Consider the following 1,153,433-nt stretch of genomic DNA (forward strand, 5'->3'; position numbering starts at 1 on the left):
CAACACACGATAGTTATGTACCCGGAGTGCAAACTTTATCTTTAACTTTGATGAAAAGTACTTCTATATTTTTTAATGGATTAGATAATTTCCCAAAGTATCCTCCATACTCACCCAGTTCCTCCAGTGTATCATTGTATTTTAAGGCCATAGCCAGCTCTCCTACACCCTGGTGGTTGATCTGGTTATTGCGTAGGTCTAGATGTTTAAGGAATTTGTTGGTTCGCATTCCCTCACAGAATACGCAAAATCCTTCTTCCCACATTCCAAGAGCATTCCATTCCAATATCAAACTAGAAGGAATGACCATACTACATGAAGGGATTCTTAAATAATAGTGACTAGACTTCAAAAGACCTTACATCTGACACATATCAATTAATTATCTAGCCTTTCCAAGTATAGTATTAGGCAGTACCTCATATTGAGGATGACCTGCTTCCAGACCAAAAAGGTATAAGTTCACAGGTGTTTCAATGAGGGACCTGATATTCTACATACTGAAGGGTGGAAGATGCTTGTGCGTGGATTCTTTTAACGTAGCGTGGCCGTTGCACACCAGCCACCACACATAGAAACATAGACAATAGGTGCAGGAGTAGGCCATTCGGCCCTTCGAGCCTGCACCACCATTCAATAAGATCATGGTTGATCATTCCCTCAGTACCCCTTTCCTGCTTTCTCTCCATACTCCTTGGTCCCTTTAGCTGTAAGGGCCATAGCTAACTTCCTCTTGAATATATCCAATGAGAATGAGAATGGAATCAAGTAGGCTCACAAACTACTTCAAATTACAATTTCTGTCCTGACAAATGTTCAGGATCTCGAGCAAGAACCGGCAGCTCACACAGGAAGAGGGGATAGGACAGGGGCTGAGTAGAAAGAAGGAAGTGAATGACCATCTAGGAAGGGCACCACAGTCACAGGTGGAGGGAGCCCCTGAATACTGGAACTGTCCAATAGATACCTGGCATTGGGGAGTGGAAGGTGGATAGAGACAGTGACTCAGAGGATGGTCTTCCTGAGTAACAGTGTGGCATCAGGTAGCAGGAGGCCACCCCGGGTGAGAGGCAGGTGGGGCACAGGATTAGGAGAGCGATAGTGGTGGGAGATTCTATAGTCAGGGGAATAGACAGACCCTTCTGCAGCCCTGAGCCAGGCCCGAATGGTAAGTTGCCTCCCCGGTGCCAGAGGGAAGAACATCCTGGAACAGGTGAGCCCATCTCGGGGAAGGAATGCAGAGCAGAAAATACCCATGGTCTGAACCAATAACATGGAGACAAATACATTTGTAGAGGACATATTAAGAGTGAAGCACTAAACTAAAAAACAATTCATCGAGCTGGAGGTCTCCAGATGGTTTTGCACTGGGCTGTTTATGGAGGAAAATATGAGGCAGGTCAATGTGGGGCTGCAGGGCTGGAGAAGGAGGGAAGAGTTCATGTTCTTGGGGCACTAGAGTGAGTTCAGGGGGGGGGTGAAGGGAAGGGAACGCCACAATCTGACCCGACCACCAATGGTTTTACTCGAAGGGCCAAATGGTCTACCGCTCCTATTTGTTTTGTTCTTATGATGGCGCAGGAACATCAAGCGCAAACAAACTTGCATTTATATAGCGCCTTTCACGTAATAAAACGTAGCAAGGCGCTTCACAGGAGCGTTATAAATCAAAAGGCAACATCATGCCACATGAGATATTAGGACAGATGAACAAGAGCTTGCTCAAAACAGTAGGGTTTAAGGAGCTGCTGAAAGGAGAGAGAGAGGCAGAGAGATTTAGAACAAAAGGGTTTTCCAGAGAGCTATGATAATAGAGAAGCAAGGTGTACGCAGTTCAGAAATAGGAAGGGAAACAGCAGAATTATGGATGGAATTTGCAGGCCAGCAAGCTCTGGAGGTGAGATAGAGGGGGAGCTGGGAGAAGCGGGTTGTAGAGGATGCAATTCTGGGGAGATACAAAATATTTCCTTTAGTTTCTAAAAATGATGGTGGAAGTGAAAATGTTGGTGTACTAAAGGAAGATGTGGGTCCATATTTTGAAATTCCGATAGAGAAGGAGTTGGATCTGGGTAAAATAGGATACGTTGATCATAAGTGACTGGACTCGTATATAGTGCACACGTACTGTTAAAGCAAATCTTAGTGGGGCCCTGAAGGACTGTGTCCAGGCTGAAATTCTGTTTTCCCTGTAAGATCCTCCCCCCAGTTTTGCCTTTCTCAGCTCCAGCCAGGTGATGCTAAACACTCAGGTGGGAAAGACAAAAATGTACAGCAATGTGTTGAAAGCAACACTAATTTGTGTGTCGATATCCCAAATATTAACTCCTGTAACTGGACTGGAGTTTATTAACATCAGCATTACAGGATTTATAAACCCCAATTGTCAGAATGAAGATAATTCAGCCCGGGATGTGATTAACAGCAGCAATAACAGCAGAATCCAATCCCTGCAGTTACTTATGAACTCGCTGGTGTCTCAGCAGGTGGGATGATCGACTGAATCCCTTCCCACACTTGGAGCAGGTGAATGGCCTCTCCCCAGTGTGACTGCGCTGATGTCTTGACAGAGCTAGGTCTTGATCTAGTGGCAAGGGTTAACCAAGACGACTGGAGACCAAGCTCTGCTACACGGACCTATTGCGCACGCATGCTCCTACTATCCACAGATCGCAGTGTGGGCTGGCCTGTGCTGCCCCTGGGCCCTCGCCTCTCCTGGGCCAATTAAATATAAAGGGACCACCTTAAAGAAAGCAGTCTCTGCTTAGCTGAAGTTACATTAAACCTGGTGACCCTTTAAGCCCACAAAGTTTAAATGGATCAGAGCAGAAATTTTATTTTCCAACTGCTCCTTCCAAGGAAAATGCTGTAAATAGGTACATTCTCAGGTCAACTTCTGTTATGAGGGAAGTTAGTTTAGAAAAAAACTTTTTAAAAAAAAGTTACCTGGTCAATTGTGATTTCTTAAATATGATATTTGGATCAATTATATTCAAACATGACAATACACTTAACACATTCAACATTGAGAAATGGTCTGTGTATGTAGTTATCGATATTCTGCTGGGGATCATTTAATTCAGCTTGGATCCATAGTTTACGAATGGTAGCGATATGCTGAATACCAACAGCCAGTGCACACCATATCATTAAATGCAGAATGAAAGTTGCATTGAAGGATTGCAATATAATTAATGCAAGTTTATCAAATTATAGTCAATAGTTCATTAATAGAAATGAACGTATTGTAGTACAATTAGAGGATATGTGATGAGAAGCCATTGAATATAATTTAAATCAAATGGGAGGGTTGACTTCATCCGTAAGTAATTCAAATTAGTTAGCTGAAAAAGTGATTTTTAGAAGCAAACTACATAGTTATGGTTCTGGCGATATCACAAGACACCTTGCTTTCTCAGTACAATGAATTTTCATTGTGACAGGGTCTGAAAAGTATGTACATTAGCAAGCATCATATGTTACACAATGAAAGGGAAAGCCTGATCCATACAGCTCCTAACTAGCATTTCATGAAACAAAACCTGGGCCTAGCTAGGTCAGATAATTCACACTGTACTTGCACTGGGGGAGGGAAAGGACTTCATCAAAACCAGATTGGACTTACCAGACGACACTGATTTGCACTCTATCTTTCACACAAGCACGTACAATTTGAAAGCCACCTGTTTAGCTGCTGATCTGAAGGAGCTATTCTTACCTCTTGAGAGACTTGTTGTATCGCAGCAGTTTCCCCAGTGCTTCAGCCGCAGCTGCTCGCAAGTTATTACCCTTAGACACAAAATTGCAGAGTAAAGCTCCTAAGTGAATATTGGGCAACAAGATTACTATTATGTTATGCAAAAAATAACTGCAGTAGTATACAGGCATATTATGCAGTGTTACAGAAGTGAAGGTTAATAATGCATGCACCATTAAAGCAGCAGTATCACTAAATTTGATTCTCAAAACTCATACTGTGGAATAGCTCACGTATGCTGCTTACAATAACATGTCAAATCATGTTTTCACCCATATACCATTAAACATATTTTGAAGTGTTCATCAAGGATCTGAGTAAAGTACAAGTTTAATAAATGTTACAAATAAAAGTGGCAAGCAGACTTAGAATTTTTGAAGAATTTTGTACGAGATGCGCTGAGCCAATTAACAAATTACCAAAGAACCAATCGGTAAAGTGTGATGCACTATATGCAAAGCTTTGTATATTCTAGATTCAACATAAACCGTTGTTCATTGTGGTGATTAAATTTTAAGTTCAACTAGAATGGTACAGAAAATGCTATTAACTTGGATGTAAATGAATTATAGCATGGAAAATTGCATGATGAAAAAGTAAAACAATGTTAATTGAAAGGAAAACTAAAGATATTTATTTCACAAAACAAAGGATATCTACAGTGGGTTTGCATAGATTTGTCCCATTCATGAGGAAGACTATGCAAATAGGCAAGAAGTAGAGAGATATTGAAGTTTTCCCATCACAAAAACTTTTATAACTCACTAAAATTACAGATCATAGAATAACTACCCTACTCTATTCTTCTCCATTGTGTTCTATTTAGTTGTACACCTCAACTTTGCATCTTAAAAATGTTTTCTTTTTTGTTAATGTGGTATAAAAAGAATATAAATTTGAGAAGCTGGGATAAGATACTGAAATGATCTTGCTGATGACCGTCACAGTATATTACTCAACAGCTTCTATTTTGGGAATGAAAAAGAGTATTCATCCTCTGCCCCAAAGTGTGTTGCCACAATTCACTTTCTATTATTTTATCTCCCGAGACTGGGGCCACTTACACTTACCTTTATGTCTAAAGATTGGATTGTGGTGTTTGCACACAGTCCGTACAACAGCAGCTTGGCACCTAAGAAAACAAAAACACATTTAAGATTTTGTATAAAGATACTTAGTCTACAAAGGGCAAACATTCGACAAATCTTTTAGATTATAAATCATCTATTCATTAATTATTGCCCATTTACTGTATATATCACAAATAATTTAGCAAAGCTATACAATAAAAAATAGAAACAATGTGTTCCCTTTTCTCCTCGCCTTTTTTCCTAGTCTTTTTATGGGCCATGTACCTCCTGCAGCTAAGAGGGCAGGTAGGCAAGCTACCCACAGGCCAAAGCCATTGGCTACGTAATGCAAGGACTGTGCACAGATACCTTGGGGCCAAAACTCTCTTCTGTTTTCCTTTCAGTATGAGGTACCTATTTTCCATTGGGCACTTCACATACATCATAACGGATCTGTATCTCAACTCCATTGAAAAGTGAATGTTGGAGTAGGCCCAGTTTAAAAATCATTTTCTGATATTGGTCTACTTTTTTGGCATATTTAGTTGATCAATCATCAATTTCCTCATAATTTTGAAACATGGATTAGAAATGGCCAATAACGAGAGTTAGCGTTATTCAGTTGGTAGCACCTCAAGATCAGATGGTTGTGGGTTCAAACCCTTCTCCAGGATTTGAGCTCAATCCCAGCTGGTATTTTATTGCAATACTGAGGGAGTGCGTCAGTGTCAATGTTGTCATTCTTAAATTGAGACATTAAACAGACGCCTGTTCGGGTGGATGATAATTTTCAGTGCTCACCATTTAATTTGGCTTTGAAAAATTACATATCCCATGACACTTTTTGAAAAAGACTGGTAAATTCTCCCAATGTCCTGACCAGTACTTTTCCCTCAATGAACACCATGTAAAAAGATTACTTGGTCGTCCATTTTATTATTGTTTGAGGGGTCTTGCTGTGCACAAATTGACTGACATTTTTGCATACATAGCAGTCATCTCACTTCAGAAAAGTACTGTGTAAAGCACTGAGATGTTGCTCACAGGTGTGATAAGGAGCTATGCAAGTCTTCCTTTTTCATTCTAATAACTAGTGCTCGTGCTAAGTAATAAAAGTACAGAAAGAAATAAAGACTTGCATTTATATAGCGCCTTTCATGACAACCAGATGTCTCAAACTACTTTACAGCCAATTAAGTACTTTTGGAGTGTAGTCACTGTTGTAATGTATGAAACGCAGCAACCAATTTACACACAGCAAGCTCCCACAAACAGCAATGTGATAATAAACAGATATTCTGTTTTTGTTATGTTGATTGAGGGATAAACATTGGCCAGGACACCAGGGATAACTCCCCTGCTATTCTTCGAAATAGTGTCGTGGGACCTTTTACCGGGATCGGGACCTGAAAGAGCAGATGGGGTCTCGGTTTAACGTCTCATCCCAAAGAAGGCACCTCTGACAATGCAGCACTCCCTCAGTATAGCACTGAAGTGTCAGCCTAGATTTTTGTGCTTAAGTCCCTGGAATGAGACTTGAACCCACAACCTTCTGACTCAGAGGTGAGTGTGCTACCCACTAAGCTACAGCTGACACTGAACGAATATAAGCCCATTTGTGGCTAAATTAAATGAAGAGCACAGAAGATTACACAATCAACTGAGATATTTCTCATTATTAAATCACATCATCTTGAACTTAACATGCTTAGTGTCTATGGACTGTATCTCAATATTTCCAGATTAGAAGGTTCATTTAATCTTGTCACAGGTGTTCTGCCCTCCCTGATCACATTATTTACAGATCATTACTATACCTTCGTCATTTAGCATGCAGTCACAAAGCATTATCTCTGTGAACACTACGTCATTCATTAAAACCTTTCCCAGGACAGCACATGTGTCAACAGAGAGCGACTGTGTGGAGAGATCCAGCTTTTTCCTCAAGTTCCCATCACAATCATCATGCAACTGATTCAGAACACAATCTTGTGGCTCAATACAAGTTTCTTTACAAAGACGAAGGTAAGTTCTCTTGAAATCATCCATCATTAAAATCTCCGTCAGTTAAACTTGCTCCAGTTATTCAATGCAACATTTTTCTGTGAAAAGAGCAACAAGCATGACTATATTACCAGTAGGGTAGTCTGACATTACTATAATTAATTTCCCTCTACTGCAGACCCTGTACCAACCCATGACTAAAGATAGACATTAACACAGTTCTCATATTAGAGGGTAGAAACAAAAATGCAACTTGCCTGGGCAAGATAATATTCACGTGCATTGCATGCTTCAACTGTTTTCAAGAAGGCAAAGATCCAACATAAGACTGCCTTCACTACCCAACTTTAATTGCATATATATCTAAATATTTATTTAAATCTATATATAGTCATGACTGCCAGTGCTGTGGAATTTGTCCCACCTTTATTGTAGGGCAGATTGTATATGTGCAGTTGTTTAAAATGTGCAGAATGTAACTGTCATTTCTAACCACTGGGTCTTACCCAATGGCTGAAGGTGGTCCATAGAGCCTGGCAATTTCCAAACTTCAGTGCTGGCCTGTATAGATAGAATGAACATTCAACTTACATTTATACAATGCATTTAACATAGAAAAATCTCCCCAGGTGATCACAAAAAAAGATGCCAAGCTAAAGGAGGAGAACTTAGCAGGAGTGGCCAAGTGCTTACTCAAAGAGGTGAGTTTTTAGCAGGCTCTTAAAGAAGAGGGAGATGGAGGGTTTAGGGAAGACATTTCAGAACGTGGGGTCTACGTGGCTGAGAAGGCTAAACCATGTTTGTGCCAGATACGAGGAGAAATAAATGGCAATTTACATTACTGTTGTGGCACTTTTGCCCCACAAAAATCTCAAGCTCTTCCACGGGTTGTATTACTGCAGTTGAAATGGGTTACCAACTAGTGATGTAGGTTAAATTCAGCATTACCTTTCACCTGTTAAAGCAGAGTGTATGGTACCTGACCTTAGTTTATGGCAAAACTACTAATATATAAGTTCGACTAATGTATAACATTTTAAAATTTATTAAAAACAAAAATGTACCACCCACAATTTTGTGGAACAATGTAACACATTACACAAAATTTAGTTTGGCACAAGTTTATTTCCATAAATTTCTCATGTACTGATTTGATATCCTTATCCCTTGTAGTCAATAAATAGCACTAACGAGCGGTTGAACACTTCAGCGAGCCAAATTGAATTCAAGTCAGTAGGTCAATTATTACACACTACTCCTGCCCATCTTTTGGGTTGCTGCTTACAGAGCGACATTAGTAGAGACCTGGGAACACAAAATCTTTGTCCCAGTGTCAAGGAGTGGTGCATACCATCGTGAAATATAAAGAACACATGTTCGTTACCGCTCCCCAATGCCAGTTTTTAACTCTGCAACCAAATTACATTTTCATATTTCCACTTTATACATAGGTACAATCAAAATAGTAATCGTTAACTTATCTAACTGATCCTGGGTAAACATGCACTACGCTAAAATATGAAATAAAACACATTTTCCAAAACAACGATACACACATTCATTCTAAGGTTACCTCCTCTGTGTATTTCACATACACTGGACCAACTCATATTACAAAGTAAATACCGCGGGACTCAATGGGTTAAATTGTGTCGGTTGCACAAGGAGCTGAGAACAGCGGCCTGACCGGCGCCAAAAATGAAGTCTCAGATAACTTTTAAATCGCGTAACGGGCAGGGGAAAAGGGAAGAAAAACTAAATACAGCGGGTGCTGGAAATCTGAAATAAACGCAGAAAATGCTGGAAACACTCAGCAGGTCAGCCAGCTTCTGTGGAGAGAGGAACAGAGTTAACATTTCAGGTCGACGACCTTACAGCAGATCAGAGAAAAAGGAAGAACTGTCAACAGGAAGCTCTCGAGTAGTTGGTAGAAAGTCGATCTGTCAGAAGCAGCTGAGACACACACACAAACCGCTAGCACAAAGCAGCGCAACTTCACAACAGCCCCTCAACCAAAGAATCACCAGTAAAAACTACAACTTTAGAACAGTGTCAATGGCACATGAACCAAAGAATTAATAGCAAGTCCCAACAGCGACACAACCCGGCAAAAGCTCTCCAGTGACAGGCGCGGTGAACAAAATTGATCCCGAGACCCAACGCATTGCAGTCCGTTTTACCTTTAAACAAATGGTTCTAAACAACCAGAATGCGGAGAGCGAGAGGAACGGATGAAGTTTCAGGAAGGCGGTACCGGACAGGCAGATTCAGCCCTGCTCGGTGTCGGGATAGAGGGCAGCCCTTCACTCTGGTCCATTGCCGCTCGGTTACCTGACATCAATTCACTAGTTACCGAGTTGTGTGTGTGTGTGTGTGAGTGGCTTTTAAAAAACAAATTGAGCTGGTGGGGGGAGGTGTGGTTAAACTGTCCACCCGCCCCCAGCTGACATGAGCAAAGCTGAGTGTTTGTGATCAGGATAAAGTACACCAGCTATGCTAACTCAATTGTTGTCACTTACACACGCACTCTCTCCCTCCCGCCGGTCAGCCACTGGCGACTCCCGCGGGCCCCGGCGCTCGAGCGGCCCCGTCTCCATGTAGCGGCGCATTGTGGGACGCGCCGAACCCGGCCAATCGGCGGGGGCGGGGGGGGGGAACTTATGTCGCGCGCCACGCATTCTGGGAGCTGTAGTGTCACTGCTCAGTGCCGGGGCCGCGCGTGGATTGGCCGGCGGACTACATTGACCGGCAGGCACCGCGCCGCCGGGCAGGTCACGCGGGGGTCACAACCGAAAACTGGACTCAAAACAGAAAGAGGCAGAGCGCCATCCTCCGCGCGAGGAAGTGCAGCCGCATCCACGGAAGGGGCTGACATTGCTCTTTCGAACGAAATATGAGAAAAACGAGCGAAATATGAATAAATTGCAACGAAGTTGTGAGGAAAAATACAGTTTAAAAAAAAAAATTGATATCGTACCAACGCACAAGCTTTTCAAGATGCAAATTGTGAGAATGCGATCTGGTTAGCGGCAACGAGAAATATCAGCCAGCCATGCTGCACTAGCACTGATTGTTTCGCTTGTTTTTTAAATTTTCACTGAAGCAGTTAACCCCCCGCCCCCGGTAAAGTTTTCCAAAAAAACTTTTAATTTTTGGAGAAGCACGAAAATGGCAGACAGGAGAATCCGCAAGGCTCGTTTCAGCAGCCGCGACCTGTGTGTCCTGGTGGACGCGGTCATGGAGAGACGGGAGGATATCTTCGGGAGGGGAGGCGAGCCTCCCGACATGCAGAGGAGGCGTGATGCCTGGCAGGACGTTACAGAGAGAGTCAATGCCGTTTCCGGGACTCACAGGACCTGGGAGGAAGTCCGCAAGAAGGTCCACGACTTAAAAAAAAGCACAAAGGTAAGGGTACGCAATGGACATCACTTGTCAGATAAAGAGCAAAGTGTGCAAGGCAAAGTTGCAACAATTAGAAATGCAAAAAAAAAAGCTCTGCACTGATTTAGAGGTTTATGCAAATGTCATTATACATTGCTGTGATAGGAGCTTGAATGTGCTGCAGGAAGGCAGTTTCTCGGGTCAATTTACTGTCTTAGATCTCAATACTTTTACTTTTTAAAGGAAAAACTCGCTTATAATAGAAGATCATGGCAGGCAGCGGGTGCTGGCCCCCCAGACGTCAAAACGTTGACGGAATTTGAAAATGATATGATCGTTGTGTTTGGAAAGGAAAGTCTTGAAGGGCTTAGACCTGTGGATATTGGTACAATGCCAAGACATATTCGTAAGTAGTAATATTCAGGTATTCTGTGATTTGCACAAACTGTTAAATGAATACGTCCATTCAAGCGGGTTATTTTGTATAAATGACAGTGCAGCACGTAAATGGATGTGTGCTTTTGCACTCCTAATGTATCTTTCCCTCTTCAAAGCACAAAGAGAACACACTGGACTGCATGTTGTATTAGGAGAGGAGCAACATACACCTGAATGCCAGTTGTCACCGGTCCCACTTGAAGCAGGCACCAGCACAGAAATACCTCTAGTTAGAGGTATAAAGGATGAGAATCAGGAAACACCAAGTGAGTCATTGAGCACTAGTGAAGAATGGGAGGAAGTGGTGGTGGGTGATGAAGGGACAACTGTCGAATCATGGAGACCCAGCATGGTAGGTGCCCCTCCAGGACTGGATGCAGTTACAGACCTTAACGGCCCAGCTTTCAAACGGAGGCTGTTAGAACACGGGGTCCGTGTTGAGCAGTCACTTGCCTTCATGCACACCACTTTGGAAGATGGGATGGTTAGGTTGGACCAGCGGTTGTCCTCATTGCACTCTGCCATTGAGCAGATGGCAACACCAGTGGCATCTGCAGTAGAAACCTCACTTATGCAAGCTGTAGGTACAGCAGGAGAATCTCTTATGAATGCTCACTGTGTTGCGATGGAAGCTTTGGGGTCAAAACTTAAAGAAGCAGTTATGGCTGGTTTTGATTCACTAGGAGAACGGTTACATGTAACCATGACAGAGGGATTCAAAAATCTCATTGAAGCACAATGTTCTACACTTACACAGATGATTGCGTATTGTGAGGAGATGCCCTCCACCAGTGGCATAAGTCAAGTTCAGGCAGTTGACACTCATGTCAGTACCAGTTCTGTGCCACCACACATCTCTGCACAAGTAACAGGGAGGGTAATAATTTGACAATGAAAATATGCCACATTATGGTTATGTATTCTTGAACTAATGTAAAAAAAAAAATCTACTGTACTTAAGTTTAAAATAGCTCCAGAAATCACCGTTTCCTCGGCAGTCATATTCTATTTCAGAGGGGACCTTTTGAGAGGAGTGTTGCTTCAAACCTAATTAACACCATTGTGCATTTAAAAAGATGTCCCAGTAACAGGGTGATATTGTTGTGTGATGTAACATCCATATTAAGGTTGTACTTAAAATATTCATACTGTTAGGCTGTAGATCAGTTAACATTTGGGAGTAGCATCCACAAACTTGTCTATATACCATTTAACTCAGGACAATTCTACATTACCGTTCTATAATGTTGTTTATAACATTGTATTGCAGCAGTCTAGTTAAAATTGTGCCATTGCCAATTGTTGGCTGGAATTGCTCCAGGCAATTATTCACCCTCATTGTCAAATGCAATTTCATCATGGTTGCCTACAAAAATATACTTTATGCATTAAAAGAAAAAAATATAGCTTAAAACTCAAGATCTGAGACCCGGCTAAAACCTGAAAGAGGCATTTCTGGAGTTAGTGCTGGAAAAGTATTTAGTCGGTTTTAAAACAGTAAAAAGACTATTTCCAAATGCTGCAGGAACAAGATCCTTTTTACCTCTCATCAGCTGCTCCAAGAACACTTATGTTTGATTTTAAGGCTGTGTAGTATTAACCTAATAATGTTCGCGTGTGTGTAATTTTATAAATAAATATTGGTCATTTTCACCTGTACAATTCGGGCCTTGTGTTTGATGTTTTTCGAGGAGATGGAAGCTGTAGAACACATTTCTATACACTCCAATGTGCACTTTACTGCATTTAGGGCAATTTTTAACCCAAGGCTACATAATCTCTGCAAAGGCAGAATACTTAAAGTATATGCTAACAGATCATAGGAAACTCGGTCTATTCATAGGAACTGTAGTGAAGCTGTTGGAGAAAATGTTAAAAAGCCGAATGGCATCACAAAAACGTACTCATAGTTCAGTTTACATATTATATTCCATGGGGCTGTGTAATTCATTTTTCTGTAGATGGCTCAGCCAACAGTGAAGTTAGATTCAGTTAAATGAAAAGAACTTTCTTTAAAACAAAAATTATGTTGTACACACACAATTACAAGCACAGCCATGTCAATAAACCTTAAGGTATCAATGTATTCATCTTGTATGCACTGTGTAATCAAAATGTACAGTGGCTTCATTTCACACGTGGTGGTCCGACGTCTCGAATGGGAGCAGAAACACTCCAAAGTAGTGTTGGAACCAATGACACAGGGAAGAGCAATGCAGAGGTCTCAAAAGGAGTTTGAGGAGTTGGATGTTAGATTAAAAAGCAGGGCTTCAAGGGTAGTAATTGCCAAATTGCTTCTGGAGCCACACTAGGCCAGTTAGGGAGGAGCAGGTTAGACACAGTAACTTGTGGCTTGACAGTGTAGAAGGGAGGATTTCAGATTTCTGGGACATTGGGAGAAGCTCCACACCCAGGATGGGGACTTTATCTAACCCAACCAGAGATGTTAATGCAGTCCTAAATAGTAAGCTCAAGGAGGGCAATGGAGAGAAATAACTTGAGATAGAGGTAAAAATAACTTGTATTTATATAGTGCCTTTCGCAGCCTTAAGCTGTCCTAAAGGGATGTAGTCACTGTTGCTTTGTAGCAAATGTAGCAGCCAATTTGCATGCAGCAATTAAATCAATAGCCAGGTAATCCATTTTTGATGTTGGTTGAGGGATAAATATTGTCCAGGACACTGGAACAACTCATCTTCCAATAATGCCTTGGAATCTCTTGTATCGATTTGGGACCTTGGTTTAAAATTTCACTATCAGTACAGCACTAAAGTATCAGCCTGGATTACATCCTCAAATGCCTTAAGTGGTTAAACTGCAAGCATGGAGTAAAAAATCTGACATTTAAGGGTAAGGAAAGGATGCTAAAGGGTCACAGTGGTAAAGTGTATATGTGAACATAAAATATTAAAAATAAAGTCAAGGAACGAGAAACACTAATTGGAATAAAGGGTCATGATATAACCTTAACAAAAACTTAGTTGCCATTATCATCTAAGTGAAAGCTAACATATTTGCACTTAAACTTAGAGAAGGGAAAAAGGGGGTGAACTAATTGAAGGATTAGAGCCATGAAAAGGAAATATTTTGTTGGTAATTAGGCAGTCTGATAGTTAAATAGTAAGGGATTTATTAATGTGGGAATACATCATTATAGATCGCCAAAGCGTGAGAAGGAGATAGATTTGTGGGTGATTTAGAGGTTACCAACAGTAACCAGAGTTCTAATAATGATTCGAAGGCAAAAGTTTGTGGTCAAAATGAGGATAGGGTTAGGGAGGTTCCCTCATCTGTATCGCAATGGCAAGCACCTATGCACTAGAAAAGTATCTAGGGTATCCGATAGGATGGAAAATTAGCTAGTCGCTGCTGGGGTGCTGGTACCCCTCAAAAAATGCTAAAGTGCCATCAGTTACATTGGTGGGATTTAAAAAATTTTTAAATGCTAACTTTCTTTGGGCTACAAGGGCTTACATTCACCATTTGGCAGTCTCTCCTATCACAACCCCTTCACAATTTTAAAAACTTTTATTAATGGAGATAGGCTTGCAGTTAGGGGAGGGACTTGGGTCTGTCTAGCTTGCTGGACAAGGGAAAGGAGGGGAAACAGCTGAACAATTGGTCTCAACCATGGCAATGAATATTCTCACTTGTTAGCCACGAGGGGGCAGAGGAGAGGTGTTTAAGTAGTCAGTTGATAATGGAGGAAAGGGACCTGTACTTATCTTTGCCCTTCAGGATGAGCCCACAGTTATGGCAGAAGAGGTAAACCAGGATTTGGAGCCAGATGGCTAAATCATTTGTGCACCAGGTATGCTCAAGTTTGCAAATCTGAGATGTAAGGGGATGAAGATGGGGGCAATACAAGGATAGGAGATAAGTGTTTGAAGAAATCGGACAGAAAGTTAGGTATATCTATGCATGGTTAAAGAATGGTGCAGAAATTAACAAGGTGCACCCAAACCAGTTATAGTAACATTGTCCTTGAAAATATATATATAAGGCAGGAAGAGCGGCAGGTAAAACTAGCAAGGCAGAGGGAGGGATAAACAAAAATGGCAATTAATAAAGACCAAATCAGAAATGCATATTAAAATGCATATTATATGATTGCCAGAAGCAACAAGATGACTGCACTTGAGCCTGTTATGACAGTTGCAAACTATAATGAAGGGGTGCACGTGCAACTGAGGTCTAAGAACATCAGGAAATGGTGTGGAGAGGGGAGAGAAAATTTATGAATGAATGAACAAACCCAGGAATGGATGGAAATTTCGAGGAGGGCATGCTAACCGATACAGAGCCCCAGTGGTGGCAGGACAAAGCACAAGCCCCGTTAGAAATAATTGTAAACAAAACATTTTAAGATTCTAGTAATCCGAGCTGGTCACCTCAGTGCAATCTACGGTGGAGCCAGGCATGGGTGGTCTCAGAAGTAAGTCATTAATAGTACTATCTTTGTTAACCCAAGTTATGCTTGTGCAACTTGGAGTAGCATGAATACTCATTCTGGCCCCACAGAAATAAATCTTACTTTTGAGTTCCTCTTTCATTGGACCATCTGCTGAAACAGGGCAGAGCATGCACTGTGTCCTCTCTGCTCCATTCTGTCCAAAATTGGCAATTGGGGCCCTATGTACGTCATAGGAACTCGATTTACATATTGAAAGGGCTTCAGCCGCCATACAGTAGGCCCTTTTGAAGGTGGCGGCGACTGGCACACCAGTGCAAATATGATGCTATACCACTGTTGGTCAGCTACCATCATCAACCTATCGATGACAGGTGGCCCAAGTGAGAATCTAGCACAAATTGTGGAGAACTCAGGCAAGTTATAGCAACAGAAAATTGTGACACCAGCATGACTGACAAAAAAAACGTTGTAGGCAGTAAGTGTTGCATCTACACACACTTTCTTTAGAATAAGACTTTAGATATATAATAGAAAGATTATTAAGTGATAAGTATGCTAATGCTAAGTCACGTCTCCAAGCTTTTCCAAGCACTCGGTACTTGATGAGCATATTACATTTTCTTTGATATTTGTCTTTGAATGATTAAATTGTTTAAATGGTAAAAAATAATTTGCTGACGCCAGAGTAATCAGCTGTTGACCGATTCAATGATGCAAAAGCAATCTTTTAATAGCAAGCCATGATACTGCTAATTAAGGGCACGTAATTATTTTCAAATGTTTGTGCTTCAAAGCTGGCCGTTTTCTGCACTTGCAAACACTCTTTCAAGAATCCTTACACAGACCAGCCCACTGATTATCTTGGCAACAATGAAGTTAATGAACAGTTAAAGGGCTGTGTGGTTGGAATCTTCAATGACCCTGCTATCATTTTGTTGCTGATTGCATCAATGCCCAGGTGATCAAAAAATATTAATGTCCCATCCTCCTTCAAGTGCAACACTTCTTCGCAAAGAGTCCACATTCAACAGATCATCCTCTGCCATCTCCCACCACCACCAGACACATCGTCCCCTCCTTTCAGCATTATGAATGGACACCTTGGTCTACTTCTCTATTACCCCTAATGCCCACTCCCCTTCCCACAGCACTTTCCCATGCAAGTGCAAGAGATGCAACACCTGCCCACCCTTTTACCGTATCCCACTATCCAGGACCCAAACACTCCTTCCAGGTGAAACAGCAATTATTGCGTGTTCAATTTAGTATGCTGTATTCCTGGCCCATGATGTGGTCTCCTCTGCATTCGGGAGACCAAATGCAGATTGGGTGACCACTTTGCAGAACACCTGTGTTCAGTCTGCAAGCGTGATCCTGAGCATCCGATCACCTGTCATTTTAATTCTCTGGACCACTCTGACCTCCGCCTCCTACACCATTCCAATGAAGCTCAACAGAAGCTCGAGGAACAGCACCTCATCTTTCTCTTAAGACACTTTACAGCCTTCCGGACTCAATATTGAGTTTAACAATTTCAGATCATAACCTCTTCCCCCATTTTTTCGAATGACAGTTGTTGCTGATGATTCTGATATGCCCATTTACACCTTTCACCCTGCATCATCATCCGTTTTGTCATTTAATCTCTCCTGACTTCCACACGATTACTGACCTTCCCTTTTGTTCTTTCCTCACATCTCTTCCCCCTATCCTGTAACCTCTTCCAATTTCCCCAATTTTAATAGCTCCACCATTGGAAGCAAGGCCCTAAACTCTGGAATTCCCTTCCTAAACCTCTCTGCCTCCCCTTAAGATACTTCTTTGACCAAGCTTTTAGTCATCTGCCCCGATATGTGGTACGGTGTCAAGTTTTGTTTGGTAACACTCCTATGAAGTGCCTTGGGATGCCTTGCTATGTTAAAGGCACTACACAAATACAAGTTGTTATTGTTGATGTACCTTTTTCATTAGATAATCTGGTATAGTCCCTCATCCAGTCAAAGCACGGATTCTCCACATTTCTCCCTTTCCCTGTATGGCCCTTAATCCAATTTTATAATGTATCCTCTTGTAACCTCCCACTTTCATAGCATTCTTTTGTGATGTCCCAGTTTATAACACAAATCTTGTAATGCCTCCACCTGGAATATTTCATAACCCACTCTTGTAATATCTGCCCTGTAACAATTTGTGATAACCATGACAAAAATAAGTGTCTATCTTTAATTCATTTTATATAGTTTAAACAGTTAAGAGTTTAAGTGGAGGTTGCTCCTTTGCTAACTACAAAATGGTGTAGGAAAAACATTCCAACTGCAAGAACCAAACTATTGATCAGTAATCATCAAATAAAGAATTCCCTTCAATGGAAGCAATCTGATTAAAATAACATATGCAGCTTAGACACGATTAATGTGTCATTTTTCATTATTGGCATGTATTAACAAAATCTGGAATGTAAATATAATTATTACAGCACATGATCCCATTGTGTACCCGGATGTGAAGACTTAATAGTTTGATATTTTGAAGTAAAGCAATTGCTTTGAAGAGATCAGAGGGATAAATGTTCCACCGTCGGTTGCTAGTTCTTTAATTCTGGCTTTACATGCACTTAACTATGTGGGTGTATAAGGCTCACATACACCATGATTAATATTGCATGCAAAACTCTCTATTTTGAGATTCCATTATACTTAAGAAGAAAATGAATGGATACATCCATAGACGCTGCAATAAAAGCTGAAAGCAATGTGCTGAAAAGGAAAAATTAACACTAGATTGTGAATCAAATCAATTTGCAATTAAATCATTCCAAACAAAACCCCATTATGTTAAGTTTTGGTGTAATTTTTACTTAATTTATCATATTCTACACTAAATTTAATACTTGATATGGTATACATGTTCTTAAAATAAGATTGACTTATCAGTAGAGCTGTATGTTTTTCACAGCTGGCAAGAGCTACGTAAGACTCATAAAATTGGGACCACCCAAAGAACCAACCTCCCAAAAAAATTACTACAAATAGTGGTAACTCTGCTATAGTGGCACCAGAGGTATGATGAAGGAGGGGCTAAAGTAAACAAAAAGTAGAAAAAGCCCAAAACCACACTGACAAATAAAACAGTGAGAGAGCATTTACTATTAGTAACTAGAACAAAGCCATCCACTCCCATGTGAAGACAAAACTCACAAGCCCATTCTGCTGCACCTACTGGGACACTACTTCACAACTATTCAAATAGGTGCAAACTGTCTCGAGGAAAGCAACACAGAAGGAAAAAAAAAAATCACACCAATAACCCCAATCTGCTACACCTTTCATGATGGCCATGTATTATGGTGAAATCACAGCCTTTCTGAATATGAAACTCAACCAAATAGCCTATGAAAAATGTTCAGTGTTACTTATCAAATACATTGAATTATTTGAGAAGGCAAACACCACAAAATCCACAGCTATGTAAATGCCAAAATGATTTTTTTGTGGAACTTATCAAAATAAATTCAGCTCCAGCTTTTAGGTACACGTGTCTAAAATACTCATCAAACTAGCTTTGAGACTCAGAATTGGTCTGGTCCAATTATTTTAACGTGCATAAAATTAATTAATTAGCTTACAGCAGTTTAGAAGAATATAACTCCTCCCATTATATTACCATCTTTCAAGAATGGACAGTTGTGGTACACAATGTTCCTAAGAAGCAATAACTTTAATCACGTTGTTCACAACCATTTTGTGGTACTTGGGCTCCAATCCATCTTTGCTTGTTCCCGTTGGTACATTTTTCATATCTTTACCAGCAGCTTTAGGCAAGAAAACAATAGCTGCACACTGAATTATAAAATTAAAAACAAAGTTACACAATACACTGCTCATTTACACTAAATACTCAAAAGTTAAAATTCTAAACTAATTACAAAAGGCGTAAAACACCTAAAAACAAATAAGGTGTACAAGTTGCACAGTGCAAAGTGATTATAAAATCTCATTTAGTGGTCTGTAATGTACCAGTTGGTCTTTATTAACAAAGTACAGCCAAGTACTCCAAACTCATATGATTGCTGTTGTTAATAAAGGTTATTTCAGGATGATTTTTGTTCCAATGAGATCCCCAATTTACAAATGGTGGCAATAATTTATATTGTGCCTTAAGCAAATGTTCGGCTAATTGCTTAAACCCGACAGGAAATGGGGATATTAACGTACCCGTTTTGGCAGACTGTGACAGTTGACCATTTCACCGTCTTGCTGTCAGTACTGTGCAGTTGCTCGTGCTTCTTACAGAAAAGAAAGATGAGACAGAGTATTGGCCCGATGTTTTACAGCCCATAGATTGGTCAACTAGATGTTGTGTACTGCTATCCATTATACAGCTCAACATTATTATGCACCTATATTGCACTGCAGAGCAGATTCTGGTGGATAGATTGATGCGACTAAGAAGCCGTAAACGCAATAACCACCACAAAGCAGGATTTTTTTCTTTCACTTTGGGTTGAACATCTACATATAAAGCAGAACAATACATAGAAATTATAATTTATGAAAACACAATTTAAAAGTTGGGGGGGGGGCTGAGTGATTCGCTTTGTATAATTACATGGTGTAGAATAAATCTAATGTACTTGTAGCAGTAATTGTGTTACAAATTTGACCTGTTAAAACTTGAATTTATGTCTCATATAGGCCAACATCCATTCCTTTGTAAACCTTGAAAATATTTTGTGTGTTGAAGCCAATACTCTTTGGAAGGTATTATGTACACAAAGGTAATAAATCATAATATATAATATAAATAATCACAATATTGTTATCTGTGATCAATGTTATTACTCTGGAAACAAATCTGCTCATGCCAAGTAAAAAGCTTATGACTTTTACCACTTTTCCTTTTTTGTTTGTGGTGTGCTATGTTAGAAATGTGTCAACTGTAGCCCGAGCAAAGCAGCAAAAAAAAAACGAATTCCTCATTGCTGTCTGAGCTGGTTTTAAAATGTGCTATAAGCAGCCAGTGGCAATTCTGAGAAAAGCCGAGAACCTAGTGTGCAATGCACCCCTTTGGGAGCCACTGCTGCAGTAACGGGTACAAATAGCATGGATTTGTATATTAAAATACATTGCAATACCAAATTAAAGAGACATCTCTGGCACAATACACATGCATGTTTGTTACTGTCAGTTACACCTGTGTATAAATTTCTTAACTACACTTGAAAGAACAAATGAAAATAAATAAATAAAAGCACTTTCAGTAACATCCACCAGGCACTGTCAGGTACACAGTTTCTAAATGTGGCTGTGTCTTTTTATTTTGCACTCCTCTTCCAGCTTGTCTGTGCCACTGTTGGTGTGGATAAATACCAGTTCTGGAACATTGAAATCCTCATCCAAATGTTACAGGCAGTGCTTCAGCAATCAGGAAATCCGATTTAATAAAGATCAACTGAATATTGTACTGAGGTTTCCCTGTTATAAGGCAGTAGAACAACTCTGAACCTTTTTAACATTCATTCTGTTGAAGCTGCTGCCATCGAAAGCTTGTATCCAAGGTTTTATAATCCTCTTCACTATTTTCTTGTTCTTTAGCAAACTGCATGAAAACCTGAAGCCATATAAAGGATAGTTATTATTACACATGATATATAAAAGGATTATTTATAGATCTAGTAGACATTTAATACAAGCTAGGATTTAAATGCAATGTAATTTCTACTTCACAAAGTTTTTTTCAGGTCTCACAACCCAGATTGTCATTCAAATGATGTTTTCAATAGTGACCGTCAGCAGCAGAGCAAATGGTCAGCCTTGTTGACCCTGAATGCCTCAGGGGAGAAGGAATCAAACACTACATAGGAGTTGTGAATGTTGCAAGAGTTGACTAAAGGCATAAGCAACAAGGTAAATTTTCACGAGTTTTCAGGACCCTATTTTAACCTCAGTTAGAATGGAACATTGCATAATTACTCTAGTACTTGTGAAAATAGGAATTAAAAAGATAATGGATCTCAAATTGTGAGTATATATACAATAAGGGACAAATTTACTATACCTGTTCCAGTGTTGACTGTGAGAAACTGTATTCTTCTATGTCAAAACTGTGTTTAACTGTAAACAAAGGAATATTCATTATTGTTGGGCACATGAATTCGCCTATTTCACTGCACTGAATACTAAAAACCTGTCAGGGGTTAGAATGTCCACACTGGATCATTACTAACCTCAGTCATTCAATTATTCTAGCTCCATTGGAGTCCGTCTACAGTGTTGCAGATTAATGAGACAACAAGTAGCATCCTTTCATTACATTACCAGATCAGATCACTTTTCAGTTTAAGATATTTCAAGTTTACTGATAGTTATTCATAAAAGTCCAAACTCTGAAGAGAATTTTTGTCTTGTAAACAATGTTCTCTTTAGAAAAATGGAGAATGTCTGGATCAGCATTCCTATTATTCTAAGTATCGCTGAAAACATAGCAAACAAAACTATTGCTTCACACAAGTGAAAATATAAACAAATTGCATATGAAATAAAAGTTTTTTGGTTACAGTGGCGCTCAACTGAATACTATGAGTTATAAACTAAATAAACCTCATCTCATCTAAAATCACTCAAAACAGTGGTTACTTCAGCTGATGAACAATGCTGACACTAGCCTGGAACATTTGGAAGTTACCTTTTTTTTAAAAATACTGATCATAAATTGTAGCTATTGAGCTATCCTCTATCATACAATGTATTTCGTCTAATGGACCACTTGTATAACCTATTTCATGTTAAAAATGGTGGATACTGCACCTAAAGCTGGTGTTAAGAGCATGACATTATGTAACAGGGCTATCCAAATAAAAGTTTAAAAAATATTCTTCAAACAACCCAAGGAAAAAATGTATATACAATTTTAAAATATCTGTTCAGACTAGCACTGTTCAGACTAAAAATAAGTCGCTTGACCTCAAAAATGAAAGAAACGGTTAGTTGGCGAGCGAGTTGAATGGCATGAGGCCTGCAAAAGCACAGCCCTCCAAAGCTTTTCTCTGTTGACGGAACCACCGGCTGCACTTGACGGCAACAGGACCTGGCAAGTAAAATCCCTATACACAACAAAGTCATTAATCTGAAAATGTTGTTAAAGATGACTGGTCATCTGGACTCTGCAAATATGAAAGGAAGCAGGAAGCAAGGAGCTGACCCTTATTTTGTTATCCACTGTATCTCTCCTTAACAGCGAATACCCAGAAGCCACAAGAATAAGCAATCTCCAACGACTGAAGAAGAATCACTGTTAGAGAAACTTCACACTAAATCATTGTTGGGGTAAAAAGACTTCTCTTCCTCAAGGTGGACTCCCTGATATAAGGAATCGACACCTGCCCGTATTATATAGCGACCATGGAATCACGTAGACGAAACCTTGGTTTACCGGTTTTATTTTGAACATGCTCGGGAAATGTTCCGATGAATACTCGATCAGAGGTTTTACAATTATTCAGTTTTTCGAGGTTGTGACCCTCCTACAAAACCACCGATTGGCCGACTGCTCAGACTGGCTCGGAGTGGTTCTCCCCACCTGTCCATTTCCCATGGTGTCACCCTTCTGGAACGTGTTCAACTTTGCCTCAGTTTCTCATGACTTGTTGATTGACCTTGTTTCCCAACATATGCTATCTTTCTAGGATGTTGATTCTCCACTGCCCTTGTTATTCAGTACTGAGTGTATGTTTTCATCTTCTATTTTCTGTGCTAAGGGTCAGTGCAGTGTTGGCTACTTAAGATGGTTCATTAGCCATCAGGCATTGCTGCCTCCCTCTTCTAACCCAATGTAAGCGAGTGTATAAACGTGCTTTACATACATAAGCGTGTTTTACATAATCGGTCAATATTACAATCCATACCTTAAGACAGATGAACTCCCGATTCCTCAGAACCTCCTAATTCCCTATTGCTTCTTACTCAAGTGTACCTTTTACCCCCTTACAATCATACACAAAGATAAGTCCAAATTTGTTTCCCATAACCATTCCCACCCATCCCAGAGGCAACAATCCATCTTTGGAACAATCCCCACTGCCCACAGGGATAAAAATCATTATCCACTTGCAACTCCACCTCAAAACAGAAAAAATACAGGTCTCAACCCATCGTGAGCTGATGAGCTGAGGTAAAAATCCCTCTTCAACCCCTACCAACTGAGAGAAAAAATGTTCTGCAACCCACCCACTCCTCATCCAAGCCAAAGTACAAATAGTTCTCTGAGCAGAGGCAAAAATCCCTAATCAGCACCCCTGAACTACAAACCAAGTCCAGCCCTTCTGAAGCAAATGTTGCCACCCATATGTACCTCTACCCACTGCAGTATTAGCTTCCTTATGCCTTACCCCATGTTCTTCCCTTCTCATCTTAACTCCTTTTTATCTCTTTCCCCCTCCACATTACTTCTCCCTCTCCCATCCCGTTCGCTCTTCCTCTGCACCTTTCCCACCTTTTCTGGTACTTTTGACAGCCCTTTATGCAGTTTTGAACAGCAGGATACAAGTAACACTGAGCATTCTTGGTATTTGAACTACATCACACTGGCCACACGGGTCATCAGTACTCAAGGTATCAATTTCATATATTCGCTTCACTGTTATCCTTCATATAACAGCGCATTTGTGGCAGCTACTCAAGGACAAGTGATAAGGCTTTTACCTTCCTCAAGCTGGGTAAATGCCTTTGACAGAGACTTCACGTCATCCTTAGGAATTTTGTACGCCATCATTGCAACAAAACTAAAAAGCAAAGTATTCAGAAGGAAACACAGATTAATTCTAAAGAACAATTGTAACTTCAATACGATAGTTGGAAATTTACCATTTCATGGATAAAAGTTTTCAGTGAGAATTTTAGCAAAATCATGTTGAATATAGTTTCCACTATGGCAAGTTTATCATATAATTGTGCATGGATGCATATGCCATTTTACATCATCACTCTTCATCCCTGCTGTTCCTTTCTTTACTCTCCCACATAACTTATCTCTACAAAACTTTCTAAATAAGGAAATAATTGAACATATAGATTTCCCCATGGCCAATGTAATCTGCATTATTCCATAACCAATTCTGTTTCATAAAAACAGATTATATTTTTGTATTTAACAGAGATGTGATGCTCCACAAATACAAACACTGCATTGTTTACAAACTACAAGCATTGTCAGATGATGTATGACATCCTACATCACAGGCCATTTGTCTAATTAAAAGCTTTGTGTATCTGGGACATCACACCAAATGTGACACAGCTGGGAATCTTATATATTTTGTATTGAATAAATAACCACCACCTGGTCAGTTAATCGTTCCGATTTGCTTAATATGACAGGCAGAATAAAAACTAACAGTTGTGAAGGAGGATCCCACATAAACCCACCCAATATTTTTTTTCCTGAGCTACCAAACCAGTAACTGCCACAAAATGAACCCATCAAATCTCTCAAGACAAGTGTATCCGTGTGGGAAAGGATGAACAAAGTTGTTTACATCTTAAGCAAGTTTAGTGAAGTGGTAAATAAATAGTTCTAAAAATAAATCTCTGAAGCCTACATCTTTCACTATCAGTAAGATGAGTCCTAGTACCTTGTGATATACTCTTTCAGTAAATTTTCTGCATTAGTGATAGCAAGCGACTGTCACATTTAGTGCACAGCCGACAGTAGTAAACATCAGTAAATGCCCGTAAGCAATGCCACAGGAGAATCGGTTAATATTTATGAATAATTCTAGATCTTGTGACGTAACATTTCAACCTGATGTGACCTTTTGGGAGGGCTTACCTTGTAATAATTTAGATAAATTAAAAGTCTGGCATCTTTGGAGCTCAGACAGGTAACTTGGCCGTGCACTACCACCTGCTCAAATGGTGCAGTTTTTAAATTATCCACAATTTACATAGGTTGCAATCCACATCACTGCACTTAAATTTTTTTTAAATTACAGAAATAATTGAATTTGAGCCAGACTTGAAACCAGGTGACGGGGAAGGCAGGTAACACTTTAAGCAAGCACTTAGCTACTTATATATTGTTCCTTACCTTTCCTGGCGAGAAGCATGTGGAAAGATTTGCATTATTTTATCATGAATGTCAGAAATTCGTTGCATTTCTGTCACCTCACCCCTCAGTTTCATTTCAAGTGTATATCCGCCACCATACTTGCTCTTCAGGTGCTGTATGGAGCCAATGCACCTGTTCATGACAAAGATTACCTACATTTTAGTCTAGTATTAAGTCCCGAATAAGTTTTAGCACAAGTAGCACTGAATTTAAATCAGTTTTTATACTACGAAGCCACATAATCCACATCCTGATTCATTTCAATTCCAGGACAAGTAACAACTGGTAAGAGTTCAGTCTGTCTCAGCTGCAATTAAACTCATCACAAACAGGCAATAACCTAATAACGGCAGCAATAAAATAGCTATTCAAATATTTTCTTTTTCAACCAATTCTAGCCCAGTTAATTGACCCCACACATCATATACAACATTTATGTAGAGCCATCTATATTCCTTTTGGCACAAAACATTGAACTACAGTAATCCACCCACACAGATACTAGTATTATCTTGTACATTACTGCTGTCTTTGTGATTTAGCAATTAACTGCAAGAAAACCAAAGCACATAAACTGTCTATTATAAAGGAATAATATCAGGTTGGCAATAAAATTGCATTAAAAACAACATAAGCCTACAAGTGTCTTGTTTATGGTGAGATTTTTAAATCTGTGAAAACAATTAACGGGATGTCAGTTATCTGCATAGGAATAGGAGTGGGCCATATACCCGCCTTTGCCCGTATCCTTTAATACCGTTGGTTAACCAAAATCTATCAATCTCAGATTTAAAATGAATTGACCCAGCATCAACTGCCGTTTGCAGAAGAGAGTTCCAAACTTTGACCACCCTTTGCATGTAGAATGGTGGGCGAAGTTTGGAACTCTCTTCTGCAAAGGCCTGGCTCTAATTTTTAGGCTATGTCTCCTAGCCCTAGATTCCCCAACCAGCGGAAATAGTTTCTCTCTATCCACCCTATCATTCCATTAGCCTTTATGATGGACCTAGAAATTGCGGTCGGAGGCATACCTCCGGAGTACGCCTCTGATCCGCAGAAACAATTACAAAAGTACCTCCTGGCACCCAGGCTGCAAAAACCTGCTGTCTCGGACCTTGAGATGGAGGGCAGCGTAAAGTCCCATGGACCCCAGGGACATAGGCGGTTCGGAAGCGTACCTGTGCTCATGTGGGCCTTCCAATGACAAAGGAGAATTCCATTTCAATCATTTATGAAAGGAATCCCCTAATGATATGCAATGGAATTCTGAAATCTATAATTATACAATGTACAGAAATTTAATTTTATTCCCAAGTATCTTTATTGCACCAACCTCAATAAAAATGTAATTTTTTTGATAATTTTAAACATCAAGACTGTAATCCGGGACAATAGTTGCATAAACTCATTTAATAAAGTGCATAATTTAGGATATAAAAATGTTTAATTTAAGCCATATATATCCCCTTATGCATCAACCGCAAGACTTGTGGGCAATTTCTGGCCAGCCGCTGGGCAAATAGCCCGACACTGAACCAGCGATTGCTTTGTCAGACCCCCGCGGATCCGGAAATCCGGAACTTGCAGGGAATTTCAATGGAAATACAATGGCGTACTCAAGAGTACGCAGTCACAGACACCGTATTTTTTGGACCTGTGACATTTTAATGATCTATGTACATGGACCCCCTAAGTCTCTTTGGACCTCCACTGCTTCTAGCTTCTCACCATTTAGAAAGTATTCTGATCTATCCTTTTTTGCATATATTGGAATTCATTTACCATAGTTTTTCCCAGTCACTTAAATATCTTTTAATATCTCTAATTTTATGCTTCCATTTACACTACTGACAACGGCACACATCTTCGTGTCATCGGCAAACTTGGATGTGTGACTATCTCATCATCTAAGTCATTAATAAATACAGTTGAGGCCTCAACACAGATCCCTGTGAGATACCTCTCGTCACAACCTGCTCATTATCCCTGCACTCGGCTCAGCAGCAGGAGACAATCTCCTAACCAGGTCAATATTTGCCTTCAATTCCATGAGCTTCAACTTTAGCTAACAGTCGCTTATGAGGGACGTTATTGAATGCCTTCTGGAAGTCCATATAAATAACATCCAGAGACATTCCCCTGTACACTTCTTTAGTCACCTCTTCAAAAATTTCAATCAGGTTCGTCAGGCATGACTTACCCTTTACAATTCATGTTGACTCTCTCTGATCAGCTGACAATTTTCAAGGAGTCCCAGTCACTCCATCCTTAATTATAAACTCTAGTAATTTCCTGGCAGATGTTAGGCTAGTTCCCTGGTTTCATTAACATGGACCACAATAATAGTCCATCAGTTTTCACTTTTAAAACTTTTGGCAGGTTTAATGTGCAACACTAGTTGTGAGAAAACACCTCTCCGGGTCATCTCTGTTGGGTGCAAATGACTGCACCAATGCACATTTGCTCATTTTATACTGCACTTTTGGAATCAGATTGGCACCAACACCAAAATTATAGTAAAAGGAGCACAAGACTGATGTGATTTTTTTTACAGCGATCATCTAGTGATTCCAAATACCTTTCTTAATGAATATTCTACACCCATCTAGATTTGCAAGATTATTTCATAATATTCAAAAGGAAATACCGCAACTGTCCCGACACCATAATAGCAACTCGATCACAAAGTGCTTCAGCTTCTTCCATATAGTGTGTGGTCAGGATGGCACCACGTTGTCTGTCCTTAAATGCAGCACGAATTGCTCTCCTGAAACCAAATTACAAAAGTTGATTTTATTTTGCCATATTCAAGGCCATTTAAAAATTCAATGTTCAGCAGAGCACATTGCGCAAGGATGGAAAATTGTCAGCATGAGATTTCGGACAAGGGATTTCTAGTTACAAAATAATGGAAATTTTCCTTTAAGAATCCAACACACCAGTAAAACAAACCACCACTGTTGTACAAGTACATTTCATTCAGACAGCAGTCAAGGCTTTTTTACAGAAATAAATCCTACCAGCTTTAACTTGACCTTATGACTCCACCAGTATAACACTAGAGTATGCTTTACCAGACAGCTCAAGTTCAAATCCTCGTCCCAACAAATATCTGAACTGTCAAGCTTTGCCAATTGTTCACTAAATGGTCAGATGTAGCACTCTCTCAGGGCAGAAAGAAACTTGACAAATGTTTTATTAATAAAAGAAGGTATGAGGTTCCTAAGCTCGGACACTACAGCCCATAAAGTGACATATTGCAATGTACAAACCCATTCACAATTTGCTTTTTACACCTAGTTTTTGATTTGAGTGTAACTTGAGAATAACTAAGTCCTTTAGACATAATGTAACTCAAGGGTATGTAGGAGCTCTAAAATCTATTGTCATCACTCAAATCCTTTTAATCCTCTGAAGAGCTTCAATATTTATGAACAAATTAAATATTAAAACTTTATTTCAACAATTTTAATCATGCTTTACAAACGAGTACAGTATTACCATCATGGCTTTGAATTCATGAATCTGCTTATACACCCATATACTATGTTAATCCTCGTGATTACAACTATATATTGGGACAAGACATTTTTGCTGCACGTTATAACATAACCTTCATTGTGCTATCTCATGTGTTATTTTTTGTACCAACACAGCCTCATATTTCTTATTTGCTGTTTAATCACCCAGTTACCAAGGACTTGTAGATTTCTGAATTATACACACATATCCAGAACATCCCATTTCACTTGACAAGTTTGCCTCATCTATAAGCTTAGAGTTTCTACTTATAATATCTTAGTTGATGTTTTAACAACCACCAGTTTCTGTATTCATATATTGTCCTTCATGTAGAACATCGGAGTGCTTTTTAATGGAAAGAGGAAGACACGGAACAGGAGATGGACAAGTTTAACAGGACTAAAGGCAGTCAAAAAGATAGACTTTAAAACAAAAGGCCTTTGAAGGTTAAAAAGGCCTTTGAAGGTTTAACAAAAGGTCTTTGAAGGTTTAAAAAAATCAGAACTGATTCGGACAGGATTTCACAGTTCACAAATTTCCAATTAGAATAAATCCAGCAATAGCTTAGTCCAGCCAGCAATAAAATGTTTCATAACAAGCATCAAATAATGATATTCAGACCAAACTTTATTATGGTTAATGCCTACTTCTGACTAAGTATACTGTATTCTTATTTGAAGTTGAATAAATATGCCACTTACCACATAAACTGTTTGGCTTTAGGATCCATACCTGTCGATGGCTCATCCATTAATACAATCCGAGGATTTCCCAACATGCACAATGCAAAACAAAGCTTCAAATTAAAAAAAAAAAATGGGAGAGTTAATTTACCGCTCACATTGCTTAACTAACAATTCAGTTACGTCTAGGACTACTGATAAAACCATCAGTATTCACACAGCTGGGATCTCAAACAGATATAGCAGCTATCTAAATAGCATACCATTTCACATGCTTATCTGAAGAACACATTGTAAGGAGAGGAAAAGGTTGGGAGAGACCTACATAGGTTTTTTTTGGTAAATCTTTGCGTTCATAGAAAATGAAATGTTTTTCACTTGAGCATACTTGAAGGCTGCCAGCAGTATGTGTACAATACTCCAGGACCCAATCCTGTTTAATGCAAGGTGGCAAATATAAGCAAGAATTTTAAAGTATATTTTGGTATGTGTTTGGACAAGACAATACTCTTCTCATTCCTGAATCCAACCGTGAATGACTGAATGAAAAGTCTCCTTTTGCTGCCAGCTGCAAGGTTCCTGCGTGTTATGAGCTTGGACAGTCTCAATGCAGTTCCTCGTGAGTAAAACCAACAACATACAGATGCCCAAAATTCCACACAAATTGGTAATTTAATCCAGAACTCCTAAGAGGATAGCTGAAATGGGACTGTTGCAGCATGGGTTGGTCTTCTGAGCCAGGGGCTATGGTATCATATTGGAGGGAGAGTAGAAAGTACTCTATACTGCAGATTGCTGGCAGTATACCAAGACTGGTCGATATTGGGATCTTAAAGTGGAAAGGTTTCATTTCCCAGAACTGATGATATTCGTCACCTTAATGAGAATTTAAAAACAAATAATCAGACAAATAGCACTCAATAATGGAACACCAGTCGGAAACCATTGAGTGGTGCAATTTCATCATTCTAGGCGGTCCCTCGAAATGAGGATGATTTGCTTCCATGCCAAAAAATGATGAGTTCACAGGTGTTTCAATGAAGGACCTAATATTCCAGGTCCTGAACTACATAGTGCAGGGTGGAAGATGCCTGTGCGTGGATTTTAAAAAAAAAACGCGTGGTGGCCATTGCACACCAGCCTCCACACGGGCTTGACAGAGCAAGGTCTTGGTCCAGTGGCAAGGATTAACCAAGACGACTGGAAACCTGCTCTGCTGCACGGACCTAGTGCGCGCACATATTGCAGTGTGGGCTGGCCCGTGCTGCCCCTGGGTCCTCGTCTCCCCTGGGCCCCGATCACATCGCTCCACGATCTCTCGCCACTCCTTCGCCCCAACACGCTCCTGCTGTACCTGCCCACGCTCCAATCACCGACCTATACCTTAGTCACGTCCCTCGTCGCTGCCGCCACCCTCCTGCACCGGCTTGCACTGTAGTAGCTTGAAGTGGTCATAGCCGCCACACTGCCCCCCGGGGGCTGGCCCACGCTGCCCCAAGGGCCAATTGCCGCTCCTTTTATGGCCCCGACCTGCCGCTGGTGGGCTCTCGTAGGTCGCGGCCGCCACAAGTCCCCACGCCCCAGAAAGTGCTCCGGCCGCCGCGCTGAGTTGTGGCTGACACCGTGTATGTGCCCCCTGGCCCCACCCTCTCAATTTATGTGGACATTCAGAACAGGTGTTTTGCTTTTTCACCCTGATTTTAGTTGACAATCTCATTTAATACATACAATGATTTATTGCAGTTGTGACTATTTCAAAAAGCAGATGAATGGACAATCTGCCAAACCCAGATGCCTCAATCCCCGCACATCGCCACTGTACACATGCACAATACATGGTTCATGAATGCAGATTCACTGGTACGTACTTTTCTCTTTATTCCGGTGGAGACTTTCTTTGTTGGTTTCTGGAGATATTCCTTCAGTTCAAGTGCTTTTACAATGCTGCCAAAAATAAAGATTCAGATCAAATTATTCCTGATTTCAAACATGTTGAATAACAACTTTAAAATGAAACACATTTTATAATCGTTTAATTTCCTTCACAGCTTTTCTTGTAACTCATATGCAACTTAGTATAGCAGCTGAGATGTTCCAAAACTTCTTTGAAAAACTATTCTTGATTATTGATTATTTTTTGTTGAAATTAGTCATAGATCCACCTTGAACTTCAGATATTTTCTTACCGTTTAATAGCATCTGCTGCATCCTCTTTACTCAGTCCCTTGATAGCAGCGTATATCTCAAGGTGTTCCTGTACAGTAAGCTTAGGCCAGAGTGGGTTCACTTGTGCACAATAACCTATTGTCTCCACAGAGCTATCTCTCTGCAAATATTCAGTTGAGTAATCTCCCATCAATACCTACAAAACAACCATTTTAAAATTACGAGTGGCTTCAGCATATCCTTACACAGGTCTGATGAGTTAGAGCAGTGAAAGACCAGCGAGGTGCAAGGATCCATTGACTGAGGAGATCACAATCAGAAGTTCTGCCTTGAGGTGTAACTGGCCTAAAATTGTATTTGATACGTTAAATCACAAAGTTGTTGTGTTCCATTTTTATTGAACCTTTAAAAGAAAACATGTTAGTTTAGTATGTTTTTTTTTGGGGGGGGGGCGGGGGGGGGGAAGACAGCTTAAGCGATGATTTGCTGTACCTGCGGGATGCAGGAGGTCCCAGGTGATTTGTCTATCTGGAATTATATCCATCTGCTTATCCTCAAGCTCAAAGTTTCTGAGCTTGTGGAGTAATTGGAGACATTCCGTCACATACAGTAAGCTGAAGGGCTCCTGGAAGGCACTGTTGAACAGGTGGTCACCCCACAGACAGAACAAATTAATGAGGAAGGGAAGATTCCTGGGGACTGGGACCAGTTTTGGGAAAGTAGTGGCTGGTGTGTGAGGGACAGGCTTCATCTTAACAAGGCTGGGATTAAGGTCAACACTCGGATAGCAACCAGTGCTGTGAGGGGAAGGGGAGGGGGGAGGGCTGAACTAATATATGGCTGAGGAAGAAGGAAAAGCAGGATGAAGCAGAAAGGAAAGCACAAGGGACATGGATGGAGGAAAAAGAAGAAGAGAAAAACAGTAAAGTAATAAAGATCAGACCAGGAGGAGGAGTAAAATTGCTAAACAGACAGAGGCAGACATGAGTTATAAGTCTTAATGCATTAAGTATTCTGAATAAAATTGGTAAGCTCGAGGGACAAATTGCAATGGTCGGATGTAAAAGGATTAACAAAGACTTGTTTTAGGCTAGAGCAGGACTGGGAACTAAACCTTCCTGGTTACAACATCTTCAGGAGGGATGAAGTAGAGAAAAGAAAGGATTACAGTATTTATCAACAATTCCATTACAGCACTGGAATACAAGGATGAAATAGGGATTGTGAAAAAGCTGAATTTATTTGGTTAACCGTAAGGCATACCAAGGGAACTGTTACTCTATTGGGAGTTTATTACAGACTACAGTCAAAAGTAGGTCACTGGCTGTGAAAGATGCTATATAAATGCAAGTCTTTTCTTTTCACTGAACATAGAGATATATAGACAAATTAGTATTTGAGACAAATTAAACATGAGCTGATTATAATAATGGCCGACTGATCATCCAAAGATAGATTGAGGTAAACATGGTGTAAGTGGCAAAGAGGAGGGGTTTTCTACATTGGGTCGTGAATTGTTCTCCAGATCAGTATGTTTTAAGCCCAATAAGGAAAGAGGCAGTGCTGGATCTAGTTCCAAGAAATGAAACTGGGCAAGCAGATAATGGAAAGCGACTATAACATAATTAGGTTCATGATAAAAATTATAAAGGAGAGGGAACAGTCAAAGATGAAGACACAACTGGAAAAAAAAAACAAATTTTATGAAATTGGATTCAGCCCAGATAAATTAGATAGAAAAACTGGCAGAGAAGACTGCCATATATTAGAACATTTCAAACAGAAATCAGGATATAGATTAGACATATTCCCACAAGTACAAGGTTTACAGCAAAAGATTAAATTGAGACTTGAAAAAGAATATAAGATAAATTGGGGGCTACGAATACAAAAGGAAATGAAGCAAAATATCAAAAATGGAGAGGAATCAACAAAGGAGACTAGAAAGTCTCAGGAGGAAGACTGGCAGGTAAACAAGGGTAAATGGTAAAGCATTTTATAAACACCAAAGTAAAAATATGGGCAGGTCCAATTAGAGATAAAAGGTAAATCTCAAGGAAGGATCAAGAATGCAGAAACATGGGCTCAATTTTCCCCAGTGATTTGCGTCGTTGTTTTGGAACAGGCTGCTTTTTTTGGCCAAAGTTAAAAATCCAGTTTCCCCAATCAATTTGCACCAGTGTAACTCAGTTACCATTTTTTTTTGGGAAGTTTTTTTTTCAGCCAAAGGATGCATAACCTGCCACCCGTGCTAATTCTGGCCATTTAGGCAAGTTTGGCCAGCTGAGAGTTATTCCATAGAAAATAGGTGCAGGAGTAGGCCATTCGGCCCTTTGAGCCTGCACCGCCATTCAGAGTTCATGGCTGAACATGCAACTTCAGTACCCCATTCCTGCTTTCTCGCCATACCCCTTGATCCCCCTAGTAATAAGGACTACATCTAACTCCTTTTTGAATATATTTCGTGAATTGGCCTCAACAACTTTCTGTGGTAGAGAATTCCACAGGTTCACCACTCTCTGGGTGAAGAAGTTTCTCCTCATCTCGGTCCTAAATGGCTTACCCCTTATCCTTAGACTGTGACCCCTGGTTCTGGACTTCCCCAACATTGGGAACATTCTTCCTGCATCTAACCTGTCTAAACCCGTCAGAATTTTAAACGTTTCTATGAGATACCCTCTCATTCTTCTGAACTTCAGTGAATACAAGCCCAGTTGATCCAGTCTTTCTTGATAGGTCAGTCCCACCATCCCGGGAATCAGTCTGGTGAACCTTCGCTGCAATCCCTCAATAGCAAGAATGTCCTTCCTCAAATTAGGAGACCAAAACTGTACACAATACTCCAGGTGTGGCCTCACCAAGGCCCTGTACAACTGTAGTAACACCTCCCTGCCCCTGTACTCAACTCCCCTCGCTATGAAGGCCAACATGCCATTTGCTTTCTTAACCGCCTGCTGTACCTGCATGCCAACCTTCAATGACTGATGTACCATGGAACCCAGGTCTCGGTGCACCTCCCCTTTTCCTAATCTGTCACCATTCAGATAATAGTCTGTCTCTCTGTTTTTACCACCAAAGTGGATAACCTCACATTTATCCACATTCTACTTCATCTGCCATGCATTTGCCCACTCACCTAACCTATCCAAGTCACTCTGCAGCCTCATTGCATCCTCCTCGCAGCTCACACTGCCACCCAACTTAGTATCATCTGCAAATTTGGAGATACTACATTTAATCCCCTCGTCTAAATCATTAATGTACAATGTAAACAGCTGGAGCCCCAGCACAGAACCTTGCGGTATCCCACTAGTCACTGCCTGCCATTCTGAAAAGTACCCATTAACTCCTACTCTTGGCTTCCTGTCTGCCAACCAATTCTCAATTCACGTCAGCACACTACTCCCAATCCCATGTGCCTTAACTTTGCACATTAATCTCTTGTGTGGGACCTTGTCGAAAAGCCTTCTGAAAGTCCAAATACACCACATCAACTGGTTCTCCCCTGTCCACTCTACTGGAAACATCCTCAAAAAATTCCAGAAGATTTGTCAAGCATGATTTCCCTTTCACAAATCCATGCTGACTTGGACCTATCATGTCACCTCTTTCCAAATTCTGCTTAGGCCAGCGTATGTGGCCTCTGCAGAAAAACCTTCCAGAGAGTTAAAGAAATCAGCGCAGGTAAGGAAATTGACGCAGGTAATTGCAGCAGATGCCCGGACAGCAGCAGCAGGAAAGGTAAGAGAGAGAGGTGGGGGGTTGGAGAGAGGTGGGGGGTGGAAGGGGGTTTGGGGGGTAAGAGAGGGGGTGGGGGGGAAGCCTTGAGTATAGTTAGGTGTGAGGACTGGAAGGGAGGAGGCCATTCGGCCTGGGATAGGGGCAGTGATCGGACCAGCAAGCCATTTCGGCCTGGGCTAGGAGCGGGACCTTGAGGGCTCTCGGGGCCAGGGTTGGGCGGGGGAGCGGATTGGCAAGCCTTTTGGCCTGGGCTAAGGGACCAGGACCAATAAGGCACTCTGGGGAGGGGGGGGGGGTGGAGGAGCTGGAGCTGGACTGGCACAGGCAAGGGGTTCGGCTACAAAACAAACCGTGGGAGGGGAAAAGAGGAGAGGAGGGAGAGAGAACCGATCAGAAAGCTTGGTGCCCGGGGAGGGGGGGGGGAATGACAGCCAATCAGAAGGCTTGATGCCCGGGGGAGGGACAGCCAGCCAATCAGAAGGCTTGGTGTCCAGGGAGGGGGGGGGGGGAATGACAGCCAATCAGAAGGCTTGATGCCCGGGGGAGGGACAGCCAGCCAATCAGAAGGCTTGGTGTCCAGGGAGGGGGAGGGACAGACAGCCCGGTTGTCAAATCCCAGCTGTTCTGAACATGTGCGTCCATTGGAGCGATGTCAAAAATGTAAAAAAAATTCCGGCGCATGTGCAGAAGGTGCGGCTTCATTTTTCGGCACAGACAGCAGGCTCCACCCCCCGAGGCGACTGGACACACTGCGCGGCTCCAAATTCGATTTATAGATCGGGGAAACTTTGAAAAAATATTTATGGTGCATTTCTGGCCTAGAAAACCCGGCGTAACTCTGGCAATACGCTAGAAAACGGGCTTGGGGAAAATTGAGCCCATTAAGTTGTGTTGAATTTCATAAAAGAGTGTTGGTGGGAATGAAATGATACAAGGGAAGGAGGTGCAACACTTAGGATAAAAATAGATAAATAATTAGTAAAACCAAGTTGGTAGAACTCAAAGTGGAAAAGGCTCTGATAAGATAGCATCGAAGCATACTGAATAGAGAGAAAATAGCAGACACTATTTCAAACAGCCTTGGATATGGAAGTTGTGCCAAAGGACTGGAGGGTTGCCAATGTAACATCTCTGTTCAAAAAGGGGAGAATGGGATAAACTGGGTAGCTATAGCCCAGTACAGGGTAACAGTGTGCAAGATTCTAGAAGGTATACTATGGGGAAATTACTCACTTAGAAAGGGTTAATTAAGGACAGCCTGCACAGACATGCATGAGGATTCCTTGACCATTTCTCCACAAAAAATACTTGGGCATAAGCAATTTAAAATATGTTCTGACAAAAGCTGCCTAAAGGGGTTAGCTTTTGGGGGCAACCCCATGCTGGTTTGCATTCCTATGACAAGTATTAATTTTCTTAATTGGTCGTAAGAAATAGAAGCAGAAGTAGGCCATACGGCCCCTTAAGCCTATTCCACCACTCAACAAGATCACAGTTAATCTTCGACCTCAACTCCATTCTCCCGCCCGATCCCCATATCCCTAGATTCCCCGAGAGCCCAAAAATCTCTCTCAGGCTTGAATATATTCAGAGACTCAGCATCCACAGCCATCTGGGGTAGAGAATTCCAAAGATTCACCACCCTCTGTGAAGAAATCCCTCCTCATCTCAGTCCTAAATGGACGACCCTCTTATCCTGAGACTATGCTCCCTAGTTCTAGACTCACCAGCTAGGGAAAACAGCTTCTCAGCAGCTACCCTGTCAAGCCCTCTCAGAACCTAATGTTTCACTGAGATCATCTCTCATTCTTCTAAAGTCCAGAGAGTATAGAACCATTCCACTCAATCTCTCCTCATAGGACAGCCCTCTTATCCCAGGAATCAATCAGGAATTGTCATTGGTTAGTCCTGCAAAAGTGGGGCCCTTGCTCCAATGTTGATCCATTTTAATATGGAGGATTAAAGACCACAAAAAATAGGAATCTCTGCAGCAATTGCAACATATTTTAATTGCTCCATTATTCAGTCATAAACATACCTGACCAGCTGATGGTTCCAAGTCTCCCGTGATCACAGAAATAGTAGTGCTTTTCCCAGCACCATTTGGACCCAGTAATCCCAGAACTTCACCTGAAAAAAATATTTACAAAACGCAACCTTTTGTGCAATGTCAACTTCTACTGCAGTAATTCTCATCTCATTTTGCATACAACAGCTCGAGTCAGTGGAGTATTAAAGAGGAAATGCAAAAAAAAAACATTGAATAGGTCATCTGCAGCTCCCAGTGTTTAAGACTGTCAGAATATGTTTCGAGTGATCCTTGTGCACTTTCAAACAAGCATAGGTAGCAGAAATAGACTCTGCTCTTCATTCTGGCACAATCAGAAAAAACCATGGCTGCTTTAAGCAAATGGAGCATGTTCGTTCTGAAGTTTTGGTTTGCAGCCCATAACCACTTCTATGTTACAAAAAGATACATAAACGAGTTGTTTGATTGAGTGACGACCATGCGAGATACACAGAATGAAAACTGGAGAAAATTGGCCTGGATGAAGGCTACCCGAGACATGCACAACACCCAGGCCAATTTTTATTCTTTGATTTCTGCCATCTATGCTTGAATGTTTTATCTATCACACCCAATGAAGTATATTTACCTTTTCTTACACAAAAGGAGACATTTTTGGTTGCCACTGTATTTTTATTTTTTTTCTTTGAAAAGCACTTGCACACCTGTGGCTTTCCTGTATAAACTTTACGCATGTTACTGACCACAATCGCTGGTTTCTACAAAAGTAAAAGCAAAGAAAATTAGTTCATATTTCTCTTCAGTCAAATGTACTATTATAATTGCAAATAAGGCATCCCCCACCACAAAAATTCCATCCAAAAAACAAAATGTTCTAAAACACTGTCCGGTTGAATTGGTTTATGGCAGATTTTACGTTCGGCGATATGCAGATAAGTTTGAGCAGAAACACAAGGTTAAAAAAAAAAACACTTCTCAAAAGTGCAATTTGCACTGGAATTGCTGATTGTGCCCAAAGCGGAAACCCTAGGCCTAGTTATCAAGTTTATGATACAAAACTTAATAACTCATGTCCTGTACCAAACAAATCTGATTGTCAATTAGTTTCCACAATTTGTCAACATTAAGCAAATATAGCAAGATATTTTTTGTAAGCGCATCTTGAACCATGACGTTAAAATTATCCAGTTCTCAAAATCCACAAACAAATTTTGCAGTCTGAGCAATTAAAAATATTTGCTATTCCATCACAAAATCCAGTAAACTGATGGATATATACAGCTCATTACCTCCTCACAGCTCTGACAGGTCAATGCCTCCCGAACCCTTGCCCTTTCTGCTTTGACATCATCATCCTCATTCTCAGGTTCTTCTGTATTTAGTTTGAACTTACTCTTTGAGGGAAGAATTCTGTAATAAAAGAAAAAAAGTTCATTTGTATCCAGGAATGATGATGCTTCTGTATTAATTTTACCTGTCAAAAAAGTGAGTAGATTCCAAGTTGGACTGTGTTGATCACATGTAGATTTTCACGAGACTGATGGCTCTGGTTTTTCCAGAAACCAAAACAATTATTTCAATACTGGCAGAAATCTATTAGAAACTTACTAGTCCCTGCTTCTAGACTGTCCATCCTATATCTTCAGACCCTCGCCCTTTTATTCTCTTATTACTGACGTAAAGTAGGAATAACCTTTTAACCAAACTGCATTCCAACCTCTCCAGTTCTGCTAAATTCTAGGTCCCCACTCCAAAATGCTGCCAAACTACAGGGGATTCCCATTCAACTGCTGCCAAATTCCTCAATCATTCTTCCAGTACTACCAAAGCTCAGGATCACCCATCCTCCAATACTGTTAAACATCAGGCAGTTACCTCTAACCTAGTATATCACTCATAAACAAGAAACCATGCAGCCATAATTTTTTTTTTTTTAAATGATCACTATAAGAAGTCTACTGAACTGACAAACCTGCAGCATGTATCTGCTCGAATTGCTTTTCCTCCGTGAAACTGTTCCAGTTGGCGCAGTATAAATAGCAGAACTATGCATTGAATATAGGGCTAAAACACAAAACAAAATTGTTTTTCTTAAGCATATCTTACATAATGAGTGGAACCACCATTTCTTTTCTTTTTGAATTATTTTATTGATTTTATAAAAAGCTGTAAAAACACAGCACACAGAAAAATAGCTAGATATACAAGTAGATATACATTAATGCATGCTTATGTAAAGGTGACTTGGATCAATCAGGTTAGTTCAAGGTTAAAAACCATTGTCCAGATCTGCCTTTATCTCATCACTCAACCAAACTTTTTATGAAGGACTTCAATCTCCACAGTCCCCTGCATTTATGAAGGGGAGTGTATAAATGTAGGAGATACATTTGCTCCAATCACATTGTACCTCTCCCTTTCTCTCCTGCTTTTCACAGGTAACCCAGCCAAAAACAGATGAAATAAATAACTTCTATATATATATATATAGCTGTCACACTTAAGTGTCAACATTTCTCAAAATTAGAACTCCCATTTTTCTTTCTTATACTCTTACTATATTTACAGCTTATTTAATTTTTAAAGAGGCACATTTGTATTTGGCCAATTTCAGTTCAATAGTTAAAAAGTAAAACTTACTGAGATGATAGTTATCAGGATGTTCTTTTTCCAGTCCAGATATGTTCCCACTGTTAGGCTGGGCTCATCCTTGTGATCCAGAAAAACCTGGGTATTCAATTTACAAACACTGAATTTTGAGGCTGCCATGTTTTTTTTTTAAATTGAAGAACTGAAATCAAAATAATTTACCCATTTATCAGTACCTTAAAATACAAACTTTCAAACAAGTGACCATTAAATACAGCTCTCAGATACCGCACAATATAGACAGACAGAAGGGCAGAAAGTGATGATTTTGGCGAATCACAATTTTTTGCCCTACGGTTGGTTGCACAATACCTTTGTGGCGAGATTACAGACACATGCGATATGAAGTAAATAATCATATTATACATTGAGAGAGGCCAATAGTTTTTTTTTTAAGTTTCTTACCTTGGCTGTGTAATACAAGCATCCTGTAATCACATATGGTGGAATAAAGAGTGACAGAGCACAGTGCAGCATGGAGGCAGCGGTTTCCTTTTGTATTATCCGGACTAAGAATATTAGACTGATCGAAGCTATATTGATCTGGAAGAAAACACAAATGTAAAGTCATAGAGCTACTTTGTGAAAATATGACTGAAATACAAAATCGTTAATAGTTAAAATTCTTTCAATGTCCAATTTGCCAAAGGTCAACACAGAACTCATTTTTAAATCTGTCAAAATAGGATTTACAAGTCTTGCTTTATTAAAACAAACTGGCAAAATAAACATCATTGCTGATTACTGGTCTTGTTTTAATTCTTATGCTTTAACTTACCATAACTGAACAGATCAGAAAAAAGTCTCGAGAAGACTGCATTCGATCAAACCTGAAGGAATAAGCATAGGAGAAGAGTGTCATCGCTGGGGCCCAGCCAATCAGACACAGCATCTGTAAAACAAGAGAGAAATTAGAGAAGCAGAGATAGCCTCTTAGTGTGCCCTAGCATCATTAACCTATGTATCAGTCCTTCCATCTCTCCAAGCCCAATTCTTTCAGACTGTATTCAATCTGCTCCAGAGTGAGCTATACACAATATATTTAATATCCTTAAAAAGCCTAACCAGGAGATAAAACTTTCAAAATCGAATTATGGAATTTCTTTGCGACACCCTCACAAAATTCCAGGATACTATCAACATTACAATTTTAAAAAATTGTAATCAGAATATAGGGAACACAATTCCCCGAGAAACTGGTGATGGGCCTTCGAGTACTATATTGATTATGTGTACCATTGAGTGACTTGGGCTAATCCACTTTCGAGGACATTAAGATTCAACCATATAAGGGCCAATTTAAAATCCACTCCTGCTCTGGAATGTTGCGGATGGGTGTTAAGATGGCTAGGGGCAGGGGGATTCCTACCCCCAACATTCTGACATTTCTCAACTCGGACACAGGAAGGCTGCCCACCCCAGAGGAACAGGGGTCTAAGTTAAATGGAAAAGCCGTGACCCAATGAGGTTATTGGGACCCATGCCATTTTAACCATGCTGGAGACCCAGGTAAATGATTAAGAACAGTTTTTTTTTAAAATAAACAAAGAAAGGTTCCTCGTGGGCCAGCATGAGCAGGAGTACTCCTCCTGGATCCACCAGGATAGTGAGCCTCCTCTGCCACGGGCTCCCTTGCCCCCCTCCCCCGATTGCAGACTTGCCTCCCCTCTCCTCAAATCCTTATTTACCTTGCTGGGGACCATTTCCATGGGTCTCTGATGGCAGCCCGATGCCCCCCATCAATTTTGATTCCTGCCAGTTGGCTTTGGGAGGGGAGAAGTCAATGTCGTAGCATGTAAATGAGGCCTTGGAGTTAAAATCCCCCGACCATAACACTCTGGAGGGCTGGACAGTTTGCCGCCGCTTCGGCCTCTGCAATATCTCTCTCTCTCTCTCTTCTCCTCCCTCCTCCCTACCCCCCACTCCCGCCAGTTGCGGAGGTCGAACAACTGTGCTGAACGATTTGATTCACTATCAACGCAAATCATTATAGGATCCATAGTTGTACAAATGGTGTTCTGTCTCATCGACTTTCCCCGCTGCAAATTTTCAACTCATCTTTCTGTTACGCATCATTTTACGTACTCATTATTTACTGGAGTCTAGGCTAGTCAGTGTAAGTTGCTTAATTTAAGTTAATTCGCTGTCATAAATGATCACACTGAACCTATACAGCATTTAAATGCCTTTCACTGAAGTGCATTTTAGAACTCATTTTAAGTGTATACCCCATAAACAGTATACAAAGAAAACAGTGTGTTACATTTGATAAGACTATTACATCAGCACAATTTAGTGGATATTTGATAAAATTATTAGTGAGCATATTGATGATTTTACTTACCATTGAAATTATAGCACCTATATGAAGCAAAGATGTGGAATTAAATGCAATCACACAGCCAAGCATGATTACAACTATGATGAAATAAACTGGGATATCCACCAATGCGTAACCACACCAGTATGCAGAAGGAAAGAGACCAGAAAGTCGGAGCTGAGAGCGAGATTTAATCTGCAAATAGAGAAAAGTTACAGAGCTTTACAATTTTACCTGTCTGCATAAATTAAATTCAAGGTGGCAGTCATCAACCTGGTGCTGAAAACAGGTCGCTAACAATATTAAGCTGGGAACAATGACTTGAGTATTGTCATTTTTTTTTATATAAAAGGTTGCTGTCCCTTCTTTTCCCCTTAGCGATTCCGATTGTACTCATCCCCCACATATACCTTCCCTTCGCCAACATTTCTTTCAATTGTGTCTCTTGTTTCCTTTCATTAACAATTCTTAAATTATTTATTTTAATCAGACCTGCTGAGTATATACCTCTACTGAAGTCTTGGAACTTTTCTGTGAATGATAAGACCAAGATGCTGTTCAATGTCATCAAGAACTGCATTAATAGGTGCAGCAAAATTCTAACATCAACCCTTTTTATTTACATAGATTGAGCTTGCTTGTCAGGTGGTCAAGCACAATCCAACAGAGAACAATGCAGCCAGATTTCTGTCAGAATACAGACATTTTCAACATCAAATCATACTCTTTTGAACCTTATTAATGAAACTGCTTCAGCCAGGCTGCAATCACTACACTGGGAGCAAAGTATACGCATCAAAGTCTTGTTATTGAATCGACAATAAAAGTGCACTTGTTGCAGCATCTGGCTTCTCATATCAGTGCTCATGATCAAAGAAAAGTTTGCCCCCTTCCTCTCACACTTGAATAACTCAATGTTGTAGTGTACAAATACTTGAGCATGGTCAGATAGAAAGCTATCTTTGGATAAGTAATCATTGAGAAATTCAAATTCGCACAAGCTTACCAGCAGCTTCAAAGATCCCACAATTTTCCTGTTCTCCAACAGCATTTAACAGTATTTTATCAGAGACTGTAACTAAAACCGATCCCTCATTAGGCCAAACTAATATATTTTGTCACTAATGAAATCAGATCTTTACCTCACGATCTCGTGAATTATCCATGGTATAGCATCCTGGCAATGCAGCTGCTAGCAATCCCAATACTGCCAAAGCCATATAAACCTTCTCCTTAAAGTCAGCATCAGTGATCGTCTAAAGCATAGGTGTGAAAAATATTTGCATTTAGTTCAAATTGTATTCGTACTACACAATTGTTAATCTGAAATAAAAACAAAATCTTCAATCTGTATTATAAAAAATGTTTTATATCTGTAAGAATGCAGAAATAAGTGATTGTAGTATCTCTTTAACCAATCACAACTCAAAAATCACTGTCCTTTCAACCCAGAATCAGAAATCAACTCATTTCTTAGGAGAGACCAGATCATTTCTATGAATATTAGCTGAATTGAAAGACCACGTTGAGCCCCAGGTCTCTATGGGAGGCAAGAAAAGGAAACAAAAGGAGGAAAGGGAAACAGAAACATACAGGGAGAAAAATTCCTATGCGTGAGAGAGAATATAAAAATTAGGAGCAGACACAGGCCACGCGGCCCCTCGAGCCTGCTCCGCCATTCAATATCATAGCTGATCTGATCTTGACCTCAACTCAACTTTCCTGCTTGTTCCTCATAACCCTTGAAAAAGCGAGAAAAAAGAGAAACTTAGAGGGGAAAAAAGAAAGAGAAACAGAGTGAGTTTAAGAAAAAGGAGAGGAGAGAAGAGGCCAGAAAGAATCAGACACGTTTTTGGTCGACAAGTCACATGACAGAAAATCACCACATAACATTTTGAGTGTTGATTAATGTTAAGTTTTTAAAAAGCAAAATCACTAATTATTGTGCTAGATCAGGTCTTAGGTAGCGTTCACTATAATGGTGAGTTTGCATTTTTTGCATATTTTTAAACTGACTGTTTCATAGGCTGTTTGCAGCCCACACAATGTAAGAAAACTATATCAAATTTAAAGAGTGGTTTCTAAATTATGAAAACAATTCAGTTTCTTTTGCAACTACAATTCAATGGTGTGCAAAGCATAGGTACACTTAAAAAAAATTTGTAACTTATGTTTTAAATAGACAACAGGCAGCCGACAGCAGCGAACTGAAACCGCATGATTAGCAACCAGTCATAATTAGTCAGAAAGACAACATGTAAAACAAACCAAAGTAAAATCAAATACTTCTCCAATCAGCCTCACACTAGATCTATTCAGCATTTAACTTACTAAGTGGAATGGTTTGCTCCAGGCTTGAATCCCTCCAGATCCATTTACGCTAATGAGGAGGGCGTTACTGATTAAGTTGATCAGTACTGGCAGCGAGTGAATCATTGTGCTATTGAACACTGCTGTGAACATATACTGTTTCTGAACAAGGGCACAGGAGACAGAAAGAGATGGTAATGAAAACGTTATTCTGTAAAAGTTTCTCTGTCACATTCTTCATGCAATTTTAACTTTACATTAGTAGGATAAATTCTTCAAGAAAAATATTTACAATGCAAACATTACCCCATCTCCCCCATTGAAAAAAAAACAGGTTGCATACAAGCTTGTTTGGAAGATGGAAGTAACTTGTCAATGCATTACACCCATTTGAAAATAGAATTAGGTCCTCGGTTCAAAACCAGACAAGAGCATAACTTTTTAAAAAAAAAATATAGGTTGCCCACATCCATGAAACCAGACTGCTCACACATTTTTAAATACAACAAGTGAAAACTGTACATCTCAATTTTTACCAGACAGCCACCCCAATATTGGACTGTCCAGTTCAAAAACAGACTGGTGCTCCCTCTATTTCCCTTCCCTTCCTCTTGCTGGAGAAGCACTTTACCAAATAGCTTAGCTAAAATCACAATCAGAATCAGCTATGAGCGGATAAGAGGGTGAACCCAGGTCCCACCCAAATTGCTGCACTGTGGCACACCAATAGATCATCTAGTAAATCATCTCAACAGAGTTAGACAAAAAAAATACGCAACGCCTCTGAATCGATCAATCATACAACCAGAAAATATCAGAAGCAGATGCACTCTCCAAAGGAATCATGTTGGTCTATGTAACATCATGTTTAGCAGCTGAATTGGAGGTGAAACATGCCATCATGGAGAAGCAGTTCTGGTCATAAAATAAAATAAATACATGGGACTCATCTAGGGACAAATACTAACCTACACTGAAAATTCACTTTTAATATGATAGGAAAATGGAAACAAGTAAAAAGGATATATATAATTCAGGTAACTGGAGATTGGCATCATGTTGCCAATATGTTTAGTCCATACAAGAACAAAACAGCTATTGAATTTGCTCTTCGATATTCACACTCAGTAAGTCTCATTTGTAATACTTATCATCTTACTAGTTAGATGTAACATTTTGCAGACAAAGTTGTAAATATAAAATTTACTTTTAAAAGCAAAATTTGTGCTAGGACGAAATGCTGGTTTTGATCTTTTTTTAAATCTTGTACACAATGTCCACAGGCCAAATAAAAGTACAACTGATAATTAAGAGACAAGCAATTGAGTGCTTTATTTCCAGAATGCCCTAAACTCAAATCCTTGGGGAGCTCATCCCTAACATTCACTTGCCTCAATCAGGCACACTTCATAAATAATATCACTAGGTGGCGTGTCATGGAATTGAGTGATCTTTCCAGATTGGAAGGAGAGTAGGGAGATTCTTTTTTTATTTTAAAATGACCGATATCAGCTGTGTTTCACTTCAAAACAAATGCCGTGCATAATTAACTGTGGCCCTTTCTGGTTGAACAATACGTAGTGATAAAAAAAAACCTGCAGAAAATGGGGAGGCACAAGTATCAAAATGAACAAGCATAAAATATCTTCCAGCAACATTTATTTTAAATACAAGTAAATGATGATACAAATACATCCAGAATCATTCACAAAGGTTATGTTCAAGTCTAGTACCTCTTCTGACAGCGATACATTTAGTGCTGCATTGTGTGGAGCGACATCCGTGAACTCGCTTTCATTGAACAATTCCACTTTCACTTTCTGAGCTTCCAAAGCATGGATAAGTTTATCAATACTACCACCTGATATGAAATAAAAACAAAGCACATGAACAATAGTTTCTTCTCAATCATGCTCAAATACACGGACACATATTTAGAGGTGACACGTCAATATGAAATCTTAAATAAGTTTCACATGATTGTTTCTTTGGTGTTGCATATTGATCAAATGTATACCTGTTACTTCAGAGTTCACTTTTTAAAGTTAAAATCTAGCATTTTTGCCAGAATTTTCTCTATTATATCTGGAGCTTGTTGGGATTTCCATCTGGGAACTTCTATTGTTTCTTTTGACTCTTGCTTTTTAAAGACATAGCTATTAATGTATATAAATTCAAAGCACGAGATGCCAGAACGGTCTCTACGATAGAAGAAAAGTGGAACTAAACAGCATAGGAACAAGTTAAGCAAAGAAATCTGGATATAATGGTCTTGAAATAAATTGTAGTTCTGCTGCATTACTAGGCCAGTTAATAATACATGGAACTAACAAATGAAGAAAAAGTCTACTTACAATGACGTGAAAGGGCAAGCTATGAATAGTTCAGACATTTTTTGTTTGAGGATCAGTTCAATTAATTATTTGGTTACTGGAGGCTTTCCGCAATGGATTTTATTTCCACTTATGTCTCACCTGTAGAGTTTTTCAGAAGGAGACTTGTGGTATATTTGTGTTGCTTTTGGTCTTGGTGGAGTAGAATTAATTCAGGGGATAGTTTCACTGCAGTATCCTTTCTACTAAGTGTACCATTTAATAAAGCCATCATGACCACGATGGATATCAAAATGCCGATAATGTAAATGCTGCAAAAGTTTTGAAAAATGTTATTCCAGTGCTTCCATAACAAGTAAATAAGGTCAAATCTAAAACAGTTTCATTGAAACGTTTCAGAAATTATTCTAAAAGGCAAATTTCCATTCAACAATAAGCTTGAGAAATAAAGTCACATATTTTTCTAAAACCTAGAAAGTTTAGGACAGTGAAGAATACAATACAGTTTTAACTCTACGCAAACCGCAATAGCCAGACTGGAGACAGGACATTCAAAGCTAAAAACTAGAGATTAGAATGAGGCGCTGGGGAAGTTTTATTTGCAAGACCACAGTTGCTGATATTAGTACAGTATCAGTGAATGTGAACAAATCAATATAGGTAAAAAGAAAACAGGGTCAGTCAATGTGTGGAAACAACTCTCCCTCCCTCTCTCCCCAAAGGATAGAACAGATACAAGAAAAAGTGATCGCAAGAGATCAGATAAAATTGGATTGATGAATTTGAACAGACCCCAATTAATCATACAGAACAAAGACAGCATGGGGATGCAGACTCCAGGTCGTTAATTATGTGCATATCTAGCTATGTTGGAAGCAAGTCAAATTTACATTCAACTGAAGTGTTTGTGCACAGACCTCATCAGAATGTGTAGAAACAGATGAAGTGAAGGCCACACCTAAAAAACTGAACTATAGACATAGCAGGAGGTAGGAATAGTACAACAATCTTCAAATCTTCTAGCATAGCCTGTTATTTAGATCTATGTACAGACCTACTGACACTAATTTTATTTTCCAATTTCTTTAGTGTTAAGCTACTATGCCTCTACCCCTAATAAATTAGAATGCTGCCTATATCTTGACGGAATGTTTCAAGTCAATCACAGAGCGAAAAGGCTACTGGACAATTTAGCTCAGTGTCTAGTTATTCATTCAGTTCCGTTTAGTTGAAAACCTCAACTTTGGATATGGGCCATATACCTCAATTCTTTGTTCCCGTTTCAACATGTAGAACTTTCCACATTCGATCCAATTGCCCATCACGATTTAAAAGCTCAGATTATGTTTTCCTGAGTTTTCTCCCACCTTTACTAAAATATTTAGTTCCCTTAAATTGATATGCATTGAAGAGAAGTTAAGAACTAATATTACACTAGTTGTTGTTCTTCAATCCTATTCCAATGCTAACATTCAGCAACATACATGGACCCAACAGCCCATATAAATTGATGCAAATGTAAATACTCCCATGTGGTTGAAGTGTAGGTTGGATGCAAAAAAGAGACACAAGATGACGATGATGAGAACAACAATGACCAACAGCTTTTTGTTGCCTTGATTATCCCATTATACTTGCATATAAAGAAGTGTACTGCGTTCTCGACTGAAATTCATAAAGCGCAACCACACTATGGTGCGGAACTGCTGTTGCCACAGAGCACTGCCAGTCAGCACTGCGGAGTTAGTGTCTGGAAAAGTCAGGAGTTGGTGATCAATGCAGTCAATGCAAACATCTTCTTCATTTGCGATCACATCTGGTGCTGGGTCCCTGGTAAAAACACTGTAATCTGAAAGAACACAGAAAAATTCAAATAATAAGGTAACAAATAGTCTCTTGCATTTACTAGTTGCTTAATGTCAGCTGAAGTAGAATGAATGGAAGAAATGTCTACGTGTTGGCACAGAGCGTTGAAAAGAAGATCTTTGCAAATGAAACTATGGTCAGACAGCGCTCCTTTAATCTATTGCAAGGTATTACTTGCCTGCTTGATCTATTTCTGATTCTGCCTCCAATTTCAGGAAAACCTCTTCCAAAGATGTCATGGAAACCCCATAGCTGTCAATCTTGAGATTGGTACGGCTGTCCAAATCTTCAAAGAGACCTTCAAAAGGGAGAATGTTAACAATGAGCGGTTTTGCCATAAACAACAGTACAAAATCATAGGCAGGAAGGTTCAGAGTGAGAAGAGGTATCAACCCACTGTTGGAAGAATTCCATTTTTCTCAGCAACAGCAGCACCTACATGCTCTTTGTGCTACTATAACTAATAAAACTACTTGCTAAGATACCAGATTTAAGAAATTGAATACCTGCAAATTTGTTAACATCCTGAAGAGGTAAAGTATATGCCAGCTCCAGATCATGCAGCTGCAAAAACTCAGCATTTGGTATGTGGGACTTGACCAATGATGTCACTTTGTCAGAATAGCAGGACTCATTCACAGACATTCTGTTCAAAATCAAAAATAAATGATGATATAACCCTGTACAGCATGCAGATGGAGATACATTGACTAAATGGCCTAGAATGTCCTAAAACCGCATGATTGACGATGTACGCCATAAATGACATTATTTCGTTCCTCAATCTTCATGTTGTAAACTCATGCCAAAATTTCCTATAAAAATAATTTGAACATGCTGCAGTGAGCAAAATGCCGAATCAAGGACCCCCAAAACGTTCACATGCCACTTGTTGGAATAAAAGTTTTTCGTTATAATCTACCAAAATTCTCTGGACTCTGGGGAGGTACCAGCGGATTGGAAAGCAGCTAATGTAACGCCTCTGTTTAAAAAAGGGGGCAGACAAAAGGCAGGTAACTATAGGCCGGTTAGTTTAACATCTGTAGTGGGGAAAATGCTTGAAACTATTAAGGAAGAAATAGCGGGACATCTAGATAGGAATAATGCAATCAAGCAGACGCAGCATGGATTCATGAAGGGGAAATCATGTTTAACTACTTTACTGGAATTCTTTGAGGATATAACGAGCATGGTGGATAGAGGTGTACCGATGGATGTGGTGTATTTTAGATTTTCAAAAGGCATTCGATAAGGTGCCACACAAAAGGTTACTGCAGAAGATAAAGGTACGCGGAGTCAGAGGAAATGTATTAGCATGGATAGAGAATTGGCTGGCTAACAGAAAGCAGAGAGTCGGGATAAATGGGTCCTTTTTGGGTTGGAAATCGGTGGTTAGTGGTGTGTCACAGGGATCGGTGCTGGGACCACAACTGTTTACAATATACATAGATGACCTGGAAGAGGGGACAGAGTGTAGTGTAACAAAATTTTCAGATGACACAAAGATTAGTGGGAAAGCAGGTTGTGTAGAGGACAGAGAGAGGCTGCAAAGAGATTTAGATAGGTTAAGCGAATGGGCTAAGGTTTGGCAGATGGAATACAATGTCGGAAAATGTGAGGTCATCCACCTTGGGTAAAAAAAAAACAGTAAAAGGGAATATTATTTGAATGGGGAGAAATTACAACACGCTGCGGTGCAGAGGGACCTGGGGGTCTTTGTGCATGAATCCCAAAAAGTTAGTTTGCAGGTGCAGCAGGTAATCAGGAAGGCGAATGGAATGTTGGCCTTCATTGCGAGAGAGATGGAGTACAAAAGCAGGGAGGTCCTTCTGCAATTGTATAGGGTATTGGTAAGGCCGCACCTGGAGTACTGCGTGCAGTTTTGGTCACCTTACTTAAGGAAGGATATACTAGCTTCGGAGGGGGTACAGAGACGATTCACTAGGCTGATTCAGGAGATGAGGGGATTACCTTATGATGATAGATTGAGTAGACTGGGTCTTTACTCGTTGGAGTTCAGAAGGATGAGGGGTGATCTTATAGAAACATTTAAAATAATGAAGGGGATAGACAAGATTGAGGCAGAGAGGTTGTTTCCATTGGTCGGGGAGACTAGAACTAGGGGGCACAGCCTCAAAATACGGAGGAGCCAATTTAAAACCGAGTTGAGAAGGAATTTCTTCTCCCAGAGGGTTGTGAATCTGTGGAATTCTCTGCCCAAGGAAGCAGTTGAGGCTAGCTCATTGAATGTATTCAAGTCACAGATAGATAGATTTTTAACCAATAAGGGAATTAAGGGTTACAGGGAGCGGGCGGGTAAGTGGAGCCGAGTCCACGGGCAGATCAGCCATGATCTTCTTGAATGGCGGAGCAGGCTCGAGGGGCTAGATGGCCTACTCCTGTTCTTAATTCTTATGTTCTTATGTTCTGATGTTATTTGTTGGATGAAAGCTTAATAACGCTGTTTAATTGGGCACAATTTTCATTGATGAACTTTATAAATCATTCGTTAGGTCTCAGCTGAAGTATTGTGGACAATTCAAGGCAGGGCACCACACTTCAGGAAAGATATAAAGGTCTTAGAAAGGGTACAGAGGTGGTTTACCAGGATGTTACCAGGGATGAGGGACTTCAGTTATGAGAGGAGAGGTTGGAAAAATTAGGACTGTTCTGCTTCGAATTTCGCAGCCACATAGTTTTAACTCTCTAAGATCTCACCCAAAATGCATATGTAATACTTTACCGGAGGTTGTAACCAACACCAAATTTTGCTTTCAGGAACAGTGAGGAGCCAACGCATTTGAGCTGCCCTTGTGAGATGACAGCTTTACGATCTACTCCAAGACAAACAAATACACACAATAAATCAATTCCATCAATTAGACAGTACAAGTAAGTCTCATGTCAATCGTAATGCCCAAAAATCAGGACTTGTTTGCTGTTTTTCAAATCTTTGCATTTATATGATGGAACATGAAATCAAATTGAGTCATCCTAGAGTTAGCAGTAAATGAGTATTTAAACAAAAACCAGCAGTGAGCTATATTGCTGAGTTTTATCAATGCACACATTATTTTGGCACGAGATAAAGCAAAATGCTACAGTTTATGATTGCATTGCATTACTAAGCCGTTTCTCAATAATTTGTATATTTATTTAAAGTAAAAAAGAATTTGAAACTGAATGGCTCTGAAATTGCGGCCTCTCCGATTACGATGTGCACATGGCCCAAAGAGGCCCAGCAAGTTCCGGGTTGGGGCGCTTGAAGCGAATGCGTCTACACCCGGCACTTGCGATCCGTCAAAATGTCTTTTGACAGATCGCACCATCCCCTGGTGAAGGGCCTTCGCGGGCGGAGATTTGGGCTGTTTGCCCAACTCTAGCGCAGCGAATGTCCTTCAAACCCTTACACGCCTAGTAAAAACGCACGGCCTGCTTTTACCAGCATGAGTTTTGATAGAAAAAAATAAATGTTATTTCTTATTTTTATATTAAAAACCCTGTCTTATGAAGCCAAGTTTTTTTTTTAAAAACACTATTAAAAACATTTTTTTAAATTAAAAGTGAAGTGTTTTTTTTAAATTTATGGTGTGTGTTTTATTTGATTTTAGGGGTATTCTCAATCTCATTACAACAGTGACTCTCCAAGAGTACTTCATTGGCTGTAAAGTGCTTTGAGAAATCCGGTGGTCATGAAAGACACTGTATAGATGCAAGTCTTTTGTATTTTGCTCGAAGCTCCCATTATGATGAATGAGAATACTACATTGTGATTGGTGGTCCAGGCCCACTTGATCCCAGGACGCGCATGTATTCCTGGAATACTTGGACCTCTGCGCTGGGCTGCGCATCTCGGCCTGGGAGCACAAGTGTTCGTTCCTCCGGGACCACAGAGTACTTTCATTTAAAAAAATTTTGGTCAGAGGCATCCGCCCGTGGGAAGTCTCCGACCCCAATTTTTGGCTCATTTGGTCTCTTTCATCAGCGCCACAAACAGATGTGGAGAGAAAATTCAATTTTGAATAACCAGGGTTTTCTTTTTGCAAAACAGGCAAACTCAAGCATATTATCATTTAACGAATGAGCTAGTCTTCAACCAAATCCCATGATCAGCACTAACCTGCCAGAATATCAGCTTCATCTATAAAGTGAGTGGTCAGTAGTATCACCCTTCCTGCTTTCCTCTTTTTCAACAAAGTCCACACTTGCTGCCGAGAACAAGGGTCCATCCCAGCAGTTGGTTCGTCGAGGAGCAAAACCTTTGAGAGAGTGAGCGTGCGAGAGATATTACAGATTACATTCAACTAAATTAAAATCATTAAGGGCTTTCCAGCAGAGATAAAGTTGCATGGCATGTTTCCAAACCTTTTGTTGTTCTTGGGTTTAAATTCCAGATGTAAGCAATGCTTGAATCCTCTAGACATAGGCGAGGTACATCAATAGTTTAAACTAATCTGTGAGTAACTGGCAGCAACAAGTCTCACTTTGTAATGTCCGACACTTTCTTTTAAAATAAAAGAACTCAACCAGTAAAAAAGTTGTTAAATATAAAAGACCATTGATGTTAATATTTCAGTGGCAAACAAAATGTGGAGAAAATTAGCCAAGAAAATAAAAGGAATATAGGATAGGGCTACTGTTCTATTTCTGTAGCCAATATCCCCAAACCAAAACGACAGTGTAAATTTCTCTCTCGGCAGTTACCAGCAGTTGTATACCATCAGGTAAAAGAAACTGCTGCTTAGATAATTGCTCACATTTTCTACAATTTGGGATATCTATCAATCAGAGATATTTATCTAGATAGATACAAGAGTTAGTATTTTGTACTATTGGGGGAATACAAGTAACTGCATCAAAAGGATAAAAAACCTTCATGTGAACAGCACTTCCTGCAGGTCTTAATTAGTCTTATTTTAGGTCAGTGTGAGTTGATGCTTCTTTTTTCTAATTTAAAATATAGAAGTTATAACTGATCATGTATTCCTAAAATTCTACAGTAAAGAGCTGAAATTTGTTGAAACAGAATGACGACTAAATGAAGCTAAGTACTTCATGTTTATAAATGTTTTATCCACTGAGCTGAGGTGAATAGGGAACTTCAATACTTTAAACTTTTCAATAACATGAAATGTTTCCCACATTACAACAGTGACTACACTCCAAAAGTACTTCATTGGCTGTAAAGTACTTGAGATGTCTGGTGATGGTGAAAGGCGCTATATAAATTCAACTCTTTCTTTCTTTCAACATATGGGCCCGGAGTTCACCATAATAATAATAAGAGAGAGGCTATCAGCACTCGCCGTTATTACAGGGTAAATCTGACAGCAACTTCTGGGGTCTGCACATGTGGAAATTCGGAAGTTGCTGTCAGAGATACCTTGCTCCTCTACAGGGTGCATTGTTGCAGTCCTCGCCGATAGACTCGGCACTGAAATCACTGTCTTGGTGTGAATATAGGGTACTTACCCACCAGTTCCATATTAATGATGGCTGAAAAGATCAAGGCCTATGCATTTAGGAGTGAGTGAGTTTTTAATGGTGTGATTACTGAACAACCTCTCTGGGCCTGAAAATATAATTTTACAATTGTGGAGATTCATTCCCGAAGAAATTTAACATTGCAGATCTTTTTTTAAATTAAAAAAACATTTTAAAAACTTTTTCTGTTTGTCTCTTATCTCTCTCCCTTAATCCCATCTGCATTTCCCAATCTTTATTTCACTTCCTCTACCTTGTTTAAATCTAATTTATATTTCCTGCTTTATACTTCCTGGGTTGGAGTCTGCATGTCTCAGTGAGGAATCTTCAATATGAATGGATGAAGAGCCTCACTGTCGCTTGTTCTGTTAACAGACATCACAGATCTGTCGAGGACGCTACCCTGGAAAAGACGCCGCATTAGTGGAAATCTCCACTGACAAGCCCATGAAAAGTCTGTGGGCGAGGTGAATGGTGAAAGCCGGTCCTTTGCGCTGAAAGCAAAATCCGGGCCCATTTTCGACTTGTGTCAGAAGATGATAGTAACAAGAAATAACAAGATTAATACGAGGGCTGACTTGAGCTCAATGTTGCGACATAGTATAATTCTGTGAACCTGACGTACACATTTAATGAGAACATTATATTCTTTCCTGTTTTTTTGCAATTTGTACGCGGAGATAAAATACTAACAAGGCAGAAGTAAATGTCATTTTTTGCAGCAGTTTCGCACAGTACTTGCCGCTTCACTAACTGCAGTACTACTGGGTAAAGGTTTACATCACTTATTAATCAAAACAAAAGTCTCCATTGTGCCTACAGATACCACTTCTAATCTCTCACCTTAGGATCCCCCAAAATAGCCATTCCCATTGAAAGTTTCCTTTTTTGTCCACCACTGAGCTTTTCTGCACGGACATCCATAATTGCTTCCATATCCAGTTCTTTTATGACATTCAACACCTTAAGGAAGCGGGGGGAAGATTACGTTTCAACAAAAACTAATTTAGTTTTCAAAATCATTTTGAAGAAATGTATTCAAAAATACCAAACAAAAATCACTTTTACACAGACCAGTACATGACGACAATCACTGCCTAAATGTTTTTTGTTTTACATCCACAACATTGATAATACCAGTATGGCCTGTAACACTTTCATCTATGCTAAGTTCACCAAACCTAATTTCTTTTAAAAACTAACTTTTATATTATTGAAAAAAGTTTTTTGTTGCAGAAACGACGTCAATGATCCACTGGATATATGACTTATCCAACAGGCAAATCCGATTTCATAAAGCACTCGTTACTTTGTTTGCGATTTGTGTCCAGTATCCAATGGGTCCCTGACATATTCTCTTTCTTTATAAAGACAAGAACTTGAATGAAACAGACACATATTTGGCACAAGAAGTTACAATACAGACAGTTCTTCTGTACACAAAGGATTCCATATCAAGGTCTGAACAATTAGGTATCAAAAACACACATTTGTACTGCATACAAAAACCGAGTACAATTACTAACACTGCAAGATCCCTCCCATAAAACTGAAGTATACTGCACATCACCATTCATTCAACTGACAAACTATATTAAGACAGAGGATAGTAATCAACAGTAGCTTGTCAATCTTCCTCCAATACGGTCACTAAATGTTGTGGAAAGTAGAACACTCCAATAGTTATCTGCACTCCTCTGAAGTAGTGTTTTAGATACCATCATAATTGCATCTAATGAAAGCTACATTTGTGCAAGCACCCGGCCATGCTTACGATAATCATCGGGTACAAATACAAAACTATTTTATTTACTAGTTTAATTTCTTACATTCATGGCCTCACTAATAAAAACTAAAGTTTAAAAAGGCAGTCTACAAAGGAGCCATCATCAAAACTGAATTATGAAGTGGTGTTAAAAATGGCATACAAGCTCTTCAGGAGATTTACCTCGTTATTAATTTCTTGTGGTAGGATTCCTTTTATCATAGCAAGTATTTTTAAATGCTCCTTTACTGTAAGACTGTAGAATAGGACATCAAATTGTGGACAAACCCCAATCATCTTTCTGATCTCAATTATTTCATCTAATTCAGAAACTCGGTATCCATAAACTGTTGCACATCCTATGGGGTAGGAAGAAAAACTCACGTTAAATCCTATTGTACATAATCCTCAAACAAGCAAATTCCACAAATTAACAATTTATGTAAGTATTTCATCTTAGAGCCATGGTGTAGTCCATGTTATTCAGAGATTATCTGATCATACTTACAGGACATAACATAGGCGAGCTAGGTACAATACTCACTCATTGAGCTGGCCTGACACAAGGAAAACATAGGGAATAGAAAAGGACTCAGAGTCTAAACTAATAATCTTAAGGTCAAACAATCTCAAAAATGAAGAAATCTTAGCCCGATTAGGAGGGAAAGACGTCCCTCACTGCTCAGGAGAAAATAACCACATCCGCTCCCTTCTCTCTGAACAAAGGGCAAAATGGAGGTCCACTAAAACGATTATGGATGAAATGGTATCAAAATTGTTTACTATATATTGCAGTACAGCTTGATAACCTGTGAAGTGGACATGTGTAATGTTTCTGGATTTAAAAATGTGTTGAACATTAAATATTTGATTTTTCTGGAATTTAAGTTATTGATCGATGAATCAACACAGGAAAAAAAAATGCCTGCTGCTCCACCCCTGTGAAAAAGAATCTCAGCTCCACCTCCCCTCCCCATCCTGCTGAAAAGAATATTGACCACTGGAGGTGAACAAAGACTAATGCCACCCACAATGAAGTAAACAGAGGCTCCATCCCTTCCCACTGATCGGAAGCTTATCCAATGCCTTCCACGGTCTTGTCCCATTTGTCCCTCCTCACTTTCTTTCTCATGTTCCACTGCTCCTCTTCCCTCATACTTCACTTTCCTCCTTTCCCATCTCGTATGAAAGTCCAATTACCCCCCACCCCCTAACTCTACTTGATCGGAAAAGAGCCATTGGCCTCGACTCCCCTTGCGCAACCATCTCCGGCACAGAGATCGGGCCTCGGGGGAGGTGGCAGAGATTATGTGCCTATGGGAGGAGGTACAAAATCGAGGACCTCAGCGGGTGGGTGACGGGGGGAAAGAGAAGAGCGGGGTGGTCACAAAAATATAACATTTTCTTTGCAGAAAAGGATCTTTCGAGTGAATAAATCTTGTGCCTCAAGTCCTTATTGGAAATACCTGCAGTTCAAGTTACAAGATATCCTTGTCCCATTCTACTTTCAACCATATCAGCATTCCTAAAATAATTGGTCAGCTTTTGTTAGTTTTCACATGTCTGCAGACTCATGAAGGTGGGAAATTAATTTTGATTTTGTTCTTTATGGTACAATGATCCTTTCTTTCTTACCATCCGACAGAGGACACAGTCCTGAGAGAATGTTAATTAATGTCGTTTTTCCAGTTCCACTGTGGCCCAGTAGTGCTGTGATCTGATCTTGATAAACATCAAATGACAAACCTGAAGATAAAGTGTAGTATGCACATAAAAATCATGAAGTCTAAATACAATCATTTTTCTTCCTTGTCCCCTTAAAAGAAAATCCACATTCAAATTTCCTTTATTTCAGTCCTCTTGCATCAGTCACCAGCCAAGAGGCCAGGAAGGTCTAATCCACCCTGAAAATAGGGCAAACAAGAAGCACATAAGTAGCAACTTTTTGATTTCAGAGAATCATATAGCACAGAAGGAGGCCAATCAGCCCATCGTGCCTACTCTTTGTAAGAGCTATCCAATTAGTCCCACTCCCCTGCTCTTTACCCATAGCCCTGCAATTTTTTCATTTCCAAGTGTTTTTACCAATTCCATTTTGAAAGTTACTATTGAATCTGCATCATTCATCCCTTCAGGCTGTGCATTCCAGATCATAACAATTCGATGCATTAAAAAAATTATCTTCGTCTCCCCTCTGATCTCTATTTCCCCCCATTTACTGAGGAGAGCATCATCACAGGGAGAGTCACCATGTGCTGCTAAAAGGAGATATCATAGCAACATTAGTGTAGGCTGAGAGCAGGTCACCCATTGTTGCCCTTCTGGAGCACAGATGACACAAGGAGCCAAGCAGGATATAACAGGGGAGAAAATATAAAATATTTCAAAGGAGAAACCTCAACTTCAAAAAGTAAAATTATGCTTATATTCTTCAAACGAGCTGTTTTGGAATAATTACAAGGCTTACAAAGTAATCTTGAATTACTATGAATAGCTCATGTCATGTCCTCCGAGGGATGGAAGCAGTTGCTAATAAAATCAACTTAGACAGAAGATCTATAGTGGAATGGTATTTTATATGCTAAAATTAGACTTACCTACTAAATGTCAAAAATTATTATCATTCATACACAATAAATGAATACTTTACAAGCACATGAATAAACATAGCCATACACATTGATATTCATAGACTAGGTACATTAGTTTACATCATCTTTATATCAAGCAGAATTACCAGGCATTACACTGGTACAAAAATTAATAATGAAACAATCAATACAGCAGAGCCATCAGACACACAAACCTTTCAACGCTTCCGTCGTCTTATCCTTCCCTTTATATAACTTGTGAACACCATGTAACCTGAAAAAGTACCAATCATAGTCACTGAGGTTTGCACGAGTTACTGAATATTGTTTTCTTATTGGCCTATGTATTGCTTATTCATGAAGAACCCTGTGAGCTCTGGATTCAATGCCAGGACTACCTGGTTGAACAGCATGTATTTATACCATTATTGTGATGGGCCTAACTTTATTAGATGGTACTTTTGAATAATAATAAATAGAACAGTAAGCTCATGTTACAATAATTATTTGCTAAGCCATTAGCCTCCTCCAGCCCCATTAAAAACTATACAAAAACTGATTTGGAATGAGTGATTTAATTAATTGTTGCTGACCATTTCAACAATGGGATTCGATCAGAAATAAGCAAGTCTACATAAATGGAATACAGTGAAGTCAGAGCTTTCACCTGCATCAAACAAGGAAACTTTCTGGATGTTTTTAATGATTTGATATAGACCAATTCAAAAAATTGGCTTCACCTAGGTGTAGCTGTCAGGATCGTGGCCAATTAATTAAACTTACATACAGTCGACCCAACTAGTCCATTCTGGAGTTTATGCCCCATGAGAGCCTCCTCCCACCCTTCTTCATCTAACCCCATCAGAAAAACCTTCTACTCCCTTATGTGTTTATCTAGCTTACCCTTAAATGCATCAAAGCTCTCCGCCTCAACTGCTCCTTCTAACCACTCTGGGTAAAAAAGTTTCTCCTGAAACTGAAGAAGGAAGTTCACTTCCCTTGCCTCATCAAGATGCAGGCCTGATGATAAACTGGCTACAGGAGCAGGTCTTTGTTGTTTGATTTATTAGTTAGCCAGGGTAAAGAAGCTTTATCCTAAATGATCAAGTTATACATGGGGAAAGCATTAATAGATGCACGGGGCAGGACAAAGTGCAAACGTCGCCTCATCAATGATTCTATACACAGGGTACTCTATTGTGTCTTTGAAATTAAGTGATTGACAATTCTTTATTCAGAGGCATTTGGATTGAGATAAACAATGGTGATTTATCCTGTGTCTTAATTTAGTTTAGTCTGCTTGACAGTTGTGTCTGAAGTACTGCCCCAGAATTTTCCATTATTCTTGTACAACCATCACATCGTGAAGGTCTTTAACTGCAGTAAGACCTCACTGCTCCAATACTCAAATCCCCTAGCTATGAAGGCCAACATACCATTTGCCTTCTTCACCACCTGCTGTACCTGCATGCCAACTTTCAATGACTGATGTACCATGAAACCCAGGTCTCGTTGCACTTCCCCTTTTCCTAATCTGCCGCCATTTAGATAATATTCTGCTTTCGTGTTTTTGCCCCCAAAGTGGATAACCTCACATTTATCCACATTATACTGCACCTGCCATGCATTTGCCCACTCACCTAATCTGTCCAAGTCACCCTGCAGCCTCTTAGCGTCCTCCTCACAGCTCACGCCGCCACCCAGTTTAGTGTCATCTGCAAACTTGGAGATAAACTTGGTGAGGCTTCACCTGGAATATTGTGTTCAGTTTTGGTCTCCCAATCTGAGGAAGGACATTCTTGCTATTGAGGGAGTGCAGTGAAGGTTCACCAGACTGATTCCAGGGATGGTTGGACTGACATATGAGGAGTGACTGGATCGACTGGGCCCGTATTCACTGGAGTTTAGAAGGATGAGAGGGGATCTCATAGAAACATAAAATTCTGACAGGACTGGACAGGTTAGATGCAGAAAGAATGTTTTCGATGTTGGGGAAGTCCAGAATCAGGGGACACATTCTAAGGATAAGGACGGAGATGAGGAGAAACTTCTTCACTGAGTTGTTAACCTGTGGAATTCCCGACCGCAGAGAGTTGTTGATGCCAGTTCATTGAATATATTCAAAGAGGGAGTTAGATATGGCCCTTACAGCTAAAGAGATCAAGGGGTATGGAGGGAAAGCAGGAAAGGGGTACGGAAGTGAAGGATCAGCCATGATCTTATTGAATGGTGGTGCAGGCTCCAAGGGCCGAATGGCCTACTCCTGCGCCTATTTTCTATGTTTCTAATCCAAAAGTCTTGTCTTATAACAAATCATGTTTGAAATGCTTTCCAGAAAAGGACATTTCAATCCCTTGTAGGCTGATTCTTTGTTTTCTAAGTACTTGTATGATCAGAAACTTGTTGTGCACCACCTTTGTGTATTACCTTACTTGTAAATACATCTACATCTACAGGTCGAACCTCCCTTATCCGGAACCCTCGGGACCTGGCCTGTTGTGGATAAGGGAATTTTCCGGACGAGGGGTGGTCACGTTAAATTGGATGGTACAGGTACTGAACAAGGGGGTATCGGGGCTGGCTGGCTTGCAGCTGGGAGTGCGGCAGAGAGATCACGGGGGGGGGGGGGGGGGGGGGATGGTGGATCGCGGGGTCAAGTCAGCGATTGCGGGAGTGGGCTGCGAGGAAGGACTTCAATTTGTTCATGTCGGAGTTCTGCACATGAGTTCTGGATGAGGGGTGGTTCAACCTGTATTACTTTTAGCCTGAACATAATGGTATCTTATTGCCTTCCAAATCAGACAGGAGAATGTTTTGGACATCTCACGTGATGTCTCCAAGTTATGGGGCAATTGTTAGTTGCATGGCTTGCTATTCTACTCACAGCATGCATAAACATTCATGGCAAACTCTTATCTGCTCACTAATGCATAAGGACCTTTCAGTCATATAATTTTTGGCATGCAGTGTGTGTTGCTCTGCCCAGTCAATAGACCTCCCTGAATAATAATGTAATTTATAAGCCAAAGAACATCGATTTCAATGTCTACTAGAAACCAGAAACACCACCGTGCATACTCAGCCATCAGTCTGCCACAGTTCAGTTTGAATCCAGAAAGCTCATAGGTTAAAAAGACATCGGGCTAGAAATTCATTTGTATACCGTCCGGCGTGAGGGTCGGAACAGGGGTGCTAAAAGGTTTACAGAGCATAGCTCCGGTGCGCAATGCCCCTGGTATCAACAAGGATGCAACATTTGGTTTGCGTTGCACTCGTTGTGCCCTGTAGTGACACCGCCAGAGAAAGCTGCATGCAGAGCTGTCCCGGGGCGCTAAGGGAAGGAATGACAGCATGAGGGCAGTGTGATTGATTTATTTTTTTGCTTTATTTGGGGTGAGTGGTGTATAGGGAATGTGTGTGTTTTTTGCTCCAATTCTTTTTCTTTTTTGCAGGGAGGCCTCCCTTAGGGTGCTACGAAGCCAGCTCTTTACCACAGGATATTAAGTTGAGCATCCCAAGATAGGTGTGAAACACTTCCCTTAGTGCATCGCTCCACTGTCAGGACACAAATACTGAATTTTTTGGCTGCCGTCGCAAACCATTTTCCGGCATTAAATTTAGCAACTGCCCGACATTAGCGCCTTAAAAAACCTTCAACCGAATTGCCAGCCCAAGATCTTTGACACCAGGTCAGACTCAAAATAACCTCTTCTTTTGGGATACTGTTCATACCTGATTGCTTCTTTTCCCTTAAGCTCTGAAGGTACTGCTTCCACCACCTCACTAAACCCAGATCCAAGGCCAAGTTCATTGTCGCTAATTGCATCAATTTGATCATAATGTTTCTGCTTATGGAACCAATAAGAGGGTTGAAGGAAGTAGAAGAAAGGTTGACGTTGCCCAAATTCACCTAAATGGCAAAGGAAGGAGACTTGTTAATGATAAAACCTGCTGACTGCAATACAATAAATGCTCAAACATTGAGATATCTTAATGGCTGAAACAAACATCGAACCACCACATTTATTAAAAACACTAACCATACATTAAACATGTTGAGCATTGCAACACTGACACTTGGAACAACAGGAAGAAAAGGAAGGTTAAGACACATCGACCTGGAATTTGCGGGGGTTACTACAGGTCCGAGGTCGTTCCGGATTCCGCGTTTTTCCGGACTTTGGAATGTCTTTCTGATGTCACGAATCCGGAAACACCGGAGCCCAGGTTCGGGTATTTCTGGATTTCGGAACATCAGAAGGGGGGGGGCCCTTGCCGAGAAGCTGATCGGGCGGGACACCGCCGAGGCCGAAGTGCTTGGGTGGGGCCCCTCCAAAGTGGAGCTGGTCGGGCGGCCCCGTCGCAGAGGTGGTGTTTGGGCGGGCCGGCGGCGAGGCCCCGAGTTAAGGGCAGTGGCTGCGAGTTGAGGCCCGAGGTCGAGCAGCGGCGTGGTGAGGGGCACTGAGGCGAGCCCTAAGGTCGGGCAGTGGCGGGACCTCGGTTGGCAGCGTCGGCGGGTCTGGATTCCGGACAACCCTGCCACCAATCGGTCCGGAGTTCGGAACTCCGGATTTTGGATGCTGCACCTGTAACAGCAAACGCTGTTATTACCCCTTTGAAACTGACTGCAACTTCAGGATTTAGTGCATGCGCAGTTCAATGCTGAAATTCTGAAGTACCAGTCTGTCATTCACTGCTCTGACACTGGCTGCGCTATGGACCCCGCAACCCCGACAGAAACATTGGCTTTTCCAGGGTAATACCGCTGTTAAATACCCCATTAAAAGTTAGACCCTTTTGGATTAGGTGTAACTGGGGTTTTAACAGCATATTGATTGCTAAACAAACGTTAGCCGCTGATTTTAATTTTGTGGAGTGTCACATTTATCCATTTTAATAAAAATATAATTAAGAAACGGAAGAAAAAGTTATTTTAAAAAAGTGTGTCAATCTTTATTTCAGGTTTGCCTTTTCACCGTGCGAGAGCCCCAATCTTTCTTTTGCTCTCTAACATTTTTTTAAATTTTGAATCAAAGTAGCTTATCGACTTCCTTGTTGGTCTGTGAGAATTTAGCATTGTGATTGGCTGCTTAGACAGATTGTTGATGTCCTGTATGTAACCATCATGCAACGGTAATCTTCATGCAACTCCTGTACACTGTACTTATACCCTAGAAATGCACACCCTGACCACAAGGGCTGAACTTGTGGGAGATACTCCTCACCTGGGTTTCCAGGTATAAAAGGGGAGGTCCCACCCAGGGTCAGCAGTCCTTGGTCCTGGGAATAAAGGTTAAGGTCACGTAGTGTCTGTGTCTGCAGTACATGTCTCGTGTGAGTTTGTAGTACGGTGCAGGGACACCACATTTGGCGACGACAAACAGGAATCACTGAACCACGAGGATGGCCACCGGTAGCACAGAGGAACGTTACTGTGTGGGTGAGGACTGGGATGACTTAGTGGAAAGACTCCAGCAGAGTTTTGTCACGAAGGACTGGCTGGGAGCGACAGCGGCTGACAAGCGGAGGGCGCATCTACTGACCAGCTGCGGACCACAGACGTATGTGCTGATGAAAGACCTGCTCGCACCCCAAAAGCCAGCGGACAAGTCCTTTAAAGAGCTCAGCCAGCTGATCAGTGAGCATCTCAAGCCGGCGAGTAGTGTACACATGGCCCGACACCGGTTCTACACACACCGGCGTCGGGAGGGACAATATATCTCGGATTTCGTTGTGGACCTGCGGCACTTGGCCAGTCTCTAAGTTCAGAGACACCTGCAGGGGGGGGATGTTAAGGGACTTTTTCATTGAGGGCATTAATCATGCCGGGATTTTCAGGAAGCTCATAGAGGCCAAGGACTTGACTTTAGAAGGGGCGGCATTGCTAGCTCAGACCTTCATGGCAGGGGAAGAGGAGACCAAGCTAGTCCCAACGTGGCGACGGACCAGGGAGTTAACATTGTGAACGCGGCTAGGGACCCTGCAGGCAGGCAAGGGCATTTCGAAACCGCCCAGGCAGCAACAGACCCTAGGGTGGGCCCGCAACAGGGACAATGGAAAGGGGATTGGCAATTCACGCCATCACGAGAAACAATGCGTCCCGCGATGGGACCATTAACACCCACCATCAGAGTGCTTAGAAACAACCAAATGGGCAATCAGAGAGGAATGCCTGGTAACAGTCCCTTTGTTAACAATCTCAGCTCATGCTGGAGATGCGGGGGAGGACATACTGCGAAAAGCTGCAGGTTCCAGCAATATACCTGTAGGATTTGTAACGTCAGTGGACACTTGGCCAGGATGTGCAAAAAGGCTGTGGCGAGGCTAATCTGCGAGACAGAGGAACCAGACGAGGGGTCTGCAATGCAGGATGATGCCTGGGGAAAAGCCATGGATGCTGAAGTTCAGCGGGTTCACGTGGCTGACGTCCACAGCTCATACTCTAAAACGCCACCCATGATGATGAAAGTCTTATTGAATGGCATCCCAGTGCGCATGGAGCTGGATACGGGAGCTAGTCAGTCACTTATGAGCGCCCAGCAATTTGAGAGACTATGGCCACTCAGAGCTAGCAGGCCCAAACTGGAACGTATTGACACGCAGCTACGGATGTACACCAAAGAGATCATCCCAATGTTAGGCAGTGCAAACTCGGTGTTAACACATAATGGATCACAGAACCGGCTGCCACTCTGGATCGTCCCGGGAAATGGCCCCGCACTCTTGGGGAGGAGTTGGCTAGCCGAGATGAATTGGAAATGCACGCCATTTCATCTGTGGAGCGAAGTTCATGCTCACAGGTCCTACAAAAATTCGGGTCACTGTTTCAACCCGGTGTCGGAACGTTCAAGGGCACTCAAGTAGTGATACGCATCACTCCGGACGCCAGAACAGTACACCACAAAGCCAGAGCGGTGCCATATGTGATGTGTGAGAAAATTGAAAGTGAATTGGGCAGGCTGCTCAGAGAGGGCATAATTTCGGCCGTTGAATTCAGCGACTGGGCAAGTCCCATCGTTCCTGTCCTTAAAGCAGATGGCTCGGTCAGGATTTGTGGCGACTACAAAGCCACCATCAACCAAGTGTTGCTGCAAGACCAATACCCGCTCCCGAGAGTGGAGGACCTTTTTGCCACGCTGGCAGATGGCAAGCTGTTCACAAAGCTGGACTTCACTTCGGCCTACATGACTCAGGAACTGGCTGAAGAATCCAAGCTTCTGACCACCATCACGGCGCACAAGGAATTATTGATCTACAACAGGTGTCCGTTTGGCATTCGTTCGGCGGTAGCTATCTTTCAGCGGAACATGGAAAGCTTGCTCAAATCCATTCCTGGAACAATCGTATTCCAAGACGACATCCTTATAAACTGGTCGAGACACCGAGGAACACCTCCACAACCTGGAGGAGGTGCTATGCCGACTGGACCGGGTAAGCTTGCGGCTGAAAAAGGCTAAGTGTGTGTTTTTGGCCCCAGAGGTCGAGTTTTTGGGCAGGAGGGTTGCCGCAGACTGGATCCGGCCCACTGAATCAAAAACGGAGGCGATCCGCCGGGCGCCCAGGTCCGGCAACACGTCGGAGTTGCGATGATTCCAGGGGCTTTTGAACTATTTCAGGAACTTTCTGCCAACCTTAAGCACATTGTTGGAGCCGTTACACATGCTGTTGTGTAAAGGTTGTGAATGGCTTTGGGGGGGACTGTCAAGAACGGGCTTTCAATAAGGCAAGGAACCTGCTGTGTTCTAAAACTGTTGACTTTGTATGACCCCTGTAAAAAACTGGTTTTAACATGCGATGCATCGTCCTATGGGGTTGGGTGTGTGTTGCAGCAGGGTAATGACGAGGGCCGACTCCAACCGGTGGCTTATGTCTCCAAGTCACTCTCCCAGGCAGAGCGTGGATATGGCATGGTCGAAAAGGAAGCACTCGCTTGCGTTTACAGTGTGAAAAAGATGCACCAGTACCTTTTCGGTAGACGGTTCGAGCTAGAGACAGACGACAGGCCGTTAACATCCCTGTTGTCCAACAGCAAGGCTGTCAATGCCAATGCGTCAGCTCACATACAGCGATGGGTCTTCACACTGGCTGCGTATGACTACACCATACGGCACCGAGAATTGCGCTGACGCGCTCAGCAGGCTCCCACTGGCCACCACCGAGGGGGCAGCGGAGCAAAGCGCTGAGATGGTCATGGCCGGTGAGGCTTTTGACACCGCAGGCTCCCCCATCACAGCCCGCCAGATCAAACTCTGGACTAACAGAGACCCACTCCTATCCATGATAAAGAAATGTGTCCTGACTGGGGATTGGGTGCCCGCACACAGGGCATGCCCCGAGGAGGTCAGACCGTTTCAGAGACGGATGGGTGAGCTCTCCATCCAAGCCGATTGCCTGCTATGGGGCAGCCGGGTAGTCATGCCCCAGAAAGGCAGGGAAGCGTTCATCAGGGAACTCCACAGCGAGCACCCTGGCATTGTGTTAATGAAGGCCATTGCCCGGTCACATGTATGATGGCTGGGGATTGACTGAGACCTGGAACACTGGGTTCGCAGGTGCACGACGTGTGCCCAGCTGGACAATGCCCCCAGGGAGGCTCCACTCAGCCAGTGGCCCTGGCCCACCAGGCCATGGTCACGTATTCACGTAGACTATGCAGGCCCGTTCATGGGGAAAATGTTCCTGATCGTTGTCGATGCATACTCGAAATGGATCGAGTGCATCATATTAAACTCGTGCACGACATCCATCACCACAGATAGTCTGCGTACGGTTTTCGCGACTCACGGCTTGCCGGACATCCTGGTCAGCGACAATGGCCCGTGTTTCACCAGCCATGAATTCCAGGAGTTTATGTCGGGCAATGGTATCAAACACGTCCGGACAGTGCCGTTCAAGCCAGCTTCCAATGGCCAGGCGGAACGTGCGGTCCAAGACATAAAACAGGGCATGCTACGCATCCAAGGACCCTCCCTTCAGTGCCGCCTATCGCGCCTCCTGCTGGCCTACAGGTCCCGCCCGCACTCGCTCACGGGAGTCCCGCCAGCGGAACTCCTCATGAAACGCACGCTAAAAACACGGCTGTCCCTCATTCATCCAGCCCTGGCAGACATTGTTGAGGGCAAGCGCCAGTCCCAAACCGAGTTCCATGATCGAAACTCAAAGGGGAGGTGTATAGAAATGGATGACCCGGTATTTGTTCTTAACCATGCTTTGGGACCCAAGTGGCTTGAGGGCACAGTAATTGGCAAAGAAGGGAATAGGGTCATAGTGGTCAGACTAAACAATGGGCAGATATGCCACAACACTTGGACCAAGTAAAGAAAAGATTCAGCATAGACACGGAGGAACCTGAAGAAGAGCATGAGATGTCACCCACACCACTGCTAGTGGACGAGCAATGAAGACAATCCACAGCATGCACAGTCCCTGCGGCCAGCCCGGACAGGCCGGAATCACCTCAGGTGACAGAGACGCGTGCTGAGGCTCAGCCACCAGAGCCATAATTGCGGCGCTCCATGAGAGCGCGTCAACCACCTGAAAGACTTGACCTTTGACACAAAAAGACGTAAGGGGGGGGGAGATGATGTCATGTAAGTAACCATCATGCAACGGTAATCTTCATGTAACTGTAACCTTCATGCAACTCCTGTACACTGTACTTATACCCTAGAAATGCACACCCTGACCACAGGGGGTGAATTTGTGGGAGACACTCCTCACCTGGGTTTCCAGGTATTAAAGGGGAGGTCCCACCCAGGGTCAGCACTCCTTGGTCCTGGGAATAAAGGTTAAGGTCACGTTCTGACTGTGTCTGCAGTAAATGACTCATGTGAGTTTGTAGTACGGTGCAGGGACACCACAGTTGACATCACGACAGCTATGGGATTCTCACTAAACTACGCTGATTTCAACTGCATGTCAGAAAGGCTGAACTTAGCGAAAGATCTTTGTGGGAAGCTTACTTTGGGGCCAGCAGTGAACGCCTTCGCTTCACCGCTGATCGCAAATTACGGGCTATCGACTTCCGTTGTAACAGAGGAATTTAAAGAAGATTACAGATTTTGAAATATGAACTACTTTACCATTTGCAAACTACCCTCTGCACAATACTGTTACTGAGTGTTTCTCAATAAATGAAAGCTACAAACATTCAGCAAAACAGCAAACATACAAGTAAAACCTTAATTTACTACATCCTTTAGATATAAACAGTATTATTCTCTCCTATTTAACAGAGACACACATAAAATGCTATCTGTGCAACACAATTCTGGCTGTAAGTCTCTGTGACGGTCTCAAACACAGTCTTTATAAAGAGTGTATAGAGTACAATAAAACATGAACCAGCCACATGTTATTTTAGAACAAAAGTCAATATAAATTTAATGTACAACATAATAATCTAACCTGTGCCATCTTATATTTCTGCAGTATTCAATGTCTGTCACTAGATATTATCAGTTCCCTTTGTACCCAGTACACACAGCTGTAGTTACTTTAGTGCTTTCCAAATATGGTACTGCAGTACATATGCAAATATAGTTATGCTGTTCAAATATAGTTATCCTGAAGTTTAAAATATAAATAATATAAACTTAGGGTAGCCCAATCAAGATAACTAAAAGAGACTTCACTGCAAATAAACAGCTTCTCACATCTGAACAATCATTTTCTTTTAAAGTTAAAATTGCTAAAGTTGCTGAAGATGTTAATCTTGCGACTGAAGAATGCTAGCTAAACATTGTGGCAACCGTTTCAGATAAAAAGGTTTAAGAGGATAGTCTTATGGGATATGGTTCTTCTGAAAAATTAATTAGGATAATTATTACTGCTCCTTTTTAAAATGGGCAATGGTCATTTAAGCAAATGTAACATACGAGAACTATTAAAAACACAGCAAATAAATGTCCTTTCAGCCTTCAAGACAAGCATGTTTTCATTTGTAATATGGTATATAATGTAGAATTTAAAACATTTACATGGCATGGCTTATTTTACAGTACTGAAGTTGACTACAACCCTACTCCAACAAACAGGAAGCATCCTTCTTTCTAATCAACGAAAAGCTGATTGAAGACTTCTGGCAATACTGACAACATCCAATCATTTCTTTTAAATTCTCTCACTTTAAACAGTGACCAATCGATTACTCTTTAACAGGGTGCAGCACACTTCTGCAATCGACTAAGATCTCTGAAAACTTTTGCTTCAAGCACCAATTTACCAACCTGTGAATTATTCAGATGCTGACCTGCACCCAGCAATTCCTACAGGCAACAAGAGCAAACAAAATATTTTTCCTATCAGATGTGTCTGAAGGATACAATCTCTGTCTTACTTGCATTTGTACATACCTGGGAGGACTTGGTCAAGGTATACAGCAACAAGTAAATACAGGAAACTGTCTAGGACGAGCATGAAAAGAGGGATATACAAGGGGAATGGGCTTGCTGACAGGTTTGAGGGCTGAGCACCATCACTAATAGCTTCAAGAAGCACAACCTAGCAAACAAAAAGGAGCTGCAATTAAAATCCAATCCAGCAAGAAACAAAGCCATGTATGCAAGAGATATCAATCACAGTTGAGAGAATAACTGAGTTTACATCAATTTTTAAAAAGATTTCAGGGTAGGGGGGGGGGGGGGGGGGGAGGCGTAGGAGAAAAAGAGGGACATTTCCATTGACAGCAACAAACAATGCACTAATCCAAGTGCTATCATTATAGTTGGCATTCTGTCCAGAAAATATTTGGAGCACATTGATTGGCCACTTTGGCCAAAAATAACTTCACTAAAGTTCTAAATGTCAGAAATCATTTAGGCAAGATTTACAAGTGCTAGTAGATTGAGAACTTAAAAATGACAGACCATTGCAATTCCAGACTTAAGATAAACCAATAGGACTAACGCCAGAATGCAATTATGAGTGGGCACTTATAATGTACACAGATTCAACTATTGTCTCGACTATCCTTGTTTGCCAGCTGAATGAGGAAGCATTACAATAGTTTCCATGGACTGGGGAGATTGCCTCGAAATATTGCTTCATTACACACCGCAGCTGTGTAGTGCATTAGCACAGTGATATGTGGGTTCATAGAAACAATTCCCAAAATCTCCAATCTCAGCTCTGCCATGCAGGAGATTGGAAGAAGTCATCAATGGTTTCTCCTGATATAGGATGAGGCAGTTTTGGCCTCCATACAGTTAGAGCCAGGTAAGAGGGTAGGACCAATTAAAGTGAAAAACAGAAGGACAAATTCCATCCTCTTTCTGTCCCCAGTTCCCTGTGGCCAGAGTGACACGGACAATACTGGAATAGGCCACCTGCCAGTCCAAGCAAAGAATGAAAAACAAAAGTTCTATTTAAGAGAGAAATTTAGTTCAGTTCAGTCAAAATACCATAACTGCTCGAGGTGTATTAACCAGTAAAATACAGCCCGTACTGATGTCGACATTCTATAATACATATTATATGATATACTGGTTTTCAAATTGGAGTATGCAAATCATCAGTTTTGTTTGTCAACGGATTGTTAGCCTCACCGTTATTTCTACAGCAAAATCCGGTCCAATATTATTTTTAAAAAGCAGGAAAATAGCTGAAACTGAAAAGAACTGATTGCGTGCTCAATTTAAGAACTGAAACAGAACATATGACAATACCCTTCAGTATAGCAATAAATGTAGAAAGAACAAGGAATGTTAGTTTTAAGCCCCGCTTTTAACTGGTCTCCTGTATAGTGAGGTGGAAGCCAACATGAGGGAGAAGCTCTGATGGCTGCACCATCACGAAGCTGAGACCATTTAACTCGCAAGCCTTATTTTAAATGTTCACATCCGATTCCTGCTCGAAGCCAACAGGAATGACGCAATCACCAGCGGGCAGGAGTGGGACATTGTGGACAATGCACGCAGTAATAAATCAGATCTGCCCAACAAAATCATTTCTATTTCTGAATACCTGTGCAATCCCAATGGCTAAGGCACTAGGAGAGCACAAACAAAGCCCCCACACGGCAGACACTGGAAAATCTCTGACCAGCACAGTAGGAAGGCTAAACAATCCAAAACCCATCAGCATTAGTGATCCAACCAAGCCGGCAATCTTCTGATTCTTAAAAAGTGGAGTCAAAAGAAACGAAAAGGGAATCTGTGGAAGAAAAGATTCACATTTTAAAATTATGGCCATTTTGACTGGAGTCCCTCGGTTACCTTCTTTGTACATTTTTGATTTTAACAACTTCCATTTAAATACAAAGAAACCATTTATATACAAAGAATTTGGCCTATCAAATCCATTCCTTTCAATGTATTTCTCGCTGAACCACACAACCTTGGTCCAGATGGATTACATCCGTGCATACTAAAATAAGCTAAGGAAGAGACAGTAGAGGCATTATTATATATTTATAAAAATTCATTAGAAAACATAATAGTGCCAGAGGACAGCTAATGTTATTCCTATATTTAAAAAGTGAGATAGAACAAATCCAGGGAAGTATAGACCAGTTAGCTTAACATCGGTGCTAGGAAAGATAATGGAATCTTTACTCAAAGATGCAATGGAAAAACATCTAGAAACTGAAAATATAAGAAAGAATAGTCAACAGGATTTCAGAGGGAAGGTCATGCTTGACCAACTTATTGAATTGTTTGAACAAGTAACAGAAAGAGTAATGTAGTAATGTAATATACTTGGATTTTCAAAAGGCTTTGGAGAAGGTATCGCATAGTAGACCAAGATGTGGAGTCAGGGTACAACTATAGTAGAATTGATAGCAAGCGAACTACAAAACTGGAAATGAGAGAGCAGGGGTTGAAAGTAGTTACTCAGAATGGTGGAAGATGGGAAGTGGTGTTTCAGAAGGATCAGTGCTGGGACCACTACTGTTCACCATTGATATCAATAACTTGGACGAGGAATGGGAAGTACAATTTCAATATTTGCGATGACATCAAATTGGGGGGGGTGGGGTGGTTCGGCAAGAGGGTGTATAATTAATATTGAGGAAGACTGCAACAAAATACAAGACAGGTTAATAAACGTGGGCAAATAATATAGAAGTGTGAAGTGGTTCATTTTTGGAGGAGGAATAAGGAGGCCACATACTCCTTAGAAAATAAGTCTAAATGGGGGACAGCAAAAGGATCTCAAGATGCACATTCACAAATTAAATGTAGCAATGCAAGTTAACAAGGCCATTAAAAATACAAAAATTAAGTGTCATGAATATAGGATGGTAATAAATCCAATTAAAGACATTCAAGAGAAATTTATTTACCCAAAAAATGAACATGTTGCCACATGGAGTGGTTGAGGCGAATATCTTGGATGCATTTAAGGGGAAGCTAGTTAAGTACATGAGGGAGAAAGTAATAGAAGGTTATGCTGACAGGGTTCGCTGACGTAGGGTGGAAGGAGGCTTGTGTGGAGCATAAACACCAGCACAGACCAGTTAGGTCGAATGCTGCAAATTCTATGCAATTGTGTGTCAATTCCCCATCTTGTATTAAGACATACAACAACACCCTGTAGGCATTTAACTAGTTGCAGATAACTAATATCAGGCTCCATCAATATTTTAAAAGCTAAAAAGCCATCACTTGGTGGGTGTTAAGACATTTTTATTCTACTACAGTTGTACTGTGTATATTACATGGACAAATTCCTACTGAATTTGAGCCTTGTAAACACTCAGCACAAAAAAATCTATTTATAGTATTCAACACAGCTCTTCTGATCTCTTCAAGGGTCTGGACCAATCGGGTCATAAACAGATACAAAAGCAAAATACTGCAGAGAGAAGGTACCAATGCAAAGAGGTTCTGAGAAACAGCTACAAAGAGCAGGAGTAGAAAGGGTGAAGGATCAGCCATCACAGCGAGGGAGAGTAGCATGTGAAATAATCCAGCGTCCTAAGGGAAAATAGAAACATAGAAAATAGGTGCAGGAGTAGGCCATTCAGCCCTTCTAGCCTGCACCGCCATTCAATGAGTTCATGGCTGAACATGCACTTCAGTACCCCCTTCCTGCTTTCTCGCCATACCCCTTGATCCCCCTAGTAGTAAGGACTTCATGTCACTCCCTTTTGAATATATTTAGTGAATTGGCCTCAACTACTTTCTGTGGTAGAGAATTCCACAGGTTCACCACTCTCTGGGTGAAGAAGTTTCTCCTCATCTCGGTCCTAAATGGCTTACCCCCTATCCTTAGACTGTGACCCCTGGTTCTGGACTTCCCCAACATTGGGAACATTCTTCCTGCATCTAACCTGTCCAAACCCGTCAGAATTTTAAACGTTTCTATGAGGTCCCCTCTCATTCTTCTGAACTCCAGTGAAAACAAGCCCAGTTGATCCAGTCTTTCTTGATAGGTCAGTCCCACCATCCCAGGAATCAGTCTGGTGAACCTTCGCTGCACTCCCTCAATAGCAAGAATTTCCTTTCTCAAGTTAGGAGACCAAAACTGTACACAATACTCCAGGTGTGGCCTCACCAAGGTCCTGTACAACTGTAGCAACACCTCCCTGCCCCTGTATTCAAATCCCCTCGCTATGAAGGCCAACATGCCATTTGCTTTCTTAACCGCCTGCTGTACCTGCATGCCAACCTTCAATGACTGATGTACCATGACACCCAGGTCTCGTTGCACCTCCCCTTTTCCTAATCTGTCACCATTCAGATAATAGTCTGTCTCTCTGTTTTTACCACCAAAGTGGATAACCTCACATTTATCCACATTATACTTCATCTGCCATGCATTTGCCCACTCACCTAACCTATCCAAGTCACTCTGCAGCCTCATAGCATCCTCCTCGCAGCTCACGCTGCCACCCAACTTAGTGTCATCCGCAAATTTGGAGATACTACATTTAATCCCCTCGTCTAAATCATTAATGTACAATGTAAACAGCTGGGGCCCCAGCACAGAACCTTGCGGTACCCCACTAGTCACTGCCTGCCAATCTGAAAAGTACCCATTTACTCCTACTCTTTGCTTCCTGTCTGACAACCAGTTCTCAATCCACGTCAGCACACTACCCCCAATCCCATGTGCTTTAACTTTGCACATTAATCTCTTGTGTGGGACCTTGTCGAAAGCCTTCTGAAAGTCCAAATATATCACGTCAACTGGTTCTCCCTTGTCCACTTTACTGGAAACATCCTCAAAAAATTCCAGAAGGTTTGTCAAGCATGATTTCTCTTTCACAAATCCATGCTGACTTGGACCTATCATGTCACCATTTTCCAAATGCACTGCTATGACATCCTTAATAATTGATTCCATCATTTTACCCACTACTGAGGTCAGGCTGACCGGTCTATAATTCCCTGTTTTCTCTCTCCCTTCTTTTTTAAGGGCTACCCTCCACTTGATCGGAACTGAACCAGAGTCAATGGAATGTTGGAAAATGACTGTCAATGCATCCACTATTTCCAAGGCCACCTCCTTAAGTACTCTGGGATGCAGTCCATCAGGCCCTGGGGATTTATCGGCCTTCAATCCCATCAATTTCCCCAACACAATTTCCCGACTAATAAAGATTTCCCTCAGTTCCTCCTCCTTACTAGACCCTCTGACCCCTTTTATATCCAGAAGGTTGTTGGTGTCCTCCTTAGTGAATACCGAACCAAAGTACTTGTTCAATTGGTCTGCCATTTCTTTGTTCCCAGTTATGACTTCCCCTGATTCTGACTGCAGGGGACCTACGTTTGTCTTTACTAACCTTTTTCTCTTTACATACCTATAGAAACTTTTGCAATCCGCCTTAATGTTCCCTGCAAGCTTCTTCTCGTACTCCATTTTCCCTGCCCTAATCAAACCCTTTGTCCTCCTCTGCTGAGTTCTAAATTTCTCCCAGTCCCCGGGTTCAATGCTATTTCTGGCCAATTTGTATGCCACTTCCTTGGCTTTAATACTATCCCTGATTTCCCTTGATAGCCACAGTTGAGCCACCTTCCCTTTTTTATTTTTACGCCAGACAGGAATGTACAATTGTTGTAGTTCATCCATGCGGTCTCTAAATGTCTGCCATTGCCCATCCACAGTCAACCCCTTAAGTATCATTCACCAATCTAAAGTATCATTCACCAATCTATCCTAGCCAATTCACGCCTCATACCTTCAAAGTTACCCTTCTTTAAGTTCTGGACCATGGTCTCTGAATTAACTGTTTCATTCTCCATCCTAATGCAGAATTCCACCATATTATGGTCACTCTTCCCCAAGGGGCCTCGCACAATGAGATTGCTAATTAATCCTCTCTCATTACACAACACCCAGTCTAAGATGGCCTCCCCCCTAGTTGGTTCCTCGACATATTGGTCTAGAAAACCATCCCTTATGCACTCCAGGAAATCCTCCTCCACCGTATTGCTTCCAGTTTGGCTCGCCCAATCTATGTGCATATTAAAGTCACCCATTATAACTGCTGCACCTTTATTGCAGACCAATGGTGCAGACCAAAACATATGGCTGCAATAATCCACTCCAAGAGTTGGGCAAGAGGGATTGGGAAATGAGGGTGAGGCCTCATGAAACTGATGCATTGAGGTTGAGGGAACCAGTGGAGCTTGGCAAAGACAGGGGTGGCAAGAGCGTGGGACTTTGTGCAAGAGGATTTAAGTTACAGAATGTTGAAGTGCCATGAGTTCGTGCAGGGTAGAGGAGGAAAATGGATGCACATGAAATCAAAGACACACAATACTTGAAAGGAAGAATTTGCAAGGTTTATGGGGAAAAAGCAGGAGAATGAGACTGACTGAATGGCACAGGCACGGTGGGCCGCAATGGCCTCCTTGTGTGCTGTCTGAGTCTATGTGTCACAAAGACCAAACATAATTTCTCTTCCCAAATTTGATGCAGCAATATTTTAGTCAAGAGTTCAAACACAATGAAAAATGGTCCATTAGTCAATTAGGCAAATCTCAATGGAACAAGACACTTGTGAAAAACAGTGCAGGAATATTTTCAGAGCTGAAAGAATGAGATCAGATGAAAAAGGCTCTCTTTTACACCCATTAAAAGCAGCATCTGTCAAAACAAATCAAATTAAGAGCTAATGATTTTCCAGCAATGGAGGCAATTAAAGAGTAATCCTTATACAGCACATGATAACCATCTATATGCCTCATAACTGTGCAATGGCTATTGTCACAATCCAAATATACAAAACTTACGCTAACAAAACCTACGCCTTTCCTGCAACAATTCCTTGTTAAATAGGATTAGTTTTATCATAAATGGAAAAGAAGATTTCTGCACTAAATATCTCGTTAGTCAGTCTCAATTTATCTGACCTAGTGAATGACAGAGCACATAGAATCTTGTGACTTTCAAAAATACTCCAAACACTTATCATAAGTTATAGTATTGAAATTCAGGATGTGCATTGAACTGAATGCATTTATTTCAAACCTGCTATACTTTTAAATTTCAGAAACAACTAAAATACTTGGGAGTATGACTTACTATGGATATCCCAAACAAGAACAGCAATGGAAAGATGATCAATATGCTGCTTCTTGGAAACAACGATGTCTGAGTAGCAATGACTGCCATCACCAAGGATAGGATGAAAATTAAAACCATGTACAGTAAGCCCCAGGAAAGCCTGAAAAATAAAAGGATCATGCATGATTAACATTGTACAAACCAGCAAATAATGAACACCTCCTGGCATTCTAACCACATGGGTGCTTTGTTCTCAGAAATATTGTTTATCTGCACTCTATTGATCTCTCTTTTCAAAAACAATACTTACTCGGGTAACTTTACTCATTCGAGCTATACTAAACCCAATTTATAGCATACAGACCGTTTGTTGTCACTCAACCACATCAACTCACACGTAGTTGTTTAAGTTGTGCACACAAGCAAACGTTGTAAGATTTTTACCATGAAAAATATTGGCTAAATAATTGGCATAGCCACATTCATCATGCGATCATTTCCCAACATTCTAAGATGCATCTCCTTTCCTTTATCCCAGAAGCCTACCTTGAAATTTATTTATATATATGCTCTATCCAAGCTATCAACTCAGGGACTTGCTTTTCTCAAAATCCTTAAAGGTTCAATTTGAGATCAAAGCTTCCAATGAATTTTGTTTTGCATATCTTTGCTTCTTTACCTCTGCTGAAAACAAAACCAAACATGCTTATGAAGGTCAAATGACTCGCATGTTAAAGCAACTGATTTTTTTAGTAAGCAGGTTAATTTATTTTTGCAAAATAGACTTTCTATCACAATCCTCAAATTGTTTAATTTCCAAATTTGCAAGGAACTAGTCTCCATTTTGGGATTGCTCTCTGTTCTTTGTGCGCAAATGCTACAGGCACTTCAGGCGAGGGCAGATGCGTGGTTAAAAGTGGAAATCCAAACGTTGATGTCAGAGGTGCGCCATTCCGTCACTAGCTTTGAAAAAACGACATCGAATTGACTGTCCCACTAATGAAATGCATTGAGTGGTGTGAAGTTGCTGCATTTGCGCAGTGGATACGAATTAAACTTGCCACAGAAAGTGAAGGCTTATCCATTTCAGCCAAGTACCCTATTAATGACACGGTAAGTATAAATTAGCACCAGTCAACTTCTTCGGCACTAAAAATTAACTTCCAAGTGTGGAGTCTCATTCCTTCAGGTTTTCTTTGTTAAGAGATTTTAAAAATGTAAAATACAATTTTTTTTTTAAACTTTTTCTTTTTGTCTCTTTTCTCTCTCAATTCAATGTTTCTTTCCATCTCTTTCTGAATTTACATTTCCTTCTCAGTCCTTGCACTGTTAATGTCACAATCTTTCAAACCAAATGGTTAAGGAGATACACAGTTGCTTTCCCTGTTCACTCAGGTCCCAGATGCCCGGTTTCCCTTGCTGCGACGTTATTGGCTCACACTTTCAGCAACTTGCCACGCAAAAAAATTTAAAATCCTAAATGTGCAAGAACGTATAGCTGAAACTGTTCTATGACCATTTCCCCATTGCCTATCATTTGTGGTTTTAATATACAAGTAGTTTTAAAGTTGCGTTTTACTGCATCATCAAAAATAATCAATTAGAAGACAAATGACTTAAGTTTGCAAAACTTTTTCTTTAACTGGCCCGCAAAGTAATGCACTGTTTTGGCTCACCAGAAAGCAGAATCATATAGTCCCATCACCTTCATCACCTCTTTCACTTCCTTTTTCTCTGTTACGAGATTAATCAACAGAAAATTGACAACAGGCACAAAAGCAATAACAAAGTAGAGAGAAGTGACAAGATGTGAAAAGATGTCTGCGCCAACATGACTTGGTAACCCCATCATCTGTACGTGCAGAGGCACAATATCCTTCCAGACAGAATAGTTGGTTTGTGTCTGAAAAGAGAAATTGCAGATTAAAAATTTACCAATAAGTCTTCTACAAATCATTTTAAATACATATTTTAACTCAGTAAGTTACAATGATTTTATAGTAAATGTTTTACTGTATTATTTTCCGTGGAGATCAGAACTATATCTGATAAAGCCACATAATGGTCAAAATTTGATCCATCTATTGGCTCAGTTGAACAGCACAATTGACAATGGTGAAGAACAGACTGCATGACATGTGAAAAACCGAGGGGTGGGCGGGAGGCCGAGTTTCCCGCAAGCCCTGCTGTTATTAAATGGCATGCGAGGCCTCGGCTTCCCGTCCATAGTCAGCCAAATTGAGGGGCTGGCTGGCTGCGGGCGGGTAGGCCTACAGATGCAAGGGATCGAAATTGGGGGATGGGGGAAAGAGAGAGATGATTGTGGCCAGCCTCAGCATCATTGTTCAGGTGGGGGGGGGGGGGGGGGCGGCGGAGGAAAAGAGGAGGGGAGAGGCCTCATGGTGGTGATCGTAGGCCTCGTAAGGGAGTCTCGGATCGCAGGGGTGGATTAAACAGGGATCCTGGATCTAGGAAGTAAGTAAAAAGCGAATTACTTCCTGGATGCAGCAGTCCTCGCCTCGGTTTAACTGCCGGGTTTGACGAATTGTGTGAAACCCGTCCACAGGCAGTTAAATTCAAAATGGGATGGAGGAAATAAAGGCTTCCAGCCTCATTAGAATATTTAAATTAAGTAGTGCCCCCTGGCAGCAGATTGGATGCCCACCCCCCGACATGCCTCCGGCAAAACTGGTTGGAGGTGGAATCCCATTTTTAATAATTTAACTGTCCCACGCTCCAAACCCACCTTTGGGAAAATTCCGTCACTAGAGTTTGTTTGTGAGAGATGCAATATTTTTACTTCACCTATCTTACTAAACACAGTTTAATAAAGAGCAAAATGTTATTGTCCTCATTGGCACAAAGTTATGCTATTTTTCATTACTAATTTTAAAAATCCTTTTGGAACTTGGTAGTAAAATTTATTATACCAGTATGGCTAACATTGTATATTACACCATGTGCATTTGAAGACTGTTTAAAATTGCAAGTAAGAACTAGCATTAGAACTCTTATTTATTTATCTATATAATGAATTTTACTCTGACAATCTTTTTGAAATTAAATCTTGAATTGTCGGTACAAGAACACAGGCAAAATAAGTCACAAAACTAATTGATAGACTTGTCTACTTGTTCACAAGCAAAGCTTTTCCATTCAACTCAAAATCTGTAAGTCTATCATTAAGACGCTAACAGTATAAATAAGGGCCATTATTGTCAATATTGAACAGGTAGCCATTTTTTGACAATGGCAAAGATTTCCATGAATGAATGCTATAGCTCTGGTCGATTCAAAGTAACACCTCAGATAACCTAATGTGTTGGTCTTAAAAACTTGCATCTTATGGAGCCCTTGCAGCCAACCTCTCTGGGCTTCCCTAATGGCTGCCTTGACTTCGTATGATCTGAGATGTAAACTTCTTGCATACTTCCAGTAACAAACTACAAGTTTAAAATTTGAAAACAGACAAAAAGTACATTTTTGTTTGTCACATTGAATTAATTTTAAGGAAGATACATAAATTTGTTTTAAAATGTGGTTTATATAAGTCGTAGTTTATTAAACTATCCTTTTACAAAGTTTGCATTATTCAAGTTCCATTAATGACAGTCACATGTATAATATAAGCAGTGGATCAGGTTTCATCTAGTAGTCTATTGTACCCTCTGTGACATCTTTGGAACATTATAGATAGTAGCAACCATTACGTATTTCAGCCAAGGGTATTACGAGGATTTTATTTTCACTGCTGTGAAAAATTAATATGGGACTGAGAAAAGAATATTTCTTTCTATAAGATTCAAAACACATTACATAATGTAACAGCTTTCTGCAGATCTGCCAGACATTAGAATGTTCTTACTATGCGTTACCTAAGCCAAATCTCTGACATGACCCACTTGAGACTAACCTTGATGATGGCGAGATCAATATATTTTTGTACTGTTGCAAATCCTGACAATAAGTACATGGCACCAGGGCAGTCTGTCAGTCGACCTAAGGAGGCAGAATCCAAACGGCAACTTGCTGGGATAAACATATTGAAAAAATATAATTTTAGATGGTCAAGTATCACAATAACATTTTTATAATCAAAATTACAAAAAGCATTTATGTGTACTACCAGTCTATATGCCCCTAATAATAGCAACTCTGTTGGTCGGAGCATAAACCAGGAAATAGTGGGGGCTTGTAAAAATGGAATAGCAATAATCATGGGTGATTTTAATCTCATATTGATTGGACAAATCAAATTGGTCAAGGTATCCTTGAGGAGTTCATAGAGTGCGTAAGTGAAGGGTTACTTGAGCAGTACGTAACAGAACCAACCAAGGGGCAGACTATACTACATATAGTCCTGTGTAATGAGACAGGATTAATAAACAATCTCCTTGTAAAGGATCCCCTCGGAATCAGTGATCATAGCATGATTGAATTTCAAATTCAGATGGAGGATGAGAAAGTTGGATCTCTAACCAGCATACTAAGCTTAAATAAAAGGAGACTATGAAGGTATGAGGGCAGAGTTAGGTAAAGTGGACTGGGAAAATAGATTAAAGTGTAGGATGAACAGTGGTGTACATTTAAGGTGATATTTCACAACTCTCAAGAAAAATATATTCCAGTGAGGAGGAAACGGTGTAAGAGAAAAGATAGCCATCCGTGGCTAACTAAAGAAATAAAGGACGGTATCCAATTAAAAACAAGGCATATAAAGTGGCCAAAACTAGTGGGAGGACAGAAGACTGGGAAGCTTTTAAAAGCCAGCAAAGAATGACTAAAAAAATGATTAAGAAAAGGAAGATAGATTATGAAAGTAAACTAGCATAAAATTTAAAAACAGATAGCAAGAGTTTCTATCGGTATATAAAAAGAAAAAGGGTGGCTAAAGTAAATGTTGGTCCCTTAGAGGACTTGTTGTACCTGCAGACTATCCTTTTGTGTTTCATGCAAAGTACCCCCAGGTCCCACTGTACTGCAGTACTTTGCAATCTTTCTCCATTTAAATAATAACTTGCTCTTTGATTTTTTTCTGCCAAGTGCATGACCTCACACTTTCCAACATTATACTCCATCTGCCAAATTTTTGCCCACTCACTTAGCCTTTCTATAGCCTTTTGCAGATTTTGTGTGTCCTCGTCACACATTGCTTTTCCTCCCATCTTTGTATCGTCAGCAAACTTGGCTATGTTACACTCAGTCCCTTCTTCCAAGTCGTTAATATAGATTGTAAATAGTTGGGGTCCCAGCACTGATATTCCGACAGTGGATAGTCTAGGGGCTATGGGGGGGGGGGAGGAACTTAACACAATCACTAAGGAGGTGGTACTCAGTAAGATAATGGGACTAAAGGCAGATAAATCCCCTGGACCTGATGGCTTGCATCCTAGGGTCTTGAGAAAGAGCGGCAGGGATTGTGGATGCATTGGTTGTAATTTACCAAAATTTCCTGGATTCTGGGGAAGTCCCAGCAGATTAGAAAACTGCAAATGTAATGTCCCTATTTAAAAAAGGAGGCAGACAAAAAGCAGGAAACTATAGATCAGTTAGCCTAACATCTGTGGTTGGGAAAATGTTGGGAGTCCATTATTAAAGAAGCAGTAGCAGGACATTTGGAAAGGCAAAATTCGGTCAGGTAGAGTCAGCATGGATTTATGAAGGGGAAGTCATTTTTATCAAATTTGCTGGAGTTCTTTGAGGATGTAACAAGCAGGGTGGATAAAGGGGAATCAGTGGATGTGGTGTATTTGGACTTCCAGAAGGATTTGACAAGGTGCCACATAAAAGGCTACTGAACAAGATAAAAGTTCACGGGGTTGGGGGTAATATATTAGCATGGATAGAGGACTGGCTAACTAACAGAGAACAGTGAGTGGGGATAAATGGTTCATTCTCTGGTTGGCAACCAGTAACTAGTGGGGTGCCGCAGTGATCAGGAAGGCCAATGGTATCTTGGCCTTTATTGCAAAGGGGATGGAGTATAAAAGCAGGAAAGTCTTACACGGCTATATAAGGTATTGGTGACGCCACACCTGGAATACTGCGTGCAGTTTTGGTTTCCATATTTACGAAAGGATATACTTGCTTTGGAGGCAGTTCAGAGAAGGTTCACTAGGTTGATTCCAGGGATGAGGGGTTTGACTTATGAGGAACGGTGGAGTAGGTTGGGCCTCTACTCATTGGAATTCGGAAGAATGAGAGGTTATCTTATTGAAACATGTAAGATTATGAGGGGCCTTGACAAGGTGGATGCAGAGAGGATGTTTCCACCGAGGGGGAGACTAGAACTAGAGGGCATGATCTTAGAATAAGGGGCCGCCCATTTAAAACAGAGATGAGAAGGAATTTCTTCTCTCAGAGGGTTGTAAATCTGTGGAATTCGCTGCCTCAGAGAGCTGTGGAAGCTGGGAAATTGAATAAATTTAAGACAGAAATAGACAGTTTATTAAACGATAAGGGAATAAGGGGTTATGGAGAGGGGCGGGGAAGTGGAGCCGAGTCCATGATCAGATCAGCCATGATCTTATTAAATGACAGATCAGGCTCGAGGGGCCGTATGGCCTACTCCTGTTCCTATTTCTTATGTATTCGTGTCAGGGGTAGTTGCCAACGAGTGTACATTTGGAATCCAAATATATAGATTTAAGTCTAAATGTACAATTTATGAACCATTAAAAGTAAAGCAGAAATGAAGAATTTACAATATAGACTGGGATAATAGAGTAAAGGGCAGAGAAGGGGAAGAATTTTGGAAGTGTGTTCAGGAGAAATTTCTTGATCAGTATGTTTCCAACCCAACAAGGGAGGAGGCATTTCTGGATCTGGCTCTGGGGAATGAGATCGATCAAGTGGAGCAAGTGTCAGTAGGTGAACATTTAGGGAAAGTGATCATAGTATCATAAGGTTTAGATTAGCTATGGAAAAGGACAGGGAGCAATCTACAGTAAAAATGGGGGAAGGCCAAGGTCAGTAGGATGAGAACCAGTCTGACCCAGGTAAACTGGAATCAAAGATTGGCAGGCAAAACTGTAGAGGAACAATGGGCTGCCTTTAAAGAGGAAATAGTTTGGGTACAGTTGAGGTACATTCCCACTAAGGGGGAAAGGCAGGGCAACTAAAGTCAGGGCTCCCTGGGTGACGAAACGGAGAGAGAGAATATGATGAAGCAAAAAAAATAGCACATATGACAGCTATCAGCCACCACACGGGTTTGACAGAGCTAGGCCTTTATCCTGTGGCAAGGGTAAACCAGGACGACTGGAGACCTGCTCTGCTGCATGGATCTAGTGCCCATATATAGCACCAACATCCCCCCACCCTGCCCCAACAGCAGAGCTAGATCTGGAACTAGCCACAAAAGGTCATTGCAAGGAAGAACTGACACGAAGCATTGAAATATGAATTTGCTGCTCTATCTGGAAGCTGAATACATGTGGAAACTGCAATGTATCTTTACACACTGCTACCAGTCATGCTAGCAACATTTTTGTTAATGTGAATACAACAGTTTTAATGTATATAATCAAAATGAGAAAAATGTCAGATAGAACAATACTAATGCACAGGAAACAAGGCAAGGATAAAAGCATTTGCTAGTCAATGTGACATATAGGATAAGGGGTTACTTCATAAAACCAGAAATAAAACTGAAATAAGTCAATTGAAATGGGTCCGACATCTATTGGAGACTTAGACTACAGTTGGATCTAGTGTTAATGGCCCCAAGTTTCCACATGCGGCGAAAAAGGCGCACCTCAGAGCTGGGCGCCTGTTTTTCACGCCGAAAATGGCGCTGGAAAAAAAGTGCGGTATTCTCGAGCTCCTTGGAGCTCGATGTCTGCTTGGCGCGGCGCACAGGGGGCAGAGCCTACCACTCGTGCCGATTTTGTAAGGAGGAGGGGGCGGGTACAATTGAAATGAGGCTTCTTGGTGCCGGCAACCCTGCGCGTGTGCGTTGGAGCGTTCGCGCACGCACAGTCTGAAGTAAACATTGGCACTCGGCCATTTTTAAAAGTACTGCAGAAAAAGTGAAGATTTGTTTCTTGGACCCCTGCAAAGGCTTGTATTTTAATTTTCTTGATATTTCTGTGTGTGAGGGAGTGCTTTTAGCAGCACTGCTGAATAATCACCTGCTGAAATCAGTGAGTTCAGCTTTTCACTGCTAAACTTGCAGAACCGGTGCTGCATTGGTGCATGCAAATTAAGGACCTTGTGTTTGGAGAAATAAGAGTGCCAATTCAACTTTGCAATGGATCAACGTTCTTGCATGAGGAAGTGGAGATATGAGTCAACGTAATTGAGCAGAGATGGCAGGAGCTAGATACCTGCAACAGAGGTCGCATAAAAGTGCCACCAAAAGAAATGAAGAAACGCTGAACCAAGTTGCAGAAGATTACTGCGCAGTGGTGCATACCAGGAGATCTGGAAGTCAGTGTAAAAAGAAATGGCACGACCTTGGTCAAGTAGTTAGTGTAAGTAATATTTCCCATTTTTAATTTAATCGTAATTGTAACCTGGCTATCTGTATGTCCCACCTTGCAGACTGACACACTCTAAAAAGTTATATTTTACTCTTTGCAGAAGAAATTGGCCCACAACAAAAGGGAGGCAACTCGGACAGGAGGAGACATGCCCAATCTGCATCCACTGACACCCTTGGAATAAAGGTTAGCTGCTATGATGAGTCGGACATGGAGTAAAGCAATCGGTACAGCACAAGCTGGGCCCGCACGCGAGGAAGAGGGCAAGTCCTTAAAATGCATCATGGCCCTTTAAATCAACCTGCTGCCTGGCCTGCTATGTGTGAGAGTACTCATGCCACCCACCCGGCCCCCTCCCTTGCTGTTAAGCATTTGACTGTTCTGATGTATTTTGCAGAACATGATGATGATGATGATGACGATGACGATGCTGCTGCTGCCAACCCTGAGGATCCTGAGGGTACAGAACAAGAACCAGTACAACCAGCTGCGGACGATCCAGACTGGATGATGGCAGCGATGACTGAAATGTCTGCAGGGGAGAGCTTCCAATTTAATGTTTATGAGCCCCCATCAAGGGACATCAGAGTTTCAACCCCTAGCATAGGTCTTGGTTCCACCTTCCATGGTTTCGCTTCCGATGTTGCGGGTCCCAGTGGTGCTGCTGGTATAATGCAGCATTCTACAGTCAGTGCACTACCATCCCAGCCTGCGCCTCCCTCTCGCATAGGTGCTGGTTCCACCTACTATGGTTTTGATTCCGACGCTTCGGGTCCCAGTGTTGCTGCTGATATCATGGAGCAGTTTACACCCATTTGTCCAACATCCCAGCCCACGGCTCGCACTCGAGTGCTGTCGTCTGGAACACCGAGCGTCCTACCGTTCCAGCCTGAGCCTCTCCCTCTAGTTCTGCCGTCTGCAACACAGAGCGTCCCACAGTCCCAGCCTGCGCCTCCCTGTGTAGTGGTGCCGCTTGCAACACCGAGCATCCCACTGTCCGTGCTCGCGCCTCCCAGTGTAGTGGTGCCACGAGGCAGACCCAGGCAGAGGAGAAGGAGATTGGGGCAATGCTCTCCTGAGATGCAGCGTGCAACAGATGCGGCTCAGGTTGTGGCATTGGGTATGGAGACCAATGAGCTTACCCGATCACTCATCGGTGGCGTCAATGCAGTAGGTGAAGAGTTGGCGGTCCTGACGGGAGAAATAGCAGTAATGACACGGGAACTTAGGGAGGGAATGTCCGAGGGAGTGCAATTGACGGCACAGGCTATCAGGGAGGGCATGCAAATTACGGCACAGGCCGTCAGGGAGGGCATGCAAGTGTCGGCACAGACCGTCAGGGAGGGCCTGGTTGAGGTAGCTGCTGCAATAAGGGCACACAGCCCAGCCAATCAAATGACACCCCCATGAGGAAGTGAACATTCACCGAGATATGGATGAGACATGGTTGCAGCCTTTCTTTGCTGCTTTTGTTCTTGTTCTTGATGTAGCTGTAGTAGCGTTTTTCAAATTGAAATTGTTTTGTAAGTTTTGTAACTTTACAACTTATAAGGGATCTTATGGTTTTTAAGTGATCTTATAGTGTAAATGCTCACATTTTTTTGTATCTTATTTAATTTTGCACCTAAAAAGTGATCCTTAAGTTTAAGTGATCTTAGAGTGTAAAATTTTTCACATAGAAAAAGTGTTTTGTAACTTTACAAGTTTATATGTGAACTTAAAGTTTTTAAGTGATCTTCAAGAGTCATATTAAAAAGTATAGTTGACAACAAATATATTAGAGTGACGTTAACTTTTCAATAAAATATTTTTTCATTAAAACTGTTTCCAGTTCCATTAACACAACACAACGTAGGAACAACTGCAAAGAATAAACATGTCCATATGCAAAAGTGGTCGCAGAGCCCTCAGGCATCAGTAGTTGAAACGTTCACAGATGAGCTGCTGGCGCAAGGCTCGAGCAATCGTTAAAGGGGCACGATGGACGGCCCTCCTCCGACCTCGTGCTCCGGCATCAGACACTTGCATGCTTTCCTGATTGTCGTTATCATCCACATCCTGGTTTTCCGTAATACTATCATCATGCACTGGACCCTCACGTCGGTCTTCGGTTCCACTACCAGCTCCTGCTGCCTCATGATGGCTAAGTTATGAAGCATGCAGCACACAACAGTGAAGTGACCGACAATCTGAGTTATTGCAACTGTCCTCCGGAATAGTCCAGGCATCGGAATCGCTGTTTCAATATGCCAATGGTCCGCTCAATGATGCTGCGCGTCGCAATGTGCGCCATGTTGTATTGACGGTCAGCTTCTGTCCGTGTTACGCGTATGGGCGTCATGAGCCAGGTGGTCAGGCCGTACCCTTTGTCTCCCAGTAGCCAGCTCTGCCCTTCTGGCTGCTGCTCAAACATGTCAGATAGAACGCTGTCGCGTAGGATGAACGCATCGTGGGTGCTGTCAGGGTATCTCGCATCGACTGACATGATGCGCTGCTTGTCGTCACACACGAGCTGCACATTGATAGAGTGGAAACCTTTCCTATTTCGGTACTGCTCAGATTCCTCTACAGGTGCTCGCAAGGCTATGTGGGTACAATCAATGCAGCCCTGTACCTTTGGGAAGCCGGCAATCCTGAAGAAGCCCACAGCCCTCTCATGGATCGCTTGTGCGGTCATTGGGAAATTGATGAAGTCATTCCTTCGCGCATAAAGTGCAGCCGTGACCTGGTAAATGCAGGCATGTATTGCACGTTGAGAGATGGCACACACATCTCCAGTTGTAGCATGAAACGATCCCGAGGCATAGAAAGAAAGTGCAGCTGTTACCTTCACTTCAACAGACAAGTTGTCCTTCTGCTTCTGAGCTGCAAATCTGCTCTCACCATATCACAGATCTCAGTGACAACTTCTCTGCGAAAACGCAGCCTTTTCACACAATCAGCCTCGCTCGTGTCCAGGTACGAGCGCCTGGTTCGATATTGTCGACGTGGGTAAGGTTTCCTGCCCATCAACCTACGGGCTACGACGTTCCTGGTGCGGTGAGCTCTAATCAATTCTCTCCTATGTAGTGAATTGATGGCAAACCATTGCATAATATGTGGTGTTGACAATGCAGCACCCATTCTGCAAATTTAAATATAAAACTGTCTATGTGGCTGCCTCTCCCTGTCCAAATGGCCTCAGTCCCCCTCACAGCTCGAAGGCTGCTGCTGTATCTTTGGCTGCCGGCCAGCCACTGACGCCGCTGATATCTCATGGCCGAATAGCCTCGGGTCCGTCCGGTGCTGCTTCTTCGCGGCCAGCCACGAAGAGAATGAAGGCCTGCCTCAAGCACCGCAGCTCAGCTCGAAGCTTGCTGCCGCTGCCGTTGAGACACTGACGCCACACCGCTGCCTGTCTCCAACATGAAAGGCCTGCCTCAAGCACTGCAGCTCAGCTCGAAGGCTGCTTTCTGCCGCTGCCGTCGAGACACTGACGCCACACCGCTGCCTGAAAGGCCTGCCTGAAGCACTTTCACACAGGTAGGAACATGGTTTATTTAATCTTTTCTTTGCTTATAAATTTTTATTCAGGTTGGATTTATTTGTATAATATTTGTATAAGTATAACTAAGGATTGATTGTAGAATTTAATGACTTCCATTCCCCCCCCTCCCCCCACCTCGTTCCCTGCACCTAATTTGTAACCTGCGCCTGATTTTTTTTTTAAGTGTAGACAAGGTTTTTTCAAGCGTACAAAAATCTTCACTTACTCCATTCTAAGTTAGTTTGGAGTACGTTTTCATTCATGAAACTTTGAAATCAGGCGTCAATGGCCGGACACGCCCCCTTTTGAAAAAGAAATTCAGTTTCAAAGTGAAACTGTTCTACCTGACTAGAACTGCAGGAAATTAAATGTGGAGAACTCCAATTTCTAAGATACTCCGTTCTACACCAGTTGCTCCTAAAAATCAGGAGCAAATCATGTGGAAACTTGGGGCCAGATATAACAACAGAAGTCAAAAGAACTATGGTCATTGCTACAAAACAAACAAACTTTATCTCAAGGCTTTCAGGTCTCAGGAGTACCATATCAAAACTGGGTTCCAGCTACACCTCCTGAGACAGAGTGGTAATCAGGGTCAGTCTCAGGATAAAATTAGGAAAATTAGGTACTTTGGGAGTTAACATCCGCACCTGTTAATATCTAACAGTAGTCAAGAAAGCATGCACATAATTCACAGCAGACTGAATACACTGCTGTCAGGAACACACACTGGTGACCTTCCCGCTCTTCTACAGATTCAAATGATCACCATGGTAATTTTCTCCTCTTGATTTTATTTCACCTCGCCAGTATCAGCTTTCCAAATGTATCCTTTTGTAGCTAAAGGTGGCTCACTTCAGCCCCTTCCCTGGACAATGCTAGCAACAGTACAAGGTTCTTTGCCAAGGTGCAATTGAACAGAAGAAAATGGATCCTTCACATTTCCAACAACAACAAGCATTTATATAGCACCTTTACCGTAGTAAAATGTCCAAGGGCTTCACAGAAGTGTAATCAGACAAAAATTGACTGAGCAAAAGAAGGATATATTAGGAGGTGTGACGAAAAGCTTAGTCAAAGAGGTAATAACAACTTTATTTATATAGCACCTTTAACGTAGTAAAACATCCCAAGGCACTTCACAGCAGTGTTACAAGACAAAACAGATAAATGTGACAACAAGCCACAAAAGAGAAATTAAGGCAGATGACCAAAAGCTTGGTTAAAGAGGTAGATTTTAAGGAGCGTCTTAAAGGAGGAAAGAGAGGTAGAGAGGCAGAGAGGTTTAGGGAGGGAGTTCCAGAGCTTAGGGCCCAAACAGCTGAAGGCACGGCCACCGATGGTTGAGCAGTTGTAATGAGGGATGTTCAAGAGGGAAGAAGTTGAGGAGCACAGACAGTTGAGGAGGGTCTTAAAGGAAGCGAGATGGAGAGACAGAAATATTTAGGAATACCCACCACTACTAGAAAATTGGACCCATAAATATGTTTAAATTAATGTGAAACATCCTAACCGAGTATTCTGGGATCCTGGTTTTAAAAAGTTTAAATCATGTCACCTTTCTCATCAATGTAGTCAATCCTTTCAGTGGTACGTGGAATTTTATTGTAGGGATAACGAAGTTGATATGACAAAGAATTGATGAAAAAAACTCCCACCAACGGTCGAGAAGCATATGAACAGCAAGCCTGTTCCATTGCTTGTTCATCTCGGAATCCATGAGGTAATATTTCTGTAATGAGAAGATTTTTTTAAAAATCTCTCTCGAATATCATTTCTTGATAATGAAACAGTAAACATTCAATTATGGAAGAATTTTCAATATGGCTCTGAAATTACGAAAGTATCCTCTAATGGCAAAATTGCTGCATTCCTTCCAAGATAGTTATGACAAAGAATCAACGGCCATGCCAACTATTCATATCACTGCTTGAAAAGAATTTCAAACATTCGATCTGTTCATGTTAATTGTGACTATAATGGAGAGCAAAGAACAAGGCACAGATATAACAAGCTACTTGGATTAAATCTGCTTGACCATTGAAAGATTTTTTCTTTTAAATGCAAAGCTACTACATCACTGCCCACAGCATCTTAAGCCAAGGCAGCAACATATAGGCTTCCCTGCAATTTGCAATACACCAACTTGACAATAGTATAGTTTAAACACAAGCTGGACATGCCCACTTTAACAAATGTTAAAATAGACACCAAGTGAACCCCTTTACCCATTAGGAAAGGATTATTTTTAAACAAACATCCCTACTTTGTTGCATAATTATAAATTGGATGCACTGGAAAGCCAATTCTCCTATTTCTTAACCATTACAGTAACACTGGTGATGCAACTTGTTTTGGCAATGTAGTTATCAGCACCACAGACAAAATAACTCATTTTGCAGTTATAGCACTCGACAGCGGCCAGCATAAAAAGGTATACTCAGTTGCTCCAATAATAAACAGGCTGAACTTCAATCTTCCAGTAATCAATTGGCTGAGAAGTAGCCTTTGGAGCCATCTTTAAGATAATCAGCAACTTGTTTTTTTATTTGAAAGCGTGGATCCAAGCTCCAGAATGTAGTGAGATACTGAAACCATCTTCAAGTATTAAAAATCAAAATAAAAGTTGAAGTATAGAATATTAAGGGAGAATGTAAAAGTTAAAACAGTAAAAAAGAAAAAGGGAATACAGGGTTAAAAAGTAGTTTAAAAACATCAGGAATTTTTAATATTTATATATTTAATATTCTAATAATAAATAACAACCTCAGAGCAATATTATTGTAATATTAGGGCATCTTTCAGTATCACAGCATGAACTGCAGTATTTAAAATTAACTCTCAGCCTACGGAGCACAGAATTCCCTGGAGTTGCCAGCAGTCTAAGAGCTCCCTGTTTATCTTCGAGCTCTTTTTTGCACTTATCTGCCTGAATTCCATTAAGAGATTCAGAAATGGCATCCCACCTCAGAAATAAAACTTACTTTTATTTAAAAGTCAAAAATGTCGATTAAATGTTTGATGAGAAGGATTTTATTTTCACAAGTATCCAACAGAGCCGTGTTCACTAATTGGGAGGACAAAAAATTTCCAATATATTGTAAGTAATCCTTGGCCCGTAATTTGCAGTCAGCGGCAAAGACGGGGATTGCCACTGAACTTGAAGAAAGCTTCCCACAGAGATCTTGTGATCTCTGGAGAAAACTTTAGGTTTCTCGATGTGTAATTGATTGTAATGTTGTCAATAGAGGAACTCCAGCGAGCAGCAGTGATGTCATCCAGCTGTCTCAGCAGCTAAGAATTTCGCACAAGACAGCAAATCAGGAAATGAAAAGCACTGATTATCTGCATTTTAAAAAAATGTTCGTGTGAAAAAGATTGGGACGTACACATGGGGTTAAGGTAGAAGCTGAAATATCACACACAATTTTTTTTAAATTGTAATTTTTATCATAATGGAGAAATTTGACATTCCACAAATATAAAATTAGTTTTTCAGGGACAGAACAGTTGTTTAGCAGTCAATATGCAGTTAAAAACCACAGTTACACCTATTCCAACAGGGCTCAACAGCGAATGTGGTATTTAATAACGATATTGGTGTGGAAAAGCTCATGGGGGAGAAATTCGGTTGGATAGCGACCAAGGGTTTGCAGCCACGAGTGCCAGCATTAATGGCGCTCAGCAAATTCAGTGCGTCGGTATCGGTGGTGCTGAGGAGTATCGCCCGGGAGCGTAGCGCCGGTGTGCAACATCCCCGGTATCGACACGGATGCAAAATTTGGTTTGCGCTGCACCCGTAGCGACACCGCCAGAGAAAGCTGGCTTGCAGAGCTGTCCCAGAGCATTAAGGGAAGGAACGATTGCACGAGGGAAATGTGATGGATTTTTTTTTGCACTTTAACTTTATTTGGGGCGAGTTAATGTATAGGGAATGTTTTTTGTTCCGATTCTTTTTTTTGCTACGAAGCTGGTTCTTTAGCAACGGATATTCAGTTGCTCACCCGACCCAACACCCTAACAGAAGTGTGGAACGCCTTCCTTCGCACTCCACTCCACTGTCAAGGCGCAAGAACTGAATTTTGTGGCTCCCGTTGCGAACCACTTTCCACCACTAAATTTAGCGACCGCCCGACATTATTGCCTAAGAACCCTCCAACCAAATTTCTAGCTCCAAGTTTTTGTCAGTTCCACTGATTTCAATGATTTCACTGATTGCTGGCTATGGGGGCGGGGGCGGGGGCGGTCCACAGCACAGCTGTGAATGACTGACGTTTAAGATGCACATTATCCATCGTAACATCCTGGCCCTTATTTCAATGAGCATGATGAAATTTAGCTTTAAAGGAGAATAAAGAGCCTCTGCAGATCAATCCATAAACAGCCGTATCATGGGCCTCTTCCCAAGTCGGACCTACAAATACTACTGCGACTGGACAGTAGACTTCAAGAAAACACACCTACCAAAAGACCATAGATAAAACTAGCTCTCCTTAAACCTGTTTGTAACTAACTGAAGGTTCTCATTCTACAGTATATACTGTTAAGCCACAGCTTAGTTGGTCACAAGGCGAATATAGAAACATAGAAATTTACAGTGCAGAAGGAGGCCATTTCGGCCCATCGTGTCCGCGCCGGCCGTCAAAGAGCCTTCGGCCAGCAGCCCTGAAGGTTACATATAAACCGATGAACAATGAATAATGGCGGAAAGGTAAAGAGCACCCAGTCCGCCCCACACAACTGCGACACTCCTTATAATCAAACATTCTACACTCCACCCCAACCGGAGCCAAGTGATCTCCTGACAATTTGGCCTCCATGTGTTTAGTATATTTAGCACAATGTGCCTCTTATTTGGTTATATTTAATACTCACCTAACAGTGACCCGACTTCCTCCATGATTTCCTTGGTGTGATTGTTCACTGGTGTATATCCGAGTCTGTAGTTCTGCGGTACAAAATACTCCAACTCCTGTGGCTCACTGGTGAGCGTCTTAGAATACAATTGTGGAGGGACAACAACACTTAAACAAACCAGGGCAAAAACTAAAAAGAGTGGCAACAGTAACTCCTGCAAGAGAAAACGTTAAAAAATTACCACTTCAACATTTACAAACTTTAAAGAGAATTACGCATATTCCAAACAGTCTATGTTCATGCAACAACAAACTAGTAGAGGATGACACAATTTTAACTCCCAGCAACTTTTGGATGGGTAAGGCAAGTGCAAAAATGCACCCGCAGGCCCAGGTTTGAGGCCTGGAGTATTTTAACTCCTAAACCTTTTTCATTGGTCAGCTGCTTGCCCGAAAGGGAGCACACATTCGGGTTGCCTAGAGGCCACTAGCTGGCACCAAAGGAAGACTTGCTGGAGAGAAGATAAGTTGAGTGGAGGGGATTTCGGGAGGATCTCGCTAGAGGGAAGGGGCGAATAATCCGGGCCAGGAGAAGCCGTGACTTTCTTTGTGGTGTCCACTCCTGCTTTCCTCAGCCCCACAAAGGAAAGATTTCTGCTTACCTTTTAGGGCCTTTATGTCCTTCTGTCAGCTGCCTTCACGTGGCAGGAAAGTCGTGGTGCCTTCCCCACTCAGGCCTTGATTAAAATTCAACTTGGAACTCCATTTGCATAAATTTATGAGGCTCCGATCTGCTTACGGCAGGCTCCTCAACCACCGAACTGCAAAAAGCAGTTAAAATGGTGGCCGTCAGCATTCCGGTGGGAATGAGCAGGGGTATGGCTGAAGGCTCCATTTTAGAGGTTCTAACTTTTTTGCTGCTTTGGACTGATCCAAAGTTTATCATTCTAAGGAAAATAAAACCTTCAACTGCAAATGTACTTTACAGCTTCCTAAATATGATGCAGAATGACAGAAAACGTATGTTATAACTGTTGTGTATGGAGAAAGAGTCAGACTGAACAGTGAGCGCAAAGTAGTGTGACAGTCTTTTATTGCAGGTCTCCAGAGTGCCTCTCCAACCTGTGAAGCCTTCTTAAATACCTGTGCTCCCAAGGGATTATGGGATCCCTTGGGACTCCAGGGAATGAGCCCTCTGGTAGCTGTACAGAGTAAATACAAGTCCACATATATAATAACAACATTCCCCTCCAAAGCCAATACTGTAACTATTTACAATGTGAGTCAATCTGGAGCCCTTCTTGATCGTCTCGGTGTGAAAGCTGATGTTGTTGAATCATTTATTGGGCCCCTCGCTGGGTTGCTGTACAGCTGGCCTTGCTGGGCTGCCTGGTGTGTTGGGCCCTGCAGGGCTGCTATGGATGATGGGTTCTGCTTCGTGGTCAACCATGGTGTCGGTTGCCACTGGGTGTGTGTTGGGGGATCAAAAAAGGTAGGGTCCAAGGTGGGTTGCTCAGCATAGTCCATGAATCGGAGTTTGATTTGGTCCAAGTGTTTCCGGTGAATTAGTCCATTTGAAAGTTTGACCCGAAACACCCTGCTCCCCCTCTTTGGCCACGACAGTGCCGGGAAGCCACTTGGGACCTGGTCCATAATTTAATACAAATACAGGATCATTGACTTCAATCTCGCGTGACACATTTGCGCTATCATGGTATGCACTTTGCTGAAGCCGCCTGCTCTCTACCTGTTCATGTAGATCAGGGTGAACTAACGAGAGCCTTGTCTTAAGTGCTCTTTTCATGAGCAGTTCAGCAGGTGGGATCCCAGTGAGCGAGTGTGGTCTCGTGCGGTAGTTAAACAGGACTCGGGATAGGCGAGTCTGCAGTGAGCCTTCAGTTGCCCTCTTCAAGCCTTGCTCTCTCTGCCTGACCATTGGACGCTGGTTTAAACAGGGCAGATGTGACATGTTTGATCCCGTGACGGGTCATGAATTCTTTGAACTCAGCACTGGTAAAACATGTCCTGGTGAGCGACAACGGGCCATCGGATAAGCCGTGTGTGGCAAACATGGCCTGCAGGCTTTCAGTGGTGGCAGCAGATATGCTAGCCGACATTATCTCACATTCAATCCACTTGGAGTACGTGTCTACAACCATAAGGAACATTTTACCCAAGAACGGGCCTGCATTGTCGACGTGTACCCTAGATCATGGTTTGGGGGACCAAGACCATAAACTTGGCGGCGCCTCCCTGGGTATATTGCTTAACTGCGAGCAGGTATTACATCTGTGAACGCAGGACTCCAAGTCCGCATCGATACCGGGCTACCACATGTGGGATCTGGCTATCGCTTTCATCATTACGATGCCTGGGTGGGTACTGTGGAGGTCATTGATGAAGTTGTCTCTGCCCTTCTTGGGGAGTACTACTCGATTGCCCCAGAGAAGGCAGTCTGCCTGAATACACATTTCATCTTTGCGCCGCTGGAACGGCTTTATCTCTTCCTGCATTTCCACTAGGACACTGGACCAGCTCCCGTGAAGCACATAGCTTTTGACTTGAGATAATAAGGGGTCCTGGCTTATCCAGGTTTTGATCTGCTGGGCAGTAACAGGTGATTGCTCACTCTTAAATACTTCCATAACCTTGGCTAGATCTGCGGGCTGCTCCATTTCCTCCCCCAGCCTACTGAGAGCATCGGCGCAGTTTTCTATGCCTGGCCGGTGGCGGATGGCGTAGTTGTATGCGGACAACGTGAGCGTCCATCTCTGGATGCGGGCCGACGCGTTGGTATTTATCCCTTTACTCTCGGAAAACAGGAATGTGTGGCTTATGGTCAGTTTCCAATTTGAATTTTAGCCCAAACAGGTATTGATGCATTTTCTTTACCCAATAGACACACGCTAACGCTTCTTTTTCAATCATGCTGTAGGCTCTCTCGACCTTAGACAGACTTCTGGACGCATAAGCAACCGGTTGCAGTTCCCCGAAATCATTAGCTTGTTGCAACACACACCCGACACCATATAACAACGCATCACATGCTGGTACCAAACGCTTACATGAATCATACAACACAAGCAATGTGTTTGAGCATAACAATTTTCTCGCTTTTACAAAGGCATTTTCTTGGCTTTTGCCCCAAACCCATTCGCTCCCTTTTCATAGCAAGACATGTAGTGGTTCTAGCAGGGTGCCGAGACCCGGTAAGAAGTTACCAAAGTAGTTCAAGAGTCCCAGAAACGATCGCAGCTCCGTCACATTCTGTGGCCTCGGTGCGTTCTCGATTGCCTCCGTCTTCGCGTTGGTGGGCCTGATGCCGTCCGCCGCAATCCTCCTTCCCAGGAACTCCACTTCAGGCGCCAGGAAAACGCACTTCGAGCGTTTTAACCTGAGGCCCACGCGGTTGAGTCGACTAAGAACCCCCTCCAGGTTCTGCAGGTGCTCGACTGCGTTCCGACCCGTAACCAAGATGTCGTACTGGAAGACCACGGTGTGCGGGACCGACTTCAGTAAACTTTCCATGTTTCTCTGGAATATTGCTGATCGGATTCCAAACGGGCATCTGTTATAAACAAAAAGACCTTTGTGCGTGCTGATGCAGGTGAGGGTCTTCGATGATTCCTCCAGTTCCTGCATCATGTAGGCTGAAGTCAGATCCAGCTTTGTGAACGTCTTTCCTCCCGCCAGCGTTGCAGAGAGGTCGTCGGCTTTTGGTAGTGAGTATTGGTCCACCAGGGAGAAACGTCTGATAGTTACTTTGGAATTGCCAGATTCTGACGGTGCCGTCTCCCTTGAGGACTGGGATAATATGACTGGCCCACTCGCTGAACTCGATCAGTAAAATGATGCCCTTTCGTTGCAGCCGGTCTAGCTCGATCTCTACCCTTTCTCTCATCATGTACAGTACTGCTCTTGCCTTGTGATGGATGGGTCGCGCCCCTGGAATTAGGTGTATCTGCACTTTCGCTCCTTGGAATTTCCCGACGCCTGGTTCGAACAGCGAAGGAAATTTGTTTAAGACCTGGGCACACGAAGTGTCATCAGCGGGCGATAGCGCTCAGACGTCGTCCCAGTTCCTGAGTATCTTTCCCTGCCAGCTCCTGCCGAGCAGCATGGGACCATCGCCTGGTACCACGACCATCGCCTGGTACCACCCAGAGTGGTAGCTTGTGCACCGCTCCATCGTAGGAGACCTTTACAGTAGCACTGCCGATTACAGGAATCAGTTCTTTAATGTAAGTTCTTAGTCTCATGTGAACTGGGGTCAAGACTGGCCTTGAGGCTTTGTTGCACCACAACCTTTCGAGTCTTTTTGCCCATGATGGACTGGCTCGTGCCCGTGTCCAGTTCCATTGACACCGGGAGTCCATTTAGTTCAACATTCAGCATTATTGGGGGACAATTCGTGGTGAATGTGTGCACCCTATGTACCTCTGCCTCCTCTATCTGAGGCTCTGGTTCGTAGTGATCCTCCATGAATCTGTCCTCCTCTGCAACGTGGTGGTTTGCAGGTTTAACAGGCTTAGCAGCTCGCCTGCACACTCGTTGGAGGTATCCCATTGTTCCACAGCCCTTGCAAACGTATCCTTTGAATCGGCATGAATGGAAACGATGATCGTTCCCGCAGCGTCAACAAGGTGTTAGTGGCCTTGCATTCATCACCCTTGATGGTGGACTCAGACATCTGCGGACGTGTAGCTGCAGGTATGTGTGACCTGCCCTGTACGTTCCGATTCGAAAACAACATCACTTTGTTCACAGTACTTGTAGCGGCATTTGTGTGCTGAGAGATTTGCTTAGTATTGTCACTGGCGGCAATGAATGCCTGGGCTATCGCTATGGTCGTACTCGAGGTTGGGGTCTCTACAGTCAAAAGTTTGCGAAGTATGGTTTCGTGGCCAATGCCAAGTACGAAAAAGTCTCTGAGCACGTGCTCCAAATGTCCTTCAAATTCGCAATGTATTGCAAGGCGTCTCAGCTCGGCGACATAACTCGCCACTTCCTGGCCTTCAGAACTTTTGTAGGTGTAGAACCGGTACCTCGCCATCAGAACGCTTTCCTTCGGGTTCAAATGCTCTCGGACCAGTGTGCACAAATCGTCGTACGATTTCTCCGTGGATTTTGCTGGAGTGAGCAGATTCTTCGAGGCCATATGTTGGCGCTCCGCAGGCGGTGAGGAGGATCGCTCTACGTTTGGCAACGCTCTCTTCCCCATCTAGCTCATTGGCCACGAAGTATTGGGTGAGTCACTCCACAAAAGTTTCCCAATCATCTCCCTCCAAAAATTTCTCCAGGGTGCCCACTGTTCTCTATCTGTATCTCGTTGCCAGTTGTTGTGTATGGAGAAAGAGTCAGATTGAACACTGTGAGCTCAAAGTAAAGTGTGACCGTAGTCTTTTATTACAGGTCTCCAGAGTGCCTCTCCAACCTGTGAAGCACTCCTAAATACCTGTGTTCCCAAGGGATTATGGGATCCCTTGGGACTCCGGGGAACGAGCCCTCTGGTGCCTGTACGGAGTAAATACAGATCCACATATATAACAATAACAGTTTCAAAAATGATAGTCCATTTTCAAATGTGATGTAGCAGGATTAATTGGAACCCAAGTGAGCAACCCCACCCTCACCAACACACACTGACAGTGGATCCCAGACAATGCAACCAACAGAGAATGAAAAAGATCTTTTTACTAATGTTCAAAAGGTTTCTACAGGAAGCTACTATATTATTTACAAAGTGTGCCTACCTACTGTTGAAGAAAATGCTGGGCATCTGTCAGTATCAGTCAAATCCTGCCTGCTTCTGCATATTTCTTAATATGAAGCATATGCAGTAATATTCCCTTTTATGTTGTGTGAACTGCCCTGGTACTTAAACATATTTTACTCTCAATAATGCAGATAAAAAAATGAAACATAATTTTTTTTAAATCCCAGTGCCGACAGAGGTCCACATCTGTCAATTAACCACTGAGCTGCAATGAAAATGGCACAGATCATCATCCTGCACCATTCACAAGTTTAGAACACTGATCTGAAGAGGACACGTTTGGGACAGATAGGACTCTCACAAAGGATACATGCATTTTAGCACAAACAGCTTTTAAAAAGGTTTAAAGCATTTTAAAAAGTTACATTTTTTGGCCAGTTTTCTTTTTCTGGGCATTAGTTTTAACCGAGCTAAAATTAAAACAAATTGGGATTTACAAGTATAACAGTTTGGGTCTGGAAAGAATAAAGTTGCATGTTTAAGTATAATGGGGAGTTCACAGGACGAGAGAGCATTACTCCATATGTTCGCCGAGGAGACCTAAATAGAAAACCATTTCTTCTCTCCTTAATTTTCCTGCAAAAATACTAGGAAGTAGCTATGCAAGAATTTGTTGACAAATCTTGTTGGATAACGCTCCCGAAAAGCGCCTTAGGACATTTTTCTACATGAAAGGCGCTATATAAATGCAAGTTGCTGTTGTAGGAGGAAATGTAAAGGATCCAGTTTCTTATATATCAAGTTGTTGCTGTTGTTGCATTTAAATAATACTTGATCATACCCTTAACGTGTCCCAAAGTGGGTTACAACCAATATACTTTTTTTGTAATGTAAGCAAGTGTGGCAGCCAATTTGTTTTATTTGCATTCAGAATGTGGTTGACATAACAAGAACAAATTTGCTGCCCATTCCTAGTTTCGCTTTCCAGATCTAAACTGTTAAACTTGTAAACATCAACTTATTTTAATTTTAGCTCCGATAAAGCTAATGCCTAAAGAGAGACAGCTAGCCAAAAAATGTAACTTTTAAATGCTTTCATTTAAAAAAAAAAGCTGTAGCTTGCCAGTTCACTTCAGAAGGCATTAAGAGTCAACCACTTAACAATGGCTTGCATTTATATATAGTGCTTTTAATGTCGAAAGACATCTCAAGCTGCTAGACAAAAGCACAGTGAGACAAAAATGGACGTCCAGCCAAAGGAGGAAATATTAGATGGGCTAACAGCTTGGTCAAAGAGTGGCTTTTAAAGGAGGGTCATGGAGGAAGGGTTTAAGGAGAGAATTCAAAGGTGCAGTGTGTAGATGACTGAAAGGGAATCATAGAAATTTACAGCGCGGAAGGAGGCCATTTTGGCCCATCGTGTCCGCGCCAGCTGATAGAGCTATCCAGCCTAATCCCATTTTCCAGCTCTTGGTCCGTAGTCCTGTAGGTTACGGCACTTCAAGTGCACATCCAAGTACTTTTTAAATGTGGTGAGGGTTGTGCAGCTGAAGTTGATAGAGGCTGGCCAGGAGCACACTGGAGGTGATAACGGCTGGGATGAGGGATTCAGTAGCAGAGGTTGAGGCAGGGTCAGAGGCAGGCAATGTCACGGAGGTGGAGGTAGGTGGCGTTTGTAACGGAGAGGACATGGGGTTCAAAGCTGTTTGGGGTCAAATAGGATACCCACATTACGCAAATGGATCTGGTAGTGTAGTGATGGTGGTACTGGACACTTAACCCAGTGATCAGGAGTTCAAATTGAACCACAGAACCAATAGCTGTGAAATTCAATTAATGGGCTAGCACCAGAAAAAATGAAGGTGAAAGCTGTCAACATTGCAATAAAGATGTAATTGTTTTATTAATATTCTTCAGAGAATGAAACCTGCCACCCTATCCTACACATCGCTCTAGTCTACACTACGGACGTGTCTTCATTCGAAGGCATGGGGTCAGGACCCACATATATGCTGAGGTCACCCAGTTCTACCTCTCTATCACCACTCTCATCCCCTCCTCTGCCTCTATGTTGTCACACTGCTTGGATGAGCCACAATCTCCACCAGTTAAATGCCAGAAAGACAGAAGCCATCATCTTTGGTGCCCACCACAAACACCATCATCATCATAGGCAGTCCCTCAGAATCGAGGAAGACTCACTTCCACTCTTAACATGAGTTCTTAGGTGGCTGTACAGTCCAATACGAGAACCACAGTCTCCGTCACAGGTGGGACACATAGTCGTTGAGGGAAGGGGTGGGGTGGGTGGGACTAGTTTGCCGCACGCTCTTTCCGCTGCCTGCGTTTGATTTCTGCGTGCTCTCGGCGACGAGACTCGAGGTGCTCAGCGCCCTCCCAGATGCACTTCCTCCACTTAGGTCGGTCTTTGGCCAGGGATTCCCAGGTGACAGTGGGGATGTTGCACTTTATCAGGGAGGCTTTGAGGGGCAAGATCCACGGCGCGGCCCTGGACAACGTGGACCACTTCTCATATCTCGGGAGCCTCCTATCAACAAGAGCAGGCATTGACGACGAGATCCAACACCGCTTCCAGTGCGCCAGTGCAGCCTTCGGCCGCCTGAGGAAAAGAGTGTTTGAAGACCAGGCCCTCAAAACTGCCACCAAGCTCATGGTCTACAGGGCTGTAGTAATACCAACCCTACTGTATGGCTCGGAAATCACAAACACCATACATCATCATCGATTCCCTTCCCCTCCACGGCCACGATCTCAGATTGAACCAGACCGTTCGCAAATATAGGAATCTTTTACAAGTTTCATCACGAGCAGATTCAAAATGAATTGCCTCAAGATTGTGTGATTAGAATAAATATAAATTCATTCAGGTCGACTAATAATTGTTACAGGGGGCACAACCAGATATGGTGGGAAAAGGGAAGACTGAAAGATAGTTTTGAAGAAAATAGCAGTCCCAAAAAGGTAAAAGTTGGTGTAAAATATCAGATGAGAGTCGATAAAAAACCTCTTTACTGGTCTGCCTATGATGATGAATAAATTAACAGTGCCATTATGTCAACATTATATATTCAAATTCTGCAATTTTTTTTAGGTTAAACTAAATGTTGTGTCTGCGCACTGAAAATGCTGGAGGTTGTTAATTAGATTGATTAAAATTACATTATACGATGCTGTTTTATTTTAGAAAGAGTTAAAAATTCTACCAGAGAGTTCCAACTCTTGACAGTAGAATCAAGCAGCTAAATTGAAGAACAAGTTCTATATACAAACCAGATGTAATATCTGCACTTAGACAGATTCAACAATATCTTTGTGTTATCCAAACAAAGGTCTTAAGTATTATGTAATATTAGGACTATGTTAAACCTTTATAATACACTGGTTACGCCCTAACTGGAGTGGTGTGTCCAATTCTAGGCACTATACTCAAGGATGTCAAGGCCTTAGAGAGGTTCAGGGGAGATTTACTAGAATGGTACCAGGGATGAAAGACTTCAGTTACATGCAGAGACTGGAGAAATTGGAGTTATTCTCCTCAGAGCAGAGGTGCTCAAAGTCATGAAGGGCTTGATGGACAAACGGTTTCCAGTAGCAGAAAGGTCGATAACCAGAGGATACAGGTTTAAAGGTAAGTAGTAAAAGAATCAGAGGTGACATGAGGGAGGAAAAAAACTATGCAGCGAGTTATGATGATCTGGAATGCACTGCCTGAAAGGGTGGTGGAACTAGATTGAATAATAACTTTCAAAAGGCAATTGGAAATGGGGCACAAGCAGTAATCCACAAGCAGGGAGGGTAGGCTGGAACATAGGCTGGAGACAACCACTCAGGCAGGGTTAAACAAGATAATACAGTATAACATACTCAAAAATTGTCAGATAACAATCCACTTGCCTACTGAAACTCAATCACCTCCAACTATGGTTTTCTTCAATAATTTGATGATTTTTTCCATTTATTACTACATCTTGTCTTCAGAATTTTCCTTTACCTGCATAATAACTCATTTGGTGCTTGATTGTCTTTCGCCCCCAAATCTTTTTTGGCTGGTGCGCTTGTGACAATTTATCCTGGTAGTTGCTAATTTATCCGAGTAATTGCCATGCTAAAATATGATTACTTGAAAAAGAGGTAAAGCGGGGGTGCATCTGATTCAATATTTTGAGACATTACTGGAGCACCAGCCAAGGTACAGGTTGCAGCCAGTAACCCGTCAACATTATAACCGCAAGTCAAGTCTGCAAAGCAGTAAGACTTCTGGTTGAAAATAGTGTCACATAATTCACAGTCACCTTCAAGGGCCAGCATTGTATCTACAGTCAGTTTCACGCAACTTCAACACATTCTGATGCCGGGCAGAAAACTACTCTGAGGCGACCGGTCAACTACACGGGTAACACATCCAAATACAGGTGGATTTAAAAAGTCATGACATTTACCTGTAAAGTCTGATCCTTGTTCCGTCGTTTGATCAGGAAATTTCTGTAGATAAGCGCTTTGGTTTGCTGCCAAATTGCCGCATCTTTTCTCTGCAACCCACCCATTATTTTAAATTATACAAAAAACAAAAACCTTTCCTAAACCGTGTGGTCTTTTATTCCTTGACTCCACTATTGTAAATATCACAGGGTCACATTTCACTAAATTTGTAATTTGCGGGGGAAGAAACCGAAGTGGAGAGCACAGCAACTCTGTCGGGGGAAAAAAAGCCAAATCAGCAGTTTTAACACAAAACCCTCCCTCACATCCACATCAATTTGTAAATTGCTCTTTTTAAAGGTCGCTTTCCTGCACTTAAAAAAAAAAGCAGCAAACCCAAGGAGAGCAAAGGCCACTTAGATTGTGGAGCAAACTGACAGTCTGAAGCTAATGCTCTTCAATTTAATATACATAAGGCCCTAAAATCCAGTAACATTAATTTAAAAAAAAAAGCTTGGGTACAATAATACGTGGAAGGGAAAATTCAGAAATGACTTTCGTTACTGAAATATCAGCAAAAAAAATACACACACACACAGACAGACTGGCGGAGGATGGGGGTAAATTTGAGGGGGACAAGCCTTTAGTGTAACTCGGACCGCCGAGTGTTTAATGGTAAAACAGTGAGGCGCCCACCTTCGGCATCGCCAGGCAACCCACCGGCTCGGCCTTGGAGAAAGCGCCAATCAATCCACCGCCTCGGGCTGGCAAGGGCTTAAAACACCACAGGAAGACTCCCCCAAAAACCACACACACACACACACAAGGGTTGACAGGTGCTCGGTCTCTGGCTCTGCCTCATTTCCTCCCGCCCCCCGCAGATCTCACTCACTCCTCCTGCTCCTGTCGCTTGCCGACAGCCATAACGACACCGCGCCAAGCCAGCGCCGCCTCGCACAAGAGGAGCCGCCTCCTCCAGCCCCCGCCCGCCTCCTGCAATGAAGGGCGTCCCCTAGCGGTACCTCAACCCGCCTGCCTTCACTCTCGTCCCAGCCCCGTCGACAACACTACGAAGAATAAACCATTAAAAAAAAAGACAAATCTGCCCTTAGATGGAAATTATCTCAAGGAGGCGTGTTTTTTGCATTGTCCAGCTGCAGAGGACCGTGAGAACTAAATATCACTTGCTATTCTCTCACACATCCTCCTCATATAAAAGGGGTCAGAGGGTCTAGTAAGAAGGAGGAACTGAGGGAAATCCTTATTAGTCGGGAAATTGTGTTGGGGAAATTGATGGGATTGAAGGCCGATAAATCCCCAGGGCCTGCTAGTCTACATCCCAGAGTACTTAAGGAAGTGGCCTTGGAAATAGCAGATGCATTGACAGTCATTTTCCAACATTCCACAGACTCTGGATCAGTTCCTATCGAATGGAGGGTAGCCAATGTAACCCCACTTTTTAAAAAAGCAAAGAGAAAACAGGGAATTATAGACCGGTCAGCCTGACATCGGTAGTGGGTAAAATGATGGAATCAATTATTAAGGATGTCATAGCAGTGCATTTGGAAAGAGGTGACATGATAGGTCCAAGTCAGCATGGATTTGTGAAAGGGAAATCATGCTTGACAAATCTTCTGGAATTTTTTGAGGATGTTTCCAGTAGAGTGGACAAGGGAGTTGATGTGGTGCATTTGGACTTTCAGAATGCTTTCGACAAGGTCCCACACAAGAGATTAATGTGCAAAGTTAAAGCACATGGGATTGGGGATAATGTGCTGACGTGGGTTGAAAACTGGTTGGCAGACAGGAAGCAAAGAGTAGAAGTAAATGGGTACTTTTCAGAATGGCAGGCAGTGACTGGTGGAGTACCGCAAGGTTCTGTGCTGGTGCCCTAGCTGTTTACATTGTACATTAATGATTTAGACAAGGGGATTAAATGTAATATCTTCAAATTTGCAGATGACACTAAGTTGGGTGGCAGTGTGAGCGGCGAGGAGGATGCTATGAGGCTGCAGAGTGACTTGGATAGGTTAGGTGAGTGGGCAAATGCATGGCAGATGAAGTATAATGTGGATAAATGTGAGGTTATCCACTTTGGGGGTAAAAACAGAGAGACAGACTATTATCTGAATGGTGACAGATTAGGAAAAGGGGAGGTGCAACAAGACCTGGGTGTCATGGTACATCAGTCATTGAAGGTTGGCATGCAGGTACAGCAGGCGGTTAAGAAAGCAAATGGCATGTTGGCCTTCATAGCGAGGGGATTTGAGTACAGGGGCAGGGAGGTGTTACTACAGTTGTACAGGGCCTTGGTGAGGCCACACCTGGAGTAGTGTGTACAGTTTTGGTCTCCTAACTTGAGGAAGGACATTCTTGCTATTGAGGGAGTGCAGCGAAGGTTCACCAGACTGATTCCCGGGATGGCGGGACTGACATATCAAGAAAAACTGGATCAACTGGGCTTGTATTCACTGGAGTTCAGAAGAATGAGAGGGGATCTCATAGAAACATTTAAAATTCTGACGGGTTTAGACAGGTTAGATGTAGGAAGAATGTTCCCAATGTTGGGGAAATCCAGAACCAGGGGTCACAGTCTAAGGATAAGGGGTAAGCCATTTCGGACCGAGATGAGGAGAAACTTCTTCACCCAGAGAGTGGTGAACCTGTGGAATTCTCTACCACAGAAAGTTGTTGAGGCCAATTCACTAAATATATTCAAAAAGGAGTTAGATGTAGTCCTTACTACTAGGGGGATCAAGGGGTATGGCGAGAAAGCAAGAATGGGGTACTGAAGTTGCATTATCAGCCATGAACTCATTGAATGGCGGTACAGGCTCGAAGGGCCGAATAGCCTACTCCTGCACCTATTTTCTATGTTTCTATGTTACATCATCCTAGGCAGTCCACACAATAAAATGCTAGTGTCACCTGAAATTGCAGGAACAAAACGTGAGATTGAAGCATGTAATTTTATTAATCAGACGTTAATTGCGAGAAATATTGTACACTTTTCATTAAAAGGTGAATTTCACGCTCTATGTTCCACGGAATTCTAAACATCGAGTCAAAACAGTACTGAATTAGGTACAATCTTTGGTCTCCTCCTCTCCAGATTGAAAGTTGGAATTCTCCACAACATGGGAAAATAGTTCGGTACACTTAGCAATTAGACTTTCAAAATTAACAATACTTTATTCATTTTGAATTATTTTCAAAAAATACAAATAAAATTGTGTAAATTCTATACTGTATCAGATACAGAAAATAAATACACTAAAGTAAAAAAAAAAAGACAACACTTAAATATATACTTAGTTAATCATTGGAAAGTGTTTTTCCTGTGTATTCACAGTGGGTAGGGCTGAAACATACATTTTTTCTCAGATTATAGATCTGGCTCTAGTCTATTATTCTGTAACTGGTTGGTCAGAGATAGTTTAACCAGTATGAGCTTATTCCCACAGATATTGTAAAGTAATTCATCTACTCAAGCTAATTTCTGAGCAAATAACGATTAGTATACAGAACTGTGGACTATAGATACAAGAACCTTTATTTAGAGTGTGTATCCTATCAGGGAATTGACACAAAATGTAGATGGTGTACAATAATACAGGCATGAGATCAGGAGATCAACAAGGTTATCAGTTTTCACCTTCGTAAGATGCTCTCAGTAAGTGATCTGACAAAATACAAATCAAAATGATTGAAACGTTAACATTGATGGCATTCAAACCTAAAACATAAGGATGAAAAATGTAAAATTGTCATTAGTTTTAAAGCTATGCTGAGGAGGAGAGACACTGGTAAAGTTGTAGATTCCTAAATGTGTTTTTGCCCCTTTGTTTTTAAACTAGAGGTTATTAGAAAGGACCAATTCAGGAACTGGTTCGAAAATAACCCCATAAAATATAAAATGGAAGTAAGAGACTGCATTCCTGAAGATCATATACCACATCTTTTCCTTGAATAATTACTATTACTATACTTCTATACATCAGGAATAGACCATTTTATTAAATTAGTTTTGTAACATTTATTTTTAAGATGAATTCTCAGAGTTGCGTGTTAATCTGTGTCACACCAGCTAGGAAAAAGATGAAGGAATGGTTTTTTAGTGGGAAAGACTCTCAATGATTTCTAAAGTGTTTCAGTCAAATTTATGCCATTTGCTCATCCAACTGCATGACTTCACTGAATTCAGAAAACTGCTTCCTATTCTGACAATTCAAGGACTGAACAGCCCAATAATTGTCAGCCATTCCTGCAGAAATGGGTACAAGAGAGTGTTTCTAACAGTTTTCTCAATAATTAATCTTTCTTAACTAACATCACTATATTAATCATAGAATGTTACAGCACATAAATGAACATTTGGTCCAACAAGTAAGTGAATGTTCTCCTCATGAACCACATAGTCCTATCCCATTCTTCTGATCACTCCCCATATCCTTTAATATTCCTCTTTTTCAAGCAACTATCTAACTCAAACTTAGTCTTAAGCTAAGTCTGGTTAGTGAAGACTTTTGACTTGTGCCCATTGTGAAACAAAGTTCTCAATGTTTACAGAATGTGATATATTATTTATTAATTATTTTTTTAATTGTATTATTTTGGATAAAAGTGAACCCTTTTTTTACTCAAATCGAAAAAGCTATTTACATGGTGGTGGGAGGAAACAAAGGGTTATTTAAACCCAGTAATAAATAATTCAAATACCTGAGGACTTCAAATTTTAACAGGGCTCCTATTACTCCAGAAAAAAAAATGAGAATGCTTCAAATTAACTGGATCTGCAAGTCAGATATTATGTTGTGAAATTAAAGTTTTTAATAAAACTGTAAATGGTAGAAATCAAAAATAGAAAATGTTGGAAATATATAGCAGACCTATTAATCAAGGTTTCCTATTTACAGACTATAAACCCATTTACTGGTAGGAAAAATAGAAAAGCAAAATATTATTTAAATGGAGAGAGACGACAGAATTCTGCGGTACAGAAGGAAAAGTTAGTATGCAGGTATAGCAAGTAATTAGAAAGGCAAATTGAATGTTGGCCTTTATTGCAAGGGGGATGGAGTATAAAAGCTACAACTGTACAGGGTGTTGGTGAGACTACACCTAGCGTACTGTGTATAGTTTTGGTCTCCGTATTTAAGAAGGGATATACTTGCATTAGAGGCAGTTCAGAGAAGGTTCACTAGGTTGATTCCTGAGATGAAGCGGTTGTCTTATGAAAAAAGGTTGAACAGGTTGGGCCCGTACTCATTAGAAGAATGAGAGCTGATCTTATTGAGATATATAAGATTCTGAGGGGTCTTGACAGGGTGGATGCTGAGAGGATGTTTCCCCTCATGGGGGAATCTAGAACTAGAGGTCATAGTTTCAGAATAAGGGGTCGCCCATTTAAGACGGAGATGAGAAGGAATTTCTTCTCTCAGAGGATCGTGAATCTTTGGAATTCTCTACCCCAGAGAGCTCTGGAGGCTGAGTCATTGAATATATTCAAGGCTGAGATAAACAGATTCTTGAACTATAGGGGAGTCAAGGGTTCTGAGGAGCAGGCAACAAAGTGGAGTTGAGGCCAAGATCAGATCAGCCAGGATCTTATAGAATGGCGGAGCAGGCTCGAGGGGCCGTATGGCCTACTCCTGCTCCTATTTCTTATTTTCTTACTGCTTCTTTGTAATAGGAATTAGTAGGTTTGTGTTTGACTTTCTGACCCCCTCTCTCTCTCCCTTTTTGTTTCATTCAGTCCTGTAAGCAAGCTAACATATTTTAGAATTTCCAGTTTGGATAAAGTGTCTACACCTGTGTATTTCCAGTATATTCAGATATATCTGTGTCTAACTCGGGGAATTACACTACTGTATCTGATATCCTTGATCCAACAGTGATTCCACAGGAAACTCATCCACCATAAAAGTACAGGTACTTCTACATCAGAAAATATGAATTTCATTGTACAAAATTTTCAAAAGATAATCTTAGAAAAAAGGACTCCATCCATAACATAAATAACAAAATTCACTGACATCATTTTCATTAACTGAACCACATCAAATAATGTTTAAGCACTTTATATTAATTAAGGACATGCCTCTAAGGCAAATATATAGAACAATCAACAGAGTAATAAACAGAAGTAGTTCTTTACCATACACATTGCAAGGAGTGACATGTCCACAGGTACTTAGACCATCCCAAGACAGCGTAATGTATCCTCTATATAGCCAATTGTGTTAGCTCATGATGGGGATTAGATATTGTGAAATACGTAAACTTGACCAATTGTGGACAATACATTTATTAAATTGTTCCAATATTTATGTGAACGAGGATTAATTGTCAGAAAATCACTCTGGCTAGTGTACTGTTAACTCAACCATGATGGATTGATTGGACACTTCCTTCAGAGTGCTGGTAATTTGTCATCAAGAATCAATAAAAAGAAATATTAAAGCTAGTTGGCATTACCCATGCCATCAGAAAAAATTAAACACAGATGTGAATAAAAAGTATAATTAAGCTAATAATCATATTTATTAAACACAGGGATCTGTAAATGAACTTGAAGCATGCACCCATTTAATAAGCTAAGCGTTCCAGGGTGATGCATTCCATCCCATAATGCAAATATGTCACATTACAGATGTAACCCCTTTTACTCGCCCAGAAGTTTTTCTCGCGGAGTGTTCATTGCTCTCGTGCACTCATTTTGTTCTCAATGAGAATAAGATTTGAGTTTTAGTGGATACACCTTTATTTTTCAAATCGGAAAAATCATTAAAATTATGGTAAGTATCTTGAGAAACTAAAAAGAGGAACAAGCTGGGTTAGGCACAGTTCGTGCTGGAGTCTGGGAGCTCATACAGATTGAGGTTCTCAGCTCTGTCGCCTGTCTTCTGATGGTGGTCCAAAACTAGCATAGAGCAGTGTTGTCCAATATGTCAGACACTAGCCACATGTGTCGAAATGGAACTCCAGATGTGGCAAGCTGCATTTCCGATTAGTAAATTAAAAAATGATGGGCACCATCATGGGCATGTGATCTCAATCCTTATATGTGGTGTCTGAATGTGCATTTTAATCTTTTTGTTTGTTAGTTGGCAAAATACCAAGACAAAAACCAGAGTATGCAAGTGTTTTTTGATCATTGAGTGCTTTATATCCGTGGTTATTAAATGGTGATGGATGCTTGTTAATAAATATACACCTGTGAAGTACATGTACCTGTATTGTGTGTGCATGTACGGTGTTTTCTACAAAAATTAGTGCATGTGACTAAAACGGTGTCGCCGCAGACACACCAGTGGCTAGTCAGCAAAGTTTATTGGACAACACTGCCATAAAGCCCGATTAGGTAATAATTAGTATATTCACGATTATACAACATCCAAATCTGCAATTTTAATACACACAGGAGCACAGTGGCTTTGACTCCATGAGTATTTTTCACAGAGAATTGTTTTGTGCTAACATTCATAACAATTCAATTTTGACTATTTGAAATACAGCCTGAGGAGGTCTTGTGTAATGAGCTGAAGTACTTTCTAATGGAAGCGAGGATGGAGGTCTTATGAGCTCGTGTAGCAAGGTCCAAAAAAAGTATAATTGTTTCATAAGATAGTTTTGACTTGTTAAATAGAGATTATTATTTTTATTAAACATAAAAAGGGTGCATTATAAAAACAATAATTTTTCTTGCATATTGACTTGGATGCAGAGAGTATTCCTCTGGTATTTTGTTGTTGTCTTTTGCTCAGTGGGAAGCAAAGGAAAACATAGAAAGTGCAGTTGTCCAGGTAGCTCGAATGGATCAACAGCACGGTCCCAACATAAAGATTACGATGCCGGGGGCTTTTGCTCTCACTTTCTTGCCTCATTGGGTAGGTCAGTTGTCCGCCAGGCCACTGATCGGACAGAATGCAGATATACAAAAATGACAGTACAATTCACTCCATTTGACTGTTCTTCCCATCAGCCTCTCACTGAGCAATATTGACAAGGTCTTGCCTAATTCTGTGACCCAGACCATCTCACCTCCCAGGAAATTGATGCCTTGTGATAATAGTCTACAAGGGGTGTATAATGTTAATAGCAGGGAGAATGATCATGTATTTTTAAAACAGGACTTCAATTTCCAGCCCTCTCATGCTGGGTTATATCCTTTCAGTGTTTAAAACCCTTTGTCCTGAACAGCTTATTTATTGTCAGTAAAATTTAGAGAAACCCATTAAGGAGAGGAACAATGTTTATTTAGATTTTCTTTAAATGATGATAACTTTATTTTTCCTCTATCAAACGGGAGAATATTTGAATATAAAATGTCTCCTTACTCATTCTTTTCCCTTTCATTAAAAGAGAAAAAAATAAACATTGGTGTTAAGTTGACAAATTGCTAACAGGTGTAGTGAAATGAGAACTTTTCCTGCACAGTGTGTCACTTATTTGCAGAGCCCACCAAATTTCCCTTGATTAGCTCCAAAGTTGTCACCAAATCATAGCTGTCTCAGGTTTGAGGTTCATTCAGATTTGGATTAATCAATGTGCTTTTGCTGGTAAATGTTAGGAAGACCGATGTGGCTTAAAAGCCACATGATTTACTTTAGCAAGGCAAAGGAGCCCTCCCATTGTTGGCAGTTGCACCAATATAAAATCAAAGAATAGAAATCTGTGTGCATGCTACAATTAGGGCTTTCAATTCAAATACAGTATTTCTATGTGGGCCCAGATTTGTTGGATCTCAAAAATGGAAAACTATAGATACTGATGTTCAGGTCAATATGAGTACATTAAAGTTTATTTTATGAATGTAAGATTTAAATTTTTAAATATTACAGTTTCAATGTGGAATGATCTTTACTGTTCACATTTTTAATGTTCTTTTCTATTTAGCTTTAGAGTTACTTGGGTTCCATTGCTTAGTGAAAAACAAAGTAAAACACAACATGTGCAGGTATCCAGGTAGCTCAAGTAGACCAACAACTTAGTCCCAATCTAACGGTGATCAGTTTGAGCCTTTTACTCCTACTTTCTTACCTTAGTTGGGTAGATCAATTGCCCATCCACCTCTGCAAGCTGTTCATTAGGCCGAAAACAGATATATAAAAATGACATCGTCCAACTCACTCCACTTGACGGTACTTCCCCATTAGCCTATCACTGAGCAATATTGCCAATAATTTGCATAACTTTATGATAAAGGCTATCTGACCCACTCAGCCAATTGATGTTTCATGATAATAACCTACAGGGGGAGAATAATGGGTGGGCAAAATAAATTAAAATAAATGCCAATTAAAAGACATGTCAAATTCCATCCTTTCACAAGATGATGGTTTGAAATAGATTGATATACTTAGCCAAAAAAAGGTGCCTATAAGATAAATACTCATCTATTGACAATCAACACTTACTGCATCTGATGTACAAGTGACATGTACCTGCCACTAAGCTGAACAAACTCATTTGTTTATGGTTTTCGTCCAAGACACAAATAATATTCTTGAACCTATTTGCTGTCTGATCTGAGTGCTAGTCCTCTACCAAAATGGAACAAGAATTCGGCATCAACTGCACTTGTTTAAAAAAAGAACATTCATAACCTCACAGAGTCTGGTTAAAAAAAAAATGGAACATTTACTTCACTTCTGTACATTAAGCTTTATAACGTCATTGCGTTTCTTGACTACACTTTAAACAATGATTTTATCAAAGAATAAAGAATATTTTTGTAGTTTGATTCCTTTGATTGAGGGTGCAATCTAAAATAGTGGACAATGTTGCATTAATGCTCATGGAGAAATATTTGAGTCCATTAATAGTAGCAATTGGCAGCAGAATATTTTTCTCTAGATAAATCTTAATAAAGGATAAATATTGCAAAGCTTGGGATTCCTTTACTTATTTTGAATAAAAACAAAACACAGAACAATCCCTTTTCTTAAAATATATCTATAACAAAAACAAGTCTATCCACTGATTTCGATAATTAAAGATACAGTAACAGAAAATATGTGATCTCATATATTTGCAGCACCACCTATGCCTTTGCATTGTTTTCCATTCTATTTTATATATAGTCTATCTTATCCAACCGAAGACTTCATTTATTTCATTTTCCCCAAATGAAACCAAAAATGAACTGTGGGTTTTCATCACAGGTTACATAAAAAGTTCCATCTGTCACTGAATTAGTGTTTCCTGGCTCTGACATCATTCTTTCCATTTGTCACTATGTAGTTGAAATGTGGCTGAGGGTTACGGTTTAGAGGCTTCTTGAAGTTCCCAGGCTGGTTGAGCATAGAGGTTGAGCTAGCTGCGTCTGATGCTGTAGTTGTTGGACCTGTTAAAAAAAAAATGGTTTGTAGGTATTTACTTCGACTGCAGATAATCATAAAATATTATTATTGTCCCCTTCCCCTCTCCAACACACACCCTCCCACCATCAAGAAGCGGACACATTCCAAGCTACAAGCATGTTTTTTAATCCTCAGCTTGCTCAGTTACTAGCACTCTTGTATATGAGTCAGAAGATTGTGGGTTCAAACTGCACCTCGGGACTTGAGAACTGTCATGCATGTAACTTTTATGTAACAACACTGCAATACTGTCTATACGTAAGAAATGCACACCTTGACCACAGTGGGTGAACTTGTGGGAGACACTTCTCACCTGGTCACCCAGGTATATAAAGGGAGGTCCCACACAGGGTCATCACTTCTGGGTCCTGTGAATAAAGGTTCAGGTCATGGAGTGACCTTGTCCATAGAATGTGCCTCGTGTGGATTTGTGGTATTGTGTAAGGACTTTACATTGGCGACGAGAAACGGGAATCAACGACCTACGAGAATGGCCACCGGCAGCACAGATGAACGGTACTGTGTTGGTGAGGATTGGGACGATTTCATTGAGAGGCTCCAGCAGAGTTTTGTCATGAAGGACTGGCTGGGAGACGCAGCGGCCGACAAGCGAAGGGCTCATCTGCTGACCAGCTGTGGACCTAAGACTTACGCGCTCATGAAAGACCTGCTAGCACCCGAGAAGCCGGCGGACAAAACCTTCGAAGAGCTCAGCAAACTAATTGGTGAGCACCTCAAACCGGCGAGCACCATACACATGGCCCGACACAGATTCTATATATAACGACGTCGGGAAGGACAGAGCATACCGGATTTCGTTGCGGACCTCCGGCGCTTGGCCAGCCTCTGTAAGTTCACAGACGCCTGCAGTGGGGAGATGCTAAGGGATTTCTTTATTGAGGGCATCGGTCATGCTGGGATTTTCAGAAAGCTAATTGAGACCAAGGACTTGACCTTGGAAGCGGTGGCGTTGATGGCTCAGACTTTTATGGCGGGGGAGGAGGAAACCAAGATAATATTACACGCGCAATTCTGCCTCCAACGTGGCGATGGATCAGGGAGTCAATATCATAAACGCGACACAGAGCCCCGCAAGGGCAGTTCGAGACACCCCAGGTAGCAATAGACCCAAGAGTAAGTCTCCAACACAGACAATGGCAGGCTGAACGGACATTTACGCCCCCCCAGTGGACAATGCGGCCCGGGATGGGGCCATTGACACCCACTAACAGGGTGCTCAAGAGCAGTCAAAGGGACAATCAGCGAGGAATGCCTCGCAACAGCTCTTTTGTTCACAACAATGGGAATCTCAGTTCATGCTGGAGGTGTGGGGGCAGACATGCTGCCAGGACTTGCAGGTTTCAACAGTTCGTCTGCAGAAATTGTAACCTCAGTGGTCATTGAGCCAGAATGTACAGAAAGCCTGTAACCAGGCTAATATATGAGGCGGATGAACCAGATGAGGGGTCTGCGCGGCAGGATGACGCTTGGGGCAAATCAATGGATGCTGAAGTTCAGCGGGTTCATGTGGCAAACATTCACAGCTCATATACCAAAACGCCACCTATGATGATGAAAGTCATATTAAACGACATCCCTGTACGCATGGAGCTGGACACAGGGACCAGCCAGTCACTCATGAGTGTTCAACAATTCGAAAAGCTGTGGCCACTCAAAGCCAGCAGACCAAAACTAGAACGCTTTGAGACGCAATTACGGACGTACATCAAAGAAATCATTCCAGTGCTAGGCAGTGCAATGTTGACGGTCACACACAATGGATCGGTGAACCGGCTGCCGCTCTGGATTGTCCCGGGCAATGGTCCCGCACTGTTGGGGAAGAGCTGGTTAGCTGAGATGAACTGGAAATGGGGGGATGTGCACGCCATGTCATCTGTGGAGCGAAGTTCATGCTCACAGGTCCTACAGCAATTTGAGTCACGAATTCAACCTGGCGTCGGGACGTTCAAAGGTACCAAAGTAATGATAAGCATCACCCCGAACGCCAGACCAGTGCACCACAAAGCCAGAGCTGTGCCGCATGTGATGCGGGAAAAAATTGAGAGCGAGTTGGACCGGTTGCTGAGAGAGGGCATCATCTCACCCATTGAATTCAGCGACTGGGCAAGCCCCATCGTTCCCGTCCTAAAAGCGGATGGCTCGGTCAGGATCTGTGGCAACTACAAGGCCATTATCAACCGGGTGTCCCTACAAGACCAATACTCCTCCCGAGAGCGAAAGACCTTTTAGCCATGCTGGCAGGCGGCAAGCTGTTCACCAAGTTGGATCTCACTTCAGCCTACATGACCCAAGAACTGGCCGACGAATCTAAACTACTGACCACCATCACCATGCACAAGGGACAGATTGTTTACAACAGGTGTTCGTTTGGCATTCGATCAGCGGCTGCAATTTTTCAAAGAAACATGGAAAGCCTGCTCAAATCCATTCCTGGGACAATCGTATTTCAGGACGATATCCTCATCACGGATCGTGACACCGAGGAACACCTCCACAACCTGGAGGAGGTGCTACGCCGACTGGACCGGGTAAGCCTGCGACTCAAGAAGTCTGAGTGTGTGTTTTTGGCTCCCGAGGTTGAGTTTCTGGGCAGGAGGGTTGCTGCAGATGGGATTCGGCCTACCGAATCCAAAATGGAGGTGACTCGACGAGCGCCCAGGCCCTGCAACACATCGGAGTTGCGTCCATTTCTGGGACTCTTGAACTATTTCGGGAACTTTCTGCCGAAATTAAGCACATGGTTGGAGCTGCTACACGTGCTCCTGCGTAAGGCTTGTGATTGGTTTTGGGAGGACTGTCAGGAACGGGATTTCATTCGGGCGCGGAACCTACTTTGTTCAAATAAGTTGTTGATCCTGTACGACCCCCATAAGAAATTGGTTCTGACATGTGATGCATCGTCTATGGGGTTGGATGCGTGTTGTGGCAGAGTAATGCTGAGGGCCAATTACAACCTGTGGCTTATGCCTCCAGGTCGCTCTCTCAAGCTGAACGGGGATATGGGATGGTTGAGAAGGAAGCACTCGCATGTGTCTATGGGGTGAAAAAGATGCATCAGTACCTTTTTGGCAGGAGGTTCGAATTAGAAACGAACCACAAGCCGTTAACATCCCTGCTGTCAGACAGCAAAGCCGTCAATGCCAAGGCGTCAGCTCGCATACAGCGATGGGTCCTCACGCTGGCTGCGTATGACTACACCATCCGGCACCGGCCGGGCACTGAAAATTGCGCTGACATGCTCAGCAGGCTTCCACTGGCCACCACCGAGGGGGCAGCGGAGCAAAGTGCTGAGATGGTCATGGCTGTTGATGCCTTTGACAGCGCAGGCTCCCCCATCACAGTCCACCAGATCAAAATCTGGACCAACAGAGATCCCCTCCTATAAGAAATGTGTCCTGACTGGAGATTGGGCGCCCGCACATGGAGCATGCCCTGAGGAGGTCAGACCGTTTCACAGATGGATGGATGAGCTCTCCATCCAAGCTGACTGCCTACTATGGGGCAGCCGGGTAGTCATGCCCCAGAGGGGCAGGGAAGCATTCATCAGGGAACTCCACAGCAAGCACCCAGGCATCGCGCTGATGAAGGCCATTGCCCGGTCACATGTGTGGTGGCCGGGAATTGATTCAGACTTGGAACACTGTGTTCACAGGTGCACGACGTGTGCCCAGCTAGGTAATGTCCCCAGGGAGGCCCCGCTCAGCCCGTGGCCCTGGCCCACCAGGCCATGGTTACGTATTCACGTAGACTACACGGGCCCGTTCATGGGAAAAATGTTTCTCATTGTGGTTGATGCGTACTCGAAATGGATCGAGTGCATCATTTTGAATTCGTGCATGACATCCATCGCCGTGGAGAGTCTGCGTGCGGTCTTTGCGACCCACGGCTTGCCGACATCCTTGTTAGTGATAATGGCCCATGTTTCACACGCTACGAATTCCGGGAGTTCATGTTGGGTAATGGCAGTAACCATGTCAGGACAGCATCGTTCAAGCCGGCCTCCAATGGCCAGGCGGAACGTGCGGTCCAAATCATAAAGCAAGGCATGCTTCGGATTCAAGGACCCTCCCTTCAATGCCGCCTATCGCGCCTCCTGCTGCCTATAGGTCCCGACCGCACTTGCTCACGGGGGTCCCGCCCGCGGAGCTACTCATGAAACGAACATTCAAAACTCAGCTGTCTCTCATTCATCCAGTCCTGTCCAACATTGTTGAGGGCAAGCGCCAGTCCCAAAACGAGTACCATGACCGAAATTCAAGGGGGAGATGTATAGAAATTGATGACCCCGTATTTGTTCTCAATCACGCTTTGGGGCCCAAATGGCTTGAGGGTACTGTAATCGACAAAGAGGGGAATAGGGTCATAGTGGTTAAACTTAACAATGGGCAGATATGCCGCAAGCATCTGGACCAAGTTTTTAAAAACAAGGTTCAGCATGGACACTGAGGAACCTGAGGAAGATCATGAGATGGTATTCACACCACCGCCAGTGAATGAGCAACAAGAACATTCAGCAGCATGCACAGTCCCTGCAGTCAGCCCGGACAGGCCGGAATCACCACAGGTGACAGACACGCATACCAAGCCTCAACAACCAGAGCCCCAACTGCAGCGCTCCACGAGAGACCGCAGACCACCCGAAAGACTTAACCTATGATCCCAATAAGATGTTGAGGGGGAGGTGATGTGATGTGATGTATGTAACCTTTATGTAACAACACTGCAATACTGTATATACGTAAGAAATGCACACCTTGACCACAGGGGGTGAACTTGTGGGAGACACTCCTAACCTGGTCACCCAGGTATATAAAGGGAGGTCCCACGCAGGGTCATCACTTCTGGGTCCTGTGAATAAAGGTTCAGGTCATGGAGTGAACTTGTCCATATAATGTGCCTCGTGTGGATTTGTGGTATTGTGTAAAGACTTTACAAGAACGTAATCCAGGCTGACAGTTTAGTGCAGTAATGAGGGACTGTTGTATTTTTAGCGGTAGTGTCTTTTGGATGAGAAGTGAACTTAAGGCCCTTTCTGCCCGTTCAGATTCCACTCCAATATTTGAAGGAAAACAGGAAGTTCCATCATCATAGGCAGTCCCTCGAACCGAGGATGACTTGCTTCCACATCAAAAAGTTCACAGGTGTTTCAATGATGGACCTAAAATTCCAGGTCCGAGCTAAATTTTGAAGGATGGAAGATGCCTGTGCGTGGATTTTTTAATGTGTGGTAATCGTTGCACACCAGCCATCACACGGGTTTGACAGAGCTAGGTCTTGGTCCGGTAGCAAGGATTAACCAAGATGACTGGGAACCTGCTCTGCTGCACAGACCTAGTTTGCACGCATATCGCAGTGTGGGCTGGCCCGTGCTGCCCCTGGGCCCTTGCCTCTTCTGGGCCCCAAACTCGCGCCTCTCCTGGGCCCCAGTCTCTCGCCGCTCCTTCGCCCGATCTTGCCGCTCCTTCGTCCCGACCTCGCCGCTCCTGATGTATCTGCCCACGCTCCAATCACCAACCTGAAACTTGGTGACGTCCCTTTTCACCGCCGTTGCTCTCCTGCTCCCCGAAGTGGTATGCTGCCACGCTGCTCCTTCCACTCTCCGGCCGGCTCCGATAGTGCTTGCAGACCGGGGGCCACTCAGCCTGCTGGGCTAGGCCGCCACGCTGCTCCTTCCGCTCTCTGGCCTACTCCGGCCTGCTCCCACAAACAGCAGTGTGATAAATATCCAGATAATCTGTTTTTGTTATGTTGGTTGAGAGATAAATATTGGCTCAGTCACCAGGGTAACTCCCCACTGCTCTTGTAAAGCAGAATCCCCACCAAAGTAAGGGAGAGTGCAGAAGTTCCACTGGTGTCCTGATCAACAGCCATCCCTCATTAATACCACCAAACAGATTAACTGGTCACTCATATCACTGTGGTTTGTGGGACCTTATGTGTGCATGGCTGCTGTGTTTGCCAACATAACAATGACCGAGTAAAAAAAGTAATTAATTGGCTGTGACATGTTTTAGGATATCCTGAGAATGTGAAAGGCTCTTTATAAATGCAAATCTTTCTGACTGGCAGTGCAACTCTATGTGAATTACCATCAGCCACTATGGTTGCAAGTAGAGAAAGATACACGTCAGTTTTTCCTAGAATTAAAGCAGAATGCTTTAATTTCTTTACACGTGCCTTGCAGAGAACTAAAAATAACTCACTCAAGCTCTGTCATTTATTGTTCAGCAGCAGGGAGCCTTGAGGCTTGACTCTGTAATGATTAATTTGGGACAGTAGTGCTCTACTATCTGTACGGAGAGTGTCTCCAGTGTAGTCATCTCTCACCGCTGCCAAATTTTGCCAAAATTTAAAAGAAAAATAGTTTTATCATATGAGTGTATTGTGGTTAGGTAATTACATAAGAATTTTGAGTAGGTAAATGTCTTTAGGGCCTACAAGCGTATCCCTTTAGAGATCAATCTCACCGACCTCTCTTTTTGTCATAAGCATGGATTTTTTTAACATGTGGTGGCCGTTGCACACCAGCCACATAACTGGCTTGACAGGGCTTGGCCTTAGTCCAGTGACAAGGGTTAACCAAGACGACTGGAAACCAGCTCTGCTGCATGGACCTAGTGCGCACACATGTCGTAGTGTGGGCTGGCCACAGAGTTACAGTATTGAACATTCAATATATAACTTGGGCTCATTTGTGAATTGTCCTCAGCTAAGCTAACAAAATGATAATTTAAAAAAAAGGTGCAAATATGTTGCTGCATTTCTGTAACCAGCTATGTCACATAAAGGCATTGTATTTCTATTGGCCACTTAGTTTAGTAAGCCCATTAAGCTTTGTGTTCTCACCTCTGACCTTCTTCTGTACAACCAGCCCTCTCCCATTGGCATTTCTCTGGTAGATGGTGCTGGGTGGTGTACTGACTACCTCCAACATCTGAAGGTCACTCTCACCTACACAAAGCAGTACAGACAGCTTATTGTTATCAATTGTATGCACAAAGTATATGTACATTAAAAATGAAGTAACAATTAACAAAAAATATCACCACACTGATAGCTGCTGGAAGAACAACTGCAATATATTATTTGGTTTAAGTCAAATTTCTTTTCTTAATTTCTATAAAACAACATATTGCAGGAGATAGTGTTGGTGTTTCATAACAGAAAGTGTTGGTGTTTGTGTCTATAGGCTAGAATTTTCAAAAAATCCACCATCGCTGGATTGCTGCCCAAAATATCGCTAAGATTCTCAAATTATCGCTGGCCAAAAATTCCAATACAAACATTTTTTAAATCTGCCCAGCGAAAAAAAATGACCTTAATAAATTCTCAGCGGAAAATGGAATATTGGGCAAATTGGGCAGTTCTTAAAAAAAAAAATGGGTGATAATTATTAAAATTTACACCGAGGGAGTAGTTACTATTTAGGGCAAGGATAGTAGGGATGGGTGTGTTGAATAGTTGAGAGGACTACTCAAGGACATCTGAGGGGGAGTGAATAGTTTGCATAGTGGGGTTGTGGATATTGGGAAATGCCTCATACTTTGCAAAATGGAAGTTAAGTTTCACTGTAAACAAGTTTGTCGATACGGCGGCCCCAATTATATACTGATGCTCATTGTTTTTAGTTAACATAAACTATTCAGCTGAAGGAGGAGTGTAAGTGGGGAGCTGTTGTGGTGGAATTGCTCTTTTACATAAGAAAATAAGAAATAAGAGCTGGAGTAGGCCATTTGGTCCTTCAAGTCTGCTCCGCCATTCAACAAGATCATGGCTGATCTACCTCAACCCTATCCTCCCGCACAATGCTCACATGCCTTAATTCCCTTCGTTGCTAAAAATATATCAACTTCTCTCTTGAATATACTCAACGCCTGAGTATCTACAGCTCTCTGGGGTAGAGAATTCCAAAGGTTGACAACCCTTTGAGTGAAGAAATTTCTCTTCATCTCAGTTCTAAATGGCCTACCTTATTCTGAGGCTATGACCCTGTGTTCTAGATTTCCCAGCCAGGGGAAACATCCTCCCAGCATTCCCTCATCCTGTCAAGCCCCTTAAGAATTTTATATGTTTCAATTAGATCTCCCTTCATTCTTTGAAGCTCTAGGAAATATAAATCTAGTCTACTCACTCTCTCCTCATCGGGCAATCCTCTCATCCCAGGAACCAGTCCAGTGAACCTTTGTTGCACTCGCTCTAAGGCCAGTATGTCTTTCTTTAGATAATGAGACCAGAACTGTACACAGTACTCCAGGTGTAGCCTCACCAATGCATTATATAATTGTAGTAAGACTTTATTACTTTTATGGCATTTACTTGGAGGATGGTAGTGGGGAGTACGGGCAGGCTGAATTGAGGTGAGTGCAAGAATGGATCTAAAAAGATGCAGCATTTATCTGAGCTGCAAAGAACCATAGAATTTACATACCTTCAGATTTGCAGTTTTTAGAGTTCGGAAACAGGTTGAGAATCACAGCAATACCATGGACAGAGTTACATAGAAATATAGAAAATAGGTGCAGGAGTAGGCCATTCGGCCCTTCGAGCCTGCACCACCATTCAATAAGATCATGGCTGATCATTCACCTCAGTACCCCTTTCCTGCTTTCTCTCCATATCCCTTGATCCCTTTAGCTGTAAGGGCCATACCTAACTCCCTCTTGAATATATCCAATGAACTGGCATCAACAACTCTCTGTGGTAGGGAATGCCTGAGTGAAGAAGTTTCTCCTCATCTCAGTCCTAAATGGCTTACCCCTTATCCTTAGACTATGTCCCCTGGTTCTGGACTTCCCCAACATCGGGAACATTCTTCCTGCATCTAACCTGTCCAGTCCCGTCAGAATTTTATATGTTTCTATGAGGTCCCCTCTCATCCTTCTAAACTCCAGTGAATACAGGCCCAGTCGATCCAGTCTCTCCTCATATGTCAGTCCTGCCATCCCGGGAATCAGTCTGGTGAACCTTGGCTGCACTCCCTCAATAGCAAGAACGTCTTTCCTCAGATTAGGAGACCAAAACTGAACATAATATTCCAGGTAAGGCCTCACTGCAGGTATGACTGTGTGATCTCACTGTGTGATTAATGTTGGGGTACAGGAGACATTGAAGTGTGATCATTCTCAAGGATTTTAACAGAGAGGGTTAGGAAACCTAGATGAACATTTATTTACAGTCATTAAATTATAGGTATGCATATATTATAACAAACTTTTTTTTTTAACACAATGGCACTTTCAAGATAGCTAGTATTGTAGTTCAGCATTGCACAAAGAGTCAGAGTGAATAACAACTAGGCGTTCTGAATTGATTTTGTCCAAGATATTTATGAATTGTGAACCTAAAATCAATGTTGCTGTGTGATTCATCCCTAACTATCCATTATTTTTTGTTGGATAAGCAAAAAATACAAAAAAAACACAAGCGAGAACCTAGCTGCCAGTAATAAGAATAAGAAAACAGCTACAGGGATGCAAATGAGTGTGAGCAATACAGGAGGAACAAGATTCAGGTTACAAGAATATGTTTCAAATCATATAGAAATATTCAGCAACAATATAATAATGAATTTCAAAACTGAAACTATGCATCTGTAGAAAAATGTTTATATAGTTTCCTCAAATAACTCTTGACTTTGCTGCAAGTTTTTGCTGTTGGTGAGTCCAATGATATTTAAAGTCTTTAGGGGCGGATTTTTGGCTCCTCTCCGCTCCGTTTCTCACCCCGGAGCAGCGGCAATGGCAGCGGCGAGGTGTTCTGGCCGGGTGGTCAGCCTCCATCGCCCCGCAGTGATCCTCATGTCCGGTTTTGCGGTGGGGCGAAGCCGCACTGCTTGGAAGAGCTGCGCCGGTGTGCAACGCCCCTGTTTGCAGCACCAGCGCGAGCTTTGACTCTTGCCCGACCTGTATGCCCCGCAGTGAACGCCTGGGAAATCAGGCGGTCCAACGATACTGACAGCGGAGAGGTAAGTAATGGACTCCTAAGGTAAGTGTGATTGCTTTTTCTTTTAATTTGTTTTGCGATTTGTGTTGTGGTGGCATGGGCAATGTTTTGGGAATGTTTTTGTGGCTTTATTTTTAGTTTTCCCCCCCGCCCCACAGGTGTCTCTCGGAGCGTTCCCGGCCCAGCTCTTTAAGCTTGGGAGTTTCCCATGCCAGCGCCCAAGAGAGGTGTACAAAACCTCACTTAGCGCTGCACCTCCTGACTCGGCTCAGCTGCCCAATGTTACTTACTGAGGCACAAACTGTTTCCAGGCACAAACTTTACCGCCCCACCGCCACACCCCAGAAACATCAAAGCCGAAAATCTGTCCCTTAAAAAACTATGGATACTTGTGTTAAATTACATAGAATTTACAGCTCAGAAACAGGCCATTCAGCCCAACTGGTCCATGCCGGTTTTTATGCTCCACTCGAGTCTCCTTCCACCTTACTTCATCCAACCCTATAACATAGACTTCAAAGGGACATAGACAGGCTGGTGGAATAGGCAGACACATTGCAGATGAAATTTAATATGGAAAAGTGTGAAGTGATACATTTTGGTAGTAAGAATGAGAAGAGGAAATATAAACTAAAGGGTACAGTCCTAAAGTGGGTGCATGAACAGAAAGACCTGGGGGTATATGTGCATAAATCATTGAAGGTGACATGGCAGGTTGAGAAAGCAGTTAAAAAATCTTACGGGATCCTGAGGTTCATGAATAGAGGTATAGAGTACAAAAGCGTGGAAATTATGATGAACCTGCATAAAACTCTAGCTCGGCCTCAACTGGAGTATTGTGCCCAATACTTTCGGAAGTTTGTGAAGGCCTTTGATAGGGTGCAGAAAAGTTTTACAGCACTATGTATAAACTATCATGTCAAGGCTGCTGTTATTTCTATCCTAACAGTGAATATCCCACATACCTGCATAATGGCTGATTGGGAATTTTACTTTCCCAGGTGCATGTGCTGCTTTCCCATGTGTCCGTAACTGAGATTGGCCATTCACGTTAAATCTATTATCTGAAATACTCTCCAACGGTTGGAATCGGGATGAAATATTCTTAGGATGGGGTAACTGAGAAGATAAGAAGATTTTTTCAAATGAGGAAAACAATGAAACGACTTCATTAAAGCAGGATAGAAAATACGGATTAAGACAGTCGTAGGAAAATATGATTCAGGCGATGAGATTTAGTCTGTCGGAAACCCAATGATTACATAAATTCACTGTCCTCAGTATGACCAAAGCTATATTCTGAAATCTCAATGTTAAGTTACTGGTTTACAAGGAACAATTAACAAAAAAGGAATGAATTCACTGACATCTCTGTGTTCTATTGAGAGACTGACAAGCCCCAGGTATCGTTGCAGAGTTTGCTAGAAATAACCTCAATTTTAAAAGCACCGATATATGCAAAATCCATAGTTTTAATATTTGTGCAGCAATCACAAAGGTTAATGGGCATTGTTGCTATCGAAACGCATCTTACAGCACAGTTTTGTATGTCTACATTTAGAGTGTTAAATGATGATTTTGAAATGTTGATGGCACAGAGTTTACAACAAAATTAAAGCAAAATCCCAATCTCACAAAACATTCAAACTTTTCTATGTGGTCAACAAGGAAACATACAAAACAGAGATTTTGGTGCAGATTGTTCCAGAACACATTCTCTAATATGTTGGCAACATCCATTTAACAAGATTAAATAGCCCCAGTTAAAGGGCATATTTCTGTACCAGACACTGATCTACTGATGACATGTCATTTCAACCAGGATTTTTGAAACTTTCACTGAGAAAATCAGAATAAAGAATACATTTTACTTCACTGCTGTATAAACAAAATACCAACCCCTTGACCGTTGACCTCAAATGACCTTGACCTTCTTTTCTTCCGTTTGGCTTCTAATGTCTCCTCTCTTCTACTTGTCTTTTTGTTTTCCTTTTTGTAGGATTGAGACCACCCATTGGGGGATTCTTCCTGGTTATGCTCTACATGGTTGACCATCTCACCGGTACTGGTGGATAGATTGTCCTCACTAGCTGCATGCTTTATAATCTGACCCTGCTGGTGTCTGTACAGTGTCAATGATGGCCCAGGAATGCCTCTATAAAATGACTGTTCATTTTCACTCATTGAGTGTAGCGAAATACTTGTTTTCTCCTTCATGGGTTCCAGAATGTGTAGCCTGTTGTCACTTTCCAGAGCTTTTGAACGTCGCCTTGCTGCTTTGACTGCAATGTTCTTGGTGCCCGTCAACATCTGCTTACGTTCTATTAAAATGGAACATTTAATTAAATCATCACAGTCATGGCAGTACTTGCAATTACTTTAGGGATACATTGCATTTGTAATACAAGGGATGGCAATATTTGGAGACATAATGGACTGGACGTTCCTTCAGGACGGTTCCAGCTGGGGATGGTTCAGACCGAGAGTTTTTATATAGGCATGGTGGGTTCCAGGTAACAACTTGCCCTATGGAGGGAGCCAGCTTCTGCCATAAGAACATAAGAATTAGGAGTGGAGTAGGCCATATGGCTCTTGCGCCTGCTCTGCCATTCAATATCACCATATGGCTGATCTTCAATCTCACCATATGGCTGAGAGTGACCATAATATGGTAAAATTCTTTATTAAGATAGAGAGTGACACAGTTAATTCGGAAACTAGGGTCCTGAACTTAAGGAAAGGTAACTTCGACGGTATGAGGCGTGAATTGGCAAGAATAGACTGGCAAATGATACTTAAAGGGTTGACGGTGGATAAGCAATGGCAAACATTTAAAGATCACATGGATGAACTTCAACAATTGTACATCCCTGTCTGGAGTAAAAATAAAACGGGGAAGGTGGCTCAACCATGGCTAACAAGGGAAATTAAGGATAGTGTTAAAACCAAGGAAGAGGCATATAATTGGCGAGAAAAAGCAACAAACCTGAGGACTGGGAGAAATTTAGAATTCAACAAAGGAAGACTAAGGGTTTAATTAAGAGGGGGGAAATAGAGTACGAGAGGAAGCTTGCAGGGAACATTAAAAACTGACTGCAACAGCTTCTATAAATATGTGAAGAGAAAAAGATTAGTGAAGACAAACGTAGGTCCCTTGCAGTCGGATTCAGGTGAATTTATAATGGAGAACAAAGAAATGGCAGACCAATTTAACAAATACTTCGATTCTGTCTTCACGAAGGAAGACACAAATAACCTTCTGATTGTACTAGGGGACAGTAGGTCTAGTAAGAAGGAGGAACTGAAGGATATCCTTATTAGGCGGGAAATTGTGTGAGGGAGATTGATGGGATTGAAGGCCGATAAATCCCCGGGGCCTGATAGTCTGCATCCCAGAGTACTTAAGGAAGTGACCCTGAAAATAGTGGATGCATTGGTGATCAATTTCCAACAGTCTATCGACTCTGGATCAGTTCCTATGGACTGGAGGGTAGCTAATGTAACACCACTTTTTAAAAAAGGAGCGAGAGAGAAAACGGGCAATTATAGACCGGTTAGCCTGACATCAGTAGTGGGGAAAATGTTGGAATCAATCATTAAGGATGAAATAGCAGCGCATTTGGAAAGCAGTGACAGGATCGGACCAAGTCAGAATGGATTTATGAAAGGGAAATCATGCTTGACGAATCTTCTGGAATCTTTTGAGCATGTAACTAGCAGAGTGGACAAGGGAGAACCAGTGGATGTGGTGTATTTGGACTTTCAAAAGGTCCCGCACAAGAGATTGGTGTGCAAAATCAAAGCGCATGGTGTTGGGGGTAATGTACTGACGTGGATCGAGAACTGGATGGCAGACAGGAAGCAGAGAGTCGGGATAAACGGGTCCTTTTCAGAATGGCAGGCAGTGACTAGTGGAGTGCCGCAGGGCTCAGTGCTGGGACCCCAGCTCTTTACAATATACATCAACAATTTAGATGAAGGAATTGAGTGTAATATCTCCAAGTTTGCGGATGACACTAAACTGGGTGGTGGTGTGAGCTGTGAGGAGGACGCTAAGAGGCTGCAGGGTGACTTGGACAGGTTAAGTGAGTGGGCAAATGCATGGCAGATGCAGTATAATGTGGATAAATGTGAGGTTATCCATTTTGGGGGCAAAAACACGAAGGCAGAATATTATCTGGATGGTGTCAGATTAGGAAAAGGGGAGATGCAACGAGACCTGGGTGTCATGGTACATCGGTCACTGAAAGTGGGCATGCAGGTACAGCAGGCTGTGAAGAAGGCAGATGGTATGTTGGCCTTCATAGCTAGGGGATTTGAATATAGGAGCAGGGAGGTCTTACTGCAGTTGTACAGGGCCTTAGTGAGGCCTCACCTGGAATATTGTGTACAGTTTTGGTCTCCTAATCTGAGGAAGGACGTTCTTGCTATTGAGGGAGTGCAGCGAAGGTTCACCAGACTGATTCCAGGAATGGCTGGACTGTCATATGAGGAGAGACTGGATCAACTGGGCCTTTATTCATTGGAGTTTAGAAGCATAAGAGGGGATCTCATAGAGTCGTATAAGATTCTGATGGGACTGGACAGGTTAGATGCGGGAAGAATGTTCCCGATGTTGGGGAAGTCCAGAACCAGGGGACATAGTCTTAGGATATGTGGTAGGCCATTTAGGATTGAGATGAGGAGAAACTTCTTCACTCAGAGAGTTGTTAACCTGTGTAATTCCCTGCCGCAGAGAGGTGTTGATGCCAGTTCATTGGATATATTCAAGAGGGAGTTAGATATGGCCCTTACGGTTAAGGGGATCAAGGGGTATGGAGAGAAAGCAGGAAAGGGGTACTGAGGGAATGATCAGCCATGATCTTATTGAATGGCGGTGCAGGCTCGAAGGCCGAATGGCCGACTCCTGCACCTAGTTTCTATGTTTCTACCTCAACTCCACTTTCCTGCGCTATTCCCATATCCCTTGAATCCTTTAATATTCAAAAATCTATCGATGTCTGTCTTGAATATACTCAACGACTGAGCATCCACAGCCCTCTGGGGATAATTAAACTGTGTTGGAGTGGGGACACTCACTGCAGCACCAGAAAGGAGTGGAGCCAAAATGAAAGGGGACAGAAACCTTCTGAATATTAAATAAATAATTGGGAAGAGCCAATATTGAGAGACTCATCATGATGAACATATAGGAGAAAGAGGGTTTACAAGAGGCCAATCCGCTCCCTCATTCTCCTTCTTTGGCCATCTTATAATATTGCCCAGCAGATACCGTCATCCCTCTTCTGATCTGAACTGAGGTCAGTGACACTGCAGCAGGAAGGCAGAGAAATCAGTCAGTTTTCCAAGCCTCACAACCTGTCATTGTTTAACTGAGGTGGGGCAGTCAAAGGGCAGGAGGCTGAGATCCCTGCTGGTGAGGGGACAGAAAACATCCAATGGCATTTTCAGGGGGTGTGTATCTCACAGTCGCCCTCCCTACAAATTTTCCCACCTCCACTGCTGATTTCTGGTGTTTGAGCGGAGGAAAATTCTGCATAATGTTTTTCATTTTTGAACTGAATTAGGGCTTCTGGAACTCACAAGGCTAGGAAAGAGCACCATCGACGCGCTTCAGCACCAACCACAAAAGAGCAATCCAAAACACTTCAATGCAACTCTTGAATGGCCACAAAATTCAACATCAAGTCTCCATACCTTTGAGGAACTCTGTTTGGGTGTGCCGATTGTCTGCAAAATTCTCACTGCTGTCAGGTGATGAGTTTAAATGGCTGCTGGCACTGCTCATCCCACTAAAGCTCACCAGACTGTCCTGCTGATGTGTCTGAAGAAAGATGTGTTATGGAACAGTTAAAGCATATTCAAAAAGCCTCTTGTTTGTGTCACTTCAGTATATTAGTAGGACCAATAATAAAAGTAGCAATTTAGAGAAGCTTGCTCAGCTAAGTGCTCACAAAGGGAGAAAGGCAGGGACCTGGGATAAAAAAAAGATAGAGCTGCCAAGGATAACAAAATAGTGGAGCAGGCTCAATGGGCCAATTGGTCTACACCTGATACTATGTTCCTCTGTAATATACAGGGGTATTTTCCCATCTGCTAATTTTAGTGAGAAAGTAGATGTGAGTATGAACTGGTGAATACCATGGTCACTATAGTCCTGCCATGACAACCACTTCATACTGATATCTACTTTGGCATTAAAATTAGTGGACAGGGCAAAATATAGCCCCTGATGCGTAAAAGTGACACTGCAGCAGAACATTGCAACAGTGACTGCACTCCAAAAGTACTTAATTGGCTGTCGTGAAAGGTGCTATACAAGTCCAAGGACTAGAAATTCCATTTTTGGTCACAGCGGTATTTTTCCACCAAAATTACCGCTATGACTCCGCTATGATTCCAAGGTCTAACATTTGGTAAAAAATGCGCCAGTGGTAAAAATCGGCACGAGGATTCGTGGCGCAAACTGTGATTTTTCTGCAACTTTTCTCTGAGGCCGATACCGCTGAGAGTTGGGCCTAGGGAGGGGGGAAAACACCAAAATAAAAATTCCAAAAAACAAAAATAAAAAAAAAAATCACAAAACAGTCACAAGACCCTTTTCTATCGAATCGCTGCAAAAGAATAAAAAATAAAAACTTTAATTTACCTTTTTTGCAGGTCTTCATACCTACTGCTGTTCCAAGGGCTGCAACACAGGTTTTTCCTGGGTGTTTTTTCCGTCCTATCTATGGGTGCGCTGCGAGCCAAATATCTGGCAAAAGTGCTTTTTCCAGTCTTGCACGCCAGTGGTCTGCTACCCAGTGGTATTTAAAAACTGCTGGTGCTAGACTTCAGTGAATTTCCCGCTGACAAAAACGGCGAAATATCGGCAAAAAACCCAGCACAAGGTTAGGGAATTTCCAGACCCAAGTCTTTCTTTTAAAAGGAATAGTCTTATATTTTTGGAGAACATACAGATGAATTCCTGGAATGCCCAAATAACTTCTGGGATCCCAAACTTGAAGTCGTGATTGCTTGTATAGTTTTCTGGCAACGTGGTTTTGAGATTGACATGTTTTGAGCTTGTAGTATTCCAGATTCTGATGTTCACTCATGCATCAACTCACCTCTTGGTTTCGCATTCCATTCACATGGATTGGAGGAGGGGTCATCACAGTCGAACTCTTTCTCCGCTGAGCATGTGGGCTGGTTTTAAACACCCGGTTATTGTCACTGGTAATTCAAAAGAACAACATTATAATGAGTAAAGGACAATACTGAGGAGTGTTCACTGGTCATACAGATAATGTAAGTGAGTCTCTACAAGAATAAATACAGATGCATTGGGCCTTTCATGCTATCATATAAGATGGGGGGAAAATGGGATGAAAATGTAACCATAAAATCTACCACGCCCAGTTCAAATTAATAGCGCCTCTACCTGCAGACATTATCCACTGTTAGAAATATGACAGAAAGCACATCCTAATATTCTATATGGTTTGGAATGCATAGCAAAGGAATTCTAATACTGACAGGGACAGCGTGAAGGATTGCACTCAGCAGTAATAGTGTAGATAAATATAATGATAATGCACTAGTGCACTCTAACATTGGGGTGGCCTCTGCACAAAACATATTGTACAGTGATTGTGGCTAGGCAGTCAATAATTTTGGCCAACAAAATTGGAATCTCTCGCTGCAAATCGTCCCACAACCTTTCATTCGACCTATTTTTGCTGATAGTGAGATCACACTCTTGCCCATGGGATTGAATAAAGTTTCATTAAGAAAACTGGTCTGAGCTTCAGCTATTACCTTCCGGAGCTATTTCTTCACTCAAAGTTGAATTCTAGATGGCGTCTCCTAATTAGCTATTAACAAGGCCTACTTTACATTTGCCTGGAAGAAAGTTTTTTTAAATCACCAGGCCTTTCAGATCTATTTTTGATCTAAGCAGCACAAAAAAAATAACACTACAGACTTGCTTTTCCACTTATTGAATATGTTGGGACCGACAATGTATATATATATTCACTTGGGTCTTGCTCTACAAATACGGAATGTTCTCTCATTGCTCAGTTTAACACCAAGGTGACCCTGCCCTCTCTGTCGTTCCATTTCACCAGTATCTCTCATTTTTACAATTTAAATTATTTGCACATTGTTTCTTTAAACTATTATTGATTCAAACTTTTCTGTAGTTTTTTTTATTAATCTTTTTCTCCTTCATCTTTATTATTAATGTTCAGCTCAACTTGATACAAGGTATCAAATAATTAATAAGAGTCTCTGCTTTCTGAGATACAAAATCGTGTAATGGAGTAAGCGGCACAGCAAATGGTGGCCAGTGAAGAAACCCAAAGAATAAACTCACCAACAATGCAAATGACTGCCATTTTAGACAACTTATGTTGTGGGGGAGAAAGAAACTCTGCTTTGCCAATCTGGCAACAAAGTCTTACATTAAACGTAATGGGGATGAAATTGGGTTCCTTTGCACCTCCCGTTAGCGCCTCCGGAGGGCATTAACGGGGCGTAAATGGTTTTGCGACCGGGTACAGTGAGATCAGTGACTCTCGCCAAATTCAGCGGGAGTTTTGCAGCGGTGGCATGGCGTTGAACCCCGATCTCCTTTGCCCGGAGATTGTGATGACATCACCATGTGCATAATCCCGGTAGTGCCCCGGACCCGAAATTGCGTTCCGCCCCCTGCAACATCGCCGGCCGAAAACACCGACAGCTGCAGGAGGTGTGCATCAGACAGCTGGCCAGTACTGGGGGTGATGCTTAAAGACGAGGTGGCTGAGGTAAGTGAAAAAAAAACTTACCTTCTCTCTCGCAGGTTTTTTTGCGGGTTCCTGCTCTCGATCGATCAGCCTGGCACTCTGCTCGAGTGCCGGGATTGTGGCTGGTGTTGTTGAGAAGCTAAGTTTGTTTTCCTTTGCAGAGCCTGCAGTGATGGCCCTGCCATTAAGGGAGGGAAGGAGCCCGTCACCACGGCAGTGCTGCATGGCCCAATGTGCATCAGCTTCACTCGCTTCCCCAACTGCTGCCGATCTCATTCCAAGACTTCCTTTCTGGAACGCAATCAGCAGCAGGTGTGGTGGGAGTGTTGCAATGCTTTAGCGCTCCACTTCCTTCTTGGAACGCAAATGCTAATTTTTTTTTAAAAGATTGAAATAATTAGCGCCTGGCGCTAATTTTTCAAACTTTTGAAAGTTAGCGCCCTAAACGGGGCGATACCCAATTTCATCCCCAATATCTAAAGTTAAAGACATGCAGCTTATTTGACTCCTGTACTCTGCGAGTGCCTGTACCTCTCTGGCTCTGGTACCAGTGGTGGTAGTGCATCTCTGTAATTTCTTCGCCAAGGATACGGCTTTTCAGACCCAATTGTTCTCACACTCTCCTGATCAGAGTCGATATCCTGGACCAGCTCTCCCACCTTTAGCCTCTGGGCCACATTAGTAACTGAACCATCCTGGAGGGTCAAACCAACAATGTGAGTGGTAACCAAACTGAGCCCTTACCTTATTCACAAACTTGGCCAAAAGAAGTAGGAATACATTACTGATTTGTGCTCCACAATCTTATGGTTAAGACACTAGACCATTGGATTATTTTACACTTTATGTAGAAACAACTACTACATTATAAATGAGATAAAATATTTATTTCTTGTGATCTTTCATTCTGATCTTACATTAAAAAAAAAGTTTGCCCCAATAGTGTTAGTTTGTATATTCAATTAAGAATTGTAAAGTAAACCAGTTTGCTGATTTGCATAGGGCCTCGTTTCGCTAAAGTGTACATCAGTCCGCCTTTAGGAAGATTGGAGAACTGCATGTCGAGGCATGTGCGAGATTGCAGTATCCAGTTCACACAACAAGAAATTTTAATCATTATGGCCCTGGGGCACACTATCATATGACCAGATATCGGTCAATAAAAGGTAAATACCTGATCATTAGACACACAGGATCTGCTTACAGGAGAGACATTCAACCCAAGAGAATATGTAGGGCAGACCTGAATTTTGTAACACGTTTCATTGTCTACTCCTTTGTGCTGCAAACTGTACAATCATGTGGATAACAGAATAATATCTGACAAGACAGTGCTGGTGATAAAGGAGCCAGTTTTCTTCTTTTCAACATACAAGTACAGAATCTATATCAATGTCATAGCTCTGGTACAAATGGGTCGTGTCTGCTATAGAAATGATCTCCAGCTCCTGCATAACACACATGGAAGGAATAAGTACCTAGGTTTATTATCATATCACTTCCTAGGAATTCTTAACGCTTGAATTATTGATAGTCCGACGCGATGAATGTTATCAGCTCTTTGCTTTGGTACTGGGTGCTTTGCGAGAGGGTCTTCCCTCTCAGGACATCCTGATAGTCCAGCACATCTATAATGAAGCAAGCTACTGAAAACAATGGAAGTATGAGGGGCAGGAATCCAAGCACTGCCCAAGCAGCAGTAGGTTTGCCGTGCAAGAGTGCAGCTTTGGCATTTACCAGAAGAAAAATAAGCACCAGGAGCTTCCTCATTGGTGGCTAAAACAATCAGCGGTCTTGCTTTTTATTCTATTGTTTGCATTTTCTACCAGTCCAGATTCCTCGACAGTCTAGCAAAAACATCAATTTCTCAGCAATGCAGTGAGATGCGTATGTTTGATCTCCATGGGATCACAGTGGGAATTTGTGCATCTAATTTTTGTTTTTGTTTTTGTCTTTTCACAAAGGGGTTATTGTGGTTAATTCACCTTACAATCACACTTAGAATTTCTGGAACTGTTTCTTGGCTCTGGCAGCCTTGGTGACTTTGAGGACATTGAGGCTCACGGTCTTGCTGAGGGGCCGACACTCCTCCACAGTCACACTGTCTCCATTCTGCACATCCCTGAAGCAGGGGACAGATGCACAGACATGTTCTTGTGTCGCTTCTCGAAGCGGTTGTATTTCCTGATGCAATGCAGGTAGTCCCTGCGGATCACAATGGTCCGCTGCATCTTCATCTTGGTCACAGCACCTGACAGGATCCGTCCTCGGATCGGCACGTTCCCGGTGAACGGACACTTGTCAACGTAGGTTCCAGCAATGGCCTCTCGCGGAGTCTTGAAACCCAGGCTCATGTTGCGATAGTAGCGGGGAAGCTTCTCCTTGCTGCCCTCACCCACCAGGGCCTGGCTTCTTGTTCTGGAAGATGGTGGGCTGCTCCTGGTAAGCTCGCTTGGTCTGGGTGTTGGCCATGTCACCGCTGCCGCTCCAGGAGAAAGAGCGAGGCTGGGCCACACTTCCAGCAGGGGGTACACACGTGTATCTAATCACCCCAGTGATTTAGCGGGATGCGCATCATCTTTAATAATGTTAAAAAGATATTGTTGTGTGTTGGTGTAAACTGTAATTGTACAGCGAGGCCCCGACCTGCGAGGAACCATCAGTAGCAGGTTGGGGTCTTAAAATGAGGAGCAGCGTGGCAGCATACCACTGCAAGGTACAGCGCGAGCAGGTCGGGGAGGGCGATGACTGTGAAGAGGATGACTGGATTAGACATCACCATAATCCAGGTCGCTGATTGGAGCGTGGGCAGGTACAGCAGGAGCGACGAGGACGGGACGAAGGATTGCAGAATGACATGATTGGGGCCCAGGAGAGGCGTGATTTCAGGGCCCAGAAGAGGCGAGGGCCCTGGGGCAGCACGGGCCAGCCCACACTGCGATATGTGTGCGCACAAGGTCCGTGCAGCAGAGCTGGTCTCCAGTCGTCTTGGTTAATCCTTGCCACTGGACCAAGACCTAGCTCTGTCAAGCCCGTGTAATGGCTGGTGTGCAATGGCCACCACATGTTAAAAAATTCCACGCACAGGCATCTTCCACCCTTTAATATGTAGCTCGGGGCCTGGAATATCAGGTCCTTCATTGGAACATCTGTGAACTCATCCCTTTTTGGTCCAAGCAAGTCATCCTCGATACGAGAGACCACCTAAGAAGAATTATTGTACTCTTCAGAATTCCTGGCCTAGAAATTCAGGCGTGCTCATTTTTGGACAGGGTGCAGCGAATATTCCTTGTGCCTGACTGGTGAGGCCTGACGTGCACCCGATGTTGGCCCTCGGGCCTCATTATCATCGAGCCCATGAGCTGCGGACACTAACTAGGAGCTCATCGCCATAGTGGAAAAGAAGAATGGGACAGGTTAGGGGGAAGAGGGGTGGGGTGATCAGGTCTGGAAGTAGCATGGCTGGGGCCGGTGTAGCGGCGGCAATTGGGGGGAGGGGGGAGAGGGGACAGGGGATGGGTGGGAGTGAGTAAGGAAGCCTAAAGTGTGATCCCTTTCAGGACCGCCTGTTAGGCCGCATGTAGGCATGGTTTTCCTGAGTGCAGCCGGCGTTAGCTGCCACAAAGCAAACCAATTTTGCAGAGAGGACCTCAAATAAGTGCTAGGTCCATTGCATATGCAAATAGGTTCAGGCGTGGGCACTGCACGCCGATTTATTTGCCTTCACCAATATGACAGGTAACGCACTTCCGGCTGGTAATTAGCATGTGCTTCCTGCCTGCTATATTGGAGGATTAGGAGGTGTTTAGTACCCAAAAAACAGGTGCTGTGTAACTGGATTTCTAGACCTCTTTCTATTAAGTACTGCACTTCATTTGATCTTCAGTATTATCTCTGAACCATTTAAGGTATTGTGTTGCATTCAACTATTACACCCTGTGTCCTGTCTCGTCTAGTACGGTCTAGTCCATTTCAGAATGATGAGGGAGCTGTCCAGGTGATATAAAGCATCCTAGTTCCAAGATAACGTAAGGAGATGAACCCCCATCCCATGTGAATTTTAATGTTGCCCTCCAGCAAACCTGTTCCTTGGTCTGCAATTTCCACGGATTTTCCTGATACATGAATCATTGTGAACTATTTTCAATAGTATTTTATGAACTTTAAATTCTGAATCTAAAGTAAAAAATAAATTGGGTAAAATCTCAAAACAATGCACTTACGTGAAAATTAGCTTCAATGTTATATGTCGAATAGAACAGGTGTCAACAGAAACAAAGAACCTTTCTAACTTTTAAAGATCTACATGACGTGGGAAATAAATAAGTCTCTTTAGATCAATAACTGATGCAGGACATCTCTGAAAGGGGCTGCTATAACTTTGCTTGAGCGTTTAATTAAATACGATCTCTATGCTTACGAGTTACACTGTACCTTCAGGGTTCTTGTTGTGACAGTGTGGATGGCTACGATCCGATCCAAATTGCCTTCTTCCAGCTCTCTCAGGTAAATTTCATACAACTCATCCAACTGTGGAGGAACCAGCAGGTTGTGATCTGTCAAGATATCACATGATTCTTATTTCAAAGAGGCAATATCTGTACCAGTTTTTTTGAAACTTGAAACAAAAGATGCTTGTTATCATTCTGACAGGTTGATCCGAACTGAATAAATAAGAACTTCACTGTTAGCATAACATAGTGGGTGTAGATTTCAAAATCAGTGCAACATTATCAGGAATTCCTGACATGAAAAAGAATACATTTTCCTTTATGCACTGCATATACATAGACGCACACATACACGCATACATATACACACACACAAACAGAGACTTGTAAAAACAGATTGTGAAGTGATTTTTTTAATTCATTCATGGAATGTGGGCATCGCTGGCAAGGCCAGCATTTATTGTCCACCCCTAATTGCCTTTGAGAAGGTGGTGGGGAGCCGTCTTCTTGAACTGCTGCTGTCCATGTGGTGAAGGTACTCCCAGAGTACTGTTAGAGAGGGAGTTCCAGGATTTTGACCCAGAGATAATGAAGGAGTAGTGATAAATTTCCAAGTCAGGATGATGTGTGACTTGGAGTGGAACTTGCAGGTGATGGTGTTCCCATGCACCTACTGCCCTTGTCCTTCTCGGCGGTAGAGGGCACGGGTTTGGGAGGTGCTGTTGTAGAAGCCTTGGCGAGCTGCTGCAGTGCATCTTGTCGATGGTACACTGCAGCCATGGTGCGCTGGTGATGGAGGGATTGAATGTTTAAGGTGGTGCATGGGGCGCCAATCAAGTGGGCTGCCTCATCCTGGATGGTGTCGAGCTTTTTGAGTGTTGTTGGAGCTGCACTTATCCAGGCAAGTGGAGAGTATTCCATCACATTCCTGACTTGTGCCTTGTAGATGGCGGAAAGGCTTTGGGGAGTCAGGAGCAATGTTCCCTGTAAACTGCGCAGCCTGCGACCGGCTTTTCAAATGTGAAATTTCCCACATATGTGAAATTTTGAAAAGGCCGCGCAGTCCATTAGAGGGACTGTACATCCAAAAACAATTAGTGGGAACATTGGTCAACAGGTGAGTCACTAGCCGCAGAATACCCAGCCTACTCTTATAGCCCCAGTATTTATGTGGCTGGTCCAGTTAAGTTTCTGGTCAATGGTGCCCCCCAGAATGTTGACGATGGGGGTTTGGCAATGGTAATACCGTTGAATGTCAAGGGGTGGTGGTTAGACTCTCATTTGTTGGAGATAGTCATTGTCTGGCACTTGTGTGGCGCGAATGTTACTTGCCACTTATCAGCCCAAGCCTGAATATAGAAAAACTGTTAAGCAGATCACCCGTCATTAACTGCAGAAATGAAATGTATAAAGTGTAGGAATTAAGTGCTTCCATACCATCTATGATCTGCCGCTGCTGTTGTATAATTTCAGCACACAGCTGCCGATGCTGCTCAAAGCGTTGAACAACGTAATCTGTCTGCCGTATGACATTGTCCTTGAGTAACGCATTGGACTGCATCTCTGTGTTCTCAATTTCCAGTTCATGCACCTTACAGAGCAGGCTCAAAACCTCTCGCTGTTGCTCACTGCTGATCCGTTTGGGAAGGAGCTCCTCCAATCTATGAGCACGGGAACGAATATCGGTGAATTGTTTCTCCAACTCAACCTAAAGTGGGGAGGGGAAACTGGTTAGAGGTTGGAAGGTAAGCGAACCTGCACTGAAACACATAACATGCAGTAAGAACTTCTCCATGGGATTAAAACAACCAACTTTTAGGAACTCGTTGGCACTTAATACATCCACTTTATGCTGGGTTATCTTGCTGCAAATCTAAAGTGGATTCTACAAGGATCACATGCCTTCCACACGCAAGCTGAATGTCTGTACAGAGAAAAAAATATGGAAATTAAGCTTTAAGACATCAATATAAGAAATGAAAGCAGGGCTTAGAAAAGTGAGTCTCTAACAATAAAATGCCCTTAATATATGTACCTGCGAGTGTTTTATAATTTGTAACCTAAGATAGTGTAGAAGGGTGAATGAGAGCTCTGGTCCCCATGCAAGTGAATGGCCTCTTTAAGAACATCCTCTTAAAGATAATTACACCTGGAGTGGGAGGATACTTTCCCCAACCAGGTGAGCATAAAAGGGGAGGTTGAGGGGAAGTAAGGGTTGTTGAGGGGCTGGGCATTTTGTGTAATCTTGCTTTGTGTTTAGGCGCAATACAATGTGTTTGGAAATTGGATTGGTCGAGGACTACTGTTGGTGAAAGAAAGCAGGCACCACAACAGTAGAGCCCTCTAACAATACATTTTATTCCTCACCTTGACCCGAGAATGTGAAGTTTTTATATCAGATGAAAATAAATTTAGCAAACTAATATTTTTTTTTATATATAAGGTGGAAAAAGACAGTGCTCATCAAAGATCTGGTTACCACAACCAGCAAATGTGTAAATTTGTAAAATGATTTGTAAGTGTTTGTGAGTATAATTGACCTTGTGAAAGTTACCCTGGAAATGAGCCAATGCCTTTAAAGGAGGAGAGGGAAGAAAAATGGTAAGAAAAATTATGCACGAGAAAAAAACAAAACCAATCAGAACTTTTTTAACCAGAGCATAACAGACTTTGAAATCAGTTGCCAAGGAAAGTCACTGAAACAGGTTTGGGTTCAAGACAATAAGATGTGTTTCTGGAGAGAGGAGGGATTGAGCCATTTACTACGTTATAATTGAGAAATTATCTGCAGTTCATTGCATGATATACTTCACCAAAATGATGTTGACAAAACAATATTGAAATCTATTTTATAGACTCCAGAACAGCTAAAATATGCTTATATTTTTGCTGGCAAACAATGAAGTGCAAAAACTGTTTCTAATTCAAACTGCTGTTCGATGACTCATAATTAAGTACAGTTTTGTGGTTATTCACTGAACAAGAATTCAATTAACAAAAACATAAATATTTTGGTGATTGGACAGAATAAAGTTATTTGTGCAGAAATCCCATTAAATAAAGCTAGCGCATGAAAACCTTTCTTTAATAACCATGTTACTTCCAAGAAGTTCAGAATTTTTAATAATAAACAGCGATATCTATTGGAGTGTTCAGGCCATGCAGTTACCTTCTGCCATTTTAATTTCTTCTGCTCAGCCACAAGTGCAGCGATATTCTCCCGGGCCACAGCTACCTCTGTTGGTTCCATGACATCGGATTGGTCATCCCCAGTGTCTGAATCTTTCTCGCTATCTTCCTTGTTGTAGACCTCCTTTCGATATTCTTCCCTCCATTTCCTGGCGCGCCGAGCCTTTTCCTGCACCCAGCTACAGGAACAAGCAGACATTTACATCGCACTTGGATCAGTTCACCATCAAATAACCAGCTGTGGCCAACATAGTTCAAGCAATGTTGGCTTGTGTTTCATTGGCATCACTGAAGAAGAAGGCAGCTGCAGAGATTATTTTTTAAGTTATTATTGGATTTCTCCCTTCCCCCCACCCCATGCCCCTTTTAGTTTCCACATACCAGTTATTTGTAAGGAAGATTAGCAGACTACCTGTTTTTCTCCCTCCTGAAGGTGTTATCATAGAATCATAGAAATTTACAGCACAGAAGGAGGCCATTTTGGCCCATTGTGTCCGCGCTGGCCAACAAAGAGCTATCCAGCCGAATCCCACTTTCCAGCTCTTGGTGCATAGCCCTGTAGGTTATGGTACTTCAAGTGCACATCCAAGTACTTTTTAAATGTGGTGGGGGTTTCTGCCTCCATCACACTTTCAGGCAGTGAGTTCCAGACCCTCATCACCCTCTGGGTGAAGACATTTCCCCTCAAATCCCCTTTAAATCTTCTATCAGTTACTTTGCTAAGAGAAATAGGTCCTTCCTAGGGGGGAATCGGACGGGTGCGAGTCGTCCTCTGGTACTTTGGCCGACGAGCCATTCTTTGTGTATGAGTTGAGACCGTGACCATCAACAGACTATTAACCATGGCAGGCATCAAAACAGTCACCCAACATTCACATATGTGTGCTTCCAGCAGGAGACACCAGATAGAGAACGCTCAGTGCAGAGGGGATGTATTTCAATGTAAGTTGCAAATTGTTTGATGTGCTTTGCTTGCTGGTACGTTGCAGCCATGAATAACAGTATAATTTGAAAGATTCAGTGTATAATTATCTCCATTAGTCATGAAGTTGCAATGTAATTGACGGCAGCCCAAGATTTATTTCAGTTCCATTGTCATCAATGTAAGTTATTAATTTGCCATACAGGATTAGTCGTAGAATAACAAGGAGCGACTGCTGGCATCAAAGGTTTTAGAAATAATTAATGTTGCAATTACGGTTATTGTTTTCTTCAAGGTCCTTAATGTATTACAATTAATTTCCTTGTTTCTATGACCAGAACTAAAGTATGCACCAAACAAAAATAGAAAAACTTTATTGATTTATCATCTTCTCTCCAGTTATTTGTCAAGCTGGCAGGAGCCAATACTGTCAGTGAGCACCGGGGAAATAAAGGGCTCAATTTTGGCCAGGAGTTGCTCCGTTTTTTTTGGAGTAACTTGGTTTTTCTAGCGTCACTTAAAAATCCCCATTTTCCCCTATCAATTTGCACTAGTGCAACTGAGTTAGTAACGATATTTTTAGTTTAGTTTTTTTTCTCAAAAGGGGGCGTTACCAGCCACCTACGCCAGTTCTGCCCATTTAGGCAACTTTGGTCAGCTAATAGTTATTCCAAATCTATTAGAAACATAGAAACATAGAAAATAGGTGCAGGAGTAGGCCATTCGGCCCTTCTAGCCTGCACTGCCATTCAATGAGTTCATGGCTAAATATGCAACTTCAGTACCCCATTCCTGCTTTCTCACCATACCCCTTGATTCCCCTAGTAGTAAGGACTTCATCTAACTCCTTTTTGAATATATTTAGTGAATTGGCCTCAACAACTTTCTGTGGTAGAGAATTCCACAGGTTCACCACTCTCTGGGTGAAGAAATTCCTCCTCATCTCGGTCCTAAATGGCTTCCCCCTTATCCTTAGACTGTGTCCCCTGGTTCTGGACTTCCCCAACATTGGGAACATTCTTCCTGCATCTAACCTGTCTAACCCAGTCAGAATTTTAAACGTTTCTATGAGGTCCCCTCTCATTCTTCTGAACTCCAGTGAATACAAGCCCAGTTGATCCAGTCTTTCTTGATAGGTCAGTCCCGCCATCCCGGGAATCAGTCTGGTGAACCTTCGCTGCACTCCCTCAATAGCAAGAATGTCCTTCCTCAGGTTAGGAGACCAAAACTGTACACAATACTCCAGGTGTGGCCTCACCACGGCCCTGTACAATTGTAGCAACACCTCCCTGCCCCTGTACTCAAATCCCCGCCCCTGTACTCAAATCCCCTCGCTATGAAGGCCAACATGCCATTTGCTTTCTTAACTGCCTGCTGTACCTGCATGCCAACCTTCAATGACTGATGTACCATGACACCCAGGTCTCGCTGCACCTCCCCTTTTCCTAATCTGTCACCATTCAGATAATAGTCTGTCTCTCTGTTTTTACCACCAAAGTGGATAACCTCACATTTATCCACATTATACTTCATCTGCCATGCATTTGCCCACTCACCTAACCTATCCAAGTCGCTCTGCAGCCTCATAGCTCACACTGCCACCCAACTTAGTGTCATCCGCAAATTTGGAGATACTACATTTAATCCTCTTGTCTAAATCATTAATGTACAGTGTAAACAGCTGGGGCCCCAGCACAGAACCTTGCGGTACCCCACTAGTCACTGCCTGCCATTCTGAAAAGTCCCCATTTACTCCTACTCTTTGCTTCCTGTCTGACAACCAGTTCTCAATCCATGTCAGCACACTACCCCCAATCCCATGTGCTTTAACTTTGCACATTAATCTCTTGTGTGGGACCTTGTCGAAAGCCTAGTCCAAATATACCACATCAACTGGTTCTCCCTTGTCCACTCTACTGGAAACATCCTCAAAAAATTCCAGAAGATTTGTCAAGCATGATTTCCCTTTCACAAATCCATGCTGACTTGGACCTATCATATTACCTCTTTCCAAATGCACTGCTATGACATCCTTAATAATTGATTCCATCATTTTACCCACTACCGATGTCAGGCTGACCAGTCTATAATTCCCTGTTTTCTCTCTCCCTCCTTTTTTAAAAAGTGGAGTTACATTGGCTACCCTCCACTCCATAGGAACTGATCCAGAGTCAATGGAATGTTGGAAAATGACTGTCAATGCATCCACTGTTTCCAAGGCCACCTCCTTAAGTACTCTGGGATGCAGTCCATCAGGCCCTGGGGATTTATCGGCCTTCAATCCCATCAATTTCCCCAACACAATTTCCCGACTAATAAGGATTTCCCTCAGTTCCTCCTCCTTACTAGACCCTCCGACCCCTTTTATATCCGGAAGGTTGTTTGTGTCCTCCTCAGTGAATACCGAACCAAAGTACTTGTTCAATTGGTCCGCCATTTCTTTGTTCCCCGTTATGACTTCCCCTGATTCTGACTGCAGGGGACCTACGTTTGTCTTTACTAACCTTTTTCTCTTTACATATCTATAGAAACTTTTGCAATCCTTCTTAATGTTCCCTGCAAGCTTCTTCTCGTACTCCATTTTCCCTGCCCTAATCAAACCCTTTGTCCTCCTCTGCTGAGTTCTAAATTTCTCCCAGTCCCCGGGTTCGCTGCTATTTCTGGCCAATTTGTATGCCACTTCCTTGGCTTTAATGCTATCCCTGATTTCGCTTGATAGCCACGGTTGAGCCACCTTCCCTTTTTTATTTTTATGCCAGACAGGAATGTACAATTGTTGTAGTTCATTCATGCGGTCTCTAAATGTTTGCCATTGCCCATCCACAGTCAACCCCTTTAGTATCATTCGCCAATCTATCCTAGCCAATTCACTCCTCATACCTTCAAAGTTAGCCTTCTTTAAGTTCTGGACCATGGTCTCTGAATTAACTGTTTCATTCTCCATCCTAATGCAGAATTCCACCATATTATGGTCACTCTTCCCCAAGGGGCCTCGCACAACGAGATTGCTAATTAATCCTCTCTCAGGCCAGCGTATGTTCAGAAAACCCTTGCGGAGAGTTAAAGAAATCAGCACAGGTAGGTACATCGGAGACCATTCGGCCTGGGATAGGCGCGGGAAGTGGAGAGGACCTGCCTGCACCTAAACCACCAAGCCTTACAAACCACCAAACCTTGTAAACAAAAAGTAATAAGAATTCAATAAGAAATAAAAAATTGAAGTAAGTCCTACCTTCATCTTCAAACTCGGCCTGGGAAGGTAGCGGCCAGGGCTAGTGGCCAGGGCTAGGGGCGAGCAGGAGAACTGATAGAAATCATCGGCAGGCAGGAGCACCATCAGTTCTCCTGCCTGCCCGCCCCTAGCCCTGGTCGAGTGGCCTCCCGGTGCGATTTCTAAGATTAAAGTGATTAAAGCTTCAAATCGATGCATTTACCAAAGTAAGGTTATGGCTTTTCAACATGGATATCTAAAGAAACATGCTACTTAAACTGACTGTATCACCTGTTAATGCACACACAGCTCCCCAATAAGCAATGTATTTTCCAATTTAAGTCCATAAATAGGCATTTTCCAACCAAATTATTAAAACTTCACAATGTTTCTCCTCTACCCTTTTTCCCCATACATTCACATATTATCAAACACACTGCTACCGCCAACCTCTTCAGCGAGCAATTTGACACCGTCTGGCTCATATGCTTCAGGCAGCACTGTTTCACATAGATCAATGGAACTAAGCAGTCTGTGCAATTGCCATTCCATACCCCTACTCACAACATTTGGCCAGCATCGGGTCCCACATAGCGGCTGCAGCAAGCACAGGGAGAGGCTGGGGGGGGAGGAGCTACTGCGCATGCGCGGACACTCCACTGCGCATGTGCAGACATCCTGGCTCAGTTTTCGGCGCAGGACGCTGATTCCACCCCCGACTCGACTGGCCACGCTGCGCGACCACAGGGAGGAGGCCGGACAGCAGCCAAAGTGGGAAGGAAATTTTTCGGTGCACTTCTGAACGGAGAAAAGTGCCGTGTCTCCGGTACGTGTGCCGAAAAATGGGCTGGGCCAAAATTGAGCCCAAGAAGGGTACTTACTCTGCGATAGTTAGTAAGTGCCTGGATGTGTCAACTTGAATTTGCATGTTACTGCTGTCTAACTCCAGCAAATTGCGTCGGATATCCATCTGTTCCCGAAAGGTGGAGATCAGATGCTCACGAAGCCTCTCCATCTCCCGTCTATCATACCGAGAGGAATGTAACTGCACCTCAGCTAAAAGAACAGAAACAAAAAATATGTAATTGGTTCTTTACAAGATTCAGTGCAGAAAATAACATAGGAATAGTGCAATCAAGCAGACGCAGCATGGATTCATGAAGGGGAAATCATGTTTAACTAATTTACTGGAATTCTTTGAGGATATAACGAGCATGGTGGATAGAGGTGTACCGATGGATGTGGTGTATTTAGATTTCCAAAAGGCATTCGATCAGGTGCCACACAAAAGGTTACTGCAGAAGATAAAGGTACGCGGAGTCAAAGGAAATGTATTAGCATGGATAGAGAATTGGCTAGCTCACAGAAAGCAGAGAGTCGGGATAAATGGGTCCTTTTTGGGTTGGAAATCGGTGGTTAGTGGTGTGCCACAGGGATCGGTGCTGGGACCACAAATGTTTACAATATACATAGATGACCTGGAAGAGGGGACAGGAGTTTGCAGGTGCAGCAGGTAATCAGGAAGGCGAATGGAATGTTGGTCTTCATTGCGAGAGGGATGGAGTACAAAAGCAGGGAGGTCCTGCTGCAACTTTATAGGGTATTGGTGAGGCCGCACCTGGAGTACTGTGTGCATTTTGGTCACCTTTCTTAAGGAAGGATATACTAGCTTTGGAGTGGGTACAGAGACGATTCACTAGGCTGATTCCAGAGATGAGGGGGTTACCTTATGATGATAGATTGAGTAGACTGGGTCTTTACTCGTTGGAGTTCAGAAGGATGAGGGGTGACCTTATAGAAACATTTAAAATAATGAAAGGGATAGACAAGATAGAGGCAGAGAGGTTGTTTCCACTGGTCGGGGAGACTAGAACTAGGGGGCACAGCCTCAAAATACGGGGGAGCCAATTTAAAACCGAGTTGAGAAGGAATTTCTTCTCCCAGAGGGTTGTGAATCTGTGGAATTCTCTGCCCAAGGAAGCAGTTGAGGCTAGCTCATTGAATGTATTCAAATCACAGATAGATAAGATTTTTAACCAATCAGGGAATTAAGAGTTATGGGGAGCGGGCGGGTAAGTGGAGCTGAGTCCACGGCCAGATCAGCCATGATCTTGTTGAATGGCGGAGCAGGCTCGAGGGGCTAGATGGCCTACTCCTGTTCCTAATTCTTATGTTCTTATGTTCTTATGCTACATATACTTAAAGAAGTGACCCTAGAAATAGTGGATGCATGGGTGATCATTTTCCAACAGTCTATCGACTCTGGATCAGTGTCTATGGACTGGAGGGTTGCTAATGTAACACTACTTTTTAAAAAAGGAGGGAGAGAAAACGGGTAATTATAGACCAGTTAGCCTGACATCAGTAGTGGGGAAAATGTTGGAATCAATCATTCAGGATGAAATAGCAGCGCTTTGGAAAACAGGATCGGACCAAGTCAGAATGGATTTATGAAAGGGAAATCATGCTTGACAAATTTTCTGGAACTTTGAGGATGTAACTAGTAGAGTGGACAAGGGAGAACCAGTGGATGTGGTGTATTTGGACTTTCAAAAGGCTTTTGACAAGGTCCCACACAAGAGATTGGTGTGCAAAATCAAAGCACATGGTATTGGGGGTAATGTACTGACGTGGATAGAGAACTGGTTGGCAGACAGGAAACAGAGAGTCGGGATAAACGGGTCCTTTTCAGAATGGCAGGCAGTGACTAGTGGAATGCCGCAGGGCTCAGTGTTGGGACCCTAGCTCTTTACAATATATATTAATGATTTAAATGATGGAATTGAGTGTAATATCTCCAAGTTTGCAGATGACACGAAACTGGTTGGCGGTGTGAATTGTGAGGAGGACGCTAAGAGGCTGCAGGGTGACTTGGACAGGTTAGGCGAGTGGGCAAATACATGGCAGATGCAGTATAATGTGGATAAATGTGAGGTTATCCACTTTGGGGGTAAAAACATGAAGGCAGATTATCTGAATGGCGGCAGATTAGGAAAAGGGGAGGTGCAGTGAGACGTGGGTGCCATGGTTCATCAGTCATTGAAAGTTGGCATGCAGGTACAGCAGGCGGTGAAGAAGGCAAATGGTATGTTGGCCTTCATAGCTAGGGGATTTGAGTATAGGAGCAGGGAAGTCTTACTGCAGTTGTACAGGGCCTTGGTGAGGCCTCACCTGGAATATTGTGTTCAGTTTTGGTCTCCTAATCTGAGGAAGGACATTGTTGCTATTGAGGGAGTGCAGCGAAGGTTCACCAGACTGATTCCCGGGATGGCTGGACTTACATATGAGGAGAGACTGGATCAACTGGACCTTTATACACTGGAGTTTAGAAGGATGAGAGGGGATCTCATAGAAACATAAAAGATTCTGACGGGACTGGACAGGTTAGATGCGGGAAGAATGTTCCCGATGTTGGGGAAGTCCAGAACCAGGGAACACAGTCTTAGGATAAGGGGCAGGCCATTGAGATGAGGAGAAACTTATTCACTCAGAGAGTTGTTAACCTGTGGAATTCCCTGTCGCAGAGAGTTGTTGATACCAGTTTATTGGATATATTCAAGAGGGAATTGGATATGGCCCTTACGGCTAAGGGGATCAAGGGGTATGGAGAGAAAGCAGGAAAGGGGTACTGAGGGAAGGATCAGCCATGATCTTATTGAATGGCGGTGCAGGCTTGAAGGGCCGAATGGCCTACTCCTGCACCTATTTTCTATGTTTCTCTGTTTCTAAATCAATGACTAAATGGTGTCTAGTCATCATTTTAACCAAACTCTTATAAACCGTACCGTAGAAGTTTATATCGTCAGATTCTATGTCGGCTTCCCTGTTCCTAATGCACAGTCCCGCTGACTAAGTTGAACATGAGCCACACCTTCTTAGAATGGAACAATTTAATTGACAAAAGAAAAATAACATTTGTGACAGGAAACTTTACGGCGAAGATAAAGGATTTTGGAGCCTCTGAACAACACGTTGCAATAAGCCTCACATACTTTATCAGAACTTTAAAGATATGCCATTAAGTTGAACCTCATTCAGACCATTCAATTTGTTTCCATGGGGGTGATTTTAACCCAACCCACAGGCAGGAAACTGGCCGGATGTGCAGTTCAAATCCCCCCAGGTTAGGTACCGATCCTGGAACCGCCAGATGCTAATCTGCTGGGATTTTCACTGCAGGTGGCAAGAACACCTGCCCACAGTCTATGGCATCCATTTTAGATGCATGTCAGGTGATTATGTTGGGAGGTGAATGCAATCTTATATTAGTAGGCCTGAGCGGGAAATGGAAGTGACTTTCAAGTTCCAAGCGAGGAACCACATCGGGCCAGAAGAGACCCAATAACGCAATAAAAATTTTAAAAAAAAATTCCTTGTGGGGCCAGCCGCGTGTGCTCCTCTGGGCCCCACAAGGAAATCTTAGGCATCTTCTGCTGCGATCGCGTGCCCCCCCCCTCCCCCACAATGGTGAAGGCCCCCATGAGATGGCCCAACAGCCAATCCCTGCTTTTGGTGGGTGGCCTCTGGGGCTGCACAAACAGGTGCAAAGGTCATCCAAAGGCATTCAATAAGATCCACAGAAATGTAAATACCTCGGTTTCTTTTATCCCCCAAAGCTCAAACATAACCTGCCAAAACTGGCACACAGTTAAAATCATGGGCCCATGTTTTAACTCACCAAAAAATGCATTCAGAATTACTGCTCATGATGGCTGAGAACTGATGAAATTTATTATATCGGAAAGCATCACTATTTAATCTCTTTTCTTGGCCCAAAGTTACACAGTGGTTTGAACAAAAGAACATCAAGGTAGCATTAGCTTTCATCTATTTTCTCCCAATTGCATGACACAATTGTGTCTTCCTTTTGGAATAGTTGGGATTTTAAAAACCAAATGGCCTGATGCTACCAAACAAGTTATTTTTAATCCTGAAACAGCCAGAATGTTGCTGCAAAGATATTTCACAGGTATGAGATTTCTAAATGTGTTCAAAATTGAAGGATTGAAATGAGACGGATATTTGACACGACAGCAGTATTCTCAAGTGAGCGCAGATGGTGAGTTGACAGATTGCAGGGGAATGGGCACAATGTCGGTTTTCAATGCCACAGATGGTGCTGTCCACTATTCAGACCAGCCACTCACCTTGCACATTGCGTATGTCAGCTTTATCATTTTTTGTTTGTTGTATTCGTTGTGCATCTATCTTCTTCTTCAGACGATGGATTTCGCTGCGCAGATCGGAGATGATATTGGTGTACTGAGCAATGTGGTAGGATACATTCATCAAATTGCGTTTTACCTGGTGCATGAAATAAGGATCAGATTAGACACAGGATACGTCGAGACCACCCTCACTCAATAATGGGGAATGACAAACCAGACTAGAATTCCAACTATTGCTGGTACAGCAGATTCTTTCATTCCCAATGCTGTGCTCAAATTCAAATTGTTGCTCTTTGTGGTGAATTAACACACACACATTTTAACACTTTATTCTGAATTTATATTTCTTTACACAAGGTTGTCCTTTATGACGATAAAAATGTAATGAAAAGAACATAATGTGTTGCTGTGTTTGTGAAATGGCAGTTACTTTGAATTTAGCAAAATCACAAGATTTCAGCAAAGCCATGTCAAAAAGACACCCCCTTAACGTCCTGTGTCTGTTCCGAAAGATTATTAGTCCTTCCAGAGATAAATTAATTCCTTTTCTCTACAGCCAAGGCTACAACCCTGCAAATGGATTGATTTTCTTTGTTTTAAACACCCAGGGCTGGGTTTTCGTTGGGCTTGTGCCTGAGGGGCGGTAGTGGGTATGCAAATGATTTCCGGCCAGCCGGCCAGCTTCCAGTGCCTCGCTGGGACATTCGGTGCCTGTTTTGTGGAGGCGCTGAGCAACACCCCCAGTTGCAACACCATGATGACATTTGTTTTGAGCGGGACACGTAGTACTCCGTAGCGCGCCACAGCGAGACCGCTTGGGAAAACGGATGGTCCGAGCTGTTCCGGCGGCAGTGAGGGAAGGATTGACTACATGAGGCAAGTGTGATTTTTTTTTGTTTGTTTTATTTTGGCGATTTATTTTTACGTGGGGTGAGAAAAGTATTGGGAATGCTTTTTCTGGCAAATTTTTTTTCCACAGGGAAGCCTTTTTTAGGGCGCACTGAGGCCGACTCTCTAGCAACGGATTTTCAGTTGCTCAGCCGGCCTAGCGCCCTGAGAGAGGTGTGGAACGCCTCCCTTAGCGCTCCGCCCCACTCTCAGGGCCCAGCTGCTGAACCTTGTGGCTGCAGACGCAAACCATTTCCCGGACAAACTTGACTGTCCCACCGCCATTATCGCCTGAAAAAGCCTCCAACCGAAAATCCAGCCTCCAGTCTCTGACATTTTTAATTTGTTAGAGGCCACTCAACAGTCTGTACGCTCTCCTGATTGGCAGTGCCTGTGGCCTGAATCTGCACAACCATTCTTCAGTGTTGTTACTAAAACTGTCAACAGGGACAGACTTCAACTAGGGAAGAGTGTTACCTTTGCCTCAGATACAATGAAATGTTCGAAAGGTTGCTTTTTCATACAGACAGATTATAAACTGAACCGATCAATAGCTCCTAATCTTGAATTTATGACCTGCTTGCGACTTGCAAGCTTAATGTCTTGTACAACAAGGCTGCACTTGACAGTGTAAATATTTACCGGATGGTAAAAAGAATTGGAGAGAAACTGGATGTGACTTGCATCTTTTAGAAAATCAGCATCTAATTATTGGAAAGAAGGAAGGAAAGAAAGAAAGCAAAGAAGGAAAGAATGAAGCAAGGAAGAAATTACATTTATCTCACCCCATTCACAACTTCAGGAAATCCTAGACAATTCATTACTTTTGAAGGGTAGGTACCATTGTAATGTAGGGAAACACAGCAGCCCATTTCCCACCAAGATCCCACAAACAATAATGAGGTCAATGAGCAGATCATTTGTTTTAGTGATGTTTGTTGCAGGATAAATGCTGGTCAAGACACTGGGAGAACTTCCCTGCTCTTCTTCAAGTTTGTCGACCTGGGAGGACAGATCGGGGCCTTGATACAATGGCTTATCAAAATGATGTCATCTCTGACAGTGCAGCACTCCCTCAACTGTCCACTGAAGTGTCTCTCCCCAGTGTGAACTCGCTGGTGTGTCAGCAGTTGGGATGACCGAATGAATCCCTTCCCACACTCAGAGCAGGTGAACCGTCTCTCCCCAGTGTGACGTCGCTGCTCTACCCGTTCTACCTGTTCTAACTGTTTACCTGCTCTACGTGTGGGAAGGGATTAATTTACTCATCCAGCCCGCTGACACACCAGCGAGTTCACACTGGGGAGAGACCGTTCACCTGCTCCGTGTGTGGGAAGGGATTCACAGAGTCATCCAACCTGCTGACTCACCAGTGAGTTCACACTGGGGAGACCGTTCACCTGCTCGAGGTGTGGGAATGGATTCAGTCGTTCATCTGATCTGCTGAAACACCAGCGAGTTCACACTGGGGAGAGACCATTCACCTGCTCAGTGTGTGGGAAGGGATTCACTCAGTCATCCGCCCTGCTGACACACCAGTGAGTTCACAAGTAACTGCAGGGGTTGGATTCTGCTGTTATTGCTGCTGTTATTCACATCCTACTGAATCGTGTTCATTCTGTTAGTTGTTTCTGCTGATGTTAATAACCCTTCAACTAGGTTGGAGTTTAGTATTTTGATATTTCAAGTAACAGTGTGTCGATATTTGATGTCTCCAAGATAAGAGGAGACTAACTGATGCCCTGTTACTGGCTGCTCCATTTTTGATCGGGGTGGAGGAGCGGTAAGAGATTGGGGCCCAGAAGAGGCGAGGGCCCAGGGACAGCACGGGCCAGCCCACACTGCAATCTATGGATAATAGGATAGTGTGTGCGCACTCGGTCCGTGCAGCAGAGCTTGGTCTCCAGCCATCTTGGTTAACCCTTGCCACTGGATCAAGACCTAGCTCTGTCAAGCCCATGTGGTGGCTGGTGTGCAACGGCCACCCCACGTTAAAAGAATCCATGCACAGGCATCTTCCACCCTTCAATCTGTAGTTCGGGACCTAGAATGTCAGGTTCCTCATTGAAACACCTGTGAACTCATGCCTTTTTGATGTGGAAGCAAGTCATCCTCGATATGAGGAACTGCCAAATACTATACTATACTGAAGTGCAAAGCCTAGATTATGTGCTCAAGTCTCTGGAGTGGGGCTTGAACCCATGACCATACAATTCAGACGCCAAAATACTGGGCTCAATTTTCCCCAGTGATTTGCACCATTTGTTTGGCGCGTGCCACTAGTTTTGGCCTAAATTTAAAAATCTAAGTTTCCCCAATGATTGTGCGCCACCGTAACTCAGTTAGTTGCGATTTTTTTAGGTTAGATTTTTTTTTGCGTCATAGGGGACTTAACTGATGTCTGCACCAGTTTTTCCACAATTATGCAAGTTTGGACAACTTACAATTCTCCTAGGACAGCGTATGTGACCATTCCCAAAAAACCTTCTGGGCACTTAAGAAAAATCTGCACACATCAAAAAATCAGCGCAGAAAGATACCATTGTTTTTAGGTGAAGTTTTGGAGGGAGTCAAGAACACATTAAATATGCTTCATCAAGCTTAAACTTTTTGAACTGAAAACGCAGAAAATGGAAGTTTCATGCAATTCTTTAAGTTTTAATTTTTTTTAAAGTGCCACGCCACCACCGAATGTCTCCAAACTGGACTCGAGGGTCGGAGCATCGGCCAGCATAATCAGTCCCTCGCCCGGACCCAGGGGCTCAGGACTCGGCTTGAAAAGCAGCTCGGGGTGGGGGTGAGGTGGGGGGGGTGGAAGCCGAACTGAAGGCATGAGAAGCCTGACACTATTCAGCAAGCAGCATCAAATGAAGCCCGGAGGTGGGCGGTATTTCCAGATCTAAGCAAGCCCATTGCACATGCTTAGACCTGGGTGTGGTCCATACTAGGGCGTCGACCTTGCGGAGAGAGACAATAAAGAAGCTTGTCCTGCCTGCCGTTTTGAGCTTCTTGCAAAGGCACAATTTAATCATGGGGGCAATAAAGACAATGCCATACCTCATGCAAGCCTTTTGCATGATGGTGCTGCGGAGGAAACAATTGATTCAAGATCATCGCATGAGGAACCTTAGAGCGCATAGGATGATGGGCAGGAGGCCTTACCCATGTCAGGTACATCAAGACAGGCATTCATACCTGCACCTGAGTGATGCAGACTGCGTCAGAAGGCTGCATTTCCACAAAGAAGTTGTAACTGAGATCTGTGAGTTAGTAAAAGCAGACCTGCAACCTAGAAGCGTCAGGAGGACTGCTTTGTCAGTTGAAGTAAAGGTTACAGCTGCACTTTCATTCTATGCATCTGGATCATTCCAGGCCACAACTGGGGACGTGTGCGCCATTTCTCAACATGCAACACATATCTGCATTCGGCAGGTGACTGCTGCACTATATGCCCGGAGGAATGACTACATAAAGTTCCCCATGACCGCTCAGGCAAGGCGTGAAAGGGCTGCGGGCTTTTCCAGGATTGCTGACTTCCCAAAAGTACAGGGTTGCATTAATTATACCCACATTGCCTTGCGAGCACCTTTGGAGGATTCCGAAATGTACAGGAGCAGAAAAGGCTTCCACTCCGTTAATGTGCAACTTGTGTGAGATGATATGCATCACATCTTGTCAGTTGATGCAAGAAACCCTGGGAGCACCGATGATGCATTCATCCTACGAGAGAGCGTTATATCTGCCATGTTTCCGCAGTAGCCAGAAGGGCAGAGCCTTGCTGCTGGGCGACAAAGGGTACGGCCTCGCCACCTGACTCATGACACCCCTACGTGTAACCCGGACGGAAGCTGACCGGGAATACAACATGTCGCACATTGCGACGCGCAGCATCATGAGAGGACCATTGGCATCTTGAAACAGCGTTTCCGATGCCTGGACCATTCCGGAGGCTACTTGCAATATTCCCCTGAGATTGTCGGTCAGTTCACTGTTGTGTGCTGCATGTTGCATAACTTACCCATCATGAGGCAGCAGCAGCTGGTAGTAGAAGACCCACCTGAGGTGAGAGTGGCTGATGATGATGAGGATGCAGATGACGAGGATGAGGAGGAGGAGGATGAGGATGCCATGCATCTACCTGAACCCAGAACATGACGGTGGAGGAGGACGGGCCGTTGTGCCCCTTTAACGATTACTCGAGCCTTGCACCAGCAGCTCATCCATGAACACTTTGCTGCCTGAAGGCTCAGCGGCAACTATTCCAAGTGGACCATGTTTACTGTTTGGACCTTTTCCCTAATGTTATGTTAATGGAACAAAAAATGGAACCGATTCTTCTTTACTTCAAAAAGTTGTGTTAATAATGGAACAAATAATGGAAATGATTCAGTTATAATTTAAAATATATTTTATTCAAAAGTTTAACAAACATTGGTTTGTACTTAACTTAACTTTAATTAAAATATTCTTGTATCAAACTTTAAAGTTTTCAGTTACGATCACTTAAAAACTTTAAGATCACTTACAAACGTTTAAACTTGTAAAACTTATATAACTTAAACGTTTTTTGTAAGTTGAGAACAGTTACAACAGTAACAACAATAATAATAATAGAAACAACAACAGCAAAGAAAGGCTGCATCCACCTCTCCTCCATCTTATTCTAAGACCACTCGCTGCACTTGGTCTAGGTGACTCCACCCCTGCCCACAGGCGGTGGCGCAGCGTATCTCGGGTTGGTACCAAGCTTATTCTTTTGAACATCTCGGGTAATGCGCACTTGTTGATCGGGTGGGGGGGGCGGCGGTGAGACAGCCTGTAATATGGAAGGCCCGGCTTGGGCCTCTTCAGAGGCTGGTCTGGGGACTGGAGTGGGAGTGGCAGTTGATTCTGTCAATGGGCGCGGGGTCTGGGCGTGTTCCCTTATTGCAGCAGCTCACTCCGACATTCCCTCCCTCTTGTGTCCTGACAGTGTGTCAACTACCTGCAACATTCCCTCCCTCATGTGCACCGACATTGTATCAGCTGCCTGCAACATTCCCTCCCTCATGTTCCCGGACAGTGTTCCCATTTCTCGTGAGAGTGTTGTTAATTCTCCCGACAGTCCCGATACCTCATCACCCACCCCACTGATGGTGTCCAGGAGTGATCGGGTAAGATCAATGCTCTCCACACTCATTGCCATCATCTGAACCACATCTGTTAGATCCTGTATTTCAGGAGAGTGCTGTTGAGCTCTCGGACGGTGGGGCCCTGGGTGTGCCTCGCTGCATCCCACTGGGACCTGCACCCTCGGCGGTAGGCCCCTGGGTGTGCCTCGCTGCATCTCACTGGGACCCGCAGCCTTGGACGGTGGGGCCCTGGGTGTGCCTCGCTGTGCCCCACTGGAATCCCCAGCCTCGGACTGTGGGAAATCATGGAATGTCCCAGCAACACTCGTACCATTCAGTAAAGGGGCTGGTACCTCAATGGGTGGCACCTGCAACTCCTCCAAAGTGAGTATAACAGCTGGGCTTCATCCATCCCCTCCCCCTCACCCCATGGTCTTGGTCTGTAAGGTGGGATTGGAAGATGTTCTCTTCAGGCTTGTCCGCATCGGAATCTTCTTCTGCATCGTCAGGGTTGGCCTCAAGTTCTGCAAAATATAACAGAACAGACAAATGGTTAGCAGCAGAGGAGGGGGCAGGGTGACATGAGTAGGCTCACACAGCACAGGCTGCAGGCTGATTTGAAGGACCATAATGAATGATAGCACACTGCATCAATCAAAGCATAGCTGATGGAGACATCCCCATGAACTGAAGCATGTCTAGCCTGCGCAGTATTTAACATTTAGCAAAGCCAGACTGTGGAATTTGCAGGACTTACCCCCTCCCTCGAGTGTGGGCCCAGCTTGTGCAGTGGTGGTTGCTTTTCTCCAGGCAGGACCCATCAAAGGAGCGACCCTCTCTTCCAAGTGTGTCAGTGGGTGCAGATTTGCCGGCCCTCCTCCTGTTCGAGTTCTTTCCCTTTTATTATGTGCCACTTTCCTCTGCAAAGACGAAAATGCAACTTTTTGGAGAGGGTGTCTTTCTGCTGGGTGGGACATATACAGCTGGTCACATTTACAATTGCAATTCAATTGAATAAATGAAAATATTACTCACACCAACTGCTTGACCAAGGTCCTGCCACTTCTTTTTGCACTGGCCTCCAGACCTCGGGGTGGTCACCTTTTCACGGTAATCTTCTGCAAGTTGGTTCCAGCGTTTCTTCATTTCTTTTGGTGAAACGTATATGTGACCTCTGCTGGTGTCCAGCTCGTGCCATCTGGCCTCAATTACAGGAACCAGGGCCTCCACTTCATCATTTAAGAAATTCTTGTTCCTTGAGCCACGTTGCAGCTCCGATTTTTCAAATGAGAATTAAAGTTCTCGCACACAACTGGCTCTTTAAACATGGCCGAATGCAGACCGGGAGCTGTACTGGGCATGTGCGCTCATAGCAGTCACATCAAAATCATCCTTTTTGTTTTGTGCATGCGCAGAAGGTGGGGGCACTGTTTTTTCGCCGCAGACATTAGGCTCCAACCCCCGAAGCTACAGGACAGGCTGCGCAGCACCTATTTCAAAAAAATAGAGCGGGGAAACTTGGTACGTATTTTTTTTGGAGCAGTTGGGACTAGAAAAAACTAGCGTAACTCGGGCAATTCGCCATAAAATGGCATTGGGGAAAATTGAGCCCACTGCACTGCCAACTGAGCTGAGGCTGACATCGAGTATTGCCCTCTCTGGCTCATTTCACAAACTATTTGTGCTATGTCTGTCGCAAATATCTGTCCCTTTTTGGACATGACGATGCCATCACAGTCACCGTCACAGTCATTATAGATTCGGGTACATTTGCGGTTGTTGAATTAATGAATATTAATTGAATTAATGAATATTAATTGACAGTACAATTCATCACAACAGTTGTGATTGAGTTAAGGGATAAGTCTTCGGATGTAAGCATGTTATTCATTTTATAAGTGTGTAATCGGGAACAACAAAGCACAATATTTGTTCCTCCCTCGTCTCTCAACTTTTTTTTTATATATGTAATGTAGCTTTAAGACATGTAAATAATTGAAATCCATATATTGATGGAAGTTTCCTGGCTCTTACCCTGGTTTTGATGTTTTTGGCACGGTCTGCATAAGTGAGAGTATTCCGCGATTCCTCAAAGGAGAGGCTGGCTGGACTGATGTGAGCGATCATCACGGTCCTGCTGTTTCCACCCAAAGAATCCTGTCACGGAAAAGAAGGAAACATGCTGAGAAACTGAAATCCAGTGTTTGCCTGTTAATGGTAGCTGACTGAAGGGAAGAAGTGTTAAAAGCCTGATTAATTCCTATTATAATGTGCACATTAAAAATAAAATTGCAGTTTTATACAAAACTTATGTTATTTGATTAAGGAATGTTTGTATTATAAACAAAATCAATAGTTTAATTTTCATACAGTAATCCTACAACAGTGTCAGGCCTATCCAGGTAAAGTTGAATGTAATCCCCGAGCACAAATGGAAAATGTTCCATTGACCAACGTGATAATCCTGACCTTCACACTCACAGACACAGACATGCACACACGCACACACGCACACACAGAGACACATGCACACACAGATACACGCACACACAGACACACCCTCATACCTTCAGCAATCGCGTCAGCTTGCTGTCTCGGTAATTGACGTATTTATTTCCTCCCTTCTCACTCAGAGCATTGATACAGTTTCCAAGTGCCAGCAATGATCGGTTGATGTGCGCTCCTTCCTTCATTCGTTTTCCACGGTTCTGTGTCTGGGAAATTGGAGAGAAATTAAAAAGTAAAGTGAATTTACTTTCAAGGAATTTGGCCAGGAGTTGCTCCGTTTTTTTTGGAGCAACTTGATTTTTCTGGAGTATCTTAAAAATCCCCATTTTGCACATTCAATTTGCGCCAGTGTAAGTGAGTTAGGATTTTTTTAGTTTTGTTTTTTTTCAAAAGGAGGCGTTACCTGTCATGTATCTCACACTACTGTACATAACTGTACCTTACCATGCTAGACATGACTGTAACCAGAGATGACCTGTAACCACAAGCTTATCTTACCACCAGGGGTGCACTTGCAGGAGACAATGGATACCTGTCCCAAACAGGTATATAAGGACAGGTCTCAGGCAAGTGCAGCATTCCAGAGCTGTGTAATAAAGGTGCAGGTCCTGAGTGACCTTGACTTCACTATGTGCCTCGTGTGAATCTGTACTGAGGGGACAGGACTTTACAGTGGCGACAAGTTACGGAATTACAGAATCCACAGAATGGCGAACAATGGCTCGGATGAAAAATACAATGCTGAAGACAATTGGGAGGACTTTATAGAAAGGCTCCAGCAAAGCTTTGTAACCAAAGACTGGTTAGGCGACAACAAGGCAGACAAGAGCAGAGCCCATCTCTTGACCAGCTGTGGCTCGAAAACATACGCTTTAATGAAGGACCTGCTGGCACACGAGAAACCAGCAAGCAAGTTGTTTGAAGAGTTGAGCACACTGGTAAGAGACCACCTGAAGCCAGTGAGCAGCCTACACATGGCCAGACACAGGTTCTACAACTACAGACGCTGTGTGAGCCAGAGCATACCCAACTTCGTGGTGGAACTTTGGAGGTTGGCTAGCTTATGTGAGTTCTCCGATGAACTAAGGAGAGAAGTACCGAAATACTTTTTTATTGAAGGAATATGCCACGCAGGCATATTCCGAAAGCTCATATAAACCAAGAACTTGACCCTAGAGGCAGCAGCACTGGTCGCACAGACATTCTTGGCAGGAGAAGAAACGAGGTTGATCTACACTGCGGGTACGACAACTAACGAAACATTGGAACAAGGGGTTCACAGTGTGAATCAAGCTGCTACCCCCACACACAGACAAAGGCAGGAGAGCAGGCCCTCAACAGTAGGCAGTGGTGCCAGAAGCCATCAAGGGCCACATGAACGGCCATTCACACCTCATCAACCCACAATGCGAGCAATCAACTACAAACTGAGAGAAGCTCAAGAGAGATCAGCCAGACGCAACTCATTCTTTGGAAACAATGGAAGCGGTCTGTGCTGGAGATGTGGGGGAAGGCACTCATCAAGGGGGTGTCGATTTCAGCATGCTGTTTGCAGAAACTGCGACTATACAGGGCATCTGACCCGCATGTGCAGAAAAACGGCAGCTCGGCTGGTATACGAATCGGAAGGGTCGGAAAGCGGACCAGAACTCGGTGGGGACAGTACCCGGGACACCGATGTACAGCGGGTCAACACGATCAATGGCTACTGCTCCTACAACAAGATGCCTCCAATAATGATGAGGGTCCCACTCAACGGGATACCCGTCAACATGGAGCTGGATACAGGAGTGAGTCAATCTCTCATGAGCATCCAACAATTGGAACAGCTGTGGCCACACAAAAGAAACAGACCAAAACTCTCAAGGGTCGACACCAAACTAAGGACCTGTACCAAAGAAATCGTCCCAGTCCTCGGCAGCGCCATGCTCTCCGTCACACACAAAGGGACAGTGAACCGACTTCCCCTGTGGATTGTCCCTGGAGATCTCCCAGCACTGCTGGGGAGAAGCTGGCTGGCAAAACTAAACTGGAAATGGGATGATGTTCATGCCATGTCGTCAGAGGAACGGACCTCCTGCTCAACAGTTCTAAGTCGATTTGAACATCTCTTTCAACCAGGTGTGGGCACCTTCAAAGGGGTAAAGTCAAAATCTACATCACACAGGATGCTAGACTGGTCCATCACAAGGCTAGAGCAGTGCCCTATGTGATGAGGGAAAAGATTGAACATGAACTGGACAGGCTTCTGCGGGAAGGCATTATCTCACCCATGGAATTTAGCGACTGGGCAAGTCCCATCGTCCCAGTCATGAAGCCTGATGGATCCGTACGAATCTGTGGGGACTACAAATCTACCATAAACAGAGTCTCCCTACAGGACCAATACCCGCTGCCCAGAGCGGAGGACTTATTTGCCACATTGGCTGGAGGAAAACTTTTCTCAAAACTAGATCTCACATCTGCGTATATGACGCAAGAATTGACCGAAGAATCCAAGCAGCTCACCACCATCAACACACATCGAGGCCTTTTCATGTCCAATCGATGCCCATTCGGCATCAGGTCGGCAGCTGCCATATTCCAGCGCAACATGGAAAGTCTGCTCAAATCCATCCGGGGGACGGTTGTATTTCAAGACAACATACTTATCACGGGCAGGAACACCGACTCCCATCTCCGCAGCTTGGAGGAAGTACTGAAGCGGTTGGATCGGGTAGGCCTAAGAATTAAGAAATCCAAGTGCTTGTTTCTTGTGCCCGAGGTTGAATTTTTGGGCAGAAGGATTGCCGCTGAACGAATCCGCCCAACAGAGTCCAAAACAGAAGCAATTTGCCTGGCACCCAGGCCCCGGAATGTCTCAGAACTGCGCGCCTTTCTCAGGCTACTCAATTACTTTGGGAACTTCATACAGAACTTAAAGCATGCTGCTGGAGCCTCTCCACGTGCTACTCAGAAAGAGGTGTGATTGGTTTTGAGGGGACGCCCAGGAACGTGCCTTCAATAAGGCACGCAACCTTCTGTGTTCCAACAGTGTTTTGGCTTTCTTTGATTCAGGTAAAAAGCTAGTTCTTACATGTGATGTCAGTGTACGGGGTCGGGTGCGTTTTACAACATGTCAATAGTGCGGGTAAATTACAACCCATAGTTTATGCCTCCAGGTCATTTTCGTGGGCGGAGCGCGGGTACAGAATGGTGGAGAAGGAGGCGCTCGCGTGCGTGTATGGTGTCAAAAACCTTTTTGGGGCCAAGTTCGCGTTAGAAACTGACCACAAGCCCCTCACGTCCCTACTATCTGAAAGCAAGGCAATATACGGCAACGCCTCGGCGCACATTCAACGGTGGGCACTCATGCTGGCGTCCTACGACTACACAATAAGGCACAGACCAGGCACAGACAACTGTGCCGACGCGCTTAGCAGGCTACCCCTGGCGACCACGGAAGGGTCTGACGAACAGGACTGTGAGATACTCATGGCAATCAATGCCTTTGAGCCCATGACAGCTCGCCAAATCAGAGCCTGGATGACCAGCGACCCCACGTTATCCCTAGTAAAAAGATGTGTCCTAACCGGTGACTGGGCAGAGGCTCGCGATGCCTGCCCCGAGGAAATCAAACCTTTCCATAGGCGCATGCATGAGCTGTCACTTCAAGCAGACTGCCTGATGTGGGTCAGCCGAGTAGTTATGCCTCTGCGAGGCAGAGAGGTATTTGTCCGGGAGCTCCACCGCGAGCACCCGGGGATTGTTCTCATGAAGGCCATAGCCAGATCCCACACCTGGTGGCCTGGCATTGACACAGACTTGGAGCTCTGCGTCCGACGGTGCACCATTTGTGCCCAACTCAGTAATGCCCCAGGGAGGCTCCACTGAGCCCCTGGCCCTGGCCCACCAAATCGTGGTTGTGGGTGCACGTAGACTATGCGGGCCCATTCATGGGCAAAATGTTCCTCGTAGTTGTAGATGCATTTTCTTAAGTGGATCGAATGCACCATTTTAAACTCGAGCACCACCTCCACCACTGTGGAGAGCCTTGGAACCATGTTCGCAACGCACGGAATTCCTGACATATTGTTCAGTGACAATGGTCCGTGCTTCACCAGCGCAGAATTCCAAGATTTTATAAGTGGCCACAGCATAAATCATGTTAAGACGGCACCGTTCAAGCCGGCCTCCAACGGCCAGGCGGACGAGCAGTGCAGATCATTAAACAAGGCATGCTCAAAATTCAAGGTCCCACGCTGCAGGGTCGCCTGTCGCGACTGCTGCTGGCATACAGATCTCGTCCGCACTCATTGACTGGAGTTCCCCCCGCGCAACTATTAATCAAACGGACCTTAAAGACAAGGCTCTCATTAATCCTCCCAGTCATGCTTTACGAGGCAAAGCGCCGTAAGCTAACCAAGTACCATGACTGAAATTCGAGGGGGAGGTGGAATGAGTTAGGGGATAAAGTGTTTGTGCTAAACTATGGCAGGGGTCCCAAATGGCTTGCAGGGACAGTAACAGGCAAGGAAGGAAACAAGCTACTGGTGGTACAAATGAACAATGGCCAAACCTGCCGGAGGCATGTAGACCAAGTCAAAAGTAGATTTACCAACAACACTGTTGAACCAGAGGCAGACTACAATGTGGAACTCACACCACACCTGGTGGACAGACAGTGGGAACAACCTGAGGAAAGGGCAATCCCAACAGACAGCCCAGGCGAGACACCAACAACCACACTGAACGAAACAGACAGCCCAGGCGAGATACCAACAATCACCCTGAAAGAACAACAGGCACCAAGGCAAACAACTGAACCACAACTAAGACGCTCCATGCAAGAGCGTAGACCACCTGAGAGACTGAACCTATAAAGACAATAAGACCTTGGGGGAGGGTGATGTCATGTATCTCACACTACTGTACATAACTGTATCTTACCATGCTATACATGACTGTAACCAGAGATGACCTGTAACCACAAGCTTATCTTACCACCAGGGGTGCACTTGCAGGAAACACTGGATACCTGTCCCAGACAGGTATATAAGGACAGGTCTCAGGCAAGTGTGGCATTCGAGAGCTGTGTAAGAAAGGTGCAGGTCCTGCGTGACCTTGACTCGTGTGAATCTGTACTGAGGGGACAGGACTTTACATTACCAACCACCTATGCCTGTTTTGGCCATTTAAGCCAGTTTGGACAGCTAATAGTTGCTCCAAACTAACTTAGGCCGCAAAGAAAACCCTTGCGGAGAGTTAAGAAATCAGCGCAGGTAAGTACATTCTAAAGCACCAAGCACTAAACAAAGCACAAAAATAAGCATTCAATAATAGAAAATACAAGGAAGCTGAGAGGGCCTGCGCCTAGCACCAAGACTTACAAGGCACGAAACAAAGCCCAAAAAGTAAGAAGCAATTAATCGATAATAAATAAAAAAGTAGAAGCCCTACCAAAACACGGCCCGGGAAGGCAGTGGGCCGCCGGTGAGGGAGCCCATTCGGCCAGGGATAGAGGCAGCGCACTTCGGCTCCTCCCACACTGCCTGCAGCACAGTCACACAGATTCTGGAGGCGAGGAGCTACTGCACATGCGCGCACACTCTGTGCAGAGGTCCCGGCACCGTTTTCAGCGCCAGGACCTGGCTCCGCCCCCGAATCCAGTTGCCACATTATGCCACCAAGCAGCCGAACTCAGCCCGAAGATTTTTGGCGCCCTTGGAGTTCTACAAAAGTGCCGCACCTCTGGTGAATGTGCCAGAAATCTGTACTGGTCAAATTTGGGCCCTATAATAGTGGGGCCTCCAAAGGCAACACAACGGATCAGGCCTTTCACCTGTATAATAAGCCAACATACTCGTGAATCCATAATTATTAATTGCATCAGTAGTTTTCAAAATGTAGTTTTCCATTCTTTAAAATCTTTACAGAAATCTATCAGTTACACATTCTGTAGATGTAGTGTGGAAAAACGGAAATTCTATTTGGTATCAGCGATTTAAACTTTGAGGAAAAGTTAAGCAACTTTGGGTTGCTTTTTTTATAAAAGAGAATGAGTTGATCGGATTGAAGTTTTCAAGATAATGAAAGGAACTGCCAAAATTGATCCATTATGGTGAAAAGTTCAAATTTAAGTTTACAGAAATTAAAAATGAGGAAGTTAAGAGTAAGAATAGACAGCATGAAGTACTTTTCATCCAAAGGGCAAAATAATTTTGGAATAAATTCCAGAGAAGATTATTGCGATTGACAGTGTGAACATAAGAATATAGGAACATAAGAAATAAGAGCAGGAGTAGACCTTTCAGTCCCTCGAGCCTGCTCCACCATTCAATAAGATCATGGCTGATCTTCTACCTCAGCTCCACTTTCCTGCACTGTCCCCATATACCTTGATATCCAACATCTATTGATCGCTGTCTTGACTATACTCAATGACTGAGCCTCCACAGCCCTCTGGGATAGAGAATTCCAAAAGTTTACCACCCTCTGAGTGAAGAAATTTCTCTTCATCTCTGTCCTAAATGGCCGACCCCTTATTCTGAGACTGCGACCCCCCTGGTTCTAGACTCCCCAGGCAGGGGAAACATCCTCCCTACATCTACCCTGTCAAGCCCTGTAAGAAGTTTGTATGTTTCAATGAGATCACCTCTCATTCTTCTAAACGCTAAAGAATATAGGCCTCGGAGGAGAGAATGAGTCAAGGTGGCAGTTAGATTGTTTACTAAAAAGAGAATGAATTGAGAGATAGAAAAGGAATCACTTGTTGTGCCTAATGCTCTTCTCCTGTTCCTAGTTATCTTTATGTTGTTATGGAGTAAATTTATGACTGTCCCACCACCGCTGCATGTGCATCATGAGACAATTACATGAAATTTCAGTCCAGCAACAGTTATCAAATTGCTCACTGTATTATGGGACCAGGGATTCGTTCTAGTGCCAACTGACTGAGACGTGCTGAAATGCATAAAAGAGGAAAATCCCATCCTCTTCATTGAGAGTGACTGAATTTGATTGTAGAACCAAAGGCAACTGAATGACTGAGGACACATTTATTGAGAATATCCACATGGCATCACACTGAATGTTTAGGGATGCATGATTTGCAAAAACGTATCATTCAATTAAACCACACAAAATAGACTCCTTGGATGGGCATCCAAACCGACCAGCTCACAGGCAGCCAGCCAACCATCACTAGCCAGTCAGCCCCCGTCAATAGGCCATTCTGAGTAGCCTACCAGCAACAACAAGCCATCAGAAACCAACCATCTACTGAGCTTGCAACTAACTAACCATTATGACAAAACAGACACGAGAAGCCAGCCAGTTACACCAGAAACCACCTATTCACAATTAGCAGCCAGCCACTAGAAGCCAGCATGCCACTATGAGGAGCCAGGTAGACTGCAGCCATCACCGCTATAATTGCAGGTTTCCCAGGCTACGGAAGCAGGAACGGTGGAACTGTCTTTGAGTTATCCAATTAGTCCCACTCCCCTGCTCTTTCCCCACAGACCTATACATTTTCGCCCTTCACGTATTTATCCAGTTCTCTCTTGAATGTTAATTTTGTCTCGGATTATTTTCTCAAAGTTCCCCCCACCACCAACGTTTGGCAGGCTGGCTGGCCTGTAATTGTTGGGTTTATCCCTCTCCCCTTTTTTGAACAAGGGTGTAACATTTGCAATCCTCCAGTCCTCTGGCACCATCCCATTTCTCAGGAGGATTTGAAGATTGTAGCCAGAGCTTCTGCAATTTCCACCCTTACTTCCCTCAGTAACGTAGGATGCAGCCCATCCGGACCAGGTGACGTTACTACTTTGAATACTGCCAACCTTTTAAGTATGTCCTCTTCATCTATTTGTATCCTATCCAATGCCACTACTACCTCCTCCTTTATTGCTACATTGGCAACATTCTCTTCTCTAATGAAGACAGATGCCTCTAATTTAGTGCCTCAGCCATGTCCTCTGCCTCCACAAGACGATCTCCTTTTTGGTTCTTAGTTAGCCCTACCCTTTCTTTGATTATCCATTTACTATTTATATGTTCATAAAAAGTCATTTTGGCTCCTTTTTATTTTACCCGCTATTCTTATTCTCTTTCTTTGCATCACATTCTTTTTTTTTTTAAGATCTCTGTACTTTCTTTATTAAGTTTGGTTCTCTACTGTATTGTGAACCTTACATTTGTCATAAGCCTCCTTTTTCAGTTTCATTTTAACCTCTATATCTTTAGTCATCCAGGGAGCTCTAGCTTTGGAAGTCCTTCCTTTCCCTCTCATGGGAATATGTCTACTCTGATCCGAATCACCTCCTCTTTGAAGCTCTCCCATTGTTCAATGACTGTTTTGCCTATCAATGTTTGATTGGTAGAATCATAGAATGGCTACAGCCCAGAAGGCGGCCATTTGACCCATCGAGCCCATGCCAGCTCTCTGCAAGAACACCTCAGCTAGATCCACCTGAGCCAGATCACTAAAATAAGCCCTCCTTCAGTTAAATACTTTTACATGTCATTGTTCCTTGTCCTTTTCCATATCTATTCTAAACCTGATGATATTATGATCACTGTTCCCCAAATGCTCCCCCATTGAAACATGCTCCATTTGCCCCACTTCATCTCCAGAACTAGATCCAGCACTGCTTCCTTCCTCATTGGGCTGGAAACACACTGATCAAGCACGTTCTCCTGTACATATTTTAGGAATCCTTCCCCCTCCTTGCCCTTTACACTGGTGCATAAGGTGCAGTCAGTTTTTATTGTATAGTTTTGAATTAATAGTGAAGTCTGGAAACAGTAAAAGTTGGCTGTACCTCACACATCTCTCGGGTTACTCATTTTGCCATCTCCCCAGCTGTCGCTGGCTCTCTAGCAACAGTGCCATCTTGCCGCTCCCTCTCTTCAACATGGGGAGGAGATGCCAGCATTTACAGCAGTCCAGAAGTAAGCACACTTTTCCATCCAAAAGTGGGCACATGTCATGTACTCCTGTATTCCTTCAAATGCATTCCACAATCATTGTGATGCCATGTGGATATTCTCAATAAATGTGTCCTTAATTATTCAGCTTTCAAAATATTCACTAAATAAAGAAGATACCATCTCTTCCCCAGTAAGAACAAAACTACAATTATTTGTTCGTTTAAAAAAATGTCTGAGAAGATCAATGGAGCCATGTCACTGGAGGATGAAGTCATGTTAATCTCCACCCAGATATTCTGTACTGTGAAGGAAAAATGCACAAGATGGTTCGAAAAGGCAAACTCCACTGTAGATCACTGGCCAGTTTCAATCCAAACCTTAACCGTTCCGCAGAAAATAACAGGTAAAAATCAGCAGTTTTACATTCTGAAACATTTGACCCAGATATTTTGAAGTTTGTTTTAAATAACATTCGCTGTCAATAAAAATTTCTGCAAAGGTTACCTGAGTGGGGCCGAGACTGTCTTTAAAAAAAAATGACAACACATTAACAGCCAAACATCCTCAAAGAAATGACTGACAGCTGAAATATGCGTTCATTGTTCGTTACAGATACAACGTAGCCATGTTCCAGGCTACCCATCATTGCTTTACCAGCCTGTCCTCACTACGTGAGTTATGCTAGTTCTTGGCAGAGCCACAAGCTTTTGAGAGAAGATCAGTAGCGTAATCGATCTCAGGGAGCAAAACTGGTGCAACCAGTCAGTCCTGCCCTGCAGAACACCAGCCCTAAAAGGGAAATTCATCAAATGAAAACATTCTCAGTTCTGATGCAAAGGTCATCGAGTGGAAACGCGAACTCCGTTTCCCTCTCAGTTCTGAAGGAAAGGTCAACGAGCAGAAACTTTAACTCTTGTTGCTCTCCCCGCAGAAGCTGTCTGACCTGCCAAGTGTTTCCAACATTTTTGGCTTTTATTTTAAAATAAAACCATATTCCTTTCCACAGCCACTAGATGGCGGTGTGAACCAGCTTGAGTGCCAACCAATTAGCCACTTTCTTTCTGCTACTCAATGGCAATTGGGCCAGTTAGAGTACAATGATAGAGCTTAGTACTGCACCTGCAAGATTTCATATCACAACAACATTTAGGAGCATTACTATTTCTATAATCGTGTTTAAAAAAAATATTTGAAACAATGCTACAATCTGTACATATATATTTTAAACACTGGAGGGGATGGGTTCTTAACGTGGGCAGTAGGCAACCACTGTACTTTTACCCAGCACTACAGCTAATAATTGGTGGCTTTTGTGCTACAGTGAGCTAAAGGTGCATTATATCCTCATTTAAATGTTAAAATGGTGTTGCACAATAGCACGATGGAAAATGATATAAAATGCCAGCTCTGCACTCCAGTGCAAGGAGATCATTTCAGCAAATTATAGTAATTATAAAATAATGGCCCTTGACATCACGTCACAGTGAATAGTTTCCTCACCAACTTCACGATCCAATAATGATGTGAACAGGACGCTAATGAGCAGATATTAAATCTAACTCACCTATCAAAACAATTGTATTTTCTTCTGCTGACATTAATTAATTGAAAGTGCCAAAGCCATGAGTTGGAGCACCGATGACCCTGGTTACACAGTCATTTGTTTTAAAAATTAGCGCAGCCAGGGAAGCAGGAAAAACAAATTTGATCTAAAATTACCACGGATTACAATCTCAGTCACAAGCAATGTTCGCTCTAAGCTGTGCGGCTGTATAGCTTTCTGCTGGTCCTGCACAGCCCGGGACTGAGCTGTGAATGGGCCGCGCAGCCTCTTGAATGGGCCGCGCACGCAAAAAAAAATGAAGTGGAAACATTAGTCACAAGTACAGATTTTCTTTTGTTGAAAAGGTTCATATTTTTTCCCCTAAATACTTTTTCCCCTCCCCTCCTCAGGGGTGTACAGTTTCACCCGCTCCAGGCAACCTCAGGTACCTTGGTTCAATTTATTGACACATGGGCCGGAATCTGCCCAGCCCTGTGAGTGTGGGTTTGGAGGCGGGCCCACTGTTAAAATGGCCGAGAGTGACAGCGGGATGGGATCCCGCTTTAAACCTGGCTCTGGGTGAGTTTCTGACCTGTCACAATGGTGGACTAGTTAATTAAGATTGTTTGGAGGTAGCTGAATGTACTTAAAAGGATTAAAAGTGGCCACTTACAAATTTAGCAACCATTTGACAGGTTTGCCGTCACTCAGGGAACACGCCAGGTAAGTGGAGTCGGGTTCTCAGTGGCTCTCCGTTACTTTGGCTAGTTGACAGCTGCAGAAGTGGTATAAAAGCTTCCATTTCACACCTGTTCAGTTTCCAATGTCAGAAGCTGAAGCCTTCATGATTTGGAAGATACTTCTGATCTATATGCAGTTTGGAGTAAACTCTCTCTCCACTGTTACCTCCCTGGAGCAACCTCTCTCACCACTGACAGGTCGCTTCTGTCATCTCAACCTCACCTGCCATCTATTCCAGCAGCATCGATGGACTTGAAAAAAATCTCACCTTGGTCCTCAGAATCCCAACATGATCAGCCCCAACACAATCACTATTAAACACAGCAGCATCACCAACAACACCACCAACCTTCTTCGCAATCAAGTGATGCTGCACAGGATACAGGGCATCAGCACCCAACCCACATTGCTGCCTGGGAGGCCAGTGATGGCCTCATCATGGCCACATTTACTTCACTTGGCGCTGTACACCTTGACTGCCACATGATGCGCCAGGTTGGCACCACCCTACACCAGCTCCATTAGGTATCCCTGCAATGCCGAAGCCATTCCTTTCACACTCATCACCATTTGCGGGGCATGGGGGTACTCTTATGTCTCACCATTCACTACAATGCACTAAGCCACTTCCAAAGTTGCCCATAAATCTGTCCAAGAACGGAAAGTGCTGAAAAATAAAGATTTCAATATTTGACAATACATCAACATAACTTTTACATGAACATTGGCTAAAGGACCCAAGTGCCTACTCTTGTGTGTTGTTAGTTGGTATGATTGGACAAGGATGAGGATGAGTGCGAGGGGTGGGTCGTGAGATAGGGAAGTGATAATGTAAATGGAGAGAGAGGGATGGGAGGAGGTGCAAGGTACGTTGGTGTGAGTAAGGATTTGCAGGAGTAGAGTAGGGCAGAGTGATGGGAAAGTGATGAGTGGCACAGCAGGATGAGGTTGAGTGTGGCTTTGCAGTAAAATTATGAGATCTGAGATCATTGAAAGGTTTGCGCCACTGCAGCTTGGTCCTCCTGATGACATCCCTGCTTGTGCTCTCCTATGTGCAACCAGGCTGCATTGGTTTCCTGGGGAGGTCTCTTCCACCGATTGGAAGGGAAGAGGACCTCCCTGCATGCTGTGAAACCTTCCAGAAGCATCTGGAGGTAGTGATGGGAGAGCCTGGGTGCAGCCGTGCACCTCTGAGCTATGCTTGTCAGTGTTTTCAGCAACTCAATGCTGCAGAACACTGACAGAAGAACTGTCAAAAGCAATGTGCGCATGGTCCCTTTAAGGAAACTGGCTGATGACATGTCATCAGGTGACCTCATCAGACTTCCTGGTAATTGGCTGGGAACCTCGCAGGGCGGGCTTAACAAGCCCACTCAACCAAAGATTGGGTACAGAGGGAGGGATGGAGTCGAGTGCGGCTTTCCCATACGCCACCAATGTTGGCTGCACACAACCCGCCACGGGTGGTGAATTTGCAGCCACGAGTCTTGACAGTGAGTGTTGGCAGGCTATTCAATCACAAGGGGCATCACAGCTGCCCTCGCTTACTAGCCGCGCACACACACACACACACACACACACACACACACACACACATACAAACACACACATACAAACACACACATACACACTCACACACTCAGTGGATAGGTCACAATCAGGAGCAGGAACCCTGACAAAACTCTCCCCTTCATAATACAGCGACACTGAGGCCTACTGTAATGTGCTCACCACTGCCACACTGTGAAGTTAATTCACCACAGCTCATGCTCAAGAATAGATTTTAAACAAGATTTGATATTTTCAATTCATCTTAAAATAGTAATTCATAAAAAAATACTATTTTATTTGGACAAATTAAAAGCAAAATACTGCAGATGCTGGAAATCTGAAATAAAAACATCCCCCATTTTCCACACTATTCAGCTTTTATTCTTTACAGCAGCTTCTTCACATGTAGTTAAATTAGCTATCCTAAAATGTTAACACTGCTCCAACTGTCTGATTCAGATTCACCAACAATTGATGCCAGAGTTCTGAGAAAATATCCCTTTCCAAACTCGGGTCCTGACTCCTCACTTTGAAAGCAGTGACATTGTAATGAACTCGCCAGTGTGCTTCGAGTGCTACAACAAAAACTCGGATTTATATACTGTCTTTAATGTAGAAAAACAGCAGTTTCAGATTCTGTTATGGTCTTTCCAAAGGTGCCAAGATACCTGACGGATTGATTCCAGATGCTATTGATTACCTTGCAGAGAAAACCCGATATGTCCTTAGAGAACTGGAGACCCGAGCAGCTCTTTTCCGTTAGGCTCTTCCCAGGCTTCGTCAATATGAAATTCCAGGCCCTTGTCCATTGAGGTACCCGCACCAAAGATGCTAATGACCTCATCCACTAAATGTAGGACTGGGGCCGGGGTTATCAGACTGAGGGCTCACTCTGCCACAACTCCATCAGTGGAGCGGGACCATTGGGAATTCAACCCGCATATCTATTATGGCTAAATTTTAAGAAACAGCCACCAAACCAAAACTAGAGAAAAATATTTCATTTTTGTCACAGAATTCCTTTATTTTCATAATGAAAGCATGTCATTTGTGCCTGAGTTCACAATTTATCTCTGCTTTGACTTTAGCTCATTTTACAGTGTCAAGTTGACAGATTACCTTTAGCAGAGAAATGCTGTGTTTGTTGGTTGAGCTCAAGGAGAAATGCTTTGTTGCTTCTCAAACTTGAAAAACTCTTTCCCCACCACATAATCGATCTTAAAAACTCAGCATTGAAAGTTAAATATCAAAGTACCTGTACATGGAAATTCTTTTTTTCCATTTCAGCATAGTTTAACCTTTACCGAACTCTGTTTGAGTCCTGTACTCCAACCATTCTGGATAGATTATTAGAATTCCAGAATACTCAAAGCATTCTGTTAAGCAACACCCTATAGCCATCAACTGCAGGAATCCATTGAGAACTTTTGTACCATTTTTGTACCAAAATAAAAACTAAAGTAAGTTTATAATAGTTGAAAGAAAGAAAGACTTGCATTTATATAGCGCCTTTCATGACCACCAGGCACCTCAAACGCTTTACAGCCAATTAAGTACTTTTGGAGTGTAGTCACTATTGCAATGTGGGAAACGCGGCAGCCAACTTGCCACAAGCTCACACAAACAGCAATGTGATAATGGCCAGATAATCTGTTTTTTTGTTATGTTGATTGAGGGATAAATATTGGCCAGGACATCGTGGCCTTCTTCTTCGAAATAATGCTGTGGGATCTTTTACATCCACCTGAGAGGGCAGTCGGGGCCTCAGTTTAACATCTCATCCGAAAGACGGCACCTCTGACAGTGCAGCGCTCCCTCAGCACTGCACTGGGGCATCAGCCTAGATTTGTGCGCTTAAATTCCTGGAGTGGGACTTGAACCCACAACCTTCTAACTCAGAGTTAAGTGTGCTACCCACTGAGCCACAGTTGATATTCCTTATGTTATGCCCAATAATATCTCCATTCAATATCATATTTCTTGTCCTCTTAGAGAGGACTCAGTGATGTCTTTACTAAGGTGGGGGGGGGGTCAGTGAATACCTCTTCCAAGAAAATCTGCCAGGAGAACATCAGAAATGTTCTATTTAGCAAAATCTCTGATTTGTTCCAATCAGCCTCATGTGAATTTATCATACGGCAACAGCAAGCTTATACTCGAGGCTTGTTTCTCAGACTATTACTGTGACATACCTGCGAAGCTCTCTCGGATCCCGCAAGGTCGATCATGAACAGACGTCCAACTCGTACCTCCTGCAAAATGTTCTTGATGCGACTCTTCTGCCTGACAGTGACTTGCAGGACAGCGTGAGATCGAGAGGAGGTTTTGTTGGCTGCTGTGGGTTCCTGCGTTCTCTGCTTGTTGCCTTTCACCAACAGCTGCATTATCTGAGCAGAAAGAAAGGTTTGAGCTTGGATTACGTGGAATTTACAGCACAGAAACAGACATTCGGCCCAACTGGTCCATGTTGGTGTTTATGTTCCACCCGAGCTTCCTTCAACCCCTTTATATCGAGCCCCATCAGCGTAACCTACCATTCCTTTCTCCCTCATGAGTTTATCTAGCTTTCCCTCAAATGCATCTATATTACTCCTTGTGGTAGTGAGTTCCACTTTCTCCGGGTAAGAGATTCCTCCTGAATTCCCTGTTGGATTTATTGGTGGTTATCTTATATTTATTGCCCCTAGTTTTGGACTTCCCACAAGTGGAAACATCTTCTCTACGGACTGGAGAATTTTGGTGTTGCGGAAAGATTGGAGATGCTGGGTCTGTTTTTTTTTAAACAGAGGAGCTTGAGGGGAGACCGATTGTGGTGTATAAAATTATGAGGAGCCTGCTTAGAGTGGACCTGTTTCCCTTAGCAGAGGGGTCAACAACCAGGGAGCATAGATTTAAAGTAATTGGGGAGAGGTACAGAGGAGATATGAGGGGACATTTCTTTACCCAGAAGGTTGTGCGGGTCTGGAACTCACTGCTTGAAAGGGTGGTAGAGACAGAAAGCCTCACCACATTAAAAAAAATACTTGGATGTGCAATTAAAGTGCCGTAACCTTTAGGGCTACAGACCAAGAGCTGGAAAGTGGGATTAGGCGGGATAGCTCTTGGTCGGCCGGTGCGGACACACTGGGCCGAAATGGCCTCCTTCCGTGCTGTAAATTTCCACGATTCTATGATTCTAACAAGTGGAGTTAACCTTACAAATAGAGCTAGGCCATTCAGGGGTGATGTCAGGAAGCACTTCTTCACACAAAGAGTAGTCGAAATCTGGAACTCTCTCTCCTCAAAAAGCTGTTGAGGCTGGGTCAATTGAAAATTTCAAAACTAATATTGATAGATTTTTGTTAGATGAGGGTATGAAGCGATATGGAGTCAAGGCAGGTAAATGGAGTTCAGATACAGATCAGTCATGATCTAATTCAATGGTGGAACAGGCTTGGCAAGCTGAATGGCCTACTCCTGTTCCTATGAAGTACTTTGGGTCATTACTCTATGTTTAATGCACTACATAAAAGTAAAAGAGTGTTAATAATGTCTGCCTAAATGTGACCTCCAACTTCCAATGTCAATTCTATACTAGACCATCTCCACATGAAGTAAACCTGCCTCTGCGTGGGTTTCATGTTGTTCAAACCTGGGGGGTTTGATTTATGCACTGCAGATGTGCAAATCTGGGAGTGTGACTTTTGCACTAATGGTAGTGAATTTATAGTTCAATGACAGACAATATGGCTCACTAATAGTTAACAGGATAGCTCCTCTCAAACCAACATAATGTAATTAATTCTTTCAATTTAATGTACTGTATTCGCTGCTCACGATGTGATCTCCTCTACATTGGGGAGACCAAACACAGATTGGATGGTCGCTTTGCTGAACACCGTTCAGTCCGCAATCGCGACCCTGTGTTTTGGGTCACTTGCCATTTTAATTCTCTGCCCCACTCTGATTTTCACTGTTCCAATGAAGCTCAATGCATGCTTGAGGAACAGCACCTCATCTTTCTGGACTTCCAGAAGGCATTTGACAAGCTGCCACATAAAAGGTTACTGCACAAGATAAAAATTCATGGGGTTGGGGGTAATATATTAGCATGGCAAGAGGATTGGCTAACTAACAGAAAACAGAGAGTCGGGATAAATGGTTCATTCTCTGGTTGGCAACCAGTAACTAGGGGGTGCCGCAGGGATCAGTGCTGGGACCCCAACTATTTACAATCTAAATTAATGACTTGGAAGAAGGGACTGAGTGTAACGTAGCCAAGTTTGCTGACGATACAAAGATGGGAGGAAAAGCAACTTATGAGGAGGACACAAAAAATCTGCAAAAGGACACAGACAGGCGAAGTGAGTGAGCAAAAATTTGGCAGATGTAGTATAATGTTGGAAAGTGCGAGGTCATGCACTTTGGCAGAAAAAAAATTGAAGAGCAAGTTTTTATTTAAATGGAGAAGGATTGCAAAATGCCTCAGAACAGCGGGACCTACGCGTACTTGTGCATGAAACACAAAAGGTTAGTATGCAGGTACAGCAAGTGATCAGGAAGGCCAATTGTATCTTGCCCTTTATTGCAAAGGGGATGGAGTATAAAAGCAGGGAAGTCTTGCTACAAGCTATATAAGGTATTGGTGAGGCCACACCTGGAATACTGTGTGCAGTTTTGGTTTCCATATTTACGAAAGGATATACTTGCTTTGGAGGCAGTTCAGAGAAGGTTCACTAGATTGATTCCAGGGATGAGGGGGTTGACTTATGAGGAAAGGTTGAGTAGGTTGGGCCTCTACTCATTGGCATTCAGAAGAATGAGAGGTGATCTTATCGAAACGTATAAGATTATAAGGGGGCTTGACAAGGTGGATGCAGAGAGGATGTTTCCACTGATGGGGGAGACTAGAACTAGAGGGCTTGAAGGTTGGCATGCAGGTACAGCAGGCGGTTAAGAAAGCAAATGGCATGTTGGCCTTCATAGCGAGGGGATTTGAGTACAGGGGCAGGGAGGTGTTGCTACAGTTGTACAGGGCCTTGGTGAGGCCACACCTGGAGTATTGTGTACAGTTTTGGTCTCCTAACTTGAGGAAGGACATTCTTGCTATTGAGGGAGTGCAGCGAAGATTCACCACACTGATTCCCGGGATGGTGGGACTGACCTATCAAGAAAGACTGGATCAACTGGGCTTGTATTCACTGGAGTTCAGAAGAGTGAGAGGGGACCTCATAGAAACGTTTAAAATTCTGACGGGTTTAGACAGGTTAGATGCAGGAAGAATGTTCCCAATGTTGGGGAAGTCCAGAACCAGGGGTCACAGTCTAAGGATAAGGGGTAAGCCATTTAGGACCGAGATGAGGAGAAACTTCTTCACCCAGAGAGTGGTGAACCTGTGGAATTCTCTACCACAGAAAGTAGTTGAGGCCAATTCACTAAATATATTCAAAAGGGAGTTAGATGAAGTCCTTACTACTAGGGGGATCAAGGGGTATGGCGAGAAAGCAGGAAGGGGGTACTGAAGTTGCATGTTCAGCCATGAACTCATTGAATGGTGGTGCAGGCTAGAAGGGCTGAATGGCCTACTCCTGCACCTATTTTCTATGTTTCTATGTTTCTATGATCTTAGAATAAGGGGCCGCCCATTTAAAACGGAGAGGAGGAGAAATTTCTTCTCTCAGAGGGTTATAAATCTGTGGAATTCGCTGCCTCAGAGAGCTGTGGAAGCTGGGACATTGAATAAGTTTAAGACAGAAATAGACAGTTTCTTAAACGATAAGGGATTAAGGGGTTATGGGGAGGTGCGGGGAAGTGGAGCTGAGTCCATGATCAGACCAGCCATGATCTTATTAAATGACGGATCAGGCTCGAGGGGCCGTATGGCCTACTCCTGTTCCTATCACTTATGTTCTTATGTTCTTTCGATTAGGCACTTTACAACCTCCGGACACAACATCACGCTCAACAATTTCTGATCAGAACCAATGTTCCCATTTTTTTCGGACAGCAGGTGGTGGTAATAATTCCTGCCATTTACAGCTCCTCTAAACCCATCTTTTGTTTCTTCCACTTGTCCCAGTACCACTCCCTTTTGCCTTGCACCATCACTCCTTTTGTCATTTAATCACTCCTGCCTTCCACCTATCATAGACCTTCCCTTTTGTTCTTTCCTCCCCTCCCCCACTTTCCCTGCCTCTGTACTTGCTTAAAACCTGTTACGTCTCCAACATTTTCCAGTTCTGATGAAAGTTCACTGCCCCGAAATGTTAACTCTGTTTCTCTCTCCACAGATGCTGCCTAACCTGCTGAGGTTTTTCAGCTATTTTCTGTTTTTATTTCAGATTTCTAGCATCAGCAGTATTTTGGCTTTGCAATGTAATTAATTGTGGAGCCCAGATCAAGGCATCAAAATCAGTCTAAACAAGGCATTAGTCATACTTCAGGAGATGAGTTCCATTACCAGTGCTGGTTAATCCGTTTGTTTGTCCTTACTGTATTACGCGCTTCATCTGCTTCTTATGCAAAATGATAGCAAGTCCTGTCCTCACAGATAAAACACTATCATTATAAGCGTTAACATGACAAGAGATGCTTGAGTGGAAGTAATAATCACTTTGAATAATATGGGGGTTTTCTGACTAATTAAAGTGATCTTGATGCACATCTGCTGGAAAGCAGGGCATAACCTTACTGATTTTTAACAGTTTGATATAAAATATTTGAAAGTTAACAGGGGGGTTATTGATGTAAAATAGTTGTGTATGGTAGATAAGGGAAGGATGGAATTATTCACTGCCATTGGATGTTCCTAATTAAAGGAACATAGGGGCAGAAATTTGGGGCATTTGCGCCCCCGGGGGGGTGCTAATGGGGCACAAACGACTTTGCGACCGGGCGCAGTGCCACTAACGACTGAGATAGAGGAAGTGGTCCACGTTGTCCAGGGCCACGCCGTGGATCTTGATGTTTGGGGGGCAGTGCTGTGCGGCGAGGACAGGCTGGTGTAGGACCTTTGTCTTACTAATGTTTAGCGTAAGGCCCATGCTTTCGGTAAATATGTCAACTAAGTCCTGGAATTCAGCCTCTGTGTGTGCACAGACGCAGGCGACGTCCGCATACTGTAGCTCGACGACAGAGGTTGGAGTGGTTTTGGCCCTGGACTGGAGACGGCGAAGGTTTAACAGCTTCCCACTGGTTCTGTAGTTTATCTCGGGAGCCTCCTATCAACAAGAGCAGGCATTGATGATGAGATCCAACACCACCTCCAGTGCGCCAGTACAGCCTTCGACTGTCTGAGGAAAAGAGTGTTTGAAGATCAGTCCCTCAAAACTGTCACCAAGCTCATGGTCTACAGGGCCGTAGTAATACCCGCCCTCCTGTTTGGCTCAGAGACATGGACCATGTACAGTAGACACCTCAAGTCGCTGGAGAAATACCACCAGCGATGTCTCCGCAAGATCCTGCAAATCCCCTGGAAGGACAGACGCACAAACAGTAGCGTCCTCGTCCAGGCCAACATCCCTAGCATTGAAGCACTGACCACACTTGATTAGCTCCGCTGGGCAGGCCACATAGTTCGCATGCCAGACACGAGACTCCAAAGCAAGCGCTCTACTCGGAACTCATCCATGGCAAACGAGCCAAAGGCGGGCAGAGGAAACGTTACCAGGACACCCTCAAAGCCTCCCTGATAAAGTGTGACATCCCCACTGACACCTGGGAGTCCTTGGCCATAGACCACCCTAAGTGGAGGAAGTGCATTCGGGAGGGCGCTGAGCACCTTGAGTCTTATCGCCGAGAACTTGCAGAAATCAAGCGCAGGCAGTGGAAGGAGCGTGCGGCAAATCAGGCTCCCTGCCCACCCTTTCCCTCAACGACTATCTGTCCCACCTGTGACAGAAACTGTGGTTCTCGTATTGGACTGTACAGCCACCTAAGAACTCATGCTAAGAGTGGAAGCAAGTCTTCCTCGATCCCGAGGGACTGTCTATGATGATGACTAACGACTCCTGCTAAATTCGGCGGGAGTATACCGGCGACGGTAACCCGTAGCGCCTCGCTCTGCTGCACCGGCGATGCTGATGCCATCGCCATCACTGTGTCCGGCGCCCTGCACCCTAAATTGGGTCTCGCCCCCTGAAGCTGCGCCGGGGCGATGAGAGCCACAGCTTCAGGGGACACATACCAGGCGGCTGGCTGCTAGCGGGGCAAAAGTTAAAGGAGAGGCGGGCTGCTGTTGGTAAAAAAATAGGCTGGTTTTCTTATGTGCCCCATTGCCACTTTGGGCATGGGGTCCGTGTCGCGATCAGTCAGCCCGGCGCTCTGCTCGATTGCCGGGTTGATCGCGCGGCACCTGCGCTCCCCGGTGGTCCAAGTAGGGCCCTTTCATTAATGCAAAGTGTGCAGCTTGGGCCCTTCCCTTGAATTCAGGGAAGAGCTCCTTGTACGCGGCAGCACTGTGCGGCCAGTGCAGAGCGCTCCCGAGCCCCGCTCCCAAGGTATGCGTCCCGCTACCGCCCCAGAAAGGAAGTGGAGCGTTAACCCCAATTTCTCACGAGAGGCGAGACTTCTGCACCTGACGCAAGGTCTCGCACCCCGTGAGTATTAGAAACATAGAAACATAGAAAATAGGTGCAGGAGTAGGCCATTCGGCCCTTCGAGCCTGCACCGCCATTCAATAAGATCATGGCTGATCATTCCCTCAGTACCCCTTTCATGTGTTCTCGCCATACCCCTTGATCCCTTTAGCCGAAAGGGCCATATCTAACTCCCTCTTGAATATATCCAATGAACTGGCATCAACAGCTGTCTGCGGCAGGGAATTCCACAGGTTAACAACTCTCAGAGTGAAGAAGTTTCTCCTCATCTCAGTCCTAAATGACCTACCCCTTATCCTAAGACTGTGTCCCCTGGTTCTGGACTTCCCCAATATCGGGAACATTCTTCCCGAATCTAACCTGTCCAGTCCTGTCAGAATCTTATACGTTTCTATGAGATCCCCTTTCATCCTTCTAAACTCCAGTGAATAAAGGCCCAGTTGATCCAGTCTCTCCTCATATGTCAGTCCTACCACCGCTGGAATCAGTCTGGTGAACCTTCGCTGCACACCCTCAATAGCAAGAACATTCTTCCTCAGATTAGGAGACCAAAACTGAACACAATATTCCAGGTAAGGCCTCACTAAGGCCCTGTACAACTGCAGTAAGACCTCCCTGCTCCTGTATTCAAATCCCCTAGCTATGAAGGCCAACATACCATTTGCTTTCTTCACCGCCTGCTGTACCTGCATGCCCACTTTCAGTGACTGATGAACCATGACCCCCAGGTCTCGTTGCACCTCCCCTTTTCCTAATCTGCCGCCATTCAGATAATATTCTGCCTTCGTGTTTTTGCCCCCAAAGTGCATAACCTCACATTTATCCACATTGTACTGCATCTGCCATGTATTGGCCCACTCGCCGAACCTGTCCAAGTCACCCTGCAGCCTCTTAGCATCCTCCTCACAGCTCACACCGCCCCCCAGTTTAGTGTCATCTGCAAACTTGTTACCGTCCCCAAACGGGGCGCACCTGAATTATTAGCCCAGAGTCCTGGATTTTCAGGCACATTTAGTCCCTGTACTGATCTTCACCAAGTAATCTGCTCCAGAGCTCAGTACTGTGTAACCTTTAATCTGCAGCACATGCTGTCTCTACTGCAGCATGGTTTATTGAGATAGGCATATACTGGGCTATAATCTTTAGACAAATTTTCAGTTAGGTAGAATATTTTTGATACCAAATACAATTGATGATCAAAAAATAAGTACATTAACAATTACAGCAACAATTTGTTTGTGAAACTGGTAAAATGGCACACAAGACAGCATGACCCTTTAAACGGGTGTTCATTGATTTAGCCGCTGATCCCATAACAATCTAATCTTAACCCAGTTTTGAATGGCAATTGTTGCTCTGTCATTGCAGCCGTTGGCACTTGCTTTCTAACTAATGATTTGCATTTAATGCCTGATACAGGATACAGGACTGCCAGCTGTGGTGTATAATATTTATAGCATAATTGAACCTAATCACAGAAACAAAATCTGGGGTTGAGGGTAGACGGGGTCCCAATTTAAATTTATGTGTGAACAGTAATGGCCTGCTTCTGTGGCGAAAATGTCTATGATCAATTTATTTGATCCTAATAGCTCATGACCATTGCTTTGGAGCCTCATGTGGCATTGCGAACACTATTTTTCAATGTTATCCAACATATCCCAAACCTTCCAGTGTCAGCTGTGGCTTGGTGGCAGCACACCCCCCTCTAAGTCAGAAGGTGGTGGGTTCAAGTCCCACTTCAGGGACTTGAACACATAAATCTATGCAGACATTCCAGTGCAGTGCTGAGGGAGCACTGCACTGTCGGAGGTGTGTCTTTCGGATGAGACGTTAAACCGAGGCCCCATCTGCTCTCACAGGTGGATGTAAAAGATCCCATGGCACTATTTCGAAGAAGGGGAATTATCCCTGGTGCCCTGACCAATATTTATCCCACAATCAACATAACAAAAAAATAGATTATCTGGTCATTATCACATTGCTGTTTGTGGGAACTTGTGTGCAAATTGGCTGCCGTGTTTCCTACATTACAACAGTGACTACACTCCAAAAGTACTTCATTAGCTGTAAAGGACTTTGAGACGTTCAGTGGTTGCGAAAGGCGCTATATAAATAGTGCCATGGGATCTTTTTCCTCAACAGAGGATTCCATCCACTACCGTGGTTGACATGGCCCTCCACCGTGTCTGTTCTGTTTCCCGCACTTGTTCCCCTCCCTCCCAGAGCTACGATAGGGTTCCCCTTGTTCTCAGCTTTCACACCATCAGTCTCCATGTTCAACGGATCATCCCTCACCATTTCTGCCACTTCCAGCGTGATCGTGATCCCACAACCAAACACATCTTCCCCTCTCCTCAGCTTTCAGCATTCCGAAGGGACTGCTCCCTCCATGACACCCTGATCCACTCCTCAATCACCTCAGCACCCCCTCACCTTCCCACAGCACTTCCCCGATGCAACACCTGTCATTTTATCCTCCTCCTTTCCCACTGTCCAGGGCCCCAAACACTGCTTCCAGGTGAAACAGTGATTTACTTGAACCTCTTGCAATTTAGTATACTGTACTCACTGCTCACGATGCGGTCTCTACATTGGGGAGTCCAAACACAGATTGGGTGACCGCTTTGCAGAGCACCTCTGTTCAGTCCATAAGCATGACCCTGAGCTTCCGGTCGCCTGTCACTTTAATTCTCTGCTCCACTCCCACTCTGATCTCTCAGTCCTCGGCCACTTACACTGTTCCAATGAAGCTCAACGCAAGCTCGAGGAACAGCACCTCATCTTTCGTTTAGGCACTTTACAGCCTTCTGTTCTCAACATCGAGTTCAACAATTTCAGATCATAACCTCTGCCCCTATTTTTCCCCCCCATGGCAGCTGTTGATGATTCTGCCATTTCCATTCACACCCCATCAAGACTCTTCTTTTGTTTCTTAACTTGTCCCATCACCATCTCCTTTTGGCCTGCACTATCAGCCCTTTTGTCGCTTAACCACTTCTGCCTTCCACCCTATCACAGACCTTCCCTTTTGTTCTTTCCCCCCCGCCTTCCCCTTTCCCTGCCCCTACACTTGCTTAAAAATCTGTTACATCTCTAACTTTTTTCCAGTTCTGAAATGTTAACTCTGTTTCTCTCTCCAAAGATGCTGCCTGACCTGCTGAATATTTGCAGCATTTTCTGTTTTTATTTCCGATTTCCAGCATCCGCAGTATTTTGCTATTGTACAAATGAATTATACATGTGCACTGTATGTATATAATACACTGAGGGTATGCTGCTGATTTAATTCACACACTGGAAAGAACAATAACTGATGAGCATTGCGTTTATGAGTGAATTATTGTACTTTTTCTAGACAAGTGCAATATCACATAGTCCATCCTCAGTGTAAAATTCTATTCCTACCACCATCTTTGATGCAAACTACATGCAGTTCAGGTTTAAAGTCCTTTTGGAATGCAGTGTGCAGTAGGTATGGCACGTGATAACTCACTGCAGTAAAATCAGATCGAATACAATAGAAATGTCTTCAAACACAGAATAAAATTAATTTATACAGTGCCATTCATGTCAAGGTATAACAATCAACACTAACCAGCTGGAGGGGAGATTTCTTTTCGAATACTAGCTGATCTCCGATGGCACAGTTGTGATGTTTCGCTGTTGAAGGCCACTAAGTTACTCCCTGTCCACTGAGGTCCTGAGCTCAGTCGGAGTTTAATTGTTGTTTGTTAATTGCCAGGTGTTTGTAAGTTTCCAGCTCCAGATCAGAAAAATAGCGAAATACTGCGGACGCTCCTCATCTTTCTTCTGTTTATACATTTGACATTTCAAAGTGTGGCAACTAGAGTAAGGCAAATGTTCTCAAAGCCTTTAGATGCATAGATTGATGCAAAAGGATCTTAACCTCATGCATCTGACAAAAATAAAGAAGTTGGAAAGACAACATTATTCTACACGAGTTGCTCATGCTCCCATTGTTACCATCTCCAACTCCAACCTCCCTTTCCTCTCCAAAGTCCTTGAACGTGTTGTCGCCTCCCAAATCCATGTCCATCTTTCCCGGAACTCCATGTTTGAATCCCCCCAATCAAGTTTCCACCCCTGCCACAGTACTCAAACGGCCCTTATCAAAGTCACAATGTACATCCTATGTGACTGTGAGCATGGTAAACTATCCCTCCTCGTCCTTCTCAATCTGTCTGCAGCCTTTGACACGGTTGACCACTCCATCCTCCTCCAATTCCTTGCCTCCGTCGTCCCGCTGGATGGGACTGCACTCACCTGGGGAGGGGGTTCCATTCTTATCTACCCAGTCATAGCCAGAGAATCATCTGCTGCCGCACTGTTACCTCTGGTGTCCCCCAAGGATCTATTCTTGACCCCCTCCTATTTCTCATCTACATGCTGCCCCTCGGCAACATCATCCGAAAACACAACAAAAGGACAACACCCTGCTCTACCTCACCACCACCTCTCTCAACGCCTGCACTGTCTCTAATTTGTCGCACTGCTTGTCGATATCCAGTACTGGATGAGCAGAAATTTTTTCCAACTAAATATTGGGAAGACAGAAGCCATTGTCTTCTGTCCCCGCCACAAATTCTGTTCCCTAACCACCAACTCCTTCCCTCTCCCTCGCAACCTTGGTGTTGTATTTGACCTTGAGATGAGTTTCCGACCACATATCTGAGTCACCACCAAGACTGCCTACTTCCACCTCCAAAACATCGGCCGACTCCGCCCTGCCTCAGCTCATGTGCTGCTGAAACCCATTCGACCCAACCTGTCTATGCTGGCATTTATGCTCCGCTCGAGCTCCTCCCATCTTTCCTCATCTAAATCTACCAGCATAATCCTCTATTCCTTTCTTCTTCCTATGCTTGGCTAGCCTCCCCTTAAATGCATCTATACTCTTTGCTTCAACCACTCCCTGTGGTAGCGAGGTCCACATTCTCTACATTCTTTGGGTAAAGAATTTTCTTCTGAATTCCGTATTGGATTTCTTGGTGACTATCTTATATTGATGGCCTCTTGTTATGCTCTTCCCCACAAGTGGAAACATTTTTTCTCTCCATCCACTCTATCAAAACCCTTCATAATTTTAAAGACCTCCAATAAGTCAACCCTCAGCCTTCTTTCAAGAGAAAAGAGACCCAGCCTATTCATCCTTTCCTCATAGGTATACCCTCGCATTTCTGGTATCATCCCTGTAAATCTTCTCTGCACCCTCTTCAGTGCCTCTATATCCTTTTTATAATGTGACGACCAGAACTGTGCACAGTATTCTAAGTGTGGTCTAACCAAGGTTCAATACAGGTTTAGCATAACTTCCCTACTTTTCAATTCTATACCTCTAGAAATAAACTGTTGTTTAAATGATTTGTGTATTTGTACTTCGAGATCCCTTTTTTCCTCTATCCCACCTAGACTCGTACATTCCAAGTAATAAGTGACTTCCCTATTCTTCCTACCAAAATGTAGTACCTCACATTTATCTGTGTTGAAACTTCATTTGCCAATTATTTGGCCATTCAAAACATTCAAAACGTTGGTATAATAGCTAACATTAACCTTATGTGCAAGCGATTCCTTCCATATTATGTTTCCATTTGCAGCTACTGATCTTTATTAGTACAAGCAGGAGGCTATTGTTTTTTATATTATGCATGGTGACATTAAAACAAAAGAGCTTGAAATGCATCATTCCAGTTTTCCAAGAAATAGTTCAGCAACTGGGATAACCTTTGATGCCATAGAGCCTGGGTTCTCATCAGTTTTATTGGATAATGATTTGCCGTTATCCAGTGACTCAGGTGAACTATTGGTTGGGCTAGGTCCCACTGTTTAGAGTATAGATTGTCGGTTGTGCGTTTGTCGAGATCTTTCTGCTTCAATGCACAATATTTTTATAATGTATAATCTTTCTTTGCCTTCTCTGATGGATGTAAATTCAATACAGTATCACTTCGCTGTGATGAGAACTTTTCCCCCAACCACAGTATAAAATCATGATACACTCAAACACAAACATAAATGCACACTTAAATTCTCCTAAGTATATTTAATTGAAGTCATTTAAATTAAAAAAAGGTGTGTTAAAACTTTCCAAGTATGTGGTACACATGAAATGGTTGAACGGGTAGAAATTCAGGCTCATTTCATTGGTTAATTGACTTAGATCTTTCGTTTAATTCTAGTTTTTTGCTCACAGCTATAAAATTCGACTCGACTGGAATAGGATGCAAATTATACTATCAAGTGGGACCTATGCAAATCTAAGCCCAATATTAGAGTAAATCTGAATTTGGATGGTTCAGTAGAGCCAAACCAGATTCTGGCGAGCTCGAATTGTTCTTCAATTGCTGAAACAGTGAAATAGAGCAGAAATATATCATGCACCATTGAAATCAATGGAAAGGAAAAATTGAGCAGGATGTTTGACGGGCAGCCGGTGTGCTACAATCTATTTTGCACCCATGTCAAAGTTGTATTGTATCCCCAGAAACGTGGGGCGGAGGAATTCATTTATCTTTCAATCCAGTTGGAAGAGTAAATAAAAAACTGTGCTTATACAAGTGTGGCTGTAATTTACTGAGATTCAATCAGAGACTTCCTGTTCGTTTATAGTTACCACTGAAGGTCCTTCAATTTGCTTTATTTCACATTTTTATTCAGGCTGTAAAATTCCTCTTACCAATTAGCCACGGGTACTTTCAAGCTCTAGTGAGGTAAAAAAAACAAAGGGACTGACCAGCTCACAAATAAAATCAGTGTGTTTCTCCCTCAATCTTTAACCCTTTACCATCCTTCAGTATTTTCCTACTCTGTCCTAATGCCAGAGGCCTGTTCCGCTGTTGCCTTCCTCAGAGATGTACCACTTGTATAAACCATGTGCGTATTCTATTGCTATTTTGAGGATTCATTTTCTCCAGTTGGCTTTTGATTATGAAAATGAATTTTAAGTGCTAATCCCCAAACAATGAGTAACTTGCAATAGTTTTCCGTCTCTACCTGATATTGTGGAAGGAAAGTGTTTTATTTAATAGCAAGATAGTAAAGGGAAACCTTTGTACTTTACCTCTTTGGCATTAATAGTTGACACTTCAGTAATTCCTGCAATTTGGATCCCACCCTTGGAGTCTTCTCGGAGATCTAGGAAGCCAGATGACGGATTAAGTAAATCCCGAATCATCTCATTATAAATCTGTGAAGGTAAAGAAAGCAGTGAGAATAGAAGAAAATCTCCAACAGTTCAGATTTTCTTCAAACTTGGCTTTAAGAGGAAACTAGGGGAAGTTTTGTGGTAGCAAAATTAGCAAAGCTTGGCTCTTTCTGCATTCTCCACCATCTGCCCGTCCACTGCATCAGATCCCACAAATGATCCTGCACCCATTCTAAGGCCAGTGAATATGCACAGGAAATGGCAAAGTCAATACATAATGCACAAAATCCTCAGCTGGTAAATATTACTCCTTGCAATTGGAAAGTGCCTAAACATGCCAAATGAAAAAAGGATGAATGTGACTTCTGAAGTGAATGAATGGGATTTGTATGGTGGAGCACTCTGCAGACACTGAAGCTTTGTTCATTTGAGTGCACAGGTATTGGATTTAGAAATAGCTTTCATCTGGGCAGCCAAGGTTGATTTAGCACACAGAGCAGCTTGATGCACTTCCTGTGATTGCAGTCAAGTTTAAAGGATCTGCAGAAATGCAAGTGCACAACTGAGGCATAATGAATGATTGCATGACATTGTGTTTTTTGTTAAAGTGCATGACTTTGGGCGTCTGTTCTTTTGGACAATACATTACAAAAGATGGGAAGAAGGCAACAGTGATTTATGTGGCTGACGGGGTCATTTACAATACGTGAGCTCTTATATAGGCTTTGCCATGCTGAAAATGTAGGCTTCTCCAGGTTTGTGCGTTGGAGGATCACCTGCATCGCAGTGAAAGTAAGCATTTTGCTCCAGATAGTATAGCTTGCTGAGACCCGGGGTACATTTCTCTCTGTGCAAACAAAGAAAGACAGGATCGGTTCAAGTCAGCATGGATTTATGAAAGGGAAATCATGCTTGACAAATTTTCTGGAACTTTTTGAGGATGTAACTAGTAGAGTGGACAAGGGAGAACCAGTGGATGTAGTGTATTTGGACTTTGAAAAGGCTTTCGACAAGGTCCCACACAAGAGATTGGTATGCAAAATCAAAGCACATGGTATTGGGAGTAATAAACTGACATCGATAGAGAACTGGTTGGCAGACAGGAAGCAGAGAGTCGGGATAAATGGGTCCTTTTCAGAATGGCAGGCAGTGACTAGTGGAGTGCCGCAGGGCTCAGTGCTGGGATCCCAGCTCTTTACAATATACATCAATGATCTGGATGAAGGAATTGAGTGTAATATCCCCAAGTTTGCAGATGACACTAAACTGGGTGGCGGTGTGAGCTGTGAGGGGGATGCTAGGAGGCTGCAGAGTGACTTGGACAGGTTAGGTGAGTGGGCAAATGCATGGCAGATGCAGTATAATGTGGATAAATGTGAGGTTATCCACTTTGGGGGAAAAAACGTGAAGACAGATTATTATCTGAATGGCGGAAGATTAGGAAAAGGGGAGGTGCAACGAGACCTGGGTGTCATGGTTCATCAGTCATTGAAAGTTGGCATACAGGTACAGCAGGCAGTGAAGAAGGCAAATGGTATGTTGGCCTTCATTGCTAAGGGATTTGAGTGTAGGAGCAGGGAGGTCTTACTGCAGTTGTGCAGGGCCTTGGTGAGGCGTCACCTGGAATATGGTGTTCAGTTTTGATCTCCTAATCTGAGGAAGGACGTTCTTGCTGTTGAGGGAGTTCAGCGAAGGTTCACCAGACTGATTCCCGGGATGGCAGGACTGACATATGAGGAGAGACTGGATCAACTGGGCTTTTATACATTGGAGTTTAGAAGGATGAGAGGGGATCTCATAAGAATATATAAGATTCTGACGGGACGGGACAGGTTAGATGCGGGTAGAATGTTCCTGATGTTGGGGATGTCCAGAACCAGGAGACACAGTCTTAGGATAAGGGGTAGGTCATTTAGGACTGAGATGAGGAGAAACTTCTTCACTCAGAGAGTTGTTAACCTGTGGAATTCCCTGCCACAGAGAGTTGTTGATGCTAGTTCATTGGATATATTCAAGAGGGAGTTAGATATGGCCCTTACGCATTTAGCTAGGAGCTAAATTAGCTAGGCCCTTTAGCTAGGAGCTAAATTAAAAAGTAGGACCTCAAAAGTAGTAATCTCGGGATTGCTACCAGTGCCACGTGCTAGTCAGAGTAGGAATCGCAGGATAGCTCAGATGAATACGTGGCTTGAGCAATGGTGCAGCAGGGAGGGATTCAAATTCCTGGGGCATTGGAACCGGTTCTGGGGGAGGTGGGACCAGTACAATCCGGACGGTCTGCACCTGGGCAGAATCGGAACCAATGTCCTCGGGGGAGTGTTTGCTAGTGCTGTTGGGGAGGAGTTAAACTAATATGGCAGGGGGATGGGAACCAATGCAGGGAGATAGAGGGAAACAAAAAGGAGGCAAAAACAAAAGACAGAAAGGAGATGAGGAAAAGTGGAGGGCAGAGAAACCCAAGGCAAAGAACAAAAAGGGCCATTGTACAGCAAAATTCTAAAAGGACAGAGGGTGTTAAAAAAACAAGCCTAAAGGCTTTGTGTCTTAATGCAAGGAGTATCCGCAATAAGGTGGATGAATTAACTGTGCAAATAGATGTTAACAAATATGATGTGATTGGGATTACGGAGACGTGGCTCCAGGATGAGCAGGGCTGGGAACTCAACATGCAGGGGTATTCAACATTCAGGAAGGATAGAATAAAAGGAAAAGGAGGTGGGGTAGCATTGCTGGTTAAGGAGGAGATTAAGGCAATAGTTAGGAAGGACATTAGCTTGGATGATGTGGAATCTATATGGGTAGAGCTGCAGAACACCAAAGGGCAAAAAACGTTAGTGGGAGTTGTGTACAGACCTCCAAACAGTAGTAGTGATGTTGGGGAGGGCATCAAACAGGAAATTAGGGGTGCGTGCAATAAAGGTGCAGCAGTTATAATGGGTGACTTTAATATGCACATAGATTGGGCTAACCAAACTGGAAGCAATACGGTGGAGGAGGATTTTCTGGAGTGCATAAGGGATGGTTTTTTAGACCAATATGTCGAGGAACCAACTAGGGGGGAGGCCATCTTAGACTGGGTGTTATGTAATGAGAAAGGATTAATTAGCAATCTCGTTGTGCGAGGCCCCTTGGGGAAGAGTGACCATAATATGGTGGAATTCTGCATTAGGATGGAGAATGAAACAGTTAATTCAGAGACCATGGTCCAGAACTTAAAGAAGGCTAACTTTGAAGGTATGAGGCGTGAATTGGCTGAGATGGATTGGCGAATGATACTTAAGGGGTTGACTGTGGATGGGAAATGGCAGACATTTAGAGACCGCATGGATGAACTACAACAATTGTACATTCCTGTCTGGCATAGAAATAAAAAAGGGAAGGTGGCTCAACCGTGGCTATCAAGGGAAATCAGGGATAGTATTAAAGCCAAGGAAGTGGCATACAAATTGGCCAGAAATAGCAGCGAACCTGGGGACTGGGAGAAATTTAGAACTCAGCAGAGGAGGACAAAGGGTTTGATTAGGGCAGGGAAAATGGAGTATGAGAAGAAGCTTGCAGGGAACATTAAGACGGATTGCAAAAGTTTCTATAGATATGTAAAGAGAAAAAGGTTAGTAAAGACAAATGTAGGTCCCCTGCAGTCAGAATCAGGGGAAGTCATAACGGGGAACAAAGAAATGGCGGACCAATTGAACAAGTACTTTGGTTCGGTATTCACGAAGGAGGACACGAACAACCTTCCGGTTATAAAAGGGGTCGGGGGGTCTAGTAAGGAGGAGGAACTGAGGGAAATCCTTATTAGCCGGGAAATTGTGTTGGGGAAATTGATGGGATTGAAGGCCGATAAATCCCCAGGGCCTGATGGACTGCATCCCAGAGTACTTAAGGAGGTGGCCTTGGAAATAGTGGATGCGTTGACAGTCATTTTCCAATATTCCATTGACTCTGGATCAGTTCCTATGGAGTGGAGGGTAGCCAATGTAACCCCACTTTTTAAAAAAGGAGGGAGAGAGAAAACAGGGAATTATAGACCGGTCAGCCTGACATCGGTAGTGGGTAAAATGATGGAATCAATTATTAAGGATGTCATAGCAGTGCATTTGGAAAGAGGTGACATGATAGGTCCAAGTCAGCATGGATTTGTGAAAGGGAAATCATGCTTGACAAATCTTCTGGAATTTTTTGAGGATGTTTCCAGTAGAGTGGATAAGGGAGAACCAGTTGATGTGGTATATTTGGACTTTCAGAAGGCGTTCGACAAGGTCCCACACAAGAGATTGATGTGCAAAGTTAGAGCACATGGGATTGGGGGTAGTGTACTGACATGGATTGAGAACTGGTTGTCAGACAGGAAGCAAAGAGTAGGAGTAAATGGGTACTTTTCAGAATGGCAGGCAGTGACTAGTGGGGTACCGCAAGGTTCTGTGCTGGGGCCCCAGCTGTTTACACTGTACATTAATGATTTAGATGAGGGGATTAAATGTAGTATCTCCAAATTTGCGGATGACACTAAGTTGGGTGGCAGTGTGAGCTGCGAGGAGGATGCTGTGAGGCTGCAGAGCGACTTGGATAGGTTAGGTGAGTGGGCAAATGCATGGCAGATGAAGTATAATGTGGATAAATGTGAGGTTATCCACTTTGGTGGTAAAAACAGAGAGACAGACTATTATCTGAATGGTGACAGATTAGGAAAAGGGGAGGTGCAAAGAGACCTGGGTGTCATGGTACATCAGTCATTGAAGGTTGGCATGCAGGTGCAGCAGGCGGTTAAGAAAGCAAATGGCATGTTGGCCTTCATAGCGAGGGGATTTGAGTACAGGGGCAGGGAGGTGTTGCTACAGTTGTACAGGGCATTGGTGAGGCCACACCTGGAGTATTGTGTACAGTTTTGGTCTCCTAACCTGAGGAAGGACATTCTTGCTATTGAGGGAGTGCAGCGAAGGTTCACCAGACTGATTCCCGGGATGGCGGGACTGACCTATCAAGAAAGACTGGATCAACTGGGCTTGTATTCACTGGAGTTCAGAAGAATGAGAGGGGACCTCATAGAAACATATAAAATTCTGACAGGGTTAGACAGGTTAGATGCAGGAAAAATGTTCCCAATGTTGGGGAAGTCCAGAACCAGGGGTCACAGTCTAAGGATAAGGGGTAAGCCATTTAGGACCGAGATGCGGAGGAACTTCTTCACCCAGAGAGTGGTGAACCTGTGGAATTCTCTACCACAGAAAGTTGTTGAGGCCAATTCACTAAATATATTCAAAAAGGAGTTAGATGAGGTCCTTACTGCTAGGGGGATCAAGGGGTATGGCGAGAAAGCAGGAATGGGGTACTGAAGTTGAATGTTCAGCCATGAACTCATTGAATGGCGGTGCAGGCTAGAAGGGCCGAATGGCCTACTCCTGCACCTATTTTCTATGTTTCTATGTTTCTATAAAGATATCAAGGGGTATAGAGAGAAAGCAGGAAAGGGGTACTGAGGGAATGATCAGCCATGATCTTATTGAATGGTGGTGCAGGCTCGAAGGGCCTACTCCTGCACCTATTTTCTGTGGCCCCAAGTTTCGGGCCGTGCCTAAAACGGCGCAGCCCTGACCTGACCCGTTTTTCGCGCTCGAAAGTGTGCTGAAAAAAAACTCCGATATTCTCTGGCTCTTCGCAGGTCTTCAGCAGCTTGGCGCGGTGCGCACAGAACAGTGGGGGGCGGAGCCAGACACTCGCGACGATTCTACAAGCAGTGGGGGGTGGGCCTAATTTAAATAAGGCAACGTCGTGCCGGCAACCCTGCGCGTGCGCGTTGGAGCGTGCACGCACGTGCAGTGGGAAATAAACATTGGCACTCGGCCATTTTTAAAGGGACTGGAGAAAAAGTGAAGATTTGTCTCTTGGACCCCTGAAAAGGCATGTGATTTAATTTTAGTGATTTTTTTTGTGTGTGAAGGAGTGCTTTTAGCAGCACTGTTGAATAAATCACCTGCTGAAATCAGTGACTGCAGCTTTTCACTGCTAAACTTGCAGAACAGGTGCTGCATTGGTGCATGCAAATTAAGGACTGTGTGTTTGGAGAAATAAGAGTGTCAATTCAACTTTGCAATGGATCAACGCCCACCAAGAACAAAGAATTTCTTACATGAGGAAGTGGAGATATGAGTCAAGGTAATTGAGCAGAGAAGGCAGGAGCTAGATACCAGCAACAGAGGTCGCATAAAAGTGCCACCAAAAGAAATGAAGAAACGCTGGAACCAAGTTGCAGAAGATTACTGCGCAGTGGTGCATACCAGGAGATCTGGAAGTCAGTGTAAAAAGAAATGGCACGACCTTGGTCAAGTAGTTAGTGTAAGTAATATTTCCCATTTTTAATTTAATCGGAATTGTAACCTGGCTATCTGTATGTCCCACCTTGCAGAAAGACACACTCTGTAAAAAGTTATATTTTACTCCTTGCAGAAGAAATTGGCCCACAACAAAAGGGAAGCAAGTCGGACAGGAGGAGACATGCCCAATCTGCATCCACTGACACCCTTGGAACAAAGGGTAGCTGCTATGATGAGTCGTACATGGAGAAAAGCAATCGGTACAGCACAAGCTGGGCCCGCACGCGAGGAAGAGGGTAAGTCCTGAAAATGCATCGTGGCCCTTTAAATCAACCTGCTGCCTGGCCTGCTATGTGTGAGAGTACTCATGCCACCCACCCGGCCCCCTCCCTTGCTGTTAAGCATTTGACTGTTCTGATGTATTTTGCAGAACATGATGATGATGATGATGATGACGATGCTGCTGCTGCCAACCCTGAGGATCCTGAGGATACAGAACAAGAACCAGTACAACCAGCTGCAGACGAACCAGACTGGATGATGGCAGCGATGACTGAAATGTCTGCAGGGGAGAGCTTCCAAATTAATGTTTATGAGCCCCCATCAAGGGGCATCAGAGCTTCAACCCCTAGCATAGGTTTTGGTTCCACCTTCCATGGTTTTGATTCCGATGTTGCTGGTCTCAGTGGTGCTGCTGGTATAATACAGCATTCTACAGTCAGTGCACTACCGTCCCAGCCTGCGCCTCCCTCTCGCATAGGTTCTGGTTGCACCTTCTATGGTTTTGATTCCGACGTTGCAGGTCCCAGTGCTGCTGGTGATATCATGGAGCAGTTTACACCCATTCGTCCAACATCCCAGCCCACGCCGGTCTCTCTAGTACTGTCGTCTGCAACACAGAGCGTCCCACAGTCCCAGCCCGCGCCTCCCTGTGTAGTGGTGCCGTTTGGAACACCGAACGTCCCACCGTCCGTGCCCGCGCCTCCCAGTGCAGTGGTGCCACGAGGCAGACCCAGGCAGAGGAGAAGGAGATTGGAGACACGCTCTCCTGAGATGCAGCGTGCAACAGATGCGGCTCAGGTTGTGGCATTGGGCATGGAGACCAATGAGCTTACCCGATCACTCATCGGTGGCGTCAATGCAGTGGGTGAAGAGTTGACGGTCCTGACGGGAGAAATAGCAGTAATGACACGGGAACTTAGGGAGGGAATGTCCGAGGGAGTGCAATAGACGGCACAGGCCGTCAGGGAGGGCATGCAAGTGTCGGCACAGGCCGTCAGGGAGGGCCTGGTTGAGGTAGCTGCTGCAATAATAAGGGCACACAGCCCAGCCAATCAAATGACACTCCCATGAAGAAGTGAACATTCACTGAGATATGGATGAGAGATGGTTGCAGCCTTTCTTTGCTGCTTTTGTTCTTGTTCTTGATGTAGCTGTAGTAGCGTTTTTCAAATTGAAATTGTTTTGTAACTTTACAACTTATAAGTGATCTTAGGGTTTTTAAGTGATCTTATAGTGTAAATGCTCTCATGTTTTGTATCTTATTTAATTTTGCACCTAAAAAGTGATCCTGAAGTTTAAGTGATCTTAAGAGTGTAAGATTTTTCACATTGAGATTGTTTTGTAACTTTTGTAACTTTACAAGTTTATAAGTGATCTTAAATTCTTTAAATGATCTTCAAGAGTCATATTAAAAAGTATAGTTTGATACAACAAATATTTTATTACAGTGACGTTAACTTTTCAATAAAATATTTTTTCATTAAAACTGTTTCATGTTCCATTAACACAACACAACGTAGGAACAACTGCAAAGAATAAACATGTCCATATGCAAAAGTGGTCGCAGAGCCCTCAGGCATCAGTAGTTGAAGCGTTCACGGATGAGCTGCTGGCGCAAGGCTCGAGCAATCGTTAAAGGGGCACGATGGACAGCCCTCCTCCGACCTCGTGCTCCGGCATCAGGCACTTGCATGCTTTCCAGATCGTCGTTATCTTCCACATCCTGCTGTTCCGTAATATTATCATCATGCACTGGACACTCACGTAGGTCTTCTCGTTCCACTACCAGCTCCTACTTCCTCATGATGGCTAAGTTATGGAGCATGCAGCACACAACAGTGAAGTGACCGACAATCTGAGGAGAGTATAGCAAGTGTCTTCCAGAATGGTCCAGGCATCGGAATCGCTGTTTCAATGTGCCAATGGTCCTCTCAATGATGCTGCGCGTCGCAATGTGCGCCATGTTGTATTGATGGTCAGCTTCTGTCCGTGTCACGCGTAGGGGCGTCATGAGCCAGGTGGTCAGGCCGTACCCTTTGTCTCCCAGTAGCCAGCTCTGCCCTTCTGGCTGCTGCTCAAACATGTCAGATAGAACGCTGTCACGTAGGGTGAATGCATCGTGGGTGCTGCCAGGGTATCTCGCATCGACTGACATGATGCGCTGTTTGTCGTCACACACGAGCTGCACATTGATAGAGTGGAAACCTTTCCTATTTCGGTACTGCTCAGAATCCTCCACAGGTGCTCGCAAGGCTATGTGGGTACAATCAATGCAGCCCTGTACCTTTGGGAAGCTGGCAATCCTGAAGAAGCCCACAGCCCTCTCATGGATTGCTTGTGCGATCATTGGGAAATTGATGAAGTCATTCCTTCGTGCATACAGTGCAGCCGTGACCTGGTAAATGCAGCCATGTATTGCACGTTGAGAGATGGCACACACATCTTCAGTTGTCGCCTGAAACGATCCCGAGGCATAGAAAGAAAGTGCAGCTATTACCTTCACTGCAACAGACAGGGCAGTTGGCGTTCTGCTTCTGGGCTGCAAATCTGCTCTCAGCACATCACAGATCTCAGCGACAACTTCTCCACGGAAATGCAGCCTTTTGACACAATCACCCTTGCTCATGTCCAGGTACGAGCGCCTGGCTCAATATTGTCGATGTGGGTAAGGTCTCCTGCCCATCAACCTACGGGCTATGACGTTCCTGGTGCGGTGAGCTCTAATCAATTCTCTCCTATGCATTGTATAATTCGTGGTGTTGACAATGCAACACCCATTCTGCAAATTTAAGTTTAAAAGTCTCTATGTGGCTGCCTCTCCCTGTCCTTGGCCTAAGGGCCTCAGTCTCCCTTGCAGCTCGAAGGCTGCTTGATTGCTGTGTCTTTGGCTGCCGTCCAGTCACTGACGATGCCCCTATCCCGTGGTCAAATGGCCTCAGACCCCCTCACAGCTCGAAGGCTGCTTGATTGCTGTATCTTCGGCTGCCGTCCAGCCACTGACGCCGCCCGTATCGCGTGGCCGAATGGCCTTAGTCCCCTTCGCAGCACGAAGGCTGCTTGCTGTATCTTCGGCTGCCGACCAGCCACTGACGCGCCCCTATTCCGTGGCCGAATGGCCTCAGTCCCCTTCGCAGCTCGAAAGCTACTTGCTGTATCTTCGGCTGCCGTCCAGCCACTGATGGAAGGAAGGCCTGCCTGAAGCACCGCAGCTCGAAGGCTGCTTGCTGCCGCTGTTTGGGCTGCCGTCGAGACACTGACGCCGCCCCTGTCTCCAACATAGAAGGGCTGCCTGAAGCACCGCAACTCGAAGGCTGCTGCTGCTTCACACAGGTAGGAACATTGAATATTTAATCTTTGCTTTGTTGAGACATTTTTATTCAGGTTGGATCTTTATTTGTATAAGTATGACTGTTGAATGATTGTAGAATTTAATTACTTCCCTTCCCCCCCCCCCCCCCCCCCACCCCTCGTTCCCTACGCCTGATTTGTAAAGTGTAGACAAGGTTTTTTCGAGCAGACAAAAATCTTCACTTACTCCATTCTAAGTTAGTTTGGAGTAAGCTTTCACTGCCTAAACTTTGAAAACAAGCGTAAGTGGTCAGACACGCCCCCTTTTGAAAAAAAATTCTGTTCCAAAGTGAAACTGTTCTAACTGACTAGAACTGGAGCAAACTAAATGCCGAGAATTGCAATTTCTAAGATACTCCATTCTAAACCAGTTGCTCCAAAAAAAACAGGAGCAACTCAGGCCGAAACTTGGGCCCTATGTTTCTATGTTTAACTAAACTGTGATTGGCTACAGTGACAGTTCAGTAAAACCTTGGAGAGCTTCACCACTGGGAGTAAGTTGTCAGTCTGTTTAAAGAAAAATATCACCCTCTTTGAATTGTTTCTAAGTTGAGGAAAGCTGTTTCAGAGCAATAAGCTTCAACAGGCACATTGCTAACATTAACAAGCAATGAACAGATTTTTTAGACAATGGAGCAAAAGCAGATTTCTTCACTAATTTATGCACTGCACCTTTTCTGCTTATACCATGATGAAAATGTAGGTGAGAGCATTTACATCAAAATACTTATTTCAGAATGGAGAGACCAATTCTTATCGCATGCAGCAAAAGAATCATGCATCAAATATACCTCACCCCACTAATTCCATCCTTCCCCAGAATATGGGTGCTGGAGGGCATGGGGACTGGTTATGCTGCTACACACATTCTTATTATGGTCCAGTAACCAGCCTGTCTGGTCCTTAACACTTCGAGGGATAAACAACTGCCTTTGACGACATTCTGTTTAAGTGCACGACAGGAATTACAAAGGTCACACAAATAATTTCGGAAATCACTGCCACATTTGATTGGAGCAGCCAGGCAAATCTGAAATTGGGAGAAAGAAATCTGGGCCAATTTGAAAGTTAAGGATACACACTATGATCTGGGTTATAAACGATTTGCACCACTCGATGTTACGGGAGTAACTTTCTGAACCCACGCTCCTGGCACAGAGCTCCGCTGTCGAGAGTCACACTGGGAATTTAGGGGCGTGCTCCTCCTCACAGTTTTAAGTGTCAGCTGTAGCTCAGTGGGTAGCGCACTCGCCTCTGAGTCAGAAGGTTGTGGGTTCAAGTTCCACTCCAGGACTTAAGCACAAACATCTAGGCTGACACCCCCAGTGTAGTGCTGAGAGAGTGCTGCACTGTCGGAGGTGCCGTCTTTCGGCTAAACGAGGTCCCGTCTGCTCTCTCAGGTGGACGTAAAAGATTCCATGGCACTATGTCAAAGAAGAGCAGAGAAGTTATCCCTGGTGTCCTGGTCAATATTTATCCCTCAACCAAAATTACAAAAAGCAGTTTATCTGCTCAGTATCACATTGCTGTTTGTGGGAGCTTGCTGTGTGCAAATTGGCTGCCGTGTTTCCCACATTACAACAGTGACTACACTCCAAAAGTACTTCATTGGCTGTAAAGTACTTTGACACGTCTGGTGGCCATGACAGGCATTATGTAAATGCAAGTCTTTCTTTCTTTAAATCAATTAAAATTAATGGCAGTGTGCGCCGCACACTCTTTCCCCTGGGGATGGTCATGTATTCATAAAATGACCCCTTATTGCAACTATCCAAAAGTGTCATCCATAACAAAGTTTTGGACAATGAGAGGAATCATCGAACAACAATGATTAAAATGTGCAAGCTATCAATGTATATTCAGAATTAACTCGATCAGGCAACTGGAATGGGATTTTAAAATGTCAACAAACTTAATTAAGATTTTTAAAGCTGCCAAGTCGCTCGTTTTGTTTTAAAAGCCAACAGGGATGATTTTCATTGGGAGTGCGAGTCAGATGGTGGGCGGGGCACACGCAGAGGAGTCAGCAGGGACCCAATCCATTGTGTCAGAGTCCCCATTCTAATGTCGTTGCTGTACTCCCAGCGTGCAACACTCTCCCCAGCATGCAGCCCACTGATCTGGGGCCGGCCAATCAGACGGGGTGGCCAGATGTGAAGGGCCTACAATAAGCACTTTAAAAGGATCGGGAGTTCTTTTTTAAAAAATCCGGCAGCAAGTACATTAACTTTGGAAACCTTTAAAGCTCAAAACCCACAAGCGACTGCCACAACAATGTGTCTCAAGCTTCCATCCAGCATTAACCGACCACAGCCGGAGATCTTTTTAATGCATGTTGACAATGACTTCCTCTGAACTTGTACTGCCCACATTTCATGGATAGGAGCAGGAACTGGCAGAGAAAATGGTGTTGACAAAACGAGCGACTTGGCAGCTTTAAAAATCTTAATTAAGTTTGTTGACATTTTAAAATCCCATTCCAGTTGCCTGATCGAGTTAATTCTGAATATACATTGATAGCTTGCACATTTTAATCATTGTTGTTCGATGATTCCTCTCATTGTCCCAAACTTTGTTATGGATGACACTTTTGGATAGTTGCAATAAGGGGTCATTTTATGAATTCATGACCATCCCCAGGGGAAAGAGTGTGCGGCCCACACTGCCATTAATTTTAATTGATTAGGTCATCAGACTCCGATCAGCATACATTGATTTGGCTCCCACTTGTTTCCAGCGGGAACTTTGACCGTCTGGATCGCGGTCCTCCTGAAAATGGGGCCAAACAGGAATTCAGCAGTAAGTTAGTGCCTCATTCTATGCACTATTTTGGTCCAGCTTCTGCCATGTTTCTAAGCACAAATGGGGCTGTAGGGACGTGAAAATCACCCCCAAACAGCCAGTATGCCAACCTTCAGAATAAACACAGCTCCATATGTTTCAACAATTTGGCCCTCTTGCCAATCACGAATGTCACTCAACTTCTTGACCATCTATATTGTTTCTAAGAAAATTAACCCAACTCTCCGTTAACCTAGTATAGTATTTAGCTAATATTAGATACACAGTAGAGCGATCATGAATAATATCACAGTACTACAACATAATACCAGCCACGAATTAACATTATCTTATCCTGTGCCTGTGGCTCTGCTTTCCAGGGTATGCACAAGTGAGGATATTAAATACAAGGAAGAAAGAACATTATTTTGTAGAATAGTTTGATGATATGAAGATGTACCATTCTGTTGAAATAAATATGGGTATTGGATTTCCTTTTTTTTTGTAAACCGGTAAGAAAAACTTGTAATATTACTGATCAGTTCATGGATTTAGACAACAATTATCCTATTCATCCATCTATAACTAAACAGTAGCAGTCAAGGACACAGGGCCAGGAATTTATAGCAATCTGGTGACAGAAATGTGCTGGAATACACTGCATTCAAAGCTGTTGTTCTTTTCTGGTCATTGGTTGTATAAATACAATGAACAATGAGACCCTGGGACAAGGAATACATTCTACGATAAGTAGATCTTTAAAGTCCACTTTTGACCTCTTCAATCATGGCCTGCCTGTTAAGTAAAATTGTCTTTTTTTACATTCCTAGGAAAATTACTCAACATTTATTGTTATCCGACTCTCACATCAGTTACTTGCTCCCCTTCATTTCCCGCAATATATCAAGAAATGCTTCTTTGCTTGTGGGACTAGAAATGTACTGATTTAGCAAACGGTCCTAGATGAATTCTAAAATCATGCCCCACAGACATTAGTTTTATTCCAGCCCACCTTGGGATTATTTAAATCACCCAATATTATTGCCCTGTTGTTCTTGCATATCTCTCAGAACTGTCTGCGGATCATTGCCACTCTTTAGTGGCCTGTAATGTATTTCAAGAATTGTACCATTTCCCTTCCTAGTTCTTAAACAAACTATATGGATTTTAATTGGTGCAATCCCTAGTACATCCTTAAATTCTAGCATTGTGATTGAATCCTAACACTGCCACCCCACCCACCTTTTCCTTCGCCAAATCCTGAAAATGTTAGAACTGGGAATATTAAATTGCTAGTTCTGTCCAAGCTTATGCCACACCTCTATCATAGCAACAGTATCATCTTACTTCATAGTGTCAGCTGTGGCTCAGTGGGTAGCACCCTCGCCTCTGAATCAGAAGGTTGTCGGTTCAAGTCCCACTCCAGAGACTCAAAAATCTAGGCTGATGCTCCAGTGCAGTGCTGAGGGAGTGTGACACTGTCAGAGGTGCTGTCTTTCAGATGAGATGTTAAACTGAGGTCCCGACTGCCCTCTCAGCTGGATGTAAAAGATCTTATGGCACTATTTCGAAGAAGAGCAGGGGAGTTATCCCCAGTGTCCTGGCCAATATTTGTCCCACAATCAACATCACTAAAACAGATTATCTGGTCATTATTGCATTGCTGTTTGTGGGATCTTGCTAGGCGCAAATTGCCTGTTGCATTTCTGACATTGCAACAGTGACTATACTTCAAAAAATCCTTCATTGGCTGTAAAGCATTTTGAGACATCTGGTGGGCGTGAAATGTCCTATATACATGCAAGTTTTTTTTTCTTTAATTATTAATGATTCTATCTACCCAATTTTATTTTGACTACTTTGTGCATGCACATACATACCTTGCAATCCTGACTCCAATTTGTTTGAAAAACGGACCCTTACTCTTTTTCCTGGCTTTCTCATTTTTTATATCCCTTGCCCCTTCAACAACAATGTTTTTATAGAAAACATAGAAACATAGAAAATAGGTACAGGAGTCGGCCATTCGGCCCTTCGAGCCAACTCCGCCATTCAATGAATTCATGGCTGAACATGCAACTTCAGTACCCCATTCCTGCTTTCTTGCCATACCCCTTGATGCCCCTAGTAGTAAGGACTTCATCTAACTTCTTTTTGAATATATTTAGTGAATTGGCCTCAACAACTTTCTGTGGTAGAGAATTCCACAGGTTCACCACTCTCTGGGTGAAGAAGTTTCTCCTCATCTCGGTCCTAAATGGCTTACCCCTTATTCTTAGACTGTGACCCCTGGTTCTGGACTTCCCCCAACATTGGGAACATTCTTCCTGCATCTAACCTGTCTAAACCCGTCAGAATTTTAAACATTTCTATTAGATCCCCTCTCATTCTTCTGAACTCCAGTGAATACAAGCCCAGTTGATCCAGTCTTTCTTGATCTGTCAGTTCCATCATCCCGGGAATCAGTCTGGTGAACCTTCGCTGCACTCCCTCAATAGCAAGAATATCCTTCCTCAAGTTTGGAGACCAAAACTGTACACAATACTCCAGGTGTGGCCCTGTACAACTGTAGTAACACCTCCCTGCCCCTGTACTCAAATCCCCTCGCTATGAAGGCCAACATGCCATTTGCTTTCTTAACTGCCTGCTGTACCTGCATGCCAACCTTCAATGACTGATGTACCATGACATCCAGGTCTCGTTGCACCTCCCCTTTTCCTAATCTGTCTCTCACTTTCTCATAGCCTGTTTCTTTCTCTTTCTTCTCTGTTAATATTTTCTCACAACTTATTCTATCGAAGGCTTGTGTGTCATCTCCAAGACCTTTATCAATCCTGCTGCCCCAGTGCAGGCCAAATCCTGGAACTTCTCCACACCCCATTATATAAGTTTAAATCCCTCCTCCCCCGTGCTCTATTTCTCCTCTCTGCAATATTGGTGTTGCTGCAGTTCTGTCCCTTCGGATAGCTTTCCCCATTCCCAAACTTGCTCCGATGCACAAAGGATATGAGCCCTACCTCCCTGCATCTGCACTGCATTCCTAATTTTCCCCTCCGTAATCAGTCTGGTGCATGTCAGTCGAGAGATTACCACCCTGTGGGTCATACTTTTCTATCTAGTGTCCCTAACTCTCTAAATGTCCTCTGTAAGACCTCAAACTACTATCTATGCCATTGGTTCGAATGTAGACCATGACATTTGGCTGCTTTGTCTCTCTTTTCAGAAGGGAGGGAGAGGGAGACCAAACTGCAGATGTCACCCACTTCTCTCGTTCCATATTATCCTGATGATTGACACTGTCCAGCAGGGTGATAACATGCCTCTTGGGTGATAACATGCTGGAGCCATGCCTTCTGTTGCCTAGGCCCTAAGCTCTGGAATTCCCCGCCTCAAACTCTCTCTTTCTCAATCTCTCTTTCCTCCTTCAAGATGCTTCTAAAGACCTACCTCTGACCAAGCTTTTGGTCACCTGCCCTAATTTCTCCTTATGTGGTTCGGTGTCAAATCTTTTGTCTCATAATACTCCTGCGAAGCGCCATAGGACGTTTCACTATGTTAAAGGCGCTATATAAATACAAGTTGTTATTGGTGTTGTGGAGAGTGCAATCGAGAAACCCCTCATCCTCTCTGATGCTGTGCAGTGTTACCCGACAGCTACTCGAGCACAGAGATCCTGTGCTCCAGATTGACTCTCACAATCATAACACTTAGTACGAATTTGCACTCCTGGATACAGTGAGGAACACACTCGACACACATCACCAGGGTTCCCTGCACTCTCATCCCTTTGTGCCGGACTTTAAAAAACGTTAATGATGTTAACCTGAACTGATTCCGGAGATGAGGGGGCTGACTTATGAGGAAAGGTTGAGTAGGTTGGGCCTCTACTCATTGGAATTCAGAAGAATGAGAGGTGATCTTATCGAAACGTATAAGATTATAAGGGGGCTTAACAAGGTGGATGCAGAGAGGATGTTTCCACTGATAGGGGAGACTAGAACTAGAGGGCATGATCTTAGAATAAGGAGCCGCCCATTTAAAACAGAAATGTGGAGGAATTTGTTCTCTCAGAGGGTTGTAAATCTGTGGAATTTGCTGCCTCAGAGAGCTGTGGAAGCTGGGTCATTGAATAAATTTAAGACAGAGATAGACAGTTTCTTAACTGATAAGGGAATAAGGGGTTATGGGGAGTGGGCAGGGAAGTGGACCTGAGTCCCTGATCGGATCAGCCACGATCGTATTAAATGGTGGAGCTGGCTCGAGGGGCCGTATGGCCTACTCCTGCTTCTATTTCTCATGTTCTTATGTTCTTATGTACAGGTGTAGTGTGCATAACATCCAAATATTTGACCAAGAATATTCTCTTGAGTCAAACATTCAATTAAACTTATCTACAATGTGACTTGACTCTGATTTCTTCACTTTCTGTGCAGCTGCTGCTGTCCACTGTGGGGACAGGATGTGTCATGGTTATCACTAAAACCTGACTTATCACAAAGGAAAGAATTTTTACAACTGCAATTGGGTGCAGATTATCTGTACATTGCAGCCTGCAACACGCACATTTGTTAAAAATAGTCGTACCCAAAATGTAATGGCCAGATATAAGAAAAGGGGTTGTTTATATAGAAAACATAAATCTGAGTAAGTTTTGATATCCTGGTGATTGCGATTTATACAACGATGTGAGTCATCAGTTATAACTAGCTGTCCATAATTCTTTGGACAAAAAATGTTCATGACGATGCAAATGGTGTAAATAAATGAGTACAGAGTTGGCTAATCAGAGGAGTGAGAAACAGTTGATAAACATTTACAAGAATAAAAATGAGAGAAAAGTGAGTAATAGAAAAAAAGAATATCTACCATTTGAATTTAGTTCACTCTTAATTATTTGCCATTTGATAAGTTTGCAACAGAGTTTCTGTGTAACTTTGAATATAGCAGGAATTCAGCTCATCTGAATATCAGAGAAATACAAACTCCCACATCGTATTAATAACTGCGACAAGGCTGTACTTGGCGATGATGTATTTATTTGTTGTACAAGTGTATGTGATTATTGAAAGCACCAATATATATTTTGGGAATCATTGAGTGTCTATTTTAAGAGGGGGAAGCGATTAATATAAGTTGTTTTATGTCTTGAAATGTGATTTTTCCTCAAGGTCTCTATGGTTCACACCCACTCTCCCACCCTAAAGTCTCCAATGTGGCCTCACAGAGTCGAAATGACGTTGTAAGCATCGTGAATCTCCGAAAACTTGGTCATTGCAATCCATCATCAATTATGAAGCACAGTTGCAGACAATGAGATAAAATGGCCATTTTAAACAGTCAGGTCAAGAACCAATGAAACATCTCTCAACTGCAGCAGCTGGATTTGCGCTACAGGCATCCCTGAACTCTGAACCCATAATCACTTAGGACGTGATTAGGAAGACAACACTGTAATTTAGAGGCTACTAGGATATTACAGAGCTATTTTTCTTTAATAATTATTACATCATGGTGGTATTTACGGTAATTTCCATCTTTCAAGTATCTATCTCCTTTGCAATATCTTGGAAAGAGGATTTTAAAAAAAAATCTTCAAAAAGCTTCTGGTCAAGCTGCCAGATACAATACCAGGCATCCTAGTGGAAGCAGCAATCAAGTGCAGCTGCTGTCATTAGCAAGGAAACTCCTCCGCCACCAAGCATGTATTCAAGCCAAGGCAATGCCATGGTAAAACGATAAATGATTGAGTGCAACAAGAGTGCACCGCAATTTCGCTCCACAAAGAAGGTCCGCTATGAAATCTTTTACGGTTTTGAAAGATGCTTGTGCGCTGTGATTTCTCAAAAGGAGGCTTGGGGTTCACATCAATGTCAAGAGAAAGGAGGACAAGTTCAGTCTGTGCAGCAATGAGGACAATTGCAAAGGAGGATTCATTTGTCTGAACTGGTAGATACCATTAGAGCTATTACAAAGTTAAATAGGCTTCATTATATTATTTATATAGAATTGTAATTTAGCATGGTTGTTCATTTTGGTCTCTGGTGAAGTAAATAATTACTCTCATTATTTTTTGAGGAACCAGAATAATAATTTCTTGCTCAGAAGTTTTAAATTGTCAATAATTTGCAGTCTTAATTTGTGAACAATTTGGGGGGAAATGGATTAAATTATACCGTAAGCATAAAAATGGGATTAATTTTTCCTCAGCAGCAATTGGTGCAACTGTTGTATAGCACGTCTGTATGTAATCGTTTAGCTGCATGGAGATCTCAATCAGAGGGGAAGACAGCAGGATTTTAAAAAAACCTTCAAATCTGAAGCTTTCCCAGGCCCAGGTAGCACGTTGCACTCACTTTGCATTCACCCAGGAACCTGGGGTAATTTCCCGGGACACAGACTGAAGCGCTGTCTCTGACGGAGGGCACAGGGGAGAAGTGGGGTCAAGGATGATTTTTCCATCATTGGAACTTGGATTCCGTTCCAACTTAGGCAGGAAGGATGAAGCTCTCTATAAAGTAGGGTGCGGTGGGCAGGTTTTGGAACACTACTTTTTCTTCTTGAGAAGCTAGGCCCAAATCCAGATGGGAGAGTGCCAGGCAGTATATGTCAGACCAGAGCTATTCACCTTTAAAGCTATCTCTGCACAATGAATTCAGTTCTCAAACTGTCTTAAAATATATTTAATTATCATCGTTGGAAACAACAACAGTTTATTTCAGTGTTTAAAGAATGAAGGTAAGAAACCCAGTTGCAATATACTGCATTAAAATGCAACCTTCATTTGGACAAGAGAGCCTTAATAGCCGACATTGCCCTGCGCTGAGTTTGGGGTGGTCAACTCGAATGAACTGATATTTTAGCGCCGGCGTGGAAAATGCCGCTACTGGCCTGGAATTCGCCTCTTTGAATAAAAAAATTGTTGGTTGCGGTAACAGGGCGTTCGCAAGGTACGACGCTCATCACTCCGCTCAGCACATCAGTGCCACACTGATGACATCAGCGCGACAGTGGACATGTCACGTTATGCTGACATGTCACAATGTTCCTCCCCTTCTTTTGAAGGGGAGGGCCGCTGCGAACTCTGCAGCCTTTTTAGTGGCACCCACTGGGCCACCAGGGAGGGTGTCAGCCGGGCCAGCGGCCCGGCACCCATGAGGGGGTGCCAGTCTGCATGTTGGCGGACTGGCAACACCAGCGGCAGCCATTGTCAGGCCGACTGTAAAGTCGGCCGACGGAAAAAGTATGCCGTCTGCCGTGCTACCACTTCCCCTTTAACCACAGCCTCTCACCCCGAGAAGCTGATGGTGGCATCACCCCACACTGACCTCGCATCTCGTGAGGCAATTTCCCCTCGAGGAGCGCAAAGGGGTTGGCGTGGGGCGATAAAGGGGTCGGCACGCACCGTGATTAATTCACCCTGGGGGGGGCGGAGGCATAGTCAGTTTTGTTGGCGGGAACAACTTCTAGTGGATGTTTTTTAAACTAGCTTAAATTGCGTTTAAAATTTCGCAATCTTTTGAGCTGGTTATGCAAATTTTGGGCGAATTACGGTGACAAAACCAGCACAAACGAGTAGAAACTCTACCCCCAATATGCTTGGTACCCTTCCCTGTTAGATTTGCCCTTTTCAGCAGCACTAATGCTTATAGCGGGCGCATTGGTGCTAATGCGATTTGCCTGCTGGACGGTTTATATTATTCTATCTTGTTTGTTTATAATCCTGGCGAGAACATTTTTTCTTTAAAGAGTATTTCAAAGAGTTCTGTTTATAACCCATTAATCTCCTCCGTCGCTGACTGTACCTGAACTCTCCTGTGCTAATCAGGTACATGGAGGTGCTGCTGGAACTCAGCGCTCGCTAATTCTGACCCGCTCCTACATGTCTCTCACTGAACATCCATTTCTGCACACAACAGTTTAACACACTGTAACTGATGACTTTGGCACTGACTATAATGGTGGCGGCAAATGGCTTGTGCTATTTGACCGATTTAAACGATTGCCCGATTTAAACGTGGACAGTTTAAACGCTGGGGACACTACCTGCATTTAATCGTCTAACCTGGATGGGAAGGAGATAAAGTACCATGCCTTTTATGCTGTTTTTCCAGGATTTCCATGCCTTTTATGCTGTTTTTCCAGGATTTCCATGGCTTTTCTGTCAAAGTTACAGTGGAAAATCAGGAATCCTCCGCAAGGAAATGAACCCACTTAGTATTGAAAACAGAATGTTTACCCTGTATTGATTGCTTTTCCTGTACTCGTAAAAAGTTCAATCAAAGCACCCGAGGAATCATGCATCTTATGTTTGAAATCCTCCTGTCACTTATATTTAAGTAATAGTTTTGTTAGTGTTTCCTAGCTTCCTGTTACAACTGCTATTAGTACGTGCGCCTATACAATCTGCTAGGAGTGCTATTATGCTGTATCCAATGGATCACGTCACCATGGCAATAATCTCAAAGACAACAAGCTGCAGTTTAGCAACCTGTGACTAAACCAATAGCAAGGAGGTTCAGTTGGGTGCGAGAGGATCTTATGTCAATGTTTACAGAAAAAGTGAAATTATAAACCTCTAAAATACATCTGATTTTTCTTTCTCCTACTTTTCAATTAAACTTAAACATAGGCTACCCCATCTCGACAGCCACACGTTCTCATGAGCCTCAAATTCACTTGAAACCAAGTTTAACCTAAACTCAAATCAATGGCACTCCATTCAATTTTTTGGCATCAATAGCCCATTTATAGTAGCAAATGGGTATTGAATAAGTACATGGCCAGCAGCTATAAATAGCCTGATTCACAGAAACGCAGCAGCTTTTCTTAAAAAAAGTACTCTGCAGTTATCAGCTGCTGTGTATGCATGCTGCACATACATATACGTGACATGCTGGCTTCCTTACAGCTTTAAAATGTGTTTCTCAATACTTTTTGCTCTCGGTACTTTGAATATTTACGATAGCGATACCATGTGCAGTAAGTGAAGGTAATTTTTTTTTAATTCATTCACAGGATGTAGCTGTCACTGGCAAGGCCAGCATTTGTTGCCAATCCCTAATTGCCCTCGAGAAGGTGATGGTGAGCCCACTTCTTGAACTGCTGTAGTCCGTGAGGAGAAGGTACTCCCACAGTGCTGTTAGGGAGGGAGTTCCCGGATTTTAACCCAGCAACCATGAAGTAATGGCGATATATTTCCAAGTCAGGATAGTGTGCGACTTGGAGGCGAGCTTGGAGGTGGTGGTGTTTCCATAAGCCTGCTGCCCCTATCCTTCTAGGTGGTAGACGTCATGGGTTTGGGAGGTGCTGTCGAAGAAGCCTTGGCGTGTTGCTGCACTGCATCTTGTAGATGGTACACACTGCAGCCATGGTGCACCCGTGGTGGAGGGAGTGAATGTTTAAGGTGGTGGATGGGGTGCCAATCAAGTGGGCTGCTTTGTCCTGGATGGTATCGAGCTATTTGAGTGTTGTTGGAGCTGCACTCATCCAGACAAGTGGAGAGAGTTCCATCACAATCCTGACTTGTTCCCTGTCGATGGTAGGAAGGCTTTGGGGAGTCTGGAGGCAAGTTATTTGCTGCAGAATACCCAGTCTTTGACCTGCTCTTATAAACATAATATTTATGTGGCTGGTCCAGTTATGTTTCTGGTCCATGGTGACCCCCAGGATGTTGATGCTGGGGGAGTCGGTGATGGTAATGTCATCGAATGTCATGGGGAGGTGGCTAGACTTTCTCTTGTTGGAGATGGCCATTGCCTGGCACTTGTGTGGCGCGAATGTTATTTGCCAGTTATCAGCCCAAGCCTGAATGTTGTCTGGGTCTTGCTGCATGCAGGCTGCTTCATTATCTGAGGATGTGCAAATGGAACTATGACAGTGCTGCTTTGGAAGAGCGAGGCCTTGGAGCAATTGATAGGTGATAGTCCTATATTCTGCGAGTGCCCAGTGAAATTACAAGTCTTGACATGTACATACAAACAAAGCAGAACGCTGTCTGAACCTGCTGATTGTCAATGAGTCTTCCCTAGTTGCCAGAGCATGTAGTGTGCTCAATGTATACATATAATGGCCCTGAATTTGCGCCCAAAGGGGCCCCACAAGTTCCGGGTTTAGGTATGCGAAGCGCAGGCGCCTAAACCCGGAACTTTGTCGCACACATCCAGAAGTAAAGGGCCTCTGCAGGTGGAGAATATTTGCCCAACTCCTGCCCAGCGAATGCCCTTGAAATTCTTATGATTGATAAAAGCAAAATTACATTTTTGTTTTAACTAATTAATTAAATTCTATTTTGATTAATTTTAAATATGTGATGTTTTTTCAAATTTATTTTAAGTGCTTTTGTGCTTTGGGGGTATTCCCATTCATACTTATAGTGAGTTCCTTATATACGGAACTCACCATAAGTATGAATGGAGACCCCCTACTTTGATTGGTTGGGCCGGCCCACGTGATCCCAGGAACGCGTTCAAAGGGCTTACATGCCTGGGATTCGTGGGCCTTCGCGTGGAGGCCCAGGACCACAAGTCTCCATATCTCCGGGACCACCAGGTAAATTCGTAGACATTTTTCAAGTCGGAGGCATCCGCCCACGGAAAGCCTCCGACCACAATTTCTGGGCCATTTGTAACTAAATTACAATGCGTTAACCAAAAAAGAACTGGTGCCATTACAGGTGGTTGTACGCAGTGCACCATGAATGCAGGGTCACATCTACAAATTGCAACACATTTATTTTCTGATCTCAGTTGAGCCTCTGGAGAAATGCTGAGCTGATGGCAGACACCATAATGGTTTGATGGCTGTAGTGATACCCGCCCTCCTGTATGGCTCAGAGACTCATGGACTATGTACCGCAGACACCTCAGGTCACTGGAGAGATACCACCAACGATGTCTCTGCAAGATCCTACAAATCCCCTGGGAGGACAGACGCACCAACATCAGCGTCCTCGGCCAGGCTAACATCCCCAGCATTGAAGCACTGACCACACTTCATCAGCTCCGTCCGCTGGGCAGGCCACATTGTTCGCATCCCTGACACAAGACTCCCAAAGCAAGCGATCTATTCGGAACTCCTTCACGGCAAACGAGTCAAAGATGGGCAGAGGAAATGTTACAAGGACACCATCAAAGCCGCCCTGATAAAGTGCAACATTCCCAACTGACACCTGGGAGTCCCTGGCCAGAGACCGCCCTAAGTGGAGGAAGTGCATCCAGGAGGGCGCTGAGCACCTCGAGTCTCATTGCCGAGAGCGTGCAGAAATCAAGCACAGGCAGCGGAAAGAGCGTGCGGCAAACCAGTCCCACCCACCCCTTCCCCCAACGACTATCTGCCCCACCTGTGACAGAGTCTGTGGTTCTTGTATTGGACTGTTCAGCCACCTAAGAACTTATGTTAAGAGTGGAAGCAAGTTCTCCTCGATTCTGAGGGACAACCTATGATGATGATGATTGAGCATTCTCCCAACACTTTAAACTAGCGCTCATAGAATTAGAAGCAAACCCAGATCTTCTACAAACTAACATTTGCACCCTATCACGTTGAAAAATGGCTCAAATATTATGCAGTCACCAATGTTGATTCCTGCTGTAAAATAAATAGAGATCACATCTGAAATACAACTTCTTTAGGGTGGTATGGTTTCTGTAGTTACGAAGCTTCCTCTGTGCTCTGCAAACGGCAATGGAGAGGCTGTTCCTGCCTGTTAATAACGTAGTACCTACCTCGAGGTATGACATGGAAACAGTGTACTCCATATCATCACTTGTTTCTTCAATACACTTGAACAAGTCGTTGAGCGTCCGGACGTAAATACCAGGTTCATAATCTGTTCCCAACATTGTGTATGTTTTCCCAGCACCTAGACAATGTAAATAAATAAGATAATCTGTTAAATATGTTTTTTAAAATGGATAAACCAAGCTATAATGGGGCATCATGTGCAGTAGCCCTTGCACGTTTAGGTTTTTAAATTTTACGCGTGATAAGTTGCTGAAAGTGCGAGCTAATAATGTTGCAGCGAGGGGAGTTGAGCATCTAGGATCTGAGTGAACAGGGAAAGCAACTGTGTCTCTCCTTAACCAATCAGATTGAAGGAGTCTGAAATTAACAGCGCCAGGACGGAGAAGGAAGTGTAATTCAAAGTGGGTGAATTCAATGTCAAATCAGGTACGGAAAGAGAAATAAATCAAAGGGAAAGAAAGATTGGATTAAGAGAGAGAGAAAGAAGAGGTGCAGAAAGGCAAAGTAAAAAAATAAATACTTAAATTTTAAAAATCTCCAACAACAACTAAAACCTGAAAGAATGAGACTTCATCGTTAATTTTCAATGTCAGAGAGATTGATCAGCAGTAATTAACACGTATCACGTGATCATTAGGATACTTAGACTGAAATGGGCAAGACTTGACTTTCTGTGGCGAGTTTAGTTCCTATCAACTGCACAAATTCATGCGAAGCTAACGGTGGAGCAGCGCAGCTCGGACAGCAACTTTTGGGTGTTTGAGTTTAACCGTGCATCTGCCCCTCACCTGAAGTTACTATACCATTTGCGCATCAATAACACCGAGCGCATTAGCCTCACTGTTATTTTGACAGAAAATTATTGCTCTATGTTATCAACCAAAGATCTGTTGTAACAGAAAAGTGAGCAAGAATTTAATGTTTTCTATTGATCAAAATTCAACAATTATGTACCAGAAAAACTTCCTTTCCCCCCCTTTCGAATGCCAATGATGAAGTCTATATACTGCACAATACTTATGAAAGTCATTTGAGTTAAGTTTGCAACTTGTAAATCATATTCTGCATTTTTAGTTCGTAGCCTCACCCCTCCCTATCACAAACTGCCAAGATGTCTGCGCTGCTCTAATTCTGCCCTCTTGAGCATCCCTGATTATAATCGCTCAACCATTGGTAGCTGTGCCTTCTGTTGCCTTGCGCCCCAAGCTCTGGAACTCCCTGCCTAAACCTCTCCGCCTCTCTTTCCTCCTTCAAGACGCTCCTTAAAACAAACCTCTTTGACTGAGCTTTTGGTCACCTGCGCTAAATTCTACTTATGCAGCTCGGTGTAAAATTTTTTAACTCATAATACTCCTGTGAAGCGCCTTGGGACATTTCACTATGTTAAAGGTGCTATATAAATACAAGTTGTTGTCTCTCTAACTGTTGCCGTATATCTAACCTTGCCTTTCTCTCTTAGGTCACCAAATGTGTCATTGCCAACCTTCTCCACACCCATGTCTCAAGCAGTTCTGTTCGAATCCTTTCAGTCTGCTTTTCATTCCTTGCACAGTACATGTCATGTCCTTTCATGTCAAAACCAATTATATCATGTATGACTGCAACTGTGACATGTTATACCTCCTCCTTATCCTCAATGTCTCTGCGGTCTTCAATATAGTCAACCACTCTATTCTCCGCCATGCCTGCCTTCCGTTTCATCTCAGTGGCAGAACCTTTTTCCAAGGTTCCACTCCTACCAGTCCCATCTTATCCGCACACTGTTGAGTTAGCTGCATCGTTAAGACTTGCCATCTTTTCAATGCGAAGTTAAACCAAGATATGCCCTGCCTGTTCAGACAAGTTTAAAAAAAACCTTAAGGTCAACATTCATCCCTCTACCAACACCTCCAACAAACAGATTAATGGCTATCCATTTCATTTGGTGTTTGTGATCCCTTGCTGAACTAATTGATTGCTGTTTGCGCCGATAAAAAAAAGTAGTTAATTGGTTTTGAGGCTCTTTGAGACATTGTGAGGATGTGAAGTGCCTCTTTCTTTCTTGCAGTGGCAGAAACGTTAGTCATTGTGCCTCTGAACTCTCTTCTTAAGCTCTTCCACCATGCTATATCTCTGCACACCTTCAAAATCGCTCACTAAGAGTACACTTTCAGTCACCTCTGCCAACTCCTCCTAATTTCCTGCTTGGTGTCCAATTCTCTTGTGATGTGTCCATATAATCACAAGTTGTTGTTACTGAGAGTCGCGTGCTCTTCTCTCAGTTCTGCATGTCCAAAAAACAAGTCCTCTTTCTAATTAAATAATGTCCAAACAATTCAATTTAAAAGTAGGAGGATGGTGGAAGTCAGATATAAGAACATAAGAAAGAGCAGCAGGAGTAGGCCACACGGCCCCTCGAGCCTGCTCCGCCATTTAATAAGATCATGGCTGATCTGATTTTGGCCTCAATTCCACTTTCCTGCCTGTTCCACATAACCCTTGACTCCCCTATAGTACAAGAATCTGTCGATCTCAGCCTTGAATATATTCAATGACTCAGCCTCCACAGCTCTCTGAGGTAGAGAAATCCAAAGATTCACGACTCTCAGAGAGAAGAAATTCCTTCTCATCTCCATCTTAAATGGGCGACCCCTTATTCTGAAACTATGCCTCCTAGTTGTAGATTCTTCCATGAAGGGACATCCTCTCTGCATCTACCCTGTCAAGTCCCCTCAGAATCTTATATGTTTCAATAAGATCACCTCTCATTCTTCTGAACGCCAATGAGTACAGGCCCAACATGCTCAACCTTTCCTCATAAGACAACCACTTCATCCCAGGAAACAACCTAGTGAACCTTCTCTGAACTGCCTCCAATGCAAGTATATCACTCTTTAAATAAGGAGACCAAAACTGTACACAATGCTCTAGGTGTGGTCTCACCAAAGCCTTGTACAGTTACAGCAAGACTTCCCTACTTTTATACTCCATCCCCCTTGCAGTAAAGGCCAACATTCCATTTGCCTTCCTGATTATTGCTGTACCTGCATACTGACTTTGTGTTTCATGTACGAGGACACCCAGATCTCTCTGTATCACAGCATTCTGTAGTTTCTCTCCATTTAAATAATATTTTGATTTTCTATTCTTCTTACCAAAGTGGATAGCCTCACATTTTCCCACTTATACTCCATCTGCCAAATTTTTCCCACTCACTTAACCTAGCTATCTCCCTTTGCAGACAGATCTGTGGAGGACAAACTACTGCCAAAGACCACCAACACTCTTGTTAATGCAGCATTCAATTAAACCATTGTAAAATTGCCAAATTCCAGTCCAAGTTCAGATCCGCTTATTTGTGTGGACCTAATCATTTGCAACATCCTGCTACAGCTCTATGAGAAGATCTTAATGTAATAGGTTTCTGGTTTATCATTATTACCACTTCAACAATCTTAATTAAATCCTTTATGCACACTAAGGGCTAGAGTTTCCACAATGAAGAATATCACAATTTTTTGGTGTTATTTGTCAAAATATCGCCAAAATTCACCAAAATAACACAAAAAAACCCGCTTAAATTTCCCCAACTGGTTTGTAACTTTTGGTGAAGCGTTAAAAAAGCATCGCTTTTAAAAAAAGATTTTTGCGATAAAAAAAATGGCCGCTCTGTGCATGCAGGAAAAACAAAATAAAAAATTCGCCCACTTTTCATGTGATGCGCATGCGCAGTACACTTCCTGGTCTGGAGCAACCATTTTTGCAGGGAATTGAAAGTTGCAGGAGAGTTCTCCATACTTAAACACAGGTGCTGCAGGATCAAAAATGGAGCTTGATTCGGGAAGGAAGAGGGCTAGAAAGTTTAGCCAGGATGCAAATGAAGCCCTAGTCGGTGCAGTAGAGGGAGGATGGGGACAGATTGGGAAGAAGGGTGCTGGTAAACTGCACCCATCTGCAATGGCTGAAGCTTGGTGACGCATTGTGGAGCAGGTTTCCTCGGTGGACTCCATCAGGAGGACCTTTCCGCAGGCAGGATGAGGTGGCATGACCTTTGCGGGACAGTTAGAGCAAGTAATATTTTTATTTATGCACTACAATTACTTGAATTGTAAATGTGACCCATCTCACTGATATCTGTAAGTAATTACCTGTTTGCTTAAAAGCATCATTAAAACACTCTTTTCATGCAGCACTTTCACATTATGAGTATTGTACAGTATCATAATTTAGATGGGGTCCATGATTACTAATCCATTTGAAAAGGTTTCCTACAACCAAAAAGGGTTTGAGAACCACTGAATTAGGTTACACATGCTACAGTCACCCTCCCCCCCAAATCTTCAGGACTCTAAACAAAAACAACATGTTGTTCAAATTGCAATCCATGTGCAGTATTCCTGTTGTGTCTCACACTGAACACTGTTCAGCAGGATGATCCTAACGGCTGCCAATTCTGAACAGAGTTCATGCTGTTGTGGTGATTCACTTGAACAAGCTGCTTCCCATGAATTGGAACAACTGCAGGTTGTTTAGTTTCGAGAAACACATTTGCACAAACACCCCAAGCTCATTCAGTTGCACTTTTTGGGGTCTTCCATGGGAAATTGCTCAACTTTTTTCAAGTTCTGGTTCCAATACAGGGTCTGAAATAGGAACAGGAGTAGGCCATTCAGTCCTTCGAGCCTGTTCCACCATTCAATTAGATCATGACTGATCTGCATCAAAACTGCATCTACCCGCCTTGGTTCATTCTTAACCCTTAATACCCTTGCTTAACAAAAATCTATCAAGCTCAGTTTTGCAATTTTCTATTGATCTAGACTCAACAGCTTTTTGGGGGGAGAGAGTTCCAGATTTCCACTCATCATCATAGGCAGTCCTTCAAAATCGAGGAAGACTTGCTTCCACTCTAAAAGTGAGTTCTTAGGTGACTGAACAGTCCAATACGGGAATTACATTTTCTGTCACAGGTGGGACAGACAGTCGTTGAGGGAAAGGGTGGGTGGGGAGTCTGGTTTGCCACAGGCTCCTTCCGTTGCCTGCGCTTGCTTTCTGCACGCTCTTGGCGACGAGACTCGAGGTGCTCAGCGCCCTCCCGGATGCTCTTCCTCCAATTAGGGCAGTCTTTGGCCCGGGACTCCCAGGTGTCGGTGCGGATGTTGCATTTTATCAAGGAGGCTTTGAGGTTGTCCTTGAAACATTTCTTTGTGTGAAGAAGTGTTTCCTGACATCACCCCAGAACCCTTTTTAAAGTTATGTCCCCCAACAGAGGAAATTGTTTCTGCGGACCCTACAACTCCTTTGATTAATGAACCAGTGATCTACACATCCATGCTCCCTGGAGGAATAGGAGTTTCGAATAACATTGTTTTCTTGTTTCAGAGCTGTTAGCTGATAACTGTTTTGTCAACTGTTCAGTTCTTTGTGACACAACTAGAGTAAACTAATGAGATTGGAGATGGCTGAATGTACTGCTCGTTATGTGGTAAAGCTGAATAAATATAAGTTAAAAAATAATCAACATCAAAAGAAATAACCTCCAACGAGTTACCTCTTAAAAGAGCAATTCAAATCTGAATTCTGCTCGTCTTTCCTCAATAAGAATAAACCAATCATCACTGTTGACTGTGACACAAAAAAGCTATTACAGTTGAAAATATTCATTCGAAATGACGCATTTGGAAAGCAAGATTAGTCTATGCGGTATTTTCAAACAGTGACAGTGTTACCTAATAACAAATGTTCAGCCATTTTCTTTAGTTACCAAACTATGGTATTGGAATGGCGCCAAGAGGTTAAAAAATAAAATCAATTGTTAGGTCCTGTGGTGAAATGGTTCCATTTTGCATGTAATCAGCATGAGGTGCGAATGAGTTTAAAGCCATGAATAAAACCCAGAAAAGCCCGAATACTTATTCAACACCATTGAATTCTTTGACTGTCAGAAAAGAGTAATTTATGGGAAATATGCAATATTTTCATTTATTCAGATGATCACAGTTAAAAATCCTGAGCCATGCAGAATTCTGAGGGTAGATTTGACCTTACCTGTACACATTAAATCAATGATACACATATGAGACAATTACAACAACTTGCATTTATATAGCACCTTTTATGTAGTAAAATGTCCCAGGGTGCTTTACAGGTGCATTAAATAGCAAAATTTGACTCTGTGCCACATAAGGAGATATTAGGACAGGGAACGAGGTAGGCTTTAAGGAGTGTTTTAAAGGAGGAGGAGAGAGGCGGAGAGGTTTAGGCCTAGGCAGCTGAAAGCATGGCCATCGATAGTGGAGAGATGAAAACTGGGGATACGCAGGAGGCCAGAATTGGAGTAGCGCAGAGATCTCAGAGGGTTGTAGGGTTGGAGGAGGTTACAGAGACAGCCTAATACTAAAGTTAACAGTCATAAAACACGGATTACAGTTTTATGCAATAATGATCTAAAATCCAGACATGATTAGCAAACGATATATTATCAACAACAACTTGTATTTATATAGCGCCTTTAACGTAATGAAACGTCCCAAGGTGCTTTACAGGAGTGGATACAGGGTGGATGAAGGGGAACCAGTAGATGTGGTGCACTAGGACTTCCAGAAGGCATTTGACAAGGTGCCACATAAAAGGTTACTGCACAAGATAAAAGTTCACGGGGTTGGGGGTAATATATTAGCATGGCTAGAGGATTGGCTAACAAACAGAAAACAGAAAGTAGTGATAATTGGTTCATTCTCGGGTGGCAATCAGTAACCAGTGGGGTGCCGCAGGGATCAGTGCTGGGACCCCAACTATTTACAATCTACATTAACGACTTGGAGGAAGGGACCGAGTGTAACGTAGCCAAGTTTGCCGATGATACAAAGATGGAAGAAAAAGCAATGTGTGAGGAGGACACAAAAAATCTGAAAAAGGACATAGGCAGGCTAAGTGAGTGGGCAAAAATTTGGCAGATAGAGTATAATGCTGGAAAGTGTGAGGTCATGCACTTTGGCAGAAAAAATCAAAGAGCAAGTTATTATTTAAATGGAGAAAGATTGCAAAGCACTGCAGCACAGCGGGACTTGGGGGTACTTGTGCATGAAACATAAAAGGTTAGTATGTAGTTACAGCAAGTGATCAGGAAGACCAATGGAATCTTGGCCTTTATTGCAAAGAGGATGGAGTATAAAAGCAGGGACGTCTTGCTACAGTTATACAGGATATTGGTGAAGCCACACCTGGAATACTGTGTGCAGTTTTGGTTTCCATATTTACGAAAGGATATACTTGTTTTGGAAGCAGTTCAGGAGAAGGTTTACAAGGTTAATTCCAGAGATGAGGGGGTTGACTTATGAGGAAAGGTTGAGTAGGTTGGGCCTCTACTCATTGGAATTCAGAAGAATGAGAGGTGATCTTATCGAAACATATAAGATTATGAGGGGGCTTGACAAGGTGGATGCAGAGAAGATATTTCCACTGATAGGGGAGTAGGGGAGACTAGAACTAGAGGGCATAACCTTAGACTAAGGGACCGCCCATTTAAAACTGAGATGAGGAGAAATGTCTTCTCTCAGAGGGTTGTGGATCTGTGGAATTCACTACCTCAGAGAACTGTGGAAGCTGGGACATTGAATAAATTTAAGACAGAAATAGACAGTTTCTTAAACGATAAGAGGTTATGGAGAGCAAGCAGGGAAGTGGACCTGAGTCCATGATCGGATCAGCCATGATCGTATTAAATGGCGGAGCAGGCTCGAGGGGCCGTATGGCCTACTCCTGCTCCTATTTCTTATGTTCTTATGTAATAAACTAATGACATACTGAGAACCAATAACTGGGAGTCATAAATATTTATTTACATTCCAACAATTGAGCTGTTGATTCACTTATAAAGATCAAGATATTTTTATAATAGCTGCAATAATATACACACTTTTTCAGAACCAAAAAGTCTCCCTTGTAGCTCTAGTGTGCACTACTAATGTTTGTACACAAATATAATGTGACTAGTATTCCTTGGACAGATACAGCATAAGCCAAAAGCAATGCAAAGATCCTATTCAATAGCTGATCCCATTCTAAGAGCCGAAGTACACATCTTGGCCTGTCTAACCTCTCGGCCTCCCCAGTGAGCAGCATTAACACTTGTATGCTGGGAAATAACGTTTGCTATATTTCTGAAGATGAATAGATGAATAGATGAATGGACTCAGATTGTGCTCAGTGTGTGCCTGGACAGGAATGACAATGAGGTCTAACAACTGACAAATGTGAAAAGTGCTCCCCAGTCTGGGCGAGCTGCACTATTCACCACACAGACCCGAGGAGCTCCTGATACCTGCTGTCTGCCTAGCAATGGCACAAACTTGTAAGTTATCTCATGGCCAACTAGTGACTATTTTCATTTGCGGGGGATTGTGGGGGTGGGGGGGGCGATGAGGAGAGCGTGCACTCATTTGGATCGAGTTGGCGCTAAGGTGACATGCCTGGCAATGGGAGTTAGCAACACAAGTCAACCCAATGTGGCAGGCGCAGTTACCAGCTACCTGAGTCAGGTAGGCCCACTGCGCCCCAGGTTACTGTTGACCATTGACTCGCCAACCTGGCTCACTAATGAAATCTGGAGGAATAGATCTATCATTGGCGGCGGAGATTCTTCGAATTTGGCTCCAAAAAGCCCTGCAAATCAACGCTCTGCTAGACAAGCAACAGGAAGTGGACCAATGGGGTTCAGTTGGTTAAGAACATAAGAAATAGGAGCAGGAGTAGGCCACTGGCTTCTCGAGCCTGCTCCGCCATTCAATAAGATCATGGCTGATCTGATCCTGGCCTCAACTCCATTTCCCTACCCACTCCCCATAACCCTTGACTCCCTTATCATTCAAAAATCTGTCTATCTCCGCCTTAAATATATTCAAAGACCCAGCCCCCACAGCTCTCTGGGGTAGAGAATTCCAAAGATTCACGACCCCCTGAGGGAAGAAATTTCTCCTCATTTCTGTCTTAAATGGTGACCCCTTATTCTGAAACTATGCCCCCTAGTTCTAGAATCCCTCATGAGGGGAAAACATCCTCTCTGCATCTACCCTGTCAAGACCCCTCAGAATCTGAAACGTTTCAATAAGATCACCTCTCATTCTTCTAAACTCCAATGAGTATAGGCCCAATCTGCTCAATCTTTTTTCATATGACAACCCCTTCATCTCAGGAATCAACCTCGTGAACCTTCTCTGAACTGCCTCCAGTGCAATTATATCTTTCCTCAAATAAACTCCAACAGTTCCCCTATGCACACTTGGGGATCCCTAGCCCTTCCTTTGTCAGTCTGGACCGAAGCTCCCTGGACTTGGGGAAGTAGGGTGTGCATTCCATGCCAGAATAACAGAATCTGCACTGATGCAGATTTCCCAGTAGCTTGGCTTGCTGAGGCTTAACATGTTGACTGGTTTCTGAACGCCAGATACCCAACTGACCCAAAAAATAGTGCAAGAGGATTTCCTTTAGACTAGTGTCACCTTTTAGGCATTTTATGGTCCTGAAATTCCAGCCTCGCCGGGTCCGTATGGAATATGTATGGACCTGGCGAGGCCTCGCAAAAGCCGTTTTTTGGTGCACAATGTGCATGTGTCGAAAAGTGGCTTTTCCGATCTGTCAAGATATCTCTTGACAGATCTTCCGCATCCCCACAGCAAGGACATTCGTGCGGGTAAGATTGGGCTATTTGCCCATCTCTTGCCCAGCAAATGCCCTTCAAACTCTTACCCCTGGTAAAAGCAGGCGCATATCTTACTTTCATCAGTGTAACAGTTTGAAAACATATAAAAATAAAATGTAAATACATATTTTTATAGTTAAAAACCCTGCCCACTAAGGTAAGTTTATTTTAAACCCTATTAAAACACATTAAAGAAAATCCCAAAAATATATATTTTTTCTAAAACATTTAATTAACTTTAATGTCAAATAATTTTAAATATGTGTGGTGTTTTTTTAATTTATTATGTTGTGTGTGGGCGTTTTAGCGAGTTATTCTCATTGATAGTAATGGGAACTCCTAAAATCGGAGTTCCCATTACGACCAATGAGAATACTGAACCGTGATTGTGGCCCAGGCCCACATAAGTCCAGCTTCTCCGTCCGTATCTAGAAGACGCGCACGCTGCGAAACACGTGGAAAGGCGGCCTCCGACCGGAATCCAAGGAGCCTCCGGGACCACCAGGTACATTCGTAGAGAAATTTTGGGTCGGAGGCCTTCGTCCGACGGAAGCTTCCCACCAGAATTTCAGGGCCATTGTGCTTGTGCAATATAAATTTACAAGTGAGGTAAACATTAGGATGAAAATGTTCAAGTTAACAGTTTAATTTTGTAGTAATATCGACAAATGTCAAGAACAGCATTCCTTTTTCATCACCTGAATAATTGAAAGCCTTTGCTTCTGAAGATAAGTACGTTGCCATTGGACAAAAATGTCATTGAACGACTGGTGCATGCAAGATAAGAATAAAAGGAACTGCATCTTTACACGTGTGCTGAATTAATATAATTTTTCATGAAGAATTATCAAATTCTATTTCAAATCAGGAGTAACCAGTTCCATTATTTGATTTGTTACTACGAACACTAATGATTTAAACAGTGCGGTCAGTAAATAACGCTTCTGAAAAGAACCTGCTTACCTGTTGGTCCATAGGCAAAAACCGTGGCATTGTACCCTGAAATAATGCCCTCAATCAGACCCTTGGTGGTAGCACGGTACACATCATCCTAGAAAAGACAAAAATGTGAGTTAATTAAAAAGTGAACAATTTCACCTTTCTGTCTTTGATCATCAGCAACAAATGAAATACTTTTTATATACTTCATCACATTCCCTCAAAAAAACCACTGAAATGTTTTTCTACTTATTAAGAGCCAGAGGTAGGTGTACAGTTGATAAGTACAAGTCATCTATACGAGTACATATTTAACATGCAATACTTTATACTTGCTAGCTATTTGCCAGATAGCCTTTATGCTTATGGAATGATAGAATTTTTTTTAATGACTTGCAAGTTCTATTCAACACTTTTAAACACAACAGATATTTGTTGTTTTTTGTGTGTTGGAGTCTATAGGATAATGGCCGAGAATTTGCGGTCAGTGGCGAAGCAACAGGCCCCGAAGAGAGCTGCCCACAAAGATCTCGCGATCTCTGTGGTGAGATGTTTGCCTTTCTTGAAACACAAGTGATTTCAGTGCAGTATAATGGGGAATCCCAAGTGCGAGCTGCTGTGACATCATAACAAGCTCTCTAAGCAGCCAATCACAATGCAGAATTTTCACAGACCAGGAAGAAGTTGCCATTATTCTGACTTTTTAAAAATGTTACAGAGAGCAAAACAAAGATTGGGGCTCATCACATGGGAATAAATATCATGAACAAACATAATTCTTTTTAAGATTTTAATTTTTTTTAAAGTTTTTATCATAACAGAGAAATTTGACACTCCACAAATATAAAAATGAGTTTTCCAGGGCCAGAACATTTGTTTAACAGCCGGTGTCAGAGCAGTGAATGACTGACCGCAACGTCAGGATTCCTGTGTTTCGATGCACTTGAGCTACATCCTGAAGTTGCAGTCAGTTTCAAACGGATAATAGCAGTGAGCGCTGTTTGTTCGCCATTATTACCCGCAGCAAATTCTGGCCCATTATTTAGAATGAAGTTTGCTGTTTTCATTAAAGCGGTGTTGAACCAAAACAGAAAAAATGTATCGTCAATTTAAGAAAAAACTTCAGATGATTGAATGCAGAAGTGTTCAAGTATTCTTCACTTTTCATGGCTCGCATTTTGGAATACAATTTTTGAGATAGAAATTTTCCAGGTAGTTTTTTGGCTGGTAATTCAAACAAAGCTTGACAAATACAAATCAGTGCTCAAAGGGTTAAAAAAATCTTCAAATAAGTAGCATTTCCTGTAATATGGACTGGGAGAAGAACCAGTGAATAGCACATCCCTGGGTTCTATAACTATGATATATGATTGGAGCTAAAAATATTTGCTTACTGATTGAGCTTGCACAAACCATTTATTCGCACTCTGCTGAAGCACACAACTAACTGGATGGCTTCAATTTCCTAGGGAACCCAAAGGAGTTATGATTTAAGGATCAGAGTTCAGTTGAAATGTGCAGCTTACAGCTTTACTATTCAGTTGAACTGTTACAAATGTTTGTTGGCAGCAAACAATATACATGAACAGCGGCTCAACATAGAATTACCTCTTTTGTGTTCAGCGGTCTTACACCGTCAGGAACATTGTCAAAATTTAAATATTGTGCTATTCTGCACAATGGCTCAACACTTTTTAAAGAGCTCAGAAGCATACATTTTACACTGCAGTATGTTTTCGTGATGGTTTGTTTGCAGGCTAAATGTGTTGGGAAAATGCAGTGGTTGAGCAGTTTCCATTCTGTGGCAGCATGAAGCTTCCTCGGAGGAGGCAAACAGCATGCATTAGACACAACAGAGAATTCCCCTCATTGTTTCCGGACCTAAGCAATGAACAAAAAATGTGTATTTTTTTTGCAGGGATGATATGCGCAGTCTCTGAAAATTCCCATCCAAAAGCTAGTTTCAAAAGGTGTGCATGCAGTGAAAGGACTAGTAGCTTGAAGTAGAAGTCAGTGATATACATGAGCAAAGGTTGGGCAACATCATCTACCAGACAAATTGTCACTTTTAATTTATTCACCTTTAAACATAACTGAAATAAATAAATATAGAGCAAAACAGCTTTAAAGAAACGATAGATGTCAACCTTGGGGAGCCTAATCTTCCAGCATTTATTGATAAACATAGAAAATAGGTGCAGTGCAGCCTGTTAAAGGGGTCTGTACTGGGGCACCTTTCTCCAGCCAGTAGACATTCAATAACACAGCGTTACATGTGCAATGTACCTGCTGAGTACAAACATACTCACCAAGGACTTGACCAGTACAGGTAGTACCAACTACCAGTAACAAAATGTCAAAAAAACACTCACTTGCTAAAATGATGATGAATGTTTTTAGACTTCCTTCCCTAACTATTATATAAAAAAATATATATTTCTCTTTAAGTAGAGAACACTGATGGTATTAACATATATTGAGGGGTTAATCAGCCAAACGAAAAAACATTTACTGCAAGCTAAAATTACTGTTTGCGACACTAGCAAACAGATGGTTAACGGTTTGCATGATATTCCTTTGCTATTTCTAAAAGTCACTTATTTTGAAGCATCCTCCAGCTAATATCACCAACAGTAATTTCTATGATTCCCCATAAGTGCAATACAATTCTTTAAAAGGCAGCTCATTAATCACGTAATTCACTGGTTGCAGAAAGCTGAGGGCTGTCGCAGCAATTTTTCTCCGCCCCCAAAATGGTTCAACTTCCGAGCCGAGACCAGAGAGCCTCCTGTATGCAAATGGCCCTGCTGTTGGAAAAATGGTTTGGGTCAGCAAGGTATCTTTGGGGCAGGCAGTAGTCCCCTTTCGCCAGAGACATGCCTCAATTAATGGGGGAGCACAGAAAGTCTAGGCCTTCATCTTTAAAGTGTCACATTTGTTTTGTTGAATGTAGAGTAATCATTGTACAGAGTGTTCTTTTTAAAGTACAATATCACAGCCTAAAATTGTACAATACTGATATTGCCTCACTTGGGCTGGAATGATATGTTGCGTTAGGTGATTATATCGTCACCTCTTTACAAAAATTCTATTTCAAGGTTTTTACAACCAAAAATGATACTGTTTTCACAAAAAATTCTTTTTCCAAAATGTTTGTTTCAAATAAAAGACAAGCCAACATAACGGTTACATTTTTGGATCTGTCCTACTCTTCTTGACACTTGTATCTCAGATCGGAGTCAGAGGTGAGACCCACCTCCCTAAGTCATTCAGAGTGTTTCATCTAGGTAAAACATTCGGTGATGCACCCAGGGCAATGAACAGAAAATCCTGCTCTCAAATGTTTAAGCTATTTGATTTATTTTTACATCTCTACAGAATCTATCTCCAGTCCTCAACAAACAATAAAATATCACATTAGTTTTAAACTAATAAGCAACTTTATTACATAAACAATGAACATGTGAATATGCAAGATAAAAATATATATATAGAAATGTCATCTGTCTCCTTTAAAGGAAAACAATAAACGGCTGCAAATCTATATGCTAATTGGTTTTCTATAAATAACATATACAGACAGCTCCCCTTATTCTTTTCTCCTTATGAGTTATGGAAGACAACAAAGATCGGCCTGCCTTTCTACAAAGATTCTGCTTTGATCAATTTAACTCCACTCAGGAGGACAGTTTCGTTTTATTCCTTTTGTATCTGTTGTGAAGGTTTGATGGAAATTCCCAACTGCCAGCCTCATTAGCCCTATCATGGTCTGTATATATTTAAAAATTGTGTATTAGATTCTATCTGGAGCCCGATAACAGAGAGACAATAATGTCAAACTTCAGAACACATGTAACTATATCTGCTGTGCAGATGTTTTCCTAAACTCTCATGCTGTGCCTGATTTAAAGCAACAGCGACCAAACCAAAACCAGACATATTTTTCACAGCAACTACATGCTGCTACCATGCATCTTCCATTGGACATTTCTCGCTAATGTGTCGTTATAGCTTCCTTTACTTTGTTCCACCTTTTGGTCTTTCTTGAAATCACTGTCCTTCTGGGATGCATTTTTTTTAAACGTTTTGTGAATGTGGGCACTCCATTTTCATCACACATACTTTTCAATATACAGGTTATACCTCTCCAGTCCGGGACTCTTTAGTCTGGAAACATCCCTGGTCTGGCATCATTCCCGGCGGTGGTGGCAACCCGCGCTGTTCATGGAGGTAAGTGGGCCAGACAAGGAAAGGGAAGGGAAGGGCAGGTGGCTGACTGAGGTGTCAAGGATTGAAAAAAATGGAGATTCTGAACAACAAGATGCTGCGCAGAAGGCGTTTGTCAGCAGTTGCCTCCAGAAAAAAATGCCAAACCAGCACCGCGAGAGAGGGAGGCCTGAAATTTCAGCGTGGAAATTGCAGCTAGAGTCCAAAAATCGATCTCAGCCTTGAATATACTTAAAGACTCAGCATCCATAACCCTTTGGGGTTGAGAATTCCAAAGATTCACATTCCTCTGAGTGAAGAAATTCCTCCTCATCTCAGTCTTAAATGGCCTACCCCTTATCCTGATACTGTGCCCCCTAGTTCTAGAATCTCCAGCCAGGGGAAACCACCTCTCAGCATTTACCCTGTCAATCCCCTTCAGAATCTTATACGTTTCAATGAGATCACCTCTCATTCTTCTAAACTCCAGAGAGTATAGGTCCAATCTACTTAATCTCTCCTCATAGAACAACCCACTTATCCCAGGAATCTAAAAAAACCAAAAAAATGATAGAGAGAGATGATAGCTTATGAGAGTAAACTAGCAAGAAATATAAAAACAGACAAGAAGAGCTTCTACAGGTATATAAAAAGGAAGAGAGTAGCTAAAGTAAACATTGGTCCCTTAGAGGATGGGATTGAGGAATTAATAATGGGAAACAGGGAAATGGCGGAGACTTTGAACAAGTATTTTGTATCGGTCTTCACGTAGAAGACACTAAAAGCATCCCAATAATTGATAATCAAGGGGTTATTGGGGGAGTGGGGGTGGGGGGGGGGGGAATTAAAACAATTACTATCACTAGAGAAAAAATACTAGACAAACTAACGGGTCTAAAAGTAGATAAGTCTCCTGGACCTGATGGCCTACATCCTGGGGTCTTAAAAGAGGTGGCTGCAGAGATAGTGGATGCATTGGTTGTAATCTACCAAAATTCCCTAGATTCTGGAGAGGTCCCAGCGGACTGGAAAACGGCAAATATAAAACGCCCCTATTTAAGAAAGGAGGGAGACAGAAAGCAGGAAACTATAGACCAGTTAGCCTAACATCTGTCATTGGGAAAATGCTGGAGTCCATCACGAAGGAAGGAGTAGCAACAGGTCATTTAGAAAATGATAATGCAGTCAAGCAGAGTCAGCATGGTTTTAAGAAAGGGAAATCATGTTTCACAACTTTGCTGGAGTTCTTTGAGGACATAATGAGCAGGGTGGATATAGGGGAACCAGTAGATGTCGTGTATTTGGATTTCCAGAAAGTATTTGATAAGGGGCCACATAAAAGATTACTGCACAAGATACGGGTTTGGGGTAATATATTAGCATGGATAGAGGATTGGCTAACTAACAGAAAACAGAGAGTTGGGATAAATGGGTCAATTTCAGGTTGGCAAACTGTAACTAGTGGGATGCCAAATGAATCAGTACTGAGACCTCAACTATTTACAATCTATATTAATGACTTGGATGAAGGGACCGAGTGTAATGTAATGTAGCCAAATTTGCTGATGATACAAAGATAAGTGGGAAAGCAAGTTGTGAGGAGGACACAAATAATCTGCAACGAGATAGAGATAGACTAAGTGAGTGGGCAAAAATGTTGCAGATGGAGTATAATGTGGGAAAATGTGAGGTTATCCACTTTGGTAGGAAAAATAAAAAAGCAAATTATTATTTAAATGGGGAGAGAATACAAAATGTTGTGGTACAGAGGGATCAGGAGGTTCTTGTACATGAAACACAAAAAGTTAGCATGCAGGTACAGCAAGTAATTAGGAAGGCAAATGGAATGTTGGCCTTTATTGCAAGGGGGATTGAGTATAAAAGTAGGGAATTCCTGCTACAACTGTACAAGGCGTTGGTAAGACCACACCTGGAGTACTTCATACAGTTTGGTCTCCTTATTTAAGGAGGAATATACTTGCATTGGAGGCAGTTCAGAGAAGGTTCATTAGGTTGATTCCTGAGATGAAGGGATTGTCATATGAAGAAAGGTTGAGCAAGTTGGGCCTATTCCCATTTGAGTTTAGAAGACTGAGAGGTGATCTTATTGAAATGTATAAGATTCTGGCTAGATGCAGAGAGGATGTTTCCCCTCTTGGGGGAATCTAGAACTAGGGGGCAAAGTTTCAGAATAAGAGGTCGCCCATTTAAAACGGAAATGAGGAGGAATTTCTTCTCTCAGAGTTGTGAATCTTTGGAATTCTCTGCCCCAGAGAGCTGTGGAGGCTGGGTCATTGAATGTATTTAAGGTGGAAATAGACAGATTTTTGAACAATAAGGGAGTCAGGGGTTATGGGAAGCAGTGGGGAAGTGGAGATTCGGACAAGATCAGCCATGATCTTATTTGAATGGCTCAAGGGGCCAAATGGCTTACTCCTGCTTCTATTTCTTATGTTCTTATGAATCAATCTAGTTCCTCTCATCCCAGAAATCAATCCGATAGTCAACTAAGTAGCCAATAATATACAGTACTGAGCATTTAATATTATAGTACAGTGTAGGATATCATTCCATGTGATACAGAATAATATTGGATCTCTAACTAACTAAGATGACTGTATCTTTAAACAACCTCTTATTTGCTTATTTATCTCAAATGTTCCTCTTAATCATTTCGTTCCTCACATGAATCATTTAGCATCTCAGCAGGATGAGGAGGGAACCCTCAGTTGCTGATTTACTAGCGCTGTCAATTCTGCTCTCCATGGAAGATCTGCTTATGGCAGTATGAAACAGCCAAGTCTGCTTTTCCTATACCTAGGTGAAATATCCAGTCATAGAATGGCTTAATCACCTGAATACTGACAAAACATAGCCTCCAGCAACTGCCAGGCAGCAGTGGGTTCTGCACCACCCATGATACAACATTTATTTTAGGGAATTCTGCCTTGTTCGTCATTTTTAAATCAGAGCCCTGGAATTGTTAAAAACTCTTTCCCTTGCCATTGGCAGCTGTGCCTTCAGCTGCCTCGGCCCGAAGCTCTGGAACTCCCTCCTTAAACCTCTTCGCCTCTCCACCTCTCCATCCTCCTTTAAGATGCTTCTTAAAACTTACCAGCTGCCCAAATATCTCATGTGGCTCGGTGTCAGATTTTCTATTATAATGCTCCTGTGAAGCGCCTAGGGATATTTTACTACGTTAAAAGTGCGATATAAGTACAAGTTGGTGTTGATTTTTCCTTTTATAAAATTCAACTAATTTTTACTGGCAACTGCTAATTCCTTCTGAACATCATTAACCATAAAATTCACAGCTAAAAGTTTCCAGCAACCAATCTATATTGGATCTGGAGGGAGAAAGAGTAGAAACCCTGAATATACTAAAATGGAAGCTACAACCACAAAAGCATTACCCAGTCAGACACGACTGAAATTACTCTCCAAACCTTCAGCGTTTATACTAATGAAATGGTGTCAAACTTTATTCTCAGTGAGATATTATCGATAAGAAATACTGAGAATCCAACTTCCTGCCTCATCCTTCAACATTCCCAAGAAAGGTACCTTGCACTTATTTCAAGGGTTGGTCAACTATAATTGTATTTTCTGACACACAGTGTCCTGTCATACATGTGGATGAGAAAGGTAAGAATTTATGGAGAACAGACTTTACTGCTGAAGCGATTATCAAAATATGCACGAGAAAAAAATCATAAGTCAAAGTTACACAGTATGTATCTATGTGAAAAAAGCAACCACTGATAAGTGGAAGAGATGATGTGTAGAACAATATTACTACGTTCTTGATTTAATTATACAACGATTTCAGATTGAAAATGACCTAGCACCCTGACCATTGCAGAGCAGTTTTCATGGATTGAGTTGAGGTAATTCCAATGCATTTTTATGCATGAGCTGGAGGACTTTCTCTTATCACAATCAAGGAGACACAAAATGGTATTTGGACTACTGTTGGAAGAGGCAGTGTCAAGGAGGGAATATGATGCTGGTTCAAGCTAAAGGCCATGGGTTCTGCTCAGTTTGTGTGCGGAGCTAAATTGTACATGCATCATCTGGTGTAAGGGGAATAGGTGGCATACAGGAGGGATAAACATTCAATGTAAAGTAGGAATTCATATTTGCTTTAGTTCAGATTTGTTCAAGGTTTGGTCCAATTTGGACACTTCCTATTTGCAGAGATGCACCTACACAATTTTAATCAATTTCACAACAGGAATTTAACTTTGCAATCTTAATAGGGGGAAGTAAGGGTCTGTAATGGGGTCTTGGTAGCCAGAAATGTGTTAAAGTGGTGCTCAGTTCAGATGGAGTTGAAGCAAATCAGACAAATTAATTCTGATCTCAACTTTGCTCCCAGAAATTGCTAAGCAGAGTCCCTTAAGGGAGTCTGTGAAAACTGATTAATACTAGACTCCTTATCAGAGGGTCACATGTTCAAATCTTACTCAATACGGTGATCAATCTAAAGCTACATGTTCATCAAGCTCAAATATTCTAATGTAAATTTAAGAACTGTAATTGTTCAGGGATATTTTAGTGTCAGAATCCTCCTTTAGGACTGTCTAAGTATTTTGGACCATCTCTAGGTTTGTACCACTGAAATGGCTAATTTGATTGTTTGTCCTTGTTTGGCCTGTATTTATTAATTGTTCATGCTTGAACTTGGTGTAATGTAATCTAGTACCTCCAACTGTGGCATCGACTTCACATTGCTATGGTTTTGTATGCTGTACCACACTCTCTTACTTTCAAAGCCATTATTATGGTATAATTTTTTTTCTATGCTCTCAGTTATTCCTTGGGCATGGTGGTTACCCTTTCCAGAGCTTCAATATCACCCACCATGTGAGGAGACCAAACTGGACACAGCATTCTAACTGGGGCCTAACCAAGGTTTGTACAATAATAACCATCTCACCTGCGTTGCAGTGTAATTGAAGGTCACGTCAAACATGTATGATTTCTCTCGAGAGCGATTGGCTCGCAGAATGTCATCGGGGTCCTCCATTGGATCCATTAGCACCACCATCTATAAAAGGGGCAGTAATACATAATATTATAAGTAAACGACAGGAAATTTCTATTGCGATTCTCCAATAACAGAAGTTTCAAACAACGGCATTAATCATATCATAAAAGACATGTTAGAGTGTGAATCTCTGGCCAGATAATTGGAGGATATTGCCATATCATCACGGAAAAATCCTCTCAATGGGAGCACCACTGTGTTGAGAGAAATGCTCCACTTTATCACTTGGATCCAAAGATTCTAGACTTGATCAGTAAAGAATCAGTGTGTTAAAACTGTATTCTACAATTAAGGATTTCCATTAGCAGAGTACAGACTAACCATTGTGTACTGCATAGACAAGTGAATAGCTTCATATCTCAATGGTCAAAAAAGAAAGTTACAATGTATCAATCACATTAGATTGTGTTTTGCATTTGCTTACATTACAAATCTTGTAATGTTCACTCAAGTCCTCAGCCATTACTTTATCAGTAGAGCCAACTTTAGCTTTGCAACACTCAATGAGATATTTGTTACACCTTTTGTAGTGTAGTCGAGCTCTACATGCCACCCCCTATTCATATTGATGCTTTTATTTTGTCCATGAATGTATAGTGCTGCACTGTTGTCATATCACTACTCACCAATAAACCCATCTCCGTTTCTCCTCCCTACCTTTAAATCAGCGCAAACTTACAACTTCTGAACAACAGTGGCAGAATTTGCACACTATCAAATAAAACATACACTTACATATTATTACAGACTTGTCATTGACAAATCCATCTAGTCAGCGATTTAACTAGAAACATAGGAACGGGAGTAGGCCATTCAGTCGCTCGAGCCTGTTCCACCAGTCAGTTAGATCATGGCTGATCTGTACCTCAATTCCATTTATCTGCCTTTGATCCATATCTCTTAATGCACTTACCTAACAAAAATCTGTCAATCTTCATCTTGAAAATTTCAATTAACCCAGCATCTACAGCCTTTTGGGGAATGAGTTGCAAATTTCCACTACCGTTTTTATGGAAAAAGTGCTTCCTGATTTCACTCCTAAATGGTCTAGCATTAATTTTAGAATTATACCCTGTTGTTCTGGATTCCCCCACCAGTGGATATCATTTTTCTCTATCGACCCTACAGAATCCCTTTATCATTATAAACACCTCAATTCAATCACCCCTTAATCTTCTATAGGCGAGAGAATACAAAAATGTTTATGCAACCTGTCCTCACAATTTAGCACTTCAAGCATTGATATCATTCTGCTGAATCTGCGCTGTAACCCCTCCAAGGCCAATATGACTTTCCTGAGGTTCATCCAAGTCATGATATATATAGTGAAAAGCTGAGGCCCCAGTACAGACCCCTTTAACAGGCTGCACTGCCCATTCAAAAGTCTGCGCATGCGCATTTTTTTCAATTAAAAAACTGGCGCACCGGCTGCAAGGGATCCCTGGAGCACTGCGCGGCCACGCAGCTTAAAGGGAGCATTGCTGCTCATTCTGTCTTTGTTAATAAATTCCAGTAACTTCCCCATAACCCAATCTATAATGGAACCTCAGGGGAAAAGATTGGTCTGATGGGAATTCTGTATCCCAGAATTATGTTCCAGATCTGAACCCAACAGCTCTCTAAAATAGAGACAGTCAGTCCCTACAAGCTCATGGGGAGCAGCAACTTTGTCTCGCAAAGGTTGTGGAATAAGTTACTTACAGATAATGCAAAAGAATTTTATGGAATAAAGTTAAAATAATGGGTTAACCGCCTCTGTTAAAATAATGTATAGAGGAATGTTAAACATTTAAGTGTTCATCTGCTTTCAATGACAGCAGTAATCCACATTGTTCTTTTGACCCTGTCAAAAAGGTTTATTTCCTTTCACAGGAAATTAAAAGTATTACACGCTGAAATCATTGTTAAAAAATGCAAAAATCGTGGTTTGCAGGAACACTCCCTGGGAGCTGAATGTTGTGCTTTCAAGTATCTCTGACTGACTGCCTCCCTCTTGGGCTTTGCAATCTCTTATTGATTATTAATGTCACTCCTCATATTCCCCTGTGGATGTTGACCACTCTTATATAGCAAGTATGGGCTTTCTTTCCAGGTACTGCACAGAAAGTAAGGGACCTCAGCCATGTGCACACAAACTAAAAACAGCAAAATTACAGAAATTACAGGGCACTGTGACGAAGAGAAAAACCCACCACACATCCGCATCACACCTCACTGTGCTACACTGCAACAGAATCCCAACAAATTTAACCTCAGTGGCATTTGTTTAATTTAAGTAAAACACATCACCATTTCTACCGCACTCTGTGTTTCCAAACCCCCTCAATTCCACAAAGGCAGTGGCAGGAATGCTCAAAAAAGTCTGTTGATGTATCTTTATCTCAAAAAAGCAGCTGCAGCTAGTTGTGAAGAAAATAAATAAAGATGATAGCTGGGCATGTCCCAGAAATTCCCCTTACGAAAAAAGAAAATCTGCACTTTAGCAACTTATTTGTTTTATACAACATCTTTAGGGACAAACACAAAATAGAAACATCTGTAACTGCAATTCTCAGAAAATATCAGCTCATCTTAAACCTTTGCTTCCCCATGTTTGTGCACAATTAACAGTGGGGGAGGGGGGGGGGCGGGACATTAGTTCTAATAGCTGACACTGGCTGCCTCAGAGTAAACCAATCTTCCAAAAGGAGGCTGCAAGCAGGCCCCTTCTTTGCATATGCAAAGGGCCCAAGGCCTGTTTCAGGCAAAGGTAAATGTGATATTTCCAGAGAGCACATGGCACACACAGCTTTTAAGATGGCAGAAGCTTCCAGAAGTCTCTTATTATAAACAGCACTGGCTGCAGTAACACAGGACTCCACAGTGTGGAGCTACAGACATTACACTTCTCCCTCCTTAATGAAGAAGTTATTATAACAAACAATCGTCATACATTACTTGCATGGTTATACAAAGCAAAAGATATGGACTTATTTTGCCATATTTACAAATCAAGCTTAACCACTTATTTTCTGTTTCGAAGAGGATACCTTCACTCTCAAACAGAACCTTCCAAACATGGTGTCAAATTTAAACTCATTTGAGGCTGATCCTGAGGAAAGTTTTCCTCCAAGGGATGCCTTTGATTTCCATTTGAATTCTCTCTAACTTCTGACGGTTTGTCTGCCTGACTTGGACTCAGACTTAAATTCTGACTTTCTCTTGGATTTGTTTCCAGTAGATTGGATGTAGGAAATGCTACTGGTGTATCAAAACTATCTGATGAGTCAGAAATAATTGAATCAGTCCCACCTTCAACTCCTAAAATATGATCAATGTGAACAAACCTACCCCGTCCATGATCAAACATCTTGACCAAATATGTGTAAGGACCACATATCTTCACCACTCTTCCTAGTAACCACTTTAACCATTTATGGTGATGGTTCTTCACTCTCACCTTCTGGTTTAATTTCACACTTCTCTCTTTTACTCTACCTCTATCATGATTCTCTTTCTGCCTTAATTGTGTCTCTTCTACGGACTGTGCCAAGTTTGGTTTTAACCATGAGAATCTGATTCATGGCTGTCGTTTGAGAAACAGCTCTGCTGGTGTTCTACCAGTAGTTGTATGAGGAGTATTACGATACGTAATTAGGAAATTAGCCAATTTGTGGTCCAATGACAACTGTTATTTCTTTGGATTTGGATCCAACATCTGTTTGATGAGGGCACGTTTTACAATTTGTAGTGTGCTCTGCTGCACCATTCGAAGCAGGATGGTCCGGTGGAACCTTGGTATGTTTCACACCATTTTTGATCGTGAATTGTGAAAATTCTTCTGAACGAAATTGTGGTCATTTATCCGAAACAATTTCTTCTGGGAGTCCAAATGAAGAAAATAAACTTTGTAAAATGTCTAATGTTTTACTTGTTGTTATTTCCCACATTGGAACCACCTCGACCCACTTCGAATGGCTATCAATCACAATGAACAATTGTTGTCCTTCTAACTCTGCAAAATTGATATATAGCCTTTTCCGCACGCTGGGAGGCCATTTCCATGGCTGTAATGGTACTGGTGGTAGTTGCTTGCTTACCAATTGATATGTCGTACACTGACTGATGATGTACTCTATATCTTTATCAAGACGTGGCCACCATAAGTAACTGCATGCAAAACTCTTGGTCAAGCACATTCCCAGGTGCTGGTCATGGAGGTCTCCTAAAATTTGGACCTGAATTTATTTGGTATAACCAATCTTGCACTCCACATGATACAATCTTGATCGACTGATAATTCATTCCTACGAATGAAGATTGGATAAATGTCTTTGTCTATTACCTGGTTTGGCCAGCCATTTACAATATAATCATACACCTTGACATAACTGGGTCACGTTTGGTTGCTCTATCAATCTCTTCAACTATGACTGGCAGTTCAACCATGTATGAAAAATAGAACATTTCTTCCCTACTGTGTGTAACTTGTGATGGAGAAGGCAATCTAGACATAGCATCAGCATTACTGTGATCAGCTGATCATCTGTATTCAATATCATATGTATATGCTGACAAAATCAAAGCCCATCTCTGCATTCGGGCTGCAGCTAATATTGGAACTGGAGACTTTGGATGGAGGATTGCTGTCAGGGGCTCATGTTCCGTAACGATGGTAAACTTACGACCATACAAGTTTTTGTGGAACATCTTGACCCCAAAAATTAATGCCAAAGCTTCCCTTTCAATTTGCGCATAATTACTCTCACTGGCACTGAGAGTGCGTGAAGCAAAAGCAATTGGTCTCTCCTCCCCACTATGTGATACATGAGAGATTACTGCCCCAACTCCATACGGAGAGGCATCACATGCTAGCTTGATCTCCTTAGATACGTCATAGTGAACTAACATGTTGTTCTCGACCAATTTGCTTTTACACTCCCTGAATGCTGTATCGCATTTTTCTGACCACTTCCAATGGACCTGTTTTTTCAATAGTTCATTCAGTGGATGTAATACTGTAGCCAAATTTGGTGGGAACTTCCCATAATAGTTCAAAAGACCCAAAATTGATAGAAGTTCAGTGACATTCTTGGGAGTGGGTGCATTTCTGATTGCATCCAGCTTTCCCTTGGTTGGATGTAAACCATCTTTGTCTACTCTGTATCCTAAGTACTCCACTGAGTTTTGAAATAAATCACACTTGCGAGCAGACACTCGCACTCTGTGCTTCTCTAGCCATTTAAGGATTTCATTCAATATGTTATTATGAATTTGCCTATTTGGTGCTGAAATTAGTATGTCATCTAAATAACATACTACCCCTTCAATACCTTGCAAAATCTGGTTCATCACCCCTTGGAATATGGCAGGGGCAGAAGACACCCCAAATGGTAGCCTATTAAATTGATATAGGCCGAGATGAATATTTATAGTCAAGCATGACTTGGACTCCTCATCTAGTTCAACCTGTAAGTAGGCATTCGTAAGATCCAACTTTGAGAAGATCTGATCACCTGTTAGTGTTGTGAACAAATCTTCTACATTTGGCAATGTATTGGGGACATTACCCTCTCGAACCTGGTTTACGGTTACTTTATAATCACCACACAATCTTACCTTAGCATTGGACAACAACAATGGGTGTAGCCCAATTACATCGATCTATCTTAGAAATAATGTTCTCAGTCTCTAGTCTTTTGAGTTCTTGCTCAACTTTCTACTTAAGTGCATATGATACGGAATGTGGCTTGCAGTTAATCGATCTAGCGTCCTTCTGTACCCTGACACTCGCCTTGAAGCCTTGGATCGGACTGCCTGTTTCGCAGAACACCTTTGGATAATTCTTGATGACATCATTCTTTGATGCAAATCTTGTTTCAACACGAAAAATCTCACTCCAATCCAGCTTCAGCGATCCCAACCAATTTCTTCCTAGTAAGGCAGGCTTGTCTCCTGCCACTACTATTAGAGGCAAGCTCTGAAACTGATCCTTGTATTTCACCGGTACGGTGATACGACCTACCACAGGCATGTTCTCTCCCGAGTAGCCTCGCAGCTCTATCTTGGATTTCTCCAATGGGAAATCATGCAATTTGTAGAGGTATAGCAACTCCGGTACTACACTCATGGATGCACCAGGGTCGATTTCCATGCAACATCTATGTGGATTATGATCTTTTTCGAATCACTGTCCATTAACCTTGTGCTCCTGATGACATTTAACTCCAACATCTCCTCGTCTTGTTGTTTTTCTTCCATGCTATGGAGTCTCTGGGGATTTCTACTCATAGCTTTGAAAGTGGTTTGCCCTTCAGTCGGCATGCCTTTGCAAGAAGTCCAGTTTTCCTGCAGAAGAAATACTCTGCCTTCACATATGGACAACTTTGAGCAATGTGTTGTCCCAGGCACCAATAGCAGGACTTCAATGCTCTGTTACCATTGTCAGTTTCTAAGACTTTGGGGCCCAACCGCCTTTTACTGTTAACCTGCAGTTGATTCACCTCAGTTGTCTGATGACTGAAAATAGTATGAAATTCTCAGAAATATTGGTTGGCTATGCTCATTGACATAGCTGTCTGACAAACTAAATCAAAAGTCAAGTTAGGCGTTGTCAATAACTTTCTTCTGATCGCATCATTTTTCATCACACAAACAAAGCGGTCTCGCAATGCTCGGTCTTGAAAGTTTCTGAAATTACAGTGCATAGATAGCTTTTTTAATGCTACAATGTACTCACTGATATTTTCTTCAGCCTTCTGATTTCGTATTCCGAAACAATAACTTTCAGCAATTTCCAAGGGCACGGAGGTGCAGTGCTCTTCTAAGAATCTGCTTAAGAGTTGTGTCCTTTGGCTTGTCAGGCACAAGCAAATTTATCAGGGTTTCATACACCTCAGGCCCTGCTCCAGTTAAGAAAATAGCCATTTTTTGTTCCAACACCACACGGTTCTGGTTTTCATTCTCGGGGACTTCGATTATATTATTTGTGATGAAAAATATTTCTAGCCGATCCACATGCGCTCTGAAACTTTCACACGTTGAAACTCCCCCAAACGCCCTATTACCCCCATAAGCGCAGCCATCTGGACTCTGGCAGTTCAAACAAGTTTGCTTGTAATTTACCTCGGATTTGTAGCTGTTAATCAAAACAGTGAAGCTCTCTAAGTCTCTCTGTCGGCTGGCTAAATCCTTCACCAACAAAATTTATCCGCTTAATCCCATCATCATCGCCATTGTGATATTTCCAAAGAGCACACAGCACACACAGCTTTTAAGATGGCAGAAGCTTCCAGAAGTCTCTTTATTATAAACAGCACTGGCTGCAGTAACACAGGAGTCCACAGTGTGGGGCCACAGACATTACAGTAAAGGATGCCTTGTTTGTCCTTCCCCAATATTGCGGGTGGCATACTTCCGGCTGGAAATGTGCTCAAGCTTCCTGCTCGTTATATTGGGGCCTGAGGAGTCTGAGCAGTGTCCGAAAAAGGGGTGCTGTGCGGACCAATTTTTAGGTCATTGTACTTAAATGATCCAGCTTGTTTTGAAAAACAAAAACAGATTGCTCTTTTAGTGCAATAAACATTCTGGAAACAATAAATCAGTGCTGTATGTAGTGTTAAGACATAAAAATAATTCATCCTCCCCACCTAGATTATCTGAGCTTTCTTGCCTTACTGAGAACTGATGAATATCAGACGCTGACCTGGGTTTTACTGTTGATGGTAACTGGGAGCAGAGTTACCATCAAGATTTAAAAAAAATTATGGTGTTGGCATCAACCAGCAGTTTTCTGAATTTCCTCCCCTCTCTAGTGGCAGTGATAAGAAACTGTTGCCACAGTGCAAGGAAGGGTAAAGATTGTGTAAAATGGCCACTGCTTGATAGTACAGGTACTACCATCCACCAACTAATATTTCCTCTACATGTGGAGATGCAGATAAAGGCTGAAATAAGACCAACTAGAGTCTGCTGTGTGTTCCATGAGCTTCAGTGAGCCTTCCCATATTCTACAGTGTCGTCAGCAGAATGGGACACCAGCCATGTACTCCTATTGGTAAGTAACAAAACTCCCCCAAAATGTTATTCCTACTTCTGCTTCAGTACCACTGTCCTTTGGGAAAGTCATGCTGGATACTTGGAGAAGTTAAGATAAGGAAGCCTGTCGATGAGGACAAGTAGAGTTATCATGGACATCCAGAGCAGAAAAGCAGCTGACAGGAAGGATTAAATTTGTACTGTAACGCATTGATTGGCACATCCTGTTTCTTCAGAAATCACCGTACCATTTGAAGGGTGCTGTCATCTGATTCAGTGTTATCAGGAACAACTCAAACATGTCACACTATTGATTGAGCACTCTAAGCTGGTTCATCGGCAGCATTTGGAAAACAGTTTTGACTACTGTGAATCTCCCGAGGCAGAGAAAATTTGAGCACAAAGATATCAATTCAAGACATCAATTCATGTTATAGATTAATGTATTACCGGTAGATTGTCTGATACAATAAATGAAGGAGAGGACCATTACCCTGTATCTGGCTCTACACACTATTTAAATAAATTTTACTTGAAAGACAAAATTTGTCTTTATGAAATCTATCACTTTTTCTGTTTATAAAATAGCCTCTGAAATACATTCCTCTTTGTTCAGTGCCCAGCAAAAGATTCCACCCTGTACTGATATTTCTGCTCCTACTCAATACTAACAGCCCAAGAGAATGATGCTGCCAGATACTCAAATGCCTGTCCTCCAAACGAGACTGACAGAGATTTGATGCAGACTATCTCTGCCCTAGTTGTCTTTGGAATGGGATGTCAATTGAAAATTTCAAAACTCAGATTAATTATTTTTTTTATTTTGTAAGGGTGTTAAGGACTACGGAGCCAAGGCAGGTAGATGGAGTTAAGATACAGATCAGCCATGCTCTAATCAAATGGCAGAACAGGCTCGAGGGGCTGAATAGCTTATTCCTGGTCCTATGTTCCGACACTTTACCTAACCTAGTAATAAGTTGCCAAACATACAACAATTAGCCCTCCTCCACTTAGGTCACCAGAACCTTCAACATACTCGAGTAGACTATTAGGGAGTCCTCTCTCCTCTCTTCCCCCTCCCCAAATCACGGAACACAATGAAAAACATTCATATGGCTGAGGAAAAACATAATTTAAAAAATGGACAGCACCGACTAAAGCACCTTACAGGAAAGAAACCAAGAAAAAGCAAAACAACACTGTCCTAGGGAGTCATTCAGAGTTGCTGCTTTTCAGGGCGTCACATGCATGATAAACAGAAATTTGTCAGCAGAAACTATTGGTTATTCACCTGTGTAACAGAGCAGCAGAGCAGCAGAATTGATCTAAATGGAGTTATTTAAGGCTAGTTCAAACAATCCCTCTGAAATAGATGTTATTCCCTGTCCTTGTGCAACCAAATTGTGATACAAATTGCAAAGAGCAGCAGGATAAACTCAGCCTCCTGGCCCATGATTCCTTGCAGTATTCATTTTCCCAACAGGGTACCAGAATAAAGATGAACTGTTGGATCACTGCTCTAACCTGGTTTAATACTATTACTATATGAACATATATAAATATTTCTATTTAATTGACTTAATTTCCATTTCAAATATCATAAAGAAGTGGGAATGAACAATGTCTTAAAGGAAGCATAACACATTTACAATGCATTAAGTTCACTGCAAGATTAATTTTCTATTAACATATTAGAATGTAAAGTATTTCATTGATATGTTCAACCCCTCCCCCACTGGGTAACAGAATTACCCAGTGGATAATGTATTCATCTGTGATTTAACACAGATTCCATCTCCCACAGCTTGACAGATGACTGTCATTAAAATCCAATCAGTTTAATGAAAGTATTCTCCGCAGTTCTAAACACATGCCAAAGGGCTGGATGAAAAACAAGGAAAGAGAAGGCAGGATTGATGGAATCGGCTATGGGAGGTCATGCTCGAACAAACCTACTGAAACAAGATAAAATTGGGCCAGCAGTTCGGAGTGCAAAACTGTGCTCAATTATGTTACTAACTGTGTCCAGGCAACCTGTCTCAGAAAGGTTGGAGTCGAGGTACATTTTCAATGTAACACAGGGGGCCATTTTTCTTCAGGAATAGGTAAGCTCCCAATATTTGTGCCCAGAGATTTGTAGCAGTTTTCCCATTGTTAGGAGCTGGGACTATGGGTTCTTGGGTGTGTGGACATTGGACTTGTATTTCAGCCTGCAGCCCAACAGTCTTTTAACATAGAACACTGACATTCCAGCATTTCCCAAGATTAGCTCTGCTTTCAATATTACATGTCAACAAAATTTCTTGTAACCAGCTCCCCCAGAGCTCAGCTAACTGTGCTAATTTTCTTACTTTTGTAAACATGCCATTTTCCCCATGTTAAACTATTGCACTTCCACAACAATAAAGAACAGCTTGCATGTAAGTTGCATTTCCGATGTCTCTCACAGTGTTAGAAATTACTGAGAACAATCTGAATTATGATGGCATAAAGCGATTATTTAATGTCATAGTCATAATTCAACTAGGATTTCCCAAAAGCCTTGATAAATTTATGGAGCAGTTTCATTTTTCTTACTAATGGTGTGAATGACATTTATGATGTACAATTACAATACATTTGAATTTATCATCAACGCAAATATTCTGAGTTTTCTAGAAATGCATCATAAGCAGGCAGCGAAATGGAGCTGAGTCAGATCAGCTATGATCTTATTAAATGGCGGAGCAGGCTCGAGGGGCCAAATGGCCTACTCCTCCTATTTCTTATGTTCTTACGTAAGTGACTCTTGTACAGAGTTATGCAAACAATATGTCATAAAGCGGAGAGCTACACTCTTCAAAACTGTGTGACATTTTTATTTTCTCAAGAGTCTTTTTTCATGATGTTCATTACCTGCAGGTGAAGAGAGTTGCAGCAGATCTGACTGGAACTTTACATCTCAGTTATAATCCTAGAAGTGTCCAAGCTGAAAAGACTGATGGAAAGTCCGAGTGTTTTTACAGGTTGTGATGAACAGGAAAAAGCATGGTGTTGTCGAACATTATTACTTTAATTTTGCAAGTATGAGTTGGTGGGTTTCATATTATTGACAGCGTTTGCAAACAATATGGAGAGGGGTGCTTCTTGTATTGCCATTTGATTAATGAATAAAAAGATAGATTTCAGAAAGGATATGGACAAATTGCAAACAATAGCAACTGTGGTAACAGGGAAAATGTTATCTGTTGCAGGCTGGATGATTTCAAACACACAGTCTCTGGATTTCTTTCACTCCATTTCTTACAGACCGAACGTTTACAGAGCAGTTTGTGACACCATGTTAACATATCCTTTGAGCTTCTGTTTTAGCACAACCACAGCAGTTTGGAGATGTATTCAGGCACAGTGCTGAGCAATGAGTGAGCAGTTTGGCTCTCAATGACAGTCACTTTTAGAGTCAGCCAGCCAAGTATATTGCTGGGCATTAAATTATATTGAGAGAGATATGAAGAGCCACAACATTGTGCACACAAACAGCGGGAACCAGTCTGCTTCTCATTTAGCTTCCTTCCCAATGCAGAGCACCACTCCATGTTCAACAGTACAGCGGGACCTGGGGGTCCTGGTGCATGAAACACAAAAGGTTAGCACAGGTTCGACCTCCAAAATCCGGAGTTCCGGAATCCGGACATTGGGCCGATCCATGACGGGGTCATCCGGAAACTGGAAAATGTTCCGATATCCAGACTCTCCCCCCCCGCCTCGGGCAAACCGACTTCGCGCGACCTGACCTCTCGACCTGGCCACCCCCCAATCCCTCCCCTTTACCTAGGCTGCCCGACCCCACCTACCTCGGTCCAGACAAGGAACTCCTTCACGGCGGTGAGGCCCCGCCCGATCAGGTCCTCGGCGGTGGGGCCCGGCCCGGTCAGGTCCTCGGCAGTGGGGCCCCGCACTAACAACATCTCTTCGGCGGGGCCCCGCCCGAACACATCCATGGCGGCGGGGGCCCCACCCAGCGACCCGAACAGCTCATCGATGAGCACCCCCACCCCCCGCCCCCTTTCTCACGTTCTGAAATCCGGAAATACCCGAACCTGGACTCGGGTGTTTCCGGATTCGTGACGTCAGAAAGACGTTCTAAAATCTGGCAAAAAGCAAAATCCGGAACGGCCTCGGTCCCGAGGGTTCCGGATTCGGGACGCTACGCCTGCATGCAGATACAGCAAGTGATCAGAAAGGCCAATGGAATTTTGACCTTTAGTGCAAAGGGGATGGTGTATAAAAGCAGGGAAGTCTTGCTACAGTTATACAGGGTATTGGTGAGGCCACACCTGGAATACTGCGAACAGTTTTGGTTTCCATATTTAAGAAAGGATATAGTTGCTTTGGAGGCAGTTCAGAGAAGGTTCACCAGGTTGATTCCGGAGATGAGGGGGTTGACTTATGAGGAAAGATTGAGTAGGTTGGAATTCAGAAGAATGAGAGGTGATCTTATCGAAATGTATAAGATTATGAGGGAGCTTGACAAGGTGGATGCAGAGAGGATGTTTCCATTGATAGGGGAGATTAGAACGAGGGGGATAGTCTTAGAATAAGGGGCCACCCATTTAAAACTGAGGAGGAATTTCTTCTCTCAGATGGTTGTAAATCTGTGAAATTTGCTGCCTCAGAGAGCTGTGGAAGCTGGGACATTGAATAAATTTAAGACAGAAATAGACAGTTTCTTACAGGGAATAAGTGGTTATGGGGAGCAGGCAGGGAGGTGGACCCGAGTCCATGATCGGATCAGCCACGATCGTATTGAATGGCGGAGCAGGCTTGAGGGGTCATATGGTCTGCTCTTATTTATTATGTTCTTACAATAGACTTAGGGCTAGAAATTCCCCAGCCTGTCGTTATTTGATAAATAATGCCATATTAGTGAATAAGAATAAAAATGTTGCCAATTTTTAAGGGGGTAAATTTGGCCACAAAATACGCCTGTCCTTAAAAAAAAACAGTGTTGCACGACGATTTGCATTAAAAGCCGCGACCTCGCCAACTTTAGCCCGAGGCCCATCAACGCCAAAAATACAGGCCCTAGGAGGGGAGAAAACAAAAAAAAGTTCCAAAAAACAAAAATTACCGCCGACAAAAAAAACGCCCAAAAATTCCATTTTCCACCGAGAATCGGGGTGTAAGGTCCATTTTTTTTTCGCCATGTGTAATTTTTTCCTTTTTTTTGAGGAATTTTTCACTAATTTTTAAATCTTGGCGGTATTTTGGGCAGCAATCTGGCGCTGACAGATTTTTTGGAAATTCTAGCCCAAAAACTTTACCTTACCTTTTTTGCAGGTTTTCCTACTTACCGACGTTTCTGGGGCTGCAACGCCTGCTTTTCTTGTGCGTTTTTTTTCATCCCAAAACGGATTCGCCGAATGGCCAAACTTAGGCGGTGTGTTTTTTTTCTGCGTTGCACCAGGGCGATCTGCTTTTTGTCGATATTTTCAAAACACCATTCTTAAGGTTTGGGGAATTTTGTGCACTTCATTTTAAGAACAAAAAGGCACTAACAAAGCGAAAAAATCATGTTAAAACGTGCAGTAGGCTGGGGAAATTCTAGCCCTTAGCTCCCAACTCCAGTATACAGAAGCAATTGTGGCCATTAGTGCTAGAAGCATGTGAAGAGGAAGAATAGGACCTATCCGGTACTCCGAGAAACAAACTGGATTGCAGAATGTGATAAAACAATGAAATGCTATATAATAAGGAATACAGCTTCCTCTGTTGCCTCAAAGCAGTGGCCTTGAACACAAGGCTTTATTCCGGGCTGTTTTTCAGTGGTACCATGTTTTTTGAGTTGTCAGTTTTTTTGAAGTTTTGTAGCTTGGTTTGTGTGTAGCTGGTCCCCTCTACCTCTTCAATCTGCAGGCAAAGCAGAGTCCCGATAAAAATAATGGACTTAGAATATCTGCCATTGTACCAATTGATGCCTGAGAAACGAAGTTATGATACAAGTGAGTGGGACAATATAGCTGCATTTCAATCTAGATACATTGAACATAATGGTCCTAGCAGAGTTGTAGGCGCACTCATCTGCTCTGGGTAAAACACTTTGTAAGGCTTCTATTTAAATTATTACAGATACAAGAACTTAATCTGACTTTGCATCAGAATAACACTACTGGGGATTTGACAAAGATCTAATAAGGCTCATCTCCATACTAGTATTTTTATTTGTTCATGGGATATGGGCATCGCTGGAAAAGCCGGCATTTATTGCCCATCCCTAATTTACTTGAGAAGGTGATGGTGAGCCGCCGCCTTAAAGTGCTGCAGTCCATGTGGTGAAGGTACTTCCACAGTGCTGTTAGGGAAAGTGTTCCAGGATTTTGACCCAGTGAGGATGAAGGAATGGCGATATACTTCCAAGTCAGGATGGTGTGTGACTTGGAGGGGAACTTGGAGGTGGTGGTGTTCCCATGCGCCCGCTGCCCTCATCTTCCAAGGTGGTAGAGGTCGCGGGTTTGGGAGGTGCAGCCGAAGATGCCTTGGCAAGTTGCTGCAGTGCATCTTGTAGATGGTACACACTGCAGCCATGGTGTGCCAGTGGTGGAGAGAGTGAATGTTTAAGGTGGTGGATGGGGTGCCAATCTAGCGGGCTGCTTTGTCCTGGATGGTGTCGAGCTTCTTGAGTGTTGTTGGACCTGCACTCATCCAGCCAAGTGTAAAGTATTGCATCACACTCCTGACTTGTGCTTTGTAGATGGTGGAAGAGCTTTGGGGAGACAAGAGATGAGACATTCACTGCAGAATACCCAGCCTCTGACCGGCTCTTGTTGCCACAGTATTTATGTGGCTGGTCCAGTTAAGTTTTTGGTCAATGGTGACCCTCTAGGGTTGATCCAGCAATGGTAATGCCGTTGAATGTCAAGGGGCGGTGGTTAGACTCTCGCTTCTTGGAGATAGTCATTGTGAGGAGGTGCGTCGCTGAGTCGGGAGCAGCGTACGGAGGTGCGTGGAGAGGCGTGATTTCCGGGGTTGGCGAGAGGCCGATAAAGGCCCAACGCGGCGGCAGTCGGGAGCAGCATCGGAGGTGCGTGGAGAGGCGTGCCGGTGCAGCTACAGGGAAAAGGCAAAAAAGAAGTAGAAAGAAACAGAAAGGTGACGTCACAGCCAAGGGGGTAAGTGATTGGCGAGTAGTTTTTCTTTTTTCTCTTCTATATCAGTGAGTAAACTTTAGCATTGTTGTTGCCAATTTAAGTGTATCTAAGGTTTAAGTCACGGCAGGAGAGCTCGGTCACGTGTTATGCTCCTCCTGTACCATGTGGGAACTCAGGGACACTTCCGGTGTCCCTGACGACTACATGTGCGGGAAGTGTATCCGCCTCCAGCTCCTGACAGACCCCGTTGCGGAACTGGAGCTGAGAGTGGATTCACTCTGGAGCATCCACGATGCTGAGAATGACGTGAGTAGCACGTTTAGTGAGTTGGTCTTACCGCAGGTAAAGGATCCACAGCCAGATAGGGAATGGAAGACCAGCAGGAAGAGCAGTGCAAGGAAGGTAGTGCAGGGGTCCCCTGCAGTCATCCCCCTGCAAAACAGATACACCGTTTTGAGTACTGTTGAGGGGGATGACTCATCAGGGGAGGGCAGCAGCAGCCAAGTTCATGGCACCATGGCTGGCTCTGCTGCACAGGAGGGCAGGAAAAAGAATGGGAGAGCGATAGTGATAGGGGATTCGATTGTAAGGGGAATAGATAGGCGTTTCTGCGGCTGCAACCGAGCATCCAGGATGGTATGTTACCTCCCTGGTGCAAGGGTCAAGAATGTCTCGGAGCGGGAGCAGGACATTCTGAAAAGGGAGGGTGAACAGCCAATTGTCGTGGTGCACATTGGTACCGATATAGGTAAAAAAAGGGATGAGGTCCTGTGAGACGTATTTAAGGAGCTAGGAGCTAAATTAAAACATAGGACCTCAAAAGTAGTAATCTCAGGATTGCTACCAGTGCCACGTGCTAGTCAGAGTAGGAATCGCAAGATAGCTCAGATGAATACGTGGCTTGAGCAGTGGTGCAGCAGGGAGGGATTCAAATTCCTGGGGCATTGGAACCGGTTCTGGGGGAGGTGGGACCAGTACAAACCGGATGGTCTGCACCTAGGCAGGACCGGAACCAATGTCCTAGGGGGAGTGTTTGCTGTTGGGGAGGAATTAAACTAATATGGCAGGGGGATGGGAACCAATGCAGGGAGACAGAGGGAAACAAAAAGGAGACAAAAGCAAAAGACAGAAAGGAGATGAGTAAAAGTGGAGGGCAGAGAAACCCAAGGCAAAAAACAAAAAGGGCTACTGAATGTAAAGGGGCTGCAGGAGGGGTCAAAACTAAAAATCATGCTTTAAAAACTAATATTAAAACACTCTGCCTAAATGCACGCAGCATTTGAAATAAAGTAAATGAGTTGACGGCATAAATCATTACAAATGGGTATGATTTGGTGGCCATTACAGAAACGTGATTGCAGGGTGGCCAAGACTGGGAATTAAGCATACAGGGGTATCTGACGATTCGGAAAGATAGACAAGAAGGGAAAGGAGGTGGGGTAGCTCTATTGGTAAAGGATGATATCAGGGCAGTTGTGAGAGACAATATTGGCTCTAATGAACAAAATGTTGAATCATTGTGGGTGGAGATTAGAGATAGTAAGGGGAAAAAGTCACTGGTGGGCGTAGTTTATAGGCCCCCAAATAATAACTTCACGGTGGGGCGGGCAATAATCAAGGGAATAATGGAGGCATGTGAAAAAGGAATGGCAGTAATCATGGGGGATTTTAACCTACATATCGATTGGTCAAATCAAATCGCACGGGGTAGCCTGGAGGAGGAATTCATAGAATGTATATGGGATTGTTTCTTAGAACAGTATGTTACAGAACCTACAAGGGAACAAGCTATCTTAGATCTGGTCCTGTCTAATGAGACAGGAATAATAAACGATCTCCTAGTAAAAGATCCTCTCGGAATGAGTGATCACAGTATGGTTGAATTTGTAATACAGATTGAGGGTGAGGAAATAGTGTCTCAAACGAGCATACTATGCTTAAACAAAGGGGACTACAGTGGGATGAGGGCAGAGTTGGCTAAAGTAGACTGGGAACACAGACTAAACGGTGGCACAATTGAGGAACAGTGGAGGACTTTTAAGGAGCTCTTTCATAGTGCTCAACAAAAATATATTCCAGTGAAAAAGAAGGGCGGTAAGAGAAGGGATAACCAGCCTTGGATAACCAAGGAAATAAAGGAGAGTATCAAAGGTGGCCAAGGTTAGTGGGAAAATAGAAAATTGGGAATATTTTAAACGACAGCAAAGAATGACTAAGAAAGCAATAAAGAAAGGAAAGATAGATTACGAAGGTAAACTTGCGCAAAATATAAAAACGGATAGTAAAAGCTTTTACAGATATATAAAATGGAAAAGAGTGACTAAAGTAAATGTTGGTCCCTTCGAAGATGAGAAGGGGGAATTAATAATGGGAAATGTGGAAATGGCTGAGACCTTAAACAATTATTTTGCTTCGGTCTTCACAGTGGAAGACACAGAAACCATGCCAAAAATTGCTGGTCACGGGAATGTGGGAAGGGAGGACCTTGAGACAATCACTATCACTAGGGGGGTAGTGCTGGACAGGCTAATGGGACTCAAGGTAGACAAGTCCCCTGGTCCTGATGAAATGCATCCCAGGGTATTAAAAGAGATGGCGGAAGTTATAGCAAATGCATTTGTTATAATCTACCAAAATTCTCTGGACTCTGGGGAGGTACCAGCGGATTGGAAAGCAGCTAATGTAACGCCTCTGTTTAAAAAAGGGGGCAGACAAAAGGCAGGTAACTATAGGCCGGTTAGTTTAACATCTGTAGTGGGGAAAATGCTTGAAACTATCATTAAGGAAGAAATTGCGGGACATAGGGAATAATGCAATCAAGCAGAAGCAGCATGGATTCATGAAGGGGAAATCATGTTTAACTAATTTACTGGAATTCTTTGAGGATACAACGAGAATGGTGGATAGAGGTGTACCGATGGATGTGGTGTATTTAGATTTCCAAAAGGCATTCGATAAGGTGCCACACAAAAGGTTACTGCAGAAGATAGAGGTACGCGGAGTCAGAGGAAATGTATTAGCATGGATAGAGAATTGCTGGCGAACAGAAAGCAGAGAGTTGGGATAAATGGGTCCTTTTCAGGTTGGAAATTGGTGGTTAGTGGTGTGCCACAGGGATCGGTGCTGGGACCACAATTGTTTACAATATACATAGATGACCTGGAAGAGGGGACAGAGTGTAGTGTAACAAAATTTGCAGATGACACAAAGATTAGTGGGAAAGCAGGTTGTGTAGAGGACACAGAGAGGCTGCAAAGAGATTTAGATAGGTTAAGCGAATGGGCTAATGTCTGGCAGATGGAATACAATGTCGGAAAGTGTGAGGTCATCCACCTTGGGGAAAAAAAACAGTAAAAGGGAATATTATTTGAATGGGGAGAAATTAAAACATGCTGCGGTGCAGAGGGACCTGGGGGTCCTTTTGCATGAATCCCAAAAGGTTAGTTTGCAGGTGCAGCAGGTAATCAGGAAGGCGAATGGAATGTTGGCCTTCATTGCGTGAGGGATGGAGTACAAAAGCAGGGAGGTCCTGCTGCAACTGTACAGGGTATTGGTGAGGCCGCACCTGGAGTACTGCGTGCAGTTTTGATCACCTTACTTAAGGAAGGATATACTAGCTTTGGAGGGGGTACAGAGACGATTCACTAGGCTGATTCCGGAGATGAGGGGGTTACCTTATGATGATAGATTGAGTAGACTGGGTCTTTACTCGTTGGAGTTCAGAAGGATGAGGGGTGATCTTATAGAAACATTTAAAATAATGAAAGGGATAGACAAGATAGAGGCAGAGAGGTTGTTTCCACTGGTCAGGGAGACTAGAACTAGGGGGCACAGCCTCAAAATACGGGGGAGCCAATTTAAAACCGAGTTGAGAAGGAATTTCTTCTCCCAGAGGGTTGTGAATCTGTGGAATTCTCTGTCCAAGGAAGCAGTTGAGGCTAGCTCATTGAATGTATTCAAGTCACAGATAGATAGATTTTTAACCAATAAGGGAATTAAGGGTTATGGGGAGCGGGCGGGTAAGTGGAGCTGAGTCCATGGCCAGATCAGCCATGATCTTATTGAATGGTGGAGCAGGCTCGAGGGGCTAGATGGCCTACTCCTGTTCCTAATCCTTATGTTCTTATGTTCTTATTGTCTGGCACTTGTGTGGCACGAATGTTACTTGCCACTTATGAGTCCAAGCCTGAATGTCATCTGGGTCTTGCTACATGCAGGCATGGAATGCTTCATTATCTGAGGAGTTGCAAATGGCCTCACTTCTGACCTTATGATGGAGGGAAGTGTTGTAGGCATTAGGCACCTGCTGAATATATCTAAACACTAAGCATTAGGCACCTGCTGAATACACGTATATGTTTAAAGTGGCCAAATATAAAATGGCTGCCAGGAGGGCTCCTCCAAGCATGATGGGAAATCAGGTAGTCAAGCTGTGAACTATTGACTGAGGCTGACCGAGCAATAACCCTGTGAGGCCCACTGCCAGGAATGCCTTGGATACAAGATAACTATAACAAACCATTATAACTCCACACAGCAGAGCCCCGAGAAATAGAGATAAGAGGAGCCTACATCACATAATGAGGGCATGAATCAGCCCGAGCTGACAAGAACCGAATATGTAACTCTAATAAGGAGGCTACCCAAAGACAGCACCCAAGGACAGTAAGATAAAGGGGGCCTGGACCATGTTACAAGATACATGAGTAATTCCGAGCAACGCACCCCTTAGCAACACATCTCTTGGCAACACATGTGCCACTTTACGTTTAGAGACTAACTCTATCTATTGGTCTAATTGAATCTATAATCAGTATGATTAGATAGTATCCAGCCGAAATGGGCTGATGTAACTGTAGTAAACTGTTGTCAAACATATAAAAATCCATGAAACCCTTTGTTCGGTGGAGAGTGGAATACCTGGAGTTAACCAGAGGCTCTCTCCCCACCGGTGAAATAAAGACCGCTTTGGTGTTGAAACCGATTCTGAGTGTCGGGTGATTCTTCCGAGAAAACACTAACACTAACAGAAGGTAATTGATGAAGTAGCTGATGATGGTTGGGCCTAGAACACTGCCCTGAGGAACTCCTGCAGTGATGTCCTTAGGCTGTGATGATTGCCCTCCAACCACCATAACCATCTTCCTTTGTGCGTATGACTCCTGATTCCCATTGACTTCAGTTTTACAAAGGCTCCTTGATGCCACACTCGGTCAAATGCTGCCTTGATATCAAGGGCAGTCACTCTCACCTCTCCTCTGGAATTCAGCTCTTTTGTCCATGTTTGGACCAAGGCTATAATGAGGTCTGGAGCCAAGTGGTCCTGGCAGAACCCAAACTGGGCATCGGTGAGCAGATAATTCGTGAGGAAGTGATGCTTGATAGCACTGTTGATGACACCTTTCATCATTTTGCTAATGATTGAGAGTAGACTGATTGGCTGGATTGGATTTGTCCTGGTTTTTGTGGATAGGACATACCTGGGCAGTTTTCCACATTGTCAGATAGATGCCAGTGTTGTAGCTGTACGGGAACAGCTTGGCTAGATGCGCGGCTAGTTCTGGAGCACAAGTCTTCAGCACGACAGCCAGGATATTGTCGGGGCCCATAGCCTTTGCTAGATCCAGTGCGCATTGCTGTTTTTTATATCATATGGAGTGAATTAAATTGGATGAAGACTGGCTTCTGTGATGGTGAGGACCCCAGGAGGAGGCCGATATGGATCGTCCATTTGGCATTTCTGGCTGAAGATGGTTGCAAACACGTCAGCCTTGTCTTTTGCACTTATGTGCTGGGCTCCGCCATCATTGAGGATGGGAAATTCATGGAGCCTCCTCTTCCCGTTAGTTGTTTAATGGTCCACCACCATTCACGACTGGATGTGGCAGCACTGCAGAACTTTGATCTGATCCATTGATTGTGAGATCGCGTAGCTCTATCTATAGCATGCTGCTTCTGCTGTTTAGCACGCTGCTTCTGCTGTTTAGCACGCATGTAGTCCTGTGTTGCAGCTTCCCCAGGTTGGTACCTGATTTTTAGATATGCCTGGTGCTACTCCTGGCATGCTCTTCTACACTCCTCATTGAACCAGGGTTAGTCCCCTGGCTTGATGGTAATGGTAGAGTGAGGGATATGCCGGGCCATGAGGTTACAGATTGTGGTGGAATACAATTCTGCTGCTGATGGCCCACAGCACCTCATGGATGCCCAGTTTTGATCTGTTCTGAATCGATCCCATTTAGCACGGTGTTAATGCCACACAACATGATGGAGGATGTCCTCAGTGTGATGATGGGATTTTGTCTCCACAATGACTGTGCGATTGTCACTGCTACCGATGCTGTCATGTTAACAATATATGGTTTGAATTTTTTAATTTCAATTTAAAGGGGAAAAAAAGTCTTTGAGAGTTTAGGAAAGGGCAATCTCATGTAAACTGAAAATACTATTTCTCTACAGGCTCTTTCTCCTGCATATATTATCTCATTAGGTACAATAATGAAAGAGTCATGGTTGATCAGCTGGCAGATTTATGCCTCTATGAAACTAGGCCACTTCTACAATACTAAAACTAATCAGCAAGAATTGTCATCTGGGAAATTAATGGCCATGGAGGTCTCAATGTGAATGGCTGTGAATCAAAACTCAAATGAACCTTTTAAAGCCTACAGGGCATTTTTTATTGTACCGCTAACTTTTATCCTTTGAACAATGAAATATTGGGGTTGGGCAAAGTCAGCTGGATCCAAATCAGGCATCCTGAGGTTATTATGGATCAGAAGCTAAGAGCTGGTGTAAATGCTGGAACAGCTTGCATCGTTACCATAGTGATGAAATGTAGAAACCATGCATTGATTAATATCAGACTGTACAACTGCTCTGCCTTTCATATCAAGAATATTTATGACAAAAGGGAAGACGGGATCTTAAAAGGGCCAGTGTTGTCTTATTTGGACATCGTTGGGTCAGGGTCAATTCCAACGTGCTCCAAACACTCTCCAGTATTATTGGCTGAAGATAGTTGATGCTGCAATAAAAGGATGTATCTGTAGCATGGTGAGAATATGCACTACTGTTTAAGCTTTAGTATTACTGTTTACAAATGAAGGTGTGGTCGGTGATGTGCCAACACTACTGCATCAGTAATCATGTTACTGTGTGCCAACAAATATATTTTTTATTCATTCATGGGATGTAGACGTCACTGGCAAGGCCACGATTTATTGCCCATCCCTAATTGCCCTTGAGGAGGTGGTGGTGAGCCGCCTTCTTGAACTTCTACAATCCGTGTGGTGAAGGTACTCCCAGAGTGCTGTTAGGGAGGGTGTTCCAGGATTTTGACCCAGCGACGATGAAAGAATGACGATATATTTCCAAGTTAGGATGGCATGTAACTTGGAGGGGAACTTACAGGTGGTGGTATTCCCAGGCACCTGTTGCTCTTGTCCTTCTAGGTGGTAGAGGCTGTGTGTTTGGGAGATGCTGTCGAAGAAGCCTTGGCAAGTTTCTGCACTGCACCTTCTAGATGGTGCACACTGCAGCCACGGTGCACCGGTGGTGGAGGGAGTGAAAGTTTAATGTGGTGGATGGGTTGCCAATCAAGCGGGCTGCTTTGTTCTGGATGGTATTGAGCTTCTTGCGTGTTGTTGGAGCTGTACGCAACCAGGTAAGTGGAGAGTATTCCATCACACTCCTGACTTGTGCCTTGTAGATGGTAGAAAGGCTTTGGGAATCAGGAAGTGAGTCACTTGCTGCAGAATACCGTGCCTCTGACCTGCTCTTGTAGCCACAGTATTTATATGGTGACTGGTCCTGTTAAGTTTCTGGTCAATGGTGACCCCCCAGGATGTTGATCGTGGGTGATTCAACAATGGTAATGTCATTGAATGTCAAGGGAAGGTGGTTCGACTCTCTCTTGTTGGTGATGGTCACTGCCTGACACTTGGTGGTGCGAATGTTACTTGCCACTTATGAGCCTGACCCTGAATCTTGTTCAGGTCTTGCTGCATGTGGGCATGGACTGCTTCATTATCTGAGGAGTTGAGAATAGAACTGAACACTGTGCAACCATCAGCGAACATTCCCACTTCTGACCTTATGATAGAGGGAAGGTCATTGATGAAACAGCTGAAGATGTTGGGCCTAGGATACTGCCCTGAAGAACTCCTGCAGTAATGTCCTGGGGCTAAGATGATTGGCCTCCAACAGTCACAACCATCTTCCTTTGTGCTCGGTAGTAGAAAGTTTTCCCCCTGATTTCCATTGACTTCAATTTTACTAGGGCTCCTTGATACCACACTCGGTCAAATGTGATATGTCCTTACTATACAGTATAAATGCACACAAGGCCCATACTTGAGAGAAGGTCACTCTGTGACCAGTTACCTTTATTAACAAGACCTCAAGCGACTGAAGGTGGATGGAGCTTCCCCTTTTATACCGGAAAGTCCTGGTTAGGAGTGTCTCCCACAAGTTCGCCTCCCTGTGGTCAGTGTTCTCAAGGTGTACAACTTAGGTCAGCTTATACATGGGTTACAATGATAGTTGAATACATGACAAAATGCTGCCTTGATGTCAAGGGCAGTCACTCTCACCTCATCTGCCAACTCAAGCTTAGTATTAGAGATTTAATAATGTATATGAAAAGGCCTAATTCAGCCCCTTTTTGTGCAGAATTAAATTCACCATAGACTATCATTGGTTTGTTTCTCAGAAAGCTTCCCACTCACACCTTAACTTGGCTGGTTCAGTACTTCTCTAAGAAATAACTCGCCTTCTTCACCTGAACGAACTCCATCTCTATCAAGGAAAAATCCTGATCTTGTCAACCGTTGATATTGAGTGCGCAGGAAATGAACAGAATGAAGTTAAAACCTCGCTATTTGATATATCAAAACTCCAAAGGGCATGTAAACTTTGCTGAATTAAAAAAACTTTTGTAAGAAAAAATACACCTGAATTTACAAGGGAAAAAAGGCATCTGGCTGCTCATTTATTGTGCACTTTGCATCACATAGAATCAAAGAGATAAGATGCGATGCAGATTACAGCAGTGATTATGCAGCAACCTGCAAGTCCTCTTTGCAGTCAATTACAAGGAAAATGAGAGAGAGGAAGGGGAAAAAATATTGTTCATGAAAAAAATGTGGAACATCATTCAATAAATACTTCACGGTGAGCTCACTCACATCCCAACATGCCCTTACCCTGAGTACCCTTATAAATGCCATAAAAAATATTCTCAATGGAGAGAGACATTTTTTAAAAATTGGACTCACCACCAGCCAGATGCCGGCTGTTGCCGTCTTGCTATTTCTAACTTGGGTGCTGAAACATGAATTTAATTGTTTTTAGTCTGATTACCAGCATCCTTCACTCATTAAAACAAAAGTCCAGCAAGGAATTCTGGGAGTGAGGAACCATGTGAAAAAATGTCTTGTTTCAATGCCACAGAACTACTGCAAACATTGCAGTTGTGAGCAGGAGCCCAGCCATTGTATTGCAAAGTATTGTTTTAAATCTACACAGGTTTTATCCTTGAACATTCCTCCAAGTATTGAATTGGTTTAAATGAATCAAGGAATAAATCTTGTATATTTCAGTGACCTTGCTATTTTTTTGAACAACTTGCATTTATCGAACACCTTTAAGGTACAACAATATCCCAGGGCGCTTCACAAAGGCGCAGGGGAAAAAAATCATGTCTCTTTCCTCAACAAACAGTTTGCAGAAGCAAATGTGGAGACTGATTAGCAAGCTTACCCACTCAGTGGCAAAATGGAGCATTATACGACGTACTACTGACATGATGGAGGGAATTTAAAAATCTCTCCCTCGTTCCTCCTAAGCTTCAAATACACCACCTTCCTCTTCTCTGTATTTTAAATGAAGATTCATCTAATCTTTTCCTGCTCTCACTCTTTCCCAGAACTTCGAAACGGTGGAAATTCTTATCTTTCCCAAGTGATTGGTGGTGCCAAACGACTACATTTTTTTTTTGCGCACTCTTATTTCCAGTTCCCTTCTTTTTTACAGCAATCCTTCATTTTGGATCTTAGCCCTTCATGTGGGGGGTGATGAATTTAAAAGAAGACTTAAACAGGATTTATTTTTCAATAAACCACTAAGTCCCAAATCATGTACTCAGTGCACAGTATCCATATAATTAAAAATCTTACATATAACATAGGCCTATCACATCACACCTTTCAAAGATGTCACACTTTAGAGTGGCGTCCCTCAAAGCTTCACACATCTACAGGGGAACTGTAACAATTGGCTGAAATATCCCCTTCTCTGTTAATTTAACAATCAAATCGCCAATTGAGTAAATGTGAATGAATATAAAAGTAGAACAAGTACCAACAGTAATAACCAGCAGAACAACAAACAATCACATTCGTCAACTTTTTTCCAAGCTACAATCCAATAAACTTAACAAGGACACAAACGCAACCATCCAATCACTCAAATATTTCCCCACATAATTTCCAGCTGACATTTCCTTCTTCACTCAGGAAAGAAGAAAGCAAATCTGGAAATAATAAACAGATCAAAATTACAAAATTCTGCAAAAGATTATCGCTAATCTGACCCATAAAATTGGGTATTTAGTATTATTTAGTATTAGAAATATCTACAGGAAAATTTCCCCAATAAGGAGGTGGAAATTTTACCTGTGCCTGGCTACTACTAATTGTAAGCTCGTATGGAGAATTCTGCATGTGTGAGAGATATTGCGATGGGAGTTCAGTTTTCACACAGTTCCTGTGGAATTACAACAGCCAAATGTACATCGACAACTAGACAGAAAATTTACAAACAATCATGAGGCATAAATTACGGAAAATTCATCAAAAATAAAAAAGATCCCGAGCATTGCTACACCATTGACAATCTTCAGTAATAACTACAAATCCAATGTGAGAAGGAAAGCAAAAAAAAGAGATTTTATAATGTAAGTAGTCATAAATAAGAGGTTTGGGAGAGTGAATGGAACAAAGTTACTTGCATCTTAAGCAAATCTTGTAAATAGTAGGTAAATAGTATTACAAAATTATCAGTGAAGCCCTTATCTTTCAGTTTCAATAAGTTTTTAAATATTTCTACCTTGCATTGGTCATTTGATATATTACTTCAGTCAATGTATTATATTGCAGTAATAGGCCACGACAATCGTGGAAAAACATCAGAAACTGCACTTCATGTCTCGGACGAATTATTACCACAATGGCAAGATCTGCTAGTGTTGAATAATTTTACAAATTTACTAAAACTTTATTTGAAAAGAAAAATAGAATGAAGGCAGTATAATCACTATGGGGTACATTTAGCAAACCATTCTGATACTGAGGAGCCATATTTAATGGAAGCACAGGTCAGAGAATTGAGGCCACAATGTACACCTAACTCTGAATCGCAGTTCTTTCGAGCACAGATTCCACTGGGAGTTACAGGATCGCTGAATTTACCCTTATATTCTGTCGGGGTTAACTATTACAGAAGGCCACTCCATAATATGGAGTGCTGTGCTGTCATGTGCTTGCATGGTATTTGATGAGTTCAGTGTGGAGGCAAGGTGGCTAAGGTAACAAAAGAACTTGCATTTATTAATGCCTTATCATGACATCCTAATATTCTTCACATAATCACAAATTACTTTGAAGTACAGTCACTTCCATGTCAGAAAATAGGGCAACCAATGCTATGCACAGAAAGACCTCCAAAACAACAAATTAGTGGAATGGTCAGTTAATCTGTTTACTTTTATTTTTGGCAGTGTTTGTTGAGGGTAGAACGCCGATAAGGATAATGGGTGAACCTGCTCTAATTTGGATGTTAGCATGGAGTATTTTACATCCAATCAGACAGATGGTGCCTTGGTTTAATATCTCATCCAAAAGCCACAGGGCTAGAATTTCTACAGAACATCAGCAGAAACCCTGGAGAAATAATGGAAACAACTCTTAACGCCATTGTTCTGGGGCTTTGTGCCAATCCTCCGCCAAAATTACAGCAGAAGATCTGGAAATTCTACCCCCGCATCTCCGGCAATGCATCACTTTCTCGGTATGAGAACATAAGCAATAGGAGCAGGAGCAGGCCATACGGCCCTTCGAGCCAGCTCCGCTGTTCAATAAGATCTTCTCCCTCCACTCCACTTTCCAGCACTATCCCCAGATCCAGTACAGTGAAGCAGCCAAAAGCAACAATCAAAATGTTCAATATTTGTTTTAAAAACAAAGCCTTCAAGAGATGGATGTTGTAGCAACAGTTAAATGACTAACTAACATTATGCCTGCACCTATTCTCTATGTTTCTATGTAAACACTGGGTCTTGCAACGTGTGCATCAGACATGTGTATTTTTGGCAGACAAAGAAACTGCTACAGAAATAATCCACCAGAAATAAATTAGCAATGTTCAGTGCTTGGAATCATTTATAATGAGATTAAAAAAAGAATGCGATGATTGAAGACACTGTACGACGGGAGAGGTTAATCTGCTAATAGGGGAAATGCAGTACACAAAGAGCTCAGAGTTCACAGGAGTTCCTTCCACCTGCCACCTGGAACCAGAAAGAAGAGCTGCGAATAATGCACCCGCTTCTATTGTCCTGAGTCTGCCATATGGCTCGGCACTTAAATACAACACATTAACCTCATCTGTAAGAATAGCTATCAGCCGTGCCAGGCAGACAGCCGACAGTTTAAAACTCACTAATCTGTGAAAAACAATTCCATTAAAGGGATTGGAGTTAGCTTCCAGATTATCGGAGACACCCTGTAATGCAATAAGCAATTTCCCATCCCCGCCATGCTCGGTTTAGTAGAAAGCTCTAAGCAAATTAAAGCTTAATTTATGCAACCATAACATAGTTATACCAGGCACGAAACTGAGGCGAATTAGTAATAATAAAGATAACTGCTTGCATTTCTATATTGTATTTAACATAGAAAAGCAACCCAAGGCACTTCACAAGGGCATAATCAGACAAAAATAGACAATTAGACAAAATTATAGGTCATCCTAGAATGGTTGTTGGACAAACGGCCCAACATCATGGAGGCAATGGGAGGGTTGAGAGATGGTGGATAGATGTTGTCAGGCGGTTTGGCTCGGTGGAAATGGGGGTGAGGTGGGGAAGTGGAAGAGGCAGCTGAACTGATGGTCTCAACCTTAGTTGCAAAGTTTATGAGCTCCTTGCAGTTGTTCTTTGAGGCGAGGGTAGATTTAAGGAGACAGTTGGTAGAGGAGAAAAGAGCTCTTCGCTTATCTTTGTTCTCCAGGGTGATCCTAGAGTAGCGAGTGGTTTTGGTGAGCAGAGTGTATTCTGATAGCGCTTGATGTGGTCTAGCCAGATCTAGTAATGGACGACTAAACTGGTTGTGGGCCAGATACATTCAACTCTGTGCCCCTTGGACTTGAAGAAACAAAGATGGTTGTCATACCAAGAGGAACAACCAGGATGGATGAGATAAAAGCTTTTACTGGGAACAAGAGCATCTAAGCTGGAATTGAGGGAGTGATTGATCAAATTGACAGACGCAGAAGTTTTGTGGTGAATAGAAGGCCAAAGATTAGATAGTTAGCAGCTTGAAAATGCAATTATAAGTGACTTAGGGACAGTACTTTTTCCGGGGGCAGGAGGGGGACACAGAAGCAAGTGGAGTTGGAAGGGGGTCGAGGATGGTGGTAAAGGATGCAAGGAAGTGGTTGGAGATGGTCTCAATCTATGATCAAAATCAAAGGAGCAGAGAGCAAGTGAGACAGTATGGTTGAAGGGGTAGGCTGAACAGCTAAAGAGAAAAGTACCAGTATTTACACACCTCTCTTTACACTTAGAATATTATCGGCCAAATCAATACTGTGCAACAGTTTGGCAGTTTACAGAAGCTGTATGCATCTGTATAAAACATGTGACATAGAGGGTTCTGTGGAAGTGAATTAGGTCAATTGTCAGAGCCCAGCAATGAGTAAACAACCAGCAGACAGACACAATGGTCCCATACAGAGAAGGATTTGAGCGAGAAATGCCGCTGTCCTATTATACGGAGTGTTATTATGTTTTTGGAAATATCAAAAGGTAAAATCTGAATTAAAAAGGTCCGTCTCTCTCCCTCCATCCTCTCCACCGTAAAGTATACACTGAAGTTGGAGTCCGTCACATGGAATATCCTGCGCATTATACCATTCCAGGGTGCATCATACTGCACTCAATGTTCCCGCTAAGCTATGGCCGCGCAGTCATCTGCAAGGTACCTGGCCTTTACATTGTAGATACTGCGCAAGCGCAAAGATTTGAATGGGCCGCGCGTCGGGGGACAGTAGATTATTTTAAGTTTTACTCATTAATAGCTAAAATTTGCCTTTGTATTTATTCAATTTTCTCCACCTGCACAAATATAATTGGTGATTTCCACCAGTCACAAAAAAAAACCAAAAAAAAAGAAAAAGAAAAAAACCACAAAAAAAGGAAAAAAAAAAGGGGCCTTGAAAATGTCTGCTGTGTCACCCAGGCGGGTGGCACGGTTTAATGTTTATGTTTTTTTTCAGGTAAACTCAAAAGAGTTTCCACCAGTCATCTAAATGGCTAAAGCCTAGAAATTACTTTTAACAGACGGATGAGTAATCCAAGCGGTGGACTTACCGCCTCATTATTCTCCCCAGTATTTTCATGGGCAGCCAAGGCGCCTGCCTAAGTCAGGTGGGAGCCTCTTCGATTTATGCAAATCGCAGTTCGATGATGTATGAAGGACGCCAAAGCCATTTTAACAACCTAGCGAGGTCAGTAAAACCTGGCCATTCGTCAGAAGAGTCCCAAAAAGCTAAGTATTGGAATAGTTTTGTAGAGACAGAAGGAGCAGGAGAACAATATGGGCTGCTGCTGCCAAGGACCACCCCTCCTCCCCATAACTTATTTTTCTCCTGGCCAGGTTGACCTCTTAGCCAGTGAGCTACCTGTTCAGGTGGTACCTGTTCAGGGTATGCAGCTTGCTGCATGCATGTAAATAAGGCCCAGCTCTCAAAGCAGACCAGGCCCCCCACCACAGTTCCGGTGCGCTCCATTGTCCAGTCACCCAGAAAATTAAAGTCCGCCCTTCAGCATTTCTGCACTAATTATACAAGCAGGAATTTGTGGGGTTACGGAACCATTTGCCTCTAAATGGATAGAGGATTTAACACCATTTGCTCCAGTTTAATTTGCAAGTAATCATATTTCTGCTGACTCTGAAAATGTATTCTTGGGCAGCTATTGGAAATGGGAAACAAGTGGGATGGAATAAAATCGCCTGGTCACTAAACAAGTGCTGGTGTACAGACCATGGCCACCAGGTTGGTATGGCTACAAAATCTGAAAAAGGTTGGAGACAAAGGGCCCAAGTTTCCACAAGAAAAAAAACCCTCGGTAGTCTGCACCTACTTACAGGTCCTCTGGCCCTTGGCGCAGTCAGCACGAGCTGTGAGGGGGGCGGAGCCAGGTCCCTGCGCTGAAAACAGTGCCGGGACCTCTGCACGTGCGCGCTACAGTCGGCACGCAAGTGCAGTAGCTCCAGGCGCCGAACTGTGTGGGAGGGGCCCGAAGCACGCAGCCCCTAGCCCTGGCCCAATGGCCTCACTGGGGCTCCTCCCACGGCCAGCTCCTGCTCCCTGCCTGACCAGACCCGACACTCGCTCTCCCCCCACCCCCCCGCCGACCCGACCCGACACCCGCTCCCCCCCCCCCGCCCCGACCCGAGACCCGATCCCCCCCCCCGCCCCGAGACCAGCCCCCCCCCGCCGCACCGACCCAACACCCGCTCCTCCCCCCCCCCCCGACTGACCCGACCCGCGCTCCTGTTCCCCGACCCGACGCCCCCCCCTCTCTCACTCCCCTCCCTCTCCTCTCTCTCTCCCTCTCCTCCCTCTCCTCTCTCTCCTCTCTCTCCTCTCTCTCCCTCCCTCCCCTCTCTCTCCCTCCCTCCCTCCCCTCTCTCTCCCTCCCTCCCCTCTCTCTCTCCCTCCCTCCCCTCTCTCTCCCTCCCTCCCTCCCTCCCCTCTCTCTCTCCCTCCCTCCCTCTCTCTCCCCCCCTCCCGCTCAGCGGCACGAACGGCTGCAGAATTCTCCCTGGCTGAAGCACTTTCACACAGGTAGGAAGATGGTTTATTTAATCTTTTCGTGGCTTATAAATGTTTATTCAGGTTGGATTTATTTGTATAATATTTGTAGAAGTATAAATAAGGATTTATTGTCGAATTTAATGAGTTCCCTTCCTCCCCCCCTCCCCCTCCCCTTCCCCCCCACCTCGTTCTGGACGCCTAATTTGTAACCTGCGCCTGATTTTTTAATGTGTAGAACAGGTTTTTTCAGTTCTACAAAAATCTTCACTGGCTCCATTCTACTTTAGTTTGGAGTACGTTTTCACTGTGGAAACTTTCAAATCAGGCGTCAGTGGCCGGACACGCCCCCTTTTGAAGAAAAAATTCTGTTCTAAACTAGAACTGTTCTACCTGACTAGAACTGCAGAAAAAAAAATGTGGAGAATTGCGATTTCTAAAATAGTCCGTTCTCCACCAGTTGCTCCTAAAAATCAGGCGCGAATCATGTGGAAACTTGGGCCCTATATATACAAAAAAACCTCAGGTTTTTAAAAGAAACACATGTTCCAGATTTCTTTTCAAGACAGTTCCTGCGCAATGAGTACATTAAGAGCTGATTAACTTTTCCTTCCATCAATTTAACACAATCTCTTCCCTTTGATATTGTAATTAATTGGAAAATGGCAGCCACAATTCTCACAAACCAGTCTCCACAGAAACACATCCGTCGAAAGCTGAATTATAAATTAACACCAGGCAGCTGTGTGACCGCCACCTTCTCATTTACAACAGATAAAAATAAGCAACAGGATATGTTTGCACCTGCACCATCCCCAAAAGGAAAGACTACTAGTATGTGTGGTGAAGCTTAAATCTTCCGAATTAATTTCACTCATATCACTAATTAACTAAGAAAATCTGCATTGGATAATCAAGAATAACTTGCATTCATGGAGGAGACAAAGATAACCATCATGCTGGAGATCAATCTAGTCCAAGGATGTACAAAGAATTCAAACTTTTATTAATAAAGATGTTTGGTGAAAATGAAGATTTGAAGTTTTTCAGGAGATAGCTCAGAAGATGCTAAATTCAGATGTTTGTGAAACCAAAGCTGAATACCTGACACTGGCTTGCTGGCTGGGTAGTTACCAGATGAATACATAAAATATACTCAGAACAATGTCCTCTTATTTTCCTGGGGGCATCAACCCATTTATTTAAACTGGTTAATGCTTCTATTAAAAAAAAGAGTGATTTAACACAACTGCATTAAATATTTGTACAATTTCACTGCTGACTGTAATGTCTAACCTTATAACACTAGCATCAAGATATCAACAACAACAACTTGTATTTATGTAGCGCCTTTAATGTAGTGAAACGTCCCAAGGAGTATTATGAGATTAAAAATTCGACACCGAGCCGCATAAGTAGAAATTAGGGCAGGGCTTGGTCAAAGGGGTATGTTTTAAGGTGCATCTTGAAGGAGGAAAGAGAGGTAGAGAGCACGGAGTGGTTTAGGCAGGGATTCAGAGCTTGGGGCCTAGGCAGCAGAAGGCATGGCCACCAATGGTTGTGCGATTATAATCAGGGATGCTCAAGGTGGCAGAATTAGAGGAGCGCAGATATCTCGGGAGGTTGTGGGACTGGAGGAGATTACAGAAAAAGGGAGGGCGAGTCCATGGAAGAATTTGAAAATAAGGATGAAAATTTTGAAATCGAGGCATTGCTTAACCAGATGCAAAGACTCACCCAGAGAATGATAGGACATACACTCTGATTAGATTTTCCATGTTACGACCCTGTTCCATGTTTCCCGGAGAAACAGCCACATGCTCGCAATTAAACCTCAAGGGAATGGATCAATTCACCCCCAACTAGACCAGTAGGATTATGATTTAAAACATATATATATATATATATATATATATAGGTGGCAATATGCATTGCAGCACCAATTCATGAAAGAAGCAACTTATGGAACGTGGGTCTGTGTTCACAAGTGCAAGTGCACGCAAGCCAACCTAGAAAACTAGCAAAACCTAACGATCAGCTTCAAAAAAAGAGGTTATAACTCAAGAACAGCCAGGAACTTAGGCCCACAATATGTTGTTACGCTGCACGTGTAGCGCGGGACGAGCTTAGCGCTTGCCGCTCGCTGACTACATTCAAACAAGAACTGAACCTGAAAATTGTTTGGGCCTCCTGGTATTGGCGCATTCGCTGACCTCACCGGGTAAAAGCGTGGGTAGTGCCCTATCCAAGAAAACACGTCAAAAAACAAAACTAATTGTGTTGCTACTAAAACAGTGGCATCACAAAGTAAAGAATCCAATACTTTGTCCCATTTTTAAAGGGAGCGACCACTCCACAGTCATCTAAACTTGCGCAAAATTCTAATCAAATTACTAGAAATTGCACAAACATTACTCGTAGTGCTTAGAAAAGCCTACATTTTGGTATGAGTAATGTATTTGCTTCATGGGTTCTTTGCTTAAGCATTCATAGCAACACATTGCTATTCAGAACTAGTTGGTTTATTAACAAAGGTTTAACAATCACAGTACACATAACCAGTTCATCCATCAGGCTCACAACTGCATACCTCATCATGGATGACCTAAACCCAACTGACTATTGAGTCTTGTGAACATCACGTGGCTGGCGAAGTCACTCACAATGCAACAGCTCTAGAAACCTGTGTGCATACTTACAGGTTCATCCATTACAGTATGGTCCTGCAGAAAGTACTCCTGGTCACTGGTCATCAACTGACATTGATGACTCTGTGGAGGAACTTTTGACCGAGACTATCCCACCGCCCTTACTGGAGGAAGTAATATAGTGATGGGTGGCTGAAGTGAGAGCCAAACAAGTTGCCGGGGAGGAGGGGGGAGAGGAAGAGACACAATGAAGTCACAAATATACTGCTTTTCTTTAAACATCAACAATAAAACATTCATAAACTTTAACGAAAAAAGATAACTCTTGTGTTTTTTGTAAAGATTGTTCTTTCTTCCATCAATGCTACTGAATATATTTCTGTGCTAAATGCCGTTAATTTCCTTTTAAGAAAGAAATAATTTGCATTTCTATAGTATATTTCACATCCTCAGGACATCTCAAAGCACCGCAAAGCCAATGAATTACTTTTGAGGTGCAGTTACTGTGGCTGGGTAGGCTAACATGGTGAACTCACTTCTAATGTACACATCTATTCAAGGAAAATGTCACATTTGTATCACTGTTTCAAACGGATTCAGGCATTATAAAATCTCTCATTTTGTGTCTGATCCAAAATTCTGTTAATATGCATCTTTCAGAATTATTAGAATGTTCCAGAATCACAATAATGATAGTCGTTAAGCAGGCCTGTCACAGGCAAATGTAAACTGCAGACACCGAGTAGCAGCTGGTTAGAGACCAAACACCGATTATTTTAGTAATTTATTAAAATCCTCTTAACGGATTTAAGTAAAGCAGCATCGGGTCATTAGGATTTTGAAGTGTAAATGCTGTTCAATAATTAAAATATCCCAACTACTGCGTATTTGTCTGCTGCTCGATTTCTTTTACAGCACTGACAAGACCACCTTAAACAGCTCTTATCTTTTTTCGAAAGATAATATTTTTTTCTATCAATGCTAATGAACATATTTTCATGCTGTATACCTTGGAGTTTTTTTTAAAAAAAGAAAGAACTTGCATTTATATAGCACCTTTCACATTCTTGGGGCATCCCTCAATATTTCAAAGTCAATGTGATGCGGACGTCGCCGGCAAGGCCAGCATTTATTGCCCATCCCTAATTATTCTTGTGAAGGTGGTGGTGAGCCACCTTCTTGAGTAAGTGGGCAGTTAAGTGTCAACCACATTGCTGTGGGTCTGGAGTCACATATAGGCCAGACCAGTTTAGGGCGGCAGATTTCCTTCCCTAAAGGACACAAGTGACCCAGATTGTTTTTTTACGACAATCTGATAGCTTCATGGTCATCATTACTGATACCAGCTTTTCAGTCCATATTTATTTAATGAATTGAATTTAAATTCCCCAGCTGCCGTGGTGGGATTTGAACTCATGTCATTAGTCCAGGTCTCTGGATTACTAGTCCAGTATATGTGTAATATATGGATAGGCTATCTACAAATTTTGAATCTTATATGAAGCCAATCTGAAGCAAAGCTTAGTTTCAATCGCCTGACACATGAATTTTAAATTAAAAGCTTTTGATTTGCAAGAGACCAGAGGAGTAAGAAGTTCGTGGGGTATTGTTTGGCCTGAACTGGAGTGAGTGGCTAAATACTAAACTATAATGTTTGATAAGTTAGCTTTTTTGCAAATATTGACTGGGCTAGTGTGATGAACAAGCTAGTTATAAATTAAATGTAAAAGTGCTGATGACTGGGTAATATTTCATTGATTGCCTGCTTTGAAAGTGGTACCTGTGTTTGAATTGGCTGTTGGTTTGTACGGACTGCTATTCTGAATGGATTTCAGCAAATCCTACAGAGGCACTTGTGTTGCAAAAGACCAGCAGAGTAAGAGAGCAGATGGAAGATCCGTTCCTCCCTCCCAACAGTAAAAATTGGACTACTGAATATAAAAACTCAGAACTGCATCACAGCTTGCAAAAAGACGACAGGAAAGGGTTAATTCTTACAGTGCAGGCAAACCATCCGACATCATGAGGGACATTCACCAGAAGAAAGACATTCACACCTTCAATGATTTCCAAAGCAAGCGCTCTACTCGGAACTCGGAACAAGCGAGCCCAAGGTGGGCAGACAAAACGTTTCAAGGACACCCTCAAAGCCTCCTTGATAAAGTGCAACATCCCCACCGACACCTGGGCGTCCCTGGCCAAAGACCGCCCTAAATGGAGGAAGAGCATCTGGGAGGGCGCTGAGCACCTCGAGTCTCGTCGCCGAGAGCATACAGAAAACAAGCGCAGGCAGCGGAACGTGCGGCAAACCAGTCCCACCCACCCACCCTTTCCTTCAACCACTGTCAATCACCTACGACAGACTGTAATTCCCGTAATGGACTGTTCAGTCATCTGAGAACTCACTTTTAGAGTGGAAGCAAGTCTTCCTTGATTTCGAGGGACTGCCGATGATGATGATGCAATGATTTCCTGTCTGAAAAGATAAAGGGACATTCACACCTTCAATGGTTTTCTGTCGGAAAAGATACAGGAACATTCATATATTCATTTACCTTAAGGGGTTACATTGTTTCTGGACTGTGGCTCCAGAAAAGCTGGTGTCCGGATAGGCCTAGAAAGTGGACCGGACCCGGAACCATTTGGATATGAATGCTACCAGAAAATCAACCATTAAGTCACCTTGGGAAGGTAATCATGAACAACGAAGAACAATTAGCCATCAAGAGTTCACATTTGATGCAGCCATCATGTTAAATCTGTTCCAAGATTGCAAGTTGGTTTTTGGTATAAAGACAACCCATTTTCGAAGGCAAGACACGAAGGCAGCAGAACACAGCAGTACAGAAACAAATACCAGCTAGTCTTCGGGACACAAGCTGCAATCAAGGAAAGGGCCTACAGTCGACCACAGAAGACAACCAAGGAATTGGTGATTGTTGTGTATGAAAGATACAATGAACTCCGTACTGTGAGCCAGTGACCAGGTGTAACCTGGTCCGTCCTTAATGGCTTCCAGAAGTGAGGATACAAAGGTGAAGTTCAGGTTATATACCGGGCCCAGCACGAGTGCACCTATGACCCTAGGACCTCCAACGGTAGTGTCCCCTGGTTGTGGGCAGACCTTATGTACATACATTACATCATTCTCCACCCCCAGTTCTTGGCACAAGCCCATATTACAAGTTCAGACGGCCCGGAGCCCTTCGCTTCCTGGTTGACTGTCTCAGTACAATCCCAGTGCTTTCCGAGTCTCTCACGACTTGGGGCTGGGCGTTGACCACAGTGGATTCTTCTGATGGCTGGACGTGAGTTGGTTGGTTGTCTAAGCTCGCGGTGTCTTCTTCCAACTGTTCCGGTTCGTCAGTGTGTCTTAGCTTGATTTGATCAATGTGTTTCCTGCACATCTGCTCATTCTTGAGCTTAACCAGATACACCCAGTTACTCTCCTTATCCGTAACATTGCCCGGGAGCCACTTGGGCCCTTGACCATGGTTAAGTACATACACTGGGTCATTTACAGATATGTCATGTGACACTGCGGCGTGGTCATAAGTACCACTGCTGGCGTTGATGTCGGGTTTCAACATGATCGTTAATGTCAGGATGAACTAGAGAAAGCCTGGTTTTGAGGCCTCTCTTCATCAATAGTTCTGCAGGCGGGACCCCGGTGAGCATGTGTGGCCTTGTCCTGTAACTGAGCAGTATGCGTGACAGGCGTGCCTGCAAGGAACTGAGAGTTACTCGTTTCAGGCTCCGCTTGATGGTTTGAACTGCCCGCTCCGCTTGACCATTGGACGCGGGTTTGAACGGGGCTGACCTCACGTGTTTTACGCCGTTGCGTTTCATGAACTCTTCAAACTCCAGGCTCGTGAAACATGTTCCGTTGTCACTGACAACAATGTCTGGCAGACCATGTGTGGCAAACATGGCTCTCGGGTTCTCAGTGGTGGCAGTGGAAGTGCTGGATGACATGATCACACATTCTATCCATTTGGAGTATGCATCCACCACCACAAAAAGCATTTTACCGAGGAAGGGACCCGCAAAGGCGATGTGGATTCTAGACCACAGTTTGGATTGCCATGACCACAGACAGCGGAGCTTGCTTTGGGGCATTGCTTAACTGCATGCAAGTGCTGCACTGATGCACGCATGATTCTCAGTCCGAGTCAATGCTAGGCCACCAAACATGAGACCTGGCAATGGCCTTCATCATCACAATAGCAGGATGCGTACTATGTAACTCCCATACAAATCTCGCCCTGCCTTTCTTGGGTATTACAACACGATTACCCCAAAGTAAACAGTTGGACTGGATGGAAAGCTCATCTTTGCGACGGCTGTACGGTTTGGTTTCATCACCCATTTCCTTGAGGATGGTCGATCAGTCCCCGTTAAGAACACAACGTCTTACAATCAATAGGGTCGGATCCTGGTTGGTCCAGGTCTTACCTTGTTGAGCAGTGACAGGCGACCCTTCACTCTCAAAGGCATCCATGACCATGTGTGGACAACGGTAACCGGCTCAATGCATCAGCGCAGTTGACGGTGCCTGATCTATGGCGAATGACATAATCATAGGCAGATAATGTCAGCGCCCACCTCTGGATGCGGGACGATGCGTTGGTATTGATACCTTTATGTTCCGAGAACAATGACATAAGCGGCTTGTGATCGGTTTCCAGCTCAAAGCGAAGCCCAAACAGGTACTGGTGCATTTTTTTTTACCCCATAAACACATGCTAAAGCCTCTTTCTCTACCATGCTATAGGCTCTTTCCGCCTTGGACAGGCTTCAAGATGCATATGCAACTGGTTGTAGTTTGCCTGACTCATTGGCTTGCTGGATTACGCAGCTGACCCCATAGGACGACGCATCACAGGTCAAAACGAGACGCTTGCATGGGTCATACAGTACCAATAGTTTGTGGGAACACAACAGATTTCTAGCCTTCTCAAAGACTCTGTCTTGAAGTTCACCCCACACCCAGTCATCTCCTTTCCTGAGCAGTTTGTGCAAAGGCTCCAATACTATGCTCAATTTGGGTAAGAAGTTACCGAAGTAGTTGAGAAGACCCAGGAACAAATGCAGCTCCGTCACATTCTGGGGGCTGGGCGCATTTTTGATGGCCTCTGTTTTGACGTCTGTAGGCCTGATTCCGTCTGCAGCAATCTTTCGTCCAAGGAATTCGAACTCTGGTGCCATGAAAACGCACTTTGAACGTTTCAGCCTGAGTCCCACTTTGTCCAGATGAGGCAGAACCTCTTCCAGATTGTGCAGGTGCTCGGCAGTGTTATGACCTGTGACTAGGATGTCGTCTTGGAATATCCGGTCCTGGGGACGGATTTCAATAGGCTCTCCATGTTTCTCTGAAATATGGTTGCCACTGAACGAATGCCAAAAGGGCACTTGTTGTAAATAAACAGTCCTTTGTGCGTGTTGATGCACGTAAGTTTCTTTGAAGGTTCAACCTGTTCCTGTGTCATTTAGGCTGACGTTAGATCCAATTTGGTGAACGGTTTTCCCCAGGCTAGCATTGCAAACAGGTCATCAGCTTTCGGTAGCGGATACTGACCTTATTTCGAAACTTGGTTGATCGTGACCTTGTAGTCTCCACAAATCCTGACTGTGCCGTCGCTCTTTAACACTGGAACAATGAGACTGGCCCATTCATTAAATTCGACCGGTGAGATGACCTCCTCGTGTTGTAGCCTGTCCAATTCAAGCTTGACCTTTTCTCTCATCATGTGCGGGACCGCCCTGGCTTTGTGATGGATGGGCCTTGCATCTGGGTCTAGGTGAATCTGCACCTTGGCTCCCTTGAAGCTGCCAATTCCCCGTTCAAACAGTGAGGGAAATTTGCTCAGCACTTGAGCACACAAACCATCATCCGCTGATGACAAAGCTTTGGTATCATACCATTTCCATTTTATTTTCTCGAGCCAACTCCTGCCGAGTAACGATGGGCCGTTACCCGGGACAATCCATAAAGGTAGATCATGAACCGCTCCCTCGTATGACACTCTTACTGCTGCACGACCGATCACTGGTATGAGCTCTTTTGGTGTAGGTATGCAATTTCGCATTTATCGGACTCAGCTTGGGTCTCTCTGCCTGGGTCTCCCACAGCTTATCGAAAGTCCTCTGGCTCATTATCGATTGACTCGACCCATGTCTAATTCCATGGGTACCAGCACGCCGTTTAATTTTACCTCCATCATTATCGATTGGCTCTTTGTTAGGAACGCACATACGCTATAGACTTCCTCCTCGGAGCTCTCAAATGTCTAGGACTGCATCGCCAGATCCACGCTGAATTGATCATCATCCACGTGTTGTGTCGCAGCTCACTTGCTCCGCTGCGGACACGTCCGCTGAAGATACCCCGTCTTCACACACCCTCTGCATACATATTGCCTGAAGCGGCACTGATGGGTCGGTGATTGCCCCCGCAACACCAACACATTGAGCTTGGATTTGCGCCCGATGGCGGGCTTTGAGCGGCTTCCGTTCTCGCATACGCAATCGAGTAGGCACTCGATGGCGAACTTTGAGCGGCTCCCGGTCTTGCAGACGCAGTTGAATAGGCCCTCGATGGCGAACTTTGAATGGCTCCCGTTCGCACATACGCAGTTGAGTAGGCCCTCGATGGCAAACTTTGAGCGGCTCCCGGTCTTGCAGACGCAGTTGAATAGGCCCTGCCATGTGCAGCTCTGCCGGCCGTTGATACAATTTTGTACACAGTACTTGCCGTGGAGTTCCTATTTTGTCACGATAGCTGCTTCGTGCTTTTCTGCGTGGACATGCAAGCCTGGGCGATGGTGATGACCTTGTTGAGGTCCGGCGTCTCCGCAGCCAACAGCTTACTTAAGATCGCCTCGTGGTTGACCCCGATTAAGAAAAAGTCATGCAGCATGTCTTCCAATGCAGGCCCAAATTTGCAAGGTCCTGCAAGACGTCTCAGGTCGGCAACAAATGCCGCTACATCCTGGCCTTCTGGACGAACGTGCGTATAGAAGCGATATCTGGATATGAGGATTCCTTCCGTGGGTTTAAGGTGTTCCCGAACTAGAGCACACAGTTCTTTGTAATCATTTTCTGTAGGAAGAGCGGGTGAGAGCAGATTCTTGATGAATGCATAGATCGTGGGGCCACAGACGATGAGAAGAACTGCCCTGCGCTTCTCTGCATCCTCGACTGTGTTTAAGTCATTTGCCACGAAGTACTGGTCAAGACAATCCGTGAAATCTCCCCAATCCTCTCCCTCATTGAATCTCTTGAGAATTCCAACAGTACTCGATCATGCTGTGCGCGCCATACTTTTGCGTGGGTTTGTATTTTCCTCGTCGCCAGTTGTGGTGTATGAAATGATACAATGAACTCCGTTCTGTGAACCAGTGACTGGGTGTAATCTAGTCAGTCTTTAATGGCTTCCATTGTGAAGATACAAAGGCGAAGTTCAGGTTATAAAGCGGGCCCAGCACAAGTGTACCAATGACCCGAGGACCTCCGATGTTAGTGCCCCCTGGTGGTGGGCAGACCTTATGTACATACATTACATAAAACACATTATATTTGAACTATTATTCCAAGCCTTCTCATCAAATCATTTTTTTTTTGAGTTGTGATCAAATACACATCTCATTATTTATATTATTCATAATTTGATCTTCTGTGGCATTGCTTACTGGCAGCTTGGGATCTCAGCAGAGTTGCGACGTTTAGTATGGTCCCATTCTAAGTTGGAGAGTGAATCATAATGGGGGCTAGGGAATGGAACACAACAGTGGAAGAGAGAGGCAGAGCTCTGGATCTTGAGAAAACTCTGGGCTTTCAAGGCTAACAGTGCTGGGAAAACCACAAATGATGGCAGCAGCTGTTGACAATTATTTTCTTCCTGGATCTGAATTCCAACCAGAAGGCTGTGTGATGGTGCCACAGTTTTTGGGTCAACTAGATACTCACGGGTTCAGTATGACTGGCCACTGCCATAAGCAGATTTCATATCCCCCTATGATCTGGAATGCACCCGGTTCTGCCCAATATCTAATTAAATAGCACAACCAGGGAGAGGGAATTGGAGTATTCTTGCACAACGTTGTGTGAACTGCCCCTTCACTCGTCTGTGAGGTGGGGCTCTGCCTACTAATACAGCCGCACCTTTTGAAATGGGGCCCAGCGGCTCCCAGGTGTCTGCCCAGCTGGACCCTATTTTATGTGAATGGAACAGAATAACATCATGGGCCATTGGGTACTGCAAGTAACCATCTCCTCACAATTGCATGATGCACTCCCTGTGGAAGACTGAGTAAGACTTCAAATCACGATTGCAAGCCTAAATGAAGTTTAGGCTGCTGGCTTGCTGCTTCAAAGGATACTTTGTGGAGTTAACCCATTACATACTGAATATAGCAGTGCAGAAATACAAGCTAAAACAATGCACACAAACACAGGCAAACAATCCATTTTTGTCACCTTTTTGCCACAATGAGATCAAATGTTTTTGTTTGTCCAATGAGGTAATTGGGATGCATTTTAAAACATCAGAATTGTTATTATAGTTGACAGAAAGGCTGAACATTCATGTTTTTAAGCATTGCCCCATCTATTCTATACTGTATTAGATGGAGGAGGAAGAGGCTTAGGGCACAGTTCTGAGAGTCCATATGTCTGCGGCTGCAAGACCTGTGATGACTCAGAGTCCGCCATCGGGGGTGAATGTGAATCCATTAGCACTGTGTTGGCGCCACGAGGGTAATCATCGGGCCCATCAATATCGATTCAAGCACTACGTGTGCAAAGGCTACGCAACAATGGGGCACCTCCAGCGAATGTGCAAACGTGCTGTGACACACCACGTGGCAGAGGATGATCGATCCGGCGTGGATCATGCAGCACAGGCAACTTAACCCGAGGAAGAAGTGTATGGGGTACATACCTTCACCACCAAGAGCCCTCCTATAATGCTGAAAGTCAAATTAAATGGAGTTCCAGTATCCATGGAGTTGGACACGGGTGCGAATCAGTCAATAATGAGCCAGAAGGCTTTCGAGAAACTGTGGGGCAAAAAGGCCCAAATTGAGCCCGATTAATGCAAAGCTGTGAACCTACACCAAAGAGCTCAGGCCAGTCATTGGAAGTGCGGCAGTGAAGGTATCGTATGATGGAGCTGTGCATGACCTATCATTGTGGATTGTTCCAGGCAATTGCCCAACGCTGTTTGGCAGAAGTTGGCTAGAAAAGATTAGATGGAATTGGAACACTATCTTCAGTGGATGACGCCTCGTGTGCTCAAGTGCTGAGCAAGTTTCCTCACTATTCGAACCAGGCATCGGCAACTTCACAGACGCCAAGCTGCAGATCCATCTAGGCCCCAATGCACGGCCCGTCCATCACAAGGCTCGGGCGGTTCTGTACATGATGAGGGAGAAAGTCGAGATCGAACTGGACAGACTCCAATGCAAAGGAAACATATCGCCAGTTGAGTTCAACGGGTGGGCCAGTCCAATTGTCTCCGGTGTTGAAAAGCGATGGCACGGTCAGAATCTGCAGAGACTACAAGGTAACGATTAACCAAGTCTCACTAGGGACCAGAATCCGCTGCCCAAGGCGGACAACCTGTTTGCAACGTTAGCCGAGGGGGGGGGAAGTCGTTCACCAAGTTGGACCTAACCTTCACCTACATGACAGAGGAGCTGGCTGAATCTTCGAAAAGACTGACATGCATCAACACACACAAAGAGCTGTTTATATACCGCAGGTGCCCTTTCGGGATTCGCTTGGCTGCAGCCATTTTCCAGAGAAACATGGAGAGCTTGCTGAAATCTGTTCCACACACTGTTGTGTTTCAAGACAACATCCTGATCACCGGTCGTGACACCATAGAACATCTACACAACTTGGAAGAGGTTCTAAGTCACCTAGACAGGGTGGGACTCAGGCTGAAACGCTCCAAGTGTGTTTTCTTGGCGCCAGAAGTTGAATTTTTGGGGAGAAAGTTTGCAGCAGACGGCATCAGGCCCACGGACTCAAAGACAGAGGCCAGTAAGAATGGACCCAGACCACAAAATGTGACGGAGCTGCGTTCGTTCCTGGGACTCCTCAACTATTTCAGTAACTTTCTACCCGGGTTGAGCACATTGTTAGAGCTTTTGCACATGCACAAGGGTGACGACTGGGTTTGGGGCAAATCTCAAGACACAGCCTTTGAGAAGGCCAGGAACCTGCTATATTCAAATAAGTTACTTGTACACTATAACCCATGTAACCGTTTAGTGCTAGCTTGTGACACCTCATCGTACGGGGTCGGCTGTGTGTTACAGCAAGCCAATGTATCGGGCAACCTCCAACTGGTTGCATACGCGTCTAGAAGTCTGTCTAAAGCTGAGAGAGCCTGTAGTATGGTCGAGAAAGAGGTGTTGGCATGTGTATATGGGGTTAAGAAAAAGCACCAATACCTATTTGGACTTCGATTTGAACTTGAAACTGACCACAAGCCGCTCATTTCGCTGTTTTCAGAAAGCAAGGGTATAAACACCAATGCTTCGTCCCGCATCTAAAGATGGGCACTACCATTATTTGCTTATGACTATGTTATCCGCCACAGACCAGGCACTGAAAACTGTGCCAATGCTCAGCCGGCTACCATTACCCACCACTGGGGTTGAAATGGCGCAGCCCGTAGACATGTTACTGGTCATGGATGCTTTTGAGAGTGAGGGATCACCCATCACTGGTGCTGGTGCTCTCCACTCTCTGCTGGTGCTCTCCACTCTCTGCTGGTGCTCTCCACTCTCTGCTGGTGCTCTCCACTCTCTCGTCCTGTGACAGTTGGAGCTGGTGCTCTCCACTCTCTCTCCTGTGACAGTTGGAACTGGTGCTCTCCATTCTGTCGTCCTGCGACAGTGGGAGCTGGTGCTCTCCACTCTGTCGTCCTGTGACAGTTGGAACTGGTGCTCTCCACTCTGTCGTCCTGTGACAGTTGGAACTGGTGCTCTCCATTCTGTCGTCCTGTGACAGTTGGAACTGGTGCTCTCCACTCTCTCGTCCTGTGACAGTTGGAACTGGTGCTCTCCACTCTCTCGTCCTGTGACAGTTGGAACTGGTGCTCTCCACTCTCTCTCCTGCGACAGTTGGAGCTGGTGCTCTCCACTCTGTCGTCCTGTGACAGTTGGAACTGGTGCTCTCCACTCTCTCTCCTGTGACAGTTGGAACTGGTGCTCTCCACTCTCCCGTCCTGTGACAGTTGGAACTGGTGCTCTCCACTCTCTCTCCTGTGACAGTTGGAACTGGTGCTCTCCATTCTCTCTCCTGTGACAGTTGGAGCTGGTGCTCTCCACTCTCTCTCCTGCGACAGTTTGAACTGGTGCTCTCCACTCTCCCGTCCTGTGACAGTTGGAACTGGTGCTCTCCACTCTCTCTCCTGCGACAGTTGGAACTGGTGCTCTCCACTCTCCCGTCCTGTGACAGTTGGAGCTGGTGCTCTCCACTCTCTCTCCTGCGACAGTTGGAGCTGGTGCTCTCCACTCTCTCTCCTGCGACAGTTGGAGCTGGTGCTCTCCACTCTCTCTCCTGCGACAGTTGGAACTGGTGCTCTCCACTCTCTCTCCTGCGACAGTTGGAACTGGTGCTCTCCACTCTCTCTCCTGCGACAGTTGGAGCTGGTGCTCTCCACTCTCTCTCCTGCGACAGTTGGAACTGGTGCTCTCCACTCTCTCTCCTGTGACAGTTGGAACTGGTGCTCTCCACTCTCTCTCCTGTGACAGTTGGAGCTGGTGCTCTCCACTCTCACGTCCGGTGACAGTTGGAGCTGGTGCTCTCCACTCTCCCGTCCTGTGACAGTTGGAACTGGTGCTCTCCACTCTCTCTCCTGTGACAGTTGGAACTGGTGCTCTCCACTCTGTCGTCCTGTGACAGTTGGAGCTGGTGCTCTCCACTCTCTCTCCTGTGACAGTTGGAACTGGTGCTCTCCACTCTCTCTCCTGCGACAGTTGGAACTGGTGCTCTCCACTCTCTCTCCTGCGACAGTTGGAACTGGTGCTCTCCACTCTCTCTCCTGCGACAGTTTGAACTGGTGCTCTCCACTCTCTCTCCTGCGACAGTTTGAACTGGTGCTCTCCACTCTCTCTCCTGTGACAGTTGGAACTGGTGCTCTCCACTCTCTCTCCTGCGACAGTTGGAACTGGTGCTCTCCACTCTCTGTCCTGTGACAGTTGGAGCTGGTGCTCTCCACTCTCTCTCCTGTGACAGTTGGAGCTGGTGCTCTCCACTCTCTCTCCTGCGATGGTTGGAGCTGGTGCTCTCCACTCTCTCTCCTGCGACAGTTTGAACTGGTGCTCTCTACTCTCTCTCCTGTGACAGTTGGAGCTGGTGCTCTCCACTCTCTCTCCTGCGACGGTTGGAGCTGGTGCTCTCCACTCTCTCTCCTGCGACAGTTTGAACTGGTGCTCTCTACTCTCTCTCCTGCGACAGTTGGAGCTGGTGCTCTCTACTCTCTCTCCTGCGACAGTTGGAACTGGTGCTCTCCACTCTCCCATCCTGTGACAGTTGGAACTGGTGCTCTCCACTCTCTCTCCTGCGACAGTTGGAACTGGTGCTCTCCACTCTCTCGTCCTGTGACAGTTGGAACTGGTGCTCTCCACTCTCTCTCCTGCGACAGTTGGAGCTGGTGCTCTCCACTCTCTCTCCTACGACAGTTGGAGCTGGTGCTCTCCACTCTCTCTCCTGCGACAGTTGGAACTGGTGCTCTCCACTCTCTCTCCTGCGACAGTTGGAGCTGGTGCTCTCCACTCTCTTGTCCTGTGACAGTTGGAACTGGTGCTCTCCACTCTCTCTCCTGTGACAGTTGGAACTGGTGCTCTCCACTCTCTCTCCTGCGACAGTTGGAGCTGGTGCTCTCCACTCTGTCGTCCTGTGACAGTTGGAACTGGTGCTCTCCACTCTCTCTCCTGCGACAGTTGGAGCTGGTGCTCTCCACTCTGTCGTCCTGCGACAGTTGGAACTGGTGCTCTCCACTCTCCCGTCCTGTGACAGTTGGAACTGGTGCTCTCCACTCTCTCTCCTGCGACAGTTGGAGCTGGTGCTCTCCACTCTGTCGTCCTGCGACAGTTGGAACTGGTGCTCTCCACTCTCTCTCCTGTGACAGTTGGAACTGGTGCTCTCCACTCTCTCTCCTGCGACAGTTGGAACTGGTGCTCTCCACTCTCTCTCCTGTGACAGTTGGAACTGGTGCTCTCCACTCTCTCTCCTGCGACAGTTGGAGCTGGTGCTCTCCACTCTCTCTCCTGTGACAGTTGGAACTGGTGCTCTCCACTCTCCCGTCCTGTGACAGTTGGAGCTGGTGCTCTCCACTCTCCCGTCCTGCGACAGTTTGAACTGGTGCTCTCTACTCTCTCTCCTGCGACAGTTGGAGCTGGTGCTCTCTACTCTCTCTCCTGCGACGGTTGGAGCTGGTGCTCTCCACTCTCTCTCCTGCGACAGTTTGAACTGGTGCTCTCCACTCTCTCTCCTGTGACAGTGGGAACTGGTGCTCTCCACTCTCTTTCCTGTGGCAGTGGGAACTGGTGCTCTCCACTCTCTCTCCTGCGATGGTTGGAGCTGGTGCTCTCCACTCTCTCTCCTGCGACAGTTTGAACTGGTGCTCTCCACTCTCTGTCCTGTGACAATGGGAACTGGTGCTCTCCACTCTCTCTCCTGTGACAGTTTGAACTGGTGCTCTCCACTCTCTGTCCTGTGACAGTGGGAACTGGTGCTCTCCACTCTCTCTCTCCTGTGACAGTTTGAACTGGTGCTCTCCACTCTCTGTCCTGTGACAATGGGAACTGGTGCTCTCCACTCTCTGTCCTGTGACAATGGGAACTGGTGCTCTCCACTCTCTCTCCTGCGACGGTTGGAGCTGGTGCTCTCCACTCTCTCTCCTGCGACAGTTTGAACTGGTGCTCTCCACTCTCTCTCCTGTGACAGTTGGAACTGGTGCTCTCCATTCTGTCGTCCTGTGACAGTTGGAATTGGTGCTCTCCACTCTCTCTCCTGCGACAGTTGGAGCTGGTGCTCTCCACTCTGTCGTCCTGCGACAGTTGGAGCTGGTGCTCTCCACTCTGTCGTCCTGTGACAGTTGGAACTGGTGCTCTCCATTCTGTCGTCCTGTGACAGTTGGAACTGGTGCTCTCCATTCTGTCATCCTGTGACAGTTGGAACTGGTGCTCTCCACTCTCTCTCCTGTGACAGTTTGAACTGGTGCTCTCCACTCTCTGTCCTGTGACAGTTGGAGCTGGTGCTCTCCACTCTCTGTCCTGCGACAGTTGGAACTGGTGCTCTCCACTCTCCCGTCCTGTGACAGTGGGAACTGGTATTCTCCACTCTGTCCTGTGACAGTTGGAGCTGGTGCTCTCCACTCTCCCGTCCTGTGACAGTTGGAACTGGTGCTCTCCACTCTGTCCTGTGACAGTTGGAGCTGGTGCTCTCCACTCTCTCTCCTGTGACAGTTGGAACTGGTGCTCTCCATTCTCTCTCCTGCGACAGTTGGAGCTGGTGCTCTCCACTCTCTCTCCTGTGACAGTTTGAATTGGTGCTCTCCACTCTGTCCTGTGACAGTTGGAGCTGGTGCTCTCCACTCTCTCTCCTGTGACAGTTGGAACTGGTGCTCTCCATTCTCTCTCCTGTGACAGTTGGAGCTGGTGCTCTCCATTCTCTCTCCTGTGACAGTTGGAGCTGGTGCTCTCCATTCTCTCTCCTGCGACAGTTGGAGCTGGTGCTCTCCACTCTCTCTCCTGTGACAGTTGGAACTGGTGCTCTCCATTCTCTCTCCTGTGACAGTTGGAGCTGGTGCTCTCCATTCTCTCTCCTGCGACAGTTGGAACTGGTGCTCTCCACTCTCTCCTGTGACAGTTGGAGCTGGTGCTCTCCACTCTCCCGTTGATGTAGGAGGGAGGGCTTTAGTTTCCTGAACAATTGGGACCGCTTCTGGGGAAGGTGGGACCTGTACAAGTCGGACAGGTTACACCTCAACAGAAACGGGACCAATGTTCTCGCGGGTGGTTTTGATAGTACGGTTGGGAGGGCTTTAAACTAGCTTGGCAGGGGGATGGGAACCCACAAAGGGCTCTGAGCTAGTTAGAGTGGGTGAGAGCTCAGATGAACAGAACCCCAAGAAAGAATGCAAAAGGCAGGAGGCAACAGAGCAGAGTAGCACTGGGGTAAGTGTAAATCACAAGGTGATAGGAAGGGACGATATGTGTGAATATAAAGGGGCTGCAGGAGAGGTCAAAACTAAAAATCATGGTTTAAAAACTAATATTAAAACACTCTACCGAAACGAACGCAGCATTCGAAATAAAGCAAATGAGCTGACAGCACAAATCATTACAAATGGGTATGATTTGGTGGCCATTACAGAAACGTGGTTGCAGGGTGGCCAAGACTGGGAATTAAACATACAGGGGTATCTGACAATTCGGAAAATTAGACAAGAAGGGAAAGGAGGTGGGGTAGCTCTGTTAATAAAGGATGATATCAGGGCAATTGTGAAAGACAATATTGGCTCCAATGAACAAAATGTTGAATCATTGTGGGTGGAGATTAGAGATAGTAAGGAGAAAAAGTCACTGGTGGGCGTAGTTTATAAGCCCCCAAATAATAACTTCATGGTGGGCAGACAATAATCAAGGGAATAATGCAGGCATGGGAAAAAGGAACGGCAGTAATCATGGGGGATTTTAACCTACATATCGATTGGTCAAATCAAATCGCACGGGGTAGCCTGGAGGAGGAATTCATATAATGCATACGGGATTGTTTCTTAGAACAGTATGTTACAGAACCTACAAGGGAGCAAGCTATCTTAGATCTGGTCCTGTGTAATGAGACAGGAATAATAAACGATCTCCTCGTAAAAGATCCTCTCGGAATGAGTGATCACAGTATGGTTGAATTTGTAATACAGATTGAGGGTGAGGAAGTAGTGTCTCAAACGAGCGAATTATGCTTAAACAAAGGGGACTACAGTGGGATGAGGGCAGAGTTGGCTAAAGTAGACTGGGAACACAGACTAAACGGTGGCACAACTGAGGAGCAGTGGAGGACTTTTAAGGAGCTCTTTCATAGTGCTCAACAAAAATGTATTCCAGTGAAAAAGAAGGGCGGTAAGAGAAGGGATAACCAGCCGTGGATAACCAAGGAAATAAAGGAGAATATCAAATTAAAAACCAATGCGTATAAGGTGGCCAAGGTTAGTGGGAAACTAGAAGATTGGGAAAATTTTAAACGACAGCAAAGAATAACTAAGAAAGCAATAAAGAAAGGAAAGATAGATTACGAAAGTAAAATTGCAAAACATAAAAACAGATAGTAAAAGCTTTTACCGATATATAAAACGGGGGAGAGCGACTAAAGTAAATGTTGGTCCCTTAGAAGATGAGAAGGGGGATTTAATAATGGGAAATGTGGAAATGGCTGAGACCTTAAACAATTATTTTGCTTCGGTCTTCACAGTGGAAGACACAAAAACCATGCCAAAAATTGCTGGTCATGGGAATGTGGGAAGGGAGGACCTTGAGATAATCACTATCACTGGGGAGGTACCAGCGGATTGGAAAGCAGCTAATGTAACGCCTTTGTTTTTAAAAAAAGGGGGCAGACAAAAGGCAGGTAACTATAGGCCGGTTAGTTTAACATCTGCAGTGGGGAAAATGCTTGAAGCTATCATTAAGGAAGAAATAGCGGGACATCTAGATAGGAATAGTGCAATCAAGCAGACGCAACATGGATTCATGAAGGGGGAATCATGTTTAACTAATTTACTGGAATTCTTTGAGGATATAACGAGCATGGTGGATAGAGGTGTACCGATGGATGCGGTGTATTTAGATTTCCAAAAGGCATTCGATAAGGTGCCACACAAAAGGTTACTGCAGAAGATAAAGGTACGCGGAGTCAGAGGAAATGTATTAGCATGGATCGAGAATTGGCTGGCTAACAGAAAGCAGAGAGTCGGGATAAATGGATCCTTTTCGGGTTGGAAATCGGTGGTTAGTGGTGTGCCACAGGGATCGGTGCTGGGACCACAACTGTTTACAATATACATAGATGACCTGGAAGAGGGGACAGAGTGTAGTGTAACAAAATTTGCAGATGACACAAAGATTAGTGGGAAAGCAGGTTGTGTAGAGGACACAGAGAGGCTGCAAAGAGATTTAGATAGCTTAAGCGAATGGGCTAAGGTTTGGCAGATGAAATACAATGTCGGAAAATGTGAGATCATCCACCTTGGGAAAAAAAAAAACAGTAAAAGGGAATATTATTTGAATGGGGAGAAATTACAACATGCTGCAGTGCAGAGGGACCTGGGGGTCCTTGTGCATGAATCCCAAAAAATTAGTTTGCAGGTGCAGCAGGTAATCAGGAAGGCGAATGGAATGTTGGCCTTCATTGCGAGAGGGATGGAGTACAAAAGCAGGGAGGTCCTGCTGCAACTGTACAGGGTATTGGTGAGGCTGCACCTGGAGTACTGTGTGCAGTTTTGGTCACCTTACTTAAGGAAGGATATACTAGCTTTGGAAGGGGTACAGAGACGATTTACTAGGCTGATTCTGGAGATGAGGGGGTTACCTTATGATGATAGATTGAGTAGACTGGGTCTTTACTCGTTGGAGTTCAGAAGGATGAGGGGTGATCTTAAAGAAACATTTAAAATAATGATGGCGATAGACAGGATAGAGGCAGAGAGGTTGTTTCCACTGGTTAGGGAGACTAGAACTAGGGGACACAGCCTCAAAATACGGAGGAGCCAATTTAAAACCGAGTTGAGAAGGAATTTCTTCTCCCACAGAGGGTTGTGAATCTGTGGAATTCTCTGCCCAAGGAAGCAGTTGAGGCTAGCTCATTGAATGTATTCAAATCACAGATGGATAGATTTTTAACCAATAAGGGAATTAAGGGTTATGGGGAGCGGGCGGGTAAGTGGAGCTGAGTCCACGGCCAGATCAGCCATGATCTTGTTGAACGGCGGAGCAGGCTCGAGGGGCTAGATGGTCTACTCCTGTTCCTAATTCTTATGTTCTTATGTTCTTATTAATGTTGGGGAAGTCCAGAACCAGGGGTCACAGTGTAAGGATAAGGGTTAAGTCATTTAGGACCGAGATGAGGAGAAACTTCTTCACCCAGAGAGTGGTGAACCTGTGGAATTCTCTACCACAGAAAGTTGTTGAGGCCAATTCACTAAATATATTCAAAAAGGAGTTAGATGAAGTCCTTACTACTGGGGGGATCAAGGGGTATGGCGAGAAAGCAGGAATGGGGTACTGAAGTTGCATGTTCAGCCATGAACTCATTGAATGGCGGTGCAGGTTCGAAGGGCCGAATGGCCTACTCTTGCACCTATTTTCTATGTTTCTATGTTTCATCACGGCTCGCCAGATCAGGACCTGGACCAGCCTGGATCCTGTGCCATCATTAGTCAAGAGTTGCATCCTAAATGGGAACTGGTCGGCCGTTCCAGGGAAATGCAAGATGAAACTAAGCCGTTTCACCAACGCAAAGCTGAAATGTTCATCCAGTCGGATTGTCTCTTATGGGGTAATTGCGTGGTTTTGCCAAAAAAAGGCATGGAAACGTTTATACGCGACCTACACAGTACTCACCCAGGCATTGTCATGATGTAGGCAATTGCCAGGTCGCATGTTTAGTGACTCGGCATTGAGTCGGACTTGGAGTCATGCATACATCAGTGCAACACTTGCTCGCAACTGAGCAATGCACCAAGGGAGACGCCACTCAGTCTGTGGTCATGGCCCTCCAAACCGTGGCTCAGGATCCATGTAGACTTTGCCGGCCCCTTTCTGGGAAAGATGTTTTTAGTAGTAGTGGACGCTTACTCCAAATGGATTGAATGCATAAATCATGTCATCCAGCACGTCCACAGCTACCATTGAAAGCCTCTGGGCCATGATCGCCACCCATGGCTTGCCCGACATCCTTGTCAGCAACAATGGACCATGTTTCACAAGCTTGGAATTCAACGAGTTTATGACTCGCAATGGTCTCAAGCATGTCAGGTCTGCTCCGTTTGAGCCCACGTCTAATGGTCAAGTGGAGCGGGCAGTCCAAACAATCAAGCAGAGCATGAAACGCGTGACGGACGGTGCCCTGCAGACCCGCTTGTCTCAGTTACCGGACACGACCCCACTCGTTCACAGGGGTTCCCCCGACAGAATTGTTAATGAAGAGAGCCCTCAAAATCAGGCTCTCCCTAGTCCACCCGAATCTTAATGATCACATAGAAACCCGGCGACACCGGCAGAACATGTACCACGATCGCGCGGCTGTTTCACGTGACATTGATGTTAACGACCCTATGTTTGTCATGAATTATGGTCATGGTCCCACAAATGGGTTGCTGGCACTGTTTTGGCCAAGGAAGAGAATAGGGTGTTTATAATCAAACTGTTAAATGGCCAAACGTGCAGAAAGCATTTAGTTCAGACCAAATTGTAATTTACTGACAATCAGGAACGACTTGAAGAGGACATCACCATCGACGATCCACCAACACACACCCAACCAGCAATCAACCTCGCTGTCAATCACGAGGATGAACCCACCATTCCTGACAGTCCGGTCAGACCAGCCGCGGTGCAGTGCAGCAATGGTCCGGCCAATCACACACGCCAGGGTTTGAACTTAGACGATCAACCAGGGAGCGAAGGGCTCCGGATCATCACAACTTGTAAATAACTTGTACCGAAGACTTGCGGGGGAGGTGGGGGGGGGGCGGAGTGATGTTATGTATGTAACTATATAATACTTGCCACCAGAGGGCGCGACTGTTGTAGTCCTAATGGTCACCTGCACACACGTGCCGGGCCAGTATAAAAGGTTGGTTGCCATGTTGTTTAGGCACTCTGGAGTTGTAATAAAGAAGACTAAAGTCACACTAAGTTTAGCTCACAGTACTCAGGCTTGTAGAGTTCTTGTATACATAACATTTCCGAACTAGAGCACACAGTTCTTTGTAATCCTTTTCTGTAGGAAGAGTGAGTGAGAGCAGATTCTTGATGAGTGCTTGGATCACGGGGCCACAGACAGTGAGAAGAACTGCCCTGCGCTTCTCTGCATCCTCGTCTGTGTTTAGGTCGTTTGCCATGAAGTACTGGTCAAGACGATCCGTGAAATCGCCCCAATCCTCTCCCTCACTGAATCTCTTGAGAATTCCAATAGTACTCGATCGTGCTGTGCTCGCCATACTTTTGCGTGGGTTTGTATTTTCCTCATCGCCAGTTGTGGTGTATGAAATGATACTGTGAGCCAGTGACTAGTTGTAACCTGGTCAGTCTTTAATGGCTTCCAGAAGTGAGGATACAAAGGTGAAGTTCAGGTTATATATTGGGCCAAGCACGAGTGTACCTATGACTCTAGGACCTCTGATGGTAGTGGGCAGACCTTATGTACATACATTACAGTGATTTTATGTTTTGTTCCAGCCAAATCATAGAAGGGTTTTGTGATTAGGTCTGGGTAATTTATGTGTAACAGTCAAATCGCAAATGGGTTTAACTTTGTCAAGTTGTGCCAATGTAAATGAACTTTTTGTAGGGGATTGTATTGTGGGATTGTTAGTCCCCCGCAGATTGTAGTGTTTTATACTCGGGAGGTAGTTGTGTGAGTTTGTGTGAGTGTGTGTGTGTGTGTGTGTGTGTGTGTGTGTGTGTGTGTGTGTGTGTGTGTGTTCAATAAAACGTACGAATCTTGGTTGAGCCAAAACCCTGTGCCATTTGTAATTTTGTTCTTATAAAACCTGACGTCAAGAACTGTGTAACGGGAGACTCAGCATTTAGTAACATTACACAGATGAATGAGCACAATGAGCTCTAACCTGGAGTTCAGCACTGAGGAGGATGACTGCGGTAAAGGCATTGCAGGGACCCCTTGGGGTCCAAAGTTGTATGATACAGTCTGGATGAGCAGAATTTTCTCCAATTGAGTATTGGGAAGACCGAAGCCATTGTTTTTGGTCCCCTCCACAAACTTTGTTCCCTAACCACTGACTCCATCCCTCTCCCCAACTTCTGTCTGAGGCTGAACCAGACTGTCTGCAACCTTGGTGTCATATTTGACCCTGAAGTGAGCTTTCGACCACAGATCCACAGCATAACTAAGACCTCCTATTTCTACCTCCATAACATCGCCCGTCTGCGCCCTTGCCTCACCTCATCCACTGCTGAAGCCCTCATCCATGCCTTTGTTACCTCTAGACTTGACTATTCAAATGCACTCCCGGCTGGCCCCCCAAATTCCACCCCACGTAAACTAGAGGTGATCCAAAACTCAGCTGCCCCGTGTCCTAACTCGCACCAAGTCCAGCTCACCCATCACCCCTGTGCTCACTGATCTACATTGGTTTCCGGTTAAGCAACACCTCGATTTCAAAATTCTCATCCTTATTTTCAAATCCCTCCATGGCCAAGCCCTTCCCTATCTCTGTAATCTCCTCCAGCCCCACAACAGCGCCCCCCCTCCCCCCCCCCCCCCCCCAAGATGTCTGTGCTCCTCTAATTCTGCCTTCCTGAGCATCCCTGATTGTAATCGCTCAACCATTGGTGGCCGTCCCTTCTGTTGCCTAGGCCCCAAGCTCTGGAACTCCCTGCCTAAAACCTCTCCACCTCTTTTTCCTCCTTCCAGATGCTCCTTAAAACATACCTCTTTGTCCAAGCTTTTGGTCACCTGCCCTAATTTCTACTAGTGTCAAATTTTTATTTCATAATACTCCTGTGAAGCACTTTGGGACATTTCACTACGTTAAAAGTGCTATATAAATACAAGTTGTTGTTGTTGGATACTTAAGATGCTGATGAGGGCGGCAAGTCAATGGAGGGAAATCATGAGCAATGCCATGACACTGTAGAGCAAGTAGTTACCAAAGAAAGGTGGAGAGAGGCAGAAGAAATGGTAATATTGAGAAGAGTTAAGCAGTAGCTACAGGTGATTCCTTTTCTGGAGGTATAGATCGCTGAGACAGGGAATCCCAAATGGCCTACTCTATCCCAGGCAACAAGGTAAGTGACATAACAATGCGACTGAAAGTGTTTCACACTGAAAAACTGAGGGAAGAACAAGATGGAGGTCTTGCAAAGGGAGTTTGAGCAATTAGGAGTGAGATTAAAAAGCAGGACCTCCGGGTGGTATTCACTGGATTAGATCCAGTGCGATGTGCTGGACCAATTAGGGAAGAACAGATTAGACACATCACTGAATGGCTTGACAGATGGTATTGAAGGCAGAATTCTGGCTCTCACGGGATCAGAATGAGTTCTGGGTTGGAGGATGTTCTACAGACAGGATGAGTTTTACCTAAAATTACGAGGTCTATAATTACTAGGTAATAATGTCTGTTCTGATGAAAGGTCATCGAACTGAAATGTTCTGCTCCTCTCTCCACAGATGCTGCCTGACCTGCAGAGCCTTTCCTGCATTTTCTGTTTTTCTTTCAGATTTCCAGCATCCGCAGCTTTTGTTGCTATGGTAATAATGTCCATGTTTTGGGGGGTGGGTAAATAGAGCCTTGGGAGAGAACGTAAACTAGTAAGATGGGAGAGTGGCAAATATTAGAGCTTACAGTCAAAATTAGCTAGTTTAATGGGGTATGGAAAGATGTATCTTACATCAAATATGAGAGACGTTAAGTAAAAAGATTATGATGCAAAGAATAAGAGGAAAGGAAAGGAGTACTTTGGAGCATCAATGTGTCAGGGTTAGAGTATTTATATACAAATGTGCAAAGCACTAGAAATAAAGTTAGGAAACGAGAGGCACTAATTAAAATAGAGAAACATGATATCATAGCCCTGACATAAACTTGGCTTCAGTGGGAGCAAAACTGCAAACCAAATATTCCTGACTATAAAGCTTTCAAAAAAAAGAGAATGGGCGACCTTAATAATTAACAACACAATTACAGCCATAGAAAGGGAAGCTATTATTAATGGTGATGCTCAAAGTCTGTCTGGACAAAAAAATAATCAGGGATCAGTTAAGACCTGGCAGTCGGCCGACAATAAAAAATAATATGGAGTCGCCGGCAGCGTGACCTCCCCATGAAGTGCAGATGCAACACCCAGCCTCCCGCAGGGGAAAGCTGTCAGTAGCACCGACCAGTAGCAGCGCTGCTACCGCGGGGCAATTCGGCACAGGGCAATTTCCCCCGTGGGGGTCGGAAAGGGGGTGGCCGCCGGTCAGAAAAGGGTCGGCGCGTGCCTGACGTGGCGGGAAAACGGGTGGTGCGGAAACCCGTTCCTACTGCTTCTGGCCCGGGAGCAATTTCGGAAGAGTCGACCCATCCATCTGCCCCTGGTCGGTAAGGCGGTAATGGACTTTATAGAGGAGGGCAATTTTGGCCCCTGGGAGTACTACCAAATATTGGGAAAGAAATAAAGGATAAGATTTGTAAGAAATTTAGGGGGATTTGTAGTGGTAACATCGAGCTGTAATTATGGGGGGCTTGATTCTAAAGTAGATTGGGAAAAAACGGAAGATTGTCAAAATGAAAAGGGATTCTTAGAAGGCATCCAGGATTATTTCCTTTTTCACTATGTTGCATGTCCAACAATGAAGGATGTAGGGCTGGATTTGATTCAGGGCAACAAAAAAGAATAAGTGACCTGAAGGTAGGAGAACACTAGGGAAATAGTGACTGTAACTAAATTATATCCATGTTGAAAATATTTAAAGAAACAAATGGGGGAGAAATTCGATTGTGCCTCAGTTGGGGCGGTGTACTGGGCGGAGCAGTAAATTTTGCAGGTGTTCCCACCAGGGCGTGCTATGGAGCGCTACGGGTCGGGCGGCAACCAAAAATCGAGCCAGTGTCACAACCAGGGGCGTTGCACACTGGCTCGCTTTCCTTCCAGGCGGTAATGCTCCACGCCCTGTCGATACCGGCACCGAATGCCCTGGCGGGGCCCGGACGCAAGTGCTTTCCGCTGTCATTGCCGCCCCTCTGGGGTGCTAAGAGGGACGGCTGAAGACCAAAAATCCAACCCAGAGAGTCTAAAATTAAGTTGATGGACTGGAAATTAGCAGGGGCATGAAAGGGGCATATTAATTGGTTCAGAAATTCCAGATCAAACAGCAGACCACAAATAGGAGCTTAAATACATTTTGACTGGTAGTAGTAAGTCGTAGAAGTATCAAAGATAAGGGTTCCACAGAGAAAGAAAGTAGTTAGCCCATAAGTGAGGCATGTAGGGGGATATATCAGTAAAACGAGGAATTATAAAATGAATAGAAAGGAAATTAATGGGATTGAAGGCCAATAAATCCCCGGGGCCTGATAGTCTGCATCCCAAAGTACTTAAGGAAGTGACCCTAGAAATAGTGGATGCATTGGTGATCATTTTCCAACAGTCTATCAACTCTGGAACAATTCCTATGGACTGGAGGGTAGCTAATGTAACACCATTTTTTTAAAAAGGAGGGAGAGAGAAAACAGGTAGTTATAGGCCGGTTAGCCTGACATCAATAGTGGGAAAAATGTTGGAATCAATCATCAAGGATGAAATAGCAGCGCATTTGGACAGCAGTGACAGGATCGGACCAAGTCAGCATGGATTTATGAAAAGGAAATCATGCTTGATGAATCTTCTGGAATTTTTTGAGGATGTAACTAGCAGAGTGGACAAGGGACAACCAGTGGATGTGGTGTATTTGGACTTTCAAAAGGCTTTTGACAAGGTCCCGCACAAGAGATTGGTGTTCAAAATCAAAGCGCATGGTATTGGGGGTAATGTACTGACGTGGATCAAGAACTGGTTGGCAGACAGGAAGCAGAGAGTCGGGATAAATGGGTCCTTTTCAGAATGGCAGGCAGTGCCGCAGGGCTCAGTGCTGGGATCCCAGCTCTTTACAATATACATTAACAATTTAGATGAAGGAATTGAGTGCAATATCTCCAAGTTTGCGGATGTCACTAAACTGGGTGGTGGTGTGAGTTGTGAGGAGGATGCTAAGAGACTGCAGGGTGACTTGGACAGGTTAGGTGAGTGGGCAAATGCATGGCAGATGCAGTATAATGTAGATAAATGTGAGGTTATCCATTTTGGGGGCAAAAACACGAAGGCAGAATATTATCTGAATGGCGGCAGGTTAGGAAAAGGGGAGGTGCAATGAGACCTGGGTGTCATGGTTCATCAGTCACTGAAAGTGGGCATGCAGGTACAGCAGGCGGTGAAGAAAGCAAATGGTATGTTGGCCTTCATAACTAGGGGATTTGAGTATAGGAGCAGGGAGGTCTTACTGCAGTTGTACAGGGCCTTAGTGAGGCCTCACCTGGAATATTGTGTTCAGTTTTGGTCTCCTAATCTGAGGAAGGACGTTCTTGCTATTGAGGGAGTGCAGCGAAGGTTCACCAGACTGATTCCAGGGATGGCTGGACTGTCATATGAGGAGAGACTGGATCAGCTGGGCCTTTATTCACTGAAGTTTAGAAGGATGAGAGGGGATCTCATAGAAACGTATAAGATTCTGATGGGACTGGAGAGGTTAGATGCGGGAAGAATGTTCCCGATGTTGGGGAAGTTCAGAACCAGGGGACATAGTCTTAGGATAAGGGGTAGGCCATTTAGGACTGAGATGAGGAGAAACTTCTTCACTCAGAGAATTGTTAACCTATGGAATTCCCTGCCGCAGAGAGCTGTTGATGCCAGTTCATTGGATATATTCAAGAGGGAGTTAGATTTGGCCCTTCCAGCTAAGGGGATCAAGGAGTATGGAGAGAAAGCAGGAAAGGGGTACTGAGGGAATGATCAGCCATGATCTTATTGAATGGCGGTGCAGGCTCGAAGGGCTGAATGGCCTACTCCTGCACCTATTTTCTATGTTTCTCTGAAACAAAAATGGGATTAAGGCGGCTAAGAGGATGTATGAAAAACCTCTGGCAGTCAACATAGGGAAAGGGGAAGTCCTTTTATAAGCACATATGAAGAAAACAAATAGTGGTATAACTTATAAATAAAGGGGTCATCCTGTACATGAGAGGAAAGGTAATGGTAGAGATTGGAGATTTCATCAGTTTTTTTACAGAGAAAGTTGAAAATTGGACTGTGAAAGTACCCGAGAAGGATGCTGAGCAACCCCGACTGGAGAAAAGCATTCAAAAGTAAACTGTGTGAATAAAACTCATGGAACTAAAAATAGAAAAGTCCGCAGGCATCCCAGAATGGGTGAAGATATTGGAGGCGTTAACCATAGTTTTCATAAATAACATGAATTGTGTCAAAGGACAGAGGTTGGCAAGTGTTTATCCATTTAAAAAAAGGAAAAGGATAAAACAGGAAATAATGAGCCAATTAGTCTTACCTCAGTTATCGGTAAACATTGAGGGGAGAGAATTAGTGAATGTTTAGAAAGGCATGAACTAATCGGGGACAGTCGGCATGGAATTGTACAGGGCAGATCATGCTTGGCTAATGTTTGAGAAAATCACAGTGTATAAATTAAGAGAATGCGATGGATCTTGTATTTATGAATTTTCAGAAGATCCTTGATAAGCTGCCACAGAAGGGACTGATGAGAATTTATGTAAATGAGTTAATGTAGCACTTGGATATGAGGATGGCTAGAAAACAGCAAAGAGCAAAAGTAAATGGACAGTTTTCAGATTGGTTGGCTGTTGTTGGTGCTGTATCCGTAGCATCAGAGCTGAAATCTTTTGTTTCCCATTTTGTATGGATGAGCAGGAATGTTCTCCAATTGAATATTGGGAACACTGAAGCCATTGTTTTCGGTCCCCGCCACAAACTCCGTTCCCTAGCCACTGACTCCATCCCGCTCCTCAACTTCTGTCTAAGGCCGAACCAGACTGTTCGCAACCTTGGTGTCATACTTTACCCTGAACTGAGCTTTCAACCACATATCTGCAGCATAACTTAGACCGCCTTTTCCCACCTCCGTAATCGCCCGTCTCCGCCCTTGCCTCAGCTTATCCGCTGCTGAAGACCTCATCCATACCTTTGTTAACTCCAGACTTGACTATTTCAACACACTCCTGGATGACCTCCCACATTCTACCCGACGTAAACTAATGATCCAAAACTCGGCTGCCCATGTCCTAACTTGCACCAAGTCCCGCTCACCCATCACCCCTGTGCTCGCCGACCTACATTGGCTTCCGGTTAACCAAAGCCTTGATTTCAAAATTCTCATCCTTATTTTCAAATCCCTCCATGGCCTTGCCCCTCCCTATCTCTGTAATCTCCTCCAGCCCCACAATCCCCTCAAGAAGAATGTGCTCCTCTAATTCTGCCCTTCTGAGCATCCCTGATTATAAATCGCTCAACCATTGATGGTCGTGCCATCTGTTGCCTACGTCCCAAGCTCTGGCATTCCCTGCCTAAACCTCTCTATCCTCCTTTAAGACATTCATTAAAACATACCTCTTTGAACAAGCTTTTGGTCACTTGCGCTAACTTATACGGCTCAGTGTCAAATTTTTATTATATAATGCTCCTGTAAAGTGCCTTGGAACGTTTCACTATGTTAAAGGGGCTATATAAATACAAGTTGTTGTTGTTATATAAATAATTTGGAAACAGCAACGAAAAAAGAAGCAAGAATGGTATTGAAGTATGCTGATGATACCAAATTAGAAGCAATGGAACTATAAGGAAGAATGTAGGAGAACATAGGTTAGTTGCGTGAATAGCTAGATACCAAATGTAATTCAATGCTGAGGATTTGCAAAGTTTCACATTTTTGGATAAACAGTGAAAGGAAATGTCCACCAAGCCGCAAGACCCACGATGAAATGGCGGGGCGGGGGGCGGGTGCAGATATATAAAACTTTAAATCTAGAAGTGAGGGTAATAGTGCAATGAGATTCTAAGTTTTGTGTGAGGGGCATTGAATCTAAAAGCAAAGAAATGATGATGACATTGTATAAGGCATTGAATAGGCCACAGCTGTAGTATTCTGGAAAAAAAGAAGACTTGCATTTATGTAGCGCCTTTCACAACCACCGAACATCTCAAAGTGTTTTACAGTCAATGAAGTACATTTGGAGTGTAGTCACTGTTGTAATGTGGGAAACACGGCAGCCAATTTGTGCACAGCAAGCTCCCACAAACAGCAATGTGATAATGACTGTATAATCTGTCTTGGTGATGTTGATTGAGGGATAAATATTGGCCAGGACACTGGGGATAAATCCCCTACTCTTCTTCGAAATTGTGCTATAGGATCTTTTACGTCTTTGGAAATCTGAGAGAGCAGACGAGACCTCAGTTTAATGTCTCATCCCAAAGACGGCACCTCCGACAGTGCAGCACACCACCAGCACTGCACTGGAGTGTCAGCCTAGATTTTTGTGCTATATTCCCTGGAGTGAACCCACAACCTTCCGACTCAGAGGCGAGTGTGCTACCCACTGAGCCACAGCTGTAGTATTCTATGCAGTTTTGGGAACAGGAAGAATATTAGCGCTATGGAAAGGATGCAGTGAAAATTCACGAGAATGATACTAGAAATGGGAGATTATAGTTATAAAGGAAGACTCGAATAATGCCTCTCTTCACTGAACTGAAAAGAGTAAGATCTGATCTAATAGAGATTTTCAAAATTCAGAAAAGTTTTCAGAGTGCAATCGATTCTTTCCACTGGTTGCCAAATCGATAACAAGACGACGTAGACTGAGGATTATCATAACAAGAACAAAGGTGGAAGGGGGAGGAAATCACAAGGTTATTGGAACATGGAATGCTTTACCACAAGTGGCTGCTGTGGTTAAATGGGAATTATATTAGTAATTGGAAAGAAAGAATGTAAGTATTTTAAAAGGAAGAATATGAAAGTGGAAGGGAATCAGAGCAGATAGCTCCATTTGAAGAGTTAGCAACACAGAGACACAATAGACTGAATGACCTTCTTCTGTGCTACCCTATGGCAAAACAAATCACTTCATTTCAGGCACAACAGGAATCTCATTTTAGATACATTGCACAGAACGTCTCATTTAAATTTATTTGGCTATATATAGAATGCAATCTGGGGTGGTTACATATCTTTCACTGGGCAACAGAGAACAAATGAATATTCACTACATGCAGGAAATCCATGTTTCAAATTAGCTGTCCATAACCTTTTCTTTTTCTATTACTGTCAAACGTACAGCATGTTACCCAGAAGCCCCAACATAGTGGGTGATTTGTGAGAAAGAGGTCACTTTCGCAAAGAATTTGCCATTTTTAACATTCGACTTATTACCATAAGTGACTTATGGATCCTCGTGAGTTCACTTATAGAAATCAGTTGAAATCAGCTGAACCTGTAACAAGTAATTAGCAGCTTTCAAAGATTCAAACAAGCCTGTACTAGTCTTTGAATAAAACTAAAACAGCTGACTACACACTGAATCAATAAAGGAGAAGTTGCAGTTAAACATTCTGGATGAGATCAACATGGTCTTTTCATCTAGAGTCAGTTGGTACACAAATGGGACACAACCTTTAACCCTGTGGAACTTTCTTAATTAAAACTGCTCTTCTCCTGTAAATCACATTTTTCAAATAATTGGCCCTGTCAGGGTAATGGTCAACACCAAAACATAAACTGTCATAAAGTGACTAACAAGTTCTCAACAATATATATTGCAATCCTTGAACATTTTGTACCAAATTTATACGCTTCATGGGCAACTTTTCTCAGAAGGCATTTGATAAAATTCCACATGTGAGACTTTCAAAGAGGTTAAGGCTTATGATATTAACTAGCAAATTAGCTAGTTGGATGGAAAACTCGCGGGGCAATTGAAAGCAGATGATAATTCTCCATGCGTGGCAATAACAATGGAGTTCTGCAAAGTTATGACTCTCCTTCAGACTTACTATTTATTACTTAGTACTCTCTTCAGACCATTCGTTAATAATTTACAGGGGACTACTTCTCAAAATATCCTGACATTTATTTATATGTGGCTAGGTGGCAAATATAAGTGAGATTACCAGTATTCAAGAGATTTGGGCCAGTTAAGCAGATGGACGAAGAAACAGCAGATGGATTTTAATCTAGTTACATACAGAACCATGTATAATAGAACAGAGAACATGAAATATGCACACACAATGTACGAGTGCGTAGCAAGTCTTTTCAGCAATGCTTCAGATTAGGGCTCCTGTGTCTCCAATGAATGAGGGCATGGAACCAGGAGGTAAGTAGAAGAATATATATTTTTAAATGGCCAGAGGTTTATGAATTGGAAACTCCAAATTGAGTTCCAAACTTCTACCACCCTTTGCATATGTGGAACACAATTTGATTTATTAAATTACCATAAATTAATGTCTTCATAATTTATTATGCACATAAAACAGTGGATTCTCTGTCTTACCACAAGAAATGCCATGGGAGATCTACTACTATATGTAAAAAGTTTGGCGATGTATCCGTCATCCTGAATGTGTCATACTGTCACACATGAAACATTCTCTTTAACATTTAAAGAATTAGAAAAGAGACACTCAACTAATAAAAAAATCTTCTATTTGATTTAAGGAGCCAAATCATTTAAAAAAAGTTATGAAAAAAGAAGTCTGTCTCATTTCCAATTGACCTGAAAAATTGCCTATAAACAAATAACCTCCAATTGACCCAGGAAAGAAAGAAAAAAAACTTGCATTTATATAGCGTCTTTCATGATCTCAGGATGTCCCAAAACGCTTTACAGCAAATTAAATACTTTTGGAGTGTAGTTACTGTTGTAATGTAGGAAACGCAGCAGCCAATTTGCGCACGGCAAGCTCCCAGAAACAGCAATGAGATAATGACCAGGTAATCTGTTTCAGTGATGTTGGTTGGCCAGGACTTCCCTGCTCTTCTTCAGATATTGCCATAAGATCTTTTATGTCCATCTGAGATAGATCCTGGGGCTTGAACCCACAATCTTCCTACTCAGTACCACTGAGTCAAGGCGGACACTTACCCGCTGCTATTATTTTCAGTCAAAGTTACACACACAGAATAATGTAGAGTTTGAAGAGGTGCATATCATTCAATCCATATATTCTGTTTATTTAAGTGTATTTAATGCTGGCAATCTGAACTGAATGCAGAAAATTCTGGAAAGGAACAGGGTGATCAGCAGCTGAAGGAAGGTGTGAGCCTCCATCAAGAAAAGAGCTTATTCCATCAACATGATGCACTTTCACCTTATGAAAACCAGCCCCAGGTGCTTATTGAGAAACTACAACATGAAGTTGTGGGAATGCCAGTCCAGATAAAGAATGGTATAATACATAGGCCAAGTCCTGTGGAATGTGCTGGAGGGCCCTAGTTTAACAACGTTGGGCTGAAATTTGCGATCGGAGGCGTACCTCCGGAGTACGCCTCAAACTCGGAAAAAAATACAAAAGTACCTGGTGTCTCCAGAGCTTCGGGTCCTGGGTTTCAGGGCATACGCCTGCGTAAAGGCCCATGGATACAAGGGATCATATTGGCCAGGTCAACCAATTAGAAAGGGCGATTCCTCATAAGCTTATGGGGATTCCATTTACCAATGGAGAAGACATTTAAAATTAAGCTGTTTTTTCTTTAGGTGCAAGGGCACTAGTAGACACCTTTTAAAAGTTGTTAAACATTTAAAAATACTTAATTTACTAAGAAACTGACTAGCTTACACCATTGAAACTAGTAAGTGGTTCTTTATAGCTTTTTAAACTCAGTTTCAGTTATTTAAAATTGGGTCTCCCAAAGGTGGTGAACTCTTAATAAAAATGCTTATTTTTTGTGATATACCCATTTTCAGCTGTATTAGTAAACCTGCATCAAGTTACCACTCAAATATATAAAGGAATATATTTTAATGCAAGGAAAAAAAAAACAATTACTTTCTAAAACGTTGCCTTATTGCGCTGGTTCATGGAAGATTTTACATTTGATTAATGCAAATGAGTTTGAGTGGAAACTTGAACCATAACTTTAACTTTGAAAAAGTAGTGCTATTCTGAGCACAGTTTGCGGCCGGATTGCCGATTGTGGCCAAAGCGAGAACTCTAATCCACTATTTTCCTACCTCCTATAAGTGCACCCAAATCTCTTGGAATAAGCCTCAAACATAGGTGAAAAATGTTGGATGGGTCAATTTAATACTGAGTGCATTAAGCTGGCTGTTGAGCTCATTTTTTTTAATTGCATAGTTTGATTTCACTGTTTAATATCAACTAGTAAGCAATCAACATTAAGTTAATTTTGTAAAATAAAATTGTCAGAGTTAGTAACAAAGTCACCTGGCATAAAATATTCACTTTACTCTGTGTTATGTTTCCTAACATTTTACAGTGACATGTTCTGGAGTCATTGGATCTTTCCACGTGTATTGAGCAGCTGTGTGCAAACTGCTGTAGTATTGACTCTGTGTATACAAGTCCACCTGTTACAGTAACTGTAAACTCACTGAAATAGATACTCTCACAAGAGACAGAAATGGCCCTTTGTTCATTTCCATGGAATCTGGTCCTGTTTGCTACATATTTGTAATTTAATGGAAACTGTTTATCTGATCACCACTCTCATGATGTGAATGCTTGTCTGAATTGGCTGAACCTCTCAACATGTTATTTTGTGTAAATACTATAATCATACTTTGCATTACTTTCTGTGCCGAATTAATATTGTTTGAGGCATTACAACAATAGAATTTTGTGTATAAGGTGCAGTGTCGAAAACCTGGAGTTCCGGAATCCAGAATGTTCCAGAATCCGGACTCTGGGACGATCTGTGGCAGGGTCGTCCAGAATCTGCAAAATATTCCGGAATCCGGGCACCCTGGCAAACCGTTACCGCCACCAGCCCAGGAAAAAGTCTAAAAATGAAATCCAACTACTGTAGAGTGACAAAAATTGCAAGCTTAAAAACAAAAAATCCTACCTGTTCCAGGCCAGGCCTCCACAGTCACCACACCCCTGCTCCTGGGTCTGCACAAACTCTGTATAGCACATAAGTCCCTGGCCAGAATCAACCAAGCTCCCCGCGTGCAAGTCCCCCAGCCAAAATCAAACTCTGCACAGCACACAAGTCCCTTCGGCCAGAACCAACTCTGCACAGCACACAAGTCCCAGGCAGAATCAACTCTGTAAAGCACGCAAGTCTCCGGCCAGAACTAACCTAGCTCCCGTGCAAGTCCGGAAATATCGGAACTTGGACCCAGACATTTCTGGACTCAGGATGCGCTTCTGGCATTCCGAAATCCAGAAATACCAGAACCGAGGCTCGGGCATTTCCGGACATCACAAACATGTTCGAAAGTCTGGAAAAACACTAAGTCCAGAATGGCCTTGGTCCCAAGGGTTCTGGATTTCAGGCGCTGCACCTGTAATCAGTTATCCAAACCATTCACCTTTTGAACAGGTGTGTCAAACTTGTTTGGACAACTACAGTCGTGTGTAGCGCTTTTTAATATGTATTTAGTTTTGCAGTTAAGACACACACTATGGGCTCTATTTTCATCTTTGCCGATTTTTGCCGCCCAGCAGGTCAAAAATAAATGGCAGGACCTTGGCCAAGCAGTTACTGTGAGCAATATTTTTATTTATGCACTGCAATTACATTTGTAAATGTGACTAACGTGTGTGTGTGTGTGTGTGTGTGTGGCCACCACAGCAGAAGGACCCTCTCTTAAAAAGTTCTATTTTCATCTTTGCAGAGGAAGATGTCACAGATCAACCAAGAAAGGTCAAAAACTGGAGGAGTTGTGCCAAGTAGGCTGCAACTAACAGCCGTGGAACAGAGGATTGCTGGTATGATTAAATCTTGTAAGAGATCAACCACCAACGTGGACGCTGGGCCCAGGTTATCAAGAGAGCGTAAGCCATGATGCGTACTCATGTCACACTGCCCCATCCCCTGCTGCTAACCAAACATCTGCTCTGTTACATTTTGCAGATGTTGCGCAGAAGAGACAGAAGCTGGAGCAGAAGATCAGGAAGCTGTCAGGCCAGATATTCTTCATCAACATCAGGCGTGGATGAGCTGGATATGAAAGGCAGCAGGAAGACCCCAATACTGAGATGGTCACATTGCAATTGGAGCCGGTGAACTCCCCGAGGGCGCCAAGCCCTTTGCTGAGCAACACAACCGACGCGACATTTCATGGTGTACAGTCTGAGGCTGCTGGTCCCAGTGGGTTGCAGCAAGTCACACCTGGGAGACGGCCGAGGAGGGTGGGAAGGAGAGCTCAACCTGAAATGCAGGATACAGGGGACATAGGACACATGGGAATGAGTAGGGAGAGCATTGAGCTAACGAGATCGCTCCTGGACACCATGGGTGGGGTGAGGGTTGAATTAGCGGGACTGTCAGTAGAAGTAGCAACACTGTCTGGAGGAATGGGAGCAGTGTCGGGACAGATGAGGGAAGAGATGTCGGAGATTAAGGAGGGAATGTCGGAGGCAGCTGGTGCAGTATCGGTACAGATTAGGGAGGGAATGTCGGAGATAGCTGCTGCAATAAGTGGACACTCCCAGGCTGTCATTGCCCAACAGCAATTGCCAGCATCAACTGCTGACACTCACTTTCCAATCCCCAGACCAGCCTCAGGTAGTGTGCCACGGGTTGATCCACAGGCTGAAGACGACTCTGACGTTGAACCCAGGCCTTCCACAGTGCTGTCTGCTAGGTCTGTCCCTGTCCAACCCCTCTCGTCCCCTCCCCCAGGCTTCTTTACAGGCCGAGTCCTGCGGGGGTGGGGGGTGGAATCCAAGCGCCGAGCTCCTGTGCTTGTGTCCAGCCGAGGGAGCAATCCTGCCGCCGGCCGGCACTCCTCGGACCCGTGCCTGGAACCCCGTCAGCAGAGGTTCTGTGGTGGGGTGGAGTCGCAATTTGCCTTCTCACATAACATGGAAAAAATTACATTTCTAACATTCTGTGGGAAAAATTAACTTTCCGAGTTATTTTCCGAGTGCCCTCTGCAAAAATCATCATGAATTTGTGTTTTAAATTGTCTTCTTCCCTTGCTCCAAAAACTCAGAAATATACTCACCGCCGATTTATTTAAGTTAAGGTAGGGTTTTTCTGATCGGTACTTAAGGCCACTGTGCACCGCCCTGAAAAAAAATCGGTGTTGGCAAAATTCAGTTAAACGGCCAAAAAGGCACGGAAATTAGCTTTCAACCAGACCTGCGCCAAAAAATCTGCCACTGACAGTCGCCGCAGCTGTACAAACTTTGAGGAAAGTTGCAAAATCAAGATTGCCCAAAAAAAATCGGCGGACGCCCAAAAAAAAACAAATGCCCAATGGTGGCAAAAATAAGGCCCAATGGTTGATATTGTGAGGTTCTGCTAAGCCTCACAGGGCATGGGTTGAAAAATCAGGTGCAGCAGTCTGCAAACCTAAGTCACAGTACTTTTACAAACTCCGTTTCCTACAACAGCCTTGCTTCCAGCTGCTATCTCACTTGTAGCACAGAAAGTGGGCAGGATGGGAATTCATTTCGGGGTGCGAGATTTGGAGGAGGAAAAGCAGTTCATAATAGGACAAGAACGGAGAATGGAACCATACCTCAACTGTTATGTACACGACCACCTTTGCCCCAAGATTCCCATTTCTGACATAGGAAGATCTCCTGCCCATGGAGACCTGGTTTCAGTACTGTCACTTGACGAGAGACAATCTCTTTGCATCACATCTCTTCAGAAGCATTAGTGATAGCACCTACCATCTCCTTCTCCCCCACTCACCATCCCCTCCCTGTGTCTGCTGAAAGGGTGCTAATACTGAGTGACGATTAAAACAATTTACAGGCTAAATGAGTGGGCAAAAATTTGGCAGATGTAATATAATTTTGGAAAGTGTGAGGTCATGCACTTTGGCAGAAAAAAACATCAAAGAGCAAGTTATTATTGAAATGGAGAAAGATTGCGAAGTGCTGCAGTACAGCGGGACCTGGGGGTACTTGTGCATGAAACAAAAGATTAGCATGCAGGTACAGCAAGTGATCAGGAAGGCCAATGGAATCTTGGCCTTTATTGCAAAGGGGATGGAGTATAAAAGCAGGGAAGTCTTGTTACAGTTGTACAGGGTATTAGTGAGGCCACACCTGGAATACTGTGTGCAGTTTTGGTTTCCATATTTACGAAAGGATATACTCGCTTTGGAGGCAGTTCAGAGAAGGTTCACAAGGTTGATTCCGGAAATGAGGAGGTTGACTTATGAGGAAAGGTTGAGTAGGTTGGGCCTCTACTCATTGGAATTCAGAAGAATGAGAGGTGATCTTATAGAAATGTATAAGCTTATGAGGGGGCTTGAAAAGGTGGATGCAGAGAGGATGTTTCCACTGATAGGGGAGACTAGAACTAGAGAGCATAATCTTAGAATAAGGGCCGCCCATTTAAAACTGAGATGAGGAGAAATTTCTTCTGTCAGAGGGTTGTGGATCTGTGGCATTCGCTGCCTCAGAGAGTTGTGGAAGCTGGAACATTTAATAAATTTAAGACAGAAATAGACAGATATGTCCTTACTATACAGTACAAATGCACACGAGGCCCATACTTGAGAGAAGGTCACTCTGTGACCAGTAACCTTTATTCCAGCACTGAAGTGATGAAGGTGGGTGGAGCTTCCCCTTTTATACCTGAAAGTCCAGGTTAGGAGTGTATACCACAAGTTCACCACCTAGTGGTTAGTGTTCTCACGGTGTACAACTTAGGTCAGTTTATACATGGATTACAATGACAGTTGAATACATGACATCACCTCCCTCCCCACCCAAAGTCTTATTGGGATCACAGGTTGAGTCTCTCTGGTGGTTTACGCTCCCTTGTAGAGGGCCTGAGTTGGGGCTCCGGTTGTTGGGCGCTGGCCTGAGTGTCTGCTGTTTGCGGTGCATCAGGCCTGTCCGGACTGCCCACAGTGACTGGGCTCTCCTCCACTTGGTTCCGGTGTTCGGTCACCTGTGGTGGAGTGAACTCTACATTGTGTTCTTCCTCTGCTTCTTCTATGGGGTTCCTGAACCTCCTTTTTGTTTGATCCACATGTTTGCGGCAGATTTGTCCATTGGTAAGTTTAACTACCAGAATCCTATTCCCCTCATTGGCTGTCACAGCCTGCGAGCCATTTGGGCCCTGCGGCATAGTTGAGGACAAATACAGGGTCATTGACATTAATACATCGCGCCCTCGCATTCCCGTCATGGTAGTCACATTGTGACCGGCGCCTGCTCTCAACAATTTCTTTCATGGTGGGGTGTATGAGGGATAACCTGGTTTTGAGTGTCCTTTTCATTAGCAGCTCTGCGGGTGGAACCCCTGTGAGCAAGTGTGGTCGGGATCTATTGGCCAACAGGAGGCGTGATAAGTGGCTTTGTAGGGAACCCCCTTGGATTCTGAGCATCCCGCTTGGTTATCTGCACTGCTCGTTCCTCTTGGCCGTTTGATGCCGGCTTGAACGGTGCCGTTCTTACATGCTTGATACCATTTCCTGCCATGAAGTCCTGGAACTCAATGCTTGTAAAGCACGGGCCATTGCCGCTGACCAAGACATCCGGTAGACCATGGGCGGTGAACATTGCCCGTAGACTTTCTACCGTGGCAGAGGATGTGCTTGAATTGAGAATGTCACACTCGATCCATTTGGAGTAGGCGTCTACTACAACCAAAAACATTTTTCCCATGAAAGGACCTGCGTAGTCCAAATGATGCGTGACCATGGCTTGGCGGGCCAGGACTGGGGCAAAGGGGGGCTTCCGTGGGCGCATTGCCCAGCTGGGCACACGTGTTGCACCTGCAAACACAAAGTTCCAGGTCTGCATCTATCCTGGCCACCAAACGTGTAACCTGGCAATTGCCTTCATCATGACACTGCTCGGGTGCTCATTGTGGAGTTCTCGGCTGAACGCCTCTCTGCCCATCTGGGGCATGACTACTCGGTTCCCCCATAGTAGGCAATCGGCCTGAATCGAGAGTTCATCCTCGCGCCTGTGAAATGGTTTAAATTCCTCAGGGCATGCCCCGTACATGGCTGCCCAGTCCCCAATCAGGACACATTTCTTGACTAAAGGCAGTACCGGGTCTCTATTAGTCCAGACTTTGATCTGATGGGCTGTCACGGGTGAGCCTTCGCTTTTGAAAGCTTCAACAGCCATGACCATCTCAGCAGCATGCTCGGTTGCCCCCTCGGTGGTGGCTAGTGGGAGCCTGCTGAGTGCATCTGCACAGTTTTCAGTACCCGGTCTGTGCCGAATTGTGTAGTCATAGGTGGCTAACGTCAGTGCCCACCTCTGTATGCAGGCCGACGCATTTGCATTTATGGCCTTGTTGTCGGCCAAAAGGGACGTTAGGGGTTTGTGATCTGTCTCCAGCTCAAATTTCCTGCCAAACAGGTACTGGTCCATTTTTTTTTACTGCATATACACATGCAAGCACTTCCTTTTCTACCATCCCGTAGCCCCTTTCTGCCTGGGACAAACTTTTGGAGGCATAAGCTACCGGCTGTAACTGACCCTTGGCATTAACATGCTGCAGCACACACCCGACACCATAGGATGACGCATCGCACGTTAAAACAAGTTTCTTACACGGGTCTTATAACGTTAACAGTTTGTTGGAGCATAACAAATTGTGTGCTCTATCAAAAGCCCTTTCCTGGCTGTCCCCCCAGATTCATTCGCGACCTTTGCGTAGGAGTACGTGTAGCGGCTCTAACAGCATGCCCAATTTGGGAAGAAAGTTACCAAAATAGTTCCGGAGCCCCAGGAACGAACGCAGCTCCGTCGTGTTACGGGGTCTGGGTGCTCTCTGGATCGCTTCCGTTTTGGACGCAGTAGTCTGATCCCGCCTTCTGCTACCCTCATCCCCAGGAATTCTACCTCTGGAGCTCGGAAGACGCACTTCGCCTTTTTCAGTCGCAGCCCTACCCGGTCCAGTCTGCGTAGCACCTCCTCCAGGTTGTGGAGGTGTTCTTCAATATCGCAACCCGTGATGAGGATGTTGTCTTGAAAAATCACTGTCCTTGGAATCGACTTGAGGAGACTTTCCATGTTTCGTTGAAAGATTGCGGCAGCTGAGCGAATCCCGAACGGACATCTGTTATACTCAAACAACCCCTTGTGTGTCGTGATGGTGGTCAGCTTCTTCAACTCACTCGCCAGCTCCTGGGTCATGTAAGCTGAGGTCAGGTCCAGTTTTGAAAAATGTTTGCCACCGGATAGCGTCGCAAACAGGTCCTCCGCTCTCGGTAGCGGGTACTAGTCTTGGAGTGACACCTGATTGATGGTGGTCTTGTAATCACCACATACCCTGACCGACCCATCCGCCTTGAGCACCGGCACAATTGGGCTCGCCCAGTCACTGAATTCGACTGGCGAGATGATGCCTTCCCTCAGCAGGCAGTCCAATTTGCCTTCTATCTTTTCCCGCATCACGTACGGCACCGCTCTGGCCTTGTGGCGTCCGGGTTTATATCAATCACTACTTTGGTCCCCATGAAAATGCCAATGCCGGGTTGAAATAGGGAGTCAAATTTGTCCAGGACCTGTGAGCATGTTATTCGCTCCACAGAAGAAATTGCATTGACATTGCCCCATTTCCAGTTCATGACAGCAAGCCAACTCTTCCCCAGCAGTGTGGGACCGTCCCCTGGGACAATCCAGAGTGGCAACTTGTTCTCCGAATCTTTTTGGGTCACGACTACCGTGGCTCTGCCTAGCACTGGAATGATCTCCTTTGTATATGTCCGTAGCTGTGCGTCAATCGGCAATAATTTTGGCCTCCTGGCCTTGCACACCCACAACTTGTCGAACTGTTTGATACTCATCAGGGACTGGCTGGCCCCCGTGTCTAGCTCCATTGATACTGGGATGCCATTGAGGATCACTTTCATCATTATCGGTGGCGTCCTGGTGTATGAACTGTATATGTGCTCCACATGAACTCGCTGAACTTCAGCTTCCAGCGATTTCCCCCAGTGTCCATTTGGCCTCGTAGGGCTTACATCGGGCCCGTCCTCCTCGTACATCAACCTGGCTGCAGGCTTCCTGCACATACACGCCAAGTGACTGCTGACATTGCAATTTCTGCAGGTATATTGCTGATACCTGCAAGCTCTGGCTGTGTGTTTGCCACCACACCTCCAACATGAGCCGTTGTTGGAAACAAAAGGTCCATTACCAGTCGATCGTCTCTGACTGTCTCTGTAACTGTCCTTAAACGTACCATTGACAGATGTTGATGGCCCCATTACTGGCCGCATTGTCCCTTGCCATGGCATGAATCGTCGTTCAGCTAGCCATTGTCTCTGTTGAATTCCCCCTTTGGGTTCGACTACATGCTCGGGCATGTCCGATTGCCCTTGTCTGCCTGGACAACTGTTTTCCGCGTGAACAATGTTGACTCCCTGTCCATTTGCTGCATTTAAACCAAGATTTTTGTCAAACATTATTGTGGTCTCTTCCTTCCCTGAGATGAATGTCTGGGCCATCAAAACCGCCGTTTCCAGGGTCAAGTCTTTGGTCTCAATCAGTTTCCTGAAAACCCCAGCGTGCCCGATGCCCTCAATAAAAAAAGTCTCGCAGCATCTCCGCTCTGCATGCATCTGGGAACTTACATAGGCTCGCCAGTCGCCGGAGGTCTGCCACGAAGTCTGGAACGCTTTGCCCTTCTCGCCGCCGGTGCGTGTAAAACCGGTGTCTCGCCATGTGCATGCTGCTTGCCGGTTTAAAGTGTTCCCCGATCAACTTACTGAGCTCTTCAAAAGTCTTGTCCGCCGGCTTCTCTGGCGCTAGAAGGTCCTTCATCAGGGAGTACGTACTGGATCCACAAACCGTCAGGAGATGAGCCCTGCATTTGTCGGCCGAATCCTGTCCCAACCATTCCTTAGTGACGAAACTTTGCTGTAGTCTCTCAATAAAATCGACCCAATCATCACCAACACAGTACCTCTCGTTTGTGCTGCTAGTGGCCATGCTCGCGTGGTTTAAATCCCAGTTTCTCGTCGCCAATCATATGTCCTTACTATACAGTACAAATGCACATGAGGCCCATACTTGAGAGAAGGTTACTCTGTGACCTGTCCTTTATTCCAGCACTGAAGTGATGAAGGTGGGTGGAACTTCCCCTTTTATACCTGAAAGTCCAGGTTAGGAGTGTCTCCCACAAGTTCACCACCTAGTGGTCAATGTTCTCACGGTGTACAACTTAGGTCAGTTTATACATGGATTACAATGACAGTTGAATACATGAGACAGTTTCTTAAACGATAAGGGGATAAGGGGTTATGGAGAGTGGGCAGGGAAGTGGAGCTGAGTCCATGATCAGATCAGCCATGATCGTATTAAATGATGGAGCAGGCTCGAGGGGCCATATGGCCTACTCTTGCTCCTATTTCTTATGTTCTTATGTAATTTTCAAACTGGGAAAAGATTAATTGTTTTAGAAGTGTTGAAGTAATCTATTTAATAATGCAAACAAGAAAACAAACAAGCAACAACCAAAGCCAAGTTGTGCAGCTTTGACAGGCTCACAGAATGAGTTCACTCATCAAGCTACATAATCTAAATTGGATGCATTTTATCCATTAGCCAGGTTAATTTTATTTTGACCGTTGTACAAAACAATTGAGTGTACACCAACTCAGCTTTCGCACACACAGACACACACAAGACAAATACAAGAACAAAGGATAAACCATGGGCATTCCCACCAAGCAACCTAAACCACAATGCCTGAAATCTCATTCTGAATGCTGTTATTTACCTATTACACCCGACATGGGTCGGCACGGCGGCCCCGACCTGCATGGACCATCAGCAGGTCAGGGTGTTCAAAGGAGCATACCACTTCAAGGTACGGCGCGTGCTGGAGAGCGGCGGCTGTGAAGAGGGTGACTGGATTGGACGTCACCAAGGTCCATGTCGATGATTGGAGCGTGGGCAGGTACAGCAGGAGCAGTGAGGTTGGGGCGCAGGAGCGGTGAGTGATCATGGAGCGACGTGATCGGGGCCCAGGAGAGGCGCGAGTTCTGGGCCCAGGCGAGGGCCCAGGGGCAGCACGAGCCAGCTCACACTGCGACATGTGTGTGCACTAGGTCCGTGCAGCAGAGCTGGTCTCCGGTTGTCTTGGTTAATCCTTGCCACTGGACCAAGACTTAGCTCTGTGAAGCCCGTGTGGTAGCTGGTGTGCAACGGGTAAGTGTGTGTGTGCGCTGATTGGCTGGACCGACAGTCAATCAGTGTGCAGGGGGCCTCGAAGAGCTCGTGGGCGCAGATGAGTTGGCGGGCCCCGAAGAGTCGGCCTGACCCCCAGAGGGAGTGCTGTGGGGAGGAGCGGCTGGCCCGAGAACTGTGGCTGCAGGAGTTCCAGCAGGGCGACGAGGAGGCAGCAGCCGATTGAGGAGAAAGATTATATTGGGGAGTCGGATTTTGACGGTTGCGTTTTGCGCATGTGCTGCCCGGCGGCCGGGAATGGTGCCAGACAAGGGGTGGTGCCGAATAAGGGAGTCCCGGATGACAGAGGGTTCAACCTGTACTAACTAATCATGCATAAACAATATCCAAATGTTTTGTCAGCAAATACCACAGTGCAGTTCGCCACCTGTTTCTTTTTAAAATCTGGTCTGCAGTGTGTTGGGAGCATTATTGAAATCTGGTTAATATTTAACTTCTACATGATGGGGAGCTGACAGATATTGCACTGGGAAGACATGTTTCCATAACGACACGTAAACAATCATTCATATAGATCTTGTTGCCTGCCCAACACTGTAAATCTGAAAAATGACTGGCACTCCGAATGCTAGAGTGATAGAAATACAAAGCTCCCGCTCAGTCGGCTGGGAGCTCAAATGCCACACAATGTAATCAAAAGACTCGCAACTTAAATCCTGGGACCACAAAGTTGGAAAGTCCAACCCCCTACCTTCACTTTCTTAACTTTCAAAGTACAATTTGGTAATTTTCTTAAATATAACTTCATTTTATCGATCTATTTTCTATTACAGAACTGAATTGGCATTAACGCAGAAGTTCGGAAACTCTAATCCTGGAGTCATAAGGCATGTTTGTGCTAGAAATTCGATTGGTTTACGCCACCCGAACGGGGCGCTAAGCATCTCTCACCTGAGCCCCGCGCTGTCAGTACTTGCTGCAAACTTCAGTGAAGGTTTAGTGGCGGCACGGACTGTGTGTGCTGCGCTTGCTAAGCTGGTCCACTCAGTGATGTCACCGCGTAGGCAACATCCCCGTAGCGCAAAATTGAGTCTTTTGCCTGTCATAGCGCCTGGCGCTGAGACCGGCAAGGGATAGCAGTCGGTCCAGCGACGATCCCGAGGCGATATGCAAGGTAAGTGCTGAAATTTCACTTTTTCTTCTATTTATTTGTTGCAGTAGTGGGGAAGTGTGGGTGAGGTTTATTGAATTTTTCAACAGGCATCCTCGCGCCAAAAATTCAGTATGCCTCCTGCGTTTATCGCTCCGTTAGTGCCCAAGGACGAGTGTGGAACGCTTCTCTTAGTGCTCCACTCTCCTCTTGGGGCAATACAACTGAATATCACACTTTGAGGCAGTTGACATTGCTCGCCGCTAAAGGTGGCATCACCGCCTCAAAGCGGGTGATACCAAATTTCTAGCCCCTAGTTTCTTATTTAAACCATTAAAAGAAGGCACCAATCCCAGGCTGCCAGTCACTGATTCGTCCAGAAAATTGGGAGTTGCAATCCCAGGGTCACAGGGCACATTGACACTGATTCAAAACATTTGGGCCGATAAATTCAGCCATTTTTAGGCGCTAACTGGCCTACAAAGCTTCCAATATGGCGGGTAGGGAGTGCGCGCACATTTCCAGCCAGAGGTGCACCGCCCACCATATTGGTGAAGGATAGGCGTCCTCACCCGAGACAGGCACTAGGTCCTTTGCATATGCAAAGAAGGGGCCTAATGCTTGTTTGACGCCCCCAGTTGAAGACTCCCCTGTTGTCACACACTGAAGTGAAATCTTGTGGAGGTACAAGATAGCCTAGTATATAATAACAGTTATCAATCAGGATTTGCAGTTAGCTTATCCATGTGCATTACTCAACCTTAGAAAAATCTCGAGTCAAGGTTTGGGGTGTTGGGACTAACACACGAGAGTGATCCAAGATATACAAACTGAAATAATCTAGGCGAGAGAGTTAGAAAAAAACCAAAATGGAACACGTGTTTAAAGATTTCAGTGGAAATCTTCCCTGTAGCAAAATATAAAATATGCTGAAAATAAATCACCTTTGTAGCAGCTGTCAAATATACTTTTTTTATATAGCTGTGTTTACTGTATATTAACAAATTTCTCGAAACTTTATTCTAGATTCCACTTTTTCCATAACAAACACTTGTTGAGATGTACAAGATAGGGTTCAGTCATTCTGTGATCAGCCAGGAGGGTGGCAAGGTAAATACCAATGGTCACCATCCACTGCTTCCTCCAGAGGATCTTCAAAATTAAAATATTAAGCAACCTGGGTTTCAACCTGTAGACATATGGTTAGGAAGTCAAATCTCCAAGCTACCAGGTTACTTTAACCAAGAGCAGCATAAATCATTTAATGCTTATAGTTCTTCACACAACAAACAGTTTGTGCTCAAATGTCTGGTTCAATAGCTACAAACAACATCATGCATCATAGTGCGATGCTGTTCTTGCTGCACTGTGTTGCTATGCTGGTCCTGATTGCAACAATGGCATTGCATTGTGAATGCACAGAAAACCTGGAACAAGATCTATTCAGCCCAGCGACCTTGATGAATTGGCATTCTCAATGCATGCGGTTGAATGAAAAATCTCAAATGTAAACTCACTTATTGAGAACATGATGGCCATGAAAGCAGACATAAAACTCCATGCATTTATTATAAGACTAATAGTTTAATAAACTGCAGTTCTTCAAATTGAAAAGACTGAGGGTTAGAAATTGCTCTCTTCCGGGGCCAGGACTTCCTGCGCCCGGCCTAAAAATCCCGCCCCCGATGCGGAATTGGGCCGTTTACCCCTCAAAGGAAACGGTGTGCTGTCTCCGGCGCTCCACTTTCTTTGAGGGGTGCTCCTGGGGCGGTAACATGGCCATGAAAGGAGAGGGCCGCTGCACACGCGGCAGGCCTTTTGGTGGCCGCCACTGGAGCAGTGGCAGCCCAGTCGATGCAAGGGCTGCCATTGTCAGGCTGACCCAAGAGTCGGCCGACAAATAAAGGCGGCAGCCCGGGGCGCTAAAGGCCTCCCTTTAAGGGGCACCCCTGTGGCAGATGTCTGCCAGCTTCACGGGGCACAAAGCTGCCGTTGACGTCCACCCGCGCCAATCTCGCGGCCCGCGGAGCAATTTTCCCCACGGGACGGTGAGGGGTTGGCGCACACGGCGATGACGTTATCGCTGGTTGCGCGCCAGCCCAGGATGCTAATCACAGGGCATTCACTGCCTGGACAGCACCCCCCCACCCCCCAAACCTCCGCCGTTTCCCGGGAGATGGTAGCGCCCCTCCCCCCCCTCCCCTGGGCAAAAACGCCTTTTCCCCCTGGAGGCGCTAACGGGGTTATACAAAGGGGCAATTTCACACTCTGAATAATTGAAGTTCTTCAGATTGACCATGCGAATGCTCTATTGAGCCATAGGCATTGCTTCAACTTCAGGTGGAGTGCATTCTTTCCCTCAGAAGTCTCATCGCCTCGGTCATTGTGATGCACTGAAATAATCTATGTGCTGCACTCATTACACGTTGGAGCTCAGAGCACCGATTCCTGTTCCCTACAATTTGAAGATTGTCATGTTCAAACTACAAAAACAATTCAAATGACTAAGTGGGAATTGGACCGTCCAATTAAATGAATAAAGAAAGTACCATTATCTGCGATCTCACCTGAGCTTATCTGGAAAACTACCTGAAATGTCCTTGCTATACAGTATAAATGCACACGAGGCCCATATTTGAGAAAAGGTCACTCTGTGACCAGTTACCTTTATTACCAAGACCTCAAATGATGAAGGTGGGTGGAGCTTTCCATTTTATATCTGAAAATCCAGATTAGGAGTGTCTCCCACAAGTTCGCCCCCTGTGGTCAATGTTCTCAAGGTGTACAACTTAGGTCAGCTTATACATGGGTTACAATGACAGTTGAATACATGACATCACCTCCCTGCCAAAATCTTATTGGGATCACAGGTTAAGTCTCTCTGGTGGTTTACGCTCCCTTGTTGAGTGCCTGAGTTGGGGCTCCGGTTGTTGGGCGCTGGCCTGAGTGTCTGCTGTGTGTGGTGCCTCAGGCCTGTCCGGACTGCCCACAGTGACTGGGCTCTCCTCCACTTGATTCCGGTGTTCGGTCACCTGTGGTGGAGTAAACTCTACGTCGTGTTCTTCCTCTGCTTCTTCTATGGGGTTGCTGAACCTCCTTTTAGTTTGATCCACATGTTTGCGGCAGATTTGTCCATTGGTAAGTTTAACTACCAAAACCCTATTCCCCTCTTTGGCAATCACAGTGCCTGCAAACCATTTGGGCCCTGCAGCGTAATTAAGGACAAATACAGGGTCATTGACATCAACACATCGCGCCCTCGCATTCCTGTCATGGTAGTCACATTGTGACTAAAGCCTGCTCTCAACAATTTCTTTCATGGTAGAGTGTATAAGTGATGACCTGATTTTGAGCGTCCTTTTCATTAGCAACTCTGCGGGTGGAACCCCTGTGAGCGAGTGTGGTCGGGATCTATTGGCCAACAGGAGGCATGATAAGTGGCTTTGTAGGGAACCCCATTGGATTCTGAGCATCCCCTGTTTGATTATCTGCACTGCTCGTTCCGCCTGGCCGTTTGAGGCCGGCTTGAACGGTGCCGTTCTGACATGGTTGATTCCATTGCCTGCCATGAAATCCTGGAATTCAGTGCTTGTGAAGCACGGGCCATTGTCGCTGACCAAGACGTCCGGTAGAGCATGGGCGGCGAACATTGCCCGTAGACTTTCTACCGTGGCAGAGGATGTGCTTGAATTTAAAATGGCACACTCAACCCATTTGGAGTAGGCGTCTACTACAACCAAAAACATTTTTCCCATGAAAGGACCTGCATAGTCCACATGGATGCGTGACCATGGCTTGGCGGGCCAGGACCAGGGGCTAAGGTGGGCTTCCCTGGGTGCATTGCCCAACTGAGCACACGTGTTGCACCTGCGAACACAAAGTTCCAGGTCTGCATCTATCCCTGGCCACCAAACGTGCGACCTGGCAATTGTCTTCATCATGACAATGCCGGGTGCTCATTGTGAAGTTCTCTGATAAACACTCTCTGCCCATCTGGGGCATGACTACTCGGTTACCCCACAGTAGGCAATCGGCCTGAATCGAGAGTTCATCCTTGCGCCTATGAAACGGTTTAAATTCCTCAGGGCATGCCACGTATGTGGCTGCCCAGTTCCCATTCAGGACACATTTCTTAACTAAAGACAGTAGCGGGTCTTTATTTGTCCAGACTTTAATCTGATGGGCTGTCACAGGTGAGCCTTCGCTTTCGAAAGCTTCAACAGCCATAACTATCTCAGCATCATGCTCAATTGCCCCCTCAGTGGTGGCTAGTGAGAGCTTGCTGAGTGCATCGGCGCAGTTTTCAGTGCCCGGTCTGTGCCGAATTGTGTAGTCATAGGCGGCTAACGTGAGTGCCCACTTCTGTATGCGGGCCGATGCATTTGCATTTATGGCCTTTTTGTCAGCCAAAAGGGCCGTTAAGGGTTTGTGATCTGTCTCCAGCTCAAATTTCCTGCCAAACAGGTACTGGTCCATTTTTTTTTAACTGCATATACACATGCTAGTGCTTCCTTTTCTACCATTCCCTAGCCCCTTTCTGCCTGGGACAGACTTCTCAAGGCTTAAGCTACCGGCTGTAACTGACCCTTGGCATTAACATGCTGCAACACACACCCGACCCCATAGGACGACGCATCGCACGTTAAAACAAGTTTCTTACACGGGTCATATAACGTTAACAGTTTGTTGGAGCATAACAAATTGCGTGCTCTATCAAAAGCCCTTTCCTGGCTGTCCCCCCAGACCCAATCACGACCTTTACGTAGGAGCATGTGTAGCGGCTCTAACAGCGTGCTCAATTTGGGAAGAAAGTTACCAAAATAGTTCCGGAGCCCCAGGAACGAACACAGCTCCATCGTGTTACAGGGTCTGGGTGCTCTCTGGATCGCTTCCATTTTGGACGCAGGAGGTCTGATCCCTTCTCCCCAGGAATTCTACCTCTGGAGCTAAGATGACGCACTTCGCCTTTTTCAGTCGCAGCCCTACCCGGTCCAGTCTGTGTAGCACCTCCTCCAGGTTGTGGAGGTGTTCTTCAGTCTCGCGACCTGTGATGAGGATGTCGTCTTGAAAGACCAACATTCTTGGATTTGACTTGAGGAGGCTTTCCATATTTCGCTGAAAGATCGCGGCGGCCGAACGAATCCCGAATGGACATCTGTTATATCAAACAACCCCTTGAGTGTCGTGATGGTGGTCAGCTTCTTCGACTCACTCGCCAGCTCCTGGGTCATGTAAACTGAGGTCAGGTCCAATTTTGAAAAAAGTTTGCCACCGGATAGCGTCGCAAACAGGTCCTCCTCTCTCGGTAGCGGGTACTGGTCTTCGAGTGACACCCGACTGATGGTGGCCTTGTAATTGCCACATATCCTGACCGACCCATCCGCCTTGAGCACCAGCACAATCGGGCTCGCCCAGTCACTGAATTCGACTGGCAAGATGATGCCTTCCCTCAGCAGGCGGTCCAATTCGCATTCTATCTTTTCCCGCATCACGTATGGCACCGCTCTGGCCTTGTGGTGTATGTAAAGTCCTGACCCTGCAGTGCAGACTGACATGAGGCATATGCTGAAGTCAAGGTCACTCAGGACCTGCACCTTTATTTCACAGCTCTGTAATGCCACACTTGCCTGAGACCTGCCTTTATATACCTGTGTGGAATAGGTATGCAGTGTCTCCTACAACTGCAACCCTGGTGGCAAGGTATGCTTGTGGTTACAGGTCATATCTAGTTACAGTCATGTATAGTATGGTAAGATACAGTTATGTACAGTAGTGTGAGATACATGACAGTGTACTGGCCTGGCATCTGGGTTTATGTGAATCACTACCTTGGCCTCCATGAAAGTGCCTATGCCGAGTTGAAATAATGAGTCAAATTTGTCCAGGACCTGTGAGCATGATACTCGCTCCACAGAAGAAATTGCATTGACATCTTCCCATTTCCAGTTCATGACAGCAAGTCAACTCCCTCCCCAGTAGTGCGGGACCGACCCCGGGACAATCCAGAGTGGCAACCGGTTATCCGAATCTTTTTGGGTCATGACTACCGTGGCACTGCCTAGCACCAGAATGATCTCCTTTGTATATGTCCGTAGCTGTGCGTCAATGGGCAATAATTTTGGCCTCCTGGCCTTGGATACCAACAACATTTCGAACTGTTTGATACTCATCAGGGACTGGGCTGGCCCCGTGTCTAGCTCCATTAATACTGGGGTTCCATTGAGGTACACTTTCATAATTATCAGTGGCATCCTGGTATATGAACTGTATATGTGCTCCACATGAACTCGCTGAACTTCAGCTTCCAGCGATTTCCCCCAGTATTCATTTGGCCTCATAGGGCTTACATCGGGCCTGTCTTCCTTGTACATCAATCTGGCTGCAGGTTTCCTGCACATACGCTGACGTTGCAGTTTCTGCAGGTATATTGCTGATACGTCAAGCTTTGGCTGGGTGTTTGCCTCCACACCTCCAGCATGAGCTGGAGGCCCCGTTGTTGGAAACAAAAGGTCCATTACCAGTCAATCGTCTCTGACTGTCTCTGTAACTGTCCTTAAGCGCACCATTAACAGGTTTTGATGGCCCCATTACTGGCCGCATTGTCCATTGCGATGGCATGAATCGCCATTCAGCTAGCCATTGTCTCTGTTGAATTCCCCCTTTGGGTTCGACTACATGCTGGGGCATGTCCGATTGCCCTTGTCTGTCTAGAGAACTGTGTGCCGCGTTAACAGTGTTGACTCCCTGGTTGTTTGCCACATTTGAGCCAAGACTTTTGTCATACATCATTGTGGTCTCTTCCTCTCCTGAGATAAATGTCTGGGCTATCAGTGCCGCCGCTTTCAAGGTCAAGTCTTTGGTCTCAATCAGTTTCCTGGAAACCCCAGCGTGCCCGATGCCCTCAGCAAAAAGGTCTCGCAGCATCTCCGCTCTGCATGCATCTGGGAACTTACATAAGCTCGCCAGTCGCCAGCGATCTGCCACGAAGTCTGGAACGCTTTTCTCTTCTCACTGCCAATGCGTGTAAAACTGCTATCTCGCCATGTGCATGCTGCTCGCCGGTTTAAGGTGTTCCCCGATCAACTTACTGAGCTCTTCGAACATCTTGTCCGCCGGCTTCTCCGGCGCTAGAAGGTCCTTCATCAGGGAGTACTTTCTGGATCCACAAACTGTCAGGAGATGAGCCCTGCATTTGTTGGCCGAATCCTGTCCCAACCATTCCTTAGTGACAAAACTTTGCTGTAGTCTCTCAATAATGTCGTCCCAATCATCACCAACACAGTACCTCTCTTCTGTGCTGCTAGTGGCCATGCTCACGTGGTTTAAATCCCAGTTTCTCGTCACCAATGATATGTCCTTGCTATACAGTATAAATGCACACGAGGCCCATACTTGAGAGAAGATCACTCTGTGACCAGTTACCTTTATTACCAAGACCTCAAGTGATGAAGGTGGGTGGAGCTTCCCCTTTTATACCTGAAAGTCCAGGTTAGGAGTGTCTCCCACAAGTTCGCCCCTTGTGGTCAATGTTCTCAAGGTGTACAACTTAGGTCAGCTTATACATAGGTTACAATGATAGTTGAATACATGACACTACCGAATGAGGCATCCACTATAGGAAGAATACGGATGGGGTGAACGCCACTCTCACATATCTCCCAGTCGTCACATCAACAGTTTGGCTTGTCCACCCTCACAGCAGGATAATGGCTCGTTGCACAGGAGGGAGGGGATTGGTTTGAATTTAAAAGATTAAAAGATCCACATAAATGCTTTCAGAGGAGTTACAAAACAACCATTTTTGAATTTAGTGTTGTTTCATTATATCACTCAAAATAAAGATAGTTGTTTATTAACAAGAAGCAGCACAGGTCCATTTAATTTTAGTGGCTAATAAGGCAGCTGAACCACATTTGGTCCCCCGATTGGGCACAAAGCTGTCAGAATCCGTCAGTTGCTCAGACAGTTCAATTAAAAGGTCCCATTATATCGGTTATGAGCAGGATAGATCTATGTTCACAAAGTAAGATAGTCTAATTCCCGCTATCTCCTGCAGGCATGTCCTTACATAACAAACCCCTCCCCATAGCAAGAAAGCAGGAACCCCAACACTTCCAAGATCAATGACGTGGGTCAGGTCCAGAAGCAGCACACTATCTTAACCTACTGTTGTATAACGGATATATTGTAAATGACTGTTTGGGAAGATTATGAAGACTGTGTCTCCCACCTCTTGCTTTTCCAATATTCATTTATTGTAAAAGATTCCCATTGCGCTTTTAAACACAGGTGTGTAATGGGTAAGAATTTTTGAAGTTTCATGAAAAACAATCAGAAACCTTGGGAGAGAAATTCGTGTAGTTTGCGTCTCCCGTTAGAGCCATCGGGGGGGGGCGCTAACGGGACGCAAATGACTTCTCGCCCAGGGCGTAGGGCCGCTACCATCTCCTGTGAAATTCCACGGGAGTTAGCGGAGGCACAAACAGGTAACACCCTGGACTGCTGCGCCAGCAATGACGACGTCGCCACCGTGTGCAATGACCCGTTTTCGCCCCAGAGCGAAAATCTGGCAGCGCCCCATGAGGCCACCGCAAGGCAATGCCCGGGACAGCTTCGCGGGTCGCGAACTGAGCTTCAGTCTGCGCGCGGGTGACAATTAAACGGGAGGTGCGACACGCACTTTTAAAGAAATATCCGACTTACCGGTCGCGGCCATACCTTGTCCAATTCTCGGGGTCCATGCCGCGATGTTGCAGCCCGACACTCCGCTCCTGTGCCAGGAAGTGGCCATGGCACCTCGCACCCCGGTGGTGATGTGGCACCCCTTCTCCCCGATGTAGAGTCGGCAGTGTGCCTTCCCCTTTAATGGAAGGGGAGGGCCCTGTGCTCCCACCAGCGCTGTGCGGCACTCCACACTGCTGGAAAATTCCCACCGTTAGTCCCCCTGTCCCACTCCCGAGAGGAAGTGGAGGGCGCCACGTTGCGCTCCACTTCCTCTCGGGGCGGTAACCCCAATTTCGCGGCCAGGACGGGACTTCTGTGCCGGGTGCAGGAAGTCCTGCCTCGCAGTCGTTACCAAATTTCAGCCCCCTTGTTTTTATTGTTACCTTGAAGTGGAAATAATTGTAATGGCAAGTAGTGCTCTTGCTCCGACCCACAACAAAATCCCAGCCCCAATTCCAACAACAACTTGCATTTATATTGCGCCTTTACCCGAGTAAAGAATGCCAAGGTGCTTAATGGGTATTTACCAGAGTATCTGATGAGTTCACTGCCCTGCAAGTCAAGGGGAGGAACTTACAGAATTTAAAAGTAAAAAAAGGAGGTAATGGAGAAAATTATAGGAGTTAAGATAGACAAATCTCTGCTGGTTTCTACCCTAGGAATGAAGAAACAAATGAGGAAACTGGGTAAGTATCAGTCATAATTTAAAAGCTCTCTAGATTTGGGAGCTGTGCCTTTGTATTGTAAAATTGCAAATGTCATTCGATTATTTGAGAACGATGGAGGGAGGGAGGGAGAAAACAGGAAAATATAGACTTGTCAGTTTAACACCAAAAGTGGCAGTTACTGGGATCTATTATCAGAGACGAAATACTGAGCACTTGAACAAGTATGTTGTTCAAAAGGAGTCAGCATGGATTAGTGAAGGGTAGGTCATGTCTGACTAAATGAGTTAAATATTTTTTTGAGGACATCGCCAACATGGTGGACAGGGGAGTGAATGTTGTCAATCAGGATTTTTAGAAGGCATTTGATAAGGTTCTGCACCTGATTTTCCCCATTCCTGATAATTTTATAACTAGTATGTAAAAGTGTTCAAAGAAAAATTTAAAAACCACTTTTTAATGCCCCTATGATGTTTCTCTAGGGTTGCTTGCAGCAGTGTTCTGGAGATTTATCTTTCATTCCTGGAGACCCCAAGGCAATCCTGGAGGATTGGCATTCCTCGATTCAATAGGGCTGATGGAGACGCTATTTCCTCTGGTGGGGGAATCCAGAATAAATGGGCACAATCAGAACAAGGCTATTCAGGAGTAAAATCAGGAAGCGCTTGCTCACACAAAGGGAAGTGGAAATCTGTAACTTGCTCCCAGAAAAGGCTGTGGATGCTGAGTCAGTTGAAATTTTCAAGATTGGAGATCGACAGATTTTCATTCAGCTAAGGCCACCAAGGGATACAGGTCAATGGTGGGTAAATGGAGTCGAGGTACGGATCAACCAAGATCCAATAGAATACAGACAAAAAGATGAGAAGAAACAATTGTTTGGGCTAGACTTTCCACTAGGTGACTAAGGCCCCAAAAAATGGGAACTTATTCCAGCAATGTGTGATGTATCGCCCATGCTGATCGCCGGCATACGGCCCATTTCTTTTGCGATTTTCCACTCGGCCTTACCCCAGCGATGTCAAATGGGCGATCTGATTTCTCAGCGATCTCACGATCGCCCAAAAAAAGTGGAAGTGAAACGGAAGTCCAAAAAAAAAAGCTTCCCTAGCAACGATATTGTGCGCATGTGTGGGATTTTTTTGGGGGTCGATTTTTTTTGCCGCGTTTGGAGAGTTCATGGGTCATCGCACATGCTCAGAAGGACAGGGAGGGTCGGAGAGAGAGAAGGAGAGAATCATCGAGGAAGAAGTTTGTATTTTGCTAATTTGATTTAAAATTCAAGAATGGAAACACCAAATAGAAGGGAGATGGAGAGGCAAAGGGCAAAAGTCTTTAGTGAGGAGGTGAACCAGGCCCTTGTAAATGTTGTTTCCACAAGGTGGGAGGACTTGACATGGGGTGGCCTTGGGAAACCTCCACCCCGTGCCTATTGACGGATCTGGCTGGAGATTGCCGATGTGGTGCGGACGGGTGACCAGTGCTGTAAGAGATGAAACAGCCTGCTGGCAGCTGCCAGAGTAAGTTGGATTTTAGATATGTCTTTAAAACATATTTAAAAGTTATATTTAAAATAATACACTTTTGTATTATTTACTTCATGTTTATAAATTATGTATTATTTACTTGATGTTTATAAATTGCAAACAAAATCCTCAATGTTATTTATTTATAATGTGAAGTAATAACATTAATTTAAAAACTATATTTATTTATTTTTTTAAATTACATTGCCAATTACATTTATTCACCCTAATACTAAGTTGCATGTATTTAAAATTATTCACATGCAGCTACCAGAGTAAGTTGCATTTTAATATTTAAAAGATATTTAAAAGTCATATTTAAAATCATACATATTATTTATTTGCTGTTTATAATTAGAATATTAAAATTTATTCATATGCACTACGATGTTATGTAATAATTGAACATTTAAATCAGTCTTCAATGTTTATTGTCAAGTACAGTAGCTTATGCCGTGCAATGTTAAATTATCATTTACAGAAAAAGATCAGTAGCAACCTCGCGGAGCAAAGGAGAACGGGTGGCGGCTCCGCAACGATGCACACACTGAATGTATACGAGTAGCTTGCGGTGGCCTTGGTGGGGCCTGAAAGCCGTTCGGTCACAACTCGTGGCGTGGCTGAGCCTACCCTCGAGTCTGGTGAGTAATGGGAAATGTGCAATGTGTCAAACATTACTAAATACATACGAGAAATATCGTAGTTACGCATTTGTTATGCAATTATAATTCATTAATTTAGATGTAGTCTGATCTATGAATGAGACCATGTTAACCCTGATGAACCCTTGTGCATATGTGGTTTTGCAAAATATTGCAATGTTTTGGGTTATATTGAAATATTGATATTGATATTGAAATATTGAAATATATTGGTATGTATTGTTATGAGTTGTTTAGAAATTTCATTCATCTTTCTAAGGTCAAGTGTCCGTTGAGCAGTGCTCAGTAGCAGAGAATGTGATAGGCCCCTCAAGCAGCTCGCAGGAGGTTGAGATGGCGGAGGACGAGAAGCAGGAGGAGATGAAGAGATTTTTTTTGTGGGGGGGGGGGGGGGGGGGGGAAACAACCTGCGGCCATCTCGATTGAGATGGAAGAAGCACTGGGACCAAGCGATGTGCAGGTGGCGACACCAAGGCGCGTCATTTTGCAAACGCCGACCCCACGGAGGTCCGGTCAGCGTGGCGAGCAATCGCCTACCATGGAGGGCCAGACAGAGAACTTGATTTCCCTGTGCAGGGAGATGGTCACGATTGGCCGCGACCTTATCCAGGGGTTCGCGGGATTCTCTGCGAACTGGAGCCAGTTTCCAGCATCTTGGAGTGAGTTCTGCACGAACTTCTCCAATTGGTCTTCCGAGCAGGCACAGACTGCCATTCGGCAGCAGACAGCCGCAACCAATGCCCTACGGCATGCGTTGCTGGCTGGACACAACGCTGCACCCCAAGATGTCGTGTCTGCTCGCAGTGAGACCCCGAGCACACAGGCGAGTACGGAGGACACATTTCCTCATGCTTCCGCTTCTGCTCTGTCACCTCCACCACGGCAGGAAGTCTTGCCGTCCCACTCTACATGACGACTTGGTGTCGGTCTGCGTGGAACAAAACGGGCGGGTGGGGTTCGAACACGGGGTGGGACTGGACCTGGAGGGAAACGTGGCTGCAGGTAGGGAGGGGGGCGTTTTTTCACAAAGTTTGTTCACTTGTTCTTGTTTTGTTAGTTTTGTTAGTTGTTATTGGTTAATTGTTAATTGTTAATTGTTAAGATTTTGTATTTGAGGGAAAGGTGGGTTGGTACGGGGGGGTGGGCGGTGGGGGATTGGAGGGATAGTTTTTCAATTTTTATTTGCGTTTTTGTTAATAACATTTTTTTTTATTTAATTCAATAAATTGTGTGTGTCTTCTCTCTTAGTTAGTTATCAACTATACAGATGTTATTCCATATCTGAGCATTCTATTAATATACGAGTACTTTAGTAACACCTTCTAATAAATTCTATTATATAAAACTTATTCACTAAAAACCTATATAAAACTTATTCACTAAAAACAACGTAATAATACCTATATGAAAAATTACAGCTCTCACCCTCATTAAATTCTATTATATAAAACCTAATTATATAAAACCAAACATAATGATAACTATATGAAAACTTACAGCTCTCAGTAAATTATACAATATAAAACCTATTTAATAAAAATAACGTAATAATACCTATTTATATTCCCTGTCTCAATATTCTGAGTACAACTAGCTCTCTAATTAAATCACAACTAATCCTCTACCCTTCCATTGAAGTCAAAATGGCGCCTGTAGTGCCCATTTTCCTTCTCTTAGGCCCAGAAAACACAACTATTTCTCAGCACTGTTTTGGGCCTTACATCGGTCCAGCGAAGTGCATGCTAGGTGCTGAAACTTGGGATGGGCCTTGTGTGGGCTATAATTTCGGTGATCTTCTCAGCGTTCAAAATGGAAACTTAGGCACCTGTTTTTCGGGCAATATTTTGGGCCCACTTTCCACTTTTTGCTCAAAATGGGTGATAGAGGTCCGTTTTGGGCCATAAATGGGTGATGTGGTGGAAAATCTAGCCCAAGGGCTAGAAATGCAGATATATCGGACAGAAATATACTGTAAATTTAAATAATATAAACTGAATAAACAGGGAAATGGGGAAAAAAAGCTTTGGGACAAATAATCATGAAAATTTAAAATGAAAGCGGGCAGATGTTGTCGAGAAGCCAAGGAAGACAAAACAGTGAGATGAGAAAAACAATTAAATATTATTTGATGGAGCAGAAAACTATAAAGGAGGGAGATACAAAACAAATCAACAAAAGCAGAAACAAGGGGCTCAAATTTGGCCCACCCCTTTTTTCGGCGCACTCACCAGAGATGCGCCAACTCTGTGAGCTGAAAATGGTGCCGAAAAAATCTCCCCCGATTCTGGCTGCTGTGTTGCCTCTCCCGGGGCTAGGGGCCGCATGGCCAGTCAATTGGGGGGGGCGGGGAGCTAGGGCCCAGCGCCAGAAACCGTGCTGGCAGCTCTGCACATGCACGTTGGAGTATGCGCGCATGCGCAGTAGCTCCTGCCCTCAGCCTGTGTGTGCATGCTGCGGCATGGAACCCAATAAGTCCCGCCTCTATGTTGGGCTGAGTGGCCTCCTGCACAGGCCGGCTCGCTGTCTTCCTGGCCTAGAAGGTCACAACAAGCAGGTTGGTGCGGTGCCCAAGCCGGGGGGGGGGGGGGGGCGGAGTTTTGATCCCAGGGAGGGGGGAGAGTTTTGGTTCCGGTGGGGAGTTTTTGATCCGGGGGGGGCGGGGAGGGGGTTGTTTTGATCCTGCGGGGGTGGGGGGTAGTTTTGAACTAGCGGGGGGGGGGGGTAGTTTTGATCCGTTGGGGGTGGGGAGTTTTGATCCTGGGGGGGTGGGGGGGGGGGCGTGATAACTGTGTAGCCAGTCTTTTTTAATGAGCTTACTCAAGCCTTTCTTTAACCCTGTTGATGAAAATACTTTCTTAACCAACTTAATAGAAAATACTTTCAAATACATTATGATCAATTCTTGAACATTAGATTTGGTGGAATAATGTTGCTTGAATTTTCAAAATATTTAAAAGCATAAAACAAACTGTAAATTTCCTGGCTATATGGTATAAAATATTTCTATGATGATGGGTGAGCTTAGGTGACTGGGAGAACACAAGAATTACGAGCAGGAGGTACTTCTATTTTTTATTTGGATAGTTTGAAAAATTTATGTAAATATGTATTGTCTCTTTACTTCTTTTATTTTTGTAGTTTAAGCTTCCATGAATGCTTCAGTTGTATAGTAAATTAACTTTGCGAAGTTTGTCATATGATGTCCTGTATAGCTGTTTGATCCTATTCACATTCTTTAGTCAAGTCATTAAGTTCTGCTGGCCTCCGATGTGACCACCTACCTGCGCTGATTTCTTAACTCTCCGCAAAGGTTTTCTGTGCGGCCACTAATGGCCACATACGCTGGCCTAAGTTAGTTTGGAGTAACTATTAGCTGTCCAAAGTGGCCTAAATGGCCAAAAGGGGCGTAGATGGCGGATAATGCCCCCTTTTGAAAAAAAACTAAATACTAAAAAAATCCTAACTAACTGCCGCAAATTGAATGTGCAAAATGGGAATTTTTAAGATACTCCAGAAAAATCAAGTTGCTCCAAAAAAAACGGAGCAACTCCTGGGCAAATTTGGGCCCAAGAGGAGCAAAAAGAAAAAAAAGTAATTTGTAATTGAAAGGCAAAATCCAAGGTGAATGTGCCCTTTAAATCCAACATGTGATACAGTCATTTAATTTAGACTATATTCATTAAAATATATTTAATTCTGTGCCAAGACATGAACAATAGGTATATAATTGCCGTTTACTACAGCTTTGCACTTCTGATTTTCAATGACAAATATTTACTTGTGTCTGAATGAAGCTCAAATATATTGCTCTTTCTGCCCTATAATAGACAAAATTGTGGCTATCTAAATGATGCAGTGTTGCTGTCAGGGATTTTGAACACCACATGTAATTGGATGGGGCATTATCAGTCCCAGTGTCCATGATAACACCAGTACAGTAACAACCCCGACAATGCATTGGTGCCATCTGCACATTGTGGACTTGGTGACTAGAGGAAAAATAGCACCTGTAATAATCTTCGCTCGCATCAGTAAATATTTAAAATCAAACATTTGAAAAATATATAACAGTTGCAGAAAATCAAAGCTTGAATAGATTGCATCAAGATATATCAAATAATGAAGTGATTCTCAGCAATGAAGTACGTCTGTATTTTATTAAAAATTAAAAGAATTAGACATTGAGCAGCTCTGAACCGCACCTGTGTATAGAATCATACAATGACACAGTACAGTAGGAGGCAATTTGGCCCATCGTGCCTGTGACGGCTCTTTCAAATGGCTGTTCAATTAATCCCACTCACCTGCTCTTTCCCCAAACCCCTGCAAACTTTTACTTTTCAAATATTAACCCAATTCCCTTTTGAATGTTACTACTGAATCTGCTTCCACCAGCCTTTCAGGAAATGCATTCTGATCATAATAACTCACTGCGCAAAAAATGTTTCCCTCCTGTCGCCTCTGGTTCTTTTGACAATTACCTTCAATTTGTGTCCTCTGGTTACTGATCCTTCTGCGATTGGAATCAGTTTCTCCTTATTTACTCTTTCAAAACCCTTCAAGATTTTCAACACCTCGATCAAATCTCCCTTTAACTGTGTCTGTGCCAAGGAGAACAACCTCAGTTTCTCTAGTCTCTCCACGTAACTGAAGTCTTTCATCCCTGCTATCATTCTAGTAAATCTCCCCTGCACCCTCGCCAAGGCCTTAACATCCTTCCTAAAGTGTGGTGCCCAGAATTGGACACAATATAATCCCTGCATCTCTACTACTGACAAATCAGTGACTCTACAAAGTGAATTTCTAAGAATGCTTTTTTAGTTTTCAAATGAAATATTAAACTGAGGACCTATCTGCCTGTTCTGGTGGTTCATAAAAGATCCATAGTACAATTCAAAGCAAAACAGAGCAATGTTTCAATCTCCCTCAATTAACATCTCTAAAAATATAACTGAGCTTTCATCTCATTTTTTTTTTCTGACGGGACTAGACAGGTTAGATGCAGGAAGAATGTTGCCGATGTTGGGGAAGTTCAGAACCAGGGGACACAGTCTAAGGATAAGGGGTAGGCCATTTAGGACTGAGATGAGGAGAAACTTCTTACTCAGAGAGTTGTTAACCTGTGGAATTCCCTGTCGCAGTGAGTTGTCGATGCCAGTTCATTGGATATATTCAAGAGGGAGTTAGATATGGCCCTTATGGCGAAAGGGATCAAGGGGTGTGGAGAGAAAGCAGGAAAGAGGTACTGAGGGAATGATCAGCCGTGATCTTATTGAATGGTGGTGCAGGATCAAAGGGCCGAATGGCCTACTCCTGCACCTATTTTCTATGTTTCTATGTTCTTTTTTTCTCTTTCCCATAGTAGCTGTTGACGATTTTTCCATTTACACCCTATCTAGACTCATCTTTTGTTTCTTAACTTGTCCCATTACCATCTCCTTTTGCCTCGCACCATCATCCCTTTTGTCTTTTAATCACTTCTGCCTTCCGCCCTATCACAGACCTTCCCTTTTGTTCTTTCCTGCCCCGCACTTGCTTAAAAATCTGTTACATCTCTAACTTTTTCCAGTTCTGACTAGGGATCATCGACTCTGTTTCTCTCTCCACAGATCCTGCCTGACTTGCTGAGTATTTCCATCATGTTCAGTTTTTGTTTCATCTCATTTGCTGTTTATGGGACCTAGCTGTGCACAAAATAGCTCCCATGTTTACCCACATGACAAGTGACTGCACCTCAAGAGCTGAAAAATAATTTCTGTAAAAAAATTTGGGACGATAATGGCGGCGGGACAGGAAAGTTAGCGGCCGGGAATAGTTTGCGCTTTAGTAGTTAAGTTTGGGCAGCTGGGCCCTGCGTCAGGGGGCACAGCGCTAAGTGAGGCATTATGCACACCTCTTGGTCCTAGGGTGGGAAACTCCCGAGTTAAAGAGCTGGGCTGGGAGTGCTCTGAGAGACGAGGGGGGCGGAGGACCCCCAAAAACACTCGCAAAACATTGCCCACGCCACCACATCACAAATCACTAACAAAAATTAAAAGAAAAAACTATCATACTTTCCTTAGGAGTCCATTACCTACCTCTCCACCGATGGGATGGTTGGACCGCCCTGATTTCCCAGGTGGTCACTGCGGGGTGCACTTCCAGGCAGACGCTCAAACTCGCGTCGGTGTCCCAACCAGGAGCGTTTCACACCGCGCAGCTCTTCCGGGCGGTGTTGCTCAGTGCCGCCGTAAAACTGGACCCGAGGATCGCTGCGGGGCATTGGAGGCTGACCGCCCAGCCAGGAGCCCTCACCGGCGCCATTACAGCCGCTCCGGGGCGAAATCCGGAGCACAGAAGACCGGAAAATCCAGCCCTTACTGCCTGCCCGACTCTATTTTGACCCGGCCTTGAAATGGGCGGCCAGTGCTCCTGCTCAAAACAGACAATTCAAATATTTAAATAGCGGTTGTACGCCGTCTGTAGGAGACCCACAAATTTTGGAGTTGCACTGGGTGGTGTGTGTGAACCACCCAGTGGAACGGAACATTGAGTGGCTTAAACAGTGGTCCTTAAAGGAACTGCTCAGAGAAACCAGAAAATAAAACTATCGCATTGATCTGTGTGGTGCCACTCCCCAGCCAACCTGCAACACCCTGTTAAAAACTGGTTTGGGGTTAAAATCAACTGATATATATATATAAGTATAAAGAGGGAAAATGAGAGAGTGAACACATCTCAATAGGGTATAGGAATAATATTTATACCATAGCTGTACACATCAGTCTAGTTCAGATAATGCGGACCATACAACACAAGTGCTATTAAAAGATATATATTCAGGTGCCATTCAAACAAACAATATCCAAGACTACTTTTTTCAAACTTGGGAAGTACAGCTACAGTTAAATGCATTATTGCTGGAACACTGCAGTGAACGTGGATTTTGCAAAGTCATTCAGATTATGTCTTTCAGAACATACACAACTAAATGGTCCTTTGGTCTCAATGCGGGCTTTGTTCACACATCACGCCCCTATCGTCAGAAGATTCAGTTCTTATCTCCAGGACTCGGATTTTATTACATTCCACAGTGAAACAAATGGTCATCTTCATAATCAGCCAAGTGCATTTCATCGTGTCACCTGGAGCATGCAATGCCCTTCCTTCACTGCACAGATTTTTCCGATAATACTGTGGGATATTTTCTGTAATTTGTCAGATAAAAAACAGAACTGACATAAAGTATAGAGAATTAAACATCATTCTTTGATTAAACAAAATATCTACACATATTTTTAATAAACTCGGAGGTTAGAGATAGGGAAGGCTATCCAGCCCACTTTAGTCCACGCATTATACGGATCCCCTATTTCTGCATGTAGTTGGATGCAGGATTTTTGTCTCCACAACTCGGTTCGGTCGTCCATTCCAAGTGGTGATCACTCTCTGCATGAAAGAAAAACTCCTGAAATCAGTCCTCAAGTTACTTTTTTCTACTTTGAACCTATATCCCCTTATCCTGCCCCACAATTTAATTTAAAGTAATATTCCTGATATACCTTTTACATAGCATTTACTGTCTTGTACCGCTCTACAAGATCACCTCTCTGACATCTTCTTTCCAGCCTGAAAAGCCTAAGGGGGCGAAATTCCCCCTTTTTCAGAGGCCCATTAGTGCCTCCAGGGGGCACTAACAAGTCACTTTTCACCCGAGGGAAGGGCGGGGGGGGGGGGGGGGCATTACTGGCTCCCGGGAAATTACCTGGGCCATCGCGCAATCGGCGATTACGTTATCGTGGTGACCCCACAGCACTGCGCGGGGACCCCTCTCCGCCCCGCGACCTGCGAGGCTGGCGCGATCGGATGTCAACGCCAACTTTGCAGGTCGCGAAGCGGGCCGACATCCGCTCGCAGGGCAGAGGTTAAAGGGGAGGTCGCCAGTGTCCGTGCCCCCATCTTGCTTTTTGTGCCGACTCTCGGGTCGGCTTCCCTACATTCTTTTTCGCGTGGTCCGGGCCTCCATCGTGCAGCCCGGCACTCCACTGCCCTGGTGGTGGAGTGAAGGCCACCAGAGGTTTTGCACAGTGCGCAGCGAGCGGCCCTCCCCTTTAATCTCCGTGTCACGCTGCACAAACTCATCCCAGCATTGCCCAGGGACTCGCCCCTAAAGGAAATGTAGCGCGCGACATTGCACTCCACTTCCTTTGAGGGGCGGTAAGCCCAATTCAGCGGCCGGAATGGGACTTCTGCGCCGGTCTCAGGAAGGCCCAGACCCAACAGATAACCGCCCCCATTCGGGACGCAGGGCAATTTGCCCTCCCGCCACCGCGCCCCCTCCAACCTACCCCAGCCAAAGTCTCTCCTTATATAAGAACATAAGAAATAGGAGCAGGAGTAGGCCATACGGCCCCTCGAGCCTGCTCCGCCATTTAATAAGATCATGGCTAATCTGATCATGGACTCAGCTCCACTTCCCCGCCCGCTCCCGAATCCCCAGGGCTTTAAGTTTGATTCATAGGGGACGATTTTCAGTAGCCCACCGCACGCTGGCGCCCACATTCCTCCTGCAGATCTGCCCAGTGCCATTTTGGAGGTGGCCTGGAGTGGGCGGGAGGGGAGAGTCCCTGGGAAGCGCCCGCTGACATCAGCGGACGGCTGAGTCGCGCAACTGAGCTCCTGCCCGCCAAGCTCCCAGATTCCTGTGGGCGGGAGTCGGCGGCAGAATGGGGGTGGACTGCGAGGAGGCTGGTCTGTCCCCGATGGCAAGTCTGAAGAATCTGAAAAAGAAATTTCAACAGCGACTTACCTGCATGGGGGTCCCCTGAAGGTCTTCGGATAATTTTTGTATTTTTCATGTGTGATTTTTATGTTTAGGTCTTCGACCCTCCGTGGGCCCGACGCCATCCTTGGCGGCACTTGGGCGGCAAGCGCTTTTGCCGCCGAGAATGCGACCTCCCGCCCGTTGCCGCCCAGATTGGCGGCGTACACCTTCCATTTGCCGCCCGCCGACCTTCGAGGAACCTTCTTCACGAATATCCCGCCCAAAGTACCACCCGGTACCTCGGCAGCCATTGGCGGCACTTTGAGCGACCACTTGGGCGGGCGGAGGCCTTGCTGAAAATCGGCCCCAGAGACTTTCACGGGGGACTTTGTCAAAGTTTTCTGGAAGTCGAGGTATGCTATGTGGGAGGGCTTTCCTCAGTCCAGTTGTAAGAATGTGCAGCTTCAATATTTTGAAAAAGATAACTGGCTACAACTCGGCTCCAATCTCCACCCCTCAAAAAACAAAGAAACTGCAGATAAAGTTGCCAGCCATGAGAAAACAACCTAAATCCAGATTCACCTGAACAGATGAACTACTAATCCATATTGGAATTGTAACTGTAAAAAACAAAATGTTAAACATTATTCTGCTGGTCTATGTGATGTCGTTGCTCACTTATGGAACAAGCTTTTCGTTCAGGTACCCCTATTCGCTTTGTGTTTAAATGATGGGGCATGAGGCAAGATCAGCTCCAAGGGTCTTGCTCACAATTGGGTCACTAATGCCACCCTGAGGATGAAGGGTACTCCAGACACCATTGGGTTTGCACCATTAGTTTTGTGTTATTGAAAAATATTAACACGTGGCATAATGTGAATGATATAGATCAAGTTTAACATGAAATTATTTTGAAAAATAAAATTAAAAACTATTATCAATGAATAGCCGAAGGCAATATTGAACTAAATTTCATTCTGAAATCATCTGCAAAAACCAGGTCACAAAATGTCCGAGTATTTAGTTCAGCATTCACTTTGGCTGCAACTTTCCATTTTATTTCTGTTCTATAAAGCCCGTTTTCAGTGGGACACTTTTCAATTGGAGGGGGGGGGGGGGGCAGGGAAAGGAAACAAAGGGCGTGTCTGCTTCTCAACATTTTAGGGTTTTGTTTGATGTTACGGCGTGGACAGTAGTACAATTCTTCTAAAGACTTTCATAAAAGCAATCAGCAACGGTCTACATGGGAACATGGTAAATTATATCTGGATGAATTTTGCAATTAATAGCATTGCACAATATGGATCAATGCACAGTGGATGCTCATTACATACTTCTCATTAAAAGAAATGATTTTACTGGTCTCAGTGGAAGTTTCATAATGATCACTGGAGGAGCTCAACTCTCCAAGACGACTCCCTGATGTTAAATTTTTAATGATAAGGGCTGACTGAACCGAGATAGAGTTATAAATGATAGTTTTATCTGCAATATAGAAACAGATTATGCACTGTATCAATACTTCCAATGGGAAACAAAAGTAGAGAAGAAGGTTTCTTTCAAAATCAATGATGCCCCTACTTTTGTGCAAATTTTTTTGTACAGCAGATCCATGAAATGTGTCCCTCACTGGTCCTGCTGTTTAATGCAAGAACATAATGGCTGACTTCACTGAACAAGGTTCCAATTACAGCTCATTTTCTGAAAATACAGGTCAGGTAGTCTATTTGTGTTCCCATTACCGTTAATAGGGATAACCAGTAGAGTGCGTAAACGCCAAGAAACATCACAAGAGATCAGCTTTAATAGTCGCTCATCTGGTGCGGTCAATAATTAAGCAATGCCTTGAAATATAATTAACCGGTGGAATAGGAGAACAGCCCCAGACACACTGCGTTCAGAGTCACAAGGGTCGATGGTTTCTATTCTGGGACAGCCTCATCAATTCTTCGGTTAACTCACTAGTTAGAAATTTCACAATGAAACCGATTTATTTAAGCTTTAAGATTCACTGAGAATTAAATTGGTTAAATCGATAGCTGTCTAGTCGATTTTAAAATTCATGGAGATGAGCCCATCATTCAAATTAAAAAGTTATTTAGAAACTGAACTTGTTTTTGGTGAAGTTTCCGAAATATAACACCTCCGCCAGTGTATCTGAGGGGGTTGGGGAGGTGCGGGGGGGGGTGGGGGGGGGCAGAGGGTAGAGGGTGTTGGGGTCTGAGTGATTTTAGTCACATGACAGCAACTTTAGGTTAGAAAAAGACACGGGCATGTTGTTAGGGTGATGACTTCACAGATGATCGAATTTATTTGTGATTCTGTTTTAAAATGTCATCTAATCAAGACTCTAACAATAATTTAGGAACCACATTTGAAATGGGCGAGTTTTGTCAGCAAGTACCAACAAGCTGCAATTGTCCATTCTGCACAACCCCTGCATGACTGCAAAATTGCTGGTTTATATCTAATTAACTACTAGTGTAGTGGGGGAAGGGGGGGGGGAGATTTATATTCTACTTTCTTAGCTTCCAATGGCAGTGGACTGTAAATCAACTGTTCTGATAGCCCAAGGGGGGAGGAGGCGGTGTCCTGTTTCCCTGAACACAAAAGCGTATATAAATTGCATAATAGACCAGCTGCTGGGCATATTATAGTGAATGTGTGGAGATCTAGTGATTGCTAGACATTTACAAAGACAACAAGGTGGATAGATTACAAACACAGCGCTCCACTAGTTGACTTCCTATTCCCCATCAGCGCTTTCTGCGGACACGTCCTCCAAACATCTGCGGCTACTGGTGAAACAAGTTACACTGCACACTTCCTGCCAGGGGTTCACTGCTCCTAAAAGAACAGCCCCTGACCTTTGAGCTTTGCTTCTATGGTTACAGTGAGCTGGGATAAAACATCTGCATGCTAGTGACTTACTGAATTGTCTTGAGTGAAGTTCATGGATACAGCACATAAAGGCAGCCCTTGGCTTACGATACGCTGTTTTTATTGTTAGTCAACAAGGCGTGACATTCCCAATAGTAGGTCCATTGCTTTTTTTTACTAGCTGAAGCTGTGAAATGCCTGAATAGGCATAAAACCTGATGTGTGGGCTGAATAAAAGACTTCAATTGACATCTCCTCACAAACAGCATCTAGTTTTGTTTGTATTTTTTTTTAAAAGGTTCCTGCAGATTTACACCAGGGTTCAAACAGAATTTGAGTTTTAAGAGTCAACATGAAAATGTGGAAGTTAAATTTTATGAATGAAAATTACAGCAGAAATTAGAGCCTTGCCCCCCCCCCAACCCCGCCCCCCTTCTGCTCCAAAAAAAATCCAATGTTCCAGAGATGTTGCAGATATTCAGAAACTCAGTTGAACTAGCCCTGTCAATGCTGCGGCTATTAGAGCAGGTCAGAGGCCAGGTATTTTGTGGCGAGTGCCTCACCTCCTGACTGTCCAAAGCCTCTTCACCACCTCCATGACAATGCAATGCTCTCCATTTGCCTGGACGGTTGCAACAGCGCATTTGGAAAGCAGTGACAGGATCGGTCCAAGTCAGCATGGATTTATGAAATGGAAATGATGCTTGACAAATCTTCTGGAATTTTTTGAGGATGTAACTAGTAGAGTAGACAGGGGAGAACCAGTGGATATGGTGTATTTGGACTTTCAAAAGGCTTTTGACAAGGTCACACACAAGAGATTGATATGCAAAATTAAAGCACATGGTATTGGGGCTAATGTACTGACATGGCCTACAGGAAGCAGAGAGTAGGGATAAATGGGTCCTTTTCAGAATGGCGGGCAGTGACTAGTGTGGTGTCGCAGGGCTCAGTGCTGGGACCCCAGCTATTTACAATATACATCAATGATTTAGATGAAGGAATTGAGTGTAATATCTCCAAGTTTGCAGATCACACTAAGCTGGGTGGCAGTGTGAGCTGCAAGAAGGATGCTAAGAGGCTGCAGGGTGACTTGGACAGGTTAGGTGAGTGGGCAAATGCATGGCAGATGCAGTATAATGTGGATAAATGTGAGGTTATCCACTTTGGTGGCAAAAACACGAAGAATATTATCTGAATGGTGACAGATTAGGAAAAGGGGAGATGCAACGAGACCTGGGTGCCATGGTACATCAGTCGTTGAAAGTTGACATGCAGGTATAGCAAGCGGTGAAGGCGGCAAATGGTATGTTGGCCTTCATAGCTAGGGGATTTGAGTATAGGAGCAGGGAGGTCGTACTGCAGTTGTACAGGGCCTTGGCGAGGCCTCACCTGGAATAGTGTGTTCAGTTTTGGTCTTCTAATCTGAGGAAGGACGTTCTTGCTATTGAGGGAGTGCACCCAAGTTTCACCAGACTGATTCCCATGATGGCAGGACTGACATATGAGGAGAGATTGGATCGACTGGGCCTGTATTCACTGGCGTTTAGAAGAATGAGAAGGGATCTCATAGAAACATATAAAATACTGACGGGACTGGACAGGTTAGATGCAGGAAGAATGTTCCCGATGTTGGGGAAGTCCAGAACCAGGGGACATAGTCTTAGGATAAGGGGTAGGCCATGAGGAGAAACTTCTTCACTCAGAGAGTTGTTAACCTATGGAATTCCCTGCCGCAGAGCGTTGTTGATGCCAGTTCATTGGATATATTCAAGAGGGAGTTAGATATGGCCCTTATGGCTAAGGGGATCAAGAGGTATGGAGGGAAAGCAGGAAAGGGGTACTGAGGGAATGATCAGCCATGATCTTATTGAATGGCAGTGCAGGCTCGAAGGGCCGAATGGCCTACTCCTGCACCTATTTTCTATGTTTCTATGTTTAAGTCACATATTATCCTGACTTGGACATATATTGCCATTCCTTCATCAAAATCCTGAAACTCCCTCCCTAACAGCACTATGGGAGTACCTTCACCACACGGACTGCAGCGCTTCAAGAAGGCAGCTCACCACCACCTTCTCTAGGGCAATTCGGGATGGGCAATAAAAGCTTTGCCAGCGACGCCCACATCCCAAGAATGAATTAAGACATTCAGCTCCTTATGTTTCAAAATAAACATTCCCCGTTGTTCTGACCCTAAAAAGAAAATCTACAAATGTTAAACAAAATTACAAAAAAAAAATGTGGTCCAGTACTAAAATGTACTGAAAAAAAAAATTCTTAAAATGTTCAGCTTAAGAACTCCATTAGGAACATAGGAATAGGAGTAGGACATTCAGCCCCTCGAGCCTGTTCCAATTCAATAAGATCATGGCTGATCTGCGAACTAACTCCATGTACTTTGGCCCATATCCCTTAATACCTTTGGTTAACAAAAGTCTATCAACCTCAGATTTAAAATTAAGAATTGATCCAGCATCAATTGCCGTTTGCGGAAGAAAGTTCCAAACTCTACCACCCTGTGTGTGTAGAAGTGTTTCCTAATTTCAGTCCTGAAAGGTCTGGCTCTAATTTATAGACTATGCCCCCGAATCCTAGACTCTCCAACCAGCGGAAATAGTTTTCTCTATCTAACCCGTCTGTTCCCCTTAATATCTTGAAAACTTCGATCAAATCACCCCTTAACCTTCGAAATTCTGGGGGATATAACCCTAATTTGTGAAATCTCTCCTCGTAATTTAACCCTTGGAGTCCGGGTATTATTCTGGTTGCATGTTGAACTTCCCTTTTGCCCGCAGCAGATGGACAAACAGCACACTGCACGAGCCCAGGCTGAATGGATTGGAAATCGCATTGTGATCAACTTAACTTAGACACAGCTCAATACATTTTAGTATTTTAAAAAATTAAGCTCTGGCACATTTTGTTCAAAATCACATCAGGCCAGCCTACAAGGCAGCTTATGCATTCCGCATTGGTGTGGCCTGCCCTAGCGCCTGCTGAATGTACTCTTGTATTTCTATGAAACTGTCGAGTATTTCATGCTCGATTAGATGAAATCCTGTGTACATTTTAAGATTAATTCTTGATTGGACCTGAGCCAGCAAAGACATAATGAACAGAAAAGGATCTTCTCTGACTCATGTCAGACAGACAATCAGACCAGGATACTGACTAATCTTCTTACTCTGTCTCACCACAAGCTGAGCAGTGGGCAAGATTATGCAAATAACAGAAAATGGCACACTGTTTTCTGTGCCATTGCTAAATTATTAAATATGGGGAACAACTGAAAAATCTTTTCATTTAATCCTTTCCTACCTTTTACTGATAGTGTTTCCTTTGGTCTTCGACTATGAAGTGAATTGCATGCAGCCACAGATCGCAGCCTACATAATGTTCATGCCAGAAAAGCCAGCATTTAAATCACAGTGTGATTCGGGTTCTTGCAAACTGTGGGTGTGACCTATATTTGGTTTATCTTCTGCCAAATGGGCACTGTTGACAGTTACAACCTTTACAACTAACATGTCAGAATTTATGATGATTCCCATCAGCTTTCATCTTAAACTGCAGTTTCAAAACGTTACTAAGCATAAGACGAGGAAATACAACTGCTTCAAATGTTACAATGAATATTGAAGCACCTCAGAAGTAAAATCTTGAGCAGACTCTAGAACAGGGTCTGTCCAACGTGACCCTTGCATCAAAACTATGCTCTACGTTTGCTCTTTACAGTCTAAAGGCTCTTTACTGTCTAAACTCCATTAGCTGCTCAGGTCCGAGGGACAGCAGAGTTTTGAAACTGGCAACAAGTCATAAAACTCATTAAGTTTCTGCAGGACAGTAACCGTGTCCCACTGCTTGACTCCTGTCCAAGAGGAACCAAGTAAACCTGATTAACACAGCAATCATCTAACAGCTCAATTCAAACAAACACACAACATGAGCAATTCCACTGCTTCAAGTTTACTCTCAGCATTAGTTTAGTTGCTCTGTTGAAAGCCGGGGGTGTTGAAGCACGTGCATTCATAGACCACAAAGCCACAGAGGCCACATGTAAAGTTTAAATCCATGTTCCCATTCATTTAAATATTTCTCAAAATACTGCCACAAACTGATCTTGGTATTTTGATTCACTCAAAGCTTTTCTTTTAAACAAAAAGAACTGAATCCATCATTGGACCTTTCACATATTCATTTGTCTGCTCTATTTGCAATTAAGATCACGTTAATCCGGTAACACTAACTACCAAAAACAAAGAAAAGAAAGCATCCAGGTTATTAAACTAGAGCAGTATTTGAAGTACTCTATCTGCAGAGTTACCCAGATTTTGGAGAAATTGCATGTACTGTACTTTGAAACAATTAAAATGAAAGAGGCCCTTATAAAATGACCCCGATGTAACACAACAAAGGAATAACCTCAGGGGGAAATGCATGCAAGTCACCAAATGGACCCGGTGTGCCAATTCGAAAGGCGAGATGGTGTGCAGAGGCATTTATTCAGTGCATGTAGAGTACTTTTGTTTACTAAGATACATACACACTGAATTTATCCTTAATATATTGAAGGATTTTTTCAAAAAAACCATTGGACTTTGTAAAAAGAGATTTAGTTTTTGTTAACATATGCATATTTCATGTGATTGCAATGTTTAACATTACAAACACACACAATAATGAAAGGTTACACATTGACAAGGTTGAACAGTTAACGGTTTACTCATGCGGTACACGCAGTTGTTAGCTGAATAGCTACAACACTAGTATTTTATCCAACCTTAAAAATCTTCTATTGAGCTTATTACTTGACAGCTAAGAAATGAAAAAAAGATTTAAAACAAAATAACACTTAGGCTACTGCAAGTCCCCCTGATAATTTACGTAGGATTACAGATGATTACACAGGACATATGGTACAGAAACAGGCCATTCGGCTCAACCAGTCCATGCCGGCGTTTATGCTCCACTCGAGCCTCCTCCCGTCTTTCCTCATCTAAATCTATCAGCATAACCCTCTATTCCCCTCTCCCTCATATGCTTGTCTAGCCTTCCCTTAAATGCATCTATACTATTCACTTCAACCACTCCCTGTGGTCGCGAGTTCCTCATTCTCACCATTCTTTGGGCAAAGATGTTTCTTCTGAATTCCCTATTGGATTTCTTGGTGATTATCTTGTATTGATGGTCTCTAGTTATGCTCTTCCCCACAAGTGGAAACATTCTCTCTGTATCCACTCTATCAAAACATTTAATAATTTTAAAGACCTCTATTTTCAAGGGAAAACTCAGCCTGTTCATCCTCTCCTGATATGTATACCCTCGCATTTCTGGTCCCATCCTTGTAAATCTTCCCTGCACCCTCTCCAGTGCCTCTATATCCTTTTTATAATATGATGCACCGGCCCCCACCCCCCCACCCCCATCACGTGCCATTTATTCCCGAGAGCAGGAATCACCTTATCGCAAGGCCACACATGTGCAAAGGGTCCGCGCTTGCACAGGACAGATTTATCCTGCAAAAGCCTAGAGATAAGCAGAAAATTTAAATCCTGCGCTGATTATTGTCAGCGATTGTGACAAGCAGACACTGCCGAGGGAAGACTGATGTTAGCAGGAAATACTGTTGTTTGGTCTGTAATACTTATTTTTGTTGAATGAAGACCAAGATTATATGAGCCAGAGCTTTTCAAGCTTACTATCAACAATGTTGAGTGTCCCTTTAAGACCGGCGTTCGATTGTCCTGTTTTAGTAATGTATGAGTCAATGAGAACCAAGAGGTCAATGTGAACATTGGATGATGAACACAGGTGCCAATCACATCTGTTACCCTGTCTCAGCTTACACTGGGACAACAATACAAAAAGCTATGGAGTTGAGGCCAAGTTCATTTGTATTAGATTTACCATACAAGCATAACATGAATACCTCACAGCCGTCACTGATGCTTGGCTCAGTCAGCTTGCTGTTTATGGATACACACCTCATAGCCATGATTTAGCCCTAATGTCTCTCTGAAGCCTCATTTAGCAATTACATTTCCAACTGAATTCAGTAGAATTCAAAAACAGTTTACATTTGACTTGCGCCTTTAACAATCAAGTCCTCTGATTTTTGTGACTTTTGAAGATGCCATTTTTCTTTTAATTTTAAACCAGTTCTCTTAACGTGCAATTTCATGGCACTTTCATCCTTTAAAAATATTTTAAAATTACATAATGGGAAAACTAAAGACATGGGGGGAGAGGAAGATGAGAATAATGAATAAAAAAGGCCAAAACTGACACAAAGTAGCCACTTTAATTTTAAGAACATAAGAAATAGGAGCAGGAGTCGGTCATATGGCCCCTCAAGCCTGCTCCGCCATTCAATATTATGGCTCTACATCAACTCCACTTTCCCACCCTATCCCCATATCCCTCGATTCCCTTACTGCCCAAAAATTTATCGATCTCAGTCTTGAATATACTCATCAACTGAGCATCCACAGCCCTCTGGGGTAGAGAAGTCCAAAGATATTGAACCCTCTAAGTGAAGAAACTTCTCCTCATCTCAGTCCTAAATGGCCGACCCCTTATCCTGAATTGTGACCCCTGGTTCTAGACTCTCGGGCCGTGATCTCGCCAACTGTGGCGAGATTGGGACGGCTGGGGTAAGTGGCGGGCGGAGAAGCCACTCCTCGCTCCAGCCCACACTGTATGAACAATCTATCATTGATAGGGCTTATTAAGCCTGCCATACGAGGTTCCCAGCCAATTAAAAGGAAGCCAGTCTGATGACATCATCTGATGATGCATCATCATCCGGTCTCCTTAAAGGGGCCATGTCTATATTAATTTTGACAGTTGTGCTGTCAGTGTTCTACAGCATTGAGTTGCTGCAAACACTCACAAAGGGGCACGGCTGCACCCAGCCTCTCCCATGACTCACAGCACATAGAGAGGTTCTCTTACCTTCCAATGGGCGGATGAGACCTCCCCAGGAGATTAACAGTTTGGTTGCACATGACACAGGAGGGCACAAGCAGGGATGTGGTCAGGAGGAATTGGCTGTCGTGACGCAAACCTTTCGATGATTACAGTAGATCACAAAATGTTACTACAAAGCCAAACTGCAACTCATCCTGCTGTGCCTCTCATCATATCCCCACCACTCTGCCTTCCCGATCCTACTCCTGCACATCCTTACTCACACCAACTTACCTTACACCTTCATCCATCCCTCTCTCTCTATGTTATCACTTCCCCATCTCACTAGCCAACCCTCACCCTCACCCTCATCCTTGTCCCGTCATTCAAACTAACAATACACAACGTTCAACATTTGGATGCTTTAGCGAATGTTCGTGCATAGTTTCTGTTAATGTGTTGTCAAGCAACAAAATCTTTAATTTCACCACTTTGCCTTCTTGGACACATTTGTAAGTACCTTTGAAAGTGTCTTAGTGAGTTCCAGTGAATGGTAAGACACAATGTTCTCCGCCCCCGCCCCCACCCCCACCCCCTTCCAATTCATCCTCCACTATGGTGATAAGTGTGAAAAGAATGGCTTAAACATTGTAGGGATGCTTTATGGTGCTGGTATGTGGTGGTACCAACCTGGCACATCATGTGGCAGCCAGGGTGCACAGCGTCAAGTGAAGTAAATGTGGCCCTGGTGAGGTCATCCCTGGCATCTCGGGCAGCAATGTGGTCAGGTGCTGATGTCCTGTGCAACATCAGTTGATTGCGGAGAAGATTGGTGTGGATGTTGGTGCTGCTGGTGTGCCCAATGGTGCTGGTGTTGGGGATGATCATGTTGGAAATCTGAGGCTCAAAGGTGAGATTTTTGTCAAGGGCACCCGATGCTGATGGAATAGATGGCAGGTGAGGTTGAGATGACAGAAGCGATCTGTCAATGGTGAGAGAGGTTGTTCCAATGAGGTGACACTGGATAGAGAGTTTGCTCCAAACACTTGCTAGCTTCATAAAGGTCAACCTGTCTTCTAAATGCAGTAAGCAACTGCTTCTAACCTTGGAAAGTGAAGACCTATGAAATGGGAGCTTTCATAGACCATTTGCAGCTTGTCAAGTTAGTGAATCATTCAAAGCTGACATAAAACCCAACCTACTTACCTGACATGATAACCCCGCTCCGGAAATCTCATTAAAAACCTGGTAATATGGTAAGTACATGGTAAAATCCTGCTCAACTATCTTTTAACAAACTTTTAACGATCTAAATTGGCTGGCCTGCCACTTGGTGTCGGGTCTGTGAACCGCAGCCAGACCCGATACTTTGGAAATTGACAAGGAGACGGGTTCAGAACGGGAACCCACCCCGCTGTCAATCACGGCCATTCTGACAGCAGGCCCGCCTCCAAACCGCACTCGCAGGGCTGGGAAAATTCTGGTCTCAACATCTACCTCGTCAAGCTCTCCAAGATTTTTTACACATTTCAATGAGATCACCTCTCATTCTTCTAAACTCCAAAGAATGTAGGCCCATTCTACTCAATCTCTCCTCCCAGGACAGATCGCACAGGAATCCATCCAGTGAACTTTCATTGCACCCACTCTAAGGCAAGTACAACCTTCAATATCCTAATTTAATGCACAAGTTATCATTCCCCCCAGTCTCCAAGGAGAGACTAAAATGAGAGAAGGGAACTGGGTGGGACAAATTGTCCTTTCACTTCTGGGACATAGGTTCAAATCCAGCCCAAACTGTGGGGAAAATAATCTTCTGTGTCTGCTAGCTGGGGTCCTATGCAAAATGAGCTTGGGCATTCTCAGTCCAGCTCCCAATGGGCATGGACCTACAGCATACATTGCCTCTAATTTGCCATTAATTGTCAATCTCACTCAGACAGTCCACAGGGCGACTGTTATGGGAGAAGAAACAATGCTGCACTGGTATAATAGGGAGTGCTACTTTGAGGTACACAGTTGGTGCAGAGTTCTTTATTTTGTATCTCACTATGCTATACCTGACTTAGAAATGCTTGATGCTAAGTGGATGCCTGCAAAGGAAAGAGTTTAAATTTAATTCCTCAACATTAACATGAGCGTAAAAATTATTGAAAAATATATCAAAGTAAACAGATCAGAAAGAATCACAACTATAGCACAAACCCTAGGCTGAAATTGTTTTCGTGTGAGATTTCAGATTCAGTTTAGCGCAGAACACCACATCATCCAACCATTTTATCTCAGATTGAATATAGAACTTTACTCCGCAATGGTGTAGTGGGCAAGAAAGGTCTAGATCTGGTGTGTGAAGGGTGCTACAATTAACCTTCTGACCCGAGGCTGGGGAGGAGAAAAAAATCAGCCAGAGTTTCTGCTCTTGATAATCATCAGCTTCACGGCGCCATCTTGTTCTTAAAATCGACAACAGACCTACGTATCTACGCAAAGACGTTTACAATAATTAAAATATTGCCAAATCAAAAGTTCTCCGGGCTGCTGGAAAGTGAGAATGTCCTCCTGTCATCAGCACATAAAAACATACGAAATAGGAGTATGAGTAGGCCATTCGGCCCCTCAAGTCTGCTCCGCCATTCAATAAGATCATGGCTGATCTTCTACGTCAACTCTACTTTCTTGCAGATATCCCCATATCCCTTGATTCCCTTAATATTCAAAAGTCTATTGATCCTTGTCTTGAATATACACAATGACTGAGCCTCCACAGCCCTCTGGGAATAGAGAATTCCAAAGATTCACCATCCTCTGAGTGAAGAAGTTTCTTCTCATCTCAGTCCTAAATGGCCGACCCCTTATTCTGAGACTGTGACCCCTGGTTCTAGACTCATGGCGTGAAGCCAGGATCCAGCTCCACTGTGCTGCCGCCTGGCTAAATAGTCACTCACTGCGGAGCCTCACACATGAAGAGCAATTACTTAGGCAAGGTACCAGAGGGCTGCTGACACCAATGGAACTGTGTCCCAGCAAGTCAGCACCTGCCTGGAGGACAGGAGAAATGGGGAAAAAAGAAAAAGAACACAGCTGCTGGAATTCCAGAGTCAGCTATTGAAATCCTTGGATTAGAGCCATTTCACAGGAGGAAAATTACAGGACCCAATATCACTCCAACAGCCCATCATTATCTGTACTGGATGCCAACTCAATATAATGCTTATGATTTTTATATTAATTATCCCTACAGTTTTCATCTTCAACATTTTTTCGGGTAGTCGCAAGATAAAAATATGAATAAACTACAGATATTACCATAACACCCCACCTTCCCCACTAATATAGGATATAAAGTCTTATTTAGTTTTGAGTTTAAAGTTTTATCTATTTGCTGCTATCTATATTGTTACATAACCGACTGCTTGAATAATATCCAAATCATTGTGCAGAGAGATTTTATAAACATAAATTCCAGGCTCTTAATGTTCCACTTAAATTATGGAAAAATTAGTCACCAAGAAATTCCCTCAGGCAACTAAGCAGCCATAGCGTACTCATTTTTATGATCCATTGCACTATGACTTTAGGGTAGTTTCAACGGGCCCAAGTTTCGGGCCGTGCCTAAAACGCGCAGCCCCGACCTGGACGCCCGTTTTTCGCGCCACAAAGTGCGCCTGAAAAAAAGATTCTCCGGCTCCCTGCTGGTCCTCTGGCCCTCAGCGCGGCGCAGCATAAGCTGTAGGAGGCGGAGCTAGGTCCCTGCACTGAAAACAGTGCCGGGACCTCTGCACATGCGCGCTACAGTGGCCGCGCAAGTGCAGTAAGCTCCAGGCGCCCAAAACTGTGTGGGAGGGGCCTGAAGCACGCAGCCCCTAGCCCTGGCCAAATGGCCTCACTGGGGCTGTGTGCATATGGCTGCCTCCCACACCCAGCTCCTGCTTCCTCCTGAACGAACCCGACCCGACTTGACTCCCGCTCCCACCACCCCCACCGGACCGCCCCCCCGCGCCCCCCCTCCCGACCTTCCCCCCCCACCCCGACCGACCGATCTCCTCCCCCCCCAGACCGATCTCCCCCCCCCCCACCCCGGCCGATCTGCCCCCCCACCGACCGATCTCCGCCCCCCCCCCCCTCCCCTCCCCTCCGCCCCGACCCGCGCTCCCGACCCCGGACCCGACGCCACCTACCTGTCAATCCGGTAAGTCTAAGCCCGAAGTCTTGGGCCCGGCCCGTTCAGCCTCCCTCTCCTTTCTTTCTCTCTCTCTCTCTCTCTCTCTCTCTCCCCCCTTCCCCTCCCTCCCTTCTCTTCCCCCCTTCCCTCCCTCCCTCCCTTCTCTCACCCCCCTCCTCCCTCCCTCACTTCTCTTCCCCCCCTCTCCTCCCTCCTTTCTCACCCCCCCTCCCCTCCCTGCCTTCTCACCCCCCCTGCCTTCTCACCCCCCCTCCCCTCCCTCCCTCCCCTCCCTCCCTCCCTAACCCCCTCCCCTCCCTCACTTGTCACCCCCCTCCCTGCCCACCCCCTCTTCCCCACTCCACCACCCCTCATCCCCCTCCCCATCCTCCCCCTCCCCTCCACCCCTCGCTGTCAGAAACACAGACACTGACAGACAGAGAGTAAGAGACACACACAGACAGATAGACAGAGAGATAGCGTCACTGACAGAGACACACTGGGGGGGGGGGGGGGGCATCCCAGCACGCTGTTGGAGGGCTCCCGGTGCTGCAGTCGGTAAGTAGAAAATGTTTTATTTATAGATTTAAAAAAAAAAAATTATTTCTTATTAATTTTTTTTGATTGGTTTATTGGTTGACTTATTGATGTTTTTATCATTTATTATTGATGATGGCTCTTTATTTGTAAAACTGAAGTGTTTAATGTTTGTAAACTTCCCTTTAAACCCCCCTCCCACCATTCCCTACGCCTGATTTGTAACCTACGCCTGATTTTTTAAAGTGCAGACAAGGTTTTTTCGAGCGTACAAAAATCTTCACTTACTCCATTCTAAGTTAGTTTGGAGTAAGTTTTCACTGCCGAAACTTTGAAAACAGGCGTAAGTGGCCGGACACGCCCCCTTTTGAAAAAAAAATTCTGTTCCAAAGTGAAACTGTTCTAACTGACTAGAACTGGAGCAAACTAAATGCCGAGAATTTGAATTTCTAAGATACTCTGTTCTACACCAGTTGCTCCAAAAAATCAGGAGCAACTGAGGCCGAAACTTGGGCCCAACAAACCTTCACTCATTGCAAAAAGCCATATGGGAGTATGGGTCAAAGAATTGGTGCTACTGGTTACAACCCGATCGCTAATCCTACGGTCTCTGCCGGGAACTTACCTTTATATTTGAATTTTACCTGGTTGTGGAGTATGGATTTGGGAAGGGGATGTGTGTTTATTCACACAATATTGGCAGTGAGCCCTCTTGTATTTCTATTTCCACCTCCGTAACGTCGCCCGTCTCCGCCCTTGCCTCAGCTCATCCGCTGCCGAAACATTCATCCATGACTTTATTACCTCTAGACTTGACTATTCCAATGCACTCCTGGCTAGCGTTCTACCTTACGTAAATTTGAGGTCATCCAAAACTCGGCAGCCCGTTGTCCTAACTTGCACCAAGTCCCATTCACCCATCACCACTGTGCTCGCTGACCTACATTGGCTTTCGGTTAAGCAACGCCTCGATTTTAAAATTCTCATCCTTATTTTCAAATCTCTCATCGGCCTCGCCCCTCCCAATCTCTGTAATCTCTTTCAGTCCCACAACCCCCCCGAGATGTCTGCGTTCCTCTAATGCTGCCCTCTTGAGCATCCCTGATTATAATCGCTCAACCATTGGTGGCCGTGTCTTCTGTTGCCTAGGCCCCAAGCTCTGGAACTCTGCCTAAACCTCTCTGCCTCTCTTTCCTCCTTCAAGACACTCCTTAAAACCTACCTCTTTGACCAAGATCTACCCTAATTTCACATTATGTGGTTCGGTGTCAAATTTTTTGTCTTATAATACTCCTGTGAAACGCTTTGGATGTTTTATTACATTAAAGGCACTATAAAAATATACGTTGTTGTTGTTGTTGTTTGAACCATGGACCCCACATTGGAGCCTCACCAGACTGACAAGAGTCTTTAAAAAATCATTGAGGAAGGATCGTGTTTGGCTGTGTAGGCCCCTACAATCAATCTGCCTATTAACAGTCACAGTCAAGGCTCACACATGAATATTGGCTAATTGGGCGAGCTATCAGTGGGCACCTGTCGCTCATGAAATTGTAGCCCAACACATTTTCAAAGAGGGAAGGAGAGAAAGTTGCCAAGAAAAAAATTAAATAAATAAGTACATACACAGGAAGATGTACAATAAATGACTGAGCCTTTACTTTTCTACCAACAATCTAATTAAAAACATTGCTGACAATGCAACCATAAAGCATTTATTGTTGGGATTGTGCCCTTGTGCAATGTAATCTGATGAGCAAATTCAATTCTAACCCACAGATGATGGATTTTTGCCATCAATGCTGCGACAGATTGATCTCACCTCTTCCATCTAAGGTGTGCGTCACACTAATCCCACTGGCGACGCTGTGCTCAGGTGTTCAGATTTGGCAGCCATGATAGATAACGCAACACAATTAATTAGTAATCCTAACGTTTGCTGAAATAAATCCCTGATCCTCCCTTGCAGTCCAACATTCAGGTCCTGCATTTTAAAATCAGTAAAAAAAAGACTTGCATTTATCTAGCGCCTTTCTCAACCACCGGACTTCTCAAAGCGCTTTACAGCCAATGAAGTACTTTTGAAATGTAGTCAATGTTGTAATGTGGGAAACGTGGCAGCCAATTTGTGCACAGCAAGCTACCACAAACATCAATGCAATACTGAGCAGATAATCTGTTTTTGTTATGTTGATTGAAGGATAAATATTGGCCAGGACACCGGGGATAACTCCCCCTGCTCTTCTTCAAAATAGTGCCATAGGATCTTTTACGTCCACGTGAGAGGGCAGACGGGGTGTCACCCGAAGACGGCACCTCTGACAGTGCAGCACTCCCTCAGCACTGCACTGGAGTAGCAGCCTAGATTTTTTTACGTGCTCAAGTTCCTGCAGTGGGACTTCAATCCACAACCTTCTGGCTCAGAGGTGAGTGTGCTGCCCACTGAGGTACAGCTGACACAAGAGAGTAACCTTTTAGTGAACTGCTTTGTTGCTACAAAATAGAACCGTATTAATTTTGTACTGCTCTTGCAAAAAGTATGATTTGGTATTCTCAACCCTTCATTATCCTTTCAACTCTTCGAACCACAATGCATTTCTTATTGTGATAGGCAAAGTAACAAAAAACTGCTTATTGAGCCTTATTGTGATTTCAACCCTCAAAACAACATGTGGTTTGGTAATCCAATTACATGCAATAGCTTATAATTTACCAAAATTCCCTGGATTCTGGGGAGGTCCCAGCAGATTGGAAAACTGCAAATGTGACACCCCTGTTTAAAAAAGGAGGCAGACAAAAAGCAGGAAACTATAGACCAGTTAGCCGAGCATCTGTGGTTGAGAAAATGTTGGAGTCCATTATTAAAGAAGCAGTAGCAGGACATTTGGAAAAGTAAAATTCAGTCAGGCAGAGTCAGCATGGATTTATGAAGGGGAAGTCATGTTTGACAAATTTGCTGGAATTCTTTGAGGATGTAACGAACAGGGTGGATAAAGGGGAACGAGTGGATGTGGTGTATTTGGACTTCTAGAAGGCATTTGACCCATAAAAGGTTACTGCACAAGATAACAGTTCATGGGGTTGGGGGTAATATATTAGCATGGATAGAGGATTGGCTAACTAACAGAAAACAGAGAGTCGGGATAAATGGTTCATTCTCTGGTTGGCAACCAGTAACTAGTGGGGTGCCGCAGGGATCAGTGCTGGGACCCCAACTGTTTCCAATTTATATTAACGACTTGAAAGAAGGGACTGAGTGTAATGTAGCCAAGTTTGCTGACGATACAAAGATGGGAGGAAAAGCAATGTGTGAGAACACAAAAAATCTGCAAAAGGACATAGACAGGCTAAGTGAGTGGGCAAAAATTTGGCAGATGGAGTATAATGTTGGAAAGTGTAAGGTCATGCACTTTGGCAGAAAAAAATCAAAAAGCAAGTTATTATTTAAATGGAGAAGGATTGCAAAGTGCTGCAGTACAGCGGGACCTGGGGGTACCTGTGCATGAAACACAAAAGGATAGCATGCAGGTACAGCAAGTGATCAGGAAGGCCAATGGAATCTTGGCCTTTATTGCAAAGGGGATGGAGTATAAAAGCAGGGAAGTCTTGCTACAGTTGTACAGGGTATTGGTGAGGCCACACCTGGAATACTACGTGCAGTTTTGGTTTCCATATTTATGAAAGGATATACTTGCTTTGGAGGCAGTTTGGAGAAGGTTCACAAGGTTGATTTCGGAGATGAGGGGTTTGACTTATGAGGAAAGGTTGAGTAGGTTGGGCCTCTACTCATTGGAATTCAGAAGAATAAGAGGTGATCTTATCGAAACGTGTAAGATTATGAGGGAGCTTGACAAGGTGGATGCAGAGAGGATGTTTCCAATGACGGGGGAGACTAGAACTAGAGAGCATAATCTTAGAATAAGGGGCCGCCCATTTAAAACTGAAATGAGGAGAAATTACTTCTCTCAGAGGGTTGCAAATCTGTGGAATTCGCTGCCTCAGAGAGGTGTGGAAGCTGGGACATTGAATAAATTTGAGAGAGAAATAGACTGTTTCTTAAATGATAAGGGAATAAGGGGTTATGGGGAGTGGGCAGGGAAGTGGAGCTGAGTCCATGATCAGATCAGCCATGATCTTATTGAATAGCGGAGCAGGCTCGAGGGGTTGTATGTCCTACTCCTGTTCCTAGTTCTTATGTTCTTATGTTCTTAAGCAATGGTCAGAGAAATGTTTCTAATGGGGGATTGTTATTTCTGTCTGGATAGATTGGGAAGCTGAGCAAACGCAACAAGATTTTCTCAGCAATACCAGGACCATAGTAGCTACTACTACAGTGTATCGGAGTTCTTGATTTCAAACATTCACAGTGAAAGTTCAAAGTGTTATCTTCAGACAGGTACTTCAGTATAAAGATGGCAATGTTTAAACATAGCAAATCATAGAATCAAAGAATAGTACAGCACAGAAGGAGGCCATTTGGCCCATCGAGTCTACGCCGGCTCTTTCAAAGAGCGATCCAGTTAGTCACACTCCCCTGCTCTTTCCCCATAATCCCTGCAATTTTTTTCTCCTTCACATACTAATCCATTTCCTTTTGAAGTTTCTCTCTATTTACTCTATCCAAACCTTTCCTGATTCTAAACAACTCTATCAAATCTCCTCTTATCCTTCTCTACTCCAAGGAGAACAACCCAGTTTCTCCAGTCTGTCCACGTAACTGTGATCCCTCAGCCCTGGAACCATTCTAGTAAATCTCTATTGTACCCGCTCCAAAGCCACCCTAAAGTGTCGTTCCCAGAATTTGACACAATACTCTAGCTGGAGGCGAACTAGTGTTTTATGAAGGTTTAGCACAGCTTCCTGGGTTTTGTACTCTATGCTTCTATTTATAAACTCCAGGAGCCCATATTCTTATTAACTGCTTTGTTAACCTGTCCTGCCACCTTCAAAGATATGTGCACAAACACCTCCAGCCCACACTGTGTTGAATTTCATCTGCCATGTGTCCACCTAGTCCACCAGCCTGTCTATCTCATCTTGAAGTCTATTACTATCTTCCTCACTGTTTACTTTCAAGTTTCGTGTCATCCGCAAATGTTGAATATGTGCCTTGTACCCCCAAGTCCAAATCATTAATGTATATCAAAAACAGCAGTGGTCCTAATATTGAAGCTTGGGGAACACCACTGTATGCCTCCCTTCAGTCCAATAAACAGCCATTCACCCCAACTCTCTGTTCTCTATCCCTCAGCCAATATTGTACCCATGCTTTCATCCCACGGGCTTCAATTTTGCTAACAAACCGAATGTATGGTACTTTATCAAGTAGATCGCTGCTGAAGAGATCACAAGATGGTTGTTGACTAGCACCTGTTGGATTGTTGTTTACACTCAGAAATCTCTGAGTAGGCATAAATAAAAGCGCAATGATGGCAGCATACCCTGTAAAAGAAACCACCTCCCCTCAATCCCGGCAAGAAATTAAACTTCCTTCTTTTTATTCGTTCCAGGATGTGGGCGTCGCAGACAAGGCCAGCATTTATTGCCCATCCCTAATTGCCCTTGAGAAGGTGGTGGTGAGCTACTTCCTTGAACCGCTGCAGTCCGCGTGATGAAGGGGCTCCCGCAGTGCTGTTCGGGAGGGAGTTCCAGGATTTTAATCCAGTGACGGTGAAGGAACGACGATATATTTCCAAGTCAGGATGGTGTGTGTCATGTATGTACATGCTGTTTGTAGCCACTAGATGGTGTCATTGTTGGAGGCCACTGAGCAGAACGCATTTGTTGCTGCTCTGGTATAAAAGGCCAGCCATTTTGTGTGTCAGGCACTTTGGGCCATAATAAAGCAGAAACAAGGTTGTACCTTGCTTAGTTAAACAGTACTCAGTTTGTATCTTTATTGCATATATAACAGTGTGTATAATCTTGCCGGGATTGAGGGGAGGTAGTGTCTTGTACAGGGGATACTATCACCATTGCCCTTTTATTTATGCCTAATAAGAGAGATTTCTGAGTGTAAACTTGCAGGGGAACTTGCAGGTGGTCCCATGCGTCTGCTGCCCTAGTTGAGGGAGTGAATGTTTAAGGTGGTGAATGGAGTGCCGATCAAGTGGGCCACTTCGTCCTGAATGGTGTTGAACTTATTGAGTGTTGTTGGAGCTGCACTCATTCAGTCAAGTGGAGAGTATTCCCTCATGATCCTGACTCGGACATACTTCGATTTATATTTGCTTTGATTTAAGACACTTGTTAAAGTGCATGGTCACTGGTGGCAGACTCTGTGGCCACCTACAAACTGGAATTTCACTTTTTCAAGATTTGTTTGCAAAGTGATGGTTTACTTAAAAAGAAACATTGAGATTGTACAGTAAATATCAACTTGCAGCAAGAAATCCTGCATCAGCAGCCACTAATCTTTCAGGCAAATGAGAAGAGTTATCGCACATCGCTGTAAAGACAGGAATAACCTCCTGTGGTTTATTTAGAAAGTTATATTGTGCTCCTCATTGTAGTTATAATAAATCATATTGTACATGCGGGGGAAATCTGATAGAGAAGTGTTGGGTCACTATGAAGAATTATTGCAGAACTGCTTTCCTATAATTAATTGCACCGAGTTATTTTACTCCGCGTGACTTAATGAGTGATTTATGCGCGTATTATTCATTGCACATGAGGTAAGGATTTTCCATGTAAGCCCAATTATTTATGCTGTCTGCATTTTCTCTCTAATTTCAGCCACAGAGACTCTCCATCTCGAGCCTTATTCTCCCAAGTATTTTTCTTGCATTTAATCTGGTCCAGTCATCTTGGAGTGTGAAGCTCTATAATTTATTTATTCAATCTCTATATTCTCCAATATTTCAGATGTTCCTGATCTCCCCACTCAGTTCTGGAAAAGATACCAGCACGTATACATTGAAAATAATTGTAAAAATGACTTCTGAAAGTCCTACTGTATTGTCTCCCTTCCCACTACCTCACCTCTTAACTTTAAAAAGTCCCATTTGCCCTTTAATACTTTGCCTACTTCAGATACCCACAAAAACTTTTCCTTTACTCCCTTTTCATCCATTTACAATTGATTTTTCCAAGTTTCTCATTTAATTCCAATTCACTCAAAACCACATTCACCTCCTATCCAAGCATGACATTTTGCTTTAAAAATGCAGCCTAATTTGATTCATTTTACTCAAGAGAAATGAACACAACTCATATATTTAAGTGGTTTGCAACCATTCTTTGTAACAATAAGTCTTAATTTGAGCATCTCCCAGATTTTGAAAGTTCTGCGCACAGCTTTTCTAAAAATGTTAAAAAGCACAATGTGAATTGATCTGCTCTGAGGGTATTTCAGAACAACAACAGCTACCTCCTGACACCAGTTGTAATTTGCTGTAAAGTCCATTGAAATCAGACTGATATAAAATAATTCGGTAACATCTGACCTGCTCATCAACTTTGTGAGCAATGATCGTGGCTCCTTCCTCCACTTCTGATTCATTGATGGGCCGAATCCGAAGGGCCACCTGTTCAAAGAAAAAGGAAAGTCTGTTGTTGAGGGTACATTTAAGATATCCCATCACTCTGTACATGCAATGTGATTTCACAAGTAAGAGACAGACTAACAACCTGAGAATTATTATGGAGCCCTAAATGCTGGTGATGAAGACATCTTGGCTGAAACGAGACAACTATATAAGTAGTTTAAATAACAGCTCTATTTATTCCCCAGGACCAGCAGTAGTGCATTTACCATCAGTAGTCCTAGCAATTAATCTGCTGCTACCTTATGTCCTTATTTCCCCCATATCTACTCCTTGTTGAATGTGCTGTACCCACTACAGTGGAGCGGGCATTTTCTTTGGGTGCTACCAGGAACAGGAATCATGTATATTAATGAGTAGATAGATCAGTTTTAATTTTTCTGGCTGCACCCAATAGCTCCTTACCCACAGACATGGACAACACAGGAGTGGCTCGAATACATTCTGAAATAGGTTCTGTCACAGGTGAGCTGCATTCATAACCCTCTCCAAAAAGATTATATGATAGCCCCCGGAGAGCCTGCACAGCGTGAAATTTTCCATGGATGTGTGAATGCTATCATGGCAGCCTATTTCTTCTTGGAAGGGACCCCAATGCTTTTGTCTGGGAAGACAACCAACAAAAAACTAGCTCGGCATATATACCAAGTTGACCAAACTCCCTGACTCGGGTAGCCCTCTACATCTCTCAGGCTAGACCAAGTGTCAAGAATTGCTTTTAACTAAAAGTATGGCGTTGTTTATCTAGCCAAACTACGTGAATTTAAAATCAGCCCTGTTGAAGAGCAAGACTACCAGAGATACACAAATGTCAACACAACAGTACTGAAACTTTCTGCATCACATTACATAAACTTTCTGCATTATATATTTTTCATATGAAACAGATATATGAGACATTAGTTTGAAAGGGAGGTGGCCCATCATTGTTAGTGAAACTGGCAGATCAAGTTTGCTTAACTCCTACTTCTGGTTTTTGAAATGATTATATATTTGTGATTGTTGGAGCCATCAAACGAGTATCATGTCAGATGAAATTCCAATAGGCTTCTTTTCAGGCCACGGACATATAAATTACTCAAGATCGCCTTGAGGCTGCTGTTCTCATCTTATCCAGGTGAATAGCAAAAATAATTAATACTCTGATTACCAGTCTGCTGGGAAAAAGTCTGGTTGTTCTTCAAAAGAAACCTGTCTCCACTTCACAGAACACCAACATCATAGGGATAATTCTGGCAGGTTCTGCTGCTGGTGCAGAGAATTGTAGGATGCCAGTGCAGATCAGAGATAGGGTGATAAAACTAGTCTCAGTTCTTTGAACCGCGCTTGCTGCCAGCAAGGCTCCTCACCAATAGCAGAGCCTCACAATATTATCCCAACTGTTCCCCAAGACATTCAGTTCTTGGTTTGCCTGCCAGTTTGCACATTGCAGTAATGGGTCTGAAGCACGCACAGCACTTACATCACATACTCAGTTACACGGTTCTGAAGCAGACCTAAAAGTTTTGGACATTATTTTTGGGACAGTTTAATGTGTAAGGCAAGAACTGCACTGCAGTTTATTTGTTGTATTCCTTTCCCTCCGAGTAATTGTAATTCCTATAAATAAATTGGACTTAGAGAGGGTGCAGAAAATAAATTACAAGAATGGTTCCAGGGATGAGGGGCTTCAGCTACATGGATAGACTGGAGAAGCTGGGATTGTTCTCCTTAGAGCAGAGAAGGTCGAGAGGAGATTTGATGGAGGTGTTAAAATCATGAGGGGTCTAGACAGAGAGAAACTGTTCCCATTGGCAGAAGGGTCGAGAACTAGAGGACACAGAATTAAGGTGATTGACAGAAGAACTAAAGGCGACATGAGGAAAAACTTTTTTACGCAGCAGGTGGTTGGGATCTGGAATGCACTGCCTGAAAGGGTGGTGGAGGCAGACTCAATCTTATCTTTCAAAAGGGAGTTGGATAAGTATCTGAAGGAAAACATTTTGCAGGGTTATGGGGAAAGTGTGAGGGAGTGGGACTCGCTGAAGTGCTCTTGCAGAGAGCCGGCATGGGTTCGACAGACCGAATGTCCTCCTTCTGTGCTGTAACCATTCTAAGATTCTGTTCTATGAATTTTAGCCTTAGTGACATATCTAGTAATGTGGGTCCTGAAATTCCGTGGGCTGTGATCCTGGCAGTTGTGCTGATGTTACCCTCCAGGACTGACTCCCATCAGAGTTTGTGAGGTCAACTGGAGGAAAAAAGGGTGGAATTCCAGATGTGAGGTGAGAGTGACTGCCCTTAACATCAATGCAGCATTTGACTGAGTGTGGCATCAAGGAGTCCTAGCAAAACTGAAGTCCATGGGGATCAGGGGGAAAACTCTCCACTGGCTGGAGTCATACTTTACACAAAGGAAGATGGTTCTAGTTGTTAGAGGTCAATCATTTCAGCCGCAGGACATCACTGCAGGAGTTCCTCAGGGCAGTGTCCTAGGCCCAACCATCTTCAGCTTCATCAATGATCTTCCCTCCATCGCTCATAATTGCACAGTGTTCAGTTCCATTTTCAATTCCTCAAATATTGCAGCAGTCCGTGCCCACATGCAGCAAGACCTGGACAACAACCGGGCTTTGGCTGATAAGTGGCAAGTAACATTCGTGCCAGGCAATGACCATCCCCAACAAGAGAGTCTAACCACCTTCCCTTGACATTCAATGGCATTACCATCATTGAATCCCCCAGCATCAACATCCTGGGGGTCACCATTGACCAGAAACTTAACTTTACCAGAGCAGGTCAGAGGCTGAGTATTCTGTGATAAGTGACTCACCTCCTGACTCCCCAAAGCCTTTCCACCATCTATAAAGGCACAAGTCAGGAGTGTGATGGAATACTCTCCACTTGCCTGGTTGGGTGCAGCTCCAACAACACTCAAGCAGCTCAACACCATTCAGAACAAAGCACCACCTTAAACATTCACTCCCTCCACCACCGGTGTACCCTGGCTGCAGTGTGTACCATCTACAAGATGCACTGCAGCAACTCGCCAAAGCGTCTTCGGCAGCACCTCCTAAACCCGCGAGCTCTACCACCTAGAATAACGAGGGCAGCAAGCATATGGGAACACCACCAGCTCCAAGTTCCCCTCCAAGTCACACATCATCCTGACTTGGAAATATATCGCCAGTCCTTCATCGTCGCTGGGTCAAAATCCTGGAAATTCCTTCCTAACTGCACTGTGGGAATACCTTCACCACACGGACTGCAGCGGTTCAAGAAGGCGGCTCACCACTACCTTCTCAAGGCCAATTAAGGATTGGCAATAAGTGTCGGCCTTGCCAGCGACGTCCGTATCCCATGTAAAGTAAAGATGAAATGATGAATTCATAAAAAAACATTTGTTATGCCACAGTTACACTGGGAGCAGTTTGGGTGCCCCATTATAGGAAGGACATTAAAGCCAGAGAGAGCATATGGCATAGATTCACCTTGATGATACCACGGATGGGAAACTATATGAGGAGAGACTTCAGATACTGGGAATATTTCTACTGGAGCAGAGAAGGCTAAGAGAAGCTTTAATAGAGGCTTTTAAAATTATGATGAGTTTTGACAGATTGAGTAGGGAATGCTGTACATAGTAAGAGTTTCAGGAAGGGGAAGATCTTTGGTCCATTGAGCCCCCCATATCCACAATATTCCCTTGCTGCATTTCTAATAACCCTGAATCCCATTTGCTGACAGGAACCTATCGAGTACCTTCTTGAAATCCATTAAGCTTTCTCTGTTGCTGTGATTGTTAAGGTTTCTCGTTCTACCTCTTGTGCTGGTAATCTGACCCACATACTTACCACCCTTGTAGTAAAAAAGTCCCTCCTATTTTGTTTTGTTGTCCTTAATTTGTAAATATGACCCCTTATGCTTAAATCCTTTACATCGCCAAAAAGCTTATTTTGATCCAATCTGCCCAATCCTTTCATAATTTTAAACATTTCTATCATAAAATCAGTTAAGATCAGGGCAGCAATACGATGGCTTCAGTGCTCAGGGGTTACATAGGTACAGGAATATGCCATTCAGCCCCTCGAGCCTGTTCTGCTATTTCCTTAGATCATGGATAAACTGTACCTCAATTCCATTCACCTGCCTTTGTTCTATACCCCTTGATACTCTCACCCAACAAGAATCTATCGATCTCAGTCTTCAAAATTGCAATTGACCCAGCATCCACAGTCTTTTCTGAGAGCAAGTTCGAGATTTCCATGACCACGTGTGTGAACCAATGCTCACTGATTTCACTCCTTAAAGACCTGGCTCTAATTTTAAGATTATGCCCTCTTGTTCTGGATTCCTCCCACCAGAGGAAATACCCTATCAAATCCCCAGGCCCAGATGAAATGTATTCCAGGCTGTTAAGAGAAGCAAAAGAGGAAATAGCAACACCTTTAATTTGGAGGAAGTGAGTGGAGTTAAAGGAGAAGTTGTTCAATGTGAGAACAAGTTCAGCCAGGCGGAGGAGGGGGGTGGATGGGGACTGGTTGGATCTCTGCTCGAGGAAGAAGCGGACCATCATTTTCCAGTCCTCTCTGGCTACAGGTGTGGTTGATGGGTATTTTTGCGACTGGAAGGATGTTTCAGTGGGGTTCCGCAGGGCTCAGTACTAGATCCCTTGCTTTTTGTGATATACATCAATGATCTAGACTTGAATATAGGGAGTATGATTAAGAAGTTTGCCGATGATACTAAAATCGGCTGAGTGGTTGATAATGAAGAAGAAAGCTGCAGACTGCAGGAAGATATCAATGTACTGGTCAGGTGGGCAGAACAGTGGCAAATAGAATTTAATCCAGAGAGGTGTGAGTTAATGTATTTGGGGAGGGTTAACAAGGAAAGGGGATACACATTAAATGGTAGGATACTGAGAAGTGTAGAGGAACAAAGAGACTTGGGAGTGCATGTCCACAGATCCCTGAAAGTAGTAGGCCAATAGATAAGGTGGTTAAGAAGGCATACAGAAGGAATGCTTGCCTTTATTAGCTGAGGCATAGAATACAAGAGCAGGGGGGTTATGCTTGAACTGTATAAAACACTGGTTAGGTCACAGCTGGAGTACTGCGTGCAGTTCTGGTCACCGCATTACAGGAAGGACGTGATTGCACTGGAGAGTGTACAGAGGAGATTTACGAGGAAGTTGCCGGGAATGGAGAATCTAAGCTATGAGGACAGATTAGATAGGCTGGATTTGTTTTTATTGGAACAGAGGAGGCTGAGGGGAGACCTCACTGAGGTGTATAAAATTATGAGGGGCCCAGATATAATGGATAGAAAGGGCTTATTTCCCTTAGCAGAGGGGTCAACAACCAGGAGGCATAAATTTAAAGTAATTGGTAGAAGGTTTAGAGGAGATTTGAGGGGAAATTTCTTCACGCAGAGGGTTGTGGGGGCCTGGAACTCACTGCCTGAAAGGATGGTAGAGGCAGAAACCCTCACCACATTTAAAAAGTGCTTGGATGTGCACCTGTAGTGCCGTAACCTGCAGGGTTAGGGACCTAGAGCTGGAAAGTGGGATTATGCTGGATAGCCTCTTGCTGGCCGGCATGGACACGATGGGCCGAAATGGCCACCTTCCGTGCTGTAAATTTCTATGATTCTAAATGGGAAGAAGTTAAGGATTATCGCTGTGCTGAACTTTAAGCAATGACTTGGAGCAAGATTACACTCTAAAGTTGTTCAAGTTAATGCCCATTGTGAAAATACAGACTTAACTATATTCAATAGCTCTGCGTTTAGATGCAAGAATTTCTGGCTTGCAATCCAAAAGCTCCTGATGTCAGCCTTCAGACAAATACAGTTGAAATTATTTCCTGCGCACAGGAGCAGTTGCAGTTTTCTGTGTGGATGGCTATGGAATATGAACTAAAATATGAGTATTTTATCTAATCTTCCAACAGGAAGCCTATAATCACAACTCCAGACAAACATGTTTTTAACAAATTTACCTTTTTGTGGTGTTAACGTTGAACAGAATTAAAATTAAACCAACAAGCTACCTTTAAACCAACGCCTGCATGTAAATCCCATGAAACTGTAGTGTGTATACAGCACTCAGCACACTTTAGGGGCCATATGCAGATATACAATTGTACTGTCAAAGCTGCAGTCACTTTCTGCGCTATATCCTGCAGAACTGATGTGCATTCATGTCAATGTTTTTAAATGCAAATGCCGAAAGCGAAATCGAAGTTATACAATAGGTGTACATAGTTTGCAATGTATTTCCTGATGGCGCGGATCTTTAAACGTCAGTTAAATGAATGGTGTTAAACAGGCTAGTCACTTTCCAAAAATGTCATTTTTTGTGGGAAAGGGGCGAGAAAGGAACTTACAGTCAGTTGTTGGTCTTTGGATTCCCCTCCGTCCTTCATGATTCTTGGCAGTGGGTCGGATTGTACAGTGCCTGCTGCATGGCGCTGGGTCCCAGAGACAGAGTCAAGATCACAAGCGGTCTCTTTAAACCTCACATCCTGGGTTCACCTTCCCTCTCGCACAGCCCTCAACACACTGGAGAATTCACATCCACAACTTTATCTTAAATTACCCAGTCCTGATTCGGACTAGTGGGTGATCTTGTAGCTTTCTAATTTATTTAAAATAAAAAGAAAAACAACATATTTGTTGATCTTCTTTTGGAGGCTGTTCTGCCCTCTAAGTTTTGTTTTTGAAGCTTCCCGATTGGAAGCGGATGCTATTTCCAGCCGCTGGACCAGCGAGGTGCGTTCTCTCTGCCGATCCTTTGCCCGTGTGTGAATCTGATCTGTATCCTGGAACCCGAAGGACTTTCAAGCTGGATCCTGTGTACAAGAAACCCAAGCTGACACACAATCGGCCAGGGACCTGCTCACAGAGGCCGCCTGCCGGCCACTCGTAGTCTGAGCACTCGGGTCCCTCTGAGCAAACAGTCCTCACGCCTCACCAGTCAACACCAGAGGACATTATTTTCTGTATTAAATATGGAATTAAAATGCATGACCATCAATCAGCTCTTTGTTACTGAAAATTCTTACTGAAAGGAAACATTATCAAGAGAATGGATATCTGCTTTCCAGCAATCATTTAAGAATGAGGCTGCGGTTTTAAACTCCGGCTGCCATCGACTATCTAGATTAGCAGATAATAAATTAAGTAAATTTGTTTCGGTCAATTCTGCAATTATTTTTTTTTGCTCACAGACCCATTAAAGGGCCTGGGACGATTTTTACAGCTTCCAATCTAATGTCAACCAGTTGCTAAGGGTGGGCTAGTGCTTTAGGTTAGAAGAACCGATTGGGAACAGTGAAGGTAAACAATACACAATTCATGTTAACTTAATTGGAATCTTAAAAATAGAATGCTGTGTTTGCCACATACTTACCCAATTAGCAGGTGTTTGCAACAATAGATACCCAGGAGGCAGTTGCAAGGCTGTAATTCAATCAAGTCGTACTAATAATGTCATATGCAGCAAGATGAAAGCTTTAGCAATGATCAGTGTCATCAGAACCCCTTGACTGAGTTATATCTTGCATTATGCAGTTACAACAGATTGAAAACCGGAATGAACTAATTTTAGCTATAATAGAATCATAGAAAATAGGTGCAGGAGTAGGCCATTCAGCCCTTCGAGCCTGCACCACCATTCAATAAGATCATGGCTGATCATACAACTTCAGTGCCCCATTCCTGCTTTCTCTCCATACCCCTTGATCCATTTAGCCATAAGGGCTACATCTAACTCCCTTTTGAATATATCTAACGAACTGGCCTCAACAACTTTGTGGTAGAGAATTCCACAGATTCACAATTCTCTGAGTGAAGTTTCTCCTCATCTCAGTCCTAAATAGCTTATCCCTTATCCTTAGACTGTGACCCCTGGTTCTAGACTTCCCCAACATCGGGAACATTTTTCCTGCATCTAACCTGTCCAATCCTGTCAGAATTTTATATGTTTCTATGAAATCCCCTCTCATTCTTCCAAATTCCAGTGAATATAAGCCTAGTCAATCCAGTCTTTCTTCATATGTCAGTCTTGCCATCCCGGGAATCAGTCTGGTGAACCTTCGCTGCACTCCCTCAATAGCAAGAATGTCCTTCCTCAGATTAGGAGACCAAAACTGTACACAATATTCAAGGTGTCGCCTCACCAAGGCCCTGTACAACTGCTGTAAGACCTCCCTGCTCCTATACTCAAAATCCCTAGCTAGGAAAGCCAACATGCCATTTGCCTTCTTCACTGCCTGCTGTACCTGCATGACAACTTTCAATGACTGATGTACCATGACACCCAGGTCTCGTTGCACCTCCCCTTTTCCTAATCTGTCACCATTCAGATAATATGCTGCCTTCCTGTTTTTGCCAAAGTGGATAACCTCACATTTATTTACATTATACTGCATCTGCCATAGAAATTGATGTCATTCTTGGGTTCAAATCCAATCCAAAGGCCGAGGAATGTTTCTTTCCTGTGATGGCTGTCAAGGTAATATGTGGAATGAGTTTGAGGAATCTTGATTTAATTAATAGGTAAAAGTCTACTGCACAAAACTATGGATAGTGTGGCAATCTCAGTCAGATATGTTAATAACAGCTTGCATTTTTCTAACCCCTTTCATGTTGCTGTGTCAGCTGTGGCTCAATGGGCAGCACTCTCGTTTCTGAGTCACAAGTTTGTGGGTTCAAGTCCCACTCCAGTGATTTTAGCACAAAAATCGAGGCTGACACTCCAGTGCAATGCTGAGGGAGTGCTGCACTGTCAGAGGGGTCATCTTTCAAATGAACTGTTAAACTGAGGCCCCGTCTGCTCTCTCAGGTGGACATAAAAAATCCGATGGCACTATTTCGAAGAAGTGCAGGGGAGGAGTTATCCCCTGTATCCTGGCCAATATTTATCCCTCAATCCACATCACTAAAAAGTACAGATTATCTGGTCATTATCACATTAATGTTTGTAGGCATTGAGCACCTCGAGTCTCGTTGCTGAGAGCATGCAGAAATCAAGCAGACAGCGGAAGGAGCACGCGGCAAACCAAACTTCCCACCCACCCTTTCCCTCAACCTCATCATCATAGGCAGTCCCTCGGTATCAAAGACGACTGATTTGCCGCACACTTTTTCCGCTACCTGCGCCTGACCTTTTCACGTTCGCGCCGTTGAGATTCGAAGAGCTCAACGCCCTCCCAGATGCATTTTCTCCACCGAGGGCGGTCTTCGGCCAGGGACTCCCAGATGTCAGTGGTGATATCGCACTTTACCAGGGAGGCTTTGAGGGTGTCCTTGTAATGTTTCTGCTGCCCACCTTTGGCTCGCTTGCTGTGAAGGAGCTCCGCATAGAGCACTTGCTTAGGGAGCCTCGTGTCTGGCATGCGAACTATGTGGCCTGCCCAGCGAAACTGATCGAATGTGGTCAGTGCTTCAGTGTTAGGGATGTTAGCCTGGACGAGGACATTGATGTTGTTGCGCCTGTCCTCCCAGGGGATTTTCAGGATCTTGCGGAGACATGATTGGTGATATAGCTCCAACAACTTGAGGTGTCTTCTGTACATCGTCCATGCCTCTGATCCATACAGGAGGGCGGGTATCAACCACTGTCCCACCTGTGACAGAGACTGTAATTCCCATATTGGACTGTACAGTCACCTGAGAACTCACTTTTAAAGTGGAAGTAAGTCTTCGAGGGCCTGCCTATGATGATGATGACTGTTTCTGGGCTTGCTGTGGACAAATTGGCTGCCACAGTTCCTACATTACAACAGTGAATATATTTCAAAAGTACTTCATTGGCTGCAAAGTGCTTTGGGATGCCCTGAGGTTGTGAAAGGCGCTACGTAAATGCAAGTCTTTGTTTAGTAAATATCCCAAGGAGCTTCACTAAGATGGAAGTAGATACTCAACAGTGGTTCATGACTACGGGTCGTTCCAAAGCGCTTTACAGCTAATGAAGTTTTCGGTGCGTTTGCGTCTCCCGTTGGCACTAATGGGGAGTAAATGACTTTTTGCCGGGGGGTGGCACTGCTAACGAACTCCGTGGGAGTTTAGCAGCGGCGGTAGATGGTAGCGCCCTGTTCCAACTGGTAGCGTCCCGCTCCACTGCGCCGATGATGACAACATCGTCACCATGCGCAGCTACCTGTTTTTGCCCCAGAGCGAAAACTCGGTTGCGCCCACTAAACCGATGCCAGCAACAACTTCAGGGGCGCATACCAGGCTGGAGGCTGCCAACGGAGAGAAAATTAAAGGGGAGGTGGGAAATTGAAAAAAAAAAATGGTCGACTTACCGGTCACAGCCTTCTTCCTGCATGATCGCGGGGTGCGTGCCGCGGTCTTGCAGCCTGGCCCTCTGCTTGCGTGTCGGGTAGCTGCCATGGCATACCGCTCCCTGATAAACCCGTTTCCCGCCCGCAGAGTCGGCACCTGGCCCTCGCCTTTAATGAAGTGGGGGAGGCCTTGTCTATGTGGCCTTCGCAGAGTCTTTCCATCCCGCTCGCGCCCCACAGAGCAAGTGGAGAGCAATATTTTGTGCTCCACTTGCTCTCGGGGGCGGTGACCCGAATATAGGTTGCGGGTTGGGACTTCCGCGCCTGGTGGTGGAACTCCCGCCTCGGGCCGTTACTGCCCCCAAATGGGGCGGTACACAATTTCGCCCCGCTGGAATAAAAAGCTAGTATCAATAATGGTGACCATGAAACTATCAGATTGTCGTAAAAGCCCATCTAGTTCACTCATGTCCTTTAGGGAAGGAAATCTGTCACCCTGACCCAGTCTGGTCGATGTGTGACTCCAGTCTCAAACCAACATGGTTGACTCTTAACTGCCATCTACAATGGCCAAGTAAGCCACTCAAGGGCAATTAGGAATGGACAATAAATGCGGGCCTTGCTAGTGATGCCCACATCCCGTGAATGAATATTTAAAAAAAAACATAGGGTTGCAGAGATAGGGCAGGCAAGGTCACAAAGGGTTTTAAATTCAATACTTTGGGGGACAGGGAGCCAGTGGAAATTGGCAAGGACAGGATTGGATATGGGTAGTGGAGTTTTGGCCAAGTTGGAGTTAATAAATGGTGGAATATACAACGTAAGTGAAGAAACCATTGGAGAAGGCAAGCCCGGGGTAACAGATATGGATGAAGATTTCAGTGGTGGTGGAAGTAGATTATGTAATGGAGGTGGGAATAGGCTTTCTTGGTGATGGATAGTATATTCGCTTTGAGTTTTAGCTCAGGCTCACACTGAATGCTGAGGATGTGTGCCATCGGGTTCAGACGAATTGAGCACCCACGAGTTGGGGGCTCGGATATAAAGTGTTTGTGAGGACCCAAACAGTATGGCTTTGGTTTTGCTGAAGGTAATTTGGATGTGATTCTGGTTTATCCAGATCTTGATGTCTGACAGTCAGATGCCACAGTGGTGGTTGGAATTCATGGTGGTGATAGAGAGGTGGGGGTGCATACTTCAGCATACATATGGAGGCTACAGATAATGTCACCAATGGGCAGAACATAGATAAGGAATAAGAGGGAGCCTAGGATGTAACCTTGGGACAGTCCTGAGGTGCCAGTACATGGATGGTTTAAAAAAAAGTCCATTGCAGGAGAGATATTGGGACAGTTCGGAGTGGGACAAAGTGGGAACAATGCCACTGCAAGTGGATCATATGTGGAGGAGAGTGCAGAGGTCAATTGTATTGAACTTTGCAGAGAGGTTGAGAAGATAATGTTGTTGGTGTCTTTGACCTGTGTGGTCTTGATAATATAGGTAGAGTGAAAACAGGAAGGGAGGGATATGTATAGGGAATAATGGAAGGCGTGTACAGAGCTGAGTAGCGATGATGCACTGAGGACAAAGTTTAAGGATGGCTGGGGTGGGAAATGGAAAATAAATCATAAAGACACAGTAAGATGTTCTCTCAGGTAGGGATTAAGTTATAATGTTTGCAAAAAGGAACGAGAGCTTCACATCCAGCATTGTACTGAATGCTGGCATTGGATGCCAAAAGTGGGAAAAAAAGATCAGTGTAAGCCAAAAATTCACCAAATAAAAAATGTCTAAAATGTTATTTGAAGTTATACTTTTAGCAATGTTTTACGATGGCACAGACACATTTGTTGGTGTATCAATATATCACGGCTCAGATGTGGTACAGATATGTACAGCACGGATTTACATTTAAAGTTTCAATCTATTCTGCTAGGAGGAGACAGAGACTAGTTCTTTCCCCACAAGATGGAAGGAAAAAAACAACATGCGAGTCACTTTGGGCCATTTTGCACAACTTCCAGTGGCTGGAGCAAGGTTGATGACGTTAAAAGGAAATCTTGATGGAAAACTAATTCAATTCATTATGCAAAGCATATTCATTGTTTTCAATTAAAGGGCTGAATAGCGGCCGACTCAGTTCTCAGAATTAACAAGTGCCAGTTTTGAAGGGAACCGGAAATTGATTCAGGTAACCATCTGCAAATGTGAGTTCAGGCTCTGACAAAAACAACAGTTTCTAAATGCAAGTTGCATGACTTCTTTAAACAGGCGACCTGCTAATGAGAATATTGTTCAACACCATTAATATCCTATATAAATAAAATTATTATCCTATATAAATAAAACCTACATCTGCAATAAAACAGTTTTTGATTACACAGGTTTCTCGGTGCCAAATACTATTCACTCACCAGGAAGGTGGGCAGGTAACCTACAGCCAGTCCTGTGCAAACACTGCTCAAGAGTGGCCATTTTGACATAAAATTTACCAATGATTCCAATTTTTTTAATTAGATTTATTTTCTTTGCCCGTCACCGGTACAGTTAAGCCTTTGAATATTGCAGTAGGATTCTAACCAAGATTAGAAAGAAAGACTTGCATTTATAGAGCGCCTTTCATAACCACTGGACATCTCAAAACGCTTTACAGCCAATGAAGTACTTTTGGAGCGGTCACAGTTGTAATGTGGAAAACATGGCAGCCAATTTGCACACAGCAAGCTGCCACAAACAGCCATGTGATAATGACCAGATAATCTGTTTGTGTTATGTTGGTTGAGGAATAAATATTGATCAGGACACTGAGAATAACTTCCCTGCTCTTCTTCAAAATAGTGCCATGGGATTTTTTACATCCACCTGAGACCAGGCAGGGCCTCAGTTTAAAGTCTCATCCGAAAGACGGCACTTCCAACAGTGCAGCACTCCCTCAACACTGCATTGGAGTGTCAGCCCAGATTTATGTGCTCAAGTCCCGAGAATGGGACTCGAGCCCACAACCTTCTGACTCAGAGGCAAGTGTGCTACCCACTGAGCCACAGCTGACACTTAGGTTAATTTTATTTCTAAAAATACTGTTACTTGAATGCTTCAATTTATTACTGTAATTCTTTTTGATTTTCAGTGATGTAAATCATTTGTATCGATCCTGTAGGTCACAAAGATACATGCGGATCTTGAAAGATGATAAGCTATTCAGAACTCAGCAGATTAATTTGCACTCGCAAGACATAAAATTGATTCAAATTTGAATAACCAAGCAGCTCACATAGATGATTAAAAAGACAACTTTGAACTGAGTTGCCTTGAATAAAGTCCGTTGAAAACTATTGGGGAAAAAAATGAAATTCATGAGAATAAACTGGTAAATGCTGGAAGCAAATTCTAGAGACCTTTAAAGAAAGTGATGTTATTTCTGCTCCTCACTTCGCTAGCTCAGATATTGTATTTCTGTTGGTATGGGCAACCTATCAAATGTCACTATGACCTTTCAATTAATATAAGACTGCTGCTAGAGTGATGATTTGCATGAGTGAGTATTTCAATTTCCATTTTGTTGAATTATCACTCCTTGGAGCAATGGCAATATGGCTGACGGAAGAAAAAATCAGAACCTACAGAGCGAGCAGAATAATGGCGTGGCTGGAGGAACATAGACCTTCAGTTGAGTGCCTCTTATGTGGGTTCATGAACAAAGATATTCTGATTACTGTACAATAATAATTTAATCAATTGCTTATAATTCAAGTTTCTTTTTGCACTAACAGTTTTTGAATTATCCAGTCATTCCAATGAAGGAATTTGAATAAAACAGCAACTCAGGATTTTTGTCACTGAAAATTGAAATTTCTCTGGCATTAAATTGACAGCAAGACCAATTCTTTCAAACAATTTGGATTAAGTTTATTAAACACACACACCTGCACATAGCCGATCGAACACAACAGCAGTCTATGAGTATTCTATGAACTCTACTTAATTGCAACAGGTAAGGTATTGGTGCTGGAATTCCGATGTCCCAGGTCCGTACGAAGTTTCGACGGATCCGGGAAGACATTGGGAAAGCCTGTTTTCAGCACGCAATGCGCATGCGCTGAAAACCAGCTTTTCCGATCTATCAAGTTTTTAACTTGGTAGATCATCCACAGATCGGGAGCGAGGACATTTGTAGGGCAAGATTTCTGATATTTAAGGATATCTTGCCCAGTAAATGTCCTCAAAAGTCTTGCGCCTGAAAAAGCAGGCGTATAGCCTACTTTTACAGGCGCAAGTGTTTAAAAATACACAAAAACATCTTAAAATAAAGTTATAAAAACACATTATTCTTAAAAATCCTCCCCACAACAGTAAGTTTATTTTTAACCATAATTAAAAAAACATTTTTAAAAATTGGGAAAATATTTTATTTTTATAGGACATAATAACTTTAATTTCAATTAATTTTAAATGTGTGGTCTGTTTTTTATTTTATTATTTTATGTGATTGCTTTTGTTCCCATAAATAGCACTGAGAACTCGTAGGTACGCGAGTCTCAGTGCTATTAATGGGAACCTGTGAAATACTTACCCGATTGGCTAAGCAGTCACATGTGACTGCATCTTCTGCATCGGGATCCTCTGCACGGGAATCAGGGCGCCTCCTAGACCACCAGGTAAATTCGTTAAAAATATCCAGCGAAGAGGCAATTGCGCGCGGGAAGACCCCCAGAGGAATTTCTGGGCCAATGAGTTACAGACTTATACAAATATATACTTCCCTCTGAGTCAAGCAAAGCACGCGGCCTTCTTCCTTGCTTCTTGTCTGATCCTGTGGAGAGGGAGATTTCCTGCTTTGCTGCGTGGTCATCCAAAAAGAGAGAGAACAGGCTTTGCGCTTGTCTTTTTATATCTCTTAAGATCCATTGTCCCTCAACATAAGTTGTAAAGCCCCAGGATTGGGCCTTCGTTTCAGGGCAGTTCTTTATTGGATGCATCTATTTATACGAACTGAAATGCAGCCGTTTCTCTGATTGGTCCCCTTGGAGGATAAGCCACACCCTGAAGTTCCTCTGGAATGTGTAACTGGAACCACCCAGCCCAAGTTCTGAGTGAATTTCCAATTTGTAATTCAATCCATTTTGACTTCAGAAGCCACAGAGGATAGATCTCCCCAAAACCACCAAGTTCCTGCCGAAGTCCATTACCCCAGCATAAGTGCATTCCCCCCCCTCCCCACCCCCCACCCCATAGATGGGGCATTGTGTGAGGATTGTTAACATGTTTATTGGGTATGAAGTGAATAGTGACAGTGTCGTGACTTCTGGATCATCCACCCCAACGATGTCCCTTGTCACACACACACCGAGTTTGCACGCACCAGGGGTAGGAATAACGTGATCCATCTTCTCTGAGTTCCCTCTCTCCTCTCCGACAACCCCCCCACCTGTGACTTTTCCCCACCCTCCCAAGCTCTATCTCGCCGCCCTCCCCCCACCGCCCCCAAGCTCTCTCCCCACTTTTTGCTCTCCCTGCCTGTCACCCACTCTCCCCCCAGGCCGCTCTCCCTAGCGCTGTGGGAGGCGCGGGGCCTGGCACTGTGGGACGCTCGGCGGATGTGTTTGGTTGCTCAGTGGAGGCAACATGGTGTTGGATGCATGTGCAGAAAAGGGTTAGTAGGAATTGTGCTGGTGGGGGGGGGGGGGGGGGGGCGGTGCGGAGTCGGTGATATTTGTTCTAACTCTCGCTTCTGCGCATTCGTCGGGAGACACATGCGCAGAAGGGAGACTTAGTACAAATAGTTACTCTGTTCTTTATTGGCTTTCCTGACACGTGACTGTCTGCAGGAACTGGAGCCATTCCTTGATTAGGTTAATCGTTTTCCTATTAACATCTTTTATAGTTTGGTGAGCTTCGATGGGCCTGCCCACCCCGAAAGTCATGTTCCTTTTGTTCCTTAAGCTCCGCCCAGAAGTGAAGACTTGAACTTGGATGTACCGATTTTGTCCCTCGAGTTCAAACCGCAGCCTGTCTGTGTAATCTGCACTTTCGACATTTATACACACACTAAATTCACCTTTACTACATACATCCCATATCAATTCTATCATTATTATACACTTTTATTCTTACAATGTAGGAATGTAGGAAGAGGAGAAGGCCATTTAGCTCCTTGAGTTTGTTCTGCCATTCAATGCAATCATGGATCTATGACCTAACTCGATATACTTGCCTTTGTCCCATTATTCCTCAATACCTTTGGTTAATAGAGGACATCAGCGGGCGGTTCCCGGTGGTACTCCCCTCCCGCCCGCTCCAGCCCAAGTGGAAACTGGGAGAGAGGAAACCGGAGGCAAAACTCGGAGGCAGTCAGCGCTAAGGCCACCAATATTGGGCCCTTAGACTTGGGTGTACAGGGCACAATTTCAAAATTTGCAGATGGCACAAAACTTGGATGTATAGTGAACAGTGAGGAGAATAGTGATAGACTTCAAGAAGACATAGACAGGCTGATGGAATGGGCGTACACATGGCAGATGAAATTTAACGCAGAAAAGTGTGAAGTGATGCATTTTGGTAGGAAGAACAAGAGACAATATAAACTAAGGAGTACAATTCTAAAGGTTTAGCTAGTCTAAAACTTATGATACTGTGATCACTGTTTCCGATCACTATTCTGTATCCCCAGGACAGAAAGACCTGGGGGTATATGTGCACATATCGTTGAAGGTGGCAGGACAGGTTGAGAAAGCAGTTAAAAGAGCATACAGGATCTTGAGCTTTATAAATAGAGCACAAAAGCAAGGAAGTTAGAATGAACCTTTGGCCTCAACTGGAGTATTGTGTCCAATTCTAGGCACCGCACTTTAGGAAGGATATGAAGGCCTTAGAGAGGGTACTTAAAAGATTTACAAGAATGGTTCCAGGGATGAGGGACTTCAGTTATGGGGATGGACTGGAGAAGCTTGGGTTGTTCTCCTTCGAGCAGAAAAGGTTGAGAGGAGATTTGATGGAGGTGTTAAAAAGTCGATAGAGAAAAACTGTTCCCATTGGTAGAAGGGTTGAGAACCAGAGGACACAGATTTAAGGTGATTGGCAGAAGAACCAAAGGCGACGTCAGGAAAAATGTTTCTAGGCAACGAGTGGTTAGGGTCGAGAATTCACTGCCTGAAAGGGTGATGGAGGCAGATTCAATTGTGGCTAGCAAAAGGGAATTAGATAAGTACCTGAAGGGAAAAAAATTGCAAGGCTATGGGGAACAGGCGGGGGAGTGGGACTAGCTGAAGTGCTCTTGCAGAGAGCCGGCACAGGCTCGAAGGACTGAATGGCCTCCGATACTGTAACCATTCTATGACCTTGCTCAGCATGCCTGCATGATGGGCAGCCCTGGAACTCAAAATGGTGACTATCTGCTTTGGCGGCTGCAGCTGGTTCCTCCGACTATTTAGTTCACTGAATTAGACGGTTAGTCCCACAATACTGTTGGTTCTAGTTGTAAAGTTGAGCAGGTTAAAGACTTCATGGAAATTCAAGACCATTATATGTTTTCCATCAGCTGCCAGCCTTTCTTAAATATGGCCTTGAAAAGCTTTTCTTTCAGCTGAGGTTCATAGTCTGGAGCAGCTTTCCTCAGATTGACAATGAACGGTTCCCTCTGGTAGGAAAAAGCTTTGAAAAAATATAAACAGTAGCAGTTTCTCTTGCTTTGGCAGGCAGTTTCTTCTTCTTCAACACAGGGAAGCTTGTTTTAGCAACAAATTCGACAAATCTTTTATAATGTGATACAGGTATATATATATATATTCTATATATATTTTTTTTTATATATTATATATATATTATATACACACACAATGTAGACAAAAGCCACTTCAATTAGAATCTAGAACATTTATTTAAAATTTCAAAGAAAACCATGTTTTGAATAAATTCAGTGTAATATGAAAATAGGTGCATTTAATGTCCAAATTACAATACCCAGTTTTAAGATATTGATCTTCTGGATGCTGACTGTTCCAATAATAATGAAGAAAGTTGAATTAATTTACTCAGTTGGCACTGCAGGCTAAAGTTGCATTGTCAGATTAAAAGTCGTCCACCTAAAAAAAAGACAATAGTTCTTGTTAGAAATGTACAGTAATCATAAAACAAGATCTCTAGACTGAAATAAAATTATATTTGGGAATACAAACTGAAGAAGTGATTTATAAATCCACCCATTTTTGAAATGCAGCTTTTATCTTCAGCATTAGTGACTTATAAACATTTGTTCTTCTAATAGACAGAAAACAATGAACAATTATTGGGAATACAGCCAGAGGTATGGGAAGACTTGAGAATTTAGCTTTGGCCTCACAGCTGGTCTGAAACTGAATCTAAACTCTGAGCTTCACAATTGGATTCTAACCATGCGAGCAAAATTTCAGCAGCTCAAGAAATTGTTTAACTTTTACATTAACTAACTCAGTCAATGTGGAATATAACCAAAGCTTTAGGATACTTGTTAAATGCAAGAAGCTGTTCTCACCTCATCATCCTCCTCTGACATTGTGTCCTAGAAAAAAAGAAAACAACACAATTTTGTGAGCAATTTGATTTGATTTCCTGTGCACCATCTAATCTAATTCTTAGGCTTCTGTAACAAGTCTATTACATAGAAACATAGAAAATAGGTGCAGGAGTAGGCCATTCAGCCCTTCGAGCCTGCATCACCATTCAATAAGATCATGGCTGATCATTCACCTCAGTACCCCTTTCGTACTTTCTCTCCATACCCCTTGATCCCTTGAGCAGTCAGGGCCGTATCTAACTCCCTCTTTAATATATCTAACAAACTGGCATCAACAACTCTCTGCGGTAGTGAATTCCACAGGTTAACAACTCTCTGGGTGAAGAAGTTTCTCCTCATTTCGGTCCTAAATGGCCTACCCCTTTATCCTTAGACTGTGACCCCTGGTTCTGGACTTCCCCAACATCGGGAACATTCTTCCTGCATCTAACCTGTCTAGTCCCATCAGAATTTTATATGTCTCTATGAGATCCCCTCTCATTCTTCTAAACTCCAGTGAATACAGGCCCAGTCGATTCAGTCTCTCCTCATATGTCAGTCCTGCCATCCCGGGAATCAGTCTGGTGAACCTTCGCTGCATTCCCTCAATTGCAAGAACATCCTTCCTCAGATTAGGAGACTAAAACTGAACATAATATTCCAGGTGAGGCCTCACCAAGGCCCTGTACAACTGCATTAAGACCTCCTTGCTCCTAGACTCAAATCGCCTAGCTATGAAGGCCAACATGCCATTTGCCTTCTTCACCGCCTGCTGTACCTGCATGCCAACTTTCAATGACTGATGTACCACAACACCCAGGTCTCGTTGCACCTCCCCTTTTCCAAATTATTTGGTGTGGAAGTATAAAGACATGGAGGAGGGAATTTTGGCTGAGACAGTTTCACTACCCATTCTAACTTCAGATGACTATTGCCTGGCCTTGTCACAGTAAACAATTTTCAGACATGTGCCACACATGCAGGAATAACTTACTGCTCCTGTGGGCATTTTAAATAGATTAGACTGAAAAAGCCTCCCATCATTTTTGTGATCTGGAACAAGAAGTATTAAGTTATAGATGTTTGCAAGACTGCTCCAGCATTTCTTTGTAATACACCCATCTCCTTTATCTCCTCACCCACCATAAATGGTTAAGGATTATGTTCTGTTTGAATTCTTGACTCCTCAAAAGCTTCTGCCACCAGACTCTTTATCCAACATCAAATCCTGAGTGACTGTATATGTGTGAGATGTCTCTCCTCCACATCATATGTTGGATTGTATTAATACCAGCTCACATCAGGAAGATCAAAGCCATCGTATCTGACCCCCACCACAAACTTCATCCCCTTGCCACAAACGTCCCTGCCTGCCTGGGAACACCTCCCTGACCACTCCCTCAGGCCAGATCAGATCATTATGCTGTCCTGTTTGACGCAGAATTGAGCTTTGAACCCCACATCCTCTCCATCACCTAGAACACTCACTTTCACCTCTATTCGACGCAGAATTGAGCTTTGAACCCCACATCCTCTCCATCACCTAGAACACTCACTTTCACCTCTGCAACAGTACCTGTCTCTGCCCCTGCCTCAATTCCTCTGCCGCTGATTCCTTTTATGTACCTTTGTCACCTTCAGACTTGACGACTCTAATGTCTCTTTGCTGATCTCCCATCCTCCACAAATCCCAATTTGTCCAAAACATTGCCACGCACATCCTGCCCAGCACCAAGTCCTGCTCACCCATCAGCGCTGTTCTTACTGATCTATTTTGATTTCTTTATTTCCCAGTGCATTCAATTCAAAATGTTTGCATTCATCCACAAAACCCTCTGTGGCCTTGCCCATACTGTTTCTGCAATATCATACAATCCAATATCCTCGACTGTTCGTCATACTCCAGCCTTTGTGCATGATCCTTTAACCCACCATTGGTGCAACAGCCTTCAGCCACTTCAATCCTACTCTTTAGAAACCCTTTTGTAATTCTCTCAAACTTTGAATCTCTGGCGGGGAGGAAGTGGGGATGGTTGTATTGTGGTCTGAAAACCCGGAAGAACAGGTTTCTCTCAGGCTCTGTCGAATTTAACGACAGGGCCTGATTTAACATTTTTTGTCTCCTTGGCTACCTCTAGACATGACTATTCCAACGTACTTCTGGCTGACCTCCCACATTCTACCCTAGGTAAACTTGATATCCAAAATTTGTCTGCCCGTGTCCTAACTTGCACCAAGTCCAGTTCACCCATCACCCCTGTGCTCGCTGACTTCCATTGGCTCCCGGTTAAGCAACGCCTTGTTTTCAAAATTCTCATCTTTGTTTTCAAATCCCTCCATGGCCTTGCCCCTCCCTATCTCGGTAATCTTCTTTAGCCCTACAAGGTGCCCCCCCACCCCCCGCGAGATGTCTGCGGTCCTATAATCCTGCCCTCCCGAGCATCCCTGATTGTAATATCATCATCCTAGGCAGTCTCTCGGAATCGAAGAGGACTTGTTTCCACTCTTAACATGAGTTCTTAGATGGCTGAATACTCCAATACGAGAGCCACAGACTCTATCACAGGTGGGACAGACAGTCGTTGAGGGAAGGGGTGAGTGGGACTGGTTTGCCGCACGCTTTTTCAGCTGCCTGCGCTTGTTTTCTGCATGCTCTCAGCGATGAGACTCGAGGTGCTCAGCGGCCTCCCGGATGCACTTCCTCCACTTAGGGCGGTCTCTGGCCAGCGACTTGCAGGTATCAGTGGGGATGTTGCACTTTGACAGGGAGGCTTTGAGAGTGTACTTGTAACGTTTCCTCTGCCCACTTTTGGTTCGTTTGCTGTGAAGGAGTTCAGAGTAGAGTGCTTGCTTTGGGAGTCTTGTGTCAGGCATGTGAAACAATGTGATTTGCCCAGCGGAGCTGATCAAGTGTGGTCAGTGCTTCAATGCTGGGGATATTGGCCTGGCCGAGGACGCTGCTGTTGGTGCGTCTGTCCTCCCAGGGGATTTGTAGGATCTTGCGGAGACATCATTGGTGGTATCTCTCCGGCGACTTGTGAGGTCTGCTGTACATAGTCCATGTCATGTCCAGGACATAGTCGTCGTATTTACTGAGGCGTACGAAAGCATGGGCCTTACGCTAAACATCCGTAAGACAAAGATACTCCACCAGCCTGTCCTCGCCCTGCCGTCATCAAGATCCACGGCACAGCCTTGGACAATGTGGTCCATTTCCCATACCTCAGGAGCCTCTTATCAACAAGAGCAGGCATTGACGACGAGATTCAACACCGCCTCCACTGCGCCAGTGCAGCCTTCGGCCGCCTGAGGAAAAAAGAGTGTTTGAAGACCAGACCCTCAAAACTGCCACCAAGCTCATGGTCTACAGGGCTGTAGTAATACCTGCCCTCCTGTATGGCTGATTGTAATAGCTCAATCATTGGTGGCAGTGCCTTCTGTTGCCTCGGCCTCAAGCTCTGGAACTCCCTGCCTGAACCTCTCCGCCTCTCTACCTCTCTTTCCCCTTCAAGACGCTCCTTAAAATGTACCTCTTTGACCAAACCCTGCGCTAATTTCTACTTATGCGGCTCGGTGTCAAATTTCTATCGCATAATACTCCTGTGAAGTGCCTTGGGATGTTTCACTACATTAAAGGCGCTATATAAATACAAGTTGTTGTTGCTGTAGTTGCTGAATGATCCTCTTCCATATTTTGCCACTGGGCTAATAGCCCTCCATGAAAATGATAACCATGGTATGTTACGCCGACAATTTATTAAAAGCATATTTATTTACATAGAATCAGAAACTTACGGCACAGATGGAGTCTGTGCCAGCCAAAAAAAGAGCTATCCAGCCGAGGGAGTGCAGCGAAGGTTCACCAGACTGATTCCCGGGATGGCGGGACTGACATATCAAGAAAGACTGGATCAACTGGGCTTGTATTCACTGGAGTTCAGAAGAATGAGAGGGGATCTCATAGAAACGTTTAAAATTCTGACGGGTTTAGACAGGTTAGATGCAGGAAGAATGTTCCCAATGTTGGGGAAGTCCAGAACCAGGGGTCACAGTCTAAGGATAAGGGGTAAGCCATTTAGGACCGAGATGAGGAGAAACTTCTTCATCCAGAGAGTGGTGAACCTGTGGAATTCTCTACCACAGAAAGTAGTTGAGGCCAATTCACTAAATATATTCAAAAAGGAGTTAGATGTAGTCCTTACTACTAGGGGGTCAAGGGGTATGGCGAGAAAGCAGGAATGGGGTACTGAAGTTGCATGTTAAGCCATCAACTCATTGAATGGTGGTGCAGGCTCGAAGGGCCGAATGGCCTACTCCTGCACCTATTTTCTATGTTATCGCACTTTCCAGTTCTTGGTCCACAGCCTTGAAGGTTACAGCACTTCAAATGCATATCCAAGTACTTTTTAAATGTGATGAGCGTTTCTGCCTCTACCACCCTTTCAGGCAGTGAGTTCCAAACCCCCACCACCCTCTAGCTGAAAATAGTTCTCCTCAACTCCCCTCTCAACCTTCTACCAATTACTTTAAATCTATGCCCCCTGGTTATTGTCCTCTCTGCTAAAGGAAATATGTCCTTCCTATCAACTCTATCTCGGCCCCCATAATTTTATACACCTCAATCAAGTCTCCTTTCGGCCTCCTCTGTTCCAAAGAAATCAACCCCAGCCAATCTAATCTTTCCTCATAGCTAAAACTCTCCAGTCCTGGCAACATTCTCGTAAATCTCCTCTGAACTCTCTCTAGTGCAATCACATCTTTATTGTAATGTGATGGTCAGAACAATGCGCAGTACTCCAGCTGTGGTCTAACATCCTCAGACGATAAATTAGGTAACTGGTAAATCATGTTGTCATCATGCAAACTGGTATGGCCACATATTTAACAAACATATTTAAAATTGTTGATATCATTTCAATACTATAAAATAACTAACACAATCTCTCCCTCTTGGGTCACCCACTGCTACATCCCTCCTCCATACTTCTGCCTCCAGCTGGGAGGATGGGATAGTCCAGGCTAGCAACTTTCTAATGGCTACCAAAAATATTGATCCATAAGGTGCATTTCCATATGTTGGGCTTGGCCATGACATTTTTGACTCCTACTCCATCTGTTAGCTCAGACAGAACCTCAAATATGGGACATAGCTCTACAGTACAACGTTAACTGTGTGCTATATTGGCCTCCAGTAGAGGTTCTGGTACAGACAGAAGAAACCCATCTAAGACTCACTGATTTAGTTTTAACCTTTAACGTTTGGCAAAACTCAAACTGAATATGAGGCTGCGTTTAAAATACACTGCTGGAAACCAAATTTAAAATGTACAAATAAGGTTGGAGCAGTGAGGTTGGACTAAAACCTAAACATAGAAACATAGAAAATAGGTGCAGGAGTAGGCCATTCTGCCCTTCGAGCCTGCACCACCATTCAATAAGATCATGGCTGATCGTTCACCTCAGTACCCCTTTCCTGCTTTCTCTCCATACCCCTTGAAGCCTTTAGCCATAATGGCCATATCTAACTCTCTCTTGAATATATCCAATGAACTGGCATCAACAACTCTCTGCAGTAGGGAATTCCACAGGTTAACAACTCTGAGTGAAGAAGTTTCTCCTCATCTCAGTCCTAAATGGCTTACCCCTTATCCTTAGACTATGTCCCCTGGTTCTGGACTTTCCCAACATCGGGAACATTCTTCCTGCATCTAACCTGTCCAGTCCCGTCAGAATTTTATATGTTTCTATGAGATCCCCTAAACTCCGGTGAATACAGGCCCAGTCGATCCAGTTCCTTCTCATATGTCAGTCCTGCCATCCCTGGAATCAGTCTGGTGAACCTTCGCTGCACTCCCTCAATAGCAAGAACGTCCTTCCTCAGATTAGGAGACCACAACTGAACACAATATTCCAGGTGAAGCCTCACCAAGGCCCTGTACAACTGCAGTAAGACCTCCCTACTCCTATACTCAAATCCCCTAGCTATGAAGGCCAACATACCATTTGCGTTCTTTATCGCCTGCTGTACCTGCATGCCAACTTTCAATGACTGATGTACCATGACACCCAGGTCTCATTGCACCTCCCCTTTTCCTAATCTACCGCCATTCAAATAATATTCTGCCTTTGTGTTTTTGCCACCAAAGTGGATAACCTCACATTTATCCACATTGTACTGCATCTGCCATGCGTTTGCCCACTCACCTAACCTGTCCAAGTCACCCTGCAGTCTCTTAGCGTCTTCCTCACAGCTCACATTGCCACCCAGCTTAGTGTCATCTGCAAACTTGGAGATATTGCACTCAATTCCTTCAACTAAATCATTAATGTATATTGTAAATAGCTGTGGTCCCAGCACTGAGCCCTACAGCACCCCACGAGTCACTGCCTGCCATTCTGAAAAAGACTCGTTTATCCCGACTCTCTGCTTCCTGTCTGCCAATCAGTTCTCTAGGCACATCATTTTGTAAAACTTGTAATAGACTTACTGGGTCTTCAATCCCAACATTCCAACTACCAGAGATGAGCCCATGAATCCTAACTTTTTATTTACTATCCACTTTACTTACAGCATTGGAGAAGTGAAGCAGAGCAACAACAACTCCGGTTGAGGTGGAGTGTAGAATGTTTCAGTGTAAGGGGTGTCGCAGTTGTGTGGGGCAGACTGGTTGGGCTGGGTGCTTTTTATCTTTCCGCCATTGTTCATTGGTTTATATGTAACCTTCAGGGCTGCAGACCAAGGGTCGTGTGGCTCTTTGTCGGCCGGCACGGACACGATGGACTGAAATGGCCTCCTTCTGCGCTGTAAATTTCTATGTTTCTATAACTGGTAGGAAAGTGCTTGGTTCCTCTTGCGCTGTGATATTTAAATAGAAACCCTGCTTCTCAAGTTTGATTCCTGTCTAACTATAGCTACACACATTAGCCAAATGCAGAAGGTTAACACCACTAACTGTAGTTAGACAGAAATTTAAAGTGTTTCATCATCAACAACAAGGACACCATATAATGGCCCCAAGTTTCCACACGCGGCAAATCAGGCGCCCCTCCGAGCTGGGCGCCCGTTTTTCGCCCCGAAAACGGCGCCTGAAAAAAAACGCGCTATTCTCGAGCGCTTTGCAGTTCGATGGCTGCTTGGTGCGGCGCACAGGGGGCGGAGCCTACCACTCGCGCCAATTTTGTAAGTAGGAGGGGGCGGGTACAATTTAAATGAGTTTTTTTCATGCCGGCAACCCTGCGCGTGCGCGTTGGAGCGTTCGCGCACGCGCAGTCTGAAGGAAACATTGGCACTTGGCCATTTTAAAAGGTGCTGCAGAAAAAGTGAAAATTTGTTTATTGAATCCTTGCAAAGGCTTGCATTTTAATTTTCTTGATATTTCTGTGTGTGAGGGTGAGGGAGTGCATTCTGTAATTAAAGATAGACTGTGATAAATGGGACACATGCACTTGTTTGAGACTATTCAAATTCTTTGTAGCTGTTCAATTTTTAACATTTTTTAATAAAACCACATTGCCCTTCCATGATCAGCACTGAGACTTCTTCCAGCTTTCACCCCCTGCCGTCGGTCGAGCCTGACGGCAAACCGCTGCCTCAAGCACTGAGGCTTCCTGCAGCCTTCTCCCTCCCTCCCCCCCCCCCTGCCGTTGGTCGGTCCCAATGGCAAACCGCTGCCTAAAAGGCCTGCCTGAAGCACTTTCACACAGGTAGGAACATGGTTTATTTAATCTTTTCTTTGCTTATAAATTTTTATTCAGGTTGGATTTATTTGTATAATATTTGTATAAGTATAACTAAGGATTTATTGTAGAATTTAATGACTTCCCTTCCCCCCCCCCCGCCACCTCGTTCCCGACGCCTAATTTGTAACCTGCGCCTGATTTTTTAATGTGCAGACAAGGTTTTTTCAAGCCTACAAAAATCTTCACTTGCTCCATTCTAAGTTAGTTTGGAGTACGTTTTCACTGTGGAAACTTTCAAATCAGGCGTCAGTGGCCGGACACGCCCCGTTTTGAAAAAAAAATTCTGTTCAAAAGTGAAACTGTTCTACCTGACTAGAACTGCAGAAAACTTAAATGTGGAGAATTCCGATTTCTAAGATATTCCGTTCTCCACCAGTTGCTCCTAAAAATCAGGAGCAAATCATGTGGAAACTTAGGGCCAATAATTTGTTTAGGATTTAATAGGGTGTTTAAAGTGGATGACAGTAATGCACGATACAGGAACAGCCGATAGAGGTAAGCGTGGGCTGAGAAGAACTTGCCATGTTCTTCCATTAGTTGATGAATGTTCAAATGCAGCTGCACCAAAATCTGTTTAAACAAATACCGATATAACAAATTCACCACTCGGCTTAATTTCCTATAATTCCATCTCTCCACAGTTACTTGGCATTTAATTGCTATTTCACCACTTAAAGGGCCCAAGTTTCCACACGTGCCTAGAACGGCACAGTCCCGACCTGGACGCCCGTTTTTCGCGCCACAAAGTGCGCCTAAAAAAATCTTCGGTATTCTCCACCTACTTGCAGGTCCTCTGGCCCTCGGCGCAGCCAGCACGAGCTGTGGGGGGGCGGAGCCAGGTACCTGCGCTGAAAACAGTGCCAGGACCTCTGCACATGCGCGCTACAGTGGGCATGCAAGTGCAGTAGCTCCAGGCGCCGAACTGTGTGGGAGGGGCTCGAAGCACGCAGCCCCTAGCCCTGGCTGAATGGCCTCACTGGGGCTGCGTGAATAAGGCTCCTCCCACGGCCAGCTCCTGCTTCCCCCCCCCCCCCCCCCCGACCAGACCCGACACTCGCTCCCCGCCACCCCCCTGCCTCCGGACCAGACCCGACACCCGCGCCCCCCCCCCCACCCGACTGACCCGACCCGCGCTCCTGTTCCCGCTCCCCGCCTCTGTTCCCGCTCCCCCCCCCCCCCGACTGGACCCGACCTGACCCGCGCTCCTGTTCCCGCTCCCCGCCCCCCCGACTGGACCCGACCCGACCCGCGCTCCTGTGCCCGCTCCCCGACTCGACTCGACCCGACCCGCGCTCCTGTTCCCGCTCCCCGCCCCCCCGACTGGACCCAACCCGACCCGCGCTCCCGCCCCCCGACCCGACCCCCCCCCACTGGACCCGACCCGACTCCTGCTCCTGGACTGGATCCGACCTCCCCCCCTCTCTCTTCTCCCCCTCTCTCTCTCTCCCCCACCCCCCCCGACCCGACCCAACCCAACGCCACCTACCTGTAAATCTGGTGCTGGGGACGGGCCCTGCCCAAAATCTCGGGCCGGTCCGTTCAGCCTTCGGTCCCGAAAGGCCTGCCTGAAGCACTTTCACAGAGGTAGGAAGATGGTTTATTTAATCTTTTCTTTGCTTATAAATGTTTATTCAGGTTGGATTTATTTGTATAATATTTGTATAAGTATAAATAAGAATTTATTGTCGAATTTAATGACTTCCCTTCCCACCCCCCCCACCTCGTTCTGGACGCCTAATTTGTAACCTGCGCCTGATTTTTTAATGTGTAGAACAGGTTTTTTCAGTTCTACAAAAATCTTCACTTGCTCCATTCTACTTTAGTTTGGAGTACGTTTTCACTGTGGAAACTTTCAAATCAGGCGTCAATGGCCGGACACGCCCCCTTTTGAAGAAAAAATTCTGTTCCAAAGTAGAACTGTTCTACCTGACTAGAACTGCAGAAAAAAAAATGTGGAGAATTGCGATTTCTAAGATAGTCTGTTCTCCACCAGTTGCTCCTAAAAATCAGGCGCAAATCATGTGGAAACTTGGGCCCAAAAGGTGCAAAAGGAGCGCTATTAGAGGTGACCCTGATTAGCCAGCTTTTAATACTCAGGAAAACAAAATCGTACTGGAGGCACTGTTCAAGCAGAAAATAAAAAGTTTTTGTTGTTAAAATTATGAACAGATTAACACTATAAGTTCCAAAAGTAAAAAAAAAATCCCTCATTATCCTTCCACTTACCCTGTAATCTACAGGCTCCTCCAACTTAAATCTGTCTTTTTCTTGTTCAATAGTTTCAAAGAATGCTCTCTCAGCTTGTGCAATTTTGTATTCAACAGTGTCCTCCTCATCTTCAACTTTTTGATCCACCACTTTTCCTTGTTCAGATTTAGCTCGCTCTTTTACCCGCATCTCACGTTGGCGCGCTTCCAGAATCTTCTCCCGTTTTGTCTCCCTCTCAAACATCTAAACATAACAAAATAATGTCATATTTGCATGTAGAAATTTCTGTCCAACTTTGCCATGGACTAAATTACACGACTTTCACGTAAACTATTATAAACCAAAAGATTTGTTTGTAAATTTTGGGTGATTTCGATGAAAAGATTTTGGCTGTGAAATTTAACGCCTTCGTGCTGGCTGATGAGGCTGGTTTTGGAGAAAAGATGGCGGCCGCTTTGCTTCTGCGCATTTCCTGCGGGCCCTGTGGCGGCTGCTATTTTGGGCAGGTCAGCAGCGCAGCTGTTGCCTGCGCTCGCTAGAAAAATGGTAATGAGGCAGATCGTGATGTCAACCAGTGTGCAACGCAGATTTGACACATGACCTGCCATTTTTGACCTTGCAGCTCCATTCATCGTACTCTCCAAATCACGAACAGTTGAACATGTGCTCAGCAGTGGGAAGGACTCCTCTGCAGCGCTATTTAAACAACAACTTGCAGGTGAGTTGCTTTTTGATTTATACAGGCTCTATGTAAAATTGCAACCGTTTGGAGTTTTCTACAGTTATTTAGAGTGGAGCACGCCTTGTTTCTGATTTCAAGGGTTCTACTCAGACCTCTTGCACCCTGTCATGGGAGCTCTATTTGCAGTCCCCCTCATGCTGGAGTATGACAGAGAGATGGGCAGCAAAAAAGAGGATAAACTATTCTCAGAGGGAGGAGGAGGAGGGGCAAGGCGGCTCTCAGCAGGAGGCCTTACCCACTTAGGATCTTCCAAGAGCACTTCTCCTACCTGCACTTAAGTGGTAATACTTGCTTTGGAGGCAGTTCAAAGAAGGTTCACTAGGTTAATTCCGGAGATGAGGGGGTTGACTTATGAGGAAAGGTTGAGAAGATTGGGCCTCTACTCATTGGAATTCAGAAGAATGAGAGGTGATCTTATCGAAACGTATAAGATTATGAAGGGGCTTGACAAGGTGGATGCAGAGACGATGTTTCCACTGATAAGGGAGACTAGAACTAGAGGGCATAATCTTAGAATAAGGGGCCGCCCATTTAAAACTGAAATGAGGAGAAATTTCTTCTCTCAGAGGGTTGCAAATCTGTGGAATTTGCTACCTCAGAGAGCTGTGGAAGCTGGGTCATTGAATAAATTTAAGACAGAAATAGAGTGTTTCTTAACCGATAAGGGAATAAGGGGTTATGGTGAACGGGCAGGGAAGTGGACACGAGTCCATGATCGGATCAGCCATGAGCTTATTGAATGGCAGAGCAGGCTCGAGGGGCCATATGGCCTCCTACTGTTCCTAATTTTGATGTTCTTATGAGCAGTGTATTCGGAGGCTCCACTTCAACAAGGAGGTGGCCACAGAACTCTGCCACCTCCTGCAACCAGACCTGCAGCCTCAGAGCAGGGTGCAGACGCTGCCAGTGGCCCTCAGGGTCACCATGGCTGTGAATTCTTTTACCACTGGATCCTTCCAGTCTGGAACAGGAGATATAGCTAACATCTCCCAGTTTGCCGTCCATTGTTGCATCCTGGAGGTCACAGAGGCGCTGTACTCCAGGAGAAGGAACTTAATTATCTTCTCTCTGAACGGAGGGAAGCATGATGAGTGTGTATGTGGCTTTGCCAGGATATCAGGTTTCCCCATGTTGCAGGGTGCCATCCACAGCACATACGTGGATTTTCTGGTACCGCATATCAATCCTGAGATGTACCATGATCACAAATGCAAAGGCTACCACTTGAGGTGCAGTTGGTGTGCAACCACACCCAGCACATCATGATGCTAAAATCCGGTATCCTGGCAGCAGTCGTGATGCCATCATCCTACGCCAGTCCGTTGTGTCAGCAATTTGCCAGCCACCACATCAAACCCGAGGGTGGCTGTTCGGAGACAAAGGCTAACTGCTTTACACCTGGCCGATGACTCCACTCTGCAACCCCACCACTCGTGGCCAGCACTCATATAATGAGAGCCATACTGGCACGAGGAACCTCATTGAGCAGACCATCGGGGTTCTGAAGCAACGGTTCTGGTGCCTTGACTGCTTGGGAGGAGCCCTCCACTAAATGCCGGAACGGGCGTCCCATTTCGTGGTGGCCTGCTGCATCCTCCACAAGTTGGCCATCATGAGGGTGCAGCCCTTATCACCATGAGTTCCACGACCACCTCAGAAAAGGAGGAGGAAGGCAGCAGATCCCAGTTCCGGATGCGCTGTCTGTGAATGCCTCACCAGAATCCAGTTCCCATCAATGAAACCCCAGATCTCCATTGTTCACCACTTCCCCACCTTACCATCCACTCTGTCATGGAAAATTACAGCGAACTCTTGGTTACAAAGTTGAAATGAGAGCCACCGCAAAACAAGACATTCTTAACATAATTTATAAATTAATCAATGCAAATCTACACAACAATGTCAAATAATCACTCTTGTGCATTCCCTTAGTGTCTATGTTTTGTGTTTCTTTGCCTACTCTAGTGCAGTGCTATCCTAACAGCTGCAGCACGACTGGTGGAAGGCTGCTGATTTTCTGTGGGGAGACTGCAGATTGCCTTGCAGGATGACCTCGAGCAGCTCTGGGTCTAGAAGGCCCGGCTATAGACTGCACAACCTCGGCATGAGCGATTTAAATCTGGGCTGGCTGACAGGCTGCAGCAAGGGCACTGGCAGAGTGGGAGTAGGAATGTTGTCATCCTGGGAGAGAACTGAGCCACTGCCACTCCCCCGGGGCGGCGCCTCAGCATTCCTCGGTATCTGTTGGAGCACAGATTGCTGGACTGCTGTGATACACTGCAAGTCCCTTTCCATACTCATAAAGCCAGTCATGATGGCATCAATCTGAGCTTGCATGGCAGCAAGCTGAGACTGTATGAGAGCAGTCTGAGCTTCCACTGCAGCACTAGGACTTTGGGTCACTTCCGCTTGGAAGCTGCGACATCGCCCATCATGGTTGAGTCCACAAATGTCCTAATGTAGTTGCCCATCATTTCCATCCTGGACATGATGGGCTCCAAGCTCCGCACAAAGCCTGGTGCAATGTAGAAGTCAGACTCTTCCATGCACCGTGACACTGACAAGAGGCTCTCTGGCAGGTTTGCCACTGCACCAAACCTTTTTGTGTGCATGCCCATCCTTCTTCTGAAGGCTGCCCCATTGAAATCATTATCAGCTGCCCCATTGAAATCATTATCAGAGTCCTGTGCAGCAGAACTTGCACACAAACTCGCCCTTCAGAGAGCTAGCACCCAGGCTACCCTTTCTCCCGAGCCTGGAGCAGCCTACTTGTGCCCGGTGACTCACCACATGCGGATCCCGCCTCTATACTATCTTCTAAAGTATGTGCAGTGCCATTTTCTGAGTTGGAGCCTGGAAGTATCAGATTGAGTGACTGTGCCTCTTGACCTTCACTCTGCTCCTTCACAACGTTGGGGACAAGCTGGATGGTGGTCGTTCTCAGGTGCCTGAAAGGAGAAAGGCACAAGTTGTGGTGAGCGGTTAGGGGGAAAGCAAGATGTGCATAAGAGATGGGGGAGGAGGGGGAAGTGGGATGCGAGAACAAGGATTAGGTATGAGCATGTCATCAGCAGCAATGCTTTCAATCTCACCGCTCACCGTGGCCTCGAATGGCACCTCCAGTAATCTCCAGCACAGTCGCCTCCATGGGGGATAGGTTGTGCAGACGTGCTTGCCCCCTGTCTGTTTGTTGCTGCTCTCTCTGATTGTGAGCAACCTTTGCCTACAAGAGAAAGGGAAGTGTGTCAGTGAGTGTGGTGCAAAGTGTTTGGGTGATGTGTCTGCCAGGACTGAACAGCTGGCATTATGTGCAAGGTGTGAGATGTGGGTGTGAGTCTTGCAGCAGTGGTAAGTGTGTGAGGATGAGGTGAAGCTATGATTGGGAGGTATGAGTCATGATTGCTAGAAATTGTTGGTAGGTGAGTGATGAGCGTATGGTGCATTGAGCAGTGTGTGAGGCTAGTGGTGCAGTTGGTGGGATATGGCATTTGAAGATGCATTCACTCATCTTGACCACCCGTGTGAGGTCATTAAACTTTTGTGGCACTAGATCCAGGGCCTGGGGCAACGCACATGGCAGTGATGGCTTGTGTATCTCCTCCCACTGCCTTCTGCCATGCTGCCTAGAAAGCCTCCTGCCCCCTCCCCCCCCCCCTTGTAGGTAGAGGACCTGACATCATCTGTACACCTCCAGGACCAAGGCTTCCAGTGCTGCATCTGAGAACCATCTTGTCCCCTCTCTCATCCCTGTTGAGCCATGGCTTCAGAGTGACAATGAGGTGCTTCTGCAAAAAAGCATGCCCCTTTAAGTAGTGCAGAGGGCCTAGGCAAAATTCATTGGCCAGTAGACTGCACCCGATATTGGGCCTCTGTTGAGCGCTAAGCCAACCAGCAGTGTGTTTAGCACTGAGATCAGCGTTCCAATCATTATAATGACTTTTGCATGCTACCTGCACCACTTTGAATAGGCGAGAGCAGATCGTGCTTCATGCTCCTCACACCCGTTTTTCAGCTTAATCAAATTTCATTCCCACAAATAGAACATGTCCAGGGAATTATAGACCAGTCAGCTTAACATCGGTGGGAGGAAAAATAATGGAATAAAGGAGAAAATAGAAAAGCTAGAAACCAAAAATATAATGATGAATAGTCAGCATGGATTTCAAAAGAAGTCTTGCTTGACCAACCTCATTGAATTTTTTGAAGAGTAACCAAGAGCAGGCAATAGTAATGCAGTCGATGTAATTTATCTAGATTTTCAAAAGGTCTTCGATAAGGTACCCCATAATAGACTGCTGAACAATGTCAGAGAATGCGGAATCAGAGGACAATTAGCAGAATGGATAGCTAGCGGGCCTCAAGACAGAAAGCAGAGAGCAGGGGTAAAGGGTAGCTATTCACAGTAGAAGGTGGGTCGTGGTGTTCCACATGGATCAGTGCTGGGGCCACTGTTGTTCACAATTTATATTAATAATTTAGATTTTGGAATCAAAAACACAATTTCTAAATTTGCGGATGACACCAAATTGGATCGTCAATACTAAGGAGGACTGCAACAACTTAAAGGAGGACATTAATAAACTTGCATAATTGGCATATAATTGGCAAATTAAGTTCAACACAGATAAATGTGAGATATTCATTTTGGTAGGAAGAATAGGGAAGTCACTTATTACTGGAGGGTGTGAGTCTAGGTGGGATAGACAAAGAAAGGGATCTTGGAGTACAAATACACAAATCAGAAAGTAACGACACAGATTAGCAAGGCCATTAAAAAAAGCAAATCAAGCAGTAGGGTTTAGTTCTAGAGGTATAGAATTGAAAAGTAGGGAAATTATGCTAAACCTGTATTGAACCTTGGTTGGACCACACCTGGAATACTGTGTACAATTCTGGTCGCCATATTAGAAAAAGGATATAGAGGCATTAGAGAGTGTGTAGAGATGATTTACATGGATAATACCAAAAATGTGAGGGTATACATATCAGGAAAGGATGAACAGGCTGGGTCTCTTTCCTCTTGTAAAAACACTGAAGGGTGACCTAATAGAGGTCTTTAAAATGGAAAGGTTTTGATAGAGAGGATACAGAGAGAATGTTTCCACTTGTGTAGAAGAGCATAACTCGAGACTATCAATATAAGAAAGTCACCAAGAAATCCAAAAAGGAATTCAGAAGAAACTTTTTTATCCAAAGAGTGGTGAGAATGTGGAACTCGCTACCACAGGATTGGTTGAAGCGAATGGTATAGATGCATTTAAGGGGAGGCTAGACAAGCATTTGAAGGAGAAGGGAATAGAGGGCTATGCTGATAGATTTAAATGAGGAAAGGCGGAAGAAGGCTCGAGTGGAGCAGAAACACCTGCATGGACTGGTTGGGCCGAATGGCCTGTTTCTGTGCCGTATATCCTGTGTAATCTTATGTAAATTTGTAGATTAAGCTGCATTATTGGTAGACTAAAATGAGATTGATAAAATAAAATGACACCTCATAAAACAGCAGTTGTTGATACAAAATCAGGCTCAGTTTACAAAGGCCAAATTATCAGAATTACAGCATCCTTTCTTTTTTACTTAGCATTAAAAGCCTGTGACTTTTGGACATAGGGCAGATGGAAATGATGACATGCTATCCCATGGGGAAATGAGATTGTCATTAAAACATCCCAGAGCAATTCGCACTTAAGGGTTAAAATGGGTTTTCATTCCTCCAAATGCCCAGCTCGGGGGAAGGGCTTAGATGTCAAGGCCTACTGCTGCTGCCAGTTTCATGCCGAAGAGGTTGTTCGTTCAAAGTGATAACTTCTAGGCAGTGAGAGAGGCTATGGGACTTTAGACTGAGGCATCAGTATATATGGGCTGCAAGAAAAAAAGGTTAGTACGATTTACTTCAGTGACTATTAACCTGTAAAGTGTGTTTAGGCCATAACAGGGACAGCATAGCATATTTGTTATTTTTATGATAAGGGAAACAATAGGAAACAGAGGCATTTAATTCAAAATTGGAATTCTGTTCCTTCAGATATTTCATGTAAAATAAACCAGTTTGTTTTTACACAATTGGCCTTGTCTCAGTAGAGTGCTTTTCAGTGCACCTTCCAAAAAGATAGGAGAATTAACTTGCCATGAAATCATAGTATTCACTACACACAATGAGGTCTGTTGTTACAATCTCCAGGTCACACTATCATTTAAGTAGACATTGGGCAGTAAGGGTGTTCTCCTGATTGTAAGGGGATGTGAGGTCCTTATGGGAGTGCCTAGTGACACAGCATCCGAGAGAATAAATTTGAACACAGGCATACACACACACACACACACACACACACACACAGAGGAAAATACAGATAAACACATGAAGACAGAGAGAGAAAGCTGCATGAGCAAGAGATATATATTGCCCATACATGTTAGTTTTAAAGACATTAGGCCGGATTTTGCAGTCAGCAATGAATGAATGGCGCCATTCATTACACTTACACACAGACTTTCTATGCGGTTTTGCACTGGAGCTTGCTGTGATTAGAAAGCCATTTTAGCGCAGCACACTCTACAAGGGATCTGAGACCTGTGTGAACAAGACAAGCAACTGTGTATCTGCTCAACCAATCAGATTGAAGAAAAGTTAATGAGGCACACAGAGTTTGAATCAGGAAATGTCAGTTACAATAGTTTATTCAATGCCAAATCGTGCACAGAAAGTGAAATAAAGAGAGGGAAAGAAAGACGGGATTGAGGGAGATAAAAAAGAAAGTTAAAAAAAAATACATCTTTTAAATGAAAACGAAATCTCTAGCAATAATTAAAATCTGGAGGAACAAGACTTCACACTTGTAAAAGTTAATTTTCCGTGCTGGAGAGGGTGTTTGCTAGTAATTATCACGCATCATGCCGTTAAGGATCTACTTACACAGGAATGGACAAGTCCTAACTTTTTCTGGTGAGCTTAGTGGGTATCTATCACATAAATATAGCAAACTCACACCGTTCCACGTGTTTCAATGCTGCGTCCCTTGGCAAGATCCTGGTATAGCGAAGCCTCTAGAGAAGCAGGGAAACTCGGACAGCAACTTCCTGATTTACTTCCTGTGTTTAACTGCGTTTGCGTGGTCGCCGGGACTTGCTGTCTGATTTACACTTTAATAATGGTGAGTGCTGATAGCCTCACTGTTACCTTTACTGCAAAATCCACGGCAATGCACCTTTCAGCAATAAACTTCCACATTCTTTGCATAAGTCTTGAGGTTAATAATTATTTTCCAACAATATAATTTCTACAGTACTGGAGAAAAAGAAAACCATGTGGATCTTGAAAAATGTGAACCTTTAGGAACAGTATTCCATGCTTTCCCTCTGCATGATGGAGTACCCCCTATCGGATGTGAAAAATAAATGAAGAACTTACCTTTTTGTTTACTGACATTACGAGATTGTGAAGTTTTGAGGAAGATTGATAATAACTCCACTCTCACAATATTCTTACTGTGGTAAGGTGTGTTGGAAGTAAATATAGATTGTAATATGGAATCAGTCATCACAGGTAGGACCATGAATTGATTAATTTCAGTTCGATTGGAACACTCAGACAAGCCAAAATGGATTTGAAAAACTACAATTCAATAAGTGTCCACAAAGCTACCATGCAAGTAAGCCATTTTAGCATTTCATCTTGGTATCTTTTTATCTAATCGGCCTTGTTTCACTATCAAATATACAGTGAATTTTGTTAAGAATTATGTAATTTGACAACATTAACTGCATTTTCATTTATCTTTCGGTCTGAAGCACACTCTTCAGCGTTGTAGTTTTACTTAAAATCATTTTTAATGCAATGAATTCCAACAATTTTACACATAAACTTGCAGCTCAGCAGAAACAAGCTGACTGCAGAAATGGAGAACAAACCATCTAGCTCAGAACACTTACTGCATTTGCAAGTGACTTTTCATTTTTCTGATAAGTGTAGAAACCCGATGAAAACTCGAGCAGAGTTGTTTTACCCAGGTGAGAACCACAGACAAGAAATCGTCCATTGTCTTGGATACGCAAACTGTACAGAGCTTCGTCACACACCTAATTTGGGATGGGGGGGGGGTGGGGGTGGGTGTGTGAAGGAAAGAGAATGTGTTTAGGAAAAAGTAATGCATTTAGCAATTTAACAATGACATACATTACAATAAGATGGGGAAAATTGATTCTCCCTTTTTACCGAGCAACGTATCTAAACCCAACTTTCCTTCAGTATCAATATGACATGCCAATCTGTACTACACCAGTGAAGAAAAGAAAAATACTTTATTCAGAACTTTTCATTACCATCATTGCAGTTTTAAGAAAAGAAAAATTCCACCACCAACATGCGATACCAAACACAAATTGAAACAAGAGCACTAGAGTCACAACTTGAAAGATTGCCATCATGACAGCTGATTGTATCCTCATATTAAGTTTGTTCAACTAAAACAATTTCACAGTAATTGAAATAAAACAAAAAGCTAACAGAGGGGGCAGCAACGGAGTTGTTAAAATGTAAATACATTTGAGAGTTTCATGAAGAATTATTTCCATTTAGGTATAGAAATGATTAGGTAAAATAAATCAGAATATTATTGCAAGTTACACCATTAGGACAAGAAAATAGCAATTTAAATTTAGAACACATCTTTGAAAAAAGTCTTCATTCCATATGTTTATTACTCAGCAATCTGCCAGGTAAGGCAGTGGAGTCAAAGACCCAAGGCGAGTTTAATGAAGTTGGATGCTACGCTGGGTGACTTGAAGTACTAGAAAGACAAGCACAAACAGCTGAATGTCCTTTACTCATTTTTGACTTTTTTTTCAATTAATTTTCTTTTAAAATTACAATCGATCATCTTTTAATCCTGTAACGGTAATTGAGTGGTAGGATTCATTCATGCCTATTATCTCCCATATGCCGAGTTCCTGATCTGAATTATACCACTATGATAAGCACCGAGCAGATGCCAGGTGCTTCCCCAGAGGGAGCAAAATAATAGATAAAGTCACCTCAGGATACTCTTACACTCCAATGAGGCAATTCCAGGGAATAGTTTGCAGAGGTCTGATGACTTGAGATGCAAGAATAGCTAAAAATATATATATTTTTTAATAATTAAAAAGTCCTATTCTCAAGAATTAAAAAAAATCCTGCTGTATGCTTGAAGCGAGCAGCAAATTTCCCATCAGATCCATTAGCAAGATTCCTTAGCTGACGACTGTGGTGAGAGAGAGACGTGGAGCATTTATTTGGCTTCTGTTATTAAAGTAACCTTCTGTCACCTGTCCGAAGTGCCTCAGCTGGAATCTCCGAGTCTTGTTGGCAAAGTTTACTTGTTAAAAATAACCAAAAATGATGGGGTAGAAATTGCAACAGAAAAGCTCAATTCAAGTATGGATAATATTGCCATATTGAAAAGAAAGTCTTGCGTTTATATAGCGCATTTCACGACCTCAGGACATCCTAAAGCGCTTTACAGCAGTGGTGGGCAAAATACGGCATGTCCGGCCCACCAAGGCATTCTATCTGGCCTGCTGGGCAGGACAGAAATAGAATGCGAGCCAGATCCCGAGCTGCGCATTAGTCTGCCACTTTCACTTCTCATGGGTCAGAGACAGACCTGAACTGGAAACAGGGAATACACATTAATACTTAATTCAACTTATCAATTTGCAAAAGCGTTTCTCCCTGGCCTGATCTTAAAAGGATCGGTTCCACGATTCTGGGCCCCAATGAAGGACGTCCATACCCAGAATGCACTGCATACTCCAATATGCCCTCTCCATTTTAGAGTCGAGTCATGGCTGCTCATCTCAATGACCCCTTTACCGAAGAAAAAGCCTGGGGACTGCGTCTTTCCTCTCCCGGTACCTAGAGTATGACGGCGGAGTGGGGGGGGGCGGGGTGTGGTTCTCATCGCTGTCTTGGACATGGGAGTGGATCCTGGAGCACAAGGACTCCAGGTAATGACACGAGATTGTAGTTCAGGCCTTGCAAAACCTCAGGCTCCCGTACTCAGCGTATTAAAAAGAGGGCATCTCTCACATCGGAGGCCCCGCAGACTCGAGTTGCTCTGCCAAACAGCCACGTGGACTTTCAACTTATAATCGATTGATCAATCATTGCATTCATTTAGTAACGGAAGATTTTACTATTTTACACTACATTTTGTGTATTTAAGATAGTATCTGAATTTATGTTTACAAATTATTGGGAGGGTAGAAGTGGGAGTGATGATCAATTCAACAGTATGAGTTGGCCGGTTTCAAATTTACCAATTTAATACTTTGCTCTCAGCAATGACTGTTAGTGGGGTTATTAATTCTTGCACAATTATTCACTCATTTTAATATTATCCCACAATTAGCATAGTGGAGGTATAATTTTTTTGAGTACAAAAGCAAGGAAGTTATGATGAACCTTTATAAAACACTGGTTCGGCCTCAAGTGGAGTATTGTGCCCAATTCTGGGCACTGCACTTTAGGAAGGACGTGAAGGCCTTAGAGAGGGTGCAGAAAAGAATTTCGAGAATGATTCCAGGGATGAAGGACTTCAGTTATGTGGATAGACTGGAGAAGCTGGGGTTGTTCTCCTCAGAGTGGTGAAGGTTGAGAGGAGATTTGATAGAGGTGTTCAAAATCATGAGAGGTCTGGACAGAGTAGATAGAGAGAAACTGTTCCCATTGGCGGAAGGGTCACGAATCACAGATTTAAGGTGATTGACAGAAGAACCAAAGGCGACATGAGGAAAAACTTTTTTTTAACGCAGCAAGTGGTTAGGATCTGTAATGCACTGCCTGAAAGGGTGGTAAAGGCAGACTCAATCGTGGATTTCAAAAGGGAATTGGATAAGTACCTGAAGGAAAAATAATTGCAGGGCTTCGGGGAAAGGGCGGGGGGGTGGGACTAGCTGAAGTGCTCTTGCAGAGAGCCGGCATCGGCTTGAAGGGCCGAATGGCCTCCTTCCGTGCTGTGACTATTCTATGATTACTAAATGGATCTGGGTATAAGCCTTTTTTCCCATAACATGAACAATTTAAGTTTATTGTCATGACTTGAAGAGGGTTGTAGAGATTTATGTCATTGGTCAGTCCCAGTAATAAATAGCACTGTAATAAACAGAAATGTTTATTATACTGGTGCATTACTTGTGCCAATTCTCAAGCGAAAGTCTGCAAACTCTATGGGCGTCTTGATTTTTTTCAGGAGTGATAGTATGTTGCCAATAAACAAGCTCAATTTGATGGCTGACCTGGAGCGCAAGTTGTGGTATAAATCATTTTCTGAGTCACCTAATTATTACTTAGTGAGATTTCAAAAGCATCATGGAGCACTTTCACGTGCAATTTTTAAAAAGGATTTTATCCTTGCTAGTGCCTTATACCTTGTTTATAATTGCCAGTGGAAGCAGAATCGATGTCTCATTTTCCACTACAAGAATGAATTTTAGACTATTTGGAATAAACAGACCATGCATTTTTCAAAGTGATCATAAACCTGTATCATGTGCATTAGTATGTTAATAAGTGTTGCTTTTTTTATTAAGTGTGGAAATGACATGAAGGGTTCTTTATACATTACATGCCACAACAAATTTTAATGGTAGCTGTTGTTAACACAATTCATTTTGTGCGCGCGCGCAATGTTCCCTCTTCTTTTTTGTGCACAGTCCCTTTGTGCAGTATCTCTTCCAGCGGCAGGAGCTGGTGAGCGGACTGTGTGGGATCTCGTGATTGGTGCATGACTGAACACCTTAGGGGAAACACTGGTGTACGGCCCTCAACAGCTCACCAAAACTTGTTAAGTGGCCCTCCAGCCCAAATAATTGCCCACCCCTGCTTTATAGCCAATGAGTATTGTTTGAAATGTAGTCACTGTTGTAATGTAGGAAATGTGGCAGCCAATTTGCGCATAGCAAAGTCCCACAAACAGCAAAGTGATAATGACCAGATATGTTTTTATTGATGTTGAGTTGGAAATACAGCTTCATTACAGCAGGTAATGAAGTCCGGAGCCCCAAGTTCAAATCCCACCACGGCAGCTGGGGAATTTAAATGCAGGAGTAGGAAAGGGGGTAAATCAGTGTGTAAATCCAAAGATTGAAGTTGGTTCAGTGACACAATGTACAAGTGCTCCATCTCACTGTATACACAGTGACAGGAACGGGTTTGCAGTGTACAATTCCTCATATAATGAACATTCTTGATCAAGCTGTGTCAGGAGGGTGCAGAACAGTGAGATGCTACTTTCAGTCAGAGACAGAGGGGAAAATGTAAGAAAGTGTGCCATATTGGGCCACTTTGAAGCATCTTCGAGCAGTATATTATCAAGAGGCATTTTCAGAATCCCTGCTAGCCCACCTTGTCAACCAGTAAATGGTCAAGATGCAGAGTGTCAGAGGAAAAAAAGAAAATATCTTCAAAATTGGGCTACTAAAAAAAAGTAAAGTGAGATCACATAATACACTGCTAATTAAAAGAATCCCTATGAGAACTCATTAAAAGATGACTTGTACATGGGGCCTGGAATTGCTGCGTTATTAGATTAAACTGCAAAATAAGATAATCCCTGTGATCTCACTACAGTAGTAGATTAGCATGAGGGGTTACAGTAACATAGTGATTATGTTACTGGACTAGTAATCCAAAGGCTTGGACTAATGATCCAGAGCCCCGAGTTCAAATCCCACCACGGCAACTGGGGAATTTAAATGCAGGAGTCGGAAAGGGGGTCGCCGCTGGTCAGTGTGGGGTCGGCGCGTGCCCGACAGGCGACAGCACGGGCGGCGCAGAATCTTGTTCTTGCCGCTCCCGGCCCGGGGGCAATTTAGGACAGGTCGGTCCATCCGTTTGCCCCCGGTCGGTGAGGCCTATCCGCTCCATTGCCGCCTCTAAGAGCTTAAGGATGGGGGCAATATTGCTTGTGAGGGAATCCAAAACTAAGGGTCATAAATATAAGGTGGTCAATAATAAATCCAGTAAGAAATTCAGGAGAAACATCTTTACCCAAAGAGTGGTTAGAATGTGGAACGTCGAGTAGTTGAGGCAAATAGCTTGGATGTATTTGAGGGGAAGTTCGATAAACACATGAGGAAGAAAGGAATAGAAAGATATGCTAATAGGGTTAGATGAAGTAGGGTGGGAGGAGGCTCTTGTGAGCATAAACACTGGCATAGACCAGTTGGGGCTAATGGTCTGTTTCTGTGCTGAAAACTCTATTGCTGCCTGTCATCACAGCTGTACAGCAATAACAGTCTGCAACTGCTTGAATACCACATAGTCCTGACAGTTACCTCATTTTAAATTTGACGTTGGCCTTAATAGCTAGAGGATTTGGGTATAGGAACAAGGAGGTCTTACTACAGTTGTACAGAGCCTTGGTGAGGCCACACCTGGAATATTGTGTTCATTTTGGTCTCCTAATCTGAGGAAGGATGTTCTTGCTATTGAGGGAGTACAGCGTAGGTTCACCAGACTGATTCCCGGGATGGCAGGACTGACATACGAGGAGAGACTGGATCAACTGGGCCTTTATTCACTGGAGTTTAGAAGAATGAGAGAGGATCTCATAGAAACATATAACATTCTGACGGGATTGGACAGGTTAGAGGCAGGAAGAATGTTCCCGTTGCTGGGGAATTCCAGAACCAGGGGTCACAGTCTAAGAATAAGGGGTAAACCATTTAGGACCGAGATGAGGAGAAACTTCTTCACTCAGAGTGGTTAACCTGTGGAATTCCCTACCACAGAGAGTTGTTGAGGCCAGTTCGTTAGATATATTCAAAAGGGAGTTAGATATGGCCCTTACGGCCAAAGGGATCAAGGGGTATGAAGAGAAAGCAGGAAAGAGGTACTGAGGTTGAATGATCAGCCATGATCTTATTGAATGGCGGTGTAGGCTCAAAGGGCCGAATGGCCTGCTCCTGCACCTATTTTCTATGTTTCTATTGCAAGATTTGGCATGCACGATTAAATATTTTCATTTCTTCTGTTTATAACAGATGTGAATGCAGTTAGTGTTTCTAAATATTTAACGGTTGAATGATTGCAAAAGACATCAATGAATCAGTAATGCAGTAACATCTGTATAGTCTATGAATAACACCTGTGTAGTCACGTAGGCAGGTTTGACAGCAATTGAGTATGTCAGTTCGTAACTATATTCCGAGAGATCACCACACCTCAGTACAGTGCTGTCTTAAGGTCTCATTTAGAATGCATCAACTCAGTTTGAGTTAAGGGGGCCGAAATTCAGCCTCCTGATAAGGCCGGTTATTGCCGGAAAGTGGCAGCCACGCGGCAGTATCGAATGATAGCCGCTCGCGAAATTCTCCTCGGTGTTTTTTCCGACAGTCCCCACTTCCGCCCCGCTGCTGCCGAACCCTCCTCAGTATGTCATCAAAGTGCGCACCGCCAACCTCCCGCCCCGCAAGCAAAATTCACCGTAAAAAATCTCACAGCCTCTTGGGTGCCAGGCTGCTGGCCTGGCCGAAACCCTCCCTGGTGGCCCAGTGGACCTAACTAAAATAATTGCAGAGCTCGCAGTGGCTCTCCCCTTTAAGTGAAGGGGAGAGACATGGTGACGCGCCAGCGCGATGAGGTCATCAGCGCTACACTGATGACTGACAGTGCTGGACACTCCGCCAGCCCCAACTTCCGCCCCTCTTATGACAGGCACTCTGCTCCCGCCCCAACTTCCACCCGTATTATGACCGACTTCCTCCCCGTTCGAAAAAGAAAGACAATGAACTGAATTTCACGCAAGAGGCCACCGCATCCACCACGGCGGTGAAAACACAGGAAAAACGGTAGGTGCAACCAGTTTCTGAAGGGGGTGAATTTTAGCCCCAAGCAGTCATAGCACTCAAATCCATAATGTAGCTAAAAGTTGAGCACTCTACTGCTTATATGACCAGATGGCTTCTCGGAATATTTTTAAACCTATCACAAAAGCTCCAATGCAGAAAAATTATTTTACTGTTTTGGAAACTTAACATTTCTTTCCAGTCACACCTTTCCTGGGAAAACCTTTCTAAACACAAATCTGATTAAATAGTATTGTCCCAGTGACTCAGAAGTAGTCTTAAATCTTAGCTGAAGCAGCAAATGGTCACAAGGGATAAATTAGCCATAGTCCCTGCTCCTGATCAATTTGCAGTGAACCTGACTGGAAAGAACTCAAGGTCAGTGCTCACACATGAGTAATGTACGTGCAAAAGGACTGCCTATGAAAATATATTGCAATGGATTTCAGGGGAGGATGGGAGAGGAGAGGAGAAAATTAAAAGGCGAAAAAAAAAGGGTGGATATCATCAATATCATTGCCTCAATATTCCCAGGCTAGGAAGGGGAGGCAAAGAGAAAAATTAATTGAGGTTCCCGATGTTGATTGGTATCTGGAGATATCTGCCAGAAACTACATCGTGTAATCGTGTAAAACAGTGATAGCGAGTTGGCAGCCTGTTTTACATCTCTCCCGATTTTTTATTTTCATTTGCAGATATGCAAATTATGACAACAATCAATCACAGTACCTTAATGCTGAGTGTTGCATCACTGTGTTTAAATGACAAGTCCCAGATATCAACTGTTCCATCCATTTTGGTTGTGAAGAAGACAAATGGCCTTATCGGGCTCCAACAGCCATCTGTCAGATTGGACATGTGGTATCTAAAACAAGAAATAGCAGATGAAGTTTGAACAATTTACTTTAAAGAATATTCTTTTCAATTATGAGATCACATATATGCAACTCTTCTGCTGGACTCCCGCCAGAATGGCTGCAAATTAAACCAAGACCCAAATACTCTGGGTCGTGGCCTTATCTGGCAGTTTCTACAGAGCCTTGTTTGGGTTGGACCCTCTGCCCACTCTAAACAAGATCACTATCCTCAGAAGAGATGCAACCAGGGGATTGTGGATTCCCTGGTCAGCAGTTTTCTCATTTCCAGCCTGGCAGAAGAGCAGTGCGCTGGTTTGCTAAAGGGGACCAGGTGTCCTGGCCTACCGTTCAGTGAAAGTGGGGCCCACCTGTGGTTCTCGGCCCGTGTCATGTCCAAGCTCCCTGAAGATTTTAATAAAATTTTTCACTCCATTATAAAAGCACACATTAGAGTTCTTTTGTCCTCCCCGAACTCTGCCGATTTGGTGACTTTCTCGGGCAGGTGGGCACTTTACAGGCATTGGCTCCTACCACTGTAAATTACCTTCCCCATACCCTGAAAACTTCGGCAGGGTCAGTGCTGGCAGGTGGATCCTGGAATTTATGTTAGGATCAAAGGTTCACAGATTAGCAGACAAGGAGCTGGATTTTCGGCTTTGCTCATTTCGGGGCGGTAAAGTTTAAGCCCGGGAAAGGTTTGGTCCCCGGTCAGCAAAATTGGACAGCTGGGCCCCGAGTGTGGAGCGGAGCGCTAAGGGAGGCATTGCACACCCATCTTGGGGCGCTAGGCCAGCTGAGCATGTGAAAATCCCGAGCTAAACAGCCAGCCATGGAGCACTGAGAGGGGCCTGGGGAGAAAAAAAATACTGGAAAAACCCACCAAAAACATTCCCAATAAATAACTCACGCCACCACAACATGAATCGCAAAACAATCACACTTACCGGAGGTCGACATTACTTACCTCACTGCAGCCGCTATAGAGTGCTAAGGGTCGGGCGGAAGCCAAAAATCAAGCTGGTGTCACGACCAAGGGCGTTGCACACCGGCTCGTCTCTTCTGGGCAGTAATGCTTTGTACCCCGCCGAACTGGCCCCGAAAACCCCGGTGGGGCGCTGGAAACTGGCTGGCCGCCTGCCAGGAAGAACTTATCGCCGTCATTGCCACCCCTCTGGGGCGGAAACAGAGGCGGCAACAAGCCGAAAATCCAGCCCAAGGTTTTTTTTCAACCCCGATTCCCTTCAACCTTCCTACAACTGACTAGATTGTATCTCAGAGGCAGAAGACATATCTAGGTAAACAGATATCTCAGAGGACTAATCGTGGTCATGTTTATCATAAATGGTTATGACCTGTACCAAGTGAATTGGCTGATATTATTCCACAGGGGATACTTGTACTAAATCTGGATATTAGTGAAGTGATAACATCTTCTTCAGAGTGGAACAAACCTGGTTTTCAAGTGGAAACACTAGCTGCTCATTATGCATCCTTCAGCTCCATATTTGCACAAAAAATCTTCAAGGCAAAACACCGTAACCGTGTTACAGTTTAGCAGGTACTAATTTAGCATGAGGAAGATCCTCCTGCAGCAGGACAGCTGGCAGATCTAAAAACTAATGCTCCCTAGTAGCAGCAGATCATTGTCATCCAGCTTCAAAAATTTTTAATTGAGATTGAGATTAATTTTTGCTCCTGTTCAAGGTTGCTGAGTAGCACCTTGGGCTGGATATTCTGCTGCTCTCCGCCTTTGTTTTTGCCCCGGAGGAGCGGCAATGGCAGCAGTGAGCTCTTCCAGGTGGGCGGTCAACTTCCAGCGCCCCGCCAGGGTTTTCGGGGCCGGTTTTGCGAGGACGTGGAGCAGTACGCTCAGAAGAGGCGAGCCAGTGTGCAACGCCGGCAAGCTTTTTGACTCCTGCCCGACCCTGCTGGGACTGCCTGTGAAAACGGGTGGTCCGGCCTATACTGGCTGCAGAGAGGTACGTACTGTCCACCTCAGGTAAGTGTGATTGTTTTTTATTTTTTTTTGCGATTTATGTTGTGGTGGCATGGGCTATGTATTGGATATGTTTTTTTTCAAAGTTTTTTTTCCCCGAGGCGCCTCTCAGAGAGTTTAGCTCGGGATTTTCGTAAAGCTCAGCCGGCCTAGATAGGTGTACAACGCCACCCTTAGCGCTCCGCCCCACACTCAGGGCCCATCTGCCCAATGTTGCTGACTGAGGCACAAACTGTTCCCGGGCGCAAAGTTTAACGCCCCACCGCCATTACCGCCCTGAAATCAGCCAATTCGAAAATCCAGCCTCTTATACAAATTCTCCTTTAGGGAGAGGGAATAAACAGTTCACAACTATTCCAATATCATCTGCATATAAACCGAACTGGAGTCTGGACTGAAATAAAAAATATTACTTTTGGAACATAACATTCTTTCAATTCTGAAATAATCCATTTAAAATTAAGGTAGGGATAAATAAAACACGCTGGTTCAGCAGCTTCAAACATTGTCATCCATCTCTAAAATCGAGTTTAAAATCCTGTCTGACAGGCAGGACATTTTATGAGTGCTCTACTGGATTTAATTGGGTTATTTCAACCAATTTCTTACTTAGCTGTGCAGTATGGGAAATAAACGGCACAGCAGACCAATACAGGGTTCTCTCTGAGGCTGTTGATTCAGTATAGAAATATTTTTAAATGATGTCCAACTCCTTCAGAGCTTTAGAGCTATCAATGATTCTGAAAAATAAATTGTCGCACTCCCCAACTTGGCCACTCTCATCTCCATCAACACAAAATCTATAGGTGGTTATTGTTAGAAAAATGAATAACTATAGTTAAACAATAGATACTTTACAGTAGCAAGTGTTAATTATCCTCCCTGTACCTGTATTTTAATCCCTTTCTCATCTCAAGCAACCTAAAAGTAGCCTCATAGCTATGCAATCAATTGTGTAAAAGCAACATGATAGTCCTTGTTGTTGCAGTAACAGAATATCAGTGGGATTCAGGTCAAAATGACCAAGCACACACCAGCAGTAGCTCCATATAACATTACCATGTCCTTTTCTTCTTAGTATCTGTGCTCTCATTTCATGCAAATTTATCCAGAACACAATGCCAGCTATGCAAAGAAAGTGTGTAATTTAGACCTGACAGGACCAACCAATTTTCATTCAATGGATAGAAATGTTCACTGTGCCACAATACAGTTGCTGACATTTGTTTTCAATGTGGAGAAAGTCAAATGTAATCAAAGCAACAGCAAATTTGAATGTCAGTGTACTGAAGCCTAATTCAATCCCTGTACTGCCATGCTGGTTGTCATAAAGCTCTTACTATTGCATGAGCTTCTCACAATTTTAAAGGTTGTTGAGTTGGCATTCCACATGTATGTTATCTTAGAGTGTCAGAGCGCATTTATTCCAAATTTCACAGACCCAAGTGTTTAACTAAGGTTTGGCTAAAGGGTGCTTAAAAGTGACTGTAGTTATCTGATGGCGATGGTGCATATTATGCTCTCACAATGCACTTGAACATAGGTAGTTGGGCCATGTTTGGTAATAATTGGTAAAGAGAGGGTAATGCCAGGCGGAGTACATTCATTATGGTTCTGGAAATGGAATTTAAGAATGTAACATCGGGGGAGTCTTACAGAAAATGCCGGTTCTCAGCAGAACCTTAGCAGCAGTTGTAAACCACGAAACAAACAAGAGGCGACTCAGTGACAACAATAAAGAGAGAACTTGCACTTATATAGTGCTTTTCACAACCTCAGAACATCTCAAAGCATTTCACAGCCAATGAAGACCTTTTGAAGTATAGTTACTGTTGTAACATAGGGAGATGTGGCAGCCAATCTGTGCTCAGCAAGGTCCCACAAACAGCAATGAGATAAATGTCCAGTAAATCTGTTCTTATTGTTCTGTAAGTGTGACCCTGAGCTTCCAGTTGCTTGGCACTTTAATTTTCCACTCCACTCCCTCTCTGATATCTCTGTCCTTGGACTCCTCCACTGTTCCAATGAAACTCAACGCAAGCTCGGCAAACAATGCCTCATCTTTCGTTTAGACACTTTACAGCCTTCTGGACTCAACATCGAGTTCCACAACTGCATAGCATAACCTCTGGCCATCTTTGGCCCCCTTTCCCTCCCCACATCTTTTCTTTCTTCTCTTTTTTTTCTCTTTGTCTATAATGGCAGCTGCCCATTACTACACCATTCACACACTATCCAGATTAACCTTTTTCTAACCTCTATCATTACCATTTCAATTCGGCCCATCATCCCTTTTGTCGCTCTAATCTCTCCTGCCTTCCACCCTATCACAGACCTTCCCTTTTGTTCTTTCTCCCCCTCCCCCTTTCAGTGCTTAAGAATGTGTTCTTTTCGAACATTCAGCAGTTCTGACGAAGGGTCATCGACTTGAAACGTTAACTCTGTTTCTCTCCACAGATGCTGCCTGACCCGCTGAGATTTCCAGCAATCTCTGTTTTTATTTCAGATTCCAGCATCTGCAGTATTTTGCTTTTGTTCTTATTCTTGTTGTTTCAGGGATAAACGCTGTCCAGGACATTGGGAGAACTGGCTTTCTCTTCTTTGAAAAGTGCCATGGGATCTTTTATGCCCACCTGAGAGGGCAGACAGGTCCTTGGTTTTACATCTCATCTGAAAGGTGACACACTTCCTCAGTAGTGAAGTGTCAGTCTGTGTAAATGGTAAACAACAGTGGTCCCAGCACAGATCCCTGTGGAACACCACTTCCACTTTATATCAGTCTGATAAAATATCTTTAACCCTGTCATATATGTAAGCTTGTATATACTTTGTACAGCCACCAGAGGGCTTATTCCCTGGAGTCCCAAGGGATCCCATAATCCCTTGGGAGCACAGGTACTTAAGGAGGCCTCACAGGCTGGAGAGGCACTCTGGAGACCTGCAATAAAAGACTTAGGTCACACTTCACTTTGAGCTCACAGTATCCAGTCAGACTCTTTATTCATACATAACAAACCCCTACTCTCTATTTTCTGTTTTGTAGCCAGCTTGCTATCCATTCAGCAACTTGCCCCCTGACTTCACATGCACTGACCTTAGTCATGAGTATCCCATGTGGTACATTATTTGAAGGTCTTTTGAAAATCCAAGAATACATCTACTGCATTACCCTTCTTCAAAATAGTCAGTAAGGTTGGTCAAGCACGACCTTCCCTTTTGAAATCTGTGCTGACTGTTCTTTATTATTAATCTTTAAATAAAGATTCCATTATCTTTCCATCACTGACATAAAGCTAACTGGTCTATAGTTCCCTGCACTTGTTCTATCTCCCTTTTTACGTTTCCGATAAGCTGCATGGCCGCGTGACTCTCTGCCGGTCCCGGCTTTTTCAACGTTAATGGGACGCGCAGCCCCTTAAAGGGGCCGTGCACTCAAAAAAAATACGTGAAACATTGTCCTCCAGTCCTCTAGCACAATACTGTTTCTAATCAACTTTTATCTATATAATAGTGCCTCTGCTATATCTTTCCTTGTTTCTCTTATTTGGAGAGGTTTTATCCTCTCCAATACTGAAAAATAGACAATATGAATAAATTTGCGAATAGATTCAGACAAAATCCTTACGAAAACCTATGTTACAATATTAAGATTCCATTTCAGATTTAAATTTTAAAATTCATGTCATTTATTTTGAAGGTTACAACAAATCTGTCACATCGTCTGCATGCCCGACACGAGACTCTCTAAGCAAGTGCTCCAGTCGGAACTCCTACTCGGCAAGCTGGGCAGAGGAAACACTTCAAGGACACCCTCAAAGCCTCCTTGATAAAATGTAACATCCCCACTGGCACATGGGAATTCCTGGCCCAAGACCGCTCAAAGTGGAGGAAGAGCATCCGGGAGGGCGCTGAGCACCGAGAGTCTCTTCGCCGAGAGCATGCAGAAACCAAGCGCAGACAGTGGAAGGAGCGTGCGGCAAACCAGGCTCCCCACTCACCCTTTCCTTCAACCACTGTCTGCCCCACCTGTTACAGTGACTGTAATTCCCACATTGGACTGTGCAGCCACCTGAGAACTCACTTTGAGAGTGGAATCAAGTCTTCCTCAATTTCAAGGAACTGCCTATGATGATGATGATGAGGGAGGGAGGGAGGGGTGGCAATGATAGCAGTAAGCTCTTCCTGATGGGCGGCCAGCAAGTTTCCAGCGCCCCGCTGGGGTTTTCGGGGGTCAGTTTCGGCGGGGCACAAAAGCATTACTGCCCAGAAGAGGCGAGCCGGTGTGTAACGACCCTGGGAGGGCGGATCGTAGGGCTGGGAAGAGATGGGGCTTGTATGGCTAGGGAGGGAGTGAGGGGGGGGTCATAGGGTTAGGGAGGGAGGGATCATAGGGCTGGGGAGGGAGGGGAGTAGGGCTGGAGGAGGTTACAGAGAAATGGAAGGGTAGGGCTATGGAGGGATTAAAACACAAGGATGAGATTTTTTAAATGCGAGACATTGGGGACCACAAGTCAATGTAGGTCTGCAAAGACAGGGGTGATGGGTGAGTGGGACTAGGTATGGTATGGAATACAGGCAGTCGAGTTTTGGATGTGCTGAGGTTTATGGAGGGTGGGAGACTAGCCGAGAGAGCAATGGAGTAATCAAGTCAGGAGGTGACAAAGACACGATTTTAGTAGTAGTTGGTCTGAGGTGGGGAAGAGGCGAGCAACGTTACGGAGATGGAAATAAGCAATTTTTGTGATGGAGAATAAATGGGGTCAAAAACTCAGCTTAGTATCAAGCAGGATGCTGAGATTGTGAACAGTCTGGTTCAGCCTGTGATAGTGGTCAGCAAGGGGGATGGAGTTAGTGGAAAGTTTGTAGTGGGAGCCAAAGAAAATGGCTTTGCACTTCCCAACATTTGGCAAGTGGAAATTGTGGTTCATCCAAAAGAGATGTAGAGGTGGAGCTATGTGTCATCAGCATACATGTGGACATGTATGCAGATTAGTTGCCCATGTAGATGAGAAAGAGGAAGGGGCCAAAGATAGACCCTTCACAGCCTCTCAAGATAATCAATCGTGCAGGGGTGGAAAGAGAAACCATCGCTAAAGATAATCGGATAGGTAAGAGGGCAACCAAGCAAGGGCAGTCTCACTGAGCTGGACAACGTAACAGAGGAATTGAGGTGTGGCCGACCAGGTTGAAGACTGCAGAAAGGTTGAGGAGGATGAGGAGGCACAATGCACCACGGTCACAATCACAGAGAATGCCATTCATGACCTTCGTTGGGACTGCTTTGGTGCTTTGGGAGGGACGGAAACTGAATTGGAGATTTAAAAATAGTGATTTGCAGGACGGATGGCCATAGAACTAGGAGGTGATAACACATTCAAGGACCCTGGAGAAGAAAAAGATGAAAAGATGTTGGAAACGGCATGGCAGTTAATAAGGACTGTAGAGAATAAACTGACCCAGAATAGATCAGACACAATTTTTCTAGTCTATTCAGTATCAAAGTGTAACACATGTACAATGCCATTTAACACATTTCAAACTTGCATGTATCAATCGAATTAGGATCATTTTTAGATATTGCATCATTTGGTGCACTGAATTTTCGCTGCAGGCACAGAATGGGGGAGCGGGGGGGGGGATAATTTTCAGTTTAGGTGCGGGCAGAAAATTGGTGATTGCAGCTCGGCTGTTTGTTTTCAATGAAGAAAGTGATAGTTGCTCTTGATTCCTGGAATATATTAGTTCCATTTGGGAGATCTGCATATTGACATTTTACAGCACAGTGAGCGACCTGAACATGCAATTCAAAACTATGGTAACTTATTAGGAGAGACCAGCTACATTGTTCTACAAATGGCAGGGTTTGAAAAGCGTAAACTAACACCATGGGAATGGTAGTAAATAGCAGAGGTGTAGCAATTAACCCTTTCAGGGATGAATGCATTCTGCAGCTTTCTAAAGATCTACCTTCTCTATTCTGTGATATGAAGTGACATTAATTTTGTGACATTATAGTGCTGACAACGCTCATCAGGTGTGACACAGCTGCCCCATTTTCACTCCACATATATAGGAAATTAAGACTTTAATGTAAATATTAATTGTTAGAATTTAAAACTATTTATAATTCACCTTGAGCTGCAGAGAACACACTACTACACAAATGTTTCCATGACAACTATCATGTTATAAAAACAGCGACACAAGTTCTCCCCTGCATGGAGGCCCCAACCTGTGAGGAAACACCAGCAGTAGGTTGGGGCCATAAAGGGCGAGCGGCCTGGGAGCAGCGTGGCAGCCCCTGGACCAGTCCAGGGAGCAACGCGAGCGAGTGCAAGACGGCGACGGCAGTAAAGAGGGCGACTTGATTGGACGTCATCAAGGTCCAGGTCAGTGATTGGAGCATGGGCAGATACAGCAGGAGTGCCGAGGTCGGAGCAAAAGAGCGGTGAGTGATCATGGAGCGACGTGATTGGGGCCCAGAAGAGGAGAGGGCCCAGGGGCAACACGTGCCAGCCCACACTGCGATATATGTGCGCACTAGGTCCGTGCTGCAGAGCTGGTCTCCAGTCATCTTGGTTAATCCTTGCACTGGACCAAGACCTAGCTCTGTCTAGCCCGTGTGGTGGCTGGTGTGCAACGGCCATCTCACGTTAAAAAAAAATCCACGCACAGGCATCTTCTGCCCTTCAGGATGTAGTTCAGGACCTGGAATATTAGGTCCTTCATTGAAATACCTGTGAACTCATCCCTTTTTGGCGTGGAAGCAAGTCATCCTCGATACGAGGGACCGCCTATGATGATGATACGGAAAGGCACTGCTGAATTCTATTGAATTCTAACAACATTGCCACTTGGGCAAGGTGTAGTGACTATGGAATCATACCCCCCCCCACCCAACTTTTCTTCCCACTGAAGTCAATGGAAAGAACATTTGCGTGTGGTGTATAATAGGAGTCTGATCCGCTACCATCTGTTTTGCACATCTGCCGAAATTGAATTTCCCCCCCCACATATAATGGGTGCCCATCATTTATCTGATATTTATTACACATGGTATCATCTCTAAATATTTTGCCACACTGAAGTAAAAATATGGGCATGATCTTCACCGCGCGGCTGATACAAGAGAAATGCAGGGAACAGCACCAACCCTTGTACATGGCCTTCTTCAATTTCACAAAAGCCTTCAACACTGTCAACCATGAGGGATTATGGAGTGTCCTCCTCAAATTCGGCTGCCCTCAAAGGTTTCTCCGTCTGCTCCATGGCCAAGCTGTGATCCTGACTAACGGATCCACCACAGACCCATTCCATGTTCAGACCGGGGTCAAGCAAGACTGTGTCATCGCACCAACATCTTCTCGATCGTCGTTGCTGCAATGCTCCATCTCACCCTCAGCAAGCTCCCCGCTGGAGTGGAGCTAAATTATAGGGAATCTGTTCAACCTCCGCCACCCCCAGGCCAGATCCAAGGTACTCCCATACTCCATCATCGAACTGCGTGGCCCCCGGCCTGCGAGCACCATCGGAGCAGGCCGGGGAGCGGAAGGAGCAGCGTGGCGGCATACCATTCCAGGGAGCAGCACGTGCTGGCGCAGGAGAGCAACGACAGTGAAGAGGGATGTCACCAAGATCCAGGTCAGTGATTGGAACGTTGGCAGGTACAGCAGGAGTGGTGAGGTCGGGGCAAAGGGGCGGCGAGAGATTGTAGAGGGACGTGATCGGGGCCCAGGAGAGGCGAGGGCCCAGGGGAAGCACGGGCCAGCTCACACTGTGACATGTGTGCGCACTAGGCCCATGCAGCAGAGCTGGTCTCCAGTTGTCTTGGTTAATTCTTGCCACTGGACCAAGACCTAGCGCTGTCAAGTCCATGTGGTGGCTGGTGTGCAATGGCCACCACACGTTAAAAAATCCACGCACTGGCATCTTCCACCCTTCAACATGTAGTTCGGGATCTGGAATATCAGGTCCTTCATTGAAATACCTGTGAACTTTTTTGACATGGAAGCAAGTCATCCTCGATTCGAGGGACTGCCTATGATGATGACAGTACGTAGACGATGCCTGCATCTGCGCACACTCGGAGGCTGAACTCCAAGCCATCGTCAACACCTTCACCGAGGCATACAAGAGCATGGGTCTTACACTAAACATCCGTAAGACAAAGGTCCTCTACCAACCTGCCCCCGCCACACAGCACTGCCCTCCGGTTATCAAAATCTCCGACGAGGCCTTGGACAATGTGGACCATTTTCCATACCTTGGGAGCCTACTGTCAACAAGGGCAGACATCGATGACGAAGTCCAACACTGCCTTCAGCGTGCCAGTGCAGCCTTCGGTCGCCTGAGGAAGAGTGTGTTTGAAGACCAGGACCTCAAACCCGGCACCATGCTCATGGTCTACAGAGCAGTAGTGATACCCACCCTCCTACATGGCTCAGAGACATGGACTATGTACAGCAGGCACCTCAAAACTGGAGAAGTACCAGCAACGCTGCCTCCGCAAGATCCTGCAAATCCAATAGCAGGATAGGCGCACAAACGAAAGTGTCCTTGTTCAGGCCAATATCCCCAGCATCGAAACACTGACCACGCTCGATCAGCTCCGCTGGACGGGCCACATCATCCGCATGCCTGACACGAGACTCCCAAAACAAGCGCTCTACTCGGAGCTCCGACACGGCAAGCGAGCCCCAGGTGGGCAGAGGAAACGTTTCAAGGACACCCTCAAAGCCTCCTTGAAAAAATGTAATATCCCCACCGATACCTGGGAATCCTTGGCCCAAGACCGCACAAAGTGGAGGAAAAGCATCCAGGAAGGCGCTGAACACCTCGAGTCTCTTCGCCGAGAGCAAGCTGAAGCCAAGTGTCGACACGGTAGGAGTGCGTGGCAACCCAGGCACCCCCACCCACCTGTTCCTTCAACCATCGTCTGCCCCACCTGTGACAGAGACTGTAGGTCCCACATTGGACTCTTCAGTCACCTGAACTAATTTTTAGTGTGGAAGCAAGGCATCCTCGACTCCAAGGGACTGCCTATGATGATGACACATGGTATCATCTCTAAATATTTTACAACACTGAATTAAAAATGAAGTAAAAATATCGTATGAAGTATAGACGAGGAGAAAGTATGAAAGAAAAAACAATCAAGCCCAACTGCCTGTGTACAACAGGTATCGTCATGGGCTCCTCCAAACGTGTTTAAGATAGATGAATAATTGCAGCTAAAACTTACAACAGAAACTCCAAACAATCACCCAATCTAATATTACAATCTACATTCTATTAATGACCAGTATGTGTATGAAAATCTAAAAGAAATAAATAACATTAATATGGTGAGAAACAGATTAGTCTACAGGCGGGTGAAATATGAAAATATTCATAAGTAGTCCACTGAATATATAGTTTATTTCACAATCATCCCTCCAAGCTACTTTATATCATTGTTTATTCATTATTGATCTCTGGCAGATAAACAATATGCTCCCAGACTACGGACAATGCCAAAATAAAATCAGATAATTTAGTCGCTGATTTATGTATCCATCTTTACTGAAAAGGGCATGCTTAAGCCAGCCACTTGGAGGAGGATGAGAAAGGACTGGGATGTCTTACCCACCAATAATTCATCACTCCATGTCAGGATCACCAAACCTATGTTTTGCACCTACAAAATTACAAAGCTGAAATCAAGAAATAACCATGTGGGGCATTGTGTATGTGGGACCAGAACCTAGCATGCAGTGATGCAGCTCTGATGCACTACATCTCACATGGTTTATGCTTTAGTAACTTCTATTTATATACAACAAATAAAAAAAATCTACCTTCAATACTAAAAGAATAAAAATAAGCCAAGCACTGCAACATGGTTGGTGCAAACAAATAAAACATTCCTTTGTCACAAGTCTGTGCAATGCAGCCATCACCACACCAAATAGGACTCAATAGTGCTGAGGTCTAGGCTCTGTATTAAATGAGCAGTTATGCAGAAGTTCATTTGAAAGAAAGTTACTTGGGGCTTATAATGCAGCTTGTAAACCGAGAAATCAGATGTGATGGCACAAATTTATTTTATGTCTGCCATCATAGTGCAGGTATTACATTAGATCACCTACTCTGTCCCCATGAGCATTAAGCTTACCAGAGTGTTCTCTATTTTATTTCCCACACCAGCTATGCAACCTCCAGCATTAGTACTAAATTAGGAGCAGTTCGGTGCGATGGAGAAGTGGGTGGAGACTGGCTAATATTATTTCACATAGAATCCTTTCAGCCAAACCGAAATAACTTTTATCGAACAGTCTGGGCTGGATTTGAATCCTGTTCCAGAGGTGAATAGGCACACTGCATCACCCAGTTTCTATTGATACTCTTTTCTTGGAGTATGAGCTTCCTTATTTTGTGATTCATCTTGCTTTTTATTAAAAGCTATGAGCATTTTCTCAACTGTTGCATTTTCTACCAATAACTTTTATTCACCATCAGTCCACCATGGTTCAATCTTTCTGTCCTTCCCACTCTACTTGAACGCAGCACACAAATTCTAGAACTGAGAAGAGGACTGAAATAACAATACATACCAACTGCCAATACATAAGAACATAAGAATTAGGAGCAGGAGAAGGCCATTCGGTCCCTCGAACCTGCTCCGTCATTCATTAAAATCATGGCTGATCTTCTACCTCACACTTTCTTGCACTATCCACATATTCCTTGATTCCCTTAATATCCAGAACTCTATCGATCTCTGTCTTGAATATACTTAAAGACTAAGCCTCCACAGCCTTCCGGGGTAGAGAATTCCAAAGATTCACCGCCCTCTGAATGAAAAAGTTTCTCCTCATCTCAGTGCTAAATGACCAACCCCTTATTCTGAGACTATGAACCCCTGGTTCTAAACTCTCCAGCCAAAGGAAACATCCTCCCTGCATCTACCCGGTCAAGCTCTGTAAACATTTTGTATTTTTCAATGAGATCACTTCTCATTCTTCTAAACTCGAGAGAATATAGACTTAGTCTACTCAATCTCTCATCGGACAATCCTCCCATCCCAGGAATCGGTCTGGTGAACCTTTGTTACACTCCCTCTATGGCAAGTATATCCTTCCTTAGGCAAGGTGACCAAAACTGTTCAAAATAGTCCAGGTGCGGTCTCACCAGGGCCTTATATGATTGCAGTAAGACGTCCTTACTCATACTCAAATCCTCTTGTAATAAAGGCCAACATACTATTTGCTTCCTTAATTGTTTGCTGTACTTGCATGTTAACATTCAGTGATTCGTGTACAAGGACATTCAGGTCCTTCTGAACACCAACTTTTCCCAATCTCTCACCATTTAAAAAATACTCTGCTTTTCTATTTTTCCTACCAAAGTGGATAACTTCACATTTCTCCACATTATAGTCCATTTGTCAAGTTCTTGTCTACTCACTTAGCCTATCTACATCGTCTTAAAACCTCTTTGCATCATAGAAACTTAGAAAATAGGTGAAGTAGGCCATTCGGCCCTTCGAGCCTGCACCACCATTCAATATGATCATGGCTGATAACGCAACTTAAATACCCCATTCCTGCTTTCTCTGCATATCCCTTGATCCATTTAGCCGTAAGGGCCACATCTAATTCCCTTTTGAATATATCTAACGAACTGGCCTCAACAACTTTCTGTGGTAGAGAATTCCACAGGTTCACAATTCTCTGAGTGAAGAAGTTTCTCCTCATCTCAGTCCTAAATGGCTTACCCCTTATCCTTACTCTGTGACCCCTGGTTCTGGACTCCCCAACATCGGGAACATTCTTCCTGCATCTAACCTGTCCAATCGCGTCAGAATTTTATATGTTTCTATGAGATCCCCATTCATTCTTCTAAATTCCATTGGATATAAGCCTAGTCGATCCAGTCTTTCTTCATATGTCAGTCCTGCCGTCCTGGGAATCAGTCTGGTGAACCTTCGCTGCACTCCCTCAATAGCAAGAATGTCCTTCCTCAGATTAGGAGACCAAAACTGTACACACTATTCAAGGTGTGGCCTCACCAAGGCCCTGTACAACTGTAGTAAGACCTCCCTGCTCCTATACTCAAATCCTCTCGCTCTGAAGGCCAGCATGCCATTTGCTTTCTTTACTGCCTGCTGTACCTGCATGCCTACTTTCAATGACTGATGTCACCCAGGTCTCATTGCACCTTGCCTTTTACCTCCTCACAACTTACATTCCCACCTAACTTTGCATCATCAGCAAATTTGGATACAATGGACAAACATTCAATTCGCTGCAGAGTATGTTCCACAGATGTTGTACCTGGTTACTGTTTATCGTACACATATTGTTATGATCCAGAATGCACTGCCTGAAAGAGTGGTGGAGACAAATCCAATAGCAACTTTCAAAAGGGAATTGGATAGATACTTAAAGGAGAAATTTGCAGGACTATGGGGAAAGAGCAGGAGGAGTGGGACTAATTGGATGGTTCTTTCAAAGAGCCGGCACAGACACAATGGGCCGAATGTCCTCCTTCGGTTGCTGTATGATTCCATAATTCTATGAAATCAAAATCACAGTTTTAATGATTATACACATTCACCAATAATTACACAATTTAAAAAGAGAAAGCAAAGGGATTTCTAAAACAGCAATGACTGTTCAGACTCATTTAGAAAATGTTCTCTAGTTTCAAGATGGCTGTGTTAATCTGCAAATCGTAGGTCAATTCTGCACACATTTTTTCTGTGATTAAGTTTTTGATACATGACATTAATTAATAGCCTAGTTTAAAATAAACAATAATAATTTGAAGAAATTAAATAATTATGTTGAGAGTGACAGGAAATAAAAAAATCATCCTAAATTCTGACAGACCTGCCTCTATACAATAGGGAGCTGCAGTGCTGAAGAAAAAAAGTCCTGCTCCAAGAGACGGCTGGAGTGGTTACACAGTTCACTACTACCATCTAGTGGGCAATATCGAAGCACTGTGATTGTGCAACACTAGGTTCATATTAGGTAAAATAGAAAATCCCAAACCATTTTCTGTCTCCATCACTTCTATTCACCTCTGCCAGTGAGTCTCTTTTTGGTAGGTTTAATGTTAGTTTTAACATTTATTTACAAATTTACAAATTTATTTACAGTATGCCCACCTTCTACACAACACACTGCAGGACTTAAATTTCTTCCACAACCTACCAAAACTGCAACAAATTTAAGTAATTAAAAAATACATTGCATAAAATTTTCATACTTTAGAAACTCTTCCTTTGAATTTCCAGAAATAGAAATTCTTACCAAATTGGTTTAAATTCCACAAATAATCCTTGAAGATAATAAACTAATATAATTTTATGCCAAGTGGGTTAATTGCTCAACATGGATTAACTTAAATGTTATCCTAAAATGTTACAATAGACACAAGAAACAAACAAAATATATAAATAAAGGTTCAAGTTAAGCTCAAGTATCTCCCCATGTCCATCCCCCTTCTCAGTACTGGACTGAAATGTGAGGCGACAGCTGATTATTTATTTATTGCTCAGGAAGGTTTACCAGTCATTTTGAACATTGTACATACAACAGGCCCTTTTTAATGTTAGATCTCCTGTGGCATTGCTCACAGAAAAGTCATGTAAAGCTACATATAGAAGTAGATATATAAAATCTCTATTTCATATATATTACATATATCTCCCGATCACACTGTAACTTTGTTGGAAGATTTGCGGAAACTCTGAAGAATTGGCTTAACAGCTGCTTACGCTATTCCTCTGGGGTTTCTGCCAATCTTCTGCTGAAGTTACGCAGGATCTGGATAATGTTGCTCATGGGGAGTTGGACAAGGTATTTGATAACGGGAGAAGGATTACACGTCGTCATGGAGAATGCATCATTGTGGCGATATATTTTAGATGTTTTTAGGAATTTTCACTTTGGACGCGAACGGAAAACTGGCGGTTGCGGATTGACCTCCCGTCAATAGAAAGGAACATCGGGTGGGGTGTATAACGGGTAGTGGATTCACTTCCACCAGTATCCTGCCCTGCTAAAAGTGAAAATGACCACAATTGGTATAAAGAAAATAAATTAATATGAAATAAATTAAATGGCAGAGAGAAATTTTATAGAAATTAAAATAATTAATTGAAAAACTGCATGAAACTGTATGTTGGAAGGTTTTATATCATGAGGTTTCTAAATAAAAGGAATCAGAGTTAATATAATTAATTTGAGATCTATGAAATAGGCTATTAAAATGTATTGATTATACATAATTTGTGTATAGTAAATATTTATGTAACATGTATTGGGTTTAATTTTACAATGTACTTTTTATACAGATATGTAATAATCACATAAATATAAAACTCCAGAAATGTTTTATCAGTTTCTGTGATGGGCAGAAGGGTGTGCTTATTTTGCTGAAAGCACGAAAGTAGCTGCATCATGAGACAGGGGCTTGGGGCAGAATGGAAGACTTGTTTTCAAAGGCGTCAGACGTGTAAAGTTGGATATGTGATGGATGGAGATAGGTTGGGAAGTAGTGGGGAGTTATGAATTGTCGAAGGAGGAAACAATGGGGCTGTGGAGAAGTTGGTGATGATGGTAGAGGTCGAGTGGCTGAGAATGGTGAAAGGGAGAAGGTTTGGGGAGGAAAGAGGAGACAGAATGTTAGGGGCTGCAGAGAGTTTGATGGTGCGAGCAGTGTACATGGAAAAGATTGGTAGGATAAGGTCTGAGTGGGAAAGCGGGCGTTAATGAAATAATGAAGACGAGGGAATGGGTATGGAGGAAATACATTTATAAAACACTGGGGAGGAGAGCCTTGGGCTCAGGAGTTTTAAGATGCCTCGATTTAAAAAAAAATAAACACTGAGAACAGGACTAAAAAACACAAATATTGGGAATACGTGTAAAAAAAAACAGCCCAGTGGTCATGAGTTGAAAAGAAACACAAGCAACAGCAGCAGGATAAAAAAAATACAAAGCGCTGGGGGCTCTGCCCCAATGACGATTGTTTGCCTTGTAAGCGACAGATGAAGGTTCCGTTCTTTACAAGTCAACCAAAAAACTCCCAGACACAATGGTGACCTGAATCAACCAAGCCTCTGCTGGCCCCCATCAAGGAAAATGGTGGAACCGCTAATGGTATTTCAGCCTAATGATCTTTTACACGAGTTAGCATTTCTATTGAAATTCAGTTAGAAGTGCCATTAAAAGGCACCAATGGACTTTGCTTCCATTTTGCATAGTTTCTGAAGACAAGCAGCTTAAAAATGTAGATTACATATATACATATATAATAAGATCTTATTGTATTTATTCTGTTAACTTGCCAATCTTGTGGTGGGCGAGACTTGGCACTGCGGTAGGCAAAAACATTGCTCTGGGAGCTAGGTTTGAATTAGCACAGACTACAGGGAAGAGCTTCCTCTTGCTGTACAGTTGAAAGAGTCCCATAGGATATAAATTAAAGTCGTCTTAACAGTTTCTGGAGGGCAGAAGTCCACATTAATAATAATTTAGCACTAATTGGCAATCTCATTCACAGATCGAAATGGTGGCTCTTAGAGCAGAGGTAGCAAGGCTCTTCTTCTAAGGCTGGGGTTAAGGCAGTGAAGCAGGAAGTGTATGCTGCATAACCCGACTAGGAAGTGCTTAAAGATGACAACAGCCAAAAAGGGAATAAATTGTGCATTTCCTAGCAGTTACATCCCTCACTGTGAATTGCACAAAAGATTCAAATGATGCACACGTTTCAAAGTTACCAATGTTGAAAGCTCCATTAGTACAGAAGAGAGTTTAATGGTATACAAAAATAAATTCTAACAGACCTTAACTCTATAGACTTCATCTCATTTCACACCTTGTAACAACCTGGGTAAAACAAGGGTAACCAGTGGATGTGGTGTACTTGGACTTCCAGAAGGCATTTGACAAGGCGCCACATAAAAGGTTACTGCACAAGATAAAAGTTCACGGGGTTGGGTAATATATTAGCATGGATAGAGGATTGGCTAACAAATAGAAAACAGAGTTGGGATAAATGGTTCATTCTCGGGTTGGCAATCAGTAACTAGTGGTGTGCTGCAGGAACCACAACTATATTAATGACTTGGAAGAAGGGACCAAGTGTAACGTAGCCAAGTTTGCTGATGATCCAAAGATGGGAGGAAAAGCAATGTGTGAGGAGGACACATAAAATCTGCAAAAGGACATAGACAGGCTAAGTGAGTGGGCAAAAATTTGGCAGATGGAGTATAATGTTGGAAAGTGTGAGGTCATGCACTTTGGCAGAAAAATCAAAGAGCAAGTTATTATTTAAATGGAGAGAGATTGCAAAGTGCTGCAGTACAGCGGGACCTGGGGGTACTTGTGCAAGAAACACAAAAGGTTAGTATGCAGGTACTGCAAGTGATCAGGAAGGCCAATGGAATCTTGGCCTTTATCGCAAAGGGGATGGAGTATAAAAGCAGGGAACTCTTGCTATAAGTTGTACAGGGTATTGGTGAGGCCACACCTGGAATACTGCATGCAGTTTTGGTTTCCATATTTACGAAAGGATATACTTGCTTTGGAGGCAGTTCAGAGAAGGTTCACTGGGTTGATCCCGGGGATGAGGGGGTTGACTTACGAGGAAAGGTTGAGTAGGTTGGGCCTCTACTCATTGGAATTCAGAAGAATGTGAGGTGATCTTATCGAAACGTATAAGATTATGAGGGGGCTTGACAAGGTGGATGCAGAGAGGATGCTTCCACTGATATAGGAGACTAGAACTGGAGGGCATGATCTTAGAATAAGGGGCCGCCCATTTAAAACTGAGATGAGGAGAAATTTCTTCTCTCAGAGGGTTGTGGATCTGTGGAACTCACTGCCTCAGAGAGCTGTGGGGGCTGGGACATTGAATAAATTTAAGACAGAAATAGACAGTTTCTTACAAGGATAAGGGACAGGCCATTTAGGACTGAGGTGAGGAGAAACTTCTTCACTCAGAGTTTTTAACCTGTGGAATTCCCTACCGTAGAGAGTTGTTGATGCCAGTTCATTGGGTATATTCAAGAGGGAGTTGGATATGGCCCTTACGGCTAAAGGGATCAAGGGGTATGGAGAGAAAGCAGGAAAGGGGTACCGAGGGAATGATCAGCCATGATCTTATTGAATGGCGGTGCAGGCTCGAAGGGCCGAATGGCCTACTCCTGCACCTATTTTCTATGTTTCTATGTTACAGGGAATAATGGATTATGGGGAGCGGGCAGGGGGGTGGACCTGAGTCCATGATCGGAATCAGCCATGATCGTAATGAATGGCGGAGCAGGCTCGAGGGACCGTATGGCCTACTCCTGCTCCTATTTCTTATGTTCTTTCTAGCCATTATTACTCTGAAATTATATTAGGAAGATATCAGTGTATTTGTAATATCTGCAGTACAAATACAATTGTCAGAGTTTACATTTTTGTTTTCTTTTCTCTATTATTCCATAATATGCATTTTACTCACTTAGTCCAGATGATGGATGTGTCCCTGAGGTCCTCAGACCAAATTCTGGCCGTCCAGTCCCCAACTGTTAGAAAGTTCTTTGGGTAAAAAGGGTTTCTCTGCAGAGCGTAGACTGGGCCGTGATGGCCAGTGAAGGTGGATACAATCTTCTCAGCTGGTAATTTTCCTTTTCGATTCCCCAGTATTATGGCACCTTGTTCTGTCCCTACCATAAATTTGGTTGGCTATAGAGACAAAACACAATTACAAAACCCAATAACAATTCATGAATACTTCAATTTCATTAAACTTAAATTGAATTTTTCTAATCTTCAAATTTAACCAAATAAAATCCAGTGATAAAGTAGAAGAATGATCGTGAGATAGGATTTTGAATATTTGCCATCTTCCTATACAGATTACTCCTGATAATGTGAAATTGTTTTTTGTGTTTAAAAAAAAAAATTAAGCAACTTAAGTAGCACAGCAAAATGGAAATTTAGTGCTACCAGATAATTTGAATTAGACTTTTAATTTAGAGCTGTAGACCTTAGTACTTTTTTCATTAGCTGACTTTGCACACTATTGTAGCTTATGCTGTAACATTTTAGCACTAAAAATATGTAAATGACTTTCCAAATGCAAACTGTACTTAAAGTTAGCAGGCAGAAGGACTCCTAATTGTCAAACCAATCCAAACCCAGAAAACTGGAGGGGATAATTCATTTGCAGCACTTGCCTGCATAATGCAACAAGGGAGTGGGACTAATTGTTTCAACTATAAAAAAGAGCCTTGTAATTCTACTAGTCATATTTGAAAAATGTGTACTTGCTTATGCCTATATGCTAGTAGAATCCATACATTTTTGACAGTACCCTTTCTCACAGCTGAAGAACCTGGACAAACTATATGAATGAGTGACTAGAGATTGTAGAAGTTAAAGAAAATGTGCATTCCATTGCTGCCCATCTCCTATTTGCAAAACTCTGATGGTTTTGATTTTCCAGATTTCCTGTTTATTTCTCACATACAAAAACTCCTGGCCACACATTTATCAGCAGCTTAAAACGAGGGTAATTGGGCTGCAGACTTCTATGTGATTTTCATTCGTGGAAAGAAAGAATGGAACATACTTACAAGTAAGCAAAATATTAAAATTTGACTTGTCTATTGGGTTGCATTGGTACAGGGATAATATTACCCCAATTTATTTTTGGTAGTTATTAGCTTTTCTTAGCTTTCCTATGCCACACACCATTCCCCAGGTAGGCTGCTGCCAGGCTTCTGTTAACGTTGAATGAAAGCATTTCACGTGAGATATGTGAAAACAGCTCCAGTAACCCAACTGCTTCCCCTCCTCCATCTCTCTTCACAAACCACTCGTTTCAACTTTAATATTCCAATTTTCCCCCCCAAAAGTGAAATGCTACTTTAAAGAAGCACATTTCCTTCATTGCTGGTGAAATTTGTGACACTGAAACCTGGTTTTAAGACAAAGTACCTATATAGCAAGTAATTAATTACCATGGTGGGTTCAAACTCCAGTGAAACGCCTCCATATGCAATATCCGGATTGTCTTTCTTTGTGATGTCCAGGATGAGTCTCTCTACAGGTTCACTCATTTTCCGGATATCCCACCACAGCACCTACAGACATTAGACCACACTGTAACATTCTTGTTCTAACCATTGGATGACATATTTACCCATGAATAAACTATGATTTTGATTTATGTTAGAAATTAAGAGTTACCTAAATACATATGATTATGCGAATGAAACTGTGACACGAATAATGCTATGTTTACATGGTTGTGTTAGAACTGGAGACAAGAAGTCTCCTCAGGCTGGTATTAGAATGGCTCGATAGATGCTTGGAATGTGCAAATGTTTTGGTTTTCTGCGGATGTTGTAGCATTCTGCAATGTAACAGCAATATACAATCTTCTTGTTGTCAAGTGATTATCGGTTGTTTTTAAGTTAAGATTTGAACCTTGTTTATGTATCTTATGTATTCTGCTAAGGTAGGAATTGAAGTTAGCTTAACAGAACTGCTTGCGAAGATAAGTAAAAGTTAATTAGTATAGAAAAATTTAGAATGGAAGGAATTTGAGGAGGTTAAGGTAAACACAATCTCAGAATGGAGCAGATTGCTAGGTCGTAAAAGAGATAACGACCGGTTGAAGTGAGACAGCTGGGGTTTGGGCCAGGCCTTGTACTAATTGTACCCGAGAGGATAGGAACCAGGGAGATGAGACACAAATTTCAACGGAAGAACCTTCAGAAAGTATAAACAGGAAAGACACGTGAACAAGATCATGAGACATCTTTAGGGAGGGCTTTGTTTCAAGAATTGAGACAAAGAACTCGACCCCGCATTGGGAACTGGGTTTTTAGAGGAACCTCTATTGGTCAAAGGTCTTGTCAATATCCCATTTCAGGCGTACTCCTAAAAAGAGAATAAAAGTCACCTCCTGAGGGCTTGTCCCCACAGCAGGTGGAGGGGAGAACTATACAGAAGTTGGGCTGGTCAAAAGCTTTTTTGAGTGGTAGAAGGCTCTAAACGAAATGAAGAGAGGCCGCTCAGAGAACTGCTCATGTATGCCAGCCGTCTGTCCCGCTATTTGTCACGGTCGCATATTTTTGCTGCATAACTAATGTGTTATATTCCATCTTAAACTCTGATTAAACACAATATGCCCACCATATTGGTTTGCAGTCGATCCAGATTATTTAAAGTGACCAGGGATAGCCATAAGCTGGTTATTTCTAACATTTAGTAGCAATATTTTGTTCCCCAAAAATCTTAAATATATGAAGAATAAAGATTTTGATGGTATTATAGAACAAAGAATTGATTTATGTATCACTTTTCACAACATTAGGTCATCCCAAAGTGCTTCACAGCCAATAAAGTACTTTTGAAGTGTACTCACTGTTGTAATGAAGGGAAACATGGCTGCCAGTTTACGCTAAGAATGTTTCACAGACAGCAATGAAATAATGACCTTATAATCGCATTTTGGTCACGTTGGTTGAGGGACAAATGTTGGCCAGGACATCAGATACTTTCTTGCTTTTTTTTGTTGAGCAGTGCCATGGAATCTTTTGCATCACCTGAGAAATCTGGTTATTTTTCCTCTCATGAAGTGCTTACCATGTGATCAAATGATAATGAAGAGAGTTTTCTAGTAAATTCCTGTAAGGGTTGCGCATTTGCAATAGAAACATAGAAATTTACAGCGCAGAAGGAGGCCATCTCGGTCCATGCCGGCTGACAAAGAGTCGCACGGCCCTTGGTCAGCAGCCCTAAAGGCTACATACAAACCTATGAACAATGACAGAAAGGCAAAGAGCATCCAAACCAGACTGCCTCACACAACTGTGACACCCCTAATACTTAAACATTCTACACTCCACCCCAACCAGAGCCATGTGATTTCCTGGGAGAGGCAAAAACCAGGTAAAAACCCAGGCCAATTTAGGGAGACAAAATCTGGGAAAATTCCTCTCCGACCCATCCAGGCGATCAAAACCAGTCCAGATCACCCTGGCCGTATTCTATTCCCTGCAGTACTTACCATTATATCTGCTGCGTCCAACAAAAGGTCATCCAGTCTAATCCCAATTACCAGCTCCAGGTCCGTAACCCTGCAGGTTACTGCACTTAGAGTGCCCATCCAACCATCTCTTAAACGTGGTGAGGGTTTCTGCATCCACCACTCTTCCAGGCAGCGAATTCCAGATCCCCACAACCCTCTGCGTAAAGAAGCCCCCCCTCAAATCCCCTCTAAATCTTCCACCAACCACCTTAAAATTATGTCCCCTCGTAATAGATCCCTCCACCAATGGAAATAGACCCTTACTATTCACTATGTCCAGGCCCCTCAATATTTTGCACACCTCAATAAGGTCTCCACTCAACCTCCCTATTCCAATGAGAACAAACCCAGCCTATCCAATCTGTCCTCATAACTAAGATTCTCGATTCCAGGCAGCATCCTAGTAAATCTCCTCTGCACCCTCTCTAGTGCAATCACGTTCTTCCGAGAATATGGCGCAGTACTCCAGCTGTGGCCTAACCAAAGTATTATACAATTTAAGCATAAGCTCCCTGCTCTTATATTCTATGCCTCAGCCAATAAAGGCAAGTATTCTGTATGCCTTCTTAACCACCTTATCCACTTGGCCTGCTACTTTCAGGGATCTGTGGACAAGCACTCCAAGGTCCCTTTGTTCATCTACACTATTAAGTGGCCTACCGCTTAATGTGTATGCCTTTTCCTTATTAGCCCTCCCAAAGTGCATCACCTCACACTTCTCTGAATTAAATTCCATTTACCACTGTTCTGCCCACCTGACCAGTAGATTGATATCCTCCTGCAGCCCACGACTTTCCTCTTCATTATCAACCACACAGCCAATTTTAGTGTCGTCTGCAAACTTCTTAATCATACTCCCTATATTCAAATCTAAATTGTTGATATATATCACAAAAAGCAAGGGACCCAGTACTGAGCCCTGCGGAACCTCACTGGAAACATCCTTCCAGTCACAAAAACATCCATCAATCATTACCCTTTGCTTCCTACCTCCAAGCCAATTTTGGATCCAACTTGCCACTTTGCCTGTATCCCATGGGCTTTAACCTTCATGACCAGTCTATCATGTGGGACCTTATCAAAAGCCTTGCTAAAGTCCATAGCATAGCATAGACTCCCAAAACAAGTGCTCTACTCAGAGTTCCTTCACGGCAAATGAGCCAAAGGTGGGCAGCGGAAACGCTACAAGGACACCCTCAAAGCCTCCCTGATAAAGTGCGGCATCCCCACTGACACCTGGGAGTCCCTGGCCCAGGACCGCCTTAAGTGGAGGAGGTGCATCCGAGAGGGCGCTGAGCACCTCGAGTCTCAACACCGAGAGTATGCAGAAATCAAGCGCAGGCAGCGGAAAGAGCGTGCGGCAAACCAGTCCTACCCACCCGTTTCCTCAACGACTATCTGTTCCACCTGTGACAGTCTGTGGCTCTAGTATTGGACTGTTCAGCCATCAAAGAACTCATTTCAGGAGTGGAAGCAAGTCTTCCTCGATTCTGAGGGACTGCCTAGGATGATGATATACTACATTGTACGCACTACCCTCATCGACCCTCTTGGTTACCTCCTCAAAAAATTCAATCAGATTAGTCAAACACGATCTTCCCTTAATAAATCCATGCTGACTGTCCCTCATTAATTCTTGCCTTTCCAAATGTAGATTTATCTTGTCTTTCAGGATTTTTCCAATAATTTTCCCACCACTGAAGTTCGGCTTTCAGGCCTGTAATTACTTGGCCTATCCCTTTCTCCCTTCTTAAACAAGGGTACAACATTAGCAGTCCTCCAATCCTCCGGCACCATGCCCAGATCCAAAGAGGACTGGAAAATGATGGTCGAGGCCTCTGCTATTTCCTCTTTTACTTCACTCAATGGCCTGAGATGCATTTCAAAACTGCTAAACCTCTTAATACTTACTTTTCACTATATTTATTTCATCCAAAATATCACACCCCTCCTCGATAGCAGTATCTACATTGCCCCTTTCCTTTGTGAAAACAGATACAAAGTATTCATTAAGAACCGTACCAACATCTTTTGCCCTCACACAAAGATTACCCTCATGGTCTCTAATAGGCCCCACCCTTTCTTTAGTTACCCTCTTACTCTTAATGGGCTGAAATTTGACCCCTGACGATTTTTGGCGCCCTCATCCGAGGTGCACTGCTTTTGTCTGCCCCCAAGCATGCCGAAAATCTTCCTCCCGATTCTGGCCATTCCCCAGCCTCTCCTCGGTGGTGGCATAGCGTAGCCCAGTGGATTGGGGGTGGAGCCAGGTCCCGGCACTGGAAACAGTGCCGGGACCTCTGCACATGCGCACGAGAGTCTGCGCGCATGTGCAGTAGCTCCTGGCCAGGCCGAATCTGTGAGTGCGCGCTGCAGGCTGTGTGGGAGGGGCCGAAGCATGCCGTCACTAGCCCTGGCCGAATGGGCTCCCTCATCGGCAGCCCGCTGCGTTCCCTAAGATAGGACTTCTATTTTTTATTTATTATTTAACAATTGATTGATTGCTTATTACTTTGGTCTTGGTGCTTTAGGTGCAGGGTTCCTTCTATTCTTTAATTTGTTAATTAATTGCTTATTACTTTTTGTGCTTTGTTTAGTGCTTGGTGCAAATGTACTGCTTTGTTTAGTGCTTTATATGTATTTATGCTTCTTTAATGTTGTTGTGAAGGTGTTTAGTGCTTTGCAAGGTCCCCTTCCCCCCCCCATCTCTGGCTGCCTGCGCTGATTTCTTAAGTCACCGCAAGGTTTTTCTGAACATACAAGAGTGCCCACTTACACTGGCCTAAGTTAGTTTGGAGTAACTTTTAGCTGGCTAAACTTGCTTAAATGGCCAAAACAGGGGTAAGTGGCTGGTAACGCCCCCTTTTGGAAAAAAAAACTAAACTAAAAAAAACCTAACTAACTCACTTACACTGGCGCAAATTAAATGGCCAGAATTGCAACTAAAAAGATACTCCAGAAAAATCAAGTTGCTCCAAAAAAAAAAGAGCAACTCCTGGGGAAATTTGGGCCCTATATATTTATAGAACATCTTCGGGTTTTCCTTAATTTTACTGGCCAAGAATTTCTCGTGCTCTCTCTTAGCATTCCTAATATCCTTTTTAATTTTGCCTCTTAACTTTCTATATTCCTCTAAAAATTCTAGCGTTTTTAGCCATTGGTATATGACATAAGCGTCCCTTTTTTTCTTAACCCTCCCCTGTAAGTCCCTAGACATCCAGGGGGCTCTAGAATTATTTTTCCCAGTCTTTTTCTTTAAGGGCACAGGTTTGGCCTGAGCCTTCTGGATCGCCTCTTTGAATGCCTCCCATTGTTCCGACAATGATTTACCCACAAGTAGCTGTTTCCAGTCCACTATGGCCAAATCACTCCTTAACTTAGCAAAATTAGCTTTTCCCCAATTCGGAACTTTTAGTCAAGGCCTATCCTTGTCCTTATCCACAACCAACTTGAATCTGACTGAATTATGTCACTGGCACCCAAATGCTCTCCCACTAATACCCCTTCAACCTGTTCAGCTTCATTCCCCAAAACTAAATCCAAGACCGCCCCTTTCATGTTGGGCTTGCTACATACTGACTAAGTACAATATCATGAGAAAAAGTACATTCAAGTTGGGAATGTATTTCAAGATTGTCAGTTGATCAAGGCTACTCAACACCGTAATTGGGATGTCTGTTTGTGATAGAAACATGCATTCAATAATGTAAAGTATGCCAGGGCTCAGAAATTGAACATTTTCCATTCTGGCTACCTAGGTTCTGCATTAAGAACATAAGAACATAAGAAATAGGAGCAGGAGTAGGCCATTTGGCCCCTCGAGCCTGCTCTGCCATTCATTATCATGGCTGATCTGATCATGGACTCAGCTCCATTTCCCTGCCCGCTCCCAATAACCCTTCACTCCCTAATCGCTCAAAATTCTGTCGATCTCCGCCTTAAATATATTCAATGACCCAGCCTCCACAGCTCTCTGGGGCAGAGAATTACATAGACTTACAACCCTCGGAGAGAAGAAATTTCTCCTCATCTCAGTTTTAAATGGGCGGCCCCTTATTCTAAGACTATGTCCCCTAGTTTTACTTTCCCCTATGAGTGGAAATATCCTCTCTGTATCCCCCTTGTCGAGCCTCCTCATTATCTTATAAGTTTCAATAAGATCACCTCTCATTCGTCAGAACTCCAATGTGTATAGGCCGAATCTACTCAACCTATCCTCATAAGTCAATCCCCTCATCTCCGGAATCAACCTAGTGAACCTTCTCTGAAAAGCCTCCAATGCAAGTATAGCCTTCCTTAAATTCAGAGACCAAAACTGTATGCAGTACTCCAGGTGTGGCCTCACCAATACCCTGTACAGTTGTAGCAGGACTTCTCTGCTTTTATACTCTATCCCTCTTGCAATAAAGGCCAACATTCCATTTGCCTTCCTGATAACTTGCTGTACCTGCATACTAACTTTTTGTGTTTCATGCACAAGGACCCCCAGGTCCCGCTGTACTGCAGGACTTGGCAATTTTTCTCCATTTAAATTATAATTTGCTTTTCTATTATTTCTGTCAAAGTGGATAACCTCACATTTTCCCACATTATACACCATCTACCAAATTTTTGCCCACTCACTTAGCCTGTTGATATCCCTTTGCAGATTTTTCATGTCCTCCTCACAATTTGCTTTCCCACCCATCTTTGTATCATCAGCAAACTTGGCTACATTACACTCGGTCCTTCATCCAAGTCATTAATATAGATTGTAAATAGTTGAGGACCCAGCACTGATCCCAGCGGCACCCCACGAGTCACTGTTAAGCTCTTCCAGGTCAGGTACAGCTTAACATAAGAACATAAGAATTAGGAACAGGAGAAGGCCATCTAGCCCCCTCGAGCCTGCTCCGCCATTCAACAAGATTATGGCTGATCTGGCCGTGGACTCAGCTCCACTTACCCGCCCGCTCCCCATAACCCTTAATTCCCTTATTGGTTAAAAATCTATCTATCTGTGATTTGAATACATTCAATGAGCTAGCCTCAACTGCTTCCTTGGGCAGGGAATTCCACAGATTCACAACCCTCTGGGAGAAGAAATTCCTTCTCAACTTGGTTTTAAATTGGCTCCCCCGTATTTTGAGGCTGTGCCCCCTAGTTCTAGTCTCCCCGACTAGTGGAAACAACCTCTCTGCCTCTATCTTGTCTATCCCTTTCATTATTTTAAATGTTTCGATAAATCACCCCTCATCCTTCTGAACTCCAACGAGTAAAGACTCAGTCTACTCAATCTATCATAAGGTAACCCCCTCATCTCCGGAATCAGCCTAGTGAATCGTCTCTGTACCCCCTCCAAAGCTAGTATATCCTTCCTTAAGTAAGGTGACCAAAACTGCACACAGTACTCCAGGTGCGGACTCACCATTACCCTGTACAGCTGCAGCATGACCTCCCTGCTTTTGTACTCCATCCCTCTCGCAATGAAGGCCAACATTCCATTCGCCTTTCTGATTACCTGCTGCACCTGCAAACTAACTTTTTGGGATTCATGCACAAGGACCCCCAGATCCCTCTGCACCGCAACATGTTGTAATTTCTCCCCATTCAAATAATATTCCCTTTTACTGTTTTTTTCCCCCCCCCCAAGGTGGATGACCTCACATTTTCCGACATTGTATTCCATCTGCCAAACCTTAGCCCATTCGCTTAATCTATCTAAATCTCTTTGCAGCCTCTCTGTGTCCTCTACACAACCCGCTTTCCCACTAATCTTTTGTCATCTGCAAATTTTGTTACACTACACTCTGTCCCCTCTTCCAGGTCATCTATGTATATTGTAAACAGTTGTGGTCCCAGCACAGATCCCTGTGACACACCACTAACCACCGATTTCCAACCCGAAAAGGACTCATTTATCTCGACTCTCTGCTTTCTGTTAGCCAGCCAATTCTCGATTAATGCTAATACATTTCCTCTGACTCCGCGTACCTTTATCTTCTGCAGTAACCTTTTGTGTGGCACCTTATCGAATGCCTTTTGGAAATCTAAATACACCACATCCATCGGTACACCTCTATCCACCATGCTCGTTATATCCTCAAAGAATTCCAGTAAATTAATTAAACATGATTTCCCCTTCATGAATCCATGTTGCGTCTGCTTGATTGCACTATTCCTATCGAGATGTCCCTCTATTTCTTCCTTAATGATAGCTTCAAGCATTTTCCCCACTACAGATGTTAAACGAACCGGCCTATAGTTACCTGCCTTTTGTCTGCCCCCTTTTTTAAACAGAGGCGTTACATTAGCTGCTTTCCAATCTGCTGGTACCTCCCCAGAGTCCAGAGAATTTTGGTAGATTATAACGAATGCATCTGCTATAACTTCCGCCATCTCTTTTAATATTCTGGGATGCATTTCATCAGGACCAGGGGACTTGTCTACCTTGAGTCCCATTAGCCTGTCCAGCACTACCCCCCTAGTGATAGTGATTGTCTCAAGGTCCTCCCTTCCCACATTCCTGTGACCAGCAATTTTTGGCATGGTTTTTGTGTCTTCCACTGTGAAGACCGAAGCAAAATAATTGTTTAAGGTCTCAGCCATTTCCACATTTCCCATTATTAAATCCCCCTTCTCATCTTCTGAGGGACCAACATTTACTTTAGTCATTCTCCTCCGTTTTATATATCGGTAAAAGTTTTTACTATCTGTTTTTATGTTTTGCGCAATTTTACTTTCGTAATCTATCTTTCCTTTCTTTATCGCTTTCTTAGTCATTCTTTTGCTGTCGTTTAAAATTTTCCCAATCTTCTAGTTTGCCACTAACCTTGGCCACCTTATACGCATTGGTTTTTAATTCGATACTCTCCTTTATTTCCTTGGTTATCCACGGCTGGTTATCCCTTCGCTTACCGCTCTTCTTTTTCACTGGAATATATTTTTGTTGAGCACTATGAAAGAGCAGTTTAAAAGTCCTCCACTGGTCCTCAATTGTGCCACCGTTTGGTCTGTGTTCCCAGTCTACTTTAGCCAACTCTGCCCTCATCTCACTGTAGTCCCCTTTGTTTAAGCATAGTACGCTCGTTTGAGACACTACTTCCTCACCCTCAATCTGTATTACAAATTCAACCATACTGTGATCACTCATACCGAGAGGATCTTTTACTAGGAGATTGTTTATTATTCCTGTCTCATTACACAGGACCAGATCTAAGATAGCTTGCTCCCTTGTAGGTTCTGTAACATACTGTTCTAAGAAACAATCCCGTATGCATTCTATGAATTCCTCCTCAAGACTACCCCGTGCGATTTGATTTGACCAATCGATATGTAGGTTAAAATCCCCCATGATTACTGCCGTTCCTTTTACGCATGCCTCCATTATTCCCTTGATTATTGCCCGCCCCAACGTGAAGTTATTTATTGGGGGCCTATAAACTACGCCCACCAATGACTTTTTCCCCTTACTATCTCTAATCTCCACCCACAATGATTCAACATTTTGTTCATTAGAGCCAATATCGTCTCTCACACCTGCCCTGATATCATCCTTTATTAACAGAGCTACCCCACCTCCTTTCCCTTCTTGTCTATCTTTCCGAATTGTCAGATACCCCTGTATGTTTAATTCCCAGTCTTGGCCACTCTGCAACCACGTTTATGTAATGGCCACTAAATCATACCCATTTGTAATGATTTGTGCCATCAACTCATTTACTTTATTTCGAATGCTGCGCGCGTTTAGGTAGAGTGTTTTAATACTAGTTTTTAAACCATGATTTTTAGTTTTGACCTCTCCTGCAGCCCCTTTATATTCATACATATTGTCCCTTCCTATCACCCTGTGGTTTACACTTACCCCAGTGCTACTCTGCTTTGTTGCCTCCTGCCTTTTGCATTCTTTCTTGGGGTCCTCTGAGCTCTCACCCACTCTAACTAGCTCAGAGCCCTCTCCTGTGTTCCAAATACTCCTCGCATTGAGGCACTGAGCTTTCAGGCTTGCCTTTCTATTACACTTTGACCCTTTAGAATTTTGCTGTACAGTGGCCCTTTTTGTTTTTTGTCTTGGGTTTCTCTGCCCTTCACTTTTACTCATCTCCTTTCGATCTTTTGGTTCTGTCTCCATTTTGTTTCCCTCTGTCTCCCTGCATTGGTTCCCATCCCCCTGCCATATTAGTTTAACTCCTCCCCAACAGCACTAGCAAACACTCCTCCTAGGACATTAGTTCCGGTCCTGCCCAGATGCAGACCGTCCGGTTTGTACTGGTCCCACCTCCCCCAGAATCAGTTCCATTGCCCCAGGAATTTGAATCCCTCCCTGCTGCACCACTGCTCAAGCCACATTTTCATCTGAGCTATCCTGTGATTCCTATTCTGACTAGCACGTGGCACTGGTAGCAATCCAGAGATTACTACTTTTGAGGACCTATATTTATAATTTAGCTCCTAGTTCCTTAAATTCATCTCGTAGCACCTCATCCCTTTTTTACCTATATCGTTGGTACCAATGTACACCACGACAACTGGCTGTTCACCCTCCCTTTTCAGAATGTTCTGCACCCACTCCGAGACATCCTTGACCCTTGCACCAGGGAGGCAACATACCATCCTGGAGTCTCGGTTGCGGCCGCAGAAACGCCTATCTATTCCCCTTACAATTGAATCCCCTATCACTATCGCTCTCCCACTCTTTTTCCTGCCCTCCTGTGCAGCAGAGCCAGCCACGGTGCCATGAACTTGGCTGCTGTTACCCTCCCCTGATTAGTCATCCCCCTCAACAGTACTCAAAGCGGTGTATCTGTTTTGCAGGGGGATGACCGCAGGGGACCCCTGCACTACCTTCCTTGCACTGCTCTTCCTGCTGGCCTTCCATTCCCTATCTGGCTGTGGACCATTTACCTGCAGTAAGACCAACTCGCTACACGTGCTACTCACGTCATTCTCAGCATCGTGGATGCTCCAGAGTGAATCCACCCTCAGCTCCAATTCCGCAACGCGAACGGTCAGAAGCTGGAGGTGGATACACTTCCCGCACACGTAGTCGTCAGGGACACCGGAAGTGTCCCTGAGTTCCCACGTGGTACAGGAGGAGCATATCATGTGACCGAGCTCTTCTGCCATGACTTAACCTTTAGATACACTTAAATTGGCAACAACAATGCTAAAGTTTACTCACTGTTATAGAAGAGAAAAAAGAAAAACTACTCCCCAATCACTTACCCCCTTGGCAGTGACGTCACCTTTCTATTTCTTTCCACTTTTTTGCCTTCCACCTGTAGCTGCAAAAGCTGGCCTCTCGCCGAACTCGCGTTGCTCCCGGTCTCACTGGCCTTTTGTAGGTCTCTCCGATCCCCGGAAGTCCCGCCTCTCGCCGAACTCGCATTGCTCCCGGTCTCACTGGCCTTTTGTAGGCCTCTCCGATCGCCGGAACTCCCGCCTCTCGCCGAACTCGCGCTGCTCCTGGTCTTACTGGCCTTTTGTAGGCCTCTCCGATCCCCGGAACTCCCGCCTCTCGCCGAACTCTCGCTGCTCCCGGTCTCACTGGCCTTTTGTAGGCCTCTCCGATCGCCGGAACTCCCGCCTCTCGCCGAACTCGCGCTGCTCCCGGTCTCACTGGCCTTTTGTAGGCCTCTCCGATCCCCGGAACTCCCGCCTCTCACCGAACTCCAAGCTGAGGAAAACTCGCTCTGCTCCAGAGTGGCCAGCCAGTGGTTCATGTGCTGTATGGTGCTCTTTTCTTGCTGATGTGTGGCTCTTTGAATGTTTTGTTTAACTGCCCCGCCATTCCAGTTTTGTTGCAATGTGAGAGATGTAGAACAACAAAGAAGGGAATCATCCACAACAAAACATCAGGTCTCCTTCCATTTTGACCTGCTTTACCTGTATATTTTGAATAATACAAGACTAGAAATTACTGTTGGTGATAATAAAGAGGTTACTATCTCTGTTAAAATAGTGGACAGGGGAATATCATATAAATGTGTTAAGCATTCATATGTTATCTGCAACAGTAATTTCTCATCTATACTAACTTTTTGCTACTGTCTATGCAACAATAACCTTTGTTATCCTTGACTTTATCTACTGAAAGTAAGACCCTAAACTTGGGTTTCATCTTTCTGAAACATGAAGCCTTTCTTTTTTATGTTGACAGTTTTTTCAGGAAGCAGAGTTTGTGCCTTGTAATCACCCTTCCCTCTTCAACGAGTGTCAACGTTGAATTAGGTCGAAAGTTTTTAAAAAAAAGTGAATTTCACGTGTTAATTGCAGTATTTTTGATCTCAGACGCACTGGTGATCATCCTTCTGATTTCTGCCAGGTTGTATGAACTGCTCATAGTGTAGAAAGGTAAACTCTGTACAAAATGATTCTTGTAAGTTCATTGTTTTCAATTTTTTTAAATAATATTATTTATAGCTATTGAACTTTAATATCCATCATCATCATCATCATCATCATAGGCAGTCCCTCAGAATCGAGGAAGACTTGCTTCCACTTTAAAAATGAGTCCTTAGGTGGCTGAACAGTCCAATACGAGAACTACAGTCCCCGTCACAAGTGGGACAGATAATCATTGAGGGAAAGTGTGAGTGGGACTGGTTTGCCGCACACTCTTTCCGCTGCCTGCGCTTGATTTCTGCGTGCTCTTGGCGATGAGACTCGAGGTGCCCAGTGCCCTCCCAGATGCATTTCCCCCACTTAGGGCGGTCTTTGGCAGGGACTCCCAGGTGTCAGTGGGGATGTTGCACTTTATCAGGGAGGTTTTAATGTACAGCAATGAGTTTGCCATTATGTCCTGCTATCTAGATTGTGATGCAAAACACCCAAAGTTCTCTATTTTGTTGCTATTGACGCTTCTGTTTTCTCTCCATTTTTTTGTTGCATATCGAACCTCCCCTTCTTCTCCCAGCAAATGCCCTTGAAACATATTTATGTGTGTAGCACAACAACACAATGTATGTCAGTCTGGAATCCTAAACCATTTGAGTCTCTCGAGAATGAAGCAGTTGTGATTAAAAAACATGGGGGTGAATTTCCTTGCTGTTTTCAGCATATTTCCAGTGCATAATTAGAGCAAGTACCTTTTTGTGGCAGGAAAATTTGGCAGAAGCAGTTTCCGCTACAAAATCGCTGCACCGCTAAGTCCCGAGTGCCCTCATTTACAGATATTGTAATGAGGACCAGCGAAGCTGTAGCTCCAAGTTTCCTTCGTTTGCGCTTGCAATAACTTAGAATGAGAATTATATGGCGGTGCTGCTGCCAGCAACAGCTGAGACAGGCGGAGGTGAGGAGTTTGTGAGCCTAAAAGTGTGGAGGGTTTCATTACTGATTTCTACAGCTGGGAAATATTGTTTGCCATTTTGCCCGATGCATCTGGACTTTTTGCTCTCAACTTTCGACAGAGCCAGACCACCCACAGATTTTCAACCCACCTACCTCCTACTCATAGTGAGGGCTTCTCAGGAGCAGGTATGGCATACCCTGTGGGTATACCCATGTATGCCATTACCATGGAGGAACAGCAGCACAGAATGGAGCCAATGAGAGTGAGGCAACAGTTAAGGAAGATGTTGCTCACCAGATATCACCCGCCCTTCTCCCCACTGATTATATACAGGCAGCAAAGATCATGAGGACTTTCAGCACAATTGGAGGTTGTAGGAAAAATTGTGACTTTACAATCAATGTCTATTCTCATAACAAATATCATAATTGGGAAGGAGATAACATTAGCACATTTCTAATCTAATGGCACAATTCCCAAATCAAGAGAGATTTACAAACAACAACTTGCATTTATATAACCTTTAACGTAGTAAAAAGGTCCAAAGCGCTTCACAGGAGCGTTATCAGACAAAATTTTATAAAACTGGTATTTTATCCCCCTCTTCCACTGTGAGAATGAATACAAGTATTTGTTCAATAAATCTGTTATTACCTTGTTGTTTATTGCAGTATCACCTGTGTCTGGCTTTAATGGGCCCATATCTTCCTCAGCCATTCTCTTACTCTTAATATATTTATAAAATCTTTTACTATTAGTCTTTATATTACTTACTAGTTTTTTTTCAAATTCCCTTTTTGCAGCTCTTCTATTTTCTTTGTGCCCCATTGTTGCTTTCTATCTTTCTGCTTGTCTGTTGGATTACCACTTTGCTTGGCATTTATATAAGCCATTTATTTTAGTTTTATACTCATTGGTTGACCATTGTTGCCTGACTATACAAGAGGAACTTTTACTTTTATCGGGTATGTATTTGCCTTGGAATGTACTAAATACTTCTTTATACTGTTTTACTATAGGTTTACCTGTTAACAGCACAGCCCAGTTTAATGTGTTCAGTTTACGTCTCATTTCTTTGAAGTCAGCCTTATCTTAAAGTTTAAAACCTTGGTTTGTGTGCGATCTTTCTCCTTCTCGAACTTAATGTCAATCATGTTGTGGTCACTGTTTGCAAGATGCTCCCTTACTGTCAAATTATTAATTCTGGCTCGTTACTCATTATTAAATCTAGTATGGCCTGTCCCCTTGTCGGTTCCAAATCATACTATTTCAGAAAACTGTCCCGGATACACTAAAAATTAATTGCCCTTCTGACTTGAGCTGCTTTGCGTCTCCCAGTCTATATAAAAATTAAAATCTCCCATTATAACTGCTTTTCCCTTACTACATGCTTCTCTGATCTGCATCCTGCTACTACTCCTGTATATCACTGTTGTCAGGAGGTCTATAGATAACCTCCACAAGAGTCTTGTCTCCTTCACTGTTTTTTAATTCCAGCCAGTGTTTCCGCTGCCTGGACACCCTGCTGTTATCCTTTCTTTCAACTACTGTAATATTGTCCTTCAGCATTATTGCTGCTACTCCACCTCCTTTCCCGATTTCACTTTCCTTTCTAAAGACCTTATAGTCTACAATATTAAGCTCCCATTCATGCCCAGCTTGTAGCCAGGTCTCTATAATGACTTGACCTGAATTTGTTCTTCTAATTCACTGATTTTATTCTTCATGCGATGTGCATTTGTGTAAAGACACTGATTTAGTTAATGTGTCCATGCATGCTGATGTGCAATTTTTAAACTTATCACATTTCTTATTTTTCAACATTCCGGCTTTATTTATATATATAGTATACAGGTAATATTAATTCCTGCACTATTATCTGAAGTTGGATTATTTACACCTCTTTTTGCACACTGAGCTTTGCTCTCATCCCTTCTTTAGCTCGCTTTTAGGTTATCAGTTTTACCATTATTTCTAGCCGAACTTTCCCCCCTCCCCTCTTACCCACCTGCCTCCCACCCTCTTCCCCCTGCCCCTTTACTGGTATAAAGTCTATAGCTCTATTTATCCTTTCAGCTAGGACCTTGATCCCAGCCCAGTTCAGGTGCAGCCCATCCCACCAGTACAGCTCCTTCCTGTCCCTACACTTGTGCCAGTCTCCAAAAGAAATGGTACCCCTCATTCCCATACCAATCTTCCAGCCACGTATTTACCTTCCTGATCGACTTGTCTCTATGCTAATTCCCTGATAATAATCCTGAGATTACTACCCTTGAGGTCCTACTTTTTAATTTAGCTCCTAGATCCGAATACTCTCTTAGTAGGACCTCCTTCCTGCTCTTTCCTATCCCTCGCTTTCCAGAACTAGTTTCAGAACCAATCCAGTTGTAATCTGAATTGCGTGTCACTATGAACAATGAAATACTTAAAGTACATTTTTTTCTTTTCATTCTGCATTTACCTGTCCATCAGTAGAAGTAGAAAAACAATCCGTTCCTGTTTTAGATTGTAACCAAATGATCTTATACACAGGATCCCGATGACCAACTTCAATTGCTGGCATTTCGACTGCCTGACCTCCTTTCCGTGTATCCCAGTATCCTATATCGCAGAAATAAAATGTCAGTCTTTGGCAATACTGCTAATGCTTTTATGATGGGGAACTCCCATTGATGTTATTTCTGTAATAGCTGTGTGAAGAAACTTTCCATGTGTTTACTTATTGTTCTGTGTTTTTTTTTTAAATCATACAGTCCCTCAATATTTATTCTCACCGACTCTGCCTTTAGAGAAAATGATTTGGTCTTTCCTGCGACAGCAAGGCACATACACAATACCAATATTTTAAAACCCAAATCTGAACATAGATTTGGAAAGTTGTTTAATACAATTTCAATTCCTTGTGACAGCTCCAAATGACTCACAAGGCAGCATTTCTGTTAATTGACAGTGTTGCTGGAAATATAAAAATTTAGAAAGAAAACTATTCTTACATAAGGTTGTTGTTGTTCCATACGTGAAGTTACCACCCAATAGAGTTATTATTCAGTTCTGCAATGAAACATGTTCCTCATAGTGCTGTAAGCCAGCCCTTGTGCAATCTCTGCATTCTTAAATGGAGTGAGATCAAGTTATTTATTTATGTATGTGAAAGATACATCATGACAAATGTCGCATTAAATATAATCTCCAGCCTCCCAACTCAATACGTAAATACTATTTAAGAGAATGACTTTGGCTCAGATCATTTACTTCATTACAAATCAGTTGAAACTCCTTTTATAAAATCTGGACACACTTATTGGAGGAGCTCCTGTTTTATATAAGAACATAAGAAAGAGGAGCAGGAGGAGGCCATATGGCCATTCGAGTCTGCTTTGCCATTCAATAAGATCATGGCTGAACTTCTACATCAACTCCTCTTTCCTATCCTATTCCCATATCCCTTGATTTGCTTAGTTCCCAAAAATCTATTGATCCCAGTCTTGAACATACTCAACGACTGAGCATCCACAGCCCTCTGGGGTAGAGAATTCCAAAGATTCACAATTTCTCATCTCAGCTCTAAATGGCCAACCTTTTATCCTGAGACTATGACACCTAGTTCTCGACTCTCCAGCCAGGGGAAACAGCCTCTCAGCATCTTCCCGATCAAGCCCACAAAGAATTGTATCCATTTCAATGTGATCAACTCTCATTTTTCTAAACTCCAGAGAAGATAATCTTAAACGTTAAGGATTCCTTCTGTATCTTGGACTAATTTTTCCCTTCAGTTTCTAGCATCTATGTGTGTTTATAGTTACTTTTGCCTAATTCTTCACACTACTTATACTGCTTGACAGTATGAGAATTATTAGTTAATTTGACCAACTTTTTCATGGCTTCTTTTCCATGCTTGTTATTCTATTTTGTTTAAGAAAAATAAATTCATTTTTTGAAGACAAACTGTTTTCAGCACATGAAATGCTACACAGGTTTATATTACAGATGACGTCCTACACAATGACAACCGGTCCGTCTTTCTCACCAAATTATTAAAATATTCCGTTTCCAAGCACAGTTAATACAAATTTGCTGAAAATACTTTTTTTTGACTTACCAGACAGGAACTGAAATTCTTGTTTCAATCTCTGAGTTATGTGCTTTCTACTAACTGTGGAATGACTAAAATGTCAACACTGTTGATATTTCAACATTGCGAGGTTTGACACATTTATACCGCAGTATTCACTCACTGACCTATCTGTCCATTGTAGCAGCCTCCAGCCAGAATGTGTGAATCTTTGGGGTTGTACTCCAGGCACATAAGAGGAGATACCGGCTTTATCACCATTTCGTGTGTAGTCAGATTTTCTATGAAAATAAAATGGGATTAAGTACAGATTCCTGCAACATTAGAACTGGATCACAGAACTCTTTTTGGAATCACCTCTGTTTTGCAGCAGTGTAAGGGGTCATATAACACACATTTCTTGCGTACATTACAGTATTATTTAAAAGTGATCATTTTCATTCAGAATTATTTCATGGCTAAATGATCTGGTACTTGTACACAGGAAGGAGAAAACAAAGACTGTCATCCCAGGCCACACTTGCATACCTATTAAGAGGCAAATTAGAGAACAGCAAAGACAGGACCCCTGGGAGAAGGTCCCCTGCTCACCATGGATGACATGTAATACAGAGACTAAAATAGACAAAGAGAAAGAAGAAAAGATACCAAAACAACACAACTGGCTTGACATCATTTAAACCCGATATAGGTGTGTTACCCTCACACAGATTTTATGATCAATGTGCCTGGGGTGAAGAGTTATGGGTTAGTTATTTGACACCTTGCTGTTCATTCTAGAAGTTATAGATGCAACTTTTATACCAATGCAACCTACACACGGGTTTCATGGCGGTGATCTCACATGGTTATAAATATTCCCTAATTTTCCATCTGAAGTTAATCAATACAGAAGACAGCCCAGTAATTGAGACAAGAGACAGAAAACAACATAAATTAAAGTATGTAACAAAAGTCAAGTTACAAGTTTGCAAAATAATACCGTCTGACTTTACAGGCAAGAACCATTAAGCAGTCAGTAGCAACAGGATTATTCAGAACATGGTGTCTTGTGTATTGTCTACAGCCAATAGAAAATTCTGTAAATTTACTGTAATACTCATCATCATCATAGGCAATCCCTTGGAACCGAAGAAGACTTGCTTCCACTCTAAAAATGAGTTCTTAGATGACTGAACAGTCCAATACGAGAAACACAGTCCCTGTCACAGGTGGGACAGATAGTTGTTGAGGGAAGGGGTGGGTGGGACAGGTTTGCCGCACGCTCTTTCCGCTGCCTGCGCTTGATTTCTGCATGCTCTCGGTAATGAAACTCGAGGTGCTCAGCGCCCTCCTGGATGCACTTCCTCCACTGAGGGCCATCTTTGGTCAGGGACTCCCAGGTGTGGTGGGGATGTTGCACTTTATCAGGGAGGCTTTGAGGGTGTCCTTAAAACGTTTACTCTGCCCACCTTTGGCTCGTTTTCCATGAAGGAGTTCCGAATAGAGCGCTTGCTTTGGGAGTCTCGTGTCAGGCATGCCCAGCGGAGCTGATCAAGTGCTTCAATGCTGGGGATGTTGGCCTGGTCGAGGATGCTAATGTTGGTGCGTCTGTCCTCCCAGAGGATTTGCAGGATTTTGCGGAGACATCGTTGGTGGTATTTCTCCAGCGACTTGAGGTGTCTACTGTACATGGTCCATGTCTCTGAGCCATACAGGAGGGTGGGTATTACTACAGCCCTGTAGACCATCAGTATCATAGGCAATAGTACTTCAATTATATTGCACTAAGCATTTCGAAAGGAAGAGAAGCTACTAATCATATGGATGATTGGAGATTGATTTCCCACAGATTTGGGTACCAACTGATCTCTGAATTCCAGTATTAGCAGGCCTTAAAGGCAGTACAGCTGACACTAGTCACTCAAACTTCATTTTGCATGACCCACTGATAATGCCTTAAAAAAATTCCTTCTGCTCTCAGCTCTTCTTAATGGGTGTCTTTTGCATCTTTTCACAGGAGGCTTTTTAGATTGGAATTGCAGGCAATGCCACTCGCTCAAAGTCAGAAACTTCCACTGGTAGGAGCTTTTCCTAAACTGACCACAGATTTATTTTCTTTTCCCCCCCTTCCACAGAGACTGTGTAGTTAGGGGGTGGGTTATTAGTGTGCAAGGTTGCACTGTGGCTGGATACAATGGGCCCAAGTTTCGAGCCGCGCCTAGAATGGCGCAGTCCCGACCTGGACGCCCGTTTTTCGCGCGACAAAGTGCGCCTAAAAAAAACCTCTGTGTTCTCCACCTCCCTGCAGGTCCTCTGGCCCTCGGCGCAGCGCAGCACGAGCTGTAGGGGGCGGAGCCAGGTCCCTGCGCTGAAAACAGTTCCGGGACCTCTGCACATGCGCGCTACAGTGGGCACGCAAGTGCAGTAGCTCCAGGTGCCCGAAACTATGTGGGAGGGGCCCGAAGCACTCAGCCCCTAGCCCTGGCCGAATGGCCTCACTGGGGCTGCGTGAATAAGACTCCTCCCACGGCCAGCTCCTGCTTCCTCCCGACCCGACTCGACTCCCGCTTCCCGCCCCCGGACCGGACCCGACCCGACATCCGCTCCCCGCCCCCCCGCCCGGACCCGACACCCGCTCCCCCCCCCAGCCCCCGGACCGGACGTGACACCCGCTCCCCCCCCACCCCGCCCCCGGACCGGACCCCCGCTCCCCGCCCCCCCCCAGACCGGACCCGACACCCGCACCCCCCCCCCCCCGGACCCGACACCCGCTCCCCCCCACACCGGACCTGACACCCGCTACCCCCCGTCCCCGGACAAGACACCCGTTTCCCCCCGCCCCCCAGACCGGACCCAACACCCGTTCCGTTCCCCCCCCCGCCTCCGGACTGGATCCGACCTGACCTCCCTCCCCCCGACCTGACCTCCCTCCTTCCCCCCGACCCGAAGCGACCTCCCTCCCACCACCCCCCCGACCCGACCCAACGCCACCCTACCTGTAAATCTGGTGAGTGAAAACTTACTCCATTCTAAGTTAGTTTGGAGTAAGTTTTCACTCACGAAACTTTGAAATCAGGCGTAATTGGCCGGACACGCCCCCTTTTGAAAAAAAAATTCTGTTCCAAAGTGAAACTGTTCGAACTGACTAGAACTGGAGCAAACTAAATGACGAGAATTCCGATTTCTAAGATACTCCGTTCTACACCAGTTGCTCCTAAAAATCAGGAGCAAATCATGTGGAAACTTGGAGCCCAAGGGCCTGATTTTCTTTTCCCATCCTTTTCATCAATTCATCTGAACTTTCCATTGAGTGCACACCTTGGCTGACATCTCACAAAATCCAGGTCAGATGTGGCTTCTTGATTCAAGTAACAAGCACAACTGAGACTCAAACTTTTAACCATCTGGTGAGATTTGCTTGAATTGGAATGCCAGTGAGATATACGGTTGTTTAAAGATTACCCATTTACTTGTCAAAATCTTTAACACTTGCTCCCTCCTTTTTCTGTATGGTTTATTGGATAATAATAACGTGTTATAAAGTTCCAAGTAAGTTTTTTAAAATGAGGTTACAATTCTAAAAAAGTAATTAGATCAATGACAGTTCTACAGCACAGGGATATGATAATTGAGTTACCCATGTCCCAGATGTATGACTCATTCTTCATTTGCGCAGCTTTTTGAAACTCCTGACAACAGTAAGAAATTGCCAGCTTTCTCCCTTGATCTGGATGCCATGAGAGATGAGATACTGTCCGTGCAATTACATTCGGGTCTCTAACAAATGAAACAAAAAAGATAATGTAATGGGTTTTCTTCATTTCACAAATTCCTAGACGTTTTTCTGAAACAAAATATATTCGCCATACCTATTTATTTCTGCAGCAGTCAGTTCTCAGACTAATTTACATTAAAGTGCATAACTGTACTAATTTAATGCAACAAAAATGAAAAACCCATTGATCAGAGACCTGGTTATTTGATGATTTTGCAAACATGAATATACCTAACACTGACCACAATGGTTAGCTGTTCCCACTGCCTCTTCTGCATTTGTCCAGAGTTCCTCCTGGCCTCCAGTGTAAACCAGACCTCTCTCCTCCTGTCCTCATGCACCAAGGATTCCAGTGCTGCATCTGAGAACTTTGGAGCACGCTCGCTCCCCTGTCGTAACATTAGTAGTACTTTTTCCTGCTCAGACTCTGTTCCTCAGCCAACTGAATCACCTACTGCAGGCAGAATGGACCTCCCCTTTAGGAGGTGCAGACTGCCTGTAAGAAGTGCAGGTTATCTTTAATTAGTGCTAACCTCATACCATTCTGGGGAGGAAAGAGGGTGAACAGCCAGAGGTCATGGTCCATATCGGTACCAAAGGCAGAGGTAGATGGAGGGATGAGGTCCAACAGGCAGTTTAGGGAGCCAGGAGAGAGATTAAAAAGCAGGACCTCAAAAGGTAGAAATCTCCAGGTTACTGTCGGTGCCACGTGCTAGTGAGTACAGAAATAGGAGGATAGAGAAGATGAATGTGTGGCTGGAGAGATGGTGCAGGCAGGAGGGCTTTAGAATCCTGAGGCATTGAGACCATTTGTGGGGGAGGTGGGACCTGTACAAGCCGGAGGGGTCGTACCTCAACAGAGCTGGGACCAGTATCCTCGCGGGAGGGTTTGCTGGTGCTGTTGGGGAGGGTTTAAACTGCCTTGGCAGGGGGATGGGAACCGGAGAATAGATTCAGTGGGGAGAGAAGCAAAGCAGAAATTGGGCAGCATAAAAGTCGAACGTGAATTCGGAAGACAGAGGAAACAAGGGCTGGAAAATAGACAACAAGCGAGTTTGGCACCACTAAATGGTATATACTTCAATGCAAGGAGTATAGGGAATAAGGCAGATGAGCTGAGAGCACAGATAGACACTTGGGAGTATGATATTTTAGCTATTTCTGAGACATGGCTGAAAGAAGGGCAGGTATGGCAGCTCAACATTCCTGGTTACAGAGTACAGAGTTTTCAGACGGGATAGAGAGGGAGGTAAAAAAGGGGGTGGGGGGTCGCAGTATTAATTAAAGAAACAATTACAGCTGTGAGAAGGGATGATACGTTAGAGGGATCATCAAACGAGGCCATATGGGTTGAATTGAAGAACAAAAAAGGGGCGATCACACTACTGGAAGTGTACTATAGACCCCCAAACAGCCAGAGGGGGATAGAAGAACAAATATGTGGATAAATTGCTGCAAAGTGCAAAAACTGTAGAGCTGTAATAGTGGAAGATTTCAACTATCCTAATATTAACTGGGAAAAAAGTACTGGGAATGGTACAGAGGGTGCGGAATTCCTAAAATGCATTCAGAAGAACTTCTTTAGCCAGTATGTAACAAGACCAACAAGGGAGGGGGCTGTTCTGGACTTGGTTTTGGGGAATGAAGAGGGGCAGGTGAAATGGGGTATCAGTGGGAGAGCATTTTGGTGCTAATGATTATAATTCAGTAAGATTTAGGGTAGTTATGGAAAAGGATAAGGTGGACCAGGAAAAAAAAAATTCTCAATTGGGGTAAAGCCAATTTTGCTGAGCTGAGATGGGATTTGGCCAAAGTGGACTGGAAATGGCTACTTTATGATAAATCAGTGTCAGAGCAGTGGGAGGCATTTAAGGAGGAGGTCCTGGGGGTATAGAGCAAGTATGTTCCCTTAAAGAAAAAGGGTGGGGCTAACAAACCTAGAGTCCCCTGGATGTCAAGGGTCCTATAGGGTAAGATAAAGAAAAAAAGGGAAGCTTAAGACAAAACCGAGAACTCAATACTGCAGAAACTCAAGAGTATAAAAAGTGCAGGGGTGCAATCAAAAAAGATATCAGGAAAGTAAAGAGAGAGCATGAAAGAATGTTGGCAAGTAAAGTCAGGGAAAACCCAAAGATGTTTTATAAATACATTAAGAGCATTAAAGGAAATCTGTGTGTGGAGGCAGAAGATGATTCTTAATGAATACTTTGCATTTGTTTTCATAAAAGAGAAGGTCGATGCAGACTTTGCAATGAGGGAGGAGGAGTGTGAAATATTAGACGAGATAAACATAGTGAGAGAGGAAGTATTAAGGGGCTTAGCAAGTTTGAAAGTGGATAAATCCCCAGGCCCAAATGAAATGTATTCCAGGCTGTTAAGAGAAGCAAAAGAGCAAATAGCACAGGCTCTGACCATCATTTTCCAGTCTTCTCTGGCTTCAGGTGTGGTGCCAGAGAACTGGAGGACTGCTAATGTTGCACCTTTGTTTAAAAAGGGAGAAAGGGATAGTCTGAGTAATTACAGGCCAGTCAGCCTAACCTCAGTGGTGGGAAAATTATTGGAAAAAAATCCCGAGGGACAGGATAAATTTTTATTTGGAAAGACATGGATTAATCAAGGACAGTCAGCATGGATTTGTTAAGGGAAGGTCATATCTGACTAACTTGATTAAATTTTTCGAGGAGGTAACCAGGAGGGTTGATGAGGGCAGTGTGTATGATGTAGTGTATATGGATTTTAGCAAAAGTTTTTGATAAGGTCCCACATAGCAGACTGGTCACGAAAGTAAAAACCCATGGGATCCAAGGCAAAGAGGCAAGTTGGATCCAAAATTGGCTCAGAGACAGGAAGCACAAGTTAATGGTTGATGGGTGTTTTTGTGACTGGGAGGCTGTACCCAGTGGGGTTCCGCATGGCTCAGTGCTGGGTCTCTTGCTTTTTGTGGTATATATCAGTAATTTAGACTTGAATGTTGGGGGTATGATTAAGAAGTTTGAAGATTACACTAAAATAGGCTGTGTGGTTGATAATGAGGAAGAAAGCTGTAGACTGCAGGAAGATATCAATGTATTGGTCAGGTGGGCAGAACAGTGACAAATGGAATCCAATCCAGCTAAGTGTGAGGTAATGTATTTGGGGAGGTCCAACAAAGCAAGGGAATACACATTAAATGGTACGACACAGAAAAATGTAGAGGAACAAAGGGACCTTGAAGTGCAGGACCAGAGATCCCTGAAGGTAGCAGGCCAGGTAGATAAGGTAGTTAAGAAGGCAGATGGAATACATGCCTTTATTCGTCAAGGCATGGAATACAAGAGCAAGGAGGTTATGCTTGAACCGTATAAAACACTGGTTAGGCCGCAGCTGGAGTACTATGTGCAGTTCTGGTCATCACATTACAGGAAAGATATGATTGCACTGGAAAGGGTGCAGAGAAGATTTACCAAGAATTTTGTCTGGATTGGAGAATTTTGCCTATGAGGAAAGATTGGAGATGCTGGGTCTGTTTTCTTTGGAACAGAGGAGACTTAGGGGAGACCTGATTGAGGTGTATAAAATTCTGAGGGGCCTGGACAGAAGGGATAGGAAGGACCCGTTTCCCTTGGAAGAGGGATCAACAACCAGATTTAAAGTAATTGCGGGGAGGTATAGAGAAGATATGAGGGGAGATTTCTTTACCCAGAGGGTGGTGTGGGTCTGGAACTCACTGCCTGAAAGGGTGGTAGAGGCAGAAAGCCTCACCACATTTAAAAAGTACTTGGATGTGCACTTAAAGTGCCGTAACCTACAGAGCTACAGACCAAGAACTGGAAAGTGGGATTAGGCTGGATAGCTCTTGATCAGCTGGCGCGGACACAATGGGCCGAAATGGCCTCCTTCCATGCTGTAAATTTCTATGATTCTATGAATTTGGGCCCCCACCTCAATGTGCAGCCATTCAGCAGTGCGTTCAATGCTGGGCTGCACGCCAAAATCATGATAATCAGCAGGCAGCACAAAGTTTGTAGGCTGCCTGCATTACTTCGAACAGACGCGGGTTGATTCCGCATTGGGATCCCCATGTCCATTTTCAGGGGCAACCGAATTTTTAGCTGATTATTTTTCAACAAAATAATGCCACAAAAATCAGTGGATTCTTGTCAAGATTAATTGTTTTTACCAGACAAAAACTGATGTTACATGACATTCAACCTTAGGTTAAAATGCTATTTCTTAATCAAATCACTCTGTGAATAACGTTGATGACTGGACATTCCAAATACAATTTTCAAAGAACTGATGATGCACGAATAAACCAGTTATTTTTTACTTCCAGCCCAAGATTGAAAGTAAACAAGTGGCGAGGTTCCTTTCTAAACCATGAACCCTAAACTCAATTAACTTCAACAACAACTTAAATATAGAACCTTTAATGTCGTAAAATGTCCCAAGGTGCTTCACAAGAGCATTATCAAACAAAATTTGACATCAAGCAACACAAGAAAATATGTGGGCAGATGACCAAAAGTTTGGAGAAAGAGGTCTTCAAGGAGGAAAGAAGGTGAAGAAGGTAAATGGTATGTTGGCCTTCATAGCAAGGGGATTTGAGTTTAGGAGCAGGGAGGTCTTACTGCAGTTGTACAGGGCCTTGGTGAGGCCTCACCTGGAATAGTGTGTTCAGTTTTGGTCTCCTAATCTGAGGAAGGACGTTCTTGCTATTGAGGGAGTGCAGCGAAGGTTCACCAGACTGATTCCCGGGATGGCAGGACTGACATATGAGGAGAGACTGGATCGACTGGGCCTGTATTCACTGGAATTTAGAAGAATGAGAGGGGATCTCATAGAAACATGTAAAATTCTGATGGGATTGGACAGGTTAGATGCAGGAAGAATGTTCCCGATGTTGGGGAAGTCCAGAACCAGGGGTCACAGTCTAAGGATAAGGGGTAAGCCATTTAGGACTGAGATGAGAAACTTCTTCACTCAGGGAGTTGTTAACCTGTGGAATTCTCTACCGCAGTGAGTTGTTGATGCCAGTCTGTTAGATATATTCAAGAGGGAGTTAGATATGGCCCTTACAGCTAAAGGGATCAAGGGGTATGGAGAGAAAGCAGGAAAGGGGTACTGAGGTGAATGATCAGCCATGATCTTATTGAATGGCGGTGCAGGCTCAAAGGGCAGAATGGCCTACTCCTGCACCTATTTCCTATGTTTCTATGAAAGAGAGGTAGAGAGGCGGAGAGGTAATGGGCTCAATTTTCCCCAAAGCATTTTGACGTACTTGAAGAGTTATGCACGATTTTTTGTGGCCCAAGTACGCCAAAAAAAGTGTTGTAAAGTTTCCCCGTTGGATCTCTTCATTTTGGCATGGCCTAACCCGACCTTTAGTTTTGGGGCTGGAGCCTTGATCTGTGCCAAAAAGATCGGGCTGCCATGGTAACCAGGGACACAATGCGCATACAGCCACCTCCCAACATGTTAAAAGAATTGAAAAACACATAGCACCATCTTACCTCCAACCCCGCCCGAAGGCTGTCCGGTCCGGTTGCATTCTCGGTCACCGGTTCGTCTTCCTCTCCCCTCCCCTCCCCTCCCCCTCCCCTCTCTCTCTCTCTCTCCCTCTACCAGACTGTGTGCGAGAACCGGGGACTCAGAATGGAACCGGACAGCCTTCCTGTGTGTGTGTGAACTGAGGACCGAGAATGGAACCGGACAGCCTTCCTGTGTGTGTGGGGACCGGACAGCCTTCGGGCGGGGTTGGAGGCAAGTTGCTGCTATGTGTTTTTCAATTCTTTCAGTGTGTCCGGGCGTCTGCTGCACCACTTTCCTTACCTACGCCGATTTCCTTAATTCTAGGGAAGGTTTTTCAGGACAGGTCACATACGCTGGCCGAATCAGAACTGGAGTAATTCTCAGCTGGCCAAATTTCCCTAAATGGCCAGAAGTGGTATAGGTGGCTGGTTACGCACACTTTGGCTGAAAAAAAACAGACTTAAAAAATTTGTAACTAACTCAGTTACGCTGCTGCAAATCGACTGGGGAAACTGGGGATTTTTAAGTTCGGCCAGAAAAAGTAGCCTGCTCCAAAAACAACGGTGCAAATACGCGGGAAAATTGAGCCCAGTGGGAGGGAATTCCAGAGCTTAAGGCCTTGGCAACTGAAGGCGTGGTTGTCAATGGTGGGGCGATTAAAACCAGGGATATTCATGAGGCCAGATTTAGAAGAGTGCAGATATCTCGGAAGGTTGTAGGGCTGGAGGAGATTACAGAGATAGGGAGGGGGCGAGGCCATGGCGGTATTTGTAAACAAGGATGAGGATTTTAAAATCGAGGCGTTGCTTAACTGGGAGCCAATGCAGGTCAGCGAGCACAGGGGTGATGGGTGAACGGGACTTGGTGCGAGTTAGGACATGGGCAGCAGAGCTTTGGGTGCCCTCAAGTTTAGAGGGTATAATGTGACAGATCGGCCAGGAGTGCTTCAAAAGTACTGATGATTTTTAAAAACAGAAATTATGGGGGGGGAAATTAGGTTAAATGGCAAATCTGAAGAAGAATAAAATAAAATAGTGGAATGTTGTTCGGGAAAGAGAAGATATTTCCTAATATTCAAAGTAAGAGTGTGACATGAAGGAGCTGACATGTTGCTTTTAATATGTACATATGCATGTGTAGGGAGAGAGGGAAGATATTCCTGTTATTGCTAATAACATTAATTACTTGCAAAAGGCTGCTTTCAAGACAAAGTGAAGGATTAACTGTAGGATGAAATAAGTTTTTTTTTTAAACTTAAAAACATTATTAAATTTTCCTTTACACTCGGAATAGCAAAGAATTACATGTCAGCTTTAATAAACTGCCTTTTGGACTCTTACCTTGAATTTCCATGTATGTTTACTCATAATTAGAAACTGCATGGAGTTGAAAATCTTACTACTCCTTTATATACAAGTATTTTTTTCATCTATTGAGGAATCCACAGGATTCCCAAGGATGCACCCGTTACCTGAAAACATTTATGGTTTTTGCAGATGGAGGTTCCTCACTTCTTTCCATAGTTTCCTCCTGATCTTCAAAGTACTCCTCATAAATATTGATAGCATTGTTCTGTTTAATACAGTGCTCCATTAACTGCAAAACATGTAGAATTGAGCAATATTTAATGCAAGTGTAAAATTTGAGGATAAGTACAGTGACTGATAGTCAAATCCACCTGTCCTTTCTTCAGTTCTTCAATAGCTGAGGGAGCAGGCAGATTTTTGCCAGTGTCTATAACCTACCTTTTCTATCGATTCTATTTATATTGCATGGTGAAAGCTTCAAAAACAAGCCACTGCAGTGCTGGTTAAAGCTATCAATCGGCAGCCACCAGCAATTTCAAAAACCTGATTGGGCAGGTGCAAAATCTAATTATGTCCAGCCTTTTACCTCTTTAGTGGTGAGGCAACGATCAGAAGATCTGCTTATGGATATTACGGTGCAATCTGCATTCTATCATTCCAGGCACAACACATGGGGCCAGATTTTGCCGAAAAAATAATAGCGTGTGAACGAGGCATGCCATCATTATTGCACAAATCGGCCACCAACCGATAGCGAATAAGAGGTATCCCGTGAATTGCAAATCACCACATGCTGCTGGCCAATTTTAGCAGCTCCGCCATTAACTCACAAAAAAAAGCATCTTGCGCTTAACTGCTCCCTGACTTTACATAAGAACATAAGAATTAGGAACAGGAGTAGGCCATCTAGCCCCCCGAGCCTGCTCCGCCATTCAAAAAGGAGTTAGATGAGGTCCTTACTACTAGGGGGATCAAGGGGTATGGCGAGAAAGCAGGAATGGGGTACTGAAGTTGAATGTTCAGCCATGAACTCATTGAATGGCGGTGCAGGCTAGAAGGGCCGAATGGCCTACTCCTGCACCTATTTTCTATGTTTCTATGTTTCAACAAGATCATGGCTGATCTGGCCGTGGACTCAGCTCCACTTACCCGCCCGCTCCACATAACCTTTAATTACCTTACTGGTTAAAAATCTATCTATCTGTGATTTGAATACATTCAATGAGCTAGCCTCAACTGCTTCCTTGGGCAGAGAATTCCACAGATTCACAACCCTCTGGGAGAAGAAATTCCTTCTCAACTCGGTTTTAAATTGGCTCCCCCGTATTTTGAGGCTGTGCCCCCTAGTTCTAGTCTCCCCGACCAGTGGAAACAACCTCTCTGCCTCTATCTTGTCTATCCCTTTCATTATTTTAAATGTTTCTATAAGATCACCCCTCATCCTTCTGAACTCCAACGAGTAAAGACCCAGTCTACTCAATCTATCATCATACGGTAACCCCCTCATCTCCAGAATCAGCCCAGTGAATCATCTCTGTACCCCCTCCAAAGCTAGTATATCCTTCCTTAAGTAAGGTGACTAAAACTGCACACAGTACTCCAGGTGCGGCCTCACCAATACCCTGTACAGTTGCAGCAGGACCTCCCTGCTTTTGTACTCCATCCCTCTCGCAATGAAGGCCAACATTCCATTCGCCTTCCGGATTACCTGCTGCACTTGCAAACTAACTTTTTTGGGATTTGTGCACAAGGACCCCCCAGGTCCCTCTGCACCGCAGCATATTGTAATTTCTCCCCATTCAAATAATATTCCCTTTTACTGTTTTTTTTTCCCAAGGTGGATGACCTCACATTTTCCAACATTGTATTCCATCTGCCAAACCATAGCCCATTCGCTTAACCTATCCAAATCTCTTTGCAGCCTCTGTGTCCTCTACACAACCCACTTTCCCACTAATCTTTGTGTCATCTGCAAATTTTGTTACACTACACTCTGTCCCCTCTTCCAGGTCATCTATTGTAAACAGTTGTGGTCCCAGCACCGATCCCTGAGGCACACCACTAACCACCGATTTCCAACCCGAAAAGGACCCATTTATCCCGACTCTCTGCTTTCTGTTAGCCAGCCAATTCTCGATCCGTGTTAATACATTTCCTCTGACTCCGCGTACCTTTATCTTCTGCAGTAACCTTTTGTGTGGCACCTTATCGAATGCCTTTTGGAAATCTAAATACACCACATCCATCGGTACACCTCTATCTACCAAGCTCGTTATATCCTCAAAGAATTCCAGTAAATTAGTTAAACATGATTTCCCCTTCATGAATCCATGTTGCGTCTGCTTGATTGCACTATTCCTATCGAGATGTCCCGCTATTTCTTCCTTAATGATAGCTTCAAGCATTTTCCCCACTAACATGTTAAACTAACAGGCCTATAGTTACCTGCCTTTTGTCTGCCCCCTTTTTTAAAAAGAGGTGTTACATTAGCTGCTTTCCAATCCGCTGGTACCTCCCCAGAGTCCAGAGAATTTTGGTAGATTATAACGAATGCATCTGCTATAACTTCTGCCATCTCTTTTAATACCCTGGAATGCATTTCATCAGGACCAGGGGACTTGTCTACCTTGAGTCCCATTAGCCTGTCCAGCACTACCCCCCTAGTGATAGTGATTGTCTCAAGGTCCTCCCTTCCCACATTCCTGTGACCAGCAATTTTTGGCATGGTTTTTGTGTCTTCCACTGTGAAGACCAAAGCAAAATAATTGTTTAAGGTCTCAGCCATTTCCACATTTCCCATTATTAAATTCCCCCTTCTCATCTTCTAAGAGACCAACATTTACTTTAGTCACTCTCCTCCGTTTTATATATCGGTAAAAGCTTTTACTATGTTTTTATGTTTTGCGCAATTTTACTTTCATAATCTATCTTTCCTTTCTTTATTGCTTTCTTAGTCATTCTTTGCTGTCGTTTAATATTTTCCCAATCTTCCAGTTTCCCACTAACCTTGGCCACCTTATACGCATTGGTTTTTAATTTGATACTCTCCTTTATTTCCTTGGTTATCCACGGCTGGTTATCCCTTCTCTTACCGCTCTTCTTTTTCACTGGAATATATTTTTGTTGAGCACTATGAAAGAGCTCCTTAAAAGTCCTCCACTGGTCCTCAATTGTGCCACCATTTGGTCTGTGTTCCCAGTCTAGTTTAGCCAACTCTGCCCGCATCCCACTGTAGTCCCCTTTGTTTAAGCATAGTACGCTCGTTTGAGACACTACTTCCTCACCCTCAATCTGTATTACAAATTCAACCATACTGTGATCACTCATTCCGAGAGGATCTTTTACCAGGAGATTGTTTATTATTCCTGTCTCATTACACAGGACAAGATCTAAGATAGCTTGCTCCCTTGTAGGTTCTGTAACATACTGTTCTAAGAAACAATCCCGTATGCATTCTATGAATTCCTCCTCAAGACTACCCCGTGCGATTTGATTTGACCAATCGATATGTAGGTTAAAATCCCCCATGATTACTGCCATTCCTTTTACACATGCCTCCATTATTCCCTTGATTATTGCCCGCCCCACCGTGAAGTTATTATTTGGGGGCCTATAAGCTACTCTGCTCTGTTGCCTCCTGCCTTTTGCATTCTTTCTTGGGGTCCTGTTCATCTGAGCTCTCATCCACTCTAACTAGCTCAGAGCCCTCTCCTGGGTTCCGAATACTCCTCGCATTGAGGCACCGAACTTTCAGGCTTGCCTTTTTATTACACTTTGACCCTTTAGAATTTTGCTGTACAGTGGCCCTTTTTGTTTTTTGCCTTGGGTTTCTCTGCACTCCACTTTTACTCATCTCCTTTCTGCCTTTTGCTTCTGTCTCTATTTTGTTTCCCTCTGTCTCCCTGACTTTCATGAAGTTGCTACATTTCCATGTTAATTGCTCATTAAACTCCCCACAGAAAGTTAACTTTAGTCATTAACAGCATAAGTATTCTTAACGATGTGCCCATAAAGTGAACAATTAAAAATGCAGAGTCTCAATCCTTAAATCTCTTTGGTTAAGGAGATGCGCTATTTGTTCCGTTGTTTACCAAGGTCCAAGATGCCATGTTGCCCTCACTGCGCCGTTATCAGCTGGCACTTCAAGCAACTGTATGGGAATTTTTTTTTAAAACCTAAACGTGTACGCACAAGCATAACTAATGGGGCTCGCCAAAAGATACCCCGCTCCAGCAAAATCTGGCCCATTAATGCACCAATTTATTAATCCACAGAATATATAAGACACAGAAACAGGCCATTCGGCTCAACGAGTCTGTACTGGTTCTATTGTATTCTATTAATATTGCATGTTGAATGCTTCATGATTATATCCATTGGACTTGTAGTCTTATCACATCTGTCACTTTTGTTGTACTTGGTCAAGAGGTACATGAAGGTGGGATCAATTGAATTAGGACAATGGTTCCCGAATTTAAAATATCCCATGAGTTAAGGTTAGCCACAGCACATCAAATATTTTCTAGAGGTTACAAATATTAGTAAGGCAAGTGAAAGTCAACTTATTAACTTTGCAAAATGTATTCGTATTAATATCTGGGTTTTTGGCATTGAAAGCACTGTTTTGAATTAATATCTCCTTTCTATGCCACTTACACCACCCAGCTGCATGAGCGTGTAGACATAATTCTCATCCTTTTCCACTTTTTTTCGATAACGAATGGTATGTTCTAGATCATTTGGGTTTATATCTCTCGGCCAGCCACCCTCCACATGGTTAATCCCTCGAGTCTCTGTCTCAAAACGTTCTGTGTTTATCTTAAAATGGAGATAAAAGAAAAGACTATGAGAATATTAGTGAAAAGCATGAAATTACTTAATTCAGAAGGACATAATTTAAGGAACAAAAATAACTAGATAGATTTCTTGTTCTTTCACAAAGATGTCTATCATACCTTGTACCTAAAATCATTGTTTGTTTGTAGAGGAGGACGTAATCTCACAAAGCTCTAAGGTGGATAAGTTACTGCTCTTTGGCTTCGACATTTTCCCTACATTATATGAAGAGATTACAAAGATGATATTGGACTACACCATGGATGTTGCCACAAAATTCAATGTCTGAGTCATGTTCCCAATAAAAATTGTAAAAATTCAGTAGCACTGAGGGACTTCTACATGACTGGAAAGTAAATCACTGAAGATGCACCCACTAGTGGTATGAGAGAGATAAGAAATTATTGTTATGAGGAAAGGTGAGATACTGGGCCTAGTTCCACTGGAATAGAGAAGACTAAGAGGAGATACAGTAGTGTTTAAAATAGTAAGTTTCAATAGAACAAAGAAAGAATGACTATTTGCTCTAGTTTGGGAGTCAGTGACGAGAGATCATACAGTTCAAGCTGTCAGAGAGTAAATAGAGAGGTGAAGACAAATGTATTTACGCAAAGAGTTGTTGGAGCATGGAACTCTTTGCCACAGGGAGTACTTGATGGGAGTACTACAGCCTCCCATCCTCCATCTTCCATAAACTTCAGCTCGTCCAAAACTCTGCTACCTATATCCTATCCCACATCAAGGAATGCTTTCCCAAAGCAACCATCGTATTGTCTACTGGACCCGCAAGGCCTCAAATTAAAAATTCTCATCCTTGTGTATAAATCTCTTCATATCCTTTCCCCTCCTAATTCTGCAACTTCTTCCTTCCCTCCCTTCCCGCCGATACAACCCTCCCTTCCCGCCGATCACTGCATTCTTTTGACCATGGTCTTTTGTGCATTCAATGCTCCCTTCGTCCCACCAATGGCAGACGTGTCATCAGCCACATAGGTGGAGCTCTCGAGAATTCCCTTTCAAACCCTGCTACATCTCCACCTCCATCTCCCCTTTTAAGACCCTCCATAAAGCCATTTCTGACAAAGCCTTTGGGCACCCCTGTACCAATCTCTCCTTCTTTAGGTCAGCATTTAGTTTCTTTCCTCACACTCCTCTAAAGCACCTCAAGATGTTTTTCTTGTTAAAGATGTAATATAAATGCAAATTGTTGTTGCATGGTTCAAAATATGAAAGAGACTGAAGACTGCCTGTAAATCAGACATATGATCGAAAAGACTACCAATTAGGTGGTAGCTGTCTTCATAATATCCTCACTTAACATCCCCAACACTGCTGAAATCAAGTTCAACCAGTTCTTAGATTGGTGCACAAGAATAATAATACTGAAGCATAATACTCTTCCGCAAAAGGTGAAAAACCTGATATGGTTTGCTTACTCTGCTGCTAGCATATTTGGTTAGTATAGTGACACTCATGAAGGGGTGAGCAAAGATAATCCCACTATCACCCTTCTTTAAGGAGTACCACAACTTATTTAATTTTTGGCCTAAATTTATTAAGATTTCTTTAGACAATACCAATTTAAATCATTTTTGAATAGCTCAGTACATAAACATATGTGCAATGTCCAGTCACAGGCTCGACTGGGCCCTTAAACATAGGAAATATTTGATGAATGGCACTCATGGAGAAATCTGTGATTCAGCTCATCCTTCCCTTAGTAGGTGAAGAACACAGAAAGCAGTTCCTATGATTAAGTACTAGGAATTTCAAAAAGACAAGAATTTAAGCTTTCAATTTTTGTTATCCCACCTCATGTTCAGACATGTCATTTGACACTTGTACAACGATATCAACTGGATTTTTCTCGATGAATTGTTCTGCTAATATCGGATCTGGAATAATGTCAACATGTAGCTCTGCTGGCCGATCTGAAAAGTTGCACTGCCGGCCAAATTCACTTCGTATTTTGGTATAAACATATACAATCTCCATGATGCCTGCAAGAAACCAAGAAGATGTGCTTACTCCAACAAATTCTTAATTTAACCTTACCTTGTATTGTAATCGTCTTTTAAAATAAAGGTCATCAATGGGTGAAAAGTAGAATACTTTGAAGTTTTTATTTTGTAAAATTAAAAATCCTGCAAGTGTTTCCTCCAACTCCCAGTAGTATACTTTTCTTGCGATTATTATACAATAGAAAAAACAAAACACAGATTATATTTGAATTATTATTCCAAGCCTTCTCATCAAATTATGTTTTTTGAGTTGTGATCAAATAGACATCTCATTATTTATATTATTCATAATTTGATCTCCTGTGGCATTGTTTACTGGCAGCTTGGGGTCTGCAGCACCGTTGTGATGTTTAGCATAGTCCCATTCTGAGTTGGAGAGTGAATCATAGTGGGGGCTAGGGAGTGGAACACGACAGTGGAAGAGAGAGGCAGAGCTCTGGATCTTGAGAGAACTCGGGGCTTTCAAGGCTAACAGTGCTGGGAAAACCACAAATGATGGTAGCAGCTGTTGACAATTATTTTCTTCCTGGATCTGAATTCCAACCAGAAGACTGTGTGATGGTGTCACAGTTTTTGGGTCGGCTAGATACTCACGGGTTCAGTATCACTGGCCACTGCCATAAGCAGATTTCATATCCCCCTATGATCGGGAATGCACCCGGTTCTGCCCAATATCTAATTAAATAGCACAACCAGGGAGAGGGAATTGGAGTATTCTTGCACAACGTTGTGTGAACTGCCCCTTCACTCGTCTGTGAGGTGGGGCTTTGCCTACTAAGCATACAGCAGCACCTTTTGAAATGGAGCCCGGTGGCCCAGCTGGACCCTATTTTATGTGAATGGAATAGAACATCATGGACTATTGGGAACTGCAAGTAGCCATCTCCTCACAATTGCATGGTGTTCTCCCTGTGGATGACTGAGTAAGATTTCAAATCACGATTGCAAGCCTAAATGAAGTTTAGGCTGCTGGTTTGCTGTTTCAAAGGATACTTTGTGGAGTTAAACCCATTACATACTGAATGTAGCAGTGCAGAAATACAAGTTGAAACAATGCACACAAACACAAGCAAACAATCCATTTTTGTCACCTTTTTGCCACAATGAGATCAAATGTTTTTGTTTGTCCAATGAGGTAATTGGGATGCATTTTAAAACATCAGAATTGCTTTTATAATTGACAGAGTGAACATTCATGTTTTTAAGCATTGCCCCATCTATTCTATACTGTATTAGATGGAGGAGGAAAAGGCCTAGGGAACAGTTCTGAGAGTTAGAAATTGGTCTGCTTAACACCTCCTGTTACTGCCTCCGGGGCTGGGGGCGGGGGATGGTGCTAACCACTTACTGACTGGGCACGACGAGATGATCGACCCCTGCTAAATTCAATAGGATTGCTGCGGCGGTAGGCCGTCGCGCCCCAATCTCCTTTGCATGGAGATCGTGACGTCATCACTGTGCACATCGCCTCGGTCCCAAACTTTATTTCCGCTCCCTGCAGCATTGCCGGGCGAAAACACCGGCAGCTGCAGGAGGTGTTCATCGAGAAGTCGGGCGCTTCGGGGGCCGAGGTAAGTGAACAAATTTCGAAAATGCCAATTTTTTCCAATCCTCTTCGCCCGTGATTGATCAGCCCGGCACTCTGCTGCAGTGCATCGGGCTGGATCGTGGCTACCATCGGGGAGCACAGCCTGCAGCGTTAGCCCTTCTTCTTTACACATACCGGCCCGCCTGCTGCCTCTTGCACTCCAGGAAGGAAGTGGAACGCATGATTTACCGCTCCACTTCCTTCCTGGAGCGCAAACCCCAAATTTTTTTTAAAGTTGAAAAGCATTAGTACCTGGTGCTAATATTTTCAACTTTTAAAACTTAGCGCCCCAAACAGGGCGCTGCTAAATTTTTCCCCTGTAGTCTGTCTAGTCACCACTCATTACTGGTGCAATCTATAAATGGTAGGCCACCATCATGTGTGATATAGAACAATAGTGGTGTATTCTGGGAATATACATGGCGATATATATTCAGCATTTACATTTCAGGGTATGCCTGAGGTAACCATGAACATGCAGCATGACAGATCATTGCAAGTGTGCTGCATACCATGAGACAGAAAAGAATTGGATGGCGAAAGGTGGTTTCGGATGGGGTGGAATGTATGGCCCCAAGTTTCCACATGATTTGCTCCTGATTTTTTAGGAGCAACTGGTGGAGAACGGAGTATCTTAGAAATCGGAATTCTCCACATTTAAGTTTTCTGCAGTTCTCGTCAGGTAGAACAGTTTCACTTTTGAACAGAATTTTTTTTTCCAAAAGGGGGCGTGTCCGGCCACTGACGCCTGATTTGAAAGTTTCCACAGTGAAAACGTACTCCAAATTAACTTAGAATGGAGCAAGTGAAGATTTTTGTAGGCTTGAAAAAACCTTGTCTACACATTAAAAAATCAGGCGCAGGTTACAAATTAGGCGTCGGGAACGAGGTGGGGGGGAGGGGGGGGAAGGGAAGTCATTACATTCTACAATAAATCCTTATTTATACTTATACAAATATTATACAAATAAATCCAACCTGAATAAAAATTTATAAGCAAAGAAAAGATTAAATAAACCATGTTCCTACCTGTGTGAAAGTGTTTCAGGCAGGCCTTTCAGGCAGCGGTTTCCCGACGGCGGGGGGGGGGGGGGGGGCGGGAGGCAGTGAGAAGGCTGCAGGAAGCCTCAGAACTTGAGGCAGCCGTTCCCGACGGCGGGGGGGAGGCAGTGAGAAGGCTGCAGGAAGCCTCAGAACTTGAGGCAGCCGTTCCCGACGGCAAGCGGGGGGGAGGCAGTGAGAAGGCTGCAGGAAGCCTCAGTGCTGATCATGGAAGGGCAATGTGGTTTTATTAAAAAATGTTAAAAATTGAACAGCTACAAAGAATTTGAATAGTCTCAAACAAGTGCATGTGTCCCGTTTATCACAATCTATCTTTAATTACAGAATGCACTCCCTCACCCTCACACACAGAAATATCAAGAAAATTAAAATACAAGCCTTTGCAAGGGTTCAATAAACAAATTTTCACTTTTTCTGCAGCACTTTTTCAAATGGCCGAGTGCCAATGTTTCCTTCACACTGCGCATGCGCGAACGCTCCAACGCGCATGCGCAGGGTTGCCGACACGAAAAAAACTCATTTAAATGGTACCCGCCCCCTCCTGCTTACAAAATCGGCGCGAGTGGTAGGCTCCGCCCCCCTGGGCGCCGCGCCAAGCAGACATCGAGCTGCAAAGCGCTCGAGAATAGCGTGTTTTTTTTCAGGCGCCGTTTTCGGCGCGAAAAACGGGCGCCCAGCTCGGAGGGGCGCCCGTTTTGCCGCGTGTGGAAACTTGGGGCCTATGTGTTGTGAAACACAAGGTATCGCAATTGTGTGGGATAGGCTCGATGGACCAAATGGTCTTTACCTGTCCGTCATTGTACATATGTTCATAAATAGAACTTGGAGAAAAGGCAGTGGTTGACCATAATCAAAAGCTGTGGAAAGGTTGAAGAGAAAAAGAAAGGATAATCCAGCCAAAGTCAAAAAGGAAGTTGCTGTGACTTTCACCAGGACAGCTTTGGTGGTGTAGATAGGACAGAAACCAGACCCCATTAACCAATCCTTTTTGTTGCTTGTGAATGGCCATGGATTGAAAAGTTCCATTTATCAAATTACCTCTTCAGTTCTCCAATGCATGTTTTAGCTTTACTTTCTATAGGTCAGAAATGGGCCATATTCTAGTTTCTGTAATTCTGAGTAACTTTCATTTGTTTCATCACATTGAATCTAATATTCTTGTGGTCCTGTTATCTGGCTGCTCTGCCACGGAGGCCTGATACTGCATCAGGATCACAACTAAAAACTAAATCAATTATCTCTAGTTTCCTCACTAACACGCTGTGTTACAAAATTATGTCAACAATTCTTTTAGCTGTCTTTCCATCAATAACTCGATGGCTCACCACTGGGTCACTAAATATGAGAAATTAAAATCCACTTAAAATTAAAATGACCCATTAGAAAGACAGTTCTGCCCATTGTGCCCCGTCATATTGGACATCCCAAAGTTCAAAAACTTGGAAATATACTATAAAAGTCTATTTTAACTCCATCAAAAAATAATCAAATTTTACAAAAGACTTGCACTTATTTAAAGTCTGTTTATTATATTTCAACGTCTACCTTAATCCTAAGTGCATGTTCATACCTTTATTTCACTTTCTGTAAAATTATAAAAAGTGAATGATAAAATCTGCTTGTTATTTCTGGGTTTGCTGTCTGTGAGAATTCTTCAATGTGATTGGCTTCTTGATGACATCACTGTTGCTGGATGCCAAAGATCCCCTACAGATGGTGCCAGAATGAAAAACGTCAGCAAAGGTGAAATCCATGCCAGAGAACCCACTAAAGGTTTGTGGGCAGCTTTCTTCGAGGTCAGCGGCAAGCAGCATCACTTCGCATCCAACAATAAATGTAATTATAATTGAATTAATTCAAAATTCTAGTCGATCATCATGGGGAATCAGGACTGTGTAGTCAACAAGTGAAGTGGGGTTAGATGGATCAATATGTGCAGACATAATTCAGCCCTCATCTTAAAGTTATACATTCTGTCCTTATTTTTATTTAATATTTGATTTGATATTATTTATCATTAAATAGAAAAACCTACAGCAATTTGGAAAGCAGAGTTGATTGGAACATAAGGAAATTCTCTGTGGTGCAGGTTGAGGAGCTAAAAGATGTGCCACTATACCAAATGACCAGAGGGCTTAATGGCAGCTGAATAAGATTACTTTAGCATATCCAATTATGAACGTGGACATGGAATTTAGAATGGAAAAATTGACACACAAATGTGATTTAAAAACATGACCACAGGAAGTAAGGTTTTCTGGATAAGTACGCAGCATAAAATAAATTCAAGAAAAAATTAGAGAGGGTGGTGACTAGTAGGGCAGAATTTTCGCTCTTGGCACAATCGGCAATCCAGGCACAAATTGCACTCAAAATGGCGCACGTTTTCTGAAGTGAAGTTATGGTTCAAGTTTCCGCTCAAACTCCTTTGCATAAACGCAAATGTAAAATCGTCCATGAACAAGTGCAATTGGGCAGCGTTTTAAAGCGTTACTGAGTACTTTTTCCCCTTGCTTTAAAAAAAAATTCCTTGATATATTTAAGAGTGGCACAGCTTTATTAACACAGCTGAAAGTGAGCTTGTCACAAAAAATAAGCATTTTTACTAAAAGTGCTTAATCGACCACTGGTGAGTAACTTGATTTTAAATAACTGAAAATGATTTTCAAAATCTATACAGAACCATTTACTAGTTTCATTGGTGTACAGTAATTAGTTTCTCAGTAAATAATATTTAAAAACTTAAAAAATTTGCCTATTAGTGTCCTTGCGCCTAACAAGAAGCAACATTTTAAGAGCTTCCTCGAAGGGCCACAGACAGGTGCAATTAGCAGAAACTCGGCATGGTGATTAATTTGATCTGCGGGCATGGACAGTTTTGTTGGCGGGGCTGGTTTCCAGCACAATGTTTTCTTAAACCAGTGCAAAAGACTGCAGAAACTTGATTCGCACTGGACGTAACTTGCGCTTGAAATTCCTTGATCTTTTGCGCTGGTTTGGCTGAATAGCGCAACTTTGCGGAAACTCTGCCCCTAGAAGCACATGTTAGCCAACTCAAAATGGAAAGGCTGTGTCTGATGCTACACATTATTCTGTACGCCCTCTAATAGGACTGTGTGGGCAGAGAAGCTAAACACATGGAGAGCTGCACTTTAGAGCAACGAAACTCATTTCATGAGAGTGTTCCAAATTACATTAATCTTTTCTTATCCAGTAAGCTGTATTAGCCACTAGGTTGCCAAGGACTAAAGAAATATCAGCCACTGAATGAAGAAGAACAGCTGCTAAGAAAACACGTATTACTACAATGGATTGCCATAACCCAAACGATGGCGAGATCACTTCTTTTAGCTCATTGTGGCACCGGATCCTAGATATCCACTGATATGGAAGATTTCTTAAAACGTGAAATGAACAGTTGCAGAGGCTCACCTAGCCTTCACAGCTGCGAATTTTGGCACCTGACCAACCCTACCATTGGCTGGGTCAGCACTTCGAAATATTTAAGTTTTGAATATGGAATTTTGAGTTTTGCAGGATCATTTTTGCAGCGAGATTTACCCAGGTTGATCAAAGCTGGTTTCTGCACAACCCACAAAACATTTTAAATAAACAATGAGGAAGATTAAAAAATAAATGTAAATGAAATGTAAGGTAGTTAAAAAAAAACAATAAATAAATATAAATGAGGAAGATTTTAAAAAGCAATAAATAAATATAAATAACCGAAGAGGATGATTTTAAAGAGCAATACATAAATATAAATAAATGAGAAAGATTTTTAATAAACAATAAATACATATAAATAAATAGAGGAATATTTTTTTAAATAATAAATGAAGAGGAAGATTTAAAAAGCAATAAATATAAGTAAACGAGGAACATTTTTAAAAATGTAACTAAACGAGGAGAGAACTGGGTTGTTTTGGCTGTGAGCGGGTGATGAATCTCAATGTGAGGCGACCCGGGATAATTCTCAAACATGCCCCAAAGCCCCGGGCTGTCCAGTGAAGCTGCTCCCGGCTTCGGGGGTGCTAAGATCGGGCCTCCCAGCTCGGTCTGCCCCCTCCCACCGTTATCATGCACCAGGTAACCCCGCCCCCCAGCCCCGGGGATCGCACCTACCTCGGTCCCGGGCCCAGCAGCTCCGACTCTCCGAGTTTGCGGTATCCTAGCAACAGGCTCCACGGGCAACCAGTGGCACGCACGCACGCGCAGTGAGGCCTGGAGCCACCTGTCGGCACAGGGACAACCTGGCCGATGCCACCTGTCGGCACAGGGACAACCTGGCCGGCGCCACCGGGCCAACAGAAAGAAAGACTTGCATTTTATACAACGCTTTTCACGCTCACCGGACACCCCAAAGCGCTTTACAATGACCCCAAATCAATTCTATGATTCACAGCTACTGAAGTACTTTCAAAGTGCAGGAAAAGCGGCACTCAATTTGCACACAGCAAGCTCTTACCAACAGCAATGTTAGATAACCTGTTTTTTAAAAAAAAGTGATGTCGATTGTGATATAAATATTGGCCAGGACACCGGGGAGAACAAAATAAAAACAGAAAATGCTGGAAATACTCAGCGGGTCAGGCAGTATCTGTGGAAAGAGAAACAGAGTTAACGTTTCAGGTCGATGACCTTACGTCAGAACAGGAAAAAGTTAAGAAATGAAACAGGTTTTAAGCAAGTGCAGAGGCAGGGAAAGGGGGTAGTGGAGGAAAGAACAAAGGGAAGGTCAGTGATAGGGTTGAAGGCAGGAGTGATTAAATGACAAAAGGTACGATTGTGCAAAAGGAGATGGTAATGGGACAAGTAAAGAAACAAAAGATGAGTTTAGAAGGGGTGTAGATCGGAATGGCAGAATCATCAACAGCTGCCATGTGAAAATGGGGGCAGAGGTTATGGTCTGAAATTGTTGAACTCGATGTTGAGTCAGAAGGCTGTAAAAGTGCCAAATCGAAAGATGAGGTGCTGTTCCTTGAGCTTACGTTGAGCTTCGTTGGAACAGTGTAAGAGGGCAAGGACAGAGAGGTCAGAGTGGAGTAGAGAATTAAAGTGATAGACTACCAGAAGCTCAAGGTCATGCTTACAGTGTGAACAGAGGTGTTCCGCAAGCGATCACCCAATCTGCAGTTGTTCTCCACAATGTAGAGGAAAGCACATTGTGAGCAGCAAATACAATATACTAAATTGCAAGAGGTACAAGTAAACTGCTGTGTTACCTGGAAGGAGTGTTTGAGGCCCTGGAAGGTGGAAAGGGAAAAGGTAAAAAGGCAGGCATTACACCTCCTGCACTTGCATGGGAAGGTGCTGTGGGAAGTACAGTGGATGTTGGGGGTGATTGAGGAGTGGACCAGGGTGTCGTGGAGGGAGAGGTCCCTTCAGAATGCTGAAAGGGGAGGGCAAGATGTGTTTGGTGGTGGGATCATGCTGGAGGTGGTGGAAATGGCAGAGGATATTCTGCTAAATGTGGAGGCTGATGGGGTGCAAGATGAGGACAAGGGAAACCCTATTGTGGTTCTGGGGAGGGGAAGGGATGAAAGCAAAAGTGCGGGAAATAGAATGGACATGGCCAAGGGCCATGTCAACCACAGTAGGAGGGAATCCTCAGTTGAGGAAAAAGGAAGACATATCGGAAGCAGTAGTATGGAAGGTGGCATCGTCAGAGCAGATACTACGGAGTTGCAGAAACTGAGAGAATGGAAGAGAGTCCTTACAGGGGCTCAAATTTGGCCTACCCCTTTTTTTGGCTCACTCACCTAAATGCGCCGACTTTGTGGGCTGAAAATGGCGCCTAAAAAAATCTCCTCCGATTCTGGCCGCTGTGTTGCCTCTCCTGGGGCTTGGCGCGGCGTGGCCAGTTGATTGGGGGGGGCGGAGCTAGGGCCCTGCGCCAGAAACAGTGCCGGCAGCTCTGCACATGCACGTTGGAGTGTGCGCGCATGCACAGTAGCTCCTGCCCTCAACCTGTGTGCGCGTGTTGCAGCGTGGGACCCGATGCGTCCTGCCCCTATCCTGGGCTGAGTGGCCTGCCGCACAGTTACGAGACTTTGATAGAGAAGCCTGCCTTCTTCCAAAGCACTTGGTTCTTTTGTTGGCTGCCTGCATTATTGCCACTTTATGTCAATATTCTACACACAATTTGAAGACTTGAGGACATTGCCATGCAAAGGTTCAAGTAGAATTGTCTACTTTGAAATCCATCTCAAAAGTTATATCCAGGTATTTTTGTAGAAAAACGATTATAAACGGCATTAGGTTGCCAGTTTAATTTTCCACACACACAATTACATTTTTCCTCGGGCCGGGGTGGGGGCCGGCAGGGGAGAGTTTTGATCCCCGGGGGTGGGGGTGTTTTGATCCCAGGGGGGTGAAGGGTGATAACTGTGTAGCAGGTAATTTTAATGAGCTTACTCAAGACTTTCCTTAATTCTGTTGATGAAAATACTTTCAAATACATCATAATCAATTCTTGAACATTAGATTTGGTGGAATAATTTTGAATTTTCAAAATATTTAAAAGCATGAAACAAAGTAAATCTCCTGGCTATATGGTATAAAATATTTTTATGATGGTGGGTGAGCTTAGGCGACTTGGATAACATAAGAATTACGAGCAGGAGGTACTTCTAGTTTTTATTTGGATATTTTGAAAAAATTATGTAAATATGTTTTGTCTCTTTGCATCTTTTATTTTTGTAGTTTAAGCTTCCATGAGTGCTTCTGTTGTATAGTAAATTAACTTTGCGAAGTTTGTCATATGATGTCCTGTATAGCGGTTTGATCCTATTCACATTCTTTAGTCAAGTCATTAAGTTCTGCTGGCCTCCGCTGCACCTACCTGCGCTGATTTAACTCTCTGCAAGGGTTTTCTATGCGGCCACAAGTGGCCACATACGCTGGCCTAAGTTAGTTTGGAGTAACTATTAGCTGTCCAAAGTGGCCTAAATGGGCGTAGGTGGCTGGCAACGCTCCCCGTTGAAAAAAACTAAACTAAAAAAATCTTAACTAACTCACTTACATAGGCGCAAATTGAATGTGCAAAATGGGGATTTTTAGGATATTCCAGAAAAATCAAGTTGCTCAAAAAAAAACAGAGCAACTCCTGGGCAATTTTGAGCCCAGGAAGAGGGGTGGAAGTGTAGTTTGGGGATAACTCCCTTGCTCTTCTCAAAATAGACCCGAGAGGGCAGTTGAGGCCTTGGTTTAACATCACATCCGAAAGACAGCACCTCCGACAGTACAGCACTCCCTCAGTACTGCTCTGGAGTGTCAGCCTACAGGGTTGCCAGCCCTCCAGGACTGGCAGAGTGTCTCCAGGAAGTGAAGGTTAATCACTGCTGCGAGTAACCCGAGAAAAATCAGAGGGGCATTAAATAAGTGTATTTTTTCCATTTTTTTCTGTTTATTAGTTATAAAAATGAGATAGGGATTAAAGGCTGTTTGACTGACAGTCGAGAATCATTCAATAGGGTAATGAAGAGTCTTTTCGCTTTCTAATTGGTTTGGGAAGGAGTTGCACTGCAAGGATGGATGTATTGGGATGATCAATAGTGGGGACGGGGTAGAAGATCATGTGGTGAAACCCCCAGAAATATCGTCAACCAGAGTTGGCAACTCTTCCTGAAGGTTCCAGGAATTAAAAGTTTAATCTCTTGGACACTGTTGCAAGCAAACCCAGGACAAAAAAATAATTTCAAAAATGGTTTGCCTTGTATTCGTTAAAAAAATATTGGAGATGGGGGGTTGGGGAGGGAAGAGAAAAGCTGTTTGACTGTGGGGAGGTTGAAGGCGGGAGGTCATGTGATAAAACCTCTGGGTGAAAAGGGAAGAGAGACTGCGTGGAGGCTAGAATTGAGAGAAGAATCCTTGATCAGCTGAAGGAATATTTATTCAGAGTTGACCAGGAGTTTGACAGATGGTGTAAGTATTCAAATGACCTATCCTCTTTTTCTCCTAAGCTGCATCTATGTTGATAACAAAACACTCACTACCTTCTCCTATTTTTCTTTCTCAGGCACTCAAACACATCGACCTCTCTCCCAGTCAGCTCCAGGTTCCATTCCAAGTTGTTCACCATCCTGACTTGGACCGACATCGTCATCCCTTCATTGTTGCTGGGTCAAAATCCTGGCATTCCCTACCTAGCAGCATTGTGGGTAAACCTTCATCACACAAAGTGCAGTGATTCAAGGTAGCCCATCACCACCTTCTTAGGGCAACTTGGGCAGAGGCAATGACACCCACATCCTGAAAATGAATAATAAAGTTATTCTATAGAGGGTAGTGAAAAAAGTAAAGAGAAAATCATTTTTGATGATATTTATTGAGTCAATGGATAGAGTCAAATAAACTTCTCCAAGGTCCTGTGGATCAGGTTAGTAACAGTATTTTACCAAACAAATATCAAAGAAAGAAAAATAACTTGCATTTATATATCACCTTTCACTGCATTAAAGCACTTTGGCATTCTAATGCTATGAAATTCTTTTTGAAATATAGTCATTGTTGTAATGAAGGAAATCCAGCAGCTAATTTGCACACAGCAAGAGCCCACAAAATAGCAATGAAATAATGACCACATAATCTATTTTAGTGATGTTGATCGAGGGATTTATATTGGCCAGGACACAGGAGACAACTTCCCTTCTTGTCTTCGAATAGCGCATGGGATCTTTTACATCCATCCAAAAGGGCAGACAGGGCCTTGGTTTAACGAACATCTCATCTGAAAGACAGTATCCCCGACACTGCAGCATTCCCTCAGTACGGCACTGAAGTCTCAGCTTGGGTTATGTTCTCAAATCTCTGAAGTGAGCCCACAATCTTCTGACTCAGGTGAGAATGCTATCACTGAACCAAGGTGGACACCAATAATTATCAACTACCGTCTCTGAACTAATTCTCAGAGTTAGTGCTTCCTAATAAAAGTTCACGGCCAATTCACATTAAACTTGTTTTCAGAGTTGGGGAAGGGGAAAGAGAATGAATGCATCATGTAATTATCTTGGTCATCTCTATATTAAAATTCTTACATATGACACACTTCCTGTACCACAATTTTACATGCTATATTGTAATGTGAAACTAAGTATTTCACCATCACATTTTGTTGATGAACCAATCGAATGACTCAAAATGTTTTTTGAAAAAAGTCATTGACAATTTTCCTCAAGTAACTGAAATTTCCAATATCTGGAGTAAGGTTTTAAACAAAATAAAACAATATTTTTAACATAACATGGACATTTATCCATTGGATTGTCTTTACATCTTCCTTAAAGTTTTACTTCAAGGCTTCAGCCAATCTCTCAGGATATTTTTCCCGAGGATTCCAACCACAACTGTGCTTTTGGAGAGGAAAAGTTTGCAGGATTTCTCCAATGTGCACTCTGAGCACCTGCAGTTTGTAAAATGTCTCAACATGCAATCTATGCATCAGCAGGAGTTAAAGGATGGAGCATATGTCCCTTCAGCCTGTTAGGATTTCAGAGGTTTTTTTTCTCCAAAAGAAACTGGAGACTGAACTCAGCAAATTTTATTTCAGGCAAGCGTGGCATTTAAATTAGCCAATGTTACTTTTCTATTTTGAAATGCACAGACATGTGAATAGAGCAGGTGATTTTTTTGGTCACTCCCCACTTTATTTTCATTGAAAATTCAATTTAAAAAAATCTAAACTATGAGATTTATGGAAACTTTTGAAACTATATGAACAATGAACTTCAGAGCATTTTATGAGCTAATTTTTGTTTGCTTACAGAAATGTGTTCATTAAGACTGTTTAAGTCAGCAAACTCACTAATAGTGGATTTAAGTTTAAGTATTCCACTTCCCATGATTTTCTGTTCAGTAATTTGTCCTGGATCAGGAGCACTGAAACAGAAAATGTAGCCATCAGTGCTTTAAGACAGGAACTTAAACACAGGACAATGGAAAAAGTGATGGAGGGGTTACCTCATAGTTGTGGGACGAGGCTGATGGTTGGGAACGTGATAGTGAGGGGTAGTGCCTGATGATGCAAAGGAACAACTGGCACCTTGAGTCCCATTCTGGACCTCCTTCCCTCACAAGGTGCAAAACATGTAAAAAAAAGCTTCAAGGTTGCACATCACAGTCCTTTCATTTGTATATAAATGCTAGTTATGGGGAAAGAAACACAAAGATGAGAAAAATAATTCTTTTATTTTTGACTAGCTAGAAAATCCTAACAATGTGCTCACTTATCACTGCCTATATGACCAAGTATGAAATTTGATAGTTACATAAAATGACAAGTCTACAGGACAGAAACAGGACATTCAGCCCAACTAATCTATGCCGACATCTATGTTCCACACGAGGCTCCTCTCTCCCCTCTTCATCTAACCCCATCATGGCTAGTGCTCTGTAGCACAAAGGATATGATCTGTCCCAGGTTGCAATACATTAAGAGTTATGTGGCTCAAAAGTGCCAAATCCTTTTGTTAAGGCTTAAGTTAAGTCTATACGAACAAATCATTTCAATAATGCTGCACATTTAAAACAATAGCTCATCAACTTACTGTTTGAAACTTAGAAAATAATGAAGATGAAGAACTCTTTATTGAAAATCAATAATTTATTCTGTATATATTTGTGTTTTTCATTGAGAAATGATTACTTCTTTGCAGAGAAGATTAAAAAAAGATTCCTAATGCAATACCTTGGGAACAGTGTTGACACAATTCAATACATTTACAAAAATTGTGCTATTAAAAAATCCTAAATTGAAATTAACTACACAGTATAAAATGAGAATATCACATCAGGGTTAAGTATTGCTGATATCTCATAAGTGCCAATGGCCATTATAATTCATTAACAACTTTTGCAGTCTAACACTGAAACAACAGCTGTACGGTTGTAACTTGGTTCTACCCAGTCGCTGCTGAACAGACTGGATGCAGCTCAATTCAATTCCTGTATAATCCTTAATAGCTCTCACCGATAAGCAAAGTTCCTGAGCCGGATATAGTCCACAAATGAAGAGTAGTCTTGTTAAATGAACCTTATCGAAGTCTGACAACTTGGCCACTGTTTTGCTTCAGGATCAATTTCCAGTGTTAAATCACAAACATATAGTTATTTTATGACAGAGATGATCTGCATTTTGCACGTTTTCTTTGTTTCACCCATTTCACTGGGAATGGCAGAGCAGGAAAAAAGTGGCATCTCACAGCAAAGATTTATCTTAGTTTTAGCACACATTTTTCAGTCTATGTAGTAGAAATTAATGCCTCAAAACATGTTAAAGTGTTATTCTGCAAGAACTCATTTCTCGTTGAAATTAATGAGCAATTGTTAAAAAATAAATGTACTTACAACATGGTAACTTTTTCATGCAGTCAAACACTACAAAAATCAAAATGGGTATCTTGCATTCATTGTTTTGCCCACAGCAGGTCACATGGTTTCATCAGTGGAGAAAATCATACAATAGTTGAGCTTTGCACGATCATTCTATTAGTTAAACAGTGGTTCACAATATATCGAGAACAAATCTTTTGTCTCTATTTCAGATGTAAAGTACAAAATATCTCGATATCATTAGAAGAGATTCCATTAATGATGTGTGCTTGGTCGATAACACAAGATCTCATTGGATCACAATATCATGGAATGTATAGACAGTGCCAAAAGCAAAGATCACATTTTCCTCCCCAATCTTTATAGCATTTTAGTGCTAACATACCATTTGAAGGGAAAAGGAAGCATGTTTGACAAGTCACAAATTCATTTTGAGTTGTGCTTTACCATCCTAGAACTTTTAAGACAAAAATAATCCACTCCGCAGTGAAGTAATTAACAGATCTTTTAAATCTTGACAATATTTGATATTCATTAGTATGCAAAGAAAGGAACTGATGTCAATTCGCCATTCAATGTATACTAACTAATTTTAGCCTCAAAGTTCTTCATTTTACCCAGTTAGTCTATCTATCATTAGGGGCTAACTGGCTAAACATTGAACCAATAGACTTGTAATAAGTATTTTTTTTTAACTCTCTTTGCACTGCAGTAACACTGTATGTTAGAATCATATAGTCACCCAACTAGTATTGTTGGCACAGTAACAAAACCTCATGCATCTAAATTAACTGTTACTAACACTACAACTATATAACAAAACCAAAAATACATTACAATTCATACAACAGGCTACTCACATGTGGCAAACTTACACATTATGGTTAAGCAGAGTCCAGTCTGAACCTAATGTTACAGATAACCATTATTGTTGAACAAACTGGTTTGAGTTCAGGGAGCTTTCTCAGGCAGTGTGCTATTTTGAGGTCCTCATTTTAATTTTAAATTGACTCACCTCACCATTACCAGTAGCATGGTTATTTCCTCTGAATAATATTTTGTGGTAATTTCCTTTATGAAGATTTTATGACTATTATCTTGAGAAATTTAGAACTATTTCTGACATAAATAAAAAAGTATTACGTGAGTAGCTGCTTGAAGAAAGTCAAAACAGCATCAGTTCCCTAATTCTGATTAGAAACGTCGATAAACTGGAACACAACATACTTTTAGTTTCACCATATTGGTTTGGTTCAAGATCCACATCATTATAAGTTGCAATATAGAAGTTATTTGCTACAATTGATTGTGTGGTTTTGTGAGAATCATAATCTAGAATTTAGAATTTCAAAATGTAAGCTATCTGAAAGCATTATACAAACTTTCTACAATTACAACTTGCCAATCTTAAATTCACCAATCATTTGCTTTTTGTATATAATCCTTTGTAAAATAACCTAGTTAATGTGTTGTGAAATACATACTTTCTGGACCAATGGATTTACAATAAGATTTATAATACAGCATCAAACATGCTCAAAGTAGACCAAAAATGGCTACTTTGTTCCACAGACAGAATGTTAAAGGACATGCCTTTTGTTGGCTCAACCCAAAATAGGCTGGATTACAATCAGATTACATAACAGTCACTCAGAAAAGTATCTGCTACTTGCATGTAAATCACTGCAATACAGGCACACAACTAGTGAGAAGAACTGTTCACGAGACACTTCCTTAGGAATGTGGATGAGGATTCAATAAACAAGTTGATTTCTTAATTTACCGCAAGCAAATTACATTCAAAACCACTTCAGTGGAACACATGTAACATTTTAAACCACAGCTACTCCATGTAAACTATACATGCAATGTGATAGTTTAACATTAGGTTTGCTCCAAGTACGATACAAGTCAGTAGACCTCATTTTTTTGTTGAGTAAAAGATAATATTCAGGGGAAGCACCTGCAGCTCCAGAATGGAGATCAGACCTGGAAGAAGGGATCTAAAAACGGTTATCATTCCATAACACATACATCAGAAAATTCAAGTTGGTGAAATGTCATCAAGTTATTTTATAGAACATTTTACAACTTGACTATATATCTGACAATGACTTTTGCTGCTGCATCAGAAAAAAGCCATTCTGATGTTGTTGTGAGCGCAAATTGGCAACATGATGATAGTTCAATCACACGTGTAGGTTACATCCATCATTCGTGACTTGGGCAGGAATTTGGAAGTAGCCATCTCTGGTAAGAAATGGGATTAAGCACTTCAATTACTCCGAACAAAATTCAGAGCAGAGTCAATTCTAAAAGAAACCATGTGCTGAGAGCATTTTGTGTTGAAAAAAAAACTAGTTCGGATTTGTCTGTCTCTCCCCCCCCCCCCCCACACCCTCAAACACACAATTTACTGCAAGAGCCACTTGTCAATCGAATCTCCTTTGGTTGGAAAGATGTAACAGCCCTAGTCATAGATTGCTCCATGATTAGTCAACCCTACTCTGCAATTAGCCAACAAAAAACCCCACACTAGCTTGAACTGACCAGGTGAGATTAGTTTTGCTTTTTTTTTTCCCCGAGATGCAACCTTTGAACATATCTGAATTCCACTATATACCCTGGTCAAGAATGAAATGAACTGGAGTCCCAAAAGTTATACGTAGGTTACTAGTAGCCCTAGAATCAAACCCACCATCCAATTGTGACAGAGGCACCTTGGATGTTAAGTTCAAATTTGCACCAATTTTTTTTTTAATCTGTCCACTTTACAAGGCACTCTTGATATTAGATTCTAATTAGAATTCAATTGAAATTCACCACCTGAGCACATACCAGTTGTACATCAAGTCTCCAATAATAATGGTACTTAAAACCAATGCAAAGATGTAACCTCAAGCATTCAGCATAACAGTCATTTTGAACACCAAGATGCAGAAAAGCCAGTTGATAGCTTGCCAGCATCAATCTTCAACAATTCTATATTGCTCCCATATGGTGATCATCACATCAAACTTTAAGGAATGCAAAAGAGTTTAAGCCAGAGCATTTTTTTTTTTTAAAGTACAGTAAGACTTTTGGCTGCCGTTAAGGAATCTTGAACTCAGTTATGAAGGAGAGTTGAATAGTTAAACAGGAAATATATTTCCATAAATTCTTGTAGGTTCTTCACTCACTGCAAGGTAGGTGGCCCTCATACTGGGGGAGTACTAGAAGGAAGACAAAAAAAAAATCAGTAAGGAAACCTTTCAGTTCAACAAATTCAAACTCAGAAAAATATACAGACAAAGAAATAGTACTGCAATCTCATAAGCATCTTTTGCTATGAGTCTAGAGGTGCAGTGACATAAGCAGTATAGAATAATAGCGAGCATGTTTTTGAATTCAGAGATCACAGAATGAAGTCACAAGATTGCTCAACAATCAGATTATAAACCATTCTGGGTTAGTGGGTGGAACCCGTCACAAGAGCAAAGCATTTCACGAGTGAGGGTTGAAGGAAGGGGCAGGAAAGAACCATCTTCTGCAGCAACTATTGTATTACTGGTTGACTGATTATGGGACGGTACTGATGGTTGGCTGCGGAGTCACAATGAAAAGAAAATGAGGTAGGACAGAAGAAAAATAAATGTCATTAGGGCTCTAGTCTTCACTCCAATAAATAAATTAACTGCGTTCTGTATTGATTATTTAATCTCAACTTCACACCATAAATGTCAGGTATGGTATGGATCATTTTGAAGCAATTTGGATGCTTGAGCCACTTTATTAATGTACGCAAGTACAGGTTAGCTATTAATGGCTACGGATATTAGAAGTGCATAAAAATATAGTTGATTCGTTTCTTATCTTGGACATTCAACTGCACTTGATAGAGGTCTTCAGATTAAATTAGGAAATTGTGCATTTTCATGCAGGAAATCTGCAATTCTCCTTTAGTCTATGGCGTGAATACTCATCTGGCAGAATTGGTTTAATTGCTTAATTTTAAAATCTGTCAGCAAGAAATGATCTGCTGCCCAAAAGAACGTAGGCACAAACAGTTTTCAATTATGATGGGTGATTCTAGACTCCGTGAGCACAGCATCACAGCATTAATAAACTGAAAAAAGGATCACTGGGGAAGTTAAGTGTAGATGGAGAGGGCCAAGTAGACCAATTCAGTAGTTCAGAGGCTGATTTTCTACTTTATACAGACTTAGCAGTGGCACAATCAACAACAACTTGTATTTATATAGCACCTTTAACGTAGTAAAAAAAATCCCAATGTGCTTCACAGGTGCGTTATAAAACAAAATTTAACACTGGACCACATAAGATATTAGGGCAGACGACAGGTCATAGAGGTAGGTTTTAAGGAGCATCTTCATGGAGGAAAGAGAGGTAGAGAGGCTTAGGGAGGGAATTCCAGGGCTTAGGGCCTTGGTAGCTGAAGACATGGCCACCAATGGTGGAGCAATTAAAATCAGGATACTCAAGAGGCCAGAATTAGAGGAACGCTGATATCTCGGAGTATTGCAGGGCTGGAGAAGATTACAGAGTTAGGGAGGGGCGAGGCCATGGAGGGATTTGAAAACAAGCAGCAAAATGAGATAATATCAAGACTAGTCACAAAGAGAATGTTTTCAGTCTGAGTTGGGATACGTAAAAGTTGGAAAAAAGGAGCATTTTCCTATCAAGGATGTAAAAAAAAAAAAGGCCACATTTTGTAGATAAAGTGAGAACAAGAGAAGAACAAATTGAACAAGTCATGAAGGAGCCTGATAAAGGTGATTTAGGAATGGTGACAAGAGCAATAAACATGGAAAAAAATAATTTTCTTGAGGTTGTTCACCACCTTGTAATTTCCTCCTATCACAGAATGGTTGACTGGAAAAACAGATTAATATACAATTACTGCCAATGCTACTCCACTCCAGGTGGCAGATCACAGAATACAATCAGGTAAATACCCAGTTGTTCCTTCCGACACCCCATCTAGGCAACTACCTAGATTCCTACCAAGGCAACGGAAAGCAAGCGCGTTTGACAAACCTTTGGAAGTATTTATGACATATTTGGTCATCATTCCAGAAAGCCAATGATGTATAAAAGTGTGCAGTCTTCAATGGGGATATGTTTAAAACAGTCAACACGTTTGTTCAAAATATAAAATGGGACACAATAATTATACAAACATCAATAAAGAGAAGCAAACTGTTCCAATTGGACATGCAATGCTATTTTAAGGTGTAATGTTGGGCCATAGGTGGTTCACTTTTTCAGTTGCAATTTTTTTCAAAACCAGCAGTGAATGTTTACTGCTACATACTATTTCGTGTTTTTCTTTAAAATCTTTTTAGATTGTTTTTAGATGGACAAGGGGGAACAGATAGGGGAGATAGAGAGAACCTATTTCCGGTGGTTGGGGATTCTAGCACTTGGGGGCATAGACTAAAAATTAAAGCCAGACCTTTCAAGAGTGAAATTAGGAAATACTTCTACACACAAAGGGTAAAGTTTGGAACCCTCTGATTTATAGCAACCCTCATAGTTCATAGTAATTTGACCAATCTTAGTTCAGGAGAATCAGCTGTTTTTTTCTCTCAAAGTAATTGGGACCTGCCCCACACAACCTTTTACTCCAGTGCTGAATAAAGGCCCAGAACCTGCATAACTCAGTTCTTTTTGATCTACACTAACTTATAAATAACCTTTGTTTCAGAATTCCAATCCACAAGGGCATAGCACAAATGGAGAAGGAAAGAAAGTAGAAGGAAAGCAAGACAAAGAAACAAAGGAAAAGAAATGACATTTATATGGTGCTCAAAGCGCTTCAAAGCCAATTTGCACACAGCAAGTTTCCACAAATAGTAATTAAATAAATGGCCAAATGTTCTTTTTAGTGATGTTGGTTGAGGGATAAATATTGGCCATGACACCAGGAGAACTCCCCTGTTCCTCTTTTAATAATGCCTTTGGATCTTTTATATCCACGAGAAGGCACGTGGGGCCTTAGTTTTATGTCTCATCCGAACAGCAGCAGCTGACAGTGCAGCACTCCATCAATGCTGCATTGAAGTATCAACTGAGATTATGTGCTCAAGTTTCTGGTGTGGTGTTTGCACCCATGATCTTCTGATTCAAGGGCAGGACCGCTGTCAGTGAGCCAAGGTTGACACGTAAAAGTAGATCTAAAACAGTGGACCACCTCTCCAAAACAGGCAATTTTACTAGTTAAAAAATGGTAGTATTCTGGAGTTACAACGAGATCCATAATTGGCCCTCGCTGAGTTTGCACATAAGGAATTAATTAGAAGAGAAATAGAAAAGACAACTAAAAGCCCAAAACATACTTATCTCTCTTAAAACTCATGAAACAACAGCAGGACTTGACTGAAGGGCTGGGAGTTTATAGAAAGTTGGGAAAAAGAGGAGAATTAATTGTTGCACAATCTTTATACAACATCAGCAGATAAGGTAATATACATTTAAATGAAAAAAAGACATGATTCCTAGAACCAAAACAAGATTGGAGGAGATCCTATGATGTATGAGGGGTGTCTGAATAAGGAATTGAAATAACTTTTAATAATCCTCGCTGAATCCAAACCTTTTGCTTCTCCCTACGACATGGCCTAGAAAACAATGAATCCAACAAATAACAAAAAATGGAGTAAAAACAGCACGGAACATTGGTTTAAAGAATACCACATGACAACTGGATGGAAATGAAACAAAATGTGATACAACATAATCAAAGTCACAAATGTTGAAAACTTACTGTTTTTAAATCACTCATATTTCAGCTCCAAAACTCAGTCAAAAAAAATGAAATATTGGTTTTACAACCCAGTATTAGTACATCACAGCCAATAACAGAATGCAACTTTAATTTGAGAGCAGGGAGTCATTAAATTAGGGGAGGAAATATGACTTCAAAGCATCCTTAACTTACCGTTAGGAAAATTATGTTGGTCAAACCAAAATCATGTTCCAATTATAAAAACATTTTTCTCAAATATACAAGAAGTCTGGCACAGAAAAGAATGACTGGGAAACAGTGTATAAGCAACTGCATAACAGGTTCACTGTATGGAAGAAATCTAGAGCTGACAATGATCGAATTCAGGGACACAATGGAGAACTGGATTCAAATCCACGCTTGTAATACTTTCCCCTCCTCCCTGGGGTTCAAGAAGGTGTTTGACGAACTCGAGGCTGATGTGACTTTATTGCAATGGGAAATAGGCAGATTCTCAGTGTGGTGGATCCTACCAAAATGTAATTATGCACCCTAATCTAGTCCAGAACCTTTACATTGGTGTTCCGAAAGAACTCATATGGGCTGTAAAGATGTATTTTCTCCCTCCAATGCATATTATTTGAGAAAAGAGAGGAAAGTCCAGCATTCAACCAGTTTCCAGACCTGTGACAATGTTATTCTACAGCTAGCCGTTAAATGAAATGCATGCCACAAAGTGCACGCATTGCAATTTATCCTTCTTTCATCCGTGCAAGCATCGAGTTTTCATTTGCACCTTCCCGAGCTAAGAACAGGAATTCATCCGCAGACTAACAGTGTATTATCGAAGCATGCAGCACAAAGGAGGCCTATGCTGGATCGCCAAAAGAGCTGCCAGTTAGTCCCACTACATATATTTGGACTGCTCTAGAACTACCCATTAGTGTGGTCATGTGTGATGGTTGGGCATTCACTTATTTTCTTCGATCTTTCTTCCTCGTTCCTCCTATCCTCACCCCTTCTAAAGATTAAAATGCTGAATAATTACCTTAAAAAGACTGGGTAAACACAACCAGGATGGGTAAAACTGGCCAACACATTTGACTTGTGATTTGGAAGTAATTTAGCAATACAAACATTTAGATCAATTTATTGTAACCTTTTTGAGCAAGTCTTGAAATTAAACTGAAACTCTGCAAAGTTATTGGCTCGATAACTGAAAGAAGCACCAATGACATGTCACTATACATCAACACAACAGCGCCATTTACTGGCAGACACGTTGTACTACATGGATTAAAAATTCCTCTGTTGCTGTAACATTGATGAACTTCTCACTGAAATGTTTTTTTGCTGTGGAATGTGTTGCTGAACAAATCTACAAAGCCAAATAAATGTAATTAAAAAGTACTGTCAAGCATTTAGCATGTAGTCCAATTTTATATTTGAAAGATGATTCAAAAGTAAATGTGTCATTACAAGAAATACTAATTTAATGGTCATTCATGCAATTCTGTTTTTTTTTAAAAAAGCAAAAACCTTTATGCAGATTAGATGTGCTTTGCCATAAAATATATTTTAAAAATGCGTATCGCCTTCTCTACCCACGTGTCTGTTTCTCTCTCCTTACAATGGGAATCAACAGATATATAAAAGGAACGTCATCATTATTTTTGCTAAAAATGCCCAATATTTACGAAGTCTTGCCATTATAAACACTGTCATAATGGTATAATGCTAAAGCTGCAAGACAGCAAATACAAGAAATGCAGAAGCATCTCTTTCCGGAAAACTGAGAGGTATTTTCCCTCATTACTCCTATATTGAAATCAGCAATTTACCCTGGGGTTATAGTGCCATGAGGCTTCTGGCACCCCGTCTAAGTGGCCTACCTTTATGCTTGAGCCTGGACAGCACTGCATTATTCAACCATCCACAGACAATTCCGATATCTACATATGTCCACTTTCAAGAAGGGAAATTAGAAAACATGGCCCTCGCCAGTCAAGGATGCGGAGATCAATTATAGTTACACCCCACCCCTCCACCCCCATAACTACCCTTGGAGAGACTGACTGATTGGTAATCAAATCTGGGAACTTTGAGATCAGTATTCTTCATTATTGAATTAGAGGGCTTAGTCAGAGAGGGGCTGAGTGCCTTTATGTCATTATCTTTCAAATCTACTTGGAAAGACATCTATGGTTACTTTCACGACTGAAATTATGTACTGTACAAAAATGTTATATTGCTGCAAGGTATCAGTTTGCTGGAGATTATACCAAGGAGCCTGTTATCTGGACCAAGGAGGAAAAAGAGTGAGAGAAAGGAAATTGCAAAAATCATCATAAAAATGACAATGCCTCAGATGTCCAACGTACCGAAGGTGGAGGTGAATTTCTTCCAATCAGCGGAACATTTTCGTAGCGAGGATTCCCGCCGAATAACACAGTGTTATTCCTGTGTGAGAGAATGGAAGTTAATAGTGCTTCCTGCCAATTTGCACAATAAACATAAAATAGTAAGAGTCACACTTTCAAGGGGGCTTGGTTCTTGGAATAACCACTCTTTCACGGACTACCGCATTGTTACATGTGCATCATATCTGCTGCAATGCACACAAGCTAGGTGGAAAATGCAACCGTACAAACGTTGGTGATTGCAGTTGTCATGAGGCTAATTAATTCTTTTTAGATGTTTATTTTTTTATTTCCAGTATAAGATCAGTGACAGCATCACACAGCAGCACTGCATTTGTTTATAATGACCATATAAATCAGATCTCTTGTTTTGCTGGAGCAAGATCCATTTAATTGAACAATCCATGCACAAGCATCTGAAAACAAGTTTTGCTTCAGTACACAGCAACTTTGATTTGGGTTGACAGCTGTTTTCTGTCCAGGTCAGTCTTTTTGTATATTGTGCCAGGCACTAGCTTTGAAATAAACTTGATACTAAAATAGCAACCTGTATACTTTATAACCTGACTAAGGTGGTTAGATAATCTGCTCATGTATGACAGAACACTGCACCTTGCAATAATAAGCAGAAAGTCTGAAGGGGTATTTAAACCAGGTAAGAAAATTGGAGCCTAGGATAAGAGATGCAGCCAGATTTTGTTCTGTCACTGTACTTACATATATTCAGGTGCAGGTGCTGTGGTGGCTGGTTGAGTGGTGTTTGTGGTTGCATTTGTCGGTGGCTGGAGGCTGGTCTGACTGCCCAAACTACTGTTGAAACTACAGAAACTGCGTAGCTGGCCTCGGGTCGGGTTATGGGCTGCTATGCGACGAGCCTGAGGATTAAAAGGATCTGCCTCATCGATGTCATCATAATCCCGATCTCTGGAACACAAAGGAGCTTATTTAGGAAAGCAGCAGTCACACAAGGAAATGCCAAGCCTGTGCAGTCTTTGGTCATCTCAAAACACAGATTACCATAGCTGTTCGGTCTTAAAAATACATTTACATGGGTCAGACAAACTGTATTTAGATTGATGTAAATATTTTTCCAACAACTGAAAGTAGGGTGTTTTGCATCTTAATTTTCATTCCTTGCATGAAATGAATTAAAATTCAGGCACTCTTGTCACTTTCTCTTTCTTAATATACCATAGGAAGGTTTCAACAGCTTTTCCTAACTCACAAAACTACACAGATTACATGTATTATAAACAACAATATGATGATTGGAGATACTTGTCACATAGACTGACCAAAATCCACTCAATATTGAGTTCATGGGATGGGTGGAGATATTTATCAGGCAAGGTTGGCTGTAAACTGCTCATGACTTAATTTGTGGGTTATCCGGTCAGCCAACCTCAGACTGCTCACCATGGTCTTATATAAAACCTTAGTAAGAGCTCAGTTAGAGTAGTGTGCGTGTATTGGGTTCCACGTTATAGGGAAGGATACTGAGGTTTTACCGAAAGTACAATATAGATTCACTAGAATGCTGAAAAAAATACAAATATGGAGAATGAATTGAAAAGTTGGATTTTTTTCCAATAGAACAACACAAATCATGAGGTGATATGAGAGAAGTGTTTAAAATGGGGATGGGTCAGGGTGGACAGAAGCAAACCGTTTCCAGTAGTTCAGGAGTCAGGGATGAGGGCTATAATCACAAGAGATTTAGAACAGAAAGCAAGTGAATCTTTTTTGTACAAAGAGTTTTGAGGCTGTGGAATTCACTTCTACGGTTAGTGATTGAGGCAGAAATGATGTCATCATTGAAGATTAGATTGGATAGGTGGATGAAGGAAGGAGAGGTTGAAGAGAATAGGGACAAGGGTAGGTAAACGGGATTAGAACTATTTGCTTGTGTTGAGGGTGAACATCAACACAGATTGCTTGGTCCAAATGGCATGTTTCCCTTTTGTAATTTGTATTTCTATGCCTATCTAAGTACTTCCTGATCAAGCCTGCTTGCGCTATAAAAGTAAATAAGGAAGGAGTTGTGCCAGTAAAAGCCATATTAAGTAAATTATTTGAACTTCACTGTTGTAGCTTAAGCCACGACTTAAATCCCCTCACCAGATTTTACTTTCTGAAATACTTCCTGTCTATTTACAAACCCAGCACAGCTGAATGATCAAACGATTTAGACAATGCCATTAAACATAGTGGTGAAGCTCAAGTGGTTAATAGCACTTTAATCCCAATGCTATATTACAGCTTGTAACACTCCCAGAAAATTGGTCCATTTGGTGTTATATATAATGTATACTTTTTAGTGTACACTACTGGCACGTTTTCTTCACTTGTGTACTGAATCCTCTATTGTAATACTTAAATCATCCAACTGGAATGTTGCAACTATATTTTGTATGGAGGGGTACCAGGCTGTCCTTTATAAATTAGAAAATATTCCACATGACTCAAGATTTAGAACTGTCCTCAGTCACTCAGCATTCTATTATTCGCTAGCTGTCAAGTGCTGTACTATCCATTTTACCTTAATAAATCCCTGCTCAGTGAACAGTCATGATAATATTAACCCAAATTTGTTATTTGAAGGTTAGACAATCAAACATATGATTGCCATAGTGCTTAAGACTATTCCATCATAAATCAAATTGATTATTTGTGGAGAAGCCTTTTAATAGGATCAGCCTTTGCAACAAAATACTTTGTCAAATCATATTAATGTGAACATTGCAGAATGTATTGTGAACTTGAGGTCCTGAATAAAGTGCTTTCTTCAAGTAGACTGCATATTAATAGATTTTATGCCATGTAATACCTCAATCAGCAGATCCCTCTATAAAGCACTGGTATCTACCAAAGTCTCTAAATATACACAATTGTGGTTTTCTCACTATTGCAGAACCACACAATACATTTCTTTTATATGGAATTACACAGAAATTACAAGAAAACAGGCAATTTGGCCCACATTTGGATGTTTTTCCTCCAAGCAAGCCGTCGCCTTAATTCCATGTGCCTACTCTGTTCCCGCATCCCTTCATACTCTTCTCCTTCAACCAATTATCTAACCTATTGTTAAATGTTGACATGGTTTCTGCTTTAATCATGGAGTGAGGTAGCCCATTCCACAGCCTCACAATCCTCTGCATAAAAAGGTTTTCTCCAGCTCTTTACCCTAAAACTTTTACATGCAATCTTACACCCAGGTTCCCTTGTTCTAGCCCCCTCGATCACTTGAAACAGTCTGTTTCTAATGACTCTATCCCATTCCTTCTCAATTTCAAATACCTCTATCAACTCACCCTTTAATCTCCTCTCTTGTTTATAATACATTTCTCTGCATTGTGACAACAATCTCCAAATCAGTACATGACATAAAATGTTATGGCACTTGCCTGATTGCAAAGTGTTTACAGGCACGAGATATTGCACATATCAGGGCACAAAATGCAACCGCAGCAAGGATAGAAAACAGCGAAAGGTAGAGTAACCCCTCCACACCATCATAACACACACCAATCAGGGCATCCAGATAGTCCTACATAAGAACAAAGAGAAAAGTAAACAACACTGTGTGGATGTTTTATACATCAACTTATGACAACTTAGTAGTGCTATGTCATTGGACCAGTGATATATAAACTCCTAACCCTAGTTATGGTGTTACCTATATCAAAAAACACACAAAGGTCGATCTTGACTGAAGTCAATGGAAAGGAAACAAGTCGGGCCGAGTGTAAAATAAGCAACCGACCCATTGCTGCCCATTTCCTACCAGGCGGGAACAATTAAAATCGGATCCTCAAAGTATTATTATGCTGTTAAAATGTAGCTGTGTATAATTGGAATCTCCCTTTAAAGCTACAAGGTGCAATTGCTATAAGGCAACAATGGGGGGAGCTGGTGTAAGGGAGTCGGAAAGCACCACAGTCGGTATCCAACAGGCAGACTCCAATATGGCATTGCTCAGGGCCACACAAGAGGCCAGCACGCAACTGCATCAGAAACAGACAGTGGCTTCAAAGTCAAAGTTAAAGCCCAGGCTGATCAGAGGTTAGACATTGGTGGTGTTGGGGGGGGGTGGAAGTGGTGGGAAGGAAGGTTTCAAAACTTTGAAGGTGCACTTCTATCGTGGGATTTTTATATGAGCTCAGCATCATGACCATTGGAGTACAAACAACTTTAATATAATACATTTTCCAAAAGTAAGAATACATTTTTCACATTTATATCTCCAAGTAAGATGTGTTCTTTGCAAATCTTTACCAGTTAGGAGGAAGTACTTTCTCAGCATTTCTGCTTGAAGGTACAACCCATGCTCATCTCGCATTAGCCATGGGCTCAGTCAATAAGCTCATTTGTTAACAAAATGGGCAATCAATATAATTTCCATTCCTGGCAGCCAATCAGGAGCCGACATTCATTAACCAAATAAGGATACAGCAGATTTCCCATAGGTAAAAGGTAGCAGAGTAAAGAAAATGGAAAGGAAAATAAACTGGCAGTAGTGTTGCTTTGCTTCACTCAGAGTTACCTTGTGGAGTCCTCGGCAGTCAAGCATTGCTGTGAGTTGGTGCAAATTGGATTCAGTTCTATTTAGCAGCTGCTGGATTCCAAGAAGTTCTTTCTGTGAAGAAAGAATAGGTACATTCTTTTTTAAAAAACATGTTCAGTCACACAAGTAATGTGTTAAGCCCTTCTCTAAATATCAGAAACAACATGGACTCACCCAATTGCTCAGTGGCTTTATCCAGTGAATAGACAATCTATGCAGTAAATCAGGAGGGCCATGTTTCACTCCACAATCAATGCAGTGAGCTTATTTCAGCGGAGGAGCACTAAGGGTTGTAACACTGAGGTGTGGGAGGTATATCTTAGGTGGACTCCAGAGGCAATGGTGCCGGGGCGGGAAGAGAAGCCACTGTTGGAGTTGCTCTGGCTAAGATTGGACAGTTAAGAGTCGAACCAAGCGAAGGGAATCCACGGAGGTGGACAAAATAAGGAGAGGCACTCAAGCAGGATGGTGTAGCTGACCGTGTCAAAAACTGCAGGAGGTGGAGGAGGGATAATGTACCATGGTCACGGTCACAGAGGATGTCATTTGAGACACTGGTAAGGGCTGTTGTATTGCTGTGGCAGGAGGGAAAACCTCATTGGATAGGTTGGAACAGGGAGTTGTGGTGAAGATGGACATGGATTTGGGAGAGGATAACACGTTCAAGGACACATTCACAGCAATGAGACTGAGAAACAAACTGAAGACTTTGCAAAGAGACATTTTAACTCCTACCAGTGCCGTTGGGAATATTGGTACTGCAAGATGCATCATTCCTTGGATCTGCAGCTGCATGGTAGTCAGCGATCGCTGGAAAACGGAGAGAGTCTATAGAAGGGGAAAGAAACATTGTTGTCTGATCCAAGCATTATGTTGCAGTGAAAATTCAAAAATCGATCATTTTCTGATTTCCTTTTCCATGTGAATGACCTAGCTGAGAATAATAAAAAATTCCCTCCTTGCCTAAAAAAAAACATCAAGCTTCAATTTGAACAACAGGAAAAGACTCTCCAGTCCATCCAGCCTGTCCCACACAATTGTGATGGCTTGTGTATCACAACATATGCACTTCTCACCCCCACTTGGTAAGTACTCCTTCACCTCACCAATTCGAATCCATTACAAATGAAACTGGCATCACAGAATTTTACAACATGGAAGGAGGCCATTCAGCCCATCACAACTATGCCAGCTTCCTGAAAGACTTATCTACATAGTCCGAATTACCCTCTGCCTTTTTTTCTTTTTCAAATATATCAATGTATAATATTAAGAGCTCAGACTGCAATTGTTGGGTTGGAATAGAGAACTCAACCACTTAATTTCACATTATACCTTACTGCCATTTAAAAAAAAATTCAATCCATCTACTTCCTAAACAATGTACCCATTATCAAATATTGCGTACCTGTTGGAATGGGTTAGTCATGCTGTGGCTGCAATACAGGTAGTAATGTACCACATCTGTAACAGAAGCAAACAACCATTAGTTAGTAGAGCTCCCATAGCCCAGCTGCAATACAATATTTATTATATGGTGAAACTGTGATTGTGTGTGTACATTTTACACAAAGGTCAGCTGTTTTGAAGTCAGTGTCTTGATACGAGATAGATTTATATGACAATTATAGTTTCAGCTGCCAGCATGCAATTTTTGGATTCCATTTTTTTTGGCAAAAATGAGGCAGGAGAATGCGCTCAATGATCTGTGTCAACATCACTGTTCAGTTTTAGTCTTGTTTCTTTTTTTAATCTATCTCGAACACGCGAGATGATCAGGTGCCAGTACTTCGCCGTGTGATTCATTTGAATTGTGACAGATATGGGTTGTACACAAGATTTTGTGATATTTGATAATACCTGAAGCTTTGCAGAAACTTCATTAGAACGTTCCGGCTGCAGCTCCCCGACACTTCGACAAGTAAATTTTCTTGGAGTGTGGTACTGAATCATGGGCTGGGCTGTGAGCTAGAATCAGTTGGATGGCAGTAAAGGTGCCACAATTAATGAGACAAAAGGAACCGTACAGCCAGGGTTCTCATTGCAGAGATCCAGTGGTTCAGTGGTGAGTGACCAAGGCATATGATAAATCTAGGGCTAATATTAATAAAAGAAAGACTTGCATTTATATAGCGCCTTTCAAGACCACTGGACGTCTCAAAGCGCTTTACAGTCAAAGTAGTACTTTTGGAGTGTAGACATTGTTGAAAGGTGGGAAACACGGCAGCCAATTTGCAGACAGCAAGCTCTCACAAACAGCAATGTGATAATGACCAGAAATCTGTTTTTGTTATGTTAATTGAGGGAAAAATATTGGCCAGGGCACCGAGGATCACTCCCCTGTTCTTCGAAATAGTGCCAGGTGATCTTTTACGTCCACCTGAGAGCGCAGACGGGGCCTCGGTTGAACATCTCATCCGAAAGATGGCAGCTCTGACAGTGCAGCATTCCCTCAGCACTGCACTGGAGTGTCAGCCTAGATTTACGTGCTCAAGTCCCTGGAGTAGGACTTGAATCCACAACCTTCTGACTCAGAGGTGAGTGTGCTACCCACTGAGCCACAGCGAAAGAAAAAAATCAAGCCAAAATAGAAGGGAGTCAAAACAGGAGATGAGAAAGGCTAAGATTGGGCATGAAGAAAGACTGGCAGGTAACAGTGGAAAAGAGTAAAGAATTTTACGCATAAAAGGTATAAGAATAAAGTAAGAGTAGCACTGATGGGAAATAAAAAATCTTCTTTGGAAGGACAAAGGAATGTCAGAAATACTAAATCAGCTCATTGCCTTGATTTTCTCAGAAGAGTGAGGTAGTGGTAATAAAAAGGTACAAGAGCAGAAACAGGAGAATTAGATAGGATAATTATTGAGAAGGACTAAAATAATTGGTACAGGTACAACGTCTGAAATCTGGAATCCTCGGGACCGAGTCCATGACGGTTTTTTGGTTTTGCCGGATTTCAGCCAAGAAAATCAATAGTCTGAAATCTGTAATCCTCGGGACCGAATCCATGCCGGACTTTAGGTCTTGATGGATTTCAGACCTCACCACCCACCGATCCTCTGTTCCTCGCTACTCGCCGAAATGTCCGGTTTTCGGACAATTCCGGTTTTCAGAATTTCGGATTTGGGACGTTGCACCTGTAGCACTATAATTGGGTCTTTAAAATGCGTAGGAAAGTCAAAGAGGAAATAGTAGGGACCTGACCAGTCTTTGAAACATTCTTAGATATGGAAGCTGTGGTAGAAGATTGTAGAACTACTTCAAGGAGGACACAGACAGATTTGTCCATTAGGCAGATAAATACCAGATGAAATTTGACATGGGGAGAGAATAAGGAGAGACACATTCACTAAAAACAATAACTTTAAAAGAACAGAGGAGCAAAAAAACCTGGGGAGTCAGGTACACAAATCTGGAAAAGTGGGAAGACAAGTTGATAAAGCTGTCGAAAAGCATACGGAATCCGAGGTTTTATACACAGTGGTATAGAGTACAAAAGCAAAGAGGTATTAAGCTTACACAAATCAGTGGATCAAATAAAACAATGTCCAATTTTGGGCACCTTATTTTGGGAAAGATGGTGTGGAAACAATTCACTGAGATCATATCGGGGGTGAGAGGCTTTAGTTTTGAAGAGAAACTGAGGCTCGTTTTACTAGAAAAGAAAAAGTTAAGATCTAATCAATGTTATCAAAATTATGAGGGCTTTTCATAAGGTGAGTCAGTTACCAATAACATATATGAAAGTTGTCAGTAAATGGAATGTCCTAGTAAAAACAGTGATGAAAGCATAATCTATAAAAGCTTTTACAAGGGAGGTAGATAAATATTTGAAAAAAAAAATAAAAGGTTGCAGGACTGGGACTAAGTGTATAACTCTTTCAAAGATCTGGAAAAGGAACAATGGGCCAAATGGGCCACTTCTGTGCTGTAAATCTCTATTACTCTGTGTGCATGCATGGGTCGAGTGATGACAGAATCAGCTCTGACAGTGCCCACAGATGAAAAAATATCACTTACTGTCCAGGGTCACATATATAAAGATTTTCCACTCAAGCAAAGGGGTTGGGAGGACATTGGTCCATAGAACTGTGTTAGATGGCAACTTTGGGGGGGGAAGGCAGGAGAAAAGAGGAAGAATGCATTGTTCTTTATAAAAAAAAACTAACATTCGAAAAGAAAGTGCAACTTTACCTGAGCCAATTTTATGCTGGGTCATGTTCATGATGAATTTGTCTGGAGCCACACAGAAATCACTGATCCCCTGAAATATATGAAAGTTACACCATTTGTAATGTTGACAAAAAATGTTCCAATAAATTTACGTCAGAAAGAAATCAATGAAAATGAAAAAGAAATAAGATTGAAGTATATTGGAGGGATATAAAACCAATATTGATGGTTTTAAAATGTATGGTTTGTGCAGTAAACTTGCTTCTACCATTCTGCAGCTTAACGCAACACTGAAGCAAAAATTTCTGCATCAAAATGTAGACAAAATCATGGTCCTTGGTGCATTTTATTTACAATTTACAGGAGCCAAAAGGTTATCGGGTATCAGCACTAAAAAGAACATTTGATATGTTTTAGCTCTTTGCCTTCAGTCTGCCCTCTTTCCTATACCAGCCCTTTCCCAATATCAGCATTGCTTTTAAACAACTCATAAGCTTCTGCCCAGATTGATCTTGAATCTGCTACTTCACAGCTTCACAACCAATTCATTATTTTGAAGTGCAGCTGCTGCTATGTCAGCAAACATGAGCCTTTTCTGTCCCACAAACAGCAAATGAGATGAATACGTGGCTTGAGGAGTGGTGCAGCAGGGAGGGATTCAAATTCATGGGACATTGGAACTGGTTCTGGAGGAGGTGGGACCAGTACAAACCAGACGGTCTGCACCCAGAGCAGGATCGGAACTAATGACCTCGCGGAATTATTTGCGAGTGCTGTTGGGGAGGGTTTAAACTAATATGGCAGGGGGATGGGAATCTATGCAGGGAGACAGATAGAAGCAAAATGGGGGCAGAAGCAAAAGGTAGAAAGGAGATAAGGAAAGGTGGAGAGCAGAGAAATCAAAGGCAAAAATCAAAAAGAGCTACATTACATCATAATTCTAAAAGGACAAAGAGTGTTAAAAAAATAAGCCTGAGGGCTCTGTGACTCAATGCGAGGAGTATTCGTAATAAGGTGGACGAATTAACTGCGCAGGCAGCAATTAACGGATATGATGTAATTGGCATTACGGAGACATGGCTCCAGAGTGACCAAGGCTGGGAACTCAACATCCAGGGGTATTCAATATTCAGGAAGGATAGACAGAATGGAAAAGGAGGTGGGGTAGCATTGCTGGTTAAAGAGGAGATTAACGCAATAGTATGGAAGGACATTAGCTTGGATGATGTGTAATCTGTATGGGTAGAAATGCAGAAAACCAAAGGGCAGAAAACGCTGGTGGGAGTTGTGTACAGACCACCAAACAGTAATAGTGGGGTTGGGGATGGCATCAAACAAGAAATTAGGGATGCGTGCAATAAAGGTACAGCAGTTATCATGGGTGACTTTAATCTACATATAGATTGGGCTAACCAAACTGGTAGCAATACTGTGGAGGAGAATTTCCTGGAGTGTATTAGGGATGGTTTTCTAGACCAATATGTCGAGGAACCAACTAGAGAGCAGGCCATCCTAGATTGGGTCTTGTGTAATGAGAGAGGATTAATTGGCAATCTTGTTATGCGAGGCCCCTTGGGGAAGAGTGACCATAATATGGTAGAATTTTTCATTAAGGCGGAGAGTGACAGTTAATTCAGAGACTAGGGTCCTGAGCTTAAAAAAAGGTAACTTGAATGGTATGAGATGTGAATTGGCTAGGATAGACTGGCAAATGACACTAAAAGGGTTGACGATGGATAGGCAATGGCAAACATTTAAAGATCACATGGATGAACAACAACAATTTCACAACCCTGTCTGGCGTAAAAATAAAACGGGAAGGTGGCTCAACCGTGGCTAACAAGGGAAATTAGGGATAGTGTTAAATCCAAGGAAGAAGCATATAAATTGACCAGAAAAAGCCACAAACCTGAGCACTGGGAGAAATTTAGAACTCAGCAGAGGAGGACATTAGAAGGGGAAAAATAGAGTATGAGAGTAAGCTTGCCGGGAACATAAATACTGATTGCCAAAGCTTCTATAGGTATGTGAAGAGAAAACGATTAGTGAAGACAAATGTAGGTCCCTTGCAGTCAGAATCAGGTAAATTTATAATGGGGAACAAAGAAATGGCAGACCAATTGCACAAATAACCTTCTGGAAATACTAAGGGACCGAGGATCGAGCGAGGAGGAGGAACTGAAGGAAATCCTGATTAGTCAGGAAATTGTGTTAGGGAAATTGATGGGATTGAAGGCCAATGAATCCCCAGGGCCTGATTGTCTGCATTCCAGAGTACTTAAGGAAGTAGCCCTAGAAATAGTGGATGCATTGGTGGTCATATTCCAACCTTCGATAGACTCTGGATCAGTTCCTATGGATTGGAGGATAGCTAATGTAACCCCACTTTTTAAAAAAGGAGGGAGAGAGAAAATAGGGAATTATTGGCCAGTTAGTCTGACATCGGTAGTGGGGAAAATGTTGGAATCAATTATTAAAGACGTAATAGCAGCGCATTTGGAAAGCAGTGACAGGATCGGTCCAAGTCAGCATGGCTTTATGAAAGGGAAATCACGCTTGACAAATCTTTGAGGTTTTTGAGGATGTAACTAGTAGAGTGGATAAGGGAAAACCAGTGGATGTGGTGTATTTGGACTTTCAAAAGGCTTTTGACAAGGTCCCACACAAGAGATTAGTGTGCAAAATTAAAGCACATGTATTGACATGGATATAGAACTGGCTGGCAGACAGGAAGCAAAGAGTAGGAATAAACAGGTCCTTTTCAGAATGGCAGGCAGTGACTAGTGGACTATCGCAAGGTTCAGTGCTGGGCCCCAGCTATTTACAATATACATTAATGATTTGGACGAAGGAATTGAATGTAATATCTCCAAGTTTGCAGATGACACTAAGCTGTGAGCTGTGAGAAGGATGCGAAGAGGCTGCAGGATGACTGAGACAGGTTAGGTGAGTGGGCAGATGCAGTAAAATGTAGCTAAATGTGAGGTTATCCACTTTGGTGGCAAAAACAGGGAGGCAGAATATTATCTGAATGGTGACAGATTAGGAAAAGGGCAGGTGCAACGAGACCTGGGTGTCATGGTACATCAGTCATTGAAAGTTGGCATGCAGGTACAGCAGGCGGTGAAGAAGGCAAATGGCATGTTGGCCTTCATAGCGAGAGGATTTGAGTATAGGAGCAGGGAGGTCTTACTGCCGTTGTACAGGGCCTTGGTGAGGCCTCACCTGGAATATTGTGTTCAGTTTTGGTCTCCTAATCTGAGGAAGGACATTCTTGCTATTGAGGGAATGCAGCGACGGATCACCAGACTGATTCCCGGGATGGCAGGATGACATATGAAGAAAGACTGGATCGACGAGGCTTATATTCACTGGAATTAAGATGAATGAGAGGGGATCTCATAGAAACATATAAAATTCTGACGGGATTGGACAGGTTAGATGCAGGATGAATGTTCCCGTTGTTGGGGAAGTCCAGAATCATAGAAACATAGAAAATAGGTGCAGGAGCAGGCTATTCAGCCCTTCTAGCCTGCACCGCCATTCAATGAGTTCATGGCTGAACATGAAACTTCAGTACCCCCTTCCTGCTTTCACGCCATACCCCTTGATCCCCCGAGTAGTAAGGACTTCATCTAACTCCCTTTTGAATATATTTAGTGAATTGGCCTCAACTACTTCCTGTGGTAGAGAATTCCACAGGTTCACCACTCACTGGGTGAAGAAGTTTCTCCTTATCTCGGTCCTAAATGGCTTACCCCTTATCCTTAGACTGTGACCCCTGGTTCTGGACTTCCCCAACATTGGGAACATTCTTCCTGCATCTAACCTGTCTAACCCCGTCAGAATTTTAAACGTTTCTATGAGGTCCCCTCTCACTCTTCTAGACTCCAGTGAATACAAGCCCAGTTGATCCAGTCTTTCTTGATAGGTCAGTCCCACCATCCCGGGAATCAGTCTGGTGAATCTTCGCTGCACTCCCTCAATAGCAAGAATGTCCTTCCTCAAGTTAGGAGACCAAAACTGTACACAATACTCCAGGTGTGGCCTCACCAAGGCCCTGTACAACTGTAGCAACACCTCCCTGCCCCTGTACTCAAATCCCCTCGCTATGAAGGCCAACATGCCATTTGCTTTCTTAACCGCCTGCTGTACCTGCATGCCAACCTTCAATGACTGATGTACCATGACACCCAGGTCTCGTTGCACCTTCCCTTTTCCTAATCTGTCACCATTCAGATAATAGTCTGTCTCTCTGTTTTTACCACCAAAGTGGATAACCTTACATTTATCCACATTATACTTCATCTGCCACGCATTTGCCCACTCACCTAACCTATCCAAGTCACTCTGCAGCCTCATAGCATCCTCCTCGCAGCTCACACTGCCACCCAACTTAGTGTCATCCGCAAATTTGGAGATACTACATTTAATCCCCTCGTCTAAATCATTAATGTACAATGTAAACAGCTGGGGCCCCAGCACAGAACCCTGCGGTACCCCACTAGTCACTGCCTGCCATTCCGAAAAGTACCCATTTACTCCTACTCTTTGCTTCCTGTCTGACAACCAGTTCTCAATCCACGTCAGCACACTACCCCCAATCCCATGTGCTTTAACTTTGCACATTAATCTCCTGTGTGGGACCTTGTCGAATGCTTTCTGAAAGTCCAAATATACCACATCAACTGGTACTCCTTTGTCCACTTTATTGGAAACATCCTCAAAAAATTCCAGAAGATTTGTCAAGCATGATTTCCCTTTCACAAATCCATGCTGACTTGGACCTATCATGTCACCATTTTCCAAATGCGCTGCTATGACATCCTTAATAATTGATTCCATCATTTTACCCACTACTGAGGTCAGGCTGACCGGTCTATAATTCCCTGCTTTCTCTCTCCCTCCTTTTTTAAAAAGTGGGGTTACATTGGCTACCCTCCACTCGATAGGAACTGATCCAGAGTCAATGGAATGTTGGAAAATGACTGTCAATGCATCCGCTATTTCCAAGGCCACCTCCTTAAGTACTCTGGGATGCAGTCCATCAGGCCCTGGGGATTTATCGGCCTTCAATCCCATCAATTTCCCCAACACAATTTCCCGACCAATAAAGATTTCTCTCAGTTCCTCCTCCTTACTAGACCCTCTGACCACTTTTATATCCGGAAGGTTGTTTGTGTCCTCCTTAGTGAACACTGAACCAAAGTACTTGTTCAATTGGTCTGCCATTTCTTTGTTCACCGTTATGACTTCCCCTGATTCTGACTGCAGGGGACCTACGTTTGTCTTTACTAACCTTTTTCTCTTTACATACCTATAGAAACTTTTGCAATCCGCCTTAATGTTCCCTGCAAGCTTCTTCTCGTACTCCATTTTCCCTGCCCTAATCAAACCCTTTGTCCTTCTCTGCTGAGTTCTAAATTTCTCCCAGTCCCCAGGTTCGCTGCTATTTCTGGCCAATGTGTATGCCATTTCCTTGGCTTTAATACTATCCCTGATTTCCCTTGATAGCCACAGTTGAGCCACCTTCCCTTTTTTATTTTTACGCCAGACAGGAATGTACAATTGTTGTAATTCATCCATGCGGTCTCTAAATGTCTGCCATTGCCCATCCACAGTCAACCCCTTAAGTATCATTAGCCAATCTATCTTAGCCAATTCATGCCTCATACCTTCAAAGTTATGAGGCATGAATTGGCTCATAATGACCCTCATATCAGGGGTCACAGTCTAAGGATAAGGGGTAAGCCATTTCGGACCGAGATGAGGAAACACTTCTTCACTCAGAGAATTGTGAACCTGTGGAATTTTCTAACACAGAAAGTTGTTGAGGCTAGTTCGTTAGATATATTCAAAAGAGAGTTAGATGTGGCCCTTACGGCTAAAGGGATTAAAGGGTATGGAGAGAAAGCAGGAATGGGGTACTGAAGTTGCATGATCAACCATGATCATATTGAATGGTGGTGCAGGCTCGAAGGGCCAAATGGCCTACTCCTGCATCTATTCTCTATGTTTCTATAACCAGTTAATTTGTTCTTAGTGGTGCTGGCTGAGGAACAATGTTTGCCAGGGTAGTGGGTGAACTTAGTGATCTTTTCTAAATAGTCCAGTGGGACCTTTAAGATCCACCTGAAAAAGAGGAGTAGGCCATTTGGCCCCTCGTGCCTGCTCCGCCATTTAATAAGTTCATGGATGACCTGATCATGGACTCAGCTCCACTTCCCTGCCATTCCCCATCACCCTTTATTCCCTTATCGCTCAAAAATCTGTCTATCTCTGCCTTAAATATATTCAATGACCCAGCCTCCACAGCTCTCGAGGGCAGAGAATTCCATAGATATACAACCCGAAGAGAAGAAATTCCTACTCATCAGTTTAAAATGGGCGACCACTTATTCGGAAATTGATATCCCCGAGTTTTAGTTTCCCCTATGAGTGCAAATATCCTCTCTGCATCCACCTTGTCGAGCCCCCTTATTATCTTATACATTTCGCTAAGATCACCTCTCATTCTTCTGAACTCCAATGAGTATAGGCCCAACCTGCTCAACCTATCTTCATAAGTCAACCCCCTCATCTCCAAAATCAGCCTAGTGAACTTTCCCTGAACAGCCTCCAATGCAAGTCATCATCATAGGCAGTCCCTCGGAATCGAGGAAGACTTGCTTCCACTCCCAAAGTGAGTTCTTTGATGGCTCAGCAGTCCAATACAAGAGCCACAGACCCTGTTACAGGTGGGACAGATATTCGTCGAAGGACGGTGTCGGTGGGGCTGGTTTGTCGCGCGCTCCTTCCGCTGCCTGTGCTTGGCCTCTTCCTGCTCTTTGCGTTGAGACTCGAAGAGCTCAACACCCTCCCGGATGTACTTTCTCCATCTCAGGCGGTCTTTGGTCAGGGTCTCCCAGGTGTCAGTGGTGATGTCGCACTTTACCAGGGAGGCTTTGAGGGTGTCCTTATAACGTTTCCGCTGTCCTCCTTTGGCTCGTTTACCATGAAGGAGCTCCGCATAGAGCATTTGCTTAGGGAGTCTCGTATCTGGCATGCATACTATGCGGCCTGCCCAGCGAAGCTGATCGAGTGTGGTCAGTGCTTCAATACTGGGGATGTTAGCCTGGTCGAGGACACTGATGTTGGTGCGCCTGTCCTCCCAGGAGATTTGCAGGATCTTGCGGAGACATTGTTGGTGATATATCTCCAGCGACTTGAGGTGCCTTCTATACATCGCCATGCCTCAGATCCATACAGGAGGGCGGCTATTACTACAGCCCTGTAGACCATGAGCTTGGTGATAGATTTGAGGGCCTGGTCATCAAACACTCTTTTCGTCAGACGGTCGAAGGCTGCACTGGCGCACTGGAGGCGATGTTGAATCTCTGCATCAATGTCTGCCTTTGTTGATAAGAGGCTCCCGAGATATGGGAAATGGTCCACGTTGTCCAGGGCCGCACCGTGGATCTTGATGATTGGAGGGCAGTGCTGTGCGGTGGAGCAGGAGAGTGGCCTCTCCCCAGTGTATGTCCGAAGATCCCTAGTGCTTATAAAGCTCTTTTCACAGTCAGAGGACCTTTGTCTTATGGATGGTAAGCGTAAGGTCCATGCTTTCATATGCCTCAGTGAATACACTGACTATATCCTGGAGTTCAGCCTCTGAATGTGCGCAGACGAAGGCGTCGTCTGCATACTGCAGCTCAACGACAGAGGTTGGGTTAATCTTGGACCTGGCCTGGAGGCGGCGTAGGTTAAACAGCTTCCCACTGGTTCTGTAGTTTAGTTCCACTCCAGCGGGGAGTTTGTTGATTGTGAGGTTGTGAGGTGGAGCATGGCGGCAAGGAAGATTGAGAAGAGGGTTGGAGCGATGACGCAGCCCTGTTTGACCCCGGACCGGACATGGATTGGGTCTGTAATGGATCCGTTGGTAAGGATCACAGCCTGCATGTCATCGTGAAGCAGGCGAAGGATGTTCACAAACTTTTGGGGGCATCCGAAACGGAGGAGGACACTCCATAGACCCTCACGGTTGACAGTGTCAAAGGCCTTTGTCGGATCGAAAAAGGCCATGTAAAAGGACTGACGCTGCTCCCTGCATTTTTCCTGCAACTGTTGTGCTGCAAAGATCATGTCTGTTGTGCCCCGTAGGGGACGAAATCCGCACTGTGACTCCGGGAGGAACTCCTCGGCCACAGGGAGAAGACGATTGAGGAGAACTCGAGCGACAACTTTCCCAGTGACTGATAGCAGGGAGATTCCCCTGTAGTTGCCGCAGTCGAACTTGTCCCCTTTTTTTTTTTTAAATGGTCACAATTACTGCATCTCAGATCTCCCGGCATGCTCTCCTCCCTCCAGATGAGAGAGATGAGGTCATGTATTCGCGCCAACAGCGCCTCTCCGCCATACTTTAGCGCCTCAGCAGAGATTCCATCTGCACCCGCAGCCTCGTTATTCTTGAGCTGTTTTATGGCTTTGCCTACCTCGTGCAACATTGGGGTTTCACTGAGTTGGTGGCGGGTCGCATGCTGCGGGATGGAGTCGAGAACACTTGAGTCAAATGCAGAGTCTTGATTGAGGAGATCGTCAAAGTGCTCCTTCCATCGGGCCCTGACAGCCTCGGTGTCCTTGATGAGTGTTTCCCCGTTCTTGGCCAGGAGTGGGGTGGGGCCTTGGGAGTTTGGACCGTAGGTGGCCTCGACTGCAGCGAAGAATCCTCGCATATCGTGGCTGTCGGCCAGTTGTTGTATCTCCTGTGCTTTTTCCATCCACCACCTGTTCTTTCGGTCCCGGATTTTTTGTTGGACCAGAGCCTTGAGCTGTCTGTAATGTTGTTTTGCAGCTCCAGAGTTGGGTTGTTGCTTGAGGCTCAGAAATGCTTTGCGCTTGCGATCTATTAGTTCTTCGATCTCCTGATCATTTTCATCAAACCAGTCCTGATGTTTTCTGGTTGAGTGACCAAACATCTCTTCACAGGCACTGATTATAGAGGCCTAGAGGGCAGACCAATGCAAGTATATCCTTCCTTACATACGGAGACCAAAACTGTACGCAGTACTCCAGGTGTGGCCTCTCCAATACCCTGTACAGTTGTAGCAGGACTTCTCTGCTTTTATACTCCAACTCCCTTGCAATAAAGGCCAACATTCCATTTGCCTTCCTGATTACCTGCTGTACCTGTATACTAACTTTTTGTGTTTCATGCATAAGGACCCCCAAGTCCCTCTGTACTGCAGCACTTTGCAATTTTTCTCCATTTAAATTATAATTTGTTTTTCTATTTTTTCTGACAAAGTGGATAACTTCACATTTTCCCACATTATACTCTATCTGCCAAATTTTGGCCCACTCACTTAGCCTGTCTATATCTCATTGCAGATTTTGTGTGTCCTCCTCACTATTTGCTTTCCCACCCATCTTGGCTACATTATATTCGGTCCTTCATCCAAGTCACTAATATAGATTGTAAATAGTTGAGGCCCCAGCACCGATCTCTGCAGCACCTCACTAGTTACAGTTTGCCAACCGGAAAATGACCCATTTATCCCGACTCTGTTTTCTGTTAGTTAGCCAATCCTCTATCCATGCTAATATATTACCCCCTACCCCGTGAGCACTTATCTTGTGCAGTAAGCTTATGTGGCACCTTATCGTATGTCTTCTGGAAATCCAAATATACCACATCCACTGTTTTCCCCCTTATCCACCCGGCTTGTTACATCCTCAAAAGAACTCCAGCAAAGTTGTCAAACATGATTTCCCTTTCAGAAAACCATGCTGACTCTGCTTGATTGAACTGGTCAACAAACCCCACCTTGGCTTTGGCCCTTTCTGCAAACCCTACACCTTTGACACCAATTACATCACTCTCCCCAGCTACTCTCAGACTGAACCAGACAGGTCAAATCAATCTCCTGTTCAACCCTGAGCCGAGTTTTCGACCTAACGTTCTCTCGCTCAGAAAGACTGCCTACTTCCACTTTTATAACAATGCCTGCCTCTGCCCATCTGCCAACTAAACCATCATCTGCACCTCTGCCACCTTCAAACTCAAACATTCCAATGTTCTCCTGGCCAGCCTCCCATTTCGTAAACTTTAAGTCATCCAAAATTCTGCTGTGCTTATCCCATCTTACACCGTCCTGGTTACCCTTCATCCGCCTCATTCTGGCCTACAATGGTTTCTGGCCTTCCATCAAAAATTTTTAATTCTCATCCTGACATGACATGCAAGTTACTGTTTAAATCTGCTTATCGTTGAATTATTCTACTAAAGATATCAATAGTAATATTGCAGGTTACAACTTTAGATAGCACTACTATTTGTTTAAGTTTCGCATTTCAGCCAATAAAAAGTCGTTGAAATGAACTGAAATTCATGTCTGGACTAATCAGCATCTCACGTTCATTTGTGGGCGATTAGAACAAAGTAATAGGATCTGGCTTGCAGCTATAAAGAAGATTTTGAAGGTCTAATCCTTTCACAAGTGAAATCAAAGCCCAGTGATCATACATCTATCACTTATCTTTCTATAGAACGTGGGTGTTCATGACCGAGTTACATCCCAACAAAGTCATCAACAATAATATTGGTGGAATTTATGTACAATTAAACCCCGCCTGCAGAAATCAACTGGCTAGTTTCATTTGTTCATGATATAGTAAGGTGGAAAGTCCAAACCACAGAATTTGAAGCACTGTAATATTTAATATTCATGGTCCAACTAAAGTAATATTTATAAATGCACATTGTGGGTCAAAGTTAGCATCCTAAAAGACAATTCTCAGCACAAAATATCTTTGGGATTTCTATTGGGGTTAATGCTGCAGAAATAAACCATTTTCAACAATGCCCCTGTGGTCCAATCATCCAAGGTAAAGCTGGCATGACCCAAAACCTTTCTGGAGCAGAGTGTGGATCAAGAGTGTGGAGTGTGAACCTCCAAGACCAGCAGACCCTGCACCCACAGTTGTATTCTGAGCAAGATGCCCAAGAAATCATCGGAATCCATGTTTGCCAAGTACTCTGGCAACACATGGTATCACAATCTTTTTGGCATCTAGCAATGCCAAGGTTTACTGTAAAAGACTAAGCTGGAAAAGCATAATGTTTCCATCAGTCATTTTGGTTCAGAAATAACAACTTGCATTTACATAGTATCTTTAATATAGCAAAACATTTCAAGGCGCTTTGCAGGAGCGTTATAAGACAAAAATTGACACTGAGACATTAGGACAGTTGGTCAAAGAGGTAGGTTTGAAGCAGTGAATTAAAGGAGGAGAGGGGTGGAGAGCATTCCAGAGCTTAGGCCCGAGATGACTGAAAGCATGGCTGCCAAAGGTGGGGTGAAGGGTGGGGCGAAGAAACCAGAGTTAAGAAACCTGTAACACAACTAAACAGCAGTAAAACACGAGTTATTAAGAATGCCATGCACTTGTATTTTCAGAAGGCAGTAGATAAAGTTCCATATGTCATACTTTTGAAGGCAGTTAAGATTCAAAAAATTAAGTTAGCCAGCTGGACTGAAAACCAGCTTGGAAATAGGAAGTGGCAGTCTATGACATATGGAAAACTAAACTGGTTAAATTGATGCAAAATTTCAGAGGGTTCAAATTTGGCTAACAATTTCATTATTTTTGCCTGGTACATTTAACATTCATTGCAAGGGAAGTCTTTGAAAAGATTGTGCAGGTGAGCAAGTCTGTGGAAGGCAGCAGTTGACTGAATATTAGCGATATGAGAACGGATGAACATGTTGAGTTTAGCTCATTCCTTTGTGTAGTTATGCAGAACTTATTGTCAGGAGATTAAATACCTTTTATGGCCTCAGAAAGCTTGCACTTTGCTCATTCAGCCTTCAGCTTGAATCAGTAAGGAGAAACATCTGTAGACCTAATCTTAAACACTGACAACTGTCTGACTAGATATTCCCAAAACCAGACAGTTCATATTTTATGGATCATGTTCTAATTAGGTTGAAAAACCCGGGCATTTCTCTTTCCATTTTTACCATGTAGAATATATTTTCAATAATCATCCTTGGTTCTGTGTGTTATGAAGCTCGTCCTGCTCTTGAAAGGCAGCTGCAGGTACCAGTTGTAAACATCAATTTAATATTTAACTTATTTAAAATTATTCTCCCACATCTTTTTAAGCACACAGGAAATCTCTCTCTCTCCCATATATATATATAAATAAATCTTGTGTATTTCATGCACTTCCTGTCCATAAACATTAACTCTTCTGTCACAATTTTGAGTCACACATCTAATATTGAAACTGCCTATGTAAACATTTATAATGGGAATCTGCACATCAAGGCGACGAGGGGTGGGGAGGGGACGAAGGATGGGGAGGGGAGGAAAGGGAAGGAAAGGAGGCTAGGAAAGGAAAAGGAGGGAAAAAAAGAATGGAAGGGAAGTAAAGGGAAGCATGGAAAGATCCGGATCTATGAAGAGCAGCAGAAGCAACACCAATCTACACATCATTCGCAAAGTCTTCTTTGTGGATTACAAAAAGAGTTTCTTTGTAAGATACGTAGCAGAAAACATGCACATTTCCGAAAGCTGCAGAGGGTCAATCAGTATTCAGGTTGAGCCAAATCAGCTGTTTAAAACCACACTGGGGAGAATTCATGTGAACGGACCACTAAAGGGAATGAAAGTAGAGACAGGGAGAAAATGGATTACTTAAAAAACCTAGCTTAAGGAAGTACTGAAGTGAAGTGCTTCAACCAACATTTAATGAACAGGCCTGCCACAGCTGTGCATTTTGAAACATTAATACCATCACATATTAATCCAGTTAGAAGGTATAGGGGGCCCCACAGAGTGAGGGGACAGCTGAAATGTCAATCAAATCAGAAGATTTGAGCTAAACACAACATGGTTTCAATCAGTTGACTTCAGCTACTGGCAGTAATCTGCTTACCAGGTTTAGCAGAGGCATATCAGCTGACAGGGCTGTAGATGGGAGATGGAACAAGTAAAGGAAATAATTTCATTCTATGTATCAATACAGAAGATCGCAACAAATAGTTGCTAGACAAATCGACTGTTAACCCAACTAAACATGTCCATGTTATTCACCTGCTACCGACTGAAATATTCTCTCAGTGCTCAGCGTTAATGAATGAAGTGCTCAAGAACTCCAACATTTGTTATGAACAAAAGGATCTGGAATAAATCCCCAATTTAACAAGCACTGCTTCACTACAATGGAACCTTGGATTAGATCTGCTGTCTGCAGTGTTGTGCTGAATGCCCACTTATGTAATAGAAAAATGCTTACACCTAATTAAGTGAACTGGGAATATAAAATGAACAAAATTCTTCACCTTCAGCCAGAATTTAGGTTGTTTTTCTGGTTGCCGTACAGGTACAACGTCCTGAATCCGGCAACCTCGGGGCCAAGGCCATGCCGATTTTTGTATTTTTCTGGATTTCGGGTCAGACATTAAAACAACGCATGAGTCAGGACGGGCTGGGTCGGGTCGAGGGGAGCACGTGAGTCAGGTCGGGTCACACGTGGGTCGAGGTCGAGGGTCATTCGGCAAGGCTCGAATCGATTGCACGTCGTACAACTCCATCTGCAATGCGCTTTAAAAAAAAAAAAAAATCTGTTTTCGGACAATTACGGTTTCTGGAATTCCAGATTTGGAACGTTGTACCTGTATTTATGTAGTTGTGTAACATATAGTGCATCTCAATTATCCCTTTAATCTTCTACAAATTTCTAATCTTAGCTATAAATCTGTCCCTGAATGTCATCTGGGACTACATGATAAAAAATACACTCCAGAAACAAACCCTGAAAACTAGTGAATGCTGCTGAAAGACAGAACTGCATTCACTGTTGAATGATAAATTGTGGGCAAGTTCTAACTTGCAAGTTTTGGAAAAATATTACCAGATAAATGAGACGATCACCAGGGAAATGTGAAGGGAATTTCATGCACACTGCTGCTTATACATCATCTTGGCTTTGTCATGTCAAGCTGTTGAAACAAAGACTGCTGATTTTTTTCAGGTGTCAGAGGCTACAAATGGTTTCAAAATAAAAGGGAAACTTGGCATCTGTCTGACCTGAAATTGCAAATCCTGTCCTATTTGAATACATCATGCTTCAGATAGAAATACTGTACATTTACAAGAAAATTGGTAGTTGCAAGTGGCCTTTCAACACCACAAATACTAACTCTTCTAAACTTTGAGAAAAAAAACCCCATAAGGAACAAAGTTTCCACTGCAGAGTCCATACCCACAGAGTTCACCACTTTGTCTCTCTGGTTTCAATTGTCTCGCGATCTCTGTGGCAAGGACTTTCTTTAGCTTCCTCGCCGTGAAATTGATTGTACTGCTGTCAAAAGGGGAAGGCCAATCAACAACAGCAGTGATGTCATCAAGCTGCCGAAACAGCCAATCACATTAAAGAATTTTCACAGGCAGCAAACCAGGAAATAAAAAGCACAGATTATCTTCACTTTTTTTTTTAAATGTTAGAGCGCAAAATAGGGATATACACATGGGGTTAAGGTAGAAGCTGAAATATCGTAAACACATTTTTTAAAAATCTAGTAATTGTTATCATAATGGAGAAATGTGATATTCCACAAATATAAAATTAGTTTTTCAGGACCAGAACTATTGTTTCGCAGTCAATGCGCTGTTAAAACCCCAGTTACCCCTATTCCAACAAGGCTTAACATTTTATGGGGTGCTTAACAGTGATATTGGAATGTAAAAACCTTGGTTTTCGCCAGTTCCACTGATTGCCGGCTATGAGTGGGGAATCCACAGCGCAGCCTGTGGCAGAGCATGGCATCTTCAGGAGTCCGCATTTGTCTGCGCATGCACTACTATGTAAATCCTGGATTTACGGAGCGTTAATGACGACAAACACCAACAGTTTCACCATCATTACCACTGCAAAATCCAGGCCAATGTCTCTCTGCATTCAATCAATCTCCCTCCTCCTTCTACCTGCCTCGTCTCTCTCTCTCTCTCTCTCTCCCCTGCTCCTCTGCTTTTCTTTATCCCTTCTTATTTTTCCATATTTACATCTCCCTCTTCATCTTCATCTTGGTGCAGCAGGCAGCAAGAGACAGCAGCATGGAGGCTTGGGTGCTTGGCCACGCTACAGCCAACTGCAGGTCGCAACTCAGGCAGCAGACAAAAGCAACATCTGGAACCAGGGGCATGGGCAGACGAGACACAACTATTGAGCCTGGAGCATGGTGTGAAAGGATGCCACTGATGCTACTATATCTTTGGGGCCGGGTCCGCAAGTCTCTTGATTGGTAGCCGACTGTAGGGGGTCCCATCTTCTGACTCAGCCTTTCAGAACCCAGTTAGTGGCTCCAAAATGGGCTATTCATTCCACTCCCACAACTAATACAAAGCCAGAGATAAGTAAGGTCATGAAGAAGAACACACCAATGATGAAAAACCAAAAATATATATACATACATAAAAATAAAATCGCAGGTAGAACAATCAGATTTGAAATGCAGCTCCTACACCCAGCAGTTGCATAACAGTTATAGCACAGAAACAGGACATTCGGCCCAACAGGTCTATGCTGGTGATTATGCTCCACACGAGGCTCCTCCCACTTTACTTCATCTCACCCAATCAAATCCTCCTATTCCGTTCTCCCTCATGTACATATTTGGCTTCCCCTTAAATGCATCTATGCTATTTGCCTCAATTACACCATGTGGTAGTGAGTTCCACATTTTCACTACTCTGAGTAAATAAATTTCACTTGAGTTCCTTATTGGATTTATTAACTTTTAGTCTAAATCAGGTGTTTTTTTTTTTAAAACCACAAATTATTTTGGCTGCAGTGTGTCTGCTCTCTCAAGTCAGGACCTGCAGTATTGCAAAACTCTGCGGCCCGTATGCACTCGCACCAAGTCCCGTTCACCTATCACCCCTGTGCTCACTGACCTACATTGGCTCTCGGGTTAAGCAACACCTTGATTTAAAATGCTCATCTGTTTTCAAATCGGTCCATGGCCTCGTCCTTCCCTATCTCTGTAACCGCCTCCAGCCCTCCGAGATATCTGCGTTCCTCCATTTCTGGCCTCTTGCGCACCTATGATTTTCATCACTCCACCTTTGGCAGCCATGCCTTCAGCTGGCCAGGCCCTAAGCTCTGCAATTCCCTCCATAAATCTCTCTGCCTCTTAAACTCCCTTTCCTCCTTTAAAACGCTTCTAAAAACCTACCATTTTGATTTGGCCACCTGCCCATATATTTCCTTCGATGGCCCGGTGTCAAATTTTGTTTGATAATGCTCCTGTGAAGTACCTTGGGAAGTTTTGCTATGCTATAGAGGCTATATAAATACAAGGTGTTGTTGTCGTAGTATTGTCGATTCCTGAAATAGATCCCATTAAAACTCAAAGTACTGAACGGGGTACATCTCGTCATCAAATAAATGGTGACTGCTTCTCCACTCCTCTCCTCCAGGCACGGAGTACAGTTCCAAAGGCACAGTCGTATTTCACCCAGTTGTCTTTCTCCATTTGCGGCGAGACAGTGGGTGCCAGTAAGTTGTTTGACTGCAAAGAGCATCGCAGTCAAATTAAATCCTCATCAGCCGTGCACAAGCATGAAATTTCAGCAGAGGTTACTGGATCGTGACCAGGAGTCTGCAACGTGGTCAGTTTTTCCCCTCTCGAGCCTGGGGACATTGATGCCACCTTTGATAACTTACTGCTTGTTTTTTTTCAAATAAAGAAGCCTGGAGCAGTAAAATTGTGCCATAAAACTAATCAACCTGAACCATGCAAGCCCAGGAAAGCCCTGAATTTGATCTGTGGCCCGTGTTTAGCCTGGTAATTTCAGCATTTAAGTATCATTTCCACCCACCCCATTCCACTTGGCAGGGTACTAAAATCTCTGCTACTTAAAACCTTCGCCACAGACACACTTAAATCAGAATAAAGCATCGCCTGAAAGGGACTGAATTAGATTTATCTAAAGTGCATTTTATTTTGAGGATTAAAATTTCACATCTGTGTTACTCTGCAAAAGAAATGCAGGTCGACTGGATGCAATTCAGTTGGAAATGTTTGTCAAATTCATTTCTAAAGCAATAATTAGAGCAACAGAAAGAAATAAAATAACCAGCCATTTTCAGTGCCATAGTGAGAGCTTCTGCATATTGAGTTCACTGCTGATTCAGTCATTTTGCGGAAGCTTGGGAACAAGGAGGATAGTAAATGCTCTTTGATTTGCCACGTAATGCTTGCCCGAAGTGTGATTGCACTATTTTGAAGGTGCAGAGGAGACAAGGCAGTTGAATACAGGTTGGGGCGGAAAGTCAAAAATTAGAAAGCAATCACAGTCAGTTTTTGTGCAGCCGCTGGTGGTCTGCTCCAGAGCAAGGGCCTGGAAGAGCCTGCACTCTCCGCAGGGAAATGAGTAATTAAAAATGTGCGTGCGTGTGTGCATGTCACTTTTTTAAAAATTGTCCCGCCTTCCCCAAAGGAATGCTGCATTGTTGGAGGTGCCGTCTTTTGCATGAGGTGTTAAACCAAGGACTGTCTGTTTCGATGGGCAGGAAAGATCCCTTGGCACTAACAGGAGGACGACGACCTCCCACTGTGCTGGCCAACATTGCTCCCACCACCTACACCATCATAAATAGATTAACTGACCCTTCTCATTTATTGTTTTTGGGACCTTATTCGGTGCCAATTGACAGCTGCGATTGGCTACATAATAACAGTGACTGCACTTTCAAGGCAGTTCGTTTGTTGTGAATGGTTTTAAATGTTCTGCGAATGTGGTAACAGTGCTATACAAATTCAAGTCCTTCCTCGTCCACAGGACTCCCAAGCTTAAAACCCTACATCATGGCAAGCGGCTTCAAAAACTTTATCAAAATAACCCACACAATGCACTAATACTTGGGGGGGGATAAATTCGGGAGGCAAGCTACAATTTGCCCGGGCGCAGCTACCGTTAGCGGTGCGCAGCGACCCTTTTTCACTCGGGAGAGAAAGTTCGGCAGCGCACCCTGAAACTGTCAGTGGCATTGCTGCAGGCTGCTTGCGGGGGGAAATTTAAAGGAGAGGTGGCACTTCGAAAAAAAGAAAATCAGCTGACGTAGCCTGCTGGATGTTGGAGCATGGAGTCCGTGCCGCAATCTTACAGCCCGACACTCCGCTTGTGTGCCTGGCTGTTTCATCCAAAATCCTGTTTAAAAAGCCATGGCACCCTGCACCCCGGTGGTCCAAGTCGGGACCTACAGTCGGCAGCTTGGCCCTCCCCTTTAATGAAGGGGCGGGCACAGTCTACGCGGCAGCGCTACGCGTCCTACCGCATAGTGCTGCGCCCCTCACAGATTCTTTCAGCCCCGTTTGTGCCCCACAGACCAAGTGAAGCGCGTTATTTTACACTCCATTTGCTCTCGGGGGCGGTAACCCGAATTTAGGTCGCGGGGGCGGGACTTCCGCGCCTGCCACCTCGCGGCTGTTACCGCCTCCAAACGGGGCACTACAGAATTTTCCTCCCTTAAACTTTCAGTTTCTAAGTGTACTGGTGATGCTTTACAATTTTCTAATGAATCAGTTTTCACTTAATGGAAATTGATTGCACATACAGCAGAACATGTTATAAATAGGATCATTCTGTCACTTACCACAGCTACTGAGGTATCCAAAGCCAGGGACCCCCAGCTAAGGATTAGAGTCAGGACCCCACTGACAATCATTCTGGAAAAAATAAACAAATATAATGAATAATAATGGCATTGGTAAGGAGTTGACTTCAGATTTAGCTCTCAGATGCTATAAGGACAGGTTAATAATTAATTGTCAGTTTCCATATATTTAATGTTGTAATATAATTGGAGAATGTAAAAAAAAAGTTTTATACAGCACAAATTTGTGCATTCTGCCTTAATTGACAACAGAATTTACCATTCACTCCTGTGCTAGCTCTCTGAAAGAGCTAATCATTTGCTCTCCTTCTCATGACCTTTCCCCATACACTTATCCATTTATTGCAGTTCAATAGTTGATCTGTACGTTGCAGAGCACAAGAGTGTTTCCAGATTATAGAAAATATTCCACAGGTGATCTGCTGAATCTTTCCCCACATCGCTCAGTGAGTGTGTAAGTGAGAAGCTGTACCTCACACCGGGCAGGAACATCACAGCTTCGAACTTCCTGATCTCAGCAGAGTTGGCAGGAAGGACATTACAATTGGCTTCGGGGTGGGGGGGGGGCGGGGAAACAAATCTGTGAGGGCTCCCCTCCCCGATCGCCATACAGCTATACCTGCTGGAGGCACACCTTACCATTTGGGTTTTCTGAAACTATTGCCCAGTTCTGACAGCACAGCAGCTGTTTCCATAAACAAGTGTCCGATAAACTAAATTCCATTGTTTTATGGATGCCATGAGTCACAGGACTAATAAGTAACTTAAACCAGAATATATTGCACCAAAGACCACATGGGATGCCCAAAAAGTGGTAAATACCACAATATGCCAAAAGGTGGTAAATCAGCACGGCTAAAACTAGTTAGATGTGTTTACAAATGAGATTATACATGGAAACAAAAATGCCCAGCAAGTTATCCAAAACATAAATTATTGAAAAAAAACCAACAGAATCAGGACATATGGGAAACAAAGTATCCTCTTTAGTATGTATTCCTTAAACAGGCTTTTGGATGAAACACACATTCAGTGACTTCCCAATGTGACGGCTGTACGCGGGTACTGCCCACCGCACAAAGCCCAGCTGATCATTAGACTGAACTGAAATGGAAATAAAGTTCAGCAGCTGGGTTATTTATGGTAACCAAAGCCTGGACCTGTACCCAGGGAACTAAATTATCTGATTTCCATTCATTTGGATTTATTGTAGTTCAATTACTGGATTTAACGTAGTCTCGAACTATGCTTCTAAACTCTTCAATGTGACAATTGGCACAGGCCAGAGGTTTACAGAATAATATCTTAATAAAGCACAAACATGGGAAAATAATGTAGATAAACAACAATGTCCAAAACTGACCAATTACCCAAGATTTATTTGAATAGAACACAAGAGCTGAAGTTTCAGCCTGTTGCTGCCTCTGTTTTCGCCTTGGAGGGGCAGCAATAAGCTCTTCCGGGCGGGTGGCCAGTTTCCAGCGCCCCGTCGGTTTCAACGGGGCACGGGACATTACCGGCCGGAAAAGGCGAGCCAGTGTGCAACGCCCCTGGTTGGCTCCCGCCCAATCCGTAGCGCTCCATTGAGCGCCGTGCTGGGACCGCCTGTGAAAGTGGGCGGTCCGAGCTATAGTGGCTGCAGTGAGGTAAGGAATGTCCACCTCAGGTCAGTGTGATTGTTTTTTATATTATTTTTTTTTGCCGATTTATGTTGTGGTGGTGAGAATTATTTATTGGGAATGTTTCTGGTGGGTTTTATTTTCAGGTTTTCCTTTTTCTCCCCAGGCCTCCCTCAGAGGGCTCCGAGGCCGGCTGTTTAGCTCGGGATTTTCGCATGCTCAGCTGGCCGAGCGCCCCAAGAGGTGTACAAAGCCTCCCTTAGCGCTCCGCCCCACATTCGGGGCCCAGCTGCCGAACTTTGCTGACTGAGGCACAAACTGTTCCCGGGCACAAACCTTACCGCCCCGCCACCAATACCGTCCCAAAATAACCAGAGCCAAAAAACCAGCCCCAAGAGTCTTAATTTGATGACCATCGTTCTGACTCTTAACCGAAAATTCAGCCACCTTCATCCAATCCTACTCAAATCTTAATTTTCCCTCGAACAGGGCCCATTTCAGCGATACCTTGTACAATTCAAACAGTTTCTCAAAAAAAAGACCTCTAGTACAATATCAAACACCTGCTTTTTAACCCCATGTCGTAGGAATTGCCAGTATCTCAAGGGCAATTAGGGATGGGCAATAATTGCTTGCTTTGCCAGTGACGTCCACATCACATGAACAATTTTTTAAAAAATCAATAAAGGCCACTGCAGTCCAACTGGCTGCTCCCTGTGTTAAACCACTCTGTGGCTTATTCTGACGAAAGGTCATCGACCTCAAACCTTAGATGATGCCTGCGCTGCTGAGTATTTCCAGCACTTTGTGTTTATTTCAGATTTCCAGCAGCCAGTGTTTTCCTTGTGTCGGAGGCTTCCTTTGATGAAATCAGATCGGACAGCTGTTTGAAATGGCAATAAAATCAACTGTATCCAAAGTCAATGATCCAAATATAAATGTTGTAAACTAATTGATTCAAATTCCAATTACTTTTCCAGCGATGGATAAAACCAGAATATCGTGAACACATATGAAAGGTAGTTTAGGTCATATTGCTCAGATATTGCGAAGGACACGATTCTTCCTCTTGCCCACACAACAAAAATCATGCCATAGGAGAATCAAAAATATTATTTAGTGAACAAGTCAGTTTTGTTAGGAACGTAAAGAACAATGTTTTTCAGACAGGTCAAGAAGAGGCAGAGTTTTAAAAAGCCAGATATCAGAAGAGAGCTTCTGTTGGTGATGGTCGTCAGCTTTAATTTTGCAGATAGTCCTGATTCACTTAAAATAAGCAGCACAACCAGTTTAACATATTCTGATAAAACCTCTCGTGCCCTGTTCTCCATTTTCATCTTAAGGCATTATTAACAAACAACACGCTCTTGTGACTTGTATTTTCTGAAATGAGTATTGGAAAAGCAAATTCTCGGATTTTTTTTTTTTAAGGATGCTACAACGAAACCTCTGCAATTCTCACACTCGAGTACAGGTTGAACTCTCTTATCCGGAACCCTCGGAACCTGGCCTGTGCCGGATAAGGGATTTTGCTGGACGTTAAATTGGATGGTATAGCTACTGAGCAAGGGGATATCGGGGCTGGCTGGCTTGGGGCTGGGAGTGCGGCAGAGAGGAAGGACTTCAATTTGTTCATGTTCGAGCAGCCGGGAATGGTTCCAGATGAGGGGTGGTGCCGGATAAGGGAGTCCTGGATTAGGGAGATTCAACCTGTACTTGTAAATAAGACAACATCTCAATGGGGAATTGCAACTGAACTTCACTTGGGCACATAAGAAAAACCCTATTGTGGAAATACTTGCACAGCATTGGTTAGTGAAATTGTGTTCCAAGGCACAGCACTATCATCATCATCATCATCATAAGCAGTCCCTCGAAATTGAGGAAGTCTTGCTTCCACTTTAAAAGTGAGTTCTCAGGTAACTGAATAGTCCAATACGGGAATTATAGTCTCCATCACAGGTGGGGCAGACAGTTGTTGAAGGAAAGGGTGGGTGGGACTGTTTTGCCGCATGCTCCTTCCGCTTTCTGCGTTTGGTTTCTGCATGCTCTCGGCGACGAGACGCGAGGTGCTCAACGCCCTCCCGAATGCTCTTCCACCACTTACGCCGGTCTTGGGCCAGGGATTCCCAGGTGTCAGTGGGGATGTTGCACTTTATCAAGGCGGCTTTGAGGGTGTCCTTCAAATGTTTCCTCTGCTCACTCTGGGCTCGCTTGCCATGTGGGAGTTCAGAGTAGAGCTTAGGGAGTCTCATGTCGGGCAAGCGGGCGATGTGGCCCGCCCAACGAAGCTGGTCGAGTGTGGTCAGTGCTTCGATGCTGGGGTGCTGGCCTGAGCGAGAACACTGATGTTGGTGCGTCTATCCTCCTAGTGGATTTGCAGGATCTTGCGGAGGCAGCGCTGGTGGTATTTCTCCAGGACCACAGCAGCAGGGGATAGAAGCTCAGTTCCCCAGTGCCCGCCTCTCTACGCCACTAAGCTCTGCACCACTACGCAAAAGAAGAAAATCAAAGGCAAAGCCAGCTGGCCTGTTGCTAAGCACTGAAGGAGCTTTTTGTAATAAACTCATACTCGGCGAGAGCAGCACGATACCAACCTCCTGGTGACACTGCCTCCTTCCATTTATTTTTTCACCAAGCATCACTCATCATAAGATGCTGATTGACAACATGGAGATGCATTTCCTGCACACACTCTCAGCGTAATTACAATGCAGGTCTCAGTTCTCATTGCAGTAACAACAACAACTTGTATTTATACAACGCCTTCAACATAGTAAAATATCCCCAGGCGCTTCACAGAAGTATTATAAAACAAAACATTTGACACCAAGCCGCATAAGGAGAAACTAGGGCAGGTGATCAAAAGCTTGGTTAAAGAGTAGGTTTTAGGAGTGTTTTAATGGAGGAAAGAGAGCTAGACAGGTGGAGAGGTTCAGGCAGGGAGTTCCAGAGCTTAGGGCCGAGGCAGCTGAAGGCACGGCCACCAATGGTTGAGCGATTACAATCAGGAATGCTCAATAGGGTAGAATTAGAGGAGCGCAGATATCTTGGGGGTTGTGTGACTGAAGGAGATTACAGAGATAGGGAGGGGCAAGGCCCAGGAGGGATTAGAAAATGAGAATTCTGAAATCGAGGGATTGCTTAACCAGGAGTCAATGTAGGTCAGCGAGCACAGGGGTAATGGATGAACGGGACTTGGTGTGAGTTAGGACATGAGCAGCCGAGTTTTGGGTGACCTCAAGTTTATGTAGGGCAGAATGTGGAAGGCCAGCCAGGAGTGCATTGGAATAGTCAAGTCTAGAGGTAACAAAGGCACGGAAGAGGGTTTCAACAGCGGATGAGCTGAGGCAAAGGCGGAGTTGGGCGATGTTACGGAGGTGGCATTAGGCGGTCTTAGTTATGCTACAGATATGTGGGCAGACGCTCATTTCAGGGTCAAATATGACACCATATTTGTGGCCAGGGAACGAAGTTTGTGGTGGGGTCCAAAAACAGTGGCTTCGGTCTTCCCAATATTCAATTGGAGAAAATTTCTGCACATATGTCGAACAAGCAGTCTGACAATTTAGAGACCGTGGAGGGGTTGAGAGAAGTGGTGAGGTAGAGCTGGGTGTCATCAGCACACATGTGGAAACTGACGCCGTGTTTTCGGATAATGTTGCCAAGGGGCAGCATGTAGATGAGAAATAGGAGGGGCCAAGGATAGATCCTTGGGGGACACCAGAGGTAATGATGCGGGAGCGGGGAGAGAAGCCATTGCAGGAGATTCTCTGGCTATGATCAGATAGATAAGAATGGAACCAGGCGAGTGCAGTCCCACCCAGCTGGATGACAGTGGCGAGGTGGTGGTGAACGATGGAGTGGTCAACCATATCAAAGGCTGCAGACAAGACAAGGATGAGGAGGGATAGTTTACCTTTGTCACAATCACAAAGGATGTCATTTGTGACTTTGTGATGAGCCGTTTCGGTACTGAGGCAGGGGTGGAAACCTGATTGGAGAGATTCAAACATGGAGTTGCGGGAAAGATGGGCATGGATTTGGGAGACGACAACAAAGACTTTGGAGAGGAAAAGGGGGTTGGAGATGGGGCGGTAGTTTGCAAGGATGGAGGGGTCAAGTGTTGTTTTTTTTGAGGAAAGAGGTGATGACAGCAGGAGAGGGGGACAGTACCCGAGGAGAGAGAACCGTTAGCAATGTCAACTAACATTGGAGCCAGAAAAGGAAGTTGGGTGTTCAGCAATTTGATAGTAATAGGGTCAAGAAAATAGGAAGTGGGTCACATGATGAGTGCAGAAAAGTCATGAGAAGAGTCAAAGATACTGGAGAAGGATGAGAGTTCAGGGCTAGGGCATGGGGAACCTTAAAGCAAGTTTGGCCCAGTGGGCTAGTGTAAGGAAGGGAAGTAACAGAGGCAGCCGAACGGATGGTCTCAAACTTAGAGACAAAGCAATCCACGAGCTCCTCAAACTTGTTGTCAGAGACAAGGGAGGAGACAGGGGAGAGGGGTTTAAGACGACAGTTAACAGTGGAGAATAGAAGCCAGGATTTATCTTTGCATTCCAGAATGACTCTGGAATAGTGAGCAATTTTGGCAGATGAGAGCAGGACATCATAATGTGATCTAGCCAGATCTGGCAGTGAATGGAGTACAGCTTGGACCTCTGTGCACCCTCAGGTCCTGACCGGTGTCGAACCAGAGAATTTTCCGAACCAGGAAGGTGGCAGCAAAGCACTCTCTGGTGAGTTTGTAGAGTTCACTATGCGAGTTAATAGCAGCTCCTTGTACCCGTTATCTGGCTCTGGGGTTCTCAACCAGAGGGCTGCAGCCACCTTGGGGTTCGCCCTAAATAACCACCAGGATTTTTTGCTTTTAAAAAGGAGAAACACATGGTAGGATCGAGCTGAAAAGACTGGTGGCTCCGGCCCAGACCAGTTTCCCCCCTCCCGACCGTCTGCAGCTGCCGCTGACCCCAGGTCCTCATTCGCCGAGAAGGGAGAGATGGTGGTCGCTGAGCGCAGATTCCCCGGCTCAAGCTCTCCGTCCTCCGCTCTCCTCTCGCCAGGATCCGCCGTATGTACAGGCAGAGTGGCCTGCTGGCCGAACAGTTGCAGTACAACCGGCAGGATTCCTCCACAATCACCGACCTGTCCAACCGATTTGAGATCTAGAGTTACGACCAAAAGCATCCGACTGCACCTTTAACTTATTCTGCACAATATCGTAAACTCCTGCTTCGCAGATAGGTTTGAGCTTGGACACTGCTGTGAGCAATTTGGGAGAAAAATCATATGAATCTTAAAATTGTGGGGGGGTTTTCCCGCAAACTAATGCCGAACCACGGATGTTTCCGGAACAGTGTGTGTCCTGGACCAAAGAGGTTCAACCTGTATTTGCATTTATCAAATTACACACGAGTGGCAATACGACACTATTAATGTTGTGCTGCAAGATGTACTGAACCAGCTCCATGCATTTAGAAGACCAGACGCAGGGAGCAGGTCTGGTGATAGCTCACAAGATCCCTCAAAAAGGGATCAGGAGGAGGTCAGGCTCTTTACATCTCCAAGCATAGATGGTGAGAAAAGAATCCATTTGCCATTAGCTGCATCATAGTAATGTGAAAGGGTCTTTTGTGGTCTGTCAGAAGCAGCAATAAAGTGTTAGTCCGTGATTCTCACATGCCCTGAAGGCTGCAGAGTGCGTAAGGCCCAGTGACACAGAACGAGAGAAATAGAAGGATAAAAATCATGCTTTCCAATAAATAGAGTTTTCTTTTAAAAAGATGAATAATATACTCCAGATCTAAAAACTTTACACAAATAACATTTTAAAATGTGTTGAAAAGCATTAGGCTGCTGTCATGATCAAAGGCTCCTTCCCAGGTGAAAATGGTGAACCAGCTGAACCTCTTCACACATGGATGCACCTCTAACTATGTCGATGCTCTGCACGGGCAGTAATGGGATACCATTTAACACTCGAGCTGTTTAGCAGCAGCTCTAACTTATAACCAATCTGTTTGATGTACACATAACTACCCAACTTCAATTTCCTTTCCTAATGATTCCTTTGATTCTTAATTTAAACCGCAGTTAACAATATTTTGCGACACATCAGTTCTGCCCATCATTTTTAGCCTGAAAAACAATTTAGTCAACTTCAGATTTTTATATTGTGTTGAAATTGATTCATTTTGACGCTAAACTATATATTTTTTAAAAAAAATCCAAAATGAAGTGGATTTTAAATTCCAAAAATTCCTGAAGTTATTTATTTGAATCGTCATCTTGTGGTAAAGGATGATCTGTAAAGGTCGCATCTAACCTGTTACAACTGACCTGGAACACTAATTTTAAAGATTGAGACACGAGAGGAGGGCGAGGGCACGAGGAGAAAGGGGAGAAATTCCAATCAGCACAACAATTGGAACCACCTTCAATAAGTACAGAGTTTGGTCATTTTTAAGCTAATTAGTACATTTGAATGACTTTATGCTATTCTCTTTCCTTGCTTTAAGAGGCAGGGATGTGAAACCTGAAGCCGACGAATTGCAGAAGTCTGTCAGGCAAACAAACTGCAGAGGAATATAGGGTTGTTGCCAAGAAAACAATCACAAGACAACTAGTTTCAGCGTAGTGCACAATTTTAGCTAGCTTCTTGTGTTTCTATTATTTTCAAAAGGAGAAAATCTAGTATATTACAAATATAAATTAAAATGAAATAAACACTGAAATGCTTTAAACTGATTATGAGCGTGTACTGCAGCACGCTCCCAATCTTTCCTACTTTATCAATTATTAACTAAAACACTGGCACATAGATTTTATAACGGCTGCAATTGGTCAGAGGTCAGGACAGAAAATCTATAGCTATTACTGAGTGGGAAGTGGTCGTGGTAGATACCTACAAATGCAACTAACGTTTAACCATAACCCTTATACTGGAACATAGTGTAAAGAGGAGAGGCTCCTCTGAATGCATTAAAACTTTATTTCTGAATTAGACAAACGTGAGGTCATTTGCAATCAAATATTTCAGTTTCTTTCCAGGGTGGGTGGGAGGGAAAGAGAGCCAACTCACTGATTGACACAAGTCTCCCAGAATCTGAACTAAAGCTGCACCAATATAAAGGGGAGGCTCGATAAGCATACGAGGGAGAAGGGAACAGAGGGTTATGCTGCTAGAGTTTGATGATGAGGAGGCTCGAGTGGAGCATAAACGCCAGCGAGGACTGGTTGGGCCGAAAGGCCTCTTTCTGTGTTGTGTATCCAATGTAAAATGCGAAAAAAAAAGTTGTCTGGCAGACGATTGTAACCTATGCTACAATTATCATTGTTATCTTCACTGTAGACAAATAGATAAGATCGGCTTTTATCTAGCACGATCACCAAGCAAAATTATGCTGATTCTGAAATAATTTATTTTAAAGAGGACACTCCCAAAACATTATAACCTGTGTGTTTTTCCATTTATTAATGCTGACTTACCAGCTTTATATTTCCACCATTTTCTGTTTTTATTTCAGATTTCCAGCAACCCTCTTTGCATTTATGCTAAGCTGATCCTGGCAAGGGACAGTGTCCCACATAAAAACAAGTTCCCCATTTGCATCGCATTCGTCACAGCATCAGGCTACTCAAAAAAGTTGCATTTACAGGAAAACATGCGACTTACAGTTTCCAAACAAACCCAGCACTGCCAATTTAAAAAGTAAATAGATACAGTACTTCAAAATAGAACTTCGCACCCAATTTTTGTTCTGCATACAACACTGAAGTTAATGATTACTTGTATAAGCTTGTAAAGGAGACTGAAGAGGTAATTTTATAAAATGGTGCTTCCGGCATGTAGCCTCACTCATTGGAAGTGTAGACTGGGCTCCCCGTGATTTCACTCCCATTGTTTCTAGCATTCCGACAATAGTTCACTTTTCATCTCTCATGGCAACAAATATTGGCCCAGAAATGCCGGTTTCTCCTTCCTGCGGGCAATCGAATAGATGTTAGAAAAAAGATGCCCACCTACCTGAAGCTGCTGCAGCCACGCGAGATCCCGATCCTGAAGCCTCCACTGACTGCGCATCACAGCGTGTGCACGTAAGGACGTGCACAGGCCTGGAGCTGGAGTCACATGGCTCTGGGCAGCCAATCAGGTGCAATATATTCTCATTCACAATAATGGGAACTCCGTAAGTTGGAGTTCCCATTATTATGAATGAGAACCCCCCCCCCCAAAATACTAATAACCAATAATAAAAGATAGAAAAAATGCACAACATATTTTTATTAATTTAAACTAAAGTTATTAATGTATTTAAAATATAAATATTTTCCCGATTTTTAAAAAAGTTTTTTAAATTATGCTTTAAAATAAACTTACCATAGTGAGGAGGGTTTTTAAACAATAAAATGTGTTTTTATAACTTTATTTTAAAATGTTTTTGTGTATTTTAAAACTCTTACGCCTGTAAAAGTAGGCCAAGTGCCTGCTTTCATCAGGCCCAAGAGTTTTGAGGACATTTGCTGGGCAAGATATGGGTAAATTCCGCAATCTTGCCCTTGCAAATGTCCTCGCTCCAGAGATACGGAGGATCAGTCAAGCCAGAAACTTGACAGATTGGAAACACCGGTTTTCAGCACATGTGCATTTGTGCGCTGAAAACGGATTTTCCGATGCCTTGAATAGTGTGTACGGTCTCCTAATCTGAGGAAGGACATTCTTGCTATTGAGGGAGTGCAGCGAAGGTTCGCCAGACTGATTCCCGGGATGGCAGGATTGACATATGAAGAAAAACTGGATCGGCTCAGCTTATATTCATTGGAATTTAGAAGAATGAGAGGGGATCTCATAGAAACATATAAAATTCTGACAGGATTGGACAGGTTAGATGCAGGAAGAATGTTTCCGATGTTGGGGAAGTCCAGAACCAGGGGACACAGTCTAAGGATAAGGGGTAAGCCATTTAGGACCGAGATGAGGAGAAACTTCTTCACTCAGAGAGTTGTGAACCTGTGGAATTCTCTACCACAGAAAGTTGTTGAAGGGGATTAGATGTGGCCCTTATGACTAACGGGATCAAAGGGTATGGAGAGAAAGCAGGAATGGGGTACTGAAGTTGCATGATCAGCCATGATCATATTGAATGGTGGTGCAGGCTCGAAGGGCTGAATGGCCTACCCTTGCACCTATTTTCTATGTTTTTATATTTCCCGGGTCCAGAGAAACTTCGTACAGACCCAGGGAGGCTGCGATTTCTGGGCCATTTGGGAAAATGCTAAACTACTTGCTGTAATTATGTCATAGCATTTCATGGGTTAATTAAAGAACAAAGTTCCAACACAAACTACTTTATACAACTTTTTGCCTTGCCGAAATAGATTCCATTTAATAATATTTTTTCAAGATTAAGAAAAGCCTACCAGCTCGTGACAACTAAGAGTTGTGGTCCCTTTTGTCTAATCCTGGCAACTTAAGGGATTTCTTCATTCTGCACTTTCATAAACAATTAGTTCTCAATGATAATAGTCATTTGATAACCCTATACTACTTTTTACCAGGTGTAAGTGCCCATGAAACTGGTATTTAACTCAATGGTCAATTATAGCGCCCCACTGCCCCAATAGGCTAATGCAGCAGAGTCGAGGACTCAAACCCAGCACCTTGCTCGAGTGTGTGGCTGAGCGTCATTTTTTGAAGATGTAGCCATCTAAAGTCTTTCAGCTAGAAAACAAAACTGTTTGAGGTGCTGCAACCTATCTGCCTTAGCTCATCCCCACTGCTGAAGTCAAGAGGTCATCGAGACTTCACCACCACTGTCCCACAGGCACCCTGTAAAACTGGGCGAGACTGCAGGTGGGTGAAAAGAGACGCTGTAACTTCTTCATCAGGGGAGGCCCTGACAAGAAAGCATCAGTGATAGCCTGCTTCGAAGCTGAAGTGTTGCTTTTTTTTTTAAATAAAAGTTACCTTTCATCAAAAACCTACTTCAAGTTCCTTCATATGCATCGATCTATAACAGATTGCACACCCTATAACCTCTAATAATTATGATACTCACGTCATGAGAAGCCACCTGGATCGCTTGGCCAGACCCAGGAATGCCAGCAGACAAATAACCAAGTCAATAATAAGAAGCAGAAGATAGGACAGCCACCTGGAAGGATAGTTAGTGAGAAAGTCAAATATATGAAGGTAAAATGCTTCAAATGAAACTTTTAAAAAGGTGAGACGGTAACAATCTTATCAAATTCTTAAAAATTATTGAGGGCCTGGTTAAATCTGTGTAAGATACCTGTTCAAGCTTTACCAGTTAATCTGTTTTGGTGTTGCTGACGGACACGGGAAGAATTCCTTGCCCTTAGGATTTTTTCTGATAACCTGAACAGACAGATGGGGCTTTGACTTAATGTCTCATCCAAAAGGCAGTATTCTCCAATAATGCAGAACTCCTTCTAAAGTGTTCGCCTCGATTATTTAAGGCTTAAACCACAAACGTTTGCATCAGAGGGAAAAGTGCTACAACTGAGCCAAGCTGACACTTCAATTGTATTACACTGATAGCAATGGACTACATGACTGCAGAGATGCCGCAGACCTTCAGATTCAGCCTTCTGGGGAGATTTCATCAAGAATACTTAAGATAATGCAGCCCTTGAATATTTCAATAGAAGAGTCACATCTTAAATACTTTAGAGGTGCTTTTCATAAAAATTATCCTGCCTCAGTGTACTGATCCTTGTGAAGTTGACAATATTTCCTCCATCCATCTCAATCAGGCTCCTTCCATATCATCTTTTCACCTAACCTGTCATAAACAAAAGGCATCCAGGCAGTCTAAAATAAGTTCACAGTGGATCTGAACCAGGCATTAAACGCAACTATAATTCAGGACCAACCGGGCACTGTCACTCAACCTGCGATTTTTTGAGATTATGGGATCATGACCAGTGACCAAGTTACCTTGCAAACTATGCTACAAAGCTGCTGTACCACCATTTCCTCATACCCAAAATACTCAAATAATGCCACAAACTCTTACTTCCCCTTCTGAGAACGGAATCCCAGTTGCACCTTTGTCGTACCTTTCCACATTAAGGGAAGATAGCAAGGGCTTGTTGGAGAAATGTGTCAACAGGAAATGACTAGCACGGATTCCACCACCACAGACAAAGCCCCAGGGGACAGAACAAGGTACGTTTGCGTAGTAATCCAGAGAATACAAGTTCAAATCCCACTATGGAAGTTGGAGAATTTCAATTCAGTTTTAAAATTCTGGAATAAAAAAAGTTGGTTTCAGTAAAAAGTGACCCCGAAGTTGTTGCATTGTCATAAAATCCAACTGGTTCACTAATGTCCTTCAGGGAAAGAAAGCTGCCATCCTTACCCGGTCTGGCCTCTATGGCACTCCCACCCCAAACCAACGTGCTTATTTTTAACTGCCCTCGGAAGCCACTCGGTTGTCTTAAAATGGTACTAAGAACGACAGCGTTTCAACAAGGCGGCCCTCTGCCACCTTCTCCAGGGCAATGAGGAATGGGCAAAAAATGCCAGCCTTGCCAGAGACACCCACACCCCGATAAGAAGAAAAAACTCATGCTCGAGACCCAGCAGCCCACTGGAATGTATGGAAGGTGGCCTTTGGAATAGCTCCACTGTGCCCGCAATGTCAAAACCATCACAGAATCTGCGCCATTAAATCCAGACCAGAGTGGGGGCAAACTTACAAACAGCATTAGAATTTGGTGCTACTTCAAGGCACTTTATAAACTGATGCTGAACAAAATAAGAACTGAAGCTCATCTTGTGCTAACGTGTACCATTGTTTAAAAATGGAGTAGGGGAAAGACCGAGTAATTACAGGCCCATCAGCCTAACTTCAGTGGTGGTCAAATTATTGGGAAAAAAATTCTGAGCATTAATCGTCATTTAGAAATGCATGGATTAATCAAGGACAGTCAGCATGGACTTTTTAAGGGACAGTCATGTCTGACTAACTTGATTGAATTTTTTTGAGAGTAGTCGATGCGGGTAGAGCATTTACAGAGAAACATAGAAAATTGTTGCAGGAGTAGGCCATTCGGCCCTTCGAGCCTGCACCACCATTCAATATGATCATGGCTGATCATGCAACTTCAGCACCCCATTCCTGCTTTCTCTCCATACACTTTGATCCCTTCAGCTGTAAGGGCCCCATCTAACTCCCTTTTGAATATATCTAACGAACTAGCCTCAACAACTTTCTGTGGTAGAGAATTCCACAGGTTCACAACTCTGAATGAAGAAGTTTCTCCTCATCTCGGTCCTAAATGGCTTACCCCTTATCCTTAGATTGTGACCCCTGGTTCTGAACTTCCCCAACATCGGAAACATTCTTCCTGCATCTAACCTGTCCAATCCCATCAGAATTTTATATGTTTCTATGAGATCCCCCCTCATTCTTCTAAATTCCAGTGAATATAAGCCGAGTCGACCCAGTCTTTCTTTGTATGTCAGTCCTGCCATCCCGGGAATCTGTCTGGTGAATCTTCGCTGCACTCCCTCAATAGCAAGAATGTTCTTCCTCAGATTAGGAGACCAAAACTGTACACGTTATTTCAGGTGAGGCCTCACCAAGGCCCTGTACAACTGCAGTAAGACCTCCCTGCTCCTATACTCAAATCCTCTCGCTATGAAGGCCAACATGCCATTTGCCTTCTTCACCGCCTGCTGTACCTGCATGCCAACTTCCAATGACTGATGTACCATGACACCCAGGTCTCGTTGCACCTGCCCTTTTCCTAATCTGTCACCATTCAGATAATATTCTGCCTCCCTGTTTTTGCCCCCAAAGTGGATAACCTCACATTTATCGACATTATACTGCATTTGCCATGCATTTGCCCACTCGCCTAACCTGTCCAAGTCACCCTGCAGCCTATTAGCATCCTCCTCACAGCTCACACTGCCACCCAGCTTAGTATCATCTGCAAACTTGGAGATATTACATTCAATTCCTTCGTCCAAATCATTAATGTATATTGTAAATAGCTGGGGGCCCAGCACTGAACCTTGCGGTACCCCACGAGACACTGCCTGCCATTCTGAAAAGGACCCATTTATTCCTACTCTTTGCTTCCTGTCTGCCAACCAGTTCTCTATCCACGTCAATACATTATCCCCAATACCATGTGCTTTAATTTTGCACACTAATCTCTTGTGTGGGACCTTGTCAAAAACCCTTTGAAAGTCCAAATACACCACATCCACTGGTTCTCCCTTGTCCACTCTACTAGTTACATCCTCAAAAACTCTAGATTTGTCAAGCATGATTTTCCTTTCATAAAGCCATGCTGACTTGGACCGATCCTGTCACTGCTTTCCAAATGCACTGCTATTATGTCTTTAATAATTGATTCCAACATTTTCCCCACTACCGATGTCAGGCTAACCGGTCTATAATTCCGTGTTTTCCCTCTCCCTCCTTTTTTAAAAAGTGGAGTTACATTAGCTACCCTCCAATCCATAGGAACTGATCCAGAGTCTATAGAATGTTGGAAAATGACCACCAATGCGTCCACTATTTCTAGGGCCACTTCCTTAAGTACTCTGGGATGCAGACTATCAGGCCCTGGGGATTTATCGGCCTTCAATCCCATCAATTTCCCTAACACAATTTCCTGACTAATAAGGATTTCCCTCAGTTCCTCCTTCTTGCTGGACCCTCGGTCCCCTATTTCCAGAAGGTTATTTGCGTCTTCCTTAGTGAAAACAGAACCAAAGTATTTGTTCAATTGGTCTGCCATTTCTTTGTTCCCCATTATAAATTCACCTGATTCTGATTGCAAGGGACATACATTTTGTCTTCACATATCTATAGAAGCTTTTGCAGTCAGTTTTTGTGTTCCCTGCAAGCTTACTCATACTCTATTTTCTGCCTCCTAATTAAAATCTTTGTCTTCCTCTGGTGAATTCTAAATTTTAAAATCAGTCCTCAGGTTTGCTGCTTTTTCTGGCCACTTTATATGCCTCTTCATTGGATTTAACACTATCCCTAATTTCCCTTGTTAGCCCTGGTTGAGACACCTTCCCCATTTTATTTTTTACACCAGACAGGGATGTACAATTGTTGAAGTTCATCCATGTGATCTTTAAATGTTTGCCATTGCCTATCCACCGTCAACCCTTTAAGTGTCATTTGCCAGTCTATCCTAGCCAATTCACATCTCATACCATTCAAGTTACCTTTCTTTAAGTTCAGGACCCTAGTCTCTGAATGAACTGTGTCACTCTCCATCTTAATGAAGAATTCTACCATATTATGGTCACACTTCCCCAAGGGGCCTCACACAACAAGATTGCTAATTAATCCTCTCTCATTACACAACACCCAGTCAAGGATGGGCAGCTCTCGAGTTGGTTCCTCGACCTGTTGGTTTAGAAAACCATCCCTAATACACTCCAGGAAATTCTCCTCCACAGTATTGCTACCAGTTTGGTTAGCCCAATGTATATGTAGATTAAAGTCACCCATGATAACTGCTGATGTAGTCTACATGGATTTTAGCAATGCCTTTTTGACAGGGTCTCAAATGGCAGACTGGTCAGAAAAGTAAAAGCCCATAGGATCAAGGTAAATTGGCAAGTTGGATCTCAAATTGGCTCAGTGGCAGGATGCAAAGGGTAATGATCGACGGGTGTTTTTGAGACAGGAAGGCTATTTCCAGTGGGGTTCCACAGGGCTCAGTACTAATGTGTGTGTGTGCATATATATATATATATATAAAATATAATATATGATTAAGAAGTTTGCAGATGATACAAAAATTGACCATATATTTGATAGTGAGGAAGAAAGCAGTCGACTGCAGGAGGACTGGTCAGGTGGGCAGAAAAGTAGCAAATAGAATTCAATCCAGAGAAATGTGAGTTAATGCATTCGGGAGGGCAAGCAAGGCAAGTGAATACACAATAAATGGTAGGATATTGAGAAGTGTAGAGGAACAGAGAGACCTTGAAGATCCCTGAAGGTATCAGGACAGGTAGATAAGGTAGTTAAGGCGGCATGCAGGATACTTTCCTTTAATCGCCGAGACATAGAATATAAGAGCAGGGAGGTTCTGCTAGAACTGTATAAAACACTAGTTAGGCCACAGCTAGAGTACTGCGTACAGTTCAGGTCGCCACAGTTAAAGAAAAATGTGATTGCACTAGAGAGAGTACAGAGGAGAATTTGAGGATTTTGCCAGGACTGGAGAATTTTAGTGATGAGGAAAGATTGGGTAGGCTGGGGTGTTTTCTTTGGAACAGAGGAGGCGGAGGGGAGATTTAATTAAGGTGTATAACATTATGAGGGGCCTAGACAGTGTGGATAGGAAGAACCGATTTCCCGTAGTAAGAGGTCAATAGCCAGGGGGCATAGATTTAAAGTAATTGGTAGAAGGATTAGAGTAGAGGGGAGTTGAGGAGAATTTTTTTTACCCAGAGGGTAATGGGAGTCGAGAACTCACTGCCTGTAAGGGTGGTAGAGGCAGAAACCCTCACTGCATTTGGTACTTGGATATCCATTTTAAGTGTCGTAATCTACAGGGCTCTGGACCAAGAGTTGGAAAGTGGGATTAGGCTGGCTGTCTCTTTTTTGGCTGGCACAGATACGATGGGTCGAATGGCCTCCTTCTGTGCTGTAAATCTTATGACTCTATGATAAGTGTCTAGGATACAATGGGTTACATTTTCAACTTGCCGTTTGGGCATATAACTGGCATTGCGGGTCAGTCAGCCGTTACAGAAACCATCCGATATTCGGATATACTGATATAATTGTATCCAGTTGTATACATCGATATGGTGCTGGCTATACACTGCACACGTCTGATGTCCTTGAATCAGCAGAATGCATCAACATGCTGATAGACCATTTGGTTCAGGATAAAACATTCGATTTTATTGAGAGACAGAGATAATGCAGGAGCAAAATCAATCAATGGCCCGAATGAATACAGTAATAGAATACTTGATATATACGCATTTGTAATACAGTATTTTAAAACAGTTCCAAAAGACTAAAGGCCCTGAAGCTCCAGCTGCACCCTGCATTGACCACATAACTGGATACATACTTGAAAAAGAAAAATTTGCAGGGCTATGGAAAAAGAGCAGGGGGGTGGGACTAATTGGATAGCTCTTTCAAAGAGCCGGAACAAGTATGATGGGCTGAATAGTCTCCTCCTTCTGTGTTGTAAGAGTCTATGATTCTATTCTGTAAGAAAGAAGCTTCACAAAATCCCTACAACCTCTGGCCCATATAGTAGAACAGTGAGAAGGGAACTGAAAAACATATGCTGCTTCTCTCTCTCTCTCTCTCTCTCTCTTTTTCCCTTTGATCCCGGCTTGTACCAGGGAATGTAGCCAGATTTTGTGCATAATTGATCCAAGTACTCAATCAAAATAGATGTCAATGCCACAAACTGCAGGAATAGGCTGTTAAAATCCAACTGTTGGTGCTTTGCGATAACGTTGTACTGTACAAAAAGATCACAAACAACTGGTTGTTTGTTCTCTGTGCTTTTATCTGACTAATTGCCAGATCAGCTGATGCAGACATTCATCGGGTGTAGTAAGAAACCCTCAGTTCTACATCCTGGTCCACAGCAATATATACATCCCCAAAAGTAATGAGACACACCAGAGAAGAAAGGAAGTCCATAGACACAGCTTCATGGACGCAGTAATTCCCAAGCCAAACAGGATGTTTGCTTCACGCCTTCTCCCAAGCGGAATAATACAAGTCCTCTCTCCCAGAAGGACATTTAAAAATTGTTACAATATTGGGAAGCTCGAAACTCCTAATAGAATATAATGCAGCGATTTATTACAGCGTATCTTTCAATTCCTGTCACAACAAACTCGGTCGTTCAAAAAGTAACATGATTTCACTTCACTGCGGGCCATCAGGATCATATACCAATGATCCATAAGTTCCACATAATGCTGAGCAGACCATTGTTCAGAACATGAACAACTCTACATCTGCATTCCTGAATGGGGATGGGGGAGGGAAGATAGCCAGAGAAGAAAGAAGAGCTTTCAATCATAAAGCAACAGGAAAGCGTTCTGCAGTAGTTCCAACATCTTGATTATCCTAATTTTGCCCTCGTTGTTGCTCGTTAAGCTTGTTGCTCAGACTGTGGTGTTGCAGCCAAATATCTGACATTACACCATAAGGAATTGGTTGTTTGAAAAATTCTGATTTTCCTCAGCTGTGCCTTTCTGCAAAAGCATTTCAGCAACTCTTTGATGCGTATGATCAAGTACATACTAAGAAATTTTCCCGAGTATAGTAGAAGCCTTTTTAATGTGAACACACCAGGATTAGCAAGAAAAAAAAATCCTTCTCGATGCACAAACAGATCAGAACATACAGAAAACCACATCACCATTTCAGCTAATCTTCTCTTCAAATACTTCTCTTTTCCCCGCAGACATTATCATCCCCATGACTTCCGTCTTGATCAGATGGTCTGGCCACAGATTGCTGCAAACTGCCATCAATTGTTCCATGATCAGTCAGCAAGAAATCAACTGCAATCAGCTCCTCACATTCTGTGATTTTCTCCCCCCACCCCACCCCTCCCAAATGGACCATTTCACAACTCTATGATACAGGTACTAGCTAATGATAGACTTCAATCACACCAATGAAATTGAATACGGTGACTGACAACCCAAGAAAAATCAGACTTGCAATCCTGAATAGGAGTCAAACTCTAACCATGTACTTAATTTACTCAACACTATTGTTCAGGCAATTATAAAAGAATGCAGTGGGAGAAAAAGCAGCTTAATTGCATGCACACATTTTCATTTAAATTCCATCTCGGTGTCAGGTCTTTTGCTCCCCCAGCCTGCTCTGATTGGCTAAAATGCATCACTTATCACTCTAGTAACTCTATTGAAATTTGAACAAAACTAAAGGTCGTCTAAAACAAAAGTACTTGGAACTGATGATGCTAGCTTAGCACAACTGCTCATGCTAATCATTTAGCTACAGCTAGGATACCAATTTGTTGGATTTCTACTCAAACACAAGGAAGGTAATGCACTATGTTTGGAGAGTGTTGCAGCACTTTATAGAAGAATAGATATTTTTAAACTGAAAAGATCTGATACACAAATAATTTGCTGAATGATGGCCCCAGTACCCACATTTCTCCTCCTTGGCAGCAAATCTACCACAGAAACTTTTAAAATACAAAAGCCTGCATAAAATCTTCAAAACATTCTCTGCAAGCAATCTTCCAACAACACAACTAGAACATCTTTCAGGTCACGTCGTTTAACATTGCATCCGAAAGACGTCACCTGACAGTGCAGCACTCCCACAGGACAGCACTGGAGAGTAAGCCTAGATTTTTGTGCACAAATCTCTGGAATGGGCCTTGAAGCCACAACTTTCTGATTCAAAGGTGAGGGTGCTAGCAAATGAGCCACAGCTGACTCTGCTTTGATGAGAATGAGGTAAAGGAATGTTGCTTCAATGGTGTAATGGTGAGCACTTTGGACTTTGAATCTAGCGATCCGAGTTCAAATCTTGGTATAAAAAAGCTGAGGTAAAGGAATGCAGGAACAGGATGGGTAAGTGTGATTCGGATTATTTGCTCGCATAGCACGTAAACACTAACACTGACTGGTTGGGCCGAATGGCCTGTTTTTGCGTTGTAACTTATGTAGTTTGGGGAGACGGCTACACCTCAACTCAAGAGATCCGAAGGCATGTCTGCACCCCCACACTGTTACAGAACAGGCACTTGCTACACAAACACAAAAGCAAAATACTGCAGATGCTGGAATCTGAAATAAACACAGAAAATGCTGGAAATCTTAGCGGGTCAGGCAGCATCTGGGGGAGAGAGAAACAGGGTCATTGACCTGAAACGTTAACTCTGTTTTTCTCTCCACAGATGCTGCCTGACCCACTGAGATTTCCAGCATTTTCTGTTTTCATTATAGGCACTTGCTACAAGTGGATTCAAGGCTAGACATCGAAGTCGCATTAGGAAAACTGGCAGATTGTTTCATAATGCTAAAATCATGACCATTTTTAACCAAAAAGTTCCACTGACATATCCCAAACGGACTACCTAATACACCCAGAACCCCACTATATCTATCCAATCCAGTACAAACATCTAACTACAGGTTTTACCTCTCCAGAGAATATTCTGGATCACGGAAGTTCAACTGGTGATAATGCTGCTGACAACTACCCGGACGTGTTCGGTGCAGCATTTAGTCGTCCAGAAGACGAGAGAAGCACCGGAGAGAAAAGTGGCGGGGCGGGGTGAGAGAGAAAGTGAGCTGAGCCGCAAGCCACCAAGCCCCTGACCGGACCCTGAGCCTCTCACCGAGCTGTGGCAATGGCGCAGGGGGGGAGAAAGAGATAGAGCCTGGGGCCAGGCCCAGCTTTGGCCCCTCACTTAGCCACCTGCCCTTCCCTTCCCTTCCCCGGCCCACTTAGCTCAACGAACAGAGCGGGACCACCACCCATGCCGGGAGTGATGCCAGAATCTGGAAACATTCTGGATTGGAGAGGTACAACCTGTAGAGAAATGATCCTTTGGAGCCAGGAACAGCTCCAAGTGCACATCTCTCTACTCCACATTCATCTCCACGACAGCAAACAACAATGATAATTTGCTTCTCCCCCACACCCTCCGAGGGCTGGGGGGGGGGGTAGTGGGGCACATGGAGACGAGTTATCTTGCCTCCAGCTTTTCAGAAAATAAACAAGTTCTACACATACATCTCACTCCTATCTCAGAATTCAATTATGCTCCTCCTATCTAAACAGTTAAACATTCTAAACAAGCCATATCGCTTCCTTTTTTATGAAACAAATATTGCACAAATGACCGAGTGCAGGAATACTACGGCATCCAGATAGCATTGTTTGTCTGTATTAACCTATTAATCTGTATGTCATGCCTATAGAGCAGTTGTGATACCCGCCCTCCTCGATGCTTCAGAGACATGGACTATATACAGCAGGCACCTCAAAGCACTGGAGAAGTACCACCAACGCTGCCTCCACAAAATCCTGCAAATTCATTGGCAGGATAGGCACAAAGTCAGCAACCTCTCTCAGGCCAACATCCCCAGCATTGAGGCATTGACCACGCTCCGATGGATGGGCCACATTGTCCGCATGCCGATACTAGACTCCCGAAACATGCACTGTACTGTGAACTACATCACAGCAGACAGACTCCAGGAGGGCAGAAAAAAATGCTTCAAGGACACCCTCAAAGACTTCTTGAAAAAATGTAACATCCCCACCGACTCTTGGGAATCCCTGGCCCTAGACCGCTCAAAGGGGAGAAGCATCTCAGAAGGCATTGAACACTTCGAGTCTCTTTGCTGTAAGCACGAGGAAGCCAAATACAAACAGCGACAAATCAAACACCCCACCCATCCGCCCCTCCAACCACCACCTACCCCACCTGTGACAGAGACTGTAGATCCCGGTTTGGTCTCATGAGTCACCTGAGAATACATTTTAGTGTGGAAACAAGTCATCCTCGACTCCAGGGGACTGCCTAAAAAGATGATGATGATTCATCTATATATCATGTCTACAAAAATACTTAACTCGTAAATGCCTCATTTATGGGAGACATATCTCCATGAGTGGAGTTTACTTAAAGATCACAGAGCTGTACTATTGCACCACAGATGGCCAGTTTTAATGGCAAGATGAACAGTGCTGGTGCTATAAAACTGTCACTATTCAAACTACAAGAAACTTGAACAATTTTCTTTCATAGCCATGGAATACATGATAACCGTTACCCAATACATTAAACCATTAGTTTTTATTCATTTAATCTGTAGCTTCCATATATGAAGTGTCTTCCATCTAATACTATCACTTAATCAGAAATATCTGTGGTTCATAAAAAAATCTTGATCGTGAGCAAGATTAATATTCTTGCTGGTCCTTACCTGTAATATTCAAAGTAGCTGATATTATCAGCAATTTCTGCAATATTCAAATTTATATCATGCCACTTTGGGAGGCCAGAAAGCTGCGAAATGATTGCATCTGCCATCTGCTGCATGAACTTCAGTGTCTGAATAAACTCCCTTCTTTGTGCAAAGATCTCATCGAGCCTTGCTATATGCTGCTTCAGATCAACGTTCATATTACTCGTCGTCCCAGAGACCTAAAAGATAAAATCAGATGTAGTTGTAAGACATTTTTTAAATAAATTACCCCGGCAATTCAGCTAAAATAAATTGCTGCAATTACATTTGCAGCCTAATTTCCTGCAATGGATGATTCTTTAGCAGGTGGGGGGCTACTATTGGGCTATGACCTTTCACCTTGGGGAACCAACCTAACAGATGGGATGAGGATCTTCTCACAGACAGACGTTTAGTCCCAATCAAAATTAGAGCAGACTCACCTCAAGTCTCACTGGGTATGGATGACTGTAAGATTGCTCTACTAAGAGACTAAATCAATCAGTAGATGGATGCAGAAGGTTGAAAGTAGCAGCCAAGATGAATTCAGTTATAATTTTGCCTCAGAAATTCAAATGACTTTTCAAAAGTGACCTAATTAAAATTTATTTGATAAAATACACAATCCAGATCTATAAAGGCAAGTTTTCACTAACTGCAGAGATACGACTTTTGACCCACTGATGTCAATTTCAGCATTTTTTGCACCAACTGGTAAAATACACAATTTAAATAAGTAAAAGGTCCATCTGACAGATTTTTCAATGTGTTACGTTTTAGGGTTTGGTCAGACATTTATTTCACTTATCGATTGGGAGAGAACGGAAGTTAATAAAGAATCGGAAAAGGAATTCCTAAAGTATGTAGGGGATTCCTTCCTCAAATAATTTGTTAGCAGGCCTACAAGGGCAGGGGTGTTGCTCGGTCTGATTATGAGTCATGAAATAGATGAGGTGGAGGAGCTAAAGGTAGGTGAGCACCTAGGGACTAGTGGCCACAATATAAGAAGGTTTCTGATACAACTAGAAAGGGGAAAAGTCAGTACAAAAACTGCAATACCAAACTGCAGAGGGAGTAATGTCAACATTTGATGATACCAAAATAGGAAGTATAGCGACTTCTTTAGAAGGCCAAACGGTAGCATTGATAAGATGGGAAAATGTATTACAAGTGGCAGATGAAATTCAATGCCACGAAGCTTGAAGTGATGCATTTTGGTATAAAAAAAGTAATAGCCTTGTCCATTTCTTATCCAATGGTCATACCTGTAAACATCCAGCAGGATCACCAAGTAGAACAGGAATCCCGGCTATTGTTCCCCTGCCTAATCCAAGGATGCGGAGGTCAATTGCTGTGTCTCCATCATCACTCGAGCTAAAATGAGCTAATCCAGCACACATCAGGACTCAAACTCAGGACCATTATGTTCTGTATGTCTCATCTATTCACTGGATAAACTAGGGAATTGAGCAATCAGGGAAGCATTTCACACAATAGCTGAAAATAAATCAGGGTGTCAGAATGTGGATGGTGGTACATTCTGTTCAGGAATGAAGTTTTTAAATCAATTACATTATATCCCATTTAGGTAACAAAGATATTAAATTCATTATTTCTTTCAGGCAGATGGGGCGTGAACTGCTCCCCCTTCCTCATCTGCTTGATTACCAGATCAATAGCTCCAGCTTGGTTCCCCATAGACAAGCCCCACTCGTGTATTGAACAGCTTGGGCATTTTCAAACACTGGTACAACTGAAAGACTATAATCATGCCTTCATTTAATATTTGAGACACCTAAAATAATTTCAGATGCAACTGACTGCATTTGACAGCCTATTGGGAGACTGGCAGGTTTTTTTCTTGTTAATTCATTCGCAGAACATTGCTGTTGCTGGCAAGCCCGGCAATTATTGCCCCTCCTCAGTTTTCCTGAGTAGTGGTGGGTCTTCTACTTGAACCGTCGACAGTGATTTGATGCAAGTGAGTGGCTTGCTAGGCCACTTCAGAGGCCACTTACGAGTTAACGGTGTTGGTGGGGGACTGGAGGTAATGGCCGCAAATTACAGGCCATTGTTTTTGCATACCTTCAATAGTCTAAGTATTTTTATTGAAGCTGGGATCACACCTTATTTTTCGAAGGAACTTATTTTGGTCGCAAACACATTCCCAAACATCACGCAGTTGTAGATGAGACTTTTATACATGAACGAGGAACATTTCCAGATTTGACCTTTCTGCAATTCTAACTTAACAAATTTGATAATCATAACATCTAAAAATGATTCAAAGATTTTTTTCCATGGATTGCAAAGAGTTTCTGTGTTTATAGTTTTGGAGAAACCACGTTAAAAATCATCCCCTTCAAAGCTTGCGACTAACAATTATTGACGGCATTTCATTACTTCATTTCAAAATAATTTCTGATCTCTTTTAGCTATAAACTGTTAAAAATTTAGCATTTGTTCTATTTTGAGTTTTTCTGACCTTGTGTGGTTTTACTTCCTCAATGCACCCAACTCAGCCTGATCTGCCCGCAAGTATTTATCATTAAAGCCCTCTTGCACACTCATTCAGCAACTAATTTTTATAAAAGTATAAATCCAGGTACAGCAGCAAAATGCATTATTTCTCAAAAAAGTATTTACAGTTGAGGTACAGGACCAGTTCTCTTAATTCAAAATTACTTATTTGAAATTATCTGAATTTAAATGAATATCATGTGACAAAAATGTGCTGGTTATGGAAGTTAATTAATGTGAACTACTGAATATGATTTTTCTGAGCAAGAAACAACTTTGAATTAAAAGGAGCGGACTTAATGCATTCAGAAAGCTTGTCAACATCATGGCCCCAAGTTTCATCCCGCGACGAAAACGGCGCACCTCCGAGCTGGGCGCCTGTTTTTCGCGCCGAAAACTGCGTTTTTAAAAAAGTCCGAAATTCTCGAGCTCCTTGGAGCTCGATGTCTGCTTGGTGCGGCGCGCTCTTCGCAGCAGGGGGCGGAGCCTAACACTCACGCCAATTTTCTAAATAGCAGGGGGCGAGTACAGTTTAAATTAGCCTTCGTGGTGCCGGCAACCCTGCGCGTGCGCGTTGGAGCGTGCGCACATGCGCAGTCTCAAACAAACATTGGCACTCGGCCATTTTTAAAAGGACTGCAGAAAAAGTGAAGATTTGCTTCTTGGACCCACTGACGCCGCCCCATAAGCGTGGCCGAACGGCCTAAACAATCTTAAATCAGCTGCGTGTGTCCTGTGTTCATTCTTCGGCTCCCGGCCAGCCACTGACGCCGCTGCAATCCCATGGCCGAATGGCCTCAAGTCCGTCCGGGTGCTGCATCTTCGCGGGGAATGAAGGCCTGCCTCAAGCACCGCAGCTCAGCTCGAAGGCTGCTTCCCGCCTACCGCTGCCGTCGAGACACTGACGCCACACCCCTGCCTGTCTCCAACATGAAAGGCCTGCCTGACGCACAGCAGCTCGAATGCTGCTGCTGTTTCACACAGGTAGGAAGATGGTTTATTTAATATTTTCTTTGCTTATACATTTTTATTCAGGTTTGATTTATTTGTATAATATTTGTATAAGTATAACTAAGGATTGATTGTAGAATTTAATGACTTCCCTTTCCCCCCCTCGTTCCCTACGCCTAATTTGTAACCTACGCCTGATTTTCTAAAGTGTAGACAAGGTTTTTTCGAGCGTACAAAAATCTTCACTTACTCCATTCTAAGTTAGTTTGGAGTAAGTTTTCACTGACGAATCTTTGAAAACAGGCGTAAGTGGCCGGACACGCCCCCTTTTGAAAAAAGAATTCTGTTCCAAAGTGAAACTGTTCTAACTGACTAGAACTGGAGCAAACTAAATGGCGAGAATTCCGATTTCTAAGATACTCCGTTCTACACCAGTTGCTCCTAAAAATCAGGAGCAAATCATGTCAAAATTTGGGGCCCATGAGTGCAGCCTTCTGTATTTTGGTGGGGAGAAACTAATAGTTTGAGCCAGGTTCCCACCTCAAAAGGAAGCGACTATCTACTTTACCATTCATTATGGCCAATAAGGTTCCTGAGCAGTCCAGTCTATTCCACGGACCCATGTACAGTCACATTTTTGAGACCAGGAATTAATTTTATCACACTTCTAAAGGCAACTTTGTGACATCTATTCGGACAGAATAGTCTTTAAAATTGAACCTTTTCTTCCGAGTGCCCATCTCTCCCCAAAGAGTTGATCCCAGTATTTTATAAAAACGTAAACTCTATCTAATAAGCCCGTATGACCCACTTCAAATTGTTGTTTGGACATTTAAAGTAGATATACATTACAACCGTGACTAGACTCCAAAACTACTTATTTGTAGATAAAGTGCTTTGAGACATCCCGTGGTTGTGAATGACGCTATATAAATCCAAGTCTTTCTTTCCTTCTATAAATAGACACTCAAGAAAGTATAAGCTCATCTGCTGTTGAAACTCTCATCCATGCCTTTTGTAAGAATAAAAGTGTTTAGTGATAAAATTAATGATAATTCTGTATAAATGTTAAGTGTAGATTATATGGAAAGGCTGCAGTGTTAAAAGAACAAAATGGATGACGCCCCCAAGTTCATGACAGCATGGCTTTGAAACTCACTAAACTAGAAAACATGAGTATTGGAAAGCCATTAACCTAATCAAGAAATAGCACCAGCCCTCCAGACAGATACATGTCTGAGGAGAAGCCAATCAGGAGCGGCCCTGGAAATAATACCCAATCCCGAGGCTCTCTGAGAAACAATGGCCTTAAGGGGTATAATAATCCAAGTAAAGATCGCAGGGTCTCTCTTCTCCTTAGTACACAGCAAAAGCAGGAACCACCCTCCGCAGCAGAGGCGAGGACAAATGCCATGTGCTTGTGCTTTGCCAGAGGGAAGTAAAGTATACCATTTTATAAATTATTGTAACATCATTGTATCTATTGTAACGAAGTCGATCCGTAGGATAGCTGACGACTGCTGATAGACCAGCATGTATTTGTTTAATAAATTATACCAAATTGTTCTAAAAGAATCGACCTTGCTGTCAATTTAATGCCAGAGATTTCGAAAGCTTACAAAACTGGGGGCTCGTCCGGGATCTGGCGAGACAGCTTTCGATCATTCTTTTGAACAATTGGAAATCTCAGGAGTTGCAATTCTAACCTGGGTTGCAAAGTGTAAACTATAAACTTTTATTTAGAATTTAAAGAAAATTTTATTTAGAAACTTTACACTTTGTTACCTCTCGACTTGACTATTCCAACGCACTCCTGGCCGGTCTTCCATGTTCCATCCTCTGTAAACTTGAGGTCTTCCAAAACTCTGCTGCCCGTGTCCGAACTCGCACCAAGTCCCGTTCACCCATCACCCCTGTGCTCGCTAACCTACATTAGCTCCCGGTTAAGCATGCCTCGATTAAAAAATTCTAATCCTCGTTTTCAAATCCCGATATGGCCTTGCTCCTCCCTATCTCTGCAATCTCTCCAGCCCTACAATTCTCCACTCTGCGCTCCTCCAATTCAGGTCGATTGAGCATCCTCGATTTTAAATCGCTCCACCATTGACGGCCGTGCCTTCAGCTTCCAAGGCCCTAATTTCCTCCCTAAACCTCTCCACTGCTCTATCTTTCTTTCCTCCTTTGAGACGCTTCTTAAAACCTCTCATCTGCCCCAATATCTCTTTATGTGGCTTGGTGTCAAATTTTGTTTGGTAACGCTCCTGTGAAGCGCCTTGGAATGTTTTACTATGTTAAAGGGGCTGTATAACTACAATGTTGTTGTTGAAAATGTAGTAAACTGTCTCCTGTCCCACCATCAGATTCATTTCCTTGCCAACCACCACCCAACCTTCCAAGCAAATAAACACAGCAAAAAAACCTCACTGAAATTAGAATATTTTATTTACGGAAACGTCAAACTCTGCACATGACAAATCCAGAGGAAAAATCCCATCAGTCAATATTAATGTGAAACACAAATTCACATCTAACAAAAGATTCTTTGTGGCGCCAGAATACTGGGCACCAACAAGTTGCACAATCATAAGATTAAGTTCCAAACTCTGCAGGGGATTTTGTGCTGGTGATGGGAGTGTAAGAAAGGAAGTTGTAACTGGTCCTGCAGGCTATTTACTATCATTCTGACTCATATCCCAAGTGATTTATTGTCCTCCAGAAGCTGATTGCAGTTGTTTGACTTGAGGCTTAAGATACATAAAGTGCATGACAGCAATTTAAAATGCAAATTAAATTGGTTATCGCACAATTATTTCCTCCTCAAAATCAATTAGTCCTGTTCATTGGTGTTGATTTCAGTTTTATCTCTGAGAATGCAGTACCAATTTAAAAAAAAAACTATAGTCCACCAAAGCCCAAACTGTTGTGCATAATCCACTTCCGATGGGAGCTGCCCAGAGGCAGTCTGACCATTAAGCGGTGAGGTGCCAGATCTGCTACAACAGCAGAGGCTACCACAGAATCACAAAAACTATCATGGTACATAGAAAACACCATTTATGTAATCCCTGCTGCTAGGTCAACCCTTTCCAGGCTAATAGTTTTACACCAGATTTTCGATTTAAGCACTTGTGACTGGGCGAAATGCATTGCACATACTGCACAAGCAGTTTTGGTCTGAAAACAACCCCAGGGCACAGGGTTGTTCCTGACTGACCATCACTGGGAACAGGAATAACTCTGCCAGGAGTGAGGTGGCAAGGTTTCATGTGCCTCACCCCTGTCCGCACCTATAGTACAACAGGAGACTGCCGTTTATATGGATATTAAATCTGTAGCATTTGACTATCCGGCATTATACTGAGATAAACCAAAATTTCCTTCAGCTTAAAAAGTTGTCAAAATCAAAGCCATCATCTTCATGTTCCGACAAACATCTACCGGTCTCCAACCTCGACTCACTCACTCACACTCTCTCTCTCTCTCTCTCTCTCTCTCTCCATCTGCCATCCCAGACTCACTGTATTGCTCAAACACATAATTTAGCTTCTTCTCTCAAACCTAATCTCGCACCAAGACTTCTTTCTTTCACCTCCACAACATAACTCACGTCTGCCCCTACCTTTCCCGTTGAAATCGCAATCCACCCGTTTATCATCTCACTGATAGATTTCAATACTCTCCTTGCAAGCATCCCTACTTCTATCATTAATAAACTCCAAGTCATTCAAAATGCCACAGGCCATGTCCAGACCTACATTAAGGTCCATGTCCAATCACTTCTACCATTGGCTTTCCGAATCCCATATAATCAACTAAGATTCTTTATCTGAATCTTGAAAGCTTTCCACAAGCTTTACCACTCCAAACCTTGGAGGCTCAGACTTTGAGTATATTCAAGACAGAGATCGATAGATTTTTGGATATTAAGGCAATCAAGGGATATGGGATCCCTTAAGAATGTGGAGTTGAGGGAGAAGATCAGCCTTGATCTTACTGAATGGCATCGCAGGCTTGAAGGGCCGAATGGCCTACTCCTGCGCCTAATTCTTATGTTCTTATGTTAACCTCTGTGATCTTCTCCAGCCCTATGGTTGTGTGTGCACCCTCTGATCCTGCAACACAGTCTACTTCTCATTAGATGGAATTGGTTCAGACCATTAACACTTTTGTGTTAAGATGCAAAATAGTATGGTACAAGCATGAGATATATGGATCCAACTCTTGTAACAATTGCCGCTGGGTTTTAGTGCATCTCTGGTAGAGAGGGAGCAGGAGGATGGACCATGGATAGGACCAAATAAATGTGAGTTATAATTTCTGTTGTAGCGTATTATCCTCATGGGTGTTGCAATCAAGATAATCCTGAAAGCAAAGTGATACTGTCAATACAGGTTTCATTTTTTTTTTAAATCACTGAGGGGTGTTCCGGATAGAAAACAGTTGGTACACACAGTGCCCGTTCACTGCATGCAATTGCGTCATAAGGTAGTGTTCCCAATCAACCTCTGAATCAGTCTTTGGCAGGGCTACACAAGAGAGCGGAACAAAGCCATGGCATAGAATGGGGGGGCGGGAAGGGGAGAGCTGAGGTTGCTCCAAAAGCACCTTTTGTACTGTATTATAGGTCAAATACAGATTCTGAATACATTTACAACTGAATTCACGTAAACACTTACCACAATTTCCTCAGTAGCTATCCAAATTCATGTGAACTTTACCTTGTTCAACAATTGCCAGGAAATTATTTTTGTTTTGATTTTTATCAGCTCGCTTTGGACTAGCTCTGTCAAAATAGTTTAAAAAAAAACCTGGACCTTAAATGTTATCCGTTTAATGAATTTACTATTTTACAAAGACTGCGAAGGGAACACGGGACTGTGAAGAATAGAGCACAGATCAAAACCAAGCTAAAGAACATTTACTTTGTGCTTCAAACTTGAATCTCAACTGAAAAATTAAATCTATATAAATTTGAAGTGATTTTTGGAGTAAAGATTATGACACATAAAACTATGTGTATTGAGCTGGCAACAATGCAGAACACCAGTTCCTTTGGCAACATGGCACGAAAGTTATAATTACCCACTGTCCATCATTCTTGAAACAAAAAAGTTAAATGTCTCACTGACAGATTAAATACTCGAGTATTTTTAGGCAGCATGAAATAAAAACATCACTGCAAGACATATAGTGGCTCCATCACTAGTGAGGCACAATTAAGTCCCATTTGCCAGAACCCATTTACACTGAAGAACCACAACTTCCTGGTGACTCCACCCATGTTATACTGCAGATTTACAAAGAGATAACTTTGTATATGCAACATTTGAACACATCAGGTTACAATGCTTAGTAAACTTTCATGGTTCATGACTTTGAAGAAAAGTCAGTCTGATCCACAATGTTAGAAAAGGTGCACACAGGCTAGCAATATCAAAAGCACATTGCTGCACAAGCAATACTGTTCATTTATTGCCAGCGTACCCAATGGTTCAAGAATCCTGAAAAATCCCAGCTCAGATAGACTATTCGTGCCTCTGACAACTGTCAATGCTAGCTTTGCGATATAGAAGGGACGTCCAACCTTTTGGAGTTGTGGGCCAGATACATACCTGTGAATCACTGAGTGGGTGGCATGATTATACAGAAATATGAGAAAATCCACATACTCCCAGAAACAAAAATTCAAACACCAATACAGGAAAAGAAAGCAAGATCGTCCATGCACACAAAAACCATCATCATCATCATAGGCAGCCCCTCAGAATCGAGGAAGACTTGCTTCCATTCTTAGAATGAGTCCTTAGGTGGCTGAACAGTCCAATACGAGAGCTACAGTCCCTGCCACAGGTGGGACAGACAGTCATTGAGGGTAAGGGTGGGTCGGACAGGTCTGCCGCGAGTTCCTTCCGTTGCCTGCGCTTGTTTTCTGCATGCACTTGGTGATGAGACGCGAGATGCTCAGCGACCTCCGGATGCATTTCCTCCACTCAGGGCGGTCTTTGGCCAGGGACTCCCAGGTGTCGGTGGGGATGCCGCACTTTATCGGAGGTTTTGAGGGTGTCCTTGTAACGTTTCCTCTGTCCACCCTTGGCTCATTTGCCATGAATGAGTTCGGAGTAGAGCGCTTGCTTTGGGAGTCTCGTGTCTGGCATGTGGACAATGTGGTTTGCCCAGCGGAGCTGATCAAGTGTGGTCAGTGCTTCAATGCTGGAGATGTTGGCCTAGTCGAGGACGCTAATGTTGGTGCGTCTGTCGCATCGTTGATGGTATTTCTCCAATGACTTGAGGTGTCTACTGTACATGATCCATGCCTCAGCCATACAGGAGGGCAAGTATTACGACAGCCATAAACACAAAAGAAAGTGAGATCACAAACTCAAGCCCGCCCCTCATTCTCACCCAGATTTCATCCCCCTCGCTCAAAACTTGAAATCTGGAATGCTTTAGCCTCAGCTCTAAACTTGCCAGGTCAGAAGACTGATTCACGCAGAAACACCGACGTAAATGTCCCAATCTGGGAGCCGTCATTTATAGGGCTTAAGCTGAATCGTAGTTAAAATGCTTTATGCGCTGGTGAGAAAAACAAAGTGAGTTTGGGGTCCTGGTAAATAGGAACTAGCAGGTTTGTTTTGGGCAGTAGGCCATATGTTCAACATCCATCTTTAGAAGAATACTTCTAATTGCCCTGTCCCTATTAGAAACAATCCTGTAAAGTTTGCATCAATGGTAGGATAGTTAAAGAAACAGTCATGCATCTTTTGTAGGATCGGTATCAACCTAACGAGGTGGTCTTTCCAGCAGCTCCAGAGGCAGCTTAGTCCTTTGTAGGAATATAATTGCTGCTGCTCAGTATCTTAGGCTACTCATATAGGCCAGTGAGGTAGTTAGCCCTCGCTGCAATGTACATCAACTCCTCTGGTCATTGGGAAAGCGCCACCACCAAACTAAAGTCACAAATCCCAACTATAAAACAACTACCGGTATATATATAGAAGCACAATTGTTTCAGAGCTTTAGAATCCATCCCATAATATAAAAAGGACTGGTACCATAGCGCCAGTACCATCAGCAGTTGTTGGAGGTTTTGCAAAACAGACCAGGATTCTCAAATCTATTTTTACAGCATGCTAGTACGGATGCAGTTAGCAATATTGGGGCAACAGTAACTGCCAAGAAAAAGACATTGAGATTGTGCACAAGAACGCACACGAGAAAGTCTCCGCACAAGAGTGTGGGTGTGCTGGTATGTGCACACAAAAACGCAGAAAGAGCATGAGTGCATAACAATATGAGAGAGTTCATGTGTACAAGAGTGAGACAGCAGGAGAGAGAAAAAGCGCACACAAGCAAAGGAAGAGAATGTGCGCACTCAGAGGGGAGAGTGAGAAAAGAACCATTATTCAATAATCATCTGGTGGCCATTTTCAGTGTGGCAAAACAATAGGAAGATAGCTTTATTTGAGATAAATTAGGAGTCACATTCTCATGTAATTGTTTTCTCCCATTTTATTGTACATTTGAAGGCTTTTAAAATGTTCTCTACTTAACATTGTTATATTTATACATCTTATTTTGTCAAGGACGCACCATTATTTTACCGATGTACAAGAACAATGAAGATTCAGGAGCGCATATTGTCCAGAAATACAGTATTCTTCAAGAAGGTACATGCTGTACGGTTATGTTCTGGTTAGTAATAAAAACAGCACAAGAAACCCATACATGTTGAGCTTGGGGCTAGGAAAATTGCACTCAGAACTGTAGATATAAATAAAAACTCATTATTCATTGTGCAAGATAATGGCCCATAATTTGCGGTCCCTATGACTGCGTACGAGGTGTGCACGCGCCCATCAGGACCGCACAAGTTCCGGGTTTAGGCACGTGCTGCGCAAGCCGCTAAAACCCGGAACTTGCGATCTATCAAGAATTCTCTGAACAGATCCAACGCATCCCTGAGGAAAGGGCATCCGCGGACAGAGAGTTGGGTTATTTATCCAGCGAATGCCTGTGAAATTCTTAAACCTTGTAAAAGCAGGCGTAAGGTCTATTTTTACCAGCCTAATAGCTTTAAAAACAGAAAAATAAAATGTTATCAATAATTAATGCATTTAAAAACCTGTGAAATAAGGCACGTTTATTTTTAGCTCCTTTAAAACATGTAAAGGTACTTTTCAAAAAATTAAATTTTTGTTTTAAATATTTAATTAAATGGCATTTTATTTTAAATATGAGATGGTTTTTTTTTTAATTTGAAGTGTAGAGGTATTTATTTGGGTATTCCTATTGGTACTTATGGCAATTGCGTCAATACGGAATCCTCGTAAGCATGAATGGGGATCCCCTTCTGTCATTTGTTGGGCCGGCCTACGTGATCTCAGGGGCGCTTGTGCACCCTGGGATACAGCTTTTGCCCACGTATACCCGGAGAGGCCCAGGACCGCAAATCTCCGTACCTCCCGGACCACCAGGTAGGCGGGCATTTTATTTACGGATCGGAAGCTTTTCCCCGCGGGCAGCCTCCAACCTCAAATCCTGGGCCAAAAAGCACTCAAAAAAGTAAATCTATTACAATACATTAAGTTATTTTTTTTTAAGGTTAAACTTCCCATGAAGGAACATTGACACTAAATAATTATCAGATAGATGTGGAAATGAGTTGTCTTACCAAGTTATCAACTCCAGCAAGTGTGTGATTAGCATTGTAGATGGAGTAGGTCAGCTGGTAGACACCATCATTCGATTCACTGTTTCCATAGAAGCCAACTCCAACAGCAGCACTGTAAAAGAAAAATATACTTACTTGAAAAGAAAGCAATACCATGGATCATTGAAACGTTACTCAACAATCGTGACAAATAGTACCAGATGGAAGGGAAGGCAGTAATGCAATAAGGGGTTCAGATGGCATCAAACCATGAGCGACACTTCAGCAGGTCATGGAACTCCCATGGGCATTAGCAACTGTAATCCTTTACCAACTGTGTAGCATTTTCCAATACATTACAAATTTTATTTCCCTTAAAACCTCTATCACTGCCATATGATAGAATCTCTACAGAATACAGAGTTCGTTCAGATTGCGAATTGTCAAGGTGTTTACCATTCTCGAGGCAATACTAGCAGATCCCTTGAGGTGCTCCTCCTTCGAAGTGACATATGCTCTTTCAAAAGGAAAGAAATTATACATCATGTGCACAAGGTATTATATACTGTTACAGTGCATCGACGTGCCTTCTCGGACACAAAGTCTAATTGTTGCTAAACAGAGGCTGGGATCATTCAGAATGTAATTGTTCTTTGGTCAGGGATGTCTGCAGGTTGTAATGTGCTCGTCAATTGCAGAGCAAAAGAACCCTGTGAAATCTGTGAATACTGTTGTAGCATCATTTATATATCCACTCACACAAATGGACTTTCCCTGACGCTGCTTATCGTAACAGAGGATAAAGGGCAGGAACATTATATCATGCGAAGTATTATTATTCTGCTGCAAAAGCATGTGTGTGTGCCCCTTAAGGATGCCAAGACCACCTGTTATCAAGTGAACAATGAGTCTGTTTATATACTGGTAAATTATGAGGTTAGAGAAAAGACAGACTTGCATTTAGATAGCGCCTTTCATGACCACCGGACGTCTCAAAGCGCTTTACAGCAATGAAGTATTTTTGGAGTGTAGTCACTTTTGTAATATGAGAAACGCGGCAGCCAAGAGGAGCAGGGAAGTGATCCCGGTGTCCTGGACAATATTTATCCCTCAATCAACATCACAAAAAAAAGAGATTATCTGGTCATTACCATATTGCTGTTTGTGGGAGCTTGCTGTGCGCAAATTGGCTGCCGCGTTTCTCATATTACAACAGTGACTACACTTCAAAAGAACTTCACTGGCTATAAAGTGCTTTGAGACGTCTGGTGGTCATGAAAGGTGCAATATAAATGCAAGACTTTCAATCTTCTAACTCAGAGGCAAGTCACTACTGAACCAAGGCCGACACCGAGATTTGCATGGAAACTGTCACAGTAGCTTTTACTATTAAAACCTAATTTAACTATGTAGCTAATTTTATCTGTTACCTTTAAAAAAAACAATTTCAATGTGCAAATTGTCAGTCACTTTTGGTGGAAGGGGAAGGGAGAGAAATCACTGAAAAAAAAAAATCACAGGACACTGATGTCGATCACTTGCTAGACAATAAGAAAAAGATGACAGACAATGCAAATAAATACTTCATGGCCTCACACATTTTCTTTTCTAACTTCATTGTCAATGCTTTCATGTATCTCCAGAAAATTTTGAACAGATATACTTGGAAAAGATACCAACAGACATGTTACCTACAATCAAACCACTTGAATAGTTGACACTGATCAATGTTCACCCTACACGCTTCACCAGTGAACTTTGGAAATGCAACTCATCTGTAGCGTTTGTCCAGATTGGCCAACGTTAGCCAGTCATTGAGCAACAGGTGCAATATCTTGAAGTGGTCCGACCTGCTGGTGGTCCTTGCAGGTACAGCGCTTCCTGGAGAGCGACCGGATTGGAGGTCACCTAGGTCCAGGTCGCTGATTGGAGCATGGCAGGTACAGCAGGAGCAGCAAGGTTGGGGCGTAGGAGCGGCGAGTGATCGGGGCCCAGGAGAGGCATGGGCCCAGGGGCAACACGGGCCAGCCCACACAATATGTGTCCATGCAGCAGAGCTGGTTTCCAGTCGTCTTGGTTAATCCTTGCCACTGGACCAAGACCTAGCTCTGTCAAGCCCGTATGGTGGCTAGTGCGCAACGACCACCACACGTTAAAATAAATCCACGCACAGGCATCATCCACCCTTTGACATGTAGATTGGGACCTGGCATATAAGGTCCTTCATTGAAACACCTGTGAACTCATCCCTTTTTGGCGTGGAAGCGGGTCATCCTCGATACAAGGGACTAGAAACATAGAAACATAGAAAATAGGTGCAGGAGTAGGCCATTCGGCCCTTCTAGCCTGCACCGCCATTCAATGAGTTCATGGCTGAACATTCAACTTCAGTACCCCATTCCTGCTTTCTCGCCATACCCCTTGATCCCCCTAGCAGTAAGGACCTCATCTAACTCCTTTTTGAATATATTTAGTGAATTGGCCTCAACAACTTTCTGTGGTAGAGAATTCCACAGGTTCACCACTCTCTGGGTGAAGAAGTTCCTCCGCATCTCGGTCCTAAATGGCTTACCCCTTATCCTTAGACTGTGACCCCTGGTTCTGGACTTCCCCAACATTGGGAACATTCTTCCTGCATCTAACCTGTCTAACCCCGTCAGAATTTTATATGTTTCTATGAGGTCCCCTCTCATTCTTCTGAACTCCAGTGAATACAAGCCCAGTTGATCCAGTCTTTCTTGATAGGTCAGTGCCTATGATATAATGACGATGCAATACCTAAAAAGACTGTTTGAGGAACATAAGTACGGGCTGGCCCTGGCAAGGAAGGCAATTGAAAGGTTGGACAAGATTTGGAAGGCTTTTTGGAATGTATGTGCAGATCATCTAAAGAGTGTGACTTGCCTGTTTTCTTAGCTAATTCAGCCCACAAAAGAGAATACAAACAAAAATAAAACAAACTGATTGTGAAAGTTATCAGAACATTTGGATTCATTTTTTTAAAATCTGCTATTGTAATTCGAATGCTGCAATTTTCTAAAATGAAATTTAGCCAGTTGTTTGGAAATATGAAATAAGCAATGTGGTATACACTGCCATTTTATAAAATTTCAAAATGTAGAAATAATAAAAATACACCCTCCAAGTGAACAGATTTGGCATAATGAGGATAATAGTGGGGACTGAAGCTCCTAAGCTTCCCTTAAAGCTGCAAGACCCGGCAATAGTAGGGATAGCTTATGAGCAATGATTTATTAGATTGCTACAATTTCAATTTTAATCAGAGAAATATTATTGTATTAATCAAAAAAGTAACTGTAAAACCTCAATGGAAATTATAAAATTGCCTGGATTTTAAAAATATATTCCCTGGGATAACAGCATACTTTATGACAACTGTAAAATGTGCATATTTGGGTCCACACAGAAAGCTCCTAATCTCAGATTGCGTCACCAAGGGTAAACACACTTGCAAACACGGTGAGGGAGGTGAGGAGTGAGGGTGCAGGGGAATAGATCACTCAAGTTCCCCTCCTCGCAGCTAAGTCAACAATGGCATTGGCAAAGATCCAGAACAAATCCTACCAACCCTGTTGTCAAAGATATGAAAAACATTTAGCTCTCCCATTTTTTTGAAAAATTTGATTCTTTAGACCTTGTTCTATTTCATAACACACAAAAGCTTTGCCCTAGAAATCAATATATTGAAAAGCAATGCCTAAGACTGACAATATTTGCATCAAGTTGGAATTCCCCAACAGAATATTTACATATAAACAGAAAATGCTGGAAATAGTCAGCACGCCAGGCTGCATCTGTGGAGAGAAACAGTTAATGTTTCAGGCCGGTGAGGTCATGGGCAATGTTCCCTGTAGCATCATCATAGGCAGTCCCTCGGAAATCGAGGACGAGTTCCACTCTTAACATGAGTCCTTAGGTGTTTGAACAGTCAAATAGGAGAGCCACAGTCTCCCCGTCACAGGTGGGACAGATAATTGTTGAGGGAAGGGGTGGGCGGGACTGGTTTGCCGTACACTCTTTCCGCTGCCCGCGCTTGATTTTTGCATGCTCTCGGCAATGAGACTCGAGGTGCTTAGTGCCCTCCCGGATGCACTTCCTCCACTTAGGGCCCGTAGCACCAAGTTCTGCGTGGCAGTGTTCCTTTAAATTTCTGAGCATGCGCGGTATTTCCAGTGTAAAAGCTTGCGAGCACTCTGCGCGGGACCCTGTAGATTACTGTGCACGCGCGCAGCTTAGAGGGAACATTGGTTGCGGCCTGAAACTTTAACTCTGTTTCTCTCTCCACAGATGCTGCCTGACCTGCTGAGTATTTCCAGCATTTTCTGTTTATATTTTCAGATTTCCAGCATCCGCAGTATTTTACCTTTGCATTACAACAACAACTTGTATTTATATTGCAACTTTTATGTAGTAAAACGTCCCAAGGCGCTCAAATCCCATCAATTTCCCGCACAACATTTCCTGACTAATGAGGATTTCCCTCAGTTCCCCCTTCTCGCTAGACCCTCGGTCCCCTAGTATTTGCGGGAGGTTATTTGCGTCTTCTTTCGTGAAGACAGAACAGGGACGGGGGGGGGGGGGCGGGTTGAAGCTGAAGGAGATTACAGAGGTAGGGAGGGGTGAGGCCGTGGAGGGATTTGTAAACAAGGATGAGAATTTTGAAATCGATTTGAATTAGATAATATTTACATATGTGCAGCAACATATTGAAAATTAATTGAAATACAAGAATATACAGGACAAGAGATCATTTTGATTCATCTGGCCGATCCCGAGAATGCACACATTTCACTGAGTGCATTCCCCGCAATTGATTTTCTGACCAAATGCCTGTCAAACTCCCCCTTACAATTACGAATATCATCAGCCTTGATCGTTATCTACTCTGTGAAACAATTATACCTGTTCATTCACCTAGCCTCTTCTGAGCTTCATCCCATGCCTCCTCCATCATGTTCTCAGAACCACGGTAAACAGTTTCCCAGGGTTCAGCTAGTCAAAACCTCATAGATCTCCACTCAAACTCAATTTCTGTCGTCTCTCCTGTAGCTCAGATGTCCGATGCAAAGTATAAAAAGGTAGCCAGCCATCTGAAGCACCCATCTCTGTCTCATGGTGTCCTTGTAACACAGTGACCAGATGACTCTCAATACTCCAGATGGGGACATTCGTCTGTTGTGACAATGTGCAAGAAAGAAAATGGTATGTTGGCCTTCATTACAAAAGGATTGGAGTATAAGAGTAAAGAAGTCTGACTGCAATTTTTTGAGCCTTGGTGAGACCCTACCTGGAGTACTGTGTACAGTTTTGGTCTCCTTACCCAAGAAAGGATATACATGCCATTGAGGGAGTGCAACAAAGGTTCACCAGATTGATTCCTGGTATGGGAGGGGATTGTCGATGAGGAGCAATTGAGAAGGCTAAGCCTATGTTCCCTAGAATTTGGAAGAATGAGGTGTGATCTCTTCGGGGCTTGACTGGGTAGATGCAGAGAGGATGTTTTTTTTCTGGCTGGGGAGTCTAGAACTAGGGGTCACAGACTCAGAATTATGGGTCGGACATTTAGGACTGAGATGAGGAGAAATTTCTTCAATCAAAGGGTTGTGAATCTTTGGTATTCTCTAATCCCCGAGGGCTGTGGATGCTCGGTGAATATATTCAAGTTAGAGATTGATAGACTTTTGGATACTAAGCGAACCAAGGGATATTGGGTTAATGCAGGAAGCTGGAGTTGAATGCCCTACTCCTGCTATTTCTTATGTTCTTAAAATAAACTTAACTTGTTTCAGTGCAATGGGCACAAAGTTGCAGCTCTCGAAAAGCAGCACATGTGCCATCCCTGAATTGTACCAGAGAAGTTTCTGTTGCAGTACAGGAGGCGAGTGCACAGAAGATCCCGGACACCGTGCAAGGTCAGAAGGTCGCAGAGGTTCATGGGCAGAGGCCATGGAGGGATTTGAATGAGGATTTTAAGTTCAATGCATTGGGGTCATGGATGTCAATAATAACTAGAATAATTATAGGAACACCAACATAAATTTTTATAAAACAAAATTAAATTGTACTTACAAAATTGCCACAATGAACAAAAATTAACAATTTAAAAAAAAACGTTGGTCACGCAACATGTCGGATTTGAGCAGCAGTGTCTGCTGCTCGTGCTCTTTTGCTCACTTATGCTTAACTCCAAAACAAAAGTGAAGCAGTAAAAATGGATTGGAATGAACTCAAAATGTTGGAGGTTCTGATAATGAACTGATTCCGATATTTAAACATGCAGCACGGAGGGAACCAGTCAGCAAATTTCTCCTGGTACAGGTCAGTGACTTCTAATGTAGCAGGGATTAGTGTTGCAGAATTGTAATCAAAAAGGAATCTTTCATCAAAAGCTCTTAATCTCCTTTAATAAATCAACCTTGAGGCCACACAAATCAATCCACCCCATTCCAACATGGAATTAAGTTGTCAAGACTACTGTACACTTGCAAGATATATTTGATAAGTCATTTGTCAACAAACTGTTTTTCTAATGAACTAGTTCACTTGCCCATAAGTTTCTAATTCCAGGTCCCTGCATGCATACCCACCCCCATTTTTATCCCATCCAGTACCTTGCTCAAGTTTTCAATGATTCTGCAGAATGTGTCCACAGCTTATTCAATCATGACCGATAGCTCGGCTGATTCTATCCTCACCCAAGATTCCCACTTTCTTTAGGATAGTGAAGAGTGGAACTGTGACCCACTTTCTCTCTCACTAGCCCAGTGTTGCTGATGCCATGATATCTTTAGCTGAGATTGGCCGTTTCAGATAGGGGATCAAATCTTGGCCCTGCCTGGTTCCCTCTGGCTCAAAACCATGATATGTAATGGATCTGCCCACTGAGCCATCATCAGATTTTAGAGGGAGACTTCAAATTTTGATCCAATGAACTGCCAGATACCTGGGTTAAACATAAAAATACTTTATAAAAAATGTTTTTAAAAACACACTTGCCTATATTATTCCTTTAAATGAATCATAAACTTTTAGGGGCTGAAATTAACCCTTTTCTTAAGGTCTGATAACACCGCTAAGCGGCGGCCACGCTACGGAGTGCAATGGCCGCCGACTTTTCGTGTAATGGCCGCCATTATCAAAGTTCCTCTCCTGCGGTATCCCGGCCGTGACCCGCTCCGCTGCTGCCGATCCGTCCTAATTTCGTCATCACAGTGTGCACTGCCGTTTCCCCCCACCCTCCTCCGACGGCAAAATTCTGCCGTGAAAATCTTCGGCCCACCAGGCGGTGCCAAAACAAGCTTTTTCGCGTTGGTGGATTGAGGCTGAGGCCTTCTGCAATGGCGGTGCTGCTCCTATTAAAGAGGAGGACCTACTGCCGGTGCCACCATGTTTTTTTTTTTAGTCAGCCGACTGCCATGTAGGGCTGACAATTATGCCCCCGGGGTTTGGCCGGGCAGTCAACAGGCAGCCTGGCATCCACTCTTGGGTGCCAGGTTGCTGGCCCAGCTGAAACCCTCCCTGGTGGCCCAGTGGACTGAAGTTAAAACAGCGCAGCAGCTCTCCCCTTAAAGTGAAGGGGAGCGCTGTGGTGATGCGGTGCCAGGATGACCTCATCGCTGTGGTCACTGCACTCCTCCCCCCCCCCCCCCCACCCCCCCACCCACCCCCGACCTTCCGCCCCTCTGGTGGACTCATCGCTCGAACTCCCTCCCCCATATGAGCGACTTTCGGTCCACCTGAAAAAAAAAGAGCGGAATTTTGCTCAAGAAGCCACCTCAACCACCACGACGGTAAAAACCATGGAAAGAGGGTGCGTGTGCCCCATTTCGGGCGAGGTGGGGGGCAATTTCGGCCCTTTAGAGTATCAAAGGTAGGCACAAAAAGTAATTCAATAAATCCTCTCCTCCGTCCACCCACCACACCCCAGGCCTTAACCCATCTGAGTATTTACAGAGTTGAATTATAAACCATCTCTCAACAATCATGAGGTACATAACTTGGTGTATAAATGAAAGTGTATCTCAATCTCAAAAAGCGTAATAAATGATCACGGTCATTGCATGGAAAAATGAATTGAACTGAATGTTCTGATTTGACACGTTATACCAAGACATTTTTCCCTCCTTAAAAAGTGTAGAATCATTTCTTATAAAATCTAACCAGCCTTTAACCAGTGCCATGTGTGGTACAAGAACTGAACACTGAGCCGATGTTTGTTTCCTGTATAACACACAATGCAGTTCATCATCGTCATAGGCGGTCCCTCGAACGAGGATGACTTGCTTCCACATGAGTTCACAGATGTTTCAATGAAGGACCAGATATTCTAGTCCTGAACTCCAATTGAAGGGGTGGAAGATGCCTGTGCGTGGATTATTTTAACGTGTGGTGACCATTGCACATCAGCCACCACACGGGCTTGACAAAGCTAGGCCCTTATACAGTGGCAAGGGTTAACCAGGACGGCTGGAGACCTGCTCTGCGAAACAGACCTGGTACACACACATATCGCAGTGTGGACTGGCCCGTGCTACCCCTGGGCTCTTCTGGGCCCCGTACCTTCTTTTGCCGCTCCTCCGCTACAAACAATCAGCGCACCTCCGCCATGATCTCTCACCGCTCCTCCGCCACGATCTCTCGACGCTCATCCACCCCGACCTTCCCGCTCCTCCGCTGTACCTGGGCCCCGCCGATGTTCCTGCCCATGCTCCAAGCCAGGTCGGGCTATAAAAAGAGCTGGTGCGGCGGGCTTGGAACATTGTGGCCTCCCGATCTGCGAGAGAACACCTCCGCGGGTCAGGCTATAGAAAAAGCTGGAGCAGCGTACCACTACAACTTCCAGCGCGAGCTGCTCCAAGTGTGCGACGATTTCGAGATGGGTGACTGGGTGACGTCATCAAAACCCAGTCTGACAACGCACAGGCAGTGGAGGGGTCGAGACAGGTAGTGGTGAGGTAGAACTGGATGTCGCCAGCATACCTGTGGAACCTGCAGTTAGACAGCGGGTGGACAACATGTTGCCAGTATCCTCAGTCTACTCTCAACAGTTGGCCTCTTAAATACAGTCGCACACTGGCTGCTCATTTTTTTCCCAAAAGATTTTCTGTGGCATTAGTCACAATGAGTCGAAGGATATGTTATTCCATGTAACAAGCAACATTGTATCAGGATGACTGGTCCTGGGTAATTGAAGTTAAATTGTACTTTTATTACACTGTATTGTGGGAGGATTAATGGTACTTTCCTGCTCAAATTCCATGATTAACCGCATATTTGTATGTCGTGTGAATCAGTGGCCTGGTTAATTGTACATTAATTTAAATAATTAGTTTTACCCCCTCAATATTGGGGAAGAGGAATAACCTTTTACAAATCCTCAACTATGGATTACGGTAGCATCGTGTTTGTGTTACTGGACAAGTAATCCAGAGGATTTATGATCCAGAGACACAAGTTCAAATCCCACCATGGCAGCTGTGTAGTTTAAATTGAGTTAATTAAATTAATCTGAAATTAAAAAGCTAGTATGAGTAATGGTGACCATTACCATTGTCGTAAAAACCCATCTGGTTCAATAATGTTCCTTAGGGAAGGAAATCTGCCGTCCTTACCCGGTCTGGCCTCGATGTGACTCCAGACACACAGCAATGTGATTAACTCTTAACTACCCTCTGAACTCAGTTGTACCAAACCGCTACAAAGTAGTATCATGGACTGCAATGGTCCAAGGCGTCGGCTCACCACCATCTTCTCAAGGGCAATGTGGTTTGGGCAATAAATGCTGGCCTTGCCAGCGATATCTACATCCCGTGAACAAATTTTTTTTAAACTGCCTCTCTGTTGTAAAGATTGTTTGTCCGACATCCAGTCTTGGGTGAGCCACACTTCCCTCCAGTTAAATAATGGGGAGGCTGAAGGGAGGCTCCAACACAAACTCTATCATTGCCATGGATTCTATGTCACCCGCAGGCTGAATCAGTTTGTTTGCAACCTCAGCGTTCAATTAGACCCCAGGCCGAGTCTCCAATCACAAAGAACACCTAATTTCACCTCCCTGCCATTGCCCACCTCCATCCCTGACAATTCATTTGCAGTTGAAACCCTCATGCCTGCCTTACAATCTCTAGACTCGACCAATCCCATGCTCTCCTGACTAGCCTTCCACCCTCCACAAGCTTTACCTCATCCAAAACATTGCAGTCCATATCCTACTCCGTATCACATTTCGCTCACCAATCATCCTTGTGCTTGCTGACCTACGGTGGCTCAGAGTTCCCCAATATCTCCAAAACAATTTCTTATCCTCGTGTCTAAATTCCTTCATAGCCTTCCCCCACCCCCTCCGGCCCCCACCAAATTCTTCACTCCTCTGACTATTGCCTTGCCGATCCCCTCCTTCCCAGTCACACTAGTGCCAGCTGTGCCTTCAGCTGCCTTGGCCACTCACTTATTGCTGCATCTCCTCCTTTAAAACCCACCTCTTCGACCAAGCATTTGGTCACTGCTCGAAATATCTCCTCCTTTGGATCGGCATTCATTTTTTCCCCTTATATCTCAAAAAAGCACCTGGGGATATTTTATTTCACATTAAAAGGAGCTATATAAATGCAAGTTCTTGCTGCTGGTACTCTTGATTGCAAATTTAAAGACCGCTCTGCAGATCACAATGAAATTCATTTAAAATGAAATGGTAAAAGTTTGTTGAAATCATTAATTCATGTAATCCCATTTGCTTCATAGACTTGTCACTGTTGCAGGAAAGACTGCAACATAAATGAGGCTGTGCTGCTGCATCTAAAGAGAAAGAGGTGGTTTCTGGCCATCGGCACACAGGGCAACATCGGTTTCTACTCACTGCCTTGTACTGAGCTTATTTTACCCATTGGGGTAGGGCAAGAGTTGGAATGCACAGCTTAAGAATAACCTGAAAATGTAAACAAGGGAAATTCCACTGCAGAAGAACTTCCAGAACAAGTTCTATATAAATAATCTATCAATACCACAAGAGAAATACATTGTTATTTAAAAGCATGAGTGAATGCGAGAGCAAGGAAAAAGAAAGAAAAAATATTTTTCTCAGGGCATTCACAGACATATTCCAGCTACTTGGTGACTGCTATCAACTGCTTCACTCATCAACTGTGGAATATGTTCAGCAACATATTACTGAAGGACGAGCAAAACAGTATGCATAAGTACAGCCTAGTAATTCCATCACAAGCCTTAGGCCATCAATTCAGGGCAGTAGAATTGTTCTATAATATATTGATTTCATTGCACATCTGCCGTACGAATAGTACACCATCAATAATAATATAATAATAATAATAATAATAATAATATGACCTATATGCAACTTGGAATCCTACTACTCAGTTCCCCACCCCCAAAGTAAGTCCGTTGGTAATGCTCTATCCTTGCTTCCTGACAATTATTCTCCAAGCTAAATACACGTCCGTATGTTCATTCCAGCTGGTCCACTTACAAAAAATCTCTTTCACTTCAGTGCTGAGGGAGAGCTACACAGTCCAAGGGGACCGAGGGTCGAGTGAGAAGGAGGAACTGAAGGATATCCTTATTAGGTGAGAAATTGTGTGAAGGAAATTGATGGGATTGAAGGCCGATAAATCCCCGGGGCCAGATAGTCTGCATCCAAGAGCACTTAAGGTAGTGGCTCTAGAAATAGTGGATGCATTGATGATCATTTTCCAACAGTCTATCGACTCTGGATCAGTTCCTATGGACTTGAGGGTAGCTAATGTAACACCACTTTTTAAAAAGGGAGGGAAAGAGAAAGCAGGTAATTATAGACCAGTTAACCTGACATCAGTGGTGGGGAAAATGTTGGAATCAATTATTAAGGATGAAATAGCAGCGCATTTGGAAAGCAGTGACAGGATCGGTCCAAGTCAGCATGGATTTATGAAGGGGAAATCATGCTTGACAAATCTTCTGGAATTTTGAGGATGTAACTAGTAGAGTGGACAAGGGAGAACCAGTGGATGTGGTGTATTTGGACTTTCAAAAAGCTTTTGACAATGTCCCACACAAGAGATTGGTATGCAAAATCAAAGCACATGGTATTGGGGGTAATATACTGACGTGGATAAAGAACTGGTTGGCAGACAGGAAGCAGAGAGTCGGGATAAACGGGTCCTTTTCAGAATTGCAGGCAGTGACTAGTGGAGTGCCGCAGGGCTCAGTGCTGGGACCCCAGCTCTTTACAATATACATCAATGATTTGGATGAAGGAATTGAGTGCAATATCTCCAAGCTTGCAGATGACACTAAACTGGGTGGTGGTGTGAGCTGTGAGGAGGATGCTAAAAGGCTGCAGGGGGACTTGGACAGGTTAGATGAGTGGGCAAATGCATGGCAGATGCAGTATAATGTGGATAAATGTGAGGTTATCCACTTTGGGGGCAAAAACGCGAAGACAGATTATTATCTGAATGGTGGCAGATTAGGAAAAGGGGAGGTGCAACGAGACCTGGGTGTCATGGTTCATCAGTCATTGAAAGTTGGCATACAGGTACAGCAGGTGGTAAAGAAGGCAAATGATATGTTGGCCTTCATAGCTAGGGGATTTGAGTATAGGAGCAGGGAGGTCTTACTGCAGCTGTACAGGGCCTTGGTGAGGCCTCACCTGGAATATTGTGTTCAGTTTTGGTCTCCTAATCTGAGGAAGGACATTCTTGCTATTGAGAGAGTGCAGCGAAGGTTCACCAGACTGATTCCCGGGGTGGCTGGACTGACGTATAAGGAGAGACTGGATCAACTGGGCCTTTATACATTGGAGTTTAGAAGGATGAGAGGGGATCTCATAGAAATATACAAGATTCTGACAGGACGGAACAGGTTAGATGCGGGTAGATATTCCCGCTGTTGGGGAAGTCCAGAACCAGGGGACACAGTCTTAGGATAAGGGGTAAGCTATTTAGGACTGAGATGAGGAGAAACGTCTTCACTCAGAGTTGTTAACCTGTGGAATTCCCTGCCGCAGAGAGCTGTTGATGCCAGTTCATTGGATATATTCAAGACGGAGTTAGATATGGCCCTTACAGCTAAGGGGACCAAGGGGTATGGAGAGAAAGCAGGAAAGGGGTACTGAGGGAATGATCAGCCATGGTCTTATTGAATGGTGGTGAAGGCTCGAAGGGCCGAATGGCCGACTCCTGCACCTATTTTCTATGTTTCCAAGATACCATCTTTCAAATAAGACATTAAACCAAGTCCCCATGTGCTCTCCTTGGCGGGCATCAAAGATTCCATGGCACTATTCAAAAAGGAGCTGGGGAGTTCTATGTCTGGGATAATGTTTATCCCCCAACTATCTCTATCTGGTCATTTATCTCACTGTTTTTTGTGGGATCTTGCTGTGCACAAATTGGCTGCCATATTTCCCTACATGACAAGAATGACTACAATTGCAAAGTACTTTGTTGGCCATGAAGTGCTTTGGGACATCCCACGGTCATAAAAGGTGCTTTACACATAATTATCCCTTTCTTGAATCAGGAAACAAAAGTTAATTATTTTGTGACATCGCTACACTAGCTATTTTAAGCCCTGGAAAGATAGGCATGGAATTTTGTAATGGGTGGAATTAAACCACTTTCAGGGAACATTTCTGTGCTCCCATATAGATGTAATTTCATGGATAACCTTTCCTCTCACGATCGATTGCCAGGCAGTGGAGCACAGCTAACATCTGGCTGTTAAATCCTTCTTTTTTTGCTCAAGATGTTTTGAATGTTTAGTAATAGCAGCTCCACTCAACGCAAAGCCAGTTTTTATTCTCACTGTGGGGAATAGGCTACATCACAAGACAAGGCTCCTCCCAACAGTATTCAGATTCCCATAAGAAAATGCAGCGATATTTAAAATGGAGCCACGAGAGCATTTGTGACACGGGCGAAGAAGCAGTAGAGATATATTGAGGGAGAGGAGATCAGAAGCAGAAACATATGGAGGGAGGAAACAGAGCACGGAACAAAAAGCATGCAGTATCAAATGTGGCCTCCAGATACTCAAATTGTTATGTACACCACATGTCGCAACAGGCGTGTCTGAAACCGAGGCTTTCATCTGTAAAAAATATATATATTTTAAGTATTTTATTTTATATATCCAGATCAAGGCGAGGGATGGCGGTGCATTCCCCCTTCTCCAGTATAATCTAAAAGCAGTCCGTTAAGCCAAATGCAGACTAAAACTGCGCCATTGTCTTGCCCTTAATCAGTCTCAATGCACCAGTGTGTCATTCCTTATGGACTCTGCATGAACAATAAGAAAAACTTATGGCATAGACTTCACTCATTAGGCCTGCCACAAATTATCTTTTGCCCCCACCCATTAGCATTAACTTTCAATGTTCGACATTATCTTCATTAACCAGCTTCAACCCCTGATCCAAACCAAGATCCTTCTTCCCCGTACCCATACATTAGTGGTTTTAGAGTTAAAACCCGAACACGACATTCAATTGCAGGGATATGGTGAAAGAGCCAGGGAGTGGGACTCATTGGAATGCTCTTCAAAAGAGCCAGTGCAGCCTCCTTCTGCGCTGTACTATTCCATGATTCTGAAACAAGCTGTAGAAAGCCTGCTTACTTTTTTGCTGTCAATTTCACTCAGTGCCATCACTTGCAAAACAGCAAAATACAGTGGCGTTTTATTTGCACATTCATTCCAGAATGAGGCTGGACAGCATGCATTATAAAGAACGTGTGTCTAATACAGGAAATTTGCAAAAAAAGGCAAGCAGTACACATATTGGTCTCAAGTGAGTATCAAGTAGCATTTCTTAAACCCTCCGTCACTTCATTTCATTAATTCCTTTACCCTTTTCCTAAAAGTAACTGCTCTCCAAGAAGAGGCATTTAAAGCAACATTTAAAAACTCAAAAGTACAATAATACACTGGCGCTGTAACATGCTAGGCATACAATGGTGGGACAAGTTCATGGCTCTAATGCCTCATGGAGTTACTGATCTAAGCAACATCCGAGGAAAATTAAGATGGAAACAGGGAGAGTCGCCACAGGCTGCTTTCATGCATCTAATTGCCAACCTGCTCTCTGGAGTGTAAGGAAACCATGGACCCCAAAATGTATTTAGGAGTCAAATAGTTGTTTCACAGCGCAGTGGTCATGGGCTTCAGTTCAAGCCGAAATTCCCAAGTCTTGTCTAAAGTGCCTCAATTCTCTCTGCTACCTAACAGGTGAACCCAGTGAAAATTTCAGTCAGTATTCTCAGTTTTGTTACCTGTCAACAAGAAGGTAAGCAATGCCTTGTATGTCACTGAACAGCAGCAACAAAAGACGGTGTTACCCATTTTTGTACAATTCACTGCAACATCTTCAGATGATTCCACCAGTTAGTCCCACCAATCCTCAGATTGTACAGTGCAATCAAAGCGAAACACTCTAGTTGTGGAATTCTGGCAGGAAGCATTTTCTTTCCAAAAGTGCATCTTGTCTTTTTGCACAAACGTTTACATTTTTATGGCAGTTTCACTAACTTTTCTACTAAAGACTACGGGCTCAATTTTCCTGGGTCATCTGCGCTGTTTTTTTTTCAAAGTTTCCCCCTGCAATCTGCACTGACGTAACGAATTTAGTTACGGTTTTTCAAGGCCAGTTTTTTTTTTTTTTTTAAAAACGTCATGTCTGCGCCGGTTTTTTCAATTGTTCGCAGTTTGGCCAACATTTTTTCATCTTAGGTCGGCGTATCGGACCACTCCCGAAAAACCTTTTGGTGAGTTAAGAAAACCAGCGCACATTCACAAATCTGCACTGAAACACATCATTGTTTTTAAATTGAAGATTTTGGAGGGAGTCAAGAACATTGTAAAAATCAATAATAAAGTTCAACTTTTTTTTACCGGTCAATGTAGAAATGTAAATCTGTTGGATTTCAGAAGTTCTCATTTTATTTTTAACTCACTCATACGCTACCACCGGACGTCTTGAAGCAGGGCTGGAGGGTCGTAGCAATGGGCGGCAGAATCGGCCCCGCGCACCTGGACATAGCGGCTCCGGGCTCGGCTACAAAACAAGCCGTGGGGGGCGGGGAAAGAGAGTGAGGTGCCAATCGGAAGGCTTGGAGCCCAGGAAGCGAGGTGCTTCCTGTACTGAAGACTGCAATGAGTGGGGGGGGGGGGGAGGGAGAGAGAGAAGGGAAGTTAAGGGGAGGGGAGGGGAAAAGAGAAGTCACAAGACCTTTGGATGTGGTCCATCCACACAGACCTGGAGAGAGAACCACGAACCTGTCCTGCCTGCTTTCCTGCCGTCTTGACCTTCTTTCAATGGTTAAATTTAAGTATGGGGGTAAGACTGATAATGCTATACCTTGTGCGAGCCTTCTCCATCGAGGTGCTACGGAGGAGACAACTGATTCGACTTCATCGGATCAGGAACATCAGAGCCCGTAGGGTGCTGGGCAGGAGGCCTTACCCACCTCGGATATATTGAGACAGGTGTTCGTACCTCCACCTGAGCGATGCAGACTGTGTCAGAAGGCTGCGTTTCCGCAAAGAAGTTGTAAGTGAGATCTGAGAGTTGGTCAAAGCAGACCTGCAACCTAGAAGCATTGGAGGATTGCGAGATGTACAGGAACAGAAAAGGCTTCCACTCAATTAATGTGCAACTTGCGTGTGACGACATGCATCATATCATGTCAGTCGATGCAAGATACCCTGGCAGCATCCATGATGCGTTCATCCTACGCAACAGCGTTATATCTGCCATGTTTCACCAGTAGCAGCCAGAAGGGCAGAGCTGGCTACTGGGAGACAAAGGGTACGACCTCGCCACCTAGCTTATGACGCCCCTACGTGTAGCCTGGACAGAAGCTGACCGTCAATACGACATGTCGCACATTGCGACGCGCAGCATCAGAGAGAACCATTGGCATATATAAACAGCGTTTCCAATACCTGGACCATTCCGGAGGCTACTTGCAATGCTCCCCAAGATTGTCGGTCAGTTCACTGTTGTGTGCTGCATAACTTAGCCATCATGAGGCAGCAGCCCCTGGTAGTGGAAGACCCACCTGCGGTGAGAGTGACTGATGATAATGATGTGGAAGATGCAGGTGACAAACAGGAAGAGGATGAGGAAGCCATGCAAATACCTGAACCGGGAGCATGACAGCGGAGGAGGATGGGCCATCATGCCCCATAACGATTCCTCGAGCCTTGCGCCAGCAGCTCATCTGTGAATGCTTTACTAATGCGACTAGTCCACATGGACACGTTTACTGTTTGGAGCTGTTCCATAATGCTGTGTTGTGTTAATGGAACATGATTCAGTTTTAATGTAAAACATATTTTATTCAAAAGGTTACAATGTACTTAACCTTAATAAAATTATTCTAGTATCAAACTTTGCTTTAAGATCACTCTAAAACTTTAAGATCACTTATAAACTTGTAAATTTACATAACTTACAAAAAACTTTTAATTTGAGAACAGTTACAACAGTAACAATAACAGCAGCAGCAGCAGCAGCAAAGAAAGGCTGCAGCCATCTCTCATCCCCCTTTTTTTTTTTAAAAAAGACCGCCCGCTGCGCTTGGTCTTGGACACACCAGCAGCCCTGCCCGCAGGCGGTGGCACAGTGTTTCTGGGGTTGGTACCAGGCTTATTCTTTCTAACATCACGGGTACGACGCATCTCTTCAGAGGGGGGCATCAGGCGGCAAGTTGGAGGGTCCAGGCGGCAATGTGGAGGGCCAGCTTGGGGCTCTTCAGAGGCAGGTGTGGGGATTGGAGTGGGGGTGACAGCTGATTCTGTCAATGGCCGCGAGGTCCATTATTGCAGCAGCTAACTCCAACATGTCGTCCCTCATGCACAGTGTCTCAACAACCTGCAACATTCCCTCCCTCATGATCAGTGACGTGGTTTGTACTACTTCTGACATTCCCTCCCTCATGGCCACTATTCTCTCATTGATGGTCCTGGGATATCATTCCCATTTCTCCTGTCATTGCTGTTACTTCTCACGACAGTCCCACTACCTTATCACCCACCCCATTGATGGAGTCCAGGAGTGATCATAAAAGCATAGAAAATAGGTGCAGGAGTAGGCCATTCGGCCCTTCGAGCCTGCACAACCATTCAATAAGATCATGGCTGATCATTCCCTCAGTACCCTTATCCTGCTTTCTCTCCATACCCCTTGATCCCCTTAGCCCAAAGGGCCATATCTAACTCCCTCTTGAATATATCCAATGAACTGGCATCAACAACTCTCTGCGGCAGGGAATTCCACAGGTTAACAACTCTCTGAGTGAAGAAGTTTCTCCTCATCTCAGTCCTAAATGGCCTACCACTTATCCTAAGACTACGTCCACTGGTTCTGTACTTCCCCAACATCAGGAACATTCTTCCCGCATCTAACCTGTCCAGTCCCGTCAGAATCTTATACGTTTCTATGAGATCCTCTCTCATCCTTCTAAACTCCAGTGAATTCAGCCCCAGTTGATTCAGTCCCTCCTCATATGACAGTCCAGCCATCCCTGGAACCAGTCTGGTGAACCTTCGCTGCACTCCCTCAATGGCAAGAACGTTCTTCCTCAGATTAGGAGACCAAAACTGAACACAATATTCCAGGTGAGGCCTCACTAAGGCCCTGTACAAGTGCAGTAAGACCTCCCTGCTCCTATACTCAAATCCCCTAGCTTTGAAGGGCAACATACCATTTGCCACCTTCACCGCCTGCTGTACCTGCATGCCAACTTTCAATGACTGATGAACCATGACACCCAGGTGTCACTGCACCTCCCCTTTTCCGAATCTGCCGCCATTCAGATAATATTCTGCCTTCATGTTTTGCCCCCAAAATGGATAACCTCACATTTATCCACATTATACTGCAGCTGCCATGCATTTGCCCACTCACCTAATCTGTCCAAGTCACTCTTAGCGTCTTCCTCACAGCTCACACCGCCACCCAATTTAGTGTCATCTGCAAACTTGGAGATATTACACTCAATTCCTTCATCTAAATCGTTAATGTATATTGTAATAAGCTGGGGTCCCAGCACTGAGCCCTGCGGCACCCTGCTCGTCACTGCCTGCCATTCTGAAAAGGACCCGTTTAATCCCGACTCTCTGCTTCCTGTCTGCCAACCAGTTCTCTATCCACATCAGTACATTACCCCTAGTACCATGCGCTTCGATTTTGCACACCAATTTCTTGTGCGGGACCTTGTCAAAAAACCTTTTGAAAGTCCAAATACACCACATCCACTGGTTCTCCCTTGTCTACTCTGTTAGTTACATCCTCAAAAAATTCCAGAAGATTCGTCAAGCATGATTTCCCTTTCATAAACCCATGGTGACTTGGACCGATCCTGTCACTGCTTTCCAAATGTGCTGCTATTTCATCTTTAATGATTGATTCCAACATTTTCCCCACTACTGATGTCAGGCTAACCGATCTATAATTATCCGTTTTCTCTCTCCCTCCCTTTTTAAAAGGTGGTGTTAAATTTGCTATCCCCAGTCCATAGGAACTGATCCACTATTTCTAGGGCCACTTCCTTAAGTACTCTGGGATGCAGACTATTAGGCCCCGGGGATTTATCGGCCTTCAAACCCATCAATTTTCCCAACACAATTTCCCGCCTAATAAGGATTTCCTTCAGTTCCTCCTTCTCACTAGACCTACTGTCCCCTAGTACATTGAGAAGGTTATTTATGTCTTCCTTCGTGAAGACGGAACCGAAGTATTTGCTCAATTGGTCTGCCATTTCTTTGTTCCCCATTATAAATTCACCTGAATCCGACTGAAGGGACCTACGTTTGTCTTCACTAATCTTTTTCTCTTCACATATTTATAGAAGCTTTTGCAGTCAGTTTTTATGTTCCCTGCAAGCTTCCTCTCATACTCTATTTTCCCCCTCTTAATTAAACCCCTTATCCTCCTCTGTTGAATTCTAAATTTCTCCCAGTCCTCAGGTTTGTTGCTTTTTCTGGCCAATGTATATGCCTCTTCCTTGGTTTTAACACTATCCTTAATTTCCCTTGTTAGCCACGGTTGAGCCACCTTCCCCGTTTTATTTTTACTCCAGACAGGGATGTACAATTGCTGAAGTTCATCCATGTGGTCTTTAAATGTTTGCCATTGCTTATCCACCGTCAACCCTTTAAGTATCATTTGCCAGTCTATTCTAGCCAATTCACGCCTCATACCGTCGAAGTTACCTGTCCTTAAGTTCAGGACCCTAGTTTCTGAATTAACTGTCACTCTCCATATTAATAAAGAATTCTACCATATTATGGTCACTCTTCCCCAAGGGGCCTCGCACAACAAGATTGCTAATTAGTCCCTTCTCATTACACATCACCCAGTCTATGATGGCCAACTCTCTAGTTGGTTCCTCGACATTTTGGTCTAGAAAACCATCTCTAATACACTCCAGGAAATCCTCCTCCACCGCATTGCTACCAGTTTGGTTAGCCCAATCAATATGTAGATTAAAGTCACCCATAATAACTGCTGCACCTTTATTGCACACATCCCTTATTTCTTGTTTAATGCTGTCCCCGATCTCACTACTACTGTTTGGTGGTCTGTACACAACCCTCACTAGCGTTTCTGCCCTTTGGTATTCCGCAGCTCCACCCATACTAATTCTACAGGCTAATGTCCCTCCTTCCTAATGCATTAATTTCCTCTTTAACCAACAACGCCACCCCACCTCCTTTTCCTCTCTGAATGTTGAATAGCCCTGGATGTCGAGATCCCAGCCTTGGTCACCCTGGAGCCATGTCTCCGTAATCCCAATTATATCATATTCGGTAATAGCTGCCTGCGCAGTTAATTCGTCCACCTTATTCCGAATACTCCTCACATTGAGGCACAGAGCCTTCAGGCTTGTCTTTTTAGAATTTTGCTGTAATGTGGCCCTTTTTGTTTTTTGCCTTGGATTTCTCTGCCCTCCACTTTTACTATTCTCCTTTCTATCCCTTGCTTCTGCCTCCACGTTATTTCCCTCTGTCTCCCTGCATAAGTTCCCATCCCCCTGCCATGTTAGTTTAACTCCTCCCCAACAGCACTATCAAACACTCCCCCATGGACATTGGTTCTGGTCGGGTAAGGTCAATGCTCTCTGCACTCAATTACATCATCTAAACCACATCGGTTAGATCCTGCTCCTCAGGAGAGCACGGTCGAGCTCTCCTGCCCCTCCTCCCCACAGGTGTGGCTCGCACCCCACTATTGGAACCCGTAGCCTGGGATGGTGGGGCCCTGGCTGTGCCTCGTTGCACCACACCACTGGAATCCGCAGCCTCGGAAGGTGTGAAACCATGGAATGTCCCACCAACACTGGTTGTCACCTCCATGAGTGGCACCTTCTCCAAAGTCAGTACAACATTGGGAGCTTCATCCAGCTCCATCCCCTCCCCCTCACCCCCATGTTCTTGGTCTGGAGGGTTGGATTGGTAGATGTTCTCCTCTTCAGGCTCGTCCGCATCTGAATCTTCTTCTGCATCGAGTTCTCAAGTTCTACAAAAGATAACAGAACAGTCAAATGGTTAGCAGCAGAGGACGGGGCAGGGTGGGTGGCATGAGTAGGCTCACACATCGCAAGCCAGGCAGCAGGCTGATTTGAAGGACCATGATGAATTTGCAGGACTTACCCTCTCCCTCGAGTGTGGGCCCAGCTTGTGCAGTGGTGGTTGCTTTTTTTCCAGGCAGGACCCATCAAAACAGCGACCCTGTCTTCCAAGGGTGTCAGTGGGTGCAGATTTGCCGGGCCTCATCCTGTTCGAGTTCTTTCCCTTTTACTATGTGCCACCCTCCTCTGCAAAGATGAAAATGCAACTTTTTGGAGAGGGTGTATTTCTGCTGGGTGGGACATACAGATGGTCATATTTACAATTGCAATTCCATTGAATAAATTAAAATATTACTTACACTAACTACTTGGCTCAGGTCCTGCCACTTCTTTTTACACTGGCCTCCAGATCTCGTGGTGGTCACCATTGCGCAGTAATCTTCTGCAACTTGGTTCCAGCGTTTCTTCGTTCCTTTGGGTGTAACTTTTATGTGACCTCTGCTGGTGTCCATCTCCTACCATCTGTTCTCAATCACAGTAACTAGTGCCTCTGCTTCTTTTCCGCGCATGTGCAGAAGGTGCGACTTCGTTTTTCGGCACAGGCAGCAGGCTCCACCCCCCGAGGCGACTGGACACACTGCACGACGCCAAATTCAAATGATACATCAGGGAAACTTAGGTAAAATGTTTCTGGCACATTTTTGGCCTAGAAAAACAGGCATAACTCTGGCAATATGCCAGAAAATGGGCTTGGGGAAAATTGAGTCCTACGTCCTACAGCAATTCACATTTTGTTTCATAAATTGTAAAAAAAAAACCTCTGGAACTAACCAACCTCAAATACAACAGAAGTACTTCTGATCATTGATTAGTCTATTTATAAGCAATAGAACGGTTGGGGAATACTATGTGAATGATGTATTTTCACTTGCCCAATATAGTTTACGGAGACGACCCATGTGCATCACAGAGGTGCTCAACTCACTTATACGGGAGCGTGTGCTTCAAGCTAGGCCAAGAGCCAATTCAGGGAAAAAATAAAATCAGAGCCAGTAAAATACACAGCATGACCCAGATTACCCAGCAGGCAGGCTTGAAGTGTCAACGCTCGCAATGCACACAGATAGCTCCAATAAACCGTGTAATTGTTAGTTACTCCAGGTGTTAGTGGGGACCGGAAATGTCAGGTCTCCACTAGTGAATCACAGGAAAAATCACGTCTGCGGCAGTACTCGACACAGAAAGCGCTCCCCTAAATTTACTTCCTCAACAGTAAATAAGTTTGTTGTTTTGATCAGGAGAGTATTTGGTTTATTGTGCTTGCTATCAAATCGAACAACTAGAGGAGCGATGCACAGGGTTTGTAGTATCTGATGTAGTTTGAGATGATCATAACTAATCCAACCTGTTTAAGACATGGATTTGTCAACAACAACAACTTTTACTTATATAGCGCCTTTAACGTAGCAAAACGTCCCAAGGCACTTCACAGCAGTGACATAAACATGATGATAGATCTAGGACAACAAGTCACTCAATGCCAGCAGTTAGTTTATTACTGTAGACTTCAGGCCTAATCTTTATTTCATCCACTGTCAACAGATATTTATATCAACAGCACAACTTAATCACATCTAAATGATGAAATCCGACTTCATCGGAGACTTTTACAGATTATAGCAATTGGAAGTCTTTTCCATATACAGTTGATTTACATTGCAGGTTGCAACATAAAAAGCTCTGAAGAGAAAACAATGAGATAGAAGTTGAGAGTATTTTTATCTTCAACTATTAAGTGGTTACAGCGCCGTGAAAACAACTTGTATTTATATAGCGCCTTTAATGTCGTAAAACATCCCAAGACGCTTCAGAGGAGTGTTAGAAGACAAAAAAATAATAATTTGACACCGAGCCACATAACAAATTACGGCAGATGACCAAAAGCTTAGTCCAAGAGGAGCATCTTAAAGGAGGAAAGAGAGGCGGAGAGGTTTAGGTAGGGAGTTCCAGAGCTCGGGGCCCAGGCAACAGAAGGCACAGCCACCGATGGTTAAATTTGAAGGGCGCAGACATCTTGGGGGTTTGTGAGGCTGAAGGAGATTACAGAGATAGGGAGGGGCAAGGCCATCAAGGAATTTATAAACAAGGATGAGAATTTTGAAATCAAGGCGTTGCTTAACCCGGAGCCAATATAGGTCAGCGAGCACAGGGGCAATGTGTGAACGGGACTGGTGCGAATTAGGACATGGGCTGCCGAGTTTTGGATCACCTTTAGTTTACGTAGGGTAGAATGTGGGAGGCCAGCCAGGAGTACGTTGGAATAGTCAAGTCTAGAGGTTACAAATGCATGAGTGAGGATTTCAGCAGCAGATGAGCTGAGGCAAGGGTGGAAACGGGCAACGTTACAGAGGTGGAAATAGCTGATTTTAGTTACGCCGTGGATATGTGGCCAGAAGCTCATTGCAGGGTCAAACATGACACCTCGGTCTGCTAAAGTGATCAATTCTGCCATGGTCCACAATAGTTTTCCAATGATGTTTCCTGGGTACATACGGATGTTAAGTAACAGAAGAAGATGAACAGTACATCATTGAACAATAAACAAGTGGTCGGAAGAGCTAACGATATTATGCCACTCAGATTGGTGAAAATAAAAGCCACTGTATATTCTATTTTAACAAAATAGGAGAAATGTAACTGAAAATTACAGTCATCTCTCCTGAAAAAATAGACCACACATAGCTTTTTCCCACCAAGAATGAAAATTCCTTAAATTCTTCAGACTAAAAAAAATGTAATTTTCTGATATTTAAACTGTTCCATCAAGAAGGGTTTCTGACTGTTTCTTCCAGTGAAGTTAAGAGCAGAGTAGCTCAGTACCAGTAGAGAGCTGTTAAAAGCCATACTGTAGAGGTATATTATTAAACTGTCGTAGAGCTTGATGGACTGGAGAGTAATTGCAACTCCATTAGCCTCTTAAAAGCAGGCAAGATATATCCTACATTCACAAGAGCAGTCACAAGAGAGATTATAATGCTAAAAATAGATGACATTAATAGAATACTTTCAACTTTTTGTAGCTGGATAATCTAAGACAATAATATAGGTCTTCACCATTCCAGGCAATTTAAAGTTACTTTGCAGGATGTAGAATAAAGCAAATACAAAGCACATCATAAGATTTATATCCTTCCTTCCCAAGTGCAATTACCCCACAACATTACAGTCTGCTATCTGAATGTAGTAAAGCCAAGTTCCACAGAGGGATGTATTTCCATTCATTCTGAATTCAGATCTGCCCTAATTCTATTTGCACATCTCATTACGAGCAGATCTCCTGGAGAATTGCTCAGTGCATCAGAAGAAGCACCATTTTAAAACAAATGGGGGGTCTTTATGCAAGGCGTGACTTAGTGAGCTGTAATTTGTGGCCCGTACGGGTGCGCACACACCCCTAAGGGCCACGCAAGTTCTGGAGTTTTTTTGCGCGCTATAAATCCCCGGGAAAAAGGCATCCGCTGGTGAAGAGTTGGGTTATTTGCCCAACTTCTGCCCAGTGAATGCCTGTGAAATTCTTACAACCTGCTTTTACCAGAGTTTAACAAAAAACAGAAAAACAACATTTTAGCAATAATTTATACCGGCCCTTTAAACCATGTAAATTTATTTTTCAAAAATTAAATTTTTGTTTTAAATATTTAATTAAATGCCATTTTAATTCATTTTAAATATGCAATGTTTTTTTTTTTATTTATTTGAAGTGTAGAGCTATTTTTGGGGGTATTCCGATTCATGCTTACATGCGAAATCCCCATAAGTATGAATGGGGATTCCCTTCTTTTATTGGTTCAGCTGGCCCACGTGATCCCAGGGGCGCTTGCAAACCGCCTGCACCCCGGGGATACGTGGACCTCTACCCCGCGGGTGCCCGGAGAGGCCCAGGACCGCGAAACTCCTTACCTCCTGGACCACCGGGTATGTGGGCATTTTGTTTGCGGAGCGGAGGTTTTTTCCCATGGAAAGCCTCCGACCGCAAATTCAGGGCCATTAAGACCTGACTAAATGTGTCAAATTCCATTTTTATTAAGTGCTGTCTTGTGATTTTTGTTAAACCAGTACGTTGGGAATTGAATTTGATCAATCTGCCCATTTCTCAGAAAAACATAGATGAGTGGTCATATATATTTATTCCTTCACTATATTCAATTTTTAAAGCAGAGAATATGTAGCAAGATGGAAATCGATATCTGGTATTTAGCAATACTGGGGAGAGGGAGTGGTGTTTCCTTCCTCAGAGGTTTGTGCATCTAACCCTACAGAGTCTAAGTGGATTGATGGGCCGAAATGGCCTTTTTCTGAGCTGGGGATTTCTTTCTATGGGCCCAAGTTTCAGCTGCAGTTGCTCCTATTTTTTTTGGAGCAACTAGTTTAGTTTGGAATATCTTAGAAATTGCAATTCTCGGCATTTCGTTTGCTCCAGTTCGAGTGAGTTAGTTTAGTTTCATTTTAGTTCTGTTTTTTTTCCAAAAGGGGGCATTACCAGCCACTCTCGCCTGTTTTGCAAGTTTCGGCAGCGAAAAGCTACTCCAAACTAATTTAGAATGGAGTAAGTGTCGACTTTTGTACGCTCAGAAACACCTTGCGTACACTTTAGAATTAGGCACAGGTAGCCAGAGATTTTTTTTGGGGGGGGGGGGGCGTGGGGAACGGAAGCTAGGGGATTTTCCAAAGCATTAAACACTTCACTTTTACCAATAAAGAGCCATCATCAATAATAAATAATAAATAAATCAATAAATCAACCAATCAAAAATAAAAAAAACGATCAATAAATAAAAAATTTAAAGTTTCTACTCACCTACTGCAGCACCTATCCGTTTGGGAGCACCGGGAGCCCTCCAACAGCCTGCCGCAGAGCTGGTCGGGCGGGCCCCGCCGCCGAGGAGGAGTTCGGGCGGGCAATGAGGCGAGGCGAGGCGAGGCGAGGGGAGGGACGGTGAGGCAGGCAAGCCATTCGGCCAGGGATAGGGATGGCAAACATCGCGACGTCCCTTCGGTCAGGGATAGGGTCGCCCAGAGACAGGACATGCTAGGAGGGCCAGGTGCTACTGCGCACACGTGCAGCCGCCGGCACTCTTCGGCGCAGGGCTGTAGCCCCGCCCACTCTCTGTTGTGCTGCGTCGCGCTGACTGCTGAACAGGCCTGTTGCACTCGGAGCATCGCGAGGCAAGTTATTGGCGCACTTTTCATTTTACAAAACACGCGGGCCTCTCGGAGGTGCGCCGTTTGAGCAGATATCGGAAACTTGGGCCCGATGTTTCTGAATAACCTACGGAAAACATCTCCATCCAGGGTCAGCCAAACCAGCCACATGAGATTGGCACAATGCTAAGAACCAATTCATTCAGATCTTTGCTGCAGGTATTAGCCAAACCAAGCAACATTTTCATTAAAATGCTCCAGTATAGAGAATACTGTCAGATCCGATTCAACTAATTAGTTGAGGAGATGCCAAAAAAGTGAGATAAACTGAAAATTGACATCAGATTGCAAATTTCCCCTCAATAGAAATTCAGGAGATTTCAATACCGATTCTATTGGGAAAAATCCTAATTTATGACACCACATGGGCAAAAACTTCTTAAAGTAACAATGTCCTTTTATATTTTTTAAATTAAAGAATGAACCTAAATCCTGACTTATGTGAAGCATCAATCTTCTCATCAAACTAAAATAGTCAATACATCAGGAAAGGGTGGGAAAGATTTGGTTCATTATGAACAAGATTTTGTAACTGCTGTACTGTCGAATCTAAAAATGAAAACTTGCAACTAAACATTATAGTTTGATGGTCACAAGATAAAATTAAGTTTGGCTGAGAGGACGCAGTCACAAGAATCAGAAATTCCAAGCAGATTCAATTTATTAATATTGTTAATGTCTGACACTATGCAGAATGCTCTTATTAACCCTGAAACTATTCCGATCAGAGTTTGGAGACAATGTCTCTTTTGTTGGACAACAAGAAGCCTTTTACAACCAAATTATTCAATTTTAAGCAATACCAGTTGGCTCTAAACAAAATCTTGTGCTTGCTAAATAGTTATTGCTGACTTGACTGAACCGCCACCCAGGCAGATAAACCTAATTTATGCATCAGAACCATACTGGAAAGTACTTCACGCGACAATTCAGTGGCTAAAAGGTTTCACATGCTGCCAGAATACATAAGTACAGAAGGTATCAGGTGCCACCCCATGTTTAGTTAGTTCTCCGTCAGTGCAACAAGTTTGATCTCAGCAGCCCTCTGCACTGTTTAGTATCTTGTAAGGAAATGTAAATATATCCGTGCACTGCTTTCACCTGCATAGTGCTACATGTAACGTGATTCGTGATCAGTATTGAAATGTATCCTGGAATGTAATGTAAACCTGTTCTTATGTGCTCCATGGAACACCCTTATTTGTACAGTGCTACATGTAACATGATTTGCGGATTGTACTAAACTGCACCTTGATATGAAATGTACACAAGTGTATTGTATGGAACTGCTGTCAGCATCCAAATGAATTATATGGAATTGCTGACCGCATCCAAATGTACTGAACTATTTTCCAATGTGTTGTGAAAATTTTTATACAAATAAAAGTATATTTTTTGGGAAAAAAAACTCTAGGCTGGGGGAGGCCAAAGCTCAGGAATCCCACCCCCTCCCCGTCCCCCTCACACCTGATTAGTGATCCCTTCATGGAAGCGAACATCTGGATGTGGTCAAATTGGATTTTGATGTGATGACCCTAGGATTATGCTGCCTATTGATCGTAGGATCATATAATAAAATGGTAATTGAGGCAAGGGAATGAGAGTGGACATCATCTGTGTAATTTTACCTCCATTAAACATCACCATCAAGTCAGGAGTGAGGAAAAGAATGTGGTTGAATGAGGCACTTGGGGAATTAACAAGCAGCACTCACATCACCATAACTATTTCCCATGGAAATATTTTCCAATATAGTTCAAGCAGCTGTCCATCCACAGGAGATGCAACGAGTCTTTGTGTCACTACCATAATAAAGTAACACTAATTTAGGATGCACCCTATGGGCTCAAAATTGGCCCACCCCTTTTTTCGGCGCACTCATCAGAGATGCGCCGACTTTGTGGACTGAAAAGGGCTCCGATAAAATGTCCCCCAATTCTGGCTGCTGTGTTGCCTCTCCCGGGGTTTTGCGTGGCGTGGCCAGTCGATTGGGGGGCGGAGCTAGGCCCCTGCACCAGAAACAGTGATGGCAGCTCTCCACATGCGCTTCGGAGTGTGCGCGCATGCACAGTAGCTCCTGCCCCCAGCCTCTGTGTGCGTGCTGCAGCATGGGACCCGATGCGTCCCGCCCCTATCCTAGGCCAAGTGGCCTCCCACACAGGCCGGCCCGCTGCTTTCCCGGGCTAGAAGGCCACAACAAGCAGGTTGGTGCGGGGCCCAAGCCGGGGTGGCGGGGATGGGTGATGTGGAGGGGGGGGGTGGAATTCTGAACTGCAGGGTGGGTTCGATGATCGACCCCATGGGGTAGGGGGTTCCAATCCCATGGGCAGTCCGATCCCCGACCTCGAGGGAAGATCTGATCCCCAGACGTGTCCGATCTCTGACCCCAGAGGGTCTGATCCCCGACCCCGTGAGGTAGGATTGTTTGTAAGGGACGGGCTGATGGTGGGTGAGCTTAGGCGGCTGGGAGAACATAAGAACATAAGAATTACGAGGAGGTACTTCTATTTTATTCGCTATTTTGAACAAATTATGCAAATGTTTTGTCTCTTTACTTCTTTTATTTTTGTAGTTTAAGCTTCCATGAATGCTTCTGTTGTATAGTAAATTAACTTTGCGAAGTTTGTCATATGATGTCCTCTATAGCTGTTTGATCTATTCACATTCTTTAGTCATGTCATTAAGTTCTGCTGGCCTCCGATGTACTTACCTGCGCTGATTTCTTAACTCTTCGCAAGGGTTTTCTGTGCGGTCACAAGTGGCCACATACACTGGCCGAAGTTAGTTTGGAGCAACTATTAGCTGTGCAAAGTGGCTTAAATGGTCAAAACTAGTGTAGGTGGCTGGTAACGCCCCCTTTTGAAAAAAAAACTAAACAAAACTAAAAAAAATCCTAACTAACTCACTTACACTGCCGCAAATTGAATGTGCAAAATGGGGATTTTTAAGATACACCAGAAAAATCAAGTTGCTCCAAAAAAAAAAAACAGAGCAACTCCTGGCCAATTTTGAGCCCATAATTACTTAAATTGGAAGTGGCTATAAAACAGATCCAGAAACATACAGTACTCAGAACCAAATGTATGGATGATCTGAAATTCAAATGGTTACTCAATTATGGTGTTTAAGATTTGTTAGGGACATTCAAAATCAAGAAGGGTTTTAATAGAGTAAATCAGGAGAAACTGTTTCTATTGGCAGAAGGTTGGTAACCAGAGTTCACAGATTTTAAGTAATTGACAAAAAAAACAGAGGAAACACGAGGAAACATTTTTCACACACGAGTTGTTATGAGTTGGAATGCACTGCCTGAAAGGGTGGAGGAAGCAAATTCAATAATAACTTTCAGAAGGGAATTGGATAAATACTTGAAGTGGAAACATTTTAAGGGTTATGGGGAAAGAGCAGAGGGAGTGGGAATAATTGGATGGCACAGGCATGATGGGCCAAATCACCTCCTTCTGTGCTGGATCATTCTGTGACTAGTAAAAGTCAGAAAAATAACTGCTGAAAGCCTTCTGTGCAGGGAATTCTGGAAATAGTTACGTCCAATTATGTTGAGTGAGATGGTATTTGTCTTCAAGCTAGTACTTAATGCACTCTGGTACTGAAGGAATTAATTATTCTTCTGCTGTCAAGACAGCCAATTATTACAGTTCCATCTGCCCTGATAAGAAAAAGCACTCATTATTTAAACTTGTGGCCAAACTTAATCTAGTGAAAGCAATCCACAGGTCGTATTAACAATCTTGATTTCCTCACACAAAAATGTCAGGAAATTTTAATGACCATCCCTAAATCTGATCAAATCCAAGAGGGAACATTACAACAGGCAAATAGCACATATCTGTTTTCACTCCAAAGGCAGTATTTGTTACATTAATTCAAACAAAAAAATTCTGTGGATGGGAGGGAGAAAGAAGATTGAAATTGTAGAATTGGCTGTGATGCAGTTTGTGACATCAGAAAAGACATGAAAGGTACTATATAAATGTAAATTATTTCTATTTTTCTACCTACACCGTGTCATGCCCATGAAAATTGAGTAAATCTTTCACTGAATACTTATTCTACTGGCATCCATTATTTTCATCTCCTCCAGACAAGGCTAAATAATCCTTTTCTCTAATGGGAGTATCTTCTGGTATGCCCCCCCCACAACACATGCCACTGGCTCTCGTCCATCAGCTCCCAATGTTACTTCATCCCCGAGAGCTTACCACTTATGTTACTCTATCTCGAGACCAAACTTCAGTGCATAATCCCTCCCCATTGAGTCTGCTCCACACCCTTTCCTTCCCCCTCCTCAGACTCTCCAGCTGCTACCCTTCTTCATCACCAAAGTATCTCTTCCCTTGTAAGAAAGGCTCTCTCCATATGTAACCTTGGACATTGAGATGTTTGGTCTTCCCAAAACTTAGATACCAATAGTGACTTCTTCCCACTCACCAAAGCTACTCCACCCAGCTCTGCATTGCATCACTCTTCCCAAACTGCCACAGGGCAGTATGACAGTCAACCCCCCGTCACACATTTGCCTGTTCACTTTTCTTCACATTCAAAAATCTAATTGTTTATTAACCGCAGTGAAATCTCCTCCATGTTCTCAATGTTTGCACTGAATGATTCAGACTACAAAGCTCCAGCTAACATCCCTGCCTCACCTCCTCAGATTTCTCTGTCCTCACCTCCCTCAACGTAATCCTTACCTCATGGGGATGGGAGACTGTGCAGAATCCTTTGGGGAAAGATCGAAATGAAAATAGAGGCATGGACTAGATGGATGAAGGTATTCATGCCTGCATGGGTGATGGAAGAAAGCAGAAGGAACTACACACATACACACACAAGTCACCCCCTCCTCATCATCAAATGATAATTTACCTTTCCAAAGGTCTGTCAGCAAAAGGCATTTCAGATTACTTCATCTTTTCTCCAAGATATGCCCCTCCCCAATCCCTACACCTTCGCATTTTCTTCTAACCTTTGGGGGGGGCAGGGGAAACTACCTTGCATGTTCCTCATGTGCCCTCTAACTCCAAATTCCTTCTGCTTTCTTCCATCACCCATGCAGGCATGAATACCTTCATCCATCTCGTCCACAGCAACCATGCCTCTATTTTCACTTCCCTCTTGCCCCAAAGGATTCTGCACAATCTCCCATCCCCATGATCCTCTGCCACCTTCAGACATAAATTCACACAAAGTCACACAAGCCACATGACCAGCTGGCAGTCCACTCCCAGATCTGGCTTGACCACCTGAAGCAGGACTGATATCCCCTCTGTAGAGCCAAATCCTCTCATTGCTCCAGGAAAATCCCAGAAAGCAAGAACACTTCACAACAAGTTACCTTCTCTGGCATCACCTGCCCCACAACTTCACTATTAATTGTACTTCATTTCCACAATTAAAGCAATTTTCCAGATAGCTTCAACGCAGGCCCCTCCTCCAACTCTTTGTGCTTTACACTGAGGGAGATATGTGGAGGATTGAATACAGTTGTTAAAGAGAATTCAACTGATCAGGGAGAAATTGGGAGAATTATAATAGGAGTAACAGGAGAAAAACATTTCTGGGCACAATAATTGACTATTACATAACGCAGTAATTAAAGAACTTACAAAGGAGGATGTTGCGGCATGAAGCCACGATACGACTTAATTTTGTCTAAAGCCAGGTAATGATGCCGCAGATAACAGAGTATATTGGAATTTGTGTCCACAACTTGGTTGTTAAGCTTAAGCTATTAAATGAGAGAACTACACAACCTCAAATTTTGGAAAGCAGTTTGAGAGGGAATGAGGAGTGAGCTGAGGGATGGGGTAGTCTGGAACAGACTTTCAGAATGAAGGAGTGTAGAGGGAAACACAAAGAAACACACTATTGTCAATGCGAAGTAACGATATACCACTTGTTAAGCATTGCCGGCAAGAAAACTCGTGTGAGCAGCAAAGGGTAAAAGACACAAAAGAGATTCCCAAGTATAAAGCCACCAGAGGATAGAGGTGAAGTCAAGAATCAGGTTAGGTATACAGAGAAACTGGTACAAAGAGCCAAAATAAGACAAGATCAGGTCTGCCAGGAATGTAAAACACGATGTGAAAGGCTTTTATACATAAGAATTTATTTTGTGACACTGCAAATTCTGAGTCAAGGCATATGCAGTGTTGAAAAAGTCTCATCTTGATGTGGCAACAGTATACTCGAAAACACTGGACAACAGAAGCTACAGTAGCAGAATAAACTGGAGAATTTAAATTTGAAAATGTCATAGTATATTTATATTTAACACTCCCACCCCCTGTAGGCTCCATAATTATTGAGTTATGTAATGGTCAATTATTGTGTCCAGAAATATTTTTCTCTTGCTCTATCAATTACTATTCCCCTGCTGTTTGGAATTTTCTTCCAAAATTACTACACCGTTTTACCACTCTGCCATCAAAAAAAAAACATTTATTTGACTGTGCTTTGACACTCTACCCATCAAATTCCCTCCTTTTTAGGCTTGGCATCCACTGCTCTACCTTATCAAATGCTTTGTTTTTAACATGACAGGCACAGTAGAAGCGATTCAAATTCCTCCACTATTGCCAACTCAACAATGTCAGTCAGGAATTTCGAGGGATTACTGCTGACATGGCAGCCACGGTGTTACTGAATGAAGTAAACCTCCTGCTGTTCTCAGAGGAAGGGATGCGCGGGGAGCCAACGCTAAGCAGCGTAATCTAATGTAATGTATTTGCTTTATGGGTTCTTTGCTTAAGGATTCATAGCAACTCATTGCTATTAAGAACTAGTTGGTTTATTAGCAAAGGTTTAGCAATCACACTACACATTACCAGTTCATCCACCAGGCTCACAACCACCTGCCTCATCGTGATCCCCTTAACCTAACTGGCTGGGGTTTTATTGAGTCTTGTGAACATCACGTGACTGGCTAAGCCACTCCCAACTCAACAGCTCTCCAACTATTTCGGTAGAACCTTAAACAAGTGCCCCCTTTTGGCACTAGAATCCACAAATGAACAAGTTAAAACTGTAACGAAAAACCTTTAATCAAATTAAAATTTGGTTGCTGGGGGTGATGATGCACTCCAGTCCCTCCTCTCGCGGAAGGCCGCGAGCGTACCGGTGGACATCGCGTGCTCCATCTCCAGGGACACCCTGGCTCGAATGTACCCGCGGAAGAGAGGCAGGCAGTCGGGCTGAACGACCCCCTCGACCGCCCGCTGCCTGGATCGGTTAATGGCCACCTTAGTCATGGTCATGCACAGGAGCAGTCCTACGAAGAGGCCTTCTGACCTGCCCGCTCCCCTCCGCAAAGGGTGTCCAAAGATCAGGAGCGTGGGACTGAAGTATAACCAGAATTTGAGGAGCAGCCCCTTCAAATAATGGAATAGGGGCTGCAACCTCACATACTTTACATAGACATAGAACATGGACTCCTCCAGACCACAGAAATTACAGGCGGCCTGGGAGTCCGTGAACCGACTTAAAAACTTATTGCATGGGACTGCTCCGTGCAACACCCTCCAGGCCAAGTCCTCAATAAATAAGAGGACGACCCCCCGCAGAGATTGCACTCCATTAGGGACCCTCGCCTCCTCAGGATGGCAAGATGGTGTGCCATAACGTGTCCGGACGGCAGACGAGGATAGCAACGTGGAAGTGCGCAGGAGCAGCCCGTACAGGAAACCCCTTCGCGCAGAACTGAAAGGCACGGAGGGGATTTCCCCGAGGAGGCTCAAGTTGTGAGGCGCCGGCTCCCGAGGGAGGTTTCGGGCCTTGGCGCTGATGAGGAATTCCGTCCGGACGGGGGTCAGTTCGGACGGGATCTCCAGACGTGCTTGAGCCTCCTCGATACACCTAACGGAGTCAGGGCCCAGAGCTGTTTTTAATCGACTCGATGGCATTGGCCGCATGGCGGACGTCGGCCCAGCTTAGGTTCCGTGCCAGCACGTCTGGCGCCATTCAGCCCGCTCCTCCGCCATCGAGCAGGTCCCTGACCCTCGTCACCTTGCCAGCCACAGCCCCCTCGTTCACCTGCCACCTAAAACCGCGGTCGTGGAGGTACGGATTCCTGAGCAGCGGCTCCTGCAGGACAGCCGTCACTCCAGACGGTGGAGGGCTGCACTTGGTGGCGACTGTGTTCCAGACCCTGATGAGTTCCTGGTAAAAGTCAGGCAGCCCCCGCATGGCGTGCAGCAGCTCAACAAACCTGTGCGCATACCCACTGGTGCAGCATATATTACACCTACCAATTAAAAAAAAATGGTGGCTGCCCCATTAGCTGCAGTACAGCAAGATTTTGTTGAAAATTCATATAATTTTGCCGATTAAAAAAAATATATATAATGGATGTAACTATTGTGTGGGGTATGCTGGGCCAGTCCTTTAGTATAATTGGATATATATATAGTATCATTTGAACACATCAGGCCATTCTGCAAGCTGAAAAATCAATGCAGAAATTTAGAAATATGGAAAATCATCCAATCAACGAAAGAAAGATAAATAAAGCAAAAACACAGAGAATTTGGACAACTCTGATCAACATGTTTTAATGTAATAGTATTTAAAATCGGAAACTTTTAGTTGAAAATGCCATTCCATACACCATTAATAAGGTCATCGACCTGAAATGTTAACTTGTTTTCTCTCTCCACAGATGCTGCCTGACGTGTTGAGCATTTCCAGCATTTTCTGTTTCTATTTCAGATTTTCAGCATATTGTGCTTTTGTACAAGCGTTAACTGAAGTCTGACTGAATACAGACAACTTTGAACAACCAGTTTCAATGTGACCAAGTTTAGCTTTACGCGGACAAAACTCAATGCTAGCTCACTGAGTGCTCAGCTAAAACGCTGAGCTAAATTTTAATGAGTGGATTTAAACTGGCAGCCGTTTTGTCACTGCAAAGATTTGTTGATAAGAGTTCGACAGGAAATCACATCTCATATAATGGCTCACAGGACAATTTCCTCCATTCTTTTCAACTCCGATATCTTCTACTTACCAGCAGATAAGACCAGCAGTCACAGCCGTCCACGTGACGCAGCACGAATGTGGCCTCTTGGTTTCCTCATCGTCAGTTCGTTTGCAGCAGCAGACGCATAACAAGTAAATGGAAATGAAAATCAAATTGAGGCCCAAGCAGACGGCAGCAATTGCGGCAAAAAATATCAGTGCCTGCGGAAATTAACAAAAAAAGAGACAATATTAAAAAATTGCTACAGAGATTTGCTTACCATTTGTATCTCAGCTACTAATATAACTTCTGTGTCTGCATTTATTAATGAATAAATGCAAAGGCCGAAACCCTCCCTGTTGGCCCAGTGGCCAAAGTTAAAAAATGATTGAATCTCTCCCCTTTAACGGAGAGGGGAGGGCGTGGTGATGCACACGCGCTGTGACGTCACCACAAGTTGATTGACGACAGCGGACGGCCCAACCGACCCATTTTCAGCCAGTCAGCCTGGCTTTGAGTCTAAGGCCTGCCCCCATTATAATCCATTTCCCGTAGGACTTTGAAAAAAATTTAAAAGTCCTGAAAATGGATCTACTCACCGCACCAAGAGTTCCAGCGGTAACAGTTTAAAAAAAAAAAATCATAGATGCGCCAGCTTTCTGGTACATCTGAATTATTCCAATGCACTCCTGGCCAGCTTCGTAAGTTCTGCCCTCCATAAACTTGAGGTCATCCAAATCTCTGCCGCCCGTCCCAGGTCCCGCTTACCCAACTCCCCTGTGCTCGCTGGCCTACATTGGCTCCCAGTTAAGTGACGCCTTGATTTTAAAATTCTCATCCTTGTTTTCAAATTCCTCCATGGCCTTACCCCTCCCGAACTCTGTAATCCCCTGCAGCCCTGCAATTCCTCCCAGACCTCCGCATTCCACCGATTCTGTACTTTTGAACATGCCAATTTTAAATGCCCCACTATTGATGGTCGTGCCTTCAGCTGCCTAGGCCCTAAGCTCTGGAATTCCCTCCCTAAATCTCTCTGCCTCTCTACTTCTCTTTCCTCCTTTAAGACTCTCCTTAAAACCTACCTCTTCGACCAAGCTTTTGGTCACCTGCCCCAACATCTGATATGGCTTGGTATCAAACTTTTTTTTGGGATAACATTACTGTGAAGCACCTTGGGACATGTTAAAGACGTTTATGTAAATAGAACATCATTGTTGTAATGAAGCCCAACTCCTTATTCGCCTTTTTGACCAGAATTTATTGACTTATGTACCTGAATCCCTAAATCACCATTAACCTACATCATCATCATCATCATAAGCAGTCCCTCGAAATGAGGATGACTTGTTTCCACACCGAAAAGAGATGAGTTCACAGGTGTTTCAATGAAGGACCTAATATTCCAGATCTCGAACTACATGTTGAAGGGTGAAAGATGCCTGTGCCTGTATTAATCTACACCCTCCTTGTGGGTCACCATTTTTTAAATATGCCTACCTGCCATTTTAATGTCCAAAACGTGGGTGTGATTTCGGGCCTGCATCAGAGTCACTGAGTACCACAAAGCTCACCTTGCCCATAAAAATGACCAGGGGACTAAACCAGTGGTTTGGACTGCTAAGGTTAGATTCTTAAAAGCTATTTAGCATAATATAATGAATACATTTTTTTTTGAAGAAGCAATGATATTTACTTGTATTTATCTCCCTGCACTGGTTTATTTTGCTGCTAACAGTGCACTTGGCATCTTAACATTGTTGGTTACCACAATTGCGTGCAGTATTGCTGACTGCTACTACAAAAGGAACATGCAACAAATATGCTGCTGATGATAGAAATTCCTATGGCACTTCATGATTTAGGGAGCAACATGAATTCATGAGGTGACTGAAAATGCAGGTGCAACAAAACTGGAGGCATGCATGTCCACTGCCAAAGAACCAACATTTACAGATCATGGCAAATGTACCTTGATATATCAGAGATCATCACTTTTCACCACCTCTGCTTCACATAAGAGGCTGTCACCCAGATATAACAACCTCTAGAAAAGGGGCAGCTCTTCCTCATAGATGTGAGTTTTACCACAACATTAAGCTTTTATAAAAACAGAGGTGCAGCGAGAGATCGTGATCGAGCTACGGCAAATGACACAGAGGAATGGAGAGAGATTGGGGCAAACGAGCGATGTGATTAGGGCCCAGGAGAGTCGAGAGTTCAGGGGCCAGAAGAGGCGTGGGCCCAGGGGCAGCATGGGCCAGCCCACACTACGATGTGTGCGCGCATTCGGTCCGTGCAGCAGAGCTGATCTCCAGTCGTCTTGCCACTGAACCAAGACCTAGCTCTGTCAAGCCGTGTAGTGGTTGGTGTGCAACGGCCACCACAAGTTAAAAAAAATTGATGCACAGTCATCTTGCACCCCTTCAATATGTATTTAGTCACCTGGAATATCAGGTCCTCATCGAAACACCTGTGACTTCATCCCTTTTTGGTGTGAAAGCGCGTCATCCTTCATACAAGGGGCTGCCTAAGAAGCAGCAGCTTTTATGCCACTGACACCTACCAGACCAACCAAAATACAGTCCATAGATATAGCACATGGTGTGTGTGCCGGGGAAACATATTTATCACTTTGCCTGTGGAAAACATCGGCTGAATGGGGCTCAGCTAGTTCCAATCACCTATAACTTGGTACAGCTACAACATCTGAAATCCAGAATCCTCGGGACTGAATCCGTGCCGGTTTTGGGGTTTTTGGGGATTTTGGACCTCACCGCCCACCGATCCTCTATTCCTCGGCGCTTGCCGAAATGTCCAGTTTTCGAACAATTCCGTTTTTCGGAATTCCCGATTCGGGATGTTGCACCTGTATAGCCAATGGTTCCAGTCCATCAGTCCATAAACGGTGAGATGATTGTCCCTGAGATTTCACACCCCTAAAAATATTTTACCATGTACAAGACCTGCACCTGTTAAAAAGACTAAAAGTGAGGATTTATAACACAGAAACAGAGTATTCTGGAAACATTCAGCTGAGTTGTACACCCAAAATATTAACTTATCTGCTCTCCTTGCGGACTATTCGTTTCCAGCATTTTCTGTTATTCTGCATTCAACAGTTTTTAAAATTAAAATCTCTACTCAATGTTTCCAACAGCATACCCATTTCAAAATTACATTAACCACTGCTGGGCTATCTGATTGTTCGGAGAGGGGCCTGGTCTCAGAAAAATAATGAAAGAGGCAGAAACAGTTGTGGTGTTGTGAAGGGTGCTCAACAATCTTGATTAATGGACAATAATGATTCACTCCCCAGCCCCCGCCCCACCCCACCCCAGACAAGAACACGCAATCACAACCCCCGCTACAGTCAGTGCATCTCGCAGGTCTCTGGGTAGATCCTGCAGAGTAACACAAACATATGCCTGGAAACCACCCAATTAGCCAAGTTGATAATTGAAGCTTCCAGCTTAGGTACCAATTAGCACAATTCCCACAGGTGCACCCCTCCCAAACAAATTACAGAAGATCATTCATTACGAAATGTTCATTCTACATAACAGAGTTCAATTTGTAAAAATATCAGTTATGAATTGAATTTATTTGCACTCTCGATTCCTTTCTTAAATCGCATTTATTTAATGGCTCCACACTTACTCGAACTGACAATGTTGCAGGCTTCGAACAAGGTTTCCGATAGCAGTTCTGAAGACATACTTAAAGAAAATGTCAGAAGCTACACCCTGCACTAGGGACTTTCATCACCAGGCTTACTGGTGAAAAAGCCTCAGGTTCGGAGGCTGTGACTAATCCACTGGTTTGACCACAGACACTACACTGACAATTAATACTTCAAAAAATTTGTTCCAGTCACTGTCTGTATATAGGGTATAGAAGCACTACCTAGCCACCCTAGTATTATTTTCCAAGATAGGAAAAGAGAAATACAGTCTGTACTGAACTAACTAGGATTCCAGTTTAACCAGATTATGAGAACTTCTTATGCTGGTTCACAGTACTGTCTCCAGATCACGGTTGTTTCAACACACCATGGAATGGAGCTTCGTAGAAGTAGCATGTGGCAAAATGGAAACTCAGTATTCATAGCACATTGTCCCTATATTTTAAGGATTTATAAGAGAACTGTCATTGTCCCTTATATAACATTAATTGTGGCCTTGCCTCCACCTTTCAAATTACTAGTTAGTTTACTATCTCATCAAGCCCTTTACTTTCTCTTTAATCTCTGCGATATAACATCTATACTACTAGCGATAATAAGTTATTCTCATTCGATTACTTAAAGCCAAAAATATATCTGGAGACTGAGTATCTTGAGACAATCTGAAGGGCTTGTGAGGCCATAATTAATCCCATTTGAAGAAACTTTTTGTACATTATGAACACTTCACAATTTGCAAATAAATCATGACAGTACTGCCATGCTTTGTGCCGTTCTCACTTGTACACGATATCAATTTGGTGTACAGAACTTCCCATGGCATAATGAAAGAATATTGATCCATCACAACGGCAAAAAGAAAGAGTTTTCACCTCGATTTGTGAATAATTATGCCAGTGACCTTAGACCAGAGCATTGAGTGCCACGTACACTTGAGATTCAGGTCAGTCTTAAAGCAGTGCAAATCAAATTTGACTTGAAGGCAAAAATTGGCCCAAACACAGTTCCAGGCTAAATGCTGAGAAAAATAAAACAGGTTTGTGCACCATCAGCAACACTGTCACTCGAGCCGCACAACAGAACAGGATGACACTTTGTTATCTACCACGGGAGAATTATAAAACCAAAACTCAAAAACAATTCTCCCCACCCAGTCTCAAAACCCAGCAGTGACATATACCGCACCACTGCATCCTTTGACACATCATCAATCCAGGGTGGCATTTGCACTTTTTAAGAAAAGGACTGTAGCACGACTTCACAATCTGTCACCTTTACAAGGCCAAAGCTTGACTACTATTTAAAAAAATATAAACTTGAATGCACGCACCATATAAAACCGAATGTTACACAAGCTGTTGCACCTGAGATAAATTAACTAGAAATGACGACCATATGCAGATTCCATGCAGTTATTAAAATATTCAAGAGAGATAGTGAAGATTTATGCATAATAGGCCCACAAAATATCGATGGATGCAAAAAGGATCACTTCCTTTCAGTTGCTGCCCACACCACCTGGCACCAGAATTACAACCACAACGGCGGAGTTAAATTTCCCTCTTCCATTTCTTACTGCAGCCAGATATTTCCCATTTTTGCTTTTTTTTTTTTTAAGGGGGGTGGCGTGGCTGAGGGGAGAGAGAGAGAGATAGAGAGAGAGAGAGAGAGAGATAGAGAGAGAGAGAGAGAGAAAGAGAGAGAGAGAGAGCACGCAAGGAGCCATTTTGGAGCCCTCTGATTTGAGGGAGCCAAGCAAGATGGTTTACAAATCAATAACTTTTGATTTTAACATAGAAACATAGAAAATAGGTGCAGGAGCAGGCCATTCAGCCCTTCGAGCCTGCACCACCATTCAATAAGATCATGGCTGAACATTCACCTCAGTACCCCTTTCCTGCTTTCTCTCCATATCCCTTGATCCCTTTAGCCATAAGGGCCATATCTAACTCCCTCTTGAATATATCCAATGAACTGGCATAAGTTAGACTTATACCCATCCTTGAAGGCAAAAAACCTGTCCAACAATTTTAGCCCCTTTGGGTATCAAGCTGTGTTTTACCAGAATGTCACGATTTCCTGTTTAACTCGCTGTGTGGAGTGACACACAGGGTGAAGTGAGCAAAGAAAACATGTACGGGTTTTTATATGGAGCTCCAATTCAATTCTTGATGGTCTGAACTCCATTGCTGTACTTATTTACTTGCTACATAACACAAAAGAAAGCGAGAATGAAACAAAGCCATTCAGCTCATTGAAATTCATTCCTCAACACATGGACCACAATTACTTCTTGATTCAAAACCTTTTAAACACATCACTTGTGCACAAGGATCATTAAGAAGTCTGTTTGTTTGGGGAATTTAAAAAAAATTTGGATTTAATTTTAGCATTAATAACGAGAGAAAAGTCAGCGGGAAAAATATTGGATCCCAAAAAGCAGGAAAATTCAGATAAAAATCAATAAAAAGCATTTTTTGTTTTTATCTTCAACATTGCGAACACTCAAGAAAACAAGCAAGCGATCTAAAAATGGTACAGTTAAGTTAAATGACAACCAACAATTATTTACACAGTTCATGGACATTGGGTTTATAGGGCTCACTATCAGATACTTATTTAAGGCAACATAGGGTCTTTACGTTTAATTTATTTTTTAAAACTACCTTTGCTGTTGTGTCTCTAGCCACTCACCTGCCACTTTGACAGTGGTACTGTATAATAAAAAAACTGTTGGAGATAATGCATAGAGGAACATTTGTGATCTTGCTTTGAGTCAGAATGCCTTGGTCTGTGATTTGAGACAGCGTTTGATTGATGACCTCAGTCTTCAGCAGACTGTCTCTGTGTAACACATTGCACTGCCATCCTTGCTCCAAACATAGACTGGAATTAAAGATCGTTGTTTGGTGGAGGATAAAGAAATAATCCTCAGAGCCTTATCGAAAGATGATCCGGGTCCTCTTGGAAAAAAAAAATAGAAAATCCCAATGCCTTTCACTTCTTTCTCAGGTCCCGAGGTGTATGCACATCACAACCACGATGTTAAAATGGTACATACAGCATTAAATGTGATGTGCACACGTCTGGATCAGATTTGATACATTTCAGAAGTCTTTTCTCTCAAATTCAGGGAGAAATCTTTGCCACATTTAAAGAATCCAGGAATGTCAACTGGTTGGAGGCTGGGGTGGAAATTAAACTGATTTTACTGATCCCTGCATATACTGGTTAATTGCATCTCACTTAAAAGAGAGTATATTTTGTCACAACTTCTCTGCGATAATTCATTCTTATGCATTTGCCTTCATGGATTATAAACAAATAATGCACCAAAGGTGAAACTTTATGCCCCAACATAAATCATTCATAATTTATTCTCCAGCTGCCTTCAACCCATCCCAATTAATGGGCCGATTGCGAAACTGGATAAAGGTCACTTTGCCAGATTAACGTTTTCAGGTTACTTCTCCCCATGGGTTTTTGCACCTATCAGCTGGATAACCAGATTTCAATCATTATGGGCTCTATGGGTCAAGCACAATTTGTACAATCAATTGCAGTACAACAAATTTAGTTGCAGCTCGTAAAAGGTCAACAAACTGTGGAAGTACATGAGTACCAAATCCCAACTACCTTCCTCCTCTGTAGAAGTTTTCAGTTTCTTTGATAATGACCCATGTACTACTGTAAGGCTCCAACCAGTTGCAGGAAGAGCCCATATTTAAAGGTTATTATATAAGCAATTCCAACTCCTCAAAACGTTCTTCAGCAGAAACATCCTGCATATGGGGCAGGGGAAGGAGGGTGATTTCCCATACAAAAATCGGGACACGCGGAATAGGTTAAAATTAAAGGCAATTACTTGATCCACATCCAGGATATATCTGATGCCCAGGTCATCTTTTTCCCTTTATAGCCTCAGATATGCAGATGGGTTAAGCTCATCCCACTGGAAGATTTAGATTTATGGCAATTACCCTGTAATCAAACACCTTTCCAAAAGAAGGTATTTTAGGAACTCTGCTCAAACAAAACAGATTATTGGCGCAGAAGAATTTTTGTATGCCAAAACTGCGCTGCCTCAAGAAAAAGATTAGAGAAACTGGTCCGTTAGAGAAACAAATGGTATATTGGTTAGTCAACACAAGTATTTATATTTGGTGGGTGATCGTGACGGAGGTTCGGCGAATGTTTGGTGCGGAAGTGCGGCGGGAGATCGTGGCGGAGGTGCGGCGAATGTTTTTGTGGCGGAGGAGCAATCAGGGATCGTGGCGGAGGTGCGGTGAATGTTTGTGGCGGAGGAGCAGCGAGAGATCGTGGCGGAGGTGCGGTGAATGAGGGCACGGGGCCCAGAAGAGGCGAGAGCCCAGGGGCAGCACGGGCCAGCCCACACTGCGATATGTGTGCGCACTCGGTCCGTGCAGCAGAGCGGGTCTCCAGTCGTCCTGGTTAACCCTTGCCACTGGATAAAGGCCTAGCTCTGTCAAGCCCGTGCGGTGGCTGGTGTGCAACAGTCACCACAGGTTAAAAAAATTCACGCACAGGCATCTTCCACCCCCTTAATTGGAGTTCAGGACTGGAGCGTCGCGTTCTTCATTGAAACATCTGTGAACTCACGTGGAAGCAAGTCATCCTTGTTCGAGGGACCACCTATGATGATGATTATGCTATCTGAATTTAAACTGTTCGCATCAATAGCTTGAAGATAGTTCTTTCCGTGGCGAGTTATGGCTGCCCTATTTCCTCCTCACCCACAGCCTGTCCCATTGCTCCCCTCTACAGTATGTCACACTTCTCTTCCATCTTGGTGCTTCACATTTCATCTTCCAAGCCAGGCCAGTTTCCTCGGCTGGTTTGTAGTGTTAACTTAACATGAAGATTTTAAAATGAAGATTCCTGTATAACAACATGAATAAATTATTTCCACATTCATGAATGCTCCCTTCTAGTGTAGTCTAGTAAATATGGGTCAATTATACCCAAATTGCCATTTGAATATGCTTTTCAATTTAATAGAGATGGAATAAAGTTCTGCAACAGCTTTTGATGCACACTTCAGCACCAAAGCGATTCAGCCTGTGTGGTGTTATGACACATGGAAGTCAGTATTCAAAGCCCCAAGTGTCCTGAACAATAGTCAAGTCCTAAATGGGAACTGTGTGATGGGATGTGCTCATCCTAGAGTGTCTCCCAGGAATAGAGCAATCTTTTAAAGCATCTCTTCTGTAAATGAGCACTTTGCAAAGTAAACGTCCTTAGGTCAGGCAAGCAGAGTGAAACACAAGAGCCTTTTATTATAGATTTATGCTGGTCAAGCAATCGCAGTAAACTACGGCACCACCATTTGGTGTGGTACTGAGCCATACAGCTCAGGAAGATCGATGCTTCAATAGCTGGTCTGAGTAAGCGGAGATCAGCGTGGGTAGCAATAAGTGCACTACAAATAATCTCTGTGTCCCAGGGTCCGGAATCAAGAAACTCTCAACTGCTATGTAGCTGGAAAGGGTGTGTATGTGAACTCGGCCAATAACAGTATAGAGTTAGGCTGTAATGGCCCCCATGTTGGAATGGAACTACTCCCATAACTGCAACAAATGCAAGACAGATTTAGACCACGAGCTCCAAGATTAATTGGAATTTATTGCAGTCTGGTTAGCCTTGTACAAGTATCCATTACAGTTGATTCATAAAATAATTACTTATGCTTACACCCATGTTAGATTGCCCAACATGCACCCAAAGAGGGCTCCCAGAACTCTAACAAAGTCACACAAGCCAGCTGCTGAAGTAGACTTGCCTTCAGATTTCCTTCTTTCGAAGGGAGTATCCTCTACCACCAGTTGTCCACCAGCCATTGGGAACTCATGTGGGGAGTTTGCTGGATGCAAACTTGTGTGTCTCACTCAAAGACCTCTTAATTCTACTCCACTTTAAAACTATCTCCCTTTCTCACCTCAAGGCATTGATTCAAACTGGGATACAATTCCAGTCCGAAGGCCATTCTTCCTACATACGCATGGAAAGTGAGGCTATTTTATCAAGGATTGCATCACAGCCCAGCCTGATCATGTGTATGTATTCATAGATGCACTCCAGAAGAGCATCAGCGCATTACCATAAAGAGCAGAAAACCCGGCTGATTTATGTTTCCCCTTCTGTTGCCTAGGGTACCAATGCCAACTGTCACATCCAAGACAAGGTCTACTAAAATTGTGCATCTAATTCAGCCAAAAGGACCGGCTAGTTACCTTCAGGGAAACAAGAAATAGCCTTGCAACCAGTTAAGGAAAAGACTGATGTTGTCATCAATGCTCCAAAGCCGCAGAATGAGTTTGGGTTCAGATCTTTCTTTGGAATGGTCCAGTACAATGCATGTTTCTTACCTAAGTTAGCGACCATGTTAGCTCACTGCACGAACTCCTCAAGAAGGATGTCCAGTGGAAGTGGACGAAAGCACAATAGGAAGCTTACAACATTTGGAAGAGAAGTCTCTCTAGCGATGCTCTATGTTATGTATGAAGAAAGAGTCAGACTTAATACTGTGAGCTCAAAGTAAATTGTGACCGTAGTCTTTTATTGCAGGTCTCCAGAGTGCTTCTCCAACCTGTGAGGCCTCCTGAAATACCTGTGCTCCCAAGGGATTATGGGATCCCTTAAGACTCTAAGGGATGGTCCCTCTGATGGCAGTACAGAGTATATACAGGTTAACATATATAACACTCGACTTATGCACTACGACAGAGTGTGAGCTTAAGTTAGCGTGTGATGCTTCGAGCTACTGTGTGGGAGTGGCCATTAGCCACGCAATGGACGATGGCCAAGAGAAACCAATTGCGTTCGCATCGCGAACCCTCAAAGAGCAAAAGACACTACGCGCAAATTGAAAAGGAAGCACTCGCCATAGTGTTTGGAATCAAGAAATTCCAACAGTTCATAAGAACATAAGAACATAACAATTAGGAACAGGAGTAGGCCATCTAGCCCCTCGAGCCTGCTCCGCCATTCAACAAAATCATGGCTGATCTGGCCGTGGACTCAGCTCCACTTACCCGCCCGTTCCCCATAACCCTTAATTCCCTTATTGGTTAAAAACCTATCTATGTGACTTGAATACATTCAATGAGCTAGTCTCAACTGCTTCCTTGGGCAGAGAATTCCACCGATTCACAACCCTCTGGGAGAAGAAATTCCTTCTCAACTCGGTTTTAAATTGGCTCCCCCGTATTTTGAGGCTGTGCCCCCCTAGTTCTAGTCTCCCCGACCAGTGGAAACAACCTCTCTGCCTCTATCCTGTCTATCCCTTTCATTATTTTAAATGTTTCTATGAGATCACCCCTCATTCTACTGAACTCCAACGAGTAAAGACCCAGTCTACTCAATCTATCATAATAAGGTAACCCCCTCATCTCCGGAATCAGTCAAGTGAATCGTCTCTGTACCCCCTCCAAAGCTAGTATATCCTTCCTTCAGTAAGGTGACCAAAACTGCAAGCAGTACTCCAGGTGCGGCCTCACCAATACCCTGTACAGTTGCAGCAGGACCTCCCTGCTTTTGTACTCCATCCCTCTCGCAATGAAGGCCAACATTCCATTCACCTTCCTGATTACCTGCTGCACATGCAAACTAACTTTTTGTTCATGCACAAGGACCCCCAGGTCCCTCTGCACCGCAGCATGTTGTAATTTCTCCCCATTCAAATAATATTCCCTTTTACTGTTTTTTTCCCCCAAGATGGATGACCTCACACTTTCCGAAATTGTATTCCATCTGCCAAACCTTAGCCCATTCGCTTAACCTATCTAAATCTCTTTGCAGCCTCTCTGTGTCCTCTACACAACCTGCTTTCCCACTAATCTTTGTGTCATCTGCAAATTTTGTTACACTACACTCTGTCCCCTCTTCCAGGTCATCTATGTATATTGTAAACAGTTGTGGTCCCAGCACCAATCCCTGTGGCACACCACTAACCACCGATTTCCAACCCAAAAAGGACCCATTTATCCCGACTCTCTGCTTTCTGTTAGCCAGCAAATTCTCTATCCATGCTAATACATTTCCTCTGACTCCGCATACCTTTATCTTCTACAGTAACCTTTTGTGTGGCACCTTATCGAATGCTTTTTGAAAATCTAAATACACCACATCCATCGGTACACCTCTATCCACCATGCTCGTTATATCCTCAAAGAATTCCAGCAAATTAGTTAAACATGATTTCCCCTTCATGAATCCATGCTGCGTCTGCTTGATTGCACTATTCCTATCTAGATGTCCCGCTATTTCTTCCTTAATGATAGTTTCAAGCATTTTCTCCACTACAGATGTTAAACTAACCGGCCTATAGTTACCTGCCTTTTGTCTGCCCCCTTTTTTAAACAGAGGCGTTACATTAGCTGCTTTCCAATCCGCTGGTACTTCCCCAGAATCCAGAGAATTTTGGTAGATTATAACGAATGCATCTGCTATAACTTCTGCCATCTCTTTTAATACCCTGGGATGCATTTCATCAGGACCAGGAGACTTGTCTACCTTGAGTCCCATTAGCCTGTCTAGCACTACCCCCCTAGTGATAGTGATTGTCTCAAGGTCCTCCCTTCCCACATTCCTGTGACCAGCAATTTTTGGCATGTTTTTTGTGTCTTCCACTGTGAAGACCGAAGCAAAATAATTGTTTAAGGTCTCAGCCATTTCCACATTTCCCATTATTAAATCCCCCTTCTCATCTTCTAAGGGACCAACATTTACTTTGGTCACTCTTTTCCGTTTTATATATCTGTAAAAGCTTTTACTATCCGTTTTTGTTTTGCGCAAGTTTACCTTCGTAATCTATCTTTCCTTTCTTTATTGCTTTTTAGTCATTCTTTGCTGTCGTTTAAAATTTTCCCAATCTTCTAGTTTCCCACTAACCTTGGCCACCTTATACGCATTGGTTTTTAATTTGATACTCTCCTTTATTTCCTTGGTTATCCACGGCTGGTTATCCCTTCTCTTACCGCCCTTCTTTTTCACTGGAATATATTTTTGTTGAGCACTATGAAAGAGCTCCTTAAAAGTCCTCCACTGTTCCTCAATTGTGCCACCGTTTAGTCTGTGTTTCCAGACTACCTTAGCCAACTCTGCCCTCATCCCACTGTAGTCCCCTTTGTTTAAGCATAGTACGCTCGTTTGAGACACTACTTCCTCACCCTCAATCTGTATTACAAATTCAACCATACTGTGATCACTCATTCCGAGAGGATCTTTTACGAGGAGATCGTTTATTATTCCTGTCTCATTACACAGGACCAGATCTAAGACAGCTTGCTCCCTTGTAGGTTCTGTAACATACTGTTCTAAGAAACAATCCCATATGTATTCTATGAATTCCTCCTCCAGGCTACACCATGCGATTTGAGTTGACCAATAGATATGTAGGTTAAAATCCCCCATGATTACTGCCGTTCCTTTTTCACATGCCTCCATTATTCCCTTGATTATTGCCCGTCCCACCATGCAGTTATTATTTGGGGGCCTATAAACTACGCCCACCAGTGACTTTTTCTCCTTACTATTTCTAATCTCCACCCACAATGATTCAACATTTTGTTAATTAGAGCCAATATCGTCTCTCACAACTGCCCTGATATCATCCTTTATTAACAGATTTACCCCACCTCCTTTCCCTTCTTGTCTATCTTTCCGAATCGTCAGATACCCCTGTATGTTTAATTTCCAGTCTTGGTCACCCTGCAACCACATTTCTGTTAAGGCCACCAAATCATATCCATTTGTAATGATTTGTGCCGTCAACTCATTTACTTTATTTCGAATGCTGCGTGCGTTTAGGTAGAGTGTTTTAATACTAGTTTTTAAACCATGATTTTTAGTTTTGACCCCCCCTTGCAGCCCCTTTATATTCAGTGGCCCTTTTTGTTTTTTGCCTTGGGTTTCTCTGCCCTCCACTTTTACTCATTTCCTTTCTGTCTTTAGCTTTTGACTCCTTTTTGTTTCCCTGTCTCCCTGCATTGGTTCCCATCCCCCTGCCATATTAGTTTAACTCCTTCCCAACAGCACTAGCAAACACTCCCCCTCGGACATTGGTTCCGGTCCTGCCTAGGTGCAGGCCGTCCACAGTTTGTACTGGTCCCACCTCCCCCAGAACCGGTTCCAATGCCCCAGGAATTTGAATCCCTCCCTGCTGCACCACTGCTCAAGCCACATATTCATCTGAGCTATCCTGCGATTCCTACTCTGACTAGCAATCCTGAGATTACTATTTTTGAGGTCCTATGTTTTAATTTAGCTCCTCGCTCCTTAAATTCGTCTCGTAGGACCTCATCCCTTTTTTTAAACCTATATCGTTGGTTCCTGATCAGCAGAAAGTTTACCCCGATTTCTGATCACAAACCGTTCCTAGCAATATTAGGGCCCAAATCTGCCATCGCTGCAATGGCCAAGAATGCAATGCTGGGCAGTGTTGTTGTCACAATATGATTACACAATTGAATATCGCACTTCAAAGCAGAACACAATCACCAATGCCATGTCCAGGTTGCCACATGAGGACTCGTGCGTTGGGAGTGAAGGTGCTATTTTCACAGTAGGTACAGTTGACAAAGGCTTTCCCGTGAATGCAACGGAGACTGCAAATGAGACTCAAAAAGCCTGAAAAGAGAGTATGAAAACACCTTGAATAGATGGTCTGATTAGTGTATGGACACAGAATTGAAACGATTCCATAACTGTCTTACTGAATTGTCTTGTGAGCAAGGTTGTATCAACTGGGCAAACAGAGTGGTCGTACCTACTTATTTGAGAGATAAAATTCTGGCTGAACTTTATACTGAATATCCATGGATCATCAGCATGAAATCAATTCCAAGAAGCTTTGTTTACTGGCCTCGATTGGACAGTGATCATGAACCACTTGATCATGAACACGTACATGAGTTTGACACAATTCAGACTTTCGTAACTGAAGTACCAGATCCAAACAAGTCAGAAATACAAACAGGATCATCTTTAAGTTCGGAACCAAAACGCAACAGCCCTAAAATTGGTTCAACACCAAAACCTTCGGTAAGGAGATCAGGAAGGCTCTGCAAACCTGTTATGAAACTGGATTTGTAGTTCATTTAAAAGAAAAAAAGCCAGGAGTTCTTGTTATGTGGTAGGTGGTAATTCTGACAACGGTGGGACCATAGTTTTGCTGTATTTGAGACAGAAATACATACAATTTTTAAAGGGGGAAAGCAATACAATGCATTATCACATGGTTTATCACAAGCTTCGGTATGAGCATGCTCAGTTCACTCTGGCTGAATAAAGCAAGCACATGGACGAGCAACTCATCGTGTCTCTGTCCCTCATTTGTTCTACCCAGGTATATTACAGGAATCATTCCATGTTTTACTAGAATATCATGATTTCCTGGGCAACTCACTGTGTGGGATGACACGCAGAGTGAAGTAAGCAAGAAAAACATGTATTGGTTTTTATATGGAGCTCCAATTTGGGGTCTACGATGACTACTTATGATTTCCAAATGCTTGGCCTCAGCTCATGAAAAATAGTTGAAATCTGCAATCATCATCATGTGGAAACATCATGCTGTACCACATGTGGTATGATGTGGATTTAAGTTCCCGTGCATTATACCACCAAGTAATGATTTGCTCAATGCTTTCATTAAAACCTCAGCAGGAGACTTCACATTAATATTTCTTCTGATTAATGCTTTTCCCAAAAACATTTTTTAGGTTTTGTTTCATAAATAATGTGGTTTCTAAATAGGAATGAAAGCAGTCACAGGCGACTGTAGAAAGAGCAATTAAGCTTTTATACAATATGCTAGCTCAGTTTGCGATTCTTGAATCCTGAAGAATATTTTTTTAAAAAACAGTGACTTGGAAGACAATCTAAGCCAGACACAGAGCACGCAGCACTTTGACAGCATGCTGCTTGCATTTCTGTAACAGTGAACGAATAGGCTAGCCAGTGATAAAAGTTTAAAATCCCAACAAATTAAAAAAATCCATCTTAAATCTTAAGAAATGCACAACTTGACAACAATTTGCATCATGATGGATCGCTGAGGATGGCCTAAGTGAGACAAAATCAAACTACTTGCATCCGCAACTTGACAGGAAGTCAAAATCTATTGTCAGGTTCCTTCAATATCCCCTTTAACTTGCCAAAAGCTTTTTGTTTGTTTAAGAGAAACAAAAAAAGCAGCTAGATCCCTTTTTCCTCCTCCCCCCCGCCCAAACCCCCACATCCACCCAACCAGGGAAAGGCAGCCAGCCATTCACACCACCACACATTCATAATTAGAAGTCAAGATGTGTACGGTTTTTCAATCAGTCTGTAGAGGCACCATTCACAACGTGTGAACTGGAGAAAGGCAGATTCCTTTAGAGACCGAACACCTCACTAAGGGGACTTCACAGCAACCCACTGACCTTTCACGACTATCTGAGAGTCACAACCTTACAATTGAAGATTCAAGCATTTAGCTGCTTCGTTACTGGGCCACTTGACAGATATCATCGCTGAGATTTAAGATTGCTGTAAATCAAATATCTTAAAGGTGTAACTTTTAAGGTAACTGGCAAAAGAACCAGAGGCAATATGAGGAAAAAACATTTACACAGCGAGTTATGATGATCTGGAATGCACTGCCTGAAAGGGTGGTAAGAAACAGATTCAGTAATAACTTTCAAAAAGGAATTGCATAAATACTTGAAAATAAAAAAATTGTAGGGATATCGGGAAAGAGCAGGGGGAGTGGGACTAATTGAATCACTCTTTCAAAGAGCCGGCACAGGCATGATGGGCCGAATGGCCTCCTTTTGTGCAGTATCATTCCATGATTTTAACTATACCCTACAGGCACAAGGAAAACTCATTCTGTAGCAAAACCTCATTTCCTTTCAATTGCGAAATGCAAGTGTCACATGCATACTTATTTCAAAAGTTTAAACTGTGTAACAGCAATTTAATGCTTGCACTAATGCTAAAAGATGCTGAAACAAGAGCTCCTGACCTCAAGAGAACTCCTGTTTACACAACATTATGAAGTTTGTGATCGACATTAACATTCTTCCCCCTTCTGTCCTGAGGAGGAAAAAAATCAAGTTCCTCCAGAATGCCAGAGCTAAATATTGCCAAATGTCATCAGTACACTGCCAATTCAGAGATCGACACAAAAAGACACATTTAAATAAAGTTTTAATGGACTTTGTTTGATGCTTTATATAATCTGCACAATATAGCTTCACTGAATGAATGTGAGCTGACACATTGGACTGCTATGCTCACGCTTTTCAATTCCACTATAGCACTCATGTAGAAACACTATTCAAAGCTCCCTTGATGGCTTAGTAGATAAATTTACCACAGAATGTGAAATTAAGCCATGAAAACTAGAAAGCTCGTGGGTTAACCGCTGAGCTGTACCTTCTACCTACACCTCAACTCCTGAACCTCGGTTCCTCTGATGTCCTATTCTCACTCACTCTCACCCGTCACTTAAATTCCCCCACCCATACACGTGGCTACCTCCTTAACCTCACCGTCTCTTGCTTCCTTTTTGTTCAAACTCTCAGTCGTCAAGAACATCTCTGATCGCTTCCTTGTATCTCTTACCGCCCACATCTCTCACGCCCCCCACCGCCCCACCTTCACTATCTACTCATGGGAAAAAACTCCCTGCCCCTACTTCCCTCACTAATTCGCAATCTGCCAACTCCCTCTCCTCTTCCTTTCCATGACATCTCTGATGCAGACCTTCTAAAATAGTCACTCGCAGGTTTGACACGGTCAATGGTTCCATCTCCTCCATTGTCCAGGTCCACGGGATTAATCTCGCCTGGTTCCATGCCAACCTATTCAAATACAGACAATGCATCTCGAACAATTTCTTCTCTTCCCATCCTACAAAGTCACCTCTCTAGTCCCGCAAGGATTTATCCTTGGTCCCCTCCTCTTGCTCACCTACATGCTGCCAAAAGGAAATACCTCAGGCGTCAAATGGTTGCCTCCTAGAATGTCTTCACTTTAATCATCTCTCCCACAATTTTCTCGCCACTCCCTCTGGCAGTCAGATAAGTAGTAATGGCAGTAGGACTACTGCAAGATGATTAGGAAAAGCAAGTCTATTGCCTTCACCAAATATGAAAATGACAGCCAACAATATACCTGGTCACTGAAAGCAAGGCAATACCCATAGGGATTGGCAGCATGAGACATGAAGAGATAGTTCAGGAGATGCTGCTAACGAGGGGAACACAATGAAAGAGAAGTGAACGGCTTTGATAGTAAATCACTAAAAAAAAATGTCAGCTTCTCTTTTGAACAGCCGACATGTTTTTTTTCCAAAAAGTGTAGACAGGTTCAAAAAAATGCAACATAAATAAACATGCACCAGAGATTTCCCTACTCTGTGTCTATATGGATGCACAGGAACAGAATTTGGCAGAAGATCAGTCCATACAAGTATTCTTTCTTGAAATTGGAGACCATTGTGGTATATAGGTCTCAAGACTATTTAAAATTGCTGAACACTATTGCAGAAACTGCCACAATAGGTTGCAAAATGAATTCTTAAGGAGATCAGTAACTGAGTCACTGTATTTGAACTATATTTCACACACATTAGGTGACACATTTCCCATCGAAAACAATAGTCTCCACAGCTGTGCAGTAACTCCACAAGGTTACTTCCTCACAACCTCCAGAGGGGCCTTTTTAACTGTAGTAAGTGGTTCTGCAACTGGAGTAATGCAAGTATTTATTACCCACATTTGAGTCCAATTATTTTAATGATAACGAGTGGTCTAAAGTGTGGTTGCCGGTGACCCATCTAATCAGGTATTATCTGGCATATACAGAATCTTAACTTCGAATGGCATTAATTTGGAATTTTTTTTTCCATTAGAAAAAGAACACTCAGAAGCAATCACTGCTACACAATTTAGGTAAGGCAGAATGCATTGTGAATACAAATCAGAGACCACTGATTTATGCAAAGCAAATCAAAGCTTTTTGCACAACTTACTAACATTATTGGTTATAAGAACATAAGAAATAGGAGCAGGAGAAGGCCATTTGGCCCCTCGAGCCTGCTCCGCCATTCAATAAGATCATGGCTGATCTGATCATGGACTCTGCTCCACTTCCCTGCCCGCTCCCCATAACCCCTTCACTCCCTTATCACTCAAAAATCTGTCGAGCTCCACCTTAAATATATTCAATGACCCAGCCTCCACAGCTCTCTGGGCAGAGAATTCCACAGATTTACAACCCTCAGAGAAGAAATTCCTCCTCATCTTAGTTTTAAATGGGCGACCTCTTATTCTAAAACGATGCCCCCAGTTCCAGATTCCCCTATGAGTGGAAACATCCTCTCTGCATCCACCTTGTCGAGCCCCCTCATTATCTTATGTGTATCAATAAGATCATCTCTCATTCTTCTTAACTCCAGCGAGTACAAGCCCAACCTGCTCAACCTTTCTTCATAAATTCATAAGCCAACCTCTTCATCTCAGGAATCAACCGAGTGAACCTTCTCTGAACTGCCTCCAATGCAAGTATATCCCTCCTTAAATAAGGGGACCAAAACTGTACGCAGTACTCTAGGTGTGGCCTCACCAATACCATGTACAGTTGTAGCAGGACTTCTTTGCTTTTATACCCCATCCCCCTTACAATAAAGGCCAACATTCCATTTGGCTTCCTGATTACTCGCTGGACCTGCATACTAACTTTTTGTGTTTTATGCACAAGGACCCCCAGGTCCCTCTGTACTGCAGCATTTTATAATTTTTCTCCATTTAAATAATAATTTGCTTTTTTATTTTTTCTGCCAAAGTGGATAACCTCACACTTTTCCACATTATACTCCATCTGCCAATTTTTTGCCCACTCACTTAGCCTGTCTATGACCCCAATTTTCCCCAAAGAAGAAAAATGGCCTTAACTTACTTGGACACCCATTTTTTTTTTTTTTTTTTTTTTTTTAAGGCCCCTCAGCACTGAAAATAAAAATGCGTAATTTTCTGCCATATGCGCACCCTCTGGCGCCGGCGCTAACCAATCCAACTCTCCTGGGCGGAGCCTCCAACGTGCGCTGAAACGTCACAGCGCATGCGAGGAAAAAAAAAATTTTTTAAACCCACTGCGCATGTGCAACGCACACAATTTTTTTCCCTCCGTAATCCCACTGTGCATGCGCTCAAAAAAAAAGACCCATTTGCACATGCGCAGTAGAAAGTATAGAAAAAACAGCACGTGTGGGGACAGTGTGGATCACCATTGAGAATCCAATGGTGGCAGAGATAGTTTTGCAGGTAGGAAATATAGCTTCGTTCACGAGATGGCTGCAATGGAAGGGCGCAGAGAAGATGAAAGGGATAGGGACGGAGAAGGGGAAACCGTAAGGGCGAAGAGATTTCGTGGGGATAAAATTGAGCGCCTGATAGAGACTCAATCGAGAGTAGATAGAGAGTCTGCACTCGCATAAGTTTGGGACCAGGTCGCAGTCGAGTTTAATGGAATGTCCATGACCCCGAGAACCGGTACGCAGCTGAAAAAGAAGTGGCAGGACCTTGGACAAGCAGTGACTGTAAGTAATACATTAAACTTACATTTATTTGAGGTTTAAAATATATGTATATTTATGCACTGCAATAACATCTGTAAATGTGATCCGTGTGCGTGTGTGTTCAGAAGGACCCTTTCTTAAAAAGTTCCACTTGCATCTTTGCAGAAGACGGTGTCACAGATCAATGGAGAACGGTCACAAACTGGAGGAGGTCCGCCAAGTAGGCTACAACTAACAGTCCTGGAGCAGAGGATAGCATCGATGATTAAATGCCACAGGAGAAGACCAACAATCAATGCGGAAGCTGGGCCCAGTTTTCCATTAGAGGCTAAGCCCTGCAAATTGCAGAGCCTGGGTTGGCTAAATGTTACGTCATGCATGTGCTTCCTCAATGCTGCTCACCAAGCATCTATCTTTTGTTTTGCAGAGGTTGAGCACCAGGAGGAGATGGAAGGTGCAGCTGAAGTTGAAGGCGAGAATGTTCAAGAAAACGGCATGCCAGATATTCCAACTCGGGACAATGATGGGCAGCAAGAAGTCATAGACAACGAGATGGTTGCCCTGGATTTGGAGATGCTGAACCCCTCGAGGATTCCAAGTCCTTTCATGAGCGAATCAAGCGAGAGGACTTTTCTAAGTGTGACATCTGAGACTACGGGTACAAGTATGTCACAGCAAGCCATACCTGCGAGACGTTGTAGGAGGGCGAACTCCAGACGTGATCCAAAAACACTGGACTCTGAGAACATAGGACATCTTGTGGGGATGAACGGGGAGAACATTAAACAATCTTGACTGCTCCTGGAAGCTGTTGGTGGGGTGAGAGCACAGTTGGGGGGGACTGTCATTACAGGTTGAATGAGGTAGTATCGGCAATAGTGGGGCTCACCCAGACTGTCCTTAATGCAAGGAACGCTTTCCACTCGACACCAAATTCAAGGGTTGAGCCTGAGGATGAGGTTGACTACGAAGAGGTACCCAGGCATTTCGCCATGACACATTTTGCCGCTGTCCCTGTTGTAGCCCAGCATCAAGAAACGCCATGCCGGAAAAGGAACAGACTACACCTGGGGGTGTGGGGGGGGGGGGGGGGGGGGGTGGTAAGGAAGCAGAAGTCTTCAACTACGGGCACGCACAGAGGTAGCAGCATCTACTGGGACAGGATTGGCCCACAGCGTTAACTAATGAAGAAGATAGATGTCTTGTTTGTTTTTTGGTTGATTTAGTTGATTTCGTTCTTTGGAAAGTTTGCCACGGCTCTGAATGAAGTTTTTAAAGGTTTAAACATAAGTACGGTCAAGCTAATTACAACTGTGCTGTACAAATGTTTAATAAACATTTTAATTTTGGATTTTTAATCTGACTCCTGCACTTCATTTTTTAATGCTGCACTAATAACTATTACAGCAGATCCGGACTTAAAATGTAAAATGGCATCACCCCTTGCAACCTATTGGTTTAAATGATACAGGGGAAGGTTCCAGTACGAAGGTGTTCATGGATGCTGCCTTGTTCTGGGTCACTGATGCATGCAATGAAGTACCATGGTGCATATGTCAGTGACGCTCACCCAGTCTGTATCCATGAATAACTTCAAGTTATTGTCCACCTAAGCACTGCAACACTCCCAAAATCCATTAAAACATACAAGATTTGCAGTGGGAATATTTAATAGCCATTATGTGATGTTGACCTAAGCACTCCAACACTCCTTTAAAACATAAAAAAAATTGTGGTGGTAACATTTAATATAAATTATATATTTTCCACTTAAGCACTCCCAACACTCCATAAAAACCAAAAAGATCTGTGGTGGGGTTAATTTTTTTTCAATTTAAAATTCCACCTTTAATAGAGATCACTGCTGCTTGCCTTTGAGCCTGGAGTGTCTTGCACTGTCCTTTGTGTGCAGACCTTCGGCCTGGGCTAGCAGCAGGCCGCCCGGAAGGAGTACCTTCGGCCTGGGCTAGCAGCAGACCGCGTGGAAGGAGTACCTTCGGCCTGGGCTTGCAGCGGCTCCATTCGGCGTCCAGGAGAATGGGGAGAAGGCTGCACTGCATCGCAGAAGAGGAGAATTGGTATGCTGATTCGACATTTTTGGAATTTTTTAATGTTTTCCAGACAACTATTTGGATTATTTTGGGCCGTGAGGACATCGATGGAAAAAGGTAAGGATTTAAACATTTTTTTTGCTATTATCCTTTTTTCATCGCAGGAGCATCAGTATGCGTAAGTTTTTATTTATTTTATACCCTTCGGCCAGGGATAGCAGCAAGCCAGCGCAGATTCTCTAACTGCAGGTAAGGGTTTTTCCTACAGGTGTTTCTAGGGTCTCTGCGCCGGTTTTAAAAATTTATTTGGTGGGGAAAGTTTCCCCTGTGAAGAAATGGCACAGAACCTTCTTTTACAAGTACACCAGCGGCAGGACATATGGTACCAAACGTGCTGCCGCTGATAGTCGTCTTTGGACTGAGCTTTGGCACCTAAAAATTCACTGGGCGCCGAAAAAAGGGCAACCAGTGATGGGCAAAATTGGGACCTATATCCCTTTACAGATTTTTTGTGTCCTCACAACTTGCTTTTCCACCCATCTTTGTATCATCAGCAAACTTGGCTACATTACACTCGGTCCCTTCATCCAAATCATTAATATAGATTGTAAATAGTTGAGGCCCCGACACCGATCCCTGCGGCACCCCACTAGTTACTGTTTGCCAACCGGAAAATGACCCCTTTATGCCGACTCTCTGTTTTCTGTTAGTTAGCCAATCCTCTATCCATGCTAATATATTACCCCCCAACTCTGAACTTTCATCTTGTGCAGTAGCCTTTTATGTGGCACCTTATCGAATGCCTTCTGGAAATCCAAATACACCACATCCACTGGATCCCCAGCGTGCGGCGGCCCGGCACGGTCCCGGCCTACATGACCATCAGCAGGCCGGGGCCATTGGAGGGAGCAGTGTGCGGCGGCAGGAGGGAAATGGCTACGAAGCCAGGTCGCTGATTGCAGTGTGGGCAGGCACAGCAGGAGGGGCGTAGGAGCAGCAAGAGTCCGCAGAGGGAAGTGACCTAGGTCCAGGAGGTGTGTGGAATCTGGGGCCCAGAAGAGGCGAGGGCCCAGGGTTAGCACGGGCCAGCCCACACTGTGATATATGTGTGCGCTCAGCCTGTGCAGTAGAGCTGGTCTACAGTTAGTCTTGGGTAATCCTTGCCACTGGACCAAGACCGAGCTCTGTCAAGCCCGTGTGGTGGCTGGTGTGCAACGGCCACCACACGTTAAAAAAATCCAAGCACAGGCATCTTCCACCCTTCACTATGTAGTTCGGGATCTGGAATATTTGGTCCTTCATTGAAACACCCGGGAACTCATCTTTTTGGCATGGCAGCAAGTCATCCTTGCTTCGAGGGACTGCATATGATGATGATGATCCATCGTGCTCGTTACATCCTCAAAGAACTCCAGCAAATTTGCCAAACATGATTTCCCTTTCATAAAACCATGCTGACTCTGCTTGACTGTATCATGCTTTTCCAAATGTCTTGCTACTACTTCCTTAATAATGGACTCCAGCATTTTCCCCATGACAAATGTTAGACTAACTGGTCTATAGTTTCCTGCTTTCTGTCTGCCTCCTTTTTTTAAATAGGGGCGTTACATTTGCGGTTTTCCAATCTGCTGGGACCTCCCCAGAATCCAGGGAATTTTGGTAGATTACAACCAATGCATCCACTATCTCTGCAGCCACTTCTTTTAAGACCCTAGGATGCAGGCCATTAGGTCAAGGGAACTTTTCAATCTTTAGTCCCAATGTGTAATGCATTTAAATATGTACATGTTTTTTTGCCTTCAGGCACATTTATCACTACTGCTGACAGACATGAACTATCAGGACTATAACATGGAGAAATGTGAAGTTATCCACTTTGGTAGAAAAAATAGAAAAGCAGAATATTTTTTAAATGGAGAGAGATTGGGAAATGTTGGTTTCAAAGGGACCTGTGTGTACAAATCACAGAATTCAGGTACAACAAGCAATTAAGGAAGCAAATTGTATGTTAGCCTGTATTCCAAAGGGATTGGAGTACAAGAATAAAGAAATTTAACTGCAATTATATAAGGTATTGGTGAGACCACACCTGGAGTACTATGTACTGTTTTGATCTCCTTATCAAATGACATGTTGGCCTTTATTGCAAGGGGATTGACGTACAAGAATAAGGAAATCTTGCGACAATTGTACAGGTGAGACCACACCTGGAGTACTGTGCACAGCTTTGGTCTCCTTATCCTAGTAAGGATAAAATTGCCTTAGAGGCAGAGCAAAGGTGGCTCACTAGATTGATTCTTGGGATGAGAGGTCTGTTTTATGATGAGAGATTGTGCAGAATGGCCCTATACTCTCTGGAGTTTAGAAGAATGAGAGGTGATCTCATTGAAACATAAAAGATTCTGAGCGCGATTGACTGGGTAGATGCTGAGAGATTGTTTCCCCTTGGTCGAGAACTTGGGAGCATAGTCTCAGAATAAGGAGTCGAACAGTTAGCCCTGAGATGAGGAGAAATTTCTTCACCCAAAAGGTTGTGAATCTTTCAAATTCCCTACCCTAGACAGCTGTGGATGCTCAGTTGTCGAGTATATTCAAGTTAGATCAATAGATTTTTGGATACTAAGAGAATCAAGGGCTATGGGGATACTGTGGGAAAGTGTAGTTGAGATAGAAGATCAGCCATGATCTTACTGAATGGATGAGAAGGCGCGAAGGACTGGATGATCTACTCCTGCTTCTATTTCTTATGTTCTTATGAAATATAATTTGATTGGAATTATGCTTCTTGAAAGTTTAGTGAAAGAATATGCCTGTTGCACCTTGCAATACTACATATTTTGCACCACTCCCAAACACTTCCAAGACTTATTTGATGCTGCTTCAGAAGACAACTGAAATCTACTGCATGGGAATTCCTGCTAACGCAAATCAAACCCGAAATAAGGGATTCCCACCCACATCAGAAATTGATTCCCTGTAACAGCAGGTAATAGCTGGGGTCAAAAGGAAGATTACAGCAGGACAATTTTCACATACTCAGTAAAAATGTAGCTGTGATTTTCCTATGGCCTCGTTTCTAAGTGTTCTCCAGGGTTAGAGTTTTAGACATTTTTGCAAGATAGGATGTGCATTGAACTAGTGTTTCAGGCTCATCACAAGAGTTGTGCATACCACTCCCCATATTTCAAACCTGTTCCAAACGGTTTCACTTTGATTGCACTTGTTTTCTTGCTAATTTGCACACAGCAAAGTCTCACAAACAGCAATGTGATAATGAGCAGATAATCTAGTAATTGAGGGATAAATATTGAGGGATAAACATTGGCCAGGACACTGGGGATAACTCCCCTGCCCTTTTTTGAAATAATGCCATGGGATCTTTTACGTCCAACTGGGAGGGCAGACGGGGCCTCGGTTTAACGTCTCATCTGTCAGCACTGCACTGGAGTGTCAGCCTAGATTTTCGTGCTCAATTCTCTGGAGTGGGACTTGAACCCACAAATGTCTGACTCAGGCGAGATTGCTACCCACTGAGGCACAGCTGACACCTCTGGTCATGCTGTTTTAATGCTTGTGGATCACAGTTGTCCCATTTAAGTTTGTCTATTATTTAATCTACAAAAGACAACCAAATATTATTGAAGCTATTTTAAGTGGATTATTATCCTATAATCTTCTCGTTTCCTCCTCAATTGTGGTCTCCTTAGCCATGCACATAACTAGCTCTCACAGAACCAGGAATGTTGCTGGAGCTGGCTGTGAGAAGCCCTGTTTGGACTGATGTGCAAATGTTTCCTTCCTCTAAGGGGATAAGTGGTCTTTGCATAAACCTTCCCCCAAAACAGCTGAGATCACCATCACATGCTGCAGTAGTGGTGGATCGAATTTGTATTGCAGCATGCCATGCTGCTCTAATGTGCTGCTATAAATTGGTATTGATTTTATCTAGTTGAGGATTTGTGCCTCGGGCACACTGCTGGAGGAGTATGTTGATATTTGAAAAAAAGCAAGGTAGACTAAAATCCAGTTCAGTGTTTCTTTCGAATGGACGAGGCATAGAGTACAAAAGCAAAAAAGTTATCCTGAACCTTTATGAAACATTGGTTCGGCCTCGACTGACGTAGTGTGTCCAATTCTGGGCACCGCAATTTAGGAAATATGTGAAGGCCTTAGAGAAGGTGAAGAAAAGATTTACAAGCATGATTCCAGGGATGAGGGATTAGAGAATGTGGATAGATTAGAGAAGCGTGGGTGGTTCTTCTTAAAGCAGGGAAGTTTGAGAAGAGATTTGATAAAGGTGTTCAAAATCATGAGGGGTCGAGACAGAGTAGGTAGAGAGAAATTGTTCCCATTGGCGGAAAGGTCGAGCCAGAGGACACAGATTCAAGGTGATTGGCAGGAGAACCAAAGGCGACATGAGGAAAAACTTTTTTTAACGCAGCGAGTGGTTAGGATCTGGAATGCCCTGCCTGAAAGGGTGGTGGAGGCAGACTCAATCGTGGCTTTCAGAAGGGAATTGGATAAGTACCTGAAAGAAAAAAAAGTGCGTGGAAAGGGCGGGGAGTGGGACTAGCTGAAGTGCTCTGGCAGAGAGCTGGCACAGGCTCGATGGGCCGAATGGCCCCCTTCTGTGCTGTAACCGTTCCATGATTCTACACGAGTTGATCTGTAGCTATTAGGTGTTCGGGTCTACATTTGCCTCTCAAGGTCCATGTGATTTGATTTTAAATTTTTTTTTGTTCAAGTCACACTAAAAATGTGTTTATGAGCGGCCACTAAAATAAATCTTCAGTCTTAAGGGTTGTGGATCTGTTCTTATGGGATCAGATACAACAGTTCTGTTTATTTTAAGTAAAATGTTCTCAGTCACTATCTATAAATATTATGCCTCATCGTGTAACTTTGTGTTTATTTTTGCTCAAAAGCACCCTATTGCTTTCCCTGGGGCTTGAGTTCAGTCTCAAAATATTTCAATATGAGAGGCGAATTAATTTATTATAAGCTTTAGAATACAATAGTGTCAGCTGTGGCTCAGTGGGTAGCACACTCGCCTCGGAGTCAGAAAGTTGTGGGTTCAAGTCCCACTCCAGTGACTTGAGCATAAAGTTAGGCTGACACTCCAGTGCAGTGCTGAGGGAGTGTTGCATTGTCGGAGGTGCCATCTTTTAGATGAGACGTTAAACCGAGGCCCTGCCTGCTCTCTCAGGTGGACGCATGATCTTTTATGTCCATCTGTGAAGAGGGATGAGGCCTCAGTTTAACGTCTCATCCGAACGACAGCAGTCCAACAGTACAACACTGTACTAGAGTGTCGGCCTAGGTTACGTGTTCAAATCTCTAGAGTGGGGCTTGAACCCACAACTTTCTGGCTCAGAGGTGAGAGCGCACTGTTTTGAAGAAGAGTAAGGAAGTTACCCCCGGTATCCTGGCCAATATTTATCCCACAGCCAACATAACAAAAACAGATATTCTGGTTATCATATTGCTATTTGTGGGAGCTCGCTGTGCGCAAATTGGCTGCCGCGTTTCCCACATTACAACAGTGACTGCACTCCAAAATGTACTTGATTGGGTCGTCTGGTGGTAGTGAAAGGCGCTATATAATACCAAGTCTTTCTTTCTTTTGCATACTCAAATCACCCTGACATAACTAATGGTTACGCCAGTTATTCTTTGATACTGATAAATCTCCCATAACAGCTTGTTGACCATATTACACAATGACCATTCAGTGCATGAACCCTATCCAGCCTCGAGCCACACTGCACTGATCTTGATGGCTGAACACATGACATGATCTAATAAACCCCATACTAATAGTGGTGTACAACTAATATTCTGATCCTTTTCCCTTCCTTTCTATGGTGAAGTAACTAAATCCTCTCTACCATGACGTCCACGTCTGTATCTTGTTGTGTGGTAAAGGCTAAAGAACTACAACAAAACACCAGCTCAGTGCCTACAAATCCTCCGAGTCTCATGATACAGGATTAGTTACACCTCAAATCCAGTATAGTGATAAGATGCATTCAAGTCATCTTCTGATGCAGCAATTTCAATTGGCATCTTCGATAGTTGGCATCAGCTTGGTATTTCATTTTTGATAGGCCTGCGCACGAGGGAACAAAAACAGTTCAATAAAAGCTAGAAAATTCAGCTATTTTGCTCATCTTCTCTTCTCCTCTGCTCAGCCAAAAAAAAAACAGCTTGTATTATGCACTCCAAAAAATGACAAGCCTTTCAGTCAGTCTTAGTGTCAGGGCACTGGCTCAGTGGGTAACGCTCTCACCTCTGTCAGAAAGTCGTGGGTTCAAGCCCCCCTCCAGGGACTTGAGCACATAATTTCAGCTGACACTCCAGTGCAGTACTGAGGGAGTGCTGCACTGTCGGAGGTGCTATCTTTTGGATGAGACGTTAAACCGATGGACGTAAAAGACCCCACAGCGCTATTCGAAGAGCAGAGGAGTTCTCCCGGTGTCCTGGCCAACATTTATCCCTCAACTAACATATAAAACAGATATAAAACATCATGGGCCACCCTGACCTGCGAGAGACCGCCACCGCAGGTCGGGAGTATGAGAGCTGGAGCACGCCATTGCAGCTTCCAGCGCGAGCCGCTCCAAGTGAGCGACGGCTTCGAGGTGGGTGACGTCATCAGGACCCAGGTCGCTGTTTGGAGCGTGAGCAGGACCCTGGTAAAGCAGAGGAGTGGGAAGGTCGTGGTGGACTTGCGACAAATGATCGAGGCGGAGGAGTGACGAGGGATCGTGGCTGAGATTTGATGGGTGAGCATGACGGAGGTTCGGCGAATGTTTGGTGCGGAGGTACGGCGGGAGATTGTGGCAGAGGTGGGGCAAATGTTTGTGGCGGAGGAGCACCGAGAGGTCATGGCGGGTGGCGGGGGTGCGGCGAATGAGGGTACGGGGCCCAGAAGAGCCGAGGGCCCGGGGCAGTACGGGCCTGCCCACACTGCGATGTGCGCACTAGGTCCGTGCAGCAGAGCAGGTCTCCAGTCAGCCTGGTTAACCCTTGCCACTGGATAAAGGGCTAGCTCTGTCAACCCGTGTGGTGGCTGATGTGCAGCGGTCACCACACGTTAAAAAAATCCACGCACAGGCATCTTCCACCCCCTCAAATGGAGTTGAGGACTGGAACATCGGGTCCGTCATTGAAACATCTGTGAACTCATGTGGAAGCAAGTCATCCTCGGTCAAGGGACCGCCTATAATGATGAAAACAGATTATCTGGTCACTTACTTCACTGCTGTTTGTGGGAGCTTGCTGTGCACAAATTGGCTGCTGCGTTTCCTACATTACAACAGTGACAACGCTTCAAAAGTACTTATACAAAAGCAAAATACTGCGGATGCTGGAATCTGAAATAAAACTAGAAAATGCTGTAAATCTCAGCGGGTCAGGCAGCATCTGTGGGAAGAAACAGAGTTCACGTTTCAGGTCGATGATCCTTTGTCAGAACTCTGATGAAGGGTCACAGACCTGAAACGTTAACTCTGCTTCTCTCTCCACAGATGCTGCCTGACCTGCTGCTATTTCCAGAATTTTCTGTTTTTACTTCAAAAGTACTTAATTGGCCGTAAAGTGCTTTGGGATGTCCTGAGGTTGTGAAAGGCGCTATATAAATGCAAGCCTCTTTCCTTTAGTACTGGCCATTTGAGGCAACTTCCTCGGTGTACCAGATATTAATATTTGAATGCACTTCAAAAACATGATCAACTAGGAATAGATTTGGTCCAAAAATCTTCACAGATACCCTGGTCAAGAAGGTCGCTTCTAATTTCTGTAAACAAACATTAAAGGAACAAGGGGACTGGGAGAAATTTAGAACTCAGCAGAGGAGGACAAAGGGTTTGATTAGGGCAGGGAAAATAGAGTACGAGAGGAAGCTTGCAGGGAACATTAAGACGGAATGCAAAAGTTTCTATAGGTATGTAAAGAGAAAAAGGTTAGTAAAGACAAACGTAGGTCCCTTGCAGTCAGAATCAGGGGAAGTCATAATGGGAACAAAGAAATGGCAGACCAATTGAACAAGTACTTTGGTTCGGTATTCACTAAGGAGGACACAAACAACCTTCCGGATATAAAAGGGGTCAGAGGGTCTAGTAAGAAGGAGGAACTGAGGGAAATCCTTATTAGTCAGGAAATTGTGTTGGGGAAATTGATGGGATTGAAGGCCGAAAAATTCCCAGGGCCTGATGGACTGCATCCCCGAGTACTTAAGGAGGTGGCCTTGGAAATAGCGGATGCATTGACAGTCATTTTCCAACATTCCATTGACTCTGAATCAGTTCCTATGGAGTGGAGGGTAGCCAATGTAACCCCACTTTTTAAAAAAAGAGGGGGAGAGAAAATAGAGAATTATAGACCGGTCAGCCTGACATCAGTAGTGGGTAAAATGATGGAATCAATTATTAAGGATGTCATAGCAGCGCATTTGGAAAGAGGTGACATGATAGGTCCAAGTCAGCATGGATTTGTGAAAGGGAAATCATGCTTGACAAATCTTCTGGAATTTTTTGAGTAGAGTGGACAAGGGAGAACCAGTTGATGTGGTGTATTTGGACTTTCAGAAGGCTTTCGACAAGGTCCCACACAAGAGATTAATTAATGTGCAAAGTTAAAGCACATGGGATTGGGGGTAGTGTGCTGACGTGGATTGAGAACTGGTTGGCAGACAGGAAGCAAAGAGTAGGAGTAAATGGGTACTTTTCAGAATGGCAGGCAGTGACTAGTGGGGTACTGGAAGGTTCTGTGCTGGGGCCCCAGCTGTTTACATTGTAAATTAATGATTTAGACGAGGGGATTAAATGTAGTATCTCCAAATTTGCGGATGACACTAAGTTGGGTGGCAGTGTGAGCTGCGAGGAGGATGCTATGAGGCTGCAGAGTGACTTGAATAGGTTAGGTGAGTGGGCAAATGCATGGCAGATGAAGTATAATGTGGATAAATGTGAGGTTATCCACTTTGGTGGTAAAAACAGAGAGACAGACTATTATCTGAATGGTGACAGATTAGGAAAAGGGGAGGTGCAACGAGACCTAGGTGTCATGGTACATCAATCATTGAAGGCTGGCATGCAGGTACAGCAGGCGGTTAAGAAAGCAAATGGCACGTTGACCTTCAGAGCGAGGGGACTTGAATACAGGGGCGGGGAGGTGTTACTACAGTTGTACAGGGCCTTGGTGAGGCCACACCTGGAGTATTGTGTACAGTTTTGGTCTCCTAACTTGCGGAAGGATATTCTTGCTATTGAGGGAGTGCAGCGAAGGCTCACCAGACTGATTCCCGGGATGGCAGGACTGACATATCAAGAAAGACTGGATCAACTGGGCTTGTATTCACTGGAGTTCAGAAGAATGAGAGGGGATCTCATAGAATTTTAAACATTTCTGATGGGTTTAGAGAGGTTAGATACAGGAAGAATGTTCCCAATGTTGGGGAAGTCCAGAACCAGGGGTCACAGTCTAAGGATAAGGGGTAAGCCATTTCGGACCGAGATGAGGAGAAACTTCTTCACCCAGAGAGTGGTGAACCTGTGGAATTCTCTACCACAGAAAGTTGTTGAGGCCAATTCACTAAATATATTCAAAAAGGAGTTAGATGTAGTCCTTACTACTAGGGGGATCAAGGGGTATGGCGAGAAAGCAGGAATGGGGTACTGAAGTTGCATGTTCAGCCATGAACTCATTGAATGGCAGTGCAGGCACGAACAGCCTACTCCTGCACCTATTTTCTATGTTTCTAAGATGCATTAGACTCTTGGCTAACCTATATTTTGGTCCATTAGGCTACTTTGCCAGGTAGTTCCCCAGCTCCTATTTATACCATGACATATTGGGCAGCAAGAATATTTGTTTAAAAATAAAAATCCACTGCTGCTGTTCTTAATAAAACTACATTGGGAAAATAATACAATTAGAATGTCAGTCATTCAATCATTTCTCACAAATTTAGTTTCAAATCTATTTACCGTCTACAGCTGCACACCCACTACCTCATCTTGCAACAGAGGAAATTCTCATACAGGAAAAAAACTAATGAAATTGATATAATTGAGGTTTTTGTGAGTACAAAAAAAATTGTGCAAGAATGTGTGTGTTTTATGTCCTTAAGCAAAAACAGTTCAGGTTTGTACCATTCCGGCCACTCTATGTACTAGACCAAAGTTGATCAAGCCATGAAAGAGACCACCACTTACAAATGACGGAGTCATTAACTGGCAGAGAGCAAATGGTAAGTCACAAGATCCTCAACTCATACAAAGGGCAATAATTTAAACAATAAATCAAGGAGGAGCCTATCTTAAAAGGCTTATAACTTAGTGAAGCAAAGCAGCAAATTTACCGTACCCTGCACCTGTACTTCATTATTTGGAACTCCTGCATTGAAAAACATTATCCTGCCCCAGAAAGAACTTGGATTCATACAGCCTTATGTCCTCACAATGTCCGAAAGCACTTCACGAATTATTTTGAAGTGCAGTCACCCATGTATAAGCAAACACAGCAGTGAACTGTATACACATCAAGGTCCCACAAACTCCTCACAAGATTAATGACCAGTTAATCTGTTTTCGGTGGTGCTGGTTGCAACAGTAAACTCCACAGTTTGCCTCAATTAGTACCATGGGATCTTTTACACCACGTGAAGCACTGGAGCAATCAGTTTAAACACTTTACTTTAACAGCTCATCTGAAGGACAGTGTCTCAGACAATGCAGCCCTCATTCATTACTGCCCTGAAGTGTCTGCTTTTTTTTTTTATAAACAGTTAAAAACACTCAGTAGGTTGAAAGGTAACTAGAATGCACACTCAAAGTAATGGCTTGAGTCAGGATTTCGTTCTAGAATTTAAAAAAAATCTTCAGCACATTACATAATGGATAAACATAAGGGTCCCGAGTTTGCGGTCAGAGGCTTCCCGCGGGGAAATGCCTCCGATCCACAATGAAGATCCGCGCCGACCTGGGGCCTCAGGATACACGCCTACTTGCGCTCCTGGGCCTCTCTGAGTATGCGCTGGTAGACGCCCACGTGTCCCACATGTCCCAGGGGCGCATGCGATTCGCACGGTCACGTGGGCCAGCCCAACAAGTGAAAGAAGGGGATTCCCATTCATGCCTACGGGAACTCCGTGAATCCCCATCGGTGTGAATGGAAATTCCCTTCTTTCATTCTTCGCATGTACGGAATCCCCAAAAGCATGAATGGGAATACCCCAAAAAGTACATGTACACATCAAATAAATAATTTAAAAATTACATATTTACAATTAATTAAATGAAATATTTAAAACAAAAATGTAATGTTTTGAAAAATAAATTTAAATATTTTAAAGGAGCTAAAAATAACCTTACCTTATTGCACAGATTTTTTTTTAATGTTTAAATGATTGAAACATTTTTTTTTAATGTTCATTTAAACTCTTAAACTGGCAAAAGCAGGCGTGCGCAAACCCGGAACTTGCCTTATGGGCGTGTACACCCCTCGTAAAATTCGGGACATTATGGCTTATTGCATTGATAGATGTTCCAGGATTCCCTTCTGCAAGCGAGGAGGGAATCCTGCTCGTTTAGCCCATTAATAAAGTCTTGGTAAATGACTGGATTATTTCTCTCAACACGGTACAAGCAGTTGCTGTGTGGCATGTCAGTTAATGCAGCCTAACAGCTGGCACACACCATCATATACAGAAAAATCTGAGAGCCTCATTTCCCATGCCTAATTATGAATCACAATAAATACGTCACCATCAAAGTTGACATATCGCCTGTCATATATCTATTGCCATTACTGTGACACGGTTTTAAAACTTCAGCATCAAATAGTGCCACACAACACTTTATAAAACAAAGACCAAGTTACTGAATAGTTAACTGATGATGTTTAGTCTTCATCATTCTTGGAAAATTCATGTCTCCTTGGGCTCACTGATTTTAAGTCTTTAGATCACACATTGCAATGCTTAAAAAGTTACAGTAATATTAGGAACAGCTATTCACAATCTATAGCAATGATTTGGATGAGGGGCCCAAATGTAATATATCCAAGTTTGTTGATGATACAAAGCTAGGTGGGAATGTAAGTTGTGAGGAGAATGCAAAGAGACTTCAAGAGGATATAGACAAGCTAAGTGAGTGGTAGGAAAAATAGAAAAGCAGAGTACTTTATAAATGGTGAGAGATTGGGAAGTGTTGGTGTTCAGAGGGACCCGGGTGTCCTTGTACACGAATCACAAAGTTAATATGCAGGTACTGCAAGCAATTAAGAAAGAATATAGGCCTAGTCGACTCAATTTCTTCTCATTGGACAATCCCCCAGTCTGGTGAACTTTTGTTGCACTTCCTCAATGGCAAGTAAATCCTTCCTTGGATAAGGAGACCAAAACTGTACACAGTACTCCAGGTGCAGTCTCACCAGGCCCTATATAATTGCAGTAAGACGTCTTTTACTCTTACACTCAAATCCTCTTGTAATAAAGACCAACATACGATTCACCCACATGGCCGGTTAAAAAGCCTGATAGCAGCTGGTGACTGACTATTGATTACAGAAAGTTAAATTCTCTAACACCAGCCAGCTCACCGGTAGTAAAAGAAACTCCCATCATATTATCTCAAATTCCTGTTGGTTCCACATATATCTCGACCCTTGACATCGCCAATGGATTCTGGAGTACCCGTGTGTAAGTTAAAGACCAGTACAAATTCGTGTTCACATACCTGGACATGCCTGTCTCAGGGGTTCCACAATACCCCGATGATTTTCCACAAATGAATGGCTGCAATTTTAAAAGACTTTTCCCGCCTGACCTACTTGCTGCAGTACGTAGACGACCTACTGCTGGCAACCGACAGCTTGGAGGAGCATCTGTCCCTTTTACACAAACTTTTGACATTGTTGGCTCAGGCGGGGCTAAAGGTGAATCCCCGTAAGGCTCAATTAGTAAAAGAACGGGTCACCTTTCTTGGAGTGTCCATTTCTCCAGCGGGACCGTCCCCCGATTCTCACAAGGTAGAGATAATACAGCGACTGCCATTACCCACTTCCAAAACAGCCCTATGATCATTCTTGGGTCTGGTGGGGTACTAAAGGAACTTTATCCCAGGCTTTGCAGAGTGCGCAAAGACCCTATGTGATTTGATAAAACTGCAGGGTGATGACATACGCCCGGCATGGACTGATGTTCAGATCCAGTCTGTGGCTAAATTAAAAACTGCAGTGATACAGGCCACATATCTGATCCCTCCTGATCCCACGCAGCCCTTTCATTTAGAGGTCGGGGCCACAGAACAAAGCCTCACTGCAGTTCTGTGCCAAACACGAGCTGATCGACTACAGCCAATTGCATATGCGTCTTGAATCCTGCAGGGGGCAGAAAAAACATATACCGCATGCAAGCACCACGTACTGGTCGTCTTCTGGGCGGTACATCACTTTACTTTTATTACTGGGGGAAGTAAAGCATACCATTTTATAAATCATTATTGTAACATCATTGTATCTGTTGTGACTAAGTAGATCCATAGGATAGCTGACAACTGCTGATAGATCTGCACGTGTGTGTGTTTAATAAACTACTCCAAATTGTTCTAAAAGAATCGTTCTTGCTGTCAATTTAATGCCAGAGATTTAGAAATCTTTCAGATGAATGAGAGGTGATCTCATTAAAACAAATAAAATTCTTGCAGGGCTTGACAGGGCAGATGCAGGGAGGATATTTCCTCTGACTCAGGAATCTAGAACCAAGGGTCACAATCTCAGGATAAACGGCACCCATTTAGGACTGAAATGAGGAGAAACTTCTTCACTCAAAAGATGGTAAATCTCTGGAAATCTCTACCCGAGAGAGCTGTGGAGGCTCAGGCTCAGTCGTTGAGTATATTCAAGACCGAGATCTATAGATTTTTGGATATTAAGGGAATCCAGGGATATGGGGATAGAGCAGGAAAGTGGAGTTGTGGTAGATCTGTCATGATCTCATTGAATGACAGAGCAGGCTTGAGGGGCCCAATGGCCTACTCCTGCTCCTAATTCTTATCTTCTTTATTATAATGAAACACAAAAACAATTTGTCCCTTCCCCTATTCTGTCCATTCTCCAACTTTAAATTTTACTCTTTTTCTAACTTAAAATAATGAATTTAAAAACTCGACTAAACATCTTACTCTTTTCTCTGCCGCCATGCTCACATTGTCCACTTTTTGAACTAAGAAAAAAATCAAATGTTACTTGATTGCCTAAAGACCATTTTCCACACACCACCCAGTTACATAGCATCCCACATAAAGCAACCAATCAAATGGTAAAGGTGTCCAGATTGACCTGCTCATGTCATAGATGCAAACAGATCGATGTGATACACTTTGACGCATTTAGTCAGGAATGACCTACTGAGCGACTCACCCAAACCTTGCTGAGGCTCAATAATATTACAATAGTCAGTAAAAAAATTAAAATGTATACACTCATGAACCAAACAGTTAGAAGTCACTTGAAAACTTGATAGATTTTCCACAGGTGATTGGCATTTAACCCTTACCCAAACAAAAAAACATCTACAAGGCTGTGGTGATACCCGCTCTCCTGTATGGTTCAGAGGCGTGGACCATATACAGTAGACACTTCAAATCGCTGGAGAAATACCACCAACGATGTCTCCGCAAGATCCTGCAAATTCCCTGGGAGGACAGCGTTAGCATTCTCAACCAGGTCAATATCCCCAGCTCCGCTGGGCAGGCCACATTGTTCACATGCCTGACACAAGACTCCCAAAGCAAGCGCTCTACTTGGAACTCCCACACGGAAAGCGAGCCCAAGGTGGGCAGAGGAAACATTTGAAGGACACCCTCAAAGCCTCCTTGATAAAATGCAACTTCCCCACCGACACCTGGGAATCCTTGGCCAAAGACCTCCCTAAGTGGAGGAAGTGCACCCGGGAGGGCGCTGAGCACCTCGAGTCTCGTCGCTGAGAGCATGCGGAAACCAAGCGCAAGCAGCGGAAGGAGCGTGCGGTAAACCAGTCCCACCCACCCTTTACCTCAACGACTGTCTGTCCCACCTAAAGACAGTAATTCCCGTATTGGACTGTTCAATCACCTAAGAACTCATTTTTAGATTGGAAGCAAGTCTTCCTTGATTTCGAGGGACCACCTATGATGATGATGAAACCAAAAAAAAGTAGAAATGCTAAATAAGTTTGAATTGCCGAGTTCACTGTCCACTGAGATCCCTGGAGAATGTCCACTGACTACGCCAGCAGTCTGCTGAAGCTTATCCAGAAAATCAATACATATTTAACCAAGAACTTGTGTGACCAACTGTTTTAGAACAGAGTTCAAAGTTAAGTTGAAGCAGAGATTTGAATTGGCACATCTGTATAGGAGTAAAAGTACACAAAGGTGTTCACTAAAAATGGTTTTATTATTCATTTAAAATCTTCAGAAGGTTATAGCACAGGGGGCTTCGGTGCTGATTTTGGACTTTACAGCCAAAGTCAACAACAACATGCATTTATATAGCGCCTTTAACATAATAAAATGTCCCAAAGCACTTCACAGGAGCATTATAACACAACATTTGACACTGAACCACATAAGGAGATATTCGGGCAGATGAATAAATGCTTGGTCAAAGAGGTAGGTTTTAAGGAATGTCATAAAGGAGGAAAGAGAGGTAGAGGTTTAGGGAAGGGAATTCCAGAGCTTAGGGCCTTGGCAGTTGAAGGCACGCCTGTCAATGGTGGAGCGATTTAAAAACAGGGCTGCTCAAAAGGCCAGAATTGGAGGAGTGTAGATATCTCTGAGGTCTGGAGGAGATTACAGAGATTGCCGGGAGAGTGAGGCCATGGAGGGATTTCAAAACAAGGACAAGAATTTTGTAATCATTGTGTTGCTACTGGGTGCCAATATAGGTCAGCGAGCACAGGGACGATAGGTGAACAGGACTTGGTGCGAGTTAGGACACAGGCAGCAGAGTTTTGGATGACAGAGTTGGTGCCAGAGCATGTTATTAATGCAACACCTCAATGGAGACTCAGCAGTGGGACAAATCTCCTTGGTGGATCTCTCCACCACTGAAAACTTCGGCAAGAACTACAAATCAACCAGCGGAAAAAAATTAGGAAGATTTCGGGGAGGCAGGTGGGAAAAACAAATAAAATAAAATACTTGCATCTTAAGTAAATAAGGTTGACCTGTGGTAAATAAAGCAAACAAAGTAATAACTGAGAATAAGTTTTGGGGAGAAGAATAAAATTACTTTAATATTAAACACATTTTGTAAATATTACAAATATATGAATGAGGCCCTGGGTGTTTCAATATTATTATGTATGTAATATTTTTAAATGTCATGTTTTTTTTGCTTCAGTAAATTTGCTGTATTACAGTAATGGGGAAACTGCAATTGTTCTGTTGTAGCAGGATCATGGTAAATATCAGAGTTCACATTCGGGATCCTGGAATGCCGGTGAACAATGGGGGATCTTCCAGTGCTTTTAGTCATTTACGTCCGCTTTCTCACTTCCTATACTGTAAGTACAAACTTCTGTTGGGATATGGTTTCACAAGCATTAACAATATGAGGCTTCTGATCAATACAAAAATCATCGTGTTTTCTTATTTGCAGGTTACAGAAATGTCCATTGCCTCAAAAGCTAACTTGAATATTAAATAGGCATGCAAATAAGATGACATCTGCTGCTCGACATTCTTTCCTTTAACTCAAACATTTAAACCTCCCCAGATATTTGCACTTTATTGTAGAAAAAAAAATTTCCTGAAGGATACTTTCCTTCACCCATCCAATAAAAACTCACTCTTGTAATATCTTTCAAGCTTTTACATCAAGGCCCCTTTTAAACTTTAAAATCACATTTTAAATGCCTACCTCAAATTGTTTTGGTTACAAATATCACAAAGCATTTCCTTTTATGAATCAAATATTCTTTTGAAAATGATTTGAAGGTTGGTTCAGATAAAGATATAGTCTTACTGCAAGGTTATTAGACTGGGAACCCTGGCTGACTTTTCTCCTCAGTCTGATGACACAGATATGTTAGCTCTGCACTGTGGATTGAGTCTGGGATTTCCTTGTCTGCCTGGCTTGGTATCAACTATTTAATACATTTGCTCACACAAGCCGACATTCGCAAAGGTCTAATTTTTCAGGGGAAAGCATCTTCCATGTAACCATTGTAAGGGGGCTAACTCCTTCACATATTTCTATTCATCATCATTTTTCAACTCAATTGATAACCTGGTTTAAATTTACTTGCAAAGGGTTAAACATGGTGCCATTATGATTATATTTTGTTAAATATATGATACAACTAGGCACTAAAACTGTTTAGTTGAAGCTTTGTGGCATTAAAGCGAAAGTTCACAGCATGATCCACAAAGGAACACGATATGTTGCACATAATCACATCTGCACAGAACAAGTGCTATGAAACCATCAGGGGCCAGGCAAGGGATAAGAGAGGCCTGGTCAAGATTTTGGGGTGGAAGTACATGCTTTATACCATTGTTGGTTGATCTGATCGTTTAGTAAAATACACCTTTTGAGAAGGGCTTCGCAATAGTGAGCGGCTGATCAAATCTTTACTGTCCAAAAGCTTGCACTTCACCGACTGCACTGCACGGTGTGGTACGGAACAGACTGGGAACACAGACCGGGACCGAGAACACACAGATTGGGACTGGCATTGGGAACACCCAGACTGGGACCAGGAACAGAAGAACATAAGAAATAGGAGCAAGAGTAGGCAATTTGGCCCCTCGAGCCTGCTCCGCCATTCAATAAGATCATGACTGATCTGATCCTGGCCTCAGCTCCACTTCCCCGCCTGCTCCCCATAACCCTTGACTCCCCTATCGCTCAAAAATCTGTCTATCTCCACCTTAAATATATTCAGTGACCCAGCCTCCACAGCTCCCTAAGGTAGAGAATTCCAAAGATTCACGACCCTCAGAGAAAACATTTCTCCTCATTTCTATTTTAAATGGGGAAGCCCTTTTTCTGAGTCTATGCCCCCTAGTTCCAGATTCCCCCACAAGGGGGAACATCCTCTCTGCATCTAACCTGTCAAGCCCCCTCAGAATCTTATACATTTCAATAAAATTACCTCTCATTCTTCTAAACTCCAATGAATATAGGCCCAACCTGTTCAACCTTTCTTCATAAGACAACCCCTTCATCTCAGGAATCAACCTAGTGAACCTTCTCTGAACTGTCTCCAATGCAAGTATATTCCTCCTTAAATAAGGAAACTAAAACTGGATGCAGTACTCTAGGTGTGGCCTTGTATCGTTGTAGCAGGACTTCCCTGCTTTTGTACTCCATTCCACTTGCAATAAAGACCAACATTCCATTTGTCTTCTTAACTACTTGCTGTACATGCATACTAACTTTTTGTGTTTCATGTACAAGGACCCCCAGATCCCACTGTACTGCAGCATTATATAATCTCTCCCCATTTAAATAATAATTTGCTTTTTTATTTTTCCAACCAAAGTGGATAACCTCACAATTTTCCACATTATACTCCATCTGCCAAATTTTTTCCCATTCCCTTAGCCTGTCTCTATTCCTTTGTAGATTATTTGCATCCTCCACCAACTTGCTTTCCCACCCATCTTTGTATCATCAGCAAACTTGGCTACATTATACTTGGTCCCTTCATCCATGTCAATAATATAGATTGTAAATAATTGAGGTCGCAGCACTGACCCCTGCGGCACCCCACTAGTTAGTTTGCCAACCTGAAAATGACACATTTATCCCAACTCTCTGATTTTTGTTAGTTAGCCAATCCTCTATCTACGCTAATATAATACCCACAACCCAGTGAGCTCTATCTTGTGCAGTCACCTTTTACGTGGCACCTTATCGAATGCCTTCTGGAAATCCAAATACACCACATCTACTGGTTCCCCCTTATTCACCCTGCTTGAACATGCAGACCAGGAACACGCAGACAGGGACCTGGAATACACAGACCTGGAAACACACAAACTGGGAAAACAGACTGGGAACACAGAGACTGGGAAAACAGAGACTGGGAACACACAGGCGGACTCGCTCACCTGCTGGTAGTTCTCATCCTGCGGGTTGAAAGTGTTGTCCACTGGCTGGAAGCGGAGGTTGAGATGCGGGAAGTTGTGCAGCCAGTAAGTCCACCACGGAGCGATATAATCCACCCGGGAAGCCATGCCTGGAGCCGGTGGGAGAGCGGGCAGACCGGGATGAACCCCCGCCCTGCAGTGCGGAGAACCGGCGCTACACACCGCCACCCAGCCAGCGAGCACCGAGTGTCCGGCCGCAGCTCACATACAGCAGCCCGAAGCCGACTGGAGCCTCCCGTCACCCAGCCGCTATTCACGCGCGCCAGCGAGAGCCTGGCGGGGGCGCGCTCCCGCGGGACCCCGCCTCGGTGACGCGACATTCCTCGCGTGTCCGCGCACCCACTACAATGGCAAGGAACGTGTTCCTCGAGGTGTTCACCGCATGAGCTCCAGCCAGCCTTTTCTCCACATTTTCTTTATAACTATGAAAGTGCTCTAAAACAAAGTTAATAAAGAAAAAAAAGGAAAGGCTTGCATTTACATAGCACCTTTCACGACCACCGGATGCCCCAAAGCGCTTTGCAGCCAATGACGTACTTTTGGAGTGTAGTCACTTGTAATGTAGGAAAGTGGCTGCCAATTTGTGCACAGCAAGCTCCCACAAACATCCATCAATGTGATAATGAGCAGATAATCTGTCTTTTTTAGTGATGTTGCTTGAGGGATAAATATTGGCCAGGACACCGGAGCAAACTCCCATACACTTCTGCAAAATTGTGCCCTGGGATCTTCTGCCTTCACCTGAGAGGGCAGACGGGAACTCGGTTTAATGGCTTATCTGAAAGACCGCACCTCCGACAGCGCAGCATTCCCTCAGCGCTGCACTGGAGTGTCAGCCTAGATTTTTGTGCTCAAGTCTCTGAAGTGGGACTTGAACCCACAACCTTCTGACTCAGAGGTGAGTATGCTACCCACTGAAACACACAATCAATAAAACATAACTTTAAAAAAAATGCCCCTCTGATTTCTCAACCCAGTTGCCCGCAGTAGTGATTAATCGTTAATTCCTGGATACTCCAGGACAATCCAAACGCCCAACTCGCATGACCCACGGGAGCCATGACTGACTCCACTAGTAGGGGAGACCAGAACTAGGGGGCACAGCCTCAAAATACGGGGGAGCCAACTTAAAACTGAGTTGAGAAGGAATTTCTTCTCCCAGAAGGTTGTGAATCTGTGGAATTCTCTGCCCAAGGAAGCAGTTGAAGCTAGCTCATTGAATGTATTCAAGTCACAGATAGATAGATAGATTTTTAACCGATAAGGGAATTAAGGGTTACAGGGAGAGGGCGGGTAAGTGGAACTGAGTCCACGGCCAGATCAGCCATGATCTTATTGAATGGCGGAGCAGGCTAGATGGCCTAACTCCTGTTCTAATTCTTATGTTTTTATGAAAACTCAAGGGTGGCAGCTGCGTTAGGTTCACACATGTCTGATTTCTTGATGAGAATGTTAACCTCCGGGCGGAGAAGTCTACCTAATCCGCAGCTGGCCCCTTCTGATTTAACGGCCAGGCCTCATCAACATGCCGACTTCCTTCCCGAAACGGGAGGGAAGTTAGCAGGAAGTGCCGCAAAGTCAGATTGATTCCCTGTATTTACATTTTCCTCCCTTCTCCATGCCACCCATGTAAATGCAGGAAAAGGGTTTCAGGGTAGTCAGCGGTTGGAAATAGACAGCTGGTAGGTCAGCATGATTTCAACAAAAGCAGCAGACCTTATAGCTGGCAACTAGATAATGAGTGAGCCCTTTAATTGAATTGAACCACAAAGGAAGAAGAGGAAATGGATTGAATGCAATGCTCCCATTAAGCTGCACGGCGGTCTGGAGATCCCATGCAGGCAGCTTGCCGGCTTTCAAATGGAAAAACCGCACATGTAGGGAGATTTGAATGGATCACACACCCAAAAAAATTACTGGGAACATTGAATGTCCACTTTTTTTGAAATGCTGGAAACAGGTGAAAATTAGATGTAAATTAAATGAGATCCTGTAACGAGTCCATCCCAATTGGATAGATGGCTGGCCCTTTGTTCCTTCAGCCAAGTCATTAATATATTGCAAAAAGCAGAGGTTCCAGTACATATCCTTGGGGAACATCATTTGTCACATCCCACTAATCAGAGAATGTTCCCTAATCAGTCTCCCACCTCCCAACCAATTACCAACTTCTGTCACAAGCTTACTTCCATTATTGCTTTCATTATTGCTAATAATCTCTCATGTGGTACCTCATCAAAGGCCTTCTGAAAGTCCAGATTAGTCAATGTTGTCCAATACATTAGCCACTGGCCACTTTCTTTATCTTAATATATTTGTAAAAACTTTTGCTGTTATCTTTGATATCTCTTGCAAGTTCTTTTCCATATTCCTTTTGGCACCTCATTAACTTCTTGTATCCTTTTGTTACTTTTTATAGTTATCCCACTTTTACTTGCATATCTGTTTATGATTTCCATCCAGTGACTGCTGTTGGAAAAGGGTGGGTGGAAATTGGCTTGGTATGATGCACTTCCCACCATCCTACTGACACAGTCAGAGGCATACATGAAGAATGATCATGAGAGCAAGCTATTGGATAAATGACAAATGATAAATAAAAACATAGTATAATGGAGTTCTGAAGAAGGGAATACACCTGAAAACATTAACTTGTCTTACAGAATAATCGGCAGCTTTAGGAGAGAACATGAAGGGATTCTCAGCCACCAAAATAAATTGCAAATCTAATATAATTTGGTTATTTACAGGTTCTCTTTCGTTTAAGTTTCTTCGTAATTTACTTTCTAGCTTTCATATTTTTCCATAAAGTTCAGGCATACCTATAGTAGAAAAACTATCTTGTACAACTTCCATGCTGATTCAAGATCGGTGAAAAACTTCAACCAATACTACAGGACTTTATTGTTCACAATTTAATACTGATGCCAAGTGCAAACAGGCCTCCAGGCAATGCTTCCTTAAAGCAATATGGCCAAGTATAGGAAGTCAGTAGAGGTGGGAGAATCATATGCACAAACCCACATGGAAGCACTCTATGCCAGCATTTAGTGCCTTACTGATGCATTGTAGCTTTGTTTGAGAAAGAAAAATTCTCAAAAAAGAATGCAGATTTAATACTTATGCCTGCCATCTGCCTGTGACATTGTGAGTTGCAGGGTAAAGGACAACTATAAACTCTCAAAAGCTTTCATGACCACCGGACGTCTCAAAGCTCTTTACAGCCAATGAAGTATTTTTGGAATGTAGTCACTATTGTAATGTGGGAAACGCGGCAGCCAATTTTCACACAGCAAGCTCCCACAAACAGCAAGGTGATAATGACATTAGAGGGAACAGCATGCGGCAGAATACCACTGCAGGGAGCAGCACGTGCTGGTGCAGGAGGTCGACGGCTGACCTCAGTGCAGGCAGGTGCAGCAGGAGTGGTTAGGTCGGGGCGAAGAATGTGATCGGGGCCCAGGACAAGCGAGAGTTCGAGGCCCAGACGCGGCGAGGGCCCAGGGGCAGTCCACACTGCAATATATGTGCGCACTAGGTCTGTGCAGCAGAGCTGGTCTCCAGTTGTCTTGATTAATTCTTGCCACTGGACCAAGACCTAGCTGTCAAGCCCGTGCGTTGACGGGGGTGCAATGGCCACCACACGTTAACAAAAATCCACGCACAGGCATCTTCCACCCTTCAAAATGTAGTTCGGGATCTGGAATATTAGGGCCTTCATTGTAACATCTGTGAACTCATCCCTTTTTGGCGTGGAAGCAAGTCATCCTCATTTCGAGGGACTATCTATAAGATGAGAATGACCAGATAATTTGTTTTTTTAATGTTACGTTAAGGGATAAATATTGGCCACGACACTGGGGATAACTCCCCTGCTCTTCTTCGAAATAGTGCCATGGGACCTTTTACGTCCACCTGAGAGCCGACAGGGCCTCCGTTTAACATCTCATCCGAAAGACAGCACCTCTCAAGTGTTCCCTCAGCACTGCACTGGATTGCAAGCCTAGATTTATGTGCTCAATGCCCTGGAGTGGGACTTGAACCCACAACCTTCTGACTCAGAGGCAAGTGGGCTACCCACTGAAACACATGCAACTATTTCCCATGAAAATAGTGTGAACATGTAATTTTTATTTATTTATAACCATGTAGATTTTAGAAATTCAGTAACACTTCATAACTTTCCTCATTAAAAAAATGTATTCTTTGCATTCACCAGCAGAACCCCAAGTAAAATGATCAAAAGCCAAGTAACTGCAGCAATTAAGTTTCAACAAAACATCCAATGGTGCTGGATCTAGTTTGATCATCAAGGCACTTGTTTTCCCAAAAAGCTAGCATGCAGGTACAGCAAGTAATCAGGAAGGCAAATGGAATGTTGCCCATTATTACATGTGGGATAGAGTATAAAAGCAGGGACATCCTACTATAACTGTACAGGGTATTGGTGAGACCACATCTAGAGCACTGCAAACAGTTTTGGTCTCCTTATTTAAGGATTGCATTGGAGGCAGTTCAGAGAAGGTTCACTAGGTTGATTCCTGAGATGAAGGGGTTGACTTACGAAGAAAGCTTGAGGCGGTTGGGGTTTAGAAGAATGAGAGGTGATTTTACTGAAACATAAAAGATAGAGAGGGCTCGCCAAGGTAGATGCAGAGGATATTTCCACTCGTGGGGGAAATCTAGAATTCCTAGATTTTTTTTTAAATCCTCAAATTGAGTGTTATTTGATTCTAATGTATTTTTTAGTCTATTTTAGGATCAGTTTATTAAGCCACCGAACAAACTTATTCTAATGCACACTACATGTTGAGCTTTGAATGCTTTCAGGGGGAGGGGGAAGAGTAGTTAAGGTCAGAGAGCATTGCATGTTTGAAGGAAATGTGCATAAATCTTTAAAGGGGGAAGATATATGGTGACAGGACGAGAGCAGGCCTTGCCATGTTCTAGCCAAGAGCCCACACTGACACTGGGCTGATCGGCCGCTGTGTAGTGCCAACCTCTAAACTTTGATACAAAGAATGGTAATCTATTATACTCTGGCTCCCCCTTATGGACAGATCAAGTTATGATCATACATCATACTGGAGGTGTTGAAAGGACTGATTTATAGCTGACAAATTTTCAACCACGCAAGTAAATCTATAAGGATTTTTCTTTCGAAGTTATACAAATAATGACAGGTAGAGTTCAGGGAGCAAGTAGAGTTTAACAAGATGCATATGTGCAGGAGTTTATTCACAAGAGACTGGCTTTTGAATTCTGGATTGTGAACGATGTGAAGGATGTCAGTGGGGGGGGGGGGGGGGGGGGCGAGGGAGAGCAGAGCAGTTGAGGTTAGTTGTCCAGGTGATGGAGCCATAACATTTTAGCAGCAGGAGGAACAGGTTGTGCATCATACATTTTGTTTTGCTTTTGCATGCTTCTCCAATCTTTTCAAAGGCAGACCAAGACGACACTGACAAGCCAGATACGAATTATTAAATCAGTTTTAATTCTCAACAGTAAGTGAACAATGTTAGGATCAGGTTCACTAAATTTAAATACAACTGGTCTTCACATTATACAAAATAACACTATGCTTCCCAGAGAATTTTAATTGCCCCCTTGCATTTTAACCTTCTAATTCCTTGCCCTTGCTGTGTTTAAAGACCTGATTGACAGGGTGCATCACAGTTCCTATTGTTTTTAAATCTTCCCAAGTAGGATAGAGCCTATGCCAAGCAACCGTTACTGAGCGTACACGACCAGAAGCCTCCCAGCACAATGGAGGAAAGGCATTTATCAATTACCAAGACCAATACATTGTTGGTTTTGTGAAACAACTTTAAAAGCCTAGCTCATTAGTATTTTAACCATCTTTTGTCAGTGCCTCTCTTTTTAAAACTTTCTAAAATACACCATTATTAAAACACCCCTTCAATATAACTTACTCCAAATTCTTTAGTGTAGCAACATTTTTTTTTAAATGCGAAGCATGAAAGTTGGAAGGAGGCCATTCAGCCCACGGTGGCTATACTGGTTCTTCACTAGAACAATCCGAAACGAATCCCACTGCCGCATAGCACTGTACCTCCCCATTAACACTATCTTGCTCGGATTCAAAGATTTATTTATTGAATTTTGTTTAAAATACAATGGTCTCTGCCTCAACTGTGGCAAAGAATTCCTTGCTTAAACCTCTATGTAAAGAAATTTTCCCATGCTGTCTCATTTTTAGTGCCAATTCTGAATTGGTGATGCTTGTCATTTACTCCACAACCAAACGGAAACAGAATGAATACCATCAAATGTCTTAATTTAACAAATCGGACTCCATTTTGATATTCACGTCAATTTATAATGAGACGTTGAAAGGAAGAACAATTCAGCTTATGATCTCAAAAATGTTGATATCTCAAAGTACCAGTTATTGAGGTCTTGCACAACTGACTTGCAGCTAAAGTGAAAGGTGACAATTTGGCAGGGAACTGTAAATTGGATTAATTGACAGATAATAGGAAACTGGTCAACAATGACAATGTACCAATTGGACCACAGCAATCAAGTTCTCCTCCCCCAAAAAATTTGCTTGTGATCTGCTTGTATAACCAGAGGTTGCAAATACATTGAAATTGTTTGATAATGTACAATATTCAGAGAAAGGAGGTATCTTTAGTCATATAATGCAAATGTGAACTAAAAAAACAGCGTCCACGATAGGAATATATAACCAAATGCAGTGCAGCAAAATGAACTTATGCCCCCACTAAGCAAACGTATGAGAGCAATTGAGGCAAAAAGAATATTGATAATGTACCAGATCAATTTAATAAAAAAACAAAAATGCTGGCAACGCACAGAATGTCAGTACAGATATCCAGAAGATGTAGATAGGCCTCCTGTGAATTGCCAACCTGGTTTCAGATTTGATCATTCCTAAATTTGCTTACTTTCAATAAAAATCCAGATTAAAATACCATTCTTTCGAATTGGTTTTGGTCATCATATTTAAAGACACACAATCAGAAAGGGTTTGAGTGTAAACAAGTTTAAAATCAATTAGCTGTTTTACATCTAAAGGATCTGCATCTTATAACAAAAAAGCAAAAAAAAAAGGCACACTTATTTCTCTTTCTATTGCACTGGAATACAGATTAATATTGGTAGAATCTTGGAAGCAAGTATTCTGCTATTTGGATGTGTAGAAATATCAAATACCACAAAAGCAATTTTTGTACTTTTTTTATTTCAATAAAATCCAAATAACATCCATAGATTTCAGCTCCTTACTTCAGCTCTTTCACAGCCAGACCTGGAAAAAATAAAAAACACAACAGTTAGAGAGAATGTAAAGACAGTAATAAACATGCAAGCACCCCTTAATGCGTTCTCTGAAAAAGGTTAGAAGAAATACTTTATAGTTTGGTGAGGGAAATTTGAATTTTTAAATCTAAAACTCAGCTATGGTCACCAGAAAGACTTGCATTTATATAGCGCCTTTCAAGACCTCGGGATATCCCAAAGCACTTTACAGCCAATTTGCACACAGCAAGCTCCCACCAACAGCAATGTGATAATGACCAGTTTTTTTTAAAAAAGTGATGTTAAGGGATAAATATTTGCTGGGACACTGGGGAGAACTCTCCTGGTCTTTTTCGAAAGTCATGAAATGTTTTACGTCCACCAGAGAGGGCAGATGGGTCTCGGTTTAACATCTCATCCGAAAGATTGTGTTCAAGTACCGGAATGGAGCTAGAAACTCAGAACCTTCTTACTCGAGACCAGTTTAAACCCACTGAGCCGCACGGCCCGACCAACTCCAAATTGACAGGTTACAAAAGTTAGATCAGGGTCTCAAATCAGTGGCTTGGACTTCACACAAGTAAGGGGATCTTCAAGTTGCCAACTGCACAAAAATGTAATAGAATCAACAAAAAGTGATCTCCACTTTCCCACCATTGGCCATGCAAATGCAAATAGATTTCTATCAGGACTATTCTAATGCCAGGTATTACTTGTGGGACCTGTGCATTTAGCTCCCACTAACTTGACCAAGTCATAACGGGGAACAAAGAAATGGCGGACCAATTGAACAAGTACTTTGGTTCGGTATTCACTGAGGAGGACACAAACAACCTTCCGGATATAAAAGGGGTCGGAGGGTCTAGTAAGGAGGAGGAACTGAGGGAAATCCTTATTAGTCGGGAAATTGTGTTGGGGAAATTGATGGGATTGAAGGCTGATAATTCCCCAGGGCCTGATGGACTGCATCCCAGAGTACTTAAGGAGGTGGCCTTGGAAATAGTGGATGCATTGACAGTCATTTTCCAACATTCCATTGACTCTGGATCAGTTCCTATGGAGTGGAGGGTAGCCAATGTAACCCCACTTTTTAAAAAAGGAGGGAGAGAGAAAACAGGGAATCAGCCTGACATCGGTAGTGGGTAAAATGATGGAATCAATTATTAAGGATGTCATAGCAGTGCATTTGGAAAGAGGGAATATGATAGGTCCAAGTCAGCATGGATTTGTGAAAGGGAAATCATGCTTGACAAATCTTCTGGAATTTTTTGAGGATGTTTCCAGTAGAGTGGACAAGGGAGAACCAGTTGATGTGGTATATTTGGACTTTCAGAAGGCTTTCGACAAAGTCCCACACAAGAGATTAATGTGCAAAGTTAAAGCACATGGGATTGGGGGTAGTGTGCTGACATGGATTGAGAACTGGTTGTCAGACAGGAAGCAAAGAGTAGGAGTAAATGGGGACTTTTCAGAATGGCAGGCAGTGACTAGTGGGGTACCGCAAGGTTCTGTGCTGGGGCCCCAGCTGTTTACACTGTACATTAATGATTTAGACGAGGGGATTAAATGTAGTATCTCCAAATTTGCGGATGACACTAAGTTGGGTGGCAATGTGAGCTGCGAGGAGGATGCTATGAGGCTGCAGAGCGACTTGGATAGGTTAGGTGAGTGGGTAAATGCATGGCAGATGAAGTATAATGTGGATAAATGTGAGGTTATCCACTTTGGTGGTAAAAACAGAGAGACAGACTATTATCTGAATGGTGACAGATTAGGAAAAGGGGAGGTGCAAAGAGACCTGGGTGTCATGGTACATCAGTCATTGAAGGTTGGCATGCAGTTACAGCAGGCGGTTAAGAAAGCAAATGGCATGTTGGCCTTCATATCGAGGGGATTTGAGTACAGGGGCAGGGAGATGTTGCTACAATTGTACAGGGCCTTGGTGAGGCCACACCTGGAGTATTGTGTACAGTTTTGGTCTCCTAACCTGAGGAAGGACATTCTTGCTATTGAGGGAGTGCAACGAAGGTTCACCAGACTGATTCCCGGGATGGCGGGACTGACCTATCAAGAAAGACTGGATCAACTGGGCTTGTATTCACTGGAGTTCAGAAGAATGAGAGGGGACCTCATAGAAACGTTTAAAATTCTGACGGGGTTAGACAGGTTAGATGCAGGAAGAATGTTCCCAATGTTGGGGAAGTCCAGAACCAGGGGGCACAGTCTAAGGATAAGGGGAAAGCCATTTAGAACCGAGATGAGGAGAAATTTCTTCACCCAGAGAGTGGTGAACCTGTGGAATTCTCTACCACAGAAAGTTGTTGAGGCCAATTCACTAAATATATTCAAAAAGGAGTTAGATGAAGTCCTTACTACTAGGGGAATCAAGGGGTATGGTGAGAAAGCAGGAATGGGGTACTGAAGTTGCATGTTCAGCCATGAACTCATTGAATGGCGGTGCAGGCTAGAAGGGCCGAATGTCCTACTCCTGCACCTATTTTCTATGTTTCTATGTAAGGTTATCCAATCCATTAAATAGAACTAGGTCAATAAGGCATCAATTTTACACTGCCAAACATAAATGTATTTCCACTCCTTCAAAATATTTCTAACCTTGCATGGATCACTGGTTTAAACCCACATCCCATTGACTCTTTCAGCTCTAACTGCTGAAATATTGCCATTTGTAAAACACAATTTTGACCCAGCACAATGGTGACCTGTCCACCCAAATTCTGGTCAGCCAATCTGTCCATTTCTTACCTGGAGGCAGGGACTGTTTGAGTTTTTCAGCCTTTTCTTTGTCTGTGATGACTAATGTGTACAGGTACCTGCTGCACCGCACTTTGAATTTTACATTGTCCTTGTTCTTCTTAATTTTCACAGCTACATAAAACAAAGAGATTATCTTAATATAGCAGAAACATCCCACATCACATAACTGCACAAATCAGGCTTCTTACAATGCCATTTCCAGACAGATGATTGACAACTCTGAGAGTCGGTGATGCCCAGGGAAAGTGAATTTCATCCTTACCAAGGCCAGTACACAAACCGATTCAAGTGGGACAATGCTCCATCACAGCAAGCATGTAACCAAAAACTTGTTTCTGCCTTCACATCAAAGATATCCAGAAAAAACAGATCCAGGTAATTCAGAATCATGTGTAGATCACTGTGAGATGGGACGACCTGCTTCACTGGCAGTTCATGTATTCAAAACTTACAGAATTACATTTATTCAAATTATTTCCCAGAACATCTACATTGGTTCAATTACACAGAAACTCTGGTCTTCATTCCCTTTCACGGTTAGCTGGTTTACAAAATATGGCTTCATGTGGCCCCATGAATTATTGAGAGACACAATTTCCCACTGCTTCTCCACCCAACCTATTCAAAGCGTTGGCTTGCAAGTTTATCTGGAGCCAACTGGAAATCCTTCCAGTCAATGACAGGATTATTCTGTAACGATGATCTTTACCTGCTTGCTGGTATTGCCCCACCTTCATAAGAAGGCAAGTTTCATAAAGAGTGAAAAAGTCAATGCAAACAAGTGATGCTCATCATCCACTTTTTCCCAACACGAGACAACAAATAAGAGGCTCACGTCCAGGAGCAGTTCCTTACATGCTGCCCAGGTCTTGGAATGGAATCCCCACAGTTGTAGATGAGATGTTTTTTTTTTTTAAATGGTTCTTCTATAACTGTTCATAATTTCTATCCAGTGACTGCTGTTTGGAAAAGGGAGGGTGGAAATTGGGGTTGGTATGATGCTCTTCCCACTATCCTAATGACACTTAGTCAAGAGGATCTTTTGATCCAGAGGAATCTCTTCCAACAGGAGCCACTGACACTTGGCCTACTTGGCTGTGTCTCGATCGCTGCACAGCCCTCATGCAGAAGAGAGGATACAGCCAAACTGATGCCTCTCCAGTCAGTCACTCGGTAGTGTCTAAAACAATGGAGCATCTCTCTTCACCACCAGAGCCATGCAGACCAAAGATCTGAGGGACTTCCATGCAGGCTCTGGCTTGAGAGTTGAACAGTGGCAAGGAAAGGTGTGGGGACAGGACAGGACAGGTCAGGTTTATCCCAATCCATGAGCTAGGTTGACTGGTCCATTAAATGCACTCCACTACTGCAGACCTGTTTGACTCCTATCAAATTGCAAGAGTCTGCCAGTTCCAATTTACCATTCCCAACTCCCCACATAAAAAGGCTCTGGAAAAGAGACATGCCTGCCAAGAGGGAGAGTCCCCCTCGAGGTTATGGAGCAGTCTCAAAATGCTTTACAGCCAATGAAGTATTTTTGAAGTCACTGTTGTAATGTGAGAAACGTGGCAGCCAATTTACGCACAGCAAACTCCCACAAACAGCAATGACCAGATAATCTGTTTTTTATTATGTTGATTGAGGGATAAACATTGGCCAGGACACTGGGGAGAATTCCCCTGATCTTCAAAATAGTGCCATATGGTGTTTTATGTCCACTTGAGAGCAGACGAGGCCTTGGTTTAATATTTCATCCAAAAAGACAGCATCTCTGACCAGTGCAGCACTCAGTACTGCACTGGAGCGGCAGCCTAGATTATGTGCTCAAGTCCCTGGAGTGGGACTTGAACCCACAACCTTCTGACTCAGGCAAGCGTGCTAGCCACTGAGCTACAGCTGACACATGCATGTTGCGTGTTCTGTAACCTTTGCTCCATGTTCTTTGCCACAAAGCCACCTGACAGAACAAATGTAACTTGCATTGAAGAGCAGAGCACTACTACCCAAATTCAGTGTTACAAAGAATTGAAAACAGGCAAAAGCGGTCATTAAATATAAAGAATTAACAATTGCGACAGATGGCCCTTGTATTTGCTAACCAATACCTTCAAAGTCCTCCTTTGAAATACCAGACTTGTAATTACCCAGCAACATAATCTATTGATTAGCCCATCGGTGGAAAAAACAATTTCTTCAAAACAAATGCCTACAAGAGTGAGACCATCCCACACAATTAATGAAGACAGTAAAAAAAAAATAAAGCCACCCTCTAAGAATGCATGACTGCTTCTCCAGTTACGAGTATATAGCTAGAGTACAAATCCTGGATACAATCCTTGACTTGGCATCAACGATCCCACAAAGCTGCACACTGGCTATTCAATGGAAATAACCACGCACGTGAAAAATTGAATGGGACATGCAGCCAGTTAAAAGGCATGTGCACCAAAAAAAGTTACATGAAACATTGCTTGGTCTAACGGTGGACAAGTCCTCTGGACCTGATGGCCTGCATCCTAGGGTCTTAAAGAAGTGTCTGCCGAGGTAGTGGATGCATTGGTTGTAATCGACTAAAATTCTTGATTCTGAAGAGGTCCCAGCAGATTGGAAAACTGAAAATGTAACGCCACTATTTTTAAAAAAAAGGAGGGAGACAGAAAGCATGAAACTATAGACCAGTTAGCCTAACATCTGTCGTTGGGAAAATGCTGGAGTCCATTATCAAAAGGAAGCAGTAGCAGGACATTTGGAAAAGCATAATACAGTCAAGCAGAGTCATCATGGTTTTATGAAAGGGAAATCATGTCTGATAGATTTGCTGGAGTTCTTTGAGGATGTAAGGAGCAGGGTGGATAAGGGGGAAGCCAGTGGATGTGGTGTATTTGGATTTCCAGAAGACTGCGATAAGGTGCAACATAAAAGGTTACCGCACAAGATAAGAGCTCACAGGGTTGGGGGTAATATATTAGTTAGCCAATCCTCTATCCATGCTAACAGAAAAGAGAGAGTCAGGATAAATGGATCATTTTCCAGTTGGCAAATGGTAACGAGTGGGGTGCAACAGGGATCAGTGCTGGGCCTCAATTATTAAATGACTTGGATGAAGGGACCGAGTGTAATGTAGCCAAGTTTGCTGATGACACCAAGATGGGTGGGACAGCAAGTTGTGAGGAGGACACAAAAAATCTGCAGAGATATAGACAGGCTAAGTGAGTGGACAAACATTTGGCAGATGGAGTATAAATGTGGGAAAGTGTGAAGTTATCCACTTTGGTAGAAAAAATAAAAAAGCATATTATTAAAATGGAGAGATTACAAAAACCTGGGGGACCTTGTGCAGGAAACACAAAAAGTTAGTATGCAGGTACAACAAGTAATTAGGAAGAGAAATTGAAGTTGGCCTTTATTGCAAGGGGGATGGAGTATAAAAGCAGGGAAGTCCTGCTACAACTGCACAGGGTATTGGTGAGGCCACACCTAGAGTACGGTGTACAGCTTTGGTCTCCATATTTAAAAGGAGAGATATATACTTGCATCAGAGGCAGTTCAGAGAAGGTTCACTCGGCTGATTCCTAAGATGAAGGGGTTGACTTATGAAGAAAGGTTGAGTAGGTTGGGCCTATACTCATTTGAGTTCAGAAGAATGAGGTGACCTTATTGAAATATACAAAATACTGAGAGGGCTCGACAAGGTAGATGCAGAGAGGAGGTTTCCACTTGTGGGGGAATCGTTCAAGAATAAAGGGGTCGCTCATTTAGAACTGAGATTAGGAGGAATTTCTTCTCAGAAGGTTGTAAATGTGTGGAATTCTCTGCCCCAGAGAGCTGTGGAGGCAGGGGTCATTGAATATATTTAAAGGTGGAGATGGACAGATTTATGAACGGTAAGGGACTCGAAGGTTATGGGGAGCGAGCAGGGAAGTGGAGCTGAGCCCAAGATCAGAATCAGCCATGATATTACTAAATGGCGGAGCAGGCTCAAGCGACCAAATGGCCTACTCCTGCTCCTATTGCTTATGTAAGGCTACACAAGTCACTAGGATAAAAACTTCATTTTTAAAAGACTAAAGCCCTCACAATCTACCTCTCAGAAGTCCAACATGTTCAATACACAGGGCACAGGCTGATTCCTCAGTAGTTTAGAATCTCTACTAAATGCCTTTATTTTGGAAAGAAACCATATCCGCACTCTAGGGCAAGGGTATGCATGCCTCAATGGGCAAATCTAAATCCTGTCATTCACGCTGATCTCCAAAAGGTCATTATGACCCCCTTCCCAGCATAGCAGATTTTATGCATGCTGTCGGAACATCCAGGTTGCAAGTTTCAACCCAAGTCCAACAATGTTGCTTTCAATTTGCACTCATAAGAACATAAGAATTAAGAACAGGAGTAGGCCATCTAGCCCCTCGAGCCTGCTCCGCCATTCAACAAGATCATGGCTGATCTGGCCGTGGACTCAGCTCCACTTACCTGCCCGCTCCCCATAACCCTTAATGGTTAAAAATCTATCTGTGATTTGAATACATTCAATGAGCTAGCCTCAACTGCTTCCTTGGGCAGAGAATTCCACAGATTCACAACCCTCTGGGAGAAGTAATTCCTTCTCAACTCGGTTTTAAATTGGCTCCCCCGTATTTTGAGGCTGTGCCCCCTAGTTCTAGTCTCCCCGATCAGTGGAAGCAACCTCTCTGCCTCTATCTTGTCTATCCCTTTCATTATTTTAAATGTTTCTATAAGATCACCCCTCATCCTTCTGAACTCCAACGAGTAAAGACCCATTCGATTCAATCAATCATCATAAAGTAACCCCCTCATCTCCGGAATCAGCCTAGTGAATCGTCTCTGTACCCCCTCCAAAGCCAGTATATCCTTCCTTAAGTAAGGTGACCAAAACTGCACGCAGTACTCCAGGTGCAGCCTCACCAATACTCTGTACAATTGCAGCAGGACCTCCCTGCTTTTGTACTCCATCCCTCTCGCAATGAAGGCCAACATTCCATTCGCCTTCCTGATTACCTGCTGCACCTGCAAACTAACTTTTTGGGATTTAATGTTTATGTTTTGCAGGTAGACTCTAAAAGAGTTTCATACACAAGGACCCCCAGGTCCCTCTGCACCGCAGCATCTGGTAATTTCTCCCCATTTCCCCCGCCCCCCCATTTTCCGACATTGTATTCCATCTGCCAAACCTTAGCCCATTCGCTTAACCTATCTAAAATCTCATTGCAGCCTCTGTGTCCTCTACACAACCCGCTTCCCCACTAATCTTTGTGTCGTCTGCAAATTTTGTTACACTCAGGATGTTAAAGATTGGAATAACTGCCAAATCAGCAAAGAACTTCTACTCTGCACCTTAAGCCAAAATCTCAATCACCTTTCACCAGAACTGGAGAAAGTTACAGATATAACAGTAAGTACAGGTGCGGGGGGGGGGGGGGGAGGAAGGAAAGGTCTGTGATCGGGTGGAAATCAAGAGTGCTTCAATGACAAAAGGGATGATGGTGTAAGGCGAAAGGAGGTAGTAATGGGACAAGTAAAGAAACAAAAAGATGGGTCCAGGGGAGCTGTAAATGCCAACAGAACCACCATCAGTACCTGCTGTCCCAAAAAATGGGACCAGTGGTTATGACTTTCCCAGCCCCTGCACTGGCTTTAAAACCTGTTACATCTCTAACTTTTTCCAGTTTGGGTGAACGGTCGATCAATCTGAAACACGGCCAGAATTTGAAATGGACAGAAAATTCAGCATTTCCGTGTGCACTAAATCCCAAACTTGCGGTCTGTCAAGTTCAGAGTGCACACATCCGCAGACATTGCAAACCTAATTACTGGTATAGTTGGGCTAACTGCCCACCAACTACGTATGAACATTTTAGGACTGGCAGAAACAGGTGCAGGGATGGTTTCCACAGTGCAAGGGGATACCCGAAATCTTCATCTGATGCTTTATTACTGTATTGGAATTTTAAAAAAATGCTCTTCTCTCCCGCCTCAATTAGGCGACATCAAGGAACAGATAAAGTTGTAGAACTGGAGTGCCTCATTTGGGACAGCACCCAGAGAAAATGTGGAATATTAGCACAAATTGACAGGCATACACAGAATCATCTAATAACTTAGTGGATGTTGTAACATTTGTGTTTCTTTAAAACAAATGGGAATGTAGCAGACGTTAAATTAACTAAATTTCATCCCAATTGCTATTAAACTACTAGAATCTGCCTCCTCTTTTCCTTAGATTTCTTTTTCCTGTTTTTATTTCTTTTAATTTTCTGAGAAAGTTTCAAAAGATCAATTCTTCAAATACATGTTGCTTCTGTATCCTGATTAGAGCACCGGCCCACTTGATCCCAGGCACACTTCTGCACACGCTGTGTCCCTGGGATCTGTATGCAGCATCGAATAGCAAGTTCGCAAAGTAGGGAGCCCCATCAGGAAAGTGCGCATTCTATTCAAGTATACAAAGTGAATATTCTACTCTGTTGGTACGCCGCCAACTGCAAAATCCAGGCCACTTTCCACAGATACAGCCTGACCTGCTGAGCAATTCCAGAAGTATGTGTTTTTATTTCAGATTTCCAGCATCTGCAGTATTTTGCTTTTGTATTCAATTATCATACACTGGTCATCAACACTATATTGGTGTCTGGCATAACAACCAAAATAAACAAAAGTTGACATTCCTACTGAATCTAAATTTACAGCAGAGATTATTGCCCTTTAGGTCAGTCACCATCTTAAATTTAGTCTAGTTATAAAATGCCTTTCAATTCACTTACATTTTGCATCCTTTCTTCTTGCCGTTAGCAAAAAGTCTTTGATTTCTGCAATCATTCGAGGCTGTTTGAATACAAATAGTAAAAAGTGAGTATTTGAGGTTTTGTCGCAATGCGCAAAAACATCACTACTAGTTAGTTACAAAAAGATAAAGTATGTTGACACCTTACAGCAAGCAGTACAGAAACAGTTAAGTCTCAACGGTTCTCAATCCGTTTCCTGGGAGGAGGGAGTCGCACTCCACTAGTCAATTCAGGACTTGACCATCTGATTTACACTCAATTAGTATCAGTGTTATGCTGCTTTGTCTTCAGGCATTGAACTTGGAGTGAATGGACAGTCAGACACACAAAGTTTAAAAGGAATACCAATAATTACAATATACTTTGTAAAAGAACCATTACACATGACAAACCTATTTCTAGTTTTTATATTCTTGCCAAATCCATCAATGATGATCTATGACATATTGTGCCCCATTTGCCACAAACTACAATTTGCAACTATATTGCACTTTTAAAGTAGTAAACATCTCAAGGCACTTTACAGGAACATATTCAGACAAAAATTGACACTGAGCCAAAGTAGGCACTATTAGAGCAGGTTGACTAAAAGCTTGGTTAGTCTTAAGTGAGAGAGAGAGAGAGAGAGAGAGAGAGAGAGAGAGAGAGAGAGAGAGAGAGAGAGAGAGAGAGAGAGAGAGAGAGAGAGAGGTTATGGAGGGAATTCTGGAGCCTTGGGCCGCCAATGGTGGGGCGCAGGCGTCCACAAGAGGCCAGAGTTGGAGGGGGGGAAAAAAGTTCTTGGAGAGTTGTAGGGCTGAAGGTTAGAGATAGGGAGAGGTGAGGCCATGAGGGGATTTGAGCACGAGGCTGAGAATTTTAAAATTGGTGGACTGGAAGCCAGTGTAGGTCAGCGAGTACAGGACTTGGTGCAGGCTACGATACTAATGCTGAGTTTTGGATGACATCAAGTTTATAGAGGGTGGAAGATAGAAGGCAGACCAGCAGAATAGTCGATTCTGGAGAGGACAATAGCATGGATGAGGGTGACAGCAGATGAACCGAGGCAGAAGCTGAGACAGGCGATGATACCAAGATGGAAGTAGGCAGTATTTGTGATGGAGATATTGGGTTGGAAGTAGGACAAAAAGATTGCAAACAGTCTGGTTTAAGCCCTATACAGTGGCCAGGGAGGTGTATGTTGATGATGATGGCTTTGGCTTCCCAATCTTTAATTGGAGGAGATTACGCTCATCCAGGACTGACTATTGGACAAACAGTCTGACAACATAGCAGAGAGGTCAAGAGGTAGTGGGGAAATAGAGCTGGGAGGGTCATCAGCGGACATCATGTCTTTGGATGATGTCCGGGGGGGGGGGGGGGGGAAAGAGAGAGAGAGAGAGAGAGAGAGAAAGAAAGAGCGAGCATGTAGATGCAAAATAAGGAGGGGGCCAAGCACAGATCCATGGGAACGCAAGAGACAACTTCAGCATCGTTTCTGGAGCATTAAATCCACTTCAGATGGTGAATGTAGATCAACTGGAAGAAATTGGGCAATATGGGTTACTAACATCGGCCAAGGGATAAGGAATTCGAAGAGTTTGAAATTCATAAAGTAGACCGTCATGCATCAACTTAAAAAGGCAGCCCATCAATTACTGAGTTCGCAAAAATGTTGTAATTTCAAATTATTTAAAGCAGGTGCGAGTGTTGACTTGACGAGAATATCAAACCAGTTTTATTTAATACTCGATCTCCAGAGCTGCTGCTTGAGCTGCTAAGATTTCCAGCACTTTCTGTTTTTATTTCAGATTCCAGCATCAACAGTATTTTACTCGTGTTTATTTAGTGGTCATTCGGTTAACAAAAGTGAAATAGATTAGCAATACTGGAGAGATTAAAATCTCTGCTGCTGTGACACCAACATTGAAGATCACTCAACTCCAGAGCTGTCGCGATTGGGGGAAGAAGACCCCAGCTCGGTGTCACGGATTTTAGACAGTATTTCAACTGGTCTCAATCTAATTTAAAAGCGCATCCTTCCCCCACCAACACTTACCATGGTTGCGATGAATCTAGCGGCGGGGATACGAACCGCGTTCTGTAACACAAAATAAAAATGGAAAAGAAACGGGTTAGTAAGGGAATCGCTTCAAATCTAAACTTTCTGCAGTCGGGATCTGCTCGATACCGGCACAGATCGGCTGCTCGACGCGTTGCTTCTCGCCGGAGGTCGGTTAGACCCGGCTTCGCGACGTTTTGAGCGCGGATGGCGAGAGATTCAATTGCTGGGAAAACCAACTTCCATACCTGAAGCTCAGCCGCCGATGAGAAAGAGAATAGGCCCAGCCAACATCCGGGAATTAAACCAGTGCCCCGACGGATTCCGCGCAGGGACAAAACACACACTCGTCGACTCACAGAACGAAAACGTCGATACGAGGAGCAGCGCCCCCTGATGTTATGAACAAACAATTTACATTTATTCTTACCTTACAATCGAGAAAACAAACAAAAGCTAACCAACAGATTCAAAAATAGTTGACATAGCCCCAAAAAGCTGATAATACAAAACCATTCCTGGTTACATGTGAAAACAACAACTTGTATGTTTTTATAAAACACCTTTAATGTAGTGAAACGTCTGAAGGCACTTCACAGGAGCATTATACGATAAAAATTTGACACTGAGCCGCGTAAGTAAGTAGAAATTAGTGTAGGTGACCAAAAGCTTAGTCAAAGAGATATGCTTTAAGGAGCGTCTTGTCTTGAAGGAGGAAAGAGAGGCGGAGAGGTTTAGGCAGGGAGTTCCGGAACTTAGGGCCTAGGCAACAGAAGGCATAGCCACCAATGGTTGAGCGATTATAATAAGGGATGCTCAAGAAAGCAGAATTAGAGGAGCGCAGACATCTCGGGGGATTGTGGGGCTGGAGGAGATTACAGAGATAGGGAGGGGTGAGGCCATGGAGGGATTTGAAAATAGGGATGAGAATTTTGAAATCGAGGTGTGGCTTCACCAGAAGCCAATGTAGGTCAGCGAGCACAGGGGTGATGGGTGAGTGGGACTTGGTGAGAGTTAGGACACAGGAAGCCGAGTTTTGGATCACCTCCAGTTCACGAAGGGTAGAATCTGGAAGGCCAGCCAGGAATGTGTCGGAAAAGTCAAGTCTGGAGGTAACAAAGGCAGGGATGAGGGCTTCAGCAGCAGTTGAGCTGAGGCATGTGGAGATGGGCAATGTTATGGAGGTGGGGAGCATAAGATCATAAGAATTAGGAGCAGGAGCATCCGCAAATAGTACAGCAACTTCAGGCAAGGGCCAGATGCATGTTTAAATGCCAATATCCAAAAGTTGCTGTCCGAGATGCGCTGTTCCACCTTTAACTTTGCGAAAACAGCATCTCGCTGTCTGCCTCACCATTGAAATGCACTGAGCGGCGTGAAGTTGCTGTGTTTGCACGGCTGATATGAAGTAAACTTGCCGCGCAAAGTTAAGTCTTGTCATTTCAGTCTAAGTACCCTTTTAATGATGTGATAAGTGTTAATTATTGCTAATCAACCTCTCTGGTAGTGCAAAATGCCTGTTACAAGTGTGGAGTCTCATTTCTTCAGGCCTTAATTATTGTTGGAGATTTTTAAAATGTCAAATTTAAAATGCATATTTTTTTTAAAAACCTTCCCTTTCCATCTCTTTCTTTTCTCCCTCTCTTCATCCAATCTTTCTTTCCCTCTCTTTATTTCTTTCTATGCCTGATTTGACATCGAATTCACCCACTCTAATTTGCACTTCCATCTCAGTCCTTGCACTGTTTATTTCCCAATCTGAGTAGTTAAGGAGATACCCTGTTGGCTACCCAGGTTTACTCAGGTCCCAGATGCCCTGTTTCCTTTGCTGCAATGTCATCAACTCGCACTTTCTGCAACTTGAACCGGAAAACATTAAAAAACCTAAACATGCAATTGCAAGTCTAACTAACGGCATTAAATGCCCTGCTCCAGCAAATGCTGGCCCAGACTATTCCCTACCTTTTCAGAGATACTCTCCCATTCTCCAACCTTTCCAGTTTGTATTGCACGAGTGGGAACTCCAGGATGTTACTTATATCATAGATGATGAGGACAAGATAAAGACTTTCATTTATCTAGTGCTTTCACCACCTCAGGCCATCCCAAAGTGCTTTACAGCCAATGAAGATTATAATTTTGAGCACCTTTCAGTTGGGATGGACCTCTCATAATGTTATGAGAGGTGCCCTCTTCTTGTGATGTTGTTGTTTAGATGGCACTGAAAACCTATTGGTCTGTTTCAAAATAGTCCAATTCATATTGGGACACTTCTCCATCTCTTTCTCAATTCAAACTACACTCACCTTCCACCCGCTATTCATTCTGGCACACTGTTCCCTCTCTCCCTGAATTCAACCTGGTACCCTTCTTCCCTGCAATCAAGGCGATGATACTCTTCTTCCATCCCCATTCAAGCCATCAATACTCTTCCTCCACCCTACTTCAATTTGGTACTCTTTTCCCAATCCAAACCCATCAGTTTAAGGAGGCACTCTTATTATTGTGGTCTACATTATTTTTAATGATTTCTGCAGAGACAAACGAAACAGGACAAATGAGGTCAAAGTGGATTGCACTTTTTATCACATGGAAGTGTTTTCAGCAAACCATTTTGGAAATGCTAATATTCTTTGCATGAATTAACTTTTAAATGGGTACCAGCACTGAAAAGCATTCGAGCCATAATTGTTAGAGTGGTGTTTGTGTAAATTGCTCTGTTTTCTCCCCCTGCACATGCATCGCCAGAGCTAAATGGGCAGATAGGTGGCCCAGGCTTCCTCCAGTAATGTACCATGAGCCAGGTATGTGGAAGCATTTGACAACAGCCTAGCAATAACTCGCCCTACAACTTCCCCACTCTTGTATGGAGAGGTGTTGGACTTCCATTCAGCATCCCAGCAGAGCAGTTGAGCTAAGATCAAGCTCTTGGTAGTGCAGAAAATCCAGTCGAAGCAGGTTTTTTTTAATAACGGAGTTAACTTTGAAAAATACAGGCTGCTATCATTGTAATCACAAAATGTGTTATTCTGCTCAATATCTTCTAACGAGTGAGAAAAATGATATTTGACTCAGCAGCATGAATCTTTCAAAACATTTAGTTCTGATATCAAATCACACATCCACTGCTGACAAACAGTGCTTTTGTAATTGGTAACTGATGGACCAATTTCCAAAGAAATCAAGGCAGCATCCCGGTTTACTGACATGATTTAACAATCTTACAGTCAAAAGCTGATAATAGCCTTCAAACCCTCAGGTTGCAGTTCTCCTGGTGGTTCAGTAAATTTATCCAGTGAGTAGTTCATTACTTCCCTCAGTCTTTTCCTTCTACAAACGATAGCTTTTTCAAACCCAAGCCTGGACTCGCCTAATTACTCCTTCCTGATTTGTCTCACCATTATCCATTTCAAACGTAGTGTCTTGCATTATTGGCATCAATTAGCTCTTCACTTTGTGACATATTAAAAAAAACACAACGCTGAAAGTCTTAAAAGCTTCAGGTCAAGACTCCAGCATTGTTCGTCGCTAATTTATCCAATGAATAGTAAAACCATGCAAACTCGGAAGGATCCCGATTTGATCCTGTATGTGCCGAAACTGATCTCAGTAGGGGTGCTGATAAGAACACTGCAATTGGGCTCAGCATATGGTGGGGGGCGGGGAGAGTGTGGAGGGCAGAAAGAGAGGGAAATTGGACAGAGTTCCTGCTCTTCAGTGCTGGCCAGTGACTCCTGCTGGAAATGCACATGAGAACGTCTGGTCAGAAGAATCTTCTTTCACTATCTGTTTCTGAGGAATATGCCAGATTGTAATCGTTCTTCGTTCTGATGAAAGATCATCAACCTGAAATGTTAACTCTGTTCCTCTCTCCACAGATGCTGTCTGACCTGCTGAGTATTTCCAACATTTTCTGTTTTTATTTCAGATTTCCAACATCCGCAGTATTTTGCTTTTGTAAACATTCTAAGTTTAGCACCCCCTAGTGGCTATAGGTTTTATTGGCCCTGTTGTTTTTCACATATTTGTTTTGATTTTCTTTTTAAAACAACTTGTGCTTTATTTTTTTACTTACATTGCATCATTGACTCATTGCTTTCAGTGTTCTCACCCAACAGTTTCTCATCTGCTATGTATGTTCATCTTTAAGGTTGGTTAAATCATCTGAAGTTTACATTAAAATCTTCCAGGGATTAATTTCCATGCCATGTTTGGCAATCAACTGCACTATATCGAAGGCAATGTTTACCTAACAAAGTACTTGAAGATTGTTCTTGTTAATATAAATAATCTCCCAGTGTTTTGTTAGCAGCAAAAGGAACTGTGCCATGAACATAATTTTTTTTAAATTAGCCACTGTTCCCTGCCTCTTGAAGGCAGGGATATGATTTTACAACACTGGTGTGCAAGTCAGACAAGTGGCTATTGTTCATGTGGGAGCCTAACAGTAAAAGGGTTAGAAATTGGCCAAATAGCACTAGTGCTGTTTTTTGGGCACTAATCGCGTATAACGTTGTTTTTTTTTAAATCGCACAAATAGCGTCAAAAATAATCGCACAACATTGGCCAACCGCTTTTTGACGATCGCTATAGCAGTAAAAGTGCACCGTAACTCAATTTCTCAGTGGCAAAAAAAACACCTGTTCTGCGCAGACGCAAAAAAAAAAAAAATCCCCGTTTTTTTCTCCCGATCCTTCTGGCATCATCCAGGTCATATGCCTGCGCATGCGCAGTACACCCAGGGCTAAATCAGCCATTTTTGAGAGCGGATGTAAAGACTTCAGCACAGCTCAGAAACAGTTAATCAAAAATCAAAAATGCCAGGTGACTCAACAACGAAGAGAGCCAGGAAATTCACTCAGGATGCTAATAAGGCATTAATCACTGCTATAGGAGGCAAATGTGGGGAGATCTCGAGGAAGGGTCGTGGAAAACTACACCCATGTGCTATGATGCGTGTGTGGAGAAGTGTGGCTGAGCAGGTTTCCTCAGTGGACGCTATCCGGAGGGACCATGTCCAGTGCAGGAAGAGGTGGAATGACTATTGCAGGGCCGTCTGAGTAAGTAATATTTTTATTTATGCACTTCAATTACTTAAATTGTAAATGTAACACATGTTGGTAGCGCTCGGCTTAGTGTTCCACCTTATTTGCCATGAATGATCGTCACACATTATAAAGATTGCTTTTTGACATCTGAAAAGATGTTTCTGCACTTTGATGTTTTCCTGATGAAGCACATGGAGCTACCAGGGCCATTAAACAGAGCACTGTATTAAATGCACACAGTATGTTACAAGTACTTTAATGACTATCTGTGTGTGCCACAAGAGAACAGCCCTCTGTTAAAAATTTGTATCGTCATCGTTGCAGGGAAAGTTGTCCCACAACTGCCGAGAACAGCAGAAAACAGGCGACGGTCCGGCAAGACTGGTTCCACTCACCCACCTTCAAAGTCGCGTAGCAGGTCTGATGGGTGCCTCGCAGAGATTGACTACTCGTGGAGAGTGAGGGTAAGTGCTGCAAAATTCACAGTCTGGGTCGGCTCAATGTTATGCAGTGTCTATGAGCTAGGCTTCGGTTTATGCGATGTACTGATCTGCAGGCTAGGGTTCAATTAATGCAATGTACTGTCAGTCATCGACATGCAATGCAGTAGTGGTGGTCCTTCAAATGAGCCTGCGCTATGTGAGCCTACCGATGTCACCCTGCCCCCTCCCCTGCTGCCAACCAGGCGTCTTCTGTTTTCTATTTTGCAGATCTGGATTCCGAATCAGCCAATGCACCAGATGAAGCCCCCAGCTCGACGGATGCCATGGTCGAGGACACCGAGCTCAGCCCTGCTGAGGTGCTAATGAACCGCCACAGGAGGAAGCGCAGGAGGAGGAACAAAGTAATTTGTGTATGTGGAGGGGGGGGGGGGGGGGCGGGGCGGGGGAAGAGGAGGAACTAAGTAATTTGTGGGGGGGGGGGGGGCGGGGGCGGGGGAAGAGGAGGAACTAAGTAATTTGTGGGGGGGAAGCCCATGCAGGCACTAACCACTTCAGCTGCAGCCACCAGTGCGTCGGAGGACACCACATTCCGTGGTTATCCTGCAGCCAAGACCCCGGGTACCAGTGGGTTACAGCAAAGCACATCCAGGGCAGAAACCCGTATGCCTTCTGTGCGGAGACCGAGTAGCCAAAGCCGCTCTACCGAAGGGCAGGTCGATAAGCAAATGGATTTGGTGGGACTGTCTGGGGAGAGCATCCAGCTCATCCAACAACTCCTCGCTGACATGGCTGGGATCTCCGCAAACATTGCATGACTATCTGCGGACATTAGGGAGGGTTTTTCGCAGCTTGTAGCTGCAATGCGCGAGAACGCCGCGGCTGTCAATGCCCAGCGACAATTGACGGTCTCGAATCAGCGCACTCCAGTCCCCAGTGTCATGCCACCCAGACTGACAGCACCAGTGAGTGGTGAGGCTGAGGAACAGGCTTGCCACTCAGAAGCCGGGCCTTCCACAGATCCAGCTTTTCCAGGGCTTCGAATGACATCTCCTACGTTTGTTTCCCAACAACAGCAGCGCTGCTAGTAAACATCTTGGGACCACCGGGGGTAGGGGCAGGGATTAAAATTAGGCTGATAAAGGTGGCTGCAGCTAAATGATGTTAGGAGCAGGGTTGTACCTTTGTTGTTTTGCTGTTGTTATTTAAGTAAAGTTTACATTTCAAAAGTTTTAACATTCAAAAATGTTATTGAAGTTACTAAATTAGCTTTTACACAGTTTCATTAATGTACAACTTTATAAATGTTTAATAATTTCAAGTTATTGTCACCTACACCAAACTTGTGCAGTATCTCATTTGAAGATTAACAGGGGTAAACAGTCAACATGGTGGGATAGAGTGGGCAGTCAATGCTGAAACGTGCCATTCAGCCTTCATGTTGAATTATCAGCTGCTGACGTAAGGCTTTTTCAGTGGGGAAAGCTGCACGAGGTTTCCTCCCCTATTGTCGTGGGCGTGGTGGTGGTATGGGTTCCTCGAACTCCTGCCCCCCCCGCCCCCCGCCCCCACTTCTCTCCAGAGGTGGTTTTGCAATCCCCAGTGGCAAATCCTGTCCACTCATGATGGCTAAGTTGTGTAGCATGCAGCACACCACAATGAACTCAACGACCTGCTCAGGGTAGTTTTGCAGGCAGCCTCCAGAGTGGTCTAGGCATCGGAAGTGCTGCTTCAGCACGCCAATTGTCTTCTCGATGATGTGTGGGGCTTGCCTTCTGTCTGAGGGTTGCGGAGGGGAGTAATGAGCCAGATGGCGAGCCTGTAACCTTTGTCCCCTAACATCCAGCTCTGGCCTTCTGACTGACCCTCAAATAGCTGTGAGACAGTGCTCTCATGCACGATGAAAGCATCGTGGATGCTCCCTGGAAATTGTGCATTTACTGCCGTGATGCACTGAGTATGGTCGCACACGATCTGTATGTTCAGCGAGTGGAATCCCTTTCGGTTTTGGTAAATCTCTGCATCCTCAAAAAGGTGCTCGCAGGACATTGTGCGTAGTGAATGGCAGCTTGTACCTTCAGGAAGGCAGCAAATCATGCAAAGCCTAGAGCCCTCGCATTCTGTGCTGCTATTGCCATGGTCATTGGTAAGTTTATGAAGTCCTGCCTGCATGCATACACTGCAGTAGTCACCTGGTGAATGCAGCAATGTGTAGCGAACTGCGAGATGGAGCATATATCCCCTGCTGATGCCCGAAAGGAGCTGGAGGCACGGAAGGTAAGTGCCACAGTCACCTTCACCTCAACGGGCAGGCAGTGCAGTCTTCCTCATGCTTCTAGGCTGTGTGTCTGCCTTTATCTCTGTGACCACCTCTTTTCGAAAGTGCAGCCTTCTAACGCACTGTGCCTCAGACAGGTGCAAGTAGGAGTGCTGTTCCCTCAAAACTCATGGGCCGGGGGGAGGGGGGGGGGGGGGGGTAAAAGTGTGCGAGCTTGATAATGCTGAACAACCTTCTTCCAGGTCTCTGCTCCATAGAAAAAGCAGCTAGCAATAATGGCAGAGTTAGAATAGGCCCCATTCTTTTTAATGTCCGTAAAAATGAAGTATAAACTCACAAAACTCTAAAGTTTAAAACGCAGCCCTCCCTCCAAAAGCTTTCATTCACTGAACTGTAGCTCCGTTTTTCCAAGTTGGTGCCATTAGCGCTGGTTTCATTTGAATCCGACCTGGTAAGACTTGCATTTTTTGGCCGTTTTTTTTGTTAAAGTATTTAAAAATGATGGCATGCGCCAATTTTGCAAAAACGCTGGTATCAGACCATTTCACAGCCAGTAATGTCTCAAAAATGGTCCAAAAAAAAAAGGTGAATGGTATTTTCTTTTACTGCCCGTGTTAAACTGCTGGCCAATTTTGAAGAAATGGCAGTAAATTTTTTTAGTGCCAAAAACACAGTTGCACCGCAAAAAAAAGGCATTAAAACGAGCCTAAGGCTGACCAGTTTCTCGCCCTAAGTGTTGCACCGTATTCAAAATAGGGGGGAGCATTTCACAAGTAAAGCTGTCCTTATTCAGGTCCATACACACTTTTCCAATAGCCGTATAGCAATAAATAATAGGAACACTGTCTGATTTTCTCATCACCATTTGGCACTGAGACTAATTGTTGCACCCAACAGAAAACCCAGCTGAGATCAGTCACCTCAACAGAGAATGTCATCAGGAAAGCTGAGCATATTAGTTTGTTTGGAGAGGTAGCAAAATATTAAATGAAACCTGTTGGAAGTCCTACAGAGAGACATCCCACAATTCAATATTTCTTTTAGATTCAGGCATGGAAGTTGCTTCAAAAAGATGGAATAGTTTTTTGGCATAAATAAATTGCACCTTTATTATAGAATTCGTCCAACACATTGCTGAATTGGATATGGAAACTTGTAATCTAAAGAACGTTAGAAAATATCCTACATGTATGTACCAAAAAGGAGTCCACAGCCATAGTTTAGCTATCCGACATTGTTGTGATGTCTTTTACTGGGAAATACGGTCTATTCTCTGCAGCTGCTGACGTTTTATACAATGTTGACAAAAGAGCAGCACAAATGGAAAACACAAACACACATGAAAGAAGAAATGATCTGTAAAGTACTTGAGTGGAAAATAGATAGTTAAATGGCAGAAATGATATTAGCATGAATATTGGGAAAACCAAAGCCATTGTCTTTGGTCAACACCACAAACTCTGTTCCCTAGCCACCGACTCCATTCCGCCCTCTGGCAACTGTCGGAGGCTGAACCAGACTGTTTGCAACCTTGCCGTCACATTTGACCCCAAGATGAGGTACCGATCACACATCCTCACCATCACCAGGACCAGCTACTTCCACCTCCATAATGTCACCTGACTCCATCCCTACCTCAGCTCACCTGCTACTGAAACACTCATCCATGCCTTTGTTACCTCTACAGTTGACTATTCCAATGTTCTCCTGGTCAACTTCCCATCTTCCACCCTCCATAAACTGGAGCTCATCTCAAACTCTGCTGCCCGTATCCTAACTCGCACCAAGTCCTGTAATCGCTCACCTATATTGGCTCCCAGTCCGGCGAGGCCTCAAATTTAAAATTCTCATCATTGTTTCCAAGTCCCCCCTCGCCCGCGGCCCATGTCCTCACCTCTCCCCATCTCTGTAACCTTCTCCAGCCCTACAACCAACCCCCCACCCCCCAATCCCCCATCTTTGTAACCTTCTCGAGCCCTACAACCCTCCCTAGCTCTATAACCTTCTCCAGTCCGACAACGCTCAGAGATTCTTGCCCTCCTCCAATTCTGGCCTCTTGCACATCCCCTATTTTAATTGCTCCACTATTGGCGGCCGTGCTTTCAGCTGCCTAGACCCTAAACACACTCTGCTTCTCTCTCCTGCTGAAAGATGCTCCTTAACTCTGGAGCATCCACGATGCTGAGAATGACGTGAATAGCACGTTTAGTGAGTTGGTCTTACCCCAGGTAAAGAGTCCACAGCCAGATAGGGAATGGAAGACCAACAGGAAGAGCAGTGCAAGGAAGGTAGTGCAGGGGTCCCCTGTCGTCATCCCCCTGCAAAACAGATACACCGCTTTGAGTACTGTTGGTGTGGGGGTGGGGGGGGGGGGAAGACTCATCAGGGGGGAGCAGCAGCAGCCAAGTTCATGGCACTGTGGCTGGCTCTGCTGCACCGGAGGGCAGGAAAAAGAGTGGGAGCGCGATAGTGATAGGAGATTCAATTGTAAGGGGAATAGATAGGCGTTTCTACGGTCGCAACCGAGACTCGAGGATGGTATGTTGCCTCCCTGGTGCAAGGGTCAAGGATGTCTCGGAGGGGGTGCAGGACATTCTGAAAAGGGAGGGTGAACAGCCAGTTGTCGTGGTGCACATTGGTACCAATGATATAGGTAAAAAACGGGATGATGTCCTACGAGATGAATTTAAAGGAGCTAGGAGCTAAATTAAAAAGTAGGACCTCAAAAGTAGTAATCTCAGGATTGCTACCAGTGCCATGTGCTAGTCAGAGTAGGAATCGCAGGACAGCTCAGATGAATACGTGGCTTGAGCAGTGGTGCAGCAGGGAGGGATTCAAATTCCAGGGGTATTGGAACTGGTTCTGGGGGAGATGGGACCAGTACAAACCGGACGGTCTGCACCTAGGCAGGACTGGAACCAATGTCCTCGGGGGAGTGTTTGCTCGTGCTGTTGGGGAGGAGTTAAACTAATATGGCAAGGGGATGGGAACCAATGCAGGGAGAAAGAGGGAAACAAAAAGGAGACAAAAGCAAAAGACAGAAAGGAGATGAGTAAAAGTGGAGGGCAGAGAAACCCAAGGCAAAAAACAAAAAGGGCCACTTTGCAGCAAAATTCTAAAGGGTCAAAGTGTGTTAAAAAGGCAAGCCTGAAGGCTCGGTGCCTCAATGCGAGGAGTATTAGGAATAAGGTGGACGAATCAACAGTGCAGAGAGCAGTTAACGGATACGATGTGATTGGCAGCACGGAGACATGGCTCCAGGGTGACCAAGGCTGGGAACTCAACATCCAAGGGTATTCAACATTTAGGAAGGATAGACAGAAAGGAAAAGGAGGCGAGGTGACGTTGCTGGTTAAAGAGAAAATTAATGCAATTGTAAGGAAAGACATTAGCTTGGATGATGTGGAATCGGTATGGGTGGAGCTACAGAATACCAAAGGGCAGAAAATGCAAGTGGGAGTTGTGTACAGACTTCCAAACAGTAGTAGTGATGTTGGGGAGGGCATCAAACAGGAAATTAGGGGTACATGCAATAAAGGTGCAGCAGTTATAATGGGTGACTTTAATATGCATATAGATTGGGCTAACCAAACTGGAAGCAATACGGTGGAGGAGGATTTCCTGGAGTGCATAAGGGATGGTTTTCTCGACCAATATGTCGAGGAACCAACTAGGGGGGATGCCATCTTAGCATGTTGTGTAATGAGAGAGGATTAATTAGCAATCTCGTTGTGCGAGACCCCTTGGGGAAGAGTGACCATAATATGGTGGAATTCTACATTAGGATGGAGAATTAAACAGTTAAGTCAGAGACCATGGTCCAAAACTTAAAGAAGGGTAACTTTGAAGGTATGAGGCGTGAATTGGCTAGGATAGATTGGCGAATGATACTTAAGGGGTTGACAGTGGATGGGCAATAGCAGACATTTAGAGACCGCATGGATGAACTACAACAATTGCACATCCCTGTCTGGCGTAAAAATAAAAAAAGGTGGCTCAACCGTGGCTATCAAGGGAAATCAGGGATAGTATTAAAGCCAAGGAAGTGGCATACAAATTGGCCAGAAATAGCAGCGAACCCAGGGACTGGGAGAAATTTAGAACTCAGCAGAGGAGGACAAAGGGTTTGATTAGGGCAGGGAAAATGGAGTACGAGAGGAAGCTTGCAGGGAACATTACATATCTATAGAAGCTTTTGCAGTCCATTTTAAAGAGAAAAAGGTTAGTAAAGACAAACGTAGGTCCCCTGCAGTCAGAATCAGGGGAAGTCATAACTGGGAACAAAGAAATGGCAGACTTTGGTTCGGTATTCACGAAGGAGGACACAAACAACCTTCCGGATATAAAAGGGGTCAGAGGGTCGAGTTAGGAGGAGGAACTGAGAGAAATCCTTATTAGTCGGGAAAATTGATGCGATTGAAGGCCGATAAATCCCCAGGGCCTTATGGTCTGCATCCCAGAGTACTTAAGGAGGTGGCCTTGGAAATAGCGGATGCATTGACAGTCATTTTCCAACATTCCATTGACTCTGGATCAGTTCCTATGGAGTGGAGGGTAGCCAAAGTAACCCCACTTTTTAAAAAAAGGAGGGAGAGAGAAAACAGTGAATTATAGACTGGTCAGCCTGACATCGGTAGTGGGGAAAATGATGGAATCAATTATTAAGGATGTCATAGCCTTATGGAAAGAGGTGACATTATAGGTCCAAGTCAGCATGGATTTGTGAAAGGGAAATCATGCTTGATAAATCTTCTGGAATTTTTTGAGGCAGTTTCCAGTAAAGTGGACATGGGAGAACCAGTTGATTTGGTGTATTTGGACTTTCAGAAGGCTTTCGAGAAGATCGCACACAAGAGATTAATGTGCAAAGTTAAAGCACATGGGATTGGGGGTAGTGTGCTGATGTGGATTGAGAACTGGTTGGCAGACAGGAAGCAAAGAGGAGGAGTAAATGGGTACTTTTCAGAATGGTAGGCAGTGACTAGCGGGGTACCGCAAGGTTCTGTGCTGGGGCCCCAGCTGTTTACATTAATGTACAATGATTTAGACGAGGGGATTAAATGTAGTATCTCCAAATTTGCGGATGACACTAAGTTGGATGGCAGTGTGAGCTGCGAGGAGGATGCTATGAGGCTGCAGAATGACTTGGATAGGTTAGGTGAGTGGGCAAATGCATGGCAGATGAAGTATAATGTGGATAAATGTGAGGTTATCCACTTTGGTGGTAGAAACAGAGAGACAGACTATTATCTAAATGGTGACAGATTAGGAAAAGAGGAGGTGCAACGAGACCTGGGTGTCATGGTACATCAGTCATTGAAGGTTGGCATGCAGGTACAGCAGGCGGTTAAGAAAGCAAATGGCATGTTGGCCTTCATAGCGAGGAGATTTGAGTACAGGGGCAGGGAGGTGTTACTACAGTTGTACAGGGCCTTGGTGAGGCCACATCTGGAGTATTGTGTACAGTTTTGGTCTCCTAACTTGAGGAAGGACATTCTTGCTATTGAGGGAATGCAGCGAAGGTTCACCAGACTGATTCCCGGGATGGCGGGACTGACATATCAAGAAAGACTGGATCAACTGGGCTTGTATTCACTAGAGTTCAGAAGAATGAGAGGGGATCTCATAGAAACGTTTAAAATTCTGACGGGTTTAGACAGATTAGATGCAGAAAGAATGTTCCCAATGTTGGGGAAGTCCAGAACCAGGGGTCACAGTCTAAGGATAAGGGGTAAGCCATTTCGGACAGAGATGAGGAGAAACTTCTTCACCCAGAGAGTGGTGAACCTGTGGAATTCTCTACCGCAGAAAGTGGTTGAGGCCAATTCACTCAATATATTCAAAAAGGAGTTAGATGTAGTCCTTACTACTAGGGGGATCAAGGAGTATGGCGAGAAAGCAGGAATGGGGTACTGAAGTTGCATGTTCAGCCATGAACTCATTGAATGGCGGTGCAGGCTTGAAGGGCCGAATGGCCTACTCCTGCACCGATTTTCTATGTTTCTATGTTAAAACCCACTCTTTGGCCAAGCTTTTGGTCATCTGTCCTTATGTGATTTGGTGTCAAACTTTATTTGATAACACTCCTGTGAAGCATTTTGGGACATTTTGCCAAGTCAAAAGGCACTCCATAAATACAAGTTGTTGAATAGCTGAAAGAGGTGGGGGGTTGCAGCAGTTAGAAAGAAAAACATCTAAAACCAGAAAAGCAAAGCATGCTCCAGTATCCCAGGAGGCTGGGAGAAGAACAAGGCAGGTCGCTGCCATGGCTTCAGCTCTCCACACCAGCTGTCATTAATGTCAGATGACTGCAAAGTTTCAAGTAGAAAGATAAAAGTATTGTTGCTGAAGCTTGCATTGCACTTTATTAAAACAATAGAAGACCAGGGACAGAGGCCAGAGTGGGAGTGAGAATGGGAATTCAAGTGGCAAGTGCCGGGTGCTCAAGCTCACATTTGGACAGAATTGAGCCGCTTGGCAAAGTGATAACATAATTTGTGTTTGGTCTACCTGATGTAGAGGAGACAGCACTGAGAGAAACAAATATATATTATATTCAAAAAAGACTTCTGTTGAACAACCTCAGAATGCCTCTCGAAAGCACTTTACAGCTAATGAAGTACTTTCTTTTTGGAAGTGTAGTCATTGTTGTGATATAGGAAACACGGCAATTTGCACATTGCAAGGTCCCACGAACAGCAATGTGACAATGACCAGATAATCTGTTTTGATGTTGGTTGAGGGATAAATATTGGGCAGGACACCAGGGATAACGCCCCTGCTTGTCTTTGAAATAAAGCAGTCATGTATCCTACATGGTTACTGCTTGTACTATTACAAGGTGCGCCACCAGAGGGCGACTTGTAGATTACCTGTACAGTTGTGCCAGGCCCAGTATAAAAGGCAGGTCACCATGAGTGATCCTCACTTGAGTTACATTAAATGGACTAGGTCACTACAGTTCAAGCACAACACATTGTCTAGTGGAGTCATTGTTAAAGCATCTGAAGACATAACAACTGGCGACAAGATTACGGATCTTCATGTGGAAATGGCTAACTTTGGTATGTTGCAGCAGTTCGCCAATGGTGATGATTGGGAAGCCTTTGTGGAGAAGCTTGATCATTTCTTCACAGCAAACGACTTGGCAGGCGACAATTCAGCCACACTGGTTGATAAGCACAGAGCTATCCTGATCATCAGTTGTGGGCCCACCGTCTATGGCCTGGTCAGGGACTTGCTGGCACTAGCGAAGACACGACCAAGATGTATGAGGAGTTTGTAACGCTGATCCAAGAACAAGCAGCTCAAAGAGAGCATCCTAACAGCCAGACACCGGTTTTATACATACAGACAACCCGAAGGCCAGGAAATTGCAAAATATGCTGCAGACCTCAGGATGCTGGCGGCACCGTGTGATTTCGGCGACCACCTCACCAAAGCGCTGTGGGATATTGGTCATCAGAATCGGCCATGAGGGCCTTCTTCATAAGCTACTATCTGTGGATACCACATTCACACTGCAGAAGGCCATCTCCGTGAGCCAAGCATTCATGACCTCGACCTGTGGCTCTAGGCGGGTGACTCATCCTCAGGACTCAAACCCGGCAAGTACTGTGCAGAGTGGCGCCTTTTAGAGACTGGACTGTAAAACGTGAATCTTCTCAGGGCAGAGAGAACAGCCCCCCCACCCACCCAGTCCCTTAACCCAGAGTCCACCGAGGGGGGCTAATCAAGTAGCACCATGCTGGCATTGCGGAGGTAATCACAGGGCTCACCCGTGCCGTTTTAATGACTGTGTAAAGGCTGCAGCACAAAGGGCCACCTCCAATGAATGTGTAAAAGAAATATGACTCACTGTGTTGAAGAGTCTGCAGATGGCTATGAATCTAGCACGGATTATGAAGCGATAGAGAGGCAGCTCAACCCCTCACGCTGAGGTATATAGCATGTTTACCTGCACCACCGAATGTTCTTCGTTGAGGATGGAAGTCGAGATAAATGGTGTTCCAGTCTTCATGGAAATGGACACGGGGGCGAGCCAGTCAGTAATGAATCAAGAAGCCATTGAGAGGCTATGGGACAATCAGGCTGAATGACCCAAGTTTGTCCCAGTTCAGGCAAAGCTGCGCACCTACACCAATGAACTTATCCCACTCGTTGGTAGTGCAGATGTAAAGGTACTCCATGATGGCGCAGTGCACAAGTTACCCCTGTGGATTGTTGCAGGTGATGGACCAACGCTACTCGGAAGAAGGTGGATGGAGAAGTTCCATTGGAGCTCAGAAGATTTCATCCCTCCAGCGATCGACATCCCTAGTGCTCAGAGGCAAAACAAGCCCCCACCTGAAGTTGGATCCGGCACCAGAGAGCAGATCAGCACAGCACCCGAGGCACAGACCACTCAGCACGACTGTGTGGAGATAATCCAGCTGAGACGACTCGAACGCACCTTCCAGGCTCCAGTGGCAGGACTCCATAGGAAGAAAATCGGACCCAGAGGCGACTTGCCAGTTTCGGTGGTGGAACTGGGGAGAAGAGAATCACAGCAGTTGACATCATGGATTGAAGAAAGATGGCACCCAAACCACGAGGTGAGGCACTGAAGAAAAAGATGGCGGCAGCCGGATCACGAAGTGCAGTGCTGATGGAGTAACATGTGGCATCAAGTGAATGAAGGAGGAGGAGGATTGGGGTAAAGATAGCAAGGCTCTCTTAAAGGAGGCCCACAACTCACCATACTTAAATAGGGACAGTTCCCCACACTCAAAGTAATAGCAACTGTGAGTTAGATGTAAAATGCGTAATTCATGATCACAGTTGTGTACATGCAATAAGCAAGGTAAAGTCGCACGATTGCGATCAGAGCTACAGGTTATTTACAAGTAGTAATGAAACGTTGTGCAATGTCGGATTTCAACTGCATAGTCAATGCAGTGGGCAAACACCCATCGGGAGCACACAGGTCCAGCAAACTACCCAATGCTGCAGCCTGCGTCCCTGGGACCAGAGTTATGCACCATGGAGTGTGGCCACAAGCAGCGAATACACACGAGCTGCAGAGCAAGCGATCTCAGGAGAGCAAAAGCAACGGTATCGATATCCTGACCCTGATCGGCTACACCTCTCAGGCACTCGATGGCACCAACCGCCACAAGCCTAAAAGAGCAAACTGCGCTAAGATGCAACCTCCAGACCCTATCGCCACCAAGGAATGAAAGGTCACCCACAACAGTTCTCCCAATTGGGACTGGGACCAGCCAGGATCCCAAACCAAATTACGCCCAGGCAAGCGAGTCAGCAGTTCCTTGTGCACTGCTAGACGGCTGCTCCTCAGGGAGCAGCAGCAACCCAGGGCACAAGGAGAGGACAGGGAGGTCACAGGCATCTGTGAACCTGCCTGACGCTAGAAGCAATGGCAAAAGCCCAGAGAGCAGGCAACTTGAGCCAACCGGGCTCCCACTGCCAGCACTGGGCAGCGCGCCGCCACCAGACTTTCTGGACATCATCCAGCAGTTCTGGCACTAGTTTGTCCTTACACGCCGGTGCTGACCCCAGCACTGACTCCAAGAATATTCCGAGTATGTACCTTACCATTCAAATGTACTTACCTCACCATGGTACCATGAATGCAACACTGTAAATGCAAATTTTTTGGGGACTTGAATGTATATGAATATAATGAGTCAACGGCACCATCTCTATGTTGGGGGGGGGGGGGGGGTGGTGGGGGAAAGGAGGAGGAGAGAGAATGGAGTGGTTATGGACGCACAAACAGAAATCACCAGCAACTCTACAGCCAACGAAACACCACCTACTCACCCAAGATGGAAACAACCCTCCAAGGGTCAACCAGATAGAGCTGAGCCCAGAGCAGAGTCAATGCAAAGGCAATTTGCACTAAAGACTTGGTGGGGGGCGGGGGGAAGCGTTGTGCGAGGCCCCTTGGGGAAGAGTGACCATAATATGGTGGAATTCTGCATTAGGATGGAGAATGAAACAGTTAATTCAGAGACCATGGTCCAGAACTTAAAGAAGGGTAACTTTGAAGGTATGAGGCGTGAATTGGCTAGGATAGATTGGCGAATGATACTGAAGGGGTTGACTGTGGATGGGCAATGGCAGACATTTAGAGACCGCATGGATGAACTACAACAATTGTACATTCCTGTCTGTCGTAAAAATAAAAAAGGGAAGGTGGCTCAACCGTGGCTATCAAGGGAAATCAGGGATAGCATTAAAGCCAAGGAAGTGGCATACAAATTGGCCAGAAATAGCAGCGAACCCGGGGACTGGGAGAAATTTAGAACTCAGCAGAGGAGGACAAAGGGTTTGATTAGGGCAGGGAAAATGGAGTACGAGAAGAAGCTTGCAGGGAACATTAGGCGGATTGCAAAAGTTTCTATAGGTATGTAAAGAGAAAAAGGTTAGTAAAGACAAACGTAGGTCCCCTGCAGTCAGAATCAGGGGAAGTCATAACGGGGAACAAAGAAATGGCAGACCAATTGAACAAGTACTTTGGTTCGGTATTCACTGAGGAGGACACAAACAACCTTCTGGATATAAAAGGGGTCGGAGGGTCTAGTAAGGAGGAGGAACTGAGGGAAATCCTTATTAGTCGGGAAATTGTGTTGGGGAAATTGATGGGATTGAAGGCCGATAAATCCCCAGGGCCTGATGGACTGCATCCCAGAGTACTTAAGGAGGTGGCCTTGGAAATAGTGGATGCATTGACAGTCATTTTCCAACATTCCATTGACTCTGGATCAGTTCCTATGGAGTGGAGGGTAGCCAATGTAACCCCACTTTTTAAAAAAGGAGGGAGAGAGAAAACAGGGAATTACAGACCGGTCAGCCTGACATCGGTAGTGGGTAAAATGATGGAATCAATTATTAAAGGATGTCATAGCAGTGCATTTGAAAAGAGGTAATATGATAGGTCCAAGTCAGCATGGATTTGTGAAAGGGAAATCATGCTTGACAAATCTTCTGGAATTTTTTGAGGATGTTTCCAGTCGAGTAGACAAGGGAGAACCAGTTGATGTGGTATATTTGGACTTTCAGAAGGCTTTCGACAAGGTCCCACACAAGAGATTAATGTGCAAAGTTAAAGCACATGGGATTGGAGGTAGTGTGCTGACATGGATTGAGAACTGGTTGTCAGACAGGAAGCAAAGAGTAGGAGTGAATGGGGACTTTTCAGAATGGCAGGCAGTGACTAGTGGGGTACCGCAAGGTTCAGTGCTGGGGCCCCAGCTGTTTACACTGTACATTAATGATTTAGACGAGGGGATTAAATGTAGTATCTCCAAATTTGCGGATGACACTAAGTTGGGTGGCAGTGTGAGCTGCGAGGAGGATGCTATGAGGCTGCAGAGCGACTTGGATAGGTTAGGTGAGTGGGCAAATGCATGGCAGATGAAGTATAATGTGGATAAATGTGAGGTTATCCACTTTGGTGGTAAAAACAGAGAGACAGACTATTATCTGAATGGTGACAGATTAGGAAAAGGGGAGGTGCAAAGAGACCTGGGTGTCATGGTACATCAGTCATTGAAGGTTGGCATGCAGTTACAGCAGGCGGTTAAGAAAGCAAATGGCATGTTGGCCTTCATAGCGAGGGGATTTGAGTACAGGGGCAGGGAGGTGTTGCTACAATTGTACAGGGCCTTGGTGAGGCCACACCTGGAGTATTGTGTACAGTTTTGGTCTCCTAACCTGAGGAAGGACATTCTTGCTATTGAGGGAATGCAGCGAAGGTTCACCAGACTGATTCCCGGGATGGCGGGACTGACCTATCAAGAAAGACTGGATCAACTGGGCTTGTATTCACTGGAGTTCAGAAGAATGAGAGGGGACCTCATAGAAACGTTTAAAATTCTGACGGGGTTAGACAGATTAGATGCAGGAAGAATGTTCCCAATGTTGGGGAAGTCCAGAACCAGGGGACACAGTCTAAGGATAAGGGGGAAGCCATTTAGGACCGAGATGAGGAGGAATTTCTTCACCCAGAGAGTGGTGAACCTGTGGAATTCTCTACCACAGAAAGTTGTTGAGGCCAATTCACTAAATATATTCAAAAAGGAGTTAGATGAAGTCCTTATTACTAGGGGGATCAAGGGGTATGGTGAGAAAGCAGGAATGGGGTACTGAAGTTGCATGTTCAGCCATGAACTCATTGAATGGCGGTGCAGGCTAGAAGGGCCGAATGGCCTACTCCTGCACCTATTTTCTATGTCATATATCCTACATGGTTACTGCTTGTACTATTACAAGATGTGCCACCAGAGGGCACTGCAGTGAGAGACTTGTCGGTTACCTGGACAGGTGTGCCAGGCCCAGTATAAAAAGCAGGCCACCATGTGTGATCCTCACTCGAGTTACATTAAATTGATTAAGGTCACTACAGTTCAAGCACAACACATTGTCTCGTGGAGCATTATTAGAGCATCTGAAGATATGGGATCTTTCCTGTCCACGAGGGGGCAGACAGGGCCTCGGTTAAACGTCGTCGAAAAAATGGCAGCTCTGACAGTGCAGCAGTCCCACATTACTATACTTGAGTGTGAGTCTCGATTTTGTGCTTAAGACTCTGGACTGGGACATAACCCATCTTCCTTTTGACTCAAGAGGCAAGTGCACTACCACGGAGCCATATCTGACATTTGTACAGTTTGAAGGATGTGCACATAAATTGCTGTCTCATCCAAAAGGAGTTATTTAAAGCCCTGAATAGTTGCTTTGGGTGGAGGTGAATGGGCAAGTGTTGCATCTTTGCTAGCATGGAAAGGTGCAAGGGGCAGTGAAAAAGTGAACAAGAGGGACAGATGTGTTTGGTAGTGGAATTGTGTTTGAGGTGGCAAAAATGACCAGTCGAATGCAGGGTGGAAAATAAAGGACAAGGGGGGCCCGACTGTGGGTTTTTTTTTTTGGGGGTGGGGCGGAAAGAGAAGGAAGCACAAGAAATGGGATGAACTCAGTCGCAGGCCCTGTCTGCCACGATGGGGGAGGAAACCTTCGCTGCGGGAAAAAGGACATTTCGGAAGCTCTGATGCAGAAGTTGGTATCATCAGAGCAGATGTGATGGAGACGGGGGAAGGGAATGGATTACTTACAGGATGCGGCGTAGGAATAATTATAATTACTGTAGGAGCCAGTGAATTATAATGGATGGCAGTAGAAAGCCATTCCCACAAGGAGCGCAAAAATAGTCTAGGAAGGTAAGAGTTAGATCAACCACATAAAAAGGTACGAGTTTATTTTGTTTCAGATTGCCAGTGTCCAACCTTTTGCTTTTTGTTAACTTTAAAAGGTCATTATTCGAATATCCACACTGCCATAATTCATTCTTGTAATTGTCTATTAACAGCCTCAATTATAAATACACAAAAGGCAGGACTGTGTTTGCTGAATCTTTTCAAACCAACACAGCTCGGCCATCTTAGACAGCAACTTCCAAATCGGCATCGTCTATCGCCGAGGACCAGGGCAGCAGGCTCATTACAGCGCTGTGCACATCCCGAGAATGAATTAAAACAAATTGTTGGCATGAATTATTGTTCAACAGATGGTCAATAATGGCGCAGAAAAATGGTAGAAGTCAAATAATTCCATAATGTGAAGAGAAATAAAACATTTAGTCCGGGATTTAAAAAAAAACATGTTTGTTAGGTCAATTGTGAATATTTAACCGAAGCACTTTTCTTATACGAGCTAATCGCGGATGTAGATTTGTATGCAGGGGATAACAAGCTCCTGTTACCATATCCAAGGACGCATTCTTCATGTACACAAAGTAGGCTAGTTGACCGTGAGAGACATCACAATGTAGCCTAATCCATTCTCACATGATGGCCATCTACACGAGTCCCTGGACAGTGGTCAGAACTGTTGATGTTTCCTCACCCTACTCTGGGAACACAGATCAATTGCCCTGACCAATGCTCCAGCTAAGATCAGCGAATTCAGGACACACCATGGATCCAACTTTATACGTTTCAGGTCAATTTTGCTCAAAGCCACACCACATTTACTCACAGCCAATTGGGAAGTTTAAAATTCAGTTTTTAAAATGTGACCTCCCCCAGAGAAGAGTGACCGCTCTTCATAGAGAGTCAACCAAGGCTGCTCGTGCACATCTAGCGAGAAGTGTTAGAAATGAGGGAAACCTAAATAGGTAGAAAGTTAAATATCAGTTCTTTACACGATTGCGGGTGTAGATTTTCCTCTGTATAAAGGACACCATTTTAAAACGCAAACCAATAAACCTTCATAGCAGAGTTTAATAATGTTAATTTTACGCAACGATCAAACGCATACCGCCCATGATTCTGCAAGTGCAGATAATCTGTCTGATTGCCCACTCAAGAAAATTACAGAAAAATCACATCGAACACCAAGGTTCTGGAAGTCAACAATTTTAAGAAATCTTTATGTTGAGCCATTTGAATCTTGCCTCCAAGTCACCTCAACGAATTGAAACACTATTTTTTGTTCTATTCTTAATTGCAACGTACTGGGCACAGGAAAGCAGCAGATAACGCTGAGAGGCGAGTGTGCAATATGACACATCCAGTGACTTAGCAAGCAGATTTAAAATTAGCCATCAAACAAAAACATTTTTAGACTGAAATCCTTCCGAGACACGATGTTATACCACCATGAAACGAAACGCTGCTTCTAGCCACATCCTGAATTCATTAAACTGATTGTGGGATTAATAAGGCAACTTAATTTTGGTATACAACAAAGTCTCTAAAGGATTATTAAATTAGCCTACCATGAAAGAGTACAACCAAGAAATTACATAAAACTTTTTTATTGTATGAAAATGTTATTATTCCTCCAGTTATGCAGCATGTAATGAACAACTATTTTTCTCTTCTCCCTCATTGGACAGCTGCAATAGCTTTGTACATCTACAAAAGGCTTGTGTAATCCAATTACAGTGCCGTGTGTAAACGCTGGCAAGTAAACATGTTTTGTATTTCATTTGCTTTAAAGACCAGTATGAATAAGCACTTTCTAACAAGTCTACCACAGGCATTTTAGAAATCTTGTTTTCACAAAACTTCTAACACTGAATACAAAATATGAACAGATTATGGCCCTTCTAATACTGAAGTATTCCTGCATTTGAAGAGCACATTATCCCCAAGCCTTAAAATTCCACACATCGGATTGGAGCCAATCCATAACCGTGACATTTGATTCAATTTTAATAGATTAAAAAAAATTAAGTAGCCTTTTAGAATGCAGTCTCCATTCAGTATCTCCTCCACAGACCCAGCCAAGATCAGTAACTGATTTAGTGAAAGCACAAAATGATTTTAGTAAACTTTAAAATCAATTGCATGACTGAATTAATTCAGATATCCCAGTTTGATTAGGAGACCAGTCTAAGTTACATAAGAGTGGTTTAAATCTCCGCCCAAGGCAGAGGATTTAGACTCAAATTCCATTACTTTGTGGATGTTTTAAAGACAGTATCAGGAACAGCAGCTTCAATTCTGGTGGTCCTGCATTTAAAAAAAAACTGTTGGAGCATATTAGCATAAGCACTCTTTCTCCACCATCACCTCCCCCCCCCCTTTTTATTTGTTTCCCCTCTTCTGAAGCACTGGCTCTTCCTCGGGTATAGTTCCTTTATGTGCTAGCAGCCTCTCCAAACCTCCGCCAAGTGCCCATCCTTCATATGCGAGACTAGACAAGGAACATTACTGTTCAACCGAAGAGGTCATCACACCCAAATCTAATTCTATACTCAACAGAAATCCATACATGAAAGTGTAGGAAGGAAAAAGTTAAAAACCTGCATTACATAGTGTCTTTCATGCTGTAGGACATTCCAATGTGTTGTACAGCCAACGTAAGTGTAGTCAGTTTTGTAGACAAACACAGCTAATTTGTGCATAGCAAGGTCCCACACACCACAGCAAGACAAATGACCAGTTAAATGTTTGGTGGTGGTTGTGGAGGTATATATTTTGGCCAGTATATCAGGAAACCTCCCCTGCTCTTGCTCAAGTAGTGCTTGGTTTAATGTCTCATGTGTAGAGGGTGAATAATAGCACCTCCAACAGTGCAACACTCCTTCACTACTGCATGAAATGCCAGTCTAGATCAAGGCCGTACAAAGTCCTTTGACACTCTCAACCGCGAGGGTCTATGGAGCGTCCTCATCCGTTTCAGATGCCCCCAAAAGTTCATCACCATCCTCCGCTTGCTCCACGTCGACATGCAGGCCGTGATTCTTACTAACGGATCCATCACAGACCCAATCCACGACCAGACCAGGGTCAAACAGGGCTGCGTCATCGCCCCAACCCTCAATCTTTCTCGCTGCCATGCTCCACCTCACAAATCAACAAGCTCCCCGCTGGAGTGGAACTAAACTACAGAACCAGTGGGAACCTGTTCAACATGCTCCGTCGCCAGGCCAGATCCAAGAACACCCCAACCTGTCGTCAAGCTACAGTATGCGGATGACGCCTGCATCTGCGCACATACAGAGGCTGCACTCCAGGACATAGTCGACGTATTTACTAAGGCGTACGAAAGAATGGGTCTTATGCTAAACATCCGTAAGACAAAGATCCTCCACCAGCCTGTCCTCGGCGTGGCTCTGGACACCTTGGACCACTTCCCATGTCTCCGAGCAACAACAGCAGGCATCGATGACGAGATCCAACACCACCGCCTTTGGCTGCCTGAGAAAAAGTGTTTGAAGACCAGGCCCTCAAAACTGCCACCAAGCTCATGGTCTTCAGGGCTGTAGTAATACCTGCCCTCCTGTATGGCTCAGAGACATGGACCACGTACAGCAGACATCTCAAGTTGCTGGAGAAATATTACCAATGACGTCTCAACAATATCCTACAAATCCTCTGGGAGTCCAGGCGTACCAACATCAGCGTCCTCATTCAGGCCAACATCCCCAGCATTGAAGCACTGACCACATTCGATCAGCTCCGCTGGGTAGGCCACATAGTGCCCATGCCAGACCCAAAATTCCCGAAGCAAGTGCTCTACTCGGAGCTCCCTCACGGCAAACGAGCCAAAGGTGGGCAGCGGAAATGCTACAAGGACACCCTTAAAGCCTCCCTGATAAAGTGCGACATCCCCACTGACGCCTGGGAGTCCCTGGCCCAAGACCGCCCTAAGTGAGGAAATGCATCTGAGAGGGCGCTGAGCACCTCGAGTCTCAATGCCGAGAGCATGCAGAAATCAAGTGCAGACAGCGGAAAGAGCGTGCGGTGAACCAGTCCCACCCACCCCTTCCCTCAACAACTATCTGTCCCACCTGTGACAGAATCTGTGGTTCTTGTATTGGACTGTTCAGCCACCAAAGAACTCACTTCAGGAGTGGAAGCAAGTCTTCCTCGATTCCGAGGGACTGCCTATGATGATGAGATCAAGTGCTCAATCCAGGAATTAGAATTGAACCCCAACCTGCTGACTTGAGGTGAGAGCATTACCAATTAAGCTAAGGCTGGAGTTGGAGACTGCAAATAGTTATCAGGAGTGAGGACCCTGGCTGATTTTTAAATCTTGTATATGGGTGCAAAATTACGACCCCAATTAGTCCCACTGCTAAAACAACTGAACACAGACTAAAAACTGAACCTAGGATTGGAGAGTTTGTCTGATGTAGTCCTTTCTGTTCCTGATTACTATCCATTGACCTGCTGGACAATGCGTCCCTCTGCACAAGCCAACCCCATAATAGATATTTTGTTGTGGTGTTATCTTTCACTGAGCCTTGCTTTGATCAGCAATAGCTATATGACTGGAGGTCAAATAATGGCAAAAACAATTCACAACACAGAGTCCACTTTGCATACAGTTTATTAACCAAAAAAAAAAATCCCCAAATGCATCAAACTATTGAAGAAGATTACTACTCTGATATGACAAAGCAATTTTAAAATATTAGTTTGTGTTCTGTTGTCAGGGATAGTACCGCTTCGGTTTTAGTACTGCTGATGCATTTCAAAAATAAAACCTTTAAAATAAGACTTGTCAGTTTATTTACATTCATTTTCATAAAGAAAAAAAATACACAATAAAAAAGTGAACTGTCAATATGTACACACATACAATGTAGTACCTCTGTGGTTAAATATGGTTGCGGGAGCATAGAAGAGAGCACTTCACAGCTGCAGTATAGTTTAGCAACGAAGTTGTCTTTAAATATTTGGCACACAATTGGATTTATTAAAAGAATACTAGCAAAATAGATCATGTGCAAACTAAAAAAAATCACTTTAGTGGTAACTTTCACATCAGTTTTTTTGTGCATGACATTCAAGTCCCACTTCATCAACAATAGGGAACCTGTATTGTATTCTGAACATTTATGTTTCCGCTCAATTTTCCAGACTCCAGATTATCCAAATCAAGTTAGTTTATTTACAGAAAAATATCAAAAATATTCTAACTATGCTCCTTCCATCCCACCTATTCTGCAGTTTTCTGCATCAGCAGCAACTGTACCTGCAAGCTCTGCACAATTAGATAGCGTGAAAGAACATAACACAAATCAAGCAAGCGTGGGATGCTAATGTCCTTTATCCATGCACTCGTATGTTCAGAACAGTGCACACCCAAAACGTCATAACCTATCACAGATCACTTGCCGAGTGTTTCCAGCATTTTAGGTTTTATTTCAGATCTCTAGCATTTTGCAGTGTTTACTTTATGATTTAAAGATGCACGTGACTTAAATTAGATCAGACACAAGCCTATACAAGAAAAAACACAAACACTTTGCTACTACTTTCTGCTGGGATGCTCTGGTCACCATTTCCACCCCCCCCAAAACAAACCACTCCAACAAGCCAATTTTGAAGGTGATCAAATAGTATATTACAGGGTACACTTTTTTTTTTTTTTAAATGAAAAAGAGAAAGGACTGAAATAAAACTTTAATTTCATGTACTGCATCATGGGATAGAAATACTCAACTTATGTACACAATTTCTCTTTCTAAAAAACACAAGGAAACGCATTTAGTGTTGAAGCTAGATTACACACAAAACATACAGTACATATAGCACTGCATCAACTAATCTGACCTCAAGTCTTGTCTAGAAACATATTAAGGCCAATATCTGGATTGCTCCCCAAAAGAAGAAAGTGTTAACCTTCACGTTTCCTGTTAAACATGCAGTGAGCACAGCTGTCTTCTTGAAAATGAGCAGCGTTTATCATGCTGACTAAACAAAACACGCGATTAGACCAACATTTTACACTGTACCATTTAAAAACATGTAAATGGCTAGATGTACATTTTTACAATGTTAAAGAAAACTGCAGTCCTGCACAAAGTAACAGTTTTGTGGCAACTTTGCATTCCAGCATTCATGACAGAAGTAACTCCATAACATGCTCCTTTACCAACACTTTGTGGGATTCTCAACAATGAGCAATGCCATGTAGTTTTGCATATAAAGTAATAATCCTCCAGTAGCTTATATCACGTGTGTTATCTACTTAAAGTTAAAAAGGCCAATTGGCCTTGTAGACGGGTGTTAGGCATTCACTAGTAATCGGCCCAAACCAATTCCAGCAATTGGTCCATGGAGCTGCATCAGCAAGGACACGGGAAAATGCAAACAGACCTGCAGCAAGATCGGGAGAGAGAATTTCTGTAGGCCAGGAGCATTTATGCATGTTCCTCCTGACCCCACAAAAATTGCTGAAGTAACGTACCTGCAACGTTTTTGGAGCATCGCCAAGCAGTGACTATAAATTCCACCAGTTGGGCCGCTCAAGGTACAGTTCCACTCCAGGCCCAGTGGAAGCCAAAAATTGCACACCACAAGACTCCAATTTGTACAATCAGCTCCTGCATGTTTCAGGTAGGAGCATGGCTTGCGTAACGAGCTGGATACTGGTAGAAACAGGATGGCAAGTGCTGTGCACAGATTCTCAAATGCTACCACTCCTGGAAGGAATGAAATGGGCCCCAGTATATTCCCCCAAAAATTGGTGCAAAATGTGACTAATTTATTGGTTAAAATAGATATTGAAGTCAAAGGTTTAAATTATTTATGAACTACTGGATAATGGTTTCCTTTTCTGTAGAAACAGTTTGCTTCAATGTCAGTCTTTTAATGGTCAGTCAGTGGAGTAAAATGCTCCAGTTTGGGGGGGGTGGGAGAAAGAGAACCTGCATTTTCTTTTGAATTGCTGGGTTACATTTTTGTGCAGCCACTACCATTTTGCATCAGAGGCTCTGCCGCCGCCCCCCCCCCGCCCAGACATACATGTCTGAACTTAATACAATGGCTGCATTACTAATTATTTTATCTGTGTTTCATATTTTCCATTTACCATGCAATTAGACTTTTCAGCTGTATAATTTGTATATTAATGCTAAAAATTATAAATAGAATTACATATGTAATTCTATTTAAGAATTTTATCTATAATACACTACACTTTAATTGAAAACCAGAACTGAATTTGCAAATACAATCTGCAGAATGCATTAAGAATGCACAATAAATAGTGGCATCATTCAGATACAAACTTTGAAGGTTGTCCACACAAGATTGGTTTTATTCTATGTACATAGAGTGGAATATTCACCCTTCAGCTCAAAGTTCTTGAAACAAGATGCTTCTTGTTTATGATATACCGAAGCAAGCAGCTGGCATGTCCACAGTGTTCTAATTGGCTTGCACTCATCCTAAAAAGTACATATTTGTGTCTTGGCAAATGGAGGATTAAGAAAGTCCTTCTCTAGATTTCCATAAACCTTAGATGTTAAGTTTAGGAACCAGCTGGTGTGGTTGATCTGTTCCTTGGATGTAAACCCCAAAATCTATTACACCTGTGGAATACATTAAATGTACCTTGAAAGAGTAATTTGGGAGTGAGGGGGGGGGGGGGGGGGTGAGTGGATGATGGAAAAAGACGACAACAATACAGAGTGACAAGTGCAAACATTATTCTATGAATTATTATACACATTTAACAAAAAATTGATGTGGAAAGCAGTTAACCGTAGAAAGGTTCAGTGATGGTTTAGTGTGGGTGGATAATGTTCCAGAACCTTATCATTATGATGAATGAGCTTTCATTTATATAGCTCCTTTCATGATCTCAAGAGGTCATTGCAGGCAATGAAGTACTTCTGAAATATCCTCACTTGGATGTTGGACCCACAGGAATGCTTAATCCTGCAAATATGCAGCAGGTGCAATATTGGGATGATTTCAAAGTCAGTCCCCATTTAAATTACATGCTAATCCACTTTAATTTAATTAACTAACTTGGCAGCAAGTGGTCAGAAGTCATCACACCTCTGGATGGCAGGTTTCAGTGACAGACTCAAACCCATCACCTCTAGTCTGTAGATCAAAGACTATTATACTATGTCATAACTGCTTTTCATTGGAACAGAGATAATTGAACACTTCGGAAGCATTAGGAGTAATAGTATTCCATAGTGAACAATGTATATGGTCTATTTTAATGTTTAGAACTGTTTATTATAATATTGAAAAATTGGGATATTCTGAGATTCTATATGCTTCACAATATTTAACAGCTGAAATGTTATTACTGAAGAAGTGATGAGAAAATAAACAGAAGTGCAAAATCTTAAAATCTGTGAAAATAACTTCGCACTCAAAAGAGTTGGCGATATCCAGCCATCTCTAGGCAAAGGTTCCAATTGAGATGCATCACAGCAGATTGTGTGCACATACAGAAAAGTTCTATTCTAAACCTGCCAAATGAACATATAGAAAACAGCCAGAGGGAGGAAGAGGAAGGTAATGTCAAAGTTGGGAGTGCACCATCTTAAACCAGAGTTTCTAAATACAGGGCAGAGTATTGAAACAGGAAGTAGACAAGCCACATCTGAAGAAAGTCCTTTTGATGTCACGGTATAGTCAAAAATTAAAATGCAAGATCAATAACAGCATGTTCTTTTTAGAAAGACTGCACACTGTACTTGTATCATTTAGGAATGTGCATAATACATAGTTAATTCTGGTTGACCAAAACAAGCAGTGAGCCACCATGTGTATCTCAGATGTTGCTGGTCTATGTGGATTGGAGAATTTTGGTTACAGCCTTTATTACAGAATTTATTTTGAGTTTGTGGTGCAAGAGTCTAGTGCAATCCCGCCATAATTCATTAATGCTGTAAATTCTAGGACAGACAAATTCATCTTGCTCTCCAAATCCTTAAAAAAAGTAAATATTCCCCAAAGGCCAATTCTACACACGGATTTCATCCTCTTCATCCATGAAGGTAAAATCCTTATCTTCTTCATTCCCTTCCTCTCTGAAGGAGTCTCTGGATTCTTCAATATTTTTTATACTGTCTACATCTCCATGACTAACTCCCTCATAAACCGACCGCCTCTCCTCTGTAGTCCCAGATGCCAAACTTGACACAGAGCCACTACCTTGTGATAAGTGACTCCCAGAACCTGGGCTGTATACAACACTTTTAACATTATTTTGCAAGGTTGTTGTTGCTACAGAGGGTCCTTCTACAAACTTTTCTGTGGCTACCTTTTGTGAATTAGAATAGTCAGCTTGCTTGTCATCTCCAAAACCAAGATCAATATCATTTTCCCAAGTATCTTTCTCCATAACACTTAAAATATCACCAAGCATCGAAGGACCAAGATCAACATGAAAGGACATGATGGATTCAGCATGCTTTAGTGGAAAGCCACCACTCGAGAGAGATGTAGGAAGGTCTGTGATATCGCCAAAATCTCTCTCATCTTGATATTCTGTAGATTTACTTTCAACTACGCTGGCAGCCCCATTGGCAGGTTTATCTTCCATGTTTTCACCTGTAAGCTTCTTGAGGGGACTTGATGAAAGGCTCTTTGCCAATTGATTAGTTGGCTCCACAGTCTTATCATTGAGCTGAGGCAGAGACACTGCATTTTTCACAAAGATAGCTGAATCGCTTTGCGTCAGTGTGTCTTGCTTATCGACACGTGTTACTGACTGAGACCGTTTGCTGCTGCTTCTGAATTTCCGAGAGAGCAGACCTGGTTTGGGGGTTGCTTCAGCAGGAGCAGGAGCAGCAGCTCCAGCCTTACTAGAAAGGAATGATGTGTCTCCAAAGACATCACCCCCACGACCCACGTGCATAGTGTGGCGGAAATCACCAAGAGGAGCACTGATCATATCTGCAGTCAAGTCTACGCGGGAGCGACGTTTGGACTGATTGGAGCTGGCCACAAGCTGTTTCAGGATCGGCATCTTCCAAATTTAAGTGATAACAATAATATAAATTGGAATTCTGGGACTAAAACCAGAGATGATCAAAAGATTCTGGTCTTCAGATATATTCCATAAAAGCTGAATAAATTCTTGATGCAGATAAAAGCCAAGGCTCAGCCTTTGATCCAACCACAATGACGATTCACCAAAACCAATTTCTGTGACAAAATTATTAGAGTTCTTGAAGTGTTACATTATCTTCCATTGTAGCCATTCTTTACCAGTGCTTGCTTCAGTATTCCAATCTACTTGATGTACCTAAACAGAAATGAACAGCAAATTAGAAAAGAATTACACTTTAAGAAACCATTTACAAATCACAATTTAGCTTTAGACAGGACATAGTAGGAAAGTAGTTTGGTGGTCAACTAAACCAAGGTCACATTTGCTCATTAAAAAGAAATAACCTCAAACTAAACAACTAAAAGTTATTGTTAAAATTTTGAATTCTTCTTGAATTTGCCATCATATGCTTCAGAAATGTCAAGCAATATTAGTAAAATACATGGCATAAACAAAGTTAGGCTAATGAAGCTGGCAGCACAAGTTGAAAAGGCAGTTTAAAAAAAAAAGCATACAAGATCCTTGGCTTTATAAATAAAAATGCATAAAGTGCAAAAGCAAGGATGTTATGCTAAACAGTTATAAATCACTGATTAGCTAGCCCTCAGTGAGAGCATTATGTCCAATTCTGGGCACTGCACTTTTGGGAGGATGTCAAGGCCTCGGAGAGGGTGCAGGGAAATTTACTGTAAGGATACGATGGATGAAGGAATTCAGTTTTATGGAGAGATTAGAGAAGCCGGGATTGTTCTCCTTAGAGCAGAAGGTTAAAGGGGAGATTTAATAGAGGTATTCAAAAAGATGAGGTTTTGATAGAGTAAATAGGGAGAAAATGTTTCCACTCGATTCTCAGACTACCAGAACAGACCAATGATGCTAAACCTATATAGATCTTCCCCTACCAGACTCAGACAGATCTGCAGCCAGAGACACAAGTCATTGTTTTAAGCAACTGTAAATGCACAATGGTGGAGCCTCTGAATTCCACTCTGCAGTGAAAATGAGGGAGGATCTGGAACACCAACAATGTCAGTACATCACAAATAGTATCGTTAGACCATAGGTAATTCATGGACCACACAGGTAATTGATCACCCGATATTCCTTCCCACTGATTTCAAATGCTAGTTTTACACTCCAGTAGTAAGTATGTTCATACTTTGACCCAATATAGAAGTTGTGTACCTCTGGCATTATAAGCTTCATTCTTGAAATAATGGTTACAGGACAGCAATGAGAATCTGCATAAATTAATTTAATGGGTTTCAAGACTTTGATAGTAAAAGGAACAAAAGATCAATTATATAGCACCTTTCGGGCAGTGCAAAACTGCTTCACAATCAATTAATTGCTTTTTAAGCGTAGTCAGTTTGCAGGCAAATACAGGAGGCAGTTGGTGCACAGCAAGATCCCACAAACAACAAAGAGACAAATGACTAGATAGTGTATTTTGATGCTATTGTTTGAGATGAATGTTGGGCAGGACACAAGGAAAGCTCCCAACTCTGAATAGTGCCATGGGATCTTTTACATCCACCTGAGCATAGATCGGGTTTAGGTTTCATAATTTTGCTGCACTGCATTGAAATGTCAGCCTAGAGATTTTGTGATCAAATCCTGGAGTGGGGCTTGAACCCACAACTTTTCTGACTAAGAGGCGAGGGTGCTAGCAGAGAGTCAAACCAATACATAAATGTAAGGAGGTAGAATGGTTTAGCACATTGCTCTCTCACCTTAGAGAACTCAATTAGAATTCAATACAAGTGAGATGGAGGACACATCACTCAGCTGCTGAGGAGGGTTGTATCTTAAATGAAGCGGACAATGTCACTCAGAACAAAACGAGAGAGAGAAGTAGAGACATATAAAAATGGACACGGATATAGTAAAAGGTGTGGTTTAGGGATTTGGAGCCAAGTAACGTTAGAATACTCTAATGGGAACTATTATTATGCAAGGTGCTTACTGTCAACAATTAATGACAGAAGTGTTGAAAAAAAGTATCCGTTCAAAAGGCTTAGCAATGTGCAGGCTGGAAAAATATGCTGGGAAATTAGATTAAAGAGGCTGATCCTCCACAGATATTAGGTAATACATTAGGCCTCAACCAAAATGGATTTTTCTCCTCCCTAGGCTAGGGGCACTGCGCAGGCAATTCCAATACTGTACTCCAGTTACAGTCCTAGCTGAGATGTGAGGCTATTGAACATGGATATTTTGTCGGTATGTCTAGAAATTTATGCACCAAGCCTTTGCTGACATTTTAATGGACTAAAGCAAGACTACATTATTATCCTTGGGATCTGGAAACAGTTGCACTTATGACTCTTGCTCCCAAGTTTGTTTATTTGTGCAATATTTTCACATAATGCAGAAAATCATGTTCAGTAACTTCGGTAATGTGAGAGGATCATGTACGCCAACTAAAAGCTACAGCAAAAAAGCTAACTTGGGGTTCAGATGCTATAGAGTTTCAGAAATGCAAAAAAACAAGTCTTTATTGCATCTTCAGAGGGCAATATTTTATCATATACTTCAGAAAAATACTGTGGAGAAAAACCAAGAGGAACTAAAATTATGTACTCCCAGACTCAACAAAAAAGTATGGAAAGCATTCCAAAACTGAAATACAATAATTTGAGGAAGATAGCTCATATTCAACTTTGAACAACTCTGATCAACTTTAAGCTGAGTACAGCCTGCTAATTTTAATGAATGGGAAATAAAATTGCTCTTCAATTAGCCACAATTATGGATTCAGTCTAAAGTCATAGTAGGCTTCACTCAAAGATGAGAGACAGGCTGCTTTATAATCTAGAAGAGAATCCAGTTATACTTACAAATTCACAAGTACAGAACCAAGAATTGCACCATTACTTTAAACTCACAAACACTTTTGCTCCTCCAGAGTTACAATTGTGTCATTGTCAATGTTCTCTGAATTATATAAAATATTTATAACAAATGACTGTAGTGTAAGATTAGATAGGCTTAGGCTTCTCTGAACACATATCTCCCTGGAAAATGATACTTTAGATGGCAGATTGGGCTGGTCAAGTTTATGTAATCCTTACTATGTCTTCATTCAAATCTCCATCAAAAAAAACATGAAATGTAGTCACTAAATTTCTCATTTGTAAAAAAAGGTCTGCAAGAAACTGGTACACCCTGAGCATCGAGGACATAAGAATTTTGGTGAAGGAACACACACTTTGAAATGTTATTAAAAAAAATGATTGATAAGTGTATTTACTTTTTCCCTTTCTTGTATTTCCCCATATAACACACTGCGCACATGGAGTGCGCTGCTTCGAAATGGACTGGTTAGGGGTGCATGAAAGTAAGCCAAGCAATTTTCCCTCCAATTGTGTGTGTGAAGAAATGCCTGGTGTCTGTGGGACACCGTTCCAGTCATGGGCACAAACCGTGGTCTACCATTTCATCATTCTTGGATAGATGCTGGTTTACAATTTTTCAGATGTGATACCATAGGAGAACAGGTGAACTACTGTGCCGATATTGATGTGCAACAGGAAAGCTAATGCGTGCCACTGAGTCCCCCCCACCAGCACTACAAATCAGAAGGTAATTTAATATTAAGTCCTACACATGGTGGAGAGAGAGACCTTCAGTCCTCTGGTGAAGTTTGAACTCACATCCACAAATGAAAGGTACTTACTCACTGTGCCACCCAATACCCTTCCTCCAGATCATCGGGAAACTTGAGGAACTACAAGAACCCAACTTGGATCACTATTTGCACTTTTCCTTTTCATGAATCCTCAAAAACATCCCAATAGCACAACAGCATTATCAGATATATGAAGTGCAATTGAGAAATCTTGAACGCTGGCAATTTAAAATGTGTCTCTCTTCTTCCACTGTTTTAGTACCTGTATTAGATACACACTTGGAGCAGCTTGTGCTGGAAGTTGTATTAGTATGCTGCCCTTGGTAGCCCCGACCTGCGGAGGTGTTCTCACACAGGTTGGGGTGGCTCCAAGCGTGCAGTGGCTTTGAGGTGGACGACGTCATCAGGACCCAGATTGCTGTTTGGAGCGTGGGCAGGAGCATCGGCGGGGCCCTGGTAAAACAGAGAAGCGGGATGGACGTGGCGGAGATGCGACGAGCGATTGAGGTGGAGGAGCGATGAGGGTCCGTGGCTGAGATTCAGTGGGTGATCGTGGCAGTGGTCCGGCAAATGTTTGGTACGGAGGCACGGCAGGAGATCACGGCGAAGGTGCGGCGAGAGTTTTGTGGCAGAGGAGCAGCGAGAGATCGTGGCGGAAGAGCGGCGAATGAGGGTACGCGGCCCAGAAGAGCAGAGGGCCCAGGGGCAGCATGGGCCAGCCCACACTGCATGCGTGTGCATACTAGGTCCGTGCAGCAGAGCAGATCTCCGGTCGTCCTGGTTAACCCTTGACACTGCATAAAAGGCCTAGCTTGGTCAAACCCATGTGGTGGCTGATGTGCAGTCACCACACATTTTAAAAAAAATTCATGCACAGACATCTTCCATCCCTTCAATTGGAGTTCAGGACTGGAACATGGGGTCCTTCATTGAAACATCTGTGAACTCGTGGAAGCAAGTCATCCTCATTTGAGGAATTGTCTACAATGATTATTATTAGATTGTCATTTTGGTACAATATTTACTGTAAGCACATTTCAAAAGGTAGACTGTAGATTATAAAATAATGATCGAAAAATGGTCAGTGGATCAAAAATCAAATTTAAATACTAAACATTTTGTTTTAAATTGTGAAACAATTTTCACAAGCATGTGTCAAGTAGGTTTTTTGAGGGGAAAATGCCTACTTTAGGAAATGGCTTGCAGTGCCTTATTTATAAGCATACACAGCAACTTCATTACAATGTTGAGGCACTGAAAATTGGTACAGTATTATTTGAACCAAACAATCCAGTTCAAATCAGGAATAAAACATCTTTCAGCAAAAGTTTAAGAAAACACGAGAGTGTAGAATTAAGTTCTGATTCAATTAGAAGAATTAGACTGATCCCGGATAGCAAGAACTAAGGATCATTTCGCAATCTAGCCAATAACATTATTGCGACATATTATTCTCATGTTCCAACTACTGGAATGAGTCTTCCCCTTCCTTCCTAAAGACAGGGGCAAGTAAGAATTAGTATCAAGAATTTCCCTATTACAAATACTGGATCAACCTCAGGTCTTTACCTGCTAAAGCTCAAGTCAAAATTCCCCACTTGTACAAAAGGCTATTTTGAAATGTTTAATTGTATGATTGCAAATGTTATGATGATCTCACAGAAAGATCATTACATTATACAATCACATTCATAAATTCCACAGTGAAGAGTAATCTCTCAATTTATAAGTACAATGGGAAGGGAAGTTTGGGATCCTCAAAGTGGAGTGGAGGATCATGATAATCATTATAATCTCACATCCCTAGTTTCCTTAGGATAATAAATTCAGATCCTGCCCAGAGAGTTCAAAGCAGTAAAAGACCAGTCTACTTTCCATCATACTTTCTGCAAAAGCTCCCTCAAATGTTCTCATTTTAAAAACAAAAAATACATACAAGCTGTCCTGTGCTAGTCCCCAACTAATGGGCCAAACAGATAACCTGCTTCCTGAGGCCTTTGCCAGCAGTGTTAAAGGCAACACAGATCGAGACTGCCTGACAGCAGCTGAAATTGAATTTATCTTTTTGAAAGGGCACAGAAGAGAAAATAAGCACCTCTATTCCACGCAGTATTCACCCTACCCCAGAGGAGTTCAATTAATGTTTGGAAAGTCGGGGGGGGGGGGGGGGGGGAGAAAAAAAAAGAAAAAAAAAAAAGAGGGAAGAAAGAGAAAGAAAATCATTTATGATCCTGCATGCTGTAACTGTGTACTGCTGCACTGCACTTCATAATGCACGTGTATGACGATGAGAAAACACACACCAGGTTTGCAACTTAATGACAGAATGCAAATTGAATTTACCAAGTTAAATTTAGATCACAAAGATCTGAATTGAACACAATTCTACACTGCAAACTTATCAAATTAATAGTGCAGATAATGCACAGGAAGGACCACTCTAATTCGACACCACTTTTTAAAAACAGACTCAGTTCCCTCTACAGCAAACATACATGTTTGTTTCAATCAACCATAAAATATTTGAAAAAAACATGTCTGCAGGAGTGTTGTGCATGACAAGGGAGCACTTAATGTGAAGCACAGTTCCTTGAAGGATACACTCTCTGTTTGTAAGGCACTAATTTTAGCGTGAAAGACTTCCTGGAGCCATTGTAGTTACAATATAGACTGTCCACAGGTATGATCCAAAAGCTCAGAAGCCGATTTTATTTTGTTACTTAAACATCTGAATAAGAAATCCTGTTTCGGAAGAGTGACTTTCATATGTTGCTCTCCTGGTTTTATACTTGTTGAACGTTGGTCCCTGTAGGTAGGCTTGGCTTCTCAATAGAACAGAAACCACCAAAGCAAAGCCACCGGATCCAGACATTCACTTTACCGAAACAGATGGCCTGAAGCAGAGGGCACATTGATGGTTAGTCTTTAATGCAACCAAAAGGAAGGAGAAATCAGTGCCTGACCATGGCTGCACCATTCTATTGTAAATGTGACGATACTGGACCAATTTCAGTACATCGCTACAGGTTGCCTTTATGTTATTGCAGACCACAGGTATTGGGTAGCAGGGCAATTTCAAAGTGTTAGTTTGAAACTTGGGGGAAGAGATCATTCAAAGCCTTGTGACAGGTCATTACGAAAACTACTTAGCACCACTAAATTTGACAAGAATATTGGACAACCCAAGCACAAACCTACTGTTAACATGGATCTTTGTTTGAGTGTAAACACAACAAACTGCAAGCTGCTGCACTGCAGGATATACCCTCTTGCAGTGTTTGCATGCATTTTCTTGCACTCGTTTCCCCTTCTCCCAAAGCTGCATTGCCAGAGGTGCCATCTTTCAGATGAGGTGTCAAACCAAAGCCTTGTCTGCAGCAGGCGGTGAAGGCGGCAAATGGCATGTTGGCCTTCATAGAAACAGAAACAGAAACATAGAAACATAGAAAATAGGTGCAGGAGTAGGCCATTTGGCCCTTCGAGCCTGCACCACCATTCAATATCATGGCTGATCATTCCCTCAGTACCCCGTTTCTGCTTTCTCTCCATACCCCTTGATCCCTTTAGCCATAAGGGCCATATCTAACTCCGTCTTGAATATTTCCAATGAACTGGAATCAACAACTCCCTGCGGGAGACAATTCCACAGGTTAACAACTCTCTGAGTGAAGAAGTTTCTCCTTATCTCAGTCCTAAATGGCCTACCCCTTATCCTAAGACTATATCCCCTGGTTCTGGACTTCCCCAACATCGGGAACATTCTTCCTGCATCTAATCTGTCCAGTCCCGTCAGAATTTTATATGTTTCTATGAGATCCTCTCTCATCCTTCTAAACTCCAGTGAATACAGGCCCAGTTGATCCAGTCTCTTCTCATATGTCAGTCCTGCCATCCTGGGAATTAGTCTGGTGAACCTTCGCTGCACTCCCTCAATAGCAAGAACGTCCTTCCTCAGATTAGGAGACCAAAATTGAACACAATATTCCAGGTGAGGCCTCACCAAGGCCCTGTACAACTACAGTAAAACCTCCCTGCTCCTATACTCAAATCCCCTAGCTATGAAGGCCAACATACCATTTGCCTTCTTTACCGCCTGCTGTACCTGCATGCCAACTTTCAATGACTGATGTACCATGACACCCAGGTCTCGTTGCACCTCCCCTTTTCCTAATCTGCCACCATTGAGATAATATTCTGCCTTCGTGTTTTTGCCCCCAAAGTGGATAACCTCAGTTATCCACATTATACTGCATCTGCCATGCATTTGCCCACTCACCTAACCTGTCCAAGTCACCCTGTAGCCTCTTAGCATCCTCCTCACAGCTCACACCGCCACCCAGCTTAGTGTCATCTGCAAACTTGGAGATATTACACTCGATTCCTTCCTCTAAATCATTGATGTATATTGTAAATAGCTGAGGTCCCAGCACTGAGCCCTGCGGCACCCCACTAGTCACTGCCTGCCATTCTGAAAAGGACCCGTTTATCACGACTCTCTGCTTCCTGTCTGCCAACCAGTTCTTTATCCACTTCAGTACATTACCCCCAATACCATGTGCTTTAATTTTGCACACCAATCTCTTGCGTGGGACCTTGTCAAAAGCCTTTTGAAAGTCCAAATACACCACATCCACTGGTTCTCCCTTGTTCACTCTACTAGTTACATCCTCAAAAAATTTCTGAAGATTTGTCAAGCATGATTTCCCTTTCATAAATCCATGCTGACTTGGACCGATCCGGTCACTGCTTTCCAAATGCGCTGCTATTTCATCTTTAATAATTGATTCCAACATTTTCCCCACTACTGATGTCAGGCTAACCGGTCTATAATTACCCGTTTTCTCTCTCCCTCTTTTTTAAAAAGTGGCGTTACATTAGTTACCCTTCAGTCCATAGGAACCGATCCAGAGTCGATAGGCTGTTGGAAAATGATCACCAATGCATCCACTATTTCTGGGCCACTTCCTTAAGTACTCTGGGATGCAGACTATCAGGCCCTGGGGATTTATCGGCCTTTAATCCCATCAATTTCCCCAACACAATTTCCCGCCTAATAAGGATTTCCTTCAGTACCTCCTTCTCACTCGACCCTCAGTCTTCTAGCATTTCCGGAAGGTTATTTGTGTCTTCCTTCGTGAAGACAGAACCAAATTATTTGTTCAACTGGTCTGCCATTTCTTTGTTTCCCAATATAAATTCACCTAATTCTGACCCAGCCAAGGGTTTAAATACATAATTTCCAGAACGTGCAAGTGCAGGCAAGGTGCAGCAATAACAAAAAGGCAGGAGGATTTGAGTAGAGGAGCAGAAGGTCTTACTACAATTATACAGGGCCTTGATAAGGCCACACCTTGAATATGGTGCACAATTTTGGTCTCCAAATCGGAGGAAGGACATTCTTGCTATTGAAGGCGTCATGTATGTAACCACAATGCAACACCACTGTATTATTATATACACTCAACTTAGATGCACACCTTGACTACAAGGGGTGAACTTGTGGGAGACACTCCTTAACTGATCACATAGGTATAAAAAGGGAGGTCCCACACAGGGTCATCGCTTTTGGAGTCCTGTGAATAAAGAGTTAAGGTCACAGAGTGACCTTGTCCCCAGAATGTGCCTAGTGTGGTTTCATACTGTAGAGTAAGGACTTTACATTGGCGATGGGAAATGGGAATTCACGACCCATGAGAATGGCCACCGGTAGCAGAGAGGAACGGTACTGTGTTGGGGAAGACTGGGACGATTTTGTCGAGAGGCTTCAGCAAAGTTTAGTTATGAAAGAATGGCTGGGAGATGCAGCAGCCGACAAGCGAAGGGTTCATCTTTTGACCAGCTGCGGACCAAAGACTTACACGTTCATGAAGGACTTACTAACACCTGAAAAGCCGGCGGACAAAACCTTTGAAGAACTTAGCAAATTGATCGGGGAGCACCTCAAACCGGTGAGTAGCATACACATGGCCCGATACAGATTCTACACCCACCGACGTCGTGAAGGACAGAGCATACCGGACTTCGTAGCTGACCGTCGGCATTTGGCCAATCTCTAAGTTCACAGGGGGGAGATGCTAAGGGACTTCTTTATCGAGGGCATCGGTCATGCGGGAATTTCCCGCAAATTAATTGAGACCAAGGATTTGACCTTGGAAGCGGCGGCGTTGATAGCTCAAGCTTTCATGGCGGCGGAGGAAGAGACAAAAATAATATACGCGCGCAATTCTGCCTTTAACGCGTCGATGGATCAGGGAGTCAACATCATCAATGCGACTCAGAGCCCCGCAGGCAGGCAGGGGCAGTCCGACACTCCCCAGGCAGCAATCCGACACTCCCCAGGCAGCAATAGACCCCAGAGTAGGACTTCAACAGAGACAATGGTAGGCTGAACGGACATTCACGCCATCACAGTGGACAATGCGGCCCAAGATGGGGCCATTGACACCCACTAATAGGGTACTTAAGAGCAATCAAAGGGACAATCAGCGCAGAATGCCTGGCCATAGTCCCTTTGTTCCCAACAATGGAAACTTTAACTCATGCTGGAGGTGTGGGGGAAAAACATTCAGCTAGATCTTGCAGATTTCAACAGTTTGTCTGCAGGAACTGCAATCTCAGTGGCCACTTAGCTCGAATGTGCAGAAAGACTGCAACCAGACTAATATATGGGCGGATGGACCAGAAGAGGGTTCTTTGAGGCAGGATGACTTTTGGGGCAAATCGATGGACACAGAGGTCCAGCGGGTCCATGTGGCGAATATTCACAGTTCATACACCAAAACGTCACCAATGATGAAGAGGGTTTTATTAAACGGTATCCCAGTACACATGGAGCTGGACACTGGGGCCAGCCAGTCACTCATGGGCGTTCAGCAATTTGAGAAGCTATGGCCACTTAAAGCCAGTAGACCCAAATTAGCACGTATTGAGACACAATTACGGACTTACACTAAAGAAATCATTCTGGTGCTAGGCAGTGCAATGTTGGCTGTCACACACAATGGGTTAGTGAATCGGCTGCCGCTTTGGATTGTCCCAGGCAATGGTCCCGCACTGTTGGGGAGGAGCTGGTTAGCCGAGATGAACTGGAAATGGGGGGGGGGGGCGGTGTTCACGCAATGTCATCTGTGGAGCGAAGCTCGTGCTCACAAGTCCTACAACAATTCGATTCACTATTCCAACCTGGCGTCGGGACTTTCAAAGGCACTAAAGTAGTGATACACATCACCCCAGACACCAGGCCAGTGCACCACAAAGCCAGAGCGGTGCTGTATGTGATGCGGGAAAAGATCGGGAGCGAATTGGATCGGCTGTTGAGAGAGGGCAACATCTCGCCTGCTGAATTCAGCGACTGGGCGAGCCCCATCGTTCCCGTCCTAAAAGCGTATGGCTCTGTCAGGATCTGTGGCGACTACAAGGCCACCATCAATCGGCTGTCTCTACCAGATCAATACCCGCTCCCGAGAGCGGAGGACCTCTTCGCCATGCAGCAAGCTGTTCACCAAGTTGGACTTCACTTCAGCCTGTATGACCCAGGAACTGGCCGATGAATCTTAGCTACTGACCACCATCACCACACACAAGGGACTGTTCGTTTATAACAGGTGCCCGTTTGGCATTCGATCAGCGGCCGCAATTTTTCAATGAAACATGGAAAGCCTGCTTAAATCCATTCCTGGAACGATTGTATTCCAGGACGACATCCTCATCACAGGTCGAGACACCAAGGAACACCTGCACAACCTGGAGGAGGTGCTACGCCGACTGGACCGGGTAGGCCTGCGCCTCGAAGTCTAAATGTGTGTTTTTAGCTCCTGAGGTTGAGTTTCTGGGCAGGAGGGTTGCTGCAGATGGGATTCGGCCCACCAAATCCAAAACAGAGGTGATTCGACGAGCACCCAGGCCCTGCAACACATCGGAGTTGTGTTCATTCCTTGGACTGTTGAACCATTTCGGGAACTTTCTGCCGAACTTGAGCACGTTGTTGGAGCCGCTACACGTGCTCCTGCGTAAGGGTTGCGATTGGTTTTGGGGAGACAGTCAGGAATGGGCTTTTGATCGGGCGCGAAACCTTTGTTCAAACAAATTGTTGACCCTGTACAACCCCTGTAAAAAAAAAAAAAAATTGGTTCGGACATGTGATGCATCATCCTATGGGGTTGGGTGCGTGTTGCAGCAGGGCAATGCTGAGGGTCAACTACAACCTGTGGCTTATGCCTCCAGGTCGCGCTCTCAAGCAGAATGGGGATTATGGGATGGTCGAGAAGGATGTGTCTACGGTGTAAAAAAAATGCATCAGTACCTCTTTGGTAGGAAGTTTGAATTAGAGACAGACCACAAGCCATTAACATCCCTGTTGTCAGACATCAAGGCTATCAATGCCAACGCATCAGCTCGCATACAGCAATAGGCTCTCACACTGGCTGCTTATGACTACGCCATCCAGCACCGGCCTGGCACTGAGAATTGTGCTGACGCGCTCAGCAGGCTTCCACTGGTCACCACTGAGGGGGAAGCGGAGCAAAGCGCTGAGATGGTCATGGCTGTCGATGCCTTTGCCAACGCAGGCTCCCCCATCACAGCACGCCAGATCAAAATCTGGACAGAGATCCCCTCCTATCCCTGATTAAGAAATGTGTCCTGACTGGGAATTGGCCACCCGCACACAGAGCATGCCCTGAGGAGGTCAGACCGTTCCACAGACGGATGGATGAGCTCTCCATCCAAGACGACTGCCAACTATGGGGCAGCCGGGTAGTTATGCCCCATTAGGGCAGGGAGGCATTTATCAGGCAGCTCCACAGCGAGCACCTAGGCATTGTGCTGATGAAGGCCATTGTCTGGTGACACGTTTGGTGGCCTGGAATTGATTCAGACCTCGAACACTGTGTTCGCAGGTGCACGACGTGTACCCAGCTGGGTAATGCCCCCATGGAGGCCCTGCTCAGCCCGTGGTCCTGGCCCAGCAGGCCATGGTCACGCATTCATGTTGACTACGCGGGCCCGTTCATGGGGAAGATGTTCCTTATTGTGGTAGATGCGTATTCGAAATGGATCGAGTGCATCATTCTGAATTCATGCACGTCATCCACCACAGTGGAAAGCCTACGAGCGATCTTTGCAACTCATGGCTTGCTGGACATGCTGATGAGTGATAATGGCCCATGTTTCACAAGCTACAAATTCCAAGAGTTTATGTCGGGCAATGGCATCAACCACATCAGGACTACGCCATTCAAGCCAGCCTCCAATGGCCAGGTTGAACGTGCGGTCCAAATCATTAAGCAAGCTATGCTCAGGATTCAAGGACCCTCCCTACAATGCCGCCTATCGCATCTCCTGCTGGCCTATAGATCCCGACCGCACTCGCTCACGGGGGTCCCGCCCGCAGAGCTACTAATGAAACGGACACTCAAAACTCGGTTGTCCCTCATTCACCCAGTCCTGACCGACATAGTTGAGGGCAAATGCAAGTCACAAAACGAGTACCATGACTGTAATTCGAGGGGGAGATGTATAGAAATAAATGATCCTGTATTCGTCCTCAATCACACCATGTGGCCCAAATGGCTTAAGGGCACTGTAATTGACAAAGAGGGGAATAGGGTCATCGTGGTAAAACTCAACCATGGTCAGATATGCCATAAGCATCTGGACCAAGTAAAAAAAAAAGGTTCAGCATCGACACGGAGGAACCTGAAGAAGACCATGAGATGGAGCTCACAACACCGCCAGTGAACGAGCAACAAGAGCAATCAGAAGAATGCACAGTCCCTGCGGTCAGCCCGGAATCACCACAGGCGACAGGCACTCACGTCAGTGTCCAACAACCAGAGTCCCAACTGCGGCATTCCACGAGGGAGCGTAGACCACCTGAAAGACTAAACCTATGATCCCAATAAGACTTTTGGGAGGGGGGGGGGGGAAAGAGGAGCAAGGTGATGTCATGTATGTAACCACAATGTAACACCACTGTATTACTGTATACACTCAACTTAGATGCACACCTTGACAACAAGGGGTGAACTTGTGGGAGACACTCCTGACCTGATCACACAGGTATAAAAGGGGAGGTCCCACGCAGGGTCATCGTCTTTGGAGTCCTGTGAATAAAGAGTTAAGGTCAGAGTGACCTTGTCCCCAGAATGTGCCTCGTGTGGTTTCATACTGTAGAGTAAGGACTTTACAGAGGGAGTGCAGTGAAGGTTCAACAAACTGATTCCTGGGATGACAGGACTGACATATGAAGAAAGACTGTATCGATTAGGCTTGTATTCACTGGAATTTAGCAGAATGAGAGGGGATCTCATAGAAACTTATAAAATTCTGATGGGATTGGACAGGTTAGATGCAGGAAGAATGTTCCGATGTTGGTGAAGTCCAGAACCCGGGGTCACAGTCTAAGGATAAGGGGTAAGCCATTTAGGACCGAGACGAGGAGAAACTTCTTCACTCAGAGTGGTGGGCATGTGGAACTCTCTACCACAGAATGTTGTTGGGGCCAGTCCGTTAGATATATTCAAAAGGGAGTTAGATGTGGCCCTCACGGCTAAAGGGATCAAGAAGTATGGAGAGAAAGCAGGAATGGGGTACTGAAGTGCATGATCAACCATGATCATATTGAATGGTGGTGCAGGCTCAAAGGGCCTACTCCTACATCTATTTTCTAAGTTTCTATGGGCCCCAAGTTTTGGCATCTGGTGAAAACGGCGCATCTCCGAGACTTACGTGACCTGCCTGGGCTCGAAGGTGCGCCGGAATAGTCTGCAGCAATTCTCCGGTCCTCCTGGATCATGGCATGGAGTGGCATGGCGCAGCATAGTCTCCCTGGGGAGGACACTGCCTGAAGGGGGGACGGGGCTAGGGATCATGCCTTCTTCTCAGAGCCGGCAGCTTTGCGCAGGCGCGCTGGAGCATGCGCGCCTGCGCAATGGCTCGGGAGAGCGTGGATACCAGGAAGGGAGGAGGCGCGCGAAAAAAGACGTGGATACCGGGAGGGGAGGGACATGGATACTGAGGTGGGGAGGGGGAGCGTGGCAACCGGGATGGATGGGGGAGCGTGGGTTGGGGGGCACTCATGATCGAAGGGCCGGAGGAGAGAGCAGGGGTGCCTCCTTCCAGCCTCTCCCCCACACACACTCACCTCCCCACATACACACCCCTCCCATCCCACCACAACCACACACACCCTCCCACCACAACCACACACAGATAACCCCTCCCAACAACCCCCCCCCCCCGCCACCGCCGCAACCCTGACTGTCAGATACAAAGAGAGAGAGAGAGAGAGAGAGAGAGAGAGAGAGAGAGAGAGAGAGAGAGAGAGAGAGACACTGACAGAGACACCTTCCCTTCAAATAAAGATAGGACTTCTATTTTTTTTATTGATTGATTACTTATTAATTTGGTCTTGGTGCTTTAGGTGCAGGGTCCCTTCTATTTCTTATTAATTAATTGCTTATTACTTTTTGTGCTTCGTTTAGTGCTTGGTGCTTTAAATGTGCTGCTTTGTTTAGTGCTTAGTGCTTTAAATGTACTTTGCTTCTTTAATGTTGTTGTGAAGGTGTTTATGGAAAATCCTCTAACTTCCCTTACCCCCCGCTGTTGTGATGTTGATGTGTCCTTTGTGTTTAATGCTTCCCACCCACCGTCTCTGGCTGTGCCTGCACTAAACTTAACTCCAGGTAATGTTTTTCAGAACTTACAAAAGTGGACACTTACTCCATCCTAAGTTAGTTTGCACTAAGTTTTCACTGCCAAAACTTGCAAAACAGGCCTGAGTGGCTGGACACACCCCCTTTTGAAAAAAAAAAAGTACCTTACCTAAAACCAACCTAAACTAACTCACTGGAACTGGAGCAAACTAATATCCGAGAATTGCAATTTCTCACATACTCCAAAAAACCAGGAGCAACTCCACTCGAAACTTGGGCCCTATGTTACTGATTCACAAGAAATTAATTGGCTGTGAAGTGCTTTGGAAATCCAGAGTTTGTGAAAGGCTCTACATAAATGTAAGTTATTTCTTTTTCTGGTTAGTTTATGATGAATACCTTTCATCAGTTATAAACACTCTCATTTTCTCTGATCAGCCTGTGCCCTGCAGCAACTGTGCCTGACCAGCTTCCAGTCATTCAAGGGCGTTTTGAACTGCTACAGGTCAGTGCCAATTTTCTTGTCCGACATAAAGAACCTCAAACCACCTCTTTTGTTCTTTCCTCCCCCCCCCCCCCCCGCCCCGCCTCTGCACTTGATTAAATCCTATTACATCTCCAACTTTTTGCAGATCTGACAAAAGGTCATTGATCTGAAACATTTAACTCGGTTTCTCGCTCACAGATGCTGCCTGACCTGCTGACTATTTCCAGCATTTAATATTTTTATTTTAGAAAGAACCGCATGGCTGAACACCGCCTTTCACAATGGCGCCGCCAAAATAGCAATATATGTGAGTTGTCACAAAGTGATACAAGTGTTGCTATGTTCTATTTTGTTTCTAAGAAAAAACACCTTGATACAGCAATAGATGTCAACTGTAGTAGGTCAACAGGGTGACAGGGGAGCCATCTATGCAATGGAATCAATAGTGACCGTGCGCATATGGGTCCTTGCAACAGTCTGCCTCACATCCCATTCTCAAGCAGTGCTCCTGAGTTAATGGCTTATTTGAAGTATGAATTGTATACTATATTCAGACTAATTTTAATACGAATTAATTAAGCACAAAACAAAAATTGTTCTCAATGAGATGGATATAAACATATCAACCAACACACACACACAAACAAACACTCTCCCGAAACTCTTCAGGTTTGCAACTTCTCTAGTCGCCTTCAAAAGCCTCGTCAAAGACTTTGGTCACTTCCCCCAACTCATTGCCAGCTACTGCTCGGCATCAGTTTCTCCGTAAGCACATTTGGGCGTTTTACTAAAAAGCGCGATATAATTGCAAGCCGCATTAAAACACTTAATTTGGAATAGTTGAGAGATGCTCTCTGATGATCGGTTTTGTGTCTACACAATGCATCCTCAAAACGAATATTTACTGGTCATTTCAATCTGAATGCACACTGAAAAATACTCAATTACGTAGTTCCATGCTGTACATGGCTTTGAGCGATTTAATTAAAATACTGTTTCAGCTTGCTCTCAAAACGTTTCCATATTTAAGCTCTTTCCTCCCCTTGCCCTGCCCCTACACTTACATAAAATCGGTTATATCTCCAACCTTTTCCAATTCTGATGAAAGGTCATCGACTTGAAACGTTAGCCCTGTCTCTCTCTCCACAGATGTTGCCTGACCCGCTGAGTATTTCCAGCATTTTCTGTTTTGATTCCATATTTACGTTGTTGTGGCGGTAACATAGGGACACAAATAAGTGGTTAATCGAAACTACTTCAAGCAGTCGTTAACAGGAGGCAACTATCGCTCAGTTTCAACCGTCCCTATTAAAATTCTGACGGTTAACTCGGATTCCTTCTCTTTCGACCCCTTTGCAGTTTTGGCTCAGATTGCAACACTGCAGCAGTTGCCTCTCCGGGTCGCCACGGCGAGGCCAAGCCGAGGCCAAAATTCAGCAAAACAGTCTATCGAACACACACTGTCCCAACTCTTATCAGAAAGGAAGAAAAAAAGACATCTGGCCGTTAAAAATATCGTCCTTGGAAAAATAAAGGAATGAAATGCAGCTGAGCACTGCGGAGAATCGGCTCCTACCTCTATATCTGGACAGGGGGCGGCAAACCACTGAGTGTCCATAACTCCTCCAGCACACGCCTTAACTAACATGAGCAAACAGTGACATCATGCTCAAAGTGCATCGATCGCAATGCCCGGACTAAACTACCAAAAAGGTTAAAAGTATGGTACAGAACTGAAATAAAAGTTTGCTAAGACGATCAAACTCACCCGGTTAATAAGGTCGATAACCCTCAATCTGTAATCCCAACACTTAAAATGGCAAGAACTGCAATAAAATCCCTATCGATCGCGGTTCCGATATTTTAGTGTGGAACACTCCGACCCGTTTCGATTTTTTTTTGAAGGGTAGAGAAGCTGACACCAAGTCTTCGTGAAGCTGGAATCCTGACTTCTTAAAGCTTATGAACTTTCCGTGCCCAGAGAGGGGATTCTCAAGATTTCTCTGCCGTCTTACTGGAGCAGATAAGAGTCGTGGACTCTGACTCGATCTGGAAGAGTACACAACTCAGACTGGGATAGGTGGCGCAGTTTGAACCAGTTCACATCTCCTCCCCTTTAACTCTCACATACACAGATCCACGTGGAAAGCTGCACTCAGGACACTTCATTCATGTAATTACCGAGCAAGACGTACAACGAGAACTTATTCAACAGAATGCTATAAATGTGTTATATTGCACACAGAATTAAACGATAATAGATTTCCACATGTACAATTGGCAATGCAGAAGCGAACCATACTGATCGGGTCGATCTAAGGTTAGATAGAGGACCTTCTGAGCTTGCTAGGGCACTAAACTTGCTATCTCCAAGATGGTTGTGGATCAGTCCATCCATCCCCTAAAACTCTAACATCTGGTCTCCTCTCTTTCCATCGTATCCAAATCACAGTACCAGTGACTGCCCTTGAAACCAAGGCATAATTCAACTGGCACCAAGACGCCCTAGTAAAACTGAAGTCATTGGGAATCAGGGGCAGAACTCGCCAATGGCTGGAGTCATACCAAGCACAAAGTAAGATGGTTGTGTTTGTTGGAAGCCAATCATTTCATCCCCAGGTCATTATTGCAAGAGTTCCTGAGGACAGCATCCAATGCTCAACTATCGTCAGCTGCTTCATCAATGACCTTCCATCATAAGGTCATAAGTGTGGCAGTTCACTAATCATTGCAGAGCGTTCAGCTCCATTAGTAATTCCTCAGGATAATGAAACAGTCCATACCTGCATGCAGCAAGATCTGGACAACATCCAGGCTTTGTCTGATGAGTGGTAAATAACATCTCCAAGAAGTGAGCCTAACCATCATCATCATAGGCAGTTGCTCAGAATCGAAGAAGACTTGCTTCCACTCCTGAAGTGAGTTCTTTGGTGGCTGAACAGTCCAATACGAGAGCCACAGACTCTGTCACAGGTGGGACAGATAGTCGTTGAGGGAAGGGTTGGGTGGAACTGGTTTGCCGCACGCTCTTGCCGCTGTCTGCGCTTCATTTCTGCATGCTCTCGGCGTTGAGACTCTAGGTGCTCAGCGCCCTCTTGGATGCACTTCCTCCACTAAGGGCGGTCTTGGGCCAGGGACTCCCAGGTGTCAGTGGGGATGTTGCACTTTACCGGGGAGGCTTTGGGGGTGTCCTTGTAGCATTTCCGCTGCCCACCTTTGGCATGAAGGAGATCAGAGTAGAGCGCTTGCTTTGGGAGTCTCGTGTCTGGCATGCGGACGATGTGGTCTGCCCAGCGGAGCTGATCGAGTGTGGTCAGTGCTTCAATGCTGGGGATGTTAGTCTGAATGAGGACGCTGATGTTGGTGCGCCTGTCCTCCCAGGGGATTTGTAAGATCTTGGAGACATCGTTGGTGATATTTCTCCAGCAACTTGAGGTGTCTACTATACATGGTCCATGTCTCAGCCATACAGGAGGGCAGGTATTACTACAGCCTTGTAGACCATGAGCAAGGTGGCAGTTTTGAGGGCCTGGTCCTCAAACACTTTCTTTTCCTCAGGCGGCCGAAGGCTGCACTAGCGCACTGGAGGCGATGTTGGATCTCGTCGTTGATGCCTGCTCTTGTTGATAGGAGGCTCCCGAGATATGGAAAGTGGTCCACGGTGTCCAGGGCCGTGCCATGGATCTTGATGACTGGGGGGGGTGGGAGTGCTGTGCGGTGAGGACAGGCTGGTGGAGGACCTTTGTCTTACGGATGTTTAGCGTAAGGCCTATGCTTTCGTACACCTCAGTAAATATGTCAGTAAATAAGTACTCCAGGACATACCCTACTTTGACATTAAATGGTATTACTATCACCACATCCAGCACAATCAACATTCGGGGGGGCAGCTAGAAGCTGAACTGGACGAGTCACATAAATGCCATGCTTATCTGAGCAGGTTAAAGGCTGGCTATTCTGTGGTGGGTGGCCCACCTCCCGTAAACCTCTCCGTCACCTACAAAGCAAATCAGGAGTGTGATGGAATACTCTCCACTTGCCTTGATGGGTGCAGCTGCGATAATATTCAAGAAGCTTGACACCATCCAGGACTTGGTAGTCCGCTTGCTCGGCACTCCATTCACAAAATTAAACATCCACTCCCTCCACCACTGGCATTCCGTGGCCACAGTGTGTACAGGATGCATGCAGCAACTCGCCAAAGCTTCTTAGGCAGCACCTCTCAAACTGCCAATCTCCACCACCCGAAGGACAAAGAGCAGCGGGAGTATACGAACACCATCAACTTCAAGTTGCCCGCACCCAAGCCACATACCACCCTGACTTGAACATGCATTGTCATTCCTTCATGGTTGCAGAGTCAAAATTCTAGAGTGCCCCAACAGCATTGTGGTAGCACCTTCAGCACACAGACTTCTGTGTTTCAAGGTGGCAGCATGACCACTTTCTCAAAGGCTACCAGGGTTGGGCAATAAATGCCAGCTTTGCCAGCAATGTTCACATCCCGAAGAATGATTGAAAGTGATTTTGCCTCCATTAATCTATCTGGATATCGATTCCATGTGTTCATTACTCTTTGAACAAAAAGTGATAAATTTGCTTGTTTAAACGTGCCCTTTTGTCCTACTGCCACAGTTTAGCTTGAAATAGTGTTCTGACTGTATCTTGTCTAAACCATTTACTGCAGGAATGTTCAACCGGTGGCCATAGGGCCAGATAAGGCCTCAGAGCCCCGACAATCCATTTCTTAAAACCTTGACAAGTGAGGCCTATTTGTGGAAATTTAGCACTCGAAGCCAAGGCAACGACAAAATGCATGGAAGCAACTCGCCAAGGCTTCATCGACAGCACCTCCCAAACCCGTGACCTCTACCACCTAGAAGGACAAGGGCAGCAGGCACCTGGGAACACTATTACCTGCAAGCTCCACTCCAAGTTACACACATTGCTGGGTCAAAATCCTGGAACACTCTTCCTAACAGCACTGTAGAAGTACCTTCACCATACGAACTGCAGTGGTTCAAGAAGGCAACTCACCACCACCTTTGAGGGCAATAAATGCAGGCCTCACCAGGAACGCCCACATCCCAGGAACGAATAAAAAAAAACTCAATCCTGTTTGAGCTGATATGGCTGACTTATCCTCTAAATTTTGTGGGTCTGGAAGGATGGAAAAAAAAGGCAAAAAAGAAGTAGAAAGAAATCAAAAGGTGACGTCACAGCCAACGTGGTAAGCGATTGGCTGCTGATTGGTGAGTAGTTTTTCTTTTTCTTTATTACTCAGTAACTTTTAACATTGTTGTCGCCAATTTAAGCGTATCTAAGGGTTAAGTCATGGCAGGACAGTTCGGTCACGTGATATGCTCCTCCTGTACCATGTGGGAACTAGGGGACAACACCAGTGTCCCTGACGACTACATGTGCGGGAAGTGTATCCACCTCCGGCTCCTGACGGTCCGCATGGCGGAGTTGGAGCTGAGGGTGGATTCACTCTGGAGCATCCACGATGCTGAGAATGACGTGAGTAGCACGTGGAGCGAGTTGGTCTTACCGCAGGAAAAGGGTTCACAGCCAGCGAGGGAATGGAAGACCAGCAGGAAGAGTAGTGCAAGGAAGGTAGTGCAGGGGTCCCCTGTGGTCATCCCACTGCAAAACAGATACATTGCTTTGAGTGCTGGTGAGGGGGATGACTCATCAGGAGAGGGCAGCAGCAGCCAAGTTCATGGCACCGTGGCTGGCTCTGTTGCACAGGAGGGCAGGAAAAAGAGTGGGCGAGTGATAGTGATAGGGGATTCAATTGTAAGGGGAATAGATAGGCGTTTCTGCGGCCGCAACCGAGGCTCCAGGATGGTATGTTGCCTCCCTGGTGCAAGGGTCAAGGATGTCTCGGAGCGGGTGCAGGACATTCTAAAAAGGGAGGGAGAACAGCCAGTTGTCGTGGTGCACGTTGGTACCAACGACATAGGTAAAAAAAGGGATGAGGTCCTACGAAATGAATTTAAGGAGCTAGGAGCTAAATTAAAAAGTAGGACCTCAAAAGTAGTAATATTGGGATTGCTACCAGTGCCACGTGCTAGTCAGAGTAGGAATCGCAGGATAGCTCAGATGAATAAGTGGCTTGAGCAATGGTGCAGCAGGGAGGGATTCAAATTCCTGGGGCATTGGAACCGGTTCTGGGGGAGGTGGGACCAGTACAATCCGGACGGTCTGCACCTGGGCAGAATCGGAACCAATGTCCTCGGGGGAGTGTTTGCTAGTGCTGTTGGGGAGGAGTTAAACTAATATGGCAGGGGGATGGGAACCAATGCAGGGAGACAGAGGGAAACAAAAAGGAGGCAAAAGCAAAAGACAGAAAGATGAGGAAAAGTGGAGGGCAGAGAAACCCAAGGCAAAGAACAAAAAGGGCCATTGTACAGCAAAATTCTAAAAGGACAGAGGGTGTTAAAAAAACAAGCCTAAAGGCTTTGTGTCTTAATGCAAGGAGTATCCGCAATAAGGTGGATGAATTAACTGTGCAAATAGATGTTAACAAATATGATGTGATTGGGATTACGGAGACGTGGCTCCAGGATGATCAGGGCTGGGAACTCAACATCCAGGGGTATTCAACATTCAGGAAGGATAGAATAAAAGGAAAAGGAGGTGGGGTAGCATTGCTGGTTAAGGAGGAGATTAAGGCAATAGTTAGGAAGGACATTAGCTTGGATGATGTGGAATCTATATGGGTAGAGCTGCAGAACACCAAAGGGCAAAAAACGTTAGTGGGAGTTGTGTACAGACCTCCAAACAGTAGTAGTGATGTTGGGGAGGGCATCAAACAGGAAATTAGGGGTGCGTGCAATAAAGGTGCAGCAGTTATAATGGGCGACTTTAATATGCACATAGATTGGGCTAACCAAACTGGAAGCAATACGGTGGAGGAGGATTTCCTGGAGTGCATAAGGGATGGTTTTTTAGACCAATATGTCGAGGAACCAACTAGGGGGGAGGTCATCTTAGACTGGGTGTTATGTAATGAGAGAGGATTAATTAGCAATCTCGTTGTGCGAGGCCCCTTGGGGAAGAGTGACCATAATATGGTGGAATTCTGCAATGGGATGGAGAATGAAACAGTTAATTCAGAGACCATGGTCCAGAACTTAAAGAAGGCTAACTTTGAAGGTATGAGGCGTGAATTGGCTGGGATGGATTGGCGAATGATACTTAAGGGGTTGACTGTGGATGGGCAATCGCAGACATTTAGAGACCGCATGGATGAACTACAACAATTGTACATTCCTGTCTGGCATACAAATAAAAAAGGGAAGGTGGCTCAACCGTGGCTATCAAGGGAAATCAGGGATAGTATTAAAGCCAAGGAAGTGGCATACAAATTGGCCAGAAATAGCAGCGAACCCGGGGACTGGGAGAAATTTAGAACTCAGCAGAGGAGGACAAAGGGTTTGATTAGGGCAGGGAAAATGGAGTATGAGAAGAAGCTTGCAGGGAACATTAAGACGGATTGCAAAAGTTTCTATAGATATGTAAAGAGAAAAAGGTTAGTAAAGACAAACGTAGGTCCCCTGCAGTCAGAATCAGGGGAAGTCATAACGGGGAACAAAGAAATGGCGGACCAATTGAACAAGTACTTTGGTTCGGTATTCACGAAGGAGGACACAAACAACCTTCCGGTTATAAAAGGGGTCGGGGGGTCTAGTAAGGAGGAGGAACTGAGGGAAATCCTTATTAGCCGGGAAATTGTGTTGGGGAAATTGATGGGATTGAAGGCCGATAAATCCCCAGGGCCTGATGGACTGCATCCCAGAGTACTTAAGGAGGTGGCCTTGGAAATAGTGGATGCATTGACAGTCATTTTCCAACATTCCATTGACTCTGGATCAGTTCCGAAAGAGTGGAGGGTAGCCAATGTAACCCCACTTTTTAAAAAAGGAGGGAGAGAGAAAACAGGGAATTATAGACCGGTCAGCCGGACATCGGTAGTGGGTAAAATGATGGAATCAATTATTAAGGATGTCATAGCAGTGCATTTGGAAAGAGGTGACATGATAGGTCCAAGTCAGCATGGATTTGTGAAAGGGAAATCATGCTTGACAAATCTTCTGGAATTTTTTTGAGGATGTTTCCAGTAGAGTGGACAAGGGAGAACCAGTTGATGTGGTATATTTGGACTTTCAGAAGGCGTTCGACAAGGTCCCACACAAGAGATTGATGTGCAAAGTTAGAGCACATGGGATTGGGGGTAGTGTACTGACATGGATTGAGAACTGGTTGTCAGACAGGAAGCAAAGAGTAGGAGTAAATGGGTACTTTTCAGAATGGCAGGCAGTGACTAGTGGGGTACTGCAAGGTTCTGTGCTGGGGCCCCAGCTGTTTACACTGTACATTAATGATTTAGATGAGGGGATTAAATGTAGTATCTCCAAATTTGCAGATGACACTAAGTTGGGTGGCAGTGTGAGCTGCGAGGAGGATGCTGTGAGGTTGCAGAGCGACTTGGATAGGTTAGGTGAGTGGGCAAATGCATGGCAGATGAAGTATAATGTGGATAAATGTGAGGTTATCCACTTTGGTGGTAAAAACAGAGAGACAGACTATTATCTGAATGGTGACAGATTAGGAAAAGGGGAGGTGCAAAGAGACCTGGGTGTCATGGTACATCAGTCATTGAAGGTTGGCATGCAGGTGCAGCAGGCGGTTAAGAAAGCAAATGGCATGTTGGCCTTCATAGCAAGGAGATTTGAGTACAGGGGCAGGGAGGTGTTGCTACAGTTGTACAGGGCATTGGTGAGGCCACACCTGGAGTATTGTGTACAGTTTTGGTCTCCTAACTTGAGGAAGGACATTCTTGCTATTGAGGGAGTGCAGCGAAGGTTCACCAGACTGATTCCCGGGATGGCGGGACTGACCTATCAAGAAAGACTGGATCAACTGGGCTTGTATTCACTGGAGTTCAGAAGAATGAGAGGGGACCACATAGAAAGATTTAAAATTCTGACGGGGTTAGATAGGTTAGATGCAGGAAGAATGTTCCCAATGTTGGGGAAGTCCAGAACCAGGGGTCACAGTCTAAGGATAAGGGGTAAGCCATTTAGGACCGAGATGCAAAGGAACTTCTTCACCCAGAGAGTGGTGAACCTGTGGAATTCTCTACCACAGAAAGTTGTTGAGGCCAATTCACTAAATATATTCAAAAAGGAGTTAGATGAGGTCCTTACTACTAGGGGGATCAAGGGGTATGGCGAGAAAGCAGGAATGGGGTACTGAAGTTGAATGTTCAGCCATGAACTCATTGAATGGCGGTGCAGGCTAGAAGGGCCGAATGGCCTACTCCTGCACCTATTTTCTATGTTTCTATGTTTTCTATGAAAAGACGCGTAGCATTATTAATCCTAAATCAAAAAAACAAGAACGGTCAGCATCAGCAAATTTAAGATATTTACAAACTTATTGAAGCATTGATTTAAACTTTGGGTGTGGCTCCTGAGCCTCCACTTATGCGGCCCACAAAGAAAGAGATTGCACCCCCCTGTGGCTGGTGTGCACTGGCCACCACAAGTTAAAAAAATCCACGCACAGGCATCTTCCACCCTTCAAGATTTCGTTCGGGACCTGGAATTTTAGATCTTTCATTGAAACACCGGTGAACTTTTTGATGTGGAAGCAAGTCATCCTCGATTTGAGTGACTGCCTATGATGATGATGAACAACAACAGAACTCTACATGGTCTCCTCTCTACCTAATTTCAAGGCCAAAATTAGCTGCTCTACCTTCAGAATGCCATCCTTTAATGCTAGGGGCCAGTCTTTTCTAAATCTAGGGCTTCAATGTTAGCCATATGTCCCAATAACCAGAACTTGACAGTATTTAAAGTGTGATTCAATCAGAGCACTAAGTGGAGGAAGTGCATCCGAGAGGGCGCTGAACACCCTCGAGTCTCATTGCCGAGAGCATGCAGAAATCAAGCGCAGGCAGCAGAAAGAGCATGGGGCAAACCTGTCGCACCCACCCCTTTCCTCAACGGCTATCTGTCCCACTTGTGCCAGGGACTGTTCATCCACCTAACGACTCATTTTAAAGAGTGGAAACAAGTCTTGCTCGATTCCGAGGGACTGCCTATGATGATGACAGTTTACGCACACAAGTTCATCTGATGCACATCTTCATCGAATGAGACACCACAGAAGAAGGAGATCATTCGGCCCATCGTGCCTGTGACGGCTTTTTGAAAGAGCTATCCAATTACTCCCATTCTCCTGCCCTACAAAATTTTCCACCTCCAAGCACTTATTCAATTCCCTTTTGCAAGTTATTAATACATCTGCTCCCACCACCCTTTCAGGCAGTGCATTTCAGATCATCATAACTCGGTGTGTAAAAGGAATTCCCCTCAGTTTACTTTTGCCAATTACCTTAAATCGAGTTACAGACCCTTCTGCAACTGGAAACAGTTTCTATTTATTTTGGTTGTACTTGGCTTTGACCATAGATCATCATTCTATTTGATTTGCTGATTGCTGCTCAGCAGTGATTTGACACATTAAGTACCGAGTATACGAATACCCAAGACTTTAGACTTCATTCTCATTTCAGCATTATTCATGAAGTTTGTCGGTCGCTCAGTTTTCTTCCTATATGTAATACGTAAACTTGTCTCTATTTAGTTTCATTTACCACTGTTCTGCTCACTTACATGTTAATCTAACTCATTTTGTAAGCCCCTAAGCTGTCTCCTCACAGTTTGCTATTATCTGCAATCATGGGATACAGTTTCACAGATTCTGCAACCTTCCTAAGTGGTCTTTTATGCACAAGCCTAGACAACAAGTTTTGGCAAGCTGTTTCATTCTTGATGGCATTACAGCTGAGTGAGATTCTTCTTCATACTCACCATTTATTGTTGCAGCTCATCACATCTTAAAAGTGCTTAACAATGAATCCCGTTCTCAAAACACTTCCCAGCAGGGATCACAGGATAGTGAACTCGAATGGAAATCTTGGCTGCTTCCCCCACTCCACCAGTCCTGGGGCAGAGGCATCAATTGCAACTACAGGCACTAATACCCTGACTAGGAGCAGCAAAATCAATTTGGCATCTTCTTGTCTGCAAAGATTAGTGCTACACCAAACAGGAGGCTGCCATTTCTTGAAACTACTCCCATGAACAACTAATTGGAGGTCCGACATCTAAAACAACAATGGACGTTCTTGACCTCTCGAATACACTAAATGTCCAAGACCTCTGGCCACATGCGCATTTTCCAGCATTGTTACATGGAACAGGAACCTTGGTTGATATTTAACTTTGTATTCAGTGGGAAAAACCGAGTTGATGTTACAAAACCTCACTTGTGAATTGGTCATTAAGTTAGACATCAGCTGTCATTGTGGTTAGTTTCATTTAAACAACAGAGTTTTGTTATCTATTGTGTATGAAAAGTATTTAAAAATCATTTTACAGCTATTTGAATAATGGCAAACACTAGTAATCAACTGGTTTTGTAGTTCATTAGGTTTCTATTACTTTGAATTTATTCTAACCTTAATATTGACAGCCATCATGCTCAAAAATACTCCACACAACTCTCTACTTAAATGACACACAAGGCTATAGACTTCAGTGAATGAAAAAGTATGGGCTTTCAATTGCAGGCTGTCACACACACACACACACACACACACACACACACATACACACACAATCTGAAATTGAAAAAAATGCTGCAAATAATCTGACCAGAAAGCATCTGGAAACAGAGTTAACATTTCGTCAGAATTCTCAACCACTTCTGCAACACACAAGACAACAGATGACCACGACAATCCCAAGTAGTAATTATGCAAATATCAAATGCATATTCATCTGCATAATTAAAGGTCTTGCACATGTCTGCAGCAAACACCTTATAAACAGAATAGATTTCTACAAGGTTCTGGCTCATCCATCACTTGGCATCAGATAAACAGTTGGATAGCACAATAGCAGTTGTGAAGTAGAAGGTGATGGCAAAATGGTACACCCGATTAGCCATAGCAAAGGTCACAAAGATGCTATAGATGAGGAATAATGCACCGTCTCAAAAGGATGTTGTTGGCAGCAAGGACGAGGGCAGTCTCAATGCTGTGGGCAAGGTGGAAATCCAATTGAAAAGGATTCAGGTGAGAAATAAAACAAAAGAGGTTATCAAAGTGATCTAGGTGATGGAAGACAAAACCAGTGCGCACTCAAACAGAAGAACATAACATAACTAGGAGTAGGCCATTTGGCCCCTCAAGCCTGCTCTGCCATTTAATAAGATCATGGCTGATCTGATCATGGACTCAGCTCCACTTGCCTGCCCACTCCCCATAACCCTTTATTCCCTGATCGCTCAAAAATCTGTGTATCTCCGTCTTAAATATATTCAATGACCCAGCCTCCACAGTTCTCTGGGGCAGAGAATCCCACAGATTTACAACCCTCAGGAGAAGAAATTCCTCCTCATCTCAATTTTAAATGGGCGGCCCCTTATTCTGAGTCTATGTCCCCTAGTTTTAGTTTCCCCTGCGAGTGGAAATATTTTCTCTGCATCCACCTTGTCAAGCCCCCTCATTATAGAAACATAGAAACATAGAAAATAGGTGCAGGAGCAGGCCATTCAGCCCTTCTAGCCTGCACCGCCATTCAACGAGTCCATGGCTGAACATGAAACTTCAGTACCCACTTCCTGCTTTCACGCCATACCCCTTGATCCCCCGAGTAGTAAGGACTTCATCTAACTCCCTTTTGAATATATTTAGTGAATTGGCCTCAACTACTTCCTGTGGTAGAGAATTCCACAGGTTCACCACTCTCTGGGTGAAGAAGTTTCTCCTTATCTCGGTCCTAAATGGCTTACCCCTTATCCTTAGACTGTGACCCCTGGTTCTGGACTTCCCCAACATTGGGAACATTCTTCCTGCATCCAACCTGTCCAAACCCGTCAGAATTTTAAACGTTTCTATGAGGTCCCCTCTCACTCTTCTGAACTCCAGTGAATACAAGCCCAGTTGATTCAGTCTTTCTTGATAGGTCAGTCCCACCATCCCGGGAATCAGTCTGGTGAATCTTCGCTGCACTCCCTCAACAGCAAGTATGTCCTTCCTCAAGTTAGGAGACCAAAACTGTACACAATACTCCAGGTGTGGCCTCACCAAGGCCCTGTACAACTGTAGCAACACCTCCCTGCCCCTGTACTCAAATCCCCTCGCTATGAAGGCCAACATGCCATTTGCTTTCTTAACCGCCTGCTGTACCTGCATGCCAACCTTCAATGACTGATGTACCATGACACCCAGGTCTCGTTGCACCTTCCCTTTTCCTAATCTGTCACCATTCAGATAATAGTCTGTCTCTCTGTTTTTACCACCAAAGTGGATAACCTCACATTTATCCACATTATACTTCATCTGCCACGCATTTGCCCACTCACCTAACCTATCCAAGTCACTCTGTAGCCTCATAGCATCCTCCTCGCAGCTCACACTGCCACCCAACTTAGTGTCATCCGCAAATTTGGAGATACTACATTTAATCCCTTCGTCTAAATCATTAATGTATAATGTAAACAGCTGGGGCCCCAGCACAGAACCCTGTGGTACCCCACTAGTCACTGCCTGCCATTCCGAAAAGTACCCATTTACTCCTACTCTTTGCTTCCTGTCTGACAACCAGTTCTCAATCCACGTCAGCACACTACCCCCAATCCCATGTGCTTTAACTTTGCACATTAATCTCCTGTGTGGGACCTTGTCGAAAGCCTTCTGAAAGTCCAAATATACCACATCAACTGGTACTCCTTTGTCCACTTTATTGGAAACATCCTCAAAAAATTCCAGAAGATTTGTCAAGCATGATCTCCCTTTTACAAATCCATGCTGACTTGGACCTATCATGTCACCATTTTCCAAATGCGCTGCTATGACATCCTTAATAATTGATTCCATCATTTTACCCACTACTGAGGTCAGGCTGACCGGTCTATAATTCCCTGCTTTCTCTCTCCCTCCTTTTTTAAAAAGTGGGGTTACATTGGCTACCCTCCACTCGATAGGAACTGATCCAGAGTCAATGGAATGTTGGAAAATGACTGTCAATGCATCCGCTATTTCCAAGGCCACCTCCTTAAGTACTCTGGGATGCAGTCCATCAGGCCCTGGGGATTTATCGGCCTTCAATCCCGTCAATTTCCCCAACACAATTTCCCGACTAATAAAGATTTCCCTCAGTTCCTCCTCCTTAATAGACCCTCTGACCACTTTTATATCCGGAAGGTTGTTTGTGTCCTCCTTAGTGAATACTGAACCAAAGTACTTGTTCAATTGGTCTGCCATTTCTTTGTTCCCCGTTATGACTTCCCCTGATTCTGACTGCAGGGGACCTACGTTTGTCTTTACTAACCTCTTTCTCTTTACATACCTATAGAAACTTTTGCAATCCGCCTTAATGTTCCCTGCAAGCTTCTTCTCGTACTCCATTTTCCCTACCCTAATCAAACCCTTTGTCCTCCTCTGCTGAGTTCTAAATTTCTCCCAGTCCCCAGGTTCGCTGCTATTTCTGGCCAATTTGTATGCCACTTCCTTGGCTTTAATACTATCCCTGATTTCCCTAGATAGCCACGGTTGAGCCACCTTCCCTTTTTTATTTTTACGCCAGACAGGAATGTACAATTGTTGTAATTCATCCATGCGTTCTCTAAATGTCTGCCATTGCCCATCCACAGTCAACCCCTTAAGTATCATTAGCCAATCTATATATGTTGTGATAAAATCACCTCTCATTCTTCTGAACTCCAATGAGTATAGGCCTAACCTACCTTCATAAGTCAACCCCCTCATCTCCGGAATCAACCTAGTGACCTTCTCTGAATAGCCTCCAATGCAAGTATATCCTTCCTTAAATAGGGAAACCAAAACTGTACACAGTACTCCAGGTGTGGCCTCACCAATACCCTGTACAGTTGTAGCAGGAATTCTCTGCTTTTGTACTCTTATGCTCCTTTGCAATAAAGGACAACATATCATTTGCCTTCCTGATTATTGTTGTACCTGCATTCTCACGAATGTGTTTCATGCACAAGGACTTCCGGGTCCCTCTGTACTGCAGCACTTTGCAATTTTTCTCCATTTAAAATTATAATTTGCTTTTCTATTTTTTCTGCCAAAGTGGATAACTTCACAATTTCCCACATTATACTCCATCCGCCAAATTTTTGGCCACTCGCTTAGCCTGTCTATATCCCTTTACAGATTTTTCATGTTCTCCTCACAATATGCTTTCCCATCCATCTTTGTATCATCAGCAAACTTGGCTACATTACACTCGATTCTTCATCCTCACATTTTCCCACAATGTAATCCATCTGCCAATCCTCCATCCATGCTAATATATCACTCTCAATCCTGTGAACCTTTATCTTGTGCAGTAACCTTTTATGAGGCACCTTATCGAATGCCTCCTGGAAATCCAAATACACCACATTCACTAGTTCCCCCTTATCCACCCTGCTCCTTGCATCCTCAAAGAACTCCATAGAAACATAGAAAATAGGTGGAGTAGGCCATTCTGCCCTTCGAGCCTGCACCACCATTCAATAAGATCATGGCTGATCATTCCTTCAGTAGCCGTTTCCTGCTTTCTCTCCATACCCCTTGATCCCCTTAGCCGTAAGGGCCATATCCAACTCCCTCTTGAATATATCCAATGAACTGGCATCAACAACTCTCTACCACACGGAATTCCATCGGTTAACAACTCTGAGTGAAGAAGTTTCTCCTCATCTCAGTCCGAAATGGCCTACCCCTTATCCTAAGACTATGTCCCCTGGTTCTGGACTTCCCCAACATCGGAAACATTCTTCCCACATCTAACCTGTCCAGTCCCGTCAGAATCTTATACGTTTCTATGAGATCCCCTCTCATCCTTCTAAACTCCAGTGAATAAAGGCCCAGTTGATCCAGTCTCTCCTCATATGACAGTCCAGCCATCACTGGAATCAGTCTGGTGAACCTTCGCTGCACTCCTTCAATAGCAAGAATGTCCTTCCTCAGATTAGGAGGCAAAAACTGAACACAATATTCCAGGCGAGGCCTCAACGAAGGCCTTGTACAACTGCAGTAAGACCTCCCTGCTCCTATACTCAAATCCCCTCGCTATGAAGGCCAACATACCATTTGCCTTCTTCACCGCCTGCTGTACCTGCATGCCCACTTTCAGTGACTGATGAACCATGACACCGAGGTCTCGTTGCGCCTCCCCTTTTCCTGATCTGCCGCCATCCAGATAATATTCTGCCTTCGTGTTTTTGCCTCCAAAATGGATAACTTCACAATTATCCACATTATACTGCATCTGCCCACTCACCTAACTTGTCCAAGTTACCCTACAGCCTCTTAGCTTCCTCCTCACAGCTCACACTGCCACCCAGTTTAATGTTATCCACAAACTTGGAGATATTACACTCAATTCCTTCATCTAAATTGTTAATGTATATTGTAAAGAACTGGGGTCCCAGCACTGAGCCCTGCGGCACTCCACTAGTCATTGCCTGCCATTCTGAAAAGGACCTTCATGGCAGATGAAGTATAATGTGGATAAATGTGAGGTTATCCTCTTTAAAACAGAGAGACAGACTATTATCTGAATGGTGACAGATTAGGAAAAGGGGAGGTGCAACGAGACCTGGGTGTCATGGTACATCAGTCATTGAAGGTTGGCATGCAGGTACAGCAGGCGGTTAAGAAAGCAAATGGCATGTTGGCCTTCATAGCAAGGGGATTTGAGTACTGGGGCAGGGAGGTGTTACTACAGTTGTACAGGGCCTTGGTGAGGCCACACCTGGAGTATTGTGTACAGTTTTGGTCTCCAAACTTGAGGAAGGACATTCTTGCTATTGAGGGAGTGCAGCGAAGTTTCACCAGACTGATTCCTGGGATGGCAGGACTGACATATCAAGAAAGACTGGATCAACTGGGCTTGTATTCACTGGAGTTCAGAAGAATGAGAGGGGATCTCATAGAAATGTTTAAAATTCTGACGGGTTTAGACAGGTTAGATGCAGGAAGAATGTTCCCAATGTTGGGGAAGTCCAGAACCAGGGGTCACAGTCTAAGGATAAGGGGTAAGTCATTTACGTCCGAGATGAGGAGAAACTTCTTCACCCAGAGAGTGGTGAACCTGTGGAATTCTCTAACACAGAAAGTTGTTGAGGCCAATTCACTAAATATATTCAAAAAGGAGTTAGATGAAGTCCTTACTACTCGGGGGATCAAGAGGTATGGTGAGAAAGCAGGAATGGGGTACTGAAGTTGCATGTTCAGCCATGAACTTATTGAATGGCGGTGCAGGCTCGAAGAGCCTTATGGCCGACTCCTGCACCTATTTTCTATGTTTCTTTGACCCGTTCATCCAGATTCTCTGCTTCCTGTCTGACAACCAGTTCTCTATCCACATCAGTACATTACCCCCAATACCGTGCGCTTTGATTTTGCACACCAATCTCTTGTGCGGGACCTTGACAAAAGCCTTTTGAAAGTCCAAATACACCACATCCACTGGTTCTCCCTTGTCCACTCTGCTAGTTAAATCCTCAAAAAATTCCAGAAGATTCGTCAAGCATGATTTCCCTTTCATAAGTCCATTCTGACTTGGTCCAATCCAGTCACTGCTTTCCAAATGCGCTGATATTTCATCCTTAAATGATTGATTCCAACATTTTCCCCACTACTGATGTCAGGCTAACCGGTCTATAATTACCCATTTTCTCTCTCCCTCCTTTTTTTTTAAAAAAGTGTTACATTAGCTACCCTCCAGTCCATAGGAACAGATCCAGAGTCAATAGACTGTTGGAAAATGATCACCAATGCATCCACTATTTTTAGGGCCACTTCCTTAAGTACTCTGGGATGCAGACTATCAGGCCCCGGGGATTTATCGGCCTTCAATCCCATCAATTTCCCGCACACAATTTCCCGCCGAATAAGGATATCATTCAGTTCCTCCTTCTCACTAGACCTACTGTCCGTTAGTACAATCGGATGGTTATTTGTGTCTTTCTTCGTGAAGACTGAACAAATACTTCGGTTCTATTGGTCTGCCATTTCTTTGTTCCCCATTATAACTTCACCTGAATCAGACTGCAAGGGACCTACATTTGTCTTCACTAATCTTTTTCTCTTCACATATTTATAGAAACTTTTGCAGTCAGTTTTTATGTTTAAACCCTTGGTCCTCCTCTGTTGAATTCTAAATTTCTCCCAGTCCTCAGGTTTGTTGCTTTTTCTAGCCAAATTATATGCCTCTTCCTTGGCTTTAAACACTATCCTTAATTTCCCTTGTTAGCCATGGTTGAACCACCTTCCCCGTTTTATTTTGACTCTAGACAGGGATGTACAATTGCTGAAGTTCATCCATGTGATCTTTAAATGTTTGCCATTGCTTATCCACCGTCAACCCTTTAAGTATCATTTGCCAGTCTATTCTAGCCAATTCACGCCTCATACCGTCGAAGTTACCTTTCCTTAAGTTCAGGACCTGAGTTTCTGAATTAACTGTGTCACTCTCCATATTAATAAAGAATTCTACCATATTATGGTCACTCTTCCCCAAGAGGCCTCGCACAACAAAATTGCTAATTAGTCCCTTCTCATTACACATCACCCAGTGCTGCTGCTGCCAAGTAAATTTGTCCAGCAAATTTGTCAAACATGATTTCCCTTTCATAAAACTATGCTGACTCTGCTTAATTGAATTATGATTTTCCAAATGTCCCGCTACTGCTTCCTTAATAATAGACTCCAGTATTTTCCCATAGACAGTTGTTAGGCTAACTGGTCTATAGTTTCCTGCTTTTTGTCTGCATCTTTTTTTTTTTTTAAATCAGGGAGTTACATTTACAGTTTTCCAATCCATGGAACTGCCCCAGAAACCAGGGAACCAATGCATCCACTATCTCTGCAACCACTTATTTTAAGACCCTAGGATGTAAGCCATCAGGTCCAGGAGACTTGTCTGCCTTTAGTCCCATTATTTTACCGTGTACTACTTCATTAGTGATAGTGATTGTATTAAGTTACTCCTTCCCGATAGCCCCTTAATTATTCACTATTGGGATGTTTTGAGTGTCTTCTACCGTGAAGACCAATACAAAACATTTGTTCAAAGTCTCTGCCATATCCCTGTTCTTCATTATTAATTCCCCAGTCTCATCCTCTGGGGGACCAACATTTACTTTAGTCACTCTTTTCCTTTTTATGTATCTGTAGAAACTCTTGCTATCTCTTTTTATATTGTGTGCTAGTTTACTTTCATAATCTATCTTCCCTCTATCATTTTTTTTTAGTCACTCTTTGTTGGCTTTTAAAAGTTTCCCAATCCTCTGGCCTCCCACTAGTCTTGGCCACATTGTATGCCCTGGTTTTCAATTAGACACCATCCCTTATTTCCCTAGTTAGCCACAGATGGTTATCCCTTCTCTTAGTCTTACCTTCTCAGTGGGCTATATTTTTGTTGCGAGTTATGAAATATCTCCTTAAATGTCTGCCACTACTCATCAACCATCCCATACTTTAATCGATTTTCCCAGTCCACTTTAGCCAACTCTGCCCTCATACCTTTGTAGTCTCCTTTATTTAAGCTTAGTACGCTGGTTTGAGATCCAACTTTCTTGTCCTCCAACTGAATTTGAAATTCAACCATGTTATGGTCACTCGTTCCTAGAGGATCCTTTACTCAGATCATTTATTAATCCTGCCTCATTACACAATACCAGATCTAAGATAGCCTGCTCCCTGGTTGGTTCTGCAACATACTGCTCAAGGAAATTTTCCTGGATACACTATGAACTCTTCCTCAAGGCTATCCTGGCCAATTTGCTTTGTCCAATCAATATGAAGGTTAAAATCGCCCATGATTATTGCTGTTCTTTTTTACAAGACTCCATTATTTCTTGATTTATACTCCGTCCAACAGTGTAGCTACTGTTAGGGGGTCAATAGACCACACTCACCAGCAACTTTTCCCCCTTATTATTCCTTATCTCCAACCAAACTGATTCAAAACCTTGATCTTCTGAGCCAATATCGTTTCTCACTAACGCATATCCTTTATTAACAGTTCTACCCCACCTCCTTTTACTTCCTATCCGTCCTTCCGAATTGTCAAATACGCCTGAATATTTAGTTCCCAGTCCAGGTCACTTTGCAACCACGTCTCTGTAATGGCTATCAGATCATACCCATTTGTATCTATTTGTGCCGTCAACTCATCTACTTTGTTACGAATGCTACGTGCATTCAGATAAAGAGCTTTTAAATTAGCTTCTCGGCCTTTTGGCTAAGATCATGCGTAACTGACCTGACAGGGGAGTAACCATGACCCCAACGTGGTTCTCCCTGGATCAGGAAGGTGATTCTCCTATACTTTTTGGAAACAGAAGGTGGGTGGGGTGGCTTGACCCATCCACCTCCACGGAGGGGTGTGGGGGGCCTGACCCATCCACCTCCATGGCACGAACCTGGTATTGCAGTACTTCTAGGAACGGTGCAGTGGCTCTAGGCCTTTTGGCTAAGAGCATTGGCGCAGAGTGATCCTTGATGTGTGCAAGGTGACCTCTGGCGTTTGTGATTTGACAAAGAATTGGAAAGATTGGCAACGAAAAAAAAAGAGCTTTTAAATTAGTTTTTTTTTTTAAAAACAATTTTCCCTGCTTTGACCCCACTTTCTGATTCACCGTTATGTTTATACATTCTGTCCCTCCCTGTCACGCTCTGGTTTTCATTTCCCCCCAATACTACCCTGATCGATTGCCTTCTCCTTATTCTTTGACTTTTTAAATTTTCACTCACCTGAATCCTCCCCCCCCACTAATTATTTTAAAGCCCCCTCTACAGCCCTAGTTATTTGATCTGCCAGGACACTAGTCCCAACACAGTCCAAGTGGTGCCCGTCTGAACGGAACAGCCCCTCTTACCCCAGTACTGGTGCCAGTGTCCACAAACCAAAACCCATTTCTCCCACACCAGTCTTTGAGCCACGTATTTAACTCACTGATCTTAATTTACCCTATGTAAATTTGCTCGTGGCTCAGGTAGTAATCCAAAGATTATTACCTTTGTGGTTCTGCTTTTTAATTTCGTCCCTAGCTGCTCATACTCCCTCAGCAGAACCTCTTTCTTTGTCCTATCAATGTCATTGGTACCCATGTGGACTGTGACAACTGGATCTTCCCCCTCCCATTCCAAGTTCCTCTCCAGCCCTGAGGAGATGTCCTTAACCTTGGGAGTAGAAGCTGAAGCTTAAAGTCCTTGGTTAGCTTGCATGCTTCATTCTTTCAGTGATCGGGAAGTTGGCCATTTAACAATTTTAAAAATTCATTCACAGGATGTGGATGTCACCGGTAAAGCCAACATTTATGTCCCATCCCCAATTGCCCTCGAGAAAGTGGTGGTGAGCCTCCTTCATCAATACAAGCAAATGGCTTGCTAGGCCATTTCAGAGGACAGTTAAGAGTCAACCACCTTGGTGTGGGTCTGGAGTCACATATAGGCCAGAAAAAGTAAGGGTGGCAGATTTCCTTTCCGAAAAGGACATTAGTGAACCAGATGGGTTTTTATGACAATCTGGTAGTTTCACCTTTTTATTCGAGATTTATTTTTATTCCAGATTTATTTAATTGAACTGTACAAAGAAATGGCGATTTTGTACAATTTTGAATACAAACTGAAAATGTACTTTGAGAAGAAGGGACAACAATTGAAAAAATAAAGACCACCTGAGATGGCAAGTAGGCTGAAAACTTCAAAAGTACAAAATCTCTCATGGAGGAGTTTATGCAGAGCTTACACAGAACTTAGCTACGTTATTCTTCCCAAGCTCAAAATACAACATCCTACATACTCCACTTAGTGACGAAATCAAGACACATTGCACCACATCCTAAGATTTTATTCCCCAGGACCTAAATACCATAGAACTCTATCACTTTCATTCCTCCCACAATCTACATACTTTTCAAACCACGGTATCACCTAGTCACCACTTTGAATTCTCATTTACTCTCCTATCATTGGCTTTGGCCCCTCACAAAGGCTTTCTCAAAAGATGGGACTGTAGTGTTGAGAATTTTATGCATCACAATTTATATGCCACAATACTCAAGACAAGAAAAGCCTCCGATTGCCAGGGTTGAAGATGGTATAATTTGCAAATGTCCTCTTATGAAAGTGGTAATAACTGAATTGATGAACACCAGACTAAAAGCCTGTTCCAGATATTAAAATACATCATGAGGAAACAGGAGAGGAAAGGAGGATCTCAATTATTTCCCCTTGACAAATCTATAGTCCACATCTGCCAACTGGCACTCATTCGTGTTTTTAAAAAAAAGCAACCTTTAAAAATATACTCAGATCCATATATTTTAAACAGTTTGCAATCGATGACACATAAATGTCACCCCAGATTATTAATAACATGCATTGAAAATTCCAGTTGCATACTATCCACAAAAGAAACACAAATCTGAAGAGGAAGATTACATTTTAGTCTCAATGTAACCCTAAAACAGAGCATAAAATGTAACTGTTCCTCAGACAAGTCACTTTAATTCTTGGCAGAAGACCCACTCTTTTCAGTGGTACAAAACAAGATATATAATCTGATGCTACAGGTTCAATTGCTGAGCTATATGGAGTTAGCTGATGTCAGCCCAGGCCATCACAATGGACATCTGCACCCATGGGTGACAAAGGCAAGGAAGGAAATGGGAGGGAGAGCCAAGCTACACACTCTTGATTGCAATCCCTTAACCAGTGCATGGAACTGCAACAACAACTTGTATTTATATAGCACCTTTAATGTAGTACAATGTCCCAAGGCACTTAACAGGAGTACAAGACAAAAATTTGACACCAAGCCACACAAGGAAAAATTAGGACAGATGACCAAAAGCTGGGTCAAAGAGGTAGGTTTTAAGGAGCGTCTTAAAAGGAGCTAGAGCTTAGGGCCTAGGCAAAAGGAGGCACAGTCACCAATAGTTGAGCGATTATAAATCAGGGATGCTCAAAAGGACAGAGTTAGAGGAGTGCCAACATCTCGGCAGGTTGTGGGCTGGAGGAGATTACAGAGATAGGGAGGGGCGAGGCCATGTAGTGATTTGAAAATAAGGATGAGAATTTGCTTAACCGGTAGCCAATGTCAGCGAGCACAGGGATGATGGGCGAGCGGGACTTGGTGCGAGTTTGGACACGCGCAGGCAAGTTTTGGATCACTTCTAGTTTACGTCGGGTAGAATGTGGGAGGCCAGCCAGGGGTGCGTTGGACTAGTCAAGTCTAAAGATAACAAAGGCATGGATGAAGGCTTCAACGGCAGATGAACTGAAGCAAGGGTGGAGATGGGCGATGCTATGGAAGTGGAAATAATCGGTCTTAGTTATGCTGCTGATGTGTGGTCGAAAGCTAATTTAAGGGTCGAATATGACACCAAGGTTGCAAACAGTCTGGTTCAGCATCAGACAGAAGTAAGTGGCTAGGAAACTGAGTTTGTGGCAGGGAATGAAAACAATGGCTTTGGTCTTCGTAATATTCAATTGGAGCAAGTTTCTGCTCATCCAGAACTGCATGCCAGACAAGCAGTCTGACAAATTAGAGACCGTGGAAGGGTCGAGAGACGTGATATTGAGGTAAAGCTCGGTGTCATCAGCGGACATGTGGAAACTGACGCTGTGTTTTTGGATGATGCCGCAAGGGGCAACATATAGATGAGAAATAGGAAGGGGCCAAGGATAGATCCTTGAGGACACCAGTGGTAACAGTGTGGGGGTGGGAAAGAGTAGCCATTGCAGATGAATTTCTGGCTGCGATTAGATAGGCAAGAATGGAACCAGGCAGGTGGAGTCCAACCCAGCTGGACGACAGTGGAGAGGAGTTGGAGAAGGATAGAGTGGTCAACTGTGCCAAAGGCTGCAGACAAGTCCAGAAGAATGAGGAGGGATAGTTTGCCTTTGTCACAGTCACAAAGGATGTCATTTGTGATTTTGATGAGAGCCATTTCGGTACTGTGGCAAGCGCGAAAACTGGATTGGAGGGACTCAGACATGGAATTGCGGAAAAGATGAGCATGGATTTGGAAGGCTAAAACACATTGAAGGACTTTGAAGAAAGGGAGGTTTGAGACGGGGCAGTAGTTTGCAAGGACAGAGGGGTCAAGGGTTTTTTTTTGAGGAAGGGTGATGACGGCAGATTTAAAAGGGAGAGGGGGACAGTACTCGAGGAGAAAGAACCGTTAACAATGTGAGCTAGAAAAGGAAGTTGGGTAGTCAGCAATTTGGTGGGAATAGGGCCAAGGGAGCAGGAAGTGGGTCTCATGGAAAGCATGAACTTGGAAAGGTCATGAGGGGAGATCGCAGAGAAACTGGAGAAAGTCGAGAGGTCAGGGTTAGGGCAGAGGCGGGATCCTTGGAGGAAGCTTGGCCCAGTAGGGAAGAGGCAGAAGCAGTCAAACAGATGGTCTCAATCTTAAAGACAAAGAAGTCCAAGAGCTCCTCACACTTATTCTTGGAAATGAGGGTGGAGACTGGGGAGAGGGGTTTAAAAAGATGGTTAGCAGTGGAGAATAGAAGCCGGAGTTTATCGTTACATTCCAGAATGATTCTGGAATAGTGAGTAATTTTGGCAGGCGAGAGCAGGACCCGATAGTGCTTTATGTGGGCTGTACCGGGGGGGGGGAATGGCTTCAGTGAGAGTAATTGTTTTAACAGGGACTAGGGGATCAAAGGTAGTGATGAGGGTGTGATTGAGCAGATCAGTAGCTGCAGAAATGTCATAATGAATGAGGTGCCAAAGACTGGACAGTTGGGAGTCATAAGTGCAATTCTAAGAGTCAGGAGTTTTTTTTTTTCCAGTGGCTGACAAAGGGCAGGGGGGGGTGGGGGAAAAAAAAAAAAGAGGTGGAAGGGAGATGTGGGTGGAGAGCAATACGAGGAAGTGGTCAGAGATGGCCTTATCTGCGATTGACACGATGGAGTAGTGAGGCCACGAGAGATGGCAAGGTCAAGGGGCTGGCCGTGAATATGGGTTGGGGAGTTTACATGGAGTGAAAGATTAAGGGAGGATAGGAGGCTTGTAAACTCAGGAGAACATGATGAATTGAGATGGAGGTTGAAATCACTGAGGATGAGAAGTCGTTCGGTGCAGAGGATGAAGGAGCAAAGTAGAAGAAATATCAGTAATAAAATGTTTATGGTACTTGGGTGGGCGGCAGAGAATGAGAATTTTAAATGAGGTAAGAGGTGGAATAGGGCGAGATGCTCAAAAGGAGGAGAAAGTGCCAGAGGAGTAGGGGGACAGACCAAGGTGCGATTTGCTGATGAGAGCCACACCGCCACCACTGCTGTTTGAGCCAGGCAAGTGGTGGAAGGTATAGCCAGGCGGGGAGGCTTTAGTTGAGGGTAAGGCTTCATCGCCCCTTAACCAGATTTCCGTCAGGGCCATGATGTCGATGCCATCATCCATGATAAGCTTAACGATGGGAAGGGCCTTGTTCGCAAGCCGCAGGGAGATGCGGAGAGGGTTGGTGACGGTAGCACTGCCGGGGGGGGGGGTTGTGAGTTGGACGGGGAGGAGATTGTAACGATCAACCCGCAGTGGGTACGCTGGGGCAGGAAAGTCAGCGAGTAGGTTGGGACAATTGGGCTTGCTGCTCATAAGGAGACAGCGACAAGTGCCTCGATGAGCCCCTTCGAAGGATGCCAAGAGAGGCAGAGCAAGCTGTCAGCTTATCCAGGAGGGAGTCAAGCCTGGGACGGCAGCAGGAGAGTACGAAGGTCAAAGAGTCATCATCATCACAGGCAGTCCCTCGAAACGAGGATGACTTGCTTCCACGCCAAAAAAAAGGATGAGTTCACAGGTGTTTCGAGTGAAGAAACCGAACGACATCATCAAGGGTGGAAGATGCCTGTGCGTGGATTTCTTTTAAAAAAAAAATATGTGGTGGTCATTATACACCAGCCACCACACGGGCTTGACAGAGCTAGGTCTTGGTCCAGTGGCAAGGATTACCCAAGACAACTGGAGACCTGCTCTGCTGCATGGACATCGCAGTGCGGGCTGGCCCGTGCTGCCCCAAACTCACGCCTCCCCTGGGCCCCGATCGCATCCCTCCACAGTCAAGTGGGTGCCAAGTGGGTTTGATGGAGCTTAACAAACTGAATTTTAGGTGAGCAGGTTATTGATGAATAGGTGTTGCTTGATGGTACTATTGATGGCTCCTCCCATCACTTCACTGATGATTGAAAGGTCCAGGGTACAGCACGAGCTACTGCAGGAGAGCAACGGCAGTGAAGAGTGATATCAGCAAGGTCCAGGTTGGTGATTGGAGTGTGGGCAGATGCAGCAGGAACGGCGAGGGGGGGCGAAGAAGATGGTCAAAGAATAATGAAGGACTGGGGTAGGGATTTGGGAGGGCAGAGTATCGAGAGAGGAGAGATGAAAGGAGGCATGACAATAGGGAAAAACGGTCTGATGGGGGTCGGTGTGTAAGAGAAAAGGAAACAGGTGATAAAAAAGTATTGAATGGCTCTGGTCCAGAGTGGCAGCCAAATTGCACACACGAATGGACATTCGCTGCCATTACCCACAGAATCATACCTTGCACATGGCAGCTTACAACAAGGAAATAGGCCTTACAACCCAACCAGTCTGCATGTGTCTTTATGAGCAGTCATCCTAATCCCATCTGTTTGCCTTATTTCCATATGCCTTTGTCTCCCTTTTCCTTCAATCACCTATCTGACCTATCCTTAAAACCACCAACTCTAGTACATTCCACAGCCATTGTAAAAGAAAAGGAGAAATTTAAAATATATCCTATATATTAACTGCAGGCACCGTTCAACATATTTATAGGATTAAACAATTATTAGCCAGAAGCGACGATGCAGATGTTGGCTGCAGCTGCCGTGCAGTTATAAAAAAGGAGCCAGAGCTACATTTGTGCAGATTAAAAGCATAGGATTCAATTCATGAACTGTAGGTATACAATGCACGCAATAATTACAGGCAACTATTCACGGCGCAGCACACACGGCTGGGACCGATTTGGAGGCATTCTTTGGTCCAGATTCCTTGAAGTCCCTTTTTGGGATGTTAGCTCTGAATGGAATGGGAGAAGGGGACGGCAGAATTTCCAGTCCTGATTGCTGGAAATGTGAAGAAAGGCTACCCCAACCCCCGGACCGCTCAATACACTGAACAAATCAATTGGCCAGAGTGCCTCAACCGGGCAGGGGTAGAGCACAGCAGGTACCATGGACCACGCAAACCAGGTTATTTTCGGACCAGGGGAGGAGGACGACTTTCCCTCGGGCGGCGCCCAGCGCGAGCCTGCGGGGGGCGGGGCGTGACCAGGCGGCTCGCGCTGGAGGTAACGGCCATTAACGGCCGGCGCTCGCGGGCACAACGTTCCAGATCGCTCTGCCGCTCGAGCCCGGCACCCCCGCCCAACAGCAGCGAGTATTCCCTTCGCCCAAAGATTAAAACAAAAAGCAAAACACTGCGGATGCTGGAAGCTGAACTAAAACCAGAAAATTAAAACTCGCTCGGAGCAACAACAAAAAAAAAAGACGGTCGATAATTGTCGCCGCACCACACAACGGTCTAAAGCAGCAGAACCGGTGAACGCACCATGTGTACATAAATGACAATAGCCACCTGTACGTACCTCCCCACTGATTCGTAAACGCCCTCCGATCTCCCCGGCTCCTTGGGTTTTTTTCCCCCCTTGTATTTTTTTTTTGTTTCTTTTACGTTTACTCATCGTACGGAATCGCTCCGGGAGTTCACACGATCGTCCAATCCACGTCTGCGGCGTAATTGAGGTTGCGTCACTTTAACCAAGGCCCAATGAACTGCTTCCAAATGATTCTCATTGCATCACCACCATCATTCAAAAGTTTGCAGCACTCTTGCACAGATCGAGTGGCGCTCACTTGTAGTTTGCTGGGTACGTAAAATACTCCCAGACTTTATTCGCTGCGCACGGGAAAGCTAAACTAGTATTAATCTTTACTGTGTTTCGGTGTCAACCAGTGAACTTCAGGTGATCCAAAACTCCGCTGCCCATGTCCTAAATTGCCCCAAGTGCCGCTGCCGGTTAAACAATGCTTCGATTTCAAAATTCTCATCCTTGTTTTCAAATCTCTCTATGGCTTCATCCCTCTCTATCTCTGTAATCTCCTTCATCCCCACAACCTGAGATATTTGCATTCTAATTCTGCCCTCTTGAGCATCCCTGATTATAATATCCTGCCCGTTTGGGGCACTTTGGACAATAAGTGTATTGGGCTGTTCCCTGTCTAAACATCTCCACCTCTCTACCTCTTTCCTCCTTTGATCACTCTTTTCGTCACCTGCCCTAATTTCTCCTTATGTGGCTCTGTATCTATATGACGACTACATGTGTGAGAAGTGTATCCGCCTCCATCTCCTGACGTACCGCGTTGCGGAATTGGAGCTGAGGGTGGATTCACTCTGGAGCATCCACGATGCTGAGAATGACATAAGTGGCACGTGTAGTGAGTTGGTCTTACCGCATGAGAAGGATCCACAGCCAGCTAGGGAATGGAAGACCAGCAGGAAGAGTAGTACAAAGAAGGTAGTGCAGGGGTCCCATATGGTCATCCCCCTGCAAAACAGATACACTGCTTTGAGTGCTGTTGAGGGAGATGACTCATCAGGGGAGAGCAGCAGCAGCCAAGTTCATGGCATCGTGGCTGGCTCTGTTGTACAGGAGGGCATAAAAAAGAGTGGGAGAGCGATAGTGATAGGGGATTCAATCATAAGGGGAATAGATAGGCGTTCCTGCGGCCGCAATCGAGACTCCAGGATGGTATGTTGCCTCCCTGGTGCAGGGGTCAAGGATGTCTCCGAGCGAGTGCAGGACATTCTAAAAAGGGAGGGAGAACAGCCAGTTGTCGTGGTGCACATTGGTACCAACGACATAGGTAAAAAAAAAAAGGGATGAGGTCCTACGAGACGAATTTAAGGAGCTCGGAGCTAAATTAAAAAGTAGGACCTCAAAAGTAGTAATCTCGGGATTGCTACCAGTGCCACGTGCTAGTCAGATTAGGAATCGCAGGATAGCACAGATGAATACGTGGCTTGAGCAGTGGTGCAACAGGGAGGGATTCAAATTAGTGGGTCATTGGAACAGGTTCTGGGGGAGGTGGGACCAATACAAACTGGACGGTCTGCACTTGGGCAGGACCGGAACCAATGTCCTAGGGGGAGTGTTTGCTAGTGCTGTTGGTGAGGAGTTAAACTAATATGGCAGGGGGATGGGAACCAATATAGGGAGACAGAGGGAAACAAAAAGGAGACAAAAACAAAAGACAGAAAAGAGATGAGTAAAAGTGGAGGGCAGAGAAACCAAAGGCAAGAAACAAAAAGGGCCACTGAATATAAAAGGGCTGCAGGAGGGGTCAAAACTAAAAATCATGGTTTAAAAACTAGGATGAAAACACTCTACCTAAATGCACGCGAAATAAAGTAAATGAGTTGACGGCACAAATCATTACAAATGGGTATGATTTGGTGGCCATTACAGAACCATGGTTGCAAGGTGGCCAAGACTGGGAATTAAACATACAGGGGTATCTGACGATTCAGAAAGATAGGCAAGAAGGGAAAGGAGGTGGGGTAGCTCTGTTAATAAAAGATGATATCAGGGCAGTTGTGAGGGATGATATTGGCTCCAATGAACAAAATTTTGAATCATTGTGGGTGGAGATTAGAGATAGTAAGGGGAAAAAGTCACTGGTCGGCGTAGTTTATAGGCCCCCAAATAATAACTTCACGGTGGGGCGGGCAATAATCAAGGGAATAATGGAGGCATGTGAAAAAGGAACGGCAGTAGTCATGGGGGATTTTAACCTACATATCGATTGGTCAAATCAAATCGCACGGGGTAGCCTGGAGGAGGAATTCATAGAATGCATATGGGATTGTTTCTTAGAACAGTATGTTACAGAACCTACAAGGAAGCAAGCCATCTTAGATCTGGTCCTGTGTAATGAGACAGGAAAAATAAACGATCTCCTCGTAAAAGATCCTCTCGGAATGAGTGATCACAATATGGTTGAATTTGTAATACAGATTGAGGATGAGGAAGTTGTGTCAGAAACGAGCGTACGATGCTTAAACAAAGGGGACTACAGTGGGATGAGGGCAGAGTTGGCTAAAGTAGACTGGGAACACAGACCAAATGGTGGCACAATTGAGGACCAGTGGAGGACTTTTAAGGAGCTCTTTCATAGTGCGCAACAAAAATATATTCCAGTGAAAAAGAAGGGCGGCAAGAGAAGGGATAACCAGCCGTGGATAACCAAGGAAATAAAGGAAAGTATCAAATCAAAGACCAATGCGTATAAGGTGGCCAAGGTTAGTGGGAAACTAGAGGATTGGGAAAATTTTAAGCAACAGCAAAGAATGACTAAAAAAGCAATAAAGAAAGGGAAGATAGATTACGAAGGTAAACTTGCGCAAAACATAAAAACAGATAGTAAAAGCTTTTACAGATATATAAAACGGAAAAGAGTGACTAAAGTAAATGTTGGTCTCTTAGAAGATGAAAAGGGGGATTTAATAATGGGAAATGTGGAAATGGCTGAGACCTTAAACAATTATTTTGCTTCCGTATTCACAGTGGATGACACAAAAACCATGCCAAAATTTGCAGGCCACAGGAATGTGGAAAGGGAGGACTTGAAGACAATCACTATCACTAGGGGGGTAGTGCTGGACAGGCTAATGGGACTGAAGGTAGACAAGTCCCCTGGTCCTGATGAAATGCATTCCAGGGTATTAAAAGAGATGGCGGAAGTTATAGCAGATGCATTCGTTACAATCTACCAAAATTCTTTGGACTCTGGGGAGGTACCAGCGGATTGGAAAGCAGCTAATGTAACGCCTCTGTTTAAAAAAGGGGGCAGGCAAAAGGCAGGTAACTATAGGCCGGTTAGTTTAACATCTGTAGTGGGGAAAATGCTTGAAACTATCATTAAGGAAGAAATAGCGGGACATCTAGATAGGAATAGTGCAATCAAGCAGACGCAGCATGGATTCATGAAAGGGAAATCATGTTTAACTAACTTACTGGAATTCTTTGAGGATATAACGAGCATGGTGGATAGAGGTGTACCGATGGATGTGGTGTATTTAGATTTTCAAAAGGCATTCGATAAGGTGCCACACAAAAGGTTACTGCAGAAGATAAAGGTACGCGGAGTCAGAGGAAATGTATTAGCATGGATAGAGAATTGGCTGGCGAACAGAAAGCAGAGAGTCGGGATAAATGGGTCCTTTTCCGGTTGGAAATCAGTGGTGTGCCACAGGGATCAGTGCTGGGACCACAACTGTTTACAATATACATAGATGACCTAGAAGAGGGGACAGAGTGTAGTGCAACAAAATTTGCAGATGACACTAAAATTAGTGGGAAAGCGAGTTGTGTAGAGGACTCAGAGAGGCTGCAAGGAGATTTGGATAGGTTAAGCGAATGGGCAAAGGTTTGGCAGATGGAATACAATGTCGGAAAGTGTGAGGTCATCCACCTTGGGGAAAAAAAACAGTAAAAGGGAATATTATTTGAATGGGGAGAAATTACAACATGCTGTGGTGCAGAGGGACCTGGGGGTCCTTGTGCATGAAACTCTTTTAGAGTCTACCTGCAAAAACATAAAACATTAAATCGTGCCACCCGACCTGGGTGACACACCAGACATTTACAAGGCCCTTTTTTTCCTTTTTTTGTTTTTTTTTGAGTTTTTCTTTTTTTTTTTTTTGGGCACTAAAATCACAATTTTCCAGTGCCCCCTATAAAAGGGAAGGGGACACTAAAAGCACCGGCATTTAAAACAAGTTAAACTTTAAAACGTAAAATCAAATTAAAATTTGGTTGCCGGGCGTGATGATGCACTCCAGTCCCTCCGGTGCCCACCTCTCGCGGAAGGCCGCGAGCGTACCGGTAAAATATGTCAGAAGTGGGATGAGAAGCCAAGCTTTACAAAGCAGATTGCAACCTCAACACAACACCTTACACCGCTCAGCCATCCTGAGTATTCCTTGTGCATGAATCCCAAAAGGTTAGTTTGCAGGTGCAGCAGGTAATCAGGAAGGCAAATGGAATGTTGGCCTTCATTGCGAGAGGGATGGAGTACCAAAGCAGGGAGGTCTTGCTGCAACTGTATAAGGCCGCACCTGGAGTACTGTGTGCAGTTTTGGTCACCTTACTTAAGGAAGGATATACTAGCTTTGGAAGGGGTACAGAGACGATTCATTAGGCTGATTCCAGAAATGAGAGGGTTACCTTATGATGATAGATTGAGTAGACTGGGTCTTTACTCGTTGGAGTTCAGAAGGATGAGGGGTGATCTTATAGAAACATTTAAAATAATGAAAGGGATAGACAAGATAGAGGCAGAGAGGTTGTTTCCATTGGTTGGGGAGACTAGAACTAGGGGGCACAGCCTCAAAATACGGAGGAGCCAATTTAAAACCGAGTTGAGAAAGAATTTCTTCTCCCAGAGGGTTGTGAATCTGTGGAATTCTCTGCCCAAGGAAGCAGTTGAGGCTAGCTCATTGAATGTTTTCAAGTCAAAGATAGATAGATTTTTAACCAATAAGGGAATTAAGGGTTACGGGGAGAGGGTGGGTAAGTGGAGCTGAGTCCACGACCAGATCAGCCGTGATCTTATTGAATGGCGGAGCGGGCTCAAGGGGCTAGATGGCCTACTCCTGTTCCTAATTCTTAAGTTCTTATGTATCAATGTTTTTGTCTCATAATATTCCTGTGAAGTGCCTTGGGACTTTTCACTAGGTTAAAGGTACTATATGAATACAAGTTGTTGTTGCATATAAGATCATAAGAAATAGGAGCAAGAATAGGCCACCTGGCCCCTTAAGCCTGCTCTGCCATTTAATAAGATCATGGCTGATCTGATCATGGACTCAGCTCCACTTCCCTTATTGCTCAAAATTCTATCTATCTCTGCCTTAAATATATTCAATGACCCAGCCTCCACAGCTCTCTGGGGCAGAGAATTCCATAGATTTACAACCCTCAGAAGAAATTCCTCCTCATCTCAGTTTTAAATGGGCGGCCCCTTATTCTGAGACTATGTCCCCTTATCTTAGTTTCCCCTATGAGTGGAAATATCCTCTCTGCATCCACCTTGTCTAGCCCCCTCATTATCTTATATGTTTCAATAAGATTATCTCATTCTTCTGGACTCCAATGAGTATAGAAACATAGAAAATAGATGCAGGAGCCTGCACTACTATTCAATATGATCATGGCTGATCATTTTTGCAACTTTAGTACCCCATTCCTGCTTTCTCTCCATACCCCTTGATCCCTTTAGCTGTATGGACCACATCTAACTCCCTTTTGAATATATCTAATGAACTGGCCTCAACAACTTTCTGTGGTAGAGAATTCCATAGGTTCACAATTCTCTGAGTGAAGAAGTTTCTCCTCATTTCAGTCTACATGGCTTACCTCTTACCCTTAGATTGTGACCACTGGTTTTGGACTTCCCTAACATCGGGAACATTCTTCCTGCATCTAACCTGTCCAATCCCATCAGAATTTTATATGTTTCCATGAGATCCCCTCTCATTCTTCTAAATTCCAGTGAATATAAGCCGAGTATATCCAGTCTTTCTTCATATGTCAGTCCTGCCATCCCGGGAATCAGTCTGGTGAACCTTCGCTGCACACCTTCAATAGCAAGAATGTCCTTCCACAGATTAGGAGACCAAAACTGTACACAATATTCGAGGTGTGGCCTCACCAAAGCCCTGTACAACTGCAGTAACACCTCCCTGCTCCTATACTCAAATCCTATCGCTATGAAGGCCAACATGCCATTTGCCGCCTTCACCGCCTGCTGTACCTGCATGTCAACTTTCAATGACTGATGTACCATGACACCCAGTTCTCGTTGCACCTCCAGTTTTCCTAATCTGTCACCATTCAGATAAGAGTCTGCCTTCCTGTTTTTACCACCAAAGTGGATAACCTCACATTTATCTACATTATACGGCATCTGCCATGCATTTGCCCACTCACCTAATCTGTCCAAGTCACTCTGCGGTCTCTTAGCATCCTCCTCACAGCTCACACTGCCACCCAGCTTAGTGTCATCTTCAAACTTGGAGATATTAAATTCAATTCCTTCATCTAAATCATTAATGTATATTGTAAATAGTTATGGTCCCAGCACTGAACCTTGCGGTGCCCCACTAGTCACTGCCTGCCATTCTGAAAAGGACCCGTTTATTCCTCTTTGCTTCTTATCTGCCAACCAGTTCTCTATCCACATCAATACATTACCCCCAATACCATGTGCTTTAATTTTGCACACTAATCTCTTGTGCGGGATCTTGTCAAAAGCCTTTTGAAGTCCAAATACACCACATCCACTGGTTCTCCCTTGTCCACTCTACTAGTTACATCCTCAAAAAATTCCAGAAGATTTGTCAAGCATGATTTCCCTTTCATAAATCCATGCTGATTTGGACCGATCCTGTCACTGCTTTCCAAATGCACTGTTATTACATCTTTAATAATTGATTCCAACATTTTCCCCACTACCGATGTCAGGCTAACCGATCTATAATTCCCTGTTTTCTCTCCCTCCTTTTTTAAAAAGTGGGTTTACATTAGCTACCCTCCAATCCATAGGAACTGATCCAGAGGCTATAGAATGTTGGAAAATGACCACCAATGCATCCACTATTGCTAGGATCACTTCCTTAATTACTCTGAGATGCAGACTATCAAGCCCTGGGGATTTATCGGCCTTCAGTCCCATCAATTTCCCTAACACAATTTCCTGACATAAGGATTTCCTTCAGTTCCTCCTTCTCGCTAGAGCCTCGGTCCCCTAGTATTTCCGGAAGGTTATTTGTGTCTTCCTCAGTGAAGACAGAACCAAAGTATTTGTTCAATTGGTCTGCCATTTCTTTGTTCCCCATTATAAATTCACCTGATTCTGACTGCAAGGGACCTACATTTGTGTTCACTAATCTTTTTCTCTTCACATCTCTATAGGCCCAACCTACTCAACCTATCTTCATAAGTCAACCCTCTTATCTCTGAAATCAATCTAGTGAACCTTTTCTGAACAGGGTCCAATGCAAGTATATCCTTTCTTAAATACGGTGACCAAAATTGTACGAGGTACTCTAGGTGTGGCCTCACAAATTCCCTATACAGCGTGGCGGCCTCGACCTGCAAAGGACCATCAGCGACAGGTCGGGGCCATAAAAGGAGTGGTGAGCGGCGGCCCCTGGAGCAGCATGGTGGCATACCACTTCAAGGTACAGCGCGAGCTGGTGCAGGAGGGCAACAGCAGCGAAGAGGGACATCATCAAGGTCCATGTCGGTGATTGGAGCATGGACAGGTACAGCAGGAGCGGTGAGGTCGGGGCGAAGGAGTTCCGGGAGAATGTAGAGGGATGTGATCGGGGCCAGAAGAGGCGAGGGCCCAGGGGCAGCACGGGCCAGCCCACACTGCAATATGTGTGCGCACTAGGCCCGTGCAGCAAAGCAGGTCTCCAGTCGTCTTGGGTAATCCTTGCCACTGACCCAAGACCTAGTTCTGTCAAGCCCGTGTGGTGGCTGATGTGCAGCGGCCACCACACGTTAAAAAAATCCACACACAGGCATCTTCCACCCTTCAAGATGTAGTTCGGGATCTGGAATATTAGGTGCTTCATTGAAACACTTGTGAACTCATCCCTTTTTGGTGTGAAAGCAAGTCATACTCGTTTCGAGGGACTGCCTATGATGATGATACAGTTGTAGCAGGACTTCTCTGCTTTTATACTCTATTCCCCCTTGCAATAAAGGCCAACATTCCATTTCCAGTTATAGTCATGGCTCAATGGGCAGCACACTCGCCTCTAAGTCAGAAGGTTCAAGTCCCACTCCAGAGACTTGAGCACAAAAATCCTGGCTGACACCAAAGTGTAGTGCTGAGGCAGTGCTGCACTGTCGGAGGTGACGTATTTCAGATGAGACATTAAACCGAGACCCCCGTCTGTTCTCTCAGATGGACAGAACAGAGCCAACGGCATTATTTTGAAGGAAAACAGGAAAGTTATTCCCGGTGTCCTGGCCAATATTTATCCCTCATAACAAAAACAGATTATCTGGTCATTATCACATTGCTGTTTGTGGGAGCTTGCTCAGCACAAATTGGCTGCCGAGTTTCCTACATTACAACAGTGACTACACTTCAAAAAGTATTGGCTGTAAAGTGCTTTAGGATGTCTGGTGATTGTGACAGGCGCTATATAAATGCAATTTTTTCCTTGTTATAGAATCATAGAATGATAAATCACAGAAGGAGGCCATCGCGCCCATCGAGTCTGCGCCGGCTCTTTTGAAGAACAATCCAGTTCTCCGCTCTTTCCCCATACCCTGTAATTTTATCACCTTCAAGTAGTTATCCAATTCCCTTTTGAAGGCTACTATTGAATCTGTATCCACCACCCTATCAGGCAGTGCATTCCAAATCCTAACCAGTCGTTGTGTAAAAAAAGTTTCCCCTCACATCATCTCTAGTTCTTTTGCCAATCATCTTAAATCTGTGCCCTTTCGTTATTTACCCTTCAGCATCATCATCATCATCATAGGCAGTCCCTCGGAGTCGAGGAAGACTTGCTTCCACTCCTGAAGTGAGTTCTTTGGTGGCTGAACAGTCCAATACGAGAGCTACAGACTCTATCACAGGTGGGACAGATAGTCGTTGATGGAAGGGGTGGGCGGAACTGGTTTGCTGCACGCTCTTTCCGCTGCCTGCGCTTGATTTCTGCACACTCTCGGCGTTGAGACTCGAAGAGCTCAACGCCCTCCCGGGTGCACTTTCTCCACTTAGGGCAGTCTTTGGCCAGGGACTCCCAGGTGTCAGTGGTGATGTCGCACTTTTTCAGGGAGGCTTTCAGGGTGTCCTTGTAACGTTTCACTGACCACCTTTGGTTCATTTGAGTGAAGGAGCTCCGCATAGAGCACTTGCTTTGGGAGTCTCGTGTCTGGCATGCGAACTATGTGGCCTGCCCAGCGAAGCTGATAGAGTGTGGTCAGTGCTTCAATGCTGGGGATGTTAGCCTAGACAAGGACACTGATGTTGGTGTGCCTGTCCTCTCACAGGATTTGTAGGATCTTATGGAGACATCGTTGGTGATATATCTCCAGCGACCTGAGGTATCTATTGTACATGGTCCATGTCCTGAGCCATACAGGAGGGCGGGTATTACTACAGCCCTGTAGACCATGAGCTTGGTGGTAGATTTGAGGACCTGGTGTTCAAACACTTTTCCTCAATTGAGGCAGTGAAAAGCAATATTTAATGTACTGGGTTATGGGTAACATAGTATAGACCAGTATTAATCTTTTAGAGCAGTAAAAGCTAGGCTGGTTTTAACCCTTCGTTTGCTAGCACAGGAAAAAGAGGGCCAGCAATGACCGACAAAGTACTGGGAAAGCAGATCAAACTGGTCACATCCTTTGCAAGTAGGATGACTTTTAATCCTCTCCAATGTTTCCTTTCTTCCTCCGAAGGTGATGTTAGTGGGATGTGGATTTATAGGTGATAGCAGGCTTGCAGTACATCACACAAATGTACCTTCTTCCTAGGAGCCTAGATGTTAGAACATAAGAAATAGGAACAGGAGTAGGCCATACGACCCCTCGAGCCTGCTCCGCCATTCAACAAGATCATGGCTGATCTGATCATGGACTCAGCTCCACTCCCCTGCCCGCTCCTCATAACCCCTCTCTATTTCTGTCTTAAGTTTATTCAATGTCCCAGCTTCCACAGCTCTCTGAAGCAGCGAATTCCACAGATTTACAATCCTCTGAGAGAAGAAATTTCTCATCTCTGTTTTAAATGGGCGGCCCCTTATTCTAAGATCATGCCCTCTAGTTCTAATCTATCCCATCAGTGGAAACATTCTCTCTGCATCCACCTTGTCAAGCTCCCTCATAATCTTACACATTTTGATAAGATCACCTCTCATTCTTCTGAATTCCAATGAGTCGAGGCCCAACCTACTCAACCTTTCCTCATAAGTCAAACCCCTCATCCCCAGAATCAACCGAGTGAACCTTCTCTGAACTGCCTCCAAAGTAAGTATATCCTTTCATAAATATGGAAACCAAAACTGCACGCAGTATTCCAGGTGTGGCCTCACCAATACCCTGTATAACTGTAACAAGACCTCTCTTTTTTTATACACCATCCCCTTTGCAATAAAGGCCAAGATACCATTGGCCTTCCTGATCACTTGCTGTACCTGCATACTATCCTTTTGCGTTTCATGCACAAGTACCCCGAGGTCCTGCTGTACTGCGGCACTTTGCAATCTTGCTCCATTTAAATAATAACTTGCTCTTTGATTTTTTTCTGCCAAAGTGCATGACCACACACTTTTCAACATTATACTCCATCTGCCAAATTTTTGCCCACTCACTTAGCCTGTCTATGTCCTTTTGCAGATTTTTTCTGTCCTCCTTGCACATTGCTTTTCCTCCTATCTTTGTATCGTCAGTTGAGAGTTGGCAGGTTATATGATCATGGAGAGTACAGTCAAGCCCAAACTTGTCCTCACTCTGTGCATGTGTGTGCACTTTCCAGCAACGGTCACCCGATAGGAATCAAGAGCAGGAACCTAGGCTGATTTTTTTCCATCCTGGGGTGCTGTCGAAAAATCAGCCTAGACCAGGAATTGAACCTGGGATTCTCTGGTGTGTGTGGAGTAACTCTGGCATACAAGCATAATTAAGTTTAATGATTACTCTGTTATGGGAAGAGTTAACCAAGCACACTGTTTGCCAACATCAATCATGCTGGATCATTTTGTGATTCTAATTTTTCTATTTATATATTAATAAATCAGTTTTATATATTATGAAAATTGGAGGGTGTGTAAGGCTGTACTGTTCTCTCACATTCAGTGGCTGGCAGGGTTACTTTTTGGTATTGCAACAGGGTATAGGTGTACATGTGCATGTATAAATAGTAGGTTGAGTGGACAATCATAAGTAATGAGAGGAAAAAATAAGTTTCCCAAATGGCTCAATGAGTTTATCCAGTGAAGCCATAGACAGGATGGTCTCCAGTCCAATAACCAGTCTGTGCTCCGTTAGTGTAGTATCCTGGCCAATATTTATCCCTCAATCGATATAACAATAACAGATTATCTGGTCATGATCACATTGCTGTTTGTGGGAGTTTGCTGTGCGCAAATTGGCTGCTGCGTTTCCCACATGACTGCAGTCGAAAAGTACTTCATTGGCTGTAAAACTCTTTGAGACATCTGGTGATCGTGAAAGGCGCTGATAGAGAATTCAAACAGGCTGCATTTAGACAGGCTATGAAAATTCACAGACAACAAGTCAGAGATGCTACGTGAGTGGTAGCATGTTGCATTAAGGCATCAATCAACTTGACATTTTAGGACCCTTGGGTAGCGAGCCAATTAAAAGGTTAAAAGACTATTAATTGAGCCAATAAGGTCAAAGAAGGCGAGTTCTTTTCTGTAAATTGATCCAGCTATAAGTACAGCCATTTTGACCATGTGGTGCCAGAAGAACAAAGACGTGGCTTAAAGCCAAGAACTTGTTATTGCTCTCTGCCAAGATTAAAAAGTTAAAACTACAATCGGAGTTCGTATTTCATTGGAAATTAAGAGATCGAACAATTTTGGCATCACGAACACGATCGCTGAGGAAAGAAACTGAATTTTGGATATCGGACCTACATATTGAGGTAAGGACACCTCTTTTTAAAAGTCCTCGGTCAAAAGTCTAAATTCGCCTCTCCTTCTACGCGATTCCGAAAGCCTCCGGTTTGCGAACCCTCCGGTTGGTAGTCGGCTCGAGATCCCATAGACGTCTAAACTTCGGCGGTGTGTTAGTTAATTAATCACTGACCTATTGATCGGCTAGAAAGCCTATGACTCGAGACCCCAGTGAAGAAATTATGACAGCAGGAGAGAAGAGCAAAGAATTGCCTACAACTGTTAAAGGTGGGCAAGCACCACCTGAAGTTTCGCTAGATTTAATTCTCGAACAGTTGAAAGAATACATAGAGCAACAATTCAACTTATCTAAAACCTGTATTAAGATCGAACAAAAGTACGGAACCTCCAAAGGACAATGGTCCTTGGACGAGATTAAAAGGGTCTGGGGAAAAACGACCCGTATGAAAAATAAAGAGCGAACTAGATGGTCCCTAGCGGTTATGGGCCAGATTCGAAAGTGGAATTAAATTATAATGCGTTCCCAACATGATCGAGAACTGACCAGTACAAAGGATCAATTGCAAGCAGTTTGTGCGCAGCTGCGACAGAAAAAATTTGAACTTGAAAAGCTGGAAGCGGAAGTTAAAGATCTTAAAGGTGAAATTAAAGAATGGAAAAAATCATTAGGTCAAGAGACAGTAATAGGAAAAGGAAAATGTATTGGTCAATTCCCAGGGTACCCATGTTTGGATAAATTAAAAGCGCAAACCCGAAGACACGACCGAGGAATAGATACGAATTCTGAATCCTCCGACGATACAGGGTCGGAGGATGACGAATTAGGGGTGCGTTTTGCCTCGTTTAAAAAAAAGACGAGTTGGAGGCAAATCAGAAGAGACTGCGGATGAGGGCGGAACCAAAAAAACAAAGAAAAGGGTGTACGAAGAATACTTAGTTCATGATCCGGCAGACCCAGAGAAAAATGATAAATGGTCCAAGGAATTGCCCAATCCAAAGAAAGGGGGAATAAAAATGTGGGACCAATTGGACCGCTTAAGAAATATATATCAACTTCATCCCTGGGACGGAGTGCAAATTTTGACCATAATGGTGCCAAAAACACAGGGAAGAAAATTGCCCGACAAGGTAGATGAAGCTTTGGGGCAGGATGAGCAAGATTTAGATGCAGGATGAGAGGCGATTAAACACTGGCTGCAAGCCTTCAGTCCAGCTAAGACAGACTGGGGAAAAATTGCAGCCTGCCAACAGAAAGGAACAGAGGAGGTCCTGGAGTATGACGAGCGGTTTAGATGCACGTGGCTAGAACATTCGGGTATGAATAATACGGATGAGGAAATGGATGAACAAGTGTTTTGACCCCTAAAAGCAGTTTTCGTGGCAGGTCTAAAGCCAGAACTGTCCAAAATGCTTAAGGTAGTGTTACTGGACTGGGAAGATAGAGGAACTACCTTTGCAGCATTGGTGGATCGATGTAACCAATTAGATCGGGATATGGGAGCTAAAGTCCAAGCTGTACAGGCTATGGGATGGAAATCCCAGGATTCCGATAAACAGTTATTAGGAAAATTACCCGGAAAATGTCATTATTGTGGGAAAGAAGGTCACTGGGCCAAAACGTGCAGGGCAAAACAGAAAGGTTGTGGCTGGGGAAGAGGACGCAGCCAGGGATACAATTCAGCCAACAAGCCAGGCTTGTCACAAGATAACGACCTCATAGAAGAAGCATTTAAGCGACTGACAATACAACAACAGAAGGAGTTACTTGGGATAGCAAAAAACGATTAGAGCCCACCCTGGCCCCCCTCCTCGCACTAATACAACAAAGGGGAGATGGGCTGTATATAAATGTGTGGGTGGGCGATAAGGATGTGGACTGTCTTTTAGACACAGGGGCGGAATTAACATGCTTACCCCTACAATATGGAGACTTTTTGCCGTTGGATGGTAGGGCACGTACAGCCTATGGAGTTGGGGGCCATAAAATGGAAATTAAAAAGACAACACCAGTACTTATAGGGCTGGGTCCACATGAACTAACCACGCCGGTCTGGATAGGCCCAGTAGATCAACCTCTTTTGGGAATGGACGTTCTAATCCAAGTAGATTAATTGTTGCATTTCGAGGATGGTCGGGTGACATAGTCAATTAAAACTTTGAAGAAAGAAGAATTGAAGGAACACCCGATATGGGCTAAAGATAAGAACGATTGTGGCCTACTCCAGATGGAGCCTGCGTCATTTACAGGGACCAAGCTTCCATGCATTAAACAGTATCCCATCAGTCCAAATGCCATCGTGGGAATCTTACCGGTTATTCAGCAATTGGAGAAACAAGGGGTGCTTATTAAAATGCATAGCTCCTCCAATAGCCCCGTGTGGCCGGCAGAGAAATCTAATGAGACTTGGCGTTTGACTGTCGATTATAGGAAAGCTAACCAGTGTATTGATCAAAAAGCTCCTTTGGTCGCAGATCCCTCCACCATTTTTAATGCCCTCAAACCGGAACATATATTTCTCGGTTATAGATATGGCCAACGGATTTTGGTCGGTGCCTCTGGCACCGGAGGTTCGACAGTGGTTTGCTTTCACGGTCCAAGGACAACAGTATACTTGGACCCGGTTACCGCAGGGTTTCCACAACAGCCCTACGGTATTCCATATGGCTTTACAAAGCCATTTGCGAGAATTATCTCCCCTGTCATCCACAGTCATCCAATATGTAGACGATATCCTGCTAGCTTCAAACACGGAAGAACAGCATGAACAAGATTTACGAGCTTTGCTGGACCACCTTCGGCTGAAAGGACATAAAGCCAGCATCGACAAAGCACAAATATCCCAAGAAGAGGTGTATACCTGGGACAAAAGATTTCACAAGGAAAGAGAGAACTTACCCAGATAGAACTGCAGCCATTCAGGCTGCTAAAAAATCCACCACTATTCAGGAACTAAGGTCTTTTTTGGGATTGTGTAACTTTAACAGAAATTGGATTGACTCCTTCACACAGCTTGCTCAGCCACTGAATGATATTTTAAAGGGGAAATGTGCCTCTAAAGAAGCCATCACCCTCACTAAAGAACAGCAAGAGGCCTTCCTGAGTTTGAAAAAGGCTTTGTGTTCGGCACCGGCTCTGGGAATCCCCGACAGTGGTAAGCCATTTACCCTGTTTGTCCATGAGAAAGAAGGATATATGACAGCTATACTGACACAAGAACATGGGGATCGGCAAAGACCTATTGGCTATTATTCGGCAAAACTGGATGCGGTAACCCTTGGATGGGGAAGTTGCCTAAGGGCCATGGAAGCTATATATCGAGCGGTAATGACCACTGCGGATCTAGTCCTCGACCAAAAGCTGATTGTCAAGTGTCCCCACACCGTACATGCTTTGCTGTCTATAAATAGAATGTCTCAGGTGACGGCAGCTAGATGGACCCGCTGGACAGCAGTTTTGGAAGCTCCTAATCTCCATATCGTCCGGGCCAGCCCGGTTAATCCCGCAACTATGCTCCCGATGTCAGAATCGAGGGAGCAAGAGGGGGGAGAATGTGAAGAGCATGATTGCGTGGAGATTTTAAAAGAAACAGAAGAAGCAGCCTTAGCAGCAGAGGAGCCTCTGCACAACCCAGACCTCATCCTGTTTACAGATGGTTCCTCCTTTGTTGACAATGGTACCAGAAAAGCAGGATGGGCAGTTACAACCTTATATGAGGTAGTGGCAAAAGGATGTTTACCCTCAGGAACGTCAGCACAACAGGCCGAGTTACGGGCCCTGTCGAATAGCAGAAGGACAGACAGCTAATGTCTACACAGATTCGCGTTATGCTTTTGGAGTCGCTCACGACTTTGGTCTGTTATGGCGGAAAAGGGGATTCCTCACTGCTGCTGGTACACCTATCCGAAATGGAAAAGAAGTCCGAGACTTACTGGAGGCCATACAATTACCTCAGGAAGTGTCCATCCTAAAGTGTAAGGCCCATACCAAGGAAAATACCACAGAAGCACAGAGAAATGCCCTAGCCGACCAGGCAGCTAAAGATGCCGCCTCACAAGGCATTCCTCCAGAAGAACCAATACAGATGTGCAGATTGAAAGCACTCATTACATTCCCCGATGGGGAGTCCCGAGTAGCATTGACTCAGATCAGGGAACACACTTCACAGGTGCTGTCTGCCAAGAAGTCTGTAGGTTACTGAACATTACGTGGGATTTACACTGTCCTTATCATCCACAATCACCAGGACAAGTAGAATGAATGAATCGAACTCTGAAACAACGGCTTGCCAAATATCACCAAGAAAGAACACCTTGGCCCCAGGCACTACCAATAGTGCTATGTAGCATTAGGGCAACCCCGAACAGAACTACAGGTCTAAGCCCATTTGAAATTATAACAGGAAGACCCATGTCGCTGCCAGGAACTATCGATTTACAGAAAGCTGATATTCACTTAATGAGTGACACTTTGTTATCATACTGTCAGAACTTAACCAATGCTATTAGTTCTGTTTCCCGACAGGTATTGGCAGCTTGGGGTAATCCGCCCGAAGGAGGACACAACATCATCCCGGGAGTCTGGGTGTATGTGAAAAAGTTGCATAAAGAACCTTTGGGTGCCAAATGGGAGGGACCTTATCAAGTGTTATTGACCACCCAGGCAGCTGTTAAAGTCCAAGGAAAGAAAGCCTGGATCCACGCTTCACACGTTAAATGAGCACCCGTAACTGAAGCTGAAATCTAATAAGGACAATTACTTTTTGCGAAAATGTATAAATTTACTGTATTATTGATTGTAGGTATTCTAGGCATAGGCCTACTTCTTACTAGCCGACCTTCTGCACCAAAGGGAAATAGTCGGGTAGCAAGGGAATTACATGTAAATACCTTTTTATATATGTCATACATTTATGCCAAACAAGGTAACATTTCTAGTTGTTGGGTGTGTGCGCATATTCCTATTCACTCAAAGGGAGGGATTCCCTTGAGGCCAGTTCCCTTGAATATCTCGAAAATGGCTGAGTGGATAATTAATCAAAACAAAACAGGCAATGCGTTTCAGGATACGGAAAACTGGGCACGTAAATGGAAGTCAGCAGGTTACAATCTGGCTACCTTTGAAGGGGGATACCAACCATGCTACAATAATTCCAAACGGCCCCCATTTTTTGTTATCACTAATACAACGGGAATAGGAAGACCGGGGGAATCGGTCTGTCTGATTAGAAACATCAAAGGAGGCCAAAATATGGGATATAGTAACTGCTCCCGGAATTATAATATAATCAAGCCACGGAACCGTCCAAACTGGGCCGATGTGGGAATTTTTAACGTAACGGGGTTTCTGAATAAAACACATGGAAAAGCCTGGACAGGCCCCGGAGTGTTGCTGACAAAGAAACAGCTAACATTCATTGCATATAATGGCACCTATTGGGTGTGTGGCCACAAGGCCTACCCTTGGCTGCCCCAGAATTGGATGGGATCCTGCTATTTAGCCTACATTGTGCCTTATATGTATCATATAAAGTCACTGTCGGAACATTTACACCATCCTAAGAGAGCTATCACAGAAACAGAAAGGTTCCTTGCCATTCTGATCCCTGGGTATGGGACCGCCAAACTGGCAAGGGAATCCATTAACATGGCATCCGTTGTGGAACGAGTAGCCAATGATACCTCAGAGGCCCTAGTTAAAATCAATGCAGAAATGGTAGCAATCCGCACAGTAGCCCTACAGAATAGACTGGCCCTTGATTACATCCTGGCTGAAAAGGGAGGTACTTGCACCCTACTCGGAACTGAGTGTTGCACATATATCCCAGATAGCTCCGAAGAAATTACCCACTTAGCGGAGCATATCCAAAAGGAGGTAGAAAAACTTAAGCAACCCCCATCATTCACTTTGTGGAGTGGAGCCACTGAATGGCTAGGTTCAATAGGAACTTCTTTGGTGGAAGGTTTAATTCTATTTGTTGTAATTGTTTTACTTTTATATTGTTTGTTTATGTTGATTAAATGTTGTTGCAACCAGGCGGCTGTAGCTGCTGTCCCGCATGTGAGACACCTTGCAGGTCCCAGCAGACCGTTTGTACGTGGCACAGGAGTATGTTATGCTTAAGGGAAGGTTTTTACTGGCTGAACTAAGATATTGATTTGGATTAAATTGGAATAAGGTTAATTAACCTACTGAAACCAGACTTCCATTGTGGCCACGATGGAACTCGGGTTGGTGTAAATTTGTGTGGAAGCTACTAGTCCGGCCATGTGGCGAAACACATCAACAAATTTTAGAAGGAAACTCTATTAACATGTATGAAATTATTTTGTAGAATGTTTAACCAGTGATACCTGATGTTTTATGATTCAGTTTGTGAAAGAATCAAAGGGGGGATTGATAGAGAATTCAAACAGGCTGCATTTAGACAGGCTGTGAAAATTCACAGACAACAAGTCAGAGATGCTACGTGAGTGGTAGCATGTTGCATTAAGGCATCAATCAACTTGACATTTTACGACCCTTGGGTAGCGAGCCAATTAAAAGATTAAAAGACTATTAATTGAGCCAATAAGGTCAAAGAAGGTGAGTTCTTTTCTGTAAATTGATCCAGGTATAAGTACAGCCATTTTGACCATGTGGTGCCAGAACAACAAAGACCTGGCTTAAAGCCAAGAACTTGTTATTGCTCTCTACCAAGATTAAAAAGTTAAAACTACAATCGGAGTTCGTATTTCATTGGAAATTAAGAGATCTAACAGGTGCTATATAAATGTAAGTCTTTCTTCTTTCTTAAATTTTAGGGATACATCTGGGCACAGCACCGCTGGGTTACGGAGCAGAAATTAGTGAGATTTCCATGTGCCTGTTGGTGAGGATGAGAAAAGGATAAAATCAGCTCAGATTTGATGACCCCTCCATAATTGCTGATACTCACTGCTAAGGATCACATATGAATAATGATCATTTGAACAAGGTACTAGTGTCTGTAGAACTGTACACAGCAAGGACTCCCAGTTGAGGTGAGAAAAATGCTAAATTAGTGATTAAAAAAAACATTTCTGATTGTATTATTGCAGTTAACAGCTTGATAACCGTCAATAACCAACTTTGTGCTTTCATATACTGTAGTTTTTAAAAGAATACCCTCAAATACATGTTTATTGAAATGTATGTTTTATTTGAAAGGACTCAGTGTCAAATATAGATTTGATCCAGAGGTTCCAATTGGAAATAATCCTTTGTATCATGAACCATAACAGAATTAATCTTTGTTTGGAGGTTCGCCACTATAATGCACTTCTTTTTTAAAAAATCACACAAATTATGAGAATGCTCTGGACAGCAACACAACTCTCTTTATTTTTACTGAAGTGCCTATAATAGTCATCTTGAGAACTTGAGCTCATTGGTAACATTTTCCAGCAATCATGAATTTCAATTCTGAGTATCTCATATTAGCAATTGATACATGAGCTAGTTTACTTTGGAGGTTTTATAATGGTTCAATTTTACATATCTGCACTATAAACCTTTAGAATTAAACTGCCCACTGCTCCCCAACCCCGGCCACCCAACCTCACCACAATTAGCAATGCAATTGGTTTCAGTACCCCTCAGTTAGGGAGGGTAAAATCAACCAATGTCCTCACTCCTAATAACTATCCATTGACCCCTGATGAAAGTGCATGTGTGTGAATGCCAGTTGCCCCTCATGGCTGAATAGACTGCTGATAAATATTATTAAGGCTCACACATGAACAAAGGCTACTTGTGCAAAGTACAAGAGTAAACTGGCCTCCATGAAATTGTGGTCACGAAGGAGTGAACAACTTCAGCAGAGAAAGGGAGGGGAGAAAATTGGCAGAGAAAACTATGAAAATTAAACTATATTAATACAAATCAAGTATAAATTCTCATCCATCATGACCCTCCCTCATCATTGGTTTATTCCCAATATAACATCAAGGAAAACATGCCTGAGCCAGTATAAACACCCCAAGTATAAACACCCCAGGATGCATTATGTTCAGTAGATGTTGAGGTATGTATAACTCTGTCAAGCATTGACTTCACAATTTTCATGTTGTCCTCTGCTATGTGCTGCAGCGTTAACAGGACAGCTTCCAGTTAACATGGCTAGGATTTCATTGCATCAGGAGTCTAGAGATCTAGGAATCCAGGCCTTGTTTTTCATGCAGGCTTTGTTAAATAGAAATCAGCATCAGGAAACTGAGGTTTAATAACCAGTTATCTTGAATTTGAACTCTTGACACCTTCTTTGTAGTGATAGACATTTAGATTACATTATTTGCTAACCTGAACAAATCTAGTCTTGAATTCCAGTTGTGATAACCTCAGCATAGTGGCAGACATTGGTTTATCATAGCAAGTTCACAAAGTAACCTCAATCATTTTAGACTTTTAATTCTGATACCTCTATCACAGTGGTAGACGTCTAATTCTGAATAGCGATGAAGAACCAACAGCATTCCATTCTAATTCTCAATATCTTTATTCGGGCCAAATTCCAGTTCCAATTATCTCTGTGGCATAGCAGTGGCTTTGAAATTCAATTTGAGCATCAATATTTTACGAAATTATACTTATTCTTTGCAGGAATTTTGAACAGTTATCACTTCTGTTCTACATCAATATTTTCAATGTAAAATACTATTGTGTGTTGCAAAACACCAGTTACAGGAAGTGTGTGGAAAACATCAATAGGTTGGCTCTAGTTCATTATGCAAGTATTTTTGTTGAAATTTTCCTGCATTTAATTCGCAAATGGACACCTCAAATAATTATCAAAACACAAGATGCTTCAAATTGCCTTGCTATCACCCTCAGGGTTCCTGCATCTCAGTTACAAGAAACTCGGTCAGATTTTTATTTCAAATTTTTATCTGAAAAATGTAGGAATCTGTGGTCTCAGATGGAAAGTTTCAATAGATATATTTGTCAAGCTGGTATGAAATCAACTAAAGCAAATTACTTTACTCAAGAGAGAGAAAGAGAATAAAATTAAGTGCCTGTGCTGAAGTTAATGCCAGAGAAACCTCTCCTCACTATTATATTTCATCATTTATGGATAAGCGAAGCACAACAATGAGGGAGTGGAGTTTAGAAGGGGAAGTGTGGAGAACAGCAGACCCGAGATGAATGTGAGAACACATGAATATTTTTTAGATTGTTTTCCTTTGTTACCTTTGGAAAATTGGTAGTGCTTATGCAAACTTCCCCCTCAGGGAATGGGTAGTCCATCTTAGGGTAAGTATTCTTTTTCAGTTACAGTAAGGGAAGTATTCCTACTATCGTAACAATTTTGGCATGGTAGGTTAAGTCTTTTTATAGGTACTCTGTGATCTGGCTTGAATTTATTTTACAATCGTATGTAGAATGGACAACAAGTTTGCTATACAGTGACCAGGAATGAACTAAACAACCAGTCTAATGTGATCTTTTAAATTAATCTGTTGGAGATCCACCCTCCTGCTGTCTTTTTTTTGCTATTTTAGGTCCTCTTACTCCAAATGTGAACAAGAAAATGGGCAGGAAACCTGTTTCATGGACTATGGCTCTTTTAAACCAGCCACTAGGAGGTACATTTCTGGCTTGCCTTTCAACATTTTTTTAAATGAAAATACTTATTTCTGCTCATAATCTCTCCAAGTGGCCCAGTTGTAATTAAAAAAATGCATGGGGAGAACCTTCACTTGCTGCTCTGCTGCACATTAGTATGCTCCAATGGTTTATGCCACAGTGCTGTCATGTTGGTAAAATTCTGACCTCTAATTGCTCAAAGGGTAAATGCTCTACCTTGTACAGCTTTGAGCCATAGAGGCCAGAAAGGTCCTATATTCGATCCCTGGTCTAAGAAGGCAGCAGAAGGGCTATTACAATTGGCCGAAGTGACCCAAGGCTTGAAAATATAAAATTCAGTCAGAGTTTTCACTCCTGATTACTATCCAGTGAGCCCTGCTGGAAAGGTGTGAATATGTGGGCATTACATGAGACCAGAATTAGCTTAGCTGTCTAGATTCACACAAGAATAGCTCATTATTAAGCAACTGGAGAAAGTATTAGATCTGTTACTACAAGCAAGACAAAACTATTCTTCAAGATGTGGGAGTTGGATGGCATAATTGTAAAATTATGGGGCAAATAAACAAATTCCTCCAAACCTCCTGAGTCAAATAGATTGTGAATGGTGGAAGCCATAGGAAGAATGCTTATATAAGACATCGTTCATTCCATAAATTTAACTCCTGCAAATAAAATTCTGCAAATGCTGCATGCACAGGACGCTCTGATGTAAATTAAATATCTTCTGTATCTCTAAGTAAATTGTATTTATATTGGGCCAAATTCACCATCTAAAGACTTAAGCAGGTTACTCAGTTCATGAACTATTTCAGTTATTTCTCCATTTCTTTTTAATAAAGAAGCTTTGGCAAAGTATGTTTTCCATATTGCACCCCACGCACGCTGTGACTGGTAATTTCTAAGTATAGCTTTTGGCAGATGTTTATTAATTCAACTTAAATTAGATAACAGGCAGTACCTGGACTGCACCCAGATTGTAGTGAGGTATGACACACTAATTCTCTCTGTTAAATAAACACACACACTATCTTCTCCCCTGAATGTTTCAAAACTGCTGCATGATGTATTATTCTTGTACATTAAGTTCAGCCAATGTCATTATCTCCACCAACTTCTACTACATTAAATGCACCTTCTATTTGTGACACTAAGATCATTTTAACCTGCTCCATGCTTATGCCGAATACAAACTGAATTCTTTGCAACCACACACAAAACTAAAAATCAGCATGAACTTTGCACCTGTTATCACATTTATCAGAAACCCTTTCCCTGTTTGTCAACTGTTTTTGGAATCATCCAACATTACAGACAAAGAAGACCAGCATAACAATGACTGATTGCCTTCAGTCTGATTGAAAATGTAGATATTAGCTTGAGACTTTCCAATATGTCACAATACATAAAGTACTCTTTTTTTTTGCCCGAACACTGTCCCAAAAGAATAATAATTCAAGAAAAAATAAATACAACTATTTGTATATGTCTTTCCTTCAAGCAACGTTTAAAGTATCAGACTCAAAATACATCTTAATTCTCTACTGCTGTATATTTGATGAGATCTTGTGATAAATGTAAAAAATATTCAATGTATTGGGCAAATGTTTCCATCGACCTGAGATTCACAATAAAGCCAAACTTCAGGGAAAGGGGAAACAAAGATAAAACTAATGTATTCAAACATCATGAACAAAGGCATATCAGAAAAAAACCTCACATAACAGCAAAGTACTGTGTACAGAGAAACACGCATATAAAACCATAACATTGTTGTAGACAGAGCGCAAATTTGGCATCAATTTGGCAAAAGATTAACTATAAATAGCTTAAACTACTAAAAGAATGGTAGAAACATACTGATTCATAAAAGCAAATATCAATGAGAAAATTCACACTTTTAACTAATAATAATTAAAAAGAATAGAGCAATATTTAAGTCTATATTTCAGAGCAGGATTTCCACCAAACAGCAGAAAATATCACAGCATGTGAATGGTATAACAACACTTTTCATACCAGTTCAGACTTTTGGACTCTGGCAAAACAGATAGTGAACATATGCAAAATGATGGGGCAATTCTCTTCATAAACACTTTACAGGTTGATAAAAGTCAGATTTGCAGCAAGAAGCTGAAATATTATGTAAAAGCACACCCCTCAGTTTGGACCTACCATATTGACATATTTGTCATTCATTGCACAGACATAAAAGTGAAATATGAAGTCTTTTACTACCTCAGACTATTGATTTCTAAAATAATGCATTTTTCTTCGTGATTTTGAATTACATAGGTTTAAAAACAATAGTACCATTTCAGAAAATTTAAGAAAATATATAGAAACACTTTGTATAAAGATCACAAATATCTTCAAAAAAAGGACTGGTTAATGTTTGCAGTTGCCGTTTCCCTTTTTGGCCATCATATGCACCCAGAGATTTTTTCTTAAACTTCTGGTTGGTAGTATCAGGTTCTATAATGGAAGCCTGTGGACAGCCAGAGAAAAATAAACTTTGATAACATCCTCCAGGTTAGACTAAAATCCAGGTACCAAAGGTGAAAGAACACTTATCATCAAAGAGAGAACACCTTTGTACTCTCTGCTACAAATGCAGGCTCCAAGATGAAAGAATAAACAAATATAGTGAATTTTTATGTTTGTCAAGTGCTGAGGAATGAAACATTTTCCACTTTGTATACTCAGAGAATGATTTTAACTGCGACCGCTTTGTGTAACGTGGTGATAGCTGCCTGAAAATGGCATTGGGCCATCCCAATTATGCCAGCACTCCAGTCACTGCCATCTTGGCAGGGGGCTTTAGATGGGTAGCTGGAGTACCCACCTGTTTCAAGCAGGAGTCCAGATTTAATATGTAATCAGGTCCTATAACAAACATAGGACCACAATTGTAATTTTGATGTACAAATGGATGGAGCAATGCATTGAGCGGCCTAACCTAAAGGAACTGCTGGCGGCCGCTTAATAAAATGGGTTGAAACACTTTATTTTTGTGGGGACAGAAGGAAGGCTCGTTTGGCATATGCAAGCACATGCAAATGAGTGCCGGGCCTCAAAATGGCTTAGGCCTCACAGCAGCAATAATGGGCAGGAGGCAGACATGCTGTGCCCACCAATTGGCCATTTTGTGCCAAAACTTAAAATCAGCCCCTCAGTATCATTGTATCAAGCACTCAATATTCTTCATTCACCATCTTCCACACACCACTGGAGCAGAACCAGCTGTAGCCTATATTCTATGGAGCGTGGGCAGGTGCAGCAGGAGCGGTGAGAATGGGGCGAAGGAGCTGTGAGAGACTGGAGGGATGTGATCGGGGCCCAGGGGCAGCATGGGCCAGCCGACATTGCGATATGTGTGCGCACTAGGTCCGTGCAGCAGAGCAGGTCTCCAGTTGTCTTGGGTAATCCTTGCAACTGGACCAAGACCTAGCTCTGTCAAGCCCATGTGGTGGCTGGTGTGCAACGGCCACCACACATTAAAAAAATCCACACACAGGCATCTTGCACCCTTGAGGATGTAGTTCGGGTTCTTCTTTTGAAACACCTATGAACTCATCCTTTTTTTGGCGTGGAAGCAAGTCATCCTCGTTTTGAGAGACCGCCTATGATCAAGAACTCACAGATTAGCCACTGCATGCACCAAATGCAAGGTAAAGGTTTCTTCTACCACAATATGTGTAACCCCCAAGCTCAGAAAAGCATCCCTGCTAGAATAATATGAATAATTCCACTTCTCACCATTATTACTCTTTAACCAAGTGTGTCAATTTGTGCCAACCAAAGACTAATTTGAGGATGCCAATATTAATTTCATCAAGGACTTTGCAACAATTTCATCCTAGTCTGGAATCAACCACAGATCTCAGAGATAAAAAAAAAACGTGTGGCAACTCATCTTGCCACCTGTTGCCTTTGCTCTTTGAGTTTAACAAATCCTCTGCCAGATCCCAACAGTATCGATCTATCTTGCTGGATGTTCCTGATTAGCCAATGCAAATGCAGGACTTTATACCAAACATTAACTACAAGCACATTCTCAATTTGGAACATATTTTGAAGCACCTGACATGAAAGTGACTTAGCCAAATGATCTACATATATATATATTTATGTATATATGTTATTTATGTGTCTAAGGAAAATACTAAGACAAAACACACACTAAAAGGCAACACTTTGGTGATTTCTGACTCCCAAGAAGTCACTTGTACAAAGTAAAATTTTGATTTGAAAAAAATCCCACCATTCTTTGTGCAACACCACTAGCAAACAATTGAAACAAATTGTATTATTCAAATTCTTATCAGTGTACTTTCTGCCAACCTACAGGTTAAGTTACATACTATTCAAAATATTTGATTTTAAAAAAAGCTTTCAGAGTTTCAGTGGTGTTGCTGAGAGCACACTGGATGCCACTTCCAGGCTTCCACCATCTCCAGAAAGTAACTTGACTGAGACTGTAAATAGATTGGTTCAATTCTACACTCACCATCTACCCTGTGTTATTAGCCAGTGCATATGTTTAAACAGTTTTTAATATTTAATTTGAGGCCCAATCTATGGCTAGATAATGTATAGTGTAAAATATAGGATAAATGTTTACATTTTGTAAGGTAATGGCTGATTATTTTCCTATCAAATGTTTGAAGCTGACGGAAACAAGACACTAGCACTGGTGTTTATTCTGTTACATTAATATGTATTTATTTTGCTTTTGTAAAGCAAGTGTAGAATGACAAATCAAATTATGTCATAAACCCCCAAGAACAAAACTTGTGCTGTTAACACCCACAATCTGAACCTTGACATAAGATTACTTCCTTGAAGTCTTTCCAAAGTAACTTGCAACTTTTTCTATGAATACTGCTTTATTATGTGCATGTACACAGTATAAGTGGTGGAGGCTGATTAATGTGGCTGTCAACTATCATTGTGTCTCATCCTTTGATTCTTGCGAATATTCACACAAAAATGGATCGCTGTGATAATGCATTGTATCATTTTTAATGACGGAAGTCTCTACTTTAACAGGAAGGAGCAAGAGGAGTACCTCAATTGGGCCCATCGATTCTCCATCTCGGAGACCAGGGCAGCATTGGCCTCCTCGCTGAAGCGCTTTGCACGCCTTCGTCTGCCCATCTCACCCACTTCGGCCACATCCTCCTCTTCACTCACATTTACCTCCTCAAATAATTGTATATTCTCCTTTTTTCAAATAAAATTTCCAATAATACACCAATACTCGACACAAGCTTCCTCCTCTATCTCTCTCGCTCTCTCTCTCTCTCTCTCTTTCTCCCCTCTCACTTCTGCGCATGTGCAGATGACCCCTGACCTCCTGAAACACGGGAAAAAAAACGTTGCTATGGAAGCCGGCTTTGCACGATGGAATAAATCACTAATGCCCATTTCACATCGCTACGGCTAACACCCAAATTAAAAAGTGGAAACTAGCGGGTTTTAAAATGGGCAATAGTCCGGCAATCATAAAAAAATATATAATCACCAAAGCCAGAAATACTGCCTATTTTTGGGCGATCTGGACACCAATGCAAAGTCTAGCCCCAAAGAGATTTTTCGAGTTCAATCTAGATATACTTAAAAAAAATGTACAATAGCTCCTTTGAGAGAGTGTCAACAACTATTCAACCATCAAAATCATCCCAATTTTGACATTTTCCAGTAGGAGTCACTGAGTAGCAGTAATCTTGGTTGATTTTCCATCCCACGTTATGGAACACTGAGGCCAATTGTAGTGTCCTGCCATTGCCCCACTTGAAATCAACTAACTTAGCAGAGACTCAGGGGGCAAAATTGGGCTCCTTTGCACCTTTAACTGAAAGAGAGAGATGTTGTGACCGCCAGCACAATGACACTGATGACTGACTGCCTCGGGTACTCCGCCCCGCCTCCACTTCTGCCCCGCTAGTGACGGCCACTCCGCTCCGTCCCCATGGTGAGGCAACTTCCGCCCCCTCCAAAAAAATCCCCGAAGAGCTGAATTTTGATGGATAGGCCGCCCCAATGCATGGGGCAGCCAGAACACATTGAAACCGATAGGTACGCCTCGTTTCAGGCCCCCTAATATCATATTCAAAGTCAGAACTGGATTTCTGTTTATGCTTTATGCTTTGCTTCTCCCAAGAACACAAATGAGTTCAGGCATATTTGTTCCTGTACATTACACATTAGAATTTGAATGATGCAATAGCCCAAATTTTGCATTAAGAATAATGGTGAGCCTGACAGCACTCATCATTATTATGGAGTAAATTGGACAGCAACCTCTAGTGTCCTCACATGCACAGTTAAATCAGGAAGTTGCTGTCCGAGATGTCCTGCTCCTCCACAAGCTTCGCTACACCTGCACCTCGCGAAGAGATTCGACATTGAAATAAATGGAACAGCGTGAAGTTGCTGTACTTACCCATTAACTACTCTCTAAACATGCCAGAAAAAGTGAGGGCTTATGCGTTCAGGTGTAAGTGAATTTTTAATGGCGTGATAAATCTTAATTACTGCCAAACAATCTGGCACTGAACATTTACTTGTAATCCTTCAGATTTTAATTATTCTTGGAGATTTTTTTTAAAACTTAAAAAAAAACGTTTTCTTTCTGTCTCATCTCTCTCTTAATCCCAAATTCCTTCTCTCGCTTCATCCCATCTTTCTTTCCATCACTTTATTTTGCTTTCTGTACATTATATTATGTTGAATTAAATATTCCAATTTATATTTCCTGGTTTAGACTCTGCATGTCTCAGTGAGGATTCTTCAATCCAATTGGTTGAAGAGACACACTGCCACAGATCTCCTGTAGAGACTGTCACACTGAAAATTATTTCTAGTAACTGTAATTTGCCGTTCAAAAGCCCACATATTGTCTGTGGGCAGCTATAAGGGTAATGAAAGGTGAGCGCCCGTCCTTCGCTGCTGACTGCAAAATTCAGGCCATTGTTTAACTGAGGAGTCATCCCACTGTCTCCTGCACTAACTCAATCTTCCTGGCATCTCAAACCTGTGGAACGTCTTACCTCCTTCATTCTATCTTCCTTCTGCAAATCTACTGGTTTTTAAAACCCAATCTCGGCCTTACCTAACTACAACCTCTTTAATTTATCTTTTTCTATTATTCTTTTCAACTTTTGTGTTGTGCTGCACTGTGGGCCTTGGCCCCTGTCCTAGGTTTTTCTATAAAAAACAATCGTCATTGAAAATAGTTTTTGTGATAATTATGGAATAAAAATGGTAATAAATATATATATATATAATATATATATGTGTGTGTGTGTGTATATATATGTAAAACTAAATATGTCTTTCTGTACCTAAATGCTTTTTGTAACGTCTTAAAAAAATTAATCTAACCAAAATAACCTCAAGTATCTTGAAATGGTTAATATTGAAATTAAAAGGTGCTATGTTCATTGACCCAGAGATTACATAGCTTCCCTTTAACTCTGTATTGTAAACCCTTGGTTACTACCAGGAATATCTCTCTGACCAATTATTCTGAGACATATTATTGCATTGACTCCATTGAACCACAATTATTTTAAAAATGTTATTCTGTTTTCATCCAGATAGAGTTGTCGCTTCAGTTTGGAAGATCTGCTGCCACTAACTCTCTAAATAAATTCCTGACACGTAAAATGACCGGCTTTGGCATTGACTTTGAATGATGATTAGATATATGCTTTCCTGATACAGGTTCACACCTGAATTAATCATTTAATTTGGGGACTGATGATGGTCACTCACAATAGAGAGGTGGTCCCCAGTGTAAGTTTCATGCTTTATATATTTATTCCACAAAGTAGTATTGCAAACAGGAACAGAAAATACTTTTGAATGCTGCACTAAGACGATCTGCCAGCCACTTGTACAGTGTATGTTGTATCCCTATTTTATTCATTTACGGAAGCAAAATCTTCAGAACTAAGGAATGGTCCCTTTGGGCCAGAACCACATCAAGATGTTTTCTATATGGATATATTAGAACCATCATTCTGTTTTCCTGTACTTTTTTTTAATAATAAACATCAATATTTGATACAAATGACTATGCTCTGACCTGAAGGCCATAATCCACCCTCAAGTCACAAAATACCATGCACGAGAACACTCTGTTGGTATTTAAAGATAATATATTCCTCTAACATTACAAATCAAATTCAATCTGGATTTGGAAGTGAATGGTAGTTTATATGGCATCCGATTTTGCTTATCTGATTAAAATAAGTACTATGCTATCTAGCCAATATGGTCATACTAAAGTCACTGCTGTGCTGAGTCATATTTTTACAAATGGCTGTGGAATGGAAAAAAAATGAGAAAGTAAAACTGATTTTTTTTTTTAAGATTAGCGATAGGTCACAATGACATCTGGCCACAATACATAAATTTTTGAAAGTTCATGGTGTGGTCTGTTATCAATTAAAATTAGATTTATTTCCCCCTCCCCCCGCCAAGGGTTCAACTGTGTTTTCCTTGTTGCACGAACTTGCTTTCAATTGAAATTTGCTAAGAGCTGTTGTGAAAATCAGAATGGTCATTGCCAGTGATTCCTTCAGTTACTACAACTGTTGATTACAGCAACACGAATGACCCATATACCATTCCTATTCTGTTGCTCATGGCTAGAACAATGGCCCCATGTGGCTAAAAGTTGTTCTTCACAGCAATGACTGCTCCCATGTTATGTTACTCTACTGCTCTTCACAACTAGTACAATGGCTCTACATGACAGTACTGTGTTGTTCTTTGCATCTGGAACAACATTTCCATGCAGAAGAATCAAGTGGAATGGAAAAACCATTGTACATGACTCTGAAAAAACGTGGGCTTGGCATGAGACTGATTACTGGACTTGACAAACTTGTGCCTAAACTATTTTTGAATTTTATTAACATAGTAAGACAGATTTGTCAGTAATTAATTAATTCACATTTGGTACTGTTTTTGCAACCACTTCTTGCTATGATCAAATTTAGGGATAAGAAATGGAGGAAAAAAGTCCACTATCTAAAACCAAGTGACCTTGACTCTTTCCATTAGAATAGGGGATTCCTTGTGTTGGAAACAGTTATACTGTGGAAGAAAATCTATTGACAACTTTCACCCATTAACTTCTACTGATGAGATATATCAGATATTTCTCCTGCTTTAAACCCAAAGATGGATAGCTTGCCTTATTTTTGAGAAAAACTCCTTGCATTTTCTAAGAACCTATTAAGAAAAAAACATATATCACAAAGACTGTGACTTTACAAACACATAGCCAATAATGTCTTGCGATTCATGCAAACAGTTTTTGTCTTTGTGTATGACAACTCACAAGTTAACAGACAAAGAAAAGGCAGACTTTTTCAAAGCTTCAGATATGAATCTGAAGATTTGTCCAAAGAAAACATTTGTAAGAAGCAATGTTAAACTTATCGACATTACAGTATTTGATAAATTATACAAGCTTATTGGGGAGTCACACTTTAGCAATCATGCAGCAGTAATAAAGTGAAAACTAGCCAATAAAAATAGTTGCAAATAGCCAGGATAGCAACTAAATTAAACCTGTTGGTTTTATATATAATGGGCACATTGAGACTAATAGTAGCCACCAGATTTTTTGACTTGGTCAATTGGCTACTATAGTATCAGGTTATATTTTTCTCCCAACATGTACAGACGTACATGAGATTCATACACTTCTCAGTTGATCAGAATGTAAACCCCTTGGGGTCACCTGATTAGTTCTAAGTGGGCAAACTGTCTGCCCCTCCACTTGTTTTGTAGTTGCTAGAGACCTCTCTCCTCAGACCATGGCAGGACGTCACACTGGATAATCTTGTAATGGTTCTTTTCCTTTTCATTGTGTTTTTTTTCCTGTGAATAAAATCTGTGCAAGGCTGCAAGCAGCAGATCACTGATTGTCTTCCACACAATAACTCTTCAAAACTAAGAAAGAAACACCTTTTAGCATTGTTTAAACAAAAGAAGAAAATCCTGCTAGTGGGGTTCTGGATCCTGGAGCAAGGCTGCTAGCAGGTCGATACAGGGTGCCCGGCTGGCTGGTGTTATTGGAGGGGTGTTGGGGGGTGGGTGTAAGGCTTCTCTTAGCTCGGTAGAGGCTGCCTTGCTGAGTGGCCTGAGGAACATGGATGTTGTTGGTTGAATTAGTGGCAGGTTGATGGCTGTGACTTGGATCACCTGATTCACTCTCTGTGTAACTGTAGGCCTGAATTCTTGAGATGCCTTTCTGCTGCCGTCTCCATGAGTTGTAATATGTAGGATCACTTATGTAGTGATTAACAAAAGAATGTGTCTTCGGTCTGTTCTGATCGACTTCACATTCGCTATCACTTCCCTGTTGAAGAAAAAAATAATTGTCAAAAGTTTCATGATTACAGTTTTTACTGTGCCTGTAAAAAAGACATTCTTGACAGATGCACAGTTCAATTTTAGAAACTTTTGTTGTTTTTTTTGTCAGAAACTGCTGCATTCAGAAATCTGCAGGTGCAAAGAGAACATTGAAAAGACATTTAAAAACGTAATAATTACCAATAACTGAGGGCAATAAGAAATTTAGTGACCAGTTTTTTCTTTACCTTGATTTTAGAGAAGTAAGTTTTTGACTGTGCACCGGCAGTAGGGAAGCTTGCCCACCATAAGCACATATATATCAGAAAACTGTGGGTATGTTACCTGCATTTTTCTGTAATGTGCTGGCACTGGGCGAAGTTCCTGCCATCAGTGCATATTTGCAAAATTTAGTCCTTCGTATTCTGGCATCCCTGGTGAGATCAAACCAGGCCAAATATACAACTTCAAACTAACCTCGTGCTTAAGCACCATACTTTACAATTTATAACCCAACTTCCACAAAGCAAAATGAGTTTCTTCATTTGACTCTATAAAGGACTTAACAAGATTTAAAAAGAATGTGTATATAATATATATATATATATATTATGAATTTCAAAATCACTGGCAAAGTAATTGCTTTAAGTTGGGCATTCATCCAGGGAAACTATTCAATAAAAATGTTAATCAAATGTTTCTGTGCACCATAACAATATACATTATTTAGACATGAGATACTACTTTATTGTTTAATATTATTAGCATGTGTGCATTATTTATCATTTGGGAACTACTCTAGAATTAAGTTATCCATACCAATGGAATCTAAATGAAGTTGCTTCAGAACACTATTACCAAGATACCAGAACATCAATCAATAGTAATTGAAAGCTGAAATCTTGAAAATAACAATTATACTGTAGTTAAGAATAGTCCTGTAGAGTCCCTCAACAGTTCACCATGAAAATGTCCTGCAAGGCCAAAGTTTCCATCCTAGGTTTATGCTGAGTTCATTGATTTTAGCTAGCAGGCTAATGCGGATGTGACAATCTGTGATATGGAAAGGAAGGATTGACCAAGATGAGGAGTTGCTCAGTGCAGAGGCTGAAAGAGGAAATGAGGGAGGATATGTCAATGAGAAACTCTGGGTGGAACATGGGGAAGGCAGTAGAGAACAAGGATTTAAAAGGAAAGGCAAGAGGATGGAACAATGAGAGGTGCTCAAAGGAGAATAAAGTACCAGAGGTGTATGTGGAGAGACCAAGGAATGGTTTAGTGATAACGGCCACACCACCACAATAGGTGATGAAAAGTATAGCCAGCTAGGGAGGCTTCAGTATGGGGGGCAAGGTGGCACCCCGTGAGATCTAAGTTTCTGTCAAAGCTACAATGTCGATCAATCCAATTGACCACAATTTCCTTCCTAATTTATGCTTAAAAAATCTATATTATTACAACAACATCACTGTCACTGAGAATTAATTTTGAAGAACATGGTTTGCATCAGGTTAAGTTTGAGCAGAAACTGATTTTCAATTATAATCACAGTTGACGTCTGCATTTTATAAACCTGGCAGCTTAAGTCCTTTGAAAATTAGCTCCAACCTTTCATACAAAGGAAGCATTCAGCAGCACACATCATGCATATACACACACACGTGTGCATATTTTTCAACAGAGACAGCTCTTCACTGCATCCTGGAGATTCAGATCACTCTTTTGCCCCTTTCTTGGCCTGAACTTTATGAATATTTCAAAAATATAAAAGGAAAGTGAATCGAAATTTTAAGACACAGGGTAGAAATTACTGTTGGTGAACATACAAATGTTAATCATGCTCATATCAAATTACTTGTGTAAACTAATAATGCTAGCTTGGCTCAGTGGTACCACTCTTACCTTTATGTCAGGCCATGGTTTCAAGCCACAATGCAGGACATGAGCTCACAATCAAGACTGATACTTCTGTGCAGTATGAGAGATTGTGGCATTGTTGGAGGTACCATCTTTTGGATGAGATATTAAACCAACTGCCTATTCAGGTGGATGTAAAATATCCCATGGCACTATTCAAAGAAAAGCAAATTAATTCTCCCGGTGTCCTGGCCAATATCTATCCCTCAATCAATACCACCAAAACTGATTAACTGGTCATTTATCTCATTGCTTTGTGTGGGACATTGCTGAGCATAAATTGCCTGCCACATTTGCTTACGTAACAATATTGACTACACATCAGAAGTAATTTGTAGGCTGCTTTGTGGCATTCTAAGTATGTGAAAGGCACTCTATAAATGCAAGTTCTTTCCTTCCTTTATTATTTTTATTATTTTAGTGGAGGCATTAACCTAGTTATTTTAATGAAGGCATTAACATGTTTATTTTAAGTAGTCAATTGCTTCTGTTAAACTACTGGTGACAAGCCTGTTATAAACATTCAGATGATAACATTGCCAATAGGAATTATAGCCTTACACGAGTATCAAAAAAATACTGTAAATAATTGACAGTAATTTTTTTTAAAGCGATGTTTTTATATAATTTTAAAGACTTAAGAAGATCTTGAAGGAAAATGAGAAAGGAAGAAAACAATATAAAACATTTTTTTTTTAAACTTGGAAAGCAAAATGCTGGAATATAAAAGAAATAAAAAGAAAAAGTGTGTGCATGGACATGTGTACGATTTGAGGGATATTCATTTATAAATTCTCAAACCTCTTTTGCAAACACTAGCATATTGATTTTATACAATATATGAATAATGTGTGATGTGATAGAGCAGCTAAGCATGTCAAACTGCAGCATATGTCTTCCCTCAGGCCAGGCAGCTGTTTTTCTTTGGTCTAACAAGGACAGTATAAATCCAAACCTGATGTACAAAACATTACATTATTTTTTCCATGCCACTGAGGTTGGCTTTTCTGGACAAAATCATTGGTTTTATTATTTCTGACATCCCTCTTTCATACTCTCCCTCATATCCAAGCCATTTTTTTCTTCACACTCTACAGCCAGAAGGTGTTCAGTTATCCAGTAGTACAGTGGAGCCTCTGACTTTCACTAAGATAGCTTTAGGCTTCACTCCCAGGGCTTGGAAAAATGATGAAATAAACACGGCTGTTTTCCACTGCTCCAGGGTAGTTCCGACAAATTGATAACAGAACAGCCGTGGCTCCCTTCACGGCATAGTTTAATCTACACTAACTTTCTCTCTTAACTGCATGGAATCACAGAGAAAAACAAAGAAGAAACTGCTTATTGACAAAATGGTGAGAATTATACATAACAGATTTAAATTATTCCCTTTTAGATTATTCATGTCCTACAAATGATGGGGGTAATTTTATAAGTAACCTCGCCGCTGTTAACACATTGAGAAATCATGGGCACATTGCCACAAGTGCATTGTATACTCACAAAATGTAGGCTCATCCCAGCCAAGATGGTGGAGAGATAAACACTTTTTCAAGGCAACTGTATAATCCCGGATGCTAAGAGGTCTGGGATAGCTACCCAAAATGGCTTTTGTTGTGTGCTTACACACTACAGCAAATCAACACGAGGCACATACTGGAGACAAGGTCACACTGTGACCTGTACCTTTATTCACAGGACCAAGAAGTGATGACCCTGCGTGGGACCTCCCTTTATATACCTGGATGACCAGGTGAGGAATGTCTCCCACAAGTTCACCCCCTGTGGTCAAGGTGTGCATTTCTCAGGTGTATACAGTGTACAATGTTGTTACATAAAGGTTACAGTTATGTGAGGTTACAAACATGACATCACCTCCCCCCAATATCTTTGGGTCAAAGATTGAGTCTTTCAGGCGGTCGACGCTCTCTCATGGAGCGCCGCAGTTGGGGCTCTGGTTGTTGAGCCTTGGCATACGTCATTGTCACCTGTGGTGATTTCTGGCTCATCCGGGCTGACCGCAGGTACTGTGTATGCTGCTGACGGTTCTTGTTGCTCGTTCACTGGCAGTGGTGTGGGCAGCATCTCATGATTTTCCTCAGTGTCCATGCTGAAACTTTTTTTTACTTGGTCCAGATGCTTGCGGCATATCTGCCCATTGTTGAGTCTGACCACTATGACTCTATTCCCCTCTTTACCAATTACAGTATCCTCGAGCCACTTGGGCCCCACAGCGTGATTAAGAACAAATACAGGGTCGTCCAGTTCTAACTCGAACCTTCTGCCAAAAAGGTACTGGTGCATCTTTTTCACCCCGTAGATACATGCGAGTGCTTCCTTTTCAACTATCCCATACCCACTTTCTGCTTGGGAGAGCGACCTGGAGGCATAAGCCACACATTGGAGTTGGCCCTCATCATTACTCTGCTGCAACACGCACCAACCCCATAGGATGATGCATCGCATGTCAAAACTAATTTCTTACAGGGGTCGTACAGGGTCAATAACTTATTAGAACAAAGCAGGTTCCGCGCCCGATTGAAAGCCCGTTCCTGACAGTCCCCCCAAAACCAATCGCAACCCTTACACAGGAGCACGTGTAGCAGCTCCAGCAATGTACTAAAGTTTGGTAGAAAGTTCCCGAAATAGTTCAATAGCCCCAGAAATGAACGCAACTTTGATGTGTTGCCGGGCCTGGCGCGTGACAGGTCGCCTCCGTTTTGGATTTGGTGGGCCGGATCCCATCTGTGGCAACCCTCCTGCTCAAAAACTCGACCTCTGGGACTAAAAACACACACTTGGACTTCTTTAGTCGCAGGCCTACCCGGTCCAGTCAACGTAGCACCTCCTCCAGGTTGTGGAGGTGTTCCTCGGTGTCTTGACCCATGATAAGGATGTCGTCCTGAAATACGATTGTTCCGGGGATGGATTTTAGCAAGCTTTCCATGTTACTCTGAAAGATAGCGGCTGCTGAACGAATGCCAAACGGACACCTGTTGTAGACAAACAGCCCCTTGTACGTGGTGATGGTGGTCAGTAGCTTGGATTCTTCGGCCAGTTCCTGGGTCATGCAGGCCGAAGTGAGGTCCAACTTGGTGAATAGCTTGCCGCCTGCCAGCGTGGCAAAAAGATCCTCCGCTCTCGGAAGCAGGTATTGGTCCTGAAGGGACACTCGGTTGATGGTGGCCTTGTAGTCGCCACAGATCCTGACCGAGTCATCCATTTTTAGAACGGGGACGATGGGGCTTGCCCAGGTCACTGAATTCAACGGGCGAAATTATGCCCTCTCTTATCAACCTGTCCAACTCACTCTCAATTTTCTCCCGCATCACATACGGCACAGCTCTGGCTTTGTGGTGCACTGGTGTGGCGTCCGGGGTGATGCGTATCCTTACTTTGGTGCCTTTGAAAGTCCCGACGCCAGGTTGAAATAATGACTCGAACTTTAGTAGAACCTGTGAGCATGAACTTCGCTCCACAGATGAAATGGCGTGCACATCCCCCCATTTCCAGTTCATCTCAGCTAGCCAGCTCCTCCCCAAAAGCGCGGGACCATTTCCCGGGACAATCCAGAGTGGTTCTGTGATCCATTATGTGTGACCACCAACATTGCACTGCCTAGCACTGGGATGATCTCTTTGATGTACATCCGTAATTGCGTGTCAATGCGTTCTAGTTTGGGTCTGCTAGCTCTGAGTGGCCACAGTTTCTCGAATTGTTGGACACTCATAAGTGACTGGCTGGCTCCTGTGTCCAGCTCCATGCGTACCGGGATGCCGCTTAACAGTACTCTCATCATTATAGGTGTCGTTTTTGTGTATGAGCTGTGGATGTTTGCCACCTGGACCTGCTGAACTTCAGCATCCATTGCTGTGTCCCAGGCATACCCCTGCCTTGCAGACCCGTCTTGTGGTTCATCCACTTTGTAAACCAGCCTCGTTGCGGGCTTTCTGCACATCCTGGCTAAATGTCCACTCAAGTTACAATTTCTGCAGATGAATTGTTGAAACCGGCAGGTCTTCGCAGCATGTTTGCCCCCCCGCACCTCCAGCATGAGCTGAGATTGTTGTGAACAAAAGAGCTGTTACCAGGCATTCCTCTCTGATTGTCTCTTTGATTACTCTTGAGCACTCTGTTTGTGGGTGTCAATGGTCCCATCCCGGGACATGTTGTCCCTTATGATGGTGTAAATGTCCGTTCAACCTGCCATTGTCTCTGTGGCGGGCCCACCCTGGAGTCTGTTACTGCCTGGTTGGTGTCGAATTGCCCTTGCCTGCCTGCAGGGTTCTGAGTCGCATTTACCATGTTAGCTCCCTGCTCCATCGCCACGTTGGGAGCAGAGTTGCGCGCGTATATGATCTTGATTTCCTCCTCCCCTGCCATGAAGGTTTGAGCCATCAAGTCCTTGGTCTCAATTAGCTTCCTAAAAATCCTGGCATGACCAATGCCCTCAATGAAGAAATCCCGTAACATCTCCCCGCTGCAGGCGTTGTGAACTTACAGAGGCTGGCCAAGCGGCGAAGGTCCGCAACGAAGTCTGGTATGCTCTGCCCTTCCCGACGTCAGTACGTATAGAACCAGTGTCGGGCCATGTGTATACTACTTGCCGGGTTGAGGTGCTCACTGATCAGTTTGCTGAGCTCCTCGAACATCTTGTCCACCGGCTTCTCGGGTGTGAGCAGGTCTTTCATCAGCGCGTACATCTTAGGTCCACAGCTGGTCAGTAGATGTGCCCTTCGCTTGTCAGCCGCTGCTGCTCCCAGCCAGTCCTTCGTGACAAAGCTCTGCTGGAGTCTCTCAACAAAATCGTCCCAGTCCTCACCAACACAGTACTGTTCCTCCGTGTTACCGGTGGCCATTCTCTTGAGTCGTTGATTCCCGTTTTTCGTCACCAAATGTTGTGTGCTTACACACTACAGCAAATCAACACGAGGCACATACTGGAGACAAGGTCACACTGTGACCTGTACCTTTATTCACAGGACCAAGAAGTGATGACCCTGCGTGGGACCTCCCTTTATATACCTGGATGACCAGGTGAGGAGTGTCTCCCACAAGTTAACCCCCTGTGCTCAAGGTGTGCATTTCTCAGGTGTATACAGTGTACAGTGTTGTTACATAAAGGTTACATATATGTGAGGTTACAAACATGACAGCTTTCTTTCAATTTCTTGGCGAAACTTAGTGCCTCCCTGATTACCTGGTAATTATGGTTCTTTCATTCTGCAGGGAACAGCAGACATAAACCTGCAATCCATCACTTTACAGCACAATACACTGTCCTACCAGACCACCTTGAGTGGAGTTTTTCTCTTCTCTTTACAGTCCCTTTTTCTCCTTTCCGAAAGGCAGTCATGCAGGCCAAGTGCAGTTTACCAGTACTTAATTCAAGTTTGTAAACCTAGATATTCAAGGGCTGATTTTAACTCCCAGCAGAAGGAAAACCATTAGGCCATCCTCAACAAGTCCTGGGAAAGTTTAGCTCCAAGGCTCCAACTGCAGGGGCCTCATCTCGCACCTGCAAGTGCTTGGCAGGAATTCCTAGCTGACCCATGGCCAGGAGCGGTATTTTGGGTGCCGACCGGAAACGAAATGAACTGTCCCTGGCACTCGTAAGTGGTTGGGAAGGGCGTCAGGAGGGCACTGCTATTAGGGAAGGGGAGGCAAGCTCCGGCAGGGGAAGCCCAAGATTTCTTTCCAGGATCCACAACGAAACAAAAAAAAATTAACTCACCTTTCTGGGCCTCTTCTGGTTCCCATGCCACTAGGTTGGTGTAAAGTAAAGTCCTGTCCCCTCAGTACCGATTCACACGAGGCATGTAGAGAAGTCAAGGTCACTCTGGACCTGCACCTTTATTTCACAGCTCTGGAATGCTGCACTTGCCTGAGACCTGTCCTTATATACCTGTCTCTTGCAAGTGCACCCCTGGTGGTGGGGTATGCTGGTGGTTACAGGTCATATCTTATTACAGTCATGTATAGCATGTTAGGATACAGTTATATATAATAATGTAAGATACATGACATCACCCTCCCCCAAGGTCTTATTGTCTCTATAGGTTCAGTCTCTCAGGTGGTCTACGCTCTCGCGTGGAGGGTCTGAGTTATGGTTCAGTTGTTTGCCTTGGTGTCTGTTTTTCTTTGGGTGTGGTTGCTGGTATCTCGTCTGGGCTGTCTGTTTCGATTGGTGTGATTGTTGTTGACTCGCCTGGGCTGTCTGTTGGGATTTCCCTTTCCTCAGGTTGTTCCCTCTGTTTGTCCACCAGGCGTGGTGCGAGTTCCACATTGTAGTCTGCCTCTGGTTCCGCAGTGTTGTTGGTAAATCTGCTTTTGACTTGGTCTACATGCCTCCAGCAGGTTTTGCCATTGTCCATTTGTACTACCAGTAGCCTGTTTTCTTCCTTGCCCGTTACTGTCCCTGCAAGCCATTTGGGACCCCTGCCATAGTTTAGTACAAACACATTGTCCCCTATCTCATTCCATCTCCCCCTCGAATTTCTGTCATGTTACTCAGTCATCTTACGGCGCTTTGCCCCAACGATTTCGTGCATGTCTAGGAGGATTAATGAGAGCCTTGTTTTTAAAGTCCTTTTCATCAACAGTTGCGCGGGGGGGGATTCCAGTCAGTGAGTGCGGACGAGATCTGTATGCCAGCAGCAGTCGCGACAGGCGACCCTGCAGCGTGGGACCTTGGATTTTAAGCATGCCTTGTTTAATGATTTGCACTGCTCTCTCCGCCTGGCTGTTGGAGGCCGGCTTGAACGGTGCCGTCTTGACGTGATTTATGCCGTGGTCAATTATAAAGTCTTGGAATTCTGCGCTGGTGAAGCACGGACCATTGTCACTGACCAATATGTCAGGGATTCCGTGCGTTGCAAACATGGTTGCGAGGCTCTCCACAGTGGTGGAGGTTGTGCTCGAGTTTAAAATGGTGCATTCGATCCACTTTGAAAATGCATCTACAACTACGAGGAACATTTTGCCCATGAATGGGCCCGCATACTCTACGTGCACCCGCGACCACGGTTTGGTAGGCCAGGGCCAGGGGCTCAGTGGAGCCTCCCTGGGGGCATTGCTGAGTTGGGCAAAAATGGTGCACCTTCGGACGCAGAGCTCCAAGTCCGCGTCAATACCAGGCCACCAGACGTGGGATCTGGCTATGGCCTTCATGAGAACGATCCCCGGGTGCTTGCGGTGGAGCTCCCGGACAAATGCCTCTCTGCCTCACAGAGGCATGACTACTTGGCTGCCCCACATCAGGCAGTCTGCTTGTAGTGATAGCTCATGCATGCGCCTGTAAAAGGGTTTTAATTCCTCGGGGCAGGCATCGTGAGCCTCTGCCCAGTCACCGGTTAGGACACATCTTTTTACGAAGGATAACATGGGGTCGCTGGCCGTCCAGGCTCTGATTTGGCAAGCCGTCATGGGCGAACCTGTGGACTCAAAGGCATTGATTGCCATAACTATCTCACAGTCCTGTTCATCAGACCCTTCTGTGGTCGCCAGGGGTAGCCTGCTGAGCGCGTCGGCACAGTTGTCTGTGCCTGGTCTGTGCCTTATTGTGTAGTCGTAGGACGCCAGCATGAGTGCCCACTGTTGAATTCGCGCCGAGGCGTTGGCGTTTATTGCCTTGCTCTCGGATAGGAGGACGTGAGGGGCTTGTGGTTGGTTTCTAACGCGAACTTGGCCCCAAAAAAGTATTGGTGCATCTTTTTGACACCGTACAAGCACGTGAGCGCCTCCTTCTCTACCATTCCGTACCCGCACTCCGCCCGCGAAAGTGACCTGGAGGCATAAACTATGGGTTGTAATTTGCCCGCACTATTGACATGTTGCAAAACGCACCCGACTCCATACGCTGACGCATCGCATGTGAGAACCAGCTTTTTACCTGGGTCAAAGAAAGTCAAAACGCAGTTGGAACACAGAAGGTTGCGTGCCTTATTGAAGGCGCGTTCCTGGGCGTCCCCCCAAAACCAATCGCACCCCTTCCTGAGTAGCACATGGAGAGGCTCCAGCAGCGTGCTTAAGTTCTGTATAAAATTCCCAAAATAATTGAGTAGCCCGAGAAAGGCGCGCAGTTCTGAGACATTCCGGGGCCTGGGTGCCAGGCGAATTGCTTCTGTTTTGGACTCTGTTGGGCGGATTCCATCAGCGGCAATCCTTCTGCCCAAAAATTCAACCTCGGGTGCGAAAAACAGGCACTTGGATTTCTTGACTTGGAGGCCTACCCGATCCAACCGCTTTAGTACTTTCTCCAAATTACGGAGATGGGAGTCGGTGTCCCTGCCCGTGATAAGTATGTCGTGTTGAAATATAACCGTCCCCGGGATGGACTTGAGCAGACTCTCCATGTTGCGCTGGAATATGGCAGCTGCCGACCTGATGCCGAATGTGCATCGATTGCACATGAAAAGGCCTCGATGTTGTGTTGATGGTGGTGAGTAGCTTGGATTCCTCGGTCAATTCTTGCGTCATTTACGCAGATGTGAGGTCTAATTTTGAGAAAAGTTTATCTCCAGCTAATGTGGCAAATAAGTCCTCCGCTCTGGGCAGCGGGTACTGGTCCTGTAGGGAGACTCTGTTTATGTAGATTTGTAGTCCCCACAGATTCGTACGGATCCATCAGGCTTCATGACTGGGACGATGGGACTTGCCCAGTCGCTAAATTCCACAGGTGATATAATGCCTTCACGCAGAAGCCTGTCTAGTTCATGTTCAATCTTTTCCCTCATCACATAGGGTACAGCTCTGGCCTTGTGATGGACCGGTCTAGCATCCTGTGTGATGTAGATTTTGACTTTGGCCCCTTTGAAAGTGCCCACACCTGGCTGAAAGAGATGCTCAAATCACTTTATAACTGTTGAGCAGGAGGTCCGTTCCTCTAATGACATGGCATGGACATCATCCCATTTCCAGTTTAGTTTTGCCAGTCAGCTTCTCCGCAGCAGTGCTTGGGGATCTCCGGGGACAATCCACAGGGGAAGTCGGTTCACTGTCCCTTTGTGTGTGACAGAGAGCTGCCGAGGACTGGTACGATTTCTTTGGTATAGGTCCTTAGTTTGGTGTCGACCCTTGTGAGTTTTGGTCTGTTTCTTTTATGCGGCTACAGTTGTTCAAATTGTTGAGCGCCCATGAGAGATTGACTCGCTCCCGTATCCAGCTCCATGTTGACAGATATCCCGTTGAGTAGGACCCTCATCATTATAGGAGGCGTCCTGTTGTAGGAGCAGCGGCCATTGATCGTGTTGACCCGCTGTACATCGGTGTCCCGGGTACTGTCCCCACCATCTTCTGGTCCGCTTTCCGACCCATCTGATTCGTATACCAGCCGAGCTGCCGTTTTTTTGCACAGGCGGGCCAAATGCCCTGTATATTCACAATTTCTGCAAACAGCCTGCTGAAATCGACATCCCCTTGACGAGTGCCCACCCCCACACCTCCAGCACAGACAGGTAGAAAATCAATATTCATTATTGTACCGCTGTCTATGTTCTTGGCTATGCAGCCTTAGTCTTTTCTCTGATCCCGACTCTGGGATTGTCACAGAATCCCCAAGCACAAATGTCGATGTTGGCAAGTGGTCTTACAGCCAACCCACAATTTAATTGAAATTGCATTCCCCTTTGCCTATAAAAATTAATCAGTTGTTTGAGTGTCAGGAGAACCATTAAAATAACCCAAGACTATTGCCACACACATTTTCTCCTGTGATTGTAAACTAATTGTACAGAATCCTTAAAGCTGGTCATGATGCACAAGCATGTGGAACACCTGCACATAAGCATTCAAGTTGAAATGTAATGATGTATTTATCAAATTTTCAGGGTTGGAAGCCAGAAAAAAAATCAGACAACACTGAAATCCTTTAGTTACCTAACTGAGATAATACTAGTGGATTTATAACATTTTTACCTGTCAACTTTCCGACTTCAAACAAAGTTTGCTTGTGAGTTTCACCAACTCATCTTAACTATATCATCATTTTGGTATCTTGTTCCTGGAGCCAAAAAAACTGCAGCAACACAGCGAGTATATGTTGTAATGTGGTTCATTGCACAAAGATAAATTGTCATTCACTTTCTTATTTTTTTAAATCTGCATTTCCATGCTATACCTAAATTTCCTGAGTGTGAAAAACAGCTTAAAGCAAGATTCTGCTATTGTTTGAAAATTAATGGTTAGTATTCAAAATATTAAACATATTAATATCTGCTAGCCAGCCAAATAGCATGTTACGGTGAAATATACAGCAGAAAAAACTTCCATTCATCTGAACAATGGTCATACAAGAAGTCATTGGGGTCCGACTAATGTCTTTATGCTGCTCCCAATTTTAACTTTCCGATGACTCCTGCTGTTGTTTCCAATTCCATAGCAATATCAGGCACTGATCAAACTGCTTCCAAAACATTATCCCATCAAATTACAAAGTTTAAACTTAAACTTGCAATGCTGTTGCACATTGCTTGGATACTGTATTATGCTTAATAAAATACCTTGCGGTTGTTGGTGAACTATATGGCAACCATTTAAATGTATACAGACTGCCACAGACAGAACTGTGACTGTTTGCATTTTAAACCAAGGATGAGCTCGCTGACATCATGTGAATCATAATGCAACTTTTTAAGTAACTCCATTCAAAAGGTACTAGACATAGTCTATGTAAAAGACAAGATCACCTTCAGTAACATATGATCCAAATTGAATGCACTTTTCCATCAGTGTCCTGGGCCTAAAATTGAAGAACTTCCCGCTCACTGTCTCCAACATTCCTCTCGTCGAACTGCCCAGTGCCACTTTCGACGTGACCTGAACCGGGCTGGAGGGGAGAGCTGCCGGGAAGCGCTTGCCGACGTCAGCGGATGGCCGAGTCGCGCAACTGACCTCCCACCGAGCTGCGATATTGATGCGGGCGAGAGTCGGCAGCAGAACGGGGGTAGATTGCTGGCTGGAGGCTGGTCTGTCCCCGACGGTAGGTAGGAAGATGGGGGAAAAAAGGTTAGTAAACGTTAAAAAAAAAACAAAAATTTCTTTACAGGAACTTACCTGGATGGGGTACCCTGAAGGTGTTCAGATGTTTTTTTTAATGCTTTTGCTTTTCAGCTTTTTGACCCTCCATGGGCCCGACTCCATTCTTGGCGGCACTTGGGCGGCAAGTGTCTTTGCCGCCGAGAATGAGAGCTCCCATCGGCTGCCGCCCAGATTGGCAGCGTAAGTCGCTCATTTGCTGCCCGCCGACCTTCGAGAGACCTCTCCGATGAAAACCCCACTCAAAGTACCGTCAGGTACCTCGGCGGCCATCGGCGGGGTCCTTTGGGCGGGCGGAGGCCTTCATCAAACTCAGGCCTCTGCGTACACTTTCTGCTGAAATTAAACTAACATTCCTTTTCTACGTACAATGACAGGTAATTCACATTAGGCCATTTACAGAATCTTGATGCAAGTATCCTGATTCATAATGGACTTAATGTCTGCTGTCTTGTCATGAGTTTTTACTCTGAGCTAAAGACAAAACATGTAACTGATTTGTGCATAACAACAACAACAAATTTATAAAGTGCCTTTAACATAGAAAAATGCCCCAAAGTACTTCACAGAGGTGTAATCAGACAAAAATAGACACCGGCCCTAAATTTGCAGTACAATGCCACCTATCTTATCCTTAAATGAAGCCTCTCCACCTGGCTATACCTTCTACCACTTACACTGCTCAGACTGCCGTGGTGGCGGTGTGGCTCTCATCACCAAATCACACCTTGGTCTATACCTCATAGGCACTTTCTTCTCCTTTGAGCATCTCACCCTATTCCATCATTCTCACCTCTCATTTAAAATTCTCATTCACCCAAGTACCATAAAAATGTTATGCACCAAACGACTTCTCATCCTCGGTGATTTCAACTTCCATCTCAATTCATCATGCTTTCCCTCCTCTGAGTTCACGAGGCTCCTATCCTCCTTTTAATCTCTACCTCCATGTAAATTCCCCAACCCATATTCACAGCCACCGCCTCGATCTTGCCATCTATCGTGGCCTCGCTACTTCCATCGTGTTAATCACAGATAAGACTATCTCTGACCACTTCCTCGTATTGCTCTCCACCCACAACCCTTTTCCATCTTCCCCGCCGCCTCCCCCCCGCCCCCCCCCAAACCCTACCTCCTTCTGTGTCTGCCCCTGGAAAAAACTCTGTTCCAACTCTCTTACAACTGCATTTACGAACTCCCAACAGTCCAGCCTTTGGCTCTCCATTCACCATGACATTTCTGTAGCTACCGATCTGCTCAAACACACCCTCACCACCACCTTTGATACATGAGTCTTTGTTAAAACAATTACTGACTCTCACCCCAGCCGTTCCCCCGGTACAGTCCTGATCATCGCTCCCTTAAGCCCAAGGAACGTAAACGTGAACAGATCTGGCGGACGACTGGTTTCGTCATTCACTGCCAGATCTGGCAGGACTATGTAAAACATTATCAGGTCCTGCTCTGGTCTGCCAAAATTGCTCACTATTCCACAATCATTCTGGAATGAAAAGATAAACCCTGGCTTCTATTCTCCACTGCTAACCATCTTAAACCCCTCTCCCTAGCCTCCACCCTACCTCCGACAATAAGTGTGAGGAGCTCATGGACTTGTTTGCTTCTAAGATTGAAACCATCCATTCGGCCGCCTCTACCTCTTCCCTTCCTTCCCCTGGCCCACCAGGCCAAAATTCCTCTAAGGATCCCCCCTGCCCTCACATCAGTTTCTCTCCGATCTCCCCACATGACTTTTCCGAGCTCATCCTGTCCATGAGACCCACTTCCTGCTCCCTTGATCCTATTCCCACAAAACTGCTGCCCACCCAACTTCCTTTTCTGACTCCCATGTTTGCTGACATTGTTAATGGTTCAAACCAACCCTTGATCTCTTCCGTCCTTACAAACTACCGCCCTATCTCCAACCTCCTTTTCCTCTCAAGTCCTTGAACGTGTTGTCGCCTCCCAAATCCGTGCCCATCTATCTCGCAATTCAATATTTGAATCACTTTAATCTGGTTTCCGCGCCTGCCACAGCACCGAAGTGGCTCGCATCAAAGTCACAAATGACATCCTTTGTGACTGTGACAAAGGCAAACTATCCCTCCTCCTCCTTCTTGACTTGCCTGCAGCCGTTGACATGGTTGACCACTCTATCCTTCTATCCTTCTCCAGCACCACTCCACCTACACTCGCCTAGTACCATTCTTATTTATCTAATCATAGCCAGAGAATCACCTGTAACATCTTCTATTCCCGCTTCTGCATCGTTACTTCTGGTGTCCTCAGGGATCTATCCTTGGACCCCTACTATTTCTCATTTATATGTTGCCCCTTGGCGGCATCATCCGAAAACCAGGGTCAGTTTCAACATGTACGCTGATTGACATCCAGCTCTACTTCACTTCAACTTCTCTCAACCCCTCCTCGGTCTCTAAATTGTCAGACCACTTGTCCAACATCCAGTTCTGGATGAGCAGACATTTTCTCCAATTGAAAATTGGGAAGACCAAAGCCATTGTTTTTGGTCCCTGTCACAAACTCCATTCCCTAGCCACTGACTCCATCTCTCTCTCCAACTTATGTCTGAGGCTGAACCAGATTGTTCACAACCTTGGAGTCATATTTAACCCTAAAATGAGCTTTTGACCACATATCTGCAGCATAACTAAGACCACCTATTTCCACCTCTGTGACATTGCCCGTCTCCACCCTTGCCTCAGCTCATTCGCTGCTGAAGCCCTCATCCATGCCTTTGTTACCTCTAGATTTGACTATTCCAATGCACTCCTGGCTGGCCTCCCACATTCTACCCTACGTAAACTGGAGGTGATCCAAAGCTTGACTGCCCATGTCCTAACTCGTACCAAATCTTGCTCACCCATCACCCCTGTGCTCGTGGACCGACACTGGCTCCTGGTTAAGCAACACCTCGATTTCAAAATTCTCATCCTTATTTTCAAATTTCTCCATGGCCTCGCCCCTCCCTATTTCTGTCATCTCCTCCAGCCCCATAACCCTCCAAGATATCTGCACTCCTCTAATTCTGCCCTCTTGAGCATCCCTGATTATAATCGTTCAACCATTGGTGGCCGTGCCTTCTGTTTGCCTCGGCCCTAAGCTCTGTACTTCCCTGCCTAAACCTCTCCACCTCTCTATCTCTGTTTCCTCCTTCAAGATGCTCCTTAAAACCTACCTGTTTGACCAAGCTTTTGGTCACCTGCCGTAATTTCTCCTCATGTGGCACGGTGTCAAATTTTTTATCCCATAATATTCCTGTGAAGCACCTTGGGACGCTTCACGATGTTAAAGGCGTTATATCAATACAAGTTGTTGTTGTATCTTTTGCCATTGGCAAACTTAGATATGTGGTCTTTATCCCATCATCTAAGTCATTAATAAATACAGTGAATAATTGAGGTCGCAATACAGATCCCTGTGGAATGCCACTAGTCACATCCTGTCAGAGTAGCTTCCCATTATCCCTACTCTGTCTCCTGCAGCTCCGTCAATCTCTTAACCAGATCAATAATTTGCTCTCAATTCCATGAGTTTCAACTTTTAGCTAATTGTCTCGAGAACCTTTATCGAATGCCTTCTGGAAGTCCATATGGACATTCCCCTGTCCGCTATTTTAGTCACCCCTTCAAAAATTTCCATCAGGTATGAGCTACCCTTTAAAAATCCATGTTGGCTCTCTCTGATCAGCTGAAAATGTTCATGGTGTTCAGTCACTCCATTCTTAATGATAAATTCTAGTAATTTCCTGACAACAGACATTAGGCTAACCGATCTACAATTCCCTGCTTTCCCTATCTCACCTTTTTTAAATAGTGGAGTGACGTGTGCAATTTTTCAATCTAAAGGAATGGTTTCTGAATTGAGGGAACTTTGGAAGCTCACAGCTAGAGCATCTGCAATGTTCTCACCTACTTTAAAACCCTGGGATGAAAACCATCTGGTCCTGAGGATTTGTCACTCTTTCGTGCCATTAATTTCTTCTTTACTGCTAATTGCTTATGTTAATTATGGTGAGTCCCTGTCCCTAATTCAATAGTTTAAATTTAGTTTAAAATAATTTGGTATTATATTTATAAGTTACTTTTCTTAAGTATGCATCTCCAGTCTATTATACACTGTAAAATAAATAAACAAACAAAAAGAACTTCCACCAATTAAGAGTACTTTACAGTTCTGCTGAAATTCAACACACAGACTAATCGCTCCTCATTTCCTGACTTTTTGGGCATGTTGCCAATGTCCTTTGGAGAAGGATGCATAGCCACAAGGACATAGCCCAGCACAATGCACAGCTATCATATTACAAAAGCTTTCTACTGAAATCAGATCTCTCTGCACTCTCCAGGGACTTTTACTGGTCTGCATGTTTGGTTTAAAATGGCCAAGTCTTTTTATAGTGAATAACTGAAGCGCTTTTAGTTCTCTTACAACACTGCAGTTGCACAAAGATAATCTGGTTACTGCATACACCTACATTTCCTGCCAAACTAAAAGAAAAAGATACATTTATATAGCGCCTTTCACAACCTCAGGATATTCCAAAGCGCTTTACGGCCAATGGAGCACTTTTGAAGTGTAATCACTGTTTTAATGTAAGAAACGCAGCAGCCAATTTGCATACTGCAAGCTCCCACAAACAGCAATGTCATAGAAACATAGAAAATAGGTGCAGGAGTAGGCCATTTGGCCCTTCGAGCCTGCACCACCATTCAATGTGATCATGGCTGATCATGCACTTCAGTACTCATTCCTGCTTTCTCTCCATACCCCTTGATCCCTTTAGCCATAAGGGGCCACATCTAACTTCCTTTTGAATATATCTAAAGAACTGGCCTCAACAACTTTCTGCGGTAGAGAATTCCACATGCTCACATCTCTCATGGCTGATCATGGCTGATAATGACCAGATAATCTGTTTAATGCTGTTGATTAGCCAGGACACCGGGGATAACTCCCCTGCTCTTCTCTGAAATAGTGCCATGGGATATTTTACATTCACCTGAGAGCGCAGATGTGGCCTCGGTTTAACGTCTCATCTGAAAGACGGCACCTTCAACAGTGCAGCAACTCCTTCAGTACTGTACTAGAGTATCAGCATAGATTCTTGTGTAGAATAACTACACATATTACAACTTGTCAACAGCCACTTAGTCATATTTAACAAATTAATTTGCAGTTAAATGTTATCTAAATATTCATAGACAAATGTCAGCCATTTTCTTTCACAGTAATTTACATTGGATGGTGTCAGTTTGAATTATTTGGCTGGAATCTTGTCTCTGGGTTAAAAATTTGAGGGTTCAAGTCTCACACCAGGATTTGAATGCATAATCAGGGACAGGCACCTGTACAGGATCAAGGATTGTTTGCATTTTTGGAGATGCTGTTCTCTGGATTCGACTTTAAACCATCTTTATTACTGTGGGTGGATGTTAAAATCTAATGATACTATTTGAAGAAGGGCGAGGAATTCTTCTAGATTCCTGGGCAATATTCCTCAGTCAACCAATACCAAGCTCCCTCATTCAATTGCTATTTGTAGAAAAGAGTGTTTGAAGACCATGCCCTCAAATCTGCACCAAGCTCATGGTCTACAGGGCTGTAGTGATACCTGCCCTCCTATATGGCTCCAAGACATGGACCATGTACTGTAGACACCTCAAGTCCCTGGAGAAATACCCCACCAACGATGTCTCCGCAAGATCCTACAAATCCCCTGGGAGGACAGACGCACCAACATTAGCATCCTCGACCAGGCCAACATCCCCAGCATTGAAGCACTGACCACATTCGATCAGCTCCGCTGGGCAGGCCACATTGTTTGCATGCTGGACACAAGACTCCCAAAGCATGCGCTCTGCTCGGAACTCCTTCACGGCAAACGAGCCAAAGGCGGGCAGAGGAAACGTTACAAGGACACTCTCAAAGCCTCCCTGATGAAGTGCAACATCCTCACCGACACCTGGGAGTCCCTGGCCAAAGAGCACCCTAAGTGGAGGAAGTGTACCCGGGAGAGCGCTGAGCACCTTGAGTCTCATCGCCGAGACCATGCAGAAATCAAGCGCAGGCAGCGGAAAGAGTGTGCAGCAAATCTGTCCCACCCATCCCTTCCCTCAACAACTATATGTCCCACCTGTGACAGGGACTGTGGTTCTCGTATTGGACTGCTCAGCCACCTAAGGACTCATTTTTCGAGTGGAAGCAAGTCTTCCTCGATTCCAAGGGACTGTCTATCATGATGATGATGCAGAACAATATGGTTTAGATAGGGTGCTGCAATTGGTGGCAGAACAATTACTGCACTCCAAAAGTAGTTTATTATGTTAACATAATAAGTTGTTATATAAATGTAGGTTTCTTAATTTTATAGAGTTTTATGATCAGTAATCTAGTTAATAATCAAGCATTATGGAGGTCCCAGCAGATTGGAAAACTGCAAATGTAACACCCCTATTTAAAAAAGGAGGCAGACAAAAAGCAGGAAACAATAGACCAGTTAGCCTAACATCTGTGGTTGGGAAAATGTTGGAGTCCATTATCAAAGAAGCAGTAGCAGGTCATTTGGAAAAGGAAAATTTGGTCAGGCAGCGTCACAATGGATTTATGAAGGGGAAGTCATGTTTGACAAATTTGCTGGAGTTCTTTGAGGATGTAACGAACAGGGTGGATAAAGGGGAACCAGTGGATGTGGTGTATTTGGACTTCCAGAAGGTGCCACATAAAAGGTTACTGCACAAGATAAAGTTCACGGGGTTGGGGGTAATATATCAGCATGGATAGAGGATTGGTTCACTAACAAAACAGAGAGTCGGGATAAATGGTTTTCTCTGGTTGGCGACCAGTAACTAGTGGGGTGCCGCAGTGATCAGTGCTGGGACCCCAACTATTTACAATCTATATTAACAACTTGGAGGAAGGGACTGTGTAACATAGCCAAGTTTGCTGACGATACAAAGATGGGAGGAAAAGTAATGTGTGAGGAGGACATAAAAAATCTGCAAAAGGACATAGACAGGCTAAGTGAGTGGGCAAAAATTTGGCAGATAGAGTATAATGTTGGAAAGTGTTAAGTCATGCACTTTTGGCAAAAAAAATCAAAGAGCAAGTTATTTAAATGGAGAAAGATTACAAAGTGCTGCCGTACAGCGGGACCTGTGGGTAGTTGTGCATGAAACACAAAAGGATAGTATGCAGGTACAGCAAGTGATCAGGAAAGCCAATGGAATCTTGACCTTTATTGCAAAGAGGATGGTGTATAAAAGCATGGAAGTCTTGCTACATCTATACAGGGTATTGGTGAGGCCACACCTGGAATACTGCGTGCAGTTTTGGTTTCCATATTTATGAAAGGATATACTTGCTTTGGAAGCAGTTCAGAGAAGGTTCACTAGGTTGATTCTAGAGATGAGAGGATTGACTTATGAGGAAAGGTTGAGTAGGTTGGGCCTCTACTCATTGGAATTCAGAAGAATGACAGGTGATCTCATTGAAACATATAAAATTATGAGGGGGCTTGACAAGGTAGTTGCAGAGAAGATATTTCCACGGATGGGGGAAACTAGAATGAGAGGGCATAATCTTAGAATAAGGGGCCGCCCATTTAAAACAGAGATGAGGAGGAATTTCTTCTCCGAGAGGGTTGTAAATCTGTGGAATTCACTGCCTCAGAGAGCTGTGGAAGCTGGGACATTGAATAAATTTAAGACAGAAATAGACAGTTTCTTAAACGATAAGGGGATAAGGGGTTATGGAGAGTGGGCAGGGAAGTGGAGCTGAGTCCATGATCAGATCAGCCATGACCTTATTGAATGGCGGAGCAGGCTCGAGGGGCCGTATGGCCGACTCCTGTTCCTATTTCTTATGTTCTTATACCAACACCACTGAAAAACTTCACTTTCAAGCAACAATGTCCTTTCAACAGGAAGTCTTGCCCTCAATTCTTTATATATACAATAATAATTCTTTGTTTATTGTAACATATGTGAAGCTCTGAAAACAAGGGTTAGTGGAAAGAAGATCAAGATGAAAACAAATTGGGATCTCTGCTGACTGACTTACTTGTTAATTCAAATTCCTTTGTTCAAAAATGTTCTGGCAACTTAAAAACTGGCTCCACAATAACTTAATTGAAATCAATTTGATGCAAACATTCCATATCGCTACCAGTTCAGCAAATGCATGTCCAGGGCTAACCAAGAGTGGAAGTGAATACCACCTTTTAGATGACTCATTTTTTTTTCAATTATTTATTCCCTGACGCTTCACAAGCATTAAGCTAAAATTAAAAATCCTTTCATAATAAAATTAGTGTGCCTGTAATAAAGAATACTGGGGCTGCCATTCCTATCTATATAATTAAAAGTGTTTCATCTAGCTCATGTCCAAAGCAGCACATTTTTCAAAAGTGTCACACCTCAAAAGGATTCCAGCTCAAAAGCATCACGAATAAGTCGGAAAACTCGTAAATACCATGAAGGTGAAGGTCATTAACGAATTTAACGGTAGGCCCTCATTAGAATTTTTTTTACTTCATCCCTACTCGGCAACCGGCCAGATTGCAGACTGGCTGGCTGCCAGGCGGGAAGGCCTGTGGTAGGAGGCGACAGTTGGAGACCATTGGGGACGGTCCTGGCAATAGAAGATTGGGGGTTGGTGTGGGGCGGGAAGCCTCGGAGCACGGCAGTGAGGAGGGTGGGAGAGACTACGAGCAGGGAGAGACCGCGGGGAGGGGGAGAGATCGTGGTGAGAGTCATCGTTGGCGGGGAGGTTTAAGATCGCAGGGGAGTCTGAAGATCGCGGGAAAGGGCGGAGGTTGGGGGGGAGATCACTGCAGAAGATTTGCTTGAGGGGCCGGGGAAGTACTCCTGCTGCTCCTGGCCCACAAGCAGTGCAGAAAAAATACTTAGCTGCTGAATCTGGCAGCTCCCACCTCCTTTCAGCGGCCGGGATTCCTTTACTGAGGCCAAACTGACATTTTTTAACCATCTCTCAGCACTGTTACCTTTGCACATCTTACCCAACAAACACAATCTAAACTCGAAAGAGATAAAAAGATGAATATTTCTTTAATGACCCTCTTCGGTGTGGATGTCCTCCTCCCATTAAAGTCAAAGATTATTTACTGTAGCTTTTTTCTTCGGCCCGGAATGGTCTTTGAGGTAAAACCAGTGGAGTGGCTGGGTGCCGCTCTGTCTTCCAGAAGGAAGATCAGGGCAGGTGTCTCTGATGTGCCTTACAGACATGGGTTGCCCGCCCCAAACATGCGAATACAATTTGGGATGGGGTCCGTGTCCTTCAATTTGGATGGCTATAGATTCCTCTCCACCTCACTTGGAGTGGGCCCATCAAAATGTTGGCCCTAATACAAAGCAAAATACTGCAGATACTGGAATCTGAAATAAAAACAGAAAATGCTAGAAATCTCAGCAGGTCTAGCTGAATCTGTGGAGAGAAACAGAGTTAACGTTTCAGGTCTGTGACCCGTCGTCAGAACTGGAAAATTTTGAGATGTAACAGATTCTTAAGGAAGTGCAGCAGCACTGAAAGGGTAGGGGGAGGGGGGGTGGTGAGGAAAGAACAAAAGGGAAGGTCTGTGATATTTGTTTGTGAAGGGTGGAAGGCAGAAGAGATTAAGAGCCAAAAGGGATGATGAGCAAAAATGAGATGGTAATGGAACAAGTTAGGAAACAAAAGATGAGTCTAGATGAGTGAATGGCAGAATCATCAACAGCTGCCAAAGGAAAGAGGAAAAAAAAGGGGTGGGGGGTTTGTAAAAAAATAAAAGGGAAGAAAAAAGGGGCAGAGGTTATGGTTTGAAATTGTTGAACTCGATGTTGAGTCCAGAAGGCTGTAAAGTGCCTAAACACAAGATGAGGTGCTGTTCCTTGAGCTTGCATGAGCTTCATTGAAACACTACTGGAGGCCGAGGACAGAGAGATTAGAGTGGGAGTGGAGCGGAGAATTAAAGTGACAGGCGACTTGAAGCTAGGGGTCACGCTTACGGACTGAATAGTGATGTTCTGCAAAGTGGTCACCCAATCTGCCTTTGGTCTCCCTAATGTAGAGGAGACCACAGCGTGAGCAGCGAATACAGTATACTAATTTAAAAGAAGTACAAGTAAATCGCTGTTTCACCTGGAAGGAGTATGTGGGACCCTATACAGTGGGAAGGGAGGAGTAAATGGGCAGGTGTTGCATCTCCTGCGCTTGCACAGGAAGGTGCTATGGGAAAGGGTGTGGGTGCTGGGGGTGATTGAGGAGTGGACCAGTGTGTCGTGGAGGGAATGGTCCCTTCGAAATGCTGAAAGTGGAGCAGAAGATGTTTTTGTTGGTGGGATCACGCTGGAGGTGGCAGAAATGGCAGCCCTGTTGTGACTATTCATTCCCTAGAAGTAATTGCATTTTATCATTTAATCTATACAGGATAAACAGTTTCTGTAGCTGTTTTAAGAATATAGATGTGCATTTTGACAGCTGGTAGGGCCTTCTTGAACTCAAAGGGTTAATCTTCCCTGATAATATTAATAGGTGAGTAGCATGTGACTGCATATCAAATTAGCCGCAACTACCAACAACCTCTCAACTCTTTGGATACTGAGTGTCCTTTGCAGCTCTCCAGCTGTGCACCAGTGCAGTTTCTTCACCAATTTTAAATATATTTATGAAATTAAATTAGAATGTTGGTGTGAGAAATTACCTCACATTGAGAGAGAGGTTAAAAGACCATGTATTTCCTGTTTGTAGAGAAAAGATACGAGAGTAGCACAAAGACTTGGGTCGTAAGATCAACAAACATTTCTATCAAAATGAGACAGAACCACAGTGCTGGAGTGGACAGTGATGGGACCAACAATAAAAACTTGTTTTCATATAGTGCCTTTAACATAGTGAAACATCCCAAGGCACTTCATAGGAGTATTATGACCAAAAAAATTGACCACAGCCTGTGTCCTGAAAAAATAATGCTATCCTGTGGGATGTAATAATTAAATAATGCTCTTCCCGTTTGATATTGATGCCTGTAAACATAACCTACTGCTGCTACTGACAGCGGAGGAAATGAAGTTTCATCCTTCATAAAGCACAACATCATGTTGAAGCTGCAGTCAATAGTGGCACTGCAAATGCATCTAAATCTGTGGATGTGTTTTTTAATTTCCAAAATTCTTTGAATTAAATATAACTATTGTTTCTTACAAAAAAACTGCTGCAGTTCTCAAAGGTTTACACAAAATTACATGGAATCTACAACACAGAAATGGGTAATTCGGCACTACTTGTCTATGCCGGTGTTTATACTTCACTCGAGCCTCCTCCCATCTAATTACCTATTCCCACCCTGCTCCAAAATGACTTGACTGAATAATCTCTGAATAATTGATGCAACCCAAGTAGTTAAGCGGCTGGAAAATAACAGCAACACTTAAGACACTTTTTGACAATACCTTCACCTACCTGAGAGTATGTTTTGTTTTAAGAGTACTAGCTGTTTGGTAGCACTTGAATTTGAATACCCGATGTGTTCTTAGGAAAATTGTAATATTGTTGTATAGCTTATTAACATTGAAGTACAATGAATCCGTGAACACATTAGTCATGGTGTTTCCAATGATATCTTCCACAGTTATTTTTGCAAAGAAACTACCTTCAAATATAGGTGTTGCAAATGTAATTCAGCTTGGCGTCCTATTTGACCCTGGTTCAGCGTCTAACCCCATATCCTCTCCATCACCAAGACTGCCTACTTTAACCTCCGTAACATTGCCCGTCTCCACCCCGTCTCAGCTCATCATCTGCTGAAACCCTCACCCACATTCTTGTTCCCTCTGGATTCGACCATTCCAATGCTATCTCAGCTGGCCTTCTATCTTGCACCCTCTGTAAACTTGAGCTCACAAAAATCTCTGCTGTCCATATCCTAACTCACACCAACTCCCATTCACCCATCACCCCTGTGCTTGCTGACCTACATTGGCTGTCAGTCTGGCAACACCTCAGTTTAAAAATTCTCATCCATGTTTTCAAATCCTTCCATGGCCTCACCCCTCCCTATCTTTGTAACCCCCCCCCCCCCCCACCACCCCCAAGATCTCAGCGCACTCCAATTCTGGCCTCTTGTGCATCACCAATTTTCATCAATCCACCATTGTCAGCCGTGCCTTCAGCTGCCTATGCCCTAAGCTTTGGAATGCCAATGGAAGCTGTTGTTGTTTGTAAAATGTTGCTTTTGTCGCAGCAAGTTATGGATTCAAGCACTCTACGCTCATCTCATACTGATGGCTCCAACACTCAGGAAATGCATTGTTGGAGATTCTTTTAAGAAATAATAAATTAAGGTCTTATCTGCCACGTGCTTTTCTGGGCAGTAAAGGTCTCACAGTACCATTTGAAAAATGACAGTGTAAATCAAGTGTTTTGGCCAAGATTAATCTTCTTACCACCTTGTTTCTAATAGGGCCACATTATAAATAAGAAATACAATGTTGCTGGGCTACACGCAGTTAAATATCTGCTAATAATACTGCACAGACTGAAAGAAAATCACATATGGTATCAACATGCTGTATGTGTTTTACTTATTGTTGGCCACAGTATTGGAATAACAAAAATGTAAATTGCATAGCTAACTGGTTGAGTCAGTGTTTGAACAATATTAACAGCACATAGTTTAAAGCTACCATTCATTTTACAGGAAGTGGATTAATAGTGCATGTGGTAGCCATCATTGATATTACGAAATGTTGACGGCCTCTGGCTCTGTGCTCACTCTTGTGGTGCTGTTGTTATTGGAAAAAGACATGTCTTGAAGCATTTTTATATTAATGACATTCTGTTAATCAACACAAGTAGGAAATTATAATGTAAAGAAGGCAAACTTTTCAAAGGTCCAGAAAAGAGTGGCTGAAAGCACAGAAACCACCTCCACAGGGACTGGTGCACAGGGGAAGAATGGCACTACAGCACTGCTTTCGTTGAATCTGAGCAGAAATATAAAATGTCCTGTTTAATGTTTTGTTCAAATAGTGCCAACCCTTATAGACTGTTTGAGGAGATCAATTAAATGCCCCAAGCAGACAGGAGGATTTTAAATATGCACTACTCAGAAATGCGTAGATCATTTAGATCTTTTACTTACCCTGTTGTTTCCCCCCCTGCCCAGCCCTTTGTTGACATTGCCTGCATGCTTATCTCCAACAGTAAGATATCCATTAACTTTCTGACATGATAAATGGTGCAGGACTTGCAGATCTTTGCCCCTGTAAGAAAAACTGAAGCTTCTGATTAACTGTTCAGCAGATCAGAGATGAAAGGCCAGCCCCCAAGCATTTAACCTCTGCACTAGGTCATTAAGCTCTTTTATGCAAATCACTTGCATGTAAACTGTTTAACACCTGGTGTAGGGCACAGAGCAGGATTACAGTTTCTTGGTCTCAGGTTCTATCTATCACTGCATTGAACTGCAAAGAGCATTGGCATAATCCCCAAATTCAGAAAGAATCTTTCTACATGCAATATTGCTTATGAAACTTCAGGTGCCATTTTCAATATTTAAGTCTTTAAAATTGCAATTAATATTTGTTTTATATTTTGTCCTTCAGGTAAATTTTAAATAAAAAAAGAAAACTTTCAGCCACATAGGTGACTGCTGAAGTAGGCACAGGCTTTTAGTAGCTGCAGTTGCACAAAGATTTTATTTTTTTAGTTTCTGTGAATCATGGGACCGAGTTAAAAAAATTTTCTCAATTTTTTAAAACTTGGAAAAAATATACCTAGTGAGTTAGGATCATCATCATAGGCAGTCCCTCGGAATCGAGGAAGACTTGCTTCCATTCCTGAGCTGAGTTCTTTAGTGGTTGAACAGTCCAATAGGAGAGCCACAGACTCTGTCACAGGTGGGACAGATAGTCGTTGAGGGAGGGGGTGGTTGGGACTGGTTGGCCGCATGCTCTTTCTGCTGCCTGCGCTTGATTTCTGCATGCTCTTGGCGTTGAGACTCGAGGTGCTCAGCGCCCTCCCGGATGCACTTTCTCCACTTAGTGCGGTCTTTGGCCAGGGACTCCCAGGTGTCAGTGGGGATGTCGCACTTTATCAGGGAGGCTTTGAGGGTGTCCTTGTAGCGTTTCCTCTGCCCACCTTTGGATCGTTTGCCGTGAAGGAGCTCCGCGTAGAGCAATGCTTTGAGAGTCTCGTGTCTGGCATACGAACTATGTGGCCTGCCCAGCGGAGCTGATCGAGTGTGGTCAGTGCTTCAATGCTGGGGGGTTAGGATAATACAACACGTTCAGCAAAAAATACATTTGTGGGAAGAGCAATAAACAATTTATTGCAAATGCCCAGAGTGGCTTTTTGCTGCTGGTTGACTATGCAGATCAGTAGAATACGGAACTGCCAGGTTGATAAAAGCTGAGGCTTTGGACTTTGCAAGAAAAGGACAACCTGGAATTAGAAGCAGAAACTGTGAAGTCAACTTGGGGATTGTTGATCCGAGGGGTCAATATTACGATAAAGTTATTTACACAAATCTGATTCCTTTTTTAATGCTAAGGTGATAAGTACCATAATATCGGTTATAAAATCCTGGATCATAAAAGGATCTATTCGATTTCCAGAAAATGCTGGAAATCTGTGGAGAGAGAAACAGAGTTAACGTTTCAGGTTGATGACCTTTCATCAGAACAGGAAAAAGTTAGAGAAAACAGATTTTAAGCCAGTGCAGAGGCAGGGAGAGGGGAGGAAAGAACAAAAGGTGAGGGGGGCAAAATTCAGTAGCGCCCTGTTTGGGACATTCCCTTTTAACTTTTTGAAAAGTTATCGTCCGATGAAATTGCTTGCAAAATTGTGGGAAATTGGACGGTTTCGCCCCATGAGTGAAGGGAGTGGTAAATGAGGCACTAACGGCCATAGTGGGGTATTGTAGGGGCGCTATTGCCAGAGAGTTATTCAATTTCGGCTGACCTGCATTCAGCAAGCAGCCTTCAATCCTTGACTCTAGCTCAGTCCAGCTCTTAGAGCTAAGGTAATTTCAAGTTGCAGCTGCTCATTTTTAGCATTGCTGTACTTGAGTCAGACCTCTCAGCAACTGAGACACCTTTGTGCGATGGCTGGTGGCGAATCCTGCTTCAAGGGAGAGGGCCACGCGCTTCAATAATGTGGCATTGGAGACATTGGTGGGGGCAATGTAGAGAAGGAGGGAATCGCTGTTCCCTGCATCTGGAAAGAGGCCATCGCCACAGGTATTCAGGGCCACGCGGCGAGAAGTTGCCGAGGAGACATCGGCCAGCACTGTAATAGACCGAACCCTGACACAGTGCCGTAAGAAATTCAACGACCTCAGTCGGGTGGTCACGGTGAGTACATGCTTCCACACCTCCTACGATCCAGCCTTTGATCCTCTGTCTGTGCACACTGAGCAAACCACCACTCAACCACCAAGCATCTGCAGCATCCGGGAGTGCCCTGAGCACCTTGAGTCTCGTCGCCGAGAGCATGCAGAAAACAAGCGCAGGCAGCAGAAGGTGCGTGCGGCAAACCAGACTCCCCACCCACCCTTTCCTCCAACCACTGTCAGTCCCACCTGTGACAGAGACTATAATTCGCATAGTGGACTGTTCAGTCACCTAAGAACTCACTTTTAGAGTGAAAGCAAGTCTTCCTTGATATCGAGGGACTGCCTATTGCTGATGATGATCTGCAGCTACTCATATTCACACCCTCATCCCACGTCTTGCCTACATTCACAGCTATTCAACCACGGCAGGCATATCTTCCACATACATAGCTGGACTCTTACTCACACAAGTTCCTTTTTCTCTTGCAAGATGGCACATAACAGGAGGGAGCAGCAGTGGACTGGATGGTGGAAACTCAACTGCACAAGCTCACTGACCTTGAGGAGCGAGTGCTGTGGCTCATTGGCCCGCAGATGGTGGGCGCCCATGCCAGGCGGAGACGTCGACCCCGCTGGGGACAACAATGGTATCTTTATCTCCTCTCCTTTTCTCATCCCACTTCCCTGTCAAACCAGAAGGCTTTATCACTTTGCAGCTCCTGATACTGTCTGTCTTCCTTGTTCCATTCCTGCCCCCCTGTCCTCACCTTAACGCGAGTCTTATGCTATATATGCTTTTAGATAACTAGCCAGCAGATGTGCAGCCTGTACCTGAATGCCCCCAGCACAGTCAAGAGGGAGAGGAAGAGGAGGAGAAGCCAAACACTGCGTCATTGCATCTCTCACCTGCAGGCACCAGCTCAGAGATTGGCGCTATGCATTGGTTAGCAGTTAGGTTAGTAGAGGGGTCTGCACTGGGTGATGCACTGGGGCCTAGGGCTGCAGCAAGGCCAAGGGAATCTTGGTAGCCTTCTCCCCAGAGGGTGTGTTCGCACGCAAGTTCTGCTGCACAGGACTCAGATGAGGACCTCGATGGGGAGGCGTTCACAAAAAGGATGATGGCCATGCACTCTGACATGATAGATGCAATGGCAAGGGTGCCTGAGAGCCTCTTGGCAGTAGTAAAGGGCGTGGAGGAGTCCACCTCCAGCATTGTACACACCCTGGAGCCCATCATTGCCAATCTGCAGATAATGTTGGGCTCCCACAGAGACCGTGTGGATCCAGACTTCATGATGCATGTCATGGGCGATTTGGCAGCTTCCATTGCAGCACAGGTGGAAGCAACTCAACGTCTTGGTGCTGAACTGCAGACAATGGTTGGCGGCATGGAAGCTCAGACTGCTCTCATGCAGTCTCAGCTGGATGTCACACATGCTTTGACTGCTGCCATTGCCGCTGGGTCCACCACAGTTGACCGAGGATCTCACGGTGTCGCAGCAGCCCACTAACCTGTGCTACAGCAGATTGGTGGGGGTGCTGAGTTGCTGCCCCGGGGGAGTGGCACTGGGTCAGTGGAGCAGGAACCTGCTGTCCTCTGTCACGATGACAGCATTCCTAATCCCACCACTGACACTCGGCCATTTTACTTGTCCCTGCCTGTCACCCAGCCAGCCCAGACTGCCGCTGCCCAGCATGAGGTGGTGCATCTACAGCTGGGCCTCCTAGGCCCAGAGCTGGTCGAGGGCATCCTGCAAGGCCATCTGTGGTCTCTGGCCCTGACACACAGCAGCCTTCCACCAGCCCTGCTGCAGCCACTGCAGAGGAGCACTAGAATTGTTGAAGCAAAGAGGAGATAAAAGGAAATGCACAAGGGTGATTCTTAAATACATTATGATACAGTTAATTGTTATGACATGAATTTTTATTGGAATGTTTCATCTTTGCTGTTGTCTCTCATTTCAGTTTTGGAACTTTGGTATGGAAGGGCAAATTGATGTGGTGATGGGGATGTCCTGAGGAACTGAACTCTGGTGAGACAGTCGTGGACCGTCCTTGCACAATCGCGATTGAGTGGCTGCCTCCTCCGTCCTGGTGTTGCTGCTCCTGCTCCTCCTCATCTTCCTCCAGCTCCTCCTCCTCCTGAGGTGGAGTGGCTTTGCATGGTGGCAATGGCTGTGTCAGCATGCAGCAGACGACAATGAATAGGGACACATGCATAGGCGAGTATTGGAGGACTCCTGAGTGGTCAAGACAGCGGAACTGTTGCTTGAGCATTCTGCTGGTCGGCTTGCCTTTCATTGTATGAGAGCTGGGCAAGAGTGTTGGAGTTGCAGAGGGGAGTCATGAACCACGTGGAGAGTCCTTGTGTCCCAGCAGACAGCCGCGAGCTTGATGTAGCGGCTGTAAGAGAACTAGCACATCGGTCTGACGCAGGATGAAAGCATTGTGACTGTTGCCAGGATAGCAAGCATTCACGATGAGGATTCTGCATGTATGCCCACTATCCTGGCAACAGTCACGAAAACACCAACTGGACATTCAATGAGTGGTAGCCTTTGCGGTTACGGAATACCTCAGGATTGTTATGTGGTGCCCGCAAAGTGACGTGTGTGTAGTCAATGGCGCCCTGCACCATGGGGAAGCCCGCTATCCTGAGGAAGCCACATGACGTTCGTGCTGCTTCTCTCTGGTCATGGGGAAGGAAATGTAGCCCTTTCTCCTTCTGTAAAGAGCTTCTGTGACCTCACGGATGGAGCGATGGACGGCAAACTAGGAGATGTTGGAGATGTCTCCTGTTGCACACTGGATGGTTCCATTGGCATAGAAATTGAGCGCAATGGTGACCTTGACTGCCACTGAGAGAGCGGTCCTCACCCTTGTCTGAAGCGCTAAGTCTGGTTGCAGGAGGTGGCAGAACACTGTGACCATGTTCTTGCTGAAGCATAGCCTTCAAACACACTGTTCTTCAGTGAAACTGATGTAGGAGAACAGCTATCTGAATACCCTGGGAGGCTAAGGTCTCCTGTTGATAGCCCTGTTGGGCCTCCTCCCTTTGGCCACATTTTGCAGTTGTTCTCCCTGTTATTCGCTCTGTATTTCTCTCTGCCTTTGTCGCCTTCTAAGTAACCTCCGATGCTGACGTCGGAGCAGGAGGTCAAATGCTAACACAACCCTCATGAAATGATATCAATGTTGTCGTTTCAAATCTGCCCTCAATGAAACAAAGGAATGATTAAGAGGCAGAACCGTCCTTGAAGTGAAAATTGCTCAAATCTGACCAACAGTCAGTCTGCCTGAGTGCTGGCAAGCTGCAAAGAGTAATGGCTGACAAAAATTGTTTGTAAAGATGGCGCCTTTAAATAGTGCTCCTCCAGCTGATTCCCAACTGCAACTCGACAGTTCAAGCTGTCATTGTCAGCGCCAGGACGTAAGTGAGGGGTCATGGCCGAATTTCTCTTCCGGTGCAGTAATGGGGTGCTTCCGGCAGGGGTGGGGCGCTACCTCTTAGCGCCTCCGCAAAACCAACCCCCAATTTTGCCAGGGAGGCAGTTCTCGCTGCGCCCGGGCAAAAATCCATTTGCACCCCGTTAGTGCTCCCGGAGGCGCTAACAGCAGGCGCACAGGAACCCAATTTCGCCCCCAAGGTCAATTGAATTCTCCGCTCCACTCCCAATCTGACTTCTCCATCCTTGGCCTCCTACATTGTTCAAATGAAGCTCAACATAAGCTCGATGAGCCTCATCTTTTGATTCGGCACTTTACCGCCTTCTGGACTCAACATGGAGTTCAACAATTTCAGATCATAACCTCTGCCCCCATTTTTTTGGACGGCTTCTGTTGGTGCTTCTGCTATTCTCATTGCCACCTCCTCTAGACCCATCTTTTGTTTCTTTACTTGTTCCATTACCATCTCCTTTTGTTGTGTACAATCATAGCTTCTGTCATTCAATCTCACCTGCCTTCCACTCTATCACAGACCTTCCCTTTTGTTCTTTCCTCCCTCCCCTATCTCTGCATCTGCACTTGCTTAAAATCTGTTACATCTCTAACTTTTTCCAGTTCTGACAAAGGGTCATCGACCTGAAATGCTAACTCTGTTTCTCTCGCCACAGAAGCTGCCTGACCTGCTGAGTATTTCCAGCTCTTTCTCTTTTTATTTCAGTCTCCAGCATCCGCAGTATTTTGCTTTTGTATTAGATTTTCATTTCTGTTTTAGGACTCTTAAAACTGAAAATTACCATATCATTCATTGCCATTTTCAGATAACTATAAGCTGTGCCACACCAAGGTTAAGATGGATATTTTTTTCAGGTTTAAGCCCAGAATGTGTAAGCATCTGTGGACTTCAATAAGGATTGTTCAAGGCAGATATCACCAAATGAGGCTTATACAAGTACAAAATATAAGCACTGTGACAAACAAGTTAATGTGCTTGTCTAAAGCATATGGAACATGCTTACTCTTTGGAAACCCATTGAAAATTGTGATGTCAGATGTATTTCAGCCAGTTACAAACTTGACTTTAACCTGCCCCAACAAGCGTTCCAGCTATATTTGTAATGTTATTTAGCAAGAATGCTACTTTTTGTGCTAACTTGTAGTAAGTTGTGGGCAATGTTATGCTGTTGTGCTGTACTTATTAGAACCTTCAAAGCCAGCAGAGCGAGAGAGGGAGACTTTGATCCCATCAGTCTGAGCTGGAGGCAAACCTCAGTCCCTCTGCAGCACTGAGCTTCCCCATCCGTCCACCAACACATGGTGAATTTAGCCCAATTGAGGCAAGCAAATTCGAATTACTTGCCCAAAGGGAGGGAGGAAATGTGAATGATGAGGAAACCTCCTAATGCCAATGAGCCCCAGGACTAGCACTGATTTGTGAACTGGTTGCTTTCCTTCTCAAGCAGGAAATGTGGGGAAAATCTAAATGAGGGAGAAAATAACATAGGACACAGAAATAAACTTTTAATAATGTTCACACCATTTCCACTTATTTAAAACTGTCACGTTCAAATATGTTTTTAATATGATATTAAACTAAATGTAAAGGGAGCGATAGAAAGAACTACATTTATGTAGCACCTTTCATGACTTCAGGACGCCCCAATGAAGCCTAGTCAATGTTGTAATGTAGGATAGGTGGCAGCAAGTCCCCTGCTCTTCTTCGAATAGTGCCAAGGGATCTATTACGTTCACCTGAGAGGGTAATCGGGGCCTTGGTTTAACGCCACATCCGGAAGACGGCACATCCGACAGTATTGTACTGACTGAGTGTTTGAAGACCAGGACCTCAAATCTGGCACCAAGCTTATGGTCTGCAGGGCAGTAGTGACACCCGCCCTCCCATATGGCTCAGAGACATGGACCATATACCTCAAAGTGGTGGAGAAGTACCATCAGCGCTGCCTCCACAAGATCCTGCAAATCCACTGGGAGGATAGACGCACCAACGTCAGTGTTCTCGCTCAGGCCAACATCCCCAGCATTGAAGCATTGACCACACTTGACCAGCAATGTTGGGTGGGCTACATCGTCCGCATGCCTGACACAAGCCTCCCAAAGCAAGCGCTCTACTCGGAACTCCTACATGGCAAGTGAGCCCCAGGTGGGAAGACGAAATGTTTCAAGGACATCCTCAAAGCCTCCTTGATAAAGTACAACATCTCCACCAGCACCTGTGAATCCCTGGCCCGAGACTGCCCTAAGTGGAGGAAGATCATCCGGGAGGACGCTGAACACCTCTAGTCTCGTCGCCAAGAGCATGCAGAAAACAAGTGCAGACAGCGGAAAGAGCATGTGGCAAACCAGAATCCCCACCCACCCTTTCCTTCAACCACTGTCTGTCCCACCTGTGACAGCAACTGTAATTCCCATATTGGATTGTGCAGTCACTTGAGAACTCACTTCTGGAGTGGATGAAAGTCTTCCTCGATTTCAAGGCACTGCCTATGATGATGATAATGTACTGATTGTCAGCCTAGATTTTAAGCATTCTGACTCGGAGGCGAGTGTGCTACCAACTGAGCTTCAGGTTTGATATGTTGTCTGTGCTGAATGAACTACTCTCATTTGGGATGGCAGTAGGGATGCTACAACTGCATTGTTAGCCTACTTTCTGGTACTAAATGATCAATGGAAAATTGTGTGCAGAAATTAGCTGCACATGAGATTGTAGTCCCAATTTTCTGATACATGCTCTGTTGAGCTCTGTTGAGCTCCAGAAAATATATCCTCGTGCATCAATTTAGAGTGCGAGTTGAAAAAAATCACCCAAGGTTCCTGCTCGTAATCATTATCCTGTGATCTATACTGAAAACTGCATGTGTGTTGAAGTCAAATGAGGACAGGATCAGGATTGGCTGTTATTTGAATAGTCAAATTGCCGAGTAACATTTACTATCTAGAAGCAAACCTTGGGTGAGGTAATAGAATACGCCTCGCAACCAGGGGACTCTACACCTGCCTTCAAGACAGAAGGGTATCAAACTAAGCTGGAAATTAAAAGATTTACTCAAAATGGTTTTGTCATTTTAAATCTAATCCAAATGTTGTTGATGTGTCATAAACCTAAAAAATGATTCGGTGGTAGAAGAATAAATCAAATTATTTACAGCAAAAAATGTCTCTACAGTATGCTAGAATGCTACAATAGATATTCAGTACTCTAGGTATAATGACACAAGTCATTGTGTGCTTTGAATGCAATGTCTGTTTCTCTTCAAACCACTGACTCGAGCCTACTCCACAGTTTACAGACTCTGCTTTGAATGTATTGCTGAGTAATTGAATGCAGGATCTGAACACAGATTCTAAACACTCAGAAACCCTTTAAAAACACAGCCCCTCATCCTTGATGTTTAAACTAACACACTTGAGGCATGTGTTGTTTGGGATTGTTCACTGTAAATGCCACTTGTTGGACGACACTAATCAACTTACTTCATGTTAAGATATCTTCAGAGTAATATATCACATTATTTTGCCAAAGTTTTATTCTATAAAATAATACACCCTCAAGCTAGAGAGGTGAGGAAAGGGTTAACTGAAGTGAACTTCATGAGTGCAAACATGTGGCTCCATGTGATTTTCAGAAGTCTGCACTGGTGAGCTCCCCAGAGATGGGTTATACTACGATGTGAACTATAGATCATGTGAAAAGGAAACAAGAAGGCCATGTGGATAGGTTCTTGGATATCGCACTTGCATTGACATGTGAGATTGAGTGACAAACTGGCAATGAATATGGACAGATTCCAGCAGCAGTGGAGAACTGTCAAAAATTTGCTGAGAGAAAGGATCATTTTGACCAGTGTTCTGTTTTTAGTTTGTTTGTCAAATCAATAAATAAGTTGAAACGAAACGGACTGTCATGTTCCTCCCCTTCCACTGCAACACATACCGAAAATAAAGACCAACATAGTTTAATAAGAACTTCAGTGTGATTCATACGAACAGGTATTTCCCTCGTTCACAACAAACTTAATGACAAACTTTGTAAGAACAGCTGCCTTGACATCACCACAATATCCTGACTTGCTGCAGCCTGTGCCGACACTAAACAACTGCAGCACCACTACATTTCAACATTTCCTTTACACCAGAGTCTATAATGGAACAATGCCAAATTATGTCTGAGGGAATGAGTTAAAATGCAACGAATGTTTAATTAGAAATGAGGTTGAGTGATTCATCAGGTTGTTTTGTGATTACTGATAATCACCTACGCCCAATGAAGTCAGACAGATTGTCATGGTATTACATTGTATTTACAGCACAGAAACAGGCCATTTGACCTAACCAGTTCAGCCGGTGTTTGTGATCCACCTGAGCCTCCTGCCGCCCTTCTTCATCTAACCCAATAAACATATCATTATACAGCGTAGTCCTTTCTCTTTCATGTGTTTATCTCAATTCCCCTTAAATGCATTGATGCTAGTCGCCTCAATTACTCCTTATGGTAGCAAGTTCCACATTCTAATCACTCTCTGGGTAAAGAACAATTTCCTGAATTCCCTACTGAATTTCTTAGTGACTTTCTTATACTTATGGCCTTTAGTTCTGGTCTCCCCTGCAAGTGGCAACATCTTCTCTACGTCTACCCTATCAAACCTTTCATAATCTTAAACACCTGTGTCAGGTCACCCCTCAGACTTCGCTTTTCTCGAGAAAAGAGTCTTGGCCTGTTAAATCATTCCTCTGAGGTATAACCTCTCAGTTCTGGTATAATTCTAGTAAATCTTTTTTACACCTTCTCCAGTGCCCCTATATCCTTTTTATAATATGGAGACCAGAACTGTTCACAGTACTCCAACTGTGGTCTAACCAAGGTTTGATACAAGTTTAACATAACTTCTCTCCTTTTCAATTCTATCCCTCCAGGAATGAACCCCAGTGCTTTATTTTTCACTGGTTCTACATTTGATGCATACCCACGTGATTGTGCAACCCCAGATCCCTCTGCTCCCCTATCCCATTTAAACACTTATTTTCCAAGGCGCATGTGGTCTCCTTATTCTTACTATCAAAATGTACTACCTCACACTTATCTATATTGACGTTCATTTGCCAATTATATGCCCACTCTGCAAGTTTACTAATGTCTTCCTGTATTTTGTCGCTGTCCTCTATATTAAAACACCCCCCAATTTGGTACAAAAGCAAAATATTGCGGGTGAAGGAATCTGAAATGTAAACAGAAAATGCTGGAAATACTTAGCAGGTCAAGCAGCATCTGTGGAGAGAGAAACAGAGTTAACTTTTCAGGTCGATGACCCTTCATCAGAACTGGAAAAGGTTAGAGATGTAACAGGTTTTTAAGCAAGTGTAGGGGTAGGGACAGGGTGAAGGGGAATGTAAACATTATAACTGTGTAAGACTTGCCACCAGAGGGTGCACCTGTTGGAGGCCCAAGAGTCACCTGTACACCACATGCAAGTGAGTATAAAAGGTTGTCTGCCATGCTGCTTTGGCATTCTGGAGTTTTATTAAAGAGACTAAGGTTATATCAGTTTAAGCTTACAGTACTCAGTCTTATGGGGTTATTCTAAACATAAAAATTGGCGACAAGTAACAGATCATGAATTTTCACACGGTTATGGCTGCCGTTGGTATTCTTGAGCGATTTGTCTCGACCATTACTTCGTGGCCAATGAGCTGGATGCGGACGATAAAGCAATCAAACGCAGGGCGATTCTCCTCACCCTTTGTGGGTCTACAACATATGGCCTCATCAAGCATCTGCTGGCACCGATGAAACCAACGGAGAAGACATATGCAGAGTTGTGTACGCTGGTTTTGGGACCATCTCAAGCCGAAGGAGAGCATCTCAATGGCCGGGTATCGCTTCTATATGCACCATCGCTCCGAGGGCCAGGACGAGGCGAGTTATGCCGCCAACCTAAGGTGCCTTGCAGGACCTTGCGATTTTGCTGGATATTGGGGGAAGTTCTGTGGGACTTTATCGTGCTTGGAATCGGCCACGAGGTAATTCTTTGCAAGCTGCTGTCTGCCGAATCCCCAGACCTGAACAGCGCCATCACGATAGCCCAGGCTTTCATATCCACGAACGATAATACTAAACTGATATCTTCTCAGCATCGAAGCTCACCGGCAAGTACTGTGCCTAAAGTAACACCGTTAGCAGGCAGAACTGTACATGGCAAGGCCTACACGTCTGCAGCTGCAAGACCTAGGATGACTGAGAGTCTGCCGTGGGGTGTGAATGCGAATCCATTAACGCCATGTTGGCACTACGGGGGTAATCATAGAGCCCATCAATGTCGATTCAAGCACTAGGTGTACAAAGGCTGCGAAACAATGGGGCACCTCCAGCAAACATGCAAATGTGCTGCGACTCACCACGTGGCAGAGTCGGCAGAAGATGGTTGATCCGAAGCGGATCACACAGAGTAAGAGAAGCAACTCAACCCGAGGCCGAGGAAGAAGTGTATAGGGTACACACCTACACCACCAAGAGCCCTCCTATAATGCTGAAAAGTCAAATTAAATGGCATTCCAATTTCCATGGAGTTGGACACGGGGGTGAGTCAGTCAATTATGAGCCAGAAGGCTTTTGAGAAACTGTGGGGCAACAAGGCACAAAGGCCCAACCTGAGCCCGATTTATACAAAGCTGCGCACTTACACCAAAGAGCTCATACCAGTCATTGGCAGTGTGGCAGTGAAGATATCGTACGATGGAGCTGTGCATGACTTATCACTGTGGATTGTACCAGGTGATGACCCAATGCTGTTCGGCAGAAGCCGGCTAGGAAAGATTCGATGGAACTAGGATGACATCAAAGCATTATCTTTGGTGGATGACGTCTCGTGCGCTCAAGTGTTGAGCAAATTTCCGTCGCTGTTTGAACCAGGCATCGGCAATTTCACAGGCGCCAAGGTGCAGATCCATCTAGTCCCTGATGCATGGCCTGTTCATCACAAGGCTCGAGCGGTTCCATATAAGATGAAGGAGAAAGTCGAGATCGAACTGGACAGATTTCAACGAGAGGGAATCATATCACCAGTTGAGTTCAACGAGTGGGCCAGCCCAATTGTTCCGGTGTTGAAAAGCAATGGCACGGTCAGAATCTGCGGAGACTACAAGGTAACGATCAACCGAGTCTCATTACAAGACCAGTATCCACTACCCAAGGCGGATGACCTGTTTGTAACATTAGCAGGGGGGATGTCGTTCACCAAATTGGATCTAACCTCCGCTTACATGACACAGGAGCTGGCTGAATCTTTGAAAAGATTGATGTGCATCAACACGCACAAAGGACTGTTTATATACCACAGATGCCCTTTTGGGATTCGCTTGGCTGCTGCCATTTTCCAGAGGAACATAGAGATTCTGCTGAAATCGATTCCGCACACCGTTGTGTTTCAAGATGACATTCTGATCACCGGGCGTGACACCATCGAACCCCTGCACAACCTGGAAGAGGTTTTAAGTCGACTAGACACAGTGGGACTCAGGCTGAAATGCTCCAAGTGTGGTTTCCTGGCGCTTGAGGTCAAATTTTTGGGGAGAAAGATTGCGGCAGATGGCATCAGACCCACGGACTCAAAGACGAGGCCATCCAGAACGCACCCAGATCACAAAATGTGATGGAGCTGCTTTTGTTCCTGGGACTCAACTATTTTGGTAACTTTCTACCCAGGTTGAGCACTTTGCTGGAATCATTGCACATGTTGCTACGTAAGGGTGACGACTGGGTTTTTGGGTTTGGGGTAAATCTCAAGAGACAGCTTTTAAGAAGGCCAGAAACCTGCTATGTTCTAACAAGTATTGTATGACCCGTGTAAACATTTAGTGCTAGCTTGTGATGCATCTTCGTACGGGGTCGGGTGTGTGTTACAGCAAACCAATGTATCAGGCAAACTGCAACCGGTTGCATATGCGTCTCGAAGTCTATCTAAGGCTGAAAGAGCCTACAGTATGGTCGAGAAAGAGGCATTAGCATGCGTATACGGGGTTAAGAAAATGCACCAATACCTATTTGGACTCCGGTTCGAGCTTGAAACCGACCACAAACCGCTCATTTCGCTGTTTTCAGAAAGCAAAGGTATAAACATCAATGCTTCGTCCCGCATCTAAAGATGGGCACTAACATTGTCCGCTTATGACTATGTTATCCGCCACAGACCAGGCACGGAGAACTGTGCTGGTGCCCTCAGTCGGCTACCATTGCCCACCACCAGGGTGGAAATGGCGCAACCCGCAGATTTGCTTCTGGTCATGGGTGTTTTTGAGAGTGAGGGGTCACCCATCACAGCTTGCCAGATCAGGACCTGGACTAGCCAGGACCCTGTGCTATCACTAGTAAAAAGCTGCGTCCTCAATGGGAGCTGGTCGGCTGTTCCCGGGGAAATGCAAGATGAAATTAAGCTGTTTCACCAACGTAAAGATGAAAGGTCCATCCAGTCGGATTGTCTCTTATGGGGTAATCGCATGGTTTTGCCAAAAAAAGGCAGGGAAACATTTATACACTACCTACACAGTACCCACCAGGCATAGTCATGATGAAGGCTATCACCAGGTCGCACGTTTGGTGGCCCGGCATTGACTCGGAATTGGAGTCATGTGTACACCAATGTAACACTTGCTCACAGTTGAGCAATGCACCAAGGGAGGCTCCACTGAGTCTGTGATCATGGCCCTCCAAACCGTGGTCCAGGGTCCACATAGATTTCGCTGGCCCCCTTCTAGGAAAAATGTTCTTAGTAGTACTGGACGCTTACTCTAAATGGATTGAATGTGTAATCATGTCATCTTGCACGTCCACTGCCACCATTGAAAGCCTCCGGGCCATGTTCGCCATCCATGGCTTGCCCAACGTCCTTGTCCGTGACAATGGACCGTGTTTCACCAGCTCAGAATTCAACGAGTTTATGACCTGCAATGGCATTAAGCATGTCAGGTCTGCCCCGTTTAAGCCTGCATCCAACGGTCAAGTGGAACGGGCAGTCCAAACTATCAAGCAGAGCTTGGAATGCGTGGCTGACAGCTCTGCATACGCATTTATCTTGGGTTCTGCTCAGCTACCGGACGTGACCCCACTTGCTTACCAGAGTTCCCCTGGCGGAATTGTTAATGAAGAGAGCACTCAGAACCAGGCTCTCCTTAGTCCACCCAGATCTTAATGATCATGTGGAAACCCGGCGTCATCGGCAAAACATGTACCATGGTCGCGTGGCTGTATCGCGTGACATTGATGTAAATGACCCTGTGTTTGTCCTTAATTATGGTCATGGTCCCAAATGGGTTGCTGGCACTGTCTTGGCTAAGAAGGGGATTAAAGTGTTTATTGTCAAACGATGTAATGGACAAACGTGTAGAAAGCATTTGGATCAGACCAAACTGCGATTCACTGACAATCAGGAACAATTTAAAGAGGACATCACCATCATCGATCCACCAATACACACCCAATCAGCAATCAACCTCGCCGTCAATCAAGAGGATGAACCCACCATGCCCAACAGTCCAGTCAGACCAACTGTGCTGCAGTGCAGCAAAGACCCGACCAACTCACCCATGCCAGGGTTCGAACTCAGGCGTTCAACGAGGGAGCGAAGTGCCCCGGACCGCCTCAACTTGTAAATAACTTGTATCAAAGACTTTGGGGGATGGGGGGGGGGGGAGTGATGTTATGTATGTAAACATTATAACTGTGTAAGACTTGCCACCAGAGGGTGCACCTGTTGGAGGCCCAAGGGTCACCTGCACACCTCATGCAAGCGAGTATAAAAGGTTGACTGCCATGCTGCTTTGGCACTCTGGAGTTTTATTAAAGAGACTAAGGTCACATAAGTTTGATCTTACAGTACTCAGTCTTGTGGAGTTATTCTAAACATAACAGGGAGGAAAGAACAAACATTTCTGAGCTCAGCCTAATGTTCATGTTGTAGGTGAGCTGGGATTGGCAGCTCACTCATTTGTCAATGGGCAATCATGTAATACTACAGGCCTTAAAGGGCTGTGACAATTTACTGGGCCATTTTTGCTCGAGTTGGAGGAGGTGAAGGAACATTTACTCTAAAAGCATGATGTTTGCATAATCTCAAGCTGGTGGATGTGAGTTCACCGTACAAACTGCCCATAACTCGGCACAAATTGACAATGGCACTCAGAGGCCGCAAGGATAGCTGGTTTGGGAAATGAAAAAAATACACACTTGTGCAGTTGGAGGAACTCTTCTAAAGCTAGAGATGAGGTACATTTTTTGGCAGAGAACTACTGTAATGCTGCTACCCAGGGACAACTTGGTGTGACCATTGGATGCAATCAGCAAAATAAAGGGTAACTATTTTTAAAACAGGAACTGCTTAGAAGAAAGCAACAATATTGTTCTTGCCTCCTACTCAAATATACTTGTCTCTGTGCAAAGCCCAGAATTCATATCCAGAAAATGGCTGGTTTCATTTCAGTAATGAATGCTTCAGATGCTTTTCTTTATTCATTGCTCAATATGTTTTCTATTAAAAAAAGTTTTCTTGGATGTGGGATGTAGTGAATGCTTGTTAGTGTTGGATAACTATGGCATGGGGCCAGCTTTTCCAGCAGTGCTAAAAATGATGCCAGTCTATGATCTAAAACCATTTATGCCACACAGATTGACACAGAAAATCATTGGGAATTTGTATACTGTTTATTATAGCTGTTTTAATACTAAAAGCAGACTTGAATGAAATATGATTGTTTATTTTGAAAAAATGTTGAACTACATGTGTCAGGTCAGTAGATCTTCATAATATCTTACTGACAGTTCTTTTTCCAGCTCTTATTAGATAGAAACTATGAATATCTGAATGCAAAGAGATTCAGTTCAAGGTGAATTCTTTCATTAATTTAATGTTCTTACTGGGAAGTTCTCATTATGGATTGATATCCCAAAATGTAAATTTAATGAAATGTAACTTTAAATAATTGATCAGTTTGGCTTGTCCTTTCAAGTTTTTCCACTGGTCCTGTAGTTGATGCATTGCCATGTGATAGAGAATTCACCCAATAAGGGAACAGCTTAAGCTTCTATTATTGATTTTTCTTTGTAATTTCTAGCTGCCCCTTTAGATTTTTTTCTTCTAAAAAAGCTGGCAGCTTTTAATCTCACAGGAGATTCTGAAACTCAAATCATTAATAACCTAAAATATTTGTCTTCGCGCATCTGAACTTCATCCAGCACTGGATCCAAATCTAAAAACTGGACCCTATTATTTATCTTCACTGAAAGGCTTGTTAAATGCTAATTCTTATACGATCAGCATTGTTGATAATTTCACCACCTAAATGGTTAACAAATGTGGAATATGATGTACTGTTCCAATCACCTCCTAAAACAGAACTATATATATTAGTACCTGTTTAAAAATTATGCTGACACATATTTAGAATTTGTAAATGCTTTAACAAATTAAGGCATAAACAAGTTCAAGAAATATACAGAATATCTGTCTTGAGATCAACAAACATTCTGTTCAAAAATGTATGTTAATCACTCACAGTTATGGATCTTTCAGACGATTGAACAATTGTAGGTAGTTATCCTCTCTGTAATATATACTGAACATAGATTTTCCAGGCTATGCAAATTAGTTCTCAGTAAACTTGCAGTCATAATCTCACAGGGATAAATATCCTTTGAAAGCGCCGGCACACAGCAACAGCATGGGGCATACAGACTGCAGCTGCTGCTATGAAAGTATGTAAAAAAGAGGATAAAAGTCTTACATCAAAAAATATGAGAGTCCCTCATGGCTTAGTAGATAAAGGTACAATGTGTTGTAGCATTTGGCCATACAGATCACACTAGTCCCAGGTTCTTTCTCTGGTCTGTGCTGCACCACTGGTATTTATCTTCACTGTAATATTTACTGTACATAGAATTGGTAAATAATGACTATTCATTCTCAAGAAACCTACAGTAGTAATCTCACAGGGATAAATATCTTCCACTCCTTAGTGGGACCCAGTCATCATCATCATCATCATAGGCAGTCCCTCGAAACGAGGATGACTTGCTTCCACACCAAAAAAAGATAAGTTCACAGGTGTTCCAATGAAGGACCTAAAATTCCAGGGGCTAGAACCTCCACTTTTGAGCTTAGCCCCCAAAAGTGGGCGTTATTTCTGGCATGGGCGTTGATGATAAAGGGTTTTCAGATCGCCGGCTTCGCGCCCATTCTCAAAACACCTAGTTTACATTTTTGAAAATGGGCGTTACCGCAAGCAATATCAAATGGGCGGTTGTGTTAAATTTTTCTGACCTTCTGCCATAAAGTGTGGCTGTCCTTAGCAACGGCATGGCAACGCTCCATTCCCGCGATTCTGGAGGTCACGGGTCACCAGGACATGCGCAGAAGAGGAGACAGAGAGAGAGGGAGCTCAGAGGGACTGAAACCGTCTGTGGCTGTGGTGTGTGCTTGTTTGGCTGTTGTGGGAGGAACGACGGAGATTCACCAGCAGCAAAAAGCTCACTAAGCATCAAGAATATAGTTGGCATCGAGTTTTTGTCCAACAAATAACATATAAAAAGGAAGTGATGGAGGAGGCCCTGGAGCTGGTAGCCAGGAATACTGGTGGCAGAGGGCTCCCAGTGGTCCCGGAGCGCCGCACTGCATCCCAAGGTGACGCACCCCCATTGCCAACCACACTTGAGAGCCAGCAGCAACATCTTGCTTATGGCTCGGAGCATGCTCCCACCTCGGGACCATCCTCTCCCGTATCCGTCCAAATAGCACTTCGGCCGTCACCCCCCGCCCCCGCCCCACCCCCCAATGAAGCATCGCCTGAGGACCTCCATCATGCAGGATGTGCGCATCATGGATGCTGCCCCAAAATTGAGCATTCACAGCCAGTATAATTTGCTGGTGATCACCAACCAGCTGAACATTTAGGGAGTGGAATCCCGCGGTTCCTGAAAACCTCAGCATCCTGAAAAGGTGCCTGCATTGCAATATGCGTACAGTCTATTGCTCCCTGTACCTTGGGGAAGTTTGCAATTCAGGAGAAACCTAGAGCCCTCTCATCCTGGGCAGAGGGAAGCTGATCAAGTCCCTCCTGTGTGCATACAGGGCTTCAGTGACCTGTCTCATGCAGCGATGTGTCATGCTGAGAAAGTCCGCAAATGTCGCTAGCTGTGGCCTGAAAAGAACCTGAGGCATAGAACGACAGTGCCGCGGTGACTTTGACCTCGACGGACAATGCAGTTCTGATGCTGCTGGCAGGCTGCAGATCTGCTCTTATCAGCTGGCATACCTCAGTGATAACCTCCTTGTGGAAGCGCAGTCTCCGAATGCAGGTGGTGTCGGGCAAATCGAGGTAAGAATGCTTCTCCTTGTACTGGCGGGGTGTGTAACATCTGGTCCTCCTCATCTGTCTGTCACTTCGTTCATTGGGCACATAATGCAGTGCAGCATTCCTTCGGCGATGTTGAGTCTGCTGCATGTATTTGGTCACCAAGAGGGGATGAGAAAGGACAGACCCCTATGCAGTAGTTCTCTATTTGCCACTGATTGCACACAAACAAGGAATGTCCTGACGAACACACCTCTTCAATTCCAATCGGTCAAAGTGTGGTCAAGATGTTTTTAAAGATGTTCACATCAACTCCAACGACCTACATCTGAACTCTGCCGAGGTTGAAGCATAGCAGCCTTTTAAAGGACGCGACATGTGATCTACAACATGGCTTTCATAACGCTGTGATTCGTCCCGGTTAGTTCCACTTTTTGTGGGTGGTTTTTTGAGCGATATCGTGGGCGAAATATGTGCGAGGTGGTGAAATTGACGATGGGCAATCTCCATGTTTGGGTAAAAATGCTCTTTACGACAAAAAACAGTCGCCAGGCGTTAATACTGAATCTCGGCGTTAATTCCGTGCGGAAAGTAATGCTGGGCAATATTATGGGCGTTGAAGTCGCCCATCCTGATGATTCCACCCAAACAAAGTGGCAGGCGGTAATACTTTTTTTTGGCGTTAAGCACATGGGGAAAGTAACGCTCGGCGATAAGTTTCCAAAAAATGCCTGGCAGTTTCCATTTTGTGTCAAAATGGGCGATATATAGGCGTTATATATCAGTTCAGAGGTAAAATGGGTGTTAAGTGGGTGTTAAGCAGGCAAAAAAAGTGGAGGTTCTAGCCCCAGGTCCTGAACTACATCCTGAAGGGTGGAAGATGCCTGTGCGTGGATTTTTTTAACGTGTGGTGGCCGTTGCACACCAGCCACCACATGGGCTTGACAGAGCTAGGACTTGGTCCAGTGGCAAGGATTACCCAAGACAACTGGAAACCTGCTCTGCTGCACGGACCTAGTGCGCGCACATATTGCAGTGCAGGCTGGCCCCAAACTCATGCCTCTCCTGGGCCCTGATCATGTCCCTCCACAGTCTCTCGCTGCTCCTTCGCCCTGACCTCGCCGCTCCTGCTGTATCTGCCCACGCTCCAATCACCGACCTGAATCTTGATGATGTCACTCGTCGCTGTCATCGTAGCTTGCGCTGCTCTCTGGAGTTGCATGCCTCCATGCTGCTCCCAGGCCGCAGCTCGCCGCTCCTTTTATGGCCCCGACCTGCTGCTGGTGTTCTCACGCAGGTCAGGGCCTCCATCCCACTGTGTAACATGTATTCCCTGCAGGCAAATAGCCTGCAGAAATTCACTATCAAAGGTTTTATGTGAAGAATGACAACTTGAATGAAATACCAATGGTGTCTGTAGGACAGTATCTCAGTAAAATCAGAAGAAAAATTAGAGGAGAGTAATAAATAAACCTTGCATTTAATTAAGAATAACAAACACAAGGATATGTTCAAGGCTGTCATGTTATCCTGGTATTCAGTTAATGGCTATAAACCACTTGAACTTTACTTCTGAAAATCTTTGGCATAATATGAATCTTTCCATAATTAAATTACAGCTTTGTAATTCACTCCAAGATATCCATTAATCATTTTTAATATAGCCATTGGGACAAACTAAACCCCAATAGACAAGTGGGTTTCCAGTAATCAGCAATTAGGATGAATTAATTGAACTGAAGTATAAAACTGCAGCTGTTTCTCAGCTACAATCTACTGTATAGCTCCGAAACCAGTAAGTCTACTGAACAATTTTTATTCTTGATCTTATTTTCATAATTATTAACCAAGACCATACTTATATGCACACTCCCATGCTGGGTTAAATCCAGTATAACATCACCTGGATGTCAGTTAGTAGTTAATAAAAGTTATGCAGCCTGCCTTCAAGGTTCATGAGAAAAAAAATGTCTGGACTTTCAACCCAGAGGCTGGTTGTCCTGAATTCCTGAATTGGTAGATACTGGAACTCATGTCTGCTTGTTGAGTAATTGAATTTGTTTCCATCCATCCTGCTGAAGGGCAGAGTTTAGTTGTTCTTCCTCATTCTTTAAATGATTTTATCTTTTGCTTATCAATGAATAGTTTATCAATGGGGGTAAGTTTCTTTCAGGCATAGTTGCAGAATACATATATTACTTGACTCTCCTTTTTTTCGCAAGTACGCCCAGTTGACAGCCGAATAACAATTTTAAACTACTTATGGTGTCTAGATATTACAATTGCTTCAGGCAGCAGATAGATAGACTGAGACAGGCAGAGAGAGTAATATAAGTCTGATCATAATCAATACAGGTCTCTTTATGCTGAAACTAAAGCAAATAGTAATTTTCAGTGTAAGAAACTTTAGCACACATTTCGACGGTTCAAACTGTGGTATGTAGTTAGATTAAGATTTAGATTACACGTGGACCAGAAATATGAGATCTTTTCTTCTCATTTCATAAATCCTGATTTGAAAGGGTGTAAGTGTTTGAACTGACAATCAACAGGAACATCAAAAGCAGCGGTGGATGCGAGATGAATGCCAATGAAACTAGGTACCGTTTCTCACAAATTGGACTCTACTGAAGGATGCCGATTTACATCTTCATCAGAATACGAAATTAAACTTTTTCTCATTGACTATAAATCAGTGGGAAATCTACTTAATGCCTTCATAGAAACATAGAAACATAGAAAGTAGGTGCAGGAGTAGGCCATTCGGCCCTTCGAGCCTGCATCGCCATTCAATGAGTCCATGGCTGAACATGCAAGTTCAGTACCCCATTCCTGCTTTCTCGCCATACCCCTTGATCCCCCTAGTAGTAAGGACTTCATCTAACTCCTTTTTGAATATATTTAGTGAATTGGCCTCAACAACTTTCTGTGGTAGAGAATTCCACAGGTTCACCACTCTCTGGGTGAAGACGTTTCTCCTCATCTCGGTTCTAAATGGTTTTCCCCTTATCCTTAGACTGTGACCCCTGGTTCTGGACTTCCCCAACATTGGGAACATTCTTCCTGCATCTAACCTGTCTAAACCCGTCAGAATTTTAAATGTTTCCATGAGATCCCCTCTCATTCTTCTGAACTCCAGTGAATACAAGCCCAGTTGGTCCAGTCTTTCTTGATATGTCAGTCCCGCCATCCCGGGAATCAGTCTGGTGAACCTTCGCTGCACTCCCTCAATAGCAAGAATGTCCTTCCTCAAGTTAGGAGACCAAAACTGTACACAATACTCCAGGTGTGGCCTCACCAAGGCCCTGTACAACTGTAGTAACACCTCCCTGCCCCTGTACTCAAATCCCCTCGCTATAAAGGCCAACATGCCATTTGCTTTCTTAACCGCCTGCTGTACCTGCATGCCAACCTTCAATGACTGATGTACCATGACACCCAGGTCTCATTGCACCTCCCCTTTTCCTAATCTGTCACCATTCAGATAATAGTTCATAGAAAGTTGTGCCACTTCTATAATGTGATTTATTACCTTTATTCCTTACCCATAATGTAACATTTAGGCTCATTAGAAAGGATTGAAAAATCTGTCATTTTATTTTTCTCCCTAATTTTCCACCCTTGCCCAGGCTTGATCAGTGTGAGCCTTGATCAGTGAGCTTTGGAATACTATTTGACTTCCAGCGAGAGTACTGGACAGAAATCAGGAAGAGGAACACTGATTGATGTAATAATTCTACCCAGGGGCACTGAGGTCCATTATAGTGTCCCTACCACTGTTAAGCTGAGATCAACTAACTCAAAGCAGAGTGGAGATCAAATTTGACACAATTCTGGTCTTTCAGCCTAGTTACTCACTGGATAAATTCATTCAACGAGGCAATCAGAGAGCCACAGAAGGTCTGGTTGTTCACGTTTTATATATTTATCCTAACTGCAGACTGACCAGAATTGCAACACTCAAATTGAGCAGGTTGAAATTCATGACTTCAGCGTACTTATAGACTTGGGCTATTTACTGGATTGAAAAATAATGTATAGATGACAGCTCCATTTCTAGGAGGAAAATGCAAATAAAATCTGATTATATCACACCTTCAATTTTGTGCCTTTACCATTCCTTCCTTAAAATCAGCAACTCATGTTGAAGTGCTGTTCTATAGCTGGTGGCAATCTTCTGAAATGTCGCCATTCTTTTCCAGTGTGATTTTGGACAGTGACTGTCAGAGATGATTCAGCTACATGGTCAACACAGATGAATCGTATTCTTGTTTTAACCCAATGCCCATAAATTTCCAGCAGGGGTTAGAAGCAAAAAATCTGTCTCTTACTACCCTGTCAATGCTAAGGCCTTTTATAGCATTTTTGCTGCTAATTTGGCTGAGGTTGCCTAATTCAACTCATACCAAGAGTCAAGCCTGTGACCTTTCTGGTTTGGTGTGTTCTTATTCCATACACTGTGTTCCCATTCCATACCATATACCAATGAACTGGTATCTCAGAAACACATTCTGACCCAATCATAAAGCTGGAAGGGGGTTGTTGGGGAAACGTGTATTCAAGACCATTTGATTCAACAATACTAAACAATATTTTTAACGGTTCGGGTGTAAGAATTTGTGAGGTTTCTGGATTATATTCTTGTATAACTTTGGATAGACAGGGCAAATGCGTTTTTAAAAATTGGCTTTAGCCAGCAATATCTCTAAAGGAGGCTCATTGTATTTGTGCAAGAAAATCACAGATGGGTTGTCTGGGCCAAATCCCCAATCACCTTTTGGAGCTAATCAGGTTATTTATCATTTGATGGTCGACGGGAATTTTATATGTTAATTACAGGTCATGACAATCATAAAGTCATAGTTTCCATAAAAAGAAAAAAAGACTGTAAGAGAAGGGATAACCATCCATGACTATTAAGGAAATAAGGGATGGTATCAAATTGAAAACAAAGGCATACAATGTGGCCAAGACTAGTGGGAGGCCAGAGGATTGGGAAACTTTTAAAAGCCAGCAAAGAACGACTAAAAAAATGATAAAGAGAGGGAAGATAGATTATGAAAGTAAACTAGCACACAATATAAAAACAGATAGTAAGAGTTTCTACAGGTACATAAAAAGGAAAAGAGTGGCTAAAGTAAATGTTGCTCCCCCAGAGGATGAGACTGGGGAATTAATAATGAAGAACAGGGATATGGCAGACTTTCAACAAATATTTTGTATTGGTCTTCATGGTAGAAGACACTAAAAACATCCCAATAGTGGATAATCAAGGAGCTATCGGGAAGGAGGAATTTAATACAATCACTATCACTAATGAAGTAGTACTCGGTAAAATAATGGGACTAAAGGCAGACAAGACCCCTGGACCTGATGGCTTACATCCTAGGGTCTTAAAAGAAGTGGCTGCAGAGATAGTGGATGCATTGGTTGTGATCTACCAAAATTCCCTGGATTCTGGGACGGTCCCAGTGGATTGGAAAACCGTAAATTTAACGCCCCAATTTAAAAAAAGGAGGCAGATAAAAAGCAGGGAACTATAGACCAGTTAGCCTAACATCTGTCATTGGGAAAATGTTGGAGTCCATTATTAAAGAAGCAGTAGCAGGACATTTGGAAAAGCATAATACAGTCAAGCAGAGTCAGCATGGTTTTATAAAAGGGAAATCATGTTTGACAAATTTGCTGGAGTTCTTTGAGGTTGTAACGAGCGGGATGGATAGGGGGAACCAGTGGATGTGGTGTATTTGGATTTCCAAAAGGCATTCGATAAGGTGCCACATAAAAGGTTAATGCACAAGATAAAATTTCACGGGTTGGGGGTAATATATTAGCATGGATAGAGGATTGGCTAAGTAACAGAAAACAGAGAGTCGGGATAAATGGGTAATTTTCTGGTTGGCAAGCAGTAACTAGTGAGGTGCTGCAGGGATCGGTGCTGGGGCCTCAACTATTTACAATCTATATTAATGACTTGGATGAAGGAACCAAATGTAATGTAACCAAGTTTGCGAATGATACAAAGATGGGTGGGGAAACAAATTCTGAGCCGGACACAAAAAATCATCAAAGCGATATAGACAGGCTAAGTGAGTGGGCAAAAATTTGGCAGATGGAGTATAATGTGGGAAATTGTGAGGTTATCCACTTTGGCAGAAAAAAATAGAAGCGCAAATTATAATTTAAATGGAGAAAAATTGCAAAGTGCTGCAGTACAGAGGGACTTGGAGGTCCTTATGCATGAAACACAAAATGTTAGTATGCAGGTACAGCAAGTAATCAGGAAGGCAAATGGAATGTTGGCCTTTATTGCAAGGAGGATAGAGTATAAAAGCAGAGAAGTCCTGCTACAACTGCACAAGGTATTGGTGAGGCCACACCTGGAGTACTGTGTACAGTTTTGGTCTCTGTATTTAAGGAAGGATATACTTGCATTGGAGGCTGTTCAGAGAAGGTTCACTCGGTTGATTCCGGAGATGAAGGAGTTGACTTATGAAGCTAGGTTGAGTAGGTTGGGCCTATACTCATTGGAGTTCAGAAGAATGAGAGGTGATCTTATCGAAACATATAAGATAATGAGGGGCCTGACAAGGTGGCTGCAGAGAGAATATTTCCACTCATAGGGGACACTAAAACTAGGGGACATAGTCTCAGAATAAGGGGCTGCCCATTTAAAGCTACGAGGAGGAATTTCTTCTCTCAGAGGGTGGTAAATCTGTGGAATTCTCTGCCCCAGAGAGCTGTGAGGCTGGGTCATTGAATATATTTAAGGCAGAGATAGACAGGTTTTTGAGCGATAAGGGAATAAAGGGTTATGGGGAGCGGGCAGGGAAGTGGAGCTGAGTCCATGATCAGATCAGCAATGATCTTATTAAATGGCGGAGCAGGCTCAAAGGGCCAGGTGGCCTTCACCTGCTCCTATTTCTTATGTGCTTATGTTCATTTACGTTCAGGTGCGAAAAACAAGCAGAGCATTGAGTGGTCAAGGGACAACCGTTCATACCGTATCTACTTGAGAGTTAAAATGGTTACATCTTAATAGTCTGATCATTGAGGAGAAATTGTTTGACCACCAACTGAACCTACTGCAATATCAAATTAAAGAAAGTAATACGATCGAAGAGCTGTGTGATTCCCAGTTACATGTTACACACTGCTTCAACCAGTTGGTGAGGTCATCTCTAATGTAATGTCCATTAAAGACTCAGTCAGAAGCTACTGAAAATAATGCAAGAAATTTGAAACAGTTTCTACATCGTGTAACTCTATTATTGCATCTTACCGTGTATTACTGCTTCTTAAAAGTAAATGTATTTGTTAGTTCTAGCCTATTCATCGTATAGCATTATATTTATTGTTTTTCAGTAGACAGGAGAGCATTATGAGCATCTTATGATCTCTGATGTAATGTCTGTAAGCTTGTAATGTTTGTAGCTCCACACTGTGGATGTGGACGTATTGTGTACTGCAAGTGCAGGGTTAATAATAAACAGAACCAGGCAGATTTGCGGAGACTTCCGAGAGAGCTGCCTGCCATGTTACGAAGCTGTGTGTGCTGTGCTATGTGAATATATCACATTTGGCGACTGAGATGGGATTTTTTGGATGACATAAAGCTTAAATTTTGTTGGTGAAGGATTCAGCCAGCCAACAGAGAGACTTTGGAAGTTTCTGTCTTTGGAAAAAAGCTACAAAATCCGAGGTAAAATACATAACACGGCGTGAACAGCTAGGGATTAAAATGGCAGCACCCGTGGGTATATGAGGACATTTGGGAGAATATAGACACGACTGGGAACGTTTTAAAGCGTATGTGGATTGGCTAGAAATGTATTTCACTGCAAATAACACAATCGAAGTTCCAGACAATGCAGTCCAGAACCGGACTGTGTTTGAACATAAGAAAGCGATCTTCTTATCGGAGGCAGGTCCAACATTAAACAAAACCCTTGTAAATCTGCTTGTGCCTGACGAGCCAAAGGACACAATGCTTAAAAAATTTTTAACGTAGCTGGAGCAGCACTATAACCACAAACCATTAGAAATTGCTGAAAGCTATCATTTCAGGAATCAGAATCAAAAGGCTGATGAATTATCAGTGATTACATCGTAGCATTAAAAAAGCTATCGATGCCCTGTAATTTTGGAAACTTTCAAAACCGAGCATTACGGGATCGTTTTGTTTGTGGGGTGAAAAATGATGCGATCAGAAGGAAGTTATTGGCGACTGATGACTTGACTTTTGAGATTGCTTGTCAGACAGCGAGGTCAATGGCCATGGCCGAACAATATTCCCGAGAATTAAATAATAATTACAGTCGTCAGTCAACCAAGGTAAATCACCTGCAGGCTCAAAGTAAAAGACAATGGGGGCCAAAAGCCTCAGAAACTGGAAATTCTAACAGAGCGTCGAAGTCGTGCTATAGGTGCCTAGAACAACACATTGCTCAAAGTTGTTCATACGTGAAGGCAGAGTGTTTCTTCTGCAGGAAGACTGGGCATCTTGCGAAGGCATGCCGACTGAAGGGTAAACCAGTTTTTAAAGCTATGAGTCCAGCGTTCAAAGCTATGAGTAGAAATCCCAAGAGACTACATAGCATGGAAGAACAACAACAGGACAAGGAGATGTTAGAGTTACACGTCATCAGGAGCAGGAGGTTAACGGACAGCGATTCAGAAAGTATTAAAATCCAAATAGCTGTTGCGGGATTCAAGATACCAATGGAAATTGACATGGGTGCGTCCGTGAGTGTAGTACCGGAGTCACTGTACCGCGACAAATTGCGTGATTTCCAACTGGAGAAATCTAAGACAGAGTTGCGAGGCTACTCGGGAAAGAAAATTCCTCTGGTAGGTCGTATCACCGTACCGGTGAAATATAAAGATCAATTTCAGAACTTGCCTCTAATAGTAGTGAAAGGAGACAAGCCTGCCTTACTAGGAAGAAATTGGTTGAACTCACTGAAGCTGGATTGGAGTAAGATTTTCTGTGTGGAAGCAAGATTTTCATCAACGGATGAGGTTATCAAGCAGTATCTGAAGATGTACTGCGAATCGGGCAGTCCGATCCAAGGCTTCAAGGCGAGTGTCAGGGTACAGAAGGACGCTAGATCGGTTTACTACAAGCCACGTTCCGTACCATATGCACTCAAGGAGAAAGTTGAGCAAGAACTCAAAAGACTAGAGACTGAGAATATTATTTGTAAGATAGAACGATATAATTGTTGTTGTACCTAAGTCCGATGGTAAGGTAAGATTGTGTGGTGATTTTAAGGCAACCGTAAACCAGGTTCTAGAGGGTAATGTCCCCAATACATTGCCGAATATAGAAGATTTGTTCACAACACTGACAGATGGTCAGATCTTCTCAGAACTGGATCTTACGAATGCCTATTTACAGCTTGAACTAGATGAGGAGTCCAAGTCATGTTTGACTATAAATACTCATCTAGGCCTATATCAATTTAATAGGCTACCATTTGGAATGTCTTCCGCCCCTGCCATATTCCAAAGGGTGATGAACCAGATTTTGCAAGGTATTGAAGGGGTAGTATGTTATTTGGATGACATACTAATTTCAGCACTAAATAGGCAAATTCAGAATAACATATTGAATGAAGTCCTCAAACGGCTAGAGAAGTACAGAGTACGAGTGTCTGCTCATAAATGTTTATGCTCATAAATATTTAAAAACTCAGTGGAGTACTTAGGGTACAGAGTAGACAAAGATGGTTTACATCCAACTATGGAAAAATTGGATGCAATTAGAAATCCACCCACTCCCAGGAATGTCACTGAACTTCATTCTTCTTGGATCTTTTGAACAATTATGGGAAGTTCCTACCAAATTTGGCTACAGTATTACATCCACTGAATGAACTTTTGAAAAAACAGGTCCATTGGAAGTTGTCAAAAGAATGCGATACAGCATTCAAGGAGTGTAAAAGCAAATTGGTAGAGAGCACCATGTTAGTTCACTATGACATATCTAAGGAGCTTAAGCTAGCATGTGATGCCTCTCCGTATGGAGTTGGGGCAGTAATCTCTCATGTATTAAGTAGTGGGGAGGAGAGACCAATTGCTTTTGCTTCACGCACTCTCAGTACCAGTGAGAGTAATTATGCACAAATTGAAAGGGAAGCTTTGGCATTAATTTTTGGGGTCAAGAAGTTTCACAAATGCTTGTATGGTCGTAAGTTTACCATTGTTACGGACCATAAGCCCCTAACAGCAATCCTCCATCCAAAGTCCCCAGTTCCAACATTAGCTGCAGCCTGAATGATGAGATGGGCTTTGATTTTGTCAGCTTTTACATAGAATATTGAATACGGACGATCAGCTGATCACAGTAATGCTGATGCAATGTCTCGATTGCCTTCCCCATCACAAGTTATACCCGATAGGGAAGAAGTGTTTTATTTTTCATACATTGATGAACTGCCAGTCACAGCTGAAGAGATTGGTAGAGCAATCAAACGTGATCCAGTGATGTCAAAGGTGTATGAGTATATTGCAAATGGATGGTCAAACCAGGTAACAGACAAAGATACACATCCATTCTTCTTTCGTAGGAATGAATTATCAGTCGATAAAGATTGTATCATGTGGGGTGCAAGAGTGGTTATACCAAATAAATTCAGGTCCAAATTATTAGGAGACCTCCATGACCAGCACCTGAGGATGTGTTTGACCAAGAGTTTTGCACGCAGTTATTTATGATGGCCAGGTCTTGATAAAGATATCGAGTACATCGTGAGTCAGTGTACGACATGTCAATCGGTAAGCAAGCAACCACCACCAGTACCATTACAGCCATGGAAATGGCCTCCCAGGGTGTGGCAAAGGCTACATATTGATTTTACTGAGTTAGAAGGACAACAATTGTTCATTGTGATTGATAGCCATTCGAAGTGGGTTGAGGTATTTCCAATGTGGAAAATAACAACAAGTAAAACATTGGACATTTTACGAAAATTATTTTTTTCATTTGGCCTCCCTGAAGAAATTGTTTCAGATAATGGACCACAATTTCGTCCAGAAGAATTTGCACAATTCACGAGCAAAAATGGTGTGAAACATACTAAGGTTCCACCGTATCACCCTGCTTCGAATGGTGCTGCAGAGCGCACTGTACAAATTGTAAAACGTGCCCTCATAAAACAAATGTTAGATCCAAATCCAAGGAAACGACAGTTGTCATTGGATCACAAATTGGCTAATTTGTTGATTACATATCGAAATACTCCTCATACAACTACTGGTAGAACACCAGCAGAGCTGTTTCTCAAATGACAGCCACGAACCAGATTCTCGTTGTTAAAGCCAAATTTGGCACAGTCCATAGAAGAGACACAATTAAGACAGAAAGAGAATCATGATAGAGGTAGAGTAAAAAAGAGAAGAGTGAAATTAAACCAGAAGGTAAGAGTGAAGAATCATAACCATAAATGGTTAAAGTGGTTACCATGAAGAGTGGTGAAGATATGTGGTCCTCGTACATATTTGGTAAAGATGTTTGATAATGGACAGGTTAGGTTTGTTCATATTGATCATATTTTACCTACAGACATGGAAGGAGTTGAAGGTGGGAATGATTCAATTATTTCTGACTCATCAGATAGTTTTGATACACCAGCAGCAAATCCTAAATCCAATGTACTGGAAACAAATCCAGAAGAGAATCAGAATGAAAGTCTGAGTTTCAGTCAGGAAAACAAAGAGCCTGAAGTTAGAGTGAGTTCAAATGAAAATCAAGGAAATTCTGTGGAGGAAAATGTTCCTCAGGATGAGCCTCGAATGAGTGTGAAATCGACACCATGTTTGGAAGGTTCTGTTCGAGAGCGAAGGTATCCTCTTCAAAACAGAAAACAAGTGGTAAAGTTCAATTTGTAAATATGGAAAAAAAAAATAAGTTCATATCCTGTGTTATATATAAACATGAAGGTTATGTATGATGTTTGTTATGATGGCTTCTTCATTGAGGAGGGAGAAATGTAATGTCTGTAAGCTTGTAATGTTTGTAGCTCCAAACTGTGGATGTGGACGTATAGTGTACTGCAAGTGCAGGGTTAATAATAAACAGAACCAGGCAGATTTCCGGAGACTTCCGAGAGAGCTGCCTGCCATTTTAGGAAGCTATATGTGCTGTGCTCTGTGAATATATCACATCTGACATTCTCCAGTCAAGGGGTAATTGTCTGTCTTAGTGCATGCTCTGTCATTTGTGGCACATAGGTTTTGATTCATAGAACACTTGTTCTGCTTATGGAAACTGCCTTACTGATGTGAACACAAGTTAAGATATTGGGAGAAAGCCTGAGCTGTAACATTGGGCACAGTATGAATCAGTGTTATACACTTCCAAGAATACTCCAGCAATCTTGAGTAATGTGACATTCGTGACAGATTGATGCTTACCTGAGAGTCTGATATTTCAGAGGGCTTCTCGGTCAGGCTGCTGCTCTCTGCTGGGATTAGGTCATTGTATTTTGTGCTGACATCCTCATCTGAGTAGTGGAGGCTACCAGGACTTGGCCGTGGGGGTGATCTGTGGAAACGAGATATCTGTGAGAGCCTGTAATAAGCCTGGATAATGAAGTGCGTGACATTTTTATTCAGTATCAGTCAGCCTGTTATGATCATAGAAATGAAAGAAAATGCTCTAACAGCAAGACACACCCCATGTAACACCACATTGATAGCAATGGGTTTTGGAAGAGTACCAAGCAAATTTCAGAAAGATTCTACTTATTAATCTGTTTAAGACTTCACTAAAATTTAGAACTCTGTTCTTTCGGGTTTACACTGCAGGAAGTACAAATAATACCAGGACTGCACCAACACCAGGTTCAGCGGTAAATGTATTGGCATCAGTTTGTAAATAGCTTGAGGTGTGACTAAAAAGATATCAGATGAGTAATTTGCAACTTCACCATTGAGCTGCATGATCATTGTATTATATTTAATACCATGCTTTCACCTCTTCACAAATGATAGTCTCTGTTTAACATGAAAGCTGTGTGTACTTCATCGAACTTGAGCACCATTTAGCCCATACTTGGCATACAGACACAACAAAAATACTGATTTAGAACACCTCTGTAATGCTGCCAGCTTTGTATTGATAGAGCATAGTTACACAGTCACTATGTACTGCTGCCTCACATAATCATAGTGTTCCCATGACCATCCGTTTGTAGTTTACTTCATTTTTGTTGTTCGATAAGCAGAGTGAGAGCTCCCCCAGTGGCTCAGAGGTAAAGCCATTGTCAGTGAAGCATTCAGAGGAGGAAGATCCCAAATTAAATCCGTGGTCTGTCCTGAGTTTGTGAATATCAACCAAAGCAATTGCATGGGCTTGGCAGTTGGGCTCAGGTCCTCTTGTTAGGGAGGAGAGAAAATAGTCAGTTGATATTCCTGATTGCTATCCAATAATTATTGCTGTAAAGTGCCCCCCCCCAACTATGCTAGAAAAGCCTGCTGACAGTGACTGTCTAGGATAGCATATGGAGAATGGTCATCTTGCTATATCTTAAACTGCAGGAAAAGAAATGATCAATACATTGCAAAATCAATATATTAAAAAAATCAGTACAGTACTTATTTAATAATTGCATTGCCTAGTGTGATACAGGTCGTCGCCGAGAGCATGCAGAAAGCAAGCACAAGCAGCGGAAGGAGCGTGCGGCAAACCAGACTCCCCACCCACCCTTTCCTTCAACGACTGTCTGTCCCACCTGTGACAGTGACTGTAATTCCTGTATTGGACTGTACAGTCACCTGAGAACTCACTTAGAGTGGAAGCAAGTCTTCCTCGATTTCGTGGGACTGCCTATGATGGTACTGAGCCTTATAGGCTAGGAAGGTCTGTGTGTGTGCCAAATTAGCTGATTTCAGCTCAGACAGGTGTTGGGGTGCTACAATTGCTCCCAGTGCCCCTGTATTAAGGAAGGAACAACAGAGCAGGGGCCCTGCTCCTGACTTCGATCTACTGACCTCACTTAGAAGTGCCTGTGTATGGCCATCATGTGTGGCCTGCTCTCAGTTTCTGCCTAGACTCACATGTGAAGAATGGTCACTTGGGTGAGGTGCCAAAGGCAATGAGGAAGATCTGTGGAACCATATCCAAGCAAGGTATCAATACTTTCATGGGAGTAGATAATATTTGTGAGAGAAAGAAAATACAAAATGAGAAATAATAGGATGTTGAGCTTATCCCAATATTGATTTTAAAGCTTTCACTGCCACCTGTGACCTCATTACTTGTTGGTTAAGTGGTTTTATTTATTCATAGAACAAACATCCTATCCCACTTTTCCCGTTGATTTTTTGCACAGGAAGGATAATGAAACTAGTTTTTACTACGACCTTGAAGTGAATTATTTTACGACATCAGTAACAATAACTTTGCTGACACCACAAACATTTTTAATAATATAATGCAACTTGTAACACTAATATTCTCCAATGTTTGGCCCAAAAACCAAATTAATTATGAAAGGCCTCATGTTTCCATTTGAAACAATCAGGTAGTTTGACTCATTTTGGACGACACTGCAGGCAATTTATTTACATAAAGCTAAGCAGCACATGACATGGTCACACAGCACGCTGGCAGCGTGGATCATTATTTGTGCTGCAAACAGAACTCTGAATGTGTTCTCAGTCGTGCTGTCAATCCTAGCACAGTGATGACTGAAAGACTGATATTCAATAATATCATTGAGCTCCAACTTTCAGTACTTGCAGACACTATTGTAACTCAATAAAGCATTTGAAAGCGCAGGTGTGGCATGTCAGGCTGTTGGAACAGCAGCAACACCAATTCTTTGACAAAGCATTTCAATAGTTCATAACAAACTGCCCCTAACTGATTAAATATCTTGCCTGTGTACAATTTGAGCAATGGTCATTCTTTGGAGCCCAAAACATGACTGACTGGTTTTGAAGTCAGTACTGGAAGCGCTGTACATGGTCTGGCATTTAATAGTTTTCATACATTTATAGTGCACATGAATTAAGCCATATCGACCATTTAAGGCCCTAGGCTTAATTCTTGCTCTGAGGTGAGTTAGCTGATCTCAGCTGCGATGATGATTGAGATACTGCAATTGACCTAACTGCAAGTGGACTCAGAAAGTAAAAATTAATCGAGGTTCCCACTCCTCATCACTATAAATTATCCCTGCTGCAAAGCACACCTGTGTTAATAAATACAACCTCAACTGTGATGCCTTTCATGGGCAACTAGCCTGTTGAAACTCACTATTTAGGCTCACATATTATGAATGGTCACTTTGGAAAGATACTGAAAGGAGGCTGGCCACTCCATGTCCAAACAGGGCTCAGTTGTTAAAAATACAGCAATATCCTGAGTTGGCAAATAACATTTTCTGTGTGAGATATAACAGGAACTTGATCGTACACCAGTGCTTTTCGACAAGTTAGTATCCAGAAGCCCGAAATATCCATTTGTAGATTTGAAATAAACAGTTGCAACTAGCCTACCAATGACATATTTACATCATATTGGAAATTTGGACCCACAAATTTAGGATGTTAGAGGCCACGGATCATTTTAACAGGGTTATTTGTTGATTGAATTTCTTCATGTCTTTGACAGCTCTTTTTCATCCTCTTTTTCCTTCCAGCTTATCCCAACTGTACTGTCTTTCTTCTCACCCTTTTCACGATCTATGGTCCCTGACACCAAGATTAAAGTCATTACTTAATTTGTACAGAGCTATGAACAGAGCTAATAGCAAAAATGTTAGGAATGAGATTAATGGTTGAAAGAGTGAAACAGATTACAACCCTATTTAAGCAGATGTAACTGTGTGATTTTTTTTAAAGACTTGCATTTATATAGTGCCTTTCACAACCACAGGATTTCAAAGTGCTTTACAGCCAATGATGTATTTTTGCAGTGTATTCACCTTGAGTGTCATATTTGACCGTGAAATGAGCTTCCGACCACATATCTGCGGCATAACTAAGACCGTATATTTTCACCTCCGTAACATCCGTCGTCTCCACCCTTGCCTCAGCTCATCTGCTGCTGTAACCCTCATTCATGCCTTTCTTATCTCTAGATTTGACTATTCCAACGCACTCCTGGCTGGCCTCCCACATTCTACCCTACGTAAACTAGAGGTGATCCAAAACTCGGCTGCCCATGTCCTAACTCTTACCAAGTCCCACTTATCCATCGACCCTGTGCTCGCCGACCTGCATTGGTTTCCGATTAAGCAATGCCTCGATTTCAAAATTCTCACCCTTGTTTTCAAAACCCTCCATGGCCTCGCCCCTCCCTATCTCTCTAATCTTCTCCAGCCCTAAAACCCCCCGAGGTATCTGCGCTCCTCTAATTCTGCCCTCCTGAGCATCCCTGATTATAATTACTCAACCATTGGTGGCCGTGCCTTCTGTTGTCTAGGCCCTAAGCTCATGAGGTCCCTCCCTAAACCTCTCCACCTCTCTACTTCGCTTTTCTCCTTTAAGACGCTCGTTAAAAACTACCTCTTTGACCAAGCTTTTGGGCATCTGCCCTAATTTCTCCTTATATGGCTTAGTGTCAAATTTCTTTGTCTTATAATACTCCTGTGAAGCACCTTGGAACATTTTACTACATTAAAGGCACTATATAAATACAAGTTGTTGTTGTTGTAATGTAGAAAATGTGGCAGCCAATTTTGTGCACAGCAATATCATAATGACCAGATAATCTGTTTTAGTGATGTTGTTTGAGGGATAAATATTGGCAGGACACTAGAATGAGAAACATCAAAATAGTTTATAATTCGAAACAAAATGGGAGCAACTTGGGCCTGCAAATTAGACAATACAAAGCTAGACATGTAATGACTTTTGGTGGGGGTGGGAATAGGAGAAAATCCAAATAAAGCACATACACCTTTTGAGGGCATCGAACGCTACTTTCATATTATGCAAAGACCTGTGCCAGTGCCATTGGCTTCTGATTTCTGAGTTTCACACAGCCAGCTGTAACCCAAAAGGAAACTTGTTGGAATTCACTAAGATCTAGGTCCTGACACTGGTCCTGTCAACATTACTTTCAGGTTTTAGGCAGCTACGCGTGACCTGGGCCTTGGGAACCAGCAGCACAGGTCTTCGTGCAATATACAAGTAGCTTACGTGAAATTAAAGCCAGAGCAATGCATTACAGCTGAGTTAAAATGTGAATGTTTTTGTCTATTGTACTCGCAACTAGAAAAAGTTATCAAATGATAGGGTAGCAGCACAGCATATTGGAGCTCCGTGTTACAGAGGGAATGGAGTCAGGCCTGTGCCCGCAGTAACACACATGATGAGTTCCAGTCCAGGCATATGCAACTCAGGTGCTTGCTCACAGGGAGGGAGAGACTATCAAAGAGACATTCAGACAGGTCACTATCATGCACCTTACTGGCCAGTTTGAAAGCAGCACTGTTTGAGGATTAAAAGCATAATAATGGGGAAAATACATGGTATGCACATGGGAAAGGAAGGGGGGAAATGTATTTGTATTACAATTACATGTATTACAGATTAGATCCTGATGGCTTAGTGGGTAAACTTCCTTTATGGTGTGATATTTGGCCATACTGACCAAGTTCAATCCTCAGCTTGTGTAAAGTTAGCTGATTTCAGCCATGCAGCAATTGAGTAGAGAAGAGAAAATAATTAGCCAGGGTATACGATCCTAATCATTCTGCAGTGGCCTCTACAACACCAATTTATATTTATTTAGTGTCTATGATGTCGAAAAACATCCCAAGGCAGTTCACAGAGAAAAATTGGGCACAGGAGCAAAGAAGTAGGAGGAGTTATCAAAAACTTGGTCAAAGAGGTGGGTTTTAAAAATAGTTTTAAAGGAGGAGAGGGAGGTAGAGAGTCAGTGTGGTTTAGGGAAGAAATTGTCAATTTCTAGGTGGCTGAAGAGAAAGGGGATAGACAAGAGACCAGAATCAGAGGAAAGGTATTCAGAGGAAATTGTAGGACTGGAAGAGGCTACATAGATAGGGAAGGGGGAGACCATGAAAGATTTAAATGCAAGAATGAGAATCTTAAATTGGAAGCTTTGGGGGACTGAGAGCTAGTGTAGGTCAATAAGATTAGGGGTGATGAGGGAGCAGGACTCGATGCAGGAGAGGATATGGGCAGCAGAGTTTTTGAGCTGAAGTTTTGGAGGATGTATGATTGGAGGCTGGTCAGGAGAGCGTTGGAATAGTCAAGTCTAGAGGTGATAAAGGTTTGGATGAGAGTTTAAACAGCAGATGGGCTGAGGTAGAGGCAGAGACAGGTGATGTTACAGAGCAGGTTTGTGTAATGGAGAAGATGTGGGGTCAAAGCTTAGTTTATTGTCCAATAGGTTGGCATCATTACAAATAGCCTGGTTTAGCCAGAGACAATGGCTGGGTAGGGGGATGGAATCAGTGCCAAAGATACAGAGTTTTGGTGGGGGCCTAAAATGATGGTTTTGGTCTTCCCAATGTTTAACTAAAGGGAATGGTGGGTCATCCAAGACTGGATGTTGGACAAGCAATCTAACAACAAAAAAGTGAAGGGGGTTGAGAGAGTTGGTGGAGAGGTAGAGCTGAGTGTTGTCAGCATATATGTGGTAGCTGAACCCATGTCTGTGGTTGATGTTCCATAGGGCACCACACAAATGAGAAATAGATGGGGGCGAAGGATAGATCCATGGGGAATCCTGGAGGTAATGGTGTGGAGATGGGAAGAGAAGCCATTGCTGGAAATGTTCTGGCTATGATCAGTTAGGTATGAGTGGAACCAAGGGAGGGCAGTTCCAGTGAGCTGAATAACGGAGGAGAGGCGTTGGAGGAGGACGGTATGTTTGACCACCTGAAAGGCTGCAGAGAGATTATCGAGGATATCTAGAGATGGTGTATCATTGTCACAACCAAAGTTCCCTGTAAGCCGCTCTTTGTTCTGCACAGTCTGTTTCATTTAATGCGCAGTTCCTTTAAATTTCTGCGCGTGCAGTATTTACAATGTAATAGCCGGTGAGCGGCCTGTGCGGGACCTTTCAGATTACTGTAAACCTTAGCAAGAGCACTGCTCACAATATAGAGGATGTCATTTGTGACTTTGATTAGGGCCTTTTCAGTGCTGTGGCAGGGGTGGAAACCTCATTGGAGAGAATCAAACAAGGCGTTATGGGAAAAATGGACATGGATTTGGGAGGCAACAACGTGTTCAAATAATTTGGAGATGAAAAGGAGTTTGGAGATGGAGCAGTAATTTTCAAGGACAGAGGCATCAAGGGGTGAAGGCAATTTTCAAAGGGATGGGACACTACCTGAGGGGAGGGACCCATTTACAGGCCCCAAGTTTCCACACGTGGCGAAAAAGGCGCCCCTCAGAGCTGGGCGCCTGTTTTTCGCGCCGAAAACAGCGCTTGAAAAATAACGCGGTATTCTCGAGCTCCTTGGAGCTCGATGTCTGCTTGGCGCGGCGCACAGGGGGCGGAGCCTACCACTCGCGCCGATTTTGTAAGTAGGAGGGGGCGGGTACAATTTAAATGCGGTTTCTCGGTGCCGGCAACCCTGCGCGTGCACGTTGGAGCGTTCGCGCACGCGCAGTCTGAAGTAAACATTGGCACTCGGCCATTTTTAAAAGTGCTGCAGAAAAAGTGAAGATTTGTTTCTTGGACCCCTGCAAAGGCTTGTATTTTAATTTTCTTGATATTTCTGTGTGTGAGGAAGTGTATTTAGCAGCACTGCTGAATAAATCACCTGTTGAAATCAGTGAGTTCAGCTTTTCACTGCTAAACTTGCAGAACCGGTGCCTGCAAATTAAGAACTATGTGTTTGGAGAAATAAAAGTGCCAATTCAACTTTGCAATGGATCAACTTTGCAATGGATCAACGTCCACCAAGAACAAAGAATTTCTTGCATGAGGAAGCAAACCATTGCATAATATGTGGTGCACCCATTCTGCAAATTTAAATATAAAGATGTCGATGTGGCTGCCTCTCCCTGTCCAAATGGCCTCAGTCAGTCCCCCTCACAGCTCGAAGGCTGCTGCTGTTCTTTCTTCGGCTCCCGGCCAGCCACTGACGCCGCTGCAATCCCATGGCCGAATGGCCTCAAGTCCGTCCGGGTGCTGCATCTTTGCGGGGAATGAAGGCCTGCCTCAAGCACCAAGGCTGCTTGCTGCCTGCCCCTGCCGTCGAGACCGACGCCACATCGCTGCCTCAAGCACTGAAGCTCAGCACCAAGGCTGCTTGCTGCCTGCCCCTGCCCCCGTGACTGACGCCACACCGCTGCCTCAAGCACTGAAGCTCAGCACCAAGGCTGCTTGCTGCCTGCCCCCGAGACCGACGCCACACCGCTGCCTCAAGCACTGAAGCTCAGCACCAAGGCTGCTTGCTACCTGCCCCCGAGACCGACGCCACACCGCTGCCTCAAGCACTGAAGCTCAGCACCAAGGCTGCTTGCTGCCTGCCCCCGAGACCGACGCCACACCGCTGCCTGAAAGGCCTGCCTGAAGCACTTTCACACAGGTAGGAACATGGTTTATTTAATCTTTTCTTTGCTTATAAATTTTTATTCAGGTTGGATTTATTTGTATAATATTTGTATAAGTATAACTAAGGATTGATTGTAGAATTTAATGACTTCCCTTCCCCCCCCCCCCCCACCTCGTTCCCTACGCCTAATTTGTAACCTGCGCCTGATTTTTTAAAGTGTAGACAAGGTTTTTTCAAGCGTACAAAAATCTTCACTTGCTCCATTCTAAGTTAGTTTGGAGTACGTTTTCACTGTGGAAACTTTCAAATCAGGCGTCAGTGGCCAGACACGCCCCCTTTTGAAAAAAAAAAAATCAGTTCCAAAGTGAAACTGTTCTACCTGACTAGAACTGCAGAAAACTAAATGTGGAGAATTCTGATTTTTAAGATACTCCGTTCTACACCAGTTGCTCCTAAAAATCAGGAGCAAATCATGTGGAAACTTGGGGCCACAATTTCAGTTAACATGTGGGCCAAGAACAGAAGTCAGGTGGTCAGCAGTTTAGTGGGAATGTGGTCAAGGGAACAATAGGTGGGTCTCATGGATGGGATGAGCTCAGAGAAGACAGGAGAGAAACAAGAGAAAGACACGGCTGAGTCTTGGGGGATGTTTGGCTTGGTGCAAAAGAGGAAGGGGAACACAGCAAATACAGCTGAATGGATCGTCTCAATCTTCGTGTCAAAGAAGTTTATGAGCTCCTCGCATGTTGTTGGAGGTGAGAGTGGAGGAGATGCAGAGAGGGGTTTAAGGAGATGGTTGGTAACATAGAAAAGAAGCTATGGGTTATCAATTGCTCTTCATGATATTCCTGGAGTTGTGAACAAAGAATTTTGAGACCTGACAGCACTTTGGCGTGGTCCATCCAGATCTGGTGATGAATGTCTACACTAGATATGCTCAAGTCAATTCCCCTTGGAATTGAGGGAGTGAAGGTGGGGCCATACCAGGAGGAATGTCCAGGATGGAAGAAAGTATTGGTTTTACTGGGGACAAGGGCATGAATGGCGGATAAGAGGGAATGGTTGACCAGATCGACAGGTGCAGAAGTATTGTGGTGAATGGAGGGCCAATGGTTAGGCAGCCGGCATATTGAAAGTGCAATTCTAAGTGACTTTGAGATGCCTTTTCCAGGGATGATGCAGAAGGAAGTCGGGATGGTAGGAGTTAGGGTGATGTGGGTGGTGAGGGATTTGTTTCTATTACTAGGAAGATCAAGGGGTATGGCGAGAAAGCAGGAATGGGGTATTGAAGTTGCATGTTCAGCCATGAACTCATTGAATGGTGGTGCAGGCTCGAAGGGCCTACTCCTGCACCTATTTTCTATGTTTTCTATGTTTCTATAAGGAAGTGGTCAAAGATGGCCTTGTATATGAGTGTGGAAAGGGCATGTTAGATGACAAGGTTGAGGGAGTGTCCATGAATATGGGAAGGACTGTTTATGTCGAGGGAGAGGCTAAGGGACAACAGGAGAGCAGTGAAAAACATTTTTAAAAATCAGTACAGGAAAATTGAAGTCCCTCTCAAAGCACCTGTTATATTTTTTATTTTGTGTATTCAGTCCCTCATACACTGGCTACTAAGCTCCTTCCAATAAATAGTACTTTTATGAAATCCATATATTTACAAACAATTTTGACCTACCCTTAACTTTTTCTTTACTCCTCTTGACACCATGCAGATGAATAATGGTAAAACAGATTTGGACAAATGGCATGAATACGTTTCTACAGCAGTGGTTTGGCATGGTATCTGTTTTCATTTACTTTGTGAGGGTGCCAGTCTCATGAACGGTGACAGAATATTAATGATGTGCTTTTTCTTTATACAAAAGAAGAGACTTCAGTTCACCAGATTTTTGAATGCAGGGATGAACAACTTTTGTTTTATCCGTCATCAGTCCAAGGTCAAGTATTATGGCATTATATATTCCATCACTGCATTATGCATTATATTATATTATTTAAAAACCTGAATAAAAAGCTATATTTGAACCAAGGATTTTGGAAAATTTACCTCATTACATCCTTAATGGTGCCATTTAGCTGTGATGAGAAAACATGCCTTACACTGACATGTGGAATTTGACTTGTTGTAGAGAGAGGATTTTACATTGTAAAAGCTCTCTCACTTCAGCCTGTAAATATTCATTCCAGATTTTGGTGTTTGTGTTCAATCTGATTATAGTAAAGAGTGTTATGAGCTGTGCACTTTCTGTCTATATATAATATTGAATAGACTTTGTGTTTAGCATTGCAAGTTAGACATTCACGATGGAAATGAATTGGCTCACCATGGTAGTGAATACTGAAATCATTGCAACTTTTTTATTACATCCATTTTCAAAATAGCTAATAAGTATGGTTTCCATGTGGAAGTTGCTGCATTAAATTAGCATTGCTGAAACTCCTCAGAAGTATTGTTATTAATAAGCGATGTAACTATTTATACTGCACTTTTTTTGACAGACAGCGACAAGCCCCGCCCCTGTCAAGTTCCGCCCCCCCCTCCCCTCCCGACCCAAATCATTCTATCCACGTGGTGCCTAGAAGTAGAACCTGAGGCTCCGACTCTCTCTCCTCCACTGCACCCCGACCCTCGCCACCAACCCCCCCGGCCAGCTTGGGGCCGAGAGTGGCGGTCCTGGGGCCGAGAGGATGAGAAAGACTGAGGGGAGAAAGAGAGAGGCTGGGAGAGAGAGAGAGAGGCTGGGGAGAGGCTGGGCGGGGTGGGGGTGGGGATGGTTGAGAGGGATTGGGGGGGCGGGAAGAGTGTGGGGAGAGAGAGGCTGGGGAGAGAGAGAGATGCTGGGGCGGTTGGGGGGGGGGGAGACAGAGAGGCTAGGGGGGGGAGAGGGAGAGAAGCTGGGGGGTGGCGAAGAGAGAGAGAGAGGCTGGGGGGCGAGTGAGAGAGGCTGGTGGGGAGAGAGAGAGGCTGGTGGGGAGAGAGAGAGAGAGAGAGAGAGAGAGAGAGAGAGGCTGGGGGGCGAGTGAGAGAGGCTGGCAGGGAGAGAGAGAGGCTGGTGGGGAGAGAGAGAGAGAGAGAGAGAGAGAGAGAGAGAGGCTGGGGGGAGAGAGGGAGAGAAGCTGGGGGGGTGGCGGAGAGAGAGAGAGGCTGGGGGGCGAGTGAGAGAGGCTGGTGGGGAGAGAGGGAGGCTGGGGGAGAGAGAGACATGGATGGGGGGGGCGGGTGGAAGAGAGAGACATGGATGGGGAGGGGAGAGACACGGGTGGGGGGTGGGGATCGGAGGGGAGAGATGGAACTCAGGGAAGACGGATCATGTTCTTACAACCCCCTAAAAGGGACATCGTTGGAGTGGATGATATCCAGAAGTCACGACACTGTCACTATGCACTTCATACCCAATAAACCTGTTAACAATCCATACACAATGCTTGCCCCATCTATGGTGTGGGGGGGGGGCGGCGGTGGGAGGCATGCAATTGGACTGGGGTAAGGCACTTTGGCTGGCCCTTGCTGTCTTCTGGGGAGCTCTGTCCTCTGTCGCTTCAGGAAGTCAAAGTGGATCGAGTTACAATTTGCAAAGTCAGTAAGACCTTGGGATGGGCCAGTGAAATATCAGGGTGTGGCTTATCCTCCAAGGGGACCAATCATGGACAAAGGGTGGAGCATGGCGACCATTTTGGCAGCACAAATAAGCACGTCCTTTATAAGATCATAATGGACTGGAAATTCACCATCATGTTGGTGAGGTAATTTTCTATTGTTGTCAGCCTTATCTCAGGGTCAGAAGGTTGTGTGTTTAAGGCCCACTCCAAAGACTTTAACACATAATCTAGGTAAACACTTCAGTGCAGTACTGAGGAACAGCTACATTTTTGGAGGTGCCATCTTTCCGATGAGACATTAAACCAAGACTCAGTCTGTTCTCTTAAGTGAATGTAAAAGATCCATTGGTATTATTTGAAGAAGAGGAGGAGAGTTCTTCCAGTGTCCTGACTAACATTTATCCCTCAAACAACACCACGGAAACAGATTATCATTTATCTCACTGCTGTTTGTGGGACCTTGCTGTGTGCAAATTGATTGCTGCGTTTGCCTATATTACAAGCGTGATGATAGTTTAAAAGTTCTTCAATGGCTGTGAAGCACTTTAGGATATCCTGAGGTTGTGAAAAGCACTATATAAATGCAATTTTTTTCTGGATATTGAATGAGAGAAGGCTATGCATGCACTTCCAGGTGTCAGCTTGGCTCACATGGTAGTATTCTTGCCTCAGAGTTAAAAATTGCAGGTTGAACACCCACTCCACGACTTCAGCACATAATAATTGGGCTAAAGTTTCAGTGTAACAATGAGGGAGTGCTGCATTCTCAGATGCACTGCCCCTTGGATGAGACATTAAATTGAAGATCTGCTTGCCTGACTCATTGGTTCAGGTGGATGTTAAAGATACCATGGTACTATTTAAAGAGCAGGGGATTCGCTGAAGCTGCACGATAACATTCTTTCCCTGATTACCACCAGCACAAAACAGATTAACTGATTGTTAATCTTATTGCTCTTTGTGGGATCTTTCTGTCTGCATAAATAGCTGCACTATTTGTCTATGTAATTATTCTTCCACTTAGAAGTAATTCACCGTACAAGAAATACTTTGAGATGTTTCTGAGTTATGTGATCAGATGTTACATAAATGTGATTATTTTTCTTTTGCTAGTGTGATGTAGCAGAGGGTGGGGGCGGGGCACTGTACTGCGATCAGATTTTTGGTCAGATGTGAAGCTGTTCATCTCACTGCAAATTAGACTAAGAATGGCTACGTCTAATGTTCTTATTTTTCTTTTTCTTGTCAATTTTCTCACCCAAGTGGCCACTGTTGATGTATGAGCCTGGACAATGAATATCGGAGGGCTTTGGAAACTGGAATTTCCTGACCTGTATGGCTCAGCTATTCAGACAAGCTTACTGATTCATGTTCTTTATGTGAGTGATACTGAAACTTAAGATGTACTTCCCTGTAAGTTTAGCGTCAGTGTGAAGACATATTTGCTTTGCACCAACGCTAAACTTGTGCAGTGTAAATTCTGAGTGAATCAGACTCCAGAGCAAAGAAGAATGAAAATCTTTTCTTCAGGGAGTTTCACCCTGATGTAAGATTCAGCCTCGGTTTTGGATGTAGGCTACACATGTGATTATAATGTCAGTGCAAAGCAAAGTGGCTTCTCAACAACATTACAGTGTAGTATAAATGTAACCTTATTTAGATGTTGTGCTTCATATAATTCTGAAGCAGTGGGTTTCACTTTGTTTGTTGCCTGAATGTTCCATTCAAGCATCACATGCATTGCCAAAATGTGTAGCTGCTGTTCTGAGTAGGTTCATAAAGTTCCAGCTTGTCCTGCTAAATTCATGCCCTTGAACTCTTGCACTGTGCGGCGACATTTGATGTTGGTTTGTTGCTGGTTACTAACAGAGCATTGATAATAACAAAGCTCTGTTAGAATATTAATCCAGATGAATTCTTTTGAGATTGGGCACAGTTTTCAAAGCATGAATATGAAGAGGCAGAAAGAAAGGAGAAATCTCAAACTGATTTACTGATTGGCAGCCGTTCTAGTGACACAGCTGTTAGGAAGACTGCCGTTAAAATGTAAATGTGTTCATGTCCACAGATATCTTTACCTCTTCAACATGAATAGAATTGTGCTTTGTTTCCGTATGGTGCTATTAATACAATGGATTTCTATTACTGTTACTTTTGATCCCCTGCTCCAAGTGTGGACAAATCATCATCGGCAGTCCCTCGGAATCGAGGAAGACTTGCTTCCACTCTTAACATGCGTCCTTAGGTGGCTGTACAGTCCAATACGAGAGCCACAGTCTCTGTCACAGGTGGGACAGATAGTCGTCGCGGGAAGGGGTGGGTGGGACAGGTTTGCTGCACGCTCTTTCCGCTGCCTGCGCTTGTTTTCTGTATGCTCTCGGTGATGAGACTCGAGGTGCTCAACGCCCTCCCGGATGCACTTCCTCTTCTTAGGACGGTCTTTAGCCAGGGACTCCCAGGTGTCAGTGCGGATGTTGCACCTTATCAGGGAGGCTTTGAGGGTGTCCTTGTAATGTTTCCGCTGCCTACCTTTGGCTCGTTTGCCGTGAAGGACTTCCAAATAGAGCGCTTGCTTTGGGAGTCTCGTGTCTGACATGCGAACAACGTGGCCTGCCCAGTAGAGCTGATCAAGTGTGGTCAGTGCTTCAATGCTGGGGATGTTGGCCTGGTTGAGAACGCTGATGTTGGTGCGTATGTCCTTCCAGGGGATTTGTCGGATCTTGCGGCGACATCGTTGGTAATATTTCTCCAGTGACTTGAGGTGTCTACTGTACATGGTCCCTGTCTCTGAGCCATACAGGAGGGTAGGTATTACTACAGCCCTGTAGACCATGAGCTTGGTGGCAGTTTTGAGGGCCTGGTCTTCAAACACTCTTTTCCTCAGGCGGCCGAAGGCTGCACTAGCGCACTGGAGGCAGTTGTTGGATCTCGTCGTCAATGCCTGCTCTTGTTGATAGGACAAAGTATTAAGTGGCAACAACAGGATTTTACGCTGATACATTCTGTTCTCTCCAAAAATCTACAAGATACTCAATAGTCTCCAGCAGAATAGTTAATATACTCTGAAGAGACGGGAAGAACTGATATCTTGTTTATCTCCAAACTCAGCGACAAGATAAGGCACATGCTTCTCTTTGTGAAACTGCCCTGTTTGTACACCAGGCATTTTTGTTCGGCAAGGGTATTGAGGGTTACAGAACCAAGGTGGATAGATGGAATTAAGATACAAATCAGCCATGATCTAATTGAATGGTGGAACAGACTCAAGGGTTGAATGGCCGAGTCCTGTTCCTATGTTCCTACATTTTTACAAACAGCAGTAGAAGCCTATCCACATTGTTAAACATCATCACCATATCTGATTCCAATCACCCACAACTATTCCACTCTCCCTCTTCACTCTACCTCTTCCTCTTTCAGCAAAGTAAAATCATGGGTAAAAGTAGAATTTTACTAAATAACCTTTTAAATGATACAAAGCACCAATATGTTTTGAATGCCCACTGTATGCACATATACATGTGCCAGGCTTTTTTTTTACTGAAGTCTACGGAGAACATTGTGAGAGAACAGAACACATTGCAATAAAATTCTGTTGTGAAAAGAGAAGCTCGAAAGAAGACAAACAATTAAACCTGCTAAGCGGTCAGTGGCAGGGACCGGCAGGCTGGCAATGCTCATGTTTTTGCCACTGCTACTTCGGTGTTAGAGCCACTCTCAAAAGAATGAAAGGGTGAGATTTCTCCACAGGACCTGACATCACGTTAGAGTGTGAGGTGCGGCAAATGTTTGTGGCGGAGGAGTGGCGAGAGATCGTGCGGAGGTGCGGAAAATGAGGGTACAGGGCCCAGAAGAGCCGAGGACCCAGGGGCAGCACTGGCCAGCCCACACTGCGATATGTGTGCGCACTAGGTCCGTGCAGCAGAGCAGGTCTCTAGTCGTCCTGGTTAACCCTTGCCAGTGGATAAAGGTGAAGCTCTGTCAAGCCCGTGTGGTGGCTGGTGTGCAATGGTCACCACACATTAAAAAAATCCACGCACAGGCATCTTCCACCCCCTCAATTGGAGTTCAGGACTGGAACATCGGGTCCTTCATTGAAACATCTGTGAGCTCATGTGGAAGCAAGTCATCCTCGTTCGAGGGACCGCCTATGATGATGAAGAGAGCCCACTAGCCCTTGTAGTACCAAGAGCTCTGCACATATTACAGATGGACTCAATTTTCAATGCTTATGACAGCAATGGAGAAATATATCATTTATTGTGTAGCTGATTACTCAGCCATTTGCCATTATGAATGAGGTGTCATTTGTTAGAGAGATGATCAATCATAAGGTCATTAGGCATTCTTTTTATACCTTTCCTCTGTTAATAATTAAAGCAATAACCAGGTCTAGACTACAAATTCCCAGATGAATCAAATGATGAGTAGCTGAGCCATATAGACTAGGAAGGTCCTGGATTTGATCTCCACCCTGTGCTGTGTTTGCTGTTCTCAGTTGGCAAGGTGGTAGGGCAATATCATTAACCCTAGATTAAGAAGCAGAAAATCAGACAGTACTATTCAGTAACCCATGTTGGAACTGTGTCCTGGAGAGCATCAGATGAGGAAAACATCAGTGATCACATAGCCTGCCAACATGTGAATAGTTACAACTTTTGGTAAGGGCCCTTGCTCCCTTGAAATCTGACTCCAGAAAGAACCAATGCCCTCAAAAGAGGAACAGAAGGAAGGTAGGGGAATAAAATGGTATAAAGAGAGAAAAACAAGTTTGAATGAGCTTGCCATATATTTGCCAGTTCAACCTCCAGATTCGTGGTGTGACTCTGCTAATTGACTAAATAACAATAAGTCGCATTTATAAAGCACCTTTAATATAGAAAACATTGAAGTTGCTTTATGGGGGCAGGATGGGCAGAAGGAAAATAAATAAATAGATAATGGGGAATGTTAGCTCTGATTCTCCTCTTCAGTGCCCAAATACTGGCCTCTGCATAGCACCTGTCCACAGCAGTGCTCCTGAGCTCAGTAAAGAACAGGATCAAACCTACATCCTTTAGCGTGTTGGTGCTCCAAACCACTGCCCACTTTATCACCTAAGTAAAGATTTTCATGTTAAAACAGACAGATCACAAAGTTGCACCCAGAAGGTCCTTAATTGTTGATCTGAACTATCAGAACCCTCGGCTATCATAGAATCATAGAAACTTACAGCACAGAAGGAGGCCGTTCGGCTCCTGTGCCTGTGCTTGCTCTTTAAAAGAGCAGTCGAGCTTAGTCCCACGTCCAGCCTTTAGTCCATAAGCCTGCAAGTTCCTCATCCTGCAGTACCTGTCCAACTTCCTTTTAAAATTATTTATGGAATCAACTTTCACCACCTTTCTGGTTCTGTCTTCACTAAGGAAGACACAAATAACCTTCCGGAAATACTAGGGGACCGAGGGTCTTGCAAGAAGGAGGAACTGAAGAAAATCCTTATTAGTCAGGAAATTGTGTTAGGGAAATTGATGGGACTGAAGGCGGATAAATCCCCAGGGTCTGATAGTCTGCATCCCAGAGTACTTAAGGAAGTGGCCCTAGAAATAGTGGATGCATTGGTGGTCATTTTCCAACATTCTATAGAATCTGGATCAGTTCCTATGGATTGGAAGGTAGCTAATGTAACCCCACTTTTTAAAAAAAGAGGGAGAGAGAAAACAAGGAATTATAGACTGATTTTCCTGATATCGGTGGTGGGGAAAACGTTGGAATCAATTATTAAAGATGTAATAGCAGTGTATTTGGAAAGCAGTGACAGGATTGGTGCAAGTCAGCATGGATTTATGAAAGGGAAATCATGCTTGACAAATCTTCGAGAATTTTTTGAGGATGTAACGAGTAGAGTGGACAAGTGGATGTGGTGTATTTGGACTTTCAAAAGGCTTTTGACAAGGTCCCACACAAGAGATTAGTGTGCAAAATTAAAGCACATGGTATTGGGGGTAATATATTGAGGTGGATAGAGAACTGGTTGGCAGACAGGAAGCAAAGAGTAGGAATAAATGGGTCCTTTTCAGAATGGCGGGCAGTGACTAATGGGGTACCGCAAGGTTCAGTGCTGGGACCCCAGCTATTTACAATATACATTAATGATTTAGATGAAGGAATTGAATGTAATATCTCCAAGTTTGCAGATGATACTAAGCTGGGTGCAGTGTGAGCTGTGAGGAGAATGCTAAGAGGCTACATGTGACTTGGACAGGTTAGGTGAGTGGGCAAATGCATGGCAGATGCAGTATAATGTAGATAAATGTGAGGTTATCCACTTTGGTGGCAAAAACAGGAAGGCAGATTGTTATCTGAATGGTGACAGATTAGGAAAAGGGGAGGTGCAACGAGACCTGGGTGTCATGGTACATCAGTCATTGAAAGTTGGCATGCAGGTACAGCAGGCGGTGAAGAAGGCAAATCGCATGTTGGCCTTCATAGCTAGGGGATTTGAGTATAGGAGGAGGGAGGTCTTACTGCAGTTGTACAGGGCTTTGGTGAGGCCACACCTTGAATATTGTGTACAGTTTTGGTCTCCTAATCTGAGGAAGGACATTCTTGCTATTGAGGGAGTGCAGCGATGGTTCACCAGATTGATTCCCAGGATGGCAGGACTGACATATGAAGAAAGACTGGATCGACTAGGCTTATATTCACTGGAGTTCAGAAGAATGAGAGGGGATCCCATAGAGACATATAAAATTCTGACGGGATTGGACAGGTTAAATGTAGGAAGTATGTTCCCAATGTTGGGGAAGTCCAGAACCAGGGGTCACAGTCTAAGGATAAGGGGTAAGCCATTTAGGACCGAGATGAGGAGAAACTTCTTCACTCAGAGAATTGTGAACCTGTGGAATTCTCTACCACAGAAAGTTGGTGAGGCCAGTTCGTTAGATATATTCAAAAGGAAGTTAGATGTGGCCCTTACGGCTAAAGGGATCAAGGGGTATGGAGAGAAAGCAGGAATGGGGTACTGAAGTTGCATGATCAGCCATGATCATATTGAGTGGTGGTGCAGACTCGAAGGGCCGAATGGCCTACTCCTGCACCTATTTTCTATGGTTCTATGTTTATATGTTTTCAGGTAGTGCGTTCCAAATCCTGACAATTCTTAGTGAAAATAAATTCTCTTCATCTCCCCTCTAGATCTTTTGCCAATGATTTGGAATCTGTGACCTTTAGTTATTGACCCACTCGCCAGAGGGAATAATTTTTCTCTATCTACTCTTATCAAAACCTCTCACCATCTTGAAAATCTCTTATTAGGTCAGCTGTTAACCTTCTCTGTTCCAAGGAGAACAGTCCTAACTTTTCCAACCTCTTCTCATAGCTGAAGTCCCTCATCCCTGGTAACATCCTGGTAATCCTCCTCTGTACCCACTCAATGGCCTTTACAGCTTTCCTGAAGTGTGGTGCCCTGAATTGTCCACAATACTAATAAATATATAAAAGCAAAATACTGTGGATGCTGGAAATCTGAAATAAAAACAGAAAGTGCTGGAAATACTCAGCAGGTCCGGCAGCATCTGTGGAGAGAGAAACAGAGTTAACGTTTTGCGATAACTCTGTTTCTCTCTCCACAGATGCTGCCTAACCTGCTGAATATTTATGGCAATTTCTGTTTTTATAACTAATAAATACATAGCAGCGAATAATAAATTCCCAGCTGCAGTAAATATTATTTTGTAACACTTATAACAATTTTGTAACAATTATAAGCATTCAATGCATTATTCACCCAGGTCTATTCCCTGAGGAAGATGAACCAGTTAGACGACATTCCCATGGGATATCTACCCAGTACCTTCTACACAGTTCAGATTTTCAGAGCAAAGGAGCAGCAAAGCAGCACATTTAGTGATGTTGAGAGCAACTGGTGTTTCTGAAAGAAGTGGTGTAGTGAATGAGGAAAATGGAAGTAGGAAGTTGGGAATATTTCCTTTTATATTTTATAGGCGGAGCAGGCTCGAGGGGCTAGATGGCCTACTCCTGTTCCTAATTCTTATGTTCTTATGTTCTTATGTTCTTATTCTCTATTGGAACATGTGTGTCCCAGTGACAAAGAGACAGTTACTTGAATGCAGGAGAAACAAAATACTTCTCATCCACTGGAAATGGCTCATATATTGCAGATTTAAGGACGTGCTTATTTGTACTGCCAAAATGGCCACCATGCTCCACCCTTTGTCTATGATTGGTCCCCTTGGAGGATAAGCCACACCCTGAAGTTTCACTGGAATGTGTAACTGGAACTGCCCATCCCAAGATCTCAGTGACTTTGCAAATTGTAACTCGATCCACTTTGACTTCCTGAAGTGACAAAGGACAGAGCTCCCCAGGAGACAACAAAGGCCAGCTAAAGTGCCTTACCCCAGTCCAAGGGCATGCCTCCCCCAGCCAAAGTGCCTTACACCAGCGCAAATGCATCCCTCCCCCCCACCCCCCATCATAAATGGAGCAGGCATTGTGTACGGATTGTTAACATGTTTATTGAGTATGAAGTGAATAGTGACAGTGTTGTGACTTCTGGATATCATCCACACCAACGAAGTCCCTTGTAGGGGGTTGGAAGAATGTGATCTGTCTTCCCCCCACCTGTGTCTCTCTCTCTCTTCCCGTCCTCTCTCTCCCCACAGCCTCTCTCTCTCTCCCCACAGCCTCTCTCTCTCTCCCCACAGCCTCTCTCTCTCTCTCTCTCTCCCCACAGCCTCTCTCTCTCTCTCTCTCTCCCCACAGCCTGTCTCTCTCTCTCTCTCTCCCCACAGCCTCTCTCTCTCTCTCTCTCTCTCCCCACAGCCTCTCTCTCTCTCTCTCCCCACAGCCTCTCTCTCTCTCTCTCTCTCTCCCCACAGCCTCTCTCTCTCTCTCCCCACAGCCTCTCTCTCTCTCTCCCCACAGCCTCTCTCTCTCTCTCTCCCCACAGCCTCTCTCTCTCTCTCTCCCCACTGCCTCTCTCTCTCTCTCCCCACAGCCTCTCTCTCTCTCTCCCCACAGCCTCTCTCTCTCACTCCCCACAGCCTCTCTCTCTCTCTCCCCCCCAGCCTCTCTCTCTCTCTCTTCCCACAGCCTCTCCCCACAGCCTCTCCCCACAGCCTCTCTCTCTCTCTCTCCCCACAGCCTCTCTCTCTCTCTCCCCACAGTCTCTCTCTCTCTCCACAGCTTCTCTCTCTCTCCCCACAGCCTCTCTCTCTCTCTCTCCCCACAGCCTCTCTCTCTCTCTCCCCACAGCCTCTCTCTCTCTCTCCCCACAGCCTCTCTCTCTCTCTCCCCACAGCCTCTCTCTCTCTCTCCCCACAGCCTCTCTCTCTCTCTCCCCACAGCCTCTCTCTCTCTCTCCACACAGCCTCTCTCTCTCTCTCCCCACAGCCTCTCTCTCTCTCTCCCCACAGCCTCTCTCTCTCTCTCCCCACAGCCTCTCTCTCTCTCTCCCCACAGCCTCTCTCTCTCTCTCCCCACAGCCTCTCTCTCCCCACGGCCTCTCTCTCTCTCTCCCCACAGCCTCTCCCCACAGCCTCTCTCTCTCTCTCCCCACAGCCTCTCTCTCTCTCTCCCCACAGCCCCTCTCTCTCTCTCCCCCCACAGCCTCTCTCTCTCTCTCCCCACAGCCTCTCTCTCTCTTCCCACAGCCTCTCTCTCTCTCCCCACAGCCTCTCTCTCTCTCCCCACAGCCTCTCTCTCTCTCTCTCTCTCTCTCTCCCCACAGCCTCTCTCTCTCTCTCTCTCTCTCTCTCTCTCCCCACAGCCTCTCTCTCTCTCCCCACAGCCTCTCTCTCTCTCTCTCTCTCTCTCTCTCCCCACAGCCTCTCTCTCTCTCTCTCCCCACAGCCTCTCTCTCTCTCTCCCCACAGCCTCTCTCTCTCCCCCCAGCCTCTCCCTCTCTGCCCCCAGCCTCCCTCTCCCCCCCCCCAGTCTCTCTCTCTCTCTCTCTCTCTTCCCCCAGCCTCTCTCTCCCCCCAGCCTCTCTCTCTCTCCCTCCCGCTCTCCCTCCAGCCTCTCTCTCTCGCTCTCACTCCAGCCTCTCTCTCTCTCCCTCCCTCCTGCCTCTCTCTCTTCCCCCCCCAGTCTCTCTCTTTCCTCCCAGCCTCTCTCTCGCTCTCGGGCCCAGGCTGGCCGGAGGGAGAGAGTCGGAGCCTCAGATCCTGCTTCTCGGCACCACGTGCATGGAATGATTTGGGCGGGGGGGGGGCAGATTTTGACAGGGGCGGGGCTTGTCACCTGTCTGTCAAAAGTGTGCAGTACAGGCATGGGGTGGGGGGGGGGGGGGGAGGCGGGGTTGGACAGACGCCTGTCAGTCAAAAAAAGTGCAGTACAAATAGTTACATCGAAGATTTAAGCATATAATCTAGGCTGAAATTGCAGTGTAGTACCAAGGAAGTGCTGCTCTGTAGTTATTCTTCAACCAACCACCAAAACAGATTATCTGGTCATTTATCTCATGCAGTTTGTGGGACCTTGTTGTGCGCCAAATGGCTGCCGCATTTGCCTACTTTACACTTGAGCAATAATTAATTAGCTGTGAAGTGCTGTGGGACATCCTGAAGATGTGAAAGGTGCTGTCTTTCCTATTGGCTGATCACACAGTGAATTTGAAATTGTGCAGCTAACTGGGGCTTATTCAACTGAAAGGAAAGTGTACAGAACAGAAAGCTCAAGGTGAAGCCTCACATGCTAGATTTAAAAAAATAATAGTAATACCACTTTTATTTTTCCTCTCTGTCTCCTGACCCTGAAGTCTTTCACTTTCATATATGTGTCTGGGAGGCAGGACATGTCATGTAGCCTGTTCTGCGCATCATAGTAATGTCTCAGCCAGCTACTCGAATGCTGGCTTTGCCCACATTCCATGAACGAATAAAAAAATAACAAGCTTAAAAGGTCAATGATATCCTGGTTACTGTTTCATCCCTGACACCTTGGACGTCATCTTCAAGTATACAAATGCTTAGAAGCTCATCTCAAATCAATAATGCTCTAAATATCAGACTTGAATCATTTGATTCTGAGGGAAGGAAAGGCATTTACCCAAAACTTATCCACTTGCCATAGATTTATGTTGGTTTGTAGAGCACTGGGATCTAAAATTTTAAAGTAAATCAAGCTTCAACCCACGCTAGGGGAGGAAGTATATTTTTAATAACACCAGTTATCTCAAATATGCTTTGTGAAAAGGTTCAGTACTGACATCTATTGGCTGCACATCAGGAATATGTCACTGTCCCTTTTAACAGTGGATCCTGAGTTGGTGGTAATCTTTTTTCTAATTTAATGGCAAAGTGTATTGGATATTCAGTTCCATACAACATGAAATGTTGGATTGCAGGTTCACTGCTGTGGCCACCCCCGCTGCCAACATTGATGTATCATTCTTCGTTATGCTGGTCTGGGGAGCAGTCAGGAAAGGTTGGGTGTCTTCTCAGAGAGCAGGGAAAGGTTGGAGGAAAAGGTATATTTTTTTTCTCTCGTCAGTTTTCTCTCCTCCTGTCTTCTTGGGGTAAGGTTGGGTGCTGGGTGGACTGGCCACCCTTCAGTAACTCACCTATGTGGCTGTTGTTCATGTGTGAACCTCAACAATGAGCAGCAGCAAACAGTTTCATGAGCGCAATAATAAAAACAGTTCTGACAAAGGGTCATTGACCTGAAACGTTAACTCTGTTTCTCTCTCCACAGATGCTGCCTGACCTGCTGAGTATTTCCAGCATTTTCTGACTTTATTTCAGATTTCTAGCATCTGCAGCATTTTGCTTTTGTATTAATATCACAAGCACATTCGATCGTGTCCTCACAAAAGAAACACTTGCACTTATATAGCGTCTTTCATGACCACAGGATGTCCCAAAGCACTTTACACTCAATGAAGTACTATTGAAGTGTAGTCACTGTTGTAATGTGGGAAATGTGGCAGCGAATTTGCGCATAGCAAGCTCCCACAAACAGCAATGTGATAATACTGATGTCTACACACACGTAATTCCAGCAAGGGTTGCAAGATCGTGATCAGAAGCTGAAATTCCACTATCTCAATGGTGCTGTGGCCAATTGTAACATTCCTACCATTGCCTTGCTGTGATCAGCTAGGTTAGCACAACTCAGTGATTGACTCTGGGTTTCCTGATCTGTTTTGACTCAGTTACTTACTGGATAAACTGGCTGAGCCACCAGTGCAGTGGAAAAGTCATATGTGATCCACTGGTGTCAGACCGATAATGCTAATAGCACTGGCTGCCAAGTGACCCCCAAAGCTTCTGACCAATTGGGAGTTTCAGCTACATTCCTAATTCTTTTGATAACTATGTATCATCATCATCAAAGGCAGTCCCTCGAAATCGAGGAAGACTTGCTTCCACTCTAAAAGTGAGTTCTCAGGTGACTGTACAGTCCAATACGGGAATTACAGTCTCTGTCACAGTTGGGGCAGACAGTGGTTGAAGGAAAGGGTGGGTGGAGAGCCTGGTTTGTCGTACGCTCCTTCCGCTGCATGCGCTTCTTTTCTGCATGCTCTCGGCGACAAGACTCTCGGTGCTCAATGCCCTCCTGGATAACTATGTATAGGAATATGGTAGGTACTTGAACATTTGGTTACTGCAAGCCTGTAGTTGATTGCGAGAAGAATCCATTCATTCAAAGTGTGATTGTATTCGACAGACATCACGTCTACAAGTTGCTGCAGTGAGGCAAGATAGCTAATGTTAATAATGTTAATAGTGTTAATGACTAAACCATTTGGGTTCTCACCTGATAACTGCTGATGTTGTTCTAAAAATAGCCATTAAAATGTTTGTTCAATATTTGAGGGAAAGTCTCACAGTCCATCCAAAGTGTTAGAAACAGTTTAATGTAACCCTGAGTCGGAGCTAAGGAGCTGTGAACACAGGCTAGCAAGCATCCTCTGCTTTACTTCTCTGGACGTTTCAGAGCCTGATGCAATTATGCATCATACATCTGCAACATTCCCAGTTCACCAGCTCTTCGAGACAGTGGGTGGAGAGGTCTGCTGAATCCCTACATCTAAGTTATATTTAAGATCCAGGTTTAGTACCTTTCTGACGAGAGTTAGCAAAGTGTCTTGTCTTCTGTTATTTTGTATGTGAGGAGGGAAAGAGAACTAAAATGTTCTGTAAAAATAGCATCTTTGCCACTTCTTATCTCGTTTTTAATAAACTTCCATAATTCATAGTTTAAGCTACAGTCTGATAGATTGAAATAGAAACAGAAAATGCTGGAAATACCCAGCAGGTCAGGCAGCATCTGGGGAGAGAGAAACAGAATTAACATTTCAGGTTGATGATCCTTCAGATGAGTCTGATAGATTGTTTATTCTGCCACTTTCTGAAGTCTAGGAGTTCATGTGACATATGCAATAAGCTAAAATGAATGACTGGTTTCTGTGTGATCATTGCTAGATATTGAGTCCATAAAGGGGCATTGCAGTTCGCAGGGACTGAGGGGTCACATATTGAGCCTGGTATATTAAAAATATAAAATCGTAATCGAGCTTATGTCTGTTCTATCAATTACAGATGGTATGAAAATGAGTAGCCATGGTTCTGGACCAAAAAGGAGTGTTACATTACCAAAAATAGAGATCTCGTTGAAATCTTAAACATATAGATAGTATTGTTTTCTATTTTCTTGGGTTTTATGTGGTAGATTGCACGAGCCCAAATGAAATTAGTTGCAAGTCTGAAGACTTAGGGTTGAAATTGCACTGATCTATGATAGTAATAAACTTGCGCTGATATGAAAACATTTTGTACACTCTTAATAAAAGTGTTAGTCCACATATTTTAAAAGGCTTTCATGAGCATGTTCTTTCTCGTATCACAACATGCAATTTCAACCATTTTTACTCCTAAATCCCATCTAGCGAGCAACAAGTTAACTGAAATACTCGTATATGCCTGATTTCAGTTGCAATTTTTTTTCCAAACAAATTCTTTGAAGGTTGACAAAAGGGCTGCAAGTATCCCGAAACAGACTGAATTATTGTAAGATAGTCTTGTTTTCAAGTACAGTGTTAAAATGCCACGCTCGCCAAAGAAAAAAATGTTCTTGTGGTTTGGAGAAAGAATTTCTGAGAGAAAGCGCCTCGTTTTAAACACAAAGGTCCTTTCAGATGGAAAAAGTTAGATGTGAAAGCTTTCAAAAGAGGCTCCAGTTTCACTGTTCTCTGACCAATCATGTGAGTCCCTGCACCTCCCCCATACTGGCTGCTGTCCAGTTTCATTTGGCTACAGTCTTTGCTGTTAACCGCAAATCCTTTTCTACCAGCCTGTGACACAGCAGGGCCCCATCTCACTCAGCCATCATGCACAGACAGAGCAGGCTTTGTCACACACAGTCACAGAGAGCAGAAATACGCTTCTACCCGGGGGCACTTTAATTATGTTTTACATAGTCCATTGAATCCTTTGCTCCGATATCTCATTTGAACTAGGAATTGGATTGTTATGAGCTTAATTCAACCAGCATACAGTTCTAAATTTTGACCACACCAGTGCATCACCAGATATCACATCACAAATCTCTGATCATGTGAGTTCTGCCAAGGGTAAGGAAACAAAGATTAATTCAACTAAAGCTGTTTAACCAGCCTATTTGAAACTATTCAATTCTAAAGGCCTGAGAGATGGAGGTTTTTATTCTAACTGATATTGAAATTGTTAATTTTCTGAGAATTTTTAGATTTTCAGTGGTTCAGAATTGGCGCTCAGTTTGTTAGGCAAGGTTAAGCAAAGGTCGACCACACAAAAGTGTGTTTCCTTAGTAAAAATGCACGGACTGTGGTTATACATCCCGGCGCTTGCTTGTAAATGGAGCTTATGGCCGAATTTCCATGAACTGGGTCGGTCTGGATCCTGTGCACTACGTGCAAGATTTTGATGCAGTGAAGCATTGTCTTTTTTTGTGGGGAGGAAAAGCACTTTTGTCTGGATGGTCACAGAGCCAGCAAGCTTGATTCAGCTCAGCAAGTCACATTTACACTTGTGGCCTGTGCTGAGTTAACTGGTCCCAGCTGTGCAGTTGAGGTCCTACAATTTTATAGGCAGAAAAGCAGGGGGGGTTCGGGGGGGGGCGGGGAGGTGGAAGTTAGGTTTTTTATTCCTACTGACTGACTAGTGACCCCCAAATCTGTCAACGTTTTCAGTTATGAGCTACATACCTGAGGCATCCACTTCAACCAACATAAACATGAATATGAATAAAAGTGACAAGCGGTGTCTGTTACAATGGCCACAAGGGACTACAAACCTGCAATATTGCATTTCTCGCTAATCTTTTCTCATCTCTTTTTTTTTTCTCTTTTTTACATTTTCTACAGATGTTTTCCCTCTTCAAAGCATGCCTGGCTGTGGGACATACAAAGATTTTCTCTCACTGAAATGCTGGGAATTACTGGCGCAGTCCACATGCTGTTGGGAGATCCTAATTGAGAAATAGGAGGCTGGGGGAGATTGTGATCATGTGTAACACTCCCTCGAAATGCAGACATGCCGACCCCTGCTGAAAATGCTTGATGGTGGGTGAGGATGTGATTAGGCTTGACAGTGATGCCGCTCATGGTAAATTTGCCCACCGACATTGACAATCTAAGCTCAATCATTAAGAACAGCTACAAGCTCCCACGGCACTGTATATTGTCATGAGTGAATGCCTTCAGAAGAAAACATTTAAAAAATAAAATAATACTTTTTGATGGATTAAAATGGTGACTTCATGACTTGTTCACTTTCAGTTTCTTCCTATTTGCAACTCTCTTCTGATTGTCCTTCAATCTCGTACCCTTCTTGCCCCTCCACACTGACCATGTTGTACTTGCCCTCTCCACTCAAGCCATCTCAACTTCCACATTTCACTCTGTCTCTTCCCATATTCTGGCTCCTGTTGCCTTTGAGTGTCGAGTGAAAAAGTCATTGTGATTTCAAGTCTGTTGGCAATGGGATGGGAAAAAAAATCTTCAATCAAGATCCACAAGGAAGAATAAGTTTGTATAAAAATTAAGGGCTGCATAAAAAAGAAAGGAAAATAAACCAGGTCAACCATGAAAATGTATAGTGACCGATCTCCCAGGAGCAGTGTGTGATTGAATGTTAGATTGCTCATGGTGGCAGTCACTGAGACAAACACACTCCAGGCATTGCATGTACTGAGCAGATCAGCACCTCGGATCACAAGCTCCCCCGAGCTTTCCTCCAGCAATTACGTCAGACACGGACAGAAACACCAGTACACTAAAAAAACAACTCCGTGTTCAGTTTACAAATTTGCATGTAGACAACGGACAGTAACATTTCTATTTCACAATTTGCATGACAGTTTGAGATCTGTTTGCAGTCCATGGACTTTTCTGCAGGAAGTAATTCAGTAGTTGGAATAACCAGCTGGATTGTATGCATGCTCAAAACATGGAGACAATAAGGAATGTAGTCAAGCAGACAACATAACCTCGAGATTAAACAAAGAAAGACTAAAAACTAGGATAACACATTGACGACCAAACAAAGGTGTACTGAAATACTAGCATGCAACCTTGTTAGATAAATATTAAAAACAAAAAATGCTGGAAACTCTGAACAAGTCAGTCAGTATCTTTATGGAGAAAACACATCAACATTTCAGGCGTGAACCCTTTGCCAGAGTTCTGACCAAAGGTCTGATTTAACCTTAAACCCTGATTAAGCCATCATTTCCCAGACCGTCACTGACCTCATCTCTTCTGGAGATCTTCCCTCCACGGCCGCCAACCTCATAGTTCCTCAACCCCGCACAGCCCGCTTCTATCTCCTTCCCAAGATCCACAAACAGGAGTGCCCTGGTAGACCCATTGTTACAGCCTGTTCTTGCCCCACGGATTGCATTTCTTCCTATCTCGACTCTTTTTTTCTCCCCTTGTCTTGTATTTTACCACCAACATCCACAACTCTTCTGATGTCCTCCGCCGCTTTAACACTTTCCAGTTTCCTGGCCCCAACCGTCTCCCTTTCACCATTGACAGCCAATCCCGCTACACCTCAAACCTCCCACCAGGATGGCCTGAGGGTGCTCCGCTTCATCCTTGAATAGAGGCCCAATCAATCCCCACCCTCCTCCAACTGGCTGAACTTGTTCTCACATTGAACAACTTCTCTTTTGACTCCACTCACTTCCTCCAAATGAAAGGTGTTGCTCTGGGAACCCACATGGGTCCTAGCTATGCCTGCCTTTTCATGGGATATGTGGAACATTCTTTATTCCAGTTCTACTCGGGTCCCCTCCCTCACCTCTTTTTCCGCTACATTGATGACTGTATCGGTGCCGTTTCCTGCTCTCGCCCTGAACTTGAAAATCAAACTCACTTTGCTTCCAATTTCCACCCTTCCCTCACCTTCACATGGTCCACCTCCGACTCGTCCCTTCCCTTCCTCGACTTCTCCATCTCCATTTCTGGGGCTAGGCTGTCAACAAACATTCACTAAAAGCCCACCAATTCCCACAGCTACTTGAACTACACTTCCTCTCATCCCCCTTCCTGGAAGGATTCTATTCCATTATCCCAGTTTCTCAGTCTCTGTCGCATCTGTTCTGACGATGCCACTTTCCATGCCAGTGCTTCTGATATGTCTTGCTTTTACGTCAGCCGAAGATTCCCCTCTGCCGTGGCTGACATGGCCCTCGACCATGTCCATTCCATTTTCCACACCTGCCCTCACCCCTACTTGGCCCTCCCAGAAGCACGATAGGGTTCCCCTTGTTCTCACCTTTCAACCCACCAGCCTCTACGTTCAACAGATCGTCCCTCATCATTTCCGCCATCTCCAGCGTGATCCCACCATCAACACATCTTCCATTTCCCTCCCATTTCAGTATTCCGGAGAGACCACTCACTCCGTGACACCCTGGTTCACTCCTCAATCACTCCCAAAACCCACTTCCCTTCCCATGGCACCCTCCCGTGCAAGCGCAGGAGATACAGTACCTTACCTTTTACCTCCTCCCTTCCCACCGTGCAGGGTCCAAACACTCCTTCCAGGTGAAACAGCGATTTACTTATACTTCTTTCAATTCAGTATACTGTATTCGCTGCTCCCGATGCACTTTCCTATACATTGGGGAGACCATGCGTAGATTGGGTGACCGCTTTGCGGACACCTCCGTTCAGTCCGCAAGAATGACCCCGAGCTTCCGATCGCCTGTCACTTTAATTCTCCACTCCACTCTGACTTCTCTGTCCTCGGTCTCCTATACTGTTCCAATGAAGCTCAATGTAAGCTCAAGGAATAGCACCTCATCTTTCAATTAGGCACTGTACAGTCTTCTGGACTCAACATTGAGTTCAACAATTTTGGGACCATAACCTCTGCCCCTATCATCATTATCATATGCAGTCCCTCAGAATCAAGGAAGACTTGCTTCCACTCTTAAAATGAGTCGTTAGGTGGCTGAACAGTCCAATATGAGAAACACAGTCCATGTCACAGGTGGGACAGATAGTCGTTGAGGGTAAGGAAGGGTGGGACAGAATTGCCGCATGCTCCTTCCGCTGCCTGCGCTTGATTTCTGTATTCTCTCGGCGATGAGACTCGAGGTGCTCAGCGCCTCCCAGATGCACTTCCTCCACTTAGGGCGGTCTTTGGCCAGGGTCTCCCAGGTGTCAATGGGGATGTCGCACTTTATCAGGGAGGCTTTGAGGTTGTCCTTGTAACATTGCCTCTGCCCAACTTTGGCTCGTTTGCCATGAAGGAGTTCCGAGTAGAGCGCTTGCTTTGGGAGTCTCGTGTCTGGCATGCGAACAATGTGGCCTGCCCAGCAGAGCTGATCAAGTGTGGTCAGTGCTTCAATGCTGGGGATGTTGGCCTGGTCGAGGATGCTAATGTTGGTGTGTCTGTCCTCCCAGGGGATTTGTAGGATCTTGCGGAGACATTGTTGGTGGTATTTCTTTAGCGACTTGAGGTGTCTACTCTACATGGTCAATGTCTCTGAGCCATACAGGAGGGCGGGTATTATTACAGCCCTGCAGATCATGAGCTTGGTGGCAGATTTGAGGGCCTGGTCTTCCTCAGGTGGCCGAAGGCTGCACTGGCGCACTGGAGGCGGTGTTGAATCTCGTCATCAATGTCTGCTCTTGTTGATAGGAGGCTCCTGAGGTATAGGAAATGGTCTACCTTGTCCAGGGCTGCACCGTGGATCTTGATGACTGGGAGGCAGTGCTGTGCGGCGAGGACAGGCTGGTGGAGGACCTTTATCTTACGGATGTTTAGAGTAAGGCCCATGATTTCGTACACCTCAGTAAATACGTCGACTATGTCCTGGAGTTCAGACTCTATATGTGCGCAAACACAGGTGTCGTCCACGTACTGTAGCTTGACGATAGAGGTTGGGGTGGTCTTGGACCTGGCCTGGAGACAGTGAAGGTTGAACAGGTTCCTACTGGTTCTGTAATTTAGTTCCACTCCAGCGGGGAGCTTGTTGACTGTTAGGTGGAGCATGGCAGTGAGGAAGATTGAGAAGAGGATTGGGGCGATGACGCAGCCCTGTTTGACCCCGATCCGGATGTGGATTGGGTCTGTAAATGATCCGTTGGTAAGGATCACAGCCTGCATGTTGTCGTGGAGCAGGCGGAGGATGTTGACTAACTATTGGGGGCATCCGAAATGGAGGCCCTTCAGATGGCAGCTGGTGATGATCCTGCTATTCCCATGCACACCTCATCTAGACTCATCTTTTGTTTCTTTACTTGTCCCATTATCACTTTTTGCTTTGTACAGTCATACCTTTTCTCATTTAATCACTCCTGCCTTCCATCCTGTCACTGACGTTCCCTTTTGTTCTGTTCTCCCGTTCCCCCCTTGCCCCTGCACTTGCTTAAAATTTGTTATATCTCTAACTTTTTCCAGTTCTGACGAAAGGTCTTCGACCTGAAACGTTAACTCTGTTAGATCATAAGAAATAGGAAAAGGAGTAGGCCATACAGCCCCTCGAGCCTGCTCCGCCATTCAATAAGATCATGGCTGATCTGATTATGGACTCAGCTCCACTTCCCCGCCCGCTCCCCAGGTGGAGAAATGGAGCTGAGTCCATGACGTGGATTGAGAACTGGTTGTCAGACAGGAAGCAAAGAGTAGGAGTAAACGGGTACTTTTCAGAATGGCAGGCAGTGACTAGTGGAGTGCCGCAAGGTTCTGTGCTGGGGCCCCAGCTGTTTACATTGTACATTAATGATTTAGACGAGGGGATTAAATGCAGTATCTCCAAATTTGCGGATGATACTAAGTTGGGTGGCAGTGTGAGCTGCGAGGAGGATGCTATTAGGCTGCAGAGTGACTTGGATAGGTTAGGTGAGTGGGCAAATGCATGGCAGATGAAGTATAATGTGGATAAATGTGAGGTTATTCACTTTGGTGGTAAAAACAGAGAGACAGACTATTATCTGAATGGTGACAGATTAGGAAAAGGGAAGGTGCAACGAGACCTGGGTGTCATGGTACATCAGTCATTGAAGGTTGTCATGCAGGTACAGCAGGCGGTTAAGAAAGCAAATGGCATGTTGGCCTTCATAGCGAGGGGATTTGAATACAGGGGCAGGGAGGTGTTGCTACAGTTGTACAGGGCCTTGGTGAGGCCACACCTGGAGTATTGTGTACAGTTTTGGTCTCCTAACTTGAGGAAGGACATTCTTGCTATTGAGGGAGTGCAGCGAAGGTTCACCAGACTGATTCCCGGGATGGCGGGACTGACCTATCAAGAAAGATTGGATCAACTGGGCTTGTATTCACTGGAGTTCAGAAGAATGAGAGGGGACCTCATAGAAACGTTTAAAATTCTGACGGGTTTAGACAGGTTAGATGCAGAAAGAATGTTCCCAATGTTGGGGAAGTCCAGAACCAGGGGTCACAGTCTGAGGATAAGGGGTAAGCCATTTAGGACCGAGATGAGGAGAAACTTCTTCACCCAGAGAGTGGTGAATCTGTGGAATTCTCTACCACAGAAAGTAGTTGAGGCCAATTCACTAAATATATTCAAAAGGGAGTTAGATGAAGTCCTTACTACTCGGGGGATCAAGGGTTATGGCGAGAAAGCAGGAAGGGGGTACTGAAGTTTCATGTTCAGCCATGAACTCATTGAATGGCGGTGCAGGCTAGAAGGGCTGAATGGCCTGCTCCTGCACCTATTTTCTATGTTTCTATGTTTCTATGATCAGATCAGCCGAAATCTTATCCCCTAATCATTTAAGAAACTGTCTATTTCTGTCTTAAATTTATTCAATGTCCCAGCTTCCACAGCTCTCTGAGGCAGCGAATTTCACAGATTTACAACCCTCAGAGAAGAAATTTCTCCTCATCTCTGTTTTAAATGGGCGGCCCCTTATTCTAAGATCATACCCTCTCATTTTAGTCTCCCCCATCCGTGGAAACATCCTCTCTGCATCCATCTTGTCAAGCCCCCTCATAATCTGATACGTTTCGATAAGATCACCTCTCATTCTTCTGAATTCCAATGAGTCTAGGCCCAACCTACTCAAACTTTCCTCATAAGTCAACCCCCTCATCCCCGGAATCAAACTAGTGAACCTTCTCTGAACTGCCTCCAAAGCAAGTATATCCTTTCGTAAATATGGAAACCAAAACTGCACGCAGTATTCCAGGTGTGGCCTCACCAATACCTTATATAGTTGTACTAAGACTTCCCTGCTTTTATACTCCATCTCCTTTGCAATAAAGGCCAAGATGACATTGGCCTTCCTGATCACTTGCTGTACCTGCATACTATCCTTTTGTGTTTCATGCACAAGTACCCCCAGGTCCTGCTGTACTTTGCCATCTTTTGCCATTTAAATAATAACTTGCTCTTTGATTTTTTTCTGCCAAAGTGCATGACCTCACACTTTCCAACATTATACTCCATCTGACAAATATTTGCCCACTCACTTAGCCTGCCAATGTCCTTTTGCAATTTTTGTGTGTCCTCCTCATACATTGCTTTTCCTCCCATCTTTGTATCGTCTGCAAACTTGGCTATGTTACACTCAGTCCCTTCTTCCAAGTCGTTAATATAGATTGTAAATAGTTGGGGTCCCAGCACTGATCCCTGTGGCACCCCACTAGTTACTGGTTGCCAACCAGAGAATGAACCATTTATCTCGACTCTCTGTTCTCTGTTAGTTAGCCAATCCTTTATCCATGCTAATATATTACCCCCAACCCCGTGAACTTTTTATCTTGTTCCGTAACTTTTTATGTGGCGCCTTGTCAAATGCCTTCTGGAAGTCCAAATACACCACATCCACTGGTTCCCCTTTATGCACCCTGTTCATTACATCCTCAAAGAATTCCAGCAAATTTGTCAAACATGACTTCCCCTTCATAAATCCATGCTGCCTCGCTCCGCAGATGCTGCCTGACATGCTGAGTATTTCCGGCATTTTCTGTTTTCATTTCAGATTTCCAGCATCCCTGGTATTTTGCTTTTGATTAAACCTTGCCAAGTTTCACTGCAGATGCTAACTGACCTGCTGAGAGTTCCAGCATTTTCTGTTTTTGTTTCAGCGTCTGCAGTATTTTACTTTTTGACGATAAATATTAATTGCTAGGAAACTGGAAAACTGAGCCAAGTAAAGAAAGAAAAATGATTTGGATTTAAAAATCATCTTTCACGACCACTGGACGTCTCAAAGCACTTTACAGCCAATTAAGTACTTTTTTTGAAGTAGAGTCAATGTTGTAATGAGAGAAATGCGGCAGTCAATTTGCGCACAAGCAAGCTCCCAGAAACAGCAATGTGATAATGATCAGATCGCGGTGCTCAATGCTCTTCCTCCATTTAGGGCGGTCAGGGATTCCCGGGTGTCGATGGGGATGTTGCACTTTATCAAGGAGGCTTTGAGGGTGTCCTTGAAATGTTTTGTTCTGCCCACCTGGGGCATGCTTGCCTGTAGTAGTTCAGAGTAGAGGGCTTGCTTTGGGAGTCTCGTGTCGGGCATGTGGACAATGTGGCCCGCCCAACGGAGCTGGTCGAATGTGGTCAGTGCTTCGATGCTGGGGATGTTGGCCTGAGCGAGAACATGGACGTTGCTGCGTCTATCCTCCCAGTGGATTTGCAGGATCTTGTGGAGGCAGTGCTGATAGTATTTCTCCAGTGCTTTGAGGTGTCTACTGTATGTAGTCCACATCTCTGAACCATATAGGAGGGCGGGTATCTCTACTGCTCTGTAGGCAATAAGCTTGGTGCTAGATTTGAGGTTCTGGACTTCAAACACTCTCTTCTTCAGGTGACCGAAGGCTGCGATGGCACACTGGAGGAGGTGTTGGACCTTGTCATCGATGTCTGCCTTTGCTGGAGGGCGTTGAGCACCTCACGTCTCATCGCCGAGAGCATACAGAAATCAAACGCAGACAGCGGAAGGAGCGGGCGGCAAACCAGACCCCCCACCCACTCTTTCCTTCAACGACTCTCTGCCCCACCTGTGACAGAGACTGTATTTCCCATATTGGACTGTACAGTCACCTGAAAACTGGCTTTTAGAGTTGAAGCAAGTCTTCCTCGATTTCGAGGGACTGCCTATGATGACGAATGACCAGATAATTTGTTTTTGATATGTTGATTGAGCGCTAAATATTGGCCAGGGCACCGGGGATAACTCCCCTGCTCTTCTTCGAAAATAGTGCCATGGGATCTTTTACGTCCACTTGAGAGCTGAAGGAGATTACAGGAGACAAAATGTCTGCAATACTTCAAGACTAGGAGTGGTGAAAGAGTAAATCCCAAATAGTGGCTGTAAAATAAAGTTTAGCAGCTGAAGGAGTGTCTGAGCTATTCATTTTATCAGCTGAAATAATGCTAAGCCTCTAAAGGAGAGGCTTAGCCACCTAGATTGCCCGCCTAAATAGGCATATAAAATAAGGTTCTCTTGACCAAATTTATAACCAGAGGGCTCCTCTGGAGGAATTGCCTTTCAATTGCAGTATAAAGGCATCAGAAACCAAACAGATCATATCTGATCAGACAGACAAAGCAGCAACTTAAGATATGCAATCTAATGGGACAATGTATTTAAGGTTTATGGGTGGTCTGCAAAGCATGCACATAAATTGAACCACACAGACAACTAGCTTGGATACACATCGCCTAACAGAACCCCACTACCATCAAAACACCTCATCTATACCACCAGTGAATGTCTTTAATGCTTCCCTCACCAACATCCCCAAATGTACCCTGCACAAATTCTAACTCATACAGAACTCTGCAGCTTGTACCATATCTGATACACACAATCCCTGCAATTGCCAACTCCATACCCCGAACCATGTCCCCAGCACAGACTTCAAAATCCTCATCCTAATCTTAAAATCAATACATGGTCTTGCTCCAGCCCTTCATTGCAATCTTATGATGCCTTGTGCGTCTCTTCTCTTACTTTAGGATTATTGGCAAACTTTCAGCTACCATGTCCCTGATTCTGGAATTCTCTACCTCGTTACCTGGTTACCTCTCTCCACACTTGAAAAAGCTTCTTCAAAATTTCCCTGACTAATCCCTAATTTCGACCCTACTCCCTGTACGCTGTGCACCACTCTCCCTGTACAGTGCCTTTTTATTCAGCCGCACAGACCAGGAAAGCCTTAGGTTCTGTCAAAGCAGCTGTATAATGTAGGTTGTTGCTTTTAATGATTCAGAATTTGTATGATGGTTTTTCAAACTGGAAAGAGGTTGTATTACGTTTCTACAAAATAAATTAGAGATTCAACTAAATGCAGGCAACTATTTAAATCCCATACTCCTTCTTCACCCAATCAACCAAATTAGAGGACCACAAAGTCACCAATGTCATCTCAGTGAACCTGACCATGGCATGTTATCTGTCCTTGTCCTACTCAACCCTCTGGGTTATTTTACAGAGTTATCCATTCTATCTTCCTCCACACCGCTCTCTGGTCCACCTCAAGAGGGCTGCTGTAACTGTGTTCCTATCCCAGTACTGCCAGCATTCGAGCAACAAATTCATCTCCAACCCTCTATGGTGACCTCTGGAGCATTCCGGGACTTCTTCCTGGGCTCCCTCTGTTTCCTCATTTGCTGCAGACCCTCAGAGACCTTATCCACAGGAAGGGGGCCAATTTCCATAAGTATACTGAAGACACTTGGTTTACCTCCACATCACTGTGATTGGTTCTATGAAGGTCTCTGCCGAGTTGATATCGAAACACTTTCACTTTGAGCGCCTTTCACAACCACTGGATGTCTCAAAGCGCTTAACAGTTATGTATAAGATGGAACTGGACATTGGGCAACAGAATCCAACTGATTTGTTTCCTGCCAAAGACTCCGCATGCCTACCCATAACTACATTCCCTTCTCAGCTGTTCACTCAGGCTGACTCAGACTGTACATGATCTTGGTAGCATGTTCAATCCTGAGCAAAGCTTCAAACACCATACATCATTAAGACTGGTTACTTTCAGCCCCACAACATTACCCTCATCTACTTACTTCACTGCCATTGCCACTGCAACCCTCATCCATGCGTTCAAGACTTCATTTCTTCAATGCCCTCCTTGCTGGCCTTCCAAGCACCACCATAAACAAATTCAAACACCCCCAAAATTCCATCACTTGCATCCATTCATTAACTTACCACCTGGGTCCTGCTGATCTCCAGTCACTGCCTTCATCCAGTACAATGAATTTAAAATCTCTGTCTATAAATACCTTCATCTTTTTGCCATATCCTTCCTGCAACTCCGACAGCTCTTCAATTGCCCAATTTTAGCCTTCTGTGTGATCCCACTATGCCTCCAACCTCAAGCCCAATCTTTGGAACTCCTCCTTGCTGCTACTTTCCTCCCTTTTAAGTGTCCTTAAAACCATGCATTTGATCGTGTCTCTTACTCTTCTACAACTGCTTGGCATCTGTTCTCCTCCATGTGAAGCAAGTTGTGAAGTTTTATAATGCGAAAAGTTCTATATACATGCAAATTTTTGTTGCTTCAAGATAGGAGGCTGTATTTTCGGCTTGTTGCTGCCCCTGTTAGTGCCTCAGAGGGGCGGCAATGAGCTCTTCTGGGCGAGTGACCAGCTTCCAGCGCCCCGCCGGGATTTTCAGAGCCGGTTTTGGCGGGGCGCGGAGCATTACCGCCCAGAAGAGGCGAGCCGCTGTGCAACGCCCCTGGTCACGACACCGGCTCGATTATTGGCCCCCGCCCGATCCATAGCGCTCCGTCGAGCGCCCTGGTGAGACCGCCTGTGGAAGCTGGCGGTCCGAGCTGTAGCGGCTGCAGTGAGGTCAGTAATGCTGACCTGCTGACCTCAGGCAAGTGTGATTGTTTTTTATTGCGATTCATGTTGTGGTGGCGTGAGTTGTTTATTGGGAATATTTTTGGTGTTTTTCTTTCAGGTTTTTTTCCTCCCCAGGCCTCTCTCAGAGCGCTCTGAGGCTAGCTGTTTAACTCGGAATTTTCGCATGCTCAGCCGGCGTAGCGCCCCAAGAGAGGTGTGCAAAGCCTCCCTTGGCTCTCTGCCCCGCACTCAGGGCCCAGCTGCAGAATTTTGCTGACTGAGGCGCAAACTGTTCCTGGGCGCAAACTTTACCGCCCCGAAATGAGCAAAGCCGAAAGTCCAGCAACTGAGGGAAACATGGGGGCTGAAATTCAGGGTGTCAAAGAGACCCGTTAGTGTCTGTTTGCGGCGGCCATTCCTAAAAATTGAATGGACACCGCTTTGGGGTCAACAGACCGACCCGACCTAAATTCAGGGCGGGGACTTTTCGGACTGCCTGGGTGGTTGCACCGCCAATTTAAAAGGAAGAAAAAAATATTTACCAGCGATTTTCAGCTCCAACCCTCGATCTCCCGCTGCACGGTGCCTCCGGCAGGTTTTTCTGCCATTGCACCATCTCCGAACTGAATGCGGCCCGGCAGTGCGGCCACCCTTAAAGGGGAGGGCCCACTGCCGCGGCCGCAATGCAAACATTTTTGCTGGCCGACTTGCCAATCGGTCGACAAAACACTACCCGCTGGTTCGGCCGGGCCGCCAACGGGCAGCCAGGCACTCTCTCTTGGGTGCTAGGCCGCTGGTCTGGTCAAAACCATCCCTGGTGGTCCAGTGGCCAAAGTTAAAAAATAATAGAATCTCTCCCCTTTAGCGGAGGGGAGGGAGCGTGGTGACGCACACGCGCTGTGACGTCACCACGACTCCACCGCTGATTGACAGCGGTGAAGGCCCCGACTGACCCATTTTCAGCCAGTCAGCCTGGCTTTGAATATAAGGCTCGCCCCCATTATGATTCATTTCCTGTAGGACTTAAGTTTCAAAGTCCCGAAAATGGACCTACTTACCGTACCAGGAGTTCCAGCGGTAAGTACCACTCCAAAACTCTCAGGTACGCCAGCTTTCTGGTGCACCTGAATTTTGGCCCCATGGTCTCCCAGTTTAATCCAAATTGTTATTAGATGCGTATTTATCGGGAAACAATGTAAAATATACAGTTCTATGGTTGGTTTAAGTGCTTGAAGCATTTTTCGACCATGGCAATTTATCTCTCATGGTGTCCTGAAAGTATTGATTCCTTACAGGTGTATTATATATAGCTCTGCCCAGTGGCACTGCAGCCATTGCTGTTAACAATAATAAAGAGGGAGTCACCTGACAAAGTTTCCTGAAGTTATCAGCCATCTTAAAGCTGTGTGTGTTTGTGATGTCGTACTGAAAACATAACATTGGTACAGTTTCATGGGCACTATTGCTCTTCGATACCTTTCGAAATGCATGTGCAAGTCTCAACAGTGAGTACTGGAAGGCTTTTCAATCATTGGAGGCACCAAAGCCAAACTTGCACTCCATTATCGGTCACTGGATAGTGATTAGGACCAGGTACTTGAATTGATTTTCTCCTGTTAATTCAGGGTCTGTAGGACAATTGTGATGCTCCAGCTGGTGCTTCAGCTCAGACCAGCAGATCGGGATTGAAGCTAGTTCTTTCCTGGTCTGCATGGCTCAGTTGCTCTTGGATAAACTCAACAACATTGGGGGAGCCAAGAACATTCAAGCATTCAACAAGCAGACTTCTCCCATCTGATTTTCAGTCATAAAAATTACTGGCAGCCAGCCCTGAAACCAGGCTGTCCTGTTCAAATATCTGACAGATGGCTATCCTACTGTGGAAGGAAGTTGATAAGGGTAAAGTAATCAAGGAAACATTAAACTAAACAATAAATATAACAAAAATAGTTTCTGTCTATGCCCTGCAGATAATTCCCTATTTGAATACTAGATTAATCTGTGAAGAGAAACAGCTGGAGTTGGATACTGAATGTCTTTTGCAGTTTTTAAAATAAAATCCATTTTTACTATGTTGCAATTTTGTACAATTTGACTTTTCTTCTCAAAATAGTATTGAATATTCAGACAATAACGAGGATTAAAGTGTCGAAAGATTGTATATATTTTGCCAATATACAAAGCCCCTGACATTTTTAAAACTAAATATTGTAGCTCCACCAAACCCTGCAAATGATCTGTACCTGAAACATAGGGCCCAAGTTTCCACAAGAAAAAAACGGGCGCCCCTCCGAGCTGGGCGCCCGTTTTTCGCGCCTAAAACGGCGCCTAAAAAAATCCTCGGTATTCTCCACCTACTTACAGGTCCTCTGGCCCTCGGCGCAGCCAGCACGAGCTGTGGAGGGGGCGGAGCCAGGTCCCGGTGCTGAAAACAGTGCCGGGACCTCTGCACATGCGCGCTACAGTCGGCACGCAAGTGAAGTAGCTCCAGGCGCCGAACTGTGTGGGAGGGGCCCGAAGCACGCAGCCCCTAGCCCTGGCTGAATGGCCTCACTGGGGCTGCATGAATAAGGCTCCTCCCACGGCCAGCTCCTGCTCCCCGCCCGACCAGACCCGACACCCGCGTCCCCCCCCACCCCGCCGACCAGACACCCGCTCCCCCATCCCCCCCCGCCGACCAGACCCGACCCCCGCTCCCCGCCCCGACCCGACACCCGCTCCCGCCCCGACCCGAGACCCGCTCCCCCCCCCGACTGACCCGACCCACGCTCCTGTTCCCTGACCCGACCCTCCCCTCTCTCTCTCTCTCCCTCCCTCCCCTCTCTCTCTCTCTCCCTCCCTCCCCCCTCTCTCTCCCTCCCTCCCCCTCTCTCTCTCCCTCCCTCCCCCTCTCTCTCTCTCTCTCTCTCCCTCCCTCCCTCTCTCTCTCGCTCCCTCCCTCCCTCCCTCCCCCTCTCTCTCTCTCCCTCCCTCCCTCCCTCCCTCCCCCTCTCTCTCTCTCTCCCTCCCCCCCTCTCTCTCTCTCTCTCTCCCTCCCTCCCTCCCTCTCTCTCTCTCTCTCCCCCTCCCGCTCAGCGGCACAAACGGCTGCAGGATTCTCCCTGGCTGAAGCACTTTCACACAGGTAGGAAGATGGTTTATTTAATCTTTTCTTGGCTTATAAATGTTTATTCAGGTTGGATTTATTTGTATAATATTTGTAGAAGTATAAATAAAGATTTATTGTCGAATTTAATGAGTTCCCTTACCCCCCTCGTTCTGGACGCCTAATTTGTAACCAGCGCCTGATTTTTTAATGTGTAGAACAGGTTTTTTCAGTTCTACAAAAATCTTCACTGGCTCCATTCTACGTTAGTTTGGAGTACATTTTCACTGTGGAAACTTTCAAATCAGGCGTCAGTGGCCGGACACGCCCCCTTTTGAAGAAAAAATTCTGTTCTAAACTAGAACTGTTCTACCTGATTAGAACTGCAGAAGAAAAAGTGGAGAATTGCGATTTCTAAAATAGTCCATTCTCCACCAGTTGCTCCTAAAAATCAGGCGCGAATCATGTGGAAACTTGGGCCCATAGACTTATCTTTTCTTTTTTAAGATGATGATGGATCTGTGTATCTCCACTATTTTGTTTTATATTAGAATCCCCACGCCCCACAATATGGCTCAAAGGCTCTGTGCCCTACATGGTATGGTACTGAGCCATGCAGACTCGAAGGTTCCAGACTCAGTCCTGGTCTGTGCTGATCTTAGCTAGGACAGCAGTCAGAACCAAAATGAGCCTAAGCACCCGTACACTTACAAGGGGAAAAACGTGTGCGTGAACATTGGGGAGGACAGGATCAGACTTGGATGTTATCCCTCTATGCTTGAACAGCTTGCCGATATTCATCATCTAGGCTTATTTTAGAAAATTCTCTACTTGGGTAGGTTTCAGAAGAATTTTAAAGTAGTAATCATATAATTCTGGTATTTTTAAACTTACACTTTGGTGACAACACGCTTAAAGTATTCTAGATTTAATTCCTGGTCTGTGCTGTTAGCAGATTTCAGTCGAGTTGGTGTTGAAGGCATTACTATGTGAAGAGCAAATCTGCCTGATCACTATCCAGTGACTCCCTACTGGAAATGTACACCCTATGGTCATTGAGGAAAGACATAATCAGGCTCAGTTGTGATGGTAAATAGCTTGCCGACACTGACTGTCTAGATTTCCGTGAGTATAGAACTTTGGTTAGACCACACTTGGAGTACTGTGAACCGTTCTGGTTGCCATATTATAAGAAAGAAAGACTTGGATTTATATAGCATCTTTCATGACCACCGGACGCCTTAAAGTGCTTTACAGCCAATGAAGTACTTTTTGGAGTGTAGTCACTGTTGTAATGTAGGAAACACGGAAGCCAATTTGCGCACAAGCAAGCTCCCACAAACGGCAATGTGATAATGGCCAGATAATCTATTTTTTTTGTTGTTGTGTTGATTGAGGGATAAATATTGGCCAGGACACTGGGAATAACTCCCCTCGTCTTCTTTGAAATAGTGCCATGGGATCTTTTACGTCCACTTGAGAGAGCAGACAGGGCCTCAGTTTAACGTCTCATCCGAAAGGCAGCACCTCCGACAGTCTAGTGCTCCCTCAGCACCGCACCGGAGTGTCAGCCTATATTTTTTTGTGCTCACGTCCCTGGAGTGGGACTTGAACCTACAACCTTCTGACTCAGAGGTGAAAGTGCTACCCACTGAGCTACAGCTGACATTTAAATGAATAATTATAAAAAGGGTCCGGAGAAAGTGCAAAAAGAATTACTAGAATGATACCAGAACTGAGAGGTTATACCTGTCAGGTTATACCTCCACCAACCTGATCCCGCCACACAGCACTGCCCCCCGATGATCAAAATCCGCGACGAGGCCTTGTACAACATGGACCATTTTCCATACCTCGGGAGCCTACTGTCAGCAAGGGCAGACATTGACGACGAGGTCCAACACCGCCTTCAGTGTGCCAGTGCAGCCTTCGGTCACCTGAGGAAGAGAGTGTTTGAAGACCAGGACCTCAAATCCGGCACCAAGCTTCTGGTCAACAAGGCAGTAGTGATATCCGCCCTCCTATATGGCTCAGAAACGTGGACTATATACAGCAGACACATCAAATTGCTGGAGAAGTACCACCAGCGTTGCCTCCGCAAGATCCTGCAAATCTGGCAGAACAGACACACCAACGTCAATGTTCTCGCTCAGACCAACATCCCTAGCATCAAAGCACTGACCACACTCGACCAGCTTTGTTGGGCGGGCCACCTTGTCCGCATGCCAGACAAGAGACTCCCAAAGCAAGCACTCTATGTGGAGCTTTGACACGGCAAGTAAGTCCAAGGTGGGCAGAGGAAACGCTTCAAGGAAACCCTCAAAGCCTCCTTGACAAAGTGCAACATCCCCACCAACTCCTGAGAATGCCTGGCCCACGACCGCCCAAAGTGGAACAAAAGCATCTCGGAGGGCGCTGAGCACCTTGAGTCCCATCGTCGAGAACAAGCAGAAACCAAGAGCAGACAGTGGAAAGAGCATGCGTCAACCCAGGTTCCCCACCCACCCTTTCCTTCAACCACTTTCTGCTCCACCTGTGACAGAGTATGTCGGTCCCGCATTGGACTCCTCAGTCATCTGAGAACTCACTTATAGAGTGGAAGCAAGTCATCCTCAACTCCGAGGGACTGCCTATGACGATCAGAAAAGATTGAACAGGCTGGGCCTCTTTTCTCTAGAAATGAGAATACTGAAGGGTGTTCTGATAGGGGTCTTTATTACGAGAAGATATTTCCATTTGCGGACGAGATCAGGACTAGGGGCCATAAATATAAGATAGTCACTAATAAATCTAATAGGAAATTCAGGAGAAACTTATTTACCCAGAGAATAGTTAGAATGTGGATTTCGCTACCAGAAGGAGTAGCTGGGGCGACTAGCGTAGATGCATTTCAGGGGAAGCTAGATAAACATATGAGGGACAAAGGAACAGAAGGATATGTTGATGGGGTTAGATGACGAAGGTTGGGAGGAGGCTCGTATGGAGCATAAACACCGTCATGGATCTATTGGGCCAAATTACCGGTTTCTGTGCTATAAATGCCATGTTATTGCCATTTTGAGAGACTATTGGAGGATGCTCGATTACCATGGAACTATATTCTAGCATGGCTGTCAATATTTTTAGAAGAAATTGGGGGCGGGGGGCAGGGGGGAACTATGGGGAGAAAGCTGGTAAGAGAATAAAAAGATTCTTAAATGATTTGTTTCATAATTGACTCCAGAATTTTCAATATATACACATTTAGTCATCTAACATCTTCACAAAGGATTTCCCAAAGATATCTCTGAATTACAGCAATAGAACGTTGCTTAACTTGGAACATTTTGGAAATAAACAGAATTGCACACATTGATTTGCTGCAATCTCCTGCAGTCCATGTTCACATCAGGCTCCCTGCTACTCGAAAACAAATGCAAAATACTGCGGATACTGGACATCGGAAATAAAAGCAGAAAATGCTGGAAACGCTCAGCAGGTCAGCCAGCATCTGTGGAGAGAGAAACAGAGTTAATGTTCCAGGTCAATGACCTATTCTTGGAACTGAAACGCTAGCTCTGTTTCTCTCTCCACAGCTGCTGCCTGAGCTGCTGAAGGTTTCCAGCATTTACTGGTTTAATTCCCTGCTACTCTGCATGACCTTCACTGTTGCTTCATGTTTGAATGTTAAAGCCTTCTGTGGCAGCATAAACAATTCTTATCACACTGTCAAAGTTTAACTTTACAACATTCATGCAGTCTCTTCAGTCAAAGACAAATAATGTTTTGTGCTCAAGCGATTTAGAAAGATGTTAGAAATGCTCATTAATTCCAAGGTTAGGCTCACAAATGAGTGAATGTCCGTACTAAAAAAAAAAGGATGTCAGTGGTGTAGAATGACTCTTCGCTCTCAAGCTTTTTTGTTATAAACAATTTCTCACTGCCCCCACCAAAGGCACTGGTGCATTCAAGGTTCTGGTTCCATGGACATTGGCCAATCTCCAGAAACCTTGCTCAAGTCGCAACTCTTTCTGCACTGGACAGGGAGTGTAGGCAGGCTATGTGACTGTGGTGGTGGATGGGGTGGGGTGGGGGGAGCAGGGAGTAGTGGGGGATGCATCACAGCTGAGCTATATTCTGACCATATCTGACACTTTGTACCAAGGGTCACTTTACGGCGATTCAGAGCAGGAACATTGGCTGATTTTCCCCTCCCTTGCCCAGGGCAGCCAAGGCCAAGTGTAAACCCCTATCAACACTCCTGGTGAGACTGACTAACCCAGCACACGTCAAGGATCAAACCTGTGACCTTTCTGGACTTAAAAAAACAATTAGTTCCTGGATTGCCCTTGAGAAGGTGGTAGTGAGCCACCTTCTTGAACCACAGAGGGAAGTTAAGAGTCAATCAGATTGCTGTGGGTCTGGAGTCACATATAAGCCAGACCGGGTGAGGACGGCAGATTTCCTTCCAGAAAGAACATTAGTGAACCAGATGGGTTTTTACGACAATCCGGTAGTTTCATGGGCACCATTTCTGATACTAGCTTTTTATTCCAGACATTTCATTAACTGAATTTAAATTCCCCAGCTGCCATGGGGGGGATTTGAACTTACTTCTCCGGATCATTAGCCCAGGCCTCTGGATTACTGGTCCACGAACATAACCACTATGCTACCATATTGTGTGACATAGTTCCACACTGTGCACTTGCTAACTGTCTCACCATGAGAGAAAGGTCTATTTAGGTTTTGTCATCACAACCCTGTACATTTCAGATTTGTTGGATCAGGATGAACCACTCTAACTGCAGTGTTGAGGATTCAAAGGAAGGGCTTTCTTCGTTCTAACGTTGCAAACCCTTCCAGATTGTCCTGGAGTTTCCCGGAATGTCTGGGAGTTTCCCGGTATTGAAGATATAGCTCCTGGACGGAAGTGAACATAATGCCAGCAACCTGGGAGAAAATAGGATGTAGAGTTGATGGGCAGCACCAGTGCACCAATGAGACAGAGCTTTGACAGATAGGCATGGAGCAGGGGGTGGGGTGTCCATTCACAGGTCTGGCTGCACTGGAGTCTGTGTGAGCACCATCGGCAGCAATAGGTGGTGGTATTTTTGCTGTTGCAGCATCCATTTTAAGTAAATATTTCTAACTTTATTATTCCAATCAGTTCCTTTCCCCATTTGCCTGCACCAACTTTTGCTGCACCTTTTCCGAAGTCTGTAGCGACCTGTGAGGGAATTACCGATCATTTCAGGACTAAAGTGGTTGGATACCACTGCTGGACCTTCCCCCTGTCATTTTTCACTGAAGTGGAAAATGAAATAGCATTTAAATTCCCACCCTTCAGCTCCGGTGCCTGTGTGTGTGTATGTGTGGCAGAAGATGCCGACCTTCCTGGATTACAGATGCTGCCTGACTAGCAGTGCATTTTAAGCATTTTCTACTTTTGTTTGGGATTATAAATAATTCTTGGGGTGGTGGGTGATCAGAGAGCCCAACTCTCGGGGGGTGGGGGTGGGGGGAACCTGGTGCCCAACTCTCGGGGGGCGGGGGGAGGGGACCTGGTGCCCAACTCTCGGGGGGCGGGGGGGGGGGGAACCTGGTGCCCAACTCTCGGGGGGCGGGGGGGGGACCTGGTGCCCAACTCTCGGGGGGCGGGGGGGGGGACCTGGTGCCCAACTCTCGGGGGGCGGGGACCTGGTGCCCAACTCTCGGGGGGCGGGGGGGGACCTGGTGCCCAACTCTCGGGCGGGGGGGACGGGGGGGGGACCTGGAACCCAACTCTTGGGGCAGAGGGGGATTACAGTGAACACGTTCCAGGCTGGTAGGGAACCATTTCTGAGGCACTTGGGAAATTTCCCAATTTTCTGATACAAAGTCCACCTTCCAGATTTCCCAACAAAACTGCACCCCACCCATGCCTACATCGCCTGCCCCTGTCAAAATTCAGCCCAATAGGTCTGTAATCTATGACTGACCTTAACAATTACACTTTAAAGAGCATGCAAGTCAGTCTAGCCTCCACATGACCTCATCATCATCATAGGCAGTTCCTCGAAACGAGGATGACTTGCTTCCACGCCAAAAAGGGATGAGTTCACGGTGTTTCAATGAAGGACCTAATAAATTCAGGTCGCGAACTACATCTTGAAGGGTGGAAGATGCCTGTGTGTGGATTTTTTTTAATGTGTGTTGGCCGTTGCACCTCAGCCACCACACGGGCTCGACAGAGTGAGTGATCCAGTGGCAAAGGTTAACCAAGACGACTGGAGACCAGCTCTGCTGCACGGACCTAGTACGCACACATATTGCAGTGTGGGCTGGCCCGTGCTGCCCCTGGGCCCTCGCCTCTTCTGGGCCTGAACTCATGTCTCTCCTGGGCCCCGATCACATCGCTCTACGAACTCTTGCCGCTCCTGCGCCCCGACCTCGCCGCTCCTGCTGTACCTGCCCACGCTCCAATCAGTGACCTGGATTTGGGTGACATCACCACATGACCTATCCTTTAACTGAGACCAGCTTCTAATTAATTTCAAGAATTAAAAACAATTACACCTTATAGCATTAAAGAGATACACACTTGCATTCTTGTAACAGAATACACAATGATCTTTACAAGGTATTATACTCCAGCTCTTTGACTTACTGTGAGCAGTGGCACAAGACATTCATGAGTATATAGGTGTATGAGAGGCCATAGCAACAAGATGCCTGGAAAGAACTAATAATCATACACTGGCTCTAGATGGAGCAGGCCCGATGGGCCAATTGGATTTTTCTCACAGGAACATAGGAAATCTCAAGTCCGGAAAAGCCCACAGGTTGAACGAACATTGGAAGACCAAAGCAATTGTCTTTCGCCGCTGCTACTGATTCCATTGCCCCTCCCTGGCCACTGACGCAGACTGAACCTGGGTGTCCTTTTCGACTCTGAGCTGTGTTTCTGAACCAATATATTTTCATCATAAAGATCATTAACCTCCACCTCTGTAAAATCCCTGATTCCGCTACTGCCTTTGCCATCTGCGACTGAAAAACCCGTTCATGGCTTTGTTACCACCAGTGTCGACTATTCCAATGTTCCCTTGGGCAGCCCCCAGCCTCTGTAAACTTGAGATCATCCAAAACTGTTCTGCCTGTGTCCTATCACAGACCAAGTTCTGCTCACCCATCACCCCTGTCCCCCAACGCCTCAAATTTAAAATTCTCATCGATGTTGAAATCCATTCATAGCCTTGCTTTTCCCCAATTCTGTAACCTCCTGCACTCTTACAACCCACCCACCTGACCCACAAACTCTCTATTCCTCTAGCTCTGGCCTTTTGTATAACCTCTCTCCCTTTCACCCCACCATTGGCAGCCATTCCTTCAGTCACCTGGGCCTGAGGCTTTGGAATTTCCTCCCTAAACCTCTTGACCTCTTCACCTACATCTCCTCCTTTAAGACTCATTTAAAACTCTCTTTAAAACCCACCTCGTCAACCAAGCTTTTGGTTACTCTTTGTTACCTGTCCTGGTCAATATTAATCCCTCAATCAACATAACAAAAAAACAGATTATCTGGTCATTATCACATTGCTGTTTGTGGGAGCATGCTTGTGTGCAATTTGGCTGCCACGCTTCCTACATTACAGCAGTGACAACACTTCAAAAAGCACTTCATTGGTTGTAAAGCACATTGAGATGTCTGGTCGTCATGAAAGGTGCTCTATAAATCCAAGTCTTTCTTTTTCTTCTTTGGCTCAAAATTCATTTTGTTCTTATGCCTCTGTGAAGCACTTTGGGATATTTGTTCCACGTTAAAGGCACTGTGTAAATGCAAGCTGTTGTAGTGATATTTAATTTAATTAATATTTAGAAATCAACCTGAAAAAAAAGAGATTGAAATATTGCCAATTTCACCTCAACTGCTTATGAACCAAAAATATATATATTGTTTCGGTAGATCTCCCTAGATTGGATTTAAATCCAGAGACCAGAAGTGACAGGAATGTTTCCTAATCCATTTATTAAAAAAATGAATCATAGTCTTCCATTTTGTTTATTCTAGACCTTTTATTCACCAAGAAAGTTTGAGCAGTGTACAGGCTTTCATTTATTTTAGGTGAACTTGTCCCAGGTTTGTGCGACACAGGTGCGTTTAAAAGCAGCAATGGGATTTGAAACATCTCCCGTCTGCTACTTGAATCACTATTTCTACAGCAGGCTGGCTTTCACCAACAGAGCTGAGGAAAAGATGGTGGTATCAGTAAAGCTACCTGGCCTGTACTCCTGCTCGCATGCCAGGTGCCTTCCAAGTCGTTTTCATGGCACACATTCGAGATTTGGCCCCCTTGTCGTGAGTTTAAAAGGGAGTACCAAAAAGGTTATTTTCTCCCTCCTCTCCTGAAGGCATGAACTCTTGTTGAGATATGACTCCACTCCAGCTCTCCAGCGTCTTCAGAAATGCATTCTTCGAACCTGAACTGTGCTCATCAGTAGGCTATTCAACAGCGATGGCCATAACAACTGATTCCAATCTTGTCTCACATGGCGTCAATATAAATGTCCTATCAACCAGGAGTTACTGGGTGGCAATCTGGAGTTGGAAAATCTGACTGATATTTTTCTCTCCTTAACCCAAGGGCACTAAGGCTAATTGTAGGATCCCAATACTGCTTAAGATGAGATTAGCTAACTGGAATGGAAATTGAGCCAGGAACCTTCCCAGTCTACATGGCCTAATACTACACTGGGTAAGGGCTCTGTCAAAGCTACATTTAAAAAAAAAGTAAAGTCCATGCACCAACAGGCTGTGCATTCTGTATGCACATGCACAACACTTCAAGAATATATACTCCATTTTGGAGCCACAGAAAGAGAGCCAATTCCAAAGTAGATGTCATGAAAACCATTTGAAGGACAGATGAAATGGAAAATGGGGGCAGAAGCCTGGTGATCTTTTGGTCGACATGTTAGTTCATCACTGCAAATTCACACGTGAAGACTACCAGACTAGGATATTTTGCACAAACCATCCACCAGCAAGCAGATTTTATTTCAATTTCTCACAGTGTTTTTTCTTGTTGATTCAGAGCCCTGTTTGCCACTATAAACAAGATATGTCTTGTAGATAGAACCAGCACCAGAAAGAACTGGTGCTGTTATTTAACTAGGGTTGCCATCTGTCCAGTTTTTGATCCAACAGCCTAGTTTTACATTTCTTAATTTAAACCATGGACAAAAATCTGGACTTCAGCTATTTTGTCCCGATCTTCTTTTGTTGGTGTTCCAGGATTTACAGTAAAATGTAAAAACTGGACTGATTTGAAGTGTTCCCAAGTCTGCAAAATGATCAGGGCTTGAAATTAAATCCAGAGCCACCAGCAAGCAGAGAAGCAGCTGGTCCCAGAAGTCAATTGTGAAATTTGGGGGTTGCACAGCCAGTGGCTTTTGATGAAGTGGAGTGCAACTCGGGGGTGATGCTCGAGTGGCTGTGGTACCACCTGAGAGAGAAAGGTAATGCAAGGCACAAACCAGCCACAAGTGAGAACAAGGTCTAGAACATGCAGCTAGTGTGGTCTGGCTCCTGGTCTAATGCTGGGATCTAGCCTTAGAGGCAGAGGGAATTCGTCCAACAGTCAGATATCATTAGATTTGGGACAGGTTGCGAGGTTGCACCAAGGTAAATATAAAACATAATAGACATTACCTTCAAATAAATAAAAGAAATAGATTCAAAACTAATAATAAATACAATATAATACAGTACAACTATTAATTAGTCATAAATAGAAAGACAGTTCAGCAAAACAATATAAACAAAGAGTCAAAAAATAATTTTACACTATAACTGGCAAGCATGGCAATGGCTCCAAATAAACAAATACAAAAAACTGGATACAAAATATAATACAAATAAAGAGCAATAATAAGGAGGCATAAGCACTACACCTAATCCAAAAACAGGCAAACATGCAGGAGTCTGGGAATCTCGCAACACAGCGAAAGAAGAGAGAAGTTGCAAAGTAATAGGTGTACCTGCTGCTGTTAAGCCCACATAATGATTGAAGTAATTTGCCTTAATACATGCAATTTAAAAAATAAATCTGTAGCAGTGCCTGCACCCCCATCCCACCACTTCCTACCAGCCTCATTCTCTGTTCAGTTTGCACTTGGCAAATGATGGCAACCCTAGTTTTAAACCAGTCCCTGAATCTTACTTCAGAAACCGTCAAGAAGTTATACTGAGCAGTTGATGCTTAATAACTTTTTTTTTAAGTGCGAGCTATGGTGGCTACCTGTTGTAGATGCCATTCTTTCTACAGAAGGAATTCTTCACTGAAAGTCGTCTGTTGTTGAGTTCCAGTGCTGGGAACCGTCCATTGTCTAAGCTCATGATTTCCTCATGAGCCAGAGTGCCAGTCTTTGTGTTGTTCCCTGAAATTGAAAATAACGGTGAAAATCAATCTCACTAAAGTTAACACTTAACATATTATGCTTTTATCCTTCGTGCAGTTAACATCAAACAGTGTGCAGACAATTAGAAGGCAGCTTCTGAGGAACAAATCTCATTATTCTGGGAAGACTGATCAAATGTTCAATTTGATTTCAGCAGTTCTGCTAGGTTTTTGCAAAATGAAGAAAAATATTGCTTTCACAAGCATATTTCTAGGGATGAAAGCTGCTTAGTAAATTATATATTGTGTAGCATTTTAAAAGTATGCAGAAAATGATTTTTACACCGCATGATTTCTGCAACACAAACCTGGAACGGTACTTTCAGAAATGCCAGGACAGCAGGTTCAGGATAATGGAGGGCAAATATCAAGAATGATTTATTAATACAGAAGAGAAGCAATACCTAAAAAGGATTGCCAGAAATGGTGGACCCATTTAAGAAATAACTAGATACTGTAATGGGAAAATGCTGGGGTTGATTTTCTGAAAATAATAAACTAACTGGATTTAAAGCTTCTTCATCCCAACCTATCTTGTGATTTCTAGTTACACATAACTAGTGTTTGCTAGTTCTGTTGGGGAGGGGTTAAACTAATATGGCAGTGGGATGGGAACCTATGCAGGGAGACAAAGGGAAGTAAAATGGGGGCAGAAGCAAAAGATAGAAAGAAGAAAAGTAAAAGTGGAGGGCAGAGAAACCCAAGGCAAAAATCAAAAAAGGGCCACATTACAGCAAAAGTCTAAAGGGACAAAGTGTGCTAAAAAGACAAGCCTGAAGGCTCTGTGCCTCAATGCGAGGAGTATTCGTAATAAGGTGGACAAATTAACTGCGCAGGCAGCTATTAACGAATATGATATAATTGGGATTACGGAGACATGGCTCCAGGGTGGCCAAGGCTGGGATCTCAACATCCAGGGGTATTCAACATTCAGAAAGGATAGACAGAAAGGAAAAGGAGGTGGGGTAGCGTTGCTGGTTAGAGAAGATATTAATGCAATAGTAAGAAAGGACATTAGCTTGGATGATGTGGAATCGGTATAGATGGAGCTACAGAATACCAAAGGGCAGAAAACACTAGTGGGAATTGTGTACAGCCCACCAAACAGAAGTAGTGAGGTTGGGGACAGCATCAAACTAGGGGTGCGTGCAATAAAGGTACAGTAGTTATCATGGGCAATTTTAATCTACATATAGATTGGGCTAACCAAACTGGTAGCAGTACAGTGGAGGAGGATTTTCTGGAGTGTGTTAGGGATGGCTTTCCAGAACAATATGTCGAGGAACCAACTAGAGAGCTGGCCATCCTAGACTGGGTGATATGTAACGAGAAAGGACTAATTAGCAATCTTGTTGTGCGAGGCCCCTTGGGGAAGAGTGACCATAATATGGTAGAATTTTTTATTAAGATGGAGAGTGACACCGTTAATTCAGAGACTAGGGTCCTGAACTTAAGGAAAGGTAACTTCGATGGTATGAGACGTGAATTGGCTGGAATAGACTGGCGAATGATACATAAAGAGTTGACAGTGGATAGGCAATGGCAGACATTTAAAGATCACATGGATGAACTTCAACAATTGTACATCCCTGTCTGGAGTAAAAATAAAACGGGGAAGGTTGCTCAACCGTGGCTAACAAGAGAAATTAGGGATAGTGTTAAATCCAAGGAAGAGACATATAAATTGACCAGAAAAAGCAGCAAACCTGAGGACTGGGAGAAATTTAGAATTCAGCAGAGGAGGACAAAGGGTTTAATTAGGAGGGGGAAAATAGAGTATGAGAGGAAGCTTGCTGGGAACATAAAAACTGACTGCAAAAGCTTCTATAGATATGTGAAGAGAAAAAGATTAGTGAAGACAAACGTAGGTCCCTTGCAGTCAGAGTCAGGTGAATTTATAATGGGGAACAAAGAAATGGCAGACCAATTGAATAAATACTTTGGTTCTGTATTCACGAAAGAAGAAACAAATAACCTTCCGGAAATACTTGGCGACCGAGGGTCTAGCGAGAAGAAGGAACTGAAGGAAATCCTTATTAGTCAGGAAATTGTGTTAGAGAAATTGATGGGAGTGAAGGCCGATAAATCCCCAGGGCCTGATAGTCTGTATCCCAGAGTACTTAAGGAAGTGGCCCTAGAAATAGTGGATGCATTGGTGATCATTTTCCAAAAGTCAATCGACTCTGGATCAGTTCCAATGGACTGGAGGGTAGCTAATGCAACACCACTTTTTAAAAAAGGAGGGAGAGAGAAAACGGGGAACTATACACCGGTTAGCCTGACATCAGTAGTGGGGAAAATGTTGGAATCAATTATTAAAGATGAAATAGCAGCGCATTTGGAAAGCAATGACAGGATCGGTCCAAGTCAGCATGGATTTATGAAAGGGAAATCATACTTGACAAATCTTCCGGAATTTTTTGAGGATGTAACTAGTAGAGTGGACAAGGGACAAGGTAGAACAAGTGGTGTATTTGGACTTTCAAAAGGCTTTTGACAAGGTCTCACACAAGAGATTGATGTGCAAAATTAAAGCACATGGTATTGGGGGTAATGTATTGACATGGATAGAGAACTGGTTGGCAGACAGGAAGCAGAGAGTCGGGATAAACGGGTCCTTTTCAGAATGGCAGGCAGTGACTAGTGGGGTGCCGCAGGGCTCAGTGCTGGGACCCCAGCTATTTACAATATACATCAATGATTTAGATGAAGGAATTGAGAGTAATATCTCCAAGTTTGCAGATGACACTAAGCTGGGTGGCGGTGTGAGCTGCGAGGAGGATGCTATGAGGCTGCAGAGCGACTTGGATAGGTTAGGTGAGTGGGCAAATGCATGGCAGATGAAGTATAATGTGGATAAATGTGAGGTTATCCACTTTGGTGGCAAAAACATGAAGGCAGAATATTATCTGAATGGCGGCAGATTAGGAAAAGGGGAGGTGCAATGAGACCTGGGTGTCTTGGTACATCAGTCATTGAAGGTTGGCATGCAGGTGCAGCAGGTGGTGAAGAAGGCAAATGGCACATTGGCCTTCATAGCTAGGGGATTTGAGTATAGGAGCAGGGAGATCTTACTGCAGTTGTACAGGGCCTTGGTGAGGCCTCACCTGGAATATTGTGTTCCAATTTGGTCTCCTAATCTGAGGAAGGACGTTCTTGCTATTGAGGGAGTGCAGCAAAGGTTCATCAGACTGATTCCCGGGATGGGAGGGCTGACATATGAGGAGAGACTGGATCAACTGGGCCTGTATTCACTGGAGTTTAGAAGGATGAGAGGGGATCTCATAGAAACAAAACAAATTTTGAGGGGACTGGACAGGTTAGATGCAGGAAGAATGTTCCCGATGTTGGGGGAGTCCAGAACCATAGGTCACAATCTAAGGATAAGGGGTAAGCCATTTAGGACCGAGATGAGGAGAAACTTCTTCACTCAGAGATTTGTTAACCTGTGGAATTCTCTTCCGCAGAGAGTTGTTGATGCCAGTTCGTTAGATATATTCAAGAGGGAGTTGGATATGGCCCTTACAGCTAAAGGTATCAGGGGGCTATGGAGAGAAAGCAGGAAAGGGGGATTGAGGTGAATGATCAGCCATGATCTTATTGAATGTTGGTGCAGGCTTGAAGGGCCTGCACCTATTTTCTATGTTTCTATAATGCACTACATGTAACAAAATCATAACTCAACCTGGGTAAATAGGGTACTGACAACTGGACATCAGGGAATTGGACTTCTTCAAATCTGCTATGGTGCAATTCTTGCTTTTTCCTTTTGAAATGATGGTCAATAAATTAAATGGTCAGTAAATATAAAACTATTGGATTTGATAGGAAAGATAGGGAAGGAAAGAAAAGAAAGGAGGTGGGGTGGCAGTATTGGTTAAGGAGAATGTTACAGTGTTGGAGAGGGAGGATGTCCTGGAGGGGTCAAGGACAGAATCTATTTGGTTCAAGTTAAGAAACAATAGAGTTGCCATTAAATTAATGGGGGTATTCTACAGTCCACCAACTAGTGGGAAGGATATAGAGAAGCACATTTGCAGGGAAATTACAGAGAGGTGCAAGACTATCGGGTATTGATAATGGGGGACTTCAACTATCCTCCTATAGATTGGGATAGTAATAGTGTAAAGGGCAGAGAGGGGGAAGAATTTCTGAAGTGTGGTCAGGAGAACTTTCTTGATCAGTATGTTTCTGACCCGACGAGGAGGAAGGCATTGCTGGATCTGGTTCTGGGGAATGAGGTGGGTCAAGTGGAGCAAGTGTCAGTTGGTGAACATTTAGGGAACAGTGATCATCGTATCATAGGGATTAGATTAGCTATGGAAAAGGATGGGGAGCAATCTTGAGTAAAAATACTTAATTGGAGAAAGGCCAATTTCAGAGGGTTGAGAATGGATCTGGCCCGAGTAAATTGGAATCAATGATTGGCAGATAAAACTGTAATTGAACAATGGGCTGCCTTTAAAGAAGAGATGGTGCAGGTAGAGTCAAGGTACATTCCCATGAGGGGGAAAGGTGGTGCAACCAAAGTCAGAGCTCCCTGGATGATGAAAGAGATAGAGAGTAAGATGAAGCAGAAAAAGGGGGCGTTTGACAGATGTCAGGTTGAGAAGACAAGTGAGAACCAGGCTGAATATAGAAAATTCAGAGGGGAAGTGAAAAAGGAAATAGAGGGGCAAAGTGAGATTATGAGAATTAATTGGGAGCGAACATAAAGGGGAATCCAAAAGTCTTCTATAGGCAGATAAATAGTATTTTGGTAGTAAGAGGAGGGATGGGGCAATTATGGACCAAAAAAGGAGAGATACGCATGGAGGCAGAGGGCATGGTTGAGGTACTAAATGAGTACTTTGCATCTGTCTTTACCAAGGAAGAAGATGCTGACAAAGTCATAGTGAAAGAGGAGGTAGTTGAGGTACTCGATGAGATAAAAAATTGCTAAAGATGAGGTACTACAAAGGCTGGCCGTTCTTAAAAGTAGATAAGTCACCAGGACCAGATTGGATGCATTCTAGGATGCTGAGGGAAGCTAAGATGGAAATTGCAGAGGCACTGGGCATAATCTTCCAATCCTGCTTCGATACAGAGGTAGTGCCAGAACTGGAAATTGCAAATGTTACACCTTTGTTCCAGAAAGGGTGCAACGATAAACCCAGCAACTACAGGCCAGTCGGTTTAACCAGAGCAGTAGTGAACGGTTGTGTTTCCAGACTGGAGGAAGGTATACAGTGGTGTTCCCCAGGGGTCAGTACTGGGACCACTGCTTTTCTTGATAAGAACATAAGAACAAAAGAAATAGGAGCAGGAGTAGGCCCCATCGAGCCTGCTCTGCCATTTAATAAAATCATGGCTGATCTGATCTTGGGCTCAGCTCCACTTCCCTGCCCGTTCCCCATAACCCTTCATTCCCTTATCATTCAAAAAATCTGTCTATCTCCACCTTAAATATATTCAATGATCCAGCCTTCCTGATTACTTGCTGTACCTGCATACTAATTTTTGGGTTTCATGCACAAGGACTCCCAGGTCCCTCTGTACTGCAGCATTTTGTAATCTCTCTCCATTTAGATAACAATTTGCTTTTTTATTTTTCCTGCCAAAGTAGAAAATCTCACACTTTCCCACATTATACTCCATCTGCCAAATGTTTGCCCACTCATTAGCCTGTCTATATCCTTTTGCAGATTCTTTGTGTCCTTTGCTTTCCCACCCATATGTGTATCATCAGCAAACTTGGCTACATTACACTCGGTCCCTTCATCCAAGTCATTAATATAGATTGTAAATAGTTGAGGCCCCAGCACTGATCCCTGTGGCACCCCACGAGTTCCCATTTGCCAACCGTAAAATGACCCATTTATCTGTTTTCTGTGAGTTAACAAATCCTCTATCTATGCTAATATATTACCCCCAACCCCCATGAGCTCTTATCTTGTGCAGTAACCTTTTATGTGGACAAATCAAATTGGTCAGGGTAGCCTTGAGGAGGAGTTCATAGAGTGCATAAGGGACGGGTTCCTTGAGCAGTATGTAACGGAACCAACCAGGGGGCAGGCTATCTTAGATCTGGTCCTGTGTAATGAGACAGGATTAATAAACAATCTCCTAGTAAAGGATCCCTCGGAATGAGTGATCATAGCATGATTGAATTTCAAATCCAAATGGAGGATGAGAAATTTGGATCTCTAACCAGCATACTAAGCTTAAATAAAGGAGACTATGAAGGTATGAGGGCAGAGTTGGTTAAAGTGGACTGGGAAAATAGATTGAAGTGGTTGATGAACAGTGGTGTACATTTAAGGAGATATTTCACAACTCTCAAGAAAAATATAGTCCAGTGAAGAGGAAAGGGTGTAAGAGAAAAGATAGCCATCCGTGGCTAACTAAGGAAATTAAGGACGGTATCCAATTAAAAACAAGGGCACACAAAGTGGCCAAAACTAGTGGGAGGACAGAAGACTGTGAAGCTTTTAAAAGCCAGCAAAGAACAACTAAAAAAATGATTAAGAAAGGGAAGATAGACTATGAAAGTAAACTAGCACAAAACATAAAAACAGATAGCAAGAGTTTCTATAAGTATATAAAAAGGAAAAGAGTGGCTAAAGTAAATGTTGGTCTCTTAGAGGACGAAACCAGGGAATTAGTAATGGGGAACATGCAGATGGCAGAAACTTGGAACAAATATTTTGTATCAGTCTTTATGGTAGAGGACACAAACAATATTCCAACAATGGATAGCTAAGGGGCTATAGGGGGGGAGGAACTTAACACAATCACAATCACTAAGGAGGTGGTACTCAGTAAGATAATGGGACTAAAGGCAGATAAATCCCCTGGACCTGATGGCTTGCATCCTAGGGTCTTAAGAGAAGTAGCGACAGGGATTGTGGATGCATTGGTTGTAATTTATCAACATTTCCTGGATTCTGGGGAGGTCCCAGCAGATTGGAAAACTGCAAATGTAATGCCCCTATTTAAAAAAGGAGGCAGATAAAAAGCAGGAAACTATAGACCAGTTAGCCTAACATCTGTGGCTGGGAAAATGTTGGAATCAGTTATTAAAGCAGGACATTTGGGAAAGCAAAATTCGGTCAGGCAGAGTCAGCATGGATTTATGAAGGGGAAGTCATGTTTGACAAATTTGCTTCGGTTCTTCGCGGATGTAATGGACAGGGTGGATAAAGGGGAACCAGTGGATGTGGTGTATTTGGACTTCCAGAAGGCATTTGACAAGGTGCCACATAAAAGGTTACTGCACAAGATAAAAGTTCACGGGGTTGGGGGTAATATATTAGCATGGATAGATTATCATCATCATAGGCGGTCCCTCGAATGAGGATGACTTGCTTCCACAAGAGTACACAGATATTTCAATGAAGGACCCGATGTTCCAGATCCCGAACTCCAATTGAAGGGGTGGAAGATGCCTGTGCGTGGATTTTTTTAACGTGTGGCGACCGTTGCACACCAGCCACCACACGGGCTTGACAGAGCTAGGCCTTTATCCAGTGGTAAGGGTTAACCAGGATGGCTGGAGACCTGCTCTGCTGCACGGACCTAGTGCGCACACATATCGCAGTGTGGGCAGGTCCGTGCTGCCCCATGGCCCTCGGCTGTTCTGGGCCCCGTACCCTCATGCGCCGCACTTTCGCTCACGATGTTCCAGGGCCCGGCGTTCCAGCTCTATTTATAGCCCTGACCTGTGGTGGTGTTCTCACACAGGATACAAGCAGGAAGAGGAATCCCAAGATACTCTCCCACCAGGAGTCCCGTTCACCCATCCACCACCCCCACTCCCACCCATCATCAAAGGCAGTCTCTCGAAATCGAGGAAGACTTGCTTCCATTCTTGGCTAACTAACAGAAAACAGAGAGTCAGGATAAATGGTTCATTCTCTGGTTGGCAACCAGTAACTAGTGGGGTGTCACAGGGATCAGTGCCGGGACCCCAACTATTTACAATCTATATGAACGACTTGGAAGAAGGGACTGAGCATAACGTAGTCAAGCTTGCTGACGATACAAAGATGGGAGGAAAAGCAATGTGTGAGGAGAACACAAAAAATCTGCAAAAGGACATAGAGAGGCTAAGTGAGTGGGCAAAAAGTTGGCAAATGGAGTATAATATTGGAAAGTGTGAGGTCATGCACTTTGGCAGAAAAAGTCAAAGAGCAAGTTATTATTTAAATGGAGAAAGATGGCAAAGTGCCGCAGTACAGCGGGACCTGGGGGTACTAATGCATGAAACGCAAAAGGATAGTATGCAAGTACAGCAAGTGATCAGGAAGGCCAATGGTATCTTGGCCTTTATTGCACAGCGGATGGAGTATAAAAGCAGGTAAGTCTTGCAACAGCTATATAGGGTATTGGTAAGGCCACACCTGGAATACTGCGTGCAGTTTTGGTTTCCATATTTATGAAAGGATATACTTGCTTTGGAGGCAGTTCAGAGAAGGTTCACTAGATTGATTCTGGGGATGACGGGGTTGACTTATGAGGAAAGGTTGAGTAGGTTGGGCCTCTACTCATTGGAATTCACAAGAATGAGAGGTGATCTTATCAAAATGTATACGATTATGAGGGGGCTTAACAAGGTGGATGCAGAGAGGCTGTTTCCACTGACGGTGGAGACTAGAACTAGAGGGCATGATCTTAGAATAAGGAGTCGCCCATTTAAAACAGAGATGAGGAGAAATTTCTTCTTTCAGAGGGTTGTAAATCTGTGAAATTCGCTGCCGCAGAGAGCTGTGAAAGCTCGGACATTGAATAAATTTAAGACAGAAATAGACAGTTTCTTAAACGATAAGGGGATAAGGGGTTATGGGGAGCGGGCAGGGAAGTGGAGCTGAGTCCATGATCAGATCAGCCATAATCTTATTGAATGGCGGAGCAGGCTCGAGGGGCCGCATGGCCTACTCCTGTTCCTATTGCTTATGTGGCACCTTATCGAATGCCTTCTGGAAATCCAAATACACCACATCCACTGGTTCTCCCTTATCTACCCTGCTTCTTACAACCTCAAAGAACTCAAGCAAATTTGTCAAACATGATTTCCCTTTCATAAAACCATGCTGACTCTGCTTGACTGTATTATGCTTTTCCAAATGTTCTGCTACTGTTTCCTTAATAATGGACTCCAACATTTTGCCAATGACAGATGTCAGACTTTCTGTCTCCCTACTTTTTAAATAGGGGCATTACATTTGCAGTTTTCCAATCCACTGGGACCTCTCCAGAATACAGGGAATTTTGGTAGATTGCAACCAATACATCCACTATCTCTGCAGCCATTTCTTTTAAGACCCTAGGATGCAGGCCATCAGGTCCAGGGGACTTGTTCACCTTTAGTTCCATTATTTTACCGAGTACTTTTTCTTTAGTGATGGTGATTGTTTTAAGTTCCCCACCTCCCTCTAGCCCCTTGATAATCTATTATTGGGATGCTTTTAGTGTCTTCTATCATGAAAACTGATACAAAATATTTGTTCAAAGTCTTTGCCATTTCCCTGTTCCCCATTATTAATTCCCCAGTCTCATCCTCTAAGGGACCAACATTTATTTTAGCTACTCTCTTTCTTTTTACATACCTGTAGAAGTTCTTACTATCCGTTTTTATATTTCTTGCTAGTATACTCTCAAAATCCATCTTCTCTCTATTATTTTTTTAGTCGTCCTTTGTTGGTTTAAAAACATTTTCCCATCCTCTGGCCTCCCACTAATCTTGGCAACATTGTGTGCTGTTGTTTTTAATTTGATACCATCCTTTACTTCCTTCATTAGCCACGGATGGTTCTCTCGTCTCTTAAAGTCTTTCCTTCTCACTGGGATATATTTTTGTTGAGAGTTATGAAATACCTCCTTAAATGTCTGCCACTGCTTATCAACCATTTTACTCTTTAATTTATTTTCCCAGTCCAATTTAGCCAACTCTGCCTTCATACCTTTTTAATTGCCTTTATTTAAGATCAGGATACTGGTTTGAGACCCAACTTTCTCACCCTCCAACTGAATTTGAAATTCAACCATGATATGATCACTCTTTCCTAGAGGATCCTTTACGATGAGATTATTTATTAATCCTGTCTCAATGATATATGTTAATGACTTGGCCTCGGCTGTACAGGGCACAATTTCAAAATGTGCAGATGACACAAATTTGGAAGTATAGTGAACAGTGAGGAAGATAGTGATCGATTTCAAGAGGACATTAGACAGGCTGATGGACTGGGCGGACACGTGGCAGATAAAATTGAATGCAGGAAAGTGCAAAGTGATACATTTTGGTAGGAAGAACGAGGAGAGACATTATAAACTAAAGGGTACAATTCTAAAGGGGGTGCAGGAATAGAGAGACCTAGTGGTATATGTGCACAAATCGGTGAAGGTGACAAGACAGGTTGAGAAAGCGGTTAAAAAAGCATACGGGATCCCGGGTTTAATAAAGCAAGGAAGTTATGATGAACCTTTATAAAACATTGGTTCGGCCTCAACTGGAGTATTGTATTCTATTCTGGGCACCGCATTTTAGAAAGGATGTGAAGGCCTTAGAGAGGGTGCAGAAAAGATTTACGAGAATGATTCCATGGATGAGGGACTTCAGTTATGTGGATAAACTGGAGAAGCTGGGGTTGTTCTCCTTAGATCAGAGAAGATTGAGAGGAGATTTGATAGAGGTGTTCAAAACCATGAAGGGTCCAGACAGAGTCGATAGAGAGAAACTGTTCCCATTGGTGGAAAGGTCAAGAGTAAGAGTACACAGATTTAAGGTGATTGGCAGAAGAACCAAAGGCGACATGAGGAAAAAAATGTTTACACAGTGAGTGGCTAGGATCTGGAATGCACCGTCTGAAAGGGTGGTGGAGGCAGGTTCAATCGTGGATTTCCAAAGGCAATTGAATAAGAACTTGGAGAAAACAAATTTGCAGGGCTATAGGGAAAGGGCAGGGGAGTGGGACAAACTGCAGTGCTCTTGCAAAGAGCTGGCATGGCCAAATGGCCTCGTTCTGCACTGTAACATTCTATGATTCTATGATAGGCTATGGCCATTCCACCACATTTGCTGGTGTAGACCATGGTGACTGGCTGGCTCTTCAGTAGGCAAGTATAGGTTTGCTCGATCTTTATACTGATATCTCCTCCCCCATGGACTGATTAGAATCCATTATATTTTGATTCTTGGGCTTTTCATAGGTTAGTCTAGAATACTACTTGAATTTAAAGTGTGGAATCGGAAAAGGGGACACCAGTCCAACTAGTAAAATATAACTTTTCACACTGATATCAGGAGGTTCCTCTTAATACAGATAGGGATCAACACTTGGAATGATGAACATCGGTATGCCTGCGGCCTTCCGTGAGAGGTGGGCACCGGAGGAACTAGAGTGCATCATTTCAACAGGACTTCTGGACAGAGTGATTGATGAAGGCAAAAACCCTGGAATCATTTAAGAAACAAGCAGATGCAGCAATGGTAGAAATGTAGGCTTGTTCTGGATAGATGAATTAAGTTGGGCCGAAAGGCTTTTCTCATCCATATCTTGTGATATTTCTAAACTCCCAGCTTCTAAGTAAAAGAGAAAATTGGATGGCTTGTAACTGAGATCATTCTCCCCTACCTCGAGCCCCAGTGCTAGTTTTCATGTTTTCATTGATACTATTCAATTAACACAAGACATTAGCTAAACAGCATTTTGTAATTACTGTTTTTTCTTTGCTAATCCGAACTGATGAGCCATGAGGTTCAGATTCACACAATGGTACAAAAAGCTATAAATTAACAGATACTCAAATGATTGAGTAAAACATTTGTTCTGCAGTGGTCTGATCGTAATTAGATCTTAATATTGCAATGAGTAGAACTAATTGAATCAAAAATATATTGTTCAGCTTTGTAAATTTTACTCTTATCTGAAAATGACCTAGTAGAGAATAAATTAGCTCAAGTGGACCTTGAATTAAGTAACTGTTTCAGTTCCAAAATGACTTAAATACACGATAATACTTTTGATTAATCTGACTGGTTGAATAATGAATTCAAAGCATTAAAATTAGTAACCTGCAGTTCATGACTTTAAATGTTTGATGTGCATTCAATGTGAAGCATTTATAAACTCAGTGAATGCACATTGTGGAGATCATTTTCTGTAAGCAGAATATAAATTCTAATTTGCCAGATGCAATAGCTCCTATGTCATTGAGGCATACAAACTGGCAGGATCCTTGGTCTGTGTTGAGTAAGCTCACATCAGCAGGGGTGAAATTAAAAGACCTCCAGCAATTTGGTGGTGGGGGGGGGGGGGCGCAGAATAGTTTTTTTAAACCCGCAGTGGGATACAGTTGGGCGGGGCGAGTACAAAACGCATTTACAGGCCTAAATTTGAGGCCCATCATAATTTAAAGCCCAGGCCTCATCTGCATGCCGCTGGTCTAGCTGGTCACCCAAAATGGAGGAAAGCGACAAGAACGGTATTTTAGGAATTTGGAGGCCACCGGCCGGCATCAGAGGGAGGCTCATCGGGAAACAGGTAAGTCGTGGGGATGGGGTTTGTGGAGGACAGGGGGATCTTGGCCCAGGGGAGACTCAAACCTTCCTTGTGAGGCACAGAGGACTTCTCCTGCTCCTCCTGAGCCCACAAAAGGGAATTTCTCCACTTATCTTGAAGAGTCACTTCATCCTCTCGACCTGCCTCCACCTGGCTCTGGCTGCTTCTCCGTTCAGGCCCAGGTTAAAATGTATTTGGAATCCCAATGACATGATGAGACCCCAATTTGCATAAATCTATGATGCTCCCGCTTACTTCCGGCGAGCACCATAACCACCTAATTACAGTGAGCAGTTAAAATGGTGGCAAGTGAGAACACGACTTGGATGCTCCATTTTAAAGGACTCCCGGTCTAATTCCTGCTGGGCGGCTGGGGTGGGTTCAAATTCTCGCCAATATTTCTGTTGCTGATCATTGTCTAGTAACTCTTGCTGGAAAATGTACAAGTATAGTGATTGGCAGAGGACAGAATAGTGCTTGGCTGTCATGCACCCGCAGTTAAATAACCTGCAAACACTCATGATCTAGCCTAACACGTGTTCTTGGTGCTCATGGAATCGTACTCCAGGATGAGAGGAAGGGAGAGGAAAAATTTGAAATGAGAAAATTAATTTGTGAGGATAGATGACCTGGCCTCAGTTCAGTTAGATTTCTTAAGAAAGAATAAAACATGAGGGCAGCCGAATAGATTAAATAGATTTAACCCGACTGTTATATTGAAGCAGAATGGGGAGACTGACGTGTGACCTGCCATTGTGAGATAATAGAAAATGTGACTTCGTTGCTGACCAAAAAAAATATTCACCTGCACTTTGTGGTTCATTAATATTTATTGAATGCACAATGTTTGAAAGTGCTTAGAAAGCTTTAAGATGCATCTTCCAAAAAGATTTGATCTCTAGAATTAATAAATCTTAACCATACAAAAGGATTACTATTAATGAATCAGAGTCTTTTGTGGCCCTCCAATGTTTCCTTCTGAAAATGCAGTTTTGAGAGAATTCAGTAAAGATCAGCAAATGTTAATGAACATATTCTGTGGGGGTGCTGTTGCATTATGACTATTTCTGGAATAAAAATGTTTTCATAGTGCACCACAATGTTACAAATATATCTTTTAACTAAAGGGCTCTATTAAAAGAGTATCTATGTTGAATACATAGCATCTACTGTATTTTTGCTTAAATATAGCATGTGACAACTGTAATATGTATCATCTATTCCTGCAACTATCTATTGTGCCCTCAGTAAGTGAAGTGCTTGCTAGCAACAATGTCAATGAAACTTACAAATTGAGCTTGGGCTTATCAAGTTCTAAGGGTCAGGCTTAAATGACCTGCTCACCTTGGCAGTAAATCATCTTTCAAACCAAAATCAGCTTTTTAGCCCATTAACTGAGGCCTGTGAGAATACAATTACAACATCTTGTGTGGCCATTTTGTTATTGAGTCCGTAATTGATACTAACAAGAGTCTTTTCTACCCAGGCAGTTGCATTTTAATTTCATAGAAGAATATTTTCTTATTTATTTCATGTGATAATGGTGCTGGAATTCCGATGTCCCGGGTCCGTACGAAGTTTCTACGGACCTGGGAAGGCATCGGAAAAGCCGGTTTTCAGCGCGCAATGCGCATGCGTGAAAATCAGCTTTTCCGATCTGTCAAGTTTCTGGCTTGACAGATCCTTCGCAGATCGGGAGCGAGGACACTTGCAGGGTAAGATTTCTGATATTTACGGATAACTTGTCTAGCAAATGTCCTCAAAAATCTTGCGCCTGAAAAAGCAGGCGCATCGACTACTTTTACAGGCGCAAGTGTTTAAAAATACACAAAAACATTTTAAAATAAAGTTAGAAAAACACATTTTATTCTTAAAAACCCTCCCCGCTATGATAAGTTTATTTTTAACCATAATTAAAAAAAACTTTTTTAAAAATCGGGAAAATATAATAACTTTAATTTCAATTAATTTTAAAGATGTGTGGTCTGTTTTTTATTTTTTATTATTTTGTGTGATTGCTTTTGTTCCCATTAATAGCACTGAGAACTCGTAGATACGTGAGTCTCAGTGCTATTAATGAGAACCTGTGAAATACTTACCTGATTAGCTGAGCAGTCACACATGACTGCATCTTCTGCTTCGAGACTCTCTGCACGGGAGCATGCTTTGCAGCGTAGGAGAAGGCCTCCCCATCGGAAATCAGGGCGCCTCCTAGGCCACCAGGTAAATTCGTAAAAAATATCCAGCGAGGAGGCAATTGACCGCGGGAAGACCCCCAGAGGAATTTCTGGGCCATTATTTATTTATTTGTGCTACTCACTAAATTGCAATGGAATCCTTAACATAGAATACTGATTCAAAGCAACATGAAAAGCTGCACACCATTCCAGAAATAAATACTATGCTAAAAACCTGTGGATTACAAAAATAATTTTACTCAACTAGACTGGCACTAATCACAAGCCTGATATCAAGAAAAAAACTCACATTGGTCCATCACCAATCTATTGTGAGACTGCACTAGTTCTGTTATAACCAGCGACAGACCTGAAATGGGGGATGGATGGTCCAAATCAAAATCAGAAGTCTGGAAGAAAGAATCTCTGATGATGAGCGACAGGTCAGCGGATAAAGCTTTCCCATCGAGGACATAGACACTTTGGGCAGACAGCTAACTTCCCCAAGGGAAACAAATAACCAGTAAATTACCACAGAATCAAATACTCACAATATGAAGTAGTGAAAGTGCACCTTCCAGTCCTTCTGCATTGCAAAGTTAATCATGGCACAGAGGTTCTAGCAATAGCCCAGATACCACTGAAACTTTATGCAAGCATTTATCAAAATCTCTTTCTTTGAGCGGTTTCTTAAGTGAGAAATTTGAATTTGCTTTTTGATTATATTTATTATGGAGCCTGTACATTTGTTTTCAATGTCCCATGCAATTATACACATGCCAAGATGGATTGCATCACTGTCATTTTTACCAATTCACTGAAAACAAAATGCTGAAAACTGAAAAATCAGGTGGAAAAAAGACACATTTAGAAAGCATGTTGTCACTTCACGTACTACGTAGGGCTAGATTTTCGGTTTTAGGCGAAAACAGTAGTTTTAGGTCAAAATTACTATTTTTAGGCCGAACTTTCGGCCTTTGGTAAAGGAGGCGTTGCACGACGATTCACGGCACAATCCGCAAGTTTCGGCAACTTTAGTCCGGGGCCAGGAACTCTGAGAGAGAGGCCTTGGGAGGGAGGAAAAACAAAAACCAAAAAATTCCAAAAAACATTCCAAAAATATTTTGAAGACCCTTATCTATCGAATCACTGAAAAAAATACATCAACTTACCTTTTGTGCAGGTTTTCATATTTACCCCTGCTGGCAAGACTGCACCAACAGTTTTGTCCTGTCGGTATTCTGGGCGTGGGAAAAGGGTCGGGAGAGTGCCAAAAGTATGACGCAAATGTAATCTGCGTCATTGCACGTCAGCGCACCTCTCCCCAGCAGTACTTGAAAGCGCCACCGCAAACAGGTACCCGAGGATCCCGCCAACCGGGTTTTCACCGCGGAGGGTCAAATCGTGGCGAAAACCCGGTCGCAAACCTGGCGAAAATCCGGCCCAATATTAATGAGTTGCTTTGAGATGGAATGTGTTGTGTATCTGCAAAGCATGCACTCCCATGTTATGCCACCAGGAAGCGCATCCCCTGAAGTCCCAAGGGATCCCAGCATCCCTTGGAAGCACTGTATATAAGCCGGCCCCTAAGGCCTGTTCCTCACTCTGGAGTGTCTTAATAAAGACTGAGGTCATTGTTACTTTAACCTCCCCGTGTGCAGTCTCATCTGTGTTGGGAACACAATAACTGGCGACGAGTATACGAATCCAACGCAAAGTTGCAGCAAGCTGTGGGCATCCTGGAGAAGTTCCCGGAGGATGTGGACCGGGAAGCCTATGTCAAATGGCAATGAGCTGGATGGAGAAGGAAGTGCTGCAAAAAGGAGAGTGGTCCTCCTCACGGTCTGCAGGGCACCGACCTACAGCCTCATGAAGAATCTTCTGGCTCCGGTGAAACCCACAGATAAGTCGTATGAGGAACTGTGTACATTGGTTCAGGAGCATCTTAACCCGAAGGAGAGCGTGTTGATGGGGAGGTATCGGTTCTACACGTGCCAGCGATCTGAAGGTCAGGAAGTGGCGAGCTATGTGCCGAGCTAAGGCGACGCAGGACAATGTGAGTTTGATGGCTACCTGGAGTCGATGCTCAGAGACTTTTCTGTACTGGGCATTGGCCACGAGACCATCCTACGAAAACCTTTGACTGTAGAGACACTGACCCTCCGTAAGGCCATTGTGATAGCACAGGCGTTTATGTCCACCAGTGATAACACCAAACAAACCTCTCAGCACACAAGTGGTAGCAATGTTCATAAATTAACTGGAACTGTGTTTGCGAGCAGAAATGTACAGGGCAGAAACCATGAGTCTGCAACTGCCAGCAGGTCTCAGGTGACCCAGATGACTGAGAGTCCACAACAAAGGATGAATGCAAGGCAATTCACACCTTGTTGGCAATGTGGATGCTTCCATTCAGCCTATACATGCCGCTTCAAAGGGTGTGTTTGCAAGAACTGTAGAACAATGGGGCATCTCCAATGAGCTGGCAGACGAGCTGCAAGCTCTGCAAAACCTGCTAACCACCAGGTGGCAGAGGAAGATCGGTCCATGGTGGATCAAAGCAATTTTGAGCCTCAGAGAGAGGAGGCAGATGCTGAAGTACACGGGGTGCACACATTTGAGATGAAATGTCCACCTATAATGCTAAATGTAAAATTGAATGGCTTACCCGTAGCCATGGAACTGGACACTGGCGCTAGCCAATCCATCATGAGTAAAAAGATGTTTGAGAGACTGTGGTGCAACAAGGCACTCAGACCAGCCCTGAGTCCCATCCACACGAAACTGAGATCGTACACCAAAGAGCTCATCACTGTCCTGGCCAGAGCCATGGTCAAGGTCACCTACGAGGGCAGGGTGCATGAACTGCCACTCTGGAATGTCCCGGGCGATGGCCCCACACTGCTTGGAAGGAGCTGGCTGGGCAAAATCCACTGGAACTGGGAATGACATCCGAGTGCTATCACATGTCGATGAGGCCTCATGTACCCAGGTTCTGAACAAATTTCCTTCCCTTTTTGAGCCGGGCATTGGAAACTTTTCCGGGGTGAAGGTGCGGATCCACTTGGTCGCAGAGGCACGACCCATTCATCACAAGGCGCAAGCGGTACCTCACATGATGAGGGAGTGGAAATCGAGCTGGGCAGGCTGCAATGCGAGGGCATCATCTCCACAGTGGAATTCAAAGAGTTCCGTTTGTTCCAGTACTCAAAAGTGATGTCACAGTCAGGATTTGCGGCGATTATAAAGCAACTATTAATCATTTTTCGCTACAGGACCAATACCCGCTACCTAAGACAGACGACCTATTTGCGACGCTGGCAGGAGACAAGACGTTCACTAAGCTTGACCTGACTTCGACCTAGATGACACAGGAGCTGGAGGAGTCTTCGAAGGGCCTCACCTGCATCAACACGCACAAGGGACTGTTCATCTACAACAGATGCCCATTTGGAATTCGGTTGGCTGCAGCGATCTTCCAGAGAAACATGGCGAGCCTACTCAAGTCAGTACCACGCACGGTGGTTTTTCAGGACGACATATTGGTCACGGGTTGGGACACCGTCGAGCACCTACAAAACCTGGAGGAGGTCCTCCAGCGACTGGATCGCGTAGGGCTGCGGCTGAAGAGGTCGAAATGTGTCTTCATGGCAACAGAAGTGGAGTTTTTGGGGAGAAAGATCGCGGCGGACGGCATTCGGCCCACAGACCCCAAGACAGAGGCTATCAGGAACGCGCCCAGGCCACAGAACATCACGGAGCTGCGGTCGTTCCTGGGACTCGTCAACTATTTCGGTAACTTCCTACCGGGGTTAAGCACCCTCTTAGAGCCCCTACATGTGTTATTGCGTAAAGGTGAAAACTGGGTATGGGGAAAAAAAACAAGTAATTGCTTTTGAGAAAGACAGAAACATTTTATGCTCCAACAAGCTGCTTGTATTGTATAACCCGTGTAAAAGACTTGTGCTAGCATGTGATGCGTCGTCGTACGGAGTCGGGTGTGTATTGCAACAAGCTAATGTTGCGGGGAAGTTGCAACCTGGCACCTATGCCTCCAGGAGCTTGTTTAAGGCCGAGAGGGCCTACAGCATGATTGAGAAAGAGGCATTAGCGTGTGTGTTCGGTGTAAAGAAAATGCATCAGTACCTGTTTGGCCTCAAATTTGAGCTGGAAACCGATCACAAGCCCCTCATATCCCTGTTTGCTGAAAACAAGGGGATAAATCCTAATGCCTCAACCCGCATACCAAAGGTGGGCACTCGCGCTATCAACGTATAACTATACCATACGCCACAGGCCAGGCACCGAGAACTATGTGGATGCTCTCAGTCGGCTACCATTGCCCACCACGGGGGTGGAAATGGCGCAGCCTGCAGACTTGTTGTTGGTCATGGAAGCATTTGAAAATGATAAAACACCTGTCGCGGCCCGCCAGATGAGGACTTGGACCAGCCAAGATCCTCTGCTGTCCCTAGTAAAAAACTGTGGACTGCATGGGAGCTGGGCCAGCATCCCCATTGAAATGCAAGAGCTAATCAAGTTGTTTCAGCGGCGAAAGGATGAGCTGTCCATTCAGGCAGACTACCTGTTGTGGGGCAACTGTGTAGTGCTACCCAAAAAGGGCAGGGAGACGTTCATCTCGGATCTCCACGGCACACACCTGGTATAGTAATGATGAAAGCGATAGCCAGATCCCACGTGTGGTGGCCCCGTATCGACTCTGACTTAGATTCCTGTGTACGGCAATGCCATATGTGTGCTCAATTGAGCAACGCGCCCAGAGAGGCACCACTATGTTTGTGGTCCTGGCCCTCCAGACTATGGTTGAGGCTCCATGTCGACTATGTGGGCCCGTTTCTTGGTAAAATGTTCCTGGTGGTGGTGGATGCTTTTTCAAAATGGATTGAATGTGAAATAATGTCGGGAAGCACCACCACTGCCACCATTGAAAGCCTGAGGGCCATGTTTGCCACCCACGGCCTGCCTGACATACTGGTCAGTGACAAAGGGCCATATTTCACCAGTGCCGAATTTAAAGAATTCATGACCCGCAATGGGATCAAACATGTCACCTTGGCCCCGTTTAAACCAGCCTCCAATGGGCAGGCAGAGCGGGCAGTACAAACAATCAAACAGAGCCTTAAACGAGTCACAGGCGGCTCACTCCAAACCCGCCTGTCCCAAGTACTGCTCAGCTACTGCACAAGACCCCACTCGCTCACAGGGGTGCCCCTGGCTGAGCTACTCATGAAAAGGACACTTAAAACCAGACTCTCACTGGTCCACCCCAACCTGCATAATCAGGTAGAGAGCAGGCGGCAGCAACAAAATGTAATCGATGGTCGCGCCACTGTGTCACAGGAAATTGATCTGAATGATCCTGTATATGTGCTAAACTATGGACATTGTCCCAAGTGGATCGCGGGCATGCTGATAGCAAAAGAAGGGAGTAGGGTGTTTGTAGTCAAACTAGACAATGGACAAATTTGCAGAAAGCACCTGGACCAAATGAGGCTGCGCTTCACAGACTGCCTTGAACAACCCACAGCAGACACCACCTTTTGCGAGCCCACAACACACATCCAAAGGATCAACGACACCACCCCGGACCAGGAAATTGAACCCATCATGCCCAACAGCCCAGCAAGGCCAGGCTCACCCAGCAGCCCTGCAGTGCCAACGACACGCCAGCCCAGCGAGGGCACAGCCAACACATCAGAACAGACATTTGTACCGAGGCGGTCCACCAGGAAAAGAAAGGCTCCCGACCACCTCACCTTGTAAATAGTTTTCACTTTGACTTTGGGGCGGTGGGGTGTATCTATAATGCATGCACTCCCATGTTCCGCCACCAGGGAGCGCATCTCCTGAAGTCCCAAGGGATCCCAGCATCCCTTGGGAGCACTTTATATAAGCCCTTAAGGCCTGTTCCTCACTGGAGTGTCCTAATAAAGACTGAGGTCACTGTTACTTTAATCTCCCTGTGTGCAGTCTCATCTGTGTTGGGAACACAATAGAATGTCTATTAAGTTGGCTATTGTGGCAGCCATTTTGCACATGATGAGATTCCACAAACAGCATTATCACTTAATTTAGCACAGACTCTTAATTAGAATAAAACAATTATTTGCATTTGGAATTGTTTTTAATGGAAAATTAAAGGGACATTTTTGCTTATTTTTAATATACTTCAAAATCTGACAGGTTAAACTTCCTTACTGGCTGTGGAAGGTGAACCACATGGTGTGATACTGGGCCATACGTATCAGAAAGTTCCTAAATTTGATTCCAAGTCTTAGGTGGAATAGCTGATCTCAGCCAGTGGCCCGACAGTTGGTCCCAGATTGGGAAAGGGAATAATTAGCCAGAGTTCCCACTCCTGATCACTTTCCAATGACTCTTGTTGGGCATTGCAGGTGGACAGGATCAGGATTATCTATGATACTTCCAATGGTCAGATGCTCGCTGTCGAAGCTCCCACAGGAAGGCCGGCCACTTGGATGAGGTACCAGAGTGCTGCCAGTGCCACAAGAGCTGCACTTCAGCAGGAGTCAGCTCCTTGGAGAAAGGTGGAGAAACATGTTTTATTTTTAAATGAGTTATATAAAGGATTTTTTTGCGAAATTAAAAAAGTTAAGTCAAAATCTCACTAAAAATAAAACCTCACTGTAAAATAAAAGCAGAAGAATTAGGAAGAGTTTCATCAGTAAACACCCGAAGATTGACTCTATCTCACTTCCCATCTCCTGGTTCCAGTTACTTCAATGGGATACACCACAGCTGTTTGTTTTTCTAACCAGACTGCAATATTGATCAATGGAAGTGAAATTAGCAAAACATGAAATGACAGGAACACAGAAGAAACTGTGCCACAACAGGTTGGGATGCCGCTTTCTGCCACAATGCAAGTTCAGCGATGCTGTCTGAGCGAGCAGAGGCCGAGCACATACTCACAAAACGCGAAAGCAGCGATTTTGGGCTGGTACATGAACAAAAAGATCATGTGAAATTGTCTTTTCTTTCAAACAACATAATCAAAACTAGATGATTTGCAAATCTAGAGCCAGGAACATGGCCAGAATATTTCTCAATCAGCAGTCTTGGAATAAACAATGAGAATATTATTAGCTCTAGTTGGGCAGAAAGGGCCCAAAATTCCACGTGGACTTTTTTTTGGCGCAGTTGTAGAGGTACGTCCGATTTTTTAGTGGCCCGACTGCACCAAAAAAAAGGTTCCAAGTTTCGCCGGCATAACCTTTCATTTTGGAGCAGCACAGATTTACTTAAGCTCTGTGGGTGCAGCTTAAGGTCTGCATCGAAAAATTGAGGTTGCCAGGGTGACGAGGGATGCCGAATTTATTCTGTCATGTCATTACTGATTTTTCTCTCTCCAAGAACTTCTATTTTTATAACAGGTAACTGGTGTAAGCATTCCAAGAGCCTCGTTTTTTAAAATTGATTTGTCTCTTTGTAAACTCAACCATGACACCGTGATGGCTCCCTCCCTCCCGCTATTGGTGCCTGCTCTTCTATCCCGGGCCGAAAGGTCCCCGCACCGGCTGCACCTATCCTGCAGCGGCCCACTTCTACCCCAGGCCCCCCTGCACAGGCCCGCTTCTATCCTGGGCCCCGCCGTGCCGGCCCACTTCTATCCCAGGGAAAGGCCCCTGCACCGGCCCGCACCTATCTCGGGCCGAAAGGCCCCCGGCACTGGCCCGCTTCTATCCTGGGCTAAATGGACCCCCGCACTGGCCCGCTTATATCCTGGCCCCCCCCCCCCCCCCGCACCGGTCTGCTTCTATCTCGGGGCCCCCCCGCACCGGCCCGCTTCTATCCCGGGCTCCGCCGCGCCGGCCCGCTTCTATCCCGGGGAAAAGCTCCTGCACCGGCCCGCTTCTATCCCGGGCCAAAAGGACCCCCACCACCGGTGTCGTGTCTTCAGCTCCGCTGAAACAATGGCATCTTTTCTCTGCTGATTTTCTCTTTTCTGCGCCGATTTCTTTAAGTAAGGTTTTTCAGAAGGGTGCAGTGCGCTGTCTTAGAAAAAACTCGTACTTGGCCAAACTCGCTTAAATGGCCAGGGATGGCGCACTCGGCATGTTCCGCCCCCAGTGACATAAAAAAATCGGGAACTAAACAAATCGGACATACCTACTTTAGAATGGCTCAGAAACTTGGCAAAACTTGCAGATTTTAGTCTGCTAAAATAAAAACAGCATAGGCCAAAAAAACAGTGCAGAATGATGGCAAAAATTTACCCCATAGTTCTTAACAGCTGTCCCAGATTTATGGCTTGCTTTTTCGCCTGCTGTAGCTTCCTTGCTACAAACACCAGCCTGTGCCTAAAGGCTATTTCCTCCTCTCAGGTGGTAATGAAACGCATGAATAAACCGTTGTTGCAGGTTGCACAAGCACCAGTTCCACGAATTAAATTTAATCCTGTCCTTTGCTGTGAATGACAAGTGTTTCCTCAGTCACTCAAAGACTGACTTGCAATGCTCACCCTGCATGACCCTCACACTTAACAGATGACAGCTCATCAACAGAAAGCTACTATTCACCAACAACAAAATACCTTCCAGGCAGCAGATTTCTTATTTACAATTACTGGTAAAAATGTTGCCATCACTGAATTTAGAGAAGATATGAAACAGTAATAAATTAGAAGAGTGTTGCAATTAACTGTCAGACAGATTTGCTACACATAAATAAGATGATCCACTTTTGGGGACTCAATGAAGTCAGCACAGATCAGCTTGGACCATGTCTCCTGATGGTTGATGACAACATAACTTTAGAAACTGAATATTGGATGCACAAGACTATTAGATACGAGGGAGTTGGACAGATCCCCTGGCAAAAATGGCAGGGAAACTAAATAGGTAACAGTATAACACTATCAGATGCACATCTCCGCAAGGGAATTGGAAGCATACCCAGGCTACACTGCCAAGGAGTTCAAGCAGACCAACCTGCAGGGAAACATTAGTATCTGAATTGGAAATGTGCCTTGCCCAGACTGCTAGACTATTACACGTGTACCATAAGTGGAGCAACAGGATATTGTGACCATCGGCATTCTAAACTGGCATGTAATTAAAAGCTGTCAGATCACCAGCATCAAGACTGACACAAAATGGCTTTTCCAATGATTCACTGAATTTATCTAGTAATTATCTGAACAATAGATTTTTTTTTAAAAATCCAATTTCGTTCCAGATCAACTCTAACGCCAAAGATCACTTTGCGCCAATGTGTTTGATCTTAGGCCAAAAGGCCGAGAGGCGAAGTTGCACCGTTCCTGGAAATATTGCAATACCAGGTCGGTGCATGGAGTGGATGGGGAATGCCCCTGATCCAGTTCCCTGTCCAAAAATCAATTCAATATCATGTCCCCATAGGGGATATTAAACTGATAACATAGATTTTTTTTTTATTCGTTGCCAATCTTTCCAATTCTTTGTCAGATCACAAACGCCAGAGGTCACCTTGCACCTGCCAAGGATCACTCTGCGCCAATGCTCTTAGCCAAAAGGCCTAGAGCCCAAGCACCGTTCCTGGAAGTACTGCAATACCAGGTTCGTGCCATGGAGGTGGATTTTTTAAAAACATTTTTGTTGCCAATCTTTCCAATTCTTTGTCAAATCACAAACGCCAGAGGTCACCTTGCACACATCAAGGATCACTCTGCGCCAATGCTCTTAGCCAAAAGGCCGAGAGCCACTGCACCGTTCCTGGAAGTACTGCAATACCAGGTTCGTGCCATGGAGGTGGATGGGTCAGGCCCCCCACACACCTCCGTGGAGGTGGATGGGTCAAGCCAACCCACCCACCTCCTATTTCCAAAAAGCATAGGAGAACCACCTTCCTGATCCAGGGAGAACCACTTTGGGGTCATGGTTACTCCCCTGTCAGGTCAGTTACGCATGATCTTAGCCAAAAGGCCGAGAAGTGCCATGGAGGTGGATTTTTTTTATTTTATTTTTTTTAATTTTTCGTTGCCAATCTTTCCAATTCTTTGTCAAATCACAAATGCCAGAGGTCACCTTGCACACATCAAGGGTCACTCTGCGCCAATGCTCTTAGCCAAAAGGCCGAGAGCCACTGCACCGTTCCTGGAAGTACTGCAATACCAGGTTCGTGCCATGGAGGTGGATGGGTCAAGCCACCCCACCCACCCATGGAGGTGGATTTTTTTTTAAAAATTCGTAGCCAATCTTTCCAATTCTTTGTCAAATCACAAACGCCAGAGGTCACCTTGCACACATCAAGGATCACCCTGCGCCAATGCTCTTAGCCAAAAGGCCTAGAGCCACTGCACCGTTCCTGGAAGTATTGCAATACCAGGTTCGTGCCATGGAGGTGGATGGGTCAGGCCCCCCACACACCTCCGTGGAGGTGGATGGGTCAAGCCACCCCACCCACCTCCTATTTCTGCAGCCCTTGGACTCGGGTGAGTTTGCTGATCTCAGCTAATGTAGTATCAAAGGTGATAGCATTGCCCTCTATCCCTTTGGGTTAGGATGGAGAAATCATTCAAGTCTCCTGCTCCTGATCGCTTTCCGCAGATTCCTATGGGAAGTGTGTATATGAACAGCAATTAGTGACAGGATGAGACTCAGCTCTGATGCCTGCCTGCAGTTGAACAGTCTGTTTACACTCACTGCCAAGGCCCATGCATAAATAATGGCTATTTGAGCAAGTTACTGCAGAATACCCAGTACCTATTGAACTATATCCCTGCAAGGCATCATAGCCTTCAGGAGACAAAGAGAATGGAAGAAATTGGCAAGGAAATAAGTAATGAAAGTAAGGGCAGTCATCCACCCCATTCCATTGATTATTTTACCTGACAAGGAGAATTATTTGGGTTGTGGATATGCCCAAGTAACTTTTTTCAAAATCCCTAAAGCAAAGAATTCATACCTTGCCTTTAACCCTCAGTATAACATCATAACACCAGTGGAATGACTACCCTATATTTCTACTTGTACTGCTGTCAGCATCTGTCCAGATACCACATATGATTTGTTTTTAAATTGACAAATTAATAATATACAAAACCACATTTAATCATGTGATGTTTTCTAGTTTTGACTGACAAATCAAATTTCAGAGGTTTTAATTTCACACCAGTTATGGGGCAGATGGCTCAAAATACACTCACAGTTAATTTGTTGACTGATTCTCCAGGAAATACAAATATAGTTACAGCACCATTGCTGTTGTGACAATGTATTCTTGGAACAGAAGGGCACATTTCATGCAAGTATAACTGACTCCATTTAGAGTGGATTTACACCTACTCTATCAGCTGTCCATTGCCTAAAATTAAAGTTCATCTCCAGGACTGTCGCTGGGAAACTGCAAAGTGCCCTAATTATTATACAAGATAAATAGTGTCTCACGATGGAATGGATAGTTGGATACATGTATAATCTAACTTTCATCAAGAAAAAGTACAACAGAATTCATTCCTTCTTGGACATTTCTAATTGTCTGCAATAGTTAATAAACTAATTTTGTGCTGTGTATATGTTGTACTGTTTCAAAATGTTTCCACATGCTGTATCACTTGAGTGCAGACTCCTTACTTGGGGTCGGTTTCTCCACAATACTGGAAGTATTATTCACGTGAATTAAATATTGGGAAGACTGAAGCCATTGTCTTTGGTCCCTGCCACAAACTCCGTTCCCTAACCACTGACTCCATCCCTCCCCCTAGCATCTGTCTGAGGCTAAACCAGACTGTTCGCAACCTTGATGTCATATTTGACCCTGAAATGAGCTTCCGGCCACATATCTGTGGCATTACTAAAACCATCTATTTCCACCTCCGTAACATTGCCCATCTCCACCCCTGCCTCAAGCCCATCTGCTACTGAAACCCTCATCCATACCTTTGTTATCTCTAGACTTGACAACTCCAACGCACTCCTGGCTGGCTTCCCACATTCTACCCTATGTAAACTTGAGGTCATCCAAAACTCGGCAGCCCGTGTCCTAGCTCACACTAAGTCCCATTCACCCATCAACCCTGTGCTCGCTGACCTACATTATCTCCCAGTTAAGCAACGCCTCAATTTCAAAATTCTCATCCTTGTTTACAAATCCCTCCATGACCTCGCCCCTCCCTAGCTCTGCAATCTCCTTCAGCCTCACAACCCCCCCCAAGATATTCTCAAATTCTGCCCTCTTGAGCATCCCTGATCATAACCATCAGTGGCCGAGCCTTCAGCTGCCTAGACCCTAAGCTCTGGAACTCCCGGCCTAAACCTCTCTGCCTCTCTACCTGTCTTTCCTCCTTCAAGATGCTCCTTAAAACTTACGTCTTTGACCAAGCTTTTGGTCATCTACCATAATTTCTTCTTATCTGGATCGGTGTCAAATTATTTTTTTAAATCTTTATAACAATCCTGTGAAGCACCTTGGGACGTTTTACTACGTTAAAGGCGCTATATAAATACAAGTTGTTGTTGTTGTGTGAGCCTTGACCGTGTCAGAAGCCATGAGAGTGGATGGGTGGGACCTCAGTTGAACCTGATCCAGTCCTCACCCAATATCAATACACACACTTCCAGCATGGAGAGCAATCAGGAGTGAGAACCCTGACCAAGTTTCCTATCCTTAACTTAGGGGCACGAAGATCAACTGTAGCACACCAATTGCCTTAGCTAAGGTCAATGAACTCAGCACAGACCGAATCAATCCAGAAACCTCGCTGGTCTGGATGGCTCAGCTAATCACTATGTAAACCCAGTGAGCCTTTGGAGAGCCACAACTTAGGTATTAATTGCTGGGCACTGAAAGATTTTTGATGTCCTCTGGATGGCCTTAGCATATTAAGAATAAATTAGATTACAGAACAATATCAAAGCCCACTGGTGCTTGTTAATTATATGTGAAAAATGTTTACATTCTAAAGTAGCATTGTTGTTTGCAGGGATGTTGTCAGTGTTCTGGGTTGTTTTCAGCTTGGCCGAGTGCCTGGAACAGCTGCAGTGCAGAGTCCAGCCAAATTGCATCATCTTGGCTCCCAGTGGAAGTTTGTGTTTTACAAGGCACTTTGCTTGTTGCGGAGTAACTTCTGACATGCACTGTAGATTTCTAATGTATGCTTCTTTAATTTTGCAGCCTTGATAGTGAATGTTGATGGACTGTTTGACTACAGGGACCAACAAAGCTAAATCTGATCCTGTCCTTACCCACTATCCGCACTTCCAAGTGTCACTGGATAATGATCAGGAGCAACAACAAAAAAACCTGGTTAATTTTCCACTTTCTAACCCGGAATACTTGGGCTCATCGTAGAGGTTCAACTGGCATTCAGGTTGAAAGCAGTTAACGCAGCACAAATCAGGGATAAAACTTGGGCATTCCTGATCCATACAGCCTAAGCACTCAAATGGATAAACCTGCCCAGATATCAGGCAAGCTGATGTACACTTCTGTTCTGACGAAGGGTCATCAACCTGAAACGTTAACACTGTTTTTCTCCACAGATGCTGCCTGACCTGCTGAGATTTCCAGCATTTTCTGTTTTTATTTAAGCTCATGTACACTTACAGTTTTACATTAACATAGAAAAGGTATCCAGGAGAATGTGTAATTGGTGATGGGAACTGTCCTTGCATACTTTGTGCACAAATGTGAAAAAAAAAGTCAAGATATGTTATAAAGTGTCAGTATTCTTTGTAAGTAAGTGGAGTATCTTCCAACAGTGATCATACCATCATAACATGTGCTTGTATCCGCTAAGCAAATTTTGAATATTTAAAGTGAAATTATGGGTGGGTCCTAACCATTTAGGCAAGGAGAGAGTTCTGAAGAAAACTGTATCATTTCTTTCATGCAAGTAATGTCATGGTGTTTTGCACAATATGCTTTCTGATGCAAGTGGTGTCACTTTGCATGTTTACGGGGAAAAAAGCTTTCCTGATAAATTTACAGGAGCAACAATGTCTCTTTAGTGTACTGATGTGACTACTCAGGAAACATTTGTGCCGAAGCAGATTGCAATCAGAACTTTACACCATCAGGACATCTTTGGCAATGCCTTTGTAGTTCCATATTATTTTCCAAACAGTGATCTATTTATACAGTCTGCTACTTCCATTAACAGGTTCCATTGCAAAATCATATCATTGTTGGGATATTTTTATGTTTTATACTTTTGTGTGTGTTGCAGAGATAGGGTTCAATATAATGGTTTTATTACTCTAAATAGGAAGGATCAGTTTAAGGATCTTTAGTAACTTCAGTTTTAATCACAAGGACCTAGTGAACCGTCGCAGCATCTCGTGTACTCACCTGAATCTGCTTTTTTTGTATATTTTTTGCTTTGTCCACGGATTATCAGCACAAACACCAACAGAAGGATAAAGATGAGTCCAACCAAGGCAATAACCACCAAGAACCACCACTCCTCATAAAACGGGGCTGCAGTCTGGGCTGAAAGATTCAAAAAGTAGAAAGAAATCTAAGCAAGCCCAAGATCACAATAAATAATGTGTAAAACAGTTGTGCAGGTTCAGGTGACCTGTACTTTGTGAGGTCACAGAGAAATAAAGCAGTCTCTCAGTTTTGAGGCCAATTTCGATATTGGCGGTGTCATTATACTGCTGTTGCTGTATTTGAGCTTTTTCTCTCATCACCAGTAAAGTTCATTCTCTGGATGTCAATATGAACACAATGGATCAGTATAGGCAGATTAAAGCAAATAAAGCACACGTATCTCTGTCTGTCCAATCACTCACTGCTTGGGTTTGTGTTTATTTTTGTATTCCAAGTTACTTGATTTGCATAATGACAAATCTGCTGCTGATTTGTTTTAGCTGCAGCAGTAGGTTACAGGGTGTGGTCTGTTTGGAGCACAAATGATGCAGTTGTCTCCAGCAGTCCGATATCACTCACTGCTTGTGAAATTTAGCTAACGTTAAAGAACAAACCACAGCAGACTGGTCATCATCACAGTGTAGCACATTGACCAATCAGATTTTGAACCTTTTGACCCCAGTGAGAAATGAACTCTTTGCTATTCCTGATGTACTGATCCAGAAACTCCACAGAAATGGCGAACAATCTGCAAATAAGGGTTTTGGTGGCAGATGAAGAGAGGTATGGACACAGAGCTGAAGAAAATGCAGAGACTGACCAGGTGTGGGATCATCATCATCATCATACACGGTCCCTCGAAACGAGGATGACTTGCTTCCACGCCAAAAAAAAGGACAAGTTCACAGGTGTTTCAATGAAGGACCTGAACTACATCCTGAAGGGTGGAAGTTGCCTGTGCGTGCATTTTTTTAATGTGGGGTGGCTGTTGCACACCAGCCACCACACGGGCTTGACAGAGCTAGGTCTTGGTCCAGTGGCAAGGATTACCCAAGACAACTGGAGACCTGCTCTGCTGCACAGATCTAGTGCGCACACGTATCACAATGTGGGCTGGTCCGCGCTGCCCCAGGGCTCCTGGCCCCGAACTCACGCCTCCCCTGTACCCCGATCATGTCCCTCCACAGTCCCTCGCTGTTCCTTCGCCCCGACCTCACCGCTCCTGCTGTATCTGCCCACGCTCCAATCACCGACCTGGATCTTGATGACGTCATTCTTCACAGCCATCGCCCTCCTGCACCAGTTGCGCTGTACCTTGCAATGGGATAGCTTGTGGTTGCATATCCGCTTCAGCCTGAACAGGTCTTAAAGGAGGTGAATATGGATGGGACTCAAACCATTTAAGTGTTGGTAGGAACAGAAAATGTAACTAACTTGCCTTACCAATGAAGTCAAGTGGCTTTGGAACTCCTAAACCACTTTGCCTTTCAATCTCTTTCCAATCTTTCAAAAGCCTCCAAAAATATATCTGTTTTACCACACTTTGAATTCACTGCTCCTTTGCCCCTTCCTGTCACCTACTCAGTATCCTCCTTGCTCTCTTGCAAAGTGCTCCGTGATGTATTTCCATGATGCATGTTGCAGTGTTTTGTTACATAGGATCAGAAACCTCTGTCCCTGGGACGTTTGAAAATTGTGGTACTCAGATAGCAAGTTGTGCGACACATAATGAATATAGAAATTCAGGGAATTTGTTGAAGGATGTCACCTGCTCTATTCATTGAATACCTTATTATATTGCAGGATTTTTTCTGAACTACTTCTGCTCAAAGCCGGATTACCATTTCACAATGAACTGATACACGGCACTTAATTATCTGCAAAGTTCGCATGCTTAAAATAAGGACTCAAAAATTAATATCCCCAAACTGAACAAATCTGCAAATGCAGTCCAACATCTTGATCTCAAGTAGAAAAATTGAAATACAGAACAGTTGAGGTCAGAAACTCATTTTAAAATTGGAGAATTTCACCTTTGGCCTTACTACAACAACTTGTATTTATATAGCACCTTTATCATAGTAAAACATCCCAAGGTGCTTCACGAGTGTTATCAAACAAAATTTTACATCGAGCCACATCAGGAGATATTAGGGCAGAAAGCTTGGTCAAAGAGGTAGGTTTTAAGGAGCGTTTTAAAGGAGCAAAGAGAGGTAGAGAGACGGAGAGGTTTAGGCACGGCCACCAATGGTGGAGAGATTAAAATTAGGGATGCGCAAGATGCCATAATTGGAGGAATGCAGAGATCTCGGACTGGAGGAGGTTACAGAGATAGGGAGGGGCGAAGCCATGGAGAGTTTTCAAAACAAGGATAAGAATTTTAAAATCGTGGCGTTGCATAATAATTGATAATCAAGGAGCTGTTGGGAGGGGGGAAACTTAAAACAATCACTATCACTAGAGAAAAAGTACTAGACAAACTAATGGGACTAAAGTTGTACAAATACCCTGGACCTGATGGCCAGCATCCTCGGATCTTAAAAGAAGTGGCTGCAGAGATAATGGATGCATTGGTTGTGATCTACCAAAATTCCCTGGATTCTGGAGAGGTCCCAGTGAATTGGAAAACCGCAAATGTAACTGAACGCCCCTATTTAAGAAAGGAGGGAGACAGAAAGCAGGCAACTATAGACCAGTTAGCCTAACATCTGTCATTGGGAAAATGCTGGAGTCCATTATTAAGGAAGTAGTAGCAGGACATTTAGGAAATCATAATACAATAAAACAGAGTCAGCATGGTTTTATGAAAGGGAAATCATGTTTGACAAATTTGTTGGAGTTCTTTGAGGATGTAACAAGCAGGGTGGATGAGGGGGAACCAGTAGATGTCGTGTATTTGGATTTTCAGAAGGCATTTGATAAGGTACCATATAAAAGGTTACTGTACAAGATCAGAGTTGGGGGTAATATATTAGCATGGATAGAGGATTGATTAACTAACAGAAAACAGAGAGTTGGGAATAAATGGGTCATTTTCAGGTTGGCAAACTGTAACTAGTGGGGTGCCACAGGGATCAGTGCTGGGGCCTCAAATATTTACAATCTATATTAATGACTTGGATAAAGGGATCGAGTGTAATGTAACCAAATTTGTTGATGATACAAAGATAGGTGGGAAAGCAAGTTGTGAGGAGAACGCAAAGAATCTGCAAAAGGATATAGATGGGCTAAGTGACTGGGCAAAAATTTGGCAGATGGAGTATAATGTGGGAAAACATGAGGTTATGCACTTTGGTAGGAAAAATTGAATTATTTAAATGCGGAGAGATTACAGATGCTGAGGTACAGAGGGATCGGGGAGTCCTTGTACATGAAACACAAAAGGTTTGCATGCAGGTACAGCAAGTAATTAGGAAGGCAAATGGAATGTTGGCCTTTACTGCAAGCAGAATGGAGTATGAAAGTAGGGAAGTCCTGCTACAACGATAGAGGGCGTTGGTGAGACCACACCTGGAGTACTGCGTACAGTTTTGGTCACCTTATTTAAGGAGGGATATACTTGCATTGGAGGCAGTTCAGAGAAGGTTCATGAGGTTGATTTCTGAGATGAAGAGGTTGTCCTATGAAGAAAGGTTGGGCAGGTTGGGCCTATACTCATTGGAGTTTAGAAGAGTGAAAAGTGATCTTATTCAAATGAATAAGATTTTGAGGGGGCTTGACAGGATAGATGCAGGGAGAATGTTTCCCTTCGTGGGGGAATCTAGAACTAAGGGGCATAGTTTCAGAATAAGGGGTTGCCCATTTAAAACGAAAAGGCAGAGGATTTTTTTCTCTCAGAGGGTCATGAATCTTTGGAATTCTCTACCCCAGAGAGCTGTAGAGGCTGGGTGGTTGGATATATTTATGGTGGAGATAGACAGATTTCTGAATAAGGGAGTCAAAGGTTATGGAGAGCAGGCAGGGAAGTGGAGTTGAGGCCAAGATCAGATCAGCAATGATCTTATTGATTGGCGGAGCAGGCTCGAGGGGCCAATGGCCTACTCCTGCTCCTATTTGTTATGTTATTAACTGAGAGCCAATGTGGGTCAGCAAGCACAGAGTTGATGGGTGAATGGGACTTTGTGCGAGTTAGGATACATACAGCAGCGTTTTGGGTGACTTTAAGATTATAGAGGGTGGAAGATGGGAGGCGGGCCAGGAGAGCACTGGCATAGTCAAGTCTGCAGGTAATAAAGGCTTGGACAAGGGTTTCAGCAGCAGGTGAGCTGAGGCAGGGGTGGAGTTGGGCGATATTAGAGGTGGAAATAGGCGATCTAAGTGATGGTGTGAATGTGGTCAGAAGCTCATCATTTCAGGGTCAAATTCGACACCAAGGTTGCAAACAGTCTGCTTCAGCCTGAGATAGTTGCTAGGGTGAAGGATGAAGTAGCTCGAGAATGGAGTTTGTGGTGGAAACTGAAGGCAATGGCTTGTGTCTTCCCAATATTTAGTTGGAAGAAATTTCTGCTCATCCAGCACTGGCAACGGGAGTGGGAAGAGATAAGAATGGAACCAGGTGAGTGCACTCTCATCCAACTGGACGATGGTGGAGAGGCGTTGGAGGAGGATGGATTGGTCAACTGTGTCATAGACTGCAGACAGGTCGAGAAGGACAAGGAGGGAAAGCTTACCTTTGTTACAGTCGCATAGGATGTTATTTGTGACTTTGATAAGAAACAACCTCTCAGCATCTACCCTAACAATCCTCCTCAGAATCTTATGTGCTTCACTGTTGAGCTGGGTAATAGTATGGACTGGAGTATTGTAAAACATGTGAAGTGCACAGGCAGTCATTTAAGAAACTAAGAAAAGACTTGGACAGTACTTCTAGAGAAGAGGTTATCCAGTTCGAAGACACTTGACCAATGAGGCCGGTAAGCAAAGATGTAATGGATTATGATTGCCATTTAATGCAAAGGGATAGATTTCTGGAAGTAGTTGAGACGATTTAAGAATCTGGTTACTTGATCAGGGGTATGAATCTCTCAAGCAGCTATGGGCATGTGCTGATCATTTTTTGGCCTGATGAGTAGAGACCAGCTGTTGGATAGAAGGGAGACCTAATGCCTCACGCTGTCCCACGGACAAATTGCTTGGCAGGCCAGTTGTTCAGCCTGCCCCTGGCAAGAACAGAGTGGAGCAGCAGCCAAGTAGAAGTCAAAGATGTGAAGACAATGCAGTCATATGTTTCAAATGTGACAAAACAGGCCACCAGGCAAGTGTAGAATATAGAAGCAGAGACATTTACAGCACAGATGGAGGCTCTTAGGTCCAGGATGTCTGTGCTGGCTCTTTACAAGAGCAATACAAACCTCATCCCAGTGCTGGTCTCTTAGAAATCCTGTAGCTCAAATTTGAGAGGCTGTGCGAGCTCCTAAGATATGCGGTGACCCCTGATGTAAATAGGTCGGACTCCTTATCTTCATCCCGTCACGGCGAATGGAGGTTGAAAGACACTGGCTGCTCTTTCATGAAGGGACAAGGCAGCTGGTGAAAGACTACCATTATGTAAAGGACAAAGGCTGAGCGCGCTGGATACAGCAAAGGCTATGGGCCCCAACCACATCCCAGCTGTCGTGCTGAAGACTTGTGCTCAAGAACTAGCTGCACCTCTAGCCAAGCTGTTCCAGTACAGCTACAACACTGGCATCAACCCGACAATGTGGAAAACTGCCCAGGTATGTCCTGTCCACAAAAAGCAGGACAAATCCAATCCAGCCAATTACCGCCCCATCAGTTTACACTCTATCATCAGCAAAGTGATGGAAGTTGTCGTCGACAGTGCTATCAAATGGCGCGTACTCACCAATAACCTGCTCACTGATGCTCAGGTTGGGTTTTGCCAGAACCGCTCGGCTCCAGAGCTCATTACAGCCTTGGTCCAAACACGGATGAAAGAGCTGAATTCCAAAGGTGAGGTGAGAGTGACTGCCCTTGACATCAAGGCAGCATTTGACTGAGTGTAGCATCAAGGAGCCCTAATAAAACTGAAGTCAATGGGAATCAGGGGGAAACTCTCCACTGGCTGGAGCCATACCGAGCACAAAGGAAGATGATTGTGGTTGTTGGAGGCCAATCATCCAAGCCCCAGGACATCACTGCAGGAGTTCCTCAGGGCAGTGTCCTCGGCCCAACCATCTTCAGCTGCTTCATCAATGACCTTCCCTCCATCATAAGGTCAGAAGTGAGGATGTTCGCTGATAATTGCACAGTGTTCAGTTCCATTCGCAATTCCTCAAATAAGGAAGCAGTCCATGCCCGCATGTAGCAAGAACTGGACGACATTCAGGCTTGGGCTGATAAGTGGCAAGTAACATTTGCGCCACATAAGAGCCAGGCAATGACCATCTCCAACAAGCGAGAGTCGAACCACCTCCCCTTGGTAGCCAACAGTATTATCATCACCGAATGCCCCACCATCAACATCCTGGGGGTCACCATTGACCAGAAACTTAACGGGACCAGCCACATAAATATCGTGGCAAAAGAAAACGGTCAGAGGCTGGGTATTCTACAGGGAGTGTCTCACCTGACTCCCCAAAGTCTTTCCACCATTTACAAGGCACAAGTCAGGAGTGTGATGGAATACTCTCCACTTGCCTGGATGAGTGTAGCTCCTACAACACTCAAGAAGCTCAATACCATCCAGGACAAAGCAGCCCGCTTAATTGGGACCCCATCCACCACCTTAAACATTCATTCCCTCCACCACCGGCGCACCGTGGCTGCAGTGTGTACCATCTACAAGATGCACTGCAGCCACTCCCCAAGGCTTCTTTGGCAGCACTTCCCAAATCCGTGATCTCTGCCATTTACAAGGGCAAGAGCAGCAGGCGCATGGGAGCACCATCACCTGCAAGTTCCCCTCCAAGTTACACACCATCCAGACTGGGAAATATATCGGCGTTCCTTCATCGTCGCTGGGTCAAAATCCTGGAACTCCCACCCTAACAGTACTGTGGGAGTTCCTTCACCACAAGGACTGCAGTGGTTCAAGGCGACGGCTCACCACCACCTTCTCAAGGGCAATTAGAGATGGGCAATACATGCTGGCCTAGCCAGTGATGCCCACATCCTGTAATGAATAATTTTTTTTAAAGTGGCCTACATTGAGAGACTGCATACAACAACATATGTGCCAGAGTTTAGCTAGAATATTTTGGTTATGCAGGGGTTACAAAAGTAACTATGTACTTCATGCATTAACAGATAATGATGTAGATACCGAGGGAGTTATAAACAGACAGCTCAGGGAAGAGGAGATAAGGGCAACACAGCACTTTGTTGGTCCAATACAGACAGCTACAGAAGTAATTGTTTGGCTTCTATGGTTGAGAGCTCCCACACCTGAAGAAACTCGGGGAATACGGTAATTTCAGGGGGAGGGCTTATTGGCTTTAAGCACTGTGGGGATGAGCAGTGTGGCGGCAAGCCATGTATCAAATATTGTTAGGGGTGTAACAGTCCAGGGAGGCCTGAACAGTACAAATTGAGGAGGGTGGTGGAGGCACAGCTAGCCAATCACACCCAAGGATTCAGGGGAAGGCAGACCCTTCACCTCACAGACTGAACTTAAAAAGGCACCATATCCCGAGAAAGTGTGTTCAGTTGCAAGCGGGGGGGGGGGGGGGGGGGGTAGGTAAACACAAGGTGTTAGGGAAACAAGTCTGCACCACACCTTGTGGAGGAGGAGATAGTGTTGTGTGTATTACCTGCTCAAGGGAGAGACCTAGGAAGTCATGTGGTGCACGGCCTAGCTGGGAACGGGGCAAGCGTTCTTAGGATTCCGCTGCCTCAGCTTGGTGGCAGATACAAAGATGGAGGTAGCCAATGGAGGAACCCGAAGGCAACACCCAGCTACCATCCAGGGATGAACCTAGGGGCTGATCTGGCCACAGACAGCATACTGGAATTTAGGAGCCTTCTAGAGAAAAAGATTTACATTTATATAGCGCTTTTTCACAGCCACCGGACGTCTCAAAGCACTTTACAGCCAAAGAAGTACTTTTAGAGTGTCGTCAATGTTGTTATGTGGGAAACACGGAAGCCAACTTGCACACAGCAAACTCCCACAAACAGCAACATGATAATGACCAGATAATCTGTTTTTGTTATGTTGATTGAGGGATAAATATTGGCCAGGACACCAGGGATAACTCCCCTGCTATTCTTCGAAATAGTGCCATGGGATCTTTTACGTCCACCGAGACGGGGCCTCGGTTTAACGTCTCATCCGAAAGATGGCACCTCTGACAGTACAGCACAGCACTGGAGTGTCAGCCTAGATTCATGTGCTCAAGTTCCTGGAGTGGGACTTGAACCCACAACTTTCTGACTCAGAGGCGAGTGTGCTACCCACTGAGCCACAGCTGTTGTAAGCGACTATCCAATATGTGGAACTGTATGATGCAGGTCAGAGGTGCCAAGCACAGGGGTTGTCTGTTTCTCAGGCAGGTTCCCAAGCAGCTCATGAACTCCTGGGGTCTGGGATGGTATGCAGACGTGGTGATACACCTAGCTGTCAGGCTCACACATAAGGTTTGTATCCCGGGAGAGAGAGAGAGATGTCACATTTTGTGGTTAGGAATATAGCCTATTGGGGGATGCATTGTTACATCCCCCAAGATATGCTATTCTGTAAGTGGACATTGGCAGAAATGTTCTGGTGAAAGGTCACTGACCTGAAACGTTAATTCTGTTTCTCTCTCCACAGATGCTGCCTGACCTCCAGCATTTTCAGTTTTATTTCAGATTTCCAGCATCCGCAGTATTTTGCTTTTGTATTAGATATTGGCAGTTTGAGTCAACTCGGAAATATAAAGGCACGCCTCTCTGCCTCTCGTTCCTCCTTTAAGACCCTTAAAACTTATCCTAGTTGTCCCAGCTTTTTGGTCATCTGTCCTAATATCTCATGTGGCTCAGTGTCAAATTTTGTTTGGTAACGCTCCTGTGAAGCTACGTTAAAGGCACTATCTAATTACAAGTTGTTATTGTTATTGTCCACATGATCCACTTCTTTCTGGAATTGACACACAATAGCTACTTACACGATTGCAAGGGAGTAACTGTTGCCTTTGAACGTGACAAGATATCTACAGCAGACCCCGAACAGCTCCCATAAATTGCACAAAATCGGAGTCATAATTTTCAAGCGAGGAATTAGTATGCAGAGAGAACCAAAAAGAAAAGTTAGATCATTTTAAAATCATCATATCATCATCATCGGCAGTCCCTCAGAATCGAGGAAGACTTGCTTCCACTCCTGAAGTGATTTCTTCGGTGGCTGAACAGTCCAATACAAGAGCCACAGACCCTGTCACAGGTGGGACAGACATTCGTCGAGGAAAGGGATGGGTGGGACTAGTTTGCCGCACGCTCCTTCCGCTGCCTGCGCTTGACCTCTTCACGCTCTCAGCGTTGAGATTCAAAGAGCTCAACGTCCTCCCGAATGCACTTTCTGCACCTAGGACGGTCTTCGGCCAGGGTCTCCCAGGTGTCAGTGGTGATGTCGCACTTTATCAGGGAGGCTTTGAGGGTGTCCTTGTAACGTTTCCGCTGCCCACCTTTGGCTCGTTTGCCGTGAAGGAGCTCCGCATAGAGCATTTGCTTAGGGAGTCTCGTGTCTGCCATGCGATCTATGTGGCCTGCCCAGCGAAGCTGATCGAGTGTGGTCAGTGCTTCAATGCTGGGGATATTAGCCTGGACGAAGACACTGATGTTGGTGCGCCTGTCCTCCCAGTGGATTTGCAGGATCTTGCAGAGACATCATTGGTGATATATCTCCAGCGACTTGAGGTGTCTTCTGTACATCGTCCATGCCTCTGATCCATACAGGAGGGCGGGGCAGGTATTACTACAGCCCTGTAGACCACCAAGCTCAGATAATTTAAAAATAATCCCACTGACACTGTGAGTGCATTGCCACTTCCACCACAACTTATATCAAATTTGTGGATTCAATTTACCTTTAACTCTGTTGAATAAACAGAAACTCCACCTAGGGAGTGACTAACATTTGAGGGCTCAGATTCCAAAACGTTCTATGCAACAAATATTAACACAATTTTAAGAGGCAAATTTTGTACCTGAAACAGATGGCGAAGGGGAGCTAGGGGTTCCATATCCATAATCATTCACTGCTATCACGCGGAAATCATAGCTCACGCCTTGTTTCAGGATGTCCATGCTGAAGGTGTATGATGTCACTTCCTTAGGAACATCCTTAATTAGAATATCCCACAGTCCTTCATCTGGAAAATACAAAAGTAGTGCTGTCTCAAATATTCACAAATTATCTATTCATTTCATCGCTCTCAAAGCACCTACTTCAGAGAGAGCATCCATATTGCACTTTGGGAATGTGCGGGCACATGTTCCTCTGTTCAGTTAACGGATTTCACCATTTTATACTCACCTTGGATTTTTTATTCCACATTAATGGCTGGAGAAACATATTCCAGTGATTTTTTTTTGTTGAAAAAAATAGGAAAATCAGTAACTAAATATTAAGCTAATCAGTGAAGATTTCAGGTTTCAGGTAATGTCACAAGTGAAGCACAAAATTGCTGAGGGCTCTCACTGCAAGTGGAATTGTACCTTAGCATGAGTAAGCAGATTCAGGAGCGTGAGAGGAAAAAAAAAAGCTGTGGCATCAGGAATTCGTTATTGACAGTTTACAGTTCATGATGTTATCACACAGATACTTAACTTGCTTGTACCAAATTGCTCTTTCCACTTTCTTGAGAGTAAACAACCCACTTTAAATAGATTATCACCTCCATTAAAATAGTGGAGAAAGGAATTTAGTATGGACACATTAAACATTCATATAACAACATCAGGCTGCAGCAGAACGCTCCAACCAGTTGGACCATGCTTCACCACCTGTCCTTCATGGAAAAGTTTTTCAAGAAAAACACCTTTGACCACAAGGCCATAAAGCAGTGGTCGGCATGCAAGGTCCTGGACGCCCTACGAAAGAAGGAGATGATGGATCCTGTCGGGCGGTTCCTCGAGCAGACTGTCGAACTCGTTTGGCAGAATGTCTCATCGCCAGAGCTTTCACACAAGCACCAAGACGTAGCTTGGTTGGCGGTGAGAAGGGCCCTACCCTTCAGATCCTTCATACACAGCCGTGGTTTCAGATTCACGGCACTCTGCCCCCGAGTCGGCTGTGGTGCGAACGAGACTGCCATCCATCTCCTTCGGGATTGCCCCTTTGTAAGGCAGGTCTGGAAGGAGATGCAATGGTTGCTGTCGAGGTTCATCCCAAGCAGCTCCGTAACACAGGACTCTGTACTCTGCGGACTGTTCCCAGGGACGCACACTGAGACAGACATCATCCGCTGCCGGAGAGCCATCAACTCGGTGAAAGACACACTTTGGTCTTCCCGAAACTTGCTGGTCTTCCAGAGCAAGGAGATGTCCACGGCCGAGTGTTGCAGATTGCCGCAATCCAAGGTCCAGGAGTACGCGCTGAGGGATGCACTAAAGATTGGTGCAGTCGCCGCAAAGGCACGATGGGGAAGAGTTTAAGGCCCTTCCGCCACAGTAAACCCAGAGGATGGAATCAGACCCCCCTCGAGCTGTACTTGTTAATCTGCTTGTATACATAGTGCACCATGTACTGAAACACACCTGTGTTGTGCCACGTATAATGAAAGTCTCTGTACTGTTTAGTAACTTGTAAAGAAATGTAAATGTATTCCCATCCGTTCCGTGTACTGCTTTCATCTGCATAGGGCTACATGTAACGTGATTCGTGATCGGTATTGAAATATATCCTGAAATGTAATGTAAACCTGTTCTCATCTGCTCCATGTAATACTCTTATTTGCACAGTACTACATGTAACGTGATTTACGGATTGTACTAAACTGTACCTTGAAATGAAATGCACACTCGTGCATTTATGGAACTGCTGTCAGCATCCAAACGAATTGTATGGATTTGCTGACTGTAAGGTACTGAACTATTTTCCAATGTATTGTGAAAATTTTATATGAATAAAGTATATTTTTTGAAAAAAAACCCATCACCAATGGTAGTTTGTACCATTTTAATTCATTAGTAGTCTAAATGTAAAATGGAAACAAAGAATGGTCACCATATGCCTGTAAGATCAGTCGACACTCCTGCTGAGCACTTAAAACCACCCATTGCACTCAATTGATGCATTAATAATGGGGACTAATTAGCCTAAGATGTACATTGTAAATATCTCTAGAAAATTGTGCCAGTAAAACATTTATGAAGCACAGTCCCACAGGAACAAATGGCCCCAACTTTTAAGGAAGGAACAGAGAACATAGTTTTTTTTCCATTAGCTTTATCACATCTTCATCTGCAGGGCAGAATATGATCAATGGCCTCAAAATCCCAGCCTCCCCGGGTCCGTACAGAGTATGTATGGACCCGGGAAAGCCCCGCAAAGGCTGTTTTTTGGCGTGCAATGCGCATGCCCCGAAAACCAGCTTTTCCGATCTGTCAAGCTCTGGCTTGACAGATCCAACGCATCTTGGCAGCAAGGACATTTGCATGGGCAAGATTGCAGTATTTACCCATAACTTTCCCAGCCAATGTCCTGAAAACTCTTGCACCTAGTAAAAGCAGGCGCAACACAGTAAATAAAATAAAAAAAAAACAATGTTAAAAACCCACTAAGGTAAGTTTCTTTTGAACCATAATTAAAAAACTTTTTTAAAAATTGGAAAAATATATATATATTCTATGGCATTTATTAACTTTAATTTAAATTAATCTTAAATGTGTGATGTATTTTTTCTATTTTTTATTTGTGTTTGGGTGTTTGGGGTGGGGGGGGTTTCCCCATCAGAATGGCAGGTAGTGACTAGTGGGGTACCGCAAAGTTCAGTGCTGGGACTCCAGCTATTTACAATATACATTAATGATTTAGACGAAGGAATTGTATGTAATATCTCCAAGTTTGCAGATAACACTAAGTTGGGTGAGAGTGTAAGCTGTGAGGAGGATGCTAAGAGGCTGAAGGGTGACTTGGACAGGTTAGATGAGTGGGCAAATACATGGCAGATGCAGTATAATGTGGATAAATGTGAGGTTATCCAATTTGGTGGCAAAAACAGGAGGGCTGATTATTATCTGAATGGTGACAGATTGGTAAAGGGGGAGGTGCAACGAGACCTGGGTGTCATGGTACATCAGTTATTGAAAGTTAGCATACAGGTACAGCAGGTGGTGAAGAAGGCAAATGGCATGTTGGCCTTCATAGCAAGAGGATTCGAGTATAGGAGTAGGGAGGTCTTACTACAGTTGTGCAGGGCCTTGGTGAGGCCACACCTTGAATATTATGTACAGTTTTGGTCTCCTAATCTGAAGAAGAACATTCTTGCTATTGAAGGAGTACAGCGAAGGTTCACCAGACTGATTCCCGGGGTGACAAGACTGACATATGAAGAAAGACTGCATTGACTAGGCTTGTATTCAATGGAATTTAGAAAAATGAGAGGGGATCTCATAGAAACATATAAAATTCTGACGGGATTGGACAGGTTAGATGCAGAAAGAATGTTCCCGATGTTGGGGAAGTCCAGAACCAGGGGTAACAGTCTAAGGATAAGGGGTAAGCCATTTAAGACCGAAATGAGGAGAAACTTCTTCACTCAGAGAGTTGTGGGCATGTGGAATTCTCTACCACAGAAATCTGTTGGGGCTGGTTCGTTAGATATATTTAAAAGGGAGTTAGATGTGCCCCTCATGGCTAAAGGGATCAAGGGGTATGGAGAGAAAGCAGGAATGGGGTACTGAAATGCATGATCAGCCATGATCACATTGAATGGTGGTGCAAGCTCAAAGGGCCAAATGGCCTACTCCTGCACCTATTTTCTATGTTTCTATGTTTCTATCATAATAATGGGAACTCCTACTTACGGAGTTCCCATTATTATGAATGAGAAAATACTGTACCTGGATTGGCTGCCCAGTGCCATGTGACTCCAGCTCCAGCATACAGACTTCCCAATGTGCAAGCGCTCTGATGCGCAGGAAGAGGAGGCCTCAGGACCGGGATCGCTGGTGGGTGCAGCAGGAAAAGGTAGGTGTGCATCTTTTTTAACATTTTCTGTTGAGTGCCCGCGATCAGAGGACTGGGATTTCAGGGCCAATATGTTGCAAAATCAACTGTTGCTCAGTTTTTAAATACATTGCCCAACGGTATTATGCCAGTATTGATCCCTGGTCCGTATTGAGGTCTCTGATCTCAATTGTGGCATTGGTAGCATTACTCCAATTGGCCTCACTGCACCCAGGTTGGGAAAGGAACAAACACACCAGGAATTACACTCCAGAACAATATCCATGGGACCCAATTATGCTGTGTCTCTGCCCTGTTTCATAATGCCCTGGGGTTTCCTATAGGGTCTGGTGTGGGTTACCCTCTTGCAGCTATTGGGCCGGATTTGCGAGAGGTTTGCAACCGGGTTTTTGCTGCGATTTGACCCTCCGCGGCGAAAACCCAGTCGCAAAGCCCGGGCAGGATCTTCGGGTACCTGTTTCTGCTGTCGCTTCCAAGTACCGCCGGGGAGAGGTGCGCCGACGTACAACGACTTGGATTGTGTTTGCGTGCGAATGTCGGTACTCTCCCGACCCGTACTCCGCGCCCAGAATACCGACAGGTCAACCTGTCAGTGCAGCCCTGCCAGCAGCGATAAGTAGGAAAACCTGCAAAAAAAGGTAAGTTAAGTTTTTATTTTTTTATTTTTTTTGCAGCGATTAGATAGTTAAGGGTCTTGTAGATGTTTTTGGAATGTTTTTTGGAATTCCCCCCCACCCCCCCAAAGCCTCTCTCGCAGCGCTCCCGGTTCGAACTAAAGTTGCCAAAACTCGATTTTTGTACCACGAATGCTTATGCAATGCCCCCCTTACCGACATAAAAACAGTAGCGCAACAAAAACAGTAAGTTTCACGTATCGCTACCGTTTTCGCCGAAAAACCCCGAAAGCCTAAAATCCGGCTCGAAATCTGGAATGGAAGCAGGATTGACGGGAAGACATCACCTGCTGGAATTTGTTCTAGTTCCATCTTCAGTGTCCCATCTATATTGATGGCCGACAAAAGACAAGCGCACAGTACTTCTAAGTGGCAGAAATGGGGCCCACAAGAGTCTTTCAGGTTGGTACTCTGAGAAAAATCAGATTTTGCCTATGTTAAAACAATGTTCCAATTTTTACTGTAATCGTCAGACAAATTTGCCGGCTTTACCGGCAGCTGGCCACTACCATATTTTGCCGACTCCCCTCCCACCTAATGGGTGCGTCAGTTCGTGTGATACTGGTGTCGGCACTCACTAATAGTATGCAAGTTGCCTGACACTGAAAATCCCAATGTGGTCAGGCACTTTAACCTGGGGTGCATCTGTTATGCTGGCAGAGGGAGAATCACTGTTTTTTAACCCGTCTAGATTTGTAAATGAGTAAAGCCCATTTCAGAATGGTATGAGAGGGAGGCAGAAGCTTGCAGAAATTTAGCCCTTTGCATCGTCATGGTTAGACATGAGTAACCAAACAGAAACACAGTTTAATGCGTGGAAACATCTCAAATCAGCCATCTTGTTATTGTGCCAACTGATGAACTTGAGAAAAAGAGCAGTCTGCCCCCATGGCAATGTTTGCCCAAAATGTCAGAGGAAGAAATGGACATTTTTTTGTGCAGATACATTTTCTGAAACAAAGTTCAGATTTTTTTTTTAAACCGTTCAAAACAGGATTAGTTCTAACATTTACAGAATATTTGAACTTGACGGGTTTGGTAGGGCATGCTAAAAATATTCTGTGCAATGCTGATGCCTCAGGCACTCTAATCACAGAGTCAAAGGCTTTTTTCATGGAGGGGCCAGAATAAATGATTCACGCTCTCCCAATGAAATGTTTCTTTCCATTACCAGTCAGCAACAGATATAGGAGAGTATTGTGCTGTGGACTTCAAACCCCTCGGAGCTGGACCGTGATGCATTTCATCTCAACAGCTATCGCACAATGGAGTTCTTCACCCTGGGATAATTTTAGCCTACCCTGTCTGCCGGGAAACTGAGAGATTGGACGCCCGGTTTACACTCTGCCCCATTTTACTTTCCATCGACTTTAAATGGGTGCGTGATCCAACCCAATCAGTTCTCGGTCAGGTGGGCTAGCTTAAAATTACTCTTAGTCTTTCTGGGCCTGAAAGCAAGGGGGGCATGGGAGAGAGAACATATTCAGATGTTTGTGGCACCACCACTCGCTCCAGTTAACTTTGAATTATGTCCAAGCCTTCGGAGACTAGGTCTCCGCTGCAATCTGTGCGATCTGTCGCCGGTCCTCTGAAATCCTTCTTTTTAGTGCAAGATTACAGAGACCCGAATTCACAGGCAGAGGAGTCAGGGACTGATTTCTGCAGAGCCACTGGCAGATCCAATGTTCACCTTGGGCTTCTCTGGCATTGTCAGGATAATGAATGAAAGAGTGACACACTTATAAATAGACTGCAAGGAAGGGCCAGGGGAAGGAGGTGAGGTTTAAACATTCCTGCATTGTAAAGAAGTCCTGGGGTTCAAGGTGGCATTTACTGCCAGAATCACTGCCTTCCACAGAGTGTGTGCCGTGTGTTTGGCAGCTGTCCGCCCCATTTCAGGTTGCCTCCTTTCTCTAATGCCACTATTTCACCTGCCGGTTTTGTATTCTACAGCTGCATTAAGTCTCTGAGTCTCCTCCAACTATGTTCTGCCCCTCTACTCCCCTCACCCCCAGTCAGCTATTCAGAGCCTAACTCCTGCCTTTTCCCCAATTTTCCATCTCCACCCCAGCATATCTGAGATGGTGCAAGCTTTATTTACACAGCCTACAAGCCTCCCTAAACTTAAGTTAGCTGACTTTACAATTTACAACCGTCTGAGCACCAGGCAGTTTGTGCACCAGGCAGTCTGAACGTGCTCGGGCGGCTGAAGGCCTATTCCCATTCCTCTGAGTTCCTGTACTATTTTACTTCCAGTGGCACAATGGCATCGCAAGAATTTTGGGCCCATTTATTTTTTTGTTCCCTGACTAAATGTCATAAAGGTTTCTCCCTTAATCATTTTGGCAAAGTCACCTCCAGTTCAGAAGAACTTTATCCTTAATTTGAGGATATTTAAATTAGTCTCAGACACACTGGGGCACAATTACTGCACAGTACTTAATTAGTCAGAAGCAGACTATTGCTAAATGTACTTTAACACAACCTGCAACAAATTTATCAAACAAGTAGCAAAATGAATAGATTTATCATGAAACCAGACAGCAACACGTGGGTCAGGGTCAGCAGGAGGCAGTTGGGATTGATGCAAAGACATTCTGAGGAGGACCAGCAGAGGTCAGAGTTGGTGGAGTGGCACTCTGGGGAGGTACAGCAGCACAGCAGGACTCCAGGGACACAAAATGGCAATCACAAAGAAAGGGCAACTCCAGAAGTCAACATATCAAAAATTGAAAGATTTTGGCATAACATCATGAGTGAACTAAAAAATGCAGCACAATGGTAATTCTCAAGTTACAAGCATGTGAGTTGACTTCGGTACCATCAATAGTAGCACACTATTATTATTTTTTTTTTTGCTGGGACGTGTCTCACTGATCAGAGTCGTACAATTCAGTAAACTACCATTTCTAATTCCATTGCACTGAATAAAGGCATCACCTCACTGGCCAGTAGAATTATCAGTCAGATCCCAGCAACAAATTATGCCAACACATCAGGCTGGTCCTTACTGGAAATGTAATGGGGTATTAACAACACATGCCGTTATTAATGTGGGAATCAGCCAACGCGTTCAGGGGATTAAGAGATACTCTGTCAGTTGCGAATGGCCAGAACTTGCTGGTTGATTTACACTGCTTCGCAGTTTGCGTCACCTTTAGCATCCTCGTTATTTCTAAGAACTTGCTGGATTTGCACATTAATTGCCCATTAAACTCGCCACAGTAAGTTAAGTCTAGTAATTAAGGCCCCCAAGTTTCCACACGCGGCAAAACAGGCACCCCTCCGAGCTGGGCGCCCGTTTTTCGCGCCGAAAACGGCGCCTGAAAAGAAACGCGCTATTCTCGAGCGCTTTGCAGCTCGATGTCTGCTTGGCGCGGCGCCCAGGGGGCGGAGCCTACCACTCGCGCCGATTTTGTAAGTAGGAGGGGGCGGGTACCATTTAAATGAGTTTTTTTCATGCCGGCAACCCTGCGCGTGCACGTTGGAGCGTTCGCGCACGCGCAGTGTGAAGGAAACATTGGCACTCGGCCATTTTTGTAGTTCTTTGCAGCTGTTCAATTTTTAACTTTTTTTAATAAAACCACATTGTCCTTCCATGATCAGCACTGAGGCTTCCTGCAGCCTTCTCCCTGCCTCCCCCCTGCTGCCGTCGGTCGGGCCCTCACTGCCTCCCCCCTGCTGCCGTCGGTCGGGCCCTCACTGCTTCCCCCGTCCTGCCGTCGGGAACGGCTGCCTCAACTTGTGAGGCTTCCTGCAGCCTTCTCCCTGCCTGAAGCACTTTCACACAGGTAGGAACATGGTTTATTTAATCTTTTCTTTGCTTATAAATTTTTATTCAGGTTGGAATTATTTGTATAATATTTGTATAAGTATAACTAAGGATTTATTGTAGAATGTAATGACTTCCCCCCCCGCACCCCCCCCACCTCGTTCCCGACGCCTAATTTGTAACCTGCGCCTGATTTTTTAATGTGCAGACAAGGTTTTTTCAAGCCTACAAAAATCTTCACTTGCTCCATTCTAAGTTAGTTTGGAGTACGTTTTCACTGTGGAAACTTTCAAATCAGGCGTCAGTGGCCGGACATGCCCCCTTTTGAAAAAAAAATTCTGTTCAAAAGTGAAACTGTTCTACCTGACTAGAACTGCAGAAAACTAAATGTGGAGAATTCCGATTTCTAAGATACTCTGTTCTCCACCAGTTGCTCCGAAAAATCAGGAGCAAATCATGTGGAAACTTGGGGCCTAAGAGTATAAGTACCTGTTTCAACGACATGATAATTCTAAATGCAATACCAATCAAACTCCCACACACACTATGGGAACAATTTAAACTGTTAATCCCATTCCTGCAAATTATCAATTGATTTTTAAAATGTCTGGATTTTCGGGTCCTTCGCGCTCCGGATCTTGCCCCGGAGTGGCGTGAAATGGGTCGGCGAGGTCGTCTGCGTCCGGTTGGGAGCTTCGGATCGGGTTTTGCAGTGGAGCTTCGAAGCACCGGCGGGAGTGTGCAACGCCTCGCGTTGCGACACCAGCACGAGTTTTGACTCGCACCCGACCCATGCGCCCCGAAGCGCGCTCCGCGATGACCGCCATGTAAACCAGAGCGGCCCAGCCATGCCGGCGGCGGTGAGGTAGGTAAAGTAATGCGACGTTCCGGTCTGTCACTGTTGGAATTGTCCATGAGGGTCCTGACATTCCAGGTCCCGAACCTCATTTTGTAGGGTGAAAGAGGCCTGTGCGTGAGTTCTTTTAACGTGGGGTGGCCATTGCACACCGGCTACCACATGGGCTTAGCAGAGCAAGGCATTGATCCAGTGGCAGGGGCGTCCGAGATGACTGGAGACCAGGCTCTACTGTATGGGCCGAGTTGCCTATAGTGAGGTGTGAGCCAGAAGCTCGGCGCTGAGCAGCGCCTTCAGGAGAGGTGGTGGGAGATCGGAGGTGCATAGGGCCTCCTTGATCATGTGCAGCAGCCCCACTGGCACCTGGGAATCCCTGGCCCAAGACCGCCCAAAATGGAGGAAGAGCATCCAAGAGGGCGCTGAGCACCTTGAGTCTTGTCGCCAAGCACATGAGGAAATCAAGCGCAGGCAGCGGAAGGAGCGTGCGGCAAATCAGACTCCGCACCCACCCTTTCCTTCAACCACTGTCTGCCCCACCTGTGGCAGAGACTGTACAGTCACCTGAGAACTCACTTTTAGAGTGGAAGCAAGTTTTCCTCGATTCCGAGGGATTGCCTATGATGATGATGATGGTAGGTAAAGTGCAGAAAAGGTAAGTAAGTGCGAGTGTTTATTCTTTTAATTTTTTTTTAGTGATTTTTGTTGTGGTAGCGTGGGTAATGTTTTGGGAATGTTTTTGTGGGTTTTGTTTAGCTTTTTTTCCCCTCCCCAAGGCCTCTCTCGAAGCACTCTCAGCCCAGCACAATTAGTTGGCGAGGTTCCCATTTTTACGCCTCCCTTCGCACTGCGCACCCTGGCACAGGACCCAGATAGCAAACATTTCTTACGAGAGCGCAACCTATTCCTTGCCGGTAACTTTCCTGCCCTGCCTCTGTTTTTGCCCCGAAAACGGCAAAACCGAAAATTCAGCCCAAAATGTTTACATTCTTTTCTTACTTTTCCTTTCTGTCTCTTTTTTTCACTCTCTCTTAATCTAATCTTTCTTTACTTCTCTTTCTGTGCCTTATTTGACTCTAATTTACCCTTCTTCTGTTGTTCCTCTGTTCCGTACTCAATCCTTAAATCTCATTGGTTAAGGAGATAGACTGTTAGTCTCGCCGTTAACCAAGGCCCCAGATGGCCTGTTGCACTTGCAGCACGGTCATCAGCTCACACTTCCAGCAAGTTACGGTGCAAATTTTAATTTGGGCTGAAGGGTGCAGAAAAATGTCTAACAGTGCACATCTTAAGATGCCCCACTCCAGCAAGGTCTCGCAATCAGTCGTACGGAGCTCATTGACAGAAGGAATAAAACCAATTCAATGGAGTACAGAGAAAAAAGAGATTAAGGCTATCTTTTCAAAAGTGATATTTCCACAACATGCCCCACTTTCTAAAACCCTGGCTTTATCATGCTGTGCTTTCAGCATTGTTTGCAGCAGCTGTGATTTTTGGGCCATATGGCAAGCAGAAAATCAATCCTACAACGGTAATTTGACAGCTCTATAAGTAAGCTTTACACAGCTGAAGTAACCCTTAAGACTTTGACCTTTGCATCAAATTTATGACCCTCATAGCATCATCATCTGGGCTTGATGCTGATGGAAGGTCAGAGTGCATATGCTTAATGCCCCTTGGAGAATACATAGTGCCAACCTCGAATTTCCTGCAACAGATTAAATATGGGTGATACAGCCAATTTCCATAATTAAGTGATTTGCAGAACCCAGACAACTCAATGGGTAACAGCACTGCCTCGTGTGATACAGATCCATACACATTAGCAAGGTCACAGTTTTTTCTAAATTAAAAAAAAAATGCTTTGTCTCCTCCAATTTTCCTGAAGTCACTGATCCTTGCTGGGAGGCTACAGTACCTGACCCAAGTAGTTATTCTTCATGTGTGAGAGTAAATAGTGAGTCATCATCATAAACGGTCCCTCGAAAGGAGGATGACTTGCTTCCATGCCGAAAATGGATGAGTTCACAGGTGTTTCAATGACATTCCGGATCCCGAACCACATCCTGAAAGGTGGAGAAGCTTGTGCGTGGATTTTTTTTAACGTGTGGTGGCCGTTGCACCCCAGCTACCACACGGGCTTGACAGAGATAGGTCTTCGTCCAGTGGGAAGGATTAACCAAGATGACTGGAGATCAGCTCTGCTGCACGGATCTCGTGCGCACACATATCGCAGTGTGGGCTGGCCCGTGCTGCCCCTGGGCCCTCGCCTCTTGTGGGCTCCGAACTCACGCCTCTCCTGGTGAGTGTTAACAGCATAGTCAATAGTTAGTGTTAACAGCACAGCAAACATACCGTGCTGAGGACAGATATCTCAGGAGGATTGAACGTGGTGATTACTGAGACCACGGAATGAGCTGGTCCATTTGGACCAGGGTGCCAAATGGCATACAAAAACTTTATGGTGACCTAAAGCAAATTGCAGCAATCCTGGCTCACCAAGTCTAGAAACATAGAAACATAGAAAATAGGTGCAGAAGTAGGCCATTTGGCCCTTCGAGCCTGCACCACCATTCAATGTGATCATGGCTGATCATGCACTTCAGTACTCCATTCCTGCTTTCTCTCCATACCTCTTGATCCCTTTAGCCATAAGGGGCCACATCTAACTTCCTTTTGAATATATCTAAAGAACTGGCCTCAACAACTTTTTGCAGTAGAGAATTCCACATGCTCACATCTCTCTGAGTGAAGAAGTTTTTCTCATCTTGGTCCTAAATGGCTTACCCCTTATCCTTAGACTGTGACCCCTGGTTCTCAACTTCCCCAACATCGGAAACATTCTTCCTACATCTAACCTGTCCAATCCCGTCAGAATTTTATATGTTTCTATGAGATCCCCTCTCATTCTTCTAAATTCCATTGAATATAAGCCTAGTCGATCCAGTCTTTCTTCATATGTCAGTCCTGTCATCCCGGGCATCAGTCTGATGGATCTTCGCTGCACTCCCTCACTAGCACGAATGTCCTTCCTCAGATTAGGAGATGAAAACTGTATACAATATTCAAGGTGTGGCCTCACCAAGGCCCTGTACAACTGTAGTAAGACCTCCCTGCTCCTATACTCAAATCCTCTCGCTATGAAGGCCAACATGCCATTTGCCGCCTTCACCGCCTGCTGTACCTGTATGCCAACTTTCAATGACTGATGTACCATGACACCCAGGTCACGTTGCACCTCCCCTTTTCCTAATCTGTCACCATTCAGATAATAATCTGCCTTCCTGTTTTTACCACCAAAGTGGATAACCTCAGATTTATCTACATTATACTGCATCTGACATTTATTTGCCCATGCACCTAACCTGTCTAAGTCACCCTGCAACCTCTTAGCATCCTCCTCACAGCTCACACTGCCACCCAGCTTAGTGTCATCTGCAAACTTGGAGATATTACATTCAATTCCTTCGTTTAAATCATTAATGTATATTGTAAATAGCTGGGGTCCCAGCACTGAACCTTGCGGTAACCCCACTAGTCACTGCCTGCCATTCTGAAAAGGACCCGTTTATTCCTACTCTTCGCTTCCTGTCTGCCAACCAGCTCTCTATCTATGTCAATACCATACCCTCAATACGATGTGCTTTAATTTTGCACACTAATCTCTCGTGTGGGACCTTGTCAAAAGCCTTTTGAAAGTCTAAATACACCACATCCACTGGCTCCCTCTTGTCCACTCTACTAATTACATCCTCAAAAAATTCTAGAAGATTTGTCAAGCATGATTTCCCTTTCATAAATCCATGCTGACTTGGATCGATCCTGTCGCTGCTATTACATCTTTAATAGTTGATTCCAACATTTTCCCCACTACCGATGTTAGACTAACTGGTCTATAATTCCCTGTTTTCTCTCTCACTCCGTTTTTAAAAAGTGGGGTTACCCTCCAATCCATAGAAACTGATCCAGAGTTTTTAGAATGTTGGAAAATGACCACCAATGCATCCACTATTTCTAGGGCCACTTCCTTAAGTACTCTGGGATGCAGACTATCAGGCCCTGGGGATTTATCGACCTTCAATCCCATCAATTTCCCTAACACAATTTCCTGACTAATAAGGATTTCCTTCAGTTCCTCCTTCTCGCGAGACCCTCGTTCCCCTAATATTTCTGGAAGGTTATTTGGGTCTTCCTTAGTGAAGACAGAACCAAAGTATTTGTTCAATTGGTCTGCCATTTCTTTGTTCCCCATTGTAAATTCACCTGATTCTAACTGGAAGTGACCTACATATTTCTTCACTAATCTTTTTCTCTTCATGTATCTGTAGAAGCTTTTGCAATCAGTTTTTATGTGCCCTGCAAGCTTACTCTCATATTCTATTTTCCTCCTCCTAATTAAACCCTTTGTCTTCCTCTGCTGAATTCTAAATTTCTCCCAGTCCTCAGGTTTGCTGCTTTTTTTGGCCAATTTATATGCCTCTTCCTTGGATTTAACACTAGCCCTAATTTCCTTTGAAAGACATGATTGAGCCACCTTCCCCGTTTTATTTTTATGCCAGACAGAGATGTACAATTGTTGAAGTTCATCCATGTGATCTTTAAATGTCTGCCATTGCCTATCCACCGTCAACCCTTTAAGTATCATTTGCAAATCTATCCTAGCCAAATCACGTCTGAACTTGAACTTGTGCAAAAATGACCAGACTTGGAGACAGTATCACCAGCTTGAAAAGTGGCATAGGCAGTTTTGCCGCTGTTATTCCATAAAGACATTTTGGACTACTAGAGAATATGAGATGCAGTTACTAGTTCTAGTGTTCCCGATTCAAACAGTAATAACTAAGTGACTGAGTGCACTTAATGCCAAGTTTCTGGTATGCCTGTGTGTATATATAACTACACACATAAACAAGTTGTGCACAGATACATCAAGCAAGTCATGGGTGCATTCTTCATAACAGCTTGTAATTTCATCAGTTCCTTATTGACAAGCAGTTGCCACATGACATTGCAATTTTACTGAATGGCATGATTCCCGAAGTCCAAGGAAAGAAAGAAAGAGAAGAAGAGAGAAAGAAAGAAAGAAAGACTTGCATTTATATAGCGCCTTTCATGACCATCGGATGTCTCAAAGCACTTTACAGCCAATGAAGCAGTTTTTGGAGCATAGTCACTGTTATAATGTGGGAAACGTGGCAGCCAATTTGCACACAACAGGCTCCCACACACAGCAATGTGATAATGACCAGATAAACTGTTTTTGTTATGTTGATTGAGGGATAAATATTGGCCAGGACACCGGGGATGACTCCCCTGCTCTTCTTCAAAATAGTGCCAAGTACTCTTTTACGTCCACCTGAGAGGACATACTGGGCCTTGGTTTAACATCTCATCTGAAAGATGGCACCTCCGACAGTGCAGCATTCCCTCAGCACAGCAGGAGTATCAGCCTAAATTTATGTGCTCAAGTCCCAGGCATGGGATTTAAACCGACAACCTTCTGACTCAGAGGCAAGTGTGCTACCTACTGAGCCACAGCTGACACAGAAGAAATCAGAGACTGAACCCATGCGTCATCAAAGCCCCCTTGATTAATGTCAGTATTACACCAAGAGATCCCATTCTCTCGATGTGTATTTTGTTTGTAACATGCAGCACACCAGCAAGCAAATGAATGGTTGCTTCCCACGCAGCTGCCATGATGCCTTCATTTCAAGGAACTCAACCACACCAGTCCTCTTTATCACGGAAAGGCAAACTCCTGAGTGTAACCTTGGAGATCGAGGTCATCCTCTACAATCATGGCTTATGACACCTGTGTGCTTTCCCAGGATAACAGTGAGCAGTACAGCAATGACGTATGTTCAACCACCAGTAATCGAGCATACTATTGGCATTTTGATGGCACGCTTTAGGTGCTTGGATCAGCCTGGTGGTGTGCTATTTACTACACAGTTTCATCCTACAAAGAGGCTTCTGCATGGAGGTCCCAGAAAGAATACCCTCCTACTGCAAGTAATGGCATTAGCAAGAAAAGGAACAGCCTGAAGATAATGCAGAAGAGAATATATTGCTGGCTGCAACAAACCTGATGGTACCAAAGGGACGCTGTACAACCCAGGTGTCAGCAAGCAGACCAGAATGGGGTTGATGACAAGTTCACGCGCAAAGCAATTACATACATAGAAACATAGAAATTTACAACGCAGAAGGAGGCCATTGCGGCCCATCGTGCCCACGCCGGCCGACAAAGAGCTGCACGGCCCTCGGTCAGCAGCCCCGAAGGTTACATATAAACCTACGAACAATGAACAATGGCAGAAAGGCAAATAGCATCCAGCCCAACCAGTCTGTCTCACACAACTGCGACACCCCTTACACTGAAACATTCTACACTCCACCCCAACCGAAGCGTGTGGGGTGATTGCATGTAAGGCCATGAGTGAAGGAACACTTCTAGGTGAAGGCTGAGCAGGTAAAAAGAACTGAATAGCCCATAAATTCAAGCATGTTAACACCATGAGTGGGGAGAAGTGTCTGGCATGTTTGGTACAGTGCCTTCTTGGAATATGTAGCTGAAGGCCCTTATTTGGCCTGGTTGGGTAGATCATTATACTTTTTCCTGCATTGAATATTAGTTGGCACTGATTGCCCTGGCCACTTCCTGCTACTGGAGCTGTGCTGCTCTCCTTCTGGGCCAGTATTGTTACATATCACACTGTGTCACCCTCCTCTGCCTGACTTCATGCAAAAGGGCTTATACATTAGTGAATCTAGGGGCTCGGTACTTTTTAGTTTAGTTGCAAGAACTATTCTTGCTGAGGTTGCCCCTTTTAACTGCTGCAAATGATTAAATCCTGCAGGAACAAACTAGTTCTCGAGCCTCAATTGGCAAACTCTCAATGACTGGCAACCGTAATGCCAGATGCATACCATCAATGTTTAAACCAGGCAGATGCCAGAATCTGCAGAAATCTTTGAGTGTCTTTGTTACCTCTAGACTTGACTATTCCAACACACTGCTGGCTGGCCTCCCACATTCCACCCTACGTAAACTAGAGGTGATCCAAAACTCGGCTGCCTGTATCCTAACTCGCACCAAGTCATGCTTACCCATCTTCTCCTTCTTCCTAGGCATTCGAGAATGCCTTGCTTTCACACGAACATGAGTTCGAAGGTGACTAATGAGTCCAATACAGGATTTACAGGGACTGTGTCACAGGTGGTGGTTGAAGGGACGAGGTGGGTGGGGTGCTTGGTTCGTCGTACGCTCCTTCCACTGTTGGCATTTGGTTTCCGCATGATCCCCAACGAAGAGACTCGAAGGGATTCCCAAGCGTCAGTGGGGATGTAACATTTTTTCAAGGAGGCTTTGAGGGTGTCCTTCAAGTATTTTCTCTGCCCTCCTGGGAGTTGCTTGCCGTGACGTAGCTCGGAATAGAGTGCTTGTTTCAGGAGACTTGCATCAGGCATGTGGACAATGTGGCCCGCCTTTCAGAGCTGATTGAGCGTGGTCAATGCCTCGATGCTGGGGATGTTGGCCTGAGAGAGAACACTGACGTTGGTACGCCTATCCCACCAATGCAGGATTTTGTGGAGGCAGCATTGGTGGTATTTCTCCAGTGCTTTGAGGTGCCTGCTGTACGTTGTCCATGTCTCTAAAGCATATAGGAGGGCAGGTATCACTATTGCTCTGTAGACCACGAGCTTGGTGCTGGGTTTGAAATCTTGGTCTTCAAACATTCTTTTCCTCAGGTGACGAAGGTTGTACTGGCACACTGAAGGCGGTGTTGGATTTCGTCATCAATGTCTATCTATGCTGACAGAAAGCTCCTAAGGTATGGAAAATGGTCCACGCTGTCCGAGGTCTTGTCATGGATCTTGATAATCAGGGGGCAGTGCTGTGTGGTAGGGGCAGGTTGGTAGAGAACCTTTGTCTTTTGGATGTTTAATGCAAGACCCAATCTCTCGTACTCTTCAGTGAAGGTGTCAACGATAGTTTGGAGTTCATCATCCGAGTATGCACAAACACAAGCATCATCTGCATACTGTAAATCAATGACAGAGGTTGGAACAACCTTGATTCTGGAGTGCAGGCAACGGAGATTGAACAATTTTCCATTCGTCCTGGAGATTAGCTCCACTCCAGCGGGGAGCTTGTTAAAGGTGGGATGAAGTATTGCAGCAAGAAAGATTGAGAAGAACGTTGGTGCAATGACGCAGTCTAATTTGACCCCGGTCTGCACTTGTATTGGGTCTGTGGTGGATCCATTGGTCAGGATCACGGCCTGCATGTCATCGTGAAGCAGGCGGAGGATGGTGACAAATTTTTGAGGACAGCTGAATTTGAAAAGGACACTCCATAATCCCTCTTGGTTTACAGCACACCTGTGCTTGCTGACTGACATTGGCTGCCGGTTAAGCAACTCCTCGATTTCAAAATTCTCATCTTTATTTTCCAATCCCTCCATGGCCTCGACCCTCCTTATCTCTATAATCTCCTCCAGCCCCACAACCCCCGAGATATCTGTGCTCCTCTAATTCTTCCCTCTTGAGCATCCTGATTATAAGCACTCAACCATTGGTGGCCGTGCCTTCTGTTGCCGAGGCCCCAATCTCTGGAATTCCCTGCCTAAACCTCTCCGCCTCTCTTTCCTCCTTCAAGACGCTCCTTAAAACCTATCTCTTTGGCTAAGCTTTTGGCCACCTGCGCTAATTTCTACTTATGCGGCTCGGTGTCAAATTTTTAATCGCATAATATTCCTGTGAAGCGCCTTGGGACATTTCACCACGCTAAAGGCGATATATAAATACAAGTTGATGTTGTTGGTAGCAAGCTTTTCAACAGACTATTCAACTGTGGGGAACATCACAGCCAAACCCAATCTTGTCTCAACCATGTCCAGACATACTGGATGACAAATAGGAGTTGGAAACCGTGTTTGATTATTTTCTTCCTAGTCCAAGGTCAGTGAGGTTAAAAATGGTGCTCTGGTTAAGATTAGCTCAGGACAGGCCAATCATCAGCTAGAGCATGTGGTTCCATTTCCATTTAATGGAATGATATTTTCAGGTAAACTGAAGTAAAATGTTAACACATGACATAATATTCCAGGGCAAACTGCCATGTTAAAACCTGCAGGATTACCTACTCCCACATTACAACAGTGACTACACTCCAAAAGTACTTCATTGGTTGTAAAGCGCTTTGAGACGTCCGGTGGTCGTGAAAGGCGCTATATAAATACGTCTGATTGCTGTATTCAGCAAACCGAGCATAAATCATAATTTCAAATCCAGGGTGATAAAGATGAATGGTGTCCATCATCAGGACGTGGAACTCTGACTCACTTACCCCTCCCTATCCCAGAGACACTCAGACCCAATATAATCACCAACTGTTTGCATAGCCCAAGGACAGCTACCTTAGCAGAGATTCAAATCTGGGAGCTTCAGATCCATATGGTTAGTATCATACCAAGGGGTGTACTTACCCATTAAGCTGTCAGGGCGCTCAGCATAGAGTTAAGGAAAACTATCACATCATAATATCCACCAACCATGGAAGGCATAACAATATAAATCAATTTAAGTTACCATGCACAATAAAACTGCAAAGGTTCAGCAGTTTTGAATGAACAACTAAAAACTACAACATGCTTCAACGGCAGTTACAGTCAATAGGACACAGTTCATTGGCCACTTAACAAATCATATTTGTAGAAAACTATTTTCCAGTCTCATTATGTTCAGGTAACATAGAAACATAGAAAATAGGTGCAGGAGTAGGCCATTCGGCCTTTCGAGCCTGCACCACCATTCAATAAGATCATGGCTGATCATCCACCTCAGTACCCCTTTCCTACTTTCTCTCCATACCCCTTGATCCCTTTAGCCGTAACGGCCATATCTAACTCCCTCTTGAAAATATCCAACGAACTGGCATCAACAACTCTCTGCGGTAAGGAATTCCACAGGTTAACAACTCTCCGAGTGAAGAAGTTTCTCCTCATCTCGATCTTAAATGGCTTACCCCTTATCCTTAGACTGTGTCCTCTGGTTCTGGACTTCCCCAACATCAGGAACATTCTTCCTGCATCTAACCTGTCCAGTCCCATCAGAATTTTATATGCTTCTATGAGATTCCCTCTCATCCTTCTCAACTCCAGTGAATACAGGCCCAGTCAATCCAGTCTCTCCTCATATGTCAGTCCTGCCATCCCGGGAATCAGTCTGGTGAACCTTCGCTGCACTCTCTCAATAGCAAGAACGTCCTTTCTCAGATTAGGAGACCAAAACTGAACACAATATTCCAGGTGAGGCCTCACCAAGGCCCTGTACAACTGCAGTAAGACCTCTCTGCTCTTATACTCAAATCCCCTAGCTATGAAGGCTAAAATACCATTTGCCTTCTTCACCGCCTGCTGTATCTGCATGTCAACTTTCAATGACTGATGTACCATGACATCCAGGTCTCGTTGCACCTCCCCTTTTCCTAATCTGCCGCCATTCAGATAATATTCTGCCATTGTGTTTTTGCCCCCAAAGTGGATAACCTCACATTTATCCACATTGTACTGCATCTGCCATGCATTTGCCCACTCACCTAACCTGTCCAAGTCACCCTGCAGCCTCTTAGCTTCCTCCTCACAGCACACACCGCCACCCAGCTTAGTGTCATCTGCAAACTTGGAGTTATTACACTCAATTCCTTCATCTAAATCATTAATGTATTTTGTAAAGAGCTGGGGTCCCAGCACTGAGCCTTGCGGCACCCTACTAGTCACTGCCTACCATTCTGAAAAGGACCCGTTTATCCCGACTCTCTGCTTCCTGTCTGCCAACCAGTTCTCTATCCACGTCAGTACATTACCCCCAATACCATGTGCTTTAATTTTGCACACCAATCTCTTGTGTGGGACCTTGTCAAAAGCCTTTTGAAAATCCAAATACACCACATCCACTGGTTCTCCCTTGTCCACTCTACTAGTTACATCCATCAAAAAATTCCAGAAGATTTGTCAAGCATGATTTCCCTTTCATAAATCCATGCTGACTTGGACCGAAAAGTGGTACTACAATGAAACAAATAAAATGTTTACGGTTCATTCACCCTTATTTTTTTTTTGATAAGGATTGTTCCAATAACTTTTTTTTTCTCCCTCATGATGGCTACTATGACCACCCGTCCTATTCCAGTCAGGGGGCCATGTCTGGTGTGATCAGCCAACTGCAGGTACAAATGTACGGCTGAGACTTGGACAGAGGCCTGGGTTGTCAGATTGTCAATCAGATGAGCCATCAGTGACATTAAATGGGCAGGCAGCAGGCTTAATCAAAGAAAATAGTTTCTTTGTCAAATAACACGAAACGGAAAAGAATAGCAAGACAGACCATCCAGTCATACAAAGAAAAGTGACATTATTGATAATTGCATCAAAAAGAATAATGTAGATAGCAGCTCCTATGATTCAATAGGCTTTCAGTTAGAAATAGATTTTGTTCATTGGAGAAATACACTTTCATTTGTCCTTCTTATTCGGGCCCCATTTAACTGTTTTGTCAGGTGTCTCACATCTAACCTATATGTGATTGTAAACATCAGCTTGCAAAGCATTTTCTTTCACCCTACAGCCAAGTCTCTTCTAAGAGTTCATTCGGAATTGGGCTGTACCGAAAGTTGGACAGATAGAATCCAGGAAGTTTGCTCTTAAATATCTCACTTCAGTGTGAAATTGGTGCGCCTTTATTTTTTTGTGAATTGTTGGTCCAACAGCCATTCAATTTTCCAGGTGTAATTTGACCAGGGTGAGCAGGATGAGATCACCTGAACATCTTTCTTTCACGGAGCTGAGAACTGACCAAACTTGGCCAACTAAAGCAAATAGGCTCAAGTGACAGGCAGCTTACTATCAAAAAACATCTGACTCTTTCATTGTTATTAAATTTTCCATTGTTATTTAACATTTCACCACAGCTATTTTCAGTGATCATTTGTGCTCGAGATGCTCAGACAGAACATCGGGTATAATCCAGTCAGTCAGGGATGCTGCGGAGGATCATGAAGAGCAATCCAGAAACTTAAAAAGCTCGTGTAGATATGAGTTCACAGAGACAGGGCACTGAGTGTTGATGGCAGTGTGTGGATGGCAGATAACATGGAGGTGGTGCTGGGGCACCAAAAAACATCAGGGACTGTGGGAGAATATGGGAGGAAGCTCAAACAAGACACTTGGAAATGGAGAAGGGTTCAACGATTTTTTTATGATAGCCAAAATAAAAATAAGACCCATCAAAATTGCAGAATATTTTGAAGAGAATGCCGCAGAAAGGAAAACATTTATTTCCCATTGTGTGTAGGGGAAGAATTGCTTTGAATGTTACGTGTAACAATGTTGTAAATTAATTGAAAAAGACTATGTTTACGATTTTGTTAAGCAGCAACCAAAGCAATTCTTCCCCTGTGATGTAAACATATTTTGTCCCTCTCCCAATCTATGAAGAATTTAAATGTACGAAAACATTTTGAAAACAATCTTGGATGAGTTCTCTCAGACTGTTTACTATTTCTGAAGCATAGACTTTGGAAAAGAGGAGTTATTCGAGTTAATTTATTGGATTTCTGACAACCTTTCAAGAGACCAAAGTTTCCCCCCCGCCCCCGTAAAACTGTGCACCTCCGTGAGGTGCACCGACTTTCTCAACTAAAAAGGGCGCCGAAAAGTTACCTTCGAATTCTCCCCGCTCCTCAGGACGTCTTCGGCCTCGGCGTGGCGCAGCACATCCAGTGGGGGGGCGGAGCCAGGACCCGGCACTGAAAATAGTGCCGGGACCTCTGCACATGCGCGCTAGAGTGTGCGTGCATGTGCAGTAGCTCCTCGCAGCCCGAATCTCTGCGATGCTCTGCAGGCTGTGTGGGAGGGGCCCGAAGCACGCTGCCCCCTAGCCCTGGCCAAATGGGCTCCCTCATCGGTGGCCCGCTGCGTTTCCTAAGGTAGGACTTCTATTTTATATTTGTTATTTATTGATTGATTTATTGCTTATTACTTTGGTCGTGGTGCTTTAAGTGCAGGGTTCCTTCTATTTTTTATTTGTTAATTAACTGCTCATTACTTTTTGTGCTTTGTTTAGTGCTTTGTAAGTCTTGGTGCTAGGTGCAGGTCCTCTCAGCTTCCTTGTATTTTTTATTTGTTATTGAATGCTTATTTTTGTGCTTTGTTTAGTGCTTGGTGCTTTAAATGTATTTATGCTTCTTTAATGTTGTTGTGAAAGCGTTTAGTGCTTTGCAAGGTCCTCTCACTCCCCCCCCCCCCCCCCGCCCCCCACCCGCTATCTTTGGCTACCTGCGCTGATTTCTTAGCTCACTGCAAGGTTTTTCTGTGCGGACACAAGTGGCCACATACGCTGGCCTAAGTTAATTTGGAGTAAACTTGCTTGACTGGCCAAAACAAGGATAGTGGCTGGTAATGCCCCCTTTTGAAAAAAAACCAAAAAAAACCTAACTAACTCACTTACACTGGAGCAAATTAAATGGGCAGAATTGCGATTTTTAAGATACTCCAAAAAAATCTAGTTGCTCCAAAAAAAACGGAGAAACTCCTGGGTAAACTTGGGCCCTATGAATGTAACTGATTGTAAGATTAGATTCAAGATATAGGGCTAGAACCTTCACTTTTTTTGCCTGCTTAACGCCCATTTTACCGCTGAAATGATGCATAACGCCCATATATCGCCCATTTTGGCAAAAATGGAAACTGCCGGCTATTTTTTGGAAACTTATCATCGAGCGTTACATTCCCCATGTGCTTAACGCCGAGAAAAAATAGTACCGCCCGCCCACTTTTTTTGGGCGGAATCAGCAGGATGGGCGAATTCAACGCCCACAATATCACCCAGCGTTACTTTCCGCATGGAATTAACGCCGAGATTCAAAAGAGCATATTTACCCAAACTAGTGGCCATGGAGATCGGCCATCGTCAATTTCATCACCTCACACACATTTCGCCCACAAAATCGCTCGCTCAAAAAAAGCCCACAAAAAGTGGAACTAACCGGAATGAATCACAGTGTTCTGGACGCCATGTTGTAGATCACATGTCGCATCCTTTAAAAGGCTGTTGTGCTTCAACCTCGGCGGAGTTTGGATGTACTCTGTAGGTCGTTGGAGTTGATGTGAAATTCTCTAAAAACATCTTGACCACACTGTGACCGATTGAAATGGAAGAGGTGTGCTTGTCGGGACATTTCTTGTTTGTATGCAATCGGTGGCAAACAGAGAGCTACTGTAATGGGGCCTGTATGCACTTCGGAATGCGGGCACCTTTTCAGGATGCTGAGGTTTCCAGGAACCGCAAGGGATTCCACTCTCTGAATGTCCAGCTGGTTGTCGACCACCAGCAAATTATATTGGCAGAGAATGCTCAATTTCCGGGCAGCATCCATGATGCGCACATCCTGTGTGAGAGCACTATATCTGACTTGTTTAACAATGAGCCACAAGGTCAATGCTGGATGCTTGGGGACAAAGGATATGGCCTCGCCACCTGGCTGATGACGCCCCCTGCGTGACACCCACACTGAGGCCGAGCGGCAACACAATGAGAGCCACAGAACAACTCGCAATATCATGGAGAAAACCACTGGAGTGCTGAAGTAGCGCTTCAGATGCCTGGACCACTCAAGAGGCGAGTTCCAATATCGCCCTGAGCAGGTAGCTCAATTTGTGATATCTGCTCCATGCTACACAACGTGCCTATCAGGAGGGGACAAGAATTGCCTGATGAGTCTGACAATCGACCTCACCAGAGAGAGGAAGAGGAGGATGAGGAGGCGGACTCTGACATCGGGCCAGACAATCAGGCTGACACTGAAGCCATGCCCCCACCCCCTGTAGACCGCATGAAAGGGCCCATGGTGGTAAGATAGCTGCAAGAGCCTTACCTCAGGAGCTCATCAATGATCGCTTTGCCTGAAAGAACGTTGGTATTATTTACAAGGCTGACACACTGCTGGGTGTGCAGGTCATACATCAATGGTGGGCATCACCTTGGTGACAGTTAAAGTTTACGATGATTGAAGTTAAGTGTGATTATACCCTTTGATGTTAAGGAATCACCAGCGTGTAATGGTGCAGCAATCTGAGCCAATGTACTGCAAGGTTTTGTTAAATAAAAATCAGTTAAACCGAACATTAATCTGAAATCATCAGTATTTCTGTATAAACCAACCCTTCCCCCCCCCACCCCCCACCCACTTCTCCCCCTTCCTCTTATCCTCCTGACTCCAAGTCGCCTGGCCGAGGAGCGCTGCTTGGAAGGATACGGGAGAGGACGGTTCCGAGGTGGGAGCGTGCTCCAAGCCATAAGCAAGATGTTGCTGCTGGCTCTCATATATGGTAGGCAATGGGAATATGTCACCTTGGGGTGCAGTGCAGTGCTCCGGGACTACTGGGAGCCCTCTGCCACCAGTGTTCCTGGCTACCAGCTCCAGGGCCTCCTCCATCCCTCCCTTCCATTTTATATGTTATTTGTTGGACAAAAACTCAGTGCCAACTATGTTCTTGGTGCTTAGTGGGCTTTTTGCTGCTGGTGAATCTCCGTCGTTCCTCCCACAACAGCCAAACAAGCAAACACCACAGCCACAGACGCTTTCAGTCCCTCTGAGCTCCCTCTCTCTCTCTGTCTCCTCTTCTGCGTATGTCTTGATGACCCTTGACCTTCAGAATCGCAAGAATCGAGCGTTGCCATGCCATTGCTAAGGACGGGCACATTTTACGGCAGAAGGTCAGAAAATTTTAACGCTACTGCCCATTTGATATTGCTCGCGGAAACGCCCATTTTCAATAATGTAAACTAGGTGTTTTGAGAATGGGTGAGAAGCTGGCGATCTGAAAACCCTTTTTCACTGCCCACGCCGGAAATAACGGCAATTTTTGGGTAATAAGCTCAAAAGTGGAGGTTCTAGCCCATAAACTGTTTCCATGTCCAGTTATTTTTTTTATCAGCATTACAGATTGATACTTTAATTTGTATTTTTATGCCTTCTAATTTTTTTTTAAACATTTGCTTTTGATTGCTCTATTTAATACAGTCCCAGTGTAATAATTATATTGAAAAATTAAGTGGTTGGGGGGGCATAATTTATGTATCTGAAAGATTGAATAAACAACTTAGAAACAAGATGGAAACATTCTTGGAAAATCTAATCAAACAGATGAGTCGAATTTCTCACCTGATGGTCTGGCCTCAATGACATATCTGCTGATTGGTGCCTTGCCAGAGTCTCCACTCGACCAATGAATTGTAATGGCTGATCCATACCTGTAGATCAATGGCTCACCTGGCGGGCCGGGAGCACCTTGAGGGAACCAAAAACATATGCAATCAATAGAAAGAAAAAATAAATACTATATAGGGCTAGAAATTTGGTCTTTTGGTGATAGCGGTATTTTTTCGTCATTTTTCACCAAAAACACCGTTAAAAATACCACTATTTTTTTTAAAAAGGCCTAAAATTGGCCAAAAAATGCGGCCAATGTTAAAAATCGGCGTTGCACGAGGATTCGTGGTGGAAAGCGCGGCCCTCGCCAACTTTAGTCTGAGGCCGATTACCGCTAAAAAGACAGGCCCTGGGAGGGGGGGGGGGGGATACACAACAACAAAAATTGCAAAAAACAAAAAATAAAACAAAATCACTAAACATTCACAAGACACCTATCGAGCAAATCGCTGGAAAAGAATCTTAAAAATAAAACCTTTTTTGCAGGTCTTCATATCTACCACTGTTTCTGGGGCTGCAACGCAGGCTTTTCTCAGGCGTTTTTTTCACCCAGAATATGGGTGCGCCGAATGACCAATTTAAAGCGATAGCGCTTTTTTTCCGTCTTGCACGATGACGGTCCAATTTTCAGCGGCATTTCAAAACTGCCGATGCACAACTTTGGCCAATGAACCCATTTTTCCGTCAAAAAAGGCAAAATATCGCTGAAAAAAACAGGCGCGAGGCTGGCCAATTTCTTGCCCCTTGAATGTAATATTGCCTTTCGCAACTTTAGGACATCCCAAAGTGCTTCACTGTTATAATGTAAGAAATGTGGCAGCCAATTTTCACTCATAAAAGGTCCCACAAACAGCAGTGAGATAAATGACTATATATAACCTGCTTTTGAGTGGTGTTGGTTGAGAGATAAATGTTGGCCAGAACACCAGGAGAACTCTCCTGTCCTTCATCAAATAATGCCATGGGACCTGTTACTTCCAGCAATATTCACCTTACTTTTCATATTTATTGAAGAAAAGGTAGTATTTGGAGGAAAAGGACACCCTCAAGTTTGCCTTTTCAATGACATGCTGTCCCCCTTCCTTTGCTCTCCCCACTTTCATCTCCAACAGTAAATGTGGGAGGCTTATGGATTTCTTTGTTTCAAAACCACCTGCTCGGCTGCCTCAGTCACCTCCTCCTCTGCCCTGGAGTCCCCCATGTGCCCCATATCCTTGCTCCAACCCCACATCATTCTGCAGCTTCTTCTCTATCATTCTAACACCCCTCACAAAGCTCATCACCTCCAAAAGACCCACCCAACAGCCATTCAATTGCTTACTGAGGCAACTCATCATATAATTATCCCTCCTTCATAAAATGGCCACTAACTTTGTCAATGGCTCCCCTCCCCTCAGGTTTTTCAGGCCTTTACTGTTCAAGTTGAACATCATCATTTTTCTTCCCCTCCCCCTCAAAAGAACCCACCCTTGATCTTTCTGTCCTCTCTGAATACTGCTCTTTTTCAAACTTTCCCATCCTCCTTAAAGTTCAGCATGTCACACATCTCTTCCTTTACAACTTCATGTGATCCAATTTCCACTCTACCCACTGCACCAAGACCATTTGCAGCAAAGTCACCAATATATCCTTTGTGACTGTTGAGTGTAGTTCAGCTTGGCTTCTGTGCAGTGTTTGACATAGTGGACCACTGTATCCTTCTCCACTCTCTCCACTATGGTCCACCTTTGTAGCACTTCCCAAGTCTGGTTCCACTTTGGCTGTTCCAATGAAATTGGCACATTTCCATCAAAGCCTTCTCCTCTACCCCCACATAGGCACATCAGATGTGCCACAAGACTCTATTCCTCAGCTAACTCGTGCCTGTTGGTGATATTATTCACATGTATGCTGACAACATCCAGATGAACCTCTCAGTCACCATCCTTGATTATTTGATCACCTATGGGCTTAGCCATCAAGCTTTGGATAAGCAACTTTCAACAACTCAACATTGCCAAGACCAAGGCCATGTGGTTTGATTCCCATCAAAAATTCTGCACCTTAGCCTCAGACTCCATGCCTCTCCCTGGCTGCTCTCTGAGGCTGTGCCTAATTCAGTGCAGTTTCTTGTTTATCCATGTGTTGAGATCCAAATACAACATCCTTGCTACCAGCAAAACCGTCCATTTTCACTTCCACAACATGATTTGACTCTGTACCATCTCACTCCTACTGCTGCTGAAACATTTATCCGAGTCATTGCCACCTCCAGACATGATTATTCCAATGCATCCTTTAGAATTTTTAACGTGCCCAAAACTCCACTGCCTACATTCTATCCTGCAGAGTCCCACTGCCCTTTGAAAAAGAATCGCTGATATTAATTGACTCCCTATCCTCTGATGCACATATTTCAAAATCTTTGTCCTTATTCACAAATCCATTTGTTAACAGAGTGAGGTTTTAAGAGCCAGCTATTATTGCTGTAAGCAGCACAAGGGGAACTCAAGAGGACAAGTAAACTGTTTTTGAACTGTTAAAATTAGTTATTTTTCTGAACAAAAGCCATCAATTTAGAGTTTGTTTTATAACATATTTAAAAATATATATTTATTATATTGAGGCTGAGGCTAACCCTGGGACAGACTTGCCTGGGAAACAATATTCTCATACGGCAGAATTTGGTTGAGGCTACTTTCAAACTTGACCTCGAGGTAATGTGGAAATCTAAGCTCCTGATTATAACTGATCTGGCAGTGCTTGAAGCTATCACTCGGCACGCATTATAAAATGTTGCAACTCAAAAACAAATAGAAATGGCAAAGAGTAAGACTTGGGGAAAAGAGCATATTTATTTACCTTCTCCTGGGCCAGTGGTGATGTTTGCCTCAATTTCTGGTCCATATGTGAACGTTTTCGCTTTGATTCGATAAGTGTATGTCACACCGTCTGATAGGTCTTTTATTTTCATCCATCGAGGACTGTTTCCCTTCACATCCACAGTTACAATCTTACTAACTCCTGGACAGCGAGAAAATTACTGAAACTAACTCGGTCAGCCTACAATATACCGAGGACAACTTTAACAAACTTTGAATTAATTATGATATAAAGTGAACAAGTACACAAGACAATCAAAAATCAGTCGATCTGATCACAGTGGCATGCACCATAGTGTTTCGTTCTTTTCTCTTGTTGCCAATTTTCTCCCCTTCTCTTCTGAAGAATGACTCCTTCCCAGGGAATAGTTACATGGACATGGGTGCCCACTGCAATCTTTGCCCTATGGCCATTAATCATGATTGACTGTGTGATGATGCAGAGATAGAACCCATCAATTTTTCTTCCGTAAATTATTTGTTTCCTTCTTTCAATTTTCCCTTTTCCTTTCTAATTACTGCTTTTATTATTTTGGTTCTTATTTTTTATTCTCCTTTCCTCTTCTTTTTCATAATTTTCCTCTCCTATTTCTTTCATTCCCATGATTCTGTTTCTTCCATAATTGCTCCATAACTCATTGTTCTAAGCCTCTGTAATTACCCACAGGAACAGTATATGGCTGTAAAAGGCAGCTTGTAAGAATTAGTAGACTTTCATACCTTTACCTTCTACATACTTCTGTACCAGTACGATAACTTATTTCAGGATAGAATTACAAACTTTATGTGCTTACCATCGACAGGTGTGCAAGGCTCATAAACTAGTCGATATCCTTCAATTATTCCATTTGGATATTTTGGTGCTCCCCAGGACACGTTCACAGAGGTCGTCGTCAGTTCACTGAATCGGATGTAGCTTGGAATGCTTGGAGCTGTTTGTGGAAAAATAAAATTCCTAATCAGCTACACTATTATCTGTATTCACAAGTCATACAATGGGGAGAAACCAGATGTTTGGTAATGCAGCCTTTTAAGATTTGCACTGTTAATGGAGATATTTTAATATTTCTTAACATGTTCCATTCATGATCTCCCATGGCACTGCACCTGCGGAGTTAAGACGAAGTGCAGTATTCAGGTCAAGAGCAAGGGAGAGATGCTGAGAAGAGAGAAGAGGAAGAGGAGGGGAAAGTGGAGTAACATTGAGAATATGTGTGTGTATCTGTATGTATTTATTAAAACATCTTGTATCTGTATGCATTTCCTGTCTGCAAAATCTTACTTCTTGTTGTCATATTTATGTCACACATTTGTGTCAATTTTTCCCATTATAAAGTCCTATATCCACGTTTATTGTTGAAACTGCCAGTGTAAACTTGCCGTTCCATTATTGCACTTGTTGGCCAGTGCATTTTCACATTTGTACCTCCCAGCTTCTCAGCCAGCACTGCAGAGAAATATTCATGCTTCACCAACTCTGCACCTCTGCTTTCCAAATTGCTGTTAGATTTTGCTATTTAACTTTAAATAATATTTAAAAAATCAAAATATTATATAAAAATAAGGACAGAATGTATGATTTTAAAATGGAGGAAGAATTATATCCTGGTCCTGGTCCAATTATCTTCTACATTCTACCTTCACTTTACCTGAAGGCTACACTTGGTCTTTTCTCCTAATGTGTATTGCCACAGGATATATATCCATATCTTTCTTTCCAATATTGAATGAAGAGGGAGGAGGAGAGGTGAGGGGGAGGGAAGAGGAGGAAGGGGATTTGAGGAGGTGGGAGAGGGAAGGAAGAGGAGAGGGGATAAAGATGAAGCGGGGTGAGGGAGAGGGAGGGGAAAGAGAGAGGGAGGGGAAAGAGAGAGGGAGGGGAAAGAGAGAGGGAGGGGAAAGAGAGAGGGAGGGGAAAGAGAGAGGGAGGGGAAAGAGAGAGGGAGGGGAAAGAGAGGGGGAGGGGAAAGGGAGGGGAAAGGGAGGGGGAGGGGAAAGGGAGGGGGAGGGGAAAGAGAGAGGGAGGGGAAAGAGAGAGGGAGGCGAACGAGAGGGGGAGGGGAACGAGAGGGGAAAGAGAGGGGGAGGGGAAAGGGAGGGGGAGGGGAAAGAGAGAGGGAGGGGAAAGAGAGAGGGAGGGGAAAGAGAGAGGGAGGGGAAAGGGAGGGGAAAGGGAGGGGGAGGGGAAAGGGAGGGGGAGGGGAAAGAGAGAGGGAGGGGAAAGAGAGAGGGAGGGGAAAGAGAGGGGGAGGGGAAAGAGAGGGGGAGGGGAAAGAGAGAGGGAGGGGAAAGAGAGGGGGAGGGGAAAGAGAGGGGGAGGGGAAAGAGAGGGGGAGGGGAAAGAGAGGGGGAGGGGAAAGAGAGGGGGAGGGGAAAGAGAGAGGGAGGGGAAAGAGAAAGAGAGGGGGAGGAGAAAGAGAGGGGGAGGAGAAAGAGAGAGGGAGGGGAAAGAGAGGGGGAGGGGAAAGAGAGAGGGAGGGGAACGAGAGGGGGAGAGGAACGAGAGGGGGAGGAGAAAGAGAGGGGGAGGGGAAGAGAGGGGGAGGGGAAAGAGAGAGAGAGGAGAAAGAGAGGGAGGAGAAAGAGAGGGAGGAGAAAGAGAGGGAGGAGAAAGAGAGGGAGGAGAAAGAGAGAGGGAGGGGAAAGAGAGGGGGAGGTGAAAGAGAGAGGGAGGGGAAAGAGAGAGGGAGGGGAAAGAGTGAGGGAGGAGAAAGAGAGAGGGAGGGGAAAGAGAGGGGGAGGGGAAAGAGAGGGGGAGGGGAAAGAGAGGGGGAGGGGAAAGAGAGGGGGAGGGGAAAGAGAGGGGGAGGGGAAAGAGAGAGGGAGGGGAACGAGAGAGGGAAGGGAACGAGAGAGGGAGGAGAAAGAGAGGGGGAGGAGAAAGAGAGGGGGAGGGGAAAGAGAGGGGGAGGGGAAAGAGAGGGGGAGGGGAAGAGAGAGAGAGGAGAAAGAGAGGGAGGAGAAAGAGAGGGAGGAGAAAGAGAGAGGGAGGGGAAAGAGAGGGGGAGGTGAAAGAGAGAGGGAGGGGAAAGAGAGAGGGAGGGGAAAGAGAGGGGGAAGGGAACGAGAGAGGGAGGAGAAAGAGAGGGGGAGGAGAAAGAGAGGGGGAGGAGAAAGAGAGGGGGAGGAGAAAGAGAGGGGGAGGAGAAAGAGAGGGGGAGGAGAAAGAGAGGGGGAGGGGAAAGAGAGGGGGAGGGGAAAGAGAGGGGGAGGGGAAGAGAGAGAGAGGAGAAAGAGAGGGAGGAGAAAGAGAGGGAGGAGAAAGAGAGAGGGAGGGGAAAGAGAGAGGGAGGGGAAAGAGAGAGGGAGGGGAAAGAGAGGGGGAGGGGAAAGAGAGAGGGAGGGGAAAGAGAGAGGGAGGAAGTGGAAGGCGAGACAGGAAGGGAAAATAAGATGAAGGATAGGACAGGGAATTGGGACATGGGAGGGGAGAGGACAGGGAGGGTAGATGAGTAGGGGAAGGGTGGGAGGGGAAGGGGAAGAGAGAGAGAAGGAGGGGAAGGGAGACAGCGGAAAGGGAAAGGAGAGCAAAGCAGAGGGCAGAGAAATGGGACGTGAACAAAGGAGAAGAAAAGGAAAGTTGGGGAACAGTATGAAGAAAAGGAGCGAGGAGTGTGAAAAAGGGAGTGCAAAGGAGAAGCAGAGGAGGAACCGTAGGGAAGATGGTGGGAAAGAAGGTGATAAGAAGAGCGTGGGGGTGGGGGAAAGAGGGGAGTATTAAAATGAGCCCCTCTCCTATCTCTTCCCGATTGAACTACCTACTCAACCCCTGCGAACCCTCCTCCCTTCATCCACTCCTTTTCCACCTCTCCTTTGGCTCTGTCTTCTATCTTCATTCTCCTACGTCCCCTTCTCGCACTGCAAAGACTGGAGCACATAATCTCGGCTGACACTGCAGAGCAGTACTGAGTGATTGCTGTGCTGACGCAGGTGCTGTCCTTCAAATGGGACATTAAACCAAGTCCCATGGAACTATTCAAAGACGAGCAAGGGAGTTCTCCCAGTATCATAGCCATCATTTATCCCTCAACCAATATCACGAAAAATAGATTATCTTCTCACTGATCTCATTGTTATTTTTGAGATCTTGCTATGTGCAAATTGGCTGCTGAATTTCCCTACACTACAGCAGTGACTGTGAAACACTTTGGGACATCCTGAGATCTTTCTTTCAGATTCCTTTCATTATTATTTTTCTAACTTTTTACTCCATTTCTCTGCTGTGTTGCTAAACTGTTTCCATTCAGTCAATAACTAGAAAGGATCCCTTCACCAGCTGGTCTGTGTGTACTGCCAACTTCTTACAATTCCTGCTAGACACTTCAGAGCACCAACAGACAAAGAATATTTGTTTTGAAAAATTGTCTTTCTGAGGCTTTCCCCAGCACTTTATATTATTAAATACCAAGTGAATTTTATTATGTGCCAAATAATATCAAAGACACAGCTAGCATTTTTTCTTGAAAGGGTCTGCGGTATCTAAACCATACAACACCTGCTCTATCTCCATGGTAAAATTTCAGTAATGTCATAAAATTTCTCCAATAAAATACAGATAACTGCCATTCGAAAGGGTTTCTTCTGAACAAAACATTTAATAAAGATGAAAAGATAGTGTTGCTCGGATTTCAGAAATAATTAAAGTTTCCAATTTCACCTCATAGTCAATTATCCCATTTAATGATTATTGGCAGGAAATATGTACTGTGTTGAGGCAGCCCAGGGTAAACTGCTTTCTGAATTTCTTCTTTCTATGTGGGGAAAGATTTGATATCTGCCTGCCAGCTCTCCTGATGGCACAACAATGTTGAAGACCATTTCAAAAAATGTATACAGTAATTATAGTTTGCAGAAACAAATGTCATATTCGCTGCAAATAAATGTGTTTGTATCCTGCTTTGCACTGGGCTTTACGCTGTGTGTACAGGGAACTGAGAGGGTTTAATGCTCATCATCAAAGGACTAAAAGAAACAAATGCCATTCACAGTAAAAGTCTGTACAGTTGCTAAAGTTGAACCTATCAATTTTTCCACACAAAGACCCTTTTTATACGGTTCGCTGCTGTGCCACAGCCTCTGCTAAAACCTGTTTTAATGGTTTGCTTGCTAATAGCGAGCCCATAAAAAGACATTTTACAACCGTATTTTTTATATGGCTTTCAAAAGTAGCCTCATAAAAGAGAGAGAGGTGTACTGTAAAGTTGCATATTGTAGGTTATTAATTTAAGAACCAGGCTACCTTGACAGCTCAGAGAATTTATTCTGTGGATAGCTGACTCATACAGACCAGAACGGTCCCAGGATCAAACCCTGGTCTCTGTTTAGTTACCGGATACCAAGGTGGTTTCTGTTTTATATTCCAATAAGGAAACTGGCATTTCATAGGTTATGAAAAATGACAGCAGGTTGGATGCTATACACCTATCCAGTAAACCTTGAAATTCAGGGACTGCATCAGTAACAGCTTCAGAAACTGCGGTTTAGTTTCTAGCAAGGAAAACAATGACCCAGTTGAAGTTGACGATATTGATGAAGGGATTCTTCGCGGTTTGAGTCAGGCGGAGTTCGATCCTATTGTTTCGATGGATGATGACCTTGACATCTGCGGAGAGATGACTGATACAGAAATCGTTTCATCTCTGAAAGACGCAGCAACAGAGGCTGCAGAGGACATAAATGTAGATGTGCCGGACGGAGCAGGACATTTCCTAAGATAGAGAGGTACACTGTGTTCTGTGTCGACTTATCGAGTCAAAAGATAACAACACGTTTGATGAATTTTATGCACTGGAACGGCAAATGCGGAGGCTGATGACTTCTGATCTCCACCAAAAAAAATGACAGAATTCTTCGCAGCATTAAAAAAGTTCCTGAGATGTGAGCATTTCCTTTAATTTTTAAGATGTTATATTGTATTCACCTTTGTTGTAAGGTATTGTATGAAATTTAGGAAAATCAATGTTGGTCTGTACCAGATCAGCCTTCATTATATTGCTTTTCACTTGATAGAAATTCTTATTTTATCATCATTTGCGAGGTTGTCCTGAGCAGTTGCAATTAAGTGGTTTCCAGTCTACCTGCGTTCTAAACGTTGGGAAATACATGCACATGTTCACTACACACAAGGCAATTTAAAAAATACAGGACCCAAATTTACTCAGCAATTTCAGGGAGACTTCCACAATACCACAAATGAGAGTCAGGTGGAACCACCCTGGAAATAAGCTGGGACTCTGGGAGCTGGATATACTGGGTCCTGGCCTATGATGGGAGATCCCTGATGTAAGGGGCAAGAATGTAGTTCCTGTTTCCACAACCTCACTTACTCAGCGTGAGGTGTCAACTAGGTCATCTAGTTAGAAGAGGTGCATCAGCATCCAGAGAGACGTAAGTGAGTCCAACTGTGGGCGAAGGGTTGGCGCAGGACTTACCACCCCGTTCCCGACACCTGGGGTTCCATCACTTTGGTGAGGGCCTTGAAACAGGTGACCCAGATGCCTGCTGGAAACAGGACGGAGCCTCATTATTCCACGCAAATGGGGGCCCTAATACGTCAATAGGTCCCGGATGCATTTTTTAAAAGGACAAAAAGTACCTTTGTAGGCTGCTCAATAGAGGCTTAGAAAAAGATTTTAAAGTATTTTTTTTGTGGGGTCAGGAAGAGCAATAAAGCTCCTCCTGGTCTGTCAAGAATCACTCCCATGCCCCTGATGTTCAACCTTCTGTGGCCTTTCCCCAGAATTGCTTCTCCGCCTTAAATGTACCTGTACCAGTTGGGCTCTGTAGTGGAGCCGCCAGATTTCCTGCCCTTTCTGCTTGGCAAGCTGCTTCCAAAGCACGAGCAAATCACCGACAGAATGCCACTAAAGCTCAATAATGGCTGAGGCCTCTTGCTTGCTTCCATCTGATGGGCAGCAGATCCCCGTCCAATAGAAGTGGTCACAGGTAAATCGGCCCCATCGTTTTCTGCCAAAAGATTTGCCCATCTATACGTGTGTTTTTGTGTGTACTTGTTTCTTTGATTTCTCATGTGGGGGTGCTGGACAGGACAGTGAACTGATAATGGGGAAAAGCTGATTGGTGGAAGCCTGAGCACCATGTGGGGGGTGGGAGGGAGAGTTCCCGTAGCCTCATCATAGTATAAGCAGGGTAGTACCATGGACCAGGAGACATCAACTTCCACTACTGAGCCTGGATTATGACTTCAGGCCTTAACAATTAAGATGGGATTAGAGAGGTTTACCTGTTACAACGGCAAGATCTTTTGGTTGGCCTGCAGCTATAATTAAAGCCTTGTTGTCCTAAAGGCCCATTTGCAACAAAGAAAGTAGCATTCCTACATCAGGATTTCATAACCGAGCCATTGCCCTCACCAGCCCTGCCTGGGTGATCCGATGAAGACAGCTGCAGGTAACATCACATTACTTTCACCACAACCTGGATTATTCCAAATTGGTTTCAAAATTGTGCTTCGACTCCCAGCAGCAAGTTTGATGACATACAGCCTTTGATGATATACATGCCACTCCTGAACTCTCTGCACTTTCTAGTCTAGTTAGATTGTTAGCGCTGCTCGAAAGTCGTCGCATAAGAACATAAGCAATAGGAACAGGAGTAGGCCATGTGGCCCCTCAAGCCTGCTCCGCCATTTAATATGATCATGGCTGATCTGATCATGGACTCAGCTCCACTTCTCTGCCCGCTCCCCATAACCCCTTATTCCCTTATCGGTTAAGAAACTGTCTATCTCTGTCTTAAATGTATTCAATGACCCAGCTTCCACAGCTCTCTGATTTACAACCCTCAGAGAAGAAATTCCTCTTCATCTCAGTTTTAAATGGGCGGCCCCTTATTCTAAGATTATACCCCCTCGTTCTAGTCTTCCCTATGAACATCACTGCTTTCTACATTCTGCTGCAAAAAGATCAACATCTTTTCAAGACCGTGATCCTGGCAGAGGTCAGCTGCCAAAAAGCAAATAGAAGTCACACAGGGACAAAAGAGCTCACAGGTCTCAAACACCCCGCTGTGATATAACAGAGACACTCTTTTTGGAACTTCTCAGCAGGGAAAGGCTCCCCAAGAGCAAAGGGTTTGATCATTGTTAGTTTTTATTCTCATTCCATTATTCATATATCTTTAACCAGTGAAAATATTTTATTTGGGAAGAGTTGGAATCATCAATTAAAGTGTTTGAGCTGTTGGAACTTGGGAAGCAAATGAAAAGTTCTCTCAAATATTCCAAATTCAGAGTATTTCATGTGTGTGTTAGATAAATCAGATTTTCCTTATCTCTTAGGAATTACACATATTCCAAACTATACACAGAAAAGAAAGACTTGCATTCATATAGCACCTTTCAGGACCTCAACATCCCAAAGTGCTTTACAGTCAATATGAAGTGTAGTCAGTGTTATAGTACAGCAAATGCACAGCAACGATATAAAGGCCAGATAATTTGTTTTTAATGATGTTGGTTGAGAAATAATTATTGGCCAGGACACCTGAGGGGGCAAACGGAGCCTCAGTTTAAGGTCGAATCTGAAAGACGGCAACTTCGACAGTGCAGCGCTCCCTCAGTACTGCACTGAACTACATGGGAAATTCATTTAAAAAAGACATGTATTCACTTGTCAGTCAGTCGTTTGCTGTATCTGTGCAAAAGTCTGAGGCAACCAAAGCTGTTTGTAGAATGAACGTAATCCCACTACTGGTGGGAATCAAGGGATATGGGAATCAGACGGGAAAGTGGAGTTGCGGTCGATGATCAGCCATGATCTTATTGAATGGCAGAGCAGGCTGGAAGAGCTGTAGGGCCTACTCCTGCTCCTATTTCTTATGTGCTTATGTTCTAATGACAGCAATCTGGGCGGCAGCTCTCATTCTCGGCGGCAAAGGAGCTTGCCGCCCAAGTGCCGTCGATGATGGAGTCGGGCCCACGGAGGGTCGAAGACCTGAAAAAAAAAAAATCAGCAATAAAAAGTACAAAAACTGTCCGAAGACCTTCAAGGGACCCCATGCAGGTAAGTCGCTGTTGACATTTTTTTTTTAAACATGTTCACTTACCTTTTTTTTCAGGTTCTTCAGACATACCGTCGGGGACAGACCAGTCTGCAGCCAGCAGTCTACTCCCGTTCTGCCGCCGAGTCCCGCCCACAGGAATATGGGAGCTCGGCGGGCGGGAGCTCAGTTGCACCACTTGTTCCTGGCAGCTCTCCCCTCCCGCCCGCTCCAGGCCACCTCGAAAGGATCTTCGCGAGAAATGTCGGCGGGCGTGGGTGGCCGTCACCGGCAGCGGGCGGTGGGCTGATGAAAATCGGCCCCTATAACTTACAAGCTTCAGCTGTTTGCAGATTCCCATTACTGCTATTTTTGCGACTGCTTAAACCAACTGTTGATCGTACAGAGTGATTCCTATCTTGCAAAGCACAAGGTTTTGAAGACTATATGGATTGGCTAAGAAGTCATTTATAGTCACATCTTTTTTTTTCCAAATGTTCTTTCCTTTGCTGAACGTGTTAACCTGGGTACAGCTCGACAGATGCTGGCAGCCGCCCAATGTCACACACAAGTGTCCGTGCTTCATATGCCACCCTGGGCAGGGAGCGTTGGCAAGCTGTTCAACTGGCAGAGTAAGAGGGGGACATCACAGCCAAGCCTGATCAAATCCTCACCATGGGAACTTGGCGTTAAGGAGTATTGGACAGCAATCAGGACAGGAACCCCAGCTGATATTTCCTTTCCCTCAATTAGCTAAGATCAGTTAACTTAATGTAGGCCAGGGATTGAATCTTGGGCCGTCCTGGTCTGCAACACTCCGCTCTACACAGGAGGACAGTCACAGTTTTTACAATAAATGAGTGTAGCATTGAGTGATATCCAGAAAACTTCCATACATTGCTTCAATGAAGAAAGGTCAAAGAAAAAATTAAACAGGATGCCTATAATTTCATACCATTTACATCAGTAAATTGAACACAAGCTGCAACTCATTTCAGTGAGAATAATTAATAGGGAGAAGGTTAATGGGAATATTGTTGTAAAAGAATGTTTGCCCAGGTACCAACCAGTATTAAAATACTCAAATCATAGAATCGCAGAAAAATTACGACACAGAAGGAGGCCATTCGGCCCATCGTGTTCGTGCAGGTCAAAAAAGAGCTACCCAGCCTAACCCCACCTTCCAGCACTAGGTCCGTAGCCCTGCAGGTCACAGCTCCTTAAGTGCACATCCAAGTACTTTTTAAATGTGATGCGGGTTTCTGCTTCTACCACCATTTCAGGCAGTGAGTTCCAGACCCCCACAACTCTCTTGGTGAAGAAATTTGTCTTCATCTCCCCTCTAATCCTTCCAACAATTACTTTAAATCTATGCCCCCTGGTTGTTGACCCCTCTGCTAAGGGAAATAGGTTCTTCCTATCCACTCTATCTAGGCCCCTCATAATTTTATACATCTCAATTAAATCTCCCCTCAGTCTCATCTGTTCCAAGGAAAACAACCCCAGCCTATCCAATTTTTCCTCATAGCTAAAGTTTTCCAGTCCTAGCAACATCCTCTCATCTACACCCTTTCAAGAGCAATCACATCCTTCCTGTAATGTGGTGACCAGAACTGCACGCAGTACTCAAGCTGTGGCCTAACTAGTGTTGTATATGTTCTAGTATAATTTCTCTGCTCTTGTATTCTATGCCTCAGCTAATAAAGGAAAGCATTCTGTATGCCTTTTTAACTACCTTATCGACCTGTCCTGCTACCTTTAAGGATCTGTGGACATATACTCCAAGGTCCCTCTGTTCCTCCACACCTCTCAGTATCTCCCATTGTGTATTCCCTTGCCTTGTTGTCCCTCCCCAAACGCATTACCTCAATTTTCCGGATTGAATTCGATTTGCCACTTTTCTGCCCAACTGACCAGTTCATCGATATCGTCCTGCCATTGAGAGCTTTCCTTCTCACTGTCAACCACACGGCCAATTTTTGTATCATCTGCAAATTTCTTCAACATGCCCCCTACATTTAAGTCTAAATCATTAATATATACTATAAAAAGTAAGGGACCGAGTACTGAGCCCTGTGGAACCAAATAATTTTGTTTAATGTGGGGTTTAAATGGGATAATTGCATTTCCAGCTTTCTGCTCTAATTAACTGGTTTCAATTGTTTAACTGTAAATATTTTCATTTTGCATAGTGATGTCTTTGAACTTACTTAAATGTTGGTCCAGTCTGCATTTACTATTTTTGTGCTTTGATGAGGTTTGTGTTATGTATTAATGCTTGGGGATCACCAGACACCAGAGGGTGCCACGGTCGGAGGTCAGCGGGCTGTACGCATGTGGCATATGTGCTTGGTCACCTGATATAAGCTGGGTGTCTTTGTCACGCGGGCACTCTACGGCTGGAATAAAGATGGATCAGGTTGCACCTGAGTGAGTTTACAGTAACCAGACTTTTGAGTCATTACAATTGACGACGAAGTAATTTAAGAACCTTCGCATGCACAATGGGCACGGTTGGAATCCTGGAGAGATTTGTGGAGGGTAAGGATCGGGCAGATTTTGTTGACCACCTGGATCAGTATTTTGTGGCCAATGGCATGGAGGCAGAGGCCTAGGCAGTTAAGCGCAGGGCAGTTTTCCTCACTGTTTGTGGTCCGAAAATTTACGGCTTCATGAAGAATCTTCTCTCGCCTGTACGTCTGTCGGAAAAAGGATATGAGGAATTATGTACGTTGGTGGGTAACCATCTGAAGCCACAAGAGGGGATCATCATATCACGCTACCGTTTCTACACGCATGTTCGTGCTGAGGGCCAGGTTGTGTCGGGATTTGTTGCCGACCTGCGACATCTTGCTGAGCTGTGTAAGTTCGGGAATATGCTGGAAGACATGCTGCGTGATGTCTCCGTGATAGGCATCAGCCATGATGCAATACTCAGGAAGCTGTCGGCTGCAGAGACACTGGATTTGAAAAAGGTCATTGCGACTGCCCAGACATGCATGACGATGGATGATAATTTGAGGCAGATACCATCGACAAGTCAGAGTTCCACGGCAAGTACTGTAAACAAGATGGCGTCGTTTTTGGGCAGAGCTGCTTACGCGAAACCTGCCACTGCTCAGAGCCCGCCAACTGGTTCGAAACAGATTTAACCCTGTTGGCGTTGTGAGGGCAATCATCAGCCTCATCAGTGTCAGTTTAGACAATACTCATACAATGGATGTTCGAAAGTGGGGCAGCTTCACAGGATGTGTCCACAACGGAGCAAGCGTGGTGCGGCTCAACCACGTGGTTGATGAGGACCAGTTCAGTGATGGCCTGGATACGCAACCCAAGGAGGAAGTGAATGGACTGTATTCGTTCCTGAGCAAGAGCCGGCCGATAGTCGTTAATGTGAAGCTGAAAGGCGTGCCTGCATCAATGGAACTGGATATGGGTGCGAGCCAGTCGATAATGAGCCAAAGGACATTCGACAAGCTGTGGGACAATAAGGCTGCGAAACCGAAGCTGAGTCCAGTCAATGCCACTAAGGAACTCATACCGGTCCTCGGCAGTGCAGCAATTGAGGTGTCATATGACGGTGACGGTGAGCTACCATTATGAATCGTCCCAGGTAATGGTCCAACGTTGTTTGGCAGGAATTGGCTCGAGAAAATCAAGCTGAACTGGAATGATGTCAAGATGTTGTCCTCGGTGGATGATACTTCGTGTGCTCAAGTATTGAAAATGTTTCCTTCTTTGTTTGAAATGGACATTGGTAATTTTATGGGAGCCAAGGTGCAGATTCACCTGGACTCCAATGCAAGGCCTGTCTATCACAATGCTCGGTCTGTTCCATACATGATGAGGGAGAAGGTTGTAATTGAGCTTGACAGACTCCAGTGTAAAGGGATCATGTCACCGGTCGAGTTTAACGAGTGGGCTAGTCCCATTTTTCCTGTGTTGAAGAGTGATGGCACTGTCAGAATTTGTGGAGACTACAAGGTTACGATTAACCGATTTTTGAAACAGGATCAGTATCCGTTACCGAGGGCTGATGACCTGTTCGCCATGCTAGCTGGTGGAAAGTCGTTCACGAAACTGGATCTGATATCGGCCTATAAGACCCAGGAGCTTGTCGACACTTCGAAGAAACTCATCAATGCCCATAAAGGACTGTTTGTCTACAACAGGTGTTCTTTTGGGATTCGTTCGGCTGCAGCCATATTTCAGAGGAATATGGAGAGTTTACTGAAGTCCGTTCCTAGAACTGTCGTGTTTCAAGATGACATTCTGGTCACAGGTCGCGACACTGTTGAACATCTGAACAATCTTGAAGAAGTCCTACAGCATCTGGACAAAGTGGGACTCAGGCTGAAACGCTCGAAGTGTGTATTCATGGCACCCGAAGTCGAATTCCTCGGGAGGAATATTGCTGCTGATGGCATCAGGCCCACTGATTTGAAAACCGAGGCCATCAAAAATGCACCCAGGCCTCAGAAAGTGATGGAGCTGCGTTCGTTCCTTGGGCAACTCAACTACTTCGGTAATTTCTTACCCAGATTGAACACTTTACTCGAGCCACTGCATGTGTTATTAAGAAAAGGCGACAACTGGGTCTGGGGTGCATCTCAAGATAGAGCCTTTGAGAAAGCCAAGAATCTGCTATGTTCAAACAAGTTGCTTGGTCATTATGATCCATGTAAGCGTCTTGTATTGGCCTATGATGCTTCATCATATGCGGTTGGCTGCGTACTCCAACAAGCAAATGAACATGGAAAGCTACAACCTGTTGCGTATGCTTCGAGAAGTCTGTCTAAAGCAGAAAGAGCTTACAGTATGGTAGAGAAAGAGGCTTTGGCCTGTGTTTATGGGGTAAAAAAAAATGCACCAGTACCTGTTTGGTCTTCGTTTTGAACTGGAAACGGATCACAAGCCACTCATTTCATTGTTTGCGGAAAACAAAGGTATTAATACCAATGCATCGTCCCGCATTCAAAGGTGGGCGCTGACATTGTCTGCCTATGATTACGTCATCCATCATAGACCTGATACTGAGAATTGTGCCGAGGCACTGAATCATCTGCCCTTACCCACAACTGAGATGGAGACGCCTCAACCTGCAGATCTACTGTTAGTAATGGATGCTTTTGAGAATGAAGGAACCCCTGTCACTGCTCAACAAGTTAGGATCTGGACCAGCCATGACCTATTTTATCGGTTGTGAAACGGTCTGTACTCAGTGGTGATTGGTCATCCATACCTATGGAGATGCGTGAGGAGACCAAACCTTACAACCGTCGCAAAGATGAGCTGTCCATTCAATCAGACTGTTTACTGTGGGGTAATTGTGTAATCATGCCTAAGAAAGGTCGAGAAAAATTTGTACGTGAACTTCATAGCACTCATCCTGGTATTGTCATGATGAAGTCCATTGCTCGGCCTCACGTATGGTGGCCTGTAATTGACTCTGATCTGGAACCATGCATGCATCAGTGCAATACTTGCTTGCAGCTAAGTAATGTACCAGCGAAATCTCCGCTGAGTCTTTGGTGGTGGCCATTCAAACCATGGTCGAGGATCCACATTGATTTTGCGGGCCCGTTCCTAGGAAAGATGTTTTTTGTCGTAGTAGATACATATTCTAAGTGGATAGAGTGTGTTATGATGTCATCCAGCACATCTACAGCTACCATGGAGAGCCTTTGTATCATGTTTGCTACTCATGGTTTGCTTGACATTGTTGTGAGTGACAACGGATCTTGCTTTACAAGTCTTGAGTTCCAGGAGTTCATGAAACTCAATGGCATCAGACATGTGAGATCAGCTCCATTCAAACCTGCTTCTAATGGTCAAGCAGAGCGTGCCATTCAAACGATCAAGCAAAGTATGAAACGTGTAACTCAGGGCTCACTGCAGAGATGGTTGTCATATATATTGCTCAGTTACAGGTCAAGACCTCATACGCTTACTGGGGTTCCTCCTGCTGAACTACTGATGAAGAGAAATCTCAAGATCAGGCTTTCTCTTGTTCATCCTGATTTGAATGATCGTGTTGAAAACAGACGTCAAAGTCAGCAGTGGTGTCATGATTGTGTTGCCATGTCACGTGACATCTCGGTCAACTATCCGGTTTATGTACTGAACTATGGTCAAGATCCAAAGTGAATCGCCGGCACTGTTACAGCCAAGGAGGGTAACAGAGTGTTTATTGTTGTGCTCAAGAATGGGCAAACATGCAGGAAACACTTTGACCAGGTTAAACTGCGGCACACAGATGAACTGGAACTGAGTGAGGAAGATGCTGTCAGTGACCAACCAGCCATTGTTCATTCATCAGAGGACTCTGCTGATATTACTGACTCTGAACCTTCAGCCTCTGATGTGGTCATGACCACTCCCATCAGATCAGCCACTCAGCCCTCAGTTTCAACGGACTCAGAACGCTCAGAGCCAAAGTTGAACTGAGACGATCAACTCGCGAGAGGAAAGCCCCAGACCGTCTTAATTTGTAAAAAGACTGTTGTTAAGATTTTAAAAGGGGGATGTTGTTATGTATTAATGCTTGGGGGTCAACAGTCACCAGAGGGCGCCGTGGTCGGAGGTCATCGGGCTTTATGCATGTCGCATGTGTGCTTGGCCACCTGTATATAAGCTGGGTGTCTTTGTCACGCAGGCACTCTTCGGCTGGAATAAAGATGGATCAGGTTGCACCTGAGTGAGTTTACAGTAACCACACTCTTGAGTCAATGCAGTTTGTATAACCCAAATTTCTATCAACTGCCTGTGAGACTAGGTATAATTTGCAGAAGCATTTCACCCAGATAAAAAGAATCCATTTACTTTGTTACACATTTACATTTACTCATATTTTGGATGAGACGTTAAACCGAGGCCCCGTCTGCTCTCTCAAGTGGATGTAAAAGAGCCTACGGCACTATTTTGAAGAAGAGCACGGGAGTTATCCCCAATGTTTTGGCCAATATTTATCCCTCAATCAACATCACTAAAACTGATTATCTGGTCATTATCACATTGCTGTTCGAGGGAGCTTGCTGTGTACATATTGGCTGTCACATTTCCTCCATTACAACAGTGACTACACTTCAAAAAGTACTTCAACGGCTGTAAAACACTTTGGAACATCCGGTGGTCATGAAAGGCATTATATAAATGCAAGTCTTTCTTTTTTCTTTTTTGTTACTATCATGTATGTACATGCTGTTTGTAGCCACCAGATGGTGTCATTGCTGGAGATCACTGAGCAGCATGCACATTGGGCTGCTCTGGTATAAAAGGCCAGCCATTTTGTGAGTCAGGCACTTTGGGCCGTAATAAAGCAGAAGTTCAGTTAAACAGTACCTAATTTGTACCTTTATTGCATACATAACAGTTACACTTAAGAAGAAGTCATGGGGAGCACTCAGCCTAGATTCACCATGATAATGACAGGGATAGGAAACCATCGTTGTGAGGAGAGATTCCAGATATTGGGACTGTTTCCACTTGAGCACAGAAGTTAAAAGAAGATGCGATAGATATTTTTAAATTATGAAAAGTTTAGATAGAATGAATATGGAAAGACTATTTCTGGAGGAGTCATCAATTTAAAATGATCACGAAGAGAGTGAGGAGCGAGGTGAGGAAAACTTTCTTTATACAGAGGAGCATGGCATGTTCTGTCACATGGAGTTGCTGTTCCAGAGACCACTGCACCTCTTAAATATTTATCCAATTTTTTTCCTTTAAGAAGAGAAAGGTACATAGATATGGGAGGAGAACAAGGCAGTGGAATTAATTTTGGATTTCTCTCACAAAGTGGTGGCACAGACATAAAAGGCTAAATGGCCTTCCTTGGCACGGTGTTAGTGAGCAATAACTTCAGGGAAAAATAACATAAATAATGAAATCAAATAAATAAAATAAAATAAAATTTGAAAAAAAAAACCCAGGCCCAATTATAAACCTTACAGACCTTCTTCAAACTGCAGCATGGCACTGCAGGCATAGCTTGAACAGTCTGGGTTCTCTGTCAATTAACCGCCACCCATGGAGCAGTGACCATCAGCTGACCCTTGCATAAACCTTTCAAATGAATTTAAACATCATATATATTTTTCTCTTAATGACAGTACGACCCAATAGCTGTATTTCTTCAGACTTCTGTTGTTGCTCTCACCTGCTTGTTGCGTCCGACTCCTGATAGGTGTACTTCTCGGTCCGTCACCGGCAGCGTTGAATGCGCTCACGCTGATCAGGTAGGTAGTGTAGCCCGTTAGGTTCTTCAGTTTCACGTTGGTTTCGGGGAGGAAGAGAGTCTTCAATTTTTCTGTCTCATTCTGTCGCTGGAACTCCCAGAAGTAAATCTAAAAGAAAAGCCGTATCTTTGAACTCTTTGAAATACTGCCCTGTCTGTGACAACGTTACCTTCAACTATTCACGTGAAAAACGTACACTTATGCATAACTTTTAAAAACAATATAAAAATGTAACCATAGATGGTGAGCCTCCAAATCTGGGCTACCATTTTCTTGCCATTTCCAATACTAGGCATGTGCCATTAAATCCAGATGCAGTGCTCAACATTTATAATGATCGTTCACTCACTGATCAAAAAGATCTTTTGTCCAAAACCACTATCTAGCTGACACTACATTATTGTGACTGTTTATACTGATCAATTACGTTCAGTTGTATTAATCAGTAATGGCAGTTCCTCACTGTCATCTGAGCTGCTTACATTGTTGATCTGTATGACTGAGCATATACAAAAGCAAAATACTGCGGATGCTGGAATCTGGTCTAAAAACAAAATGCTGGAAATCTCAGCAGGTCAGGCAGCATCTGCGGAAAGAAAGCAGAGTTAACGTTTCGGGTCGATGACACTTTGTCAGAACACTGGTTCCTGATGCATGGCTCTTGCAGAGGTGCTGGCAACACCCAAGATAAATTTGCCAGATTCACTAGGGCTGGGGGTCAGGAAGCTCCAGTGCCTCACACAACATCAACTTGACAAATTCACTCAGGCCAGTAGCTGGGAAGACCTTTTTTCAGGAAGACTCAGCACTTCACGTGTCAGTCACTGTGGAGCAGCAATTATGAAAGCAAATAGGATATTAAACTAGAGAGCCAAATTGGCAAAGTACATGGCAGAGTGTGTCATAATAAAGTTGTGATGAACACATCTATTGTATTGTGCCCAGTTTTAGTCAAAGTCACAAGTCAGAAATTCAACCCTGGAGATGGTGTTGAGAAGAGCCATGAGGCTAATCTGTCGCTTTATTGGTCTTATGAAGTGATGTGATAGAATCATAAAATGGTTATAGCACAGAAGGAGGCCATTCGGCCCGTTGAGTCCGAGCCAGCTTTCTGCAAGAGCGCTTTAGCTCGTCCCACTTCCCCACTCTTTCCCTGTAGCCCTGCAAAATATTATCCAATTCCCTCTTGAAAGCCACGATTAAGTCTGCTTCCACCGCTCTTTCAGGCAGTGCATTCCAGATTCTAACCAATCGTTGCGTAAAAAAGTTTTTCCTCCTGTCACCTTTGGTTCTTCTGCCTTAAATCTGTGTCCTCTGGTTCTCGACCCTTCCACCAATGGGAACAGTTTCTCTCTATCTACTCTGTCTGGACCATTCATGATTTTGAACACCTCGATCAAGTCTTCTCTCAACCTTCACTGCTTGAAGGAGAACAATCCCAGTTTCTCTCGTCTATCCATGCAATTGAAGTCCCTCATCCCTAGAATCATTCTCATAAATCTTTTCTGCACCATCTCTGAGGCCTTCACATTTTTCCTAAAGACTGGAGAATCTTGGGCTTTTCAGTCTTGAAAATAAGTGAACAAGAGGAGACCTAACAGTAGACCTAAGATAGCAAATGGTATAGAAAAAGTAAATATGGAACACTACTTCAGGGCCTTGTCACTTTAATCTAAATTTTGACAGAAAGGCAATTCTTCAATAACAGAGCATTCTTTTTCACATGAAGGGTAATGAATACGTGGAATGGCTTTCTGGTTAATATAGTGAAGACAAACAGGGAAGTGTTTAAGCAATAAGTGAACACTATGAGGGGGGTGGGGTGGGAACTCTAAGGTTTTTCTGGCTGACTGCCAGGATGGGCCAAATAGTGTTCCTTGTTCATCGCTATTTTCTGATCTTATGAACCACAATAAAAAGTTAACAAGCACAAATTATGCCCGATTTAAAGGAAAAGTCAGATAAAACTACCCCACATTATCAACAGACGGTTTTAATTAGGGAGTTTTAAATCTTGAACTGTTTTTCAAAATTGGGCATAAAGTGGGGTGTATTATAGGAGACTGGTTAAAGCAAGTACATCTTTTCTTCAAGTTACCACCTGATGCAATTTGGGAATGAACTGCCTCAGTCTATAATGTAATTATAATCTGATCAAAACCCAAAAGAGGGATAGAATTATTTTTGCTAAATCTCACTGAAAAGATTTATAAAATTGATTTGCACTGACCTACTGTGAACATAGTTGAACTCAGTCAAGAAAGGAGGTGGAAAAGGCATGTGCGAGTGTTTCAGCAGCAGATGGGCTCAGGCGGGTGATGCTATATGTTTATATAATTACACTTTTTATTATATACACGTCTGTGTCTGTTACACTGCGGGTGTTAACTGTTACACACGCAAATTTCTTTGTCACACTTAAAGGAAGTATCATTTTTAAAAAGATAGCCAATCTGCCTGCGAATTGATCTGAGCAAGAAAAGAAAGACTTGCATTTATATAGCGCCTTTCACAACATCCAGATGTCCCAAAGCGCTTTACAGCCAATTAAGTAATTTTGAAATGTAGTCACCGGTGTAGTGTAGGAAATGTGGCAGCCAATTTGCACACAGCAAGCTCCCCCAAACAATGTGATAATGTCCAGATAATCTGTTTTTTTGTTATGTTGGTTGAGGGCTAAACTTTGGGATAACTTCCCTGCTCTTCTTCGAAATAGTACCATGGGATCTTTTACAATAACCTAAGAAAGCAGACGGGACCTCGGTTTAACATCTCATCCGAAAGACGGCACCCCAGACTCCCTCAGTGTCAACCTAGATTTTTGTCCCTGGAGTGGGACTTGAACCCACAACCTTCTAACATAGAAACATAGAAAATAGGTGCAGGAGTGGGCCATTTGGCCCTTCGAGTCTGCACCACAATTCAATAAGATCATGGCTGATCATTCACCTCAGTACCCCTTTCCTGCTTTCTCTCCATACCCCTTGATCCCTTTAGCCATAAGGGCCAAATCTAACTCCCTCTTGAATATATCCAACGAACTGGCATCAACAACTCTCTGCGGTAGGGAATTCCACAGGTTGACAACTCTCTGAGTGAAGAAGTTTCTCCTCATCTCAGTCCTAAATGGCTTAGTCCTTATCCTTAGACTGTGTCCCCTAGTTCTGGACTTCCCCAACATCGGAAACATTCTTCCTGCATCTACCTTGTCCAATCCCATCAGAATTTTATATGTTTCTGAGATCCCCTCTCATCCTTCTAAACTCCAGTGAATAAAGGCCCAGTCAATCCAGTCTCTCATCATATGTCAGTCCAGCCATCCCGGGAATCAGTCTGGTGAACCTTCACTGCACTCCCTCAATAGCAATTCTGACTCAAGAGGCAAGAGGGCTACCAAGTGAGCCATTGGCTGACTCTACAAGGCACAGCAATTATAACTTGGGCCCTTAAAGCAACACAACAATTGCACCTCAACAGCAGAACGATTGAACTACTTGTTGTAGTATTTCTGTCCTGACAAAACAGTATATTCTCTAATGTACCTTGAGCAGTAACCCAAGTTAGTATATTCTATTTATATGTAATGTCAACACTTTGTGTATGTCTTCTATGCTCATTGGTTCAAATGATTAAATAAGAGCAACATTAAATGAGCTCATAGAATCTTACAGCACAGGCGGCCATTTGGCCCAAAGTGCCTGTTTGAAAGAGTTTGAAACAGCTCTTTGAAAGAGTTATCTAATTAGAATGAACAGAAACACCACTTCCCAGCTCGTTCCCCATAACTCTGCATTCTTCCTTTTTCAAGTATATCCAATTCCCTTTGATTCTCCTTCCACCACCCTTTCAGGCAGTGCGGTCAAAGAGGTATGTTTTAAGGAGCGTCTTATAGGAGGAAAGCGAGGTAGAGGCGCGGAGAGGTTTAGGCAATGAATTCCAGAGCTTGGGACCTAGGCAACTGAAGGCACGGTCACCAATGGTTGAGTGATTATAATCAGGGATGCTCAAGAGGGCAGAATTAGAGGAGCGCAGATATCTCAGGCGGTTGAGGGGCTGGAGGAGATTACAGAGATAGGGAGGGGCGAGGCCATAGAGGGATTTCAAAACAAGGATGAGAATTTTGAAATCGAGGCGTTGCTTAACCGGGAGCCAATGTAGGTCAGCGAGCACAGGGGCGATGGGTGAACGGGACTTGGTGCGAGTTAGGACACAGGCAGCCAAGTTTTGGATAATCTCAAGTTTACATATAGGGTAGAGCGTGGGAGGTCGGCCAGGAGTATGTTGGAATACATGATCTGAACATGAGCAATGACATGGCAGATCCATTTGTATTTATTAAAATAAACTTTCTTTTGTTGTTTAATGCATTTGAGTTGTATACTGAATATGGTATGCCTTCAATCATGAATGTGTGTGTATTGGGGCAGGGGAAAGAGAATGAAGAGAACCACCTCCACCAGTAATTCTGTACTTCCGACATACATCGGTCAACTAGTCTGAATATGCCATGTGTACCATCTATTAAATAGAACACTGCAAACATAGTGAAAGAAAACAGAGACGAAACACACCAATGTCTGACTTTCATGAACACATCTTTCCGACATAATTCAGTAAGTCCTGGTCACGAGCCTTTTGCACTTGTAAAAGAACCAGTGTCTTCAGCCATCTCACGAGTTATCTTTGAAATCCTGTACTGATTCTATAAACCAACCCTCTGTGTATTTCACCTCCAGTGATTATGAAGGATGAAGACTGTGAAAAACTTTAAATATTTGATTATATGATTCTATTTCTGAAAAGTTCAATACTTTTATCTACTCTGCCTAAATGTGTATTTTTAAGGAGCATTTTTTTTCTAGGCTATCTAGATGATTCAATAAATTTATCCAGTGAGTAGCTGAGCTGTAATGACCTATGAGGTCTCAGTTTTGACCACCAACCTGTGCTGAGTTTGTTTTATTTCAGTGAAGCTAGTGACAGAGACACTACAATTAGCTTCAGTGCTCTTGGGTTAAGGAAGGAAAAATCAGCTCTTCATCATTATTGAGTGACCACTCTGTGAAAATCAGGTGAGGACACGATTGCGCTCAGCTGTGATGTCTTTTATCGTCAAATCAGTGAGACCTCGGATTCAAACTGACACTTCAATGCAGTAGTTAGGACTTGCTGCACTGTTGATGGTTTCGCATGAGACGTTGAAGTGAGAGCCTATCCGTCCTCTCTGGTGGATGCAAAAGGTCCCATATCACTATTTGGAGAGGTGCAGGGGAGTTCAACTCATGTTCTGGCCAACTTATCATCATAGGCAGTCCCTCAACATCAAGGAAGACTTGCTTCCACTCTAAAAGTGAGTTCTTAGGTGACTGAACAGTCCAATACAGGAATTACAGTCTGTCACAGGTGGGACAGACAGTGGTTGAAGGAAAGGGTGGGTGGGGAGTCTGGTTTGCCGCACAATCCTTCCGCTGTCTGCGCTTGGTTTCTGCATGCTCTCGGCGACTAGCCTCGAGGTGATCAGCACCATCCCGGATGCTCTTCCTCCACTTAGGGCGGTCTTTGACCAGGGACTCCCAGGTGTCGGTGGGGATGTTGCACTTTATCAAGGAGGCTTTGAGGGTTGCCTTGAAACGTTTCCTCTGCCCACCTGGGGCTCGCTTGCTGTGTAGCAGTTCCGAGTAGAGTGCTTGCTTTGGGAGTCTCGTGTCGGGCATGTGAACAATGTGGCCCGCCTAACAGAGCTGGCCAATTTATATCCTTCAATAAACACCACTAAAAAAAAAATCTGATCATTTATCTCACTGCTGTTTGTGGAACTATGCCAGGTGCAAATTTGCTGCTACATTTTCCTACATTGACTATACTTAATTGGCAGTGAAACACTTTGCGATGTCCTGAGGTCATGGAACATAGTATATAAATGCAAATTCTTTCTCAACATTTATTACGCAACCATCACCACTAAAACCAATTAACTGGTTATTTATCACATTGCTGTCTGTATGGCTCAGAGACATGGACCATGTACAGTAAACACCTCAAGTCGCTGGAGAAATACCACCAACGATGTCTCTGCAAGATCCTACAAATCCCCTGGGAGGACAGATCCACCAACATTAGCGTCCTCGACCAGGCCAACATCCCCAGCATTGAAGCACTGACCACACTTGATTAGCTCCGCTGGGCAGGCCTCATTGTCTGCATGCCAGACACGAGACTCCCAAAGCAAGCGCTCTACTCGGAACTCCTTCATGGCAAACGAGCCAAAGGTGGGCAGAGGAAACATTACAAGGACACGCTCAAAGCCTCCCTGATAAAGTGCAACATCCCCACTGATACCTGGGAGTCCCTGGCCAAAGACCGCCCTTTGTGGAGGAAGTGCATCCGTGAGGGCGCTGAACACCTCGAGTCTCAATGCCGAGAGCAGGCAGCGGAAAGAACGTGCGGCAAACTTGTCTCACCCTCCCTTACCCCCAACGACTATCTGTCCCACCTGTGACAGGGATTGTGGCTCTCGTATTGGACTGTTCAGCCACCTAAGGACTCATTTTAAGAGTGGAAGCAAGTCTTCCTCGACTCCAAGGGACTGCCTATGATGATGATGTTTGTATGATCTTGTTTTGCACAAATTGGCTGTTGTGTTTGTCTACATAACAACAGTGACACTTCAAAAGTAATGAATTGAATGTAAATCATTTTGGGACATCTTGAGGACATGAAAGGAACTTTATAAATGCAATCCTTTTCAATTCTTTATTCAGAGAATCCTTCAGAGTACACCGATCTACTGGACTAAACTACGTTCCACCAAGTGTCCTCTCTTTGGTAGGCAAATTGAATGCATACTCTATCAGACTGCGACTCAGGTTATAAACAAACAGACAACTTACTGCATATAGAACAGCTAAATAAACAGTATGCAGTGCAAAATGAAATATGTCGCAGCAATGATCAACTTTAATTATTCTTCTCAAACCACATCAAATCAAGAAAGACACTGAAACAAAAAACAGAAATTGCTGAGAACACTGAACAGGTTAGGCAGCATCTGTGGAGAAAGCAGATAGGTTGAGGTTTGAGGTGTGACCCATCATCAGAACCGGAGGATATTACAGATAAACGGAACAGAATTCAGCAAGGGGGCGAGAAATACAGACACAAGAAAAGAAATGCAATGGCTTGTAAAGTGCTTGACTGGAAAATAGGAGATGGTTAAATGGAAGATGTGATTTTGCATGAGATACTAGGAAGCATAATGAGAGAAATAATGAGATTAATGAGTCAGAGAATGTGTGAATAGCTCGGGTAGGGGGAGATATGGAGGTAGAAATGAAAGTATGAGAAACTGGAAAAGTGCCCTCCCTACGATTAGCTAACTCCACACAGATGGGAAGATTGAACTATAACTTTCCCATTAGTTTTGTGATGATTAAACTCACTGAGCTATTAGGGGACTATTTTGTTTCAAAGCAATTATACTAAACACAACACACACACAACTTTTCTTAAGTAAATATTGCAGTCTGACAAGTGTAAATATTTAACCAGCAGAGACTTTGCTTGAGTAAGAAATCTCATCCAGTCCATCATGTTCTGTTTGTGCACCTTAAATGTACACTGTTCAGCCCACATAACAATGAAGACTGCACTTCAAAAGTAATCTGTTGACAGCAAAGCGCTTGGGGACATCCTGAAGTTGTAAGAGGCTCGATGTAAATTCAAATTTGTTCTTTTTTTGCAGTTCTGTGTGTATGCGTCGAGGCCCCGACCTGCGTGAGAACACCAGCGGCAGGTCGGGGCCATAAAAGGAATGGAGGCGCGGTGGCCCGGGAGCAGCGTGGAGGCCACTTCAGGGAGCAGTGCGAGCTGGTGCAGGAGGGCGACGGCAGCGAAGAGTGACGTCATCAAGGTCCAGGTCGGTGATTGGAGCGTGGACAGATACAGCAGGAGCGGCAAAAGACTGTGGAGGGATGTGATCGGTGCCCATGAGAGGCGTGAGTTCGGGACCAGGGACCCAGGGGCAGCACGGGCCAGCCCACACTGCGATATGTGCGCGCACTAGGTCCGTGCAGCAGAGCTGGTCTCCAGTCGTCTTGTATAACCCTTGCCACTGGACCAAGACCTAGCTCTGTCAAGCCCGTGTGGTGGCTGGTGTGCAACGGCCACCACATGTTAAAAAAATCCACGCACAGGCATCTTCCACCCTTCAACATGTAGTTCAGGACCTGGAATATTAGGTCCTTCATTGAAACACCTGTGAACTCATCCTTTTTGGCTTGGAAGGAAGTCATCCTCATTTCGAGGGATTGCCTATGATGATAATGTGTAAACTGACATGCTATTCAGTTTGTACAGCTATCCTGTGTAATGGTAATGTTTGCATCAACCTTTGTGGAGTGCTCAGCCATTATCTTCTTAGGTGGTCCCTCGTATCGAGGATGACTTGCTTCCACACCAAAAAGGGATGAATTCACAGGTGTTTTGATGAAGGACCTAATATTCCAGGTCCTGAACTACATATTGAAGGGTGGAAGATGCCTGTGCGTGGATTTTTTTAACGTGTGGTGACCATTGCACACCAGTCACCACACGGGCTTGACAGAACTAGGCCGTGGTCCAGTGGCAAGGGTTAACCAAGACAACTGGAGACCTGCTCTGCTGCACGGACCCAGTGCGCACACATATCGCAGTGTGGGCTGGCCCGTGCTGCCCCTGGGTCCTCGCCTCTTCTGGGCCTCGATCATTCGCAGCACCTCTGCTGTACCTGGGCACTCCGAAGTTCTTGCCCATGCTCCAATCGGTGACCTGGGTTTTGGTGACATCACCCAGTCGCCCTCCTCGAAGCAGTCACCCTCCTGGAGCGGCTCGAGCTGTATCTTGAAGTGACTCCTCCTCTTATACCCCCGACCCGCGGCTGGTGTTTCCTCGCAGATTGGGACGCCACCCTGCTTCCAGTAGCACCACCACCACCACCACCACTGGCAAGAGGATGTAACTGCAGTGTGACTTCCACTGCACCGACCGACCGCCATTATAAATTCCATTCAATGCACTGTACGATTCCCATCTGCACAAGTTCCTGTGTATTGCTGTTGTTCTTATGCAATTATTGGAGCTCCTTTCTCTTTCCAAGTTATAGCATAAATTGACTGTACCTTATATCCCTGCATGTCCCCATTCTGTGCTTCAGGCGGGGGAGGCTCCCAGGTCAGGTCTAGCTGTGTTGCTGTTGAGCTCTGCACCTGCACATTCTGGGCTGGTGCAGTGGGAACTAAATGAAAGGAGTGGAAACTGTTAAAAAATAAGATTAAAGTTACAGCGCTGTGGTAAAAATAAGCAGGTAAAAATAGTTTGAAATGCCATAACTTTCCGAACGATTGAGGTAAAAATACAATATATAAAATAATCAGGTGTAAATACCACCTCTCCCACTTTCGTTGGACTTACAATCATAGAATCTTACAGCACAAGAGGCCATTCGGCCCATTGTGCCTGTGCCGGCTCTTTTGAAAGCAGTATCCAATTTCTTCTGTCCCGTCCATGCATAGCTCTGCCTCTCCATCACCACTCTTGATTTCATGACTAACGCTGTGCATAATTACCTGTCCAAAATCAAGCAGTGATTGAACTAGAACATTTTGTAGCTCAACACTGGCAAGGCTGAAGCTATCTTGTTCGACACCTATCAGAAGCTCTGCACCTGAGCTGGTTCCAACCCCGTTCCTAGATGCCAACTCAAGTTCCACCTAACAGCGCACACCCTTCGTGGCCTGCGAGACCCAGGGATTATCTTCAAAACTCACCTTCGGTCCATCACCAAGAGCACCTACTTTCACCCCAAAATATCACCCATCTCCGTCTCTACCTGACGCTCCTTCCTGCTGAGATCCTGACCTCTGACCTCAACCTTTCCAATGGCTTCCTTGCCAGCGTCCTGAACTCCATCCAACTTAAATTCCAACTCATTCAGAACTCTGTCCTCCATATCCTATCCTGCACCAAGACCCACTCACCCATTACTCTTAATCTTCATTGACTTTTCCTTTAACTTCAAAATCATCATCACCCGCAAATCGTTCCACAGCCTTGTTCATCTCGTGCTACCAATCCTGCTTGCACCCTCTGCTCTTCCTGACCCTGCTGTACTGCGTGTTCCTTTCTCCCTATTCTGTATCTCCAAAAGCCTTCTTGAAACTGAACTCGAACAGCACATTCATCCATGCCAAAAAATTCCTCCTCACCCTGCTTGGGTCCAACTCCAAACCGTGAAGTGTCTTGGTACAATTTGCCACAGTAAAGGTGCAACAAAAACCCAAACTACTGCCTCTCAGTTAAAACAACTTAAGATATTTTATTCTGATCATCGTGTAATACTTTGGCAATGTCACAGTTTAGCACTTGTAAATTCCGAGCTCCCAACCTCGGGCAAGTTATCGGGGGAATATGTTGAATGAAGATAAGGGTCTCCACTATGAGGGAGGAAAAATAGGAGAGTGAATCATTCTGGCCATGTGCATGCAGTTGCTCGTGGCCATTTCAAGAGGATTCCCATTGATTACACGTCACCTGCTTGCGTGCTTCGATAGGGAATGCTATGTGGCATAAAATCACTAATAGGAGAAAATACAGTAACAAAAAGGGGAGGGGGGTTATAATATTCTTCCATAAGAATTATTAATGGTGGAGTTTTCATTAATTTACTCCAGTTGGTGATAGAAATGGTAAAATTGTAAATCTACCAACAACTTGCAAAATTCAAATCTATAATTACAAGTGTACAGATTGAAGACACTGACTTTGTGTGCTGTTTATCCTGTTCCTTAGACCATGCGCAGCACAGTAACAGACATAACGGCAGGATTTTGCGGTCAGCGGTGAACAAACGGCGCCCGCCATTCATTACACTTATAGCTTAGTGGGCTTTTGCGTGGGAAAGTATGGCATTTAGAGATCAAATTTGAGCATGGGATCTGGGACCTGTATGAATAGGAAAAGCAATTGTGTGTCTCTTCAACCAATCACATTGACGAATTCTTACTGAGACACGCAGGGGTACAAATTTCCCCCGCCTGAAACGGGCCGCTCCCACCCCGTTTCGGTGGTTTTTACCACAGCTGTGGTTCAGGTCGACTCTTTCACGAAATTGCGCTCTTTTTTTTTTGGTTTTGATCTGCAAGTTGGTCATAATGGGGGCGGTGACTACACCTGAGGGGCAAAATCGTGGCGGGGACAGCAACTGAGGGGCGAAAGTTGGGGGCAGGTGTGGAATTACCGCCGCAATGACATCATCACGGCGCCACGTCACCATGGCTCCCCCCTTCACTTAAAGGGCTGCCTGTTGGCGGCCCGGCCAAACCCGAGGGCATATCTGTCGGGCTGACATGGCAGTCGGTCGACAAAAAAAAAACATGGCAGCAGTGGCAGTGAGTCCTCCTCTTTAAGGGAAGCTACACCACCGCTGCAAAAGGCCACAGCCTCACTGGACCACCAGGGAAACGGTTGTTTTGGCACCGCTGGGCGGGCCAAAGATTTTCAAAGGGGAATGTCGCTGTCGAGGGGGGTTAGATCGGCGATGCGCACGGTGATGACACGCTTACCACCGATCGGCAGCAGCGGAGCGGTAAGGGGGGGATTGGGGCACCGCCGGAAAAACTCGGCAGGGCAATTGGGCTAGCAGCGGCCATCCCACCAAAAGTCATTGGCCACTCCACTCCGCAGCATGGCCGCTGATTTGTGGTGGTAACAGGCTTGAAGGAAAGGGGCAATTTCGGCCCCAGAGTCTAAACCTAGAAGTTTAAGATGGAATATTTAATTCAATGTAAAATTACGTATAGAAAGCAAAATAAAGAGTGAAAGAAAGATGGGATTAAGAGAGAGAGATAAAAGTGACAGAAAGAAAATGTAAAAAAAACATTTCAATTCATAATTAAAAAAAAATCTCGAACAATAATTAAAATCTGATGGAATTAGACACCACACTTATAAAAGTACATTTTCAATGCCAGAGAGTTTGGTTGGTACTAATTAAGACTTATCACGGTGTTAAAAATTCTCTTAAACTTGAATGGACAAGCCCAAACTTTTTCTGGTGTGTTTAGTGGGCAACTAGTGGGTAAGTACCCCAACGTCACGCCCTTCATGTGTTTGAATGCTGAATCTCTCGGCGAGTTAGCAAAGCCTGTGGAGGAGCAGGGCAAATTGGACAGAAAGTTCCCGATTTCCGCATTTAACTCCGAATGAGCGGACACCAGAAGTTGCTGTCCAATTTACTCCTTAATAATAGTGAGCACTGATAGCCTCACTGTTATTCTTACCACAAAATCCGGGCCAGTAGCACTTTTATGAAATCTGCTAGACCTATTCAATTAGAGCCAAGGTTGAGGGAGGTGAGACTAGATTGATTTGGGGAGTAACCTCACAATTATAACAATATAATAGATTAATTCGAATAATGGCACCATCAGGAGGAATGTGATGATCATATTTAATAAGAACATATAGATCCTTTAATGTGAAAACTAAATCTGTTTCTTTTAATAATGTTACCATTTTTTTTTAAAGTATGCAATTTAGCAGGACACAGAGCAGGAATACTACATATTGTTTAGAGTGGTTCTGAGACAACAGTAAGTCATGGGTCAGTCTGTGCTGTACTTTCAAGTACAATAAGATTTTTCCCCTGATAATAAACTTGGCAACTAGAGATTATTGTGTCTATTTATCAAGAGTCAAAATATTAAAACATTGATATTGTTCTGCCAACTGTTTAGGCTAAATGAGATGTGCAACAACCAGGCTTATACCCAGATACAAATGGGAGTTCCTTGTGGAGCCAAAGAGATTTTACTAACTTCTAAAATCTCTCCATAACCACCACCCCCACCCCGGTCACATTAATCCTATTGGGCTTACCTGCTTCACCTACGAACACTTCTTGAGGTGGGCTGGTCGGCCCCTCGCCCACTGCATTGTACACGCTCATTCTGATTTCATAGCGCCTGTGCTTGCTCAGATCTGTGCGGATTCAGAGAGAAAGTCATTAGAACTGACATAACTGATGAGACATCAATACATTTTTAATGCTCAAATACCATTCTAATCAAAAATGATATCCTGCATTTTTCCTAACTAAAATAGAAAAATATTAAACTATCTGCTGCTGATTAAATACACGAGTCATGTAGTGTAGCTGACAACTGGTTTCTGCACCCAGGTCTAGGCATTGACCTGTCGAAGACTTCTCTCAGCAACCCCCTCCAACCCCTCCTCCACACCCCACCAGTCCAGCACTCATGAATACTTTCTGCTTACTTTTTTTGAAATCTGATTCTTATCCAGTCCCATTTTGTACCAAGGATTCTCATGATTTAAACTTAATTACTGGTACTTCCTGTGGGATTTTGTAAAAGGCCCTTTGGAAATCCAAATAAACGACATCACAGCACAGTTGAAGTTGAGGCGGTTTGGTTTCCAAGTGGGGCCTTTTTCTCCTAAATCTACACTGACTTAATTATGAAGCTATCCAGATGCTTCCCCAATCTAATCCTTAGTATAACATTATTTTATGAGCGTTGATGTAATCTGTGTCAGATTTATCCTCCTTTTTAAATAAAGGGACAATGTTTGCTGACTTTCAATCCTGCAGGAAACTTCCCAGTGCCCGGCGAATCTTCCATTTTCTGGTGCCAGTTCTCTGCAAATTTCCGCCCTAGTTTCCTTTAGCATCCTAGATTATTTGGCACCAAGTCAGTGGGATTGGTTGATCTTTTGACTTGTCAGCAAACAGCTTGCCTCAGTTGGTAACACTCTGACCTCTAAGTCAGAAAGTTGAGCACACTCGAAGTTGGCGGACATTCTGGAGCCACTTTACGGACGAGACAAGAAACCAAGCTGACTGCTCTTGTGGTTTAAGCGGATGTTAAAGGTCCCCTGATACTATTCAGCGAGGAACAAGGACTTCTGTAGGTATTGTGACCAACACTGCTTCCTCAACCAACATCATGAAAAGAAGCAAATTAACCAGTCATGCATCCTGCTGTTTGTGGGATCTTGCTGTGTGCAAATTGACTGCTATATTTACCCACAAAACAACAGTCACAGCAAAAGGTAATTAATTGTGTGTTCATAAAGCCCTTTGGCATATTTGAAGCACATGATAAGCCACTATATAAACACAAGTCTTCCTTTCTTTGCTTTACCAAGCACCTTCTCCTTACTCATTTCAAAATATTCCATGATACGCGTTGTAGCACAATAATTGGATAACAAACCAATATTTTCATCCCTGGTGAACACTTCTAGAAAATAACCAGCAAGTAATTCAAATATTTCCCCTTCCTCTTCAACTACCACCCAATTAAAAAAAAATATAACCTCTTCCTGAACCATTCATGCTAGTATGAGGCTGAAAAAAGTGTTTTATTGTGTTTAATGTCCTCTGCTATATTTCTCTCCAGTGGCCTTTTTGCAACTCATTTTTATATTTTCTTATGTTCTTTTCAAAGTTCATCCTGTCCTTTTTCTCTGAAGGTTTTATGCAGTATGTTTTTCTTTGTTATCTGTGTGTTGATTTTCCTGTTCATCCATTTTGGAGATTGCTCATTTACTTACACTGATTTCTCAGCTTTCTACTGGTTCTGTATACTTAATATTACAGCTGTAAAAATGTTACGCTTTTCTTTGACAGAAGCCTGAATTTTATTTCTTTCAATTCACTCCCCAATCCATTAAAGTCTGTTGTCTTGAAATCATATACTTATTTCCTGGTCCTTGCTGGCACTGACCTCAGATTAGATCATATTATGGTTTTACGCCTCCACAATTCCATTACTTCTAAACTGTTGATGCCACCCTGACTGCTTTTAAGAACCACATCTAGATGGGAGGTCCCCCTAGTGGGTCCGCAACACATTGGCCCTGTGTGCCAAACAGTATTCTGGCATCACATTTATCAGTACAGATTTTGGCGTCACACTTCCATTTGGGCATTCCCAGTTAATAGTGGGTGGTTGAAATCACCCATTATTTCCCCTTCCAATCCAGTCATACGTGTGCTGTCAGCTTCCTTCCTCTGAAATAGGTGCCGGTGCGAGAGTGGGCCGGGGGGCTAATTTGACTTCTGCCTGAAATAGGCAGAGCTGCCGTTCAGAAGTCTGAAACAGGTTTGAGTTCGGCCTTCATTTAGAAGCAGGTGAGCAGTGGGTGGCAAGATACAGCACTCTGGTTGGGGAGGGCGTTAAATTGATCAGCAGCAATGGGGGGCGGGGGGGGGGGGGGCGGTGGGGATGGATATTGAGGGGATCCGAGTGAGGGCCTTGAAAGGACTGGGAGCAGGCCAGAGTTATTTTGTGGGCCCTGGTGGGTGCTTCTGCTGCACCCATTTGTAGCTACATTTTGCAATTGGTTGTAGGACGCTGATTTGCATACTTAAGCAGCCTTCGGCCTGTTTCAGACAGGCAGGCTCCCTATCCATTTATAGGCCCGACTGAAATGAACATCAGGCGAGTGTTGGGCGTCAATGGGATGACCTAGATTTCCCCTCACCTCACCCCACCCCACCACCCCCATTTTTAAATACTCGTTTTTCAGGCAATAAATGGGCAGCCAGCAGTTGCAAATTGTTTCTGGGGTCTGTGGTAGATCTAAATTGTTAACCAAGCCCTCTGCCTGTGTTTAACTCCAAACCAGCTGCTTTGTATTTTTCCCTTCCCCTGAGATTGGCTTCAACTTCCTTTGCATCCAGATTATTCTGTGCATATAAAGCAAACCCATCTCCCACCCGAGCTTTTCTGTACAGCCTATGGCTCTGTACACCAAAATCACTTCCATCTTCAGTGGTAAGCTACGCTTCAAGAATTTCTATTTTATCTCATGACATATGCTTCCAATTCCAACATTTTATTCCAAATGTTTCTGGTATTCAGTTAAGGGTTTGTTAATTGTGTTCCTTACTTTCATTTTAGCTTTGATTTTGCGCCTTCTGAAAATTATTAACAGTGCTACGTTTACATTTCTTAACTTGGTTAATTACTGAGTGCTCAAATTCCAGCCAGAATGCCACAAGGGTAAAAAACCCCAGAGCTGCTCAGACATTCAAACTTATCCAGCTGAGCGAGGAGTCCTGAGCCACGATATTTGGTGCGGTGACTCACAAGGGCAAGTGCTCCAACACGATGGATGATAAAACTGACACCCTCATTTACTGGCACTGCCATCTGTTTTCAAGCTAATGCTAATGGTTGGCCACTGTCCCACAGCTTCGGTTACAGGGTGTCACTTGCAGGGAACATGGGCTAGGTCTCTTGCCCACTCCTTCAGCTGGAAAAGATGCAAAGTGCTGACAGAAAATCAACAGGAAATTACATTTGAGAGTCTGTACTGAGTTTTGTTTCTCTGATATGGACATTCCTAAAGCCTCGGGATAGGAAAGGGTTGGGACTGTGCGTGAGGTACATGTTATTAGATACCATTATAAATCGGATAAAAACAGGGTTCATCCACATGCAATTCAGGAAACAGGAAATAAAACCATGGACCACGTAACATACAGTACAACATACAGTACAATATAATTTTCCAGGTTTTAGGACAAGACATTGTGAGAGGTAGAGCTCAAGATGGGTTAAAAAGTGCCACACAAAATCTTTATTTGCTTAAAATATCTTCTTTCTTGTTTGTGAAAGGCACAAACTCAATACATCCAGATATCAATGCAGATGTCAGTATTGGAGTTTTTAAACTTTAAAATTATTATAGCATGGTTCAATGAATTTAGCCCATCAGTATCCAAATGATATAAGCCAGGAAAGATCCAGGGCTGATCTATGGTTTGTGCTGGGTTAGCTGCATTGGTAGAAGTGCTACATTTGGTTTCAGCACCCCTGGATTAGAGGGGAAGGAGAAACGGCTCGGCCTCCCACTCCAGAATATTAATCCGTGACCTCCACTGGAAGTGCAGAGTTATAACCACCAGATGAGTACAGGCTCAGCTGTGATCCCCCAACCGCCTCCCCCCCCCCCCCCCCATGGTTAATAGCGTGCTGACAGTCATTGTTAAGGCTCACACATGAATGATGACCATTTGGGCAAGGTACTGGCACATGTGGAACCATGTATCAGCGTGGAATCAAGGGCTTCGGGCAGTAGGACAAAAATAATTAGATGAACTTTCGCAAATGTTAAGGTTTAATCTGCAGCAATTAATAGAGATTTATACAGGAATTCAATGATAGCATGTGAAGCATTACAAATTTTCATGTCTGATGATGGATTATCAGATCAGATCAGTGGGGGATTAAGACCTGGTTTGGATTTGACATGCAAACTATTCTTCTGATCTTTCAAGCAACTAGAGTTTCTCAATTGAGGCCAAGTTTCTTAATGTTCTTTTTAATTATTTCATTCCAGTGCACTTCACTGAGAGCATCCCCATGGCCAGTGGACAGTTATGCTTTATGTCCAGAGGCTGCTGAAGTGTGATACAAGGGAGAACATTGGCCAATTTCAAGTAGAAATCAAAGCCAATTTTCCTGTCACTGACGAGGAACCTTGCCTCCATTTACAGATATGTCTGAGAACCTGTTTGACAGTGGAAGATCAAGTATGAGCATCAGCTGAGGCTCTGAGTCAATGCTGGTCTTCCCACACTCTGTAGTGAAGAATCAGGCCTTTAAAATATAGCGCTACGATAATGTGAGCTGCTGTTCTTAAGTGATTTTTGGGGGGAATTTTAACCGAAAAAAAAACAGGTGAGCTGAGGCCGTGGGGGAAGTTAAAGTATTAAAAATCTGAATTCCGACCCTAACCCGCCCACTTCTGGGTTTAACAGAGGTGGGACTAGGGAGCGGACAGCCAATCCAGGACAGTAAATATGATAACGAGGTCCTGAAACCTGGGATTGAACCTGCTGTGCAGGTTTCACTGTGGCCAGCCGGGGATCCCAAGCCTCGGGAAACCTGGCGGCTGCAGCGAGGTGAAGACAGCCTCAGGGAGCTATCCTTGTGGTCTGTGAGGGGCAGGAGAGCTTCCTCCCGGCAACCTCCCCGCCCCCCGCCCCCCAAGCTCACTCACCAGCAGCCCGCTCCATACAAACCCTCCTTCCGTGGTCGGCAATCATACCTCTCTACCCCCAGGATTAGAACTCCACCCGCCCGCCCCGCGCACCCCCGCCCCCATTCCCCGCCCCGACGTCAGGTTTCGGACACCCCCCCTCCCCCACCCTGGGCTTGGGGCTCGCACCTAGCTGTGGTTGCGGCCTCCTGGTCCAGTGTTCCCCACCCGACTGGAAGCCAGCCTGTGAATCAGGCTGATTTCCAGGCGGGGAACCTGTCCGTGATGTGATACGCAGGCTGTGCAGTTAAAATTCCACAGCGTGCGGGGAAAGTGGGACTTTCGGGTTTCCCGCGGTCGACCATGCCCTCCCCGCTCCGGGCAGATCAGAAACTTAAAATTCTGGCCTTTGCTGCTACTCATGAATATATAATATTTTTTGCATGGAGGTTCAGGCACCTCTTAAATCAAGTACTTTCTACCCTACACCACTTTCTAGAAGCGGGTGGCCCACTTGCTTTCCTGGTCATCATCTGTAGTTGAGAAGGCATGAAGGCCACCAGCATCTAGGCCTGCATTTGTTCAACTTTGTGCATGGCATCAGGAGGTGCACGAGAATGGTCCAGATACGGCTTTTATCTTCTTATTTAGGTTTGGTGACAAAAATAAACACAGGTGCAGTCCGACAATTAACACTGTACAGTCCGACTTATGGTCATCCAATCTGGCAATATAGTTTAGTTTTGCGTGAAGGGTACACATCTGAAACATTAACTTGTCTGTTCTCTCCGCAGTTGCTGACTGACCAATTCCAGCATTTTCTTTCTTTTTTTTTTGTTTAATATAATGTAGCATTCTGTTTGCTTTGGTTAAGTGCTACATTCAGGGGTGTGAGGGACTCCAACCATGAACCCAAATCCCATCCTAACTTTAAATTGTGCACTGGTACCCCAAATTGCTCTATCCTAATGCCTGCCCCCTCTAAGATGGCAAAAGATGAGTTACTGGTACTGAAGAAGGCCAGCAATAAGATAGAGAAAAACGACATCAAAGATTTTTGCTGGTCAAACCAACCGGGCAAATCCCAACCAGTTCCTTCATGAAGCAGCTCCGAGGGTAGACACACTGCACAGTGTGAAACTGAACCATGCAGATCTGGAACATCCAGCTTTGCACCAGGTTAATGCTGAGTTAGCTCGCTTCAGCGGGCGGTGGGGGCAGGGAGGGGATCGAAATCTGGTCATATCGCTCACGGCTAGTGAGGGGGGTAGGGTTATCAGCCAGGGCTTGGGATCCTCCTCCTCATTATCCAGAGTGGTTGCGTGATGGAGCACAGCCAAATGACGTGCTAGCCCTGTCTGGGCTCAGACTTGAAGAATGCTTATTTGCGTGAGACACTAAAAGGTTGCAAGCACTCATGGAACAGTATCACTAACTTGGGTTCATTGCCTTCTGGAAAGAAGGAGAGAAAGGGCAGATAATGGGTGAGGTGGGGGTTGGGCGCGGGAGGGGGGAACTACATATAAAGAAAGAATAAGAAAGTTGACTTACTGTCCAGCTCATATTGTGCTAGTGTGGAGTCACTCAGGTTCCGAACATTATACACTGCTACAGGAGGTGTGATAGCATGAAGAGATAGGTTACAATGAACAGTGAATATTAGTGAACACAAACATCCATCAAGTAACATTATTTAAGCAGCAGCAGGCATAATTCAATAACACATTAATAGCAGTGTGCTGGTTACTGGGAATTAAAGCAGTGTTTTTGAAACAAAGTCCAGACATGGTGTAATAAAGACACAGGTAACAAACTGAAAGCTATGAATATAATGAGACATGTGGGATACTGCACTGGCGTCAATGCGCCACACAATGACTATTTAAACAGTAATAATAATACATATCACCAATAACATGTCCTTGTTTATTCTATACCCATTACTTTGTTGGATATAAAGCCTGTATTAGATGGTGCGTGTGGTGGGATTCAGGAGGGGATACTGCACAATTCTACATTAGTGTGTTTAGCGAGGCCTATTAAGGTGCTCCAGTTTCTCTGTGTGTACCTGTAACATTTTAAGTCGTTTGCTAAATGAGGCAAGAAATAGCTGGGAAGATCTCAATTATCACAGCTTGCTGTGCAGTTAAATGTACTGAAACACCAATAATATGCAAATGTTATAAGATACTATAACCTTGCTCCATAAAACACATTGCATGGACAGATATATTGGCCATATCTGGATTTGAAAACAGCAACAGGAATGTAAGCAGAAACAAGAAGGGGGAACAAATTGTAATGTACAACGTTTTCTTATTTTGGATTCATGTCTATTGATTTGACTATACAATATAACAGTGAAGATTTTATGGGCTCAATTTTCCCCAATGCCGTTTTTTGGCCTATTTGAAGAGTTACGCCTATTTTTTGGGGGCCCGACTACACCAAAAAAAAACTTGAAAGTTTCCCCGTTGTAATTTTTGAAATTGGTATTGCGCAGCCTGTCCTTCAGCTTTGGGGATGGAGCCTAAGGTCTACGCCAAATAAAGGAGGCCCCCCTTCTGCGCATGCGGGGAAAAAAAAGGCAGTTTTCTACATGACTAGTATGGGCGCATATGCACAGTACACCTCCCGGTCTGCATTCAGCCATTTCTAAAGAGCCAGTTGTGTATGAGAACTTTTCTTCTGAGTGGAAAAAATCGAAGCTGCAATATGCAACGGGCTCAAGGACCAAGAATTTCTCACAGGACGAAGTGGAGGCCCTGGTTACTGTAATTGAGGTCAGATGGCACGAGCTAGACAAAAGCAGAGGTCAAATAAAAGTTTCACCAAAAGAACTGAAGAAACGCTGGAACCAACTTTCACAAGATTTCTGTGCAATGGTGACCCCTCCCCGAGGTCTGGAGGCCAGTGCAAAAAGAAGTGGCAGGACCTTGGTCAAGCAATTGGTGTAAGTAATATTTTCATTTGTTCACTGGAATTGCAATTGTAAATGTGACCATCTGTATGTCCCACCCAGCAGAAAGACACCCTCTCTAAAAAGTTATGTTTTCATCTTTGCAGAGGAAGGTGGCACACGACAAAAGAGAGAGAACTCGAACAGGAGGAGGCCCGGCAAATCTGCATCCACTGACACCTGTGGAAGAGAGGGTCGCTGCTTTGATGGGTCCTGCCTGGAGAAAAGCAACCACCACTGCACAAGCTGGGCCCACACTCGAGGGAAAGGGTAAGGCCTGCAAATTCCACAGTCTGGCTTTGCTAAATGTTAAGTACTGCGTGGACCAGCCATGCGTCGGTTCATGGGGATGTCTCCGTGAGCTATGCTTTGGTTGATGTAATGTGCTTTCATTCATCATGGTCCTTCAAATGAGCCTGCTGCCTGCACTGTGTGAGCCTACTCATGCCACCCTGCCCCCTCCCTGCAGAACTTGAGGCCAACCCAGATGAGGCTGAAGCCGATGCAGAAGGAGATTCAGACACGGATGAGCCTGAAGAGGAGAACATCTTTCAATCCAACCTACCAGACCAAGAGCATGGGGGTGAGAGGGAGGGGGAGGGGGAGGAGGATGAAGCCCCCACTGTTGTACTCACTCTGGAGGAGGTGCTGGTGCCTCCCATTGAGGTGCCAGCCCCTTTCCTGAGTGGTGCGAGTGTTGGGACATTTCCTAGTTTCACACTGTCCGAGGCTGCGGTCCCAGTGGGATGCAGCGAGCCACACCCAGGGTGAGGAGGGGAAGGAGAGCTTGACAGCGATGCAGGATGTGACAGATATAGTTCAGATGATGGCAATGAGTGGGGAGAGCATTGACCTTATGCGATCACTCCTGGACACCATCAGTGGAGTGGGTGATGAGGTGTCGGGACTGTCGGAAGAAATAACAACACTCTCACGAGAAATGGGAACACTGTCCGGGCACATTAGGGAGGGAATGTCGCAAGTAGCTGATACACTGTCGGTGCGGAGGGAATGTCGCAAGTAGCTGATACATTATCTGTGAACATTAGGGAGGGAATGTCACAGGTAACCGATACACTGTCGGTGCACATGAGGGAGCGAATGTCGCAGGTAGTTGAGGCGCTGTCGGGGCACATGAGGGAGGTAATGTCGGAGGTAGTTGAGACGCTGACGGGGCACATGAGGGAGGGAATGTCGGAGGTAGCTGCTGCAATAAGGGAACACGCCCAGGCCCCGCGGCCATTGACGGAGTCAACTGCCACTCCCACTCCAATCCCCAGACCAACCTCTGAAGAGGCCCAAGCCGGGCCTTCCACATTACTGCCTGCCCACGCCCCCCAACATGAAGTGCGCATTACTTGAGATGCTCAAAAGAATAAGCTTGGTACCAACCCGAGAAACGCTGCACCACCACCTGTGGCCAGGGGTGGAGTCACCTAGACCAAGCGCAGTGGGTGGTCTTAGAATAAGGTGGAGGAGAGATGGGTGCAGCCTTTCTTTGCTGCTGCTGTTGTTGTTATTATTATTATTGTTGTCACTGTTGTTCTTATGTTATTGTTATTTAACTTCTCAAATTAAAAGTTTTTTGTAAGTGATGTAAATTTACAAGTTTAAAAGTTTGTAAGTGATCTTAAGTGAATAGTTTAAAGTTTGATACCAGAATATTTTTATTAAAGTTAAGTACATATATTTTAAATTATAACTGAATCATTTACACTATTTGTTCCATTGTTAACACAACACAACATTACGGAATAGGTCCAAACAGTGAACATGGTCCATTTTGAATAGTTGCCACTGAGCCTTCAGGCAGCAAAGTGTTGCTACCATTTCTTTTATCCTTGGCGATGTCCTATATTGTGGGTCTTGACCTTTCACCAAGGTTTTAGGAGTTTAAAAAAAAACTACAGCAGCTTTATTTTGTGTATTCATTCCTCCTCAAAACTGCATTGTGATTGACCCCTTCAGTGTGGTTTGAAAGAGGAAAGGATGGTGTTCAACCCAGTCCCCACTCCAATGCTAATATAACCACTGTTGATACAGATGTAAAAGTAATAAAGAAGCTTTACTACAGGAATATTTAGGTGCTGGGTAGATTACCATTTAAAAAATAAATCATTCTTGGGATGTGCGGCGTTGCTGGCAAGGCTGGCATTTATTGCCCATGATGTTTGGTAGAGAGTTCCAAGATTTTGATCCAGTGACAGTCATGATGCTGTGTAACTTGGAGGGAACTTGGAGGTGATGGTGCTCCTGTCATGTATCCAGACATGTTTACTGCTTGTACTATTACATATGATGTGCCACCAGAGGGCACTACTATGGGAAACTTGTACACCAACTGTATGGTCACTAAGGTGTGCCACCAGAGGGCACTGCAGTGGGAGACTTGTAGGTTACCTGTACAGGTGTGCCAGGCCTAGTATAAAAGGCAGACCACCATGTGTGATCATCACTCTGGAGTTATATTAAATGGATTAAGGTCACTACAGTTCAAGTGCAATACTTTGCCTCGTGGAGTTATTATCAGAGCATCTAAAGACATAACAGTTCCCATCTGCCTGCTATCCTTGTCATTCTAGGTGATGGAGGTCACGGGTTTGGGAGGTGCTGTCGAAGAACTCTTGGTGAGTTGCTGCACACATCCTGTAGATGGTGCACACTGCACTCACGGTGCACTGGTGGTGGAGGGAGTGGAGATTTAAGGTTGGGGATGGGGTGCCAATCAAGTAGACTGCTCTCTCCATCACCATCCAAACTGATGCAGTGTAAGTGGTGGAGAGGCTCTGGGGGAGTCAGGAGGTGAACTACCTGTCACAGAATGTCCAGCCTCTGACCTGCTCTAATATTCACAGCATTTATGTGGCTGGTCCAGTTGAGTTTCTGGTAACTGGTGATCCCGAGGGTGTTGATGATTGAGGACTTGGTGATGGTAATGGTATTGAATGTCAAGAGGAGGTGGTTAGACTTTTTCTTGTTGGATATCGTCATTGCCTGGCACTTGTGTGGTGCGAGTGTTACTTGATTATCTGTGGAATTGTGAATGGAACTGTATACTGTGCAATCATCAGAACAGCTCCACGTCTGACCTTATGATGGACAGGAGGTCATTGATGAAGTTGCTAAAGATAGTTGGGTTTAGGATGTTGTGCTAAGGAACTGCTGCAGCGAAGACCTGGGGTGAGATGATTGAGCTCCAACAACGACAACCATCTTCCTGTGTATGACTTCAGACACTGCAGAGTTTTCCCCTGATCCCCACTGACTTCAGTTTTAACAGTTTACTGATGTTTGGTTCATTTTTATGAGACTTCTAATTCAAACAAGACGATTTCAAAAGCCAGTTTAGTCAACTCAAGTCTTAAATTACTTCTTTTGAGCTTTCAGAATAACAAAAATGCTCATAATTTGAAAAGAATTAGATATAAGTGGTTAATTTTATCCATGTATTATGGTAATCACATTTCTTTCAGTTTTCTCTGCTACTCTTATTCTTGTGGCTGAGATGATTGGGCTCCAACAACCATCATCATCATCATAGGCAGTCCCTCAAAATCGAGGAACACTTGCTTCCACTCAAAGTGAGTTCTCAGGTGACTGTACAGTCTCTGTCACAGTTGGAAAAGACAGTCGTTGAAGAAAAGGGTGGGTGGGGAGTCTGGTTTGCCGTACGCTCTTTCCGCTGTCTGCGCTTGGTTTCTGCATGCTCTCGGCGACGAGACTCAAGGTGCTCAACGCCCTCCCGGATGCTCTTCCTCCACTTAGGGCAGTCTTGGGCCAGGGATTCCCAGGTGCCAGTGGGGATGTTGCACTTTATCAAGAAGGTCCTTGAAACGTTTCCTCTCCCCACCTGGGGCTCGCTTGCCGTGTAGGAGTTCCGAGTAGAGCACTTGCTTTGGGAGTCTCGTGTCAGGCATGCGGACGATGTGGCTCGTCCAACGGAGCTGGTCGAGTGTGGTCAGTGCTTCGATGTTGGGGATGTTAGCCTGATCAAGAACACTGATGTTGGTGCGTCTATCCTCCCAGTGGATTTGCAGGATCTTGCGGAGGCAGCACTGATGGTGGAACTAAACTATAGAACCAATGGGAACCTGTTCAACCTTCGTCGTCTACGCACATTCAAAGGCTGAACTTTAAGCCATTGTCAACATCTTCACTGAGGCATACAAAAGCATGGGCCTTACACTAAACATCCATAAAACAAAGGTCCTCCACCAACCTGACCCTGCCTCACAGCACTGGCCCCCGGTCATCAAAATCCACTGCACGGCCTTGGACAATGTGGACCATTTTCCATACCTTGGGAGCCTACTATCAGCAAGGACAGACATCGACGACGAGGTCCAATGCTGCCTCCAGTGTGCCAGCGCAGCCTTTGGTCGCCTGAGGAAGAGAGTTTTTGAAGACCAGGACCTCAAATCTGGCACCAAGCTTATGGTCTACAGGGCAGTGGTGATACCCATCCTCCTATATGGCTCCAAAAACCACAACCATGGTAAAACTTAATTTAGGTATTTTGAGATGACAAGTGATGTAAACAAGGACTGTGTTTCCTGTACAAAGCACGCAATCCCACAAAATCATTTTCATTAACTGAAAGATTGAAATGCACTTAATTTATGGGCTTTAACAACCATGATGGAGGAGGACCCTTCAATCACCTCTGTCCGAGCTGAAGTTAAACGTATGCCCCAGAAGTGAAAGGACAGTATTGCGAGATGCTGTAGCACCAACTTCCTGGAAGGAACTTACTAACTGAAACAAACAGTACACGCTTGTGTAGGAGAATTAGAGCTGAAGGTCCCAGGCTAAATCCATGCAAATTAATAAAACAACAGTACAATGTATAGAGACACAGACAGGTGATCTGCATGCTGCTACAACACTAGAAAGACGAAAAGGACTTACGAGTGAGTTCAGACCATTTAGCATTGGGATTGCTCACGCTGCGAAGGGTAAAGCTTCTGTAACTTTCATAAACGAGCTCTCGGTAGCGAATCCTGTACCCCAAGAGGATTCCATTAATCTGCTCTTCTGCGGGTGGCTTTGGGGAAAGGAAATAGCGTCAGCAAGCAATTTCTTTCAAAAGATAGGGTGGCGATAAGTTCGATTCCACGTGCTTTCATTTTGGTATACTGCAGCAGTATAACACAGCACAGTTTAAATACAACACTCCAATCAAAATGCATGCTATGGCCTTGTTTCACAATAAATCGCAGTGATTAACACAAGATTGGCCACATGCTACCGATGGAATGAAATTATAGAGCAGAAACATGGAATGGAGCAGTTTTACTGAAGTATCTTTGACTTACCTTCCAACGAATCATTACCGAGGTTGTGGTATGTGGTGTCACGGAGAGAATCTCAGGAGCTTCATCTGGTGCTACAATACAAAATTAAGCTTTTGTTGAAAGCCTCATGACAGGATTATTGTATTAATAATCACAGACCTATGCAGAAACATTGCAGGCGATACTTGTACTAGATTAAGCATGTATAGCCTTAAGATTTTTCATCACACGCATCTCCTCCTTCAGGTGAAAGCTTTAATGTCAATCCTCATTGAGGGGGCATATCCTCTGTATCTGGCAACAATGTCCCCTATATTCCTGTGTGTTCTATACAAAATAAAAAAAAATTCTCCACTCCTTTTCTCCCAAAGGCATTGCCACCTGCTGGGGGTGATTCCATCCGTGCTGATCACTTTGTCCGAGTGACCATTCTTCATATGTGAGACGAGACAGGGAATGTTGGAAGGCATTGCAGTCGAGCACAATCATGTCCTCATCCAATGTCCACACACATGTACTTTCTAGCAGGCATCACTGGACAGTGATTAAGAGTTGGTCGCTGGGCTAAATTTCTCCTTCAGGGGAGCTGAGGCCAATGATAGCACTTTAAGTGAGAATCCAGTTGAAGTAAGCCGACTCAGACTCGGAATTGAACCGAGGATCGTCTAGTCTGTAAGGTTCAGGCTTTACCCACTGAGCCATCAATGGACACCATTTTGTTCTCCTTCACAAGTTTGTACAAAGCCAAACCTGTACCGTCTCACCACGGCCACAGTGCTGTAGAAGGCAATATGAGCATAAGTTGTCCCCATACCTTGCTCATTACTAGGGTGTATTAAATTGAGCCAATTTCATTCAAGCTTTGCTGGGTCTTAAATTTAGTAACTTCCAGTGTGTGGGTAAAACATTATACCATCTTTCCCTTTGTCTGATGTAATAACACAATGAATACCAAAAATGTCTGAAATGAACAAAAAGCTGCATAACGCTCGTGTGAAGAATTCAGAAGTAAAATGCCCTGCTCAGATTCCATATTTCCTATTTCTCATCACATACTTTTGTTCCTCTTCCTCTTTAGCTTGTTTTGTGCCGTACACTATTCTTTGACTGACAGGGCTGGTAGCCAATTTGCTCTCATGCTTCTGTCAAGGTGGGTGCAAGAAGGTGTCCCAGGAGAACAGCAAATTGACACACCCACCACTATTCTCCTAAAGAATGGAACGTACCACAGAGGAAGGCAACTGCACCTCTGAGAATGGCACAGTCAGTAATATCTGTTGAATAAAGAAAACTTCTGCTTTTTTAACACGATCATAGAATCGCAGAAAATAACGACACAGAAGGAGGCCATTTGGCCCATCGTGTCTGTGCCGGTCAAAAAAGAGTTACCCAGTCTAATCCCACCTTCCAGCACTAGGTCCATAGCCCCGTACGTCATGGTTCTTTGGGCCCAAATTTCCCCAGCCGCTTAGAGCGGTGTAGTTAGCCGTGGTACGCCGATTTCGTGGGGGAAAAAAACGGACCAAAAGCTTACCGGGATAATTTGGCCGTTCCTGGATCCCTGTGATCCCGTGGCGTGGCGCTGAGAAACCTGCAGGGGGCGGAGCTTGGGCCGCGCTAGTTCAGCACAGCTGGCAGGGGGCGGAGCTTGGGCCACGCTTGTTCAGCACAGCCGGCAGGGGGACGCATGGCCGTTTGTGCGTGCGCGCACTGCGCATTAAAACGTGCGTACATGTGCAATGGGGCAGGAACCTTGGCAATCGACCATTTAAAGGGAGAGCGTCCTCAGTGTCGCAGCAGCATTGGCAGTGGGCCATATTAGAAGGTAAGGTGTGAATTGTGATTTTTGGGTGGCTGAGGGAGTGGAAAGGAGTGAAATGAAAGGTGCATGAAAGGTGAGAATTGTGTGTTTTCAAGATCACCTGAGTGTAAATACACCAATGACGCAAGAGCGTGCAACAAGGACAAAGAACTTCTTGCATGAGGAGCTGGAGAAACTAGTCACGGTCATTGAGGACAGATGGCAGGAGCTGGATATCAGTAAGAGTGGTCTCACAAAAGTTACACCCAAAGAAATGAGGAGACACTGGAACCTAGTTGCAGAAGAATTCTCCGCAGGGGTGAATACCGCAAGAACTGGAAGCCAGTGCAAAAATAAATGGCAGGACGTTGGTCACGTCGTGAATGTAAGTATTATCTTGATTTTTAACTGGAATTGCAATTGTTACTGTGACCATCTGTATATGTCCCACCCATCAGAAGTTCACCATGTGTCAAAAATTATATTTTCACCTTTGCAAAAGAAATTGGCCCACAACAAAAGGGAAAGAATTAGAACAGGAGGAGGGCCGCCAAATCTGCACCAACTATCACCCCTGGAACAGAGGGTCGCTGCCTTTCTGAGTCGCACCGGCAGAAAAAGAATCAGCTCTGCACAAACTGGGCCCACACGCGAGGGTGAGGGTCAATCATGAAAATGCATCGTCGCCCTTCAAATCAACCTGCTGACTGGCCTGCTACGCGTGAGACTACTCATTTCACCCATCCTGCCCCCTCCTGTGCTGCTAACCATTTGACTGATCTGTTGTATTTTGCAGAAGATGATGATAATGCTGAACATCCTGAAGATTAGCAAGAAGATCCGGATGTGTCCACTCCAGACCAAGGCGGGTGGGGGGAGGAGGGGTCCATGGATCTGTGTTCACGGGAGAATGCTGATCGTGATATGGATCAGTCCATCACTTTGCCAGACACCTCCATGAGCTCTGCCACGACATTCCTTGGTTTCACACCTTCCGAGGTTGCGGGTCCCAGTAGCGGTGCTGAAATGCAGGTCGGAATACCCAGGGCCCCACCATCCCAGCCTGCGCCTCACACTGGAGGGGTGGCACTAGGCAGACCCACGGCAAGGGGGAAGGAGAAGCCAACTAGTCTCTCCTGAGATGCAGCCTTCATCAGATGTGCTTCAGGTTATGTCATTGGGTGAGGAGACCAATGTCCTCACCCGATCACTCGTGGCCACCGTCAGTGGGGTGCGTGACGAGGCTGCGACACTGTCGGGAGAAATAACAGCACTGAGACAGGAACTGAGGTCGGGCATGTCAGAGGGAGTGCAAACGATGGCAGAGGCCATGAGGGAGCTAGCTATTGCAATAAGGGCACACAGGCAGGACAATCAAATGCCACTCCCACTGCAATCCCCGCATCAGCCTCTGTTGAGACCCAAGCCTGGCCCCCAACACCCCCCCACCACCATCACTGTCTATGAGGAAGTGCACATTCCCCGATATGTGGGTGAGATATGGGTGCAGCCTTTCTTTGCTGTTGTTGTTGTTCTTCTTCTTCTTGAAGTGCATTGTAAACTTTCCAATAAAAGATTTTTTGCATTAAAACTGAATCATGTTCCATTATCACCATACAACATTTAGGAACAACTGTAAAAAAAACCATCCCTCACCCCTACAGTCATGCGTGCCTGCTGCCCCAGCCCTGGCCGAAGGGCTAGTCGATGCGTCATGCAGTCGGCAAGGCAGGATTGCTCTATTTTCAGTAGCTGATTTATCTTTCATTTATTTTTGATGATGCTGTGAAGATATTGTGCTGAAGATGTTGTGCTGATGCTGTGCAGGTGTTAGTGCTTTAGAATCCTCTAACTCCCCCTCCCCCACCGCACTATCTCTGGCTACCTGCGCTGATTTCTTAATGTAGGTAAGGTTTTTTTGTGCCTTCAAAAAAGTGGCCACATACACTGGCCTAAGTTAGTTTGGAGTAACTTTTAGCTGGCCAAATTTGCTTCCATGGCCAAAACAGGCATAGGTGGCTGGTAACGTCCCCTTTTGGAGAAAAAAAAAGGAAACTAAAAAAAAAACCTAACTAACTGACTTACACTGGAGCAAGTTAAATGGGGAAATTTGCGATTTTTAAGTTACTCCAAAAAAAGCTACTTGCTCCAAAAAAAGCGGGGCAACTCCTGGGGAAATTTGAGCCCTTTAAGTGCACATCCAAATAACTTTTAAATGTGATGAGGGTTTCTGCCTCGACCACCCTTTCAGGCAGTGAGTTCCAGACACCCACCACCCTCTGGGTGAAGAAATATTTCCTCATCTCCCCTCTAATCCTTCTAATAACTACTTTAAATCTATACCCCCTGGTTATTGACCCCTCTGCTAAGGGAAATAGCTTGTTCCTATCCACTCTATCTCGGCCCCTCATAATTTTAGACACCTCAACTGAATCTCCCCTCAGCCTCCTCTTTTCCATTAAAAACAATTGCAGCCTATCCAATCTTTCCTCATTGCTAAAGTTTTCCAGTCCTGGCAACATCCTCGTAAATCTTCACTTCACTTGTTCTAGTGCAAACACATCCTTCCTGTAATATGGTGACCAGAACTGCACGCAGTACTCAAGCTATGGCCTAACTAGTGTTTTATACAGTTCTAGCATAACCTCCCTGCTCTTGTATTCTATGCCTCGGCTAATAAAGGAAAGCATTCGGTATGCCTTTTTAACTACCTTATCGACTTGTCCTGCTACCTTTAAGGATCCGTGGACATATACTCCAAGGTCCCTCTGTTCCTCTACGCCTCTCAGTATCCTCCCATTTTATTGTGTATTTCCTTGCCTTGTTGCTCCTCCTCAAATGCATTACCTCACAATTTTCTGGATTGCATTCGATTTGCCACTTTTCTGCACAACTGACTAGTTCATCGATATCTTCCTGTAGTCTGGAGCTTTCACTGTCAACCAGACGGCCAATTTTTGTATCATCTTCAAATTTCTTTAGCATGTCCCCTACATTTAGGTGTAAATCATTAATATATATAACAAAAGGTAAGGGACCGAGTACTGAGCCCTGTGGAACCCCACTGGAAACAGCCTTCCACTCACAAAAGCTCCCCTCAACCATTACCCTTTGCTTCCTGCCACTGAGCCAATTTTGCATCCAATTTGCCACTCTCCCTTGGATCCCATGAGCTTCTACTTTTTTGATCAGTTTATCATGTGGGACCTTGTCAAAAACCTTACTAAAATCCATGTAAACTAATTCAACGCACTGCCCTCATCGACCCTCCTTGTTACCTCCTCAAAGAACTCAATCAAGATAGTCAAACACAACCTTTCCTTAACAAATCCATGCTGACTGACCTTGGTTAATCTGTGTCTTTCTAAATGAAGGTTTATACTGTCCCTCAGAATTGGTTCCAGTAATTTGCCTACCACCGAGGTTAAACTAACTGGCCTGTAATTGCTCGGTTTATCCCTTCCTCCCTTTTTAAACAATGCTTCAACGTTAGCAGTTCTCCAATCCTCGGGCATCACTCCTGTAGCCAGGGAGGATTGAACAATGATGGTCAGAGCCGCCGCAATTTCCTCCCTTGCTTCTTTTAGTAACCTCGGATATATTTCATCCGGTCCTGGCAATTTATCTACTTTCAAGGATGCTAAACTCCCTTAACACTTCCTCTCTTACTACGTTTATCCTGTCCAATATTTCACTATCTTCCTCCTGAACTTCAACATCGGCATCATTCCTCTCTTTTGTGAAGACAGGCGCAAAGTATTTATTTAGTACTTTACCCACATCCTCCACCTCCACACACAGATCACCACTTTGGTCCCTAATCGGCCCTACTCTTTCCTTCGTTATCCTCTTGCTCTTTATGTAATTGTAAAACATCTTTGGGTTTCCTTTCATTCGACTTGCCAGTATTTTTTCATGCCCTCTTCTTACTTTCCTAATTTCCTTCTTAATTTCACCCCCGCACTTTCTATACTCTTCTCGGCTTTCTGCAGTATTCAGCTCCCGGTATCTGATATAGGCTTCCCTTTATTGCCTTATTTTATCCTGTATGCACCTGGTCAGCCAGGGGGCTCTAGATTTGGCAGGTCTACCCTTTTTCTTTGTGGGAATTTGTTTACCCTAAACTCAATGTACCTCCCTCTTGAATGCCTCCCACTGCTCTGGCAATGATTTACCTTCAAGTCACTGTTTCCAGTCCACTTTTGCTAAATCACTTCTCAGCCTCGTAAGATTGGCCTTCCTCCAATTTACAACACTTATTCCTGTTTTTTCTTTGTCCTTATCCATAATTATGCTAAAACTAACTGAATTATGATCACTACCACAAAAATGCTCTCCCACTGCTGCTACTTCCATCTGCCCAGCTTCATTGCTGAACACTAAATCCAGAACTGCCACCCCCCCCCCGCTCCCTCTTGTTGAGCTTGCTACATATTGGCTAATAAAGTTCTCCTGAATGCAGTTTAGGAATTCTGTACCCTCTGTACCTTTTACACTGATAGTTTCCCAATTAATATTGGGGTAATTGAAATCCCCAAATATTACTGCCCTATTGTTTTTGCGCTCGTCAGTAATTTGTCTATAAATTTGCTCTTCTAGCTCCCTTGGACTGTTTGCGGGTCTACAGTACACTCCCAGCATTGTGATTGCCCCATTTTGATTCTTTAGGTCCACCTAAATAGCCTCATCTGATGATCCTTCTAACATATCATCCCTCCTCACAGCTGTAAATTGTGAACACCAAAGTCATTGTTTTCGGTCCCTGCCACAAACTCCGTTCACTAGCCACTGACTCCATCCACCTTCCCAAATTCTGTTTGAGACTGAACCAGGCTGTTCGCAAGCTTGCTGTTACATTTGATTCTGAAATTAGTTTTCAACCACAATTACGCAGCATAACTAAAACCACATATTTCCAACTCAGTAACATCACCCGTCTCCGCCCTTGCCTTAGCTCATCCGCTGCTGAAATCCTCATCCATGCGTTTTGTTATCTCTAGACTTGACTATTCCAATGCACTGATGGCTGGCCTCCCACAGTCTACCCTACGTAAACTAGAGGTGATCCAAAACTCAGCTGGCCACGTCCTAACTTGCACCAAGTCCCGCACATCCATCACCCCTGTGCTCGCTGACCTACATTGAGTTCCAGTTAAGCTACGCCTCGATTTCAAAATTCCAATCCTTATTTTCATATCCCTCCATGACCTCGCCCCTCCCTATCTCTGTAATCTCCTCCAGCCCACCCACACCCCCCCCCCCCAGATGTCTGCACTCCTCTAATTCTGCCCTCTTGAGCATCCCTGATTATAATCGTTCAACCATTGATGGCCGTGCCTTCTGTTGCCTAGGCCCCAAGCTCTGGAACTCCCTGCCTAAGCCTCTCCGCCTCTCTATCTCTTTTTCCTCCTTCAAGACACTCCTTAAAACATACCTCTTTGACCAAGTTTTGGTTACCTGTGCTCATTTCTACTTATATGGCTCAGTGCCAAATTGTTTTATCTCATAACACGCCTGTGAAGTGCCTTGGGATGTGTCATAGAAACATAGAAAATAGGTGCAGGAGTAGGCCATTCGGCCCCTCGAGCCTGCACCGCCATTCAATAAGATCATGGCTGATCATTCCCTCAGTACCCCTTTCCTGCTTTCTCTCCATACCCCTTGATCTCTTTAGCCGTAAGGGCCATATCTAACTCCCTCTTGAATATATCCAATGAACTGGCCTCAACCACTCTCTGCGGCAGGGAATTCCACAAGTTAACAACTCTCTGAGTGAAGAAGTTTCTCCTCATCTCGGTCCTAAATGGCCTACCCCTTATCCTGAGACTATGTCCCCTGGTTCTGGACTTCCCCAACATCGGGAACATTCTTTCCACATCTAACTTGTCCAGTCCCGTCAGAATCTTATATGTTTCTATGAGATCCCTTCTCATCCTTCTAAACTCCAGAGAATACAGGCCCAGTCGATCCAGTCTCTCTTCATATGTCAGTCTAGCCATCCCTGAAATCAGTCTGGTGAACCTTCACTGCACTCCCTCACTACGTTAAAGGCACTATATAAATACAAGTTGTTGTGGTTGTTGTAATTGTTTCATTAATCAATACTGCGATCCCCCCTCCTTTTTTAACACTCCTCTATCTCGCCTGAAAACCCTGGAACCAGGAATGTTGAGCTGCCATTCCTGCCCTTCTTTCAGCCACGTCTCAGTAATGGCTATAATATCATAATCCCACGTGTCTAATATGCGCCCTTAGCTCATCTGCCTTATTTCCTAGACTCCTTGCATTAAAGTATGTACCATTTAGCATTGCTAAACTGCCTTGTTTTCTAGCCTTTGTTTTCTCTGCCTTCCAAACTCGCTTACCAATTTTCTGCCTTCTATTTCCAGCTTTGCTCCTCTCCCTTCTGACAATGCTCTCAGGTTCCCATTCCGCTGCCAAGCAAGTTTAAACTTTCCCCAACAGCATTAGCAATGCCCGCCACCTCCCCCCACCCCGACCCCCCCAACCCCGCGAGGATATTGGTCGTGGTTCTGTTGAGGTGCAACCTGTCTGGCTTATATAGGTCCCATCTCCCCCAGAAACAGTCCCAATGCTTCAGAAAGCCCTCTGTGTCCTGGCGAAAAGAGGATTCATCCAAAAGAAGTGTAAAATTCGATCACTTGTCCAAGACAAATAGCGGTAATTGAATATTGGAAATGTGGAGGAAGCTTTAAAAATATTTGATGCTGACATTTATCTGAATCTTCCATCAAATCTTCCTGCTAAATTCATTTATTGGCCAGATTCTGCATTTTATAACATTTTACATCGTCATGCTCTGCAATGTTTCTTGCAGACATGCCAAAAATACATTAATATTTCAGTCTGAAGTACTGTTAACTTTTCACCCTTCTCTGATTATCAACATTCAAAGTGGGGCAGTAAATAGAAATATTTTCTAGAATTGTGTATAATTATTTATACTACAAATTCACAGGAATTCATATTTTGAAAAAGTGTAATTGTTGGGGTTTTTTTTAAATGAAGATTTTTGCTGATAACATGCTGCACAGCCAAACAACCGGCTTCTTTCCAACATCTGATTTTGTTCAGTTTCTGCTAGAATGTTAACTGTTCAGTAACCGTAAACATAACCTGCTCTGAATGATGTCTTTTGGGCCTTGTTGTTGAGGACTTCCTTCACAGAGTTGAACATGGAGAAAAATAAAATGTGAAATTTGACAAACTGGCACCAAGAATATGCCAATGTGCATTTACATATCACTTGGGTGCGATAACGACAGGAGATTTCACTGTTTGCCAAGCTGCTGGATATTCAAAAATTCTAATCTGTTGATGAAGAGTAAAAGTGGGAAATGGACTGACTGTTCTGCAAGTGGATGTTCTGCCCATAGTAACATGTGCCTGCTCACCTCATTGGAAAATCCAGCCTCAGGTATTGTACCCCATAGCCCTCTATACATTATAACAGTGGCCAGTGTCATTACCTAAATTTCAATTAGGGCTGCGTCATTGCACCAACCCTCTTCTCAATCTTCCTCACTGCAATGCTCCATCTCACGCTCAACAAGCTCCCCGCTGGAATGGAACTAAGCTATAGAACCATTGGGAACCTGTTCTACCTATGTCGCCTCCAGGCTAGATCCAAGACCGTCCCATCCTCTGTCGTCGAACTACAGTACGCGGACGACGCTTGCGTCTGAGCACATTCAGAGGCTGAACTCCAAGCCATCGTCAACATCTTCACTGAGGCATACGAAAGCATGGGCCTCACACTAAACATCGTAAGACAAAGGTCCTCCACCAACCTGACCCCGCTACACAACACTGCACCCCCGGTCATCAAAATCCACGATGCGGCCTTGAACAACGTGGACCACTGTGCATACCTTGGAAGCCTACTATCAGCAAGGGCAGACATCAACGACGAGGTCCAACACTGCCTCCAGTGCACCAGCGCAGCCTTCAGTCTTCTGAGGAAGAGAGTGTCCGAGGATCAGGCCCTCAAATCTGGCACCATGCTTATGGTCTACAGGGATGTAGTGATACCCACCCTTCTGTATGGCTCAGAGACATGGACCATATACAGCAGACACCTCAAATTGCTGGAGAAATACCACCAACGATGTCTCCGCAAGATCTTGCAAATCCCTTGGGAGGATAGACGCACCGTCAGTGTTCTCGATCAGGCCAACATCCCCAGCTTCGAAGCACAGACCTCACTCGACCAGCTCCATTGGGCGGGCCACATTGTCCGCATGCCCGACACAAGACTCCCAAAGCAAGCGCTCTACTTGGAACTCCTACACGGCAAGCGATCCACAGGTAGGCAGAGGAAACGTTTCAAGAACACTGTCAAAGCCTCCTTGATAAAATGCAACATCCGCACCGACACCTGGGAGTCCCTGGCCAAAGACCACCCTAAGTGGAGGAAGAGCATCCGGGAGGACGCTGAGCAGCTCGAGTCTCATCACCGAGAGCATGCAGAAAACAAGCGCAGGCAGCGGAATGAGCGTGCGGCAAACCAGACTCCCCAGCCACCATTTCCCTCAACAACTGTCTGTCCCACCTGTGACAGAGACTGTACAGTCCAATATGGGAATTACAGTCACCTGAGACTCACTTTTAGAGTGTGTCATGTATGTACTTTTGGGATCACTAGATGGCGTCAATGTTGGAGGCCATTGGGCTGCACGCACATGTGTGTAGCCCAAGTATAAAAGGCCAGCCATTTTGTGTATTAGTCACTTTGGGCCTTAATAAAGCAGAACCAAGGTTATACCTCTTGGAGTTAAACAGTACTCAGTCTAACAGTTATTGCATACACAACAGAGTGGAAGCAAGTCTTCCTCGATTTTGAGGGACTGCCTATGATGATAATGATGATAACACTGTGGCCAGTGTCATCACCTAAATTTAGTGATAGATCTTCTACCTCCCCTGCCATCCTTACTCATCTTTAATTATCTCCTGATTTTACTGCCCAGTTGTCCTCCCTTTAACCTGTTCACCATATAAACACTGCTACCTGTGTTCACAGTCACCCCCTCGACATTGCCATCTCACATGATCTCTCTACTTCAATCGTCTCGATCACAGGTAAGGCCATCTCTGTCCACTTCCTTGTATTCCTCACCACCCACATCCCTCATGCCCCTTCCAACTCCGCTTCTGAGTCCGCCCCGGAATAGATTCTCCCCCAAGTCATGTTCAAACTCCCAACTGTCTCGCCTTTGGCTCTCCGTCCGTCACACTACTTCTGCAGCTGTCAATCTGCTCAATCACTCCTTTCACCATTTGTCCTCACCTTTCCCTCAGTCTGGACCCCATCTTAGAAATATAGAAATTTACAGTGCAGAAGGAGGTCATTTTGGCCCATCGTGTCCGCGCCGGCCGACAAGGAGCCACACGGTCCTTGGTCAGCAGCCCTGAAGGTTACATGAACAATGGCGGACAGGTAAAGAGCATCCGGCCCAACCAGTCTGCCCCACACAACTGCGATACCCCATGTATTGCAACACTTTCCACTCCACCCCACCTGGAGCCATGCGATCTCTTGGGAGAAGCAAAAAAAGAGATAAAAACCCAGGCCAATAGGGGAAAAAAATCTGGGAAAATTCCTCTCCGACCCATCCAGGCAATCGAAACTAGTCCAGGAGATTACTCTGGCCCTATTAGATTCCCTAAAGTATTTACCATCATATCTGCGCCAGCCAACAAGAGGCTATCCAGTCTAATCCCACATTCTAAAAAGGGAGGGAGAACAGCCAGTTGTCGTGGTGCACGTTGGTACCAATGACATAGGTAAAAAAAGGGATGAGTTCCTACGAAATGAATTTAAGGAGCTAGGAGCTAAATTAAAAAGTAGGACCTCGAAAGTAGTAATCTCGGGATTGCTACCAGTGCCACGTGCTAGTCAGAGTAGGAATCGCAGGAAAGCTCAGATGAATACGTGGCTTGAGCAATGGTGCAGCAGGGAGGGATTCAAATTCCTGGGGCATTGGAACCGGTTCTGGGGGAGGTGGGACCAGTACAATCCGGACGGTCTGCACCTGGGCAGAATCGGAACCAATGTCCTCGGGGGAGTGTTTGCTAGTGCTGTTGGGGAGGAGTTAAACTAATATGGCAGGGGGATGGGAACCAATACAGGGAGATAGAGGGAAACAGAAAGGAGGCAAAAACAAAAGACCGAAAGGAGATGAGGAAAAGTGGAGGGCAGAGAAACCCAAGGCAAAGAACAAAAAGGGCCATTGTACAGCAAAATTCTAAAAGGACAGAGGGTGTTAAAAAAACAAGCCTAAAGGCTTTGTGTCTTAATGCAAGGAGTATCCGCAATAAGGTGGATGAATTAACTGTGCAAATAGATGTTAACAAATATGATGTGATTGGGATTACGGAGACGTGGCTCCAGGATGATCAGGGCTGGGAACTCAACATCCAGGGGTATTCAACATTCAGGAAGGATAGAATAAAAGGAAAAGGAGGTGGGGTAGCATTGCTGGTTAAGGAGGAGATTAAGGCAATAGTTAGGAAGGACATTAGCTTGGATGATGTGGAATCTATATGGGTAGAGCTGCAGAATACCAAAGGGCAAAAAACGTTAGTGGGAGTTGTGTACAGACCTCCAAACAGTAGTAGTGATGTTGGGGAGGGCATCAAACATGAAATTAGGGGTGCGTGCAATAAAGGTGCAGCAGTTATAATGGGTGAATTTAATATGCACATAGATTGGGCTAACCAAACTGGAAACAATACGGTGGAGGAGGATTTTCTGGAGTGCATAAGGGATGGTTTTTTAGACCAATATGTCGAGGAACCAACTAGGGGGGTGGCCATCTTAGACTGGGTGTTATGTAATGAGAGAGGATTAATTAGCAATCTCGTTGTGCGAGGCCCCTTGGGGAAGAGTGACCATAATATGGTGGAATTCTGCATTGGATTGGAGAATGAAACAGTTAATTCAGAGACCATGGTCCAGAACTTAAAGAAGGCTAACTTTGAAGGTATGAGGCGTGAATTGGCTGGGATGGATTGGCGAATGATACTTAAGGGGTTGACTGTGGATGGGCAATGGCAGACATTTAGAGACCGCATGGATGAACTACAACAATTGTACATTCCTGTCTGGCATAAAAATAAAAAAGGGAAGGTGGCTCAACCGTGGCTATCAAGGGAAATCAGGGATAGTATTAAAGCCAAGGAAGTGGCATACAAATTGGCCAGAAATAGCAGCGAACCTGGGGACTGGGAGAAATTTAGAACTCAGCAGAGGAGGACAAAGGGTTTGATTAGGGCAGGGAAAATGGAGTATGAGAAGAAGCTTGCAGGGAACATTAAGACGGATTGCAAAAGTTTCTATAGATATGTAAAGAGAAAAAGGTTAGTAAAGACATACGTAGGTCCGCTGCAGTCAGAATCAGGGGAAGTCATAACTGGGAACAAAGAAATGGCGGACCAATTGAACAAGTACTTTGGTTCGGTATTCACGAAGGAGGACACGAACAACCTTCCGGTTATAAAAGGGGTCGGGGGGTCTAGTAAGGAGGAGGAACTGAGGGAAATCCTTATTAGCCGGGAAATTGTGTTGGGGAAATTGATGGGATTGAAGGCCGATAAATTCCCAGGGCCTGATGGACTGCATCCCAGAGTACTTAAGGAGGTGGCCTTGGAAATAGTGGATGCGTTGACAGTCATTTTCCAACATTCCATTGACTCTGGATCAGTTCCTATGGAGTGGAGGGTAGCCAATGTAACCCCACTTTTTAAAAAAGGAGGGAGAGAGAAAACAGGGAATTATAGACCGGTCAGCCTGACATCGGTAGTGGGTAAAATGATGGAATCAATTATTAAGGATGTCATAGCAGTGCATTTGGAAAGAGGTGACATGATAGGTCCAAGTCAGCATGGATTTGTGAAAGGGAAATCATGCTTGACAAATCTTCTGGAATTTTTTGAGGATGTTTCCAGTAGAGTGGATAAGGGAGAACCAGTTGATGTGGTATATTTGGATTTTCAGAAGGCGTTCGACAAGGTCCCACACAAGAGATTGATGTGCAAAGTTAGAGCACATGGGATTGGGGGTAGTGTACTGACATGGATTGAGAACTGGTTGTCAGACAGGAAGCAAAGAGTAGGAGTAAATGGGTACTTTTCAGAATGGCAGGCAGTGACTAGTGGGGTACCGCAAGGTTCTGTGCTGGGGCCCCAGCTGTTTACACTGTACATTAATGATTTAGATGAGGGGATTAAATGTAGTATCTCCAAATTTGCGGATGACACTAAGTTGGGTGGCAGTGTGAGCTGCGAGGAGGATGCTGTGAGGCTGCAGAGCGACTTGGATAGGTTAGGTGAGTGGGCAAATGCATGGCAGATGAAGTATAATGTGGATAAATGTGAGGTTATCCACTTTGGTGGTAAAAACAGAGAGACAGACTATTATCTGAATGGTGACAGATTAGGAAAAGGGGAGGTGCAAAGAGACCTGGGTGTCATGGTACATCAGTCATTGAAGGTTGGCATGCAGGTGCAGCAGGCGGTTAAGAAAGCAAATGGCATGTTGGCCTTCATAGCAAGGGGATTTGAGTACAGGGGCAGGGAGGTGTTACTACAGTTGTACAGGGCCTTGGTGAGGCCACATCTGGAGTATTGTGTACAGTTTTGGTCTCCTATTGAGGGAGTGCAGCGAAGGTTCACCAGACTGATTCCCGGGATGGCGGGACTGACATATCAAGAAAGACTGGATCAACTGGGCTTGTATTCACTGGAGTTCAGAAGAATGAGAGGGGACCTCATAGAAACATTTCTCTCCACTACCAACCATCTCCTTTTAATTCCTTCATGGCCTTGCCCTCACAATTTCTGTAACCTCCTCCAACCCTACAACCCTCCGAGAACTCTGTGTTTCTCCAACTCTGGTCTCTTGTGCACCCCCTACTGCTCACCCAACTATTGGCAGCTATACCTTCAGCCACATAGTCCCTCAGCTCTGGAATGTCCTTCCTAAACCAATCAGCTTCTCCACCTCCCTGTCCTCCTTTAAGCCCCTCCTTAAAACCCAGCCCTTTGACCAAGCTTTTAGTCATCCCTCCTGATATTTACTTATTTACCACGGTGTTGATTTGTGTCTAATTATGCTCTTGCAAACTGCCTTGGTATGCTATTTCACGTTCAAGGGGCATTATAAATGCAAGTTGTTGTAATGCAGCATATGTTGCAAAGAGTTTGCAGCTTGCCTACTCCATGGCAAACATAAACACTTTCTGCCATCAGGACAGACTGCCATATTCCGTGGCAGAAAACAGGTTGAGCACATAGCCAGCCAATGCAAGCCCAGTGCAATGAAATCATCATCATCATAGGCAGTCCCTCGGAATCGAGGAAGACTTGCTTTCACTCTAAAAATGAGTTCTTAGGTGGCTGAGCAGTCCAATTCGAGAGCCACAGTCCCGGTCACAGGTGGGACAGATAGTCGTTGAGGGAAAGGGTGGGTGGGACAGGTTTGCCGCACGTTCTTTCCGCTACCTGCGCTTGATTTCTGCAAGCTCTCAGTGATGAGACTCAAGGTGCTCAGCGCCCTCCCGGATGCACTTCCTCCACTTAGGGCGGTCTTTGGCCAGGGACTCCCAGGTGTCAGTGGGTATGTTGCACTTTATCAGTGAGGCTTTGAGGGTGTCCTTGTAATGTTTCCTCTGCTAACCTTTGGCTCGTTTGCCGTGTATCACTGGCCTACATGGACCTATTCTGAGGAAGAGAGTGTTTGAAGACCAGGAGCTCAAACCCGGCACCAAGCTTATGGTCTCAGAGCAGTAGTGATACCCGCTCTCCTATATGCTATGCTCCTAAGACATAGACCATGTACAGCAGGCACCTCAAAGCACTGGAGAAGTACCATCAGCGCTGCCTCCACAAGATCCTGCAAATCCATTGGCAGGATAGGCGCACCAACATCAGTGTTGTCGCTCAGGCCAACATCCCCAGCATCGAAGCATTGACCACGTTCGATCAGCTCCATTGGATGGGCCACATCGTCCACATGCCCGACACAAGACTACTGAAACAAGCGCTCTACTCGGAGCTTCGACACGGCAAGCGAGTCCCAGGTGGGCAGAGGAAAAGCTTCAAGGACACCCTCAAAGACTCCTTGAAAAAGTGCAACATCCCCACCGATACCTGGGAATCCTTGGCCCAACACCCCTCAAAGTGGAGGAAAAGCATCCGGGAAGGCGCCGAACACCTCGAGTCTCTTCGCCGAGAGCAAGCTGAAGCCAAGCGTAAACAGCAGAAGGAGCGCACGGCAACCCAGGCCCCCCACCCACTTGTTCCTTCAACCACCCTCTGCCCCACCTGTGACAGAGACTGTAGGTCCTGCATTGAACTCATCCGTCACCTGAGAATTCATTTTTAGTGTGGAAGCAAGTCCTCCTCGATTCCAAGGGACTGCCTATGAAGAAGAAGAAGAAGATTCCATCCATGAGGGAAAGACTGTGATTAGAAAATGAAAATGGTGATCTGCAACTTTTAAACAACTGCACTTATACGAGATTGTTCCTGTGCAGTTCTTTCCTCCACTGGTGCTGATGAATTGACCCCACGATATTCCATAAGTCTGCTGCATGAAGTATTTGTGGAATATAAAGGGGGCTTTACTCACGAGAATAATGGACAGTGCTCATAAATTATGCATTTCCACATTGAAGAAAGAACAATGAAGATACATCACCACTCTCAGCATCGTGCCTGTGCAAGTGACAGATAAGTTTAGTCTGACCTCAGACAAACAATGAGATCAAAAGAGTTTATGCCTGGGCTAGTTGTTGCTTGACGCAAGTAATGTGTAAGTAATTTGCAAAATGATGTCCCAGTGACATGATGATACATTGAAATAGGTACCCGTGCTAGAGGGTGGAATGCATATATTGAATGTAACATCAGATGGCTGATCATTGGCATTATAGGGAGCAATCCTAATTGGTTCTCTCCTGGTTGCGGTGGGTCTGGTTCCTGGAGTCACAAGCTGGTGAACTCTGAGCCAGTAGATTTATTGGGGGCAAAATTGGGCTCCTTTGCGCCTGCCGTTAGCTCCTCCAGGGGGCGATAACGGGGCACAAATGGTTTTGCGACCGGACGCAGCTAGATTAGTGACTCCTGCCATATTCAGCGGGAGTCTTGTGGTGGCACGACAGGGTTGCACTCCGATCCCCTTTGCCCAGAGATCGTGACGTCATCACCGTGCGCATCGCCCCGGACCCAAAATTGCGTTCCGCCCCCTGCAGCATCGCCAGACGAAAACACGGGCAGCTGCAGAAGGCGTGCATCGAGCGGCCGGTCGCTTCGGGGGCGATGCTTAAAGGCGAGTTGGCCGACGCAAGTTAAAAAAAAATGTACCTTCTCTCTTGCAGGTTTTTTTGCGGGTTTCTACCCACGATCGATCAGCCCGGCACTCTGCTTGACTTCCGGGCTGATCGGGCGGGATCGCGGCTGCCGTCGTGGAGAAGGTAAGTTTTTTTTCCCTTTGCAGAGCTGCAGCGATGGCCCTTCCCTTTAAGGGAGGGAAGGAGCCTTCAAACGTTGCAGTGCTGCATGGTCCAGCCCCGCCTGCTACAGATTGCGCTCCAGGAAGGACATTTTTCAAACTTTTAAAAGTTAACGCCCGAAACGGGGCAATACCCAATTTCACTTGCATTGAGTTTAAATTACACGAGTATGGATGAAAAAGTCACATTTGACCCCATCCTTTCAGAATACCAACCCTACCGTCTTCTCTTTATAGCCTCAACAGCCACCTGAACAAGTGGACAAGACCTTGGTTTAACAGCTCATCAAAAGCATGGCACCCACAACACTGCTGCATTCTCTGTTCTCCACTGGAGTGTCAGCCTACATTAAGTGCTCACGCCTGGTGTGAGACTCAGAACAACCTTCTGACCCAGAGGCAAGAGTGCAACCAATTGAGGGAACCTATTTTAGCACCAACTAATCTTGTAGGCAGGAGCAGGACAATGTCGGGAGAGTATTGCTGGAAAAGACGGAGTTAAAAATCCAGAGGTGCACTCAGCAGTGCAATTTGGGGACATTGATTATCTGCCAACTCCCATTGTCCACCAGAAGGCTCCTGTTCATTATTGGACAATGGAGGTCCGACTATCATTTAACTAAAAAGCATCCCCTTGATTGAATCTCATTTGAAATATGTTGTCAAAAATGCTGAAAAGGATCATCAGAAATGTAAAACACTTTGCCTATCCTACCCCTGACCTTATGGTTTAACCTGAAACTCACCAGCCTGCAGGGTTGTGACAGAATCAGATTCCTCACTATATTCACTGTCTCCGATGTCATTCGTTGCTTTCACACGGAACTTGCAAGAGGTGAAGGGCTTCAGCCTGTAAAACAAGCATAAATGTGATGTCATTGGGGTTCAATTATGTCAAATTAAAATACCTTTGGAATCTCAAAAGTACAACTTTCACACAAAATCTGTTCTCCAAAGCAGACTCTTGATTATGAACCTGACATCATTAAAGACGAATGTAAATATAATTTTTGCTGGTCATATTTGTCAGCAAACATTGATATTTCTCAGCATTTTTTACATTTTTCTGCTAATTCTCCAACACAAGACGTTTCCATGAATATCCACAAATAGATCTTGGTGGATCCTGACGCCACACTGTCACCTGGGGAATGAAGTTCCCAGTGATCTCCTGGTATGGCCTTTCATTGACTGCATCTCATTTGAAATTTATGGGCTTTGCTGCATTTTAAATCTTGGCATGCACCTGTTCTATCTCTGTTCAATTTTGGCCTTGGAAAAATGTGAAAAAACAAACTTTCCCAGATTTCTCAGCCAATTCACTCGCATCCATTCGCGATATTTTTGAGTTTTGACTCAAGCGACAGCAACAACTTGTATTTTTATAGCAACTTTAACACAGTAAAACGTCCAAGGCGTTTCACAGGAGCGTTATCAAACAAAATTTGACACCGAGCCACATAAGGAGATCTTCGGACCGAACAGAGGCGGAGAGTTTTCGGCAGGAAGTTCCAGAGCTTGGGGCCGAGGCAACAGAAGGCATGGCCACTGATGGTTAAGAACAACTATCGTACAGTAATATATAATAGCAAAAGTTAATTTACAAACCAATAAAAAATAGAAATCAAAAACCAGAACAACTGAGATCATTACATTTTTAACCAATTTCCACAACAAATGCATGGATTTTGGGGGATTGCTGGATTGGTTAATAAAAACGATTTTAATTCCAAAGAAATTCCCTCCAGTCTTCACGCTGCTTCTCAAGGTGTGTGCATGGCATCCCTGACTTCTGCACATACATTGTGTACCATGCTAACATCATCAATGTGACTGGTTCACACCCCTGGCTCTGATTTTGGGAAGGAAAAGAATTGGAGATTTTAGCATTTGTATTTTTTGGCTCAAATAAATCTGTTAAATAATTGGATGTATTTTATTTAGAACCTGCACTCAGACAGACCACCCTGAGCAGAAGATCTTCATTTCCATCACTTATACTGAGTTTGCTGATTTCAGCAGGAGTGGCAATGTGAGTATTACAACAGGCCTCAGTGCCTCCAGTTTGGAGAGGAGAAACAAAGCAGCCAGAGTTTCCACTCCGAATCGCCATCAGCATGTGGGCATGGATTGTAAGATGATCATTCTTGGCTGTGATGCCCCACATGGTTGAACAGCCTACTGCCTTTCACTGTTCAGACTCATAAATAAGGAGTGATCTCGTGGGTGAGTTACCAGAGGGCAGCCAGGGATTGTGAAAACAGAAGTTTGGAGAAAGAAAGAGGGAAACATTGAAAAAAGGGAAAATAGACATGTCAGTTCACAATACTCTTGCTTGTCACCTTGAGCTACTATATCAATTATTCATGATTTTTTAATGATGTTGTTTGAAACCAGTAGCCCATATATTATCATTCATAGCACTCAAAGCAGGTAGAAATCTTTTTATTTATTCACTCACTTGTCAAACCTATCTTTTAGCCATTCATTCGAATCCAATGTATTTCTGACTTAATGCCTAATTTAATGCAGGTATTGATTAAACCATGATTTGAACTCAAATGTCAACATTTACTAAACCAGACTTACAAATCTCCAATACTTAATCCTTTGTTTCGTAATCGAAAATAGTTTTTTTTTCAATCCTGACATTTGATTTTGTTTTTAGGATTTACTAAATTCAGACTTGTAAATCCAGGTTTAGCAAATGCAAACAGCTAGTCGAGATTTTGATATTTACTGAGATCTGCAGCTGAGGTTCATTGAAGATCAGAATTTAAAACTTAATAAGGCAGATTTTAGAAACATAGAAACATAGAAAATAGGTGCAGGAGTAGGCCATTCGGCCCTGCGAGCCTGCACCGCCATTCAATGAGTTCATGGCTGAACATGAAACTTCAGTACCCCATTCCTGCTTTCTCGCCATACCCCTTGATCCCCCTAGTAGTAAGGACTACATCTAACTCCTTTTTGAATATATTTAGTGAATTGGCCTCAACAACTTTCTGTGGTAGAGAATTCCACAGGTTCACCACTCTCTGGGTGAAGAAGTTTCTCCTCATCTCGGTTCTAAAATGGCTTTCCCCTTATCCTTAGACTGTGACCCCTGGTTCTGGACTTCCCCAACATTGGGAACATTCGTCCTGCATCTAACCTGTCTAAACCCGTCAGAATTTTAAATATTTCTATGAGATCCCCTCTCATTCTTCTGAACTCCAGTGAATACAAGCCCAGTTGATCCAGTCTTTCTTGATATGTCAGTCCCGCCATCCCGGGAATCAGTCTGGTGAACCTTTGCTGCATTCCCTCAATAGCAAGAATGTCCTTCCTCAAGTTAGGAGACCAAAACTGTACACAATACTCCAGGTGTGGCCTCACCAAGGCCCTGTACAACTGTAGTAACACCTCCCTGCCCCTGTACTCAAATCCCCTCGCTATGAAGGCCAACATGCCATTTGCTTTCTTAACCGCCTGCTGTACCTGCATGCCAACCTTCAATGACTGATGTATCATGACACCCAGGTCTCGTTGCACCTTCCCTTTTCCTAATCTGTCACCATTCAGATAATAGTCTGTCTCTCTGTTTTTAACCACCAAAGTGGATAACCTCACATTTATCCACATTATACTTCATCTGCCATGCATTTTCCCACTCACCTAACCGATCCAAGTCACTCTGCAGCCTCATAGCATCCTCCTCGCAGCTCACACTGCCACCCAACTTAGTGTCATCCGCAAATTTGGAGATACTACGTTTAATCCCCTCGTCTAAATCATTAATGTACAATGTAAACAGCTGGTGTCCCAGCACAGAACCTTGCGGTACCCCACTAGTCACTGTCTGCCATTCTGAAAAGTACCCATTTATTCCTACTCTTTGCTTCCTGTCTGACAACCAGTTCTCAATCCACGTCAGCACACTACCCCCAATCCCACGTGCTTTAACTTTGCACATTAATCTCTTGTGTGGGACCTTGTCGAAAGCCTTCTGAAAGTCCAAATACACCACATCAACTGGTTCTCCCTTGTCCACTCTACTGGAAACATCCTCAAAAAATTTCAGAAGATTTATCAAGCATGATTTCCCTTTCACAAATCCATGCTGACTTGGACCTATCATGTCACCTCTTTCCAAATGCGCTGCTATGACATCCTTAATAATTGATTCCATCATTTTACCCACTACCGATGTCAGGCTGACCAGTCTATAATTCCCTGTTTTCTCTCTCCCTCCTTTTTTAAAAAGTGGGGTTACATTGGCTACCCTCCACTCCATAGGAACTGATCCAGAGTCTAAGGAATGTTGGAAAATGACTGTCAATGCATCCGCTATTTCCAAGGCCACCTCTTTAAGTACCCTGGCTCCTCTCCACTCCGTTTCTCACCCCAAATGCCTGGGAAATCAGGCTGTGCAACGAAACCGACAGTGGAGAGGTAAGTAATGGACTCCTAAGGTAATTGTGATTCTGTTTGTTCTCATTTTTTTGCGATTTGTGTTGTGGTGGAGTGGGCAAAGTTTTGGGAATATTTTTGTGGCTTTTTAAAGATTTTTTTCCCCCCCCCCACCCTCCAGGCGTCTCTCGGAGCGCTCCCGGCCCGACTCTTTAGCTTGGGAGTTTCCCATGCTAGCGCCCAAGAGAGGTGTGTGCCCCCTGACTTAGGGCCCAGCTGCCCAATGTTACTTACTGAGGCGCAAACTGTTCCCGGGCGCAAACTTTACCGCCCCACCACCATTACCGCCCCACAAATATCAAACCCGAAATTCCAGCCCAACATTTCTCCCCAGGCTGCTGATTCCAAAGCTGTTGCAATATTTCCTCTCCAATTCTTCACAATGCTAACTTGTTTCGGGCCCGAAATTGGTGCAGGACCTCGCCCACCCAAGTGCCACTGAAAGGACCGCCAATGGCCGCCAAGATACCCAACGGTACTTTGGGCGGGATATTCATCATGAAGGTCCTTCAAAGGGCGGCGGGCGGCAAATGAGGGACTTACGCCGCCAATCTGGATGGCAGCTCTCATTCTCGGCGGCACAGGTGCTTGCCGCCCAAGTGCTGCCGAGGATGGAGACGGCCCACGGAGGGTTGAAGACCTGCAAAGAAAAATCATCAGAAAAATAAAACCATTGGAAGACCTTCAGGGGAACCCATTGAGGTAAAGTCGCTGTGGGGAAAAAAAAATGTTTACTAACCTTTTTTCTGGATCTTCATACTTACTGTCGGGGACAGACCAGCCTCCAGCCAGCGGTCCTTCCCCATTCTGCCGCTGACTCCCGCCCGCACCAATCCAGCGTCACGTCGGACGGGAGGTCAGTTGCGTCACTTGGCCGTCCGCTGACGTCAGTGGGCAATTCCCGGCAGTTCTCCCTACCTGCCCGCTTTAGCCCACATCGAAAGTGGCGCTGGGCGGATCTTTCAGAGGAATGTCGGCAGCAGTGGGTGGTGAGCTCATCAATTTCGGGCCCGTTATCTTTTCCTAGTTCTTAATTTAAAAGTTTACATAATTTTGTTGCACTAAGTGTTGAACCAGCCGGGGAAAAGTTCAAAGGGTAAAGGAATCAGCAAGGTGCTAAGGTTACTGTGCCCTGGATTTGGAATGAACGAGTTGTTTTGAAAAGCAGCCTTGTTCGAAGAGTGACATGTCTTTAAATATAGTGGCTCAACTGAGCCTAAAGCTATAATTAATAAGGACGAGCTGCTGATCTACTTCAAGTGGAATTTTCCTTTCAAACCAGAATTTAAACAATTTTTGGACACAATCACAACTGGCAGAGCAGAAGGAAAAGTTGAACAAGAATATCTGTAACTGTAAATGTGTAGCAGTCCTAATCTCATTTATTAGTAGCGTTTAACAATTACTACCTAATAATCATTGACTGTCGCGTTTTCGATTTAGTAACTGCGGGCAAATCTGGATTTAGATCTGTGTCAGGAAGTTACCAAATTGAAAACATTAGCATTATTAATTTAACATAGCAGCTGATCTTTCATCGGTCTGCTCACAGGAGGCCTAGAGCACAGCTGCAAAAATGAGGCTGCACTCAACATGGTCTGTCCCTTAAGGTCACTGCTTAGGGCCTCGCTGTGAGGAGTGTCTGAAATAACAACAACAACAACTTGTATTTATAGAACGCTTTTAACCCAGTGAAATGTCCCAAGGCGCTTCACGGGAGTATTATGAGCTAAAAAATTTGACACCGAGCCGCAGAAGGAGAAACTAGGGCAGGTGACCATAAGCTTGGAGCAAAAGTTGGTCAAAGAGGTAGGTTTTAAGGAGCATCTTGAAGGAGGAAAGAAAGGTAGAGAGGCGGAGAGGCTTAGGCAGGGAGTTCCAGAGCTTGGGGCCCAGGCAACAGAAGGCACGGCCACCTATGGTTGAGCGATTATAATCAGAAATACTCGATAATTCTAAATTGGCACATTATGAGGTCCATTCGAGGCTAATTGTTGAGGAAAGTTTCTGTAGTTTGGCAATTGTCTGTAAAGCTCTGGCACCCGCCTTTGCAGATAAGACAGGTTATCAAGGTTAGAGAAACCAGCAGGAGATCACTGACTTTCCTTCAGTTTAAAAAAATATAATTGTTACTTTGAAGTGTGACATCTAAAGTGTAGTGGATGCATGCTAAATACTGTAAAAGCATTTTTATATGCAGATTTTTCAAAAAGAATAAAAATGTAACAAAAGCTTTATAAATAAAAAATAAGCATAAAAATTTCAATCTAAACATAAGTAATGACCTTAAACACGATTTATTAGACAATACAGCAGGATTCATTAAGTAGACGAATAAGTCAGTGATTGATAGATATCTGACATCCAAGTTATCTTTAAATATAGGTACCAGTATGAGAGATGGAGAGACTGCAATAGAATTAGTTTATGTTATTTCTCTTTTTCTCTGTGAAGTGTCACTATTTGCTTAAGAAGCCTCTCTGACTGAGGAGGTGGACTGGAACCTCACTCCCAGCCATTTACAAGCACTGTTCTTTTAGACCCAAGGTGATTTACTCCTTGATTCTGGTCTTCCTTCCTTAGGAAAGTATCTCTTTATGTTCTGTGTTTCTCCACAACAGTGTAGTCAAGATTGGGAAATCATGCAAAGCTATACCTACAGTCCAAGACATAATTAATCAATATCTCTGTGCCCCACCCCCCCCCCCTCCGCCTCTAGCCCCATAATACAGTGTATAAGCAGTGCACCTAGATCCCTGTGCTTTGCATCATTTACATGGATTACTTGTTACGGTTTAGCCATTTTCCCAACGTTTTTACCTTTTGTTCACGGCTAAAGACAGTTGCCATTAGCAGACCGAGTCTCCTATGGACTGAAACCCGTGTCCTTGTACATGTCAGATGTGGAATAGTGTAGAACAACTTATTGTAGTAGCACATGCGATGCCCTCCACGTTCTCCTATCTTTCCCAGAAGATGGAAAATATCACACCAACAGCACAAAGCACTCAGACCAAAATACTTGCTCAGTAAATACTGAATCAATACTACACTTAAGAAAAATGAAATTAGAATCAGTCAATAAGGGGTTAAAAGGTGCGACAAGAAAAGTTCCAAGTACCTAATAATACCTTGACTGTGCACAATTCAATTTGCACCTAGCACCAGCTTAGTATCCTGACTATTTTCCAGATCAACCAATCATTCTTCATTTTGAAATTTGGTAGGGGAAGAAATTATCCATTTTAACTCTAAATATTTCACAGCTGTATGACGTAAACACAGAAATTTCCCTATTTTGCGAAGAGTGGCCTCTTGAAATCTTGACCATCCTTTGTAAACATTAGCACTTACCTGTCCACAAGATATGTCGTAGATTCGTGGCTCACAGAGGCAGAGTGGAGTGACCAATTTCCACTCGGCAGCTCCAGAGTTTGGATGGTGTAGTACCGAACTGGAGACAGACCGTCACTGCCCGGTTCCCATGACAACAGCACGCTGCGTGACAGCACATCCTGCTGTTGTATGGTAGGCTTGCTGGGAGGTTGCGGATGAGCTGAGGGTGGAATGAAAATGTTTAGAGAACAGGCTGCTGTTTACTCAGTTTATCGTTAGAATGGTACAGCACAGAAGGAGGTCTTTCGGCCCATCGTGTCTGTGCCGGCTCTTTGAAAGAGCTATCCAATTAGTCCCACTCCCCCTGCTCTTTCCCCATTGCTCTGCAAATTTTTCCTTTTCAAATATAAATCCAATTCCCTTTTGAAAGTTCCTATTTGAATCTGTTTCTACCACCTTTTCAGGTCATGCTTTCCAGATCATTGCAACTCCCTACAAAGAAATTTCTCCTCATTTCTTAAATTTTACAGAAATTTCATGAAATCCAAACAGTGAAGAAGTCCCTTGGCGAAATGATTAAAAAGTTATATATTATTTTCTTTAGCAGGGCAGAGGAGGATTTGGAGATTTTCAACTTTGTTTCATCTTCTCTATTGTTCATAATTCCAAACGAAAGGCTGGCAGCATGTCAGGTCAAAATGGTTTAGGCCATGGAATTTTTCCACGCTCTCCACATTGCTCAGTTTCCACTTTTTGAAGTGGGACAGTTCTTCCGGACATTAATCCCTCCAGGGGGGGGGACTGTGCATGTCCATCTCACAGTCCAGTCAAGAACTGGTCAAGCTCTCCATAGGGAGTGACAATACCATTTCAAAGCCATTCAAACTGATTTCAGCGAGATGCCTTAGAGAAGAAAGCGCTCTCCAACCTATCAGCCTAAGATGGGTTGAAATTCAGGCTCCGGGGGTAAAAGGATAGTGTTTTAATCCATTGTGCGTGAGCTGCTTATCTCCTATAACATCTACATGGTGCATCAGCTTGAGTTACACAGCATAATTGTGATTCTGTTAAGTCTCCACTGGACTTTTTTTTATCTCCCAGGTTTCCAAGCTTCCTCCTTGATTAGCATTTTGATTTGGAATGAATTACAAAATAATAAGTTTCTGGAGAGTAGCAGATTCCAAGGTCAAACTGATATTGATAAAGTGCTCAACATTTCCTTTCATCATTTCTATCATTGGAATCCTTCAATGTGTCACTGGCTTGGAACACACTTCAAGGGCTCGGACCCATTATAGAAAATATTCTCTGCAGGAGGCCAATGCTTTCTTGATGAATATATAGAATTGCTCTCATTCAATAAAAACAGTTGCATTACTTATGCTGTTCCTACTTACCTCTCTTTTCTGTTGTTACCACTAAGGCTTCTGCCGCTTCACCCCACCCTTTGCGAGTTTGAGCTGTAATGCGGAAGACATAGCTGCATTCTGGTCTCAGTCCAGTTGCTGTATATTGCCGAGCACTCGGGTTCAAAACATCCACTGTGGCGGTGTTTGTGTTGCTTGTGTTTAATCGATAAGTTATCTGGTAAGCTGAGGAAAAAGTTGATTAAATGTCAAATTCGGTGAAAATGCACAGTTTGCCAACACTACAGCACCTTCCCAAAATTATACCTGCAGTCTACAGCTTGACAAACTGTGGTCTGTGAGAGAATCCCAGGAATTGCACAAGGGCATTAGATTTTTCTCTCTCTGGGATCTGACTTATGACAAATATAGTGCAGTTGACATTTGTTATGTCTTTAGATGCTCTGATAATGACTCCACGAGGCAATGTGTTGTACTTGAACTGTAGTGACCTTAGTCCTTTATTGATAACTCCAGAGTGAGGATCACATCTGGCGGCCTGCCTTTTATACTCGGCCTGGCACACCTGTACAGGTAATCTACAAGTCTCCCACTGAGGTGCCCCCTGGTGGCACACCTTGTAATAGTACAAGCAGTAACCATGTAGGATACATGACAATATTTGTCTTGTGTTTTAAAACAGGCAGTTATGTATTGGCTGCTTGCTTTACGCCTCGCCTAATATTGAGTTCTATTGGATATCGGGCAGGGCATTTCACGGGCAGCCAATGTGATACCACCCATTTTATGCCCCCGGCCAGGACAAGTTTCACTCCCAGTGTCTCAAGTACTCCGCATTCCTCTGAACTTGTTGGCTTAATAGCACATTATTTCTTCTGCTATATAAAATAAATCTGCAATTGTAACATGCTTTTTATTCTGGCAGCTGATACTTCAGGAAAATATAACACGGGAAACCCCCCAGCTGCATATCAATACTGTCCTGGGGGATTCCCTGGAAATGTGATAATACTGGCAGTGGGTCCACAAGACATTTAGTATTTGAAAACTATTGTCATAGAAGTACACTAATATGTCCCCAGTGTGAATTAATACAATATGGGCCCGAAATTCATTGACATACTGCCCACTAACCGCCTAAAAATGCAATTTTGATGAAAAAACACCTACATACCACTGACATACCGCCCGACGGAAAATTCATCAGTACATACCATTGGCCGGTAAGCACACCGCCCGTCCATGCAGACCACCGACATACCGCCCAAAAGTGCAAAATTCATGACATACCACCTACATACCGCCGGAAATGCATACCGTCCTAGAGAAGGTCCGTTTAAGTGGATCTTAAGTGGGCGGTATGGACACAGAGCTGACAGGTTTGTTTGATTTTACACAGATCTTTATAGTTCTCCACAGTTTGATATATTTTTAAATGGATTGTAGTATTTTCTAGTGTTGGGCAATAATATAAATGGTCAAATAAAGCCTTATTTATTCCTGTATTAATGAACTATAATAAAAATTTTATTAGTCTCTCTCACTCCCTAGTCTCTCCCACACCCCAGTCTCTCTCACCGCCCAACCCCCAGTCTCTCTCACCAGCCCCCCAGTCTCTCTCATCCTCCTCAGTCTCTCACCCCCCTCCTCAGTCTCTCTCACCAGCCCCCCCAGTCTCTCTCACCAGCCCCCCCAGTCTCTCTCAACCCTCCAGTCTCTCTCTCTCACGCTCTCTTTCTCATTCTTTCTCTCTCTCTCACCCCCCCAGTCTCATTCTCTCTCTCTCTCCCACCCCACAGTCTCTCTCTCTCTCACTCTCTCTCTCCCCCCCCCAGTCTCTCTCTCTCTCTCTCCCCCCCAGTCTCTCTCTCTCTCTCCCACCCCCCCAGTCTCTCTCTCTCTCTCCCACCCCCCAGTCTCTCTCTCTCTCTCCCACCCCCCAGTCTCTCTCTCTCTCTCCCACCCCCCCCAGTCTCTCTCTCTCTCTCCCACCCCCCAGTCTCTCTCTCTCTCTCTCTCTCCCACCCCCCAGTCTCTCTCTCTCTCTCTCTCCCACCCCCAGTATCTCTCTCTCCCACCCCCCAGTCTCTCTCTCTCGCCCCCACAGCGATCTCTTCTCCCCGCCCCTGCCCTGCCACAGCGATGGCTTTCCCCCTCCCCCGCATTGATCTCTCCCCCCCCCCCACAGCGATCTCAGGCCGCTCCCCCCAGCGATCTCTTCCCCCCCCCCCACAGCGATCTCAGGCCGCCCCCCCCCAGCGATCTCTCGTCCCCCCCCACAGCGATCACAGGCCGCCCCCCACAGCGATCTCAGGGCCCCCCCCCCAGCGATCTCTCCCCCCGCACAGTGATCTCAGGCCGCCCCCCCCAGCGATCTCTCCCCCCCACAGCGATCTCAGGCTGCCCCCCACAGCGATCTCTCCCCCCCCACAGCGATCTCAGGCCGCCCCCCCAGCGATCTCTCCCCCCCACAGCGATCTCAGGCCGCCCCCCCAGCGATCTCTCGCCCCCACAGCGATCTCAGGCTGCCCCCTCCCAGCGATCTCTCCCCCCCACAGCGATCTCAGGCCGGCAGTCTCTGGCCTCACGCCGGTGCCTCTCAGGGGGCGGAGCTTGAGAGCCACGCGTGCGTGCGTGCAACTCGGGAGCCGAAGATTCCCGAGTCAAAAGGCCTCCTCCACTGCACACCGCCCGCTGCACTCCGCTCGGCTTACTGCTGAGAAAAGTACAATGAAATTCCTGCCCACTCAGCCCCAGCATGTATTGGGCGGTTAAAAAATGATGAACCGCCGAAAAACGGGCTGACCATGTGTTTGACCAATGTCGGCCCCTATGCATTTGTGTTTTTAATATTACTTTACAACAGTCATGGTTAGAAAGATACAGTACTGTAACATCTCACGGTTACACTCACCTCAGATATAACCCGCATTGCCCATCAGTCTCTTAGAGGACAATTTCAAATGCCTTTTCTACAACACACTACAGAACTCTCTTGTGTCACATCTTCAGTTGTAACATACTTTGGCTCTTCATTAAAAGAGAAATCCTATAAAACAAGCCCTCATTCTCACATTTCTTTGTGTGGTTTGAGTGTGTAATATTTGCACCTCTTGCACACGTATGTTGAACACTGTGCAATAAATGATTAACGCAACTAATATTTTAAGCTTTTCTATCAGTATCCTTGCTCTACTTTCCTCCAACCATATCAAACCAGAAAGAAAATTGCAAGTGTTTTTGTTCACATTTATTTCAAGTTTCAGGAGTTCCCATGTCACTCACCCAAAATGATCCCGTTGGGTTCCGCTGGAGGCTGCCAGACTAGACGCACAGATGTTGTTCGAACTTCTGGAAACAGGATTCCTACAGGAGGTCCAGGCACTAAATATAAAATAAACAATTAAAACAAGCTACATTTGCAGCTTAACATTTTCACATGACAGCTGTAATGATTCAATAGCTCCCATTGTTGAATTATGCTCCATTGTACATGATCTTGTCCGTGCACATCTCTTTTGAGCTATCTCTTTGACCAGCTCTTTTCTTTTCTTGCAAATTTGCACTCCTTGCCTCTCCATCTCTCTTGAAGACATAGTCTCCACGCTGGATATAATTCCACAGGCACCGATCATCACTGGTACCTTGGCCATTATCTTATGCGCGTGTGTTAATCATCATCACAGGCCCTCGGAATCGAGGAAGACTTGCTTCCACTCATAAAGTGAGTCCTTTGGTGGCTGAACAGTCCAACATGAGAGCCACAGACCCTGTCACAGGTGGGACAGATAATCGTCGGGGGAAGATGGGACTGATTTGACGCATGCTCCTTCCGCTGCCTGCGCCTGACCTCTTCACGCTGGCAGCGTTGAGATTTGAAGAGCTCAACGCCCTCCCGGATGCATTTTCTCCACCTAGGGCGGTCTTCGGCCAGGGTCTTCCAGGTGTCAGTGGTGATGTCGCACTTCACCAGGGAGGCTTTGAGGGTGTCCTTGTAATGTTTCCACTGCCCACCTTTGGCTCGTTTGCCATGAAAGAGCCCCACGTACAGCAATTGCTTAGGGAGTCTCACGTCTGGCATGCGGACTAAGTGGCCTGCCCAGCGAAGCTGATCGAGTGTGGTTAGTGCTTCATTGCTGGGGATGTTAGCCTTGGCGAGGACACTGATGTTGGTGCATCTGTCCTCCCAGGGGATTTGCAGGATCTTGCGGAGACATCGTTGGTGTGTTAATAGGCGACATGTGCATGACAGGTGAGTGACATCACTGGTCAAGTCCAATTCTGTCATATCATCATCATCGTTCAAACATTTGCAATTCCAAGAGGATTCACTGGATAGTGACTGGGAATAGGAACCCTGGCTAAAAGCCCCTACCTAACTAACCCAGAGGCAGTGAAACCCATTGTAGTGCCATGACTGCAGCCCCAGCTAAAATCAGTTAACTTGGAACAGACCAGGATTAAATCTAGACCTTCATTGTTTGCAGTTCAACTACTGAGTGGATATGATTAGATGCCTTATTCTTGCAAATTTCAGACAGTGAGGATGAGTTGGTCAATGAGCAATAATGGAAACCTGAGTGTATACTTTAAAATCTTAAAAACACAATCACTTAGCCCTTTAAGGAGTAGTCCTCAACAATAAATAAAGGAAAAATGTGGCTTCATACAACTTTAACGTATTCATAAGGTGAAAGTAACATTTTTTTGAACAAAACATACAACTAAAACATCACAATTTAACGTATCTGGCACGAGAAAGGAGTATTATGGCCAACAGTGCAAGGATTAAACCACTTCATCTAATTTTCCTGTAACTCTAACCTAAACCAAATTGGTTTTGGATCCAAATGTCACCATGACACCATCTTTAACTGCTAGATCTCCAGTTACTTGCGAATTAATGCAATTTTAATTGCTCTACCAAAGCAACAATTTGTATTTATATAGTGCCTTTAACGTAGTAAAACATCCCAAGGTACTTCACAGGAGTGTTATAAGACGAAAATTTGACATCGAGTCACACAAGAAGAAATTACGACAGATGACCAAAAGCCTGGTCAAAGAGGTAGGTTTTAAGGAATGTCTTAAAGGAGGAAAGGGAGGTAGAGAGGCAGAGAGGGTTAAGGAGGGAATTCCGGAGCTTAGGGCCCAGGCAGCTGAAGGCATGGCCATTGATGGTTGAGTGATTATAATCAGAGATGCTCAGGAGGGCAGAATTTGAGGAGGGCAAAATTTGAGGAGCGCAGAAAACTCGGGCGATTGTGAGGCTATAGGAGATTTCAGAGATAGGGAGGGACGAGGCCATGGGTGGGATTGTAAACAAGAATGGGAATCTTGAAATCAAAGTGTTGCTTAACTCTATTAACACTGCTTAACCTCTGTGACCCGTGCTGTCTGCATTTACATTGCTTTCACAAACACACAATTCTCTTCACGAGTGAGCACATGGACAATTGAGTCCAATTTGTTACATTTGCAAAGTGATGTGAATTACAATTTTGTTGAAAAAGCACACTGCCATCATTTACAGACAACCTGTAAATATTAGCAGCACAGTAAATAAAGATTTCATGTTGTCTCATGACTTGGATGACATAATTTTAAACCTCAAGGGCTGGGAAGTAAGGTAGCAGCAGTAATGAAGAAAATGCTGAACACTTGTTTTCTACCAGCCCAGCATAAAATGGGGCTTGTGAGCACTTATCTATTCTTATTTATCACTGGAAAAATACCAACCATCATCCAGCGTTCTCTCAAGAATGGGTGGGAAACTTGGCATTCCATCTCCAATTCTGGTAAAAGCAAGGACTTGGATCTCATATAGCACATATTTCCCTAACTCAGCAAGTTGAACAGCATATGTAGTGTTGCCTCCAATGGTCCGGAACTCCATAGGAGCCTCCAAGTCCTTTTCCTTGTACAGGACCTACATTCAAACAGACCAAAGCATAGGGAATATTGAGAAAACAACAGTAACAACTTGTATTTATATTGCGCCTTTAACATAGTGAAACGTCCTAAGGTGCTTCGGACAGGAGTATTAGGAGACAAAAAATTTGACACCAAGCCACATGAGGAGAAATTAGGGCAGGTGACCAAAAACTTGGTCAAAGAAGTAGGTTTTAAGGAGCGTCTTGAAGGAGAAAAGAGAGGTAGAGAGGCGGAGAGGTTCAGGCAGGGAGTTCCAGAGCTTGGAGCCTAGGCAACAGAAGGAACGACCACCAATGATTGAGCGATTATAATCAGAGATGCTCAAGAGGGCAGAATTAGAGGAGTGCAGACATCTCGGGGGGCTGGAGGAGATTACGGAGATAGGGAGGGGCGAGGCCATGGAAGGATTTGAAAACAAGGATGAAAATTTTGAAAAGTCAATAACAGTGTCTTTCATTTTTGTGGTTGATAATGCAACACTGAGCATTTTTATTTTTCCCCTGAGAAGGTTCACCAATCGTGATAGCAGTATCTGAAGGTGTCTTCAGATTTGAAGTTGACTTATTTTTGTTAATAGCATTAGTGTTAGTATTATAGTTCCTCAATGGATGGAAATGTGTGTGCTGATCAAGATGAGGTCATCGCAGAACACAAAAATGGAACAATATCAGTTTTGTACCCAGTATCAGCAGAACGCACTCTGCAGTCAGTTATCGAACAGGGCACATGTAGACTTAAATGGCTCTACTCAGTTTTTAAAATGTGGCTTACATTGTTGAAGCGCACGTTTCCTTTGCACCTGCCAGAATTTCGAACAATGTTTGAGGACTTTCCAAACGAAATTGCCAATTATTTCTGTGGACTCATGCGTACCAGGAAGTGGGTTGAGGCTGATTACATAGTTTCATTTAAGATCCTTGGAGGCGGAAATTAGTCACGGTTGAGCACCTTTTCCGGATGGGCAAAAATGACCAATTTCGCAGGGCTATGCTTGAAAAGCATCCATAGTGGCCCTCAGGTGATGTTCAAGCGTCCAGGATGACAGCCTAAAACAGGTGTAGAGCCTCTTGCAGATACCACCGAGGAGCCGAATGCCTGTTTTTGGTCCCCTCTGAGACATTGGTCTTCCCTGAGTGGAGCAGGCATCGGGCCAGCACCCCTCAGTTTTTTATTTTCTTTTTATTCATTCACGGGATGTGGACGTCACTGGCAAGGCCAGTATTTATTACCCACTCCTAACTGAGTGGCTTGCTCGGTCATTACAGAGGACTGTTAAGAGTCAACCACATTGCTGTGGGTCTGGAGTCACATATAGGCCAGACCGGGTAATGGCGGCAGATTTCCTTCTGTAAAGGACACTAGTGAATCAGATGGGTTTTTACGACAATTACAGTAGTTACACGGGTCGCCATTACTGATACTAGCTTTTTATTCCAGATTTATTTATTAACTGAATTTAAATTCCCCTAGCTGCCGCGGTGGGATTTGAATTCACATCTTGAGATCATTAGTCCAGGCCTCTGGATTACTAGTCCAGTTACATAACTGCTATGCTTCCAGGAGTGGATGCGGCCAAACAGGATGCCACCACCAAAAATGTAAGTAAGCTTTTTTTTTTTAAATGTTTGAAGTGGAGCCAGGAGGAGCTGAAGTGCTCCTTTGGGTTCCATTGCACTCCCACGGGTGGCTGCCGACTGGCAAACTCGTTGATTTCCTCCCCACTTTATCAGGACTTACCAAAGTCCTGCTGCCAATTAGACAGGCAGCCTGAAATTGGATCCAGCAGTCATGCGAGCTGCCTCAGGAGGAGTAAATCACTGGCTGCTTGCCAAAATCAAGCACACAAGGCCTGAGGCCCAATTGCAGCCGAACCTTTTACCTCCCTGTGTGCGCGCCATTTGTTGCAGACCCCAAAACAGACCATATCCAATTTCCACCCCTTGAAGTCCACAGACATGGAAGACTTCATCTTGCTACCTGGCTGGATTCAAAATCAAGCCCTCTGAAGACTGCAAAAATATTCAGCCCTGTTCCTCAGTGAAGAAACGATGCTTTAATTCCATCTGGTCTGGAAATTTATTAAAGTCCCACAGATGAAAAGACAGCATTGTATTGCAGTCAACCATCTAATCCCAATTCATTTGAGACCGCTGCCTCATTTAGATGATCTCATCCCTTAGAGATCTGTGTTTAATCTGGAGAAAATCAAAATGTCACTGAACTAAATATGCAATATTTTTAAAAAGTGGACTCAAATTGCTTGACTTTTATGTAGCTTTAACAATCAGTATTGCGTCCAATTAATCAACTTGCCTTATAGCCGAGGACTAGCCCATTGCGATCTTGTTGTGGAACCTCATTCCACTTGACCAAGATACTGTTTGAGTTAAGAGCAAGAGAAGAGACATTTGTTGGTCCAGAGGAAGGAACTAAGAAAATAAAGAAAGGCATATTTTTTACATGGAACAAATATCCTTACACAGTTACAATGAGAATTTCAAATTTAACTGTAATTACATTTTTGTATTTGGCATCTCAACATTTGTAACCAAAGATACCAATGAAGCTGAAAGTGTCTTCTAAAAGCTACACCATCTGCTAATATCATGTTAATGTACTAATCCCAGTCAAGAACATGAGAAACAGCGGAAGTGAAGGATGAAGGTTATTCCTCTCGTTTTTCAACTCACACCCAAATACATTCTGAATTCTTTTCACTGTCTTTGTTTTCATTACCTGTCCAAATGTTCATCATTCTTTGAGCAGAAATGTTATTTCTTGATATACCTTTCATTAATTTAAACATATATCCTCTTGTCCTGCTGACCTATAACCTCAAAAGTAATTGTCTGGGTTCACCTGGTTTCCACCATTTAATACTGTCAGTGAGGTCAGCCCATCAGCACCTTCTCTCTATACTATAGAACTTTAAGTCAAATATATTTACAAGCTAATGCAGAAAATATCTGTGTCGCATAGCGAGCTATAGCACTTCCCCGGGCCAGGCGTATCTTTCACTGCAGCAAGCCTCTCCAGTTATCGATAGACTTTGTTACAGAATCATGATCATCAGAAGCTTAAATATTTACAAAGATAAAAACTAATAAAATATTTCCACGTTACAAGCCAATAATATTTTTTTCCCATTTTTGTTTTAAACGCTGGGCCACTGGAAATCATGTCGATCTGTTCCCTGACTCATCCCTCGCAACTCTTACCTTATACTGTTGCTGCTCGCTGTGGGCAGGAATTCCTGATTCTGCGATAGTTTTGCAGGATCAGGAAGTCCTTCCCCTGGAATGCAGCAGGTTTGATTCCCCGGAGCTGCTGCAGCAATATTGACTGGAAGACAGGATAGCAGTGAAGGACCATTAGGAGAAGAGTGGGTGAGGAAGAGAAATTCCAGCTGATTTTCCCATTTCTAAACCTGGAGTACGGAGGCCAACTCTAATCTGCCCACTGATCAAACCAAAGATCAAAACCTTGGACTTCTGTGCTCTGTATAGCTCAGATACTCACCGGCTTAGCCAGCTGAGCCTCCAGGGGAGTTTTGAGAGTGCATTATTAAAATTCACTTGCAAAAAAATATTGTGGATCGATAAAGTTCTGGAAAAATCTAGCGGCAGTGAACCTGGTAACAGAGTATTCCGTCTGGAGGAAGGGCCCAAGGGGGCGAACAGAGATATAATACTGTCCCCTAAACCAGAAGACGATCTCTGGTCAGCCTTGGTGGTAACCATGGGAGATATCTAGTGTGTGAGGTGCCCGCACAGGAAATGAAAGGTCATCGACCTCAAACATTAACCCTGTTTCTCCTCCACAGCTCCATAATGTTTCTGGCATTTTCTGTTTTTATTTCACATTTCCAGTATTTCGCTTTTGTCATACAGAAAGTGATACAGGCAAGTTGATTCAGAAGGACGCTAATTAGACAGCAATCATCGTGTTGGTCAGTGCCTCTCACCATTCACTGTATAACAGGTTACGCACAATTTATACTTGAACATATTAACAATCTTTGTATGCTGTGCACATTCTAACAGATAAACAACAAACTGGGCAATACCTTTCAGCTGCATCCACATTATAATCTTTACAGTAAAGCACATCTCTTTATATATATTTCACAATGTTGTACCGACCATATTTACATGTCCGGACAGTGAAAAGATTTCACCAATAAAACAAGCATATTTATTAATAACGACACACAAATAAGCTGTTTATAATCGTTACAGCTCATAAACATCAGGAGAGTTTTAGTGCCTGCAACAATATCCTGCATGATATCATTAATGTCCTATTGAAGGATATTTTACATTGCAGTAATCATTAAAAATGTATTACAACATATCAATTATCTCAGTCTTTCAGCACATCAACAAAACAGTGTGTTTCTATTTCTTTGTTCAAATGAAAAGGGCCTCACTTTTATCTTCAGGTTTGTTTGCATTTATAATGATCTTCATAAAAAGGCAACAGTTGCGTCAATTCAACTTTTACTGGAAGTAAAAACAGTTTGATATGCAATTGTATCGTATAGACAAAGATCAGGGAATAATCTGATCCTGCAACACTGCCAGGCCAAGAATCACGGAAATGCTTTTAAAAGCTACATAATCAATATCATGGATTTGCTTGGTTCCTGAAAATCATCCCACCACCATTAACATCAAAGACATTGAAACTGCTGGTTAATCACCTGGAAATGTATAATTATTCAAAACCAAAATAACAAAAGGCAGGAGGGATTTAAATCACCTGGGGAGAGAGGGAGGGAAGGGTTTAGACCAAATAAAACAGCGAGTGAGATTTGTAATAACAATTAAATGTTACCCGTCATTCATTATAATCATAGATTAAAGAGGTCGTGAACCCATCAAATCAATTACAAAACGGTCACGTGTATTTAGGAATATCTTTTTAAAAGTCTATTCGGAATGATTTTTGAAATTTTATTTATGGTGATTTGGGGAATTGTAATGAAACAGTGATTGATTATGAGTTGTGGTGTTGGGGTCAAAGGATTGCGGGGGAGGTGGGGGGAGGGCGTTAAAACCTCAGATTTGGCCGACATGTCCTCTGAGGCCAGCTCCACCTCCCTGCCCCTGCTCCTCGCAACTTAGGTCTGCTTCCATTACTCAGGGCCAGAAACCAAGTGGGGAGTGCCTGGGCACTGAGGGCATGGCAGGCAGCGCTGCAGCAAGGGGGCTTACCTCGTCCAAAGGCCGAGCTGGGTACTGCCCAGATCTGCAGGCTGAAGACTGGCGACAGAGATTCCTGACAGCAAAAAGGAGGCAAGCCTCCAAAGCTGCATTGGCTAACCTCAAAATGATTGTGTGGGGGACGGGAGTTACTACCCTCCATTACTCCCTCCTTCCACAGACTCTGTCACTGGTGATCATTTCTTCAGGTGGGGATGGGAATGGATGCTAGAGTTAAATTGATGTGAATGAATTGACTGAAGGAGGATTGCATTGGCTGAATAAACTTAATCAAACACCTTACTGAGTGAGCCCAACTGTTTCACCTCCTGCACAGAACCCGGCACTCCACCGTCAACAGTCCAGTCAGTGGAGGAGAAAGTACTCGAAAGCAGCGGTGTTAAAGACTGGGAACAAAGTGTATGTGTCAATGCTCCTTAAACACTGTTCCAAATTCCAAATTGCAACTTCACATTTTGCAGAGTAAGAGATAGAGAAGCCCCAAACCGCATGTTTTGGGATCTAGTCCGAGGCAAAGAAGAATTTTTGTTGTTGACATATATAGATTATAAATTTATATGCTGCACCAGTGAATTTTCTGCCAAAGTTGTAATTTCTTGCTGGTGATGCAACTTCTGGCAATCCTGCCATACTGGGAAACAGTGAATCATTCTTCATGGAGGAGGTAATACTCCAGATTACTTCTTGGCTGTGACCTCCTTCACAAACAGTGGCATGTATGGTTATATTCTAAGCAGGGATTGTCAAGCTCCTGTGCCTACCAGCCGAATACAACTGAAATAATTTGCTTAACTACTCCTGGATGCACCATTGCTCTGATTGGCAATTCTCATCAAGAGTGGTTCGCAGGCAAAAGAAAAGGAGACAGCAGCAACACCATTGCACTCTGCTTTACAATTGCTGATTTACTCTCCAAATAAGAGGAATGTCTGTTCAAATTTGCTATTATATTCAGTTTTCCTGAATGCCCAATAGCCCTGAAGAAACAACCAGTTAGCAATGCTTGTCCACCATTTGGACTGCACCTAAGTCACCTTTCATTGCTATCTTGAAAGAATATGAAATAGAAGATTATATTGTATGATGAGGACAACTGGAATAGTCTAAAACAGGAAGCTACTATCATAGACTGCCATTCCTCCTACAGAAAGATCTCGACTTTATCTGGGCTCAAAACAAATACAGTTCCAATAAAAATGGTTAAATATTGCTACTGACATTTGCTAATAGCTTAGTTTAATTAAAGATCCGAAGGCTAGACCTTGAGCTGTTCCTTACTGCCAAAAATGCAACTGTGTAATGATCAGCATTGCAAGTGGGATCGCGATCATATTCCATGGTTTCTCACCATGTATTCTACATATACCAGGTGGCAACTAATTAAAAGGTAAATGAAAATAATTTGAAATCTGAACTACATTGATGTAAAGACTTTAGATCAGTTGTTGTTTTTCTCTCTTAATTCCAGTTGTCTTGAGTCTGAGATCATCTCAATGAAAAATGGAAATGTTTCATTGAGAAAGGCTATCTGACTGTGGAAAACGGAAAAGGAAGCACGGCCTTGTCTTCACCCAATGTCAATATTCTCTTCTTCATCCCTGGAGCAGTAGCTAGTTGTAGCATGTTTACTGCTGTTCATAAATCAGCTAACTCAGTACAGAGATCAAACCTCGGACTTTCCTTGTCCACGTGGCTCAAAGGCAAGGACATCACTTGTGAGCCACCGGGATAGTGATCGAACTACTCATTGATATAACTACTGGTTTCCCTTTAACACAATCTTGACTTGACCAAGATGACTGAACATACTTGTAACATCTACAGTCTACCTAGCTGGTTGTTGATAGTTAGTTATTATTTTATTTAGGATGTGTTTATTTGTACTAATAAAATTGCCGGCGTGTCTATGATTGGCTCTCTATTATCACTTGACCCATTGCTGATTGGCCCCCTTGGAGGATAAGCCACACCCTGAAGTTTCTCTGTAATGTGTAACCCAGCCCAAGTTCTGACTGACTTTGCAAATTGTAATTCGATCCATTCTGACTTCAGAAGGCAGAGAGGACAGATCTCGAACAACCCAGCAAAAGCCACAAAGTTCCAGCCAAAGGCCCTTACCCCAGCACAAGTGCATGACTTTACCCTCCCAACCCCACCATAGATGGAGCATTGTGTGGGTCACAGATTGTTAACAGGTTTATTGGGTATGAAGTGAATACTGACAGTGTCATGGCTTTTGGATTTCATCCACTCCAACGATATCCCGGATGCACCAAGCTTTCCAAGAAACATGATCCATCTTCCCCGAGTTCCCTATCTCCATTCTCTCTCTCTCTTCCGCCCCCCCCCTGCACTGTGTGTCTCTCTCCCCGCCGCCCCCCCGTGTGTCTTTCTCTCGCAGTCGCCTTTCTCTCCCCCCCGCCCGCCCTCTCCCTGGCTCGGTCGGGGGCTCAACGGTTGGCTTGGACAATGTGGTCAATTGCGGAGCCCCACTTCCACCCCCACCCCCCACTTCCGGTTCCGGTTCCGGGCGGGAGGTGTCGGGGGCATGGTCCGAAGGATGCAGGCGCAGAAGGAAGAGAAAAGTGTTAGTACAAATCGTCACTCCATTTTTTATTTAAGCATTCAGGTATCGCTTCCTGCTATGATTCATTGGAATTCAATGATTCCTGCACCCTGACCCTAGACGTGATTCTACACTAAGTAACACTGTATTATAAGCCTTCTCGCAATGTCCTTTCTTAGAATATGCAATCACAGCTGTTGGCTGCAAAAATTGGAAGATCAGCCATCAGGAAATTACATTTTCAATGTTTCTGGCACCAGGATAATCCTATCTATAGGCTTTAAATCAAATGGCTCTAGGATAGGATCAGTTTATAATTATATTTGTACCACAGTCTTCGATTTTTGTACATTCAATAAAAAGCATATGTCTCTCCAGCAATAGCAGAATCAAATAATCGCTAGACTAATGCAGATTCATGAAGGCTACAATAAACTTATTCCAGGATTAAAACACACTGATCTCATGCCAAGCTATAATGAGATTAGTTACTAAACTGATAGTGAGCTCTTTCAAAATCCTGCTCCCCATGTCCTAACTCGCACCAAGTCCTGTTCATGCATCATTCCAGTGCTTACCGACGTACATTTTACGATTTTAAAATTCTCATTGTTGTTTTCAAATTGCTCCATAGCCTCTCTCCTCCCTATCAGTGTAACCACCTCCTGCTGTGCAACCCTCCGAGATCTGTGCGCTGCTCCAATTCTGGCCTCTTGTCAATCTCGGATATTCATCGCACTGCCATTGGAGGCTTAAACGCTGCATTTTGCCCCCAAAACTCTCCGCCTCTCTTTCCTTGTTTAAGATGTTTCTTAAAATCTATCTCTTTGACCAAGCTTTCCGGCACCTGTCCTAATAATTCCATACGTGGCTTAATGCCAAACTTTGCTCGATAACGCTCCTGTGAAGTGCCTTGGAATGTTTGACTATGTTAAAGGCTCTGGGGGCGAAATTCGGACGGTACCAGCTTGCGAGGCGGGACTTCCTGTGCCAGGCGTGAAGTGCCGCTGCGGCAGCTAAATTGGGCAATGTCGCGCGCTCCACTCTCTCTCGGGCACGCTGCGGACTCTGCATTGTGGAGAAGGGGCCACCACTACACCACCGGGGAGCGGGGAGCTGTGGCAGCAGCCTGGCACAGAAGCGGAGTGCCGGGCTGTAACATCATGGCAGGCCACGACCTGCAAGTTGGCCATTTTTTAAAAATGTGGGCACCACACCTCCCTTTTTATTCTTGCCCCGCGAGCAGACTGAAGCCCGGTTTGTGACCCGCGAGGCTGGAGTGGACATCGCCCACGGCAGCCTCACGGGGCGCTAGCGAAGTTCCGCTCCGCATTGAAAACGGGTCGTTGCGCACGGTGATGACGTTATCATCGCCGGTACAGCAGCCTGAGGCGCAACTGGCAGAGGTGGGGCGCTATCGGCCAGCGGGTGTCGGTAGCGCCCAGCGCGAGAAGTCGTTTGCTCCCCAAACAGGAGATGCAAACGATGCAAATTTCTCCTCCTCTATATAAATGCAAGTTGTTGTTGTTGTGAAAACAATGTCATAAGTCTCCTCATATCAGTTGACTTCCCGGTTACATCTGTGGTGATAACAACTGCTATAAATCAACAAGAACATTTACTAATTTAGGCATGTGTAAGTGGGACATATTTATTATTCATTGCTGAGGGCAACTTGATGATTAAAAGTATGAGTAAATGTGTATTTTAAAAATATTTTGCATTATAAAAATGTTTCTTTCTTAAGGGGCACATTCTTCTTTAGTTTGGGTGCACTTTCCCCTGTTTTACCCAAGTTTCTCCATATTTATTGGGATTGGTCCTTTGGACCGAGTACTCAATCATGACCCCTATCCCGACTTCACCATATTCCAATCTCTTTAGTTACATCTCGCTGACATAGTAAATGGTTCTCTATTCTCAGGTATTAACCTCTCCCTTTCAAAATCATGGTCACACCCACCCTCGACTGCTTCACCCTTGCAAACCACCACACTACCTCCCTTTTCTCTCCAAAGTCTTTGAACATGTTATTGGCTCCACAATTCGTGCCCGTCTCCCACAACCCTGTTTGAGTCTCTGAAATCAGGTTTCTGCCCCTCCAACAGCACTAAATCAGGCCGAACCAAAGTCGTGCCAATGAATGGCATTCTCTGCGACTGTGACTGTGCTTCATTATCCTTCCTTTGACATAGTCAATGGTACCATGCTTTTTAACGCATCTCCTCCATTGGCAGCTCAGTGGAACTGCCCTCACCTGGTTCCACTCTTAACTATCCAAGTGTAACTAGAGTAATCACTTCTCTTGTCCATCCAACACCAACACCCTGGGATTCCCTCAGCATCCATCCTTGGCCTCGTCACTTCCATATACTGCTCCTAGGTTTATCGTCCACAAAAATGGAGTCAGCTTCTACAGGTAGGTGGATGACACCCAGCTCTATCTCTCCATCACTTCTCTTGACCACTCCATTGCCTCTATGTTGTCAGATTGTTTGAACATAAAAACTAATGAAATAGGAGAAGGAGTAGGCCATTTGACCCCACGAACTTGCTCCGCCATTCAATAAGATCATGGCTGATCTGATCTTGGCCTCAACTCCACTTCCCTGCCCATTCCCCATAACCCTTCAGTCCCCTATTGTTCAAAAATGTGTCTGTCTCCACCTTAAATATACCCAATGACCCAGCCTCCACAGCTCTCTGGGGTAGAGAATTCCAAAGATTCACGACCCTCCGAGAAGAAATTCCTCCTCATCTCAGTTTTAAATGGACAACCCCTTATTCTGAAACTGTAGCCCCTAGTTCCAGATTGCCCAGCCAGGGGAAACATCCTCTCTGCATCTACCCTGTCAAGCCCCCTCAGAATCTTATATGTTTCAATAAGATCACCTCTCATTTTTCTAAACTCCAATGAGTACAGGCCCAACCTGCTTAACCGTCTGCAGTTTCCTCCCATTTAACCTCACCACACGCTCTGGGCCCTCATCATCGATTCCAGCCCTCTCCTTGGACACCTCTCAAACTGAACTAGACTTTTCGCAATCTCAATATCCGATTCGCCCTCAATCTGAGCTTCTGACTCCACATTATCCCCATCACCAAGATGGGCTACTTCCACTTCTGTAATAAATCAGGCAGGGGACAAAAGACGCCGTACGGTCCAGCCCACATCCGGCGTTCTTTTAAATCCACATTCCTGTTTGTCCCTTATCCTCTCCGCTTCAGTATCAAAGGACCGTTCTTTCAGCCATTATGTCTCCATCCTCTGGAGCTCTCTTCCAAAGCTACTGTGCCTTACTCCTCCTCGCTCATTGTCTTCAACCATGCCTTCTGTCTGCTCTGCCTTCCCCTAAATTCCTTACATCCTGTCGTGTCCACTGCTCTTTTTTGTTGAAATAATTTGGTGCAGTTCACCATTGCTGCAGTATAATCATTTTCCTGGTTATTGTGTCTCAGTCTCACTCCCTTGATCTCCTCCAGCACTGGAGGACGTAAAGGAAATCTGCAACGAGCAATGGTGCTGCTCCCCAGGATTCGTCATGGCTTTCTGACCTTCCCACCCTCCTGTGTGTATTTATACTTCATACTTCTTTCTTTGCTGTCCACATTCATGTTAGAGGTTCTGTCATTTATTTCTACACAGGACCGTGAGAAACGGTGATGCTGCTGAATACAGCACAGAACTATAGCTGTGCACAGCATAAAATCCACTGCATTACAGAAACCGAGGCAACAAAAATAAAGAAAAATCAATATTGTAGATTTGTGTCCTCTCCTTTGACGATCACATTTTATTGAAGGTCTATAAAATAATTATAAAGGGCTGGCTGGAGTGCCTATTGTGCCAGTTTAACAGATTGGGGAGGACCAGGACCGGGTTAAGGGCCTGATGGGCCTGGGGCAAACTGATCCAAATGGGCCGATAGTTCTGTTTGTTCATGTTCATTACATTGCGTATATGATTCTGATTCTGAGTATGAAAACATAGGCCAGTATATTGAACAATGAAAGCATATATTCTGTATCAAGTAGGTGTATATTCTGGTTCTGGTAACATTGCAATACTAGATTCCTATACATATATGTAAATTTCTCTCAATAACATGTGAAATAAAACAGGTTGGTACACATGCTGTTCTGTATAAAGGTACTTCTGTATATAGGTACATTAGTGTATATAGGTACTTCTGTATAAAGGTACATTAGTGTATATAGGTACTTCTGTATGAAGGTACATTAGTGTATATAGGTATTAACAAGTGAATCTATCCTGTAGAAACAAGTATATATCCTGTAGATACTTTATCCTACATTTACTTGGTGGGCCAATGTTCTTTGGTGGGCTTGGGGCTGCAGCCCCATCCTCCCCGTGGTTAATCCGCCCCTGGGGGGGACCAGGGCGCATGAGTTTGAGCAAGCATCGGAATAGACTGGATGTTAGGTGGTTCTTCTTTTCCCAGAGAGCAGTGAGCCTCTGGAATGCATTGCTGGCTGGTGCGGTGGGTGTTGACTCTCTACATTGCCTTCAAGAGGGAGCTGAACCGGTTCTTGACTGAGGCAGAGATTGCATCATTTCAAAGGTCTTTGTAGATAACAATTGGTCCATGTGATCGTCGGGACTGGTTTTCATTACCTGGGGGGGCCAGAGAGGAATTTCCCAGAGTATTTTTTGCCTGATTGGCCCCGAGGGTTTTCATCTCTTGCAGGAGATTACATGCCTGTGGAGGGAGTGTGCATTGGGAAGTGTTTAGTCATGATATTCCTGCCATCATGAGGGGTGGGGCAGGCTGGATGGACCAGCTTATCAATTCCTGCCCATCCATTTTGTATGTTCCGAAGGAAGCCTCACTAATCAATGATCAGCCCACACCGGAAACAGTAACCTGCCTTTTCTCTCTTCAGATACTGATGGACCTGCAGAGTGTTTTTGAATATTTTGGGGGTTTTATTTATCTCCAAGTTTCGTTCCTTGATTTTGCCTACTTAATTTTGTTTCGTTAGTTGAAAATTTTATTGCAGACAAGAAAATTGATGCAAATCATGTAACAATTTCTGTGCAAGAGGTTAAATCAGAAGGTTGAATAAAATAAGAAATTGGGGAAAAATCTGAAGGCAAATGAACAATGAGGCATACAGTGATCAGTGTGGACGACATTTTCATTTTGCTCCAATCAATTCTAATTCAGTAGAATTACTGCACTGAAGGGCCACATTCAGTAAGCAAATTCTGTAATGGTTTGTCCATATCCAGATCCATGCTCGAGTTCAACTCTTGACAATTTATTTGCCGGTTTCAGATAAGAATGAAAATTGCTTGCCCAGTCTCTTGCTCAGAGCAGCCCGAGAGCCAAGTTCAATATTACTGTTACTGGGTAAATGTGGGAGGATTGCTGCATTTAGCAGAAACATTTAGCAAATTGGAATCACATGAAGTAATTCTTTGTTAACTTGAACTAGGGTGTAACATTGGCATTCAGTCTTTCTGTTTTACAGTGTGGGGGCAAGGGTCAATTAGTCACACTCTTCCTGCTACTTTGCCCTTTGCTTCCAATTATTCCCCTTCTGAATAACTTCCTGCAATTTAAGGACCTGTTTAATTGAGTCCAATAACATCGACAGCCTCAATCAGCAGGAACTCTTGAGGTTTTATTATCTGTACTACCGGTTCCAGCTCACAGGCCCTCTGAGAGCAGGGTTTGGTTCATGTCGATGGACTACTTGTATTTAAACTGTTCCACAGATTAACCCTTTGTGGAAAGGAGGAACATCTTTACCTTCAAATGAAGAGAGATATACACATAACTAAGGCCACTGGTTTGTGCTTTTCAAGGAATAATGGAGAGAATTGCAGAGTGCAATTAATTAAAAAATCCTTCGGAACATACAAAATGGATGGGCAGGAATACATGAGCTGGTCTATCCAGCCTGTCCCATCCCTCATGATGGCAGGAACATCATGACTAAACACTTCCCAATGCACCCTGTAATAAAAAAAAAGAAGTCGACTTATTCAGCCACAGTAAAATGGTGGCCTCCTGCCCGGCCATTTAGGGGAGCTGGCTGGGAGGAGTTATTGAACTGAACTGCGTTAAGGAATTGAAACGACTGGCATAGGTCCATGTCAGATTCAGCTCAGATTGAATCGTGCAGAGTAAACAAGGCAACGTACGACAGCTTCAATTACAATCAGAAGCTGCACCTTGGATGACCTCCAGAAGCAGGATTCGGTGACTATGAAGAACACAGCTGCTAGATACCACAACAAACCAACATAGGAATTCCTACTCCACAGTGAAGCCTGAGAATTCAGAAATCACTTAAAAAGAAATAAGAAGGACATTTTTCCAAACAATAAAGCCACTAATGGACTTTCAATGACGACACTAAGCTGGGTGGCGGTGTGAGAGGTGAGGAGGATGCTAAGAGGCTGCAGGGTGACTTGGACAGGTTAGGTGAGTGGGCAAATGCCTGGCAGATGCAGTATAATATGGATAAATGTGAGGTTATCCATTTTGGGGGCAAAAACACGAAGGCAGAATATTATCTGGATGGCGGCAAATTAGCAAAAGGGGAGGTGCAACGAGACCTGGGTGTCATGGTTCATCAGTCACTAAAAGTGGGCATGCAGGTACAGCAGGTGGTGAAGAAGGCAAATGGTATGTTGGCCTTCATAGCTAGGGGATTTGAGTATCGGAGCAGGGAGGTCTTACTGCAGTTGTACAGGGCCTTGGTGAGGCCTTACCTGGAATATTGTGTTCAGTTTTGATCTCCTAATCTGAGGAAGGACGTTCTTGCTATTGAAGGAGTGCAGCGAAGGTTCACCAGACTGATTCCAGGGATGGCTGGACTGTCATATGAGGAGAGACTGGATCAACTAGGCCTTTATTCACTGGAGTTTAGAGGGATGAAAGGGGATCTCATAGAAACGTATAAGATTCTGATGGGACTGGACAGGTTAGATGCGAGAAGAATGTTCCCGATGTTGGGGAAGTCCAGAACCAGGGGACACAGTCTTAGGATAAGGGGTAGGCCATTTCGGACTGAGATGAGGAGGAACTTCTTCACTCAGAGTTGTTAACCTATGGAATTCCCTGCCGCAGAGAGTTGTTGATGCCAGTTCATTGGATATAGTCAAGAGGGAGTTAGATATAGCCCTTGCGGCTAAGGGGATCAAGGGGTATGGAGAGAAAGCAGGAAAGGGGTACTGAAGGAACGATCAGCCATGATCTTATTGAATGGCGGTGCAGGCTCGAAGGGCCGAATGGCCTACTCCTGCACCTATTTTCTATGTTTCTATCTTAGTGCTGTAACTTTTAGATGCTAAACTTAAAGATTATTGGTCAAAACTGCAGAAACCTCAATGTTGATGAAATATTTACAGTTGTTGTAAAACAAGTTTAACTTCCTACTTGAAACATTTTCTGTATGTGAGGCCACTCTATAAACTTTCCACTTCTTATCGACAGAGCTGTTTAATGCCATCTTGTGGCAACAAGTGAGTACTGCAAGTACACAGCACTGCCTTCCAGTACACACTTCAGGGGTAATTCTCCGACTCTGCGATCGGTGGGGAGCCTAGAGCACTGGAAATGCAGATTGGAAATTTGGATACAAGCCGTGAATGATCTTCCAACTATTTAAAATAACGGTTGGAAAAGTGGGTGCAAGTTGCCATTGACCATTGTTCATTCACAGCAGGTGAGGATCTTTGCTGGGAGCATGACTTTGGAAAATAACTAATTTTATTTGTGGTGCTGGGGATGTGCAACTTCTGGTGGGTTCAGCGAAGCTTCACAGGGACCATTTCGTCTCATTCTGCGCTGTATAAGCTTAATGTGGGAATTCCATCATGAGTTTTGATCGCCATTCTCCTATTGTAAAGCATGTTGTGATGTCTTGCTGTGTGGGACGTACAATACAACAACTTGCATTTCGATAGTGCCTTTAAGATAATAGAACGGCCCAATGCATTTCACAGGAGCTTTGTCAGACAAAATTTGACATTGTGCCACATAAGGAGATATTAGGATAGATGACCAAAAGCTTAGAGGAAGGTCTTAAAGGAGGAGAGAGCTAGTGTAGTGGAATGGTTAACTGAGGCAAGTCCAGGGCCATCAAACCCCTTTGGTGTCCATAAAGGTTGGCTCGTTACTATTGCGATCCATACTTTTTATGGTACATTTTGAGTTCAAGCTCCTATTCCAGGACTTCAGCAGAGTCCAGCCTGACACACCAATGCAATAGTGAAGGAGTACTGCATTGTCTGATGTCTTGACCTTTGGCTAAGTAAACCAGTGTCTGTTTGAATGGTTCAGGTGGACATTAAAGACTGCAGGGTACTGTCTGAAGAGGAGCAAGGAATTCTTCCAGCCAACATTTCCATTTCTATAGTTATGGCCCTTACGGCTAAGGATTTCAAGGGGTATGGCGAGAAAGCAGGAAAGGGGTATTGAGGGAATGATCAGCCATGATCTTACTGAATGGTGGTGCAGGCTCGAAGGGCCGAATGGCCTACTCCTGCACCTATTTTCGATGTTTCTATGTTTCTATTTCAACTACCATCTTTAATAAAAAACCCCAGACGAATTGGTCATTCATCTGAAACCAGGGTCTTACTGGATGCAATACGGCTGCTGCATTTGCCTAGATATCACTATTTTACAACACGTCAAAGTAATTCATTCACTTTGGGATGTTGCTCAGCAATGTAATAATGCAGGAGTGAAAGGCAGATCTTCCTTTTATCTTACAGAAAGCACACATGACAATCTCCTGCTGAACTCAGATCCTTATATTGCAGTGTCGTGCAAGAGCTTGCATATTTTCTGAAAATTTAAGAGCAGTGAATGTTGCTTTCTCTGCGGGAACCATGTGGTAATGTGGTTATCAAAGACCAGAACAGAGAAAACAGCCATGCTTTAGGTTGTGTATCTGTAAAGCATGCACTCCCATGTTCCGTCACCAGGGAGCGCATCCCCTGAAGTCCCAAGGGATCCCAGCATCCCTTGGGAGCACTGTATATAAGCCGACCCCTAAGGCCTGTTCCTCACTCTGGAGTGTCCTAATAAAGACTGAGGTCACTGTTACTTTAACCTTCCTGTGTGCAGTCTCACCTGTGTTAGGAACACAATAACTGGCAACGAGTAAACGAATCCAATGCAAAGATGCAGCAAACTGTGGGCATCCTGGAGAAGTTCTCGGAGGGTGAGGACTGGGAAGCCTATGTCGAACGGCTAGACCAGTACTTTGTAGCCAACGAGCTGGGCGGAGAAGGAAGCGCTGCAGAAAGGAGAGCGGTCCTCCTCACGGTCTGTGGGGCACCGACCTACAGCCTCATGAAGAATCTTCTGGCTCCGGTGAAACCCACAGATAAGTCGTTTAGGGAGCTGTGTACACTGGTTCGGGAGCATCTTAACCCGAGGGAGTGTGCGCTGATGGCGAGGTATCGGTTCTACACGTGCCAGCGATCTGAAGGTCAGGAAGTGGCGAGCTACGTCGCCGAGCTAAGGTGACTTGCAGGACAATGTGAGTTTGATGGCTACCTGGAGCAGATGCTCAGAGACTTTTTTGTACTGGGCATTGGCCATGAGACCATCCTACGAAAACTTTTGACTGTAGAGACACCGACCCTCAGTAAGGCCATTGTGATAGCACAGGGGTTGATGTCCACCAGTGATAGCACCAAACAAATCTCTCAGCACACAAGTGCTAGCAATGTTCATAAATTAACTGGAACTGTGTTTGTGAGCAGAAATGTACAGGGCGGAAACCACGAATCTGCAACTGCCATCAGGCCTCAGGTGACCCAGATGACTCAGAGTCCGCAACAAAGGATGAATGCAAGGCAATTCACACCTTGTTGGAGTTGTGGAGGCTTCCATTCAGCCTATTCATGCCGCTTCAAAGGGTATGTTTGCAAGAGCTGTGACACCTCCAACGAGCTTGCAGACGAGCTGCAAGCTCTGCAAAACCTGCTAACCACCACGTGGCAGAGGAAGATCGGTCCGTGGTGAATCAAAGCAATTTTGAGCCCCAGAGAGAGGAGGCAGATGCTGAAGTACACGGGATACACACATTTTTGACGAAATGTCCACCTATAATGCTAAATGTAAAATTGAATGGCTTACCTGTAGCCATGGAACTGGACACTGGCGCTAGCCAATCCATCATGAGTAAAAAGACGTTTGAAAACTGTGGTGCAACAAGGCACTCAGACCAGCCCTGAGCCCCATCCACACGAAACTGAGAACGTACACCAAAGAGCTCATCGCTGTCCTGGGCAGTTCCATGGTCAAAGTCACCTACGAGGGCACGGTGCATGAACTGCCACTCTGGATTGTCCTGGGCGATGACCCCACACTGCTTGGAAGGAGCTGGCTGGGCAAAATCCGCTGGAACTGGGATGACATCCGAGCGCTATCACATGTCGATGAGGCCTCATGTACCCAGGTTCTTAACAAATTTCCTTCCCTTTTTGAGCCAGGCATTGGAAACTTTTCTGGGGTGAAGGTGCGGATCCACTTGGTCCCAGAGGCTCGACCCATTCACCACAAGGCGCGAGCGGTATCTCACATGATGAGGGAAAGAGCAGAAATCGAGCTGGACAGGCTGCAACGCGAGGGCATCATCTCCCCAGTGGAATTCAGCGAGTGCGCCAGCCTGATTGTTCCAGTACACAAAAGTGATGGCACGGTCAGGATTTGTGGCGATTATAAAGTAACTATTAATCGTTTCTCGCTGCAGGATCAATACCCGCTATCTAAGGCAGGTGACCTATTTGCGACACTAGCAGGAGGCAAGTCGTTCACCAAGCTTGACCTGACTTCGGCCTACATGACGCAGGAGCTGGAGGAGTCTTCGAAGGGCCTCACCTGCATCAACACGCTCAAGGAACTGTTCATCTACAACAGATGCCCGTTTGGAATTCGGTCAGCTGCAGCGATCTTCCAGAGAAACGTGGAGAGTTGGTACCACGCACGGTGTTATTTCAGGACGACATATTGATCACGGGTCAGGACACCGTCGAGCACCTACAAAACCTGGAGGAGGTCCTCAAGCGACTGGATCGCGTAGGGCTGCGACTGAAGAGGTCGAAATGCGTCTTCATGGCAACAGAAGTGGAGTTTTTGGGGAGAAAGATCGTGGCGGACGGCATTCGGCCCACAGACGCCAAGACAGAGGCTATCAGGAACGTGCCCAGGCCACAGAATGTCACGGAACTGCTGTCGTTCCTGGGACTCCTCAACTATTTTGGTAACTTCCTACCTGGGTTAAGCACCCTCTTAGAGCCCCTATATGTGCTATTGCGCAAAGGTGAGAACTGGGTATGGGGAAAAACCCAAGTAATTGCTTTTGAGAAAGCCAGAAACATTTTATGCTCTAACAAGCTGCTTGTATTGTATAACCCGTGTAAAAGACTTGTGCTAGCATGTGATGCGTCGTCGTACAGAGTCGGGTGTGTATTACAACAAGCTAACGTTGCGGGGAAGTTGCAACCTGTCACCTATGCCTCCAGGAGCTTGTCTAAGGCCGGGAAGGTCTACGGCATGATTGAGAAAGAGGCATTAGCGTGTGTGTTCGGGGTAAAGAAAATGCATCAGTACCTGTTTGGCCTCAAATTTGAGCTGGAAACCGATCACAAGCTCCTCATATCCCTGTTTGCTGAAAACAAGGGGATAAATACTAATGCCTCAGCCCACATACAAAGGTGGGCACTAGCGCTATCAGTGTATAACTATACCATCTGCCACAGGCCAGGCACCGAGAACTGTGCGGATGCTCTCAGTCGGCTACCATTGCCCACCACGGGGGTGGAAATGGCGCAGCCTGCAAACTTGTTGATGGTGGCGCAGCCCGCAGACTTGTTGATGGTCATGGAAGCGTTTGAAAATGATAAATCACCTGTCCTGGCCTGCCAGATTAGGACTTGGACCAGCCAAGATCCTCTGCTGTCCCTAGTAAAAAAACTGTGTACTGCATGGGAGCTGGGCCAGCATCCCCGTTGAAATGCAAGAGCCAATCAAGCCGTTCCAGCGGCGTAAGGATGAGCTGTGCATTCAGGCAGACTGCCTGTTGTGGGGTAACTGTGTAATGCTACCCAAAAAGGGCAGGGAGACGTTCATCTCGGATCTCCACAGCACACACCCGGGTAAAGTAATGATGAAAGCCTTAGCCAGATCCCACGGTTTCGACTCTGACTTAGAGTCCTGATTACGGCAATGCAGCATGTATGCTCAGTTGAGCAACGCGCCCAGAGAGGCACCACTAAGTTTGTGGTCCTGGCCCTCCAGGCCATGGTCGAGGATCCGTGTCAACTATGCGGGCCCGTTTCTCGGTAAAATGTTCCTGGTGGTGTTGGAGGATGCTTTTTCAAAATGGATTGAATGTGAAATAATGTTGGGAAGCACCGCCACCGCCACCATTGAAAGCCTGAGGGCCATGTTTGCCACCCACGGCCTGCCTGACATACTGGTCAGTGACAACGGGCCATGTTTCACCAGTGCCGAATTTAAAGAATTCATGACCCGCAATGTCCCCTCGGCCCTGTTTAAACCAGCCTCCAATGGACAGGCAGAGCGGGCAGTACAAACAATCAAACAGAGCCTTAAATGAGTCACAGAAGGCTCACTCCAAACCCGCCTGTCCCGAGTACTGTTCAGCTACCGCACGAGACCCCACTCGCTCACAGGGGTGCCCCCGGCTGAGCTACTCATGAAAAGGACACTTAAAACCAGACTCTCACTGGTCCACCCCAACCTACATGATCAGGTTGAGAGCAGGCGGCAGCAACAAAATGTAAACGATGGTCGCGCCACTGTGTCACGGGAAATTGATCTGAATGACCCTGTGTATGTGCTAAACTATGGACATGATCCCAAGTGGATCGTGGGCACGGTCATAGCTAAAGAAGGGAGTAGGGTGTTTGTAGTCAAACCAGACAATGGACAAATTTGCAGAAAGCACCTGGACCAAACGAGGTTGCGGTTCACAGACTGCCCTGAACAACCTACGACAAACACAACCTTTTTCGAGCCCACAACACACACCCAAAGGATCAACGACACCACCCCGGACCAGGAAATTGAACCCATCACACCCAACAGCCCAGCAGCCCTGCAGGGCCAACAACACGCCAGCCCAGCGAGGGCACAGCCAACACACCAGAACAGATATTTGTACTGAGGCGGTCCACCAGGGAAAGAAAGGCTCCCGACCGCCTCACCTTGTAAATAGTTTTCACTTTGACTTTGCGGGGGGAGGGGGGGGGGGTGATGTTTTGTATCTGTAAAGCATACACTCCCATGTTCCGTCACCAGGGAGCGCATCCCCTGAAGTCCCAAGGGATCCCAGCATCCTTTGGGAGCACTGTATATAAGCCGGCCCCTAAGGCCTGTTCCTCACTCTGGCGTGTCTTAATAAAGATTGAGGTCACTTGTACTTCAACCTCCCTGAATGCAATGTCAGCTGTGTTCGGAACACAATTCTTTACACCCTGGACTCAGAGGGGGAGAAATCTTGTTGCGCTCATTTTATGGGAGTACAATGGGTGCAAATGGGACCCAATTTTGGGGAAGAACGTCCTGTGCCCCAGGGACATCTGACAAATATCTGACCTCAAATGGAGTCAGGCCATTTTAAAGGCGTTTCGGATACCTGCATAAAACCGGTATTAGGCCCACTGCATATGCAAATGATGGGCAATTCAAGGGTATAACAATATTGCGGTTACAATGACAATGTTGCACTATTTCAGGTTTGGTCTTAATTCACACCGAATTGTGTTATCATCTTGCACAGGTATCATTCGCCACTTTAAATTGTACATACCTAGCACAGCTCAATTAATACAATAGCACCACCAATGGTTACTTAGAGGGTCTTCAGTATTTAATTTTTACAGCTCACACAATAATTTGACCAATCCATTACTGTAAGCTACTTATTAATTACCGGCTCCATACATTTAATAATTTTGGAGGTTTCTTTGCTTTCTTCTGAATTTCTTTAACTTCTTGCAGACTCGGCTTCCTGACAGCTCCGTACATGCTTGCAGCCTTCGTTTTCCTCACTCACGTGCCATTTTTCTTGTGTGAGCTTCAACGGTGACTATTTGCTGTTTCACTGTTTGGAGCTTGAAAAGCAAACCTAATTGACAATCTTTTCAATTGACAGCCCTATGTGCAATTTCCAGTATGGGTCAATAGGCAGAACTCAGGAGCTGTGTCCTTGACCGATCTTCTTCCTCATTAACATGCTAACCCGGAAACCAATGTTATTGCCACAGCGCTGCCCAGACTAAGTCAAAGCTGGCAAGAGATTGACCCTGGGACCTCCTGGTCTATATGGCTGGGTACAACACTGTGGTGAACTAACACAATGAGCCATCAGAGGAGACCTCCATGTCGCTCTGGGAAGTTTCTTAATTTGATCTTGGTAATAATGTGAAACTATACAGAGTTCCTTGTTGTGCATAAGGTTTAACAGAACCTTACCTGACTCTCTCGTGCGACCCTTGACCTCTTGGCTCCATGGTCCAGAACCAATAGCATTGAATGCTTGAACTAGCACTCTGTATTCAGTCCACTCCTCTAGATCCTCGATGGTGAATTCCCGCTCGATTCGGTCACTGATAATGTGTGTGAGAGTGGATCGATTTCCATCTGACTTGCCATATTTTATTTTGTATCCAACAGATTCCTGATTCCCATTATACTCGGATTCAGGTAATGGCTGGAAAAAATATAAACATCCTGACTGTATCTTTTATATCCTTTTCATTTTGGGGAGTTTTAATTGGTCATTTGGTAAATACCTAACTTATCTAAATAAGCTTAATCTAGCTTTTTCACAAAACCATTCACAAAACTAATGGTAACCTCTGTCCTGATGCACTCAGTACTAATGTGAGTTCACATCTGCTCTCATTTTTCTTACTTGTTCCCACCATAATATGAAAAGAAATCTGCCAACTTTTCTTCAATATAGATCGGGAATGGAGTAAGTTTCAAGGTATAAGGTGCAATTTATCATATTAGCTGAAGTGGCACTGCAGCTGTTTCTTTTCAACTGGGTATACTCGAGCTTGTACACAAACAACTGGGTATACTCGAGCTTGTACACAAACAACTGGGTATACTCGAGCTTGTACACAAACAACTGGGTATACTCGAGCTTGTACACAAACAACTGGGTATACTCGAGCTTGTACACAAACAACTGGGAATACTCGAGCTTGTACACAAACAACTGGGTATACTCGAGCTTGTACACAAACAACTGGGTATACTCGAGCTTGTACACAAACAACTGGGTATACTCGAGCTTGTACACAACCACATTCAGCAGTAAAGAAATGCCAAGAGCACATGACATCTTCCAGCACAGATAGTTAAACACCACTTCATTCTTTGTATATTTTTTTTTAGTAAATTAACCTTTGTGTAAAATACTAAACATTGATCTGAGATACTTTTTTTTTTATCTCCTTCTAATGTACGCACCTGTGAGTATGCTCACAGGTTTGTGGAGCTGTTGCCCCATTCCATTATTTGAAGGGGCTGCTCCTCAAATTTTGGCTGCACTTCAGTCCCACACTCCTGATCTTTGGGCAACCTGTGTGGAGGGGAGCGGGCAGGTCGGAGGGCACCTCTGGGCATGGCCAAGGTGGCCATTAATCAGTCCAGGCAGCGGACGGTTGAGGGGGTCGTTCAGCCGGACTGCCTGCCTCTCTTCTGCGGTTACGTTCGAGCCAGGGTCTCCCTGGAGATAGAGCACGCGGTGTCCACTGGTACGCTCGCGGCCTTCCGCGAGAGGTGGGCACCAGAGGGACTGGAGTGCATCAACTCATGAGGGAACAAAATTATAATTTAATTTGATTTGATTTGGTTCCCTTCAAAGTTTCACTGTTAATTTGTGGTTGTTGGTGCCCTCAAAAAAAAAAGGAGGCACGATTGAAAGTTACTTTTAAAATAGTTGTAGAGCTGTTTCATTGCGAGTGGCTTAGCCAGTCACACGATGTTCACAGACTCAATAAAACCCCAGTCAGTTGGATCTCGGTCATCCACGATGAGGTATGCAGTTGTTAGCCTAGTGGATGAACTGGTAATGTGTAGTGTGATTGTTAAACCTTTGTTAATAAACCAAATAGTTCCTAATAGCAATGTGTTGCTTGGAATTCTTAAGCAAAGAACCCATAAAGCAAATACATTATACTCCTCTTTGTATGGCTTAAAAATTAAGGTTATTAAAATTAAAGTATGGAAAATTCAATCTCTGATGAAAGCTTCAATATGAAAACTTAAAAAGTCTTCCAAACCAGCAGTGAGTGGAAGGGTATGGCAGATTTCCATTCCTCCATCACAAAAGCGACTTTGATAGATTCGAGAATGGCTGCCGTGGATTGGAAGGTAGCAAATGTAACCCCGCTATTTAAGAAAGGAGGGAGAGAGAAAATGGAGAATTACCAATCAGTTAACCGGACATCAGTAGTAGGGAAAATGTGAGAATCTATTATTAAGGACATGGTACAGGGCACTTACAAAAGAATAATAAGATTGGGCAGAGTCAACACGGATTTATGAAAGGGAAATCAAGTTTGACAAATCTGCTAGGGCTTTTTGAGGTTGTATCTAGCAGAATAGATAAGGGGAAATCAGTGGATGTGGTATATTTGTATTTTCAGAAGGCTTTCGATAACATGTCACACAAGAGGTTATTAAACAAAATTAGGACTCATGGGTTTTGGGGTAATATACTAGCATGGATTGAAGATTGGTTAATGGGCAGAAAATAGAGAGTAGGAATAGACGGGTCATTTTCAAGTTGGCAGGCTGCCGCAAGGATTGCTGCTTGGGCCTCAGCTATTTACAATCTATATCAATGATTTGGATGAGGGAAAAATCCGAATTTGCTGATGATACAAAGCTAAATGTAAGTTGTGAGGAGGATTCAAAGAGGCTTCAAGGGGATATAGACAGGCTGAGTGAGTGGGCAGGAACATGGCAAATGGAATATAATGTGGGGAAATGTGAAATTATCCACTTTGGTAGGAAAAATATAAAAGCAGAGTATTTTTTAAATGGCAAGAGATTGGGAAATGTTGGGGTTCAGAGGGACTTGGGTGTCTTTGTACACAAATCACTGAAGTTAACATGCAGGTACAGCACATAATCAAGAAAGAAAATGGTACATTGGCCTCTATTACAAAAGGATTTGAGTATAAGAGTAAAGATGTCTTACTGCAATTATATAGGGCCCTGGTGAGACGACACCTGGAATATTGTGTACAGTTTTGGTCTTCTTACCTAAGGAAGGATATACTTGCCATAGAGGGAGTACAACAAACATTCGCCAGACTGATTCCTGGGATGGAGGGATTGTCGTATGAGGAGAGATTGAGTAGACTAGGCCTATATTCTCTTGAGTTTAGAAGAATGAGAGGTGATCCAATTGAAACATACAACATTCTTACAGGGCTTGATAGGGAAGATGCAGGGAGGATGTTTCCCCTGGCTGGGGAGTCTAGAACCAGGGTGTCACAGTCTCAGAATAAGGGGTCGGCCATTTAGGACTGAGATGAGGAGAAATTTCTTCATTCAGAGGGTTGTGAATCTTTGGAATTCTCTACCCCAGAGGGCTGTGGAAGCTCAGTCTTTGAGTTTATTCAAGACAGAGATGGATAGATTTTTGGATATTAAGAGAATCAGGGGATCTGGAGATAATGCAGGCAAGTGGAGTCGAGGTAGAAGATCAGTCATGATCTCATTGAATGGCGGAGCAGGCTTGAGGGGGCAAACAGCCTGGTGCTGCTCCTATTTCTTATGTTTCTTGAGACAGAGTCAGGAGGTTGTTATATTAGTTTTGCCACTATGACCATTTATTTCCTCTTTGTGCGGTGAAACCACCCTATGGTATAAATATTGTCCTTTCACAGGACACAGAAGCCCTCATTACTCAGAGTCACTTTCTGCATACAGCGCTGGCCATACTGTTGCGACTCTGGAAATGGGTGTCAACAGTGCATCAAATAGATATTCATATCTAATGGGAGAATGATTGGCAGCGATATTCTCCCTCTCTATGTAGGACGGATGCAATGAAAAAGGGTTCAAAGAACTAAGATTCAAATAATTACCTCTGCAAGATTAGAATTCACAAACTTTACAACTACTTAAACAAAGTCACAAGATAAAGAAAAATCTATATTGATACTTAATCCTCAAATGATTGCCCACATCTGTTACATACCACCCAACGGAGCCAGAGGCTTGTCTCACTTGCTGTACGCAGGGTCACATTGGCAGGAGCCAGGTCAGGTGGGGCCTGGAGGGTTTGAATTTTGCGCGATAACTGACTTGGCAGACTTGTTCCAACAATGTTGACTTGTTTCATGCGAAACCTGTAGAAACACATGGCTTGTACTGAATGATAGGCCCTTCCAATATTCAGAGACCTTAAACGGTAAAGTTAAATAAACTGCTTGTAAAATAACATCAATTGGTTTCTGTAACGGATGACCAATTTGTAATGCCAGTTTTCGGTCTGGGCGGCAAGATGCTAATTTACCTCAGTCAGTGTGCCATCTTTCTCCAGGGCACTCTGCGGCCCTCTGTGACTTTGTCAACTTCTGACTTCAGTTATCTCCCACATTTTCCTGCTCCTTTCTTCAAACCCACCTTCCACTTCATTCCCTTTGATTTATGGCCTTGTTTTTAAATGTTCATCTTTTCCATCTCTTCTCATTGCTTTCTTCAGCTATTTTCCCACCTTTTGTTCTCTAACTGTCCTTTATATTATCTGACTTTGCATGCCATCAAACAACTTTTACTTCTTTCTAGCTTTTAGCAAGAAAAATGTTAATTTGGAGCGTTGCATGGCATTAAACCCATTAACGAATGAAGGAGTCAACAATCCACAGATCTCAACTTCTACCAGTTATTCCCCTCCCCACCACCTTCATTTTACACAGTCTGATAATGGAATTTGCTTATCTTTCCACTTCTGACAAATCTCCCACACCCAAAATGCCAACCAGTCCCCATCCACCACCACTCTCCTCCTCCTGGCTGAACATTGAACAACTTCTCATTTGACTCCACTCACTTCCTCCAAATAAAAGGTGTTGCTATGGGAACCCACATTGGCCCTAGCGATGCATGCCATTTTGTGGGATATGTGGAACATTCTTTGTTCCAGTTCTACTCAGGTCCCCACCCTGATCTCTTTTTCCGGTACATTGATGACTATATTGGTGCCGTTTCCTGCTCTCTCCCAGAACTAGAAAATTTCATTCACTTTGCATCCAATTTCCACCCTTCCCTCACCTTCACAAGGTCCATCGCTGACTCTTCCCTTCTCTTCCTCGACTTTTCTGTCTCCATTTCTCGGGATATGCTATCTACAAACATCTACTAGAAGCGCACTGATTCCCACAGCTACCTGGACTAAACTTCCTTCCAACACGCTTCCTATAAGGACGCTATTCCACTCTCCCAGTTTCTCCGTCTCCGCCACATCTGTTCTGACGATGCCACCTTCCACACTAGTGCTTCCAATATGTCTTCCTTTTTCTTCAACTGAGGATTCCCCTCTACTGTGGTTGACATGGCCCTCGACCGTGTCCGTCCCATTTCCCGCACCTCTGCTCTCACACCTTCCCCTCCCTCCCAGAACCACGACAGGGTTCCCTTGTCCTTGCCTTTTGCCTCCACATTCAACGGATCATCCTCCACCATTTCCACCACCTCCAGCATGATCCCACCACCAAACACATCTTCCCTTCCCCTCCCCTTTCAGCATTCTGAAGGGACCACTCCCTCCACGACACCCTGGCCACTCCTCAATCACCCCGAGCACCCCCTCCCCTCCCCATGGCACCTTCACGTGCAAGCACAGGAGATGTAACACCTGCCCTTTTACCATCTCCCTTCCAACTATCCAGCGCCCTAAACACTCCTTCCAGGTGAAACAGTGATTTACTTGTACTTTTTTGCAATTTAGCATACTGCATTCGTTGCTCACGATGTGGTCTCCTCTACATTGGGGAGACCAAATGTAGCTTGGGTGGCTGCTTTGTGGAACACCTCCGTTCAGTCTGGAAGGGTGACCCTGAGCTTCCGGTCGCCTGTCACTTTAATTCTCCGCTCCACTCCCACTCTGATCTCTCCATCCTCGGCCTCTTACACTGTTCCAACGAAGCTCAACGTAAGCTCAAGGAACAGCACCTCATCTTTCGATTAGGCACTTTACAGCTTTCTGGACTCAACATCGAGTGGAACAATTTCAGACCATAACTTCTGCTCCTATTTTTTCAGGCGGCAGATGTTTGTGACTCTGCCGTCCCCATATGCAACATTTAATTTCTCCTGCTTTCCAATTTATCACAGACCTTCCCTTTTGTTCTTTCCTCCCCTCCCCCTTTCCCTGCCTCTACACCTGCTTAAAATCTGTTACCGCTCTAACTTTTCCAGTTCTGATGAAGGGTCTCAGACCTGAAACGTTAACTGTTTCTCTCTCCACGGGTACTGCCTGGCTTGCTGAGTATTTCCAGCATTTTCTGTTGTTGTTTCAACATCCGCAGTGTTTTGCTATTGTCCCAAAATATTAATCTGCCCCTGTGGGGAGATGCTGTTGGACTTGCTGTATATTTCCAGTTTTTAATTCAGGTTTGTGTTTTGTTCTTTTATTTGGTTCACAATTATAAATGTAAATAGCTGAGCAGTGTCTGGGGACCTGAAGGCTGAACACAGTAAAAGGCTTTGTGAACAGGTTACAATAGCCAATATGAGAAAAAAAAGCACAGTTTTAATATTTGAAAATGTATCCTTAGAGGTATTTAAAAAATATTGAATATACATTGAGATGTCACCTAACCCTGGGTAGATTTGCTGCAGAACTTGGTTGGACATGCTGTGGAAGTGTGTCATGGGATGCTCACAGAAATCTAAATAAGGATGAAAAAGACCCTGCAGGATCTTCAAGGACAATTCACTGCTTTGTTTTTTCAATTAAATTACTGGATCCAAATGGAAAGATACTGTGATCGCTTTGTCTCAGTCTTTTCGTGCTGATAAAAGCATCTTTATTTGGGTTCAGACAAAGGGCCTGAAGATAAGAGCCACTCTGTTAAAGGCCTATTTTTGTTATTTGCTCTCAAGGTGTGGGCAATGCTGCATTAATTGCCCATCTCTGGTTACCGAGAAGGTCATGAGCGTCTTCTCCTTGAACTGTGGCAGTCGTGGAGGTGGTGGTGCTCCCACGACAGTGTTCAGTAGGGAAATCCAGAATTTGACCCACCGGTGAAGGAATAGCGATAAATGTCCAAGTTCGGAAGGTGTGCGACTTGGAGGTGAACTTGCAATTGATGGTGTTCTCATGATGTAGTTGCTCTTATATTTCTTGGTGTTAGAGGTTGCAAGACTGGGAGGTGCTGGTGAAGTAAACTTAATGAGTTTCTGTAGATCAGACATACTCCAGCCATGGTAGGCCAGTTGTGGATGGGATGGATATTAAATTCAATGGCAGGGGTGCTGATCGAGTGGGCTGCATAATCCTGAATGGTGTCAATCTTCTGAAATGTTGTTGTGGCTTCATGCAGATGGTGAGTATTCCATCAACTCTGGACTTGAGCCTTGTAGATGGTATAGAGGCATTGAAGGGTCAGGAGGTGAATTACTTGTTGCAGATTAACAACTTCTGCCCTGCTCTTGCAGTAACAGTATTGATATGACTACTCCAGTTAAGGTGGAGGATGATGTTATAGGTCAGTCGGAGATAGTTTATTCTTTTCTTGGTGGAAATGTTTTTTTCCTTGCACTTATATGGCATTAAATGTCACTTGTCATCCCAAGCCTGGATGTTTTCCATGTCCTGCTGTAGGCTGGCATGGGCTGCTTCATTATCAGTGGGGCAGTAAATGGAGCTGAACATTGTGGGATCGTCAGTGAACAGCCCCACTCCTAACCTTATGACAGGAGGAGGTAATTGATGAAGAAACTGAAGATGGTTGGGCCAAAGATGCTGCCCTGAGTCTTGGGGCTGTGATGATTGTTCTATGACAAACAGGATCTGTCTGTCAGGTATGACGGAGCGTTTTCCCATTGGCTCCAGGGATATTTCGTGCCATATTCAGTCGAATACTGCTTTGATGTCATGAGTAGCTACTCTTGCCTCCCCTCTGGCATTCCGCTCATGTCCATGTCTATATGAAGGCTGTCATGAGTTCAAGAGTTGAGTGGTTCTCATAGGACCCAAACGGAGCATCGGTGAATAGATGTTGCTTGATGGCACTATTGATTATTTCTTCCATCACTTTACTGATGATTTGGTGGAGGCTGATGGTAATTGGCCAGGGGTTAGACTTGTCCTGTTTGTTGTGAACAGAATATACCTGTGCAATTTTCCATATTGTGGGATAGATGTCAGTGTCATTCCTGCACTGGATAGCTTGGCGAGGGGCCCAGGTATGTAGGTTTTCACCTGGGGTGTTATGTTATCAAGGCCCATAGTCTTCGCTATGTCCAATGTACTCAGTTGCTTCTTAATGTTGCAGGGAGTGAATCGAATTGGCTGAGCACTGGCATCTATGATGGTGGGGATCTCAGGCGCAGGCAGACGACCATCGTCCTTTTGTAGCTGAAGTTACTAACGCCCGACGCTAACTTTTGTTAATTTTTTAAAAAAGCTTTGTAGGATGTCAGTTTAATTTTGGAAGTTAAGAAAGAGAATTGTTCTTGGTAATGTATGTTTGTTCCAGCCATCTATGTGTAAAACGGCATTGGATCTTTAGGGTGGCAGGGTGATGCATTGGAACTCCAACAAAGATGTGGCACAGAGTGGGAAGACATGAATCGTATCCATGATGAGTGTTTGATCTTGATCTTGCTATTCAGAGGAGATGTTGAATGGAAGCAAGGTGATTTTCTCATGGAGGGAAGACATTTTAGAGGGCCAGTCAGTTTCAGCTGCTCTCACACACCTCATACTGGACAGCTATAAAATAGCAATGCTACAGGTTTCCAGTTTATCCTCTCAACCGGGGAAAGTATCTACCATACGGCCTGGGAGTGGGGCGGAGAGAGAGAGAGAGAGGAGGTAGGGGGAGGACTTACAAGAGAGATATTATAAAACAACATGAAAACAAATATTTCCCTTTTATGATTTTGGGCCAACTTGGATTTTCAGAGCAATACAGGCTAATGTTGATCTCTACTCACTAATACATGTAATAAAGTCAGTCAACTGTACCTGTAATGTGTGAATGGATTGAGGTTGGGAACCTCCAGTGAGCGAACATCAGGCTCATTGACCAACTGATGAACAAGAAGCCACTCTTCATGGTCACCGATTACACCAACCTGAGAGGAGAGTAATCATCGTCATTCAATAAGCCGTCCCACATCGTTAAATATTCTTCATCATTTCACACTCATGATGAAATATCATAGAATGGTTGCAACACGGAAGGTGGCCATTCAGCCTGTCGAGCCTGTGCTGGCTCTCTGCAAGAGCACTTCAGCTAGTCCCACTCCCCCACCCTTCTCCCTGTAGTCCTGCAAGTTCTTTTCCTTCAGGTACTTATCCAATTCCCTTTTTAAAGCTGTGATTGAGTCTGCCTCCACCACCCTTTCAGGCCGTGCATTCCAGATCCTAACCACTCGCTGCGTAAAAAAGAAATATGGAACTGGTGAAGTCTCCATGTCATGAGGCAATAGATCTCAAAAACAACTAGGTAAGAAAAATAGCATACAAGAGGATAGAAACTACAGCTTTTTATGTTATTGTTTGACTGCTTAATCACTTCCACCAAATGTCTTTTCCCACTACTTTATTGGAAGCATTAACCCAATTATATTTTAAACATAGGCTAGTGTCTGGATTAAAATAGCAGAGAAAAATTTGATATAATCATGTTAAGTGTTTGTACAATAACTTCACCAATTCTTTTTACCAGAGTCTTTAGCTAACACATTGAGGTTAGAAGTTCAAACAACTATTGAACATTTTCTTCAATTTCCCCTCCCCACACAGTATTCTTTTATATGTAATGCTGACTTAATTATGGCGCTGCACAGAGGTGTAATCAGACAAATGTGGACACCAAGCCAAAGAAGGAGGGGGTGACCAAACACGATTTTAAGATGGTCTTAAAGAAAAGGGAAGTGGAGAGGCAGAGAGGTTTAAGGATGGAATTCCAGCGTCTAGGGCCAAGAAAGCTGAAGGCATAGGCGCCAATAGTGGGGTAATGGGAAGGTGGGGGGAGGGAAGAGTGCACAAGAGGCTAAAGTCAGAGAATTCAGGGTGATGGGTGTTGGGGGAAGGGGGGGGGGGAAGGGCAGTGGCGAGGGGAGGGGAGAGTTGGAGGAGCAGCATCTACATGAAAATATTTTAACAGATGTTGGAGTCCGGAAGCTAATGTAGGTCAGCAAGGACAGGGACAATGGGCCCAATTTTCCCCAACCCCTTTTTTTGGCGCATTTAACTTAAATGCGGCGACTTTGCGCGCTGGAAATGGCGCCGAAAAAAAGTGGCCCCATCCTGCCTGCTCTGCCGAGTCTCCGGTGTCCCAGCGTGGCGTAGATAGTGAAGTGGGAGGGCGGAGCAACAGCCCAGCACCAAAAACTGCGCGCATGCACAGTGAAGTCTGTGCGCATGCTCCTCGCCCTCCCAGCATGTCCTGCGGGCTGTGAGCAGGACCCGATGCTCACACACTCTATCCCCGGCCGAAGGGATGCCCCGAAGTTCACCGTACCCTATCCCCGGCCGAGTGGTCTCCGGCACCGGCCGGCCAGCCCGCTGACTTCCCGGGCTGAGGTAGGACTCGAGTTAGATTTTTTATTTATTGATGGTTGTGCTTTATTTAGTGAGGAGAGTTTTGATTTGTGGGGGGGAGAGGAGGAGGAGGAGAGTTTTGATTTGGGGGCGGGGGGCGGTGGGGAAAGTGTGTTTTGGTGCGGGGGGGGGGGGACTTTGAAAAAAAACTTGTTTCTGGCATAAAGGTAGGACTTCTATTTTTTATTTGTTATTGATTAATTGCTTATTACGTTTTGTGGTTTGTTTAGTGCTTTGTAAGTCTTGGTGCAGGTCCTCTCAGCTTCCTTGTATTTTTTATTTGTTATTGAATGCTTATTTTTGTGCTTTGTTTAGTGCTTTGTAAGTCTTGATGCTTTAAATGTACTAACCTGCGCCGAATTCTTAACTGCCCGCAATGTTTTTCAGAGCTGGCCACATACGCTGACCTAAGTTGATTTGGAGTAAGTTTTTGCTGGCCAAAGTGGCATAAATGGCCAGAATTGGCATAAGTGGCTGGGAATGCCCCCTTTTGGAAAAAAAAAACTCAACTAAAAAAAATCGTACGTAACTGAGTTACTCTGGAGCAAGTTTATGCCAGAAAAACCAACTTACTCCAAAAAAATTGGAGCAAGTCATGACCAAAATTGGGCCCAATGAGTGAACAGGAGTTGGTGTGAGATAGGATACGGGCAAAGAGTTTTGGAAGAGCTGAAGTTTATGGAGGGTAGAGGGTGGGTGGCCATTTAGGAGATCAATGGAATAGTCAAGTCTGCAGGTGACAAAGGTGTGGATGAGAATGTAGGCGGCAGTCCGGGGTCAGTGGCCTACAAAGGTCCAGCGGCAGTCGGTGAGCGAGCAGTGCGGGGAGGAGGGACAAGAAATCAAAAAGTGATGTCACAGCCAAGCCAGTAAGTGGTTGGCTGATCGGCTGGTGAGTATATCTCTTTGATTTTGTGTTCTAATAGATAAGAGGATAAATGACTAAATAGCTCTTTAGTGTGTGTAGTGGGAGTCAGTGTTTTTGCTGGGTAATTTAAGGGTAACTAGTGGGATGGCAGGGCAGCTCGTTCAAACGGAATGCAACGCCTGTGCCATGTGGGAATTCCTGGATGCTTCCCGCAACGGGGATGACCACATGTGCAGGAAGTGTCTCCAGCTCTTCCAACTCGAACGCCGAGTCTCGGAGCTTGAGCGAGGACTGGAGGCACTGAGGAGCATCCGAGAGAACGAGAGGTACGTGGATAGCTCATTTCAGGCGTTGGTCACCCCACAGATTAAAAGGGCACAGGAGGATAGGGAATGGGTGACCGTCGCACACAAGGCGAGGCAGGGAGTGCAGGAGTCCCCTGAGGCTATCCCGCTCTCCGACCGGTACTCTATTCTGACTACTGGCGAGGGCGGTGATGCCTCTGGGGAGTGTAGCTAGGGCCAAGTCCACAGCACTGTGGGTGGCTCAGCTGCACAGGGGGGGAGGAAGAAGACAGGAAGGGCTATAGTGATAGGAGATTCAATAGTTAGGGGAGCAGATAGGCGCTTCTGCGGCAGCAAAAGTGACATCAGAATGGTGTGTTGCCTCCCTTGTGCAAGGGTCAATTATGTCACTGAGCGACTGCAGGGCATTCTGTGGAGGGAAGGGGAACAGCCAGTGGTTGTGGTCCACATTGGTACCAACGACATAGGTAGAAAGAGGGGTGAGGTCCTGAAAGCTGAGTTTAGGGAGCTAGGAGTAAGATTGAAAGCCAGGACCTCAAAGGTGGTAATCTCGGGATTACTGCCAGTGCCATGTACTAGTGAGGGTAGAAATAGGAAGGCTAGTCAGATAACTACGTGGCTGGGGCATTGGCGTAGGAGGGAGGGCTTTAGTTTCCTGAACAATTGGGACCGCTTCTGGGGTAGGTGGGACCTGTACAAGTCGGACAGGTTACACCTCAACAGAGACGGGACCAATGTTCTCGTGGGTGGTTTTGATAGTACGGTTGGGAAGACTTTAAACTAGCTTGACAGGGGGATGGGAACCCAGGAGAGGGCTCTGAGCTAGTTAGAGTGGGTGAGAGCTCAGATGAACAGGACCTCAAGAAAGAATGCAAAAGGCAGGAGGCAACAGAGCAGAGTAGCACTGGGGTAAGGGTAAACCACAAGGTGGGGACAATATGTATGAATATAAAGGGGCTGCAGGAGGGGTCAAAACTAAAAATCATGGTTTAAAAACGAGTATTAAAACACTCTACCTAAACACACGCAGCATTCGAAATAAAGTAAATGAGTTGACGGCACAAATCATTACAAATGGGTATGATTTGGTGGCCATTACAGAAACGTGGTTGCAGGGTGGCCAAGACTGGGAATTAAACATACAGGGGTATCTGACGATTCGGAAAGATAGACAAGAAGGGAAAGGAGGTGGGGTAGCTTTGTTAATAAAGGAAGATATCAGGGCAGTTGTGAGAGACAATATTGGCTCTAATGAACAAAATGTTGAATCATTGTGGGTGGAGATTAGAGATAGTAAGGGGAAAAAGTCACTGGTGGGCATAGTTTATAGGCCCCCAAATAATAACTTCAGTGGGGCGGACAATAATCAAGGGAATAATGGAGGCATGTGAAAAAGGAACGGCAGTAATCATGGGGGCTTTTAACCTACATATCGATTGGTCAAATCAAATCGCACGGGGTAGCCTTGAGGAGGAATTCATAGAATGCACATGGGATTGTTTCTTCGAACAGTATGTTACAGAACCTACAAGGGAGCAAGCAATCTTAGATCTGGTCCTGTGTAATGAGACAGGAATAATAAACGATCACCTAGTAAAAGATCCTCTCGGAATGAGTGATCACAGTATGGTTGAATTTGCAATACAGATTGAGGGTGAGGAAGTAGTGTCTCAAATGAGCGGATTATGCTTAACCAAAGGGGACTATAGTGGGATGAGGGCAGAGTTGGCTAAAGTAGACTGGGAACACAGACTAAACGGTGGCACAATTGAGGAACAGTGGAGTACTTTTCATAGTGCTCAACAAAAATATATTCCAGTGAAAAAGAAGAGCGGTAAGAGAAGGAATAACCAGCCGTGGATAACCAAGGAAATAAAGGATAGTATCAAATTAAAAACTAATGCGTATAAGGTGGCCAAGGTTAGTGGGAAACTAGAAGGTTGGGAAAATTTTAAACGACAGCAAAGAATGACTAAGAAAGCAATAAAGAAAGGAAAGATAGATTACGAAAGTAAACTTGCGCAAAACATAAAAAGAGATAGTAAAAGCTTTTACCGATATATAAAACGGAAAAGAGTGACTAAAGTAAATGTTGGTCCCTTCGAAGATGAGAAAAGAGATTTAATAATGGGAAATGTGGAAATGGCTGAGACCTTAAACAATTATTTTGCTTCGGTCTTCACGGTGGAAGACACAAAAACCATGCCAAATTGCTGGTCACGGGAATGTGGGAAGGGAGGACCTTAAGACAATCACTATCACTAGGGGGGGTAGTGCTGGACAGGCTAATGGGACTCAAGTTAGACAAGTCCCCTGGTCCTGATGAAATGCATCCCAGGGTATTAAGAGAGATGGCGGAAGTTATAGCAGATGCATTGGTTATAATCTACCAAAATTCTCTGGACTCTGGGGAGGTACCATCGGATTGGAAAGCAGCTAATGTAACGCCTCTGTTTAAAAAAGGGGGCAGACAAAAGGCAGGTAACTATAGGCCGGTTAGTTTAACATCTGCAGTGGGGAAAATGCTTGAAGCTATCATTAAGGAAGAAATAGCGGGACATCTAGATCGGAATAGTGCAATCAAGCAGACGCAACATGGATTCATGAAGGGGAAATCATGTTTAACTAATTTACTGGAATTCTTTGAGGAGAAAACGAGCATGGTGGATAGAGGTGTACCGATGGATGTGGTGTATTTAGATTTCCAAAAGGCATTCGATAAGGTGCCACACAAAAGGTTACTGCAGAAGATAAAGGTGCGCGGAAGTCAGAGGAAATGTATTAGCATGGATAGAGAATTGGCTGGCTAACAGAAAGCAGGGAGTCGGGATAAATGGGTCCTTTTTGGATTGGAAATCGGTGGTTAGTGGTGTGCCACAGGGATCGGTGCTGGGACCACAACTGTTTACAATATACATAGATGACCTGGAAGAGGGGACAGAGTGTAGTGTAACAAAATTTGCAGATGACACAAAGATTAGTGGGAAAGCGGGTTGTGTAGAGGACACAGAGAGGCTGCAAGGAGATTTCGATAGGTTAAGCGAATGGGCTATGGTTTGGCAGATGGAATACAATGTCGGAAAATGTGAGGTCATCCACCTTGGAAAAAAACACAGTAAAAGGGAATATTATTTGAATGGGGAGAAATTACAACATGCTGCGGTGCAGAGGGACCTGGGGGTCCTTGTGCATGAAACTCTTGAATCCCAAAAAGTTAGTTTGCAGGTGCAGCAGGTAATCAGGAAGGCGAATGGAATGTTGGCCTTCATTGCGAGAGGGATGGAGTACAAAAGCAGGGAGGTCCTGCTGCAACTGTACAGGGTATTGGTGAGGCCGCACCTGGAGTACTGCGTGCAGTTTTGGTCACCTTACTTAAGGAAGGATATACTAGCTTTGGAGGGGGTACAGAGATGATTCACTAGGCTGATTCCGGAGATGAAGGGGTTACCTTATGATGATAGATTGAGTAGACTGGGTCTTTACTCGTTGGAGTTCAGAAGGATGAGGGGTGATCTTATAGAAACATTTAAAATAATGAAAGGGATAGACAAGATAGAGGCAGAGAGGTTGTTTCCACTGGTCGGGGAGACTAGAACTAGGGGACACAGCCTCAAAATACGGGGGAGCCAATTTAAAACTGAGTTGAGTACGAATTTCTTCTCCCAGAGGGTTGTGAATCTGCGGAATTCTCTGCCCAGGGAAGCAGTTGAGGCTAGCTCATTGAATGTATTCAAATCACAGATAGATAGATTTTTAACTAATAAGGAAATTAAGGGTTATGGGGAGTGGGTGGGTAAGTGGAGCTGAGTCCACGGCCAGATCAGCCATGATCTTGGTGAGTGGCGGAGCAGGCTCGAGACGCTAGATGGCCTACTCCTGTTCCTAATTCTTATGTTCTTATATTCTTATGAATTACAGCAGCAGATGGCCTGAGGCAGGGGTGAAGGCGGGTGACGTTACGGAGCTGGAAGTAGCCTATCTTGGTGATTGAGAAGATATGGGGTCAGAAGCTCAGTTAGGGGTTGTTCAACCTGGGACAGTGGAATCGGTGGCAAGCGTACAGAATTTGTTGCAGGGCCCAAAAATGATGGCTTCAGTCTTGGGCTATGATTATGGTTATAAGCACGCACTCATTGAGGAAAGTTAAATTCAGATTAAAATAAAGTGTGAAGTTCTGTGTGCTCATATGCTAACATACATTTTTAGTGGGTACATGCTGGGATCAGTGACATTGGGCTCAATTTTCCCCAGTGATTTGCACTGTTTTTTTGCCGTAAGTTAAAAAATTTAAGTTTCCCCAAGGAATGTGCACCAGCGTAACTCAGTTAGTTACGATTTTTTTAGGTTCGTGTTTTTTAGCGTCATAGGGGGCGTAACCAGTTTTTGTCAATGATGCAAGTTTGCCCCCCAAAAATTTCTCCTCGGTCGGCGAATGTAACCACTTCCGAAAAACCTTCTGGTGAATTAAGAAAAACCAGCGCGCACTAAAAAAAAAATCGGTGCAGAAAGACGACATTGTTTTTCGGCTAATTTTTGGAGGGAGTCGAGTACACTCAAATATGCATAATAAAGATTTAATTTTTTTTACCTTATAACGCAGTAAATGGAAGTTTGATGGAATTCTGTAAGTTTACATTTTTTTTTTCAACTGACACGCCACCACCAATCACTTGCAAACAGGACTCGAGGGTCGGAGTGTCGGCCGGCAGAATTGATCCCAGGCCCGGACACAGGGGCTCGGAGCTCAGCTGCAAAAGGGGGGGGGCTGAGGAATGCATATGGAAGGCATCAGAAGCCGGCACTATGCTTCAAATGTAGCCCGGGGGAGTGGGTGGGTCGTGGGGGCGGGGTGCGGGGGCTTCCCGATCACTGTGCCTGCTCAGACCTGGGTGTGGTCCATACAGACCACTTCTTTTTACACTAGCCTCCAGACCTCAAGGTGGTCACCACTGCACAGTAATCTTCTGCAAGTTGGTTCTAGCGTTTCTTCATTTCTTTGGGTGGAACTTTTATGTGACCTCTGCTGGTGTCCAGCTCCTGCCATCTGGCCCCAATCACAGTAACTAGTGCCTCCACTTCATCCTGTAATAAAATCTTTGCGCCGCGTTGCATCTTTTATTGCAGCTCCGATTTTTCCGAAGAGAATTAAAGTTCTCACAAACAACTGGCTCTTTCAAAATGGCTAATTGCAGACCAGGGGCTATATTGGGCATGTGCGCCCATAGGAATCCTGTCAAAAACGTCCTTTTTTTCACGTATGCGCAAAAGGGGCAGCATCGTTTTCTCGGTGCAGATATTTGGTTCCGCCTCCCGAGGCCACAGGACAGGCTGTGCGACGCCAATTAAAAAAAATATAGAGCGGGGAAACTTGCCACATTTATTTTTGGAGCAGTTGTGGCCTAGAAAAACAGGCGTAACTCTGGTACAACGTCAAAAAACGGCTTTGAGCAAAATTGAGCCCAGAGTGATGCACTACATTGTGCCATCTTTGAAATCCAAATGGATAAAGCAAATGCAATTATGTACTGGAATTAATTTCGAGGAGGCATTCACATTGAATGCAGCAAGGACTACAAATACATTGACACACTTTTGTTCCAGATTGACTTTCACATACTCTATTTGCATTCAGATTATTAATTCGGTAACTAAATTTTAGTATGAAGAAGCCTCTGGCCCAATAGATAAGTTAGTTCAGTCAAACTGCAAATGAACTCTAAACTATAAAAGAATGATGAGGCATGAAAGGAGACACAGAGCTTCCAACATCCCAGGGAGACAATGATAATCATTCACGTATCTAATTTCAGACACAAAACATTCAACGTAGCCTCTACTCTCTTATATTCGAGTTCCCACCATGTACCCCCCGCCCCATCCTGTTACTTAAACTGTCCACAGGATAAATTAGATAATTTTGTTAACTGTGAGCCTCAATCATTGCATAAGGTAAAAATGGCCATTTTATTTTGTGTTTGGAAAGTCAGAAACATCTTGAACCCTTATTTCTGCTGATCAAGCTCAAGACCAAATTTTATCCAGATGGGAAAAATGAACAACTTTTCTCAATGTCACTCAAACTGACAGACAGCAACATTTTAGCAGTGAACCATTACCGGTCTGATTAAACTGGAGAATCTTTTTCCTGGATAATAGGAGCAAATGATTAACATTTCACAATGTTCCCCAATGGGAATTGTCAATGCTTGTGTCCACTCTACCTGAGCTTCCACCAACCATCGGGAAATGGAGGTTTTACCATCATAGCCAGGTCTAAACTGAAGAGTTACTGTGCGAGGGCCAATGTTTGAGATGGCTATGTTTGTGGGGGAGCCAGGCAACTCTGTTGGAAGAAGCACAGATGATGAGAAAAGACTTACAGTATTTTAATAAGGAACTTAAAAAATATATATCTATATACACAGCAACAACACTGCACTTTGGAACATCTATCTTACGCAAAACTAGACTGAATGACATTGGGAGCAATGGTATATTCTTCTCACTGGTTCTGAGCATTTCCCTTCAAGTGCCAAGCTCAGTTTCTCAGGCAAAGGTGCTTTTTGATTTGGAGGAAACCAATTAAGAATTGTCAAATTTCTGGTCTCTTAACATTTCCTGGCAGAGGTTAAAATGTACGGGCTGAGTTGAGGGAACTTCCATTCACATCTGACCGTGTGATAGCTAATGTGGAAGTGTTGGCTGGTGATCGAAATGGAGCAGTATTCCATTCGGCTGCATGACACACTCTACTTTGATGACCACAAGAAACCACAGAAATACATTTTCTAAAATAGCCTCGATGAAGGACGTTCAATTTATATCAAGAAAAAAAACCAACCTTTTAAAATGTTATGTTAAAAATATACTAAAGACATTTAAATGTTTCTCCATTTGTGAATTCTGCACAATAAAATGTAGAATGGTAGCTATTAGAAGAATTGTCATTTTGGGCTATTCGATACATTTTTACACCTTGTTTATTGCATTTTCCCTTTCATACCATAAGTTGACTTTTGAAAACTGTCCCCCTCCAACCACACACAACTTTAATGGGAAGCACAGGGTGGGGCAACATCATCAAGTTGAACATCTTTATTATTTTGGGGTTGCAAGCAATATTTAACAACAGCATGCACAAAAATGACAAATGGTTTTTTGAAATATTAAACTGAAAGCATCTGCTAAATTGAATTTTAAGAATGAAAGAAAGCTTGGATTTATATAGCGCCTTTCACGACCGCCGGACATCTCAAAGGGCTTTACAGCCAATGAAGTACTTTTGGAGTGTACTCACTGTTGTAATGTCGGAAATGCGGCAGCCAATTTGCGCACAGTAAACTCCCACAAAACAGTAATGTGATAATGACCAGATAATCAGTTTTTGTTACATTGATGGAGGGATAAATATTGGCCAGGACACCGGGGATAACTCCCCTGCTCTTCTTTGAAATAGTGTCATGGGATCTTTTACGTCCACTTGAGAGCGCAGATGGGGCGTCGGTTTAACATACGATGGTAAGTACTGCGGGGAATCAAATTCAGCCAGGGTGATCTCCTGGACTCGTTTCAATCGCCTGGACGGGTCAGAGAGGAACTTTCCCAGATGTTTTTGGCCTAAGTTTTTAATCTGGTTTTTGCCTCTCCCAGGAGATCACATGGCTCCGGTTGGGGTGGAATGTAGAAGGTTTCGTGTAAGGGGTATCGCAGTTTTGTTGGGCGGACTGGGTGCTCTTTACCTTTCCACCATTGTTCATAAGTTTATATATAACCTTCAGCGCTGCTGACCGTGGGCTGTGCGGCTCTTTGTCGGCCGGTGCGGACACGATGGGCTGAAATGTCTTCCTTCTGCGTTGTAAATTTCTAAGATTCTATCTCATCCGAAAGGCGGCACCTCCAACAGTGTAGCACTCCCAGAAATGCACTGTCAGCCTAGATTTTTGTCCTCCAGTCCCTGGAGTAGGACTTGAACCCACAACCTTCTGGCTCAGAAGCAAGAGTGCTACCCACTGAGCTACAGCTCTTTTTAGTGAGCTCGTGAGTGAGTGAACAACCTCGTAATCATGTGCTCTAGATTTCATTGTTGTGAACACCTGATGGGATCACATGGGAAGTGGGCACTTCAGTTTAGAAAAAATATAGTAACATAGAAAATAGGAGCAGGCCATTCGGCCCTTCGAGCCTGCACCACCATTCAATAAGATCATGGCTGATCAGTCACCTCAGTACCCCTTTTCCCGCTTTCTCTCCATACCCCTTTGATCCCTTTAGCCGTAAGGGCTATATCCAAAAAGGCAAAATAGTAGTAGTGCAGAGGATATATTTTGTTCTTTTAAGTGTCTAAAAGGCACTTTTGGTTCATAATGTACTTTCTAAAGTTAAATGATGATTTTAGCAACTAAAACTTGTGCAATTGTGCAGCTTCAAGTAAATTACTCAGCAACTTAGGATAATGGAGGTGCTGATCATCATTATCTCGTCATGCAATTATACCAAGATAACCACTGTAGATATTCTTCACACCTGGAGGAACACCTGAAGAGATGGTGGATGAGGAAGTCTGTCCCTGTCCTTTAGATGTCATGGCTGCGACCTCAATGGTGTATGTAGTGAGAGCAGTCAGTCCAGTGACACGGTAGTCCAGCGTCACATTCGGCAGGTAGTGTGTCACGCGTGTGTTAGTGCGATTGTACTCCTCCCAGGAAATGCGGTAACCTAGACAGAAGCAAACAGTGCAGACATTTGAGTTATTTGCTAATAATGCTTCGGGACTGACTAAAAAAAAGGGATTCATTCAATCATTTTGTGGATTGGAATTTCAAATATGCTGTTGAAAATATAGGCATTTTTTGACAACTTTTATTCTGGCAAGGATAGGAAAGGCTTAACAAATCGATTCTGCCTTAACCGCTTCAAGATTACAATAGGCTTTCTTTATCAAAGTAAAACAATTTATTTATTCGTTCATGGGATGTGGGCATCACTGGCAAGGCTGGCACTTATTGCCCATCCCTAATTGCCCTCGAGAACCACAGCAGTCCTTGTGGTGAAGGTACTCCCACATTATTGTAGTGGTTTGGAACAACTGACTGGCTTGCTGGGCCATTTCAGAGGGTTAACCACATTGCTGTGGGTCTGGAATCACACATAGTCCAGACTGGGTAAGGATGGCAAGTTTCCTTCCCTGAAGGACATTAGTGAACCAGATGGGTTTTTTAATGACAATCTGGTCGTTTCATGTCACCATTACTGAAACTAGCTTTTAAAAAAAATTCCAGATTCATTTAATTAACTGAATTTAAATTCCCCTAGCTGCCCTGGTGGGAGTTGATTATTAGACCAGGCCTCTGGATTACTACCCCAGTAACATAACCACTCTGCTACCATCCCCTGCAACTGCAACTATATTCACAGAACATTCTGGAAGACTAATGAGCCGGCAGAGGCTTGACGAGCCGAATGGCCTTTGTAAAGTCCTGACCCTGCAGTACAGACTTACACGAGGCACATGCTGAAGTCAAGGTCACTCAGGACCTGCACCTTTATTTCACAGCTCCGTAATGCCACACTTGCCTGAGACCTGCCTTTATATACCTGTGTGGAACAGGTATGCAGTGTCTCCTGCAAGTGCACCCCTGGTGGTAAGGTATGCTTGTGGTTACAGGTCATATCCAGTTACAGTCATGTATAGCATGGTAAGATAGTTATGTACAGTAGTGTGAGATACATGACATCACCCTCCCCCAAAGTCTTATTGTCTTTGTAGATTCAGTCTCTCAGGTGGTCTACGCTCGCGAAGAGCATCTTAGTTGTGGTTCAGTTGTTTTCCTTGGTGCCTGTTTTTCTTTCGGTGTGATTGCTGGTATCTCGCCTGGGCTGTCTGTTTCATTCAGTATGATTGTTGGTGTCTCATAAGAACATAAGAACATAAGAATTAAGAACAGGAGTAGGCCATCTAGCCCCTCGAGTCTGCTCTGCCATTCAACAAGATCATAGTTGATATGGCCGTGGAATCAGCTCCACTTACCCGCCCGCTCCCCATAACCCTTAATTCCCTTATTGGTTAAAAATCTATCTACCTGTGACTTGAATACATTCAATGAGCTAGCCTCAACTGCTTCCTTGGGCAGAGAATTCCGCAGATTCACAACCCTCTGGGAGAAGAAATTCCTTCTCAACTCGGTTTTAAATTGGCTCCTCCGTATTTTGAGGCTGTGCCCCCTAGTTCTAGTCTCCCTGACCAGTGGAAACAACCTCTCTGCCTCTATCTTGTCTATCCCTTTCATTATTTTAAATGTTTACATAAGATCATCCTTCATCCTTCTGAACTCCAACGAGTAAAGACCCAGTCTACTCAATCTATCATCATAAGGTAACCCCCTCATCTCCGGAATCAGCCTAGTGAATCGTCTCTGTACCCCCTCCAAAGCTAGTATATCCTTCCTTAAGTAAGGTGGCCAAAACTGCACGCAGTACTCCAGGTGCGGCCTCACCAATACCCGATACAGTTGCAGAAGGACCTCCCTGCTTTTGTACTCCATCCCTCTCGCAATGAAGGCCAACATTCCATTCGCCTTCCTGATTACCTGCTGCACTTGCAAACTAACTTTTTGGGATTCATGCACAAGGACCCCCAGGTCCCTCTGCACCGTAGCATGTTGTAATTTCTCCCCATTCAAATAATATTCCCTTTTACTGTGTTTTTTTCCCCCAAGGTGGATGACCTCACACTTTCCGACATTGTATTCCATCTGCCAAACCTTAGCCCATTCGCTTAACCTATCTAAATCTCTTTGCAGCCTCTCTGTGTCCTCTACACAACTCGCTTTCCCACTAATCTTTGTGTCATCTGCAAATTTTGTTACACTACACTCTGTCCCCTCTTCCAGGTCATCTATGTATATTGTAAACAGTTGTGGTCCCAGCACCGATCCCTGTGGCATACCACTAACTACCGATTTCCAACCTAAAAAAGACCCATTTATCCCGACTCTGTTTTCTGTTAGCCAGCCAATTCTCTATCCATGCTAATACATTTCCTCTGACTCCGAGCACCTTTATCTTCTGCAGTAACCTTTTGTGTGGCACCTTATCGAATGCCTTTTGAAAATCTAAATACACCACATCCATCGGTACACCTCTATCCACCATGCTCGTTATATCCTCAAAGAATTCCAGTAAATTAGTTAAACATGATTTCCCCTTCATGAATCCATGCTGCGTTTGCTTGATTGCACTATTCCTATCTAGATGTCCCGCTATATCTTCCTTAATGATAGCTTCAAGCATTTTCCCCACTACAGATGTTAAACTAACCGGCCTATAGTTACCTGCATTTTGTCTGCCCCCTTTTTTAAACAGAGGCGTTACATTAGCTGCTTTCCAATCTGCTGGTACCTCCCCAGAGGCCAGAGAATTTTGGTAGATTATAATGAATGCATCTGCTATAACTTCTGCCATCTCTTTTAATACCCTGGGATGCATTTCATCAGGACCAGGGGACTTGTCGACCTTGAATCCCATTAGCCTGACTAGCATTACCCCCCTAGTGATAGTGATTGTCTCAAGGTCCTCCCTTCCCACATTCCTGTGAACAGCAATTTTTGGCATGGTTTTTGTGTCTTCCACTGTGAAGACCGAAGTAAAATAATTATTTAAGGTCTCAGCCATTTCCACATTTCCCATTATTAAATCCCCCTTCTCATCTTCGAAGGGACCAACATTTACTTTAGTCACTCTTTTCCATTTTATATATCTGTTTTTATGTTTTGCGCAAGTTTACCTTCATAATCTATCTTTCCTTTTTTTATTGCTTTCTTAGTCCTTCTTTGCTGTTGTTTAAAATTTTCCCAACCTTCTAGTTTCCCACTAACCTTGGCCATCTTATACGCATTGGTTTTTAATTTGATACTCTCCTTTATTTCCTTGGTTATCCATGGCTGGTTATCCCTTCTCTTACCGCCCTTCTTTTTCACTGGAATATATTTTTGTTGAGCACTATGAAAGAGCTCCTTAAAAGTCCTCCACTGTTCCTCAATTGTGCCACTGTTTAGTCTGTGTTTCCAGTCTACTTTAGCCAACTCTGCCCTCAGCGGCAGTTGGTGAGACGCGGGAGCAGCCTATAAAAGGCCCAGTGGGAGATCGAGAGCCAGCGGCAGTTGGTGAGAGGGGAGCGACCTATAAAAGGCCCAGCAGGAGATCGAGAGCCAGCGGCAGTTGGTGAGAGGGGAGCGACCTATAAAAGGCCCAGCGGGAGATCGAGAGCCAGCGGCAGTTGGTGAGACGCGGGAGCAGCCTATAAAAGGCCCAGCGGGAGATCGAGAGCCAGCGGCAGTTGGTGAGAGGGGAGCGACCTATAAAAGGCAGCTACAGCGGGAGAGAAAGCAAAATAGAAGTAGAAAGTAATCAAAAAGTGACGTCACAGCCAATGGGGTAAGTGATTGGCTGGTGATTGGTGAGTAGCTTTTCTTTTATTTTTTATATCAGTAAGTGAACTGTAACATTGTTATTACCAATTTAAGTGTATCTAAGGTTAAGACATGGCAGGAGAGCTCGGCCATGTGATATGCTCCTCCTGTACCATGTGGGAACTCGGGGACACTTCCGGTGTCCCTGGGCGCTACGTGTGTGGGAAGTGTATCCGCCTCGAGCTCTTGACGGTCCGCGTTGCGGAATTGGAGCTGAGGGTGGATTCACTCTGGAGCATCCACGATGCTGAGAATGACGTGAGTATCACGTGTAGTGAGTTGGTCTTACCGCAGGAGAAGGGTCCACTACCAGATAGGGAATGGAAGACCAGCAGGAAGAGCAGTGCAAGAAAGATAGTGCAGGGGTCCCCTGTGGTCATCCCCCTGCAAAACAGATACACTGCTTTGAGTACTGTTGGGGAGGATAACTCATCAGGGGAGGGCAGCAGCAGCCAGGTTCATGGCACCGTAGGTGGCTCTGCTGCAAAGGAGGGCAGGAAAAAGATTGGGAGCGCGATAGTGATAGGGGATTCGATGGTGAGGGGAATAGATAGGCATTTCTGCGGACGCAACCGAGACTCCAGGATGGTATGTTGCCTCCCTGGTGCAAGGGTCAAGAATGTCTCGGAGCGGGTGCAGGACATTCTGAAATGGGAGGGAGAACAGCCAGTTGTCGTGGTGCACATTGGTACCAACGACATAGGTAAAAAAAAGGGATGAGGTCCTACGAAAAGAATTTAAGGAGCTAGGAGCTAAATTAAAAAGTAGGACCTCAAAAGTAGTAATCTCGGGATTGCTACCAGTGCCACGTGCTAGTCAGAGTAGGAATCGCAGGATAGCGCAGATGAATACATGGCTTGAGCAATGGTGCAGCAGGGAGGGATTCAAATTCTTGGGGCATTGGAACCGGTTCTGGGGGAGGTGGGACCAGTACAAACCGGACGGTCTGCACCTGGGCAGGACCGGAACCAATGTCCTAGGGGGAGTGTTTGCTAGTGCTGTTGGGGAGGAGTTAAACTAATATTGCAGGGGGATGGGAACCTATGCAGGGAGACAGAGGGAGACAAAAATGAGGCAAAAGCAAAAGACAGAAAGGAGATGAGGAAAAGTGGAGGGCAGAGAAACCCAAGGCAAAGAACAAAAAGGGCCAATGTACAGCAAAATTCTAAAAGGACAAAGGGTGTTAAAAAAGCAAGCCTGAAGGCTTTGTGTCTTAATGCAAGGAGTATCCGCAATAAGGTGGATGAATTAACTGTGCAAATAGATGTTAACAAATATGATGTGATTGGGATTACGGAGACGTGGCTCCAGGATGATCAGGGCTGGGAACTCAACATCCAGGGGTATTCAACATTCAGGAAGGATAGAATAAAAGGAAAAGGAGGTGGGGTAGCATTGCTGGTTAAAGAGGAGATTAATGCAATAGTTAGGAAAGACATTAGCTTGGATGATGTGGAATCTATATGGGTAGAGCTGCAGAACACTAAAGGGCAAAAATCGTTAGTGGGAGTTGTGTACAGACCTCCAAACAGTAGTAGTGATGTTGGGGAGGGCATCAAACAGGAAATTAGGAGTGCATGCAATAAAGGTGCAGCAGTTATAATGGGTGACTTTAATATGCACACAGATTGGGCCAGCCAAACTGGAAGCAATACGGTGGAGGAGGATTTCCTGGAGTGCATAAGGGATGGTTTTCTAGACCAATATGTCGAGGAACCAACTAGGGGGGAGGCCATCTTAGACTGGGTGTTGTGTAATGAGAGAGGATTAATTAGCAATCTCATTGTGCGAGGCCCCTTGGGGAAGAGTGACCATAATATGGTGGAATTCTGCATTAGGATGGAGAATGAAACAGTTAATTCAGAGACCATGGTCCAGAACTTAAAGAAGGGTAACTTTGAAGGTATGAGGCATGAATTGGCTAGGATAGATTGGCTAATGATACTTAAGGGGTTGACTGTGGATGGGCAATGGCAGACATTTAGAGACCGCATGGATGAATTACAACAATTGTACATTCCTGTCTGGCGTAAAAATAAAAAAGGGAAGGTGGCTCAACCGTGGCTATCGAGGGAAATCAGGGATAGTATTAAAGCCAAGGAAATGGCATACAAATTCGCCAGAAATAGCAGCGAACCTGGGGACTGGGAGAAATTTAGAACTCAGCAGAGGAGGACAAAGGGTTTGATTAGGGCAGGGAAAATGGAGTACGAGAAGAAGCTTGCAGGGAACATTAGGCGGATTGCAAAAGTTTCTATAGGTATGTAAAGAGAAAAAGGTTAGTAAAGACAAACGTAGGTCCCCTGCAGTCAGAATCAGGGGAAGTCATAACGGGGAACAAAGAAATGGCAGACCAATTGAACAAGTAATTTGGTTCAGTATTCACTAAGGAGGACACAAACAACCTTCCGGATATAAAAGTGGTCAGAGGGTCTAGTAAGGAGGAGGAACTGAGGGAAATCTTTATTCGTTGGGAAATTGTGTTGGGGAAATTGATGGGATTGAAGGCCGATAAATCCCCAGGGCCTGATGGACTGCATCCCAGAGTACTTAAGGAGGTGGCCTTGGAAATAGTGGATGCATTGGCAGTCATTTTCCAACATTCCATTGACTCTGGATCAGTTCCTATGGAGTGGAGGGTAGCCAATGTAACCCCACTTTTAAAAAAAAAAGGAGGGAGAGAGAAAGCAGGGAATTATAGACCGGTCAGCCTGACCTCAGTAGTGGGTAAAATGATGGAATCAATTATTAAGGATGTCATAGCAGCGCATTTGGAAAATGGTGACATGATAGGTCCAAGTCAGCATGGATTTGTGAAAGGGAGATCATGCTTGACAAATCTTCTGGAATTTTTTGAGGATGTTTCCAATAAAGTGGACAAAGGAGTACCAGTTGATGTGGTATATTTGGACTTTCAGAAGGCTTTCGACAAGGTCCCACACAGGAGATTAATGTGCTGACGTGGATTGAGAACTGGTTGTGAGACAGGAAGCAAAGAGTAGGAGTAAATGGGTACTTTTCGGAATGGCAGGCAGTGACTAGTGGGGTACCGCAGGGTTCTGTGCTGGGGCCCCAGCTGATTACATTGTACATTAATGATTTAGACGAGGGGATTAAATGTAGTATCTCCAAATTTGCGGATGACACTAAGTTGTGTGGCAGTGTGAGCTGCGAGGAGGATGCTATGAGGCTGCAGAGTGACTTGGATAGGTTAGGTGAGTGGGCAAATGCGTGGCAGATGAAGTATAATGTGGATAAATGTGAGGTTATCCACTTTGGTGGTAAAAACAGAGAGACAGACTATTATCTGAATGATGACAGATTAGGAAAAGGGAAGGTGCAACGAGACCTGGGTGTCATGGTACATCAGTCATTGAAGGTTGGCATGCAGGTACAGCAGGCGGTTAAGAAAGCAAATGGCATGTTGGCCTTCATAGTGAGGGGATTTGAGTACAGGGGCAGGGAGGTGTTGCTACAGGTGTACAGGGCCTTGGTGAGGCCACACCTGGAGTATTGTGTACAGTTTTGGTCTCCTAACTTGAGGAAGGACATTCTTGCTATTGAGGGAGTGCAGCGAAGATTCACCAGACTGATTCCCGGGATGGTGGGACTGACCTATCAAGAAAGACTGGATCAACTGGGCTTGTATTCACTGGAGTTCAGAAAAGTGAGAGGGGACCTCATAGAAACGTTTAAAATTCTGACGGGTTTGGACAGGTTAGATGCAGGAAGAATGTTGGGGAAGTCCAGAACCAGGGGTCACAGTCTAAGGATAAGGGGTAAGCCATTTAGGACCGAGATAAGGAGAAACTTCTTCACCCAGAGAGTGGTGAACCTGTGGAATTCTCTACCACAGAAAGTAGTTGAGGCCAATTCACTAAATATATTCAAAAGGAGTTAGATGAAGTCCTTATTACTCGGGGGATCAAGGGGTATGGCATGAAAGCAGGAAGGGGGTACTGAAGTTTCATGTTCAGCCATGAACTCATTGAATGGCGGTGCAGGCTAGAAGGGCTGAATGGCCTGCTCCTGCACCTATTTTCTATGTTTCTATGTTTCTATCCCACTGTAGTCCCCTTTGTTTAAGCATAGTACGCTCGTTTGAGACACTACTTCCTCACCTTCAATCTGTATTACAAATTCAACCATACTGTGATCACTCATTCCGAGAGGATCTTTTACTAGATCATCGTTTATTATTCCTGTCTCATTACACAGGACCAGATCTAAGATAGCTTGCTCCCTTGTAGGTTGTGTAACATACTGTTCTAAGAAACAATCCCATATGCAGGCTACCCCATGCGATTTGATTTGACCAATCGATATGTAGGTTAAAATCCCCCATGATTACTGCCGTTCCTTTTTCACATGCCTCCATTATTCCCTTGATTATTGTCCGCCGCACCGTGAAGTTATTATTTGGGGGCCTATAAACTACGCCCACCAGTGACTTTTTCCCCTTACTATCTCTAATCTCCACCCACAATGATTCAACATTTTGTTCATTAGAGCCAATATCGTCTCTCACAACTGCCCTGATATCATCCTTTATGAACAGAGCTACCCCACTTCCTTTCCCTTCTTGTCTATCTTTCCAAATCGTCAGATACCCCTGTATGTTTAATTCCCAGTCTTGGCCACCCTGCAACCACGTTTCTGCAATGGCCACCAAATCATACCCATTTGTAATGATTTGTGCCGTCAACTCATTTACTTTATTTCGAATGCTGCGTGCGTTTAGGTAGAGTGTTTTAATACTAGTTTTTAAACCATGATTTTTAGTTTTGACCCCTTCTGCAGCCCCTTTATATTCAGTGGCCCTTTTTGTTTTTTGCCTTGGGTTTCTCTGCCCTCCACTTTTACTCATCTCCTTTCTGTCTTTTGCTTTTGTCTCCTTTTTGTTTCCCTCTGTCTCCCTGCATTGGTTCCCATCCCCCTGCCATATTAGTTTAACTCCTCCCCAACAGCACTTGCAAACACTCCCCCAAGGATATTGGTTCCGGTCCTGCCCAGGTGCAGACCGTCCGGTTTGTACTGGTCCCACCTCCCCCAGAACCGGTTCTAATGCCCCAGGAATTTGAATCCCTCCCTGCTGCACCAGTGCTCAAGCCACGTATTCATCTGAGCTATCCTGTGATTCTTACTCTGACTAGCACGTGGCACTGGTAGCAATCCTGAGATTACTACTTTTGAGGTCCTACGTTTTAATTTAGCTCCTAGCTCCTTAAATTCGTCTCGTAGGACCTCATCCCTTTTTTTACCTATATAGTTGGTACCAACGTGCACCACGACAACTGGCTGTTCACCCTCCCTTTTCAGAATGTCCTGCACCTGCTCCGAGACATCCTTGACCCTTGCACCAGGGAGGCAACATAGCATCCTGAAGTCTCGGTTGCGGCCGCAGAAACGCCTATCTATTCCGCTTACAATCAAATCCTCTATCACTATCCCACTCTTTTTCCTGCCCTCCTGTGCAGCAGAGCCAGCCACGGTGTCATGAACTTAGCTGCTGCTGCCCTCCCCTGATGAGTCATCCCCTCAACAGTACTCAAAACGGTGTATCTGTTTTGCAGGGGATGACCGCAGGGGATCCCTGCACTACCTTCCTTGCACTGCTCTTCCTGCTGGTCTTCCATTCCCTAGCTGGCTGTGGACCCTTCACCTGCGGTAAGACTAACTCACTACACGTGCTACTCACGTCATTCTCAGCATCGTGGATGCTCCAGAGTGAATCCACCCTCAGCTCCAATTCCGCAACGCGCCTGGGCTGTCTGTTGAGATTGCCCTTTCCTCAGGTTGTTCCCTCTGTCTGTCCACCAGGTGTGGTGTGAGTTCCACATTGTAGTCTGCCTCTGGTTCTGCAGTGTTGTTGGTGAATCTACTTTTTACTTGGTCTACATGCCTCCGGCAGGTTTGGCCATTGTCCATTTGTACAACCAGTAGCCTGTTTCCTTCCTTGCCTGTTACTGTCCCTGCAAGCCATTTGGGACCCCTGCCATAGTTTAGCACAAACACTTTGTCCCCTATCTCATTCCACCTCCCCCTCGAATTTCGGTCATGGTACTCAGTTAGCTTACGGCGCTTTGCCTGAACAATTTCATGCATGTCTGGGAGGATTAACGAGAGCCTAGTCTTTAAGGTCCGTTTCATTAATAGTTGCGTGGGGGGAACCCCAGTCAACGAATGCGGACGAGATCTGTATCCCAGCAGCAGTCACGACAGGTGGCTCTGCAGCGTGGGACCTTGGATTTTAAGCATGCCTTGTTTAATGATTTGCACTGCTCGCTCCGCCTGGCCATTGGAGGCCGGCTTGAACGGTGCCGTCTTAACGTGATTTATGCCATGGTCAACTATAAAATCTTGGAATTCTGCACTGGTGAAACACGGACTATTATCACTGACCAATATGTCAGGAATTCCGTGCGCTGTAAACATGGTTCTAAGGCTCTCCACAGTGATGGAGGTTGTGCTCGAGTTTAAAATGGTGCATTCGATCCACTTTGAAAATGCATCGACGACTACGAGGACCATTTTGCCCATGAATAGGCCCGCATAGTCTACGTGCACCCGCGACCACGGTTTGGTGGGCCAGGGCCAGGGGCTCAGGGAGGCTTCCCTGGGGGCATTACTGAGTTGGGCACAAATGGTGCACCGGCGGACGCAGAGCTCCAAGTCCGCGTCAATGCCAGGCCACCAGACGTGGGATCTGGCTATGGCCTTCATGAGAACAATCTCCGGGTGCTCGTGGTGGAGCTCACGTACAAACGCCTCTCTGCCTCGCAGAGGGATGACTACTCAGCTGCCCCATATCAGGCAGTCTGCCTGTAGTGATAGTTCATGCATGCGCCTATGGAAAGGTTTGATTTCCTCGGGGCAGGCATCACGAGCCTCTTCCCAGTCACCAGTTAAAACACATCTTTTGACTAAGGATAACGTGGGGTCTCTGGCTGTCCAGGCTCTGATTTGGCGAGCCGTCATGGGCGAACCTGTGGACTCAAAGGCATTGATTGCCATGACCATCTCACAGTCCTGTTCGTCGGACCCTTCCGTGGTCACCAGGGGTAGCCCGCTAAGCGCATCGGCACAGTTGTCTGTGCCTTATTGTGTAGTCATAAAACGCCAGCATGAGTGCCCACCGTTGAATGCGCACCGAGGCGTTGCCGTTTATTGCCTTGCTCTCGGATAGCAGGGACGTGAGGGATTTGTGGTCTGTTTCCAATGCGAACTTTGCCCAAAAAAGGTATTGGTGCATCTTTTTGACACCGTACACGCACGCGAGCGCCTCCTTCTCCACCATACCGTACCTGCGCTCCGCCCGCGAAAGTGACCTAGAGGCATAAGCAATGGGTTGTAATTTACCCGCACCATTGACATGCTGTAAAACGCACCCGACCCCGTACGCTGATGCATCACATGTAAGAACTAGCTTTTTACCTGGGTCAAAAAAAGTCAAAACACTGTTGGAACATAGAAGATTGTGTGCCTTGTTGAAGGCGCGTTCTTGGGCGTCCCCCTAAAACCAATCGCATCCCTTTCTGAGTAGCACGTGGAGAAGTTCCAGCAGCGTGCTCAAGTTCTGCATAAAGTTCCCAAAGTAATTGAGTAGCCCGAGAAAGGCGTGCAGTTCCGAGACATTCCGGGGCCTGGGTGCCAGACGAATTGCTTCAGTTTTGGATTCTGTTGGGCGGATTCCATTAGTGGCAATCCTTCTGCCCAAAAATTCAACCTCGGGCACGAGAAACAGACACTTGGATTTCTTAACTCTTCGGCCTACCCGATACAATCGCTTTAGTACTTCCTCCAAATTGCGGAGATGGGAGTCGGTGTCCCTGCCCGTGATGAGTATGTCGTCTTGAAACACAACCGTCCCCAGGATGGACTTGAGCAGACTCTCCATGTTGCACTGGAATATAGCAGCTGCCGACCTGATGCCGAATGGGCATCGATTGTACATGAAAAGGCCTCGATGTGTGTTGATGGTGGTGTCGCTTGGACTCTTCGGTCAGTTCTTGCGTCATATACAGAGATGTGAGATCTAGTTTCGAGAAAAGTTTTCTTCCAGCCAATGTGGCAAATAGGTACTCCATTCTGGGCAGCGGGTATTGGTCCTGTAGGGAGACTCTGTTTATGGTAGATTTGTAACCCCCACAGATTCGTACGGATCCATCAGGCTTCATGACGGGGATGATGGGACTTGCCCAGTCGCTAAATTCCACGGGTGAGATAATGCCTTCCCGCAGAAGCTGGTCCAGTTCATGTTCAATCTTTTCCCTCATCACATAAGGCACAGCTCTAGCCTTGTGATGGACCAGTCTAGCATCCTGTGTGACGTAGATTTTAACTTTAGCCCCTTTGAAGGTGCCCACACCTGGCTGAGAGATGTTCAAACTGTTGAGCAGGAGGTCCATTCCTCTGACGACATGGCGTGAACATCATCCCATTTCCAATTTAGTTTTGCCAGCCAGCTTCTCCCCAACAGTGCTGGGAGATCTCCGGGGACAATCCATAGGGGAAGTCGGTTCACCGTCCCTTTGTGTGTGACTGAGAGCATGGCGTTGCCAAGGACTGGGACGATTTTTTTGGTATAGGTCCTTAGTTTGGTGTCGGCCCTTGTGAGTTTTGGTCCGTCTCTTTTGTGCGGCCACAGCTGTTCAAATTGTTGGACGCTCATGAGAGATTGACTCGCTCCCATGTCCAGTTCCATGTTGATGGGTATCCCGTTGAGTAGGAATCTCATCATTATTGGAGGCATCTTGTTGTAAGAACAGTGGACATTGATCGTGTTGACCCGCTGTACCTCGGTGTCCCGGGCACTGTCCCCACTGTCTTCTGGTCCACTTTCCGACCCTTCTGATTCGTATACCAGCTGAGCTGCTGTTTTTCTGCACTTGCGGGCCAGATGCCCTGTAATAGTTGCAGTTTCTGCAAACGGCATGCTGAAATCGACACCCCCTTGATGAGTGCCTTCCCCCACATCTCCAGCACAGACCGCTTCCATTGTTTCCGAAGGATGAGCTGCATCTGGCTGATCTCTCGAGCTTCTCTCAGTTTGTAGTTGATTGCTCGCATTGTGGGTTGATGAGGTGTGAACGGCCGTTCATGTGGCCCTTGATGGCTTCTGGCACCACTGCCTGCTATTGAAGGCCTGCTCTCCTGCCTTTGTCTGTGTGTGGGGGTAGTGGCTTGTTTCACACTGTGAATCCCTTGTTCCGATGTTTCATTAGTTGTCGTACCCGCAGTATAGATCAACCTCGTTTCTTCTTCTCCTGCCAAGAATGTCTGTGAGACCAGTGCTGCTGCCTCTAGGGTCAAGTTCTTGGTCTCTATGAGCTTTCGGAATATGCCTGTGTGGCCTATTCCTGCAATAAAAAAGTCTCTCTGTACTTCTCTCCTTAGTTCATCGGAGAACTCACATAAACTAGCCAGCCTCCGAAGTTCTGCCACAAAGTCGGTTATGCTCTGGCCCACACAGCGTCTGTAGTTGTAGAACCTGTGTCTGGCCATGTGTAGGCTGCTCGCTGGCTTCAGGTGGTCTCTTACCAATGTGCTCAACTCTTCAAATGACTTGCTTGCTGGTTTCTCGGGTGCCAGCAGGTCCTTCATTAAGACGTATGTTTTCGAGCCACAGCTGGTCAAGAGATGGGCTCTTCCCTTGTCTGCCTTATTGTCGCCCAACCAGTCTTTGGTTACAAAGCTTTGCTGGAGCCTTTCTATAAAGTCCTCCCAATTATCTCCAGCATTGTATTTCTCATCTGAGCCGTTGGTAGCCATTCTGTGGATTCTGTGATCCCGTAACTCGTCGCCACTGTAAAGTCCTGACCCTGCAGTACAGACTTACATGAGGCGCATGCTGAAGTCAAGGTCACTCAGGACCTGCACCTTTATTTCACAGCTCTGTAATGCCACACTTGCCTGAGACCTGCCTTTATATACCTGTGTGGAACAGGTATGCAGTGTCTCCTGCAAGTGCACCCCTGGTGGTAAGGTATGCTTGTGGTTAAAGGTCATATCTAGTTACAGTCATGTATAACATGGTAAGATACAGTTATGTACGGTAGTGTGAGATACATGACAGCCTTCTTCCGTGCTTTAACCATTCTATGATTTTATGTTTCTATATGGCTGTACTTTTCTTTAATTCTGCTTTATAAATGACATCTAGCATTGCTAATCTACAGGACTAAATAACAATTCACATTCCAGGGCCAAAAACTCATTTAACCAGTCCCTTTGTGGTTAATCCAAACAAAAAAAAAACTTGCCTTTATATAGCGCATTTCATGACCATCGGACGTCTCAATGCGCTTTACAGCCAATGAAGTACTTTTGGAGTGTAGTCACTGTTATAATGTGGGAAACAAGGCAGCCAATTTGCGCACAGCAAGCTCCCACAAACAGCAATGTGATAATGACCAGATAATCTGCTTTTATTATGTTGATTGAGGGATAAATATTGGCCAAGACATTGGGGATAACTCCCCTGCTCTTCTTCGAAATAGTGCCACGGGATCTTTTATGCCCACTTGAGAGAGCAGACGGGGCCTCGGTTTAATGTCTCATCTGAAAGACGGCACCTCGGACAGTGCAGCACTTCCTCAGTTCTGCACTGGAATGTCAGCCTGGATTTTTGTATTCAAGACCCTGGAGTGGATTAACCTCACTCTATTTGGAAAATCTGGTAACATTAGTCAAAGTTGCTAAAATTAAAACGACCAAATTCAAAAGCAGCTCCTGCAAACTGATAAAAACCTACAAAACCATTTTAAATGCATGAACGAGATTGTGAACCAGAGCAACTGCTGTGTTTGAAAACATGTGATATATTTTTGTAAACACAGTGGGGTCATTGACCAAGTCCAGGGAATTATTGCACTCTGTTTCGCTTAGTAACGAACCCTTAGCTGGGCTAGAAAGAGCAAATTATTTTGAGACTTTAAAAATATATTTGAAAAAAATTATATTATGCAACAACAAAATGTACATGTCTGAAAACTGTAGTGACTGAAATGGTTCTCCCATGTAAGTATTGCAATAATTTCACCAGCCTGACTTGTACCTAAACAAGTCCACCAGTTAGCCTCCTCTAAAATCAATAAACAGGACGCAGGCTTCTTGATCCTTTTTATCCAGTTAGTATAATTGCTGAAGGGGCCAGGATACAAATGTCCATTTAGATTAAAGAAACTGATTCTAAAATATGATTTTATGCTTACACAAAAAGGCACAATGTTAACTATCTTCAGAAAGCCTGACCTGTGAGAATTCCATTCTTTTCATGTGGCTCTCTCCAGCTGACTTTCAGAGAAGTGTCCAGGATCTCTGTGAAACTGAGGTGTCCGATCGGACCAGGGTCTGAAGAAAGAATAATGTGATTGTGTTAGGGCACCTGATCCAGCAGTCACCACAATATAAACAGTTTTTTTTCTGGCTGGACCCTCAAATGTGGAAAGTCACAATGGGCAGGGGGAGCACAGTGAAAGCACAGATATTTATAGCTGGGCCATTAACATAGTGGAGCGCTGTACAGTTTGATCACAATTTCCTCTGACTTGTATTCTGCCACTAAGCTCATGGTTTGCAGGGCTGTAGTGATACCCGCCCTTCCTGTATGGCTCAGAGACGTGGACCATATACAGTAGACACCTCAAATCGCTGGAGAAATACCACCAACGATGACTCCGCAAGATCCTGGAAATCCCCTGGGAGGACAGATGCACCAACGTTAGCGTCCTCGATCAGGCCAACATCCCCAGCATTGAAGCACTGACCACACTCGACCAGCTCCGTTGGGCAGGCCACATTGTTCGCATGCCTGACACAAGACTCCCAAAGCAAGCACTCTACTCGGAACTCCTATGTGGCAAGCAGAGAAAACGTTTCAAGGACACCCTCAAAACCTCCTTGATAAAATGCAACATCCCCACCGACACCTGGGAGTCCCTGGCCAAAAAACGCCCTAAGTGGAGGAAGTGCAGCCAGAAGGGCGTTGAGCACCTAGAGTCTCATCACCGAGAGCATGTAGAAAACAAGCGCAGACAGTGGAAAGAGCGTGCGGCAAACCAGACTCCCCACCCTTTCCTTCAGTGACTATCTGTCCCACCTGTGACAGAGACTGTAATTACCATATTGGACTGTTCAGTCACCTAAGAACTCACATTTAGAGTGGAAGCAAGTCTTCCTCGATTTCGAGGGACTGCCTATGATGATGATTCTCCTGGTTTGGCTATGTAGTTGAACATTTGTCCTTTCGAGGTTTAACCTTATCTGATGTTTGTTGATTCCATGCTCTGTATTGGCTGGAGATGTTGAGTCAACTTCCTCCTTAGCTATTTCAACAACACTCATCAAATATGCGCATTGCCCGCTTTTGCTTTCTATGCGCAATGCTCTACCCCTTTCTGCATTACATTTAATTTACCATTGTTTGGCCACTCACACATTTGTTAAGCTCATTCTGTGGTTTCTGGGCTACCTCCTTAAATTCGACTGTCTCTCCTAGTTTAGCTTAACTAATGAGCACTGAGTTTCAGAATCCAAGTCATTGATGCTAATTAGAAAAAGTAATAGTCCCAAGACTGAGCTCTGTGGTACCCCGCCTCAGTACTTACCCCTACCCTGATATTAACTCTCGAATCTTTGTCTTCAGACAGGTTCTTATCCATACCCAAGTTTTGTCCTGAATCCCCAAGCATTGCGCTTAATTAATGAGTAATAACTTTATGAAATGCGTTAAAGAATTCCAAGTGCACAACATTGTATGGTTTAACATGGGCTCTCCCTTTTTCCAAAGAAATCGAGGAGGTTAGGCAGGCAGGATATTCCCCATCTAAAGCAGGTTGCTGTTTATTAGATTGTTGTACGGATAATCTTTAAAATTATTCCTGCGAATTGGTTCCATTATTTACGTGGAATTGAAGTAATACTAATGGATTTGTAGCTGCCTTAGTCGGGTTTGTCACCTTTTTGGATCTTAGTACTGCATAAAACCCATTTCCAATCGACTGGTCATTTTTCAATGTCCAATGACCCACATAGTGATGGTCAATGTCTCACAAATCTCCTCACTAATCTCAACATTCTGAGATAAATACCATCTAACCTGGGGATTTATTTGTTTTAACCCCTTTCAGCTGCCTCTGGTTACTCATCCAAGTGGTAATTTTTCACATGTAATTGTCAGCAGGCTATTCAATTGTGAATGGTATTACAGCTGAACCCAATCCTGTCCACATACATGTGCAGTATTTCCAGTGGTGATCCATGAGAAACAGGAAAGCTGTCTGATTTTTTATGGCTGAAACATTTGAGTTTGTTAAGGCAAAATGATGGTGTTCTGTGTTGCAGCAACAATGTGTGAGGCCATAGAACTGTGCTGGTGCAGTCTGAATCCCTCATTCCACTGAATTCCCAATCTCAACCTGCACAGCATGAGCAGGCAGAGAGCAGAAGCCAGGAGTTTCCTTGCAAGAAAGTGGGATCGGGGTGGGTTAAATCAGACAGCGAGTTTCAACTGGGTTGCTCGTGTTCCTCCTGGCTGAGGGCTGTGGAATATTGTTGAGGGGACGAGAGCAGGATATCCATCCCACCCTCCAGTACATAATAACTGTGACTTGGATAGGGAGGGGAACTGATTAAAATGACACCAACATCTTTTAAAACCACATAACAGCCTTTAATGTTGGAAATACTGGAAACTGCGGTAATAGTTACAATAAATTGATACAGGAGATCAGGATTTATCTATATAATGAAATTTTGCATCTGTAGGGCAAACATATCCCTGGGGCATAAAACATCTGAACAGCAAACAGTTTACTGTCTGCAATTATTTGAATTACTTGCGACATTTAATAAATGATATATTTAGTACATTTTACAGATCAACGAGGCCCTCGCTACAATTAATGACATTTTTATATAAGGATTTAGAACCTCAATTCCTCAGTTACAAAACCATCCATTTTGTCCATGAACAACAAGAAGTGAGATCACCTAGTATATAGTACAGATTTGGAAGGACTCATGGTGTTGAGAAAATACTTACAATCTTCATGTGTGCGCAGAAGGTGGGCTGGACTCCTGGGGCCATCGCCTGGTGTAGTGAAACACAGCACGGAGGTGTAATATTCTGCAAACTTCTTCAGGCCTCGAATGTAACCAACGTGGACCATATCTTGGAAATTTGGCCGGACTGTCACCATGGTAAAGTCTTCAATCTGACCGGGCTCCCAAGCTAACAGCTGAAATATTAATAAATACGTTGGCAGGTGGTGGGGAAAATGGGAACTTTTATAAAGCAATGCTGTAAACCAATGTATTTTCAGCAACCACAAGCTAATTTCCTGCTATTCTGTGTATTCTTGTACCAGATTAACTGCAGGGAAAGTGCAGTCAATTTCGGTTCTTTACCAGTCAGAGAGAAAGTTAATTTTGTGTTCATTTTATTGAATACACTTATCTCTGTTATTATTGCAAGAAAGACCATTTTAATGGGGAATTATTTTTGTCTATTTAAGAGCTACCATAGCACCTTTTCTTTATTACCAAATTCTCCAAAAGTGCACTCAATTTATATTTTATGAAGCTACTGTACATTTTCATGTCAAGTGCTTGTGGGAGGAAGAGTAATGGCACATCCAGGTCTCTTGGCATCATTTCTTGCGTTGGGAGCAGTGTAGGTCACGGGGTTGTGGCAACTCATTTGGTCTTGGTTTCTAAGAATTAATTAGGGCTGGTGAACCTTTTATCACATGAGATTGCTGTGATCTGGTAACGTAACTCCACTGTGACTTAAGCCTTCTGCAAAGATACCTATAAAAACATTTCTGGACTCACCAGGATGAACAGATTTTAGTTGTGAAAACCTGTCCTCTTTGTGCAAACTGTGCAGTAACTCTTGGTAAAGATTTTTCCAGTAACTGTGAATAAGGTGGCGCTTACTCCAGCACCCGTTGCAAAATAAATTTATGGGGCTGGCTGCCCTAGTGACTCAGTTGGTAAATTCGGTGCTCAGTATACTCCTGTATTACCTGTGTTGAAGTTACATGGTTTTATATTAATAGCTTGGCCAGGGCAATGGAACAGTTTGGGTTGCTGACTTCGCTATGATTGCCAGGGTGTTTTCACTGGGCCCCTGGACAGCTTGGCGGCGTACCACTTCAGGTAGCAGCGCGAGCTGGTGCAAGAGGGTGATGGCTGTGAAGAGGGCAACTGGATTGGACGTCATCAAGGTCCAGGTCAGTGATTGGAGCGTGGGCAGGTACAGCTGGAGCGGCAAGGTTGGGGTACAGGAGCAGTGAGTGATCATGGAGCGATGTGATTGGGGCCCAGGAGAGGTGTGAGTTTGGGGCCCAAAAGAGGCGAAGGCCCAGGGGCAGCACGGGCCAGCCCACACTGCAATATGTGCGCACAATAAGTCTGTGCAACAGAGCTAGTTTCCAGTCGTCTTGGTTAATCCTTGCCACTGGACCAAGACCTAGCTCTGCCAAGCCTGTGTGGTGGCTGGTGTGCAATGGCCACCACACGTTTAAAAAAAAATCCACGCATAGATATCTTCCACCCTTTAGGATGTAGTTCAGGACCTGGAATATTAGGTCCTTCACTGAAACACCTGTGAACTCATCCCTTTTTGGCATGGAAGCAAGTCATCCTTGATACGAAGGACCGTCTATGATGATGTTGTCACTGGGATGTTCCCAGGAGCAGCTGTGTCACTGTGGGATGGAGCAACAGCGGATCAGGAACTCATTTATCCATTTTTATGTTATCAGTGATGGATTGCCCCATTACATATGGCTTTCTGACTGGTACAGAGTCCAAAATCTCACTACAAAAAGTCAGAGATAGTTTAGAGCGATGACCTTGGAAGAATCCACTGTTCAATGCCAATTTTTGATCACGAGGAACAGTGGAAAAGTTAAAATCCTCGTATCAATAGTTTCAGTGCAGAAGCAGTATGGAATTGAATTGCTTCCAAATATGTGCAATTTATCAGTCACCTGAATATGCCAGAATGCCCAGCTTTACACAGCAGCAGTTAATAGTGGTGGAAATCAATTGATTTACAGAAGTCAAAAAGTTAATGCATTTGCGAGTTCTCTGAGAGATATACTTGCCAACTGTGGTGAAAATATTGATGAGATTTCTCATCATCTGCACCAAAATTGCATCAGAGAGGATGAATGGAAGAGCGTAGATTCACCTTTGAATATTTAGATGCACTGGGAACTCATTTTTGGAGTGGAAGCGGGATTTCCTCGATTTCGAGGGCCTGCCTATGATGATGCAACTGCAGCCAAGTGTGACTCACCCAGGCCGCAACATGTCCCATTTTGCAGAGATCCATTGGGGATTCGTGTTACACTGACTGACTGACATTCCAAGTTGCTTTTCCAGTTTTATCTCATTGCTTTTGCTGCCATTAGGAAACGTTTGTTGTGGTTGTCCACAATCCAGATCTCACCATGATCCTGTTCCTCACTCTTCATCGAGGTTTACAGCACAGAAGGTGGTTATTCGGCTCATTGTTTGGGTCCTGAGCAACCCAAAAGTAATCCCTCTGCCCCGCTCTCTTCCCATATCCTTTACTTCAAATACTTAGCCAATTTTCCCTAAAAAGAGGCAATGATCTCAATCTCAACCACTTCCTGTGGCAAAACAGTCCTTGTTCCAACAACCTACCGTATAACGGAATTTCTCCTGACCTGTCTCCTCACTCTCTTACCAATAATTTTAAATTGATGACTCCTCTTCACTGACTCCCAACCAGAGAAAATAATCTTTCCCTATTCATTCGATCAAAACTCTTCATAATTTAAAAAACCTCTATCAGATCTCATTTTAGCTTTCTTTACTCCAATGGAAATAATTCCAGTATCAGAATTCTCTCCTCATAACTATAGTTACCCATCTCGCACATTATCCTCGTGAATCTATACCGTAAGCTCTCTCTGAGTTTATTGGCCTATCTAAAATGTGCCCAAAAAATACACTCGATAGTCTGCCTTCTAATCAATCATCATTACTCCTTTATTGTTGTACTCTATTCTGCTATTTATAAAACCCCAAATCCTTCTGACCTTTTTAGTGCTTTATCGACTTGCACTTTCAGGGAATTATGTATGTGAACCCCCAGGTGTCTCTGCTCATACGTACCCCTCAATATCTTTCCATGAAGTGTATATTCCCATTACTTGTCTTTCCTCCCAAAATATATTATTGCACACTTACCCACATTTTAAATCGGTCATTTCTGCAAAAAAATCTCTCGAGTTAGCACACAACTTGCCTTTAATAAATCCTTGCTGGTTGTCCGTGTTTAACCCCTGTATTTTTAAACAGTTACTAATTTTATCTCAAATAATGGATTCTAAGAGTTTCCCCACAACTAACGTTAGACTAATTGGATAACAGTTACCCAGTTTGTCCTTCTCTCCCTTCTTGAACAAGGGTGTTGCATTGGCTGCTCTCCAGTCCATAACACAATTGGCATATTTAAGGTGGATTGAAAAATTGTGTCCAGAAGTTCTGCTATCTCTACTCTGACTTATCTACCTTGAGTACTCAATTTGTTTATTTAATTTTCAGAGTTTTGACTGCACATTAGGCCTTACACCAAGCTTTCTCTTTGCTGTGGGTTTCAATGAAGAAAAATATTGACTTTAGAAAGTTGGATCTAAGTTGAATCTGTCAGATTAAGCCAAGAAAAACTCAACACGCCTTTCATGTGTACACAGATGGGATCATATTTTAATAAATGTTATATAGCGGCTTGCCAAATCTGCATTGTATTTTCATTGAAGAATGCTTGCCGCCACTTGCTGTACTGCAGGTTGAGTACGGCTACAATGAAATGAACAGTTTTCGATAAAATGGGTAGTTGGCAAGTATTCACGATACTGTGATTGCTTCAATAATTCAGTTTCGTGGTTTTGTGAGTTAAGTTCAGGTTTTATTGCAGTGAGACATTTCTGCATCCTTGACTTTTAGGAATGATTTCAGGAAGGCTAATGGTTCTGCGTATTCCAGAATGTGTATTAAGGTGTGGAATCTACTCGAGAATTTAGAGCACAGGTCAATCCCAGAATGATGAAGAAACAGAATTGGTAGATTCTTCACCCAAACTCAATAGTAAAATTTGATGTGGATAAAAACCAAAAATGCAGACGTCAGTGTGAGTAGTGAGGGAGTGGGAGTGTGGATTGACATGCAGTAGTGCAGCACCCACCCAGAGCATGCACCACACGTTAATCCTAGTTGGAGGAAAAGCTACTCATTGACAATAAGATCAAATGTTTTCCTCCTCTCACTTTTCTAAATAACCCATCAAGGAGTGCAACTCCTTCTATTTCAGGTACCCAACTATCAGAATCAACCACTCCTAGGTTGGGTAGAATACAGCTTGATGTCGAGTAAAGTATTTTTTACATTCCTCACACCAACCATCCTTAAGTCTGTCTGAGCAACATTCTTTAGTACTGAAGTAGGGGTAGTTGTGTGCTGTAGTACATGCCCACTAGGAACTGGATTGAGAATGATTCAGAAATTACAGAGAGAATCTCTTTTTAAAGAAAGAAAAGAACAATCACGTATGAGAACCTTAGATAATTTTATCTCGTTTAGAATCCAGGTGCACTGAGGCCTTTTGCCGTGCAAATCTGGCCTGCGTGATTCAAAATGAAGCCCATGTACCCACTGAGGAGAGCTAAACAATATGTGTCACCACGTCCCTCCCCATCAGTTAAAAGGGAGGGCCGCCGCGAACTCTGCAGCCACTTTAATGGCAAACACAGGGCCACCAAGGAGGGTTTCTGCCGGGCCAGCAGCCAGGCTGCTTGTTGGTGGCCCGGCCGAATTTGCGGCCACAACTGTCAGCCCAACCTGGTAGTCGGCCAACAATAAAAAACATGGCATTGCCGGCAGTACCACCTCCCCTTTAAGGGCGGCTGCCCAGCCACAAAAAGGGTATCAACAGCAAACGCAGTCAGTGGCACCAACCGGCGGCAACACCGCTCCTGCGGGACAAGTCCGGAAAGGGGCAATTTCGATAAGGGGTCGGCGCGTGTGCACGAAGTGGCGGGAAAATGGGCAGAGCAGTCTCCTACACCGTTCCAAAAGTAAAGGAGGGGCATTGTTCAAAATGGCGGCCCCTTGGCGGCAACTCTGTGGCTAGTCCGCATCGACCACTTTCAGGCGGCCACGGGTCTTATAGAAAGGGGCAATTTTGGCCCCTCGGTCTTTCCTGCACGAGGACACCTAAATCTCTCTGAACACCAACAATTAATAGCTTCTTACTATTTAAAAAATGTTATGATTAACTTTAGTGATCTATATGATGAAATATCAATCAGGTTTGTTTCTCATTTGCTTCACGTTAAAATGTTTTTTCTCAACCTACAGATCTGCCTTTTCTGCAACTAATTGTTTCTCTAAGAGTTTCAGTGATACTCTGCATTGAAGTAACAATACATAGTGCTGAAGAATTGTTGTGATGATGGCGCTAGTACCCTTGGTTCTCCACACAATGAATTCCCAATCTCAGGCATGCTGCTAACAGGGAAGAAACCAAGTGGACAGTAGTGGTGTGCACTCATTGGATTGGTATAGGGCTATCAGTAGGACAATTGGCTCCTCATCTAAGAGAAGGTGCGTGACACGGAGACCCCAAGAAAGTGCAAGGTGAGAAAATACATTGAAGAGAGAAAATCTCATCCTCAAACAAAATGATATATAGACTAGTCGATCTCCCACGGCATTGCACACAAGAAGTGGGAACCAATTGTAGTCTTTAGGTGAAAGAGGGGTGAGAGGGTGGGATATAATCCAACTAGTGTGCGCGTAATACTTTGATTTTATATCATTATTTATAGTCAAAATAACAACATTTAGGGCAATTTGGGAAGCTGAAAAGTAGAATTGGCAATATAGCACTGCCACTGGTGGGAGATTGTAATTACAGCATGACACATTTATGGAAGCAGATTCCATTATAAATGTGGAGTTAGGAATTTAGAATGGAAGTGCATGCATATATAAGACTTTTAATTTATTACTAATTGATCTCCTGTGTCGTTTTTAGGTGAAAAGGGATTAGAGACTGGGCAATATTTGGACCATAGTTGCAGATATAATTCAGGCCCATTTTAACATTATACTCCTATTATAAATTCCTATATGGACATTTATAATGGAAACTACCTGTGCTGCAACACCTTCACTGGGGAAAGGCTGTAACTACAACATGACAATTTTACATACGTAATTGCCGTTAAAAATATCGACGTAAGAATTTATAATGGAAAAGGTTGACAGGAATTGCGTGAAAACGTAACTTTAAAAAATATATTATAGAATCATATATAGAGTTGGGGAACAGTAACTACAGCACTTTGAATTGGTAATACTTGGGATAAACAAAATAACTTCAAAATGTTTGATCATTTTGATTTTAGTATAGGATTGCTACAGCAGTCTAAATGACTCCTGCTCAATTTTTGTTTAGATTTTTGTCGGTACTTGATACAGTATAGTGCAAAAAAAGTTATTTAAAGGGCTGTATTGTGTTGCAAAGGAATTTTGAAATTTCATAAACCAATTCATTTGTGTCGAACAAGCAATAACATTTGTTGTAAATTTCATAATTAGATTTCTGACCAGTTTCAAACATCTGGTCTTGGTCACATTTAAAAAATGTTCAGTAAACAGGTCCACAGACTCATTTTCTAACCTCACATTTGCAGTAACCCTTTTCAAAACAATGATAGGCCAGACCATGCGGACTGACTTAGTCGCTAGATTGACATCTGAGCAAATGAAAAACATGCTGAACCTTTTCACTCAAGTAGGTTTTCCTCCAATATCATATGTTTCCCCGTGGGAAAAAAAATACCATCTGTATAGCAGGACAGCAGCACCACTTCACAAGAGGGGTTAAGTGAATTCAAACAAAAGGCAGGACAGGGTTAGAATATTACAAAATAATGACAAAAACCATTGGCTGAGCAGTCACTGTCACAGCGGCTAGTGTTTCTGCCTCATTACGTTCCCAGGCAAGGAGCTAGAGTAGAGATAGTCAGATAGCATACGTCAATAACAGAGCAACTGAACTTGGTAGAAACATTTGGCAAAGAGAGAAGATAACTTTGCTCATTACAGGTTTTCTCACTGTTTAAATGAACATTAAATGAACTGATAATATTGTGAGATGGATGAGGAAGCACTGCTTGTGTTTGACGTGCCCCTTTAAGACAAGTTTTCTGGTCTGGTTTTTATTCTTGGGGTTAACTTTGCTAAATGCGAAAGGGCATTATTTTCACTAATACAGTACTATGTTGTAATATCATCTTTCTCTCTGCAAAGCAAAAATCTTAGATAACTGTATTATTTTAACAAATCAAAGGCTACTTATTGGTTGAAAACATCAGCCCCAAAAATTAATGGGTGATAAAGGAGCAGGGCAAAACCAAAAGTCTTGCTTATCCGCACAATCTGAAATTTACTTTCTAAAACACAGATGTCACAGCAGGTTAAAACACTTCGACTATAATATATACCAATGTGTGTAAGGATACACAATTCCACACTGAACCAAACCAAGTTGTTAAGAATGTAGAGTTAACATTTCAGGTCTGTGAATCTTCGTTAGAACTGGAAAAGTTTGAGATGTAACAGATTCTTCAGGAAGTGCAGAGGCATTGAAAAGGGGAGGGGAGGAACTTTTCCAGTTAACACTGTTTCTCTCTCCACAGACGCTGCCTGACCTGCTGAGAATTCCCGCATTTTCTGTTTTTATTTCAGATTCCAGCATCCGCAGTATTTTGATTTTTTTTTTAGAATGCAAATCCTTTATCAGAATAAACCTGTAGCTTAACAGTATTGCAGATGACAGCAAACCTGAGTTATAAGTTTCCTTTTTAGTTACTGTTGAGTAAAACATTTAACCACTATGTACTCCCAAGTAGTGCCTCAGAATAGGACTGTTTTACTGAAACTTGTTTATGTACAAGTTGGTCAGGAGTTAGACCTGTTGCCTGCTCCATAATAGCTGGTTACATAGGAACAGCAGTGGACCATTCAGCCCTTTGAATCCGCCACTCAATGAAATCCTGGCTGATCTGTATCCTAACTCCATCCACCTGCCGTGGCTCCATATTCATTAATACCCTTGGGCAGCAAAATCTATCAATCTCAGATTTAAAATTATTAATTGAGCTATCTACTGCTTTTTGTGGGCGAGAGTTCCACATTTCTACTACTCTTTGTGTGAAGAAGTGCTTCCTAACTTCTCTCCTGAATAGCCTGAGTCTGATTTTAAGCTTATGTCCCCTTGTCTGCCTTCACAAGGCATACAACTATTTAGAGGTTTAGTGATGGTGCCCTGATTTAATTGGATTTATTTCAGGGATTTCTCTCTTATTTTCTGATCTACTCTGAAGCTCCATCGGAAAGGACATGATGGCCACAGGGTGGGAAGTGGGACAATTTTCCAGCTTAACTGATAGCAGCTGCTTCACATTACAGAGAGGATGCTGGCAGTAGCCCCAACCATTGTAATATAATTGAGATTGTGGGGCTGCCATTGGAGGGAGAAAACCACCTAAAATGATTGTTTTTTTTGGACAGGGACAGAAATGCAATTTGGCCACAAATCTAGCTGCTGATGTTACCACTCATGCAGCCTGTGGTGGAGTTTGGCAAATTGCTGTTCTCTGCAGTCCTTTTGCAGCCAACAGGTAATGTTGAGCATTAATTCCTGGAGGGTTGACAACACTATGCACAATCTTATACTGAATAAAATCTAACCAATAATTTTGATTTTCAAAAGTTTGAAGTTATGGATATTACCTTGTAACCTTGGTTAATTCCATTAATGAACTGAGGACTGGGTGGTGTCCATGTGAATCGAATGGTGGTGGAATTAATTGCTTCAGCATGCACATTTCCTGGAGGCACTGTCGGAACTGGGAAGAACAACAGATAAACTTCAAATTGGTTCCACTAGAAAAGAGCGAAATGGAGAGCAAATAGTGCTTCGAGACAAAGCATTCATACAGATAGAATAATAAATCTTTTTGCAATCATTTCTGATGTGTGTATTATCCTGTTATGATCTGTATGCATCAGGTGTCATGGTCCTGCACTATCTTTACTTTGAAATTGTGTCTTGGATCTCCTAATGACTTTTTCTGCTATCAAGGTTGACTGCAAAGGACCTAAATAAAGATGATTTTATTGGCATCAGTATCATGTAATTTGAATGTGCAGCTTATTTTATGTTTTCTCTTCTGGGGGTTGAGGGTGTGGATTGACATCGTCTTACATGGGTGTGCAATGTCGTTTCCCCTGCAGCGGTCTCACCGATATATGCACTTATGCATTCAAGCAGGTGAGTGTGCAGCCTGCTCTGGGTCATCATTCTAGAAACCAGGGAATTTGTAAAAAAACAGCCTGATGGACACACCATGTCTAACTCATTCTCATTCTGGAAGTACATGGTGCCCACTGAGAATTTCTTTGAAGCACTGGTCATTGGAATGAGGGAGGGTGATCCTGTGTCCCAACACTCTGTGGTGCTATGGGTAAATCGTGCATGCACCAGCAGTGTGAATGTGAAATCTATTTTAGTTTTCTCAATATTTGTTCCCATTCTGTACCCATTGCATGCTTTTCTCCATCAGAGAGGACGAGAGAATCTGGGCAAAGACTTCTGTACCACTGCTCAGTATTACTCAGTGGCTGGAAGCAGGAGGTGAGAGAAAAAATCTTGTCTTTGTGTCTCAAAAAAAAAGCTTCTCGGAATATAATTCTGAATTAAGGGCCTGGATGAAAATGAATGTTTCAGTCACCTTCTCCATTAGCCTTCGAGAGTGGATTGTACTGCTGGTTCTCAATCTGCAAGTCTCACGCACCTGTTGGGAACCCCCATGTAAACTTGCCAGAGTCATTAAGACTGGAGCGTGGACAAAACCAGTGAAATACAGGTCTTCCCAGCAGCCGATCTTGGAGAATCAGGCAAGTTTACATTGGGTGTCTCGGTGCATGAGAACCACACATGTCAAGAACCAGTGGCACAAGCAGAGCCTTTCAGCCCATGTAAAAGCAACTAAAGTCACCTGACTGAGACTAACACCAATACGTAGGTGCAACCCAACAGTGTTCAACGACTAGAACCGGTTCTGGGCTAACTAGATTTAATTTGAATCAAATTGGATTTTAAGTGTTCATTAAGGATTTTGTGTCCTTGCTTTTATTGTGTGTAAATTTATGCAATAATGTGCAATTTACAAAGAGTTTCCTGAATTGCTAAATTTACCAACAAACTGTCTACATTTACAGAATAATTGTTTTGACACAATCTTCATCAGTGATTTTACTTTCCAAACTGGTTGTAGTACTTTAACTAAAGCAGCACTATGTTGTGATACTTTAGCCTTCCGTCACTTCCCCTCCCACCAGTGCTCAGTACCCACCCCCTTGCAGCGTCCACTCAGTGACCGTTGGGCTGTAGATCCCCAGACCGGCTCCATTATAGGATGCAACTGCAATCTCATAATTGGTCCAGATGATGAGGTCTTCAAGTAGGAAATTATTAACATCAGAACTGGTGATATTCTTATACTGGTGCTCCACAGGTAAACCTGCCAAGCAATACCTACAAGGAGAGAAGGAATGTTCTTCATACAACTGATTTCACACTTTTCCCAGATACTTTTGAGTAGTATACACATCAGAGTATGTACATAGTGTGCTGGTAATAAAAAATATCATTTATGAAAATGCTGTCCGATTGAAATAAAAATATATTTTAGAATAGTTAAATGTTTTCAAATAAAAACACCTGAAAGAGTTTTTATATTGGCCTCGAACAGTTTTCAAGTGAGTTAAGACTCAAGATGATAAATACAAACACAGAATAGTACGACTTACAAGCAATTCAAAGTAATATACAAAAGGAAGCAAAGCGAGCTTATGTTGGACATCATGTTTTAAGAGCCATCAGGCAATAACACATTTTTTATTGGCCCAGAAATCCCGGTTCTCCTTCCCGCGGGCATTCGACTGGATTGCAGAAAAGAGAAGCGCGCTTACCTGAAGCTGCTGCGCCCACACGAGTTCCCGGTCCTGAGGCCTCCACTGACTGCACATCGCAGCGCGTGCACATCAGGACGTGCGCAGGGCCGGAGCTGGAGTCACATGGCTCTGGGCAGCCAATCAAGGTAAAGTATGTTCTCATTCATCATAATGGGAAGTCCATAAGTTGGAGTTCCCATTACAGTATTATAAACCCCCCGAAACACACAAAACATTAATAAAAAATAGAAAAAATCCATTACATATTTAACATTAAATTAAATTAAAGTTATTTATATATATTTTTTTTAAATCCGATTAAAAAAAAAAAGTTTTTTTAATTATGCTTTAAAATAAATTTAACGTAGTGGGCAGGGTTTTTAAAAATAAAATGTTTTTCAAATTTTATTTTTTATGTTTTAAGTGTGTTTTGAAACTCTTGCGCCTGTAAAAGTAGGCTATGTGTCTGCTTTTATCAGGCGCAAGAGTTTTGAGGACATTTGCTGGGCAAGATATGGGTAAATACCGCAAGCTTGCCCTTGCAAATATCCTCGCTCCCGAGATACAGAAGATCTGTCAAGCTCCAGCTTGACCGATCGGAAAAGCCAGTTTTCAGCGTACACAGTCCGTATGGACTTGGGGAGGCTGGGATTTCCAGGCCATTGTGTTTTTAAAACAAATACGGTACCATTTTCTGGCCTCTTAATATCTTTAGTCAGCTCGGAGTTACTTTTTACAATGGAAATGAAAGAGCAAATATATCCTCATAAATACAAGGCCATAGTTATCGGCTCCAAGCTTCATCCATGACGACAGAAGAGCAAATATTCTGCTCTGAGTTACCTGATAATGTAACCCTTCAGGGCTCCATTCTGATGATTTTCTGGTGGTGGCTGCCATTGGATCATGATGGACTGATTGGTTCTGCCACTTGCAATGACGTTTTGTGGGGATGCACTTGGTGGTTCTTCAGGTAGTGACAACCTGCAAGAGTTTATACCATTTGATTATGAAAAATATAAAGTTAGAGACAATATTCATTTTCAACCAAAATAAAAATTAATAAACCTCAAGAAATAAAAATGGGGTAGGCACCCAACTTGCTGTAGCTATGATTCATGAATTTATTATAGTTCTTAGTGTTTTAGAATAGGTGATAATATGCTAGCTATTGTAATGTATTTGATAAGCTTCCATACCAGAGATCTGTAGCTATAATGAATCCTCTTGGGGTAAGTAGGAAATTGTAAATTAGATGACAAATGACTAAATAGTAGGAGACAAAGGCCAGTTTGTGATCAGTTGTGACATGGAGAGCATCCTAGCAATTGGTCCGTGGATCTCAGAGTACATAGAATAATATATAATCCCATTGAAATTTGTGTCATATCACAATTCATCCTTTAAGTCAATGGCACTGAATTGGATGCTAGCCCTTACCTCTCAGTCTCTCTACTGTATTGGCCCTTTCCAACATCATTCACAGCACAGATACGGAACTGATAGGACCTGGCTGGAATGAGTCCCCTGACCATCAGTCCCGTGGATTCGGGGTTAACGCTCATCAGGTGAACAGTCCAAGGGGAATCTGTAGCAAAAAAGGTGGATTTAAAAAAAAAGAAATTCAGTTTTAGACTTTAAGGCAACCTGTAAAAACATGATTAACTGCTCTCAATAAAACCCTGATAAATATGGGACATCGGGAAGGAGTGATGTATGGACAGAGAACAAAGGCTCTTAAGTTTGCTGAGTGACAATTTGTTTTCACTATTCTTTTAACAGTTCGCCTTATTTTAATAGTACCTTCAACATAATGAATGCCTCCAGATGCTTCATGATGAAGTCAGTTGTCAACTTCAATAGTAAAGACCTAGCAGGGGTGACCAAAGGCACGGTTGAAAGTATGAGTTTTGAGGAGAGAGAAATTGAAAGAAAAGGAGTTCTAGATCAGAGTTGTCCAATAGGAATTGCTAATCAGTGACAGGTATGGCTACAGCAACAGTGTTTTAGCCACATGTACTAATTTTAGTAGAAAATGCCTTACTTAAACAACACAGGTAAATGATTTTCACATGAGTATATTTACTTAACAAATATCGACCACCAATCAGTAATCAAGGAAGTAAAGCGCTAACAATGATCAAAAGATACTCTTGCTTTTTTACCAACAAACACACAAAAGAATAGAATACACATGCACATGCCGTGCAAATGAGTATTGAGATTACATGCCCAACGTCAGTGACTATTAATCATTTTTAATTTACTAATTAGAAATGCAATTAGTCACAGCTGGATTCCTAATTCGCCACATGTGTCTTATGAACTCCCCTCCACTTTTATAGGGGGCACTTGTAAAATATTGAATTTTAATGCCCTAAAAAAACACAAAAAAAACCCTACAAAAATACAAAACAAAACAAACAAAAAAAGAGGGCTGTTAAAATTGTCTGCAGTGTCCCCCAGATCGGGGGGCACTCGATCTAATGTTGATTTTTACTCCCCAAAAAGAGTTGTGTCTTATGACTAATGTATTGAACAACACTGTTCGAGTCAGTAGGGCCAGGAAGCTGAAGGCTGTGTCACCGAAGTAGTGAGGAAGAGCGGTGCTGGGAGGTGGTGATGATGTATGGGAGACCAGAATCAGAAGAACAAAATGCACTGGCAGAGACACAAGGCTGGAGGAGGTGGCAGAGTTAGGGTGGAGCAAGGACATGAAAAGATGTGGAAGCAAGGAGAAGGATTTTGAATTAAGAGTACTGTGGGGATAGGAGCAATGGCGGTTTATTCCCCCCGCTTAACATCTCATTAAGCAAAGTCTCTTTCAATGGAATGACTGAAGGTTCATACATACTCCTTCACCCCAGAATGTATTGATGCTCTGGTTGTATATGGGACAAGAGTACCAAAGCAATCTTAAAGTACGACTGTGGGAATTCAACTTCTTGGTGCAAGACTCATTTTATGAAGTGCAAATTCCTTTTGCCCTGGTACAAAAATGATTAAGATAGTATTCCATACAATTTGTGCTCTACGAGCTTTCGTTCTGTCGAGAGTTTGCACATCCATGAATGAATGGTTAAAGAAACACATATGCAAAGGCCTGGAAGAATTTTACTTGCTGGCAAACTCAATAGTTAGGAAAACATAAAGAGAAGAGCAATGTTGTAGAAGTAATGGGGGAAATGTTTCTCAAAGAATGATTAAAGTAAATAAAATATGAAATTACAGGATTTTTAGAAAAAGACATCTTTTTAAATATCAGATTTCTAAATGTTCATGATAAGTGAATGATGCCCCCGCCTACCATGTAAAGGCTATTTGGCATTACAACATCAATAAACTTTGGCACAGTACGGACTTGGAACAACTGCCACACCAGCACTGACTTTGGTAATCAATAGCACCCCAGTAATTGTTGGGCCACCAGCACTAACTCTTTTAAACACTGCCAAACCAGTACTGACTCAGCAAACCACTGGCATACCAGTACTGACTTCCAGTCATCACTAGCACACCAGTAATCATGCCTTTGACGAGTGTCCTCGACTCCGTCTCACAGCATGCTCCCCGCCCATCCCTGCATAAGGTAGAAAAGGCCATCCATCAGCTCAAGAACAACAAGGCATCAGGAGCAGATGGAATCCCCACTGAGGCACTAAAGTATGGCGGAAAAGCACTATCGGCATGAATGCATGATCTCATCTCTCTTATCTGGAAGGAGGAGAGCAAGCCAGCAAATCTCAGAGATGCCGTAATCGTGACCATCTTTAAAAAAGGGGACAAGTCCAACTGCAGAGGAATCTCCCTGCTATCGGCCACTGGGAAAGTCATCGCTAGAATCCTCCTCAACCGTCTTCTTTCTGTGGCTGAAGAGCTCCTCCCGGAGTCACAGTGCAGATTCCGTCCACTAAGGGGTACAATAGATATGATCTTCACCGCGCGACAACTACAAGAGAAATGCAGGGAACAGCACCAACCTTTGTACACGGCCTTCTTTGATTTCACAAAGGCCTTTGACACTGTCAACCGCAAGGGACTATGGAGCGTCGCCCTCCGTTTTGGCTGCCCCCAAAAGTTTGTCACCATCCTCTGCCTGCTCCACAATGACATGCAAACTGTGATCCTGACCAATGAATCCACCACAGACCCAATCCAAGTCCGGACCGGGGTCAAGCAGGGCTTCGTCCTCTCGATTTTCCTTGCAGCAATGCTCTATCTCAAGTTCAACAAGTTCCCCGCTGGAGTGAAACTAAACTATAGAACCAATGGGAACCTGTTCAAACTTCAGCGCCTCCAGGCTAGATCCAAGGTCGTCCCATCCTCTGTCATCGAACTACAGTATTCGGACGGCGCTTGCGTCTGCGCACATTCAGAGCTAAACTCCAAGCCATCGTCAACATCTTCACTGAGGCATACGAAAGCATAGGCCTTATACTAAACATCCATAAGACAAAGGTCCTCCACCAACCTGAACCCACCACACAGCACTGCCCCCCAGTCATCAAAATCCACGGCACGGACTTGGACAACATGGACCACTGTCCATACCTCGGGAGCTTACTATTAGCAAGGGCAGACATTGATGACAAGGTCCAACACTGCCTCCAGTGCACGAGTGTAGCCTTCGGTTGCCTGAGGAAGAGAGTGTTCAAAGACCAGAACCTCAAATCTGGCACCAAGCTTATGGTCTACAGGGCTGTAGTGATACCCGCCCTCCTACATGGCTCAGAAACGTGGACCATATACAGTAGACACCTTAAAGCGCTGGAGAAATAACCTCAACGCTGCCTCCGCAAGATCCTGCAAATCCACTGGGAGAATAGAACATAAGAAATAGGAACAGGAGTAGGCCATACGGCCCCTCGAGCCTGCTCCGCCATTCAATAAGATCATGGCTGATCTGATCATGGATTCAGTTCCACTTCCCTGCCTGCTCCATATAACCCTTTATCATTTAAGAAACTGTCTATTTCTGTCTTAAATTTATTCAATGTCCCAGCTTCCACAGCTCTCTGAGGCAGCGGATTCCACAGATTTACAACCCTCTGAAAGAAGAAATTTCTCCTCATCTCAGTTTTAAATGGGCGGCCCCTTATTCTAAGATCATGTCCTCTAGTTCCAGTCTCCCCCATCAGTGGAAACATCCTCTCTGCATCCACCTTGTCAAGCCCCCTCATAATCTTATACGTTTCGATAAGATCACTTTTCATTCTTCTGAACTCCAATGAGTAGAGGCCCAACCTACTCAACCTTTCCTCATAAGTCAAACCCCTCATCTCCAGAATCAACCTTGTGAACCTTCTCTGAACTGCCTCCAAAGCAAGTATATCCTTTCATAAATATGGAAACCAAAACTGCACGCAGTATTCCAGGTGTGGTTTCACCAATACCCTGTATAACTGTAGCAAGACTTCCCTGCTTTTATACTTCATCCCCGTTGCAATAAAGACCAAGATTCCATTAGCCTTCCTGATCACTTGCTTTACCTGCATACTATCCTTTTGTGTTTCATGCACAAGTACCCTCAGGTCCCACTGTACAGCAGCACTTTGCAATCTTTCTCTATTTAAATAATAACCTGTTCTTTGATTTTTTTCTGCCAAAGTGCATGACCTCACTTTCCAACATTACACTCAATCTGCCAAATTTTTGCCCACTCACTTAGCCTGTCTGTCCTTTTGCAGATTTTTTCTGTCGTCCTCACACATTGCTTTTCCTCCCATCTTTGTATCGTCAGCAAACTTGGCTACGTTACACTCAATTCCTTCTTCCAAGTCATTAATATAGATGGTAAATAGTTGGGGTCCCAGCCTTGATCCCTGCGGTGCCCCACTAGCTACTGATTGCCAACTAGAGAATGAACCATTTATCCTAACTCTCTGTTTTCTGTTAGTTAGCCAATCCTCTATCCATACTAACATATTACCCCCAACTCCGTGAACTTTTATCTTTTGCACTAACCTTTTATGTGACACCTTGTCAAATGCCTTCTGGAAGTCCAAATACACCACATCCACTGGTTCCCCTTTATCCACCCTGTTCGTTACATCCTCAAAGAATTCCAGCAAATTTGTCAAACATGACTTACCCTTCATAAATCCATGCTGACTCTGCCTGACTGAATTTTGCTTTTCCCAATGTCCTGCTACTGCTTCTTTAAAAATGGACTCCAACATTTTCCCAACCACAGATGTTAGGCTAACTGGTTTATAGTTTCCTGTTTTTTGCCTCCTCTTTTAAATTGGGGTGTTATATTTGCAGTTTTCCAATTTGTTAGACACACCAATGTCAATGTTCTCGATAGAAACATAGAAACATAGAAAATAGGTGCAGGAGTAGGCCATTCGGCCCTTCGAGCCTGCACCTCCATTCAATAAGATCATGGCTGATCATTCACCTCAGTACCCTTTCTTGCTTTCTCTCCATACCCCTTGAACCCTTTAGCCATAAGGGCCACATCTAACTCCCCCTTGAATATATCCAATGAACTGGCATCAACAACTCTGAGTGAAGAGGTTTCTCCCCATCTCAGTCCTAAATGGCTTACCCCTTATCCTATACCATGTCCCCTGGTTATGGACTTCCCCAACATCGGAAACATTCTTCCTGCATCTAACCTGTCCAGTCCCGTCAGAATTTTATATGATTCTATGAGATTCCCTCTCATCCTTCTAAACTCCAGTGAATACAGGGTCCAGTCGATCCAGTCTCTCCTCATATGTCAGTCCTGCCATCCCGGGAATCAGTCTGGTGAACCTTCGCTGCACTCCCTCAATAGCAAGAACGTCCTTCCTCAGATTAGGAGACCAAAACTGAACACAATATTCCAGGTGAGGCCTCACTAAGGCCCTCTACAACTGCAGTAAGACCTCCCTGCTCCTATACTCAAATCTCCTAGCTATGAAGGCCAGCATACCATTTGCCTTCTTCACCGCCTGCTGAACCTGCATGCCAACTGTCAATGACTGATGAACCATGACACCCAGGTCTCGTTGCACCTCCCCTTTTCCTAATCTGCTGCTATTCAGATAATAGGTGAGCAGAGGAAACATTTCAAGGACCCTCAAAGCCTCCTTGATAAAGTGCAATATCCCCACCGGCACCTGGGAATCCCTGGCCCAGGACTGGCCTAAGTGGAGGAAGAGCATCCGGGGGAGGAGGCGCTGAGCACCTCGAGTCTCGTCGTCTGGAGCATGCAGAAAGGAACGTGTGACAAACCAGGCTCCCCACCCACCCTTTCCTTCAACCACTGTCTGTCCCATCTGTGACAGAGACTGTAATTCCCGTATTGGACTGTTCAATCACCTGGGAATTCACTATTAGAGTGGAAGCAAGTCTTCCTCGATTTTGAGGGTCAGTGCTTCGATGCTGAGGATGTTGGCCTAGTCGAGAAGACTGATGTTGGTCTATAACCACACATCTGTACTTCCAGCAAGGAGGTCACTGAACAGCAATGAGAAGGAACTCTACCTGATTAGGAACTCTTCCTAACCCTGGCAACATCTAATAGCCCCACTTCAGGTCCCAGCTGAGATCAGTTAACAGCTGATCGGGGATCAAACCTGAAATTTCTGTCTTTACCCACAGAGTTATCAGGGGAGGTAGGCAGCATTTTCAACAAATGTCTTATTGAACAATAGGACATCTGATCTGCCACAGTGGAGTATGCACTGCAAATATTTATGATGACAGCTCTGAAAAGATTCCACAACAGTGTTAATACACAGACAGAAAGAAAAAGGCAAGTCCAGGCGAGTCTGGACATGATGGAAAACCGCTGGAAAAGTAGTCCACATAAGGTGCTGCAGTAATAAAAAGGGACCAATAGGAGACGGAACGGACTTTAAGCAACACCCACATTGGAAATGTATAAATAACTTACACCTACTAACAATAGATGGTAGCAATGTAAGGCGCGCATATCTACATTTAATTGCACCTTGTCTACATAACTACTGTGTGTGCTGATGCAAGAATAGAAGTGTTGTAACAAGATCCAAAAGTTGACTTTGTTACTGCTCAAGCGAACGAAACACCCAGGTGTTTTTTTTATCCTAAAAATTCATCTTAATTTCATTAAAGACTAAATTTAAGGTAAAAATATTTTAACCAACAATGTTTTGTAGAGGTATCTTGTAATTTGTCTTGCACTGTGATGTTACAGATGGAGCAACTCGGCTTCTAATACAGATTCAAATTTGATTCATTCATTTATTGTAGGAATTGTATATTAATATTTGCATTTATATTGTGTATGATTTAAAACCTTTCTAGGAGTTTCAGAACATTGAATTGGGGAATAGACACAGAAAATGGGGCAAATAATCAGCAGGTCAGGCAGCATCTGTGGAGAGAAAAACCGATGCTGGTCGATAACCTTTCGTCAGAACTGGAAAATGCTTTTCTATTTTACCCTCCATAGATGCTGCTGAGTATTTCCGATTTCCAGCATCCGCAGTATTTTGCTTTTTTATGAATGAAATGGAGTTGAGGTAGAAGATCACCCATGATATTGAATGGTGGAGCAGGCTCGAGAGGCCGTGTGGTCTACTCCTGCTCCTATTTCGGATGTTCTTATGAAATACTTTTGGAGTGCAGAGACTGTTCCGCAGGCAAACTGAGAGCCATTGAGTTATCATGGCTGATGAAATCAAATTCCATTTTTAAGAAAGAGATTCTGAGACATTTTCTGTGAATCTGTCCATTTTTCCGTGGATACTGTAAATCAGCGGCTTTGATTCTACCCAGCAACAGTTTAATCAGACAACGGTAAACCTGCCAGATTCAAATGAGGATCAATTTGCTAATGGCCATCAATATTGTGCTTCAAAATATTTGAATTCAACAATGAAAAAAAACTAATATACATTAGATTAGATTAGTGTTTTATATTTACACCAATTTAACAATTTAGAGCTGTCCCAAGACAACGTTTATACTAGCGACGCTCAATAGATACAAAACAATCAGATGCTAAATTGAGCTGATTTAGAACTACAATTTAATAGATTAACATTTGTAAAGGTGAGAAAGGGATAATTAGTCTACAGTTTAAATATGCCTTTGTGTGCAAAGTTAAAGCACATGGGATTGGGGGTAGTGTGCTGGCGTGGATTGAGAACTGGTTGGCAGACAGGAAGCAAAGAGAATGAGTAAATGGGTACTTTTCAGAATGGCAGGCAGTGACTAGTGGGGTACCGCAAGGTTCTGTGCTGGGGCCCCAGCTGTTTACATTGTAAATTAATGATTTAGACGAGGGGATTAAATGTAGTATCTCCAAATTTGTGGATGGCACTAAGTTGGGTGGCAGTGTAAGCTGCGAGGAGGATGCTATGAGGCTGCAGAGTGACTTGGATAGGTTAGGTGAGTGGGCAAATGCATGGCAGATAAAGTATAATGTGGATAAATGTGAGGTTATCCACTTTGGTGGTAAAAACAGAGAGACAGACTATTATCTGAATGGTGACAGATTAGGAAAAGGGGAGGTGCAATGAGACCTGGGTGAATGGTACATCAGTCATTGAAGGTTGGCATGCAGGTACAGCAGGCGGTTAAGAAAGCAAATGGCATGTTGGCCTTCATTGCAAGGGGATTTGAGTACAGGGGCAGGGAGGTGTTACTACAGTTGTACAGGGCCTTGGTGAGGCCACATCTGGAGTATTGTGTACAGTTTTGGTCTCCTATTGAGGGAGTGCAGCGAAGGTTCACTAGACTGATTCCCGGGATGGCGGGACTGACATATCAAGAAAGACTGGATCAACTGGGTTTGTATTCACTGGAGTTCAGAAGAATGAGAGGGGATCTCATAGAAACGTTTAAAGTTCTGACGGGTTTAGACAGGTTAGATGCAGGAAGAATGTTCCTGATATTGGGGAAGTCCAGAACCAGGGGTCACAGTCTAAGGATAAGTGGTAAGCCATTTAGGACCGAGATGAGGAGAAACTTCTTCACCCAGAGAGTGGTGAACTTGTGGAATTCTCTACCACAGAAAGTTGTTGAGGCCAATTCACTAAATATATTCAAAAAGGAGTTAGATGTAGTCCTTACTACTAGGGGGATCAAGGGGTATGGCGAGAAAGCAGGAATGGGGTACTGAAGTTGCATGTTCAGCCATGAACCCATTGAATGGCGGTGCAGGCTCGAAGGGCCGAATGGCCTACTCCTGCACCTATTTTCTATGTTTCTATGACCAGGAATTGGCAATTACATGACAATTTTTCTCATTGTGCAGTTAACAAAACTAGTTTCTGCAGAAATGAATGAAGGGACTGAAAAGGAACATGAATTCTCACTTTGTAGAAAAGAAACACTTAATGATTACACGTTGAAGTGCTATCAGATTTTAACACAGTTTCCCCTTTGTGTCACGCACTCACTGAATATGCTGAGACTGTCACAGGAACACTTCTGCTGGCAAAAACCAACCAGCTAGCTGAAGACTTAACCTATTTAAAATTATCTTCAAATAACAAGAGCCAGGTAAAGCTGTCACTGACCTCCGATAAAGATTGGCACGTCAGTCTGCAAGATATGACATGGGTGGATGTGAACTGATTTATTTCTTCTGCTTTACACTGGGTGCTTCCTAACTCTCATGATAATTAGCTGCAATTATCATAAGGCGTGGATTAATTGATGCTCAAGTTCTAATACTTGCACATCAAGTTCGCATGTTCAAAAGAGTGGGAACAGAAGAAAACAGCGACCTCCAGCCGACAGGTTTTACGTGGTGCAGCCAATTTGCTGTCCGCTTCTGCCACAATTCACCACACTGTACCTGACCAGTGGGCAGTGCCCGAGAACACCCTGGGCATTCTCGTTCCTTACTTCCTGGGCTGACAGCCCCAATCGAGGTTGTCATTGTTTCATAGGTCAGAGTCGAAAGAGCAATTCCTTACAGAGGATAATACCGAACAACCAGGGCAGTGTTACAAAATGAATTTAAAACATGTTTACATTTTTATACAGAGTAAAGTGATTATGGATGTTTTTCTCATTTGTGTAAAAGATGACTATAACTCACTCAGACACACACTTGTGGGTTACAGGAACTTTATACCCAAGTCAGAAATTCTACCAATGGTAAAATAGTTTTATTTCATTGCTTTGGATTTAATTTTACCCCCCAAAATCTATAATGCACCACAATGAGGACAGTGTTTACTCTCAATAAAATGGTGCTGCATCACTCACTGTTCTCAGACACCTCCAAAATGTAGTAAATCAGGGGGCTGTTCCCATCAAATGCTTTTGCCCATGTCAGGGAGATTGCTCGCTTTTCATTCGAACTCAGCTGGGCCCCCAGGTTCTCTGGAGCGTGTGGGAGCTGCCTGCAGTAAGAAAGAAAAGCATGAAGAAAATAAATAACTCAAAGTGCAACTTGCCCACCATTTTGTTCTCTCCAGATCTTCTCCTTGTGTGTCTGAATTCAGTCTCCGAGCCTCACAAACACTGACCCAATACGATTCAAGTGGTGTATATTATACTGCCTATATATTCTAATGGCAGCAGTTCAGTAATTGAACCAGTTCCGATTGTTGCTGAAGCTTGTGCATTGATGTTTAATACAAAGTTGCATTCATGATGGATGGAAACTTCCCTGTCAGTGAAAGGTTGATGCATGATAACCGATGGCAAGTAATATCGGCGGGAACATTTTAACACAAGAACACAAGAAATAGGAGCAGGAGTAGACCATTTGACCCCTCGAGCCTGCTCCACCATTTATTAAGATCATGGCTGATCTGATCCTGGACTCAGCTCCAATTCCCTGCCCGCTCCCCATAATCCTTTATTCCCTTATCGCTAAAAAATCTGTCTATCTCCGCCTGAACATTGTTCCTGGCTGCACTTTTGACCCAACTGGTCCATGCCAGTGTTTATGCTCCACATGGGCCTCTATCCACCCCTCTTCATCTAACCCTGTCAGCTTAACTAACTATATTCCTTACTCCCTCACGTATTTATCTAGCTTCCCCTTAAATGATCTATGCTATTCGCCTCAACTACTCCTTGTGGTAGTGAGTTTCACATTCTCTCCAGTCTCTGAGTAAAGATGTTCCTCCTGAATTCCCTACTGGATTTATTAGTGACTATCATATTTATGGCCTCTAGTTTCCTCCATAAGTGGAAACATCGTCTCTACGTTGACCCTATCAAACCCTTTCATAATCTTGAAGGCCTCTATTATGTCACCCCCTCAGTCATCGGCTTTCGAGAGAAAACTGCCCCGGTCTGATCTACCTTTCTGGATAGGTATAACCTCAGTGTTCTGGTACTATCCATTCTGTTTTGTGTCTTCTCTACCGCCTCTATATTATTTTTCTAATATGGAGGCCAGAGCTGTGCACAGTACCCTAAGTTTGGTCTAAGCAAGGTTCTGTACAAGTGTAACATAGCTTTTGTGCTTTTTAATTCTGTCCCCGAGAAATTAACCCCAATGTTTTGTTTGCTGTTTTTATGGCCTTATTAATCTGTGTCGCTACTTTTAATGATTTCTGTATCTGCATCTCCAATCCCTCAGCTTCTCTATACCATTTAGACTCTAATTTTCCAAGGAGTTTGTGGCCTCCTTATTCCTCAGGCCAAATTGCACTACTTCCCACTTCTCGATATTGAAATTCATTTGTCGATTACACACCCATTCCGCAAATTTATTTACATCTTCTTGTATTTTGTCAGTCCTCCCCAGCATTAACTATACCTTGCAATTGGTGTCATCTGCAAATGTTTTAATTGTACTTCCGATTCCCGAGTCCAAATCATTTGCGCAGATGGCCAAGAACAGTGGTCCCAGCACAGATCTTTGTGGAACACCACTTCTGAACTTTTGTCAGTCTGAGTAACTACCCTTAACCCTACTCTCTGTTTTCTATTTTGTAGCCAGCTTGAAATCGATTTTGTTACTTTTCCCTGACTCTACATGCTCTGACTCTAGTCATGAGTCTACTATGCAGAACCTTATTGAAGGCCTTTTGAAAATTCAAATATACAGGCAACTCTTGATTATCCGTACACGGATCCAACGGGAAACCATTGTAACGGGATTTAAAATTCTGTTGCCAACAAGTGAAAGGACAGCTCCAAATAATTTGGAAAAATTGCCTTTCAAACACTGTGCTCATTTGTATTTGCTTATTCTCTCTCTCACTCTCACTCACCATAAAAATCACCCTCCTTCTGCCCTTGCTTTGCTGGTGTGTGTGTGCGCACTGCTGTAGCCGCTGTCTCTCGCGGCCTCCGCTGACGTTGGGAACGGGGGCAGTGCTGGCACTGGGTTCCAGGCACAGAACCTGTACAACCTGGTAATGTCCATCTTTTGTTACTGTTTGTAGCTTATTGCATTGATTCATTAAAGTCTTATAAATGTAAACTCGCCCTAACGATTGTATTTGTTCATTAAAGTTTTAACTTTAAAATGTAGACTCACCCTAACGGAAAAATCGTTTACCCGGAATAGCCCAATCCTCGAGGGACCCAGATAATCGAGAGTTGCCTGTATTACATTGACTACATTACCTTTATCCACTCTTTCTGTTACTTCTTCAAAGAACTCAATAAAGTTGGTCAAGCATGACCTTCCTATTCGAAATCCATACTGATTACTCTTTATTATATTTTCGATTACATCTTTAAAGATTCCATCATCTTTCCGATCACTGACATTAGGCTAACAGGTCTATAGTTCCCTGGACCTGTTCTATTCCCTATTTTAAATATAGGCATTACATTAGCTGTCTGCCAGTCCTCTGATATTACATAAGAACAGAAGAATTAGGGGGCACCTCGAGCCTGCTCCACCATTCAATAATATCATGGCTGATCTGATCCTGGTCTCAACTCCACTTTCCCGCCCGCTCCCCATAACCCTTGACTCCCTTATCGTTCAAAAATCTGTCTATCTCCACCTTAAATATATTCAATGACCCAGCCTCCACAGCTCTCTGGGGTAGAAAATTCCAAAGATTCACATTTTTCCCTTTTCTCATGAAGTTATATACATATCTAATAGCACTTTTGCTATCTTTTCCCTCACTTCTTTAAATATGCTTTCTATCAGAACAATGTAACCAAACCCCCACTGGAGGGATTGCTTTGGTGCCTTTTGCGGCACTGACACTGGGTCATTAACGCTATCAGGTTGCCCCCCAGCAAGTTTAGCTATCGGAGAGAATGTTGTAGCACAAAGGTGGCATTCACGTGCTTTATGATGATTTCATCAAATTCCTCGCTTACCTGACTCTGACGTGGGCATTGCGAGAGTCGTTCCCTCCTACTGATAACACTTTGCAGGTGTACAATCCAATATCTCCTGACCAGGTCTGAGAGATGTACAATGTTCCTGATTCATCAAGTCGCATACGTGGGATGGCAGCCACAGCAATTATAGCCCCATCCTTCTGCCACACATATCTGCATAACAAAGGCAGAGAATGGCACAGCACAGAAATGTCATGGGATTTACGCAATAAATGCAGTATATTGGAGAGAAAAATTATTATTTTCTTGCTTTTCCATCACAGATGCTGATTTCCAATAGCAACCATCAACCAGGAGCTGAACAGGTCTGATCATAGACATTTTGCTTTGGTTAACTGGACTGCCCTAAGTGGAGGAAGTGCATCCGGGAGGATGCCGAACACCTCGAGTCTCATCGCGGAGAGCATGGAGAAAATAAGCACAGGCAGCGGAAAGAGCGTGCGGCAAATCTGCCCCACCCTTCCTTAACCTCAACGACTATCTGTCTCACCTGTGACAGGGACTGTGGCTCTCATATGGGACTGATCAGCCATCTAAGGACTCATTTTAAGAGTGGAAGCAAGTCTTCCTCGATTCCGAGGGACTGCCTATGATGATGATGATGAACTGATGGAACCTGATGGGAGTACCTACTAGGGGCTGGGCTTTTCCATACTCCGCTCCAAATAACCCTGAAAGCCAATGCTCTAATGGATTGCGTGGTTGCAGCTGGACCACCGGCTGTAAGAAAGCTATGGTCTGTCGGTTCAGACACAAACTCAGTACAAAGCTCTGACCCAATCCTGAGGACGCCTTCACAAATTTGTTGGTGAGCATTAGACCGGACAATCATTTGTACTAGCTCAGTGGAATTGATTTTGATCACCACTGAAAACAGCCTTTCGTTAACCAGAGAGCAATTAAAGATTATTTTTGTGTAAGTAAGCACCCTTTCCAACGAATGTGACCTGCTCCATGACCCTCCTGGTATCGCAACACGGTGTATTATACAGATGCTCAAGATGAATTAAAAAAGGGCTTTGAACACTGCTTTCAAATCCTTTTCTTTTCTCTACCAAACAGCTGCCCTTCCTCTTGCAGTTACCTTAACAAGTGCTGTTTAGTGAATGAGCACCTAGCATACTCAAGCTTCAATTTGTTTATGATTTCAGCTGCAGAGGCCGGAAAATCTCTGGCACTGTCATGTGCTATCGAGTCCACCCTATTGGCAGTCACACTAACCCAATCCCAAATATTGCAGTCACCAATATCCTTCTTGTGGCTCAGTGCTTTAACGTGATCACTCACAGCACAGATGCCATCAACCACTCTGATTTGGCGGTCACCTCTCCTCATAAGTACCCCCGCCTGCCCAATACAAATGAAAAGTAACCCCGATAGCCCAATACAAATGATAAGTACCCCTGCTAGCCCAATACAAATGATAAGTACCCCCGCTAGCCCAATACAAACGAGAGCTTCCCTCGTAAAGAGGGCAGCAGCTGGCTAGTGCTCTGAGGTTTCCAGCAACATGAAGACTGTAATCGGAAAGTAAACTACATGTCAAGCTATTCACAACTGCATAATCAATTGCTAGGTCCTTCCGAGCCCCATGTCATGCTATGTAATCTATGAACCGCAGAAAGGAAGCAAAGAGTGTTGCTGGAAGATAACTTTGCATCACTGTTGAAGCTCCAAAACGGACAGATGCGTGCGACCATGAGGAGCAATGGCCAGATGGATAACCTTTCTGCGAGGCTATCTAGAATTGGACCTGCAGTCTTGGGGAGTCTCCAATGCTCAGCACCTGAGAAATAAACATGGATCCCACAGATTTCATTGTTAACTACAGGAATGAGTGAGGACAGCACACGGACTGTAGCCGTTGATTCTTTACAAATCTCACCAAAAACTGTACCTGATTACAACATTCGGGTCATGGGTCACGCCACAGGTTAGCACTGCCATGGTTCCTTTGATTACGCTTTGTTCCTGCGGGGGATTTGTGATACGAGTGCGAGCTGTAAAACAAGTTATAAAAATTAAGATCCATTATTATTTGGATTGTTATTGACATACTGGTCTCCAGTTATCTTTTATTAAATTTGATTCTCAAGGCCGTTCCTCTAAAAAGAAAAATAACCTCCATCAGGCATTGGGGGAGGGAGTCCAGGAATTTAGGGCTGAACCCAATTACACTGGGATTCCATCCTGTTGAGGCTGACCGTTTCAATTTCAGTTAACTGGGTTGTGTGTAGATCTTCTGCCTGCCCCCCTCCCCAGTCAACGGGATGTATCTCGGGGAGTTCACCAGCTTCCCAAGGAAAGTCTGTTGTTTGCGCCTTCCTTGGGCCTCAACAGAGACCTGGTTTGAGTACTGTAAAAGGACCCAAGCCTTTACTGAAGAATGGATTTTGGAGGGGCTCGAATACCTCCCCAAAGAGACCCATTTGCTCCACTGGCAGCAGAACATCTGAAGAAGAGGAATTTGGGGGGGGGGAGCTTTGCTAGGCGACTCTCTGCCGTCAGAGAAGCACAGTGTTGCTCGACCGTTCCTGCTGGCAGTTTGGAGCAGATGCCAATATGCCCTTAAGGCACGATACGCCCATCCTGGTCAGGATTTGGGATGGGGGCTCAGCTTGGGGCTAGGGCAATTAGGGATCTGCTTGTGGGACTTGTGCCGGTGGAGTAGACTGCCAGTAATTTCAGGGAGTAAGACTGTGTCACACTGTACTTTGGTAGCAGGACAGATATTATACTTAAAGTATTTTTACCTCCACCTCCCCAGAAGCAGCTGAATTTCATACATATCAGAGGGCTTGGACTTGTTATTTTGAGTCTGGACCTGCAGAAAATACCAAGTCCAAAAAACCTATAGAAATTTGAGTACAGAACCTGAGTGTTATAGTACTCGCACAGTATCAGTAGAGGGCACTCTAACATCGACTGTTCACTCGGGCCTTCAACAGGAATCTTGTATCGCTGCATTACAATGCTAGACATTATGACATAATTAACTCATGCATTAGTATGTAAAAAAAATCGTATGGAATCCTGATTACTTTGTCCAAACTTAACTAATCTAGAAGTATCACTATTGCTAACGTTTAATCCTTTCCTTTAATTGCATTTAATTTCTTTGCAACCAACTGGTTTAAGTTTGTGCAAGATAACAGCTAAAAACACATACTGCAATGTTACTCTGTTTTAGTGCAAATAGCATTACCCTGTTCGTGATAGAATCAGAGGAAAACCTCCAGAGAGAGATTCACAGATGTTATCTATATGGACTTCCAGTGTTAGCAACAATGAGAGCACAGGGATTTGTAGGCAACCTTGTGACATGGGTCTGTAATTGGTTGGGAGGCAGGAAGCAGAGAAGGAATAAAGGGAACATTCTCTGATTGGTGAAATGTGACAAGTTGATCTGTACTGGGACCTCAGCTTTTCACCAGGAATATTAATGGTTTGGTTGAAGAAATAAAGAGTTGCATGTCCAAGTTTGCAGATAACACTAAGTTAGGAGGTACAGTAAGTTGTGTGAATGGAAGCAGAACATTACAAAAGGGCAGAGACAGACTAAGGGCTCAATATTCCCCAGTGATTTGTGCCGTTTTTTGGCCTAAGTTAAAAATACAAGTTTCCCCAATCAATTTGCACCAGCGTAACTCAGTTAGATACGATTTTTTTAGGGCAGTTTTTTTTTCAGCCAAAGGGGCATAACCAGCCACCTATGCCAATTAGGGAAGTTTGGCCAGATGCGAGCTACTCCAGTTGTGCTTAGGCCAGCGTCTGTGGCCTCTGCAAGAAAACCTTCCGAAGAGTTAAGGAAATCGACGCAGGTAAGGAAATCGGCGCAGCAGATGCCCGGACACACTAAAAGAGTGTTGCTGCTATGTGTTTTTCAATTCTTTTAATGTATTGGGAGCTGGCTGTATGCTTCACTTTTCTGCAGTGTGTCCCTGGTACCATGGCAGCCCGTTCTTTTTGGCGCAGATCAAGGCTCCACCCCCAAAACTAAAGGTCGGGTTACGCCATTCCAAAAATGAAGAAATCCAACGGGGAAACTTGGAATATTTTTTTTGCCGTACTTAGGCCCCCAAAAATTGGGTGTAACTCTTCAAGTATGGCAAAAAAATGCTTTGGGGAAAATTGAGTCCATGGAGTTGAATGTGGAGAAGCGCGAGGTCATCCACTTTGGATCCGAGAAAGACAAAATGGAATGTTTCTTAATGCTGAGAGACTCGGAGCAGTATAAGTGCAAACGGAATGTTTTTGTCTTAACACTCCTGTGAAGCACCTTGGGACATTTTACTCAGTTAAAGGCACTATATAAATACAAGTTGTTGTTGTTGTCCATATATGCAAATTGCTAAAAGTTAGTGCACAGGTACAAAAAGGCTAATGGAATTTCAAGGGGGTTGGAATTGCAAAGTGAGGACATGATGCTTCAGCTGTACAGAGCCTTGGTCAGAACCCATCTGGAGAACTGTGTTCTGTTTTGGGCACCGAACCTCAAGACAGATATACAAACCATGGAGGCGGTACAGCACAGATTCACCAGAACGATACCAAGGTTTAAAAGGTTAAATTACGAGGACAATTTGCAAAAACCTGGCTTGTATTCCCTGGAGTTTAGAGGGTTGAGGGGTGATCTAATCGAGGTGTTTGAAATAATAAAGGGATTTGACAGAATAGTTACAGAAAATGTATTTCCTCTGGTGAGGGAATCCAGAAAGGGCATTATTTTAAAGTTAGACCTGTTAGAAGTGAAATCAGGAAGTACTTTTTCACCCAAGTGGAAGTGGACATTTGAAACTCGCCTCCCTAAAAGATTTTTGTATCAAGAGATATGAACAAAGGTGGATAAATGGAGTTGAGGTACAGATTAGCCTTGATCTAATTGAATGGTGGAACAGACTGCTGTTCATATGGTCTAGGGTTTGGCCTTCTCTGATTTCAGCATATCAAAACCAATCTTTATACTGGAGCACTGTAAAAGATCACAGTCAGTTCAAAACATGGTACTCTGACTAGAACACAGCCCCTCTGTTTATACTGCACCACAATCACTTCATGTACTGTGTAGTGTTAATACATAAGCCTGTATAGTGCCAGTATAAATGATTTGCCTATAAATGTTTCTGTATGGGGTGCTAAAACAGATGATGAATACAGGTGAGAAAGGACATTTAACCCATTTTGACCCATTCCTCTAGAATAAACCTATATAGCATCTCAGCTTCCAACTGTTTCTTAATGATTCCAAGGTTTTTGCCTTCCTATCTGGAAATCCATTCCGCATGCTGATCACCTTTTCTGTAAAGAATTATTCAAACTGTTCTAAATTTTGCCATTTGCCAGTTTGAAACTGTGTTCCTGGTCCTGTTTATTTTGGGAGTCCCTGGCCAAAGACCGCCCTAACTGGAGCACCTCAGTCTCGTCGCCGAGAGCATGCAGAAAACAAGCGTAGGCAGCGGAAGGAGCATGCGGAAAACGAGACTCCCCACCCACCCTTTCCTCCAACGACTCTCTGTCCCACCTGTGACAGAGACTGCAATTCCCATAATCATCATCATCATCATCATAGGCAGTCCCTCGTGTCAAGGATGACTTGCTTCCACATCAAAAAGGGATGAGTTCACAGGTGTTTCAATGAAGGCCCTAATATTCCAGGTCCCGAAATACATGTTGAAGGGTGGAAGATGCCGGTGCGTGGATTTTTTGAACATGTGGTGGCCGTTGCACACCAGCCACCACACGGGCTTGACAGAGCTAGGTCTTGGTCCAGTGGCAAGGATTAACCAAGATGACTGGAGACCAGCTCTGCTGGAGACCTAGCGTGCACATATTGCAGTGTGGGCTGGCCCGTGCTGTCCTTGGGCCCAAGAGGGACTGTTCAGTCACCTGAGAACTCACTTTGAGAGTGGAAGCAAGTCTTCCTCGATTTCGAGGGACTGCCTATGATGATCACGGTCTAATTTGGCCTATACAGCCGCTTGAAGACACATGCCATTGATGATTAGCACATCAGCGTCTTTGTTGGATACGACAGACTACCAAGAATTTATAGTATTGCTCCAGATTTACTCTTTCTATACCATTTACTCACATAAACATCTACAAAGTTCCTTCTTCATTACCTCCTTTCAAAGCTGAAAGATCCAGCTTTCCAAGACTTTTCTCAATGTTAAGAATCAGCTTTGTGACTCTTCTCTGCAACCCCTTCGGGGCCTGAATGACTGTCTTATCTTTCAGTGACCAAAACAGACACAAAATATTTGTGGTCACTGGATTATAGCTTTGTTACATTTGAAGCATTGCTGCTTTCAAAGTCAGCTTCTGGCTCTGAGTCACACCAGGCAGTTTGATAACAATGTGTGCCAAGCTGCAGGCATGTATCATGGGCTTTAGGCTAAACATTAACATTACAGCACACCTGAATCTGTTTTGTAATGAGACAAAGCCAAGTGAAAAACTTCAATCACAGATTCTAAGTAAAACCCACAATGAATAAACGCCTCTGAGTTCATTACTTACATGAATATTTATTATTCAAATTGGCTCTCCATCTACGCTAACTATATTTACTTTGCATACACAGAATAGACTGATTACAAATTAGACTTCCCTCCAGCTCAAATATCACAGGTGGCCTGTGCCGCAAAGCATCATGAGATTGCTTTGTTCAAAATCATCTCCTGTTGGTTTCTGTTGTGTTGATATCACCACTGCAGCTTTGGATTTATGGATTTATGGACTAAAGGTTCAGAGCAAGAAGAAAGCAATGCCATGATGATGGACTTAATTGTTCTCAGCCAATTTCCAAACTTCCTCCAGTTTCTAATTTAATATGAAGCATTGGTTAAGCAACACCTTGATTTCAAAATTATCATCCTGGTTTTCAAATCCCTCCATGGCCACACCCTTATCTCTGTAATCTCCTCCAGCCCCACAACCCCCCTCCCCCCCGCCACGAGATATCAGCAAATTCTTCCCTCTTGAGCATTCCTGATTATAATCGCTCAACCATTGATGGCCATGCCTTCTGTTGCCTAGGCCCCAAGCTCTGGAATTCCCTGCCAAAACTTCTCCGCCTCGCTTTCCTCCTTCAAGAAGCTCCTTAAAGCCTACGTCTTTGACCAAGCTTTCGGTCACCTGCCCTAATTTCTCCTTATGTGCCTCGGTGTCAAATTTGTTGTCCCATAATACTCCTGTGAAGCGCCTTGGGACGTTTCACTACGTTAAAGGTGCTATAAAAATACAAGTTGTTGTTGTTGTAAGAAGGCATTTCGATTTGCCAAGCAATCTCATCTCTTACCCCACACAATGAGATCTCCAGAAGCCTCGTCTACTCCTCGAGAATTAGTGGCCAGGCACGTGTAACTCCCAGCGTCTGAGATGTGGGAAGGGCTGATGAGGAGGCTACCGGATTCCAAAAGTGTGAAGCGAGGTAACTGGACAGACCCACTCGCGAGCACTTTCTCTCCTGTTTTTTAAAAAAAGAACAGAAATGAAGAGACCATTGGATACTGGCTGCGGTCTACACTATGATAGCACAGCCAAATTGCAGATAAACTATGGACTCAAAATGCTACCCACTCTAAAAAAAATTTTTTAAATCCACGATACGAAATCATGGTATTGTTACCTCCAGAGCATGAAAATCATAGAGACAATCGGCTGTGTAAAATTTGTAGCTGCTTTTCTTCAGCCAGTATCAGAGGACAGTAAAAATCAGCTTGGGGGGGGGGGGGGGGGGGAGTGGTGGGGGATGGGAGAGGGGCGGTGGGAGGAGGCATGAAGAGAGGGAATGGGGGCGAATGAGAATCAGTAGGCACGAGGCCACCTGACATAGACAGAATGATCACAGGTCCACAGCTCCAGATTGGGGCCTGCCAGAGTACAAAAGAAACGGGGATCAAAGATTAATAGTGGTCAGACCACTATGGGAGAGTGGGGTTGAATGAGAGGCTACCCAACAGCAGGGGATGCTGGGAGTCCAGGCTGAGTGTGAGCACAGCTGGTTGAAGCTGCTGTTCTGTAAAGTTTTCGGGACCAGAAGGCAGCAGGGTTGGTTGCCATCACAATGAGAACAGTTAGTGACCAGCCTGCATGACTGGATGATGCCAGCATTGGCAACAGGAGCTGGAAAACTGAAACTAAAATTTAGTTAGAAGGTAAAAAAGAGACAATTTAAAAATGCAGTAAAAAATCTTGAATTTGTTGTTAAAGTTCGACTAAATCACATCCTTCAATTTTGTAAACGAGAGCAGTCAAAAATATTTCTTCCACATACGGGTGCAGAGAACAAAGAATAAAAATGTTGTAGAAAGAAGTAACACATTGCTGAATTTGAGTCCAGGGTGCAAGGGAGGGACATACGGAATAGTTTTAAACAGCAAATGCTCACAAATTCATAAGATTCGCAAGTAATAGAGCAAATGTGCAAAGAGCTTGATAGCACAAGCCTTACAAGCAAGACATAATGTCATGTTCTTCCAAGTCATTTCGCAATCAATGGGCTACTTTCAAAATCTAGTCACTGTTATTATGTAGACAAACTCAACAACCGATTCACTCACAGGAAGGTCCCACAAACAGCCAACAACTGAATGGCCAAATAATCGCAGTGTTTTTTTTACCAGGAATATTGGTGAGTTGTTCCATGATCCGACCCTCCATACTACAGATCAGTAAATACCTTGAGCTGTATTTGCTCTTTAAAGGAACTTTAATGCTGTTTATTTGATCTTTTGTATGATTTCAGAGAACAAGATAAAATAGTGATCAAATGAAATGTTTCGACAAGGACTAGCCTTGGCATGGACACAAGCTACTTGTTGTACTCCGGTAGTCTCCTGATCAAAGATCAAGTCAGAATCATCTAATTATTGTTGACACTGTTGTTGGACGTACCGTGTAGAAAGGGCGACAGATGGTCTTTCATATACTATCCATATTACATGGTTGCACTGATGGAAACAGCACCGTTGGAGGAAATGACCTGGAACTAGTGTCCTTGGAGGCACTAAAACCCTGTTTGAGAGAGGATTTCTTGGGTGCCTCCAACTCCTGGGTGCTACCAATGGCTAAAGTAAAAGGCTGCCATCAGTGGCACTTGTGTTTGGTCCACCAGTTGGGGCTGGCCACAGGTATCCTGAGCCCCAAGTCTGCCTGTAAGGGCCAGGAGCGCGTTTTTGCTCTGTACAACGTCAAGGAAAATTCTACCAAAGTGACAAATTCACAAATGTACTAAATGCAAACGCATTATCAGATTGCTGCTTGTGGGAGCTCGCTTGTGCGCAAGTTGGCTGCTGCATTTCCCACATTACAGCAGTGACTACACTCCAAAAGTACTTAATTGACTGTAAAGCACTTTGAGATGTCCGGTGCTTGTGAAAAGCGCTGTATAAATCCAAGTTTTTAAAAAAAATGTATTCATGTTCATGAGTTCTGAACAACCGGCCATGGCCAATTCCAGCTTCCATCATTAAGAGATTGAGAATTTGAGAATCTGCACACAGTACATACATTCAAAGTATGGAAGAGAGCAGCATAGAAAAGCTGGAGTTGGCAGACTGGAAGAAATGGTACACTCATGAAATGTGTCGCATGCAACAGCAGTAAAGTTCAATACTTGCCCCTCTGCCAGGTGATAGCTGGGCGTGGTGCCCCCGATGTTTCACAGGTAAGGATGACTGACAGCCCGCCAATCACCGTGCTGTCTACTGGCCCCTTAGTAATATTGGGAGGAATGCCTGTAAAAACCAAAACAAATGATTATTCATTAATCTAAGTATTGCTGAATAACGTTCCTTCAAAATGTATTTTATGAGACCATTGGTGCTTTACACAATCAGGTCTTGGGCAGTGGTGGGACATTCATTAGTACTGTGCTTAAACAGAAACAATGGTCCTAGCATTGAGCGGTATTGACAGAGTATTTGCTGAGAGGTTGTTTCTCCTGGGTGGAGTCTAGAACGAGGAGGCTTCATTTCAGGATAAGGAATCAGCCATTTAAGACTAAGATGAAGAGGAATTTCTTCACTCAGAGGGTTGTGATCTTTGGAATTCTCTACCCCAAAGGGCTGTGGATGCTGAATCATTGAGATAGATAGGTTTTGGGATTCTAGGGGAATCAAGGGATGTGGAGATCGGGTGGGAAAGTAGAGTTGAGGTTGAAGGTCAGCCATGGTCTTATTGAATGGCGAAGCAGACTCGAAGGGCCGAATGGCTTACTCCTACTCCGAATTCTTATGTTCTTAATTTTATTTGTGGTGAACCCATGTTAATTTTACCTAATATATATTTTTTAATGACCAATAATGTAAGAAATTAGATTCTGTTCATAACACACTGGGTTGAATATCCACAATCTCACTGCACTCTTGTAACTATGAAGCTTGCCAAACACCCCGGGTTGATTCCTGGAATGGGGCATAAATCTTCCCGCCCTTTGCACTTTAAAGAACTTTGCACTTTAAAGAACTTTCTCGCTGCAGCAGTGACTGCCTCCTGCCCCATGATGTCACCTATTACATGTAGACTGTCAGTGAGTTATTGTATTACTGTTGGCTGTGAGGCAAATCTGAATACAACTAGTATTACTGTGTTATCAGTGCAATTTCAGTCGAGTTACTATTAGTTACTGATGGAATCATAGGTCCTCCCTCCACTGGTTTCCCTCCTGCGAATCCCTCCCCCATCTTTGGTTTCCCCTCTTCCCCGCCCTCGGTTTCCCTTCTTCGCCTGCTCACGGGTGGCCTCCTGGTTCTCGGAACTTCTCGCACAACAGCTGCTGGCACACAACCACGAGTAAAGATGCTCAACGACAGAAAATCAAACCTTTATAAAGGTAAATGCGATAACATTTGCAGATGTCATTGATCAGATGCCACGTGATCAGATGTCACACGGTCAGACGTTACGTGATTAAACCTCCAGGAATACCTCCAACCAAAATCGGTAACCTCGGTAACGATGGAAGAGTGGGAATCCTGCCTTGCTGGTGAGCTAAGAACCTGACCCTGATGGAAGTTCCAGAGTCAAGCCACTTGCAGAAAAGAGGCTGTCGCCCATGATAGTGTCAGTGCTCGCTGGGGCCAGGCAGGCGATTATCTTCTGGTGTATTTTAGGCCATGACCCCAGCCTGGAACACCACTATGGGCTCCACTTATTCGGGGGCAAGACTTTTATTTTGGCACCAGGATGGACAATGGCAATGAAAATTGGGTGGTTTCTATAATAGACAGTCGATCTGCAAACGTCTGTTTGATATCCAGACGACAAGTTGAAAACGTATCCACTATGTTTTGTTGTTTTCCGCTGGTAAGGTGACCAGCAGCTTTTATATCATTGGCTTGAAATCATTTAAAAACTCAAGGCAGAAGCATATCTTGATTACAGTTCAGAAACTTTGATGGGTAGATTTTTAACTTGCTGCCCACCTGTGAAACTGACTGCCCGTTATAAAAAACGCCTGATTTTCACTGCCATTGAAAACCTAACCCTAATTATCTAAGCTGCCACTTTGAAATCTGAAATAAGGATTAACTAATCATAAAATGTTATAAAATACCCCTACCTTTAATCTAACGCTAATAGTCCCTGCTTTGCTTTAAAAAGCAATGACAAACACATTTACTAAGTTACTAAGTACATACACATTAGTTGTTTGAGAGGGTTTGTAATTGGATGACAATATTGTAAATCCTGTAATAGATACATGAAAGGGGAAAAGTTCTTTGAGGATGTAACGAGCAGGGTGGATAAAGGGGAACCAATAGATGCCGTTTATTTGGATTTCCAGAAGGCATTCGATCAGGTGCCACATAAAAGGTTACTGCACAAGATAGAGCTGGCGGGGTTGGAGGTATGGATAAAGGACTGGCTAACTAACAGAAAACAGAGAGTCAGAATAAATGGGTCATTTTCAGGTTGGCAAACTGTAACTAGTGGGGTGCCATAGGGATTAGTGCTGGGACCTCAACTAGTTACAATCTATATCAATGACTTGGATGAAGGGATCGTCTGTAATAGATACATGAAAGGGGAAAAGTTCAAGGATAGGTGGGAAAGCAAGTTGTGAGGAGGATGCAAAGAATCTGCAAAGGGATACAGATAGGCGAAGTGAGTGGGCAAAAATTTGTCAGATGGAGTATAATGTGGGAAAATGTGAGGTTGTCCACTTTGCTGGAAAAATAAAAAAAAATTATTATTTAAATAGGGAGTGATTACAAAATGCTGCGGTACAGAGGGATCTGTTGGTCCTTGTACATGAAACACAAAAGGTTAGCATGCAGGTACAGTAAGTAATTAGGAAGACAAATGGGATGTTGGCCTTTTTTGCAAGGGGGATGGAGTATAAAAGTAGGGAAATCCTCCTACAACTGTACAAGGCATTGGTGAGACCACACCTGGTGTACTGCGTACATTGGTCTCCTTATTTAAGGAGGGATATACTTGCATTGGAGGCAGTCCAGTTCAGAGAAGGTTCACGAGGTTGATTCCTGAGATGAAGGGGTTGTCATATGAAGAAAGGTTAAGCAGCTTGGCCTATACTCATTGGAGTTTAGGAGAATGAGAGGTGATCTTATTGAAACATATAAGATTCTGCGGAGGCTTGACAGGGTAGATGCAGAGAGGATGTTTTCCCTTGTGGGGGAATCAAGAACTAGGGGGCATAGTTTCAGAATAAGGGGTCGCCCATTTAAAACAGAAATGAGGAAGAATTTCTTCACTCAGAGGATCGTGAATCTTTGGAATTCTCTACTCCAGAGAGTTGTGGAGTCAGGGGTCATTGAATATATTTAAGGTGGAGATAGACAGATTTCGGAAGGATAAGGGAGTCAAGGGTAATGGAGAGAGGGCAGGGAAGTGGAGTTGAGGCCAAGATCAGATCCGCCATGATCTTATTGAATGGCGGAGCAGGCTCGAGGGGCCAGATGGCCGACTCCTGCTCCTAGTTCTTATGTTCTTATGAAAGAAAGAAATTGCATTTATATAGTACCTTTCATGCATCTTGGATGTTGCAAAGCACTTGACAGTCAATGTATTACTTTATAGTATAATCACTGTTACGAGGCAGATAAACATGCTGCACACAGCGAGGTCCCACAAAAAGCAAATGAGGTGATTAACCAATAATCTGTTTTGGTGATGGGTGATTGAGGAATGAATATTGGTCAGGACAGTAGAAGAATTCCCTGCTCTTCCCCAAATAGTGCAATGGAGTATTTTACATCCACTTTAACAGGTAGACAGGGCCTTGGTTTAAACTGAAAGGTTTCAATGTAAACAAACAATTCCTTCCTTTCCTTTCAAAAATAAATAGTCCAATATTTATTGATGAGCAAGAAAGATATGGTAATGGTTCCTAATCAAACAGTTCTCCTGTGTTTAGTGAGCATTCCCCCCATGGTTTATGTTATTCCATAAAGGACTCTCGATATGCCGAAAGCCACACCAAACCTATCTCCTCCTAAAAATCTCTTGAAGGTTAAAGAAAATTTTAAGATTGGAGCATCACTCATCAATTCACAAACCTCAAATAAGGCAGAGGGTAACAGAGTGAATGAAAGTAGTTAGCAGAGTGGCCTAAAAGATCAGTTACTTACTGGTAACAGCAAGATACGTGAACGTTTGCACCTCCCCAGCATCATTTCTAGCAAAGCACTGGAACATGCCAGTGTCATCAGGGATCAGTCCATTGATCTGCAGGCTGCCATTGGACAGCACCTTATATCTGGCGACGTTTAACCTTGTGATCAGTGTTGCATCTTTATACCAAAACATCGCTGGCAATGGAACACCTGCAATTACATACATAAATCATTGAACTCTAGGATAAATACGTGCCTGTTTGAACAAAGGGCTTCCAGCAAACATGTTTAGTATGCATTGCTGGTATGCTTTTATGTTCACCCTGATCTTTTGTCGATGAGGTTGTCAATAAATAACGAGATAAATAATGAATACAGCAGACATTGAATCCAACAAGACTTTGACAGAATTAATTTAAATAAAAAGACTGAAAGCATTCAAAGGAGTAAAGTTGAACAAGTAATATTTAGTGACTGGATCTATTAAATTGCTGACTTGTATCAGTCCACTGTCGATATCACAAACATGACCTCGTCTGCTTTAGAAATAGTCCAGGTCTTAGTCATTCAATGCATGCCTAAATTGTCCACATTTATATTCTCCGAAAGACACACCACTTTGCATTCTGTGCTCCTCCCAGATACAAATGTTGTGGGAGCCTCAGGGCATTAACACATTCCAACAGAATACATTTAGGAACAGCAGTATAGGAATGTAACATGTGATTCATCCTAGAGGATAGAAAACAGATTTGAAGGAAAATAATAAATTGATCCTGAAGGCACTGATTCTAACTGGGATATGGCTGCAGGGTTACTGCTCACCCATCCATTCTTCATGCACGACCCTGGATGGTGAGGGTCAGTGGATTATTCACTGCCTAACCCATCCCTGCTCGCATCTGATGTCTACACATGCAGTTCCGAGCAGGGGTCAATGAATAGCAATTGAAAATATTAACTTTTGGTGATCATTTCCCTGCTATTACCAAGGGGTTGAGCCAATTGTAACACCAAAACTCTTGCCCTAGTTGAACTCAATTAACTCTGTAGAAACAGGGGGGGGGTGCAAACTTCGCCTCTTCTGCACCTGCTGTTAGTGCCTCCAGGCGCAAAAGGTTTTTTGCCAAGGCACGGCGAGAACAGCGCCCTCCGCAGGATTAGGCGGGGGTTGTTGCAGAGACGCTATGAGGTAGCGCCTTACTCCTGCCGGAAGCGCCCTGCTGGGCTGCACATGTCGATGATGATGTCATCGCTGAGTGCAATGCCCCATTATCGCTCCGGAAGTGAAATTCGCCCGCGGAACCTCACTTACTGCCTGGCGGCGACAACAACAGCTTCAGCTGTCGAGTTGGAGTTGGGAGTCAGCTGGAGGAGCACTACTTAAAGGCAGCACCTTGAAAAAAGAATTTGGAGGCCATCACTCTTTGCAGCTTGCTGACACATAGACAGAGTGGCTGGTGGACAAGCGCAAGCATTTTGACTTCAAGGGCAGTTCTGCCTCCTAACTATTCCCCTGTATTATTGAGGGCAGATTTGAAATCACAAGATTTATCTCCTTTCATGGGTGCTGTGTTGGCACTCAATCTCCTGCTCAGATGTCACCATCGGAGGCTACTTGGGCAGATGAAAGGAAGGGGGAAAAGCCCGTGGGAAAAGGGCAAGGGGAAAAGGCCAGGAGCAAGACAGGGAGAGGCACGGGGAGGAAGATGGGGAGGAAGACAGCAAAATGTGGCCAGAGGGAGAAGGTCCAAAAGGGCTGGCAACAGGAGACCTTACCCTCCCAGGGTATTCAGGCAGCAGTTCTCCTACATCAATTTCACTTTGAGGAACAATGTGTCTGCCATCTGCTGCAACCAGACCTCGAGCCTCAGACCAGAGTGAGAACAGCTCTCTCAATGGCAGTCAAGGTCACCAGGTGAGGCTTCTCTGCACCACTGTGCTGGCCGACACCTCCCGGGCCATCTCTTGCCACACGGCATAGAAAACCTGCAATGATGGCCTCCTTCCCGATGCAGGGAACAGGGACTCCCTGCTGGTCTCGAGTGCCCCCACCAATAATTCCAGAGCCACATTGTTGAATCTTGTAGCCCTTTCCCTTGAAGGGGGATTATCAGCAGCCATTTCACAATCTTCCTCAGCTTCAGAGATGAGTGACAGTTCAGCATTGCTGAAAATGAGCAGCAGCAGGTTGAAATTGTTGTGCATCTGTAAAGCATGCACTCCCATGTTCCGCCACCGGGGAGATCATCCCCTGAAGTCCCAAGGGATCCCAGCAACCCTTGGGAGCACCATATATAAGCCGGCCCCTAAGGCCTTTCCTCACTCTGGAGTGCCTTATTAAAGACTGAGGTCACTGTTACTTTAACCTCCCTGTGTGCAGTCTCATCTGTCTTAGGAACACAATAACTGGCAACGAGAATACGAATCCAACGCAAAGATGCAACAAACTGTGGGCATCCTGGAGAAGTTCTCGGAGGGTGAGGACTGGGAAGCCTATGTCGAACGGCTAGACCAGTACTTTGTAGCCAACGAGCTGGACGGAGAAGGAAGCGCTGCAAAAAGAAGAGCGGTCCTCCTCACAGTCTGCGGGGCACCGACCTACGGCCTCATGAAGAATCTTCTGACTCCGGTAAAACCCACAGATAAGTCGTATGAGGAGCTGTGTACACTGGTTCGGGAGCATTATAACCCGAGGGAGAGCATGCTGATGGCGAGGTATCGGTTCTACACGTGCCAGCGATCTGAAGGTCAGGAAATGGCGAGCTACGTCGCCGAGCTAAGGCGACTTGCAGGCCAAAGTGAGTTTGATAGCTACCTGGAGCCACTGGACATTGGCCACGAGACCATCCAACGAAAATTTTTGACTGCAGAGACACCGACCCTCAGTAAGGCCATTGCGATAGCACAGGCGTTTATGTCCACCAGTGATAATACCCAACAAATCTCTAATCACACAAGTGCGCGCAATGTTCACAAATTAACTGGAACTGTGAGCAGAAATGTACAGGGCAGGACCAATGAGTCTGCAACTGCCAGCAGGCCTCAGGTGACCCAGATGACTCAGAGTCCCCAACAAAGGATGAATGCAAGGCAATTTGCATCTTGTTGGCGCTGTGGAGGCTTCCATTCAGCCTATTCATGCCGCTTCAAAGGGTATGTTTGCAAGAGCTGTGGAACAATGGGGCACCTCCAACGAGCTTGCAAATGAGCTGCAAGCTCTGTAAAACCTGCTAACCACCACGTGGCAGAGGAAGATCAGTGCATGGTGGATCAAAGCAATTTCGAGCCTGAGAGAGAGGAGGCAGTTGCTGAAGTACACGGGGTGCACACACTTTCGACGAAATGTCCACCTATAATGCTAAACGTAAAATTGAATGGCTTACTCGTAGCCATGGAACTGGACACTAGCGCTAGCCAATCCATCATGAGTAAAAAGATGTTTGAGAGACTGTGGTGCAACAAAGCATTCAGACCAGCCCTGAGCCCCATCCACACGAAACTGAGAACGTACACCAAAGAGCTTATCACTGTCCTGGGCAGCGCCATGATGAAGGTCACCTACGAGGGCACGGTGCACGAACTACCACTCTGGATTGTCCCAGACGATGGCCCCACACTGCTTGGAAGGAGCTGGCTGGGCAAAATCCACTGGAACTGGGATGACATCCGAGTGCTATCACATGTCGATGAGGCCTCATGTACCCAGGTTCTAAACAAATTTCCTTCACTCTTTGAGCCAGGCATTGGAAACTTTTCCAGGGCAAAGGTGCGGATCCACTTGGTCCCAGAGGCATGACCCATTCACCACAAGGCGCGAGCGGTACCTCACATGATGAGGGAGAGAGTGGAAATCGAGCTGGACAGGCTGCAATGCGAGGACATCATCTCCCCAGTGGAATTCAGCGAGTGGGCCGGCCCGATTGTTCCAGTACACAAAAGTGATGGCACGGTCAGGATTTGCGCCAATTATAAAGTAACTATTAATCGTTTCTCACTACAGGACCAATACCCGCTATCTAAGGCAGACGACCGATTTGCGACGCTGGCAGGAGACAAGACGTTCACCAAGCTCGACCTGACTTCGGCCTACATGTCGCAGGAGCTGGAGGAGTTTTTGAAGTGCCTCACCTGCATCAACACGCACAAGGGACTGTTCATCTACAACAGATGCCCGTTTGGAATTCGGTCGGCTGCAGCAATCTTCCAGAGAAACATGGAGAGCCTACTCAAGTCGGTATCACGCACGGTGGTTTTTCAGGACGACATATTGGTCACGGGTCGGGACACCGCCGAGCACCTACAAAACCTGGAGGAGGTCCTCCAGCGACTGGATTGCGTAGGACTGCGGCTGAAGAGGTCGAAATGGGTCTTCATGGCAACAGAAGTGAAGTTTTTGGGGAGAAAGATCGTGGCGGACGGCATTCAGCCCACAGACGCCAAGACAGAGGCTATCAGGAACGCGCCCAGGCCACAGAACATCACGGAGCTGCGGTCGTTCCTGGGACTCTCAACTATTTTGGTACTTCCTACCGGGGGTAAGCACCCTCTTAGAGCCCCTACATGTGTTATTGCGCAAAGGTGAGAACTGGGTATGGGGGAAAAAAACAAGTAATTGCTTTTGAGAAAGCCAGAAACATTTTATGCTCCAACAAGCTGCTTATATTGTATAGCCCGCGTAAAAGACTTGTGCTATCATGTGATGTGTCATCGTACAGAGTCGGGTGTGTATTACAACAAGCTAACGTTGCGGGGAAGTTGCAACCTGTCGCCTATGCTTCCGGGAGCTTGTCTAGGGCTGAGAGGGCCTACAGCATGATTGAGAAAGAGGCATTAGCGCGTGTGTTCGGGGCAAAGAAAATGCATCAATACCTGTTTGGCCTCAAATTTGAGCTGGAAACCAATCACAAACCCCTCACATTCCTGTTCGCTGAAAACAAGGGGATAAATACTAATGCCTCAGTCCACATACAAAGGTGGGCACTCGCACTACCAGCGTAAAGCTATACCATCCGCCACAGGCCAGGCACTGAGAACTGTGCGGATGCTCTCAGTCGGCTACCATTGCCCACCAAGGGGGTGGAAATGGCTTAGCATGCAGACTTGATGATGGTAGCGCAGCTCGCAGACTTGTTGATGGTCATGGAAGCATTTGAAAATGATAAATCGCCTGTCATGGCCTGCCAGATTAGGACTTGGACCAGCCAAGATCCTCTGCTGTCCGTAGTAAAAAACTGTACTGCATGGGAGCTGGGCCAGCATCCCCGTTGAAATGCAAGAGCCAATCAAGCCGTTCCAGCGGCGAAAGGACGAGCTGTCCATTCAGGCAGACTGCCTGTTGTGGGGTAACCGCATAGTGCTACCAAAAATGGGCAGGGAGACGTTCATCTCGGATCTCCACAGCACACATCCGGGTATAGTAATGATGAAAGCGATAGCCAGATCCCACGTGTGGTGGCCCGGTATCGACTCTAACTTAGAGTCCTGTGTACGGCAATGCAGCGTGTGTGCTCAGTTGAGCAATGCACTCAGAGAGGCACCACTAAGTTTGTGGTCCTGACCCTCCAGACTATGGTCGAGGATCCATGTCGACTATGCGGGCCCGTTTCTCGATAAAATGTTCCTGGTGGTGGTGGATGCTTTTTCAAAATGGATTGAATGTGAAATAATGTTGGGAAGCACTGCCACCGCCACTATTGAAAGCCTGAGGACCATGTTTGCCACCCATGGCCTGCCTGACGTACTGGTCAGTGACAACGGGCCATGTTTCACCAGTGCCGAATTTAAAGAATTCATGACCCGCAATAGGATCAAACATGTCACCTCGGCCCCGTTTAAACCAGCCTCCAATGGGCAGGCAGAGCGGGCAGTACAAAACATCAAACAGCCTTAAACGAGTCACAGAAGGCTCGCTCCAAACCCGCCTATCCCGAGTACTACTTAGCTACCGCATGAGACTCCACTCGCTCACAGGGGTGCCCCCGGCTGAGGTACTCATGAAAAGGACACTTAAAACCAGACTCTCACTGGTCCACCCCAACCTGCATGATCAGGTAGAGAGCAGGCGGCAGCAACAAAATGTAAATGATGGTCGCGCCACTGTGTCACGGGAAATTGATCTGAATGACCCTGTGTATGTGCTCAACTATGGACATGGTCCCAAGTGGATCGTGGGCACGGTGATAGCTAAAGAAGGGAGTAGGGTGTTTGTAGTCAAACTGGACAATGGACAAATTTGCAGAAAGCACCTGGACCAAACGAGGCTGCGGTTCACAGACTGCTCTGAACAACCCACAGCAGACACCACCTTTTGAGAGCCCACAACACATACCCAAAGGATCAACGACACCACCCCGGACCAGGAATACTAACCCATCACGCCCAACAGCCCAGCAAGGCCAGGCTCACCTAGCAGTCCTGCAGGGCTAACAACACGCCAGCCCAGCGAGGGCACAGCCAACACATCAGAACAAACATTTGTACTGAGACAGTCCATCAGGGATAGAAAGGCTCCCGACCGCCTCACCTTGTAAATAGTTTTCACTTTGACTTTGGCGGGGAGAAGTGATGTGTATCTGTAAAGCATGCACTCCCATGTTCCGCCACCAGAGAGCTCATCCCCTGAAGTCCCAAGGGATCCCAGCATCCCTTGGGAGCACTGTATATAAGCCGGCCCCGAAGGCCTGTTCCTCACTCTGGAGTGTCTTATGACAGACTGAGGTCACTGTTACTTTAACCTCCCTGTGTGCAGTCTCATGTGTGTTAGGAACACAATAGAAATGACTTCCCCTTTAAGAGCCAGATGGAGCTGAATTCCAGGATTGAATGCTGATTGTTGAATGGAACTCAGCTGAAATTTTGTAAGTGGCTGTGAACAGTCCCCCTGCAACACCCATCTGAGGCCATTAGCACCTCGTTTACCGTCCCCTTCACTCCTGGGGCGAATACGCTGAATTTCACTCAAGGCATCTCGTCGGGCATTACATTTTTTAAAACTAAAAAATTACTGTCCCAAACTGGGCGCTACTAAATTCTCCCCCAGGGAATCAAACCTGGAACCTTCTGGTCCATATGACTCAGTCCTATGTCACACAGGACATCTATGTCTTAAACCATTGGGGAGCTCTTCAGATGCAAGATCCAATCTCAAATGTTTTTGTTCATAAGTTACTGTAAATCAATATCAAAGCCAACTCTGAAACTTCTGTGATCCTAATTAGTGATTTTGAGAGTGTTCTTGGTGTTGTAAAGTGAAAATAAAAATGTTGCCTAGCAACAGCTTTTCAACAGTTTGCACTTCCCCCCCCCCCCCCAAAAAAGCAGCACAGCTCACATACCAACTCAATAAAGTCACATAAATGCTGAAATGTGTTTCTAGTCTATAAGCACAAGGATCTGAGGGACCAGAACGTATCACCTGCCAAACCCATTTAAAAAGAGTAACTTATTCACAGCTATTTGAGACTAGAGTGATCGGTCAACATTATGGAGTCCAGGCAGTGACCAGCTCCAAGTATACTGCATCACTAAGTAACCAGCTCCGCTATATATAATATTCCTACTAAGTTTAATTAAAAGTAGATTGTCTGCTGACTTTACCTTGAGCCTGACATGGAATATCCACCACTTTTTCTATCTCTGCTGTAATGTGACGCTCTGGCTCCAAGACGAGTTGTGGGTGCTCTGCACGAAGAAAAAGACTGAGTATTAATCAGCAAAAAAAATATTCTTCTACCCAGTGAAAATATTTCTGTTTTCTTCCTTGATAAAATGTGTAATTAACTTCAAGTCATAGTTAACATCTTCCACTGAGACGTACGAAAGCATGGGCCTTACACTAAACATCCGCAAGACAAAGGTCCTCCATCAACCTGACCCCGCCACACAGCACTACCCCTCAGTCATCAAGATCCACGGCGCGGCCCTGGACAACGTGGACCACTTTCCATACCTCGGGAACCTATTATCAGCAAGGGCAGACATCGATGATGAGGTTCAATACCGCCTTCAGTGCGCCAGCGCAGCCTTCGGCCACTTGAGGAAGAGTGTGTTCGAAGATCAGGCCCTCAAATCTGCCTCCAAGCTCATGGTCTACAGGACTGCAGTAATACCCGCCCTCCTGTATGGCTCAGAGACGTGGACCATATACAGTAGACACCTCAAATCGCTGGAGAAATACCAACGATGTTCTCTGCAAGATCCTGCAAATCCCCTGGGAGGACAGACGCACCAACGTTAGCGTCCTCGAACAGGCCAACATCCCCAGCATAGAAGCACTGACCACACTCGACCAGCTCCGTTGAGCGTGCCACATTGTTCACATGCCTGACACAAGACTCCCAAAGCAAGCGCTCTACTCGGAACTCCTACATGGCAAGCGAGCCCAAGGTGGGCAGAGGAAACGTTTCATGGACACCCTCAAAGCCTCCTTGATAAAATGCAACATCCCCACCGACACCTGGGAGTCCCTGGCCAAAGACCGCCCAAAGTGGAGGAAGTGCATCAGGGAGGGCACTGAGCACCTCGAGTCTCGTCGCCGAGAGCATGCAGAAAACAGGTGCAGGCAGAGGAAGGAGCGTGTGGTAAACCAGGCTCACCCACCCTTTCCTTCAACGACTGTCTGTCCCACCTGTGACAGAGACTGTGGTTCCCATATTGGATTGTTCAGTCACCTAAGAACTCACTTTTAGAATGGAAGCAAGTCTTCCTCGATTTCAAGGGACTGCCTATGATGATGAATTAAATACAGTGGAAACAATTATCATTGGTAAGATCTTATGTGATTTGCTTTTAATTATTCTGAGGATTTATTCCACTGCACTCTCAAGCCGTATTCTCCATAATGATATAACTTGCGTGAGGGCAAGGTGGCCTATGTCACTTTTCCAGCCCCATGAGATGGAATGTTTTCTCCTCGTATGGTGAGACCATTAACCAGTGGAATTCATCCCAATTGTAAAGAGAATATTGAGGTGTCCAGTATGCTGGAACACACACACATATCGAGAAGTCAGTATTGTAACTGCCTAACTGACCACCCGATTGCTACTATAAACTCACACAGCTATGTCCCCACTTCTCAATACTACTACACGCAGTCCCTGCATCCTACCCCTTACCGACCTCTAACATGGAATATTTTCCCCATCATCAGTATCTTCGGTTTAAACAACCCAACAGATAAAATTAACTCCATGCTTAAACTGAGTTTTACAAGTAATCAGCACCACAGTTTCCACACAAATATGCAGAGAATCATAGAACTGAAGCCCAAAATTATAGTCTGCAATAAAAATGCAACTTGACTTATTCAACTAAAAATAAACCATTGCCCTTGATTGTGCTTTACATATCATAATACTGTGCATCCTCTAACTCACAATGAGCCATGGTAGATCTGCTGCACGTAGAGCTTTCGCCAAACATTGAAAAGGAACCATTTTGCAGTACATTCAGAACCAAAATATCAGTCTGCTGAAGCTATGTGATTTTAGTGCAGATTCTGAGAGAATTCAGAACTCTTGCAGCTGACTGGAGTGACAAGGAAATGAGATTTTAAAAAAATATATGAATGGGAAGCTGTGGAAAGAATCTGGACTCTTTTGAAAACAGTGACCGTAAAAATTATGACACATAGTGGTTGGTTCCTGGAAGGCAACAAGTCCTTTAACCACTTTTAATGGCTTGCCAAATAAAATAGTTTGATTCCAGTCCAGACGTGTAAATACTCAGGATCTGCAGAATGTTTCGTAGCCATAATGCAGGTGCTCTTTCCAGGACCAGGAAATTCCCAGGCACTCACCCAATACGGACAAGAAGGCCCCCGCACTGACTGAAGGGACACTACTGCTTCGGAGAATGGCTTCGCATTCATAGAACCCAGCATCACGCACTTTCGGGTTTAGGATGGTCAGCTTCCGGTGGTAATCGCTGAATCCACTTCTCAGTGGAACCCCATCCTTCTTCCAGATAATACTAAGCTTAATTAATGGCCTGAAAATTAAACAGAAGTTTCTTACACGGTTGATTTAAAGATGTTATCACTGTTCTCCTGATAGATTATGTACAAATGGTTAAAATTTAAATTCGGTATCATCAGACATCATCAAACACATTCAAATCCTCATCCTGCAATCAAAGAACACCTACAATGTGAGCACTGACTGTTTAGGTATCGAGGTTACTATTCAATGTGATCGATTCAATTGCGATGAAGAATTATTGTGGGGGAGGGGGGAGAAGAGGGGCATTTAATGACTCCAGGAGAATTGCTGTGTTTATGTCTGTGCGAGTATGTGTGCGTGCGCAGGGAGGTGGGACTGTCTTTGTTTATGGTTTGTTTTCGCAATTATTAAGATAGTAAACTTTTATGCAAGTGGACGAGAAGAAGGGAAATGATATGGGTAAGGCAATATTCTGGTATATTTGGTGTCCAAGTCAAGATCGGCACTGGCTGAACCTAATCAACCCTCTCAGTTGGGAAATGATGGGTAACACAGAGGCACTGAGAAAATTACAGAAGGGGTACCAGGGCCCTGCGAGGAGGAAGGGCAGATGAGCAGAAAGAGAAATAACTTAAAAATAATTAATTAAAAATCTCATTCACATCTAATTTATATTACACAGATGCCTCGGACAATAAAAGTAGTATTGGAGACAATCCTATAGCATAAATACCACATTGTACCAGAGGCATCAAAACTCTCTTTCAGGAGGGGTAGGTCATGCCATGATGTGCATCTAAATGTGAAGTACTTGCAGTGGTAACGATAGGCTCTGCCATTTTGATGCTGACTGGAAGCCATTTTGTAATAAAGACACTGCCATATTACAGTAGAGAACAAAACTATAATCAAAATGTCTTCGACAGGCACGAGTCCCAAACATCCCATACAAAATAAAGCTATTTTTTTCTTGAAATTAATACAAATAATGAAATATTTATGAACATCTACTTACACTCTTTCTAAACTTAGTTTTCATGTCTGATATTTATTTTCTAATCATATATATTATCGCGAGAGGCGTTTGAATTCTGCTTCTCTTTTCCTGTCACATTCAGAACACTGTTGTGGGAATGGGAAACTCATGCTGTGCTCCACTGTTACTGCCGTTCTTTAATGCGTGAACTTCCTGCACTCATACAGTGCAGGGATGACAGGACTTGGAACTGAATACTTTTGCTCTTTGTCCAAAGTGACAGCATAAAGCAATCTTATGTCAGGTATATCAAAGGTTACTATATTTTAAAGCTTTCTCTTTACTACCATAACCTCAGGAGAGCATTGCTTTACTGCACCAGCATGACCTTTCCATTTAATATTCTTACTGGTCTCTGATCAGCGCTGCCTAGTGCAACATCATCTGGAAGCCGTGTGCTGTGAGCTTCTGTTCACTGTGAATTGAGTGCAGAATGCATAGACTGATTCATTCATGCCTCATTTATATGGCTTGATTGGTGCCTGTGAGAGCCAATCTTTTGCACTGCACCAATACTGCATTTGGAGTATAGTATGACTGATTTTTGGGAAATTGGTAATTTTGCATAGGTTGCAACCGAAGATCCTTCAGAAGATATGGAGCTAGAAATTCCTCATCCTGTCATTATTGGATAAATAACGTCATTTTTATGAAGAAATAAAAATTAAAATGTTGCCATTTTTTAACGGGGTAAATTTGGCCACAAAATACGCCCGGTTGTTAAAAAACAGCATTGCACGAGGATTCGCGGTGTAAACCACGATCTTGCCAACTTTAGCCTGAGGCCTATCAACAGCAAAAATACAGGCCCTGGGAGCGGAGAAAACACGCAAAAAAAAATGCAAAAAGCAAAAAATCAAAAATCACAAAACATTTACAAGTAATCGCTGCAAAAGAATTAAAAAATAAAAACTTTAACTTATCTTTTTTTGCAGGTCTTCCTACTTACCGACGTTTCTCAGGCTGCAACGCCTGCTTTTCTCGTGCGTTGTTTTTCCACCCAAGAATGAGTTCACCAAATGGCCAAATTTCGGCGGTGCGTTTTTTTTTGCGTTGCACCAGGACTATCTGCTTTTCGACGATATTTCGAAACCGCCATTCTTAAACTTTGGGGAATTTTGTGAAGTTTGTTTTAATGAAAAAAATCACATTAAAACGTGCGTTAGGCTGGTGAAAATCTAGCCCATGATCTCCCATCACTGATGCTGGGAATCGCTGCATGACAGCTTTGTAATCTTAAAATGCAACATTTAAAATGTGTTCAGCCTGGCTGTTTAATGTCTGGACCATATACATGATAACATTATGGTATTATCAAGAGAGCATGCCTAAATTGTGCTGCTGTTGGTACAGTACAAAGAGCATTTAAATAGCTGGAAGGCACTAGGATCCAGGAAAAAAAAACAGGCCTTCCTGACCATAAATCCAACAAAATCCAGCTGTTTTAACTGCATCTGGCTGTCAGCTGTAGGAAATCCAAGCGAAGGAAACCAGTGGTCGAAGAACAATACACAAGGGGCTCAGACATACATGGAGTTCAATTCAAAATCAGTGCAAGTGGCTAATAGAACCACACTACTGACTTGTATCATTCCTGGAAATGTCCCAATTGTCAGCTGTGGCTCAGTAGGTAGCACACTCGCCTTGGAGTCAGAAGGTTGTGAGTTAAAGTCCCACTCCAGGGACTTGAGCACGAAAATCGAGGACAACACTCCAATGCAGTGCTGAGGGAGTGCTGCACTGTTGGGAGGTGCCGTCTTTCAGATGGGACGTTAAACCGAGGCCGAATCTGCCCGCTCAGGTGGACGTAATAGATCCCATGGCATTATTTCGAAGAACAGCAGGGTAATTATCCCCAAAGTCCTGGCCAATATTTATTCTTCAACAACCGAAGAAAAGCAGTTTATCTGGTCATTATCACATTGCTGTTTGTGGGAGCTTGCTGTGCACAAATTGGCTTCCACATTACAACATTGACTATACTCCAAAAGTACTTCATTGTCTGTAAAGCACTTTGAGAAATCCGGTGTAACTGGAACTGCCCAGCCCACATTCTCACTGACTTCACAAATTGTAACTTGATCCACTTTGACTTCCAGAAGCCGCCAAAGTTCCTTACCCCAGCGCAAGTTTACACCCCACCCTCCCACCATAAATGGAGCATTGTGTATGGATTGTTAACAGGTTTATAGGGTATAAAGTGAGTAGTGACTTCTGGATTTCATCTGTAGGGGGTTGCAACAATGTGATCCGAATTCCCGCTCTCTCGCTCTTACCCCCCACCCGACTCTCCCTCCCACCTCACGCTTTCTCTCTCTCTTTCTCCCCCCCCACTTCCAACGCTCTCTCTTCCACCCCCAGGCTCTCTCGCTCTTACCCCCCCACCCGACTCTTTCTCTCTCTCTCCCCACCCCCCCTTCCAACACTCTCTCTCTCTCCCGCCCTTCAATGTTCACACTCTCTCTCTCCTCCCCCCTCCCCACAATCTCTCTCTCCCCCACACTGACCTCGCCCGCGCCCCCACCACTGTTCTCTCTCTCTCTCCCTCCACTAGCAATCCTCTCTCTCTTTCTCGGCCGCCCACTTGGGTCTGGGCCGGTCGGGAGTCGGGGCCGCTCGGGGGTTAGGGCTGCCACTCAGGGGCTCAGCTGGCAATGTGGTCGGAATGATTCCGGGTCGGGGCCGCACTTCGGGTTCAGGCGCATGCACGGAAGGACAGAAAAAACATAGTACAAATAGTCAGTCCCATTACTGTAAGTCTTTCTTCTTTCAATATTGAACTCTTCTTGCAGTATAATTTGGGCAATAAAACTCTTAATAAGCTTGATGAGAGAGAGACACAGAGACAGACAGACAGACACACTCACACAGAAAGGAAGAGAAAGAAGGTGATACATTTTCATTATATCCAAGCAGGAGTCAAGCCCAGACCCCACACGTGAACAGATGGTACATCACAAAATCACCTTCGTCCCGCTGTTTCCCACGGGAAAGTCAGACTCCGGTGAGATGGAAATGGCATTTTGAAACCAACAACATCTGCAGTAAAACAGACCTCTATATTTACAGGAGTTTCTAAAGCAAATTATTAAGCTACACCTCACAGCAAGCTGCAAAGTGTACTCACAAATTTCAATAAAATTATATTACAAATTTCAAGGGACTTCCTCATGACATTTTTCAAACATTAGCTAATTCATGTTTGTAAGATTCTTGATTCCTCGGGGACTGGATTCAAATACCGACAAGCTTCTTATGTACACAGTGTATGTCAGACAGTAACACAGCAGTTATGAATGCTGAGAGATTGATACAGCTCCACAGTGCCCAGTCTCTCAGGTACCTCAGCTAATAATATTAGTCACTTGTAATAAATGGCTGCCATTTCTGGAATGCTGATTGGAAAATATATCAAGACAGATTTTTCTTCATAAAGTATCATTGACTCTGCACAGATTCTATCAAAGAAATCAGTTCCTATGGACTGGAGGGTTGCTATTGTAACACCACTTTTTTAAAAAAAAGGAGGGTGAAAGAAAACTGGTAAACATAGAAATATAGAAAATAGGTGCAGGAGTAGGCCATTCGGCCCTTCTAGCCTGCACCGCCATTCAATGAGTTCATGGCTGAACATGCAACTTCAGTACCCCATTCCTGCTTTCTCGCCATACTCCTTGATCCCCCCAGTAGTAAGGACTTCATCTAACTCCTTTTTGAATATATTTAGTGAATTGGCCTCAACAACTTTCTGTGGTAGAGAATTCCACAGGTTCACCACTCTCTGGGTGAAGAAGTTTCTCCTCATCTCGGTCCGAAATGGCTTACCCCTTATCCTTAGACTGTGATCCCTGGTTCTGGACTTCCCCAACATTGGGAACATTCTTCCTGCATCTAACCTGTCTGAACCCATCAGAATTTTAAACGTTGCTGAGAATGACGTGAGTATCACGTGTAGCGAGTTGGTCTTACCGCAGGAGAAGGGTCCACAGCCAGCAAGGGAATGGAAGACCAGCAGGAAGAGTAGTGCAAGGAAGGTAGTGCAGGGGTCCCCTGTGGTCATCCCACTGCAAAACAGATACACTGCTTTGAGTGCTGTTGAGGGGGATGACTCATCAGGAGAGGGCAGCAGCAGCCAAGTTCATGGCACCGTGGCTGGCTCTGTTGCACAGGAGGGCAGGAAAAAGAGTGGGTGAGCGATAGTGATAGGGGATTCAATTGTAAGGGGAATAGATAGGCGTTTCTGCGGCCGCAACCGAGACTCCAGGATGGTATGTTGCCTCCCTGGTGCAAGGGTCAAGGATGTCTCGGAGCGGGTGCAGGACATTCTAAAAAGGGAGGGAGAACAGCCAGTTGTCGTGGTGCACGTTGGTACCAACGACATAGGTAAAAAAAGGGATGAGGTCCTACGAAATGAATTTAAGGAGCTAGGAGCTAAATTAAAAAGTAGGACCTCAAAAGTAGTAATCTCGGGATTGCTACCAGTGCCACGTGCTAGTCAGAGTAGGAATCGCAGGATAGCTCAGATGAATACGTGGCTTGAGCAATGGTGCAGCAGGGAGGGATTCAAATTCCTGGGGCATTGGAACCGGTTCTGGGGGAGGTGGGACCAGTACAATCCGGACGGTCTGCACCTGGGCAGAATCGGAACCAATGTCCTCAGGGGAGTGTTTGCTAGTGCTGTTGGGGAGGAGTTAAACTAATATGGCAGGGGGATGGGAACCAATGCAGGGAGACAGAGGGAAACAAAAAGGAGGCAAAAGCAAAAGACAGAAAGGAGATGAGGAAAAGTGGAGGGCAGAGAAACCCAAGGCAAAGAACAAAAAGGGCCATTGTACAGCAAAATTCTAAAAGGACAAAGGGTGTTAAAAAAACAAGCCTGAAGGCTTTGTGTCTTAATGCAAGGAGTATCCGCAATAAGGTGGATGAATTAACTGTGCAAATAGATGTTAACAAATATGATGTGATTGGGATTACGGAGACGTGGCTCCAGGATGATCAGGGCTGGGAACTCAACATCCAGGGGTATTCAACATTCAGGAAAGATAGAATAAAAGGAAAAGGAGGTGGGGTAGCATTGCTGGTTAAGGAGCAAATTAAGGCAATAGTTCAGAAGGACATTAGCTTGGATGATGTGGAATCTATATGGGTAGAGCTGCAGAATACCAAAGGGCAAAAAACGTTAGTGGGAGTTGTGTACAGACCTCCAAACAGTAGTAGTGATGTTGGGGAGGGCATCAAACATGAAATTAGGGGTGCGTGCAATAAAGGTGCAGCAGTTATAATGGGTGACTTTAATATGCACATAGATTGGGCTAACCAAACTGGAAGCAATACGGTGGAGGAGGATTTCCTGGAGTGCATAAGGGATGGTTTTCTAGACCAATATGTCGAGGAACCAACTAGGGGGGAGGCCATCTTAGACGGGGTGTTATGTAATGAGAGAGGATTAATTAGCAATCTCGTTGTGCGAGGCCCCTTGGGGAAGAGTGACCATAATATGGTGGAATTCTGCATTGGGATGGAGAATGAAACAGTTAATTCAGAGACCATGGTCCAGAACTTAAAGAAGGCTAACTTTGAAGGTATGCGGCGTAAATTGGCTGGGATGGATTGGCGAATGATACTTAAGGGGTTGACTGTGGATGGGCAATGGCAGACATTTAGAAACCGCATGGATGAACTACAACAATTGTACATTCCTGTCTGGCATAAAAATAAAAAAGGGAAGGTGGCTCAACCGTGGCTATCAAGGGAAATCAGGGATAGTATTAAAGCCAAGGAAGTGGCATACAAATTGGCCAGAAATAGCAGCGAACCTGGGGACTGGGAGAAATTTAGAACTCAGCAGAGGAGGACAAAGGGTTTGATTAGGGCAGGGAAAATGGAGTATGAGAAGAAGCTTGCAGGGAACATTAAGACGGATTGCAAAAGTTTCTATAGATATGTAAAGAGAAAAAGGTTAGTAAAGACAAACGTAGGTCCCCTGCAGTCAGAATCAGGGGAAGTCATAACGGGGAACAAAGAAATGGCGGACCAATTGAACAAGTACTTTGGTTCGGTATTCACGAAGGAGGACACGAACAACCTTCCGGTTATAAAAGGGGTCGGGGGGTCTAGTAAGGAGGAGGAACTGAGGGAAATCCTTATTAGTCGGGAAATTGTGTTGGGGAAATTGATGGGATTGAAGGCCGATAAATCCCCAGGGCCTGATGGACTGCATCCCAGAGTACTTAAGGAGGTGGCCTTGGAAATAGTGGATGCGTTGACAGTCATTTTCCAACATTCCATTGACTCTGGATCAGTTCCTATAGAGTGGAGGGTAGCCAATGTAACCCCACTTTTTAAAAAAGGAGGGAGAGAGAAAACATGGAATTATAGACCGGTTAGCCTGACATCGGTAGTGGGTAAAATGATGGAATCAATTATTAAGGATGTCATAGCAGTGCATTTGGAAAGAGGTGACATGATAGGTCCAAGTCAGCATGGATTTGTAAAAGGGAAATCATGCTCGACAAATCTTCTGGAATTTTTTGAGGATGTTTCCAGTAGAGTGGACAAGGGAGAACCAGTTGATGTGGTATATTTGGACTTTCAGAAGGCGTTCGACAAGGTCCCACACAAGAGATTGATGTGCAAAGTTAGAGCACATGGGATTGGGGGTAGTGTACTGACATGGATTGAGAACTGGTTGTCAGACAGGAAGCAAAGAGTAGGAGTAAATGGGTACTTTTCAGAATGGCAGGCAGTGACTAGTGGGGTACCGCAAGGTTCTGTGCTGGGGCCCCAGCTGTTTACACTGTACATTAATGATTTAGATGAGGGGATTAAATGTAGTATCTCCAAATTTGCAGATGACACTAAGTTGGGTGGCAGTGTGAGCTGCGAGGAGGATGCTGTGAGGCTGCAGAGCGACTTGGATAGGTTAGGTGAGTGGGCAAATGCATGGCAGATGAAGTATAATGTGGATAAATGTGAGGTTATCCACTTTGGTGGTAAAAACAGAGAGACAGACTATTATCTGAATGGTGACAGATTAGGAAAAGGGGAGGTGCAAAGATACCTGGGTGTCATGGTACATCAGTCATTGAAGGTTGGCATGCAGGTGCAGCAGGTGGTTAAGAAAGCAAATGGCATGTTGGCCTTCATAGCGAGGGGATTTGAGTACAGGGGCAGGGAGGTGTTGCTACAGTTGTACAGGGCATTGGTGAGGCCACACCTGGAGTATTGTGTACAGTTTTGGTCTTCTAACCTGAGGAAGGACATTCTTGCTATTGAGGGAGTGCAGCGAAGGTTCACCAGACTGATTCCCGGGATGGCGGGACTGACCTATCAAGAAAGACTGGATCAACTGGGCTTGTATTCACTGGAGTTCAGAAGAATGAGAGGGGACCTCATAGAAACATTTAAAATTCTGACGGGGTTAGACAGGTTAGATGCAGGAAGAATGTTCCCAATGTTGGGGAAGTCCAGAACCAGAGGTCACAGTCTAAGGATAAGGGGTAAGCCATTTAGGACCGAGATGAGGAGGAACTTCTTCACCCAGAGAGAGTGGTGAACCTGTGAAATTCTCTACCACAGAAAGTTGTTGAGGCCAATTCACTAAATATATTCAAAAAGGAGTGAGATGAGGTCCTTACTACTCGGGGGATCAAGGGGTATGGCGAGAAAGCAGGAATGGGGTACTGAAGTTGAATGTTCAGCCATGAACTCATTGAATGGCGGTGCAGGCTAGAAGGGCCGAATGGCCTACTCCTGCACCTATTTTCTATGTTTCTATGTTTCTATGAGGTCCCCTCTCATTCTTCTGAACTCCAGTGAATACAAGCCCAGTTGATCCAGTCTTTCTTGATAGGTCAGTCCCGCCATCCCGGGAATCAGCCTGGTGAACCTTCGCTGCACTCCCTCAATAGCAAGAATGTCCTTCCTCAAGTTAGGAGACCAAAACTGTGCACAATACTCCAGGTGTGGCCTTACCAAGGCCCTGTACAACTGTAGCAACACCTCCCTGCCCCTGTACTCAAATCCCCTCGCAATGAAGGCCAACATGCCATTTGCTTTCTTAACTGCCTGCTGTACCTGCATGCCAACCTTCAATGACTGATGTACCATGACACCCAGGTCTCGTTGCACCTCCCCTTTTCCTAATCTGTCACCATTCAGATAATAGTCTGTCTCTCTGTTTTTACCACCAAAGTGGATAACCTCACATTTATCCACATTATACTTCATCTGCCATGCATTTGCCCACTCACCTAACCTATCCAAGTCACTCTGCAGCCTCATAGCATCCTCCTCACAGCTCACACTGCCACTCAACTTAGTGTCATCCGCAAATTTGGAGATACTACATTTAATCCCCTCGTCTAAATCATTAATGTATAATGTAAACAGTTGGGGCCCCAGCACAGAACCTTGCGGTACCCCACTAGTCACTGCCTGCCATTCTGAAAAGTGCCCATTTACTCCTACTCTTTGCTTCCTGTCTGACAACCAGTTCTCAATCCATGTCAGCACACTACCCCCAATCCCATGTGCTTTAACTTTGCACATTAGTCTCTTGTGTGGGACCTTGACGAAAGCCTTCTGAAAGTCCAAATATACCACATCAACTGGTTCTCCCTTGTCCACTCTACTGGAAACATCCTCAAAAAATTTCAGAAGATTTGTCAAGCATGATTTCCCTTTCACAAATCCATGCTGACTTGGACCTATCATGTCACCTCTTTCCAAATGTGCTGCTATGACATCCTTAATAATTGATTCCATCATTTTACCCACTACTGAGGTCAGGCTGACCGGTCTATAATTCCCTGTTTTCTCTCTCCCTCCTTTTTTAAAAAGTGGGGTTACATTGGCTACCCTCCATTCGATAGGAACTAATCCAGAGTCAATGGAATGTTGGAAAATGACTGTCAATGCATTCGCTATTTCCAAGGCCATCTCCTTAAGTACTCGGGGATGCAGTCCATCAGGGTAATTATAGACCGGTTAGCCTGACATCGGTGTTAGGAAAATGTTGGAATCAATCATTAAGGATGAAATAGCAGCGCATTTTGAGAGCAGTGATAGGATTCATGGATTTATGAAAGGAAAATCATGCTCGACAAATCTTCTGGAATTTTTTGAGGATGTAACTAGTAGAGTGGACAAGGGAGAACCAGTGGATGTGGTGTATTTGGATTTTCAAAAGGCTTTTGACAAGGTCCCACACAGGAGATTGGTGTGCAAAATCAAAGCACATGGTATTGGGGGTAATGTACTGACGTGGATAGAGAACGGTTGGCAGACAGGAAGTAGAGAGTCGGGATTAACGGGTCCTTTTCAGAATGGCAGGCAGTGACTAGTAGAGTGCTGCAGGGCTCAGTGCTGGGACCCCAGCTCTTTACAATATATATTAATGATTCAGATGATGGAATTGAGTCTAATATCTCCAAGTTTGCAGATGACACTAAACTGGGTGACGGTGTGAGCTGTGAGGAGGATGCTAAGAGGCTGCAGGGTGACTTGGACAGGTTAGGTGAGTGGGCAAATACATGGCAGATACAGTATAATGTGGATAAATGTGAGGTTATCCACTTTGGGGGCAAAAACACGAAGGCAGAATATTATCTGAATGGCGGCAGATTAGGAAAAGGGGAGGTGCAGTGAGACCTGGGTGTCATGGTTCATCAGTCATTGAAAGTTGGCATGCAGGTACAGCAGGCGGTGAAGAAGGCAAATGGTATGTTGACCTTCATGGCAAGGGGATTTGAGTATAGGAGCAGGGAAGTCTTGCTGCAGTTGTACAGGGCCTTGGACAGGCCCCACCTGTAATATTGTGTTCAGTTTTGGTCTCCTAATCTGAGGAAGGACGTTCTTGCTATTGAGGGAGTGCAGTGAAGGTTCACCAGACTGATTCCAGGGATGGCTGGACTGACATATGAGGAGGGACTGGATCAACTGGGCGTTTATACACTGGAGTTTAGAAGGATGAGAGGGGATCTCATAGAAACATATAAGATTCTGACTGGACTGGACAGGCTAGATGCGGGAAGAATGTTCCCGATGTTGGGGAAGTCCAGAACCAGGGGACACAGTCTTAGGATAAGGGGCAGGCCATTTAGGACTGAAATGAGGAGAAACTTCTTCACTCAGTGAGTTGTTAACCTGTGGAATTCCCTGCCACAGAGAGTTGTTGATACCAGTTCATTAATATATTCAAGAGGGAGTTAGATATGGCTCTTACGGCTAAAGGGATCAAGGGGTATGGAGAGAAAGCAGGAAAGGGGTACTGATGGAATGATCAGCCATGATCTTATTGAATGGTGGTGCAGGCTCGAAGGGCCGAATGGCCTACTCCTGCACCTATTTTCTATGTTTCTATGTTAAATAACATGAAAATCTTCAGCAATACTTTTTGTCAATGTTGCTACCCTGTTCTACTCGAATTATTTCAATTTTTCCCTCTCTCAATTTTTGCTCTTCTTTCAAGATTGTTCAAGTTAATACTTCTTGAACTAAGGTAACAGGCAAGCAGGGTCACACAATTTTTATGAATAATTTTCTCTGGAAGCACTTGTCGCTGTGACAAGTTGAAATTCTGCTCTGTAATATTTTAGTGCATGGGTAATGAATGATTTAAATGAACAGATTGGTGTCCTCTTTCGGTGAGAGAACACAGGAATTTCATGCAAAAATGCCAGCTAATGCATTAAAAATATTGCAGAGCAGAATCTCTGCCCTATGAGATATGTGGGCAGTAGATTAAGTAAGAAAAACCTCATAATTATTAAATGAAACTTCCTTAATCATAACAGCATAGTTATCACTGCAGGTTCTCCTTAATACACCATAAAGATTAATATTACCATAATTTACCGATTCCCAGAGCAGATAATTAAAATGAAATTTAACAGTATTATTTTTACTCGTTAATTTTTCCCTTGAGGACAAACAAACCCTGCTGCCTTCCATTTTAACACTTAATCCTTCAGTCGGGAGTCACGGGTACTGTCACTGCTGCTACTAATACCAGTCTGGATCAGCTGCCAGATATATTGCTTTGGTATCGCAGCATTGATTTTGTAGTGGGATCCAGTCATAGTGATTGTTTCGGCCAGTAAGCCAAGTGATCACTATAACTGGTTGATCAGATTCGGCAATTCTGGATTTTAACTGCAGGGCAGGGACGTGAGCTGGCGAGCAGCTAGCCCATCCGGAATGGCAGCGAGGCGGCCCGGGCGGTTTTTAACGGCTGTGCCTCACCAACATTATGCGGGATGCACTCCTGCCCGAACGAGGATGGTCAGTAGGCGGAAGCAGGATTTTGAGCAGCAAGCAGCTTTGATTTTATCTCAAGTAGGGTTCGAAAGGTTTTCCGTAGAGTCTATCCGGGTGGATTAGTGTGTAAATGCTCCTCCTGGTGTGGCACTGACCTTAAGCTGCACAGACTACCAAGGTCCTAGGTTCATCCTCTGCTCTGTATCGAGATGGCTGACCTCCATCAGCTTGACAATAGAAATACTACTATTGGGCTCTGTGACATTGCAAATTAGCCTGATGGAAAACTGACAAACATTTAGAAAATTCATGATTTAGTATTAATTTTCACACCAGGCGAATTTAACCTCAGTCTATTATAGGGCAGGAGTTCAGAATAGGGCCAAATCACGTCAGAAAAAAAGTAGACATTTTTTTATCATTAAATATATTTAAGGCGGAGTTAGACAGATTTTTGAGCAATAAGAAAATAAAGGGTTATGGGGAGCGGGCAGGGAAGTGGAGCTGAGTCCATGTTTAGATCAGCCTTAGAAACATAGAAACATAGAAACATAGAAAATAGGTGCAGGAGTAGGCCATTCGGCCCTTCTCGCCTGCACCGCCATTCAATGAGTTCATGGCTGAACATGCAACTTCAGTATCCCATTCCTGCTTTCTCACCATACCCCTTGATTCCCCTAGTAGTAAGGACTTCATCTAACTCCTTTTTGAATATATTTAGTGAATTGGCCTCAACAACTTTCTGTGGTAGAGAATTCCACAGGTTCACCACTCTCTGGGTGAAGAAATTCCTCCTCATCTCGGTCCTAAATGGCTTACCCCTTATCCTTAGACTGTGTCCCCTGGTTCTGGACTTCCCCAACATTGGGAACATTCTTCCTGCATCTAACCTGTCTAACCCCGTCAGAATTTTAAATGTTTCTATGAGGTCCCCTCTCATTCTTCTGAACTCCAGTGAATACAAGCCCAGTTGATCCAGTCTTTCTTGATAGGTCAGTCCCGCCATCCCGGGAATCAGTCTGGTGAACCTTCGCTGCACTCCCTCAATAGCAAGAATGTCCTTCCTCAGGTTAGGAGACCAAAACTGTACACAATACTCCAGGTGTGGCCTCACCAAGGCCCTGTACAATTGTAGCAACACCTCCCTGCACCTGTACTCAAATCCCCTCGCTATGAAGGCCAACATGCCATTTGCTTTCTTAACTGCCTGCTGTACCTGCATGCCAACCTTCAATGACTGATGTACCATGACACCCAGGTCTCTTTGCACCTCCCCTTTTCCTAATCTGTCACCATTCAGATAATAGCCTGTCTCTCTGTTTTTAACCACCAAAGTGGATAACCTCACATTTATCCACATTATACTTCATCTGCCATGCATTTGCCCACTCACCTAACCTATCCAAGTCGCTCTGCAGCCTCATAGCATCCTCCTCGCAGCTCACACTGCCACCCAACTTAGTGTCATCCGCAAATTTGGAGATACTACATTTAATCCCCTCGTCTAAATCATTAATGTACAGTGTAAACAGCTGGGGCCCCAGCACAGAACCTTGCGGTACCCCACTAGTCACTGCCTGCCATTCTGAAAAGTGCCCATTTACTCCTACTCTTTGCTTCCTGTCTGACAACCAGTTCTCAATCCATGTCAGCACACTACCCCAATCCCATGTGCTTTAACTTTGCACATTAATCTCTTGTGTGGGACCTTGTCGAAAGCCTTCTGAAAGTCCAAATATACCACATCAACTGGTTCTCCCTTGTCCACTCTACTGGAAACATCCTCAAAAAATTCCAGAAGATTTGTCAAGCATGATTTCCCTTTCACAAATCCATGCTGACTTGGACCTATCATATTACCTCTTTCCAAATGCACTGCTATGACATCCTTAATAATTGATTCCATCATTTTACCCACTACTGAGGTCAGGCTGACCGGTCTATAATTCCCTGTTTTCTCTCTCCCTCCTTTTTTAAAAAGTGGGGTTACATTGGCTACCCTCCACTCCATAGGAACTGATCCAGAGTCAATGGAATGTTGAAAAATGACTGTCAATGCATCCACTATTTCCAAGGCCACCTCCTTAAGTACTCTGGGATGCAGTCCATCAGGCCCTGGGGATTTATCGGCCTTCAATCCCATCAATTTCCCCAACACAATTTCCCGACTAATAAGGATTTCCCTCAGTTCCTCCTCCTTACTAGACCCTCCGACCCCTTTTATATCCGGAAGGTTGTTTGTGTCCTCCTCAGTGAATAACGAACCAAAGTACTTGTTCAATTGGTCCGCCATTTCTTTGTTCCCCGTTATGACTTCCCCTGATTCTGACTGCAGGGGACCTATGTTTGTCTTTACTAACCTTTTTCTCTTTACATATCTACAGAAACTTTTGCAAACCGTCTTAATGTTCCCTGCAAGCTTCTTCTCATACTCCATTTTCCCTGCCCTAATCAAACCCTTTGTCCTCCTCTGCTTGGTTCTAAATTTCTCCCAGTCCCCGGGTTCGCTGCTATTTCTGGCCAATTTGTATGCCACTTCCTTGGCTTTAATGCTATCCCTGATTTCCCTTGATAGCCACGGTTGAGCCACCTTCCCTTTTTTATTTTTACACCAGACAGAAATGTACAATTGTTGTAGTTCATCCATGCGGTCTCTAAATGTCTGCCATTGCCCATCCACAGTCAACCCCTTCAGTATCATTCGCCAATCTATCCTAGCCAATTCACGCCTCATACCTTCAAAGTTACCCTTCTTTAAGTTCTGGACCATGGTCTCTGAATTAACTGTTTCATTCTCCATCCTAATGCAGAATTCCACCATATTATGGTCACTCTTCCCCAAGGGGCCTCGCACAACGAGATTGCTAATTAATCCTCTCTCATTACACAACACCCAGTCTAAGATGGCCTCCCCCCTAGTTGGTTCCTCGACATATTGGTCTAAAAAACCATCCCTTATGCACTCCAGAAAATCCTCCTCCACCGTATTGCTTCCAGTTTGGTTAACCCAATCTATGTGCATATTAAAGTCACCCATTATAACTGCTGCACCTTTATTGCACGCACCCCTAATTTCATGTTTGATGCCCTCCCCAACATCACTACTACTGTTTGGAGGTCTGTACACAACTCCCACTAACGTTTTTTGCCCTTTGGTATTCTGCAGCTCTACCCATATAGATTCCACATCATCCAAGCTAATGTCCTTCTGAACTATTGCCTTAATTTGCTCCTTAACCAGCAATGCTACCCCACCTCCTTTTCCTTTTATTCTATCTTTCCTGAATGTTGAATACCCCTGGATGTTGAGTTCCCAGCCCTGATCATCTTGGAGCCACGTCTCCGTAATCCCAATCACATCATATTTGTTAACATCTATTTGCACAGTTAATTCATCCACCTTATTGCGGATACTCCTTGCATTAAGACACAAAGCCTTCAGGCTTGTTTTTTTAACACCCTTTGTCCTTTTAGAATTTTGCTGTACAGTGGCCCTTTTTGTTCTTTGCCTTGGGTTTCTCTGCCCTCCACTTTTCCTCATCTCCTTTCTGTCTTTTGCTTTTGCCTCCTTTTTGTTTCCCTCTGTCTCCCTGCATTGGTTCCCATCCCCCTGCCATATTAGTTTAAATCCTCCCCAACAGCACTAGCAAACACTCCCCCTCGGACATTGGTTCTGGTCCTGGCCAGGTGCAGACCGTCCGGATTGTACTGGTCCCACCTCCCCCAGAACCGGTTCCAATGCCCCAGGAATTTGAATCCCTCCCTGCTGCACCACTGCTCAAGCCACGTATTCATCTGCGCTATCCTGCGATTCTTACTCTGACTATCATGTGGCACTGGTAGCAATCCTGAGATTACTACTTTTGAGGTCCTACTTTTTAATTTAGCTCCTAACTCCTTAAGCCTTGACCTTATTAAATGGTGGAGCAGGCTCGAGGGGCTCATGCTCCTATTTCTTATGTTCTTATGTTCTTAAAGGACTGCTTATTTCATGGCAGAGGGAAGCTTGCACTTTTTTTGGGTCAGTTTTGGCCCCTTATGTGGTGGGATTGCCAAAACTTGCAATTTATTCAATTATTTGCTGATTTTGCAATACATTTTTAATGCATGCAGTTCACAGAGATTCTCTCTCTCTGCCCTCTCCCCCCCCATCCTGGTCAAACATGCCATATGAAGAAATTGTGCAAAACCAATAAACAGTTAAGAGAGATTACAGGTGCAGGCAGCGCTGAAGTTGGTTGCCATCGGTCTCTGTCCAAGACGGAGACTGGAGGTTTCTGGTGCCCGAAGTACACAGCCCTGCCTGAAGGTGGCACCTTCTGTAGAGGTGGGGAAAAGCTGATAACCGGAGAAGCTTTCCTCAGAAGCTCCTGGATATTTCATTCACGGGGCATTTCAATCTTCAGGTAATAGCTCAATTTCTGCTTCTATTCCATATTGTGGGAAATACGTGTTACTGTTCCAGCAAAATATTGCATTATGAACAATTTGTAAAATTGTTTTTATTTTTCATGAAAGTGGTGTAATTTGTAGTACAATACATTGTTGATGGTGTGTATGCGTGTGTGTCTACTTGCACACAAATGGCCCAACATTCAACTGGATTGATCTGGTCAGTATTCTAAGTCAATACGTGTTTGCCACGTATTTAATATGCTAACCACACATAGTTCCTGTGAAAAGGTTAACAAAACTCATGTGATGTATTTTTGGAAAATCCATGTGGGATATTCACCTGTCCGTTCAAACAGGCAGATATTAAAACAGGAATTCTTTGTGGAATATATTTTTTATCAATGTATTCTAGTTAGAATTCATCTTTATTTGTTTGGGGAGTTCAAGATTAACAAAGGGTAGTGCAGAAACAAATAGGGAGAATGGGGATATTGATGGAGAGCAATTGAGGGTAGGTTGGTACAAAGGGAGAACTAGCCTGGGAGAAGTGCAAACTATAAGAGAACACACACTGTTGAAGGCCCTGATTTTAACTTTGGGTGGGTGTGTAGGGAAGTGAGTTGGAAACTCAGTCACTTCTCCTGAAATGAGGCCTGGGTTATTTTCATTCCGAGGCCTCATAAATCCCAACAACCGATTCCCCGTTCATTCCAGGCAGGAAGCCGGCGGGAAATTGTTCTGCCTGCATGATGCCTGCGACACCTGGTGGGTGGCGGAATTGGCTTCGGAGGGGATCTTGTGTTCGGCAGAGGGGTGGGGGCAGGAATCCAGGCAGCAAAAAACCTACGCTTTCCTTGTGGGGCCTGGATAAGCACTCCTGCTACTCCTGGTGCCATGAAGGAAAGAAGAAAGTTCACCTTTTTCGGCCTCTTCTTCTTCCTGGCAGGTAGTGACTGTTTTTTACCGGCCGGGTAAGTCGCTCCAGCCTTCCCACTCAGGCTTCAGTTAGAATTGCAGTTGGGTCCTGTTGGTCTCATAGGAACCTGACATGCATTTGTAAAATAGGACCCTTAGCCCCAGCACAGCAGAGCAGGTTAAAGTGCAGAACAATGGGATCCTGGCAGTTTTCTGGCAGGTAAGTAACCTGGGCGATTTTAACTACCCAACCAGCCAGGAGGGTAGGGTTAAATGCACCCCCCAAGAGTTTGATCAACTCACAGGGAGAGCACTGAAGTCAGGCAGAAAGAAAGAAGAGCTATAGTGCAAACACACATGACTGGTGAGCTTCCTTCGGGAGATGGGGGCTGAGTACCATGCTCAGTGGCGGAGTATGGGGCAGGGTAGGGAGTTGCCCCAAGTATTCTAAAGCACCTATAGCAATAGTGTTCTATAAATTGTTGCTGCAACTCTCAAACCAGCTTACACAAATACAGACTCTGTTGCTTTCATCAATAAAATGTAGTTTTTGAAAAATACAATTGGTTATTGATACTAATTTACTCTGCAGCTTGGAATCATCAATTCATTTATTTCTAGTTTGGTTTCTGAGCGATACGACAGGAGACTGACTGTGCTGATGAAATGTGTTTCTGTGAAACCATTTGAAAGCAATTTAATTGCCACTCCTTGCCTAAAATAGTTTCAAGTGCCTCTTAATTTAGGTTAATTATATGTCTGAAAATAACTTAGTTGTAGAAATATAATTGATCAGTATTATCGGTCAACGTTCAAGTATTTGCCAGTTTATTTTCGACTAGTTCCTGTGAAAAGATGAACAAAACTTGCCTGGTGAATTTTTGCAGAACTTAGGATATATTCACCTGTCTGTCCAAATGGTAGATACTAGGACAGGAATTTCTGTGGAGTGTATTTTTATTGACTTGCATTCCAGCTGCAATTAACTATATTTGCTGAGGGAGGGGTTTGAGGTGATTTTCAGTTTATGCGCAGTTCTGGTCTCCATATTAGAAAAATCTTTTGGAGGCACTGGAGAAGATACAAGGAAGATTTACAAGGATAATACCTGAATTAAGAGGTTATACCTATCAGGAAAGGCTGGGTTCTTGTCTCGAGAAAAGGGAAGGCTGAGGGATAATTTGATAGGGATCTTTAAGATTATGAAAGGGTTTAATAGAGTAGACACAGAACTTATTTCCACTTGTTGGGGGAGACCAAAACTAGGGCCATCAATATAAGATAGTGACTATTAAATCCAACAGGGAACTCAGGAGAAAATCCTTCACCCAGAGAGTGGTTAGAATGCGGAACTCGCTACCACAAGGAGTTATGAGACGAATAACATTTAATGGGAACCTGGATAAGGACATGCGGGAGAAAGGAATAGAAGGTTATGCTGATGGCGTTAGAAGAAGGGTGGGAGGAGGCTCATGTGGAGCATACACACCGGCATGAACTAGTTGGGCCGAATGACCTGTTATTGTGCTGTGCAGTCTATGTAATTTGCCTCCTAAAGATTTTTAGATAAATCCTTCCATCTCCCCTGAGCACCACGATAGATTTGTGACTTCTCATTAAAAACAATGGGAGATTCCCAAGACCGGACATGTGGATTAAACTGTACAACTGTATTTGCCCGATTTCCTCATGGCAGGTTGTGTCAGGGTCAAGAGAAAAGAGGGTAGAAGTCAATTCACCGTGCTTCCGGCTAGACTCCTCCAACAATGCAGCACAGAAACCACAATTATTTTGGTTGTGGAAAAATCAGCCCTTCTGTACTTTTCAGGCTGGCCATTGCTTAAGGATTTTGGGTCAAACAATGTCAAGTTAAATCTCTAATCTATTTGTGCCAAAGTCAATTGCCCATATTACTGTCCCGGCTGAGATTGGCTAACTCAACTCAAACCATGGAATAAAACTTAGCCACGCATAGCCAGATGCTCCATTGTGGACATCATTGTCTACATTAATTTAAATTAATGAATCAAAGGCTGTGATTACCGTGGTTTTCTAACTAGCACGCTCGGTGAACATCGATCCTCACTGGGAACTCCTGGATTGGGAATCAACCCGTTAGAGAAATTTGGTGTAGCATATAAACAGTTATATCCTTTCTCTCATCCTCTTTCTAGCAGGATTGTGTCCTTTTCATAACCCCTGCAAAGCCACTGATCTTCAGAAATCGCATCAATTGACTGAGCTTTCTGCACCATTTGATTGCACTCAGAGAGGTGGATTTGGGCTCCCATTTTTTTAGACTGCTCCCAAAATTAATGGTTTCACTTTATAAGGCAGCACGACACCCATCAACCTGAGAGAGCAATTCTGATTTACAGAGAAACATTGTGCTCCTGTTCCCATCTACTACAGTACTTTCCAGCTCTGCTTTGACACGTGAAGCTCATGGGCGACATTGTAGCATCACAGGTGTAAGAAGGATGATGAGAAAGGCAGTCAGTAATCCCTTAGCATTGTTTTTAATAACACAACCTTTTTGGAAGTCAGCCAAATGTGTCTGCTATAATCTTGCATCCAAACCTCATTCAAGTAGAATCTGCACTTTCCTTCAAAGCTACTAATCTCATCAGAGGTTCCAAAAGCAGCTAATAACATTTTTGAAAACTATTTAAAAAGATGATAATGCATTGTGTCAGTATAATAGCTGTGCAATTTTCAGAGATGCTGTCTAGGGCTGATTATTTGAAATTGTTCAAAATCATTGTAATTGGAATAACAATGGAATTGTTGCCATTCTGCTAAACACCCAAATCTTCAAATCTCTCTTTAAATGACAAATCAGCAGTTTCTGTCCTTCGAGAAAAAAAAAAAATCGCTCTTTTACCAATTATTTTCACTTGAAACAGAGGAAGGTGAAAAGTTGAAGTACTAACCTGGCATTGGCCACACATTCCATCGTAACCTCAGGGAACCCGAAGATGACACTTGTGTTCTTTGGTGAGATGATTATAACAGGAGCTATAGGGTCTGCCGGGGCACCTGTATCTTTAAGGACATAAAAAGGACAACAATAATCTCTGAAAAGGAGCTACTTTTAAAGGCTGCATACACTTGAGAATTTGTGTTTTTCAAATGCAAATAAGTAGATGTTTTGAAGCAAAGGTTGTGGTGGAATTAAGTGCTCACAATTTGTACAGTGATTCTATTTTAAGCTTCAAACAGGAAGTCTTCAAATATATATTTTTTTAATGAGCCTCACCTCTATTACTAATGAACATCAAGTGATCCCAGCAAACTTGCATGTCTGCACCTATCCTCATTAAACCAATCTGACCCCAATCAATGACCCAGAACCAATGCGGAAATGGTAATCTGTATTAGCTATTATTCTAACTGTGTTGTCTCTTGCCCTCTTAAATGAGACAATGGAGGGCTTTAATGCAGGCGAATCAAGATGCATGCCAAATTGGTTCGAGAACTTCTTTGTACATTGCAGTTGAGGTCAAAGTTGTCACATTGGAAAGTAAATTTGGGAATGAAGCTGGCAATATTCAGGACAGTGAGGATTGTGAACATGCACACACTGCGAACAGCTTAAAGCTGGATCAGGATTAGACATTTACATGTTACACCAGGGCCAAAATTCTATACAATGAGAATGAATGGGAACTGATTTAATACATTGCAATTGTATGCTTGGATCAGGTTTGCCTTCAGTTGGAGTCAGCTATACTGCAGCTGAGAATAAATACATCAAAGAACCAGCCATCAAAGGGGCCTGTTACAAAGGAGGGGAGAGATATGGAGGATGAGAAATCCATTCATTACAAGAGTACAAATTAGCTGATTATGGCACAATGGAGAAGTAAAACATTTTTTCAGCTGCTAAAATTAACCTTCATACAACTGCAAGAAAGTCTTGATTTTCCAACAGTAGCAAAATTGGGGCTGATCTAGCCCATATGTTGCAGGCCGGACTGCTGCGACAACTCAGGGGGAAGGCTGTGTTACGTTGAATTTTCCGATTGAAGTCGCTCCTACTTTGAATATAGGTTTGCTGGACCTGTCAGTGCACATGGCTGGGGAGTGGAGAATCTGGCAAGGCAGCAGCTAACGGCCGAAGCTCGCCACTCAAGGGGAAGTTTGGTGGTGCCAGGAAAGCTGGCGAGTTGTCCACAATGGTGCAGTGGAGACATGTAATCAGCAGTACTACTTCTGCTGCTGCAGGATAGGAGGTCCTCTTGCAGGAGGCACACTGAAGGAGGGTGACATTAGTTGGAACTGAAGGCCACCTTCCAATGCAAGTATCAATACAGTCATCCAGGCCCCTCATAACCATCTCCAACTGAGTAATAACGTTGCTCATATTAGGAGGAAGAAGGTAACTACTCAATTTTGCTCACATTTCTTGTCAGTGGCTGTTATCCAGGAAGCAGCCCTGATAGCTTTATTGTGCAGCATTATTAAAGAGAGAATATTGGGTGAATGGCTCTGGAAAACAATGTGCATCCATTCCTCCTGACTGTACTGGAACACCCTCAAGCAGCAGAAGAGCACCTCAGCTCGGACATCTCAGCATTTGTTTAGAGCACAGGAGGTGGCTATTCGGCCCATTGCATCAACGCTGGCTTTTTGAAAGAATGATCCACTTTGACCCCTCTTCCTATACATGTTGGGAACTGAAGCACTGTACACAATTATTGCCCTTGTGCACACATTCTTCCATTATGCCAACACGGCACAGACTACTTATCATGAAGATGGCATCTGAGAAACAGCAAAAGAATTTAAAGGGTACAGGGAAAGAGGACCAATTAGATAGTTCTTTCAAAGGGCCAGTGTTTTTTCTCTTTTAAATAATGCTGCACAGTGAAGACAGACATGGTTGGTTCCTGGTTAACAGCCACTGACTCGCATAATTATGTATCTGTGGTCTGATGCCAGCTGAAGCAAACCCTCTCTGTTGCGGTAAGCTATAAGTTGATACAAAGATCCTGATGCCTATATGGGTGCCAGTTACAACACTCGAGGGAATTCTGCCAACCAGTAAAAGCTGTGCAACTAACTGAAGCCGCCTTTCCTCTAAAAGTGATTACACTGTGTTTTTCCACTTGCTTAATGCAGGTGTGCACTGGAAGGATGTGGTGACACCATAGCTTCATGCCATGGTAACCATCTTTTCTCTGTGAAGAGCCATCACAGTTCAAGATGCTGCCTGTAGATTATCCTATAGCACATGGTACAACTGTGTGACCACTGTTCTTGTGAGGCAAAGGCGACAAAGTAAGGTCTCCTCTGACATGTTGAAGTAGGCGTGACATGATCTGTAAATGCTGGCCCCCAGGACAGCGAAAGGAGCAGACCAAATATCTCAGGAGTTGTTACACGTGCAAAATAAAAAATACAAATGAATCAAAGAATTTTTAGCAACAACCAAAATTGTTATTTGTCTTTAAGAATCTGCTTGATCAGGCCAATCTCAGGAGTCCCATGTGTCCACTTTATATCGACATGCATATTGGATTACATCACTGCATGCCAGGCCTGTTCAGATGTAGGAAAATAAAATATACTTAACAGCTCACGCGAGCAAACCAAACGTCGGTGTGCTAACTCGCACCAAGTCCCGTTCACCCATCTCACCTGTGCTCGCTGACTGACATTGGCTCCCAGTTAAGCAACGCCTCGATTATAAAATTCTCATCCTGGTTTTCAAATCCCCCCCATGGCCTCGCCCCTCCTCATCTCTAATCTCCTCCAGCCCTATAATCCCCCTAGACCTCTGCGCTCCACCTATTCTTGTCTTTTGAGCATCTCAGATCTTAAATGCTCCGCCATTGGCGGTCGGGCCTTCAACTGCCTAGGTTCCAAGCACTGGAAACTCCCCTGTAAATCTCACCGCCTCTCCACTTCTCTTTCCTCCTTTTAGATGCTCCTTAAAACCTACCTCTTCGATGAAGGTTATGATAATCTGCCCTAACATCTTATATGGTTCGGTGTCAAATTTTGTTATTTTTTGGATAATACTCCTGTGAAGCACCTTGGGACGTTTTATTACATTAAAGGCGGTATATAAATATGTTGTTGTTGAACTAAAAAGTTGTAGCTTCTTCATTTTTTTGCAGAAAGACAAAGTATTGAAGGTAATGAAATGTATAAAGTGTGTGCATGCACATTTGAACACTCAATTCCCAGTCATTCATTGTAGATGCACTCATTTAACGAGAAAATGCAATCACATCACAGACATTTCTGAACCATTATTTTATTCTCCTTCAGCGGGGAAACAGGATTGCCTGTGTCATGGCCTTCATGATTGGCATCAATGCAATTTTCTATATTCTGTGGAGGAGTAGAAGACTCCTGGCCAGTCGTTACACTGCCCACCCCCCCACCCCCACCCCCATCCCACCCCCCCACCCCCATCCCCACCCATCCCACCAACCCCCCCCCACCCTCCACTTTGAAAAAACAGTCTAACTTCAATTCTCTTTATTGAGATTACAGCAAAGTAAAGCTTTTTTGTGCTTTCTTGGCATGAGATTACCAGATTGTACCTTCACATTTCTAACTCAAAAAAAGCTGATGGTGCTGAAATGCATGTAACTCACTGAAACATACAGAATTCTTACAGGAATTGATAGGGTAGATGCTGGAAGGATGTTTCCTCTGGCTGAGGAGTCTAGTAGCAGGAGTCATAGTCTCAGAATAAAGGGTCGGCCATTTAGAACAGAGATGAGGAGAAATGTCTTAATTCAGAGGGTGGTGACTGTTTTGAATTATCCACCCGAGAGGGCTGTGGAGGCTCAGCCGTTGAGTAAATTCAAGATAGAGATTGCCAGATATTTGGATATTAAGGGAATCAAGGGATATGGGGATGGTGCAGGAACGTGGAGTTGAGACAGAAGATCAGCCATGATCTTATTGAATGGCGGAGCAGGCTCGAGGGGTCGAATGGCCTTCTCCTGCTTCTATTTCTTATGTTCTTATGATCTTATGTCCTTGTGTTGTCACACAAATGCTTTGACATTATGTGAATGCCATTTTACCACACTACAACCTTTTAGTTTATTCGTCATTATAACCTGCATTCTTCTGCTTAGAGAAAAAAAAGTGTAAAATAATTGCTCTGGGTTCAGTTAAGGTATCGATTACAGCAGAAATTCCTGTTAGATTTTGAAGCAGCGACAATGGTGTCTAATGTTTTGGCAGAATCCATGAATTTTGGTACAAATTTGATAAACTCTGTTTTTCAACCCAACTGCTTTTATGACCTTACAGTGCCAAGAGATAATAAAATAATTGAAAATGTCATTAGGCTGCTTAGAACACAGTAACATCATTTTCATTAAACGTTACATTGCTTTCCAAAATCGTAAGTTTTTAATTCCCCCCCCCCGCCCTTATTACCATTGTCCACTATTTCATATTCTCCATCAGGCAAGGGTTAAGCCAGCTCGTGATAGGAATTTCTACATGATTCCATCAATGCCATAATCATTCAAAAGAAAACTGTCTGTTTAGGATACAACTGATCCCATCAGTCCCATTCCTGACTGCCAGATGGAGATCTGAACTCTCAAATGGCCCGCCTGCTAGCCTGAGGTGAAGGGCCATTTCATACGACTCACCTGACATCAACAGATGACCCACTGAAAAGTACTGATCAGATACAATCTACATAGAGTCCCAGGTGAGAATCAAGATAGAAGCTGCATTATCAGACTCGGTGGAACAATTTGCTAACGTGCTTTGAAACCTACATTAGGATTCCAGACTTGGTTGATATTTATGTTTGAAACTGCTCAGACCAGAACTTGCTGGACTTGACAGTTCTGATTTGGCAGAGTACCAGAGGTGCTTGCTTACTTAGTGCGAAGGAGGAAGAGACCTGCAGCGGTGTTTCATCACTCCTGACAGGCAAGCTGGTGACAAAGCAGCACCGGTAAATATTTTTGATATCTGTGATACAACCACATGTTAAGAAAGTTGTGGGAATATCAATGGTAATTTGGGGCTTGGAAAGCGGCTCGGTAATTCAGCAGTTCCATCGGTTATCATTTTTTGGGCTGGGGTCATAAGCTGTACCAGAAAAATTGGGGGTGAGGGAGAACATGTCCGACGTCACTCCCCAACTGAATATGTCGAGTCTCTCAGCCATAGTCTTAAGGTGTCTGGCCTCGAAAGATATAACAGAAGAAAATACTTTCAATAACTTACATCAATTTCATCAGGAAAACAGCGTGCCTTTAAAAGCTGCAGCCCTGAAGAAGTAGCAAGGTGCAGTTTTACAATCGTCTTCTTGGACCTTGGCACTTCAAGGGCAGTGTTAGTAAATTCAACCAAATACGAAATGCCAAGCACAGAACGGCACCAACAATGGAAAATAATTTACGTCATAAGGTGAGTGGTGAGCAAAACTAAACAAAAAGGTAAATGTAGGGAACTCTGGGCACACGAACATAAGGTTGAACAGAGGGGAAAGGGAGCGTTCATGTAATTGTTAAGAGGTAAATGTTACCATACATCACAGACATGGTTTGCTTTCTTTAACTTTTGGATGCTTCAATCTCACAGTGAGAAATACTTCAGCCTCAGTACTGGGACAAATGTAAAACTAGATTTGCCTTTGTTGCTTTCCCCAAAATCACTCAATTCATGGATTGCCAGAATCAGAGCAAAAAACCTTCTTTTGCGTCCCTTTCAATTTCTTTCCCAAAGGCAGTGACTGATGGTGGGGAATCGCACCATAGACTGAAGCACTCTTAAACCTCTATTCCCCTCCCAACAAGCACCATGCCCAAATTCTAATTGTTATGCAAGAGTCTGAACAATAAATGGATGCAGACACAGAGGCCATTACAGTTAAGCCCAATCATATCCTTGCCATTTAACTACGTTGACATTGTTCCAGCATGCATCATGGAAGGGGAGCCACTATGGGAAGCATGGCTCATGTTTATCCCCTCTGGTGCGGTGTTTCCCTGGCTAAGATCAGCTACTGCAAGATGCATTAGGGATCAGTACCAATAAAATCATTTTTAATGAAAATTATCAGAGTAATTATAGAAATTAATTGATGTTTTTCTTGATACAGATCTCCATGATGTTGACAAACACTGTCCATGGGCAGGTCAATTTGTCTCATTAGATTTCAAACAGTTGGCAGAACTAGCATCCCTCCAAAATCAGTATTAAAACAACTTGTGAGTGTATGCAAGATATTGGAATGGGGGAGATGTCAGTATTGTAGGGGAAAGAAACAATCTCACTTATCAACAGAAACTTGCATTTATATAGCACCTTTAACAAGGCAGATGTTTAAGTTGTTTCACAAAGGCGTAACGAGATAAACTGGACATTGAGCCAAGGAAGGAGATATTAGAAGTGGTGACCAGAAGCTTGGTCAAAGAGATTTTAAGGATGGCATTAAAGAAGGAGAGGGAGCTAGAAAGGTTTAGGGAGGAAATTCCTAAGCATGGGGTCTACATGGTTTAAGGTACTATTGCCAATGCTGGGGCGAAGGAGGGAGGCACAGGGGGCTAGAGTCAGAGGAGCAGAACGTTCTAGAGAGGGTGGGGGAGTAGATGTAGGGCTGGAGGAGGTTACAGAGATGGAGGGAGAGGACAACCTATGAAAGGAATTAAACATAAAGATGAGAATTTTAAAATTGGGGGTGTTGGAGGAACAGGAGCCAATATTGATCAGGGCGCTGAGTGAGTGGGACTTAGTGTGGGATAGGGTACGGGCAGCAGAGTTTTGGATGAGCTGAAACATGCTAAAAACCTATGGAGGGTGGAGGATGGGAAGCCAACCAGGAGAGCATTGGAATAATCAACATGATTATTAGGTGACAAAGGCATGAAAGAGGGTTTCAGTAGCAGATGGGCTAAGGCAGAGGTAGAGGTGTACAATGTAATGGAGTTGGAAGGAGATGGCCTTTGTGATGGGGAAGATATGGGGTAGGAAAAGCTCAGGGTTGATGACAGTGCTGAGGTTGTGAACAATCTGGAGATAGTGGAGGGACTGGGAGAATGGATGGATTGGCATGATCTTTTAAGCAGGTGTTACTCGAGAGAAGCAGAAACCCATCTTCCTAGTCCAGGGGCCCGGAAGTTAATTGTAGTTGTACCTCTGGTTACCCTGGCTGAGATTAACTAACTCAGCACCTACCAGTGATTAAAATTCGGAACATCCTGCCCAAATTGACTGCCGCATCTCCTGCATTAGACTAGTGAATACACGACAAAAGTACGTGACTGGTTGTAAAGCACTTTGGGATGTCCTGGGATGGTGAAAGACTCTAGATAAATGCAAGTCTTTGTTTATTTTGACCTGTTATAGCAAGTAAAGTTCGAACACAGTAAATTTACCCATTGAGCTATTAGTTTGTGTTGTTTTCCCTGCAAGAAATACTGAAGAATAAGGGTATTATATGGTCTTGCTCTGCAGAATTATTTCAGGACCCTCATTTTTATCTTTTACATCTAATTTGAGTAAGAAATGCGACAACTTTCGTTCGGACATTACAGAAAATATCATTCAAATATCAAAAAGAGATTCAGATCTGATTCATAATTGGTCAGGCTTTCAACTCCAAACCTTACTGACCAGGACCAAACCAGGTTAGTTGAGCGGCTGATTGGAATATGTTGAGAATTCTATTTTTTTTTTGTCTGTAACAGCAGTTGGGAAGATTGTAATCAACCTCATATGACATAAGAAAAATCAAAATAATAAGGTTTAGAAAATTAAAGCAGTAAATCAACAAAAGTTACAAACGTAGTGAATTTTACAAATACTTCTAGCAGGGCATATTTTGCTTAATCAACTTTGCAATATTGATTATTAGAAAATCACAGAAAATAATGTTCCTATTATTATACATATATTGTGAAAACTGAAAGAGCAGATGATGTGTGGGAAGTGTAATTATTTCTGTTTAATTGTTTATACACAGCGACAGTAAAGGTTAGTGAGGATTTGAGGGTTACACAGTCACAGGTAAGGCCTTACCAGCAAATGTTCTTTCACCTTCATAAGCTGAGAGAAACCAAGAAGAAGAAAAAGGAAACGGTCAAGGGAAAAATCAATAGATACAAGTAATGCACACAACAGAGTGAATCACAGCAAGAATGGAACAACTCTGCCTCCCTAAATTCTCAGCAGACCACAGCCAGTGATCCTATACAGCAGGAGGTGGTTTCAGAAATCCTGCAGTCAGTGAATCATGCTGAAACACAGTTTGTTAACACTCATACAGAGAGATGAGGGCTGCCTGCAGCACGAATAGCTTGAAAAGTAAAACTTCCATCAATCCTGAACACTACAGAGAAGGCCCAAGGCTGAGACTTCATCCTATTTATTAAACCCATTGATTAAATTCTTCACCTAATTTCCATATATGGTTTCTGGGTTATAAATGTGCTTCTATTGAAGACTGCTTCAAAATCATGTACACTGAAATCTAACAATAATTGAACAATTTTAACTTGAATAGTGACTGTCTTTACTGGCAGATGGTCAGTGACTATGGGGCTAAATATCAATTTTTCTTCTTATTATTGCTGAGGGCTGCAATTGAAATGTGTTTTACACAGGCACAGATCCCCTTGACAGACAAAACATGATGGACTGAGTTGAGAAATACCAAACATGGATGTTTTTTTTCAACATTTTTCACTTTTCAGACTACAAAAACATAAATTATAACAAAAACTTAAAGCAGTCGTGATAATCACACAGATTGGACACCCTAATTTGGCCATGTCAAGCTTTTGTTTCGGAAGAATCTTTTGCAAGACAAAACTATACCTTCAAATATGGAAGGTTGCGTTTCTTTTTAATGGCCTTTACCAATAAAAAAAAGATGGAATATAACATGAATATGTTTCTGCTTATATACGGCGGGCATGGGTTTGCTCCATTAAAACATAGCAGAATCTGTTTTCAAGGAGAAAATGATACATATTTGAACCCTTATTGGGAGCATACCTGTCTGTACCACCGAAAGGCAGTCTCACTGGTGGACAACAGAAAGGCCCCACTCTCTTCCAACTCCATTCCAATATCTGGGTTACCAGCCTCAAGCTTCCCCAAGTCTTATTCTCCCGTTTTGATTTCCCACATTGTGTGGGCTATTGTCTATTATTACTCGACACAGAAACAAAAGTTTGGTTTGGAAATGGAAATCAATATTGTGTGTAACAGTTGGGAGTTTTCTGAAGGCATGTGCATGCATCGACAAGTAACGGATTAGGAGGTTCTGTAGAAATTGATTGGTCAGCACCTGTGGAGGTATTAGTGCAGAGTGGAATGCACAACCTGCCAACATCCATCGCACGTGTATGTAGGGAAGTGTTTAAGACAGAACTCCTTCATACTACTACGTACTTTGTTTTGGAAGTGTCTTAAGAGGGCTTGTTTATTTAAAATGCTTCTTGCTTTGAGTAGAGTTTTTCCACAAACTATACACATGAAAGTTCATAATTGATAGGTGTGACAACAGATATAGCAAACAGGGATGAAACCTTTCCAACACTTCAATAGCAGAATTCTTGATTAATGAAAACAACACCTTTATAGCTATTTTTCTGGCAATAAAAGTACAACATTTTGAAATTGCTCCCATCATCAAAAGGCTGACGGGAGCCAAGTGGAGGGAACAAAATAACATAAAGGTTTCAAAATTAGTAAAAGGTTAGAGGCTCTTCCAAAGGTTCAGAGGTTCCTTCGAGTAGCCAGTAGCTGAGCCATACAAAAGAGGAAGGCACCAAGCTTGATATCTGTTTGTGTTGAGCACGCTTACCTAGACCAGGCTGGTAGTCATTGGTCTCAACATCCCTGAATTAGCTGAGGGCAAAATAAACCAGGGTTCCTTGCTGGAAGTGTCTGTCACTGGGTGAGGACAGGGTTGTGCTCAGCTGTGATACCCCACAACTGAGCATCTTGCAAGCATTCATTGTGAAGGCTCATAAATGATGTTTCCCACATTGCAAGAGTGACTACACTCCAAAAGTACTTCATTGGCTGTAAAAAGCTTTGAGACATCCGGTGGTCATGAAAGGCGCTATATAAATGCAAGTCTTTCTTTTTTTTATTGGTGCCATTTCAGAGAGGTACCGGAGGATGGGTTAAGGAAATTCACTCCAGCAATTTCCGAGTGTCTTCAAGAGGGGAGAAAAAAAAGTAAACAAAGTTTAATAAAGATAGATTATTTTAGAATTGGTAGAAAAACTAGGGTTAAAAATAATAAACTGGGGAGGGGTAGTCCAGGTGAATATATATATTTTTAACTAAAACTGTGCTTAATTTAGTCGTTTTTGGGTTATGGTGTATATTGTTTCAGTATCAGTTTCTGATTTGAAATTCCAGATCGATTAGTCTAAGGCAGTGTGTCCAACCTGCAGCTGCTGAGTCCTGAGAATTCAGCTCTCAAAGACCAGGCTGCTCAGTCTTATTGCACTTTTATTTATTTTGTGGGCCTGGAGATTTAGGCCCCAAGTTTTGTGCCGCGGCAAAAACGGCGCACCTCCGAGCTGGGCGCATGTTTTTCGTGCCGAAAACTGGGCCTAAAAAAAAAGTCCGATATTCTTGGAGCTCGATGTCTGCTTGGCGCAGCGCTCTTCGCAGCAGGGGGCGGAGCCTAACACTCGCGCTGATTTTCTAAGTAGCAGGGGGCGGGTACAATTTAAATTAGCCTTCGTGGTGCCGGCAACCCTGCGCGCGCGCACGCGCAGTCTTACACAAACATTGGCACTCGGCCATTTTTAAAAATACTGCAGAAAAAGTGAAGATTTGTTTCTTGGACCCCTGCAAAGGCTTGTAATTTAATTTTTTTTGATATTTCTGTGTGTGACGGAGTGCTTTTAGCAGCACTGCTGGATAAATCACCTGCTGAAATCAGTGAGTTCAGCTTTTCGCTGCTAAACTTGCAGAACCGGTGCTGCATTGGTGCATGCAAATTAAAGACTGTGTGTTTGGAGAAATAAGAGTGCCAATTCAACTTTGCAATAATACGTGGTGTTGACAATGCAGCACCCATTCTGCAAATTTAAATATAAAACTGTCGATGTGGCTGCCTCTCCCTGTCCAAATGGCCTCAGTCCCCCTCACAGCTCGAAGGCTGCTGCTGTATCTTCGGCTGCCGGCCAGCCACTGACGCCGCTGATATCCTATGGCTGAATGGCCTCACGTCCGTCCGCTGCTGATTCTTTGGCTGCCGGCCAGCCACTGACGCCGCCCCTAAAGCATGGCCGAATGGCCTCAAGAACCTTAATGAGCTGCGTGTGTCCTGCGTTGATTCTTCGGCTCCCGGCCAGCCACTGACGCCGCTGCTATCTCATGGCCGAATGGCCTCACATCGGTCCGCTGATTCTTCGGCTGCCGGCCAGCCACTGACGCCGCTGATATCTCATGGCCGAATGGCCTCGGGTCCGTCCGGTGCTGCTTCTTTGCGGCCAGCCACGAAGAGAATGAAGGCCTGCCTCAAGCACAGCAGCTCAGCTCGAAGCTTGCTGCTGCTGCCGTCGAGACACTGACGCCACACCGCTGCCTGTCTCCAACATGAAAGGCCTGCCTGAAGCACTTTCACACAGGTAGGAACATGGTTTATTTAATCTTTTCTTTGCTTATAAATTTTTATTCAGATTGGATTTTTGTATAATATTTGTATAAGTATAACTAAGGATTGATTGTAGAATTTAATGACTTCCCTTCCCCCCCCACCTCGTTCCCTACGCCTAATTTGTAACCTGCGCCTGATTTTCTAAAGTGTAGACAAGGTTTTTTCGAGCGTACAAAAATCTTCACTTACTCCATTCTAAGTTAGTTTGGAGTAAGTTTTCACTCACGAAACTTTGAAATCAGGCGTAAGTGGCCGGACACGCCCCCTTTTGAAAAAAAAATTCTGTTCCAAAGTGAAACTGTTCTAACTGACTAGAACTGGAGCAAACTAAATGTGGAGAATTCCGATTTCTAAGATACTCCGTTCTACACCAGTTGCTCCTCAAAATCAGGAGCAAATCATGTGGAAACTTGAGGCCTTAGAATGGGCAGCTTTTGGTACTGCTGCACATGGGTAGATACATCTTAAACCACAATACCAAAATCTGTTAGAATCAGCAACTCAAGAGTTTTACAAATTACTGCGAACATGGATACAACATTTGATGTGGTCCCTGAGACTCCATGGTATGCTTGCGGCCCACAAAGATAAAAGCTGAAACAACCCTGGTCTAAGGGTAATCACATTCGGAATCTCTGCGTAACTTGCATCAGAGAAATGGATTTCGTGTTAAAGTCCAAATTGCATGTTAAAAATTAACTGCCCTTGCAAAAAATAAGTGGCCAAAATAATTGTGGAAAATACCATTTGGGCTTTAGATTTCCAAAACTCTAATCATTTAGATTCCTAACAACATCACTTAACATCAACATCAAAGTCACTTAAAGAAATACCAGTAAGAATCGAGCTACTTATATCCTGTTCATAGTTTCAAATTAACAAAGCAAAAATAATTTGGTTTTAAAGATTTGTACTACGAATTCTTCTGTTACCCTGACCAACATTAATCCCTCAATTAACACCATCAGAAACTGGCCATTCATCTCTTCTGCTGTTCATGGGACCTTGCTATATGTAAATTGACTGCCATGTTTGACTGCATCAAAAGTGATTCAGTGGACGTGAAGTGCTTTTAGCCATCCCCAGACCTTGATTAAGCTCCCAAGTATAGCTAAGATTTTGCATGTTTTATGAGTCGAAGGAAAGAAAGAACGAAAGAATGACTTGCATTTATATAGCGCTTTTCACGACCACCGGACGTCTCAAAGTACTTTGCAGCCAATGAAGTACTTTTGGAGTGTAGTCACTGTTGTAATGTAGGAAATGCGGCAGCCAATTTGCACACAAGCAGCAATGTGATGATCAGATAATCTATTTTTTTTGTTATGTTGATTGGGGGATAAATATTGGCCAGAACCCCGGGATAACTTCCCTGCACTCCTTCGAAATAGTGCCCTGGGATATTTTACGTCCACTTGAGAGAGCAGGCGGGGCCTTGGTTTAACGTCTCACCCGAAGGACGGGCACCCTCTGACAGTGCAGCCCTCAGCACTGCACTGGATTGTCAACGTAGATTTTTTTGGGTACTTGAACCCACAACCTTCTGACTCAAGGAGACGAGAGTGCTACCCACTGAGCCACAGCTGACACTTGAGAGACAAAATTTGAGAGAGGAGGCATGATAGACTTATCGATGGCTTGTTACATTTATTATTGCTACTTTATCTATCAGTAACAGTTTGCTAAACTTGTCTCTTTTGTCTCCTTCGGCTCCAGAAGTGACACCGCTCTGAAGAAGTTACCAGCTGGTGGCAGCAGCAGTAACAATAAAAATATTTATCAACCAGCATCCTTTCCCCATCCCAATTTCCTGTAAGACAATCATTCAGAGAAGCAGTGAAACTGGCAATGTGCCTTTGATCAATGATTGGTATTTCAGTCTCACCCTGTTCAGGTCAGACCTTGATGAGACAGCTTTGCAAGTAAATTTGTTATAAATGTAATCATGAGGTTAAATGGACTGTAATGTACCTGCTCATCAGCTGGTGAGAGGTTGTATCCAAGGATGATCTGTGCGCATAACAGAAGAGTTATTACTGCAGTACAGTACAGGATCATTTTGACCATTCCCAAAGTGGCGTCAGAATGCAGTAGATGTAATTTATCTAGATTTTGAAAAGGCCTTCGATAAGGTAACCCATAATAGACTAATCAACAAGGTCAGAGAATACGGAGTCAGGGGACAAGTAGCAGAATGGATAGCTAGCTGGCTTCAAGACAGAAAGCAGAGAGTGGGAGTAAAAGGTAGCTATTCACAGTGGCAGAAGGTGGGTAGTGGTGTTCCACAAGGATCAGTGGTGGGACCACTGCTGTTCACAATTTACATTAACGATTTAGACTTTGGAATCAAAAACACAATTTCTAAATTTGCAGATGACATCAAATTGGGGACGATAATCATTACTGAGGAGGACAGCAACAATTTACAAGATGACATTAATAAACTTGCAGAATTGGCAACTAATTGGCAAATGAAGTTCAACACAGATAAAATGTGAGATATTATATTTTGGTAGGAAGAATAGGGAGGTCACTTATTACTGGAGGATATAAGTCTAGGTGGGGTAGAGGAACAAAGGGATCTCGGAGTACAAATACACCAATCACTAAAAGTTGGTGCCACAGGTTAGCAAGGCCATAAAACAAGCAAACCAAGCACTAGGGTTTATTTCTAGAGGGATAGAATTGAAAAAAAGGGAAGTTATGCTAAACTGGTCTTGAAATTTGGTTAGACCACACCTTGGATATAAAGGAACTGGAGAGGGTACAGAGAAGATTTACAAGGATGATACCAGAAATGCAAAGGTATATATATATATATATATATATCAGGAAAGGATGGCCAGGCTGGGTCTCTTATCTCTTGAAAAAAGGTTGAGGAGTGACTTAATAGAGGTCTTTAAAATTATGAAAGGTTTTGATAGAGTGGATACAGAGAGAATGTTTCCACTTGAGGGGAAGAGCACAACTAGAGGCCATCAATATAAGATAGTCACCAAGAAATCCAATAGGGAATTCAGCAGAAACTTATTTATCCAAAGAGTGGTGAGAATGTAGAACTTGCTACCACAGGGAGTGGTTGAAGCGAATAGTATCGATGCATTTAAGGGGAGGCTGGACAAGCATATGAGGGAGAAGGGAATAGAGGGTTATGCTGATAGATTTGGATGAGGAAAGATGGGAGGAGGCTCGAGTGGAGCATAAACGCCGGCATGGACCGGTTGGGCCGAATGGCCTGTTTCTGTGCCATATATCCTGTGTTTAACTCTCTCCTACGTAGATATCTTCCAAAATAATAGCTTTGGTTTAGATTGTACAGTACACTCAGTCATGCCAATATCTCACAAATTAAAACTAGCCACAGAAATGAGTCTGGAAATGTGGGGGATGAAACATTTCAGAGGTTTGAGTGAACAATTATGATTTGCCGTAAGTTATCTGCAGTAACAGAGTGTGTTATGCCAAATACATTACCAATAGTCATGCTATTCATACCATGTGGCTAATGACTAGTCTCAGAAGGTATTAGAATGAGTCCAGCTGGAAAAAGACATAGGGAAGGGCAAAGCTAATATGGTGGAATTGTGTATAGAAGACCAGAATGAAAAAGTATTGGAAGGCATAAAACTATGGGAGTTGACAGGGGAGAGCATGATGGCAAAGTCCTGTGGCCCCAATGGACTTTCTGGTTATGATGACTCGCTGAATTAATCAGCAGTCTAGTATCCAAATGAGGATTGGAAGTTACTCATGCCTGTTTACTCTTTATAACTTGAATGTTGAACCCCTGTGGAATAGAGACTGCTAATTTTAAAATGGCAAATTCCAAAGAGTTCTGTGTTGAATACAATGCTCACATTGAAAGTGATTTAGTCCTGGGTTGTAAACCCGTGGACAGGCGAATAACATTTCTAGCCTGTGGTACAAGTGTGGATCCAAAACCCTTGAAGCCCAGGCACACAGTCCTACTCACACTTAAATGGGTTATTCCCTGGTTTGTCCTGTTGGAATGCATCAACTTGAAGGTTGGAAAAGGGCTTTTTTTCCTGCACTATTGCCTCATTGGTGAATAAATTCTAAATCAGAACACCAAAATCTGTTAGCATCAGCAACTCAAGAAATATACAAATTAATGGCGACATTTTATGTGAACTGTGAAGCTCTGAAGGATCCACCTATCCAGTCCATGACAACATAAGCTTGGACATCCTGCAGGGGATTGGGGGAGAAGTACATGCACTGACTGCAACGCACTTGCTCACGTTATTATTTAAATGGAGAAAAATTGCAAAGTGCTGCAGTACAGCGGGACCTGGGGGTACTTGTGCATGAAGCACAAAAGGATAGTATGCAGGCACAGCAAGTGATTAGGAAGGCCAATGGAATCTTGGTCTTTATTGCAAAGGGGATGGAGTATAAAAGCAGGGAAGTCTTGCCACAGTTATACAGGGTATTGGTGAGGCCACACCTGGAATACTGCATGCAGTTTTGGTTTCCATATTTACGAAAGGATATACTTGCTTTGGAGGCAGTTCAGAGAAGGTTCACAAGGTTGATTCCGGAGATGAGGGGGTTGACTTATGAGGAACGGTTGAGTAGGTTGGGCCTCTACACATTGGAATTCAGAAGAATGAGAGGTGATCTTATCGAAATATATAAGATTAAGCGGGGGGCTTGACAAGGTGGATGCAGAGAGGATGTTTCCACTGATAGGGGAGACTAGAACTAGAGGGCATAATCTTAGAATAAGGGGCCGCCCATTTAAAACTGAGATGAGGAGAAATTTCTTCTCCCAGAGGGTTGTGAATCTGTGGAATTCACTGCCTCAGAGAGCTGTGGAAGCTGGGTCATTGAATACATTTAAGACAGAAATAGACAGTTTCTTAAATAATAAGGGAATAAGGGGTTATGGGGAGCGGGCAGGGAAGTGGACCCGAGTCCATGATCGGATCAGCCATGATCGTATTAAATGTCAGAGCAGGCTCGAGGGGCTGTATGGCCTACTCCTGCTCCTATTCTTATGTTCTTATGTTCTCAGACTATGAAATCGGAGAGCAGGAAATCACGTCACAATCTATTTACCCAGAGCTGTAACTACACCTTACTTACAATATCAAATAAACCGAAAGTTCTGCAACAGGATTAACCTGGGAACTGTTTTGAAGTGAGTAAAAGAGCCCTTTGTAAGTTAGCCAACTCTGATCCAGAAAATATTTTGCGATTAAACTTTAGCAGATCTGCTAGAATTTGACCTTTAACTATTTTTAGTTCAGCACTAAAGTTGTAAACTGAAGTGAATTTGAAATTTAACTGAATTTGAAATCTAACAGCGTTCGAATATTGCCTGTCCTTATAATTTCCTCTTAATTCGCTGATGATTTCAATAACTGAGTGTAAATTGACAAACATTTAATAAAAAAAGGTATTTAAGGATTTATTATGTGTAATTTGACAGTCACTTCATCAGTTATTTATGAATTCTGGATGCAATGAAATTAAAGTTTAATAATGGATTTGTGGGTGAAAGGAGACAATGTGAAGGACAGGAATAACTGAGAGTCAATACATGAACAGCTTTCAGTGGTAGAGGACAGGGAATTGTTATTAATGAAGGACAAATGCTTTGAGTACCAGCTATTAATGTTTTCCAGTTATCTTGCAGCCAAGCACTCAGTGATGTTCTGATTTCTACTCCTAGCCAATCACGTCCAGAACATAAAATGTATTATAAAGACAAGGTACAATTGGCTGCCACAGAAAAGAATGGTAATTATGTGCTAAATAACAGCACTACCAAGTTGGCACATAAAACAGTGATAGGATAAGAAGGAACCAACTAGAAGCAAAGGAATAGTGTCAAAGGCTCCTAGAGTTCCCTCAATGAATAAGATTAGGTCAATATTAAAGTTTGAGGAGGAGGTATACTGTCAAAACACAAAACTTTATCTAGTATTAAACCATCAAATCTCATTTCTAAGAAATTTTGGAAAGGGCAACATATTGTGAACTTAATATGAAACTCTATTTGGTACTTTTCTACAAGATGTTTTGTGTCTTTGAGTGGGGACAGTGAGCTGAGGCAATACACAAATATTGTCTAGGGATTCAGGATGTGATAAATTCCTGTGGGAACTGAGTAACCAGCCAGAATCCCTAGTGGTAGGGGGGAGGGAGAGGCAGCCATTACACGTTAATTGCATCAGGAATTTCCCATTGGCTTTGAAATGTTGGCTTTATGCAAAACTTGCAGACACAGAACAGTCACGAAGAGGTGCTCTCGAATCTAAGTTATTTGACAGCCAAGATAATGAGATCCTGCCAAATGCTGGAAGTCAGCATCTCATGTTTGAGCTGAAAACTAAAAAAGCTTACAAGCATACCAGACTGTTAGCATCCTCGGCATTGTACTCAATCTCAGCCGAGTTTTCAAGAAAAGATGGCGCCCGAACCACGAGGCGATGCGCTGCAGACAAAGATGGCCGCGACCAGACCACGAGGTGCTGCGCTGATGGAGCAACACGTGGCACCAAGCGGAGAAGCGGATTGGGGTAAAGCAAGCAAGGCTCTCTTAAAAGGAGGCCTGCAAACCACTACAATTAAACGGACAGTTCCACAAAATAAAGCAATGTAACAAGTATTGTAAGTCGGAGAGTAAAAGTGCAACGGATCATGTAAAATATGTAACTGACCATGTAAAATGTGTAAATGATGATCGGAATTGTATACGTGCAACCAGCGAGGCAAAGTCACGCGATTATGTGCAATGTATAATTAATGATTTGAACTGTGCATATGCAACCAGCGAGGAAAAGTTGCGCGATCGAGTTCGGACCCCTAGAGTGTCCATCATAAGCAAGGAAAAGCTGTGCAATGCAGGGTTCTCACTGCACTAATGCAGCGGGCAGACACCTATTGGACGCACACAGGTCCCGCAGGCTACCCAATGCTGTAGCCTGCGTCCCGGGGACCAGAGTCAGGCACCATGAAGTGTGGCCACAAGCTGCCAACACACACAAGTTGCAAGGCAAGCGACCTCAGACAGGGCAATGGCAACGGTAGCGAGACCATGCCCTGGGTTGGCGCCATCTCTCAGGCAACCAAGGGCCCCAACGACCACAAGCCTGAAGGAGCAGACTGCACCAAGGCCATAGGGTCACCCACCAATGTTTCCCCAGAGGAAACAAGCACCAGCCAGGATCACGAACCAAGCGATGCTCAGGCCAGCGTGTCAGCAGTTCCCTGTGCACTGCTAGACGACAGCTCCTCAGGGAGCAGCTGGGACCCAGGGCGTAAAGAAAGGACAAGGAGGTCAGAGATATCTGTGAACCTGCCTGCCGCTAGGGACTATGGCAATAGCCCCGAGAGAAAACTTGGCGAGCCAACCGGCATCCCATTGCCAGCACTGGGCACTGAACCGCCACCAGACTGCAGGGACACCACCCAGCAGCTCAGGAACTAGCCGTCCTTACGCACCGGTCACCGCATCTTGTCGCACCACAACCACAAACAAAAAAAGAGAGAAATACAAAACCCACTCATGTGAACTTGTAGGTACATGAATGCCAGGAGCCTCCGCATCACCAATGTGGGAAGGGGGGAGAATGGAGTGGTCAGGAACATGCACACACACAAACAGCAACCACCAGCACGCTACTGCACCAACTACCCACCCAAGGTCAAGCCAGCCTGCCAGAGGTCTACCAGACAGAACCCATATAGAGCTAAGTCCAGAGCATAATTAATGCAGAGGAAATTTGTACTGAATGTTCAGGGGGGAGTGATATCATGTATCTTACATGGCCACTGTTGATCAAGGTGTGCCACCAGAGGGCACAGCAGTGGGAGACTCGTAGGTTACCTGTACAGGTGTGCCTGGCCTAGTATAAAAGAGCAGGCCACCAGGTGTGATCCTCACTCTGGAGTTAACTAATAAAGGACTAAGGTCACTACAGTTCAAGTGCAACACATTGCCTCGTGGAGTCATTGTTAGAGCATCTGAGGACATAACAAAAAGGCTATACAAATGCAAGTTGTTGTTGAGACAATTGTAAAAGCCAGCACGGAGAGATAAACTTGGCCGGCTTTACTTCTTATGCAGTTCTGAGTCTTCTGTCAACCATAGGAGTATACAGCACAGAAGGAGGTTCTAGCGTCTTTGCCAGCCCTTTGCTAGAGCAATTTAAAATTGCCTTGCTCTCTCCCTATAGTCATGTATCTGCCTCTGTTTCAAATATTGATCCAGTTTTTCCTTAAAGGTTGAAATTCAGCTCCCTAACATGGCCACATATCGTCAGAAAGCGGCAACCAAACGGGGGAGTCGAGCGGCCGCCAGCTAAATTTAGCTCGGGGATTTTTCTGGCGGTCTCCACTCCCGCCCCATTGCTGCCGACCATCTAAATGCATCATCAAAGGGCGCACCGCCGATCTCCCGCACCTCCATCGCACCTCCCGCAAAATTTATCTCCAAAAATCTTTAACCCACCGCGCAGTGCCCATGACACTTTTTTCTGTCGGTGCACCTTGCTTTCAGTCTGTGAGCCATGGCAGCGCAGCGGCCCTTCGAGGATAGTGTGCACTGCCGTGGCCGGCATGTTTTTTTTTGTCAGCCAAGTGCCAGGTCGGGCCTACAATTAAGGCCCCAGGTTTGGCCGGGCTTTCAACAGGCAGCCTGGCACCCCCTGTTGGGCGTCAGACCACTAGCCTGGCCAAAACCCTCCTTGCTGGCTCAGTGGACCGAAGTTTCAAAATGCCGAAAGCTCTCCCCTTTAAGTGAAGGGGAGAACATGGTGACGCACAGGCGCCATGATGTCATCGCCACTCCGTTGCTGACTGACACCGGCGGAGACTCTGCCCCACCTCCACTTCCGCCCCTCGAGAGTGCTCACCGCCCCACTTCTGCCCCCATTATGACCGACTTCCCGTCCGCTTCAAAAAAAAAAACCTGACAAAGAGCTGCATTTACCGAAAGAGGCGACCTCATCCAACACGGCGGAAAAAACACTTCAGGAGCGGAAGGTGCGACCCGTTTCGAGCGGAGGTCAATTTTGGCCCCTCTGTGTTCAGCCTATCAAAACCTTTAATTAATAAGATACAACTATTCAATCTAATTGTAGCCTTCTGTGCTTCATTTGAAATAGTCCCCGTATCTTAAGTCTCTTCTCAAAACTATAGAAATAAACTAAAATTGAAGAAGAGGGCATATGGGATCTCGAAGTATAATAAAAATGAGAGATTGGGAGAAAATAAGTAAAGCGATTAAGAGAGTGATCTCAAATATTAAAAATAGTAAAGTGTTTCACAAATATATTAGTAAGTAGGATTATCAAATCAAAATAGATATTTTGCTGTAGAGACAATGGCCAGGACTTTACCGGGCCGATGACAGCGTATGCACAGTGTAGTTTCTCCTTGACAGATCGTTCCCAACCGCTGTGAATTCACTTTCACTGGTGCAGAGTTGAGCTATTTGCCCAACTACTGTCGAGCAAATACCCATCAAACCCTTGCGCCTGGTAAAAGCAGGTGTAAGGCCTTCTTTTACCAGCGTAAGGTTTAAAATAAACGTTCAAATACATTTTTTTAAATGATTTAAACATTCACTTACTTGCAAAATGAGTTTAGGTTATTTTTGTCCCGTTTAAAAATATTTAATTTCATTTTTTCTAAATTTTATTTTAAATGTTTAATTTAATTTGAATTAATTTTATTTTATTTATTATTTTAATTTATTTTAATTAATTTTGAACCTGTGATAATTTATTTTAATTTCACTTGTGAAATTTTATTTAGTTGGGGATTTACTAAATATGCTTATGGGGATTCCGTATGTAAATGGAATCCCCAGAAACACAATAGGAATTCCCCAGTTGTCATTGGTTGGCCTGGCCCACGTGATCCCAGGGATGCTTGTGAAACCGCATACATCCCTGGGATCCGAGGGTCTTTACGCAGGCATACGCCTGCAGGCCCAGGACCACAAGAGTCCAAAGCTCCGGAACACAAAGTAAGGACGGAGTTTTCTTGCACTTCGGAGGTATACTCAGGCGGCAAGCCTTCGACCAGAATTTTCAGGCCCTTGTCAGCCATTTCTGAATGGCGTGATAAGTTTACTGCCAAGCAACCTCACTGGCACTGAAAATTAATTCTTACAAGTGTGAAGTCTCATTCCTTTAGATTTTGAATTATTGTTGGAGATTTAATAAAATGTAAAAAATTTAAAAACTTAAAAAACATTATCTTTCTTCTGTCTCTTTCAGGTCTCTCTTAATTCCATCTTTCTTTCCCTCTCTGTCCATGATTTGGCACGACAACTAATGTACCTGGCACTTCCTGGTTCAAACTCTGTGCTCCTCATTAATGGCCCAGAAATCGCGGCCTCCCTGGGTCTGTGCGGAATGTCTACGGACCCGGGAAGGCATCGGAAAAGCCGGATTTCAGCGCACAATGTGCATGTGCTGAAAACCGGCTTTTCCAATCTGTCAGCTGGAGCTTGACAGATCCTCCACATCTCAGGAGCGAGGATATTTGCATGGGAAAGATTGCGGTATTTACTCATATCTTGCCCAGCAAATGTCCTCAAAATAAATAACTTTAATTTAAATTGATAAAAATATGTTGTGCATTTTTTCGATCTTTTATCATTGGTTATATGTGTTTTGGGGACTGTTTCTCTTTCATAATAATGGGAACTTCATCTTTACGGAGTTCCCATTATTATGAATGAGAATATACGATACCTGATTGGCTGCCCAGAGCCATGTGACTCCAGCTTCAGGCCTGCGCACATCCCGACGTGCACGCACTGCGACGCGCAGTCAGGAGAGGCCTCCGGACCAGGATCTCGCGTGGACGCAGCAGCTTCAAGTAGGTGAGCTTCTTGTTTCTACAATCCAGTTGAATGGTACAAGGGTCAAGGATGTCTCGGAGCGGCTTTGGGGCATTTTGGAGGTGGGGGGGGGGGGGGGGGGGTGGTGAACAGCCGGTTGTTGTGGTGCATATAGGTACCAACGATATAGGTAAAAAATGGGATGAGGTCTTACAAGCTGAATTTAGGGAGCTAGGAGTTAAATTAAAAAGTAGGACCTCAAAAGGTAGTAATCTCAGGATTGCTACCAGTGCCACATGTGAGTCAGAGTAGGAATTGCAGGAGAGCTAAGGTGAATACGTGGCTTAAGAAGTGGTGCAGAAGGGTGGGATTCAAATTCCTGGGATATTGGAACTGATTCTGGGGGAGGTGGGACCAGTACAAACCGGACGGGCTGCACCTGGACAGAACCGGAACCAATGTCCGAGGGGGATTGTTTGCTCGTGCTCTTGGGGAAGGGTTAAACTAATATGGCAGGGGGATGGGAACCTAGGCAGGGAGACAGAGGGAAGTAGAATAGGGGCAGAAGCAAAAGCTAGAAAGAAGAAAAGTAAAAGTGGAGGGCAGAGAAACCCAAGGCAAAAATCAGAAAGGGCCACATTACAGCAAAATTCTAAAAGGGCAAAGTGTGTTAAAACGACAAGCCGGAAGGCTCTCTGCCTCAATGCGAGGAGTATTCGTAATAAGGTGGACGAATTAACTACGCAGGCAGCAATTGATGAATATGATATAATTGGCATCATGGAGACATGGTTCCAGGGTGACCAAGGCTGGGAACTCAACATCCAGGTGTGTTCAACATTCAGGAAGGATAGATAGAAAAGAAAAGAAGGTGTGGTAGCGTTGCTCGTGAAAGAGGAAATTAACGGCAATAGTAAGGAAGGACATTAGCTTGGATGATGTGGAATCTGTATGGGTGGAGCTGCAGAATACCAAAGGGCAGAAAACGCTAATGGGAGTTGTGCACAGACCACCAAACAGTAGTAGTGAGGTTGGGGACAGCATCAAACAAGAAATTAGGGATGCATGCAATAAAGGTACAGCAGTTATCATGGGCGACTTTAACCTACATATAGATTGGGCTAACCAAACTGATAGCAATACGGTGGAGGAGGATTTCCTGGAGTGTATTAGGAATGGTTTTCCAGACCAATATGTCGAGGAACCAACTAGAGGACTGGCCATCCTAGACTGGGTGATGTGTAATGAGAAAGGACTAATTAGCAATCTTGTTGTGCGAGGCCCCTTGGTATATGGTATAATTCTTTATTAAGATGGAGAGTGACACAGTTAATTCAGAAACTAGGGTCCTGAACTTAAGGAAAGATAACTTCGATGGTATGAGATGTGAATTGGCAAGAATAGACTGGCAAATGATACTTAAAGGGTTGACGGTGGATAGGCAATGGCAAACATTTAAAGATCACATGGATGAACTTCAACAATTATACATCCCTGTCTGGAGTAAAAATAAAACGGGGAAGGTGGCTCAACCATAGCTAACAAGGGAAATTAAGGATAGTGTTAAATCCAAGGAAGAGGCATATAAATTGGCCAGAAAAAGCAGCAAACCTGAGGACTGGGAGAAATTTAGAATTCAGCAAAGGATGAGAAAGGGTTAAATTAGGAGGGGAAAAATTAGAGTATGCGAGGAAGCTTGCTGGGAACATAAAAACTGACTGCAAAAGCTTCAAAAGATATGTGAAGAGAAAAAGATTAGTGAAGACAAATGTAGGTCCCTTGCAGTCAGAATCAGGTGAATTTATAATGGGGGAAGAAAGAAATGGCAGAGCAGTTGAACAAATACTTTGGTTCAGTCTTCACAAAGGAAGACACAAATAACCTTCCGGAAATACTAGGGGATCGAGGGTCTAGTGAGAAGAAGGAACTGAAGGGAATCCTTATTAGGTGGAAAATTATGTTAGGGAAATTGATGGGATTGAAGGCCGATAAATCCCCAGGGCCTGATAGTCTGCATCCCAGAATACTTAAGTAAGTAACCCTAGAAATAGTGGATGCATTGGTGGTCATTTTCCAACAGTCTATCGACTGTGGATCAGTTCCTATGGACTGGAGGGTAACTAATGTAACACCACTTTTTAAAAAAGGAGGGAGAGAGAAAACGGGTAATTATAGACTGATTAGCCTGACATCAGTAGTGGGGAAAATGTTGGAATCAATTATTAAAGATGAAATTGCAGCACATTTGGAAAGCAGTGACAGGATCGGTCCAAGTCAGTATGGATTTATGAAAGGGAAATCATGCTTGACAAATCTTCTTGAATTTTTTGAGGATGTACCTAGCAGAGTGGACAAGGGAGAACCAGTGGATGTGGTGTATTTGGACTTTCAAAATTCTTTTGACAAGGTCCTACATAAAAAATTGGTGGTGCAAAATTAAAGCACACGTATTGGGGGTAATATACTGACGTGGATAGAGAACTGGTTGGCAGACAGGAAGCAGAGAGTTGGGATAAACGGGTCCTTTTCAGAATGGCAGGCAGTGACTAGTGGAGTGCCGCAGAGCTCAGTGCTGGGACCCCAGCTCTTTACAATATACATTAATGATTTAGATGAAGGAATTGAGTGTAATATCTGCAAGTTTGCAGATGACACTAAGCTGGGTGGTGGTGTGAGCTATAAGGAGGATGCTAAGAGGCTGCAGGGTGACTTGGACAGGTTAGGTGACTGGACAAATGCATGGCAAATGCAGTATAATGTGGATAAATGTGAGGTTATCCACTTTGGGGGCAAAAACACGAAGGCAGAATATTATCTGAATAGCAGCAGATTAGGAAAAGAGGAGGTGCAACGAGACCTGGGTGTCATGGTTCATCAGTCATTGAAGGTTGGCATGCAGGTACAGCAGGCGGTGAAGAAGGCAAATGGTATGTTGGCCTTCATAGCTAGGGGATTTTGAGTATAGGAGCAGGGAAGTCTTACTGCAGTTGTACAGGCCTTGGTGAGGCCTTACCTGGAATGTTGTGTTCAGTTTTGGTCTCCTAATCTGAGGAAAGATGTTCTTGCTATTGAGGGAGTGCAACGAAGGTTCACCAGACTGCTTCCCGGGATGGCAGGACTGACATATAAGGAGAGACTGGATCGTCTGGGCCTGTATTCACTGGAGTTTAGAAGAATGAGAGGGGATCTCATAGAAACATATAAAATTCTGATGGGATTGGACAGGTTAGATGCAGAAGAATGTTCCCGATGTTGGGGAAGTCCACAACTAAGGATAAGGGGTAAGCCATTTAGGACTGAGATGAGGAAAAACTGCTTCACTCAAAGAGTTGTTAACCTGTGGAATTCTCTACCGCAGAGAGTTGTTGATGCCAGTTCACTGGATACATTCAAGAGGGAGTTAGATATGGCCCTTACGGCTAAAGGGATCAAGGGGTATGGAGAGAAAGCAGGAAAGGGGTACTGAGGGAATGATCAGCCATGATCTTATTGAATGGTGGTGCAGGCTCGAAGGGCCGAATGGCCTACTCCTGCACCTATTTTCTATGTTTCTATGAATGCCATGGGAAGGAGAGACCGGGATTTCTGGGCCATTGATTCTTCAATCTGATTGGTTAAAGAGATGCACAATTGCTTTCACACAGGACCAAATGCCCAAAAGAGCGTGCAGCACCAAAATGGCTTTCAAATCACAGCACCTTCCAGTGCAAAATTCAAATCAAAAGTCTGTAGGTAAGTGTAATGAACAGCTGGTGCCGTTCGCTTGCTAGTGAGAGCAAAATCCAGCCCAATAATTATATTCTGAAGCTTCTTCAGAAAATTAAGTAATGTCAAATAATGTAATAAAAATTATATATAAAATGAAAATGGTTATCATTTACAGAGGAAATAAAGGTGCTACTAAATAAAAAAAATCTCTTATTAGATCTAAGTACATTGGAGCAACAGTTCTGAAATGAAATGCTAAATATGAATTAAAAGTGTAAAAAAGATTCCACTTGGCATGTCACTTTTACATCTGTATTGTTGTTATATAACTACACAGATATAAAATTCTGCTGACTGCATAACAAACTGGGGCAGCAGTACAAACATAAGCATATGGTTATTTTTGCCCCGGAGGAATTTTATTCAAATTTATTTATGATCAAATCCACACATACTTCATAAAATCAGGTTAAGCAACTTTCTGGCAAATTATATTGGCAAAATGTTAATAAGTTCCAATTTGTTTCTGATTAAACTCAGTTCTGTAGAGCAACTTATCTAATTAAGTCTGAACAACTAAACTGTTTTTGAGAAAAATAACTTATCAGGAACTTGTGCTGAAATACTACCAGGTATTTTTACCACATGATTTTTAATGAACTGGAATTTTTTTCTTTGAATGTAATCTGCTGCTTTCTGTGACTGGTATTAACTGACTGTAGTTTGGTGAGTTATGGAAATAATAGAAGTGCTGGAACATGTTACACAGAGGTCAACTATATAATTTGATTTGTAAATATGATAAGGCATGTCATCTCAATAAAAAGCTTCCACTAACAAGAATGTGCAGTTAAAATTATTCTGTTAACAGAATGGAATACAATATGTGAAAACAGGAACAGGTTGGGATTTTCAATTTCAATTTAATAGAAAGAGCATATTTATTCACCAGGTAGTCACCTATGTGGGGGATACGTTGCACATAAATCTGATCATAAGCAACTACCTTGTCCGATTTGACATTAAATGAATAAATGAAAATGCAGCAGAAAATTCAGCTTGAAAAGAATGCTCGACTGTAGTAGGCATGCGAGTCTGGCTCATCGTCAGCAAGCTAAAGCATATTTTTACTTACTAAGGGGCCCGAGAGATTAAAAATTCGATATGTTGATAGCACTCTTGCCTCTAAGGCAGAAGGTCATAGGTTCAAGTCCCACACCAGAGATTTGAGCACACAAATCCAGGCTGATCGCCCAGTGCAGTGCTGAGGGAGCGCTGCACTGTCGGAGTTGCCATCTTTCCAATGAGATGCAAGTTGGAGTTCCAATTATGAATGAGAAACCCCCCCCCAAACACACAAAACACTAATAAAAAATAGAAACATACACTACATATTTAAGATTCATTTAAATTAAAGTTCCTATAAAAAAAAAATTACCCAACGTTTTAAAAAGTTTTTAAAATTATGCCTTAAAATAAACTTACCGTAGTGGGGAGGGTTTTTAACAACAATATATGTTTTCATATGTGTTTAATTTAATTTTAATGTTTATGTATGTTTTTAAACACTTGTGCCTGTAAAAGTAAGCTTTCAGCCTGCTTTTTCAGGGGCAAGATTTTTGAGGACATTTGCTGGACAAGATATGCATAAATATCGTAAATCTTGCCCTTGCAAGTGTCCTCGCTCCCAATATGCCAGAAACTTGACAGATCGTAAAAGCCGGTTTTCAGCGCATGTGCATTGCGCGCTGAAAACCGGCTTTTCCAATGCCTTCCCGGGTCCGTAGAAACTTCGTACGGACCCGGGACATCGGAATTTCAGGCTCATTGTTTTTTTTTTTTTAAAACGACAGTGATAGCACTTTGCTATTCAGCTCCCCCTCCCCTGTACACAGGAATTTGGGAATAAAAGCATAATAATATTGGGGTGGAGTTTTTGCATTGGATGCAATCAATGACTCCAGCCCAAATTGTGCCCGTTTCCTCCCCCCACCGCTTAGTTTCCACTCAAACTCATTTGCATATCACTGAACGTTAAATCCACTGTGAACCAGTGCAATCGGGCAGCGTTTTAAAACATAATTTACAAAGAAATTGCTTTAAAACATACTCGTTGCTATGGTTAAGATGGGTAACTTGGCAAAGTTTGATAAATACAGCTGAAAATGGGTTTATCACAAAAATCACCACCTGCAAGTGACTGAAAATGACTTCAAAAATATACAAAACTATTTTCTAGTTAGATTGGGGTAAAGTAGTCAGTTCCTTAGTAAATTTTTTAAAAGCTTTCAAAACGTAACTATTAGTGTCCTTGCGCCCAATAGATCCAGCTTAATTTTTGGAGCCTCCGCGAAGGCCTGCAAACGAGCACAATTAGTGGAAACTCCCAATGGTGATTAATTCATTCTGTGGGCGAGGCCAGTTTTGTGGACGGGGTCTGCTTCTAGCGCAATGTTTTTAAAATTAGCGCAAAAGATCATGGACCAGCCACATAAATACTATGGCAACAAGAGCAGGTATTCTGGGGCAAGTGTCTCACCTCCTGACTCCCCGAAGCCTTTCCACCATCTACACGGCACAAGTCAGGAGTGTAATGGAATATTCTCGACTTGCCTGGATGAGTGCAACTCCGACAACACTCTAGAAGCTCAACACCATCCAGGACAAAGCAGCACGCTTTATTGGCACCCCATCCACCACCTTCAAACATTCACTCCCTCCACCACCGATGCACCATGTCTGCCGTGTGTACCATCTACAAAATGCACTGCAGCAACTCACTAAGGCTTCTTCAGCAGCACCTCCCAAATCTGCACCCTCTACCACCTAGAAGGACAAGGGCAGTAGGTGCATGGGAACACCGTCACCTACAGGTCCCCCTCCAAGTCACACACCATCCTGACTTGGAAATATATTGCCGTTCCTTCATCGTCACTGGGTCAAAATCCTGGAACGCCTTCCCAACAGTACTGTGGGAGTACCTTCACCACAAGGACTGCAGCGATTCAAGAAGGCAGTTCACCACCACTTTCTCAAGGGCATTTAGGGGTGGGCAATAAGTACTGGCCTTTTCCAGCCACGCCTACATCCCAGGAACAAATGTTTTTAAAACTTGAGTTGAGCTGAATGCAATTTGTGCTTAAAATTCCTCGATCTTTTACATTTATATCGGGTGAAATGTGCCGAAAAACACAGCATAATTGAGCAGAAACTCCAGGCCTAAAAATGAAACTATTAATTTTCATGCAGCTCTTTAGCAATTTTTATTGCCATTCCTGGTAACCAATAATTTTAAATTATTCTGCTTTTACAAAAAAAGTAACTTAGTGCCCTCCTCAAATCCTCTCTGCATTATTCAACCAGACAAAATCTACCCTGGCCATTACCTGTGCTATTCGGTAACTGTCTGCTGAGGTGAGTGAGAGGACTGCCTACTTAATTAACCTTCAATCCCCCCTCCCGTGGAACTATTCTGATTGACAGATCATCGACCTGAAACGTTAACTCTGTGTCTCTCTCCACAGATGCTGCCTGACCTGTTGAGTGTTTTCCAGCATTTCCTGTTTTTATTTCAGATTTCCGGCATCTGCAGTATTTTGCTTTTGTCATCATGCCATAATTTGTGGCCCCTATGGGTGCGTACAAGGTGCGCACACGCCCGTAAGGACTGTGCAAGTTCCGGGTTTCCGGGCGCGATGCGCAAGAATTTTCTTGACAGATTGTATGAATCCCCAGGAAAAGGGCATCTGCGGGCGGGAAGTTGGGCTATTTGCCCAGCGAATGCTGTGAAATTCTTACACCTGGTATAACATAAAAACATAAAATGTTATCAATCAGTTATACATTAAAAACCCTGTGCAATAAGGTAAGGCTTATTTTTAGCCCCGTTAAAACATGTACATTTATTTTTCATAAAAATTTAATTTGGGGGTATTCCCATTCATGCTTGTGGGGTTTCCGTACATCCTGAATTTCTTTTAGCATGACATGGGATTCCCTTCTTTTATTGGTTGGGCCGGCCCACATGATCCTCGGGGCATTTGCCCTCAGATACGTGAGCCTCTACCCGCAGGTATCCGGAGAGCCCCAGGACTGTGAATCTACGTGCCTCCCAGACCAGGGACGTGGCATTTTATTTGCGGATCGGAGGCATTTTCCCAAGGAAATGCCTCCGACTGCAAATTCAGGGTTATTTAAGTTACTATAAAGATATAAATGGCTCCCAGGATCTTACATAGGCTGATGTTTTGAATTTTTGGTCTTTGGGTGGTGACCTGGTTCAGATCAAAAATTCAAAACATCAGCCTATGTAAGATCCTGGGAGCCATTTATATCTTTATAGTAACTTAAATAATGAATAGTTATCCGTGTAATATAAATGCTCAAAATTCATTACATTTTACTCCAAAATGATTACAGCCAGTTTACGTGTTCTGGACTTTAAAAGATTCAGTTCTTTAGCTTAATTTTCTTTGGCATCCCCGTGTGACTCCTATCCATTAGATGCAGCAGGATTAAAATTTACAAAGCGATTAATACACACACTGAATGGAGAACCCCTCTAAAACAATCAAAACATTAAATTGGCCTGTTTTCTCTCCCCCTCCCTCGGGTGGAGATTTGTTGTCCCAAGTTATTGAGCACAGGTAGCTCACATTACTCAACCTGGTTCCCCTCGGCTGCCTTCTGGCCTCTGCTGGCTGCCACAAGTGTAGAGGTGTCTATCCTTTACTTTCTGACACAAAGCTCGATTTTTGTTGGGTCGTTAATGAGGAGAGATTGAGGAGAGCACTCGGGCTAATGAGTCTCAAGTTTCTTCTTTATGGA

General features: G+C 43.8%; 9 protein-coding genes, 2 non-coding genes and 2 pseudogenes across 21 annotated transcripts in view; 2 read left to right on the forward strand and 11 right to left on the reverse strand.

The window, feature by feature from the left end:
• lrrc45 (leucine rich repeat containing 45) overlaps positions 1-9,881 on the reverse strand; it is a 76,854-nt gene extending 66,973 nt beyond the window's left edge. Inside the window, exons 1-6 of one of the 4 annotated variants that reach the window (XM_070857674.1) lie at positions 9,348-9,424; positions 7,335-7,389; positions 6,642-6,926; positions 4,825-4,886; positions 3,716-3,786; positions 115-293 (exon numbers count right to left, since the gene is read on the reverse strand). In XM_070857674.1, the coding sequence (XP_070713775.1) occupies positions 115-293; positions 3,716-3,786; positions 4,825-4,886; positions 6,642-6,876 (547 nt within the window). In that variant the 5' untranslated portion in view covers positions 6,877-6,926; positions 7,335-7,389; positions 9,348-9,424. Of the gene's footprint in view, positions 1-114; positions 294-3,715; positions 3,787-4,824; positions 4,887-6,641; positions 6,927-7,334; positions 7,390-9,008; positions 9,216-9,347; positions 9,431-9,805 lie in introns of those variants that run through there. The other 3 variants (XM_070857676.1, XM_070857677.1, XM_070857675.1) reach the window with 3 other exon arrangements.
• Positions 9,639-12,309, forward strand: LOC139226714 (uncharacterized). Its single transcript, XM_070857678.1, has 3 exons — positions 9,639-10,233; positions 10,453-10,615; positions 10,764-12,309. Exons 1-3 carry the CDS (start codon positions 9,997-9,999, stop codon positions 11,534-11,536), a joined length of 1,173 nt encoding a protein of 390 aa, XP_070713779.1. The 5' UTR covers positions 9,639-9,996; the 3' UTR covers positions 11,537-12,309.
• A 6,450-nt stretch (positions 12,310-18,759) lies between these two features.
• abca5 (ATP-binding cassette, sub-family A (ABC1), member 5) lies at positions 18,760-105,047 on the reverse strand. The gene is made up of 38 exons (XM_070857679.1): positions 104,122-105,047; positions 93,965-94,160; positions 90,648-90,821; positions 80,994-81,109; positions 78,757-78,983; positions 77,099-77,240; positions 71,588-71,776; positions 69,979-70,126; positions 62,357-62,534; positions 58,840-58,898; positions 57,669-57,779; positions 56,217-56,392; positions 55,112-55,231; positions 52,905-53,043; positions 51,528-51,618; positions 49,291-49,430; positions 48,963-49,082; positions 48,557-48,767; positions 47,060-47,229; positions 46,319-46,446; positions 44,607-44,747; positions 43,418-43,531; positions 42,300-42,470; positions 40,734-40,847; positions 40,361-40,498; positions 39,947-40,033; positions 39,279-39,370; positions 38,596-38,716; positions 37,935-38,064; positions 37,316-37,407; positions 31,557-31,732; positions 31,239-31,314; positions 29,389-29,483; positions 27,813-27,932; positions 25,145-25,297; positions 23,761-23,840; positions 21,119-21,174; positions 18,760-20,671 (listed from the first exon to the last, which is right to left on the reverse strand). The coding sequence occupies exons 1-38, from the start codon at positions 104,224-104,226 to the stop codon at positions 20,570-20,572; spliced, it is 4,998 nt and encodes a 1,665-aa protein (XP_070713780.1). The 5' UTR covers positions 104,227-105,047; the 3' UTR covers positions 18,760-20,569.
• Positions 105,048-114,008: 8,961 nt separating this feature from the next.
• Positions 114,009-357,775, reverse strand: kif19 (kinesin family member 19). Its single transcript, XM_070857681.1, has 21 exons — positions 357,377-357,775; positions 350,910-350,990; positions 231,370-231,480; positions 222,249-222,336; positions 211,588-211,724; positions 187,056-187,181; positions 173,588-173,782; positions 158,707-158,853; positions 158,174-158,296; positions 150,120-150,276; positions 145,854-146,028; positions 140,820-141,018; positions 139,088-139,358; positions 137,634-137,755; positions 133,731-133,894; positions 131,538-131,643; positions 130,126-130,252; positions 126,328-126,749; positions 125,394-125,547; positions 121,333-121,437; positions 114,009-114,449 (listed from the first exon to the last, which is right to left on the reverse strand). Exons 1-21 carry the CDS (start codon positions 357,413-357,415, stop codon positions 114,298-114,300), a joined length of 3,201 nt encoding a protein of 1,066 aa, XP_070713782.1. The 5' UTR covers positions 357,416-357,775; the 3' UTR covers positions 114,009-114,297.
• Positions 135,198-135,671, reverse strand: LOC139226718 (small ribosomal subunit protein uS17-like; annotated as a pseudogene).
• An 11,403-nt stretch (positions 357,776-369,178) lies between the features above and the next one.
• dnai2b (dynein, axonemal, intermediate chain 2b) lies at positions 369,179-458,868 on the reverse strand. 2 transcript variants are annotated; one of them, XM_070857682.1, is made up of 15 exons: positions 458,805-458,868; positions 456,250-456,386; positions 451,821-452,008; positions 449,829-449,990; positions 445,337-445,461; positions 438,217-438,356; positions 434,765-434,878; positions 432,987-433,126; positions 417,179-417,301; positions 415,675-415,898; positions 396,049-396,184; positions 388,423-388,569; positions 379,773-379,997; positions 369,786-369,812; positions 369,179-369,357 (listed from the first exon to the last, which is right to left on the reverse strand). In XM_070857682.1, exons 3-15 carry the CDS (start codon positions 452,001-452,003, stop codon positions 369,343-369,345), a joined length of 1,761 nt encoding a protein of 586 aa, XP_070713783.1. In that variant the 5' UTR covers positions 452,004-452,008; positions 456,250-456,386; positions 458,805-458,868; the 3' UTR covers positions 369,179-369,342. The 2 variants fall into 2 exon arrangements, with proteins under 2 accessions (XP_070713783.1, XP_070713784.1); XM_070857683.1 differs by lacking the exon at positions 458,805-458,868 and adding an exon at positions 458,112-458,132.
• Positions 458,869-468,440: 9,572 nt separating this feature from the next.
• ttyh2 (tweety family member 2) lies at positions 468,441-614,830 on the reverse strand. 2 transcript variants are annotated; one of them, XM_070858207.1, is made up of 14 exons: positions 614,556-614,830; positions 573,180-573,352; positions 537,327-537,438; positions 525,164-525,384; positions 514,245-514,340; positions 502,541-502,613; positions 483,919-483,988; positions 481,133-481,188; positions 480,460-480,552; positions 479,704-479,796; positions 478,565-478,707; positions 475,875-476,081; positions 475,119-475,197; positions 468,441-469,222 (listed from the first exon to the last, which is right to left on the reverse strand). In XM_070858207.1, exons 1-14 carry the CDS (start codon positions 614,679-614,681, stop codon positions 469,142-469,144), a joined length of 1,623 nt encoding a protein of 540 aa, XP_070714308.1. In that variant the 5' UTR covers positions 614,682-614,830; the 3' UTR covers positions 468,441-469,141. The 2 variants fall into 2 exon arrangements, with proteins under 2 accessions (XP_070714308.1, XP_070714309.1); XM_070858208.1 differs by lacking the exons at positions 537,327-537,438; positions 614,556-614,830 and having other exon boundaries at positions 573,180-573,241.
• A 6,975-nt stretch (positions 614,831-621,805) lies between these two features.
• Positions 621,806-708,206, reverse strand: rpl38 (ribosomal protein L38). 2 transcript variants are annotated; one of them, XM_070857689.1, is made up of 5 exons: positions 708,096-708,206; positions 633,495-633,536; positions 631,436-631,496; positions 624,642-624,764; positions 621,806-621,888 (listed from the first exon to the last, which is right to left on the reverse strand). In XM_070857689.1, exons 1-5 carry the CDS (start codon positions 708,189-708,191, stop codon positions 621,863-621,865), a joined length of 348 nt encoding a protein of 115 aa, XP_070713790.1. In that variant the 5' UTR covers positions 708,192-708,206; the 3' UTR covers positions 621,806-621,862. The 2 variants fall into 2 exon arrangements, with proteins under 2 accessions (XP_070713790.1, XP_070713791.1); XM_070857690.1 differs by lacking the exon at positions 708,096-708,206 and adding an exon at positions 633,746-633,849.
• cdc42ep4b (CDC42 effector protein (Rho GTPase binding) 4b) lies at positions 661,695-708,171 on the reverse strand. Of its 5 annotated transcripts, XM_070857688.1 has the most exons (3): positions 708,096-708,171; positions 663,800-664,786; positions 661,695-662,102 (listed from the first exon to the last, which is right to left on the reverse strand). In XM_070857688.1, the coding sequence occupies exons 2-3, from the start codon at positions 664,505-664,507 to the stop codon at positions 662,097-662,099; spliced, it is 714 nt and encodes a 237-aa protein (XP_070713789.1). In that variant the 5' UTR covers positions 664,508-664,786; positions 708,096-708,171; the 3' UTR covers positions 661,695-662,096. The 5 variants fall into 5 exon arrangements, with proteins under 5 accessions (XP_070713789.1, XP_070713785.1, XP_070713786.1 ...); XM_070857684.1 differs by having other exon boundaries at positions 661,695-664,786; XM_070857685.1 differs by lacking the exon at positions 708,096-708,171 and adding an exon at positions 682,132-682,407 and having other exon boundaries at positions 661,695-664,786.
• LOC139227335 (U2 spliceosomal RNA) lies at positions 700,692-700,882 on the forward strand. Its single transcript, XR_011587426.1, has one exon. It is a non-coding gene; the product is annotated as a U2 spliceosomal RNA (small nuclear RNA).
• Positions 708,207-739,806: 31,600 nt separating the features above from the next.
• sdk2b (sidekick cell adhesion molecule 2b) overlaps positions 739,807-1,153,433 on the reverse strand; it is a 460,427-nt gene continuing 46,800 nt past the window's right edge. Inside the window, exons 5-44 of the mRNA XM_070858209.1 lie at positions 1,122,381-1,122,492; positions 1,101,701-1,101,891; positions 1,099,498-1,099,581; positions 1,091,914-1,092,108; positions 1,087,939-1,088,055; positions 1,085,616-1,085,783; positions 1,080,213-1,080,315; positions 1,078,292-1,078,468; positions 1,075,250-1,075,386; positions 1,065,494-1,065,641; positions 1,064,897-1,065,037; positions 1,063,453-1,063,634; positions 1,061,828-1,061,943; positions 1,053,030-1,053,225; positions 1,050,239-1,050,337; positions 1,035,042-1,035,233; positions 1,032,740-1,032,861; positions 1,023,762-1,023,871; positions 1,018,764-1,018,914; positions 1,015,010-1,015,247; positions 995,037-995,152; positions 992,529-992,718; positions 990,075-990,173; positions 986,820-987,014; positions 985,441-985,642; positions 978,381-978,484; positions 960,320-960,390; positions 959,913-960,048; positions 953,597-953,653; positions 946,910-947,011; positions 943,153-943,268; positions 933,919-934,105; positions 917,555-917,692; positions 916,741-916,902; positions 913,852-913,977; positions 888,336-888,500; positions 878,188-878,328; positions 849,000-849,138; positions 797,695-797,824; positions 739,807-740,187 (exon numbers count right to left, since the gene is read on the reverse strand). Coding sequence (XP_070714310.1) covers positions 739,807-740,187; positions 797,695-797,824; positions 849,000-849,138; positions 878,188-878,328; positions 888,336-888,500; positions 913,852-913,977; positions 916,741-916,902; positions 917,555-917,692; positions 933,919-934,105; positions 943,153-943,268; positions 946,910-947,011; positions 953,597-953,653; positions 959,913-960,048; positions 960,320-960,390; positions 978,381-978,484; positions 985,441-985,642; positions 986,820-987,014; positions 990,075-990,173; positions 992,529-992,718; positions 995,037-995,152; positions 1,015,010-1,015,247; positions 1,018,764-1,018,914; positions 1,023,762-1,023,871; positions 1,032,740-1,032,861; positions 1,035,042-1,035,233; positions 1,050,239-1,050,337; positions 1,053,030-1,053,225; positions 1,061,828-1,061,943; positions 1,063,453-1,063,634; positions 1,064,897-1,065,037; positions 1,065,494-1,065,641; positions 1,075,250-1,075,386; positions 1,078,292-1,078,468; positions 1,080,213-1,080,315; positions 1,085,616-1,085,783; positions 1,087,939-1,088,055; positions 1,091,914-1,092,108; positions 1,099,498-1,099,581; positions 1,101,701-1,101,891; positions 1,122,381-1,122,492 — 5,936 coding nt within the window. The remainder of the gene's footprint in view (positions 740,188-797,694; positions 797,825-848,999; positions 849,139-878,187; positions 878,329-888,335; positions 888,501-913,851; positions 913,978-916,740; positions 916,903-917,554; positions 917,693-933,918; positions 934,106-943,152; positions 943,269-946,909; positions 947,012-953,596; positions 953,654-959,912; positions 960,049-960,319; positions 960,391-978,380; positions 978,485-985,440; positions 985,643-986,819; positions 987,015-990,074; positions 990,174-992,528; positions 992,719-995,036; positions 995,153-1,015,009; positions 1,015,248-1,018,763; positions 1,018,915-1,023,761; positions 1,023,872-1,032,739; positions 1,032,862-1,035,041; positions 1,035,234-1,050,238; positions 1,050,338-1,053,029; positions 1,053,226-1,061,827; positions 1,061,944-1,063,452; positions 1,063,635-1,064,896; positions 1,065,038-1,065,493; positions 1,065,642-1,075,249; positions 1,075,387-1,078,291; positions 1,078,469-1,080,212; positions 1,080,316-1,085,615; positions 1,085,784-1,087,938; positions 1,088,056-1,091,913; positions 1,092,109-1,099,497; positions 1,099,582-1,101,700; positions 1,101,892-1,122,380; positions 1,122,493-1,153,433) is intronic.
• Positions 873,163-873,301, reverse strand: LOC139227336 (U2 spliceosomal RNA; annotated as a pseudogene).
• LOC139227341 (U2 spliceosomal RNA) lies at positions 873,637-873,833 on the reverse strand. Its single transcript, XR_011587427.1, has one exon. It is a non-coding gene; the product is annotated as a U2 spliceosomal RNA (small nuclear RNA).

The sequence above is a fragment of the Pristiophorus japonicus genome, chromosome 16 (assembly GCF_044704955.1).
Source record: "Pristiophorus japonicus isolate sPriJap1 chromosome 16, sPriJap1.hap1, whole genome shotgun sequence".
In the NCBI taxonomy this organism is placed as follows: Eukaryota; Metazoa; Chordata; class Chondrichthyes; family Pristiophoridae; genus Pristiophorus; species Pristiophorus japonicus.

What these genes read in the sequence shown, in the direction of transcription:
- LOC139226714 (XM_070857678.1), top strand. Translation starts at nt 9,997, where the DNA reads ATGGCAGACAGGAGAATCCGCAAGGCTCGTTTCAGCAGCCGCGACCTG. An exon ending in ACTTAAAAAAAAGCACAAAG is followed by an intron (nt 10,234 to 10,452) that starts GTAAGGGTACGC and finishes TACTTTTTAAAG; the next exon opens with GAAAAACTCGCTTATAATAG. An exon ending in TACAATGCCAAGACATATTC is followed by an intron (nt 10,616 to 10,763) that starts GTAAGTAGTAAT and finishes CCCTCTTCAAAG; the next exon opens with CACAAAGAGAACACACTGGA.
- abca5 (XM_070857679.1), bottom strand. Translation starts at nt 104,226, where the DNA reads ATGGGTGGGTTGCAGAGAAAAGATGCGGCAATTTGGCAGCAAACCAAA. An exon ending in ATAATTCACGAGATCGTGAG is followed by an intron (nt 42,471 to 43,417) that starts GTAAAGATCTGA and finishes CTCTATTTGCAG; the next exon opens with ATTAAATCTCGCTCTCAGCT. An exon ending in GCAGCAGATGCTATTAAACG is followed by an intron (nt 31,315 to 31,556) that starts GTAAGAAAATAT and finishes TATTTTTGGCAG; the next exon opens with CATTGTAAAAGCACTTGAAC.
- kif19 (XM_070857681.1), bottom strand. Translation starts at nt 357,415, where the DNA reads ATGAAGGACGGAGGGGAATCCAAAGACCAACAACTGACT. An exon ending in CCAAAAACATCAAAACCAGG is followed by an intron (nt 150,277 to 158,173) that starts GTAAGAGCCAGG and finishes TTCATGCACCAG; the next exon opens with GTAAAACGCAATTTGATGAA. An exon ending in TTGAGGTCAACGGTCAAGGG is followed by an intron (nt 125,548 to 126,327) that starts GTTGGTATTTTG and finishes TTATCTTCTCAG; the next exon opens with TTACCCCATCCTAAGAATAT.
- dnai2b (XM_070857682.1), bottom strand. Translation starts at nt 452,003, where the DNA reads ATGGAGATTGTATATGTTTATACCAAAATACGAAGTGAATTTGGCCGG. An exon ending in CGCTCATGCAGCTGGGTGGT is followed by an intron (nt 445,462 to 449,828) that starts GTAAGTGGCATA and finishes CATGTTTTGCAG; the next exon opens with TTAATGGAGCACTGTATTAA. An exon ending in CTGCTACAATGGACAGATAG is followed by an intron (nt 433,127 to 434,764) that starts GTCAGTGAGTGA and finishes TCTGCGATATAG; the next exon opens with GATACTGGGATACACGGAAA.
- ttyh2 (XM_070858207.1), bottom strand. Translation starts at nt 614,681, where the DNA reads ATGGCTTCCCGGGTGGATTATATCGCTCCGTGGTGGACTTACTGGCTG. An exon ending in TTGCTGGAGTTGATAACTTG is followed by an intron (nt 525,385 to 537,326) that starts GTAAGACAACTC and finishes TTTATCTTTTAG; the next exon opens with GTCTCTGGGACGACGAGTAA. An exon ending in GAAATTCACCTCCACCTTCG is followed by an intron (nt 469,223 to 475,118) that starts GTACGTTGGACA and finishes TCTTCCTTCTAG; the next exon opens with TACTCCCCCAGTATGAGGGC.
- cdc42ep4b (XM_070857684.1), bottom strand. Translation starts at nt 664,507, where the DNA reads ATGCCGATCCTGAAACAGCTTGTGGCCAGCTCCAATCAGTCCAAACGT.
- rpl38 (XM_070857689.1), bottom strand. Translation starts at nt 708,191, where the DNA reads ATGAGTAAACGTAAAAGAAACAAAAAAAAAATACAAGGGGGGAAAAAA. An exon ending in GTTTACGAATCAGTGGGGAG is followed by an intron (nt 633,537 to 708,095) that starts GTACGTACAGGT and finishes TTTGTGTTACAG; the next exon opens with AACGCGGTTCGTATCCCCGC. An exon ending in CTAGATTCATCGCAACCATG is followed by an intron (nt 631,497 to 633,494) that starts GTAAGTGTTGGT and finishes GTATTCAAACAG; the next exon opens with CCTCGAATGATTGCAGAAAT.